General features: G+C 48.0%; 4 protein-coding genes, 1 long non-coding RNA gene and 1 pseudogene across 11 annotated transcripts; 3 read left to right on the top strand and 3 right to left on the bottom strand.

Moving 5' to 3' along the window:
• Window positions 1-235,115: 235,115 nt before the first annotated feature.
• On the bottom strand, window positions 235,116-308,325 carry LOC309814034. Its single transcript, XR_014295590.1, has 4 exons — window positions 308,108-308,325; window positions 303,367-303,481; window positions 296,461-297,632; window positions 235,116-235,383 (listed from the first exon to the last, which is right to left on the bottom strand). It is a non-coding gene; the product is annotated as an uncharacterized lncRNA (long non-coding RNA).
• A 13,915-nt stretch (window positions 308,326-322,240) lies between these two features.
• Window positions 322,241-324,309, top strand: FOXQ1 (forkhead box Q1). Its single transcript, XM_082639362.1, has one exon. The coding sequence runs from the start codon at window positions 322,338-322,340 to the stop codon at window positions 323,472-323,474; it is 1,137 nt and encodes a 378-aa protein (XP_082495488.1). The 5' UTR covers window positions 322,241-322,337; the 3' UTR covers window positions 323,475-324,309.
• A 48,253-nt stretch (window positions 324,310-372,562) lies between these two features.
• FOXF2 (forkhead box F2) lies at window positions 372,563-377,672 on the top strand. Its single transcript, XM_082638718.1, has 2 exons — window positions 372,563-373,816; window positions 376,791-377,672. The coding sequence occupies exons 1-2, from the start codon at window positions 372,667-372,669 to the stop codon at window positions 376,952-376,954; spliced, it is 1,314 nt and encodes a 437-aa protein (XP_082494844.1). The 5' UTR covers window positions 372,563-372,666; the 3' UTR covers window positions 376,955-377,672.
• Window positions 377,673-507,965: 130,293 nt separating this feature from the next.
• On the top strand, window positions 507,966-511,474 carry FOXC1 (forkhead box C1). Its single transcript, XM_082638572.1, has one exon. The coding sequence runs from the start codon at window positions 508,063-508,065 to the stop codon at window positions 509,707-509,709; it is 1,647 nt and encodes a 548-aa protein (XP_082494698.1). The 5' UTR covers window positions 507,966-508,062; the 3' UTR covers window positions 509,710-511,474.
• An 8,671-nt stretch (window positions 511,475-520,145) lies between these two features.
• GMDS (GDP-mannose 4,6-dehydratase) lies at window positions 520,146-1,019,195 on the bottom strand. Of its 6 annotated transcripts, XM_082638227.1 has the most exons (11): window positions 1,018,967-1,019,195; window positions 927,700-927,744; window positions 918,886-918,973; window positions 917,278-917,387; window positions 803,555-803,747; window positions 802,563-802,667; window positions 778,335-778,462; window positions 615,165-615,283; window positions 587,853-587,949; window positions 520,636-520,704; window positions 520,146-520,454 (listed from the first exon to the last, which is right to left on the bottom strand). In XM_082638227.1, the coding sequence occupies exons 1-11, from the start codon at window positions 1,019,066-1,019,068 to the stop codon at window positions 520,392-520,394; spliced, it is 1,119 nt and encodes a 372-aa protein (XP_082494353.1). In that variant the 5' UTR covers window positions 1,019,069-1,019,195; the 3' UTR covers window positions 520,146-520,391. The 6 variants fall into 6 exon arrangements, 5 of the variants coding, with proteins under 5 accessions (XP_082494353.1, XP_082494355.1, XP_082494354.1 ...); XM_082638229.1 differs by lacking the exon at window positions 802,563-802,667; XM_082638228.1 differs by lacking the exons at window positions 520,146-520,454; window positions 520,636-520,704 and adding an exon at window positions 574,292-575,229.
• On the bottom strand, window positions 673,101-675,022 carry LOC309813420 (small ribosomal subunit protein uS2-like; annotated as a pseudogene). The gene has a single exon. The product of its transcript is annotated as a small ribosomal subunit protein uS2-like (transcript).
• Window positions 1,019,196-1,100,974: the final 81,779 nt, after the last annotated feature.

The following is a 1,100,974-nucleotide window of genomic DNA, read 5'->3' as shown; positions in this document are numbered from 1 at the left end:
TTCAAGATTGGCTCTCAATACTTAATATTCTACCCGGCATTTCCATCTGTGCAGAGAGGAGCAGGGGGATTTCAATGTGTGCTTTATCTGCCATCTCAACCCCAGAATAAGCCTCACAGACATAAACTACCTGGAGTCACAAGACAGAACCAGGGCTGGGAAATAATCGATGTTAATCGATATATTACACTCAAACTATTCACGCATAAAATAAAACTTAGAGAATAAGGGAAATGTACAGATGAATACACAGGACAGGAAAATGAAGCACTAAGCCTCAAGTCTGGCCCTGCCACTAAGCCTGGATCAGAACCAGAATAATAATGAGAGAAAACAAGTCGAAAGGAATTGTTTTTCAGGCGAAAGGAAAAAAACGTTCTGTAGCCCAAGTGGAGCGGATTTGTACCATCCCAGCACGAAGCACGGCAGGAGAAGAGAGGAACGACCATGAAACCACCTAAATTTTTACAAAAAACCAGATGTTCTTGATGGAAATATTTACTTACTATAATTGGGCCTTTAGGATACATTTCTGCTCTTTGTTGGAAGAAACCATACCTAAATGTGGTGAATAAATATCACACCACACCCTTCTTTGAAAAAGTACTTTTGTGATTTAAGGATGAGGCTTTAAAAGGACATGCATAAGCATCTCACAAATTTTAAAAGCACGCATGCATCTATCTTACTATGGTTTTTAAGCTTTTTAGACTTTGATTTGACTATTGCTTGAGACCTGGGAATGTTCATAAGAAAATTAGTGACTAAAAATCTTCTCGGTCCTACAGAATAAAGTTACGAAGGAGTCAGCGCAGACAGTTATACATCTTGAACCTTTGCACTTAAAGTCATGAGAGCAAATTTGTTTACAACTTTGCTTAATGGGATGTACACAGGCATGGAGAGGTAGACATGACAGTCAAATGATTATTCGACTGAGTTAATTCACTTTACAGACAATAAACAGAGGCCCTGGAGGAACCACGTGATTTCTGTATGTTATGTGGTCAGTGAAAACATCAAGCTCTTCTGTAGGCAAACAACCTTGTTAATATTAATTTCTTTTTGCCCACTTTCATCCTTTATCTCATCATCATGGACGTTACTTTTAGCACTTAGGTATGTCAGAGAGCTCTCCGGGTCAGTGTCCGCATTCTCTCCTTGCAGGGTTGGAAGGCGCCACCCCTCTTGAGCTCTCTCTGCCCTTGGGTTCTGCGGTACCACGTTTTCTCGATTCTTCTCCGTTTCCAGCCACTCCTTGTATGTGTTTCAGCTGGGGCCCCTTCGTAAGCTGTTCTGAAATACAGGCATCCCTAGGCTGTGTCTTTGCATTCTCCTTTTGTAACCCAGTTTCTTCTCGGGGAATATTCACTTCCACCTCCTACTGATCTGTTCTCTGCAGATGACTCACAGAGCTTCACGTGCAGCCCCAGTAGGTGTTTGAGCTTAAATTCTGTGGAATCTCTGTGTGTGTGTCCCCCCCCACCCCCCTGCCATCTAGTCTTCCTCAGGGACAGCTTCCTCTCCCGCCCTCGGGGCTTGATTAACGCCACCACCAGCGAGGGCAGAGACCCTCTGATCATATTCACCTCTTCCCTGTCCTTTGCAGAACTAGCCAATTTCTATTTATTTATTTAAATTTTATTGAAGTCTAGTTGATTTACAATATGTTGTGTCAACTTCTGCTGTACAGCAAAGCGATTCAGTTATATATATACATATATATACACACACACATATATATATTCTTTTTCATATTCTTTTCCATTATGGTTTATCACAGGATATTGAATGTAGTTCCCTGTGCCATACAGTAGGACCTTGTTGTTTATTCACCCTATATATAATAGTTTGCATCTGCTAATCCCAAACTATCCAGTTTCTTGATCTTTATCAGCTCCATTCATCAAATACACCTTATATCCTATCTTTAATCTACAATATTGCTTCCTTAGCCTGAATTTTTACTGGGCCTGATGGAATCACAATCTTCAGTCTCCCCTTTCCCAATCCATAGTCTTTATGTCACCAACGTTCTTTCTAAAATGCAGGTTGAAGCATCATTTCCATTGCTACACAGGGAAGAGCAGACACCTTACCATGGATCTCAAAGCTCTCTATACCATCAGCCCACCTGCAGTTCCAACCTAGTCTCCATTACCCACACCTTCTATAAGCATGCTATTCTAGAACTAAATATTTCCTTCCTTTCTTCCTTCATTAATTCATGCTAGTGTAATTTGGTAAGTACTATGAGCACAAAACTTATGCTTTCCTAAATATCCCAAAATTTCTCTGAGCAAGTATTACTTTGATCATCATGAGAAACTGGTTAAAAGCCTGCATAAAATGGTGGAAACAGGCAAGAAAAGAGAGAATTAGGATATCGTCTGTTAGGTGTTAAGACACAGGGACACGTGGGGCTGAGTCAAGATTCAGGCCCATTGATAGAGAAGGGGTTGGGATGCTAGAGGGTGAGATGCATTTAAAATGCACAGAGCATTTAATTAGAGGGGAGGAATTTCAAAACACCCATTTTTGTGACTTGAAATAAAGCAAATCAAAGCACTTGATTGCACTGAAACCCTTCTCTCTTTCAAATCTGTAGCAACGTGGACGAAGACTAACACTGAGAGGAGAGGGGATGCTTTCGGTCGGTGGCTGCTTCTTAGCATGTGAGACAGAATAGTGAAATCTTTCTCCAGGAAACAATGCCAAGAGTTTCGAGCAAAGCATATTAGTCATATTTTTTAAAAGATTGTTGTGAAGTGCTTCCAAGTGGGGAAGATTTAAAATCTTATAACCAAACCCAGGTGTGCACTTATACAACCAATATTTTTTATTACAGTAAAGGGAAATAAGAATCACTGGAGTTCATAGTTGACCATAAAATCGCTAATTTTAGCTTTTATATAATTATCTTGCTTTCCAATATTTTGCAAGAATTATTGAATATCAGTGAACCAGAATTTGATGGATTTGACATTTTTCCTTTGACCCTGCATACCTTCTGTTTATAACCCATGGTGAAATGATGGCTCCAGAGGAGGCTCTACATGCTAAACTGTCTTTCTATTTGTCCATCCAACAGTCCATCTTCTACCTTCTGTCTCTCTTTACTTCGGGAGGCACTGAAGCTCAGAGCAGGCCTCAAGATCCAGACAAAATCTGTCTTTAACCTTGGCTTGAGTCTCAGCCTTTAGAAGACAAAACAGAAAATGCACATCTAGTATCCTTTCTGGCCTTCTGTGTGGTCAGCGATACAGGTGATCGTCACACCTAGCGGCCTGACAAGGTCTGTAATACTTATGAGGCATTCATGTTTATTGTTAGTGTCTGAATATTCACTCTCAGATAAAAGTGCCATTCGAAGATGTAACTCGGAGTAAACCAATATCCTTACAATGTCCTTTATAGGTTGAAACTGTAGGGCTCAGTAAAGCACAAATGCATGTTTATAACTGCAAAAGTAAACTGCTTTAACAATTAATGATTATTGTGTACAAGGCTGTTTGTCCCCTCATGCAAGCAATGGTCTCTGGTCCAGCTTCTACCAACATAAAAGTAGTCGTTCACACCTGCATCTCTCTCCGTTGGTTCTGAACCCGGGGGTGTGTTGAATTCTTGACTAACAGCAGATGTGTTTGGTGGCTCCCAACCCCCAACTCCATGGGCTGAGATCTCGGTGGTCTCCTGACCTGTTACTTCAGTTTTGTTGCCCTTATATCATGGGATTTGTATCCACAAAACAAACGGTCATGTACCTGAGCTGATTTCACCCGGTGTCTGTTCCTGCACCTACACTTGAGACAGGAAGCCAAGTGCCTTTTATTTCATGCAGCAACTTTGGTTCTTCATGAGCTCTACTCAGTGGTGATGAGAATGGTGACTTCTGATGGATTGAAAGGGACTCTAAAACCTGGAAAAGGAAGTAACTTTACCAAGGTCACGTGAAGGAGCCTAGAAAAGGAGTCGAAAAGGGGGGGTCTGGAAAGAGGTGTATCTGACCCCAGTCACTGGCTGTGTGTGAGCCCACAGATAGTCCAGGGCCCACGGCCGCTGGGGCCATGGCCATGCACTCAGCTCGGTGCTGAAGCCTCTCAGTCTGAGGGTTAAAGGGACAGGTTTCAGGTGAAATAACTTAATTTCTTCACTTAGCTTTAAAAACCCTGATATATTTTGTGTAATGGCAATCCTTGCAGGAACTTAAAAATGTAAAGAGGGCTTTATGTTAGCTTTGTTACTCCAGGTGTCTTTACTTCAAGCGGTGGAGAGCTGGCAAGTTCCAAAATGAACTTTTATTTATTTCAGTTGGACCTGTCCAGGATTTCTATTTCAAACTATTATAAGATAATGTGACCTTTGCTATAGCCATGCAGTCTCGTAAAGGCAAGCTCCAAGAGTTAGGTACTGAATGTATTTTTCTCGACTGGGTTATAACTATTAAGGTTTTGGGAGGGTCAAAAAATAGCACTTTTCCCCCTTCTGTGTTTGGAACCAAGTGAGAGATAAGGCCCAGGAGATGCTCGGGTGGAAATCAAAATTCCAAGTGTGCTGCTGACAGTGTGGGAGAGGCCCTGGCCTGGACGGTGAGCACCTGCTCACCCCAGGCGGCTGGACGTGCGACAGGAGGATCTGACGGCTGCGGGACAGCGGAGCAAGCTCTTCCTCTGCTGGTCAGTTTCTCCTCGAACTCACCAGTCTGAGAACCGTTGGACAGGGGCAAGTGAGGGCCGGCAGCGCCCGGTCCCATCCGGCAGCACATCAGCACTGCTGAGCGGCTTCAGAAACCCGAATGCCCGGGTCCACTCTGCATGAGTGACGTTTCTGCGGGTGAGACCCGGGCATGAGCACTTCCAAAAGCTGTGCCCTGAGCCCAGCGTCCAGCCAGGGCTGCGATGGACTCTCCGTGGGGGACACTGGCCGGGGGTACCCCACCTTGGCCTCACCCAGAGAGACCAGAGCTTCAGGGGCTGTCTTGGGTCCTGTCATCTTCCTTTTTGTTTTTAAGGTTTTGTCCTTAAATAAATCCAGTATTTTAAAACTTTTTATTTTGAGATAATTGTAGATTTACATGCAGTTGTAAGAAATAATGTGGAGAGATCCGGGCGCTTTCCCCCCAGTTCCCCTGGGTATGGGGCGGGGGACATCCTACAAGACCACAGCATGACACCCCAGCCAGGAAATGGACTCTGGTGCGACCCCAGGTCTCGCCCGCTGTCACCGGCTCTACCTGCTCTGTCCTGGGTGTGCACTGAGCCCCACCACGAGTGCAGGGTCCTGAGACACAGTCAGGACACAGAGCAGAGCGGTTCTGCCCCAGGACCTTTGTGCTGCTCTTCAGAGACGCAGCCAACTCCCAGCCACCTGTCCCGGACTCCTACAACCGCGGACCTGCTCTCCATCTCTGTAATTTTGTTATTTCAAGGTGTTATATACATGGAATCACACAATATGTGATCTTCTGAGACTATTTCTCACTGAACATATTTCCTTTGAGATCCATCCGAACTGTTAAATGTATCAATACTTTGTTCCTCTCCATTGCTGAGTAGTGTTCCATGGTACGGATGTACTACCATTTGGTTTATTATACCCCCATTAAAGGACATCTGGGTTGTTTCCAATTTAAAAAGCAACATGTATTTGGCATCTGTATTAGTCAGCAAGACTCCACGTGGTTGCCTCAAACTTGCCCCTGTTTTGGTACTTTTTTATCCTCCGTGTCTGCCCTGTGACTTCCCTCTGTTCCTACCAGCATTGCTGGCCACTTTAAAGGAAGAATCTTTTTCTAAAATCCGAGGTAAAGCTCTTCTTTGACCTCAGGATAATTGCTCATTTTCTCTTTGCTCCATTTTCCCTTCTATATATGGAGTGAGCATTTCTACTTCTTGTGTTGAAAAGGTTAATGCAATCACCTCTGTTTACACAGCCGAGAAGAAAAGTGTGATAAAGATTATGCTGACATCCCAGCGTGAGCTGGGGTTCCAGGCACTGGAATCCAGCGCCCCCCGCGGCCCCTCCCTTCCTGGGATCACTTAGTTCCCAGAACCTTGTCTTTCCAGGACTTGGCGCTCACTTGGTTTGTGCAGGCACAGACCACTTAGTTCAAGTTGGCAGGTGCCCCAGATGGTTCATTATCAGCTACTTAAGAAGGAATGAGCTGAACCTGCAAAGGCTTGGACTTGAAACTTGATTAAGATGTGAATTAGAGACGTGACTTGATAAAGTTCAGGCAGACCCCACACGCACGCTCTCTTCAGGCTTAAAGTTTGCCTTTTTCGTACACTCTGTGGTTAACGTGTCTTATTTTTGTTCATCCACGTGCCCGAAAGAGATGCTCGGCATTTAGGGCCAGCATGCTAGAAGTTTGGAAATTCAGACTCAGTGGAATTCCAACCAGGCCTCAATCTGGATGAGGACAGAATGCCCCAGGTTGCAGGACCGCCATCTGGACACCCTGGTTCCGGGAGCCACAGCCCGGAGGGCACTCAGAGCCCTCCTCCTGGGCTTGCCGCCGGAAGCCCAGCACCGTCGCACCAGGCCTGGGTTGTAGCAGGAGGCTGGTTTCTAAATTTCCCCAGTGATGGGGAACCTGTTCTAGGGACATCGCAGGGAAGCGCCGTCCACATCTGTGCCTCGTCCTGGGAACATGCAGGGTCAGGAAATGATGCAGCGATGCAGAGACTGAGCCGGGATCAGAAGGAAGCGGAAGGTAGGTGTCTCAGAGGAGGCTGTGCGGCCCCAGGCAGGGTTGTTGGGCGCCAAGGCAGAGCCAGCGCCAGATCAGCCACTGATCCGTGGAGGATGGTGGGATGGATGCTCTCAGGTCACTTGTAGATCAAACGTCCTGCAGTCTGATTGGTACAGAGCTTCCTTGCACAGATCAGTGAGGACAGTGACCCTAGGACCCTGGGAGGCTGAGCAAAGTGATGTGAACACGTCACAGCTGGGCCATACACTGGGTGCCTGCAGGCCTGGCTGCATCAAAGGGCAGTTGCCTGAGAGGTCTGGGTGCTGTGACCACCCGACTCGAGGCTCACAGAGCCTCCCCGCCTCCGCCTCCTAGGACTGAGGTTGGGAGAGACGAAGGAAGTTTGCTGAGGTGGGGACTCCGCTCTGTCGTTTCCATGCCGTCGAGGGGGATTCACTGATGATAAATCGACGAGTTTGTCCCCAGAACTCTGCAGTCCCATGTGTTGTCCTGCTGGTCCACAGAACCCCATCAGTGCCTCTGTGAGGTCATCCTGCACAGCAGCCAGAGACTGTAAGGTTTCTGTGCCGTAAGCACTGGTGACAAAATCTCACTGAAGCTGTGCCCTGAGACCCTGAAGCACAGGGCATTTGGTTGTAAAAGTAGTAACTCGTGTCAACTTTCAAAGTGAAAATATCTGCCGTCCTGTGACGACCCCGGTCAGAGAGACTTCTGGTCCCAGAGACAGCTCTACACATAGTGGGGAGGGTCTGCTTAACTAAGGAACAGAAATCGTGCAAACGGGATGTGCCGAAGGGCTCATATGATGCTGGTACATAGCTCAGAGCGTCAACTATGATACTTAGAGCAGTACTAATGCATTAAACAGAACAGAAGTGCAGAGGAACCAGCGTTTTCACCTCTTGGTACCTAGTGTGGGAGCCTCCTTGTTGAAATTTTACAGTAATTGCTGTAGAAAATTATCATGGATTTGAAGGACATTAGGAGAGCTCTGATTTCTAGAAAATTAAAAGCAGGCAAAAGGAACTTTATTATAAAAGAGGAAAAGTTTTATGAACACTGACATGGAAGTAATGCTAATCTGTGAAGCTCGTAGATTCAAGGTCAACTGCTGTTTGGCCCAGAGTCCAGATACCTTGGTTTATTTCTAAAAATCACATGGCAGGTAAATTTACAAGTTACATTTTTCAGATAATTATCAATCTGCTAACTTAATATACTTTTGAAATCTCCTTGCTTTTAAACAAGTAAAGATACAGGCCCGGTGTTTTCTGTAGCATCTGAAAATCGTGTGAGGTGTGGCTCATCTTGCTGTGCAGGCCAACCCTGCGTGGGTCTCACGTGCATTTCCAGTTTTGAAAATTTCAGGGGCTTGATATATATTTCTGAGTGGATGAGTCAATGGATAGGGTTGCCTGTCAACAATAAAAAAAAGTTGCTTGTGTTTATCTTGCTTTAAGGAGAATAGAATTACCTGAGAAGAATATAGATGACATCATACAGACAATGGCAAAAGGAAGGACTTAACGGTCCCAAGCGTCTGACCACCTTGTCTGCACAAGTGCAAGCCAACAATGTATGTTTGATCAGCTAAAGTACAGATATTTTCGAATCATTCTTTACTCACTGTTTTAGGCTTTATTTTTCAAGTTCCACGGCTGTGATATGTGAGACCAGTGATATAGGGTCATGGCTGCCTTTTTGAAGTGGATTTCTCCAGCAGGCAGGAAATACAACATTTTGTTGTTCTCAATTCTCATTGTTATTCTAATTCTTTTACCAGAACTCTTTTCCTCCAGGACTAGAATGTTTTCTGGTGGGAAGGTGGGTCCTTAGGACAATGAAGTAGGACCGCGTCCCGTGGTGGGGGTGGGCATTAATAGCTGTTCCTCCCAATAAACCATGTCCTCCCAATAAAGCAGGTTGACAGTATTTCTTTGAAAATCTTTCTCTCTCATCTATCATATAACCATGTATCATCTCTGTTAGGAAAACTGTGCACATTTATTCTTACTAAAATGTGACAAGCGGGCTTCCCTGGTGGCGCAGTGGTTGAGAGTCCGCCTGCCGATGCAGGGGACACGGGTTCGTGCCCCAGTCCAGGAAGATCCCACATGCTGCGGAGAGGCTGGGCCCGTGAGCCATGGCCGCTGAGCCTGCGCATCCGGAGCCTGTGCTCCGCAACGGGAGAGGCCACAACAGTGAGAGGCCCGCGTACCGCAAAAAAAAAAAAAAAAAAAAAAAGTGACAAGCTTCTTTCCAGAAGCCAGAAAGAAAGTATGCCGTGCTTTCTGGGCCCGGCTGCAGAAGTGGCCCTTACCCACCGGCCGTAGAAATACTCCTGGCCTTCCTGTAAGAGTCCCTGGAATGCAGGAAGCATTTTATCTTTAATTTTGTAACCCAGACATCTTCTGAGGCTTGTAAGGGTCTAGACACTATGACTTGCTCTGTGAATGAAGCTTGTCCCCAGGAAGCCACTTACACCAAGCGTGAATGAGTTCTGGTTCTTGCTTTGTTCACAAAAATCGATCATCTATCAGGTCACAGAGATAAGTGTCAGAAAAAAGACATATTTCAGATGGCACTCTCTGGTCACAGTGCAATAAAACTAAATATAGTTAACTAAGAACAAAGCAGAAATGTCCTTCCACATGAAAATGTTAAAACCTTCTATTAAACAACTCAGGGAGAAGTATAAATACAAAGAGAAATTAACTAATTTTAAACAAATTAATGATAAGGAAAGTCTTGCAGATCAGTATCTATATCTACATTTACATAAGTGAAGGGGGAAGACTAGATCCTTTTGACCCACATAAATGGAAAAATTCTGCATCGTGGGCCTGAACTGGTCACACGAACCTGCCTGTGGGTGGGAACTTGTCATCCAGAGACGGTGGACTGGGGTGAGCCCGGGAGGTCCTCCCGCCTGCTTGTACATCCCGCTTTTGTTCAGCCTATGATGTAATTTCTCAAAATGGGTGTGTAGTATTTAAGAATATGGACTCCAGAACCATATCATCTGAGTAACTCAAGTTTTGCTACTTTCTAGCTGTGTGCCTTGGCTAAGCTACTGAGCATCTTGGAGTCTCAGTTATCTCATTTATAAAATAGGGATAATAATGAAACACAACCATGAGAGGTTGTCGTGAGGCTTATGTTAATGGACGTATTCAAGGTCTTGTAAGTTTTCAGCAGGTGTCAGTGTTATTCCTTAAAGTTGTTTTCTGGATGGACACCTATTGGTAGATAAACGGAAGAGTTGGAATAGAATTTTAAAATTTATTGTCCTTTGAATGTGGGCTGTTCTTTTTTTACATATTGCTGGAAACCTTTCCTACGTGGTATCAACCCAAAGTCCACACTTCCTTCCTTCCTTTTCCTCTCTCTCTTTGTTTCTTCTCCCCCTCCTTCTTTTGCTCCCTCCCTTCCTTCCTTCCTTCCTTCCTTCCTTCCTCTCTTCCTCTTCCTCTCTTGGCCACACAGAGAAGACTGCAAGTGAGGCCTTAAGCAAAGTGACAGCTACAACACACCTGTTCTCATATTTGTCAGCATAAAAAGCAATGACACTGGACAGATTTGAAGATCTTTGGTTTTTGTGGGATTCCAGAGAAATTGATCTCCATGGTTCCCATTATTTTTAAATGAATTAGCTTAAAGTTCACTCATTTTCAAGACGATGTTTTAATCGGGATTCACGTGGAATTCGTTCTGTGTTTCCCGCCGCTTCCACCCCTCCTGAGAGTCTGTTATCGACAGACATTTGTGCTCTGGGGTCTGAATAAGACCCTCTCAGAGGGGCTAAGCTCTATCCCTCAGCACCATGTAAGGCAGAAATAATCTCCCTTTACTAATTGCCTTAAGATCTTCAGGTATAACGTTTCATTTGAAGGATTTTGTGGGGAAATATATACATGATCAGTGTTCCAGTGGATATTCTTGCCTAATTCTAGGGTTTTACAGTTGCTTTTGGTTATGCCTGTTACTAACTTACAAAATCTTTCATCCACTGCAAAATCCCAGGATGATTCTCACATGAAGGAAAACTTTTGAAGAATAAACTTTTGATTGTGAGTCCCTGCTAAGGCAAGGCTTCAGAAGAAAATGATTTCTTATGGTTGTCATCTTGTTTTTTAATCTAGATCCAACCGAGGAGATCTACGTGTACGTTATACGTTGGTCTGTGTGCATGCAGCCTGGGTGTTTGAGGGTCTGTACTAGCCCCCAAAGCTGTATTTACTCCAAGTTTAATCAGCATTAAGTAAAATTGCAAGGACAAAGCAAATTTACATGAAGTAGCATTGTAAATACAAATGCAATCCATAAAAAGAAGTGGGAAGTGCAGATAAAAAGAAATTGAGCAATGTAGGTAACTGCCCAATGTTTGCACCAAATAAGACGCATAGCAGCACTTAGAAATTTTACTAGAAAGACCAAAAGAAGCAACTCTAATTTTCACAAGAAGATTCAGGAGGAATGATGGGAGGTAAAACAGAAGTATTGTGGAGAGAGGCACATGCGGGGCACGCCAAGAGGATCAGGACGTGGGTTGGCATTCAAGGAGCCCAGGGCCGTGACTCGGGCTGTTGGACGGACGCAGAGCAGTTGGAGAGCTCTGACTGCCGAGCGTCTGTGCCCTGCATCTGAGGCTCTGATCTCAGTTTTTATATGAGTGGTTTATGAATCTTAAAATAGCAGTATTTTTATTTTCTTCTAAACCTTAGGCTTGACTATTCCAGATTCATTTCAAAGGCCCCTTGCAGGTGGGTGGAAACAAGCAAGAAAGCCATAAGGTTTTTTTTTTTTTTGGTTTTTTTTTTTTTTTTTGGTGGTACGCGGGTCTCTCACTGCTGTGGCCTCTCCCGTTGCGGAGCACAGGCTCCGGACACACAGGCTCAGCGGCCATGGCTCACGGGCCCAGCCGCTCCGCGGCATGTGGGAGCTTCCCGGACCGGGGCACGAACCTGTGTCCCCTGCATCGGCAGGCGGACTCTCAACCACTGCTCCACCAGGGAAGCCCTAGCCATAGGTTTTTTAGGTGATTTAATGAACATTCTTCCATACTCCTGAGACTTCAGTTTTGCCCCAGTTTTCATGGGCAATGAACACAGTTAGGTTTGAGGGCTTCTGCCCTGTATCCCGGCACAGGCTGCCCTGAACCACCTGGTCCGTGACCATCCAGTTTCACTTTTCAAATAGTAAAGTAGCTCGGGAATCCCATCTGGGCTTAAGGTCGCCACCAGTTCCTTGGATGTGCTTCGTGGGCTGGTCGTTAAAAACACAGAGGCCGAAACTCTAGGCAGTTCCCTGCGACACGAGGGAATTCGACAACCTCGGGGATGTTTCCAGCTGTTTCTCCCCACACAGCAAAGATGTAGCCAGTCACCCCTTCACAGAAGGGAAGTGTCTTCACTCCGGGCTATGAGCTGACCCAAACTGGGTTGGTCGGGCCTGCTGGGAAGGGGGAGGTTTTGTGTGGAGACAAATCCCATTTCAGCACATTCATGGACCTTTTATTCAGGGGAGTGTTGTGACCGTCCCCGGGACTCGAGGTTGTTGGTAACTCACCCGGCACCTGCTCTCTCCTCTCTTTCCTGCTTATTTGTGCCAGGTCCTTTGGGGAGACACGGTCATCAAGGAAAGGACAGTCCCCGCCCTCAGAGAGCAGTGGGGCTGGAGAAACAAGGTCCTAACGATGCAGAGGATCAGGCCACAAGCAGGGGCCGGAGGGGCAGCATCTACATCCAACAGGAGGGTCAGGATGCCTGCCAGAGTGGGTGACATTTGAGGTGCATTTTGAAGGTCACGTTGCTTCTACGGAGAAGCCTAAGAAAGGGTGTTTCTGGCCAAGAGAAGAGCCTGGAGCGTGAAATGACGTCAGGCTGAAACGACAAGAGATTCCAGGTGATGAGATGCTGCCTGAGCCGTGTTTTGACTGCTGGGCCTCCGCTCACTGCTGCCTGGGGTCGGGGCTTCTGTGGTGATGATGATTGCGCCACTTAGACCACACTTGTCCCTGGATTCTCTGGTCCACCTTGTACCACCGCTGCCCCGCATCCAGGGGAATTCCTTGGGCAGAAACACCCACTTTTGGATCCTTGAGCACAGTTTCCCAAACTCCCACCCTAGGGACAACTCGGCGGAGGGGTAGGGGGGTTTGTTACGTAGAGAGACTTGAGGGCTCGTCCCTGGAAATCCTGACTCAGTGGGTTGGGGGATAGCTGTGGGCTCTTTATTATGTTTTTAATAAGTGTCCAAGCGATTCTTATGGGCAGGCTGGTGAGGGAAACACAGTGTACTTAGCACATTACTGGAAACAATATTTCTTCCTACAGCATGCCAGGCATGTGTGATGCTGGTGGGGATGACACCGGGCATTTTACAGATTAAGACCTAAAGCTCCAAGAGGAAAACTTACATCAAAACACACCACTAGTAAGGGAATGACCTGGTCTCAAATCCAAAGCTTTTAGGTTCCCTTACATGATAGACTGAATGATAGACATAAACATGGCGAGATCCGAGGGTGACATATCAGAGCTTCAGAAGTTAACTTTTATTTTTTTACTGGACTCCATTTTTTAAAAAGTTACACTACATCAGCTGTCCATAGTTTTTAATGTAGTGATTAAAAATAGTTGTTCAGAGCAAATCAAGCTAAGTTGAGTTCATTGGAATTGAAAATTTATGAGTCTAGAGATAGCTAAGTTAAAATAGTTTTCTTTTCAAAGAAGGTTATATATTGTTTAAAAAGTTAAAAAATGTAAGTTAAATATATGTGTTTGTCTCTTTTCAAAATTAAACAAACCAAAAATTAAAAAGTAAAACAAATCAACACACAAAAGTATACTAGAGAATTATCTGTCAATCCAATTACTTCCTGTCACTTGTTATTTCCTACAAAACAGCTCTTTCTAATATTTGCTAAATAGTACTAAATAGTTAATTTAGTCCACCTTAATTCATGATAATTTTATAAGAACCAGATTGAAATTTGCCTCTGAATTACTCACTAGAAAACTGTTTGCTCAGCAGATTGGTATCATAAGGCTATGTAGGGGAAAAAATGCATTTTTTCCCAGCTGTTCCATACAAATGGACTTAAATACAAATCACTCAGCACAGACCCTGCAGAACTTGTGTTTGGTAAGCAATGCTATGTACTCATATATATCATAACAATGTTTAGATTTTAAAAAGAATTCTCTAAGCTTTTACATTAAATTCTATGATGCATTCACTTTATTATATTTGTTTCTTTCTGATTAGCTCAACATAGAATGGTTTTACTAACCTCTACAGTGAAAGAGATTGCTTCCTGTAGGTACTGTATTTCAGTCACGTGTGATGCAGTGTTGGATTTTCTAGATTGTTTAAGGGACAATGTGATTATAATATTCATGGTGGTAGCTGCATTTGTGTATTTCAGTGAAGTGCATTTATTTATTTATTCATTCAGTAGCGATGGTTTACTAGGTTCCTTGCTGGGTGGTTGGAATAGAGACCAGCGAGTCGCCGACGCCACCTTTCAGGAGCTCCGTGTCCTGCAGGGCGGCAGGCGTGATGCCCACCTTCACTCCCTGGTGGGTCGTGGGCGTGGTGGGATGCTCCCAGGTCGGAGAGGAAATAACTCCCTCCGCCGGGAAGGGCTGGGAGAGGATTTCCAGAGGAAGATGTTTTAAAGACACGTCGTTTGACCAGGTGGAAAGTTTGAACCCGGGAGCGGGGTGGGAGGTGCTGGCCGGCTCCCTACCACGTGGTGGGTTTTCTCTCACTCCTTTTGTGATTCATTATTATTGCCGCATAATCAAACTTTTATTTTCCCTTGTGGAAGCTTCTGTTTATCTTATGGTGGCATATGGATTTCATAATACTTAAAAATCCCCAGGATTATTTAAACATCACTGTCCTTGATTCTAGTATTACTGAAGTATGATTTTATATTCTAATTAATTTCTCTTGAGAGTCACTTCTGCTAACTGGAGCTTTCCATTTATTCCAGATCTTTCAAAGTCAGAACTTTAATTTTCAGTGTTCCCCCCCCGGCCCCGCTCCAGTGTTTTATATCCTTTAAATAGAGAAAACTTTGGTGATTTTGGAGTATTACCTGTGGCAGTTTATTTTAGCGCTGGGGGATGAATTTTGGAGCTGGTCATGTTCGCTGACAATATTCATGATGCCAGTTAAGTCGTCCTGCTGCACATCAGTCAATTTTGAAAAACATGACCTCGTTTCATTGCTCTGCGGGAGACCAGTGTGAGGTGTCCCAAGCAGGGGCTTGTGCTGCAGGGGAGCTGCCCTTACAGGTGGAGTTGAGGGAGAGCCTTTGCCTCGTCCTGCTCACGGGTTTTAGAGGCAAAGGTGGGGCTTTATGTTCAAGAACACATGTTGAGTCACAGGTCAAGCCCCTCAACTGACGTTTTTCCACTGCCACTGACCTCCAAACCATGCAGGAAATCCCTGTGTAAGCAAATTCCCACCCTGTCCCCTGGCTGTTTAGTCTATGCCGCGTTGAGCCTGGGCTTACTTACTCCTTTGATTGGCAAGCCCAGTACTAGGAAAAACAAATGCACCAGCAAGTCCCACGAAGCTCTCTGCCCTCCGCCTTCCCAATCTGCAAACTCTTTCAGATCTATTTGGACTGAAACTTGACAAGAGCTTCACAGGAAACACACCCCTCCTCCAGAAAACGCCACCGACCGGAGGACATAGTTTCTCACAGAAGCAGCTTCCAGGCTGCAGGGACCTGAGTTGCTCATGGCTTGGGAACTTTGACTCTTGTCAAAGAAGGAAATAGCTCTAATGGTTTATTTTCACTGAAGATGAAGTTAATTGTTTGATTAAAATCTACAGTTCCAGTGGCACATGAAACTGGTGATTAAGATGGGCAGAAACAGTAAGCAAATCACAAGACACATGAGGTTCAAGAAAAAAAAGAAAACGATTTGAAGATAAGAAAAATTAAGGAAAATTTTACTTTTTAAAAAGCACAAACAACAAAAGAAAAAATAGATAAATTAGACTTCATCAAAACCATAAACTTTTGTGTTTGCAAAGGACACTATCAAAAATAAATAAATAAGCAGACAACCAACAAAATGGGACAACATATTTGCAAATCATAATCTGACAAGAGACATGTATCTAGAATATATAAAGAGATCATAAGGCTCAATGAAAAAAAAAACCTAACTAAAAGTGGGTGAAGGATCTGCTTGGTTCTTCAAGAACAACACACAAATGGGCAATGAGCACATGATAAAAAGATAATGAGGATGAGTCATTAGGGGGCACAAATCAAAACCACGTTGAGATACCACTTCCCATCACCAGGGTGGCCATAGCAACAAAGATGGACAAGAGCGGGTGTGAGTAGAGATGAGAGGCTGTGGAACCCTCATACGTTGCTGGTAGGAATGTGAAACGGTGCAGCCACTTTGAAAAACAGCTTGAGTTTCTCAAAAACCTAAACATAAAATTACCAAATGACTCAGCAATTCCAGTCTTTTTTTAAAAAATAAATTTATTTATTTAATTTTGGCTGTGTTGGGTCTTCGTTGCTGCGTGCGGGCTTTCTCGAGTTGTGGTGAGTGGGGGCTACTCTTCCTTGTGGTGTGCGGGCTTCTCATTACGGTGGCTTCTCTTGTTGTGGAGCACGGGCTCTATGCGCACGGGCTTCAGTAGTTGTGGCATGCGGGCTCAGTAGTTCTGGCTCACCGGCTTAGTTACTCCGCGGCATGTGGGATCTTCCCGGACCAGGGCTTGAACCTGTGTCCCCTGCACTGGCAAGTGGATTCTTAACCGCCACGCCACCAGGGAAGTCCCGGCAATTCCAGCCTTAGGTAGATGCCCAAGAGATTGAAAACATACACCCACACAAACACTTGCATGCATCAAATTATTGCTGTTTCATTAAAAAATTTTCCCCACTTTATTCTTTATTTTATTGTTTTCCAGTTTTATTGAGTGATAATTGACATATAACACTGCACAAGTTTAAGGTCTACAACATAATGATTTGATATATGTATGTTTTGTGAAATGATCACCACAATAAATCAAGTTAGCATCCATCATCACACATAGTTACAATTTTTCCTGTGATGAGAACTTCTAAGAAATACTCTCTTAGCAACTTTCAAATAGACCATACAATGTTATTAATTGTAGTCACCACGCTGTGCATCACATCCCCAGGACTTACTTATTTTACAGCTGGAAGTTTGTACCTTTTGACCCCCCTTTGCCCATTTTGCCTGCCCCCCACCTCTGGGAACCACCAATCTGTTTTTTGTTTCTATGAGCTCAGCTTTTTGAGATCAGCTTTTTTAGATTCCACATATGAGTCAGATCATTCATGTCTTTCTCTGACTTATTTCACTTAGCCTATTACCCTCAAGGTCCATCCATGTTGTCACAAGTAGCAGAATTACCTTCTTTTTTATGGCTGAATAATATTTCATTATATATATATCATATATAGAATATTTCATTATATATATATATATATATATATATATATATCACATTTTCTTTATCCATTCTTCTGTTCATGTATTAGGTTGTTTCCATATCTTGGATGTTGTAAATAATGCTGCAATGAACATGGGGCTACAGATATCTCTTCAGGATAGTAATTTCATTTCCTTTGGGGATATATACCCAGAGTTTAATTGTTGGATCATTTGGTAGTTCTATTTTTAATTTTTTGACAAATCTCCATGTTGTAATTGGCTGCACCAATTTACATCCCCACCAACAGTGCACAAGGGTTCCCTTTTCTCCACATCTTCACCAACACTTGTCTCTTATCTTTTTTTTTTAAATAGTCCTGCTGACAGGTGTGAGGTGATATCTCATTGTGGTTTTGATTTGTATTTCTCCAGTGATGAGTGATGTTGAACATTTTTTCATAAATCTGTTGGCCATTTGTATTTCTTCTTTGGAAAAATATCTATTTGGATACGTTGTCCATTTTTGGGGGGAGGGCGCTTATTTATTTATTTTTTAAACATCTTTATTGGAGTATAATTGCTTTCCAACGGTGTGTTAATTTCTGCTGTATGACAAAGTGAATCAGCTACACGTATACATACATCCCCATATCCCCTCCCTCTTGCGTCTCCCTCCCTCCCTCCCTATCCCACCCTCTAGGGTTGCCCACTTTTTAATTGGATTTGTTGTTGTTGTTATTGGGTTGTGTGAGTTCCTCATATATTTGGAGAGTAACCCTTACCAGATGTGTGGCTTGCAAATATTTTATCCCATTCAATAGGTTGCCTTTTCGTTTTGTCAGTTATTTGCTATGAATAAGCTCTTTAGCTTGATGTAGTCTCACTTGCTTTTTTAAATTTTGTTGCTTGTGCTTCAGGTGTCATATCCTGGAATCACTACCAAGACCAATGTCAAGAAGCTTTACCCCTATGTTTTCTTCTAAGAGTTTTGTGGCTTCGTGTATTATGTTTAAGTCTTTAAACATTCTGCGTTAATTTGTGTGAGTGGTGTAAGAGAGGGGTCTAGTTTCATTCTTTTGCATGTGGATATCTAGTTTTCCCAGCACTATGTACCGAGGAGATTGTCTTTTCTCTATTGAGTATCCCTGGCTCCTTTGCCGAGTATTAGTTGACTGTGTTTGCACAGGTTCATTTCTGGGCTCTGGATGCTGTGCCATTGGTCTATGTGTTTGTCGTATTTCTAGTACCACACTATTCTGATGACTGTAGCTTGAAGTCAGAAACTGTGATGCCTCCAACTTTGTCCTCCTGTCTCAAGATCGCTTTGACTATTTGGGGTCTTTTGTGATTCCATAAAAATTTTAATATTGTTTTTTCTATTTGTGTAAAAAATGCAGTTGGAATCTTGATGGATTTGGATAGTATGGATATTTTAACAATATTAATTCTTTCAATCCATGAACATGGATAACTTTCCATTTGTGTGTATCTTCTTCAATTTCTTTTATTATGTTTGCATGTTGACAAAATACTCTAATTATATATGCATTCCCTTATTGTAAGTTTATTAAAGGGCACTGCATGGAAAATACGAATTTACAGGACACATTAGCCTCAAGTATGTTGATACCCATTTTCATGCAAATATGGGATTCGTCCTGGGCGTGGAAGATTAGATTCCCATCCTCACACAGCGATGAACCTAACACTTGGTCCCCAACGATGGATACAAAGTGTCTGACACTGAGCTCTTTTAGATGGACATGCCTTTTTCACAGTTAAATGGTGGCCTTGCATATAAAATTCATAAATAAGGAAAACATCTTTAAAAAGTTAAGCATGGACAGAAGAATCCAGTCATTGGAAGTGTGCGCTCCGGATTTCTGAACTCTCTCAGCACTGGAGCACAGCACGGATCTGTGTTAGATTCCTGGGCCCTGAGCTCGCTGCTCACAGACAGACCCCTGTTATCATCCTGTTTTGCTGACTGATGCCCTTGTGCTTCCCTGGAAGACAAGACGGGGAAGGAAATGCATCTATGCTTCTTCATGTCTCTGGCCATTTATTGTCAGAGGCTGAAATATAAACATAGTTCTGCTAAGAGAAAAGAAGCATTGGTTTTATTCCAACATGTTTTATTATGTGACGTGTGGACAGTTCTCTCATCCGTACGAGCAAGGGCCCCTGCTCTAGGCGTTTGACCACCTTACTGGAGGCTCAGGTGAGGGTGGCCGGCAGCAGCTCCCAGCTGATCACAGGCTGGAAAGAGAGGAGGAGCAGGTCCGAGACGGACACCGTGCTCTCGTGCTCGGACTGCGTTTTGCTTTGGCAACTGGGAGGCTTAGTTGTTAGAGCAGCAGATGTTTTTTAAAGACATAAAGGGAAAGAAGGTATCAGATTCCATGCCCGCGCCTGTCATGAGTCGCTTGCCGAGCAGGGGCATCTGAACAGAACACCCAGGACAGGGGACGCACCCCAAGGTCTTCAGGGAAGGCACTCGGAGATAAATATCTTCTGAACAAAAAAATGAAAGAATTCTCAGGGCTGGTTCATTTTGATTTTAGCCATCAGATTATGGTTTTATCTCTGTCTGTCCGGATGTGCTCTGGAGGCTGGGAAGGTCTACCTCCTTGCTGCCTGGGTCCCCCATTCATCCTCGCATTTGCCTGGAGCATCGCGGACACTCACGCTATACCCGGGCTGTACTGTTTCCCTAAGGGTACAGCAGGGTTAAAGCACTCGGAGATTCCCCAGTGTCCTCTGATTTGAACTCTACTTAAGCGAGTGGCAGTCTTCAGAAGAGGCAGACCGTACTACGACAAGCAGGATGAATTCAAAGGATGCACGCTGCGGCGGCGGGCAGGCGAAGCGGCTGCAGGGTGAACAGCGCCGTGTTCAAGCTGCAGGTGGGCGGGGCAGCGCTGGACTGCTTCCTTTCTTATCTCCCGTCACCGCTGTACTATCTTTGGTTGTTTTGGATTTCGGTGGTGCTGTGAGCTGAATTGCGTTCTCCCCAGATTCATATGTTGAAGTTCTAACCTCCAGCACCTCAGAATGTGACTGTGTTTGGAGATGAGACCTTTAAGAGATGATTAATTTAAAATGAGGGCAGTGGGCTGGTCACCTCAGCCCCGCCCAGGATGAAAACCACCAGATTTTGGTGGATTGCTGTGCACGAAGACTAGCTGGTGCTTTCTGAGTCTGATTTCATTCAGAGGAACAGGCAAAAGCCAGGCTGAGTGAGGCTCACCAGTTTACACCATTTGTGTTTTTGTTAAAGGTGACTGTGTGTAACTGCCCACCAACCTTGCAGCCCAGGCCAGAAAGGCACAGAAGGTGAAGAGAGAACCAGTTAAGTTCAAAAAAGCAACACAATCGCTGCTTCAACTGCTTCATTTTGAATTTTTTCTCATAATTTGACCAAAATGCATAAAAGAGGTCTTGCCCTCTGCTCCTCCACCTGAGAGGCCCCAAGCAGGTCCTGTGACTGCCAGTCGAGAACATTCTGTCCTGAGGCCAGGGCACCCTCCCTCCCGGCCTTCCGGTGCCTGCAGTGAAGGTGCTGCAAGAGGACACGAGTCGTTCTTCCCCTTAAGTTACTTCTGAGACTCGCCTGTGACCGTTCCTCTCTCAGATCCCTATTGCCCCCTTCTATCCGGCGAGAAAGAGGGAAGCAGGTGGGCTGTTTGAGTGACACAGCTTGGTTCTCACCTTCTGCTTCAGCCTGGCTGCTTTCTGACTTTACAAGTTGTTTGCTGCCGGGAAGGAGACCATAGACCAGGGCAGTCAGGGGGCACGAGGTCCGTATCCACCAGGAGAGCCCAGCTCTGACAGAGGGAGCTGTGGGAGCGAGGCCGGCCTCCGCCCCGCCCTGGGCAGCCTCCTGGACACCGAGGCCCTGCCCTGCTGCTCTCGAGCAGGGCAGGCATCCCCGAGGGGGTGCTCTTTGAAGGATGAGGACGGTGAGGCGCGTGGAGATCATGTGTGGCTAACGGGCTCCTTGCCAGGCACAATCGCTGCTTCAACTGCTGTAGATCCATCATCTGAAAGGCATCTTGTGCACTTTCTGGGACAGGGCAGTAAAGGGATCCGCCCCAGGTCATCAAAGCCCCGTGTGTGGGAGGTCTGTGTGAGGGAGAGCTGCTGCATGTTTCACACGGCCGCTCCAGACCCCAAGCCCCTGGAAAAGCCCGAGGCAAGGGGTTGTGGGAGTTTCCAAGTGTAAACGTTTCCTGATGATCTATATATATTTTAAAACTAAAACTAAACTGTATCTACAAAAGAACACATTAGTGTGTACACACACACACTCACCATCCAACCACTCCCCTCACCCCCGCCCAAATAAACACATTTCAAACGTTTCGGATCTGATTTCTTATTTCCTGAAAGCAGTTGTTGGTGCCATTGTATGTGGAGAGGTTTGGTTGTAAGATGAGCAGATGCCCGTGAGCACTATCCGCTGTCGTGAGCCGGCAGTGATGCTCAGAGGCCGACGCCAATTTTCCTTCTAAGAGCGTAATCCCATAATGCAGAACAGAAAGGTTTTGCTCCTTTGAATTAAAGCCTTAATACTACGCTTGATTTTTTTTTGAGGGTTTTTCTTTTTTCTTTTGAGACAATTTAATCTAAAAATGTCAAGTAAACTCAAACTTTCCTACTCTGTTTTAAAGTGTGTTTCATCTTAAAACCATCCAGGAGGAAAACAGAAAAAGTCGTGTTCTTGGGCAGGTTAAAGCCCTCCTGACCATGCCAGAGACATCCGAGCACAAGAGTGAAACCATCTGTCAAGCTGCTTTCACTTCATAGAGTGACAATATTTGCACGACATTTTACATTTTGTATCTCACATCCACTGAAATTATCTCCCAATAGGGCCACGAGCTTGTCCGCTGACCCACCAGCAACAGCGGCAGGTGTGACCCCCCAATCTGAGAACAGTCCTTCTCTCCGAAATGGCCCCCTCTGCCGTCCAGAGTTGATAGTTGCAAAGAGTCTGCACGCGAGGTGCACACACCACATCCCTAAGCCAGCTGACCATCATTTCTGGATGAGGAAAGCGAGGTACAGAGAAGATAAGTGATGTAGAGAAAACCGCCCAGCAGACGAACGCCCAGCGCGGGTACAGGTGGGGACTTCGGAATCCAGATCCTGTGCTCTCTACAAAGAGGAAAACCAAGGCAGGGGCTTTCAGCTCCTGAATCCAAAGAGTTTTGCAGGATGGAGTTCAAGTTAAGTCTACTTCCCAGAACAGAAAAAAGAATTATTTCCTTTCCATGAGTAGTCCGACTCAACAGTCAAGCGTTTTCAGAGTCGAGTCCCAAGGCCATTGGAGTCCGACTGCTGGTGGCGAAGTCGGCAGGAGAGCCTCCTCCCTCGGTGCTTACTGCTTACTTACGACACGGCCCCCGGGCATCTGGGTGTCTGTGGACAACGTGTCGTAAGCTCGGTCACGGCCTCGCTTGTCCAGTAGCAGGTGTCTGTTTCTCCAATCTCTTTGGAAACCCGTTAGTGCTGTAGTAAACATTAGCGCTAAAGACGGAAATCCAAAGCTGTAGCTGGACCCCGGAGTCAGATACTCCAAAAACCTTCCAGCTGAAGAAAAGCATGGGGTTGAAAACTGGAAGTTTGCTAGTCTTCTGGAAAAACAAAGCCAGTTGTAGCCTTTCTTCTCTCATATTTAGAAAAAGATTGTGTATTTACACAAGTGAAAATGCCGACTGGAGCGGTATAGAAAAGATGATACTACGGCAACAGAGTGCACACATCCTGCTGAGGGCGTTCTAGCCTTCTTACCTCAGTCATATTAAAATGTGGCCAGATATTCAGGCTTACTGGACCATTCTTGTAATTTTCTGTAGGTTGGTTTCTTCAGATGAGAATGAGAAATTAAAATATTCTAGTTTGCTAGCAAAGCTCAAACCTCAAAATTCAATATGCTGAGAGGTCTGATGATGTAGACTGTGAAATGTGCTGATGAGAACACCAGCTCAGTGGGAAATCCACATCACTGCCATTCATCGATCCATCCATTGATTCATCCATCCATCCGTCCATCCACCCATCCGTCTATCCACCAACCCACCCATCCATTGATTCATCCATCCACCAACTATCTATCCATCCATCCATCTCTCTATCCATCCACCCACCCACCTATCCATCCATCCATTGATCCATCCATCTATCCATCTATCAATCCATCCATTGATCCATCCATCCATCCATCCATTGATCCATCCATCCACCCACCCATCCATCCATCCATGCATCCATCCACCCATCCATCTATCTATCCATCCATCCATCTATTGATCCATCCATCCATCCACCCATCCTTCCATCCATCCATCCACCCATCCATCTGTCCATCCATGGACTAATAATTACTCAACACCTGCTATGTGTCCAGCACTGTTTTAGAAACTCAGGTAGCAGAACTGAATAAAATAGGCCTCTGGGGCTTCCCTGGTGGCGCAGTGGTTGAGCGTCCGCCTGCCGATGCAGGGGACACGGGTTCGTGCCCCAGTCCAGGAAGATCCCACATGCCGCGGAGTGGCTGGGCCCGTGAGCCATGGCCGCTGAGCCTGCGCGTCCGGAGCCTGTGCTCCGCAACGGGAGAGGCCGCAACAGTGAGAGGCCCGCGTACCGAAAAAAAAAAAAAAAATAGGCCTCTGTTTAGAGCCTCTTGTAGTTGAGGCTGATGCACATGGGAATGTTTTCCCATGTGGGGAGGCGTTGCTTGGTCTCTGCCTTCCCCCAAGGGTCAGTGTCCAGCAGGCCACCTGTTAGGATACCTCTAGGCGCACACATCAGGAGAGTAGTTTTCATCACAGGCCCGATTGATCTTTTGAAATTATTCTTTCTTGGAAGTGGGACTATTAAAGGAATTAAACAACAAAAGTCATGGCATCCCCCAAAGTGCAAAAAGAGCCATCACTGGCATGGAAATGAGGAACATTCAGCTGTCAGGACCCTTCTCTTCCCAGAGCACGTGATCGGTGCGGGGAGGAGGGGAGGGGGTGGCCTGGGTTTCCAGTCTCTCCAGGCGCATTACCTCTGGGTCCCCTCCATGGCCGTCCTATCAGAGGTCCACTTGTTTTCTCTGTGTCTGCACCAGAATTTTGGATTGGACACGAGGCTGCCTACCTACAAGGCTACACACTCAAACCCCCGATCCTGTGGAAACAGCCACGTGACTGAGCTCTGCCTGTGAGGAGGGAGAAGCAGTTCTGGGGAGGAGATGGGAGAGTGGCCGCCTCCATGCTGGCACTGGGATTCCATGGGCGCTGCGCTGGAGGGGAGCTCGGAGGAAACCCTTTCTCATGATGGGGTTCAGTAGTGATGTGCCTTGAACTCTCAGGAGACACGGCGTTTTCCAGACACTTAACCACAGGGTCTGGTGTGTGTGTGTGTGTGTGTGTGTGTGAATCGCACATTCACATTCGTGGCCTGTGCTCTGGAACACAGTCTGGGGATACGGGGCAGCAGGACTGAGGGACGGGCCCAGGGGGATGAGCTGTCCTGTCACCAGAGCCAAGCACATGCTAATGCAGCCTGCGGGGTCCCAGTGTCCCCACATTCCTGAGAAGGATGCCACGGGGCGTGGATGACACAGCACAGGTAATGAGCGGCTTAGGCTGGGAGCACCCAGCAGAAGCCCTGGCACGCCTCCTCCTGGCGGGCCACTGGGCCTGGCCGGCCTTCCTTCAGCCACTGCCTGTGGCCCAGCTCCTGGCCTCCACGTGGCCTGAGTCTCTGGGGTTGTTCTTGCATGAGTCTGGCCCCATTCCCCAGGTTCTCCATCACGTGCCCCTCCCCCAGGACCGTCACGGCCACATCACGTCCTCTGGCCGGAGGTCCAGGACAGGATCTCCGAGCAGCCGGGGCCGGCCTTGTCCTCCTGAGACCGAGGCTGCCTTGACCCGTGACCAAGAGTCTCAGCATCCTGGACACCACCGCCTGGACCCAGAAGAAGAGATGTGGGAGCAGTATGTCCCTGTGGCGCACTGTTTCTGACCTGGACACAGAGCCTCTGACCGTCCAGCATGTGGCTGTGGCTGAGGACTGACCCGCCTGCTTCTGGGATAAGGGGCACCGTGGCCCCCATCAACTGGTCTGATTGCAGATCAAATCCTGTTAACGTGAACAGCTAACGTGGTGTCACACTCTTGCACTAGCAGGAGTCTTTGCTTCAGGTGACTGTGCACCTCTTCAAAATAATATTTATGTGAATTGGAATATTCCAGAACCATGAAATAATTTGGACAGTCCCCTGGGATACGTTAAAATGGGATTTTGCCAAAGGGTCAGAAGACAGTGGTTGTGAAGTCATATTAAAAACTGCGAGGGGGCTTCTCTGGTGGCGCAGTGGTTGAGAGTCCGCCTGCCGATGCAGAGGACACGGGTTCGTGTCCCGGTCCAGGAAGATCCCACATGCCGCGGAGCGGCTGGGCCTGTGAGCCATGGCCGCTGGGTGTGCGCTTCCGGAGCCTGTGCTCCGCAGTGGGAGAGGCCACAACAGTGAGAGGCCCGCGTACTGCAAAAAAAAAAAAACAACAACAACAACAAACTGCGAGGAATTTGCGGAAGAGCCTTTTGGGGTAGCTTGTTTCAATGAGAGCACAGGAGAAAAGTGGGGTACACCTGGTCTCTTCTGACCTCGGTTAGTGGAACCATGTCTGAAGAGAGAAATAATCGTCCTGACCAGCTTCTTTTTCCACTTTAGGACCATTCCTCCACATCATTTCCACACAGTGGTCAGTGATTTGTATTATTGGTTTCAAAGTATATCTCATTTAAAATTTCAAATATAAAGAATATAAAATATGAATAGATTTTATTTAAATACTATAAAATTGAACTTTTATCTTTCTAATTTAAAAAGATGATCTGTGTATGTATTTTGAGACACACAAATATTTCTAGTTACTGGAGAGAAGTGAAGTAAAACAGCAGGAGTAAATCATGTTGAGGGATTATTTAAGAAAATAATCCACATTAGCCAAAGTCCAGTTTTTTTTTTGTTTGTCTTGTTTTTTTTAATATTTAGTAAGAGTTTCTTGTACATATAAAAACAGTTCACAAACTGGGAGCTTTCAAATTCAAAGCTCGGGAGCATGAAGTTATAGAATGACTTACAGAGTAAAAATGAGGAAGTTATTAAGTTTTACAATGATTGGTTATTACAGTGGAGGTTTCCAGATGGCAGGGGATTGGTCAAAAGTGATAATCTCATGCCATTTTTAGGAAGATGCAAAGTCCAGTTTTGTTTTTTTGGGGGGGGGAGCATTAAAACTTATTCCAAGTAAAATGGAGGCATTTACTTTTATGCACAAAATTGGGTCTCCCCTCCAGCTCCATCTTTCCTTTCCTTGCCTTCTGTTATGAATCTTTAGAATCAACTTACTTAATTCTAGAAATCATATCGATAAAGCAGTCCTTGTGCACAAGTCCATAAAATGTTAGTTCCGAGGACGTGCAGGTGTGTTAGAAACAACCCAGGACCTCGTTTAGAGTCAGTGTTGGCAGTTCTAAGACGTGGTTTACTTAACTACTACGTTTTCCTGACCTTTTTTTTATTTCCTAGAAAGTCAAGATAAGTTCTTGTCAAGGGCACGTTAGGCTGTCTGAGCTTTCGGCAGGGGTTTATATTCCGCATGCCACAAGTTACCTTTTATTTTATTTTCCAAGTCATTCCAGGGTCTACAGGTATTTATTTTTTGCTCTCTGAGGGAAAGCACTTGTATGGGAAAAGGCAGGAAGGACCTGCGTGTTTCTTTGTGGGGAGTGTCATCGGTGTCTTTCCTGACTCGCCTTCTCTTGCTGCTGTTTTCAGGAAAGTGTACAGCATCCAGGCCTGGCACCAGCGCAAGTCTGGGGCGGTCATTGTACGTTTTCCCCAGGAAACCTTGTAAATATTTAAACCACATGCTTAGGAAGGCGTGTCGGTGGCCCGCCCTGCACATCAGTGTTTTGCTCTAACTTTCGGGTTGATGACAACGTTGGGGACCATGAAGTGAGTGGCCTGTGCCTTGTTCCTCTGGCCTCTCCTGTGAGCCAGGCCCTGCACTAGGCCCTGAGGCATGGGCGCCTCAAAAAGCTCAGGGGTCCCGCTCCTCCAGATGCTCACTGCCTCCTGAGGGGTCCTCGTTCAGTAGGACAAGGTGTCCGGCCCCCAGAGGCCTTTGCATCCAGGAGGGCTTCCTGGAGGAGGTTCCGTGTCCAGCCGAGGCCCAGAGGGTAAGTGGACGTGAGGTGGAGACCCTAGATGGGGGTCCCTGGGGGCTTGGTGGGGGCTATGCCTGGACCAGCACCCAAGTACCAGGGGCCTGACCCCTGCACGGTGACCCTTGGCCCCTGTGAAGTTGTCGGGAAAGGGTCCGAGGGCGTCCAGGAAGGAATGGCAGGTCATTCCCCAGAGGCATCTCCTCCCCCTGCCCTGCCCCATGAGCCAGCAGGTCTCCTGGACGTGTGGTTCACAGTTTCAGAGACGTTTTTCTAGTTAATTCACAGTTTCCAAGGGCTAATCTCCGTGGGGTTTCTTGTGTTGACTATAAGTCAGTACACCCATTTCCATAATTCCTTTATCTTTTACCCAAATAAAGACAATAGATAGTGACTCCCTCACAAATTCACACCTTTCTTGACAGAAAAATGGTGATAATATTGAAAGGACCTGTTTATCAGCTCCTGTTTCCATACCAGCATTTGGAAAGATAAACAGTGATAAACAGTTACTTAAGAGAAGGGCTCACTAGCCCTGAGGGCCAGGACGAGGCTGACCAGATCCACCAGGGCAAGAAAGAAGACCAGGGAGGAAAAAACCCTGAGAAAGCGGAATCAAGTGAAACCCAAGGAAAGAAAGCTATAGTTGACTTTTAAAAGAATTCTTCCATTTTAGCTCTTTCGGCAGCCAAAGGGGACCGAGGTTTTCTTGGCTTGTCCAGGCAATGACTGCCCTCGGCCCCTCTGATCCGCCCCCTCCCCGACCCCAGCCAGCATCCTGCAGACCCCCGGGCAAGTGAGGGAGGCTGGAGGCCTTTCAGCTGGAGGTCGTCAGTGTTGGGCCAGCTACTTCCTGAAATTACTACGGTTTTTCTCCCAAAGAATCATCTATGTTGGAAATATCAAATATGGCAGATCTCCTCCCTAAAAAGGAATAAAGGGCAGGTTTAGCTGCGCATGTGTGATTTTTTAATTTTTTTCTCCTCTGGTGCCTGAAATAAAAGCAAGTTGCCCGAAGGAAGTGTAATGAGGGAGGGAAGGAGGGTGGGGAAAAGGTGCAGTCTAAATTCAGGCTTTAGATTACTTATCTTAAGAGACTACAGATAAATAGGGCAGCTTGCACCAGCAAATTAGCCAGTGGACTATTACTGTTTATTTAAACTTAAGAAAAACAGGCAGAAATGCTGATAACCCTTGAAGCCAGCCCCGACCTAGGGAGTAGGGTTAGAGTCGTAGATTCCAGAACTGAATGTTTCCTTAGAGATGATCTGTGTTCTCTCTCCACTTCCCTTTGATAGATTTGAAAACTGGCCTCTGCAGAGTGCCAACAGGACTCTCTAAGGAAGGTTTTTTGGTAATTAAATATAATCTCAAAGTCTGTGATACATGCAGAAGATGGATAGTTTGCAGATCTGTGCGTGTTGGGCAAATTTATGTTTGCTGAGACAACTACCCCTAACAGCAAACACCGCTTGTACTTGCCATCACTCCGGCTGAGCTAGAGCAGCCCCATAACATCTGAGCGGCTGCCGTCAGGGGCAGTGAACCCAGAAATTCAGAGGCTGAGCTGATGTGTGATGTGCTAATTACATGTTTCATGGACTTTGAACTGAAATATGCTCTTATGACTATTAAAAGAAATGACTTTTTGCTAAAGAGAACCAATCTTTAGGGTTGTGGGTCTATTCTTGAAGACGGCTGGGTTGGGTCTCTGGTTTTACGTTTGCTCCAAAATCAATAACATCAGACAACCTTGACCTTGACACTGAAGCCATTGACTCTTCATAGTCGGCTGTGACTTCAGGGCCGTTGGGCCCGACCCCACCTTAAGCAGAAACGTGTCAGGCTATTCCCGCCTCGCCAGCCAGCCTCCTTCTGGACCCTCATGAAGGAAGGTGCTGGGTAGACCCTGTTTTTCTGCAGATCTTTCTTATTTGAATAAATCCCCGCCTCCCCGCTTCTCCCCCCGCCCCGCCCCGCCCCTCTCCGAGCCTTTGATGTTGGCAGCCTTCGCCTGTGGGCCCAGCCTTTCCAAACCACCCCCTCTCCAGCTTGGCCGTGCCCGGCGTGCTCAGCTGTTTGTGCCTCGGCTGGTTCTCAGACCCTCTTCCCTGTGGGCCCCGGGGGAGGCCTCTGGAGCTAGTCTGACCCACGAAGAGCAAAGCAGAGGCCCCTACCTTACCTCCCGGGACCGAATTCTGCCATCTGGGCAATAGCTCTGACATTGAGAAAGGGTCGGGATGGTGAGTGCAACTGAGGCTTGAAATCATTCCGCCTTCCAGCTTTGAGGAAGCCCGGCTGTTTCCCCGCCCCGCTCCGTCTCACCTGTGGCTCAGCGCAGGCTGCCCGCAGCTGGGGGTTGAGGCCGCGGCCTCCCCGGCCCTGCACCCGCCCCGCGGCTTCCGGCAGCCTCACTTCTGTAAAGGTCGATGGTGGAATCCTCAGAACCTGAGCCAGGAGAGGGTTTTCCTTCTACTTTGCCCTCTCAAGGCCCCTGACCCACTCCGCCTTCTTCCCTCAGAGAAGGGACGACAAGTCACACACAGATGACAAACGAAGGGAATTCTCGGCTCCTGAATTTCAAAAGCCTGGACTCTGACGTAAGACTAAGGACGAGCCTTGGCTGACTTGTCGAGCTTGGGGACACGATGGTGAGGACAGGTGGGCCCCCGCACCGGGGGGTCCCTTCTCAAGGGCCTCTGCTCTGGCCCTCGCTCGCGGGGCCGCTGGTGGTGGCGTGGACGGTTACAGAGAAAGTCCTGGTAAAGAACCTCAGGGGTCCCAGAACCGAGTGGGAACAGGAAGAACCCTACGGGGTGCTCTGGTCTGGAGCAAGCGGATGTTTGCTGGGCACCTGGACGTGGCGTGGGTGTGGCCCAGAGGGCAGATGCCAGGGGGTCACAATCTGGGGACAGCAGTGACCTTCCTGGACCAGTGACTGGAAAGGAGAGGAGCGTGTCTGCGGGACCGAGCGCGGACGGACCCGAGGCCAGGCAGCCCTTGGCTCCCTCCCTCCCCTCCTGCGCAGCTCTGGGGACCCTTCAGTTGGTCCAGCGGGTTCCCATCGCTCTGGAATGGGGCCCGCCAACGATGGCAGCTCACTTTCAAAACAAGAAAGTGGCTTCTTACGCACCAGTTTTTGAATGGAGATTAATGCCCACCATGTACTTGGTAATGGTAACAGCCTCTTGTTCTGAGTTAAAATGTCTATTGTGCAGACGAGTTAAATGGGAAATGCCATCACCCAACCAAGCAGCAGTCTGCGAACCGTTTCCACAGGGCTGAGTCCCGTATGTCAGGGTGAATGACAGGTGATGAGAGACTGAGAAAGAATACGCAATGTTCATTCATTCATTCATTTGACAGACACTTACCAGCATCCGCGATGCCAGGAAACACAGTCATGCGCAAAGCAGATGAGGTTGCTCCCCGGCAGGGCGTGGACACCTCGTCCTTTTAGAGTGTAACCACATCCCCGGGAGGAAAGTCTACCCGACCACACGGTCAGTGGTGCCGAGGGAACAGGCCTAAGTGTTTCTGTCTGTGTTTACCAGGGACCTTTCACTGGGGTGTGCCCACACCCATCACTCCTAAGGAATGGGGTGGATCGCTGATTATACTTGATATTCTAAGCGTTTTTCTTGCATGGCTCCTGCCGTGGATTTCCTGCAGGTGTGTCGTATTTCCAACTGAGTTTACAAAAGCATTAACAATCATGTTTTCTCATGGGCAGGCCTAAAATATATATTGTCATTGTTTTTTAAAGGCTGTGGGAATAGGTACAGTGACATGTTAAATTGCCTTTATGTTAGGTGTGGCAGGGCTGAGCTTTTCTTGAAGCTTTGTTGAGACATAATTCACAAGCCCTACACTTCACCTATTTAAAGCGTACAATTCAATGCGCTTAGCACTTTCACAGTCGTGCAGCTGTCAACACAGTGGGTTTTAGAATGTGTCCATCACCCCAAAGCCGCTGGCATTCACTCTCATTTTCTCCCACCCACCTCCTGCCCTTGGCAACCACGGGTCTGCTTTCTGTCTCCATAGGTTTGCCTGTTCTGGACACTTCATGTAAACGGAATCGTACGAATAGATCTTGGGTGACTGGCTTCTCTCACTGAGCACATACTCTCTTCACGTTTCATCAGTACTTTATCCCTTTTTACAGCCAAGTAGCATTTCACTCTATTGGATCGACCCCATTTCACTTATCCATTCAGCAGCTGATGGACATTTGGGTTGTTTCCACTCTGACTCTTGTGAATAACGCTGCTGTGAACGTTCGTCTACAAGTTTTTGTGGACACAGGTTTTCATTTCTCTTGGGTATATACCTAGGAATGGAATGGCTGGGTCATATGGTAATTCTATGTTTAACCTTTTGAGGAACTTCTAGACTATTTTTCAAAGCAGATGCACCATTTTACATTCCCACCAGCAAAGTACAATATTCTAGCTTCTCCACATCCTCACCTCACCAGCACCTGCTGTCGTCTGCCATTGTGATCACAGCCATCTGACAGCGCATGAGGGGATCTCACTGTGCTTTGGGTTTGCATCTCCCTGATGACTAATGGTGTGGAGCACCTTTTCATGTGTTTATTGGCCATTTGTAAATCTTTGGAGAAATGTCTGTTCACATGCTTTGCCCATTTATAAATCGGGCTATTTACCTTTTTATTACTGAGTTGCAAGTGTTCTTTATATATTCTAGATGCAAGTCCTTCATCAGATAAATGCTTTGCAAATATTTTCTTTTATTCTGTGGGTGTCTTTTGAACCATAAAAGTTTTAAATTTTAATCAAGTCTAATTTACATATTTTCTCTTTTGGTGCTTCAGGACACAACTTCTTGATCTTGAACAAATAAACATTTTTGAATACCAGTTATCTCTAGAGAGACGACAGTAAGATTTTTTTTAATGTAATGTTGAACATGAAAGCACTTTTTAAGTTTTTAGCTTATAGGTGAAAGATTATGGTTATTTGAAAACAAAATGTTTATCGCATTACAGACACAAAATGATAGCTCTCTTTCTACTAAATATCAGACCTACCTTCACTGGCAGGAAATTTCATAAAAATCCTTTATGGCAAATGTATGCTCATGTGTGTTCGAATATTTCTGTCATGTTATCACGCAGGAAATGGTGGCTTCGGTATCCTTTATTGGTAAAGTTACAGTTTCTCTCTGTTATCTTTGTTTTGTGTCTGACCCTGGAGAGGGCCCAGGGCCCTGTGGACACACAGGAAATCTTCCTGGGCTGTTTGGAGACTATTTGCAAGGAGGTCTCAGGAAGTCAGCTTTCCTTTTCAGAACCGACCAAAGAATAAGGTAAAGCAAACTTTGAAAACCTTTCGGGGAGAAGAAAACCATAAAGCCTGTCAGCTCTGGACAGCCAAGTGCTCCCTGGCAGAGCTGGAGAAACAGGCCTGCCCCCGGGGCTGGGACTCAGCTGTGCCTGGGACTGGCTGGGGTGATGCTTCTTTTCTCCTTGGCAAGACCAAAGGTTCCGAGGCTTGGTACCTGTGGACATTGATCAAACTGCAGAACAAAGCAGGCCAGGCCAAAGTTCCCAGATTCACTAGTATCATCGTTCTTTTTTTTTAACGGATCTGGTTATTAAGAGTGAAATGAGAAATGAGCAAGTTCAAATTCACAAGTGAAGCTTCTGTCTTATCCACCTGTTATGGGCTGAATTGTGTCCCCTCGAAGCTCGCGTGTTGAAGCCTGACCCCCCAGGACCGCATAAGGTGAGGTGATGTATTTGGAGAGAGGGTCTTTAAAGAGGTAATTAAGTTAAATGAGGTCACTGGGGTGGGCCCTAACTTAACCTGCCTGGGTCCTTATAAGAAGAGGAAATTAGGACACAGACAGGCACAGAGAGATGACCACATGAGGACACAGGGAGCAGGTAGCATCTACACGCCCAGGTGAGAGGCCTCAGGAGGGACCACCCTGCCGACACCTTGATCTCAGACTTCCAGCCTCCAGGACTGTGAGAAGATAAATTTCTGCGTTTAAGCCGCGCCTCTGTCTATGGCACTTGCTACAGCTGCCGGAGCAAACTAATGTACCATCTATTTTCACTAACTTCTTTGAAAGGTCTATTTTTTTTCCCCTTAGAAATGGGGAAAATGTAACAGTTAAGAGAATGCAAATTATCTTGTGTGGATGTGACCATTACTGGTTGCTTCAAGCAGATCTTTCCAGCTGACTTTTGCAAAGCAATGACAAATCGCTTTTCTTTTTGTCTTCATTGATGATCAATAAAACAAGCAGGTGAGGTCGCTATTATTATTACAGCTACAGTTCACACAGAGGAAGTGGAGACCCTTTCCTAAGAAATTCGGCCAGAAAGTAGCAGAGAAAGGGCAGCCCCCGTCCTGGGACCCCTTGCCCCTCGCCCGCGGGTCAAGACTACGTTCCTGGGACCAGGCTGGTTTGCTTCTGGGAAAGGCACTGCAAGTTGAAATGGTGTCAGTCCAGTCTAATTTATATTCTACGTATAAATATTTTACATTATTTATGTCATAATGGAGGTTAGAATATGGACCAAGTGCTGGCTTCTCAAATTATTACTCAAAAAACAAACATACCATATGTGGTCAGGGCTGAGTTAGGTCCTGTACATCATGCTGTGAAAATGGGTCTAGAGTACCTGCTCTAATAAAACTTCATTTTTAATATAATCCCCAAGAGAGGGTCTGCCCAGAATAGGACGGTGGGCTGGAGGTTTTGTGCAAACAGCTGGAGGTGCCCTGGTTTCCAGAGGCTTTGCCTGAGGCTGAGGGCTGGAACCACCCTTGGGAGAGGCTGGGGGCGGGGGATCATCTGACGTCTGGCCCCGGACTCTGTTCTCCCAGGGCTGTTGAGAGGCAGGCGTGCCGCCTGGGGCCCCCGGCAGAGCTGGGGCATGGGGGTCTCTGGCTGAAGCCGGGCTGGTGCGGGGAAGCCTCAGGTGTCCTTTGTTTTCAGGGCAGCCAAAGGGCCAGCAGCAGTCGCTGCTTTGGAGTCGGGAGCCACTCCCTGCGGAGACAGCCAGCGCCTGCCCCTGGGTGGCACCTGACACCTGGACGGAGCCGTGCGCAGCGGGGCCCCTGGGGGGGGACAAAGCGGCCACCCCAGACCAGGTCCCCTTTGCCGAGAGGACAGGGATAGGCTCATGGGGGCCACTTCCCCACAGCCCTGCCGGAGGCGCCCCGTCTCCAGCAGGGAGACCCCGTCACACTGGACGTGAACCGAGAGCATCCGCTGGGGTGTCTTTGGCCACCTGCGTCCAGCACCAGTGAAGCAGGAAGAGGTTTTTTGTCTTCTTAAGTCCCTGTCCTGAGCCTGCAGCTGGAGGGAAGGCTCCCTGGCGATTTCCGGGAGGAGCTGAGAGTGGGTGGGTGTGGACAGCGGCCAGGCCTGGGCTCTGCGGGTGGTCCCCATCACCGTCAGCGGCGTCGCCAGGAGGCCCAGCAACTCCTCTGGGCCCTCGAATGGGGAAGGTGAGCCCGTGCCATTGAGAAGACGGGATCAGATGGAGACGTGGTTGGTCACATCGCCCTTTCTGTGTCTTGACAGGAATCTCACAGCAGCCAAGTTAGAAGAGAAATTGAGGGCTTTTCAGTCAACCACAGGCTTCACTCTCTCCTACTCCATTTTAAATATAAGCAAACGAAAAGCAACCAGCAAACGAAAAGCTCCAAAAAACAAAATAGGCTACTTGGTCATTTTTCTAAATTTCCTCCTGCCTGCCTCTCTTATATGCTGCATTTGTCTATTTTTCTTTCTATCCATCACTTATCTATATCTATCATCTATCTGTCAATCATCTATCTATCTATTCTATCATCTATCATCTATCACCTATCTCTCTATCATCTATCTCTTTATCACCTATCATCTATCTATCTATCATCTATCATCTATCTATTTATCATCTATCTTTCTATCTCTCTATCATCTAACTTTCTATCATCTATCTATCTATCATCTATCTATCTATCTATCACCTATCTATCTCTCTATCATCTCTCATCTGTCTATCTATCATCTATCTATCTATCTGTCTGTCCATCTATCTATCTAGCTATCTAAATTTGAGAGGAAGCCAGAGAAGCACAGATGTCTCCCTCTCAACCCCACAATTTCAGTTGGAAAACGTGCTGTGAAATTTCCCTGCCTTGACCTTTGACAGGCCTCTGGGCCTGTGACACATGGCCCAGTGTCTCCTATTTCTCGAGCCTCGATGGACCTGAAACGGGAGAAAGAATGACGGGTCCTGGGAGGCTGTTCACCTGGACTCCAGTTTCTCTGCGGAAAATGAGACCAACTACCCTGATAGATGAGTTTGTTCTGCCCTCGGGATTTCCTGGAGGAGGGGTCTCCCGCGGCGGCTCTAGCTTTCTGTTTCCCGGGGGTCAGATTCAGCACGTTTTGTCTGTTAGCTGTTTAGTGGCGGCGAGCTGGGACTGGGACGAGGGCCTCACGGGAGTGACTTCTGAGGCTCACCTTTTACAGTCTTGCTCTGGTCCGGAGGCTTCAGGAGTATCTGCCAGCCTGGGAGTTCACGCAAGGCCGGAGCTTGGTCTTGCTGGTTAGTGTTTGGTGCCTGCACCTCGTCCTCAGCGGACAGCCGGTGCCCCTGGCCGTCGGAAGCCGTCACAGACCCACAGTCTGACGCTGGATTCTCATGAGAAAACAGCAAAGGGGCAGGAAGTGGGACCTCGAGGGGCTGGTTCTCACGACACGGGCTGGACAGACAATGGGACGGGCGCTCTTCCTCAGCCTGTCGGTCGCTCTCTTTGATGCTTTCTTTCTCCTGACCCTTCGGCCCCACCCTCTCCAAGGGGTGGGAAGCAAGATATTTGCACAAAGCCTTTGTTCCAGAGGAGCCCTTTCTCCTTCTCCAGACGAAATCCCCACCACCACCTCCAGCTTCTTGGGTTCTGGGGCCGTCCTGCGGGGAATCCCTGGGGGCTGAGGCTTTCCTGCCCATGTGCCATCCCAAGGGGAGGAAAAAGAACCCCTTTAACTGATAAAGCCCTATTTGCTTAAAAATATCACAGCATAGAAGATGAAAACACCTATCGAAGGATCAGTCGTCTTTTCGAAGTTGGCGAGGACACCGACTCTCTGAACGGAAGGGGGCGCTTGGGGCACGAGCTGTGGTCTGGGGACTGCAGGGGGCTCGGCCCCAGGGCTCAGGGCCTGGTGGGAGCTGTCCTCTCCAGCTGGCTGAGCAGGGACTTCGGGGACGTGGCGGTTGTCTCCGTGCGGCTGGCGAGTGGGTCCTGGGCTCCCTGAGCCCCACCTCTGCCCCTTGTCCTCCCAGCCCACGCGGCCCACAGAGGGACGGGCTGCCCCTCGTGGGGACCAGCTGGTCAGGTGGACTCGGCCAGCTTCCCGATGAGGAGGCAGCCGTGTCCCAAGCCCCAGTGCCTGGCCTTTTTCACCATGGCTGACACTTCTCTAGACTAAACAGTTCCCCCTTGGAGAAACCCCATTTTCTGCCGCCCCGTTCCTTTCCAGACCTTCTTTGCAACGTCCTCTCAGCCCAGCCTTGAAGAATTACACAGGCCCTCAGCCCCTGGCCCCTCCTCAGGGTGGCCTTTTCTCTGGCAGATGTCCTAAGTCACAGTGGGTTAGTGAGACCCCATTCCAGGACCCTAGAACAGGGCTCTAAATACAAAGCTTCTTCCAGCTTAATTCTAATTCGTTCACACATAGCAGTTCCGGGGGAAATCCATCTCCCTTCTCCTTCCCGTCGAACGCGATTTCTGAAATGGGAGCAGCCTTCTCCCCCCACAGGCTGGTCTGTAGTCAGTGTCTGAAAAGTGGAGGAAAATGGAAAGTGTTCAGAGCACAGTCCACACACCATATGACGTGGGCTCGGACACAAGCTTCAGGCTGGTCCATCCTGCGTCTCCCCCCCGGCCCCTCCCTTCCTATTGTTTAATCCCACACACCCATGGGGGGCACTTGCCGGCTGCAGGTGGTCCTGGGCCCACAGCTGGGCACTCTGAGCTTGTGTACTGACGGTCCTAACCCGCCCCATGAGCACACCCACATCCTTATGTGACTTGTTGAGGTCGCTACCCAGTTTCCAGAGAAAACCCTCTTTCCTGAAGGACCTCACTGTCATCGTTACACGACGGGAAAATAAGAAATGTGGGGCAGGACAGGAATAAAGACGTAGACGTAGAGAATGGACTTGAGGACACGGGGAGGGGGCAGGGGAAGCTGGGACGAAGTGAGAGAGTGGTATGGACACATATCCACTACCAAATGTAAAATAGATAGCTAGTGGGAAGCAGCCGCATAGCACAGGGAGATCAGCTCAGTGCTTTGTGACCACCTAGAGGGGTGGGATAGGGAGGGAGATGCAAGAGGGAGGGGATATGGGGATATGTGTATACGTGTAGCTGATTCACTTTGTTATATAGCAGCAACTAACACAACAATGTAAAGCAATTATACCCCAATAAAGATGTTAAAAAAAAAAAAGAAAGAAATGTGGTGAACTTTCCTACAGCAGAGCAAGATTCTTCTCCTGCTTGAAGGCTCCACGGCCACTGGAAGACTGGAAAAGAGCCGTCTGACCCGCAGTGCAGGCCTCAACGCCGCCTGCCGCCCCTTCTCACCTGCAGGAACGTGCCCGCGAGGGTCACGTCGCTGCTGAACTATACGTTCAAGGCAAAGTTTACTCAACTAGATAAACTGGTCGGCCGCAGGGCAGGAAGCCTGATGTTGCTCATGTGTTTTAGGTTTATAACTGAATTTACAGCCCCGAGCTTATTGCTGTAGGAAAATCACTAATGGTTATGAACGGCTTTATCTCCTGTAAAACACGACTGATGGCGTTACAGGTGCAGAGCCGGTAAGCTGCAGCCACAAGCAAGAGATAAGCTTGGCAGAAACTCCTGCTGAAAGACTGTCCTCCTCAGCAAACCCCTACCGAGCAGACACAGACTCACAGACTTTGAAAACAAACTTATGGTTACCAAAGGGGAAACGCTGAAGGGGACATAAATTAGGAGCTTGGGACGAACACAGACTCACGACTATATATAAGATAGATAATCAGCAAAGACCTGCTGTACAGCGCAGGGACCTCTACTCAATACTCTGTGATAACCTAAAAGGGAAAAGAATCTGAAAAAGAATGAATATATGTATATGAACAACTAAATTCCTTTGCTGTACACCTGACACTAACACAACATTGTAAATCAACTATACTCCAATAAAATTAAAAAAGAAACACCTACATAAAAAAAAAATACAGCAAGTCCTGTCTCTCTTTCTCTGTTTCCTTTGTGCCTCTCCCCACTCCAGGCTCCAGAAGAGAGAGACAGAAAAGGAAGGCAATGTCTCAACTACCAAGGGTGCAGTTTTGCAAAAGCAAAAATGTTTTACTTTCTACCAGGAAGAGAGAAATGCAAGTTAAGAAGCTTGTAGGACAAGAGACACTGATTTAAATATTTTCACCCAAACTAACAAGGGTCTGAAGAAAGGACTTCACCCTTTTCCTGGTGGAACCGTTCTACTCCCAGAGCAGAGGGCTTTGCTGTCCCAGTCCTATCCTGGGGGTGATGTCAGGGGTGGGGTGACTGGGTGGAGGTGACAGGGGTGCGTCACACCTGACTGAGCCCAGGACAGAGGTGAGGGGACCCCAGGCGCCCACCTCAGACCCCAGCACACGTGCAACACATTGTCGAAATGGGACCTGTTTCGATGAACTGGTGACGTGGGCTGGGACGGATTCTGCCTCTAAAGGATCACCCTTTAGGTGATCACAAGGTCTTCAACACAGACGCACCCTGGCCTGGGTTCATAAAGCATAATCTTGTCCCGAGGACGTCACTAGACAAGGTGACGGACGAGTGGCTGCTTTGCCCGGGACTGAGGGGTTTGCAAGGGTGAGGGGCTTCCGGTGCTGAAACAGGGACGGTCCCAGGCGAGCCAGGACGAGTTGGTCACCCTAAGAGGTCACTCATTCTGCTTACTGTAAACTTTCAGGTTATAAAAGTTAAGTGCTGGGTTAAACATCCTCGTACAGAACCTGTAGAAGGTGAGAGCACCTGTGAGACACCCGGGGCCAGAACACAGGCGTGTCCACCTATTTTCGGCCAACATACTTACTTTCAGGTCCCCCTCCATCACTCAGTCTTTTATCCCAGTCCTGCATGGTTCGCCTGATGCCCAGTCGGTCACCTGGCGAGCAGAGCAGTCGGGCCCCGAACTCGGCCCCCAGGGAAGGGTTGTCTTCGCGAGTCTTGCTGTTTTTGTCACACAAGCGACTTTCTTAAATAAGTGGCCTTAGCAGACTTACCTTTACCTACGTGTTGTTGCTTGTTTGCTTTTTGAACTGTCTGTAGGCAGAGGAGAGGGATTTATTTTGCCAGATAAAATCAAGGAAGGCATCATCTGTCCCGGCCAGACGAGGGATCAAAGGTCAGAGACGTGGTTCTGGCTCCTTCTGTGCCGTCACATCTCTGACCCGTTGTCCTGCCAGTAAAGTGGGGGAAGCGATCGTGTCCTCTTTCTCCTCCTGGACAGACTCTGGTTTTCGGAGAAACGACATCTGTGAGCACAGAAGTGCTTTTGGAATTCTTGCATGTGCACGGCTGTTAAGATTTCATGGAGAGGCTGGAATACAAATTAGATGTTAAAGAATAGGTACGATTTTGTTAAAGATTACTTTTTCTTATAATGAGAATTTTGGAATGCTTATTTTAGAAATGACAGAAATATAAAAATAAAATCACCTTGTCACCAAACACAGCTGGTGGGAGAGGATTTATCCCTCTTACTCTTACTTAGACCAAAAGCTGGGCCCAGGACTGGTGGGCACGGCCACCCCAGAGTGGGCACCCTGGGGCTGTGGCCTTGGCCCTCTGCCAGCCCCGCACGCTTCCTCCAGGGGACCAGGCCCTTCAGTTAGCGGGCCGGGCCCTGGGCTGCCAGGGACAGAGCGGGGACTCAGGACAGACAAGACGAGCAGAGCTGTCAAGCCAGCAGGCGGGCAGCTGGGTGGGGAGCTCGGCCTCTGCCAGGGCATCGTGGGCAGTGGGCATCGCAGGCAGTGGGCACTGGACGAGGAGGGCCTGTCTCAGCTCGGAAGGCTCTGCTGGGGACCAGTCATCTTTTCCTTCTGACTTCAGTATTTCTGAACTCCGGGCCTTCGTCACCCTGAGGACAGAGCAGCTGCCGTTAGCCTCGTCTAATTAAAACCGTTCTGTGCCATTTCCCTCTGAGGGCTCCCTGTGCCCTCCCCACACAGGGGATGGTCACTGTGCCTCTATCCAGCATGAAGCTTTCTCAATCGTAGCAGTAATGGCAACTCCAAAGTCATGGCAGCATGAAACAAGGTCGAGTAAGCACGGCAGAGGTGTTAGGGAGGAAAAGAACTACAGTCGTAGGAATATGGCTCACAGACTCACCTTAGGGGCTGGATGTCACGTAAGCCTTTCTAGAGGGTAGGAAATAAGAGTTGGGGACAGTGGACGGAGGTGGCCTGGCCAGGGGCTTGGGGCGGGGTGGTAAAGCGGAGCTGCCAACAGGCTCCCTGGACTTTTGCTTCAAGGTCTTGGGTTTAAAGCCACACAAGGGCAGGTGGTGGAGAATTTTCAGGAAGTCCTAAGTGAGGAAGCAAGGATACCTCCCGACACCATCCCCAGGGAGCTCTGTGAACATAGGCCCTGCTGGGGAGCAGAAACAACAGGAACAGAAGTCCAGATCATGAGCAAATCTAATCTGAGCTTCGGCGAATGCATTTGTGTAAGGAAAGGAAGTGGGGCGTGTTGACTTAGCCAACGCCTGCCCTTTCAGGTGGTGCTAATGTCCCAAGGCAAACTTCAGCCCACACCCTGGAAGGGCAAGAAAAGGTACGATTGCAGGGTCAAGCCCTGTTCCATTCTCTCCGGAACCCACAGAGTCCTGCTAGGGAGTTAGAGCCTCTCACTCAGGGGGTGTGGGGGGTGGGGGTGGGGGGGTGGGTTGGTAGAATGGCTTGAAGTAGTTTCACCCCCAAGGAGGAGGCTGGCATTGACCTCCCTCCCTCTCTCCACCCTGCATGTCTACACTGACGGGTTCAGTACCACTTGGTGACACGTACGTGTGTGCACCTGCCGTGACTGTGTGGACACGTTTTTTTCTCTCTCTCTCTCTCTCTCTCACACACACACACACACACACACACGGCTGCCCATGCCAGCTCATGCTGGCATCGCAGACAAACGTGACGCAGCACGGCGACCACATACGTTCGGTTTTTCTGCTACAACGGCTCCTCGGGAAATACTTTTAGGCCGTGAGAACAATTAACTTTATGTGTTCAAACAGGCTTCACGTGCATGGGGTGATTCTCGAGAATAAAATAATAACCTCCCCCGTTCCCCCCAAATAAGGCCTCTTTCTCTCTTATTATCTCTTCTGAACTTCTTGAAAATTTAAGTGATTTCATGACCGCGTCTCCTGTGTCTCCAGTGAAGCTGGGAACACGCGGCCCATATGCCCCCAGGCCCCGCCACTCCCCACGGGGTCGGTCCTGGGGAAGCACCAGGGCTTGTGCTGAGTGCAGACTTCTCCGCACAGGAGCGTGTTATCCTTCAGCAGCAGAGAGGACGTCCGTCTACGTGTGTGTTTGTGATAAAAGACACAGAACATAAAACTCACCCTCTGAATGCTATTTAAGTGCATGGCTCAGTGGTATTAGGCACATTCCCGGTGTTGTGCGACCATCCCCGCCGTCGTCCCCGTCCTCCCAAATCGAACGTCCGTCCCCATTAAACACGGACTCCCCACCCCCTCCCCTGGCCCCGGCACCCACCCTCCTCTCTGTCACTGTGAATCTGATTCCTCCAGGGACCTCATGTACGTGGAGCCACACAGTGTTTCTCCTTTTGTGTCTGGCTTAGGTCACTGAGCATCGGGCCCTCAAGGTTTCATCCATGTTGTCACACGTGTCAGAATTTCCTTCCTTTTCAAGGCTGAGTAATAGTCCACTGCAGGTGTGGCCACGTCTTGTTCATCTGTTCATCCGTCCACTGCCTGTTTTTGTAAAGGAAGTTCCTTTCGGAAAACAGTCATGCCCATTGGTTCACACATTGTCTGTGGCCAGCAGAGTTGAGAAGTTGTGGGAGAACTTTATGGACGCAAAGCCTAAAATGTTTACTCTCTGGCTTTTTAAAGAAAAAGAAATGTGAGTCCCAGTTACAGAGAATACTCTAGAATAAGAAATTGTCGGGGATGGCAAAGGGACCAATGTTCTGAGGCCTCAGACAGTCAGAACTGGCCCCTCCAGCACTGCCGTCCACACCTGCCCGGCTCAGCCAAGTGGCCGTTCTTTACCTTTGACCTGTGTCTGCCCCCTCCCCAGGGGGCCCTAGGTGACCTCCAGGTTGGGGTGCAGGCAGCAGCTGTCTGCTTGTAGTGGCTTGAAGAATTCTTGGCAAGCCCCCTGGACCCTCGTTTGTCCCCACTGCTGTTTCAGAGCCACATGAGAGTGTGTGGCCGGCTACACAGCCATGCAGGAAGCCTAGATGGTGACCGGAGCAGAGGGCCGAGTGGGCGGTGTCTCCTTCCCCCCAGCACGTTCGATCATGGTCATGGTCGTCCTTGCTCTACACCTGCAACCCCCATGCCTCTGCCAGCGATGCTCCCAGACCTGGACCCAGAGCAAAGCGGGCTGTAAGGTGAGGGGGATGTGGCCGTTTGTCCTTGCCGTGCACAGGACTTCCTGTGTGATGGGTGACCCTCCCTGGCATTGCCCTGTCCTTATGCCCGTCACAGGGTGCCCGTCTGAGAAACATTAGTGACAGGCATTCCTAAGCCCAGGTAGGCCCCTCTTATGCCTCTGAAAGAACCCCCAGAAGAAATTTCAGTGCTGACTGCCTTAAGGAAAGTTTGCTAGAAACGTGTATTTTTAAAGATACAATTCACGGACGAGGAGTTTTGGTGGAAGTTCCTGCCAATTCAGCCCACAGGGCACTTCCTAGGTTAGAAGGAACTTGAACTAGACTCTGAAGGCCGGTGAGTTGCTCCATGGCCACTCATGAGGAAGTAAGTTTTCTGTGTCAGAGGAGAAAACGCCCTTGGGCTGGGAATGGCTGTAGGAAACAAGCTAAATTTCCTATGAAGGGTGTTACCTCTACCATCAATCAGTTCTGCAAGTAGCTGTTTCCTTGATGACAGGGCGGCACCATTTTTACGGCCCCAAGTGAGCTGGTTGCTTGCACATGGTGACACCTCCCTTGCCCGCAGCCTGTCTTCACTCTGCTCATCGGACCTCTGGGGACCTCCGTCTATGGACTGCACTGCTTTTTTTTTTTTTTTTCCTTCGGTACACGGGCCTCTCACTGTTGTGGCCTCTCCCGTTGCGGAGCACAGGCTCCGGACGTGCAGGCTCAGCGGCCATGGCTCACGGGCCCAGCCGCTCCGCGGCATGTGGGATCCTCCCGGACCGGGGCACGAACCCGTGTCCCCCGCATCGGCAGGCGGACTCTCAACCACTGCGCCACCAGGGAAGCCCCTGCTCTGCTTTTTAAAAGTTTGTTCTCATTGTAGTTTTGCTGTGCACGAACTATCTACAAAGCAAACGCTGAAGCCGTGGCCTCCCCCCGTGGGCGTTCTGCTCCTGAGGGGCTGTGTACTGTCACCCGGGCACGCTGGATGGGGGACCTGCTGCTTACAGTTGACCCGGGAATGTGCTGGATTTGCTGCCACAACTGCTAAGGTGCTGAGGCTGAGAAAAAGGGACGTTACTTCCCGTAAGAGGAACCTGCTTCTGCTCTTATCCAACTTTGGAAGCAAAAACCTGCTTCTGGCCATCCAGCATCTGTAACAGCTTACTCAGAGGTCCCTGCATTTCAGGCCATTTCCATGGGGCGCCAAGGTGTCGCGTGTCACTTGTGATCTCTGAGCCCAGGGCCCATCTGTGTGATTGGAAAGAGAAGTAGGACTTTATTACTTATCTTTACCTCTGTGACTCTGGTGAGCACGTCGGAAGCTCCAGGGTTTTATCAAGTGCACGAGCTAGACAACGGGCTGACAGAGGACGGCTCTCAGGCCAAACCCACCCTCCTGCTGTTTTGTAAATACTGAAACTGAGCCACTCTCATTTATTTACATGTTGTCCACACTGCTTTCCCTTTACCACCTTCCGCGTGACCTTATGACCTTACGATTCGAAAAGCTCCAAATACTCGCTGTCTGGCCATTGTGCCCCTCACGAAGCTCTGGTGCTTCAGGCACACCCGCCCTGTGCCGTGGCTGTGAGCTGGGCTTCCCGCCTGCCGATGGCTCCTCACTGGTTCTGACCAGGAGGGCGAGAGGGCAGCTGCATGGCTGGACGAGGGCAGAGGGTCTTCTCCTCGCCAGGGCTGGAGCTCCTTCAGGAGCAAGGTGGAAAGCACCCCTCCCTGGCTGCACCCGACGCCTGGCTTGGGGACCTGTTGCACCCCAGCCTCCCCAGACCAGCTTCGCCATGCCTCCCGGACATGCCGCCCCTGCCCCCCAGGCAGCGTCCCCTCCTGGGCCTGAGTCCCACCTCTACAGCCCTTCCCCCTCCCTGAGCGCGGAGCCAGTACCTCAAACCTCTCTCCTCTGGTCACAGCCGTCACAGTCAGCGAGGAACTGCTTCCTGCAGTTACTACCTCTCGGTTACCAAGGTTGAGTCCAACACCATAGAACAAAGCCCCTGTGTTAAATCCCCACTGTCCAATGCACTAGTGTGTTTTCAGTTTTCCTGGCTGGACCCTGACAGACACAGCCATACCCCAGCTGAAAGCACACACTGAATGGGGAGTCTTGTATTTTATTAGCTTTTTAAGAGCATCTGAGTAACCCAGGTTGCTGTCCACCCTGCAAGTGCCGGTCAGTTCTGAAAACTACTTGTTTCTAAGCAAAAATATTTTGTTTCTATTTTAGCATATGCACTTGATTTATTAGAGTAAAACATAGCAAAACTGTCTAAGAAGAGTCAGTCGGAATGTTTACACTCATAAAATTGAGGTCAATTACTTGCTGAAGAAAGTATCTTTGGCGTCATTTAGAAATGTCAGATACAAGGTTGCCTGTTCCTCCCTCCCTTTTTGGTTTGAAAACCAAAATCAGTTTTAACGTAAGTAATCTGGTATTAACGGTCTTTACAAAGTAATGAGATCTTAGTGTGAACACAGACTCCTTATTCTACAGTTTAATCAGGTAATGATGACTGCATTCTGTGTGCTTATTTTATGCCACGTGGACAGTCACCACGGTGGGTGTGGAGGCACCCCTCCCCCCAAGTATGCAGTTACCCCACCTACGTATCCCCTCGGCTCCTATCTGCAGCTGCTGTGCCTTGTGTCTGCACATCCTCCCTGCTTCCTGGGCCGGGTTCCCCCCTTATTCCCATGACTGTGCTGCCCACACCTGTCAGGGCCCCTACCGGGTGGCACTGGGATGATCTGTCAGGAAACGTCTATCCCACAGGACCATGGACATCTTGAGGCCGGGATGTTAGCCAGTTGTCCGTGTAAATTGGGGATCCTCAGAAGCCCCCTGAAGGTTTGTGGATGAAGCACCGGGCAGGGGGTCTTTAGCCAGGTCCCCCGCTCGTGTGGGAGGGCTAAGCCCCTGAGCTGTGCGTTGATGAGCCATGAGCTGACGGTCGGCTCTAGTCCACCCCCTTAAGCGCACCTGGCGCCCGTGCACGGAGACCGCTGGGAGGGAGGCCGAGGATGGACCGACAGTGGCACCTAGTGTGTGAGCCCGGATGACCTCGTGCGGGGACTGGACATGGGGGGCGCTGGCGGGTGCCGGCTGGGGGGTTGAAGCAGCAAGAATGCGCCGGGTCGGCCTTTATTCACGTCAAACTGGGAGGGTCCAGAGTGTCCTTTTTCTATCCCCACCTGAGGGGCTCCCCGACCCACGGGTCCGCAGGAGCCTGCTGGGAGTCTGTCTGAGGGTCAGGAACTGGGGGAAGGACGCCCTTCTCTCTCCTTCAGCTTCAGTGACCGATTATGGGAAGTCCAGCCCTGCCCGGGGCTGTTTTTGAGCTGAGACACATGCCCTTTCTCGGGGTCCCTCTAACAGCTCCCTTAATTGTCTCAAGTCTCAGATTCATAATAGAAACTGTTTCCACAGCAGCTGTTCTGAGGGTCTCACACACTGTTTTAAGGGTTAAGGCTGGTTGAGACGGAGGCTGGTGTGACTGATATTTTTACTTATGTTAGCATTTAATTGAAATACTTAGTTTATTGGCACTAGTTAATCCAAGTTATTTTTTTCCCTAGTTAAGGAACATGCCAAAAGCTGTAACTTGATCATTTTTATACGAACCAAAATAGATTTTGGCTTCAGGATGGGAGGAGGGACAAAGATTTTATCCCCTTTCAAAACTGGCCTGACAGTTTTACTACCAAAGTTAACAGAAATAAGAAGAAAGAAATTTCATAGGAAAAAAAAAAAAGCTGTGAAAAGCCCGAGATGTTTTCATAGAAACCTGTCTGGGGCAGCGCATCGTGCTCTGCAGCTCCCTGCATGGACGGGACCCTCTCCAGACCACCTGATGGTCTCCCGGATGCAGGCGCCTGCACTTGATGGGGTTGCCACGGAGGGGTGGAAGCCCAGAGGTAGCCAGGTCAGCAGGGAGGGCGTGGCAGAGCCCCTCCTCCTGTGTCCCTGCCATGAGTCCTCCGAGGCTGGCGGGGCCTGGTGACATGCCTTTGCCCCCAGCATGTTCCAGACGGGGTGAGTGCTTGATGCCTCCCCCAGTGTGGCCCCCGAAACGGTGACCAGAACTTGCCCCTGAGCCGCAGGCGTGGCCGGGTCCCTCTAACGGCGGCCCAGCTTTCAGTGCTTACCGACCACGTGGCACACGGGCACCGACCAGGCAGGAAGCAGTCAGTGGTGGGGAAAAAAAGACACAGTCTCTGCCGCCAAAATATTTACTGCCCAGTTGGACACACCATACACGCATGCATTAAAATTCAGAGAACGACAAGAGTTAAACGACAAACCAAGAGCGTCAGATAAAACATATCAGCGGGTGTTGCACAGTTGGCTCAGGTAAACGTCACAGACACAGTAGTAAGACTTGAAAGGCAGGAGGTACAAGGTTCTCGGAACCAAACAAGGCTTCGGTGCTAATTTGCGGGCATTTCAGGCTCATGGCGTCCATGCATCACCACCATCATCACGGTCCCCGTCAGCGTCACCTCCCTGAATGTAATCATATCACCAGCAGCAGCCACCCCCCTTACCTGACGTTTCCCCAGATCCCCTCCACAGGCCTGTGCAGGGTGGGAGCAGGCTCAGCTGATGGCGGGCTCCCCACACCCACACGGAGGGACCGCACGTGGCCGGCATCCACACGCTGGCATGGGCTTCAGCTACATCGCCTTCAGAACAGACCCGAGTGTGTGAAGCGCTGCTGCCTGGGTTCAGATCCTGGCTGATTCCCGGTCTGTCCCATGTGGTCCCTGCACTTGGCGGTGATCAACTGTAAAGACCGCCAGCTTTCCTTCTTCCACTCCCGGGGATGTGGCTGATAATCATTATTAATGAAACAAAGTTGGTGAAGGGCTTGGAAAGCACTTTATAAACACAGAGCATCGTGATCCTTGTGGATCCTGGGACTTTATGACTTTTTTTACATGAGATACAGCAAAAGCTTTAATCAGAAAGCCTTCTTACTCTAATGAAAGCCACTCAGAAAAAGAAGTGCTCCACTTTCCAATGACCATGGCTGTGAGTGGCGGGGGTGGGGGGGGGCGGCAGCGCTGGTGGGTGGTCCACACAGCTGCTCCCCACACCGGCGTTCAGGGACCTGGAGTCGGCACTGGTTCCCAACCTGGCCCCTTTCTGCAGGAGGTTTGGGGGTGCGGGTGGACAGATGAGGGGGCCACGAGTGTCTGTGAAGAGCCAGCCCCCTGCTCGGCTTAGCTCCGAGCCCATGACGGCCGGCAGCGTCCCTGGGGGGCTAGGAACATCTTGGCTGTTCCCGTTTCACTCCTCATACAGACACTTTTGGGGTCAGGAGTCTGCAGCAAATGTTTCTGCGAGACCAGATTTTTGAATTTTATGCAAAGATGTTTGGAGGTGTTTATGCTGAATTGTCTGAATAAAGCACTTGGACGCCCAGCATTGCCCGAATCTGGTATTATTTTGCTCTAATGTAGGTCCTGGCAGAGACCGTGGTGATGTGATCTGGCCTCGGACTCCCTTGTTTCCCCCCCTGCCCTAGGGTTGTCAGCGTCCGCGCCTCCCTCCCCTGCATCCTGAGCTCCAGGGCCTCGCGGCTCAGGAAGGACGTGGCTGCTGCTTCTAGGTTTGCTCCGGCCTCTGCCCCATCCGCTCTCTGCGGGGGGCTGCTCTCCAGGCTGGGCGTCCTCGGGCTCAGACAGGAGACTGGTGGGCGGGAAGGGGGAGCCGGCCTCTCTTCCCCCCGCCCCCACCTGGGTCTCCCTCGAGGCTCCAGCTCCCTTCCCTTCACAGTGGGGAGGCACCCTGGCTGCAGCCTCGGTCTGGGGGAGCTTGAGTTGGCCCCGGATTCTGGCTTCTGGCAAAGCACTTCCACCACCTCCTCCTTTGTCCTGTTTCTGCCTCTGTCTCTCCAGCGTGGCTCTCACAGGCCCGTCACCCCGAGCCAATTCCCTGCTTTTCTGTGACGTGAGCTTAGGGCAGCTTAGGGCCACCTCTGCCTTTTTTACCACGGTGTGTCCTGCGTGCAGCAACCTGACACAGTGCACTTGACAGCGTCGCCCGTACCTGGGCTTCCGGGTGCCCCAGTCCACACGGGGGGTCTGGCCGCAGTTTCTGGTGGGGCTGCAGCCTTGCTGAGGACGCGGGTGCTGCACACGCTGTACCTGTGGTCGTCACGTGCCTGAGTCCCTAGACCTCCCCCTCTCCCCAAGCAGGATAAATGGTGGGTCCTGGGCTCTTTCGCCCTCCTCACCCCAGAGGAGAAAAGGGCAGAGAGGAGCGTAGGGCAGGTTAGGGGGCCCTCAAGATGTATAGGAATGAGACTTTCCAGGCCCATCGTCCGCCAGCCTCAGACCCCATAGTGGACGCCCAGGCTCCGTCCGCCAGCTGCTGTTCAGAGCCGTGCGGGCAGCCTTGCCAGAGGAGATCGGTGGACGTCTGGGGATCGAGGGGACCCTGAGGAGAGTGATGAGGTGTTTCTTGTACTGAAGATACAGCTTGTCTCCGCCCACTCCCATTTTGATCTCTCTGTAATTGAATTCATTCTTTTTTTTTTTTTTTTCTTTTTTCTTTTTTTTTTTTTTGCGGTATGCGGGCCTCTCACTGTTGTGGCCTCCCCCGTTGCGGAGCACAGGCTCCGGACGCGCAGGCCCAGCGGCCATGGCTCACGGGCCCAGCCGCTCCGCGGCACATGGGATCCTCCCAGACCGGGGCACGAACCCGCATCCCCTGCATCGGCAGGCGGACTCTCAACCACCGCGCCACCAGGGAGGCCCTGAATTCATTCTTTAATGCATGTACGCAATGGAGAAGTTGCGGGGTTTTTTTCCTAAAGAGCTGTCATTGAATCAGTGATGCCTCTTAGGCTTGCTGTCCTTTAAAATCAGGGACATCTTACCTTGTGTCTTCCACACCCAACAGGTCTGCCTCAGGAAGTCTTACCTGGTCCCATCGAGATGCCCGGGAGTGGTGGGCACAAAGGCCCCTTGCTTTGTCAGGCTGCGAGGTCTGGTTGTTCGCGGGAAGCAAAGCCAGGCTCTCTGTCCTGTAGGCCCGCCTGGGCTCGGCAGGCAGGCTGGGGGGCATCTCGGCTGGCTGTCTGGATCCCGAGCCTCTGAGCACAGGGCTCGTGCGCAGGGCCTGGGCAGGCAGGGTCGAGCACGTCACCCACATGCACGGTTCTTCCTTCCTGGGGGCCCTGCAGAGACAGCCGCTCACTTAGTTGTTACAAGTGGAGACCAGACTTCAGACAGTGTAGCGAGGACCCTTTGTGCTCACGGGGGAAGCCTGGCGGCTGCACTGGCCCCATATCAGAGGGGCGGAGGGGGGACAGACTGGCCTTGGCAAAGCGGGGCTGACCGGGTTCTTTCCAGGCTCTGTCACTGAAGGCTGCCGTGCCCTTTGGACATTCAGCACATCTGAATCCCAGTGCTATATTGAGTACAAATCGTATTTAACATGTGTATTAATAATACTATGTATGTACAGATTTTTAAAGCGCATATGCGTGTATGCATGTATGTCTCAGCTCTACCTATGCTGGACGGGCCTGGGAACAGTGACACTCTGGCAGCAAGAGCATCCTGTGTCCAGAGCTTGGATTCCAAACGCGACCCCGCACTTCAAGGCACCGGGGCTAGTCGGAGAAATGGCTGAATCCAGGTTTGGGCAGAGAAAGTACAAGTTGAGTCTGGAGCGTTTATTTTGTGCCAGAAAGTACGGAAGTGTTCAAAAAATGATTCTGACGTGTTAAACCATCGTAAGAACAGGCTTGAAGGCACCCGCCGGCCCAATGGGACATTTGTGCATCAAAACACAAAATGATAGTTTGTAACCATTCAAGCATGAGTTCATACTGATACAACTGAACAAAAGGAGAGATGGGAAAAGGGAAAGCTACCAGTCTCGAAGTTTCCCCACAAAATATCCATTAATTACTCATCAGCTAGCAAGCATAAGGTACTAAGTCACTAACTTTCCAGTGGAGAAATCTGGCAGATGCCATCTTAACCAGGGATAAAAGTAATGTCCCCCCAAAGTTGGGGGCCCCCAGACACGGAGAACAGCACCACTTGAATGCGCGAACAACAAGGAAATACCAGCCAAACCCAAATCAAGGAACATCTTTATCAAGTAAAGATCTGTACTTTTCAAACATGTCAAGATCATGAAAGACAAAGAAAGGCTGAGAAATGTTTATGGTTTGAAGGGACCCGTGCTCTGAATCCGCACACAGCCCCGGGCCTGTGTGGAGGGGGCCCAGACCCTGGTCGGGCAGTGGCGGTACAACTGGGGAATCCGAGGGGGACTGGAGGCCTGATGGCACCACTGGATCAGTGGGAGCTCGACGCTGGTGGTTGCACTGTGGTTACGTAGAAAAATGTCATCATTCGTAGGAAATCCAGTCAAGGAATAAGCACCGGAGCATCGCCTGTGAGGCTCACTACCAGGCACGCACACGGAAGCCCCGGGCGGTGTGATGAAGCGTGACCGTCAGGGAGGCTGGATGCAGAGTGCACGGAAGCTCTCTGTCTCTTCGTCTCCAGTCCCTGAACACCACCAGCAGCGATCCCGCAGCGCCCGGGCCGGGCCCAGGGCCTCCTGGTGCAGGAGTCTGACCACTGAGCGCCCAGGATGGGGGACCCGGGAGTTGGGCTGCCCCCCCACAAGGCAAAGCCAATCCGTAAAGAGGTGACTATTGTTGAGTTGCTGGTGTCCCTTTTGTGTCGTCACCCGAAAGCAATAGTAACCATTTTATGGTGTTACCTGTGCGTCTTTCCTGTTACATTCTTCAGGAGCAGCTCTGCTTCGTGCAGGGCACCTGTCCCTGTGAGCGTGTGCTCTGTAAATGCTTTCCACGGACCTCCGAGCGGCTCTGGGCCCACAGCTGCCCAAACCCCGGTGCCGGGACAGCTGTTTGGCTGACAGATTTGGAACCAGCGCCGGACATGTGCGCGGCAGTAAACAGGAATGAATTTTCCCTAACCTTTATGAGTCAAATATTTATTTCTGGAATATTAACAAAATCAAAAGAATTACGGGGTTCTTTTAATTTTGAGTCGAAACACACTGACGTGCAGCTTTTAAGAAATTTTATTTAATGGGTCATCTTAAATTGAAGCAGAAACAAATTCAGAAATACTGGGATTTCTTGGCCAGCGTATACAGCACTGAAGCAACATTTAAAAAAACCTTTAATGCTCTATAAAAGAGGTAATGAAATCCCTCTTTCCATAAACCGTCCATCAGATATTGATGACACCATTAAAACTCCCAAGTATACTGTGTATAGAAAGCTCTTGGTGTGTGTGTGTGTGTGTGTGTGTGTGTGTGGTGTGTGCACGTGTGTAAGCTCCCCTGCCCCCTTTCCCTCTCAGAAGCACACGCCCCCAGGTAGGAGAACGGAGGGGTCACTGTTTTAGTGGAACAGCATACAAAAAACAGCATGTGTTTTTAGTAACAGACAAAAGGAAACCCACTCTTTCTCTGGGGTGAGGATGAGATGAACGGCAAATCTTCCCAAACTTTGCAAAGAATTGTTTCTGCATGTGGATTGCAATTACAGAAAAGCAGAACAACAAAACCCAAAATATCAGTCATATTGTCTAGAAACTCTTGACCTCTTCCTCTGGGTTCTGTCGTGGTTATGCATCTTGGAGAACTTTGTGTAAAGGTGACGACATACAAAATACCCAGCACCAGCTACATCATTTGCTGGCCCAGAGCAAAATGAAAATTCAGGCCCTTGTTCAAAAGGATTAAGGATTTCAGAACAGGGACATGAGCTTTAAAACAAGCCCAGGGCCCATTGCGGCTGCCCAGGTCTCACGCCCGTGAGGTGGTGCTGAATGGTAAGCCTCCGAAGCAGAGAGTAAGTTAGAAAGCTGAGGTTTCCAGGGTAAATAACAGTCAGCGACCGAGTCCCTGCTGAGCATGAGTTTTAATTTGAGCCTGTTGCCAAGTTCAAGGAAAAATTATTGTCATTATTTTTAAACCAGTAGTTGGAAGTAAGACTTCACAGTTTGAATCAAAGGATTTTGTGGTAAGAAGTTTTCAGAACCTTAATAAGCTTCACAGCTTGTCAAATATAAACCTCTCTCCTCCTTTGTAAAATAGAATTACGGTATTTAAACATTTCAGAGCTGGTAGGGTCCTTAGAAGCTCTCCAAGTTAATGAAATCAGACCCATGTAAATAAAGTGACCAGGAATTTGAATCTGCCACTTTTGACCCAATACTTGACCCTTTCTTCTACATTAAATTCATTTCTGTATTTTTCTCTCATGAGGTGGGTACATGACTCCATAGGAAAAAATAAATCAGTTGAATGGATTGACAGACTTGGTTACAGGGGGCCTGGCTGGGTGTATAAATCACAGCAGCCTGGAAGCATTGCGAGGCTGAGCCACAGCTTCCCAGCGCCTGGCAGGCTGCACGTGGAAAAGGAAGGAAGTATTGGTGAGCTGTGGACACAGAAAGTCTTACACACTTATACACCCTGGTGTGAGTGTAAGTGCTCTTCCAGGATCCAGATGCAACTCTGCAACTTGGCAATTCTATTTCAAAATATTTATCTCATATAAAACTGTGTATATGAGCTTCAGTAAACATTTTAAAACACAGTCATGGTAATATTCTTTGTAAAGATCCCAGACTGGAAACAATAATCCAAACCTGTATAGAAAATGGATACATAAACTTGGGATGTTCACACCCTTTCTCAGCGGTGAGGAAGAATGAAGCACAGCTACCTGAACAGATGTGCATGACGGTGTGAAACATACGTGACATTGGCGGAAAAAGAATTAGGGAGAAATGCAAACAGCTGATGTCTCACCTATCAAGTTATACAAATTTGAACAATGTTGCTTAAGGACACATACATGTAAAGAACACCAAGGAAATGATAAAGGTAAACTCCACGAGAGTGGGTACTTCAGGAGGAGGTTGTGATTCACGCGGTGGGGCTGGCGCTCGAGGCCGTGGAGGGGAGCAGAGAGGTCTATTTCTGACGCTGCTGGTCGTGGGATTATTCGTTGTTTAGCCGCTGGTTTGATGACTCTTGGTGCCTCACTGTACCGCTGCTGCTCATATCTACCATCTGTGTATTTATGTGTCTCATCTATCTCTCCATCCATCCATCCATCCAGGTATTCCTTTCTCAGTGGTGCATATTTCATAAAAAAACGGGTAAAGAGTAAACATGGAGGACATTGACTCAAGATGGCATGTACATACACGTCCTTTCCAGAACATATTTAATAATTATGAACAAGAAATGTGCAGTAAGAACACAATATTAATGTTCTTCTCATCTTTGCAGTTTATTCCTTATCTTACTTAACTATCAATTTGAACTTTGGTTTGGCTGTATTTAACTGAAAGTTCCACAATAAGTAGCTTATATGAGAAAGATGTTTATGTTTCTCTCACCTAACAAGAAAGTAGGTCACTGGGGACTTGAGCTCATTCTAAATCCCTGTTCCACCATCCACAGCGTGTGAGCTTTTTCTTCATGCTCACAAGATGGTTGCTGGTACTCATGCCATCACATCCGTGTTCCTGGTTCAAAGAAAGAACAGGGCAAAGGGCACAGACACAAGCTTGTCAAATCTGTTCACTTGAAAAGAGCTTCCCCAGAAGTTTCACCCAACGGCTTTTGCTTAGATCTGGTTGGCCACTATAAGCTGCAAGGGAGGCTGGGAAATGCCCTTAATAAAATTGGTCTTGTGAATAAGAAAAAAGAGGACGCATAATGGGCAGGCAATTAACAGTCCCTACCATGCATATTTATTGTTTCTGAATAAGAAAGCTCAAATGCAGCTGTAATTCTGAAATTAAAAAACAATTGTTTAGGCTGTTATTGACAAATACGGGGCTGGCATGGTCATAGCTGATTCTGCTCACCAATGTAGTGGAGAAACCATGCTTTTTGTTTTAAGCCTCTGAGATGTGTTTTTATTTTAATTCCTTTGTTTGTTATCAGAGCATTAATTTGACTACATTTAATTTGACTTACATATGAATATATTTGAATTATATTATATGGACATATATTTGAATATATGTGAATTTTATCAGTTTGACTGTATTTGTTGAGTTATATGTGACTGATACATTAAACTCCTATTTATCCAGAGTCAAAATGATCAGAAAGATCAAATACTCATTCAAGAAACATTACATTAGTATCATTTCTGGTTTTTCCCATTTGGTATATACATTTTACTGCACTCTATTTTTAAAATCTCATTCATTGATATACAGTTAGTACACAGTCTTAGTAAACCAGAATACTTATTCAACTGGTATAAAATATAGTACCATTTTTAGCAGGGTGCTTATGTAATACTTTTAATATGAGAAAAAACATATTTCTTTCCAGCCACGTAAGCTCTCTCTTTCAGATATAGCTGAAAGAGTAAAGAAAATATTTGGAAAGCAAATTATTCTTCTCTTCTGTGAGTAAAAAAAAGAAAAATGACTTTTTGTATCAGGAATTGAAAAAAGAGATTTCTTTAATCCTCTGGATTATTTTTCAAAGTTTGGCAATGCAAAATTCCGTGAACACACTGAGAATTGGACGGCCAGATAAACAAAGATCTAACGCGGACCCCCGCCGCTGAGAACAAATTCTTCCAGACGGGAGCCGGCCCACGCCCCTCACAGCGGCATCAGCCTATTGTAAGCTCTCCGCAGTGTAGACAAAACACCCCCCCCAGTCCCTCAGATCTGCCCGTGAGTCACCGCCCTGTGCCTGTGACTTCCTTTGAGACAAAACACGAGGGGCCACCTTTGAACAGATGCCCCGAGTGCAGTCGACGGGGATGCCGAGCAGGTGGGACAGGAGCCCCTGCAGGGCCACGCCGCGTGTCCCCACAGAGCCCAACCCTGCAGGCCGGTGCCACGCAGGGGCCTGCAGCCCACGTCACAGCTGAGCACGTGGCCACTTCTGTGGCCCCCATCTTTCTTCTTCCATCTTTCTACACATCTCTCCAGCTCCTGCTGGCTGCACAGATTTCCGCAAAACTCTGAAAGCTGAGGATCGAGGTGCAGTTTCCTGACACCTTAAATGTTTCTTAAAGAGACAAATTAAAACAACAAAAACAAATTTAAAAACACACGCCTCTATCGGGCAGCCGAAATAGTTCTCTGAGTGCCCCAGTAATACTTAATGAACGAGGGAAACTTCTGTCTGCGTAACAGTCTGCTTTGCTCGCTCTCAGGCCTCTGACAGGCAAGAGGGCCGAGGTTTGGACCAGTTCCCCTGCCCACTGGTCACTTCCGAGAACTTGGGCAGATCACACGGCCTCTCCAGGCCTCAGCAAATCGGAAGTGTTACCTGCCCTACTTGTTACCTCACCATATGGGAGGGTCACTATTAAGTAAGAAAAAAGAAAAGCCTCTTGTAACCCTTTATACCAGCACCCTAGGTGACAAGAACACTCCTTTTGTGGGCATGGGGCAGGTCTGGAGGCGATGTGCGGAGGCGCCCCGTGGCCCTTCACCTCCAGGGACCCGGAGTTCCCACGCAGCGGCCAGGACCTCCCCAGGGCCTCCCCTCTGGCCTCGGAGGACCGCTTCCCTCTTTTGGACAAAGTGGAGAGTCTTTGGGAACTAAGGCTTCCGAGTAAAAGTCATTCACCCCTGGCAGGCGCTGGGGCCGCAGTCCGCCAGAGAGAGACGTGCTCCTGGCACCTCTGTGGAGAATCCCAGCGGAGCTGCCCTGTGGGTCTCATGTGCAGCCCAGACGCACGAGCCTGCGCTGTGGTTGGGCGGCAGGTGGTGGAAATACGGGGGAGCGAGGTCTCGTGTTTAAAGATGTGACCTCCAGGAGGACAGGGACGTATCCGTCTGTTCAGTCCTCAGCCCCTCGGGAAGAGACTGGCACGTGGTAGGTGGTGGGCACGCAATACATATTCGTTAATTGAAGAACAAACAACAAAAGTGCATTTTGATGCACCAAAATAAAGAACTCACAGAACAAAAATTATGCATCATGGTGAGGGAGCCCAGCAGCTGCTGCCCTGAGCTCTGGAGTTTCAGGAGGGCAGAACCTGGGGTCCCAGAGGCTCAGCTACCGGCTCCTCTCCAGCCCTGTCCAGGGTAAGACACGCTGTCACCTCCAGGCTGGGGGTCCTCGCATCACCCACGCTGTTCACTCCGCGCCCCACACCGCAGGCCTAGAACGCTCTTCAGCGGGACCCCAGCTCACCAGGCAGCTTCTCTCCTCATGGGCACAGCCATCTGCATCCTTTCATGACCCACCTCAGCAGGTGACACTCACCTGGCCAGGGCACTAAGCAAGGATCTCCTCCTTAGTATCCATTCTCTGGAAAGTAAGCTCAATTCTGTCACAGCTCTTGGAGGCCCAGCATGCAGGACCTGGCACTCTCCTCGCTGCCTGAGTTCATCCGAAAACCAGAAGCACATGGCCTGCCAGCAGAGGACAGCAGTGGTCCGAGATCCAGGTGCTGCCTGCCCCCTCCCTTTGGGTCCCACTGACGGCCTTCCCTGCGAGGTTTAAAGACTTGCTTTGTCCCCCTCCCAGGGTTCTAATGTGAAGAGATGCTTGTTTACTAGAACGTGCTGGGAAATCCCAGAGGCGATCAGTGTGGCCAAGCTGAAGCAGGGCTGTGTTTTCCATGCTTCCAGAATATTCTGGCATCACTGTTACTATCAGAGTCTCACTGAGAAAATAAGTGAAACGATTTACCGAAAAGGCAGAGCAGAAGCAAGTGCTGGGGTGTCTGTGGCTCCGTCACCCAACTGCGCTCAGATTTGAGCTTTTTAGGGGAATCTGCTCCTTATCAAGAACTGTTATTTCTGTATCTTATATTACAACATGCCTTTATGCAGGGATCCAACAAGGCTTTATGGCTCTTATAAATTTTCTTCACTAAATAAATATTTTATTCAAAAAATTTATCGAACCCTTCCTACGTGCTGGGATTATGTAGGATGTGCTGGGAACACAGTTACGGCCGAGCCGCCACTCCACGTTGGGGGGCTGCTGGTCTGGCGGGTCAAGTGCAGGTTGTGAAAGGGCCGGGCTTGGGGAGAGCCTGGGGGGAGCCTGGCTCGGATCTCAGGGTATGTGCCCAGCGCTTCCGTGCCTGACCTCAGCCCTTCTCTGCACATCTGGGAGGAGGGTGTTGGGCCAGCACCCGGTACAGCTGCAGAGACCGAGGTTCGGAGGGTGAACCGAGCTGCCTGGGGTCCCGCACCCTGTCACCGGGTCGGGACGTGAGAGCTGCTGCTCTGGACCTCCGTCCTCTGCCTCTGGGTCCCATTCTGGACGCGGCCCCCCTCGTCCCCCATTAACACCTCGGCCCTTTTCCGGGCCCAGGGGTCCCTCCGCCTCCTGCTTTTCCCGGGTCAGACCCGGAAACTTCCCGCCGATTCGGGGATGCTGGCTGCCCATCCCCGCCCCTGCAGAGGTGGATGCGGCGCCCGGGTCAGTGGGCTCGGACCTGGGTGACCTTCTGCAGGCCTGTCCTCGGAGGGACAGCTTCGGCCTGACCACCACGACCCCGCTTGTCACCCTGATTCTAAGTGAAGGAGTTTCCGTGCCGAGCACAGGGCCTGGCGTGTCCACCAGGGATTCGCTGTGAGTAAACCAACAAGTGACTGGAAGGGACAAATGCTGCCCTTTAAGGGCAGAACTTCTGGTCCTAAATGTCCCTCTGCCGGCCACTCTGTGGGCGGGGCCTGCGATTGCTGCTCTGCCAGACGGAGCTTCTGGGAAGCTTCTACCTCCTCCAAGGCTCCTGTGTCACCATCCTTTACACACTAAGCACGTGTTCACGTTTCTTGGGCGGCATTTTTACATCAATTGTTCTTTATTTTTGTTCTTTACTCTTCAGGCTATCTCCCTGGACAGGATTTTGATTAAGTTCAATGAAACCAAGTTACAGGACACGGTCACTGCTTTAGGGCAGGCTCTGAATTGAAACCATTCCTCATGTTCACTTTTGAAATGAAAGAAAACAAAGGAGTTCTACGTTTAATTTAAAGATGTTCAGTGGCCTCTATGAAGACAGGTGAGGAGAATGAGACTGACATTTGGACTCCTGTCCCCACCAGGACGTGGCCCGCGTGCCCCCAGGGGACATCTGCGTGCTTATCTCCCTTTTCCCGGAGCCCTTTCTGCCCGTGTGTCACACTGCTGTTTGCTGGGCTGTGCCTGTGGCTGCCTGGGCCCCGACCTTGGCGGAAACTCAACTCTGTGACACAGGAGGTTGGGGCCTGGCCCAGGCAGTTTGGCTCTGGTCTCCATAGCAATGCAGTGGTCCAGCTGGATAAGGTGCTTCCCTCCAAGGACGCCTCACAGCCAGGTGAGGAGTGCAGACTAGGCCACAGGAGACTTCTCTGGTCCGGTGTCCCAGCCACGTCCTGCTCCCCTGCATCCCCCATTTTGACCCAGGCTGGGCACCACAGGCCAAGCTGCCACCTTCCTGGGTCAGCCTAAGAGCACGGGCATGATACTATCCCAGGGTTTTCGAGTCATGAGTAATTTGTAAAGCAAAGACATTCTTAAAAGGTGTCATGAAGTTCCCGTCTCGCCAGCCTTTTCTGTGGTGTAGATAAAGGTGACACTTCTACCAGGAAACACACATTAGGTTCCTGTCCATCAACGAGTAAAACTTGGCCGCTTCTCATGTCCTCCCTCTTTGTGCTCCAAATTACTCAGAAAGGAATTGTCTCTAAGGTGTTATGGAGAAAGCACTGGATCACAATGAAAACCCTGTGCTCTTCGTCCGCCTCTAAGCTGCGTACGTCTCGGGACCTGCTGTCAGTCACGGATGCTCCTTGGCCCCGGGGCCTGCACTGCTCCGAGGGGAGACCGTGTTACTCCCAGGCCTCACGCCCTTCACAGGGATTTACCAGGAGCAGACAGTGTGCGCAGAGCCCACCCCGCCGATCACCGCCAACAGGCAACTCCGTCTTCCGCCCCTTCCAGCTCTTTTCTTCGGCCAACACGTTTGTGACTGCCTGGTGCCAAGGGCTCTGGCAGCCACGGAGGTGTCAAGGTCACTGCCGCATGGTCCCCGTCAAGCGTAGGAGACAGACTCTAACTGTCTCACGACCCTCCAGATTCGGCGATAAGATTGTTCACGGGACCGCGGGGCACGTGGGGGCACTGGCCACGCGCGGTCTGTGAGGGCACGATGCTTATGGTGACTCTTAAAGGTGGTGGAAACCCAAGTAAAGAGGGGGCAGGAGTGCATCCGGGCGGGAGGGCGCGTGTGTAAAGACGGCCTGAGAATCAGGAGCGCGGGGGCTGGGCCTGGGATGGGGCCCCGATGACCAGCATTAAAGGTGTAGGCTCACAAAAGAAGCGGCTGGGGGCTGGGCGGGGCTCGGGGGACACGGGCAGGAAAAAATAGAAAGACAGCCAGAACTCTGGTGTTGCAGAAGCCAAGGGAAGAGAACGCTTCATGAGGAGGTTCCTAATCTCTAAGGTGTTCACGCCTTGGGGGGCTCGGGAATCAGATGTTTTCCTTTAACTTTCCACAGAGATTAGAATGTGAAGATATGGGTTTGATTGAGGATTAAGGCAGAATATTTCGGGATATGGTAGGTTATGAAATAGTTTTATAAGGATCTTAGATGGGCTTGTGGGGAAAGCGAGGAGATGGACCCAGGAACGCGCGGCAGCGGCCAGACCCTGGCTCAGACCCGCCAACCTCTCGCGCAGTGCAGGGCTGCCCACCGCCCCTGCCGGCTGGACAGGGAGACCACGCGTGGGCCCGAGGTTACAAGTGACCAGTTAGGGAATTAGGCAGGTTTAGAGGTGTCTCAGTCGTGACGCTTCACGCTGCCTCTCAGACCCGAAGGCTCAAGAATTAACTGCTGCCCATCTAATCAGATTCTTCACTCGTTGTTCACATCGATCAGGCTGTGTTTTCCACGGTCTCTAGACAGTGTTGCTGGGAGATGCAGTGTCGTGGCTCAGGCAGGTGTACGGGGATAGTCTGTGGCTCTGTGTGCACTGATTTTTATTGTGTGCATATTATTGTAATGATACGGCTCAGGAATTATTAAACTGTGCACCTGGAAAGCGTAGAGTTTGCAAACCTCTCTTCTCTCTCCCTCCCTCCATCCCTCTCTCTCTGTCCCTGTCTCTCTGTCCCTGTCTTTCCCTGTCTGTCTCTCTCTCTGTACCTGTGCTGCGAGACCCACCATGATGAGTCACCCAGGACAGCGCTGCTCACCTGAGCCGGGAAGAGCTGCACTGCTCAGCCAGGCTCATCACAAAGGGAAAATGGGTATATGGAAGGTTTATTTTTCCAGAAGAGACGTTAGAAGTGAGTATGAAATCTCCCGTCTCCAACACAGGAAAAGCTCTGTTTGGGAAAATCAGGATGTGTCCTTAAATGGACGAAGTGAGTCAGGTGGACATGCTCCCTGGTGCTGAGGAAAGAGACGGCCCCCCAGATGCTGGGAGAGGAAGTGGGACAGGGCAGTGGTTGGGCTGGGATTTTAAGCATAACAGTAATAAAAGCAGAGAGCTTTGTGGGGCTCAGGTACCCCTTTCCTAAAAGTGATTGTTTTGCTTAAGATCAGAAAACTTGAGCACTGCTTTTTACATTTTTAGCTTTTTTTCTTCCATCTTTTACTTTTATTATGTTTCATTTATGAGATGCCAAACTTGTTCAGACTCAAGGACACACTTAGGTCGCGAGTGGCCTCAGGTCAGGGTGGGGGAGGGGTTTGAGGTGAGCTGCTGACTCCCACTGCTTCTGCTGTGGCTTCTCTTAGGAGATCTCTCTTCTCTTTGAAGAGTGTTTTCTTACGTGGAATACAGATTTTGCTCTATAATGGGTTTGCAAAACAAACAAACAAAAAAAACCCCTAAACATTCTATGTGTTGCAGGACTTCTTGCTGGGCGTTTGGGTGGCGTTTATCATCCTGAAAGGGGTCATTTAGGTAACAAGACTCAGAATCCAAAACGCTGTGCAGACAGCAGTTGTACTTCTTCGGGGCTCCTTGGGGGAAGGGGCTCCCAGGGCCGTGCTCTTCTGCTATTTTTTACGCTAATGACACCATGGAAACTGCTGAGAAGTGGCAGCGGGTCTGTGCTCCGCCAAAGCCCCGTCCCCAAACCGCCGTGGCTCAGCACCACCTCTCCTGTTTTTTCAGGGGTAACCACGTGGGTTTTTTTTGCAAGAACAAGGACAGAACTAACCAGTGAATAGAAATAATCCTGTGGCGTTTTCTAAATAAAAGAATGCTAGAATAATTTGATAATGGCACCAAAAAGGATGAAAATACTGAAGATATAAAGTCATTTGTGGATAAGAGTAATTCAGTGAACACGGAGCAACCTCTCTCTACATTTTCTGTAACACATTTTTGTAGCTTAATGGACAGAGAACCATTATGTGGTTATAGAATTACTTTCAGGGCCTCTGGCTGGACTTTTTAAAATGCATGATCATGAAGCAAAATTTCACTATGATGAAGCTATTTAAATGTGGTCAGTTGCTTTAAGGGCATAAATCCCAATGGAAAATTTCCAGGTATTTAGTAATTGTTTCCAGTTCTAATTTCCCTCATAAGAAGGTCAAGGAGAAGCAGACATTTTAAGCTCTTTAGACAGTCCATTAGGATATAATGAGTTGGAAAAAACAGCTAATAGAAGGGTATTTTCAAGATAGAATTGCAGAAATTCCAAATATTTGCAAGGCAATATTTATCCCAGCAATGTCCTGTTACCCAGTGTGACGTTGTAGACATACGGGAGCCCCTGTTAATTTTTACCTCTCCTTCCTTCCCTTAGACCCACAGAAACCACTTGGAATCGGCATCAGGTTGGATTTGGAGCTGGACTCACTGGCCGAGCCCCTCGCGGACCCCGAGGCTGAGAAAGCACAGCTCTGAGGCTCTCAGGAGCCTCGCTCTGGCTGCAGGTCGGTGCGGCCCACCTCCTCCCTTACATAGGATAGAGTTGCCTCCGCTCTCTTATTAATTAGTGCAAAGATAGCCACTGATGAGCACAGCACAGAGCTGGCCCTGAGGAGGTTGTAAAGAATTAGCACATTCTCGACTTTCAAGAAATTTCCCCTTTTGTTGGTTGGAGGCAAGGCCAGGGCAAGACCGACTTAAAAAGCTAAATAAAACCAGCGAAACTGTATCTCAGCCAGGTGACCAGGGTTGACATCACCAGTGACAACTCGTGCTGAGATCATGTGCTCTTTGTTTTTTTTTTTAGATGTTGGGGGTAGGAGTTTATTAATTAATTTATTTATTTTTGCTGTGTTGGGTCTTCGTTTCTGTGCGAGGGCTTTCTCTAGTTGTGGCAAGCGGGGGCCACTCTTCATCGCGGTGCGCGGGCCTCTCACTATGGCGGCCTCTCTCGTTGCGGAGCACAGGCTTCAGACGCGCAGTAGTTGTGGCTCACGGGCCTAGTTGCTCTGCGGCATGTGGGATACTCCCGGACCAGGGCTCGAACCCGTGTCCCCTGCATTGACAGGCAGATTCTCAACCAGTGCGCCACCAGGGAAGCCCCGATCATGTGCTCTTGATGCGACGTGATGAGGGGTCCTTACCTCTGGGGTCTTCTTCCCAAAACTCCCGTCTGACCATGAGAATAACATCAGACAAGCCCACCGAGGAACACTCTGAAAAATGCCTGACCTGCCCTCCTGAGAACTGTGAGGGCCATCAACCCAAGGGAGGTCCGAGGAACCATCACAACCCAGAGGTGACCAGGAGACCTGGGGACTAACCATGCTGTGGGTCCCAGTGGGATCCTGGGACAGAGAAAGGCCACCTGACCCAAGTATGGGCTTAATAATAACGTATCAGTATTGGTTCATCAACTGTAACAAACAAACCACACTAATGTAAGACCCTTATTGAGAATTTCTTGTACTATTTTCACAGTTTTTCCATAAATCTAAAAATATTTTAAACAGGTATATTTGGAGAAGAGAGTACCAGGCAGCATGAATGACCACAGCTGACATCTACAGAGGTGGCGTCCTGTACATGGGGCTCTTCTAAGTGCTTTACAGAAAGCCATCTCCTCATTCCCACAGCATCCTGGGGGTAGAGGCTGCCACCTGGGCTGGGTCCTAGGCCCATGTCCGGCCTGTGGTCAGAGGCTGGAGCCTCTGTGGCTGAGGTGATCCTGAGGCCTTCGTGGAGGAGGAGGGCCCTGAGCTTTGAGGACACCCCGGCAGGAGCAGAGTGCCAATCGGCCTGACTGCAGGGGCGGCTGAGGGAGGCCAGTGGCTGGTGGCTGTACACTCAGCCTGGCACCTTGGCCTTGATGGAGCCACCATTACCAGCTGGACATGCAGAAGAAACTACAAAACTGGACAAAGCACAGGAGCCGCCGGACAGCAGGCAGTGTGGGGCCATGACTCTCAGAGGACAGGGCACAAGCCGTGAGCCTCATGCTCACCCTGGGGGTCTGCTGGGGGGCACCTCTGGGGCACAGCAAGGGGAGCACAGACAGAACCTGGCCTCCCCCCACACAGCCAAGGAGGGGTGGGGGACCGATAAAGAGAAGATTCTAAAAGCAGCCAGGGAAAAGCATGTACTTCCTAGAGGCTGCAGAGACCCAAATAGCGAGCGATTTCTTGTCAGCACCGGTGAAGTTCCAGGAAGAGTGGAAAGATGCATTTAAAGCGCTAAAAAGAGAAGTAAAACTGCCAACTCAGAATCAAATCCAGCAATGTCTTCTTTTTTGTTTGTTTGTTTTTTTTTGTGCTTCACGAACATAATTTTTTATTTGCTATGTGGAATAAAGACTGGGGAAGGGAGACACAAAAGTTAGAGACACCAGTTAAGAGGGTATTGTAATACAAGGGTACAAAATAATAGGAAAGGGCAATTACATACGTAATTAGGAGAGAAAGCCAATTCAGGAAATTGTGTTTCTTTCTAATTGATAGACGGCCAAGAATTTTTTCTTTTTTTTTCTTTTTTAGCATCTTCATTGGAGTATAATTTCTTTACAATGCTGTGTTAGTTTCTGCTGTATAACAAAGTGAATCAGCTATACATATACATATGTCCCCATATCCCCTCTCTCTTGCGTCTCCCTCCCACCCTCCCTATCCCACCTCTAGGTGGTCACAAAGCACTGAGCTGATCTCCCTGTGCTATGTGGCTGCTTCCCACTAGCTATCTGTTTTACATTTGGTAGTGTATATATGTCCATGCCACTCTCTCACTTCGTCACAGCTTACCCTTCCTCCTCCCCGTGTTCTCAAGTCCATTCTCTAGGTCTGCATCTTTATTCCTGTCCTGCCCCTAGGTTCTTCAGAACCTTTTTTTTTTTTAATTTAGATTCCATATATATGTGTTAGCATATGGTATTTGTTTTTTGCTTTCTGACTTACTTCACTCTGTATGACAGACTCTAGGTCCATCTACCTCACTACAAATAACTCAATTTCGTTTCTTTTTATGGCTGAGTAATATTCCATTTTATATATGTGCCACATCTTCTTTATCCATTCAACTGGTGATGGACACTTAGGTTGCTTCCATGTCCTGGCTATTGTAAATAGAGCTGCAATGAACATTTTGGTACATGACTCTTTTTGAATTATGGTTTTCTCAGGGTATATGTCCCATAGTGGGATTGCTGGGTCATATGGTAATTCTATTTTTGGTTTTTTAAGGAACCTCCATACTGTTCTCCATAGTGGCTGTATCAATTTATATTCCCACCAACAGTGAAAGAGGGTTCCCTTTTCTCCACACCCTCTCCAGCATTTATTGCTTGTAGATTTGTTGATGATGGCTATTCTGACCGGTGTGAGGAGATACCTCATTGTAATTTTGATTTGCATTTTTCTAATGATTAGTGATGTTGAGCATCCTTTCATGTGTTTGTTGGCAATCTCTATATCTTCTTTGGAGAAATGTCTATTTAGGTCTTCTGCCCATTTTTGGATTGGGTGGTTTGTTTTTTTGATATTGAGCTGCATGAGCTGCTTGTAAATTTTGGAGATTAATCCTTTCAGTTGCTTCGTTTTGCAAATATTTTCTCCCAGTCTGAGGGTTGTCTTTTCATCTTTTTAATGGTTTCTTTTGCTGTGCAAAAGCTTTTAAGTTTCATTAGGTCTCATTTGTTTATTTTTGTTTTTATTTCCATTTCTCTAGGAGGTGGGTCCAAAGGATCTTGCTGTGATTTATGCCATAGAGTGTCCTGCCTATGTTTTCCTCTAAGAGTTTTATAGTGTCTGGCTTAACATTTAGGTCTTCAATCTATTTTGGGTTTATTTTTGTGTATGGTGTTAGGGAGTGTTCTAATTTCATTCTTTTACATGTGGATCTCCCGTTTTCCCAGCACCACTTTTTGAAGAGGCTCTCTTTTCTCCGTCATATATTCTTGCCTCCTTTATCAAAGATAAGGTGACCATATGTGCATGGGTTTATCTCTGGGCTTTCTATCCTGTACCATTGATCTATATTTCTGTTTTTGTGCCAGTACCATACTCTCTTGATTACTGTAGCTTTGTAGTATAGTCTAAATTCTGGGAGCCAGATTCCTCCAGCTCCATTTTTCGTTCTCAAGATTGCTTTTGCTATTTGGGGTCTTTTGTGTTTCCATACAAATTGTGAAATTTTTTGTTCTATTTCTGTGAAAAATGCCATTGGTAGCTTGATAGGGATTGCATTGAATCTGTAGATTGCTCTGGGTAGTATAGTCATTTTCACAATGTTGATTCTTCCAATCCAAGAACATGGTATATCTCTCCATCTGTTGGTATTGTCTTTAATTTTTTTCATCAGTGTCTTATAGTTTTTTGCATACAGGTCTTTTGTCTCCTTAGGTAGGTTTATTCCTAGGTATTTTACTCATTTTGTTGCAATGGTGAATGGGATTGTTTCCTTAATTTCTCTTTCTGATATTTTGTTGTTAGTGTATAGGAATGCAAGAGATTTCTGTGCATTAATTTGGTATCCTGCAACTTTGTCAAATTCATTGATTAGCTTTAGTAATTTTTTGGTGGCATCTTTAGGATTCTCTAGGTATAGTATCATGTCATCTGCAAACAGTGACAGTTTTACTTCTTCTCTTCCAAATTGCATTCCTTTTATTTCTTTTTCTTCTCTGATTGCTGTGGCTAAAACTTCCAAAACTATGTTGAATAATAGTGGTGAGAGTGGGCAACCTTGTCTTATTCCTGATCTTAGAGGAAATGGTTTCAGTTTTTCACCATTGAGGACGATGTTGGCTGTGGGTTTGTCATATATGGCCTTTATTATGTTGAGGTAAGTTCCCTCTATGCCTTCTTTCTGGAGATTTTTTATCATAAATGCGTGTTGAATTTTGTCAAAAGTTTTCTCTGCATCTACTGAGATTATCACATGGTGTTTATCCTTTAATTTGTTAATATGGTATACCACACTGATTGATTTGTGTATATTGATAAACCCCACTTGATCATGGTGTGTGATCCTTTTAATGTGTTGTTGGATTCTGTTTGCTAGTATTTTGTTGAGGATTTTTGCATCTATGTTCATCAGTGATATTGGCCTGTAGTTTTTTTTTTTGAGACATCTTTGTCTGGTTTTGGTATCAGGGTGATGGTGGTCTTGTAGAATGGGTTTGGGAGTGTTCCTCCCTCTGCTATACTTTGGAAGAGTTTGAGAAGGATGGGTGTTAGCTCTTCTCTAAATGTTTGATAGAATTCGCCTGTGAAGCCATCTGGTCCTGGGCTTTTGTTTGTTGGAAGATTTTTGATCACAGTTTCAATTTCAGTGCTTGTGATTGGTCTGTTTGTATTTTCTATTTCTTCCTGGTTCAGTCTCGGAAGGTTGTGCTTTTCTAAGAATTTGTCCATTTCTTCCAGGTTGTCTATTTTATTGGCATATAGTTGCTTGTATTAATCTCTCATGATCCTTTGTATTTCTGCAGTGTCAGTTGTTACTTCTTCTTTTTCATTCCTAATTCTGTTGATTTGAGTCTCCTCCCTTTTTTCTTGATGAGTCTGGCTAATGGTTTATCAATTTTGTTTACCTTCTCAAAGAACCAGCTTTTAGTTTTATTGACCTTTGCTATCGTTTCCTTCATTCCTTTTTCATTTATTTCTGATCTGATCTTCGTGATTTCTTTCCTTCTGTTAACTTTGGAGTTTTTTTTTGTTGTTGTTGTTGTTCTTGTTTCTCTAATTGCCTTAGGTGTAAGGTTAGGTTGTTTATTTGAGATTTTTCTTGTTTCTTGAGGTAGGATTGTATTGCCATAAACTTCCCTCTTAGAACTGCTTTTGGGCATCCCATAGGTTTTGGGTCATTGTGTTTTCTTTGTCATTTGTTTCTGGGTATTTTTTGATTTTCTCTTTGATTTCTTCAGTGATCTCTTGGTTATTTAGTAGCGTATTGTTTAGCTTCCATGTGTCTGTATTTTTTACAGTTTTTTTCCTGTAATTGATACCTAGTCTTATAGCATTGTCATCAGTAAAGATACTTGATGCGATTTCAATTTTCTTAAATTTACCAAGGCTTGATTTGTGACCCAAGATATGATCTATCCTGGAGAAAGTTCCATGAGCACTTGAGAAGAAAGTGTATTCTGTTGTTTTGGGATGGAATGTCCTATAAATATCAATTAAGTCCATCTTGTTTAATGTGTCATTTAAAGCTTGTGTTCCCTTATTTATTTTCACTTTGGATGATCTGTCCATTGGTGAAAGTGGGGTGTTAAAGTCCCTTACTATGATTGTTTTACTGTCGATTTCCCCTTTCATGGTTGTTAGCATTGGCCTTATATATTGAGGTGCTTCTATGTTGGGTGCATAAATATTTAGAATTGTTATATCTTCTTCTTGGATTGATCCCTTGATCATTATGTAGTGTCCTTCTTTGTCTCTTGTAATAGTGTTTGTTTTAAAGTCTGTTTTGTCTGATATGCGAATTGCTACTGCAGCTTTCTTTTGATTCCCATTTGCATGGAATATCTTTTTGCATCCCCTCACTTTCAGTCTGTATGTGTCCTTAAGTCTGAAGTGGGTCTCTTGTAGACAGCATATATACGGGTCTTGTTTTTGTATCCATTCAGCCAGTTTATGTTTTTTGATTGGAACATTTAATCCATTTACATTTAAGGTAATTATCGATATGTATGGTCCTATTACCATTTTCTTAATTGTCTTGGGTTTGTTATTGTAGGTCTTTTGCTTCTCTTGTGTTTCTTGCCTAGAGAAGTTCCTTTAGCATTTGTTGTAAAGCTGGTTCGGTGGTGCTGAATTTTCTTTCTTTTGCTTGTCTGTAAAGGTTTTAATTTCTCCATCGAATCTGAATGAGATCCTTGCTGGGTAGAGTAATCTTGGTTGTAGGTTTTTCCCTTTCATCACTTTAAATATGTCCTGCCACTCCCTTCTGGCTTGCAGAGTTTCTGCTGAAGATCAGCTGTTAACCTTATGGGGATTCCCTTGTATGTTATTTGTTGCTTTTCCCTTGCTGCTTTTAATATTTTTTCTTTATATTTAAGTTTTGATAGTTTGATTAATATGTGTCTTGGCATGTTTCTCCTTGGATTTACTCTGTATGGGACTCTCTGTGCTTCCTGGACTTGATTGACTATTTCCTTTCCCATGTTAGGGAAGTTTTCCACTGTAATCACTTCAAATATTTTCTCAGACACTTTCCTTTTTGCTTCCTCTTCTGGGACCCCTATAATTCGAATGTTGGTGTGTTTGATGTTGTCCCGGAGGTCTCTGAGACTGTCCTCAATTCTTTTCATTCTTTATTCTGCTCTGTTGTAGTTATTTCCACTATTTTATCTTCCAGGTCACTTATCCGTTCTTCTGCCTCAGTTAATCTGCTATTGATTCCTTCTGGAGAATTTTTAATTTCATTTATTGTGTTTTTCATCATTGTTTGTTTGCTCTTTGGTTCTTCTAGATCCTTGTTAAACGTTTCTTGTGTTTCCTCCATTCTATTTCCAAGATTTTGGATCATCTTTACTATAGTTACTCTGAATTCTTTTTCAGGTAGTCTGCCTATTTCCTCTTCATTTGTTAGGTCTGGTGGGTTTTCATCTTGCTCCTTCATCTGCTGCGTATTTCTCTGTCTTCTCGTTTTGTTTAACTTACTGTGTTGGGGTCTCCTTTTTGCAGACCACAGGTTTGTAGTTCCCGTTGATTTTGGTGTCTGCCCCCAGTGGGTGAGGTTAGTTCAGTGGCTTGTGTGGGCTTCCTGGTGGAGGGGACTGGTGCCTGTGTTCTGGTGGGTGGGGCTGGATTTTGTCTTTCTGGTGGGCAGGGCCACGTCCCATCGTGTGTTTTGGGGTTTCTGTGAACTTAGTATGATTTTAGGCAGCCTCTCTGCTAATGGGTGGTGTTGTGTTCCTGTCTTGCTAGTTGATTGTCATGGGACATCCAGCACTGGAGCCTGCTGGCCGTTGGGTGGAGCTGGGTCGTAGTGTTGAGATGGAGATCTCTGGGAGAACTCTCACCAACTGATATTACCTGGGGCCGGGAGATCTCTGGTGGTCCAATGACCTGAACTCAGCTTTCCCACTTCAGAGGCTCAGGCCCGACACCAGGCCGAAGCACCAAGACCCTGTCAGCCACACGGCTCAATAAAGCTCGAAAAAAGCCATTTCCCTCCTGGGTATATCAAGTAGGAGACAGCTAAATATGTAAGTATCTCACTGGCTTCTTAAGTGATGGGGAAGATGTGATTCATGAAGGACACCAGCTCAAGTGTCACAGCTTAGCTCTGTGATCTTGGACCAGGCAGTTAACTTCTCTGTGCCTCAGATGTCCTTTCGTGCAGCACCTCCTCAATCCAGAGGCCCAGTCAGGTGTGAGGGAAGGGCTGTCGCTTGCAGGCTGTGCAGGGAGGGAGCCTGCAAGGCTGGCGCAGGACACTGGCGCAGGCAGCAAGGTCTTTTTAAAAAAGATAATACAACGTGATCAAGTTGGGTTACTATACAAATTGAGTCTTCTTTAATATTCAAAACTCTACTGACACAATTCAAGACATTAACAGAATCAAAGAAAAGAATCATCTGATCATCTCAATAAATGTAGAGAAAAGGCATTTGATAGAATTAAAACCGGTTAATCCACACACTTTCAGCAAAACAGGATGTAAGGGCAGGTCCAATGCCACTATCGCTTCCTCTGTCTATTGAATGCTTTCTCCCCGAGATGAAGAAAAGGCGACTACATCTACCACCATCATTTCTAAGGCAGAGAAAGGATATAAAAGAAAATTTTGTAAAGAAAGAACTAAAACCACCTTTTTTGTGTGTGTGTCTGGTACGCGGGCCTCTCACCGCTGTGGCCTCTCCTGCTGTGGAGCACAGGCTCCAGATGCGCAGGCCCAGTGGCCATGGCTCACGGGCCCAGCCGCTCCGCGGCACGTGGGATCCTCCCAGACTGGGGCACGAACCTGCGTCCCCTGCATCGGCAGGCGGACTCTCAACCACTGCGCCACCAGGGAAGCCCTAAAACCACCTTTTTACAGAACACAAAATTGTGTACATGAAACACCATAAAGAATTTATAAAAAGCACCTGGTCTAAGACATTTACTTAGCAAACACATAGGATGAAGTTAAAAAGTAAAATTTGCAATAGCATCAAATATCTAGGAGTAAATCTAAGAAAAGCCGTGTACAATCACTCACTGGAAAACACAAAACGTTGCTGAGAGGAATTAAACAAGACCTATGAAGTGATGCAATAAATCGTACTCACTTTGAAAGACACAATGCTGTTAAGATGCCAGATCTCCCCAAATTTATCTGTAGATTCAGTACAATCCTTGATCAAATTTCCAGCTACTTTTTAGATATTGACAAGTAGATTCCCAAATTTACATGGAAATGCAAAAGAATAGATAATCTAATACTTTTTAATAGAAATTGGAAGAGTCGTTTCATCAGGGGGCAGGGAAGCAGATATGAACTTGGAAGGTGAAGGGGGAAACCTTCTGAATCCCTGGAAGCTTGTGTACCTGAGCAGGGTGGTGGGGACACAGGCATTTATGGAAATAAAAACCCATCAACCTGTACAATGGAAATCAATGCTCCTTAAACAACTTACATGCAACTCAAAAAGAAACAAGAGGAGAAGAAAGAAATCTGTCATAATGTCATTTAAAAATCTTTAGGATTGGTCCACAATGCATACACCACATAAAAACCTGTGATATAAAGCTATAGTAATACGTAAAGGAATATGTATAATCTTAAACGATTATATTTGAAAAAATAATTAATGAGCTCCTATTCCAAGTCCAGAAATTAGGACAAGAACAACCCAACCCATCCAGAGAAACCAGAAGGAAAGAAATCATAATAACAGAAATCACTGAACTAGCAATGGAATCTTTTATTTTAAGGATTAATGACTGAAGAGCTGTTGTTTTGAACAGGTTCCTGGGATAAATGAACCTTGGCACGTATGGTCAGGATGGGAGAGCGAAGACCCATAAAATATGTGAGGATAGATGACGGTGAGAGGTGCAAACACGTTGGAATTGAAACCATAAACAAATATAAATGAGTCTTGAACAAGTTTATGTGATAATGAAAAACAAATGAGAAAATTCCTACAAGAAACGATCAGTGTATTTCATAAACAGTGAACTAGAAAGTGGTCTCTGTCAAAGCACAGTGGACACAGCAGTCGGTGGGGAAACTTCGGAAGCACCTCTGTCAAGGCCAAGGGTGAGGCCAGGTTGCCCATGGTGACAGCTCACTTGTCACCTGGAATCCAGGTCCAGGCCAGAGTGTGCGTCACAAGAAACGGAAAGGAAGAAACATAGCTGACGTCACTCCCTGAGTTCACTCAATTTGCTGATGAACATACCAGCATTGAAAAAACAGTAAAATTTCCATTTATCACCCATTTCAGTAAGAGAATTGGAAGAGCTAACAGGAGAAAAATCCCATTCACAATCACATCAAAAACTGTAATATACACACCCTTGTGGGGACACCTCTGTGCACATACACATGTGACACCACAGGGCGGGGGGATTGTAAAGCATTAGTGGGCACATAAAGGAAGCCCCCAAATCCGTGTAAATGAATGGAAGTGTCACTATCAAAACGTAAGTGATTTCCCTCAAGTCAATCAACAAATTAAGTGCAAATTCAGCAAAATAAGCCTTCTCGTAGGAGGTAATTGGCTCAGCCTAAAATAAATATGGAAAAGCAAAAGACCAAGTAGACGTGACAGACAACTTTGAAAAATAGTGAGTGGGCCTTGTCTCAAGAGGTGTCCAGACCTACGAGGAAGCTGGACTATTTAAGACCAGGCGGTCCTGACATGGGGATGGGCAAAAAAACAGAGCAATAGGACCAGAACCGGATCCAGAGACGTGCAGACCTGGCTGTGATGGGAGTGGGATTGTAGAGCAATGGGTGAAAAGACGTGTAACCAAGGCCATAGGGCTGGTGGGTGGCTCTCCCTGTGGGTAATAATAAAGTTGATTTTTATCTCACACCAGCCATAGAAGTATATTTCATACATATCAAGACCTAAATTTAAGAAGTAAAAGTCTTAGAAGCTTCAGTGACTCTTCTGATGATACCATGTTGTGAAAAGATTAACAAGATAAGAACAGCACAAATATATAAAATAAAATGATATTAAAATTGTATTTTACATTAAAAATAAAACCTGGACTTCCACTGCTGGGGGCCCAGGTTCAACCCCTGGTCAGGGAACTAAGATCTCACAAGCCGTGCAGCGTACCCCCTAAAAAAATTACAAATTACAAATTAAAAAATAAAATAAAATCTCTACACAGAGACTCTAGCAAAGCAAGAACAGAAGCCACAAGTGTTCAAAGTTATTTGTAAAAAATGAAACTGACAAATAGCTAGAATATTTTTTAAATTTCCTCAAAGAGATAAGAAAAGGAAAAACAAATACAATAGAAAAATGACAAAAGATTTGAAAAGGGAACAAAAAGCCCAACAGCCAGCGAGCACTGAGGAGAGGTTTCACGGTGTGAAGTCGGCGGCACGTCTGCACGCTGGAGGGGACTCGGGGCGCGAGGGCGGAATCGTGCGCTCAGGGCGAAGGTGAGGCGGCAGCTTTGAAGCTCCCAGGGCAGCATCTGGGGCCTGATGTTGCGAGTCCCTCGCCACCTTGAGGGCACACCTCCAGGTGCCGTGGAGAGAACCTTGCTCCCCTGCACCCGAGATTAGTCCAAGAATTGCAAACCCCCATGTTTTAGTGGGGGGCTGTAAACTGTAGTTTTGAAATAACCAGCTGTTAAAGTGGATGAACTAGGTCTACATGCATCAGCAAGGATAAATTTCAAGTGTTAAATTTTTGAAGCTGGTTATAGGATGTTATATGCCATGCGCTTAATTTATGTGATATTTAAATACACAGAAGAGTACATATTGTTTTTAAACACATGCACATGCAGTAAAAGTCTAAAACGCGTGGAGTAATACACACCAACTTGAGAAGAGGTGGTAGAGACAGAGGGTTTGTCTGTATTTAACTGTGTTCGTGATGCTTTATTTCAAAAAATAATGTCAGCAACAATATAGTAAACGTTAACTTCTGTTCAGTCTCCATGGAAGGTAGTAGCTGTCTGTTGCACTAAAATCTGCTTTTTTGTGTTTAACATGTTTCCCAATTCAAAATAAGGAAAATGTAAAGCAATAACCAAGTACTTTTATCAATAATTCAGGAAAAGGAAAGATCCTCGAAAGCAAAAGCCAGGGGCCAGGGGCTGGGGTCAGACTGCAGAAGCTTTGTTGCTGCACAGGGAGGGTTTCACCAAGGAGGTGTGAGCAGGAATGGGGGAGGGGGCGGGCAGGGCCCTGCTGAGACAGCTGGACTCTGAGCTCCTTGGATGGAGCCCCCTCCTAGGGCTCGGGGTCTGCTCTCAGCCACCCCCTCCCAGGGGACATTTCCCATCCACACTCCCCCTGGATCCCGGGAGGAGGACCGTCCAGAGAAGCCTGGGTGGCTGGGTAACTCAGAGCAAGCAGGCTTCCACCCCACCTGTGACCCTCTCCAAACATGACCCCAGCGGCAGAGGTGGCCCCAGTGCTGTCCAGCCCGTCTGTGACCCCGTAAGCAGGTCCTGCCTTCCCCACACCGGGTAGAGGCGGCCTGAAGGCCAACTGTGGCCACATGGATTGAATGGGTGCACGGTGGCGCCCAGGCCTCTGAAATTGCCTGGACCGAGGCCGTGTGTTAGGGGGAAGCAGCCTCCTTTGTAAGGGCAAGCTAGAGGTCTGGGGAGGACAGGGTTTGGAGTCGGCAGAGGTGACTCAGCTCCACCCTGAAGGGCGGCTTGTACGGGTTTGTACCCTGGGAGCCTCATTTTCTCATCTGCAAAATGGGACCAGTATTTCTCTCACAAGGTTATTTTGAACATTTAAATCGATGATCAACAAGCAGTGCTCAGCTCATGTTACTGAACACCTTCTAGAGCAACACCAGCAAGCGGCCTGGGCCTCGGAACCCCAGCTTCTCCGCTGCAGGATCCAGGTGGCAAGGCTGCTGGCGCCAGAGGAGAGGGTGCCACCTGGGACTCTAGCGCAACTTGACTTTCTCCTCCCTGCAGCTTGCAGACCAGAGTAAATGAATAGCCTACCTATTAAGGGCCTCCAAGGTACACAGAAGAGAGTGCGGAAAAACCCCGGCCAGAAGGACCAGGAGATCGTGGTGTGGGGCGAGCCTGGCTCCCACGTCCCCACGCGTGAAACGCCGCCTCAGAGGCTTCACATCCTGAGGCCTGTGTGACCTGAACTCACGCTCTCTCCTCCGGGCACCATTCTGGGCCTGGTCGTGCTTAGACTCACTTGACCCTGAGGACGGCCCCGAGGGGCAGGGGTCTGATTCCGCAGGCGAGGAGACTGAGGCACGGAGCTCACAGCCAGCGAGCGGCAGAGTGGGACCCAGGCCAGGTCCCCAACCGTGCGTGGCTCCACACCGATCGCCGGGCCAAGCCCAGTGCAAGGAAAGCAAAGTCATGAGAGGCTGGCTGCCTGGACTGCGGGGACTCTGCCCTCTGCTCCCGGGAGAGACCTGCGTCTACCAGCTCCGCAGACAATCGCTCCTTCCTGGGTGGTTTTCCTCCCCCGGACGAGGATGTGGAGCAGAAAGCCTGTCCCGTGCCCCTTGGTCCCAGGACTCTGACTGTGCCTGAGACCCTGGGACACGGATTCAGTGGGAGGAGGACGAAGCTGGAAGGGGCCTGAGCCCCCACTCGGGACTCGGGGTGGGCAGAGCCCAAGGTCGTACAGTCGGGCTCCCCAGGCCCCAGAGCACAAAGGGATCTGTCAGGCATTGCCGGACTCAAGGCACGCAGTGGCGTGGAGGACAGCTGCTCGGGATCCCAGGAAGCTGTCTGCCAGGCGGCCCAGGTCCCTGGGCAGCTAGCCGGGTAGAAGTCAGCCCCAGGAGATCCATGGCCTGGTCAGCCGTGGGTGCAGCGCCTGCAACGTGCACAGACCAAGTACCCGTCTGTTGAGTGTGTGGACAGGAGGGCTGGTGGGACCTGGCTGGGATCCTAGGTACCAGCTATGCTTTGGGGTCCAGGGCAGGACCCTGGGCCTACAGAAGGACCAAGGATGGAGGGAGGTACTGAGCTAGGACTCTGGACATTTGTGGCTGCTAGGCTACTTGGGCTCTGAGGATGCAGGAGAGGTGAGGCTGGGCCTCCGAACTCTGGGTCTCAGTGGATGACTCAACGCCCAGCCCCAACGGTGGGACTAATGTTTCCATCCACTTTCTTCTCCAGGAGCAGCCCAAGTACAGAGCATAAGGGAGCTGCACAAAGCAAGTCCCAGGGGCTAATTTAGGAAACTGCAGAGGACAGAGTGGAGGAAACCACACAGGACTGGCAGCGCCGAGCCTTCCCAGGTGGGGAGCAGGGGGTGGTAAGTTGATGGAACAGACACAGCACTTATCCTCACCTACTGGCGGTGGCAAAACACCTCCCCAGGAATCTGTGTCTGCCTTTGGTGAAAGACTGCTTTTCCATTGTCCCAATCCTAAATAAGCCAATTAACTGATCCCTGGCAGATGGGCTACTTCTATAATTTAAAAGTGAGTTCATTAATAAGTTCAAAATCAATGGAGTCTTGACCAATATTTATAAGGAATGAAATAGATAATAGGAATAGCCACGCATTGCACGAAGCAAGATTGAATGCTTCTTCATGAAACTTGTTCGGATCTATGGAGAGAGGTGTCTGTGTGTCTGCTGAGTGCATTTGTGATGTGGATTTCAGTCAAAGGCTTGAGGGCCCCTCCTGGGAGCATTTGCTGAGACTCACACTGAGGCAGGTTCTGCGTGAGAGCTGGGGCTTTCAAAGGTCAGCTCTGGTCCAGGGGAGCTGGGGACACTGAGGGGCCCAGCGTCCTGTTGGGAGGAGGAAGTGACACAGAAGCTCGAGGAGCAGAATGATGGGCACTTCGGGTGGACAGCAGCGCGGGCCCAGCCCTAGCAGGAGCCCAGAGTGTGTGCACAGAGAGTTCACATGTCCGCCGCCCCCAGTCTGGTCCATCTTAGCTTTGTTCAGGGCACCGGCTCTCATGCTGCTGCTTCGGGCCGACTTCCAGTACGATCTTGTGGGGCCCAGGGGCTGAGCCATCTGGATTACACTGACACCTATGACATCACAGAAACAGATTCTTCGGGCTACAGTAAAATTTTCTTATAAAAGGACATCAAGTATCTGCTTACACTTGAAGACGTTTAACCAAGACTCTTGCACGAAAGTAGTGTTTCTCTTTGGCCATTTTCCGTTCTGCAGTGCTGTTGAGAACCTTCCTCTGGCTGGAGTAACGTGGTGACATCATCATATCTTTGCTTCCAAATAAATATGTACCAGAAAGCAGCTGCCCCTCCACGAGCACCACTGCTCAGTCCTCGGCCGGGTCGAGACGACCCTCCCCAGACGAGCTCACCAACCCAGTTGTCTGGAAGTGGGTGTGGATGAAAACTGGGGCTGCCAACCCAGCTAAGAAAGATACCACAACGTCAGTGGGTCAGGGCCCGTGTGGTACTGAAGGCGAGGTTTCGGGGACCCTCCACAGGAGGTGGAGACTCACCCCCCCTCCCTAGGGACAGACGGCAACTTATAACTGGGAAATCATCGTCTTTGGTTTAGAATGTCCCTTAAAGGGTTTCTTCTTCAAAGGGAAGAAAGCAGCACGGGGATTTAAGGGAGTTTTGGTATATTTAGAGATCAGTTAGTCCATAACCTTGAGTAAAATTATAAATTATTTTAAAATAGTCATTATAGTCTGCCTGAATTGTGATTTTCAGCCATGCTCTCTTCCCATGGTTGTCACTGTGGCACAATTGTGTCATTTGGTTTTAGTCAAAAGTTTTTTTGGAGCCATAAACTTTTCCCCAACTTGTTATTATGAAAAAATTCTACGGCTTCCCTGGTGGCGCAGTGGTTGAGAGTCCGCCTGCTGATGCAGGGGACACGGGTTTGTGACCCGGTACGGGAGGATCCCACATGCTGCGGAGCGGCTGGACCCATGAGCCATGGCCGCTGAGCCTGCACATCAGGAGCCTGTGCTCCGCAACGGGAGAGGCCACAACAGTGAGAGGCCCGCATACCGCAAAAAAAAAAAAAAAGTTCTAATGTATAGAATGACTGTTGAAAAAAGGACACAATGAATCCAATTTAACTTCTATCCAGATTCAACAATTGTTACTATTTTGCTGTCTATGCAAACACACAGATATGTATACATATAATTGCATGTAAATATAAATGTATGTAAAATGTAAATATTCAATATACAGTATAATGCCTATGATGTTAATATAGTTAAAATATTTAAGTAAAATGTAAATATTATACTTATAAAATATTAAATTATAAAAATATACATCACTAAGTATTTGAAAGTAAGTTTAGCCAACACGATATTTCACCCCTAAATATTTTAGGGTGTTTGTTCTAAAAGTAAAAACAACCTCCTGTGTAACTATGATACCAGTATCACCACTAAGAAAATCAACAATTCCACATCTAGTATCCAGTCCACATTCAGATTTCTCTGATTGTTTCAAGGATGTTTTTATAGTCGATTGGTGTTTTTTAAACAAGGATCCAGTCTAGGGTTACAGATTGCATTTTGTTATTTCTCTTCAGTCTTTTTTTAACCTAAACCAGCACTGTCCACATACGCAAATATAAATATTCTAGCAGCCACATTAAAAAGTAAAGAAACAGTTGAAATTAATCAATCATATATTTATTTATATGACTTGTATGGCTCTAAATCATGATGATGTGAACATATAATAAACATATTTTTAAAATTATACCTTTTTCCATGCTAAGTCTTCACAATTTGGTGTCTTTTACATCTGCCGTAGATCTTGATTGGGACTGGCATGGACACGGTGGTCTTCCCACTGGGAATCCCTGGATTTTCAGTGGTGTTTATTTTCTGCACTTTACTTTTCAAAACAAATTCAAGGTTCTCTTCAGTCAGACAACTGACAATCGTGCCGTAATTTCAGGATCTGAGGACGCTTTGTGCTGCTCCAGGCTGTCAGCGGTGGGGCCCTTGGTGTGAGCAAGTGTCTCTTGTCGACATTACCAGCCTCCTCTCGACCCCCCGCCGCCGGGTGAGATCACGGCAAACAAAGGGAAAACGGCCTTGCTGCTTTCCAAAATCTCACCCCCAAATACGCACAGTAAACAAAGAGCAAGTTGATTAAGTAACTGATCTTTTTAAAGAAAAGCAAATTAGGAAACTTGAGGTCTCTCTTAAAACTTACTAAATAAGGGCACCCGGGGCACACCAGCAAGCACACTAAGACCACGCTCCCGCTTAGTTTACATTTCAGTGGGTGTCAGGTGAGGGAGCGAACATAACCTGAACAATCTGAGTCTGTGCAAGAAGAGATACGGAGAGATTAAAGCTGGAGGGCGACCAGGGTGGCTAGGGGGTGGGGTGGGGTTTGAGTATAAACAAGGCCTTCGGGAAGGCCTCATCCAGGGGGAGCATCTCCGCAGCAGTTGGAAGAAAGGAAGGGGAGGGCGTATGGAGTTCTGGGGACTGGGTCCCAGATAGAGGACCACGGGTGCAAAGGCCCTGAGCTGGAAAGGTGCCTGGAGTGAGCGAGGGGTAGAGAGGAAGGCGGGTGGGCGGACAAGGGGAGGAGGGGCCACTCCAGGGGCAGGACCAGCTGGACGCTTGGGGGACACAAACACACAGCCTGTTCTAGCAGCCGTGAGATCAGATGCGAGCACCAGGAGGTGATGCAGATGGAGAGGTGGAGACATCCAAAGACTGCGCCCTGGGTCTCCAATATCAGGGCCCAGGGGAGATGAGAGCCTAGTGAACGAGGCTGAAAAAGGATGGCTGGGGGAAGGAGACCCCAGGAGTGCGTGGTACCCCGGGAGCCACGTGAGGAAAGAGTTTCAGAAGGAGGGGATGGTTGACTGGGGCTTAAGGCTCTTCTATCTTTCCAGCAAAATAAGAAGCAAGGTCATGGTCTCAGCCCCAGGAAGGCAGAGGTGCCGTCAGAGGCCCGATGAGAGTAGAGGTAGAGCATCTCCAGCTGTCATTCCCTGTCTTTATCGGCGTGGACACCACCCCAGGCCACGCCCTCCTCATCCCGACCTTACGTGGAGAGGTCGGGCTCCTCACTTTCTCCCCATCTGCCAACTCTTTTGGCCCCGATTCAGCTCCCTTCTGCCGAGTGCACCCTTAGCATCTTATTCCCTTGCTACAGAGCTTCCAAGAACTTTCCAATCACCTACTTCTCAAGTCCAGAGTCCCGGCTTCCCGTCCAGATCACCTGTGAAGAGCTGGTTTATTCGTTCATGTTACCTGTCCTGCCCCCATCGTGACTCCCTGCCCCCGGGTTAGCTCTGCGCTGCTTTGTTACCTGTGTGACTTCTCACCTTTGCAAACGCTGCCCTACACCTGTCCTCTGCTGCTCCTTTGGCCCCTAGTCTGCCTCTCTTGTCTAACTTATTACACAAAACACCTATTTTTTGTGTCACCTATGTCGGTATTTGCATTCATTTACTCCTTCAACAAATGTTTACAGAGTATGCCTTCTGTAAAAGAAGAGAGATTTTTCTGAGCACCTGGTCAGTTTTATTTCACATAGTTCTCTAAGTGTTTACCATCCACATCTCGCCTCTTTAACTTGTCTATACATTCTTATAATAAGAATTACAAAATTTACTATGTAAATTACATATTTAGCTACTTGGATTATAAGGTTACAAGAAAACCCAAGAGGGAAGCAATTGCACAGGAACTATCAAAGAGGAGATACAATATCAAAGGTACCCTTACGGAGCATAGGAGAGCCGTCAGCGAAAATAAATCACTTCCTCCATTGTGTTGGCTCAGTTCCTGCTAATGTAGCCTGGCGCCACCGATAATAAAAGTAATCCGATTTTTTTAAGGTGGGGAGAGGGAAACTTTACCCAAATCCTAATGTTAAATTTCCACAGACCGTTTCATTTTATGATATTTAGGCACTGGGATATTCTCAATTGATTTAGCAAACAGTGAGTGAGAATTTGCCAATATTTGGCCAGCAAATATTCACCAGTCTGGCAATCAATGTTGGTTAACTCCCAGGAGAAGACATCAGGTTGAGCCAGGAATCTGAGGATGGTGGCATTAGTGGTCTTCACTTTAACCCCCTTTTCTCTTTCTCTTTTTTTCCAAAACAGCAATTTGTAATTATGTAACTGGAAATAACTTCTGCAGACACGTGTGTTCTTTCCTGTGTAAGCTTCTCCTGGGATCTGCGTCTTTCTTCCACAACAAAATGTGCATCTCTTTACACTTGAGAAACGTCAGGGAAGAAGTCAGACCCCCATCTGGTTGCCGACCGACTGCTTTCTGTGCGTGTCTCTCTGTCTGCTGCGCTGTCCCTCAGCCCCTCATTTCTTCCCAGTGAATATGCACTTACAGCATTTTCCTCTGCCTCCTACTGTGTAACTACATGTATACGTACATCTCACTCTGTTTATTTAAAAATTGTTTTTCCGTTCATGAAACTAGCTGTGCTTTGGGTGGAAGACGTAGACAATATATAAAATATAAAGAAGGAAATGAAAATTACCCATGATTCTGCTACCTTCTAACATTTTCTAGACTTTAATAACATTATTACATAATAATATTATATAACAGGTCCGAAGTATCATGGCACACATTTTCATCATGAGGATTTTTCCATGGTAATAAGTATCCCTTACAAAACATGATTTTTAGCTATGGTGCAATGTTTCACTGTATGTACAGTTTAATCGTTCCTTTTGTCAAACCATCTACCTGCTTTCTGATATTTAGCTATCAAAATGTTTCAGAAAGAAAGCACAGCCCTGATCATATTTTTGGTTGTTCTCTAGGATAAAGTCTTATATGTGAAATTCCTAGAAGGTTCTTGATACATCTTGGAAATTCGCTTTCCTAAAACCTGTACTAAATTATTCCCTGAGAGTTCTGGGATGACGCTGTTTTTACTGCACTCCGCTCCTTCCTAGTATTAGACCAAGAAATACGAGAGCTGACAGAGCTATTTCTTTAACTTGTTTCTCATCTGCTTCTGTGGCTGCGGCTGCTTCTGGCGGATGCGTCCAGGTCCACACCTCCTCCTGCCTTCCCTACTCTGGCCATCGGCGTTCCGCGCGCCCAGTTTTCCTAACTAGGAACCTCGGAATTGTCCTTGACAACTGCACTCCCTCGTCTCCCCATGGTGACCCCACCGACCACGCTCTGGATACGGCCGTTTCTCTCGCCTGCTTCTCTGAATTCTGCCTTCCTAACTGGCTTTTCCATCACCGTCTAACCTTCCCTTCTTAGATTCCTCGGCGTACCCTTGAAAAGTAGGTACAGTTATGAGATTCTCCCGTTTGATGCTCAGGAGTACGACCAGGTACTTTAATATGTCACGGAGTCTTGTCAGCTTGCCATGAAGTCACGCCCCCTCACCCCTGCGCTCCAGCCACACGAGCCAAAGACTGCCCTCCCCTGCCCTCTCACTTTGTCCCTCCTCTGCCTTTGCTGGAATTCCCGTCCCTTTCCTCGCTGGGAAACTCGGTTCACATGTCCCGTCTTCCCGCAGCTGACCTGACTCCTTCAACCCCGAAAACCCGTAACTGAGCTTCCCGTTTGTTGTGTTCGCCGACGTGCAGTGTGATCGTCTTCTCCTTGGAGCTCTTGGAGGTCAGTAACTGTGTCCCTTGTGCCAATAAGAGAGACTGGCACCTGCAGTGTGTGCTTCAGCGTCTGTTCGTTGCGTTGTTCTGTATGCTCTTGAGTATGCATAGTGCTGTCTTCACCTGGTCCCGTACGTGAGCCCATGTGCATTAATTGACCATGGTTTTAAACCATGCATAAACTTTAATTTAATCCTTAGCAGGTTATTTGGATTGTCTTAAGAATCATATCAGTTCCATTTCTGATCCACTGTTTAGAAATGAACGTTTTAAAGCCAGAAAAATCAGAAGCTTGCAGATGCTCTGTCCAGAGGACCCCAGACTGGGAACAGCCAGGGTTGCTTATAATTCATGGTCAGTTGATTGGATATTTTGTCTTGTCCTTAAAAATGTTCAACAGTTAACGGGAATTCCCTGGCCGTCCAGCGGTTAGCACTTGGCGCTTTCACTGCCAGGGCCCAGGTTTGATCCCGGGTCGGGGAACCAGGATCCCACAGGCCACGCGGTGTGCCATCCCCCGACCCCCCACAAAAGCAGTTAAGTCATGAGAAACTGGAAAGACCTAGAGGTTGCAAAAGACAGCGACTTCTGGCGTAAAAATAAAGATTACAAATGGATCCAGTGAATAGTTTCCGTTATTCGTAAGATGTTATGTGGTCTTTGGAAGAGGACCATTCATTCTGTGGTCAATTCAGCTGTTTTCCATACGTTGGTTGTGGTTTTCCTCTTGAACTTGAACTTGCTTAGCAAATGCCAATCATAGCAGCTTTTCTTTTCTTTCCTTCCCCTTTGATCACAACCCTACGTGTTCTAGGATGGATGTGCTAATATGAAAGGTTTAATGGTTCTACAACAGGAAAACCAGCCTAAAATATTTTCCTTTGGCCAGAATTTCTCCTTCTCTTATCACCAGTTGCACCAAGGTTTCAGACTGCAGCATGTGGTTTACTGCATGGAGCTGGGTTTCCATCAACTTTAATTCTGGTGAGCAGATCAATGTCTTCCTGGATACTAATACCCTTTTTTAGATTAATACTCTAAATGTATGAACCCGTCTTATCAGATAACTTAAACAAGCAATCTCTGTGTGTTAATTGCTATTGAGGGTTAATGTTATTTTTAAAATGAAATCAATATAATCTCTATTGCTCATTAACTGAGATGTTCTGGGCTCAATTCTGTTTTGTTTTCCAATTAAGTTCTATTATTTTTTCTTATTGGCCCTTGAAAAATAGCTGTGGAAACAAACTTAATGGTTTTGAAAATGTCAGAGTCAGCCAAACACCCTAATGGAAAACTCTATATGTTTGAGTCTAAAAAGGATCCAATGTTCAATTATTAGAAATTGCAAGGTACTTTATTATCATATGTACATCCCTTATTCTACACTTTTTAAAAAATTGAGTGACTTAATGTAAAAGTCAGGTAGAGGCTTTCTCTTGGTTCATTTCATTCTCTGAATAAAATCAAAAGCCTCCCAGCACTTTTGTTCTTGCTGGTACACTTGGGGCCAGCAGAAAGGCCAGCCCTCCGCAGTGAGGAAGGGCATTTCCCAGAGGACGTCGCCGCTGGAAGTTGGCTGCCCCAAGGATCTGCTCAAGACCCAGCCTGTGTCCCTCTCCTGTAGGCTCTTGGATGGCTGAGTAATGGTCCCCAGAGACATCCCCATCCTAATCCTTAGAAGCCGAGACTTGTCACCTCATGCAGATGTGATGGAGGATTTTGAGATGGGGACAAGATTCTGGATTGTCCAGAGAAGGGCCCTGAATCCTACCACAGAGAAGCAGGAGGGTCAGACAGAGGACAGGTGACGGCAGATGTTGAGGTATCCAGGAAAGCAGGTGGCTTCCAGAAGCTGAGCAAGGCACAGAGTGGACCCCAGAGCCTCCTGAAGGAGCCTGCTCCACCATGGCTAGATTTTAACCCAGTGAGACCCATTTCAGATTTCTGACCTGTTAGATAATAAATGTGGGCTGTTTTAAGCCACCAAGTTGTGGTCATTTGTCACAGCAGCAACAGAAAACTAACACAGGCAGGAGGGCTCTTCAGTGTGTGACTCTGGACCATTGCTGGAGCTGGGCCGGGCCTTGAGTGGCCCATTCGGTGCCTTGAAAGAGATGACTGACCCGAGGAGGTGAGAAATTTCCTTCTAAGAATGTTTTTAATAACGTGGCTCACAGTTTTGGAAAAACGGGTAAAGCCCTGCCCCAGGACGTCTCTAGCTGAACGTTCTAGAACCTGCCTTTTCTCAGACACCACCCACCAGTAGCAGGCGAGGACGATGGTGTTTCAGGATCAGATTCACCTGGCCTCTTCCAGGAACACGGTTTGGACTTTCGGAGGGTGCAGGTAAGTGGAAGCGATGAGGTGTGATCTTCTGGGGATTGTTCTACTCCCCATCTTTACTTTTCTTAGGCTAGTAAGTTTTGTTTTGTCTATAAAGTAATAAAATCCAATGTTTGGGGGGCAGGTCTGCCATTCCCAACACGGCATCTTGGTGTGAAGCAGAGAATTGACAGCCATGTTTCTATTCACTCCAGAGCTTCTGGACCAGAAAGTCCTCAGGGAGAGAACTTTCTGGACCATTTTATCAAAAGGATAATCCAAATATCACAAGATTTAGCCCACGCAGCCTGGTAAAGTGGTGGCTGAGGCTGGTTTTCAGCTCATGTCCCGTGGAGACACGTCTTTTAGTCTCTAGAGGGTGACGTCTTTTAGTCTCTAGAGGGAAGATCAATGTCAAAGAGGGACCACACTAAAACAACAAAAAAAGTGGGCCTTGGGGTGAACCCCCAGCCTCAGCTGAAAAGTCCCCCTCCTGCCGCAGATGAGGCCTCAGGCCCCCAGCTGCCAGGGACAATGCTCCCCCCAGGCCCTGTCCACATGCTGAATGGACGTGACGTGCTCGCGGCCCAAGTTGTCTGAACCATGAGCCAGGAGTGTGACTTTGGACAGGTCACCTAAACCTTGGGGGAACTCCACCAACAGGGACTCAGAGACAGCATGGTTCCTACAGCCTTGGGGATTCATTCAGGGATGCAGGAACAAGTCTTTACCCAGAAGCCTTCCATCTCCAGACAGGAGCTCACACAAGGTGCGTGTTTGCTGTACTTCAGGCCTAGTAATAAGCCCTTTGGTTCGTTCGTTATGGCCCTGTCATGGTTCTGAGAGGAGAGGTGGGTGCGGCATCTGGTCACACCCTGCGTGGGAGCCCCTGCCTGCAGCCTTGTGGAGCAGCAGCTCAGACAAGAGATGAACCGGCCTGCAGAGCCCTGCCCAGCCCCACAAGCCCCTCACCAGCCTCCCCGTAGCCTCTGCACTCACACGCTCACTGCCATCCACAAGCTGGTCTTCTTTCCTAAAGGAAACCCCACAATCTTTCTCCCGGCAACCCAAGAAGAAAAGGGGGGATGGCACAGCCCTGTAGTCGCTGCTGCATTTAAACTGCTCCCCCCCACTTCTTATAAAATAAGACAACTGATGGCTTCTGCTTCTGTGCTTGTTTGGGTGGAGGAATTGTACAGAAGGCTGAGGTGCTGAACGGCCAGGAACAGTGACGAAATCCTGGAAAGGAAATCTGATGCCCTGACACACTTCAGCTGGTGTCCTCAGCAGGTGTCAGCTTGCTTCTCCAGGTAACAGCCCAAGAAGCCAGGTCCTGCTCCCAGATATCTAAGGGCCTGGGAAATATCCCCATCATGCTGTCCAGTCACTAACCTTAGTTTGTCTGCAATTCCCACTGACTAGATGTGGGAATGGCATCAGGATGTGCAGGACAGAGGTGCTGGGAAACTTCTGACAATAACCCGGGTGCAGACACTGCTCTGACTGCTTGTTCAGGCTGGTTTGCTTTTGTCTTGGTAAACAGTTTTACTGTGTATTTGTTTTAGTATGAAAATAACTTTTCAAACTCATCGGGTTAATTAATTAATTATTAATTGTTGCTGCCATTTATTGGCTGCTGGCTATGCACCAGGTGTTGTATGGGATGTGCTACACGTCTCATCTCTTTAATCCTGCTCACCCCTCCAAGGCGTAAATGTTATTATTTCTGTTATCTGGACTGGAAAACAGAGGCTCAGGTCCCACCAAAGCCAGAAGTTACACGATCGGGAAGTAGCAGAACTGGGATCTGAACCCAAGTCTGTTTGTACAAAGCGATGCTCATCCCTGGTCCCATTGTTACCGTGCCTCTTACACACGAGTTCTGTGTTCCTTGACATACTGAGGGTGGTGTCTCTGTGGAGCCCGAGGCAATCATTTCTTTTGCTTGCTTGCTCTTCAGAATATCAAATATGGTCATGTGATTGATAGGATTTTTTTCTTTTAGATTCAGTGATCTCCAGAAACATAACAATTTAAAATGCATACACGTATCCAGAGAGACCCAGGCTCTCTTTCCCCAAAGTACACACAGCCCAAGACACTTACCATCGTGTGCAGTGGGCTTCAGTGTTTCATCCCAGAGACTCTCTATGGGAAACAGATGGGAGGGTTGAGTGAGAGCTGAGTCAGCCTCTGGTTCTAAACAGTCTGTCACCACGGAGCCATTGCCACTGGTGAGGAGCCTGGGGACCAGATGGGGTGAAGCCGCCCTTCTCTGCTGTGGCGTCAGGAGTCCTCCCCTAGACATGGCTCTTCTTACCGAAGGCCAGGGAGTCATGTCTTCACAACTCACCATTTACTATATAAAATACAAATGAGGGGCCCCTTGCATGGACAGTTCCCAGCACTGTTTCATTCATGTATTATTTGCGCTCATCACAGCCTTTAACTTTTCCCATGTGGACCCAGTGGTACATAGCTCTGCTCAAGGCTGTGTCTGACAGCCTGGATCAGGAGCATCTCACTCATGATTACAATTTTAGAAATCATGTCCCACTAAATTGTAGCTACCTTAAAACCAGATCAAATTGAAGCTTAAAAGAATACTGCTTACAAAGAACTCTGATCAGACGCTTCCTTGTATAATCCACCTGTTTTTGTATGAAAGGCAAGTGACAATAAACATTATCTCCAACAAATTATTTCTATTATTAGAACTTTCATAGTATGTTGTATTTCTAAATACGGCCGTTTTCTAAAGTAGTAGTTAAGTAAAAGATTTAGACTATGTTGAATCATATCAATCTCTCTTAATCTATTCTTCTTGTTTTCCCAGAATAAATTTCTTTAAAAAGTGAATCAATAATTTTAAGAGTTGATGTAATTTGTATTTTTTGTCTATTTTTGAGGGCAGATTGGTTGACCTCGAGCTAATTTGTCCAGTGTGGTAGCCACTCAGCTACATGTAGCGGGTGAACAGCTTAAAGGTGGCTGGCGCAGGTCGAGAAGTGCTCTGAATGTAAAACACAGACCAGATTCTGAATGTAAAACATATCAATGGTTTTTAAATGGACTGTTTGCTGAAATGATAGTATTTTGGATATGTTGGGTTACACATAATATATTATTCAAATTAATTTTACTTCTTTCCTTTAAAAAATGCAGCAACTAGAGAAAAAGCCCAGGTGCCTTACATTTGTGCTCTTGTTCTATTTCCATTAAACAGAGCTAATGCAGAGTCACCTAGAACACAGAGCCCCTTTCTGGGCTTTCAGCCATCTGAAAAAGCCAGAGTCATTCCTTTAACCCAGTTTCACTTTTAAGAATTCAGTGGAACCATCACTTACTAAGTTGTACCATTTAATTGTAAATCGTAGCCTAATGGCAAAAAGCATGTAATTCACCTTCCAAATAGGCTCTCTTACAAGCAGGGAGTGACTTTCTCTGGGAAGGTTTGGCTTCATAAATTTTAATTGATAGCAACACTAATAAACTAAGGGGGATTAATTTACAATTATGGTTTATAAGGAATAAGCAGTAGAAAACTCTGCAAATGTGCCATAATATACGCTGCATATAAATTAATACTACACTGTTATAACATTAAATTGCATTATTATATATCTGTCTTCACGTTTGCCTTCTTGGCTTCTGGTAAATTGGCAGAGGTTTAAAATATGAAATTAGCTTCTTAACAACCAGGCATAATTAGTTATAACACTCTTCGATCAAATCATTAAACACGCACCCATGCAATGACTTGTAAGAATAATTCACTCTGGTTTCTTTGCAGGTCGGATCTCCTTGTCTCACAGTTTCCAGTTTAGCCCAGACGAGCAGGTGCCCTTTGAGATGGAGTGAGGTTCCCACAGCCTCTCTGGCAGCCATGGAGGAGCTTGAAGGCCGGCAGGATGCAAGCGTGTGTCACCTGTGAACCTGTCATTTATGTGTGATGTTATTTTTGTTGTAACACTGCTGGCTCCTTTCCACACTTGTGCACACACACAGGTCATCCCTTCATGGGTTTTGCTGTCATTCTCTCTGCTCTCTGCACAAGGCTCCTCCTTCTTTTCCTCCTTTAAAGACAAAGGTCCAAGTTCTCCATCCTCCTTGACAACAGTATGTTGAGAAAGAAGAGGAGGGGAAAGTTAGGTCAGTGTAGTAAGCAGGATCAGCTAAGAAAATGAGCATCAAGTGTAAAATATCCAGGGGTGGTTTGTTAAAAAGCAGCTTCATGAAATGACATGCTTTAATGTTTAGAAAAACCATAAATGCTCCATTAAACGGTAGCTGTCTCATTATAGACTCAAACATTATGGCAACAGATGAGGTTTATTTACAAACTTAGTTTTTTTTTCTTTTTTTGGTTCATTAAAAAATTAATGTCTGAAGAGATTGGTTCAAGATGGCGGAGTAGAAGGACGTGCACTCACTCCCTCTTGCGAGAGCACCGGAATCACAACTAACTGCTGAACAATCACCGTCAGGAAGACACTGGAACTCAATAAAAAAGATACCCCACATCCAAAGACAAAGAAGCCGCAATGAGATGGTAGGAGGGGCACAATCACAATAAACTCAAATCCCGTAACTGCTGGGTGGGTGACTCACAAACTGGAGAACACTTATACCACAGAAGTCCACCCACTGGAGTGAAGGTTCTGAGCCCCACATCAGGCTTCCTGACCTGGGGGTCCGGCAATGGGAGGAGGAATTCCTAGAGAATCAGAATTTGAAGGTTAGTGGATTTGATGGCAGGACTTCAACAGGACTGGGGGAAACAGAGACCTCACTCTTGGAGGGCACACACAAAGTAGTGTGTGCATTGGGACCCAGGGTAAGGAGCAGTGACCCCATAGGAGACTGAACCAGACTTACATGCTAGTGTTGGAGGGTCTCCTGCAGAGGCGGGGGGGGGTGCTGTGGCTCACCGTGGGGACAAGGACACTGGCAGCAGAAGTTCTGGGAAGTACTCCTTGGCTTGAGCCCTCCCAGAGTCCTCCATTAGCTCCACCAAAGAGCTGGGTAGGCTCCAGTGCTGGGTCCAGTGTTTGGCCTCAGGCCAAACAACAAACAGGGAGGGAACCCAGCTCCACCCATCAGGAAACAAGCGGATTAAAGTTTTACTGAGCTCTGCCCACCAGAGCAACACCCAGTTCTACCCACCACCAGTCCCTCCCATCAGGAAACTTGCACAAGCCTCTTAGATACCCTCATCCACCAGAGGGCAGACAGCAGAAGCAAGAAGAACTATAATCCTGCAGCCTGTGGAACAAAAACCACATTCACAGAAAGATAGACTAGATGAAAAGGCAGAGAGCTATGTACCAGATGAAGGAACAAGATAAACCTCCAGAAAAACAATTAAATGAAGTGGAAATAGGCAACCTTCCAGAAAAAGAATTCAGAATAATAGTAGTGAAGATGATCCAGGACCTCAGAAAAAGAACGGAAGCAAAGATCGAGAAGATGCAAGAAATGTTTAACAAAGACCTAGAAGAATTAAAGAACAAATAAACAGAGATGAACAATACAATAACTGAAATGAAAAATACACTCGAAGGAATCAACAGCAGAATAACTGAGACAGAAGAACAGATAAGTGACCTGCAAGAGAGAATGGTGGAATTCACCGCCGCAGAACAGAATAAAGCAAAAGAATGAAAAGAAATGAAGACAGCCTAAGAGACCTCTGGGACAACATTAAACACAACAACATTCACATTATAATGGTCCCAGAAGGAGAAGAGAGAGAGAAAGGACCCGAGAAAATATTTGAAGGGATTATAGTCGAAAATTTCCCTAACATGGGAAAGAAAATAGCCACCTCAGTTCAGGAAGTGCAGAGAGTCACAGGCAGGATAAACTCAAGGCAAAACATGCTGAGACACATAGTAATCAAACTGACAAAAATTAAAGACAAAGAAAAATTATTGAAAGCAACAAGAGAAAAATGACATACAAGGGAACTCCCATAAGGTTAACAGCTGATTTCTCAGCAGAAACTCTACAAGCCAGAAGGGAGTAGCACGATATATTTAAAGTGATGAAAGGGAATAAAGTACAACCAAGATTACTACACCTGGCAAGGATCTCATTCAGATTCAATGGAGAAATCAAAAGCTTTACAGACAAGCAAAAGGTAAGAGAATTCAGCACCACCAAACCAGCTCTACAACAAATGCTAAAGGAACTTCTCTAAGGGGGAAACACAAGAGGAGAAAAGGATCTACAAAAACACACCCAAAAAAGTTAAGAAAATGGTCATAGGAACATACATATTGATAATTACCTTAAACATGAATGGATTAAATGCTCCAACCAAAAGACACAGGCTCGCTGAATGGATACAAAAATAAGACCCATATATATGCTGTCTACAAGAGACCCACTTCAGACCTAGGCATACATACAGACTGAAAGTGAAGGGATGGAAAAAGATATTCCATGCAAATGGAAATCAAAAGAAAGCTGGAGTAGCAATACTCATATCAGATAAACTAGACTTTAAAATAAAGAATGTTACAAGAGACAAGGAAGGACACTACATAATGATCAAGGGATCAATCCAAGAAGAAGATATAACAATTATAAATATATATGCACCCAACATAGAAGCACCTCAATATATAAGGCAACTGCTAACAGCTATAAAAGAAGAAATTGACAGTAACACAATAATAGTGGGAGACTTTAACACCTCACTTACACCAATGGACAGATCATCCAAACAGAAAATTAATAAGGAAACACAAGCTCTAAATGACACAATAGACCAGATAGATTTAATCGATATTTATAGGACATTCCATCCAAAAACAGCAGATTACACTTTCTTCTCAAGTGCACATGGAACATTCTCCAAGATAGATCACATCTTGGGTCACAAACCAAGCCTCAGTAAGTTTAAGAAAATTGAAATCATATCAAGCATCTTTTCTGACCAAAATGCTATGAGATTAGAAAAAACGGAAAAAACACACACATGGAGGCTAAACAATACATTACTAAATAACCAAGAGATCACTGAAGAAATCAAAGAAGAAATTTAAAAATACCTAGAGGCAAATTACAATGAACACATGACCATCTAAAACCTATGGGATGCAGCAAAAGCAGTTCTAAGAGGGAAGTTTATAGCAATACAAGTCTACCTCAAGAAACAAGAAAAATCTCAAGTAAACAATCTAACATTACACCTAAAGGAACAAGAGAAAGAACAAACAAAACCCAAAGTTAGTAGAAGGAAAGAAATCATAAAGAACAGAGCAGAAATAAATGAAAGAGAAACAAAGAAAACAATAGCAAAGATCAATAAAACTAAAAGCTGGTTCTTTGAGAAGATAAAATTGATAAACCATTAGCCAGACTCATCAAGAAAAAAGGGAGGAGACTCAAATCAACAGAATTAGAAATGAAAAAGGAGAAGTTACAACAGACACCGCAGAAATACAAAGCATCCTAAGAGACTACTACAAGCAACCTATGCCAATAAAATGGACAACCTGGACGAAATGGACAAGTTCTTAGAAAGGTATAACCTTCCAAAACTGCACCAGGAAGAAATGGAAAATATGAACAGACCAATCATAGTAATGAAATTGAAACTGTGATTAAAAATCTTCCAACAAACAAAAGTCCAGGACCAGATGGCTTCACAGGTGAATTTTATCAAACATTTGGAGGAGAGCTAACACCCATTCTTCTCAAATTATTCCAAAAAATTGCAGAGGAAGGTACACTGACAAACTCATTCTATGAGGCCACATCACCCTGATACCAAAACCAGACAAAGACACTACAAAAAAAGAAAATTACAAACCAATAGTACTGATGAATATAAATGCAAAAATTCTCAACAAAAGACTAGCAAACAGAATCCAACAACACATTAAAAGGATCATACACCATGATCAAGTGGGATTTATCCCAGGGATGCAAGGATTCTTCAATATATGCAAATCAATCAATGTGATACACCATATTAACAAATTGAAGAATAAAAACCATATGATCATCTCAATAGATGCAGAAAAAGCTTTTTACAAAATTCAACACCCATTTATGATAAAAACTCCAGAAAGTGGGCATAGAAGGAACCTACCTCAACATAATAAAGGCCATATATGACAAACCCACATCAAACATCATTCTCAATGGTGAAAAACTGAAAGCATTTCCTCTAAGATCAGGAACAAGACAAGGATGTGCACTCTCGCCACTATTATTCAACAGTTTTGGAAGTCCTAGCCATGGCAATCAGAAAAGAAAAAGAAATAAAAGGAATACAAATTGGAAAAGAAGAAGTAAAACTGTCACTGTTTTCAGATGACACGATATTATACATAGAGAACCCTAAAGATGCCACCAGAAAACCTCTAGAACTAATCAATGAATTTGGTAGAGTTGCAGGATACAAAATTAATGCTCAGAAATCTCTTGCATTGCTGTACACTAATGATGAAAATCTGAAAGAGAAATTAAGGAAACATTCCCATTTACCATTGCAACAAAAAGAATAAAATACCTAGGAATAAACCTACCTAGGGAGACAAAAGACCTGTATGCAGAAAGCTATGACACTGATGAAAGAAATTAAAGATGATACAAACAGTTGGAGAGATATACCATGTTCTTGGACTGGAAAAATCAATATTGTGAAAATGACTATACTACCCAAAGCAATCTACAGATTCAATGCAATCCCTATCAAATTACCAATGGCAATTTTACAGAACTAGAACAAAAAATCTTAAAATTTGTATGGAGACACAAAAGACCCCAAATAGTCAAAGCAGTCTTGAGGGGAAAAAAATGGAGCTGGAGGAATCAAGCTCCCTGACTTCAGACTATACTACAAAGCTACAGTAATCAAGACAATACGGTACTGGCACAAAAACAGAAATATAGATCAATGGTACAGGATAGAAGGCCCAGAGATAAACCCACACACCTATGGTCAACTAATCTATGACAAAGGAGGCAAGGATATACAATGGAGAAAAGACAGTCTCTTCAATAAGTGGAGCTGGGGAAACAGGACAGCTACATATAAAAGACTGAAATTAGAACACTCCCTAACACCATACACACAAATAAACTCAAAATGGATTAGAGACCTAAATGTAAGACCAGACGCTATAAAACTCTTACAGGAAAACATAGGAAGAACACTCTTTGACATAAATCACAGCAAGGTCCTTTTTGATCCACCTCCTAGAGTAATGGAAATAAAAACAAAAATAAACAAATGGGGCCTAATGAAACTTAAAAGCTTTTGCAAAACAAAGGAAACTAGAAACAAGACGAAAAGACAGCCCTCAGAATGGGAGAAAATATTTGCAAACAAATCAACAGACAAAGTATTAATCTACAAAATATACAAGCAGCTCATACAGCTCAATATCAAAAAAACAAACAGCCTAATCCAATAATGGGCAGAAGACCTAAATAGATATTTCTCCAAAGAAGATATACAGATTGCCAACAAACACATGAAAGGATGCTCAACATCACTAATCATTACAGAAATGCAAATCAAAATTACAATGAGGTATCATCTCACACCAGTCAGAATGGCCATCATCAAAACTCTACAAACAACAAATGCTGGAGTGGGTGTGGAGAAAAGGGAAGCCTCTTGCACTGTTGGTGGGAATGTAAATTGATACAGCCACTATGGAGAACAGTATGGAGGTTCCTTAAAAAAACAAAAATAGAATTACCATATGACCCAGCAATCCGACTACTGGGCATATACCCTGAGAAAACCGTAATTCAAAAAGAGTCATGTACCACAATGTTCATTGCAGCTCTATTTACAATAGCCAGGACGTGGAAGCAACCTAAGTGTCCATCAGCAGATGAATGGATACAGAAGATGTGGTACATATATACAATGGAATATTAGCCATAAAAAGGAACGAAATTGGGTCATTTGTAGAGACGTGGATGGATCTAGAGATTGTCATACAGAGTGAAGTAAGTCAGAAAGAGTAAAACAAATATTGTATATTAATGCATATATGAGGAACCTAAAAAAATGGTACAGATGAACTGGTTTGCAGGGCAGAAATAGAGACACAGATGAAGGGAACAAACGTATGGACACCAAGGGGGGAAAGCAGCGGGGGGTGGTGGTGGTGGGATGAACTAGGAGATCGGGATTGACATGTATACACTAATATGTATTAAATGGATAACTAATAAGAACCTGCTGTATACAAAAATAAATAAACTAAAATTCAAAAATTTAAAAGAGAAAAATTAATGTCTGAAGCTGCTGGACAACTGTCTGTGGTTTACATGCCAGGCTGTTTGCAGGAGAGGATGCTGTGGTTTAGGACAGTGAGATTTAGGGGCCCCGTGGCATTTTGTGTTTCCACTGGGAAGAGACAGCCACGGTCACGCAGCGTTTCCAGATGGAACCAAAGTGACAGCCTCCAGAAGTCTCCTGGCCTGGGCTCAGGACCCTCTGAAGTATCTCTCTGGACAGCAGCCCCACTAGCTTCACTGAAAAACTCCAGCCTGAGAAGAGCACATGGACCCGTGCCAGTGATGAAGGGCCGGAGCTGAGCAGGGATCGGGGCAGGGCTTTCCCTCTGGTCCCCCGGGTTCAGGGCAGGAGGCTGGGCGATTCAGGGGCCCTTCATCTGCCAGGCGACCTCCCCTTTCTCCTCCTTCCCTTCTGGCTACTCTGCCTGTAGTGCATGTTCACAGAGAAGCCCCCCGAGGCTGGGCCGGGAGGTGCAGAACGTGGACCCCGAGGGGCTAAGGCCACCCCCGCGCCTCCCGCACACCCCGCCCCCGGCTCTGCCTGCACTGACCGCGCTGGCTCAGGGGCCTCTTTGTCGGGCTGTGGTGGGTCCTTCTAGCAGGAAATCCCTGATGGTTCCTTTGGGAGGGACAGGCTGGGAAGGCACTGCCATCTTGGGCCCTGACATCATTGCCGGTGTTTCGCTGACTTTCCTTTCTCAGTTTTCAGACTCCGTGGCTGTGCACACTTATGTTCTGAGCAGGCCAGCACCTCAGTCACCAACGTCCTGCCCCAGCTTTCTGCCCCGCCTGCGCTCTTGTTCTGACCGGGGACGCAGTCTCTGTTCTTACTGCTCTTCTCCAGGAGGACCTCCGCCCCCTCCTTACTGTCTGCAGCCCCAGCTTCACGTCCAAGGGGACCTTCTCCCAATCGCTCAGGGTTTCCTTCCACTTCTCCTGTTTCCTCAGCCATCACTCCCTTGGATCCGGGCCCTGCCTTCCGAGGGGCCTCCTGTTCACCTGACCTTCCGAGGAGCCGAGGTCATCCTGACCCCCCATCCTACGGAATGAGCCCCGGCCTGACGTCGACTTCTCTCAGCAGGATGGTGGTCCCGTCTGTCTCCCTGGGTGGGGCCCACACTCTCCTGGCCCGGGCTTCCCGGGCTCTGTGAGCCCCTCGCCTCGCATTTCCTACAGAACCGTCTCCCCTGATGGTCAGCACCGCCCACTCTCAGGCTGTGGGGCCCACCTCCTCCATGAAGCCCCCCGGGTGGGCAACCCCAGCCCCCAGGCCACCTCTCACTCCTAACTCAGGGCTGTGAGTGATCAGACTTCTTTGGCAAATAACTGGGTCCTGCGTTTTGACACTGCTTCAGTTTCCGCCTTGAGAAATCAGTCTCCTACTGCTTACTTTTCACCCGTGTACATCTCTCTCCCCACAAGAATATACACTCATGGAAGGAATTCCTTGAGGCTCTCAGATTCAGGGATCTTTGTTTCAGTCCAGGCTCACCATCCAAGGCCCCGGTCTGTGTCCCTCGATTCATTTCTTTCCCCCGGACATCCGTCAGAGTCGGTTTATTAAACAGATTATTTGCATCATGTTCCAGTAAGGTAGTAAAATTTCTTCTAGTTTTTTGTTTTCTATGTAAAAGTTTCTTTAAATGTTATTTTTTATTAGTTTTTGCTCCAGGATCTCAACTGTTATCTGAAGAGACTACTTTCCAATAACAGGAAGGGTCTGGGAGGGACCCCCTTGGTTGTCCTGGGGCAGGAACTGAGGGAGTGGGGTTGTTCCTGGGGACTCGGGGGCTGGAGGAGGGGAGGGTAGGGAGGGCCCGGTGAGGATGGGCAGCGAGACAGGACTCGGGACAGAAAAACTTTGAGAAAGACAAACTTTGAGACAGTTTGTCATGGGGGCAGGCAGCTCACCCTGCATGGTGAGGATCTTCAAAAGAGCCAACGGGTAGGTTATCCGGGGGATGTAGAGTTTGACACGTGGATCCACGGATATGGAGATGGGAGGGCTGATCCTGTCTCTGGGTCACGTGGATGGTGTCTCAGGGTTGACGTCTCCCGAGATCTCCCTGGTCTTTGGAAGAGAGACACGAGAACAGTTTACAGGGACAGGCCATATCACAACCCACAAAATCCTCTCATCATGTCGAAACCCCACGTGGCAAGGGGGATAGATTGTATCAACTCCACGTTCAACCTTAAAAATGGAAATTCAGACAAGGTAAGTCCTGTGTTAAAGAGCAAAGTGGCCAAGGTGTGGTCTTACGCCTTTTATTTAAAACCCTGTGTTTTATCAACGGCATCCTCTCTCTCCTGTTTCTCTCTCTGCTGTCACTGAGCTGGGGGACAGCAGACTCTCCTGTCCTCAGAGCATTGCCTGGGGGCGTTGGCCAATCTGATTCTTCAGCTGCTAAAATGCTTGGCTGTCTGGTCACCTCTGGTTTTCAGGATGTACGTCATCAATTGTGCATCCAAAATTATCCACATAGGATAGTTCACATTCTGCCTTTGTTAAGGCTGTTCTGTGGTCCCTTATTACTCCATCATTTTCCATCTTTTTTTTTTTTTTTTTTTTGCCGTGCGCAGGCCTCTCACTGTTGTGGCCTCTCCCGTTGCGGAGCACAGGCTCCGGACGCGCAGGCTCAGCGGCCATGGCTCACGGGCCCAGCCGCCCCACGGCACGTGGGATCTTCCCGGACCGGGGCACGAACGGGTGTCCCTTGCATCAGCAGGCAGACTCGCAACCACTGCGCCACCAGGGAAGCCTTCCATCATTATTTTTAAAAATATTTTGGGTCAAATATACAATTTATAAGCAATTATGATATCATCATTTTTACTACTATTTTAAAAATTCTATTCCACTAAATTGCCTTCTAGACTGTTTCTTTTTACTGTGTCAGTTGCCTCCATATACCTGTAAATTTCCTCACTCTCACCAGCTCTTCTAATTCACACGCTGGTGGTCCCCAGACCCCTGTTTCCAGTTCCATCTTGAGATAATACTTAGATGAAGGCATTTAAAATTGTTTTCTTCAGATGATTTAATTTTGGCCTAATCCCTGTGGTTAATTTCCTATTGGAGAACATCACTTATCTTTAAAAATTCAAATTATTATTTCTCTTTTATTTTTCCTTAAATATACTAGAGAGAATCAGAAAATAGACACCATTTTATGCTCTATCTCTGATTAACATAAACTTGCTTTAAAATTAATACTTGTTATTTGTAGTAGGAAAAATTTGTAAGAGCCAATATGTCCAGCTTCTAAAGAAATTGTTAAATAAATTATTAATGTTCATATTATAAAGTTTTCAAACACATAATGAGCTTTATGAAGAGCAATTTGGCAACATTTACGCTCTTTATCACAGAAATCCAGTTCTAGGAATCTATTCTATGGAAATTCTCAGAAATATGGTGCAGGACCTACATACAAGGACGCCTCCTGAGCGTGATTTATATAAGATAAAACACTGGAAACAGTTCAAAGAATAATTGTGTAATTAAATACTATCAAGCCATAAAATCATGTTTTTGCAGATTAGGTATAATAAAAGTGCTCATTATACAATGTTGAATGAAAAAAATTCACAATATAAAAATATACAGACAGGGCTTCCCTGGTGGTGCAGTGGTTGAGAGTCCACCTGCCAATGCAGGGGACATGGGTTCGAGCCCTGGTCTGGGAAGATCCCACATGCTGTGGAGCAACTAGGCCCGTGAGCCACAACTACTGAGCCTGCGTGTCTGGAGCTTGTGCTCTGCAACAGGAGAGGCCGCGACAGTGAGAGACCCGTGCACCGCGATGAAGAGTGGCCCCCGCTCGCCACAACTAGAGAAAGTCGTCGCACAGAAACAAAGACCCAACGCAGCCAAAAATTAATTAATTAATTAATTAGTTAAAAAAATATATATATATATGTATGTATGTACAGACAGTCTGGTCCCAAGCTCCTTGTATACTCACTAAAGGGAGCAAACTACGTTTTATATATGTGTGCTTATTTTGCTTAAAATGAGAATTGCATTACTGTTATATTCTTCTGGTTTTCATTTTTAATATAATAATATAAATGGCATGTATTTTTCTAGCATTTATTCAAACACAGAAGGTATATAGAAAAGAAGAGCTGCCTGAAATAAACCCCTGAGCACACAGAGCAGGTTAAGCTCGGGGAAAGCAGTGGGGATTGGAGTCAGTGATGCTCATCTGAGGGCCAGGCCCTCTGGACTCTTCGCCAATTAACATTGCACTGTGTGAGCTGGTGTGTGGGGTGTGAAGAAATGAGGAAGCTTTCATCAAGAAAGATCTGGATTCTGCAGCCCCTTTTACTCTGAAGCACCAGGGAGGAGGGTGTGGACACCGGGCAGAAACTTGAAAGCCTTCTGCATTTAGTCACCAGCAGAGAGAGCTGTGAACAGCGAAGGCAGTGAAGCAGAAACAGATGGCTCTGATTTTCTTTGAAATGTAGACAGATTGAGGAGGAAGAAGTTTGGCAGAAATACACGGGGCTTTGGCCAAACTGGAAACATTTGAGAGACGTACGAAACGCTGGAGGAACATGAAAGCGCCCGCGCGCTCCCACCGAGTGTGATGTGATGGGGGCCCGAGAGGACGGGGAGCTGGGGAAGGCGGGGCCGCGGTTCCCATCCTGGACGGACGGACACGGAAATCACCCCCAAAAGTGAAGGGACCTGTGTGACCTTGTCGTCTCCACGCTGGAAGCTGTGAGGAGGAGAGGGTCTCGTATTCAATGGCCCAGCTTCCCCACCCCACCCTCTGACCCTCTCTCTGTGACGGGGACACGTTTAAGTTGCCTTTTGTCGAAAGCAAGGAACAAAAAAATTCTTCAGCGCTACTCTGAACAGTGAGCAGAACAACCAGACAGAAGACGAGGGAGGAAGTAGAGTCCTCGACACCACGATAAACCCAGAGAGACATGCGGGACCCCCCAGCCAACAACAGACGCACGTGCCCCCAAGTGCGCACGATGGTGTCCAGAGCAGACCTTAAGTCTCCATAGATTTTAAAAGATAGACATCATACAAAGTAACTTCTATAGTCATGAAGGGGTGAAGTTAGCAATTAATAATAGAAGGAAAACCAGTGAAATCACAGACATGTGGAAATTAAGCAATACACTCTTAGTCAATGGATCAAAGGAAAGTATCACAAGGGAAATTAGAAAATACTTAGAGATTAATGAAAATGAAAGCACAACATGTGAAAATTTTCTAGAGGTACTCATTTTAGCATATTAGGGCTTTATCAGTTTGGATGCTTTGTTGAATAGCAGATCTATTTCTGTTATAATAACAAAAGCTCAACTTGAGTGCCTTAAACAATAGATAAAAAATTATTTTGAAAAATCTAGAGATAGCTCCTCAGGTGAGATTTCATCTAGCAGCTCAACTGACAGGATCAGGATTCAGGACGCAGTTTCTCTCTGTTCCTCCAGTCAGCTCTGTCCAAGCAGGCATGCTGGGCCTCATGGTCACAAGATGGTTGCAGATGCTTCCTGGGCTCCATGCTTCTAGGCTCAAATCTAGCAGAAAATCCAAACTCTTGTCAACTGAAAAAAAATGCACAACCTGAAAGTTGAGAATTATGTTTTGTTCACTACCCTTACTGAGGACTATAGCCTGACACACAGCCTCTCCAATCACCCTGAGGGACTGTCCCAAAGAGGTAAGGGAGGAGCCAGGATACAGGAGTTTTTGCTGAAAAAAAATGTAGTAGGACGTCGAAAGATGACTGCTAATCACAAAAACAGACATCTCAAGTTAGTGGCCTTAACTATGTAGAGCCAGCGTCCTGTTTTTCTCCATCCTGAATCCCCTATGGTGCGCTGTCAGGGGCTGCAGTGGCTGACAGCTTGAGGGTGGACAAAATCCGTTGTTTACTGAAATGGCAGGAGACAGGCCTTTGGTCATGTGTCCACCCCTCAACCAAGGTCTGTGGTCAGGACACTGATTGGTTCAAATCAATGAAGGACCCGCCTCTGAGCTGGGGGGAGGGGAGGGGGAGTTTCCGGTCCCATGTGACCTGGGAAAGCTGGGCAGTGGCCAAGAATCTGAAGAGGGAGTGGGTGTGGGCAAAGAGGACCTGATCATTCCCCAGGTGTTTAGCCTTTTAGACTTTTTCTACATACAGAATATATTTTTTAAATGGATTACTATAAATATTATTTCTTTTGTGATCTTCTTTCCTAGTTCAAGGTTATATGACAAACTTACTGGAAAATATTTTCAACCTGTTAATAATAAGATGTGATTTTCATTAGGAAATGTGTATTACATTCCATGATAATGTCATACAGTGAAAACTTCTAAAGGTGACTGAATACTTTTTTTCCAGTTAGAAGCCACGTGGACAAAATAGCCAGATAAATTGTGTGACATGTATAAAATAGCTTGCAAATAATCATGCAGTGTCCAAGAGGTAAACGTGACAGCAACTAAGTCTGAATAGTTTGACACGGGGACAGTAATTTACAGAATTAACAGTAATTTACAGAAAGCTTGTTTTCTCATTTCTAAGTGACACAGATGGAAGTGAAGAATTTGAAAATTGAAAATGCAGTAATACATATGATACAGGTTCTGGAAAAGAAAAAGCAAAATGAAATATCTCCTTTCTGTTTAGGAAAGCATGTTCCAGAAATCATGTCCTCCAGAGAAGTAAGAAATTGTGTGCTCGTGAGAACAAACTGCTATTTCAGTAGGTGCTGGGTAAATGTTTGTTTACAGAAGAAAAGTTTTAAAGGAATGTGTATGGGTTTGCTAGGGCTGCTGGGACAAGTACCACTGATGCGGGCTGGGGGGATAAACAACAGAAGCGTGTGTCCCCGTGGTTCTGGGGCTGAACGTCTGAGATCAGCTTTGCTTCCCCCAAGGCCTCTTCTTCCTCTGTCTTCACATGGACTTTCCTTCTGTGCATGTCAGGGTCCAAATGTCCACTTCTTATAAGGAGGTCAGTCATCTGTGTTAGGGTCCACTCCTGTGGCCTCATTTTAACTCCGTTTCCTCCTTAACGACTTCATATCCAAGTTATGGCCACCCTCTGAGATCCTGGGATGGGGCTTCCAACATATGAATGGGGGCACAGTTCAACTCAGAGCAGCGCAAATAACACATCAAACCACAGGAAAAGAGGGGAAGAAGGGATCCCCTAGGAAGGTGCTGAGAAACCTGGCCTTCCCTATAAAAGTGGTTTTGGAGCCCATGGTTTGATGGGAATAGGGCCAACCCTCTCGGGGGTGCGGACTGGGCTCGCCTGGGCCTTCCTGCCACAAGGCTGGGCAGGGGTCTCTGTGACGCTCCTCAGCCCTCCCGTGTCTGTGTGTGGAGGGTCCACGAGGCCACAGGCACCATGAAACCCCGACTGCCACCCCTCCCAGTCAGGGACATCATGCCTGGTGAGGCAAGCTCAATGGCCGTAGCCCCCCACATTTAAGTGACAGCAGAATGACTCTCCTGTCGTGTGGCCGCTGTGTCACAGAAAGCGCCCTTTATATGGATTTCCTCAATGTTGTTACCATCAACCGGGACAGACCTCTGACCCAGTGCCACTGTCCTTGGACTCGGCTGTGCCCTGGAATCTCCTCGGTGTCTACACTTCCTGCTGCTAGACCCCACCCACACACCCTGCTTCAATTAGTCTGGAATCGTGGCCTGGATAATGGTTTTTTTGTGTTTTTTTTAAAGCTCCCCGGGTGATTCTAATGAGTTTGAGAACCCCTGTCCTTGATCAGTCCCCATAAAGTCTCTACTTCCTACTCTAGGGCGCCTGCTTTGTATCAGCCACTGCCTTTGCACTGGCCGTCCCCCTGCTAGGTTGTAAACTGGTCCAGGGCTGGGGTAAGCCTGGACTCTTCATCTGGAGAGTCTGGCGCTTAATGCACACTCATCACATGGTGGCTATGAGGCTGATGAGGACGAGGATGTCTTTCCAGACTCATTGTCTGTAGATGGTGGAGGTGGGTCTGAGGTCCAGGTGGCATGTCTGACACCTAAGACCAAACCTTCACACTGTGTCTTCACTCTCAGAAAACTCACTTAGACACATAAAGTTGCCTTTCTGGTGTTGGGGAGGGAAATGACATGAAATGGGGGAACTTTTAGATCCTCGGATAATTGGTGAAAATCTTAATCATCCCAGACTGTGGAACTCAATTCTAATGAATACTTTCTAGAAGGGCATCTGCATTCTACCTCAAAACTATGACCAAAACCTCTGCAGAATTAAGACCTTTCCCACTAGAATATTCATCTGGGTTTTCTTCATACAATAAACTTGTTTTTAAAAAGATTTTCTCCTTAAAAATTTCTGTCCCCACAATTTTGATGATGAAGTATAATTGTTTCCCTATGAATGAATATTTTCATTCATCCTGTGCCCTGGATGTCATGATCAGCAAGAGGGAAAAATAATAGAATTTAAATAAATTCTTAAAACCAAGTTAGTTACCCAACTTCAAGAAAAGTTAGTTAACCAACTTCATAAAGCTACCATAATCAATATTGTGTTGTATTGGTGAAAAAGTAAAGAAATGCAATAATGGAGCAGAATAGAAGCCAGAAATAGACTCACACAAATATAGTCAAGTGATCATTGACAAATAATCAAAGACAATAAAATGGACAAATGATAGGTGTTTTCAAGAAATGGTGCTAGAACATCTGGACACCCACATGCAAAAAAATGAATCTAGACAGAAGCTTTACTCCTTTCACAAAAATTAATTCACAATGTATTATAGACTGAAAGGTGAGTACAGAACTGTAGGAATCTCAAAAGATGACAAAGGGGAAATGTAGGTGAAGTTGGGTTTGGTAATGATGTCTGAAAATGTAGGACATCAAAAGCTTGATCCATGAAAGAAAAAACTGATAAGTGGGACTTCATTAAAGTTAAAAACTTCTGCTCTACAAAAGAGATTGTTAAAAGCATGAAAATCCAAAATACGTAAAGAATTCTTAAAATCCAACAATAAGAAAACAAACAACCTGATTTAAAAATGGGCAAAAGATCTGGACAGACACCTTACCAAATAAGGTTTATAGATGGAAAATAAGCACGTGAAAAGATGTTCCACATCATACGTCGTTAGAGAATTACAACTAAAACAGTACACTCTCGTGAGAATGACTAAAATCAAAACACAGAAAACACCAAATGCTGACAAGGATGTGGAGTAGCAGGAACTCTCATTCACTGCCGGCGGGAATGTGAAGTGGTGCCATGATGTGAGTACAGGATTTTACTGTACAACCCAGCAATCCCACTTGCAGTGGAAGTGCCTATATTAAGCTTTTGATTGCCGAGGGCCGAGGCATCCATTTCAAAGACATCCATCTGGAATAAACACTTTGGCAGCTGATGACACAGCCACTAGACAAACAACCAGCTAAGGAGCCAGGCCACCCCACCGGCGAAGTTCCCCTTTTAGAAAGCCAACGTAGATCTCTGACAGCTGAGTGACCCCACCTCTCCTTTCCTGTGCCCTAATTCCCACTGCAAAACCCTAGGCATCCCAACTAGACCCAGGTGAGTGCCCCAGGGCATTCCTAGCCAATAACATCACTAGCAACACACAGTTGGTATTCACCCAAATGAGTTGAAAACTTACGTCCACACAAAAACCAGCACATAGATGTTTACAGCAGCTTATTGATAAGTGACAAAATTTGGGAGCAAACAAGATGTCCTTCGGTAGGTGAATGGATAAACAAAGAGCAGTACATCCAGACAACAGACTCCAATTCAAGAGTAAAAAGAAACAAGCTATCAAGCAATGAAAAGACATGGAAGAACCTTAAATGCATATTACTAGGTGAAAGAAGCCAGTTTTAGAAGGCTAGGCACTGTATGATTCCAACTACATGACATTCAGGAAAAGGCAAAACTATGGAGACAGTGAAAAGATCAGTGGTTCTCATGGGTTTGGGGCGAGGAGAAGGATGAACAGATAGGACACAGGGATTTTTAGGGCAGAGAAGTGATCCTTCTGTGTGATGCTGTGATGGGGTGATACATGGTACCATGCATTGGTCAAAACTCTTAGACTGTGCAACACAGAGCGAATCCCAGTGTATCAATATTGGTCCATCAGCTGTGACAAACGTACCGTCTAATGCAAGATGTCCACAAACGGGGAGCTGTGGGGTGCGGGTCGATGAGAACCATCTGTACTTCCTTCTCAATTTTCTGTAAGCCTAAAACTCTTTAAAAATAAAGTCTAGGGGCTTCCCTGGTGGCGCAGTGGTTGAGAGTCCACCTGCCGATGCAGGGGACACGAGTTCGTGCCCCGGTCCAGGAAGATCCCACATGCCGCGGAGCGGCTAGGCCCATGAACCATGGCCACTGAGCCTGCATGTCTGGAGCCTGTGCTCCGCAATGGAAGAGGCCACAACGGTGAGAGGCCCGTGTACTGCAAAAAAAATAAATAAATAAATAAAGTCTATTAATTAAAAAAGTGAGCCCAATAAGTCATTTGCTTTTCTTTTCTGAAGTGTCGAGATAAATACTATACCTAAAAGTATTTTAATTTCCCATTCTTATATATTTTTTAAAAAGAATGAAAGTCAGTATGTTCATTTCGGCTGTGAAATCAGAATGTTTTAACTTGAATCTTCAGTGTGAGTAGTTTGCGTCACACCATTTCAGCTCCAAGACCAAGAAATAGCATGTCTACTTTTATTTTCAACCCTCAGTTTATTTTTGGCATATAGATTAATTTCCCAGTAGAATTTATACATACATGAAAAGATGTACTAGAAATTTATATTAGAAACCTCACAGTTCATCAATTAAGATATCCTGAAGAATGTTGACTAGAAAGTAAACAGTCCCAAGATCGCAGCTGGGGTCACGAGAGTTCCTCTCCGAGACGTCCAGTGTGGATTAAAAGAGATGACGTGTGTGACCCAGTTAGCCTGGTGCCTAGTATGTGGGAAGAGTAAAAGGAAAACCACGCGACCCTGACCAGATGGTGCATGCGGTGAAATTCCCTGGCCCAGAGCGGCTTCTGGAAAACTCTTCTGTCCTCAGCTGCACCATCCAACACCCCTCCCAGAGGGCTCGGCAGGCACCTCTGTGTCCTTCAGACCTTGTGTATCTCATTTTGTGGCTCTGAGTTAGCAGGGCACGCGTCTTCTGCATCCTGTTGTGAAGGACCGCTGCTCTTTGGGGAATTAGCTCTTTTCTTTTGTGGTCTACTTAGAGCTTCTACTCTTCCGAGGTCAGTTTTGGTATTTTATATGTTCCAAGAAAACCATGCATTTCATTTCATTAAGTTTTTTGAATTTATTTGCATAGAGCTGAGCAAAATCACATTTTATAATTTTTTGAAAAATATTTATTTTTAAGAAGGTAATTACTAGGACATATCACACAATCTGAAAGGTATACAGTGATACACTGTACAAAAATAAATCTCCTTTCTACTTCTATACTTAGGAGCCCTCTCTGAGGGTCATCATTATAAGCAGCTTATTTTATCAACTTACAAAATTATTCTCTGTACTTGGCCTGCAATATCCCCATAAGTATAGCTGTAATGTCAAATCTTATGTCAGAGGTTTGAGTTCAGAGAATATATTCACTTCATTCCTCACTCTTAACGAAGTTGCTGATCCACAAGGCAATTGCCTGCCTACTTTGCCCTGCAAAACATTCCAGCATTATGCTAATTCCTTCATATTTCTCCCATCCTGTTTCTAAAGGTAACCAGCTCCTTAGAGGGCTTCCAATTTAAAGACTAAATCTCAGATGGCAGCTCAGGGAAATCAAGATAGTAGAGACCCAATGTTCTAAACTCATGCAGTTGTATTTAATCTGCTGAAATTTACCTTGTATTGAGAGTTCCAATAAAAACCAAAGTCTTTCCATGTTGTGTAATATTTTGGGGTTGCGTGTGAATCTTTTGAATGGCTTTGCTCAGTTAGGTAAACGGCCAGCATAGGGCACCTGTGATCGGGCACCTGAAGGAACACAGCAGGGGCGGTAAGTAGGGTGAGTAGCCAAAAGGAGCTTTGTTTGTTCCTTTTTTTTTAGCATTTATAAAAAATACACAAATGGTATTTAAATGCACACAACACTGATGAAAAGCTTTTTTTTTAAGATTTGTAACCAGCAATATGGTGGAATTATTTGTTTTTGTTCATCCTTTAGTCAAACAAGTATGTAACAAAAGATTTAATATTGAAAGAAGAAGAAGAAATGAAACCAGAAGAAAGTTGTGCTAAAAGGATGTTCCCGAGTGTTAGTGAAAGTTAGGATGTAATATTTTCACCTAAGAATACTTAGCACACATGGTTGTGTAAGCCATTCATCTGAACCAGAGATTCCAAACTGGGAGCATTCGGGAGGTTTGGGAGCCAAAGACTCAGGTGATAAATGGTTAAAACTGAACACACTGTAAGAATTCAGGCTGCAGCAGACGCAGAGGAGCCTGAAGACCAGAGCCGGGGGACCTCTCGCTCTGCTGAGCAGCTACAGGAGACCACAGAGCACTGACAGGGGTATTGGTCGTTCGAACTACTCAGAAGTACATTTCAAATTCTCAAAGCCTTGTTCAGTCTTTAGTTAACTGTTCAATACCTTGCTTGATTTTTTTACTGGATGTGTTCTGTGACAAATTAGGAAAAAATCACATTTTCTCTTCCCTTCTTAAAAAATTTGAAAAGGGTTTCATTTTTAGAGAATAGGGAGAACTTTGCTGTCACGTGCCAGTTTCAGTGATCAGCCCCTGGAAGTGATTTCTGAGTCTTTGTGAAAGCTCTTTCCCACCCTCTTACAAGCCTTCCTGGTGATGGGACCTGCCTTGGGGCTCCCACCCCTGCGACGAAGGGTTCAATAGCCCCCTGCACGCCCCCTGAAGCAGCAAACAGTTTGCCTTTTTACACAAAAGCTGCATAAAGAGTTTTCCATGTTAAGTGACATATGAACCAAACTCTGCAAAATGTTCCAGAATCCCTTGAAAATCTCGAATGCAGAAAAATGCCTTGAGCTCAGCTCTGCATACAACAAATCTCATGATTTTTGATGATCTCTTCTACACCAGTGAAATTTTCCAAAGCCCCACGTATGAAAATAGAAAAGGTCTGTTTTTAAATTTTAATCACTTATTTTAAAAATTCATTCATACAATTTAAAAAGTTGCAAAAGGATGTCACAATGGGAATTCTCCCTCCCAGTCCTGGCCCCTCTGCCAGGTGCCCTCCCGTGTGGGACTGAGCGTTGTCCCTGAATGGTTTCCGAAGAGGCACTGAGATCCTTACAGCCATGACTCCCTGCGTTGGAAACACCTGCACAGCTTGTAAAGCGCAGATACCCGGGCTGCACTGTGTAGGCTGAGACGGGCTGGGTGTGGGATTCAGAGCTTGAGGGGGTCAAAATCTCCTGCAATTCCAGAGCCTGCCGCGGTGTAGACCATGCGGTACACTGGAGGTTCAGGCCTGGCTCCAGAGCGGGGCTCTCGGCGTGTCCAGGGCGACCACACATGGTGCACACCTGGAGGGCTGCTGACCAGGATCTTGCCAATAATACAAACTGGAAATCTTTGCTGGGCAACGACTGAGTCAGGCATCATTTAGTTATGCCCCCACTTGGTAGCACACGTGCGTAGCCAGGGGCTGTACAGGCTTCATGTTGTATCCTCACAAGCACCCCGTGGATTGGGTACCATTGGGACCATTGTCATTATTTCAGAAGTGAGGGCACCGAGGCCGAGAGAGAGAGAAAGTCACTTGCTCAGTTTCCCATGGCTTAGAAATGATAGAAGTCGGGTTTGAACGCTAATCTCTCTGTTCAATGTCTGTCCTCTGCGTTTCACAGGCTGCCCGCCTCGCATTGAAAGGTACAGTGGAGAAAAATCAAGCCTCAAGGCTTAGGAAGCAGTAGTTCTAATGAAGACGACAGAAATTGGGAACCTTCAGTCAAGGCCACAAAATGAAAGTCTTAAGTGAAATGTCTTACGTCAGATGTTGACCAGCCAGCTTCAGTCCCTCCGAGGACAGAGCAGGATTAAAGGAGAGGGGATTCAGAACGGCCCTGAGAAGACGCTCCTCCGGCGGGCAGTGGATGCTGCTTCCTTTGTGACCACGAGGAACCGGCCAGGTGTCGCACGGGGAGTGGTGGCTCCCACAGCAAAGAATCCATTTTTAATCTTACTGGAAATAGGACTCTGGGCTTGGTTGGTTAGGTCTCAATTTTGTCATCTGGAAAGTGCATAAAAATGTCCAAAGGAGGGGAAATTACCATCTTGAGGAGACAATGAAGTCACAAATGTGAGTGACAGGCACGTGACAGGTGCTCCGTAAGTGTGAGCTCTGTTTTCCCATTTTGTTGAATAACTTACAGAACTTCTCCAGAGGTTCAATCTTTTTGTTTGTTCTTCAAGCTAGCTCTAAGATTGTATGGCGAGAGAACGAGATTTTGGCAAAAAAGAACTTTGAACAAGAGCTTATGGCTCTGAACTGCGTGTCAGCGCAGGTTCTGGGGGACGCTGATGACACAGAGGCTCTCAGGGGGCCGTTTATGGGACCTGCTGTGTTTTCTGCTCCTTTTTGCCGTGAACCTAAAACTGCTTAAGAAGCAAAGTCTAGTTTTTTTAAAAAAAGAGAGAATTTAACCATAAAGAAAAGCTGAGGGAAAGGGTTTCTAACAAGCCTGTGGTATCTGGCCACAGACCACAGACCCTCGCTCCCTCCGGCAGGTTGGGGGCAGACTCACGTGACTTACCAGCAGAAAAGCCCACAACTGAGGGTCTTGCCCCCACTCGCCCTGCGCTTTTGCCTGTGTGCGCAGGTACCTGCGTGCATTTTAACCCGAAATCTAGGCAGGACTTTTTGGTGCCCCCTCCATATCTCGGTCTCCCTCTGTCTGTAAGAGTTTGCCTGGCTCTTCCCAAGTTACAGTCACCCTAGTAGCTTTGCTTAATTCAATATTTTGATGTTTTTTAAACACACAAAACATGTTCAAACACTGAAGAATCATGATTCAGTGACTGCCCCGAAGCCTTAGGCAAACTTCTGCAGGTAACACGAGCTTATGAAGACAACTTGGGAGTGGCGTGGGGCTGGCAGGGGAAATCTAATTAGATGTGCCGTGCAGCTTCACTTCGTTTTAAGGAGAGCGGCACCTCGGGGCCAGGTGGGAATGACAGCAATCGCCTCACCTTATGGAGGAGGGCGTTCCATAGACCTCAGCATCGTTCACGTTTTATAGCTGGCATCCAGCTCCCTGTGGAGACAACACCCATGGCTGAGACTTCACGCTGCTCCTCTAGTCCCTCCTGGGTCAAAAACACAACGACCCAGGGCTTCACATACACTTGGCATCAGGGTCCGGGCGTCCTGAATGTTTGTACTCCAGGCAGCATGTCGGTGTTTCTTGGGGTTTTAATTGTTTGACTCTTTGCAGAGCTGAATACGCTCGAGCTGTCTCATCAAGTGCGGAGTTAAATGCAGCCGCAGCCTCGGGTCAGGTTCCCACTTGTGCCCGGCCAGCACCAGAAGCAGTGTGAGTGACCTGTGGAAAGAAGTTCTAGGTTTCCTAGTGAAGATGTAAAAAGTGCCCACCTCCCCACCTGGCAAGAGCAGATAAAACTCAAACCAGCTGCCAACCCTCAGTCTCCTGCTAACCACCCGCTCCATCTGCTTTTCGTGACATTGACTCACACAGTTTTATCAGCCCCGGCCCTCCCCGCTCCTTCTAAAGTTACCAGGTGAAGGGCCCTGCAGCGGAGGTGACAGTAGGGTGGCTGGGACCTGTCTCTCCATGTCGGGCCTCAGATCCTTTCTTGGACGGATGGGGGTCTGGGCCCCATCTCTGCCTTTTCCACAAGCTCTCACCTCCTGAGCACCTGGCCCAAGGGAGAGCAGTGATCCTTTCTTCCAGGAGCTCATCACTTTCCATCTGTTCTGAGGCTTCAGCTATCACCACTCTCTGTAGTGTCCTTTCCCCTGGCTCCTTCTTTCCTGCCTAGACACATTCCACAGCCTCTTCCATCAGAACAATTTTGGTTTTGGCTTTCTCTGTTCTTAAGATACTGCCCTCATCCGTCCACTGTCAAGCTTCTAGCAGAGGTAATACACACTATCTCAAGTCTCCATCATCCTTTTTTTGTTGGTAAACCGCTTTTCTGAGATCTAATTCACATACTATACAACTCGCCCATTTCAAGTGTGTGACTTCAATGGTTTTTAATGTATCCACAGACACACAGTCAATTTCTGAACATTTTCATCACCTCAGAAAGGAACCCTACACCCCTCAGTTATACTCTTTTAGCCCCTCATGCCTCCCCTACAGCCCTAAAAATCATTTTTACTCTGTAGATTTCTGAGTCCATAAACTTCCATATTCTGGACATTCTTGTGAATGAATCATATAATATGTGGTCTTTTGTGACTCACTTCTTCACTCAGCATAATGTTCTTGAGGTTCACCCATGTTGTAGAAAGTCCCAGTACTTTATTCCTTTGTATGGTAAAGTAACATTTCATCTTGTGGATATGCCACAGGTTGTTCATCTATTCATCAGTTTTTGGACATTTTAGGTTATTTCCACCTTTTGGCTATTATGAATAATGTTATTATAAACATTTAAATAATTTTAAAAGGATGACACTCTCCCCCTTTATTTTTCCCTTTTCCCCCTTTTGGGAGCCAGACATAAAAGATTAGTACATTAAAAAACAAGAGCATACATGGGGAAAATTAAATAGTGACCACACATGTCTAGGAAAGGCTCAGAAGATACCTGAGAAGAACTTTTTACACCTCAGCTTGGTCCTCAGCATAAAGACAGCCTGCACAGACACACAGACACAGACACAGACACACACACACACACACACACACCATAAAACAATAAACAAAATAAACAATAAACAATAAACAAAAACATAACAAAACCCAGCAATCCCCAAGGCAGGGAGTAGGGTCCAATTTACAGTTACCACATCATTCAATTCAAATGTCCAGTCTTCAACAAAAAATCATAAGGCATACAAAGAAGTAGGAAAGTATGGCTGATATAAAGCAAAAAATAAATCAACAGAAATGATCTCTGAGAAACAAAAATGGGAGATACACTAGATAAAAACTTAAAACAACTGTCATAAAGATGCTCAAAGAACTAATGGAAGATGTGGGGAAAGTCGAGGAAATAATGTCTGAACAAAATGAAAACACCAATAAAGAAATTGAAATCCTAAATAGATATCAAAAGGTTCTGAAATTGTAAAGTACAATAATGGAAATGAAAAATTCACCACAGAATTTCAAAAGCAGATCTGAGAGAGCAGAAGAAAGACTCAGCAAACTTGAAGATAGGACAATGGAAATTATTGAGTCTGAGGAATAGAAAGAAAAAAATAGTGAAGAAAAGTGAACAGAGCCTAACGCACCTGAGGAACCCATCAAAAGGACAAACACACTCATCGTGGGAACTCCAGGAGGAGGAGGGAGAGAGAAAGTGCCAGGTAAGAATTACATCTGAAGGCACACAAGCAAGAAGAGAGAGAAGTGAAACATTTAAAGTGTTCAGAGAAACCAAAAGCACAGGAAACAAAAGAAAAAAATAGGCAAATTAAGTAATTTTGTATATTAAAGGACATTATCAGCAAAGTGAAAAGACAACCTACAGAGTGGGAGGGAAATTTTGCAGATCATACATCTGACCAGGGTTTACTATCCAGCATATACAAAGAGCTCCACGACTCAACAACAAAAAGACAACCAACCCAATTCAGAAATGGGCAGAGGACTCGAGGAGTTTTTCTCCATTGATTCAACATCACCCATGTCCCATCTCTCAGAGAAGCTGCTCCACACAGGCAGGGGTGAGGGAGGGAGGGAGAGCGGGCAGCTGTGCAGGGCGGGGAGGACCGGGCACTGAGGACAGGGAGGGGCCCCACCCCTGCCCAAGGAGGCCTCTCACAGGACATTTGGATGGAGTCTCGGGGAGAAAACAGACATTTGCAGGATGAGGCTGGGGGATAAGGCAGGACATTCGGTGCAAAGGGGTGGCACACGCACCTGACGAGGGGAAAGCTCGTGCTGGGTCAGAGGAGGGTCTCAGGAAGTTCGTGGTAGGCTTGGCTTCCTGGGTCCTGACTGTGTAAATGTCTTTATTGTATGACTGTGTAAATGTCTTTATTGTATTTTTATTCTCAAATGGCAGTCACACTGGGCACAGAGTCTGGAGTCAAAGCCGTTCCTCCTCAGTGTTTTGAAGTCCATCTAATTCTCATTTCTTTGTATTAATTTTCTTTCTGGAAACCTAAGGGATTTTCTTTACAGTGAGCAGATTAGAACCTGCTGCTTTAAGACACTCTACTGAGGGGACTGTTCCAGGGGTGTGAGCTGCATGCCCGTCCACAGACAACTGATAACGCACATCACAGATACAAACAACGCAGAGTCCAACGTGGGAATAAAGGGACTCCACTTACGACAGTACTAAAGAAAGCAAAGTGCCAAGGAGTAATCCCAGCAAGAGATGTGCAAAACCTACTTGAGGAAAACAGCATAACGGTTCTGAAAGTACAAAAAAAGTTGAGCAAATGGTAAGAGGTGCCGTGATCGTGGGTGAAAAACGTGTCATTGTGAGGATGTCGATTTTCCCTGAGTTAATGTAGAAGTCAAAGAAAGACCTTAATGGAACGCGAGGAGGATGTTTTTTATCTAAGGTCCGGGAGCCTGGGCGGCGGGTCCCATGGCGGTTCTCCTGCTCTGGTGTCCCCACAAGTCCTCACATGAAGCTGGACCTGGGGAGCCCCGTGCCGCTGGGTGCTGAGCTCTGCCGTCTGGAGCAGGCAGGTCCGTCTGTCTGGAGCTGTCATGTTGCTCGGGGTCGGGTGCGGTGGGTCTAGAACCTTCCGTGTTTCGGGCTGACGTGGGCCCGTCCTCAACTCGGCATCCTCTGGAGCTTCACCCAGCTGCGTGGATGGTGTGTCCCCGCCTGGCGGGAGCCCAGCACCCACCCTGTGCAGGCTAGAGTGGCTCACTGCCCATGTCCTGAGCAGCCTGACCTCGCGGGTGGTGTTTCCTCCCGGCGACGTGCAGGTGCTGTCAAGTCTCGCGGGTTTCTGGAGTTCACCCTCCTTCTTTCTGGCCTTTGGCTCTGCGAAGCCCAGGGCCTTGGGTGGGATTGAACCTGGCCCTGGCCCCCCCCCCGCAGGCTTGCCCCCTACAACACAGCAGTTCTGACAGAGAAGGGGACCCTCTCCAGCTCTGCCACTAATTTTCAGAAAGCAGACTCATGAGAGCTGTGCTAAGAAGGAAAAATGGGAGTGTATATTCAGGGTTTCTTGTATTTACATAAAGATGTCCTGGCGTTTACAGGAGAATCACCAAGAGTGGTCTCTCTAGGGTGTGGAGGTGAAGCGGCTGTTGAGGGAACGCATCGTTTCAGTTCTTCCATCCACGTCAGTGATTATCAAGTCCGACCAAAGCTGAAAAGACAGTGCTGCTGGTTATCCATATGGAAAAGAATGAAAGTGAATTTCTATATCACACCATTTGAAAAATCAGTTCCAGGTAGAACAAATAAATATGAAAGACAAGCATATACATTGTTTAGATGATTATATAGGAAAATACCTTTGCAAACCTAGAACAGGGACAGATTTATTATAAAAGACAAAAATGCACAAATGTTAAAGAAAACACTTGATGAATTGGATCACATTAAAATTTAAGAATTTAATTTTAACTTAATTGATTAAATTATGAATGTTGCTCAAAAGACACAATAAAAAGGATGAAAAGAAAGACAAAAACTGGGAGAAAATTAAATTATTTTTATACATAAAAATAATAAAGAATTTGTGTACAGAACACACAAAGAATTTACAATAAAAAGACAAACAACCCAATAAAAAATTGGGCAAAAGCCTGGACGAAACACTTAACAGAGGAGGAGGAAACATGTATAGCCTACCATCATGAGAAAGATGCTTCATCTGGTTGGCAAAGGCCGGGCAAATGGCCACCAGAGGACCCACTGCGCTTTGGCCAGACTGGCCAGAGCTGAGTCAGGTGGGGCCGGGGGCAGAGGGAGGGTGTGTGGGCCCAGCTCCGTGCACCATGTGCAGGGTGTGAAAAGGCAGGCACTTGGAAAAGATCTGGGATGACCTGGTGGATTTGAACGTGCTTACCCCCCGTGCGGCAGCAACTCTATTCCCAGAGGAACCGTGGCTGGTGAACCAAGACACATTAGCACCCACACCCACACAACTCTGGAACAGCTGGGGACCTGCGGTTTACAGACGCAGCACAGTCAGCAAGAGGCTGGGACCTGCCACAACGACGGTCGACACTGAGCTGCTTGGTGAATGCAACACGGATGCGTTTCATAGCACTTCAGTCAAAAAGAAAGTCACGGAAAGATGCACAACATAAAATTCCAGTTAAATAAAGTGCAGAGGAAAAACAAACAAAAACGTAGAGCTATACTATGTGTATGTATATGTTCATATGTAATATCTATATTACATCTATCTATCTATCTAACCATCTACCTATCCAACTATCTATCAGGAAAGCAAGGAAATGATCATCAAAATATTTCAGATGGCAGTTAATTGGGTTGGAGGGTGGTATGAAAAGAGAAAGTTCAAAGAAGCTTCATCTACATCACTGGGGATATTCCATTTCTTAAGTCCTTTGGAAGATACATGGGTATTTTTATTACTATTTAAATAGATCATGGATATTATATTTACTATTTTATGTAAAAGGTATATCTCACAAAGACAGTTAATGGCGTAAAGTCTCAAGTTTTCTTAGCAGTTTTCTTTTCTTTTCCTTTTCAGGGCTTACATCACTATCTTATGGGGAGAGATTGAAATTAAACATTTACGTATCCACAAATTTAGATAAATTGGAATGTTAAAAAAAAAGATTAATTTGATGCCCAACAGTATCAGTGATGGATCCCCTCCTGTTCCGCTGCATCCGTCCCGCTGCATCCTTCCCGCTTCACCTGGAGTCGGCTCTGGGCGCAGGTGAGACAACGTCCGCAAAACCCGCACTCGCGGATGCGCGGGTCTGCAGGCCTCCGAGCCCCCTGCAGCCTCGTCCTGTTGGCTCGGAATCCGGCCACATGTCCGCCTCTAGTCACAGTTGACGGGTGACGCGTGGACGGCAGTGCCTCCTGGGACACGCCCGATGTGCCGTGTGGACACCAGCACTGTCTGCGTTTGGTCACCAGACGACAGCACCAAGGAGACTGGGTGGAAGCCAAACAATTCAAGCGACGACGTCCGCGGTGGAGAGACGAGATTGTTTCCACGGTGAGACCTCAGCTTCTCACATTGCGTGTATTTCTTGAAGCAGAAACCCAGGAGATGCCCCGATGCACCCTTTGGTGAAGCCCTGGCCCTGGAACACGAGCCCGGGCCGGCGACCCAGACCTGGTGCACAGCTGAGGCGGAAACGTTTGTTCGCAGGAGTTTTTGAAGTCTGTTTGGAGTAAAGCTGAGCTGAATGTCCTTTGTGCTGTGCTTTCTGGACTAGTTTACACTGTCTTTCTGGGAAGCCCTCCACTGACAATGGGATTGCTTTAGAGAAACGATCAAAGAAAGTATCTCTAATCGTATGGTCTTGATTTCTGTGCAGCAGTAATGAGCCTGCCAGCCCCTGCCATTGTAGGAAACTATAAATAATGCTGCATCCCTTTGATCACCAGCTCTTAACTCTCATCTTATTTACTTTCCAGAAACAAGCACTTGCCAGTAATGGTAGAGATTCTAAGCCACTTACATTGGGAGACTGCATGGGTCTACATGTTTGCCCCTGAACTGAACAGTTACACTTTTCAAAAACATGTGAATGTTTTCAGAGCTGTGCCCATGAGGGCCCTGGAGGGAAGGGGCCACACCTGGCAGGTCTGCCGGGGCCCCCGGGACACACAAACCCCCATCCTGTGCCCTCCTGTTTGGTCCCCACATTTCTGTCAATGTGTCTCTGTTTGACAGAAATTTATTTTTGAAATTATTAAAAATAATTTTCATCAATTGCTGCTCCCAAAGGAGACTTTGTGACGACTGGGCTGCTTGGTCTACTGTGCATCGGACGTCGGGGGTTGTCAGGCGTGTCGTTTACCTGTCCTCTGACCCCTGAGGGCATCCTGCTCCCATCCTCTTATAAAACAAACAAGCAAAACCCAAACCACCTCTCATCTAGAAAGTGTGTGGTTTTGATCGCATGTCTTTTTCGGAGTGTAGTCTCTGTGTGGTTCTGAGGAAACCCCGTGGGAGAGATGACTGGTCTCCACTCTGGGCTGGATGTGGTCAGGTCCTGTGTGGCCGCTCTAGACCAAGAGCCGACCCCGGGCAGGGGAGGTGCGCCTGGCAGTCAGGCTCCCGAGAGGCCCCTTCTGGGTCTGTGTGAAAGGACCGAGGCCCAGCCTGCATTTCCACAGCCTCCTGTCGGCCCCAGACATCTGCCCTCCCAGCTCCTGTCTGCCCAGGTGTCTGCCCTCCCAGCTCTGTGTCTCTGAGCCTCTCTCGCTGAGCAATCCAGGTTCTCTCCTTACCTTCTCACTGATTCCCACCCCAGCCTATCATCGGTTTTATCGGGGAAGGAATTCCAAAACAGTTCTTAACAACAAAAACCACAGACATTCTTCTCAACCAAAGACGAATATATCCCGTAGGACTAGGGCTGGGAATAGAGAAAGTGGAATTCGGGTGGGGGACAGGTGCTCAGGTCATTGCTCTGCAGAGCTGGGTATTGCATCTCACCTGGAGGGTGGCAGTGTCACTTAGGAACCCTCCCAGGGCTGTTCAGATTCTTTGCTGCCCTGAAATTTGGTTGTGCAAAAATCTGATTCAAGTAACTAGACTCCTGGAGGTGGGGAGAGGCCTTTTGCTAGAGGCAGACTCGGTTTCATTCACTGCACTGGACTTGATCACAGGGCCCTACGCCACGTTCCTGGCAGGGAAGATGCTTCGGGAAGGACCAGCAGGGTTTCCTGAAAGTTCTGGTGTTCAGGGGTCACTTGAAGCTTTGAAAACACACAGACTTCTGAGGTCACCACCCTCTGAGGTGGTCTCTACTGCTGAAAATCTTGAAAAAACTTGGGAAGGAGAAATCCTGTCTTCATGTGAGGTTTCCAGTCAGTTCGGTTCCAGACCAATGACACTCTCATAAGCATCTGAGAGGCAGCTGGTTGGCGGGGCCGGTCCCACATCCCTCAGAATCTTCTGATGTTCACTGGGACCCCCACTCTGCATGCCATGGAATGTTCTAGCATAAACTCCACGGTGAAACCCAAACAAGCAGTGATCAGGTCTAGGGACCAGGACACGTGGCCAAGAATTTAAAGGGCGAGCTGTGTTCTCAATAATCCAGGAGTTATTGAAGAGACTTCATCTGTAAGAGGACAGTGAAACCTGAAACCCAGCAACCGTGGTCACGGAGCCCACATCACTTTCAGAAAAGTGGGGGGTCTCCCCCATGTCGATGGAATTTGAGTTCAACTCCTGAGCATTCCAAGACACAGTGATTCTATAGGCCACGAATATTCGTTATTTCCAAGTTCACCCCAAAGTTTGCCTTACATAACCCATGTTAGAGAACTCGCTCTAAATTGTGGGAAAATGTGATAAACATCTCACTTAGCCCCAGGCGGGATTTCCAGCCGTGGAAGTAAATACAAGCTCTGAGTCAGAATAAAATCATGCACAGGATCGGAGACAAATCTGACAGGCTTGATTTTCTCTACGTGCCTTGATTCTGTGAAAATGAATGAATAGAGGAAGATGCATGGTACGGCACCTTGAACTGCGTATTCTTTTGGGTCAGGGATGTGATTAGCAGATACAAGATGACCGGGAGGAAGGGGGCTTTTGAGCAAAACTCAGCCACGACTACATGCTGGATGAGAGGCTCCACCTTGAAAAATGTCACTGAAAGAGAGAAAGCCTTGAACTTTGTCACTTTGCCTGTCAAGTTAAACAAGGAGAAGGGAGACCCAAAGATGGGGAAGGACAAAGAAAGAAGAAAAAATCAAGAGTAGAAGAGCCACTAGGTCCCTGGGCTCCCAGCGCTCGTCACCAGCCTTCTGCCCACCAGCCAGCTCACCCCTTACCCCTCACCTAAGTTGCTGCCTAAAAGGCAAAGATTTCTGTAAAACAATGCCTCCAGGCCAAAGGAAGAAACTAGAAAGGTAGAACTACTGAAACTTATGTATTTATTTTTCCAATCGTACGAGGTCTTTGGTACTTTTCTCTGCCACTGGCCAAGACTAACTTGCAAAACCTTTGACTCTGCAAGAGAGACATAATATTTTTTTTTTATTTTTTTGAAGTATAGTTGATTTACTATTGTGTTAGTCTCAGGTGTATAGCAAAGTGATTCAGATATATATGTGTATATATATATATATATATATATATATATATATATATATATATATATATACTTTTTCAGATTAATTTCCATTAAAGTTATTATAAGATATTGAATATAATTCTCTGTACTATACAGAGTAAGTCCTTTTTGTTTATTTTATGTATAGCAGTATGCATCTGTTAATCCCATGCTCCTAATTAGTCCCTCCTCACCTCCCCTTTGGTAACTATAATTTTGTTTTCTATGTCTGTGAGTCTGTTCCTGTTTTGTATTATTTTTTAGACTCCATATAAAAGTGATATCATTTAATATTTGTCTTGAGAGAAATAATATTTTTAAAAATTTACTAGGCACCCATTATATCAAAAACATTATTTCAGGTGTTATTTTTTTGCCTTAGATTTTTTTTTTTTTTTTTTTTTTTTTTTTTTTTGCGGTAGGCGGGCCTCTCACTGCTGTGCCCTCTACGGCTGCGGAGCACAGGCTCCAGACACTCAGGCTCAGTGGCCATGTCTCACGGGCCCAGCCGCTCCGCGGCATATGGGATCTTCCTGGATCGGGGCAAGAACCCATGTCCCCTGCATCGGCAGTCGTACTCCCAACCACTGCGCCAACAGGGAAGCCCTTGCCTTAGATTTTAAATTTTGTATATTTTTTAACTTTCTACTTTGAAACTATTTCAGATTTACAAAAAAGTTGCAGAGGTGGGATGAAGACCCTCTGATGTCCATCCTCCAGGGTCCCCAAATAACGACACCCTCCCCAACCTTGGAACTGTGTCAATGTCCTGTGCCCCCCTGTGGCTGTGGACCCCTGGCCAGAGGGGACTTGTGAGAGGCCAGAATTCAGCTCAGCCTCCAGACCCGAGGGATCCGTCCTCCCCTCCAAGTTCTTGGCCAGGACCCCACCCGACTGTACGGAATGCTGAGCGCAAGGCTGGGTGTTCCCCCGTCTCAAGTCTCCCCTTCAACTGCAGGGGGCGTAGGCTCAGAAGTGCTCCCTGGGGTCTCACACCAACCTGAGTGAAACCAGATGTATCGTGTAGAGCTCTGGTCACAGTGAGAGAAACACATCCACCGACCAAGGAAGAACGTTTGCAAGGAGATTTAGGTGTCTGCTTACTCGTGGGGAGGGTTGGGGTCAGGACCCTTGAGCACAGGCAAGACTCCCTCTCTCCCCCTACTCCTAAATGAGCTAAATGGGAAGGAAATCCACAAAAGAGGGACTATATGTATATGTATAGCAGATTCATTTTACTGTACAGTAGAAACTAACACAACATTGTAAAACAACTATACCTCAATTTAAAAAAGGGGGGGGGCTTTAACAAGAGCCTAGCGAATAAATAAATAAATAAATAAATAAGACCCCAGAGAGCTCCCTGTTCCTTTCACCATGTGAGAACACAGCAAAGAGATGGCCATTTATGAACCAGGCAGTGGGCTCTCACCAGACACTGAATTTGTCAGTGCCTTAAACTTGGACTTCTCATCCTCTAGAACTGTGAGAAATAAAATTATCTTGTTTATAAGCCAAAAAAAAAAGAAAAAGATTTTATTTTTAAGGGCAGTTTTAGGTCCACAGCAAAACGAGATTTTGTTTTAGAAATTTAGAAGAAGACCACTGTGTAACAGTATTTGAAATTCTTGCATATGCTCAAAACAGAGTTAAATTAATCAGAAGAAAGATTGGTTTCTTAAAGAAATACCTCTGCTAGGGCTTCCCTGGTGGCGCAGTGGTTGAGAGTCCGCCTGCTGATACAGGGGACATGGGTTCGTGCCCCGGTCCGGGAGGATCCCACGTGCCACAGAGCGGCTGGGCCCGTGAGCTGTGGCCGCTGAGCCTGCGCGTCCGGAGCCTGTGCTCCGTGGCGGGAGGGGCCGCAGCGGTGAGAGGCCTGCGTACCGCAAAAAAAAAAAAAAAAAGAAATACCTCTGCTAGAAATAACTCTCCATTTTGCAATTCTTATTTGTGCTTCACAGCAGTTTGAGTTAATTTCTTTTTACAATAGTGAGTCATCGTTCAGAAGGGAAAAAGGAATTGAAAAGAGAGCCTTATACCTTGATCTTCATGACATGATACTATACATAGAGAATCCTAAAGATGCTACCAGAAAATTACTAGAGCTAATCAATGAATTTGGTAAAGTAGCAGATGCAAAATTAATGCACAGAAATCTCTTGCATTCCTATACACTAATGATGAAAAATCTGAAAGAAATTAAGGAAACACTCCCATTCACCATTGCAGCAAAAAGAATAAAATACCTAGGAATAAACCTACCTAAGGAGACAAAAGACTTACATGCAGAAAATTATGACACTGATGAAAAGAATTAAAGATGATACAAACAGATGGAGAGATATACCATGTTCTTGGATTGGAAGAATCAACATTGTGAAAATGACTCTACTACCCAAAGCAATCTATAGATTCAATGCACTCCTTATCAAGCTACCAATGGCATTTTTCACAGAACTAGAACAAAAAATTTCACAATTTGTATGGAAACACAAAAGATCCGAATAGCCAGAGCAATCTTTTTTTTTTTTTTTTTTTGCAGTACGTGGGACTCTCTTTGTTGTGGCCTCCCCATTGCGGAGCACAGGCTCCGGACACGCAGGCTCAGCGGCCATGGCTCACGGGCCCAGCCACTCCCCGGCATGTGGGATCTTCCTGGACCGGGGCATGAACCCGTGTCCCCTGCATCGGCAGGCGGACTCTCAACCACTGCACCACCAGGGAAGCCCAGCCAGAGCAATCTTGAGAAAGAAAAACGGAGCTGGCAGAATCAGGCTCCCTGACTTCAGATTATACTATAAAGCTACAGTAATCAAGACAGTATGGTACTGGCACAAAAACAGAAATATAAATCAATGGAACAGGATAGAAAGCCCAGAGATAAACCCATGCACATATGGTCACCTTATTTTTGATAAAGGAGGCAAGAATATACAATGGAGAAAAGACAGCCTCTTCAATAATTGGTGCTGGGAAAACTGGACAGCTACAGGTAGAAGAATGAAATTAGAACACTCCTTAACACCACACACAAAAATAAACTCAAAATGGATTAAAGAACTAAATGTAAAGCCAGACACTATAAAACTCTTAGAGGAAAACATAGGCAGAACACTCCATGACGTAAATCACAGAAAGATCCTTTTTGACCCACTTCCTAGAGAAATGGAAATAAAACCAAAAATAAACAAATGGTACCTAATGAAACTTAAAAGCTTTTGCACAGCAAAGGAAACCATAAACAAGATGAAAAGACAACCCTCAGAATGGGAGAAAATATTTGCAAATGAAGCAATTGACAAAGGATTAATCTCCAAAATATAAAAGCAGCTCATATAGCTCAATATGAAAAAAAACAAACAAACAACCTAATCCAAAAATGGGCAGAAGACCTAAATAGACATTTCTCCAAAGAAGATATACAGATTGCCAACAAACACTTGAAAGGATGCTCAACATCACTAATCATTACAGAAATGCAAATCAAAATTACAATGAGGTATTACCTCACACCAGTCAGAATGACCATCATCAAAAAATCTACAAACAGTAAATGCTAGAGAGGGTGTGGAGAAAAGGGAACCCTCTTTCACTGTTGGTGGGAATGTAAATTGATACAGCCACTATGGAGAACAGTATGGAGGTTCCTAAAAATAGAACTACCATATGACCCAGCAATCCCACTATTGGGCATATACCCTGAGAAAATCATAATTCAAAAAGAGTCAGGTACCACAATGTTCATTGTAGCTCTACTTACAATAGCCAGGACATGGAAGCAACCTAAGTGTCCATCGCTAGATGAATGGATAAAGAAGATGTGGCACATATATACAATGGGATATTACTCAGCCATAAAAAGAAATGAAATTGAGTTATCTGTAGTGAGGTGGATGGACCTAGAGTCTGTCATACAGAGTGAAGTAAGTCAGAAAGAGAAAAACAAATACCATATGCTAGCACATATATATGGAATCTAAAAAAAAAAAGGGTTCTGAAGAACCTAGGGGCAGCACAGGACTAAAGACACAGACTAGAGAATGGACTTGAGGACATGGGGAGGGGGAAGGGTAAGCTGGGACAAAGTGAGAGAGTGGCATGGACATATTTACACAACCAAACATAAAATAGATAGCTAGTGGGAAGCAGCCGCATAGCACAGGGAGATCAGCTCGGTGCTTTGTGACCACCTAGACGGGTGGGATAGGGAGGGTGGGAGGGAGATGGGAGAGGGAGGAGATACGGGGATATATGTATATGTATAACTGATATACTTTGTTATGCAGCAGAAACTAACACAACATTGTAAAGCAACTATACTCCATAAAGATGTTAAAAGAAATAAAAAATAAAAATGAGCTGTATCTTTAAAAAAAAAACTTGATCTTCAAATTTGGGAAGAGGGAGGGAATTGATGACATGATAGCCTCTCCAGGTGGTGGTTAGGGAGCCTCGAAGTGCGGTCAAAGGTTTAGTCCCTGGTGATTTTGGATCAGTTTTCAGCTTGCTGTAGTGAGGGTCCAAGAGGACCTTGTTGTGAGAGGCAGGGAAGCCGGGAGCTGGAAGCGGTGACGGCTGACCCATCCTTCAAGACAGTTGATGCCTCAAGGGACAGGAACATTCCAATCTACTACAAACCAGCAAAGGTTTACGACAGAGGGAGCCGAGTTCTGCCCTAACTGCTAATTGCTGTGTGTGCAATAGCCCATGAGTCCTCCAGTTACCCCACCCTCACTCTGTGCCCGCGGCGGGTGTGGAATCTCCCAGCCAGTGGAGGAGCTGGGATTTACACAGGGCATTGGTGCTGCAGGGGCTTCTCCCAGCCACGTCCCAGCCTGATTCCAGCAGCTACCAGGGACCAGCCCCCTGCTCAGCATCCTCACAGTGTCGTCCAGCTATGGATGCTGGGACTCATTACAGCTGAGGACAGGTTGCTGTTTGCCTTGGGACACAGAAACCTACACTTATGATTGTTTAATTGGACCTTAGTATAGATGATTTATCTAGGCCCATTCATCCTCTTAAATCTTACTTCATTTAGCATTTCTACATTGTTCATTTTACAGAATAATGACTCAGTCATTATTCTCCCCACGTTCCACTTTGTGGTAAACAGAGTCCAAGTGATTTTCTTCATATTAAAGAAGCTAATGGATTTGGTAAAGTTACCCTTAAGGGACCAAATATGAACTTTCTTTGCTTTTGTAAGGAAAAGGTTGGGAGCACTTATTTGGGGACATGGTTAATTTGCCATGCTGTATTCATAGTTATTTGTTGTTGAATAAGTATAATCCTCAGTTTGATTATGGGAATATCATTGATCCATGTGTAAAATAGATTATCCCATTAGATCTGTTATTGGCCTAATCTAACTGCTGGCAGCCATCAGAAACCTTCACCGGCAGAGGAGGAAAGAACCAGGAATTGGGGAAGCTGGCGTTGACCTTGGGAGGGGCTGCTGTGACAAGCCATGGCAACCGCACATCCTGCCCCTTGCCCAGAAAAGGACTGAAGGTTTGCAGACTGTTTCGGAGGGTTCATGACTGTCTAAACCAGCTTTAATAAACCATTTTGGATTTATATAGTACATTTCTGTCTTTAAAACATTCTATTCCAATTAAAATCCAAATTTCTAAGCTATGGAAACAGATGCATGAAGAAGTGAAATGATTTAACTGATGTAATAGGATGAAAATATTAACAGGAGAAAATGCAGAGACTCCTTGTCGCCTTCAGAAGACAGAAGTCCTTGAATTCAGTTCCAGCCCGCTTCCCCTTCCCTGACACCCCAGAGAGGAAACCTTGATGGAAAAGAGCCTGAGGGAGCTCAGTGAGCAGCCGTGGGGTAGGGGTGTGGGCTGGATAGCTGCAGTCCGCGGTGAGCAAGCCACGGCTCACTCCGAGGTGCCCTGGACTGCTCAGTCCTTCGCGGCCGCTGGGATGGGCTGGGAATGCGACACGATGCTCATATGCAATCACGCGACGCCCAGGGCATCAGGGCTGCAGCCCTGCGTGAGCTAGAATACTGGTTCAGTAGCTCTGACGGTGGGTCAGCCTCAAACGGGCCCCGCTGGCCACGGTTTTCTTTCTCTTTTTCCTTCACAAGCCGAACAGACAAACAAACCTTAGGTTATGAACTTCTGCTCTAGTTTTAAACCCAGAAATGCCCATGAGAACCAATATCTAACCTGTTAGGTGGTTCCTCACTTCCTGAATTCTCTTTCCGCTGCATCTTTTTTTTTTTTTAATTAATTAATTTATTTATTTATTTTGGGCTGTGTTGGATCTTTGTTTCTGTATGAGGGCTTTCTCTAGTTGTGGCAAGTGGGGGCCACTCCTCATTGCGGTGTGCGGGCCTCTCACTATGGCAGCCTCTCTTGTTGCAGAGCACAGGCTCCAGACACGCAGGCTCAGTAGTTGTGGCTCACGGGCCTAGTTGCTCCGTGGCATGTGGGATCTTCCCAGACCAGGGCTCGAACCCGTGTCCCCTGCATTAGCAGGCAGATTCTCAACCACTGCAACACCAGGGAAGCCCTTTCTGCTGCATCTTTTCTCACACACGCCCCTGTCCCAGGCCCCGATGAGGGTATGATGATTCCTCTTTGGAGGCGCGTGTTTTGGCCAACCGCAGGGTCTCGTTTGGAGGTGTGAGGGTGGGCCTGGGCTGCTCAGCACACCGGGATCCCAGCCTCTTGGGACGTAGAAGTAACACCCTCGCCCTTGTCCAGGGAAATGACACAGGTACCTGACAGGCCACTGTCTTCCACGTGTGGGTGAGATAGAGGCTTACGCTCAGAGCAGCGACTGTGGCCACCAGCCCACAGTGCTGCAAACAGGCTCCGGTGTAGACTGGTACACCGGGGGCAGCGGGAAGCCTGTGCCCATTGTCACCACATCAGCCTGGCCACAGACCGTCTCTGAAACACACAGCATCAGAATTGGAAAGGGTCTCAGGGATGCTGTAGTCCAAAAAAAGGAAACTGAGGGTCAGAGAGGTGCAGGGCTTCGTGCCCAAGTTAGGTCATGAGTCGAGAGGTGAGACAGGCTGGACTTCAGACCTGCTGGTTTTCAGCTGGGTTATCTGTCAGCAGCATGTGGTTGCCACCCTATTTATGGCTAAATAAATGTCTCCCTGAGAAACGAGTGTGCTGTACTTTCAAATGCATCTTAGCCTCTTTTATTTATTTATTTTTATTGTGGCAAGATGCACATCACATAAAATTCACTACTTTGATCATATTTAAATGGTGTCAAGTACATTCACAGTGTTGTGAAAGCAGCATCGCCGTCCATCCCCGGAACGTTTCCTGTCCTCCTCAGCTGAAACTCGGGCCCCATTAAACACTAACTCCCCAGCCCCTGGTATCGTCTGTTCTGCTTTCTGTCTCTATGAATCTGATGCCTCTAGGGACCTCATGTAAGTGAAATCATATGGTGTTTATCCTTTGTCTGGCTTGTTTCACTTAGGATAATGTCTTCAAGTTTCATCTATATCATAACGTGTTGTGGAATTTCCTTCCTTTTTAAGGCTGAATAGTATTCCACTGTGTGTATGGTCCACATTTTGTTTATCCTTCATCCATCCATGGACACACAGGTTGCTTCCACCTTTTGGCTGCTGTGAATAACGCTGCTGTGAACATTATTTTATAAATATCTGTTCAAGACCCTGCTTTCATTTCTTTTGGGTACACACCCAGATGTGGAATTGCTGGCCCATATGGGAGTTCTCTGCTTAAGCTTTTGAGGACCTCCTTCCGGTTTTGCGTGGAGGCTGCACAATTTACTTTCCCACCAACTGTGCACGAGGGCCCCAGTTTCTCCACACCCCACCAACGCCTGTTTCTTTTGTGGATAACAGCCGTCCTAACCGCTGGGGTTTTGATTTGCATTCCCCTGATGACTAGTGACGTTGAGCCCTCTGCAGGGGCTTAGCCTGGGTGTATAATCTGTTGTCCTACGGCGTCCCCCGCCCCCCTGCACACAGCGGGGGACACGTGACGTCATGGCTCGGCGCGTCCCCGGCTGTGAATGTTCTGACAGGTAGTCTGAAGTTGGAAAGTCAGTCCCCTGTGGCAGAGAGGTGAGAGCGCTGGGTTGGGGGGCACGGGTCAGCCGGCTTGGTCCATTCCTCTCCTGGCCTGGCTGCAGACGCCGGTCAAAGCCGCCGGCTCCCTCACCTGCACCCTGATCTCCATGCTCGCAGCCACCTGCCTATGCGTTCCTCCTTTCAGGCACATTCTGGGCCCCTGAAGTCCTCGGAGCTGCTTCCCAGCCTGGGGCTCCTGGAGGCGGCCCCCCTCCCACTGTTGGTTTGGTTTTGCTTTGACCGCTGCTCCAGACCCACACTCGCCCCAAGTTGCAGGAAACCCATCTCCTGGGGCCCTGGGGTCCCGGTCCCTCTGCTGTGTGCTCAAGGGGGAGCCACCAAGCGTCATCGCCACCATCACAGTCGGTTCCTGCTCGACACCTGTGGGCTTTTCTCCCGGGTGTGGCACCAGCTTCATGAGCCGGCATCAGTGGATGAGCTTCTGGGCCTCTGTGCTCCCAGGCTTCGACGCACACACGGTCACACCAGCCCCAAAACTCTCCCAGCCGAGCCGAGGCCCAACACCCAAGCATGATTTATATGTGTCTCTGTCCTACAAGTAACCCCAGTTTCTGCAGCTTAGAGCAAATGAGCTGCAATTTGCGTATTTAGTACACAGTAAACATTCAGATCAAAGGAGCATATGCTTCCCAGGGAAAACCAGGGCATTTGGTCCCATCTTTATATGTGCAGGCACTGTGAAAAGATTCCTCCTTTAAATGAGTTGAATGGGTGGCATTAAAAAAAATCCATTGAATTCGTTTTAGTGACCTGAAAATAGCCCAGTTCCACTCTATTTTCCTACTTTATTCTAATTTCTTTTCTTGCAAAGAATATACTTTCCTCTTAAACAACTTCCCCTCAGTAATTGGCTCAATTCCTAAAGAGATGCTGGAGTTACCACTTGGGAGCCCTTTTGTTGGGCAGACTTCCTACAGGCCGCTCTTAAGGCCACTTGTCAGATGGCCTTTCCGCTTTCTGTGATTATCGGCGATTCTGGCCCCCACCCCTCCCTGGTCTTCTGAATTCATTCTGTGAAGACTCCAGTCCTCAGGGGCCCGGACACCTTTCACGAGGCCCCTGGGCCTTAGCAGTTCGAGTGCTCCACACAGCAAAGAAAGTTCTGGGCGTCCTGGGCCCCAAGGACCAGGCCAAGCACTGTCCTCAAGAGTCAGTTCCCCCAGCTCCCCAGCTGGTGATGCAGGTGGGGTGAAGGCTTTTATCTGTTTCCTATTGTTACCATAACAAAACACCAAAACCTAAGTGGCTGAAGACAACACAAACCTATTATCTTAGAGTTCAGTGGGTCACAGGTCCAGGTGGTGTCACTGGGTCAAAATCACTATGTCAGCAGGGCTGGACTCCTTTGTGGAGGCTCCGGGGAGGATCCACGCTTTGCCTTTTCCAGCTCCTAGAGGCGCCCACAGTCCTCGGCTTGTGGCCCCCTTCTCCAAAGCTGGCGACGTCATCTCTGTCTCTGAGAACAGCCAAGAAAGGGTTCTGCTGTTAAGGACCCAGGTGACCACACTGGGCCTGCCTGGATAATCCAGAATAATCTCCCATTCCACCTGCAAAGTTCCTCTTTCCTCGTAAAGTAGCATCATGGGTTCCAGGGATGAGGGTGTGAACACCTTCGTGGACCAGCACCCCACCTGGAGGAGGCGAGGTGAGCCAGGCTGCCCGTCGCTGCTCCTGTTGGGAGCGGTTCTCAGCCGGACGCCTGTACTTCCTACTTGTATCCAGCTCTGCCCCGTCCCACATCTGACCTCTGTCCCAAGGCTCCTTCCTTGCTGTTATTGCTGTCTACGTTTTTCTTTAAAAAACTCGTTTGCCTTCGGGTGTGATTTTCTCTCTGCTAGATGCTTCAGAGCCCATCTCTCTGAGTCTGCAGTCCCCCAAGGAGAGCTCTCGGCGGTGTCTGGGGCCAGTTTTCAGTGGTTGTTCCCACACAAGGCAGAGCCCAGCCGGCTCTCCAAGCCCATTTCCCGTTATGAGGAGAGGAAGGAGATCGCTGCCTCTGGGATGTTATGCTCTGGAGCACATGCTCACAACCAGTGTGAGTTTAACACCTTTGCTTTTAAAGCCCAGAAAGTTCAGGGACGTCTTCCTATGTGTGTATCTGTAACTTTCAGAATGCGTTGATTGTTTAATGCATGACTCTAAGTTATTGTGACTTTAATCATAATTATATGAGTTTGGACTTTATGAGTCACGAGGGCATCTATATAATTTGAAAGACGGGACAGGTAAGAGATGTTATTTATTTGATCTGAGGACTCTGCTTGCTGTGAAGGTGGCTCTGTGGGCACCAAAGATGGATCCAGTTGGCAAGATTTTCCTTGAGGGTGGCAGGCAGTGTCCCTGGGCTTATTCATTTTCCTGCGTACCTCATGAAATGACCCCAATAGTACAGTCTCCCCCAGGCCCTCTCTAAGGAAAAGGTTTCCAAGCTCTCTCCACGGGAACAGTTGAGACAGGGTAGCTGTGTGATCTTGCCCCTAAGGCTGTGTGGTGTGGCACAAGGCCGCCCACCCAAGAGGCGCGGGCCTCTTCCTTGGTGGTCATGTTGGGGGAAGAGGATCTGCACTTCCAGAATACTCACATGCCCAACAAGAGGCGTGTGCCCTGGCCTCCCATACAAAGCCAACCTCTCTCAGCCTCTCAGGCGGTGGGACCCACATAAAAATGATGTGTTCCTGGTGAGGCAGCCCCTGCTCCATCTCACTGTGACCTTTGGTCTCACTTTCCAAATCCTACTTATCTGGTCTGACTTTGAACTTTTTCCTTTCATTTGTGCAACTGTCAGCTCAAGGTACTTTCTGTGAACTGAGATTTTCAAGAGCCCTGCAAGAACTGTCCCTTTCCTCCCTTTTTGTGTCTTGGTAAATGTAGACCTTTCTTTCCTCTTGAAATTTCACCTCCACCCATTCTCTTCTGAGAACACATTATGGGCTTGACATGAAAAATGGACTTCAGTTAAAGCTTATGAAATCATACTATATTTATGATTTTTTCCCTTTGATATATTTAACCATTAGGCCATGTAAAGCTGTAACAGACTCGCAACCTGCTTTATAAAAACATTTCCTCGCAAGATCATGTTTGCCTGAGATGGTCTTCCTGCCTCTACAAGACAGATTTTTTACATGCCTTCACATTGTGTAATAAATATTCTTCACTCAGTGTTTTCGCTTCCACGTGTGGTACTGACTCCAGGGGGTGTTTTCCAGTTAAGTGTGTTTCAGAGCCTTTATTCTCATGTTTCCCATTAGACTTACCATGCTTCTCCTGGCAGCTCATCCTGCATGTTTTTAACAAGAGGAGTGTTGGTGGAAGCTGATCAGTGAAGTAAACCCATCCAGAGATCAATTCATCTGCCTGCTTTTACTTACTTAGCACCACAAACCTAAACAAAGGAGACACCAATTTCAGATTTTCTGGCCTCATTTTAAGGGTGTTCGTGGTACTCTGCACTCGGATGTCAGACCTTGGAGACAGTGCCACTCACTGGAGGTCATTCAGAAGGTTTGTGATTATAGAGATGTTTCAGCAGGGGCCAGCCAAGCTTTGGGGTCTGCTTGGAGCTTTCAGCTCCTAAAATAATCCTGTGAAGTAAGTAGAAAACAGATCTAACAAGGCTAAGTGATTTGCCAAGAGTACAATAAATTAACATGAGCCGGGGCAAGGTGTGTCTTCTGGAAACGAGTTCAGGCCCCTCAACCATCTGAGGTGTGGCCCCAGGGCCTTCCTGGACCTCCCAACTAGGTGTCTCCAATGAGGACTTGACGATAGCATGGACTTCTTGGCTGAGAGGCCCACAGGGCACAAAACCAGCCTTTTGCCTCTGGAGTGGATTCTGGGTCTGCGCACTCGACGTGGAATCTGAGTTGCTTTGGCCGTGATCCCCTGACCCCCTTCAAGAGCACGGGGGAGGGAGGACAGAGAAGTGAGTAAACCAGCATCTGACCCCGGTGAGCTAGACCCCGGTGAGCTGGACTCTCCCAAGGACAGTCTGTAACTGCAACATGAAACCCAAGGGACATGTTGCAAGATGGAGTGTCCATGACTGTTCGGTGTTTAGAACCGTGGGGAACCTTGTTTATTGTTTATGTGATTAAATTCTTTCTCTTCAGCTTACCATCAGGGAAAGTGCACACACACACATACACACACACTCGCACATACGCACACACAAGCACATGCACGCACATGCACACGCTTAATTAAAGACCAGCACAACCACTGCCTCCACCGCTTCTGATGTGGAAATTAATCTAAAGACAGAAGACAACATAAATAAAGGGACCAAACAGATGCACAGTTGTCACATTTGTTTGCCTCTTTCCTATTTATTCCCTGTTTATGACTGGCCTGGAAAACTGCTCTAATCAAAAGGCTATCAGGACAAACCATCGTTATAGTGACTGAGTTTTCAAGTTTCCTTTGAATAAAAGTCCTGGAGGATACCATGTGCAACAACCTGGACAACCTAGAAGAAATGGATAAAATCCTAGAAATATACACTATTTTAAGACTGAATCAGGAAGAAATAGAGAATCTGAATAGACTGATTACTGAGTCAGTAATCAAAAAACTCCCAACAAACAAAAGTCCAGGATTGGATGGCTTCACAGGGGAATTCTACCAAACATTTAAAGAAGAGTTAGTATTGCTCCTTCTTAAATTATTCCAGAAAACTGAAGAGGAAGGAACACCCCCAAACTCATTCTAGAAGGCCAGCATTACCCTGATACCAAAACCAAAGACACGACAAAAAAAGAAAATTTAGGCTAATATCTCCGATGAATATAGGTGCAAAAATCCTCAACAAAATATTAGCAAACTGAATGCAACAATACATACAAACGATCATACATCATGATCAAGTGGGATTTATCCCAGGGATGCAAGGATGGTTCAATAGCCACAAATCAATCATCCACAAATCAAATGTGATACACCATATTAGTAAAATAAAGAATAAAATATCACATGATCATCTCATAGATCATATCATGATTTAAAAAACTCAACAAAGTGGGCATAGAGGGAACATACGTCAGTATAATAAAGGCCTTTTATGACAAGTCCACAGTGAACATCATTCTCAATGGTGAAAAGCTGAAATCTTTTCTTCTAAGATCAGAAACAAGACAAGGATGCCCACTCTCACCATTTCTTTTTAACATAGCATTGGGAGTTCTAGTTACAGCAATCAGATAAGAAAAATAATAATAAAAGGCATCCAAATTGGAATGGAAGAAGTAAAACTGTCACTACTTGCAGATGACATGATACTGTATAGTCATACAGTTATATAGTTATACAAAAAACTAATAGAACTGGGCTTCCCTGGTGGTGCAGTGGTTAAGAATCTGCCTGCCAATGTAGGGGACACAGGTTTGAGCCCTGGTCCAGGAAGATCCCACATGCTGCGGAGCAACTAAGCCTGTGCTCCACAACTACTGGGCCTGCGCTCTAGAGCTCGCGAGCCACAACTACTGAAGCCCACGTGCCACAACTACTGAATCCTGTGTGCCTAGAGCCCATGCTCAACAACAAGAGAAGCCACCACAATGAGAAGCCCACGCACCTCAGTGAAGAGTAGCCCCTGCTCACGGCAACTAGAGAAAGTCCATGTGCAGCAAAAGTCCAATGCAGCCAAAAATAAATAAAATTAAAATAAATTAAAAAAAAACTAATAGAACTAATAAATGAATTCAGTAAATTTGCAGAATATAAGATTAATATATAGATATACGTTGTATTCCTTACACTAATAAAGAACTCTCAGAAAGAGAAATCCAGAAACCAATCTCATTTACAATCAAATCAAAAAGAATAAAATACCTAGGAATAAATTTAACCAAGGAGATGAAAAACCTATACTTTTAAAATTCCAAGACATAGTCAAAAGAAATTAAAGATGATATGAACAAGTGGAAAAATATACTGTGCTCATGGATTGGAAGAATTAATACTGTTAAAATTTCCATACTACCTGCAGCAATTACATCAGGGAAATGAAAATCAAAACCACAATGAGATACCACCTCACACCTGTCAGAATTGCTACTGTCAAAAAGATAAGAAAAAACAAATGCTGGTGAGGGTGGGGGGAAAAGGAAGCCCTCATGCACTATTGGCGGGAGTGTAAATTGATGCAGCCACTATGGAAAACAGTTCGGAGGTTCCTCAAAAAATTAAAAATAGAACTACCATATGACCCAGCAATTCCACTCCTGGGTATATATCCAAAGAAAACAAAAACACTAATTCAAAAAGATACATGCACCCATGTGTTCACTGCAGCATTATTTACAATAGCCAAGATAGGGAAGCAACCTAAGTGCCCATCATCAGATGAATGGATAAAGAAGATGTGATGTATATATACAATGGAATATTACTCAGCCATAAAAAAGAATAACATTCTGCCATTTGCAACAACAAGGGTGGACTTGGAGGGTATTATGCTTAGTGATACAAGTCAGAGAAAGACAAATGCTGTATGATATCACTTATATGTGGAATCTAAAACTAAAACAAATGAATGAATATAACAAAACAGAAACAGACTCACAGATACAGAGAACAAACTAGCGGTTACCAGTGGGTAGAGGGATGAGGGGAGGGGCAAGATAGGGGTAAGTGATTAAGAGGTACAAACTACTAGGTATAAAGTGAATGATACAAAGATGTACTATAGCCCAGGGAATAAAGCGAATATTTTATAATAACTTTATATGGAGTATATTCTATAAAATATTAAATCACTATGTTGTACACCTGAAACAAATATAATTTTGTAAATCAACTGTACTACAATAAAAAAAGAAAAAAAATAGTGGGTAGAGAAATGACTGGTGATTTTTTTCTCACCGCTCGCCTGACTTTCTAATTTTGTGGCAGGTGTAGAAACGTGTGGTGTATTCCTTCCCCTGGGCGGGGGTGGGGGGTGGGGTCTGGACACAACTACAGCCTCTGGGGCCCGCTTATCTGGGTTTGAATCCCGCTCCGCTCACCACGCTTGCTGTGTGACCTGTACCCAATCACTGTGTGCCTTGGCCTCCCCATCTGTAAGGTGGGGGCATCAGGAGACGCGGTGGCTGTGAAGATGGTGAATGAACACCGGGGTCTGTGGAGCAGGGCCTGGCACACAGGGAGCTCTGCCCCCGTCACTCTCTCTGCAGGAGGGTAGGACCCAGCGAAACTTAGATCAAGACGTGGGTTGACTACGGAATGATTTCATCAGCACAAGTCACTGGCTCTGGTTCTCAGGCCAGGTTGTCGCCCAGAGGGCAGGGCCCATGGGCATCCGGGACCCCCCTCGATGGCAAGCGGGACCTGTGATGAATACTCAACACACTCATAGGCGGAAGTGAGCACTGTGGTTCTGGTTCAGAAAAGGGGGCACATTACCTGGGATGTGGGTTTGAAATGCCTGAGGAGCAGACAAGCTGGGTAGTTGGTCTGAGTCACAAAGTCCGGGGAGGGCGGTGCCCAGTGAGTGGATGCCCGCATCTCGGGGGACCTGCAGGTCCAGCAGTGGGCTCTCCCATGTGTGCGTGCACCAGGGTGGTGCACAGGGCTGGGCAACCGTTTCCTTCCCCGGGAGGTTCCATGCAGCCAGGGTGAGAATCAGAGAACACGGCCCCTGTGAACCTGAACCCTAGGGTTACTACTCACTGGTTCTGGAAGCTCAGGAAAATCCCTCAACTTCCTGGAGACCTCGGGTCTCATTTGAAAACGAAGGAAGCAGCGGGAAGACGTTTACCCACAGGCTGTTGTGAGGATTTAATGGGATCACAAGGGAAGATGCCCAGCACACTCTCTGTGTGCACTTAGTGCTCACTGAGTGCTAAATGCTAAAATGCTGGCATCATTTTACTGTTAACTTGAAAGTCAGTGGGTTGTGGGGGAACGGGGCCCGAGCCTGTAACTCTTTCCTCTGGTTTTCAAAAACAAGTAGAGGGCTTCCCTGGTGGCGCAGTGGTTGAGAATCTGCCTGCCAATGCAGGGGACACGGGTTCGGGCCCTGGTCCGGGAAGATCCCACATGCCGTGGAGCAACTGGACCCGTGAGCCACAACTACTGAGCCTGCGCGTCTGGAGCCTGTGCTCCGCAACAACAGAGGCCGCGATAGTGAGAGGCCCGCGCACCGCGATGAAGAGTGACCCCCGCTCACCGCAACTAGAGAAAGCCCTCGCACAGAAACGAAGACCCAACACAGCCAAAAAATAAATTAATTAATTTTAAAAAATGTTTAAAAAAAAAGTAGAAATCATCAACTAAGCAGAAAAGAGCAAGAAAAGGCATCTCAGAATGAAGCAAATCTCCTACCATATCCTGGAAGAATTACAGTCGCAGTGAAGGCGCACACTGTTTCATTTAAAGGAAACGTATATTAACTGAACTCTGCGAAGTTTAGACTAGGAACAGTGAACACTGTGGCCAAAAGCGATTCTGAGTTTCTTATTCAAAGCCAGAGTCGTTGGTACCGGCCTTGTTGGGACAGGAGCTTACGGCTTCTGCTTTCAGGACAAGTTGGGAGGGCCCGTCCCATGTGCAGCCCTTCTGCCGGGAAGCTCAGAACCCCCCTGGAGGTAGCCCTCCGGCAGACCCCTCAGTCACAGGGAGGGTCCAGGGAGTACCCCACCCCAACTAGAGATGTCTGGCTTTGCTTTGTGGGTAAAATCTAAAGGCCCTTTATCCTCTGGTGAGCGTTCTCATCTCTCCCTCAGGATGCGTGTGTGAGAGGGGATAGGGTTCCCTCTAAGTGTTTCCGCCTGCACGTCCCAGAGCTCAACCCATCCTGTTTCAGTTACGGCCTCAAATAATACACATAAACACTTGATACATCAGGGTAATTTATGTGGTCTGCTTGTCTGGATTTCCCCAAGAAATTCCACTCAAAATTCTCCCACATTTAGAGTGGGGAGAACAAATCTGTTCTTTGGGTTACCATGAAAGTATGCTATTCATCAAAGAAATTCATATTCTCTGAAAGTATGGTGATTCATGTCTGTGTGTACATCACACTAACATCCACATTTTCGAGAACAGTCAGAATGTTCCTGAGTGAGCCCTGCATTGACTTCTCACGGTCACCTGGATTCCTGTGTGTGAGCAATGCTTCTCAGACTTTGCCAGAATGTTCGGTGCCTGTCTGTAAATTGCATATGTAAATTTCTACAAAACATTTCCATTTTCCAGTTTATTCCTAAAGTAGTTCCCATACTGACATTTATATTCAAAGCGTTAAATTTAGTAGCATTAACTATTACCTTAAACTCTGAATCAGGAAAAGATTAATTTCTTATTCTTTACTGTGCACACGAGTACATGATTTTAAGCTTTCAAAGCATACATGTATTATTTAGCATTACAGGTCTTTACACCTGGAAAGGAACTCAAACATTATTTAGTTGGACCCAACAGTAGAGTGTTAACCGTCTTCCTCAGACTCTGGGGAATCTCACGTTCCTGCCTCAGTGCCAGGGGGTCCCTCCCTCAGAGGACAATTGCCTCTAGACAATGGGGTTCAAATACGAAAATTCGGGGGTCTGGGAACTGAGAAGACGGACTTTCTGCCGGGGAGACTGTCCTCAGCCCCTGTTCCTTGCTCCCTTCTTTTCAAGGTTGTTGTAGATGCTGAGCTGCACCCTGTCAGTGCACATCGTTTCCCATCCTACGAGCATTCTGCTCTAAGAGTCTCTAAAACTCCCTGCGGGCCAGGTCCCTTGAGCTGTGGCTCCAAACCCACCATTCGTCACGGGAGTTGTGACCTCCTGCTTTCTAGTCTCCACGGCTTTGGGTGACGAGATATTTCTGAGGGTGCTTTGACTAAATTATGACATCAACTCCATTCCCATTTAACTCATTATCAGTTGTGTTTTTGTTGATTTGATTTGGCCTCTCCCATTTTCAGATTTTTTAAAAAATATAATTTTATTTCTCTATGGATTTTATTTTTAATAATAAGTTCATAGCATTTTCCCAAAACCAACAATGCCACATAGAAAACATGCTTTAGACTAAGAAAAAAATAAACATATTTTTCAGTCCTAAAAACAGAAGAGTTTATAACGGCAGCAGAACACCTGTGATCCCTGATTGCCAAGGTTGACTGGAGAATCTTCTGTTGCCATCGATGTGTCCTGCGTAAATGGATAATTAAACCGCACCTTCTCCATCAGAGCTCCCTTACTGCTTCAACAGTAACTAAGACAGCCCCTCTCTTCCTAGCCTGCCCCCCGGTACAGTGCTGGGAAGCCAGCCCCCCCATCAGAGGAGTCCGACCAGTGGCACTTGCTGGTTCCTGAGGATGCGCGCCCCAACGCCTGCTTCCCAGCATGATGGGGGATGTGGACAGGAGGAGTGACTGGCCTGCACCTCACGAGCGGGTACCTGCCGCCCCCAGGATCCTACTGCTGCCAGACCACCATCAGCCGCCCCCGCCCCGGCTGAGTGTTCAGAGTCCGCGCACCCCATCCCCCCACGTTCAGATGGGCAGCCCCCTGACCCGCCCCCTGACCCAACGGCTCAGACCCAATGCAAACGCGCCATGTCCTCCGACGCTAGACACCAACACCAGCGTTTGGACGAGGTTGTGGCTACAAGGCGTCTCGTGTCCACTTTCAGCCGTCCCCTCTGCCCTGTGAAAGCTCAGGGGCCTCAGGGTCACCCAGGTGACCCCACAGGGCAGGCTCATCCCTAAGGGCTGGGGACCGAGGCTGAGAGGGGTACAGGGAGGGGCGGAACGGACTTGGGTCCTTCTCAGGGATAAATCGGCTCACTTCCTGGAATACTTGTTCGTAAACCTCCGTTTGGTGGATGGCGAAGGACTCGGTGGCTCTCTGTGAGAAAGGACGAGCCCCGCAGACACCTGGGCGGGACCTGAGCGCCCACACCGGCGCCCCCGCAGCCGTGGCCCCCAGGAGCTCCTGCCCGGAAGGACACGGCTCCAAGGCCCTCTCTTTGTTCGTCTTTGCACAGCTGACAAAGCTTGGGATTTTCAAAAGAAATTTCACTAAAACCTCACAGGAGACCAAACAACGAATGAACAAAGAAGAGACAAAAAGCATAAAAACAGCCTTCAAAATTCCGCCGTGGAGGCCTCAGGGCTCACCTTCCGCCAAGCTCGCCCGCCGTGCGGCAGGCAGAGCCCTTCCCGAGCGAGTCCCCGCCTCTGCCCCAGCCGCTGTGTCGCAGGACAGGGTCCTGCTGCCAAAGAGAGCGGGCATGAGACGAACGGTCAGGGCCACAGCTGCAAAATGCAGCCGCCCCCCGTCACCTCTGGTGGGCCCAGGACCACGCCTGGGAAGTGATGCACTTGGACCAGCCCCAGGGCCTTGGTCAGTAAGATGGAAATAAGCGTAGTGCCTGCTGACGGGGGACGTGAGGACGGAGTGTAGGGACACATGGGTGGTGCTGGGCACAGCACTGACCCCTGGTCAGCCCTCCTGCAGGTGGGCTCTCACTGTCACCAGCAGCCAGGGTGAGCCTGATTTTCCTGATGCCCCAGCCTGGCTCCTAACGGGCATGGCAGTGGCATATCAGGTGTGTGATGGGTTCTGGACCCTGGCCTGGGCTCTGTTCCAGCTGCCAGTGACCAGCCGGCCCTCCCGCAGCTCATGGAGCCCCCTCAGCCAAAGTTATTTGTTCAGGAACAGGCACGGGACCCAAGTGAGATCCACCAGGACCCAGTAGACTCAACCCTAGCACTTTGGTTGGTCTGTTGGAAGGAAGTTTCTTTTTTCTTTCTGCTGGGGTAAATGAGACTTATGTGGCCGGAAGATTCAGCCAGCCCCTTGAGACCACCAAGGGAGGACCCACCTGACAAGTGAGCACCAGCAAAGATGCAAAGCCGAGAAACAGAGACAATGGTTGGTGGTCACATTGAAGCTGGGTTTGCCCTTGGGCTCGGCAGCTCTGGGAGACAGTTGGCTGTTTAGATTTTGGGCCCCCTCAGCTGCAAGCAAGTCTGGAGTGAGCTCCCCAGAGCGAGGTATGCTGTCTGGGCCTGCAGTCTCCCTGGAAGCAAGTGGCCCCCAGGGCTTGATGATCCTCTATTGAAGGCAAAGGGTGAGCCCATAGATGTATGAGATAAGCAGTGGGGCCTGGGCTTCTCGATCTGGAGAAACAGCCAGAAATCAGAAATTTCTAACCATTGTCATGTGAACAGAGAAAAGTCACAAACATGACACTGAACTATGAGGCATCTCTGGGCCCCGCTGCCCAGCTACTGCCTGGGGACAATTTTACCTCAATAAAGTGAAGTCCCCAAATGTCAGAAAGGACCTGTGTCCCTAAGCGGTAGGTTTTGTAGAAAAGTATTTGGTGACAATAGAGCTGATTGGTAGCTGGTGGCTACTCCAGCTAACACTCTGCCCTCTCCACCCTGTGTTCAAGCAAATAGCGGATCCAGATAAAATCATCCCAATAAAATATGAGTAATAAGCCAAAAGAATACGAAAGGACCATGTGCCTAAACATGACAAATTTTTAAGTAGAAGGAAAGGAAAATTAGAAGCAAAGAGCAAAGAAGAATACACTTAAGAAGAAGAATCATTGCAGGAATAAAAGAAAATTTTAGGAAAATACTTCTCCATTCTCTCAAATAAATTGAAGAATAAATAGATTTTGGGGGCAGTTAGTGGAGAAATACCTTAAAAAGGAGATACAGAGAATATAAAAGGAGATTGCAGAACCCAAAAAGGCAACTGAGGATAACAATATAACTGTTAATGGGAAAAAATGGATAGTTTAGAAAACACTGGAATATACACCCCTGAACACAGTCAGTAGTATGAGAAAATCACCCAGACTAAGGGAAATAAAAAGAGCTAGTGAAAAAAGATAAAATGAAAACTATATAAAGCCGGACAGAAAAGAACTAAACTGAGTATAACTGGTGTTCTTGAAGACTGAAGAGAATAAACAGGAAAGTAAAACTCTCAAATATAATAGAACGAAACATTTCTAAAAGAAATATAAGACCTGAAACTGAAGGTGAAAAGGGCACCCGTTGTACCAGGAAAAAGTAATGACACTGAATTATAAACACTGAGTCATATCTTGGTAAAGTTATGGAGACTTAAGGATAAAGAGTAAACATCCAGCAAAAAGCAAGGCACTTGTGAAGATGAACCTCAAACTTCTCTTACAGGAACACTTGATGCTTCAAGAGGAAGTGAAAATGCTCTAGGATTCCAAAGGGGAAAAGCGTGGCCTAAGTGTGACTGGTAATTTCTACACAGTTAAATTTTAATTCATCATATAAAAACTTAGGCATATAATAGCCCAAAACATTTTTGGAAAATTACTTGGTGATTGTATTTACTGAGAGAGGAATTAAAGTAAAAAACGCAGGGATTCAGAAGGAGCAAAATGAAAGAACACGTGTGGATGTTATATATAATTACAAGGAGAATCAAATGTACCTATTTAATAGGATCAGACCAACTGTCAATTTTCCAAACTGTACTTTTTAGAACAGTTTTAGGCTCAGAAGAAATCAAGAAGAAGGCTCAGAAACTTCCTACAGGTGCTTGCCTCCAGCCCATGCAGTCTCCCTGCTGTCAACATTTTCACCAAGAATGAGCTATATCGACCACAGTCACCCAAACCCGTACTTTACCTAAGGTCCACTCTTGGGGTTCTACGTTGTACGGCCTTGGATGCATGTCTAATGACAGGTGTGCATTATTGTAATATCACACACAGCAGTCTCACTGCCCTAAAAACCCTCTGTGCTCCCCCATTCATCCCTCCCTCTTCTCCACCCCCAACCCCTGGCAGCCCCTGGTCTTTCTACTGGCTCCATAGTGTGACTTTTTTGGGACTGTCATATAGTTGAGATCATACAGTCTGGAGCCTTCTCAGATTGGCTTCTTTCGTTTAGTCATATGCATTTAAGTTTCCTCCACGGCTTTTCATGACTTGATAGCTCATTGGTCTTTGGTGCTGAGTAACGTTCCATTGTCTGGATGGACCACAGTTCATTGATCCATTTACCTGCTGAAGGACACCTTGGTTGCTACTAAGTTTGGGCCATTGTGAATAACACTGCTATCAATATCCATGTGCAGGATTTTGTGTGGACATGAGATTTCAACTCCTTTGGATAAATACCAAGAAGCGTGACTGGTGCGTCACCTGGTAAGAGCATGTTTAGTTTCGTGAGAACCCACCAACTTGTCTTCCAGAGTTGCTGTGCCGTTTCACACTCCCATCAGCAAAAATGCGTCCCTGCCGCTCCATTGTCCTCCCCAGCATTTGGTGCTGCCGGGTGTCCGGATTTTGGTGGTTCTCCTAGGAGTGTAGCGGTGTCGCATTGTTTTAATTAACTCTGTCAGTGTTTAAAACTTAATAGCAAGTCTGGTGACAAACAAATTATCAAGGAATGAGGAAAAATAAGGTGAAAAACTGAGAGAATTAAAGTGACATAGGAAAACATAAGTATTATAATTCTTCATACGGTAAAAATAATTCTAATGTAGCCTAAATATCTGGAAATGCAGCTGGAAAGAGCCGGGAGGAAACGTCAGTGCTCTTATGTCTTCATATGTAATATCGGGGAATCTATAAAATTACATTTGTTTTTTAAATCCAAAGTTTTAAAAAAATTTACTGAAAGAGTAAATGAACGACAAGGAGGATGATTTTGGGGGCCAGAAAATTTGAAATCGGGGTGGATGGATTTTTTACAGTTTTATGTCAACTTTAGCCTCCAGCTTATAGCTTATTTCTGTATTTATTTTGGTTTCACAGAACCGAGAAGCTCCTGTTACATACAGATAATTCCCTACAATCGAATCCTTTTTTTAAAATTTAACAGCTAGGCTTAGACTCTCAGGGAACTCGGATCAACCTGGTCTGGAAGCTTGAAGTCCAAGTACTGAACGTCTGTGTCAGGCTGAGCAACTACGTTCCCAAGTGGACAAACTCAGCTGAGAAGGAAACCCTGAGCAGATTGCCCTGCCAGTTACTCAGTGTCATTTGATCGAAAAATGCCTTTCAAATATGCCCAGTCAGCTTGGGCTGTCGTAAAAAAAAACCCATGGATGGCACAGATTAAACGACAGGCATACTTGTTTTTTGCAGTCCTGGAGACGAAGCCCAAGGTCAAGGAGGGCCGCTGGCGTCCGGTGTGGCCCCTCTGCTCGCCGTGCGGCCGCTGCCTCCTCACCAGGTGCCCACGCGGCCCAAAGCATCCTCGCCGTCACCCCTTCACCCTCTACGTAAATCACACTGAGCTGCTTGTTTTCACCTGTCAGACTGGCAAACGTCGGGAAGCCTGAAAACGTTCCCTGTATTGTGCATGTGGACACAGGAGAGGTCTGCTGCAGGTGAGCACGCGGTCCGGGACAGCCTCGACAGTGGGCACCTGAAACCCCATCACAGCTGTAACTCACCCGCCCTCTGACCCAGCAACTCCACTGCTACAGATTCACCCCACAGGAATCCTCGTCCCTGTGTTCCATGAGGTCTGTACAAGCTTATTATTCGTTGCATCATTGTCTGGCAGCAAATGTTTGGAGAAAATATGCATGTCCCATGTGAGAGTGGTTAAATAACTGGGTGCTCGCAGAGGACATGGACCGTGAAATAAACAGGGAGAAACCTCACACGGACAGACATGGAGCCACACCCCAAACCCACTGCAAAGGTTCCTAAAAGAGCATGATTTAACAGTGTGTATCATTTATTTTTTTAAAGAGAGGGAAACATGCATAAAATATCTCTGAAAGGATACACACTTCAAAGGGGTTATCAAGGAGAGGCTTGTCTCTCGATACATTTCTGGGTCAATTTTATTGTCATAATGTTTACTTTTTAAAATAATTTTTGTTCCTTATTTCAAAGTTAGTTTTAAAATGTATGAAATGAAGCAAATAAAAAATATTCCTTCGTAAGACTGGCAGACCCTGTGGGCTCTGGGAGGTTTGGATCCGCCATCAGTGTGGTGACTTCTGTGCTTCTTTGAGCCACCAATTTAGCTGTCAGGCCATGGGATTTTACATCTACTGGGTTTATCTGATGCTCTATTAAAAATGATCTAATACATGAAAAGTTCTCCCTCTCTTGTCTTTGTTTACAAAATAATAAAAATCCCTTTCATGTACTACATGAGAATCCCACATGCAAATTAAATTTTCGCTGCCTGAGTCTTCACTATTTCAAAGAATAACTGAAAGTTTTGCCAAACCTGTCATCTTAACCAGCTGAGCTATAAAGATTTTATATAATCCCGTCATCCAAACAAATCAAGAACAGTGAACATTTTTTCTATAGTTTGCATTGCATCCCGTTTTCAAATGCCATATTGGGACCCATTGGTGAGTTACAAAGCTTGTTGGGTCACAAATAGCTTTTTGAGAAAATGAAGTACAACAGAACACAATAGAATAGAAAATGTCCACGAATCACACATAATAAAAGTGTATGTTCTGGGCTGTGGTGAAAATTGTATTTCTTACATTCCAGGTGCTGAGGGTTCTGAGGACACCGTGATAAACGAGACTAACCCTTTTCCAGCCCTAATAGGGTTTACAGTCCATGGGGGAGAGGCAGGCAATACGGAAGCAAGAAATAAATAAGCCAGAGCAGATTATAAACAGTGCCTGGAAGGAATCAAGGAGATGCTGGGCAGAGGTACCGGGGTGGTAACGTCTTACTTACATACAGGACCCACAGACGGCCGCTTTGGGAGGTGATCTTTAGTTCCAAGTGGAGGATGCAGGGAAGCTATGCGTGAAGGTCCTGGAGAAGCAGCCCCAGGCACAGGGCACGCAACTGTGGACCTCAGGCCGAGGAAGAGTAAGGGGTGTTCTAGGGATGGAGGCCTTGGGAATGTAGCAGGACAAGGCAGGAGAGAGATGAGCTGGACCAGGCCAGGTGTCCCAGGCCAGGGGAAAGGGTTCAGTTCTAAGTTCAGCGTGAGGCTATGGAAGGACTTTCAGTTTAAAAATATCATCCTGGCTTCTCAGCCTAGGATGAACTGGAAATAGGTCAAGGTGGCTTCTCTAGGGGGCTTCAGGGGGGCAGAGAAGAGGGGTGGAGGAATCTGCCCTTGATTTGGAGGCGGGCTGGCAGGGTGTCAATGCAGGGTAAGCACCAGGGAAATGTAAGATGACCAGCCTCACGGCTTTGACAGCTGGTGACACCAGTACCATTGGCTGCATTTTTGTAGCCATCTGCTTGTCAACCGACTTGATAAAACATCAGTGGCGTGACGGCGTGACGTGCGATTAGCTTTGGCCTCAAGGATTGTGCTTCATACATGATGTGCTAACTTCACTTCAGATGACATTCTAAGCATATGTTCACTGTCACATTTAAATATCGTGTATACGGTTGGCCTTTGAACAGCACAACTTTGAACTGTCCACTTACGCATGGATTTTCTTCAGTAAATACATGTACATACTGTAAATGTATTTTGTCTTCCTTATAATTTTCTTAACATTTTCTTTGTTGTAAGAACACAGTAGATAATACATATAACACAAAATATGTGCTAACCGACTGTTTATGTGATCAGTAAGGCTCAGGCCAACAGTGGGTTATTAGCAGTTAAGTTTGGGCGGGGTCAAAGTTACAGGCAGATTTTCGGCTGCACAGAGGTAAGTGTCTCTGACCCCAACATGGCTCGAGGGTCAATTGTTCATAGATTTCGTATGACTCTGAGTTATTCGATTTATGCTGAAAAAACTTAGAGCCTTATATGTGTAGAGTTTTCTTTTGACCTGATAGCTTCAAATGATGTTTCATGTTGGCAGGACCCATAGAGCTATTTTCTAAAACTCCATAAAATAGTAAGAACTTGAGCGATTTGATCATCTTGGAAGGTGACTCCTCATGAAAAATACATTGTAGCTTATTCCTCATTTCTCGTCACGTTGGTTTTACGTCCTGCTCTGGCAGGGTGGACACAGCTGGAACATCAGTGCTATGTGGTGTGATGTGTTATTGATCTGGAGTCTGGTTAATCTTTCACATTCATTTTCAATTTTAAAAAATATGTTTAGCTTTTAATAATAATCTGTTTCTAATTTTAAGCAAAAATTTTTTAATATTTTAAAAATAAAAAATGATGAAAAAGTACCACTTATAAATATTAGAATGGAAATATCCCAGTCTCTCCATGTTTATAATAATTCTGTCTTATATATCATAGTGAAACAAAAAAACATTCCAAACTGCACTTAAATGGTACCTTATACCAGGACCTCAGGAGAACACGTGGTGCTGGGTTCAGTTATTATCAGGGAACGATTATGAACTGAAGAATTCCTGCCCGAGCAGGTGCCCTGGGCTTATCTGGCCTTTAGTAGAGAGGATGCCCATGGGCCACCCAGGCTGAGGCATCCACGGGCCTCCACTTAAAACAAGATCGATGCACTTGTTAATCACCAATCTGTAGATACCAAGTTCAATTGTAAATACAGGTATTGGGAGAAAGCAACTTTTAAAAGTCTTTTTTTTAAAAAAGGACTTAAGCTAGAAGCCCAAGCCATTACATCCGAGGACTCTTGCTCCTTCCTTTGGCTTTCAAACAGTTAAAAATCTATTTTTCAAAATTAAATTGGAAGAGGATGTTTGCAGAACCACTGAAGCACATCTCACAGCCCAAATGTTCTAGGGACATTCTAGGGACAAAAACCACAGAAACACACAGTGCCTAGAAATCAAGATATTGATAAGTTAGGAGGGCAGAGGGCACATAAGAAGCTGCTCTGATGACCCCCTCCCAGGCCCCCACCCATCTCAGGGTGCCCGGGCTAGGAGCCAAATCATGTCTGCAATTTCTGTGCGATTTCATAAGGGCAAGCAAAAGAGGGGGCGGCCCAGATGTTGCCTCACTCTGACTGCTGGCCCTTGGGCAGATAGAGTCCCGCCGAGCTCAGTTTCCTCATCTGCTAACACCAGTCCCGCAGGGCAGTTCTGAGCAGAAAATGAGGAAAATTGTGTAACTGGCCCCGGACGCCGCCTGGCTTGTAGGAAGTAGTCACTGACTAGCAGATGTGTTAATCAATCATTCGGCAGGGAGTACTCTGTGTCCCCTGATGCAGTGTCGAGTATAAGAGCTGGAGCAACACACCAGGGGGCCCGCAGAGGCCTGGCTACCAGGAAGTCACATCCACAACGGGGGAGGGTGGGGAACGCAAAGGAGAGGATGGCGGTCCTGAGGCCAGGCTGTGCGGGGCTCAGGGTCGAGGGTTTTGTCTAAAGAACAAAGCACTGAAACTCGTATTCCAATGTCATGTGCTTGGTCCACTACTTCATTTCTGAGCCGTTAGTTTCTTGGGGCAGAGCTGGGCTGTGGTTCTCAGTTAAGGAGGGTCGGAGTTGGCAGTTGGGAGCTGGGCTCAGATGTACCTGGGGGACATGCCTGGTCTGTCTGTATGTGAACTGAGCCCAATGTCAGTGCGGTTCTGAAGGAAGAGACCATGGCCGGTGACCAAGATGCGAAAAGGGACTGGAGAACCTCCCTCACAACGTGCACAGACAGCCCTGAGCTGAGGCCCAGCTGCCCCTGACTGGACCCTGGGGGTCTCTGGTTTTAACTGTTTCCTGTTCAGTTAGTTCGTTCACAAGAGTGTTTTCTTAAGTGCTTTTCACCCATGAGTTTCAACATAGCTTTTTCCAGTGATATTTAACCAACTGACTAAACAATTGTTTTCCTGAATTCAAACTTAGGTTTTAAGAGCTATAAACAACACCTGATATCTACTAGTCCTCGAAGCATATATGTAGGTACGTGTGTATGCATGCAGGTATATGAATATATGTGCAAATATGCATGTGTGTATTATGTGTAGTGCAGGTGTGTGTATATATGTACCTATGTGTGTATGTACATGTGTATAGATGTATGCATGCAAATGTGTATATGTGTATACATGTATTTGTATTATGTACATATGTGTGTGTGCACGCACACACGTATGCCTTGCATGCATTGCATTGTATGTGTGCATGTGTGTACACACATGTGTGCGCGTGTGCATATATGTATGCGCGTGAGCGCGCGTATTTGTATGTGTGCGTGCATGTGTCTATGTGTATGCATGTACACATATATGTGCGTGTGTGTGTGTATATGTGTATGCATGTGCATAGAAAGCACTCTCTCCCCCCCCCACCCCGAGACATACATGGTTCCCTTTCACCCGCATGAGAAACCCCTAGGCCCCAGACTCTGAACCCGTTCTTCAGCACAGCTGTCAGCATCCCCGCTCCCTTCCCGGGAGGCTTAACATTTGTGGAAGAAGCTAAACTGCTTTCACACCTAGGGAAACAGGTAAAGCAGACCTCCTTGTCTGAATTCCTCCTGGAGAGAATAGAAGTTAAGTGCCCAACATCCAGGCCTGCCTAGGACTCGGGGTGATGGGCCTTGTGCCGTCCACGTGGGGGACAGGTGGGTTACCTGCAGTTGGCATCTGACCTACTGGACGCCTGTGTGCATAACCCGAGTTCTAGGAAGAAAAAACGTCCCCGGGAAACCAAGCCAAGGGGTGGGGATGAGGAAGAGAGGACGGGCGTGGACCCGGGCAGCAGAGCTCGCGGCCCCGTGAACCGCCAGCCACGCGGCCTGTGCTGCTGTGGTTGCTCAGCGCTCCGGCCACAGGAGATGCTGGATTCCTGAGGGCGGCTCCACCCGGCCCGCTGAAAGTCATCCCGTCCCCTGGGAGGCACGACCCCTGCCCAGCCGCTCTCACTGCCTGGCAGCCGGGCGGGCAGTGCGGGCACCCCCGCCCCACACACCCTCGTGCCGCAGGTCCTAGCCCCTCACCTTCAGGACAGCTGCTGCTCCTGGCTTCACTCGGCATTTCTCAAGCCGTAGGGGGACTCTAAGTGGTCTGTCTGCAGGGAAGGTGCTGTGATCAAAAGGACAGGATGACTAAAAGAAGAGAGAGAGAGAGAGATGGCTGGAATCCAGCTCGGAACGGTCTCCTCTCAACCATTTTTAAGTGTGCAGGTTAGTGGCATCAAGTACATTCAGGGTATTGTGAACCGTCACCACCATCATCCTCAGAACTCTTCTCACCTTGTAAAACTGAAACTCTGTCCCCATGAAACACTAACCCCCATTCCTCTCCCCCAGCCCCGGAAACCACCCTGTCTCTGAATTTGATGATTCTAGGGACCTCGTATAAGTGGAATCATACGATACAGGCCTGTTTGTGATTGGTTATGTCACTGAGCATGATGCTCTCAAGGGTCATCCATGCTGTAGCCTGTGTCTGAATTTCCTTCCTTTTCAAGGACAAATAGTATTATATTCCATTGTGTGGATAGACCACATTTTGTTTATCCATTCACCCACTGATGGACACATCCCAGCCTTTGGATATTGTAAATAATGCTGCTGTGAACATGGATATGGAAATAACTTCTTGCTTTTTAAATTCCATCACTACTGGACAAGTCTCACCACGTGACATTCAGCTGCCTTGTCAGGGTCCTCAGAGCCACGGTCAGGTCTTGTCTGTTGTTTCTTTTTACGATGACTGTGGTAGGTGATCCTCATTGAAGATGGTTTTGATTATTCTTTCCGAGTTTCCGGAAGTTAGGATGTGGGTCATTAACTGGGGCTTTTCTTGAGAATTGTCTTTCCAATTCCTTGAAGGTTTACACCAAAGTTCTGACTCGTATCAGGGATGAAAATCTTGATTGAAAATGAGTTAAAGTGATGTGTCTAAATGAGAAAAAAAATAAGAGTTTGAATATGGTGTAAGACAATGATGCTTTCTTGGCTTAGCTGAAATGGGTCTGAAAGCCTAAATAATCAAAGATCTGGGCAAACAAATGTAGGAAGGAAGGCTTATATGGGAAATCAGCAGCAGGGGAACACAAGACCAGACAGGAACTTTCAACCTAGCAAGAAATGTAACAGGATATTTATGTAATTTCTTAAAAGCACACTTTGTTATTTTTTTAAAAAAACATGAAATATGTATCAAAGTATAAATAACCCACGAGGATTTCAGAGTTGGTATAGTTTTTCCTTGTGGTGATGAACAAAAGCTTTATAGGCCCAACATTTACCTGATAATAGGAAAGCAGGTAATCATTGCATCCTGGGCAAAGCGTGGCTGGATTTGGATGCTGGGGGACAGGGTTTAAATACCTATGTGCTACTGGGGTCAACTACTTCCCCTTCCTGAATCTATTTCCATTACTGTAAAATGGAGAAAATGATTTTTTAAAAAGCTCACAAAGATATTTTGAGCATTAAATAGCACGTGTTTTAAAGCGTCTGGCCCACGGCCTCTCCTTCCCATCCCTGAGAGGTGGGTTTCACTGGTCAGGCAATGACGCCTGTGTCGTCAGCGTTGAAAAAAGTCATTTCGTCTGAGTCAAACTAGTTCAGTTGCTAAGTAAGAAAAAAGATACTTTCACAAATGAATGATTCAAGAAAGAGGTCCGGCCTCAGCAGATGTGCCTTTGCTTTTCCATCAAAGGTCTCCTTCTGCTGGGCAGGTCAGCCCGTTGAGGCCAACTATGTGAAGGGAACTGTGTGAGGATTTGTTTTTTCCTCTGGGTTCTTTGGCATTTGGCCTTTTACCAAAACACTTGTGTCTCTGGGGCATCTTTTGGTCCCAGCTGCATTTAAGCGAACTCCTCCCACGCTGTGTGGTTCTCTTGGGGGCGTAGCTGTCCCGTGATACTCACAGCTGTGTCGGCATTTTGCTTTCTCATGCCGCTTGCAGCTCTTTGTATTGTGTACACAGCGAGGAAATGCAGGATGCTGTTTAGAAACGCTCTGGTTCATCCACTTCTTCGTATGATAACCTGGAGACGTGTCTGGTTGCCAGTGCTAAGCCGTGAAGCAGGTACCTTCCTCGGGAGAGAACTGCTAGGTGTGGAACGTGGGGAGGATTAGCCCAGAAAACTGGGACAGGAATCCCGAAACCTGCGTCCTAAACTCATCTCTTACCCCTGGCCGCTTGCCGAATGACAAACAGCAACCGTGAGCAAACCGTCCTGAGCGTGTAACACCGTTTCTAATGTCATTTATTCAGTGTAAATTGAGTACAACTGAGCGTCTGGTACAGGGATGCCAAGGACGGACCAGGGCGAGACCCTCCCTTCCCCGACATCTGTCTGGGAAGATGGATAGTAAACAGTGGATCACAAGTGCATCAGCGTCCCGACAGGGTGAAGCCAAGGTGCTACAGGACCACGGCTTCAGTCTTATCAACTGGGAGGTGGACAGAGTGGGCCAGCCTCACAGAGGATCACTGCTCTGAACCCATCTTGTCCAAACAGCTAAAGCCCACTGGAGACAATTCCTTGGGGACCCAGTCAGCACACCTCCTGTGCAGGGTGATCTTGGGTCCCGGGCCGGGACAGGGTGGTGGGGTCTTGGGGGATGCTCCTCGGGCCAGCCGTGTCCTCCACTCCGAGGTTCCCAGAGTGGGAGACCAGTGGTCCCTGTGATCCAGGCAGGGAGGTGCAGCCCAGACCTGCCTGCTCCCTCCCGGGGTGGGTCTACAGGGGAAAGAAGGTACCAGGTGTCCCATTAGCATATTTTTAGAACAACTGCCGGCACCCCAGGCTTTGATCTGCTAGGCTTTCTTGTCTCAGAATGCCTGCCGTCCTGGCAGGAAGTCAGCGGGCTGTTGACTTTACTGGCAGATAAACAAGCCTCCTTTGACCCACAGAATATGGCAGAAACTGATTTCCTTCCCACCGCCCGCGGCGTGAGGCCGCCCGAGATGGAGGAAGCACGGGGCTGAGCGTCGCGTGGATTCAGAGCAAGAGTCAGGGCTAAGTATCTAGCGAAACGCTCCCCGTGGAGGCAGGAAGGAGTGGTGGGCGACAGAGGCTCTGCACGACTCCTCAAGCGAGGCCGGGGGACAGTCCAGTAGGAGAGAGGGATGGACCCGCTCCTCTGGACGCGTGCCTTGCAAGCACTGACGGCCATTTCCCCGGTGGGTTTTCACTCTGCATCTGCTCCATCTTATTTAGTGAAATGATTGTAAATGAACTTGAAAGACAAAGAAGCATTTTCGGTGATGGTGTGCCCATCTGTGCAACCTGGTGACACCACGCGGGGCCCGCGCTCTGTCCTGCTGGGTGGGGTGGGCAGAGCTCGTGCAGGGCAGCCCCCAACGCCAGGAGCGCTCCCAGGAAGAGCAGACCGACCCTGGGCTTCCCGCGGGCCGCGCGCTCCGGAGTGTTCTCTGAGGTAACCCTGATCGCAGAGGCCTGGGACCGAAGGGCCAGGATTTGTGGCGTGTGTTTGTCTGGGGTGCAGCCCCCTCCCCTGTCTCCTTGTCAGTTATGTCACCCGCCTGTCCCCCCAGCAGCTGTCCGTGTGCCAGGCAGCCCCACCCCAGTCTGGGGCCCCTGCCTCTCTCCCTTCTGTTTTCCCATCGGAAGCCGGTGACCGTGGAATGCGGTCTGTTCAGCCTCAGTTGTGTCAAGTGGAGTCACTGCCTTCGAGCCGGTGTCACCGGGAGCGTCCTTCTCTACCACTGCAAACCCCTGTGGACTTGCAAGTGTGTCCGCTGTTTCCTGACAGCTCTTCTCGTAGATTAGCGGGACGGGTGTCTGCCTGGGGCTGAGGGAAGGGACGGGAGCCAGGGAGCCGAGCTCTGGGACGTCCCGTCTCCAGTTTCCCAGCCACTCGATAGAGACGGGACCTGGGGAGGGGGCCTGGCAGGCGTGACGCCCACGGGGCGCCCTGCACCTCCACAACTGCCTCCTGGCAGAGTTTCCATCCAGCTTGTTCAGCAACCACTTTAATCATTTTGCTAAAATCTTGACAGTTGCTCTCACGAGCAAGTTGTTACAACAGGTTTCCATTTCTGCCTTCCCTTGTTTCGTGTACACACACATATACACATGCACACACACATACACATGCACACACACGGCACACACGCGCACACATACACATGCACACACAAGGCACACACGCACACACATACACAGGCACACACATGCACACGTGCACACACGTGCACACACATACACATGCACACACAGGTGCACACACAGACACTGGCACACAGGCATACATGCATACGCATGCACACACATGCACACATGCACACATTACACAGGCACACACACAGACACACATGCACATACACAGGCACACACACGCACACAGGCACACACATACACAGGCACACACACATGGCTCCTCCCTGAAGCCAGCCAGGCTGCACACTGACTATGCCAGCCCCTCCTGCAGAACAGCCCTGTCTTTGCTCGGCCCGCCCCGTCCCCCTCCACCTGGAAGAGGGCACAAGGCAGCCATGGCCTTTCTCCAGCACCCCCCTTTCCCCCACCCAGCCAGCAGCTCCGAGGGGCTCGGCTTCTCCGAGGGGCTGTGGCGTCGCCTCCAGGCACCAAAATAGCACAAGTCCCCTCCTGCCCTCCCACAAAAGAAAGAAAACATCCTTGCGCCCTGGCCCTCTGCCAGCTTTCCAAAATAATTAAACTTCCCTCACGTTCAAAGAGACTGTTCTCCAAGCCCGCAGGGCCTCCGCGGCTGTGACCGGCCTGCCCTCTAGACCCTCCGATGACACGGCCGGAGACCCGCAGGCTGACGAACAAGCCTCCCGTGACCCGTTTCCTGTTGTCCGGGTGGCTAAGGCCTGTGGGTCCAGGGACGGGGGCGGGGCCGCTGCTGAGGCCAGAGGTGCGTCCAGGGTCATCGGTCCCTCGGAATGGGCTCAGCGCATCTCCAGGGCAGCCTCTCTGGGCTGCTCTGCCTGGCGCCCCCTCAAGTCTGATGCTCAGCATCTTCTCCCCGTTTCCTCCTCCTGGGCCTCTGGCCTGTTGACAAACACCACCGAGCAGAAGCCCCATTAGACATGGGAGCCCGGCTCTCTCACCCACTGCTGGGGTCGGAAGGTGTCGGTGCGGGAAGAAGAACAAGGTCTTTGCGGCCCACTTGCCGGCTCAGGTGGCAGTTGGCGCTGACCACGCGGGCTCTGGGCAAATACCAGCCTCCTGGAAATAGGAAGGAAGCTATATCCAAATACTGGAAGCTCAGTTTCTCCACCTGTAAAACTGAGGTGACGTACACAATCGTTTTGTTTTGCTTTTTCAAATTACAGATCATCTGTGCAAAAGTCCTTGTGCTGTGCTTGCTACAAAATGTCATCAATACAGTATTAGCGTTATTATTGTGAAAAGCATGTTTTCCTTGCTTTTTGTAAATTTGTGTGAACTGGATCACAAAAGGAACTCAGGACAGTGACAAAATGGTAGACAAGGGTTGATCTTTCATTTTTCAAAACCCTGGAAAATATACTTCAATTAAAAAAAAATTAAAACCTTGGGGGACTGTGAAAGAAAATGAATGTTGACTTCTGTTGGTGCTTGGGAGCACCAGGTGTTTGTGTTGGGTACCTAGCAGCTGAGTAGACTTGAAACTTTTAGGCCTTAGAGTCAAGGAATTCAAAACTAAGGACAGGGGCTTCCCTGGTGGCACAGTGGTTGAGAGTCCGCCTGCCGATGCAGGGGACGTGGGTTCATGCCCCGGTCCGGAAAGATCCCACATGCCACGGGGCGGCTGGGCCCGTGAGCCGTGACCACTGAGCCTGCACGTCCGGAGTCAGTGCTCCGCAAGGGGAGAGGCCACAACAGTGAGAGGTCCGCGTACCGCAAAAAAAAAAAAAAAAAAAAAAAAAAAAAAAACTAAGGACAGGAAAATATGTAGAGGATTTGAATAAAATTCCAACATTTTGAGCCCCAAATGCTCAGTTCTAGGGTTTGGCAAAATAAGCATTATCTTTACTCTCCATCCCAAGGATGTGTACAATTTCATTTGAAATGTTCATTTGATAAGCTTGTATTGAGCGCCTGCTCTGTGCTCTGGAGACTCAGCGAACAGAGCTGACAGTTTCCGTGTGCCCTCGATGCTTAGAGTCTATGACTGCAGGGCTTTTGTAAAAGATGCTGATTCCCGGGCCTGGCTGCTGGAAATGGTGACTCAGCTGTGGTTGGAGCCAGGCTTTATTGTTCCTGAAAGCCCTTCAGGTGCTCTTACCTGCAGCCAAGACTGAGTGAGCATCTCCAAGGAAGGCCCTTGTTGGTCCTGTAAGGATGTTGGAGTTTGTGCTGGTGAGAAGGCAGGATGTGGAAGGTTTTGAGCAGAGGGGCACCGCGGTCTGATCCGCGTTCTGACCGACGGGGGTGGGCTGGAACCAAGACAGTACTCTCCAGACAGTAACTCCTAAGAGTTCTCAGCACAAGGAAAGATGCGCATTGTTTTCTATGTCTTTGATTTTGCATCTACATGAGATGACGGATGTCCCTAAACATACCGTGATGATCACTCCACGATGTGGGTAAGTCAGACCGTCACACTCTACACCTTATTCAGAGCTGTCTGTCAGTTATATCCCAATAAAACTGGACGAAAAAATAAAGTGTCTCTTTTGTGAATAGAAAAAAAGAAATACCTAAATGCCTGACTTCACGTCCCTGAGGGATGATTTCACGCCCGGGTGACGCCTGAGCCCCACACCCACCCCCCTCACCTCCGGGCCGGGACGCTGTGAACCCCGCGGCACTCTGTGCTGAAGCTCGGACTCTATTCATGCCTCTGCACTTGGCTGTGAAACCTATCTTTTCATAGTTTTTTTTTTTTTTTTAAGATTTTCTTTTGATGTGGACCATTTTTAAAGTCTTTTTGAATTTGTTACGACATTGCTTCTGTTTCATGTTTTGGTTTTTTGGCCACAAGGCATGTGGGATCTTAGCTCCCCGATCAGGGATTGAACCCTCACCCACTGCATTGGAAGGTGAAGTCCCTAACCACTGGACCGCCAGAGAAGTCCCTTTTCATAGATTTTTAAGTTGAGAGATTTTAAGTCTGTGACAGGCAACTCATATTTTTGGGGGGGTGGGTTTCCAGAAGATTCTTCCTTTTTTTTTTTTTAACTTTTTATTTTATATTGGAGTATAGCCGGTTAACAGTGTTGTGATAGTTTCAGGTGCACAGCCAAAGGACTCAGCCATACATATACATGTATCCATTCTCCCCCAAACTCCCCTCCCATGTTTTTAATGGTGTCCTTTTGCAATATCCTTGCTGTTCATGCTCCCTAGCCTTCTGTGACAAGGGATGATGGAATTTCATGGACATTTTGAAAGAAGAAAGAGACAAAGAAAGTGAGAAACCAAGTGACCGCTCAGCCTGCGAGGAGAGGAGCAACTGGTTCCAGTCGCTGATCTGGGCGACCCACCCGGGGCGTCTGTGCTGTTGGGGGCCCAGGTGGTCATGGTGAGTGCCCGGAGCAGACAGAGGCAATCATTCACGACTGTCTGGTCGGTCAAACCAGGCTTTCAGTGTATTGTTTTAGGCCGGGCATCGGGAAGTCTTGGCCTTCCTTTGCTCCTAAGTGAGGCCTCCGTCTGAAAACACAGACACAGACTCAGTCACTGCCACGGCCACGCACTCCCATCAGTGTCCTTGGTCGGCCACGGCCACGTGCAAGCAAAAGAGATGGAGCTTTCCCCTCCCTCAGCCTCCTGGTCGCTTCCGGCGACTCCCTACCACCGTCATGCCCGGATGCTGGCGGGAGCTGGTGGTGCCTTCTGCGAGCACATGGATGGCCCAGTCCACACCCACCTGGACACTGTGCACCATGCTTGTGCTGTTGCCGCGTGACCCCTTCGTGTTGGGAGGAGAATGAAGGCCTTTGTGGACTTGAGGTGAAGTCGAGCTCAGACAGTTCCCAAACACGGGGCGTTGTGTTGGGTTTCAGAACATTCTCTCGTGGGTGTGTCGCTTTTGTGTATGAACGTCATCACTGATGGACAAATCCACCCCTTCACACGCATGTGTCTCAAACCTATGCTGCCTCTGTCTCCACAAACTGGCACATCCTGGGCTGTGAGCTCGATTATAACCCAGATGTTCATTCTTTTTTTTTTGCAGTACGCGGGCCTCTCACTGTTGTGGCCTCTCCCGTTGCAGAGCACAGGCTCCGGATGCGCAGGCTCAGCGGCCATGGCTCACGGGCCCAGCCGCTCCACAGCATGGGGGATCCTCCCGGACCAAGGCACAAACCCGTGTCCCCTGCATCGGCAGGCGGACTCTCAACCACTGTGCCACCAGGGAAGCCCAGATGTTCATTCTTTTGAAACCTGCCCCTGACCTGAGCGCTGCAGTCTTCATGGAGTCCTTCGTGGTGACTTTACTGATGGAATTGAGAGAACCTCACACAAATCCTTACTCACTTCCTGAGTTTTTACAACTTTACATTTTTGCCCCAAATTTAAATAGTTATTCACAACTTTCCAGTGACATGTGATCCTGAGAGAAACCTCTCCCCTCCCCACTCAAGGAATCAAGTCTCAATTGTGGCAAAAAGTCCCTTTGCCCTTGGTGGCCTTACATGGAAAGTGATTTGATTGCTGACTTAGCAGCAACAAGAAAAGTAAAATGTCTCCTACTGCAGTCAGTCACCCACCAAAGCTGTGATCATGTGATGCTTAATTTTAGATATGAGTCTTACATTCCCTGCTCCAGCCGGGACATTCCTCTCAACTCTGTTTCGGGAGCCTGGGGTGTTTTATTGTGAGTTTGGGTTTGATTTCTAATCATAAGGAGCAGAAGAAAAATGAGAAAATAAGTGACAGAATTTATAGAGGGAAAGTGAGATCAGATGGAAGAGAAAAACATAGATCATGGAGGTAATAAAGGAGGAATAAAGACATAGGAGATGTAAAGCCCCGTAAGAAGGCTCGTAAGAGACTCAGGAGATGCTTCTGAGGCCCTGGGAGACTCAGTGTAGAGTGTGGGGTGGTGAACGTGATGGTGAAACCCCCCAGAGGCGCCAGCAAACAGCAAAACTTCTCAGAAGACACATCACGGACACGAATACTGCTCTTCTGATTCCTTCCATGGAGGGACGCTTGGCTGGCACTTGGGACACTTTGAGCCCCGTGATTCTCCACCATGGGGACTGCCCGTGCCCTGCAGGATGCTGAGCTGAACCCACTGGCAGCAGTAACCCCTCCTCCCACTGTGATGATCGAGCCTGTCCCCAGATGTGGCCGGTGTCAACTGCCAACCTTGCCCCCAGTTGACGAGGGCTGGCCTGTGAGATGGGGGTGGGGGGGCAGTAGGGGACAGACATGGCGGGGAGGTTCAGGTAGTTCTCTTCCGTGTCCCTGCCATGTCAGGGTGTCTGGCGGTGGGTAAGGGGTTATCCTGATAGGACTTAATTTTAACTTGGCTTTGCCCCCCCACCCCCGCCCCCTGGGACGTGCATCTTTCCCTGTTCCCGCAGCTGGAGGAGGCCTTCAAATCAAGCTCATTTGCCTTTGACAATCAGCCCTTTGATCCCGCGGATCGGGGTGCTGCCCTGCCCTTTTGTGAAGGGCTCCAGCTCTGTGGTCTCCTCAGTGCCCAGGTTGCAAAACCCAGGTATAGACAAGGACTCAGACAAGAGGAAGACTCATTAGCAGCCCTTTGAAGTGTGCAGACAAGGCCCAGACGCGGCCTCCTTCTTCTCTCACCCCAGCCCCATCCAGTGGGAACTGGAACAGTTGGGGAAGAGCCCGTCTCCATGCCAACCTTCATTTCAACACTGGGTCCAAAATTCGATTTAACGTCTCCAGCCCCCCTTCCTCTCCGCCCTGAGGAGCTGCCCCTCCTGGGCTGGTGCGCCCAGCCCACCGGGGCCCTGCTCACTGGCATCCAGGATTCCTGACATCTTGCCCTCGCTCTGGGAAAGGGAAGTGTGTAGATGTGCATCCTGTAGTGTGACGGCCCAGAGAGGCTGCTTCTGTGACCTCACATACTCAATACGGGAAGGCAGGCGGTTATGGGGTAAGAGGAGAGGCCAGAAATCCCATGTCGGCTGCAGAGGGTCGTTGGGGAGCACAAGGCTGATGTGGAGTCCACCTCGATAGCCTTTAAAGTCAAGGGCCAAGCAGCAGGGTCTCCTGGGGCCCCAGGACACGGCTCTGTGATATCTCGGCAGGTGCCTAGTGTCTTCAGTCTCACAGCCGACCCTTCCTTAGGAAACACTTTCAAATGTCATCCCAGCAAACACTCCCTGGGGAGGGGCTGGCAAGGAGGTTGGGACCACGACCTCCCTCGGGTCACCCGGGAGGTCACGGCCAAATCTGGAAGCAGGGGCCCCGCCACGCTTGGGGTCCTCACCTGGCGTTTAGGGTGGTGAGCCCACCGTTCTCGCACACGGGTCAGTACGAGGGTTAGGGGGCATGCATACCCGACTGCAGGGGACCCATGTCACGCTGGTCCCTCCAGATCCTAGGATGACGCTCCTGGCTTCAAATGACATGGTCTCTCCTTCGTGAGCAAATGTGAAATTACTTATTCATAAGTATTATTTTTATTCCCAATGACTAGAGGTTCACTGCTGAGGAGCTTTTGAAAATATAAAGAAGCAAAAACAAAACAAAAGAAAACCAACCGCCAGCCCACACTGTTATGTAAAGATCACTCTTGCTAACGTTTTATCGGTATTCATCCAGTTCTGTCATTGCAAAGATGTACATTTTTTAAGGAAAAGTCATTTACTACTTTTCCTTAAAAATTTCCTGAAAATCACAGCACACCTTGGAAGGCATCACCAGGTGGTACGTGATTGCAGTCTCAGAGCAACGACCCTTAGACCGCCATGTGCATTCACTCACTCTGGAGTTTTCAAAAATATGGATGCCTGGGTTCTGAGCTCAGAGATCTTTTTTTTTTTTTTTTTTAATTGGTCTTGAGTGTGGCCTGGAAATCTGAATACTTGAAAGCGCCAGACAATCACATCGTGCAACCAACCTCCGCTGAAAGCCTGCTCCTGGGCCTTCCTGCTAATGGCCGCTTTCGCAGGCCAGCACTGGCCTTGTTGGACCTGACCTCCACCGACACCCCCGCCATGTGAGGAACTACGCCAAATATCCAGCCAGCAGGAACTCAACTGCTTTCAGCAACATTGGCACGTAGGCCCACGAGTAGAGCAGCAACTTGAAGAATGAAAACGTAGGCTGCGCCCATCCCGGCCCAGCCTCCATCCCCATGTCCCCCGGGAGGAGGTAGGCTTCAAGGACAGGCCAGCAGGTGGGAAGGCAGAGCGGAAGGGGCCCTATGCCTGAGACCCGTGGGCTCGAGTCTGCAGGGTATGCGGCTGCCCACTCCTCCCGGGGTGCCACGAGGGGATGACCGGCGCTCCTCGGACTTCCCCAAGTGCTGGGTTCAGGGTGGGGCTCTCTCATTTGCCATCAGAAAACGCTAATTCCCATTGCTAGAGTATTAAGTCTCCTGGCAGTTTGTGCTTTTGTTTTTTTAATAAACAAGATGGAGATTTTCTTTTTTTTAAAATAAATTTATTTATTTATTTAATTTTTGGCTGCATTGGGTCTTCGCTGCTGCACGCGGGCTTTCTCTAGTTGCAGTGAGCGGGGGGCTACTCTTTGTTGCGGGGCGCAGGCTTCTCATTGTGGTGGCTTCTCTTCTTGCAGAGCCCAGGATCTAGGCGCGCAGGCTTCAGTAGTTGTGGCTCGCGGGCTCTAGAGCGCAGGCTCAGTAGTTGTGGCACACGGGCTTAGTTGCTCCGCGGCATGTGGGATCTTCCCGGACCCGGGCTTGAACCCGTGTCCCCTGGATTGGCAGGTGGATTCTTAACCACTGCGCCTCCACCAGGGAAGCCCAAGATGGAGATTTTCTTGATGTGCTTTCTTTCCTTTTCTGTTTGTCTGAGGCACGTGCAGTCCCGAAGGGGCCCACGGTCGTTGGTGCCCCAGCATCTTGCAAGTCACTGTGAGGTCCCCTCGCCTGCAGGTCCCTCCCAGGCAGTGCCGAGGTCTGAGGCCGGGGCCTCTTTACTGTCCTCCTTCCTCCTGGGTCTCCGTCCAGCTCACACTCTGAGGCTCCTGTCTGCAGAGGAAGATGCTGTGTGGTGAGCACATCCGAGCAGGAGGCCTAACCGTGGGGCTGCCCAGCAGTGCGGGGCGCAGACAGAGCACAGCCTGACGACAGTACACACAGCCTCTTGGTTTGAATAACGTGAGGGCAGAGTGTTTACCCCCCTGAGCTGCTGACCCAGGGGACAAGAAACAGATAAAGCTAAAGCCCTTTGGAACCTGGTGCACGGACGGTGGGAAGTGAGACAGTGCAGCTGCTGTGGAAAACCGTCTGGTGGTTTCTCAGAAACGTAGAAGCACCACATGATACGGCGATCCCACTCCTGGGCAAAGACCCAAAAGAACTGAAAGCAGGGTCTTGAGGAGATATTTGTGCACCTGGGTTCACAGCATCTAAAAGTGGAAACTACCCAAGTGTCCAACAACAGATGACGGATTAACAAAACGTGGTCCATCCACACAATAGAATATTACTCAGCCTTAAAAAGGAAGGAAATCCTGGCAGAAGCTACAACAAGGGTGAACCTTGAGGACATGATGCTCATGAACTAGTCCAGTCACAGAAGGACAAATCGTCCAGAAAAGCAGGACTCCACTAATATGAGGTCCATGAAGGAGTCAGAGTCACAGAGGCAGAAAGTAGGACTGTGGTTTCCAGGGGCTGGTGAGGGTGGGGACTTTGTGTTTAATGGGGTTAGAGTTTCAGCTTCGCAAGACGAAAAACTCTGGAGACGGATGGTGGGGATGGCTGCACCACATTATGAATGCACTTAACGCCACTGAACTGTCACCTTAAAATGGTTAAAATGTGTATCTGACCATAATTTTAAAAACCCCAAACCTTGCTTTTGTGAACCACACACACAAAACAACACAAAATCTCCTCGATGCAGCAGAGAATTGCTTTTGTTGCCATAAGTGTTCAAAGAAGGAAAGGCCAGTCCAGGCCCGACCCATCATAATAGAAAGAAAGGTGTTTTCCTCCCCATACTTTGGTGGGCGGAGGTGACACTGGTTTCTCTCTCTTCGTTTCCTGTTCAGTTTTCCCATTTCACTACTCAGTGGAGACACGCTTTTTTCTTTTCTTTTTCTCCAGAGGCCCAGACTCAGAAAGGGCTAAAGAGAAAGAGGTTCCGTGTTGGCCCCAGGAAGGCGGTGGGTCTGGGGGTGGCTGAGAAGGACCCCTGCTACCTCTTCCCCTGTGACTCCACCAGCCCCACTTCATCAGTTCTTTTATCAGTTCTTTTATATTTCTATATCTATATCTTTATCTGTAATTAGATGCCTTTACCTTTAAAATACATATTTTTCCACTGAGAAAGCTAATATTAAGTCTGAAACATTTTATAATCATTATAAAAGCTAATATGAAACATTTTATAATCATTGTCATAGAATTCCTGAGACATAAATTCTGTTTATTTTAGTTTCAATGGTAAATGGGAAACTCTTGAAAGCAGTGATTGTTCTAGAGAAGGGTTGTCAGTTGGGGGTGGGGATGGCTTACCGACAAACCCCCCACCCAGATCCCCACCCTAACCCTCTCACCCTCCAGATGTGGATGTAAAACCAATGACCTCGTGGGCTGAGGAGCAAGTGTCCTGACCCCACCACACTGGCTGCCTCCTTGGCCCCCTCCAGGGCATATTTTCACATAAAATCAAAAATGGAAGCAAACGGAAGGGCAGAAGCTTTCATCTGGACACTATCCTGATGTTAACACAATACTTTCCTCTCCAATCTGTGGTCCTCAAAAGCATGTAGAAAAATTCTCTTTACCTTAAATGTGTGTATTAGATAGGACTAACTCAGCTATGCTGCAGTAACAAATAAGCCCCCAAGTCTTACCAACATGATAGCAGTTTATTCCTTTTCCACATCACAGTTCCTTCCTCTGACGGTGATGCTACCTGGAGGGCATGACCCCCGAGGTCACAGGAGAGGAGATGAAGGGCTGGCCCAGGAGCCTGAGCTGCCTCAGCCTGGAAAGGACCCAGGGCACGTTTGCTCCCGTTTTCCGGGCCCAGGACACCTGCACGGTGGCTGGGAAATGCATTCAGTGAGCACCAGCCACCTCTCAGACGGTGCTGTTCCAGACGTAACTCAAACGTGTTAAATGGGCGGGTGAAACATGACTTGCAATTAAGGAAATGAGTTATCGCTAAAACCTTTAACTCAAAGAGAAGTTACGAACATTAGTTTCAATTAGAAATTTAGCAAATTGTGCTGCATTTTTAAACTTAAGGACTTTAAAAACTTTTTTTGCACATACGTCACATGATTTTATTTTCTTCAGCCGACATTTGACTCCTAAACTGATGCACGCATGCTCAGAGACACCTCATGCTGGACTTTTTCTCAAGGACCTTGTGTGCTCGTGGTGATGTAGCTGCCTTTTCACCAACAAATGTTCCCGTTTGCAGGAGTTCCAGCTCTGCAGGGACTGTCTCCAGACCACGTGTGTTTTTGTCAAGCGTGCTGTCATAATGACTCCCGTGTAAAGGGCTTGCCTTATAAAGGAGACATAGAATCACCTAATTCTTTTTTATTTTTATTTTTATTTTTTTGGTACGCGGGCCTCTCACCGCTGTGGCCTCTCCCGTTGCGGAGCACAGGCTCCGGATGCGCAGGCTCAGCGGCCATGGCTCACGGACCCAGCCGCTCCGCGGCATGTGGGATCCTCCCGGACCGGGGCACGAACCCGTGTCCCCTGCATCGGCAGGCGGACTCTCAACCACTGCGCCACCAGGGAAGCCCTAGAACCACCTAATTCTAATGGAATTTATCTGACGTAGGAAACAAAGGCAGGATTTAGCTAGAAATTGGCACGAGTGGCTCCCACAGAAATCAACAAGAGGATGGGGCCCACACGTGGTCCGGCAGAAGCCCCCAGGTCACTGGCCCTCACCCGCGTCTGACCTTCCCCTGCACCGCTCGCCCGTCCTGAGTCACCGCCCGGGCAGCTCTCCAGGAACTCTGTGCAGACACGGAGAGCAGGTAACACACTTTATAAGTCAGTGAATCCATGTCAGCTGTAGCTTAGGGCATGTCAGGGCTGTAGGAACAGTATAAAATTATACAGGGTGTGAACGAGGCACAGAACAACAGAGACAGAGGCCGTGTGTTTTCATATCGGTGATTAACAAGGCAAACGCACCCTCTGTTGATGCTGGGGCCGTGCCAGCTGCGGTGGCATGTGGGTGTGGGAGTCCCTTTGCAGTGGGAGCTGGCGGCAAGGGCCGACGTGCAGGAGCCACCCGCGAGCCCTGTGGCAGGAAAGCTGGTCCTTCGCGGGCCTCACCCTCCTCCCAGCGGGCCACCCGCCCAGCAAGAGTGGCTCGGCCTCCAAGACCCGTGAGCAGAGTTGTGACACGCAGGGGTCAGAGGAGGGGGCGTAAGGACAGACGCTGGTGTGACCACGCGGGGACCCACAAGGGCGGCTCACGTCACCAAGCACTTCTGTCCGCGCTCCAGCCACTTGCTCTCAGTCGCCCCGTAAAGGAAGCGGGTCCAGGCTGGGGGCCGGTGCGCAGCCGGGCAGCGCTCACACTCTGAACCCAGCCTGAGCTTCTCCACCTTCACGCTCAGCTTTCCTCGCTCTGTCACAGAGCTGATGCTTCCAGGTCCTGGGCAGGGAGGCCCACGCGGGGTGGTGGCGGCTGGAGAGCCGGCCACACCTGCCAATGCCACCTCCACTCCCTCCCTCCGTCCCGCCCTCAATACAGACCCCGAGCGGCCTGGCCTCTGGCTTCCAGGAGAGCCAGCTGCCCGAGTCCTGGACGTTCTCTGGCCTTAAGTGTGTTGGCAGCTTATCTGACTTGTCTTTTCAGTCGCGCACTGTGAGCTGATGTTGGTTTACAGGTGGCAGCCACTGCCTTGGAGTGTCTCTGGGCAGAGAGTCAGACGGAGGATGGGTGGGAGGCCAAAGGGGGAGCAAAGGAAGTGACGAAGCGCAGACGTCTGCTGGGAGACTCGAAGATCAGAAAACAGGTTCAAACCAAGGAGAGGATCAAACGGGAGCCGTGCCCATTTGCGGTGTCCCTGCAGAAGAGGGACCAAGGAAGGCTGTGGGCAGAGCCCCGTGAGAGGAGGCTGCTCCTTGGCTTGATGGATGGGAACAAGGTGCTAGAGATGAAGGCAGATAAACAGAGAAGAAATTGCTGGGTAGGACTGTGTAAACAGCCTCCAGAATAAAAAATGAAAGAGAAGGTGGGGTGGCAGGATGACAACCCTACAACTCCCAGCATCCAGTGCACCCGCTTCAGGCCGGGCCCTGGGGAGGCACTTCCCACGGTTACGCCCGGGTTAGGACGGGGAGAAGGGTCGCCAGATGGGGAGACACTAGCCTGAGGCCCCCGCGAGGTCGGGCAGCCACTAGAGTCTGACTCCGAGTCCGTCCTTAATTGAGGAGTGACAAGAGCGTGCGGGAATCCCAGCCCCCTGGTGGCTTCCCGCCCAGGGGTGATTCCACATCTGCACTGAGTGGACAAAGTCTTGACCAGAATCACAAAGATATGGGTTTTATCGATGTCTGGTCGCCCATCGATTCACCACGGAGCACCTTCAGAGGACTCGCTAAACAATCCACAAGAGTTCCTCATGACTCTTACCCTCAAGGAAACTGGGGAGATAAGATTGACACCAAAGGGACAGGAGCAAACAGTGACACCACCGGGTCAGGACCACCCGAGGTGGTGGCCAGGGGCCCACCAGCCCCATTCACACAGCGAGGGTGCAGGGAGCCACCCCGTCAACTTTCTCAAGGAAATTGCAAATTCCGGGTTCAGAGGAGCCGCTCTCACCGCCACCATCACCTGGATCAACAGGGAGCCAGGGGACGGCGGCGTATTCTCAGCCTGCAGACGTGGCCTCTGCTTCCCGGTCCTGGGCGCCCCCCAGCATTTCAGGTGGAGTGGAACCAACTACAGGGCAAAGGGAGTTTGAAGCAAATACATGTTCCAAAGGCACCTCTTCACGCCTCCTAATCTGATGCTTCCCAGGCAGGCAGTTAGTTCCAAGGGGACAGGCCTGGGCCTGCCATCCCAGCAGAGGCCAGCCTCCTTCCAGAGCTGTTAAATGATAACTTACAATGATTTATCTCCCTTAATTTACACAGCCACCCTCAGAAAGCTCTCTAAATGCAGGCTAGCCTATTATCTGAAAAATGCATTCAGCGGTAAAAAGCACAAAAGCCCTTAAAGCCATAAGCTAACAGGGTAAGTTCCTCCCAGGTGACCAGGGAGAGCCCGCCCTGAGTACTGAGTCTGTTCCTGGCCAAGGCCAAGCACCGGTCACGGACATGGACACAGCAGGGCATCTCCCGGCCACTGTTCCCGGAGGTGGATTCGGTCAGGACAGTGATGTGTGCAGCGCTGTACTGCGGGGACAGGGCAGGCAGAGCATGAGAGCCCTGCGAGGTTCCCAAGTGCCAGGGAAGTAAAGACGCTACACAGACAGCAGCTGGACCCTCACACTGGCACCTCACTTCGTAGCTTAAATAAGCAATTTCCCCTTCGCTTAGTGGCATGCTGTAAGATGCTGGGGCAGGAGTCCGATTCCAGGGTCCCATCCACGTGGGAGACACACACTCGGCCGCAGAGGGCAGGCAGGCTGGCCTCCTCTGGCAGGAGGCTCAAGGCTGGTCCAGAGCAATGTCGGCCTAAAGCCCCTGCTCGTCCAGCCGGAGGGCAGAGGAGACAGACGTGTCGTCTACAGCCAGAAGGACAGACAAGCATGGGGTTGTGGAAGATGCAGCAACTTTGGGGAAAATCCCTCACTACCCACGGCGTGTGCATCCAGTTTTGGGGTGTGTGTGTGTGTGTGTGTGTTTCTGTGTGTGTGTGTGGCTGACTCTCTATCATCTGTCCGTCAGGGTCAGTAGCTGGTGAAGCTGACGAGCAGAAGGAAAACGTCCTGAAGGTGAAACAAAGACAGACAGACAGACTCACAGAGGGAGATGTCTCCATCATAACTTCCTTGAAAACACAACTAACTTGAGCTGACAGTGAAACCCAGGAACACCAAAGTCGGCCCTTTGGGACAGGACATGCCTTCCTGCATTCTCCTGTTTACTTAGCCATAGTGGTCTGTGTGCGGAACGCTCTGGAAAGGGCTCCACCTGGTCCTGAGGAGGTGTCCCACCCGCCTCCCCAACCCAGAGCATGGACGCATCAGACGTGAGGACGGGAGGGAGCAAGCAGACCACCCACCCTGCCCGAGGGCCTGGCAGTCACGGTCCCTCCCTGTGGGGGCACGCGTGTGTCCACGTGCTCAGTCAGACCGCAGCCCACCTCCTACCTGGGCACAGAGTTTCTCAAAGGTGAATGAAGGTGCTTGCACTGCATTTCCCAACATCCAGCGCTGAACTGAAGGGCTAGTTTCTGGGTGTTTATGCGGCGCTTTGCAGGGAATTTTAAATGCCGTGTCCTCATAGGAGCCTCTAGACGCGGCCTCCTTCCCTTCGGTGGCCGATGTTCTTAGGCGGTGACACTGACCTGTCTCTGGTCCCAGAAAGATGACAGCAGGACTCTCCCCAGACAACTGTCACGCAGGAGGACCTGGACGCTGACCTGGTGGATCCTCGGCGGCCCCGACTGTGATGATAAACCAGAGACAAACGTAACAAGCTCCAATGTCCCTGTGTCCAGTGGCAGTGACTTGCGTTTTCCCTCTTTTCCATTTTTCAAAAGATAAATCGCTCGGATCTGTTGGCTCAAGCCCCGCAGTCACATGTCACATGGAGGGGCCAGTGTGGACAGTGACGGGGACAGGGACCTCAGCCCCGGGACACCCCCTCACAGCTGGGCCTCCCAGGGACCCGCTCAGAAGTTTGGGAGCCGGGGTGGGGCGTGGTCTGTAGGGTCCCGGGGCATCTGCTCTGCCGTCCAAAGGGCGCGTCGAGCCAAGGCCTCCCGCCTGCAGGGTCTCCTCTCTGGGGTCCCCGCCTCGCCTCCCGGGGCCCACACGGCCTGATGAAACTGGTCCCCAGGCCCCCGCCCTCGCTCTGGGCTTATCCTTCTGATGCTGGCAGCCACGCAGCGTGCTCAGGATGGCCCCCCAGGACTGTGCCACCTTTGCACTGGGAGTCCACACCCCGGGACCCCTGGCCCCAAAGCCCCCCAGACAGCCCAGGGGCAGCGGGCAGCAGCCGGGCTCCAGAGAGCACCAGGCTTAGGGGCAAGAGCCAGACCCGGAGCTGGAATGCAGCCGCCGCCTGGTCCACCTGACGGGCACCAACCAGGCCTCAGACTCCGCGGGAACAGCGGCCCAGCCCCCAGGACTTTCCCCCTTCCTGGGCGCCCGCCCCCACCCCGCCCCGGGCTCAGGAAGCCTGTTCACCATAACATTTCTGTTTCTTCCTCTAAAAAGGGCAAAGGAAGCCCAAGCAAACAGATGTGCTCTGGGGCCGTGTGCTCCGTCAGAGCCGCCAGAGGCCACCCGCCGGGTCCCGCACGTGGGCTCCCGGGCACATCCGCGAGCAGCATGGACAGGCACCTCGGGTTTCGGAGGGGCCGGGCTCTTTCCCAGCTGGGAAGCGATGTGAGCTGGGCCTTGACCAGAAGGCTGTCAATGGGCTCGTGGGGTCCAGGCGACATCTCAGGGCTCAGACGGCCTGCACACAGCAGGTGCTCGGTAACCTGTGTGCTGGGAAGGGGGAGTAGCCGAGGCTGTCAGCAGGTGTCACCGTCGGAGCCCCCAGCTTCAGGCAGCGGAGGGCATGGAGCAGAAAAGCAGGGTGTCACCCGGAAGCCGCGTCTAAGCCTGCCAGTCGGAGTGGACCCGCAGAGCAGTGCTTTCAGGCACCTCTCCCCTGGGCTTTCCAAGAGGAGGGCACTGCCGTCCCCTGGCAGGACATTCTGGAGTCACCCTGGGCCAGAGGCAGGAGAGTCACAACCCCAAGAGCCCTGCAGACGCGGGCTTGCCCTCCAGTCACCAGGGGGCTGGGACGGGCCTGGACGGACTAGGACCCTCTAGCCCATCTGCCCCCACTCATTAAGAGCGTCCTAAGTGCTACTCACTGTTCTTGGCCCTGAGAATACACCCATTTATTAAAAGAAAGACAAGTCCTGTGTCTCGGGATACACACTTTCCCTGGAGGGGGAAATGAGTACATTTTCTTATAAAACCAGGTCCCGGGGGTGTCCCCATATGGTGACGTCTGTGGTGGAGGCTGTGACCCCAGTATCCCCTCCAGGCCCGCAGGAGCCTCTGGGGGTCGGCTGGCTGTTTGGGGCAGCACCCCAGTTCGAACCCCGGCAGGGGGGTCCTGTGAGCACCAGTGCCCTGCCGGGGGGCAGACCTCAGGCCTGGTGCCCAGAATCTAAGTCCTTGCAGGGCCTGGCCTCTGGGAAGTAGAGAAGGAGCTGCCCCTGCTGAGGAAAGAGGCAGGGGGATAGCCAGCCCCCTTCGGGAGCCTGTGGCCCTGAGGCTGCTTCCAGGATCGCACTTGGCGCCGGTTCTCACACCTGGAGGAAAAGCGGACCGGCCACTCACAGCTACACTGTGTGTGGCTGAGGCTGGATGTAGGTAGGGTGACCAGCCGTCCGGCTTGCCCAGACGTGGGGCTCTTAGTGCTAAAGCTGGGATGGTCCCTGGCACACAGGACAGAGGGTCACCCAGGGCAGGGTGGAGCCTTGAGGGCTGAAGTGTTTCTTTCTGGCCGAGCTTTCTGGTGGAGAAGGTGATTATGGCAATGTTTAAACTTACGTGATAGGAGCAGGCAAATTATCTTCAGCCAGTCAAAGCCCCACCCTGCACCTTTGTGACTCAGTGACAGAGCACGGGTGCCGGGTTGAGCTGGACCTGGAGGGGCCCAGAGCGCCCCACCCCCTGCTGGGACAGCACCCAGCACACGGGGTCCGAGGATCCCTCCCCTTGAACGGAACCAGGGACCCAGTACGTTGTACAGGCTCTGACGTGACTGAGGTCACTAGTTACCTGGATACCTTGTTGTTTCAGGACCCGGGTGTATAGGCGAGAGGATACTCTGGAGAGGCACGGTTTGGGGTGCCCAGACCTCCTCTGAACACAGCCCCACTGATCTCAGGATGGTCCCCACGGTTCCCACACCAGCTGGATGATGGTGGATGCCGGCTCAGGACCGGCCAATTCCTTTCTCCCCCCAGAACGTGACATGTGGCCACAGACCCCGTAGTTCCATCCAGGGGCTGGTTAATAACAACTTATTAGGGCCTTCCTGAGATGCGGGGATGCTGGGATGAGCCGCTTTTCCAGGGATGCCACTGGGAACCACCACACTGACAGGTAAGCGGAGGAGGCTGGTTTGCAAAGAACGTGGACACTGTGGGCACGTCCAGGTCAGACGGGAGGTAACAGGACAGTGCGGGAGGGAGGGGAGAGGAGCCCGCCGGCTTCCTGCTGGTCCCGGAGGACGCCCACCCCCGCCCAGTGTCTGCAGTTCATACACGTCCCCTCACACGGGACGCACCCCACAGAGGAGGAACTTGGATGTTGCTTGTTCCGAGCGTCTCTCTTCATTAGTTCTCCCGAGGCTGCTACATGGCGGAGGGGGCTTCCCTCTGCTCCCCTGTTGGGAGGACAAGTACAGAGTCAGAGTTCGTGTCCCTTTGCCTCCTGGTGTCCTGAACATGCGATAGAGCAAAGGTGGTGTGAAAATGATGTCAACTTCCAAACACATCGCTTACCAACTAACAACATGCCTGCAGATAATCATCCTGAGCTGAAGTTTAGAATCAGTTAGTAACTATTTCTCTTTGCCGTGCATCCCTAATTCAGATCACTGCGTTAGCACATTTGTGTAAGCTTCGAGTATGCTCATCGGTACCCGGGAGATCTGGGATCTTGTTTGTGGAGGGCATGCCTCATGTTTCAGAAGTCCATCCCGTGAAATCTAGGCTTGGAGGAGAATAGGGGCATTTCAGTGACTAGTTCAGCCACTCGGGTCACCCGAAAGACTGGGCCCTTCTGTGGACATGGAGCCCGGCCCGGCCTGGCCAGCCCACCCGTGCTCTGAGGACCCCGGGGAAAGAGTAGCAGTGGATTCAGTGTGGAGGAGTGCGGGCAGGGGCTGGGAAAGGGCAGAGGGCGGGCCTCCCCGGCCTGTCCTGTCCAGGAATCTGGCTGGGGGGTCAAGTCCCCGGGAAGAGGCAGACCCCCTAGTACTCTGGCCCTCCTGGACCGGGAGCTGGCCAGCCACGGCCCCGGGCCAGATGCGGCCCCACAGCCACTGCTTCTGTAACGTCTTCACAGAACACCCACGCGTTGTGTCTGTGTCTTGTCTGCGGCTGCTCTGCTGCAGCAAAGGGATGAGCAGCCTCAACAGAGAAAAGACGAAGGTGTTTGCTCTCGGGTCCTTCTCAGAGGAAAGGTCGCAGGCCCTGTTCTCCACCCACACCGAGTCAAAGCATCGGGACGCCTGCAAGTGTTCTGGAACTTTCTTCTTTGCGACCAAGCCTGCTGCAGGCTGGATGTTTACGGGAGTGGCGGGTTTGGAGTTAAGAAACTGTTATCAGAGCCCTTCCCTTGATCAACACTGACGGCTTTCTCAGATAAGCCGTGAGTTTATTTCCAGGTCCCCCTCGGGATCTCGTGCTTTTCTGGGGCGGGTGCAGCGTCCGCTCAACTCTGCCACAGTGGCCGAGCCCAGGAGAGGGGGGACGCCGGGAAGACCTCGCCACAACCTCCCAACGGCCCCCTTCTCTGCTCTGCGCAGGACGTGAAACCAAAATGTCACAAAGGTCACCCCTTCCCCCCCTCCCAGGAGCTTGCGGTCGTACTAATGCTCCTGGTAACTCTACAAAGGCAGTTACAGGTCCCCTTCCAAAGGGCGGGAGCCGAGCAGAACATGGCGTTGTGAGCAGATCTGAAACAGAGATGAGTAATGGAGCAATTAGAAAACAGGGAAAAGAAAGCCTTTCGCTTTCAGCTCTTGGGAGGACGCTTCTTCAAGGGATCAGGAGATATTTTAGCCAAATTTTAAAATGTTCCAACAAGACATCAGTGCAATTGAGAGGACCACTTAATTAACACATTTGGCGATGGAACGAAATCTGCTGACAGCGGAGGGTGGGGGTGCTTGGCAGATACACACGGGGACGTGCCCGAGGTCTGTCACTCCTGTGTCCCTCGGGAGCGGCACCTGCAGCCTCCACTGAGGAGGCAGCTGGGGACAGAAGTTGTAGAAAGCTACAGTTCCCTGAGAGAAACACCTGAGAAAAATTTTGAAGGCAGCGAGGTGGCCCTCAAGGGAGGTCTGGGTAAAACACTTCCTGCTAAAGGCACACAGCCCTGGGCAGGGTGCGGGGGTGGGATCGTCACTGAGTCTGAACAAGACTTGGAGGCAGGAAGATGCAGGGTCTGGGCAGCAGGTCAGAGCGCATCTGTGGCAACAAGTGGCCCCTGGCCCAGCCGCCCCACCCCAGGACCCTCAGCCGCAGCATCTCCCAGGAAGCCGCCCAGCGTGGCCCCTGAGCTGTGAAAGGTCATTGCCTTGAGTTTCTGCTTCAGACTTTCCAGACCGTGAAACTCTAGGGGACCAGGGCAGAGGGAACGGAGCAAAAGGGGAAAAGGGACAATATTTGCCTCTACTATCGTGAGAGATTACCGGCCGAACCCTCAGACATGGTGATTGCTCAAGTGTTTAACTATTTTTGTAAATAGCAGATACCAGTGTGAACCGGTTTGGAGAAAGAGTTGGCCTGATAACAGCTCTGCCATTTGCAAACTCTGAGGGAGAGACTCCCAGCTCCTCAGCCGGTGCTGAGAAGCCTGAGCTCAGGGTATTGGGAGGGTGAGTCTCTGTGAGCCCGCAGCACTTAGCACCAGCAAGCACACCCACACAGCAGCTGGTTCACCACCACCCCCTCGCCCCCCGGGGGTGCAGGCAGCCCTGAGCCTCTCTCTGCAGCTGGGGTACACGAGGCAGACTTGGCAGCTTAGGCTGCCCTGGGCGCCGGTGCAGACGCTCTGCGAGCAGAACCAAGATCCCCGAACACCTTCCCTCTGCGGCGCTGGGTCCTGCCAGATGTTATTTCCCGATGGACCTCGGTTAAAGCATTTCACATTTGGACTTGGAGAGATTTCAAATCTTTTCCTAAATGTGACTGTTTCTGACACAGATACTTTCAAACCAAGGGGGTCCAAACTGATTAAAGTTGCAACAAATTGGGACTCTGGAAAGTCCATGTCATCAGCCAAGGAAAGAGATTAATCTGATTGAATAATGAGTTTCATCTGGATTTGCCTTGCCATCTGCTACAAATGTTTTCCAAGTTGTGTAGTGTGAGGGCAGGGCTTCATGGAGGGGAGTATCAGCTATTGTAACAAAAGTAACATGTTCTTATCCTTCCAAAGAAGGTAAATCTTTCCCCCAACGTCCACATCATGTAAAACAAACACATGGAGACATGACAGAGCAAGACTTAGAAAGTTGTAGGTGCCTCTGAGCAGTAAATCCCCCAAGTCAGCCTGTAGACTTTTTGAGCACTGACACTAGTTCCGTTAACACCTGACTGTCTCTGGAACTGTCGACGCCCACAGGTTCTGATAAAGAGAACATCAGACCAGGAGGCGAACCTGGAGATCGCTGGCTTCAGTCCACCAAGGTGGCAGGTCAGAGAAACGAAGCCACGGGAGCTGGGTCTCCAGGTCCTACCACAGGGCCTGTCATCGTGCAGGTGGCGACAGAGGCCAGGAGCAGAACCAGGGGCCGCGACCCACAGCTCGTCGGTCCTCCTGCTGTCACGTGTGGCTTTGCAATTCCTTCCACTCTGTTTTATTTTGGTTTATTTTATTCTATCTAGTGCATTTTTCATTTCATTTCCATTCGTGTTTTGCCTTCGTCTGTGTCCCAAAACACCAGCACAGTAAATCATTGCAAGGTGGATAATATTTTCTCATGGGAACAATGATAAAATCGAGGGCCGTGTTTCTAATCAGGAATGTAACATCAAGCAGATGGCATACATGAGCAACAGCATTCATAAGGCAAAGATTAAACAACCACAACCTTTAAAACGATGTTCATGTCTCCAAGCCTCAATTACCTCATCTGTAAAATAGTTATAATAGTGGGGTCATCTCGTAACACTGAGGGTTAGTGGAGATCATGTAAACAAAGGACTTGACGGCGCCCTTGAAGTCCAGGGACACCCTTTGTTAACTGTCAGGTGCCTGCAGGCACTCAGCACATTCGTTGGCCGTGATCCCCGCAACAGTGTTAGGAGGTGGGCGCCATTATTATTCCCGTTTTAAGCATGAAAAAATAGACGCCCGAAGACACAAAGCAAGTGTGCGAGGCACGGGGCCAGTAAGCGACCCAGCCGGCATTTCAACCCAGATGATGTGACTTCACAGTCTAAAGGCTCTACTCCTGTTCTGCAAGCAGAGCTGACATGTAAGAAGTAATGTTAATATTTTTATTTCATTTAAATACAAGAGTTATTATCCATATCATACAGAGCAGGGTACGTGTGCTGTGAACATTGTTTCGTAAAAGGCCTCATCAACTCTCGAGGTAGTGAAACAGCAAAATATAAACCTCTTGATCATGGCATTGGCCCCAAACTAATAGTTAGGGGATACATGTCCAGTCATTTAGGAGCACTTTTTACGTTATATGAATATATGACCCATATTATCATAAAATATGGTCCAGCAAAATATGAGCTCATGTTTCCTTTTTTCTGAATAAATTTCAGACTCGACATAAATTGTCTGAAAGTATTGTGTGGGCTTGGTGTCCCACACCCGTTGCTGTTGTTAAGGGCGTCTGAGCTGCTGTTTTCTGTGAAAAGCATGTTTTTTAAATTATGAAAGATGTGAGTTGTCCTGAAAAGGATAGAGAATGAAGTAACATCTCCTCACACCTCCACCCAGCATCTCAGACCCCAACGTTGGATAAATTTCAACACTGTTTCATTAAAACTCTTAGGAAAATAGGAATCAAGGGGAAGCTCTTTAACCTGGAAAGCGTAGCCCTGAATATCCACGATTAACCACACGCCTCGAGCACTGTTCCCTTTAAAGGTGGAAATGTCGAGACAAGAGTGTCCACTTTGCCTCCTGTGTCCTGCGACGCTTGGACCTGTGGGACCAGCCACGATGGAAAGAGCCAGAAGAAAGCACAGACTGGATTGTCCCCACGTGGTGGTGGACGTGGGCTTTGCCGTGGTCAGTTCCTCGTTGATGGGGCGTTTGCTGGAGAATGTGGCTTGTGTGGCAACAGTTCTTCACGTTGGTTGCCGTCTGCACTCGGGGCTGCGGCCACGTGCTCAGTGTCAGGCCATGTCCCATGGGTGTTGGGCCAGAACGGGCTTCTCCAACTTGGGGACCAGAATCCCCAGATACAGTGGAGGGGCGGACCCCGCTCAGCGCGTGGGCAGGCTCCACGTGGACACCGTGTCACTGCGCTCTCTGCCACGCCACATGGGGCCCGCAAGGCCCAAATTGTCCCTAACTGTCCCTGAATTGCGTGTAGGGCATCGCCAAGGATTATCCCAAACTCGGCTAAGCCACAGAACCGTAAAATTACTGGCACCTTCGGGTACTTCAATTTCCTGAACAAAGATCCCACTTGCGGCAGGAACCCCGGGACGGGGTGCTCGGCCTCTGGGGATGAGCCCGTGATCTGCCGGCTCCCACCCACGGGGAGGCGGCTGCAGGGAAGCTGGAGGCCTGACTTTTTTCAGCATCACTTACCAAGTCCTTCAACAAAGACCAGTCTGGTGCTGCTGTTCGAGCCCCTTGGAGTGAGCCGGGAACTGCTGTGAAGCACCTGCCCCAGAGCCTGTAACCAGGGGTGGTGGGAGCTGGGGGCTTCCACTTTCTCCTTGGAAGCCCGTCAGCTTCTGCTTTATAGAAATGACATGATGTTACTGGCCTGATCCCATCTCAGAATTGAGTATTTCCCTGTTATTTAGCGACTTAAAAAAATCTCTAATAGCACTTCTTTACCCTGATGTCAAGTTTGTCTTTCCTAATGCCTCGATTCCAGCTTCTGTGTCTTTGGAATCTACCTGGGCCTCCTCCCCGGGGGGCGGAGCCCCTGCCGGGAATTCCCAGGGGAGACCCAGGCCCAGGCGCTGCCTCTCTCTACGGGGAGGACAGACCCCGTCATAGCTCCTGCTCTTTGGGGTCCATCCTTCCTGGTCTCACGAAGGTGGTTTGCAGTCAGAGCCCCTCAATTACTCTGCGGCCCCAGGCCCTTGCCCAGGATCCCAGATGCCCCTGCCAGCCCCCCACCCAGCCCCCTCTGATCCCTGGAAGCACCCCAGCCTTTCTCACAAGCTCAGCTCCCCGTTTAAGAGAACGTTTGCTAACGTGTTCCTAGCACTTCGAGATAGTTGCAGCTGGACAGATTTCAGATGATTTATCCACCACGTTTCTGGAACCAGAGAGCTTTCCTGAGACTCGTGCTCGAAGCCAGGAATGACTCAGCTCTCCCCACCTTCAGCCGCTCTTCTCTCTAAAATGTATCCAAGGACCGACTCAACCCCCCACCAAAATGCGCAGCCATCTGAGCACTTCCCGCGCGGTGGGAAAGTCATAGAAACGGGGAGGAGCCCGCGGTCCCTGCACAGCTGCTGACGGGGGAGCAGCTTCCCCAGGAAGATGCAGAAGATGCAGGTGCCTCGCGGGGTCACCTCTGCCCCACAGCGCCCCGGGTCTCGCAGGAGGAGGCAGGACATAAATCCATACAGTGCTAAACTCCCAGGCCGCACTAGGTCCACAGCCGGAAGATTTATGGCCCTTTTAGACCAGAACCAACCCCAGTGCCTCCTGTCAGGCCTTCTCTTCTCTCTTCTTCCCAAAGTAAATATTTTGGCATTACAACAAGTGATTTTACGGATGGTTTCTCCCCAGATCCCAGAGCCAGCTGATAGCAGGATCAGCTTTTCACACGTCTTTCAACAAAGCCCTTCGTCAACGGTCCCACCCTTGCTTCTCTCCCCACGCGTGTGCAGTGTGAGCACAGACACGCGAGTGCAACACACGCACACACCAGACACACAAATACACACCGCACAGCCGCTGCACACACGTGCACACACACATGAACATGCACGTCTGCCTGACCCCGTGACCCAGGACCTCGAAAGACACCTGGCTTCTTGTACCTGCTACTTTCTTTGCTGTTGTGTCTTCCCTCATGAAGTCATTATAAATGTATCTATCAAGGGCCCCTGTTCAGGCGTATCGGGGATGGGAACGTGAGTGAAGTCATCTGTTGAGCACCTGCTGTGTGCTAAGCTGTGTCCTGGCCGCCCCCCACCTTGGGAGGTGGATTATGATCCCATTTGACAGGCAAAGGAGTTGAGTCTCGGAGAGAACAGTGAACCTGTGAGTGACTCACAGCCCCTGACACGAAGTCTGCTCTTTTCGTGCCAGGGGCAAATCCTCCACATGAACCAGATGGAGAGCTAGCTGGCTCATCTGTGGAGCCATCACTGACCCCCTGCCCCGAGCCCCTGGCTCGGCTCTGGATGGCTCAGGCTCCTGAGACGGGCACTTGCCGACACACCTCTGCGTCCAGGTATGGACCACATTCCGTTCATCACGGTGTGGTCAGTGCTCCGCACAGCTCCAGATCCCTCTGGCCATGCCGGGTCCTCAAGCCTTTCACCGAAGCCGCCTGTCCCGGGCAGGGCTGACAGCTCAAGATCGTACAAACAGAGGCTGGGACGTCTCCCTCTGAGCTGTTCTCCTCTCACCTTCACGCTTCGCAGGAAGCACCTAAAACGCTGCGCCACGCCTTGGGCAGGGACATCCCAGCCACAGCCTCATCAGGGAGGTTGTCCTCCTTGTCTGAGGCACAGCCGTTGTACCTGGAATGCAACAGTTATCCATATACTTCCTCTGTAAAGTCACAGCTAAAGTTTAGTTCTCAAAATCAAGATTAATTCTGCTCAATAAAATCCACTTCTAAAGCCTTTTCAAAACCTAATGACCGGTGTTCTAAACCCTCATCTTCTCAGAATGCACGTTTCCTTCAAACCACTGCCCTCTTGCAGTGAACCACTGGGTAAGAGACAATCACGGCAAACGCGCACAATATGCTACACGTGCCAGGCACCCACACCAGTGCTCTCCAAGTACTTTCTGCTTCTAATCATAACCTATGGATTAGGTGCTACTATCATCATCCCCATTTTACACATGAGGAAATGCATCACAGGAAGCCTACGTTGCCAAGGCTACATGTCTGCTAACTCTGGAGTTCATGCTTTATTTCTTTAATTTCTCATTTACGTAGGTAATATATTCACCCGGCTCAAAAATCAAAACCATCTAAAAAGGTCAAGTCTACCCCCACCCCCAGTCTCCTGCTTTCTCTCTGACCACCCTGGACCCCAACTCCTACCTGCAGGCGCAACTTCTACTAGTTTCTGGAGCATCCTTTTTGAGCTGTAGATGTCAATGCAAGAGCGTGCAAATATGTTCCTAGGTTCCTCCCCTTGTTACACAAACCGCATGTGCTGTGCACGCCTGTGTCCCCGGTTAGTGATCTCCCTGCCGGAACTTCTCCCTCGGTTCATAAATGTTTCTCATCTTTTACGCATGCGCATGCGCCCGATGGACCTGCCCCAACCCGGGTAACCAGTCCATCCACGGAACCTTGGTTGTTGCAGTTTTTGCTACATGCACAGCGTTGCCAAGAATAACCCTGATGCCCATCTTTTCCTGTGTGTTGGTTTATCTGTAGAACAAATTTCCAGAAGAGCATTTCTGCATCAAAAGATAAGCATTTTTATGATGTTCTTGGTATTGACGAATCCCCTCTATATTAACTGACCAGTTTGCACCCTTTCCTACAATTTGAGTAAATGCAGGAAAATAAGTAATTTTCTTACAGTCTCACCAACAGAATGTGTTGTTAAATGTTCTTGAATCTTTGCCCATTTCACAGGTGAGTCTGTGTTCCTTGTGTTGCCATGAGGATGAGCAGGTTCTCATGATTTCTTCCCCACGAGCCGTACTGTTCACATCCCCTGTCCATTTTTCAGTTGGTTTGTTGGTCTTTTTCTTGATGAAATCCGGGATTTCTTTAACCATTTTCTTATAGTAACTCCCAGGAAAAATGGAGATAATATTAATAAAGGGAATTACCATAAATATGATATTTTATCATAACTATTTTAGGTAAAAGTTTAAAAATCTCCCTGATTACTTTTTTTTTTTTTTTTTTTTTGCGGTACGCGGGCCTCTCACTGTTGTGGCCTCTCTTGTTGCGGAGCACAGGCTCCGGACACGCAGGCCCAGCGGCCATGGTTCACGGGCCCAGCCGCTCCGCGGCATGTGGGACCCTCCTGGACCGGGTCACAAACCCGTGTCCCCTGAATTGGAAGGCAGACTCTCAACCACTGCACCACCAGGGAAGCCCCCCCGATTACTTTTAACATTAAACTCTATTCATCAAATAAAGTAATTCACATTAAATGCTCTACAAATTCCAGCCTATTGGTTATTCATTAATATAATAGGAAAAAAAACATTTAGAGAAGATAATGTAAAAATGTAAATAATGAGATTAAGATTCAGACCCTGAGAATTTCACAAACAACAGGTGATTAATTTGTTCCAAGAAGCTTTCATCTGTACTCAGCTCATCCATGGCCTTTTCAATAACGAGGAAATAAAGGAAAATTTAAAGCTTTTTCTTCTGTCACCTTTCTGAAGCACAGTGCCAATTATCTTTAGTGTCTGGATTTCTCGGGATTTCTAAAATACTGTGTAGTTTTTTATTTTTGAAGCATTCGCAAACTCATCATCCATTGCAGACCATCTCCTTAGAGACATGACTGAGGGGTTGCCCGTAGCAACCATCCTAACCCTCTGGACTATTTTTATCTGCAGCCCTCAGATCTCAGGCAACTGGTTGTCTTGGGCTGTAGGTGCGCAGAGCTGTAGGAAACACTTTTGAGTTCCTACCCCTTGGAGTACTGTGAATGCCGGAGCTAACTTACGGTCCCTCTGCTTTCCCCGGCCTGGGAAGGAGGGGCGGAGGGCAGGGTCTGGGGCACTGGCCTGGAGCCAGAGCACTGCCAATGGCCCTGAGCCTCAGAGGCAGACGTGCCGGCTCAGGCCCTCGACCAGGTCAGTGTGCGCGAGCCTCTGGCATCACTTGGTCGTACAGAGCTGGCAGAGCCAGGACACTGCTCCGAAAAGGATACACTCGCAGTGACGTGTGTCGCCGGGCCGGATGTACTGAACGCTTATAGGGCACAGGCTTTGGGGAGAAATTCTGGAGCCCGCAGGAGCCGCCCGCAGAACAAAACCCAACGTCACCAGGTGATCGGGGCCCTGGTCAGCCTGGTCCCAGCAGGACTCGGGCGGCCGCTTCCCTGCTGGAGGATTTGCAAGTGTGGGTCAGCCGACTGAGTTTACTGACCAATGTGGCTCAGCCACAGGACCTTACACAGAAGGCCGGTGTGCGGTCCTGTGATTCTGCTGTGTTAGAGCAGACCCAAGCCCCCAACTCCTCTCTGTCGGGAGCTGAGGCCTCTGCACGCGCTCTGGAATCCCCGACGGGCTCCATCTCTGCACGGGGGTCCAGGACCGGGTCCTCTGTCCTGTAGCCACAAACACACTCCCGCGTGGGTCAATACGAACTCGTAGTCGGGCTGGTTCTGGTTCTGGTTCAGACGGGAATCGGTCTGTAACGAGTGGAGGGTGACGGGGACCCTGCCCCTTCAGAACTGAGTGGAAGTGCAGGGCCCTTTACAAAAGCACGAGCAGCACAACGGCGGCAAACTACAAACACTCGCTCCTTTTCACACTTCGCTTTCATGGCTCATTCGTCCCTTTAAACCCGAAATGCAAAGCTAGCCTTTCAGGAAGACTGCCCTGTGCTCGCTGTGAGGGGCCTGGAAGGCCAGGTGAGGACAGGGGTTCCCGGGCATCCGGACGGCCATCCTGGTGTGTCCCTCGAGGACACTCATCCCCGAGGCCCGGGGACAGAGGCTCACCTTCTGGAGGAGAGCTTTGATCTCGGCTCGGAGGGAACAAGGCCCGACCTGCCAGACTCCCCTGTGCAGCCCAGCCTCCCTTCCAGGCCCTTCTGCCAGCTCTGTCCTCACCTTGGCCGGCCGTCGAGGCTACTTCATTCTCAGGGTCCCCGGCCCCGACTCGGGCCTGCGGGGCCCGGGGTCCCCCTCCTTCCCACAGCCTCTGCTCCGCTGCGACAGCCCAGATGCCAGGTCACTTTCTCTGAAACTCCCCCGTCCACCCCAGATTTCTCCTGGTGGCACGTGGGGTCTGAGCTCCCTGCTGGGACATGGGCTCTGTGTGCGCAGAGACTCATGCCCCCTGACCCCGTCCTGTCCCTGTGGCCGCAGATGAGGGGACTGAGCCACATGTGCTGCGTGGAGACCCTGAACAAATCGCTGGGTGAACGGGTGAATGAACCCGGGACTGTCCACACGCACACAACTCAGCATCAGATCAGTGACCGTCAACATCGACTACACTGCTCCTTACCGTCTGTTACCTTTGGGGTGTTTTCCTTCCACCCAGGTTCTTGGAAATTCTATTGTGGAAGCAGTGGTTCTGAAAACTCCCAGGCAAGTTACCTCTTGTCCTGCGACCAGGGCCTTTGTGGAGTGACTCATCCTCCCAAGATCAGAGGAGCGTCTCACACGGTCTGCCTTCTGACCCATTTCTGAACATCTGTGTTGATTTTCCTTTCTTTCATTTTTAAAACTCTGTTTGGCCTACAGTGTAGCGAAATGAGAGGTTTTGCATTGTGTCCCGAGGCTGATGGACTTACTGTACCCACTGCAGCTGCAAAAGGCCCCGGCGCTGTGGCTGCTCCTAAGAAAACGTCCTTCGTCCTGTGGCCCGAGGACCATAGGAAGCAGGGAGCGAACCTCAGTGTCAGCACAGTGTAAAGGGGGGAGCATCTCACACCCTCCCAGAAACAGGCCTACACCCCACAAGCACACACACCTGACACCGGTGTACGTCCGACATGCACACACCCCCCCGATGGGGACCTGAGTCTTCCTGACCCTGAGCAAGGGTCTCCTGGGGGCCCCCTCTCCTCCTTGCCTTCCCCCTCCATCCCCCCATTCGCACCCCTCATTCGACGCTATCTGCTCTCCGACACCCAGACTCTCCGTCACTGGGCTTCAGTCAGAATTTTCTGGGTTCCAGACACGGGGCCGGGGGCCACGACGTGGCTGCCACCCACCTCACACTGAGATCACGGGGACCGGGACCCCCAGAAGCGCCTCTGAGCTGCCGCTGGTCCTGGAACTCATGTCCCCCTGGCTCCCGACAGGGGTCCCGATGATTTCAGTGTCCTATCACCCAGGGCCCTCAGGGATCCCATTCTCTAACCAGCCCTCAGCCACTCTCAGCCCTGGGCGACAGGGAACAGTCCCCCCGAGTTCCAGTAGGTGAAGGCTCTCTGGGGTCTCCTGCAGGACAGAGCTGGTCGGGGCATTTTCCAGCCTTACCTGTGAAGACCCAATTCTGTGGTTTCTCAGACCCTGTCTGCGCTACCCACCGTGCTGGTCTGGCACCTCTACTGGACCTTAATTATCGGCCTGGTCACCAGGAAGTGTGGTGTCCCAAGGGGGATAAAGGGTGTCTTGCAAGCAACAGACCTGGGGACTGTCTTCAAGCAAATGACAGGGTGCTGACCACCCACAGGGAAAGCAGGTGAGCCCTGCAGACCCAGCGGGTCAGGGAGTCCGGGGTCGTCCACCCAGAGGTCTCCGCTCCACATCAGGGCCGCGCCTTCTTCCTGACTACCGGGCACGATTTCCTGTTTCTTTGTATGCCTTGCCACTTCTTGTTGCCTCTTGGACATTTTACGCAACCTGGTGCAGGAATTCGGGGCTGTGGCTTTTCCCTAGGGGACTGTTGTTGTTATTGTTCCGTGTTTATTTGTTTAGTCACTCATTGTGTGGCACTGACGTCTCTGCTGAGGTTTTTTCCTTTCTTTTGACTTTTTTAAAGCCCGGCCGCCTAGGAGTTGACTGATCAGAGGAGGACCGGTCAGCGCAGGTGGTGACTCACCTCACACCGGTACCCCCAGTGCTGACGCCTGGGGCGGGGGCCGGAGGCACCTTCACCATCTAGGCGGCTTCATGGCTGCCCAGCGGCTGCCTCTGCGGGCCTCCACTTTCTCCTGTGTCCCCTGCTCCATCGACCAGGTGTGCGTGGTGGCTCAAGGCCCCTCTGGTCTCCACACGTGCGCATGGCCTCTGGGCGACAGGAGTTGTGGGGTCTTATTAAGCCCCCGTGGCCGGTCCACCTCCTGGAGTCCCCCGCCCACTGCCCGCCCTGCCTCCCTGGAGGCCACGGCCTGGAGGGACAGCGCTCCGGGCGCAGCCAGCCCTCCAGAGGCGCCCGCTCCCAGCTTGAAGCCCCCTCGGGCAGAGCTCAGTTTCTGGAGCACTCAGGCGACCAGGGCAGTTGGTCCAGCATAATCGTGGCTTTGGGGGAAGAGGATTTGTCGCCCTCCCATGTTGCTGGAAGTGATTCTTCACGAGTGTTTTAATCATCCTCTCACGGTGACGCCCACTCCCAGTAGAACAGACAAGCAGAGCCCAACTCCGGCTCGTCCACTGCACGGTTCACAGCTCCCCGACCCCCAAACACACTTGGCAACGGAAGCAAAGACCTGTCGCGTTTGGTGGTTTGAAGGCCAGCGGGGTCTCCACTCCACATCGGTACCTGGCCTGGTGGCTGCTTCCCCTGCGGGTAGATGTGTCTGACGGCAGGGGCCCGGCGGGGGCTCTTGGGTCAGCGGGGACCTTTCCTTCTTTCCTGAAGCCAGATTGTGCCTGGCCTTGCTCTAGGGGGCAGACGCCACCCAGCCTCTTCTCCATACAAAGATTTTCAAATACAGACTGAGGGTCACCTTTTTAATCCCAAACCCCAAAGTAAGCTAATCATAACTAAAAATGTTTTAACTTTTATAGACACAGAGAATATACTGGTAGTTCTCAATGTAGCTCAGTTCATTAAAGGCCTCCTGATTTTTTATGTTAAAAAATATTTATTAATTTACATTATCACTTACTATCTTATTTAAAACATCTTTAAAATCGCTCAATAGTTTTACACTTTTACCCAGCAGAACTCTGTAGCTTATAATTGTTTGCCAATTCTTTTTTGTTAGAGTTAAACAGATACCAGGGAGAGTCATAAAGCAAACATCATTCTAAATGTTTATTTAAACTTATCTTTTGTTTATTAACAATACCTGTGAAGTTCCTAATTAATACAAGCAGGCTCTAACTAACAATGGATCAAGAGTTTAACTATTACATTAGGTGCTTTTTCACTGTGTAAAAATAGCATTTTATAGTTTAAATGGAACAATTAAGACATTTTCCTTTTGATGTTGCTTGCGACTTTCAAGAATTCTAATTTACTAATGTAATCCATTTAAATAGATTTGATGTACCTTTTTTGAAATGCTAAACTCTGTGCAGCAGTGCACAGGACCCGTACCTCTCCTGCGAGCCCAGCTGTTCCCCTTGGGCCCATAAGCTACCTCGGTTGTCCCTGGCCTGTGAGCAGCGATGCAGGGCAAGGCCCTGACTGGGTCGGGTCAAGGGACGGGGTGGGGCATGAGCCGCGGGGAGACAGTGTGGGGTGGGTGTAGGAGCTGCCCAATCCACTAGATCCAGACGCAGTGCCTGAAGATCGGCTTAAACCCCAGTTTCAAGTCTGCTTTCCACATGTCAAACCCCGTGTCTCTCAAGCTAAAGAATCATAATACACTTGTGCTGGGGGGCAAGTTTAGGAATCGTTCAGTGAATGCTATTCTTTTCACAGATGAGGAAACTGAAGGCCCAGAGAGGTGGCCTCGTTGGCCTGAAGACACACAGAGTCAGCGGCAGAATTAGACTGGTGCCCAGGTCTGCTCCTGTCTAACCAGGACCTCTTTCTGCTCCGCCAAGGCCTCCGAGTCAGGCCCTCTGCTCTCTGCACCTCTGATTTTCTGGAAAACTCACAGCTGGAAGGTGATTGCCTGATGCAGTAGCCCCAGCTCCCTGGACAGAGCAATGCCCCTGCCTTTCAGCCACAGACCGGAGAGGCAGCTGGAATAAAGGACTAATTGCACAGCCCCAGCTGCCCCGGGAACCAGAAGAAGGAAGCAGGACAGGAGACCCCACGTGAGTAGGTGGGGAACACGTTCCAAAGGGGGAAAGCTCTGCAAGGAGTGGCTGGTCCCCTCCGCTCACCTGCTTGACAAACACAGAAGGTTTATACAGAGAAGCCGCGAACAGCTGGTGCGGTGATGAGCCCTCACAGCCCTCACACACGCTCTGGAAATGCACGGAGGTCTCGAGAGGTTGCACACACACGGGCAGCAGGCGGAAGGGAGTCTGGGTCTCAGACATTCCACAGAATTGCACAGACACCTGAAGTCAGGCCACGCGAGGCCAAGAGTAACCTGGGATCCCTGCTCCCTGTGCAAGTAGTTTAAACGGTGGCGCTTGATGCAGGACCATGTGAAGACCTGGCCGAGAAGGGTCCCCATGAAGCGGGGCCGGCGCCTTGGGCCCTGGTAGGTCCACACGGCTGGCTCCTTCGGGGTGACTCCAGCAGGTCCGGTCTCTACTTCTGGTTCCTGGAACCCAGAGAGGTGCTTCCCCGGGGCCGCATGCTCATCCAGCTGCTTGCAGACTGAGAATTAGCTCTGTGTTATGAGATCAACAAACACAGAGATTTGAAGATATTCCTGCCTGACGACACCAGAGATTTGAAGATATCCCTGCCTGACGACACCCCCGACTCAAAGAGGGCCTGACAACCGTCCCCTGGGGTCAAAGCCCCTGGTTGATTGTTTCTTCCCCAGTGGACCTATTGGAAGATACATTACAGGCGATAAAACAAGACCTCGTCCTCAGCGGATGGTTCTTTGCTGAAGGACCCCATGCCTTTCAACACTCCTGTTAGGACACAGCTTTCTGCCCGGGTCCCCTCCTGCTGTCCCAAGGTAGCTCCACACCTTTGAAAGCAAAGCCCACAGTATCACAGACCCAGAAATGTTATTTTCTTTTAGCCAACAGTACATGCTCGGGCTTATGCCGACTCTATACTAGAGTCACACGGGTCATGATGGCAGGAAGCTCAGGACCACAGACTGTGGACCAGGATGCCTGCCCCCTCACCAGCCCGGTTCTTTGACAAAGGAGGGCCCTGGCCCAGCGAGGTTAGGGGTCACTGCAAGACGTCCTGGCTGGAGGAAGGCAGAGGAAGCCTTTGAAGCCACGTCTTCTAAGCCCCAACCTTCCAGTCTGTGGCCTTGATGTCATACGACATCGAGGCCAGAAGTAGGGACTTATGAACAGACATAAAAGCAGGAAAAAAAGTACAATACTGCCCTCTGACAAACGCTCACGTTTTCTTTGGGCCAATCTTCTTTGCAATTATCCTTAAGTAAATATCCAGAAATAAATTTTAAATACAGCCCCGTGGTTCTTCCAAGGAACTGATTAAAGGAATATTCTGTAAGCGAGAAGCAACATCTTATTGGACGTTTTTTGGAAAACACAAATATGATATGAAACCGTAAAACTACACTTCATCGTGTATCTTTCCTGCTTGAAAAACCTTAGTGACGGAAAAAAAGGGGCCTCCTGAGGGATGAGGGCGGAAACCCATCTCATCTTCGGGGAGCAGCTGCCCTCAGTGGCGGGGGAGACGTGAGCTGCAGAACAAAGAGAAAGGTGCGGGGCTGGAGCCGAAGCGGGGCCGTCTCTTCCCCGGGGTGTTGTCCCCGACCCCGCTGGGGCATCACCTCTCGGGGGCCACGTGTGACTGTTCAGGGCTCGCCTGGGAGGCCTGGACAAAAAGGGGAATTTAAATGTGGTCGTTTGGGTGCCAAGATGCGTGACAATGCGGTCGGTTCCCGAGCTCAGCCTGGTGTTTGGGGGGCCATGTGGGGCTCCGGTGAGGCCTGTTTCCTGCGAAGTGACACAGGGACCACCGGCAGACGGTGTTTATAAATGCAGCAGCGAGGCCGACTGATCTCACAATGGGCCGGGTCACACAAACAGTTCATTATTCTACAAACAGACACGCACAAGCCTCCTCCGCCAAGAGCGCTGGGCGGTGACCATGGGAAACGCCCCACCCAGGGGGAGCCCGCCCTGCAAGCAACTTGAATGTGGCTCTATCCACATAAACACGGCATTTAACTCAAGGCTTGTTTGTAACTGCTCCAGATAGCTGAGATAAAATTAGGACTGAACGCAGAGCTCTGAACTTTTCTAATTTGGGGGTTAATCTATTTCAACAGGCTCTTGGCACGCACGTGAACATGTGTGTCCCTGAGTGTGTGTGTGTGCGCGTGTGCGTGCGTGCACCCCTTTGAGGTTTACTTACTTGGTAGCATTAATTCTAAAAGGACACGCCCAGGGGGATGTTATGAGGTAACATGTTAGAATGTAGACATTATAAATGGAATTTCTGTTTTCCCAGTAATTGCAAGCAGGTGAAATTAAATATGAGGAAAGAGAGAGAGAGAGAGAAACAGAAATAAGGAAAAACAGCTCTGGTTATCTGAGATGAGCACCAATAAATACCATTGTTTCACACCCCTGGCAGCGTTTTGGGGGGGCAGAGGGGATCAGTAGCTTTTAACCCAGTACAATCCATTCAGTGCTCATTTGGCACAGATGCAGTTTGGAAACAGTGACGACTTCGAAGCTAAGTAGACGTAAGGAAATGAGTTTTAGATCAGTTGAGAGCTGAGTGACTTCTCGAAGGGCCAGGACAGCTGGCAAGCCCTTTGCTTGTGTCCAGACATCTTGTGGGGAGGCGCCATGAGCAGTGCAGAGGGGGTGGGTCCAGGGCGTCGGAATCGCCCCGTGTTTGGGGTAAGCCAAGTGCTCAGGGAACAGGATCTATGGGGCTGTGCTCAGATGATCGAAGCGCAGCCCTGCTGTGGCCATAACACAACGCTTCAGGTGACAGCCCAGCGGCACACTGCAAAGTAAACGACTCACAAGGCCTCACATCTGGCAGCATCGAAGGCTCCAGAGGGGCACTCAGAGCAGGCCCCAGGGGTGGGTAAGCTGGGGACCGGCTCACCGCAAAAAAAAAGATCAGTTTAAAAGGAGAGAGGGACCTCTTACTTGACCCCAAAGTATAGATTTTGGAGTCAATTTCAGTCTGAGACCAGATTTTTCAAAATGCATTTAGTTTTAAGCAGGCAGGTAACTTATGGAACGTGTTTTGGGGACTCTGAGACCTGGACCCGGCGGCTGCGTGGGGAGAGCTGAGCCCAGCAGGCCTTGTGCATCGCCCAGGCCCAGGGTGCTCAGCACCCACGTTGATGCCTGTGGGACCAGAGCAGGGAGAACAGTGGACCCTCAGGAGATTCAGACAAAGCCCGGTGAGAGCCCGTGGCCTTGAGATCCTGCGCTGGCGTCCCTGAGACTCAGGCTCATCCCAGGATCACTGCGCAGAGGGAAGGGGGGCTGCGAGGGAGGGATGTGGTCCTCTCTGGCCCCAGGTCCTGTGCGAGGACCGATGTGTACAGAGAGTCACTGAGTATTTGTCGCACAAATGATCGAATGTCCGAACAAGGGGACGCGGGAGCCCAGGGCCAGGCTGCAGAGAAGCCACGGGCGTCGGTGCCCTCGGGGGAGCAGGGACAGTGCAGAGTCTGCTGGCCCCCCGCCCCTGAGGTCTCCTCATCCAGCCCCCTGCTGCAGGCTCCCCAGTGGGTTTGGGCAACGGGAGGCCTTGGTGGGGCCTGGAAGCAGGAGGAAGGGAAAAGCTAGGGTATTTCTTCCTCTCTTTCTGTTATAATTCTTTAGAAAGCAGGCAGTTGGAATCAAAGCTTGTTAAACACCCCGAGCTGGTGAGAGTGTGGGACAGACCCTCGTGCCTGCTCTGGTGGGGATGCAGGTGGCACCAGTGTTTTGAGGGGCAGCAAGTGGCATCCATCATTGTTTAGGAGATGCAGACCTTTGACCCCAGCAATTAGAAATCTGGAGATTGAGAGTCTAGGAACCTAAGAATCGGTGAATTTATCTAGAGTCTAGGCATCTATCTCACCAGAAGCTGTTTTATGCACACAGGCATTCAGGGTTGTCAGAGTGAGATTAGAAACAATCCAGCTCTCCGTCAGTAGGGGCAATCTGAAATGAATTACAGTCTGTCCAGACTACGTTACATTTGAATCCTCCCCAAAGCATGAGGTAGATCACCTGTACTGACCCGGCAAGGAGCCGCCGGCCTGAGAAGGTGATGCTCCCAGGGGAGTGAGTACAGGCCCCCGGCCCCGTCCACTCAGGAGGCGAGTGTTTGTCAGCTCACCTCTGTCTTGGCAGCAGTGGCGTTTTCTGCTTTGAAAATCATCTAGGATGTGAAGCATGGGGGTCCTTCTACCTACATCTTAGTCGTGGAAACTCCAGTTTCAGTAAATGCTCTTGGGTAGAAGAAGAGGAGGCCCCTCCTTTTTTGTGCATCTTCTTAGTCAGAGTTTAAACGGCTGCTGACTCTCACCAAGTATCTTACCTGAAGGAAAAAGTCATCATTTCAAAAAGCAAAGCTCAGATCTACATTCAGTTGCTACAAAAGGAATGAAATAAACCAGCTGGATTCAGACAAAGGTCCCTGAGCTGGTGCCTCCGAAGGGTGGTTCACACAACACAGAGACGGGCAGGGCCAGACCCTGGATTGGGATCTGGGTACAACTCAAGGTCTTCGTTTGCATAAAATCATAAACTCATAGAGATGGCAGATATTATGAGATTTTTTTAAGCAGTTTGTTTGTGGATCTCTTTTACTGCCGTCTTGCATCGGTGGGCCTCCGTGATGGGATTGAAGAAAACTTACACTTTGCCCAGGAACCTGCTTCACTTCCAAAAGCACCTGGAACAGGGGGTTCTCCCAAGCTGCCCCAGCTTCTCATCTGAGACCTAAAAGGACGTTGAAAGCTCACCATTCGTACAGTCAGAAGGTAACTGAGCAACGACTCACCAAATCTCTTCACTTGTCAATTTATCATCAGAGTTGATGGGACTGCTCGTCTGCAGCAGGGACTGTGCCGAGCTGAGGAGGAAGGGCTGTCCCGCCCCCAAGGGGCTCTGGGAGCTGGCGGGAGTGGAGAGTGGAGGACAGGGGTCACCCCTCAGCCCCGGGGGCGGGGGCTTTGGCTGGAGTCTTGGCTGGGAAGGCTTCTGTCTTGACTGAGCCATGAAGAATAAACATTCTGAACAATCTACCTCACTGGGCCATCATCCAGCACCCTTTTCCAGGCAGGCCTGTTTTCCACCTCTGACCAGAGCTGTTCTCCAGGACGGCTAGGCCTCCCTGAGCTTTTGTTACCGATTTGCAGGCATGAGTCTTGCTCCCCAATAGGTTGTCAGCTTCCCGAGGACGGGAACCGTGTCATCCGTTGCTTTGCAACCTTCACGGCTCTCGGCTGAGTGTAAAGACCACGGCCGGTGCTGGGGAGGTGCTGCTGACTGGGGGTGATGGTCCTCACGGGCCACCCCCCAGCTCTCCCTGCCCCAGTGCATCTGTGAAAACCTGTATCACACATCACGGCTGCTGTTAAATGTACCCGCCAAGCGCAGCTCAAACACATCCACCAGGGCAGGGGCTTCAAACTTGCTTTACCACACCCCACGGTAAGAAAGATGTTTCCACCAGCCATCACGCATGCAGAGAAGAGAAACTCCCTCTGTGTGATGCATATGTTCTCACTTAATCTGTCTTTCTGTTCTGACCTATAACTCCTATTCTGTCCTATTTCATTTTCAAAATGCCAGAAGTAGGTCCACCGAAAGGATGTCACAACCCACTAGTGATTTCAAAACCCTGCTCTCAGGGTCCCTGACATCTTGGAGCTCCGTGAGAACCTTGGGTTGCAAACCTGAGCAGGACACAGACCCAGCCCCCAGGAAGCCGCCTTCCCAGGGAGTGAGGCAACACATTAAAAGTAACTCACACACATTCCCATTAGCATTTCCAGAACTAGCATGTTTATGCAATTGATGTTTCTTTTTTTCCAGAAAAGCTATTATTAAAACAGCGGTGCACATCACCCCGTGCTTTGGGGATGAAACTGTCCCATAACTGCTGTGCAGCACATCCGAGACTCTGAATATGCCACGTGGCACCTCGGCTAATTGCAGAAGCAGCTTGTTATGCTCTGCCGGCAGCTGCAGTGACCCCCCTGCCCGAGTGGCCCATTCACTGGAATCTAAAAGGAGAACTTCAACCCCAAGCCTCCTGTGCTGTTACTACCAAAGACTGGAGCCGGGGTCACCCGCTAAGCTAGGGGTTGCCAAGCGTTTTCAGGAAAGAGCCAGAGAGTAAATCCTTAGGCGTTGAGGGTCCTACGTCTCCATCACAACTACTGAATTCTGCTCCTGTGGCCCAGATACGCAAAGGAGGGGGTGGTTTTGTTCCCACGAAACTGTACGTATGGACACCGAAGCTTGAATTTCATATCATTTTCACACGTCATGAAACCTTCTTCTGACTTTTCTTCAGCATTTGAAAATATGGAAACCATCCTTAGCTTGAGGGCTGTAACCAAACAGGCTGGAAGCTGGATGTGTCTCCAGGGCCTGTGGTCTCCAGACTCTGACGATGGAAAATATTCCATCTCCACTGTGAGCCTCTCCACCTTAGGCCCCCGGGAACCCTGGATCAGAGGCACCAGGCAATTTTCTCTTGATGTCTGTGCCGAGGACAGTCACGTAGAGAGAATAAAGAATTGTTTATAAAGAGGCGGTCGCTGGGGGCAAGAAGCCTTAAAACAACTATAACTATTCACAGAGGAGGGAGAGGTTATAAACGGAAGGCTGGCAGGGGTCTTCCCCCACTGGCGCTGTGGGCACAGCTCCTTTCAGGATGAAAGGCTAAATCCACCTTTGAAAACAATCAGGCTCGGCCCATCATGTGGTTTACCAGCGCCAGCTTCCCGGGACAAACCGTCACCTGCTATCACAGTGCTAGTCCCGTCTTCATGTGGATGGGAGGCTCAGGACCCAATAGGCGGGGAGCAGGATGAAGGCTTCCATGACCAGATAGCTCTGATCAGTGCTGCCGGGTGGTCAGGGCCCACGGGACACAGCTGGGCCTTCTCCCCAGCAGGTGCCGATGACTCAGCCACACCTCCCCACTTTCTTCATCTTTGCTCTTTAATTTACCAAATTAATACATGCAGATTTTAGAAACAAATCCAGCCAGTTCCGAGCTAAGTGGACAGAAGACCAGCCACGTCCCCTCCTCAGCCATTCCCCTCCCGGCCCAAAACCCGCTGTGGCCGCGAGCGGCGTCCTATGTAATCCAGAACCCATGTACGTACATTGTGTCCATGTTTGTGCCATTTTTGATGTGTTTTGTCCGTTTTTCATTCTTTGTTCTTTCGCCTTCACGAGGTTCCAAGGCCAAGCGCCCATGCGCGTAGATCCACCTGCGTCGTCTGCAGGGCACGTTGTCCTGACCTGCCACCAGGTGAGCCTGGAGCTTGTACCTTGGAAAATTCCCAGCTCTTCTCTCCAGAAGCAGCCAATAGGGTAGTTGATCTTAACTGTGTGTTTGGTTGTGGTCCACACGCTCTGTGTCAGCCACACCTTCAGACCAGAGGGAATGTCACCCAAAGGCAAATTCCCACCGGCTAACAAAGAGGGCCTTGCTCCCAGGGGGTCCTCCCGTGGGGCGCTTTTGGTTTTAATGCTTCTGAGATGTGTGTTAACATAAGGCCCCTGGTCCTGTGATATCTGTGGTATTTGGGGCAAATTTGACTTGAGGGGATTCCTTCAGAGTCAAAAACCCTTGACTGTGTCTGCAGAGACAGCCCCAGAGATGCTTTTAAAAAAGCTTTATTGAGGTATAATGTGTATGCCTGTATACAGAATTAACTCTCTTGAGTACACATGGAATTGTTTTCAGTAAATGTATAGAATTGTGCAGCCTTCACTCCAACCTACTTTTGGAACCTTTCCATCCCCCAGAAGGGAGCCTCGCACCCACTTGCGACCACTCCCCTTCCCATCCCAGGCCCAGGAACCACCAATCTACTTCTGTGTCTGCAGATTCGCCTTTTCTAGAAATTTCATGACACGGCACCATACACTGCGTGGTCTTTAGTGAGTGGCTCCTCCCACTGAGCATAATGTGTTTGCCGCTCATCCAGGTTGTAGTGCTGTCAGTACTTCATTCCTTTTCGTGGCTGAATAATGCTCCACTGAGGAGATATGGAACAGCGTGCGTATCAATTCACCCGTGACGGACGTTTTGATCATCTCCACTTTTCTGGCCATTATGCATAAGTCTACTATGTACATTCACATACAAGTCTTTGTGTGGAGAGGTGATTTGGATGTTTTTATTTATCTTGGGTAGACACCTAAGAGTGGAATTGCTGGGTCATATAGTACATCTATCTATAGTACATCTAACATTTTGGGAAACTGCCAAACTGTTTTCCAAATGGACTGCACCAAATGTCAAGTCTGTATCTTTGCTACTTGCTTTTAAGAAAGATCTTGGGTCACAGGACCTAACGGGAAAGGAGTCGGTCAAGCCCACAGCAGGCCAGCTGGGGAGAGAGTCCTGATACCTTCCGTCCTTTCTGTCCCCCCTGTTGCCCCTCATTCCTGCCCCTGGGGCTTCTCCTGGACTGAGTCAGAAGAGCAGTGTTCCTGCTGGCCAGGACTCTGTGCACCGTCTCGACCCCGGCCAAGAAAAGGGGTTTCTAAGGGTAAAGGGATCTACGGATGCACACCGGGGCCCCCCTTCTCCCCAGGAGCAGTGACCACCACCGGGAGATCTGAGGAGGGCGTATTCGACGCGTCTGCGTCTGTCTCCCTGGGGAGACCCCGGCAGCGTCACTTTCCCGCTGCCTCTTCACTAGGATGACTCCAGCGCCCCCTGTCATGGCTTAGATCCTGGGGTGCAGCCCTTCAAAGAGTAGGTGCCCCTTCTCTGGGGAGGGGATGAGTCAGGACGAACCCTCCTTGAGGGTCTCCCCAGACTGCCACAGCGAGTGCAAATTTCTCTACCCTGAGAATCAGACAAGGTCAAGAGAGAACTCTGTAGGCGGGCAAGTTCCCATTTGTGGTGAACGTGGACTTACAGCAAGGAGCCCGCTGCTGCTTCCCTGGACTCCTAACCCAGGGATCCTACTGTCCGGGGAGCCCATCTCCCCAGGAAACCCCTTCACACCCCGTCTGAAACATCACCCCTGCTCCCAGGCGCAGATGGCTCTCTCCCCGGACCCCTGCAAGGCCCCGGCGTGTGGGCTCCACGGGTTCCCGGCTTCAGCCGGGCAGGAAGTCGGTCCAGGCTGAACCCCTCACACAGCGGGGAGCGGGGGGTCTCCAGTTCAAGGCACTTTCCCACAGCGTGACTGTGTGTTTTGGCTCTGCTGAAACTCTCAATTGAGTTCACACTGAAACACTAACATTCAAAGATGCTATGTGCAGCCATGTAGGAAGTTCAACTTTAAAAATAAGCTTGTCTTTCAAGTCCAAACATAATGTTTTGGGGTCATTGTGGTTCAAACCCGTGAGAAAGAAGGAGTCCCTCAGTGTAGAGGCAGCTCTGCCTGGGTGGGAGGGGTGGCCTCGGGGTCCCCGCGATGGCTCAGAAGCCCGGGAGATCCGCTCCCGCCTGGATCCCTCTCGGGGACCCCTCAGGATGCCGGTCCGGGTGCCAGGCTTCCGTGCAGCGCCTGTAGCAACAGAAGGAGGGAGGAGAAGCCAGGGCAGCCCCAGGACAGGGCAGTGTGTGGAGAGGGGCTTCCCGCATGCAGAAGGGATGTCTGGAGGTCACAGGCTCATCACACTTGATAAAAGAGGCTGTGACGACTCGGGCCCCTTGTCCGCACGAGCCGTAGCATCTAACACCGGTTCTCACCCAGGGCAAGGGAGCAGCCGGCGGCTCAGACATGTCCACACAGCAGCTGCGGAGCCGGATCCCTGCTAGACGGTTCCGCTGGAACTTGAATGGGCGACGCGTGACCTTCTGAAGGTCAGAAACCCTCTGAGAATCTAAGGCTGGGAACGCTCTCTCCAGAAAAACCTACACCAGCTCCACATTTTCACAAACAAGTCTGGGGGCTTCACACATGCTGAAGCCACGCGAGAGCTCTTTCTCAGAGTCGTGTTTTACACTCTTTTTACAATAGCCCACTTTGGGGAAATGAAAAATCTCCTACACTCCTTTTAAAGTTGATTGCAAAGCAGTCCACATCGTGTAGCTAACAAAGGAGCGGAGCAGTGAGACGAAGCCTTTCCGGATCACAGGAGCCCCTCCCCACCCTCCGCAAGCCTCTGCCCTGCAGGAGCGGCGTGGAGGGGGCGGAGGGCAGAGACCACGCCCGGGGCAGTAGGAGTGGCTCCGGCCACAGGGCCACTGTGCTTCATTCTCGGTATGTGATCCGGGCTGACCTCCCACAACCTGTAAGGACGGAATTGCACACGTGCATTTTGTATTTGAACTTGCCGTGGTCACACTTAGAAGGACCTGACCTGTCTTCTGACCACTTTTTTTCCTCCCGGTTTCCCTGATCTTGCTGTATTTTACAGAGTCTGCAATACACACAAAGTAAAGAATTCATATGTAGCTAGTAGTTCATTCCACCTCTGGAAAGAGACGGGACAGGATGAGGAAGTTAGTGGGTCAACTTTTTCCAAAAAAGACCTTTAAATAATTTTGCCATTTTCTCAAGCAAAATAAACCTTTCCCTTTCCTAAGAAATACTGATTGCGGAGAACTGTAGCAGTTCATTCGATGAGTATGGTTATCAGTTATTAGGCAAGCATTAGTCATTAGAACTATAAACAAGAGGAGGACACTATCTTCCTCTCCCACCTTGGAACTGGGGGCATCCCTGCTGGGAGCGGTGGTCCATGGTGCAGGCAGAACGGGAGGGAGGGAAGGCAGAGGAGACACGAGTGGACTCGGGGCAGGTGCGCTCAGGTATACCTGCCAGAGCTGCCATCACACACACAGCTGAGGAGGGACTTGGAGATCCAAGATCTTGGGGCTTATGTTCAATTGACCTGCATTACTTTATCAATCCTATGAATTAAGAATTTAATTTTTCTATCTTTCACTGATAAAAGCACTAGGAAATCAAGAGGCAAAATTATTTTTCTAGGATTTCACTGTTGTTGGAGCCTGAACCAGGGTTACTCTTCATAATGTTGGCTCCTAACCTTAGAATCCTACTCCCAGGAATCCAACCTAGAGAAATAATCACACACACAAAGAGCCACGTCAGAGCTGTTCATGTAGCAAAACACCGGAAACTGCTGATGGGTCCATCAAGAGCCTCACATCCCAGACTTCAGACCCTCAGTTTTCTACACCGTCATCAACTACCTGTATTTCTACTCACTTTAACACTTTTCTTTACATCTACTTTAAACAAACTATCCTTCTTTTTACTTAGCTTCATTCTAAGTAATAATATCCAAGACATAATAGGAATATGCAGTATTCCTACATATTTTTCTCTGATATACATTAACATTTAAAAATTTTTCCTGTAGAATTCATTGCAGTTACCATGTTATGATAACAAAAGCAGGTCATTCTTAATGTGTCAAATTCATTTATTAATTTGAATAAAAACATATAATCCCCATCAAACAAACAGAAATTCTAAATCTACTTTGAAGTTGAATTGATCAAGAAGTATCTATTTGGAAGCTATGTACCTACGATCATATTGTACCAAAGATAAGGCTGCTGTCTTCACAGAATAGTTGGATCATTGGTAATCAATCATTAACCTATAGTGAATGTTCCAGTATTTGGGGAAATACTGGAAAACTAACAAATTTCTCTGGATATGGTTTATCTTATAGATCTAGATGACATTAGTTTGGAAAAGGGGCCTCATGTAGTTCAGAAAATCTTCAGAGTCCAGTATAGTTCTGGGCTAATCAGAGACTAAAGAAAGTTTTTAAGGAGAAGTAAGCTTGGAAGTCAAGCAGTCTTATTTTGAATTAGCATATTTTTTAAAAAGATATGGAATTAATGATCAGGTATCAGTTCGGAATTTCTGGACTTCACTCCAAGCCCGAGTGACCACTTTATCTCCTACCGTGATGACCCCTTGATGAGAGGCGAAAGGCATGAGGAACACTGTCAGCTATAAGATAAATTGTACTTCAATGTCTATGCTCTCTAAAGATAAAACTTTTTTTAATATAAGAAACTCACTGAAACAAATGAACGCTAATTAACATTGCTATTAGAATAAAAATGTTTACCTGTATGCTAGCTAAAATACTCTTATATACCACTAATGATACATGTACCCTAGGTTTGATAGCTTAAGGAAATCATCCATATAGCAAAATATTATTCAGCCATTAAAATTAGCTTTTTGGGTATGGGAAAATGTTTGTTATGATGTTAAATGGGGTTCAAAATACAGCATAAACTAAATTGTATAAAAATACATATATGAAAAATTGAATGTAAATACACACAAATGATATGGTTGATTATCTCTAGGTGGTGAGATTAATTACTTTTTAAAAAAAATTTTACAACAGTGAGTTTGCATTACTTTTAAATGGGCGTTTATTTTCAAGCCTTTTATGAAGCGTCCATTTGATGAGTCTGTGAGCTGGATGTTGCCCAGGGCCCCTGTGATACAGAGAAATGGACCAGGAGTGAGTGAAGTGCGGACACTCCCCAAACGCTGTATCTTCCCCTCGGTTTAGAGCACTTCCTGTCCCCCATTAGGGTCCTCTGGTTTCCCAGTGACTGAAGTTGGGAGAAACAGAATAAGCCCTTCTGAGGACTAACAGATGTCCAGTAAGACTGCATGATTTGATTGGATCGTCAATAGCTAAGCCGCCTTGAAAGCGAGCCCCGGGGCGTTTCACAGGGTTCTCCACTTTTACAGATGGGCCCCGCCTGGCCTCCTAAGACCCACGAGAATCAGAAACAGATGAGGAGTCAGGCCTGTCCTCACACATGAGAACCGCGGACTCACCGAAATCTCACAGTCCTCTCTGGGAAAAAGGCCGTCAACCTGTGCTCATAACAAATCACCTCGATGGTGACGCGAGTGATGATGTGTATGACGGTGCAGGAAAATACGGTCACGTTCATAAACTGGCAGTCTGCTGACAAAGATGACAAGAATCTACCTCTGGGGAGCCAGAGTCTGTGCTGGACGTAAACACTGGCCACCAGGGCTGCAGCAGCCTGGCCCAGCCCCGGGGATGGAGGATAAAGGACAGAGCGTCCCGGCCTCGGGGGCTCTGGCGGAAGCTGGCACACTCAGATCCGAACACTGGGGCTAAAAAGGGCAACTGTTTTTTTATAATCAAATTTTACCACGTAACAGATTTTTCTCATTCTTCTGTGGGTTTAGTTCTTCCTTTTCCCAAAGTCATAATTACCAGTTTCACATCCTAACACTGAATAGCTGGAAAGCCCAGTCTGAGTAAACCATCTCTACATGGGAAAACACAAGATGCTAATAAGGGATGATTTGGATTTAATTCATTGTTTCGCTTCCATAACAATCACAGAGACCAATAATCTTTCCTGAGATTTTAATGGGAAACAATGGTATTTTAAAATTTCAGTTATGATTTTAGAACCAGACTCAGAAAGTTGAAATGTCCAAAGAAACTATCTAGATCTAAGCCAGAGTCTCCGTCAAAAGCTCACTTTGACTGAGGAAGCTGCAGGATCCCTGAGGAGGAATCTAAGGAAAGGTAAAGGGAGGTGCCCAGGCTCACGTCCCCGCCTCCTGAAATACAGACACAGACACCAGCGAGCACGCATGCACACAGAGCACACCCCACGAAAACGCACCACCCCCAGGTCGTGTGAATCACTGTCAACACGACTGCAAAGGCGCGAGATGCCGAGAGCTCCGAGGGCCCAAGGGGATGGCCCAGGCCTGGTCTCTAGGCCAAGGGGTGTCAGTTCTCAGAAGGTAAGAATCGGGGTACTTTCTCGGCAGGAAGGGTGCCTGGGAGGAGGTGCAGATGCTGTCCTGTTCTTGGACTCGGCCCGAACGCTGGCCTCCGGCTTAACCAGCCTCAACAGCTACAGCTGGACTTACCCCTGTTGCTGCCCGTGGGGCCTCCGGCTGGTCAAGGGGGCACCATTCTCTCCCAGGCGACAGCACAAGCAGGACAGGGAGGGGAGACCCTAACCCCGGTCGCTGAGGGTCCTCCACTCAAGCTTAGCTCAGGGCGCCGCATCTAGCTCCCCGCGGCCCAGGAATGTGGATTCCCCGTGTCCCACAGGTGACGGCCCCTGTGTGCTAAGTGCTGGGCACACGATGACCACAAGACGTTTTTGTTTCTTGAGAGTGTGAAAGGCGTCTCAATCACTTTTACAACCTAGAAGTCCTTTCTGTACAGAATATCTGAAGCCTGTACCCCGAACCTGGAGAATTGTGGCCGGAGTGGAGAAAGGTCTTTGCAACACGGCTGGGCCCTGGCTCCCCGGTGTGTGATCGGCCTCATAGCCTCATCAGAGCTGACGGACGCCCGCATCCAGAAGGCCATCCGGGCTCTGCAGGTTGTGTTGGGAACTTCGCCTCCAGCAGTGGATTTGGGTTCCCAGCAGAGAAGGGAGGCCCTGCTGACTCAGGGACCCTCCGCCATAGTCTCCAACACAGACAGCCCCCGGCAGGAGCCCCTGGACAGGGCGAGGGCTGCACCCTCCTTCAGCCTGGGTTTCCCATTTTGTCACTTGCATAGAGAAAGGCCTGGGAACTCTTTGCTAAAACAGCAAATCAGAGGACAAGTTGTATAGGAACCTGGTGACACAAAGGTTCTAAAGAGCGTGTCAGACACTGGCAGGTGAGGAAGGCCCACGGCCTCTGCCCCAGGGAGTGGGCTCCCCTGCACCTGCGATATCCCCCGAGGTGGGCTCACTGAGGCCCGGGGGAGGCACTGACCAGAGGGCCTGCATCTCCTGGCTGTCATCCTGGGAGCAGCCTTTGTGGAACAGAGAGACTCTGAAGGAACTTGGTTGTGGATATCTGGGGACAGACAGGTGCACCCAGATCTAGACGTGAGCCCTCCCGGCAGGACAGTCTCCAGAAAGGAGGATCAAGTGCTGGGGACCCGCTCGCGCAGTGTCCCTAAGGCACCTCCTGGACCCGTTCAGCGAGGCTGCCACCTGCCTGCGGGTCAGCCCTGTCCGCTCCCTCCTCGTCCTGGTCGCTCCCCCAGTGTTCCAGGTCAGCTGGGAGGCTGGTCTCAGATGGACATGATTCAACAGCCTTCCCTGGCTCACTGACAGATCCTGGCACCAGGGATGCCCCAGAGGAGCGCAGACCACGAGTGGGGCGTTCCCAGCTCCGACATGGAAGGCACAGCACCCAGCACCCCGCAAAGCTGGGAAGGCTTGCGGAGCAGCCCTATGTGTAGGACGCTGCAGCCTCTGGACCAGAATAATCACAGGCTGAATTTTGAGTGCAGTTCACATGTCAAATTTAGAGGGGACTTAATGCTCCACCTAAGAATGTCTGTGTTCAGTGTGGACCTTGGGCTTAGACTCAGGGACGTGTGTGCGTGTGTGTGTCTGCTTCTGCGTGCACCTGACACCCTAGGGGCCTACGAGACCTGCCTGTCCTCTAAAATAGTCTCACCTGAACCCCAAATATATATCTGCTTTTGTAATTAGAGGTTCATCCCTTGGGCTTAAACATTAAAGATGGGGTTTAGGGTGGGAAGAAGAGTTGACCTCTGTCAAATGTAAACAGCCCTGTCTGCTTCATCAGTTTCTTTCTTTCTCAGGATACAAGCTTCCCGTTGGTCTTTCACGGAGAAATAGTGACCTTCCGGCTGGCACACTTTGTGGGAGAGAAAACTGATCCCTAAAGGGAGTGAGCGTTTACGATCGGCAGGTCTGGAAGGAAAACCAGCCCTCCTGGCACACAGTGGGGCCTTTGTCTTCCCACCCGTAGCATCTGCCCTTTAGCCCAAAATACAGGGTCAAATCAAGTCAGTTCTCCCCTGATTCCCCAGCCCTGGGAAGCGTCTTCCTTAACTCGGAGTCAGGAAAATGACGCTGCCCTGGGGCATCCACCACATTCAAGGGGCAGGAAAGGAAACGTCCTTCACGGGGTGGGTGTGGGAGCGTGAGGCACAGACCTCACAGGTGACCTCAGGACTTCAAGGCGGCTAAGTCCAGTTCTGTGCTGAGTAAAACCACTCAGCACCTGGAGCTTGGCATCTCCACGCTGGTTCCCAAACAAGTCTCATCCCCACTTCTACTTCCAGTGTTTTCCAGGACCTACGAGAAGACTGTACTTTGAGGTCATTCTGTTTTACTTTATTCCAATAAGATTTGTATGAACAAGATTTGTTCTCTCTTTTTTCTCTTCTCTTATACACAGAAGAGTGAGAAATCACTGAAATGTAGGCTCTGTAAAGGAGAGACTGTGCTTGTTGGATTCTCAATTTCACCCCCATCTCATGACATGGTGCCTGGCACATTCTGAGCCTTCAGTAAATATTCACTTATTTAATGAATGGAAAGTATGGGCAAATAAAATATATTATATTTATGGGGATCCAGTTTGTATCAGAATTCTGTTATGAGATATGAGTATGTTATGGGGTTTGACAGCTCAATAAAAACATACCATAGAAAAGATACAATTTATGAATCATTATTTCTAGAAATAGAGTCCTTAGGTAGGAATGCTTCCAAAATCTGATAGTTCAAAAGAATACAGGACATCAAGCTTTCTGTAGTGGAGCAGTAGCTCCTTGGACTAACCCTCCCTGGACAACAATTATAAACATCGGTCAAGAAAAGAGAATGAAGACACAAATATTCTATGCTCGTGTACTGGAAGAATTAATATTGTCAAAAATGCCCACACTACCCAAAGTAATCTACAGATTCAATGCAAAACCACATTAGAGAAAGACATTTATTACAAATAAAGTGGAAATTCCAGTTCTAAAAAGTAGAATATCAAAGTCCCAGTGACATTTTTCATGGAAATAGAACAATCCTAAAATTTGTATGGAACCACAAAAGACCCCAAATCATCAAGGCATTCTTGAGAAAGAACAAAGCTGGAGGCATCACGCTTCCTAATTTCAAACTATATTTAAAAGCTATAGTAATCAAAACAGTATAGAATTGGCATAAAATCAGACACATAGATCAATGGAGCAGAATAGAAAGCCTAGAAATAAACCCACAAATATAGTAAATTAATTTATGACAAAGGAACCAAGAATATACAATGGGGAAAGTATAATGTCTTCATTAAATGGTGCAGGGACAATTGGACAATCACATGCAAAAGAATAAAACTGTACCACTATCTACGCCATACACAAAAATCAACTCAAAATAGATTAAAGACTTGAACATAAGACTTGAAATCTTAACACTCCTAGAAGAAAATATAGGCAGTAAGCTCCTTGATATCAGTCTTGGTGATGATTTTTTTGGATTTGACATCAAAAGTAAAGATAATCAAAGTGAAAATAAACAAGTGGACTACATCATACTAAAAAGCATTTTCACAGCAAAGGAAACCATCAACAAATGAAAAGGCAACCTCTTCATATGAGAGAAAATATTTGCAAATCATATATCTGATAAGGGATTAATATCCAAAATATATAAAGAACTCATACAACTCAATAGCCAAAAATCAAACAATCTGATTAAAAAATGGGAAGAGGATCTGAATAGACATTTTTCCAAAGAATACATACAGATGGCCGACAGGCACAGGAAAAGGTGCTCAACATCACTAATCATCAAGGAAATGCAAGTCAAAACCACAATGAGATATCCCCTCACACTTGTCAGAAAGGCCATCATCAAAAAGAACACGAATAACAAATGTTGGTGAAGACGTGGAGAAAAGGGAGCCCTCTTGCACTCTTGGTGGGAATGTAAATTGGTGCAGCCACTATGGAAAACAGTACAGAGGTTCCTCAAAAAATTAAAAATAGAACTACCATAATATGCAGGAATTCCACTTCTGGGTATTTATCTGAAGAAAATAAAGTCACTATCTCTCAAAAAATATCTGTACCCCATGTTCATTATGGAGTTACTTACAAGAGCCAAGACATGGAAAGAACATAGGTTGTTGGAGGAGTGCATAAAGAAAATGTGAGATATATATAATATATATATGAATATTATTCAGCCATAAAACACAGGAGATCCTCCCGTTTGCAACAACATGGATGGACCTTGAGGGCATTACGCTGAGTGAGATAAGTCAGACAGAGAAAGACAAACACTATATGACCTCACTTAAAGGTAGAATATTAAAACAAATATACAACCCCCAGACTCATAGCTACAGAGGACAGATTGTTGGTTACCAGAGGCAGAGGGTGGAGAGTGGGCAAAATGAGTGAAGGGGGGTAAAAGGGCACAAATTTCCAGTTTTAAAACAAATAAGTCCTGGGGATGTGATGTACAGCATGGTGACTATAGTTAACAATCCTGTATTGTATATTTAAAAGTTGCTAAGAGAGTATTTCTTAGAAGTTCTCATCCCAAGAAATGAGTAACTATGTGAGGTGATGGATGTTAACTAAAGTTACTGTAGTGATCCTTTACCAATATAGACAAATATCAAACCATTATGTACACACTTAAAACTAATATAATGTTATATCAATTATATCTCAATTGTTTCAATGGTGTGTTTGCAGAGAAAGAAAATACTCTCTTAGATCCCAGCTTCCTTTGTGTAAGAAGCACACTTTTTTTTCCTGGAGGAGCAGGTTCTTCTGAGATGCACACAAACCTGTTCGTGTCCCTTCATCTATTCCTCTAGCAACCTGAAACATCACCTGAGGGAATTCCATGTTTCTGCCCTCCACAAACATCGTTACCATGAACAGCTTCACCCTGTCTGAGCCCCATGTGACAGGAGCACGTGGAGCCCTTTCCCTTCCTACGTATGCTGCTGTCTTGACCACATACTACAACAGAAAAGAAATGTCAGTGGAGGCCTCCACTGTGCTCTTCAATTCTTTCTATATTTTACCAAGACTTCTATCTGAACAGCCAACAGCATCAATTACTCACCCTGTAGTATTACCATACTCTCAAATCTCCTTAGGAAGAAAAAGAAAAACTCCTGTCAAAAATATAACAACAACAGCAACATGAAAGCACTGGAGAGAAACCAAAAGAAGGCAGAAGTGTGGGGGAGTCCACAGCTGGGAGAGGGAACCACTCCAGGGAGATGGCGCCCGGTGTGTCAGTCAGTCAGGTCAACCACGTGCTGAAGTAAAAATCCACCACTCTTAAGAAGAACATACCACAACTGAGTCCCTACCACAAATCAACCGCCATTTCCAAAACAGGATTTAAAAACTAGACATTTGAAACTCAAGAGGCTCAATGGAGACTGACCCAAGATGACCCGGATGTTGTAATTAGCAGATAAGGACTTTTAAGTTTTACTCTAGGACCTAAAGGGAATCAACCAGGAAAACTCATCAGAGAAACAAACATTTTTAAAAAATCAAATCAAAATTCTAGATCAAAAAATAGAATATCTGAAAAGAAAAAGGTACCAAATGAACATAACCAGAGAGTGGAAATGACAAAAGAAAGATTCAGCAAAGGTGAACATCAATCTATAGAAATCAACCAATCTGAAGAACAGAGAGCAAAAAGAAGAAAAATGAACAAGGTCTCAGTGACAAAAATGAGAAGATCTAAAATACACACAATTAGTGTAAATAGAGTCCTGGAAAGAAAGGAGAGAGGGGGATTGGCACAGAATGTTTGAAAAATTAATGGCCAAAAAATTTCCAGATTTGGTGAAAGACATAAATGTACATATTCAAGAAGCTCAAAAGAGTCCAAACACTTTAGAGTGATAATATACAGAACATCTCTACTCAAATACTTATCAACATTCTTTCCTGCTTTGTGTATCATTAAAACAGATGAGCCTATGACTGTTGAAATGTCTTTTTGTTCTGATCACCTTGAGGTTGTCATGGAAACCATCTTTCTCTTACATCATCCTTGTTCTCGTAGAATATGATCAGAATACTTGTTCCTCACTCTATGACATAAATCACAGCAAGATCCTTTTGGACCCACCTCCTAGAGAAATGGAAATAAAAACAAAGATAAACAAATGGGACCTAATGAAACTTCAAAGCTTTTGCACAGCAAAAGAAACCATAAACAAGACCAAAAGACAACCCTCAGAATGGGAGAAAATATTTGCAAATGAAGAAACTGACAAAGGATTAATCTCCAAAATTTACAAGCAGCTCATGCAGCTCAATAGCAAAAAAACAAACAACCCAATCCAAAAATGGGCAGAAGACTTAAATAGGCATTTCTCCAAAGAAGATATACAGACTGCCAACAAACACATGAAAGAATGTTCAACATCATTAATCATTAGAGAAATGCAAATCAAAACTACAATGAGATATCATCTCACACCAGTCAGAATGGCCATCATCAAGAAATCTAGAAACAATAAATGCTGGAGAGGGTGTGGAGAAAAGGGAACCCTCTTGCACTGCTGGTGGGAATGTAAATTGATACAGCCACTATGGAGAACAGTATGGAGGTTCCTTAAAAAACTAAAAATAGAACTACCATATGACCCAGCAATCCCACTACTGGGCATATACCCTGAGAAAACTATAATTCAGGAAGAGTCCTGTACCAAATTGTTCATTGCAGCTCTATTTACAATAGCCCAGAGATGGAAAAAACCTAAGTGTCCATCGACAGATGAATGGATAAAGAAGATGTGGCACATATATACAATGGAATATTACTCAGCCATAAAAAGAAACGAAACTGAGCTATTTGTAATGAGGTGGATAGACCTAGAGTCTGTCATACAGAGTGAAGTAAGTCAGAAAGAGAAAGACAAATACCGTATGCTAACACATATATATGGAATTAAAAAAAAATGTCATGAAGAACCTAGGGGTAAAACAGGAATAAAGACACAGACCTACTTGAGAATGGACTTGAGGATATGGGGAGGGGGAAGGGTAAGCTGTGACAAAGCGAAAGAGAGGCATGGACATATATACACTGCCAAACATAAGGTAGATAGATAGTGGGAAGCAGCCGCATAGCACAGGGAGATCAGCTTGGTGCTTTGTGACCGCCCGGAGGGGTGGGATGGGGAGGGTGGGAGGGAGGGAGATGCATGAGGGAAGGGATGTGGGAACAGATGTATATGTATGACTGATTCACTTTGTTATAAAGCAGAAAGTAATAAAAATAAATAAATTTTTTAAAAAAAGACAGGAAAAAAAAAAGAATACTTGTTCCTTTTAGGGTTTACCTGTTCCTAAATTATTTTAACATATAAGAAATTTTTAACTCTAAAACAAACATTTGAATTTGAAATACTATTGAACTTAAAAAGCATGGCATGGATTTCAAAGGAAGCAGGAATTTTATTTTTTATTTTTATTTTTTTATACATCTTTATTGGAGTATAATTGCTTCACAATGCTGTGTTAGTTTCTGCTTTATAACAAAGTGAATCAGTTATACATATACATATGTTCCCATATCTCTTCCCTCTTGCCTCTCCCTCCCTCCCACCCTCCCTTTCCTACCCATCTAGGTGGTCACAAACCACCAAGCTGATCTCCCTGTGCTATGCGGTTGCTTCCCACTACCTATCTATTTTATGTTTGGTAGTGTATATATGTCCATGCCACTCTCTCGCTTTGTCACAGCTTACCCTTCCCCCTCCCCATATCCTCAAGTCCATTCTCTAGTAGGTCTGTGTCTTTATTCCCGTCTTGCCCCTAGGTTCTTCATGACCTTTCTTTTTTCTTAAATTCCATTTATATGTGTTAGCATATGGTATTTGTTTTTCTCTTTCTGACTTACTTCACTCTGTATGACAGACTCTATGTCCATCCACCTCACTACAAATAACTCAATCTTGTTTCTTTTTATTGCTGAGTAATATTCCATTGTATATATGTGCCACATCATCTTTTTTTTTTTAACATCTTTATTGGAGTATAATTTCTTTACAATTGTGTGTTAGTTTCTGCTGTATAACAAAGTGAATCAGCTATACATATACATACATCCCCATATCTCCTCCCTCTTGTGTGTCCCTCCCACCCTCCCTATCCCAACCCTCTAGGTGGACACAAAGCACAGAGTTGATCTCCGTGTGCTATGTGGCTGCTTCCCACTAGCTCTCTGTTTTACATTTGGTAGCATATATATGTCTATGCCACTCTCTCACTTTGTCCAAGCTTACCCTTCCCCCTCCCCGTGTCCTCAAGTCTATTCTCTACGTCTGTGTCTTTATTCCTGTCCTGCCCCTAGGTTCATCAGTACCATTTTTTTTTTTTAGATACCATATATATATGTTAGCATATGGTATTTGTTTTTCTCTTTCTGACTGACTTCACTCTGTATGACCGTCTCTAGGTCCATCCACTTCGCTACAAATAACTCAATTTCATTTCTTTTTATGGCTGAGTAATATTCCATTGTATGTATGTGCCACATCTTCTTTACCCATTCATCTGTCGATGGACACTTAGGTTGCTTCCATGTCCTGGCTATTGTAAATAGAGCTGCAGTCAACATTGTGGTACATGACTCTTTTTGAATTATGGTTTTCTCAGGGTATATGCCCAGTAGTGGGATTGCTGGGTCGTATGGTAGTTCTATTTGTAGTTTTTTAAGGAACCTCCATACTGTTCTCCATAGTGGCTGTATCAATTTACTTTCCTACCAACAGTGCAAGAGGGTTCCTTTTTCTGCACACCCTCTCCAGCATTTGTTGTTTGTAGATTTTCTGATGATGCCCATTCTAACTCATGTGAGGTGATATCTCACTGTAGTTTTGATTTGCATTTCTCTAATAATTAGTGATGTTGAGCAGCTTTTTTTTTTTTGCTGTATGCGGGCCTCTCACTGTTGTGGCCTCTCCCGTTGCGGAGCACAGGCTCCGGACGTGCAGGCTCAGCGGCCATGGCTCATGGGCCCAGCTGCTCCGTGGCATGTGGGATCTTCCTGGACCAGGGCACGAACCCGTGTCCCCTGCATCGGCAGGCGGACTCTCAACCACTGCGCCACCAGGGAAGCCTTGAGCAGCTTTTCATGTGCTTCTTGGCCATCTGTTTGTCTTCTTTAGAGAAATGGCTGTTTAGGTCTTTTGCCCATTTTTTGATTGGGTTGTTTGTTGTTAGCTCCTCTCTAAATGTTTGATAGAATTCTCCTGTGAATCCATCTGGTCCTGGGCTTTTGTTTGTTGGAAGACTTTTAATCACAGTTTCAATTTCAGTGCTTGTGATTGGTCTGTTCTTATTTTCTGTTTTTTCCTGGTTCAGTCTTGGAAGGTTGTGCTTTTCTAAGAATTTATCCATCTCTTCCAAGTTGTCCATTTTATTGGCATATAGTTGCTTGTAGTAATCTCTCATGCTTCTTTGTATTTCTGCAGTGTCAGTTTTTACTTCTCCTTTTTCATCTAATTCTATTGATTTGAGTCTTCTCCCTTTTTTTTCTTGATGAGTCTGGCTAATGGTTTATCAATTTTGTTTATCTTCTCAAAGAACCAGCTTTTAGTTTTATTGGTCTTTGCTGTTGTTTCCTTCATTTCTTTTTCATTTATTTCTGATCTGATCTTTATGATTTCTTTCCTTCTGCTAACTCTGGGGTTTTTTTGTTCTTCTTTTTCTGAATGCTTTAGGTGTAAGGTTAGGTTGTTTATTTGAGATGTTTCTTATTTCTTGAGGTAGGATTGTATTGCTATAGACTTCCCTCTTAGAACTGCTTTTGCTGCATCCCATAGGTTTTGGGTCATCGTGTTTTTCTTTTTTTTTTTTCATTTTAAATGACTTGATCTTTATTTTATTCTGGGAACTCCAGGGAGAGAAAATATACCTAGTGAAAAGATCCAAATGGAAACAAATTCTTTTTTTCTTTTTTTTTTTTTTTGAAATTCTCTTTTTTTTTTTTTAATTTTTTGCCTTATAACAAATTTAATCAGTTATACATATACATATGTTTCCATATCCCCTCCCTTTTGCGTCTCCCTCCCACCATCCCTATCCCACCCCTCCAGGCGGTCACAAAGCACCGAACTGATCTCCCTGTGCTATGCGGCCGCTTCCCACCAGCTATCTACCTTACGCTTGGTAGTGTATATATGTCCATGCCGCTCCCTCACTTTGTCACAGCTTACCCTTCCCCCTCCCCACATCCTCAAGTCCATTCTCTAGTAGGTCTGTGTCTTTATTCCTGTCTTACCCCTATGTTCTTCATGACATTTTTTTTTCTTAAATTCCATTTATATGTGTTAGCGTATGGTATTTGTTTTTCTCTTTCTGACTTACTTCACTCTGTATGACAGACTCTATGTCCATCCACCTCACTACAAATAACTCAATCTCGTTTCTTTTTATTGCTGAGTAATATTTCATTGTATATATGTGCCACATCATCTTTATCCATTCATCCGATGATGGACACTTAGGTTGCTTCCATGTCCTGGCTATTGTAAATAGAGCTGCAATGAACATTTTGGTTCATGACTCTTTGAATTATGGTTTTCTCAGGGTATATGCCCAGTAGTGGGACTGCTGGGTCGTATGGTAGTTCTATTTTTAGTTTTTTAAGGAACCTCCACACTGTTCTCCATAGTAGCTGTATCAATTTACATTCCCACCAACAGTGCAAGAGGGTTCCCTTTTCTCCACACCCTCTCCAGCATTTATTGTTTCCAGATTTTTTTGATGATGGCCATTCTGACTGGTGTGAGATGATATCTCATTGTAGTTTTGATTTGCATTTCTCTAATGATTAATGATGTTGAGCATTCTTTCATGTGTTTGTTGGCAATCTGTATATCTTCTTTGGAGAAATGTCTATTTAAGTCTTCTGCCCATTTTTGGATTGGGTTGTTTGTTTTTTTGTTATTGAGCTGCATGAGCTGCTTGTAAATTTTGGAGATTAATCCTTTGTCAGTTTCTTCATTTGCAAATATTTTCTCCCATTCTGAGGGTTGTCTTTTGGTCTTGTTTATGGTTTCCTTTGCTGTGCAAAAGCTTTTAAGTTTCATTAGGTCCCATTTGTTTATTTTTGTTTTTATTTCCATTTCTCTAGGAGGTGGGTCAAAAAGGATCTTGCTGTGATTTATGTCATAGAGTGTTCTGCCTATGTTTTCCTCTAAGAGTTTGATACTGTCTGGCCTTACATTTAGGTCTTTAATCCATTTTGAGATTATTTTTGTGTATGGTGTAAGGGAGTGTTCTAATCTCATACTTTTACATGTACCTGTCCAGTTTTCCCAGCACCACTTATTGAAGAGGCTGTCTTTTCTCCACTGTATATTCTTGCCTCCTTTATCAAAGATAAGGTGACCATATATGCATGGGTTTATCTCTGGGCTTTCTATCCTGTTCCATTGATCTATCTTTCTGTTTTTGTGCCAGTACCATACTGTCTTGATTACTGTAGCTTTGTAGTATAGTCTGAAGTCAGGGAGCCTGATTCCTCCAGCTCCATTTTTCGTTCTCAAGATTGCTTTCGCTATTCAGGGTCTTTTGTGTTTCCATACAAATTGTGAAATTTTTTGTTCTATTTCTGTGAAAAATGCCAGTGGTAGTTTGATAGGGATTGCATTGAATCTGTAGATTGCTTTGGTTAGTAGAGTCATTTTCACAATGTTGATTCTTCCAATCCAAGAACATGGTATATCTCTCCATCTATTTGTATCATCTTTAATTTCTTTCATCAGTGTCTTATAATTTTCTGCATACAGATCTTTTGTCTCCTTAGGTAGGTTTATTCCTAGATATTTTATTCTTTTTGTTGCAGTGGTAAATGGGAGTGTTTTCTTAATTTCACTCTCAGATTTTTCATCATTAGTGTATAGGAAGGCAAGAGATTTCTGTGCATTAATTTTGCATCTGCTACTTTACCAAATTCATTGATTAGCTCTAGTAGTTTTCTAGTGGCACCTTTAGGATTCTCTATGTATAGTATCATGTCATGTGCACACAGTGACAGCTTTACTTCTTCTTTTCTGATTTGGATTCCTTTTATTTCTTTTTCTTCTCTGATTGCTGTGGCTAAAACTTCCAAAACTATGTTGAATAATACTGGTGAGAGTGGGCAACCTTGTCTTCTTCCTGATCTTAGTGGAAATGGTTTCAGTTTTTCACCATTGAGTATGATGTTGGCTGTGGGTTTGTCATATATGGCCTTTATTATGTTGAGGAAAGTTCCCTCTATGCCTACTTTCTGCAGGGTTTTTTTCGTAAATGGGTGTTGAATTTTGTCGAAAGCTTTCTCTGCATCTATTGAGATGATCATATGGTTTTTTTCCTTCGATTTGTTAATATGGTGTATCACATGGATTGATTTGTGTATATTGAAGAATCCTTGCATTCCTGGGATAAACCCCACTTGATCATGGTGTATGATCTTTTTAATGTGCTGTTGGATTCTGTTTGCTAGTATTTTGTTGAGGATTTTTGCATCTATGTTCATCAGTGATATTGGCCTGTAGTTTTCTTTCTCTGTGACATCTTTGTCTGGTTTTGGTATCAGGGTGATGGTGGCCTCGTAGAAGGAGTTTGGGAGTGTTCCTCCCTCTGCTATATTTTGGAAGAGTTTGAGAAGGAAAGGTGTTAGCTCTTCTCTAAATGTTTGATAGAATTCGCCTGTGAAGCCATCTGGTCCTGGGCTTTTGTTTGTTGGAAGATTTTTAATCACAGTTTCAATTTCAGTGCTTGTGATTGGTCTGTTCATATTTTCTATTTCTTCCTGGTTCAGCCTCGGCAGGTTCTGCATTTCTAAGAATTTGTCCATTTCTTCCACGTTGTCCATTTTATTGGCATAGAGTTGCTTGTAGTAATCTCTCATGATCTTTTGTATTTCTGCAGTGTCAGTTGTTACTTCTCCTTTTTCACTTCTAATTCTATTGATTTGAGTCTTCTCCCTTTTTTTCTTGATGAGTCTGGCTAATGGTTTATCAATTTTGTTTATCTTCTCAAAGAACCAACTTTTAGTTTTATTGATCTTTGCTATCATTTCCTTCATTTCTTTTTCATTTATTTCTGATCTGATCTTTATGATTTCTTTCCTTCTGCTAACTTTGGGGTTTTTTTTTCTTCTTTCTCTAATTGTTTTAGGTGCAAGGTTAGATTTTTTTATTTGAGATGTTTCCTGTTTCTTAAGGTAGGATTGTATTGCTATAAACTTCCCCTTTAGAACTGCTTTTGCTGCATCCCATAGGCTTTGCGCCGTCGTGTCTCCATTGTCATTTGTTTCTAGGTATTTTTTGATTTCCCCTTTGATTTCTTCAGTTATCACTTGGTTATTATGTAGTGTATTGTTTAGCCTCCTTGTGTTTGTATTTTTTACAGATCTTTTCCTGTAATTGATATCTAGTCTCATAGTGTTGTGGTCGGAAAGATACTTGATATGATTTCAATTTTCTTAAATTTACTAAGGCTAGATTTGTGACCCAAGATATGATCTATCCTGGAGAATGTTCCATGAGCACTTGAGAAAAATGTGTATTCTGTTGTTTTGGGGTGGAATGTCCTATAAATATCAATTAAGTCCATCTTGTTTAATGTATCACTTAAAGCTTGTGTTTCCTTATTTACTTTCATTTTGGATGATCTGTCCATTGGTGAAAGTGGGGTGTTAAAGTCCCCTACTACTATGATTGTGTTACTCCCTCTGCTGTATTTTATCGATTTCCCCTTTTATAGACAGCCCTCAGAATGGGAGAAAATATTTGCAAATGAAGAAACTGACAAAGGATTAATCTCCAAAATTTACAAGCAGCTCATGCAGCTCAATAACAAAAAAACAAACAACCCAATCCAAAAATGGGCAGAAGACCTAAATAGACATTTCTCCAAAGAAGATATACAGATTGCCAACAAACACATGAAAGAATGTTCAACATCATTAATCATTAGAGAAATGCAAATCATTAGAGAAATGCAAATCAAAACTACAATGAGATATCATCTCACACCAGTCAGAATGGCCATCATCAAAAAATCTAGAAACAATAAATGCTGGAGAGGGTGTGGAGAAAAGGGAACCCTCTTGCACTGTTGGTGGGAATGTAAATTGATACAGCCACTATGGAGAACAGTGTGGAGGTTCCTTAAAAAACTAAAAATAGAACTACCATACGACCCAGCAGTCCCACTACTGGGCATATACCCTGAGAAAACCATAATTCAAAGAGTCATGAACCAAAATGTTCATTGCAGCTCTATTTACAATAGCCAGGACATGGAAGCAACCTAAGTGTCCATCGCCAGATGAATGGATAAAGAAGATGTGGCACATATATACAATGGAATATTACTCAGCAATAAAAAGAAACGAGATTGAGTTATTTGTAGTGAGGTGGATGGACATAGAGTCTGTCATACAGAGTGAAGTAAGTCAGAAAAAGAAAAACAAGTACCTTATGCTAACACATATATATGGAATCTAAAAAAAAAAAAAAAAAAGGTCATGAAGAACCTAGGGGCAAGATGGGAATAAAGATGAAGACTTACTAGAGAATGGACTTGAGGATATGGGGAGGGGGAAGGGTAAGCTGTGACAAAGCGAGAGAGTGGCATGGACATATATACACTACCAAACGTAAAATAGATAGGTAGTGGGGAGCAGCCACATAGCACAGGGAGTTCAGCTTGGTGGTTTGTGACCACCTAGATGGGTGGGAAAGGGAGGGTGGGAGGGAGGGAGAGGCAAGAGGGAAGAGATATGGGAACATATGTATATGTATAACTGATTCACTTTGTTATAAAGCAGAAACTAACACAGCATTGTGAAGCAATTATACTCCAATAAAGATGTTTAAAAAAAAGAGAGAGAAAAAGGATCAGAACATTAGCAAAGAGTAAAAAATAAAAGTAGTCTAGGAAATTAACAGATATGTTAGAAAGAATATAAAAATAAAATATAGATGAAACACAACCAGAAGGTAAAGCAGAACCACAATAGTAAAAAAGAGAAGAAAAAAAAAATGCAGAAAAGACCTTGGCTGTGGGGGGTGGGGCTTAGGCAGGGGTGGGGTTTAGGTAGTGGGCGGGGCCTATGCTTGGGATCCACAGGGCTGGAAAAGGCCGCAGGGAGCGGCTTAGGCTCAACGCAACAGAAGGGGCCCAGGTGTGCCTCTGGTCTCGAAGAGTGGGGGACTCGGCCTGGGAGCCCAGCAGGCTTCACGGTCCCAAGTTGGGGGGGCAAAGGCCCTCAGTTCCTCTCCTGCTCCTCCGGTCTTGGAAGGTCGCTCCCGCCTGCTTATCCTGTTCTCCCTTTGCCTCCCTCCTTTCTATTCTCCCAGGACCCACAAGGCCCCGGGGTGGGGGCGGGGGGGTTGGAGGTAAAGGAAGCAGGAATTTTAGATGGTATTAGAGAAAGAGCCCATCTTTTGCTTCCCTAACTTTCCGTTTATCCCACAAGATAATCCCACAAGATAATAGTTAGAATGAGCCCTGAAACTTCGGTGGCTTCTTCCTTACCAAGGGAGATCTTCATTTTGCAACAGAGATTGTAGAGTTGCACAATCACATGAGTGCTTTGGATGGTATTCCTTGGAAAAGGCATGTCTATCTACTAAACAAACGGAAACCAGAACCAGCTCTGCAGACATTTCTCCAGAACAAAGAGGCTCCATTCTCACTGCCTGATCCTTCCCAGCAGACTAGAAATCAGCCTTTCAACACAGACCAGCAGCACGGAAGGTGGAGTGTGGCCCAGGCTCTTGGGAATCATCTACACTGACGGGCAACCCTGAGTCATCGCCACCTACGCGGATCCCCAGAGCAGGTTCCATACTGAGACTATGGACCCCAGTCTCCCCACCTCTCACTAAGTGTCTATTATTATCGTCATTATTTGCAGGAATTTGAGAAACGTGCTGTGTTTTGTAGACAGGGGCGATTGCCCAGGCCATGCATGGCCTGGAGAGCGAGTCAGAGGCTCTACCTTCTCCCCTCCCGGGCTTTGGCAGCAGGTCCCTTTCTGCAGGGAGGGGTCAGTGTGGTGTCGGGGACGTGTGATCTTTCCCAGCGGCACTGCCAGTGGCAACCCGTAGTAGGTCAGGCCTCTGACTCATTGATAGTGACGAGTCCGTTAGAGCTGGCGGGCGCCCGGATTAACTGCAAGCAGCCTGGGTCCTGTCGGTGAGCAAGCACAAGCTGGGGGCGATGGGGCTGCCGCCTCTGCCTGGGCTGTCCCAGAAGGGAGCACAGGAACCAGAGAAAACGTGTATAGTGATGCAGGGGGGAAGGGTCTGAGCTAAAATTATAAGTATTTATGGCTTGGCACAAACCTTAAATTGCTGTAAAAACAGGACATTAACACACACACACACACGCCTCTCCACGGCATAATTGGACTCTCCCTCCTTGTTTCAAATGCTTTTCCTTAATGGCACATAGCATTCAACAAGAAATGCCAGAATCCCACCCCTGGGCTCGTCCGCCTGCTGGCAGTGTGCCCACCTGCTTTGAAATCTAGTTTATTGAAATTACCGCACAAATACTTGAAGGATTTTGAAAAGTGATTAATGTGTTTCAACCCACACGCATACACTTCAAGAAAGGCAATGCCTGCCATTTGGACAGGCCCAAATGCGCCTTGAGGTGGGCGTGAGCGGGTCTGTGCAGACATTTACAAGTAGGTATCTGAGCAGAGGCTCCAAAGGCACTTCTGTTGGGTAAACACAGCAGCTAGAACCTGGCTGAGCTGGACATAGGTTCTGTAACGCGATGTGGCATTTGGTGATTATCTTAAATCATATGACTTGCTTTATATACAGTGGATGGAATTTTTTAAAATAGCCTACTTCCTTGTAAGATCAAGTGAATTGCAAAAATCCTTCAGAGAGACGTTACCCAGTTGCGGTTTCAAGAATTCCAATGGCTCCTGGCGGGTCTATTTTAAATCCTGGTATCACTCACCCTTGGTATACTCAGATCTGAGATTACAGAATTTGTAACACAGGAGAGTAATTCATTGTAAATGATCCAAAACTAGAAACTTAAGAAGTTTTACGTTGTAGGGCTGTGTGTAAACTTTTAGTTAACTTTAGTGAGTTAAGCATAGCATTTCAGTCCTGTCCTATCAAGCGCTGGAAGTACCCAACAGAGGAGGCCATGTTAGGGAGGAAAGGTGAAGTGATCATGGACTCAATACATTCCCAGACTTGAAAACATTTGTTAGAGAAGGGCTACTTGGAATCAGGAGAGATGTCTTCTGAAGCGCTAAACAGCTAAGTGGTCATCGCTTTGAACTGTAAAATCCAACACACGACAACGCCAACCTTGTTACACCAAAGAGAGGGTCATGGCCTGAAAACCAGATTTGATCAGGTCACTTCCACTGCTTGAATACACACCTTACCTTGTCGCTAACCTGCTACTTCTTCTGCCGGGGGTCTCACCGAGCCCTGAGTCCCCCCATCCGCTAATAGCACCTTCCAACACTGTGTTCCGGGTGTGGGTCTTCCTTCCCCAGAACTTCTTGAGGGCGGGGACCGCATCTGTTCTGTCCACCTGCCATCACACATATTTGTGGGAAGAGTAAATGGCATCTCCTAAAGATGGAGGCCAACAGAGTTTTAATAAACGCTTTTAGCTGATGCTTCTGTTTGGGCTGGTGAATCCTGAGACTTGTGAGTGGGCCTTATTTCCATTTTCTGAGTTTCCGATCCCAACTCCAGCCTGCTCTAAATTATATGGCTTCTAACAGGAACAAAATCTTCATAGGACTGATAAGGGTCAAGTTGATTTTTGATGTATAAATACAATCAACCTAGGAACTAAAATTTGAAGATAAAACAAACTATGTGATGTATGGGTATGACTTGTGCTATCCGTAGAGTTTCTGATAATTTAAACCTATTACTTTTCCTACTTGAGAAATTCATTTAACTGTCTGACTATTGACAGATGATACAAATGTGCCTAACACGGCCTCTGTAGGTCAGCTCCTGCTTTATTTCTTCACTGCACAAGACCGCATTAGCTCAAAAGCCTGTCGACACCAAACTCAAATTTTTACACATCCAATTATTTTAAAAATAGCCCAGGGCTTCCCTGGTGGCGCAGTGGTTGAGAGTCCGCCTTCCGATGCAGGGGACACGGGTTCGTGCCCCGATCCGGGAAGATCCCACATGCCGCAGAGCGGCTGGGCCCGTGAGCCATGGCCGCTGGGCCTGCGCGTCCGGAGCCAGTGCCTTGTGGCGGGAGAGGCCACAGCAGTGAGAGGCCTGCGTACCGCAAAAAAAAAAAAAAAAAGCCCAAACAAGTAGGTTTTTGGCCATTTAGAGTCTGTTTGCTTTGCATCCCCACAAAGCATCACCTGATAGTTGGTTAGAAGTAAAAGGAAGGAAACAGAGGTGCTAACACTAGTCAAAGAAGCTGCGGTGATGATTTTAATATCAGACAAGAGTAGCCTTCAAAGCAAAGGACATCCCCAGAGCAATCAGGTCATTTTGCAGTGATAAAGGGGTCCAACAATCCTAAAGGTGTATTCCCTTAATAACAGGGTTTCAAATATAGGGAGTGAAAATGATAGAACTGCAATGAAAAATAAATAAGTTCACAATTACAGCTGGAGATTCCTAAAACTTCTTTTCGAAAATTGGTAAAACAAATAGACAGGAAATCAGCAAAAATATATAAGACTTGAGCCAAAAAATATCAACCAAACTGACCTAATTGACATTGACAGAACATTCCACCCAGGATAGCAGAATATATGTCCTGTTCCAGTACCCTTTCCAAGATCAGCCATATTCTGGGTCACAAAACAAACCTTAATAAATTTAAAAGCATTCCGGTTGTACAAATTATGTTCTCTGATCCCGATGGAATTAAGTTAGAAATCTCTAGCAGAAAGATATCTGGAAAATCCTCAAATATTTAGAAACTAGATAACACACTTCTAAGTAATACATGGGCCAAAGAAGAAATTTAAAGGGAAATTAGAAAATATGTTGACCTCCTAACAAGGGAGTTCATTATCCTTTGATGGTGTGAAATGATGACATTTGCATTTTCAAGTCACTCTGTGTGGGTCACTGGTGTCATCAAGAAGAGCAATTTGAAGCTTGATGGTAAACGGAAGGCACGTAAGGTCATAGCTGGAGGGGAAGTTGGGGTCCTGAAAAAGGTTTTGTGTATATGAAAAAAATGTATATAAAATTTTCACCACTTTCATTGAAACTTAGCTCCCATTTCTGAAACTTCAGCCATGTCACACTCTCCCCACCACCATCTCCTCTTAAACTCACTTGCTCAGGTTTGCCCTTGGTCTTGATTCTTTGTCGGGATCCACACTTCAGTCCAACGATGGTACCCGTTTCCTCTCCATCAGCCCCTCCAGCTGTGCTTCCATCCTGCTCTAACCACATGCACGACTATCGTTGTAACCGACCTCCCGCAAATGCTGCACTGACATCCGTTGTCTCCCTCTCAGAAGCCCACCCTATGCCTGACCTCGAGCTGGCACACAGGGGACATCACACAGAGCTGCCTGGTCTCACTCCAAATGCCTGACCTGCAACCCCACAGAGCCCCACTGAGCAGTGGTCCCACTGCGTGTCTCAGGAAGGCTCGTCCCCTAACTGTTCTTTCTGCCCCACACCCCCATTCTCCAGCCAAGTGACCTTAAAATGTTGACAGGATCAAGTTACGTACTATTAAAACCTGCCCATAGCTTCCAAACACACTTGGGATAAAATCCGCCTTCTTTACTGGGGCCTTTGGGGCCGACCTCTGTGGCCTCAGCTCTCCAGCTCACCATCTGCCCTCCCTCGCTCCCCACGCTCAGGCCACACTTTGGGGGATCCTATGGGGATGTTAACATCTTACTTGTTGTTCAGAGTCCGTGGGGTCCCCTTCTTCTGGGAAGTCTTCTCTCTTTAACTGCCCCTGCTTTGTTGCTCTCTGCCTTCCCTAAATTTCCATTCCCTTTAGAGTCTATCCCACATCATTCTGAGCTCTGATTGCTACTCACGTTGATTTTTTGTTGTTTTTTTTTCACACTTGGACTCTAACCTGGTAGGTAAAAGACCTGTGTCTGTTAATTCCCGGCTACAGTTCTGACCACAAAATGGGCCTCAAACACTGAGTTTAGTGACTGCTAGGAAGCAGGTGAGGTGGGGAGCCTTTCCTGGGATGGATGTGGGGAGGGGCTCTGCCGTGGACACACACAGGCTCCGGTTCTCCCCTTTCTGGCTCTGGGACCTACGGCAACTTATGTAACCTGTCAGCATCAGTGTCCTCATCCGTAAAATGGGAACAATAGTAGTACCTGCCTAATAAAACTGTAGTAAGGATAAGATGAGATAATTTGAAAAGAACGTACCCTAGTACCTAGCACGTGGAAGGTATTCTATAAATGTTATCTGTTATTATATACTCTTTTTTTTTTTTTTCTGTATGCGGGCCTCTCACTGTTGTGCCCCCCCCTCCCTTTGCAGAGCACAGGCTCCAGACATGCAGGCTCAGCGGCCATGGCTCATGGGCCCAACCCCTCTGTGGCATATGGGATCTTCCTGGACCAGGGCATGAACCCGTGTCCCCTGCATCGGCAGGCAGACTCTCAACCACTGCGCCACCAGGGAAGCCCTATATACTCATTTAATGAGGATTTCTTAAATGTCTACTGGGGAACATTCAAATGATATATGAGATACAAGAGAATTAACATTTGTTGAGCACATAACCTGTGTTAGAAATTAGGCTGGGCACTTTCCAGATTTAGGTAAGTGAGAAAAAAAGGATGTTGAATGAAATTAAAATAACAACACAACATATCAGAATTTGTGGAATGAGGCTCTAGCAGAACTTATGGGGAAAATTCTAGCATTAAACACCTATATCAGAAAAGAAGAAACATCTCAAATCAATGACTTCAGTTTTCACCTTAAGAAACTAGAAAATGAAGAACAAATTGAAGACAAATCAAGCAGAAGGAAGGAAATAATAAAGATCAAAGTGAACATTCAGTGCAATAAAAACAGAAAACCAAGAGACAAAATCAATGAAACTAAACTTCTTGTTTGAGAAGATCAATAAAATTGATAAGCTTCTAGCCAGATGAATAAGAAAAAAAGAAAGAAGAAACAAACACCAGTATCAGGAGTGAAGCTAATGACATCACAGCAGATTTTACAGATATTAAAAAATTATAGGGGAATATTATGAACACTTTATGCATATAAAATTGACAAATTGGATGAAGTGGACTAATTCCTTGAAAGAGACAATCCACCTCTCACTTAAGAAATACATAACCCCGGGCTTCTCTGGTGGCGCAGTGGTTGAGAGTCCGCCTGCTGATGCAGGGGACGCGGGTTCGTGCCCCAGTCTGGGAAGATGCCACATGCCGCAGAGAGGCTGGGCCCGTGAACCATGGCCTCTGAGCCTGCGTGTCCAGAGCCTGTGCTCCACAACGGGAGAGGCCACAACAGTGAGAGGCCCACGTGCCGCAAAAAAAAAAAAAAAAAAATTACAAGAAAAGAAAAATAAATATACCAGTATCTCTCATGAATATAGATGTAAATGTTCTAAATAAAATGTGAGCAAATCAAATCCAATATACAATAATATATGTACTCTCCAATATTATGTGTATATTGTATTTGATTGGCTGACATTTTGTCTAGAATATTTACATCTATGTTTATATATATGCATACACATATACATACATTATGACTAAGTGAGGCTTAACCCAGAAATGCAAGGTTGGTTTACTATTCAAAAATCAATCAATGTATTTTACCATATTATAATAAACTAAAAAGAAAAACCACATGATAATCTCAATGGACACAGAAGTATTTTACAAAATCCAGCTTCACAGTAAACTGGGAACAGGAGGGAAATTTCTTCACTCTGATAAAGTGCACATAATGGTGAAATGCTGACAGTTTTATTCCTGAGATCAAGAATAAGACAAGGACATGGCTCTCACCACTTGTACTCACTGTTGTAATGGGGGGGGGGGGTCCCAACAATCCATTAGGCAAGAAAAAGAAATCAAATGGCCCCAGATGAGAAAGGAAGAACTAAACCTATCTTATTTGCAGACAACATAATCACCTATGCAGAAAATCTAGTGAACTCTAAGTAAAATGATTCAAGAATTAACAAGTAAGAGTAGGGGTGCAGGGTACAAGGTCAGTATTAAATATCAAATGCATTTCCATACACAGTCAACCGTTCATATCTGCATGTTCGGCACCCTCAGATTCAACCAACCACAGATCAAATATATATATTTAATTTCAGAAAGTTCCCAAAAGTAAAACTTGAATTTTCCACATGCTGGGACCTATATACGTAGCATTGTATTTACAAGTATTTATATAACATTTACATTGTATCAGGCATTACAATCAATCTAGAGATGATTTAAAGTCTATGGGAGGATGTGTGTAGGTTATATGCAAACATTTGATAGAGAAATTTGAGTGTCCTTGGATTTGGGTGCCCGCAGGGGCCCTGGAACCCATCACCCACGGACACAGGGAGATGACTGTACTGCAACGAATGAGGAACAGTTGGGGATTTTAACTAAAAACACATCACCATTTGCAATGGCACCAAACTTACAACTAAGTCTGACACAGGTACGTAAGACCCGTACTACTTTGCTGAGGAAATTCAAGTCCTGTAATAGTGGAGAGACACACCTTGCTCGTGAGCTGGAAGACTCAATACTGTCAAGACATCAGTTCCCCTCAGTTGATCTACATATCTGAAGCATCTGGTCAAAACCCCAACAGGTGTCCTGTGGTCCCCCCTTTCCCGTAAGCCTTTCTTCACAAGAGGGTTCCATCCAGCTCTCACCAGCGTCTAAGCCTCGTCTTGAGGCTCAAACCCCAAACCAGGGAAGCCTGGTCACAGACAGAAGACACACCTAAATTCTATTTTTGGTCATCCTTTCTTCTTTCTTATGTGATGACAAACCAGTTCTTTTTTTTTTTTTTTTTGAATTTTGATTTTGATGGATCTATTTGTAGGGAGAAAAAAAGAAAAGACGTTTGTTACAGGAGGATGATTAACTTCTCTGGAGGAAGAAGCAAAGCCGAAATCGAGACCCGCCAGATGAGGAAGGACTGGAGTGTGAAGTTTCACCCTGGGGGGCTGTACCCACCGAAGTTCTCCTGAGGGGCCCTGACACTTTAGGCGTCAGCTGTGCAAGCTCGGGGCCCAGAGGGCAGCCTGCTGTGATGCGCAGGGCCCTGGTGTGTGAGGTGGCATCCTGGGCGCCCACCCGTCTGAACAGCAGCCACCTGTCTGCAAAGCCCTTCATCTCCTGCCTCCTCGGGGCAAAAGCAGGGTGTTAGTGTAGTGGGCCGTGCTGTCCACACATGTCCACTGACACGGTGACCTCCAAACTTTTGAACTGTCTATCCCTCCTCCAGGAAAATCTTTGAATATCTATACCCTGAAGATGTATATTTACCGATTTATAAATTACTTATATGCATATATTTGACCATATCAATCTATTACATGAATTGTAAAAAGTTGCAGAAATGACTTCTTTAAACATGAGATGAACCATTGTAAAGCAATTATACTCCAATAAAGATGTTTAAAAAAGAAACAAATACAAGAGTTTATATAGAATGATGATGACCTTGATAAAACCAAAAATAAATAATTGTGTTTATACTTGCACAAAAAAAAATAAATAAAATAAAAAATAAAAATGAGACGAAATCAAATAGATGAGCTCACTTTGGAGCAGGTTTCAAGGCTGGGCCTCGTCGTCCATCTTCATGGCCGGAGTGACGGCGTGAGCAGGGGCTCCCAAGGCCTCGCCTGCCCCGAGCATCCACCCTCGTGTTGGAGGACCATGGGCTGCAGGAAAGCTGAAAAGCACTCGACTAGACGTTCTCTCAGGCTCTTCTTGTAGCTCAAAGGACCTATCTTCCTCCTTACTTTTCCCACCGCATAAAATAGGATCACTCTCCCCAACCCGAGAAGCCTGTTTTGTTTTTTGTTTTTCCACGTGACCAGCCTCAGCTGTCACACCCTGCAGAGTGGGTAACAGAGAAGCTGGGGCAGACGACCGTTCCCAAAAAAGAGATGAGAGAGAACTGTTTTTTGGTTTTTTTTTTTTACATTGGAGTATAATTGCTTTACAATGGTGTGTTAGTTTCTGCTTTATAACAAAGTGAATCAGTTATACATATACATCTGTTCCCATATCTCTTCCCTCTTGCGTCTCCCTCCCTCCCACCCTCCCTAGCCCACCCCTCTAGGTGGTCACAAAGCACCGAGCTGATCTCCCTGTGCTATGCGGCTGCTTCCCACTAGCTATCTATTTTACGTTTGGTAGTGTATATATGTCCATGCCACTCTCTCACTTTGTCACAGCTTACCCTTCCCCCTTCTCATATCCTCAAGTCCATGCTCTAGTAGGTCTGTGTCTTTATTCCTGTCTTACCCCTAGGTTCTTCATGACATTTTTTTTCTTAAATTCCAAATATATGTGTTAGCATACGGTATTTGTCTTTCTCTTTTTAACAGCTATATAGCAGACTAAGCTAGGCCCACCGTGTAAACCGCTCCTTTCCATATCAAAATTATCCAAAGGAAAATACCCAGAGGGACAGTCACTGCTCAGATTAGACGCCCCTAATGCACATGGTGCCCAGCGGCATGTGTTCCTGGGACGCAGTTCATCCTAACCAAGCGCCCTGGTGCTCCTGCCCCCGATGCCTTTGTTAAACTGCCAAGGTACAAAAGGAAGGAAACACAGCTTGTGTCTCCCACTTCAGGACAGGGTGGCCCTGCGCTGCATTTCTGGCCAGCACCCCCACCCCCCGCCGAGAAGGCAGGGGCACCAAGAGAGATTTTGGGGCTTTTGTTCCAAATTCACAAAGCAAATTCAAGAGGGCACCAAAACAAAACTCCTACTTGCTGGCACTGCAATTTAGCCCCTGAAGTGAATTCGCTCTGAGTCAGTTTTCCCTTGAGGGCAGCCTGGGAAGAAAAGGAGTGCTTTTCTCCTAAAATCAGGTTGCTGACCTCTTCAGATCTAGCAGCGGTGCTCTCAGGGCTCTGCCAGATGCCTGCTTCACCAGGAAGCTGGGGTCTCCAGCCCTGGAGCCATCCTGACACTTCTCCGGCCCCCAAGCACTGGGAGGGCGGGTGTGAGTGATAACGTGGGGCCGGGGTGCATGAATTCCATGAATAATTTTCCTCACCTATTGGGCTGCGGCCCCAACATGCTCACCCCATCATTAAAGCGCAGTGAAGACGACGAGCGCTCCGCCAGCATAGCGCGTCCCCGGAGCTGAGGCGCAGACCTGGGCCCTGCCCGCGCTGGAATGCAGCCCCTGACTGCAGATCAGTCCCTGTAAGCCAGCAAACCTGGCCTCCCCGGAGCAGGTGGCCAACTAACGTGAGCAGCTGCTGAAGAAACAGCTTCGTCTTTCCTGCCAAGAACACTCCGTCCACAGAGGAGAAGGCTGGGATTTCTGCAGACGTGCATGTGCAGAACAGTCCCCGCCGCTCGCCAGGCCCAGCAGTGAACTCACTGGAACCCTGGAGGTGGCGGCAGCCACCAAGCGCAGCGTGACCTGTGGACTGAGACGGGCTGACCTCCCCTGCAGGCGGAAGGAAAGGCATGCGGCTGCAGACTCAGAACCCCTCCACTGCCGGCAAACCGGGGGCACAGGGCACGTGCATGGGCTCCTCCTCGAGACGCCCCGGCACGTGTGCACACGGACACACACACGCACGCTCGGAACAGAGACAGACACGGGGAGAGCGTGGGCCCCGGCGCTTTTCTCTCCAAAGGGACTCTTGTCTCCCCAGTCCTGCAGGCGGGTCAAGGTCCCCTTTGCTGGTTAACCGGTTTCTCCTGCTGGGTCACCGCCCGCAGGAGCAGCAGGCAGAGGGGGTCCAGGTGGGGTGGGGTCACTGCCCAGGCGGCCCCACCGGGGCCGCTGACTTGCCCTGAGGAGAGGCTGCCCAAAGCCAGTCCCAGGAGGCCCCCTCCTGCCTGGTCACCTGGGGAGAACGTCTGGCCGGCACGACAGGAGCAGTGTGGTCACAAAGGGGCATAAATGGTCACGTTACTATCTCGTCCCTCGTCTGGGGCAGATAGGCCGCGTCTGAGCTCCCACCTCTTGGGCCTCCGACCCCCAGCACGGCCCTGGGGGCTCAGGCAGGACAGGCCTGAAGGGGCCTGGGCCACCCCTTTCATGACCCCCACTGTCCTGCAGATGAATAACGGGGGGGTGGGAGGGCACGGGGCTGACAGCAAAGGTCGGTGAGACCCTTGCACAGAGTCTCTCGTGGAGAAACTCCCCCAAAGGCGCCACAGACGGAGGCCCTGTCGTAAGATGCTGCGGGGCCGGCCCAGGCCCCGCCCATCACACCGACCTCTGGCAACCGAAAGGGTGCTGTGAGTCCTTTCTGAGGCCCGAGCAGGCAGCCTCTACAGGAGGCATGGGCCCATCTGGGCTTTGGGACGGGGCCCTGCAAAGGGTCTGGGTGCCCGACGCCTTTTCAGGTGGCTCCATCCCCTCCGTCTGGGCCCGGGAGCGGCAGATGCATCCTCCTGGGCTCATATGTTGGCATGTTTTATTTAAGAGGGCTCTATTTGGAAGACCACTGACGGCGCAGAAACCGGCCCCAAGGGCAGCGCGCGTGGAAAGTCAGCGCCCAGCCTGTCTCCTCACCTGAGGGGGCCGGTGACCGAGGCCTCTCTCAGCGCTCCCCCGCAGTGCTGTCTCTCTCAACTCTACAAAGCCCACTTTGGGGGATGTTTGGACAATGAATTAGCATCCAGCAAAGCCTGGAAAACTAGGGGAGAAAATGACAGCGGGTGTAAACCGTGGGTGACCCACCAGGCCCTGGAGGGGGCACTGACGGGGCTCTGAGCCCTCTCCAAAGCTTCCCTAAGTCTTGCAGGCAGGGAGACTGCTGTCCACGGTGCAAACACCCGCACTTTAAAGCTCTGAGTGAAAAGCTCATTTAAGTCCTTATTGTGAGATGTGCATGTGGAATCTGTCCCCAGGTGGCCTCCTCACCCCTCCTCCGGCCATTCCTCCTGCACCTTCTGGGGCCTTTTTGTCCTGACGACGGGTGGGCTTGACCCCCAGCAGCGCGGCCGCCAGTGGTGAAGCAGGAGCCTCCTGCGGGGATCGTGCGCTGCAAGGCGGCTGCACAGAATTCAGGTGCGCAATGCGGATTATCTTTGGTGGCATAATAATTCATAACTTGTGTTCACACATTTATCGGGCGTATCTGTGAACAGTAGACTCGTGACACAGGTATTTATTGCGTGTGTGATGATACACAGCTGACCACACACATCGTATTTCCCTTCAAGAGACGACCGCAGTTGCCTGTGTACGGCAGCGTCCCACAGACGCTTTCTGTAAAGGGCCAGAAAGTAAATATGTGGTCTTCGTGGGCCGTCCACGAAGCCACTGCAGCAACTACTCCCCCACCTTTGTAGCCCAAGAGCAGCCGTGGAAGTGCGGACAGGAGCCGGCAGGGGCACGGCCTGGCCTGCGGCCGAGTCTACAGACTTGGATCTTCAGAAACTTCCCTCCTTCAGCAACCTTGGCTCTTGAACTAAGACTCGAGAAATAAGAGGAGAAAAGCAAAAGCCTCTAAGCATCCGAAGGAAACATCAACAGTTTGTGACCCAAAGTTCCCCGCCTTGTACATCAAACAGCCGCCCAGCCCGTGGTCCCCACGGACTGACTTCCATTTTCTGAAATGTTCTTATAATCTCTTGGACGATTGGCCGGTTTTTGTAATGTTTTATTGGTGCACAGCCCTGCCCCTGTCAGGCAGCCTCTGTGACCAGCCTCCCCTGAGCCTGGTTTACAAAGCCCGAAGCAGTTGCTATTTGGCCTTTTAGAGAAAAGGTGAGCCAAGCCCTGCTCAGCTCATCACTTTAGGACCAGACTTTGGGATCCAGGACCTGGCACCTGGCTGTCGGTTGTATCTCTCCCTCAACATACTTAATAAAGAGCCATTGTCTACATGCTTATAAATACAAAGCCCCAGAAGGGAACAAACATGAGTCTAATAATTAAAATGAAGTTAATTAAAGCAGCTCAAGTAGGTACCATCAACAGTAACATCTTATGCAACAATCATTTGCCCAACATATTGACTCTGAGTCTCCTAAAATGCCGATTCCAGCATTATCGCTAATTAGGCCAATTATTATATTTGCTTGGGTAATAGCTGCTCTTTTCCCCCAAGTAAATTAAACGCGTATGCAAATATGCATCAACTGCCAAGATGGTTTTCATCCTCTGACCTTCTGAAACTTATCAGAGCCTTTATAAGGGTGGGGTTCTTCGGGAGAAGCAGCAAAGGCCAGGTTATTGCGACACGCCCACCAAAGAGAGACAGCAACCAGATGATGATTAAGGAGGTTAGCCTCAGGCCGCTGCACGAAAGCAGTGCTGAATGGTGAAATAAAACCCAGGCAGATATGAACTGGCATTAGGAGCAATAATAGAATGTAAGGGCGAATGGAAACCAAGAAGCAAATCTACCTGGTTCTGAGGCTGGGACCTAACAGGTGAGTGGCCACAGCAGGTGACACGCAGCCTGCACGGGGGGTGTCTCATGACCTCCATGGATAAGGTAGGAATGGATAATTGCTCAAAGAAGTTTTCAGGAGCCTGAATCCGGAGACCACGCACCAGTGTGGTCCCTCGGCTGGCCCCTGGCCCCTGCCCTGCCCTCCTCTGTCCCCTACTTCCCCTGCTCTCCTTCCTCTGTTTCTGTCCCCTCTCATACCTGCCGAACCCCTCCTTGCCTTTGGGTCCTCATCTTGGTAGGGCTGGAGGTCGGCCCCTCCAGGCATGAGGGGGATGGGTGGGAATCCAGCTCTCCCTTCCCTAAAATCACAGAGAGTATGCCACCACGCTCATCGAGCTTCATCCAGGATCAGATGTGCCCTGGTACCGAAAGTGTGTCATTTTAGGCAACAAACACGCCCTGCTTCCCATTTAAATGTTGCCTGGCCAATGGGTGTTCAACTGCATGTACTGTACCTTGTTTAGTCAAAGTGGTTGTCGTGTCATCTAAGTCCCCTGTCCCTTCCTTCAAGGAGCTTACACTGTAATCGCAGAGACAAAGCTGAGGCAAACACTTTAGAAAACAGTGAGTATTTCAAAAGCCCTAAGGGCAGGGCAGCAGGAAGAACACAGCAGCATCCCGCGTCCCATCAGGCGTGAGCCTCTCCCAAGTGAAAATTCCCGGCAGGGGCTGCTGACCTGGGGTCCGTGAACCCTCGACTGGACCAGGAGCCCTCTGGCTGTCCCCACACGTGTGTGTGCACGGTGACCTCAGAGGAGAGCCCCAGCTTCCCACCAGTTCCCGCAAGGGCCACGCCCACCCCACGGACACACACGCGCCCGTGAAGGGTCTGCTCTAGGGTTGTAGCAAGTCAGACAAGAGGGCAGCTTAGAGCAAGGCAGGCAGCGGTCCCTGAGGAGAAGGGAGGTCCCTGCGTGAGAAGTGCTGAGACCGCGGGGGAACCGAGGAGAGGAAGGCAGGGACCATGCTAGGCGCCTGGACAACCTCAGGGCAGAAGAAACCCTGGAGGAGAGAGTGGGGGGCTCGGGAGTCAGGACGCACACGGCCTTGGGGGGACCATCCCCAGGCTGCCGAGCCCCCCGTCACCTGAAGATGCTGGAGCAAAGCAGGAGGGCCGAGCCCTACCAGGTGGCCAAGGACACACAAAAAACTAACTTTTAATACAAACACCAAGACATTTGTTTGATCAATGTGTTCAAAGACAGTTTTGGCTTGGGCCACGTCAAAGCTGAAATTGATCATCGTGGTGGGAATTCTTATTCTTAATAGAACATGACACGGTCGTGTGGATCTTCAAGCAAGTTCACCAGTAGTGCAAGCCTGTCGTGTCTTACTTCCAGATCCTTTTCTTGAACCTCCTTCAACTACTCGGTTCTAACATCAATGTCTTTAATTGCTGTGAAGGAAAAGCAGTTATACTGGAAAGATGATGTCAGGGGCTCACCGGGGTCCAAATGTAAGACAGCTTAGCACCAAGGAATAATGGTGGAAAATGTAGTTGGGCGTTTGGGTTATTTTAAAAAGTCCCAGGTGGACGACTGCAAGATGATTAAGGTCCTACAGTCACAGTAGCCACCGAAGTGAGGATGATTTTAATATCAGAATCTTCTACAGCTGTAGAAACATTTTCTTCTCTTGAATTGACTTAGATAAAATTGAAGAAACTCATCTAATGCTTGGAAAATTAGGTACACATCTCCCTTTTCTGGTTCAGAGATAAACACGAAGACAGGGAAGTGGAGTTAACAACAATTCATCACTCTCTGTTTCCACCTTGACTGGGAAGAAAGCCCATTTGAGATTTATTTTAAATGATTCAATGTAACGTTTAGAAACATGAAGCAGATTAAAAATCCATGTGTTGTTTTTACAAAAATAAACATGGGGAAAACATACAGAATATGTAAGCCTGCTGCTTTGAGTTGAGCAAAGCAATTTAAGTGTGTATGATTTAACTATGATAGCGCCCATCCTTCTAATAAGCACAGGGCGTAAAAATATCCTCTCCAATCCATGATTAATATGTTTAGTGAGAGACATTTCACCTTGTAATAACTTGACAAGTATCCACTTCAATTAGTAACGGTACACACACAAACCAAATCAATATCGTGCTTCCTCATTTAATGGAAAAATTAATCTGAAAAACATAATTAAATAAGCACTATTTTAAAATAGACAGCATGCCTCATTCTTCTTTTTCTCTCCCTCTTCCCTCCCTCCCCCACCTCTTTCTCCTTCTTCCTAAATGAAATTGGATTTAACAGAATCAAAAGGCTTTAAATCAAATCTGCCTAAGATCACTCATGAGTAAAAGTAAACTAGTGTCTAAACCTTGGCAATAAACGACTTAGAGAAACGTTTGCACTGGTTCCTAGGAAAGCCTGATGGATGAGATAGGAGCTTTCGTGCTTGGAGGCAAAGCTCTGACCTAGATAAACCCGGGGTGTCTGGAGCACCTTGCCTCTGGGACCCTGTCAGCCAAAAGGACATCCTCAGACCTTTGAGAAACTATGTTGAAGTGTGGACCCCAGAAATGCTCACTTTGCACTGAAAACAAAACAAAGCTCTGTTAATGGTTTAGTGTAACACAAAATTGTTAATATACACAAAGTTCAGCAACTGAAACATTTTTCTAGAGACCAATTCTTTGATTCAAGAAGCAAAATGGAAAGAAAGTACCTGGGTTGATTTCAAGGCAAGCCTTTTAAAGCTGCAGTTCTGAGGGTATTGGAGTTGCCTCCAGAACAGGTAGTGGGAAGGTCCTCTGAGATATTTCTGGAAGGAGCCTGGGAGACCCCTACGTCGTCCTACAGCTGAGACGGACCTGGGGAGGGCTCGGTCCTCTTGGGGTCTTGCATGAGTGTGTCAGCAGGGGTGGAGTGGACAAGGCTGTCCACAGGGGGCATCTGTGACCCTTTCCCTTGAGTTCCTCCTCCCTCTACAAAGCCCTCCCCTTATCTGCCACCCACCCACCCATAAAGAAGCCCTTCTTTAGCCAAACCCACCCCTCAGCTGAAAGAAGAAAGGAGGCACTTTTCAGTCTGCACGTCAGGCCGTAAGTCTTTCCTGCGTGGGGCTGGCAACCTCCCACCCCCAAATAAGGAAAGTGAGCTGGGTGCAGATGCTCCAGCCCCACCTGTGCGTGATTGCCCCAATCCTGCAGGTCCAGGCTGTGAAGGAGGCTGATGAGGACGCCCCAGGCAGGGAGGAATCCTGTGTTTTTTTACAAAGACTAACCACCCTTTCCACCAAAATGGTGGTTCTCAAACTCTGGTGTGGGTCAGAATTACCTGTGCATCGGAAGCACGGTAACAGTGATAACAGCGCCTAGGTTCCACTGGGCACTTACGGCCAGGCACTATTAGAATTGCTTTATTTTGATTTCTCTGCAAGGTGATGAGGAGTAAAGCAGAGATGTGCAGCTAAGTATGTAATCACTGGTTCTGTGGAAACCCACAACCCCTGATCCATAGCATTTGCCAGTTTCTCTGATGGAAATACTCCAGTTATGGCCAACTCCAGCTGCCAATGTGACATCACCAGACAGCGTGGGGAAGAGCTGGCCACAGGCTCTCACCCCATCTTACTGATGGAGAAGCAAAGGCACTAAAGGTGCCAGACGTTCCAAACCAGCATCCCCTACCAGTAAACCCTGAGGGCGGGTGTGTGGACTCCACCAGCTCCACTGGTGGGTGTGAAGTTCCCCAAGAGAAGTAACTCTGCCCCGGGCCATGCTGGGGTGCAGCCACCACATCGGCTCAGAGATAGAGGGACCCAGGCCCACGTGTGTGTGTGTGTGTTCTTGGCTGAGCCAGTTTCAGCCAAATGTTATGGAGACAATTTGGAGGAAATGACAGCTGTAATACTAGGGCCCATAGGAATAGCAAACTCCACCCGGATGACAAAGTGGAAATCATATTTTAGTGTCCAGCCACCAGAGGAAGAAAGAGAACTAGGAGGCCCCCAAGAGTCCTCTACCAATCTCCTCGACCATCATTCTCAAACTTCTTGGGGGCTTCCCTGGTGGCGCAGTGGTTGAGAGTCCACCTGCCGATGCAGGGGACGCAGGTTCGTGCCCCGGTCTGGGAGGATCCCACATGCCACGGAGCGGCTGGACCCGTGAGGCTGGGACCGTGAGCCATGGTCGCTAAGCCTGCGCGTCCAGAGCCTGTGCTCCACAACAGGAGAGGCCACAACAGTGAGAGGCCCGCATACCGCAAACAAACAAACAAACAAACAAAAAAACTTCTTGGACTCAGGACTCCTTTACACACTTACAAATTATTAAGGGTCCCCTAAATAGCTTTTATAAATATGTGTATATACATGTGTCTAGATAGATAGATAGGTTTTTAAATATTTATTAACTCATTCATTTAAAATAAGATAGTAAATTTATTACATGCTAATGTACATATCCTTATCAGGAAAAACTATGTTTTCAAAAAAAAAAATTAAATTCAAAAAAGTTTTTTAATAAGAAAATTTTCTCAGAAAAGAAAAGGGGGCCTATTTTCATTGTTGCAAATCTCTTTCATGTCCAGCTTAATAGGAAGTTGTTGGACTCATATCAGCTTTGCATTCAACCTTTTGCAATAGTGTGGTTTTTGGTTCAAATTAATATTATCTCTGATCTTATTAGAAAAATCTTGAAGTTTGGGGAAGCTGCAAAGCTTAGAGTGGTGAATAAAAGTTTTCCAAAATTCTAGTTTTCACTTCAAAACTCAGTTTATCATTGGCAAATAAATACCTTTAGTTTTCTTCCTTAAAGAAACAGGCTCATTTCCTGCATTTTGGAGAAAGTATCTGTCACTGGGTCAAGTCTAGATAAGCACGATTTTCTGCCCCTCTTTCTGGCAGGCAATGACGCTGTTCCGCGAACCGGGACCAGTCCAGTGGGGGCCCCCGCCCAAGGCCTCTCCTGGGGCTGACGGGCACCCGGGAGAGCCTGGCGGGGCCCCAATCCCTCTCCCAGACGTGCCCAGGGCCTGTCCTCCAGGGTCAAGACGAGACACCATCACACTGCTGCGCACTTGCTTTTCACAGGGCGTGTGGAGAAGCACGGCCAAAGCCAGCGCTTCGCCCACCACTGCTTTGGTGTCATCAGAGCAACAGTGAAAGGCGCCCAGCTACCAGGATGCCATGAGAACCTCAGCCACCGGGACCAGGAGTGGTGTTGGGGGGAAAACAGACACCACAGCAAACTCAGCCCCTGGTACCACCTGTGCTGACGGGAGCCGGGAGAGCTGGACCGCGGTGGCTGCTTACACTGGATGGATCACACTCTTCTCTTTCCAGTGGAGAAAACTGGAAAAAATGAATCCTGCAGGTCATGACCCTTTGCCTCCCAACCACCATGTTGAAAATTCAGTGGTTCCACCATCCTAAAGCCAAGTGCCTCCATCAGTGACCACGTGTTCCTGACCTGAGCCAGAACCTCTCAAAAGCCCAGACGAGTGGGGTCTGGACTATGGTCCACCTCTCTCTGGAGATGCTGCCACGGGCACAGACCCCGAACTCCAGCACACTGCAGCCCTTTTTTTTCTCATCTATCAGGGGGAAAAATAATAGGACCCAGCCCCAGGGAATCTTACAACAATTAAATGGGATAACTTGAGGAGGATGCTGGCCCCGCGACAGCCCTTTCAAAGCAAGGTTTACCACCAGCTCACTGCTGAAAATGTCCTGCAGAAGAAACAGTCACAGCTTCTGCCTCCACACACTAACAAACAGAAGGAAAATTCCACCTGGAGGGGTGTGAGCCACGTAATCGGGTTGAGTGGCGCCCAGCGTAAACTGCCGACTGTGGGTTATGTAAACTCTGCTAATTTATTAGCGAGGGAGTGGCAGTGGAGGATCAAGGTTGATTTGTTCATGTCTGGAACAAGGAAAAAGTCATGATTTTCAAGTCTGACCATGTCAGACTCTGACGGTTAAATGGGCAGCCCTCACGCTAATCCGCACAAGAGCGGGCAGGGCGCGAGGAGGGCGAGGCTGAGCAGGAAGCACGGGGCAGGCCCCGAGCTGAGCCTTTTCCTGCACACCAGCCCCTCCATAACCGGCCTTCCTTGCCAGCCCTGGCCACTCTCGGCTGCAGCACCAGCTCCTCTGCAGGCTCTGAGGGCGGCAACCCCGCCAATCCTCCAACCAAGCACGTTCTGACCCATGTGAACCTGGGTGGGCTTCGACAGACACACAGATTTCCAGAAATACTGTTTAAAACAAATGGATAGAAGTATGTGTTTGTGTCTGCAATAGGAGGAGGAGCAGAGAGTGGACCTTGATTCAATTCACTTGTAATAAAACTATTTGAGAGGTTCTCAGTTAGGAAAGCTGAGCTGCACAGAAACCTGAACCAGAGCAGCTTTAAAAGAAGGGCTCAGTTTTCAACTTCATAAGTTTCAGTGTAAGCAGCTGAGTATTGCCAGGACTCACATCTCTGCACCTCTTTCACCCTCTCCCTCATGGTTGCAAGACAGTTGCTGCAGCTCCAACCGTCACATTCACATTCAAGGCAGGACCAAAAGACCACATCAGCCACATCTGCCCCCTTTTATCAGGAAAGAAGCAGCATTCCTAGAGATCCACAGCAGCTTTGGGCTTATCATCTGTCACTGCAACCAGTATGTCATCCCTGGTCACAAGGGAGGCTAGAAAGGTAAGTACCTGGGTCTCTTCCTCCCCGTCACTTCTTGTGGTTCCTCTAGCGAGGATGTGGGGAGGAATACAGCGTAGGTAACAGGTTCCAGGTAAATGTCAGTGTCACTGCCTTCACTGAACACACTTGCTCTCTCTGTGCTCAGCAAGTGAAGTTAGTTTGGAGGGGTGGCTGTGAAGCTGCTGGCTTTTCCAGTGTTGACCGTGATAAATCCTTGTTATTCTGAAGACACCAGGGTCATCATTTTCCTCCCCTGGAGGACGTCTGTTGCCAGACGCCCTTGGATATTAGCAAAGAATGGCCAAGAGCAAAGGAAAAGTGAAGCAGCATCTGTCATGTGCTCTACGCACTGGAAATGCTGAGCCTCAGGCGAAAAAATGGAAATAAATGGTTAAAATGAGGAGGCGCAATCATCCCCCTGTGCTGATGTCCCCTGTTTAGCTGAAAAGAACAACTTGAAGAAAAGTGAGTGTCGGGCATTCACTGTAAGATAGAGAGCCTGTTATGAAGTCAAACCTGGGATGCGACACTTTTATTTTGCTGGGTCGCCTCCGCTTTTAGGGTCTCTGTGTTCAGGGCCAAACTTCGGAAAAATTAAACTTTGGGCAAAACAGGTGGAGAAATGTTTGCATTTGAGAGACTTCATCAGTCCTGGGGTTTCCACAGTGCCCGGGCAAAAAGAGAAATACCCCCTCCCCAGCCCCTCAGAGGCCTCATTAAGGTTTTACACTCAAACAAGCTCATTGTATGCTCTTAAGAGTTAAGAATTTAATAAAGTTTAAGATAATTTTCCAAAATGAAGGAAGAAGAACCATGTGTTCAGAAAGTGTTCGGGTGAATGGGCTTCAGACGTGCATGTCACCTGGGGATTAAGGAGGCTCAGTCTTCATTCCTCTTGCTTGGGGACTGGTTCCTGGAAGGCACAGCAGAAACCCCACAGCAGATCGTCGGCCCGGGAACGAGGAGGGGATGAACCGGACGGACAGAGCCAAGACACGAGGAAGAGTTGGGGGAGCGTCGCTCCTGAAATGGGCAAGCAGAACAGAGGGAAGGCAGTGACTTGTCTAGTAAAAGCCCCTCACCCACGGGGGCTGAAACCGAGGTCGGAAAGGTCAGAGGCTGTCCCAGAGTCAGAACAAGGCAGAAACCAGAGCAACGCCAAGCCCTCGGGGACGGGGTGGACCAGCCAAGGGAGCCAGGGTAGGGGGCTGTGTGTCCGGGAACCAGAAACAGTGCAGAGCTGAGTGGGGACCCTTCAAGGCTAGTGCCCAGCGCTCGGGGCTCCGGGTCCCTCTGCGTCCAGAACCCCAGCCTGTAGCTTCACGTTCTCATACCTCAGGCTACCCCGCAGCCATAAATCCATCCCAATGTCCTATAATTCAGCCCACATTTCTTCATACACAAAACGCCATCAAATTCCACGCCAAAAATAACTCAGTTACTGTCACTGGCAATACGTCACTTGTTATTCGGGTTTGGAAGCCTCTCAATGGGGTCCTACCAGTCCTGCCCCTTTGGGTTTACGGTCACCTCCCCGGAGGAGAAAGCAGGTGTAAGTTCAGGATGAAAGAGCTCTGATTTCCCTTAGCATCTTGCTGCCTGCCTCAGGCTCAGGGGCCCACGAGCCACAGACCTGTCAGCTGGGATGTGAGTCTGTCTGTCTGTCCATGAGGAGAAATCCCTCCCATCTCACAGTTTGACTTTCGGCTCGTAATCCACGCTAGCAAGGTTTCTCCTTACTGCATCTGTGCCTTTATTACGGGACCTTGATCAGTTCTGCAGTAGGCGGGGTATGAGCAAATGAAGCCAGGGAGCACCCCGAGCTGCTCAGACCACGGTGTGCACTGCCGAGATGGGGATAAGCCGCCAGAGCGACGGGCCTCACGCGGGGACAGTGCCAGCCTGGCATGCGCGGGGCAGGAGGGGCCGGGCCATGTGTCCATCCAGCTCCAGAGGACGGGAGGGCAGCCCAGGTTGGTGCAGGGCCCAGTCTCCAACATTCCACTTCTGGCCTGGAAACTCAGCACTTCCAGAAGATTAGTTGAGAGACGGGCACAGAACGGTGCCTGAGGATAGGAAGCAACATTTCAGAATCTTCCACATCATCCCCAGGCAGGAACGGTGCAGCCTGGGCTTCCACGGAGGCACTGGGAAACCCAGGTGGTCACGGCTCCCGGACGGCTGAGGTCCCTCCAGCTCCAGCCTCGGGGGCACCCTTAGCTTGTTCCCAGCGATCCGTCCTGTGCACCAGAGAAACAGCGGGAAGCACAGCCTGCGTCCGTTTCTTGCTTCTGCATTCATGGCCCCGTCCTACTCCCCCTACTTTCTGAGGGAGGACGTCCCACAGACACAAGTCTGACCCCAGGGACTTGCCGGCCTGCCAAGCCGTGGGTCACAATCTGACATTTCCTTCTGCCCACATGTGTTGGAACTTCACCTTAAGAAGAAGAGAAAGAAGGCTGTGGACCACAGACAGATGCTTCATGTATACTTGAGAAGGCATGGGAACTTTTAACCCATATTGATTATAAGAGTATGGGGAAACCTGAAATACACTTTGGAAATAGATATATACACCCCTCCATACACAAATATTCCACATATATTTTTTCATATCATGATACTTGGATTTACAATAAGAAATACATACTTGGTTTTCATCCTGATTCTGGAACAGAGCTCCTAAACCTGAATTTCCTGAGTGTTGAGTTGGTGACGGTGCCTTTTGTCTTGTTAAAGAGGTGACTTTGGAAGCATCTGAGGAGGGGGCCGGTGGCCAGGAGAACCCACCATCATTAGAGGGATAGAAGTTTCAGTCTCACCTCCTGACCCCGGGGACAGGGGAGGGGCCGGAGGTTGAATCAGTCGCCAATGGCCAGTGATCTAATCAATCGTGCCCATCTAAGGAAGCCTCCATAAACCCCAAAAGGACAGGTCTGGAGAGCTCCCGGGTTGGGGAACTTGAGGTCACCTGGGGACAGCGGTACCTGGGCAGAGCAGGGAAGCTTGCCCCCTCCCTTCCCCATACCTCTCCTACTTCCTGAGACACATCCTTTATAATAAACGGGTGATCTAGTTAATCGCATGTTTCTCTGAGCTCTGTGAGCTGCTCTAACAAACTGACTGAACCCGAGGTGGGGGGTCCGGGGAGCCCCTGATCTACAGCCAGCTGGTCAGGAGCACAGGTGACGACCTGGGCTTGTGACCGGCGTCTGGGGTGGGGCCGTCCTGTGCGGCCGAGCCCATACCCTGCGGGCTGTGATACTCTCACAGGGCAGAGGGTGTCAGAACTGTGAGGACCCGCCGGACCCCAGCAAGCTCGCACATTCGGTCGGAAGAACGCACGCCGGTACCCACATGCAAGCTAGAGCATCAGAGCATCTGAGATCAGACATCTCATGGGTCAGACACTCTTTAAAACAGTCTGCTGAGCTGTCTGTGCATTTGCATTTTTCTGAGAAGTCTGTATCTTTCATCCGATTCTCAGAGGGGTTCACGTCCTTGGAATGTTTACATCAACCAACTCAACACCTTTATCTGAGCCATTCTGTTGATACTAGTAACACAATAAAAAGGTGAAAATGGGGCTTCCCTGGTGGCGCAGTGGTTGAGAATCTGCCTGCCAATGCAGGAGACACGGGTTCGAGCCCTGATCTGGGAAGATCCCACATGCCGCAGAGCAACTGGGCCCGTGAGCCACAACTACTGAGCCTGCGCGTCTGGAGCCTGTGCTCTGCAACAAGAGAGACCGCGACAGTGAGAGGCCCGCGCACCGCGATGAAGAGTGGACCCCGCTCGCCGCAACTAGAGAAAGCATCTCGCACAGAAATGAAGACCCAACACAGCAAAAATAAATAAATTAATTAATTTTAAAAAAGGTTAAAATGACCCTAACTTTTACACTATTTGATGTGATTTGGTAAAAATCTTATTTATAGACTTTTAACAATAATTTCCGTTTGAACTTTAAATAATAGAACTAGACTTTGATACTTATGTCTAGCTATTTAGGAAAACGTACGAAATAATATTTTTATTCTTTTGAAAGTGAATGGATACTTAACAGGGTCTTAAGACAATTAGCTCTCTTTAAAAGTCATAAGCAAATGCCTGTATTTTTTCTTAACTTAAATTACCAAATCCTTTCTTTTGCTGGTAGTTCAAGGTGAACCCATTCAACTTCTGTCTAAATCCCTACACTGTCAACTGTAAGACCTTAAGCCAATCGGTTTATTGTACAAATGCAGACAGTTAACCAGATGCCAGGGACCAAACCAGGTAACAGCTGATGTTGAAGACAGTTGATATCAATGCTGGATAATCTTATCGTCAAGAATAGGGCAAGGGGAAGGATGTGTCCTGTAGACCAGACAGAGGACACCGTCTGCTGTGCTGGCGGTTGGAGGAGCGTAGCTGCCTGAGTGCAGGTGAACGGGCCCAGGTGACCGCGAGTCCAGGACCCTGACACGGTCATACGCTCGTGCCCACTCCCATCCTTCTGTTCCTTCACGTCTCTGCAGGAAGCCCTCCTCACTCCCCACCCCACCGTCCCCGCTAAGGGCCAGGATGTAATTTACAGCATCCCCTGTCACCGCACCTTTGATGCTGCTCTGTAATTATCTCCCACTTGCTTCCAATCCTGGCTGCAAGCCCCTGCTCGGAGGATTCTGACACAAGTTTGGAGTTCAAGAGATGCTCTTGTCTGAAGGAAAGGAGGGTCCATTTATAAATCATGAGCAAATAGAAAAATATAGGGAACCAAGCATGCATTTGAAAACTGCCTCATCTTTCTTGAATTGAAGCCCCAATTCAAGGATTTTTAAGTGCTTTCCATGAACACAGCAGAGATGCCTGAGCCCCGTCTCTGCACCCACGAGCGACCAGACGCCCATCACTCATCCCCGTCGGGCCCCAGCCCTGGGCGACAGATGTGCCCCTGCAGCCTGCGGGTTCCTCTGTGCTTGTCGACAGGGAGCCTTGCCCAGCAAGTGATTTGTACACTTTTCAACTTCCTTGACAATTCAAGCCCCTGTGTGGCATGTTTGCATCTCAGGGGACAGGTTTCGGGCACCAGGAGACAGTCACCCTTTAGCATCATCAGCTAATCAGCCGGCAGTGTTTCCAAAGGGCCTTCGAAGCCTCTGCGGCAGAGGCAGGAAGAACAGCAAGGTCCAAGTCTCTGTTAATCAAACAAAAGCAACACTGCCCGGAGCCGTCAGCTCCTGGGCTTCCCCGCCAGGACAGCAGACCCACCGAGAGGGGCCACCACTCAAGGTCACCAGAGGGTGGCCTGGAAGAGCGTCCCGACCTGGAGACGGCGAGATGCCCCAAAGCGCCGAATACAGAGGTTCAGAGTTTTCAACGAGCCCACGAGAAGCTCTGCTGTCCAGTGGCGAGTCCAGCTCCCCGCGTCGCCCCGGCCCATGAGCGGGCTGTGTCTTCGACCTCGGCCTCCAATCCCCCCGCCCCAGCCTGTCCCTGGCGTCCCCCTGCTGCCCGGCCCCATGCACCCTCCTCTCTCTCCTCTCACGTCGCGATCAGATCAAAGGCTGCGCTGAGATCAATAAATCACGTCTAATGGGAAAAGCGGTCCGTCGTGTCGCTGCTTTGGCTGGACTGCAGGGCGGGGAGGGTGTGTACTGGGGGAGGAGGGCACGGGGCTCCTGCTGGGACCCAAGGCCTCTTGGTTCAGCCCGGCACCTCCGCCGCGCCCTCGGGGTCAGGCTCTGCGCAAGGCGCTGAGGACGAGGAGGGGGCCGCACCCAGCTGCTCTCAGGCTGCGGGCGAGCCTCTGGGTCTCGCTGTGCAAATTCAGGGCAGCGGTCGGTTGAGGAAAGGAGACTCCGGTCTCCCCTGGCTCTCGGGGCGGGGGAGGGGGAGGGCCTGGCCTGTAGCAACCTCTGTTCCAGGCTCCCTCACCCATACCCAGCCGCTTGGAGGCCTCCCCTCCGTCCCCAGGGCTCAGGGTCCCTCCTCACCCGGCCCCCTCCTGCCTCAGCCTCTGCCCGCGTCAGGAGTCCAGAATCTATTTTCCCGGGTTTGTTTCCAACTCAGATCTTCCAGGGCCCACGTGGTGTCGGGGTTTCTTCATGCTCAGTCGGGTCACGGCAGCTTCTTGAGCTACAGAGATTTCTCCAGCAGATTTTCTTCCTAATTTTGTTTCACTTTGGTCAGTAAAACAGGAGGAATCTGTTTAACGTTTTCCTGAAATCCCATTGACCAGAGGTTCCCAGACGTGTTAGACAATATCGCCAGGGCCTTAAGTGTACCACCACTAATTCACCAGGTGCACACGGTTTACTGGCAAATACACAAGATTTGCCTGAAAGCGATCGGACAAGTTTAAAAGCATGGGTGGGAAACTGTCCCCCAAAGAGCAAGGCATTAGTTGTCCGTCCCATCTAAGCTGACAACATTTATTCAAGACCGACGTGGAGAATCACGGTGAACTTGACGCAGGAGGAGGGATGGGGGCTTTCTAATCGTCCTTCTGTTCGTTCGTTGAATGTTTACAAGAGTCTGGGGTTGAATCTGATTGATGCACAACGTCAAAGCACAGAATTCTTGCTTCTTACGCACAGACTGCCCCCCTCCATGCAGGGGGTCTCAACTGAGGGTGACCATGGCCTCAGGGGACAGTTTTGTCCTCACAACTTGCGGCTGGGGGCAGGGGTGTTACCGCGTCTAGTGAGCAGAGGCCGGGGGCATCCTAGACGTCCCGCAGCACACAGGACCGCCCACCAGGAAGGGTTCCCCCGCCCCTAATGCCGGCAGAGCACAGCCTGCTCCAAGGAACCGCCAACCTGCACGGTGCCCTGTGTTTCGCTTGTCCTGTCCCACAACCTCATCGCCTCCATGTCACCCGGATGCATTCACTTGTCCCCACGGGAAGACCATCCTGACTTCTGTCCACGCTGGGGCCCAACGGCTCCCCGCCTCCTCTTCTGGGCCAGCAGAGTCCCCTGACCACTCTAGCCCATGCTGCTGGCACAAGAGGACCGTCCAGACTTGGACAAGATTTTTCATTTCATTGTGAGGCTCAGAGAAGTGAGTTGAATGGTTCCATCTAGCAACACGAGTATGGCTCCACAGCCCCTGGACGGGCAGACTCATCACCCTGGACCAGCCACAGAACGTGTAGACAACCTCTTTCTGAAGGACACCTGCACCTGCCACACTCAGGGCCTCCTGGCGAGAGTCATCTCCTGTGTAGACTATGACACACAGACCACCTTGCTGCCCTGGCCACGCTGACTGGCCCAAAGGTGACCCAGAAGAAAGCCTGGACTAACAGGTCTGCTCACAAGAGTTCTCAGTACAGTGATGGACTGGACTGTTTGTGCTGCGTGTGGACAAGGACCCGCACAGCAGAGAAGCATGGAGCAGGTGGTGGGCAGGGTCCACAGATGCACGGATATCGGGGGCAGAAACATGATGCAGAAGGAAGACAGCTCTGCTGTGTACGCTTGTGCATCCCCCAGATGGAGAACCCTCACTGGCTCCCAGCAGGTGTGTAAAGACTGACTTAGGAACAGGGTGCTGTGCGTCAGCAGAGAGGGAGGCCCAGGGCAGCGTCTGGCGTGTGTGCAAGTCCTAGTCCAGGAACTGCCGGCCCTGCTGTTGAGCGGATGACGGGGGGACCGGTCCCTGGAGGCCTCACATCCTTCACAGCATCCTTGCTTCCCTGAGGCCGAGCTGGGCCTCTGTAGGGGCTGCTTCCTGCTCTTTGCTTCTTACCTATGCAATTTCAAAACAAAATGACAGTAGCTGGGGTCCTCTGAGAGTCTCTTGAAATGCAAAAAAATGCATCAAAGAGAGAAGGCCTGATCCTCAAGCTGCAGAGATTTTACGATGAGAGGAGGCCCCCACTGCATGGCCGCCCTGGGTTAATCTCCAGGACGTCCTGGCTTTCCTTCTAGTTGATGACTTGGATTAACAATGGGACAAAATCTCCTAGTGGGACTAGAAGAAAGAAAAAATATTTTAAAATGGTTTTTCCCTCCCCTGCTCCAGCCACAGGGTGCGTCTTGCCAGATGGAATACAAGAATTTCTGTAGCTCCCCTTGCGCGATATAAACAAGACTGAGGATTCGATGAGCCCTGCCCCAGCCGAGACCCGGGACAGACCACAGCTCTGTGCCAGCCCATCCCGAATGAGTCAGAGGACTTGAAGCAGCCTATCATCAAAACATGATTTATTCTGAGGCCCTGAGCCCACAGCAAAACATTGGATAATATCTAGCTTATTAATAAGAGATGAAAGTGTTATTTTTAAATTAGGTTAACCTAGAAAAATGTTGACTCAGTTTTGGGTTACTAAGATGACCAGGACTGTACACACTGACCACTCACCTGTGTGTGTGCTCAGCTGTGCTCAAGCCAACAGGCACAGACCTACTCTCCTAACTCCTGCTGGTGGCTGAATGGACACACATGATGTAGGTCAGAGTCTCCTCTGGGAACAAAATGCATTTCTCTTTCCTCTTAGAAAACATCGAAATCCACTCCCAACACTGTGCAAACCATGGCCCGTAAGGATGTTACAGGATATTAACAGGTTGGGCTCTGACTGCAGCTTCACATGGAGTTACCATCTGCTCACGCCCCTCTTCGGTTTCCTTTGATGGGAGGATGGATGGTGAACAAAGGCACAACACAGGATTGCTGTTAGTTGTTGCAGCAGGATCTTACTTAGGAATTCAGTTCTCTGTTCCCACACAGGACTAACTTAGAGTGAGGCAGATTACCAAGAAAATCTTTTTTCAGAAAAAAATTCCCTCTACTTCCTTTAAATAATTTCAGCAGCCTTGACAATTAAATAGACAAGAGAGTATTATCTGTCCACATTGCAGATGGGGAATTGGGGTGAGAAGAGCCATCACCACAGAACACTTTCCTGTGGATTCTGGGAACCCAATTTCCTCATTCTAATTTCAGTGTGATGACCCAGGTAACATGTATTTCATTATCTGAGTGGGTTAAAAGAGACCAGAGAAAAGAAATAAAACTTCTAATTCAAAATTTTTGCTATAGGACTTTCACTTCTGGCTCTAGTGGAGGAGCCTGTGTCAATTCAACCATCTTGCTAAGAACAAGTATAAAATCTGGACAAAGTGCAAAACAAGTTGTTGAAAGACAATGAACAGCAACTGAGTCAGCCAGGACTTGAGAGACCAAGAGCTCAGAGAAGAGGAAACCACAGCAGAGCACCACGTTCTTCCTTGCTTTTCCTACTGAAGCATTCGCTATATCCTAAGTGGAGAAAGCAGAGACTCAGTGCATTCACAGGGTGTCAGATCAGAGTCCTGGGTTCCCAAGGCAACAGCACTGGAGAAGCCAAGAATTTGGAAAAATGGAAACCACAGGGAAGTGAGCACAGCATCCTGCGGTGCGCTTCACCTCCAAGCCTTTGCCAATTCCTAACCTGTGTACAATCAGAGTCCAAGGAACCAACAGGAGAATGTCAGCTAAGAGGCCACAAAACTGAGCAGAGCTGCCATAAAACTCATGGTACTAGAGAGAAAAGAGAGACCTCTGAGGGCTGGGCCCCGGAGGCAAGGGGAGACTAGGAATGGTGCTGTCCACAGGAACCTGGACTGTCTCAGTCCCTGATGGGACCAAGGTGATCTGAGCCCATAGAACTCCCCGTTAGAAGGAAAGTAAATCCCATGAAAAATAAAGATAACATCATTCAGAGACTATACAATTTTTATCCACAATATCTAGCATCCAATCATAAATTATCAGGAGTGCTAGTAAATAGGGCCAAATAAATGAAAACTAGGAGAAACTTGTAGACAATAGAAACAGCCCCTTGGGTGATCTAGGTGTTGCTGTTATCCGACAGAATGTTTAAATAGCTCTGGTTAATAGCTAAGAGAATAGGTGGCAAAGACACAGAACTGATATTTTTTAAAAAGCTATAAAAAATAAAATGCTAGAAATGAAATATATAATTACCACAGTGAAGAATGCAGAGATGTGCTCAGCAGGGAACTCAGCAGAGCAGTGGAGAGAATGAGTGGAAACAGGTTCATAGAAAGACTGACCAAAGAGAAAAAAATGATGGAAAATATATATGAGAGCATAAGAAACACATGACACTGTGGGAAGGTGTAACATACATGTAACTGGAGTTCCAGGGGGAGGGACAGAGAAAAGGAGCAGAAGCAATATTTGAAGACGAATTGGCCAAGAAGTTCCCCAAATGGTCCAAACATGAACCCACAGATTTAAGAAGCTCTACAAAATTGAAGCAGGATAAATACAAAAGGAGAGAAACACACTTAGATGCATCTGAGTTACATTGGGCTAAAAACATCACAGGTCAACATGTCAAAAACCAAAACCAAAAAGAATCTTCAAAACAGCCAGGGGTGAGAGCAACATGCAAGGGAGCAAACCTTGTACTTACAACTCACTTAAAAAAAAAAAAAAAAAAAAAAAAGGAATCCATAAGATGGTGAAATAACATCTTTAAAACGCAGAAAGAAAATGGTTGCCAAGTTCCAGACGTAGAAAAATATCTTTTAAATGAAGGCCAAATAAGGTATTTAGTTAAATCTGTCCATGTGTAACATAGCAGACAAAGCTGTAAATATGCATTAAAAACACTGTTTGTGCCATACAGTCCTCTGCTAACACCCATGCTCCTTCCCACCAGCCTACAGGCCTACAAGGAAACAGCTGAGGTAGGAAACCACGAGTTATTTTTAAGAGCAACCAACCAATTCCTCTCCTGTTCTTGCTCCAGTTTACAACTGCCAGCCAACTTTTACCTTTGTCTTTAAATATATAAAATGCTTGGGGGCTTCCCTGGCGGCGCAGTGGTTGAGAGTCCGCCTGCCAATGCAGGGGACACGGGTTCGTGCCCCAGTCTGGGAAGATCCCACATGCTGCGGAGCGGCTGGGCCCGTGAGCCATGGCTGCTGAGCTTGCATGTCCGGAGCCTGTGCTCCTCAGCGGGAGAGGCCACAACAGTGAGAGGCCCGCGTGAGAGGTACCGCAAAAAAAAAAAAAAAAAAAAAAAAAAAAAAAAAAAATATATATATATATATATATAAAATGCTGTGCCTAAGAAACTATGTCCCTATATAAGTAAACTTCTGTGGTGATTCAAAAACATGAGAAAAATGAATTTAACTCTTTCACCTGGTACCACCTAGTCGCTGAGGCGGGCAGCAGTGCCTTGCCCCCTCTCTCTACATGACCTTCCTAATGTTCCGGACACAGAAAGCTCAGGAGTGAGGTGTGGCCCTGAATAAAGGCATAAATCATTTTCTGGAGATGCATTGCCCGTTGAGGGCTATGTGGAGACCGTCTGAAAACCTTTCCCTAATAAAGTCCACAGGGCGCGAGGGAACGATCACGGGCTTTGGCAGCAACCAGATCTTTTAGATGACTCTCCATGTTAACCACTTCCCAGCTGAATGACCGAAGCACTGAGCCTCTCTGAGCCTTGTTTTCTCCGTCTTCTAAATGGGAATATGAATACCCACCTCAAAGAGTTGGGGAGATTAAATTAGATCAGGAATCTGAAGTCCTGAGTGCAGTGCATGAGCTGTACTTGGCCCCCAAATAGCAGGTATCGTTTTTACTACGCAGGTGTGTCGGTGTGTCCGGTGGGAGGAAAGTGCTGAATGACAAAGCACTGAGTGGGAAAAACGAGAGCTAAGTCCGTCCTCACTGGAGAATGGTGAGGAGTGGGGCTGAGCGCTAACAAAAGAACGTGGTATTTTCACGGCAAGTTCCCTCTTCGGCGGGCTGTGAAGTTTGGTTGCCTTAGAGATGGTGCAGTCATTAGCCACCAGCAAAAATAAGCACGCTGTGGAGAATTTAGAGGAAAATGCATTTAATTAAGTACCATCTGAGCCACCCACGCTGTGAACAAGGAATCTGGCAACAAGTGTGTCATGGTTGCCAAGTTCCTGCCAAACGTTGTTTTCCTAAGTTCGTGTGTTGGTTTTTTCCTGACCAAGACCTGAACAAAGAACTCCAGATGGCAACATGGAGAGAGGAAGCCCGTCCCCACAGACCAGAAGTCTCCCAGAGCCCCGAGAAGATTGGAAAAAACTTTAACAATATTTCCCCTGGATGGAGGAAGGGCGTGGGTACCGCAGCAAGCGCAAAGTACGGAATGATGACTAAACTCTAGGGCGAATCCCCTGAGGATGCCAGTCGTGTTTTTTCATTTTGAATGTGCCCTTCCCCCTCCCCCCCCCCAGGGGCCTCTGCAAAGTGCAAGTTCTCACCAAGTGCTGGTGAGGCCTGGACAGGTCACTCAGAAAGCTCAGAGCACACGTGGCAGTGTAAAGCATGAGGACTGAGCACTTCACATGTGTGTAAACTTTAGTCCTTGCAACGGAGCCATGGCAACCGATTATCACCCTCAGGTTTTAGCAGAAGCTCCATCTCAGAGAATTTCAAGAGTTTGCCTGTGAACACAGAGCTGGCCTCCAAACAAGGCCTGTTTGAAGTCAAAGGTCATATTCTAGCACTGCACTGAGAAACTGGGCAAAGTTCTAAAAAGTCCACCTTGACATGAATTGGTAACTAAGAAAACAATGCATAAGATTAAGCCCGGCCAATAGGGAAAGACAGGCCAGTATGAGAATATAGGTCAAGAAACTCAAATACCTACTGTGTTGGGAAATCACAGGACATTCTGTGTAATGAAGAAATTTGGTGTCATAGGGTCAGAAGTAAAAACATTCCAAAACGTCACGGAGGGCCCAGTGTTTGACGCAGCCCTGTCCACCAGGGGAGCAGTTTCCCTACATGCGGTTTTAAAGCCTCGTGCAGCCTCAGGCAGGGCTGTGGTTTGTACAGCCTTCTTTCTCCTTAGCTGATAGAAAATGTGGGTGTGAAAGTTGCAAGTATAAATGTGGAATCTGTTTAGTCCCTTGTTAAATTTTCTCCTAGGTGTCGGGTGGAATGCCAAAGAGAGACAATGACAGAAATCTTGTTTTTGTAAGTCTTTGGAGATAGAAGATACTGGAGTGTAGATGTGGAAAGTACTTCCGAGGGAGCTGCCCGTGCGATCCTGTCCCATCGGGGTGACTTACCTCCACTCCAGGGTCCCCAACATCATCTAGACCCATCATTCATGAACTGAAGGCTCCCACTTCTCTCCCAAATGTCTCTACTGAGCTGCAAAGCCAGTACTAAGTTAGCTTCCAAACAACTCCCATTATATGTGGCAAAGAGTTGAAGTTCAATAGATCCAAAGTCAAGCTCATCATCGTGTAAACGTCCAAATGTCCAAATACGTTCTCACTTGGGTGTCCCCCCCTCCACATTCAGGTCCTCTAACAGCCGTGGGAGCTGGAGACACAAGGGTCATCTTTCATACGTCTCTCTGTCTCCCTCCAAATCCAATCAGCCCCTAGTTCCGCCGGGTTCATCTTTGGATACTTCCTGATTTCTCTCTGTTTCCAGGACCACTCTTAGTTCATCTTTATTCCTCACCTGAAATAAACCAAGTCTCCCCATCATCCTCCCTGCGGTGTTGTTCCGACAAAATCCACTCTCCACACTGCATCCAGAGGGGTCTTCGTGAAACTGAATCTGGTCCTATTACTTCAATGTTAAAAAGCTTTAACGTTTTCTCCAGACACTTCTGTATAAAATCCAAGTCTTCACGTGCCATGCAAGATCCTTCATGATCTGCCATCTCCTTATCTCTCCATTTTTGACCCTTGTCATTCCTACATTGTTATTTCAAATGGTCTACAATAGATAGAAAGACAGGTAGATAGAGGAAAGATAGATAGATAGATAGATAGATAGATAGATAGATTGATAGATAATAAATAGATGATAGATGATAAGTAGAAAAGTAGGTGATAGATGAATAGATAACTACACAGATGATTGCTGATAGATAGGAAGGGAGGGAGAAAGAGAGGGAGGAAGACCGCATGTCTGCTGGTGAAGCTGCAGCAGTGGAGTTCTGTGCACCCACAGACGCAGGCAAACAGTGTGGACAATGGGAAGGTCAGAGCCAACACACGGCCAGCAGAGTCGGTCCATCTTGAGAAGAAAGTTCTGGTCTGATCCCATGGATGGTGAGGTCTGAAGAAGCCCAGCCTCCTGGTGCAAATGCTGAGAAGAGTGAAAGGAAAGCAAGAGAAGAACTTAATAAGGGAGAGAAGAACACAAGATGGGAAACATGAGAGCAACAGCTGCAGAGCAGAGAGAAAAGAAGCATTCACACTGAACCTGGAGAAGAGGATGCATCAGTTACTAAAGACACAGGAGTGAGAACAGCCCAGAATCCAGGATACACACTCCTGGTTGGGATGGACTAACAGGGACCAGAGTCACCCTCCTGCCTTAAACAACAACAGCCACAAAAAGGAAAATATGCTTTTCAGACACTGACAACAGGTAGCACAAGAGAGTGATTCCTGAGAGAAGAGAAACAAACGGAGTGAGCCCTGAGGGGGCTCCAGTGTGCTCCAGAGAAGGAACAGTGCAGGAAGGAAGCACCTAAACAAAGCCTGTCAGTCTCCCCAAGTCGAGCTGACCTGGCTGAAAACTCAGGGATGTCGAGGTGGCCAAGTTTGCCAAGGAGAGTAACAGAGAAGAGAGAGCTTCCCAGGAGAGAGAGACCCACCCAGAGGGCACGCTCCAGCGATCGGAGGGCAGGTCCCCTCTCCTCTCCAATGGAGGACTGACCATGAGGAAGGGAGGGAGGTGGGAGGGAGAGCATCATGATGAGCGACCAAATGATCCCCGAGCTTACACAGGGAAAGGAAGCGTCGACGTTCCTACAACCAGACTGAAAAAGCCTTGTAACACGCAGTGCATTGGGTGTGCTCAGAAGGCAAGAATATCCCTGAAACCAAGGTTGCTCTGGTGCCTCCCAACAGAGATTGAAAGCAAGCTTCCAAAGGACTGACTGTTTCCAAGTAACTTACTGTATCCCAGAACAAAGCCCAAGCATATTTAAAGGAATATACAAAAATACCCAACACCCCGCAGGATAAAAAAAATATAACGTCTGACATCCACTCAAAAATCATCAGACATGCAAGTGGCAAGAAAATACATTCCATAATGAGGGGGAAGGGTGAAACCTATCAACATAATCAGACCCAGAGATAATACAGATTAAATAAATAGTAGACAAAGACATTAAGACAGTTGTAACTACGTTCCATACATTCAAGAAGGTAGAGAAAAGGATGAGAATACAAGAGCCACATGGAAGATATAACAAGCAGCCCTAAACTTGGGAGAGGAATGCCTCAAAGCTTGAGCTATCTCTTTGGTATATGAGAGGGACATAGCAATATCCGCTTGCATTATCTAGAATGATCATACCATTCGTTGTCCAAACAAGTATGCTTTTGAGAATGGAAGGGCACAATTGGTCATTACTTGGAACCACAAGCAGGAACTACCCAGGATAACTGTGACATGTGACGAGGGGAATATTCCCCGCCGAAACTCAGCAAGATTAAACCAGGGGGCAAGAAGCTGTGTAGTACATGACCATCAAAAGCAGTCAGCGTTAGAAAATTCCTGTATTTAAAGAAACGCTTTCAGCCTTTTTGGAAACCTCAGCCACCCGTACTAACGCGTGCCGTAAATCTGCCTGAGAGGAGTGTTTCCCCTGCTCCCCTCCCCACTCTGCTCCAGGACCACCCTGGACCTCGCTTTAGTGTTGGGTCTGACTCTTCCACTGAGCATCTCAGGCTTAGATTCTATGGTCCCTCCCCTATCAAAGTTTCTCTGCCCCACAGGACCCCACCGTCAACAGAGCTAAGATAAAGAGTGTGAACGAGCGAATGAGCGCTTTGGTGAGACAGTTACATCATGTTACTCCCTGGAGGCAATGCCTCAGACCAGGGACTCCAGGAGTGGAGATGTCAGGTGCCCTCTGAGGGCAGGTGAAGCTGGCTTTTCAGGCTGGCCCTCAGTCACACAGGTAGCTCCCTTTTGACTAAGTGTTGGCAAATCCCCTGCCAGCCGACATCCCTCAATACTCTAAATTATTTGCCCAAGTGAGCCAAAATACTGATGGCTGCCAGAGAGGAAGAGAATCTCTTGCAAGGTGAGAAACAAGTTTTCGTGAAGCTGTCAAGTTTCAACCTGCTGGTGAGAAACTCCAGTCCAGGGGTCCAGCACGGAAAGACCCTGGTGTGTTGGTGACCAGAGCATCTCCCTCTGTTCTTGTGAATAATGAGATTATCACAGATCCCAGCGTCATGTTATGACCCGATTGAAATCTGGACCTAAACCCTTCCTGGAGCACATGACGAACCAGAGGAGCTCAGAGAACTGTGGTCACCACCTCTTCGAATAATTAAGGCATTTAATTAAAAAATTATAAGCTAGACTTCTTGCCAGGGACTCAGATAAAACATCAAGAGCAGGGGAAACGGTGTCTCTGTTTGAGTTAAAGCGCAGGTTCAAGGTTGGGGGATGGGGCGAGAGTCACCAGAGGAGGCTCCCAAGACCTGGGGCAAGGACGGACCTGGGGGAGCCCCCACGCACTGGTGACTGCATGTCAAACAAGACGCTTCCCTCCCTCCCGAAGCTCGTCTTGGAAAACAGGCCTGTCCCAGCTTGTGGGGAAAATACACAAAGCATGTTGAGCTCAGATACGAATCTGAATGCCATGGAAGACAGCCAAGAAAGCAGCATCTTCTCAGCCACTGACAGTCTTTAGCTGCCTCTGCTCCTTGCAGGTGAGTGAGAGCTGGGACACAGCCTGGCTCCCAGCAGACAACAGCTGAATGCAGGGAGCCCCTGCTAATAGGCCAGGGAAGTACGATTTGCTTGTGCCAGACGCAGTCTTGGGGGGACAAAACTGGTCAGGAGAAAAACATGCCTCTGCAGTCTTACACGGACAGTGATCGGACAGTCTGCAAGCGTTTGGGCACGTAAATAAGCGGGTTTTTGTAAATGCCTAATTAAAAGCTAAAGGCTGGAACACCGAGAAGACAAATGGCCGGATTTTGTTTCTCATCAGTGTCTTCAATTTTTATGTCCTCTGGATTTGGCTGTAGAAGGACCACATCCTGGGAACTTAAGCAAACCAGAGCAGAACTGCACTCTCACCCAGGCTTCCTGTCACCTTGGTTCCAGAATCAGGTCTTTTCAGAGATTCAAACAGGTGACTCTGGGCGCCCACAGGTCCTCACACTTGATTGCTGACAGGGTGCAGAGCAGGACGGTGAGAAAAGTCAGGCTGAGGGTTCTCCCCTGGGTTCCCTGGGCCAGCAGGCAGCAGGGCCCGCAGGCACCGCATAGCCCAGAGGGTGACACGGCCTCTGGGGACCGGCCGCTGGCCACGCAGGACCCAGGTCTGCCCCAGGGATCCCACCGCTCCTCCAGCACCCACCTGCTCCCCAGGCCCCCGCCAGTCCACCTGGGACCACACTGTGACCCAGGAGCATGGTAGAAAGGATGCCTCTTGCTTACACCTCCTCTCTCCTCTTATCTACCTCCTCTTGTTACTTCCTTTCTTGGTTTCTGTCCAAAATTTGTTTCTTTGGGTATAAATCCAGAAAGGACAAATGTTATCATGTAACGATGAGAAATCAACATGCGAATCCTCTTGTTTGGTTCGGGGAGGAGCCTGAAGCGTCGGGTGCCCCCATGTCCTATCATCTCGCACACAAGGGTCCACGTGTCTGTAATCTCTCCATCCCCTGCTGTAAACGGCATACACAGCAGTCTCCCCTCTGCTGACTGACGCCCAGGGGGGCCCAGGTGCCACGCTGCTAGGGAGGGTCGGTCAGACCTTCAACTACATGGGTCCTCAATTCTACCTGCAGGGAATGGGGAGGCTCACGACCTTTCTCAGAAAACACCCAAAGGACTCTGAGTGGCCAACCAAATACCAGGCAATTTGTTGATAGGCAGGGAAAGTACAGTGGGACTCGCCAGAGCCTGGGGATAAATCCACTCAGAATGAGCCCTGATTAAAGAAAAATAGCAGGAGCACTTGGGCCAAAGAAAAAAAGAGAGAGTTTGCTTTATCAGACACCAGCACGCGATGTGAGAGTGCAGTGATCAAGACAGCATGACATTGGGGTAAGAATATATGACAAATCAACTGAACAGAATAAAGCATAAATCAGACTCATACATATATATGACAGTTTCACATTTGATAAAAATTGGATTTTAAAATCAGAAGGGAAAATGGATTATTTAGCAAAGAAATTTATTCCTAACTCACATCATACACCAAAATAAATTTCAAATGGATTACACAATTACATACAGAAAATTCCCAATAAAAAAACTAGAAAGCAATAAAGCTAAATTCTGATCTAATCCCTAGTAGGGACAGTGCTCCTAAGCATATTCACAAAAAAGATTGATATGTAGGACTATATGGAATTCTCTACATAAAAAGAAAATTGATTAAATTAAAAGATGGACAATGAACCAGAAGGCGAGAGCTTAAAACAATATGATAGGCAAGTGGTTAAAATTCTGAGCAAAGCTCTTAGTAAATGAGACTGGATTACTAGCTGTGTGAGTTTGGATGGATCATTTAACCTCCATAAACTTGTATGATTTTAATGGGGATAATAATTGATTAGATCTCATAGGATTGTGAGGATTATAAGAGATAAAACAGCATTAGCGGGACTTCCCTGGTGGCACAGTGGTTAAGAATCCGCCTGCCAATGCAGGGGACACGGGTTCAAGCCCTGGTCCGGAAAGATCCCACATGCCGCGGAGCAACTAAGCCCGTGCGCCACAACTACTGAGCCTGCGCTCTGGAGTCCACGAGCCACAACTACTGAAGCCTGCACGCCTAGAGCCCATGCTCTGCAACAAGAGAAGCCACTGCAATGAGAAGCCCGTGCACCGCAACGAAGAGTAGCCCCCACTCGCCGCAACTAGAGAAAGCCGGCGTGCAGCAACGAAGACCTAATGCAGCCAAAGGAAAAAAAGAAAACAGCATTAGCATAGCAAAAGGCACTTAGTGAAGGCTTCCTAAATGTTTGTTGTAATTATGACTATTGTTAAATTATTTATTATAATAAAGAATATTAAATATTTACATTCATAAGTACTGAATTTTATTATTAAATACTTCAATAGAATTATGAGTAAAGACTTGAGAAGGTAATTCAAACCAGAAGAGTACAAATGGGACACCGTGAAAGCTGCTCATCAGTATCAAAGCAGCAAGCAGAACAGCAGCGCATCTAAGCCGTAACTCGGGGAGTGCTGTGAGTTCTTAAGCCTCGTTGGTATGATCTTCCCGGAGGGCAACTCATCAGAACGTATCAAAATGATATAAAATTATGTTTATATCAATTCACCTAATAATTCTACTTCCAGAATTTTATCTAAGGAAACAGTCAGATATGTGCAAAAGAAAAAAGTGTATCAAGGTTATTAATCATAATAGCAAAATATCAGAAACAACATAAGGTCCAACAAAGGAGTGTTCTCCCATCAGGCAATGGAATTCCATACAGCCGTTGAAAATCAAATTGTAGAAAAATATTTAGAAGCATGTGAGAATGTTCACAAGTACTTCTTCAATGAATAAAAGTAAGGTATGATTCTGTTCTATATTTTATTTCAACTTTTTAAAAATTATATATTTTAAACACATAGACTATAAATAAATGTATGTATATATGTGTTCATGTATATATCTGAAACAGAAATACGTACACTGTTTAGGTCTGGATGGTAGAAATGCTAGTGATTTTTCTATTTTTTATATTTTCTTTGTGTCTTTGTCTATTTTCTACAATTTCTACTTTATTTATGTGGATCACTTTTTTCTTATTAGCAAAAATGCAACAAATTTTATTTTAACAGCCCCTGTGATTATTTTCATCCTTATCTCATATTACTTTCCAAGCTACTATTTTTATCTCAAATTGGAAATGGAGAAGGCCAGTCAATCACTCATTTAAGGGTCTTGTTTCTACCCAATCTGTGGTGTGAGTGCCTCTCCAAAGAGCCTCCCCGTGCAGGTTATTGCTCAACCAACACAACCGTGTGGGACACCTACCCCGCTTCCTGTCCCCTTTTTGGGAAATAGAGGCAAATGCAAAGAGCTCTGGATTTGGAGCTCACGGTCCTGGTCGATTTCCTCCGACTCTTCTTCTCCCTCTAGTCCCCTATTCTTTGGTATTAACATATATTTTAATTTGTAATTTTATAGTTATTGCTTTAATATTTCTCTCTCTCATACTCTAGACTCCAGTAGGGCAGGAAACGGTATCTGGTTTTCTCAGCACTATATACACAACACCTAGAACAGCTTTTAAAACATAGTAGGTGCTCAATAAATATTTGGGAAATCAATGACAGGAGAGTGATCGTCAGTGGTGAGAGCTGGACAATGGTGATGAACAGTGACAATGATGAGGATGAGGAATGAACATGCACAGACCAAAATAAGGCCAAAAAGAGGGTCAGCCTTTTCTACCCTTTCAAAGTGGGTAATCGAGAAGAAAGATTTTCTGCAAGAGGTGAGGGTTGATTGTCCTTAAAATATGAATTGATGAATGCAAGTAGATGGAATGAGAAATGGGGGAGAGAATCTCATTAAACAGAACAGTATAAGGAAAGTGAAAGAGGCGTAAAAGAGAAAGACCTGGGGCTTCCCTGGTGGCGCAGTGGTTGAGAATCCGCCTGCCGATGCAAGGGACATGGGTTCGTGCCCCGGTCTGGGAGGATCCCACATGCCGCGGAGCGGCTGGGCCCATGAGCCATGGCCGCTGGGCCTGCGCGTCCGGAGTCTGTGCTCCGCAATGGGAGAGGCCACAACAGTGAGAGGCCCGCGTAACACGGAAAAAAAAAAAAAGAGAAAGACCTGGGGGGAACCTGCCCGGAGCTGGGCGTGGCCAGAGCACAGGACGCAGGGAGAGAAGAGTAAGAGAATAACCAAGAACCAGACCAGGAAGAGCCTTCTGTTCCACGATAAGGAGTTTAATTTCACCCAGGAGACCTTTGGAGCCTCTGAGAAATTCTGAGGAGGAGTGACTTGAGCAAATTTGTATTCTAGGAAGCTGACTCTGACTGGGGCAAAGGGGGAAATGTGGAAAGGAAGAGATGGTTTGACTGAGGCGAGTCAACGAAGCAAACAGAGCTTGGCCACAGTCTGGACTGGGGAGGTGGGTGCCTTGAGGAGGAAAGTCAAGGTTGACTTCCAACTTTCCAGCTTAGGCAACAGAGGACGGTGTGCAAATCAATGAAATAAGGAAAGTTGGAGAAGAAGACAGTGAGACCAAAGCTCACCTCCTTCTAGATGCCACTTTCTTTGGGTCCAGAAATCTGCAAAGTGGAAAGAAAATAACTGGGTAATGAACGGAGGCCACACATCCAGATGTCATAATCCCCAGGGTAATCCATGAACATTTCAAGAGGGGCCTTTTAAAAATGAGTGTGTTAAATGAATTAGTTTGGCTTGTTGGGGCTGCCCAACTATCACTGTTTTCTTTAAGTTTATTTGGATTAATATTTTTATGTAATAAGTAAAAATATAAGAGAAAAAGCAGGATAGAGGAAAAGGTAATAGTTAAAAAGTGTGTTTATAATAGTGACAATGTTTTAAAAAGAAGGACTTCTAATGGTGGTACCATGCACGTGGGTAATATTTAGGGCCATCAGAGTCATGGCTTGTTTCTTCTCTTGCCTCGTGTGTTTAAAGTTCCCAAACAGGAGCTCAGCCCCTAGCCACTATCATGACTGAGTTAACAGGATGTGTCTGGGCCAAAGCGCACCTGGGTTTATACAGCAGCACTGCCACCTCCTAACTCTGGGACCTCGGTCTCTTTTGTTTCGTGGCGCCTCAGTTTCTTCATCTGCAAAACCACGGTAATAATTTCTACATCCCTGGATTGTTGAGAAGATTACACGAGACTGTATGTAAAGTCCTTAAAACTCACAGTAAGTCTCAAGGAATGCTAGCTGTTTTGGTAGCGAGAAGGTTTCCAGGGCATCTTTGTGCATCTTCATGACCTGCTGCACCTACGTGGTTAGTCTCCTTATGCTGTCACAGGCTGAAACCGTCACACTTCTGTGTGCCAGCCCCAGAGCTGCAGACGGGCAGGGTCCTGAGCCCTAAGGGGCGGGAAGCAAACAACGTGAAACACAAACAGAATCAAACACCATGTAAACAACCGTGCAGAACTCCCAGGGCCTTTGGAGATCCTGATAAAGATAACAGCAACAACCATGACAGTGGAGCAGTAATCACGGCAACTCACCTTCACGGAGGCGATTCAGCCGACTGAGGTCGGAAGCCTTCCCTGGCTGCCTGCTCGCTTCTCCCACTTTACGTCCCTGGGGTTCAGAAGAGCAAAGCAGGCGTACAGCCCCAGGTCTCCCTGCACAAGGTCGAGGGAGAAACCCCCAAAGCTGCGCTTGGACTCCTGTCTGAGGGGCACGTGCTCAGGATGGGGGGTGGGTTAGGAACCAGGCCCTGGCTGGGCCACAGTCACGGCAGTGGCCAGGCATCTACTGAGGCTTCACTGTGTTTTCCCGCCTGGACGGCAGAGTGAGAGCTGCGGTCCTGCCAGTGGCCTGCGGGGCGGGATTGGGGTGGAGCCACAGCGAGAGCAGACTGAAGTTAGGGGGACCCTGGCCAGGGGGGCCTCAGAGGCGGATTTTGATATAGAGAAGTATTCAGAGTTTTGCTGCGGACGGTGCTGGTACAAACGTGTTCCTAAACATCCAGCCACAGCATCGCCCTGTAAACGCACTTCCACGCTTAGTTTGCTGTAAGGACAGGGCTGCAGCCATTTCAACAGGCAACAATCCTAAACCTCCCTCCACCCAGTTCTACGCAAAGGAGAGTCTGTGTCCGGTCTTCTTCTCCCATCTTCCCTCTGACGGCCTCTGGGGTCCGGGGGTGAGGGCACGAGTGTCGTGCTCTCAACGACCTGGAGAAGTTGTGGGAATGGCCAGGGTCGCGGCCAGCCCCGAGGAGGGAGTGGAGCACGCACTCCCACAGTTCTCTCTGGATTTGGGAATGACCTCTGCCCTCCGGGGGCAGGGGGACGTCAGGCCCAGCTCATGCCCTCCTCGCCCTCAGCCTGCCAGGGCCACCAGCATCCCCGCATCCTCCCTAGAGGAGGTGCGGGGATGGGCACACGAGAGCTGGGAGCAGTCTCAGCTCCTGCCCAGTTGCGGTGGTCTGGCGACCCACACCGCTGCCTCGGGCTCCAGAGGAAAAGTACAACAAACAAGCCCTGTGTTTTATAAACCGAGCAGCTTCCCTCTGGCTTTGATCTGTTCTCAGTTGGCACAGTGACGGGCATGGCGATGGCCAGGGTTCAGGACGGCATTGAGGACGGCCGCTCCCCCGGGGCCACGCAGAGGCCTCCATCCAGCGGGCCTGGCTTTGCTGTCCCACGTCTGCCCGGAGCCCTCCCATCCTCTGGTCTGGAATCTCACTCGTGTGCTTCTGTGTGCCGTTCTGTCCGCCTGTCCGGAGTCCCCGGTGCAGCTCTGCTTTGGTGTGCCAGCTGTGGTCTGAGAGGTTAGAGAAGGAGGCTGTGGGGCCGGGGGTGGACATCACCACCCTGAGGCCTCAGAGATTTTGTGTCGTGTTTTCCCCACTTTCAACATGAGGTTCCAGAAAAGTTCCATCAGTGCTGACTAATGACAAAAGTTACAATCCATGGAGGGTCCACGAAACAACAAGCAACATACAGTCGCCCCTCAGTGTTTGCAGGGGAAATGGGTTCCAGGACCCCCGTGGATACCAAAATCCGGGGTGCGCAAGTCCCTTGCGTAAAATGGCGAAGTGTTTGCATATAATGTATGCACATCCTCCCGTATACTTCAAATGATCCCTAGATGACCTGTAACACCTAATATAGGGTAAGTGCTACGTACATTGTTGTAAATACAATGTAAATGCCGTGTAAACACTCGCCAGTCTGTGGGAAATTCACGTTTTGCTTTTCGGAACTTTCTGGAATTTTTTTCAAGTCTTTTCCATCCATAATTGGTAGAGTCTGTGGCTACAGAGCCCATGGTTATGGAGGGTTTAATGCGTATTTACCACTCGTTTAATCCTCACAAAGGGAGGTGAAGAAACTCCGGCTCAAAGAAGCTACGTGACTTCCTCGGGGGTCGTACCCGCTGGCCAGGGGCAGAGCTGAGGCAGACGCCCGTGTGCGCTGATGGTGGAGGCCAGCGTGAGACAGGCCTCCCCCTCTGTGCTGGGGCAGGGTGGTGGCCAGAGCGCTGGCCCAGGCCCGCCCCGTCCACTGTGTGGAGCAGGCTCCTGGGGTCCCAGGGGACAGAGCAGCTAAGCCCAGGGTCGGGGTGGGGGGACCATGTTCCCACATCCAGGGCAGGTACCGCAGACGTGCTGGCAGCAAGGCTGTCCTGGCATCTCCCGGCAACACTCCTCCTGGGAATCCGTTCAATCAAGACCCCAGCTGGTGATGGACCTGCCCCTGGCACATCAGACAGACCCTCCCCTCCTCAGCCCGCATCCAGGATCCCTTATGAAAACCCGACAGCCTGCGAGCCTTTCCCATCGATCTGGACTTGGGAGCAGAAACTACAGCAAAGGGGATCTTCCCCCAGTACGATTTTTAAGAATCAAGAGAGAGGAAAATTAAGTCACATGTTTAGGGGAAAGCGATCCTTTCTTTATAGCAGCAACGCTAAGAGTCTAAACAGCCACCTGCCTGCGGTCAGTGTCCTGCCCCTTTGAAGCCCTTCAGCCTCCTTCCAGACCCTTGGATCTCACGCCCCCTTTCCTCTCCCGCGCGGCCGGCTGCTCGTTCTAGATGGTTCTCCCGCGGCATCTCTTAATCGTCGGCTTGTTCAGCAGCCGCATCCAGCTGTAAAGGCTGTTGATGTCAGTTGTGCCCCCGCGTCTCTGAAACCTCCCAGCTCTCCACTCCCAGCCTCTCCCGGGTGAGAGTTCCTTGCCTCTCTCACCTGGACTCCGGGGCTGCCGGCACCTGGCCGACTCCGCCTCGTCCCGGTCGTGGCTCACGGCCCAGGGCGGCGTCCTCAGCTGAAGTTCTGGTCACCTGACACTAAGGGCACTGCACACACCCCAGGGGCGGGGCCCCTTCCGGAGCCCCTGTCTCAGGGCTCAGCCGAACCTGCCCCTCCTGCCCTCCCCGGACAGGTGCCGGGCCTGGTGCAGAAGCTGCTCTGGGAGAGTGGTCAGCACTGGCCTGTGGGACGCCCGGGGGCGGAGCCTAGAGCTGGGGCCACGTTCAGGGCTGGGCTTCAGCTGTGGGAGCCATGAGCCCCTGGCGGCTCCCTGACACCACAGGAGGGGCGAGGCCGTGGGGCTGGGGGCAGGCGAGAGAGAAGGAAGGGGAGGAGGGGCCGGAGGACAGAGCATCTCGGGACACGACCCACAGGGGAGCAAGGGAAGGGCGGGGCAGCAGACGGAGGTGATGGATGGACAGCCACGGCGCCGCAGAGGTGCCGGGGGCGGGGGGTCTGCCAGGGAGGGCCTGCAGGGGAAGGGCCTGCCGGGGGCAGCGGGGGCTGCGGGGTGCGCAGGGGCCGAGCGCGTGTGGGCAGGAGGAGCTGGTGGCCTGACGGCAGGGGGGAGGGGCCACCAGGTCCCTGCTAGTCGTGTAGAGCTCGCGGTTCAAGCACACGGCTCCGGGAAGAGCGCGGGGTGGGAGGACAGGGGACAGAAGATGCCCAGCGAGCTGCTGGAATGGGGGCAGGGCCGGGCTGCCTCTGAGCCGCCCCCTCACGCAGAGGGCGCTGAGCGAGTCTGTGCGGACTCCCTTGGCCCCCAGCCCCCTAGCAGGTCCCTGGGTGGCGGCCGCGAGGCCAGGGCCAGTCCCCCGTCCACGCGTGCCCATGCTCATCCATCCACAGAGAGTCAGCGCATGTGCTGGCCCAACCTCAGCCCCCAGGGCTAACGTTCCAGCCAGGATGCTCCGTCCAAGGACCAGCCAGAGGCAGCACAGTCACCCCACGTGGCTGGAACACTGGAAAGCCAATGGCCGGCACTGAATTTAATCCGATTAGGAAAGGTCGAGCCGAGTCCCCAGGTGACCATGACAATCTCCCGACATCAGGAAGGGCTCCAGGCCGGCTGACCCCATCCTGCTCATAGTGACATACGAGTGCTGAGTCTCCCCGGAAGCTGCTGCAATGCTCCATCCACCTACACAGAATTTACAAGGTCATTAGGAGTGAGCTGCATGTGAACCGAAGTGCCATTTGGTGGTCTTGGGAATGGACTTGGAAAACAGAGAAATCTTTGTGTTGTCCTTGGCACGCAATACTGCCCAGTGTTTACTGCATAGATATCAGCCAGGAGAGGCCTGTTTGCCCCCAACCATACCACGGGGCAGCTCCTTTAGTCTCCATTTAGGGGAGTGGAGTTGAGATGCAAACCCAGGTGGACCTGATTCTAGATCCAGATCCTCTGGGGGAGACGGTGTGAAAGACCAACCCTGAAAAGCTCTGCCTGTGACAGGAATGCGGAAAAAGGGAGCCTCCCCCCGCCATACTCAGCCCCTGGAATCCTCCATTCCGATACAGTGCTCCTGGAGCTCCAGCTGCGGCCAGTGACGCCCCCCGTGAAGCTTTTGGACGTCGCTCCTAAGGTAGGGGTCACGGGGAATAAGGGGTCAGATGCTGGCCAAGCCACCTGCTGGCGGCACCACCGACCCCGGGCAGATTATTTTGCTGCTGCCCCGCGTCCGATGAAACAGGGGCATCAAGGCGGTCGGGAGGGTTCGATGGGGACGATGTGATCGGCAGGCGTCCAGCTGAGGAGGCATATATGCCATAAACGTCCATCAGGGTTTTTTAGAATCATCCCTTTCATATCCTGATCTCTTCACTATGTAGTTCAGACGTCACAGAAAGACATTTCAAGCTAATATTCCTATTTGGATGACGGAAGTTTCTCCCAGTATAACAGCCTCCTTGGCCCTGCAGCCACAGAAATTAACTCCTATTAAAATCTGGTAAATACAGTGAGAGAACTGGACAGATTCAGAAAGTGCTAACTCAGATCACAACCAGCCATCGCCCTTGGGCCTCTTGCTTCCCCTCTACAGCTGAACCATACGAACGAGGACGGGGGTTAAATCACCGAGCCTCCCAGCACTGAAATCCGAATTCTCTGCAGTGTCAGGACGTGCAGACTGTTCGGCCCTGTGTTTGTGAAGAAGAGACAGTTGATAAAGCAGAGAATGCACACGGGAGAAACTGCCTACATCGAGATCACATTGCTTTTAAAAATAAAAACAAAATCCTGTAATTAGACATTGAAAGCAGTGACTAAATCACTAAAAGCAACGGCAGACCACAGGAATGCGTCTGTGGAACTCATCGTGGAGTATCATGCCCACATCCAACGATGCCCCGGGGCCAGCGAGGTTGGCTGCGCGTGTGAACAAGCGTCCAGCTTCTTCCCGAAACTCATGCTGGGGAACAAAATACACTGAACCTTCGGATGCAGCAGTGTGTTCCCAACTCTGCGGTCGGGTCACCATGTTAGCAACTGGAAGTCGAACAGCAAAAATTACAAATCAGAGAAATCAGCAAAAAGGCAAATCAGAGCCTGTTAGCTCGACGCAAGCTGGTGGTTAAGCATTTACCAGTACTCCTTATAGATGTTTAATTTGGTCCAACTAAACCACAAAATTTCAAGCCAAAAACTAGAACCTATCTTGAATTGGTCTTCTTATTAACGGGACTCTTTACAGAGACAGATCATTAAAGTGAAATAGTATTTATTCTGCTTTTATTTTTTTAATGTATGTATATATGTGTCTGTGTGTATTTGAAATTAATAAATATTTTCATGGGAGAAGAGTAGCCTGGTCCAAAGTGAGAGGAGCCAGGATAAATAAATAAGTGATGCTTACTTCAGAGCATCTTCCTTATTGTATTCATTGCCTGGCCTTATGGTTAAATCTCCAAGTTTCTCTTTTTTTAGTGATCGATTCATTTTCTCTCTTTCTCATTCACTCCCCTCCTTGCTCTGGTAAGGATTTATGATGATATCTGCATGTTAAATTGTTACAAATTGATGTACAAGGCTAGCCTTTAAAGGTGGACAGAATCCATGAGCGAAGGGACAGCGGAAGCAGAGAGAGATGTTAGGGGAAGGCAAACAGGATGAAAACAGGGGTCACAATAGTCATACAAAAAGATGTAATTTAAAGGTACATAAAGATTTCTCTAAATCGTTAAGATAAAAAATATATAATAGTCACAGACATGTATTCACCAAAAAAACAATTACAGCAGAATTTGTTAATACACTCCTTTCAGAATTAGATCTAACAGAAAAATGGAAGTTAGGATATTCTGATCATAATCCAATAAAATTAGAAAAATATAATAAAAAAGCTTTCTTAGAAACGAAAGTATATCTTTCTAAATAATCCATTTCATAACATTGAAAATCAAATTTTAAATTAAATCTGTCTCAAAAGCAATCAAAAAAATACTTTATACCAAAACAGATGCAGCTAAAGCAGTACTAACTGCTCTATCTTAAGATGTTAGAGGGAAAAAAAGTGTAAGAAAAACTTAGTAGGAAAGGGCTTCCCTGGTGGCGCAGTGGTTGAGAGTCCGCCTGCCGATGCAGGGGACACGGGTTCGGGACACAGGTTCGTGCCCCGGTCCGGGAAGATCCCACATGCCGTGGAGCGGCTGGGCCCGTGAGCCATGGCCGCTGAGCCTGCACGTCCGGAGCCTTTGCTCCACAACGGGAGAGGCCACAGCAGTGAGAGGCCCAAGTAACGCAAAAAAAAAAAAAAAAAAAAAAAAAAAAAAAAAAAAAAAAATTAGTAGGAAGAATCAATAAAGATATAAGCTGGAATTAAGAAAAATAAGAAAAAAAAACGTAGAAAAGATAAATAAATCCTAAAGCTGATTACTTGGAAAGACCATTAAAATAAATAATGTCTTCATGGGCCTGATTAAGGAAAAGAAAAGTAAAAGAAATATACAAAACTAGGGAGAAAGAATACAGATACAAAAGGAATTATAAGAATAAAAAGTAAATAGTATGTGTAACTCTGGGGCAATGAAGTTAAAATCTAGGGAAAATTTAGTGATTTTTCTAACAAATAGAAAAAGGCAAAATTTCCCCATGAAGAAGAAAAAAATGTGAGTATACTATAGGAGACACTCAAAGAGTGATTAAAGATGTACCATCAAAAAAGATCCCAGAGGGGGCTTCCCTGGTGGCGCAGTAGTTGAGAGTCCGCCCGCCGATGCAGGGGACACGGGTTCGTGCCCCGGTCTGGGAGGATCCCACATGCCGCAGAGCGGCTAGGCCCGTGAGCCATGGCCGCTGAGCCTGCGCGTCCAGAGACTGTGCTCCTCAACGGGAGAGGCCACAACAGTGAGAGGCCCGCGTACCGAAAAAAAAAAAAAAATCCCAGGGCAGCTGGTTTCAGAGCTGAGTCTTGTCTAGTATTTCTGTAAGGTGAATATTAATGTCGTATGTATTTGCCTATGGCATATAAAAAGATGAAAAATTTCCTAATTTACTCTCTAAAGCTAGTCTATCCTTAATAACAAAGCTTGATAAGATTACCACAGTACTCCCAAAACCCTATAGAAAAATATTATTTATGAATTTAAAATTTTAAAGTTCTGAATAAAAGATTAATGAATGAGATCTGAAGTGTCCCAAAAGAATATAACAGAATATGATCAAATCAGCTTTAACCCAAGAATGAACATGGATTTACTATTTGAAGACAGCAACATCACACAAGCACACCGCTGATGCTGAAGAAAGAGACCTTTTGTGAAAATCCCACGGCTGTTCTACCAACACTTCAGTTAAGTGGTAATAGAAATCGAATACATGCTATATAACAGAGGACCAAAATACAACAAACCTCCTTGTAAATGAAGACACTCTAAGTCACCTGCACTAAAAGCAGGAAGAAGCAGGGATGTCCACTCTCACCGGGACTATTCAGTGCGGCTTTAGCCATCTGGCAAAGGAAATGAGAAAAGAAAACAGCCCCTATAAGCCTTGGCAGAGTGAAGGCAAACCTTCTTTCCTTGCTGGTGATGTGATTCTATACGTATCAAATTCAAGACACTTGGAGAATAAAAAAGCATTAGAATTAATCAAAGAATTTAATAAAGTGTCTGTGCACAAGATAAACACAGAAAAATTCATAACTGTTTTTCTATACTGGTATTAAATAGCTAAAAATGGATATTGGGGAAATGTTTAATTCTTAACAGAGATGTCTATAAAATAGGAAAACATTCCATAAGAAATATTGTTCAGGTCATTTGAAGAATACCATAGAATCTTATCAAAAGACATAAAACAAGGTCTGAACAAAGCAGAAAATCTATCATGTTCTTGGATAAGAAGATTCAGTATGATAAATCTTTAATCATCCAAAAATTAATAAATAATATAAAAACTGCAATTTTAATCCTATTAGGTTTGAGAGAAATGTGGATTTAAGTTATCTTAAAGTTCCTATGGAAAAATAAATGACCAGAGATAGCAAAGAAAAAGCTGTTTTTGTGTTGGAGGGCTGCAGTGGGCTGGGAGGGACTTGCCTTACCAGCTGCTAAGACACACCATAAAATCCCTCTAACACGATAAACAAAATGAAATGACATTGGCATAAAGACAGACAAATAGGTTAATGAAACAAAACAGAATTCTAGAAACAGATCTTAATTTATTGGAGAATGTAATAAATGACACGGTTGGTATTTCAGTTTGGTAGGTGGAAGTGGGTTTATTAAATAAATGAGGTTGGCCACATGGCGTTCCATCTGTGGAGGGAAAGGAAATTGGGACGGTGCCTCACACCTCACGTGAAACTAACGCTGAACGAGGGAAGGACCTAAATGCAAAAATAAACTTGCAGTAATTTACAGTAAATTTCAGGACAATACGTAAGTGACCTAGAGCATAGGAAGATCTTTTAACAAACAAGAAAAAAAGGGGGGAAAAAGGAAGGGGGCTCAGAATGTATCCACACATATATACACACCACACAAACATACATACACACTCACACATACATAGCACATACACATACCTATGACTACAGAAAAAAATTTAAACATGTAAGGCAAAAATACAGTATACATAAACTCAATAGGTAAATGACACGCTGGGGCAAATACCTGCAAGGCATATAATGAAAGGAACGGTTTGTAGGTAAAGCCAATTTTCCATCACAGGCACAGTGCTTTCCCAAATTGTTAAGATAAGGAAAAGACCTACAACCCAAAGTAAAGTGGCCCAAGGAAATGAGGCAATTCACAGAAATATACAAGCAGCACCATGTGTATGAAAAGAAGTTCAGCCCCACGGGTGACCAAGAAAAGGAAAGACGGTGACACCAACATGGTCTCGGTAGGGACAATCCTTCTGACATGGTGACACCCACCAGCAGGGAGGTCGGCAAAGAAACTCACAGGCTGGTGGTGGAAATGTGAGGGGCTGCAGCTGACACTCTATTAAAAAAGCATAAAGAAGCACACATCCCTCAGCCCAGCCAGCCCGCTTCCAGGGATTTAGCCGACGGAAGTGAAAGCTTCGGTAGATGGAAGACCTTTTCAGGTCAACCACTGCCGTGTTCATGGTGGTCGCAAGTCAGAGAGAGAACTAAATAGGATTCACTGAGAACTGTGTGAGGACACGCATGTGAACGGGCACAGTGAAACTTCACAGCCATTCAGAAGAATGGGCTGCGTGGCAGTTTCTAGACAACAGCCCCGGTGTCGCCCAGCAAGAGGATGAACCCGCTGAAAGGGGTGCTTCCAAAGTGGGGCTCCTGGCGAGACACACAAGGCAGAGTCGGGGACATGGTCCGGCTGCTGCCGTGATCCGGGTGGACTCCGTGTGAAGGAAGCCACAGGGGAGCAGGGCCAGGTGAGAGGTTCTGGAGAAGGTGGGACAAACCCACAGGGGGAATCAGATGGGATTGGCTGGAAGGGACCTGGTTACACAGGTGTGTACCTTTGCCAAAGCCCATCACACAATACCCCCAAGGTTAGGGCTGTAGATTCTAAGTAGGGTTATCTCAGAAGAAAGAGAAAAGGAATGAACACTAGCTAAGTATGTAGCTAGACACAGGCATAGCATTTAGGGGCAAGTACACTGATGCCTGAAACTTGCTTTGAAATACATTTTTAAACATAAAATAAGATGGAATGATGGGTGTTTAGAGCGATGGATAGATGGAAAATCAAGATTAACCATGGAAAGATTAATGGTAGACTCTAGGTAGCAGGTATAAGGGCGTTTTTCTAAATAAGATTCTTCCTACTTTTCTGTGTGTTTAAAAGGCTTCTTAATACAATGTCGGGAAAGAAAGATCGACACCAATGGCTACAGGGGGCTAAGCGAGATACAGCAAAAGCATACATAGGAAGATTCTATTTTAGCAAAATAAACAATGACAAAAATATATCCACGTATGTGTGATTCAACCCAAGTAATCAGATACAGTAATGTGAACATGAAGACAATTCTGCAAAATCACTCAGTCCCCAGGGGACGGAGGTGGAGAGTTGAGCGGGGTGGAGGTGAGGGAACAAAACAGAAAGAGGAGAGAGGCCCTCAGTATGTGAAGGATGCAGGGTGGGTGGACGCAGCACACGGGGTAAAATTCCAGATAATGTTGTCTTTCCTACATTTTCTATACTGTTTTTCTACATGATCATTTGTTATATATGCAATTTAAAAGCTATGTTTATTTTGGATAATCATAAAACCAAACAAACACACAAAAAGGAGAATTTTGTCATCTGAATCTTAAAGACGCCCCCAAATCGTAGCCTCGGGTCCCCAGAAACTCGGGACCTGCAGGATTCGAACAAGTTTACGGTCCCTTCTCAGCCCCGAGCTGCAACCAGCACAAATCCCCCTCGGGACGCGGAACATCCCCCAGCAAAGTGTCCTGCCCCGTCTCAGCCCCCGGGGCACCTGAGAGCCCAGCGTTCTCAAACTCGGCCTGCGAGGCTCGAGCTGCAGACTTGGCCTGTGCGCCTCCGACTTGGGGCACACGAAGTGCTCCCTCTCCGCTGAAAGCAGCTGCCCCCCACACTTGTGACTGTCCCCAGCTGCCTCCCAGGGCCCTGCAGACAGAGCAGGAGCTACAGCGGAGGCCAGGAGGACAGAGCTCCGAAGGACGGCTGGGGGCTCAGCCGCATGGGGAGTGCTGCTGCGTGGGGCCCAGGGCAGGGCTTGCGGGTCCCCAGCTGGTGACAGATGGAAGCAGCCCCTCCGACCCCTCCGGGAGAGAGGCTGTCCCCTCCCTCGGGGTCACCCCTTGCCCTGGGCACCAAGTGTGGTGGGAAGGGCCGCCGGAGGGGCCCAGGGAGGCCCCTGGGGTCCTAGTTTTCTAGAATTGACACCAAGGGCCGAGCCTTCCCTCCGCCAGTGACTAACCTGCTGACCACCGCACCTCGATTGATTGCTGCCAGGAGGACCGTGCTGTTCACAGCTTGGACCGTTGGGTGGGATGTGTTCAGGTGTGAGAGAAAAAAATAATAAATGCGACAAACAACATAACCATCTAAAGAAAATAGAATTTCTTAAAAGAAAATGGTATTTACAGCAACTTAGTTTTTTTTTAAACTATACCAGCTAAGAGCAAGAATGTGAAAAACAGAAGGCCCCTTTCTAGCAGGAGCTGCATCGCCTTGTCACTAATTAACTGTCCCCTTTTCCAAACACGGGCCTCTGAACCTGGACCACCATCTGCCCTTGGGGTCGAAGACCTGACCCGGCTGTCCCAGCAGCTGCCCCGGGGACCACGTCTCATTCCATCCCTCACTCCAAAACCAGTAGGGTTCCTGACACAATGAATGTCTGCCAATTTTACACCAAAATGCCCCGTGCGCTCTTGGTGTGTCCCTCATTGCACAGCCGTCTGGCACCTGAGCCTCTGAGGCCAACTCCCTGGGCACTTACAGGCTGACTTCATCACCTCCCTTCACAGGAGCCAGCTGAGGGGCCAGGGCTTGCTTCGTACAGGTTGGCAGGCACGCACACCACATGCTGTTCTGTCACAGCCTAGCGGGCAGGGCGGGGAACACTCGCAGGGGCCAGGACTCGGAAGCAGCCCATCGCAGGGCTGGGGAGCGGTGGCCAGGGGGAGGCACCCACCTGTCCCGTAGGCAGGTTCCGGGGCTGAGCTTTGGGGCCACAGTTCTCACACCGACAAAGGTAAGCCTCAAACCTAAAGCTGTCTGGGCCCTAGGAAGATTCTCAAGATGGACTGGGACCTAGAGACCAAGAGCCAATCCTGTTCTTAGAACTAGGGTCAGTGGGGCTAAGGAGTCAGCCTGCTCTTCAGCGCTGGCCTGTGAGGTCATGTCCACCCCAGATGTGGCCTCCCCTTGACTAACAGGGTCTTGACGCCTCTGCCAGACACCCCAGCGCAAGCTTCACACTTGATGAAAATCTTCCCAACTGTTTTTGCGTGATGTAGTAACAGAAAACTCGTTTTTATTGAAAAGACTTATGCACGTACACACAGTGCTGGGCAGATCGTAAAGTGGTTTATTTAATCTCTGCAGACACTCAGAGAGATACTATTGCCGGATAAAGAGCTGGAAGGAGGTAAAGCTGGAATTTACATGCAGGTTTTCTCTGACCCCAGGGCTCACGTGGGGTGAGCCTTGAGGGCGGGACCTGAAGCCGACTCTTCCCCTGCACGGCAGGCCTCTCTTGGCTGGTATTTTCATCTCCAAGAGGGCAGATCGTGCATTAAACTGAACAGTACTCCTGCAGCACCCAGGCTAATTTTGATGATAAAGTAGGTTTATAAACGTGATGTAACTAATGTGTGAATCCGTGGCCGTCAGCCTTCAGGACCCACAGAGCCCAATCCCACTCCCGTCCGCGTGGGGTCTCGGGGAGGGCTTTGCTCCGTCTGAGAAAAACGGTGTTGCACCCACACGGAAACTGCCACCCAAACAGTTCACAGCTTGGGATGCTGTGTGTGGAAGTGGCTTCATCCTAACAGCCACGAGACAGAGTTGACCTCAGCCAGGGATGCAGCCAGGAGTAACCCCCAGGGAACCGGGCGGCCAGGTGGACAGGGCTGGGCCTCCGCGGGAAGGGTGAGCTTTGGTCCAGACCTCCCACCCAACTCCAGCCACAGCAATCCCGCCGCCTGTTTCGGCCAAGAGCTCACCTTGCTCTGTTGTTCCATGTGCCAGGCACTGTGTCCAGGCTTTACGAGCATTTCATTTACCACTTACAACAGGGCTATGAAATAGGTACAATTACTCTCATTTTTAGAAATAAGAGAAGCGTGCTTCTCGGAACAAGCAAAGTGCTGGCCCTGGGCTTTGAGCCCAAGAGGGCATTCTGTACTCTGCACTGCATTTGTAAATAAAATGTCTTCCAATTTCCACTGGGCAAAGCTCTTTCTCTGGTGCCTCTTAATTCCTTACCATGTTAAGTCCTCTAACCAGAAGCCACAGATAAGGGCTTTTCCAAACAATTTCTTCATCCGGTCTTTTTTTAGAAAAATAAATACAGGTAGACAATGCAGGCTGAATATTATAATATTACTTACAGAACACTGAATTATTTGTAAAGACATTGTCAGCAGTGCCAAGGCTGAGAAGCCCTGAGAGAGAAATAGAGATTTAGGTGGGTCAGTTCATAGGTAAGTAAGTAGGTAAGTCGGTAGGTGGATGGAGGGATGGATGGATGGATGGATGGATGGATGGATGGATGGGTGGATGGGTGGATGGGTGGATAAGACTATGCCCTAGAAGTTACTTTGAGTCAAAAGGCTGACTCAAAGCATCGTGATTATCCTTCCAGTTTTGGTATGATCTCGTCCTGTGGCTACTGGTCAGATCATTTAAATTTAAGATGTCTTTCTAAGCAGGTAATCATGCTATCAGTTGTACTTAGGAATAACTTACCAGTAATTCTGAGGAGTAATGTGGAAACTGACAGAAACAGCCTGTGCCTATCATCATCTACAAAGTAGTTATATAAGAAGAGAGAAAAAAGAAAATACAAAAGATTATGTCAAGATTCTGAAACTATTTAATTAGAAGAGTAGTGACACGGTTCATGGAAATAAAGGACTTGGAAAAGGAAACCAGTTGTGTTGCCGTGGCTTCAGACACGCTGAGTGTGAGATGACCATGACACGTCAGAGCCAAGATGCTTTGGAAAACAGTCCAAGACACGGGGATGGAGACAGAGTAGATCCAGGGATGCGTGTCTCAGCTGTGAAGTAATAGTTGAAGTCGTGACACAAACATGTTTACCTGGGACAAGAAAGCAGGAGCACTGATGAGAACCCGAGCCTTGGAGAGCGGCCCCCCGGGGAAGAGCCCAGAGGAGAGGAGTAGGTCAGAAGACAGAGGACCAGGGGCTTTGATGTCGTAAAGCCTCAGGAGGAGAGAGTTGGAAGGACAGAGCGTGGCCCTCGTGCAAAGTGCCGCAAGCAGATGAAGAGAAAGAAGGTGGAGGAAAGATCAGGTATCTGAAAAGTGCCTGGAAGCCTCTGGAAGGACGACAGATGCAGGTAATTAAGGGACAGGTGGTCGTTACAATGGAGACTTTCTGGGGAGGCCGGTTGTTTGAGGCACAGACCGTAGGATGAAACCTAGGCAGCAGCTGGTTGAGCAAAACGCTCTTCTCTAAAATGAGCGCTACTTAAATACGTCCTTTAAAAGTGCGGGGGAGGGAGCAGTTGATAAAAAGTGGTCCCAGTTGAATCAATTGCTCTTCTCTGAATATAAGGGAAAAGGAGAGAATAATTATAACTATTTGAAATGTGAAAGTAAGAGGGGAAATTTACTTTATCAATCAATGCATATTAGCCAAGAGGGATCAAATACTTAAATTCATTTCCTGACTTGCGTGAAACAATCAGAATCGTTGGGGTCTATTTCCAATTACAAAAAAAAAAAAGCTACAGAGGTAACTGGATGGCAACGAAGAAAACTCTCAGTGTGTGTTATACTAACGTCTGTAAAAGTTGTTCCTACTTTCCTTTTCAGATTAGATTTTACAGTTTCCAGGAAAAACTTACGTAAGATGTTTGGAATAAACTTGCTAATCAATGCTTATATTTCAAAAGCAAGAGTCATGAATTAGCTCAGTAAACTTGTTTGAAGGCCAAGGGGGAGAATATGGTAAGAGAGACCTGAAGAGGTTCCAGTGACTATGGTCTATATAAAGAAAAGTGATGCAACGCGGGGTTGTAATAAGCGCTGGCGCTAAGAACAGCAGAGCGACTTGTTTGCTGCTTTGGTGAGGCTGGGCCCTGAGTTCAATTACATAAACATCCTTTTTCAAGCTCGTTACAGAGTCAAGAAGCCCAAATCCAACCCCTGTAATTGCAAAAGTATTTTCCACACTCTTAGCAAAATACAGAAACTGGGTCAAGGATAATCATCACTCAAATTTATCCTGTCTCCTTGAAATAAAACTTTGTAGCTATTCAGTTTTTAAACCTACCTTGCTCCAAAAGGTATTTAACCTTAAATTTATTTTCTGTATAGAAAGATAGCCTGTCTTCACATTCATGGGAGAATATACAACCAAAACATGAGTGCACGTGGCACAAATAAAGAACATGAAAGGTTCCCAGACACACAGCCTCTTGGGGAAGATCACGTGAGGAAGAGCCACGTTTGAGGACTTGAGCTCATCTAGCCCGATGCCCCCAAGAACTCACATGAGCTTTGCAAACGCGCCAACGTCGGCGAAGTGAACTGCCTGAAACAGTCCTTTAACTCTGATCATAGAAGAACTAGGACTAGAGTCTTGGTTATTTTCTCTTTGGCACAATTTTAGAGCTACCCTGACGGCTGTCACAGATTTTGTTAATGACAACAATAAATAAATAATAACAAGAATAAGAATAACAAATCTTGGGTTGGTCGCTGTTCGCCTCAAATCACTTTTGGAAAGAATAGCAATGATTTTCAAAAGTCTTCAATTCTAGCGTGAGCTCATCAGAGGAAGAATAAGGTCACTTCCCTTGTCCAGCACCCCCTGAAGGAGAGAAAAGAGCCTCCGGATTCCTTTCCAGTAGAACTTTAATGTTGCATCTCCCAGAGGTGTCTGCATTTTAACACAGCAAACAAGTCAATCCTTAGGGAAGGATATGGAAATTTAAGACAAAGTTCATGGCCCAAGACCACACAACAAACAGAGACGGCATCGGACAAGCAATCAGAGCGTCCAACACCTGAGGCCAGTTTTCCACACTCCTGGTTACCCTCCTCCTAAGAATTTTAGAGAAAAAGAGGAATTCCTGACCAACCTGCTCCACCTACTTTTAAGACCGATGGAAAAAGACCCCACGATATACCACTGCTCTCGGGACTGCGGGAACCGAAGCTTCTGGCTCAGGCTCTCTTGGTCCGTCTCAGGGGAGAGGACCTCACAGGCATCCAGCCAGCGTCCACTCTGTTCCCGTCACTGTTCCAGGCACCAGAGATGTATTGTGAATAAAAGAGATGAAATCCCTGCCTGGGGGGCCCGATAGTCTAACAGGGAAGACAGAGTAAATAGGCACGTAGAATGTGCAGTGTCGGGTGATCAAGGCCAGGCAGGAAATAAAACAAGAAAAAGGCAGAGTGGAGGTCACCTCCTGAGCACAGCAGTGGGCAAGGCCTGCCCGAGGAGGTGAAATTTAATAAGCCCCGGGTTATACAAGCAGCACATGGAAAGGCCCTGGGGAAGAAGGTCCCAGCCAGAGGGAACAGGGAGGGTAAAGGGGCTGAGGCCCGACCCCAAAGGGTGAGCATGGGAGTGGCCGGTCTGCAGAGGAGCCAGGCCCGGGGCCTGAGGGCAGGGGACCAAGATGAGGGGCCTGACCGGATCCTAAGGACGAGCGAGCCCTTGGAGGGCCCTGGTCAGGAGAGGGGCCTGCTTTTAATGCACATGTTAAAGGTCACTCTGGCGGCCGCTGAAGAGATCAGACTGGGGGAGAGGCCGGGGCCAGGGCCAGGGCCGGGGGTGCAGGGGACAGGGGAGCAGCAAGGTCCTCGCAGAAGACCAGCCGGGGGCCTCGGCCACACCAGCCACGGGCTTTCCAGGTAGGGTGGATGGGACGTGGTCGAGTTTAGACCACAAGGGTGAGGAAAATGAAAGAATCAAGGCTCCAACTATCATGTGTCAAGGCAACAAGCGAGATGGGGAAGACCCAGTTCTAACGTCGACAATTTAAAATCCGCGGAGCCTCAGACCCGTCTAAGGAGAGAGGCCACACAGACAGCACGGTGCTCTCCCAGGGCTCAGGGAGAGACCGTGTGGGAATCAGCGGAGGACACTTAATCGACGGCATTTAGAGTCCCAGGAAGAGGACGGTGCGGCCCAGGCCTGCGTCAGGGAGCACAGGACAGCGGACGGAAGAGAGGCGCCAGCCAAGGACGCTGGCAGGCAGCTGCCTGTGAGGCCAAAAATAAATAAAAACAAACAACCAAACAAGTCTTTATATTCCAGAAGCCCTGGGGGACAGAGGGCACGATCACTGTGCATTTGTCAGCTGCTACTGACAAAAGTAGCACGAGATGGGCCCTTGACCATGTGACTGGCCACACGGAATGTGCTGGAGAAGATGCTAAGATCGGAGGAAATAGGCCAGATTAGTGGTCTGTAAAGAGTTTTGCTGTGAAAGGGGAGGGAGAAGTAAGGCAGTAGCCGGGAGGCCGGTGGGTCAGGAGGGGCTTTTTAGGTGGAAGAGTCTGGAATGTCTGTACGCTGTTTGGGATGAAGCAAAGGGGAGGAGAGTCAGTGATGCCGGTGGAGGCTCTGTGCGGAGGGGCAAGCGGAGGGGCCCCCACACAGCAGGAGGGCGTCTTGGGAGCGGAGCAGAGACGGCCATCACCGCGACGAGACGACAGAGACGCCAGGACCGGGCGCAGGCGGGGCGACTTCTAGTTTCTCAAGAAGAACCCAGATGGTCAGCCGAGCACGGACAGAGAGAGACAGGAAGGGCGGGAGCAGACGGCGCGGCGTGGGGTGGGGGGAAGAGCCTGCAGGGCAAGTCCAGACGCCCGAGGCGAGGGGCGCATGTCCCCTCCACGTAGAGGGGCCAGCAGCCCGGGGTCTACAGGGACCGGGGTCAGGGGGAAACGGCCCAAGGAACACAGAGAAGGGCGCCGCCTGCAGGTGTGTGATTCGAAGGAGGTGGTAGCCCCGCTCCCGTGGGCTGCGGCTTCCAGGTAAGTGAAGAGCGAGTGAGGAACGGGGCCGGGGCTCTGGAAGGCACTGTCTCACTGCCACGTCCCCCAGCGTCTGTCCCCTGGGCACGGTGCACCTCGAGCTGGGCACGCTGTGCGCTGAGGGGCCACCTGTGCTCGGGGGACGTTTAGCAGCAGCCCAAGGCTCCGCCCACTCGATGCCAGGAGCACACCCACCACCCACCCAAACCAACAAACGAAAACGTCTCCAGCCGTTGGCAAATGTCCTCTGGGGGCACAGTCACCCCAGCTGGGAACCTCTGACCCTCCGCTGACCCCCCTGGGGCCGTTCCCCTTTCCCTATTCAGCACGTGAATAGGGACATGGGGTCCCTATTCAGACCCCATGAAGGACCAGCTTCATCCAAGAACATACACTGTGTTCCCCTGGGGCCAGTGCGATCCCTGCTTCAGAAACAACCTAAAGAAACCACTATTGCCCACATTTTCCGCTGGCCCTTGGGCAGAATTATTTTACAGTGTACCTCACGAGCGTATTTGGTACTTACAGCTAAAACTTCCAGGAGGCGAAACATAAGCCACAGAAATTGACATCCAGGTCTCCACAAGGTCATATGAAAACCTGCCCCGGGGGCTCCCAGAAAGGACCAGCCTCACCAACCCCCCCCCCCGAGTTGCTCCTTGGATTCTGTGTGGAGCAGTGTGCTCGCCGCCACCCAGCAGTGACAGGAGGACCAGCACGCGGGTCTCTGCAAGCAGCCCACGTCGGGCCACGGGCTGGCGGAGAGCCCGGTGGTACCGTCACTGTGTGCCCGGCCCTCCTCCTGTGGGTGTGCTAGCCCCATCTAGACTCACCGATTTCTAAATAACAGCGCAATCACCCTGTAATCTATGTGTTTAAAAAGGAGAAGCCACACACATACAAACATAATCACACGCCACTTCCTTGAAGTAAGCAGAAGGGCAACATCTAAAGCAAACAGTCTCTTTGGAAAGCTCACTTGGCCACGGTGGACCACTGATGGGCCAGGTGACTTCTTCCTACCCAGGATCAACACTCAAAGCCGAGAACGGAAACCCATGGAGGAGTCGTCTGGGAGGTCGCACCTCGGGCCCTGCTCAAGGAGACGGGAACTCGCGGCGGGGACCTCCTTTATGGGGAAAGCTACTCCCGCCCTTCTCAGCGCCAGGGTCCACCCCGCCGTCAGGTTTCATTTGTGATCGCAGTTCGGGCGCGGAGGATCAGTGTCCACAAAGACCATAATCATGCAGACGTGGGCACTCAGCCCGAGCGTCCCGCCCGCACCCCGCAACCCCGTCTCGCACTTTTGTCTGCTGTCCTGGTGGACGGCCAACGGAACCAGCTCTTTCAAAGGGCAGGTGAGAGAAGGTCTGGTCTCAGTGAGACCAGAGGTTAATGATCCTCCCTTCAAAGGGGCGCGTGGGCGACGACATCCGGCTGAAGCCACCCTGCGATGACCTGTGGCCTTCGCGGAGCTAGGCCTCGACACTGCCCACACCCCCATCGGACGCCTGATGGGTTTCTGAACTTTTCCAGCCTGGAGTCGCCCAGTTTTCTCAGGGGGCGCCGAGCCTCCAGGCGACAGTTTTGGGGACCAAGCAGGATTTCTTGCCTCATCTCTCTTTCAAGACGCATACTTTCCAGATGAGCCCAGAGCGATGCTTATCCAAACACTTCACTCCTCGCGGCCGGAGGGAGGAGGCCCCGCTGCTTCCTTTCACTCAGCAGCCCAGCACCCCGTCCTTTCTTACTTTCTTTCCCCACGTGGGAACCACGGGGCTGGAAAGGAGATGTTTTCTGGGCAAAACAATTCTGGGCCAAAAAAAGGAACTTTTCATCTGAAACTGGGCCTGCCCCGAAGGAAGTGAACTGGGCAGGAGACCGGAGAAGGTGACGGGGCTCCGGGGGATGCTCGTCACCAGGTGAAGAGCAGGTGCATTTCTTTCACTCACCTCTTCAGTTAAACAGTTTATCAACACTGGCTCCTGGCACCACTATGAACCCAGCTCCAGCTGTGGGTTTGGGAGAAGAGATAAAAGAAATGGACGACATTCATTCGTCTGAAAAGATTTGGGTGCCTCCTGTGTGTCGGGCCCTGCTGACGAGAACTCCATCTGAGAGGAAAGGACTCTGTGTGACCAGGCTTCTTAGCCTCAGCACTGCTGGCCTTCGGGGCCAGATGGTCCTCTGTTGTGGGTCTGTCCTGTGTTGTAAGATGTTTTGCAGCACCCTGACCTCTACCCCTGGACCCCAAGTCGTGACAACCAAAAACGTCTCCAGACATTGACAAATGCTTTCTGGAGAACAAAATCGCTGCCACCAGCCCACCACGTCCCCACTATTGAGGACATGGACAAATATTTGCAATAGAATATAAAAAGTTTAGCAGCAGAGTTACATAAAACTAAGAGTGTTGCACAAAAGCAAGTCTAAGCATCTTTGCCTGAGAGTGATCACCCCCAAGGGGGTGATGCTGGAACAGGGCCCTGCTAAGAAAGTAGGCGTCCAATGGTTGACAAGAAAGACCAGGGGTGGGACATGCAGTCCAGGCAAGAAACAGTGCACAAAAGGCAGAAGGCAAGAAACAGGCAGCACACGTGGGGCACAGATGAGAGATGGCCGGGGAGCCCGAGAGAGAAGCACAGCCGGATTCCTGAAGGATCAAGACCCTGGCCTCTTTTTCTCTGAAAAAATGGATATAGGTGCATGGGTGTTATTAAACTCAACAAAGTTTTAAACATTTTTTGGATCATTGTCAAGAGTCCCCTTATTTTCAAAGTGAATGTCTCACGTAAAGGGAACAGCAAATGCCAAGCTCTACGCTGGAATCTTGATGGAAAATCTGAATTCACATATAAAGAAGGCTGTGACTCTACTGTGAGTAATTCACTCCTTAAGATGCTGGAAGCTTGTTCTTCAGAGAACATCTATTCATTGCCCACTGACTTCATAAAATGCATGGTATTATCCCTTGTAGTTCTACAATTAACCTTTAGTCATACCATTTTCTCACATAAGAATTACTTAGACTGAATGTGAAACTCGTGTGTAGACGCAGGGCCTTTGATCTGGAGCACCGTCCACACAGGACGGATGATGTGCTGTTGTGAAATTCTAAGAAGGGCTGAAATTCTCTGTGATGTTGGAGACAAAAAAGTCATTAAGTTTTGCTGTGTTAGTCTGAGTGGTAGTGCTTTCGGTTTAAATATCGGTGGTAAATCTCTTAGCTGAGCGATTCTTTTAAGGATGACTTATGTTAGGACAAATGGATTTATTCCTAGGCCTGGTAAGTACCGTACAGTATGTAAAAGGCCTGAACATTTGATCAAATTGTATGGTTAATCCCCTAATTGCCCATTGAGAAAGGGTTTCAGGAATAATTACAGAATCTGGTCCTATTCACACGCACGGCTAATCCTTTCTAAAATCTTACGAAGCTCCCTGCTCAACAATGTCCTGAGGCTGAAGTTGCTGCAGGTTTGATAGATGCTTGCTTTAAAATTCTGCCCTGGACACACGCACAAAACAAACATATTTGTTTTCAAAGTGCCCATTGCATTTGAAGTAAGCGGCGTTGACTCAGGAATTTTTGACTGAGCTCCTCGTGTGTGTAACAAAGCCCTTTTTTCTTGGGGGTGAGGGGTGAACACTTATGAAGGTCAGACGGACTGATGTACCTTAGATGTCAGCTCCTCCGGGAAGTCGTTGCTGAAGACCTAGTCGAGGTCAGACGGCCTCCCTTCTGCTCCCCTTGAGTCCTGGGCCTCCCTCCTCCATGCACGTGCCGGATGCCTGTGTTTTAGAGCACAGAATAAGGCACCAGCTGGTAAATAACTAGAAAACAGTGAGGTCTCTGCTGATCTTGACACAAGGGAGGCCAGAGAAGTCTGGGAGGGCTTCAGGGAAAGGGTGAGCAAAAGCAGGAATAACTGAGGCCACTTTCCAAAGAATCTCCATGGGCCGCCTACTGGGACAGGCAAAAACTGGAGCAGCCCACAGTGGTGACTAGCCCTAGAATGAACAAGTACAGAGTGAAAATTACACGAGTCTTTAACACAAAAAAAGGCAGACCGGTCAACTCCAGTAAAAACCTGTGGCATTTTCTGTGGACCCTCCACCCCCGACTTCTCTTTTTTGCTTCTTTCCATCCAAAGTTCTTTCTCCTCCAAACCCCATCCAATCAGGTGGGTGACTACAGACTCGCTCATTTTGAGGGGAAACTAACTGGAAGGGGCTAAAATAGTAACCGGTGGCATAAGGCTTCCCGAAAGGATGCTCTCACTAAAAAGAGTGCAGAAAAGAACTTCAGGCAGAGCCGTGATGGACATCTGTCATTCTTTTTTTTTTTGCGGTACGTGGGCCTCTCACTGGCCTCTCCCGTTGCGGAGCACAGGCTCCGGATGCGCAGGCTCAGCGGCCATGGCTCACAGGCCCAGCCGCTCCGTGGCATGTGGGATCTTCCCGGACCGGGGCATGAACCCGTGTCCCCTGCATCAGCAGGCGGACTCTCAACCACTGCGCCACCAGGGAAGCCCGACATCTGTCATTCTTGTTGGGTCACCTTCCATCTTCACTTCTTTTCTCAGCTTCGGGATGTTCTGCAGGTCATGATGGGGGGACAGGCTGCCCCCTCTGTGGAAGCCGACCTTGTCTCCCCAGCCTCCCTTGCAGCTGGCACACAGGCAGGGGACGTAGGCTCAGGAGCCAGGGATGCAAAGCAGGGGTGATGCATGGACCCCCTTCTGGCAGTAGCTCCCTCTGGTCTGCAGAGTTGGCAACCAGTGTCCCCTCAGAGGGTGGCCTCAGTGATGCCAGCGTCACAGGCACCAGTGGTCTGGTCGGGGGAACTGGCTCCCAGTCTGTGATGTCATCATAGGAATTTCCTGGCTCTGCACGATGGGAAGATGGATTAGACAGATTGTCCAGGCCTCCCGGAGGGTCAGCACACTTTATTTTTAACACATTCTTTTTCTTCCAAAATTGGCCCAAGTTGGTTTCTGCTGCAGCTGAGAACTTCGACCGGAGCGGGTGGATGGAGCCTCGGAAAGTGGCCCCAGGACGGCTTCTCCCAGGTGACCTCAGATGTGGGAGCCCAGGATGAGTCTGTGATGGATGCTAATGCAAGGAAGGTCACAGCTTCCTACCTCACAGCTCAAACACCTGCTTCATCGTCACGTGTCCTTTAGCCCAGGGCACCAGGCGGGATGGGGGCTGAGGGTGAGTCGGGAAGGACAGAGGTCCAGCGTCTTTCAGGCATTCTCCAGTTCTCAGCTCACACACCGCTCCTTTCCCTGCAAAACCCCGGTGTCCTAAGGTCCAAGTGCCAGCCCAGTGTAGGAGCCCCAAAGGGTCGGGGAGTCCAGTGGGGACAAGGGCCCTGGTTGTCCTGAGACACAGGTCAGACATGAAGCACTAATCTGTGCTGCACACGCCTGACCTCGTCACGTCATGAAGACCTAACATTGATCCCAGACTGGGCCCCCCTGCGGCCTGCGGCGTCCGGGGCTCTGTCCAGGAGAGCAGGGGTGGCGGGAAGGCGATGGGCTCGAGCCTGAAGTCCTGGGCTGAGTCTCAGCTCCACTTGTGACCTCCCAGTGCTATGACCCAGTTCCTTACTCAGCCTCCACCTGCTCTCCTGTAAAATGGATCCCTCTCTCCCATGCTTGGGACATTCAGGCCAGTCACTCTTGTAGCATCTCTTGTTCTTCAAATGAGGACCAGTAACAACTGCTGCCATGTTCTGCCTGGTGCTTTGAAGATCTGTTTTACGGCCGTTTCTCTTATCTTCCCAGAGTGAGGAGTTACATAGAAAAGATTGTTTTCCAAAAAATAATAAGGCCTTGTTATACTACCTATAATGATTCAGTTATGAAATGTAACATTATCATGGCTGTGTTGCTGGATAGAAAATTGCTACTTAAAGCTAATGAAATAGAGAAACATCTGTATATTACGTACATCACCAACGTGCCCAGTTCTACAGTAGGAACTCACCTGTGATACCACCTGTGATACCACCTCCCAGGCTGCACCAGAGTTAGTCTGTATAACAAACTGGAACACAGCACCAGTGATGGGGGCTGAGACTGTACCACATGAATTGGGGTCAGGCCCATCCACCCTTCTCTATCCTGAATCAACAGCTCTGGGGGAAGCAGCTGCCATCCTGGGGATACTCAGGCAACTTTGGGGCAAAGAACTGAGATCCCAGCCGACAGGCACTGAGAACAGAGGTCCACTCACAAACACGTGAGGTGGACACTCCCTCCCCTGAGCCTATGGATGACCACAGCGCTGGCCGACGATGGGACCTGAGCTGGAACCACCTGGCTGAGTGCTCCCCGTTGCCCCGCCCACAGAAACTGTGATATAATAATTGTTTGTTGTCTTAGGGTGCTAAGTTTGGGGTAATTTATTACTCAGCATTAGGTAGTTAATACATTACCTAATTGATACATACAATCACCCACACACGTGCACACACACACTCATTACAAATCCTTGGCACACAATTTCAACTAGATAATTCTACTGCATCCTGGAGTCCTGCCCTCAAGTTGGCCACACAGGGGGATCATCCCATCCTGATGTCCTTTAGTTCTTCAGCCAAGACACTTGAGTCCCTGGAGCCCAAGACGTACTCACCTCACATCAAATTTCATCATACACCAAAGGGTATATTCTAGGTCGAAGAAAAGAGACCCTCTTGGTCTCCATGTTTGTATCAAGGAAAGAAATATATAAATAAAAGTATCTGCCCTGCTAAAGAGAAAAGCCCTCATTAGACTCTCCTAATAGAATGAAAGGAGATTCCCAATTTTATAAGCTGTGGAAAGTCTGCTAAGCAGGGTAAGGGTGATGGATGTTTGGTGCATTGTCTGTTGGTTGAAGAGATTCTTCTGAGGAATTTATACTATGGGCTATTATCAAAAACAAATCAAAGAACCAAAATGAATGAACAGTTTATGCATATTATGAATTCTTAAGCTTTGACATATATGGGAGATTTTATGAGTCCAAAGATACTGACTATTTAGTATTTAAGTAAAACACAATATATAAACATATTCATAAGGATTTAAAAGATTATGCCTCAGATCTGTCATGACCTATTAAGTTCAACATCCATCATTTAGTTAATCCCCAAATTCTTTGCCATCATCATGAGATGAAACACCCTTGCTCCACAAAATGATTTGTTTACTTACATAAAATGAGTTATGAAATAAAACTTTATTTCCGGTTCAGACTATAAAATCCAATAACTGAGTAATGCTGTCATGAAACAAAGTGCTCTAAATACTAATAGTAAAGATACTAGCTAAAAATATTGGAGATGAGTTAAGAAAAATAAGTAGGCAGAAACTAGAATATGTAGGTGTGCCATAAATGATTTAATTGTGGGATGGTGGTCTGCGATTTGAGTTACTGAAATGGTTTTCAAACAAGTTTGGCATGCTGTATTCTAGACCTTGATCTATTACATAAGGAAAATCTTCATCATAATGCTGTTCAAAAACGAGAAAGGGAGCCTGTGGGCCTTTGAGAAGGACAAGTGGGCTTGAAAAAAGATGGCCTTGCTCTTCAGACCCTGTAAAAAAACAGATCAAACAAATGGTACATCGGTGTGGGAAAAATACACTTTGAGCTTTATTTTACACCATCCACCAGAATTAATTTGAGATGGTTCATACACTAAAATGTAAAAGCTAAAACCATGAAGCTTTTAAAGGAGAGCATAGGAATATCTTTGTGACTTTGGGTAAGCAAAGATTTTTTTCAGGCAAGATATGGAGAACAGTAATCATAAAGTAAAAACAATTAGCCTTTATCAAAATTTTAAACTGCTGGTCATTAACAAACACCATTAAGAAAATGATTAGGGGCTTCCCTGGTGGCGCAGTGGTTGAGAGTCTGCCTGCCGATGCAGGGGACATGGGTTTGTGCCCCGGTCCGGGAGGATCCCACGTGACACGGAGCGGCTGGGCCCGTGAGCCATGGCCGCTGAGCCTGCGCGTCCGGAGCCTGTGCTCCGCAACGGGAGAGGCCACAACAGTGAGAGGCCCACGTACCACAAAAAAAAAAAAAAGAAAGAAAGAAAGAAAGAAAATGATTAGGCAAGACACAGACTGGAAGAAATTATTTGCAAAAGAAATATTCACATTATAGAAAGGACACCTGAAACTCAATAAAAATAAAAGCAAGATGGGCTTCCCTGGTGGCGCAGTGGTTGAGGGTCCCCCTGCTGATGCAGGGGACGCGGGTTCGTGCCCTGGTCTGGGAAGATCCCACATGCCGTGGAGCGGCTGGGCCCATGAGCCATGGCTGCTGAGCCTGCGCATCCAGAGCCTGTGCTCCGCAACGGGAGAGGACACAACAGTGAGAGGCCCGCGTACCGCAAAAAATAATAATAAATAAATAAATAAATAAATAAAAGCAAGAGATTTCAACACTTTACAAAAGAAGGGATGCATGTGAAAAATGTTCAACATCACCAGTGATTAGGGAATTGCAAATTAAAACTACAGTGAGGTACCACTAGGTACCAAATAGAGGATCTAAAATGAAGAAGGCTTTTTTTGTTTTTTTGGCTGCGCTATGCAGCTTGTGGGATTTCAGTTCCCCAACCAGGGATTGAACCAGGGCCCTCAGCAGTAAAAGTGCAGAGTCCTAAGCACTGGACCGCCAGGGAATTCCCTAAAATGAAGAAAGATTGACAAGACTTAATACTGGTGAGGATTTAAAGCGATCAGGTGGAGGTATAAACTGGTACAATTACTTTGGGAAAAGATCTTGTAGTTTCTTAAAAGCTGAACATATATCTACCCTGTGATCTAGCAATTACGAGTAGGTATTTGCCCAAGAGCCATGAAAGTGTATTGCTACAAAAGATCTGCACGAGAATGTTTGCAATGGCTTTATTTACAATAGCCAAAAGGTGGAAACAGCCCTGGGGTCCGTCTGTTGGAGAATGGGTAAGTTACCTGCAGTGCACTCCTCCAGTGAGCTGCAGTTTAGCCATGAAACACAGTGAGCTGCTCATATGCACAACGACACACATGAATCCTAAGAGCATTTTGCTAAGTGAAAGAGTACACAGAGTGCATGTCATGTGAGTCTATCTGTATCAAATTCTACAAGAAAAGTTAATCTGAGGATGGTGGGGATGGAGCTTGATAGACATCGTGGAGCTGGGTTGATGGTCATATTCAACACCTTGATGTGGGTTTGGGTTACATAAACACCTCGCTCAAAACCCAAAGGATAGGACACTTAAGATTTGCATTTCACTTTGAGTCAAGTTTACCTCAAAAGAGAAAAACTGTGAGTAAATATCAAACTCACTCAAGGCTAAGTATTTATGGGGAGGAGGACATTCTTGAAATGTACTTAAAAATAAGATGCGTTGGCAGCCGGATGCAGGAACAGGTAGCTGGTAGGCAAACGTAAGTAAGGCAGGTGTGGCGAGCTTGCTCAGCCATGGAGGTGGACTCTGGTGGAGACCCCAGTCCTCACTGTGAAACATGCTGGGACAAAATTTCTCCAAGGCTACGAGTTCCTAACAACTACATTTCTTTAGTGTCAAACTCTCATACAGGGTTTGGTTTCTTCTTTCTTCCGCCTGCAGAGTTCTAACCAGAACGACGGCCGGTAAAGCCTGACGCTATGTGCCTGGCCAGCTGGACAGCCCACGTAGCCAGCGAGCTCAGGCCCCGTGAAACTTGTAGAGGCCTTTCGAGCGCTCTGTTCATCAGGAGACAAGCTGCCTATCTGACCTGTAATTCACAGCTAGGACATACATGAGAGCCCACGGAATTTATAACTTAATGTTCAAATATAATTCGGAAACGATTGAGATAAAATCATGAATATCTGAGGCAACCAACAAAACTTTAAGTTATCACAAGTCTGAGTAAGTTAAGAAATTTTAAAGTTTTATAAGAAATATGTTGAAGAGACTTCTAAGTGTGCTGGTTAGGAAAGGATGCAGAGGCAAAAAGTCTGATTTCTTTGCAAAGAACGTACGATGTGGTAACAGACATAAAACAAACTCACAGAAAACAAGCAGGTGACACTGAAATGCTGACCTGTGCGACAGATTCAGAGTGTGTCAGACAGGAAAGCTCCGTGTGGACAGGAGCTAACAACCGCAGCTCACATATACGGCACAGCACTGTACACTTTTCTAAGTGCCTCCAGACATTTCCTCTTGACATAGCATTGCTGTGAGATGAACAAGGCTGAATATGGTCTCGATTTCATGGAGGAGCCTGAGATCACGTAGCTGGAAAGTGGCTCTCCAGGCGGGAGGGGAAGGGCTGCATAAGCAGATCTGTGGGGCCGGTGGTTCCAGGACGCAGAGGGGAACATGATAAGGTTAGACCAGTAAACCAAACTGGGCGAGTCGGGCAGAGACTGCTGGTAGCAAACTCGGGAAAGGCAGCTCAGTGGGGTAGAGCGCAGATCTGGGTGCCAGGCTCGGGGGTCTGACCTCACACCCAGCGCTAACGTGTGACCTTGTGCAGGCTACAGCCCCTCATCCAAAAAGTCGGAGGCCGCTCAGCACACCAGCTTCTCATGCTTTCCTTAAAGAGCCTCCCTGACTTGTCTGAGCCTGAAGCCCACGGGAATCCGGGTCTTTCTCTCTCCTCCAAGATATTAGCTACTCTTGTAATTTCACAAGACATATCGTGGGGTCTCGTCACCCTGGACAGGGTCACAAGGGGGACAAGCTTCCTCCACATGGCCAGCAGGGTTGTCTTCAAAGGCAGAAGCCCAGGTCGCACGCCCACCACGAAACACCCTGCCCTGTGGCCTTTCCCAACAGCAAGAATGTCAACAGGTAATGACAGCTGTAATCAATACCCACAGATACTTGCAGACCCCACCAAGGTTCTCAGAGCTCAGTGGGCAGCGCTCAGATGCACTTCAAGGGAGGAACCTTCTGAAACTTTAGATGCCAGGTTTCCCCCGAATTGAAACAAATCTCACCGTGAGGCCCAGAGAGGTTAAGAACCTCAGACAGGTCACACAGCATCTGGGTGTCGGTTCTGGGATGTGAATGCCAGCGTCCAGCCTGCAGTCGGCGCTCCGAGCACCACCCGCTCTGCCTTCTAAGTGGGGTAGAACTGCAGCCCCCGAGGTGATGGTGAGCACTCGGCCAACCCCAGACCGACGTCCGAGACTTTATATGAACCAGCGGACAGCGTCAGAACCAGAGTTACAGGAGAAGGAGAGACCCAACACTCAGACGCAAGGGGCCGGGAAGTCATCCCTCACCTCCCTTCGCTGGGCCAGGAGGTGCCTTCCTCCCAGCCCACCCGTGCTGACCGGGTCGGGCACCACCTGGTCACGTCACGGGGCAGGCCCATGCCATCCCTTGACCCAAAGTGACCGCAGGCACGTCTGCGGAGCCCCGCAGAAGGGTTGTTTATGTAGATGTCGGTCTGGAACAACACAGTGGGCACAGGCGAGGAAGGTCAAAACCATAACAGACGCCCTGCGTTTGAGCCCGTGGCAACTGCTCTATGACACAGTGCAGGGTGCACGGGCGCTAGGGCTGCAGCCTCCTGCCTCCTGGAACCTCCAGCTCCAGGCTCTGGGGGGGCCCACGGACCCGGCCTCTGGCTGACGCTCTCTGTGGTGTGGATGCCAAGCCTCCGGCCTGGACGACGGGTGACCTGACAGTGGAGGCGCCAGAATGAATGCGGAACCCAGAGGAGCCTCAGCGCGGGGTGACGTCACACCTTGTCCATAAAACAGCACTTTCTTTTATTTTCTTCCTAAACAAAAAAATGATTTCTTCTGTGCTGCTTGGTTGCTCAACAAGGAAAGAGGAACTGTTTCTGTTCTTTATCATCTGCTATTTATTCAGCGCAAGAGGCAGAGCCCGGCGCCCTGGAAAGTCCCGCGAACAAACTGGAAATTCTGGCTCCATAGATGATCTGTTCACAGAATCGTAGTTTCACCGGTTGTCGAGAGCATATTTAATATTGCCTAGACTTTGCAGTTCTAGGTTTTTATGTTTCGTAGGTTTTTTGGTCTTTAAAAGAACCGCAAAGTTGTGTTAGAGCAGTTAGATTAAGGTAATTTTTCCTTTTTTTCTGTTTCCTTTCTTAGTTTAGAAAGCAAAATATGCTAAGGGAAACTGAGTACAAGAATAAAAAAGAAAATAAATTTTAATTTAAAAATACACATTTTTAAAATAAAAAATGTGTCAGTGGGGTCGGGTGTTTTGGGGCAAACTTGTTAGGTATGTCACTAAAAGGAAAATGAAGAAAAAAGAAACAGCACTTCAAAAAATTTGAAATTGTACTGTTAGTTGGTCCTAGACTTTTTAATGTACATTCTCTAGAATGCTCACCATGGCACGGAGGAAGAGGCCTCTTTGTTTGTTTGTATTCATGGATGAAGAATAAAATAAGAATTAAAAAACACTCAGTAGAAAAAATGAGAGCACCCTCAAATTATATACCAGGAAGAAATACCCTAAAGCTTTACTTTACTGAGAATTAACCTCGTGGCAGAATGCGTAATTGAGATTCTGAAGCTGCCCAATTTTTGAGTGAGAAGTACATGGTTTAGACCCAAGGAGAATTAGGAAACCCAGCTTTGTCAAGACAGGCTGCTATGAAGGATGAAATTCCCCCAGATGATGAAGTTCTGGTCCACAGGGTTTCAGAAAAGTGTTGGGCCCGCAGTGGAGGCTCTGGTTCGTTTCCACTTCTCCAACAACTCAAGGGGCTGCTTTGGCCTCGAAGCGTCTGCACTTGAGTTTTCTCATCTGTAAAAAGGGCAGCTCAACAGGGCAGTCTCCAAGGCCACGTGTAAAAACAAGGATCTGTGGTCATTCACATTTTCATCAACCTCAGTTTACTTTTTGCTTGCCTTTTATTTAACCCTTTAATGTTCAAGAGTATGTCCAGTTGAGGTTCAAATATATATATATCTGTTCACACACATCTCCAGAACACTCTTCATTAGCTCAGCACACGTCCCATTTTCTGGTGTTGGCTGAGACCATTCTGTGCTGCAGGCTGGAAACTTCCCTCCAGGTCTGGGAGCTATACAACTCTTCCCCCCAAGGGCCCTTCCTGCTAAAAGCATCTTGTTCACCTCAGTGTCCCAACAGCCCTTAAAAGAAATGTTTTAGGCCAGAAGAAAACACCCCACATAGAAGGAACGGACTCTGAGGCCAGGGTGACAGGTGCCGTAACTCAGCACAAAGCCCTTGCTGGTTATGGGGCCACATCCTTCCTTGGGGGGCATTCCTGCAGCCCGCAGAATGGCTCTGCTCTCCTTCCATCAAGACCCAGGCTGTTGGACATTTCTCTAGCCCCCACCCCACCCTAGACTCACGGGTCGGGTCACCCCTGCACTCCCTCCCGCCGGCTGTCTCTCTCTGAGTGGCCCCTGCCCAGTGCCATAGCCAGAGCTGAACTGGCATGGGGATGCTGAGGGACAGAGGAGATGGGGTCGGGGGGCCTTCAAGACAGGTCAGATAAGCACTCTGCATTAACAAATACCAGATTCCTAGCTGGGATTGTGACAGGCTGCACGGGGCCTGACCCCCATTCATGTGGTACAGTCTCAGCCCCCAGCACCTCGGAGTGTGACCTTATCTGGGGGTAGAGGTCTTTAAAGAGGTGGTTAAGGTAAAATGAGGCCACTAGGATGGGTGCTGATCCCAGAGGACCAGTGTCCTTATACGAAGAGGAGATGAGGACACAGACGCACACAGAGGTACGACCACGTGAGGACACGGGGAGAAGGCGGCACCTCCAAGCCAAGCAGGGAGGCCTCGGGGGAAACCAGCCCTGCCCACACCTTGATCTTGGACTTCTAGCCCCCAGATCATGAGAAAACACATGTCTGTTGTTTCAGCCTACGGTACTTTGTTATGGCGGCCCCAGGACATTAATATACTTGTCAAATACGCGTCTCCGTGGGCACCGGGGTGCGGCTGCAGGAGCACACGTGGGGGACCCGGGAGCCCTCACTGCTCACCCGCCGGCTGGCTCACTGCATCTGGATCCGGCTGGGTCAAGTCAGAGCCAAGGCCGTGGACTTCCTTCTAAGACGGCTTTTCTTTAGGAGATGGGAGAGGTGTCAGCACATAACCGGTGCCCAGTAAATGCTGTTCACTCCCGGTTCCCACGCGGCTACTGTTCGAAAGATGGGGCCGTGCACTGCTGACGTGTGCGTCTCCAATCTCATTCACACAGCGTCTCACCAGCTGAACCCTCGCCCGCAGGGTCAGACCTGGCCCAGCGTCCCACGTGGACACCGCCCAGCCATGGAGCACGTGGGCTCACACAAAACCACGCAGGAGCACCACTCCCAATACACACACATGCACATACACACAGGCACACATGTACACACACGCACACACGTGTGCACACAGGCACACGTGGGCACATACACACAGGCACATGTGTGCGCACACGCACACATGTGCTCACACACCGGCACACACGTGCACGGGGCACACAGGCGCACACATGCACAGGCACACATGTGCACAGGCACACACGCATACGCACATACACAGCCAGATGCCTCCTGTCTGCCCATCCTAATGGGCTCTTCATCTTGTGCAAGGACACCATCAGGAGAGACTCTGCCACCTGCCGACCACAAGGCAGTAGCCACACTTCTTTGACCCCCGGTCGATGGCCCCGCGACCCTGGACTTGAGCATCTGCCCAGGCCCCGAGAGTCAGCTCTGCCCCGGGAAAGCGTGCAGGGCACTTGGGGGGACAGGGGGAGGGTGGGGAGGTCCAGGGCTGCTGCCCACTCCCGGTCCGGGAGGCCGGCCAGGCCCCTGCTCCAGGCAAGGGCCCTCAGACTGTCCCCTCCTCAGGATGCCTTCCTGGCTCCCCTGCAACGGGCCACGCGCTGCCTCGGGTGTAGCCCCCGCCGCCTACAGGCCCGTCCCACCTCCCCTGACGCTCTCGGGTCTGTCTGGATGGGTTTATGGATTCACATTGCAAGAGGACCCCATCCCGGTAACAGAGCAAAGCATCCCAATCAAGCTAAAGATAAGCATTTCTGGGGCCTGTGGTCCTGCTTCACACCGAGAAATATGCCTCTTATCGGGTTGGATCCCAGAGGAAAATGCTTCTCCCCGATGATGGTGAGGTCAGAACCCTCCATGCTAGTGAAGCCACAGGCCTTCCTGGTCCGAACGCCCTTGAGGACCGTCACAAGCGGCTCAGGACTTCATGCCTCCGCCACAGAGGTGCTCCTGTCTCGTTTTTTCAGTGGTTTGCTGCATAAACGGTATTTTTGCCCTCATTCTTCATGTGTAGTGGATCTCCGGTGAGCAGGGATGGTGATGAACAGGCTCTTGGGAGCTCCTTCAGCAAGCGTCGTGAGGAGGAAGCTGTCTGCAGAGGCAGCTGGTAGGGAGGCTCCTCCGCAGAGGACCCCGGCTTGGAGTCCAGGACGTGCTCTCAAGCAGCCCAAGCATCACGCCCGTGTGTCGAGTGGAGCTGAACCCGGTCCCACCAATTTCCTGCCTTCCCGCCAACTCACACGTGAGGGTCGGGACACGATAGCGCTGCCCACACGGGGCCGCCCCCCCTCGCAAGGCAAACCACGCACCACTCAGCATGCGGCGAGTGCGGACCTTAACTCTTCCTAACTGTTTACAGACGTGACCTCCGGGAATCTGCAGGCCTTGGTCAAGATGGCCAGGCTGGTGAGCGGAAAGGTCAGGACAAGGACGCACAGCAACAGGAGATGGAAGAACCATGCATTTGGACCCAAACAGACTGGACTCCACTCCCAGCTCCTTCCTGCCAGCCAGGCTTGGGGCTCGTCATGAAGGACTCTGGGCCCCCATCCTCCCACCTGGAAAATGGGGGCATTTCTGGCTCTGGACGGTCGTGAGGATGGAGACGGCACGTGTGACCTGCAGGGCAGGTACAGCTGCTACCGTGACCCCCGGGTTCCTGCTCACCTCAATCTTCCTCAGCGGCAGCTATGTTTTCCAAGGGGCACCCACAAACCCGCGAGCCAGCAAAGGTCCTGGAGGAGGGTCTCCTTGGTAAGTGTGTCTGGGGACCTGACCCACCCCGTCTCCCTTCCCAGGGCCTGACACAAGGCCTGGCACACGGGGACCGTCCAGTGGAAGTGCAAAATGCACGAGTGGGTGAAAGATGGAGAGAAGCCCCTTTAACTCTGCAGAACTCGGCATTTTCAAACTTGTGTCGGAGGCCATTTCCCTCCAAATACCTGGGAGCTGCCATCCCAGAGGGGCGAGTGCATCCCTGGCCCCTCCTGCTGGGGGGCCCTGCTGCTGGGAGGTGGTGATGGAAGACCCAGCGCGGCCTCCGCTCCAGCCGCGGCCAGTTTTATAAACAGCCCAGATGTCTGAGGATGTGGCTCACGGCCTTTCTCCACCCACCATTCACTCAGAAAATGCTAATCTCACTGCTGGTCTATGAGAAAAAATAATAAGGAAGGTTAGAACAACGCAAATCTGCAGTGTATTCCAAGAGGAAATAAGCAATTTCTCCCAGAGGCGTTAATGAATTAACTGAGCCCCGACTGCCACCAGTCAGCCTATGACACTATTTAAATTTCTCCCTAAGAGTGAGAAAAGGATTGTGCATTTCGACAATCACAAAGACATTCCAAATGAAGTCACCGTATTTGCACAGAAGTCTTGGTCAATGGGACCCAGCCCTTGGCAGTGAGGGAGGGGGTGGCAGGCCCGGGGCCGTGGGTCCTCAGGACTCACAGCTTCCAGCCTCCTCGTCGAGGTTGTGTGCATGACTGAAGGACACGCAGCGGCCTCCCACCTGCAGCCTCTCGCCCAGGTCACTAACTGTCCCAGCTGCTAGGGCCACCAGAGCTAAATATTCCAGACCGGGCAGCTTAAACAACAGAAATTTAATTCTCCCAGTCCTGGAGGCTGGACATCCAGGAGGAAGGTGCCAGCTGATGCCATCCCTGGTGACAGCCGTCCCGCCACCGTGTCCGCACATGGTGGAGAGAAAGCCAGGGCGTCTCTTCCTCTTCTTGTAGGAGCTGCAGCCCTGCCGGACGAGGGCTCTGTCCTCAGGACCGTGTTTACTTTTACCATCTCCTCACGGACACTGCTTCTGAATCAGCCACACTGGAGTGAGGGCTTCAACGTGTAGATCTGGGGGACATAAATGTTCAGTCCACAGCACTGACCTCGTGCGGGGACCAGCGTCACAGCTCAGTTGTCCTGCAGCCGTGACGCAGCCCGGGTGGAACAGACTTGACGTAATGGACGGGCAGGATTCCTACAGGCAGCGCCGTCCACAGAGGACTGAGCTCCGCAGTGAGGTGTCGGGAGCACATCTCACTCTGCCGGCCCCTGCCTGACACGCATGACGTGCATGACACACATGGCATGCTGATACATCTTGCCCGCCTGACATGCCTGACACACATGACATGTCTGGTTCCAGAAGCGGCATTAAAGTTAAGAAAAACAGGAATACAGATGTCCCCCAGACAACCCCAGTGTGTATCCACAGATGATGGATAAACACAATGTGGAGTACGACTCACCCTGAAAAAGGAAGGAAATCCTGACACAGGTCACACCATGGATGAAACCTTGAAGACACGATGCTCAGTGAAATAAAGCAGTCAGGAAAAGACAAACACTGTGTGGTTCCACGTATATGAGGTCCCTGGAGGAATCAGATTCACAGAGACAGAGAGCAGGAGGGTGGGTGCCGGGGCTGGGGGAGGGGGTGGGGAGTCCGTGTTTAATGGGGACGGAGGTTCGGTTTGGGAGAATGGGGATGACGGCAGGGATGGTCGCACAACACCGGGAATGCACGTAACATGACTGAACTGTGAACCTAAAAACGGTTGAGATGATAAATTTTATGTTATGTGTATTTTACCATAATTTTTTAAAATAGCATCAGCTATTATTAAAGACTAGAAACTTCCTGCAAAGAGGTCATGGGCACCATCATCCTGGCCTCCTGACACTGTACCTGCCGGTGCTGGTGAAAGGCGTGGGCCCTGGTGAGGGGTCCTGGGGGCTGCGCGGAGGCCACAGGGGTGGAAGCCTCGTCTCGAGCCGGGAAGTCATCACCTCTTGACAGAGGTTTTCTGTGGCTGGCATCTTGCACAATTCTTGCTCTCCCAAGGGTTTCCTTAGAGTCTCTGCCTATGGATGCAGCACAAACACACTGGCTGTGAGTCGCGGGCCTGGAGCAGCGCAGGCCCATGCGGGCCTTTATGTAATTTGCTCCTTAGTCATTGTCTGGCCAGGAGGTCGGCCTGCAGCGCAGTGCCTCTGGAATATGGGCCTCTGCAGGGGCTGCACCGTGGGCGCAGTGGGCAGTAAGCCTCTGCGGCGAGCTCCACCAAAGGGAACTTTGAGGGATAAGAGCCGAGTTGTCTGGAAGTCATTCGGCTGAGAAAGCAAAGAGGGTTTCCCCGAGCCTGCCCAGGCACCAATGGCTTCTAAACTTGGGGGGACATCACGACATCCTGTGTGAGCGCAGGGCCAGGGTAGCCCCTGCCGGGAAAGGGTGGCATCCGTGGGGGATCCAGCCTGAGCCACCACCTCCTGCCCAGGCCACCGGCCTTCCCACCCCGGCGGCAGGGGATCCCCACTGAGCCCACGGCGAGAGTCAGCGACGGGGTCTGCACTCGCACAGGGTGTGGACAGAGGGCCACGCCAGCCCGACACCCTTTGTTCACGGCTCTTTTCCTCATAAATACAATGGAGAGAGTCCAGGTTCCCAAAGCAGAGTGGGATTCGGTGAGAAAGGTCCCGGGGCGGGCACGGGAGAAACAGGCGTGGACACCAACACTCAACACACTCATACACTCATATACACACATTCACTCGCACATATACACACACACTCAGACACATGTACACACATGTACACTCAGGCACCCACATACACACTCACACATGTACATACCCACATTCACTCACAAATATACACTCACATACACATTCACACTTATACACACGTACACTCAAACATACATACACTCACACATACACACACGTTCACATGAACATATACACACATATACTCACATACATACTCACACTCACTCACACTTATATACACGTACACTCACACACACACACACTCACACACACACACACACTTACTCTCAGGCAGGCCCAGCGTCGGTGAGTACAGGGCCCAGCCCACCCCCACCCGCCCCCCAGCTGGGCAGGCTGCGAGGGACCGTGATAGTGCACTGGGCCTTCAGGTCCAGACACGGCTCTCGGCCCCGCTCAGCCCCATGGCAGCATCTACACATCCAACCAGCCTGCACCTTCCCAGGAACCTGTCTGCTCTCCCAGAGCTAAGCTTCTTCATTCTTGAATCCAGAAATCTTAGAAGATCCAGTCATTCCTATGAGTGGATAGGAATTCCTATGAGTGGAATGAAATTCATTTCTTGCATATGTGTCTGGAGGGAAAGATGTATGACTGTAAAGAATAAGCTACCAGACAGCTTAAATGTCACCCTGGTTTTTCTCGATGGCTTACTATTTACTAATGGCATCACCCTGAAATATCCCCAGAAGTGGACGTGACAGAGGAACGCACCACCAGGGGCTCTGACTTGGCGTCCCAGAACCAGGACACATCCGCCCCAGCATCGGCCCCGGCAGGGATGCTGGGCCAGGACCTCTAGCTCCTCGGCCGGGTCCTTCGGGGACAGAAGTGCTGCGGGAGCACGTGGTAAAGGGGAGCACTGACCCCCGCATACCTGCGCAGGACTCAGGACCCCGGAGATAAGGCTGGGCCTGGCTCCGCAGGGGGCTCCCAGCCCCGCCCCCTTCAGGGAGGAGCCAGGGTCACCGCAGCCCCCAGGGCCGACCCCGTGCCTCCCCCACGTCACCGCTAGCCCTGCACTCGGGTCCTCGGACCCCACACTTCAGCACACGTGAGGTGAAGGAAACCGTCGTTCGGGCTGAGACGCGGTTCGCGGTGAGCCCACTGGGCAGGCCAGGCACCAGGGCCCCACGTGCACGGGTGCGGTGCCCCTCCCGGGGACGAACCCCGGCACGACGGCTGGTCCAGTCGGGTCGAGCTTCTCAGTGGGTCCCGCCCAGAGCCCCTCCCCTCGGCGCCGAGGCCCCTCCCCCCGTGGTGCTGGTCCCTTGGCCCAGTGGGTGCTGGTCGGTTGCTCGCTCCACCGGGCGGGGAGTTCCGTGAAGGAGGGGCCGCTGGGCGCCCATGTCTGGAGATGCTGGGCGCAGAGCCCACCCATCCAGAGCTTGCGGAGGCCCCGTCTTCCGGCTCCACCCGAGCTGGGGAGCAGAGTGAGCAGGGCCCCCCCCTCCGCTTGCCTCCCCACGGGGGCCTCGCCGGTGGCCGGAAAGGAGGCCCTTGGATGACGAGGTGCTCGCTACGGACACGTTTCTAAAGCGACCGAGGGGCGGATGACGGCGCAGGCAGCCACACCGAGGCAGACCGGGGTCCTGGGCCGGCTCGAGCCGAGAGGAGGTGACAGGGCGGAGGGCGAGCTGAGAGGAGCGGGGCGCAGGGCGGCTGGGCAGCAGCCTGAGTCCCCTGGACGCCCCCTGCCTCAGTTTTCTCTCCAAAACGGGAAGATAACAGCAACCTCTAGTATCGGGTACCACCTCCTCCGGCTGTTCGCTCACAGGTTGAGAATTCCCCGAGTTTGTGGAATAAGCAAGTCGTACATAAATGATGGGAGGGAAAGAACACCCCGCAGGCGGGGCGTGCGCAGGTATTTAGGGCCAACTCTAAAGAAACTCAACTCGCCTCACTTTTCCACACATTCTGTTTTGAGCTTTTGGAAAATTTGCACCTGGATGCAAAGCGTTCCTGCCAGCTGCTTGGCTAACTGGGGGGCCAGGAGCCAGCCTGCTCGCAATAAGGTAATTGCCGCTGTAACTCCTTAACTGGCAGCAGCGGTGATCTCTAGACAGCACTTACAGTTTTCCAAGGACTTTACAAGGCTTCGTTCTCCCCAGGAATCTCGCACACCACACCCGTTTCAGGATGGAGAGTGGTAGAGGGGCCGGCCAGGGCAAAGTCTCTCCGGCTGTGACGGGGGAGAAGCTGCACCACCTCAAACAGGCAAGCAGCACGTGTCGCTCCTGAGCTCAAAACCAGGGCCCGCCCCCAGTGTCCACCACACACAGGCCTCTCCTCGGGGGCCCCGTCCATCTCCCCCGCCGCGCCCCACCTCCCCGGAAGCACCCCCGCCTCTGCCCCCCGCCCTGCGCTGGGCCCCGTGCGCAGCATCCTCACTGCCGGCTCCCTGTCTCTCACTCGGAACGTGGCCCCCGATCGAGCTCACAGGCAGCCCCCCAAGGAGCCTCCCTCAACACCCCCCGGGCACGAGGGGTCACTGCGACTCGGGCCCTGGAGGGCAAAACTGCCCCACGCAGGATCCCCGCCCTGGGCCAGGCCCCGCACCTGTCTCGCATCAGAAGATGAACTTGCCCAGGGCGGGAATGGGTCCTCCCCCGCCTCGACTTCTGGACCTGCCCCAGGACCCAGGTGTGCTCAGTGGTGCCCGGGGTGGGGGAAAGCATCAAGGGTCCTGCCCGGGGAGGCTCTGTTGTGGGCGCTCAGCTCTGGGGATGAGGCCTCGGGCCTCGGGCCAGGAGGGGAGGGGGTCTGATGAGGGTGCGGGACCACCCGCAGGCCGCCCATCGGAGGGGAAGCCCGCCCCCATGTGGGCGGGCAGAGTGAGGATGGACCTCACGTCCCGGGAGGCCCCTGACGCTGCCTGCGTCATCTCTGCCTTGAAAGCAAAATATCCGCTGGCAAACAGCGAGGCTGCCATCCAAAAGCAGCTGGATGTATGTTCCCACGAAATCACTTTGCATCCTGAGGTTTTCTCTCCTGACTCAACACGCCCGCTATTGGCCCAGCTGCCCAACCAGTGTGGACCTCCCGGCGCTAAGCCTGATCGCGTCACCCCTGAATGCCCCCCGTGTCCCTCCCCTTGTCACTCACCTGGTCACTGCCACCACCTCCAGCCTTCCTCCTGGTCACCACCCCCAGCTCCCTGCACTCAGTCCAGAAGCTTCAGCTTCCTCCCCTTTCTGTGCAAAACAAAGTCCAGATCCCGGCGGCCTGGCACTGACAGACCCCGTGACCGACCTTTGTCCTAACCTGCTCACCAGCCCCATGGGCTGTTTAGATGCACGTTTGAAGTGACGTGAAATGAAAATAGATGCTCTCAGCCACATCGGCTGCACTTCACGCACCCAGGAACCACCTAAGGCTTGCAGCTGCTTACAGGGCAGCACAATTCTGGAACATTCCGTGCCTAGACGGGCCTGGAGGGAGAGGACGGGAAGCTGCTCTGGGCCGTCCTCCACCCAGGGAGGCGCACTCAGCCTTCCTTGCGTCCCAGCAGGCTTATAAATTCATCACAACGAGTTCCCAGGTGTCCCTTTTCTGAGGACAAAGAAGACTCTGCTTGAGAAACCCTGGAAGCAGCACCCTTGTGCAGGGGACCCAGGGAACTTGAGGACCCAGAACTACCCTGGCATGAAATGGGGGCACTGGGGTGGGTGTGCTCAACGATGACCCTCAGCAGCGCCAGGGGAGGGGTGTGATGACTCGATGGTTTCACCTCGTGGTCCCCAAGCCTGGTGACGCACGGAAACCCTTTGGTGAGAACCAGGCCCCCTCCCAGACCCACTGGCTCAGAAGCCCGGAGCTGGGTCCCCCATGTCGACAACTGGCAGGGCCCCTGGGACTCCAGTGAGTGCGCTGGACTGAGAACAGGATTCTCCTCTTCCCTCCCGCGTTCCCCAAAGGCACAGGTTCCTAACAGAATGAGGGAAGCATCAGAACTCCTTTCTCCCGGCTGGATACAAACCCTCAGTCGGGGCTATTAATACAAAACTGGTGCTGGGGATGATGATTAAATCGCTCTCAGAAACACGCTGTTGACGTTTCCACAGCAACTGTCTCCTGAGAGTCCTGGCATCCAAGGGAAGCCGGGCACAGCCTCTCCCTATCCTGACCCGCCCCACCTCTCACCTCCGGGTGCCCGTGTTGCTCGCTGTGTCGCGTCCAGCCTGAGTCCATTGTGTGCCCGCGATGTGCAGTCTGAACAGGTGGTAGATTCCATCACAGAAACTTACCTGCGAGCACTTGTCAGTATTTACTGAAGCCTGAAACGCAAGTAAAACACAATTTGTTTTCTCTCTGTTTATGGAAACTGTTTTTAAAATAACTGAATTGTGTCAGCATCAAAAACACTGCCTGGTGCAGCTGTGCTAGGCTGACCGGCATTGAATGAGGAGTCCAAGGAGTTTGGGGCTTGCAGGGACCCTGCAAACCATGAGCCAACGGCTTCCAACGGCAGGGGACCCGCACAGGAGCTGAGACCAGACAGCAGATCCCGCTCCCGGCCCTTCCTTCCCCACAGCCCACAGCTCAGCTCGGCCCAGGCTGATGGCGACCCTTCCAGGTGTCAGGCCCACCTTTGCTCCCAGGTGGCCAGCTGTAAAAACGGACACCGTTTCCTGAACACCTACATCCACCTCACCCCACGTTACACCCCTCAGCCCCACTCACAGCCCTGGGGTGGATATAAGGCCCCCCACAGGGCTGATGAAGACATGGAAGCTTCCAGAGATTGGCGACTTCCCAAGATCACACAGCAGCTCTGGGACGTGAGTCCAAGTTTAGAGTGACTCCAGAACATTTGCTTAACCACCGAAGACGGCTTCCCCAGACGCCGTCTCCCTGGAGTCCTGTCCCTCCCTCTCCCCGTCTTCCAGATCGACTCCAGTGCAGTGGCCCAGCCCACCAGTCAGTCACCCGGGTTTTCAGCTCTGCAACACGGAGCCCAGGTTACTGAAATCTACCATCCAGGGCTTCACGTGGGACCCTCCAAGCCCCCCTCTGCCTAAGCCATCAAGTCCCTGCAGCAGCGTGGCAGAAGCTGATGCTGGACCCCTGTAGAGGTTCTCCCCGTTCCTTAAATGCTAGGACTCCCTGGCCTTTGCCCCTGCTGCCCTGAGTAAGGACTTCGTTTCCCAGCCTCCTTGTCTATGTGTGGCCACGTGAGTGCATTCTGGTCAATGGGGTTCAAGCAGAGTGTTGTATGCACCTCCTGGGAAATCCTGCACGCAAAGAAGAGAGGCCCCCTTCCTTGCCCTTTTCTCCTTCCTGCTGGCTGGAATGTGAGTGTGATGGCAGGAGCACAAGCATCCACTGTGGATGATGAAGCCTAGGGAGTGACAGAACAGACAGCAGGAAGGAACCTGGGCCTCTGAGGACCTAGTGGAATAGCGGTGCTAGCCCTGGACTGCCCATCTTCCAGTATTTTAGGGGCACATCAAGCATTTTGGGTTTGAATCACTGTTAATTTGAGTTTTGTAGCACTGATAACTCATCTTCTTCCTAATGGATATGGGCAACAAAATTGTGAGGAAACTATTGCTATTTCCCCTGTTTTCTCTAAATTAAACTTTTGTCACCTGATGAGTGACTCATGCTGACTCTTTTAAAGCAGAAAAGGCTGCCTATGCTTTTGGGGACATATGTATCACTCTCCCTCCTGCATTTGGTCTGTGATGGTGGGAGGGGGGAGGGGGCAGTGGGGGTGGGGGCACAGAGAATGACCAGAATAGAAAACAGCACCTTCTGCAACCCAATCACTCATGCTCTGATTCCTCATAGCCTGTCTGTGGCTTTTGTTCTGTGTCATTAAATACTGACCAAAACCCACCAATCTTCTGACCGGCAGGAAGCCAGGAGCCCTTGACCAGCCGTACATCTCACGCCTCAGACACTTCACCCCAATGACAGGCACCTGTTGTGATCTAGAACCTTCCTCCACCAAAGCACTGACTGTAGCGGTTAGTTTTCTCCTTCCTGCTGACTATTCCCAAAGCACATCTTTTAGACAAGAAGAGAGGCCGTATTTTGGGGAGGCCCTCGGTGGACAGGGACCAGCTGCCCTGCAAGTCCTGAGGCTTTGGCCCCCTTGACCTGGCTGCTCTGCCTTTTAAATTCAGGTGTTCATCACTTGGCCACCACTTCATACAAACTGGGAGTTGGTCCTTTTCTAAGTGCCTTAGGCATTTATTGTCTACTCTGCATCTAAACTGCCCTAGGATCTAAGAAGACACAGAAGGCACACACAGCGATTTCTGCTCTCAAGCTCCCAGACAACAGCCACGCACGTTTTCTTATGAGTCTATGGAAAGCACATAATTTTTAAATGAAGACATGGATTTTTGCCGTGTCTTAAACCAGAAACCAGAATCAGAAGTGATAAATCTGTTTAAGTGTAAATTATTATGTAACAATACTAAGAGTCTACAACTGTCCTCATCCATCAAAGGAGCTTTTTCACTCATTGCAACAAAAAATAAGGCTACAAGGGACCAATTTAACAATGAGGTTGAAGCAGCTCAGATTTACTGCGAGTGCTCAGAAAGACTCATGTAAAACCATAAATTTTAGATCAAATGGCCCTTCCTCTAAAAGCAGAACTGAAGGCAGCCCAGCAATACAGCAGGAAGGGCGCCAGCTCGGACACGAGACTCCAGCAGCTCGGCAGTCGCGAGCATCCTCATCGCAGTCCCAGGGCAGCAGCCCTACCTCTGGTGCTGCTCTGAGCCTGACGTGGGACCACACGAGAGAGATGCCAGCCGGTTCTCAGCACGGGGGGACCACAGTGCTTGAGTCCAAGTCTAACGCTGTGGTTAGAAACGCAAACACGCGCCCTCAACGCTTAACCACACACACCAGAAATCTGAAGGAAGGGGAAAGCCTGACACTGATGCGGACGAAGTGACCCAGCTCACGCAGAGTCCCAAAGTGACGGCAGTGGCCAATGATCACAGGCTGCATTTACTGAGCACTTCCTGGGTGCTACACATCATGCTGAATGCTTTATATGAACAGTCTCGTTTCATTCCTACAGTAACTTTCTGGGAGGGTATTCTTACCCCGTTGGACAGATCCAGATCCAGATCGAGAGCTAGTGGGGGTGACGTAGCAAAAGAGGAAGAAGAAGCTGGAGCCCTTGGACCAAGACAGGGCCTGGCCAGCTCCAGGCAGCCTTCCTGGAGGCAGCTCTTCCTGCAGCGTGGATGGGGGATAATCGGGTGCCAGCATAAATGATACACAGCCTAACATACGAGGAAAACTTGCTAGAAATTTAGGGAAGAGTATGGAAAAGAAGAGGGCTGATTTTGTGAAGCCCAAAGCCAACAGTGAGATTCATCGGAAAATCTAGATAAAATTGAGCTGGCAAGGAAGAATTTTCCTTGCGAATTCACTTTCTAGCACCACCTTCGTTGAATTTCAGCCTTTAGGACCCTCTGGGTCCACAGCCCTTTCCTGGCTTTGGACAGGTACTGACTTCTGCATCTGTGAAACACGAGACATTTTACCCCCCGTTTTCTCATGTGTGTGCGTTTGCGTGTTTTGTAAGGTTCATCAGAGCTCGGAACGATCTCCAACCAGGAAAGATGAAGAGCCTGGCTGCAGGCTTCCCGTCCCGGGACGGGTGGGTTCTCTGTCGGGGTGCAGCTCAAGGGCACCCTGGCCCGAAGTCTGCTGAAGGCCCACGGCAACTCCAGGGAGACCCTGGTCTAGTCACCAGGGGACGCGGCTGCAGTGAGGACCCTCAGCAGCTGGTGACGTGGCCGTGATGCCCTGACCAGGCAGTGGGGTGGGAAAGCTGCATTTCCTGCCCAGTCCTCCCCAGAGAGGCTGCCTGTGCCAAAACTGGAAAGGAGACAGGGCCGAGAGGCCTCCAGGCAACCAGGGAGATCCTCGTGCAAAGGAAGGCGGGGGCAGGAAAAGGAAGCGGATCTTTCAGCCCTAGAGGTGCACCGTCCACACCTGCCCGCCTCCGTCTGCACCCACCCTGCCCAGCCCCCCTTTCCGTCCTGCAGAGACGGCGAGCTCAGCCCTTCCCCTCTGGCTCCACCGACCCCGACCCGGGAGCCCACCCTACGGAGCTGCTCACAGGAATCCCAAACCTGCCTCACTGGGCAGCCAGAGGACCGTCCCCAGGGGTCACAAAATCAAGTTACTGAGTCTTTTTCCTATTTGGAAAAAGACTAGGATGGAATGGAATGAAAAGACTAGAAAACAGCTGAGTCATGGAGTACGTGGGATGGAAAGGTTAAGCTTTGTTTCTTGAAACTTCTGTTTCTGTGTGTGTGTGTGTGTGTGTGTGTGTGTGCGCGCACGCGCGCGTGCAGGATCACAGCTTAAAACTGTGTGTCTCAGTCAGGAAACGCAAGGGCAGATCTCGGGTGGTCCCCAGAGCATGATAGCAATGGCTTTCTGAAGAGCCATGAAGTCACAGGGAGGAAAACAAAACCAGTGGGGACAGAGAACCCAGTCAGTTCTGGCCGTGCTGTGTGTCCCCAGACAAGCCCCAGATCTCTTTGGGCTCCTTCCTCATTTGCAAAATGATGATGGCGACTCCTGCCCTGCCTGCCCCCGGGGCTCTGGGCAGCTCAAATGGAGCAACGGTTGCGAAACATTGTACACGGCACAGAACAAGGCTGACTGGGGCACCATGAACGTCCGGTTTACGGTGGGAAGTTCAAGCCAGGAGGGGAAGAGATGGGTGAGGGGATTGTCTGGGAGCCATGGTGGTGCATCCTCCCAGGCCCCTCAGTGTCCAGCTGGGTAACAGTCCGGCGGACGCCTCAGGGGTACTTCTGTGCAGTGATTCTCAGCAGCACAAGCAAAGGAGGTTTGAAGTTTGTCTCATTACTGCCATTAGCCCCAGGGCTACTGTGTGTGACAGCAGACGAATGTCTGATGCTGGCGGGTCGGTCCAGCTCACCCCACCCCCGCAGAGCCGCATCACTACGAGGGTGGAGAGGCAAGGCCACGTGCCTGCCTTTTACTGGCGCCAAGGCTGAGGTTCTCTCCATTGCATGGAAAGATCTTGCCAAACACTGGTTCTCACGTCTTCCTGCATGAGTCATAGACTAAAGAATGAAGAAACGCTTCTGAATGACAAACAAGGAAAAAAGAAAAGGAAGAAAGCTAGGATGATGTGTTCTTGGACCACAACTCCTAGTCAGTTTACATGAGCAAAATCAACATGCAGATCTCTGTTTATAGAGCAAGCTGTTAAAGGACAAAAAAAAAAAAAATCCATTCCTTTCTTCTTTTCTAAGTGAAAGATAATAGACACACAAAAATCAAATCATAAACTTAGTTCCCAAGAAGAAAGGAATGTCAGCATCTTCAAGTGGGTGCATCCTTCCAGACTTGTTTCTGAACAGGTGGATGGACACAAATGGAGACACAGGAAGATGTTACTTTACAACCCACTTTGTTTATCCATCAGTGTCAGAGAGCTTCACCCATGATGGCCAGTGGAGGGCTAGGACACTTCATTATGCTGTTAGAGGTCGTGTAGGATTCCCTCGTACGGAGGAAGCGCAATTTATTAATCAACCTCGCTAAGGGACGTTTAAGTTGCTTCTGAATTTTTTTTTTGAGATAGAGTTGACACATAATATTGTGTAAATCTAAGGTGTAAAACATGTTAATTTGATCCATTTACAGTTGCTTCTGAATTGTTGCTCGTACAAACAACGCAGGATAAATATCTTTACACATTCATCACTGTGCACTGGTCCCATTACCTCCATGGGGTTCATTTCTAGCAGAATAAAGAGCCAAAACCTGTCTGCGGTTCCGGCGTTAGTGCAAACCAGCAAACCGCTCCGTGGAGGGGGGGTGCCGGGTCCCACTGTCTCAGCACCTCACCCACAGGGGCTGTCACCAATCCTTCCACCTTGTTCCCCACCTGATAGGTAACAAATAACATTCCACTGCTGTTTCCGTCGCCTGTCTCTGATTTCAGTGAGGTGTGAACTTACGAACACGGCTCGTTCGTTATCAACGCACCTGTACCGTGAGCAGTGATGAAGAAAGCGTGCTGTGCACTGAGCACTGTGCTAGGCTCCTCACGGAATCCTCTCTTTCACCCTCACGATAGCCCTGCAGGCAGGTACCGCTGCCCCTGTTTCACAGAGAAGAACAAAGACTTAGCGAGCTTCACTTGCCGAAGGTCAAGGAGCCGATAAATAGTGACCCCAGAACTCAGTCCAGGTAGACCTGCCTCTACAGCCATGTCCTTGAGCGGGGCTGTGCTTCCACTTACCTCCAGATGCCAGTAGGCTGGTTCTGTGTTTCTTCTAGGGATGTTTCTAGCTGGGGCTGTTATGTGTTTATGCCCTTTGCCCATTTTACAATTGGAGTGTTGATCATTTTCTTATTAATTAGCAATGACTCTTCGTATATTAAGAATAATAAACTCTTTGTCATTTTTGGCTACTGACTTTTACTCTGTGGAATGTATTTACACCCAATTTACAACTTTCACTTCTGTTTACACTCAGTGTAGGGGTTTGAGCGAGGGCTGGAATGAGCCTGATGTAGGACCCCTGACGCACAGAGGATCACAAGCAGGCAGGCTGAGCTGATGTTACATTTCACTGGTGACTCAGTCACCGAGCCAGGGGCTCGGCAGTGAGCAGGGGGAGGGAGGAAGAAAGAGACGGACTGAGTCGCCGGAGCAGCCAGCGGTTCCTGCTCTGTTGGGTCTCTTGCTGAGTTGCCCCTCCAGGACTTTCTCTGTCCCTTCTGCCACCCCCCATCCCACCCCCCCCAAGAAGTGGCTTTTGTCACTTGGGATGGTTCCAGAGGAGCTAACCCTCTTCTTCTCATTCCCAAACTTAAATCTCCCTTTATTGAAGCAGAGACTAAGCTTTGTTGACAGACCATCCTCCAGAAAGCAGGGCACATGCCAAGGGGGGTGGGAGGGCGGTCAGAGGCCAGGCCTCAGGGCGCCACCCGGGCGTCTGGCCGCGTGGCAAGTTGCTCCAGGCTCTTGGCCTCAGGGTCCTCATCAGCAAGATGGGGAAACGATGACGACGTCACACGGTGGCTTGGAAACGCTCATTGAGCGTTGTGCCTCATGGGACCCGAGCCTCAGCAGATGGCCCGCTGCCCACCCCCCCTCACCCCCGGGGCCCTTAGAGACGGAGCTCGTGGAGCAGAGAGGAGGCCTCGTGGGTGCCTGGAGGAGGGTGAAGCTGCTGTGACCTGGCTGCCCTGCTAGGAACCTAGAACTTCAGCTTGTGTGTCTCCAAAATCGCCCCGCAGGACAGCGCCTGAGCTCAACGACCCAGCTGGAGGGCTGCAGGCTGCCTCTGTCTGCTGCCCACAGCTGTAGGCCCCAGGGGCTGGTCCAGAGCCGTCCCGTGGCCATAGAAGCCTCTGCCTTTGCCTTTTATTATACAGGGTGGCAGAGTTAAACTTTACAAAGCAGATCCCAGATACATCAGAACTCCTTGGAAGACAGATGAGAAAGGCGATCCGCTTAATTCACTATCGGGACCAAAACAACCCCCTCGCCAGCTGATATCTGATCCATCAATACTGGTCAATTCCCAGCCGCCCCTCCTGGCTCGCCCTCACCCCGCCTCTGGCCTCGGCTCCACCGACCCTAGTGCTGCTCTTGCTCCCAAAGCTCTTCAGACTGGAAGGCGTGTTCCCACCACACCTGGAGCCCGAGTAGTTGCAAAGGACGAAACGCACAGTTGACCGAAGTGCAATGCAGCCCAGGTGCGTCTGGCCAGAGCCTGGCCGCCGTGCCCTTGGCCGCGCGCTTGCCAAGCCCTTCTGCACTCGTCATGTCCTTGGTCTCCCCCAAACCCTCCAAGCAGCACAGCTCCTGGTCCCCACTTCCTGACGGGAGCCAGGCATCAGCTCTCACCCCCCAAGGCAGCCTCCCGCCACTGCCCCCGCCCAGAAGCCCTCGGTCAGGAAGACACAAGCGTCCCATTTTGGCAGCTCTAAGTCAGGGTTGAGCGCTCGCTGGGCAGCCTGGAGGCCCAGGCTCTGGGTGCCCACGGTCCTCCCCAGGGCGGTCACATTGGTGTCAACAAGCGGGTGCTGCCCCCCGCCCTCCAGCCCGTCCCCGGGGCTGTCCCATAGCTCAGCTCACCTGTGAACTGGGTGGCACCACAGCCCTCGGGGCCGCACGATAGGAGGTAAAACCCATCACGGCTCTTAGGAGGAAGCTGGGAAACGCAGCCAAAACCAGCATTGCCCAGATGGAGGATGAGAACAAACCTACAAGAAGGGCTGGCACGTGAACCACACACACCCCAAGTTCAAGGGCACAGACGCCAAGGAAGGCTCATCCCGGAGAGAAGCCACAGGCAAGGCCAGCTCGAGACTGCTCTGAGCTGCCCTCCACCAGGAATCACCGAGGCTTCTTTGGGAAAATCCAGTCCAATCCCTGTGTTTAACCGTTGATGGAACTAACCTCCAAACAGTTTAGTTAAGGGACTGGATCAGCTGGTCAATGGCAGGAAAGTGGCCAGAAGTCAGGCGGCTCCAGTAACGCCTCACGCACGCTTCCAAGCACTTGGACTTCCCTCCAGTCCTTCACGTACATACACTCACCCGCACGCACACCTACACACATGCACACACATGGGCACACATGCATACACAAACACACACACACCTACGTGCATACATACACGTACACACATGCATACATTCATGTGCACACGCATCTAAGGCACATGTGCTCATACACACATATACATGCACACGTGTGCTTATACACACGCATGCACACGTGTGCACACTTGCACACACACATCCGTGCCTCTCCTCCTCAGGCAGGAACATCGCCCCGGTGACACGCTGACCAGGAAGCTCTCAGAGGGGACCCTGTGCGCTGGAGGGGCCTGATTTACTTTCAGCTTTGCATTTGCACCTGGCGATCGGCCGACACGCAGGCCAGCGGCAGCATGGAGATGTGAAGTGACCATGGGTAAAAATGCTCAGGAGGGGCCCATGCTGGCGCCTGGTGCACAGACCCGGCCGCGTCCCGGCAGGTGTCGGGCAAGAGACGTTGGTGTAAAGCTTGGGGGCTCTGTGGTCAGCCGGGGCCAAGACCCCCCCCACCCCCTTGACTTTGGGCAGCTGGCCATCCTCACACGCTGAGTCCAGGCCCACAGGGGCGTCGCTAGAGTGAATGAGATGCTGCACGTTGGCTGCTGACTCCCTAACCAAAACAGCCAAACAGACAGCAAGGCACCGGGTTGGTCACCGCCCGCGGTGGAGAAAAGCGTGTCCTGCCCGTTCTTTTCCCAAACTCCAGGTCTGCAGCTGCCCCCGCGGGTGAGGGCGGTAGCAAAGTTTCCCAAAACCCTCTCAAAACTCACCCGATCGAGAGGCCCTTTCCCGGTGGACACTGGGCCCCCGGCCTCTATGACACTGTCCTCCACATGCTGCCGTCCGAGCACCCTCAAGCCACGTCCTCTGGGTGTGCACGTCCCCACAAGATCACAGCCTCCAGAGGGCAACGGTGACCCCACATCAGCTGAGAACCTGACCCAGGAGGCGCCCAGACCGGAGCAGGAGAGCTTTCCTTCCACCCTGGCTGAGCGTGTGGTGAGCTCGTGAGAGAGTCTGTGAAGGGGCTGTTTCCCGAGGACTCGGTCCAGCCGGTGGGGGAAGGTCAGAAGCCTGCCCCTCTTCACGCCTCTGACCCCCAGCCTCGCGGGGGCCTAGCGTACACAGGACCACGGTGCACCAGAGCAGAGAGGCGGACACGTCCCCGACGGCCTGGTCTCAGAACCCACTCGGACACTCTGGGGCCACGAGCGGGGAGCACCACATGCCGGCCAGGGTTGCCATCCAAAGGCGCCTCGGCTCACACACGTCCCTGGCTCACGAGGACAGTCTGGGCAGCCCCTTGGCCCAGAAAGCGTCTCCAAGCTCCCTGTAACCGTCCTGGCAGCAGCCTAAACTTGCTCAAGGCCTTGGGGGTGGGCAGGTCAAGCTCCCTGACTCACAACCTCCTCAGGGAAAAATGCAGGAACCGGCCAGGGCCTGGGAGGCACTACGTGCTGACCCGCTGCACTCTCGTCGCTCACCAAGCAATCGTGCTAAGCTGACTGTCTCCAAGCAGGCTCGTGTTTAATCCTCCCCATGACTCTTACTCCCCCAGTGAGGAAAGAGCTGCCGAGACAGGAGGCAACTGGACAGGATTACGGGGCCAGAAAGGGTGGGGGCCTCGGCCAGACCCACACCCCAGGGTCCCCCACCCGCCCCGTCCGCACAGACTGTGATGAGCGTCCACTGTATTCAAGTGGACAGACAGCGTCCCACACTGGCAGGCACGTCTAAGCAGAGAGAGGAGGGCACGGCCCCGACCTCCAGCCCCGCACGGGACTCCAAGCAGACAGGGCAGCCTCCCCTGCCCCAGCCCCGCGCCCGCTCCTGTCCAGATGACAACCGCCCGGTCTCCGTGGCAACATGAGATTGTCCTTCTCTGTGAGTCAGGACGCCCTGAGGCCTCACGGCTACAGGCTCGTGGGTACAACCAGCTGAATACATTCCCATTCGCAGGAGGCCCTGCGCACAATTCTGGTGACCAATCCTTCAATACCCTTTAAGATAATAAAAGATGAAGAGAATACTGAAAAGCACGCATGATTTGCTTGAACTGACGTGGGCCTGGTAAACGACAGGCCCTCAGAACTGTGCTGGTTTAAATGCACCTTCTAAAAACAAATAAAAATAAAAATAAATAATAATAATAATAAAGAAAGAAACGTACCTTCTTCGCAGTAAGCCACCTTTTCCCCTCCAGGGCAGGGGGACACTGGAAACGGGACGCAGACCGACGCCTCAGGAGGGGCCGTGGGCAGCTGCATACGGGCAGGCGCTGTCTCTCACCGTGACTCACGTCTCAACGTGGATGGAGATCTGGTAAACAATGAAGAAGGTACTTTCATGTAAAGGTACCTGTGGGGCGTCTGTTTCCCTCTGCCCCAGTAAAACATCCAACCCCACTGGCGGGCACCGCTGGAGCCCCCCCAGCCCACCTCCCCTTCCAGCCACTGTTGCCACCAGCTCTGAGCAGGCAGCTTGGCCAGGTCTCTCGGGTGCCTGCTGGGACCTCTGGGCACCGGCACAGGAAGAGACCCCACTGGGCCGCCGCCGACCAGCAGGAGACAGAGCCACGGAGGAAGGCTCCAGCCTTCGTGGGTAAAGGCAGGCATTTCCAAGACGCCTTCCTCCAGGCACCCGGGGAGGCCTCTGGGGGCCGGTCTCCCGCCGTAAGGCAGCTTGTAGGATCTTCCCTTCCTTTCCTCCCTTCTCCTGCTCCCCAGCGTCATTTCCCAAACAAACCGCCTGCCTACAAGCCTCTCTTCCAGCCTCGGTCTCAGGGTAACCCAGACTAGAAAAATAATTTCCTGCGGTAAAATCCAACCACAATAGTTTTCAAATCAACAGGAGATGAGACCTTACAAAAGATGTTTCTGTCCATTTCTACCTTCAAGGAGGCAGCCCAGGAGACACAGATTCAACATGGAAATATACAGAATTCCCAACAGCATCTCAACGATTTGTGTGGACCATTAGTCAGAAGAGTTGAAATCGGGCTTTTGCCCAAATCTGGGATGTCTGGTGGCTGCAGCTCTATAAGAACAGTGAAGATAAAGTTTAACTTTACTTCCCTGAGGAGCATGAGACAAAGAGGCCAAGAATATCAGGTCCGGTGTGGCAGGAAAAAATGTCAGTCACATCGACGCTAAGCGGCTGTCAGCACACCTGAGCTGAAATGGCTGAAGCATCCTTTAAAACGTACCTTCCAGAAAGTCGAAACCAAACATCCCACACCAAACAAATATTTTGGAGAGGAGGAGGTCACCCGCTAAGGGGTATCTGGAGTGTGATGGGTGAAGGACACTAACACGGCAATGCTCCCAAGATAAACACATGGAGCCTGGGAAACCAATATTGTGCTTCACCAAATATACAAATCATCCTGGGAGCACTCCAGAAGGACAGGGGTTGGCTGCAGATGGACTGCTGTGTGGCTTGGCCCACTCTGGGAGCACACCTGCACGCTCTGCTTGTCGAGCTTACTAATGACGATCAACCAACACCTGGAAAGATGCTCCGGAGAGTCAGAGACACCATGGAGAAAGGAAGTTCAAAACAAGACACCACACGCACACCTGACCTGCGATCACTATCCCAAAAGCTATAGGGAAATGCCGGCCTTGGTTCTTCTGCACAGGAGTGCTGAGTGGCGAGACTGGAGAACCTTCTGGCTGTGTTCCAGGGCATGGGGTGGGGCAGGTGGGAGGGTGTCAACCACAGCGGAGGCCAGGAGCTGAACGAGCTTCTCCCAGTCCCGGGTCTTCTGTGCCCCAGTTTCCATGTCTTACAAAATTAGGTTGCTAATATCGAGAAAAATCTTGAGGAAGAAGAAATGAAAGAGCATAGTGGAAAGTGCTTTGTAAAAATAAACAGTATCACGTCAACTAGTATCTGAGCTAGGACAGATATTCAACTTCACCTAGAAAATCCTACGTTCATAGCTAATATGTCATCCCCACAAACTACCAGGAAAGGACATATTTAAACAAATTGACACTTGAAAAAGCTTTAACATGCCCTTAAGCACCACAGAAGCATCCTTGTCTTATGACTGATCCGGAAAGTCATTCTTGCCTCACATTGCAGAGAAAGGGTGCCTTCCCCCTGGCAGCACTGCTTGAGCCCAGCTTTAATTAGAGCACAACTTTGAAAGTCACATGTATAGACTGATATAATTCAGGCTGGCCTCCTTCCACTTTGTAAAAATGGGTCAAGTTTTCTTTGAGCAAGTTTAAAAACATTCCACTTTTTACTGGAGCTCCAATTTGTCACTGTAATTGATATTTTGAAAACAAGCACACGGCTAGAAATAATAGTCCCATTTGCTCAGTCTAGAAATTCATCCTTGCTGAGGCCCAGTCTCTATGATAGATCAACAAATTAAATGAAATGTCCTAGTCTAGTTACTGAGCATCAGTGGCTGCTAACACAACAAAAAGGCATGTGCCGCTTGATGGAAAAGCAACCAACATCTTTAAAGTCATCTTGAAAAAAAAACTAATCTGAATCTGATCGAGTCTCTCAATTCAATCACCAGTTACCAGGGAATGCGTATGGAGGAGTAAGTTAAACGACACCATGGGAACACAGTCAGTGAAACCCAGAATGATGCGTGAAACTCAACATACAAATTTTCCCAGTTTTTCAACAAAAGAAAAGGGAAGAAAAAAGAGAGCGCGAGGAAGGTGAAGGATGGACTTAATTATTTAAAAAGGCAAAAAGACACACCAGCCAATCAAATTGTGTGAATTTTATTTGAATCCCAATTCAAGTATACAAACTGTTTTTTAAAATTACAACTTAAATTCCTGGCCATGAAGGAGAAACCAGTACAGATTATTTTTCTCCCCCAAACAAATAGAAAATTGTACAAAACATAAATAAAAACGTTTTTAGACATAAGATATCAAACAATATGACTCTGATCCTGGAGAAAAACAAACAAAGAAGCTGAGTTTTACGATCTCCTGGATTTCTGCCTGAAAGCAAATTTAAAACAACAGCAAAGGGACAGGAGCATCCAAGAGGAACTCCACATCTGAGTTGAGGGAAACAGATCAGAGTTCAGGGAGGCTGTACCAGAGAGAACTGAACTGTGCAAAGAAAGGCTCCAGAAATCTGCATGGGGGCCCTTGAGCCTTTGGCTGAATCCAAATCTGTGCATTCACAGGGGAAATTTCTACAAGGCTGGACAAAGAACTGAAGAAGAAGTATAATCAGAACAGTTCCCAGAGCTTTCACAGGGCTGGGAGGGATGCAGATTCTAACCAGCCATAGTGGACACTCCTGCTTGAACACCCAGAGCAATATGTAGAGATGCCAGAAGTGGCACACCTTAGTAATAGGGTTAACTTAGCCCTAAAGTACAGACTAGTCTAGAACTGCCCTAAAAAGGGCTTAAATACAAACCTGGTAAGGATTAATCAGAAATATGTAACTTAATTTTCTAGCAAAACAAATTCCAAGACACTTTAAGAAAACAAAATCCAAACACTCAACAACCTAAACCTCATAACGCCCCACATCCAATCAAAAATTACTAGACATGCAAAAAAGCAGCAAATTATGACCCATAACAAGAAGTAAAATCCATCAAAAGAAACAGATCCATAAATGACAGAGATGTTAGAAACAGCAGACAAGGACTTCTAAAAAGCTCTTATATGTATACTTAAAATCTCAAAGGAAAACATGCACATAATGAAGAGACATAAGAAAAATATTTTTTAAAAGAATCAAATGGAACTTTTAGAGAAGAAAAATACATTATTTGTTGGGAAAATTTAATTGGACAATTGTACCATCAGATCTGATGCTACAAAAGAAAGGTCAGTGAACAGGAAGACACTGAAATGGAAAATATTCAAATAATAAATAGAAAGGAAAAAAGACAAAACACACACACACAAACTCAGCAACCTGTGGGACAATATCAAGTAGTCAAATACACATGTAACTGGAGTCCAGGAAGAAGAAGACAGAGAGTCAGTGGCAAAAACAAATTATTTGCAGAATAACGATTGGAAATTTTCCATCTCTGATGCAAACAACAAATCCGTAGGTCTAAGAAGCTCAGTGATACACAAGATGGATAAACACAAACCATAGCAAGGAACATCATAATCAAATGCTGAGAACCAACTGTTAGCAGTAAATGTTTTAAGTGGCCAGAAAAAAGATAGATATGTATCTATATTCCTATATTTCTATGCCCATATAAATGTGAAAGCAAGCAGATTAGCTGTTGCCTGGGGCTGAGGATGGGAAGAGGAGGTGAAATTGACTGCAGGGGGCATGAAAGAACTTCCTGTGGTGGTGAAAATGTTCTATAACTTGACTATGATGGTGGTTACAGGAGTGTGTACATTTGTCAAGACTCATTTAACTGCACCCTTAATATAGGTACATTTTATTACATGAAAAATGCACCTCAATAAAAATGACTTTAAAGTAATATGACATCTTTAAGATAATTGAAAATTTAATACCTACTGAGTATTTAATGATATTAAAAATTACTGTTAATTTTGTAGGTATGATAATGGTATTATATTTTTAAATGAGTTCTTATCTTTAGAAGTACATAGCGAAATACAGATGAAATTATATGATATCTGAGATTTGTCTTTTAAACAATGTAGGTGGCAGGGGAATGGAAGAAGTAAGGATAAAACAATATTGGCCACCAGTTGGTAGTTGTTGAAGTGGGATATTGGGTACATGGGCGTTCATTACACTATTTTCTCTACCTTTTAAAATAATCGTTTGGAACTTTCCATAACAAAAAGCTTTTTGAAGTGCTTTAAACACATGAATGAGGTCATGTGTTTATTCATTTAAAAATATAAACTGATCAACTATTTTGAGGGGCAGATACTCTGAGGCATAAAACTAGTAGAATAATATTGTCTTAATATTTCTTATTGCTCCGTAGTCAATACTCAGTTTAATTTAGCCAAGATTAAGGAGTTAGATGGGGGTCTGGTGGAATGTTTTTTGTTTGTTTGTTTGTTTTGCGGTACGCGGGCCTCTCACTGCTGTGGCCTCTCCTGTTGCGGAGCACAGGCTCCGGACGCGCAGGCTCAGCGGCCACGGCTCACGGGCCCAGCCGCTCCGCGGCACGTGGGATCTTCCCGGACCGGGGCACGAACCCGTGTCCCCTGCATCGGCAGGCGGACCCTCAACCACTGCGCCACCAGGGAAGCCCCGGTCTGGTGGAATTTTAAAGGGAACTTTTGAACACTCCTAAAGACGCCCGTAGCCTCCATTCAGTGCAACTGCCCATCATAACTTGGACACGCTTCTCTGTAATATGGTGGCACTGGCGCTAGGCTGCTGGCTATTGGCCATGACCAGGATAATCTCTAATCCACAGATAAAGAGCTTAAAGGAGAAGGAAGGAGGCAGAGAAATAATCTAAACTCCCTGATGGGGCATTTAAAGTGGAGAAATTATGTATCGGTTACAATATAGGGCACTATGAATTCAACAGAGAATAGCTTGATTCCAGTCTGGCCTGAGAACAAAGTCAGCCCATAGACTGTAAGTGCACTTGAAGGCAGTGTGCAAACCAGCTGACACGGAAGACTCTGAAAGTGAAGACCATAACTCGAGGTACATGAAAACAGCAGTAATATGGAGAGATGGCTCTCTTTCTATAACTTGGGAAGAACTTGGTAGAGAAGCTGTAGGAACGCTCCAAGCTCAAAAGGGAGAATTGGGGCCGATCGCTGTCAGCGCTACACAGGACACAGTATTTTCATTTTTGCAAAAGCAAATATGCTGATTAAGTCTGATTCAGTCTGCATTGCCAGCATGCTTTCTGAACATTATACCCAGTGTTTAAATTCTGCACAACATGTTGTGATGCAGCCTTATACAATCCTGCCCACCCTTTCCAGGTGGGCAGCATATGCCAACAGACTGGTATGCAGCCTACTTCAGGTAACAGCACAGACTCCATCCTGGGAGGAGGAATTAATTAGAAAGTAGCTGACCACTTCTTGAATATACCAGCCTAGGCTGGGAAAGACCAGGACAAGGCTCTTCCCAGCTAAAGCTGAACCCCAAAGTCGAAGGCTCATGGGATCATTTACGAAAAGGATGGAGGAGACCTTAGGACAGGCTGAGTCTGGCTTAGCACCGGAATCTGCCAAGAAACTAACTGGGAATAATGTAGAGCTCAGACTTCAAGCCAGGACTAGAAAATGATAGCCCTAACATTTTTAACACGGAGACCATCAGTTTTATTATTATTTATTGGACCTCCAAAACTAGGATGCCCATAGAATTTACTGTCCAAAACTGGAACACTTTTAAGAGGAAGGGGGACCCTATAATAATAACATGGGGACAAAAAGCAGAAAATGGGAATGTTCTGGGCAGTGAATATATGGTCAGACCACCTAAAACCACAGCATGTTCTGATAGACAATCGAGCCCCAACACATGCCACCAATTATGTACCTTGTATCCTCACTGGCCAAGTTCATGGTGCTGTGATGCTGTCTGCAAACCAAGGAGATGCCTCAGAAGAAACCAGCCCTGCTGACACCTTGATCTTGAATGTCCAGCCTCCAGAACCATGAGAAATATATATTTTTTTGTTTAAGCCACCCAGTCTGTGTTATCCTGTTATGGCAGCCCTAGCAAACTAATGCAAAGGGTAATTTTTAAACTTTTATCAAATGGTTACCTACAGAGTAGAGAAGAAGGCAAGGTGGAAAAAGCAGGGATGAAAATTAAACTTTCCTGATTACAACTCAGGTTACAGCTTTGATTTTGAAGCCAGATAAGTATTACATAATTATGAAAAAACTAAAACATTGAAGGAAACAAAAAGCAAAATGCACCAAATGATGTTAACCTGATATCAAGGGTCCAATTATCTCAAGTAACTTTAAAACTCAGTAATGTGACTGTGTAGCTAGTGAGCTATATCCCCGTAGAGAAAAAAAAAACAGCAAGTAAAACTCAAATTGTTTTCAGCGATCACAATGTTAATAATAAAAATTGAAAGTCACATTCCGAAACAGGAATAGGTAGAGAGACACACACACAGGAATGATAAAGCAAATGAGTAGCTATGTTGATGTGATATTCAGCATAAGAGAAAATAGATATAGACACAAAATTTTAAAAAACCTAAGTGAAAACCCTGTAATCCCATAGTGGAATTGGAAATATCATATATTTTAAGAAAAAATTTTCCCTAGTACTGTCCATTGTAAAGTCCTAGAAACAATGACCAACCCAGGAGCAATGAACAGGTCTAGAGCTCAGACTTTGGTCCCTCAGTACTATTTCTATCTAGAAAGAACCAGGGATACTTTGGATAAATAGATAACTCCAGGTATGAGGCAGGAAATAGAAAGTGACTCTGGAATATCTTGTCACAGTAGAAGTCTAGGAAGCCATGAATGGATTTAAACAAGTCATACATGTGAAAGACCTATTTGTTAACTATGATATTTATATAAATGTGTGTGTGTGTCTTTTGATGGATTCTAGAAGAACTATCAAATTATTTGAAAAGAAGTAAATAAAAGGAATCAGGCATTTAACCTTCTTTTCTGCACAGACGGTATTTCCAAGTGACAAAAAGCTGATGAGGAACTGTTTTTCTTCCAATACGTTTAGAGCTTGTAAATAAAGGAGAGAATGTCGCCATCTTGCCACCCCTGATGGTGACGGGCACTTGTCAGGGCACTTGTCAGCAATGGCTGCAAAGACCAGGAGGTGAGAAGCTGATGGGGAGCTTTGAAGTGGATGAGTCAAGCTTACGTTTGAATTCACTGATTAGTCTTAAGTCACAAAAAGAGCAACACCCTGTCATAATGAGCCACCTGACAGAAATCCACAACATCATCGGTATTCTTGAAAAAAACATCAAAAGTGAGTATGTTCAAGCCTCTGGATCTGTCAATTCACCGGAAACACAGCAAGCAGAAGACGGTGTAAACCGACAGGGCATAATCAGCAAAATCCAAATGATAGGAAATATCTACAGGACAGACAACCTGCTTATTTAACAATTAAATTAAAAACAGGGAAAAAAGATCTATAGATTCAAGAAACTTAGAAGACTTATCAATCAAATGCAAGAGGACCTTATTTGAACCCTGGATTCATTAAACTATTCATTAAAGATGAAAGCATTGGGGCTTCCCTGGTGGCGCAGTGGTTGAGAGTCCGCCTGCCGATGCAGGGGACACGGGTTCGTGCCCCGGTCCGGGAAGACCCCACATGCCATGGAGCGGCTAGGCCCGTGAGCCATGGCCGCTGGGCCTATGCGTCCGGAGCCTGTGCTCCGCAATGGGAGAGGCCACAACAGTGAGAGGCCCGTGTACCGCCAAAAAAAAAAAAAAAAAAAAATGAAAGCATTGGGAAAATTTAATTATGATGATATTTGGTAACATTGTGGAAATATTGGCAATTTTTCAACGTTTGACAATGGTGATGGGGTTACATTGTTTTTTGTTTTTTGTTTTTTTTTGCGGCACGCGGGCCTCTCACCGCTGTGGCCTCTCCCGTTGCGGAGCACAGGCTCCGGACGCGCAGGCTCAGCGGCCATGGCTCACGGGCCCAGCCGCTCCGTGGCATGTGGGATCTTCCCGGACCGGGGCACGAACCCGTGTCCCCTGCATCGGCGGGCGGACTCTCAACCACTGCGCTACCAGGGAAGCCCACATTGTTATTTTTTAAAAAAGAAGTCCATATTTTTAAAAGATATTGACGGAATCACGGAAGAAAAAATATGATGTCTTGGATTTGCTTCATAAAAGCTAGTGGAGGGTGGGAAGTTGGGGTGGGGGAGATACAGATGAAACAAGAGGGGCCGTAAGTTGATAAACATTGATCAGGATGTTTGTTTCAACTCTGACAGCAGTTCTTGTTCTAGGTTAAAAAGACAAAAGTGAGGTCTGGGGACTTGCCTGATAGAGCAGAGACATAAACCCAAGGTCATCCATCTCCAAGGTCCCCATCGGGGTCCAAAGTGACCACACCTTCTCCGGGGTGATGGGGAGTTTGCCCCTCCTGCCCGCACTCGCCGCGCACAAGCCTGGCCTGTGGTCCAAGACCTGGGGCTGCCAGCCAAGGCAGGGGTGGCACAGACCCGTCCCTGCCCGTGGGGAGGGCTGAGTGGGCCCTGCAGGCACCATCGTCTTCTTCCAAGGACACAGCAGGTCCTGTCTGTCACCTGCCCCTCTCTCGCCAGATCCCTGTGACAGCAGGATGGAGGAGCAGAGCCAGGGGCCTGGGAGCCAGGGCCCGCCCACTGCGACTCTCCTCACAGAAGGACAGACAGTGTCCTTCCTTCGACAGACAGCAGGGAGAGTCTGACCTTTAATGTACTATAGGATGCGACAGTCTCAACGTTTAAAAGACAGGACTGGATAATTCACTGCAAAGGGAGCCTCAGTTTTTCTTGCCCCGCTTTTAAAACTTCCAAATTAAAGAACTGCAGGTAAAAGGGAAACTGGACTAAAGCTGGACCAGGAGGGTTCCTTGGACGTGGTCAGCTCTGAGGACGGCTCCATGACCCCAGCATCAAAGCTCTCATCTTACTGTGATAAATTACCCGGGGCTTGCTTTCACTCTTTGATAATATGCCCTACACGGCGCAGGGTTTATTGTGAACTTCAGATCAGGCAGCTTTCTCCCTGACCTCTAACCCCGCAACGTGCGCTGGGGCTGATCCCCCACATCCTCACGCCTCCTCCCCTCTGCCCTTCCCATCCCTGTCTCTGGACGCTTCCTCTCCTCTCCACCACCACTGTGCCGACCCCCGGCCCCTCCCCACGCCCAGGACCCACCGCCTAGAGGGAGGTCCCACAGCTCAGTGGAGCTCACGGTGGGGCTTCTTCTGGATGTGACCCCTGGATTCTCCAAAGAATCTTCAAGCGCAGCCCTTGGGTTTGCCCCTTGTGGACCACGCCGGGACAGATGCTGGGTTCCTTGCTTAAACCGTGTTCCCGGCTGAGGACCAAGAGGAACTTCGGGGACAGAAGTGGCAGAGTGCAAAGCAGCACGGTCAGGTCTACGACACGATGCGCACACACACACGGGTGTTGGATCCGCGCCCCCCGCCATCGCCACAGGTTCTTCCCAAGGGCTCCGTGTCTACAGGAGTAGACAGACCGAGGTGGCCTCGGCTAGAACCAAGTGCCAAGTGCTCCCTCTCCTCCCATTTTTTCACTATGAGAACGGGGTGTACAGGAAGCTGGGCTTGAGCTCTGGAGAGGACCTTAGGCCCCCCGACCTTCACCCCCTCTGCTTCCCAAGTGACAGAGCTTAGATCAAAGCTGTGACCGTGGCCTGGGGCTCACAACAAGAGCTGCTCTAGGCCTTATGGTGTAGACTTCTCCAGAGGCCCAGGTCCCCAGGGAAGGCAATTTTAAGTCCACCTTCTCTTCAGACCCAGGGGCCAACGGTGGCTCCTGGCAGAGGGTAACCTGGCAAGAAGCTCACAGCTGGTGCCAGGTGTCGGGGGGTTGGGGTGGGAGAGTGTGAGGGACGTGATTCCCTGGTTCCCTTGGTGCCAGGAGGCTCTGTGAACTCCTATTCCCCTGGGGCCAGCCACCCATGTTTCCACTGGGAGTCAGGTCCCAGTCGACCAAGCTCCCTCCGGCATTTTACGAATTACACATCAAGGTTTAGGCACTGGGGCGGTGAGGCACCATCAAATTACAGCAAGTTCTAAATCTGCAGAGAGTTTCCAATTAAGCTAGCTCTTGGTGTCTGGAGATGGATGCGTTATGTTCCTTTGCCTAAAACCACTGCAGGGAGCCCAGCAGATCACTGAAACGTGAACTCATCCTGTGCCAGAGTTTATTCCCTTATCGCCACAGAAATTAAAGGGCAAGGGAATAAATGAACGAAAGAGTCTTCCATCCCTACAGGTATTTGGTCAGGCTCCACCTACAGGCATTTATCATTAACCCATCAACGGTAGATCCCCGAAGGACAAAGAATTAGGGAGCATTTATCTCCAAGCATTTCTAGGGAATCTGTGAACTAACACGCACGTGAAATGTCTGCAGTGTCTGAGCTCGTAACCTGCACTGGTGTTGAGGGCATCGTGGACAGAGATGCAGAGGAGGGATGCCCTTCTCCATCCATTTCTGTTTTCTTGTATCTGCAGCAGGGGAAGGACTTCCTGGGTGTAAAAGAACAGTTAAAGGTAACAGAGCAAAGTCAATCACAAGGGAAACTGAACACAAATGCATTTTTCCTCAGCGAATGGCACAGCGTTCATGACGTGTCCTTCTCAAGGCAAGGATTGGGGACACAGCAGTGACAAAAAAAAGACAGAACTCCTGGCCTACTGGGGGCCTGCATTTTAGCACCTGGGGGTCTTTTTAACCTTCCAGGTGGCCCACTGCCCCCCATTCTCAGTGGGGTCTTCCTTTCCAAAGCCCACTCCCCACCTCCCAAAGTTCTAAGTCACTCTGAAAATAGAAAAGGTTTTCTTGGCGAGAATTTTTTCACCTCCACGCCACCCCCTTCCCCGAAACCTGCAGCCTGCGGCCCACCAGTGGCCCAGCCCCAGCCAAGGGAAGGCCGGCCCCCCAGGAGTGACTGGCTGGTCCTTTCCCCACCAGGATGCTGGGATGGGGGAAGGAGAGCTTGCTGCTGCGGGCAGAGGGGGTCTACTTCGCTGGAGGGGAGAGGCAAGGAGAGCAAGCACACATCAGTGCCCCCTCCCACCAGGCCAGGCTCGAGCAGCCTGGAGCACAGCCGAGGGGAGGGGCAGGACTCTCTCGGGGCGCTGAAAATTCACCCAAAGACCCCTCCAAGTCCCCAGCGGGGTTAATGCAGCTGCTGTAATTCACCCCGAGAAAGGAGCGGTGCCAAAGACCTATCTGGCGCAGGAGTCCCTCCTCACGGGCGTCATTTTACAGGCGGAGGAGGGAGGAATGCAGCCCCAGGGTCACATAGTCACATGTGAGTGGCAATGGGGCCCGGGGAGCGCGATCCTCTTCTCTCTTCTCTGAACAAAATCCCCGTCAACACGCCCAGCTCACTGGCACTTCCCAGACTAACCCGAGGGCCCTGAGCAAGGCTGCGGGGCCTGGAGGGCGATCCCGAGATAGGCGGGGCTGCGGATGGGGAAGGAGGCGGGGAGGGAACTGCCCGCCAGGTGAGTGCTGGTGCAAAGCAGAGGCGCTGGGTTGCTTGGGGGCAGCGGTGTGGCGGCCGGGTGGCCGGGCCTGCAGGGCTGCTCACGTAGGCGCCTCTAAGATGGAACTGTCCCCGTGCCACCCAGGCCCTGGAGTGGGTCAGCGGCCAACCTGGCCCACACCTCAACCTGCCGGCCTATCTCCCGCAAAAAACAGGCCTTCGTCCGCCTGCCCCCAGAGGTCAAACCAGGACAGCACTCACTCTGAATGGCTTTTACCCCGTCTCTTTACCTGGCGGCTTTCTTGTCCCGGCCCACTGCCCGCTCCAGGTCCTGGGGACCACAAACTCCCCGGCCCGGAGCTGAGCCCTCTGGGGCGGCTGGCTCCGGAAGAAAGCCATTCCCCGCCCGCTCCCCACTCGCGCAGGCACGCAAGAAAGTCAGTCTGAACTCTGCGAACGAGAGCTTTTCCTCCAACACCAAAAACAACAGAGCCCTCGATGGGCCCGTCATTTTTCGGGCCCCATGCTGAATGCCTTTAAAACTGCCTGAATGAAGATAAGACAAGGTTGTGTACGTTTTCTGCACAAATGGTGGAAAGTAATAAAATAAACATCGGGGGCGGGGGTCCCGCCTACTCGCAGCTCCGTCGCTATTTTCAACAAAGGCCGGAAAAGGACGAAACCTCGGCGTGGAAGGGCAGCAGGTTAGAAATGCGCCCTCGGGGGGCGGGCGCCCCTCCCGGGAGCATCCACGCCACCTGGGCGTCAGGCCCCGACGCCCCGCCGCGGAGAGATGGCCCTGTCTCCCCACGGTCAGTCGCCGGTGCCACAGAAACCACAGCGAACGTCCCGGAGGAGGACTGCGCCCGCCCTCGTCCTCCGGAACCGCCCTCCCGGGGGTGGGAGCCGCGCAGGCAGAACCGCACAGCGTGGGCGCAGGGGACCCGCCGCTCCTCGCAGGGGCCACCAGCCACGTAAAGGAAGAGGCAAAGGAAGACAAAAGAAAATCTGAGGCCAACATGGGAGCGAGTCAAGGTCATCTCAGAAAGCGTAACCAATTTCAAGTCCACTAGTTTATTCATTAAAGAAGGAAACAAGACAGAGACGGTCCTCAAACTGAAGTCCCAAGAAGGACACACCATGCGGCTCCGGTGGGCGGCCACTGCAGAGTGTGTCCTGAGCGTTCTCCGCTGTTCGTCCCCCCCCCCCAACCCCGGCCGCGACGAGAGGGGTTGGCACTAGGAAGCAGCATCGTTTTAACGCCCAGAGAAGCCAACACACCGCGTGTAGCTGAGGGAGGCCGCGGGCCCCAACCCCGCCAGGTGCCCCCCGGCCTTGCCCACTTGCCCAAATCGCTTCCGTGAGCTCCAGGGTGCAGGGGCCCCTCCCGGGCGGGCGGATTCGCGGACACGCACACTCGCGCGCGCACGCGCGCACCGCTGCCGCGCGCGCGCTTCCCATTGGCGGGAGGCGGAGGGCGGGGCCGGGCGGACCCAAAACAAACAACCTGCTGCCGCGCCGCCGCGTGGCCCCCGCCTGGTGCGCGCCCGCTCCGGAGCTGCAGCCACCTGGGCCACCTCGCTCCCCACCCCTCTCGGTTTGCGCCCAGGCCCCGCCCCCGCGGGGCGCCGCGGGGTTATATTGGGCCGGGCCGAAGGTGGAAGCGAGACGGAGCCGCGGCTGGCCGGCGTGGAGATGCTGCTCCGGAGACCGGGGGCGGGAAGGCGGCTGCGGGCGCCACGGCCTCGGGGACTGCTCCGTGGGCGCTAGAGCCTGAAGGCCGGACCCTCCCCCCCGGCGTGGGTGGCACGCACAGCAGCCGGCACCGTCTCGGCCCGCGAGGACGCCTGCCCGGGACCGGGGACTTGCAGAGAAGAAACCCCCGTCTCGGGAACGGAAAGCAGATGCGCACGCTTCCTCCTCCAGCAGGAACTCCAAGCCCCGCGCGCTCGGGCACCCGAGGCTGGAACCGCGGCCCTGCACGCCTCCCCCGAAGTCTCCACTCCTCTAACTGAAGGCAACACGCCCCCCCCCCCGCGCAACTGCTCCCTCTCCGCCTCTCTCGGTTCACCCAATAAGCACAACCCCTCCAAAGAAGGATTCCAGTGGAAGGGGACTCCTGTCCGGAAAGCGACTGTCTCTCCAAGAGGAAGGCGAGCTCCGGAAGAGAGAGGCCAGGACCCCGACCCCGGATCGCCACCCCGCCCCCGGAGCCCGCTGCCCAGGACCAAGCGGAGAAAAAGGGTACGCGCCGGGCGGGGACGGGCGCGGGCATGAAGCTGGAGGTGTTCGGGCCCCGCGAGGGCCTCGGGGACAAGCCGGGGAGTGACCTGGAGGGGGCGGGCGGCCGCGACGCGCCGTCTCCGCTGTCGGCCGCGGGCGACGACTCCCTGGGTTCGGACGGGGACTGCGCGGCCAACAGCCCGGCGGCGGGCGGCGGCGCCGTGGCGCTGGCGGGCGGCGGTGAGCGGAGCGCGGGCGGAGGGCCGGGAGCGGCGGAGATGGGCGCGGCGGCGGCGGGGGGCGCGGGCGGCGGCGCGGGCGCGCGCGGCAAGCCGTACACGCGGCGGCCCAAGCCCCCGTACTCGTACATCGCGCTCATCGCCATGGCCATCCGCGACTCGGCGGGCGGGCGCCTGACGCTGGCCGAGATCAACGAGTACCTCATGGGCAAGTTCCCGTTCTTCCGCGGCAGCTACACTGGCTGGCGCAACTCCGTGCGTCACAACCTCTCGCTCAACGACTGCTTCGTCAAGGTGCTGCGCGACCCTTCGCGGCCCTGGGGCAAGGACAACTACTGGATGCTTAACCCCAGCAGCGAGTACACCTTCGCCGACGGGGTCTTCCGCCGCCGCCGCAAGCGCCTCAGCCACCGGGCGACGGCCCCGGGCCCCGGGCCGCGGCCCCCAGACGCCGCGCCTCCGCCGCCCGCGCCCGCCGCCCCGGCGCCGGCCACGCCCCGCGCGCGCTCGCCCGCTCGGTCCGAGGGGCGCGCCAGTCCGGCGGGCAGGTTCTCCGGCCCCTTTGCCATCGACAGCATCCTCAGCAAGCCCTTCCGCAGCCGCCGCTCCGGGGACGCGGGCCCCGGGACGCGCCCGCCGTGGGGCGCGCCGCCCTGCCCGCTGCCGCCCGCCTATCCCGCGCTGCTTCCGGGCGCACCCGCCGGGGCCCTGCTGCCGCTCGGCGCGTTCGGCGCGGCCGAGCCGCCGCGGCTGGGCGCGCGCGGGGCCGAGGCGCCGCCCCTCCTGCTCGCGCCCCTGGCCGCCCCGGCCCCCGCCAAGCCGCTCCGGGGCCCGGCCGCCTGCGCGCACCTGTACTGCCCCGTGCGGCTGCCCGACGCCCTGCACGCGGCCTCGGCCCGCGCGCCGGGCCCGCACCTGCCCGGCCCGCCCGAGACGCTCCTGGCCTGAGCGCGACGGAGCCGGCCGGGAACGCGGGCTCGGGCAGGGTGGGGGTGAGCTTTCCACCCAGAGGACGGAGACCGTCAAAGAAAACATCTCTACCAAACGTGCCTTAGAGCTAACGCCTTCTGACGCCAGTGTCCCAACTCGGTCCCGGACATTTCCCTTCGTCCTTTATAACTAACGTCACAGCGGAGCAAAGCAGCGCTTCACAACGGCCTCGTTTCTTGACCAAGCCTGTCCCTGCCCCCTCCACGGAGACTTCTCCCTTCCTAGTGTCCAGGCTCCGCCTTGCTCCTCCTGTTTTCGTTGCACCGCCCAGTGATTTGTCCCTTAAAAAGCAAAACAAAAACAAAAAAGCACGTCAGGGAACCATTCCATGGGATCCATGATACGACTACTGCGGGGGTAGCGGCCCCGCTCCTTGCACGCGTGTGGCTTCTACAGGTGTGGCTGAGGGCGGGAGGGGCCAGAGGAGTTCCAGCCATCCCTCTGCTCTTGACCCACGTCTCACTGTGCCAAAAATGAAAAATATATATATTGTTGGGATTTGTAGTTAAATTATTTATATATTTTTGAAACCCAAATTGAAAATGTTGCAGGCAACGGTTAGGGCTTTATTCGCGGTTGGGTTCTCTCATAACTGTGGTCTCCTTGGGCCAAACGGTTTCTTCCAAGGACAAGTTAACATTATGCATGTGGGGTGCCAGGACCACTGCCACGTGAAAGCAAGTGTGATTTTTATTTTTAATATTTTATTTGTGTCTGTGTACATGTTCATGTATGAATGTTATGAAACCCAGGCATAGTGCTTATTTTTTAATAAAACTCACAATCGACTTCAGCACTTTGTGGTGATGGGTTGGAGATGGAGAGCTTTTTACACCCACCCCCGCCACCCCCCACCTCCAAATGGGTTCAGGTTTGACTCTTAAGAAACTCTCTGTGGAGTTCCAAATATTTTCCTGAATAATTCAGTGAAGGTAGAGGCTGCAGGTTTCCTTACCTGACCAATTGCTGTACAATTCCCCGGGGTGGAACGTCCATCAGTGGGACTTCTTAAACATCAAACCAGTGGCCTCTCTAAGAATTCACTTAATAGTTACCAGAGCAAGATAAGGTGTGGGCCCCTCTTCCCCAAGAATCCTTTAGTAGACAAGTTCAGCTATTAACAATCTTAGCATCGAGCAGACGTTGTCAGGTAAAGTGGTTCTTCTGATGCTCAAAAAGCTGGAAACCATCTTGGCAAGGGGCTTTCTTAACACACTAAAGATTTCTTCAGGGCAGTTTTAAGAGCAATTCGAAAGTCAGTGTTTTTTTGTCAAAACAAAACCATCCACCTTTTGAGGCGTGCCCCGTCCACCCGGGTGTGAGCCCATCAGTAGGAATTTGTCACTCTCTCCTTTTGTAGGAGGATAAGGTTTGCAGACGTGGGGCTGCCAGGCCTATTTCAGTTGTGATCTGAGGAGAGAGGCCACCTCCGATGGGGCAGAGATGATTACCCATATTAAAAATGAAAGGTTTCCATCAGCAGAAGTACCAGGAAGCAGTGTGCACATCAGTTTCTCAAATTCAAAGGCAGTAGAGCGCTAACAACTCATGGATTGCAGTCTTCGAAAAGTAGTACAAAGACGGAAAAATTCAGAGGCTGTAAGTGCTGGCCCCATTGTTGTTCTTGCCGCTGGGCAGATGTCATCTTATCCAAGACAAGAGGAGGATTTGGGGTCTACGCATGGTGAAGTGGGGAAAGTGGCGTTCATTTCAGGATGCTGTGTTTTGGCAGGAATGGGAGGGAAAAAAGCCCATCCCTAAGTCTAGTTAACAAGAAACAAGTCTTGACCGATCTGGTTATATCTACTTAGTAGTCATGAAGAGGGATAATAACAGGGTTGAATTATGACAAAAAGCACCCGTTTAAGCAGAGAGTTGCACCCACACGACCAGTAATTAAAACAGAAAATAAAACTGAAGCGGGGCCGGGGGGAGCGGAGGGGTGGTCCAGGCTCAGCGGGTTGAAATGGTGGGGATCCATCCGCTCAGTTCTTTGCGCTCCTGAAGCCACACCCAACGCCTGGGGAGCCCCCGCCCCCATCGCTGACTCCCGCGGACTGACCCCTCCCCTCCGACTCTGCCCGCTCCAGAGGCCAGCTGCCGCCTACCTCCACGTCGGGTTTGTAACCCCACTGTTTTCATTTCTACATCGACACACCGGGACAGTTCTGCAAATGGACAGAAACAGCAACGTAAAAAAGGATGTTTTCTCAATCACAGTTCTTCTCCCCTCCCCTCAAAGGTCCTTCCTTCCTAATGAACACTCCGGACTTCAGGTGAGTGAGGGGTCCCCTTCGCCGTGTCACCGGGGACCACCAGGTTTTCTAGAGAAAGGCCAGGGTCACGGGACCTTTGCGCCCCGGTCCGGCGCCACGACCACTGCCGAGCTTCCGCTCCCATCATTCCCGGTGGACCCAGGCGGGAGGCGACGGAGGGTCGGGGTCCGGCCGCTGCTCCACAGCCCCAGCCCTGGGAGCTTCGGCCTCTTTGCGGCAGGTCCCCTGCGAGACCCCGCGGAGGTCCACCCTTCCTGCATCTTCCCAGAAAATCCGGTTCCTCCTCCGCGCTCCGGTGGGCAAAGGGCAGGGCCTGCCCCTCCCCCAGCGCCTGCCCATCCTCCTCCTCCAGCCCCCCAGCCTATTCCCTCCCCTTTCCCCGCCTATGACCCTCCCCCAGCCCCAGCCCATCCCCTCCCCTCTCCTCCAGCCCATCCCCTTCCCCCAGCCCACCCCATCCTCCAACCTGCCTCACCCCTCGCCCCAGCCTCCAGGCCCAGGGGCCAAGGCCCACCTGTGCAAACACCAGGCTGCCGCGGGCAGCTGACCCTAGGCCGAGGAGGGGGCTCGGGACCGCGGGGTGAGGGCGGGTCTGTTTGGTTTGGGCAACGCCCTTTGATACCTGGGAGTCTGGGCCGTGGGCCAGGGTGCCCTGGGTCAGTTTTCAAAGAGCCCCCCAGCCCCCGGGTGCTTTGCAGTCCCCTTTCCTGACCCCCGATCCCCGGAAGAACGCTCGAGGTGGCCTGAGAGAGAAACGCACGCACACACCCCTTCCTGGAACCTTGGCCTGCAGGGCCCAGACCTGCCCCAGTGCCCCAGCCAGGCCCCAGGCGACCAGGAGCCGGTCTGCGGCCTTTGGGGGCTGAAAACCTGAGCAGCAAACCGCTTCCTAAGGGAGAGGGGGAGTCTCCCGAATACAGGAAGCGGGGCACTGGGCCCTGGCGGCGGCCCTGGCCCTGCCACCCCTGCAGTAACTTGGCCACCCCTGGAGACGGCCACTCCAGGCCCTGGGTTCCTGGCTCACAGCCTCACGCGGGCTGCCTCCAGGTTCTCGGTCCCACGTGGACTCTGCAGAAAAGAAGAGAAACGGAGAGAGTCTCCCCCTGGCAGGGGAGAACGGTCTCATGGTGCGCGGGGGCTCCCCAGGCCGGCGGGGGGCAGCAGCCTAAGGAGAGTCCTCAGGCCACCCTGTTCCACTGCCACACAGCGTCACAGACGTGACACTTCCCTTTCTCGGGGAATGGTGTTCACACACAAGTACACAGATGACTCATTGACTCTCTGATAGACCCTAATGTTACAGACGAGGAAACGGGGTCCAGCGAGTAGCTTAAACACTCCTTCCTGACAGACCCAGCTGGAAACCAAGATCCAACTCCAGTTCAGAATTCTCTCCACCATAACATAATTATCAGCATAATTCAGACCAAAACATACTGTGGCCCGAACTTGGTTGAACTACTCAGGTAATCGTCTCGGTTCATTTTATTAAATGGTAGGCGAGCTTCCCAAACTGGAAAATGGTTTCTTTCGTTATTGAGAGCTGTACCCTCACCTCACACAACTGTCCCCTCCTCTGCCTGGGAGGCCAGGCGCGGGGGTCACAGACCCTCAAGTGTCACTGTTAAGCGGTGCTCCTGGCACCCTTTCTGTCACTCTGCAGAGCGCCAGCCCCACCCCTACGAGGGGGGCAGCCAGGATTCTGTTCTGAGAGGGTCTCAGGGCCCCCTCCACGGGCCCTGGTCTCTGGTGCCACAAGCGGGTGGGCACTCTCCCCACAACCTTTCCTACTTTCCCCAAACGACAAAAAACAGCCCCTTCCCCACCCTGGAAAGAAGGAACTTCTTACAATAACCTGCCTTGCAATTCTACCTTCTAAAAACAATGCCAACGCCGTGGACTCACATGACTGACAACTTTCTCAGGTGGTCAGGGGCTTTGTTGGCATCACACATACAAAGGTATTGCTCCTCTGGTTTACTGTTTTTTTAATTCTTTACATCGTAATAGCTAAGCTTTGCCTGGGTTCTAGAAATTAGACCCCAAAGAGTCCAGTCAATATTTCCCGCTTTCTAAAACCACAATAGTTCTCTCTTAAGTAACAGACTTTATAGTTCTCTAAGGAAACCATTAAACTTTTGTCATGCTTTAACAACGTAATTTGTTAATTCTTAATGCTGTCAACAAATGGCCCTAATAAGCGTCTTCTAATTTCGTGATCAAAACCATAAAACTGTAACTGCCCCCGATTCCAAGTCCTCTTTCAAATTTGCAGAGGCTCCGACGTCACAGGGTGCTGTTGTGTGGACCTCTCTGCTCGGCGGTCAGACGGATTGGTGACTAGAAGCAAATGCTGTTCCTGTCATTCGCCAGCTTACACACGGGGCTTACACCCTCCTTCTTGGTGAACTACAGCCCAACATACATATTAACATAATACCACACTTCCCTTACCACTCCTGGACCCTCTTTGCCACTCTTTTCAGGAAAAGTTTAACTTAGAAGATTTGCCATAACTGATCCTTTCTATCACATCTGTTTGGAGCCCAAAATAACATACGTATTCAACAGCCTTGACATGGATTTGTTGTTTCTGATCACCAAGTTCTAACTGTTAAGGGAAAAGGTAGAAAAGTTTGGCAACCTGTGGCTGCCTAGGCTCACTGCAGTTAGATGTCTGGTAACGCTCAAAACCACAAAAGTGTTGCAGTCAAGGGAGAGCTCAGAATGGGAACTCGAAGACAAGACTGAGCTCTGGCCAGGTCTCTCGAAGCTGGGCGACCTTAGGGGAGGGGGCCACCTGCCAGCCTCAGCAGGACAAGAGGATTGAGCCAGCACCTCTCTCAGCTCTCGGGATGTCACCGATGTCATGCTGACGGGTGCTTTTTCTGTCCCTTAAACTCAATCAACTTGGGAGCAACTGTGTATTTCAGGGACAAGCTTCCTTAGTGCGTTAGTCAACATAATTAAAGTTCTCATAGACACAGCAAAACACACTGGAGACCGCCAGGGCTCAGCAGACATATATAGCTTGTCATTCTAGTGGGTCATAACATGTAGCTCCAATAAACATTTGCCCCCAGGGTGTTCTCAACAACTTATCCCAGCTTTCAGAATTAGGTGTAAAACACCAACATGCTTATTTCACAGACAGGAAACCAAGGCTTCGAGAGGCTGGGCTATTTTCCTGCGGTTTCATGATAAGCAAGGCATCCAGGCCTGGTTCCCGCTCCAGCGACAGCTCCAGGCCCGTGCTCAGACCCTGGGATGAGGGGATCAGACCAGCCCTTCGTTTGTTTATTGAGGAACAAAGTCCAAATATGCCAACGGCGCTTCTCTGGGTAGCAGAGTCGATACAACCTGAACACACACTAGCACCCAGGACTCGGGGCTGGAAACGGACGTGTGTCTGTGTGTGCACACATGGAGCACAGAGATACTAATACTAAATACTGAAATCAAGTCAGTGTGGGCCGTCAGAAGGAGGACAAACCTGGAAACTAGAGAAAAGCCCTGGAAATACCAACTCCTACAGTAACGGGTATTATTTAATAAAGTGAACTGCAGACACATCCTCAGGCCCGGGGAAAGAGGAGTGACAAGGGCCACACGAAGCCTGCAGAGACCAACCCTCTTTGATGGGGAGCAAACATCTGTTCTGCCCCCTGACTTCCTCAGGCCCTGCTCACACGGTGGGCTGCTCTGTGGGTCCCGGCCTGGGGCCGGACAGCGGCCTCTCTCCCCAGGGCTCTGGACCTGGGGCAGCGGGACTCAAGCCCAAACGGAGGGGGTCTGACTTGTCCCTGGGACCCCAGGGAAGTGGTCCGTCAGGCTCAGCTGTGGGAGCCCTGGCTCGTCTCCTTTTGGGGAAAGTCCTCCCAAATGGCCCTGCTTCAGTCACACTTGTTCATCCACGTTTCTGTCACCAGCACCCTCAGCGTCACCTGTGGGGTCAGCCCAGGCGCAGTGCCAGCCAGGCCTTTGCTGTGTGAACTTCCTCCCCCTGCTGGCCCTCGGAGGACACCCACAGTGCCCATGGGAGGACGTGGGGATGAGGAAGCTGGGCTGTGGGCAGTGGGGGTCAGGCCGGCAGTGCAGGCAGCGGCTCTGTCCCCCGCCCCCCAGGGGACGACAGCAAGTACAGGGGGCCTCGCACAAGGGAAGAAGCTTCCCTCTGGATGAGGCCACGTGCGTGGCACTGAAACAGGCAAAAGGGACGGAAATCAGATCCTTGCCAGGGGCTGAGATGGGGGCTCTCAGGGGGACAAGGGGACTTTCGGGTGATGGAAACAGTCTTCTTCTTGATGGCGAGAGTGGTTTCAGGACCGTGTACGTTGACCCAAACTCAGGACTGTGCACCGAAATGCATATGCTGCTGTTTGTAGATTAACTTCAATCTGACAAACACTCACAGAGAATGAGCCCTAAGACATACTGTACTGCCCAAGCCAGGATGTTTCCCAATCCCAGCTGAAGCTGAAGGAAATAAAGCTTTACTTATGGAAGTCTGGCTATAACTGGAGGTCGGCAGGGGAGTATTTTCGAAGGAAAGGTAAGCATCCCGATGCCTCTGAAATCATACGCAGGGGTCAGCTGCCCCCTCCTCTCTGAGCCAGGCAGCCCCTGGCCCTGGCACCCATGGCACTCCACACAGGAAATGTCTCCAGACCACCCAACAAACCGGACCCCTCCAGCATGTACCCACGTGTTCCTCCTACATTCAGAAACACTGTTCCCTCTAGCTGACCAGTTGGCCGAGAACAGACCAAGGGGCCGAGCGCCCAAGAGGAAGAGAAGCAGCCTTGCTGTGGTCCCACCTGACGCCCGGATTAGTTCCCAGAGCAGATCCGCGGGCTGCTGCCCGTCTAGGGCCTACATGAGGGTCCAGCACCCCTGCAAGGAAAGGTCACCAAAAGAGGGGCCCCAGGCGGAGCCACCAGGACCAGGTGACACAGCCCCAGCCTGTCCACCACGCTCAGACCCAGTAGCAAAGAGATCCCTGCTCCCTGATCCCTGACCCCGGCCTGCACCCTGGTTCTGTACCCATAAGTGTCGGGGTTCCGGGAAGTTGAGCAAACAGGACATTGTTGACCCCGACAGCAGTTACACAAGTCAGCGCTCTGAACCAAGATAATTATTAGTTCTGTGTTTATTAGCTGAACCCCTTTTGACTAATAGCCTCTGGGTACATTTATAAATGCAATAAAAGGCCGCATCATTGTGTCGTGCAGAATGATGAGGCTCTTTCTGGATTCTGGCTGAAGCAAGTCCTCGGGCCGTGCAGTGCATCTGCCCAGATTCGGGAAAGGTGAGAGCTGGGCCCCCGTCCCCTCGTGCACCCCTCCACCTCTACTTCCTACAGCGTCGGCAGGAGCCGTCTGCCAACTGGGATCCAGTAAAGATAAGCCTGAACCCAAGTTTCCAGTTCGTAACCCCAGAATGACTTGTGACAGAAAAAAGATGTCTGGTGGCCCCAGGCACCCCTTCAAACCATGCCCTTCAGCCGTCAGAGGGCCTTGGGAACAGCTTGCCCAGTGGGGCTTTCTTATCGAATCGCAGGAGATTAAAACCAGCCCACTTTTTAGTCACAGTTGATTCCACAGCATCAGCCCACATCTGGGCCAGCAGTGGCTGCTTGCAGAGTGATTCGCAAAGGAACCCGCAGGGCCCTGCTGGCGACGTGTCCCCCACTCCCCTCTGCCCACCCCGTCCCCCTCCTGTCTCAGATGTCTCGAGTCACTCTGTCAAGTCACATAGCGAACACGGGGCATAAATTCTCCAAAAGGAGAAAAGAGAAAACAGGCACAGGGAGACCAAGGCAATCATGTTCCATCGCAAACACAACTCCCGTCCTCATGCTGTAACTACAGGGCCCGTGTACAGGCTTGCTGGCCTCTGAGGACTCACCGTCCACGTACAAACGCGCCCATCCACAGACCAACACCAACGGCAGAGTCTTCAGAAAACGTTCCTGCTGCCAGTCGTAAGCTTTTGCCTGCCGTACGCCACCAGTGGAGACGTTAGGCATGAAGGAAACACCTCTGGTGACCAGCAGTGAATCCAGGGCACCGGCTGTGAGTCCAGGGAACCGGCAGAGAGTACAGTCCATACAGTGAAGACGTTCTGCTGCCCACGGGCCACAAGCAGCTCTCCCTCCTAGGGGTCCCTTTTCCTTTGTCCAAGGATGTGAGTCATACATTCAAATGCATTGTTCAAGTGCGCTGGAATAAATCTGCTTTTGAATTCCTTCGACTGCTGAGTATCCAAGTTAGAAAGCAAATTCAGGACTTAACAAAGCCCACAACCCACATTTAGCATCAGGCTCCGGGGAGACGGGAGTGACGGGGCACAAAGCGGCATGAGGACGGCGACCCGGCAAAGGGCCACAGCCCTGCCCGCCCCTCCAGCCTGGCTCTCGGTCCAGACGCTGCTCCCAGGCCTGGCTCCCCGACGCCTGCCTGCGTGTCCCCTCCTTGCCCCTGTGGAGAATAAAGCCGTGTTGCTGGCGCTGAGCACGCCCATAGCAGAGGCAGGCTCTGGCCCTGAAGAGAAGCTGCCTGAAGGATGCACACACGGGGTCATGTAAGCACGCACAGCCGCCCGCCAGACCCGGGGACAGACCCGTTCAGAGAGACCCCCTCCCCACACGTCCCACATATGCTGTCTGCTGCTGCCGTCCCAGCACACTGGTGAACTGGAGGACTCCTCCAGCAAAGCTCACGTTGTCCTCCTGGATGGAGGCCCAGGCGGTACCCAACCTGGGCTCGGTGGGAGCACCTCTCTGCTTGCGCCAGAAGGATGACAACAAGCCCGTGTCACTCCTCCCAGTGAGAGAAATTCACTTAGACTCTGCAGGTCCTCCCTGGAGAGGTGGACACTCCCTGGGCAGCGAGGGGTGGCCGGCCCACGGCGAACCCCGAACCCCGACAGCAACGGAGTCTCTGAAATGCAGGACAAGAGGCCAGTGTGAGTGTGTAGCTGTTCCCCCTTTAATACAAATAAAGGGGTGCTGTTCACATCACAGTCCTAATAATTCCGTGTGTCAAGTACGACTTTTGCCCAACGGCACTGAAGTGTTTTGAGGAAAGTACTCTTTTCTAATGTGTTCAAAGGCACCATCTGAGCGTGGCCCTGAGTGCACGGGGCAGACTCTGTAGGTGACTGAGTTTGGTTCCGTGTAGGGCACCCCAGTGTCTGAAGTTCGGGAAGTACGGGCTGGAGGTGTGATGGGGCACCGTGCAAACGTGGACAGTGTCTACCACCAAGGACATGATGACGTCATCCAGGGCAGTGTGTAACGGGCTTCGGTGGAAATCAGTTGACAAAAATATATAAAAACAGCAAATTAAGGTTATGTCCAAAATGGGGGTGAGTGGTCTGAGCAGAGGGGAGGGTGGGGAGCCAGGATGTGAGACACACAGGGGGGCTCGAGGGAAGGAGCCGCAAGAGGTGGGGAGGAGGAGAGAGCGAATCACGAAGCCTAGAAGAGCCACGTCTGCGGGGGGCAGGGGCCAGGGAGCGACCGGCAGTAGGGCTGTCCCGGATGGGGGGGCCGATGGCTGCAGAGCGGCGCTGGGGGCCGTCACCCCAGGCACCAGGCCTGGACATGGGCCGTCGTGGCGGGTCCTGGTCCAGCAGGCGGAAGCCATCCCGGGTCCTGGTCCAGCCCTTCCTCAGCCGGAAGGCCTGCCCCCAGGGCTCCCTGTGGACCCTCTTGGTAGAGTTGGAACGCTGGCCAGGGTCAGGGGTGGGCGCCCTTTGGGCCCTTTGAGGAAAGACTTCCTCAGTAAATGGCAGAAGGGCTGGAGGGGGAGAGTGTGATTGATCCTGATCCTGAAGGTGACGTGCAATTAACCTACCCCTGGGGAGGGTCCTGCCTCTCCCGGGGCCGTCTCACCTGCAGGGGAGGGCACAGTAAGAAATCCCGGGAAGAACACAGAGCCTGGGGTCACGCGGTCCTGCAGGTCCTGGCTCTGCATCGGGGGCTGTGTGATCTCAGTCAGCCGAGCCTCTGAACCTGCGTCCGTAGAGCAGGCATCACAGAACAGGTCCTGTAGGGCTCACGGGGCAGTGGGATGAAGTCAGAGCACACACTCGCATCTGCGCGTGGAGCATGGAGGCGTGAGTGGTGATCGGTGCCGATGGTAGTGATGCACCTCAGTCCCTAACGCTGACATCATATTCTCATCGATCACCTTATAATTATTATACAAATGACACAGTTTACCACGAGGCAGACACTTGGGGGGGTGGGGGAAGAGTTCTTCTGTACCTTTCAGCTAAATTACCTGGAACTTGATCTATAGGATTATATCATTTATGTTGCAAATCAGAGTTTGTAGGTCTTTGCCAACAGGCATATCACATCACTCGTGCCAAGAAATAGAAATCGCTGACGCCGATTGTGCAATTAACGTATCTGGTCTTTACAGAAAAAATATCCCACCTACTTATGAACTGTGGGAGGAATACTGAAAACCTTGGCCATAAGGTGACCTCTTGAACTTTCCATAAGAAGTTTTATCTGTTCAACCAGGAAAACTCACTGCAGAGATACTGTTAAAACGAGAGTAACAAATAAATTGTTTGTTCCTTCTCTCTTTCTTGAGCAGAGTTGAACAAACAAACGGTAAACAGAATTCATCTGCTCAGCTGTTCTTTCAGCCCAGTGGTTGTGTTTGTTGTTCATGCTGTTTAAGTGAAAATGGGGCCTCTTAGCTCTGTGGCTTATGCACATAAGTGATTTTGTCATTTTAAATTGGTGTTTTTCTCTTCGCACCAGAAGCCTGTTTTCCATTTTTCTCTCAATCTTCCCGTTGCATTTACTCCTTGAGGCCTCCTTCAAAATACAGCCCAGGGTCCCCCCATGACTGGGAAAAGGGCCGAATCTTTGATCCAAGAAGAAGGGAATGAGGCAAGTTCCTGCCTGGATCCTCCAAAAGCCTGTCTGAATCCTTTTATTTCCAAAGGAGCAGAGAGCCCTACTCTGGCAGCACGTCAGTAGAGCCAATAGGCTGATGAGCAAGACTACAGCAGAACCTCCTCCAGCTGAATCCCTATCTCACCCCACACACCAGAACACAGATCTGAAGTAGCAAAGATGCACATGTGAAAGCAAACCCTTGGCAGTACAAGAGGAAAGCAAGGAGAGGTTAAGTCTTCTCTACGTAGGCAGGGCCCATGTGAGCCTAGTGGAAACCCTAAATGCTCTCCAGGAAAAGCAGATAAATTGTATTCCATAAATATTGTAAACTGCTATGTGCTTAAATAATAGGCAAACAGGGCATGTATTTGTGACCTAGTTGGCAAATAAAGGCTAATGATAAATAAAAGCTTTTATAGATCAATTTTTAAAACTACTAAAAACCTAATGGAAATGAACAGTAGTCAAGACCAGCATGTTCCATCCAATAAAGGCAAATACTCCATAAACACTCTTCATAATACAAATGCAAATTTAAGAAAATAATGACTCGCCCTTTTTTGTCTATTGGCAAAGACTTATAAGTTTGATAGAATGTGAATTTGGTCAAGTTCTGAGGAAACTGGCTGTTCATACAGCGTTAACGGGGCTATAAATTGGCGCAAACTTTTTGCAGGGCAATTGGGCAGCGCCCATTAAAATGTAAAATGCACATAACCTTTGACCCAGCAATTCCACTGCTAGGAGTTTATCACAAGGGCACACTCTCCCGACTGTGCACAAGTGCACGTGTAAGGGTGTGTAGGGCGGCACTGTTTGTCATCCCCCAAAACCGGGGAAAACTTTTATATACCATTTATGGATCAAGTTTCAATTAACTGGGTTACAGCCTCACAGTGGACCGCTCAGCAATTAGGACGTCAGTGTTATGGAAGCATGTGTGTTTTGCATTCTGACAGAGGCCCCGTTCTCAGCACAGAGCTCTGCATGTGTCTCCACCCGCAAAAGTGCTGGTCCAGGAAATGCTCAGAAAGATTGTACCAAATGCTTACATTGTACAGTCACCTCTGGGTGGCTGATGGGGCTGCGGGGATGGGGTGTGCTGAAAGTATTTTCTCTTTCATCTTGGGTGCTTTTATTCTGGTTGGAAGAACTATTTTTTACCATTATTGTTCGTTGCTCTACAATTTAAAGAAGGCTATTTCACTAAAAGGGAGTGAAAACCAAGGGGGCGAGGGGGAAGGAAGAAGAGGGAGGGTGGCAGGTAAGCTGGGGCAGAAACTTTCTCATTCTTTGGGGTAGATGAGCCCTTTGCCTCTTGGGATGCAGACAGACACCAGCACATCTGAAACTTCACAAGCACGAAACCCTCTAACTTCTTCTATACATGAAACAAGGAAGTGCCAGGCTGCTGGGTCTGCCCGCTTTCCCTGGTCCCTGCAAACCACGCTGGGATAAAGTCCTTAGGGCTCCCGGAAGGCAGATGCGCCCTCCTCCTGTGACACACAAACTTGTGTTTTGCCTGATGTTCTGGACCGCCCAGCGACCGGCGCCATGGAGCACAACGCAGGGAGCTCGCCTGTTTCTGCAGAGATGAGACAGACGAGGTCAGGAGGCTGGCTTGCTTTCTCAGGCCTGGGCCATCCTGGAGGCAGGAGGAGGGCTTCCCGGGGGCGGCCTCTGCAGCTAGTGCACTTGAGGTTTTACCAAATACAGTAGCTTTGTCTCTTCCCCTTTTAGATTCTGGTAGCTGATGGGAAGCTCGATTGATTTTTTTCACTTATTTATCAACGTTAAAATCATATTTGAGGTCTATTTTAGAAGATAATGGGTTGGTGCAGAGGATTATGTTTTAAGAACTCTGTAAAAATTGAGAGATTTTCAGAAGGCTTTAAAAATGACTTTTATGGAAAAGGAGGAGAGGTCAGCCCTGCCACGGGGCCAACCCTGCAGAAGGACAAACCCTGCAGGAAGAGCCATGGGCCCATCTCCTACAGCCCAGCCCCACACCGAACTCCACAGCCATGCGCGGAGCTGGCAAAATACTCTCCTGTACTCGGAGGATTCAACATTAACGAGCCTGTCAAGGAGCTGGGGCTGGGAGCCGGCCTGACGGGGAGCCAGCAAGCCTCGGCTGGACCCCTAATTGCTTCTTGCGCAACTGCAGGCCCGGCTCCCAGATCACAGGCTCCCGGGTCGGGCGCGAGGGCCAGGCTCTGCCAGGTTGCATAAGCCTTTGCATAGCAGCATCATTAGTCATGAAGACGCAGAACAAAGGGCCATTCTGACCAGGGCGGCACTGACGCTGCACGGATCCGCTCTCTGGAAAAGAGACAGTGCTGGCACCTTCTACCCGGAAGGGGGTCCCCGGGGTTGAGGAGGAGGGTCAGAGTGTTTGCCGCCTGCGGACTCCATGGGCATCTTCTGGTCCTGCCGACGGCTTCTTGCTGCTGTTGCCGCTGTTTAATCTCCCAACAGGTCAAGACGCTCCGTCCCAGCCCCTTGGCCTTGCTCACCGACTGGGGTCATACCTCCCGTTGGGCCTCCGAGCCTCCCGCGTCCCGGCCTGGCCTGGCCTGGCTCCTCCTGGCCTGCACGAGGCTGTCCCCCGGCCACATGGGTCTTCCTCCGTCAGAATTAGTATGTGTGAAATCAGGTTCTAAAGTGTGGCAGCCCGGGTTGCTTCTAATAAAACGAATACACAGAACCTGAATTTCAGGGACAGAGAACTGTCTTTAGAAATAATCTGGTCTAGTCCCCTCATGTTACAGATGGAGAAACCGAGGCCAGAGGAGCCGAGGAGAGTTGGCTTCACCACAGCTGGGCCCTGACGCAGGCCCTGCGCTGCCTTGATGCTCGGGGTGCACGGTGATCTCGCGTGCTCTCTGTCTCCCATGTGACTTCCGTGTCTGCCCGAAACCTCCCCCCCCCGCCACCCCCCCACCACCGCCTGTCTGTTCACCTGGAGAGCCCAGCCCTGCGTGTGGCTGAGGAGATAGTCATGGCAACACTGCAGCCTGCAGGTTAGTCTGAAGATAACACCTGGTCACCTGCACGGAGCCTCCTGACAGCACAGGGGCAGGGCCAAAGTTTCCCGAGTAAAACCTTGAATTTCCCATGATTTTGCCCAGAAAACTTGGTCTTTCCACCTGCGGTTTATAAGTGAGGCCCATGAGGATGGAGAACGGCCAGAGTCGCCCCTCCCCGCCCTCTGCCCACAGCGGCTGCTGCTGCTCGATCAGGCGACGGGGGGAAAACTGTCCTTCACATTAAACTCACTTCCTTGAGGTGAGAGTTGGACCAGCTGGGATCGGGGAAGAGCCATGGATGCTAAGAACCCAGGTTTTCACACTCCTCAAATATCTTTAAGACCAACTTAGAGAACACAGGCTGGATACTTAATCACAGAGCATGTAAGTGGATTCATCTGCTGTACCCCAAAGGTGCCAGTTCATGGATTAACGTCCACCTATAGGGAGGCCTCTAGTGACAGATCAAAGCATTCTTTTTCACCATATTGGCCAATGAACTGGATAGAAACATCTTCAGACCTCTGCTCAGACGTCACGTTTGTGTGAGGTTTCCTCTGGCCAGCCTGCCCGTCTCTCTTTGTTTTATTTTCCTCCTGGGCACCTGCCATCAGCAAACCATCCATGGAACTTATTTATCTTTGTTTAGTGTCTGTCCTCCCTACTGGAATGTAAGTCCAGGAGAACACAGATTACTTTCTGTTTCGTTCACCACGGTGCACACCCCAGAGCTTAGCACAAAGCTTGCATAGCGTGGGGCGCTCTGGAGACAGTCACTGGGTAGGTGGATGGATGGACAGACGGATGGACAGATGGATGGACAGATGGATGGAGATATCAAACGTGAAGATGAAATAACCCAGGAGAGCGAGGGTAAACGTTAGATGACAAAGTCAACGACCACAATCATCTCGGCAGGTGAGAACGACAGTCTAAAGCTAGCAAATGGAATTTAGCAGGCTGTGGAAAGCAGTCCCACACTTAGACTTCAGGGAACAGTTGCACAGCACAAGATGGGAAAGATAATGGGGCTGAATAGCAGCACATGCAAAAGCATCTCGGAAGACGGCCAGCTCGACCTGAGTCAAAATGACACCAGACTGCCAGAAAGACTAACCCCTGGTGTCCCCGCTAATTAGAATAATCATAGTTTTCAGTGTACAAGTGACTCCATACGTTTTCCTTCATTTGAACTCACATCTTTTCACACAAACGTGAAATATTCATGTGAGCAAGACTGTTCCTTGCAGTCTGGCTTGTAAGAACAAAGATGAGAAAGAATCTAAAAAAGAATGAATATGTATATATGCGTAACTGAATCACTTTGCTGTACACCTGAAACTAACACAACGTTGTAAATCAACTATACACCACTGAAATTAAGATTTTTTTTTTTAAACGAACAAAGATGAGAAACCACCTAAATGTCCACCAATAGGAACTGACATGCCATGGACACAAAAGAGTCTTTTAATGAAGACTCTTTTTTGTTTTAAATAAATTTATTTATTTTATTTTTGGCTGCATTGGGTCTTCGTTACTGCACGCGGGCTTTCTCTAGTTGCGGTGAGCGGGCGCTGCTCTTCATTGCGGCGCGCAGGCTTCTCATTGCGGTGGCTTCTCTTGCTGTGGAGCATGGGCTCTAGGCACACAGGCTTCAGTAGTTGTAGCACGTGGGCTCAGGAGTTGTGGCTCCCGGTTCTAGAGCGCAGGCTCAGTAGTTGTGGTGCACAGGCTTAGTTGCTTCGCAGCATGTGGGATCTTCCCGGACCAGGGCTCGAACCCGTATCCCCTGCATTGGCAGGTGGGTTCTTAACCACTGCACCACCAGGGAAGCCCTTAATGAAAACTCTTAATGTACTTATTTGGAGCAGTATCACAGGCAGGTCGGTAAGTGGAGGAGATCTAAGAAAAAAGAAAATAAAAGCCGATTTTTGTTTAGCTTTCAGTAAAGCCTTGTGACTCGGGTGATCTTTGACCATTCGCTTGGGCATCATCTGAGTGCTCATTAGAACTGCAGAGTAGCCGGCCTGATCCCAGACCCATTGCAACACGGTCTGCATTTTCATAAGATTCCCAAATGATTTCCACACACCTTAACTTTTGAGAAGTGCTGTTTTAGAGAAGGAATTTCACCCAGCTTCCTCACCTCATCCACACCCCGAGAAGGGCTGCCGCCCTCTCCCGTCAGCCTCCCTTCTCCAGCCCTTGTCCCGGGGACCAGGGAGCCCATGCATCCCAGTGGCCTTGGGTCCCCCCTGAAAGGCTCACCGGGACATGGTCATGAGCTCTGGATTCTGCAGGATCCTCCCTGACTAGCTCCGAGGTGCGCAGGGCTGAGCTGACACCAGTGGCTGGTGACTTTGTCCGGCGACTCTGCTTCCCGCAGGGGCGTCCGTAGGTGGACGTGATTGGCTCTTGTTGGTCGCACTGCTCAGGTCAGGACACCGGCTGGTGGCATGGTCATTTCTAGTTGTCACCATCTAAGTGTCCAGGACTGATGTCAGAGGGAACCCATCCTGGCGCTGTCAGCTCCTGCGGCCCATCTCTTCCTCCCAGAACCGACGGCATCTCCTTCAGCCAGGCAGCCAGGCTCACGCCATCTTCCTTCTCTGCAGCGATGGGCAGCCTGCGGCCCTCACCCCGTCAGGATCTCAGAGCCAGAAGCAAAGCGTGCACACCACCATTGTGCGGCTTGGAGCAGGGTGGGCTTGGTTCCTGTGTTGCAGTCACAGTGAGATGCACACTGGCCTCGGGTTGCCTTGGCTCCCAGAGGTCCAACTAACTAGGATGCTAACTGGGCAGCATCTACAGGATCTGTACCCCAAAAAGTCCCCACTCTGGAGGTCAGATCAGTCCAAGAAAAAAATGTAAAAGTCTTTCTGATTCATTTCAGGGTGAATCAATGTCTGTGAGACTGAGCTATGGAAAGTGCTGACCTCTGGGAGAGGTCAAATCACCAGCTTACAGAACTTGGGGAGCCGCAGGCAGACGTCCCATCAGGATGACGTACAGCCTCGCTGTCGAGCCCAACTGAGGCTGTTCAAGCTCATCATCTCCACCTACTGCAGTGCTTCCTGCACGAGAATCACTTTGTCTTCCCATACGAATTTTCATGTTCTAAAATTGGGGTGTCTCACAGCGGAAGTACATATTTATCGTGTAGTGTTTCCTTTCTTTCCAAAAGGCTATAGTTAAATTGAAGATGCATCCTTCCCCCCAAAAAAGGGAAGCCCCACCCCCGCACTTCGCACCCACGGCAGCTGCACACACCACATGCTCCCAGCTATCAAGCCACCAAAGGCCATGGAGGAACCTTAAACATGTATCACTAAGTGAAAGAAGCCAATCTGAAAAGCTTCCACACTGCCTGATTCCAACTGTAGGACATCCTGGAAAAGGCAACACTATGGAGACAGTGAAGATATCAGTGGGTCCCAGGGATTTGTAAGGAGGAGAGCAGGGGATTTTAAGGCAGTGAAATCATACTGTGGTAAACTGTGGACTTTGTAAATAATAATGTACCGGTATTGCTTCATCAGCTGTAAAAAATGCATCACACTAATGCAAACAATTAATAATAGGAGAAACCGCGGGAGGGAGGGAGGGGTAATCGGGAACACTCTGTACTTTCCACTTAATTTTCTGTAAACCTAAAACTGCTCAAAAAATATGGGCCTCCCTGGTGGCGCAGTGGTTGGGAGTCCGCCTGCCGATGCAGGGGATACGGGTTCGTGCCCCGGTCTGGGAGGATCCCATATGCCGCGGAGCGGCTGGGCCCGTGGGCCATGGCCGCTGAGCCTGCGCATCCGGAGCCTGCGCGTCCGGAGCCTGTGCTCCGCAGCGGGAGAGGCCACAGCAGTGAGAGGCCCGCATACCGCAAAAAGAAAAAAATAATAATAATAATGAGTCCTGGGGCTTCCCTGGTGGCGCAGTGGTTGAGAGTCCGCCTGCTGATGCAGGGGACACGGGTTCGAGCCCTGGTCTGGGAAGATCCCACATGCCACGGAGCGGCTGGGCCCGTGAGCCATGGCCACTGGGCCTGCGTGTCCGGAGCCTGTGCTCCACAACGGGAGAGGCCACAACAGTGAGAGGCCCGCGAACCGCAAAAATAAATAAATAAATAATGAGTCCTTTAAAAATTAAAAATAGAATTAACATATGATCAAGCAATTCTATTTCTAGGAATATATGGGCGAAGAGCTAAAAGCAAAGGCTCACAGAGATATTTGCACACCCGTGTTCACAGCAGCCCTATTCACAACAGCCAAAAGGTGAAGGCAGCCCAAGTGCCCATCGATGGAGGATGGATAAACACAATGTGGTCCATCCAAATAATGGAACGTTATTCAGCCTTAAAAAGCAAGGACATTCTCACACCTGCCACAGCGTGGAGGAACCTTGGGGACATGATGCTCAGTGACATAAGCCAGTCACAAAAGACAGATGCTGTATGATTCCACTTATATGAGGTCTCTGGAGTCATCAAATTCACAGAAACAGAAATTAGGAGAGTGGGTGCCGGGGGCTGGGGGAGGGGGAACGGGACATTATTGTTTAATGGGGACAGAGTTCCCGTTTTGCACGACAAAAGAATTCTGGAGATTATGTGCTCAACGATGAAAATACATTTAGCACTAGTAGCCTGTGTACATGACAATGACTGACGGTACATTTTATCCTATGTGTATCTTCCCACAATCAAAGATTAAACATAATGAAGGGGTAAGTAAATATCTGGCCTAAATTTGCTCACGCACAGGTTATTCCTAGAGGAAAACGCAAAAAGTGACAATGTAGTCACTTCAGGGCAGAAGGATCAGGCGACTGAACCAGGAAGTTCACATTGTGAACTTTTAGCATTTGCTTACCATGTACATTTCTTAGCTTTTCAGTTTAAGAGAAGAAGTCTGGCCGACAACCCTACATCCCCTTCTATGGAAGCAGGTGGTTTGGAACTAGAGACCTGGTTTGGGGTTTCTTCCCCACATACAGTTGTCAATTTTTAAACGGAGACTTTACATTTGCGGCTCCATTACCTCAGTACTTGCAGCTTCATGAGTGAACCTTTCTGAAAAACCTGGGAAGCCGTTTATTCGCAGGAGCCCACATTTGCAGTCTTTGGTACCTAAGAGAACAAAACATGTCAATCGACGGTATTGCTTCTGTCGTTTTAATAGCAGTGGTGGGCTTCTGAGATTCATCTCCACCCTGTCCTGCGCTTGTGTCCACTAAGAGCCCTGCCTGGTATGGTCCGGGGTGCATTGTGTGTCAGCACAGGCCTGAGTTCTCACATGCATTATGTCATTTAATGGCCTGATAACCTTAGACTCACCACCACCCTTCTCTCCCTTTACGTATAAGGGGACTGTACACAGGACGGCTGGATAACTTTCCCAAGGCCTTGCTCGCTGCCTCGGAGACCGATTTTGCACCAACTGTGCCCTATGGTCCCAAAGCCTGTGTGTCACCATGACCCCATGCTGCCTGGGGCGGCCCTTCAGTGCAGGCCTGGAGTGCAGCCTGTTGCTGTGAAGCCACGGGACACCACACTGCAGGCAAGCTTCCCCCCAGGACCCAGAGTTAGTCCCCCGAGAGTGCAAGTAAGTGGGCAAGCTCCCAAGTCTCTGAGTCTGCAAATCCCTGTGACGGCTGATGAGCAGACAGGACCCTGGGGAGCAGGTGGTGGTGGAGGGTCAGCCGTCCACTGTCCAGCCCCAGCTCCCCGTCCCACCAGCAGCGCGTCTGGCTCTGCTGAGACCTGCACCACCCAGACGCTACCTTTAAAGGATTCTCTTATCACCAGCAGCACCAGGGAGCAATCGCTAACCACCAGCCCTCACATGAAGCCAAGAGGCTCCGTAAAGCAGATGCTCAAGATTTCAGCAAATGCTGAGGGCTCAGCGTGTTTGAAAACGTCATGCGAGTGTCTGCGAGGGCTCGTCCTGGCCCCACGGGAAGCTCCAAAGTGGGACCTTCAGGGAACGTGGAGGCTGCAGCGACACCCTAGGCCCACCCACTGCGTCCTGAGGCAGGGGAGCTGGCTCCCCGCCCTGAGCTCGCTCTGACCACCCTCCACCCACCCACCCCCTACCCGGCCCTTTAACGCCTTTAGAACAAAATCCCCAACAGGAAATCAAACATGACAAGCGCATCAGGGGCACCGGAGGGAACCACACATTTGTGAAGGCCCCAAGCTTAGAATCAATTTTTACACTATCGTTATTAACCCCAGGGGCAGCTGTGCTCAGAAGGAGTGTGTACCTGGGTGCCCCTCGACACTGTACGGGACAGGATCACTGCCGTGGGGGGAACACCTCACGAGGAAAACCCATGCAGCTGGGGCTCAGACGCTGCCCTGTCTGGCCGAGACGCCAGCGCCCTGCCAGACCTGGAGATGGCCAGTGGGCAGGTGTGTCGTGCTCTGGGCCCTCCAGGTGAGTGGGCGTCCGGGACCACCGGCCTCTCCATTGCGGACCCCACGTCTCCGACGCCGTCCTGAGCTTCTCCAGAGCAGCGCTGGTGGGAGCGGGGTCTTTGCTCCATCCTGTGCTCAGCAGGGTGGCAGCCGCCCAGCCCCAGCCCACGGCTCCCCCGACCTCCACAGGGTCACAGCGGTGTCGCGATGAGGTGCGAGTTCTGGGCAACACGTGACCGCGTCACGGTCCAAATGTAGCACCGTTTACACAGTAACTCTGCTGTGACCAAAAGAAAGGAGATGTGTGACGTGGAGGGAAAAGAGACAGGAGAAAGTGGCAAGAGAAGCAGCATTAGAGAGTGACGCGTGGACGGGGCCACGGAGGCTGCGGTGGCGCCTGGAGGGCGAGCGCTGCGCGGGCTCGTGCCGAGACCCCTGCGGGGTAACAAACGGGTGGAGGGGCTGCCGCGGAGCCCAGCCAAGCCGGGGAGGCCCTGCTCTGCTGACCGTCGCGGGTGTCGGGAGAGTGGAGGGTCCCCAGCCCCCAACCCCCTCCCTCGGGCTCCTTGAACCTGACGTCAGCCGGTGGGAGGGGCCCCGTGGGGGGGGGCGAGGCATTGGAGAATACTGGGCATCCCCTGCGACCTCCTCTCGAGTCAAGAGCAGCCCTCAGAGGTCTTGGTGACTAAAGATTCTGGAGCGGGCACTTGAGGACCGAGAACACAGGACAACCAGATGTTCTGTGAGATTCCGAGGACGCCTCCTCCGCAAGACGGGCCAAGCCTGCCCGCACAGCTCCCTCTGCTTCCATCCTGAACATGCTAAGTGGCTGGCAGGCGGCAGGGGGCTGCAGGGGCCCTGCCAGCTGTCTTCGGAGGGTAACTGCTTCACCGGAGGCACAGCTAGGAATTCTGGCATAAGCTGAACTGCCCATCACTCAAGGCTAGAAACCAAACATGGGGAGTCAGTGCAGTACTTAATGTTTTGAACTGTGCGGTCTTTCGGTGTGCGTGAACAAGAATGACACAAGCTTATCTATGCTATGACTCTGGAAATGTATTGATATGGATATAGAAAGCGGAGAAAAAAGAGAAAACTGTACACGTAAAACCCTTCAAGATCGTACAGTAACGTATAGCTTTGTCCTCATAAATATTTCTTGAGATAATGTTATCTTCAGAAATAACAAATGTAACACATGCTCCTCACAATCTCTGAAAGAATGCAGAGATAATAAACAGCTGATAAGCTATCACACACACCCTTCCATTTACTCCCCAAATCTCACCACAGCCAATCTTGACATCCCACTATTATCCTTACATACGTGCACACACACATGAACTCATTCTCTCTCTCTCCAACTTTTCTAATTTAAAACATCATGACACCCCTCCAGCTCAAGAGACATAACTCATTCTTTTGAGTCGTTTTACAATATCCCATGATACAGACGTTCCAGGGCATAGTAAACTCTCTTGCTGTTGGACTGTCAGGTTGTTTGCAGGTTTTTGCTGTTAAAACAGTGTAGACGGGGTTTCCCTGGTGGCACAGTGGTTGAGAGTCCACCTGCCGATGCAGGGGACGTGGGTTCGTGCCCCGGTCGGGGAAGATCCCACATGCCGCAGAGCGGCTGGGCCCGTGAGCCGTGGCCGCTGAGCCTGTGCGTCCGGAGCCTGTGCTCCGCAACGGGAGAGGCCACAGCAGTGAGAGGCCCACACACCGCAAAAAAAAAAAAAAAAAAAAAAAAAAAAAAAAAAAACAGTGTAGACATCATTGTGAATGGCAGAGGAATGACCTCCAAAAATCCTCTCCTCCATAAAAGCAACAAAAGCACTGGCACAAATGGTCATCATCAACTGTCTCTGACCCCTGGAAATTAACCAAGGCTTGCAATAACCCGAGGATCTTTTATTCAGGAAAAAACAGCTGAACCTCAGGACAGAGAGGGCTTTGTGGCCTTTTAACTCCCCTACTGCCATCTCCTCCTCCCTCTCTCCTTGGAGCCTTGAACACCCACAGCCTGAAATCCCACTGAAAACCAGGAGCCTGGCAGCCACCAAAGGGGAAGGATGAGTTGGAACTTCTTCAAGGCTCCTTCCCCAGTGAATTCTCATTATATGGCTTCTAGGTGGTTCTATGAAAGACCCCACTGTCTCAAATGACCTGACTCAAATAAAGTGCAAACAACGTTTCCCCCAGGGTTGTTTGTGAAAAACATATCAGTAGCAGTTGTGTAACATCATGACTGCCTGAAACAGTGGCAAAAATTAGGCTAACCAAAAAGCTTAGAAGGAAAAGCTGAGGAATGAGATGTCCAGAGAGGGCCTTGAAAAGCTCTGACATATTCCTGGGATCCTACAAGGCCACACGCATGTGCATGGCTCGCACATCCCAGCAAAGTCAGCGCCTGGCTTGCCTCTTCTCTGTGCTGTTGTGTGCCAGTCTCCAGCAAGACCATCGCCTACTCCGTAAGATGTTTCTGTGGCTTTTTCATTTCTCGTTTGATAAGTTTTATCAAGTAATTTTTGGTTTTTAAAAGAACTCATCATATCTATGTTTAAAATGTTCTATTTCTTTTCCTTTAAACTCTGAATGATAGGTCCAAAAATTATGTCACAGTTTAACTGGTACCTTAATATAATTTGATTTTTTTCTGTTGCATTAAACACAAGGTACATTCTTAATCTATAAAGCGGAGGGGGAAATAGCTTTCATCATATTTCCATTTCTTACTTGCAGTTTCAACCAGTTTCTTTGAATTAGACTTATTTCTTAAGAGAAGGCCCTGATGCATGCATTTATCCTTTGCAGCATCTTTCTACGCAGACAATGCAGCTGTGCACTGAGAAAGCAAGCCTTCTAATCTCCCATTTTAAAGCCAATGAGTCATCCTTAAATATAACAAAATATATTTTTGTTAATTAATTTATTTTTTATTTATTTTTGGCTGCGTTGTGTCTTCTCTTGCTGTGCGCGGGCTTTCTCTAGTTGCAGCGAGTGGGGGCTACTCTCCGTTGCGGTGTGTGGGCTTCTCATTGCGGTAGCTTCTCTTGCTGCAGAGCACGGGCTGTAGGTGCACAGGCTTCCGTAGTTGTGGTTCACGGGCTCTAGAGCGCAGGCTCAGTAGTTGCGGCGCACAGGCTTAGTTGCTCCACGGCATGTGGGATCTTCCTGGACCAGGGCTGGAACCCATGTCCCCTGCACTGGCAGGTGGATTCTTAACCACTGCGCCACCAGGGAAGCCCAACAAAATATATTATAAATAAATTTCATTTTATTTTAGAATAAGATATTAAATTCTAAAATAGTAATAGTTTCAGACACAATTATAAAATTTAGAAATGTTTTTCCATAAAGTTGAAATATTAACAAAAACAAGATGAAAAGGTATAGTTACTTTTGGTTGTATTTCTGCATAAGGAACTTGAAATTACTTTTCTTTCTTATTTTCCCAAATGTTATGTTATTGTTCCCTATTAGTGACATTGAACATTTTTTATATATAGTTTTTCATATTTTCTCTTCAGTGATCTCCTTATTTATATAATTTGTTCATTTAAAAAACTAGGTTACCTTTTTCTTAATAACATAGGATTTACCCCATTATAATTAATATTATTATCTTTGACTTTGTGGTTTTTCCCCTTTAAAAATAAAGCTTTTTAATATTTATATAATCAAATCTGTGCATTTTATCCTTTATAGCTACGCATTTCCTACATAGTTCGGATGGTCATCTTTATCACAATATTACAAAACTATTCTCTAATATTTTCTTCTAGTATTTCATTTTACTTTTACATTTATATATTTAAACTGTCTGAAGTTGATGATTATTTATGGTGTTATGTATGATTTTTTTTCTTCCACATGAATAGACAATTTTTCCAGCACTATTTATTGAAGAATTCTTTCTCCACCAATGAAATAGCATGCCAAATTTATCATAAATGAAGTTCTTCCATACACGTGGATTGTTTCTCAACGTTTGAATTGTTCTACTAATGTATTTGTCCATCCTGTGCTCATACCTCTCTGTAGTTTCACAGGTAAATTCTAATAATATATAAGTATATACCCCTGGTCACTAATCTTCATTATCAAAAATGTCTTGTCAGACTTCATGCCTTTACTTTTCCATACAAATGTTAGACACATTTTGTCTAGCTAAAAAAAGCTAATGGGATTTTGTTTAAAATTGCATTAAATTTATGTATTAATTTGGGAAGAATTATTGTTTTCTTTATTCATGTATTTATTATTGCCTTATTAATCAGGTTTTACATTCTGTTCTTTGATAAAATATTATGATATTTTAAAAATATAGGTTATTTTGATTTTGCTTATCCTTTGGTGTATTATGATGTTTGTTGCTGTGAATAAAATTTTCACCTTATTTTTATACTAAAAGTCCTGTTAACCGGCTTGGTATTGAGTCTCTTGGATTTTCTATGTACAGAAGCATTTCATTTGTAAAAAAAATTCTCTTGGATTTTCTATGTACATAAGCACCTCATTTGTAAAAAAATAATTCTACTTTCTTTTTCATTAGTATATCTTGTAAAATGCTGAATACTAGAAATTACAAAAGATATCTCTAATTCCTGCTTCTAGGGGAGATGTTCTTAGTATTTCTCAACATAAGTAATTTTAATGATAGCTAAGGGAATTTGAGATTTTCAAAAAAAAACGTTTATGGAAATTATAGTAGGTATAAAGGAAGATAACTAGTAAGAACAGAGAAGTAATGAAAGCTGTTAATCTCTGAAAATGCACATACGTACAACTTAACCCTACTTAGTTAGAACATTCTAGAGAACACAAGAATAGTGAGCTCACAGCCTCTGGAAAACCCTACTGCACGCTTGTGGGAGAGGCAGGGGAGAAGAGTATTTAGTATTATTAGCAAAGTGGTTTTGACCTCGAAACCTCTGAAAGGGTCCCAGAGACCCCAGGGGCCCACAGACCACGTTTTGAGAACCCTGTTGTAGGTGACTCCCGTCAAAAACTTCAGAGATGCTGGACTGAACTGGTCCTGAAGGTGGAGTCCAGGGCAAAGAAGAAAGAAGATCATGACACAGGTCACCTGGGCTTTCCTACGGCCTTTGGGGCTTCCAACCAGGCTTAGGAGGCTTGATCCTTTGAGAGGAAGAGCCTCATAAACACTCACGTGCAGCTGGCCTTCTCCCGCAGCTGCAAGCTCCGAAAGAGAAAAGACACCCGCGGGCAGCCCGCGCGCCGTTCTTGTTTTCCTGCAGCTTTTCCTCGGTTCCCAGGGATGTGATTAACTGCGCCGCCAGCTTCGCACATATGCAGACCATTCTGGAGACGGTCGTAAACATTCGGACTAGACTGACTCAGTAATGGGGACGTTCTGGCTGCAGCCTGTGCTGAACTTTGCCCATTCCAGAAATATCCCGTAAGACATTCCCAAGGCCCTGAGTGATGCAAACCACATTTCTCCACTTACCAGAGACAAAAATGAGATTGAGAACAGGACTTCGGCTTCTTCCCGATAACGGAGCCGTGTGAACAGAGTCCAGCATACGGGGCTGGTCTCCTCCCCACGCTCAGAACAGACCCCCCGGCATTGAGGGTGATCCTCCTCAGAGCTGACACCACGCAGCACCCTCTCTCCTGCCCGCGGCCGTGGCTCCAGGGCCTCAGACGTTCTGCAAAGAGAGTGCTGGTGATGCCACGCGCTTACCACGTGTCCCCGCGTCAGCCCGGCCCCGCAGGCAGGATGAGGCCTTCTTCACTCATGCTTGGGGCACAGCATTGTGTTAGCCCACATGAGATGAGCTGACATGCGGCCCACCGTCCTGACGCACAATCTGCCCTTCTGTTTCATGAGCGAGTTTTCTGTCTGTGTTGGTCTCCTCGGGCTGTGCTTAAACCGCAGACATTTAGTCCCTCACAGTTTGGAGGCTGGATGTCCAAGATCAAGGTGTGGGCAGGGCTGGTTTCACCCGAGGCCTCCCTGCTTGGCTTGGAGATGCCGCCTTCTCCCTGTGTCCTCACGTGGGCGTCCCTCTGTGTGCGTCTGTGTCCTCATCTCCTCTTCGTATAAGGACACTGGTCCTGTGGAATTAAGGCCCATCCTAGTGGCCTCATTTTAACTTAGTCACCACGGTAAAGGTTCCCACCTCCAAATACAGTCATCCAGTCCTGGGGGTTAGGGCCCAAACATGATTTGGGGGAACACGATTCAGGCCAGAACACTGTTTCTCCTGTTACCCCCTTGCGCTCCCTTAATTTCCCACGTGTGCCAGGCAGCCAGGTCCACCTCATGCACCTCTGACTCTGTGGTGCTTAGAAAGGTTCCCAGCCTGTGACAAGGGTTAAATATGTATTTGTTGAAAATATGAAAATTTTACAAATAGTCACAGGTAGATACACCAGCAACACAAAGATGAAAAGTAATAAAACAAACCAAAATCCTATTTTGAAGTGGCTCGATTCTATAATTTCATATTAACACATGATAATTTATTCCCATACAAAGTACCCCAAAGGATTCTCAGTGATGCCAAAATAATTCTATGGATTTACTTAGTGTCTTTACACTATTTTAAAGATAAGGGAACTAAATAAACTTCTATAGTATCCTCTTCAGAAAGAGGTTTAGGACCCGTTTATAAAGCTGCTCACTGAGTAGAGTGCATTTTACACTGTGCCTTCCAGGAAAGACTGCCACCCTGATAAGTGACAGCATTTTCACGATCCACAGCACCTGCAGATTAAAGGAAAATGGGTTTCAGGCAAAATTTCCCCACAAATACTATCACATGATTCAATTTCACATGTAAATGAACTCTAAAGCATAAGTGTTTAAAGCAGGAAATGAAGCAAATCTGGTGTGTTTTTCCCTCTCTCAGAGCACATGGCAAAGCCAGGACATTTATATCTTCCCTTCCGTGAACTTGCAGACATCTGGACCTGCATCTGGAGTTAGGAGCCTGCGTCTCTGGCTGCAAGTCATCGCACACTGGATCTGGAAAATGATTCATCCAAAGGAAAAGTGCCGCAAAATGCAGCCAGCTTCTCGAAAGTCATGGAAAAAAGGTCTTGAAAAACAAAGTTGTTCTGAACTCCACAAAATTGGCCGGAACCTTCAGAAGTCCAGGATTTTTCTCTGCTGATTTTAGGCCCCTCAAACACCAGAGATCCCTAAAATGCCCCCACGGGGAGCAGCAGAAACAGAAAGAACACCTTCGTGACTGCTTCCATGGGCTGTCCTGTTTCACAGAGCCGGCCGCAAACAATCTCTTGTGCCACATTCAGCGAAAAGCACAATTTTAGGAAATGCAATCAACCTGGGGTCCCACTGACCTGCAGATAACCTAGTCCACAACAATGAAACCTGAAAAAAGATTTCACTTGAAACAAGGACAAGGGAAAAGAAACTTGTAAAAATAAAATACTTCCCCATTTCAGGAACCAAGTCAATGAATTCTCGGCGATTTTGGGTCCCTGCCTTCGTGGGTCTGCCCTGGGTCCAAAGCTGTGTGGAGGTAGTTTTCCCAGGGCTCAGGGAGCACCCCCCGGGCCCCAGCACGCGGAGAGCAGGAGTTATATTTCACCTCGGAGGCCCCATCGTAATCGTCTGCTAAGTGGCCCTCGTAAGAAATGACACCAGGAAACCTGAGACACATTCTTTTTTTTTTTTTTTTAACATCTTTATTGGAGTATAATTGCTTTACAATGGTGTGTTAGTTTCTGCTTTATAACAAAGTGAATCTGTTATACATATACATATGTTCCCATATCTCTTCCCTCTTGCGTCTCCCTCCCTCTCACCCTCCCTATCCCACCCCTCTAGGTGGTCACAAAGCACTGAGCTGATCTCCCTGTGCATTGCAGTTCTATTTACAATAGCCAGGACATGGAAGCAACCTAAGTGTCCATCAACGGATGAATGGATAAAGACGATGTGGCACATATATACAGTGGAATATTACTCAGCCATAAAAAGAAATGAAATTGAGTTATTTGTAGTGAGGTGGATGGACCTAGAGTCTGTCATACAGAGTGAAGTAAGTCAGAAAGAGAAAAACAAATACCGTATGCTAACACATATATATGGAATCTAAGAAAAAAAGAGGTCATGAAGAACCTGGGGTAAGACGGGAATAAAGACACAGACCTACTAGAGAATGGACTTGAGGATATGGGGAAGGGGAAGGGGAAGCTGTGGCAAAGTGAGAGAGTGGCTTGGACACATATACACTACCAAATGTAAAATGGATAGCTAGTGGGAAGCAGCCGCGTAGCACAGGGAGACACATTCTTAAAGAGGACAGCACAACCTCATAGGAGCCACCGAGCCACCCAGAGACTCAGAGGCAGGCAAAAGAGGGGAAGGCAGTTCAAAGGCTATGGAGCTCTCCTCCAGCCCTACCCCTGCTTCAGGGACAGGCCGGCGGCCAGGGGACCATACATCTGAATTTCATTCAAAGCAAAAAGGATTTGGAAATCTTATTTTCACGTTCAAATGGTGATAAACCTAGAAAAGCAGGAAACCTTTGATTTTTTTGCTTGTTTGGGTTTTTTTTCCTCTTTGTCCCCAGGACAAAGGAAATTCTTTTGAAAATAAGGAATTTAGCAAACTTTCATCAAGGTATTAAAAACAAAGTGAGGAGGGCAGCTCTGGGTCTTGGAATAACAGCCTTGAAGAATCGGTGTTCTCTCCAAATCAAGCTGGGAAAGCACAGGAATGTTGAAGCCACGTTTTTTGCACAAGAAGAATCTGAAGTAACAATGAGGTCGAGAGAGCAGAGAGGGCGCTGGGCGAACCAGTACTGGCTGTGCCTTCAAGCAGTCAAACAAGGCAGGACAAACCTGGAGAGCTCCTGCTCCGCTGTCCCTTGTGTGTGACCCTCCACCCCTCACCAGGGGTCTGCCTCTGGAGGAATGACGTGGCAGCCACGGCCCCGCTCGGCAGCCCAGCGCGGGGGACCCGGGGCTCAGGGGCCATTGCTCCCCCAGACTCTGGGGAAGGGGTCTTGAACCAGCCTCCCTGCATCCACACATCACAAAGGCATTGTCTGACAGCCTCCTTAAGGACGGACCCTTGAGCATACATTTTCTATCTTAAAAGGAAGACAACAGACCATTTTATAATCTAGGAATTGCAAAGCAGAGACTTTACAGGTAACATTTTAAATGAGAAGAGCTACCCATCAGGAAGGAGAAGCAAGAAGTTATGCTGACTGCAGGAAACCGACTATACTGATATCCTAAGTGGTTTCTATGCACTCGTTGGACATTGTGTGATCAATACTTCATAGATACTAATAAGACTCACTGTTACAAACTCCAACCCATCATTCCAACTCTTCGTCACGCACCGAGCGTCCAGGGACGGGAAAGCGAAGTTGATGGCAGAAAATCTGATCACTTCAACGCCCTCTGCCCTTTCACTACCATCAGTTCTGAAACGAGCGTTCCTCCACTCACAGGAAAAATTCTTAGTTTTCAGTCCTAGTCTCTTCGAAAACGTTTTGAGCTCACCAAAAAAAAAAAAAAAAAAAAAGACTCATGAAGACTAAGCATTAATACTTCTTCCCTAACTCCCAGCCCTTCCTCCTTCACCTAGCTTTCAACTTACATTCTCTTCGCTCACTCAAAAATCTCCAGAATTTCACAGGTCCCACGTTGGGGACAAATAGCAGGAGGGAAGATGGAAGTCACCTCACTTTGTCACAGACCTGAATGAACTGTCACCCTCTTAGGTCAGGATTACACAGCAGTTCTTGAAAACCGCTTTGTACCCACAGCCGAGATGGAAGACGTGTGTCTGCATCAGGTACTGAGTAACCGGACTGCATCTCATCCCAACAGTCCTGGTGGCGGGAGGACGCAGGAAATGACTTGGACTCTGAAAAAGTGGCCTCATTGAGACAGTGCGGTTCATAACAGAATAAGGGGGCTGGGAAGGGCTGGCTGTGCAGCCTCAGGGCACGTTGCTAATAAAAGTGCTGGTGAAACGCTGTTTTAAATGCCTAGACCTATGATGTCAGCGTTCATTTTGCACACAGGGGCTATTTACTACCCCATAAGCTGGAAGATGGGGAGATTATGGGTGAGAAAAATGGTTCCCAAACCAAAATGCAATCACTCACTCACCAGCGCCCCAAGGACTCCGAGTCCATCTCCAAGTCCTCTCCAGCCAAAAGCAAAGTCCTGTGTCCTAAGTGGTCGAAAGCTTCCTGCCCTGATTCTATCCTCAATATTTATGCCACATCTAAGCCAGGACTGGGTCAGCCTGTGTATCTCTAGGGAAAAGAAAAGATGCTTGTCCGTGTCCCACTGCCTGCAGCCAAGGTGAGAAGGCGGGGGGCCGGAGAGGAGGGGAAGAGGGGGAGGGGGCCTGAGAAGAAACCCCCCACATCTTAGGTCCCGTTGGCGTGGGGTGCAGACAGCCGACATCAAAGCCAACTCTTCACACCTCACCTTACGTGGACCGTGTTTATGCGCCCCCTCCCCGCACAGGCTAAATGCTGCGCTTAGAGACACAGAGCCAACTGTGCCTGACCCACAGGAGGTCCTCAGAAAACATCTGCCGACTAAGCAAGTTAGGTGCATTCCCCCTTCTCCAGCCCACGGTAAAGGTGAGAAAGCCACATGCTGCCTCTGGGAGAAAATGTATGTGCCTTCCCCCAGCCCAGGGCAGGAGCTGCGTGACTCAGGAACACGGGGAAGGGTGCCCTGTCCATCAAACACATTGTCCACTTGATGAATACACACTGAATTTCCCCCCTTTGTATGAGAAGCTGATGCATTCATATTCAACATCCATTTCTGGTTCTATACGCCGGAAGAGAAGGTAATAAAGACTATATCTCTCTTAAACTCATGGCCAACATAATACTTAGTGATGAAATTCTAGAAACATTCTCATTAAATCAGTGCGGGGGTGGGGGGGATAGGGAATAAAATAGCCACTCCCTCCAATATCATTTACCATTGTCTAGATGTTGTAGCCAATGCAATAAAACATGACACAGAAAAACGAGGTACCATGTTTGGCAGCATTTCCCAAACATGTTCCTTGGAACATTACTTCCCTGAAATGTTAAACAGTTTCTTTGGTGCAAGACTGCTCAATGCCTTAAAAATCCTGACATTTGCTAGGAGTCTCCAAGAAGGGACCCATTATCCAGCATTTCCCAAAGTTTTAAATATTGAATTGTTTTTTCCCTCTGAGAATTTGAGAAGTCTTGTGTTCCTTGGAACACTCTTTGGGAAACTCTGACTACATTTGTTTCTAGTCCTCATATACTTTAATTTGTATATTTAGTCAAATATATCCACTTCTCTGAACTAAAACAGTAGTTAAGAATAAGAGCTTTAGAGTAAAAAACCTTAGGTTTGAATCCCACATCCTGGACTGACTGAGGGACTGAGGGGATGTTCCTTCATCTTCTTTGACCTTCAGTTTTCTCATCTGTAAAACAAAGATCATGACATCTCTCTTACAAAATATTGTACATATTAGACATATAATGCATGTAAAGTTGCCTACCCTCAGGTATAATTAAAAATTCCAATTAAAACATCCATGAGATATCACCTCCATTATGAAATAATCAAAACTAGGAAAGATGAAGTGAGGTACACCCTCTTTTATCACAGCTGGTGAGGCTGTAAAATGTTGCAACTGTTAGAGACAGTAATTTGACAGTTTAATCAAAAGCCATAAAATTATTCGTATCTTTTGATTTAGTAATTTCACTTCTAGGATAAACTTATGACAAAGATGTCTGTTGAAGCTTTTTTATAGTAATGAAATTTTGTTAAGAATATCAACGTCCATCAATAGGGAAGTAATGAAATAACTCACAGCACAGGGGCTACACATTTGTCATTTGTTGGCTGCCCCTCTGGGGTGTTTCCTATTGTGCATAATCCTGTTGGGAGGAAGTACCTGCCAACATAGAAATCAGGGGCCTGAACCTCTCTTCCCTCCACACGCCCAGGGCAGGCATCTGAGTCTGACTTGTCCAATGATCACCTCTCTCAGGACTTTGAATCTCAAGCTGATGAAGAATTATTCGTTTATAAATTGTAAATACTCTAGCTTAGGTATTTCCTGATGTGTGCGTATGTGTGCATGTGTGTGCATGTGTGTGACTGTGTGCACGTGTAAGACTGTGCATGTGTAACATCAATGTTTTTCTAAGTCTCATCAGAGGTGTGTCTATCTTATTATTCTTTTCCAAGAAACATCTTTGGTCTGTAAATTATCTCAATATTGCTGAGGTAGGTTGTCCATTTTATTTATATCTGCCATGATCCTTATGATTCCCTTCCTTCTTGAATGCAGAAGGTATTTGCCATGTACCCGCCGACCCCACATCTTTTGACTTTCCTCCATAATGAGTTCTGTCTCCCAAGGTGGCAGCCAGAAACTCGCCGTCCCAGCCTCCCTGTACTGGGTTCACACCTGAGATTTAGACTCTGCCAATCAGACCCTCCCACGTGAGACCCGCTCTGAGACGGAGCACTGCGAGGAAGCAGGCAGCAGGCCTGGGACGGAGAAAAGCCCTTCTGGCCAGGTGGCTTCAGGGGCGTGAGTTCGTCGAGGAGACTCTGATGTCCAGCGGTCAGTGTTAGCAGAGCCGGCAGTGGCAGCAACTACAGGGGGTCCTTCCACACCTGTTTTGGGGTGGAGTTCAATGCCATTCTGGTGATGCAGTCTCCACAACAGACTCTTCAGCCCTCCCAAACCAGAGAGCCTTTAAGTGTCCTTTAATAAGTGCATTTTCTACTGAAAGCAGCCAGAGTGGGTGCTGTTGTTTCTCAGTAAGAATTCGGACTAATGTGCTGTTTCTTTGGATGGTTTGTATTCACTATAGGTTAAAAACTCAACAAACCACTTTTGATTTTCAAAGTATGAACCTTTCATCTACTTAACGACCACAAGTAAACTCCCCCTTCAGCTTTCTCAAAACCCTGCACTCGACTCTCATCTTTGCACCATGACTGTCACCTTCATCCCTTTAGTCCGAGTGACACTCTTCCACTCCTCCCCCAGCATCCTGAGCTCCAGACCTGCACGTGTTGCCTACCACAGTCGGAAGAGTGCTGAACTTGATAAGAAGCTCCTCCAATCGGTCACTTACCCATACCAATCCCACAGCCAGACTTGAGTGCCTACAGCATTTAGGAATGATGTGCCTCTGTGACCAAAATGAGGAAAAAAACAGCATATCTGCAAACACACACCACTAAAATGTGAGCGCCTCGTGGAAAAATGGGGAAAGAGGACAGCCAAAAGCTTTGTAACCTACTGGGTTATATTGTAAACAATCTGGCGATGTCATGTGACCGTAACAGGACAGTGGCTATTTATGGGGGTGACAGCCTACAAGGAGAAGAGCCCCGAAAGCAGACTTGATGGCCGTCTGTCTGTTAGTGCTGCATCTCTCATCCCACATCTCATCTCATCTCTCACCCTGGAGTGGGGCACCCTGGTCCTCCGTACCCTCGACATCCCGAGATCACTCCTTAGGGTCTTGTCTCTGCCGCTCCATCTGCGCGATCCTCCCATAGCCAGCTCCTCTGGGTCATCAGATCCCAGATCAACGATACCCCCAGGTCCTCCACGGCCGAGCACCTACCCGACACCCATGTCTCAGCTGCTTCACCCTGTTATGTTATCACCTCCGATACCGAAGGGGGCGGAAGGCCCTTGCAGCAAAAGGATTATTTTGAGCTGAGTATCTTTAAGAAAAGGCAGACACAGGAGAAGCTCTGAAAACCTGGCAGAGGTCACCCTCAGGAAGGGCTTTGCATTTATCAGGGAATCTCCATTTGTCAGTGTCTCCCTCTCTGTACCAGAGAGCCGCCAAGGATTCAAAATCACGGGAGACTCTGATCGCCTGAGAGAGCAGGGACTTCAACCTCCATGACAAGCTCATCCACGTGCGCCCGCTTCTCCTGATGACCCCCCGTAACTGACTCCTCCAAACCTCAACATCTTTCTTTGGTTTTTAGCTGAAGATGGTGTTAAAGTGGAGGCTTGGCCGTTTCAGGGAGCGACTCTGTTTTCCTGGGTCTCTCCCATGTATACAGGACAGGATGTAGACACACTGTTAAATTTGTGCTTGTTTTTTCTCTTGTTAATTTGTCTTTTATCGCAGGGGGGTTTCAGCCACAGAACCTAGAAAGGTAGAGGGAAAACCATTTCTCCTCTCCTTCATTACCACCAGAACTGTTCCCTTATATTAATTTGCTTGTGGTCTGTCTTCAAACACTTTTCTCTATCTGAAAGGTTGTTTGGTACATTTGATTGTTGTCTGTCTCCCCAAACTTAAGCTTTGAAAGCAGAGACCTTGACTGTCCTCCCCTGAATGCTTCCCCAGCACCTGCGAAAGTGCCTTGCACAGAGCAGCACTCAAAACTGATTTCGGAACCGAGGAATGAAGTGAGCTCTAGGGCCTGGCCGCCCCCCACCTCCTCTTCTCTCCTGGGGTCATCCTCTTCTATTGTGAGTGCGCTTCTGACAAGGAGCCAGGGAAGTCACGAGACGGTCACGGGGGTTCCAAGCAGGCACCCTTATTTATCATCTTTACTAAGCATCCCAGGGAAGGGCTCCAGGTGCCCGAGGCTGACCCCATGCCTGCACGGGGCCAAGCACAGGGGACAAGTGATACAGACAGGCCTGGGCCTGGGGGTCCCAGCTGTGTGGCTGCCCTGGGCCAGCACCAAGTGGAAGGAGCAGGATGCCTCAGGGATATGGAGATGTTGTCACTAGTAGGTAGAAGGGGGGACAAGACGCCTGGCAAACAGGGAAACAGATCTAGACAATTCTCTAGATTACGCAAAGGTTTGGAAACACACTTTTCTCCCCTTCTCCAACGTACTGCTGCCTTTGGAAACCCTCAGTTATTAATGGAAGTGTCAACCTGTTTGACCTCAGGGTTTACTTTTCATCTTCCAATGACTCCATTTTCCTAGTTTCAAAGGGCGAAGAAGTGTTTACCTCTCTCCCACTCTAAAGGATTAATGGGGGGTTAATAGACATTAACCTAAGTTGTTCACCTTCTCTAGAAAAGACAAAGTGCAAGGAAATACAATGCAAAAGGGAAATTTAGAATCTTTGAAAATCATGTAAATTTTCAAAATTTAAACCTTTTCTTAGAGTAGTATTTAAAGCTTTAGGAAGCAGTTTACGTGAAGATGACTTTAATGACGCAAATGAGCTTCTCATAATCAGAAGTAACAGAAATTATGTATCAACTGAAATTCCACTTTTAACTCAAGATATGAAAGTAAGGTGCCCTATGTCCTCTCATCAGAAACGTGAACGGAAACTAGAAAACTGCAAATAGCATAGGCCAGGAAAAATATTTCCAAGGGGTGTTACCTACATTGCCCAGCTCTGATCTCTCCTCTGTAGTGACACCCAAACTCCAGACATCAATCAAATTGTGGCCTCGAAACAATTTCTTAGTTAGAACGGGGTCGAGAATACATTTAATGAATTCAAGATACCCCAAATTACCTATAATTTTCACATTACTACAGACTTATATTTGCTGCTGTTGGAAAATAAAAGCCCCCCCAAAACAAAACAAAACAAACTTCCTTCCCAGCCATACTTACCTGCTAGATGCATCTACATTCTTCCCTTTTCCTTTCTGTTAAATCCCTACATCCATAAAACGCAAAACAAAGCTTTTTTTGTAACTGGCTTACAAATGGAAATGTCTTCAGGCTCAGCCCTTTTCTAAGAGCCCTCCATCCACAGCCCTTTTCCACAGGTAGAAGCCACAAAAGGAAAAGACGTTTACTACATTCGGTCCTCACTGGGCTCAGCAGGGCCCACTCCCTCTGCCGGATGCCAACACACACCCTCCACCTGACCAGCAACTGACCGGGACCAGTGAGGCTTGACCCTGCCCCCCTTGAAAGTGCTCCCCACAGAGATCCGCCAGCCCTGCCCCCTCCACTGCATCCTTCCCCGACACTAGCCCAGACCCCCCAGTGCATTCTGTCCCCCGACTCAGATGGGCTCACAGAGGCCCCGTCACGCCCAGCCTCCACCCCAAATCCTGTCTTCCCAGTGGGCCTGCTTAACTGCCCACAACCATTTCGTCCTAAGACCTGGGTTCTGGAGTTTGGTTTGTATTTCCACGTCCCAAACAGCGTTTCCTTTCCCTGGAGAGAGCGGTGGGCGTTCAGAGCTCCTTTGCTGAATGAAAAGTTGACAAATGGAAACAACTCACTGTTTTTCAGATTCTTAGCATATTTTAACTCCAGAGACTTGAGGATGGAATAAGTGACTCGGACCCATCAAGTGGGTCGTCTCTTTCAAAGCCCAGAACTGCGCGCAGCTGGGTCTCTTTCTGCCGCGTGGCCGACACCCCACCCCATTCTCACTCACTGGATAAAACCAAAGGGGCATTTGCTTTCTCCAAAAATATACCATCCCTCCAATGGAAAATAAAGTTCTGAATCTATCCTGGGCCTGCGTTGATGAGGAAAGTCATGTGAGCCTTACAATAGAACAGACAGCAGAGTGGTGTGTGAAAAGACTGCAAAGCCACCAACCTGGAGATGAAACTGTAGCTGTGAAAGCCAGTAACGAAAAGAAGGAAGAAAACGACCCCCGGGAAAGAAAAGCTATTTTGTGCCAGATCGTTTTAAGAGTAAGAGTTTACCTGCATGATTTATTTAAGTGGCTATTCAGCTGCGAAGGTGTTTATATATGTAAAATATGCATATTGGAAGAAGTCAGCTGGTAGCTTCACCCTCCAGAGGGAAAACCCAAAGTTCATTACCAGCCGTGGGTCTACCGCAGAGAAGCCTGCACACCCCAGGGGCCAGGGATTCTTAAAAGGCCATTCAAGCCACAGGTGGACCCCGCGTTTCTCCATTTCCCTGTCCTTCCGCTTTTCTTCCCTTAAAAAAAATTCTTACAGAATTTGCATTTGATGAGGTTCAAGAGGTCACTTCCCCTCCCCTCTCGGCTCGGTCAGTGCAGCAGCCACGTCCGGGCCACCCTCAGCGCCGACAGGCGGAGGCTTTGCGCTCGGACCGGCCGCCCTGCGGGCCGCTGTGCCCCCGGAGAGGCCACGCTGGTCCCGAGCACAGGCCGACAGCCAAAGAGCGGCCCAGTCCTGTCCGCCTTTTCCAGGCAGTATCTGGAGACGGTCCGACACGAAGGCGAGGCTGAGCATCCGACGGGGACACTTGGAAGGTGCGAAAACGAAAACGCTGTCTCCGCTCCCCATCCCCGGCTGGGCTGCTACACTTGTCGCCCTCCGTGCCCCGCGATGCTGTGGCGCTCCCACCCGAGGAGGCTCCCTCCCCTCTGGGGCCGCAGCGGCGCACCGCCCGGAGCTCTGGCCGCCCTGAGCGGCCGAGGCGGGGACAGGCGATGCCCCTCGAGCCCGACGCGGCCGCGGTCCCGGATCGATTGTGGAGCTGGGCCCGCCGCACCTGCTCCGCGCGCCGGGCTCCGGGCTCCGGCCTCGCGCCCGCGGGTCGCGCGCAGGCCTCTGAGTCCCTCTTCTCCTGGCTCCGTTTCCAACTCTTCATTCTGACTCTACCTCGAAAGCTAAAACGAAGCGCCGGAGTTGGGGCGGTGCTGGGACAGGCGCAGGGGCCCAATCGTCCCTGGGCTCCGCGGGCCGCGACGGGAGGTCGCCGGGAAAGCAGGGGGACCCGCGGCCACGCGCGGCCAAGGTCAGCGGGTCTGCGCCGCGCATCCCAGGCCCGAGGCCCGCTGCGCGCCCTCCGCGTGCGGCGCGCTGTTCTTCTAGGCGCTCGACTGTCTGAACTCGTTTGACCCTCCCCGAAGCCCTGTGGGGCAGCTGTTATTCCATCCCAGTTCTAGAACTGACGAAACTGAAGTGCACAAGAAAAAGTAACTTGCTCAAGGTCGCATAACTAGTAAGTGCAAAGCTGTATGGGGAGGGGGGAGATACACACGTAAAATTAAATGGGCAAAATAGCGTTTGCGACCTTAGTATATATTTAATATTAGTTTTTCAAACTGCAGGTTACATTTTCCGAGTCAGAGCTGCGAGAGCCTAACGGGGTAGCGCGGCGTAACCGGGGCGAGAGACCCCTCACACCCGCCGCCGGGCGCTTGGTTAGGCTGGACGGAGAGGGCTCTTTGCCCGCCTCGCCGCCTCCCACTGGACTGGCCAGAGCCTGCGCCTCTTGCAAACGGGAAATGGGGCGGAATGGAGAAAATTTCCGCGTAAAACAGCAAATGCGGCCGGCGGTTTGCGGTAGACCCTGGCCGGAGAGGAGCCCTTGCCGCCCGTGCAGCAGCGTGCTGGTTAGCTTTCTTTCCGCTCTTCCCCGTTTCTCCGTGGGCTCTCGAACCCGAGGGAGTGCACATCAACCGTCTGAGGTTCCGCCGACCCCGGTGAGCGAGTCCAGGTCCCACACACCCGGGCTGCCGCGCGCCTGGCGTTATTACTCGGACGCTTTGCGTTTCTGCGAGGCACACTTTCCTGGGGACAAATGATGCTCTACCCTCCTCGATCGAGTGAGCTCCTCTGCCAAAGCTCAGACACACACACACACACACACACACACACACACACACACACACACACACCGCGCCCTGGTCTCCTCAGTGCCCCTCTCCAGCCCCCAGACACCCACCCACCGTGCTGCAAGGGCGCTCGCCAGCCCGGGTGCTGCGAAAGTGTAGGATCCCTCCAGGAGCCGCGTGATCTGGTGCCCGGGAAACATCCCCCCACCCGGGGAGAATTCGCCCTCGTTGGTGAAGACACGGAACCCCAGCCACAGCCGGAACACGCCGGAGAACAGAGACCCCAGCCCGCAGAGGCGGGCTTAAACTGGTAGACAAAGACCCACCTTTTCCCTATTAAGGACCCAACCAAACGTGCATGTAAGAGATCGCTCAGGGAAGGAAAGATTCCAAGGACGCGTGAGGCTTACAAAGTACCTTCACACAGAGTTTTGTTGGGTGGGGCCAAAAATAACAGTATAAATGTGTATATTTCAAATTGTTAAATTTTTTTACAATTTGTATTTCATCTTTATAGTCACTGTGGGAGGAGGCCCTTTTAAAATTATTTTTATTATTCCCATTTTAGGAAGGAAGGAAGGAAAGAAAGAAAGAAAGAAAGAAAGAAAGAAAGAAAGAAAGAAAGAAAGAAAGAAAAGGAAGAAAGGGAAGGAGGAAAGAAAGAAAGGAAGGAAGGCAGAAAGGAAGAAATTGAAACTCATAGACTTACCCAAGGTCACCTGGAGCAGGTACAATTGTCAAACAAAATCTAGGGCCACCTATGACACCACATCGCTGCTCCGGCTACATTGGGGGTTGCTAAGAACAAAGGTAACGTGTATGGTTTGGGGGAGCAGGAAAAATCAGACAAATCAACTAACAAATATTTATGAAATATTTGTACAGAGTCCTGGTACCGACTGGGCGTTGGGGATAGGGGCCAACCAGGGCCTCCTGGTTCACTCCCCCCCCACACCCCTGGATCCAGTCACACCCCAGGCTAGTTCAAAATCCTCCACAGGCACTTTCAAACCATACGACAAAGTCTTTCCAGGCTGGCCACTGTCTGGGTAAATGACTGGGAAGTACTGTATGGTCCACAAGGATAAACATACACACACATCACACACATACCTCACACACATACATCACACACATACATCACACACCTACGTAGAGATACATTCAAAGGACACGTGTGACCTTGCCATAAAATGAATTGTGTACGTAGGAGCTGGTGAACGTGTGGATGCAGCGTGGGGGTGACGCTGGTGACTGCACAGACGAGCGCCCCTGCCACAGCTTGCTGCCAAAGCACACACCCAGCCCCAGTGATGGAGGGAACGTCTGTCTCCTCCTGGCAGCTCCAGCAGGCAGGGAAAAGCCAAGAAACTTGGGGCTGGAAGTCACTTGGGGGGAGTGGGCACCAGGATAAAGAGTTCTGCTTATAAAATACACAACCAGACACAACGTCCCGGCCCTATGTCCAGCTTCCCTAAGGAACTGTGCTTGTCTGCACTAAAATGTAATTTTAGGTATGAGAGAGCCAGAGCCGGAGGGCGTGGGGGAGGAGTAATAAGGTGCCTTTTAAAAACACAACATCTGTATTTGCCCTGAAATATTTCAGCAAGAAATGAAAATAGAGGGGCAGAGAAGAGATCAATGAAGCAAGTGTGGCAAAATCTTGGTAACTGTTAAATCCAGGTGATGGGTATACAGCCCTCCACTTCTGTGCGCTATGAAACTTTTAGTACAAAGAAAAAATATAAAAAGAACAATAAAAACTCAACCTCTTCATTTTATTGTATGTAAGGTATACCTGAATACCGTTAATTTTTAGGAGTTTTAAAATAAAAGTCAGACTACATGGAGAATGCCTTCTTATCTCCTAAAAAGATAAAGTGCAGCTCCTGAGTCGGTGTCGCAGAGGAAAGGCCAGTAGGGGACATCTTGGTCTCCGGTTCCAAATCCAGCAGCCCTGGCCTTTCCACTCCCAAGCCCACCACTACCCTGCCTGTTACCCGGCCTGGGTATGCAGCCTGCCCCAAAGGACCCCCAAAGTTCCCTTCTATGTTGCAGACTTTCGCCAGGACAAGTATAGGGTGCTTCCCTTAGTTAAAAGGAATGAGAAATAATAAAGGCAAAAAGTTGTCTTTCTGTCACTGTAGACCCAGAAGACAAGAGATGGTCTTGCAGCCTCTTCGCGGCGGTCCAGAGCGTAAAGCGCTTCCCTGAACCAGGAGGCTGGCTTGTCCGGGTGCCCGGCCGTCTGTCTGTCGTCTGTTTTATGCTAGACCTCGGCTCCCAGAGCTCCAGGCGGGCTGCAGACAAAGACGCCGCCCCGGCCCCTTGCTGGCTGTGGGAAACCAGAAGGGCCAAACCGAAGCCAGACTTTCTTCAGCAAGACCCAAGCATGTTTGCAAAGGAGGGCGCATTTCCGTGGAGGGGTCCCAAGCACGCGACTGGCCTCCTTCTATTTTAAGGGCTGGAGGGGTCGGGAAAGCAGGGTGTGTCCTAAGGTGGCCAACCGAGTCCGAGGTGAGCGAGTATATCTGCAGGACTCAGTCCGCCTGGAGCCGGGCTGCGGGGACGGGCGCGCGAGGCGGGTTAGGGACCCGCGGGGACCGCGATTCCCGAGGGCCTGGCGCCACCCAGCGGAAGCGAGAGGAACTCCCGCTCTTTCCACGCGGGCGCCCGGGAGGAGGGGAGGCCAGCCCGGGACGGAGACACCAGGGACTTTCTCAGACGGCTGGAGGGTGACACTCACTGACGGCTCCAGAAAACCATGCCTGGCCTTCCCGGCTCACCTCTCTCACCAGCAAGGACACCGAGGCCCGCCAGGCCGAGACTCCGTTTGCCCTGAACCCCGAGATGAAAAGCGCTTTCCCCTAAAATGCGAACCACCCACAGAGACGCGCTCAGGTGGACGCGCCTTGGAGCCGGGTGTGCGCTGGCCTTGCGCTGCCGGCACAGGGCAGAGTCCACGTGGAGGGAGGGACGATCAGGCCGCGTAAATCATCTGGAGGGGTTTTTGGCCTGAGTCCCTGTTTCCGAAAGGTTGCGGGATGGCTTGGACGTTGATTATATAGCGTTCCCTTTTCAAGTGCGCGCCCCTCCCCATCGCAGCCCGTCTGGTGTGCGAGGATTGTTTGAAAGGAAGGAAGCATTCTTGAAGTGGTGGGTGATGGATCGTCTAAACCCTTCTGGGGCATTTGGGGCGGGGGTTTGGAGGCAGCTCATCAATAAAGACCCCCCTGGAGAGACGGGGGGCTGGAGAACAGCCCCCAACCACGCAGCCTGGAGCCCTAGGCCTGGACCAGAACCTCCTGGCCAAGGGGGTGGCGGGGAGGGGGTCCCGGGCAGGAGGAGACGCCTCGCCTGGACCGGCCGCCACCGAAGGCCTTCAGGTTGCACGGCGGGGGCGCTGCAGGGTGATTTATTGGGGGCGGCGGGGGGGTGACGGCAAAAAGGCTGGTGGGCTCCCAACACCAGGGTGTCAGGGCACAGGGTGAAAAGTGGACCCTGGGATGCTCTGCTTTGACTCCTTGGGCTCCTACGCCAGCTCCTCAGGTGCCCTGCTACATGCGCCTTCCATTGGTAGAGATTTCTTTTCGAACCCCAACCCAAAACTGTCCTTCCACCTTTCCCAAACTGGAGGAGGGAGATGGGGGGGACGCGTAAAGATGACTCGGGTCAAATCATTCAAGGCTGGATGGGCTAGGAACCCCTGGGACCAAGCCTCAGCCAGGCCGCAGCCTCTTCCCTCCCGTGGGGCTGCAGCCCTCAGAGATGTCCGTCTCAGCGCCCTCTGCGCCCGCCTGGAAGAGAAGACTGCCCTGGGGTTGCTACGGGGAACCTGCAGCCACTCCCTCCTTGGGAAGACGCGAACGTTGACAGCAAGGTGGGCCTGGGGAGGCGGCCTTGGGGCCTGTCTAGGCGCGGCCTTGGGTGCTTTCCCGGCCCCTCAGTCCCAGCACCAGCGAGCACTCACTCCCCCTCCTGCGGGCTTCCCGGGCGACAGAGGGTCAGGCCGCCTCCGCAAAGGACCGACCACCAGGCACGGGGGGCGGGGTGGGGGGGAATGGGGGATGGGTTGGAGGGAAGGCTCCCGTCCCGAAAGGCAGCTCCTCCAAGGCGGCGTCTGGGCGCCCCGAGGTCCCGAGTCGGGCTCTGGGCGCCGAGCACGTTTTATTTATCCCTGCAGAGGATGCTGGAGGACAAAAGAAATATTTGGACGTCAGAGCTGATTTATATTTTTGGAAGAGCTACGTTTCCTTTTCTGAAGAGAAGCGAGCGCGCCCCATATCCTGAGCGCAGCGGGGAGACAGGAGGGGAGTTTTGATGCTCCAGGAAGTTCATCCATCGCGGCTCGGGCCCCGCGGGGTTCGCTGCCCCGGGGGATATTTATTTATTGGAGGGGGTAGGGCAGGAGGGGAGGAGGCGAGCCAGACGCGAGAAGAAAGCCCGACTTGGCCGGGTTGGGACCCCCCAGGGCGCCTCCAGGCCCGCGGACCCGCAGCCGGCCGGTCTGGCCTCTCCGTCGTGGCGGGGTGCGTCCGAGGCGCGTCCTTGCGACCTCCGAGCGCGAGCGTTTGGTCGGTGCCTCCGCAGCCCTGGGCGCGCACCCTTCTTCCTTCTGCGCCCGCCAGCCGGGCCTGCCCAGCGTGCCATCCACTTTCTTCCCGAGCCTGGGGAAGCAGAAGCGGGTCACTGGGCCTCCCAAGGGGGGGCTGCAGAGCAGGGGCCCAGAAGGGTGGGCGCAGGGGAAGGGACTTCGAGCTCAGGGTGCCTTCGGGCTCACTCCTAAGACACAGCCTGGCTCCACGGTTTCTGTGTCATCAGCGGGGTTCCCTTCCAGCAACCCAAGCCGCCTCACGGTGGTCCTGCGGAGGGGCACCCCACCCACACTTGTTCCGCTTTTTTTCTCCCAAGACTGGGAACGGGTGGGACAGGCTTCCCTAATTTTCCTTCGCCGCTGGAAGCTGCCTGTTAAGAGCGGCCATCCCGGCCATAGAAACGCTCCTCGCAAGCCCCGGCCTTCCCCACATAAACGCAGAAGGCTGTCCGCGAGGCCCAAGGCCGGTCCACTGCAGAGCCGAACCGGGCAGACGACGGGCCGGCTCCCGGGACCACCCCCAAAAACGCGTCTCCCAGGGTAGGAAGCTGGGCCTTGAAGCCCGGACAGCGCAGAGGTGGGAAGAGGTGCGGCCTCTTGGGAAGGGGCTCTGGCAGGCTGGACCCCTTTCCGCCTCTCCAGGCACCGCCGATCCCGCCAAGAGGGTGATCAAGTCTGCCCACCGCCAGGCACTGGGGATCTGGGGCCCATCCGCGGATCTCTCAGGAAGGTGGCTATAAAAAGAGCCCTGCCCGGAACACAGGCGTTGGAGAGCGGAAGAATCTATCTAAATAAACATTTGGAATTGGGTGGCTGCTTTCAAACCCGGAGGTCTGGGGCCTCTGGACCGAGGAAGGCGAGCAGACGTCCACAAGGGTGTAAAATTCCCGCCTTTACCGCTCTGGCCCAGGTGCCCTCTCCAAGCCCGCCCTGGCGCCTCCTCCTGGCCTCGCGGCCGCGGACGCATTTTCTGTTATAAATAAGCGTCTCTAGTAGCTTGGCCTCTGGGGCGCTTCCCCACACAGGCTCACCCCCTAGGCCTCAGCATGCAGTGCCCACCGCTGTCTGGAAAGGCCTCTCGACACACACGTTAACTTTGTACCAAAGCACAGACTGGACAGGGTGGCCGCTTTGCGTCGGAGTTCTGCTGGGCTGGGGAAGGGAGGGCGGCCACGGGGCCAGAGGTGCCCGCGAGGGGAGGCTTCAGAGGGCCGCCAACAGGGTGGGTCTCTCCGGTGGGTAGCTGGTTTAGTCTAAGCCATTTCGTGTAAAACCCACGCGGCAGGGGAAGCACGCTAAGAACATAAAACGTAAACCGCAATAATGAAGAGATTTCCTAGAATAAAACGCCGATTACAGGACAAAATCAGAGAAACCCAGGCTTCCTGAAGTTTACATTCCCCTGCGCTGGAGCAGGGGCGGGACCTTGGGGTTTGCAGCAGAAAGGAATCCGCGGCCCAGATGGAGACAGTCTATACCCGAGGGGTCAGCTCAGGGTATTTCTGAGAAATACAGGGGCACCCCTGGTATTTCTGGTTAACTGAGGAGCGCCTGGCCAGATCTGCAGTCATTTTAAGGAACCATACCTTTCCTTCCCATAAGAAAGAAGTCAAGACTTTTGTTGTTTGTAAGACAGTGAAAGTCAATCAGGAAGAGCTCCGAGACAGGGCAGCCTCCTGAGCAAAGCTATTTCAGAGACAAGCACAACTTTCCTTTTCAACCGTCTCCCACGCAGAGATTCAGGTATTCCTGCCAGGGACAGAGAGTTTGACATAATCGGTTATCGCATGCATTCTCACCCAGGAGATCTGTATAAATCAGTAATTAAAACAAACTTCTGAGACTTTGTTTTGCTGCCCCATAGTGGAAGCAGCACTGGATGGAGACCCCAGACCTGAGCTGCAGGCCAGCTCTGTCACGTGCCCACGTGTGACTTTTGGCAAATCGTCTGACCTTTCTGAGCCTCAGTTTCCTTATCCCTAAAGGGGAAGGTACTGAGACCACGTGGCGGTCACATGATATGAATGTAAAGGCTTTATGCCTGTGAAATCTACAAGGAACAAATTTCTAGACTTGAGGGGTCTCTGCCAGGGGAACAGTTTCCACAGGCAGAAGGGGGGTCTCCAAGAAAGTGGTCTGAGGAAGGGCCCCTTCCTGCTCAGATAACTAAGAAGGGCACTGACCTCCGGACAGCCCTGGAGTACAGGGCATCACTAAGACCCTGTGGAGAGGGGCTCCAGGTCTGCAGACCTGCTCTCCAAAGCCTACTGCCTTTCCAGGACCTGCCTGGCCTTCTGGAAGACTGCCCAAACTATAAGTGGGCATTTCTTGCAAGTTCAGAGGGTTTAGGTAAAATGGATACCACTGTCACTTGGATGGGAAGGGAGATTTTTTAAATCCTTCATCACTGAACCAGATAAACTGGTAGAAACTAAAAATGTGTAGAGTTTTTGGTTTTTAATGAGTATCTGTGGACCCCTAAAATCCCAGGCAAATTGAGAATTTTTTTTTTCTGGAGGAAGGCTCCATAGCTTCCATCATATTCTCAAAAAGACTGGGAACTACTGGTGTGTAAGGTTATTACTAGCCCTGCCTGGATTTTAGGGTCAGTGCTTTTTATTCTTCACTCTCTGGGTCCTAAAACTTTTTAGGGCCTGAGATCCAGGCCCTAGAATTCCCAGGTGCAGAAAATCAGAGAGGGTCCAGTGCCAGCGATATGTCCACTTGCTGGATTTTTCCCAGATCCAGTGCCCACCACCCCCATCTCCAAATGAGATGATTGCCTTCCTGGTCCCTCTGCTTCTCAGCTGGGCCAGTTCTCTTCCCACTGCTTGCACACGAACACAAAACGCACACACACACACACACACACACAGAAGTCTGTGTCAGGGCAGCTCCTTTCAGATATTCTGTTCTCCTCACTCCAGTTTCTATTGTATTTCATTATTTTTCAGACACTTAAAACATTGATTTAGTGAACACACTCTATTTATTGAATAATTCCACTTCACTTATAATTAAGTTATTCCCTGTAAAATGACAAAAGGGGTAAGAGAAAAAAATACCATGAAATTAATGGGGCCCTATCAAAAAGAAAAAAAAAAGTCACTCAGAAAGGAATTCTTAGAAGTGGAAACAACTGCAAACCCCCTTCCCCAACTCAACCAAAACATCCCATCCGGAAAAGAGCGGCTTGTTTCTTTTTTCTATTGGAAATGAGCAGTAAACTGAGTTCATTTGGGCCGTGTTTTCTTAGCTGACTCGCAGCTACAATCAAGCCATTTTGGGACACATTCCCATGTAGGTACCAGGGGTGCTCTGGAGGAAGCTGTCGACGCCTGTTCAGCTAATTTAGGTTTTCTTTGTCTAATTACAGTGGAGCTTAGGGAAAAGGAGCCGGGCTCAGGGCAGTAAACTGACACTCGGTCTCTGTGTGTGGTATCCAGGCAGGGTTTGATGGAAAAAGCCTGCTTCCACTCAACTTCAGGTCACTGTCTGGGGCCAGCCCAACCCAGCCCCCAGCCTCCCCCCTCGCACCCCTTGCACCCCTCCCTCTCCTGCCCCACCGGCACACCCGGCCAGAAGCAACCCCAGCAGTCCTGGGCACGCAGAGCGGGTGCAGCCCCAGGGCCTGCCCCGGGCCTGTTCCACCCGGGGGCTCTGGCTGCCCCCCTCTCCAGGCCTGGCGCCCTCTCCCTTTCTCCCCGCCCCCGCCCCGACTCCCCAGCCTGCCCAGCACGCTCGCTTGCACCCCGGTCCTTTCTGAGCAGCCGCAGAGGGGCGCCCGGCCCCGCAGCCCCTGTGGTCCGAGGTCCGCAGCACCTCCCTGGGGGCCTCCCCCATCAGCCCCGTGCGGCCCCGGAGGCTCCCAGGCCTCCTGTTCTCCTCCCACTTCCAGCCCCGTCCCTGGTCAAACGACGTTTCCTTGCACGTGTAATCCAATAACTAACTGTCCGGTCTCAATGGGAGTGATTCCTCCGAGGGCACATCCTCTCTCCCAGCCCGACTCTTACTTAGATGGAGAGCACCCAGCCACACTGGGTGGGGTGTCGTCCCACGGAAGCCAGCCTCGAGATGGCAGGCACGCTGGGGTGGGCGGCATGGGGCCTGGGGGTGTAAATCCCGTGACAGCTGCACACCCCTTCAGGACTGAGTACAAATACAGCTATCTCACTCCTGTCACTCAGCGCGGCCTTCTTTCTGCATTTCGTACAAAACATCAAATAGCAAACGGAAGGAAGTGGAAACAAACGCAAACAGGAGTCCTATTCGACCACGTTTCCAGGGTCTCTAAAAAGGAGAGTCGTTAAGGAGCCTGGCCTCTGCCCTCTGCTAACAGCGGTGGGAGCCCGCAGGCCCGTCACAGGAGAGAGGGTTGGCACGTTACCTTTGGGCGTCACGGGCACCCCGGCGTGTGGCGGAGGCGGCAGTGTCTAAATGAGCTGACAGACGGTGTCAGTGCGGGCGCAGGGGCAGCGGCTAAGGAGGTCTGGCGGCGGCACCCGCGGCAGCACCACTCGGCCGGCCCAGGACCGGCCGGGAGGAGGAGGGGGAGGAGGAGGAGGAGGGGGAGGGGAGGGGAGGGAGAGGAGGGAGGAGGGGGAAGCGGGGAGGAGAAGGGGTGGGTCCGCTCCGCCAGGGGCGGCCGGCTTTGGGATGGGGGGCAGGGGTGCTGTCCGGGACTAAGAGAAGGACGATTTCCTAAAGTCTAGGGGGCCGAGTTTTGCGGGGCGTGGTGGGCGTCTTCCCGGCACAATGTGAGTCGGCCTGCGATCCCGCGGTTTGAAAGGGGGTGGGTGGGGGAGACGGAGAGCATCCGAGAGAGGAATTAAAAGGCCGAGAGGGACCCCGGAGAGCGAGGAGAGAGATAAGCGAGGGAGCGGGCGGCCGGCCGGGGGGGGGGGGAGGAGTGAGCGCCGGCCCAGCGCGCCCTCCCCGGGGCGGCGGCGGAGGAGGGGGCAGGGCGGGGGGGGGAGGAGGGCGACGGGGGAGGGCGCGGGAGGGAGGAAGTCCGAGAGACAGAGCGAGCCGCGCTCCTGAGGGGAGACGTCGGGCTCGTCCCCGGGGTCCCGGCCGCGGTCCCCGCTCGCTCGCGCAGCCGCCCGGCGCCCGGCCGCTCCGGCTCCGCGGCCCGGAGGCCGCCGCGCAGGCCGGGCCCGAGGCCCGGGGAGGGATGCGCGGGGCGTCGCCTCCGGCCCGCGGCCGCCGCCAGAAGCCCCGGCGGAGCTGAGGGAGGCGACGGCGGAGCGCTGGCTCGGAGCGGCCGCGGCTGCAGCCCGGGCGGCGGGCTAGGGCGCCCGCCGGGCCTCTGGGTCGACCGCGCTCCCGCGCCTTCGCGCCCGGCCCCGGGCGCGCCCCCGCCGCCGGGTCCCGCTCCCGGGCCCCCGATGACCTCCGAGGGCGGGCCGCCGCCGGCCCCGCTCCGCCGCGCCCGCAGCCCGGGCCCCGGCGCGCTCCAGGCCGCCCTGATGAGCCCGCCGCCCGCCGCCGCCGCCGCCGCCGCCCTGGAGGCCGCCTCGTCTTCGTCGTCGTCCGCCTCCTCCTCCGGCGCGGCCGGCGCGGCCCCGAACGCCTGCAAGAGCGCGGGCGGCGGTGGGGGCGCGGGCGGCGGCGGCGCGGGCGCCAAGAAGGCGAGCTCGGGGCTGCGGCGGCCCGAGAAGCCGCCCTACTCGTACATCGCGCTCATCGTCATGGCCATCCAGAGCTCGCCCGCCAAGCGCCTGACGCTCAGCGAGATCTACCAGTTCCTGCAGGCGCGCTTCCCCTTCTTCCGCGGCGCCTACCAGGGCTGGAAGAACTCCGTGCGCCACAACCTCTCGCTCAATGAGTGCTTCATCAAGCTGCCCAAGGGCCTCGGGCGGCCGGGCAAGGGCCACTACTGGACCATCGACCCGGCCAGCGAGTTCATGTTCGAGGAGGGCTCGTTCCGCCGCCGGCCGCGCGGCTTCAGGCGGAAGTGCCAGGCGCTCAAGCCCATGTACCACCGCGTGGTGAGCGGCCTGGGCTTCGGGGCCTCGCTGCTGCCGCAGGGCTTCGACTTCCAGGCGCCCCCATCGGCGCCGCTCGGCTGCCACGGGCAGGGCGGCTACGGCGGCCTCGACATGATGCCCGCGGGCTACGACGCGGGCGCCGGCGCCCCGGGCCACGCGCACCCGCATCACCACCACCACCACCACGTCCCGCACATGTCGCCCAACCCGGGCTCCACCTACATGGCCAGCTGCCCGGTGCCCGCCGGGCCGGGAGGCGTCGGCGCGGCCGGGGGAGGCGGCGGCGGCGGCGGGGACTACGGCCCGGACAGCAGCAGCAGCCCCGTGCCCTCGTCCCCGGCTGTGGCGAGCGCCATCGAGTGCCACTCGCCCTACACCAGCCCCGCGGCGCACTGGAGCTCGCCCGGCGCCTCGCCTTACCTCAAGCAGCCGCCCGCCCTGACGCCGGGCGGCACCCCCGCGGCCCCGGCCGGCCTGCACACCAGCATGTCCACCTACTCGCTGGAGCAGAGCTACCTGCACCAGAACGCCCGCGAGGACCTCCCAGGTAACAAGGGGCCTGGCCCGCCGGCGCTGTCGCCTCTAGGCCTCCCCGCTCTGGGTGGCCGAGGCCCAGGGGGAGCTGGCACCCTATGGGGGGTGGGGTCGGGGTCACTGGGCCTTCCCCGACAGGCTTGGCCCCTGCCGGGCCTCCAGAATTTTCACCCCTAGGAGGATGGAGTCAAGTGCCTGCGTCCTCGGGCTCTCCGAGTGTCCTCACGGACTGCAGGGCTCAAATCTCAGGCCTGACTTAGCTGAGGGAGAAGACTTGTGGCCTTAGGGGACCTTGGCCAAGGCACTGTGGCTGCTTTCTTGTGTCTTTTTTTCAAATTGGTTTTGCTGTGCTTTCACCCAAAAGTACATGTCCAGAAGGGTACCTGCCGTGTGCGTGGGGAGGCGCTCCGCTGGGCGAGGGTTGAGAGGAGGGGAAATGAGGGAGGGACGCCAGGAGAGCAGAGGGCTTCCAGGACCCCGCACAAAAGGGGAATATTGCCAGGGAGGAGAGGCGCCAAGCGGTGGAGGACTCTCCTGCCTCCCCCCACGGTGGACCCAAGTTGATGACACATGGGTCCGGCCTAGGCCAGCAGGACCTGGGGCCCGCAGCGAGGCTCCCCTGAGAAACGCCTGCCCCTTGGGCGCCCCGTGTCGTGTTGATGGTGTAAATTGTGTTGGTTGCAGATTATGAACATTTATTGACTCGCCCAAGGCGGTGAAAGGTGGGAGGGGACAGAGGGGGGTGGAGGAGGGAATTTGAATATTTAGCCAGGTTTATGGGGACGGTGGAGATAAACCCTTACATTAACCCCTCGGAGGCAGGCTGGTCTGCCCGGCAAGCGGGGGCTCTAGCTGACACTCACCCGCCCCGATTAGAAAAGGGTTCGCAGGTCGACGACACCTACATGACCTGTTCGTGCATCGGTGTGGGGCAGAGCGTCAGGGAGAAAGGAAGTCCAGAAATGGGCGAAAGATGTTGGTTCCCTGGACGGTGAAATTTCCCAAATAGGCCTTTTAAATGCGGGTCTCAGAGGTTAACTAAACAAAGACAGTCTGGGCAGGACCACACCGGAGAGGATTTTAGCCTGACTTAACCCACTGAGAGCGGAGTCTTGTTCAGTTTTATGGGAATTTCAACAAGTAACCAACACAGACGACCCTCCCCTCTTATTGTTTTTTTATCCCCCTGGGATGGGCTGTCAATCACCTCTGAGCCCTGGCGGCGCGCTCTGCGCTCTCCCGCCCACCCGCTCCCCTCCCGGCTCCCCGCTCCGCGCTCCCGCCGCCCTGCTCAGCCGCAACCCGGACTCCGAGGCGGGCCCGTGAAACTTCCGCGGCTGCCGTGAAACACTTCCCTCAACGTTCAGAATCGCGCAGAAAGAGCCTTCTGACCGTTCTGTGAGGCCGCCCTCGCCCCACGCCACACACCGGGCGCACGCACGGGTCCCAGAAGCGCGGGGACCCGGGAGCACGACTCTGTCTAGAGGAGAAGGGACACTGCCTCGCTGTCCCCCCGGGAGCTCGCGCGCCCTCCGGGCCGAGTCTGGGAGCCCCGAGGAGGCCATGGCCCGGCCGGGATGCTCTGCTTCTCCCCACCCCCCAGCCGTGCTCTGGCTCCCGCCCCCTCGAACGCTCTTCCCCGCGGGGCTAGCTGGCGTCTCCCAGGCCGGGCCGCGGCCGACCGAGAGCCCAGGGCCCCTCGAGGAGCGGGGAGGCCAAGGAGGTGCCCCGAGCGCGCGCTCCCAGCACTACGCCCGGGCGGCCCAGGCCCGCTTGCTCGGGGAGGCCCCTCGGCCTCTCTGCCGCCTGAGAACCTTTCAAGAAGGAGGCGGGCTCTTAGGTCCTTCGATCCCATCAAAGCGCCGGGCCCGCCGGCTAGAGATGCGGGAAGCCGCACCGCGAGGTGCTTTAACGCGGGGGCAAGCGCACCTGAGCGGCAGCGACGGCTTACGTCGGGGCGCGCGTTTGGCCACAGTCGGTGTTGCCGGGCGCTGATCGCGGGGCCGCCCGGTGGCTCAGCGAGCGCTGGATGAGGCCGGGCGAGGCGCCGCGGGCCGCCGGGTAAGGTCTTCGCGCGCGCAGAACAACCCGGCCCTGCACCCGCGTGGGCGGGCGGTCCCCGCCGCGCACACGAGACTAGAAAGGCCTCGGGGAAAAGGGCGCAGCCCAGCCCGGCCCCGAGAGAGGCCCGGGCCAGGAGAAGCGCGGGGCCCAGCGAGCCGGAAGCCCAGCCAACTGCGCCCCCGGGCCGGAGGCGCCGAGAAAGCAAAAGCAAAAGTCGGCGCCCGGAGGCCTGGCTCAGGCCCGGGGAGAGGCTGCGGGCCAGCCCGGCTCTCCCAAAGTCTCCCCGCGCGGAAAAGGGGCCGCAGCCGAGCTCTCACCCAAGGGCAGGCGCTGCTTCGAGGGTCCCGCTTCCCTCGAGGCGCGACCCGCAGAGATGCGCGCGTTTGTTCTCGGCCCTTCTCTGGCCGTGGGATTGTTTTCTGTCACCCGCCCTGGCGCGCAGGGCCTGCTCCTAGGAGCCGGCTTGTTGGTTGGGAAATAAGGCAGGGGGGCTGGAAACCAGAAGCGAGGGAGACCGTGGTGTTTCGGGGGCAGGGGCTGGGCCTCCGCAACACAGGCTGGAGCCCTGCGGGCAGGGACCGAGCCCAGGGCCTGGGGCCAGGGGCTGTTAGAGCCCCGCCCAGCCTCTGGGAGTAACAGACACCCGGGCACAGAGAGCCTGGCTTCGCGGGGACTGTGCTCTGCGGCCCCGTGGAAACCAAAGGAGACCCCAAACCGGGATTCCAGAGTCGTCCTGTGGCCTACAGTTTGAAACTCTGAGAAGCTTCTGGGGCCGGGTTTCCTCTCCCAGTTTTACCGCAATAGGCAAAAAGGCAGGCCAACCCCCTTGGAGTCAAAAGTTGAATTAAGTTTTCAAACATTACGTGCCCTGTCCTCAGCGGAAGAAACGTTTCTGAAAAGTTTTCTTTTCTCCCTCCTTGCAGTGGGGCTGCCCCGGTACCAGCACCACTCCACGCCGGTGTGCGACAGGAAGGACTTCGTCCTCAACTTCAACAGCATCTCCTCCTTCCACCCCTCGGCCAGCGGCCCCTACTACCACCACCACCACCAGAGCGTCTGCCAGGACATCAAGCCGTGTGTCATGTGAGCGGAGGGAGGGGCCGGGCCAGGCCCTCTCGCGCCTGGGGCGAGGCTGAGGTGGACTCCCAGAGCAGCGTGGCTGCAAGTAGCACATCAGTCACTTAGCCGGAGTCCCCAGGCCAGGCAGGCATCCTGCGCTGATGTTTGTCTGCCGTTGGCAGAAGGACAGCCCCAAGGTAATGCCCCGAATCCGTGCAGGCTCCCAGAGAAGGGAGAACTGCGCTCCTTAGCCGAGATGGTGAGGACTCACCACGCGGAAAACACAAGCATGGAACTCTGGGGGCTCCCTTGCCTTCAGTAATCAGGGTCTGAAACACGCAGAGGGGCTGTGTGTGTGTGTGTTTCTTTGTCTATGGAAAATGTGTGTGCTTTTCTAAAAGGCAGTGCCGAGCACAAGATTTCAAGAAAGCCTCATCTTGTTGCCTGGCTCAGTGGGAGAGCTGTGTTTTACCAAACACTACCTTTGGATACAGGTGCCAAAGAACATTATCAAGGAAGTATTTAGCAACAATGTGTCTAGTTTAAGAAAGTGGTCTTCAGTATTGTGACAATACAACGTTTTTTACAAGGTTGTTTTCTACCATCATAGTTTAAAGATATTTTTATGACCTTCGTGTATACTCACACTTTGCTTGTATTTTAAAAGGAGGATATATTTGCACTTACGTATACTTTTACAGTTTGCCAAACTATTTTGATGTAAAATTTTTTCAATAAAATGTATATAACAAATAGTTGCTGGGGAATCTCTTTCCTCCACGGGCATCCGCTCGCCAGGTCTCCTCACCAGCGGGCAGTGCAACTCTACACTGGGCGGGCTTTTTTTTCCTAAGTCATGTAATTGACGTGGTGTGGGGTCTGTGCCTTGAGCAGCACAGGCCGGGTTCTGATTGTGGGTCTTCTCAGGAGAGAAAGAGAAGAAGAAACACTTTCTATTATTTCTTTCCTTCACCCTCGCTCTTTCTGGCTAAACAAAAAACAGAAGGTGAAAGGAGCTTAAAAGAAAACCAGGCAAGATAAAGGCTTGAGGAAACCAAGTTGCGTGCCCCCTTTGTTGTCTTTCTTGTGCGCACCACGAGTTCGGCCCTGTGCTCTTCCCTTTCGCCACCAGCACAGGGTGGAGTGACGGGGGGCAGAACATCACCCGGGGGTGCCCTCGGCCCGGCCGGGCTCCGAGCAAGGGGTAGGTGCCCAGTGCAAGGGCCCCGGCTCCTTGGGTGGCCGTCAGATCCCCTCGTCCAGAGGGGGAAGCCCGCGGAGGGTGTGGGCAGTCCCACAGCATCAGGGACAGAAGCAGGACAAGATGTCTGCCGCCCTCCGGTTCCGGCACAGCGGCCGCGGCCCCCACTTGTCTCCCTGTTAGTCACTCTGCTCCCTCCTCTCCCTCGCGAGGGAGTGATGCTTTCCCTCGGGATTCCCTCCGAGCCCTTTCCTTTCTCGCCTGGTTTCCTGAGGCTTCCCAATCACAGATGCTACAGGCAGAGCTGCTGAAGCTCTGGACAAAAAAGAAAGGAAACAGGCCGATGGGCATCTGCCCCGCCTGGTCTGACCAGCCCCGCAGACTCACGGGCAGCCCTGGCAACTATGGACCCGAGAGCGAGCAGAGAGGTTCTCCAGGTCTTGCTTTTGCTTTTGAGAACTCGCCTTCGAGTCTCATTCCCTGCAAGCACGGTCTCTCGGTCAGTCACCAGGAGCGGATACCACTGGGTGGGCGTCTCCCACACTGGGATTCTGTATTCTGAGTTTCAGTCCAAAGACTGTCTCAGTCAAACATCTTGTTTTGAAAAGTCCTAACCATCTGCCTAATCTTTAGGCTTCCTTTCTATATTTTCCAAAATTAAGCAGGGATTTAAACATTTGTTGTGTCCCATTATCACATTTGCAGTTAAATAGGGATTTTTTTTCTTTTATTCGGGGCTACTTGGGGGCTGCTATAAATTATGAAGTCAGTCTCAGAGTTTGCTCTGACCACAGTGCTGTGTTTACATTCCTTCCGAGGCAGCCAGCATGGTCGTAATTTATATCCTAAACACTTGCACGTAACTTGTTTATACAGAGAATGACAGGACCTGGGAGGGAAGGCTGTGGCCGCCGGCCTCGGCGAGCTCAGCGCGCCCCCTAGTGGTGCGAGGAGGCCCCGCGCATGGAGATGCAGGGTCCTTTATCCTATGCAGGAACTTTCCCAAAATGACCTGTTTTGTGGTGCTTTTTCCTACTCCTCCGACATGGGGACGCCAGTCTGCTTTACAGATCCGCACAGGCGGACCTCGGAGATACTGTGGGCTTGGCTTGAGACCACCACAATAAATACTACAATAAAGTGGGTCACACAAATTTTTGGTTTCCCCAGACATATAAAAGTTATGGATACACTATGCTGGAGTCTATTAAGTGTGCAATAGCATTATGTCTAAAAAACCATGTGCAGACCTTAATATTAAAATACTTTACTGCTAAAAAATGCTAAACTTCGTCTGAGCCTTCAGCGAGTCACAGTAGTAATATCAAAGATCCTCATCGCAGATCACCATAATAAATATAACAATAATATAGCTTGAAATATTGCAAGAATTACCAAAATGTGACACAGAGACACAGAGTGAGCAAACGCAATTGGAAAAAAATGATAACTTTTGCATGGCTCTATGCAGGGTCGCCACAAATCTCCACTTTGTAAAAAACGCTCACTATCTGGGAAGCCCACTAAAGTGAAGCCCAGTAAGAAGAGGTGTGCCTGCACTAGGTCCTGGCTGCAGGGGTCCAAGCCACGGTCCCTGATTCTGGTCCCTTTCACACGTGCTCCCCAACAACACATACAAGACCTTTGCATCTGGAGTGGCAGACACAGGTGCGGTGGCCCCAGTATATCGGAATCACCTGGAGGACTAGTGGAGCACAGGCTTCTGGGTCCACCCCTCCACCACCCCATTTCTCATAAGTGCATCTGGGGCGGGGCTCCAGAGTCTGCATTCCCAGTAAGCTCCCAGTTGACGCTGACAGTGTTGGTCCAGGAACCACACTTTGAAAACCACAGGTCCAGGAGGGCAGTTTGAATTATGGATATTTTACAGGTTCAGATGGGTGGGTGTTAAGGCTTGTGCATTCATTAGTTAAGCAAAGATCTGAAAAGGTTTTTCAAAAATAGTTTGTCCACAGAAAAACTATGATGGATTCCTCTGTGATGGATTACTGACCCCTGGGAAACATAAGGCCTAATTTTGAGCCCTGCACCAAGAAGTAGAAACTCCCCATTTTTATTCAAAACAATGATATGTCTTGTTTTATTCTAGTAAACTTTGCAAAGAAAAGTCAGGTGGAATCACTAAAGTCTATCCACCTCGGTACTATGAGTCTGGGTACGTACACAGCAGTGATGTCACAGTTCTCCAGATGGAGGGAGGTGGTGATTGGAGCAGGCGGGAAAAGGAATTCCTTTATTGGTGATAAAATCTTTAGCGGGTGGAACAGAGAGAAAGCGAAGGGCGGCTGCGACCTCAGTGACCCCCAGATACAGATGGGTCAGGCAGGACCCAGGGTGGGGGGGCGGGGAGAGGGAGAGACGGAAAGAGAGAGAGATCTGCAGAGGAGTGTCTGAAAATATCTCAGGAGTTCCCGTCCCGACGTGAGCAGAGAAGCCTTTGAAGCTGGGCTGCCATCCTGTGAGGCCACCGCCATCTCCCCAGGCCTCCAGGGCCAAGGCATTGGTTGTAAAGCCCACGTACTTCTGTTTTCCTTGGCTTCTGCCTGGATTCTGGGGAAGTAAGTGAATTCTCTAGCTGTGCGTGCTCAAATTTTCTGAACTGCTGCAGCAGCGTCCAGAGCATTTGGGGAGAATCATCTCGACTTACATTTTAGAAAGTGGAAGTCTGATTTCTGGGGGAAATCTTCAGGTATTAGATGGAATTAGCGCCTCCTTCCCCAAAGAAAAACCCCTTTGTAGATTCCTGTCTACCTAATTACTGTGCATCATGGTGATTAATTCAAAACAGGCACTGGCTTATTTAGCATGGAAATATATTTTAATATATTTGATCAGAACGGAAATACATTTTACCAAACCTGTCTCCATGAAGCCCTATCTGAGCAAGGACAAACACCCCGGATGCAGACACCGGGCCAGGGAAGGCCACAGCTCACGGACGTCGAGCTTAGTTGGGAAAAAATGAAATTGCTGGAAGTTCTTCTGGAGTTCAGGGCGCCCTGGGTCCGCAGCAATTGTCTCTCGGGTCCCCGGGGGACGCGAGGGTCCCAGGGCTGGACCGCCAGTCCTCTCGGCCGGAGTGTGTGGGAGAGAAGCAGGGGCCCGGGGGCAGCAGGGAGGCTGGTGTCCTCCAGGCATTCCCTCCGGAAGGGCCCCCCCAGCCCAGGAGCTGCTCACAGGCAAAGAGACATGGAGGGCAGCCTTGGCCATGGCCAGGCAGGGACTCTGTCCCCCGACGGCACTACGCCACCCAGAACGGGCGGAGCTCCCCGGAATCACAAGCTGTTCCCATTTTGGTGAGTCTAGGGGGCCTCTGTTTTCCATTTCATCTTCGATCCCCAAAGGCAGCCCTCAGCTACATCACTGGGACTTTGTCCAGGACCTCTTTGTCCACCAGGCGGTGTCCCCTCACTGGGGGCTCCTCTCCCCTGCATGACCCCTGTCACAGGTTTCCCTCACTCCGTCCACCCCAGCAATGACCAAACAGGTAGAAGCAGCAGTAAGTCATGTGGGGTGAGCGGCTGAACCACAGGACGGCCCCTGCTAACGGCTGTTCTTCAAGAAGGAAAAGAACCTCCATCAGGAAAGAATCACTTTACTGGGTTGAAATTCCAGGTGACCAGGCTGGTCTTTGGTCCAGAAGGAGCAAGTCAGTGGCTGTGACTCGGTGATTTGTACACACAGCGGTGGGTCACAGCCCCAGAGCCTGGCAGGGGGACCTGGGGAGCTTTAAAAACCACCCCCAAGTCCCCCCTGGCCAGCAAAGTTGGCTCCCTGGGGGGCCCGGCCTCGGCGGTGCCCAGAAGGCCCCCAGCTGCCTCGGCTGTTCAGGCGGGATTGACAACCGCTAATGAACGCTGTCTTGTTTATGTTTCACAGAAATCCTTTAAGGAAGGCCTTATCGTCACGGGTTTGCAGAAGAGAAAAGGCTGCCCAGCTGTGTTTAGCTGGGGTCCACACCAGTGCCCTGTCTGTAAAGCAAGGGTCCCCCACCCTGGCACACCGCCTGCCACCTGGGCAGCTTCGGCAGATCTGTGCCCAGCCCCCCGCGTGGACACGCAGAATCTCCGATGGGCGGACAGGGCGACACTGGCCCCTGATCCCCGCAGGGAAAGGGGACACTGCCCCGTGGCCGCCAGGTGTAACTTCACAGTAATCAGTTACTGCAGTTCTTCCTGAGTCGGGGTGGGAGAGGCACAGACGGGAGGAGGGGAGGATGGGCAGGGGGTGACACGGGGAAGGAACAGCCAGGAGAGACTGAGGCCCTCGCCCTCCCCTGGGCTGCCTGGGCTGGCAGAACCAGGCTGTGCCGACCCACGGCATCAGTAAGGACGCAGGGTCCCCGGCCCCTGTGCACCAGCAATACTCCAGCAATAGGGGCCAAGTAGGGGATCCCCCCACTGACCAGGAGAGCCAAACAAAGGCTGCCTGGTGCCCAGGCCAGGAGCATCAGAGCCAATGCTTAAAGAGCGCACATGGGCAGACGGGCACACACACATATACATGTAGACGTACAGACGCACCCATAGATACACATGGAGACATATAGACACCTACACAGTCTTCTGTTCAGTTGGGGTCCCAACCCCAAGTACTGAGATGCTGACATTTAATTACACCTGCCATCTTTCCAAATCTCCAAATTGCCCGCAATAGTTTAATAATCACCTTCTGAGGTTTCCTTTTCTAAAGGCAGGAGTTTCCCCCTCCTCTACTTCTAGAAGCATAAAAACAGCCTCTTGTCAATTGTTGCTTTTGCTTTCAAAGGCTAAGCTGAGCCCCCTGCCAAAGGCAAGTCCACAGGCTGGAACCACGGCGCAGGGCAAAGTTGTTTAAGACACGAATGGCACTTAGAGGGGCCCTGGCCGCTCCTCGGAGGGCCGAGGTCCACGTGGGCTCTGCACCGTCCTCCTGGGAGCACTTGGCGTCCCCTGTGGGGATGAGAACAGGTCTGGGCGGGGCGGGGAGACCTCTTTCTTTTGGATGACGCTTCTTCACAGCAGGCCCCAAGCCCCGAGAGGAACCGGGCAGGTGGCGGGCAGGGGGACCTCCGTCTAGGTATGAATCAACCCGTGGACTTCTGACACCAGCTAAAGATGCTGCCCCAGCCTCGGGGGTTCCCTGTAGAGACAGCTGGCCTGCCGACAAACAGAAGCCCCCAGACAGTCCCCTCCCGACAGCAGGACGAAACCCTGTTCCTTTGCCTGCCCTGGAGCTCACTCCTGGAGAAAGTTCACACACTAAGGAAAACATCCCCAGAGGTCTTCAGACGGCCTCTCCCACTGGCGTCCGGGAGGCCCTCCCCCGAGCAGCAGCCTGACTCCCTGCACAGAGAAAGACAGATAGACAGAGCTCACTGGACCCTAGTCCCACTGCTGTGGCATCGCTTACATTGTCTGGGCCTCCGTTGCCTGACCTGGACAACAGGGTACTGGTGCCCGCCTCCAGTGTTGATGATTACAGGGGCTACAGAGCAGCTAGGTCCTGGCACACGGTGCAGAGAGGCAGGGCCTGATACAGGTGCAGAAGGCCCAGCCTTCTCTGTGGGGACAGTCCTGAGAAGGGACAAAGGATGGCTGTGTCCAGTGCCTGCGCAGGGCGGGTTATAAGGCTACTGTCTTAGTTTGCTGGGGCTGCCGTAACAAAGTGCCACGAATCAGGTGGTTTAAACAACAGGAATTTATTTTCTCACAGTCCTGGGCCAGAAGTCCAAAACCAAGATGTTTCGAGGGGCTGGTTCCTCTGAGGCCTCCCCTTGGCTTGTAGACGCCGCCTTCTCCCTGTGTCTTCATGTCATCTTCCCTCTGTGCGTGTCTGTCTCTGTGTCCAGATGTCCTCATGTTATAAGGACCCAAGTCATATTGGATCATGGCCCACCTACGTGCCCTTACTGTGACTTGATTACCTCTGTAGAGACTCCATCTCCCAATAAGGTCACCAGGGGATTAGGACTCCAACGTGACATTGGGGACACAATTCATCCTGTAACAGCTGTAAACCAACCTCACAGCTGAACAGAAACACACTTGATTTCTTACGGTTCCCACCGCCTCCACTGTCCAGGCAGCTCCAGGCTGAGCCAGCTCTCTGAAGGATGCTGAGGGCAGCTGGGCCATCCAAGCGTGGCCTTCCCCTCCATCTACCCGCTGAGTGGCCAGAAGCTAGGTTTTGTTTCCCCTGGGGAGCAGAGTCCCCCCAGCCCTGCCAGCCAGCCTGCATGCTTCGGGCAGAGCCTCCCAGATATGACCCCACCACTCCCTGGGGGCGTGCTAGCCCTGAAGCTGCGTCAGACGCAGGCCCTGCATCCAGGGTCACACCTCCCAAAAGAGAAAGGCTGGGGAAAAGGATCTTTCCCTTTCTGAACTGGGGAAGAGCTAGTGTCATTAGCACAGTGTCATGAAGATGGAGTGTTAGGAAAAGCAGCTGACGGGCCCCAGACGCATGGTCTGTGGTCCTCAAGATAGTCTTTGAGGTTCAAGTTACTAAACCCGTTTCCTAGATGACCACCTTGCTCGCCATTATACCAGGAACTGGGAGGGCTGAACTCCCAACCTGGATCCACACATCTGACTTGGGGGGTCGGCAAAGAATGGGGGAGGGGGGCAGCCACAGGGGAGGGGGCTCACTGGAGGGCAGGCAGGCCCAGCGTGCCAGGGCATCTGGCAATCCACAAGGTTCCCATGGTGCATCAGGGCATGTGCCCAGGAAACTCCAGGGCACAGCCCAGACCGTGCAGACACCCCATTCTCATCACACAAGAAGGAATGGACCCCGAGAGGGCCTCCAGGGCTCCCTGCACCCGGCCCAAGCTCCCGTGAGAACCAGCACACGTCAGCCCCAGACGTCCCACTGTCGGCACGATGGCCGTCTGGGATCTGAGCTGAGCGGGTTCTGACCCAGCCGCAAGCCAGCTTCTCACCCAGCGCCAGGGTATCGGCAGGACTCCCAGGCCTGGTGGGAGGGGAGGTGGGGGCCGGCCCATCTGAAAGCTGCTCCCGGGGAGAGGAGAACCGGCCCCACGTGCGGGGTCTGGCCCAGACTCGCAAGGACTCAGACTCTGCTCCCCACGTTTCCTCTGAGAGCTGCAACGTCCCCACAGGCTCAGGGACGAGACTTTCTCTTGGAGGGACCCCGGGAGGGGGCCCAGCCGATGCCCCCCGGGAACGAGCCCTCCTCCTGCCCGTTCTCCGCCAAAGCCCAGCGGCAGCTCCACCAGCCTCCCTGCCGCCCTTCCAGGACCAGAGCGGAGGCTGAGTCATCGAGGGCTTTAATTTGGAAAACAAGATCACAAAAGCAAGAAAGAAACCGCAGTTCTATTAACAATCACATGCAGAACGAGGTCAAAGTTACAACTTTCATTTTTCTTCCCCAAATTCAGTGCTGGCATCAGATGAGGCTTTTCAGAGTTTCCAAGGGAAGGAGAGGTAATGGCAGGGAAACGCGGAAGGTTTGTTCTGGGACGTTGTTCCCTTTACCATCAAAGCGCAGATGAAAGAGTCAAATCTGATTTAACTGTTGGGGGCAGGACAGGTTTTTAGAACAGATTAGGGTACAGGGATGCTCTCTCAGGCCCTGAGAGACTGAAAGCCAGCGGGTCCTGGTGGGAAAGAGCTCAAGGTGGGAACGAAGCCCTGCAGGCCGCCGGGCTGGCTACCTGGGTCCTGGAGGGAGGGTGTGAGACCGGGACCCTCGTGGAGCCATGCCTTGAAGACCACCCGGTTCTTGCAGTTTTTAACAGCAGCCCCTGACCCTCCGGCAGAAGCCCAGCACGGGGCGGCGGCCGGCTTTGTTGTCCTGCCTTCCTGCCGCCCTCTTCCGCAGGCCGCCTCTGTCACTGCGTTGTTTGATATTTTCAGATCCGGCCTGAGGCAGATGATGGGGCCACAGGAGAATCCTTCAGGGTGTCTTGTTTGGTTTGGAAATATTTAAATGTCTGCTGCATTTCCTCTGAGAGGGGAAGAGCCAGGGCCTGGGGGAGAGCCCTGCCCTCTGGCCTAGCCTGCCCAGCGCCCTCCGCCTGCACCCACCCTTGGCACCCAGGGACACTGCAGCCCGCCCAGACGCCACCCACGACCTCTTTGCAGGCAGCTGACCCAGCTCGTCACTCTTTTTAAGCCAACGTAGCAATCGTTCATGATTACAGAAACCTCCTCGGCTCCTGGAAAAATCACCCCCACGGTATCAAGCTCTGGGGTGAGACACATGTTTTCCATAGATTTTAAATGCTAGTGGTCACTGCAGATGAACAGAGCCTTTGAGAATGAAAAGCGTGTAATTAAGACATAATCTCTCCTGCTTTGTAACATATGAAGCAGTAAATGGCTACGGAGACTGATTCACCTCTCCCCTTCCCCTTGGCACGTGAGTGCCACGCACGCCACGGGAAGCCACAGGTTCTAAGGCCTCGGTGACCGTCACCACGTCCCAGCCCACGGCCAGGCCAATTGCAGCCCAGGGCACGCCCCTCCCGGCTCTGAGATTGACACGAAGGCCCCCGTCCAAGCCCCGTCTGGCTAGACGGACAGAGGGGTGTGGGGGAGCAGGATCTGAGGCTGATTGACTGAGATGGAGCGAAGTAGTGATGGAAGCAGCGGCTGGTGGTGAAGGAGGCCTGGCTGCAGACGCCCGCGGGTCACCACCCCCCGCCCGCCTCAGGAGCAGGCCTGCCTTTGGGGGGAAGCACAGCGTGGTTTTCCCACGTTCTGCCTTTGTCGCGTTAAAGGCTCTTCACTCTGTGCCTCTCCAGGTGGAGGGCATCCCATCATTTCCCGTTTCTCCAGGCGGAGGGGCTACCTGGGCCGTAGCTGATCTCCAAGCCCCTGGCTTCGCCCCCATGGCCCATGCAGAGCCTCTGCACTGAGGTTCATGCCGGAGGCTGTAACCTTAATCTTGCTGTTGATGTCTAAGCAGAAGCCCTCTCTACAAAGCGACGTTCAGGAGAGATTTCCAAGATGTGCAGCTCATCTGGCCCACGTTCCACCCTCCCCACGCCAGCCCACCCGAGAGCTGAGGGCCTGGGAAAGACGCGTTCACACGTGTGGAGTCGCCGCGCTGAGTGGTGCCTGGGCCGAGGGACGCTGCAGGGACGACGCGCTCGGCGGACGGGGGGCGGTTGGTAAGGACAGGACGCGTCCCCCTCCACTGGGCAGCCCGCCAGCACTGCTTTGCTTCTAACCCGTGGACTTGGGATCACACGAGCGGCGGGCACATCTAGCTACGGCCACAGGAAGACTCCCGAGCTGCCCCCCTCTGGCCGCCAGCCCCACTTGGTCTGCCGCTCGCAGGCCCTAGCGCCCTCCCTCCCCCAACTTCCTCTCTCCTGTTAAATTCATCTCTGCAAGCGGCCCCAACCTTTCTTTCTTTGTTTTTTCTCCTTATCTTGGAATGCTTCTGTTTTAATTTTTAGCTTTCTGACTCGTTATCGTATGTTTTAAATCATACTCCAGTTCTTCATGGACACACTCACATCCCGGACGGGCAGGGGGTCCGCTGGTACAGAGAGTGACAACTAAGCCCCTCTGGCCCTGCCCGACCCTCACCCCCAGCAGGCGGTCACAGGGCCAAACTGCACTCGTATAAGCATAAAGGTGTGAATGAATTTTTATGATTTCGGTGTGCACCAAAACTAAGTAGTTTTCTCCAGCTTCCCAGCTGGTTATTTCCTTCTCATTCTCGTGCACTTGCCGATAAGACCTTAGAGGTCTTCCTGAAAAGAGCTATGAGCGTTCTGTAAAAGCACACATATGCCCACAAAATTGCTTTCCTAGCGTGCAGAAGTAGACCGCATCTTTTCTGCCTGAACGGTTACCAGACAGCTCAGATTCAACATCCAGAAAGAGAGCAGAAGCCGTGGAGCCCGCTGCAGGGGAGGTGGGTCCCAGAGAGCCCGGCCAGAGGAGGGGACGTTGGCTGCGGCCTGTCCCTCTCGGCCTGCTAGGATCTGTGGGCCACAGGGAGGATGCTGTATGAGGGAAGCTAGGATTTACACAGTAAGAGGGTGAAGCTTCACATGGACACAGATGCCAGGGGCAGGGTCTGCACCAGCGGGACGAGGAAGGAGAGGACGGGCTGCCCCACCCCCGACGCCCACTCCTCTAGGCAGCAGGCGCTCCGGGTGCAACAAGCATCCGAGTCTGAACACGCCAAGACCTCGGATGACAGCGACCTCGTGGACTCTTGATGAAACGATCCCCCGAGTCCCCACTGACCACCGACATGAGCACCCCATCTCCACGGCAGCCACTGACCACGGACATGAGCACCCCATCTCCATGGCAGCCACTGACCACGGACATGAGCACCCCGTCTCCATGGCAGCCGCTGACATGGACATGAGCACCCCGTCTCCATGGCAGCCACTGACCACAGACATGAGCACCCCGCTCCATGGCAGCCACTGACCACGGACATGAGCACCCCGTCTCCATGGCAGCCGCTGACATGGACATGAGCACCCCGTCTCCATGGCAGCCACTGACCACGGACATAAGCATCCCGTCTCCATGGCAGCCACTGACCACGGACATGAGCACCCCGTCTCCATGGCAGCCGCTGACATGGACATGAGCACCCCGTCTCCATGGCAGCCACTGACCACGGACATGAGCACCCCGTCTCCATGGCAGCCACTGACCACGGACATGAGCACCCCGTCTCCATGGCAGCCGCTGACCACGGACATGAGCACCCCGTCTCCATGGCAGCCACTGATCACGGACATGAGCACCCCGTCTCCATGGCAGCCACTGACCACGGACATGAGCACCCCGTCTCCATGGCAGCCGCTGACCACGGACATGAGCACCCCGTCTCCATGGCAGCCACTGACCACAGACATGAGCACCCCGCTCCACGGCAGCCACTGACCACAGACATGAGCACCCCGTCTCCATGGCAGCCACTGACCACGGACATAAGCATCCCGTCTCCATGGCAGCCACTGACCACGGACATGAGCACCCCGTCTCCATGGCAGCCGCTGACATGGACATGAGCACCCCGTCTCCATGGCAGCCACTGACCACGGACATGAGCACCCCGCTCCACGGCAGCCACTGACCACGGACATGAGCACCCCGTCTCCATGGCAGCCACTGACCACGGACATAAGCATCCCGTCTCCATGGCAACCAGGTTATCGTCATCCCACTCAGCGCTGGCTCACCCTCCTCATTGAAAAGGGAGATGTTTGCCCCAGGGCTGTTGCCACCGCCGCCCACCAAGGCATCGCTGCCTCTGCAAGGCCAGAGCCACAAGGCCGAGGAGCTCAGCTAGCTGACAAAGCAGCCGGGACGCCGTGTGGCTTAAACTCCATCACCTCCTTTCTCTTGTCGTCACTTTTCCAATCTAACAGGTTCACTGTTTCTGGGAGTCCCATGTGACTAGGAGGGGTACACACAGACGAATTCTTAAGTCCATAACTTAAGCTCCTCAAAAAGCTACTGTTTTCACTCATCGTTACAAAATTTTTTGAAACATTAATTAAAGTTTGAAAAAAAGAAAACGAATCACCTAGAACCCACACTTTCAGCGATTTAAACAATGGGCACAGAAGGAACAAGAAGGGGCCGGAGGGACTCAGCAGGAGCCCCGCCCGCAGCAGCCGGTGGTGGATGGGCCACAAATCCAAACTATCATGTAAAATCTCCCACTTTTTTTGTGTGTGTGTGGTACGCGAACCTCTCACTGTTGTGGCCTCTCCCGTTGCGGAGCACAGGCTCCGGACACACAGGTTCGGCGGCCATGGCTCACGGGCCTAGCCGCTCCGCGGCATGTGGGATCTTCCCGGACCGGGGCACGAACCCGTGTCCCCTGCATCGGCAGGTGGACTCTCAACCACTGCGCCACCAGGGAAGCCAACATATTTTTGCAATTTTAATAATCAGAACATATTTGAAGAAATATTCTCCATAATATGAATGGGTCCTAGACCTCCGAACTTATTAAGAGGACATTGAAATAATGATGTATCTAAAGAAAAGATGGGGGTGAATCTCCTCCTCATACGTTTCTACCAGGAAGACACCACTGTCTCATGCATATAATTTAGAACCCATCTTTACCATGAGACGTCTACTTGCAGAATAAGTGCACATGGATGGAGGATGAAACGGAGACCATTCTTGGACAAACAATGAAGTCACGATGACATCATAGGCCAGGACTCCTGGGCCCACACCACTGGAAGAACAGCTTTGAAGGAGCAGTCAGTTATAAGGGAAAAAGTCCCCTTTCAATGCTGCAGCTGAAGGAAGTAAGCTGTGGCTCATGTCGTAAGTGAATATCACCGCGCTGTGTCGCCAAGAGATGTCCGTCTTGACAGTGAGGGGAGGAGATGGCCGAGCCGAGCACAGACAGCAGCGGGTGTCGCCGTGACCTGGAGCCGGGGGTTAGTTTATTCACAGGTCGAGCTCACTCAGGTGCTGGAGTTTATCTGTTCCTGACTCCGTGGCATCTTAGACCCTGGGCATATGGAGACAAGCAGAACTGGTGTGGGCCTCACCCCCATAGAGCACGTGGCCTGATGGAAGCTGTGAAATAAACCCAGTATCCAAACACCTACCTAATTGTAAAAAAGTGATGAGTGCCGCACAGGCATTGGGCAGCCCATGGAAATGCCGTGGGTCCTGCCTGAAAATAAATGGGAAAAACCCAGACAACCAACCACAGGGGCTGTGACTGGCACCCAATTCGCAGCCCAGGACTCTTGCCTGAGGCTATTAAGGCATAAAGGTCCTTCAGGGGAAAACCTGAAAGCTGAAGGTGGAAGTATCATGTGAATATTGAGATGTCATTGAAAGCAATTATACCCAAGACAGAGTTAGGATGCCCCAAACAGATCACACCAAGGAAGATCATTTTTTACAGCAATGACCTTGTACGTGGGGCCACCCTCACCGTCGTAAACCCAAGCTGGACGGGATTTTGTAATTGACTCTGGAGACCGTCCCCCACCCCCAGGATGAGGAAGCCTCTGTCCACCCCCAGACAATTTATGAGGTACCTGCCTTCCATCCTGAGCTTACGATCTACCGTCACCAAACATGACTTGCTATTGAGACAGACAACCTGTAAAACAGGAGCTGAATAAAGATTTGTTTTGTTTCCTGCCATGCAGGCTTGAGTAAGGGATGAAGTGCTAGAGAGTGTGAAGCCGGCAGAGCATCCTCAGGCCGACTCCAGGCACGGGGTCCTCTCTGGATTCCCCTCTGCCTGCGTTACGGGTGGACGTGAGATCAGGCTGTGTGACGCTCACGTCAACTCCGATCGGCAGACAGGTCTCTGGCTCTGTTCCCTCCCTAGGCCGTTCCATTGCCAATCACAATATGGTTCTAGCAAAGGTGCCAGAAAATATGCAGGTTAGTGCTTCTTAGAGTTTCTTCTCAAGATCCGCGGTCCAACCACTGCAGTCGCGGGAAAGCCCGGGCCGAGCCTGTCGACCCTGACGGCCAGCAAGTCCCTCCACGAGGCCCTAGAGGTGTCGGGAGGTGGGAAACATGGACCTTAAGGACCACAGACTTGATGCTCTTAATCCTCATCAGTATGAGGAGAGGAAACAGGTTATTGTGCTGATTAAATACAGGGATTCAGGTCGAGTGGTGCAAACAGTTCCAGGCACATAGTATATGCTCAGTAAGCTCTGCCTGGGTCATAATTCCCTGCTCCCTGTTGGCTGGCAAGTCCTGAACTTTTCTGGCCTTTCCTCATCAAAAGCTAAGGGAGGGGGCCAGGCGGTCTCTGAATGTCTTCCTGGCTCTAAACCTCTAGAACTAGGGGACAAGAGCCTGTCTCAAGGGCTTTCAGACAGAAACCTCTTCTGCGGTTATAGGCCCCACGTAAAGATCTCAATTTCCAGGACAAAATAGGGAGTGTGGCTCCACCGGCCTCGTTTGATGCCAAGATCTGGTGCAACCCCAAGGCTAGTGTGGGATCATAGGTACCTTGGCCAGTGCAGGTGACAGGAAGCACCCCCAGTCCTACCCTCAACAGGACGAAAAGTGAGTAACTCCTAAGTTGTCCCATCTGTGTAGGTAACAGTTTTTATCTTTGTAGTAGTTACCACTGTCAAACACCTGCATGTGCTAAATACCATAGCCGCTGTTGTATAACATTTTCTTTAATCTTCCCAATAACTCTTCAGGTAGACTTGTATTGATAGGAAACAAGGCTCAGAGTGGGCAAGCAACTCGCCCGAGGACACAGGGCTATGACCTCCGCGCCCAGTGGTATGGCTGGAATTACGCCCAAGTCTCTGGGGCTGCAAAAGTCCCTCTCTTTTCCCATCTCAGGCCCCAGATACTTGTTAAATGTTTTCACAGGAGCGACTTTCACTAATGTGCCTGAAACAGCAGCACCTCGACCACAGCCACCGGCGACCCCAGGCAGCAGGTGCAGGGAGGGGGACACTGTGGGCAGTGGTCCGCTCAGAGCAGGTCTCAGTGCAGCAGCGGGGCTCAGCTGGGACGCGAGGCCCTCTAGGGGGTCATCGCCCTAAGCGGTAAACGGAGAGGCCTCGGATGCTGGCTGCACGGGGAGAACAGCCACGTCTCAAACTCCTTCCCCCGGTGGCTTCTCATGGCTGGAAAGACAAGCCTGCCAGTGTCATCCACCCCCAACGCGAAAGGAGCCCCGAGCCCTGGAGGATGGACCACCCCGGAGAAGCCTAATCAGGATCAGGCTTCCCGGCACCGAGGAGGACCAGGCACTCCACGCTGAGAAAGACTCCACCGTGAAAGGCTTTCCCAACCCCCCATGGCCCGAGCAGAAGCTTCGCCACCCCGGGAGCCGGGAGAGGCACTCTGGGGACACCCACCCGCCTGCCCCCCAGCGGGCCTGTCCTCCTCCCTCAAAATCTGTTTCCCTTCCCATCCCCCCTCGAGCCCTGCATCACCCTTCCTCACCCCCCGGCCCGGGTCAACGTGCACTCTGCCGCCGACACCTCAGGACGCGCGGAACACGGGCTGTGTGTGTAGCAGACCCTGCTTCCACCCAGGGGCGGTGTCGACAGCTGGTTTTCACGGATGAGCTGAGTGAGGCTCGGGGGTCCCTGACTTGACCATGGCCACAGAGCAGATGACGGCGGAATCGGGCTTCCAGGTCATGACAGGGGGCCCCACCTGGCTGGAGAATAGATATAAACCTAGGACAAGCTCAGTGATGGAAAGGACCGTCCAAAAGCAAAGATGTGCTCACATGTGGCCCTGAGCTTCTCTGAAATTCCCATGAGGCCAGGCCCCCAGCAGCAGGTAGGATTTGGGAACCAACGGCCGTACGGCCATTTAAGGGTTTCCTTCCGGAAGAGGGTCTGAACTCTTCCCCACGCCCGCCAGCTCACACTGAGCCTCAGTTTCCTCATCTTCAAAATTGGCACAATCATCGCTCCTTTGGGGGTGTTTGTGTGTGTGTTTGTTGGTGTGTTTTCACGTGAAAACCTCCATGGCAGAGCCAGGCAGCTGGCGTGAAATACACGCCCACTGAAAAGGCGTTCAGTAAGACCGTTACTGAGATCATTCACCTACCGCTCGAAGAGCACAGCCCAGTAGCTGTTAGGATATTCACAGAGTTGTGCAACCATCACCACAACAGACTTTAGAGCATTGTCATCACCCCCAAAGAGAACCTCTGTACCCCTCAGCCCTCACTCCCATTCTGTCCCAACACCCCTACCCCAGCCCGAGGCAACCACTAATCCACCTCCTATCTCTGGGTTTGTCTAGTCCGGACCATTTCCTGAAAATGGGATCGTACAGTATATGTCTTCTTCCACTTAGCATCATGTTTTCAAGATTCATCCATGTTGTCTCAGTTCATTTTTTATATTGTTGAATCATTTCACTTTATGAATATACTATATATTATTTATCCATTCATCATTTGTTGGGTATTTGGGTTATTCCCATTTATTGGCTATTATGAACAATGCTGCTATGAATATTCACATATAAGATTTTGTGTGGACATATATTTTCCTTTCTTTTGTGTACATATCTAGGAGTGGAATGTCTGCAACATATGGTCACTCTACGTTTAAGCTTTTGAGGAACCACCAAAAGGTTTTCAGAAGAGGCTGCTTCACTTTACATACTCACCAGAGATATATAAGTGTTGCAATTTCTCCACATCCCTGTCAACACTTGTCATTGTCTGTCTTTTCATGTATAGCCATCCTTCTGGATGCGAAGTGGTACCTCATTGTGCTTTTTTTTTTTTTTTTTTTTTGCGGTACACGGGCCTCTCACTGTTGTGGCCTCTCCCGTTGCGGAGCACAGGCTCCGGACGCGCAGGCTCAGCGGCCATGGCTCACGCGCCCGGCCGCTCCGCAGCATGTGGGATCCTCCCGGACCGGGGCACGAACCAGTGTCCCCTGCATCAGCAGGCAGACTCTCAACCACTGCGCCCCCAGGGAAGCCCTCATTGTGCTTTTTATTTGCATTTTTCTGACGGCTAATGATGTTGAGCATCTTCTCATGTGCTTATTGTCCGTTTGTACATCTTCTTTGAGAACCTTCCTTTCTGATCCTTTGTCCATTTTTAATTGAGTTATCTCTTCATTATTAACTTGTTCTTTATATTGGCTATAAGATCCTTATCAGATACACTGTTTCAAAATGTTTTCTCCTGTTCTGTGGGTTGCCTTTTCACTTTCTTAGAGGTATCATTTGCAGCACAAATGTTTTTAACTTTAATGAAGCCCAACTCATCAATGTTATCTCTTCTCACTTGTGCTGTGTGCGCTATATCTAAGAAGAGTTTGCCTGACTCCAAAGTCACGAGATGTACACCTATGTTTTCTTCTAAGGGTTTTATAGTTTTAGTCTTATATTTAGGTCTTTGGTTCACTTTTAGTTCATTTTTTATATGGTGTGAACTACAAAGGGGTCCAGCCTTCATTCTTTTGCACAATTTGATAAAAAGACCATCTTTCCCTCATTGACTTGCCTTGGCGCTCTTGTCAACAATCAACTGACCGTAGATGTTGGTCCGGTTTATAGACCTTGAACCCTGTTCCACTGGCCTGTATGTTTGTCCTTATGCCAGCACCACACTGCCTGATAATTATAACTTTGTAGTAAATTTGAAATCAGGAAGTATGAATTCTCCAACTTTGTTCTTCTTTTTCAAGCATGTTTAACCACCCCGAGTCAGTCCTTGCATTTCCATATGAGTTTTACGATCAGCTTGTCAATTTCTGTAACAAAGCCAGCTGCAATTTTGATAGGGATTGCATTGAATCTGCAGATCAATTTGGGTAGTATTGCCATCTTATCAATATTAAATCTTCTAATCCATAAACATGGGATGTCTTTCCATTGATTTAGGTCTTCCTCGATCTCTTTTACCCGTGTTTCGTGGTTTTCAGAGGATAAGTCTTACATTCTTTTGTTAAATTTATTCCTAAATTCTTTTGGATGTGAAAATCTGAATTCTTGTAAATGAAATTGTTTTATTAATCTCATTTTCAGATTGTTAATTTCTAGTGCATAGAAATATAATTGATTTTGCATATTGCTCTTGTACCCTGCAATCTTGCTTGAATTTCAGCTGAAAAAAGGCCAAAGGAAAGTAGACTATGATACCAGGAGGCTGAGGGGCAACAGCCCCTTTTTATCGAAGACAGAAGGGCTACTGGGAGAAATCACTCAGATTCCTGCACCGAGGCAGCCCTGCTTCCACAGAAGAGTTAGGAAATGTGTTTGCTTGTTTATTCATTAAACAGCTATTTACTGAGGACCTTCTATGAGCCAGTCTGCCTGGGTTTAAATGCCAGGTCTGCCACTGGGCAGAGCTGCCCTGCCCATGGCTCAGCTCCCCTCCTATAAAACATGGGGACTAGCCCCTGGAATAACGGTAAGACCTTTGTGAGGGGTAAACGAAGGCCCTAGACAGTGCCTGCCTTTGCAGATCTTAGCTCGTGTTTTTATTATGCCCAGACACTAGACTCAAAAGTGAACAAAGACAACGTTCCTGCACTCACGGAGCTTATATTTTAATGGCAGGGATGGGTGAGCAGGAAGGGAAACAGACAAAGAGATAGAGCAACAAAGATGTCCAGTGGTGACAAATGCAGTGAAGAAGAGTAAAGCGTGGGGAGAGGGGGAGACACCTCAGGTGGGGCAGGTTGGACCTCCCAGGTGAAGGACGTAGCAGTAGGGACCTGGAAAGGGCAAGGGAGCCAGTCCAGAGCAGGACATTCCAGAGGAAGTGACAGTCGGTGCAAAGCCCTTGAGCAGGGACGGGATGCCATGGGGCGGGGTCTGAGGTGTCCTGGGTGCAGAGGTGGGACAGGGAACAGCCGGGCCAGGGCGAAGGTGTGAGGGAGTGCGGCCAAGGGCCCCATGGGGCAGGAAGGAAGTCCACCTCCTCACACAGGGCTCCCCACTAGGGAGATGGACCGGCCATCTCGCTGGGTGATGGACCACAGCGAAAGGACGGCAGCTGTGCAGTGTTTCCCACAGCCCTGGAGATGGCCCAGCTCTGGCTCCCAAGGCTGTGCTTGGCAGGTGGCCGGCCAGGCAGGCCTAAGGCCGCACTCAGGCTTGGTGCCCTGTGCTGGGCCCCCTCCTCGCCAGCTCTCGTGACGGGTCTGTCTAAGCCAGGGCTTCCTTCCGGGGTGGCAGGAGCAGTCAGGTGGGTCCCGGAGGCCTCGTTTTCAACTCTGAACGGCATCACTTGTGTTGCAGTCCATCCATCATCACAGCAAACCCCGGGGCCGGCCGGAGCGAGGATGAGGATGAGGAGAGGCGTCTCTGCAAGAGGCGTGTCGGGCATCAGAGGAGGCTGATGGGACCACTGCCCCCCAAAGCAGAGAGAGCAGATGCGGGTCCGCCCACCTCTTCACCTCGAGACCAATAAGGATGCGTACCTTCTACTGCAGTTCCTGCCAGGGACTTCTTTTCAGCTTTTTCCGGATCAAGAAGGCACGCCTTGGCCAGGGCTCCTTGAAGAACCAGCGTTTTCCTAAACCCAGTCTCTCCTTTAGAGGTTTTGACATCTTGCATTCTGCTCTTTTCCCCCTGAGCCTGGTGACCTGGGCAGTGCCATCAAGTGATTCTGAATGCTTGGGCTGAAGTGTGGAAAGGTCCTCACTGCAGGCGGGCATCAGGGCCAAGTGATTTCTGGAAGGTTCTGCACTGAGACCTGGCCTGGTCCTGACCACCGTCCAGCGCTAGTGCCCGCAGGCAGTGGGGTTACATTTAATCGGTAGATTCCAAATTAGAATACGGAGGTCAGGGCTAGAATTTTAATTTAGAGACTGAAATTAGGCTCTAAATTAGTGGTTGAGGATGTGGGCTCGAGTCTGACCACTCGGCTCAAGTCCCGGTTCTGACACCACTGCCGCCGTGTGACCTGAGGACAGAACTGAACCTCGCTGGGCCTCCGTGTTCTTGCCTGTGAGGTGGGTGTGTAACAGCACCTGCTTCATGGGTGTTTGCACAGGTTAATGACTCAATACGAGGTAAAGCATTGGAACACGCGTGCACACGGCTACATCAGCGCCGGCCGTGACCGTGAACAGTCCTAAAAGGGCAAACGAGCTTCCAGGTCAGACCCTAAGCTTGGGCACTCGGAGATGGTGAATCGGGGTGAGGGGCACAGGGAAGGCATCTGGGCGGTAATAGCTGGACCCAGGCCCATCGCATCTGGGGCGACAAGGGGCAGAACAAAGACTGGATCACGCAGGACAAGGGTGAGCCCCGCTTGTGTGCTGGGCCTTCAAAACCCTCTTAGGACATCACGGCCATTAGTGAAGAGGAGACAAGAGAAGTGACGAAGGCGGATCCCAGCTGAAATGCCCGTTTCCTGGGCATCTTCCCTTCCCTACAGGATGGCCGTGTGCGAGCTGCTGCATTTGTCAAGCCTAGGGGATACACGCGTGTGTCACACTGTTAGGGACCCTATAGCCACTGACCTCGTGTGCCCAGGGAAGGGCAGGTGGTGTGTGATCCCAAAGCTTCAAAGCTAAGCGAGCCGACCTGTGTGAACCCACCTCACTCCGCACCTCATTACCTGCTCCGCTCCTTTATATAAGGAAACAAACAAACTCACATAGTTTTAATTGTACACAAGTCGTTGTTATTTTTAGGGCTATGTTTCTTCAAACGGCTGTAGATATAAGATCAGCTTTTCTCTTCTGGGCCAAAACACTGGTTCTACTACAGTTAAAGCAAAATAGAGGTCTTTCGTGTGGGAACGAGATAAACCCACTGTGTTTCTTCCAGCCAGGTCCGCTCTTCAGAGCATGTTCATCTGAAGTCCTGCTATCTCTGACTTAATTATGCAATGTGTCTCTACCTTTTAAACAGCTACGGAATAGATCTGTGGAAAACTGGCTGGAATCACCCACCCCTGGGCACAGGCGTCCTCGGGGGGCAGGGGGACCACGATGGGGAGCTTTTCTCTGCCCACGTGACCAAGACCCACGGCCCTTGCTTGCATCAACCTCAGAACGTAAGAGTGGCTGTGGTTCTTGGCATAGAACCCACCCCAAAGGGATTCTCTGCTCCTGGGACAGCGGGCAGCACGCCTCTGGCCCCGACCTGTCCCCACATCGCCCTTCCTCTCAGAACCCGCCAAGAGACAGCCCTGACCACTCTAGTGACAAACGTTCTGGAAACTGTGGAGACCAGAGGACCTGTGCATTTGTCTCCCGCCAGAGTCATTCACCTCAGGACTTGGGGAATTGATGACTGTGTCCCCAAATCCAGCCCCACCTGGTGCTCGGGGACAGCCATGCCCTGCACTCTGGGGGTACCGATGGAACGTTACCTACGTTCTGTCACCGAGACTCTGCACACGCGACTCCCCGTCATCTTCACCTCACGTCTTTCCGCTTAAAGCGCGGAGCTTCAGCACGTCTAAGGCTGCACGACGGGTGAGAGGCAGGGCCAGGGCTGCAAGGCCTTGGAGCGTTTAGGAAACGTTAGGAAGAAGTGGCTCCGAGTCCCCGGCAGGTAAAGGGATGGCCTGTTGTGGGGAGATGCTCCTCCCCCACCCCCAGCATCTTCAGGAGCACAGGCAGCTGCCTGGCTCCCGCTGGATGGTGCCCTCTCCGCCCATCTCCACCGGAGCCCAGTGTCATGGGCTCAGACCCCCCTTCAGGAGAGAAATTCCAAGAAATCGAGGCCAGGGCTGCATATCCAGGTACAAAATTCCTACTCACCTGTGTGTGGTCACACACAGCTCACGGAATCACCTGTTCTATATGCTGCACAGATAGGAGAAGACGTCCTTTAAAATGACAGATTTGAACTTGGAACTTAAGAAGGACACTATTATACCCCGACTTCCCACTATCCTTATGGACAAAGCCAGCAGAGTTTATGCCAGCATGCCTATTTTAATGACGCATCATAATGTTATTTTAAATAATTTAAATTTTATTTTAAATAATTTCATTTTAAATAATGTGTTGCTTGGTGTCTTCTCTGGGTGCTCATATACGAAGAATCAGATGCCGAGATAGAGTCCGCTGAGAGCAAGGGCACTGTGCAAGGCAGGGCCCTGCCAGGCACACTGCAGGGCCTCTCCCTCTGGACACGCTCTCCGCCCCGTGAGGGGCTTCCTGAATCCCAAGGAGAGCAGCTGGGATCATTCCAGAAACATCTATCATTCCAGAAATGCTATTTCTTCCCCACAGAAGTATTGTAGTGAGGGAAGAAAACAAAACTTAAGTAAAAATTCAGAGCATGTCTTTTTTGATAATATAGACGAACCACCATCTATATCAATCTTCCGTGACTCACATTTGGTACTTAGTAAAATTTAAGACATGGACATTCGGGATAAACCTCTGCATAATACACCGTGGACAGTGGGGGGCCTGGGAGTTGCCTACTGCATTCGAGCCCCACTCTGCTGCCTGCAGGTCCGAGACCACCTGCCCTCACCCGCCCGACTCTCTCCTCCTCATCCGAAGACCTGGAGCTCTGATCCTCATGCACCATCTGGCTAGAGAACCAAGAAGACAACATCCTGAAGCTATTCCTTTCACACACCTCCTCTGCTTTCAAGGATAATCCTAAACAGCTCTGCAGTGTTTTCCCAACAAGAAAAAGCTAGTGTAGTTTTATCTTAAATGACCATCTCGGAAAGAGGGAAGTAGAAGGCAAATTGACTAAAAGAAATAATGTGCAAACTGTCTGGAAAATAGAAGGCGGGTGTCCTGATAGAAACACCCATCAGTAGTTCTGAGCAAGGCACTGTTAGGAAATTCACCCTTTACGTTAGGTCAGGTGTGCACGCCCAGCAGTGCTTTAAAAATGACCTGAACAAGCGTTAGGGGGAATGTGGAGAAATGGGAATCCTTGTGTGTTGCCTGTGGGAATGTATAATTGTGCAGCTGCTGTGGAGAACTGCATAGTGGTTCCTCAAAAAGCTAGAAGTAGAATTACCCTATGATCCAGGAATTCCACTTCTGGGTATCTATCCAAAAGAATTGAAAGCAGAATCTCAAAGATATTTGCACACCCATGTTCACGGCAGCATTATTCACAACAGCCAAAAGGTGGAAACAACCAAACGTCCATCCACAGATGATGGATAAACAAAAGCTGGTCTCTCCACACAGTGGAATATTATTCAGCCTTAAAAAGAAGGAAATTCTGACACAGGCTACAATATGGATAAACCTTGAAGACATTATGCCCAGTGAAATAAGCCAGACACAAAAACCATACACTGTATGATTCCACTCATATGAGTCGTCAAATTCACAGAGACAGAGTGTAGAGAGGAGGCTGGCGGGGAGGCTAGAATTTAGTGGGAACAGAGCTTCAGTCTGGGGAGATCAGGAGGTCCTGGAAGAGGGTGGGGCGGGGGGTAGCACAGCACTGCAGACTCGAAAATGGTGCAGATGTGCAATTTTATGTTTTACCACAATAAAAAAAGGGGGGGAAAGATGATCTGTACTGCAGGAGAGGGAATGGCCCCCTTCTCGGCCCTACAGTTCTCAGCTCCTGCTTGGCCCTGAGGACGACCCTCTGCGCTGTCAGGGGGGCCGGCCCTCAGCCATGGGGGACGGGGTGCAGCTCTCGACACCAGGGCAAAGCCTCCTTCCCCTCCCCATCACTCGGGGGTTACTTCCAGGAGGGCAGACAGACAAGATTAGCCTCAGAAACAAAACAGATAAGACACTGAGAAAATGGTAGGAACACACACTCTGCAAACAACTGGATTCAAGAATGTGTGCAGTGTAAACACGGGAAGAAAGCCCTCTGCCTGCTGGAAACCGGGGCTAGAGGATGGAGGACGCTGCCTCCTGGTTTCACCGACAAGCTTGGGCGAGGGGAGACGTAGTTGACAGGTGACGGGGTGTGAGTTTGGGGGCATGGTGTGTTGACCCGATACACTTGCGTGTTGTGAAACGCAGGTTGTCACATAATTGCCATCTCTTTTCTGTGGCGAGAACATTTATCATCTACTCTGTTAGCAACGTTCAAGTATGTGATACAATACGATTAACTATAATCACCATGTTGTACGTTAGAGCCCTAGAAATGATTCATCTTATGACTGGGATCTCCCTTTCTAAAATTGTTCTTGGGGTTTTCAGACCAAGAGGTTTCCTTTTGTGGCACAACAGCGCCATCTCATGGACGAAGCTCATATGACACAAGGTTTCCTAAAAGCCGCCGTCCAGACAGCTGGACTCTCAGGGCGGGCAGAGAGAAAGATGCTATTTTTACAGGTCAAATAGGTGGGGCACAGATCAGAATCTCACGTTGCCTCCACTTTGCTCTTAAGATTTAAAAGTCTTTTTGGCACTTGAATTTGAGATGAGAGTCTGATCGCTAGCTTAGTTTCCCACTGAAAACCCTCACAGAAGAACATGCCACAAAAACGTGCAATCCTGCTCGTTGGGAAAAGAAAAGGAAACCTTACCATGGCCGTCAGGATGAAACTCTGCAAAGAAAAATACCCCTTCCATCCTCATCACCCTTACACGGCAGATCTGAGCTCTCATTCCCCAATTTTAAATTTTATTAGGACGTGTCCCATAATCTCTGCTGTTGCTTTTCTGTGCTGTATTTTTAAATAAATGTGTGAACATTTATTCTGGACGTGTGGGGTATCTTGGATGTGTTTGTCAAGGCTTAAATGGGGAAGTATTTTTTAGTAAACATTGTTTATATTTAAGGTGTGCAACATAATGATTTGATATCTGTGTACACAGTGAAGTGCTTACTGCAGTCAAGCTGACTATCCCTCTCCTCAGAGTTTCCGTGTGTGTGAGCGTGTGTGTGTAAAATGAGAGCTCCCGACATCCACTCGCTCCTAGTATTTCTGTGATCAGTGCCGTGTTATTAAGTTCAGTCGTCACCCTGCACGCACACTGGGTCTCTACTCAATCATCCGACAGATGGCAACGTTGTGCCCTTTGACCCCATTTCCCCTCCTCCCCCACATCCCCGGCTCCTACTTTCTGCTTCTGTGAGTTGACTATTTCCGATTCCACGGGTAAGTTAGATCGTGCAGTATTTGTCTGTGTCTGGCTCATTTTACTTCATAATGTCTTCCAGGTTCATCCGTGTTGTTGCAAATCACAGGATTTCCCTCTTTAAAAAAAAAATAGAGACATAGATATAGGTATAGATATAGGTAGAGATATAGATATAGGTATAGATATAGGTAGAGATATAGGTAGAGATATAGATATAGGTATAGGTATAGGTATAGATATAGGTATAGATATAGATATAGGTATAGATATAGGTATAGGTATAGATATAGATATAGGTATAGATATAGATATAGGTATAGGTATAAGTATAGGTATAGATATAGATATAGGTATAGGTATAGATATAGATATAGGTATAGGTATAGGTATAGATATAGGTATAGATATAGATATAGGTATAGTTATAGGTACAGATATAGATATAGGTATAGATATAGGCATAGATATAGATATAGGTATAGATATAGATATAGGCATAGATATAGATATAGATATAGATATAGATATAGGCATAGATATAGGTATAGATATAGATATATCACATTTTCTTTATTCATCCGTCCATGGATGGACACCTAGGTTGTGTGCATGCCTTGTACATCATGCTGCAATGAACATAGGGATACAGATGTCTCCTCAAGATAGTGATTTCATTTCCTTCAGATACAAACAGTTCTTGAGGGTTCCCTTTTCTCCACATCCTTGTCAACCCTTATTATTTGTAGTTTTTGATGACAGGCATTCTGACAGGTGTGAGGTGATACCTCATTGTGGTTTTGATTTGCATTGGAGAAGGTAGGTTTTCATAGTGACTCTCAGCATTCATTTGACAAAGATTCTTGAGTCCCTGCTCTGTACCAGCCATAAGCAAGCTTCTAGGGACACAACGACAATAGCCCAGGCGGAAACATCGTGTCCTGACTGGTCTTGCAGGACCTCGGAAGTGCGGGCTCCAGGTGGACGGGGCAGAATTCTCTGAGCTCCTGGAGGATGACTCAAGTCCTGGAATTTCTTCAGTGTTTCCCATATTCCTGCTGGTTCTGTGTCCAGTCCTTCACTGCGCGGCCTTTTTGGGCTTCGAGAGCGAGTGCAGGTCGGGAGGAATTGTGTTGTTCCTGCCTCTGTGGAGGCTGAACTAGCAGAAGCTCGGGGTCTCCATCAGGCTCCCTTGGGGATCATCAACGCTCCGTCTCTGGGGATCGTCCCATCAACGTACAAACATGCCGTCTCTTCTCTCGTTAAGAAGAAGGCGGGTCTCTCTCTTGACCCCATTTTCCTCATCTGCTCCAGTCCTCAGCTCACCTCTGGGGCAGAATCCTCAGCTGAGTTTTGTCGCCTCTGACCCCTTGTTCTCTGGACTCAGTCCAGTGTGGTCCACCCCCCGCTCCAGTCCATCCCCTGACGGACCTCAGTCTCCCCCTCGCTGAACCCCTTCCTCGCGGCCTCCAGGACTCCACCCTGGGGTCTCCTCTGTGGATTCTTGTCTTCCTAACACCTGTACCAGAGAGCATCCGGGCTGCCGGCCCCTCACCGGCCAGGGCTGTAAGCACAGTCTGTATGCTAATGACCCCCCGCTGCTGTCCTGAGCCCAAGTCCCACCCCACCAGAGGACCCCAGCCGCTGTCCCCAGAGCCTGCTGCCGCAGAGCTGCCCCCAGGCTCCCTGCTCGCCAGCCCGACAGCCTTGGGTCCACGTCCTCTTCTCTCTCTCACCCGCCACATCTCATCTATCAGAAAATTTTTATGACTGTGTCTGCAAAATAGATCCAAACCCAACCGCTTTTCCCCATCTCCACCTGGCCCCTGTGGCCTCTCACCTGGATTCTCACCAGGACCCTCCTCCTGGTTGCCCCCCTTCGATTCTCAGCCTAGCAGCCAGGTCACGTCACCTCCCCACCAAACCCCACAAACCTCGAGTCCCTGCTTTGCCTACAAGGTCCGACGTGAGACCTCCCCCGACTTCACCTCTCTGACCTCAGCAGAGAAGGAAACAGGCCGTTTTTTCTAGGCTCACGAGATAAAACCACACTAATTGAGCTAAAGCACTGCTTTTCCAAGGTTCTAAGAAAGCCCACAGACACGTCCCCCGCAGGTCCTCGGGCAGGGCTGCCCTGGGATGGATGAGCTTCTCGGTGCCATGCTGACGTCAGCCTCCACGCCCCTCTTCCCTCCAGCATTTCCCAGAGAAATCAGCGCAGGGAGGCCGTCCCTCCGGCACCCACGCCTCTCCGAGGTCAGAGTCCCGAAGCCCAGAGATGCTCCGCAGATTGCCTGTTGCCCCGCCCCCAGGGGATGTGTTAGGGGAGGAGGGGGCCAGCGATGGAGGCTGGAGGGGGGAGGTGAGGAGAGGAGAGGAGAGCCCCCCGCCGTAGATTTAAGGTAAAATGTGTCAGCTGGTTATTCGATGGTTTGGGAAGGTCTCCGAGGAAGCCCGGCGGACGCGGGACTAGGGGACTCCCGACGAGGGACTCGGAGCCTCCACCCCTTCAGGTGCCCTACCCGACCCCTGGGCATCCCTGCCCCGGGCCCACCTGGCCACAGGCTGGAGCTGGCTCCCCTTGGCCCCCTTACCAACACCCACAGGTAGGACTTGTTGACCACGCTTTTGAGATCGGGGCGGCAGGGTCCGAGGCTCTAACCAACAGCGAGAAGCTGAGGGGATCAGGTTTAATAAGGCTCTGGGGTGACACGCCGGGCTGGACCCCGAGGGTCTGCTGGTGTGGATTCACTCCGTTCATCACAGCTCTTAATAATCTTGAACGTTCCCCAGCAGGGCCGGCCAGCCTCCAGGTGTGACACCCACGCCGTCACTCAGGGCCCCGGGCTTACAAGGGGCCGTCGACAATGGAAAATTCTCCCGAATTTTGTACAGGGCCTACGTTTTCACCTTGCACCGGCCGCCACAGATGGTGCAGTGGGGCTGCCTTGCAGGGCGCTCCCCAGGTTTCATTCCTGTTAACTGGTGGTGTGAAAAAGCAGTGGTTTAGGAAACTTCTAGTTCAACAAAGTTAGATAACTTCCTTTTCTGAACCACAACTTGTAGCAACAGTTTAGATCAGAAACTCCTATTTAGTTATCTTCCTGCCAATAGAAAAGCTCTATTTATCACCACACAGATGTAAACGTACAGCCAGACCTCGGGGATACTCTGGGGTCGGGTCCAAGCCACCACTATGGAGCAAGTCACATGAATTTTCTGGTTTCCCAGAAAGTTATGAAAGTTATGTTTACACTAGATTGTAGTCTATTAGGTGTGCAAAGGCATCACGTCTAAAGAAACAACATACTTAACTTTAATTAGAAAAATAATGTTCCTAGAAAAACGGCGTCTATAGGCTTGCTCGCCGCAGGTTTGCCGCAAACTTTCAATTTGTAAAAAACACATTTGCAAAGTGCAATAAAACGAGGTCTGTCTGTTCTGTAGATTAGACTCTGTCCCCAAAATAATGCTCCTCAAGCATTGATGTGCAGTGGATCCCTTGGTGGGGGAGTTCGTCTTGGTATCATTAGTTCAGGCCCAGACAAGGCATTTCTTGGGCAGCCCCGATGCTGCTTGTCCGCAGACCACACTTTGAGTAACAAGGTTCTAAAATGCACCTGCGGGCAGGGGGCTTAGCCCTGAGGGTTAGTTCTGTCTCCAGTTTGTATGTTGCTTCATTATTTAGTGACAGGGTGATTCAGGAGAAAGGGAATCTCTCAGAGCCTCAAATGCTTCAAGTACTGGTAACTTTTCCTACAATGACTTCAAGGATCGATGATTTCACTTATGATCATTTCAAAGCTGAGTTGTTTTGCAATAATTGTCTCATTTTAACAAGCACCTTGTGAGTGAGGCAAGGCGGACAGCGTGACTCCAGTTTTACAGGTGAGGGAACGAAGGCTTAGGGGGTTGGCTGCCCTGCCCAGGGCTACAAGCAGGTGCCACGGCGAGGCCTGGACTGTCCTCCCTGGACTCGGGGCCTCTAGGACGTAGGCGCGCGTGAACATGCCAGCGCCCCTTACGTACAGGCCTCCTGTCTTTACGTCAATCTTATTTACAAAGAGGTTTGCTTTACAGTGAAGTTTTAAGTTACTCTTCTTTTGTAATCACTGGATCCTTTTTCTTCCTTCTGAAAACAGTTGATTATTCTTTTTTTATCAAAACGGTAAATGTTCATTGTTTAAAAAATTCAAGCAAGACAGAAGAGTACAAAGAAGTCAGTAAAATCTCACCATGTCGGATGGGACCTCTGTTCTTCCAGTCGCCTCCTTATGACCTGAGGGTGACCCACTGGGGGAAAGAAAGAGCAGGGGTTTCCTCTGGTCAAATAATTTTGAGAACCTTATGTATATTATATTCCCCACCTGAAGGTCACAGAGAACATTAGTATTTTAAAGGCTCACAAAACCGCGGCAGCAAAAAACGTTGGCATTATAAACAGTGCTGCAAGAAATATCCTGAATTAGATAGATTTTTTTTTCAGTTGTGTTATTATTTCCTTAAGGGAACAAGGCATTCACCTTGCCCTACCCAAAGGCTATGGGCGTTTACATGCCCACAAATTGCTCATAGATTTCCCATTTTCCAAACGCTGCCGCTAGCAGATTTTATCAATCCCTTTGCCCTTTGTTGGCCTGATACACAAACAAAACTAACTATTGTTTTTATTTCTTCCTTTGATCGCTAAGGAGGTTGAACATCTTTCCTTCTGTTCATTGGTTATTTTGTAAACTGCTTGTTCATGTTCTTTCCAAATTTTTATTTGAGTTTCTTTTATATTTTTTTCTTTTTTGAGTTCCTTGCCTCACAAGAAAATTAATCTGTTACCATGTGACTTGCAAATGATTTCACCAATTTAGTTTTCAACGTGCCTATTTTATTTCATTTTGCTACCCAGTTGTTTTAAATTAGTACACCATCACATACATGGGTTTGGGGATTTCTGACATGCTTATTTGAAAGACCTCCCCCAACCAAGATTATAAAACTGTTCACCCCTGTTTTCTTGTAACAAAATTTTATAATTTCTGTGTTTCAATTAAAGCCTCAATCCATCTGGACTTTATTTTCTTGTGGGGACTGAGGGAAGCGTCTACCTCTACGTTTGTCTAAATCACTAGCCTGGAATCACACCCCATGTATCAGATAATTAATTTTTTACTCTAAGATGACATGATGTTCTTTAAAATTTATTTTATATTTGATACTCATCATCACTCACTTTTGGTGCATAGCTGCATGCGTTTTGAGAAATGTAGAGAGTTGTGTAAACAGCACCACAAACAAGATACAGAACAGTCCCAACACCCCCCAAATTCCTTCTCACTGCCCCTTTGGAGTCAAGCCGCACCCCGTCCCTAACCCACGGCAGCCCACTGACCTCCCCAGTCCCTGGCGCATGGCCTCTCCCATGACGTCATGGGGATAGAATGATGCTGTGGCTCTGACTGTGGCCCCTTCTGCATCAGGTCGTCCTGGGTGTGTTAGTGGTTCACTGTTTCTACTGCTGAGCAGGATTCTACACATCTTGTTTATCCGTTTGCCAGCTGAAGGACACGTGGAATGTTCTGGGCTTCCAGTGATTGTGAATAATGTTGTTATTATGGACTGAATGTTTGCGCCTCCCCCCGCCCCCTGCAGATCGACCCTAACCTCCAGTGTAATGGAATCAGGAGGTGATCAGGGAGGGAGGCTGGAGCCCCCAGGATGGGATCAGTGCCCTTAAAGAAGAGGGCCCTGAGAGCCCCCTTCTGCCACATGCGGACACAGAGAGAAAACAGCCGTCTCTGAGGAAGCAGGCCCTCAGCAGACACTGGACCTGCTGGCACCGTGACCTTGGACGTCCAGCCTCCAGACTGTGAGAAGTGAAGGTCTGTGGTATGAGCCCCCAGCCTGTGGTTTCTGTTACAACAGCCCAGATGGACTAAAACAGTTGTCTACAGGTTTCTGAGAAAACACACATTTTCATTTCTCTCAGATAAACACCCAGGACGGGGAGCGCTGGGTCACGTGGTAGGTGTTTCTTACTTGATAAGAGGCTGCCTTGCTGTATCTTCCAAAGGGGCTGCACAGGTTTGCATTCCCCCCAGCAGGATGAGTGTTCCAGGTGTCCTGAATTCTCATCAGCACTTTGCCTTCTTAATTTTGGTTTTTAATCCATTCTAGTAGGTGCATAATGGTAACTCACTGCAGTTTTAACGGCTCTAGTGGTTAATCATGTGTTTATTTGCCATCCGTGTATCTTCTTGGGTGAAATGCCCATTCCAACCTTGGGTCCAATTTTTACTGGGTTGTTTGTTTTCTTGTTTGTGAGTTGACGTGGCAACTGACTGACTCGCTGCATTTCATATCTGTGTGAGCCTCTCTTCCAGTTCATTAACCTACCTGTCTGTTCCCAGGCCAGGACCACACGGTTTTATTACTATAACTGTTTTATTGCTGTAAGAATGCATTTCATTCATGTAAGACAAATCTTTCTTCATTATTCTTTTCAAAATATTCTCAGTTATTTTCAAATATTTATTGCCAGATTAACTTTAGAATAATTTTGTCACGTTCTCCCCAAATTCTGTTGAGGTGTTTACCTGAAATGATATTGAATTAAAGTCAATAATTTAGGGAAAATGACCCTTTGTGCTACTGTCTTCCAATCCAAGAAAAGACAAATCTTTCCTGTTAGTAAGATCTTCACTTGTGTCTGATGGCTCGGGGATTTTTTTTTTTTTTCAGATATTTGTATTTAGTCTGTTTTCACATTCAGCAGGACCAGAGTCAGGGGTAAAATCAGAAATGAAAACAGGACACTTCTTGGCAGGGTTCTGCTTCAGTCCCGACCTGGACAGGCTGGAGGCTGGACCAAGACAATGCTGGTTTTTACATCTGTCCTATTTTAGCTATTTGTAAAACCTGCAGCATTAAATCTGAGGGTTAGAAAAGCAAACAGCCACAGGCAGACTGAAGGCCCCATCTCTTCCTACAGCCCATAACTCTCCCAGCGAATGAAAACGCTCTCAGTTCACGCTCCACCCGAGGGAGAGCTGACCTCTCCCGAGGCTTCCAGAGGAGCCCACGTGGCCACTGCGGCCCACAGAGGCTCCTACACGGGACACATTTGTGACACGTGAAGAATGCCACTTTCTTAGCTTTAGTCTAAACATAATCCCACATGATTCTTTTTCTCTTGAAAGGAGCAATTTAGCCTGATGTACAAAAGAATTCTTGTGAAAACGGATGCAGTTCGTGAGCCTGCCTGACAAGTACCTGAACTCTCTCCCTTTTAGTGATCAGTTGGTCACAGCGATCAATGCCATTCCCAGATCTGGTGTTCCCAAATCTAGCCTTCGTTTCGTTTTCGAGAAACACATTTCTATCATCTACGGTTTTAAAGGAAGAAAATAGCTCGTGTGCATCTGACTTCACGTCTCTCAATAAACTTTCAATAACACGAGTGTCCCAGCTCCTGTGAAGGAGCTTTGGTCCCGATTCACTTTGCTCCCTGGAACTTTCCCATCCTGCAGAATTCAAGTAGGTGTTTTCGTCATGATAGAGGCTCAGCGTCCTTATAAGAGACCCCAAATCTCAATGGCTTAAACAGAAAGAAGCTTATTTCTCTTTACATAAAAGTCGGAGCTGGCTGGACAGTTCAGCTCCATGAAGTTGGGGGGAGCGGGGGCGGGGCCAGGCTCCTGCCCTCATGCTTCATCGTCACGCTTCGGATGTGCCCCATCTGTGCCTGGCCCTTGACCGAGACAGGGAAGCGGACGGAGAGGCCAGGCCCCCTCCCTTTAACAGAGAGAATCAGAGACTGGACCTGTCCCTCCCACGCATGGCCCTCTGACCCGTGTGTCAGTTATCTGTTGTCGCATAGCAAACCGCCCCAAGACGTAGTGGCTTAAAACAACAAACGTCTATCATTTCACAGTTTCGACGGGTCAGGAGCCTGGGCGCCTCCACCCCTCGGTCTCCCATGACGCTGCCGTTGAGCTGTCAGCTGGGACTGAAGCCTCATCCTAATGTGGGCAGGACAGGGTCCCTGTGGGCTGCTCCTTCCCACACAGGCCCCTCCAGAGGGCAGCTCCCAGACGGCAGCTGCTTCCCTCAGAGCAAGCGGGCGAGAGGGCGACGGGGCCCCCAAGGTGGAAGACACGGTCTTCCAGCACCTGATCTTGGAAGTGAGGCTTCCTTAGAGCACAGATGGGGACAACCCAGCTTTCCAGATTCAGGTTTGCTTTTGCTCGGATAAAACAATGAATAAGAAAGACAGAAACCAGGGTTACACGGCAGCCACCACAGTGGGTCTCAGTTCCGAGGCCAGACCCTAGCTGTGCGCACGTCGGGTAACGTCCTGTTTAGTTAAGCATCTATATGCCCAGCTCAGAGTTCCCCATCCACCTGAGAAAGAAGAGGGGAACAGATCCAGAGGGGTGAACAGCAGCCTCTGCCCCCGTCCGCGTTAGGAGCCGTTTCACAGGGATTTCATCAGGACGGCCGAGGTCACGCGGTGACTAAACCCCCGAGTCCCCGCCACTGACTGAACGAGAGGTGAGAGCTGGTGAATGCGGAGCAGGTTTGGGCACATCCTCAGACACAGCCTCCCTGGGGCAGCTCATCCTCCCGGGCTGCGTCACGTACCCCAACTCGTGCTGCACCGCCACAGCACCAGGGAAGGGATAGCAGACGAGCAAGGGTCGCCCCCCAAGGCTTCCACTCGGAAGGGGCTCCCCATCCTAGCATGTCTGACCCGCCAGGCTTCAAGGGGGCAGGAAAGCTCGGTGTCCTCTGGGCTCCCACCCCAGCCTGCACACGGCGCCAGGGATCCCAGGTTTGGATGGCAGACCGTTAACTCATTTGTGGCCAAGAGCAGTTTGGGGCTTAGCTCCGAGTCAACTCGTGAACTTGGAGCTCATTCCAACAGCAGGAACTGTAAGGACCCCAGAAAAGTCACTGGTCCCTGGTTGTCCCAGGGCACCACCTCTCAGTCACTCAGTGCCCTGGTGACTTGTTAAATTACTTAGTCCCAAAACAGTGCACACTCAACATGAATGGCCCCGACAGGGAAGCCACACAAGCATGAAAGGTCTGTATTTTCTCCCACAACTATTGTTTATTGCAGGGACCTATCATTTTTCTAAATGGGAATCCTCACCCCAGGTTTCTGGTCCCAGATCACGGCATCTTTCATGGCTGCACGTGGCTTCAGCACAAGCTCCCTCGCAGCCCCAGGACCATCTGGTGATGGATGAGGAGTCCAGGCTGCGTGAACCCACCTCTTGCAGATCATCCCCAAGCGCTCTGCTGAGGAGGACCAGGCCTCCTCCCAGGACGGAGGCTCGTTCCCAGGTGGGACATCTGTGCCCCTTCAGTGACTTTGAAGATTTCTCCATTTGGGGAGGGTGTTTCTACTGTTGTAATGGATAGGCCTCACAATCTCATGCTCTCGCACGATGCAACTTTATCTCTCATTCACTTAAAATCTCGAATGTTGCGAGTAGCCAGCTCCAATCCACAGAGGTATTCAGAGACAGGACAACGGAGGGTCCACCATCATCAACCATGCTCCCAGGTGTGCCGTCGGCACCTGCATCCCACCCACAAAGATGGGAAGGAAGAGAGCAGAGAAAGCGCACTGACTCTACCAGTCTGTTTGGGTGGCCGTATCTAAGCACCGCAGATGGGCAGCTTAAACAACAAAAATGGATTTTCTTATGGTTCTGGAGGCTGGAAGTCCAAGATCAAGGTGTCGGCAGGGCTGGTTTCCTCTGAGGTCTCTCTCCTTGGTGTGTAGATGGCCGTCCTCTCCCCGTGTCCTCGTACAACCTTCCCCCTGCGCATGTCTGTGTCCTAATTCCCCTTCTGATAAGGACACCAGTCCTATGAGGTTAGGGCCCACCCACATGTCATTTTACCTTAATCACCTCTCTAAAGACTTTCTCCAAACACAATCGCATTCTGAGGTCCTGGGCATTAGGACTTCAACATATGAATTTGGGGGGACACCGTTCAGCCCAGGACACATTCTGAATCATATTAGATCACAAAGTCACTGCCGAAGTCCATGACATGGCCCATCCAAGGCAAGCTGGCTGGGAAGCACCCACATCTGCAGCCATATCCACCAGGCATGGGGAGCAGGGTTGCAGGGGCTAGCGAGCCAGCTCTGCCTGGCAGGGATCCTTGCCTCGAGGTCTCTTTCTCCTAATTGCCCCAAACCATCATATTCAGATTGTCCAGAGCAGCGAATTAAAAGCCCTAGAGACTCTCACAGGACAAACACTAAAGGAAGTCAGCTCACTGCTACATTTCTTTACTTTGTATTGTGATGAAGACCAGACACAGGTTCCCAGTGTTTTGCAGCATGTGCTTAATGTAGAATCTACCTTCAGAATTTTAGCTACACCCGGAGACAATCATTACTGTCCTCACGGTCATCATCTAAAGAGTAAACAGTGTAGCTAAGAGAGACCTGGGGGAGTGGAGATGCCAAGGACCACCCATGACCCACACAGGGGCCAGGGAGGAATGTCCCACATACCTGCCGTAATCCCAATCCTTACATTCAACCCCACAAAAATGTCAGTCCTCCCAGAGTTCTGACTTTCCAGATGTGTGTGAAACTCTAGCTGGGGCCAGGATCAGCCCTGATGAACCGCAGCTTAAATGCCAGCTGATGGGGCTCAAATACACATAAGCTTCTATTCGAGCCAGCGGCTAATTCATGGAGAACAAGTCTCAGCAAAATCATCAGCACACATTTCAATGGCTGAGACGGGCTTCCTAACCATCAGTTCATCCTGAACTCGGGTCATTAGATATTCCTGCCTGGGCCGTGAACGTCACAATCACCCGTGAACCATAACATGGAACGATCTTGGCAAGAGAGGGGCATCCATCAGGACAAATGATCACCTGTCCCCACAGGAGCCTTTAATGAACTCCGAGGGCTGTTTTATCTTCAGGCCTCAGGATCTCATGAAGTGGCTTCTTTCAGGGCAGATGGTCGGATAGTGAGTGAAACTTTTCCACGTGCCTCAAAAGGATGTGGTGTTTGTTTTTATGCACTAGATTCATCGTGTACAGATCACACTTCACTCCCCACGGAAATCACTCCCAGCTTGGGGCAGGAATCAGCGTTCTGTTTTCTAGAGGCTGCATAATCCTTTGTGTTGGGGATGCATCACCATCTATTGAACTTTCTCTTTGCTGACGGGCGTTTACTTTGTATACATTCTTGCCAAAGGGAACAAAGCTACTGAATTGTCTTTAGGAAGTTAGCTAGTGCAAGTTATACAATATATGTGCATATGCATGCCCATTCACTGTAACAAATAAGGTGGAGATTCCATCCAGCAACTGAGAAACTTCCCTCACCTCAGGACTTAGTACTCCCCCACCCCGGGCTCCCTCGGGTGCTGTAAACGTGGGGCCCCCTGGACTGTAAGCTCCAAGCATCCGTGCTGGACCCCAACCGCCACTGTTTTCCTTCCTTTCTCCTTTGAATGTCTTCAAGTTTCCCAGTTTCTAAGCTTCCCAAGTAAAAATCATTTTTCCTCCTCTGATCCCAGATATTTCCATTACTGAATTGTAACAGAATTATTGGGTTCCAAAAAGCATCTGGAACGGTGATTCTGAAAGTGCCTGGGGGACTCTGGGAAAGCTCATATCCCTCACAAACCAGGCCCTTGAGGAGGGGGTCGGGGTTACAGCAGAGCCGTGAGTGCAGGAGGGGGCACCGTCTGAACGGGCTCGTGATCATGGACGACCCCCCAAGAAAACCCAGAGAGGTTCACAATTACAAGAATGTTCCTTGCACCCACCCAGAATAATCTCCCCTTTGATTAACTCAAAGTCAACGGTAGTGACCTAATCACAGGAGTGAAATCCTGCCACATGAACAGTCCCGCCCACACTCAAGGGAGGGGACTCTCTGGGGGCACCGCCAGGGCGGGGAGCCGCCTTGGGACTCTGCGGGGACAGAGGGGCTGGCAGGCTCGGGAAACGCTGATCTAACGCCCTGATGATACCTAACGACACCCTGACGTTTGCTAAGCATCTGGCACAGCCTGGACAGGTCCTGTTATGGGGCCCATTTTACAAATGAGTACATTGAGATTAGAGGATGCAATGGCTTCCAAAGGTCCTGCTATCATGGGAGCACCAGGGACCCAACTGGGACCCGTCCTCCACCCGAGGTCCCTGGCTTAAGAGAGCGGTGGTGGGGACACTGGAGGTTAGTCCACAGCCGGGCTTTCAAGGGGACAGTCAGTCTCGGCAGATCACACGGGAGACCCCCAAGTCACAGCCCTCCCTCCGCACTGCCCTCTCCCCATGCTGCCCTCTCCATGGGTCCCTCACCCTTAAATCTCCGTCTCCTGCCGTGTCTCTGGACTCAACCGCCCTTTGTCACCTGTCCCCAGCACAGGCCTCCTCTTCCCCCAGGTCACATGACAGCGCTAAAAGGCCCTCCCTGGCGGCCAGGTCCTTTCAAATACAGCTGGACAAGGAATCTCTCTGATGGCTGCTCACCCCCTTTCCCTCCACTAGGCTCACCTGCCCTCGGGCCCCCAGGCCGCCCCCTCCAGGTGGCCCCTCCTTCCCGCTGCCCCGTCTCCCCTCAGCCACGCCATCTCTGCCGATTCCAGACCCTGCACAGAGAGATGTTAGAGGACCGGACGTACCCCGGAGAGGCCCCCCGAAGGCGCGCAGATGCCCCCGCCCCCAGGATGCTCCCTCCAGGGGCCGCCGAGGGGCCCCCAGCTCCTGGTGTCCCCGGCCTGCAAAATCCCCGGGTTTGAAGACACCGGGCCTTCCAACCCCCGAAAGAGAGCTCATCCCAAAGTGTCACTCACAGCTAACGCCCTCTGGCCAGGAACTTGGGTGGGGTGCGGAGAGTTCGGGTTTCGTGGGGACAGAGGCTCCGCTAGAAGGACAAGAAAGTTCTGGAGGCGGACGGTGGTGCCAGCTGCACCACGTCGGGATGTACCTAACGCCACGGAGCCACTCGCCTGAAAACGGTTAACACGGTGAAGTTGAGGTCACGTAAATTGTACCACCGTTGTCCAATAAATAAACACCGGCCTCCGGGTCCAGCCTCCAGGCCCCCTCTCAGTGACCCCCTCCCACCCATGCCATCTCTCACCAGCTGCCCAGCCCCTCCCAGTCCATCCAGACAGATCCTGGGTCCAGACCTGACACCAGGTCCCTCAGACACTTCTGGTGGGAAGGTAGATGGTGCAGCCGGTCTGAGAAACAGTTTCCTACAACATGAAACGTACATGCACCATAGAGCGCAGGACTTGTCTTCCTCAGCCTTTATCCCAGAGAAGCAAGGGCCAGTCCACCCAAAAACCTGCACACAGGTGTTCACAGCAGTTTTGCTTGTAATCACCAGGACCTGGAAACAACCTGAGCATCCTTCGAAGGGTGGATCGCTAAGCTGTGGGACGTCCACACAAAGGAATCGTACTCAGCACTAAAAAGGACTGGACACTGATGCGTGCAAGTACGTGATCGGACCACACGGCTGTTCGCCAAAAGAAAAAAGCCAGGCCTGGGAGATTACATTGCACGCTACATAATCTCATTTATACAATATTAAGGAAATGGCAGGATTATAGAGATGGAGAAAAACCAGTGGTTTCTAGGGAACAGGGATGGGGACGGGAGGTGACTCTGAAGAGGTAGGATGAGCAGGTCACTTTGTGGGGACAGGACAGTTCAGAATTCGCTTGTGCTGGTTATACATGAATCTACACGTGGGATAAAACGGCATAGAATTACACACACACACACACACAGATGAGTCCAGGTAAAAGCTGGTGTCACCTGCTTAAGGTCTGAAGTCTAGTTAACAGTGTGATGCTGATGTCCTGGCTTTGACAGCACTGCAGTGATGTAACGGGTTCCTGCCAGGGGAGGATGGGAGAAGGGTGTTAGGACTCTGTATGGTTTGTGCCATTTCTGTGGGCCTATAATTATTTCAAAGTAAAAAGTTAAATTATTTTCTGAAAAAAGTCTAGACTCTAATTGCTAAATAATCAAGAATCTATAACGTGTACCCGGCCCCTCTGAGTCAAGGCCTATCTCATGAAGGAGCAACACGACCTCCAGGACTCCTCGCAGCCCCCCCATCAACTCCTGCTGAAGCTGCGGGCCAGCAACGCCCCCTGAGCTGGTCCAAAGTCCTCCCACTGGAGTGGCAACTTTCTACCCCCCAATCCTACTGCTGGCAGGAGTCGTGGAGGATGGGCCTCGGGAGGCCGGGAGAGAGGAGGGGAAGACCTTGAGATGTGTGTGTGGGCACGTGGCTGGGTAAGTGTGTGTGCAAGTGCGCACACGTGTGTGCTAAGTGTGTGTGCACACGTGTGGCAAGTGGGTGCACACATGTGCACGTGTGTGCAGGCGTGTGTACACGTGTAGGGGGTATGGGGGAGGGGTGGCTGAGAACAGAGTTGCCAGTTACCTATTTTCCCAGAATTGGCTCCAGGTAGACAATGGTGTTACTTGCACTGGTCCAACATTCCAAGTTCAGTCCCTTGGGGCCACCTTAACTTAGTTCCAAAACCATGGAACGTCCTCTCACCCCACTGGTCCCCAAGGGGCCTGGGATAAGGGAATGGAATACAGGGGGGTCAATACTGGTCCTCTGATAACCCTCAGTGTGGGTATGGGATCTACTATCTCAGGGTATATTCCAGGTGAGCAGAATGGGCTTCAGAGTCAGTGCACTTGAGTTCTCACTAGCTGCCTTCGCACTCACCAGCTGTGGGGCCAGGAGCACGTGATTGGACTTCTCTGGGCCAGGGCATTCTAACAGTTAAAACCAGTAGTTCACATTTTTTCAACACTTTCTGTGTGTCAGGTACTGTGCAAAGCTCTTGCCTACCTCACAACTTTCTTTAACAAGTAAATGAGCTTATGAATCTCACATGGCCTGGCAGAATACCTATATCAAGAACACAGTCGATAAGCTCTGTACTTAAATAGTATCCTTATTACCATAGTAACCGAGAGGAAAGAGGAAGCACACTTCTCAGATGGCACAAGGATCTCTGAAAATAGACCCAGATGCTGAAGTTTTTCAAGCGCTGAAACAATGCAGCTAACTCTGATGTGACTTCTCGTCGTCAGGTGTGCGCTACCCGGGACGTTAGCCATGCTCCCTGAGAACTTCAGCACAAGGGGTCCATGTGTTTGCTGTCACATGTCTTGAAGTTGGATTTCTCCTCCGAAGATGAAGTGCTCCCCTTAGCGTTAGCAACTCAGAAGACACAGAGCTATTTCCTCTCATCTAACTGCAATGATGCATCAGCCAAAGTAAATACAAAGAACAGAGTTAGGTAAAATTGCTATAAGAACTTCAATGAGATGTAGACTTGAAATAAGTTAAATAACTTAGCAAGGGTTTGGCTGAATTGTGGAAAGAAAGGCCAGATAACATCTGACACAGGAGAAGGGCTGGTTTAGAGAAGTTCTGTAACAGATGGCTGTTAAATTAGGACTTTAATCCTCTTAAGCAGACTCCGTAAATATAAATCCAGGGTAGGCTGACCTCTGCATACTAACGCTTTATCCTTGCTTTTAGCCTGGGGTGTCCTGCCTTCAAACACTGAGGGGGGTGTGGTAGGGGGAGGGTGGTGGTGTATGTGTGCGTGTGTTTGGTGTGCGTATTAGTTACGATCAGCACCTCAGAGTAAGAAAAAGGACATGCCCAACCCCCATCACAAGGGACCCCTATAGGCAACTACACAAGTAAAACATCAAGTTAAACAGACAAAATTCAGAGATTTTCAAGTAGATTTTCCCTCAAATGTTTGATTCTTTCCCTACCTCTCGTACTTTCTTCTTCCTTGGAGCTCAATGAAATCTCTGGTTCTCCAAGTTTAATTCTGCATTTCACTTTTTATGGAACCCAGCATGTGCTTTCAAAAGCCAGTTGCGGGCTTCCCTGGTGGCGCAGTGGTTGAGAGTCCGCCTGCCGATGCCGGGGACACAGCTTCGTGCCCCGGTCCGGAAGGATCCCACGTGCCGCAGAGCGGCTGGGCCCGTGAGCCATGGCCGCTGAGCCTGCGTGTCTGGAGCCTGTGCTCCGCAACGGGAGAGGCCACAACAGTGAGAGGCCAGTGTACCGCCAAAAAAAAAAAGCCAGTTGCGACCACCATGACTTGAGTTTGCCCCTTTCTCCACCTGGAGTGAAATAAGATAAACGTGCGATCGCACAAGGGCCCCGCTTTCCACTGCACCGTGTGTCACTTTGCCCTGTGGAGGTGCAGACGTGGTCTTTTGGGAGAGCATTTGGAATCAAACACATCTGTTTGGATTTATTGTGAACACAGAGGTTCCAAGCCCTAAGTAAAATGGAAAAACGATTTTGTGTGGTTTTCAGAGCAAGTAAAATGGCCCAAATCACTTACATTTCCTAATCCTTGGTACAATCGCTAGGATTCCCCATCTTCCTTGTGAGTTGTTTTCAAATCAGTTACGTCCATACTTTGGTCTCTTTAATCTTCCTCCTTGGCTTTCCCTTCAGGGTAGTTGCAGGGTTTCAAATCTCTGATCCAAACTAAGTCTCTTGGCAAGTACATGCCTCGCAATTTGTTTTTTAAATTACATTTTAGACCCTTAGACCCAAAGAGAAAACACCTGGAAAACAGGCATAGAAATTCATTGAGCGGCTTTAAAAATAATTCAAATGAGCTTCATTCCCGAGCTGAGGTTTTTATTAGCTGATGCTAATTCTCAAAAAAGTAGATTCCAACAGTCCAGAGCACAGGCTTTTAGAGGTTTACCTGTCAAATGCATAAGAGAAACTTTGAACTACAGCTGCTTTTCCCTCTCTACTTTTAGGAGAGACCCCAAATATCAGAATAAATTAGCTAACGTTGGTGATTTTGTGAGGGGAATTAGCAATAAAAAAAGGAAATATCTTCCCATGGAATTTTTCTAGAAGCCATACATGATAAACTCAATCTCCCGTTCCATTAACAGGGCTTTAAAAGGGAGCTGCTGCTCAGAACTAGAGTCACTGGGGCATCACAGAATCTTCAACCATGAAACAGAAGTCTGCTGCTGTGCAGCAAATCAATCTTCATTCTTTATTTAATGTATGATGTTAGATGGTTACTATGTTCCAGGCCATGGGCTGGGTGCTCAGGACGGAGATGTCCTTTTCTTCGTGGTCCCACATGTCACTAAGGCTCTCGTCTGCCTGAGGCTCCACCTGGTACCACTACCTCAGCCTGTTTATAGCTGAAATCATCACCTCCTAAATATGTCCCTCTTCCTTTGCCTTGCAAGTAACAGAAATGCATTAAAAGCCAACTGTGAGGGACTTCCCTGGAGGTCCAGTGGTTAGGACTTTGCCTCCCAATGCAGGGGTGGCTGGTTCGATCCCTGGTGGGGGAGCTAAGATCCCACGTGCTTCACGGCCAAAAATCCAAAACATGAAACAGAAGCAATATTGTAACAAATTCAATGAAGACTTTAAAAATGGTCCACATCAAAAAAAATCTTAAAAAAAAAATAGTCGACTGTGAAAAAATGGGTTACGGAGATAGAGGGAACCTCGTCGCCCGCAAGGACAAGAAGTACAGTCAAGCCCCAAGAGGGACAAGAACTGGGACATGGAAATCACGTGCAGCCATGGCAGGGCAGCTCTTCTGCCACCTCCATGTCTCCGTTTGCGCTTCTCTTCACTTCTCTGTCTGTCTGTCTCTCTGTCTCTTCCTCTGTTTCTCAACAATGGGGCAAAGATGGCTGCTCCTCCGTTCCCAAGAGTTTATGTCCTCCCAGTTCAAGTTCTAATCGAGGCTGCTTAGTGACTCCAATTTTAATTCCAAAGGCCTAGGAGAGAACATCTTAGTGATACAGTTCAGCTATGAAGTTAAATATAAATAGACAGACCTCCTAGGGCGCCATGTCCTGGACCCCACAGGCTATATCACAGAGTGGTTGTAGCGCTGACTAGTTGTAGTTGTAGACCAACCCTCCTACACTGGTGGTGGGAATGTGAATGGATACAGCCACTATGGAGAACAGTATGGAGGTTCCTTAAAAAACTACAAATAGAACTACCATAGGACCCAGCAATCCCACTGCTGGGCATATACCCTGAGAAAACCATAATTCAAAAAGAGTCATGAACCAAAATGTTCACTGCAGCTCTATTTACAATAGCCCGGAGATGGAAACAACCTAAGTGTCCATCATCAGATGAATGGATAAAGAAGACGTGGCACATATATACAATGGAATATTACTCAGCCACAAAAAGAAACGAAATTGAGCTATTTGTAATGAGGTGGATGGAGCTAGAGTCTGTCATACAGAGTGAAGTAAGTAAGAAAGAGAAAAACAAATACCGTATGCTAACACATATATATGGAATCTAAAAAAAAAAAGGTCATGAAGAACCTAGGGGCAAGACGGGAATAAAGACGCAGACCTACTAGAGCATGGACTTGAGGACACGGGGAGGGGGAAGGGTAAGCTGGGACAAAGCGAGAGAGTGGCATGGACATATATACACTACCAAATGTAAAATAGATGGCTAGTGGGAAGCAGCCGCATAGCGCAGGGAGATCAGCTCAGTGCTTCGTGACCACCTACAGGGGTAGGATAGGGAGGGTGGGAGGGAGGGAGATGCAAGAGGGAATAGATATGGGGATATATGTATACGTATAACTGATTCACTTTGTTATAAAGCAGAAACTAACACACCATTGTGAAGCAATTATACTCCAATAAAGATGTTAAAAAATATAAAAATAAAAAATAAAATAGGTTCAATAACAGTACCTATCACAGAGTTACTGCGAGGATTAAATGAGATAATGCGGATACGAAATTCATCACAGCCCGGACACAGAACACGCCCCAATTAGATGTTACCTATTACTGCTATCCTAAGGTTATTTTGAGTCCATCGTCTGGCAGTTGCCCAAACACGTTTTCTCGAGGAAACATTGAACATGGCTGTTGGGTTCCCAGTTACACCTGGTCAGATCTTGGAAACCCACGAGCCCATTCATGTCAATAGTCTGTCCAGCGCAGGGTCCCATCTGCACACTTGCATCACCTTACAGCCCTAATACGTTCTCTCTAAACTCTCCCCCAGCATACCTTCTTGGGAATTTCCAGAACATTGACTCACCAACACCACTCTCTTGCTCATCCACTCAGGTCCTGATCTGAGGCTTTCTCACTGTCAATGCATTTGTAGCCCAAAGAGGTGCCTTGTTATCGCCCTGCAGTGAGGACCCTCATGAAGGACACTGTCTTTTTGAGGATGACACCTCTCCACGTCCCCACAGGACTGATGTGCCTCCCACCCCAGGTGCTCGTGGCTCTTATTCCCGGCCCCCTCCAGGCTCACTGCTTTGGAGGCACACAGGTTTTCACACATGCATGGACAGATGCATATAATGCCTGTGGGACTGGCTGTGGAATCGGTTGTCCAGCTGGAATCCTTCCCATCACTGACCCGCTGGTGGTGGTTGGTAAGTTACTCAATCTCCCTGAGCTTCAGTGTCTTCTGCAAAACCATCCTGACCCCCGTAGAGATGTGGTAAAGATTAAATGAGATGGCGTATTTAAAGTCTTGGAGATTTCCAGCTCCTAGAAATGGCAAAGCAGTTTATACCACACTAACCTTCCTGTCAGCATCAATTATAAACTTTGAACGAAAGATAGGATACAGCTATTCTGAGGCACTAGAGAGCAAAGAACAGAGGCAGAAACTGGAGAAGATTCAACTCTTGAAAGAAAAGACGCAGACAGAGTGAAGACCCCCATTTACCCAATATGTCCTCCTCGGGCACTTCTTCACAGGCCCCAGGGGGCTCGAGACCAAGCAAAAGCAGTAGTCACTGGGTGCTCAGATGGCAGAGGCCAGAGATTGGGGCCACCACGGTGGCTAGAAGAGGAGGAAAGAATCCCAGAAAGAACGGAATCACAGAGGGATTAATTGCCTGCTAGCATTTTCCATGCCGACATTTTTCATAGGAATGTAAAAGCCAATCTCGAATTTCTACAGCATGTCACCCACAGTGCCCAGTATACAACAATTACATGAAAAGAAGCAGGAAACTATGGCCCAGAGTCGAGAGAAAAAGCAGTCAACAGGGCAGATTCACAGATGACCCCAAATTCCTAAATAACAGATACGTTTAAAAAGTTTGCAAGAAAAGATATACAGATAAAGAGTTAGAGGATTTTAGGAGAGAAACAGAAATTCTAAATAAATAAATCTCCTAGAATTAAATATTAAATATCTGAAATTTTAAAGAAACCTGCACAATGCTGAATATTTCAAGATCGATGACCTTGAAGACAGATAAGTTCAATAGAAATTATCCAAACCGAAGACCTGGAAAAAATTATTCAAAAAACAATGAATAGCGCCAAAGTCACATGTGAGACAGTGTCCAGCAATGTAACCTGTGTGTAGTTGGAGTCCTAGCAGGAAAGGAAAGAGAACACGGGACAGAAAAAAGATTTGAAAAACTGTTGGCCAAAATTCTTCCTAATTTGATTAAAAACAATCCCCAGACATTTAAGATGATCACATCCTAAGAGGGATAAATACAAATAAAACCACACCTGAGCACCTCATCCTCAAGTTGTTAAAAACTCATGAGAAAGAGAAAAATCATAAAATAACCAGAGAAAAAAAGACACATTAATACTGCTGCCTTCTCATCAGAAATACTGGAGACCAAAACAAAGTGAAATGACATCTTTAAAGTGCTGAAAGAAAAATATAAATTCTAAATGTCTCTGTCCCATGAAAACATTTTCAAAAATGAAGGCAAAATAAAGACTTCACCCTACGGGCACAAGAGTGTCGTGCTGCAGGGACATTTTAGAACCGTCTCACTGGTGGTCGTGTGGAAGAGGTGTAGGAACAGAAGTTACTGAGGAAACCCTCCCAGTGGGCAGGTCAGAAAGGAGGGGAGAGAGGTGAGGGGCGTCCAGTCGGCAGAGTCTGCAGAACTTGGCCAGAGAGGCAGGTGGCCTGCAGCTGCCCAGCGTAGGAAGCAGAGGTTTCACAAAAGAAGCAGGGTTTTGTTTTAATTTTATTTTTATTCTAATAAGATGGACTGAAAGCACTGGGTCATGTTTGATTTGATTTGAAAGGAAATAGAAAAGTGACATTCCTTTCCTATCTGTGTTTGTATTGTTGGATTCACACTTGTTACAAAAATAAAGCTGCCAACAGACGTTCCTGATCTTGTCCCTCTCCACCCAGGACCCTCCCCCCTTGTCTGAACCACTCTCGTCGCTCCTCCTCCGCAGGGATGGGGCGGGGCAGGGTGAGAGGCAGGGAGGGAGGAAGGGTATCTTTTTCACTCATTACATCGTATTAATTTCTACTGGTTGGTTTCTACTGAGGCCTCTCTCCTTGGCTTGCAGACAGCCGTCTTCTCCCTGTGTGTCTGTTTCCGAATCTCTTCTTCTTAAAAGGACACCAGTCGTATTGGATTAGGATCCACCCTGAAGACCTCACTTTAGATTAATCACCTCTGTGAAGACCCTGTGCCAAGTAGAGTCACATATGAGGCCCTGAGTGTTAGGACTTCACCATATGGCAGCTGGGGGTAGGGACAGTCCAGCCCAGAACACAAAGAGAAAGGCAGCTCATCCAGGACCCAGAGAGCCTGTCCCTCCACGTAAGACAGATCCCAGCCCATCAAAGCTCATGCCAGCTCAGTCTCTCAAGTTCAAGCCTCCTGATCTTGTTCCCCAGACTTTTGCACAATGGAGGGGCCTCTTCAAAACTCATGGCATATTCAAAACTAAACTCTTTCTAGTTTTCCCAGTGAAACGCCCGCAGTTCGAAGGCTGATCTTATCAAAGGCTGTGTCAGCACAAAGCCTCTGGATTTACACACGGACCTCAGGAGAAAGCCACATGGTGTCAAGAAGCAGCTGGGCCACAGCCTCCTCTTTTAGTACCAGATTGATACCCAACACCCTTTATAGTCTTGTTTTGCAGCTTAAATTGTAGATTCCCCAAGTCCCCGGCTGAATAAATAAACTGAATTAGGGACGGGGGTGTGCAACTCTGAATAATGCTGGCTCTGGTCTGTGAAATTCTATATGGCTTTGTCGGGCACCTAGACAGTTTTTCTTGCCCCAGAATGACGGTTCGATTCTCACATTAAACTTTTAGTTTGATACAGGGCCAAAGAGTGCAGACTCAAGAATCCAAAATGACCATTTTCCTAAGCAAGCCCCTGGCGAAGCCAGTGATCTGTGGGGGATGGAAGGGGCCCGGCCCCAGCATCTGTGGTCTCCCCGAGGAGCAGGGGTTGTTTTTACGCACACTTTGATGTGGAAATACGAGAGAACCTCGAAACCATTGATGCTTTCGCGTGGACATTTCACAGGGGACATCTGCCCAGGTGTTCCCAGGCCGTGATGCCTTATGGGTCAGGGAGAAAGGGACCAGCACAAGTGGGCAGATCAGCCAGAGGCAGTGCTGCCTGGCAGCAATGTGTCACACAGACAGGACTCCTTAGCTGGGCGTCTACGAGCACAGAGGCTGAGGCAGACCCTCCGGGAAACAGGAAGGATGTCTTCGCTGTGAACCGCAGGCCTGAGCCTCCTCGGGGTCCCCACCGATGCATTTCAGTGACTTAAGATGGGACCTTGGGGAAGGGACGGAAAGCGGCACCGTTTGCTTGCAGGGGATCAGCGCTGGGTGCCACCGTCCGGCCTCGGCCTGGAGAGGACAGAGGGCGGCGGGGAGCGGGGTGCAGGGCAGGACTGGGGGGGTGCTCAGGCCTCCCCCGTCCCGAGCCTCCCCGCGGGGACACTTCCCCCCATGCCCCTCCCTCCCTGGGGATCAGCCCCTGCACACAGGTGACCAGCCTCGTCCCCTCTCTGCCGGTGGCTGGCTGCGGGGTCTTGGACAGCACGCACTGTACCTGCCCCGTCTATAAAGTGGGCTCAGCCCGTCCCCCGCGGCCTGGTCGCGTGCATTTTGTAAAGCACTGGAAGAGCCCGGCCCGGTGCTCCCACTACTGTCCTTTCCGAGGCTGCAGGTTCAGCTCCTCACGGATTCGCCTGCTGGGGAAGAGCCTCGTCTGCCTGTGGCTCCCCGAATGGCCCCTGTGGGCGCCCTGCTGGCCACCCCTCACCACGGAGGCCCAGAGGCTCAGGTCTCCTTCCCAGGGCATCTCAGGAAATCCCAGGTGCCCACAGGAGAAGGAGAAGGACCTCGGCACAGCTTGTATCCCAGGGCGGACAGCTGGGGCTCTCAACATGGTGGCCCCAGAATTGGAGGTCCTTTCCCTGTAAAAACCCAGACAAAGCAACAGGATATTAACCTGTCAGAGACCATCCTCCCTGTCCTACAAAGGAAGGTCTATTTCCCAAAGTAATGCCCAGGGAACCCCAAGGCAGTTCAGTCTTGAACTGGTCCTCATCCCCCAGCCTGCGAGCTCCTTCAGGAGAGACTGTGGTTACTAACATTCGTACCCTCAGCATCTGGCAGTGCCTTGTCCCTCGTAACCACAGTAACGGTGCATCCAATGTCGTTGAAGGAAGGAATAAATACCCATGTACGTAAGTCTCAGCTTCTTGGAACTCATTTCTCTAAGCAATGTTGACAACCCTGGAAGCTATTACACATCAAAGCCTGAATTTTCTTATAAAATGAGGATGAAACATGCCTGAAAGTTAGGATTGACTCCAGAATTCAACCTACGAGAATGGGGTTTTTTCAAACTAAGGGTCTCACCCCATTCGTGGGTCATGAAATCCTTTTAGTGGGCTGTGACCAGCATTGTTTTATAACAAAATAGAGGTAGAACATGAATGAACATAACAGAAAACATGATTGGGAATATCAGAGCAGGGAGTAAAAGTAAGCACTATTCTGTGAGACCTCTGTTGAGTTACGTACACGGGGGAGTGCTGGCTGGGAGTATAAGACCTATTTCTGGTGCACACGTGGCACAGGGGCCTGACAGGCCCACGGCTCCACAGGGGTGGCTGACCTGCCGTGGGTTCACCCCGGATGAAGCAGGGGAGGGTGCCCAGGCCGGTGCAGTGGCTACTGCTGTGTCTGCAAAACCCTGTGGGATGTGCTTACTTTACCTCACTGCAAAGAACAAGTTTTTGAGTGAAAATCCCAGACCCATGCAAGTCTGGTGTTTGCTATTTGAAGGTAAAGGAACACTTAGGACTAAACTGGCCTCTTCTCAAGGGAAAAACAAGCACCTGCTCCAGGACATTTTAGAAGGAACTGCACGCAGGGCCTGTGGTGCCCACGTGAAGTCTTGGATCCAAAGGCTTATTTTAGGAGGAGGGTATCTAAGGCTTGGAACTACAGATTCTTGGACTCTCGGAGTAAGAAAGGGCCCGAAGTCAAGGGACCGGCTGGCAACACCAGGGCCCAGGGTCCACCCAGCGCTGGGCTCCAGCAGCTCTGTCGCTCCACGTCAGAGCTTCCCCAGGTGTAGAGAGCTCCTGCCGGAGTTGCTGGGCCCACCTGAGGGCCCCCCAGGGGCTTAGTGATTGTTCTAAGGAGGACGAATTAGTCAGCACCACCCAGCGAGATGAGTCGTCACCCCCGTCCTTACTTAGAGGCCACCGCCACCCCTCGGCATCTCCCCAGCCCAGCCTGGCAGCCTAAAGGGCACTGGGTCACCCCGACTACTTGTTCTGGGCCTCACTTTGGCCCCCGTGCTGTGTCCAGCACCCAGACATTCTGGCGGTGGCAGGGACGGGTTGTCCTCTTACGCACGTGGGGCCTCCAGAGGCAGAGGGGACCAGACGGCAGAGCCTGCCTGGAATCCAGTTCTTGTCCCTCTTTCAACCACAAACACAAGGCACGTTCTGCTCCCGACCCCCTCGGGACGTTTCGTGCACAGGGAGAGCAGGGTATGCCTCCCTGGACGTGAGGGTGAGACAAGAGAAGCCTCGGAGCCCAGTAGGCTTGGGGCCTCGGTGACCCCAGGCTCCTTCATGGCTGCCTTCGTCGGAGGGGAGAGCCGAGCCCACCGGCTTTTCAGGCACCGACACCAAGGGTCCCGCTGGGCCGACCCCGGGACGTAGGGCCCCAGTCTGCGCCCCGACCTGTGCAGGTGCGCGCAGGTGGGCGGGCACAGGCCGGCCCCCAGCCCCCCACCCCTCCAGGGCCTGGGCTCGCATGCAGACGTGCGCCTGCACCCGGAGCCCGAGCCCAGGTGTGTGCAGGAGGCAGCTGCTGGGCCGCAGGACGTGGCGTGGGCCCGGGCCAGGGTGCTGGGGGTCCTCCCCCGGGGAGGCGTGGTTCCCCGGGGAGGCGTGGTTCCCCGCGGCAGAACCGGAGCGCAGCCTCAGCTCTGCTCTGCTGCCTGGGCCCTCCCGGCAGCCGCCCCCCCCGGCCCCGCCGAGCAGTGTCCCCTTCGTTGGGGGGGCCGCTCACGCGGGGACAGGCCGCCCTGCACGGCGCAACCCTGCGACTGGCACTGAGCTCGCCGGCCCCGCCCTCAGCTCCGGGCCGCGTCCGGGCCTCGGGTCCTTGGGCCGCTGGTCCCACCTCGGGGCCTGGAGACTCGGCCGCCACTAGGATCGGGCGCCGGGGCCGCCCCTCCCAGCGGGGCAGCATCCGCCTGAGGGGCTCTCCTGTGCCCGGGCCATGCCCCCCCCCGGGAGTGGGCCGGAGCAGGCACACTCCGGTTCACCCTGGGAGAGGTGACGACCCCGCCAGCGGCCGCGCTGCAGCTCGCACCCGCCCCCTCGCGCTCTCACTTGGCCCAACGGGTCCCTGGGACTTGGCAGAACAGAGCGCCCCTCAGTTTACGGAATCACGTGTTTGGCTGCTCCAAGGTCACTGAACTGGACGTGGGGTGGCCAGCGCGGCCCACACAGCCCATCCGGGCAGCTGAGCCTCACGCTCCTTCGTGGTGGGAATCCGCCCTCCCACCAAGGGCCCAGGCACTCACAGCCCTCCCCCTCCGTGACACAGCCTCAGCAGAAAGCAGGGCAGGACACCTAGGCACCTGTGAATCACCTGGGCTCCTTGGCAACGCATCCAGGGCTCCAAGCTCTCCCCCATGAACCAGCCGTGACGAGGAAGCTGCTACATCATTTCCTCTGCCAGCAGCACAGTGTCGGGCTTTGTCATGAGAGGGCCCTGCAGAGACATTCCAGAAGGAAGGGCTCCTTCCTGCCCCAGCGGGCTCTCCCGTCAGCCCCCGGCCCACTCGGCATTTCTACAGCAGCAGGTGGAGCCCTTCCAGCCCCTCAGCAGAGCAACACTGCTGCGACGCCTCCTGGGAGGAGCTTCCTCTGGCTGTTCTAGGCGTGTGGCTCTCACACTCAGGGAGCCCTGTCTGCGACCTTCCCAACAAGGCCAGCCCCCAGGTCAGGGACCAGGACCCCTTTCTTGGGCTCTGTGTCTCAGCCAGGAGTGGCCACTCTGTAGAGTTCACTTCACTTCTAACCAGCCGACCCGTCAAGACTCCAACCTCCTCTTAGTTAAGAATTCTTTACATTAAACTTTCCCCCTTCAATTTACTCCGTGGTTTCTGCCTCCTGATTGGATCCTGGCTGATACATTGCCCAAGCGGCTATCATTTTCCCCGGAAAAACAGCATTGGCTTTCTAGACCCAGAGGAGGGAGATCAAGCCAGCTGAGGATGTAGAAATCATGCCACATGAGAGACAGTTGTGTAGAATCAAGGGCAGGGAAGGAAGTGTTGCCAGTATGACCTGCTGCCTTTGAGTCCCTGATGCACTGGCCATGGAGATGGGCTTGGACCTGCTCGGCTGGACTCAGAACTCAGACAGAGATAAACAGACAAAAGCTCTGGGCAGGAGGGGGGCAGGTTCCAACTCAACCTGCATAAGAACATTCTAGTCCTTCCAGCTGCTCGGATGAACACGCTCTGCTTCCAGTGGCCTAAGGCTGGCCTGAGTGAGGGGGCCAGGCTGGACAGTCACCTGGGGAGGAGTCTCAGAGGGCGCTGGCGTACAATGGAGAGGATTTCTAATAATTTTTGAGTGATTTCAGCAAACAGAATGGAGAGCAGAGCTTTGCAAAGATAAAACAATAAGAAGCTAAATAAGAACATTAGGTTTCTTTGAATGAAAACCTGGGTCTTCATGTCATTCGAACATGGTTGTAACTAATAATGTCATTGTAAACAAGTTTCTCACCAGTTTTTAATGTTTTGGTATGGAATATATATCTGGCTAAAAGCAATGTATCAATAATACTGCTAAAAACACAGTCATGCTGGGACTCTACATGCATTTACCCATATGAGCAACATACACTTTGAGCTAAGGTAAAACTAGTCCTGCCAGCGTGTATATATTGTATAGTTCTATATTTAATTGTTAACTTGATCGTAAAGTCTCATTTACCATTTTCTATCTTAGGAACCCAAGGGCTATTCAACACAGACATTTATGATGAACTGAAGTTACTGTGAGACTGTTTAAGTAGTGAACGTTAAGTGCACATGAAGTTATAATTCTATAAACATCCTCTTGAGCTGCGTGTGACACAGTTCTCCTGCTATAGCCGAGCGGAGAAAGTCAAGCCTCGTTTCCTCCTTATTTCCCAATCAAGAAGCAATGATTTTATCTTCACCGATTTAAGTTAACAAGCCTGTCCATTATACAAAACAGGTCTGGCTAATCAATCTGGTAATTTAACAAATACTTATTACTGTCTTTTGCCGGGCACTCTGAATACAGCAGTGAGAAAGACAAATATGGCCCCTGCCCTCACAGAGTGAAGAAATCACGTTTCATTGTATTAGTGGCACAGACTCTGAAGGTTGCTGGGGTGCACAGCAGCCCAGGCTGAGGCCTGGGGAGAAGGCATGCCGGGCAAGGCCGCCCTGGAGAAGGGACACTTGGGCTGAGCCTCAAGGTTGGGCAGGGGGCATGGGTGCTGGTCCAGGCGGAGGCAACTGTGCACTTGTCATAGGATTACACACCAGATTCAAGGACCTGAAAACCCTGCAGACCTGCAGTAGCTGAGGCCAGGGTGGGTGAGGGGCACAAGAGATGGGAAGAGATGTATGCAGGCGGGGAGGTGGGGCAGGAGCCAGATCCTGGGGCCTCACAAGCCACGTACAGATTTGGAGCTTTATTCTCCACCTTACTTAACTTTACCCCATTTATCTTTATTCTCCATCTTAGCATCATAATCCATTAAAGCGTGTGTGTGTGTGTCTGCATGTGTGTGTGTTTACATGCACGCATGCATGAGTGTGTGTGGTTACTGGTCTAGACGTAAGAAGTATTTCTTACCACTCATCATAGTCAAAAAAAGTGGAAAAAAGTGCTCGTCATCTGTATACTGGGAAATCACTGAAGGCCTTTCAGTCACAATGACAGGACCAGATTACATTTCAGAGTTCCTCCTCGTTGCAGAGAAGAAAGTGGCTGGTGGGGACTGAGCATGGGGCCGGGAGAGATGTCAGGTTGCCTTGGGCCTGGGCGGTACCAGCAGGGATGGAGACAAACCTGAGAAATATTCAGGGAAGAGAAACCATGATTAAATGTGCGAAGTGAGGTGATGGGACGAGTCCTGTCTGCCTTCCAGGATGCCGGCTGAAGAATGGCCTGTATAGTGGGACCATTTTCTACAAGAGGGAATCATCAGAGGAAGGACGTTGGCCTGAGGAACGAGAGGCCCCTGTGAGAGACATCAAGTTTCTGCAAGATGTCCACTCGGAGATGTTGGGTGAGCTGCGTGAGACACAGGTCCGGAGCTCAGGAGGGAGGTCGGGACCGGAAACAAGCCTGAGTGATTCGCTCATTGGGCAGATAGTTCCCGCCCTCCTCCCATGTACCAGGCGCTGTACATTACATCCTAGACACACATTAGTGAAGAGACATGATCACTGCCCCCTTGGAACTTGGAGCAACTGCCTTTTAAATGAAAACATAAGTCGCAGGAGTGGATACACTTGCAAAGGGGTTAGAGTTTTAGAGTGAAATGGGCTTAAGACTGAAATACAAGAAGAGGCACTGGCAGAACAGACCAAGACAGGGACAAATTAACCTCTTCTGCCCTAAAGAGCGGAGAAGAAAAACAGCTGCAAAGAGGGGGGGTGTAGGGTCAGAGTCGGCGCAAATCTACCTGGGATGACAAAGTCATGCCCTGCTGGACAGCAGGGCTCAGCTTTCTGACTCCCAGGGGTCACTCTTAGAATGAACACGGGAAGGGATATGGGAACCTGTGAGCTCCAGGAAGCAAAGTACCAGCTTCCACCATCATCATTGTAACAGTGGTGTCCAAGGCCAGGGCCAGAAACCACAGCTGCAAAAAGTTAACCTGTCACCCTCCCGAATTATCTTTGTTTCAGAGATTAGAAACTGGACAGGGCTATCCAAAAAAGACCAAACAGAAAAGACAGTAACATTTGAAAAAGGAGGAAACTGAAAAATAAAGCAGATGCATGTTTCCTGGCATTCCTAGTCAACGGCAGAAGCTACTTGTTGATGTGTTGATTTATTCTCTAATCTCTGTATGAAGATGCATACACAGAATTATGCATTTAGTGCTTTTCTGATATTAAATAACCTCACAAATTGGAGAAATCCCACTCCCTCCAGATTATCAGCAAGTCTCACTAACGAGGGGAGATTGTCAAAGAGCTTCACGCCTGAGCTTTGGCTTCTGACGTGACGGAGGCCCGCCTCCCTGGGATGAAGGATTGTGAAGCACCCTGGGAACGTAAAGATCAGCTCTGCTGTTGTTACTGATGTTATAATTGAAGGAGAAATGAAAACAGCAATATGGGACCCCAGTTGCATTCCAGAACGAAAAGGAAAATGGACATTAATGGAGAAACAAATAAGGTCTGTACTTTAGTTGACAGTACTGGACCGATGTCAATTCCCTGCTTTTGAGCATTAAAATGCAGATGTGTCCGATGAGAACGTTAGTGGAAGCTGGATGAATGGTACACAGGCATTCTCTCGACTTTTTTTTTTTCAACAACTTTTCTCTAAGTCTAAAATTATTTCAGAATGAGCAGTTTCTGTTCAAATGCAAAGAACGCTAAATAAAACTCTAGTTAATTAAGACTCTCTGAATCCTCAAAGCAGATTTCAGAGTCCGAATCGCTCGTAACTATTTTCTAATGGATGTTCTTTGTTTTGGTTCATGTGACAAGTTTAGCTGAGGTAACATCACGTCCACATCAGTGTAAGTCTTCAAAATATTTTGACACTTTGTTTCTGCAAGTTCTTCTGCACCTAAACATAACAAATCACCCCGTTTAGATCTGCCTCTCTAGAAGGACCCTGGATTCCACACGTAAGTGTGTAAGAGCAAGCAGAATAGCTTCAGTGGCTCCAAAACCACATGTCTACCTTTTTATTTCATTATTTTAAATTTCATTTCTATTACTCCAATAAAATAATTTTGTTTACTTGATTTTTAATATCTACGTCAAAGTATTCTCGGCCCTTCACCACTTTCTTTCTAACCATTTTCAAACGGTCCAGTTTAGTCTGCAAACCATGGCAACTAACGAAGCATTTATAAAGCACAGACCCACCCCCATGTAGCACCCAACCCCCAGGTGCTACTGATTCACTCGGCAAAAACATGTTGAAACAAAGCACGGTGTGCAAAACATTGGATGGTCTCTGACTGTGGTGATGCCTTCAACAATGAAATCTGACTGTATCATCAGGAAACACTTGCCCTCCTGTCCCAATTCATTCTATTATTTGTAAATGCACCAAGTGTTACTAGTAGAAGAGTTTGCCAAGATCAGCAAAGTCAGCTTAAAAAAAAAAGCCTGGCTCTTTGGCTCTGGACATCTTTTCTGGCGCGGCCTTATGTCTCTTTCCCAGCTCAGGACACGGATGCTGACCGCAGAGGCCCTGTGTGAAGCCTGTGTCTGAGGCCCCCCAGCAGGAAAGACCTTTCATCTCGTCCCTCTTCATGTAAATGCAGGTCGTTGACGCATAATGCACGTCAGCATCTCGCTGAGATACGGAGAGAGGAAGTCCACACGGAAAGGGTTATTCGGAGTGCCCTTGATTCAACAAGAATTATCTCACTGAATGCGCGCCAAGCCATCTGCTAAAGGACGATTTGCTCAAAGTATCCACCAATAAAGAGCTGCTCCAACCAAAACACAGTGAAGCAGAGAGGAGACCCTTGTATGGGACCACAAGAGCGCAGGGCCGGGACGATTCTGGGAGCCCACGCCATCCCCCCTGTCCTGCTGATAGATGTGGCCTTGACACGGTAGCATGGCCGCGCCAGACAAAAGGACGGCCTCCTAGACTTCTGACACAGGGTCTCCTTTACCAGTTTTTCCACTGCTGAATCCTCAGCTTTCTACTCTGCAGAAGTGTCCCTGCTGGGTGCATCACTGAGCCTTAAAAGAGAGAGTCGCTCTGAGCCAGAGCCCCTGTCACCGTGCCCTCCTCCACGTGCAGGCAAAGTGCCTGGGGTCGCTGGGGAAAAGCACCAACAAAGGTGGTGTCACCCACTGAAAGGTGATGGTGTTGAAGCATGTTGTGGAGAAGCTCTTAAACAAGTCACCCATATTTGCATCCCTGGAAGGATTCATTCAGTTCTGCTAGCTGTAGAAGGATAGTCCCTTCAGAGGACAAGCGCATGGTATTGGTCAAAAATAACACCAACAGAATGGATTGTCAGAAATGGGAAAATGGGGCACTAACTTCATCTCATCCCCCCAGACGTCCAGCCCTGCTGCACGTGAAGAAGGGATGTTCCTTGGGCCCCTACGATCGGACATGGGGCGCAAGTCTGGGCAGCACTGGATAGCAGGGGGCGATGTTGGCATACATTGGTGGACAGCCCGCGACCTGCTGAGGGAGAGACAGACCCACTAAAAGTGGGTACAGTGTCCCCAAAGGGATGGAGGGGACACACCCCACTGCCCCTGAGCAGTTTGCTTTTGCTCAGACTGAACAAAGAGGAAAAATGGACACAGTAGTCACCCTGGACAAACGCGGGCCGCTCAGCTGTCCAGGGTCACACACAGACCCCATCAGTGGTCAGTCCAATGAGATTTAGGGAAAGAGAAGGCCCTGGGACAGGGGCCCCACCCCAAGCCCCTACTCCAACCCCAATCAGAGCTTTCCTTTTCTTTATTTTTAATTTTTCGGAATCGACCTGGACTCCTGGTCTTCAGAGGCTGTTTCAGTGTCCCTGTGTCCCTCCGCCCACAGCGGTGGAATCTGACGGGATGGGACACGGCTGGGCGCCTGAGTGTGCGGTCGGTCCCATCCCGTCTCCAGTTTCTCGCTACCACACCCACTCCATCAGCAACCCTGCCGGTTCCACCTTCAAATCAGACCCCAACGCAGCCCCAGCTCCGGGTTCCACTGCTGCCGCCGAGGTCTGGCCCCCGTCTTCTCGCAGCTGAACTGCCACGAAAGCTTCCTCATTGGTCTCCCGATCCGTCCTCGCCCCCTTCAGTCTAATCTCCCCGGAGCAGCCAGAGCCATCCTGCTACACGTGTGCCAGCCCAGGCCACCCACTGCTGGAAACTTCCAAGGGCTTCTCATGTCACTCAGAGTGACAGCCAAGCCCTTACAAGGCCCTGTATAAAGCACACATATATATGTAAAACCCTGTATGATCCAATCTGCTCTCCCTCCAATTACTGTCCCTCTTGCTCAACCCGCCCCAGCCATCCTGCCCTTCTTGCTGCTCCTCGAGCCTTCAGGGCACGACCACGACCACCACAGGGCCTTTGCACTTGCCCTTCCCACGTGTTTCCATGGCCTGGCCCTTGCCTCTCTCAGACCTGTGCTCAGAGCCCCATCCCCTGCCTTTATTTTACTTCATAGCACTTACCGCCCTCCATCAGGCTGTGCATTTCACTCATCTCTCTTGTTTAGTACCGGCTTCCCTTGCCCAGAACATGAGGACCAGGAGGGAGGGAGTTTGTTTAGGTTACTCAGTGGTGTCTCCCCAGAGCCTAGACCATGTCTGGTATACAGCCGGTGCTCAACAAATCACTGATTCCTTCACTCCCTGGTGGGATGGATGAACATTGCAAGGACCGTGCAGCTCAGGCAGGAGATCAGAGGAGGCGGAGGTGCTGAGGACCCACCGGTGCCCCCAGGTGCTCTGTGCCCTGGGTGAGGGGTGAGGGGTTTTCTCACCCAGCAGGCTACCCATCCGAGGGTCATGGGATCGGTCCAGGGGGCCATGACCATCCATATTCAGAAAATGAAAGAAATAATAGAAGTTCTTAAAGTAGAGTCAATTGTGTACAATAAGGATAAGTGTTACCTCATGAAACTTGTTTCTAGTGCATCTGTGCACTTATGTGTTCAGTTACCACAGCGTTGTAAGACGTGTTGCTTATCACAGTTCTCAGTCGAAAAACCTTGAAACACCTGTCACAGGTAACATGCCCAGAGTGGCTAAAATGACCCTGTTTTAACAGTTCTGCAGAGAAAGGTCTTCCCCAGAGACGACCTCTGGGCCGCGCTACATGCACGCTGCTCACGTGTCCAGACCTGCTCCGAGGCGCCCTTCACTTCTCTTTGTTCCTTTTCTTTCGGCTCTTCTGGTCGCATAACTTCCATCTGCCTTCAGAGTCTGCTGATTCTTTCCGCTGCCAGTTCAGACCTGCTGTTGACCCATTAGTGAATTTTTCACTTTTGCTTTTGCGCTTTTCGACGCCAGAACACCCCTTTGGGTCTTGTTTTATAGTTTCTATCTCTTTAGTGATGTTCTGTATTTACGAGTCATTTCATCGCACCCTCTTGCAATTCTTTAGGCATGGCTGCCTTAGTTCTTTGGACACACGGTAAAACCTGCTTTGAAGTGTGCACCTTCCTGACCCGACGTCTGGGCCCCCAAGGTCGTCTCTATGGACTGTTTTTCCCTGTGTATTGGCCACACTTTCCTGTTTCTCTGCATGGCTCAGGATATTCTGTTGAAAACTGGATTTGCACAGTGTAGTGTAGTAACTCTGGATATTGACCCCCACTCGGGGGCTCGATTTTCTTGTGAATTGAGTAGTTTGTTCGCTTGGTGAGTGACTTGGCTGTGAAGCTTGTCTCCACGCCTGTGCAGCCTCTGACATCCCTCAGATGGTTTCCTTGCTTGCATCCTTTAACCTGACTTCCTGGGGTCACCCTGGACCCCACTCAACCACCCGGCAAGCCGGATGGAGCGCCAGAGCTGCAGCCACGTGTCTCCCCCAAACGGCAGGGCTACTCCTTGATGGAGATGCTCCTGCCCTCTGTCGTTCTGACCTGGGTGTCCCCCTGTCAGAGGGGGGAGGTGGGTGAGAGCTGTCCTGCCTCTGTCCCAGGAGATGGGGGGTGGTGAGGTATGAACATGTCCATCGTATCTTTAAAAGAGTCGTTGAGGGCTTCCCTGGTGGCGCAGTGGTTGGGAGTCCGCCTGCTGATGCAGGGGGTGCGGGTTCGTGCCCCGGTCTGGAAGGATCCCACGTGCCGCGGAGCGGCTGGGCCCGTGAGCCACGGCTGCTGGGCCTGCGCGTCCAGAGCCTGTGCTCCGCAGCGGGAGAGGCCACGGCAGTGAGAGGCCCGCGTACCGTAAAAAAAAAAAAAAAAAAAAGAGTCGTTGGGAAATACATTCCGCGTCACAGGCATCAGCTGCACCGCAGAAGTGTTCCCTGTGTGTGAGCTCACCTAAGGCTCACTGCCGTCCCGAAGGTATGGAACACCCGCGCATTCGCAAGGTGAGGAGATGAGGCTCGGGGCGGGGGGGCAATTTCAGTGTCACGTGACCAACGAGCGGAGACCCAGGCTCGGAATCCAGGTACGTGTGACGCCGAAGCCCATGTTCTTTCTGCTGTATAGGCTGCATCTTCCAGTAAGAAGAAGGCAGTTTAAAATGTCCTGAAGGTCCTCACAGCTGGAAAGGACCCGACGGGTCATCCAGGAGAAGCCCCTATCTTTGTGCATCAGATCATATAAACTCTTAATTTAAACTGGATCACGGCTTTGTCATGTTGACTGGAAACGTGACCCATCGTGTGTTCTGAGGTGATACAGAGATCCTTGTCACTTGATTGAGCAGCGGGTGGCTGGTCCCTCTCGTAGCCCCACACCCACCTCTAATCACCACGTGTCCCTGTACTTACCTCATGGGTCTCTTCCTTTACAAATTGTAATCACTTAGTATCTCCTTATGACAGATGCTCAACAGTACTCATCTGAAGCCTGACATGCATTGTTATCGTTTAATACTATCGCTAGTAATGCTATCGCTAGTAATACTATCACTGGTAACACTATACTAGCAATATCAATACTATCACTAGTAGTACTATCACTAGTAATACTATACTAGTAATATCACTCCTACACTAGTAATACTATCGCTAGTAATGCTATACTAGTAATATCACTCCTACACTAGTAATACTATCGCTAGTAATACTATACTAGTAATATCACTCCTACACTAGTAATACTATCGCTAGTAATACTATACTAGTAATATCACTCCCACACTAGTAATACTATCGCTAGTAATGCTATCACTGGTAACACTATACTAGCAATATCAATACTATCACTAGTAGTACTATCACTAGTAATGCTATCACTACTAATACTATACTAGTAATATCACTCCTACACTAGTAATACTATCGCTAGTAATACTATACTAGTAATATCACTCCTACACTAGTAATACTATCGCTAGTAATGCTATCACTGGTAACACTATACTAGCAATATCAATACTATCACTAGTAGTACTATCACTAGTAATACTATCGCTAGTAATACTATACTAGTAATATCACTCCTACACTAGTAATACTATCGCTAGTAATGATATCACTGGTAACACTATACTAGCAATATCAATACTATCACTAGTAGTACTATCACTAGTAATGCTATCACTACTAATACTATACTAGTAATATCACTCCTACACTAGTAATACTATCGCTAGTAATGATATCACTGGTAACACTATACTAGCAATATCAATACTATCACTAGTAGTACTATCACTAGTAATGCTATCACTACTAATACTATACTAGTAATATCACTCCTACACTAGTAATACTATCGCTAGTAATGCTATCACTGGTAACACTATACTAGCAATATCAATACTATCACTAGTAGTACTATCACTAGTTATACTATCACTAGTAATACTATACTAGTAATATCACTCCTACACTAGTAATATTATTGCTAGTAATGCTATCACTGGTAACACTATACTAGCAATATCAATACTATCACTAGTAGTACTATCACTAGTAATACTATCACTAGTAATACTATACTAGTAATATCACTCCTACACTAGTAATTCTATCGCTAGTAATACTATACTAGTAATATCACTCCTACACTAGTAATACTATCGCTAGTAATGCTATCCTAGTAATATCACTCCTACACTAGTAATACTATCGCTAGTAATACTATACTAGTAATATCACTCCTACACTAGTAATACTATCGCTAGTAATGCTATCACTGGTAACACTATACTAGCAATATCAATACTATCACTAGTAGTACTATCACTAGTTATACTATCACTAGTAATACTATACTAGTAATATCACTCCTACACTAGTAATGCTATCGCCAGTAATGCTATCACTGGTAACACTATACTAGCAATATCAATACTATCACTAGTAGTACTATCACTAGTAATACTATACTAGTAACATCACTCCTACACTAGTAATACTATCGGTAGTAATACTATACTAGTAATATCACTCCTACACTAGTAATGCTATCGCTAGTAATGCTATCACTGGTAACACTATACTAGCAATATCAATACTATCACTAGTAGTACTATCACTAGTTATACTATCACTAGTAATACTATACTAGTAATATCACCCCTACACTAGTAATACTATCGCTAGTAATGCTATCCTAGTAATATCACTCCTACACTAGTAATACTATCGCTAGTAATGCTATCCTAGTAATATCACTCCTACACTAGTAATACTATCGCTAGTAATGCTATCACTGGTAACACTATACTAGCAATATCAATACTATCACTAGTAGTACTATCACTAGTTATACTATCACTAGTAATACTATACTAGTAATATCACTCCTACACTAGTAATGCTATCGCCAGTAATGCTATCACTGGTAACACTATACTAGCAATATCAATACTATCACTAGTAGTACTATCACTAGTAATACTATACTAGTAACATCACTCCTACACTAGTAATACTATCGCTAGTAATACTATACTAGTAATATCACTCCTACACTAGTAATGCTATCGCTAGTAATGCTATCACTGGTAACACTATACTAGCAATATCAATACTATCACTAGTAGTACTATCACTAGTTATACTATCACTAGTAATACTATACTAGTAATATCACTCCTACACTAGTAATACTATCGCTAGTAATGCTATCCTAGTAATATCACTCCTACACTAGTAATACTATCGCTAGTAATACTATACTAGTAATATCACTCCTACACTAGTAATACTATCGCTAGTAATGCTATCACTGGTAACACTATACTAGCAATATCAATACTATCACTAGTAGTACTATCACTAGTTATACTATCACTAGTAATACTATACTAGTAATATCACTCCTACACTAGTAATGCTATCGCCAGTAATGCTATCACTGGTAACACTATACTAGCAATATCAATACTATCACTAGTAGTACTATCACTAGTAATACTATACTAGTAACATCACTCCTACACTAGTAATACTATCGCTAGTAATACTATACTAGTAATATCACTCCTACACTAGTAATGCTATCGCTAGTAATGCTATCACTGGTAACACTATACTAGCAATATCAATACTATCACTAGTAGTACTATCACTAGTAATACTATCGCTAGTAATACTATACTAGTAATATCACTCCTACACTAGTAATACTATCGCTAGTAATGATATCACTGGTAACACTATACTAGCAATATCAATACTATCACTAGTAGTACTATCACTAGTAATACTATACTAGTAATATCACTCCTACACTAGTAATGCTATCGCTAGTAATGCTATCACTGGTAACACTATACTAGCAATATCAATACTATCACTAGTAGTACTATCACTAGTTATACTATCACTAGTAATACTATACTAGTAATATCACTCCTACACTAGTAATACTATCGCTAGTAATGCTATCCTAGTAATATCACTCCTACACTAGTAATACTATCGCTAGTAATACTATACTAGTAATATCACTCCTACACTAGTAATACTATCGCTAGTAATGCTATCACTGGTAACACTATACTAGCAATATCAATACTATCACTAGTAGTACTATCACTAGTTATACTATCACTAGTAATACTATACTAGTAATATCACTCCTACACTAGTAATGCTATCGCCAGTAATGCTATCACTGGTAACACTATACTAGCAATATCAATACTATCACTAGTAGTACTATCACTAGTAATACTATACTAGTAACATCACTCCTACACTAGTAATACTATCGCTAGTAATACTATACTAGTAATATCACTCCTACACTAGTAATGCTATCGCTAGTAATGCTATCACTGGTAACACTATACTAGCAATATCAATACTATCACTAGTAGTACTATCACTAGTTATACTATCACTAGTAATACTATACTAGTAATATCACTCCTACACTAGTAATACTATCGCTAGTAATGCTATCCTAGTAATATCACTCCTACACTAGTAATACTATCGCTAGTAATACTATACTAGTAATATCACTCCTACACTAGTAATACTATCGCTAGTAATGCTATCACTGGTAACACTATACTAGCAATATCAATACTATCACTAGTAGTACTATCACTAGTTATACTATCACTAGTAATACTATACTAGTAATATCACTCCTACACTAGTAATACTATCGCTAGTAATACTATACTAGTAATATCACTCCTACACTAGTAATACTATCGCTAGTAATGCTATCACTGGTAACACTATACTAGCAATATCAATACTATCACTAGTAGTACTATCACTAGTTATACTATCACTAGTAATACTATACTAGTAATATCACTCCTACACTAGTAATGCTATCGCCAGTAATGCTATCACTGGTAACACTATACTAGCAATATCAATACTATCACTAGTAGTACTATCACTAGTAATACTATACTAGTAACATCACTCCTACACTAGTAATACTATCGCTAGTAATACTATACTAGTAATATCACTCCTACACTAGTAATGCTATCGCTAGTAATGCTATCACTGGTAACACTATACTAGCAATATCAATACTATCACTAGTAGTACTATCACTAGTTATACTATCACTAGTAATACTATACTAGTAATATCACTCCTACACTAGTAATACTATCGCTAGTAATGCTATCCTAGTAATATCACTCCTACACTAGTAATACTATCGCTAGTAATACTATACTAGTAATATCACTCCTACACTAGTAATACTATCGCTAGTAATGCTATCACTGGTAACACTATACTAGCAATATCAATACTATCACTAGTAGTACTATCACTAGTTATACTATCACTAGTAATACTATACTAGTAATATCACTCCTACACTAGTAATGCTATCGCCAGTAATGCTATCACTGGTAACACTATACTAGCAATATCAATACTATCACTAGTAGTACTATCACTAGTAATACTATACTAGTAACATCACTCCTACACTAGTAATACTATCGCTAGTAATACTATACTAGTAATATCACTCCTACACTAGTAATGCTATCGCTAGTAATGCTATCACTGGTAACACTATACTAGCAATATCAATACTATCACTAGTAGTACTATCACTAGTAATACTATCGCTAGTAATACTATACTAGTAATATCACTCCTACACTAGTAATACTATCGCTAGTAATGATATCACTGGTAACACTATACTAGCAATATCAATACTATCACTAGTAGTACTATCACTAGTAATACTATACTAGTAATATCACTCCTACACTAGTAATGCTATCGCTAGTAATGCTATCACTGGTAACACTATACTAGCAATATCAATACTATCACTAGTAGTACTATCACTAGTTATACTATCACTAGTAATACTATACTAGTAATATCACTCCTACACTAGTAATACTATCGCTAGTAATGCTATCCTAGTAATATCACTCCTACACTAGTAATACTATCGCTAGTAATACTATACTAGTAATATCACTCCTACACTAGTAATACTATCGCTAGTAATGCTATCACTGGTAACACTATACTAGCAATATCAATACTATCACTAGTAGTACTATCACTAGTTATACTATCACTAGTAATACTATACTAGTAATATCACTCCTACACTAGTAATGCTATCGCCAGTAATGCTATCACTGGTAACACTATACTAGCAATATCAATACTATCACTAGTAGTACTATCACTAGTAATACTATACTAGTAACATCACTCCTACACTAGTAATACTATCGCTAGTAATACTATACTAGTAATATCACTCCTACACTAGTAATGCTATCGCTAGTAATGCTATCACTGGTAACACTATACTAGCAATATCAATACTATCACTAGTAGTACTATCACTAGTTATACTATCACTAGTAATACTATACTAGTAATATCACTCCTACACTAGTAATACTATCGCTAGTAATGCTATCCTAGTAATATCACTCCTACACTAGTAATACTATCGCTAGTAATGCTATCCTAGTAATATCACTCCTACACTAGTAATACTATCGCTAGTAATGCTATCACTGGTAACACTATACTAGCAATATCAATACTATCACTAGTAGTACTATCACTAGTTATACTATCACTAGTAATACTATACTAGTAATATCACTCCTACACTAGTAATGCTATCGCCAGTAATGCTATCACTGGTAACACTATACTAGCAATATCAATACTATCACTAGTAGTACTATCACTAGTAATACTATACTAGTAACATCACTCCTACACTAGTAATACTATCGCTAGTAATACTATACTAGTAATATCACTCCTACACTAGTAATGCTATCGCTAGTAATGCTATCACTGGTAACACTATACTAGCAATATCAATACTATCACTAGTAGTACTATCACTAGTAATACTATCGCTAGTAATACTATACTAGTAATATCACTCCTACACTAGTAATACTATCACGAGTAATGATATCACTGGTAGTACTATCACTAATTAAACTATCACTGGAAAAGTTAGAAGCTGTTCTTTTTCACTCAGATGATTAGGATGTAAACGTCAGATTCCCCTTTGCTCGGAGCTCTGCTGAAGTAGATGACATGTTAAGTAGTCCATTGTTAAATGACCGTTGACCTGGCCATTCCCCATCAAGGACAGATTTTTTGTTCTCTATGTTTAAAGTATTTCAACGTGATTTGCCAAAAACGAGCCCCTGGGAGGCTCCTGAGGACTGAGCTCCGGCTGAGCAGGAGGGGCTGTAACCGCTGGGCATGTCTTTTTGTTTGACTGATTTTTGTTGGGTTTTGTCTTTGTGTTTGTTTTTGGTTTTGATGGCATGAAGTTACTTTGACAATTCTCCCTTGAGCTTATTTCTGAAGAGTTGATTCAGGCTCTATTTATCTACACAACTGTGCTTTAACTACACTGGGTGCCTCTCACGTATGTTCACATGCATCTCAGGCCATTTCTAATATGACTTCGTTTCTAAAAAATAAATATATTCTATATTTACTGTGTCTGTGTCATTATGTCTTAGGGGTTGTAAGGTATCAAGAGTACAGATTCTTCGTCAGAGAAACGTGTCATTCTAGAACTGTCTCTGCCTCTTACTAACTAAGGTCCCTGAATGAGTGACAATCTCCCAAAACATCAGTTTTCTTATCTACGAAATAAAGACGGTACTGGGACTTTCCTCACAGGACTGCTCTAGGGATTAAATGAGGCAACACAGCGTAAGTGCTGGCACGACCGTCATTCACTAAATGTCAGCTACTATTCAAATCAGAAGAGTGTGACTTTTCTAAGACAGACTGTACCTATCACAGCCAGACTAAGGGGGCAACAATCAGAAACAGTCACGTGGTATGTGTGGGCCAGCATCCCATGCCCTGCCCCACGTGAGCCCCTTGGCCTTCTGGGATTGACAGAAAGGAGGGGCTCTGCCCACCGAGCATGACCCCAGGGGCGGCCCCTCTGCTCAGCCAGGACCCCACTCCCCGCAGCCTCCTGCACAGGAGCAGCAGAGCCACGTTGAAGTGCTCAGGTCTGGTGCTCTGGCCAAAGCAGAGGCCCCCAACCACACTGCGCCATCCCTGAATTAAGTAGGAGTTTTTCCAGGGGGACAGCAATGCCCCCAGGGCCAGCTTGAGGGCCCGGGGTTTACTGAGCTCCAGCCGGGGTCACTGCTCCACGGTGACACCAGCGCTTCCAGCAGGAGACACGTGCAAGGAAAGCAGGGGGACGGCACGGCTGGGGCCAGCACAGCTGGGGACGGCCCGGTGACGGACGGCGGCAGGTAGCGGGGATCCGAAGGTGGAAGCCGCCTTCATCAGGAAAACCAGGAACAGTGGGATTTTACTTCCACTGTCTTCTGGGGACAAGATGGGCCAACAGGGGTGTGATAATTAAACTTGGTTTCAAGAAAAAGAGGACCAGCGTCAGTCACCTGTCTCAGAGTACCATGAACTCCAACCCTCCGTCAGCTGGATAAGCCGAGAGAGTCAGGGATACACGATGCCACCTGCTGAAGGGGGCCGCTCACTCCCATCACCCATGTCTGGTTTTGGGGAACGTTTCTGGACGTGGATTTTAAGACACCGCTCAGACGGGAGGTGCGAGAGCTCGGTGTCGCGGCCCTTAGAGGGCACCACCCCGCTCTGGCCCCGCCCCCGGAAACAGCAAGACCTGCAGCTTCTCTGGGACGCGGGTATACAGACCACACACTCTCCAATTACCTCTGCCAAGTGGCAGATCTCCTGGTCACTGTGCTCCCTGACGACCAGGCTGGCTTTGAACCGCAGACCGTATGTCCCCAAGCCACAGTCTCTTTCTCAGCCTTGATCGGTCCAAGGCAATGAATGGGTCACGGTCTTGGAATTAGATGAACAGTATTTAGATCCCAGCTCTGTGACCTTGAGTATCTTAACTTCTCCAAACATTCACAACATGGTTATAGAGACAAGCAGAGTAAACTGCTGGAACAGAGAGAGGGACAAAATCCAGGAGCTTAAAGAACAGAGGAGTCTCCCGCTCTCCCACATAACGGCTCCAAGCGGGCGCCCCAGTTTGCAGGGGTCAGACCCAGGCTGAGGGCGCCGCCGCCTCTTCTGCCCATGGCGTCCACGGCAGCTGTGGTCGCCCCCATTCTCGCCACTACAGAGCAGGCGGCCAGCGCAGACGGCGCACCCCGGGGGTCACCTGCAGGCCCTTCGCGGATGCTGTCCCAGTGCTGGGGTCCACAGGGACGTCCAGCAGACATGCCCTGCAAGGCCTGCCGCTAAGTGAGCATACAACTATTTTCTCTAAAAGACGTAATGTTAAATCATGAAAAACCCAGAAACTAGGCTGAAAGCCGCACCAGCTCTCTGAATCGGACAAGAGGGTGTGGGCGTCCCGGCCCTCGAGAGTGCTCCCTTCACTGGCCCTGATTCCAAGGTCTCCTTCCTGTGTGAATCCAGTAAAGCAGGAAAGCCGAAGGCAGGCGTAGGGCCGACCCCTCCCCAGATCAAAGACCTCAGGAGCCCCGCGCCAGGGTACCCCAGCTGCCCCACGCAGAGACCCCGGCCCAGCAAGCCCACTGCTGCTGTGAGAACTGAGCCTGGGCGCTGCGGAGAAAAGAGAAGGCCTTCAGCACGTGTGCAGCTCACACTCGAATGGGATCCCGGCTGCAGCAGGGGTGGGCGTTGAAGTCATGGCACTCAGCGACATCAGCTGGTCACAGAAGGACAGATGCCGGTCGCCAAACTCACAGACAGGAAGCAGAGCAGATGTTACGGGGAGGGTGGGGCTCGCGTTTAGGGGACAGAGGCTGGGTTTGGGAGGACGAAAGGAGCTCTGAGCTGGGTGGAGCTGTGGCCGCACGACCTGCGAACGCACTCAAACCACTGAGCTGACATAAAGAATGGCCACGGCTGAGAAACGGGAAGGGGCTAATTCCGAACGTCCCTGCCCAACCGCAGGGGACACATGGGCACAGACGGGGTGCAGGGGCTCCACTGCCCTCCAGGCCTTTGGCCCCCGAGCTCCACACAGCCCCACACTCGGCCACCTTCCGGGCCACGGGACGGGGCACGTGCGGGCCGGCCGTCCTCCGGGCCCTCCAGGCCGTCCCTGTGGCTGGGGCCAGCCCAAGCCATCTTCCCCATCAGTGAGAAGCACGTGGACTCTGGGAGCCGGCGAGCGGGAGCAGCGGTAAAGGCCTCAGGACCCGGGGGGCTGGGCCCGAGCTTAGCTCCGGGGCCGTGTCCATCCACCCCCAGGTTGAGAGCGCATTTCCTCTTCTCAGGACGCGAGCCTGTCGCCTGCTCAGGACCGGACTGGGCAGCCGTTCCAAGGCCCACCTCCAGCCGCCTCCAAGCCCAAGGCCACAGGCTCACCACCCTCGGGACCGTGCGCCCCGGCAGCATGCGCACACGCATGCGTGGACCTGTGCCCAGGGCGTGCACACGTGTTAATCTGTGCCCGCAGCCCGGGCTCAGGGGGCGCAGGCCCTCCATGGTCACAGGATGGAAAAACCCTCACGTTTATGGTGCACCCTTGTGCATGTGTAAAATCTGCACACTTTGAATGTGTGCAGATTTTTCAAGGTAATGGGCCCCTTGGGGTTTGTACCGCTGGCTCTGGACCAGACGGCATCTGCCGCGTTGAAAGGGACCATTCTTTCCCCTGGCCCCTCCCCAGGCGCCTCCTCCAGGGAAACCTGAGCAAACGGGGCCTTTCCCGGAAGGCGGGCCAGCCCCGCATCCTCAGAAGCCCGCGCTCAGCTCGCAGGCCCAGGCAGCCCACGTGACTCCTGAACTGTGACCCCGAGCCCCAGGGTGCAGCCCGTTTGTCAGCACCCCCATATTTATGATCAGAGACTGCTGGTCTCGCCTGCAAAGCCATTGTTCAGACTGCAAGTCAAGTCCAAGAGTCCCCAGCTCTCTGCATTTCCTCCCCACCCATCTCCTCAGCTTTGAAGAAATGTCATTTCTTCCCCCCAGGTCTCTTGTCTGATGACCACTCCGATTTGGGGACCTAGTGAGGAGAGGACACGGCCACATTCTCTCTGCTGGAGAAGGCACCCGCCAGGAGCCCAGGAGGAGACGGGTCAGTTCTCACCACGTGACCTGATGCTGGACACAGGCCTCTGGTTGACGGGCCAGTCCCTTAGCTTCTCCAGGACACCACGGGCTGTATTTCCTAAAACACAGCTTCTCAATCTTCGTTTTCACCGTAAAACGATTTAGCATCGTGTGTAACTCACAATACGGCTTTGTCAACCCCGTGATTTTCGTATGTTGATATTTTCCAATCCTGACTATATGAATGTTTCACGGGGCAGCCAGTATTTTCACCTAATATATTGTTCAAAGCCACCTCCACTGGTGACAGAGTCCACACCATCATGACCTTCCTGCCCAGCCCCCGTCCCATTCAGAGGGTGCATGCGGTTCATTCCCATCACTGGACACTCAAACGCAGCTTATTTCTTCCACGGAATTATTTCCCTGAGATGAATTTCCATGAGTGACGCGAGCCTGCCCACTGGTATAACCATTTTCCAACTTGCTTTCGGAAAAGCTTTTAACAACTTACAACAACTCAAGTGAGCATTTTGTTGTTTTTTTTTACTGCAACCTTGCCAGGAATTAAATTAGTTTTTGCTGACTTAGTAGCTAAAAAAAAAAAAAAAGATAAACTCAAAAGGTTATTTTAATTTCCATTTCTTTGATGATTAGTAAAGTTTTTGCTTCCCTTAAACTTCATGCATTTTTAAAACAGCCCAGGGCTACACCTTCATCCACTTTCTCTAGACTCTGCTTCAAAGCAAAGAATGCAAACAAGGCCCGAGGGGGAAAAGGGAGCTGAGATCATGTGAACGGCCTGGAAACTGACTTTCCAGCGCAAGTCACACACTTCCATCTCTCCGGAGATTGAGCTGGGAGCAAAGAAGTCATCTCCAGGGAGAGAGAAGATTGGGCAGCATCTCCCTCCCTTTCCTGGGTGATGGGGGTTTCTGTGCTGACACCTGCTCCCTCCCTGGGGCCGGATCCTCCTGCGGGCTCTCACGGTCCTGCCAGCCTCATCCCCTTTCCTCAACACCTGCCTCCAAATGTAAGCTCACCCTACACAGCTGTTTTGTCCTCAAAGGCCATGCTCTGGCACACACGTTCCGGCTCCTCTACAGGAGTTCTTCAGGCTTGCAGTCTTTCTTTTTTCCAGCTTTACTGAGATGTAGATGACATGTGACACTGTGTAAGTTTAAGGTGCACAACATGATAATTTGATGCACTTGTATATTGCCTGTGATTCCCATCATAGCTCCTGCAGGAAGTTCCATCTGGAGCCGATGGGGACACTGGTGCCTGACCACAGGCCATCAGGGACTTCCAAGGGGGGGAAAAGAGAAAGGTTGAGGGGGAGGGAGATGCTTCTAGGTTAAAAGAGGCTTAAAAGACATCTACCAGTTCCAATGTGTGGGACTCACCTGGATCCTGATCCAAACAAACAGCTACCAAAAATTATGACATTCATGAGACGACGAGAAATTGCAACACTTGCTGGATACTTGATGGCATTGAGGAAGTATCGCTCATTTTTTTGGTGTGATAATGGCATTAGGGTTGTTTTTGAATCCTCACCTTTAATGGATAAGTACTAAATACGAATGGATGAAATGATATGACGTCTGGGGTTTGGTTCAAAATAACATAAGAGAGAGGGAAGTCCTTGGGGTACAGACGCAACAAGAGTAGTCATAGTTGGTACACATTAAATATATACGATTTTGTCAATTATACCTCAATAAAACTTGAAAAAAAGAAAATAGCGCCCATAGGTGAAGCTGTGTGGTGGGGACATGGGGGTTCGTTAGACCATTCTGTCTACTCTTGCAGTTTTTTAAACAAAGCTTAAAAAAAGAATGGTGCCCTTTTATAAATACCTTTTTAGATGCTGTGGAATGACTGGGTTATTTTTCTCTTGTGTTCTGTCTGTATATTGTATATCATCAATTTCTAATTACTGAGCCAACCCTGCCATCCTGGACAAAAAGCCACTCTGTCAGGGTCCCTTGTTCTCCTAATGGACTTTGTAATACATATGTATAAATATATGAAAAAAAAGACTAGAAAGGAAAAACACAAAAACATTAACAGTAGTTATACCTGGATGGTGGATTATGGGTGATTCTTTTGTTTGTTTTTTGCAAATATTTGCCAATAAACACATCTTAATTTTTTTTAACTATCATTTAAAATAAACGACATCATGGTATCCCACAGGCAGTGGCAGGACTTCGACGAATCCTATTCTATTGGAATTTTGGCCTGTTTAATTATTCCAGAAACACAATCGGTTGGCGATTAATAGATGCACACAGGTAAAAAGTGTGAGATCACCCTGCCCTGTTATTTTTAAAGCCTTACTCAGTATCGGACTCAGACATTTCCCCACATGGCCAGTATTTTCTGTTCTCATTCTTCTCACTGCTCACCCCGTGATCTAAGACTCCTTTAAAAATAAAAAGCAAAACTATTCAGGAAACTTGAGAGCGGCTGGGACCAGGGGCCCCGTCAGCCCTCACACCTCTCGTTTCTACCGCTTCCCCGCGTTACCAAGATGCTCCAGCGCTGACGTGGTTGACACGCGCCATAAACTGGCACACACACCCCGAATGCTGCTCTGAAAGCTGTGAAGCAGGTCGGCCAAATGCAGTCACAACCATCGTTATAGCTGTCAGAGGAGCACCTGAGTTCTCAGATGCTTCCAGAGAAGCATCTTCCCACCCTCAATCACCCCGGGTCAAACAAACCGTAAGGAGGGGCTCGCAGGCTTCCTTCCTGCAGGTGTGTTTATTACCTGGCCCAGCCCCGGCTCCCCAAGGACACCTTGAATCCATCCTGTCCTCTATTGTTTCAAGCACAGTGATGTCAAGATCAAATTCCAGAGCCACCTTATGATCTAAAGAGAGCCCAGACCTTCCAGGTAGGGGAGGTTGGCCTACATGAGCCCCTTACACACCAATTAAAAATAAACAAACCACCATATAACAGATACTGCCAAATAAATAACCCTCCTTTAAAGAACAGCTTTCAGTGGCCCAAAGGGAATGAAGGTTTGCCCAAGAGAGGAAGGAATAAAATGACTTGGCTCTGCTCTCAGTAACAACGGTGCCATTTGTAAAAGCAACACAGACCTCAGAATCCTCCAGGGTCCATTCCCCTGGCTGCAGAGGCAGGATCCCAGGCAGCTGGGTGGTCGGCATCCCGTGAGGGGAGGAACATGACCCTAGGGAAACTGTGGGAGGAGGTACTTCGCCCAAGGGGATCCCACTCGGGAACATTATTAGGGGTCACAAGGTGACAGAGGTTGCATTCAAACGAGGCCACGTTCTTGGGGAATTCAAGTATCCTCTGAAGAAGCTCATCGAGTTTTAATATAAAGCAAGTAAGTATTTTTGGATCCATTTTATAGCAGAAGTTACAAATTTTCCCACTGTCTGCAAAAGCACAGAATAGTTTTGGCATTTATCTGTTTTGCTTGATTAGTCTGTAGTTGCGAGACTGTTCATTTGGATAAAATCTACTTGTCGTCTAATGGACCCAAATAATTGGCTGACCTCTGCCAAGTCTGCTTTTGTGTTGTTTTTCGTTTTTTACTTTATGCTCAGTGGTCCTGGCTTTGGAGAACTCCTTTCTTTGTGTCTACTCAGTAATCGAGAAGAATCATTTTTAAACCAAAAATAGATAAATAACAGACCTTAGCAATTCCTTTGATTTGCAAAAGCAATAAATAGACAAAGAGCAGCGGGAAAGCAAGGGCGGAGGTGGAGTGTGCAGAGAGCCCCTCGTGCCCACCCTCACCTCGATGTCCTGCCTGCCTGTCCTCACTGCTGACCTGGCCTCACCTGCGGCCTCAGTCCCCTGAGGGCAGAGGGCAGCTCGCAGCAGGACCTCAGCAGATGGCGGCAGCTAATTTCCTAGCCGAGGTTCCCTTCGTTGGTGCAACGCTTTAAAGCAAATGCCCGGGATGTCTCCCAGCCTCCAGCCTCGGGTCCCGCGGGCGCAGCTCTGAGGCCCCTCGAGACTGCTTTCAAGTGGGTGACCTTTCAGAGACCCTTGGGGGGTGGGGGGGTCGCACAGATGCGTGGGGTCTGGGCCAGCCTGGGGACGTTTTTGCTGATGCTCAAAACACCACCCTCATTATTTCAGGGCCCCGGGACAAGATCCTTGCCAGAGCCGGGGCTCAGAACCAGTGAGCCCGAAGGCCGTCGGGGCCCCCCTTCCAGAGGGGAGGCCGGGCTCCAATGACGACAGGCGAGGAGACAGACCGTCTTTCCTTAAGTGAGGCCGAGGGTGCCGGCAGCCCACGGGGCCTCGGCTCCTGGCTGACGAGTGTCGGACCAGACAGACGGCCGGTGAGAGCTCTGACCAGCCGGCGGGGAAAGCAGGCCTCTCACTCCCCAACCTGGAACCTTCTCCAAGGCCTGAAGAGCTCCAGACACGTGGGTAACACACGGCCTCGTCGCCGTGCGCAGCCCCCGCCGATGCGCGTGTGCTCGCAGGGCGATCCGGGCGCGGACCCATCCGTCCCACAGCTCGGCTGCTGCGGAGGAGGGGAGGACCCGCCGGGCTCGTCCCACTGGAGCGACAGCCGCAGCTGCAGGGCCGCGGGGCTCGCGGGGACGGAGCGTCCCGGCCCCTGCGGGACCCCAGGCATTCCCTCCGCCTCCCTGCGGCCGGCCTCCCCGCCAGCGCCATCCCCCGACGTCCCGGTGCGAGGTTTAAGCTCTGCCGGCCCAGCGCACCCTCAGCTTCCAGGCGGTCCGCTGTACTGAGAATACAGTGCTGAAAACGGAACTTACGGCTTGTTTCAGAGTTTCGGGCACTGTCTGTTGAAGACCTGCTAAGTTCCGAGACCTGTGCCGAGGCTCTGCTTGGGCAGTACTTCCACCCTTTGCAGCCACGCTGTCTCCATTTCTCTTGTCCTTTTCCTACGGCAGGTCCCACAGCATTTTGGAGATAAGACTGAACTCAGGAGGGCAGGCCACTCGCCAGACGCTTGCCGGGCGCGAGCCCTGGAGCCTCCGCTCTGCCCAGCTCCCAAATGCCCCCCAGAACCTGCTTCTTCACGAGGGCCATGGTGGTAATGCCATCTCTGCAAGCGTGTTAAGAAAATAAAATAACCCACGTACACTAGAAGGCCATCAACTCAAGGCCCCCCCCCGCCGGCCAGTCTATAGGGGTGGGTTTAATTTGACCAGCGCAGTGCTTGAATACATTTTAAAATGAGTCCCAGCGGCGGGATGGTCTCTTGGCTCAGCACAAATCCCCCTGTGCCCCGTTGTCCCCAGCCAGCTGACTCGCTAACCGGCTTCCCCAGCGGGGCCCCCGGGGGTGGGGGGCAGGGGAGACGTTGAGAGGTCACATGCTCCGCAGTGACCCAGGAGAAGCAAGAAACACCTGTGGATGGCGGGGACCAGGAGGGGCTCCCGCCCACGTCCTCACCTCTCACCTGTGCGCACCTGCTCCAAGAACACACCCGAGCTGAGAGTTCACAAAAGAGGATGGTCCTCCCCACCTCCCCCATGACCCCCGGGAGCCACGCGGGGCCTCGCTAAGGATGAAACGGGTGCAGGGCCACCCAGCTCATTCCCTGCCTGAGGACGGGGAAGCTGCCCAGACAAATGAGGGTCTGGGCCCGTGTCGGAGGGTCCTGCGTTCAGATATGTGATGGAGGAGGGTGATGACTTTTCTAATAACTTCACTTCTTACGTTTTCAGCTACCGTCATTGGAGGCATCGGTGGAGGAGAGTCCTCAGGGGCAACTCCCCAGATGGGCCAGGACCAGGGCAGCTGGAGCACAGGTAAGCCCGAGGCGAGGCGGGGGGAGGGACAGTGGGGGGAAGCCTGCTCCCTCCCCTGGTGCATCGACCCCTACTTTCCAAGTTCCCAAAGCTCTGGCCCCTTGAGGTGAGAAACTGCCCCTCCCGCGTAGCCAACTCTTAGAGATGGCAAAGGGCTCACCTGCCAGCCTGCCTTCCCACCAGTCCCCAGCCCACAGCCCCACCTCCGGACGGGCCCCCATGCTCTGGTCCACTTTCCCTCAAGGCCAGGGGCTGGACAAGCAGGGACAGGCCCCATGCCCCAGAACACACGGGCAATATCCAAAATAGCCAGTCCTAGACCTGCTTCCCCTGCCTTGTCTATTCCTTCACATGGAAACCACAGTAAAAGCTCTGGCCGTTTCTCACACCTTGTGCCTTCTGACGGACCCCGGCGTTTCCCTGCACGGGCCTCCCTGGCACGGCACACCCTGCCTCTTGGAACTTGTACTAATAAACTCTCTTCCCAGTGGCAATCCTCTGTGAATCTGTTGGCTTTACCTATCTGAATAATAATAATAATACCTACATTTTAAAGCACATAGGATCCAATCTATCTTTGATAATAAGGAAAAAATTCTCTATTTCTGGGTCTTCAGTTAGATGATCACAAATCACCCAGTTAAATGAGACACTCCCAACCCAGGGCATTGTAACCTACAAGGGCAACTCAGAAAGTGTGGTCCCTGGAGCAGTCATCTAGGGAATGCTCAGGGGAAATATTGCAGTCCAGTGTTTGGGGGAACCACTGTTTCTGAGAGTCACAGAGCACTTTAGTATGTTAGAGTGCTGGGAGAAATCAGTTTAAAATGTATTTGTTGCTGAAAGCGTTTTTCAGATTGCATCCATGACAGCTATGGATGGCCCATGACTAGTTGTTGTGAGAACACATTTGGGAAACACCAGCCTACAACAAACAGCTACTTAAGAACTGTTCCTTAACTAAGTTATATGAGAAATTTCAGAATTTAGGGCCAATGCACCATTTTCTCAACTGATAGGTTAATATGCTTTATTATTTCTGAATCTATAACTGATCCCAGTAACTGTCTCACAGACAAAAGTTGGAAAAACAACGTGGCAGAAGCTGTTAGTCACCTCACAATTTCCCTTCTCCCCAATTTAGTCCCAGAGCCCTGGTTTTCCTTAGGAGGGGCCACGTGCCCACCTGACAGGCTGCATTGCCCAGCCTTCCTGACAAGTATCACCAGCTGACTACATTCACAGTGTGGCGGGACTTCTGGGCAGATTTCTTTCTTTTTTTTTTTTTTTTTTGCGGTACACGGGCCTCTCACTGTTGTGTCCTCTCCCGTTGCGGAGCACAGGCTCCGGATGCGCAGGCTCAGCGGCCATGGCTCACAGGCCCGGCCGCTCCGCGGCATGTGGGATCTTCCCGGACCGGGGCACGAACCCGTGTCCCCTGCATCGGCAGGCAGACTCTCAACCACTGCGCCACCAGGGAAGCCCCTGGGCAGATTTCTTCATGAGACAACTCTATTGGGTAGTGAACCCATTTTGCCCATTCATGGCTCTTTTTTTTCCTGCTCTGGAATACAGATGTGATGGCAGGAGGCTCATTGATTATTTTGGACCATGAGGTTTCCCTGAAAATGCACCTGGGAACAGAGAGTCGGAAGAGGCCTGGGTCCCTGCTGACACTGATGCTGCTGCATCACCCAGGAATGCCTAGATATGGACCTGCTTTCCATCACAGAGGAAACTCCTATATGTGGAAGTCACTGCTATTTGAGGTTTTCCTTTACATGCAATGGAACCAAATCTTAACCAAAGGAAAGAGAGAAGCTACTTGGGAGAGTTTATTGATGCTTCTGGTGCAGGAGTTTACCTGATAGCCAATGGCAAAATTCCCTTTGCACCTAAGGGTGCCTCCTCACCCCAGAATCTCAGCCTGTGGCCCTTTCTCCTTTCTTCAGGATGGGAGTCACGTTTCCCTTGCCAGATCCCTTACAGAATCACACAGCAGGACTTCACGAGCATTGCTTTCACAATGTAAATTTCTCCTGTAAATCTTATTCTCGTTTTCTTGCTGTTGTCCCCCTTTTGCATGGAGCCTCTCACCACAAGGTTGCCATGTCACTTCGTTGTGTTATTTGCTTCAGGTGCCTACCCCCCCCTTTTTCTCCATCTGTCAGGAATTGAGTTTCCAATAAGAGGAAGTTTCTTTTTGATTCAGTGATTTGATGTAAGAAGAGGGGCAAAGCTATTTTGATTAGGGTGTGTTTGCTTAGATGCCTTTTCCAGCTGTGAAATTCAAGACCTCCTTTTTGAATTCTCTCTGTCTGCAGGGCTCTCCCAAGAAACAAAAGTCTTGTTCAAAGCAAAAATGCATAACTCTTCTTCATCTCAGAAGTAATGGCATCTAAGGGAAAGTCGTGACAAGGTTTGCTTCCTTCTTTTAAGCTTGCTTTTACACAGAATGGTAAATGGAATTTAAGATTTGAATTTTGTGAAAATTGTCTTAGTCCTTTTGAGATGCTCTAACAAAATGCCACAGACTAAGCAGCTTAGAAGCAACAGATGTTTCTTCCTCACAGTTCTGGAGGCTGGAAGGCCGAGTGCAGGGTGCCAGTATGGTCGGGTGAGGGCCCCATCTGAGATGCAGATGGGTGGCTTCTCCCTGGGTCCTCACGAGGCGGAAGGGGTGAGGGAGCTCTGTGGGGCCTCTTTTGTAAGAGCACTAATCCCTTTCATGAGGGCTCCATCCTCGGACCTAATCACCCCCAAAGGCCTCACTTCCTACCACCATCACACTGGGATTGAGGTTTCCAACATATGAAATTTGGTGGACATAAACATTCAGACCATAGCAAAAATATTATGGTTTACTTAGTCATTCACCTTAGTCTCTAGACTAAGGATGGACAGATGGACAGTTACAGATAAATAGATAGATAATAGATGGATAAATGATAGATGGGTAAGTGATAAAAGAGAGACAGAGAGACACACAGAGAGAGACACTAATGGACTCATAAAACGACTGAGAGAAAGTCTAGTTCAATTTCCTTCATTTACTGATGAGGAAATTAAGGCTCAGAGAAAACCAGCCTCGGTTTCCCAGTAACACCTGACACCTGGGGTCCTGACGCCCAGTGCCTATCGTGGCCACCCTGCTTCACTCCCAGTGGAAGTGGTCAGGTTACACTAAGTCACACCGCAGGGGAGCAGCCCCAAGTCTCCAGGCTCCCGACAGCAAAGGCTGGCCTCTGGCTCCCACCTTGCCCACAGCTGGTCCACGGGAGGGCCTCCTGCTCGCCGCAGCCATTGGGCACCAGCCACCACCTTGCGTCCCAGCATCTCAGCGCAGCCCCGAGTTCGCGGCTGCCAGGAAGGACGCACGCAGGGCTTCCAGCACTCTTCACGCCTCCGTAGGGAAGCAGCCTGCATTGCTGCCTCTTGCTGCGGGGAGCGTCCACACCTGCTTCGCCAGGTATTACAAAGAGGGGAGCTGGGGGGCAAAGGAAGATGCACCTGCCAAACCTTCCTCAGGATGACACAAAATTCACCTCCAACGGAGCCTTGGGAAATCACAGCCCCAAGTCCCAAGGAGCTCTTGGCATCTCTAGCTCTGCTTCTTTATCTTTAGATCTGAGACTTTACGATCTTAAACCCTTAATGCTGTGGCCACGAAAAAACTGTTTCTGGAGCGTGCCGTGCTGTCAGCTAGATGTTCCGCGGAGAATGTGAGACCTGCAAGGAACGTCGTCTCCTTTAGCTGTCCCCACAAGGCTGTCTGGAAGATGCTATTATCACCATTTCACAGCTGATCATACCGAGGCTCAGAGGATTAAAGCCAGTGGACCAAGTGCATCAGTCATAACGAGCCAGGTTCTCCTGCGGTGACAACACGTCCTAAGATCCCAGTGTCTTAACATGCGTGTGTTCTTGCTTCTGGGGTGTGGCCGACATGGTATTCACTTTAAAAATATTTTCAAATGCCTCTTCTTGGACATTTGAAAATTTTGGTTTTTCTTTTAACTCTTTGAACATATGTCAACAAAAATCTCACCTTTCTTGGATGTTATCGTGCAGCATTTTAAAATTTATAGTGGTCTGTGATCTGTTTTAACTATCTACACCTATCAGAAAAGTGTGAGCTGTCGAGTTAAACATGTGAGATGTAAACTGTTTTTCAAAATTCCTTTGGGGAGGGCTTCCCTGGTGGCGCAGTGGTTGGGAGTCCGCCTGCCGGTGCAGGGGACTCGGGTTCGAGCCCTGGTCCAGGAGGATCCCACATGCCGCAGAGCAACTAAGCCTGTGTGCCACAACTGCTGAGCCTGCGCTCTAGAGCTCGTGAGCCACAACTACTGAGCCTGCATGCCACAACTATTGAAGCCCACACACCTAGAGCCCGTGCTCTGCAACAAGAGAAGCCACCGCAATGAGAAGAGAGGCCTGTGCACAGCGGTGAGGGGTAGCCCCCGATCGCCGCAAGTAGAGAGGGCCCGTACGCGGCAACGGAGACCCAACACAGCCATAAATCAATCAATCAGTCAATTAATTAATTAAATTCCTTCGGGGAGTCTATGAGGAAAACACATGCAGACCACTAAGTAATCTGACGTAGTTGAGTTTTAAGCAGGAAAGATCCCATTAGCATCAGAAGACAGGCCACTGACGCCCTGTGGCCAAAGTGGCAGGACGGTCATACTGTAGGGGCCACGGGGGCCAAGGGATAAATGGAGCTTGGGCTCAAGTCCTTCTCACTGCGAACCTTGTGGATCTATAAACTTACCCTCTGGTTATTTTTCCAGCTGCTGAACACAGAGTTGGAATAGAGGACCCTCAACACAGAACCCCACGCCCCTCCTCACCTAAGGAGGCAGGAGTGTTAAGGTGAGAAGGACCAAGCTGAAAACCCTGGGCCTCTTCTCCCCACCAGAGGAGCCCATCAAAAGCGATGTCATGCCCCTGGGTGAACTGCCAAAGAACTGAAGATGTAAGGATGCTCCGTGACTCCCCCTTAACTCCCCTGCTGGACCAGCGTGGACTACAGAGGGTCCTGCGGGTGACAGGTTCACTGTTAATTCCATCATCTGATGACCCCACATGCACCTCTTGTTCTACTGTAGTTTCATTACTAGAACGACTCAGCACAGCCCTGGGCACCCGATAGGCAGCTATCAATTTGGGAAATGCTTTTTTCTGGTTCCCAATAAAACCACCAGAAGCAATCTTATTTTACCTGCTAGGAAGAGCAGGGCAGCTTCAGTCCGACCCTGTGCCAGGCCCCGTCTTCTCCTTGATTCCACCTGCAGGGGACCGTGTTCACTTCCCCGTCCCAAGGGCATCATGCAGGCCCGCCACCTTGGTGCTCGCATTCTTCCCAAGCCTGGTGAGAAGAAACAAGTACGCCTGACACCTGGATGTGTGCCAGAGGGTGGATGTTGCCCCCCAAGAATCAACTTGCTCCCTCAGCAGAACTGCTGTGTCCAGGGCCGGGGAGTGGTGGGCATCTCTCCCTGCACAAAGCCAGAGGCAAGAGAGCACGTGCACCCCTGCTGCCACCAAAGAGCCACAGCACTTGACAGGACTCTGTTTAGAAACTAATATGAACTACACGTGAGCCACAGCCGGCCCCCTTTCCCAAATCACCCATTAGCCTGCCAGCTTTGAGAGGAGGCCAGGGCATCACTCGGGCCCCGTGCAAGAAGCTCTACCACTTGGGGCTGTGACAGGTCTGATAGTGTCTCTGGGAAGTGTCTCTGCACATCAGGATACTAATGGTGCCCAGGAAATCATGGCTGAGGCTGGGTGTCCAGTCATGGAAGTTAGCATCATGGAGACGACAGCATCTCTGCAGAAGAAAGGCCACCCAGAAACAGGAGCTCTCAGGAGTAAGGACTTCGATCTCCCCAACAGACAAAGAGCTCTACCCGGCAGAGGCAAAGGATGAGGGCGAGAGAAGAACATGTGATCGGAATAAAGAAAGGCTGTTCAAGAGTCCAACTTCAGACTCAAAAGTCTTAAAAGAATGAGGACTGTAATAACATGTTTCCTTCTTTTCTCTATTACATCCAAGTTACTTCCTTCTTCCTCCTACAGCCCCTAATATTTCATACAGGATATGTTTTATAACTTGTTCTATGGGTTATGAGATATCAAGAAAGGATTATGACTGAACTAGACTAGGACATAGAGGAGAATGTAGACCTTCCATGAGAAACGAATACAGTGGCTGATGGGACTTAGGTTTCCCCTTTGGGGAGGGAAATGAGTGCTTTTACTTTTCTAGCATTATTGAGATAAAATTGACATATAACACTGGATAAGGTTAAGGTGTACAATGTTGATTAGATACACTTATATATTGCAAAGTGATTCCAGCCATAGCATTAGCTAACACCTGCCTCACATAATCCATTTCTTTTTTGTGTTGAGAACATTTAACAGGTACTCTCCTGGCAATTCAAGTATATAATACAGTGTCGTTAATTACAATCACCACACTGTACCTTAGATCCCAGGAACTTATTCAGCTTCTAACTGGAAGATTGTAATCTTTGACCAACATCTCCCCTTTTCTTCCACCCCCTAGCCCCTGGTTACCACCATTCCAGTCTGCTCCCTCGAGTTCAGCCTTTTTAGCTTCCATATATAAGTGATATCATACAGTATTTGTCTTTCTCTGTCTGATTTATTTCACTTAGCACAATGCCCTCAAGGCCGTCCATGTTGTCACAAACAGCAGGATGTCCTTCTTGCTCATGGCTGAATAATGTTCCATTTTATACATATTCACCACACCCTTTTGATCATCCACTGATGAACACTTAAGTTGTTTCCATATCTTGGCTATTGTGAATAATGCTGCAAAAAATGTGGGAGTGCAGAATCTCTTCGAGATCCTGTTTTCATTTCCTTTGGATATATGCCCAGAAGTGGGATCATTAGATCAAACGGTAGCTCTATTTTTAATTTTTTGAGGAGCTTCTATACTGTTGTCCATAATGGCCGCACCATTTTATATTCCCACCAACGGTGCACAAGAGTTCCAATTTCTCCACACCCTCACCGGCACTTGTTATTTTCTGGATTTTTTGATAGTGTCCATCCTAATGGGTCTGAGGTGATACTTCATTGTGGTTTTGACTTGCATTTCTCTGATAATTAGCAATGTTGAGCACCTTTTCATATGCTCATTTAGCCATTTGTACATCTTCTTTGCAGAAATATCTATTCAACTCCTTTGCTCATTATTTTGTTGTTGAACTGTAGGAGTTCTTTATATTATTCTGGATAGTAACCCCTTATTAGATATATGATTTGCAAATATTTTTCTCATTCCATAGGTTGCCCTTTAACTCTGTTGATCATTTCCTTTGATGTACAGAATCTTTTTAATTTGATATAGTTCCATTTGTTTATTTTTGCTTTTGGTATCAAATCCAAAACAAACAAACAAACAAACAAAAATTGCCAAGACTGATATCAAGGAACTTACCCCCTCTTTTCTACTAGGAGTTCTACCGTTTCAAGTCTTATGTTCAAGTCTTTCATCCATTTCATGTTGATTTTTATGTATGGTGTAATAGAGGGGCCAGTTTCATTCTTTTGCATGTGGCTATAAAGTTTTCCCAACACCGTTTATTGAAGAAACTGTCCTTTCCCCCTTGTGTATTCTTGGCTCCTTTGTCATAACTTAATTGACCATATATACATGGGTTCATTTCTGGTCTCTCTATTCTGTTCCACTGATCTCTGCATCTGTGTTTATTCCAAGACCATACTCTTCTGATTACTGTAGCTTTTAGTTTAGTTTGAAATCAGACAGGGGGAATGCCTCCTTCTTCGTTTTTAAGATTGCTTTGACTATCTGGGGTCTTCTGTGGTTCCATACTAACTTTAGGATTGTTTTTCAATTTCTGCGAAAAATGCCATTGGAATTTTGACAGAATTACATTTAATCTGTAAATCACTTTGGATAGCATAGACATTTTAATATTAATTCTTCCAGTCCATGAGCAAAAAAATATCTTTCCATTTATTTGTGTCTTCTTCAATTTCTTTCAGCAGTCTCTTTTTAGCATACAAATCTTTCACCTCTTTGGTTAAATTTACTTTTAGGAGCTTTTTTTTTTTTGGTGCTATTGTATATGATTGTTTTCTTAATTGCTCTTTCTGACAGTTCATTGTTAGTGTAGAGAAATGCAACTGATGGTTGCATATTAATTTTGTAACCTGAAACTTTACTGAATTCATTGATTAGTTCTAACAGTTTTTTGGTGGAGTCATTTTAGGGTTTTATATATAATATCAAGTCATCTGCAAATAGAGATAATTTCACGTCTTCCTTTCTGACTTGGATGCCTTTTATTTATTTTTCTTGCTTAATTGCTCTGACTTCCAGTACTATGTTGAATAAAAGTGGCAAGAGTGGGCATCCTTGTCTTTTTCCCAATATTAGAGAAAAAGCTTTTAGGTTTTCACTGCTGAGTATGACGTTAGCTGTGGGTTTGTCATATTTAGTCTTTATTATGTTGAGGTATGTTTCCTCTATACACAATTTGTTGAGATTTTAATCATAAACGTACGTTGCATTTTGTTGAATGCTTTATCTGCATCTGTTGAGAAGACAGTATGATTTTTAGCCTTCATTTTGTTAATGTGGCATATCATGTTGATTGATTGCTGATGTTGAACCATCCTTACATCCCTGGAACAAATCCTGCTTGATCACAGTGTATGTCCTTTTATTGTGCCATTGATTTCAGCTTGCTAATATTTTGTTGAAGATTTTTGCATCTACATTCATCAGTGATATTGGCCTATAATTTTCTTTTCTTGAATTGGCCTTGTCTGGTTTTGCTATCACAGTAATGCTGGCCTCATAAAATTAGTTTGGAAGTCTTCCATCCTTTTATTTTTTTGGAAGGGTTTGAGAAGGATTATTAATTCGTCTTTTATGTTTTGGTAGAATTCACCAGTGAAGCCATCTGGTCCTGGAGTTTTATTTGTTGGGAGGTTTTTGATCACTGATTCAATTGCCTTACTAGTCATTGGTCTGCTCCTATTTTCTATTTCTTTATGATTTAGTCTTGGTAGGGTATATGTTTTAGGAATTTATCCATTTTTTCTAGGTTGTCCAATTTGTTGGCATATAATTATTCATAATACTCTCATATGATCCTTTGTATTTTTGTGGTATCAGTTGTAATTTCTCCTCTTTCATTCTAATTTCATTTATTTGAGTCCTCTTTTTTTCTTGGTAAGTCTAGCTGAAGTTTTGTCCAGTTTGTTTATCTTACAAAAAACCAGCTCTTAGTTTCATTGATTTTTTCTATTATCTTTTTAGTCTCTATTTCATTTATTTCTTCTCTGACCTTTGTTATTTTTTCCTTCTGCTACTTTTGAGCTTAGTTTTTTCTTTTTCTCATTTCATGAGGTATAAAGTTAGGTTGTTTATATAAGATCTTCCTTTTTTCTTAATGTAGGCATTTATCGCTATAAAATTCCCTCTTAGAACTGCTTTTTCTACATCCCATAAGTTTTGGTGTGTTGTATTTTCATTTTTATTTGTCTCAGATATTTTCAAATGTCTCTCTTGATTTCTTTTCTGACCCATTGGGTGGTCAGGAACATATAGTTTAATCTCCACATATTTCTGAAATTTCCATGTTTCTTCTTGTAATTGATTTCTAGTTTCATATCATTATAGTCAGAAAAGATGCTTCGCTTGATTTCAATCTTCTTAAGTTTATTGACTTGTTTTGTGACCTAACATATAATCTATCCTGGAGAATGTTTCGTGTGTGCTTGTGAAGAATGTGTATTCTGCTGCTCTTGGATATTATGTAAATACCTATTAGGTCTATCTGGTCTAATGTGTAGTTTAATGTCCTGTTTCCTTATTGATTTTCTGTTTGGATGATCTATCCATTATTGTAAGTGGGGCATTGAAGTCCCTGACCATTAGTGTATTGCTGTCTATTTCTCCCTTCAGGTCTGTTAATACTTGTTAATACTTGTATTATATATTTAGGTACTTCTATGTCAGGTGCATAAATATTTACAGATGTTATATCCTCTTAATGAGTTAACCCCTTTATCATATATAATGACCTTCTTTGTCTCTTGTTATAGTCTTTGGCTTAAAGTCCATTTTGTCTCATATAAGTATAGCTACTGCTTTCTTTTTGTTTCCATAGGCATGCAATATCTTTTTCCATTCCTTCACTTTCAGTATGTTTGTGTCCTTAAAGTTGAAATGAGTCTCTTGTACGCATCACATAAATGGGTCTTTTCTTTCATTCAGCCACACTATGTCTTTTGATTTGAGAATTTAGTCCACTTACATTTAAAGTAAGTATTGATAGGTGTGGACTTATAATTCTCTATTTGTCAATAGTTTTCTGGTTGTTTTGTGATCCTTTCTTCCTCTCTCATTCTCTTCCTTTGTGATATGATAATTTTCGGTAGTGGTATCCTTAGATTTCTTTCTTTTTCTCTTTTGTGTGTCTACTATAGGTTTTTGTTTGTAGTTACCATGGGGCTTTTATAAAACATCTTTCATTTGTAACAATTTTAGCTGCTAACAACTTAACTTCAAACATATACAGAAGCTCTGTATGTATACACTTTCCTTCCCATGCATTTTACATTTTTGGTGTCACAATTTACATCTGTTTACACTGTGTATCCATTAACAAATTATTATAGTTTTTTTAATATTTTATAATTTTTATCTTTGTATTACAAATATAAGTGATTTACATACCACCATTAAAACATCAGAGCATTCTGAATTTAACTCTATATTTACCTTTACCAGTGAGTTTTATTCTTTGATATGTTTTATTTTACTAATTAGCACCTTTTCATTTCACCATGAAGAACTGCCTGTAACATTTCTTGTAAGGCTGCTCTAGTGGTGATGAACTCCTTCAGCTTTTCCTTATCTGGAAAACTCTTTACCTCTCCTTCAATTCTGAAGGACAACTTTGCCATGTAGAATATTCTCTATTGACAGGTTATTTTTTTCCTTTCAGCACTTTGAATATATCATGAGACTCACTTCTGGCCTGCAAAGTTTCTGCTCGAAAATCTGCTAATAGTCTTATGGGGTTTCCCTTGTATCTATCAAGATGCTCTTCTCTTGCTGCTTTTAAGATTCTCTCTTTGTCTTTAACTTGTGACCATTTACTTATAATGTGCCTCAGTATGGGTCTCTTTGGATTCATCTTGTTTGGAACTCCCTAGGATTCCTAGATCTGGATGCCTGTTTCTTTCCCCAGGCTAGGGAAGTGTTCAGCCATTAGTTCTTTGAATAAGCTTTCTGACCCCTCTCTCTGTCCTCCTTTTTTTTTTTTTTTTTTTTTCTTTTTGCGGTATGCGGGCCTCTCACTGTTGTGGCCTCTCCCGTTGCGGAGCACAGGCTCCGGATGCGCAGGCCCAGCGGCCGTGGCTCACGGGCCCAGCCGCTCTGCGGCATATGGGATCCTCCCAGACCGGGGCACGAACCCATATCCCCTGCATCGGCAGGCGGACTCTCAACCACTGCGCCACCAGGGAGGCCCCTGTCCTCCTTTTGAGACCCCTATAGTGCATGTAATGGTCTGTTTGATGGTGTCTCATAAGTCCCTTAAGCTGTCTTCACTCTTCTTTGTTATTTTTTTTTAAATGTTTGCTCCTCTTATTGGACGAATTCCACTGCCCTGTCCTTGAGTTCACTGTTTCCTTCCGACACCTGACCTAGTCTGCTGTTGAATTACTCTATTGTATTTTTCAGTGCAGGTATTATAGTGTCCAGCTCAGTGATTTCTGTTTGGTGCTTTTTAGTATTTTCTATCTCTTTGTTGAAATTCTCATTTTGTTCATCATTGTTCTCCTGACCTCAGTGAGCATCTTCATGACTATTATTTTGAACTCTCTATCAGGTAAGTCAGTAATTTCCATTTTATTAAGGTCTGTTTCTAGAGTTTTATCTTGTTCTTTTGTTTGGAATATATTCCCGTTTCTTCATTTTTCTTGGTTCTCTCTGTTGGTTTCTGCACATTTGATAAAACAGCTACCTCTTCCAGTCTGGATGGAATGGTCTCATGTAGGAGAACCTCATCAGTCAGCCCAGCCTGAGGTCTTGTCTGTCTCTCAAACCTTTGTAACTGTCCAAGCTATCTTCTTTGTTCCTGGTGCTTCCCAGTAGTAGGGGGGTGCCAAGGCCCATCAGTGTCTCAAAGGGGAGCACTACAGTCAGCACCTAGATGCAGGTTGATTGGAAGCTGGACTGTCAGACAGTACCTAGGAAAATATATAGTTAGGGCACTTCTAGGGAAAAACTGGGAGATGAGCATTTTTGCCTGCTCTCTGTACTTGGCCTGGGTCTATAGCAGTAGGGGGTGCTCTTGCACCTATTAAGAACTGTTTCTGTGTTTGCTACAATCCTGCAGGACTTATGAATGCAAGCCCTGTGGGCTATCAGAGCTGGGAGATGCGGGGACCCATCCCTCGGGTGACGGCTGCTAATGCTGGGGTGCCGATGTATGTACGCACTCCTTTGAGGGAGATACTGACAATTTGGAGTGGGTTAGAAGGATACTGAGGAGGCATCCACTGATTCCCTAGTCTTGGGGGAGGACAGTAGGCAGCCTCTAGCCTCTGGATGTGTGCTACAGTAGAAGCCTGGGCCTCAGGCTTGTAGTGTATGCAAATAGACCCTTTTCAGGGAAAAACTGGGATGTAGGGCTTTTTGTCTGTTTTTTGGGCCTCTGGCAGAAAGCCACAAAGTGCTCTCTCTAGAGACTGTTAAAAAGTGTTTCTTTGTTTGCTGTATATAGTCTTGTGGGTTTCATAGACACAAATCCCATTGGCTTCCAGAGCTGGATTTTGGGGGCTTGTCCCTCATTTGAGAGTCTTAGAAGTGGGTGTGCTTTGCCGTGGGGTCCAAATTCTTCTCTCCTCCTTACTGGACAGAGATGTGCCAGGAGTGGGGTTTATGGCGAGAGTGTGTCTCAGCCTTTCCCACCAGTTCAAGGTGGGTATTTCCTCATTCGCCCAATGTGTAGGAGTCACTCAGCTGGTTTTTGAACTTCTTCCACCCACAGAGTTGGAACTGCTCTGTGGATAGCTGTGCAGTGAGTCCACAGAGGGAGGAGATCTTAGGAGCCTCCTCTGTCGACATCTTGGACTAGAACCCAAAACGAGTTCTGTTTTTTACTGCATGATGAATTGTTGATGTTCAAAAGCTTAAATGTGGGAAGAAGGGCATGATGGGAGGTGAGTGACCAAAGCGGAGGACCGTGCTGTGCACGTGAGCTGAGTCACCCGGCATCCCCGCTGACACCCTTCCTATGTGCTGCCCTGTATCTCAGGAGCTGGAAAACTAGAGCTTTCACTGCATTTCCCCAGTTCTTCTGCATCTAGGGTTCAATAGCACTTTAGGTCCCACTATTTAGAAACATTAATGCAAGTTTGGAAAGTCTGTTTCTAATATTTCTGCTGACAGCACCATCCTGGAGGTATCACCTCTCTGTAAGCAGTGTCCATTTACTGGCTTGTGGGACATTGAAAAGCACTGCCCAGGGCAAGTATTTAGCCCATGTAGATTGCACCAGGCACAGCATGGTTCTGGATCCAGCAGCACGAGCAGGACCTACCCAGGGGGGTTTCCTGATGGTGCCAACTCCCTGTCAGGGTAGCTTCCCGATCATGGCAGGTGGTATGTCTCTGGAGCCTGCAGCTCTGGCTGCCGTCTCCCTGTATGTTTGAGGTCTGCTGAATCAGAGAAGAGGCAGTCACTTCTTTAGTTCTGCGGGGTGGCTTTGGGCAGTGATCTTCAAAGATCAATCTGGACTCTGTTTCTTCAGTCTCCCCAAAGAGTCTGTAAACCATGTAACATCCTGGAATAAATCCCCTTCTACTTGAACTAGATTGAATCCTGTTGTCTGCACGTGGATCCAGGCAATACACCATGTAGCCCTTTGCTATTCCTTTCCCTGCATATCCTTTTTTTCACTAAACCAAGTCACTACACGTGGATCTAGAATATATTATTCATTCTCCTTGGCCAAACCACAGGCTTCCCTTTTTAAAAATGCAACTTGAGATTTACCCTCCATGAAGCCGTTTTAGATGAGTTCAGAAACACATCCCATTTCCTCTGAAACTGTAACTTAGACACTTAGTAACGGCTCTTTGGGGACTCCAAGAACATTAATCAGTTTCAGAACCAGAGTCAGAATACTTCCCCTGGGAGGCATTTTTCACATGAAGTAAAAAGTACTTTGACCTTAGCAGAGCAGATGAAGACTTAAAAGAAAAGCTAGCGTTGAAGGCTGGGATGGTGAAAGACGTGAAAACTCGCTCCTCTAGTCTTTCAAGCTATTCCTCTTTCCGTTTCCTTATCTCTCTCCTTCCCACAACACTGGGCAATTGGCAGCAAAACCAGATGCAAGTTAATCATACCAATGACGGCACTCCTTCCAAAAAAATAGTCCAAATCTGTCAGCAAAGCATTTCCACCTTTCAGGAGGCCCTGGAGCCCAGAGCCACCTCCAGTGTGCCTGCGACTTCTCTGAGCTGCAGGTGCTGGGTGCTGAGGGGGGCAGGCAGCTCCCGGCAGGCACACACCAGCCACAGCACTGCCCTCTGCTTTCCCAGGGGGTCTGTGTCCATTTCTCAGCCGCAGACTTTCCACCTGGCCCAGAGCAGGGGCAGATAGGGGCGCAGAAGCAAACTCGCCAGCAGCTGTAAAGAGAAACTTGCAAAGGAAAACTAAACGAGGAGACCTCATTCCAACAACTTTGTGAGAAACAATTTAAAATGCATACATTGTATTTCTCTTTAACTGTGATTCCCAAAGTCTCTGCTTTTTTTCTTTTAACCTATAGTTGCCTCACTCAGAGTGGTGTCATGATCCCTCGAATAACCACATCGTCAGGGTTTGGTAGCAGCACCAGCAATTTTGAAAATTAAAAGAGATGATAACTGGCAATTAACAATCAGCTACATTTCGATGTATTTTACGGTACTAAAGAAAAGTGCAAAGTGAGCTGGTGTGTTAATCCTATGTGTTTATGGGTCGTTTCCAAAGCTCAGTGTTCTTTTTTTTTTTTTTTTTTTTTTTGCGGTACGCGGGCCTCTCACTGTTGTGGCCTCTCCCGTTGCGGAGCACAGGCTCTGGACGCGCAGGCTCAGCGGCCATGGCTCACGGGCCCAGCCGCTCCGTGGCATGTGGGATCTTCCCGGACCGGGGCACGATCCCGTGTCCCCTGCATCGGCAGGCGGACTCTCAACCACTGCGCCACCAGGGAAGCCTTGCATCCTCTTTTTTAAAACTGTAGACCACTTTATTAAAACTAAAATTTGGTAACAAACACAAACATGTGTTACTAAAAGTGTCATAATTGCTTTGGAAAATGTGCAAGCACATACATGTTTGGAATCTCTTCTTTTCATCATTTAGACAAACGTTTAATTTCCTGCTCTGAAACATGTGGAATATCACTGTAAACAAAAGTCTCCTCTGACGGGCTTTCAGGCTTGGGGTCGCTCTTGGGTGCTGAGAACGCATGGACTTCAGTTTCTCACTCTCCGCGCAGGAGACAAGACACAGCAGCACACGCAGGAATCACTCCTCTTCAACTAGGTGACAAACCAGGGTGACGATCGTCCCCCTCCCCGTGCCCGGTGCCTACATGACCTTTTCTCTCCACAGTGTGATCCCAGGAATTAACCACAAGAGCTGGTAGCTGCAGGGCTCGCCCGGCGTTCCAGGCCTGCGTTATCACATGGGCCTCTCGCACTGTCCCTGGGAGGCAGGGCCAGTCATCACCCCCACGTCCCGCTGACCACACTGAGGCTCAGGGACAGTTAACCTGCCCAAGGTAAAGCAGCCCAGGACCAGCCCAGGTCTCCGGTGCCGGCCCCCTGTGCTCAGCCATCACATTGCTGCCTTTAACGCCTGCTTCTGCTTAATTAGTCGGCCACATTTCCCTTTCATCAGGCCTAATGCAGTCGGCACTCTGAAATGCGAAATCAGAATGATGATTACAAAGCCAAATAACACCAACATGCAAAATAAGAGTTTTTAACACTCAGCTCACACTTGAGACTTTTCTACAGTGCATTTCCTCTAAAGACCTCCACAATTTACTTATAAATTAAGACTGTTTATCAACTTGACTGATAATCAAACACATTTCAGCATTTATTTCAGGTCAAGTTAAGTCTAAATGTGTCATAAAATATTTAAGCTTCCCCTGTAAATAAAAAAAAAATGGAGCTACTTAATTTTACACTTGAAAGATTTAAGCTTTACAAGGCCGTATATTAAAAAGATTTCCCAGGCCAAGACAGGACCACCAAGAAAATTAAACTTTCCCTTCTTCATCATAAGTATTTACAAAAAAAAAAAAAAAAAAGCACTGAACACTGAAGACAAAATAGGTTAAAAAGAATGGATGAATTCACATTTTTTTTTTGTAGCTGACATTACACATGAAGAGGCTTCAAGCATCAGCAAGAAAATTAGACAAGGTTATCTCTATTGCCTCCCTATTTTTCTGACTTTTATTGGAAATATATTAAATATACATAGAAAGTATCCTCACTCAGTTCAACAATCATCAATACATATCTTATTTACATACATATTTATATAAAACCCACCCAATACTCAGTCCCTTCAATTACTTTGAAGTAAATACAAGGTATATCATTTCACCTAAAAATATTTCCGTAGGCATTTCTAAAATATAACTACTCTTTTGGGGGGAAAAATAACTGCAGTATAATTATCACAACTAAAACAATATGACAGTAATTCTCTAGCATCATCCGATACCCATTCAGTGTTCACATTTCTCTGATCATTTCATGATTTCCTTTCATGGTCTGTTCAGTAGGGTCTGAAGTCCACACACTGTACCCGGCTGGTATGTCCCTCAGGTCCTTTTTCATCTAGAGTTTCCCTCTCTTTTTCCTTGAAATGTATTTGTTGAAGAAACCAGGTCATTTGCCTTACAGCACTGTCCGTGTTCTGAGTTTGCTGATTGCATACTGCAGTGTCATTTAAATGTCCCCTGGAAGTTGTGTAATTGGTAGTTCATCTTAGATCCTTTCCGAGATTCAGCATTGCCTCTTCTGAGGTTGGTCAGCTGTATGAGTTTTCCTTCCTTTCGAAAAGAACAAATCTATACCATGACCTCAATACTATACAGTGAACAGCTACGGCGGATGAGGATTTTTTCTGGGAAATTCTTTGGTGGGGAGGATACGTAACGTCCTTACATGGTCTAAAGGAAAAAGCACGTACAAACCTTAGAGCCCAACAGACCTCACGGAAGAGCCACACCCCCTACGAGTTATGTGACCTTGAGCCCAATAGTTACACCTTGGTTATTTCACTTGGAACAATAATACCTTCCTTAAAAAGCCATTGTAAAGATTAGAAAGAGTGACACATATAAAGCATCAAGCACACCCTAAGTTTCTAATCATGGATGCTATTGCTCTGGTACTCTGGAGCTCTCAAGCATGGCTCTGCCCTCTGCCTGGTTCTTTCCCGCTCTGTCTGCTGACCTACATCCCTTTCCAAGCTCCAGTCGCCCACTCTTCCCAGGAGGTGCTCCCAAACCCCCAGGCTGAATTACCAGTAGTTCCTCTGTGTAGCCACTGTCTCTAGAGTGATCAGCATTTATCAAACCACTAAAATGTGAGCTACCTACAGATAATGCCTCTGTGTCTTTAATTAAAGTTGTTTTAATTATAAAACATTTCACACATTAAAATGCAGGAAATATTATACATATATATAAATATAAACAGCTTATATATATATATAAACTGTTACTTATTTACCCTCTACCAAATTTAGGCAAGTATTAATATTTTATCTAATTGGCTTCATCCTTCTCTCTTTTAAAAAAATATAATATTACTGACCTAGATAAAGCCTACCCTTATACTTCATCCATTTGCTCCTTCCCAGAGGAAGTGTCCACCTTAAGCATATTTTTGTAGTTTTATTTCATAAATACGAATTCCTAGTCAAGATATACCATTGCACGTATTGGGTCTTTAAGGTTTACATACATAGTATCAGGCTGTATGTATTCTTTTGCTATTTCCCTTTTTTTTTTTTTTACTAATTTTTATGCTTTTGAGATTTGTCTATGGTGTAATACATACCTCTTCTCATTCACTTTAATTGCTGTGTAGTATTCCATTGTACAAATGAACTAAAATCCACCTAGCCATTTCCCTACTGAGGGGCAGCTGGGTTGGCTCCAACCTTTTGTTACTACAAACTGTGCTCCAGTGGCCAGCTGGGGACATCTGTTCACATGTTAGCATTTCTGGCAGGGGGTGGGGGGTGGGGCGGGGGGTGTCCTATCTCCATATCCCAAATCCTACAGCACAGTGCCTGAAATATTAAGTGCTCAATCGGTGTTTAGTGAAGGAAGACATAAAAATATGAAATTTTTCATTCTTCCAAGCGTGAAATGCTGGTGGGCATAAAACCAAAGCATCACTGGGGCCCAATTATTAAAGATACAAAGTTCTACAGGAGCATTTATAAATGTGAATAGACTGATATGTCTTGGCTGAGCCACAGAAATTCCTGTTCAAATGAATTATAGGGGAAATGAAAACATAATACCAGAGAAAAGCCACCATTCCCCAGGTTGACTTTAGCTGTGTATCTAGTTCAGTTCTGAGGACAGACTGTCAGTTGTTACCATGGATGAAACTGAAGGCCAAGTCAACCACAGCTCTGATTTAAGGCCATGAGTTGCCAAGGGGTCTAATACCCCACATCATTATGAGGTCTTATTCACTTTCATGGGAATGATCAAAACTGGGTCAGAGCATAAACAAATACACTTTGCCCCTAAGTGGCTATTGGGACATATTATGCCACATGTTAGAAGCCAACATCAAGATCACCAAACTACTTTAAAAACCTGATAATTGATGCTATTTTATGAAAAAAATACACTATCAGCTTCTGATACTGCTTAGGAAACTAAATTAGAAAACCTCTCAACTTTGTCATTTTCCAACTTTCCCAGCTGTGAGCCTCCCACATGCAAAGGCAATACCAAGGATCCATCAACCCAAATTATGAAACCACCTATATCTTCCTTAACCAAACGTTTGGCAGTAAAGATGAGATGATCCTTAGACCACTTAGATCCACTCACTGGAGCTGAAGATGAAATTAACCTTCCCTGAGGCACAGGCTGCACATGGGAAGGTGGATGCCTGAATGAATTTAAAGTCCTGTTACAAGGAAAGAAGGAGGAAATAGATCTTGGGTAGAAAACCAACAGTGTCAGCAACAGTCCACCCCTTTAACATCCCCATATCCCTATGCACACCTCTTGTCCTGACTCAAGATGCTCATGCCTACATGAAGTATACTCACTCCTGCTCCAAATCTAGGATCTCTGAGTGATGTGCAGGCTTCATCTTCAAGTTCCTTCTCATACTCAAGCAATGCACAGGAAAAACCAAGAGTGTTGCAATTAAAACACAAAAGCCGGCTTTCCCCACTAGTCGTTGGCTGAGGGATGGGATGGTGTAGAAGGTTGAGGGGCTTGGCCAGAAGAGCAGGGCAAAATCTCCGACAGTCTCAGAGTGCTTTGAGGATCAAGCCCCACTAGAAAGAAGGAGTCTACAACAAACAGGTCTCCAGCTCAAGACGTTTGTCAGATTTTGAAGCTGCAGGTAGCAACAGGGGGGAAGAACTCAGATACAACCTCTACATGGCAAAACAGTTAGAATTCAAAGCTGAGAAAGGCCACACTCAAAGGACAAGGATAAACCAGAGCTGAACCAAGTTTTCCAGAAACCTTGGAAACCAACCCAGCCTCAACCCAGCTCAATCTCTGCTTTCATTGAAGTAATCATCCCTTTATTCTTCATGCTACATGGAAGAAAATAAAGACCTTTGCTGATGAAAGGTATTATACGGAGTGACTGAGGTTCTTTTATAAACATTCAGGCACACAACAAAGAGCCGGGAAGATGTGATCAACAACCAAGAGAATATGAACAATAAAAGCAGATGACAGAATATCCAGAATTTGGAGATAGCGGAGAATAATATTAAAATAATTAAAATATTAAAGAAATCAGTGGAAAAGATGGATAAAAATCAATGAAAAATGGTTAATTCAACCATTAGAGTCAGAATATATACAAAACAATCAAAGGGACATTCTAAAACTAAAACACACAATACCTAAAAATAAGAACCCACTGGGTGGGGATAACGGTAAGCTGGAAACAAGAGAAGTGAAATTGAAGACAAGTAAATAGAAAAATATATTAACTGAAACATAGAGAGGAAAAATAATACTATAAAGAGACAACATGGGGTACATAATCAAAAAACATAATATCATGTGATCAAAGTCCTAGAAGGAGAGGAAAGAGAGATTGGAGCAGAAGCAATACATGAAGCAGAAGAAATAACAGCCAAGGAAGTTCCAAAATTGGTGAAAAGACATCAAACCACCGGTTTGAAAATCTCAGGAACCCCGGCAGGGTAAATCAAAGAAAACCATACCTAGGCATATCATAGTCAAAGTACTGAAAAACCCGAGAAAAGTGAAAATCAGATAAATAGCCACAGTAAAAAAGACATGTTATCTCCAAAGAAGCAACAATACAACTGATGGCTAACTTTTCAACAGAAGCTATGGAAACCAGAACACAATAGAATGATGTCTTCAAAGTGCTGAAAACCAACCTAGAATTTTATACTCAGTAAAACTGTTCTTTGAAAGTTAAAATAAAGACACTTTACAGACAAAGGCTGAGGGAATTAATCACCAGCATACTGACACTATAAGAAATACTAAAGGAAGTTCTTTGGGTTGAAGGAAATTTATCATAGATGGAAACATGAAACTGCAGTAGGGAATAAAGACCACTGGAAATGATGACAGCTACTCGCTGTCTTGATTACTGAAGCATTGTGGTGAGTTCTGAAGTGTGAGCCCTCTAACACTGTTCTTTTCCAGGAATGCTTTGGTTATTCTGGGTCCTTCAAATTTTCATATGAATTTGAGATCAGGTTGCCAATTTCTTGAAACAATGCAGCTGGGATTATGATACAAACTGTTTTGAGTCTATATGTCTGTTTGGTGGATATTGTCATTTTAACAATGTCTGTCTTCCAATTCATAAACATCGGATGTCCTTCTATTTATTCAGTTCTTTTAAAACATTTTAACAATGTCTTGTAGTTTCAGCATACTGTATAAGTTTTTCACTTCTTTTGTTATATTTATTCATAAGTATTTATTCTTTTTGAGGCTACTGTAAATGGAATTGTTCTCTGAATTTCATTTTGATTGCTTCTAGCATATAGAAGTGCAATTAACTTTGTATATTGATCTTGTATTCTGCAACTTAGCTGAACTTGCTTATTAGTTCTAATAGGTTTTTAGTGGAGTCCCTAGGATTTTCTATATATAAAATCATGCCATCTACAAACAGACATAGTTTCATTCTTCATTTTCAATATGTATGCCTTTGATCTTTTTTCTTGCTTAATTTCCCTGGCTAAATTCCCAGTATAAGGTCAAATAGAACTGGCAACAGCAAATATCTTTGCCTTATTTCTGATCTTAGGTGGAAAGCACTCAGTCTTTTACATTAAGTATGGTATACTTAGCTGTTTGCTCTTCACAGATGTCCTTTATCAGATTGAGAAAATTCCCTTCAATTCCTAATTTTTGAGTGTTTCTATCATGAAAGGGTATTGACTTTTGTCCAATACTTTTTCTGAATTGATTGAGATGATGATGTGGCTTTTGTCCTTCATTCTATTGATATACTGTACTACATTAATTTTTTTATGTTAAACCAAAAATTCTGGGATAAATCCCACTTGGCTATGGTGTACAATCCTCCTTTATATGTAGCTGGATTCAGTCTGTAAGGATTTTTGCATCTATATTCATAGGAAATATTGGATTGTAGTTTTCTTGTGATGTCTTTGATTTTGGTATCCGGATAATACTGACCTCATAGAATGAGTTGTTAACTGTGCCTTCGTTTTTTCCTTTTTTAAAAAATTTGTTTTAAATCTATTTTTAGAGAGTTCAAAAGTAAAGCCTTCTGGACCTGGGCTTTTCTTTGTTGGAAATTTATTTATTTATTTATTTACTTATTTATTTGGTTGTGCCGGGTCTTAGTTGCAGCCTGTGGGTTCCTTAGTTGAGGCTCGATGGCTCCTTAGTTGTGGCACGTGACTTTTAGTTGCGACATGCGACTCTTAGTTGTGACATGCATGTGGGATCTAGTTCCTTGACCAGGGATTGAACCCAGGCCCCCTGCATTGGGAACGTGGAGTCTTATCTACTGTTCCATCAGGGAAGTTCCATTTGTAGGAATTTTTTAAATTACTAATTCAATCTCTTTACAGGCAGTTTTTGGAGGGAAGTACAGTGAGAGCATCACGGCCACCCTTGTTCTAGGTAGTGTGGTGTGGAAGCTGGAGAGTGATCAGGAGCTGTCTGGTGACTGAAGGATCAACAAGTGGTATTTCATGGGGATTAGATTTGAACAGGCTGGCGGACCCGGCTCCACACGGAGGCAAAGGCGACCTGAGCGGAACGGCCACTTCCAGGCACTGCCAAGGACTGCCCCCTTCTGACTTCTGTGTTGCTACCTTCCCTCGGGCGACAGGGGCTCCCCAGCCCGCCTGTCAAGCAGAATGCAGGTGCAGTACCACATCTTCTACCTCTTTGGAGGAAAAGCCAGAAATCCAACTTTTAATTTTTAAATTCCTGATTTTTCAAAAGAATGACTTAGCATGTTGGGAAACAGCATGTGAATCCAACAAAACATAGCTGCAGAATGCATCTGAGCTGTGGTGACAGGTTGCAACCTCTGGGTGACAAGGCATTTGTCCTTACGGCGTGTGGCCACGGCCAGGCCTGCTCTTAGGAAGCCCCTTGCAGATGGAGTGGGCTGCTGGGCCCGGCACCCCACGGGTCACCCCAGCGCCCCTCGTCCCAGGCGTGGGGGACGTGCTCCCTGAGGAGCTGAACTGTCACCTTCTGTGGTCCTGTCTGCCGTTCCTGGCGCTGATGAGCTGGAAACGGAGATGGCAGTGAGCGCCCAGGTGGTCACTCCTCCAGGCTGGCAGACAACCCACGCGAGAGTCTGTCCAGGACAGGAACTCGCGAGGTGACCCGCAGGGGCCGCAGAGCCGCCGCTGTCTGCCTCCGTCAAGTTCCTATTCTTTTCACGGCTTAGTCCCCCCTGCAAGAGTGAAGCAGAGTAAAGCAAGCTTGTGCTAACTAAGCCCTGGTGCCGATTCCTGCCCACCTCAAGCCTGGGCCTGATGCGACGGCCGGGAACAGGGAGGGAGACTTTGCATAATCCTCATAGGGCTGTTTCCCCTGCACCCACCACGGTGCAAGTCACCCACTCCCAGTAGACACACGACAGGCCTCACACGCGCTGGGTCCGGCAGCACAACCCGTAGCCCTGGAGGGTGACCCAGGCCCTCTCCTTCTCTCCTGATGAGCTGATGACCACAGCCAGTCAGGGGCCGCGGGCAGCTCAGCGGAGGGGAAGAGCCCCTGACTGATGCTCTCACAGGGGACAGCATTTCTACCTGGGAAACTGGGGGGTGGGCAGCGCTTCTGTTCCATCGGGAAGAGAGCCAAAGCTCCAAAGCATCCCGACCCTGGGAGCCACCCTGCCCTAACACTGACTCCCCCGCAGGCCTGGGAGGCCAGGGTCTCAGAGCTTCAGTCCGCACGTGCTCACCTGCAAAAAGGAAGGGATTCCAGGTACACAAAGAGTTGTCTTTACAAAAACAGCAAGCCCAGATGCTAATTCCGAAAACTTTCTTCACACCCAGAGCTCAGCCTTCCCCATCCAGCGCAGGCTGCGGGGTGCCGGCCAGGCTCTGGTGGGAAGCGGGCTGCGCTCCCCACCTGGAAGGGGCTAAGGTGTTGCTGAGGCACGTGTGCGTCTCCACGGGCTCTGAGAAGGCGTTTCTGGGCGGGGCCAGAGAAGGAGGTTGCCGGGAGCCCTCTGCCAGTCTTGTTTTCTCTGAACTTCTGGCCCCAGTGGGAAAGGATATTGAAACTTCACTTTTTTTTTTTTTAGAAGATGTTGGGGGTAGGAGTTTATTTATTTATTTATTTATTTTTCTGTGTTGGGTCTTCGTTTCTTGCGAGGGCTTTCTCTAGTTGTGGCAAGCGGGGGCCACTCTTCATCGCGGTGCGTGGGCCTCTCACTATCGCGGCCTCTCTTGTTGCAGAGCACAGGCTCCAGACGCGCAGGCTCAGTAGTTGTGGCTCATGGGCCCAGTTGCTCCGCAGCATGTGGGATCTTCCCAGACCAGGGCTTGAACCTGTGTCCCCTGCAACAGCAGGCAGATTCCCAGCCACTGAGTCACCAGGGAAGCCCGAAACTTCATTTTTAATTTTCAGTTACGGTCCACGTGCTGAAGGGTTAGAGCCCGGGATTTAGAAAACCAAGCCGTGAAAAAGATCTGAAATGCTATGTTCAAGGCTGGTCTGCCAGCCTATGATTCCTTCCAGGACACAAGCCCAAAGGCACAACCTGGGACGGTGATATATTATTCTATGCGATAGTGACATCGTACAGTTAGGACAACCCTGTTCACATCCCCAAAGTTGTGAGTTTGTATCAATACTTCAGTCTGCAGGTTACCTAGTGATTTCTACAGGGCTTTCCCACTTGGACTTGATGGACCCTCATCTCTCAGCTTTCCCCACGCTATTATTTGAGGAGTCAGCCTGGGGCTTTGACTGTATTTCTTTGAGGCCAGTTTTTGAAATGATGTGTAGACCAACCAGTCCTGGCAATAATCGAAGAGGGGAAGTTGGAGAGAGACACAGCCAGGCTCAGAGTCAACCACTGCTCAGCGGACAACTTCCCCACCAGTAACTTAAGAAAGCAAAGCTCCTCAAGAACGAGCAGCTCGTGTCTCTCGCTGGCACCACTGAGGGATTCCAGAGAAACACTGGCGACCACAGGGAAGCTACCGGATCCCACAGGGTCTTGTCTGATGCTCAGTGCTTTTCTTTTCTCTAAATTTGAGGCATCAGGTTCATAGAGACAGGAAGCAGATGGGAGTTCCCAGGGCTGCAGGGACGGGGAGGCGGTTAGTGTTTAATGGGGACAGAGTTGCAGTCTCACGAGGAGCCCCTGGAGATCTCTTGTAGAAGAATGTAGACTTAACACTACTGAACAGTTAAGAATAGCTAAGGTGGTCATTTTTATATTATGTATATTTTGTTATTAAAAAATGAGAAAAAAAGAAGAAGAAGAGTTGAATTAGTTGCCAACATACACAAGTCAAGACACCATCTTACAAATCTCGGTTCCCCAGTGCCCTTCTGTGTGGCCAGATCACGTGATATGGCGGGCTGCCCGCCTGGGGGGCTGTGAGTGACAGCCCCAGGTCAGCTGCGTGGCTCTGCCTGTCACATCCCAAGCTCCTGGGTCTCAGACTCCTGTGCTGGAGCAAATGGAACACACTCTCCATACCTGCCCCACAGCAATTAAGATGCAAAATTTTAAACATGCTTTAGATCCCCATTAGAAAAGTTCTTTACAGCACACTCTTAGCTATGCTTAACAAATAAATTAGGCAAATAGCAAATGTGGTCCCACGGGAGGGCAGCACCGGCTGGCCGGGCCGCACTCAGAGGGGCTTCTGTGTCGCCCCTGCAGCCGAGGTCCCCCTCTGCCGCTGCTCCGGGCCAGCCACCCTGCCTGCTTCTGCAGACTTGGGGCCACTCAACAGGTCCTGAGGGACAAAGGGCACTGGTCCTTCTTCCAGGACACCGCCTCCCGGGGCCCCCAGGCCTGCGGCCAGGGCCCTGAATGGGGACAGTGTGTGATCTCAGAGGGTCCATTCGTCCGCTCAGGGGCAGCAGCAGCCCAGCCCACCGAGGGCCAACTTTGGGGAAGATCTGTGGTGTGGAATCTGTGCCCTGGAAGCAAACGTGAGTCCCCTGACTGGTCGCTGCCAGCAATCACAGGCTACCGAGCCGCCCCTGGGGGTGACAGCCAGGGGCCACCAGCCCCCGGCCCCGCCCGGAGCAGCCGTGCACAGTCACCCCTCTCTGGGGTCCAGAACGTTCCTCCCTGTGCAGTGTTTGCAGGATCCAAGGACGGGTCCCAAGTCCCAAATAAGGAAGAATATCTGAAAACGGGCACCAGAGGAAAAGGAATAAATGGTTGTGACATTGAGTTTTGCCGTCAAAGCACTTGGAAAGGCCCCCAAGCCTGACATTATTTTTCCAAGTTGTGGTCCTTAAGGTGTTGTCCAAAAAGTGTCAGAAGGACCCAGGGAAGGACAGAGAGGCCTCGGTACCGTCTGTGTCAAGATGTCCCTGGAAGAACAAGCAGTGAGTCCTAAGGGCAAAAGCAGGAATTAGCACAGGGAGACTTGGGCCCGGGGGTCTGGATGCCCACATTTGACAGTGGCAGTGACCTTTAGAAGTGAAGCCGGCACGTGGCACAGAGCAACCCGACTTTAAAAGCCATCAGTGGGACTTATGTTTTCATTTATGTTTTATTATTTTATGCAGAAATTCCTAGTTCTGGACAGCTCACAGAGGGAACCACAAGAGGAAATGGGTGAGCTGTGAGAGGCAGAGGATTGAAAACCCTATGTTTTCAAGAAGAAAACCTACCACTGTTTCCTGCATTTCTTCGCTGGAATTTATTACTCATCCAAGCACAACAGATAATTGAGTGGGGTATTCTGCCACCTCTCCAAAAACAATACGGCCACATGTCCAGAAGTCCACAGTTTCCAAAACCTCATATCCATCTATAAAGGGTCCCTCTATGGTAACCATCCCGTACCAAATAAATCCTGCTGTTGTCACTGAACAGGCACGGTTCTTCCCATTTCTCATGTGGGCTTTGAACAGACCATAAATCCATTGACGAATTCGTCAGATTTTGACCACATTTCTTTCCACGAAGGCGAGGTGAGCTACGAGGAATTTAAGCCTAGAGGCCTGCACAGGACAATCCTACAAACTCCCTCTTCATAAATTAAGGATGAGACGTGTGGAGGATGCCCAGCGAGTTCTTGCTTACCCCCAGGTTCCCAGGTTATGTATTAGCTCTGTGGACGAATGGCTGGGAAAGCTCATCCTTCCTTGGTTGTGGTCCAGCGTACCAGCAACCGCCCACGGCTGTGGCTGAGCCACTATCCTTCCAGGGCTCAGATGCCTGGTCCCTAAAATTAGGCTCTGTAGGTTTCCTGACCTAAGACTCCATGATTTTGTCTTTAATTTGCAGGAGGCAGGGAAAAAAGATCAGATAATATCTTGGAGAAATGGGCAAAAAAGTTGGAAGAGAAATCGTTGCTGGGGGTGATAGCAGCCAGCTCTATCTGCCATAACCCAAGGGAAGAGGGATCCCTCTTTGCTTTGAGATCAGAGCTCAGCCTTTCTAGTTCCGAGAGAGATGCTGCAGCCTGAATCTCGCAGCCCCGGTGGGCAAAGAGAACTTGGCCTGAAGTGCGTCATCCCCCCAGCTGCAAAGAGCCCCGTGTTAGGCATGTCTTCACCTGGGAGGAGGGCACCTTATCACCACATTCAAGGGGAGAGGAGGGGAGAGAGGCCACGTTATCATTAGTTAATTTCTGCTCTTGTGACAGGTACAGAGAAACAACGGGAAGATGACGTGGGGAAAGCAAAGGTTCCAGGAAAGGTCTGGGTGTATCACTGAACAGTGAAGTACTTATAAATAAATGATGTCATATAGTCACAAAGGGGTTTTTAAACAACCTTATGCTACACCAGGCGCACACAAAGAGACCAAACACTGCGTGCCTGACAAGGCTGTCTTTATTCCGTGGATCCCAACCCTCCCTTCAGCCTCTAAGGAGACCGCAGACGGCTTGGAGCACCCCAAGTTCAGAGGAACATCGGGACACTGGAAGGCTTCCAGGAAAGAGCTGCCAAGTGAGTTACAGGCTGCAAAGGGCAGCGTGACAGGAGAGGGCCGGCAGCACGGAAGCCCGGGTAAGCGCAGCAGCTCTGAGCCCACCAGCGCCAGCACAACCTGCAAATCATCACGGGACCCCCGTGAAGGTTTCCCTTCTCCCCAGAACTGGGGCCGGGCAGCTGCAGACCACACCTGGGCTCTCGGCCAAAGAGCCAACAACATATTTATAACCTGCAGATCCAGGGGCCGCGGCTGCTGGCCTGAGGGACGGGGATTAGCTGTCGGCTGCCAGAGACACGGTCCCACGGAGGGCGACCAGCCAGGCAGGGTGGTGTCCGGGTCAGTGCAAGGCACGCACCGGTGCTCTCGCCTGTGTCCCCTCCTCCCACCCAGCCCTTCCCCTCGCTCTCCTTCCCTCCCTTCCCCCTCCCGCCGCCACAGTGACGCCCGATCGCTGGCCTCCCGTTTCATTTGCTGCTTCAGTCCGGGGAGTAAAGAGATGTTACAACAGACCGCCCTCGAGGCCTCAGTGACCCTGCAGACCAGCCTCCAAGACCACGGGGTCTGCAAAGACGCGCAGCCAGCACACCGCCAGGGTCACGGGAGAGACCGCGGAGGCCACTGCACTGCCTCGGTCCTGCCCACCTGCCGCCCAGCCTGCATCTCGGACCGCAGTGGGGGTCAGAGGTCAAGGATGCAGTCTTCTGGAATCCTGAGTCTGTCCTCTTCCACTTAAGCAGCCTGAACCTGTCTTTCCCTCAAATGCACAACCTCTTACCCTAAATTTAATTTTTAAAAAAACCCAGAGGCAGGAAGATGTGGGAGAGTTACTTCATCTTCTATGTTTGAAATCAGTGATCTGAAAACACAAGGCTTTTAGGTGCACTAACGTGGCCTTTACCTGGGGCAGTTTACAGATGAATTACTCATGCTTCAGGAGAAGATCTCCCGAGTCTTTTCTTTCCTTTTTTTAACAATCCTGTGTTGACTGAGAACAAGCAAGCAAACCAGCATGGAGAACGCCGTTGGCCAGCCCGCCTGGAGGGAGAGGTGCGTGGCTCCAGCTGGCCTGGGGGGCAGCCCTGGAAGCTTTGCCATTACAGGCCCCTTACACCTGGGAAGCTAAGGTTCTATCAGGGTCTTCCTAACCCGTGTCCACTCTTCTTCCTTAGAAAGAAACCTCATAAACGTGACAACCATCCTATAGTTCAGATGTGGTCAGGGTTCCGGGTCCACCTGTGATCCTATGATCGGCGGTTGTCTGTGATGTAAGGACACAGGACAGAACGTCTGCTGACCCCCAGACATGGAGAGTGGACGGGTGGACAGAAAGGCAAGCAGTGCGGCCAGAATTCAGCGCTGACTTGGGGTCGGAGCTGCCTCTACTTCTTTGCTTCCTTCCATCTGTTCTGCAGCTTCCCCAAGACCCCCGGAGTCCAGGCCTCCTCCTGCCACCTAAGCCCCTGTCTTGCAGGCTCTGGAGCTGCAGTGTGAGGTTCCACAGGGCCTCCTGCTCACCCTGTGTCACAGGAGCAGTTGGGCAAAGCTGGAGGGATTCAGGCCCAGGTGGATGAAGGCCACTGTCCTACTAGACAGTGGAGAGGAGACAAAGGGCCCAGGACCAAGAGGGCCCCGAGGAGGTAAAGCTCAGACAGCTCGTGGGGCCAGGGTCCCAGAGAGCCCAGGCTGAAGACCATGGCAGAGCATGAATGGATGAATGGATAAACAGAATGGGTTCTGTCCACACAGTGGAATAGTATTCAGTCTTGAAAAGGAAGGAAACGCTGACACAGGCTACAACGTGGATGGACCTTCAGGGCATGATGCTCAGTGAAATAAGCCAGTCACAAAAGGGACAAATAGGGTAGGATTCCACTCATATGAGGCACCCAGAGTAGCCAAATTCATAGAGACAGAGAATAGAATGATGGGTGTCAGGGGCTGGGGGAGGGAAAATATGAGAGGTAAGCATGTAATGAGTACAGGTTTCAGTTTTGCAACGTGAAAATGTTCTAGAGACAATGGTGGTGATGTTGCACGACAGTGTGGACGTGCTGAATGTTACTGAGCTGTGCACTTAGAAATTGTTAAAGTGGGGCTTCCCTGGTGGCGCAGTGGTTGAGAGTCCGCCTGCCGATGCAGGGGACGTGGGTTCGTGCCCCGGTCCGGGAAGATTCCACATGCTGCAGAGCGGCTGAGCCCGTGAGCCATGGCCGCTGAGCCTACACGTCCAGAGCCTGTGCTCCGCAACGGGAGAGGCCACAACAGTGAGAGGCCCGTGTACCGCAAAAAAAAAAAAAAAAAAAAAGTGAACCTGGGGAAACCCCAGAGGTATTCTTGCTAACATCAGTAGGATGTCCACCATCATCACAACCATTAACACAGTACTGGCGATGCCAGCCCAAACAGTTAGATATGACAAAGAAATTAGATGCATAAAAAGTGAAAGGAGGTGAACCTATTACTGTTGACTCATGGTATTACTACAACCAGGAAACCATAAGAGAATTAACCAAAACTACTACTATAAACAAGACTTCTACAAGAGGAAGGTAGAAACAAGGTCAACATTAGACTCTACCATGCCTTTGTTCAGCTTAGGAAAATGTGTCCCATCCGGTAGAAAAGGCACCTCTTTCTGGTCACGGGGTCATAGCCCCATGAGCCTGCTGCCTGGCCAGGAAAAGGCAAGCTGAGTTCCAGCCCCATGCCCCCCTCAGCTGGAGGCCTTGTGCAATGACACAGGTACACAAATGCACACTCTCAGTAGTAAGACAGAAAATTAACACGCTTCACACAAACAACTCTCCTTCAAAAGATGGGGAAGGCGGGCTTCCCTGGTGGCACAGTGGTTGAGAGTCCGCCTGCCAATGCAGGGGACACGGGTTCGTGCCCCGGTCGGGGAAGATCCCACATGCCGCGCAGCGGCTGGGCCCGTGAGCCATGGCCGCTGAGCCTGCACGTCCGGAGCCTGTGCTCCGCAACAGGAGAGGCCACAACAGGGAGAAGCCCGCGTACAGCAAAAAACAAACAAACAAACAAACAAACAAACAAAAAGATGGGGAAGGCAACACCATTTATAAGATCAGTAAAAGAGACAAAACCTCTAGGAAAAACTTAACAAGAAATGTGTAAACCTTCAGAATAAAACTTCAAAATGCTCCAAAGGTAGAATTTTTAAATGGAAGGACATACCATGTTCTTGACAGGAAGACTCAACATCAAAAGATGCCAACTCTCTCTACATTCATTTAATTAAATATGAATACCATCTCAATTTTTTAAAGGGCATTTTTCTGGAACTAGACAAGAAATTCTAAAGTCTATATGAAAAAAAGGAAAGAGAACCAAGAAAATTCTGAGAAGAAAAATGAGGGAATTATTATTAATTTTCTTGGATGTGGTAACGACGTGATGATTATGTAAGAAAACGTCCTCCTTTCGGGAGTGGCATGCTGACGTGCTGTCTGCACCTCCTGTGTGTATGCACAGGCTCACACACATCTGTACTCACACATGCACATGGACACACACACACACACACACACACACACAGCTAGGGCAAAGGTGGTAACTGCTATCAATTGTTGAATTTAGAGGGTGGATACATAGGTGATCATGAGTAAATAAATAGGTGATTTATTTATTCATAATAAAAAGTTGAAAAAAAGGTACACCATAAACAAAGTCAAAAGACAAATGACAAACTGGGAAAAACTATTCGTAACTCATATCATGGACAAGGGTTCGTCTTCCTCAAAACCCCCAAGATCGACAACACAGAGGCTGGGATGGCAGGGGTGGGGATTCCACACCCATCAAAATTACAGATGTGCCTACTTTTGGCCTGACTACCTGACGTCTGGGAATTTAGCCTGTGGATGCTCCTCACACACACAGCGACAGGTTCCAAGTCGATCCACTGAATCATTGTTTGTTCTCGTGAAAGGCTGACAACACGACAAGCATCCCTCCGTGCGGGGTTAAATGACCTCAGCACGTCCACCCACAGAACAGCAGGCGCCTCTGGAAGAGAAGCTCCCTGGGCACTAAGCAGAGATCTGCAGGATACAATATTAGGGGAAAACTGAGGTGTTTGGGGGTTAAAAAGGAAGAAAAATAAGAACATATTTGTATTTGTTTGTATTTCCACAGTGACATACCAGAAGTACACGGCATGCACATCCTCCCCCAGATACACACACAGAACTAATCAAAGGAGCTGCACTACAGCTGGGGTTTGAGAACGGGAGGCCAGTGACCCAGGTGGGAGGAAGACGTCTCAACGTCTGCCTTTTTACATCTTTTTTCTACGTAAACCATGTGCATGGATCACCTATTCCAACAATAAAATTCAAAAGAAAAAGAAAAACATCCTCAAGAACTTCTGATTTCTAGATAAGGACTTCCTAACTATTGGTGAGACAATTTGAAGATTCTTCTATGAGTCATCTGGTCAACACCTTGATTCCTGACTGCCTCTGTGACCTCGGTCACCTCCTTTAAATTGTGCTAAATAGGGAGCCCGATGGCTGGTGAGTCAGGTCCCTGTGGAGAACTAACCTCAACAATCCAGAGCAAAAAAACCCCTTCCTTCAGTGACCAGAAGCGTGGCATTTGCTCTAAACTCTTCATCAGCTCTCCCCCAGGCTCTGCTTGTATAGACACAGCCCGGCTTCTCCCAGGGGCCTCGGGTCCTTTCCAGATAATTCCTAAACAAATATGGAGGCAAGACAATCAAAGAGCAAGAGTACTGGTGGTGATCAGGGAGGGTGGGGAGAAGCACTGCCCCTTGTGGTCTCGTCCAAGACACCAACACGAAACACGTTGCCACCCTGCTGAGCCACCCGGATGCCAGGAGGCCACACGTGCTGATCCTGTCCATTCCAGTCTCTTCGTAAGGGAGAAAAGCCAGAGAATGTGAAGGGCCCGTGCTACGGGCGTGGAGCGCGGGCCCACCGGAAAGCCTAACCCTCTCCCTGAAGCTCATGGTGAAGACAGAATATTTTGCAGAGCGTAGCTGCCTGTCGGGAGGACGTCCCTGGGCTGCCCAGGAGGCGATGGGGGACAGAGGCTCAGGCAGCACCCCCATCCTGACACCCCACGGGGGCTCCCCTGCAGGTAAGGTCAGCGCACCCCCATCCTGACACCCCACGGGGGCTCCCCTGCAGGTAAGGTCAGCTCGGAAGAAGAGGAAAGCACTCACTAAAAAGCCCACGCAGCCCGAAGGTCCGGGCGAGGGAGGCGGTGCATTTCGTGGGCCACCTGCAGGGGGACGGCCCGGGGTTTAGAGCCGCCAGGAAAGATCTCGGGTCTCCCCGACAGTCGACCAGCAGGACAGGCCCAGCGCCCGATGAGTGCCCTGTGTCCCCAGCGCCCTACTCACCTACCCAGGGCCAGGCCAGCTGAGGGTGACAGCCACCATCACAGCCTGGCGCCCCCAGGGACAAAGCCACCTTGGTTTATCTTCCTAAATCCTCGGCCTTTCTCCACCTCCCAACAACTTTAGCTCTTTCTGTTTTCGTTGTACGCAATAAAACGATACAGGGCAATAGGATATTTAAATACAGAAAATCAGAGATTTGGGGTTTTCCCAAGTAAGGTAATGTCAGTGTCAACTCCTCACTCAGAGCCCCTCTGGAGAGAGCTGCAGGCTGCAAGGGGGGCCCTCCCGGCCCAGCGCCCTCCTGACCAGTGCTCACCTAACCCACCAAGGCCCTAGATTTTCCTCCCGGACACTTGGAGAGAACAGCGCTGCTGGCTCTAGCTAGTCACGGCAGCAGCAAACCCACGGAAGCAGGCGGGTGGGTGAGCTCGGCCCCGGGCCTTGGCTCGGGCCACAGCGTCTGCGCCCTCCCTCCCCGGGTGTCCCAGAGCGAGCGCTCTCTCCCAGGACGTGTAAATGCAGCTCTTTGTGACCGGAGAGGGATGACGAGGTCAGGACCAGGGAGAGACGCACCCAGAGCGTCCTTGACAAAAGAGCAAACCTCGGGGGCCCAGGGGTGTGCACGTCTCCCCAGCACCGTGGAGGGGCTCACCCTCCTTCCTGCTGTGGCTGCAGCGCCCTCAGAGTCCCCTTCTGATTCCTAGTTCGTATTCCTAAGTTTGAGGTGTAGCAGCCACGCGAGTCTGTGCTTCAGAATTTCCGAGTTCCGACACGTCTGCCCCTCAGTTTCCCTTCCTTTCCTGACACGTAAAGCAGGAGAGTCTCTGGGGACGCCCTGGTTCAGGGTTTGCATCAGCCAGACTGAGAGTGAGGGTGTGCATGCCGCGTGTGTCGGTGGGTGGTGTGTGTGTGTGTGTGAGTGTGCTGAGCGGGGGGTGAGCACGTGTGTGGTGTGTGGGTGTGCCTGTGCATATGTACTGGGTGTGTGTGAGCGTGTGTGGGGGCCAGAGGCGGAGACAGCCTCTCTTGGGTGGCTGGGTCACATTTTGAATCACTGGTGAACTGAAGCCAAACAATTCAAATGAAGAATTTCTTTTTTCATTGACTCACGAAAGGCTTAATAGCTCTGGCAGAAACTCCCCCAAATTTTTACCTTTGGGCAGACATGGCCCAGCACCAGACAAGAGGTTTCAGCCCCAAAGCGTCTGGCAGGAAGTCAGGAGCAAGGAAGTCAAGTGGCTGAGACCGTCGCCTGGCCTCGTGGTGGCCAGCCTCTGCTCCCGTGGGAGCCGGATGCAGTCTCTGTGTCCCCGGCCGCAGGGCTCGGCTCACCTGGCCGCAGGGTTACGTCCCAGGAAGGGATTTGTGAGCTAGTGTAAAGCCACCTTTGCGGAAACAGCATGTGCTGTAGACTTCACAGAAAAATCCACACACATACCTGAGACCTACCTCCTCTGTAGAGAACCTGCCGTGCTCGGAACACCCTGATAACCCTTCCTGTGAGATACGGGCGCACAGAGCGTGTCTTGTCATTAAGTTCAGAGGACAGGTGTGTAATTTTCCAGAGCACCTGCCAATACACAACGTGAAATGGAGAAGGGAGGCCCTTTCCAGACATGTGCCCCCGAAGGATGCATGCCTGAATCATCTGGATAAAGCGCAGACACACGTGCCACTCGACGAAGGTGACGAACAGACGGAATTCACCACCTCAATCTGCACGTGTCATTAGTTCCCCGAATGATCGAAAACAAAAATTCTTCCAAAAACTAAGCGTACAAATGGGAGCTACCTACTGTTTGCTGAATAGTCACCTGTCACTTCTTCTTCATGGCCTGAGGAGACAGGCAACCACGAGGCCAAACCTGCCCTGTGACGATGACAATGGGTGACAGAGGCCACCTGTCCTACGCTCCTGCCACAAGCAGACACTGTCCCACGTGCTTTATCACCACTTTCATGTAATTCCCAGCAACCGAATTACAGTCAACTCCATTCAGACCCCTCTGTCCCAAACACTGCCAGCAATCCCAGCCACTGGTCAGGGCGAACCTGGGCTCCGAGGGCACATTTGAGACCTGGGGGCTGAACCATCACCATTTCCTCATAAGTGCAGGAGCCTCTTTCAATAGGGACAGAAGCTCATCACACTTATGCTGTTGCCTTGTGGCTGGCACAGCGCCTGGCACAGGCTACGTGTCAAATGATAATGTTTTCGCTCTTTCCTTCTGTGTGGAGATGGCCAGTACCAAGCCTTGAGTCACACCAAGTCCAAGAGGGGCCACCCCTCCCTCGAAAGCCCACTTCAGGGCACCGTTTTAGAGTCACTGCCGTTATCCACCTGTGCAGGTGACACTGTCTCATGAGAAATGCACAGGGGAGAGAAAAGCCACAGTATTTCAACCACAGTAATTAACAGACGGCCCAAATTCCACTGTGCTCAGCGGGGTTCAAAGAGCCTGAAATACCTGTGTTTGGTAACTGAGGTTGAGATGATTATCAATGCTGGGTGCAAAGCAACATCAAAGGAGTCCCCAGAGTTTCTCTCGTCTTTTGGCAACTCTCAGCCCCATTTTTCTTCTCATCGCCCACCCTCGGTGCCCGTTCACAGTCAGGGCTTGACAAACGCTTCTTGCAAAATCACAGGGCACAGCACGTCCATCTCGGCACCTAAACACCAGGAAACCATCCCCCAGCAGAATAGACAGACGACAGGAAAGAGGGCTCTGGTCCCATTGCGGGCGGCCTCTTTCCACGTGGAAGCAGCACCAGAGCCCACGCACCGGCTGCCCCGTATCCACCCCAGATGCACCCCGTGTAGTCTGGGCCCGGTCCAGCCTCAACAGAAGTGTTTCCCAAGAGGGAACCCAGAGAACAGTGGTCTGGGAGATAATTCCACGGTCAACCTGTGTGGGGCACACACACACTTCATGGGATTTCAAAATGTGCTTTAGCAGCTAAAGGTTCTGAGAAGGGCTGCGGAGGAGAAACAAGCTTGACTCTGCACAGAATTTCCCAAGTCGACCCAACCGCACGATCCAGATGACTAGTGACCTGTGGGACTCACTCTAGGGACGGTGCCCCATGGGAACAGCTTCATCATCTCACTCTGGAGAAGGGACAGGACAAGCCGTCCTTGTCATGCAAATGTGAAAAGGACACCAGAAAGGGATCCCTTACTTGAAGTGTTTTCTCCCAACATGGCTCCAAAGGCCAAAAACACCATCTCCAAGTGAAACAATTCACTGCTTCTAGAACTCTGAAGACCCTCTTGTTCAACAGCTGAACGCGGACAACCTTCGTCCTTTGGTTCATGCCAACACACTGCCACTGGTAACAGCAGGTGAGGTTGACACCAGTGCCAGTCGTAGCCAGAAACGTGGGGGGCTTCACAAGCAACTTTCCTGACAGCAGTAGGAAGACGAGACAGAAGAGAGATTGCCGCTTCATGGGAGAGAAGGGGAGAGAGCTGTTTTCAAAGTCTGGCGTCTTTATTAAGAAAACATTATAGGGGCTTCCCTGGTGGCGCAGTGGCTGAGAGTCCGCCTGCCGATGCAGGGGACACGGGTTCGTGCCCCGGTCCGGGAAGATCCCACATGCCGCTGAGCGGCTAGGCCCGTGAGCCATGGCCGCTGAGCCTGCACGTCCGGAGCCTATGCTCCGCAATGGGAGAGACCACAACAGTGAGAGGCCCGCGTACCGCACACACAAAAAAATAAATAAAAAAGAAAATCAAAAAAGAAACCATTATATAAATGCAGATCATTTTTAAAATATGAATTATCTTTGCTTTGATAAGACCAAAAATTAAATGACTAGACCATAGTCATTACCCAGAATCAACAGATCTTAAAAATGCCTGTTGGTTTTACCAATACACAGTCGATCCTCATTATTCACAGTCCATATTTGCGAATTCTCCTACTCACCAAAATTTATTTGTGATCCCAAATCAATACTCTCAGCGTTTCCACTGCCATTCCTGGACATGCACAGGGCAGTAAAGAACTTGAGTTGTCTTTTCGTGGCCTCTTTAGTGGCCCATTTCTGCTTTTCTGTGCTGCTTATAGTGGCCCCAAGCAGGGCGATGAATGCCGTCTCATCCTCCTAAGGGCAAGAAGGCCGTGACGTTCCTCAGCTGCATGTATTGGATGAATTTCATCCAGGTCTGAGTCACGGTGCTGTGGGCCGTGAGCTCAGTGTTAAAGAATCAACAATAAGTATTAAATAAGGTGTCTCTGAACAGAAGCTCACATAAAACAAGGTCCTCTGTTAATCAGTTGATGAAAATGTTGTGACCAGAGGCTCACAGAAACCTGACCCTGTGTTTCCCCAGGAGTCCTGGTCAGTGTCTCTAATTCAGAGTCCATGGCGGCAACGTTCCAGAGCTGAATGTGACCAATGATGAGAATGGACTCCGATATATTTGGGGAGCAGGGAGAAAAGTTTCCTTCAAGAAAAGGTCTCAGAGGGTGAGCAGGATTACTTCCGAAGGTGAGCAAGCTGCCAGGAGCCCACCTCCAGCCTGGTGGTGAGCCCTGGGTGAAGCCAGAGCCCCTGGGTCAGCAGCTGGGTGCCCTCTGGTCCTTGCCGGCAGAGGTCACAGGGCAGCGTGCTGTCTGAGTGCGGTCCGCGGCCAGCCCGCTGACTCAGCCCCAAGCGAGACTCTCTCGTACCTTCAGAGCTTTCTCTTGATTCCTGGCAGAAGCCCTAAAAGGCAAAACTTCATTCACGTCTCAGGTCTGCTGCTCTAAACTGTCGTTCTTGTCTGGGCTCATTTTAAGTTGAGATCTACTGAATTTGAAACATCATGATGATCAAGGGCAACTGTGACTTCAAACAGCCTTAAAAGATCTGATGATGTCATCAGACTGGTTTTCAGACATTGTAACCTCGCCCTCTTCTCTAAACGAGAATCCAGGAGGTCGTCGCTTGACGGGGCCGTGTTACTATGTCTGCAGCCGTGGTGGCTGCCTTGACTGAACTGAGCGCCTGCGGACCTAGAGGAGCCATTTGGTCCACTGGAAGAAGCTCAAGTTCAGAGCAGCTGACTTCTGAGGCCGCCATGTGGGCCAGGCTTGGTTCTGAAGGAAGAAAAGTTCTAGTCTCTACTCCTGCTTCCTTCTAGCCCCAGTGCCCTCTCTCCCCACACACACCAACACACACACGCACAACACACACGCACACAACCCTCAGCAAGATTCATTTTGCTCAGTCTTTTAAAAACTACATGCTTCTAGACTCAGACCATGAATAGAAGTTTATAGTCAAAGAAGGCTGATTTAAAGTATGTTCAGTGGAAAATCCTACCCAAAAAAGCCCTTTACGGTCAGGCACCCCCAGCCCCGAGGTACCGCGTGCTTCCTCCACGGCACGACGATTCTACAGCTACAAAGAGATACGGTCCGAGTCTGAAATAGCACATTTCTTCTTTGAACGGATGGAAAGCCACTTGGGCGGCTTTGAGAGCGGGGCTCAGGGTTTGCGAGGAGCGAAGTGATTCAGGACGGCTTCCGCTCGGCTTGTCAGACACACAAGGGGCTCGAGAGAGACAGGCCCAGATCCGCGTCCTCAGCCTCATCGGCCTCAGGAGGAGCTTTTCCGCCTCGCACGAATTTTCTGGAAGCCCGGCGAGGCTGCTGCAACCCCATGAACAATACCCGAGGCGCCTGTGGCCACCTCTGTGTCGGCGTGCACCTCGGTCCCAAGCCAAAGGACGCCCAGGCTGACGGCGCATCCGTCCCGAGGAGCCGGCCCTGAGTCCTGCTCCCTGGGGAGGAAGCCCCGGTAGGAAGGTCCCTTCACCAGCCTGCGGTCCCACCGGCCACACACGCTGCTGCTGCTCCGGAGGCGAAGGGGGAGACGTGACCGAGAAAACAAAAAGGCTTTGCTCGGGGGAAGAAGCAGTGAGGGGGCAGCAAAGGGCTTGCTTTCTTCCTTTGGAGCTTCAACAGAGGCAGATTCCGGGGTCCTGGGATCCCGCGGTAGGAAGAGGCATCTCCTGACTTGACAGGCCTTCATTTTGCTGTGCCCTGAACCTGCTTGGTAGCTGAGGGCCACGAAGTATGTGTGGCTGCCACAGGCGAATCCAGGTGTGTGTGTGTGTGTGTGTGTGTGTGTGTGTGTGTGTGTGTGTGTGTGTGTGTGTGTGTGTGTGTGTGTGTGAGAGATACGATTTTTTTTTTTTTTTCGCTACACGGGCCTCTCACCGTTGTGGAGCACAGGCTCCGGACGCGCAGGCTCAGCGGCCATGGCTCACGGGCCCAGCCGTTCCATGGCATGTGGGATCTTCCTGGACCGGGGCACGAACCCGTGTCCCCTGCATCGGCAGGCGGACTCTCAACCACTGCGCCACCAGGGAAGCCCACGATTTTTTTAATGTTTCTGTTTTGCTGTCTTCTAAAAAAGCAAAAAGCCACATGAAGGCACCAAAAATGACTGTCAGGCCACGAAAGAGAGCGCTGCAGGTCCAGTTGACCAGCTACGAGCTTTCTCGTGGCTGCCCGACCTGCGCCCTGAGCACTCTGCCCACGAGAAGGAACCCCCACCGCGAGATGCCGGCTGATTGTGCCCCCGGCTCCCCGGCCAGTCTCAGGTCCGTGAGCCCAAGAGGACGGGGACGAGGCGGGGCCTGCACTTAGGGCGGCGCCTGAACGTGACCGAAGGCTTCTGGGTAAAAACTACGTGTGTTATGAATTCTACGAGCCGCCATGCCAAGGAAACTTGTCAAGAGTTAGTCCTTCATTAAACCCCTTTTTGAAAATCACAGGAAGGAGGGAAAGCCCTATTTTCCCTTTCGTTTCTGCAGGACGGGAGTTCCGTGGTCTGGAAGCTTCCTCCCGAAGCCCGCGGAAGTCAGAGCAGGAGCGAGCGTTCCCAGGAGACGGACGGGGCTGAGAGCAGTCCGCAGCCGAGGGAAAACAATGAGCTTTATGTTCTTCCAGGACAAATTACACACTTTCCCCGGCTCATAAAGGCTTTTTATGCAACCTCGCTCTGGCAGTGCCCGGGCAGGGAGCGCCTGCCGGGAGGTAACCGCGGCCCCGGGCTGCCAGATGCCCTTAGAGGCGGTTCACCCAGCTCCCGGCACTCAGGGGCGTCTCCACCTGCCGTGGCCACCGGGCTTGTCCCCGCTGCGAATCCAGCCTTCGCGCCCGCGGGGGGCGCATCGGGGCCGTGGGCGGAGGGAAAGACAGATGGCCGGGCACCCCCGTGCCTGGGATGGTGAGGGCGGCCCGAGCGGGCCAGGGACCCAGGAGATGCTTCCTGAATGGTCGTGACCCATGCGTGCTTCCGCAGTCACGATCGTCTAGGCCACCACACCCACGTCCTCGCCACCTCTGATACCAAAGCACGTCCTGGGACTTAGAAGTGAACATTCAGAATGTGCGCCCTGAAAATCTTGGGCAGAAGCCCCCCTTCTCTCGGGAGACGTTCAATTAGCGACTCCCTCCTCCTCTCGGTCCAGGCAGCTGTGCTGCCCACCAACACCCAGGCCGCCCCACGAGGCAGACAGTCCCCCGGCAGAGCCCCTGCACTGGGCAAAGTGGAGGAGGCAAGGAAGGACCGGCGGAGGAGGGCGGTGAGCTGAGAAGCATCATCGAGGATGCTCTGAACCGGCGTCCAGGAAAGACGGACTCGTGGACGCAGAGGTGCCTCACGGAATTCCAGGAACCCTTCCAGACAGCTATGGACGCCTGTGTTATTTAACTTCGTTGTTACTCATGTTAATATAGCAATACTATTATTATCATCAAATATTAATCATCATATTAAAATCCTTATTTGAATTAACTAACCTGGCCACCCATGGTCCCTCGTGGTTGAGGTTTCCCAAGGGCTGGATTTTTAGGTAGGCGACACGTCCGACTCCTCAGCTGCCCAGATGGCTGGATCGGGGGGATCCCCAGGGAGCAACCCCTGCCAGGGTAAAGGGCCCCCACTGGGTCATTCCCTGGTGCCCCAGGTCCGCCCTGAATTCAGAAAGAAGTGCTGCATCGGTTGAGAGGAGGACGGCAACGTGCCCCTCAGATGCCCCCGGACAGCCCGGTGTGGTGAGCGCTGGCCCCCAGGCAAGGACTTGGCAGCGGGTGCCTGGGGATGGAGGGGTTTGGGGGGCACACTCACCCCTCCTCTAACACAAGTCTGCCTGGACCGGCCCACAGGCTCCCACTCGCCACACTCGTCCCCCAGTGCACAGGAACAGCCTGCTTTAGGGGCGCCGTGCGGCACGGCGCACACTTTGAGCCTGTCCGGCCTCGGCCGCCTCTCGCAGGTACTCTTGGATTTGCAGGTGGAAGGAGGAAAGTAGAAAGCAAGGGGATTACGGCTCACTTCCGGCTTTTCTGCCCGCCCTACGGAAACAGACCCACCAACACAGACCCCAGTGTGACTTGAAATTCAGTGGCTGCTTCTCCCTAACGAGGGGACTACTGCCTTCCGCCTCCCTTAGGGGAGGCCCTTGACCCGCAAATATTCAGCCTTAAACCCAGACTCAGCCGGGCGGTGAGTCCTGCCTGCAGTCTCCCCGCCTGCCGCGCGATGGCGCCAGAGCTCCACCCGGCCCCGCGGCCGCGTCGGGAACGTCGGAAGCCCCGCCGGGAACGCGTCCCTCTGCAGCCAGGAAGGGGTTAAGACCCGTGGGTTCCCAGCTTGCAAACTGAGTTTATGGAGCTACGAGAGAACACTTGGCATCAATACACAAAACCCCGTAACAACTAAATTTGCAAAAAATAAACACAAAATATGGAACCTACCTTTAACTCTTAACTCCAGCTCTAGCATCAGTTATTACACTGGGTGTGTCTAAAACAAGCTGGTCCCGGACTTTCTAACGACCTCTCTTCCCTGAATGCTGGAAGGGCAGCAGAACTGTACTGGCTGCCTTGCGGCAAACTTCCAGGTCCCCAGCCTCTGCTGTCCTCAGAACCTCTCTTCTGTCTCAGGCTGACATCACACAAGAACCTGGGCTCTTCTTCCCAGGAAACAGCCCTGGGGGATGCTCCACAGCCCGCCTGCCTGGAGCCAGGTGTCCGACCCACACCCCCCCAAACCCTGCGCTCCCTGGGAAGCCAGAGCCATTTGCCCTGGAGCCTCCCAGGCAGAGACAGAGAGACAGACAGACAGACACACACACACACACACACACACACACACACACCAGCCCAGGAAAACCAGAAGAACAGCCCAGGAGCAGTCAGCCCTCCCCTCAGCATCCCCCTTTCCCACAGGCCCCCCACAAGCTCAGAGATTAGATTCAGGCAGAACCAGAGGGAAATCAATACCCTCAAGCTTTCCCCCACTGCCCCCACTTGTCTTCACGTTAACTCGCAGCCCCTTCATTTCAGGAATCAGCAAACGTTATATAAACGATTTACCACTTTCAAGGTGAGATAACATCAGAGCAGAGGGAGATAAAGGGCTTTACTGAAACTCAATGCCCTGGTGGTGGGAGCAGCTGAGGCTCTTTCCCGCCTTCCCAGGGCGTTGGGCCCCTTGTTTATCTCTTCCTCTCACCAAATTACTTCGGGCCATTTACACCTCTCAGGACACCCATTCCCCCTCTTCCCACACCCCCGGGAGGCCCTCTGCCTGCCCCATACTTGTTCCCCGGGGATTTCCAGGCGCGGCCGCCAGCAGCTTCCGGAGAAGCTCCTCTTGATGTGATTATATTGATCTGAAATCGCAAACAATGCTTTGCTAGATTCCATTTTCCCACTTCATAATTTAAAACCTGTATCATCAGACATCAAAGAAGGGTTTAGACGGAAGAAAGCATCACCCCACTACCCTAACCACCATTTCCATTTTGCATTTTCTTTGACATTCTTTGTCCAGAGGAACCATCCGTGGCTTCACCATTTCATATCTGCACGGTTCTCCTAATGAGGATGTTTCGTGACCCTGTTAAGTTGACGTTCTCATCCACGGGCATCTAGTGTCCTTCCGAAGGTTTTGCTTCAGAGTTTGCGTTGTTAAAAACTCACTTGTGTTTAAACTCAACTCACACTGCAGTGGACTGTGTCATTTATGGATATTTACACTCGAATATCTACTGCAATATATAAAGGGCTTTCCCCCTAGATTTCGTAGCTCCCTCTGTTTCCTCTAAAGCTCAGTGAGATGGCTCATACACACTCCATCACCAGCACTGACGTGCAGACCCCTCTGCTGTGACAGTCCTCTGAGAGGTGGCCAGTCCGGCTCTTCATTTGCAGAATCACACTTGAACACACAACTCCCGTCAGCGTGTGCTGGTCGGAGCTGAAACCTGAAAGTCCAGTGGCCTTAACTGGAAGCTCAGAGACCCAACCCGCTCTTTCATTTCCTATTTATAACCACCGTTCTTTCATGTCCTATATTTACAGTTGACTTTCTCAAAGGCATTGCAAAGGTTCTCCATTGAGATCATTTTATAAAAGTCTCTTTTAAGTTAAAAGAGACATATTATTCTCTCCTTTGAAAACAAAGTAAACCGAGGCACGGCTCAGCACTGGTGCTGGCCACCTGCCTGCCTGCCTGGAGCTGCTGGGGCTCAAGGCACGTGGCCGGTGATCTGGTGGCCCCGCCAGCAGGGTCCCCTGGGCTCCCCTCTGCGGCTGATGCCTCAACTTGAAGAGGGGAAGGTTCCCTCCTCCGTCAGATGCTGCTTGCAGGGCTCAGCCATTCGTTCCACTGAAATAATTGGGAGAAGTTCCCTTTTTCCACAGGCATCCTGCCTGCACTTCATCATGTGTATTATTTTGGATCTGCTTCAAAAAGAAAAATGGCCTTTCATGGTGTACACCGAATGTGGGCAGAAATTGGACCAGGCAGACGTTTAACTCCACACTGAGATGGAAACTATTCGCAGAGAACACCCACACTCGATGCAGGGGAGGGTGTGGGCCCCGCAGACACAGCGCCTAAGGGTGACCCCTGCCTAGCGCCTGCTCTAGGTGGACCCCGTCCGCCAGGTGGGCTGCAGGCCCCTGCCCCGCAGCAGATGGCACGGCCTTTCACCCGGCAGGAAGGCCCCAGAAGGTTCCCGACTTTGGTACAAACACCACCTTCTGCCAGGCGTAAGTATTTGCTCTGAGCCTGTGTGTGGCTGGGTGGCTGGGTGACTGGGTGGGGAGCCCTCATTCCCCTCGGAGTCTCCCGACAAGGGCCTGGGTTCTTGCTGCACTCAGCTCCCCAGACGCTCAGTTCCAGGATGTCAGATGCCAGGGCGCTGACCTTGCTGCCCCAGACCAGACCTGCCGTAGGAGGGGGCGAGGGGGAGCCCTTCCATCACCACTGCCCCCCAGATCCCTGCCCCTCCCCAGGGCACAGAGGAAAATGGATGCTATAGAAGCAATTTGCACTGAAGTGTTAGAGTTCATGTATCTTTTAAAAAAGAAAAAAGAGGAGGCATCCTTGAACAAAAATACCCTACCCCCTCCCGAAAAGAAAAAAGTCCAGCCAGCGCACAGAGGACCCACCCTGCATCTCCGGCACAGCCTGGCCCCCAGTGGGGCTCAGACTGAGTCACATAACCACAGTCATTCTGCTTTTTAACAGAAGGTGGTATCCACGAAAGACCCATCAAACCTCTTCTTCAAAATTTTGGTCCCCAGTTTGATTTCTTTTCTGAGCTCACCTCCATTCTCTCCTGCCATTCCCCCACCCCAGCTAATCTTCAATTTTAAATATAATATAAAATGGCTAGAAGTGGGGCACAGTGGAGGAGGATGAATTGAATCTACCAAGACATATATTCGAGTGAACTGTTCACAATTCAAACTTTTCCTAAGACAAAGAACAAATCGCGTACCCATCCCCTTTTTTTTCCTGCCTATTGTAGATACTTGCAATAGTTGTTTGTCTGGTGGATAAAACTGAAAGTTATGCTGATATTGGAAAACCAGATCCAGACGCATCAGAGAAATTTGTTTTTCAAGGGACATGACCAAGAACTTTGAATCCAGCACTTGACCTGTATTTAATATTACTCTGACCTGCTAGGGGATGCGTTCTGGTTAGCTACTTGGAAAATGTTTGGCACAGCTGGAAAGTAACACAGCTCTTTCATGAGATCCACAACAGGCTGTCAACACCATCTGATAATTGAACCTCCCTGAAATCAGCAAAGGTGTAGAGATATCATCAGGAAAGCTGACTTACCAAAGTGAGAGGAGGAAAAAGAGAGTGAGAAAAACTTGTTTACTTCGTTTAATGCATAATCGAGGAACATTCCAACTCTGCCAAACTAAGGAGAAATATGAAACACAGATTTTTCGAAATTCATTTAAAAGTAAAAGGAAATGTGATTGCAACGCACTAGCCCTCTCTTTTAAAATATCCAAAGGCAAGCTAACATGGACCAAGCATCACAATCTGGGTAAGTCTGAGCCCATTCCAGAAAGAACAGTTGACGCTGATGACAGTGATGTTTACTAGAAAACTAACCTACTTCCAGCAGACAGTGGACACTGTGACTGATATTAGACAAAATGTGCGGCTGTATTTGCCTTGATGTGAGGAGGGTGGGCCCGTTTGTTTTCCTATTATGTAAAACCCCTGCCAGACTCCTGCCAAAACATTTTCCTGGTGACATGTCTGCCTGCCTTTGGACGGGTTCCTTTACTAAAACAAATACACCAACCAAATCATCTTTGATAGCAAGGACTCATAACGGCAAACAATGAAAACTACTAGGGGGTGTTTCTTAGGAAGGCAGCAGGCACCACGCGGAATTACCGCGCAAAGCAGGGCAGCTCCTGCTGGCTAACCGGGCGGCTCCCAAGAGGCAGCAACTGTGAGCGACTGGCTCTTTCTTGGCGAGTAACTGATGTCCCCGCTTTGGGCAGCGAGTGGTCCTCTCCCTAATGAGTCACAGTGCGTATATATGTTGTCTGCTTTAGAGCAGAGATAAGTATAAAAACAAACTATTATTACAAGCGCACACTCCAATAAAAAGAGAATGTCTCCTAAGATGATACTGGCACCTTATAAAAGTGTAATTTAACCTTATCTAATCTGGAGCCTGTTTCATCACAGGGATGGCCAATAATGTAAACCTTTGTGAGAAAGGGCGCAGGAGAGGCCCAGGCCGGCAGGTGGGCAGTGGCAGCCTCTCCTGGGACGCGGCCGCTGCCGGTGCGAGGCCGTCAGTGCAGACTGGGTCATCCGGGACGGTAGGTGAGAAAATGATGGATGAGTCGGGTACAGCGAAGCAAAAATGGCCGAGAGAAGCGTTTCCTCTTCCCATGTGTTCAGGAAGGACGTCAGCAAGACAGACTAAACACGGGCCCCGGTGCGGGGTTTCGCACGCGCCTGTGTGGACAGCACAGCCCGGCCTCTAAAAGGACCTTCCTCCGCACGCAGCGGGGACGGGCAGGGAGGCCAGACGCCCACGCTGGCTGCTCTTGAAGAGAAGCAGGACAGCCCCAGGCTGTCGCCACAGCGGGCCGGCGGGGGCCGGGGTCCCCGGGGAGTCTGGCCCAAGGTGTCCACTGCCTACTGTGGCTGCCAGCAGAGGGGACGCACCGGCCAGGGCCAGGACTCCAGGCTCTTTCTGGGAAGATAGAGGAATTCCTGGCCTGGAGGGCCCCTGGGTGGGGTCCAGCACACCTCGCTGCCCTGTTCCCCGGGAGAGCAGAGCCCCTGCTCTGGAAAGGGTCCGCCCCACCCCCCCCCCCCCGCCCCTGCAGGCCTGGCTGAAGTGGGCGTGCCTCCTCTGGCTCCGCCCCTGGCTCTTCCTACCCCACTACTGGCCTTTGGGTCAATCTTCCAGGCCCAGACCGAGTCCCAGGTGGGCAGAGGAAGGACCCTTTCCCACAAAGGGAAAAGGCCCTGCCCCTCTGTTCACCCTCGCTCCCACCCACCTCTCGCCTTCCCCCTCCCCCTCTCCCCCCTCTCCCCCCTCTCCCCTCTCCCCCTCCCCCTCCCCTCTCCCCCTCCTTCTCCCTTCCCCCTCCCCCCCCACCGTCCCCAGTCTCCTGAGGGCAGAGCTAAGTGCTGGTGTTTCCAGCAGGGTCCTGAGCTCTCCTTGCCTGCAAGGCCCTGCCTGGCTGGTCCCCCTGAGCGTATAAGGACAGGCCATGAAGGTGGGCGGGCGTTAAAGATCAGGTCATCCTTCCTTCACTGGTTTCCAGGAGAATCGTCCTGGAGGCAACCGGATGGAAGGGAAATCCCGGAGAGGAGCCCGGCTCACACTCAGGAGCGAACGTGCCAGCAGGGCCTCTAGTAGAGCGTCTCTAGAACACGTGTGTGGCTCCGCCAGCCCAGCACAAGTGTATTTGCACACACAGCAGACTCGGGCACTCCGGAGGACGGACATCCTCCCTGTAGTTACCAGTATTTACCTCCACAAAGGTGTCCCGCCCAGGGCGACGCATCCCACTGCTGGGATAACGCTGAACAAGGAAACCGCCATACATTTGTCGAGTAAGTGGATTAGTCCACGTACCATCGATCTGAAATGCACATTTTTACATCTGACATTGAGGTCAGACTTACCACTGACTAGGTTTAATAGTTTAACGTTTTCTTCTCTTGGTGGCACATAAGCAATGTAACTTATCATAAAGGGCATCTTAGGACAAGGACACAGCAGAGTAAAATCGTGAGGGATGGTGTGTGACCTCGGGCAAGTCCCTCACTCTAAGCCCAGTTTCCTCCCGTGTAAGATGCAGATAACAGCGTCCACGCCAGGGTTAAATGAAAGGACTACTCTCAACGCTGGGCAGGACGACCAGTTAAGTCACTGCCGTCTGAGGGCCTGCGGCGAAAACCCGAGAGCTGTCCCATCAACAAGTTCACCTTCACCAGGATCCACGCGCTGCCCCGAGCACGGGTCTGCGCGAAGAGGCCCGCTTTGGGGCGTGGAGAGATGTTCTCATTCGGTTGGGGTCTCTGTGACCCCAACCAAAGGGGACCTCGGTAAAAGTAAGCTCCGGGTTTGTTTGTCTCTCACCCTTAATTTAGAGTTTAACCCAACTCCACTACTGGCCTTGAAAAACACGGGAGCGACCACAGTGAACACGACGCACGTGGCTCCTTCCCTTTCATACATTTATTCCTACTTATTCTGTGGAAATTTGCCTCCCTATTCGCCATAGTTTATCTTTTCTTATATCTTCGTTTCCAAACTAAATAGCGCTGACCCGAGCACACCCCTCTCCCGCGCCAGCCGGCGATGCTCCGTGGCGGTCAGTCCGGTGCGTCGCGCGTCGTGCGGGGCTTGGAATAGAAACGCGCGTGGGGATGAGGACCGATCCGCGGCCGCCAGCTCCGCCTCCCCCGCCCTGTTCTCCAAACCGGTTCTTCGGAGGTTCAGTTTTTCATAATTAAGACTAAGGAGCGGTTAAAAAACAGAAGTACTTTTTCCTGGAAACGAGCGGTCTTAATTTGCAGCTTTTATTGGCAAACCTGGCTGCCAGTAAATACATTCCTTGGCATCTCCCAGAATGTAAATTACTTGATGAGGAGGCCTTGCTTTTTCTGTAACATGCACATCAATTAAAGGGGCCGCTAGGAAGGAATGTGGCCGGTGGCTGCAAGCCTCCTAGGTCATCTAGGGTCCCGGGAACAAAAGCGCCCAGGCCTGTGCCTGGGTGTCCCAGCCGGTCCCTCCAAGGGGCTTCCCGACCGGACTCTTCCCGCCGGGGGGCTGGTTAGGTTGCAGGGTGCGAAGGCCAGGAGCCAGGCGGGGCCCTCCGGCGGCGAGGCCTCCCCCGAGTCCCCTTCCTCAGAGCCCCCTCCCGGGGGCCGCTCGGAGGGGCTGGACCGGCGGGAGGTGGGGCGTCGGGTCGCACACAGGCGGCCGCAGACGGCAGGGGGCGCTCGGGGCGCGTGCAGGGCCGGCCGGGGCCGGAGCCCACCGCGGCGCTCGGGTTGGCCGGGGACCTGCGCCCCGGAGTTCCAGCCTCGGGGGTGGCCCTACGGCTCCCCTGCTTCCCCTCACGGCGCTCACGGGGGCGAGGCGGGAAGCCTGCGGGGGCCACCGGGCCGCGCTCCCAGGTGCAGAGGCACGCGAGGACCCGGGAGGCAGGCGGGACGGAGCCAGGTGCCGGCGGCCCCGGCCGGGGGCCCCGCGGCCGCCCCAGGGCCTGGGGGGAAGGCCAGCCGCTCCCTACGCGCACGAACTGGGCGGGCGGCGCGTCCCAGGGCCCGGGGCGTCCGACCTCAGGCTCCTCAGGCCGCTTCTGGGCGGGAGGGGGCACAGCCCCGCGCATGGGGCCCCTGTGCTGGGCTAGAGAGCCGGAAGCCTGCCGCCCGCGGGACCAGGCCCCGCCGCCGCAAGGTGCGGCCGACCCCTCCCCGCCCGTGGGGGCCGGCCTGTCTGCGGGTCTGTACGCGCACCAAGGCCTTTCCTCCGACACCCGGAGCCCACGCGTGGATGCAGAAGGCGCCCTCGCGCCGCATCCGGCGATGCCCGCACCGCGCACCCCGGGGCCCCGCGGGTCGTCGGCCACGCCCGGGATGTGCCCCAGTCGTGGAAGCTGGAGTGGCGGGGCCTCTCCCCTTCCAGGCCAGGCTGGCTGCGCCCCAGTCTAATGGGGACCCGGATGGGAAGAAACCGAGGCGCGCGACTAGTCCTTTATGTTCATCCACCCTTAACAAATTTTATTTTTGTCCTTGACGGTTAACGACAGGGGACAGTTCGCATCTGCATCTAACTCTTCCTGGACAAAGGAAGCCCCAGTCATGCGTAGCCAGGCACCGAGGTTAAAGCTTCCCGCGAGTCCTGTAGCCCTTTCTTGGTGCTCAGCTCGCGCTGGGTCCCAGAAACGCTCTGGGAGACCGGGCTTTCCTGCAGAAGGGCGACAGGTGGTCCGACCAGGGGGATCCCGAGCAGGTGCTGGCACACGCCCTCCCGTGAGAGTAATTAGTGGGACGGCCCGTCGTGGGGACTTGGGGGGCATTAAATTACCCCATCCTATAAACTTCCTGTGGAGGCTGCCCTTAGGAGGGCAACTGTACAATTCGTTCAATCATGGACATCACTTTGTCTTTAAAACAATCAAAAAACAAACGCTCTTTTCATTTATCGTAGGAATTATTTTTCTCCTAAGGAGGGGGCTGAATCAGGAAGACTGCATTAACAGAACCTGTACTCAGAAACCCCCCAGCTAAGAGAGAAGTCGATCTGCCCGGAGTCTTGGCCACTCCGACGTGGGGTCCCTGTCCCTCCCTCCGCGGATGACCAGCACTTCCTGCCCTGCGGAGGGTTTGATAACGAAAAACGGCCACTGACACCCGCGTATCGTCTCCCACCCTAGGGCTTCAGGTCTTCGTAAACGAGGCCACGTGGAGAACTTCGACAAAAACCTTAATAGCTCAAAGACACCTCGAAACAGACGTGGCTACAAATGCTTGCGACTTCAGTCTAGCGGGGAGCCTTCAGGTCGCACTGTCAGATACCACGCGTCTCCCGACAGCGAAGGGCGAGGGGGTGGGAAGGCTGCGGGCGTGCAGATCCCCCCCGCCCCCCCGGCTGCCCCGTCTAAAGGGGCGGCCCGCCTTTCTGGACTCCCAAAGCTCCCGGTCAGACCGGCCCTAACCCCACGACGGGCCAGCTTCCCGAGCCTAGAGCCGGGGCGCGGATAAGCCCGGACTGCGGGCGGTGAGGGCCTGCGGGTGTCCGGGGAGAGTCGCTGGCCAGGGCTGGGGGGACGCTGGAAAGTTCCCGAGGTGTCTCTGACAGGAGGGCAATCCTTGCACCTTGGGCTGGGCTCACCGCCCCTCCGGAACCGCTTTCTGGACTCGCGGGGCCCCCTCCCCAACTCCTATCCCGTTTTTTCTTGAACTGAAAAGAAAAAGAGCTCCTCCGCCGCTGGTGGCCAGCTTAAGGCACCACCCCTCCCCCTTTTCCCGTGGTGTCACCAGGCCGCGAATCGGGCATTTCCTGGACTGCTCGCCACCTCTCCCTTCCTGGTCCTTTTCCAGCTAAGGCCCCGGAGGCCTGTTTTGCGTATCCCTGTGACGTCACGCCCCTCCCCAGAGCTGAGACCCCTCGGGGGCCCCGGGAATTGTGACCCCGGCTGGCGGGTCAGGGAGGGGACGGGGCGGAGAGGGCAAGCGACAGTGCCACCAAACATCCATTACCGCTGTCGCCTGCGGGACCTTCAGGCCGCAGCCGCGAGGTGTCAGAAAAGCAGCCGAAGGCTTCCTTTGGGGGCATTTCTGCCAATTGATTTAAGGGTTGCGGGGAGATAGTGATTGAACCACCCGCGGAGCAGCAGAAGGGGGCATCAGAAACTCCAACCTGAAAATAAAAACCGTAACCTACTCCCCAAAGGCTTCATTTCTGCGCCTTCATGTTCAAATACCACCACCGACAACAGTAACAACGTGAGTCGAGCACCTGAAATACAATCAAGCCGTTTAGTGGAGGTTCGCTTCCGAGGAAGCTTATAAAACACAAACGCAACGGTCTTTTCCTGGCGAATATCCTGAGCTCGACCAGGAGAAAGATGATCTTCGTAAACTGCACCCCGCCTTTTGCCCGCGCGCCAGACACTCATTTCACAACGGCCACTTTTACACCCGAAGCGGGGCCCAGCACAGCCGGCTGTCGGACTTGCAGTTTACTAAGGAGCCCTTTCCACCTCTCGGGCCACGGAGCCGGGAGCAGGGGAGGACGCGCGGGGACCGGGGCAGCGCGGCACCACGTCTCGCACACGAGCCGGGCGCGGCCCGTGCTGGGAAAACGGCCGAGTCGCCATCGCCGCGTAGGTGCCCGCGCACCGTGAGCGGTGGAGACGCGGTTCAAAGGCCGAAGTCGCCAAATGCCCAGGCGTTCGCGGCGACCACTGACTTCCTTAGCCTCCAGGCTTAAGCCGGGGAGCCCGCAAGGCCTCGACCAAAGGGGCAGATTCCGTCCGGGTGTGGGGCGGGTGCTGGACACGAATGCACTTTTCGTGTCGCGGGGCTTCTCCCCCCTCCCTTCCCCCACGAGTGTTTAGGAGTCTCCGGATGATAAATCAGTGTTTTCCTCCAGCCGCGGAGACGGGGCCTTGCGGACGCCCAGGAAAGGAGGCTGGAGCGGCCCAGGCGCGGAGCAGGCCAGGCAGCGCCTGGGAGCCAGGCTTCCGGGCACCCGGGTGGCTCAGAAAGAGCGGGTCCTCGCGTCTCTCCATGTCAGGGTCCACTCCGAAATGCAACATTTAAAAACTGCACAGGCCCGCGCCCTAACTCCTAAACTGCAGCTGCAGCTCAAATTGTGCAGAGGAGGAAGCCGGATTCAAGCCGGGAAGCCAAAAGGGTTCCCAACACGTCCTCGCAGTTAAAGATTGTCAGGAATTGGAGGGTGGAGGTGTGAGATGCGCCACGCTGCTCATCTTCACAGCCCCTAGACGCGCCAGTTCCTCCAGCTCGCAGGAAAGGGCCCGGAGGGGCAGTTCCAGATTTGCCCAAGTGCAGAAGCGCGCTGCAGGGGAGGAGGCCCATCTCCTTCCTGCCCGTGGTTTCTCTCCCTTTCCTTCTTCTTCTTCCCATTCCATCCCAGACACCCCCGGAAACTGCAAGTCTCAGGCGCCTGCACAGGGATTAGCCTCTGTGCTCACCCCCAGGACCCTCGAACCGCCCTGCAGGTGCGATTCCGAACGTTCCCCCAACCACACCCGTTATCTCTGCGAGCCGGTAGCCACGCGCGTGCAGAGAGGAAGGTGGGACGTATTGACTTGCTTCTTGTCATCACACCTGCTAGTGTCACTGAGCCCGCAGGCTGACCCCTGCTTTGAGCCGAAAGGTGCCGGACTCGACAAGAGGGGGCGGTCGCGGCGAATCCCGAAGAGGAATTCGGGGTAGCCTCCAGGCTCCAGCAGCGCGCGCCGAAGACACCCCCGCCGCCAACCACGGCCTCAAGCTCCTGGCAAGGCCCCATATCCCCCTCCCTTATTTCTACTGGGGAGGGGTCGCGGGGACGGTGAGGTGGGGGCAACAACTCCACCCCCACCGGGAACGGAGCTCGGCTGTGACTGAGCCCTTAAAAGAGTGCCCTTTATAACCCAGCTCAGGACTGGAGAACTTCCAGGTGGGGAAAACTGGAGACCTCTGGGAGCCCAGGAGCCTGGCGATCGGGGAAGGGAGGGGAAGGGAGGAGAGGGGAGGGGAAGGGAGGGGAGGGGGAGGGGAGGGGAGGGGAGGGGAGGGGAGGGGAGGAGGGGAGGGAGGGAGGGGGAGGGGGAGGGGAGGGGGAGGGGAGGAAGGGAGGGAGGGAGGGAGGGGAGGGGGGAGGGGAGGCCAGAAAAATCCCGGTGCTGGAGTTGGCCAGGCCGGCCAAGGAATGGGAGAGAGCCAGCGCGAGTTGGGGCCCGAGGACGCGGTGACATCTGGGAGCAGCGGACGGAGGAAGGGTCTGCGGGGGGCCCGGAGGACCCGGCAAGTCTGCGGGAACAATGGACGTCCAGCGGAGGGCCCGTGGTGGGGGACAGGGCCTGGCGCGGGCGGCGGGGCCCGGGGGCGCACGGCTGCGGGCGCGGCCGGGGCGCCGGCGGGGGCGCACGCAGGGGCGCGGGCCGGCGCGCGTGTGGTCAGCCCCGCGGTCCTCCGCGGCGGGGCGCGGGCCGGCGCGGCTCGGCCTCCGGCTCCTTCGGAGGCGTTCCCGCCTCCCATTGGCTGCCGCCGCCGTGATGGGGCGGGGCTCCGCTGCCCGGAAAAAATGTAACTGCGTAAAAAAGTCCTCGCCTGGGTGACGGATGCTCAAAAGTTCAGAAGTTTTCCCAATGCTTCCTTAAGCGGCCGGCGCGCGAGAGACTGAAAAAAAGGTGACGCGGGCCCGGGCAGGCAGCCGGCGCGCTGCCCCCCGCCCTGGTTATCTGGCCGTCTTCGCCGGCGGCTGGGGCAGAGCCTCCTGGAAGCTCAGGCGGCGCGGCGAGCCGGACGTCTGCTTGTTTTCTAGTTCGGGCTCCTTTTTCCCGTTCCCGCCTGGAATCTGCCGCGCGCGTTCTAGGCCGTCGGCCGCGTCCGCGTCCGGCCCTCTCCGCCGCCCCAAGCCTCCTCGGCGGCCGGAGGCGCCCCGGAGGCGGGCAAGCGCAGGGGAGGCGGCGGCCCGGCACCAGCCCGCAGGCCCGGACTCGGACTGGGCGGCCGGCCCAGCGAGGGCGGGGGGCGGCGGCGGCGGCGGCGAGCGGGGCCATGCAGGCGCGCTACTCCGTTTCCAGCCCCAACTCCCTGGGAGTGGTGCCCTACCTCGGCGGCGAGCAGAGCTACTACCGCGCGGCGGCGGCGGCCGGGGGCGGCTACACCGCCATGCCTGCCCCCATGAGCGTGTACTCGCACCCGGCGCACGCCGAGCAGTACCCGGGCGGCATGGCCCGCGCCTACGGGCCCTACACGCCGCAGCCGCAGCCCAAGGACATGGTGAAGCCGCCCTACAGCTACATCGCGCTCATAACCATGGCGATCCAGAACGCGCCGGACAAGAAGATCACCCTGAACGGCATCTACCAGTTCATCATGGACCGCTTCCCCTTCTACCGGGACAACAAGCAGGGCTGGCAGAATAGCATCCGCCACAACCTCTCGCTCAACGAGTGCTTCGTCAAGGTGCCGCGCGACGACAAGAAGCCAGGCAAGGGCAGTTACTGGACGCTGGACCCGGACTCCTACAACATGTTCGAGAACGGCAGCTTCCTGCGGCGGCGGCGGCGCTTCAAGAAGAAGGACGCCGTGAAGGACAAGGAGGAGAAGGACCGGCTGCACCTCAAGGAGCCGCCGCCGCCGCAGCAGCAGCAGCCCGGCCGCCAGCCCGCGCCCGCGCCGCCCGAGCAGGCAGACGGCGCGGCGCCCGGAGCGCAGCCGCCGCCCGTGCGCATCCAGGACATCAAGACCGAGAACGGTACGTGCCCCTCGCCGCCCCAGCCCCTGTCCCCGGCCGCCGCCCTGGGCAGCGGCAGCGCCGGCGCCGCCGCGGTGCCCAAAATCGAAAGCCCCGACAGCAGCAGCAGCAGCCTGTCCAGCGGGGGCAGCCCCCCGGGCGGCCTGCCGGCGGCGCGGCCGCTGAGCCTGGACGGCGCGGAGCCCGGCCAGCCGCCCGCGCCCGCGCCCGCGCCCGCGCCGCCGCACAGCCAGGGCTTCAGCGTGGACAACATCATGACGTCGCTGCGGGGGTCGCCGCAGGGCGCAGCCGCCGAGCTGGGCTCTGGCCTCCTGGCCCCGGCCGCCGCGTCCTCGCGCGCGGGCCTGGCGCCCCCGCTGGCACTGGGCGCCTACTCGCCGGGCCAGAGCTCCCTGTACGGCTCCCCCTGCAGCCAGAGCCCCGGCGCGGGCGGCTCGGGCGGGGGCGGCGGGGCCGGGGGCGCCGGGACCTACCACTGCAATCTGCAGGCCATGAGCCTGTACGCGGCCGGGGAGCGCGGCGGCCACGTGCAGGGCGCGCCCGCGGGCGCCGGCGGCTCCTCGGTGGACGACCCCCTGCCCGACTACTCCCTGCCCCCGGCCACCAGCAGCAGCTCCTCGTCACTGGGCCACGGCGGCGGCGGCGGCGGCGGCGGCCAGGAGGCCGGCCATCACCCTGCGGCCCACCAAGGCCGCCTGGCCTCGTGGTACCTGAACCAGGCGGGCGGGGACCTGGGCCACCTGGCGAGCGCGGCGGCGGCGGCCGCGGGCTACCCGGGCCAGCAGCAGAACTTCCACTCGGTGCGGGGGATGTTTGAGTCGCAGCGGATCGGCCTGAGCAACTCCCCGGTGAATGGGAACAGCAGCTGTCAGATGGCCTTCCCCTCCGGCCAGTCCCTGTACCGCACGTCAGGGGCCTTCGTCTACGACTGCAGCAAGTTCTGACCCCTCCGCCCTGCCCGCCTCCCAGCCGAACTGAACCGGACCCCAGAGCAGGAGCAGCCAAAAGAACCCTCGATGCAAAACCGAAACCAAAAACCCAATTTGTGAAACGTTCACCAAACCAGCGAACAGAATCTCTCCAAACTTTCAACTCACCAGCACGAAGAAGAGTATTTTCTTAAAAGATGGATTCGGAGCCACCTCCACTTTGCCTTAACTAAATAAACAAAACCGTAAACTGTTTCGTACAGAGACAGCAGAGTCATGGTTTGTTAAAGGACAGTGTTACTCCAGATAACACGTAAGTTTCTTCTTCTTTTCAGAGAGCACGCTTTCCTCCTCCTGTCCTGTCCCTTCCCCTGCCGCCTCCTGCCTTCACGTCTCACCTGTAAGATACTATTTTATCCTCTGTTGAAAGGAGGTAGGAAGGCCCCGTATATGAAAATCGCTTTCTTTTTATCCATGGACTTGTTTTAAAATGTAAATTGCAATATAGTAATTTATTTTTAATTTGTAGTTGGATGTCGTGGACCAAACGCCAGAAAGTGTTTCCAAAACCTGACGTTAAATTGCCTGAAACTTTAAATTGTGCTCTTTTTTTCATTATAAAAAGGGAAACTGTATTAATCTTATTCTATCATCTTTTCTTTCTTTTTGTTGAACATACCCATTGTTTGTTTATTAATAAATTACCATTCAGTTTGAATGAGACCTATATGTCTGGATACTTTCATACAGCCTTAATTATTATAAGAAAAAAAGATTTCAGAGATTAAAACACTAGAAATTATCAATTCTCCTCCTAAATCTCTGAAAAAAATGGAGACACCCTGTGACTATTCCTTGTCAAATTTCACATAAGAGTCTCTTTTTGTTTAGATTTTTTTTTCCTGCAGCATCTTCTGCAAAACGTACTGTATAGGCAGCTTGCTTTGTGGCTAGTAAAAAGAGATTTTCCTTAACAGATCTGAGTTGGCATATACACAAATTCATTTCCTCAGTAATGACTGAACATGATTTGGAAATTTTAAGCCCATGAATCAGCAGCGGTCTTACCGCAGTGATACCTGTGTGTAGAGAGAGGTGGCTGTGCCTCCAGATACACATATGAAGATTTGGCTTGTGTATCACATTAAAAAACCGCGACGTGTATTAGACATCCCTGTGAGCCAAATGCTGGATGATTTTCTTCCTATTAATTTCACTCCTTTTTAAGAGGAAAAAAACCCAGCTTTTAAATGTATGTATATAACTCATCCACATCTAGTCCTTCATGTCTAACGCAGAAGGATTGATTTAAAAACAAAACATGTATGGCGGGTTGGAAAGGGATATTTAATCTTTGGGAAACTATTTTAGAAGATATGTTTGTTGAACAATTATTTTTTGAAAAAGATTTAAAACAATAACAAGAAAGAAGGAGCAAAGAGCAGGGCCTTTTAGTCCAGGTGGTTTCTTTTCAATCCCATTTTTCTTGTTAATTTACAGTTAAACCTAGGGGGCAATCCGGATCGGCCCTCCCCCTTTGTAAATAACCCAGGAAATGTAATAAATTCATTATCTTAGGGGGATCTGCCCTGTCAATCAGACTTTGGGGAGATGGCGGTTTGATTACAGTCATTCAGGGCCTTTCCGTTTGTTTTCGAGATAATACAGTTTCCTGCTATCTGCCGCTCCGATCTAGAGGCAACACTTAGCAGTAATTGCTGTTGCTTGTTGTCAAAATTTGATCATTGTTAAAGGATTGCTGCAAATAAATACACTCTACTTCCAGTCAAAAACTGCTTTACGTGGCCTCTGATTTGCTGGGTCCCTGGCTCAGAGTCGCAGCCCAGCGGCCGGGGAGGCGCGCAGTGCGCGGCGTCTCCCGGGGCAGGCGGCCGGGGCAGGCGGCCGGGACCGGCCTTCCCGCCGCGCTACCCGCTCCGATTCGCAGCCCTGGGCCTGGGCGGCCTCGCGCTTCCCAGGGCCTCCACCCCACCCCTTTGGGTGGTGAAGGGGAAAAATCTGAGGACAAATCTCGTCGTTCCCGCGTCGGCCCATTCGTGGGAGCCGAGCGCGGAGCGGGGCGGGCGGACAAAGGGACCGTGGTCGGAGCGGGGCTGTCCGGGCGCGGAAGGGAAGCGGACGCAGGTGACCGGCGGCCCTGTCCCCTCAGACGGGCACCGCTCCCCCCCCAACACCCCACGAGGCAGGCAGCGCGGGCGGCGGGAGCCTGACCTTTCCGGCTTGGCTGTCCACTTCTCCGAGTCGGGAACGGCGGTGTGGACCCGGACCCGCCCGGGGTTTCCGGCCGGGGTGCGTCTCCGCGGCCCCGACGCCGGCCTCTGGGACCGGACGCTCCTCGTCTAATTAGGGTAGAGACGCGTCCCGGCCGCTCGCCGCCCACGCCCGCGCCCAGTCCTCCCGGACCGGGAGGGTCGGGGCGGCCGCGCCGAGGGGAAGGTAGCCGGAGCCGGGGCGGAGGGCCGGAGGGACTCACCGCGCGTCTCAGCCGGGCGCGGGGCTCTGGCTCCGCGCCGGCTCGCCGCCTTTGTCTGGAGGACGCACGTGTGTTCGTTCGGAGCGCGGCGGGCGGAGGGGCCACGGGCGGGTCGCGCTCCCGGCGCCCGTGCGCCCTCCCCTCGCCGGCCTGACGGCCCCGGCCCGGCCCGGACGACCTGCCCGGCGGCGCTGGGCCCGGGCGGCCTCCCCGCGGGCTGCGTCCTCGCGCGGCGTGCGCGGCCGGTTTGCGGAGGCCTCGGGGCACCTGGAGCGGCCGCGCGGGTGGGCGGCGGGGCCCGCGACCCCCTGCGTCCCCGCGGCCTCGGCTGCCGACCCAGGCCCGGCCCTCGGAGCGCGGGCGCCGCGGTGAGGGTGGGAGAGGGCCGGCTGGGCCCGGCGGCGCTTCCGACCCCGGCTCGTCCTTTCTGGGCCCCGAGTCCGGCGGCTGGAGAGGGAGCCGGGCGCGCGGCGCTCGACTCCTAGGAAAGGCCGGTGAGAAGCTCTGGCCGCAGCCGGGGAGTGTTTCTGCGCTCGCCGTGGGAGCCTCTTAGCAATCATTTCTGCCTTCTTCATTCCCAACGTTTGAAAGTTAGGCCTTTAAGAAATGCGTCGAGGAAGGCAAGGTGTTTGAGTTACACTTATGCAGAAAAAGTCGTTATTTCTACGCGAGTTGCCCACGTCGTTGTTCAGAAGCTGTGTTTGAGCTGAAGGGCACAAGTCCTGCTCCTTAAGCTGATTCTTAGGACACTTATGTGATGTTTTCTACTCTCAGTACATTTGCTGTGGGCTTCTTAAACCAACTTCTGCCACCTGAGCCCTGGGAAGCTGGGGCCTCCTTATTCGGAAGTGAGCACTCCTTGTACCTTAGTGCTTTGCACTTTTGATTTGTACCTTTTTCATAACAAGGATAATTTTGCTGTAAAATATTCTAAGAAGAACTCCTTGATACTTTAACAAATAGCACAGTTTGAAATTAGCCTGGGACACCAGGTGGGACCCAGCGGGGAACTTGGCTCATTTGGGAGTCAGCCTCTGTAGAGAGTTTTAGGGGAATAAGGACTTTTGTCCTGCGTGTGACAGTGGGCACTCCTTAGCAGTTTTTACCACGAGCAGGTAAACGTCAGCGCGCCACACGCCATACACAAGCTTGCATTTGGGGTATTGTACGCGTGGTGGGCGCTGTTCTCCAGGGTTTTGTGTTGGCAGCCCCTTTCCACCAGACTGCATGCAGACAAGCACACACTTTACAATTTATCATGCCATGCAGTTTGTGTCATTAATAATAGACATTTTCAGGGGAATAAGGCTCAATTGTGCTGGTGGGCTGTAAGCCCTTGGCTGTTTCCTGCGGGGTCAGAAACAGGGTCAGGAAATAAGAGTGCCTTACAGCCCTATGGCTCCCCCGAACTTTGATAGGTGGAAGAGAGACATAGGACCTTTTCTCTCAGCCCTGTTCCCTCTGGAGGGATCCTGGTTTTTTAAGGTGGAGAGCCATTAGTTTTGTTGTTAATGGTACAAAACCCCAGAGAGGCCTGGACCCTGTGCTGGTCCGGGCTGCCTGGCCAGGCTGCCCGGCCAGGCTGCCCAGGAGGGACAGGAGGCATCCCTAGCGGATCCAGGCCCTGACTCCCTTAGCAGGGTTGTCCCCTGCTGTTGGTGGCAGTTGGAGTGACAGTTTCTACCCCACCCCACATCTTGGAGCTTCTGGAGAGGGGCTCCATTTGCTTCTGAGCCCAGTTCCCACCGCGGGGTCCGGCCTGGTGTCTCGATGCCATCTCTTTGGACTCCTGTCGACTCGTTTTGTAGAGCCATTAGCCCTTCCCACCCGGTCGTAAACAAATGTCGCTTTAGGGGCAAGATTGATGGTGGCCATGTAATGAAGCTGGCCAGGCGGGACCGAGCCGACTCTGCGTGAGCGGCTCCTCAGCCGGGCAGGGAGCTCTGGGGGGAGTCGGGGAGAAAAGGGACCAAGAGACTGTCAGAGTGTTCACCCCAGGAGTTGTGGGGGCAGCGGAGCAGAGGCCCGAGGCTCCAGGCGGCACAGCCCGACGGCTTCAGGCAGTGGCCACTGCGAAAAAGCCCGCTGAAGGGTGCCAGGGGCCGAAACGCCAGTTTCAAAACCCCCCACTCTTCTGAAAGCTCCTATTTCAATTGAGGAGGCCCAGAGGTCCCTGGCAAAGAGCTTTTTATTAGTGGCCCTTCGGTGGCACCTGAACACAGTCCTCCTTTGCTGTTGGGCCGCGTCGGCAGCTGGAACCTGGTGGCCCGCTGCCCCTGTGCTCCACGTCCCCGCGTTTGACTGTGAATCCATCATCAGCACTAAGTTCTAAGTGTCTCTGTGTCTCTGCCCCCCGCCCCCCTTTCTGTTCTCTCCTTCTCCCACCCTCTTCCTCCCAGGCCCCCACAGAAGGCCCTGGGGCTGAAGCCCCTCTAGGACGTCCCCGCGCCAGCCTGGACCGCCTCCCGAGGGGCGCGTGCCCACCGTGCATAGGGCCCAGGCCGGATGCGGCAGCCGGAGCGCGCACTCAGGCCCCAGACAGACCAGGACAGACCGGCCCACACGGAGCGGGACTGGCAGGTTTCAGGTCTGAGCCCGGGTGGGAAAGGGGCAATCCTAATGCAAGGAATTCCAGCTCCAAAATCCATTCAGGAGAATGAAAGCCGCTTCTCCACGATGTTCTCCACGGGATTAGGAGTGGAAAATTGAGCAAAATGGACCATGTCCGCCTTATTGGAAACCAAAATATGGTGTAGGGAGCATAAGGGCAACCTAGGACCTTTGCTGTGCCCTTTCCTATCTTACCCTGGCTCCAAAGAAGCCCTCTGCCTTACATTATCTTGTTGTTGTTGACTTTTTTCCCTCACTGATTTCAAATTTGCAGCATATTGAGCATATTAGAGGGGATACTGTACGATCTGGGATTTCCTTGCCTTGAGGCCCGGGCGTCTTCAGACAGGAGAGAAAGGTGGGGCTCCCAGAGGAGACACAGGACAGGGGAGGCCGGTCCAGCGGTCCTGAGAGAGGGCCTGGCGATCATACCTGCTCAGAGTGGTCGGCTGGTGACCCTGCAGGATTCAGGGGTGCTTCCCCAGGCCTCTCACTTTTCCACGTGGCACCTCCCTCTCTTCTACCAAAGAGCATCTTCTCTCTCTGGTTTGCCTTTGGGTTCCTCCGAGCCACTGGCTGTCCCCTTCCCCTAGCCGTCCCTCACGTCACTCCCAGGAAGGACCCTGGGTGGGCTGCTCCTTTGCCCCCGAAGTCAACACAGCTTGGTGCTACTTGGGTGGCCCTGGGAGTGCAGTTTGCGAACCCAGGGAGTGAGCATCAGGCAGGCGGCCAAAGCCGGGCGGCGGGGCGTCTGCACTGACCTGGGTGGTGGGACCCCAGGCGTGGCCTAGGAAGCAGAGGAGGACCTCTCCAGGGGCTCCACCGGGGCTCAGGACTGGAGGTTGGGGGACGAAGGGGTTTGTTGTAGGGCTTTGGGGATGAGCTAGATCAGAGATGGGAGAGGGAGAGAGAGAGGAGACAGACACCTTCCCTCCTCCGTTACCTACCCCAGGGAAAAGGCAGGAAAACCAACACATTTAGCGCCATTAACTCTTAAGGCCTCTGCATTTCCTTCAGTATAAAAGCAGGTCATTGGGCCCGGAGGCTGTGCTGGGTCTCCTTAATAGCTACAGATGTGCAAACCAGACAGGAGAGGGGACCATGTGCTTAGGCGGCAGCGATCGGATTCTTAAAAATCTGCGACTGGAGGAAAAACGAGAACTCTGTCCTCTGAGTTGAGCGAGCTCGGCGTCCCCCGCGGCGCACCGGGTCCCTGAGACCGCGGAGGCCACACCCGAGCCCGGTGCGCAGCGCCTGGGTCCAGCCCCGGTTGGAGCCGCCCCGGGGCCTTCCGTGCGGTCCCGAAGAGGATTTTTATCATTGTCACCCCGCAGGACACATGGGGACAGCGGCCGGGCCTCGCAGCTGGCCGATCGGGTCCCGGCGAGAGGAGGCGGAGGGGCCGTCGGGAAGAACACAGGAGGCCCCACCGCGGCTCCCACGGCCCGGGCTGACTGGGTGCCAGACATTCCCGGAGGGACCTCGGCCCCGGGGCCCCGCGGGAGCTTCCTGCGCGGAGCCTCGGGAAGTGCCGAGCAGTGGTTTCCAGTGTTTAGTGACCGAGAACCAGCCCAACGCAGCTCGGCTTTGCGGGCCGGTCCCCGGGTGGGTCGGTGGAGCCGGGGCCGCGGGGCGCCGTCGGGGAGAGGCGGCGCGACGGGAAGGCCTAGCCGGATGGCCCTTGCCTGGAGGCTTCCTCGCCATTAAAAGCCAAACTCCAGCCGAGGTCCTGCCCCCTTCCAAATAGACACTTCCGCGCCCGAGCCGCCGCTCCAGCTCCAGTCGGGCCTCGCGGCCGGCCCGGGCCCAGCGCCTCCCGTCGGAGCGGGCGTCGCCAGAACCCCTGCTGCGGCCGCCTCCCCCGGCTCACCCACCCTCCTGTTGGGAGTCAGGCCTTCTGAGCGCTGTCTCCTCGCGCGCCCAGGGCGCACCGGCGCCTGGGCGAGGCCGAGGCTGAGCCGTGTGGGACTTTCTGCTTCTTAACTGCAGCTCTCTGTCGCGTCTTAGCCCGCGCTCGGGCTCAGGGCGCCGGGACACGTGCGCGGGGTCCCGCTGCCAGGGCTGGGGGAGGGGCGCGCGGCCGGCGCATGCGCCTGCATGGTCCCCCTGCGGTCCTTGTCCTGGGATCCGGGCCCCTCGGTGAGGCCGCGGCTCGGAAGCGGTGGGTGGCGGAGCCGGGGGCCCCGCATCCGCGTCGGGGCTCCTCCTAGCAGTGGCTTCCGCGCCGGGAGCCCCAGTCCCCGAATCTAGAGATCAAAGGGGGCGTCCGCTGCGTGCGACCCCTGACCCTGGAGGCAGGGCGGGAACCGGGGTCTGGGGTCAGGCCGCGGTCGTCGTCCTCCCAGCTGGGACGCTCCAGCGGAGGAAAAGGGTGAGGGTGGGTGGTGCTCGGAACGGGGCCTGCGGATGGCCTCCTGCGGCCGGTGGGACAACCCGTCGCGGGCCTCTTGGGCCGCGACCGGAAACGGCTGGAGAGGCACTCTCGGGCTAATCGCGGTGGCACAGCCCCCGGGTGTGCGCGGGCGGCCTGGCCTCGGGGCAGCGGCGCCAGACCCTGGGGAAGGGGACAATTGGACGGTGGGGTAGGACCCAGAGCGGCTGTGTGGCCCGGCTGTCGCTGCTGTGCGTGAAAAATTAAAGCTCGCCATTTTTGGAGAGGTGCGGGGTGACACACACACACACACACACACACACACACACACACACACACGATTTTTGGGTAAATCTCCCGGCTCCTCCACCCCCATCCCCCCAACGCCATCCAGGGATCCGCCCGGCTGCGGGTTGTGAAAAACAGTCGACTTGTGAACTTGGACTTACTGGCACACATCTTAAAACTCAGAGTACCCGGCTGGGATTCCCAGTACACACAAGGTGCCTGGGGTGCTTTGAGGCTTTTTCTTGGGCTTCAAAAGTTATTTGTAAACAGTGTATCTATGGCTATTTTGAAACGAAAATTTGAGATGTTGCCTCCTGCAATGAGCTTTAATAACGAAGGTCTCATTGCCCAGCAGCCAACCAACCGACCTGGGTTTCTGTGCATTTTGGGGGTTGGTGTTGGTACAGGCGATTAAGGGAGACTGAGAGGAACCTGCAGCAGTGTCTGTACTGGTTTCCTGGCGCAGTCACAGACCTGGAATCCAGTTTCCGAAGGCGCCGTCTTGCGTGGAGGTTACCCTCAAAGCACTTTAGCCCCGCCCTCAAAGGGCGGCAGCCTGCACTGCCCACGTTCGCCCCTGCAAGCTGTAGAAGTGGGTCAGGTTTTCAGGGCTGGGCCCCAGTCTCTCCTCCAGCAGGCAGCACACAGCCCACCACCAACTGGCAGGCAGGTGTGACGCAAGCTGCGGCCCCCGCTGCCCAGGTACCCACGCGCCGTGCTGCCCACGTAGGGCACAAGCGTGGGGCCTCACTGCTTCGCTCTCATATTTGAGTGTAAAGTTTCACTTTCTTAGCTTTTACTTAAAAGAAATCAAGGTGGAAGATATTTTATCACATCTAAAATGAACAGTCAAAGCTGGCAGAGCAGGGAAAAAGGGGAAAAAGTTCGCTGACATTGAAGTGAGATTTGAGGTAGAAGAAACACTTTAGTAAGAATTGTCTTCAAGGATGTCCAAATGAAATTCACAGCCCAGAAAGAAAGCACAGAAATCAGCAAATCTGTTCTCTTTTCCTCCTTTTAAGCACACACACAGGGAGGCCAGGAAGCCAAATCACCCCTCACCCACCATCGAAGGTGCAGGAATAGAGAGAAGGTTGCAACGAAAAATACTTCTTGTGTCCTTCAGACCCGATGCTCCAGGCCATTCTGAGAATAATTTAACACCAAGGCACCACTGGAGCCCCATTAACCCCCTGCCTGGACCCTCTCCAGTCCTCACTGAGGAGCCTTTGGGTGACAAGCCACGGAGTACCGGAGCCCGGGTGTGGGATGAAGTTGGGGGCTCAGGGTCAGAGGAAGAGGAGGAGGGGTGCCTTCCATTGGGTCAAGGCTAAGGGGAATGTGTGTGAATGTGTTTATTTGTGAGCCTTGTGTTTGTGACGGCGGGTTTGCTTTGTGTCTCCAAGTGTCTGTAAGTGACGCTGTGTAAGATGGCATGCTTGTAGGTGTGTATTTGTAAGTGTTTGCATGTATGTGAATCTGTGGGTGATTGTGTGTATGTGAGTGTGTGTGTGCCCACCAGCCCCCAGCCCTGGAGGCCCCGCCTTCCAGGGACCATCTGTTTCCAATTAGCAGCATCACGATTGGGAGAAGGCCTGTCCTGGGGCAGCTCCCGAGCCCCGGGTGGGCCAGCTCAGGCCCCCAGTTCTGCTCCATCGGAGCCCAGGCCGCCCCGGCCAGCATGCTTTCACAGCAACTGGGGCAGCCACACAAAGAGCCCTCTTTCCTGCCACCGGCTGCTGGAGCCTGGGTCCCCCCCAGATCATAAACCTGCCCATGAAGACATTCACAAATAGTTCAGCTGCACTCACACAAGCGTGTGCAAAGGCTGGAATTCCATTTGCTGTGAAGTTCTAGTTTATATTCCTTGGAGGGGGAGTGAGGGGGAGAGGAGTCCTGACCTAATTTGTTCTGGGGCGAACGAAATATGGTATTTCACGCAGAGGTTTCCACCTGTACACAAACCCTTGCTTAATGCTGGTGGATTCCACACGCGTGTGTCCACCTGCCTGAACCTGCACAGATATGCCCTACACGGCTTGGGAGCACACGCGGTTAAAGCCAGGCCCCCAAATGCTCCTCTCAATGAAACCGGATTTCTAATTAACCTGATGTAGTTCATGTGCACGCTATCTAGCATATATTAGGCACTTAATATAAACTGGTTGAATGACTAAATCAAAATTAGATTTAAAAAGTGATCTAGTACTGAGAAGAGGTGGGAAATAAGTAGTGTGTGTAAGATTCTAGACCACAAGCAAAGGCACGGGCTCAGAGACCTCTGGGTAACCCGGGGGCCTGGCATGGAATGTTCCAGCAATATTTGCCCTCCTTCAAGTTTCTTCTTCTAACCACCTCCCCGTTTCTCAAGCCTTCTTTTGAGATGGTGGGAGCCCTCTGGGTTCTAATTATAGTCGCTGAGACCAGAGCTGGTGTGAATGCCGCCTTTCTGCAGGACCTGGGCTTCCAGATCGGCTGCATAGAGCGGCTTTACCGTGGGGAAAGCAGGTGGGGAAGGCAAGGTCGGGGCAGAGACTCGGGAGGACGCTCGGCCAGGCCGCGGCTCTCTCAGAAGGAAGCTATTTCACTCCAAGGCATGGATTTGGGTATTTTTGTTCTGGGGTCCTTATATAGCTGCTTTTGTAACTTGGAGACAATATCCACAGGGACTATGTTAATGCAGGTTAAGAGAAAGGATCTTTTTAATAATAAAAGAGAAAAACCATTTGAAAGCCCCACGATTTCAGCTGTCTAGCGACATAATTTCAAGTAAAGTGAATATGTGATTAAAACATCTTGATTACCAAAACGGATCAGAGGAGGCCTGGACAAAAGTAGAGTGGGCGCCGCCGGAGCCCATCCCGGCTGCTGCAAACCTCGGCGGCCCGGGCGCGGGCGCGGGTCCGGGGGCGGGGCGCGGGCACCGCTGGGCGCTCAGGCGTTGGGGTTGGTCCTCATGAGCTCCACGTCGGCGTCCACCATCTCCCTCACCAGCTCCTGCGGGGAGGACGCGAGCGCTGGTGAGCCGGGAGCGTCTGGCCCCCTCCCGGGGCGCCCCCTCCACCGCAGCGCCTGCAGCGGCCGGCGCACCCTCCCCGGCCCTCCTCGCCCTCCTGCCCAGGGCGCTTACCCACCGTGTCCCCTCCCCGGGCCCGGACCGGACGGGAAACGCACTCACATCAAAGGCGACCCGGGGCTTCCAGCTGAGCTTCTGCTTGGCTTTGGTGCAGTCTCCCTGCAGAAAGTCCTGCGGGGCGGGGACGGAGCACACGGGCGGGCGGTCGGCGGCGGCGAACAGGCTCCTTCCCGGGTCCCCCGCCGCCCCGCGAGGACGGCGTCTCGGTACCCGACGCTGGGCCCGGGGTCCCTGCCCGCCGCCGCCACCGCGTCCCGCCGGCCTCGGTGACCTTCTTTTCCGCCTCGTGTTGTCAGGGACGCCTCCCCGAGAGCCGTGTCGGATTCGCGCTCGTCTCACGGGAGCGGAGAGGGGGATGCGCCCTCCGCCCCTCCCCTACGGTGCGCGCCCTCCCCGCCCCGTCTCTCCCCCTCCCCTCCCGGGCGCCCCTCTCTCGCTCCCGCGCAGCCCCGCGCTCTGCACACCCACGCGCGCGGGAAGAGGCGCGTCTCTCCGAGCGGCCCCTCCTTGCCGACCAGGCGCTGCCAGCCCTCGGCTGTCTGCTCCATCAGTTCTCTCCCTTCCTCAGAAATGCTGATCTGGACCCCCGCACCCCATCCCCCGCGAGGGAGCGGCCCCCCGCACTCGCACTCGGGGCTCCTCTGCCCCCGCAGCCCCTGCCCCCGCCGCCCGGCTCCGACGGCGGCGCCCATGTGCTCACTCGTGAGTTTCTCATCCCAGCTGACACGACCTTATCAAAACATAAAAACACATAAAAAAGGACGAGATGACTCAAGTAGTAGCCGCTAGGCCTCCCAGCGCAGGGAGGGAACTGCAAACCGCCAAGGCCTCCCGGTTTCCCTCCATTGAAGAGACTTCCTGGGAAGGAAACCAGAGGAGCGTCAAGTATTGCCGCATCCCAGCCCTGCTGCTCGAACAGGTCCTGAGGACGCGTGGATGCAAGATGGATGAGAATTTCAAGATGATCCAAATAGAAAGGGAGACGAGAAGGAGGAAGGAAAGAAAGAAGAGAAAGGAAAGAAACAGACTTTGAAATAGACCACGTTGGGGCTAAGATGAACAGTTAGCCCCTCCAGATGCAAACGTGTTCCTCCAACGGTACACGAGACAGGAGCCCTCAAACGGAGGCCAGTGAAGGCTGCCTGGGCACAGGCAGGACTCTGCGCACCACATATACCCCAGGAAGACACTATCTTAGCCACAAGGAATACTGAAGAACAGCCTAAAAACCATGGCAACAAGGAAAGTAACATACTCAAGCTGTAACTGAAGGCTTCTGTCCCATGTCCTCCCCAGGCTCCCGGAAGGTGGACTGAGATGGCAAAGGCGCAGGGGCGGGCGGGACCCGCTCTGCCCACGCGGCCCCGTCCCAGCCCCCGGCTCACGTCCGCGAAGGCGTCTGGATCCACTTCTGCACCGTTTGCCTGAAATCTGCTCCAACACGGCCCATCCAGCTGCTCTCCTCCGCCACCCAGCCTCACATTTTAGGCTGGAGTAAATCAAGTTCCCAAAGGCACTGCGTTTCACTGAAGGGCTGACTTCCTTTCCAGCATTAATAATAGTCAAACAAGTTATTTCTGCTGGCCTTAAAAGTCCATATGCAGAGTCTTCAGGAAAAGTAAGATGCAAGTATTCCTAATTAGCAGTTTAACACAGTGCTACGTGGAGCTGGAAATACAAGTGGAAAAACAAATGTATTTATTTCCCTCTCCTTTCCCTAAATAAACTTGTGTAGACTTCAACGATACCTCTGTTCAACTCTGAGAGTCACACAAAGATATGCATTCTTTTTCCCCAGAGGGAGCTGTGAAACGTGGCATGAGGAAGCAACAGGGCCCCTCAGTTCCACAGCGGTCACGGTCACGGTCACGGCTGGGAGGAGCAGGGCCGCTGTTCCCGTCCCACACCTGCCGTGAGGTCGCCGGTTCTGCAGAGGGTGTGAGCCGGGCTCTAAACTCCTGGTTAGCAGAACCCGAAGAACCGGTGCCATTTCGAATGGCCTCAGCAGGCTTGGAAAGGGTGCTTTGCATTGTAACTTGGTTTCCTGTATTTTTCTACAAGCAGCTCTTAATCTAAAAACAAGTAGGGAACTATAATTAAGGAAGAAGAAAAATGGCTTTCAAAAGCTCAGAAACAGACGTTGCTACTGTGCAAGGATTTCATTGAAACCAGAGATGCACCAGTGAAACCTCCCAGTGCAGTTCTGAGCCCAGCTCCTACATTCCAGCTGAGCAGCTACCTTCCACCTTCTACCGAGGCCTCAAATTTGATTACACCGAGGGATCTTGTGAAGGAAAAGGATGAGGTTCCATTAAAACGAAACGGTGGCTCTGGACGCCAGCTGCTCCAAGCTGACATCCAGCCCAGCCTCTGGGCTTGTGCCCCAATCCACGTGTAGGGAAAGATGAAGGACGTCCCAGCTTGTTTTACCCTTAACCCCTCCCGAAGGGCTTTCGTATTTCTCCCCAGTGTGTCCTTTAGGGAAACGGTTTGGGATGCAGCAGTGGAGGCGCACGTGGCCGGCCTGCGGGGGAAGGAGGCCAGGAGCTGTGCTTCCTGTCACTCTTCACAAACCCTCTCCACTAGGGTGTGATCAGCTCCAAGGACGGAGAGCAAGACGTTCATCTGTTTTGTTCTTTTCTTCTCTTCTGACCGTTCAGTTCCTTCTTTATTTATAGGCTTAAAGCCTCGGTATGACAACAGGGGCCAAAGCTGAATGAAAGTGATGATTTTATGTACAGTTTCCCAAACGCACGTCGTGCACTGGGTGGTCTGGACCTTTCCTTTAAAAGAGAGACGACAAAGCCCTGGGGAAAATATGAAGCATTTCTACGTGAAGATGACGTTTCCCGAACTCTGGCTCCTGGTGGCCTCCCCGTTTCCACAGGTGTTCCTTAGGTGAGTTTCACCCTGTGATTTATTCTTGTCAGATTCAATTAGGGTTAGCTGAGCATTTTACAGCAGCAAAGCAGCACGAGCAGGAAGACGTGTGTGTCCAGACACCCTGGCCCTTCGTGGTCCGAGGGCTCCAGGGCGCCTGCTGACTCGGGTGGCCTTTAGGGCTTGTCCAGCCAGGAACCCCGAAGCCCGGGTGCCGGTGGTGAGAGTGGCAAACCCCAGCAGGTAGGAAGGCGTGTTTTGCTGCAGTCATCTTTCCGGCTTTCCTGGCTTCTGTTCTTGTTATAGTGAAGTGATAAAGGGCCAGACCAGATCCTGGAAAAGTCATTAGGCCAGTTCCTGAGCCCACAGTAGTTAACGCAAAACCCAGGAAAGCAGGGCCCGTGCTGTGTCATTGTCTTACACTCTCACTACAGTCTTCTGGGCACCATTTCATCCTCATCAAGATGACAACACACCTTTAATACACCGGTTAGACTTCCTCCCTTCCCCCAATCTTACTTTCCTTTGGTCATTATTTAGCACATTAAATCCCTTTGATACTCAGCCACTTTCCTGAAAATCACTGTGGTGAAAGCTGTTAAGCAGATTCTATCACATTTCTTTTCAAAGTTCATAGTCTCATTTCTTTTTCTCACTCTTTCACTGAGGTTACATTAGGAAAATTTTAATTTTTTTTTTTTTTTTTTTTTTGCCACACTGCACGGCTTACAGAATCTTAGTTCCCTGACCAGGGACTGAACCCTCACCCTCAGCAATGAAAGCATGGAGTCCTAACCACTGGACCGCCAGAGAATTCCCAGGAAAATGTTAATACTAATATTAACATTAATATTAATTTCAAGTGATGTGTTTCCTCAACAGGCCTGCCTGTAAGTTTTGCAAAGGGCATCTGTTTAGGTGGAGAAACACTCTGAGAGCGTGAGCTCTTTTGGCAGGAAGTTGTTAAATTTCTGAAGTGCATACTGAAAGATCTGGACTCGAGTGACATAAATAAGGAGAAGGGCACAGACAGCCAGGACGATAGAAGCCCTGCTTAAACGTCTTCAAGGATTTCAGACTCGGATTGTGAGCGCCGCTCCATGTTCATCGCTTTCCTTCCACTTTTCTTAAAAAAGCAAAATTGAGGAATAGCTGAGCTTCCAAGGGAATAAAAGAATGCCAGTGAATTTGGTTCTTGATGTCACCTGATGCTAATGCCTTCCTCTTGGGGGAGATGCTCCTTTTTAGAAAGACAGAACTGCTAACAACAACATAGTCGATGGGAAAACCTGTAAAGCCGCACGGACCGTCCTGGTCACGGGTGGAGATGCGCAGCTGACCGTCGGTAAGAACGGGAAAGAACAAACAACAAAGTCTGGATGTTCCCCCAGAAGGTCTGCAGTAGAGTGTGTCTCTGCCGGGCAGGTTAAGCTCTTCCTGTTCACATTTATGTCCTTTGACTGAAACCTTCCCAGAGAGGCAGGGGGCCCAGAGCAGTTCGCCCCGCGGCAGCCTGAGTGAGGGTGCCCGGCGCGGCCCCTCCCCCCGCCCGCTGCACACCAGCACCAGGGAAGCTGAAGCCCGGCCTTTCCTCTAATGACAGGGGCGATAAGAGACAAGAAGAAAACGGCCGTCTGGTCTGCTCAGGAAGCGGCCTCAGAGGGGCTGTCTGTCAGCGGGGCTGCCGTCGGGGAGAACAATGCTGGGCTCTCCCTCGGGGAAATGCAGTCCGTCAGCACCGGCTCCACTGGCCACTGACCATGGAGATAGAGTGGCAGAGGGACCAGAGTGAGCAGCCCGTGCCAGGCGGCCGGGATGCGGGCAGAGCAGGCACACTGTGCCCTGGATGCTGGCACCTCTGCCAGTGGCCTCACAAGTGAGCCTCGGGACGTGCTGTCCTGACCCAGGGGGTGGAGGTGCCCGAAGGGACCTCCAGGATGCTTCCACCACCCATCCCCCGCCCCGCTGATCCCATGTTTCTGGGCTGGGGACCACTCACTTCCAATTGGTAGAATTTGTCATTTGGAACCAGCTGCTATTAAGAGCTACCAAACCAAGGGGGGAGATATACATCCGCCTCCGAGCATACCCCAGACACGGATGAAGTCTATCCGGCACAGCAGAGCTTTCCGAAAAAGTGAATGAGAACACTGTCTTCCTTAGGTGTCCACTTGTAAATCTGTAAATAAAGCCTATGGTGGTAAAAAAAAAAAAAAAAAAAAAAAAGCATTCACTTTATAAAGGGAGAACCCAATTAACGGTATTTATAGTGCAGCCTACATAGAGATGCATCTTTTTTCATTTGTATTTCGAAAATATGATTAGCAGAAAAAGACAAACGTAGTTAGGGAAAAGGGAAGAAATACAGACACACAATTATACAGGGAAATACAGGACAAAATACACCAATTTCCTTTTAAATAGAGCTTTAAAAATATCCTGGAAAAAGTCCTTTCAGGCAGACGTGCTCGGGAGGAGGGGAGATGAAGACTGGGTGCTCTCCTGCGTGGAGCGGGCACGTGCCCCACACCCAGGCCGGCTTCTGTCCCTGGATCTCAGCCCCAGGCTCCCGTCCCCGTTCCCGGGACGCAGAAGCAGGCCCCGGGGACGCCCCAGCCTTCTGTACCGGCCAGCCCCTGGGCCTCTGTGGCCTGTCCGGCTCACCCAGGCTCAGCCTGAGTGGACTGGGTGGAGGAAAGTGTTTCTCGAAGCTGCCCCAGGAGGTTTGGGGGCTGTGGATGCACAGGTGGGTGCGTCATGGGTTGCGCTAAATAAAGTGAGCCAATAAAGTTTGGGGGTACAGCCTCGCAGCACACATACGTCCGAGGTGCCACCTTCCTGCGCCTGGCCTGTGTCTATAACTGAACCGCAGAGCTCATTTCTCTGTTAGCTTTATTCCTTGATCTGCGGTGCTCATGGGCACATCAGCCCAGGGAAAGCTCGATTAAGTCCTGTAACTGGAGCCTCTGGATTCTGATTCTTTCCCTGATGGTCACTCTGACCAGCTGATGCGGGGCTGACTTGCAGTGGCAATGCAGGGCCAGTTAATGAAAGGGAGATAAGATTGTTGGTGACCTCAGCATCCCGGGCTTCAAAGCCAGCACCATCTTTGTCGGAAATTACTGGTTACTGTTAATAACTGGATCTAGGGTGTAAATATTACCCAGGCTAGTAGGAGGTGACACAAACCCTGCGGAAAGGAGATAAAGCTCCTTTAAGTGGACCGATTAAAGAGGGTTGTCACCCAGCCGGCTGGTGGCCCTCCAGAGCACGAGGCCGGGCCGCTCTTCCTTTGCCACTTAGTGCTTTCTACCCTCCAAGCACTGCACATCCATCAGCTCATTAAACCTCCAGACAATCAAAATGCAACTCAAGAGATCTTGTATCTGCTTCAGGTGGCCTCTTTCCTAGGGATGAAAGCACCTGCAAAGCACCTGCAAAGCACCTGTGGGGCGAAGGCACGGCTCCGTGTTCACTCACCTATAGCCTGACGCCCCCTCACCCGGGGGGCCGACTCAGGCCACCCGTGACCGCCACGCGCACAAGGGGAAGGCGATTTCCTTTCCAGCTGTTAGATTGCTTGGCCCCTTAGAAATGTGCCCGCACCCTCACCCCCGCCTTTGAACACTAGTACTAAAGAGTATTGTAAGTAATATGGACGCTCCTATGACACGGATGGGATATGTTTTCCTTTGGGGTTTTTCTCAGCTTGTATAGTACATCAGGTTACTCAGACTCAAGAAGCCTCACTGCAATGATCCATCCATCCATCCATCCATCCTCCCTCCCTCCCTTCCTTTTCCCCAACGAAAACAGAAATGACAGAAGTGACGGTCATTCAAACATACATTCCCTCAGTAACTTCTTTTTTGTTTGTTTGTTTTTTGCGGTACTCGGGCCTCTCACTGTTGTGGCCTCTCCTGTTGCGGAGCACAGGCTCCGGACGCGCAGGCTCAGCGGCCACGGCTCACGGGCCCAGCCGCTCCGCGGAACGTGGGATCTTCCCGGACCGGGGCACGAACCCGCGTCCCCTGCATCGGCAGGCGGACTCTCAACCACTGCGCCACCAGGGTAGCCCCCCCCTCAGTAACTTCTTAAGGCATGCTAAGGCTAACCAGGCCACTGACAGCATCCAAATTCTTGCTTTTTGGTTGTTTCTCTGGGGAGTTTCGTATTTGAGGAAAAATTAAGACGATAGCTATGACGTTTCTTAGTAAGGTTTTTGAGAGACATGGGGAAAGATGAGTATGAAGACGAATCTTCAGGTTTTCTACGATTCTATTTGTCCATTCATTTGGTTTCCTGTCAATAGCGGGTTTACCAGGCTGTGGCGTAGCTACACTGCCCGGTCACCGGGTGTATTTGCTTTTCTATCTCTGTAAGAGAGACAGAATCCCATTCCCGAACACGGCTATAGGGATACTTAAACCAAACAACTTGACGAACGTCGCAAAGCTATCTAGTGGCCGCGCGCTGGACCAGAAGCCAGCACTCACAACGCCCAGTAGGACAAGCCCTCCCCAGAAACCACTGTAAGCAACATGCTTTGTGGACATTCATTTGAGTGGCAAAGAGGCCTCTGAAGACTAAACCAAGTGGAAACATCAACGCGTTCCAGTGCTGGGTGACAAAGACGGGCAGGGCAGAGGAACACTTATGGTCCATTGTGCGTGAGGCTTCTGGACCCGGCAAGCTAACTGAAGGTGGTGGAAATGAGATTGTTGGTTACCGGGGAAAGGGGATGACAGGGAAGGTGCTGCAGGACCCTGGGGGTGGGGGGTGCCTTACACGGAGGGTGTGTCCGGTACGTGAGGGTGTGCATTTGTCAAAGCGGGTTCAGATCTGCGCGTTTCACCACACACATTTTATGTCAATAACAGAAGCTCCTTAGACGCTGACAGCACAGACACCACTGGGGAGACCTGGCTTCATCTGTGGCTCAACCACTGAGCTGTGTGGCCTTGGGGGAGTTCTCAATGCTTCTGAGCCTCAGGTTTTAAATCTGTGAAGTGGGGAAACACGGCCCACCAGGCAAGGTTGCTGTGAGGATTCACGGTTACACGTGGAAAGCAGCTGGCACCATTTCTAGTTCATCATGACAACAGGCTGGCTAGTGTTGCTTTGATCACCAAGGTGGAGGGCAAGCAATTCTTTTCATATCTTCTAGTAACACCAAGGATGAAAATGTAATCTTCTAACGTGGGTTGTCTTACAGTTTTTCTTTTATAGTTATGTCGCTTTTACCTTGCACCCTAACCTAACTTCTGTTTCTAGATCATCATTTTTTGAATAATGGTAACAGACTTGGTATTGTTTTTCCACCATTACTGTAATCATTTCACATGCTCTTGACTGTTGTCAAACCTTTACAGCCTTAGACGCTGGGGAAGCAGCACTGGACTAGACAAGGCCTTGTCATGAGCTTCTGTTTCAGCAGGAGGGACAGTCCAGAGGACAGGAGACATGAATAAGCCCGTCTCAGCCACAGGGAGTTCAGGGCAGAGGGCTGAAGGGGAGGGGCAGGCCCTTCGGGAAGCGGTGACGTTTATCAGAGATTTGACTGATGAGAAAAAGCATCACGTGAAGCTTTGGGGTAGCAGGGTCTTTCGGGGACAGAGGGAAGGCCACTGAGTCTGGACAGGGTGACAAGGTGGTTGGAGCCCAGAGGAGCTTGGCGATCACACAGGCCCCCGGGGTAATTCCCATCACAGGACCCAGGACCTTTGCAGCAAAGCCATGTTGTCACACGACTTTATTCTGTAGTCACTGATGGTCCCTTAGAGCACCTGTAGCCCGTGGGCCACAGCTATAAACTGGCCACCTCAGCCTGATGTAGTGTGAAAGTCTGATTTTCTGACGCCAACATAATTTTTGAAAGCAAGTGTGGGATTGGCTTCTAGCTGCGCGTTTTACAAGGTGGGGGAGTCACTTGGCCCGGACGCTCCAACTCACACACACAACCCCTTCCCTCCTAAAGGTCTGCCGCTCTTTGTTGTGCTCGGGTCACTCAGCCTGGAAACATCTGGCCGCTCTTGAAGGGATGAGGTCTGGGCACCCGCCCTTGAGAGGCAGGACCGTGCCCAGCGGGCCTGCAGGACACAGTGCCCACGGGGCCTCCCGGGGCGGAGGGCAGGGCCTGGTGCTGCGCCAGCGCCTGCTGTGTGCGCAAGGAAGGGCTGACCGTCTTCTGGTCCAGCGAGGACACCGCGGACCTCCTGAGGGCCGCCTGCCCTGCGAGAGTGCATCCCTGCCGGTGCTGGCGCAGCGCGAGCTCCCCTGCGGCCACGGCCCCTCTTCTGCCCCATAAGGTCTCGAGGGGGTGGGACACAGCACCTAAACCTGCTTGAGTTTAATTTTTTTTATATTTACAGAATCCTGTGTGTGTGTGTGTGTGTGTCACGTAAAGGTCCACACACACCTGCAGAGAAAGAACCTGCTTTACTTTTAAGATCTATGGACCTTATCAGCCTCCGACTGAGTCCAGAGTCTGGCTTTGCTCGGAGCCCCGGGAGGCTTTGAGCACGGGCTCGGCTGGGTGTCTCCGACCTCACCGTGGCCGCCGAGCGGGGTGAGAGCGGCTGGAGGCCAGGGGAGGCCCGGGGACGGTGGCCACGCAGGTGGCGGGGGACGGTGGCAGCCGGGACCAGGCGTAGCGGTGAGGACGCAGGAAGCGGGTGAAGCGGGGCCCGCTCTGGAGGAGGCAGAGGACCGGCCGGGGGACGGAGCTGGGGGAGAGCATGCACGGAGAACGCCGGGACTGGGGCCCCAGTGAGAACCGCTTCACGGCGTTCGGAGACTCGTGGGAACTGAGCGCTGCCAGCAAAGTACGAGAGTCACATTTTATCGCGACCCCTCGGCCGTTAGATGTTGTCCTCTTTTCAGGGAAACCTCTCGTTTTCATGATTATGAGACAGAGACCCTTCCAAAGGATTCCTTCTGTGGAATTACCTGCGGTCTCCCCTGTCATTCCGTGGACACACTGTCTTGTTTTGAATCTTGATTTGACGCCAGACCTCTCAGCGGAGGAAGTCTGGTGAACCCCGTGTGGGAGGGAGGCCCCTCAGCTCCATCCACGCCCCACAGCGGGCAGCCTGGCCGTGCCTGACCGAGCGGGGAAAGGGTTAAGCCAGCTGCATCCACGGTGTCCTGCCAACATGACCCCTTCAGCCTGTGGCTGCTGCACAAGAAAGCACAAGGGGGCCTTTCACGTGACATCATAAAAGCCTGATTTATCGCCAGCCACCAAACAACTAGAAAATCATAACATCCTTTCAGGAAAATGCAGTGGAAAATAATCAGGCTGACTTGATGGAAGCTTTGGAGGGGACTCCAAGTGCGATAGGCCGCCCAGCAACCCTTGGCAGGTGCTTGTGGCCAGAGCGGCCGATGCCATCGAGGCTGGGGTCCGAGCTGTGCGCTGCCCATGACTGAGCGTGGCTTTCGTGTCCACAGATACAACAAGAGCTTGGGTCACACTCTGCCAGCTTGGCTGAGGTAACAGTCCAGTGCGTGTGAAAGTCTTCTGGAAATGGCAGCTGTGCGCAGACATGAGGAGTTACTGGTCACAGAAATGTAGGCACCGCCCCGCGTCACGTGACCCCCACCTGCTCCTTCCCAGGATGCTGCCCGTCGTTCCGTGTCATGTTTGCAGAGTGTGTGCCCGTCTAAGATGCGCCATCATCCTTAACAACCCAGGGGCCAAGAGACGACGCCGAGGAGACACTGGAAGCGCCCCGGGCCTCCTACCACCAGGATTTGGTCCCAGGGACGTCGCGCCTCCGAGCGGTGCCTCGTGCTCAGTAATTGGATGAAACCACCGAGCAGGAGCGCGGCTTCTCTGACGGGCACGATGTGTCTGCAGACAAACGCCGGAAAGGGGGCAGAGGCCGATGAAAGCCTCAGGTGGTTCTAGGACTGCGGCCACGGCAATTCCACACGGCCCGCTGGCACCAACAGGGGCCCACCTCGGCCAGGAGATGCCAACTCTGAAGGCCCCGGGCCTCTGGGGTGAGGGGGGACCCACAGGGCCAGTCTGGGGAGGACGCTGGGCAGGAACGCAGCCCTGGACTCGGTTCAGAGCGACTTTCACTGGGTTTTGCTGCTTCCCCTCAGGTGTGCAGCGCGGACTCTTTGCAGGATCACAGGTGCCCCGAGCAGATGCCCAGAGAAGGTTCCTGAAAGGCTAGGGCTCCGTGCGGCCCCGCAAAGGGGAGAGGCCCTGGGCGGGAGGTGCTCAGCCCGGCCCCAACCCATCAGCCTGCAGAGGGGCCTCTGGACACCTGGGGCCGCCCTGGCCCGACGGCCGCCCACCCTGGCCCGAGCCCCCAGGGCCTGCAGCGAATGGGGATGCCGTGGACGTGGACGGTGCAGAGGAAGGCCAGCCAAAGCCGGCCCTGCGCCCAGTTCTGGGACCGGAGCCCCCCTCCGTGAAGGAGGCAATGGTGGGACAGGAGTGTCAAGGCCCCGTCCGAGCCCCTGCTCACACCCCAGGGATGGCCGGCGCCCGCCCGGTACTACGGGCCACCCTGCACCTCCTTGCTGCAGCCCTCCCCGTGAACGGCGGCCTCGGCAGAGCGCCGAGCTCTGCCCTGGAGCGGAGCCGCGCGCGGGGCAGGGGACGTGGCGCGGGGGATGACCGTGCTGGGGCGGGAACCGGGCTCCATATGGTCCCCAGGAGAGCACCCTGGACGCCGGGGAGCCCGTCCAGCACAGCTGGCACGGCCCGGCGCCAGCTGCCCCGACTGCAGCGCGGGTGCTCGGGGACTGCATCGCGCCCCGCCTCTGCGGCCACATGTGGGCATTTACCCCAGGACCCCCGCGCCCCACCCCCCCGAGCCCCCATCCACCACAGCACGACCTCTCGGGCTCAGCCTAGGCTGCAGAGCCCCGTTCCGCAGACCAGGAAACCGAGGCTTGGTCACAAAGTTAGTGAGTAGGGGTCGGGGGCGAGCTTCAGACTCTGGCTGCTTTGCTCCCCAACCCTTGATCACAACCCTAAATCGAGTGAAAGCCCCACGGGGGCAGAAACTGGATCTTGGCCACGGGCAGGACCGCGCAGCGCATGGCGGGGGCTTCCCGGACACGGGCCTCCCCACCCCGAGGTCTCCTGCACGGCTCTGCTTTTCTCCGTCGGGGTCCCTGCAGCGGACCCGAAGTCTGTAAGGACTCTACCGTCCGCCCCCAGGGTGTGAACGCCCGGACGGCCAGCACGCAGTAGGCGCTCAGCAAGGATCTGTTTCATGGGTCAGTAATGTTTACAACCAAGGTCAGTACTTTCCCCCATTTCCCCCAAGAAACACACCTGCCCCCCTCCCCACTGCGTTGTCACCATCACCCCTGCTGCCCCCGTTTTAAAGTCACGGCGACTGTGACTGCCTCTTCCGCCCACATGTTTCTTCCCCAAACCTCTCCCAGAACTTCGAGCTCGGGTCCTCCTTTCTCAGCCCTCAGGCCACTTGTGTGACGACACTTGTGTGATGACAGCCCTCCACAGACGCGCCCCACCCCACTCCAGGGCCCCCTCTCCCTGGGGTGCTGCTCCTTCCCCCAGACAGAAATCTCCATTGTTTGCCAAGCCATTCCTTCTTATGAGGCGCGGCTCTCCACGTGGACCTACCCCGACACCGTCCCCCAAGGACACGCACCCTCCCAGAGCGCCCCATCCAAAGTGCCGCATCCTGGGAGCGCAGGGGTTGGGCACCTGTCGTGCCCCCCAGGGAAAGGAACTCTGTCTAGTCTCTTCTGACCCCGATCACAGCCTGGTACGGATGCTGCTCACAGCGACTGCGCAAGAGAGAGGTGCTGACAGAGTGACTGGGCTCCGTGTTTTAAGCTCTCTCGCCCCATTTGATGAGAACGGGCCTGGAGCTCTGTAATGTGGGCGATGCTTGAGCGTAGCCTCTCTTTTCAGGACTTCCCTGGACTGTTCTTTAGACGTGACAATGTAAGCAGTGTGGTTATTCCGGGGAGAAGAGGATGGGGGGAGCTGTTTTAGGTGGAATTTCACGTCTCTGACGTGTCTGCACATTTCAGCGTCCACCCCGACCGGAAGAAAACCTTTCTCTGCAATGCGGTGCTTCTGAGTCGCTTAACATATTTCAAGCTGCCTATGGAGTGGCATTCAGCAACGTGGGAGGTTCCGTGGGTTATTTTATGTCACTGTTGAGGGCTGCTCCACGATGTCCGGCTTAAGTTCACAGCTAGCAACACAATGTTACTGATTTTATATGGCAAAAGCCTAGAACAAGCATGTGTGGCTAAACCCGTATTCCTTGCTATTCCAGCGAAGAACAGCTTCGAACACATGCTACGAGTTTACAATTGAATTCTCCTCTCTTCCTTTATTGCCTCCTCAATGAAAAGGCAGAGTTGTCTTGCATGGAGAATCGTCAGGTCTTTGAGTTTCGCAATACCTTAATTCATGGGTAGTCGAGCTTATCACCACTCCCAAATGATGAAACATCGAAACCATCAACAATTTTACATGAAAGCGTTTTCATAAAATAGCTGCATTTTACAGGTCTACGTGTAGAGATACTGTGGAAATCGCTGGCTGTTGCCTGTGTGTTGAATTTTCCTGCTGGCCCTGATGGAGACCTTGCTGATAAAGGACCTAAAATATGAACAGTCTTCTCAGAGCTCTTCTCTGAATTTACTGCTCTAAATTTCCAGCTATAAGGGCTGTAAAGGCAACACTCTACAAAATCAGAAATAAAGAGGTCATACGCTTAATTTTAAGGCATCCTCTTAAAATGCAGAAATGTAAATACAATTCTTATTTTGCTTCAAGTGTTGACTTAAGATACTGTCTACGAAATACCATTCATATGCCAGGTTTCAGGTTTTGCCACGGGGCTGGGCCTCCCGGTGTGGGAGGTGTGCACCCTTCAACCCTCCGGGTCCTGACCCAGTGTGAGCCTGTGACGGCCCCTCAGGAACAGGTGTAGGAGGAGAGAGAGGAGCCTGCCGCTCCGTGGGCCTTGAACCCTCGTATGACTCACCTCAGCCCAGGTCCCAAGGATGCATCGTTGGCTTCTTAACAGACGGGAGAACTCAGTCTCAGAGGTCAATTCAGGGGTCAGAATAGCTGATCATTCTCAGTCTCTAAATTTAACAATTACGCCCCCAACGTGGAACCCGGTGGGACGCTGTGCACACGGCCTCCCATGGAACATGGTCAATAACACTTTTCAGTTTTCCTCATAATACAGCCCTTCAGCTACGATTCCCAGAGGATTGAAATCCTGTCACTGCACCTTGTAACACGAAAGCACATTGCACAAGGTGCAGATGCAACCAACCCAGAAGTTCCTGCCTCAGTGACCACATTTCCCTGGTGCGCGGCCAAAGGGCATCTCTTCCTTTGGCCTCATCCCCACCCGGTCTCAGACAAAGCCCACTTACCCAGGTGATTCTCCCCAACCACCTCTTCTTGAAAAGTTTATTGCATCCTTCTCTATAAAGACATTTTCACGTTGTTTCAAAGATACCCCGTAGGTACCATGGTCCTAACGGCCCTTTAAGAAAATAGTTCTAACGTGTCTTGTTTCTTTGCACGGGTATCTGGTTTCATAAGAGTTTTCCAAGCTCATCTTTCAGAGAGCCCTAAAGCACAGAATGGCCTTTCCAGCCTGTCTCCTGGCCCGTGACCCTGACCCTCATCTTATGGAAAGGGCCCTGCTGTCTGGACCCTTCCCCGCGCCCTGCCCAGCAATGGCTCCCGTGGCCCCAGCGTCCGCGGGGCTGCAGGGGGGCTCTGAGGCTGCAGCCTCTGCCCCACGCCCCGGCTCACTCTGCGGACACTGGTGTCACCCACGTCGGGACCACACTCGCAGCACTGAGGGCGCTAACCGTGGCCGTGGCCCCTCGCCCAGCACAGGCACGAAGGCCAGACCCCACTCTGGCCCCTCAGCTCTCCTCTGCGGCACTCAAGGGTCCCGCCCGTGCCGAGGACACCACGAGTGACACACGTTAGTCTCTTTCTTTAACCGGAAGAGGCTCCTTGAGGCGCTGGCCCTTCCGAGTGTCCGCCCAGACGGCCTGTTCCAGTGGCACCCAGGACACGGGCGACGTGCCCCCGGCATCGTGACCAGGCAGAGCCAGGAATACTCAGGAGACTCTGGCCACTTTTTGTTGCATTTTAATTACCAAGTCGGATAAAATGTACATCCAGAGGGGAAAGTCCTCTTAACTCATTGTCTCTTGACTGTTTTAAAGAACTGCGAGAGTCCTGTTACACTGGAAAAAAAAAAAAGGAACACACGAACGGAACAGAAAAACGCCCCACGGCTGTGCCGTGCCCTCAGGGGCAGACCCAGCTGCACCGCCTGGGCAGGGCCAGGTCAGCAGCGGGGGCTGGGAGCCACTTGCCCGGGCCCCTCGTGGATGCAATCCAGGCTTGGCCCGGCAGGGCACGGTCCCCTCAGAGCGGCATCTGAATAGTTCTGGCCATGCTGGGTTCCACCACCTTTCACAGCACTCACGCCCCTAGATCTGGTCAGGCAGGGAGCCTGCCCCAGCACGTAGGCAGCGGCCCACACTCACCCCTGGCCTGTTCCCGCCACTTCTGAGCTCACACCTGTCCTGCAGGTTAGGGCGCTTGGTGACAGGTTCAGGAGGCCGGGCTGACGGAGGCCCCTGGGCACCGCTCACCACTCTCACACCCACACAGCCCCGGGGTGGCACTTCCAGTCCTGGCAGTTGAGAGACCAAAACGGGAAAGAGATGCTCTCCTGAGATGCTCCGCGAGCTCAGTGCCTGGCTCCTGGGTCACCAAGGCTCTAACGATGACGTGTGCACACGCTTTAAGTGCAAGGACCGACCTGGGCGCCGGGGGCCACAGACCACAGCACACCGGGGTCCCACCCGAGGTCACCCATCCCCCATCTCTGACCTTGCAGAGCATGGACACAGATGTGGGCCTTTCGTCAGGGTCACACGAGCGTGACTGTCAGCGTCCACATTTCCGGTGACCCCTCGGGGCCTACGGACTGGTGTTTCGTGGGCAGCCCTGCTGTGCCTCACAACGCCGGGGCTGCAGCGGGGGACTGAGTGAGATACGGAGCGAGTGTCAGGAAGTCTGCAGACCTGGCCACCTGGTAACGGAAGTGTCCATCCTTCTCCCCGTCCTGCACACGTCACTGCACAGATGCCCTTTCTCCCAAGCACACATCAGCGAAACCCTAGGCTCTACACCTCACGCTCACCTGCTGTCCTCTGCGTGGGACTTGTTATGTTCTCCTTGCTAACAGCGCCCCAGAGCCCAGAAACATCTGTCAGCTCAGACACCATTGAGGGCCTCCTTCTGACCACGTTCCACTGCTTGTCCTTGCCCTGCGTGTTGGATGTGCACAGGCTCTCTCTCACACACACACACACACACACACACGTGCGTGCACGTGCTGCCCTGGCCTTCTCCCCATACTTGGCCAGGTCACTGGTTCTGGCTAAGCATCCCCTCGATCTCTCGGGCTTGTGTGTCTTACTCTGTAGCCTTCCAGTCCATCTCCAGTCATCCAGGTCACAAACCCACTGAGTTCTTGGCTCCCCTGCCTCTCCTGTGCCTTCAGGTGGGTCTCCCGGGGGGTCCTAGTGCTCGTCAGGTGTGGTTTCCTCCTCTGACCCTCAAGGCATCACCCCGATGCCCTGAACTGGTGTCAGTTCTCATCTCTGTTCTGACTCATTCATATAATTTGTTTATCATTCAGGTTGGACTGTAGTCCACTCTAGGAAAAAAGATTAATTTTTCCTTTTCTCCATGATCAAAGATGGTGCTGTGCTTACAACAGGGCTTCAAAAACAAGTTCAGGGATTCCCTGGTGGCACAGTAGTTAAGAATCCACCTGCCAATGCGGGGACACGGGTTCAAGCCCTGGTCCGGGAAGATCCCACATGCTGCGGAGCAACTAAGCCCGTGCACCGCAACTACTGAACCTGAGCTCTAGAGCTCATGAGCCACAACTACTGAGCCCACGAGCCACAACACTGAAGCCCGTGTGCCTAGAGCCTGTGCTCCTCAACAAGAGAAGCCACCGCAATGAGAAGCCCGCGCACCGCAATGAAGAGTAGCCCCCCCTCGCCACAACTAGAGAAAGCCCGCGTGCAGCAACGAAGACCCAACGCAGCCAAAAAAATAAATAAAAATTTAAAAAATATTTTTTAAAAAAGTGCAAAATATACACGTATATGGAAAAACATCCCATGTTCATGGATTGGAAGAGTTACTGTGCTCAGAGGACAAGGCTACCCACAGTCATCGACGCACCCAGTGCAACCCCTAGTAAAACCCCAGCAGATTTTGTTTTCTTTGCAGAAATAAGAATCCATCCTAAAATTCATATGAAATCTCAAGGGCCTGGGAATAGACAACAGAATCTTAAAAAAGAAAAAGTTGGAAAAAGTTTGAAATCACTTCCTGATTTCAAAACCTATTACTAAAGCTATGATGGTCAAAGCTGTGTGTTTCTGGCATAAAGACAGATGAATAAACCAATGGGATAGAACACAGATCCCAGAAATAAACCCTTCTATACACGGTCAAAAGATAAAATTGCTAGAAGAAAACATGAGGGAAAGTTTTATGACATTGGATCTGGCAATAATTTCTTGATATATCACCAGAAACACAAACAATAATATTAATAATAGATAAACTGGACTACATCAAAAACTAAAACTTCTGTATATCAAAGGACACAATGAACAGGGTGAAAATACAACCTACTGAATGGGAGAAAATATGTGAAAATGATATATCTGATAAGGGATTAATATCCAGAATAAAGAACTCCCAAAACTTAATAACAATAAAACAAACATCCTGACTGAAAAATGGACAAAGGACTTGAATAGACATTTCTTCAAAGAAGACATAAAAATAGGCAATAAGCAAATGCAAAGATGCTCAACATTGCTAACAAATATGGAAACACAGACCAAAACCACAACAAGATACCACTTCACACCCATTCGGATGGTTACTTTAAAAAAAATAAACAGCAAACAACAAGAGTTGGCAAGGATGTGGGGAAACTGGAACCCTTGCACCCTGTTGGTGGCAACGTAAAACGGTGCAGTCAGTATGGAGACTCCTCGAAAAACACAGAATTAATATATGATCCAGCAATTCTACTTCTGGGTACCTATCCAAAAGAATTGAAAGCAAGGTCTTGAACAGGCATTTGGACACCTATGTTCTCAGTAGCATTATTCACAATAGGCAAAAGGTGGAAGCAACCCAAGTGTCCATCGACAGATGATGGATGAACAAAACATGGTCCATACACAAAATGGAACATTATTCAGTCTTAAACAGGAAGGAAATCCTGACACAGGCTATACAACATGGATGGACTCTGAGGACACTGTGCTCGGTGAAATAAGCCAGACACAAAAGGAAAAATATTACATGATTCCACCCACATGAGGTCCCTCAAGGAATCAGATTCATAGAGACAGAAAGTAGGAGGGGGGGCCCAGGGACTGGGGGAGGGGAGTGAGGAATTACTGTTTAATGGAGACAGGGTTTCGGTTTTGAGAGAGTAAAGAGTTCTAGAGAGGATGGAGGGATGGTTGTACAACACTGTGAATGAAGTTAATGCCACTGACCTGTACACCTGAAAATGGTTAACGTGGCAAATTTACTGTATATTTTACCACAATAAAAAACTCCATGAGTACTCAACTTGAAAATAAATACATCACTTCTATACTGAACAACTCTCCTTTATCTTTGGAAAGGGGTCACACCAGAGCCAGTTCTCTAGGTGGTATCTGAGCCTTAATTTTTGTGTGCTTAGTTAGCATCCAGTACAGTACTGTTTACATCACAACACTCAATACAATGAATTCAGAAAAAGGAGCAGAGATGAATATAAGGATTCTGGTTATTCTTTCAAATTTCTAAAGCTACTCATCCAACTATTTCCTGTTCAACTGACATATATAGGTATCCTTTTTTTTTTTTTTTTTTGCGGTACGCGGGCCTCTCACTGTTGTGGTCTCTCCCGCCACAGAGCACAGGCTCCGGACGCGCAGGCTCAGTGGCCATGGCTCACCGGCCCAGCCGCTCTGCGGCATGTGGGATCTTCCTGGACCGGGGCGCGAACCCGTGTTCCCTGCATCGGCAGGCGGACTCTCAACCACTGCGCCACCAGGGAAGCCCTATAGGTATCCTTTTTAAGTGAAGAATTTTCCCATTTAAGTAAAATATTTACACTATTATTTTTTTTTTTTAAGGTTGAAAGCCCTTAACATTTTAAATACATGATGTCCGTTTATATGGCCCCAGAGCTTTCTATCTGGCCATGCGTATAAGGTCTCGGTGAACTACAATTTTGGAGTCAGGGTCACATCTTCATGTCCAGCCACGGGTTCCCTGGTGAGGGGGCAATCTGTCCAATTACGATCACAGCCACCAGGGAGGTTTGGAGTCTGTGCTGAGGCTCCTCAGGAGAAACAGGTATGGGGGTGCCGTGGAGGGACCATGTGACGGGGCACAACATGTCCTCCCTGAAGCCACACTGACATCCTGCACCAGGCCCATCACAGAGAAGCCTCTGGTTTCTGTGGGTGTGAGCATCTTCGATCTATGAGAGCCTCGGGTCACCCACCATGGGACTGCGGGAGACTGAATGGTTAAAAATGCAGAATTCATTCTTTCATCCAGTGGCAGCTGTCATCATGTAAAGGTGGACAGGCTGGCATGGCCTCCCCCGCCATGGAGCGTGTGACAGCTGTCCCAGCCTGTGCGGACTTCCTGCATCACTGGTCCTCCTCAACCCTGTGTCAGACTTCCCGTTTGCCATGGTGAACTTGGGCCAGCCTTGGGGAGTGCGCAGGCACTTGAAAAATGCATTGTTACGCAGGAAACCAAAGCAAAACAAATGATTGTAACTGTAATGTCCATTTTTTAAAAACAGTAACCCACCCCCTTTCCCTATGGGTTAGCATGTGTGCAGTCCCCCTTAAACCTGGGCTGTATGTGGCACGCCCGGATAAGCTGAGAGGGCGGTGTGCACTGGGACCCAGGCTGCCACGTGGGTGGGTGGCGCTGTCCCTGCCCCAGGGGCCCACCGTGCCCCTAACACAGGTCTTAACTAGCAACTCGGAGGACATGCAAAGCCACCAACCCGCGTGCTGACAGGCTCAGGGGGGTCCTGACGGGACTGGAATGACTTTTTTACAGTAAAGCCTAGGACTTGAGCTACAGGAGTTTGAAAATCTTCGTACGAAACTGGAAAGAGTGGGGCTCACGGAGAGTTAGGCTTACGGCCCCCAACACCCAGGAAAACGAAACCGTCCCCCACTGCCCAGAAGAGGAAGGGCCGCCGCAGCCTCCGGTGCCCTGAACACACCTTGGATAGTGTGTGTTTCTCCAGAAAAGCAGAGGATGCAGGCAGGGACGATGAGGGGCACATCTGGCAGAAGAAAGGGCGGGTGAGAGAGACCGGTGGGAATCACCCCTCGGTAAGAGTTGCTGGCGGGGGGGCGTGCAGAGGCTGGCCACGGAGTCCTCCTGTTCCGGTGCTTGGCCACTGGCTACCTGAGTTCCACCCACCTGTTGGTTTGGTCTGTGAGATGCAGGCAACACAACATCACAGAAGGTGACAGCAAATCTAAAACCCAGAGCCGGCTGTAAAGTCTTTTTAAAACAGACACAACCACAAAAGACGCACATTCACGCACAGTGCCCGCAGCTCTTAGCTGCCTGAGACACAGGTGTGAGGGGCACATCCTCTCCAGGCGGGTCCCAGGGGTTTGTGTGTGATCAGCGCTGGTCACACCACATGGCCCCCTTTCTCCCATCCCGACCTTGAGCTACGGCCCGAAGAGACTGCAAGCCCAGCAGGCAGTTTTCAATCGGCACCTGAAGCATCGCCACACCAGAGGGGCAGGCGACCCCAACAGTACCCCGGCTTCTGGAAAAGTGCCGGGAGCCCTGGGACGGCCAGTGCTCAGCACAGACCTCGCCAACATCCTTTAAACCTGTAAATCCATTGGGGGCTGCATTCTTAGACCCGAGTGGCCTGCACAGCGGGGGCTATTGGAACTGCTCGTTGCCAGGGAGCGTCGTCTGGCTCATCGCCAGGAGGTTGGGAGGGTCCAATCATCTGTGAGGATGGTCATCAGGCACTTAAACAGGTGCTCAGCTTCGCATCTTCAAAGTGCCGCACGAGCGTTCATTACTGAAGTTCACGACACCCTGAGACGTGGGTCAGTGTTATCTCCACTGGACGTACAGGAGGAAACGGAACGGCTGACTGGCCGCCCAGGGGCCACACGATAAGCCGGGAGTGGGTCTGGGACATAAATCAGCGGCACCTGATCCAAACGGCACAGGCGTGCTGGTGGCGCGGCCAGTGGCTCACCGCGCCTGGGCCCCTGCCGCCGGGCCGGGGGGGTGTGCAGAGACGCGTCCCCTCCGCCCCCGGGGCCCGTGGCTGCAGCAGACGCTGACCAGCCAGGCGAGCCCCAGGCCGTCTGCCCTGTCGGGCCTTCCTCGGGTGATGCTGTTCCTCCATCACCCCCAACCCAGGACACTGGGTAGGAGTGACCATCCGTAAAGCCCAGGAGAGGACAGGAGGCCCTCTGCTCTGGCCCCAGGGAAAGAGGAAGACCAGGCAGGACCCCAGAACAGCAGCAAAACTGTCCCGGCTTGGTGCTCCGGCCAGTCCGGCTGCAGGGGCGGGGGAAAGACGGCCCCTGCCGCGCATCCCTCACCGCCTGGGAAGTGGCCTGGCGTCCGCCTAGAGGCAGGTGGCCGGAGGAGCTGGGGTCACACCTACAGGTCGGGGGGCTGAGGGAGGAGAGACAGAGATGGAGGAAACGAGGAAGGCCCAGGGCCATCAGAACAGCAGCCAGACCCACGCTGGGGAAACGGAGGAGATGACGGCCGGGAACCAGCGACAAGCAGGGGCTCGGGGCGCAGCGTGCGTGAGAGGCCAGGGCCTGGGGGCTGCGGAAGGAGAGCAGAGCCGGGCCGCAGCCGTTCGGGAAGCACCCGGCGGGGAAGGGCTTCAGCTGAGCCCGTCACCCCCGGGAGGCCCAGGAGCGGCCTCTGTCCCGGGGAAGAGGGGCCGGGCCGGGAGAGGGAGGGCCCGGCCCTCGGGGATGCTGGTGGCACGTTCTCAGGCCACTTGCGGGAGTACTGGAAGGTAAACATTCGCGTGGATGACAAATGTCACCTCCACAGCTGATGGTAACTTAGGTGCTGTCATGAAACCCAGGAAAATGCCTCGATTTAAGAAAAGACGAAATGAAAAAAAGGGAGTTCCCTAGCGGTCCAGTGGTTGGGACTCGGTGCTTTTACCGTGGGCCCCGGGTTCAGTCCCTGGTTGGGAACGAAGATCCTACAAGCCTCTCGGTGCAGCAAAAAAAAAGAAAGAGGAACTGAAAGAAATCATCCCAATATTTCCCCCGTTGACTGATGACAGTCCAAGTTTGGGGATCACTCCCGAGGAGTGTTTTGTGCCCTGAGCTGGCAGATGAGGAGGCAGCGGCCGGGAGGAACGACGCTGTTGAACAACTGGTCACGAGGATTCAGAAGCACACCTTTCAGAGCTGACGAATCCTCGGGAGCGGGTGGACAGGATGAGGCTGTAGATTTGCATCTGTTTACTTTACGACATCGTAAGAGGTACCACCGTGTCCCTTCATACCACGCTTCCTTCTAGGATACCCTTTGGGGAGGTGTAAAACCTAAAGTAACACTTTTTATGCCACAGAACCCTCTGCTCAGAGTTGGTTTTTAAGGCCAGATGGTAGCTTCTCTGGAGCGTGCCCTGGCGGAGGAGAGCGAGGGAAGCCCACGTGGGCGCCTCTGAAATCTGCTGGGAAGCCTGGGGAGCGAGAGGCTCGGGCGTGGAGGCGTGCAGGTGGGGCACGGGGAAGCACCGCGTCGGCCCAGAAAAGGCGGCCCTTTAGGAACCCAGCCCGGTCTAAACTGGGGACCCCTCACGGCACCCCATCTTGTTTTGCCGCATCTGAAGCCCTCAGAGCTTCCTGGGGCGGCAGGAAGCCACGCTGCTCTCCCTGCAGCCACACGGCCCCGCACAGTCTGTTCAGCAGCCAGACGATGCTTCTGGGTGCGGTGGTTGCTGGGGCCCCTCCCCGTGGGAACCACCGGGACCCCTAGGCTCCGACAACGGCCTGCAGGGCCTGAGGGGACCGCCGTGGCCTTGTCCCCACTCCCCCTGCGCCAGGCCACCAGCCCCCCGCTGCTCCCTCAGCTGGCCGAGCACACACCTGCCTCAGGGCCTGGGCCCCTCGGACGCCCTTCCTCCGAAGGTCACCTCCCCCAAGGCCCGCGCAGACCCTCAGTACTGCAGAGGCCTCCCGGCCGTATCTCCTGCTTTATCCTTCACAGCACACATGTCCCCGGCCTGTCCTCCGTCACGGGCTGTGTCGCCCATCAGGACGCAAGTGCCCCTGAGCCTAGAGCAGAGCTGCGCACACTGCCAGCACCCAGAGAGAATTTGGGGGATAAACGCTCAGTATCCGCACGTACCGCCTGTTATAGCTTCCTTGACAATAATAAGGCCAAATGCTGCTTACAAAAAAAAAAAAAGGAACCCAGTACAGTTTTTACTTTGGTGATTCTTTCTATCAAATTAACTCTGAAATGTTACCCATTCTTACTCCAAAAAACCAACTTTGGATCTTAACAATTTGTTTTTAAGATCAAGAATCTGCTCTTTGCTACTTGAATCTTCTATCAACCCTTGTTCAAAACCAAGAGAGCCTGGGCCGGCCTGTGGGCCACAGAGATTTCTGAGTCCTATGTGCACCTCCTTTCTTCCCAGGCGCCCCCCAAGCTCCCCCTGGCATCCTTCACTCATGCAGAGCCTGGGGTCTTCTCCCCACTGGAAAGGGGTCAGCTCCCCTGAGAAGAACCTTAGATGAACAAGTGTCTCCTCCTCCCTAGGAGGCTCCACCCACCGTGTCTGACGCAACCTCTGCATTTACGACCCGGACCGTCAGTGGTTGACAGCAATCCTCGCTTGAGTCTGCGCAGAAGGGCCAGAGGGGATGTGACGTGTGGCTCGGCCGGTGCTGAAGGTCTGAGCCTCACGTAGCTACTCCCCGGTCAGCTGCAGGCCTGGCCTAACCGTTAGGAGAATGTTGCTAATGTTTATTGTGTAAGCATAATATTTAATTTGAAAAATCCGAGTGTAGCAGTGAAAAGCTGCACGTACGGGTGGAGATGTCTTTACCTCACTGATAATGGAAGGTACAGGGCTGTAAAAACACTGTGAACTTGAAGTTAGAATCGTCCTAACTTTAGCCCTGACATGTCACTCCAGTGGGGTTCACCAGAATCGCTGACACACGACACGTGTGCTGCATAAATACGTCTGTCTGTCCACGGACAGCTGGCGTTCCACGCCTGTAACTCGCAGAGTCCGTAGTTGGGACTTTATCTTTTCCCACGGTGTTCAAAGGTGGCTTGTGCTTTTAAGGACGCACAGCGTATAATCACGATTACTTTAAAGGGTTTCAATTCCATGTGCAGCAGAAGTAATGGGCCAGCCTAGGGATTGAGGATGACAATGACAATTAATATAAAGGGGAAAGGGACGCAGGCCCTGGGCTCGTTAGCGCAAGTGGGAGAGGCTTATCTTAGGCTCACTTCATACACTCTTTCTCCCAGTTTTCTTCTCGGGTCAGAACGAGTCCCTGATAGGGATGGTACGGGACAGTTTTGCTGCTGTTCTGGGGTCCTGCCTGGTCTTCCTCTTTCCCTGGGGCCAGAGCAGAGGGCCTCCTGTCCTCTCCTGGGCTTTACGGATGGTCACTGGGTTGAGATGGTCACTGGGGAAGAGGGAAGCGACAGGTGATGAAGGGGGCGGAGTCTGTACCTGTGCCTGCCCCACCTCATGCTGCCACCTGAGAAAAACAGAACTTTTGTACATTTAATCATGTGTTAAGTGTGATGAGGAAGCATGCTGCCTGAAAAAGCTCCCACTGAGCTAAAAGAAGCTCATAAATACCATCCTTATCCAGCTGTTTGGTATGTTCGGGCTTGTTATACCAAGTTGAGTTAGGTAATGGGTAGAATATTTCCTTCTGGGGAGCTTGTTTCGAATTTCAGTGACATAGAGGATCTAATCTTGACCCCGTCACATTAACAGGTGTCAGCCAAATGGACCACAGACAGCGGTGACAGAGACACTTCCATTCAGGTGGGCTTGGGTCCATGTGGATCCCTTCTGACCTCGTAGGATGCAGGGGTGAGGATGTGGCAGGTAAGTGGGTCAGCACCTGTCCCATATTATGGCTGAAGAAACAAAGGCTCTGGGAGCCCCCGAAGGCCAGGCAGCTGTGAGGCCCTGGAACTGGGAGCCTGCACGCCTGCATCTCCTCCCGCAGCCCCTGTGTTTTGTGCTGTGCAGCTGCTGGGCTCCTCTCCTGTTGGTCCTGCAGCTGCACCAAGACCAAGAACACCATCCACAATTGTGGAGAAATAGGGCAAAAGTGAAGCGTCAGAGAGCCGCCCCTTCTCCCGCTCTTCGGCCTGACTGCAGTGGGAGGGGACCCTCCGCCATCACTTACCTGAGTGTGTTCTACCCACCTGTCGACGTTGAAAAGAGGTTCTTGCAAATTTAAGAAGTTATACAGACACTCAGAGACCCAAAGGCTAAGTGAAGAGGACTTTGAAAGACCCCGAGCAGCACGAGTTTATCCCCACACCACCAGCTTTTCATGTGGGGCTGGGACCGCTGAGCAGTCACAGAATGCCAGGACCCTGGGGCTGGGGTCCCATCTGAGTTGGACCCTCACCGGAGGAGCGGTGGAAGAGTCACCCCTGTAGCGTCTACAGCTCCCCGAGGTCACAGTGTCCTGGTACCTTGGCACGAAGTGAGCTCACGGGATGACGGCGGAATCAGGAACTAAGCTCACCTCTGACACCGTGAGCCTGGCCGGTGCACAGCCGTTCGGGGAGCACCCGGCGGCGAAGGGCTTCAGCTGAGCCCGTCACCCTCGGGGTCCAGCAGGTCAGAGCCCAGCCGGACGGGGACGCACCGGAGCCCGGGCGCGGCTGTGCCCAAAGGGGCCCTGCCGTTGGCTCGGCAAGGATGCTGGCCATGTGGGGGGGGCGGCGGCATGTGGAGGCAGAGTGCAGGAAGCCCGTCTGCTCCACAGACTGCTCGGTGGCCCGACCCAGAGCGCTCGGCCTGCCACTCCGTCTAGTCGATCTGGAACCATAATTCAAGAATGAGATTGCCCTGGGTTTTCTCCTCCCACCATTAAATGCCATTCAATCATAAGAGGCAAAATGCAGTCACGCTCAAGAGCCAGATGTTATCACTACAGACCTTCCTTTATAAACCGCCGTGAAACCTGAGCGCTTGATGAGCCCAGCTAAGCAGCTGCCCCTCTGACCCGACTGCATTACACTGGCCCCATCAATTCAGGCTTCAGTGTAAACACCGCTTCCCAGGGCCCCTCGAGAAGCTGGCGAGAAGCAGCTGACAGAGCCTAGACACTTTTTAACAGCAATCTTGTCCTACAACACCAGGGGGATTTGCCGGGCATCTGGGGCTTTATAAAACCATATGGACATGCTGAAAGAATTAAAACCCTTTAAAGATGAAAAATTGATGGTGACAGTCCTTTCTGAAGACCAGTGGGTGTGACTGGGTAGGAGAGTTGTTCTGACACACTTTTGTAGTTTGTCAAGTGACACACTTATATTACTTTTTTCTTCTTTCTCAGATATTTACTCTAAGGTGGCCATTTCAATAAAAAATGAAAAAATGCGCCCCAATGATCAGTCACTTGGACAGTTTAAGAGGATCGAACATACTCATTGTCCTGCTTAGGTTTCTCCTGATGAAGGTTGGGGTCCTTTCCCCATTCAGACCCCGAGGTAATGTTCCCGAATCTCCCCGACTCCGCTCGAGGCTGATGCTCTAGGGAAGCCGGGTCCCTGTGTGAGCCCCAGACACACGAGGCAGTGCCCATGACCCTGTCATTTATTTACTAACATTACAAATGGACGAAACTTGGATTTCTGTAAGATGCAAGAATATATTTATGATTTGTAAGTAAATATGCTTCCATGTAAGGTTATTTCCAAAGAGAAGACCAACCTTGGAAATAGCTAATTTCTTTTTCACTCTGTATAAAAACAGGACTTGGTCACTTTTTGGCTCAACTTCCAAATAAGGAGGATACTGCCACTTTTTGTTAAAATACTAAAATAGTATGTTGGTAAGCAAATACATGTATAAGATTTCTAAACCCTAATAGAGTACTTTCAAAAATATGTTATCAAAAAGATTTAACAACATCTTTAAATCATAAATTGGAAAAAAACATAGGCAGAAAATGTGAATATTTTCAGACATGGGGGGAAGAAAAGGGAACACAAACATCAAAACAGAACATTTTCCACTAAGGTAAAAAAATACTGTCGACTTAGAAATAGGTGTTTTGGAATATATGTTGCTTTTCACAACACATCATCCGAGTTTTGCCAAATCACAAGCACTGAGGTGTCTCTCAGGACAACAAAGCCTGAGAGGTACCAGGATTCTCATGCTGAACTTCACGTCCACCGGGATTAGTGACGCAGCACATGTGTGTCTAACTCTGTGAAGGAGAGTCTCCTCCTGAAAACCCAACGCCAAGGCCTAAGGAAACGTCCGGCGTGGAGGGTGGGCTGGCAGCTGCCCAAGCCTCTCCAGGGCGGCCCGCTCATCTCAGTGTCACCTTAGTGTCACCTCGGAGACGGCGGCCCAGGCCCTGCAGGCTCCAGGGGTCTGGTCCTGTGCTTCCCAGGTGCAGGCTCTCTCTGAGACACAGAGTCTATGACCTTTAAGGCTCTTCCCATCTTTCCGATCAGCATTTGTTTCGAGAGAAAAATGACTTTGTGAGTTAATACCTTAAAAATAATACTTAAGGGACCTTTTGTCCCTTAAGTAAAAAGAAACAACGTGCGTTGTGTGTTTTGCTGTTTAAATGACCTCAGTGAGCTCAGGAAGCCTCCACATAGAAGCTCCGCCAAAGGCCATCACAGCCTGTCCAGTGACGGCAGGTGGTCGCCAGGAGGCTGGCCCCCGAGAGGCCTGGGGGCTCCTCAGGAGTGCCCGCCCAGCACTACAAAGCCTCTTCAGACCCATCAAGCCCCTGGAGGATCACAGGTCCACCCATCGGGGTTGGGGGGCTGAGAGAGGGAGTGCAAGGCTGTCGTGAGGCCCAGAGGCAAGAAGCAGGCTCTGCGCTCAACTCCCAGGACCACACTTTTCTCGCTTCAACTTGAAAAAGCGATTTCAGAAAGGGCTTCTGTGGGCTCTTCCCACCTGAACTGGGGCTTTGGGAAACTTGCTGGTAGTCACAGGAGCCTTTCCCACTTCACGTAACACACTGGAAGGTGGGATCTGTCAGTTTTTGAGGCATCACGGCTGGTAACTGATGGGGTGTTTCCCTTAATTAATGAGCAGGTCAGTCATCTAAATGGAACTGGTTTATCCTGGCAGGGACAAGACAGAGAAAAAGTACATCAATATGAAAAGCCAGAATATTCTCCGAGTTGGTTTTATAATTAAAAGGACGTTTACAACGAGGAAAACTAAGTAGACACAGATTCTGGAAACATAATCTTCCCAAGGTAACAACAGCTCAGGAGTAGTGCGGAGATAATCATCTCCTGACGTCTTCTGTCTTCAGCTGCATTTTTAGTTTTCACTCTGCATTCCATGGTTCCAAAAGCCGAAGTCATCTGCAGGTCAAACCATGGCCTGGGGTGAGTACCTCACACTTCTTAACAAAATGCATCTTCGTTCTGAAACAGAAAACTCTTGCTCTGAGGCTGGATTCAAGGAGCCACGCCTCTTACAAGCTCTCCACCTCCCCTCCTTGGTGCGGGGCGCCGGGCGGCACACTTCGCTCAGCTTTCCTGTCACCGTGTAGCTGCAGGGCTTTTCGAAATTCTAGACAACGAAGCTCATTTCCATGCTGCTCACCTCCCAGCAAGCGCAGGCCTCCGGGAGGCTGGAGTGCACAGACGGGGCAAAGATCCGATGGCCGCACCCTGCAAACCACAGGCCGTGCTGTCACCAGGGCCCTGAACTGACCCCTTCCCAGCTCCCCCAGGCCCTGTGGAGAGGCCAGGCCTGGCGGGGGCTCCCCCAGTCCTGCAGGAGACGTGGCCACGCCAGTGCCTTGTGGGAGGCTACCCCGGCCTCCGCGCCCTGCTCAGAGGAAGCACCAGCTGAAGGCAGCTTTCTCGCCCACGGCTCTTCAGTGAAGCAACAGGGTGACCAGGAGGATCAGGCCGAGATCACCGCCAGCAGCCCAAGCTCCCCAGAAGGCGGCTCCGGGGCTAGGCTCACAGTCACCGATGTAAGCCACTGAGAAGGTAAACGGAAACTCGGGATGAATGGCATCGTCCCGATGACTTAAGAGGCGAGCATGTCATGCCTTCCCAAATACGTACAGATTAAAAATAGGCAAAATCACACATCCAACGCCAGCACACACTTCCTCTTTGTATTTTTTTTAAATAAATTGATTGATTGATTGATTGATTTTTGGCTGCGTTGGGTCTTCGTTGCTGTGCGCGGGCTTCTCACTGCGGTGGCTCCTCTTGTCGTGGAGCACGGGCTCCAGATGCGAGGGCTTCAGTAGTTGTGGCTCGCGGGCTCAGTAGTTGTGGCTCGTGGGCTCTAGAGCGCAGGCTCAGTAGTTGTGGTGCGTGAGCTTAGTTGCTCCGCGGCCCGTGGGATCTTCCTGGACCAGGGCTCGAACCCGTGTCCCCTGCATCGGCAGGCGGATTCTTAACCACTGCGCCACCAGGGAAGCCCGCCTCTTTGTATTTCTCCAAGAGTGTTCTGTCCTGGGTTAGCCGACGCCCAGTACAATCACACCCGGGTCTGGCTTCAGGAACGACGGGTGTCAGAGGTGCTGGCCCTCTGAAGCCATTGCTGTGTTATGTTTTCCGACGTGATAAAGCCGTGTGGTGCCCACGTCACACTGAACGGATGGGACAGCAGACGGGAAGGGCAGGGGCTGGACAGGCCTGGGGGCGGTGGGGGGAGGGGGGATGGAGTGGTCCCAGGGCACCGATGGGGGCCTGGGCGTGTGTGCACGTCCATGTGCCTGTGTGGGTCCACGCATGTGCACACGCACAGACATAAAGAGATCTAGAGTTTTGCGGGATTCTTTCAGTAGGGAGATAATTCTCAGGAATGAAAGTCTCTCTGAAATGGCCAGTTTCATGTCTAGCATTCTCTGTCACTATTTCAGTCTTTAAAATTGATGTAAAATTAGACATTTCCCAACGACTAGTCTCCTTAGTCAGCAAAATCAGGTGGGGAGAGAGAATTCAGAGATTGGTCTCGAGGGTCCCGGGAAACAGTGGACGCAAAGGTTGCACCTGGGAGTAGAGAGAGGACCTATCTGGCCACCAGACTGAGCATCTCCCAGACGGACCAGGCCCCTCACCGGGCACGGAACGGTGGCTGGATTTCTTCACGGTCTCCACCCTGTCTCACGCATGTTCTTCGGCCCCACCTCTCATCCTGCCGGTGGGAAGCCGGGGGTCTCGGGCTGGCGTCCCACCTGGGCGTGTCGGGAAGACAGCTGAGTGCTGGCTCTGCAGCCCCCCACGCCGGGCTGGACACCTCAGCGGGATTCGGAACGCACCACCCCGTCCCTAATTCCCATTTTAAACACTGCATGAAACAAACCGTCGATCAGCCCACAGCAGCTGGCACAGGATCGAGCAGGCCCGCGGTGGCGTGAGCTTTGGCAGAAACAGATGAGGTGTGGGATTCGGAGGGCCTCTCCGGTTTCAGGCCGTGGCCAGCATCCTGGCATCGATGCCGTCCCAGGCGTTCGGGCTGCTCCCCTCGGCGGGTGCACAGCTTCACAGCTCCCGAGACGGCACGGCGGGTGCCAGGGCCGCGCCGGGTCCCCTCTCCCCGCCCCACCGCCTTCTCGGTTCGATAAAGATCCACGTTTCTTCCTTTGACTTCTCTTCAGCTGCGTGTCCAAAGGCCTTTCTTAAAGTAGGCTTTCTCTTTTTAGAGCCGTTTTATCTTCACAGGAAAATGACACAGGAGGTAGAGGGAGCTCCCGTGAGCCCCACTCACCAGGCCCTGTGCAACCCACCCCGCTAACACGAGCTCAGAGCAGCATCCTTGCAGCAACAAATGGACCAAACCGATACACTGACTCAAGTCCGTACTTGACACCGGGGTCCGCTCTGTTGTACCATCTTCTGGGTTCTGACAAACGTACAATGTCACACGTGCACCATCACAGGACGGTACAGAATAGTTCTGCTGCCTTGAAAACAACCTGTACTCCACCTATGATACCCCCCTCTCTCCCCTTTAATCCCTGGGAACCACTGATCTTTTCACCGTCTCTGTAGTTTTTGCCTTTTCTAGGATGTCATATAGTTGGAATGGTACAGTGCGTAGCCTTTTCAGATTGGCTTCTTTCACTGCATATATGCATTTAAGGTTCCTCCTTGATGGTGACTTGTGGCTTGAGAGCTCATTTCTTCTTGGCGCTAAATAATATTCCGTTGTCTGGGGGGACCATGATTTATCCATTCACCTACTGGAGGACGTCTTGCTTCTAGTTTTTGATGATGATTAATACATTTGCTATAAACAGTCACATGCAGCTTTTATGTGGACAAAAGGTAAAATACCTAGCAGTGGGACTGCTGGATTCTATGCTAAGATTATGTTTAGCTTTTTAAGAAGCTGCAAACAGTCCTCCAAAGTGGCTGCACCATTTTCTTTTCCCAGCAGCAATGAAAGAGGGACCCTGTTGCTCCACATCCTTGTCAGCATTTGGTGTTCTGCATTTTCAATATTCTAACAGGTGTGCAGTGGTGCCTCATTATGGTTTTAACTTCCCTAATGACATAAGACATGGAGCATCTTTTCATGTGCTTATTGGCCATCTGTGTATCCTCTTTGGGAAGGTGTCTGTTTAGACCTTTTACCCATTTTTAAATTGGGTTTTTCATTTTCTTATTGTTGAATTTTCAAAGTTCTTTGTATATTTTGGATACCAGTCCTTTATCAGATATGAGTTTTGCAAACATTCTTCTCAAAGCTTGTGGCTTCTTTTTTCCTTAACAGTGCCTTTCACAAAGCAGAAGTTTTTAACCCTAATGATGTCTCACTTATGAACTGTTTTTTTCATGGGCTGTGCTTTTGGTGTTTTAACTAAAAACTCCAAAGTCACTAGATAATCTAGACTTTCTCCTATATTATCTTCCAAAAGTTTCTCAGTTTTCCATTTTACATTTAGGTCTATGATCCATTTTGACCTAATTTTTGTGAAGGGTGTAAGGTCTGTGTCTAGATTCTTTTTTTTTTTTTGCATGTGGACATCCAGTTGTTTCCATACCATCTGCTGAAAAGACTGTCCTTTCTCCACTGAAACGCCTTTGCTCCTTTGTCAAAGACTATCTGACGTGTTTGGGAGGGTCTGTTCCACAGGTCTGTTTGTCTGTTCTTTTGCTGACATCACATGCCGTCTTGATCACTGAAGTAGTGACAGCTCTCTGACTTTGCTCTTCTTCAGTGTCGTGGTAGCTTTTCTGGGGAGTTTGCCTTTCCATATAAACTTTAGAATCACTTTGTCAACATCCACAAATATATCCTATAATATTTTCCTTCTTTATGAAGAACTTGTTCTAACTTCATTTTTTTACAAGGTAAGTCTACTGGTGATAAATTTCCTTAATTTCTATTTGTTTGAGAAAGTCTTTATTTCTCCTTTGCTTTTGAAGGATAATTTCACTACATACAAAATTCTGGTTTTTTTTTTCTTTCAACCCTTTAAAAATTTCACTTCACTCTCTTATTGCTTGCATGGTTGCTAAAGAGAAGTCTGATATAATTCTTACCCTTGTTCCTGTATAAATATGGTGGGTCTTTTCCCTCTGGCTTCTTTCAAGACTTTTTCGTTGTCTTTTACTTTCGGTACTTTCAATATGACATACCCAACCATAAATGTTTTGGTATTTATTTTGCTTGGAGTTCTCTGAGCTTCCTGGATCAGTGGTTTGGTGTCTATCATTAATTGTGGAAACTTCTCAGCCATTTTTACTTCAAATATTTCTTCTATTCTTTTCTCTCTTCCTTCTCATCCTGGTATTTCCATTATGTGTATGTGACACCTTTTGTAATTGTCCCACAATTCTTAGATATTCTGTTCCAGTTTTTTTCATTCTTCTTTCTCATTCTTTTCAGTTTTGGAAGTTTCTATTGACATATCTTCAGGCTCACTGATTCTTTCCTCAGGCGTGTCTAGTCTACTGATGAGCCCATCAAAGGCATTCTTCATTTCTGTTATAGAGTTTTTGATTTCTAGCATTTCCTTTTGATTCTTTCTTAGAATTCCCATCTCTCTGCTTGCATTACCCATCTGTTTTTGCATGGTGTCCACTTTTTTCCATTAGAGCCCTTGGCATGTTAATCATAGCTATTTTAAAGTCTGGTAATTCCCAAATCTCTTCCATATCTGAGACTGGTCTGATGCTTGCTTTGTCTCTTCAGACTGTGTTTTTCACCTTTTAGCACGTCTTGTAGCTGAAAGCTGGGCTTGATATATTGGATAAAAGGAACTAAGGTAAAAGGGTCTTCAGTGTGACGTCTTGTGTTTACCTGGCTAGGAGGTAGGCTGTGTTTATTGTCTGATGTAGCTGTAGGTGCCAGAGGCCAAAATTTCCTCCAGGGTCCTTGTGTTTTTGTTTCCCTGCTTCTCTTTGGGTTTCCCTAGCGACTCCTTCTTAAATAGGGTCTGAACCTTGCAGTTTCTTATGTAATTACACAGGAGGCTGCTGATGCAGTGTAAGTGTGAGAGAAGGGAAATACTGCATAATCCTAGGATTACTTCTCATTCTGTTTCTGGGTCTGTGTCCCTGGCTGTGACCTTCACGGCTGCTTCTCAGTTTTCTGCTCCATCTTCAGGGAGATGAGGGGGCGCAAGGGGATGGAGGTTTGCTTCCCCCACATCGGTCAGGCCTGGGGACAGAGCTTCCCTGGAGGGAAGGGACCAGAGGGCTCTGGACACATTCCAGACTGGTTACTTTCCTCATCCCCCAGCAAAGGCGTGAGGTGACTGACTTCTCTCCTCCTTCACCCCGGGAACCAGCAGGGCTCCTGCAGATAAAAGTCATGGATGCGGGGCCCTGAATGCTGGGCCCTAAGAGTTCTGACCTCTCAAGAGTCCATGCTCAGCCTCTAGCAACCAGCCAATCACCCGCTGTGCGTGAGGCCAGCTCAGTGGGAGGTTCTACTCATGCTAGCTCTGCATTCACCTCTCTCTCCAATATGGGGGCAGCGTTTTTCCCTCAGTGCTCTGATGGGTCTAAGAAGACCTGGGGACTTTCAGCTGGTTCAGCTTGTTTTCTTCTTGTGAGGACACGTGTACACGTTGGAGGGAAACCAGAAGTGAGTTCAATGGACTTTCATTTTTCTCCCCAACTAAATGCAACTCAGATCAAACACGGGACGGTAACACATAAGGCAGGGACAGTGGTAAAAACCAGACAGGTAGAACATTTTAACAGAAGACTCATTCAGAGGTGAGAAGATTAAAATAGATTTTATAATTATTTTCCCACATGACATATTTATAAATTCCTGTAAGGAGGGATTTCCCTGTGCCAAAATACATTTCCAGGCATCCCTTTTGGTTATTTAAACTTATCATAAAAAATCACTTAAAATATTTTCATTTACACAAGCAGTGGAACACAGCCCAGTCGCCGTGTCACTAAAGACTACGAGGGTTTCATTATTTGTTTAAAACAAGAATCCACTGCAGCACTTTCTAACACCTGGAACGCGGCGGCCAAGTAACACGTTCTCTTAGTGAGAGCTGTTTACCACCCTAGACAAAACTGCCTTCCAAAAGATGTACACAGCCCCAAGGTGTGCATGCACACACACTCACTGCACACTGGCTGGGGCTCTCATGTCCGGAGCAGCTGGACCTCTGTCCTGACGCCAGGACATGTGCATCTCAGAGGAGCAGCGCCTGAGCGAAGCACCCCTTTGCACTGGGTCCAAACCCGCAGGTGAGAGCCTGGGACACCCTCCTCCACTGAAGCTCACGGACCGCTCCCAGCCATGGGTGGGTGGGAAAGAACTTTTAAGTATAAATAGAGCCCCAAACAATGACTATATTACCTTAGAGGTGACAACAGCATGAAATAATGTAGGTCAGCTGATGCAAGAGCTGAGAGGCTGAACCTTGACACCGACGGTCGCCAGGTCAGGCCAGGTGCCCTCGGTATGGCTGCGGGTCTGTTCCGGTTTGCTCTGTGCTCCCCAGACTTGCTGATATGGGCCCTACAGGGAGTTTAAGGCCCATGAATGGCCCTCGGGGTAATGACGGACCCTATGGATGGACCCTCGTCTGCATGTGCCGTGCTCTCCAGGCCTGCAGGGCACCTCCGGGGGTGAGTCTGGCCATTGCGTGTTGCTACAGTTCACTGTGTCCCATATTTTGATAACGCACAGAGTGTTTTATTGCAGTCAAATAATATCTTGAGCTCTCACAACAGCCAACTGCAGGAACTTCAAAGGGATTCCAGTCCAACTGGAACCATCACTACAAAACAAATTTTAGCTTTATTGTTAGCCAGACCGCAAAGGGGCAGAGATGGTGCCAAAGTAAATGCTCTTGAAATCTCCTCTATATATTATCTTTGAACAATTAATTGGTCTCCTGGAGACAAGGGGAAAAAAAGGAAAGAAAACAAAATAAAAGATTGACAATGGAATATATTGTTATTGGATGTGTGGTGTGGATAAACCGTAGTCGTGATGCACAAATACCTGTTGAATTGATCATTCATTTCAGCTAGTCTGTAACTGCACGCATGAGGCCAGTGCTGTGGACTGAAATCAGACTCACTTTGCAGATTACATCTTCGGCGGGTTGCAGAGCAGAGGTCCTCCTGCCTATGAGACCCTAGTGTCCCTCATCACAGGCTGTTCATCGGACCATTGTCACCGTCACCAGGTCACCAGAGGTGACCTTCACTCATGAAGCGTTTCTCTGTGGCGAATTCCCAACTTGTGGGCCCTTCGCCACCCTGACTTCTTCCCGAAGCCTCCAAAGTGACAAGACGTGGCTCTGGGCGGCCAGCTGTGTGGGCAGGACACGAAGGCACTGAGCTGCAGTGACCACACGGGGGCCTGGCCCGTATCAGGACTGAAGTGCTGGGGATCCCAACCCCAGATACTGGAGTCCCTCGGTCTGCGATAGGCATTGTCTTCTTAAAGCTTCCGTCTTCCGAGGTGCTGTATAGCCCGAGGCTGGGCAGATGCCAGCTCTGATTCTGACTGTGGCTCTGTTTCTTCTGTTGGGAATGGCACCTGTCTTCTGTCCCTATGTCCCCCGCCCCCCAGGAGCTGAGCCAGAATGAAATGTCACCTCGATAAGGTCCGCTTAGGTCGTCAGGTTAAAGGCATAGTGAATACCAGGGGCAACACCGGAGCCGTCAGAAGCACCAAATAGTCGCCCACAACCGGCCTTGCTCAGAGAGCTCCTGTCCCCAAACTATGGAACTCGGTCTGCAGGGACGTCTGCTGCGGGGAGCCCAGGAATGCTTGTCACTCTGACACCGATACAAGCGACCTGAAAGGCTGCTTCTCATGACAATCGCACTGGGTGAGGTTTCCCGGAGAAAAGTCCCACAAGTGGGCTGGACACCATTTAACGCTTGGTCTGTTCCGACAGGTCACACTCACTGCTGCCTCCTGAGGGGGGCAGGGGGTTGAAAAGGAGAGAAGCAAGACACACACAGACACACACATGCACAGACATACACACACACACACAGACACATACACATGCACACAAGCAGACACACATGCACACACACACCCTGGGGAGGTGATGGGCCCAGGGCGTGTGTCAACGCCGGCAGGAATGTGTGCGCGCTTGCCTCATGGCCGTGTCCTGCCACGCGGGCAGGCCAGCACTTGTCGCAAAGTGACAAGGCTTCTGCTTGACAGACACGCATGACGGCACACTGCAGGGTCTGTCACATTGTTGGAAGAATCCCTCAGTCTGCAGGCAGCTGTGTTGGAGCACGCAGGGCTCCGACGGGGCTGGGTTCAGAAAGCAGCCCTGTGCGTGCGGAATCGAGGGTCCCGGGTCCCCACTCAGACCAAGGCCGTGGCTCTGAGGGTGGCGGGAGGCGCCCTGTCCTGCTGGCAGGGCTTCCTACAGCCTCGGGGACCAGTCAGGCCCACCGCCTTCTTGGTCTTCCTGGACATCTCAATAAAGGGCGGAAGTTGAGTGAAGAATGCTATGAATCTGATTTTCAAGAATCAATTTAGCATATTCACGTGCAAGTGTCTTCTTCTGATTTTAATGGAAAGATTGTGGGATTTAAACTTGGAAGAGCCAGCTCCACATCCTGGACCCTCACGTACAAGGGCCCAGCCTTCACTATTTGGTATGCGCTTATGACAGTTCTGGGCTTATGAAATGGTCTCTTCCAAAACTGCGATGCTTTCTAAACACAGACAACTCACCTTCCCAAGCACGCGCAGTTGTGAGAAATTTGCTGGGATTCATTTATTTATTTGCTAATTTATTCTAAGACAAATACAAACAAAAGAGAAAAAGGAGTCGATGTCCAGAAAGATCTTGGTGCACTTTGTAACGTTACCCACTTAGGAAAACACCAGCACTGTTTCAGGGCCCAGCAAGGTCTCCTCCCCTGCCCCCAAGGACGGGGGAAGCATATGAAAACGTCATGATAAGCTGGCTTTGGCGAATAAAAGCTTTAGACATGAGAAGTGTTTTCATCTCACCTGTGCTTTCCCTATATTCGTTTTCATTTAACTAAAAAGTTCCTTTGCATAGTCCAACTTTGTATTCACAACCCACTAGATGAAGTCCTAGGCTCTTGGCTTTTGAAGCCTAACTGGTCATAGTTCACCTGTCCTAAAATCCCCTAGATTAGCAACACAAGTTCTTCTAGCTTTAGGAACAGTACATTTAAGAACAGCTTCAACAGACCTGGCTCCGTGTGAATAGAGTCCACCATCTCTTAGCTACATGCTTCACGCGAGGCAGGCGAGCTCATCACGCCTCAGTTTCCTCATTTGTAAAATGAGGATAGTAACCGTAACACCTAATTTATAGTGTCACTGAGGAGTGACTGAAACAACATATGAACAGCAGGGTGTGGAGCAACTGGAACTCTCGGACACCTTGCTGGGAAGGCAAAAGGGCAGAGCATCCTTGGAAAACAGTTCAGCAGTGTCTTCAAAAGTTAAAAATACACTTCCCGTAGGAGCCAGCAACCCCATTCACAAGTATTTACCCGACAGAAATAAACACGTGTCCACACAGACCTTGTACGTGAACGTTTGTAGCAGCAACATTCACATCTGTCCCAAAGGAAACATCCTGGTGACCTTCAGCTGCTGATGTACCCACAGGACGGGGTGCGACCCAGTGACACACGGACCACAGACACGGAGAACGTGGTGGATCTCGGCCGCTGTCGTGTGAAAGAAGCCAAACACAAGACTCCAAATGAAAGACTCCCTTTCTATGACATTCAAAAGAGAAAAGGCTAAAGTGTCCCAAAAAAGTGGCAGAGGTACTCTGCAATGGGGCAGGAGAGAACTAGCTCTCCCAGGTGACAGAACCGCTCTTGGTGACGGGCACACAGCTATGTCTGACGCCAAAACTCATCAAATTGGAACTGAGAGTGAGTGATTTTTACTTCTAATAAAGTGCACCTCATTAAAGCTGGGAGGAGGGCAAGTGTGGTACCTGCCCCCAAGCAAACTGTTATGTCTCCCCCTTTAGTTGTCACTTAGAATTACAACCCCGTCCTAGCTGTGTTAATGCTGCCTGCCACCCAAGCCACGCTGACCTGACCTCAGGCTTAAGTGCTGCTTTTCCCCTTCAAGTCCTTCTGACAGAGATTGCCCCCTTTTTACTACTTACCTACCCGCCCCCGGCCAAAAGGCAGTGAGATTGTAAATAGCATGCAGGAGTGCCAAGCGTTATTACTCTTGTTTTCAACTAGGACCACGGCGCTACAGGAGCACCCCTGGCCCGCCGAGGTTCAATCGCGGATGCAGAGCCGTGGGTACAGGAACCGCGAAGATGGGGACGGACTCTAAGTTATGCTCGATTTCCGACCGCACAGGGGCTCGGCGCACTTAGCCCCAGTGTTGTTCAAGGGTCAACAGTATACAGATAGTACAGTTCTTTGTTTGCTAAGTGACTAGTAATAAAGTAAAAAAAAAAAAAAAAACTCCAGAAACCTATTTAATCTTAAAAAGTAGTTAAAAGGCCAGTGACGCTATATCCCTACCCTCTCCTTATGTTCACAGAGCACACAGATGCTCGCGCTTCCATGCTCAGGAGACAGGCTCCCTCCCCAGGGCCTCGGTCCTCTGCCAGTGGGACTCTCCCCAGTGTCTGGAATGGGGCAGGTGCTGGGCACCCGCGTCCAACAGGAGGAACCAACCAAAGAAGGTGGAGAGAAGCAGAGGGCACACAAGTGGGGACCTGAGGCTCAGGGTGAAGAAAAACTGTGGTTGTTTCACTCAACATTTCTTGGGGTTACTAATTAATAGTGTTTTGTAACATCACATGCCGACGCCTTCTTCTGTACACACCCGAAGCCTAATTTCTCTTTCCCGTTCTGGGTGATGGAGCCATAAGGCAGAGGGCAGAGTCAGGCTCTGAGACACAGTGCTGGCTGCACCCTGGGCATTGGGCTGGTTCTTGATGATGGTGGGCTGGTCAGTGGCGGGGGGAGGGGGCCTGGTGGCAGAATGGGGGCCTGTCACTCTAATCCCGAGCCTGTTCTGACTGGGGCCACGGCTCGAGGTGGTGAGCAGAGCCCAGCGCCCTCAGCCCCGCGCTCTGAAACCCAAGACGACGCCGTTCTTCCCTGCACAGCGGCGTGGAGCGTTTGGTGGGTGTTATGACTTGTCTGGTTCCCAGAGAAGGAGGAATCCTGCCAAATATTTGTAATCTATGCTGCTGTGTGCAGGCAGGGAAGCCACACCCAGAGGCCAGTGCATGGCTGCAGAATGAAAGTGTTCCTGCTTGAAGGCCAGATGGAAACGTCGGTCCAGGGGAGGAAGCTGGGGAGCCTGGGCCTTGGTTCTCTGCAAGACGTTTTCTCCTTAGGCTCTAGTAGACGCGCACCTTTCTCCAGCCTCTCTGAATAATCACTGTATTCTTCTCTGTGAGTGTGGTCATTGCAGACAATATTTGCATCTCTTCAAAGCATCTAGGTAGATAGGTCCTGATTCATTTGTATTTATGTCAAGAGCCAAAATGGACTGCACTTATCTGCGAATGGTCTTCTCTCTCCCTCTGAGTAAAGCACTTTGTCGTGTTTTCTAAGGCAGCACTGGGTGAACGCTGGGAGGTATGATCGGAGTCAACCTTGGGGCTGGGCTCCTCTGCATTTCAGGGCTGGCTTCACTATCCAGAAGGGTTAAAACCACTCACCATCTGAGGAATCAGTAAGGTAAGGACCAAACACATTAATGGATCATCCCAGGATGCAAGCCAGTTTTTTTAATGAGGTTTTTTTAAAGTTAGTAAAGCTGAAATTTATTTTTTTATAGTCAGATAATAGCTACCAGCAGCGCCATCTGTTGAAACACTGCAAAACTTCATTTCATCTATCCCAGTGAATATCTATTTTAAGTAAAGAAAGAGAAAAATGTTTGGGATCAAGGGTAGAAATGGAAGTTTATGGGGTTTAGTCCATTTAGTCCCCAGTTTCAGGCAAAATCACAACTATGATTACTTCCCAGACGAGAGGAAAAGGCTGCGTGGAAAGCCCTCACCTCACCAGCACCCTCCCCGCCTGCTTGAGGACACAGTCCCTCCCACCATGGAGAATCACGTGCTCAAGCCTCGCCCCCAGGCCTGCTCTGCTGGGGACAGCAGGAACAGGCAGACACAGTCTCTCGCTTCTCAGGATGACTGGGTGTCAGGGCTGGAATGGCCCAGGTGCCCACCCTGCAGGAAAGGGGACAGGGCCCGGGCTCCAGGTCTGGACCTTGCCCAAGGTCAGACAGGCGGTGAGTATCAAGGTCATGACCAGAATTCAGGCCCCAGGTGTTCTGAATTTCAGCCCACACCTCCTTGCATTGCGCTGCAGGCCTGTCCCTCCATGGTGAGCAGGGGCTGGAATCAACTCATCCGTTCGCCAGGCAGTCTGGGGGCAACTGGGTCAGGTGCTGGCCAGGCGCTTGGGAGAGAGGCAGTGGACGGGGCCGCAGTGTGGGCTGCTGCTTAGTCGAGGTTCCTGGGACAGAGCGACACGGACACGGGGACCGAGGGCGGGAGGGAGCCAGTCCTGCTCTCCAGCTCCCTGGTGGCCTGGTCTGTGTGTCCCTGGGGAGCCTGAAGGGTCAGGAGGTGAAGGGCTGGGAGGGCCAGGGGCCTAGCTCAGTGAGGCGGGGGAGGGCGGATCACGGGGAGCCTTAGGGGCTATGGGCGGACTTGGGGTTCCCGTCTGAGCAGGTGGAGCCCCAGGGAGGGCTCAAGGGAGCAGTCACATGACCTCGCTTCGTATCAAGTGTCGCTCAGGCTGTTGTCCTGAGACTGAGCCGGAGGGCAGGGGTGGTGTGCCTGAGGATGCTGCAGGGGTCCCGGCAGAAAGCTCGCGGCTCGGCGGGAGAAGATGGCGGGGTTGGATCCTGGGTGCACACGTCCATGGAAAGGAGACTGAACAGCCTTTGTTGATGCAGGAGAAGTGGGTGCGAGAGAATGAGAGGCTTCAGCACAGACAACCACCACGTTTGTTGACACCCACCACGTGTCAGCTGTACTACACCTCATTTCGGAGGTGTACACAGATTTGGGGGGTAGTGTTTCTTCCAACTTCGGGTATCCACCCAAGGAACATGAATTTATTTAAAAAAAAACAACTCAGCTCTCGACATACACACATGACAGGACGTCATGATAGGACTTTGACAAACTGTCACTTGCCCTGGAGATCACCTACAGCCAGCGCTGGAGAACCCGTATTTTCACGGTTGCTGCGGTTAGATGACTTTCTTGCTCTGAGGGCTGCATGGAGAAATGAGGCTCTCTCGTCAGCGCCAGGGGCCGTCACAGGCTGAACAGCTCACGCCAGATACGTGTCTGGAACCACTGAGGACACCCAGGAGGAAAGGCTGGCGTGGGCCCGCGTGTCACCTGGGCTGGGCTGGCTGCAAACACAGGCAGGTGTGCCTCTCACGGGGTTGTGCCCTACGCCCAGCCTTTGCACACATGAGCGAGAGCCCGTAATCACCTCAGTGCAGGCCTCTGACACGACTCTGTGATGAGCTCTTGAAAGCTTTCACTGGTGATGAGAAAGTGGTTTCTACCGTCTGAATGAACTGTCTCTTGACTAACACCATCCGGCAGTGGAGCAGTCAGGGACGTGCCCCGAGTCACAGCTGGCGTGGAACGGAAGGGAAGCAGGACTGAACAACTACACCCACCACTCTGAATCAGAGACGTTAGCGTCTTGTGATATGGACACTGGGTATTGGGAGTAAACATGTTTCTGGCAACCCGGGCAGGTGAACTTGTAAGTCCCGCATCCAGCCCTGCACCGCCGCCATGCAAATCTCCTTCCTTTTCCTCTTCTACTCCATTCCTGGGGTTTCTGTCCCTTGTGCCTTTCCACTGCCTACAAGCTACCGGAACACGGGATCTGTACGCTCCAGTGTCCTGCCACTAGGGGCTTCCTAAATACCTTCTGAAAAACGAATATAGTTAAATTAGAGCCAGGATCTCCTTAAGTCAGGTGGACCTTACCTGGCCTAATGAATGAATACTCAAGGCTTCAAACTGCACAGAGAGCAGAGGGAAAATGGGCAGGAATGAACAGAACAAGACCAGAAAGGAGACGGCTTTTGTTAAGCAAAGTGAAACAGTTGCACATTTACATATACAAAAGCTTCTTCTAAAGGAATCACCTTGAAGCCTCCTGTTGCTTATGCAGGCCTTGGTTCAAAATATTCCTGGAATGTCTACAGGGCAGGTCAGGGAACCCAATTTACGTGCTTTGCTTTAACAACTTTCTAAGGCTCATAATTCACAAGTACAAAGACCTGCATCCTTATCTCTGTCCCATGTGTGTCACAATGCCTATAACACGTTCTCCTTGTCCCTGGTTTGTGCTATTTGATTATGAGGCCCCCCTGTGATGTTTTCTCCCTGTTTCTTGCGCTTGGGGTTTGCTGAGCTTTTTGGATCTGTGTGTTTATAGTTTTCATGAAATTTGGAAAAATTTTATCCATCATCTCTTCACGCACCTCTTCTGTTCTCCCCTCTTTGCCGGGTCCCCGATTACGTGTACGTTTGGGGACCTGAAGTTGTCGCACAGAACTGACACTCTGTTCATTTCCTGGAAAATTCTTCTTTTGTGTCTCGTCTCACATGGTCTCCAGGGGCACTGAGCTCTTCCTTCGCAGTGCAGTCGACCCTTTATTCCATCGGATGTAATTTTTGTGTTGGACACGGCAGATTTCATCTCTACGAGTCCAACCGTCTTCTTCGTATCTTCCCTCTAACTTTTTTAACATATGGAGCAGTGTTCTAAAAATGGGCTTAATGCTCCCTGCCACTAATTTCAACATCTGGGTCAGTTCTAGGCTGGTGTTGATAGATTCTTTTCCTCTTCATTATAGGACATATTTTCCTGCTTCTTTGCAAACTTGGTGATTTTTGGTTGGATTCCATCCATTGTGAAATTCACCTTGCTGAGGCGGTTAATATTTCTGCATTGTTACAAATACTCCTGAACTTTATTCTGGGACACAGTTAACTTACCTGGAAACAGGGTGGTCCTTTTGGATCTTCCTTTTAAGATCTGTTAGGCAGGTCTGGAGCAGCGCCCACGGCAGGGCCAGTAAATCCCCACTACAGAGGCAAGATCCTCGGACACTCCAGCCTACGTCTGTGGACGGTGCCCTCCTCCAGCCCGGCTGGAGGCGGCAGGCTCTGTGCCCGGCCCCGTGTGAACGTCTGGTGCGCCAACCCTTTTGGGTGGTTCTTCCCAGCCTCGGGTCGTTTCCTCACACGCGTGTGCTGGTCAGTTCTCCCCTGCACACGCCGGGGGCCGTCTGAGCAGCTCTGTCCTGAGTCCTCCTGCCGGCCGGCCTCCCTGAGTTCTTCTCTCTGTCCTCGAGACCCAGGGAGTCTGCCGGCTTCTACCGACCCTGTCCCCTTGCTGTGTCTTGGAAGCCCTCGCAGGGCAGTGAGCCGGGCACGTAAGGGGCTCACTTCACTTGTTTCCCGTTCCTCGGGGTAGTGTCCTTGCTGCCTGACGTCCGGTGCCCCGAGAACCATTTTCCCATGTTTTGTGTTTTTGTTTTGCTTGTTCTGGACAGGAGGGAAAGTCTGGTCCCTGTTGCTCCATCTGGTCCGGATGTGGGCACCCCCCGTGCCTAGTTTTATTACCACTTGGCATGGCCATCAGCTGGACAAGGGTGGCTCTGGATGGCTTCTGACCGCTTCAGAGAAAATCCCGTAAAACTGCGGTGGATAAAGTTCTGACAGCAGCAAGCACAGCCACGGTCGGCTTCCCGCTCATCATTAACGGAGCAGGTACTACATGCCCCACAGGTGGGCTGTGTTTATGTCCACGGTCTCATTTTAATCTTTGTAACAACTTTACATAGTGAATACTATGGTTCCCCTTTTAAGTATAAAAAAAACGAGACTTGCCCGAGGCAATGTAGCTGGTTAGCGACACGGGGGCGGGGGGGGGGGGATGCTGAAAGCCAGCTCGTCTGAAGCCCAAGCCTGTGCTCTGCTCACTGATCTCCCACATGTACTAACAAGAAGGCCACGGGCCACCAGAAATGTCCGGGAACAAGGACGGGATCATGAAAACAAGTAAGTGTGCATGATGGCCTGACAATGCAGAATGACAACAATTACCCTGTTTCACTGATTCTAAGGGGTCGCTGGCTGTAAGGGGCACCATTACATCCCCGAGAAAGAAAAAACCTGCCCATTAAACTATGACATAGTGTTTTAAATGTTCAATTTACGTTTTAAATGTTAAAAAATCATTTTAAGATTGTTAAAATTAAAATTTTAACAAAAAATTGAATTTAAATAAAACTGAAAGACTCAGATTTAATGTTCTTTAGGGTCACATACAGTCATCTGGATCTCAATATTAGAGTTGTTAAAGTTTTACAAAATGCATGTTAAAACTACTTAGTTAGTGCACTGTCAGTTACTGGTACCTGCTGCCTGCCATTGCTACACTGACCCAACCACACTAAGAGGGCGGCCTCACAGTCTGCACTGTGAGGAAACTGAGGCTCAGAGACATCAGTAGCACATCCAAGGTCACACAGCTGGTAAACGGTGGTGTCGGGTTTTGTTATTTCTACCTGACATGCTTGTTTGAAATAAATCCATCTTACTACATTATGTGTTTTCCTGCTGGCACGTCAGCCCTGTGTATGTGTGCATGGGTGTGTCAACACACAGGTGTCCCCAGGGGGCCGAGGGAGGGAGCCAGGTGTAGAGATGGACAGCAGTGGAGACAGGGTCAGTGAGCGTGGGCAGGGTGAAAGGTCTCATCCGCCCACAACCCAGTGAGTGAGCAACTATGCCACAGATGTTACACATACTCAGAAAAAGCCTGAAGAGTATTTACTGTGGCAGTAAACCAGCTTTTAAATTAGAACATACATCCGTTCAAATGAAAAACATCTACTGCCTCTGTAGACTCCCACTTAGTTTGAGTGTGTTAAAGACACACAAGCTCTGCTTGGTGAGCACAAGTGTCGAAGCTGCTGGATTAGAGGACGCCCCTTTAACCACCTTGCAGGGAGGATCCACTCCGGGGCACCACTTCTTTTGGTTCCCTTGTTACTTCTGTCCATAGAAAGATTCACACTTCTTTCTATGAATAAATTAAAAAACCCCAAACTGGACTTCCCTCGTGGCACAGTGGTTAAGAATCCACCTGCCAATGCAGGGGACACGGGTTCGAGCCCTGGTCTGAGAAGATCCCACATGCCGTGGAGCAACTAAGCCCATGTGCCACAACTACTGAGCCTGCGCTCTAGAGCCGGCGCGCCACAACTACTGAGCCCACGTGCCACAACTACTGAGCCTGTGCTCTAGAGCCCGCGAGCCACAACTGCTGAGCCCACGTGCCACAACTACTGAAGCCCGCGCGCCTAGAGCCCATGCTCCATAACAAGAAGCCACCGCAATGAGAAGCCCACGCACCGCAACAAAGAGTAGCCCCCGCTCGCCGCAACTAGAGAAAGCCCGCGCGTAGCAATGAAGACCCAATGCAGCCATAAACAAATAAATAACTAAATAAATGTATTTTAAAAACCCCAAACTTTCCTGAAGGTAAAAGTGAGGGGTTGGTCACTCACTGTGAAGGACAGTGGTAGTGACCACGAAGCCTCCAGACACCACCAGTCCGTGGGAGAAGAGCAGGAAGGTGGGCCGCTGTGTGGCAGCCTCGCTTCTGCTACGGGCTACAACTTCTACAGGGAGTTACCTCCGACACCAACGGATCTCTGCGCCTCCTGCAAAAACGCTGAACCCACGAAGGCTTTGAAATAGAACAGAACATAACTCCCTTTGGGACCTCACATCAATAATATTCTCCCCTAAATCACAGATGTGTTGATGCAGAGACTGCTAAAATCCCAGCCCAGCAGTGGGATGTTTTTAGTACGAACGTCTCAATTACGTTTCCTATTTCAGAAGAATAAGAGGCTGAGCTTTGCAGGCAGGTATCACTCAAGTCCCAAGAGCCCCTGCTTCTCCCATGCGGCCCAGAAACATAGGGTAGCACGTGCCCAGCCCTTCCTGTGGAAGGACGTACCGGAGCCACCCTGGACGCGTCTGGGAAGCCGAGTCAATGTCCGAGGCGGCTAGGTCCCCCCAGTCTCCCCAGAATGTCCCGTTTCAGCATTACGAGAACCCCCTCAGTTCTGTACCAACTAGGATGGCTGGTCACCCTATCAGTCAGACTCAACTAGGAATGAAACAGAAAACGTAAAACCGACGTCTTAGACGTTATTCCTAAACACAAAACAAGGCCACAACCGGGATGTCTGCAGCCCTGCGTCCTCAGCCAGTGGTTCTCCAAGTGTGGTCCCCAGACGAACAGCAGCAGTAGCGTCTACGAGCCTGTTAGAGAACCGAGGGTGGAGACCCCAGGCCGGGGCCGGTGCGTCACACGGCGGGGTGACAAGGCCCAGGAGTCTGGGTGTTCAAAGCCCTCTGTGTGCTTCTGACGCGCCAGCAAGGTTGAGGACCCCTGGTCTAGACCGTAAGTGGGCGGCAGATGAGATGCCAAGGAAGACGAAAACAGGAAAGCTCACCAGAGAGCTCTTCTCTCGCAAGTTATCACGTATGTCCACTTCTGATGACTCAAGGTGACCTGGGAAAACACTGCGACCCCACGTCTCCAAAAAGTAACACACTGACAAGGGCGGCTTCAGGGGCAGTTCACACGTGTCACACCTTCCATGGCCACGTGTGAATCTTTCTTACGCTCGAAAAAGGAAAGGGTGCAGGAGAGAGGCTTCTCCCGGGCCCAGTGCACCAGAGCCCAGCCCCCTCTCCCCGGCTGGTGCTCCGGGCATGGCTCCAGTCACGGCAGCCTCCCGGGACCTCAGAGCCCTGGCCGGCGCCTGGACCTAGGAAACTGCGTCCTGCCGCTCTGCGTCTGCATGCGCGTGCACGCACGTACGGGCACTGCAGGGTCTGCACCAGACACGCGTGTGCAGTCCCTGGAGCGGGTGGGCAACCCCTGGGCAGTCAGAACTCAGATCGCCTCCGTGCAAACTCGCTTCCCCAAGATGCCCCCCGCCTTTGCGTGCGTCACGAGGGGACCCTCCCTGCAAGCAAGTTCAGCAGAGGCTCTCTGCGGTTTCCAGAAAGAGCTGAGTATTTTGTGGTGGCTTCTTTTCTCTCTGGGGACCTGGCTCATTAGAAAAGTGCACAAAATCACTGACCTCCTGACGGTCAGGAGGTGAGCAGACTCAGGACTGCTGCTCTGAGGCCAGCGGACGGCTCCAGATGGACGAGGAGGTGCCACCAGCGCGCACGCGCGGCGGGGGAAGGGCAGGGGCTGCACTCCAGGCCCGGGACACGTGGGCGCGGCCTGGGGACGCGGGGAGGGGCCCCGGCTTCCTCCGCCGCAGGGGTGCCTATTTCCTCAGGAAGAGCTGGAGAGGTTACTCCTCAGGATGGTGAAAGCTGTCTTGTCACCTGGCCAAAGGGAAATTCCAAGAGCCACTGGGAATCGCGGGCACACACCCCTCACAGCTGCGGACACGGAGGGTGACGACTCCCAACCTCCATTTTCACACAAAACCGCGTGTGCAGCTCAGCGGCAGGGCCTTTAAAACCATTAATCCCATGTGCTCCACAGGCCCCACCAACTGTAACTTACTCTCCACGTGTAACTAAACAGCACACACCCAGGCTGTGTTGGGGAGAGAAGGGTGGACACCTCCATCGAGGAGTCAGCCGGGGCAGAAACGAACAGGAGACTGTGTACCAGGCTGGAAAAACGAGCCTGGGAGTTTATGTTTTAAGAATGGAAAGAAAAATAAAGGAAATGGGAGCAGGGGAAAGGACAGGACGCCAGAGGCATGGGGTGAAAGGACCCAGGGAGGGCCCGGGTCAGCCGGGAGGGTCTCCGGGAAGGGCTGGAGCCGGGAGGCGGGCTGGAGGGGCCGCAGAACAAACCCCCCCGAGGCCGGGCTCCACGCAGCCCGAGGGCCCTCTCAGGGCTCCGGGGCGCGGTCTCGGGGCTCCGGGGCGCGGGGCTGGCTGCTCCCGGAGGCCTCCGACGGCGTCCCCGCCGTTTCCAGCTTCTGGAGCCGCCCGCGTTCCCGGGCTGCTGGCCCTTCCTCACATCGCGGGGACCCACCGCCTCCATCTTCAGGTCCCTCGTGATGATAGTTGGGGGCCACCCAGACGTCCAGGGGCACCTCCTGTCTCACGACCCTGAACTTGATCACCTTCAAAGTGCCTTTGCCGCCACAGGTCCCAGGACTGGTACAGGGACGTGTTCAGGAGACCCCATTCTGTCTGCTGCACAGACTGGGGGCAACGCAGCTTCAGCACAGGGTCCTCTGCTGATGGAAAACCGGCCCCAAGTTAGATCCTTCTGCATGCTTTTCTACAAGGGAGGCCATCAAATGTATAAACTTCCCCCGAAACTGGATCTCCTGGTTTATCTATTTTGTCCATCTCTTCAAGACTCTCCTTGGGAAGCTAGCGTTTAATTTGAAATACTTTGTATTTGACCATGTGGCAGAAGTTTTACCACGTACAGAAGTGCAGGAAAGAGAGTATTTCTTTAAGGAAACGTCTTCCTGCTCCTGCTGATTTATCTGAATATGACATTCCTTTCATTATGTAAGAAAACTTCTCTTTTATTCTCAACTACTCTTGAAAGTTTTTATTTTTATTTTGAATTTAATTGCTCTGTTTGCCGGAAAACATCAGCAATCCTTTCAATTCCTTTTCATATATTCAGAAAAGTCATCAGAAGAAAATTGAAAACTAAGAATTTCATGTTCAGAGCAAACGTAGCTCCCAGTGTCACTAACAACAGCTCCAGGGCTGGTGGGGGGTGGGGGGCGTTGGGGGGGGGAGTCTGGAGTAAGCGGCATAAACTACCAATTATTAGTTTGTGCCTCCGAGGGGGGTGCGGATCTGCAATCGTTTGGCTCCTACGCCCGCTGAACAGAGTCAGAAGCTGCACAGGAAGGGCCCTGCAGCACATTTGTGATTCTCATGTGTGGCTGTAGGAAAGGCTGAGGTAAAGACACTCAGTATCAGGGACACGGATTCGAGGAGGAAAACTGCAGCGTCACAGGACAGCAGCCTCTCTGTTCGGCGCTCTGCAGATTTGAGCCCCTCTGTGTGACTAACAGTTGGCATGGCAGGCAGAGGTGCTGGCGGGAAACTCGCCGCAGCCCCTCCTGTCCACCTGAGGTCACTGGACTCCAGGCACCTACGTGTCCCGGACACAAAACTCCATCCCAGCCCTGTCTGAAATCAGAGACCATTTCTGTACTTTAAAGATGACAGAGAGGGCTTCCCTGGTGGCTCAGTGGTTGAGAGTCCGCCTGCCGATGCAGGGGACGCGGGTTCGTGCCCCGGTCTGGGAGGATCCCACATGCTGCGGAGCGGCTGGGCCCGTGAGCCATGGCCGCTGAGCCTGCGCCTCCAGAGCCTGTGCTCCGCAACGGGAGAGGCCACAACAGAGAGAGGCCCGCGTACCGCAAAAAAAAAAAAAAAAAAAAAAAAAATGACTGAGACACAGTGACAGGAGACAAGGAGAGGGGTCGGCCTCACCTTCTCCTGTCCAGAAGTCAGAACAGCCAAGTACACCGCCAGGAAAACTGGCCGCGGCCCTGTACAGGTAGGGCACACGCGGGAGGGGCCCAGGGGTGCCTGCTTTGGGAAGCTCCGTGGGACCGACGGTGCAGCAACTGCGGCACCCCTCCCCACACTCACTGTCCCCTTCCTCGTCCCCCCAATCCCCCCTCTCCCCATCCTGGACAGCGGGCCCACTGTTCTACCCAAAAGGGCCAACGATGCCACGCTCCGGGTTAGAATTACCCAACGCACCCAATTCACATAGATTGTGTGTTGTTCAAAAGCACAGGTGACCCTCGTTTCGTTTTGACTGTCTCGGTGTTTTCATCCCACGGAGGATGACGTACACGGGCGGGCAGTCCCGTCCTCCAGACTCTCAGGCCCAAGCAGCAGTGCTGGCTGCGGCGTCCCCAGGCACTGAGGTGACTTCCAAACCGGAAGACAGGCCGGTGCCATTTAAGGATAAATATTCAAATTTAGGAGAACTGAATCCTATGTCATTTTCTCATACGTGCTTTGTGATGACAAAACTAAGAATAGAGTAATTTATTCCATTCTATTTTCTTACATTAGGCCATCAAAGCTAAGGGGCTGGGCAGAAGTCTTCTCATTTTAAAATTATACATAAATACTAATTATAAGTAACGAATAAATTTATTGATAAATAAATGTCTTCCTTTCCATCTCTCTATAAATGTTTCTTCCTTTTCTGTAAGCTTAAAGTAAATTCCTTAAAGTGAGTTATTTTTGCTTGCTGATGATGGGCATGACAAGTAACTGTATTTGCGGCAAAATGTGTTCCGATTCTAAGAGAAACAGTTCTTCCAAAGCGGCTAAAAGCTGATTCCCAACATAGGAGTTGGCGTTTTTGTGGGATGTGATGTTACGAGACCTCAGGTGCCCAGATGCTGAGATGGGGCGTGACAGGCCCTTCTTCCTGGACACGGCTCTCTGGGCGTCGCGGGAACTGGACCCCACATGGGACCGGGGAGATTCTGGAGAAAGCTGTCACGGTCCACGTGGTCACAGCCGTTTCTCAGCAGTGACCGACACAAGCCCAGATTCCGTCCACCAGAGGAGCCCGGCCTGACTCTGTCGGACAGCCGAGCGCCGGGGCTTCCCCACGGGCAGTGCTGTTGGTCAGGTCTGCTCCGGAACTTGGTTTTCAGGTCCACGTTAAGGACTCGGAGTATCACAGTTCTCTTCTCCTTTTCTTCACCTTTGACACAGGCTTCTGGTACAAACGCGTTTAAGCCCACGGTCATCCCACACAAGAGATGCGTTTCTGGATGTCGCTGTGCCTGACGTCCTAAGGCCCCGTCGACCGCACTGATCACCTGTCATTCATCTGCAACGGTGACAGGACTCGGCAGACACGACCGCAAGACCAGACACGGCTCTCGACTCTAACAAGGGGACACATCTGCCAAGGGGACAAGTTCAGCTCTGACACCCAGGCTTCCCACCCCTCGTTCTCACTGGAGGCCCTGTGGGAACACTGGCCTCTTTCCTGTGAGGTCTGTGGCAATCATGCTCCTTTTTTCCCACTTTCAGGTGAAGAATGCCCGTCAGTGAACACTGGGGGAAGCCCCCCCTGCAGGCCGGCCGTCAGAGCACAGCCGAGGTCAACCTCTGGGCTGCACGAGCCTGGGACTTCCACCCGCTGCTCTCTCACCTGTGTGGCTGCGATCATCCTGCTTGTACATTTTTCAGTACTGCTTCTTTCACTCAGCATTTCAGCTCAAACTTTTTCCTTGGTTATTCCACGGTCTGAATGAAGCCAGCCTTCAACGGCTCCATTGCGTTGTGTCCACTTGAAGCTTTGTGCACAATTATTCTGCATGACTGGACACTAGGGTCTACAGTCTCTGAACCCTGAGAACGTAACGTTAGAGGCAAACACTCAGGTCCGTAGCTCAGGGAGGGCGAGAAGGCATTTGGCATCTCTTACTAGTTCCTGGCTCATAACCTTCCAAAGTCTCTTGCTGTCAACTGAACTGGGCATGGAAACGTTTATAACTGGTGGTTTGTGGATAAGAGAGTAGTATTTTAGCAGTTAAGTGGATCTCAAGTTTCAGTCCCTCTCAAATGCTGTTTACCCAAAATTTCAATATTATTACTGGCTGGGAAGAGGAGGAATTATAAGCACAGCCCCACGTGCCACCAGAACCACATCTCTGCTAGCCATGCTTTTACGTGACTTGAAGAAAGCAAAGCCCAGTCATAAGGTTTCGAGGCCAAAACGCGGGCTGAACAGACTGTGATCTGAAAAAGCACCTGTCTTCCTGCCCACCTGCTGCGTCAAGGATCCTGGGTCTCAGAAGCGGGGGAAGATGCTTGAGGACACGTAGCCGAGAGGAGTCAGGCGCGGACGGCTTCCCGGGGCCTCTCTTCCTGGCCTCACAGGAGGCCCCGCACGCCGGCCACACACGGCCGCCTCTGTCCTTCCCCACTGCCCGCTCGAAGCGCCCGGATCTGGGACTCAGAACGTGCACCTCCACCGAGAAACAACTCTACCTGCAGTCACGAGGTGTGGCTAAAGTATTTTGATTTGCATTTTAGACGTGTTACTGGGAAAACAGGCTTTGGTTGGTCGGGGCTGGTCCCCCGTATCACTTAAAACATGCTTTCTGGGAGGAAGATCCGTTACTGCACTGAGGACATCCTAAGACAGGCCGCACCCTCCCTACGCACACAGGTAAGTACACTTCTTACACATTTCCTGGAGTCAGGAAATGTATAAGCAACTGAAGTGAGAATAAACAAATCCATTCTCATCCGCTTTTAATGGCAGTGAGGAACTGTCCAGAAGCCCCGAGGGGGAAGGCCCGGTGCTCACCCGTCAGGCCTGGAGGCCACGGCCATGAGCCACTGGCCCACCAGGCCTGGACACATGGGGACAGAGGTGGCACCTTGTAAGCCTCCAGGCCAGGAAGCCTGTAGCTGCAGATGCCAGGTGTCCCCAGCGAGCGTCCAGGCTGCTCAGAGAAGGAAAGGCAGGTAAAGAGGGGGAGTCTGAGGAGGGGGCCTGCAGCGGGGACCCCTGTGGTCCACACAGCGACAGGGCGCAGGCTGGGCAGAGCTGAAGTGAAGTGTGACCCTAACAGCGAGGCAGTTTGGGTGTAAAGACCGTTCTCCATGGGAGGAAGCCCCATGGCATCAGATAAGGTGATAACGGGGCTCCGACTGTGGGAAAAGCAGGCTTGGTTTTCCCTCAAACTATGCCTGCTGTAAACTCCGCTAGAATATACTCCTGTTCAGTTAAATCTAGTAACGACTCTAAGAATCCCGAGGGCATGCTGAAGAAGGACCGGGCGGCCAGGTGGGCCCGTGGGGCCTTGAGAACATCCCTGGAGCCCAGGGAAGAGCCCGGGTACCCGAGAGAGCAAGAGGCCACGGCACTTACCTCCTCCTGGGCTGCATCTCACAGCTGGGAGGACCAGCAGGTCTGCTCAGAAAGACTTGTCTACAAGGTAAGTACAACGTGGGCCAGCCCCGCCCGGAAAGGACAGGTGACAGGGTGGGCGACGCGCTCCAGCAGGACCACCGCGACCCCTGGGCGGCCCGTACGCGGCTCACAGGCTGAGCCCTGCAGCGGATGGTCAGGTCTGTGTCCTCTGACCCCCCCCTTCCCCTGCCGCCATAAGCTGCCCTCGCAGAGGCTTGCACTGCTGCTTCCATCAGAGGAAAAAGGAGAAGGAGGGACTGATCAGGAATCTGTGTTGCAACCAGGCTTTAGAGCTGGGACGGAGGGTTTGCAGTCTGGGGGGAAGGAAAGAGTCGCTCCTCTCAGCGGAAGTGGTCTTTCGCTGAAACCTGCCCAGCTCGACGGGGGCCAGGCCCTCCAGAGTGAGATGGCACATCACACAACAGCTTCTGGCTCCCCCGTGGAATTACCCCTGGAAATAGTCAGTAAACTTACCTGCGTATATAAAACGATAACCTAAAACCCATACAAGCTCACAAGGTAAATGACTTCCGATCTTAAAAGATCATTTTCACGTTGCCTGAGTCCCCAGAGTCTGAGCCCGTGCTCAGCGGCAGGTATCCCAGGACTCACCACCTGTCAACACGTCCCTGTGGTGGCCGGGCTCTCACTTCCTCGCCTTCAAGTCGACTTTGTCTCTAAACCGTGCTGATACCCCGCCCCTCCCGCAACACAGGGAGAGACATGTGCGTGCACAGACCTGACAAGCTGATCCACGTCACGGCTGAGACCACAGCAGACACATCACCACCCGGGAGAGGCAATCCATCAAGCTGACTGATCCAGTCCCTGAAGCGGCGAGCTGATGCCTGAGTTCCTCCTCCGCATCTATCTGTGGGGTTCCCTCACTCAGTCATCAGACACTCAGTGGCCACGTGCTCCGTACCCTGCACGGAATCAATGGGTCGTGGTCCCACAGACCTTCAGCCACCAGAGAACTGAGCATCCACCACAAAGCATCAAAAACATACGACTGCATAGACATGGCCCACGTTGACCCAGAGCTTCTTGAAGATGGGTCGGAAGGCCAAGGCTATCTGGGCACAGAATCTTGACTTTCAAACTTCCACTGTCAATTTAACTTTAATTGGTAAACGATCTTTTGAAATTGCCAAGTTCGGTGTGTGGGTCCTATGAATCTCCCCCCTGGAGGGTGAGAGCTCCCCATGGTCTGTGGGGTAGGGAAAGCCGTCTCGCTTTTCCAAAGCGCCCACTGAATTTGTGGGGGGCTTAGCTACAGATGCGTGAGGGGACGGCTACACATCATCAGTTCGTATAAAGTTCTAATCACTCAAAATGGGCATTTAGAAAATAAAACCCTATAAAGAATACTGGAGCCAAGCGAAAACTTGGGACCAGAGAGGAAAGGGCAGACTGGGCCGTTCAGTTTGACTTTCTCAGCGTGAAGACTGGAAAGGATCGATGCTTCCCTAAAATTACATTAAAAAAATGATGTATTCGAGCATTTTTCCCCTGGGGAGAACCAGCTTCCATGTGCTTCTCCACGAGGCTGAAGTGGGCATGGGGGACACAGCCTCCAAGTGCAGACCAGGCGCGCGGCTGCCCGGTCCCTGCAGGTCCAGAGCCCCCAGGCCACTCGCAGCTGCTCTGAGATGAGCCCTCGCAGACAGTTAGCTTCTGAGCAGCCTTCTGGAGACTGCAGGGCCCCCGGCCTGAGCCCTGCAGGCCAGGCGGCCCCCAGCTGCGCACGCCTGCCACTCTTGCCTGAGCACAGACCTCACTGTCACGTGGTCTCCGGCCACTTCTCTAAGGACACACGGACGCTCGCACACCCACGACGGCGCTGACCTTTATCCCAAAAGGAGAGCTTCGCTGGGAAGTAAGTGGAGAAAACCATTCGGCCACTGCTTGCACTGAACCCGCCCCATACGCAGCCTGCACGTTTGGGGGTATTCCTCGCAATTTTCACACATTCAGTCCACCTCGCTTATCTCTGTGCATTGGGTCTGTCTTCACCCGAGACTTTGGCCACCAACGCACCCCGGTCTCCACCCCTTAGGTGCCTTGGGGAAGTTGGAAAGTTCTTCAGCGGGACTCTATGCAGTGTGCCGGGCGCACAGGACCAGCTGGGTGGAGGGGTTGCTAACAGGGCTTCACAAACGCCATCGTGAGTGGCCAGGGTGATAGGATGTGCCAGCCGGCAGGCATCCGTCACCCACAGCAGGTGCCCTGCAAACCTGCGCCCGTCCCTCCCCCGCCTGAGTGCCGGCGGACACCTGACACGTGTCCTCTGTTTTAACTTCCAGGGCCGTGACCGACTCTGATTCTTTCCGACACCCAGAAATGGACTGTAGGACCGAGACAGGCACCTCCAAGAGGGGAGAGGCTCGGGGCTCCCGGCGGACGCAGGGGCTGCTGACTAACGCAGGCAGGTGAATCCAGAGTCCGGTCTGAGGAGTCTCCTTTGATAAAAATTGCAGCAGTTTACACTAATACGGTATCTTTGATCGTGCGATCTCAGGCTGCTTCACACACGCTCATTTCCCTTCCCAGTAGTCATCCTTCATTCAGAAGACAGGGAAACGGATGCTGAGTCAGGGGAACGTGAAGATGAAGCCAAAGGCGCCACTTTCAAATGCCGCCTTCTATCTTAACGCCTACGTATCTGACCCCAGTGTTTCCCCTCGCTGTTTCCTTTTGATGAATAAACTAAAACCACTGCCAGTGGTTTACATGAACAATACCTGTAAAAACCACACCCTGACCTACTGTCTACGTGATGGTCAGGGCACAAAATGTCACACAGACAGAAGATGCAGGAGAAATAATGATATCGTCGACTCACGTTTAAAATAAATACACACTTTACTTTTGAGCCTGGGATACAGACCATAAAGTATAAGGGTATCAGAAATGAAGTCCAGCTGCCTGGAAAAATTATAAAGATGAGGAAGGAAGACAGAAAAGAGGTTGAATTACTTAAAAATATAGAGCAACATCATGAAAAATGCAGACAAGGAAAGGAGAGTATTTCTAGTAGGCAGTGGATGGTCTGGTTTGGGTTTCAGCAGAGGTTGGGGACACAACAACCTAAACATCATTTAGCCAGGGTCAGGGAGGGCAGGCGAGGAGTGGGGCACCTGAGTCAGGAAGACTGACGTCAACCTAAGCATGTGTGCAAAGGTGTTCCTGCTGAAGAAAGCCGGAAGCCACGGCCGTGGCGTCTGTGTTTGCCCCAGAGTGATGAAGCTGTGAACACAAGACTGTGTAGGATCCAGACTCGGATGTGAGGCAGCTGGACGGGAAGAAACGTGACCTCGGTGGACATGCTCACTGGACAGGCAAAGGCTTTGTTTCATGTTTAGCCAGACAAACCCAATGTCAGGGGGGAAGTGCCGGCCTTTTGCTAAATATGTTAAAGACACCAAGAGTTAGCCCCGTGGCCTTGGCCACCACTGTCCTGATGGGACAAGCCGTCCTGGTTTTACTCCAGTGGGTGCTGAGCCGTCCTCACTCCCTCGGGGCCAGGGTGTGGTCGCCCAGCACCACGCAGTGACTGGGCCAGGCTCTCGCCGCCCATCCCAGGGCTGTTTGTTCCTGTCCCCACCCCTGGCTGCTCGGCCTCCCTGAGCAGCCGGGGGAGGAGATGACGCCAAGGGACCAGCAGCCACCCCACCTGTAGGGCAGCTGGGAGGGGCTGGTGCACGAAGAGAGTATGTCATATTCACCAACCCGAGGACAGACCACATCCACGGGCATGCACGCCACGTCCACGGGCCCCAGAACAGGCCCCACGTCCATGGGCATGTACGCCACATCCACTGGCCCCAGAACAGGCCCCACGTCCACGGGCATGTACGCCACGTCCACGGATGAGCCAGACTGTGAAAACGGCTCCTCTCTCACCTCAGCGGGTGGCACTCAGCACAAGGGCCTCATAGGAAAATCGCAACTGTTCTCACCCACATTCTCTCTCTTTTGTTTTTCCTATTGATCTGATCCACAAGCCGTTAGAATTCTGATTTCTTCACACTGTCACTGTACGTTAACATTATTAGCAAGAGAGCCATCCTCAGTGAGGTCAGTCCTCTTCATCTGGGAAATGTAATAGTAATAAAAACGGTATTTTGGTTACCTGTTTTGGACAGCATATCCAAAGCCTACTTCAATACATCTGACTGAAATTTTCACCAAAACAGGTGCACAAAGAGGAAGACACTGCAAGCCTAACCTTCCAAAGCTAAAACTAAATCGAATATTTCTCTTCAACATCTTAACGTGCCTTAGAGAAAACTCGACATATTTCCCCAAGTTCAACTGTGGTTTTAGAGGATCACAGTTGCCTCATTTCCTCCGCTGAACTATTTTCCAAAAATAATAGAAACAATCTGAACTTAAAATGTACCGTGGCTTCCTAATATCACTCTGCATAGAATTAATTTCATTCTCAACAAAAATCCCTGAAAAATAGGGAGACATTTCATTATAAAGTTGAAGAATATGTAAAAAAATGAATAAAAGTGTATTTAGATTGATCTTCTTGGAACGACTGTTAAGGACCCATGTTTATGAGATTAACAAATCCCTGTCTTAGGAGAGAAGGGTCCTCCCCTGTTCCCGACATTGTCCGTGAATCACAAAAGCTGCAAACTGTTTAAGAGTCAGTCTCCACCAAGAACCTTGTTTAACTTAACGGAACTGGTTAAGGGGACGCCTCAGAGTGTGACTGGTCAGTGGTCAGAAGACACCTGTCAAAGGACAGGTGGGTGATCTCGGAGGCAGAGGGACTCTGTAGGGCTTAAGGATGATTCCTGGTTGGTTGTGAGACTAACAGCAAGAGCAGGAAGGAAGGAAAAGAGGTCAAAATGCAGGAAGAAGAAGAGGGTGAGAAGAGAGGGGAGGAGGGCCGAGCGCTGCCCAGACAGCGGAGGGTGCACCGCGGGGGAGCCTGGGAGGGGCCCTGGCGCCAGCACCCCCATAGGGCCGGCGTCTCCACGGGAGACCACGTGGTCCCTGCACCACGTCTCTGTGGTGCCACTGCTTCATCCCCAACCCAGAACGCTCTCTGGGTCTCTTTTTAAGCCACAAATCTCCCCCAGATCCTACTGTTCTCGTGCCCTCGCCTGGTGCTCCCTCAGACATATGAGTGGTTGGACCTTGTCTGCAGTGGCCCAGGTGCACGTTCACTGTGTTTTTTGAGGGTGTGTCTGAAACTTTAAACTGACAGTTAACTAGAATCTTCCAACTCTTCCTCCTCCTCAAGGTGATTGATAATGCGTTTTCCACACAGCAGGAGACACTGTGGACCAGTTGGCAACGGGTCAAAGTGATTAATTCAGTGTTTTCTTCCAGTAGAGCCCTCTCCAGAAGGAGCACAGCTCTGTCAATGCCTTGATTTTAGTCCCGTGAAACTCAGTTCAGCTTCCGTCCTCTGCAACCGTAAGATAACGCGTTTGTGCAGTTTTCAGCTGCTTTGTGACCGTTTGTTGCAGCAGCAATGGGAAACCAACATAGATTTTCAGCTGTAAAAGTGATGTCCGGCTGCCTCTGAGAAGCAAGCACAGAGACGGGTTTTCGCAGGAAGATTTCCGCGGGAGGAAGACGGTGAGGGGGCAGGGAAGTGACGGAGGGTGGCTGGTCCCTAGCCCGTCAGCGATACCGAAGTTCCGGAGGTCGCCCCGGAACGTGCTGGATCCCGGGGCCTGGGACAGCCTCTGGGAACAGACTTTTGCAGAATCTGAGGGGAAACCCACCTCCTCACTTTCACCAGGACCATCGGCTCCACCATAGGATCAAGAAGCAGAGCTGGCCGCGCTCAACAGCAAATGACCTTTTCTGCCCGAAGCTGTGGGGGCCAAAAACCAAAGACATATTGAAAAACACGAAAACTGAAGAGCTCGAAGGAGGCCTTCAGATGTCTCCTGATAACTAATGATTTCACAGGCCTGTATGAGGCTGCTGACGGCGATAATTACAATGATGACGGTGATAAAAGCACCTTATACTCAGACGAGCCTTCCATCCTTACGAACCAAGATGCTTCGCATCCCGCCCTCCGGGGCACATCAGCTTGGAATCAGGTCTCTGCTTACCCCTGAAATGCAGTTTGCCTGAACTGAGGCAGGAATCACCTTCCAGTTCACGTCAGCTCTTTGGCATCAGCCGTTGAAACCTCTGAGGAGCCTCGAAGGCCGGGGCTCATGATGGGGGGCGGGGAGCCCTTCAGTCCGGCCCCGTGGCTCTTGGACACAAATGCTTCATACATGAATTCTTAACCAGTCTCCTCAGCCTGAGTTTCTGAGACTGACCTCCTGCATCCAAACCTGCCTGGCCGGGGACCAGTTCCTGCTCACGACCCCCTGCCCCAAATGCCCCTCTCAGGGCCTCAACTCACCTCACGTACACGTAGCCCCAAACCCGACTGCCTTCCTCTACACCAGGCCACCAGCGCCCCGAGGCCCTGAGGCCCCTGCCCCGCGAAGGGAGTCCTGTCCCCGGGTCCCCGACGGGGTGACGGCACCCCAGTTCCCACCACCTGTGCGTCACCATCTGATCTGGTCCCTGACCCTGAGCTCTCCATCTCTGCAGCGTCCTGTCGCCTGTCACTGTTCTGGCCGCCACCGCCTGGTCCAGTGAGTGCCCCACTGCTCCTGCCCCAGCCCAGCCTGCAGCTGCCGAGCCGTCCCCCGACCTGGGGGAGACTCACTGCCAGCTGAGGGCCTTCCCTCACCCACCTGCTACGAAGACTCACTTCCACGGTAGGAATTCAATAAACATTCCTTCTGAATTAAATCTCTAAGGCCTCAACCTTATAGGGCTACTCTATATGTGCTGATATACCTTCTGAGAAGCTGAAGGTAAATAAGAATTATATTTTAAATGTATGTGATGAATGCAATAAAGGATTCCTGTAACGAATCCTAAAAACTGCAGAATCTTTTAGTACCTGGGCACTGGCCCGTTTCTTAGTTTAGGACTGCATTACAAAATGCACAAACCGGATCTGGCTATTAGGTATAGGGCCTGCTTTGAACAGCGGCTGAGTGGAGCTGGGTGTTCACCAGCAGGCCAAGCACATCACGTGTGATTGTGCAGGAGGCCAAGCAGAGCTGCCGAGTTAGGAAGCAAGACCATCAGCTGTGGGGAGAAGCTCGGAGGCTTCCGACCACGGCAGTCAAGTGAGCGCTCAACTGTGCCAGCAGGTGTGACGGTGAGTGAACAGACCAGTCTGCCCTGAGCCAGGGTGTGGAAGCGAAGCCAGAGGAGGCCTCGAGGGAAGAGAAAGGCCAGTGCAGACAGACAGAGACGGAGCTCTGGGGAACCCACAATAGCTAGTGTCCACAAGTGAACACTGTGCTAGGAAAAACAATTAAACTTGCTAAGGAATTATGAGCCTTGTCGGACGCATAGAGCAGAACAGGTGGAAGAAGGAAACACAGATAGTGTTATCTATGAAATCTCCATGAAAAGGTTTCTGAATTACAGTTATTTCAGAAGATAATTATGGCTTGATAGAACGGGAACAGCACCGCTGATTTAAGAAACAAACAAACAGCAAATGGGGATTCCTAAAATTCTGGAATACAGATGCCAGTGGCCGGAGATGAGAGTGAAGAGGGAGTGGCTGGTCGCATCTCCCGGAGGAATTCTTTCCTGCGAGTGACCAGAGCCCCTGCAGGTAGCGGCTGAGCTGGGGAACAGATGGCTCTTCCTAAAGAAAGTAGCTGCAGAGGCTACAACACATTTCCAAGATGTTGGAATTTATGTTGTAGATGTCAAGAGGTCATTACTATGATTACAAATGAGGGTAGTCATTACCTGCTCAGCTTTTATGGAACAAAGGTACAGATTTTAGAGGAATTCCCTGTTGGTACAAGGAATGAAAGCATCTACGTTAAGGCCGCCAGGGAGATTTCTGGATGCAAACAAAAAAATTTTTGTTTAATAAAAAAATTAAAAAATAATTTTTTAATATAAGGGAAGGTATATAGTTATGTGTATTCACCGAGATATTTAAGTCTTTAATGGCATCCTTCTAATCTGGATCTAATCATAAACCCTTCAAGGAAAAACAGGAGGAAGTCGGGGGCATTATGGTCGGGACACAATTATTATTTCATTAGACGTAAACGCTCTTGAGGGGACAGGAGCCGAGGGAAGAGCCCAGGCTTTAGGAGGAATGTCACCCACCCTGGGGGTTCTGTACGGGGTCCTGTGAAGCACGGAGGCCACAATGTGGAAGAGCTGAGCCTCAGCTGGAGAGACTGAAACTACAGCTCTCTCGGTTAAGTTCAAGGAAGGAGAAGCGCAGGAAAGGCCAGCGTGATTTAAGGAGGGATAGAAAGATTAGTATGAGGAACCGAAGAAGGAGGCTTCCAGCACATGCACAGTGACGCAGAGATATACACTATCTGTGAAATACAGGCAGTAAGAAGTTCAGAGAATAATTACAAAAGCGGAGGCACTGTGTCAGCACTCCAGGCCGCTGCGCTCCGGCAGTCATAAAGGCAGAGCACGCTGGGCCTGCGAGTCGACGCTTACAAAACAAGGAGCCCGGCCTCTCCTCTTCCAGGTCCCAGGGCAGCGAGAGGGGCTCGCCCTTCACTGCTGTGTCTGCTCCCTCTCCGCCTGGCCCCCACCATCCAGACGAGGAACAAAGGAAAGCAGGGGCGTAGGGGTGGGATTAGAGCCCTGGAGGTCAGAAGGATGAGGACCCGGAGAGATGGGCGCTTCTGGCAGAGCCGGAGGAGACAGATCGTGGCGAAGGGAGGATCCAGTTTCCTGCTAAGGGCAGGGACGTGTGCGAGGGGGTGAGAACAGCTACGGGGTAAGAAGGGACCGTTTCAAGACCCCCAGTGTCCAGGGATGGCGCTGGGCGAAGCTCTAACTGGTATTTATACAAGTCCTCTGCTGACAGATCAGATTCCTGAGGTCTGGAAAGTGTTACCCAGCATTATTCTAAACAGGGTTATGAGATAGAACAAGCAATTATGGGCCATTTAACTTAACATCATTTACAGAAAAATATTAGGAAAAGTTTGCAGAGGGGACAACTCAACGAGCATATGGTAATTTGATTAGAAACAGGCCACATGTTTTTACTGAAGGAAGGTGTTGCTTTAACTAGCCTCTTGGCCTTCTTTGAAGTTACTGCTTTCCCAGCTCTAGATTTTAACTCAGGAATTTTTTCTAGTATCTATAAAGAATGCGAATAAACATTAAGTAAGCAAAGAAAGCAAAAACCAATCACAGCTGAGGACATTAGAAATACAATGGCAAGAAAAGCGAATGTTAAAGACAAATAATACAGCAAGGAAAAACTTAGCTCCATCACCCAGTAGAGCTTAAATCAAGACATTTTTCGTGGAAAATAGGTGATTTCAATTTCGGTCTATTAATGTGTTTCCCATGCCATTTCCTAAAATGCTCTGCAGAAAAAAGGCAATTTTTTTGTTTGTTTCACTGAAAAAAAAAAATCTTAGTTTTTTTTTTTTTTAAGTGAACTGAACATTTGGTGTCATTAAAATTTGGCACATTAGGATGAATACTTCCTAATCCAACCTTTGTGAATTTTCCAAGTTAAAAATTCTCAAACAAAAAGAAGACATCTTTGTTATTATTTTAAATTAAGTAATAGGTCAGTGTTAATTTTCTCCTATTTACATGACAATTCCATACCACTGAATAGCTACTGAATCTTCAGAAAGAGGGTCAGAAAGGATAAAAATCAAGATAAAACAAGAATAAAAAAATCAGAGTACCTATTAGCGCTTGCTAGAAGCCCTGATTATACCATGTTATTGACTTTTTAGTGGTTAATACGTACACTTCACCAGTGATGTCCTTCTGCTTTTCAAAAGGCACTCAACTTGAGTAACTGACCTATTCCTCTCTACATCCTCCACGAGGGCCGCATGTGTCTGTCTCGTCCATGCTGAATTCTTAGGGTCTAACACAGGGCGTGGTAAACATTTGCTGAATGAATTAATAACTAACAATAACAGCATGAATATTGGTATTTTACCATGTGCCAGACACTGCTCTAATGAGCACTTTGTGCACGTGACTCTCTTAATTCTCCAGCAATTCTTTGAAAGAAGTTTGACTATTAATCCCATCTTTAAAGCCAGCCAAACAGAGGCACTGCGAAGTGACACGCCTGAGTTCACACATCTGGTAACTCAGGCCGTCTGGCCTTAAGCCCAACCCCGCTTCTTCCCCGCACACAAATGCACGATGCCAGGGCTCTGCATACGTGTACAGGCAGAGGAAACGCCCGAGGAGACAGAGGTACAGGACCCAAGTATTCATGTCGCCATCACCGATGCTGGGATTCAGAGGCAAGGGGGAATGTAAAGTCCAGTTTCTAGGATGAAGCTTCCCACAGCAGTAGAACTCTTAAACATGCAAGGGAAGCCCAGAGGTGTCCAGAGAAGGAACCGGAAAATAGGATTCCGCTCAGCTCAACTGGACGCCAGAGTCCTAAGCTCAGAACAAAAACTTTCAGGACTTTCCACTCTGGAGCAGAAGCAGGACCAAAGATTTTGTGGTGACAAAACCAATGAGGGAAAGGTTTTCAGCTGTGAGGTCTGCTCTGTACAGAATCACTGGCGGCCTCTTTGGGGTCAATGCCAGCCTGTGCTGCGTAAACAGCCTGCCTTGGTCTGAATCTCATTCAGAAAACAATGTAAATCTTTATCTCCCTTTAGTCTTGCGTTAGGATACCGGTGTTCTATGACCTGCTTTTTCCCCCCAAATTTTCTTTACGGCATTTTTTTTCTTTCGATCATTCTGGACCCACTGGACTCTAGGAAGATCTAGTTTATGCGTTCGTCTCCGGGGTGTCCTAGGTGCTGAAGACACAGGATGAAAGCTGATCAAGAGAACAGCTTTTCTAGAAAACGAGGAAGGATGAGAAGCAGGCTGTGGTACTTGGAAGATGGACTTGACCTCAGAATAGGGAAGGACACAACTGGACACTGAGAATTACACGTCTCCCCACATCAAGGGCTTCTCAGGCCTCGTGCCAGCGCCCCCCTGGGTGTGTTGTGTACGGCACAGGCCCAAGTGCAAGCTTGCAGGCGGGCTCCAGTTCTCATCCCCTTTCACCTGGAGGAACACTGTCAGCCCCGAGGCAACTCCATGTAAGGCTGTCAAGCTGATCCAAGTGCTGGGAAAACTGCTGTTCTGAGGAATGAGGTGAAAAGTCTAGCCTCACCACACAAGAAGGCTTGCCCGACAGAGCCCTGTGCTGAGTGGAGTGGACAAAATTACCACAGCCTTCAAAATCCAAGACCAGAGGCAGTAAAGGGGACCCGGGTGGTGGAGAGAGCTAGATGGGTGAGAGAAGAGCCTGGGAAATGGGAGGGCGCCCTCATGTTCAAACGTCTTTTGTGCAAACAGAGTTGCAGAACAGGTACGACAGAGACACTGGCCAGAACAAAAGGACGGACGTGGAGCCTCGGCAGGAAAGAGCGTCCACAGGGACTTCAAGAACTGTCCTGTGAGCCCAAGGGTCCTTATCAACCCCACACAGAGACCAAGTAAGTTTGACAGACAAGCTGTTCTTAACGACCTCCTAGCTTTGGAAACGGGAAGGGCCACGGTGAAGTTGTTACAGGGGCTGAGGGTTGGCTCCGTCCGTTTTCCACTGAGATGACAGTTTTCATTCGCGAGCACAGAAAGAAAGCTGCCTGTTCATGTCCCAGAAAAACGAGAGCCTGTGGCCCATCTCTGGGCCCGGTGGGAGGCTCCACAGCCGGGTCTCCTTGCTGTGTCAGCAGGAGCATGCTGGTGTCCCCTCCCTGGGACCAGCACATCCTCTGCCGGCCACACCCACCCCCATCAGCACTGGCACCATTGTTCACTGTGTGTCAAAGACCGGCCCCGCCCGGGCCAGGACAATGCAGACTCCACAGCCCCAGTCGCCAAGCACTGCTGATTTCCTTTCCTTTTTATTCGCTCCTGTGTGTAAGAGTGCATGAAATGAAGTGTTTTCCTTTGTTTGAAACAAGACAGTTTGAAGGGTGATTACCGGTGACAGGTTCACTTTCGATCCTTCTTCACCGTGGCTTTCCTGATCTCAGAAAGTTGTACAACAGATAGGAATTTGGTTCAAACACAGGTAAAACAGGTTCCAGGATTCTATTTTCACGGTTAATATACATTTCGTCCGGGAACCACCATGTTTGAACATTTCTCTCTGAAGCTGCTGCTTTCTATCACCTTTAGGTACCTTTAAAACGTTGAGTTTTGTCACCACAGTGAACGTGGCCCACATTTAAGTGACAACACCAAGCTAGAAGTTCTTATAAATCTAGGAAAGGAGCATGTTATGCTCAAACAACCTGTAGGTCATTTCTTAATATAGGAGCTTCTTTTTATATTTTTGTATTTTAAAATTTAGTATTTGATAAAGTATTATTACAGATTAGGAGGGTATGAAACATTAGTAATTAGTGACTAGTCATGTTTTTAAAAATACTAAAGTAAATATCAGGTAGAGAAAGAACCATCAATAAAATTGGAAGACCAACGGCAAATTGCGGGGTGAGGGGTAGAGAAAAGCTTATATAAACAAGGGGGATTCTTTCACCTATCAAATTAATAGATAATGCGTGTTCATTCATTCAATAAAAGTTTGAATACATACAGGAACTTCTGTATTCAGAAATTTATGCGTTTATCCACTCATCCACCAATAATCATCAAGCACTGAATTTATCATCTAAGATAGCAAAAAAAAGTCCTTCTCCTCAAAGAGTTTGGAGAAACTCTTTGGAGAAGAACACGTAACCAAATGAGTATAGTAAATTATAATAGGTGTTATAATATAGTTATGTATAGCACATAATGTATCAACAGATACAAAGGAAAAAGTAGAAAGTTCAGTGGTGGTAGTATATCGGCCAGAAAAGGATTCACAACCAGGACAGTACTTGAGCTGAGGCTTAAAAAGTGTGCAGGGCTTAACACCGCTCAGGTTTGTGCGTGTGTATGTGAGTGCATGTGTGTGCATGTGTGAGCGTGAGTATGTGTATGTGAGTACATGTGAGTATGTGTATGAGTACATGTGTGTTTAAGTATATGTGAGTGTGCATGTGAGTGTATGTGAGCATGTGTGAGTGCATATGAGTGTGTTTATGTGGGTGTGTATGAGTGCGTGTCTGTGTGTACGTGAGCGTGTGCACCGTGATCTCCAGACCCTGGGGGTCACGGGGGGCCTTGGAAGGCAGACGTCCTGCAGGTACCGGGGCTCAGCCATCAGTCAGGCCACTACCTTGATGGGATCCGCCTTTGATCTGAGCCTCCATTTCGGAAACCAGCTCTTTCCCTGGGTGTGTGTTACCCCGTTTTCCTTTACACAGCAATGCATTTTGTGGCGAGAATAACACCCCAAATGCAATTCCCTGGACTCTGGTTTGGGGAACGCGCACTGAGGGACGACAGAGAGCCCGGGGCAGAGCTGGGAAGCCTGGCTGCAGCGACCAGTTAGTATTTCCCAGCCAGCGGCTGGGTGTGGCCCTGCCGCCAGGGCCGAGACTCTTACCACTTCAGTTGGTCGGTAGTACTTGAGATCCACGGTCACATGAACTTTGCCGGTCTCTTGGCACCTGCCCACTTCATTTTCATTCTCTCCTTCCCACCTGGAAAGAAGAAAAAGAGTTGATCAGCCCCAACCTGCTTGGGAGCATCAGGCCAGGCTGCCGGGCAGCGTGGCTTCTCCCTGTAAGGAGCCAGAAGCTCATTAACTCAGGAAACACAGGCCGGTGCTTAACCGTGTTATGAGGGCAACAGTGGTTCTAAAGCCTTTCCAGATCTATGTCAAAAGGGCAGGGCTTTTCCTTCCTCTTTAAGGAAAATCATGGTATGTTCAGAAGTGAGACCTCAGAAATGAACAGATTAGCCAGAATAAGGAATTGGGCAACTTTCAGGGATTTCAAAGATTCTGTGCCTCTTTAGACTATTCTTGATAAAGTCAATTATTATGAATTAATCTCTCCTGTCTCTCCCTTCCTTATTTTTTTTTATTTTTGTAGTTTTAGGAGTATTTATTGTAAATTGAATGCATTCCATTTTAGAATAAGTTTCATACCCTAATTAACCATTCATTTCATCCCCGTATTCCACACAAGTGCCCTTGCTGTACCCAGGCAGCAGTTGGCCCCATTGATAAAGCCCACATGATTAAACCTCCAAAAAGTGCGTAATGAATCAGCTGATTTCCTGCTAAGCGACAACCTTTCAGCGTCTCTTCTTTCTCTGATTCAGCCACGATGCTATTTGGACAAGTCTTCTTCCTTAAACATCCACAGTCAACAACAGTTCAGGGTCCCACAAGCAGCCCCCTCTTCTCATAAGCTGAGGGGCAAGTTCACAAGTTTCAAGACCAGCTTCTTGCCGGTGTTCCATTTTATGTTCTCACTTTTACAGAAATGAAGCCACTGGCTTAAAGCTGACCTCTGGATTTCTACAAACTAATATCCAAAGAACAAAAAATACTATATAATTTGACTTATTTCTACAAATGGAACTTTTCAGCAAAGAAAGAAAAGAAGTTACCAAGTAATGTCTGACTTCAATGCTTATCCTCAGACCTAGTTTGCTTTATCAGCTGGTGATGAATCCTGTGACAGGACAATTCTGTCACAGTGGAGATCAAAGGAAAGAATAGAGCATTAAGTTGGTTACTTGACTGTGTGAATTACAGGTGCCATTGAAGATGGACATTAAAAGTTGATTGTGGTTGTATTTTGGACATAGATTGGGTATCAGAGACTTAAACTGGCCTCACAAGCTTTATTTGTGATCAACCCCTCAAATGTTCTATCCTCAATTTACTTTTTGAGAGCATAAGGATAATATTTCATCGTTGGAGGAATAATCAGTTTATGAGTATGCTGGATTTGCCAACGTACTAAAGGCAAATATGAAAAACATCCCACAACACAGAGAGAATTATAGCATAATATGCTGAACAATAAAAAAATGTACAACTGGCATTTTCCATGACTTTTATATTAATGACTCAAAAAAGGGTGTTTGGTAATTTACTTATTTGGTTTAATTTCTTACCCTTGCCTAGACTTACTTGGCAGGATCAGAGCTAAGTTTCTGGAACATTCACCTGGATATGGTAGGTGGACGCTTTAGAGTATGCCGAGTAAAACTGCTGTAAAACGGGAAAAGCTGAGGGGCTGGTGAGCCCTGTCATCTCTGATGGATGAAGACCAAACCTTGGCCAATGTCCACAGTAAGGGAGAATGTTTGGTAAAGTCACGATTTAAAAAAATTACCTATCTAATTCTAAACTTGGTTGTTTTAGTAGAACCTCTCTCTGGTGACGCTTTCATCAACAGTAAATGAAAGGATATTTGTTTCTCAGGAGTGCGTTTTAGTTTTATTTTTGTTCACATTTCACGCTCGCGAAGAGAAACAAGCTCCGCACACGCCTTCCTGATGGCATCTGCATGGAGCCAGGGGGTCCAGAAGCACGTTTTGCTGTTTCTTCCAGCTGCGGCTCAGCATGTAATCTGTGATGGTCAGGCTGACGTGGGGACACGGACACACGTGACACCGCCCATCGTGGTGGTGAATCCGAACGGAGGCCACAAGCTGGAGGAATGGTGATTCAGACCCATGTATTTACAATGAATCTTTCTGAAACCACACACGTAGCCACATACATATTTAAGTCGACGAGGCGTAAGGAAAGGTGTCCCCTGACTGGGGTCACGTGTGGCCCAGGGAACTTGGCAAAGCTGGCCACATCTCCAGACCAGGGGCTGGCAAACTGTTTCTGTAAAGAGCCAGAAACTGACTAGTTCTGCTTTGCCATCACATAAGAGGCTCTGTGACGTATTCTTCCTCATTCTCTTCCTCCTTCTTCTCTTCCTCATTATCATCTTTCTTTAAAATTTTTAACTACCCTTTAAAACAGTAAAAACATCCTTAGAGGACAGTAAAAAACAAGCCTTGGCTGGGGTCTGGCCTGCAGACTGTGGTTGCCCCCCTGCTTTAGGGGATGAGTTACTGACACATCCTCACCCTTGACCCCAGGAAAGCATCCGGTTCCGGTCCACACCAGCAGGCTGATGGCCAGCTCAGCGGGACCTTCCCCGACTGCTATGGACTCTCTTGGGCTGCCCTGCAGCCTTGGGCCACACTGGCATTTGTAACAGCAGCTGAAGTGGGAAAAGACGGGGAAGAACCTGCACATTAGAAGTGAGTTGACACCATGCAGGCACCTGCAGGGTGGGCTGCCCACATGCAGGCCTCTCTGCCTCTGCCTGATGCTGCTAGGCAGCCTGCACATGTGTCCACGGCCACGGCCGTCTCTCAGGGCATGGTGTTGCCCTACGATGAATATGGCTGCGCTGAACAGCCAACTGTCACCAAGGGAAGGGCGCAGAGCAGAACAGAGGTGGCAGAAACCACTTTCTAACTTGCACTAGGTCTGCGAGAGGGCAATAAGCAAAAGTTTCAGCCAAGGGCCAGAAAGCATCGTTACAACAACACACAGAACACTGGTGTTAACCAGTAAAAGCTAAGAGCTAACTTGTCCTAACAGGTAATGTTATGACCCAAAGCAGAGCTGCAATGTTCATGAAATGACAGTGGCCTGACAGGGGGTAGGGGGTCCAGCTAATTAACAGGAGTAACTAGCCACTGATTTAGATCAACAGCTCACTGAGCAGGGGGTCCTGTATAATCCGAATTTGAAAAGAAACCGTTGGCTCCTAAGAAGCAGTAAATAGCAATAGAACGCCCTGAAGAATCTGGCACGGTAAGTCAAGATGAGGCGCTATTAAACTCTCCCCAACAAGGAATCCCTCTAAGGAGCAAGCAAAGCCAAGTGAGCAGCCGAAGTCAAGTCGGGGACATCACAAAAGCTTGCAGGGGTGATTTTAAGGAGCGCTACTTGACTAGGGTGCACACGTGGAGACAGGGGGTCACCAGCAGCTATGATTTACTGGTGCAGGGTATGGGGCGCCCTGGGAGTGTCAGCAGGTCCTGGGCGAGGACGGTGTTTGCACACACTTCTGTTCCTTCCCCGGACCCCCTGCAAAAACGAACACACTGACAAGGGCTGAACAACAGGAGAGACGAGAAGACCCAAGTTCTGGGAGCCGGAGAGGAGACGGACGAGTGTTAAAGGACTGGGCAGAGGCCCCCAAAAACAGACCCGCAAGCTGGCAGCGGGGAAGATGAGCATGAGCCCACTTGGCCCCCGGGGAAGCCCAGATACTCCGGACAGGGGGTTGGTTAAACTCCCCCGGAAGCAGCCCGATGTCCAATCCCCTCCCAGGGTTGGCATCACTGGGCAATGGCCTCACCCTCCGTCCTGAAGAAGGTGGCAGGACTGAAGGCCATTGGGCCCTGTGAGCGTGCGGCCACCACACGGAGAAGAGGAAAGGTAAGTGGACTGTACGCTGAACGCCCGGCATCCTCTGCCCTGAGGGGGTGCTGGGGTCAGGCTGGTCCCCTTCCAGGGAGGAGGCTGGGAACTCTCCTCTGGGCTCAGATTCTCCAACTAAACGGCCTCCAGAGCACCCAGAGCCCCCAAGAGCCCCCAAGCTCTATGTCCTCAAAAACCCCAATCAGCTTTTTAGGCCCCCACTTGTAAACATGAGCAGAAAACTGAGGATTACCAGACACACATGAGGAAAACCACACATACGAAGACAGAAATCATAGCAGACAAACTGAAAAACAGCAACTTGGAGGAAACAGAACAAACAGGGAAGATAATTAAAAACAGAACACAACAACAAAAAACTCACACACATCACTGCTAATATCTTCAGAGAGACAAGGAAAGATATCAAAGAAACAAAAAAAAAGATACTACATAAAAAAGGACAATTTGAAAAAAAAGATTTAGAAATTGAAAAAAATCAGAAATTAAGAATTCAAGAGAAGATTTTGAAGACAGAAATGAGGAAACCTCCCAGAAAGTAGAGCAAAAAGATGTAGATGTGAAAAAGGAAGATAAGAAAATCAGAAGATGGCCTCAAGAGGTCAGTATAATAGGATTTCCAGAAAGAGAGTAAAGAAAATAATTATCTTAAAATATATGAAGAAAATTGATCAGAGCAGATGAACATGCATTTCCAGACTGAAAGGGTCCCACAGGGCACGCAGATACCACTTCACAGAGTTTCAGAACACAGGGAGGGACGGGGAGGAGGTCCCCGGGAGCTCAAGGGGATGAGAGTGGCCCAGAGTGGCCCCTGGGCTGCCACGGCAACACTCAAAAGTAAAGGCAATGGAGCAACGCCTTCAGGGTTCTGAAGGAAAGTTATTTCCAACCAAGAAATGTACATTGGCCACCTTGTTAATTGAGGGCAGGATAGAGATATTTTCAGGTAAGCTTTGGTCAAAAACTATTGGCTTCCCATGCACCATTCTCAGGAAACTAATTAAGGTTTGGCTTCACTAAACCACAGAATTTTTAAAAGATGTCAGAAAATAGGGGATGACAACCATCCAGCGGTCCAGGTGGGATCAGGCCAGAAGGATCTAGAGGGGGGCTGCAGGGGACGCGCCCGAGGGTAAGCCACCGGCCTGAGCACCTTCAGGGCAGACTGAGGGGAAGTGAGTGACAAACTCATGGAGAATGAAGCAAACGGAGAAAGACAATTGTTAGGTCTATGGTAAGCAAGGGACACCTGCTCAGAAAGGAAGAAGGAAGTGTTGTTTCCCGGAGTGAACGCGTTGGTCCGTCCTGACGACGTAACGCGGGAGGACAGCTCTGAGGTGGTGGGGGAGACACGGGGTCACAAGGGACACAGCTCTCCTTTGGAATAAGAGGTGCCAGGAGAGAAGCCTCAGGGGGAAGGTCGGGGACCAGCAATCCAAGCACGTTATTTAGTCACATGGATGCAAATGCCAAAGTGATGAGCTGACTGATACAGTGAACAGGACGTCCACAGAGAGACGCCAGAAAACCACAGGGGCGGAGCAGACCTTGAGGTGACCCAAGACGAGGATCCAGCGCAGAAGAGCGCGCGTCTCTTGTGTCGCTGAAGGGCCGCAGGATGGGCAAAGAGTGGGGGGACCAGCTGGGAAAATGGCGGTGCGGGGCGGGAGGTCGCTGGGGGTGGGACACCGCCTGCAGACGCTCAGACGTCACATGATGTGCCGGAGTAACTGGAAACGGACAAACAGCAACGAAGGAAAAAAACACCGTGAACGTGAGCTTCGCGGGCCGACCAGCGAGGCCCCGGGGAGGCCGTGCGCCCGGCCAGGTGCCCACCGCCCCGGCCCCCTGGACGCGGAGCTGCGGACGCTTGCGGGGCCTCGGAAGAGCGGCTCCGATGCAGTGAAGGGCGGGGATGGAAGGGGGGCAGCGGAGCCGGGCACCTTCTGGAGGGAGGGGGGCCCTTCTTCAAGACTGGAGGGCCTGGGGCCGGCAAGATGCTGACGGCGGCGGAGGGAGGGACGACGGGTTTCTGCAGAAGGCTGGCGGCTGAGGCCCAGACCCGGGTGGGGGGCACCTGCCCAGGGGCAGGAGGAGGGGGGCTCCGGGGCCGCTGGTTTAATCACCAAACCTGCTCTCGCTCCTGAAGGGCAGCACGGGGGGCGCGGGCGCGTGGGCGGGTGCGCGCAGGGAGGGGGCCGCGGGCGCGGGCGCTGACCCTGTGCGGGTTTGAAACGCAGACTGCTGGTCTCCAGGCTCTCGGTGTCCCACTTCGCTTCACTTAATAAGGTTCATTGTTACTAAATAAGCGGCTCCAGCTGTTACGCTGAATGAATGAATAACCAATTACAACAAAAGGTGAAATTTAAATCCCTGTTCCCGCGGTTCCGGAAGAAGGCCGTTCCCATGACTCGCTGGGGCGCAGGCTTCCGCACCAGGACCCCCTCCTCGCGCAGCCCACCGATGCGGCCCAGTCTGCGCCTTCATCGGGAAGCGGTCTGGGAGCTGAACGGGTGGCAGAAGGCCACGTGGTCGGAGAGAGCAGACTGCGTCCTCTGACAAGGACGCTGCATCCTACGGGGCCCCTCCCAAACGTGGCTTTCAATAAGAAAGTCGATTGGTCAATGTTTCCTCTGCTTTCTTCTTTTTCACCAGTATCACTGGAAACTAATAAATGGAGAAGCTCTCCTTTCAAACTGTCCTCTCTCACGCTTTATCTGTAGGAAATCCAACGGGTGTGATTAACTCAGTGGACAGAGCCTTGTGGCGTCGAGCCTAATGAGGCCTAATGAGACTGGCTCAAGAGATCAAATGAAAGACCAGAGACCACGGTCCTCAGCTGTGCGGTGACAATGGCTTCTAAGTCAGCCTCCGCGTTCCTGCGCTGCCTTTACGTGGCTCTTATCTGCCTGTTTTATTTGTATTTATTTTAACTCAGCTGGGGTGTCCTATCCACCCCCAAAGAATGTGGGTGGAGTTTCTCCTGCTTTACAGCATGAAGCAAACTGTACGGTGGCCTGACCGGGGGCCCGCGGTGGGGAGGTGGTGATTTCGGGACCAGAGCCCCACTGTGTCTGAGCCCCAGCACAGTTCAGGGCTGTCTGCCCCCTGCACCTCCCACAAATCCTCAGCTAGCGCCTAAAAGTGCCAGGCGCTGAGCCAAGCTGGGTGCTGAGGACGGGGGTCTCTGTCCTTAAAGGGCTCGAGGCCTGGCGGCCACACAGGATGCATGTGAATGGCAGTAGAAGGCAGACGGGGCTGTCAGAGGACCAGGCGGGCACCTGGCAGGGTGGGGGCCTCAGGGAGGCCTCTAAGCTGAGACCCGATGGGTGAGTGGGTGGTAGGTGTGCGTGTCTCTCGCTGCGCCCGAGGTGGCCAGGCTGTCCCAGCCCAGCTTTCGGCCTGCCCACTGCCCACAGCCAGGTTACTAATGCTCCTCTGTGCCTGTTCTCATGCCGTTCCACCCACTTGGAAGGCTCTCCCTCCCCTGAACTCCCAGCCACAGCTCCCGCTTGGGCCAAAGGCCCACTTAACTCCACCTTCCTGCCCACATCACTCCAAACCTCCATCACCGGGCTGTTCTTTCAGAACTGATGTGATAAATTTGCACAATACCATCATCTATTTGTATACATTTGTACATAATGAGTTCTTATTATCACCTAATTAGAACCTACACTTCTCAAGGTCAAGGAAGTGTCTTGGTTCTCTTAGATGATTTTGGCTCTGAGAAAAAAAAGAAGAACAATGTGCAGAGAGCGCGTTTATGGAGCGTCTGCTCTGTCTTCAGTACAACGCCCTCCCCCCCCCATTCCATTAGGTCACTCACAGAGGCAGCAGTTATCCTGCGGATCTAACGGACCCTCAGTTAGAGGACGTAACTGACCTGCTACCCAGTGAGCTGCATCAACCAGACGTGAAACGGAACAAGGGTTGCCCCGGGCTCCAAGACACAAACAGCATCAGGGCTCACAGCAGACCCACACACACCTGCCAACACAAACACCCGTCGCTGGAAGTAAAGCTCACATCCCTTTAGGCCGTTATACTTTGGGGTTTTTAATGGGTTAAAACCCCAAGTATCTTAGAAGTCCATCAATTTAAAATGATAGTAGGGGGACTTCCCTGGGGGCGCAGTGGTTGAGAATCTGCCTGCCAATGCAGGGGACACGGGTTCGAGCCCTGGTCCGGGAAGATCCCACATGCCGCGGAGCAACTAAGCCCGTGCACCACAACGACTGAGCCTGCGCTCTGGAGCCTGCGAGCCACAACTACTGAGCCTGCGAGCCACAACTACTGAGCCTGCGAGCCACAACTACTGAGCCCGCGAGCCACAACTACTGAAGCCCGCGTGCCTAGAGCCCGTGCTCCACAACAAGAGAAGCCACCACAATGAGAGGCACACGCACCGCAACGAAGAGCAGCCCCCGCTCGCCGCAACTAGGGAAAGCCCGCGCGCAGCAACGAAGACCCAACACAGCCAAAAGTAAATAACTAAATACACAAACGATAAATAAATAAATTTATTTTTAAGAAATGATAGTAGGGCTTAGACTTCCCAGTGGCGGGAGAGATTCTGTCTCAGCGGTGAGTGGAAGCTGGTAGGGAGAGTCCAGTCTCTACACAGACATTTCTGAAGGCCTGCGTCTGGTCAGAGCGTCTCCACCAAGTGCTCAGGGTGCTGACACCCAGCTTCTGAAGAGAACTGATTCTCCCAGCTCCACGGAAGATACAAGTGATGATATTTCTACCCCTCCGTGTCAGAGGTTCCACTCAACTTGCTTAGACAGTATGGGCATCAGACAAGTAGTAAGCAAGCTGTCAGGTGGGGCTGCAGCTCCGGGGGCTCAGAGTGGGTGAGTCTGAAGAGACGCAGCCGAGGATGGCGCACCTAAACACGTGTAAACGCACAGAACCTTCCCAGAGGAAAAAACGCAGAGCCATGGGGATTTCCCTTCTCCCGACTCCCGCCTAGCCCAAGCAGAGCTGCAAAGTACGTCCTGGGGAAACTCTGTTCGTCAAAAACGACTGATCAGAAGGATGTGCTTTTCTCCAAAAGCAACTGGACATAGTCAAGGCTCAGCACATTCTCCAGGATGGCCTCACAGCAGACACGCCAGCCATGGGACACAGGCTCACACCCAGGGCCTCGACACCCAGCCACGGGACACGGGCTCACACTGGGAGCCTCAACACCCAGCCTCGGGACACAGGCTCATGACCTCATGACCAGGGTGTAGACGCCCAGCCAAGGGACACGGGCTCACGCCCAGGGCGTAGACACCCAACCATGGGACACGGGCTCACACCCAGACCCCCCACCCCGCCCCGCCCCGCTTACGGTCCCCTCCGGGCATCCTCCAGGCCCAAGGGCCAGAAATCCCACCCACCAGGAAACAATCCCCAATTAGGGGAAGAATGTGCACCAACAAAAAATGCTTGTTATCTCAGCCAGGAGGTGTTTAGAAATGAGTTTCTTTTTCAACGTATAATAATGTTTGCCCTTGTTGTTTTGACTGAAAATGTAGATACGATACCACAAACTATGATAAATATTTCCATTGGCTAAACATCTCCCTAGCAGCAGACGGTGGCTCTCACATGGTTGCAGGCTATTTCTACAACTCTCTTCTCAAAATTTAACAAGATTAATGACAAAAAATTAGTCAAGACAAGTATTAGCCTGTTTGGTTTATGCATCACTTCAACTATAGGAGAAAAGCACTTCCTTTTCACATTACTTAGTGATAAGTTGATGGGAAAGTGAAAAGCAAAGCCTAACACTGACAACAACCCTGACAACACAAACTCCTCCAAAAACACACGTGCACACACACAGATACACATACACACACACGTACACATAGACACACACACAGATACACATACACACACACGTACACATACACACACACGTACACATAGACACACACAGAGATACACATACACACACACACAGAGATACACACAGAGATACACATACACACACACGTACACATAGACACACACACAGATACAGACACACACACATAGATATACATACACACACGTACAGATACACACACACGTACACACACAGATACACACACACACAGATACACAGACACACACGTACACATAGACACATACACAGAGATACACACGTACACACACACGTACACATAGATACACACACAGATACACATACACACACACGTACACATAGATACACACACGTACACAGATACACACACGTACACACACACAGAGATACACACACAGACACGTACACATACACATGTACACACACACATACACACATACATACACACACGTACACAGATACGCATACACATACACACACACAGATACACATACACACACACGTACACATAGATACACACACACAGATACACATACACACACACGTACACATAGACACACACAGACACACATACACACACAGATACACATACACACACATGTACACATAGATACACACACACAGATACACATACACACACCGTACACATAGATACACACACACAGATACACATACACACACGGATACACATACACACACCGTACACATAGATACACACTCACATACACACATACATACACACACGTACACAGATACGCATACACATACACACACATATACATATACACACACAGATACACATACACACACGTACACATACACACACACAGATACACGTACACACACACGTACACATAGATACACACACAGATACACATACACACACACGTACACATAGATACACACACAGATACACATACACACACACGTACACATAGATACACACTCACATACATACATACACACGTACACAGATACGCATACACATACACACACATATACATATACACACACAGATACACATACACACACGTACACATACACACACACAGATACACATACACACACGTACACATAGATACACACACAGATACACATACACACACACGTACACATAGATACACACACAGATACACATACACACGTACACATAGATACACACTCACATACACACATACATACACACACGTACACAGATACGCATACACATACACACACATATACATATACACACACACAGATACACATACACACACGTACACATACACACACATATACATATACACACACACAGATACACACAGACACGTACACATACACATGTACACAAACACACACATACACACATACATACACACACGTACACAGATACACACACGTACACACACACAGATACACACACCGGGATGTTCTGGGAAGAAAGCATTTGTTGTCACAAGGGTGCCTTCTCAATGTAAACAACCAAATGGGAACTTTATTGCCAAACGTGACCTTAAATTTTCTCAGGACTGCATGTGGTACTGACCTGCTCCTCTCAGTATCTTCTACTGACCCAAAGTCACATGAATGTGCTGTTTTCCAACAAATTGAAAGCAAAAAATCACTCGGTGATGTCAAAAACTTCAAGAGCAGGCACTTGTGCCCGTTCTAAATGCAGAGGCGTCAGCCCATTTCCCAAGTCTTTTCAGTGAAAATTTCAACAGACATTTTCAAAAACAGCAGAAGAAATGGAACGTGACGGCAGATTGTAAGCAGCTCAAGTGAGAGTCTTACAGATACTGACCGGTGTGCCGTGACAGGGAAGCCATAGGACAGGAGGCTACAGAGAAAACCCAGGAACTCAGAGAGAATACCTACAACCTTCCTTTGAGCTCACAAAGCAGAGCGGGCAGGAACTCCGGGAGGGCAGAGGCCCTCCTGTCTTCACGGACGGCACTGCGGTCGCCGACCCCGTGGACATGCAGGCCCTCCCCAGGCCCCTCTGGCTCCCTGGGGTAGGAAGACGGTGGCGCCCCTTCAACTGTCACCACCCTGGGAGCACGGTCCCTGCTACCCCGACATGGGGGACTTAGGGTGACCAGGGGCCTTCCGGGGAGGACTCAGCGGACAGGCTGGCTGTGGACACCCACTGGGTCTCCGTGATCAGGACTGAGGACCCCAGACTGCAGACCCCGAAGGACGGGGGGGGATTTGCTCCCGGTGACAGAGCAGAGGCCCGAACTGCACGGAGGGAAAATTATCCTGGAAGGATCCTCCCACCTCGCTTTTTCATCACAACCTGGGCTCTCGAACGCTCAAGAGCCGGGCCTTGGCTTCTCCTGTCTCTGTGTTCTGGTCGGGCTTCCTTCCACGGGCTCGCAGGCCTCAGCCCAATTCGGTAAGTTGTTTGCTTCTGACACACAACCGTCATGTCACGAAGAAAGGATACACGTGAACGGGATGGAAAATGCAGTATGAAGCTTAGACCCGGACCCCCCTCATCAGCGGACCCCCTAGCCCACTTCTCGCCTTTCTTCTAGAAGTAACATCCCCGCCCCCCCCCACCCCCCTGCTCAAATCATGGAATTCTGTGGAGTCGCCGAGCACAGAGGCCTCCTCCGCCAACAACAGGACCAGGCCCAGGAGAAGCTGGGCCACACTCTGGCCTCAGTGCCTGGTCTGCAGGTGGTCACGGGCCCAGCCGAACTGGCCAGGGTCCTTTGTGTCCTCCAGGCTACGCCAAGGTCAACTGTAGTCCCTTAAAGACAAAAGAACGCTGACTACTAGAAATGCTCATTCGCTTCTCTCCCCTTCCTAATATAGACACTTTGATTATGCTTACAAGGCTTTGTTTTATTAGCATGGATAACTCACGCATTAAAAAAAATATAAGAATTTATATATATCATCCCTCACAACTTTTGGAGCTTAAGAGAATGACAAAATGTCATGCTTTATTCCTTAAGAAAACACAAACAAAAAGTGTACTTATTTTCAGAAAATAAGATGTGAAATTGCCTCTACTGTAGAGTGAAGGATATTCACTTCCCCTTCCCCTGCAGTCTTCATTCTAATAAAAATGTTGGGGGATTATTTAAAAGCAACATGAATTCTATATAAAAAGATATTTATCTATATAAAAAAGATATTAAAAAAGAACTCAATCCCGACACAAGCAATCCACAATACATTTGTAAATCCACAAAAGAATATGAATAATTTTCTCGAAACATGAAATATCTTCTTTAAAAATGAAACAGAGGGGGCTTCCCTGGTGGCGCAGTGGTTGAGAGTCTGCCTGCCGATGCAGGGGACACGGGTTCATGCCCCAGTCCGGGAAGATCCCACATGCTGCCGAGCGGCTGGGCCCGTGAGCCATGGCTGCTGAGCCTGCGCGTCCGGAGTCTGTGCTCCGCAACGGGAGAGGCCACAACGGTGAGAGGCCTGCATACCGCAAAAACAAAAACAAAAACAAAAAAAATGAAATAGAGGGCATAGAGATATTCTAGATGGCTAAATTGCCTTGCAAAGATTATTTTATATCCTCCTGCTTTTTGTTTTTACTTAATGTGCCAACTCCCAGCATTGCATTTAAAATGAAAATGCCTCCGTGTTTGCCTTCCTATTCTTTATCTCCTCTAATGAATATAATTAGTCTCCTTCACAATGTTTTTATGCAAAACAAATAAGTCAGGTAGTTAAGTGAAGGAAGAAAATGCAGGTAAATGAAACATGACATAAGAGGTGATTCTAATTGAAATTTTGCTCCTCACGTTGCAATTTGGAAGCAAGATCACCTAAAGGCTACTACAAACGAGGACATTAGTCTTGGGTTTACGGACGTCCACCTTCCCTTGGGACTTAAGCATCAAATGTTTTAAAATGCCACGTGTTACAGGAAAGCATGTGAAATGTTTCCCAAAAGATGAACTCTTGGACCTTCTCCAATTTCCAATGCTATTTTTGACAGACTGCTATTATAATTTTTGAAGTAAACGAACTACTGTATAAATTAAGTTGTTAGAAGAACTTGACTCCTGCAGAACTGGTGGGACTGAGTCGCCATCGATTCTGGGATGACCCACGTGCTCCTGAGGCTCAGAGGGGACTGATGTCATCAAAGCCTGGGCTCTCACCTCATATTAGAGACCGGGGCTCCAGACACCCTAGCTGTGCACCTTGGAGATCCCCATCATCTCCTGGTCGATCCTTTCAGACCGTAGGGAAGAAGAATGGGAGGTACTCCTCCAGCTTTTCAGACCTCTACCTCTCCCCGAGAGCATTCCCAAAGTCACTGATGGCAGGAGTGGGGCGTCCACAGAACTTCTTTTTATCTCAGTTTATCAGATGATAAGTTAGGTCCAATTTCTATTAAATTCAACTAGCATTTAAGCAATTCCTGGAGGCGTGAGGGCAGAAGGAAAGAGGAGGGAAGGAACTAAATCAGCCGCAGGTGCTCACTGGATGACAGTTCTCATGGGAAAACCTGGAAATTTTAGGTTTTTCCATTTTCCAGCAATCTGCCCCTACTCCCATCCTGCATGCCACACACACACACACACACACACACACACACACACACACACTAAAATCAAACTCTCAACTTCTAAAATTTCTTTTTCCATTATTGATTCATGTAAATGTTGATTCATTTAGCAAATGTCTGCCACTGTGCTGGGCAGAATGCAAGGTTCAGAAAGGACCCAACGTAGATTCTGCCTTAAGGAGGGAACTGGCCGGTCCACCACGGAAGGCAAAGTCCCAGGTGACTACGATCAAGGTCCCAAGGGGGAAGGGCTTGGGCGTGGTGACTGTCAGGCTCATTTGGAATTTGAGGTCCTGTGACTGTCCCAGGCTTTGCTACTCAGAGTGCGGTCCAGGCACCAGCAGCCCCTGCATCACTGGGTATCCTGTTAGAAATTAGGAACCTCAGGCCCCGCCCAGACCTACTCATTCCAAATCTGCATTTTAACAAGATCCCCAAGTGATTCACAGCACCTTAGCGTTTGAGAACTTCTGCTCAACAGGAGACAGACGCAGCCAAAAGGTGTCGTAATTCTGACAAAACTGCGGATTACTTCCCAGAGAGGAGGAGAGGTCTCTATGCAACCAGAGCAGGGCACCTGGGCCGTTCCCCCCTCAACTGCCTCTCTCCTAAGCGTCTCCCTTACGTTCCTTCTGGTCACATAAGCACGAGATGCTGGTGTGACTTTACTTTTTTGGGTCCCCCAACATATATCATCAGTTGCCCAATCTTACTGTTTTCACATTTTACTTGTCCCTTGTATTCACTGTTGACAAATGTCATTTTCCATCAATTACCCATTTCATCATGAATAGCAAACACACAGAGCTTACGAGGCACCAGGCCCTGCTTTAGGTGCTTCACGAATGTTAACCCATTTAACCTTCACCCCGACCCTGTGTGGCAGGGACCCTTATTATCCCCCTTTTACAGATGAGAAAATGGAGGCGCTGAGGGTAACTAACTCCCCGGGAAAGCTGCAGAGCTGGGATTCAAACCCAGGGAATGTGGCACTGCGGCTGTGCTTTTATACCTCACACGATATTATGCCACACTGTGTGCAGAGAAGGACATGACCGAGTCATGAAAGAGAGAAATTAAATCGGCATCCTTGGGGAAAGAGGTGCGTGCCCCAAAGGCCTAGAGGCTCAATACTATCCTTGGCCTTCCAGGCTTTGCTCCATCTCAGTGTGTTTTCTTTGCTCATTTCTGCCTGGTGTCTGACTGTGCAGAAACCGTTCCCAAGAAGGACTTGCCGGCCCTGTCAAAAGTCACAGCTGCAACGGGGACGGTGGGGACGGGACCCGGGAGCAGCCGTGACTACCCTGCTTGTCCTCCAGCTGAGATCGGTATGTGGCTCATGGGGCCCAGAGAAGATCCAGGGGAAGGAAATTGGAAAAAAAACAAACAACAGAACATGACTTGCAGACAGCATTCATAAAGCCATCATGATTTCATTATCTGGCCCTGAGAAGGAATTCTGCATTTTCAGACACACTGTGAGGAACATGCAATGTAAGCATTCTGTTCCCACAAGCCCAGCGATGCAGGTACGGGGCACGCAGGTGGGAGCTGCCACCAACAGAAGACGCAGACAAGAGGGGCAAAGCAAGACCTTTAGTTCATCTGGGACCTCAGCACCTCACGCCTGTGTCTCTTTTTGGAAGAATTCAGGAAAAGGGTTCAATTTCACCAAAATTTTATATAGCACTCAAAGGCAATGTTTAATATACCACTAAAAGCTTGACTTGTGGTTTAGTCTGTCATCTGAAACAAAATGAAGGTCACTGCCTAAAATCTGCAGTAGATTTTAGTGAAACTGACTCCACGGCTTTACTGCGCCTTCCCTTCGGATGGAGAAGAGGGAAGAGGGGAGGGCTCAGACCCGCCCGGAAGCTGCTCCTCAGTTTTGAGGGACAGAACGACACTCCCAGCGGGTAATCCACACAACCCGGTTGTTTGTGTAGGATTCTAATATAAAGTAAGCTTGGAAAGTGCTGGGCTAGACAAAGTTAAACAGATTCCTTACTGGGGGTTCTCTAAGAGGGGTTAAAGTATTCAATATTCTCCAAATGAACTAGACATGGAATGCCTTTCCAAGACATTTCCTTTTTAAAGAATTCTCAGTTTGGGGCTTCCCTGGTGGCGCAGTGGTTGGGAGTCCGCCTGCCGATGCAGGGGACGCGGGTTCGTGCCCCGGTCCGGGAGGATCCCATGTGCCGCGGAGTGGCTGGGCCCGTGAGCCATGGCCGCTGAGCCTGCACGTCCGGAGCCTGTGCTCCGCGGCGGGAGAGGCCACAGCAGTGAGAGGCCCGCGTACCGCAAAAACAAAAACAACAAAAAACAACAAAAAAAGAATTCTCAGTTTGTGAAAGACTGTGCTAGGTATTTTTTAAAAAAAAGAAAGAAAAAGGGTATTAGCCCATGGGACTACCTACGGACAGAAGGACAGGAGGATGACCTGGTGACTGAAAACGACACATCGTCTCCAAAGTGGGAGAATGACCAAGTTTCATACTTTTATCAAAAGAGAGTCTTGTTTGGGGATTCATTTGTAAGACTACCCCTAACTTCAAAAAACTGTGTGTAAGTTGACTTCTTACTACAAAAGCATGTAAGTTCATTATAGAACATTTGGATATAGAGAAATGTATTCAGTAGAACACTAAAGGTCACGCATAATTCTGCCATGTAGAAATTGCCATTTAAAAAATTTTGTGTGTTTTCTTCTAATTCTTTGTAGGCATATTTTTAGGGATTTTAGATCAGCCAACAGATCATAATCATATTTCATGTTATTCAAATTCCTCTTCAGCATTATTTTTAATAGCTGTATGATAACAGTTGATCAAATTCACTTGAATATCCTTGATGATGGGCACCTAAGTTCTTTTTTAAATTCCTTTTACTGAAAAATCAACTATATTGAGGAATAATTTACAAACAAAATGTGTCGCAAGTGCATAATTTGATGAGTGAAAGATGCATGCGTTCATGCAGACACCACTGCGATCCAGATATCAGACATTCCCCCACCCCCCGCCACAGATTCCGTCTCCTTCTCCCAGTCGCTCTCCCGTCACGCTCAGATTCCTATCAGCACCAGTCACCCTTTCCTAGAGCATCACATGCTCTTCCTCCAAGTGCGCCAGGTGTCCACTCCTTTTCATGAGTGAGCAGTATTCCTCATGCGGACACATCATCTGCCAGCTGATTAGACATGGGGGGAGCTAACACTTTATTAGGACTAAAGCTGTTACACATATTCATGGATAAGTCTCTATGTGGACATACATCTTCATTTTTCTTTGGTAAATGTCTAGGAAAATCATTGGTCACATAGTAAATATAGACTTGGTTTTATGAGAAAGCCAAAGTGTTTTTTGAACTATTCATACTTCCATTAATAATGCATGAGCGTTCCAGTTGTCCCAGCATCCTCAGTAATACTTGGCTCTGTTGAGTTTTTCCGTTTTGCCATTCCAAAGGGAGTGCCATGGTGTCACACTGTCGTTTTAACGTGCATTTCCTAGATGATGATCACACTGAGCATCTTTTCATGTGCTAAGTGGCCATTTGTGGAATTTCTTGTGTGAAGTATCTGTTCAGACATCTGGCCCATTTTTTAAATTGAATTATTTGTCTTCTTTCTTTTGAGTTACAGGAGATCTTTGTATGTTCTAGATATAAGTCCTTTGTCAGATGCAAATATTACATTCATTTTCTCCCAGACCAGTGTTTGCCTTTTCCTTTTCTTAGTGGTCACTTTCAAAGAATAGAGGTTTTTAATCATGACATTCATTTTGTCATTTTTTCTTTTATGGTTCTTGCTTTTGGTGTCCTAAGAAATCCTTGCCTTTGCCCCCAATTAATCTAAACATTTAAGGCAAACACAGCAACAAGAGGCCGCGATAGTGAGAGGCCCGCGCACCATGATGAAGAGTGGCCCCCGCTTGCCACAACTAGAGAAAGCCCTCGCACAGAAACGAAGACGCAACACAGCAAAAATAAATTAATTAATTAAGGCAAACACACAAAACAAAAAGCCATAGAGAATGATAAATTGAACTTCATGAAAATGTGAAACTTTGGTATTTGCAAGGCACTGTTAAGAAACTGAAAAGGCAAGTCATGGGCTGAGAGAGTATATCTGCAAAACATAAAAACTCTCAGGGCTTCCCTGGTGGCGCAGTGGTTGAAAGTGCGCCTGCCAATGCAGGGGACGCGGGTTCGTGCCCCGGTCCGGGAAGATCCCACATGCCACGGAGCGGCTGGGCCCGTGAGCCATGGCCGCTGAGCCTGTGCGTCCGGAGCTTGTGCTCCGCAATGGGAGAGGCCACAACAGTGAGAGGCCCTTGTACCACAAAAAAAAAAAAAAAAAAAAAAAAAAGAAAAATTCTCATAACTCAGGAACAGAAAACAACCTCAGACGTTTTCCCCTGCCCCAAGGTTGCAAAGCTTTTCTCCCATGTCTTCATCTAACAGTTTTTGATTTCCACTCTTGCATTTATACCTCTGCTCCAGTTCAACTAATTTTGTGTGCGGTATGACTTTTGGGTTGAGATTCACTTTTTTACCCCATATGGTTATTCCTGATTCCAGCACCATCTGTTGTAAAGACTATCCTTCTCCAATTAATTACCTTGACAAGTTTGTAAAAATTCAATTGTCTATATAAGTGTGTGTCTATTTCTGGGCTTTATATTCTGTTCCCTCGATCTATAAATCTGTCCTTACGTCAATATCATGCAGATTAAGCATTAAAAGAAATCTTAAAATCCGAGAGTAAGTGTTCTCCAGCTTTGATCTTTTTTTTCAAAATGATTCTAGATCCTTTGCATTTCCACATAAATTTTAGAATCAGCCTGTCAATTTCTACCAAAAAAAAAAAGCTTGTGATTTTGTTCAGTAATGTACTGAATCTACAGATTAATTTGAAGAGAACCGGCATCTTATCAAGTCCTCCAATCCAAGAACATGGTGTATCTCTCCATTTATTTAGGGCTTTTTTGATTTCTCTCATCTAAGTCTTTCAGATTGTGGTATACAGATCTTTTGTGTATTTTATTAAGTTCACCTCTATTTCATTTTCTGATTCTATTGTAAATGGTAATGTGCTTTTTTACAAATTTCAATTTCCAGTTGTTTAATGGCAGTACATAGAAGAACAACTGACTTCTATATATAGACCTTGTATCATGTGATGTTGCTAAATGCACTTGTTAGTTTTAGTAGCTTTTTGGGTAGATTACTTAGGTTTTCTATGTACTACATCATGCTATCTGTGAATAAGACAGATATACATCTTCCTTTCATTTCTTTTTGTTTTTTTCTTTTGGCTCGGATCCAGGACAATGTTGAAAAGGTTTGATAAAAGCAGACATCCTTGCCCTGAGAGTCATTTTTAGGAGGAAATTATTCAGTCTCTCAGCATTAAGCATAATGTTAACTGTTGGTTTTTCCCAGAGGCCATTTATCAGCTTGAGGAAATTTCTTTCTATTCCTAGTGTGTTGAAAGTTTTATTTTATATTTTAATAATAGTTGTTAAGTTTTTTCAAATGCCTTTTTCTACCTCTGTTGAAAAAAATCATATGGCTTCTCTTTTGTTTTCTTAATATGGTGAATTACATTGATTTTCAAATGTTAAACCAACCTTGCATTTCTAGAATACATCCCACTTGGTCATGGTGTACAAACTCTGTATATATTGATAGATTCAATTTGCTAATATTTTGTTAGTACTTTTATGTTTCTTTGCTCTCGTGGAATACTAGTCAGTATCTTTCTTTTCATGTAACATTTTTATTTTTAGCATCAGGGTAATGCTGGCCTCATCAAATGAGTTAGAAGTGTTCTCTCTTCTGAGTGAGTATAGAAAGGGTATTACTTTCTTCCTTAAACGTATAAAATTCAGTTTCTTTTAACAGACATAGAACTACTAAGATTTATACATATTTTGAAGTCAGTTTTGGCAATTTGTGTCTTTCATGAAATTTGCCAATTTCCTCTAACTTGAAAAAGTCGTTGGCAAAAGCTGTTCATAATGTTTTCTTACTATTCTATTCATGTCAGTAGTGATGTTCCCTCTTTTATTTCTACTACATATAATTTCTGTCTTCTCTTTTTTTCCTGGATAAAGGTTTATCCAGGTTTTGGTTGCACTGATTCTCTCCATTGTTTTTTTGTTTTCTACTTCATTGATCTCTGTTTTTATCTTTATTATTTCATTCTTTCTATTTGCATTGGGATTAATTTGTTCTTCTTTGTCTAGCTTCTTAAGATGGAAGCTTGGATAACTGGTTTGGGCTCTTTCTTCTTTTTTAATGTTAGTATTCAAAGCCACAAATTTCTCTTCAAGCATTGCTTTGGCAGTATCCCACACACTTTGATATGCTGTTTTCATTTTCATTTAATTCAAAATATATTCTAACTTCCCTTGTGATTTCTTTTTAAACCTGTGAGTTATTTAGAAGTGTGTTGGGTGGTAAGCTCTAGAAATGTCAATTAGGTCCAGTAAGTTTACTGTGTTGTTCAGGTCTCCTGTATCCTCAGTTATTCTCTGTCTACTCGTTTTGTCAGTTACGAAGAAAGGAGTGTTGAAGTACACAAGCATAAAGTTCATCTGTCTTTTTTTTCCTATCAGTTCTGTCAGTATTTTGAAGTATCTATAACTGGGTGTAGATACGTTAAAAAAGTATTACATTTAAAAGTATTATGTGTTCATGAAGAATCGACCCCTTTAAAATTATGAAATGACTCTTTATTCCTTCTAATTAAATGAAGTCTATTTTGTCCCATATAGATATAGCCACTCCAGTTTCGTTATGGTTAGTGTTTGGACATTTTATTTTTTCATCTTTTTACTTTTAAACTATCTATGTGTTTATATATAAAGTGTGTCTCTTGTAGACAGCATACTGCTTTTTTTTAAATCAAGTCCAACTATATCACCCTTTTAATTAGAGTATTTAGAGCATTTAAATGGATATAATTATCAGTATAGTTATTGTTTGTTTTCTATCTGTCCCATCTGTTATTTGTTCACACTCCCTCTTCTCCTGCTTTCTTTTAGGTGAGTATTTTTTAGGACTGCATTTTGACTCCACTATTGGCTTCTGGCTATTTTTCATTTCGTTTTGTTTTAGTAGTGTGCAGTGCATACTTTAACGACTTGAAGTCTGTCTTCAAGTCATATCATGCTAATTCCCACCTGGTGTAAGAATCTTTACAGTCATGATGCATTGCTTCCACCCTGTCCCCACTCTTTGTGCTACTGCTGTTATACAATTTATTTACATATGTAGTAGAAACCTCATAATGTATTTTCATTATTTTTACTTTCAACAGTCAATTACCTTTCAAAGAAATTTTAAAACGAGGGGAAAACTTTTATATTTTCCCACATTTTGGCTATTTCTCTTGCTCTTCATTCTTCCATATAGATCCAAGCTTCAAACTAGTATCATTTTCCTTCCACCTAAATGATTGCTGGCGATGAACCATCTCAGCCTTTGTTTGTCTAGAAAGTCTTTAATTCGCCTCCATTTCTGAGATGGTTTCCTCAGGTACAGAACTCGAGGTTCAGGTTGCTTCCCGCAGTTTAAAGATGTTGCTCCAAGGTCTTCTTGCCTTGCATAGTTTCTGATAACAAAACTTTCCTATATTTGTTCCTCTGTAAATAATTCTATTTTTTCTCTGGCTGCTTTAAATTTTTTTCTCTTTAGCATTTATTTTCAGTAATTTGGGAAATTTTTGGCTGTTACTTAATTCTTTTCCTGCGCCCTCCCTGCTTTTTCCCTGATACTCTGATTACACATATATTAGATTGGCTGATTTTGTCTCACAGGTTAATCAAATCAAACTCTGTTCTCTTTTTTTTTTTTCCTCCAGTCTTTTTCTTCCTGTGCTTCATCTTGGGTCCTTTCTAGTATTATGTCTCTAAGTTTACTAGTTTTTCTTCTGTAGTATCTAATCTATTCTCAATGCCAACAGTGATACTTAATTTTTCATTTCTAAAAGTTCCATTTGGCTCTTCAAAAAATAAACATATTTCCTTATCTCTCCTCACTATACTCATGTTTTTCTTAAAATACTTGACATAGTTATAATAGCTATTTTACCTTCTTTATGCACTCATACCATCATCTTTTTTATTCCTCAGTCTGTTTTTACTGATGGATTTTCCCCTTGGTTTTTGGTCACATTTTCCTGCTTCATGACAGTCCTACTAATTTTTGGTTGAATGCTGAACATTAAGAACTAAGGAAACAATTCCATTTACCACTGCAACAAAAAGAATAAAATAACTAGAAATAAACCTACCTAAGGAAGCAAAAGACTTGTATGCAGAAAACTATAAGAAAGTGACAAAAGAAATCAAAGGCGACACAAACAGATGGAGAGATATATCATGTTCTTGGATTCGAAGAATCAATATTGTGAAAATGACAAAACTACCCAAAGCAATCTACAGATTCAATGCAATCTATCAAATTACCAAAGGCATTTTTCACGGAACTGGAACAAAAAATTTTACAATTTGTATGGAAAACACAAAAGACCTTGAATAGTAAAAGCAATCTTGAAAAGAAAAATGGAGCTGGAGGAATCAGGCTCCCCAACTTCAAACTATACTACAAAGCTACAGTAATCAAGACAGTGTGGTACTGACACAAAAAGAGAAATACAGATCAATGGAACAGGATAGAAAGCCCAGAGATAAGGTGACCATATGTGCATGGGTTTATCTTTGACAAAGGAGGCAAGAATATATAATGGAGAAAAGACAGCCTCTTCAATAAGCGGTGCTGGGAAAACTGGACAGCTACATGTAAAAGAATGAAATTAGAACACTCCCTAACACCATATACAAAAATAAACTCAAAATGGATTAAAGACTTAAATGTAAGGCCAGTCACTATAAAACTCTTAGAGGAAAACATAGGCAGAACACTCTTTGACATAAGTCGCAGCAAGGGCTTTTTTGACCCACTGCCTAGAGTAATGAGAATAAAAACAAAAATAAACAATGGGAGCTAATTAAACTTAAAAACTTTTACACAGCAAAGTAAACCATAAACAAGAAGAAAAGACAACCCTCAGAATAGGAGAAAATATTTGCAAATGAAGCAACTGACAAAGGATTAATCTCCAAAATATACAAACAGCTCACGCAGCTCAATATCAAAAAAACAAACCACGCAATCAAAACATGGGCAGAAGACATAAATAGACATTTCTCCAAAGAAGACATACAGATGGCCAACAAACAGATGAAAAGACTCAACATCACTAATTATTAGAGAAATGCAAATCAAAACTACAATGAGGTATCACCTCACACCAGTCAGAATGGCCATCATCAAAAAAATCCACAAACAGGACTTCGTGGTGGTGCAGTGGTTAAGAACGTGCCTGCAAATGCAGGGGACACGGGTTCAAGCCCTGGTCCGGGAAGATTCCACATGCTGTGGAGCAGCTAAGCCCATGCACCACAACTACTGAGCCTGCGCTCTAGAGCCCACGAGCCACAACTACTGAGCCTATAGGCCACAATTACTGAAGCCCATGTGCCTAGAGCCTGTGTTCTGCAACAAGAGAAGCCACCGCAATGAGAAGCCCATGCACTGCAACGAAGAGTAGCCCCCGCTCACCACAACTAGAGAAAGCCCATGTACAGCAGTGAAGACCCAGTGTAGCCAAAAATAAATAAATAAAAAACAAATAAATAAATAAATTTATTTTAAAAAATCCACAAACAAATGCTGGAGAGGGTGTGGAGAAAAGGGAACCCTCATGCATTGTTGGTGGCAATGTAAATTGATACAGCTGCTATGGAGAACAGTATGGAGGTTCCTTAAAAAACTAAAGATAGAACTACCATACGACCCAGCAATCCCACTACTGGGCATATACACTGAGAAAACCATGATTCAAAAAGAGTCATGTACCACAGTGTTCACTGAAGCTCTATTTACAATAGCCAGGACATGGAAGCAACTTAAATGTCTAACAACAGAGGAATGGATAAAGAAGATGCGGCACATATATACAGTGGAATATTACTCAGCCATAAAAAGGAATGAAACTGGGTCATTTGTAGAGATGTGGATGGACCTAGAGACTGTCATACAGAGTGAAGTAAGTCAGAAAGAGAAAAAGAAATACCGTATGTTAATGCAGGGGTCCCTAACCCCTGGGCTGTGGACTGCTACCAGTCCGTGGCCTGTCAGGAACCGGGCTGCGCAGCAGGAGGTGAGTGGCGGGCGAGCGAGCCAACCTTCATCTGTAATTACAGCCGCTCCCCATCGCCCGCAGTACTGCCTCAACCATCCCCCCCTCCCCCTGTGGAAAAACTGTCTTCCACAAAACCGGTCCCTGGTGCCAACAAGGTTAGGGACTGCTGTATTAACACATATATGTGGAATCTGAAAAAACTGGTATAGACAATCTTACTTACAAAGCAGAAACAGAGACACAGACGTAGAGAACAAACGTATGGATACCAATGGGGAAGGGCGGGGGGGTGGGATGAACTGGAAGATTGGGATTGACATATATACACTATTGATACTCTGTATAAAAGAGATAACTAATGAGAACCTACTGTATAGTACAGGGTACTCTACTCAATGCTCTGTGGTGACCTAAATGAGAAGGAAATCCAAAAAAAGGGGACATATGTATACGTATGGCTGACTCACTTTGCTGTACAGTAGAAACTAACACAACACTGTAAAGCAACTTATACGCCAATAAAAATCAAAAGAAAAAAAATGTTATGCTTTTGAGTCTAGATTTTACTGTATTCCTTTGAAGAACACTGGGCTTTGCCATGCTCGAAGGCTAAGTTATTTGTATCCAGTTTGATCCCTTTGAAGTTTGTGTTTAAGCTTTGTTAGCCTGGGTCTAGAGCAGCCTTTACTCTGGGAATCAGTCTCATCACTGAGGCACAGCCCTTCTGGAATCTTACTTCATCCCCTGAGTGAGGATGGTCACTGAGTGAGAATGAGGTCTCTCCATTATGGCTGAAGCTCATGTGCCTCCCAAGCTTGGGAACACTCTAAGAAACCTTCAATTCCACCTTCCAGGCACTTCCTCATCCAAGCTTGTGGAATGTCTTCTTAATATTCAATAAGGACTCAGTGGGATCCTAATGCACGTTTTGGGAACTCTTTTTTTTTTTGGCAGTACGTGGGCCTCTCACTATTGTGGCCTCTCCCGTTGCGGAGCACAGGCTCCGGACGCGCAGGCTCAGCGGCCATGGCTCACGGGCCTAGCCGCTCAGCGGCATGTGGGATCTTCCCGGACCGGGGCACGAACCCGTGTCCCCTGCATTGGCAGGCGGACTCTCAACCACTGCGCCACCAGGGAAGCCCTGGGAGCTCTTTTCCTTTGCAGATCGTCACACCTTTCCAGAACTCGGCGCCACAACATCCAGGTGCCTCAGACTCTCTGAATTCTGACCTCTACCTCCTCAGCTCTCAGCAGACAGTTGTTCTCTGTTGAAGTTCCTCTTCCACGCTCCCTGGTGGAGACCATGTCTCCAGGAAAGCCGGGTGATTGCAGGGCTCATCTCATCTGTTCCTTTTCTACCAGGGATCACGGTCCTGCACTGCCCGTTGCCCAAACGGTGTTTTATATATTTCATATAGTTTCCTAGTTTTTCAAGATAGAAGGTTTAATCTGATTTCTGTTATTCCATCATAGCTAGAAATGGAAGTCCTTTCTTATATTTTAAAAGTGAATCTTGGAAAAATGTTTGAAAGATCTTCAAAAAGTTAAACACAGAATTACCATATGACCCAGAAAGTCCACTCCTAAGTTTATAACCCAAAGAACTGAAAGCAGGGAGGGACTGAAACAGGTATTTGTATACGTGTGTTCACAGCAGCATCATTCACAACAGCCAAAAGGTGGGGGCCACCCAGGTGCTAACAGATGATGGATAAGCAACACGTGGTCCATCCACACAATGGAATATTTTACTCCGCCTTAAAAAGGAGTGAAATGCTGACACAGGATATAACAGGGATGGAACCTGAGGACATCAGGCTCAGTGAAATAAGCCAGTCGCAGAGGGACAGATATTGTGTGATTCCATTGATATGAGGTCCCTGGAGTCATCAAATTCAGAGACAGAAAGTAGAATGGTGGCTGCCAGGGGCTGGGGGAGGGGGAGGGGAGTTAGGGTTTAATGGGAACAGAGTTTCAGTCTGGGGAGAAGAAAGAGTTCTGTGGACGGATGGTGGTGATGGTTGCCCAACACTGAATATCCTTAATGCCACTGAACTGTATGCCTAAAAATTATTAAAATGGTAAATTTTATGTTATATATATTTTATCTCAATAAAACAATCACCAAAGAAGAATCTTCCATCTGTAGTGAAGGATTTCCCCCAAATCTTTCAAACATTCCAATAAAAATCTGACTTCAAAATTTGTGTAATGCAACAAGTAGATGTAGTGTGTGGATCATTTTGGTATAAAGTGGAGCACTGGCCCAACTGCAAGACTCAAGGGAGATCTGCAGATCAGACAGTACTCACTTAGCAGTGCGATTTCCTGACTCTGATGGCTGCATTGCATTCATGTTCGACAATGTCTCTGTTGATAGCAAATACACACAAAAGTCAGGGGGACGGGGCCTACTCTCAATGGTTCAGAGAAAAGAATTATGCTGGTCAGGTATCTGAAACTTTTCTGTAAGTTTCTATGGTTTCAAAAATTTTAAATATAAAGTGAAATATTGAAAAAAGTTTGTGTAACTTTTATGTTATCACATTGATCTGTTAAGAGCAATTAGCAACAGTAAAATCCTAGTAAACTGAGTACAAACCATGATACAAAATTTAAAGTTAAAAAAGTAAAAACCTTAAAAACATATCTAAAAATTAAGAAGAGGAAAGAAATTTTAAAAAAACTGAGTTTAGATGGTGACAAACATTTGACTTTCACTAGAACTGGGACCAAGTCCCTGCTTCATGCTTTACAAGAGCAAAGAGGGAAAAAGACAAAATGCAGGCAGAATAGCAAGTAAATGTCTGACCGACGTCCACCAGTCCTACTCACACGATGGTTTTTCCGATGTGCAGAAACGACTTCTCCACGAATTCCCGGACGCTGTGGACCTCCCCCGTGGCTATGACGAAGTCCTCGGGTTCATCATTCTGCAGCATCAGCCACATGGCCTAGACAGAGAGGCAGAGCCACGTGAGAGCTGTACCCAGCTGCCCCTCGGGAACCATCATGTCCCCAACGCACATCAGGGGACAGGGACAGTGCTAACAGGTAAACCAAGGCACACAAAAACTCTCAGGAGTTTATCTGAGCACACGTCGATTCCAAAGGCGTTCAGGAGGCTCCCCACGCAGGGACGGGGGGGCAAGGCTTTTACAGAGTAGAAGTGAAGCGAAACAGAGCAAAGCAATTACTTGATTATCTGGGCAGCCGGGTGAGCTACCGGTGAAGTTTCACTTCCTCGGATTCTGGTGCGGGGACCCTGGCTACCAGGGGCTAACGGCCTCCTTGTTTAGATGCTTTAACCTGTGTAGCCAGACGGTGACGACGAATCTAGTCCACTATCCTAACCACGGCAGTTGTGGTTCTCAGACTCTAACGTGCGACAGAATCATCTGGGGACCTCTGGGTACAGCCCAGGTGCTCAGGCCGGGCAGCTGTTGCAGCACCTCTGTCTGCAGCAGCCCAGGTGAGATTCACGCAGCAGGACCTTGGACTACAGTTCACAGGTATGAGACGTTGAAGAGCGCCTGCACCGAATAACTTTTCATAGGATATTTAAGAATCATGGAAGGCAGGCAAGAAAACATCATTTAAGGACAGGTGTTTATCCTCCAAAGTAGGATCAAATTTCTTACCAGTAAAGTTGGAAATTTACCACTGCGGTGACACGGTAAAGCAAAATATTCAACAATCCTTAATGGAAAAACAATCATATAACGAACAGCACTTTTAACAAGTTATCTGGCAGTGAAGACATCTGCTCAGAGTTAAGGTTTCAGTAGCTGTGTTTGAAGGTCAGGGGCTCGGTGGGTGCACCTCGCAGACAGGCTTTTTCAAGGAGAGCCAGAAGTCTAGCTGCATGTGAAAGACCCAAAACAGGGCCCCAAAACTCAGCTCAGATGGCTCTCACCGTAGCAGCCAGGCCTAGAGTTCCTATAGCTTGGAGCCACACACTGATTTTAAAGATTTTGTTTACACAGACAGAAGATGAAGATTTTACAAAATTAAGTATAGCTGGTATCTGACAGCAGTCTCTTTAAGAAAAAAATCTAAGACAAAAAAAAAAAAAACAAGAACTCAATGTAATAACCTATAATGAAAAGGAATCTGAAAAAGAATATACATATGTATATACACATATATATGTATAACTGAATCACTTTGCTGTACATCTAAAACTAACACATTATAAATCAACCATACTTCAATAAAAACTTTTTAAAAAATCAATTTTTTTCATCACTCACACCCACTTTTCAAAATAAAATAGGTGAAAGCAATAGTCACCTCATTAGAACACGGTCCTCAATATTATGTGCATTGAACTCTTGTTGTAACATTTATAGAAAACTATTGGTTGGTGTCTCCCTAGCTGCTGTTGGATAAGCTGAAAAATAGGTTTCTGAGATCAATGGAGCAGCTTATTTTCTTTTAGAAAACACAATCAGCAAAGTTTTTGCTGATTTAGTTTAAATAAAGTTTAATTCTTCTTTATTCATTTCAATTTATGGCAGCCCTCTAAAAAATAAAAACGTGCACATTTCTCCTGTACTCAAAAGTTTCTTTTGTGTGAATATTTTGTATTTTGGTCTACTTCCAGATTGTTTTAAATTGTATTTTTGTCCTACAGAAGACAAGGCTTTCGGCAATTTCACACGCCTTGGAGATGCGGCCCACGGGTGGGACGCCGGAAGCAGACGCAGGTCAGGGACATGCTGAGAAGCATCAGATGAAATCGTCCTGGCAGGAGAGGGGTTTGTTCACATTCAATAAAGATCTGAAGTTCTGTTTTGCATTAAGAGATTATAGTTGATGAATTTCTTTATAACACTTTAAAATTTTTACATGAATTATATTAATAATAAAGCTTGCTCAGTTCTAAAAAGGCACAAAATGCAAGCTGTCCTCTTCATCGGGATGGCGCGTGCGGCCCCGAGTTTCAGACCCTGGGCCAGCGCCCTTGGCTGTTCAGCTCCTCGAAGGTGCCCTGGTCGTGGGCACCACAGAGGCGAGAGGCCCCTTTTGGTGTCCGCATCTTGCAGGTGTCCACCCAGCCTGGAATACCCTCCTCCTCTGCCTGGGAACCCTCCAGCCTGGGCCCTGGCATGGCCTGTGTCTCTCTGGGTTTCCCTGGGACGATGGCATAGCACACTGGCTATACTGGCCCGAGCTGCCCTTTGGGCACCTCCCCAACTAAGCTGACCCGCTCACGTGCTGTGTGCACACACACACACGTGCACGTGCACACACACACAGAGACACACACAGAGACACACACACACAGACACACACACATTTTGGCTTTTTTCAAAATGCTTCCAAAGTTTTTAGGAAAAATTAAATTATGCTTCTGGCTAGAATTTCTATCTGAACGTTTTTCTGAGGGATTAGTGTATGTACTTAAGGGTGTTTTACTTGAATTTCCATTCTAAAAATAACATTTCAAATAGGTCTTTCAGGACTGCTCAGCTTATTTTATTTCTTTTAAACACTATGTTGGGCTGGAATGGTTTTGAAAACATCATATTTTTAATCATGTGAAAGAAAGCAAGGGCTGCTACAAATAAAAGGAGAAAGTATGATGACTGGTTGAGGGTGGATTACTTGACACACCGGCACCAGCTCCCTGGTGCTCATTCCATCCCCACCGGGAATCTGGGCACACAGGAGGCCCTCACTTTCACCACAGTTGAGTGCCAAGAATCTGCCCTTTTCTTTTCCAACCGACCATCCGCGGCCTCTGACCTGCCAATTTCTAGGCATTTCCTTTAAAGTTCATACTGTCCCAGACTCCAGCCTGGGAATGGGAGGGAAAGGATATACAGCTCCAGATTTATTTGTTATTACTGAATAGTTTACTGGTTTTAAAACGCAGAGGGAAAGGCTTTGTTTGAATTTCCACTGAGCATAATGAATCATCTCTGACTGGTAAATGAAGACCGGTGACACTCCAGATGAGAAGATGAACAAGTTTGTGCTCTGCGGTGATCGTGGGTTAGTAATTTGCCACCGAGCCGGGGCCGCGCAGCCCATCGCGATGCTCAGGCGTGTCCAGCACAAAGGCCCCTGTGTGGGAAGCGCCCAGGCCTGCACGTCCTCACACAGCTGCACACGCTGATCTGGTCCATTTCTTCCCTGATGGATGGCACGGCCGAGGCAAAGGTTCACCTCTCCTCACCTTCCTGTTCACATGCGGGACATGTGACCCATGACTCGGCCGGCCGCCCCTGAGCTCAAGTCCCCACCCAGCTCCGGCTTCCGGTGCAGAAACGCTCCTGAGGTGACGGGTTTCAGGCGTCTGCACTCTGGGCCCGTCACTCCCGGAATGAGGGGCCCCATAAGGATACGACTGACTTACCCACCTCCTCACACACTTATTTACCTCTGCCCTGACCTGATCACCAGTGCAAACGAAAACATCGCCTGCTTTTCATTTTTTAATCTATCCCACAGGGAGGAAAGACAATCAGTTAAGGAACGTACCAAGGCTTGGGATTCTTCAACATCAAAATGTCCCTTGATGGCAAATGAACAGCACAGTTCTCCAACCATGTCCCATATTCATCTTGCTTTTAAGGCATATAAAGTCCAGGGGGAACCCGACTCCATGTCACTGACGCTTGAAGGCCAAGTCTAGGTGGTTTTAAGTATCCGCTCCATTTGGACATGTGCTCTCTTGTAACTATACAGTGAATCTATCTGTTTTACAAATCTAATTTAGAGAAGTCAAAATAAAACTTTCATTTAAAAAATCCCTGGGCCTCCCTGGTGGCGCAGTGGTTGAGAGTCCGCCTGCCGATGCAGGGGATACGGGTTCGTGCCCCGGTCTGGGAGGATCCCATATGCCGCGGAGCGGCTGGGCCCGTGAGCCATGGCCGCTGGGCCTGCGCATCCGGAGCCTGTGCTCCGCCAACGGGAGAGGCCACAACAGTGAGAGGCCCGCATACCGCAAAAAAAAATAAAAAAAAAAAAAATAAAAATAAAATAAAAATAAAAAATCCCCCCCGACACCAAAAAAAAATACTCCTCCCCCACACCTGCTCTTTGGCTGTACAGATCATGAACACGGAAGTCACAGCGGAGGGGCCTCCTCTTTCCTGGATTCAGGAGCTTGCAGTGGCTCCCAGCTGGACCAGTGGTGGAGAACAGCCAAAGTGCATCACCACAGCCAACTAGCTAGCCTTGATTCCACGCGTGCCTTTCGGGCTGTGATGTGTGTTTGTCTTGAAAACCTGGATTCGACAATTGCTTCCACCTTGCCATTAACCTCCGGCTCAGTATCCAAGCCACGGACACTTATTAACTGAGCTGTCATCCATGAATAACGAGATTTGTTAATCAAGGTTATGTTTAACTATGTTCATTTGACGGCTGCCTTTTCAGCCCTGTGCTTTTGTGCTTTACGGGTTACTGTCATAAAAACAATCTAAACATATACACGTACATAAATATACATACTTATATACATACATATATATATGTATAAAAATAGGGGAGAAAGTCTATGAAATATTTCTAATAAAAATCAGAGGCATTTGAACAAATGGAGATTAAAATTCCCCATAAAGGATTCTAAGTGTGGAACCGTTCACATACATTTTCTTTCAGCTCTGTTCAGGAGCTGTTTTCATCATGATAGCCTGGTGTTTTCAGTTTGAATCAGGACTTCAAGGAGTCCTGGGCTAGGCTGGGCCTTATGCTTTGTGGGACGCACATAGTTCGGGCGGGTTAGCCGGGGCGGGGAGTACCCCTTACTCTGACATAATTGGGAAACAGGTACTAAATGACTAACAAACACAACTGTAGTGAGAAAATCATCTAGCATAAAATCAAAACCTTAGTCTATTAATTTCTTCACGGGTAAAAATACTGTTGTTTGTGGATTCCTTTGATTAAGGGTCTTTTAGACATTTTAAAAGCACAAAGTTACTGGACAGGAAACAAATCATTAGGTGGTACATTTTTAAATACACCAAAAATAATAAAACAAATTTAGAAGGCTATCTAGCTCTTGCTATTAACATATCATTCAACATTGATGCCAATGCACTGAAAGAGGCCAGACCGACATTTGTGCTGCCCTGCCCTTTTGTTCCAGCCAGGTCCACCAAGCTACGAAGTCCAAGGCTGGGGGTAACAACATACAGCCTGAAAGCTCTAGTCCTCTGGGAATCACTCTGACCCAGTTTTCTGGAACACCATCTGCTCTCTCTGTATGCAGAGTCAGGTAACGTAGTTATTTATTGATCTCTGAGTACACTTTATCTCTTCCATGCTTCCACGCGCTCCTTTTCTTTTCCAGGCACGCCAATTATGCATGTGTTGTATCGCTTTTCTTCTGTGTTCAGGTCTGTTACTTGCTGCCCCGTCATATTTATCCTTGTTCTCTTCCATATTATTTTATGTGATTTCCTCCTGCTTGTTCACCTGACTGTTTCTAATAACACTTATTTAAATTTTTCTTGCTAATGGACTTCAACCTCTGGAATGATTTTCTCTCTCTTGTCCGTGTCTTTACTGACTACTTCTAGCTTAACTCCTTCATTTATTTCCTTTAAGTCCGGGGTCTGCAAACGTTTTCTTAAAGCGCCAGAGAGTAAATACTTTAGGCTTTCGAGCCACACACTGTAACACAGCCACTCAGCTCTGCCACTGGAGCACAAAGCGGCCACAGACAACACAGGAAGAGGTGGGTGCAGCCGTGCTATTTACAAAACCCGCGACCGTCCCACGGGCTCTAATCTGCCCACCTCGGCTTCTGGCAAATGGAACCAAACTGCGCTGCCTGTAAGCTTCTTTGAATCCGTGGTATTTGCCTTCGCTGCTACTCCTTATGACCCGTATGTGCTGTTGGTCTCGTTTTGGTCCTTGTCCCCCCCTTGCAGCCCTCTCCCTGGGCCCACTCAGCTTTCCCATCACTCTTCCTGTTTGAACGAGGCTGCGTATTTGCTGTGGAATGGTGTGAGGAAGAGCAGGAAAGTGCAGGGCGGGCCTGCAGCTCCACTTCAAAGTCCTCCCAAAACCCTCTCTCCAAAATCACGACACTCTCTGCCCCGGGACACGGCTGCCCTCACTTCCCGGCACTGATCTGGTGAGTGTGGCCCCCAAGCAGCCCGACCCCGATCAGTCTGCACTGCCCCTCAGCCAGGAGGCCAGGCCCCGACAGTGAAACCGGGGTCCCTCCTGCCGTCCTGCAGGAAAGGGTGGGCATCGACAAAGACATCGTCCAGCCCTAGGGAACGTCATTTTATGGGGCTTTAGGACTGGAAATTAATTTGAGCAAATTCCACAGCCAGACATGTATGCCCAGCACAACATGCTCTGAGTGAGCACATGAAGCATGGTATGTACCCAAGGTTATGAGACCACATAGACAATGTAGGAAAGAACCATAAGGGAAAATGCACATACAGACAAAGGATGCTGCTTAATCAGCCATCCTGAAACTCTGGCTTAAGGCTTTTTACTGCTCAGGACCCTGAGCTCAGAACCCAGGAGGACGGCTCCTCCTTGCTTCCCGGGCTGCTGGCCGAGATGGCCGCCCGCACAGGCCTGGGTCCTCCGTGCTGGACCGCCCCCCAGCCCTCCTCCTTGTGTCCTGTCCCCACAGCCTCTCACCCAGTCTGGGCCAGCTTCCTTAGAAAACAGAAACTGCAAGGCCTCCTAAAGCCTCGGGAGGCCCCGCCGTGCCCCTCCGTGGACTACTGTGGCAGGCACAGCCCAAATCCAGACAAAGGGGAACACCTCCCCCCCACCCCCATGAGAAAAGCAGTAAAGTCACACTGTGACAGGGCATTTAGGATGGGCGGGCAGTCCTGTGATGACTGTGATTTCAGCTGTTTCAATAGAGCAATGAAATCCTTATGTTTGCCTTTAATGTAAGCATCGTTGCCTCTGCTGTAGTGTCCCTGCACAGCTCTGCCTACCTTACACCGTGCAGTGACGGTCAGCTTGACCCTAGCTCAGGGACTCACACCTGGCATACGGGCCCGACACCATGACCGTCGCGACGCACTTCCCAGAAGTGCTGTTTCCTGGAGCCCGGCCGCCTACCCCTTCCAGGTGCTTCCAATACCTGCTCCCACTCGCATGCCCTGCAAGCCACCCAGACTTCGCTGCTGGCTCAGCTGCACAGCAGGAAGTGACTCCACGCCCACGGCCGGCCACCTGCCCGCCACTCCCAGCTCGTGGCTCCTGGCCCAGGGCTGCCTCAACTCACCCTTGGGAAGCAGCTCTGACTTCGCTGTGACCTTCCCCTCAAAGCCGTCCTGAGCACCCGGTTCTGCCTCTCGTCTGACTCTGACCCGAGGGGCCCAACTTCTGGGCTGGTCCTGGGCTCCCTTGAGTGACAGGCCTGAGCCTCGCCACGGACCTCTGGGTTCCAGTGCTGACGGCCATCGTTACCGGTAACTAACCCTGATCAACACATCACGTTATGTGCATTAAGGGAAACACAGACGGGACTTTACAAGCTAAGGCTCCCTGAAACGGTGCTGCCCCACAGAAATGCAGTGCAAGCCACATACCTAACTGAACGTTTTCTATCAGCCACATTAAAAAAGGAAAAGGAAAAGGTAGAGCTAATTTTAATGCTTTATGAGCCAATGTATGCAGTACATTGTCGTTTCAATGGAGAATATTATCAAGGTATTTTACGCCGTTTTCCTATGCACTGAGCCGTGGAAGCCCCGTGCACGTCCTGTGCTCACAGCACATCTCAGCTCACCTGGGCATCCCTTGCGTGTCCACGAATGCAGGAGGCTGGCAGGCACTCATGGGGCAGCCGGGCCACGGAGCTGCCCCGCAGAGGGAGAAGGGCCCCCCTCTCGTGTGTGCGCCGCCCTCACGCCGCGGCTCAGCCTGCAGGGCTTCGTGGAGACGGCCTGCCCACCCCGGGACACGGCTGCGGGATCATCCCCTCCCCTCCCTCCTTCCTCGTTGTCTCCACCACCTTACCTTTCCTGCAGTGACTTCATCGGTGATGCCAACTAGAAGACAGACCTTGAAAAGTGGTCTAACTAGCTCCCAGACCGTCTGACTTTTGAATGCCTGTCTCATTCGTGTACAAATGGGCAGTGATTCGTGTACAAATGGGCAGTGACACCACACCCCTGCCTCCCAGTGGGAACAGTGGGGAGCAAAGACCCAGAGAGACACTTACGGGCACGATGACAGCCAGTGCTCAGGGAGCAGGCAGGGGCACTGGAGTCTGTGTGCATCAGAGTCTCCTGAGGTTAGCACACAGATCGCGGGCCTCCTCCAGCCCCAGTGAGGCCGACTCAGTAGGCCTGGGTGAGGCCTGAAAATCTGCACTTCTAGCAGGTTCCAGGGCAAAGCTGATGCTGCTGGTCTGGGGACCACACCGAGAACCAGCGCGTGCTGTGGGCCTCAGACCTGGAGTCAGACCACCCGCGTTAAACCTCAGCTCCAGGAGTCACTGGGTAACTTCTGGAGAGCTCCTTAATCTTCCAGGGCCTCAGAAAAATGAGAATAATGGCACCAACTTCATAGGGTCGTTTTTAGGATTAAATTAGCTAATATATGAAAAGTGCCTGGAACAGTGCCTGGGACAGAGTAAGTGCTCAAGGACTATTATTTATCATGATGATGATGGCGGTGATTACGCAGCTGGAGAGGGTTCCTGGCACCTGGGAGAACCTAGTTCATCTCCAGGACCAAAGTCCTGCGTCCATACGTGGCACGCAGAGTGAAAGGGGGGAGCGAATTTAATCCCCGTTCTGTTCAGAGCCACAGACTTTCATAGTTGGAAGGGACCTCAGAGATGCTGTCTTTCAATTCGACTCATAAAAAGGAGGGGAACCAGCCGAAACCAGAGAGGTTATGTGATCTGGGTGAAGTCACACAGCTAGTTTGGCCGGAGGTGGGACGAGAGCCTCAATGGCCTGTTTTGTTTTCTTTTCGTTGCATTACACTCCCATGCATTTTCCTGTGGAAATTCTGCTATTATAAATGGTCGTTAGGAACAGCTGAGTGGACTTGTGCGGACCAGCCCGGGGACCTGACCTATCGGTCAGCAAGTATTTACGGAAGCCCGCGAAGTGCGAGGCAGTGGGAGGATGCCAGGTGGGGGCAGACACGGGGGCTGCTGAGCCTGGCTCAGGGACATCCACCCTTTACATGGGAAAAAGGCTCTAACAGCCCAGCATTTGACTTCAGGAGGAACTTCTGAGACAGGAACTCCAGCGAGCTTCCAGGAGACATCAGGCGTGGGAGCTCCTGACAACCTCCGTCCCAAGCAGCCCCCCCACCCCCCGCCCCCCCGCTTGAGCTGGAGGCGTGCGGCCAGGGCTACGCTCAGCCAGGGGTCCGTCCCAGTGCCTCCCCCACTCCCAGTCCCATATCAAGGATGGACACAGACATATTCTGGGCCAATCGGGGTCTCAAAAAAGCCTGTGATCAGAGGCCCAGAGCCTGAATGCACAGGATGGCACTGGGCACCGGAGATGCCTGACTGTCCCGGCGGGGGGGTCAGTGCCCTGCTGAGGCCGGGGGGAGGCCTGAGGTAGAAGGAGCACCTCAGAGCCAGGGCAGGACACCTGCTGGGCGAGCGGTAGGGAGGGCGGGACCCCAGGCCTGGCGGGAGCGCGGGGCAGGCGCCCGGAGCACGGCAAGCGACTCCACCGCCCCGGCCTGGGACGTGCCCCAGCGCCCCCTGGGATGACTCCTTTTCCACCTGAACTTCTTCGAGCTGGTTTCTGCTCCCTGTGCCACAAGCTCGGAGGAGGACAGCTGGGGACCAGTCCCTGCATGGTGGGGGGGCAGCCATGCATCAGCGCCGAGAAGGCAGGTCCAAGGGGGGAGGCAGCACCCGGGCCCCAGAGTCCTCAGGGAGGAGGGAGGGACGCCACACCCCCAAGCCACCTGGGACCGAGGGGTGACCGTCAACCGCTGGCAGGAGCGGGAGGCGGCGGGCACACCTCGCAGCGGGAGGGCCCCGAGGATCCTCATCCGTCTGCTCCTTGACGCACGAGCGTGGCGCCTGCCCGTCCAGCGTCCCTGAGGACCTCGGCCCGACACACGCAGCATCCTCGTCACCAGGGAGCTGGTGTCCATTCAACGCGTTCATTGAAACTCATTTCAAACGTGTTTCACCACAGCATCCTGATTCACAGAAATCAGGATTTCAATTTAAAAGTCACTCTACCCTCCACACTCTCAAAACTACGCTCCAATAGATTTAGATTTAATCGTTCTGCCTTTAATTTCTGGTTGCTAAATACAAGAACACCCCAACATAAACACACGTAAGCTTTGATCTTCTGGGAGGTTAAGTTGCTCTTTTTAACCTGGTCTTGCCCATGAGTGTAATGTTTCTGTTATCATAATTATTTCCTAGATGCTGACTCAGCAGTGTCCTTGATTGAGAGAGATGGGAAGGGAAGCTAGTTCTATTTAAGAAAACATTTCTTGTAGCAGTAATATTTGAGCCTAGTGACACGGGAGGAGAGAAATTCCACTACATATAAAAACCCCAGTAATTTACAGACTATATCCCCCCACACTGCTGGAAATTAAATCAAAAGCTCCTTTATGTTCTTCAAATAAAAAAATCAAGAGAGCTCCTAAAAGTTTGATTATTTTAAAAACACATAGTGACAGGAGATTTTTCTTTGAGTCTTTATAACTTTAGATGAAATTTAGAAAATCAGGCCTTTGATAAATTGAATATTTTCAAAATAGTTAACATATCATGTCTTTAAATATTCTAAAATGCCCCCCCACCCAAAAAAAGAAAAAAACAACCAAACAAAAACTTGAGAGAAGCTTAACTCAAATTGCTAGACTCTGCAGAATAAACCTTTATTTTTTGGTGACTAAAATTTTCTGTAGTCTGACAAGTACCAACGACTGCTCAAGTCCCATGATTAAGAATAAAAAGCTGTCTAATCCTGTGAAAAACCAGAAGCGGTTCTCCCGGCAAATGCTGACGGTCAAGGGCTGAGGGGCATCTTTTCTGTTAACACAACACAACATTTTCACATGCATCTCATACGAATGAACAACGTCTTCACTGTCCTCCTGAACACTAATTTAGGGCTGTATTTTTTTGCTGTGTCTATGAGTGTCAAAATATTGTTCTTCTAATACATGAAAGTATTTGCATGGAGCTTTATGACTGATCTTTAGATGTTAGCCAGAGGCAAAATAAAACAGAGACACTCCAGTTGGGAAATCTCCCTAGCAATGAAAAGCAAGAGTCTTTAACATATTCTGCCTTTCTGCCAATTTTTTTTTCCAACCGCACAATGGTTTATTTACCCCGCAATTGGTGAAATTAAAAGTAATATCGGACACAACAAAACTATACTTCAACAGTAAGACCCAAAGGATTCCATTTCCCTGAAAATGAAACAGAAAGTTTTCAAGGAGGAAGACAGAAACTCCAAGAGGAAATTCTAAGAGCCTGACATGAATTAATATACAAACCATATCAACCGATTACTGAAAAGCCAAGAAACACTGTGCATTTCAACTATGAATGGAGAAACTTTTTCTAAGTCATGCATTTCTGCATCATCTCATCCTTAGATGCTCAATGGCCTACAACTATCTGCATTTATCCCAGTTATTAAGAAAAGCAGGGCCACCACATTTTCTGTCTCTCCAGAGTTGAAGAGCCCACAACCAGGCATCCGATGGGTTTTCCATTCTGTTCTTTCCCTCCTTCCTACTAACTAATGGGCCACGGTGGTTCTGACGGAAAAGACACCGTGTCCTCTCACAGAGGCGCTGGTCCGGCGGATGGGTTAGTCACTATGAAATGAGGGCTGGGCCCAGCCGCTGCCCGGGCAGAGCAGCCCCGGAGCTCGGTGCCAGGACAGGCCCAGCGAAGGCCACACTTGCACCACAGAAACCAGACCAGCCTTTTGAGTCAAGTGTCGGCTTGCAGACAAGTAACTGCGTCAGCTCTGAAACAACCGCCACAATGTTCTTATTGATCCTGAAGGCTCGTGCCGCAAGGCTTGGCAGGGAGGGGATCTGCGCTGGTGCCCTCGGCCCAACCTTCCGAGAAGGAGGGCGCTTGGGGTGGTGTTTGCGGAAGACAGATGTTACCCCGTGACTGACGTGAACCTTCCTGGGAAGGTGTGAAACGTGCCGTGCCGGGTCTTCGGGATGAACTGAGCCTGCTCGACGCTCACGGACGTGCTGGCGTTTTCACGGCACTGCACTTACCAAGGGTAACGCGTGCTTAGAAAGACGGCTGATACCATCTCAAAGCTAAATCTGAAGTGATCCGCTAGATGTTTCTCTTTTCTGTGAGACACTAGGTGATGCTGATAATTTTGTTTTTAAATCAATGTTGTTGATTTAAGAACAGTTATTGAACATTTGCTCCAAAAATCATAAATTAAGAGGCTAGTAATTTTCAGGCGGGAATATGTGTGCAGGCAGAATATTTAGTGTCCTTTTACTGCTCTTGCAAATAAGCCAGTGTGACGATCACACTTCGTTCAATCCACACCGAATCTCCGGTTCCCATTTCTACGAAATTCCTTCTAAAATCACAGAGGGACAGATAAAGTGGCAAGGGGACACACAGGGAGGTGCTGCTGGACCAGAGCCACCGGGCCGACCCCAGACCGACAGCAGATAAGGAACCCTTCCCACCCGGCCCTCCACCGTCAGCCAGAGAAAAGCCTCATAAGAAAAATGAAGAAGAACAAATTCAGTTCAGAGTCCAGTGACAGGATCACACAAGTGGGCTGAAGCATCAGTGAACTAAGTCTCCAAGGAAGTCAGCTCTCCCCGGACAGGGAGAGAAATCCCGCGTCTCCCCACGGGTAGCCCCACAGGACTGGTGGGCAGGGGACGAGCCCGGGGTTGGGGGGCTCCGATGGCAGCTGCCCCACTGCCCCTGCCCCCGGCACCTGTGCCTCGGCATGACGGACTCCAGGACACAAAGGGCGGAAAGAGAAGCAAGCTCATGCCTCTCATGGAAGCTTTGGGCTGGGGACAGCGTGGCATCCCAGCCGGGATGGTGCAGGGCCACCTACCAGGCGACCAGAATGAGCATCTCAGTCCTAAGAGTCACCTTTGTCTCTGACTCCGTGTTAGGTTAGGACCTCTGAGAAAAGGGATGAGTTTGGGGCATTTGCCTCTTAAGAGCGAACGGTGTCCCCAAGTTGGGGAAACCACGTCACCTGCTGGGCCCCTGACCTGCTTTAGCGGAGACACCCCTCTTGGTGGCCCATCCGGAGGGTCCAGGGGGAGCAGGGCCAGCACCCAGCTGACGCCAACTTGTCCTGCTGCTAGAAGTGGAGGGTGAGGACGAAGGGGCAAAGGAAAAAGAGTGAAAACACCGACCTTGTTCCCAGCAGCACCGGGCGCTGGCAGGCGAGGAAGCTTTCTGTGATCAGCCGTCACCTTTTTACAAGGTGGGGCGACTCCATAAGCTGAGCCTGTGGTGTGAGACCCACACACCCACCGCCCTCAGACAGCAGGACCAGAAGGCCTCGCACAGTGATGCGTCTTCCCAAGTGAAGTGTTTTAGAGGAAAATGGGCCATCAAGGACAGTCTCAAGGTTATGTAGTGAAAAGAACGCGGACAGAAGCCCTAAGACTCTGGGCCTATCATGCCAGGCAAATCACTTACTTCACGCTTGGTTTTCTCACACGTCACAGGGTTTAGGGATCCTATTAGAGCGTCTCTTGAAAGCGCTTTGTGATCTACAAAACGTTACTGCTATTACAAGGGATAATATTATTAGAGAAAATGCCTGGCTAATGCTGAAGAGATCAGAGATCCATAACGATCACCAAGATACGTGATAATTCCACAGCCTGTTATCACTCTTAACACGAAAACACAGCATTTTTCAGAGCACTAATTCTTTTAAAAAATGTGTTTTAGAATGGAAATCTGCAATTTCAACATTTCCATCCTTAAGAATTTCTGATTCCTTGCCCAAAGCAGGTCGGTTATATGCAAGTTTTGAAAGAGTATAAAAATCCTGGTAGGGATTTCCCTGGTGGCACAGTAGTTAAGAATCCGCCTGCCAATGCAGGGGACACGGGTTTGAGCCCTGGTCCAGGAAGATCCCACATGCCGCGGAGCAACTAAGCCCGTGCGCCACAACTACTGAGCCTGTGTGCCACAACTACTGAGCCTGCGCTCTAGAGCCCATGCTCCACAACAGGAGAAGCCACCACAATGAGAAGCCCGTGCACCACAACGAAGAGTAGCCCCCGCTCACCACAACTAGAGAAAGCCCATGTGCTACGAAGACCCAATGCAGCCCAAAATAAATAAATAAAACATTTTTTAAAATCCTGGTAATTTATATATTTGTCTTATATGTGGGTTTCTGCTATTTCAGGAAAATAAATCTGTGCTAAATAGGTAGATATTTCAGGGGAGCTTGAACTCATTTCTTCTAGATAGTTAGCTTCATTCATGATTGTTCGTGTTCCTTGGTGTTACACTGTTCCCAAATAGTCAACAGTTGTTGATAGAAAAACAGACGTTTTTCCAACATTTCTCAAGGAAGTAGAAAAGCCCATAAATAGAGCCTGAACTGAGGCATGATCAGAAGATCTCAACTAATGAAATCCTGAAACAAACAAACAAAGCTTTTAAAACAAATCAGTTAACTGGAGAGTGTGCTTTTTGGGACCGGATTCTAACTTAAGTACAACAAGAAGTCTAATGCCACCTTTCATTCAACAGCATTGTCTTAATTATTTTGGTCTAAATGTCTCCAAACTTTACTGTTTATTTTGGCGTAAGGAGCTCCTGCCTCCACCACCTGTCCTCCTGGGGGGTGAGGCATCACCAGGGAGGTCATAGGTGGGAACAGAACCCACGAACAGGCAGCTCGAAGGCAGGGCTCTGAGAAACCCTCCAACCTGAGACGAGGGCCCTAGACAGTGTGCCAGAGAGGGGGTCAAGGTGGAGCCCCAAGAAATGTTCATCGGCCATAGTTTTCATGGAAATAATCAGAAAGATTTCCCTAATGTTTCTTATAAAGCACATTAATTTCACCGTCTTATTTTATGGATGGAGAACCTGAGAAGGGCTGGGGAATGACCTTCCAAAGGTCACGGCTGCAGAACGAGGAACAGAAGGCAGATTTCCTGACCCTGGGGCCGGCTTCCACCCGGTCCACCCAGTCTGGATGAAATGGCAGGAGCTGAGGCTTGATAAGCGGCTGCCTGAAGACACCCCCTGTGCCAGCCTCTCCAGCACCCATGACACCCCCGGGGTGGGGAGGCGCAGGCCCTGCACCCCCCAGGCACACGCCGGCCTAGGACACGGCCAGGACACGAGGGGCTCGCGCAGCCACGTCCCAGGCTCAACATGGGACCCTCCTCCTTTCCCAGTTTCCAGCCTGAATGTCAAAGGGTCCTCCGAGATGCACCCAAGGTCTCCTCTCTCCGGACGTCCAGTGCACACGTCCTCCGTCACAGGGGTCAGATCGGCCCACAGACTCGCTGCACTTTATGAAGATGATGGAGATGGGGGCAGGGTGATTATCTGAAGGATCCTTGTCTTTACAAAGGGAACCTCTACACAGAACCTGAGGGTCTGTGACACACAGCCCCTCTGAGGGCAGCAACATGTTTGATTCCATGATTAATTCTGTTTGACAGAGACACCAGGTTAAGTTAGGAAACCTAAGCTACTATGTCTTGAATCACTGGAAACTGAAAAGTAGCAAAGATCACAGAACTTTCGAGAGTTGGGAAATTTGTTTCAGGTTTTGGAGATAAGGAAACTGGGCTCCATCGAGACACTCCAGATGGCGAGAGACGGGCCTGGTGCTGGGGCCCACGTCCATCTTCCAGGCCAGCCGCCTCTCCAGGTCTCCATGTAGGAGACAAAGGGCCCTGAGAATCACAATGTAGGTCAATGAAGAAATGAGTGTAATATTTAAGTATCTGCTCTTACACAAAAAGCAGGAAGGACTTTCCGGTGAGCAAGGTACTTTACTTTGAAAAGTGATTTCTCTTTTTTAACCCAGCACTGGAGATAGAGTCCAAGACAGCTTCACAACTCCAGTGCCTTCAGGGGCGCAGGCTGGGTTCACCCCTGATGGCCCGCAGAGGACATTCCCTTGCAGAAGGGGCTGTGAGCACTTGCGGGCAGAAGACGGTCCCCGTACGGGGATGAGGAAGGAGCCTCGCCAGGTCTTCTGGTTATATCAGAGAAGTTGTACATCTGAAATGCTGAAAGCTGAGAGTTTTGTTTAAAAAAAAAAAAACTCTCAAATTTTAACTGTTAGCTAAAAAAGAAAAGAAAATTTTAAATATTGCCTGGACTAAACAAAGCATAGCCATGGCCCAGCTCTGATGCAGGCGGTAAGGACCCCAGTAGGAAGATCTGTTCTTGAGGATCCCACTTGGGTGTCAGGTCGAGCAGGACCTTCAGACTCTCCTCACGTGGCCGCTACCAGGCACACTGAACTTCACTCACTTCACAGGAAAACAAGGGACGAGACAGGAAATGTGGCTTCTCGGTTTGTTTACAGTATAGAATACTCTTCTTTCCCACTTCTTCTGAAATCCTTCATATAGGAAATGTAAACCACAAAGAGGATATAATTTTAAAACCAGAAAGATATTTTCCAACACCCCCTTGCCCCAAATTTCATTAAACGCACAAGAGAAAACATCCTTTGTAGGACAGCTAATATCATTACAAAGTAATTAGTGGCAGAGGTCCTATAAAAAACCCACCACCTACCACCCTTCAATTTCAGTCACCGAAAATCAGGGAATTCATTATTTGGGGACTAAGAATACCAATTCATCTAATTTAAATTGGCGGTTAAGAAAAAAGAAAAAAAAAAAGACAAGCAAAATCCGGCCCTGCTTCCCCAGGCTCTTCCCGCCTTTGTGGACGTACTTCAGACAGCAAACGACAAAGACGGACAGTCCTGTCCTGGGCCTCCCCCGGCCCCAGGACTGGCCTTCCCGTGCAGCCAGACGGGCTGACAGAGACGTCAGGCAAGTGCTGAAAAGGGACTCGAGCATCTGGCGGCAAGTCTGGAGCAAGTTTCGCTGCAAACTCTCTGGGGGCTGCCGCACTCCAGTTTCTCAGGAATGCTTCATGCCCCTCGTCCCTCTTGGAGAGGTCAGGGAAGCCTGTGACACCCCCGAGGGCACGGCCGGACTAAATTAGCATGAGATAACTTGGACTCTCTTCCAAACATCAAAATACAAGGGACGGAATTTCATTAAAAGCAGAAGACGACATGATCCAAGTTAATCCCGGCTCTAAGCTGCTGTAGAAACCGGTGTTTACGTTCCACGCTCCTCCCTGGGGCAGAGGTCACCGGCCACCACGCCGGCCACGCCAAGCGTCCAACGTGACCTCGGCTGATGGAACCTTCGTTTCACAATGAAGCTAAAAAGTGAGTTTGGGGACGTTAAAATGAGTATTCAGCCTATTTATGTGTGACTCTATGAAGCAGTAAGATCCTGAGGTCAAAAATAAACATTTCAGTACTTCAACCTTTCAGTATCTTTTTTTTTTTTTTAATTTTTATTTATTTATTTATTTATTTATGGCTGTGTTGACTCTTTTGTTTCTGTGCGAGGGCTTTCTCTAGTTGCGGCAAGTGGGGGCCACTCCTCATCGCGGTGCGCAGGCCTCTATCGCGGCCTCTCTTGTTGCGGAGCACAGGCTCCAGACGCGCAGGCTCAGTAATTGTGGCTCACGGGGCTAGTCGCTCCACGGCACGTGGGATCTTCCCAGACCAGGGCTCGAACCCGTGTCCCCTGCATTGGCAGGCAGACTCCCAACCACTGCGCCATCAGGGAAGCCCCTCAATATCTTTTAAATCAGGAAACAGGAGTCATTAACCATATGTAAGTGTGTAAACACGGGACTATCTAGTGTCAATTTAGTAAGGCATATAATGTCAGAGACGTGCTTTCTATTATATCTACAAATATTTGAAAGAACACATTGAAAATATTTAGAATGATAGTATAATTAATGAGATATGTGCAAAAAGTGCAAGGATGACACTTCATCATTTGCTTCTAAAAAATTTAATTGGAAGGACGGCTCTAAAAAAAGTATCAATGAATCCTGTCAATAATATATGACCAAAAAAGTATTAAAAAATTCAAACCTGGATGCTTATTTTGGAGCCCTTCTACTTCGGCCAAGGAAGGGCTATGTTTACTAATTCTTTGATGAATAAATGTTTCTCATTAGCTACTATACCATAATGTAAGGTATTTGCTTTGATTTAAAAACACTTTTGTTTCTTTCAAATAGTCATAATTTGTGAAGATTGGCACTTTATTATAAACTATTATTCATCTATTGACATTTTACAGACTAAAAGTTATGCTGTGCACTTTTAAACATTTTTTGTGCACTTTTAGACATTTTTTACTTCACACTCCTTCTGACATTCCTTGACTTTATTGTAAAAGATGAAAGGTGTACAAGGATAAGCCCTGGATGAGGGACAGTGGCTTACTTTGTTTGATTCTACTACATGTTACAGCAAAGTACTCAGTGATAAAAATTATTTGCTAGAACATTATACTTTACATTAGCTTATGTACTGGTGTGAGTAGTCCTAGGAGAGTCCTCTGTTTTGACGTTGTGACTCTCTGTAACCTGCCCCCAATGACTTCACAATGACAGATGCTAACAGGACACACACAACAGTTACAGAGGCGGAGAGGAAGCAGCAGATGGGGGTGTCACTCGTGAGAAAGTAACACTCCTGGATGTAAACGTTGGGTTGAGAAACTCTCTCCGAGCTGGAGGAAACAAAGTATTTTAACCTGTGAAGGAGGAGCCGTATTCACACTGAAGTATGAACAGACAGCACACGGAACACAGAGATGGACCAACGGACACGGTGATTCCCTGCGGGTTTTCACCCATCACGGATGGGCCTTTTCAAGATGCCTGGTGGGGCTCAGTGAAATCTGCAGCCCCAGGACTGAGCTGTGATTTAGCCAATTGGAAGACTGAAACCCAAGTGTCAACCTCATTAGTTTTAAGCTCTAACAAACCAAATTTGATTAGCTCAGACTTGAAATGTTGATATCCTTTAGGTAACACAGAGTTTAAGCCTAACTTTCTAAACTATTTCTATCTTTTGTTATGAAGGCTAAGTAAAATCTTAAGATGTGGGGCTGTTTAATTTTTGAAGGCAGTGATTATTAACTTTATTGGGGTCATGAACCCCACTGAGGATCTGATGAAAAATGAGGAGGCTGCCTTCTTCCCTGAAAAGCACACACATGTGAGCCTGCACATGGCATGTTTTTGCCCAAGGTTTTAAGAGATTCACAGACATCCTGGAAAGGCTGTCTTTGGACACTGGGTTAGACATTTTTTTTTTTTCATTTATTTTTGGTTGTGTTGGGTCTTCGTTGCTGCGCACAGGCTTTCTCTAGTTGTGGCTCGCGGGCTCTAGAGCACCGGCTCAGTAGTTGTGGTGCACGGGCTTAGTCGCTCCGCGGCATGTGTGATCTTCCCGGACCAGGGCTCAAACCTGTGTCCCCTGCATTGGCAGGTGGATTCTTAACCACTGAGCCACCAGGGAAGTCCCTGGGTTAGACATTTCTGATTCACAGAGATAACACTGAAATCCTCACTCATCTTCCACTCGCTCGTGCTTCTGTGTAGGCCACGTTTGCGGAAGGCCAACTTAAGGCCTGTGCTAAAAGCTGAGTGGGACGCCAGGAAAGACAGGGTGCAGTCCCTGCAGCAGAGGCTCTGGTGCAAAGCGAAGCAGACCCAGGTGAGACTGTCCCACTGTCAGCACGGTCACCCACAGCTCTCCCAGGACTGCAGCTTCCTTGTCTGGGGCTCGAGCCCTCGGACAGTGACCCCAGTTCTGGGACCGAGACAATGGAGTGGACAGTGCTTTCTTTGTTAATGGCAAACACTGTACAAGTGTTAGCTGTTGGTTTTATGAAGTCCAACTTGCCTTCCTGTTTTGAGAGGCAGCCACTGGGCAGGAAAGCAAAAATTATACCAGGAAAGTGAAAGTGAGGAGGAGGAGAATTAATCGTAAGAAGTGTCCATAATGGTCTTCTTAAGGAGGGGAGAAGATCATTTAATGAACAGCATCCAATCAACGGTTTCGAAAAGTTTTCTAAATGATGATCCTTTAAAAAATAAAGCTGCCAAGGTAATAAAGGAAGAAGTGCTGGCTAGAGCTTGTGGCATAGGGCTCTGACTTACTTAATGCCTTCTTTATTGGTTCACAAGATCCATAAAGTACACTGAAATTAAATAAATATCATAAATAAAAGGTTTATAAGACAGTTACTTCTGTTTTTTTGTTGTTGTTTTTTTTTCCATGCCGCTCTTTCGCTTTGTCACAGCTTACCCTTCCCCCTCCCCATGTCCTCAGTTACTTTTGAAACTCACTGATTTCTTATACCTTACGTGCTAAAACACCTGCCCTCCCCTGGGACTCAAACACTCTATGCTTTCGGAGCTAAGATATCTAAGCTTGAAAACACCATTGCTCTAGAGCCCGTCAGCTGCAAGACAGTCAGACCCCATATCCCACGGAGGATGGCGCCTCTTTCTCCCAACTTAGGATGGAGAGACGGTAAGGAGAGCCTGGACACTGGACAGACCCGGGCTAGAACCCCAGCTCTGCTACCTAATGCCTGGGATGACGGGCAAGTCACTTCAACTGTAAAATGAGGGTAACAAGGCCTCTTTTGTAGGTTTTAAACAAACAAATGAGAAAATGGGTATAAAGTGCCTATAACGATGGTTGGCACAAAGGAGTAGGTCAATAAAATGGGAGCTGCCATTAATTCGCACTAATGATGCCGTGCACTAAGTAAATGAGGTGCAAATGTGCCCCAGTTAGAGCACTACATGCTCTGTAAGACACCCTCACAATCTGTCATCCGATCCTCACAATAAACTTGGAGTTAATCAGCGCGCACCACGGTTTCCCTTTCACCCACGAGAGCAAACAGATGAAAGATGTTAACTGATTTGCCAGTCACGCAGTGGCAGACACAAAGTGGCCCAGTAGAGACTGTCCATCCTACAGCACCTGGTGTGTCCAGCCAGTAGGGCATCCTGTGTCATCAGCATCCACTGGTCCAGCACAAGCTATTAACACTGTAGATATTCAAGAAAGGAAAAAGAGAAGCACTGCCTGGGGGGTGTGAACATATAATCAGGAGGCAACCAGTCTCAGGAGAAACTGGAGAGCATAGGAAAGAAACGGGTGATAGGGTGAAGCCTGTGGTCCTCCTGAGGGTGGGTCACACGGACCAGAAGAGTGACGTCTGTGAAAGCAGCACGACAGTGTGTCAAGGACACACAGCCCTTGGTAATCTCCAGCATCCCAGCTATTTTCAGTTACCGCTACAAAGAAAATACAGTGGAAAATGACAACAAACCGAAGACCACAACCAAAACCCATGCTCTCTCTTTTTTTTTTTTACTCCTCAGTGTGGGGCAAGGAAGGACCAAGCTAAGGAAAGAGTGAAGTCTGTTCCTCACAAGCGGGAAGCGCTTAGTGCACGCAGGGCGGTTCCGGTGGACACAACTGCCCCAGTCCTTTGGTTCCACCTCCAGCGAGAAAACAAGGCCTCCAAGTTGAACCTCTGAATCTGCGTGTCAATAAGAGAAGACGCCTTTCCAATATGAAGAGGTCTTCGGAGAATTTCAGTGCACGAGTACTGGGACTGCATCCTCAGAGGCAAACACTTTACAGATTATATTTGGCTCTTAAATGAAAACAGCTCGAGCAGAGACTCAGAGGACAGAGGCGTCGCTGGGTGCAGCAGAACCTGCCAGCATGTGCACGGTCGCCCAGGCTGACTTCCCGAAGGACGGTCCATCACTGGGATTTGTTTACAGCAACTTTGAAAATAGGGTGGTGACTGAGGGGAGAGACTGATGGGGGAGAATCGGCCGGGGATTATTATGCTGCCAGAGAGAAAACCGAAAATGCAAAGACGCAAAGATTCTTTATTTCTTCTCAACTTCTCTGCAGGTGGCACCTTGTTAGCAACTGGTTTCTGGAAGGAGGCTTTACTGGAAACATTACCCCTATGTTCTGTTGGATATTCCTCCTGTTTAAGCTGGGATGTATGTTTCAGAGCAAAATATAAGGTAAAGAGATCACATAGGGACGCTTTGATCATCACTAACTGGGGCTTCTTGGTGAATGGCAGTGACTGCAAGCCCCCATGTGCAAACATGAGGCTCATGGGCAGGGTTAAAGCAGATGGTGGAGAGGATTTCGGCTGTCTCTCTGGGTGATGGAGAAATGCAGGGGAAGTTCAAGGGGAAAAACAGAGCATGGACTTGAAAGTTTACATACAGTCAGGGCAGTTAGGAAACACTGAGGGTCCACTCTTTCAGCTTCAAGATAAGTATCCTATTTGAGAGAAAATCTAAGTTACTTGGGTTAACCAAGGACTTTCTCAACACTTACGGTGGTCCTTGGAAAGTATTAGTTAGCATCTACTGAACTAATAATTCCTCAGATGGAACTCTGTGCTTTTAACAAGATGATGAAGACAGGCTTGTCCGTGGCTCAGAATGGTTAGGGCTCCGCTGAGTCAGACGTGGGACGTCACATGCCAGTTGGCGCTAAACCATCTCACAGAAGGGTTCTGGGTGCCTCAGGACCACACAGGTGAAGACGGGGCCACCTCTTGGCCGAGTGTGTGACCGCAGAGGCAAGTCTGAGTTACCTGATGTGACAGCTTCACAGCTTCACGGGCGGGAGAACAAGCACTGCACTCAGGGGTGGCCAGCCGTGGCCTGGGAACTTGTGGTCAGCAGGTGACGCTGCTGGGGGCTGGTCTCAGCTCCTGGTGTCTGAGGTGTGAATTCTAAGTGGCCAATTCCTCTTGAGAGAGTGTGGGAAAGAAACTCCACTGAGGTAGTCACAGACTGTTCCAAACATGTCAAGATTTTAGTCTCCTTGGAATGGATCTAGAAGATTTTAACATGTAAGGGTGCAGCTTGTTCTTATGAAATATCAAATCCATTAATAGCTTATCTGTATCTTACAGTTCAAATGTTTATGATTAGGTCAAAAGTTCAAACCACTCTACTACATGACGTGTGTTTGAAAAACAGGAACTAAGCTGAGTTTTTGAACAGTAGCTTCAATTTAAAGCACAGAAATGCCTACCACTGTTCAAAAATCAACATCAGAATAACGTAAAAATTAATGAAAAGAAATCTCGAAAGAAGAAAGTCATGGCCATTGTTGTTTCTTGCAAAATTCCCAAGGGGCACTGGATATATCAGAGGCAAGGCCTTATAAATGTATGAATCAAAAACATAAGAATTCCACCTCCCTATCTCTCTCTGAGCTGCACTGTGAATACAGATATGGCTGCAGAATAAAGGACAGTGATCTGGCGTGCAGAGATAGAGCGTCTCCTAACCGGCTTGTGCCCCATCACTCCGGTGTCACAGCGTGCACCGCCCTGTCTCGGGGAAATCGCATCCTTGCTGTACAGCATCTGTCACGAGGGCTTTCTGGGCACGAGGAGGATACAGAGTAATGAGCTGATGTGGGAAACGGGGCAGATCCCACGAGCCGGACAGGCAGGCTCGCAGATGAATTATGAGGCCGATTCCTTCACAGCTGCAGAGGGTTTTCAGATTTTGTAAAACAAAACATGATGCAATCTCTCACTAGGCTATTAAAGCGGATTAGGGCCCGTCAGCATCCCCGCATGATGACTGCGTGTAAATGTGCCGACACAGAAAAACACGGGCATAAAAACACACACTCTGTCCTCCTGTCTCACCAGAAGTCTAGGAAAGATGTCTCAAACCACAGCTCACATTGAAAACATATGTGCAGCAAGTTACAGTTCAGAAAAGCCTGGTAACTCATGTCAGGGTAGAAACCAGTTGACCCAAACTAAAAAAGGAAAAGCTTCCGAAGTCTTCCTTTGTGCTTATAAAGAAGCACATTTTCCTATTTAATTATTGTAGTTACCTTTACCTTTACTCTGACTGAATCACAGATGTACAGAATTTTAGAGCCGCACAAGACCCTCGATGACCTTCAATGACGGAAAGGGAACCAAGTTTCAGAGTTGAAGTTAGAGCCGCGAGCCAGAGGCAAAGTCAGGACTTACTAAGGAGGGATATCCGGAAGCCGGCAGGTGCCTGCCCATCCCTGGAGGCGGGGGCAGGGCCCCGGGGACGTCCACTCAGTGGCCTCTTGCCTTTGGCTTCTTTCCCAGAACACATCTTGTGGAGATAACTACTTAATTAAAACCCATAACACCTAATGTGATTATGAAAATAAATAAGACAACTCAGGGACCCAAGCCTTCAAAAGACGAGGTGGAGAGTCTGCTCGCAGTGGGGGGGCGGGGTGGGGTGTGCGGGCAGCCTTGGGAGGACCCCGGGGCCATGTTGGCGTCTGCATCTTCTCCTGTCACACAAGGGCCTCCTGCCCGCCCAAGTTCACCTCTGGAGACGCTGGGAGGGCCAAGACTGCGTAAGTGCTGACGACACAACACGAGAGTGACAACACGAGCCGGCCCTCTCCTGCCGCCGCTAGATACCATCCTAACGCCTACGCAAATCAAAGCATCTATGAGCGCGGCGCCCACGCTGGACGGGAGGGACTCGAACCCGCCACGCTCCAAAGCCTCCTCCGCCTCCTGGCCCACAGGCCCCAGACACACCCTTCTTTGAAGCCTGCAGCTACAGAGCCATTCACAGGCCAGCCCAACGCCCTGCTGGGAACCCAGGGACAGGAGAAGGGGGGCCTGGTCAGTAGTCTCCCTGTGGCCCAGGTCTCCTTCCTGTAGAAACGTGTGTCACTCTTCTCCAGGATACAGAGATGCTCTGATACAATTTTCAACGACAGATGCTTGTTTCTAAGTGTCGGGTATTTTTTTCTTCAAATTTTCTGTTTTCTAAAGTGGATGTTTACTCTTTTCTGTCTTTACAGTAATATAGAAAAGGGGACCTGGGAGACTGGAGGGGGGTTTACAGCCGTTTTACTGCACGATGCAGCGTGTGTTTCGCCACCTCCCTCGCCAGGTGTGTCCAGGCCTTTGCGCAGCCACCATCCTGGAACCACAGGGGCAGCCAGGGAAGCAAACGGCTGGACTCAGAGGCCAGAAGCTCCATCAGTCTGTGAACTGACAACCAGGCACAATCTGGACTTGACAACACAGCACGATCAAGAAGATACAGTCACGGGAGGGCAGTGAAGAAGCCCCGTTTCTCTGTTTCCCTGAGTTTTAAAGTCACGGGGCAGCCACTGCCCTTCTTTAAGCCAATTTTGTTAAAACGGGTAAATTCCCATTGAAACCTGAGGTGCTGCTGCAGGCACGGGGGCCGTACACCCCACAAGGCACTGAGCAGTCTCAGGTCCTGACGCTCACGTGTGACCTGTGGCCTCGGCATCACCTGGGAGTCACCTGGCTCTCAGGCTCCAGCTCAGACCCACGATCACAGGCTGCATTGACCCAAATCCCCAGAGTGCTGCTCTAGCTCTTTTCTACCTGGGCATTCAACACCCACCTCCCCCCATCCGCCACCCTGGAGCCTGTCATGACGGGAAACCATCCAGGAGAGGGCGGAGACAGGCACTCTGCTTCATCAAGGGCTCCCAGGCTCGGGGGTCGCGGCTCGAGCTCATCAGCCGAGGAAGCAGCAACACCGAGCACGTGCAGGTGGCCACCTGGCAGGCGCCAGACAACCACCAGTGCGAAAACAGCGGTTGAGACACAGGATCTGGTCACCCCTCACCCAGGACGGCCTGACGATAGCAAAGCCCATCACTGGTGAGTCCCCAGCAGGGGCCAGGCCCCGTGCGGTCCACAGCCGTCCCGGCCCGCACGGGGCGTCCTCACAGGATGCTCCGCTCCCCTCTGACAGCAGGAGCGAGGTTGGACGCGCCCCTGTACTAGCACCGCACGACTCCTGAGGGGCCTGGGCACCAGCCTGCGGTCTGCCCACCACTCCACACTGCTTCCTAGGGCGCAGGCTGCTAGGGACACGGTAAAGCTTTAGAAGCATTCTGATGCAGCAATTCTAGGAAGAAAAGTAATCTGCGTGCTTTTCTATTTTCTATTATTTCTGTATTTCTTTTTGATGTAGTTCCAAACTTACTGCTGAAGGCTGAGGTCGCCTTGTTTGGGGAAATGTAAATACACACACACACAAGCGCACACACATCTACATACACACGCACACGTGAACACACACACATATGCACACGCACAAATACACATAGTAGCAACTCCGCGTGGGAGACCTTACTTCAACAGCGGGTGCTACACCATCAGTCTCAGGGATTTTCTAAGATCGCAGTAACATGAATATTTCTAGGAAAGGGGCACGTACAGCAAGTATGTGCTCCCTAAATGCAGGGGGAGCTCCAGCAGCCCTGCAGAGGGGACAGGACAGGAGCTGAATGAGGTGTTCCCTGGGTGAAGGTCACAGTGTAGCACATTCTCTCTCTGTGGGGGCAGGGGAGGGTGGCACGGACAGCAGGAAGGTATAAAATGCCTTCCTCATTCAAAACACAAACTGGTCTCTTCAGGCAGCTCACCGTGAATAACGAACCAGGGAATTAAAAGCTTTAAACCTGTTAAAGAAGCAATATTAAGTTTGGTATAAATATAGCTGAAATAATCCAGACAGTTTTATGACCTTACACCCCAAATAAAGGTGAAATGCTGAATTCTTTCCCTGGACATAGAGGTAAACACAGCTAACAGATGGAAGAGCTGAATGGAAATTTCAATAAAGAAGGCCACAAAGAAGCATTTGTAAGCTCAGGGGTGCACGCTTTAAAAAAAGAAGCTGAAAAATGGAACTTTGTTTTATTTTGATAGAGTGCCAACACAGTACTGCATTCCTTAAAGAGCGAATAAAGGCTTGAGTTAGACTGGCCTTCTCAACACCTCTTGAAAAGCCCCCTTGGGTCTCATTTTGCTGGGATGACTATTTATATGACAGGTAAGGGAATAATTTTGCTGGATTCAGTTACAGCCGGGCCTCTGTGACCCCCGGGTCAGAAGAGCAGAGGCAGAAGTGACAACGCAGATAATTGCCTGTTTAGGGTGATGGAGCCGTGACTGAAGCCCAGATTATAACACCTGAAAGATACATGATCTGCGTGAGGTGCAGGGGGGCAGAGGCGAGGGGCCGGGCAGCGCAGTGCCCAGCGGCCGGACTCTGGACTCTGTGGGGAGGGGCACGTTTCCTGACCTGGAACTCACTCCAGCCTGACCGCTCCAGCATCTCAAATAGGTTAGTTTGTAAGACGTGCCGTAAAACAGAAACCCAGCCCAACGTCCCAAACTGCAGGATTAGAGTAACATTAGTTAACGGGGCCCTCCATTAATTTTCACCGTAACCTCTGAAGGCCGAGACCTGCCCCAGATCCATTATTTTTGCCTGTCACTGGAGGGAACTTTCCCTTCCTGCCAGCCAGGAAAAAGCCTGCTGACGCCCGCAGTTCAGACCTCGGCGCGCGGACCGCGGCCTGACCGCTGTGGGCCAGGCCTGCACCAGCTCCTCCGACAGGACTTGGCCCCGTAGATTTTCTATACTTTATTTTTTTTCCTCTAAGGCAGAAAAATGCCTGGAAATGTTTTCCAAGCCCGACAGCCCCTGCCCTCCCGGTTCAGGTTGCCTATTGCCGCGCCTGCCCCTTCCTTCTCGAGGGGTTGCTGAGGCCGCCCAGGCTACTCCCTGGACCAGGCCTGGCCACCCCACAGTCACAGGCCGGGCCAGCCCTTCTCTGGCCGATCTCCCTGGCGGCCACCGCCGGGAGCCTTTCTGACCTGGTCCCACGATGCCACCCAACAGGAAACTTCAGGATGGGTGTCTCCTGTCCAGGGCTCCCCTCTGACCCGGGGCCCCACTCCTCAGCCCCGGGGACAGCCTCCTGACCGATGGACCCCTGCTCCGGAGCCGGACAGCTACCTCTAGGTGAATCCACGTGTCCGGTGGGCTAGGGCCTGCGACTCTCCCCAGACCGTCTTCCTCCAACTCCCTCCAAAATCAACCGAAGAGCCATGAGCGACTTGAGAAGATTATGACTTGGAAGGAAACTTGGTGACCCAGGCCACAATTTTCCAGGAGAGACGGTGCACTTGACGCTCGCTATGGGGACACCGTGTGATGATGTGCACTGTCTTGTGAAGTGTCCTGTGACCGCAGGTGTCCTGGAGATGCTCCCCCAGCCCCCAGGGAAGAGTCCTGTATCAGGATCAGCACAAGCGCAGTTCCATCCCGTGTGCCAGCCCCTCCCTCGAATCGACAGAGGGAAAATACGTTACTGAGCGTCGCAGGTGAATCAGACTGACAGAGCCCCCGTCGTGACTGCTGCTCCGGTTCTGAGTTCGGTCTCCTGAGGACCCTTCTCACCCAAGGGCCCCTCGAGCCACACACGGACCCCCGCCTCTGCGGGACAGCTGGCAATGGGCTCTGGGGAGGGCACGCTGAACACGCCCCTCCCCTTGTAGCTGACCGCTGACATGGGTGAAAAGAGACATTCTGGGAACTGCACCTGAGGATATAAAGCTTTGTTTTCTAAGCAATCACTTCCGACCCTCTGGGAATGTGTGACACTGGGCGAATCCCTTCCTTCTCTGAGGCCCAGTTTCCTCGTCTGTAAAATGAGGGTGAGACACGGGGTAGCACAGGGGTCTCATCAGGATTCAGCCCGGTGGGACACACAGACTAGATCCCACGTGTGGCAACACCTGCTGCTGGTCGAATAGCTTCCATGGGGGGAAAGGTGGCCCCGCGGCTCCCTGGGGATGGTCGGCACCGGCCGGGCACGCGGCGCACAGAGGTCTGTGCCCCTCTGCCTCCGAGCTCCTGTGACACTCAGCCCACCCGCCTCCCCCAGGCACCGGGAGCCTGATCCGTCACACAGACCATCCTGCCTGCCTTCCTGTTCCCCAGCCTGTGGGCCAGGGGCCTCTCCACCCACCTGCTTGGCAAGAGGGGGCAATGTTGGACGCCAGACCCAGGGAGTGGGCAGCCTCCCACCCCAGGAAGCTCTGCCCACTTCCTCTTCCGCGAGGCTCAACACGGCTCACCACCTCTCCAGGACACACGTCGCCCGTGTGTTCCAACAGCTCCAGCGTCTGAGGGATGTCAGACTCAGAGAAGGACCTGCCTTTTCCTTCTGCCTTATTCTACACCAAGGGGACTTTTCTTTTAGCTGGGGCGGCTGGATTGCACCCCGAGATTTACAAGTCCAAGTCCACGCAGAGGTCCAAGTCCACGCAGAGGTCGGACGTGGTACGGACATGATGATGCAGCATCTTTTTTTTTTATGTATAAATTGAATACCATGATATGAAGCAACCAAGCTTTTTCTTCTTCTTCTTTCAGATCTCATTACGCACACGACTGGAGTCTGGAGACTTACCTGTGGGAAGTGAGTTTTTCTCTGTGAGGGCTGCACGTGGACAAACCTGCCCTGCGCTGTCACATCCCGGAGTCTGTACGCACGGACCCAGAGTGGGAGGCCCCCGCTTCGTGGAGGTGGCACAGGACACCTTGCTGGTCGGAGTAGGCTCTTGGCTGTGCTTAGGGGACGCCCCTCACAAAGGAGCCCGCCTGCCAGGTCCCTCCGCAGGCATCCGAGCCAGCCCTGACCCTGCTGCTAGTGGCCCTGGCCCTCTGCTGTCCCGTCACCCTCATCCCAGCCCAGGTCACCCCGTGTGAGACCTGGCTGCACCGTCGGTTCGGGGAACACAGCGTGCTGTGGACGTCCTCTGGAACAGACTCTGCTGGCCATAACTGCCTTTCCTTTCAACTTAGCCCTGAAAGATGAGTCACTGGCTTCCAATACTCTTAATGGTTTATGGAGCCTTTTACAATTTTATAGTATTGTAGGAATAATAATTTAGGAGTAGCATGATCCTCTCAAACCAGCAATTTTTTTTTTTTTTTTTTGGCAAAAGTTGATTTTCAGAGAATCCCAGCTGTCCTGAAATACTGATGAGCAGGGTAGAAGGGGCCAACTTCAAACACGATCCCGTCCCCACCCCTTGCCGCCAAGGTCAACAGGCTGCACAGCACAGGCTGTTGTACTTGGATCAAAAGTCCCCAGAGCTGGAGGCCTGAAATGCAGCCGATTTTATTACAAGCAAAATTAATTCAATAGAATTCTATTGAAACTGCATGGGAGGGAAGGGAGTTTGGCCTGGTATAGTCCAGACTCACAGAATTTGGTCCAACTCTCTCATTTATTTCCTTACTCCAGTCTAGCCCCAAAGAAATTTCTAGCAACAGACCTAGTTACATGTATTCAAAAAGCAAGAAGGAAAAACAAAACACCCAAACCTAAGTATGTTCTAAGGGTCACTGTCTCTCCACGCACAGAACCAAACTCAATCATCTTCAACTGAAGCTTCATTATCTTGAGTAAGGTCAATGAGATAACTTCTTTATCTCACTAGAGGCCACAAAATGCTCCCAAGCCTTAATCTCCTAATGACCTCTTTCAAAGTCTTTGTTAGGACCAATAAAAATCTGAATCTAGAGCAAAAGGGACTGTCATGAAACACCAGCACGGAACCGCCCACAGAAGGAAGTGCCTCGTGGCCAAATGCCTGATTCTCAAAGCTTGCGATTTTAACTCAATCTCGGTGAAGAGAAATATTAGGCATTGCTAGGAAGTCATGAATATGGGCAAAATTGCACTGTTGATCAAAATGAAATAAAATATTTACAAAACAACGCCACTAAATGCTTACACCGTGCCAGGCGCCACGGACACCCACCCGCTTACCTGATTCCCAGAACCCTGTGGCCTGCCCCTCAGAAAGCCGAGGTCAGAGAGGTGACGAGGCTGGGCCATGTGGCTCAGTCTCCCCGACAGCCCCTCCTGCTGGGAGGTTGGCCCCTGAGGCCAGACAGGCACAGCCTCCCCGGACCCTGATGTTTTAGGTGGGGCCCGTGTGTGTCCCAGGGGCGAAGGGTGCCTCTCTCCCCGCGCACCCCTGGGCTTGACTCGATAGACGTCAGCAGACACTACATGCTGAGGTCAGGAAGCAAGCGTCTGAAATGACCCGGGAAGAGGGCACGGTCCCCCAACTCTTCGGAATACAAAATCCGAAGCCAGGTGTGAAACGGAACAAGATGCATGTTGCATAAAGCTAACGTGTCCTCTTTCCTTACGAAGCACCATGATGTTTCACACTGGTGATGGCAATCCTGCTGGAAAATGTACAACTCTGGCATCTTAAGAGGTAGCAATTGTATTACTACTGAAAATACGCAAAAGACACAGATGTGAAAACATGAGTACAAGTGACGTGACAATGCAGCTCACTCACTCATGTTACTGAGCGTCAAACACACACACTAAAAGGACACCAGCCTCTTGGTTCTTAGTGGCAGAAAAGATGTTAACGTGTGAAGATTAGCTTGGGTGACTTACAAGGTCCCGCCCCTTCCCCCTGGGTCTCTGGCCAGCCCTGGATTTGTGATAATCAGGTAGCTGGTCAGGCTGGATGGGCCAGTCTTTAAAAAACAAAAACCAAAAGAACGTCTCAACTTTAGTCAGGGCCCTGACATCACCAGTAAAATATTCAGAGGTTCAATCTGCTGTGATAAAAGTTATACCTTGCATGTTACAGGTGGGCTATTTATGATCGCCAATTAAAAAAAAATTCTAAGCGTAATGATATGAAACGGAGACCAGAAAAGTTCATTTCTAAGTTTTCACAAACCTCCTCCCTCTCCCGGGCCTGAGGCTGTCCAGCATCTGTTTGACTTCAAGGCCGTCTGGTCCTGGCTACAGGAGATGGAGAGGCTGGGAGAGAAGGAAAGGTGGGGGGCCAGAGGTGGTGGAGGTTTAGAGCAGAGTCTGGGGCCAAGAGCACGGAGACGTCAGGGGCCTTTGGGCAGAGGGTACTAGGCACTCCTGGACGCACGGCTTTGCGTCACGTGACTGGTACCCTCTGCCACCTCTTCTAGAGGCTGCAGCGAAGAATAAAGCAACTTTCCAGTGCGTCTGTGGGGTTGGACCTTTACTTGTTTCGGATGTAACTGACCATAGGGCAGCCTAGTTTCCTCCACATGACACGCAAAACAAACTGATTTCATTCTCTGGTCCATCACAGATAGGCCTTTCAGATCTGAAAAACAGACCGCGGCAACACACAGATTAATAAAATGCTGCAACTCTATTTTAAACATCACTACTCAGAAAACATGCAGAAAGAGAAAGACAGTTTTCCAGAGTAGTTTTTCTATAGACATAATCTGTGTTACAGCATAAATTGTTTTTCTAATAAAGCATAAACAGTGACTTTTTAGTGTAACAAGGCAAGGATCAAAATAAAAATGTGCCCCAAGAGTACCCCAAAGTCCTAAGAAGCTGATGCATTATCTTCTAGCAGAGACTTATATTAGCCAAACAGGATTAGGAATGTAATTCACGAAGTTCTTTGGCCATAACAAATCCAGATGGTTTAGAGTTGAAAAACAGGATTAGAAACATGTTTTTATTTGTACTCAATAAATCTTCAGTATGGAGTATAAAAGAATAAAACTGGAGCTATATATAGATGGTGGGTTAAGAAAAATTCTAACAAGTAGCAAGAAAAATGGTTTTATCCGATGAAAGTCATGATGTTATACAGTATACAATTGTAACAGGTTGCATCGTTAGGCCTCATTTCCTGGAACGGAGTAAGTTAACCGTGACCATGGCAACTGAATGCCCTGGTGGTATTTGGTAGACCTTTCCTATTCCTGAAGGACAGCACAGGACAACTACACGACACTCAGAAACGCTTCATTTGAAGTTTTAACAAGGTAGATAACACCTCATTCTGGAGACATCAATTTCTCAGAGAATGGCAGAGTATCACTGCAGGGACAGGGCCCGTGATGGGTCTGGAAGGCCAGCCACAGGGCCCCGTGACGGCTCCAGGGCCCGGGCTCAGGGGAGGTACTGCAGACAAACGTGTGGTCGCAATGTCTCAGGACGGCCCTGTGCGCCAGAGAAGCACTGTCACCACAAAGGTCTCCAAAAGCTTCTAGTAGCCGCAGTAAAAAAAAGAAATAGGTGAAATGAACTTTAATAATATATTACTTAATCTAATATATCCGAAGTATTATTATCTTGACTTGTAATTTATATAAACAACTGCTGAGATATTTTACGTTCTGTTTTGTGCTCTTGGAAACCTCGCGTCCAGTTTACATCTACAACAATCTCGGGTCAGACCAGCCCTGCTCTAGGTGCTCAGCAGCCTCGGGTGGCGGGCGGCCGCAGTCCTGGACGACAAAGTCCAGCACAAAAGAATCCCCTCTCATCCCTGCATTGATTCAGGGACCAAGATCCTTCCACCCCGCGGATCCTTCCATCCCAAGGGGCTCAGAGACCTTTGCTTCCAGTTGGTAGACAGGAAAGCCCGGAAGTGACGGGTCATTCTGCTCTGAAACAGGCTCTGGCCTCCTGGACGCACAGGGCACCCAGAGACGTCATTTTGGCCCTAGCAGCCGCCTCCGGGCAACAACTCAAGGGAGGACCTCAGATCTGCAGAAAGCTGGCAGGGTCTCCACCCGCATTGTTTTCTCACGGGCAAAGCAAACCCCGTGTTCCCAACATTCCAGGACTGACTGGGGTCACCAGAGAGGAGGAGACAAAGCACGCCTTGGTTTGGGGTCAGTGGCCGGGCGTGAGTGGCTGCAAGGCCAGCACCTTCCCTGCTGGTGGGCGGCCACAGGTTCCCAGCCTGATGGCCCTGGATGAGTCCCGAGCGAGGTGTGAACCCCAGCTGAGCTCCACGCGGCTGCTGTGTCTGACCTAGGCCTCCGGTGGATATATGGTCACTGTGGCTGAGTAAAATGGGCCCCCAAATCTTAGTGGCCTAAACCCGCCACCTCTTATGCTCATGAGTTCTCTGGGTCAGCCATGCGGACAGAGCTGCTGTCTGTGGCCTGCGCTGGACGACGCCCAGGGTGGGGCTGGACACTGTGTCCAGGGCAGGTGCTGATTCGTCCCTGCGAGCACTCAGGCCAACTCAGGCTTCCTCCTCGGGGGACAGCTGGACCCCAGGGTCAAGCAGGTCAGCTGGGACCTGTGTTCCATCTCGGCCACTCTGCTCACTGAGCTCTCACGAAGCCCACCCAGCCGGCGAGGGTCTGGGACAGCAAGCACGGCCGTGACCTGCCACACGGGTGACGTGCTCAGCACTCTGAGCTCCAGAAGGGCTGCTGTCTGCTCAGGACCCAGTCACTCCCACCAAGAGGTAACAACTAACTCCCTTTTGTAAAACACGTTCCTAGAAATAAAGCCCGGAAGGGTGCCGATGAAGGCGGTGAAGGGGCCCAGCAGAGACGGTTCTCAGCCAGGACGCTGAAATATCAGATAAAGAGGGAGATGTTAACACGACAGTGGTTAAGGGGTAAATGCACCCAAACGAGCCACAATTTCAGCGTGACGTTACAGTGTGTCCCAGAGGTCAGTCTAAGGATGTTCAAGGTCGCGCTCCATACCCCACACAGGATGGTACTTTAATAACTCTACAGAAATGGTAAAATAGTGAAGCATCAATACAGTTCAACTCAGTCACCAAAGTTCGTTAAATCAGAGCGCTCAATGAGGTTGATGAGTACGATGCAGAAAGAGGGAAGTGGCGATGCACTTAGCCGAGAAGCGGGGTGAGGATCAGGCGTGTGGGAAGGGGGGTCGGCTGGGGGAGGGGAGCAGGGCTGGGCTCTGGGCCAGACTCTCAAGACAGCAGAGTCCAGAGGCAGAGGCTTCAGGGCAGGAGGTGAGCTCGGCACCCCAGGCTCGGGGTCCACGCACTGGGCTTCAGGCTACAAACCGAGCCCAGCCCTCGCTGGCAGGTGGGTGCACAAGGGCCCAGGTGCTGCCCACAGCCTGAGCCCGGGGGCCGAGAGCCCTCAGGGCAGGGCCACCCACCCTCCCAGGGGACTGGCTTTTGCTGTGAGTGCAGCAGGTCTGGCGCCTCCCAAATAAGACAGCTGGAAATGACATGACCACAATTAAGGAAATCTGTCTGTAATTTGTGGCATTTTCATCATTCTGAAAATCATAATTACTTCAGAAAGAAAGAACAAAAGAATGACTACCAATTACTCAAAAAAAAAAGAAAAAAAAAAGAAGAGAGAAAGAAAGAAGTTGAGTAAATTGAGTGTCATGTAGGGTGACCAACTACAGATGCCCTGAGATGTCACCAGCTCAGGGACCCACGGCCGTGTGCCCCAGCAAACACAATCCTGCAGTCACTCAGGACTCTCCAAACTCATTTGTGTCAAAACAAAAGTTTCCCACTTAATAAAATGAAAGGCTGACAGACTCAAACATTTACGGCATGTTTTTTTGGGTATGCCTTAATCTCCCCCTTGGCTACGTTGCCATCATATAAATCAGGCCCTTAAGTTATCATTGTTATAGTAGCAATAAAAATAATAATAAAAGTACTGTGAGGTCAGAAAATGTCAAGAACAGTCAGAAAAATGAGAGAGACATAAAACAAAGTACAAAAGACTAGCTAGAATTCGAAAAACTCAGGTACTGTACCTCCAAGTGTATTCCAGCAGGAGGTGGCTGCCACTGCTGTTTTATTTAATGAGTCTCCACATAAATCCCAGCTGCTAACCATGTGATAAGTCCATCTCTGCAAACAAGGGGCCCCATTCTCCATCCGTGCTCAGGCTTGGCTGCCACTAATGGGAATTTCACTTCCAATAAGGGAAAAAACAGATCTCGAGATGTTCTTTTGGATTTATGGGGTTTCTTTTAATCTAAATGTTAATTGGCTTAACTCTGTCTTGTACAACAAAATTAACATGTGAAGTCTCTAGGCCCGAATATATAAAAAAGGCAGGAGAGGAAGCCCCAGATGCCTGAAACACTTTTAATGTGGAGAAGGTAGAAAGATTTTCCTGAGTTACCAAAGAGAGAACTTTGACTCTAAGGTAGCAATAAAGCATAAGTCAACTTCACAAGTTTGGGATATTTTTTGTAGGACACGCACTTCTGTAGACCTGGTGACTGAGGTTTCTGTGCTGATGCACTGCTGTAAAAGCGGGGTGTGCCCAGGGCCCCCGGGGAGCCCAGCCTGGCCGCGCTCGCCTGTGACCTTGGCGGGTCCTTACACTCTCCCAGGCTCAGCTGCCCAGATGTCAAATTGGAATATTAATGCCCAGAGGTTAGAACGGGCAACAAGAGAAGGCTGGGCCAGCTGGCCCAACACAGGCACAGAGGAACCATGAGTCACGAGGCGGGGACCAGGTGGCCACCAGGGCCATGGTCGGGGGGAGGGGAGGCACACAGGTGCAGCGTGTGTCACTGTGGACACCCCCAGCCCTTCAAGGTCTTCACAACCAAAAAGCAGGGTGGGGGCGGGAGCACAGAAATGGGTTCCTTCCTGGGGCTTTTTTGTGGGTTCCTGAGAGGTGTGGGTCAGTTCATTCACAGACATGGGGTCAGCAGAAACGCCTAGAAAATCTGATGGACACGGTAGGGGAAGAAAGGCCGTTTCTGACACTCATCATCAATGGCGAGGGCGGCGGCGAGGACGGACAGCAGGGCTGCAGGGGACGGTACCACTTCTTCAGGGAGGAGGATTCCACAGACCCCTCCTCTCGGGCCACACGTCAGGAGTCTGGAAGCCCTACTTGGCTCCAAGGCTCCTGATTCAACTCAGCATCTGTATTTTAGGTCAAATCACGTTCAAACACCGTATGCTTGATTTAATTCACTGCCAGAGCCCTGGATTTTCTTTGCCCCCCTCCCCAGTCTGTTAGTGCAACATTATGACGTCATCCTGACGCCACCCACCCGGATTCAAGGTCACGGCCCCAACATGACTGCCCTCCCCTCAACACCAGCCACAGTGTGGGATCCCTCGGCCACTGTAATCCTGACCAACCAGCTACAAATTCAGGGGTTCCCATGACCCTCTCAGGTTTGATACTTCATTAGGATGACTCACAAAACTCAGGAAAGCACCACAGTATGTGAAGGACACAAACCAGGACCAGGCAGGTGGAGGGACACATCAGGGACCCCGGGAGGATTCAAACATGAAGCTTCCACGTCCTCAGGACACAAAACCCTCCCACACACGTGTACAGTCACCAACCAGGCAGCTCCACTGAGCCTTGGTACCCAGAGTTATGACTAGGGGTTCATTACGCACTTGATTAACTGAATTCTTTTTTTTTTTTTTTTTGCGGTACGCGGGCCTCTCACTGTTGTGGCCTCTCCCATTGCGGAGCACAGGCTCTGGACACGCAGGCTCAGGGGCCGTGGCTCACGGGCCCAGCCGCTCCGCAGCATGTGGGATCTTCCCAGACTGGGGCACAAACCCGTGTCCCCTGCATGGGCAGGTGGACTCTCAACCACTGCGCCACCAGGGAAGCCCTGATTAACTGAATTCTTGGCAATGAGGTTGAACTTGATCTCTAGCCCCCTCTTCCCTAGAGGCCAGGAGGTGGGCTGCCCTTGTGTGGCTCAGAGCTCCAGCTCTCTAACCCGGTGGGTGGCCAGCCCCATCCTACTAGTTAGTAGCCCACGAGGAATAACCAAGATGCCCCTGCACTTAGGAAATTCCAAGGGTTTAGAGCCTCGGTTCCAGCCGTGAGGGACAAAGGCCAGTCAAATTCTCTATTATACAAGTCAAATAGAACTGGGTAACAAAATGTCCTTAATACAACTTGCTGTCAGTTACATAGCTAAACTGTGCTTGCATTTAAGAGTGGCATATAATCTCACTCCTGTTTAAATAATAATACTTACATTTATTAGCTCCTACAATTAAAATGATTTTTGATTCACTCTGGTATCTTTTATTATTTTTCCCCTTCTCATGTCCATAAAGATACATTTTTTTGTCCCTAAGTACATGACACTGCATTTATTGCTGTTGAAGTTCTTATTATTTTTCATGAAATGTTCCCCCCTCACTCTTTCCACGAACAACCTTACCAATCCTATTACTTGTTGACAAATCCAGACATAAACAGCATCACTACAGCACGACAGCTCAGGAATAATCTCTCAGGGCTCAGGGGATGTCAGACAAGCCCCTTCATCAAGAAGATGAACCATCAATTAATAATAACGGCAAGAGCCCACACTCACGGTGTCCTCAGTGTGTCAGGCACAGCCTGGCAACAACCCAATGGGGTAGAGACTCCGGTTTTCTCTGTTGCACAAACGAGGAAATCGAGATTTAGAGAGGTTCCGTGACTGGTCCAAACTCATGAGGAAAGAGGTGGAAGTGGGTTTTAAACTCAGTTGTTTGACACAAGCATTCAACTCTTAACTGCCATTGACTTATTTACCTGTTTTAATGGAGACAAGGCAAATTATCCATGAAATTTCCAAGTTTTTCAAAACATCAAGGTTTTCAGTAGTTATAGTTAGAACTGAAATTACATTTGAGTTTTCTTCTATATCTGAATATAACCAGGAACACGTACATGGTTTTAAACAAACGTCAATTAGCTGACAACCGTCCTGACGCTTGGGGATTAAGCGTGAGGAAGGCTGTTTGCTCACACCCGCTGGCTCCCTCACCTCTAGTGGTTGCTGAATAACGTCCCCAAAGATGTCCACGCCCCAATCCCCTAACCTGTGAGCGTGCGACCTGACACAGCTCAAGTGATGCAGATGTGCATAAGGGTCCTGAGGAGGGGAGGCTGTGCTGGTCACCTGGGCGACCAGTGTGAGCGCGAGGTCCTCGTAAGGGAAGCAGAGGGATCAGAGAAGGCACAGGATGCAGTGATGTGAGGTGACGTGGCGAAGGGGCACAAGGAATGCGGGGGCCTCCAGGAGCTGGAGAGGCAGGGCACAGCGCCTCCCAGAGCCCCCAGAGGAACACCACTCGGCGGGCTCCTTGATTTTAGCCTGCGCGACCCATCCAGATGCTTGACCTGAACTATCAGGTAAGTCTGTGTTTGTCTTAGTCCGCTTGGGCTGCCACAACAAAATACCGCAGACTCGGTGTTAAACAACAGACAGTGATTTTCGTACAGGTCTAGGGGCTAGAAGTCTGAGGTCAGAGCATGTTCAGCTGCTGGACTGCAGACAGCCACCTTCTCACTTCTTATACTAACCCCATCGTGAGGGGCCCACCTCATGACCTTCTCTAAATCCAATTATCTCCCAAAGGCGCCACCTCTAAATGTCACTTCGCTGGCTGGGGGGGTGGGTCACAGTCCTGTCCACAGCAGTGCCGTTCTCAGCCATGAAGTCTGGTAATCTGTATCAACAGCTGCAAGAAACTAATATACTTCTTTCCCTGATAAATGATACTAACATCTTACTATACTAACTACAGTTAATAATACCGTATTGTCTGTTTGAAAGTTGTTAAGAGATCTTAAAAATTCTCATCACAAGAAAAAAACTGTAACTATGTGTCATGATGGTCGCTAACTAGACTTAGTGTAATCATTCTGCAATATATGCAAATATCAAACCATTATGTTGTACACCTGAAACGAATACAGTGTTATATGTCGATTATATCACAATTCAAAACAAGAACAACGAAAGTTTTACTTCCTGCTTCTAGAATGTAGGGAGCAGTGGTATAGTTAGTAAAGATGAAAACTGAATATGTTTTTTTTTTTTTTTTCTTTTTTTTTTTTCTTTTTGCGGTATGCGGGCCTCTCACTGCCGTGGCCTCCCCCGTTGCGGAGCACAGGCTCCGGACGCGCAGGCCCAGCGGCCATGGCTCACGGGCCCAGCCGCTCCGCGGCATATGGGATCCTCCCGGACCGGGGCACGAACCCGTATCCCCTGCATCGGCAGGCGGACTCTCAACCACTGCGCCACCAGGGAGGCCCTGAATATGTTTTTTAACTTTAATGCTGTGTACGTCATATAATCAAATTATATTTATTTTAAAATGAGTATTGATTGATTGATTGATTGATTGACTGATTGACTGCGGGCCTCTCACTGCTGTGGCCTCTCCCGTTGCGGAGCACAGGCTCCGGACGCGCAGGCTCAGCGGCCATGGCTCACGGGCCCAGCCGCTCCGCGGCATGTGGGATCTTCCCGTACCGGGGCATGAACCCGTGTCCCCTGCATCGGCAGGCGGACTCTCAACCACTGCACCACCAGGGAAGCCCTAAAATTAGTTTTTAAACTAACCAAAATATTACATGTAGATAATGTAAGAAATTAAAAAGTGCTGAAAGACTTATAATAAAAACCAGTGCCCTCGTTCCCTGCCCCTCCCAACTTGTCAGGCTCTAGGGCCCTTTTCAACACTTGTAACCACTTGGTAAATGATGTGCTTTATTCTTTTGTCGCCTGATGAATCCATTTTAGGCCTTAACTATTGCCTAGTATAGCAACAGGGGATGTTTAGTACATTCACACACTTGTTTCCCCTAATTCCCATCTATAATTACTTCTCTGTTTTTGGTTAAATCTATCTTCACAGCAGCCATTATTAATTTCTAAATAAAGTTTTCACTCCTGAATCAACCAGTGGATCATGATTTCAGTTTCTTAAAAATCCCTTCCCTCTGCCATACTTAGTAACTCTTGGGTTTTTTTCATTTGATTAGTTTTGCTTATATATCTGAGTTCTCTCACACCCTTCAACTCTCTGTAAACATGAAATTCTCCATACCCTCGAACCTGTCAGAGAACTTACTGGCTCCTTTTCATTTTCCTCCTGGAGACACACCTCCTGGAACCCCCACCTTTCATCACTGACTGTTTGCTCTCGACCTTCCCCTGCTGTCATCCTGAGAATGTCCTTCTCCTCTCTTTGTGTTGCGTCCCCTACCTCCTGAATCCTATGCCTTCCTCTTTCTTGGCTTACCCCCTTGTTTTGGTGGAGAATGTTCTCCAGTAGCTTTCTCAGGGCAGTGCATGGAAGATAATTTCTTTAAAATGATGCATGTTTGAAAATGTCTCTAATATTTTGTATAGGTTTAGAATCCCAGGATTAAACATCATTTCCAAAACTTAGAAGGTGCTGCTCCTTTGGCTTCTCATTTCTGTGCTGGAACGTAATACAATGGCACATTTACTCCTGCTTTTACTCTGGATCATTTGTAAGAAACCTGTTTGTACTCCTGGAAATTTTAGGATCTTCTCTTTAATCCCAATGTTGAAATTTCACAGTAATGGTCTTTGGTGTGGGTCTTTGTTCATTCACTGAGCTGGACACTCATAAAGCTTTTGCAATCTCAAGATTCATATGCTTCAGTTCTGGGAAATTTTCTTCAAATAGTCCTTTGATAATTTCCCTCTACTCCCATAATGAAATTCTTATTAGAGGGTTTCACTTCTCAGTGCCTTCTCTAGTTCTCGTATATTTCATCCTCATGTGGCTCCAGGGCTAGGTTCTTGATCCCCTTTCTCTGTCTACAATTACCCACCAACAGTGATCTTTTCCAGACTCAACAAATGACCTCCTAAGGTTTCCTCGGGGGAGCACATTTTCCTGGGTCGTTTTAAATTCCCTGACGTCCCATGTTCAGTGGTAGTCTCAGAACCCATGATAACATGACTATGCATTTGTGATGCACTTCTCTACTCTAGAACGGTTTTAGGAACTTATGAGGCTGTCCTAGGTGTATAGATATGGGTTAAGGAGAGCCTAAGAGTTCCAGCTGCCTTCAGAACAGTTACAAGAAATTCACATACACATAAATTACTATGCTCCTTTAAAGTCGGTCTGAATCAGCATGGGAAATTATGAATGACCTCTTTCCAGAAGTTCATGAAATGAAAACTTGATGTATGCCCTTAAGACGTCCAAGAACTTGGAGTCTGCTCTTGTGTTAACAAGGGAATGTAGGCAAGTCCAGGAGACCTGGATGCTCCTGAACTAACCTAGGTGAAGGCTGCGGACGCCTCACGTGCACAGGTGATAGATGGAGAATATCGTGAAGGCAGCTCATCTTCTTACTTTAAAATGCCAAAGGGAGTTCAAAGACCCCTGGGGGATAATTCCTATCCTTTCCCTGCCTGCTCTGTAGTTACACGGTCACCTGGAACTCTGGGTCTCTCATTCGGCTGAGTGTTCCTAAATGCACACAAACTCTCTGTCTCAAGTCTCAGAGCTTCTCCCAGATACTCCAGACTTAAAAGAACAGAAGATGTGACAGTTCAGGGCCACAGATGAAGAAAGGTCTGTACCCAGCATGAGGTATAACATGCTCAGGTCTGGCAGGACGAGGGATCCCCAAGGACAGCAGGAAGTGAAATGATGGAAAGTGCTTGACTGCTTATGTAGGAGTGACTCCGTTTTAAGTGGACAGGAGGTGGAAATGGACCCTTCGAAATAAAGGGTGGGGAAGTGAATGGTTATCCCATGTGGACGTGTTTTAATGGGAAGGAAAATGAAAGAAAACAACAAAACCAACAAAATACGGCATTTAGATCTTTACGAGAAATTTATCGACACCTTTTGAAGTGAATTTACAAGCCACTTTTTCAATACCATAACCAACACCTACTGAGTTCTTTCTTCTTTTACGATAAACCCATGGAAATTCCCACAGTTCAATAATTACATTCCAAACCCTTTTCCTTCATATTTATGTCAACTCTAGTTTGAACATTTCTCAACCTAAGATATTCTCTAAAAAATCAGTTAATTGAGACAAAACTTGGAAAAGTGCAACACCGCATAAACTGCTGAGGTCGTGCAAACATTGGGGTGAACAGACACCCATCTATCGCAAAACTAACAGAGAGGGAATCGTGGTGTTTTGTGGAGGCATATTGTGCGACGTGAGCGCTCGGAGTTTGCTGGTTGAAAGCCTGGGGGGCAGCTGTGGTGCCGAGGGCAGAAGCAGAGTCAGCTGCTGGGAGCACGGCAGCCCTGGCAGATGTGGCCTCGGCCTGACCTCAGAAAGAACAGGGTCGATACGCTGTCTGAAGATGATGGAATGAGTGATATCGCCTTCCAAAGTCTATCTATCAAGCTCTGGACACTAATAGTGGGGCCCACATCACTTTATAGAGTGATCAAAAGCTACATGTATGTAGTGAAAGGACCCTCGTATGTGTAGATACTGGACATATTTGTCATTCTTACCCCAAGGACATAAAATTCATTTGGAACCTTTGAAAAGGAGATAGACATGTCCTATTGCAGACTAAATGTAGTTAGATGTTAATAATATCCTAAATGTTCTAAATGAATGCATTTTTATATGCTACCGAAGACTCCGAGGTAGTGACTTTTTTGTTTTTTAGGGAACTCTCAGTTACACTGAAAACCCATGGGGCATCAAAATTACACAAATGCACACAATGTTGGTCTCACTGCTTTCATGATCGTGTGGAATCTAACCTTCCAAATGGCCCAATCTCTTTTTTCTGTATTTATCTTTTAAATCAGCTATTAGAAAGAGGACCTATATTTCCTCACTGGAGAACAATTAAAAACTGCAGAAAACTTGCAGCCTTAAAAATAATAACCATGGGGCTTCCCTGGTGGCGCAGTGGTTGAGAGTCCGCCTGCCGATGCAGGGGACACAGATTCGTGCCCTGGTCCGGGAAGATCCCACGTGCCATGGAGCGGCTGGGCCCGTGAGCCATGGCCGCTGAGCCTGCGCGTCCGGAGCCTGTGCTCTGCAACGGGACAGGCCACGACAGTGAGAGGCCCGGGTACCACCAAAAAAATAAAAATAATAACAACCGTGAAGTAACAAATGGGAAAGTTAGTAGGAACCAAGCCTTGAATTCAAATAAAAGTTGAAGATGATTACATGTAGACGTGAAGTCCACGTGAAATCCTTCAAGAGCAGAATGAGCTTTGCAATACAAGGATACTGTAAATAGATGTTCATCCATGTTAATAGTCATTCACATTGTATTACACCCAATTTAAACAGCTCTTTGCTCTAAAGATATGTAGGAAACATTTGCAGTATGACCCTGAAGAAACACTGAGATGAGTGTTGATAATTCATCATAAGTACATCACGTGCATTTACGGTGGCCAGTGAAGCCAGGACAGGAGGACGTCAGGGCCTGGCCAGTCCCCTTCTTTCCACCAGAAGTTAGCAGGAGGTCTACAGGCGAAGAGAAAGCGTAACCAGTGCTGTGACCTCAGGTGGGAGGTGTTCTTCTTCCAGTGTAAGCACAGGGTGTGTGCACACGTCTCCCAGAGAGGGCTCAGCAGCCGTGCACGGTGGGCCCCTGCCACATGGGGGCAGGAAGTGCACCCAGCCTCAAAACTTCTCCCTGAGGCTTACAGAGAACTGGGGTCCCTGGTCATTTTATCTCCAGTATAACATTTGTTAGTTTTCATTAAGATAGTGCTCCAAAAAAGAGGATGAAAAAATACGGATGGTCCAGGTTATAAACGATACTTTTTTTTTTATGTGTATTTTGCATCACTTGGGGTGCTTTAAAAAAATACAAATTCTCAAGCCTGACTTCTACAGATTGCAGTTAGGTAAGTTGGTGCGGGGCCTGGGAGATTCTAATTTTATAAAGCTCCCTGAGTGCTCTTAACGATCAAGCCATGTTTAGGATTTCAGATTTGATGCTATTTTGGAAAGTTTCCTTGGGATACTAACTTCTCAAATCATAACATTCAAATTTCATGTAAATTTGGAATACTGAACTATGTATATTTGCTCTTTCAGCAACATAAAAATCCACTGATTTGCTTCCTCATTTCAATTAAAAATAATGAACACAAAATATTAATTGGCTGCATTTTCCATCTAAACACTTACTTTGTTTTAGTAGCAAAAAACTCGAGGAAGCAGAGAATAAGGCTTTCCCTTCCTTGGCACTTAGTAAAACTCTCATTCCTCAAACCACAGTGATTTTCACTCATTTGATATGTTTGTAGGGGTCCTTTTCCCATTCACTAATAAGAAGTTGGGGAAATGTTATTTCACTTTCGATGAGAAATATTTATTCAAAAGGCTCAAGAAAGCAGGAAGAATGGTGTCCTATACCCACATCAAATGGTCACTAACTCGTAATTCTGCTGTGATAAAGGAGATTTTAAATCTTAGAGCTGGCAGGATAAAAGTACAGGTGGACCTGGTAAAAAGAATCCTCTCACATCTCTCTTTAGTTTAGGTAATGGATGTCGTAATAGACTTGTTTCTACCTATGCGACTTTCTATCAGATTACTTTGCAATGTTCTGATTTGGGTGATGATGCAAAGCATGCTGGCAAGTACCTGTCAACACCATCACCACCAGCGTCATCATCAGAGTTGCCAACACCTAAACATATTCGCAGTCTGGAGAACTGTAGGTACACTGTGTTTAATCCCCCGCTGGAGTCCTATGAGGTAAGTACTAGTAAGACATTCGTTTTACAACTGGAGATACTGAAGCACAAAGGAGTTAAGCGACGGTCCCAGGACGTGGCAGGGCCAGGCTCTGGACCCAGGGGTCTGGCTCCCGTGCTGACGCCCCGGCACCACGCGTGCATCATGGACATGGCTCCCGTGGACCACAAGGAAGGCTGTGCCCCAATCCTCCGTGTGATGAGGACAGGCTTGGTCACGGGTCAGACCCCTGTGCTTTGATGACAGGCAGGGCACTCTAGCTTTGTTCCAACTCTGTTTCTGACTCATTGGGGGGTATTAACGCTATGAATGCCACAGTTATTTCCTGGTTTTACACACATTCAGCAGGACTCCTGGAAAACGCCCTCTTGCAATTCTTTTACCAAGCAGTCAAAGGACATGAGGTTTTCACACTTTCCCAGTTTTGGTTTCAATCCATTTGTACCAGTTTCAGAAGAACACTCATCCTGTAATTCTAGAAATTTCAACTGTGGCTGTATATGGAAGGGGCCAATCATGCCCAAATTCTGATTTGAGTTTACTTCTAATTATATAGCCATCAGGCACACACACACACATACACACATGCCTTAAGAGAAAACTTTTAAGGTTTTAGAAGCTATTATTGAAAAATGCAACCCCACACCACTGTGTTATCATTTTCAGGTATGTGACTGTAACGGGCGACTCTGAAAGAAACCAGACTTTTAAGGATGTATTAAGTCAACTTTCCTGTACTCAGTTCTTCTCAGGAAACAGCAGAACCTGTAGAACCACTGGGCCTTGTGCAAGCCCATGTGGGAGGTTCTGGAACAACGCCGGCTTTCTGGAAGCTGATCTGTGCAGGAGGAGCGGGGCTGGGGGAGCGGGAGTCTCCTTCTGATCAGAAGGGCTTCAGGCTCTCCCCGCAGCCAAGCAGCCCACTGACTCTCCAGGAGCAAGCATCCCTCCCGGCGGGGTATGTGTCTGGGAGCCGTCCAAGCACCAGTCCCCGAGATGCCAAACAGAGCCAGCACTCTGAGCCCCAGCGCCCGCCTTGCCATCAGGTCCCCTTTCTGGTCGGGCCCTGCAAGGCTTAGAGAGTAAGATCCGGCCCTGCTGACACCCACAATGGGGTGTGAGATGCAGGCCGCGACACAGACCTGCTGGCTTGAAGACAGGCTCCTGGCTCATGGGAAGCAGCCTCAGGAATCCAGTGGGGCAGCAGCTGGACGCAAACAGCTCAGAAAGCCCCGATGTGACTTCTGTCCCCTGGATGGGGTGCTGGACCTAGCGAGCACTTCCCAAGCCAGTAAAGAGACATTTCAACCACCACTGCTTATTTTTAAATATGAACTTTCAAAACCTTTACTCCCAACAATTACTGGGACATTGTTTAGTTCAAAGATGAGCAAGGGAAGGAACCTGGAGCCAGAGGACGAGGGGGAGGGGGAGGGGAGGGGGAAGGGGAGGGGGAAGGGGAGGGGAGGGGGAAGGGGAGGGGAGGAGGAGGGGAGGGGGAAGGGGAGGGGAGGGGGAGGGGGAGGGAGGGGGGAGAGGGGGGAAGAGGGGAGGGGGAGGGGAGGGGGAGACGGAGGGGGAAACAGGGAGTGGGGAGGGAGGGGTGGCCCTCGCTGGGTCCAGGCCCAGAGCCTCCTGGCAGGACAGTCAAGTCCCTTCCTTCTTGCCCTCAATGTTCAGATAATAAAACAGAGGTTCCCTTTAAAGTGCCGAGTTTCCCAGGATTTAATCCCCAGTGACTGCACGTGCTGACCAGACCCTGGGCTCCAGCTGGGCAGAGTCTTCACCCAGCATGGGCCTTGACGTGTGACTCCAAGGTGCTTACACTAAGCTCCTTCCCTCCAATTTTCATTTTCAAATCTGAGAACTCTGATGGGTATATTTTTAAACAGGAAAACAATACTCAACATATACCCTTATTTTAAGTCTGAAGGTCTTCATTATTGTCCGAGGAGGCGAAGGAAGGCAGGAAAAGAAGACCCTGGCTCTCCTTCCTTCCTTGGTCACGTTCTAGAGCAGAGAGGTGTCACGGAGCCTCACACGGAGAGGAAAAGAACGCAAAGGGGGTCAAGAGAAATGGGGGGGCAGGAGACTGGAAAAGGCGAGTCTCGAATATGTGCGTGTGCTCTTCACTTAACGCTGTTAGCGTCATTAATGCACAACAGATCTGAAACGGCTGACCTCAGCGTGACATCCCAGTAAACTAGACAAACCATCTGGGGGCCCCCTCACTGAAGAGACGGGACAACTCACCCCTTGCTGCACACACCTCCCACATGCCTACGTCAGAGAAAGAATGATTTAATGAGCTCTCCAAGGGTTAAAGTTAGTGGGTCATTCACACCTTGGTGTCCCATTTTCTTTAATAATTAAAATCACTACTATTCAGGGCTTGTCTTTGGGAAGGAGAGCAGGAGGTGGGGATGCATCACCTGCTCAGGGCCGGCCTTGACCTCTCCCTGTGGCCACCTGCCTGCCCTCCACCCACCCTGACCGGGCTGCTGGACGACGCCCACATGGGGCCGCCATCTGAAAACCATTCATGCTGAACGCACCAGGTTTTCAAAGTAAAGAAGGTCCAGCTCACGTATATGTGATACAGGGGACTAAAAAGGCTTCAGATTCCCAGAGCCCTGCATGTGAATCCCAGCAGCTCCACACACCGGGTGTACTGATGCTGGTGAATTCCTCACAGGCTCTAAGCTTCTGTGCACTCATCTGTAAAAGTGGATGATAACACAGCCCATCTCAGGAGGGCTGCTGTGAGGCTTCAAGTAGGCGACACCACGACGGGTGAGCCGGTGCGCTGACAGGCCTGCTAACACCCACCTCATCACAGTACCGCCCGGCAAGCATCGGCCTTGGGACACAGGGCTGCAGCGAGGCATCCACTTCTGCATCTGAATGCACAGGGGTGGCTTGAGCCTCCAAGAACAGTCACCAGAAGATGTGGAAGCACCAGAGCAAACCTCCATGGAGAACTTCTGCAGGACAGAGCTCTGGAATTCCTGAAAGGGGCTGTCCAGTTCAGGGCTGTGGGTGCCACAGACCGTGGCCACGGGCAGCCACCTCATCCTTGCTCCGAGGCCAGTCCACCTCCAGGCACTCTTCAGGACACTCAACCCTGAACCTGGGACCCAGCAATCAGCACAGCCTGCCTGAGGCCAGAGTTCTCTGTGTAATGCCCCCATTCTTGGAGACCACATTGGAATGACCTTTCAGGAAGGGAGAAATATACTTTCTGGGAGGAAGCTAAGCCCAGTGGCCTTGATGGGGGACGCAGGTATGCATTTCTAGTTTGCTCCTTCAAGTTTGAAAAATGCAAGCCATGCTATTTGTACGAACAAGAATGTTCCCTTGTTGGAGAATACTACATTCCTGGATTATTGCTGTTCAAGCTGCCAGCCCTGGTAGCTATTCAGTAGATAAGTAATTAGTAACAGTTTTGTTGGACCACGAATATCAGAGATTCATTCCCTTTGAATAGAACCTTAATACAGCAGTAAAGGTTTATAGCTACATAAAGCTGTCCAGCTGGAGTGGAAGCAACCCGCAACATTTTCCATGCAAACCCACACCCATGATGTATTTATTCCCCACCCCACCTTGCTCCCGTGGCAGAGGCAGGGAGAACGAAACAGATGTTTGCACGAGAATTTTCCCAGGCTCAATTCAAGAAGCTGAACCAGTGCGCCCACCGAGCGGATGGGGCGGCCCACACTCCCCCAGAACGATGGTTTAGGGACCCGGGGAGCCTCAGAGAGACCTTTAAAGTTGGGATGCTACCCGTCTGCGACACTAACACTGACCGCCACCAGCTTTCAAGAGGGGACAGGGCAGAGCGATCGTATGTTTAGCTCGTTGACGTTTTCAGTGTGTTTATATACATCTCGGAGAGAACACCTCACCCAAGGACGCTCCCCACCCCCACAAATAAACGACACCGGATGCTATCGGGCTGAAACAGGCACCGCCCTTAAAACGCAATGTCGCAGTCACTGCTAGTAACGAACTTTGGGTTTGGATATTTAAGCAAACTCTGTTAAACAGAGACCCATATTCGCGTAAATAGAAAAACTGAGACACAGTAGCACATAAGGACAGTGGCAACAAAACTGCTGCAGCAGAGTCAGCTGATTATTACAGTGGAAAACAAAATCGACTACCTGGAGACATCTCAACAAAGTGGCACGAGTCCTCACTGAGAATCTGAAGTATACGTGTGCTCAGATCACCTTCGTGAACATACACATGCCAGAGGGGGGCCTTGTATCCAGTCGGCACTCAATCCCTGGTACTTGACTTGAACTGGAGGATGAGACAGAATTCTGCGAGATTAAAAAGAAGAAAGAAGGCTTCTGCAAAGCAAGCATTTTCTAAAAGAGGCATATCTCAAACTAATAGGCAGGAAGCGTATTTAAAAAAATGTGTTTGCTTTAGGTCTGAAAGATTTTCCTTTCCAACTATAAAACAGCTGAAATCCTGTATCCTCAGCCCAACGTAATTTCACGCCTAATTTATGGAAGTGGAAAACCAAAGGACTCTGGGAGGGTGAGGACAGGCAGGAGGGACGGATGGTGTGACCTGAGCGGGAGGGCAGGGGGTGGGCTGGGGACGACCCTTGTAGGGGCCGGCACAGTGAGGGTCCAGCAGAAGCACGTGTCAGGAGGGGAACGGGGGGGTCGGCTGAATGAACTCACTGTTGCCCTTTTCCCCTCCCGTAAGTCTTCGTCTCCCCGATACTGTCTGAATTTGAAGCATCTAATTTACTCCGCCGGAGGGCCAGCGCTCCTTTTATTTCCTGTCTGTGCTGAAGCGGCCGCCTGTCTCACTGACGACTTGCCCCGCTCCTGTCTCCCGCGCTCCAGCCGGCTCAAGCGCACCTCCGTGGACGGTAACGTACGCTGCCTGTGTTGGTCACAGGCTGAGAGCCTGACAAGCGGGTTTAAAAAACCCATTCCTGAGCCGAAACACAAGGGTATTACGTAGCTGTATGTTCAATTACGATCCACTTAAACTCTTTTTCCCGTTAGGTGGAACTTCACGCGAGCAGCCGACATACTTCAGTGTTAAGCGAATGTCACCAGCACCGTAGGCTTGAGAAACGCTCCCCCCTGCCTCTCCGTTAGTGCTGCTGATTTGGGACCAGCTTGGTGCAATTATTTCAAAGAACAGCACTGTGGGATTGATATGGCCTGCTTGCAAAACCTTGGCCGGCTAAAAATAGGACTGTTTTGTAGTCGAGATGGCAAAAAAACATCTCTGGGCTGTAAACGCCACTCAATGTATTTCTTTTCTGCCTTATGAAACCACATTTTTTTTTCTTCTTTTTTCCGTCCCTCCTTACTCATAGTGGAGTTTAATTACAGTTTAATCTCTTTCAGGGAGCAGTCCTGGAGCCCTTACTGTTCAACCACGGGATCTATCAAGGCCACAGCTACAATTTATGGCAGAAGGTAGAGGCTCCCCTTAGAAAACCCCCGATTCCCCCACCCCCGAATACATACATACATACATACACAAATACATAAATAAACACACAGTGACTTTATTACCGACTCACACTGCACATTTTTATGAGGCCCTAGAGATGCCAGCCCAATAATTAAAGAAATACCTGCGAGGCGTGGATCAACACTCACCCTGTTCAACTCTGCTGGGTCAATAAATCTGAAGGAAAACTTTTAAGTTAACAAGACTGTTTGGGCCTCCAGTTGCCGAAGTGTTGGGTTACACTGAGGGGAAATGAGGAGGGGGAGACAGGGGGCGAGGTTCTCGGGAGAGAGCCAGCTCTGCACCCCGAGGTGCAGGCAACGCGGTGGGAACTCCACTGTAAGGCCAGGGGGCACACGGTTGGAGTTGATTTTTGCTGCTTGAAGCTCACAGGTGTCTGATTTTGTGTGCATATCTTGAGAGAGTTGCTGCAATGCCAGGGCTCCCAGGAAAGAAAAGGATACTGACTTGACCATTCACCAGGAGAACAAAGCCGATGACAAGATAAAGCCAGGACTCAAGGGTGAGATGGAACGGTCACCAGTACTTGGTTTCCTTTACTGCCTTCGTTCTGTAATTGCTTTAAGGCCAGTGGATTAATCAGCTCATTTTCTGTGAGGAAGCAGGAACAATAAGAGTCTTTTATTCAGCTCACAGAGAAAGCTGGCTACCTGGAGGGTTTGCTTTCGCGCATGAACGTGGCTCTAATGGAAGCCTTTCCAACCCCATGTCCTTCTCTCCAGTCTTTTAAATCGCGCCCAGTGGGGCCACGGAGGCCTCTGGGGCTGCACCCAGACCCCCTCAACCATCCCAGAGGCTGGTCCCCGAAACAGCAACCGTGCCTCGGCCACCTACATTTCTGGGGCCATTCTGCTTTTCTGTTACTTCAGGGATTTGGGGTAAAAAGCGCTGCTTTGCGCTAACCCTGCCAGTGAATCAGAACTTCAGGGCCAGCTGATCACACCACCCTGAGTCACTAGCTCCCCCACTACCAGAGGACAGATATATCTCTTATTTATCATGAATTGTATACACTTTCACTGGAAATTATAGAACGTCAAAATGTGCTAAAGTAAAACACAAAGCCAATAAACAGAAAATTCTAAAAACTTACTAGAGATTCACTTCTAAGCCTTATCAATACACATTTTTACATGACAGTAATGTGCTTATTCTATTTTGTGCTTCCCCCAAGCTCTTTACTATCATACGCTCACTTCCATTGGCAGCTGAAATGCATTGCTCTTGATATTTTCTAGGCTAAGGTCATCTCTGCAAATTCAAAGGCAGAGAACTCCAGGACCTCAGTGGAATATTTTTCCAAGTGCTTCAGCAAAATTAAAACTTTTGTTTGAGAAAAAAAAAAAAAGGTTGCCAAGTATCCTGTAGCCAACCTTCTAAAGAAGTTGAGTGGCTTTCTATTTCAAAGAGAAATTAAGACAGACATCTTACTGTCTGTATTAGAGTATCAACTTTCCTCCTTTTTTATCTCATTTTAGGAACTGATGGGTCCCTTTCCTGTCACATAGAACTTATAGCTCCATCTTTACATTCTTAGATTTCCATAAGGTAGCTTATTGGTTTAGCCCTTTGAGATGGTTCAATGTCATGCTGTTTGATTTTATGAAGTACTGATATAGGAAGTGATCTGAAATGTATGCTTTATCTTTCTTTTTTCTGTCATGCTCAATATGCACTTAAGTATTCTAAGATATACTGTTTGTTTTCTAAGTAGGGGGAGCATGTATTATTAAACATATGTTCCTGTGTATTGAAAGGGTACACATCCATGCCATTTTGTAAGGCTGTATGGTGTTGTGCTGTATGGCTCTGATGTCGCCCATAAGCATTCCAGAGCCGCAGTTCTCAAACTGTGATCCGGGGACCCTGGAGGTCCCTGCTTGAGACCCTGTAATTCGGTCTCCAGGGCAAAATTATTTTTCTAATAACACGAGGATGTCGTGCCTTTGCCATTATCCTTCTCTCATGAGTGTGCAGGGGTCCTCCAGAGGCCACCTGAGTTGTGACACTGTAAGACTGTCAGAGCAGATTAGAGAATCCAACTGTCTTCTATTTATCCAGACATTAATGAGATTTTTTTCAAATGTGAAATAATGCTACTCTTCTTACTAATATTTTGTTTTTAAAAACAGTTATTCTTCATAAAATATATCTACCATGTTATTTTTTAAAAAGAATTAATAAATATCTCTTAAATATCACTGTTTTATTTTCTAATATGGTAAATATTGGTAGATAGAAGCCACAAAAGCAAAAGTAGCTTGAGATCCTCAATAATTTTTACAAGGGTGTTAAGGGGAGGCGATGGGGCTCTGAGATGAAAACAGTTCGCAAAACTCTGGTCCAGGGCACTTACGCGGTTTCCAGTTTGAGGCTCCTCTACTGCACGGTTTCAGTTTACATGAAAATGTGGATATTTGTAATTGTGATCTGTGTGTGAAAAGGTATCTAGATAACCAATTTTGTTCCCAGTCCAAATTAGTCCCCTACTTTTTTTTTTTTTTTTTTTTTTTTTTTTTTTTTTTTTTTTTTTGCGGTACACGGGCCTCTCACTGTTGTGGCCTCTCCCATTGCGGAGCACAGGCTCCGGACGCACAGGCTCAGCGGCCATGGCTCACGGGCCCAGCCGCTCCACGGCATGTGGGATCTTCCCAGACCGGGGCACGAGCCCGTGTCCCCTGCATTGGCAGGCGGACTCTCAACCACTGCGCCACCAGGGAAGCCCTAGTCCCCTACTTTGGAAGAAGTATTTAGCCACTCAAAACTCAACCTCAGAGCCTGGAAGAGAGTTATCCCCACTAGCAAAACAGGTCTTAGTATTTGCTTATTTGGGCTACTTAAAATACTGAATACTGTACTAAAAGTTCTTATACATTTAAAACTCTGTTCTTATAAATTGAGATCTTAGTTTTGGATTCAAGAAGCAGATTCCTTTGGATCGGGGCTTATATTGTCAAAGCAATTCAAGTCATTAAAAGTCTCTGAATTTGGGCCAGATGCCCCATCCACTGTCAAAGGAAACTGTGCGGGCACCACGGTCATCAGAGACCCTGGTCTGTGGGCCCATTTGTAACTTAAATAGGGCTGTGGAAACACCTTTTCAACTTGATCCATTTTGGATTTTGGTACAAAAGCCTTCTGTTATTACAGCCATTAGTATGTGTCAGTGACGTATAATGGATTTGAATTTGCCCAGGTTAGGATTTAGGATTCTTACATTTCAAAACAGGAAAAAGGTTCTGTTGATATTTTCACACACTAATACCTATAATCGAAACCTAAGGTTTTATTTAAGCAGTAGTTATCTTTCAAAAATAGAAGCATAATAGATACCACTCTAATTCACAAATCAGCTAATGTTTCCCTCAGAGTGGAAAGCCACAGTTCACTCTATGTATCTGTCACTGTGCCGCCATCAGGCCTCACCAAGTGCTGACATGTCCAGTCCTAATGACAAATGTCATCTGCATACATGGTCTCCATTTAGACCCGAGAATCTCAATATTGGAAGTGGGGGGCAGAGGTAGTCTGTGTGCTTTGGAAAAGCATGTTCAGTATTTTAGTTGTGTGTGGTTTTTTTTTTTTAAATAATATTTAATTTTATAATTCAAAGAACAGATTAGAGAAAGTGAGATTTACTGACAGGGATCTTGTACTTACAATGACAGATTTTTACTGTCTTATAAAATCCCTTCCTTGCTTCAATCTACCCCCAAAGGGTAGAACCATGGACTGTAAACCCCACAAGAGCAGGAACATGTGTGTGTTTCATGCTGTTTGGGCAATGACCATAATGTGAACCCAGTTAAAATTCACTGGAATAATTATGGATGAAAGAATGAATTTCAAAAACTGAAATATTGTTCTAATTTTCAACAAAGATACCAAAACAATTCTATGGGGGAAAGGTAAGGTGTTTTCAATAAAGCTCTAGAACAACTGGGTATCGTACAGAAAAGAATGACTCTCCACCCCTACCTCACACCATACACAAAAGTAGTTGTAGGTGGATCACAGATCTTGAGATGAAAGCTAACACTACAAAGCTCCCTGAAGAAACATGACCACGGAGACAAGCAGATTCTGGAGGAAGGGAACCTTGAAGGGAAAATGATAAACCAAACTTGACGACGATCAAAGACTGCACATCAGAGGACCCACGAAGAAAGTGAAAAGGCAACCAGAGACCGGGAGAAAATACTCCCATTGCACACGGCTGACAGAGGACTTGATTCGACACAATATAAAGAACTCCGACAAATTAACAACGCAGGAAAGCCAGGAGCCCGAGAATTTTCAGACTGAGCACCATCATCTGTCCAGGGAAGCAGAGTCACAGCAGCCAGCAGGGAGGAAGCCTGGGCTCAGCCAAGCAGCCCTCCTACCTGGCCCCCATAGGAGTGGTGCCCTGTTGGTAAAGGAAATGGCAAGAGGCTTCCAGTTTAACCAGGGAGGCAGAAAAGTAAGTGGGAAATTATAACGGAGCGCCGAGACGGCGCAGTGAGAGCCTCGAGGGGGCGTGGCTTAGCACAAGGGCAGCCCTCAAGGTCACACACCTGGTTTCATCTCCTTCCAGTCTTATTTGCATGAGTGCCTCTTCCACATACACACTTGGGTCTCACTTGCCCATCTCTGTTCTATGCAGAGATACACAGCAACGACCACAGCGAGGTCTAGTTAATTCTGTGTAGAACGGACAGGTAGGTGTAACGCCCAGAACTTACTTTCAAATGAAAGGAACGTTCTTGGAATTTTCTTGTTGATCAGTATTTGGAGTTTGGCTTTTGAAACAAGTTCTTGAGAGTGTTTCATGCTGTTAAGTAGGTAACTGAGTTTCTCTAGCCCTGGAATTTGTCAGACATACACATATAACAGTTGCATCAAAAGGAAGCATGTTTCCAGCTTAAAATGAAAACAACAAAAAATAAGTACTGCCTGATGTAGCAATTTTGAAAAAGATCCGTTTCCTTTGTTGAGAATTTCAAGATTACCTTTTTCTCCAAACATATTAAAAGGTAAGGATGGTTGGAATTAAACCGAAGTTAACATCACAAAATACTACTGATATAAATGGAGATTTGAAAACAAAGAAATCCTAAGCCCTCACTGACACCACGTGCACTAGCGTATGCTGTGTGTGTGTGTGTGTGTGTGTGGGTCTGTGTCTGTGTGTGTGGTGTGCATGCATATACAGACCTACCTACCTCTGTGCCCGCTTCTGTATCTCTCCCTCGGGTATATGTAATTAAGTTGAAGGTCCTTGTCTTTTTCAAAGATGATTTTACATCAGTTATTTTCCATGAACACATCTGGAGTTTCTTTAAAGCCTGAATTTACTAATGAAAGAAGGATTTGTGCTTTTTCAACATAAATCCATTTTATTTTCTCCAGGCTCCTCCTTCTCTACTCAAAGCTGATGACTTCTTAAACCAAAATGGTTGGTTAGAATCCAATCAAAAATATAAAGGCAACTGAATAAATAAAACCATGAAGTAAGTGTAAAATATTAGTGTCCAGACATCCAAGATGTATGTGGCTACTATGAAACTTCCACAGCTGTACCGGCCTGGAGCCCATGTGGTCCCCCAGATTTAACAGGACCATTACCAGTAAGAGTTTTATTTGCTTAATAAATTACATTCTAAAGCACAATAGCCTAGGTTCATAGCTGTAAAATTGCCAAATATTGTCAATGACCACTCTCTGGTCATAAATAACAAAATAATCTATGACTCATTGGATTTTTGATTCCCAGGGCAATTCTTTCTCACCATTACTCAAAAATGTAAAAAAGTGCCTCTACGTGGCATTTTATGGAGGTTATAAATTACTCAGAGGAGATGACACAGGACAGATTTGTTGGCCAAGTAACAGGAACCAGCCAACCAAGTGTGTAAATTAAAGAGCCAGTGACAAAGAAGAGGGCTAGTGAAAGAATTCTGCAATCCAGGAATAGATCAGGATTAACTACGAAAAGAGAGGAGAGAGTGGGAGGAAAGTGATGCACAAACCACTCCCGGAGCATTTACGCGGCCGCTGGGGGCGAGGTATGAAAATGGTCGGACCATGGCCTCAAAGAACAAAGCTCAGTTATCCTTGAAATACAGTTTATGTTCACAGTCTTAGGGTGGACGTTAAGATCTAACAGGTGCCACAGAGATAAACCTGGGACGGTTATTTTTTTTTAACTAATAGCAATTTTCAAACTGATTCAGTTGATTAATAGTTCTTCCATTTATTCAAAGAACAGATACTGAGCAGGTGCTGTCTGCCCACCCGGAGGCCGGGGGCCAGGGCGCGGACATCAATCAGGCACAGCCCTGCCATCCTGGAGGCTGGGACGCGGAGCAGCCCCGGCCTGGGATGGTGCAGTCTGAAGGCTCCTAAGCTAACCCAGCCGGAGTGGGAAGGCCAGCTCAGGAGTGGCCGTGCTGGGAGGACCAGTGGGAGGACAGCGGGGAGGCAGGATGGAGACAGTTTTCGGGCAGATGGACCAGAGTACATAAAGGCGGCCTGGAAAGCCTGGTCTGTCCGGGGAACAGACAGGGCGATGAGGGGGAGGGAAGGGGGGCCATCGCAGGGGTCTCCTCTGCCCCAGGGGGTGAGGACAAGGTCAGCTCAGCTTTAGGAAGGTCACTTTCCCTCAGCGCCGTGGCTCAGGGCATCAGGACACTGATGGTCGACGTCAAGCGTTTTTAAACAGAACCATCTTGGAAACTAAAAATTTATCTTGGTGGCAGTTAATTATGAAAACTAGAACAGACTTGGCTGTCTTCTTTCTACACGCACTGAACACGTGAGAGCCCGGTGCTTTTCCTGGGAATCGGAGGTGGCGGCCGCAGCAGGGTGACTCGGGCGGGTGCTGAGATGGGCTGCCTTGTACCGGGCTCACCGGCCCCTCCTTTCTTCGTGGGGCTCTTTCTCCTCGTGTTCTCAGGACAACTGGCAATGGTTTAGGGCGGTCTGACAATATGAAGTAGAATCTTGTTGATTAGTTTGTCCCACGCTACGAGGACAGAGTCTAAAAGCTTCTTTTAGTCTCTTATGACTTAGAGGGACTGCTATGCTGGGTAAATTCTCAGGCCCACTGAGGCTGAAATGATGAAATAATTCTTTAAAAACTTTCACGTTGTCCGTGGAAATACGTCCTGTTTCATAGGAGTCAACCAAGAACAGAGTCCTGAGGTTTTTCTGGTATTCACTATGCAGCTATGAAGTTTGAACTGCTCTGAACAGACATTTGGACCAACAAGTGATGCAAGTTTACTATCAGCTAAGTTTCATTCATCTTTATGTCCCCCACAACTCCCACGGGTAGTCTGCACTTGGTAGGTGATTAAATACATCTTGCATAAATGAAAGAAATGCGTGCTGCTTTTAATTATTAGTAGACTATTACATTTTACTATATCTTCAACATATAAAATTTTCTATGTATGACCACTACCAGTATTTTGATTGTACGCAATTTTTTTTAAACTAGAGACCTCCATAATGCTTTGGGGGACTTAATGGCGAAGGAGGCATCTTGCCTCTTGCATGGGAACACCCACAGGCGTGACCTCTGTGCCCTGCTGAAGGGAGCAGTGCTGCTCATCCCCCATCGCCGTGGGCAGGAGGAGCTCCACCTGTGATAACAGTGACCGCTGGTTTGTAGGCCCATTTCGCTCTCCACCGTTCTCCGAATAAGTTGGATGGTCCATTTTCTTTTTTTTTTTTTTAGAAACTGTTTATTTTCCGTCCACCTATTTCCATTTTAAGAGTTTGCAGAAGAACAGTTTAAGACCACTCAGTGGCTGTTCCTACCCACTCAGGGGCCTGAACAGTGGCAGCTGCAGACCAGTGTTCAGTGGCAGGCCGAGCACTCCAGTCTCCAGCGGGGAACCACTGAACAGGCACGGGGGCACCTGCACGCCTTCGGGCCAGTCCGCCACCTCCGGCTGAGCAGCAGGGAACTCAGGAGGTGGGCGGTCCCTTCATCCTGGAGCTCCTCCTCGGCCACAGGCTCCTCAGCTGCCACCTGCTCGTCCTTCTCAACCTCTTCAGGGCCTCTGCAGAAGCAGAGGTCAGGCGTGACCTCCCAGGGGTGTTCACGGGAGATGGTGCCACGCGTGCGCAGAACTTCCCGGGCAAGCATCCACCACATCAGACCCCCTGAGTGAGCTCCCCTGTCGCTGAACGGGATGGCAATGTCCACATAGCACAGACGAGAGTCTGTGTCACAACAGTAGGCAGGTTAGCGTAAGAGGCCTCTGTGAGAGGCAGGTGGTCAGCCCTGGGATCAGTAACCACCGGAAGTCTTGGCTCCCGGAAGGCTGCCTGGATCTGGTTAGTGAAGGTCCCAGGAGTGAAGCGGCCAGAGACAGAAGTGGCTCCAGCGGCAGCAGCAAACTTCAGCCCAGCGCGCTGGCCAGTCCTCCTGGAGGATACGACACGGACGCCAGCTGGGTTTTCAATGGCAACCGTGGCATGAGCTGCCAACAGAAGCTTCTCTCAGGTTCTCTTCAGATTTACGATGCAGATGCCATCACTGTTCCTTTTGTAGACGTGCTGTTCCATTTGGAAGTCAAGGTTGGTGCCACCTAAGTGGGTTACTGCTGCAAGGAATGTGAGGACATCCTCCTCCTTCATTCGCAGGACATCAAGGGCTCCGGACATTGTGAGAGCTTCCCTTTAAGTTACAACAGGAATCCAGAACAATGCCGTACGGACCCCTGCCTGACTGGCGCGGAAAGAAGCTCGATGGTCCTTTAAAACAAGGACTATGTTCACATAATCCTCTTTCAACACCTAACACAAATCCACTGAAATTAAATACCCAATTTTAGAATGTTTTGCGTCCATAATTTTAGAATTAGAAGCTCTGGTGTTCATTCATCTTATTCACCTAACTAATGTTTACTGAGCAGCTACTATGCTCCTGGTGCAGCGCTGGATATATAAAAATAATGACACCTCCTTACTGTCACGGAAATCACAGTCAAGGAGGAGAAGAGAATTAGGGTTAAGAGATGGGAAATGCTAAAATACAGCTCTGTATACAATGCCACAGGAGCACAGTGGAGGGAGGAGCTGTTCTGCATGGGATGAAAGCTGGGCTGGAGCAATGCTTACAGAGGTCAGATCTCAGATGAGGACCCAGTAGGATGCAGGCAGCTCACGGCCCAAGAGAGGCTGTGTAGCCTGGGCCAGGTGACGGGAAGAGCAGGGTCACAGGCCTGGCTGCGTGGGCTGTGGGATGCCTGGCTCTCCCGGCCACTCATGTGAAGAGCTCATGAAAGGGAGGCTGAAGGCAGCAAACGGGGACCAGGTGAATCTTACTGAGGACTGTAGACTTTCGGTAGCTCAGGTTGCATTGAGAGACGCAGAGGGAACCAGAGGTTCCCAGTGGAGCAGCTGTAGGATCTTCCAGGAAATTCAGGAGGAGGATGTGCGGGAGGCGAAGAAGAAAAGGGAAGGGCAGGGGGAGAGGGAAAGGAGGATGAGGAGTGAGGGGAGGACACAGAGGGGAAGGAAGGGGGAGGGGGGAGGGGAGAGGGAGGGGGAGGGGAGGGGGAGGGAGGGGGAGGGGAGGGAGGGGAGGGAGGGGAGGGGGAGGGAAATTATTTTAGGAACGACTATTCCTAAGTCATTCCTATTTTCATCTGATTTATGAAAAAGAAGGAATTCTTATGGGCTTCCTTTTTCATCTGAAAACTTTACATGATGTCCCAGGAGACAGAGGGAATCATAAAATCCCTAAAGAGGTGCCTTGGGGGTAATTAGTTCTAGATAGCTAATAATGGATGGTTGAGAAAACAGAGAAAGCTCCAGAGCTTTTAATAAGAGCATCTTTCCAAGGATTACAACACCCCCACGAGACCCTTAAGAGCTTCAAGTGTACGAGAAAAAGCAATTCACTGGCCTTCCTTTAGAAAAGAAGTCTGTACTAACTTATGTTCTTCAAATATGATTTAAAGCAAAAACTTCTTAAATATGTTTCTTAGCACAGTCAACTAAACATAGAATTGTCCCATCCTAGTGTTCTCTAGTTGGAAACTGAAATATTGGGGGAAAGTCACGGAATAAACTCCACTCATTGTTTAATACAATTAGTAGTACTTGGTTTCATACAAAGAAATGTAGGGACTGGAGTATAAACCATACTTGCTTCTTGCGAGCACATTTTGAAAATCTGGCGTCACAAACATGGTGCATTGGTGCAGCTCCTGGCTCCGGGGCGATCTGAAGCCTGTCCCCCTTCTCGTGTTTCCATTTTCATGTCAGCAGATCTCACCTGCTGATAAGAACTAATACTGACCACAGAATTTTAAACCCAATCAGAATATCAGTTCCGGGGTAAGAGTCTGACTAAATCTACCTTGGCTACCAAGAGCTTCCAGCTCCCCAGGCCGGGAGGTTTCATTCCCTTCCTCACAGACACAGGAATCTTCTCACAAAGGATAAGAACCTACTTCCAAAGGACCATGGCTAGAAGGGCTTTTTCTTCCTTCTAAAAGAAGGGTAACTTGGGGACCAGAAAGACTATCAGAACTTTGTGACAAGTCTTGCAATGTTTTCAACATTAAGACCCAAGATAACGGTACCTGGGAAAAAAAAGTGCAGCTGCCTTTGGAACATTCAGGGACCACCCAGGCTGCTCTCTCAAAGTCTGTCCATGTGCCACAGGGCTATTATGAAGACTTAAATGGTGTAAGACTCAACAATATAAAAGCTACTTAATGTCTATAGTTTTAAAGAACTCTCAAGTGGAAGATGAGCAGATTTAACTTGAAGGTATTTAATGTTTTTACCAAGAAATCTGTGTGTGTGTGTGTGTGTGTGTGTGTGTGTATTTCAAAGTTCACATATTGAAACAGTTCAGCTTTATAATTAGAATTATAATTCTAAATTTCATTATACAGAACCCATTAAACAACTGGTATTTATTTTATGATTTTGTAAAATTTCTTGACATTTCAGTTTCTGGATATTTCAGTTTCCAATGAAAAATGATAGGATGAACAGTTCTGTGTTTAGTTGACTTGTACTAAGAAAAAGAAAGGTGTTTATTTTAAATCAAATGTGAAAAAACGAGTCACATTTGGGGACAATAGGACACATTCAATAAAACATCATAAATTCTAAGACAAAACATACGTGATCATGCTACGAAACACCCGTCTGCAAGATGAAATGAATTCTGCTGTGGGTTAGACCCCCCCAAGTGTGTACTACATCTCTTTCAACATAAAGAGCTGGGACTTGCTCTATCTTGAAATGCTTTAGGATCATTTAAGACATTTTTCCCCACTGCATATACTGCCTGCAGTAAAAAAGCAAGTCATCTAGTTAAAAATTTCCACAATTCATCTCAGGTTTGAGGCATGTTTAGAGTGTTAGTCCACCCATAAATAAGATGTTTAACCCACCAAGTGATCATGTGCAAATATAGACAGAAAAAGGGCTATTTTCACAAAGTAAACATTAGATAACTATTTTTGGGAAAAAAAGTTATGGTAGAAAATCTCAGTGCCTTTGTTTTTGCTATTAAATTCTCAAAGGAGGCCACTCGTGGTCTGGACTTATTGATCACACGTGAGAAGGAACCTGGACAGAGGTGGCAGCCCTGCCCCCGGGCTCGAGAGGGGACATTCACTCCACTCGGTGAGTAACACCAGGGAATAATCCATTTCTTGGAAAACTAGGAGTAAATCAGACTGAATTTTTGTTTGTTTTTCTCCTTTGTGATGACTCACATGCTTTGAACCCTGCTTTATTAAAAAGAGTCAGGGGCCTCCCTGGTGGCGCAGTGGTTGGGAGTCCGCCTGCCGATGCAGGGGATACGGGTTCGTGCCCCGGTCCCGGAGGATCCCATATGCCGCGGAGCGGCTGGGCCCGTGAGCCATGGCCGCTGAGCCTGTGCATCCGGAGCCTGTGCTCCGCAGCGGGAGAGGCCACAACAGTGAGAGGCCCGCATACCACAAAAAAAAAAAAAAAAAAAGAGTCAGTAAGTTGCTCAAGTGAGATTTAAAAAAATAAACCCACTCCCATTCATACAAGGTAAGGAACAAGCCTTTCGATTCCTTTCTTTCCTTTCTTTCTTTCCTTTCTTTTCTTTCTTTTTCTTCATCTTTCTTTCTTTCCTCCCTTCCTTCCTTTTCTTTTTCTTTCTTTCTTTCTTCCTTTCCTTTTTTCTTTCCAATGAAAGAGAACAGGAGCAGTAAAAGGCCAGGATGCGTGTGCAGATAACTTCCTATTTAGTTGTTCAGCTCTTTGGATGGCCCCTTATTCTGATGTCCTCTCTCGCTTTTACTCTTGCAAATTTCACTCACGAGAAAATCCAGACTGGTAGAATATTGCAAAGCAGAGAGAAAAAGGAAGCACTTCAACTGGTAAAAGCAGTCTGTATGATACAACACATTTCTGATCTCTGATATGTGGTGTCTGCTAGTAACACTGCTGTCTGCAAAGGAGAAGTCGCTGAGCAGAGGGCCCGCTGCCCCACGGGTATGGGCGCTGAGCTGAGCGGAGGCCTGGCCTCCATAGGACCCTGACCCTGACCTGATCGGTGAGGTGGCCAGGCAGGGCTGGCACTAGCAGAGAAGTAATCACTTACTCCCTGATCCTAACCCATCCCATAGTTCCGAGCACCTACCGTGTGCTCAGCTATGTTCTCGGCGGCATTTACAGGAATTCTGCCACATATGTTAGCAGCTTTAATCATCTCCACTCATTGCTACCATCTTAACAGAAATGGTATTTTTATGACGTCCTTCTACATGAGGAAAGTGAGGTCCAAAGAGCTTATTTAGCTGTCCTAAATTGTATCAACTAAGGACCAGGCTAGGGCTGCATCCCAGTTCTGTCTCATTTCAAAGCTCAGGAACTCCTAATGGCAATATTACAGGGATTCCACAAAGTATCACTGTTAGATTTATTCAGGTACATTAACCCTCTTCTAAAATACAGGTATCCGGGACTTCTCTGGTGGTGCAGTGGTTAAGAATCCGCCAGCCAATGCAGGGGACACGGATTCAAGCCCTGATCTGGGAAGATCCCACATGCTGCAGAGCAACTAAGCCCGTGCGCCACAACTACTGAGCCTGCACTCTAGAGCCCACGAGCCACAACTACTGAGCCCACGTGCCACAACTCTGAGCCCGCACACCTAGAGCCCGTGCTCCACAACAAGAGAAGCCACCGCAATGAGAAGCCTGCGCACCGCAACGGAGAGTAGCCTCTGCTCGCCGCAACTAGAGAAAGCCTGTGCGCAGCAACGAAGACCCAACGCAGCCCAAAAAATTAATTAATTAATTAATTAATTTAAAAAAATAAAAGACGCCCCCCCCCCAAAATACAGGTATCCAGAGAGGGAAGATGTCAGAGTGCTATTGGTAATTCAAAACATTTGGCTGTGTTTTCTATTTTTTTTATAACTTCTAATAGAAAAGTAATACATTCTCATTGTAACAAATCAAAGAACACAGAAGTATATGAAGACTTTTTCCACCTCTTTCAAACAAAGTTGAATTCAACCCATTGACCAAGTTCAAAGTTTGGCACTTTTCTTTTCGTACCGTTTTCTCTGCTCATGCTAACTGCAGCAAATAGATACACACAGACACTTTTTTTTTTTTTTTTTTTTTTTAAGTTCTGGAAGCTTTTCTTTTTGTCTTTTGACCACAGGACGCTGCTTCCATGGGAGTTTCAATGGAGGAGTGGCAATAGGGTTTCGTGAGACCAGGGAAACTGCCCGAGGAAAGCAGGTCTGGTAAGATTATCAGAGTCACCAAGAGAGTCATTAAGAGAACATCCTTCTCCTTCCTTCTGGAGCAGGATCTAGAAAGCCAGCCACTAGTGAATTAGCCATGACCGCACTTAAGAGCAGCAGCAGGGCTATATACACGCTGGTGTCCACACACACCTATGTCATCCACCGCTGCCCTGCACACACACACACACACACACACACACACACACACACGATGCTGCTGACGGCCTGCGATCTGCAACATGCCTTCCTGTTCCAGCACCAATGGGTCTGCATTTTCTTTCAACTTGGCAAGGTTAAAAAACAGACTCGTCATAAGTGTGTAATGTCTTGAACCAAAATAGACTTCCTTAATGATTTGTTTTCTCCAATTTCACCACAAAATGTAATGCAGCCAACAAAAGAACTATTCTTCCCCGTGTATAATAACATGTTATTCAACAATCATGTAAGAAAGCCTATACATGAGACTGCCAAGGATCTGAAATGGAGTTTCTAACTAAAATGTTTGGGAAGAAATCTTTTTTTTTATTTTTCAAGTTTCACTCCAAGGCTCTGAGTGAAGTGATATAAATATCTAGGAATATACAGTTTTGCTTTACTACTGTAACGTGTTTACAGAAGTAGTTATGGCTTACTTTATAACATGGGCCACTGAAAACATCAACCATAAAAACATATACAAATACAAACAAGTTCTCAGCAGGCCATTTACTTTGTAGCAGAACCAAGCACATTAACTGCTTCTGTCCTTGTGAGGGCAGACAGCTCCCCGTGAGGCTGCCTTGGGAGTACCGCTCGGCTTTCTGGGGAGCTCACAGCCTGCAGGCCATTCGCTGGGCGAAGAGAAGGGGGAGGGGAAAGGCCTGGTGGATCCTAAAGGAGGTTATAATAAAATGAAGTCACAGGTTTCTTCCTTTTTTTTTTTAAGGAGAATACAAAAGAGAGAAAAATTATAATGCCGTAAAGAGCTAAGAAAAAGGGGAAAAAGTGAAATCACTTTATTAAGTTTCCTGAAATATACAGTTGGTCTTAAAATATGCCTCCTAGTCACTAGCCCAACAGAGAACTACAGAAGACGGGAAAACGTAAAATCCCCATCTGAATGCACGTTAATGCAAATTCATGGTATAAATATGACAAATGGATAACAATATTACCAAAAATCTTCTGGATCTGTTACATTTCTGGGAAACTTAACTGAGTATATGAAAATGTATTAGCCAAGAGAAAGTAGAGCTAATGAATTTTAAAAACTAGAATATCAAGGACAGATTACTGTAATGACTTAACTTTGAAATGACTAAAGTTAGGGTTTCTCTAAGTGAAAGTTTTCTCCCAAGTGAGAGAAGAAATGCTACCTGGGTGGTGGTGGTGGTGGGGAAATAGTACAAGCACACACACGCATACACACACACATATACCCACAGACACACATAGATACACACATGCACACACATATACCCATAGACACACACACACATGCACACACATATACACATAAACACACACATATACCCATAGACACACATACACACACATATACACATACATATATACACAAACATATACCCAGACACACACACATGCACACACATATACACATACATATATACACACACATATACCCATACACACACACACACATATACACATCCATATATACACACATGTACCCAGACACACAGATACACATACATATATACCCACATATATAAACACATGCATACACACTCTATACACACATATACACAGATATACCCACATATATAAACACATGCACACACACTATACACACACATATGCACGTGCACATGCACACACATATACATATACACACACACAGACACAACACACACATATATATACCCACATATACAAACACATGCATACACACTCTATACACACACATACACATGCACATACACACATATACACATACATACACACATATACCAATACACACATACACACATGCACACATATACACATACATATATACACACATATATACCAACAGACACACACACACACATACACAGACATACCCACATACACACACACACTCTATACACACATGCACACACATATACACATGCGCACACACATATACCAATAGACACACATAGATACACACACACATATACACACATAGACATACCCACATATATAAACAAATGCATACACACACTCTATGCACACACATATAAACACGCATATACACACATATACACACATGCACACACATATACCCACATATATAAACACATGCACACACACACTGTATACACATACACATGCACAGACACACATATACACATGTATATACACATGCACACACATATATACAAATGTATACACATATACACATCCATATATACACACACACGTATACCCACAGACGCACAGATACACACACATATATACCCCATATATAAACACATGCATACCCACACTCTATACCCACACATATACACATGCATAGACACACATATACACACGTATATATATATACACACATGCATATATGCACACACATATACACATGCATATATACAAATGTATACACATACATATATACACACACACATATACACACAGATATACGTACACACGTATTGTATATATATATGTAATACACAGGTGTATATATACACACATATGCCCGTACACATATATATACACACATATTCACATCATGTATGTAGCACACACATATACATAAACACTAGATTATAAAAATCAGTGCACTCTGCGTTTTAGATTTCGGTGGAGAGCCTGGGTTTAAATCCCAGATCTACTATTTGCCCCCCTTGGGATCCTGGATGAGCCATTTCACCCTCCTCTGCCTCAGACTAAGGAGAGCACCACTCACCCACAGGGCTACTGAGAGACATAAAAAGTGAACACAGGCAAGGCCCAGGTGTCCTACCATGTCCGTAGCAGGTGCTTGTGCTAGTAAACTCAAGAGAGGGCTAAACTCAATGGGCTTCAGCATTTCTTGCGGAAACTACTGGCTGTAACTTGTCACATCAGGAAAGCTTCATGGAAGAGGCCTGTTCCTCGAAGGATACTTCTTTCTAGCCGTTTAAAAATCTGCATGTTGGGTCAGCTTTCTCCACCAAGACAAGAAGATGACAGGCAGAAGCTGCGGGGCTCAGGCTAACCTCACTGCTCCCTTGGGATCATGAAAACCTACAGGAGAGTGACATGGTGCATGCGGGCAATCTTCCTGCTCGGCAGAAACTACGCCTGCAATCTAGTGTTTCCTCTGGCGACCTGCACAACAATAACTACGTACATCAGACAAAAACTTCCGTCTGGTACTAATATAAAAGCCCTCTGACAATATAACCATGATTTAACAAAACTGTGTATTTCCTAATCTGTTGTTATCGTTTATAAGCTATCTATCTTGACTCAGCAGTAATGAAATGAGACTCACATGCTCGAAAACATATTTAGCATAAATTTTAAGTGGGGAGAAAGAACTCAGGGTGATATTTGCTATTCATGCATTACTGAAAGATGTATGAACTTTATTATGAAAAAATAAAAGGTGGATAAAGAATCCCTTGGTAATAAAAATGTACACATAGAAAGTATTGGATTTCACAATCAAAATCCAATGAAAAATTTTCCCCCTTTGGCAGTCAAACAAAAATTCCAGGAAAATAGTTTAAACTCCCTTCACAAAGTTCAAATGTAGCTATTGGTTATTAACTTGCTAATGTAAGGGATATTTTGGAATAGATACCTGACCAATAATTGCTTATATGCCCTATAAAGTTTAGAATTTTTTTTGCATTAAATATATTTAATATGCAATTATTATAACAGTCCAACATCTATTTACTGTACATAATTCTATTCAGATGTATTATAATCTCCTAGAATTCTGCATATTTAAATTTTAATGTAAACCATTCACACAGAGGGATAAGAGGTGCTCATAATTATTTTTAAGAGAGAAGAATGTTTTAAAGAAGCGGAAAACACGTATACATTGAAGAATATGTTTATTTAGTTTCTAAAATTCTGATAAGCACTGTAATTTACACGATGCTCTGTAACATAAAGTCTCAGTTTTAAAAAACTATCACGCATGTGCCTAAATTCATCTTTTACAGATTCAAAGTATCAAGGAGGATTTCAAGCCTGTAAGCCTGAAGAACACTCTGGCTGGTCACTAAGCTGCTCAGCACACGTGGGTGAGGGCCTCAGCTGGGGACCTGGCCCTGGGATCCTAGCTCAGACCCCACGGTCATTAAGTTGCTTTGTGATTTCAGTGAAGTCCCAGAGCCATAGCTTCCAAATAGGAATTTACCAAAACAGTCATGGAAAGTACTGGCAGAATGGTCCCCCTGTGTCTTCTGTACGTGGGCTCTGCACATGGACACACATATTACACCCAATTACAGCATCCCAGAGTGAGGGGGAGTCTAGAGAGAGGCAATTACTACAGCAAACGAGACAGGAAACATCCTCTTTCATCGCTCAAGGAAACAGAAATTGTTCCTTGTCTCCCAGCAAACATGGGAAAACTCTCTAGCATTTCAGCAGTTAGTGGGTCTCCCCAGAGGTGTGGAGAAGGCCACGTTAAATCTTGCTGAGCTGGCAGCCCTTGGGGCTCCTTCTTAGTGGGGCTGCCAGGAGCCACTGCCGGGGGACGGGCCAGGGACAGGATGGGACAGTGGCCTGGGGCGGGCCCTTCCCGGAGCGTGCCTGGCAAGGGCAGGACGGGCGGGGGAGAACGGGGGGCGGGTGGGGGGGGGACTGACGTTTCTTTGGTAATAAAAATGCAATTTATATAAACTATAGGAGACTTGGTGGGAAAGTAAAGGAGGTAATTGTCCGCATTCCAAACGTTTTGATACATAAACTGTGTAACCATCACTCAGGAGCAGCGCAGCTGCTAACAATTTCTTTTTTTCTTTTTTTTCCCCAGGATAGAATTCATGCTGAAGCCAAGAGATGTTTCTCTAGTGAATGATATTTTGAAACTCGGGTCAAAACAGAACTGTGACATAATAAATTTTTAAGAAGTCAGGAAAGCTTGTAGTCTGAAATGTGAAGGAAGCCCCAGTTTTTACCCCAATTAGGAAGGACCCTGTCTCAGCGCCCAGGACAGCGCGGGCTCAGTCCGGAGGGAGGGGCTGCTCCCTGCACACATCTGTTTCCAGCGCGAGGCTGGTATGCAAACTATTGTCCATTGGAAGTGTGTGGGGTAACGTCTGCCAGGGTTAAAGGCTGGGTCAATCTGATCAAGAAGCTAAAATTAGCTTCTGTGTGTTTTCCTGAAAAGAAAAAAAAAATACTGTAAAGCTCTTTGTTTTCCTTCAAGGGCTGTTCTCAGATTTCAGTTTCTGGTGTGTAAACTACCAGGAAACAGACGGCTCTGACAAGTGACTTCTTGTTTGCTGCCTTATGCGTTATGAAACCCCGTGACAGGTTACCTGAGCTGAAGGACGCTTGCAAAAAGTAAGCCTTCCGACCCAATTCACATTTTCCCATTTAAAAGTATTAGTGTTATGAAATTATTCAAAGTGAATGCATTTGGAAATTCAAAACCAGAACTATATTTTAAAATATGTGATGGTTTGGCAAAGCCCAAACATATTAAGAAACTCATCATTCTGAGAAGTATTGGGGTGAGTTCTAGGTCACAGATTACTGGTAGTCTTGACAGTGCTCTGATTATTTTCATAGGAAGTGAGTTCCTTAAGACAAAAAAGAGGGGGAAACATTCACATCAGAACCCCATGCCAGCAATAATTTGACAAACTCAAAGAGCAGAAAGGAATCATAAGAGACAAAACAGGCAGTCATGAGATAACTCAAGAAAAATATCAATATGCTTTTAGGCTTAATAGTTAATGTTCATATACATGGGAGACAGGAAGAAAGGAGAAAGAGAATTCTTGGTTATGTTTCAGACTTTGTGATGAAGGCAGAAATAAACCAAAAGCAGAAGCATGTCTGAGATTTCTTTACACCCTCAGAGATTTGTTTTTTCTTATAATGGGTAAGTTAGATTACAATGATCTATTTTTGCTTCAGCAAAATATCTCTTTAATATTTTAACTACTTAAGTATTATTAACTAAAAAATAATACAATGAAATGTGATTTTAAAAAGAGCTATAATGTAACCAGTATTTTTGGGTGTATGTGTTTTACTACAGTTAAACACTTTCCTGATAAGGTGACGTCTGAGAGAAGACATAAACAGCTTTTCCCCCAAACACAAAATGTTATAAAAAATACCTCAACCAACATGAAAATACTTTGTATTTGGGTCATTTACACCACAGGATTTCCTTTTTTCTAAACATCCTCTCAATTTCAGTGACTCTTTAAATTTAGAGCTCATTAAAAAGATTTGGATGGCATACCAGAAGTATGTAAAATATCTGGCAAAACTCACTTATATATAAAATTTACTTATTTGTAAAATATATATAAAATTACCTAATTTTTATATTTAAATGCCCTCTAGAACTCTATGTAGAATGACAGGTACCCACTAAATGTTTTATTATTTTTCTTGGGTCAGAAATTACTGGGGAAAACACCCATTATACATTTTGACATTAATAAAATTCTATATTATCCCTATTTTCTCACCACCCACACTTCAGTTTAAAATCAACCCTCTTTTCACAGTTCTGTTTTTTAACGGGAATCGTAATATTAAACTGTACACAATAGCTGTCTGTCGATCCATCAAACCCTGAAGTTTCTGGATAAGCCTTCCTAACTGTATCATCTTAAGCATAGCTGACGCCGCCTGGTCTTCAGGGTCCCTAAGTCATCTCACGGCCTCGCCTTCCGTCTGCTCCACCCCCTGGGGATTCCCCTCCCCCCCTCGCCCCCGGATTTGGCATCTCCTGAAGTTATGACCTGATCTTCCTTCCTTTCCTTTTCCATATTGCTTTTCAGGAAACTCATCACAGATTCGGCTTCAGACAGCCCTGTTTTAGCGAAGGTGCGTGGATGGCCATCGGGGGTGCGTTAGCCTCCGTGATCAGGTTAGGATGTGTGATACAGCGACTCCACGCTGAGGCAAACCCAAGCGCCGCTCCCATGCCAGCACAGCCATGCCCAGCAGCATCGCCAGCGCCTCAAACCCAAGCCCACCTGGTCACCTGCTGTCTCCTGGAAAGCTGCTTCTCCTACGTGCCTCAAGCGCTGATGCTACCAAACCCCGTGCCTCTGAGACCCCCTCCTTCCAACGGTGTCAATTAGCTGCCCATCCAAGACGGCCTGTCGCACGAGCCCGGGGGCTGCGGCCCCGTCCGCTTCCACTCAAAGGCAGCAACATGCAGGAGGCCCCGGGGCTGCGCCCGCGGCCAAGACAGGAGGCCGAGTTCAACAGCCAGGATGTGAGGATTAAATGGAATAATGTATGTCACACACCTGGTACATTGTAATGCTCAGTCTTTGCAGCTATTATGAGAACATCCTCGCACTGATGTAGTGCTTTTGTTCTCCTCCACCTTCTGCCTTGGACTCTGGGGCTGTGCATTTGCTGCCTTCTCACCTCCTAAACGAGATTTCAGAAGGAGGGGGCAGTCATTATTGCATTAAATCACCTCCAGCACCCAGCACAGTGCCTTACATAGCCTAGGTGTTTACTAAATACTTTATTGTCTTTCTGAAGTCACTTTTTCTTGGGCCAGAAATTACAGAGGTGGAGGAGGAAGGAGGGAGGGGAAGCACACAGGATTTTTTTAAACTTGTTTTAAACATCTAAATCCTTTACAGTAAGTCCCCTACATACGAACAAGTTCCATTCCAAGAGCACGTTTGTAAGGCCAATTTGTTCGTAAGTCCAACAAAGTTAGCCTAGGTGCCCAACTAACATAACTGGCTATATGGTACCGTACTATAATAGGCTTATAATACTTCTCACACAAATAATATGTACATAAAAACAAACACAAAAAATTAAAAAAGCATTTTTAATCTTACAGTACAGCACCTTGAAAAGTACACTAGTACAGTACAACAGCTGGCGTCCAGGGGCTGGCACGCACGTTCGCATCTTTGAAAGTTCACAACTGGAAGGTTCGTATGTAGGGGACGTACTGGGCTTGCAAAGAAACCAGTCCCCTGTAGGAGTCAGCCGCATTCAGGCTGCACTGGGGCACAGCGCCTGAGGATGCAAGACCCACAGCTAAGAACATTCCTGACGAAGTTTAACGTACAGAGTGTCCTTCAAAATATCAGACTCTGTGAGAATATAGCTATAGCAGACACAGAAAACTTAAACATGTCACAAAACGTAACTTTAAAAAATGTACTAGACCAAATGTATTACAAAACTTAAGGTTCACAAAATAGCAGACAAATAAATTAAAAGTTGGCTTAATTAAGTTATGTTGAATAAGTACAGCCAGTCTAGTTTGAAGAACTAGTTCAAATATCTGTAGTCAGAGGACCGTGGTGTATTTCTCAGTAGAAAGCCTAAGGGGTCTAATGTATATATAGATACAACTTTTTGTGTGTGTGTGTGGTACGCGGGCCTCTCACTGTTGTGGCCTCTCCCATTGTGGAGCACAGGCTCCGGACACGCAGGCTCAGCGGCCATGACTCACGGGCCCAGCCGCTCCACGGCATGTGGGATCTTCCTGGACCGGGGCACGAACCCGTGTCCCCTGCATCGGCAGGCGGACTCTCAACCACTGCGCCATCAGGGAAGCCCTAGATACAACATTTGAATCAGCAAATTGTTTTTGTACAAGTAGAGGCTCCTAAAATTAGGTTAAATGCTTAAAAGTTTGGTGTAGGTAGCATCATTTTCAGTTTGCTTAAACTGTTAATATGCTAAGCAAATCCTTTCTATAGGTATTGTAAAGGTATAGTTATGAATCCAAATTAATGAGGCAAGTTAAAACAGCCTGACTTTAATTAAACATACCTGGTTACTTTTCAATTCTGAAATCTTATCAAAAATGACCTAAGCCCCCTTATAAGCTTCAAATTGCTATGTGAAATTATTTCACATTAGTAACCCTTGAACAGTGCTGGAGTTAGGGGCACTGTGCAGTCAGAAATGCACGTATAACTTTACAGTTGGCCTTCTGTACCACAGGTACTTTGTACAGGCGGTTCCTCGTCTGCAGATTCAATCATCCTTGGATGGGGCAGCACTGTAGTATTTACTAAGAAATCCTTATAATAAGTGGCCGTTTTGTTCAAGGGTCAATTGCATGTATAAAATGAAGAATTTGTACAATGATTATTTCTTATAATTTAACAAATAGCTACTGAATACATATTAACTTCAAGGCACTACATCATATGTTTGGAAAGGAGTCTTAAGGCAGAATCTCTGACTTTAACAATCTGTAAATCAGTTTTATTAAAAGATAAGGATTTGTTCCATTGCTTCAACCCCCACTGGCTGAAATGGCTTCCAGGGCATCCAAAGGAACTGCCTCTGTATTTTCTGATATTCAGAGACAATCACATGTTCAGGAATTGAGAAAGCCACTGTGCTTGCTCAGGCTAAGACACAGGCTCAGGAAAGACCTGAGAAGACCTTAATCTTTTTCACCTTAGGATGATCCCTGGCACAGATGCATCCAATAACAATAAAAACAAAACAAAACAAAAGCAAACCCTGGGAAGCAGGAGAATCTGATTTCCAGAGTTAACTTTTATCCAATTCGAATGTCAAGTTTTCGACCACAAAAAAGAAATAGGAAAGTATGACCTGCTCAAAGGAATGAAATAAATCGAGAGAAAACACACCTAAGGAGGCTTAGACTGTGGACTTACCAAACAACTGTATAAAAAACATGCTCAAAGGGCTACACAACAAAGTCAGGAAAATGACAGAGGATCGATAAAGAGACAGAAACTATAAGAAGGAACTATAAAGAAATTTTGGAGCTGAGAAGTAAATAAAATGAAAAATACAATAGAAGGGTTCAAAAGCAGATTTGGGCAAGCAGAAGAATCAGCAAACTTGAAGATAAGAAATGTGACATTATTGAGTCTAAGGAACAGAAAGGAAAAAAAGGAAGAAAAGTGAACAGGGCCTAAGGGACAAGTGGGACAACATTAAGCAGATCAACATACACATTGTGGGAGTTCCAAGAGGAGCAGAGAGAGGAAAGGGCAGAGAGAGTACTTGAAGAACTGATGGCTGACAACGTCCAAATTTGATAAAAGACAGGATTCTACAAATCAAAGAAGCTAGACAAACAAGTGGGAAAAACTCAAAGAGATCTACACTAAGACCATGTAATCAAACTGTCAAAAAATTAAGACAAAGAGAGAATCTTTGAGAGATAAATTAGTTTAGGATTAATATATACACACTACTATATATAAAACAGGTAAACAACAGTACCTACTGTACAGCACAGGGAACCATATTCAGTATCTTGTAATAACCTGCAATGGAAAAGAATCTGAAAAAGAGTGTATATATATGTGTGTGATTTTATATTTATATATATATACACACACACACATACACATATCACTTTGCTGTACACTTGAAACACAACATTGCAAATTAACTATACTTCAATTTAAAAAATTGAACAGATGAAAATAGCAATACAATTTCAAATTATTAAAATCTATCAGCTTTCACATCATTAAAAAGAGAGAGAGAGAGTCTTGAAAGCAGCCAGAGAGAAGAATCTCATCAGACACAAGGGGTCCTCAAAGAAGATGTCAGCCAATTTCTCAACAGAAATCTTAGAGGCCAGAGGAACCACTGGTTGATATATTCCAAGTGCTGAAAGAGAAACTGTCCAATGAGAATTCTATATCCATCAAAACTGTCCTTCAAAAAATGAGGAAGAAATTAAGATTTCCCAGATAAAAGCTAAGAAAGGTGAAGGAAGCTAGACAGTAACTCAAAGCCATATGAAGACATGAAGATCCCCAATAAAGGTGGCCACAGAGACGTTATAAAGCTAGTGTTGTCGTAATTTTGCTTGGTAACTCTGCCTTTCATTTTCTACATTATTTAAAAGGCAAGTGTACGAAAAACTACTTAGTAATCTACGGTGTTGGCCACACAAAGTATAAAGATGTAATCCGTGACGTCAATAACAGCAAGAGCTGTATTAAAGTTAAGTTGGTATCCATTCAATCAGATTATTGTAACTTTAGGATTTTAAGTGTAATCCACATGGTAACTACAAAGAAAGAATCTATAGAAGGTACACAAAAGGCAATGAGAGGGGAAAAGGTGAGGATCTGGTTCCAGTTCTGCCATTTACTAACCATGTAGCCCTAGGCTGGCCACTTAACCTTTTGGAATCTTAGTTTCGTTATTTATAATCGGGGCTAATACCACGTGCCCTGACTATTTCAGAGTCAGAGTGAGGAACAAATGATCTAATATAAGTAAAACACTGGAGTAAACGAACTTTCCATAAAGAATCTGGGTGACTGATGAGAACATACACTTTATGTGAACTGACATTGTTCTGCCTGAACTTGCATTTCTGACGTCTGTAATATCTATGGTCCTGACCCCCACTGTCTTTATATATAAAAGAGGATGATGTGGGCCCCTGGCCATTTTCCGCTCCATCTACAAATAGCAGTATTTCATGAGTGGAAGGATATTCTCATGTTCTAATTAGTAATGACACATCAATTTTCAGTTATGTGGACCTCATGGTAGTAGCCCAGGAATCTCCATGTACCATTTGAATGTATATCTTAAAAGAGGATGAAGTATTAATTCACCGCCTTGGTCCAGCCTTTGGCGCAGCTGTGTAATAATGAGGTACCCCTCAGAAGGACCACTTTCGACCAAGGAGTTACATATCTCCAGTGGGACGCAGTTAGTTCTTAGACGACCCACAAGAAATTGGTTACCATTAATACCACTAAAGTTTACAAATGATTAAAAACCCAAACCTGAATATATTCGGGGCCATCGACACACCCAGATACAGTCTCTTGAGCCCAGGAGGAAGCAGATGCCCCCTAACCTTGCCTGTAGGGGTGCCCTTCCTGAGATGCCTTTAGAGATCTATACAGGACCCCACATCACAACGACCAGGTGAATAAAGGGCCCAAATGACTGACAGCCTCCAGTATAATGAAAACAGCTGCAAGTGAGTCAGGGATCTGTAGCAAAATTAAAAACATTTTAGTGAAACCAACGTAATGATACAAATAACTAAGCTTTTTTTCTTTTTTCCAGATGAGTACAAAACACCAAGGTCTCGGGTAGGAGAGATGGGGACCAAAACCTCCAGTGCAGGTGAGCATTGCTTTCAGCACATCTAACGACAGACGCCACGCTCTCCTGTCCACTCGCACCTGTGAGTTCTCACCATCAAGGCAGGAACATCTGTTCCCGTTCCACCCTCACAGATGTCACCCGTGGTTTGTCACAGCGTCACCCTAAACACTGGCAGCCAAACATCCAGCTTGCATCGTAACAGCCGTGCGGACAGCGGTGCTCTGTGCAGAGCCAGGGGTGTGCCCTGAGTACACTTCCTCCGCTAAGTCTCCAGGGCGGCACGTGAAGTCTGAGCCTCTCAAGACGAACCCTGCTAGCATTAAAGCAAAAGGGAGTATCATGCCTGGAGTTTGCTTAAGAATAAGACAGGCTGGGAGCAGTGGGTCAGAGTATAGATTAAACAAGATGGAGCCCAACTTGATAAACGGCGGCGGCTGGCTGAGGGGTACTTATGTCATACTGCCTAATGTTATATGTTTAAAATTGTCTCAAATGAAAAGTTTTAAAAAGTGAATTCTCTTTTAGTCTGGTACATATTTGGACCACGGCTATCTCAGCTTTCTGTTTTTCCAACAGGTTTTATTTAGAAAGTGATAACCCTTATAGCCTCCGTCGTCTTACTCCTTTTATCTGTCGTTTGAAGGATTCTTCTTACAACCGACTGAGTCTGTTCTCGTCTGTACTGGTCACGGCTAAGACCAGGCCTCTCTCCACTGGATGCCTGTGTTGGGTCCACCACTTACTGAATCACAGTTTCTCTCTGGGGCTCTCTCTCATCTCGCAGGAGTTGCAGGAGAGGGATGTCTCAGAATGGACCTTAGTCTTACTAATGATTGACACCGTGTCTGGGTAAGAAAACCTTGATTAGGAAGAACTGTCCTCAGAGTTTTGAAGGTCTTGCTCATCTCTGCTTCAGTGCCCACTGTTGCTGACAGGACATCCAATGTGAGTCTGATTCTCGTTAGGTTGTGGGTGTCCTGTATTTATTTCCCTAGAAGCATCTTAGATCTTCTCTTTATCCTTGGTCTTCGGGAACCTGACAACGATGAGTGTGTGTGACAGTCCTTCTTCCTGATCATCCTTCTATGGGCCTCTCAACCCAAAGGCTCTCTTAAAGTTCTGGGAATTTTTCTCTATTGACTTTTGGTCGGAAATTGGACCTCCCAGAATTATCCCTTAGGCCTTTTGCTTGTTTTCCCATATTTTCTGTTTCTTCATCTTTTTGTATTATACCCTGGAATAGTTTTAGTTTTCTCTACCCACCTTTTATTGAAAAAATTATTTTAGCAATTATATTTTTAATATCCAAGCACTCTCTCTTGTCCTCTGACTGTTGCTTTTTCTGTAGATTCAAGTCTCATTTTGCGAAGGTGGTGTCTTCCTGAGTCTCTGTGGATACTAAGTAGAAATGAAGAAAGGGGAAAGCCAAAAGTTAGGTCTGTAAATGAAGCTGGTGAACTTTGCTTCGAGGGGAGTCAGCTATTATACTGAGCGTCCCCAAAGACCAGAAATAAGGTTTAGGGAACCCAGACTACCTCAGCTATGCTGGTTCTACCCAGAGAGCTTGTTCAGGTCCTGCAGAGAAAAGTGTTCTGATTTTACAGGGTACAAGCAGGCACGTCCAGGCGTTGCATATATGGACCCTTAGTTAAGCCCCAGGCCCGTCAGTGTCTGAGACACGTGTCAACTCTACCGCAGAGATTCTCCCGGCTTGCTGGGCAGACAGGCTCTCCCCATGTTCTTCGAGGCCCTTGATCCTCAACCTGTGGTCCTCAGATCAGCAGCGTCTGTGTCACCTGTGAACCTGGTCAGAAACGCAGACTCTCAGCCCCACCTGAGAGCAGGTGCAGGACAGAGCTCAGAGGATTCACACGCAGGTCAGAGTCCAGCAGTGCTGTTTAAACCACAATCTCTTCTCCGCTTGGTTCTCGGTCTGGTCTGTATTCCGAAATCAGGTAAAACCCCTCATCTGCGCTTCCTTTTGCTGTTACAAGTATGTAAATCTTTCCTCCTTTTACTATCTTTCTAATGGGGCCTAAGGTGGCGGTAGAAACAAGCTCACATGTTCACTCCACTTTCAGAAATGTAATAAATTTGTGAAAACTAACGTGTGACGTGGTTTTGCTGGAGCTGAGTGAAGCCTGGGTGCATAACAGAGAAACTCCTTAGAAGGTACTTTTTATTTGCAGCAGTTTTCCCCTAGGGTTGAAGTGATGACCTTTTTGTCCTGGAGGACATGCAAATGCTACCAAGGCTGTCCGCACAGAAGACCAGCACCACCTGCCAGGACTCACTGGCTGCAGGGGATGGAGACATTGGGGGTGGGAAAGGAAGGCAGGTGGCCCTTAAAGCCCGCCGGCCACGCAGACGTCAGCTTGACTGTGAACATCCAGTAAGAAGAAGACTAACAAAGGGGCTTTGCCCTGAGAAAGGGCACTTACGAACCCCTCTAAGGCAACGTTCACTTTTCATTTCTCCCTTTAAGCTGCATTTACTTGAATGCGGGTCGAAGCAGGTGTGGCCGTGTGAAGCCCGCGGTGCATTGCTGAGCTGGGCCCCTGCGGCCACTTCCAAGTCCCACGTTCACCCGCAGGATGCTCGGCCACTGGAGGAAGGAAGTCTTGGGCTCCTGGAGACCAGCAGCCCCGAGTGAAGCACTGTCGGCCCTGGGCCTCTGATCACCCACACAAAGGATGGAAAACTGCCGTCCTGCTGGCCCTCTGTCCAGCTCGGCCGCAGTGCAGCCCACGGAGGCCCCCTTCTCTGCAGCTGGCGCCCTAAGGGGCAGGGGTGGCAGGGACCTTCGGGCACATTAATCAGTGGGGCAGTCGGCCCAGGGTCGCCTCCCTCCGGGCTTCCCGGCCCAAACTGCACGTGTCAGCGACCCCAGAGAAGGGGAGACCCCGGATCCCAGTGCAGGCATCAGGCCTCCTCCGCCCTCACAAGGAAAGCTCATCTCGGGGGTGTCAGGATACAACACGACGAGCACCAGAGAACCCCGCTTCACGGCACAGTGAGAGGGGGATGCCATCATAGGGACTTTATAAGGTGAAACCTGCATCCTGAAGGCCACACTGAAACCACTTGTTTTTCGAGTTTTCTTCCTCTCCCTCTCCTCCCCTTCCTGAGGGAACATAACACAATGTAATTAAACAGTAAATTACTTGAGAGAGAAATGTTTAGGCTCATGACAAATCTGGGCGGAAAACAAACTTTACACCCCACACATATTTTGGATGACCTCGTTCTGGCAGCAAAAGGAGAAAACTGTAACCAAGGTTGTTTACAGTTTTCAGATGGAAGGGCATTGGGCTGAAGACTCTTCATTATTCAAGAGTAAAAGGTCATTTATGGAGGCAGAAGTTAGCACGAGCCCAAGTTGCTCATTAAATAAACAAAGTGAATTAAGAGGTAGTTGGTTAGCTTTTCTGTATTCCTAGTCAACATCCACATGGGAAATATGCTCTCCTTCAAGTCATTCTGTGTCCATTCCTGCAGAATCCCAGTAATCCTGCTGGTCAGAAAACAGAGACCTGTGCATACACGCACGATGGGAGCATCAGGCCGGGCTTAGGTTTCAGAGAAAATTTATTACAAATTTAAAGACATTATTAAGGGTTAATATTTTAAAATCAAGTAGTTAAAGTTGAAAAGGGAAAAGTTACTGATTTGCAGGTTAAAATGTTTGGCATGCTTTGAAATGAAACCAGCTGCCCACTAATTGCATCAAGTAGCAAGAAAAAGAAAGATACTGAAAAAGGTTTCATTAGGGGTCCACTGAAGGTTTAAAAACATTTAAACCTAAGGTTTAAAGGGCTTAAAAACCTAAAAGAGAGTCCATTTAAAATGTTTGCGTTCGTGGAAAAAAGTTGGGTGATTTCAAGACACTAATTTCCATCAGCAGAAGGGCCAGGACCCAGGGTGCCACACTGCCCCGAGCGGTGGGTGTCCAGGGCACCACCATCTGTCCCCTGCCAGTGGCCCAGTTAGAACCCATCTTTTCCTGGAGCGTGACATCTGTGTGGAGAGTCAGCGACTCCCTCTTTCGTTAAACACTAAAACACAACAAACCCTTTATGCACAGGGCTTTTGGGAGATTTGGTTTAAACACTGGCCTGCATTCGGTTTTTAATACGCTTGTAATTGGAATACAAGATCCCACTGCCCCTACAGAGAATGACTGAAAGGCAACTTCCTGTTAAGCTGTCTCATCCGCAGTAATCCCAGAGTGACTCATTTATTTTTGGCAGATACCGCATTCCTACGGTGAGGATCTCAGGCTTAACAAGGCGTATCCTGAGCTGCCCTCGCCCAGTCCTGACCCTCCCACGCCGTCCCCACCTCCCCCAAGCGGGCAGCCATGGGGACTTTCTCCTGCCCTCACCTGCCTGGCCAGGACTACACCGTGCACGCTGCTCTGACCTTGCTCCTTCATCTGAACACATCTTAAGAGGTGTTTCCACTTCATGGAGAACGTTACTGCTCTTTGCTACAGCTGCAAGCCAACCACATTGTAGATTTATCGTAATTCGTTTAACTGTTTAAAGTTAGGTATTAATTAGTTCTCTATGGATGGGCCTAGGCTTCCCCACATGCCTGCTCCTTAAAAGACAATTGTTTTTGGATTTTAAAATCTTGTCTTGATTCTTTTCTACGGCTCTAACTAGGTATAGTGGATCACTTGAGTCATCTTTGGGTCCTTGAGTTTGATCCAAAATCAATGTCTGTCGTCTATCTATTGTCAACAATGCTGTACTCTATTTTTAATTTTTATATTTTCAGCACGCATTTACTGAACATCTACTAGTGTATGTCTAGCCCTTGGTATCCCCTAGGTATCAAGTGGAGGGGGGGTGAGGGTGCGAGGAGGCGATTTTAAAACATCACCAGAGGGCTTCCCTGGTGGCGCAGTGGTTGAGAGTCCGCCTGCCGACGCAGGGGACACGGGTTCGTGCCCCGGTCCGGGAAGATCCCACATGCTGCGGAGCGGCTGGGCCCGTGAGCCGTGGCCACTGAGCCTGTGCGTCCGGAGCCTGTGCTCCACAACGGGAGAGGCCACAACAGTGAGAGGCCCGCATACCGCAAAAAAAAAAAAAAAACAAAAACAACCAACATCACCAGTGTGCCTTAGGGCCTTATAATGCCGTTACTGAGACAAGCCACAGAGACAGCTCAGAAAGGGCATAAAGCAGTATATGCCCAGGTGTTGAAATAGCAGTTGAGTGAGTTTAGATGTTTCTAGGTAAGTCAGTAAAAAAACTTTTTAAATTATTTAAGATAGCAGGTGTTTTAGCCAGAAATATCTGTGTTCCCATGTAGACTCTGTCACTGACTGCATGGCCTGGGGCAGCTGCTCCGAGCCTGTTTCTTTGCGTACACGGAGAGGTCTTCCTCCTGCTTCACGGGACGGCTAAGAAGGGTGAACGAGACCACACACGTCAGCGCCCCAGAGATGATGCCCCGGGCGGGGCCGGGGGAGGACAGAGCCCTTCCTGGCCTCTGGCAGAAGGACGGCCTACTGCCCAGGAGGAGAGAGAAGGAGGTGACCCGGGGGTGGGCAGGCAGAGCCCAGAACTGGTGCCGGGTCGGGGAGACTGGCAGGGAAGGGTCTCCCTGGGGACGGGACGCATGGAGCCAGCCTGGTGGACAGCACACGGGGACAGGCCAGTCTGAGTCCAGAGCAGCGGCAGAGGGAAACTGCGGAGGGGAATTACGGTTGCGTTCTCTGGGGGAGGCAGTGTGGGGTTGTTATGTCAAACTCTGGGAATCTTTACCCTGCTTTACAGAAAACTACGTGAAACAAAGGTGAAATCAAAGGAGATATGTTCCTATGAAATAATCATCATCTGAGTAGTGTTCACATTTAAATCGCTAAATTACATTTATGTCTTTTTAGGTTTGATGAATCAACTACTTGATAAGTTCTTAGACTTTCTGTATTTCTAATTCAAATAGTAAGTGCAGGTAAATGGGCATAAATATTAACGGAATTATTAATTGTATTAAGCCATGAATAAAATTACACATAGCAGGTGCTTCTTGATTACAATTCCCTTTTTTTTTTTCTTTTTTTTTTTTGGCCACGCCGTACGGCATGTGGAATCTTAGTTCCCTGACCAGGGATCAAACCTGTGCCCCCTGTACTGGAAGCACTGAGTCTTATTCACTGGACTGCCAGGGAAGACACAACACTTCCTAAAGATACCAATTTGGTAAGAGTAAAAAATAACTCTCAATTTAATGTTCCAGAGGGTCACTAGGGATTTTTTTTCATTTGCTTTATTTTTTTTGTACATATTTCTTGATTCCCTAGTGTCTTATCACCTCTAACAGATACACGTCTCTTTTCCCAGTGGTTCTGTCGTATTACTGAAAGAAAAATGCCTAACCCTGGGCTCAGATTCTGACATATGAAATCCAGCAGAGACCAGACTGAAGGCTCACAGATCGATGAGTGTAAGTAACCACAACTCCACAACTTAACAACGGTTACACTGTTTCACTAAACTCAGAGGGGCATCTGCATTGCTACTTCCAATCTGCATTTATCGTTAGATGTCTGTCAGTATTTTCTATGATGCTACTGAGTAAAGACAGTTTGTTTCACTGATCTGAAAGCATTTGAAGAGCGCTGCTGGGTATTTTATGATGCAGTAGCTAATGGCCTGCGTTAGTAAAATAAAACTTACTATTTCAGTTTTCAGGAAAATACCCTTAATATGAAAAGAACCTATAAAAGGGAGATTGGTAAAAGTGGTCAGTACAGAGGTCACGTTAACCTGTGTCTCCTTGAGAATTCTGTCAAGTTCTGCCTCTTCTTATAAAATTCTATGGATGCTTGCAAATCCCTTTCTTCTGCAGCCAAGGGCTCATTCAGCAGAGAGGACACCTGAATTACATAAATCTCATGACAAAGTTACATTTCTGTGCAGAGCGAGGCTTGTCAGGAAAAAGGTAATGAAGAAGAATAGCTTAGACGGAGGGCTTTAATGATATCCAGCTGCTACTCTATGTTGCTTGCTGATAAGACTTTGTTTTAAGTTTACAATAGAGAAAGTTTGGGAAAAGGCTAAAACTTCATCTACAGGAAGTGCAAGTCTTTATATTTCGCTTGTTCAATTTCCCCTAACCCTTGCAGTTATGTTCATACAAGGTTTAATTTTCAGAATGTTCAAATGTGTCACCCAAGGCTTTACAAATAAAATTTAAATTGCATCCAAAAGTGTAGAATACTGCACCTTAGGGAAAAAAGACACTTAACCTATCTGGGCTCACCACATGTTCAGATGATAAGATAAAACCTGAGAAAGCACAGATTGTTAAATGTTTACTACAATTGTCCTTAACAATTGTACTGATTTTTCTGCACTTACACAAGGGCAGGGGGTGGGTGAAGAGGGATTGCTCTTTCCCAAGATGGGGGGGGGACGCAGCCATTTCTTCATAACATAGAGTAAGTTACCATAAAATGTGACAAATGCAATCTCTGAAGAATGTTAAAACCTAAGCCAACTGCATTATACTGAGGATTCAAATTCCAACACGATGTGAGGATCTGGCTTCCTGATCTGTTATTAGGAGTGCTGACCGGTGTGCTGGTCACCCCGCTCCTAAAGCCTGAACTTTCTACGAGCAGGAATGCACTAGGATGAATCGTCGCCTGGTAAAGGAAGTTCGCAGGAAAAGTCTCTGTGGGAGCAGGGCAATTATGACTCTCCAAAGAAAGAGCTTCATATCTGAAGTGTGAGCAATACCCTCCTGGCTTTACTGCTGCAGGAGCCGAAGAGGGGAAGGAAGGCGGGATGTTCTTCTAGGCTAATGAGACCTTCCTGCCTGCCGGGAGTTCCTTCCCCAGCGGGTGGGACGGACGGTGGGAAGAGCGGGCTCTGGGCGCTTTCCCACAGGTCTGGACAGGATCTCCTGCCCGGGTCCAGCGCTGAGAGGAAGCCTGCGTGGAGGGCGCCCGGGGAGCAGCCCCCAGGGCGGAGGGGAAGGGAGGAGGAGAGACCCCACAGAGGAAAGCACTGCTGTGTTTTAAAGGGCAAAGGTACCCGAAGGTCAGCAGCAGGCACCTGTCTGGAGGCATTTGATGCTACTGCGGCAAACCTCCCACGAGCTGAACTCACAGGAATGCTCCATCCTTGCAGGAAGCCTCCAGATACAGGAAAAGCTAATAAAATGAAAAGGGAGGGGCTCTGCTTTCCTTCCCGAACTCAGCTCCCACAACGTCCGTCTCACATTACAGATTTGCAAACTAATTACTTCGAGCCAGACATATTAAAAAATTTCCCTTTACAACTAAGTGAACACAGAGAGAGTCAAAACAGAGAACTTGGCTCCAGACTGAGATAGGGCTCTGAATTTAAAAGTCTAATTAAGGCGAATCCTGTTTGCGATGTAGTTCTCTCAAACACTAGCATTATTGAAATTACTCCTAACGACTTAATTGATTTAACCAATACCTCACATAAAGACTAGGGAGTAATTAGTTCAGCCTGCAGGAGCTGGAGCATTAATACTAATGAGGTTTGCTATAATGGTTTTGGCTATTTTTTTTCTACATAAATTTATCTCTGTGAAATTTTGGGTTAGACAATTTTACTCTAAACAGACGTATGAATGTCAGTCAATATCGAAAACAGCTAAATGGGATGATTTCTTGAGTAGCATTAAGATGAGCGTGGGGAGTGGAGGGATGCCTCTTCCTTCCCTTGAGCTCCCTTTTGAAAGGAGAAAGGGAAGTGGCCATATTCTGTGACTCATTGTCCCTCGGAGTAGCAGTCCAAGTGTGATTTACTTAATATAGCCTATAAATCACCTACGGCGGAAATAATCTCAAGATCTGCATGTAAACAAAGCTATTAAAATATTGCAATCACTCTGTTTGCTTAGTGTTCATACGGCTTGTCTCACCTCAAGGTAAACAGCTTTTTCCTGAGCTGAGGCATCTAACACAGCGTCCAAATTACCTGCCCATCGAAGAGTGCTGAACTCAGGTAACATATCGTATCATCTAAGTACCACAAGTGTGTGACCAGGAGAGGGACCATTACACCCTAGCTGACGTTTTTCTGCTTTCAATTTGCCGTCCTGGTTTGTAAATCAAAGTCATCTCATTTCATAGTTGGCCGTGACACTCGCTGGTAACTATTAATCGCAGAAAAAAAATTTCAGCTCAGGAAGAAATAGCGAGCGTGTTCTCTCACTACATTTGTTTTAGGGATTTGCTCTGCAGCAGCCACAGGGCATTCGTTTTTAAACAAAACGTGAGTCGGGGACCCAGACGGATATGCCTTTTGGTAACACTTCTGGCTCACAAGACTGTGTTTCACGCAGCGATCTGTAACTGTAAGCGAGCATCCTCTGATGACTGCTGGGTTAGAAACTGTAAACCATCTGCAATTACTAGCATGGTCCCTAACCTCTGTAAGGTGGTAATCCAGTATTGGTTGTTAGCTGTCAAATTTATTTCCCTTTGGTGAAATACACCCTGGATTTAATTAGCAGTCATTCTTGATACTTTATGGAGCTGAGCCCAAGCGCTGTGGCTTTGACATTTAACCCCTGACCCTTAAATATTTACCAGCTTTTAAACTGGTTGTGTACAATTATCCCTTCAAGTATATCTCAGATCCATCATCCTGCCCACTCCAGTCAATTCCAAGTCGGATGTGCTGTTCCAAATGATGTTGTGATTTCACCCTGAAACTGGAAACAAAACCCCGCTGCTCCACCACGAGCCCTGCCAGGCACGGCGGAAAGCACTCCTGCTAGAAGCTTCCCACAGAAGAGCGGGATGGGCTCCCGCTACCAGTCCCACCACAACTGGGACCAGCGGGCAGCAGGCTGAGGGGCCGGGGGCCGCCCTGGGCCCCGAGCCTGGGTGAGGATGTTTGAGAACCATTCACCTTTAGCTCACAGTCAGGAAGGGAATACTCTGGGAACCGCTTCCGTTTGTTCGTTTGTTTGAAATCAACATTACGGAGGCATGATGTGGGAAGTGTGTGTTTTAAACCCCTCCCAAGTTTCCGGGGCAGCAGCCGCCTGGACGGAGGCCCTGTGCGGCAGGGGCCCCGCGCTTTCCCTGCCCTCCTGTGACACGCCCGCAGCATCCCATACACAAAACAAGCGCGCTTCAGATGCTAGGATTTTAGAAACACAGGTTAATCCCAAAGACCGGGGAAGGAAAGGCCCTCAGCGGGCAACACCAAGTGTTATAAGACAGACGGATGCTCTTCTACTGTGACATCTCAAGACCTCGCCGCCGGAAGGCGCAGACAGGCAGGCCCCGCAGGAAGGACGAGGTCGCCGGCTCTCCCTGCCCCGGCCGAGCCCAGCTCATAGTAGGTTCTCAATTCCCACCTGACTGGGCAGTAAACACACAACAGCAGCTTCATGCAGGCAAGCACGCCGACCAGAGATGCCAGCAAGGTTTGTGCAAGTGTTCAGCAGAAAGAATGCTGCTGGGAGTGAGAGTCAGAGCCGGAAAAGCAGGGGCACAAGGTGCGAGCCCCCAACCCCATGCCCCACCGAGCGAGAGGAGTGGGCGCAGCTTGGGGGGCCCCGCATGCTGAGTCTAAGTTAGGGCCGGACGCTGGGTTCTGGCCACTTTCAGAAACCAACGTCTGGGCCACCTCCACAGGGGGCTCTGCGTGGAGACCACCAGCGCTGCAGCGGCCAGCCCACGGCGGGCTGGGAGCGGACCAGGCATGTGGCAGCCCCAGTGTGCGGTCCTCAGGGCGGGGGATGCCTCGGTGACACGCTGGTGCTCACGGCCGGGCAGCCACCTCCGTGGGTGGGGGGGCTCACTGCTGCAGGATCAGGGCCCACAGGACTCATCGCCCAAACTAACATAAACACGGGGCCTGGGATTTAAGCGACACGCGGCTCCGCATCTCCCCGAGGCCACGCGCGGACGACGGCAGACACTGAACAAGCTCTACATTTTCAAGTCTCTGGAATTTTTCCCAGGCTTGGTTAGCTAATGTTTCAGCGATGCAAGGAGATCCTAAGTAGGAAAAGAAGGCCGGTTAGGTCTTGAGCGCTCATCCACCCTCAGGGAGCACGGGAGAGCGGCCCCGTTCCGCCAGCCCAGCCTCAGAACACCCCCCACCCCTCAGGGCACGCCTTGTCTTCAGTCTGCTCTGAGTTCAAAGGTGAACTTCATGCAGGGAGGAGGATGACGAAGCATATTTCAGTCACTGGTAAGAAACAGGACACTGGAAAATCAGAGGTTTCCTTCCCAACACGCCTGCAAAATGACATGTACGTGGAACCCAACAATTCACAAGGAGCTGATACCCACACAACTGAGGCTTTTGAAATGAATGATTCCTTCTGAAGACCCATGTCATGGCTTATTAGAAGTCACCAAATCTTTTTTAAAAGAGTCACTTTTTTGCATCCTCAAACAAGTACAATTGTTCATTTAAAATATTTTGGAAAATTGGGAAGGGGGAAGCTGTTAATATTAGAACGAGGAAGAGAACAAATGAAAACTTAGTATTTTGCACACACGTCACTGCTTTCGTTGCAATGTCACTGCCACAGAGATGTGTGTGTGTGTGTGTGTGTGTGTGTGAGAGACACACATTGTGAGGAGCGATGCTGACGCAGGGTCCAGAGGCTGGAGGGCCCAGGACTTGCCCCGTCTGCTCTCTCCTCATTCCCCACTGTCCAGGAAGCCCTGCAGCCCTACCTCCAAAGGATCCTCTAAGGTCACTTCCTCCCCATCCTCCCCACGTGGTCCTGGTCCAGAGCCTTCCTCGTGTCTGGTCGGGACACCCCTGAAGTTCCGAGTGGCCGTGACACCACGCCCTCCTCCTGGGGCCACCCCATTACTCTCACACTCTGCGCTCACGCACGTTGGGTTCCCTCCACGAGATCCTGCTATTTCAGACTTCAGAACTTTCTGTACAGGCCACTCCCTCTACTTGAAATCTCCTCTGTAACTTCTAACTCTACTTTTTTTTTCAGGACTCAGCACAAAGGTCCCCTCCTCCAGGAAGTCTTCCATGGTGTGATTTCCTACCTGCTCTCCTCCTGAGCGAAGCCCGGTACACACTGAGTGGTCACCGCACCCTTGAGGCTCAGGGAAGCTGACCAACCACAGCACTCGTCTGGGACAGTCAGAGCTGTCCCCTCGCCAGACCAGCAAGGGGTCCAGGAGGGGCCGGCCTGTGGCTCTACCCGTGGGACCTCCAGGAAAGCTGTGGGCGTCACTGCTTTTTTCCTGATGGAGGAGAAGCAGCCTGACTGCTCTTGGCAGCTGGTCAACAGCCTCTCGGGGACCGGCCTGGGGGGGCGTGTGGACATGGGGACAGCAGAGAGGGGCAGCTGGGCCCTGGACGCCACTGGAGCAGCCGGGTGAAGCCCGCCCACCTCTGGACGTCAGGTCATCTGCGACAACATATTTTTTTATAGTTAAGGCCAATCTGATTCAAATTTTCTGTTACTTGAAGATAAAAATACCCTAATTTGGGGACGGGTGAGGGAGGAAGGACATAAGCTGCCTGGTGGTCCTCGCCTTCCAAGGCTGCCTTGAGACAGAGGCTCAGATTGTGTATTTGTCGTAAGAAAGTACGCAGGCTCTCTGCACGGCCGGGCTCTGCCTGGGTGGTAGCCATGGGCGGCGTGGACTACGAGCCACATGCCAGTGTGACGGCACCACTGCCCACACCCAAGTGGGTGGCCCTCCGAGCGGCAGGGGCTGTGGCCTCGGGCAGGCAGGTCCCTTCATGCCCTGGGCAGGCCGTGGCCCCATGGGGCAGAGGAGGTGAACACCGGCCCTCCTGGGCCTCCCGACTCCTGGGTTAGAAGCAGAGAGCCCACATCAACGTATGGTGAAAATCGCAATGACCAGGACCTTCCGTCGCAGGACCAGGCTGTGAAGCCAGCAAGCACAGGTCTCCCACGGGCCCCCTGAAGACAGTGGGTGGGACGGGGCACCAGGGTCACAACCGTCTGAGGCACTGGCTGGCGGCAATGCCAGCTTCCTGTCCAGACTCGCTCATGCAGCAGCGTCCTCACTCTCACCGTCAAGGCGATCTCAGCAGGGACCGTGGCTGCAGGGACACCCACCGCGGCTGGGCAGCGAGGCCACCGCTGGCGGGCCCAGAGCTGGGGTCCGCATGCAAGTTCCTCTCTAAACCTTATATGTCTCCACGTGTGGTGTGTGGCCAAAATAAAAGGCCAGAAGAAAAAAAACCCACCACCAACTCCCAGCAGAACGATTTGTTCTCTAGCCAGAAGCCGAGGTGGCGGTACTGAAGGCCGGACGGTGCATCTGGTGTGCGCTCCACTGTGGGCCTTAAGACACTTCACGCTACAGAAGACCACCCCAAAAGGTTTCTGCCCACTTCCGGATTCAACATAAAATTCTTGCCATACCACACTTTTTGCATTTACCTTGAATTTTTTTTTTTTTTTAATAAATTTATTTATTTATTTTTGGCTGTGTTGGGTCTTCGTTTCTGTGCGAGGGCTTTCTCTAGTTGCGGAGAGCGGGGCCACTCCTCATCGCGGTGCGCGGGCCTCTCACTGTCGCGGCCTCTCTTGTTGCGGAGCACAGGCTCCAGACGCGCAGGCTCAGTAGTTGTGGCTCACGGGCTTAGTTGCTCCGCGGCATGTGGGATCTTCCCAGACCAGGGCTCAAACCTTTGTCCCCTGCACTGGCAGGCAGATTCTCAACCACTGCACCATCAGGGAAGCCCTTACCTTGAATTTTAAACTCAAAAGTACTTGGCATATTTTTTTTTTTTTTTTCTTTTTGCGTATGCGGGCCTCTCACTGCTGTGGCCTCTCCCGTCGCGGAGCACAGGCTCCGGACGCGCAGGCTCCGGATGCGCAGGCCCAGCGGCCATGGCTCACGGGCCCAGCCGCTCCGCGGCATATGGGATCCTCCCAGACCGGGGCACGAACCCGTATCCCCTGCATCGGCAGGCGGACCCTCAACCACTGCGCCACCAGGGAGGCCCCTTGGCATATTTTTTTAATGTTTAGTTTAAATTTCCCCAAATCACTGACAGATAATCTTCATTATCAGAGGAAATCTTTCAAAACTTTGCACCAAGAAACAGAACGACCTACACCTTCTTTTATTTATTTATTTATTTTTCCTGGAGGGAACTGAAAAAATCAGATTTCAGCAGCATTTTTTTGTTTGTTTTGTTTAGAATATTTTGGTTGGCAATTATGGCAAAGATAATGAATGTACAAGCTTCCCCAACTGTATCTATCCAGCAAATTTTAGTAGCATTACTACACGAAAGTACATTTCAAAATAACTTTTGGCTGAAGACCAAACACATACTTTTTTTTTATAAGCAGGCTAACTTCTCTCTTAGATAATTTCATGCAAGTACAAGAATTAATAACAGAATTATTAAGTTATTTGTAATCTTAAGGTAACATTTCTTAATATGAATTGATGATGATTAAATTAAGTGGCCTCTTTAAACAGAACGGAAAGTGGGCCTGAGAAGAGAACTTTGGGCTGCATTGTCCTAGTCAGTAAATGCTGCTAACCCTCCACACGCTTAAATCACATTTTCCTAGTATCTTCCTCATGTTCCAGCTGAGTACGAAATGTCACTCTGGTTATCGATGACAAGTGGGAACACTTGAAATGATGGCAGACAAATAGTTTTCACATCGCGCGGCATTTTACCTCTGAGACGGGGTCACCTGTCAGAGCCACCATCTGACTCCGATGACCTCGCTGTACCTCACAGACAGACCTCGTTTCACCATGCCTGGCTTTACTGCAGTTCACAGATACTGTGTTTTTTAGAAATTGAAGGTCCGTGGCAACCCTGCATTGTCGGGTAATGGTTAGCATTTTTTAGCAATAAAGTATGCTTTAATTAAGGTATGTACATTTTTTGGATGTAATGCCGATGCACACGTAATAGACTACAGTGTAGTGTAAACTTTACATGTCCTGAGAAACCAAAATAGTCGTGTGACTTGCTTTATTGCGATGTTTGCTCTATTGCAGAGGTCTGGAACCGAGCTTGCAATATCTCTGAGGTGCGCCTGTATTAAAAATAAAGTAAGTGGCTTCCCTGGTGGCGCAGTGGTTGAGAGTCCGCCTGCCGATGCAGGGGACATGGGTTCGTGCCCCGGTCCGGGAAGATCCCACATGCCGCGGAGCGGCTGGGCCCGTGAGCCATGGCCGCTGAGCCTGCGCGTCCGGAGCCTGTGCTCCGCCATGGGAGAGGCCACAGCACTGAGAGGCCCGCGTACCGCAAAAAAAATAAATAAATAAAATAAAGTAAGTGGCTTATATAAGGTCACAGACTGAGTTAATGGCAGAAAGCGTGATAAATTTCATATTCACAGTCTACTATCCCACATTCAGATTGTATTTATGCTTTTAGTGGAAGACAAGTATGTCAAGAATCTCTCTGCAGCACCTCTTGATGACAAACACAGATGCACACACATACATACGCAGCACATGTACACATATAAACACGGCTCTCCCAGAAAAAGGCACACCGATTAGAGCAGAAGGATACACCAGTCCATAACCGTCTTTATTAGCCAGCCACTTCACTGCTCACAGATATTGAGCGGGTATTCTAAGTGAGACCTTCTCCAGTGGCTCTTGACGATGCTCGTCTATTCACAGGGCACCCTTCTAAGTCCTCACAGGATATTCGTGCAGGACGCACAGCAGGCAGGCGTGAAGCCCAGGCCTGCCGGGTGAGCCCGGGAAGGCGCTCCCCGGGCCCCCTCGATAATATGAAGAGGGGAGGGGAAGGAGCGTCCTAGAAACCACAGCTTCTAATGGCTTTTTATCTCTCAAATTCTCAAAACCAAGAAAAGGAAACACAACTACTCCAACATAAAGTGAACCATGATTAAAAAAATAATAATAATAATGAAGTTTCTCTCCAGAGAGAGTAGGAAAGATGGGAAAACTGAGTCTGGGAGGAGAAACAGCGTCTGGAAGGCATGGGACACAGAGCAGGAGGGCTGTCTCACACCTGCTGACATCCTGCATTACAAACCTCGGTGTCCTCCACTGAATTCTTAAACTTGTGATCTGTATTCTGGAGAACTCGGGCCAGGCAGAGCAGGAGGTGAAAGCTGCAGAGGTGACCAGAGCCGAGGTGGCCCAGCTGTGGAGCGCAGCCCAGGGGGGCGTCTGGCCAGGTCTCTGAATTCAGTGTTCACCACGTCTACGTTTTAGGAGGTTGCAGACCTTGCTGTGACCCGAGGAGGCGGGAAGTCTGGCAAAAGAAGTGATTGCGGCGGAAAAGACTCCTGGGGAAGAAACGCAGCTGACATCCCTCCTGACTCTTCGGATGTGTTTAATATGCATCACCGGGCGCCTTTTATTCAAGAGGGGCAAATGTTCCAAAGAAGTCTAGAAGGTGGCTAGAAGGATGAGAGCAGCAGCAGGACACGCCCCCCAGCCAGCGCGAGAGACTGAAACAGAGACGCCTGTCCGGGCTGTCTTGTGGTTGAAGTCCACGCGTGCACACGGCTCTCACATCTAGGTCCAGACGCACCCCTGGTTCTCGGCCCCATCTCCCAGGCCTGAGCAATCTCTCCACCCTAAAGTAACCAGCGCTCTGATCCCAGCTTTCCCTCTGCTGGATGTGCATCAACCCATGTTTCTGGCCCATTACAGCATCATACGCCCCCGGAGGGAGGGCTTACAGCCCTGGAGTCAGCTGGATTCATTCCTCCCCTCTGCCCCGATGTTAATCAGTTGGTAGAGTGCACATATCTGCCCGGGCAGCAGCATCTCTGTCAGCCGGGGCTGAAGTTCTGATTTGTGCTGCTCTGAGCCTTCACAGGCAGCAAGACAGACGTGGCCCCTGACTCGAGAGTTTGCAGTCGAAGGGGAGCTAAGCCCTGTGGGCAGAGGGAAGTGCACAAGACACACGGCAGCGAAGTCCAGGGTTCCGGGGAGCCCACGGCCAGGGCATCGAGCCGGGCGCTGGGAGCTGGGGAGGGTTCTGGGGACGGGACGTTGAAAGGGACACTCGGAGGGCGCGGAGCGAGGGAGGCAGGAGGGCCCGGCACTGCTGCTGCTTCCTCTGCCTGAAATCCACCTCCAATCCCAGCCCTTCCAATCCAGCCGGCTCCCCACTGCCTATGGAACGAAGCGCAGACTCCTCAGCTTTGCCTTTGGATTCTCCACGGTCCGGCACCAATCCATCTTCCCTGAAGCAAGCATCCCAGCACATGTCCCCCGGTCACAGTCCTGCTCCCAGCCTCTGGACCTGTGCCTGCGTCCCCTCCACCCAGAATCCCAGGCCTCCAGATGCAACGAAGCTTTCGGTGCCCAGCGCCAGCAGCACCTTCCCCATGAAACATCCGGGGGTCCCTGAGCTACCCACCCAAGTCCACGTCCTCCCTGCCCTCAAAGCAGAAGCACTTGACATTTACTGCTTTCTGCCTTGGGTCACTTAACGTGCTTTCTTTCCCGAGTGCCAGCCGTGTGCCTACCAGAGGAGGAAAGACAGCGAGTTCCCTCTGGAAGGCTGTGCTTGGGCCAGCCTCTGAGACACCAGGGAGGGGACGTCTACAAGGCAGGCTGTACTGGGCCGGGAGCAGGGAGAGGGCTGCACTGGAGACAAAAATGTGGACTGAGAGTGCACGTGGCCGCGGGGCCGGGAGCCAAGGAGTCACCGGGCAAGGCGGGCAGAGCATCAACCCTCCGGGCTGGAGAGTCCCCAGTGGGGGGCTGTCCTGAGCACTATGGTGCTCCATCCCCCAGGTGCTGGGAGTACTGTGCCCAGCCACAACAATCCAGACTGTCCCCAGACATTGTGACATGTCCCCTGCGGGGGGCACAGTCACCACCACCCGAGAGCCACTGGCCTAGACCTGTGAGCGCAGGTCCCAAATATGTTCCTTTCTTCCCGTGATTTAGTCACTCACTGATTAGATTAATTGTAAAGCAAGCACTTGGTGAGCGGCTGTGACGTATAAGGCACTCATCATGCCAGCAGTGGAGGCTGTGCCACATGCTGGACGCCTCTTTACAGGGTATCTGGAGAAATGCCACAGTTCAGGGGGAAGTCTCGTAACAGGTGTTCATAGAGGGATATGAACACTGGAAGCATACAGATCAAAGGCTCCGCATTCAGGCACCCACAGGCTACATGCACAGCGAGGGGCCTGACGTGTCTGACCACCTTCCCTGAAGCAGACGACGCAGGTGAAGACGCACAGGATGCTGTTGTTTCCTTTCCTTGCCAGATGCAAAAGTGCTTGTTGACTTGTGAATAAGCGCGAAACGTGAAGCCTTCTGATTTGTAACGTGTGAACACACAGTAAATGTCCAGCTGCCATGGAGTGAGATAGTTTTGTCACTGAAAAAACAAATCCTAGAATTGCTGTGGCTGCAGCTTTTCCCTGAATTTGACTTTCTTAAATCCTTGTTATAACCTCCTCACTCTAAAAAGACTAAATGGTAAGAAGGACCCTGTTGCGCCCAAAGCCAGCCCTTCAGTGGATGCTCTTCTCTGTGGCCCCTAAAACAGCAACACTGTCGGAACTACGACGGCCGAGTTTTGCGATCCCTTCTCTCTAACAAAGAACTTTTCAAAATCCTTTGCGTGGAGCCAGAATGGCTCAGAAAAAGTAGGTGTTCTTTGCAAAATATGAAGTTTGCTTTTCACAATAAGGAAGTTATAGGCTTTAAACAGCTTTTGTACCTGAAGACACGTGACGTAAACTTCCATTTGTTTCCCTGTAAACGGTCCTTATGTTCCCATGGAGGACGCCAGACACATCCTATTTCTTCCTAACTCTCCCCATTCGCACACACGCAGGCTCCTGGGCCTTCTGCTCCAAATAAAGGCACAAACTGGCAGCAAACAGATGGCAAAAAACCTCTGAACAGTTTCTTCCTCGTGCCAGGCTGCTCTCGGATGTAAATACATTCCCAGACTGTGTTAAAAATGGGGCCCTTTCTGGTTCCGATTCAGTTTCTGTCACCCAAGTTCTGTTCCCGAGAAAGTCCTTGCTGTGGACACGGGCGTGGAGGCCCCTCCACAGGGACGCAGTGAAGCCTCATCCAGGGCCCTGAGCTACGCCTGTTGCCTGGTCGGTTTTCAATGAACTGACAACGCCGGCCTGTTTATCGGAACTGCAACCGGGCTGGCCTCCGCCGGGTGGGCCGGCTCCCAATAACCCTGAATGCACCTGTTAATTTTGCCTCTGGGTAAACAGTTGAAAACTCCTCAGCTATTTCCTCAAATTGGGTGGAAACAAAGAAACATGAGATTAAAAAAAAATGTCTAGATTAGGGAATTGGAGATGCATTAATTTAAAAAGGGAACAGGGTCAAACTAGGGGCTGGGAGGCTAATAAGTACAGAGCACACAGCAGGGTAAGAGTTCACTTAATTTACCCCGAGATCTATTCCAGACGCGGCCAATGAGAGATTATTGGATCCAGACCTGTGACTGCTTCCTAAGGCCAACCTCACTTAAGTGTCACCGCCCGCCCTTCAGAAATATTGCTAGTCCCCCAACCTGTTCACGGGAGGGGGGCTTACTCAGCTGGCAGCCCCCTAACTTTTGTTCTCTGTGCTGCTCCCCCTAATTCCCTCCTCTGCTGTGGGAATCAGGCAGAACAGCTGCCATGCAAACCGCAGGACACCCAAGTTGATCCTACTCAATGAGATTTTTAGTGCTTTATTACACGGAAAGCCAACCCCAAGGATAACAGACTATAGACAACAGCAAACGCTCTATCAGGCCGGCGGTATGCGGTTAAGGGCTCGGAGATTTACCGGAAGGGCTGTGGGAAGGGATGCCCATCAATCAAACGCTCTTTCTTACACATCGGATTTAAAAAGGAGGAGAAGAAGGATGGAACCTAAGACAGCTCAGTTAAGATATTCAGAATGCATGTGCTTGTTCCAAGCAAGAGGGGAGAGCTGAGGGACCAGCTGTAACACTGTCTTCTAACCTTTTAGTTATTATTAATGTGGAGACTTACAAGGCTGAGAAAATGTATATGTTTTACTGCAGAAGGAAATCAGTTCTCGGTATTTGCTGATGTCACTTAAATATTTAAGTGCATTTGGTGAGCAATGGTATAATAGTATACTCACATTAAAGGGGTTCACTGGAAATAACAGACCTTGTTAAAGTTAGGAGCTTCAGGGCAGGAATGCACTTCTTGCCTGTGCAATTTCAACTGTCTGAAAACACACAGCCGTGCGGCAGGATACAGGCACCTAATGGGAAAGGCTTTTTTGGGGCGGTGATCCAGGCAAACCGGTAAGGAAGTGATCACCAACACTAAGCCACCAGGAGCTTTCCCTCACCTGGTGTTTATACTACTAAACACCACATTTAAAAAAATAATAATGAAAAACAAGAAAAGCTGGACTGGAGAACTACCCACAGAACATGAAATAAATGCTCTAATGAAAATCCGAGGTGACTGGACTGGCTGTAATGCGAGCATCTCCCAATCTGACACCCCTCTTCTGTTTCTTATTCAGAACAAGCACCTTTTATTTGCAGAGATGCACTCTTTCAAATGAGAAGAAAGTGGCAGGCCACTGGCAGACACCGCCGAGCAGTGGCCACACGCGTGTGCGGTCCCCGCCCGTGCGTGTCTGAAATTGACCACCACACTGGGTCCTGGCCCCACGGGCAGCAGACAGGAAGGAGGCCGTGCAGGGCCCCTGCCTGTACCACGCGGGGCCCCTGGGACCACTGCTCTTCCGTGGCCCCAGTGACCGATGCTCTCCCATGATTGTCCCTCCAACCAATGGGTCGCAGTGGCAGCAGCTGATGAAGACTCAGGGCATCTGCTCGCCCTGGGATGAAGGCAGGGACGACGCGTGCAGGGGGTGTGCCCAGAACTGAACGTCAAACAACAGGTTCGACTTGCTGGTGCTTCCTTAGGGTCAAATCTTCCAAGTACATTTTCTATAACAAGGAAAGATTTTGCCTAATGAGTTGACTCAGAAATGAAGTCAAGATGTCCGTTCTAGATGCAGAGATACATCTGCTGCTTTGTGCTACACAGCAGCATTTCACTATTTATCTTCCACAAGCCTGACCCTTCCTGGAAGGATGCTTTTCCTCGTAATTCACGCTTTGATGATTTTGCACCTATCTTTCTCATTCTCACTTTTTCCTCTGGACTTCCATTGCTAACAACCCTCGACTACTTTTTTTTTTTTTAAACATCTTTATTGGAGTATAATTGCTTTACAATGGTGTGTTAGTTTCTGCTTTATAACACAGTGAATCAGTTATACATATACATATGTCCCCATATCTCTTCCCTCTTGCGTCTCCCTCCCTCCCACTCTCCCTATCCCACCCCTCTAGGTGGTCACAAAGCACCGAGCTGATCTCCCTGTGCTATGCGGCTGCTTCCCACTAGCTATCTATTTTACATTTGGTAGTGGATATGTGTCCATACCACTCTCTCACTTTGTCCCAGCGTATCCTTCCCCCTCCCCATGTCCTCAAGTCCATTCTCTACATCTGTGTCTTTGCTCCTGTCCTGCCCCTAGGTTCTTCAGAACCTTTTTTTTTTCTTTTTCTTAGATTCCGTATATATGTGTTAGCGAAAAAGAATAACAAGTATCGACCTCTTTTCTGTTCCTGGGGGCGGCGGAAGGAGGCAGGTCTGCTCACCACTTAGACAGTGTCCTCACTTCTGTCCTTGTTGGAAGAGGGGAAATGCAGGGGGGCCGTGGCAGAGTCTCTTCCATTTCCTTTCTTTCCTCCTCACCAAGTGCACACAGGAAACTTCTGAAAACGGCCCGAGACATGCAACACCGCCACACGGAGCACAAAGCATCGGGTCTTTCTGTAAAAGGTTGTCTCAAGGCTACGCGGGAGATAACAGGACGTGTGTGTGCACACGCGGACAGCCATGGACATGGGGCTGGACAAGCTGTCCAGATCTGCCACAGAGCAGGAGGCTGCCAGGACATCAACATGTGAAGTGATGAGTTAACTAAAGAGAACACTCATTATTGGGCAATCATTCCAGCAGTTCAAGGCTCGGTTAAGATGGCCTGGGAGAGGTAACCATTTACTGTGGGTGGTGAAACACGCAAATCCTTCGTGGATCAGACCGAGTTATTCATTTTAGAAATCCCCTGAGTCGAATGAATGAGTCATGCACGTAAGGTGTATTTTGTGTTTTATTTCCTCCACTCCGACACCAGTGCCAAACCCCCCCACTCCCCTGCCCCACCCCAGCCTCTAGCACCGTTCAGAGGCAGACAATGCCACCACTGTTTCCAGAACACAGACACGGTCAAGAGTGGAATAACATCATGATGCCCTGGGGGGCAGGACAGCTGAGGCTGTGTCAGCATTTCCATTATAAAAATCTCTTTTCAAGGACTAATATCTCAGTTGTAAAAATTCACACCCCGGTAAAATTTGTTAGCAGAAACTATTTCGTTCTGTAAAACGGGAAAATGTACGTGTTCAAAAAGTCATACTTTGAATGCACACCAATTTCTCCTACACAGACATGGGGCAAGAGGCCTCGGGGAAAGGTGAGTCCCGTCTGTGGTGGGGGGGCATGGCCTCGAGCGACGACAGGCACCTCGGTGGCTTCATTTTACCGAAATCAAGGGCAAAGAGACCACATGCTGAATTGGGATTTCAGTTTTCAAAACTCAGATTTTGTCGTTGTCAAAGCAAAAGACAGTAAGACTCATGACCACCTTCTCTCCTCCGACAGCATCCATCCTTATACAACAGTGGTTCTCATCCACTGGGGGAGGGGGGTTCTCCCCCAGGGGGCCATGGCCACGTCTCGGACGCCTGTGGTGGACACCCCAGCTGGTGTTGCGCTACCGGGGCCGAAGCCGGGGGGCTGCTCCCAGGGTGCCGGACAGTAGGGGTGGCGAGGTCGGGACTGCTGGTTAGTTACCTGGAGCCCCGCAGGCCGCCCCCCAACCCCCGGGGGAGACCCGCAGGAGGCAGGCCTTGCGCACAGAGCCCCTCCTGGGGGCCTGAAAGGTTCGCCTGTGTTTTCTTCACGCATCTACTGGACAGGAGGCATGTCGACGTCCCACGTCCACTGCTCGGCCTCTTCCCCTGGTCATACTTTCCTGCTAAGGGTGACTTTTTCTAAAGCACAGAGACAACCAGGAAAAAGAAAGAAAAGGAAGATGAGAAATAAGTGGCCCTGTGCGAGGCCTCGATGCCTATTTTCTGTTTTCATTAGAGGGAGGCGGCCGCGCTGCGGGGCCACAGCGTGTAGTCTAGGCTCACGGGCACCAAAAACCTTCCGCTCGCCTTGTTCATCCATGACGAACGCCATCGCCAATGCCCGCATTTTATCTACTATCCATCAATCATCTCCACACCGCGGGTCAGGGAAGACACGAGGGGCCGTGTGTGCCCTGATGACCCGCGATGGGAAACGGGCGAGGAGGCACAGACGAGGCTCAAAGCAGAAGGTCCCAGGCCCGGCCTCAGCACGAGCCTCAGCATCTTCTCCAGGTGCCACCCGTTTGCTAAAACCATCAAAGTAACGTATTCTGGTAATTCAAATGTCAAGTCCTTTTCTTCCTTATTTCTCCCATCGAGGGGAAGACGCACTTATTAAAGAAAGAGAACAAGGGCAAGAGGCGGAAGGTAGAGTCCCATCTAGAGGACAGACACAGCCCTGGAGAGTGTGGTCGCCCCAAGTGCAGGGACGGCCGACAGCACCCCGCAAAATGCCACTGCCCGGAGAGGGTGTGACTTCCCTCATCGGTTATCTTGGTAGCTGTCACAAGGGCGAGGCAAACAATGTCAAACAGCAGAGGAGAAAGAACGGAAGGATAACATGTTAAGCAAAGTGGTCAACTGGACGAAGCAATATAAGTCTTACTTTTGTTACCAAACTATAGCATGACCAACTGGTACCATGACAGGGAAATAACGTTCACCAGGGAAAAGCACACACAAACTCAGCCTTCCAGAGTGTGAGACGTTTAAAACGGAATTCAAATTTACGTTGCCAACAAAGCATAGGCATCGTATCGTATGCCTTCCCCCCACTGCCACTACTGTCACGGCTACCCCCCCCCCACACACACACACGTGTCACGAGGCATGTAGGCACATCCTGGGGAGAGTCTGGCATCGTGAGGTTGGAGTAATAAACATTCATATACACTGTGTGTCTGTGTATCCATCTCTCAACCCCAAAACCTCCCACAAGAGTCCCACATCCTCCGGAATCTGAAGCAGGCCGCACAACGAACACTCACCAAGGTGCAGGCGGAGGAGAGGTAAACCTCCCTATGGGCGCACAGGCAGCCTCGAGGGGCAGGTCCTGCATTTCGGGGTGTGGCCAGCGAGGGCAAATGTGTTGGCTGCTGGAGGTGACAGTGATAACAATGGTGTCCGTGTGTTTAAAATGCCTCAACCGTTTTCATCTCCTGATCCTGGTGAATAAAGTCACTGAACAGGAGAACCGTCTCTGTAATTCGCTTGGCCCTGGCGCTTCTTCACAGAAAGCTGTGCTCTAACCCACCTGCGGGGACGGGCCACATCCATTCCTACTTACAACTCTGGGCCTACACTCTCTCTCTTTACTTCCGTAAGTCAGAGAAGTCCTCCTGGCCCTAAAAACATCCCTGGCTACCGTATGGTGCCAGACTCCCCCACCGATTAGACAGGAGCTCTCCCCGTGGCTGGGAGCTAACGTGTTTGCACTCTTTGCATTTCACAGTCCGCGGCTGCACAGACTCCCCCACTGGGACGGGGACGTCCCTGCTTTGCTCAGGATAGGTGACACTAGCAGCTGCCCATCTGGACAAAACGCAACAAAGCAGAGTGAGCCCCTTACCCCCAACGGGGTTCCACACGCAGGACCGCTCCACCCGGGCTGCGACGTGCAGCTTCAAGAGCCAGACTCAGAGGGGCCCCTCGTTCTGCTGTGTGCTTTTGATACCTCGCCCCTGGGACCAACCACTTTACTGCCAACAGGGCCTCGCGGAAGTGACCACTCATTCCCTAAGTCTGTCTCGAGCTGAAGGACAGCAGTTCTCCCATGCGATGGAGAGAGAGCGCGAGAATATTCAAGACCACTCGTGAGTTTGTAATCACACCCATAGTCTAAGAAATTAAACAAATGAAACTAGTCCCAGGACGCAGACAGCTGTACCACATACTAAGGGAATGAACAGGCCCATCCACAGGGCAACACCAGCACCCAGCGGGCGAATCCAACCTCTGCAGACACGCCCGAGGCTTCTGGTTAGAAAATTACCATTACCGGGTGACGAAGCAAGAGGAGGCCCAGGCCTGAGACGGATGGAGGGAACCACACCAGGACATTCACTGCAGGGAACCGGGCTGGGCCTTGCTGCTCGCCCCTCTCAGGAGATGGCCAGCCGCCAGGAGCACAGGGTTCCTGGAGCTCCTCTTAGGAGATAAGGCCTGTGGACACACGGGGGCCGCAGGTCTGGGTCAGCTCACGCTGGACCCGGGCTGGAGAGGGATGTCCGGTCCACGATCTCAGCTCCTTACACTTGGGAAACTGCAGTTCGGCTCCAGCTAATGGTTGGTGGACGCAGGGTCACCGCGGGGCTCATTTGGAAAGTGTTCCTAAACTTCCTTTTATCAGGAGTGGCCTCTTAAAATGGAATATACTGGCCTCCCGTTTGTGGGTCTGAGAACCAACAGCAGAATGCAGATGCCCAAAGCCTGAGAAGAGGGACGGCCTTGTCTTTTTGGCATCATCAGGAATATAATGAAATGCATCTGTATTATTCTTTACATCTTGTAGCAGGACTGATCCACGGACCATGTGCAGACTTGGTTTTGTTTACGAATTAAGGTGAAATATTCTGACAGTCTAGAGGTTGCCACTGTTAGAAATTGCATTTCCGTGATTATAAGCAAAGGACACCGAGGTCAGCATCCTGGAAGATTCACCAGATTGATTTTAGGATAAATTCTGCCATGTCCACCCCCGGCCTGTGTTACACGTATGAACACGTGTCTCACCACATCAGAGCCCCGTGTGTATTACGTTCATGAAGATCTACGCCCTTGACGTACGAGAAAAGTCACAGAGCTGAGAGCTGGGAGCCTTACATCTCATTAGTCTGCGACTCCAAACATCTCAGCACATTGAATAAAACATATAAAATCAGACTAAAAGGATCCATAATGTTAAATCTTCAAACAAGAATGAAGCCTGGAGAAAACTGCTGAGACGTTACCCCTCATTTCTTGCAAAGTAAGCTCATATTTAAGTTCAGATGGACCGGGTTAACAATGACTATTTTTACTGTTAAAATGCCCCAGGGAAGTTATAAACGCACCAAATATGCTATTAACCTTCCTTTATATTGTGTGCAGCTGTATGGCTTTGTACCAGGGACCAAACTTCCCAACCAGGCCAGCAACGTGAAAGAGGCTTTTTTCCCAAAACCTTTCAATAACAATGCTTTGCTTGTCACTAGATTTCCATTTCTTTTTTTCTACTACTTCACACTACTATTTGGTTTAGATTTTACTTATTCCAATTACTTTTCGCTGAGGAATGCATTATGTATTACCGAACAGGAATAAAAACAGGCGAAGAAATGTCACGAACAGAGGTGAGTAAATTCAGATGTTTATTTCTGATGCCCAGAGTCAACGCTTTCTTAACTCTCAAAATCATTCTCCCCGACCAGTGTAAAGAGGCATTTTTAACGTTTCTGTAGGCCCTCCTCAGCATCAGTGATATTAAGGATGGTCAATCGATCTTATGAGAATTCACCAAAGGTGATGATGTTTAGTCTCTTTTCCTTACCGTCCACATGGGAGGCTAAAATCTATTCCGTTTCTAAAAGGGAATTGTAATGGCTTTCGATCGTTTACAAGCGCTGGCAGGCTCCATTAAAGGAGAAACGTCAGCCACATTTCTGGGCCTTTTTTTTTTTTTCATAGGACTAAGATGGAAGCAGAGGCCCTGAGGTCGGCTTCTCAGGTCTGAGGGGACACACCCTGTCCTCTGTCCTACTGTTTACACTTTATGAACTTTGTACTCAGACCTGCACAAAACGATGATTCAGCCGAGGCCCTCACAGCTGTTAACTGACCAGTGTATTGTCGCATGATTTCTTTTTGACATCCAACCGCAGCACCTACACAGGAGACAAACAGTGGACACGGCAGAAGTCCCACCAGGACCCTCGTGCCGTGTCTGCTCTGCTGACGGAAGTGCTTTCCTCGAATTCTCCCACTCACAGAAAGGCCGTCGACAAAGTAATCACTGAGATGGTCCTCATGAGAGAGACGAGAACAGAAACTTCCTCAGGCAGAAGGTGAGACTAGGCTACACTGCAGGGCCCTGGTTGAGACTTCAACACAAAAAGTCAGCTCCATTGGGTGTAAAGTGGCAAACCTTTTTTTTTTTTTTTTTAATTTATTTATTTTATTTATGGCTGTGTTGGGTCTTCGTTTCTGTGCGAGGGCTTTCTCTAGTTGTGGCAAGCGGGGGCCACTCTTCATCGCCATGTGCGGGCCTCTCACTATCGCGGCCTCTCTTGTTGCGGAGCACAGGTTCCAGACGCGCAGGCTCAGTAATTGTGGCTCACGGGCCCAGTTGCTCCGCGGCATGTGGGATCTTCCCAGACCAGGGCTCGAACCCGTGTCCCCTGCATTGGCAGGCGGATTCTCAACCACTGCGCCACCATGGAAGCCCGTGGCAAACCTTTAGCGGTACCGGCCACCAAGAGCGTGGTGAGACAAGTGTAACAGCCTTAACGTGTCCCCTCCTCCCGAGACTGGAGTCCAAGCTCTGCCCCTCCTCATATGGGGCTGAGCTTCCCATCTGGCTTCTGCTTTTGCTTTATGAGTCAGGAAAAGCGACACCAAAGCCCTTGCTTCTGAGTGACCTGTCCAGAGACCACAGGCCGTGGACGGGCAGCTGAAGTGTCTGGGGTCGGGCATCCCCGCCCTCGATGGCACGGACGGCTCGTGAGCCCAGCGCCCTCTGAGGTTCACTGTGCACAGTTGGGGGCAGCACAGACGATGCCACAGCCCTTGTGACGGTCACGTTCAAATCGTAAATCATGACACTTGACTGCATCCAAAGAACAATATCATAATTTACTTATTAAATGCCTTCAAATATATTCATCCTTATTTTAAGAAAACAGTACTAAGTCCAAACTTTACGAAACTAGAGAATCTTGCTGAATGATCGAACTAGAATAGAAGCCGACATACAGACTGTCCTTCTCCCCACTGGTCTTCCAGACCTCAGATTCTAGTGAGGAAGAGAGACTAAGCAAATAACCAGTTAAAACCCCACAAAACATCTATATCATAATTTGTTTTAAAAAAAAGAGGAAGAGATGATATCCTGTAATAACCTATAGTGGAAAAGAATCTAAAAAAGTATATATGTATATGTAATATATATATATATATATGTATAACTGAATCGCTTTTCTGTACACCTGAAACACAACACTGTAAATTAACTATACTTCAATTTAAAAAAAAAAGATAATCAATGAGGAAAAAAAAGGAAGAGAGATTCAAAATAAAGCACTGACCTGACTTTAATAATACCTATTTTTGGGGCCTCCCTGGTGGCGCAGTGGTTGAGAGTCCGCCTGCCGATGCAGGGGATACGGGTTCGTGCCCCGGTCTGGGAGGATCCCATATGCCGCGGAGCGGCTGGGCCCGTGAGCCATGGCCACTGGGCCTGCGCACCCGGAGCCTGTGCTCCGCAACGGGAGAGGCCACAACAGTGAGAGGCCCGCATACCGCAAAAAAAAAAAAAAAAAAAAAATAATAATAATAATAATAATAATACCTATTTTTAAATACTGGGAGTACACAAATTAGATATCCAGTTAAAACATTATAATAAATCCTGTAATTTTTTTTCAGTTAAAAGAAGTCGCTCCATATAATGGGCTACTACTCAACAATAAAAAAATATACACAACAACAGGGGTGAATCTCAAACGCCCAGGCTAAGTGACAGAAGCCAGACTTTCTGATGCTACTGCTGTAGAATGACCTTTGTATGTTGCTCTGTAACAGGAGGAACTATGGGGTGGAGCATTCCGTGATTCCAAGGGGTGAGACGTGGGAGAGGAGGACGCGGACTATGGAGGTATGGGGCAGGCGCGACTTGCTGAGGGATGGGCTGTCCTCAATCCTGACTATGGTGGAGGTTACAGGACCACATGCAGTTACAAAACCCGCAGAACTACAGACCACAAAGGATGAACTTCACTGTGTGGAAGTCACACCTCAATAAACCTGACTCAAAACCAAACAGCTGATATTGTTCACTAATATATGGAGAGTACCCCAAAACAGATGAAAAGAGTCTTAAGATCGTATGTTGCCAGCCATGAAAGGGAGCCTGGTCCACAGGTTTGGGTTTTTAGGAACTTGGTTCAGAAGGTAAAGGCATGCGTTTAGAAGCTTCAGTAAGTCAAGTTCTCCAACTCACTGAGTCGCATACGACCAAATGTTGATGCGAGGGAGGTAAGAATCCCAGGTTCCCGCTCCTCCCGGGGTCAACCAGCCGTCTCCCCTGGTGCCGTCCACATCTGCTCCACCAGTTCTGGCCAGCGGGCAGCATCTGGGCCAGGGCTCACCATCCCGTCGGGGCAGGAAACACCAGGCCTCTCCATTCAAGAGCATCATTTACAGAAACCAGCTCTGTCTTTCCTCTGTCTTCCAATTAGTTAGTGCCCTGCTTTTGAGCCAGGTGCCGGGTCACCTGCAGGCACGCTGCTCACAGAGGATGTTCTGTGAGGCACGATGCTCCGTCCAGAGACGGAGGGCTCTGCTCTCAGGATGCGCAGGACAGAAAGCTGGACCGACAGCTCCCAAGTTCCGGGCTGACCACGTTCGTTCCAGATGGACAGGTGTGCAGTCACAGTGGGGAGGACGATGGGATGCGGTTACAGACCACAGTCTGCACAGTGAACTAACAGTACAGGGAGCCCAGGGGTTCCAGAACCAGGCGGTTAGCGAGGGGCCGCTGTCTGCCCTGCACCTGAGTCAGCCACTGCCAATGTGAACAGCGCTGGTCATTAACGGTCTGTCGTACGTTAAGGTGAACTCTGCCTTGTAAAATGCTGTTCTGACCTGTGGAACAATATAGATGATTTCTATTCCCTCAACGCAATAACAGCCTCTCAAGTGTGAAAACGAAGCTTTCAAGTTTCCACTTTAGGCCAAAGCATAGACTGAAGTAGTTTCTAAGAAATATTTACAATTTGCCAACTAAATGATGTTAATTCGTTGATCGCAGTCACCAGAAGTGTCATTCTCTCTCCACCATTCTCTGGTGGCCAGCAAGTCAGCCTTGGGTCATCCAGAAGCCCTAGCAGCTGAAAGGTCATATAATCTCAAAAAGCAGATGCCAGAAGGCTCTGAATGTTACACCAGGCGATGGTTGGTGGGGGGGACGGGCGGGGCACTCCAGCTTCGGATACCTGGGGCACAGCCAGCGGTTAGTTTTACCCCAGAGCCAATGGGGTAAGCAGCTTGGTCCTGCCTTCCAGAGGGAAATCAGGAGAGCCTGGCTCCTGTGAAAAGAGCAGCCTCCAGGGCTGGATGCCAGCGCTACACAGCCTGATCCAATTCCCCTGATTTCAGGGCATGAAGCAGAAATGTCAGTGGCTAAAGGTCATCTCTGCAATCTCTCCCCTCCAAAAGTGAAAGACCGAGAGGCACCCACAGGTCACAGAGAAGCTGGCCAGCTGGCTGGCCTGCTGTCAGAGCCCTGTCCTACAGCAGATGCACTTCCTTCCCCGACCACAGCGAGTCCAGGGGCTTATGAACACACTTGGTCCCATTCAACTTTTCTTCTGAGAAAGTTCGTGTAGGTTACAAAGACAAAATATATTTTATCTCTTAGACCTAAATTTAGTTAAAATTCAAACTGAAGAGCAGATATTATTGACTATGTTTAAGAACAGAGACATTCCACAAACCTTAAAATAATAAAAGAGCCTCAGAGAGGACATCTGTTTCAACCCCTTTCCCAACCATCGAAGTTTTAGTTACTTTAAACCTTGGAGTATGTGACTAGGATTTACAGAAAATAACTCGAACAGGAAGGGAGATGATGATGAAAGAACAGATATTTCTGCACTAGAACTCCTCATTCTTCACAAACCAGACCAATAAAAATAATGTTTTGTTTGATGAGTTAAGCTCATTTATTTATTTTAGAGGCTGTGGGTGATCCCTCGGTACTGAAAGAGAAATAAAAACTATTTTGTTTAATATTTCAAACTGAAAGAGTGGTTCTCCCTTTACATGAACATACCTTGGACAGGAGAGATGGGAAAAGACAAGGGCTCCTGCTGGCACAGCATCGGGTGGCCAGGGAACAGCATCGCCAGAGCCTGTCAACAACACTCACCAGTGTATCAGGTGCTGGGACAGCACAGCAAGCTACTGAAAAGACTTGGCTGAATATTTCAAATGTGTAGCTCAGAAAAGTTCTTTGCATTAGCTAGAATAAGGTTAACAAATATTAAAATCTTTCATAGAAAAAGCCTATGATTTATACATCCCCACATCTTGCTATAGCTCATGCTGATCTGTCTTTGCCAAAGAATGCTCCCCAGTTGCACCCAGCAAGCCTCAGATTAACTTGAAAACATCTAACGTCTTATTCATGTACTATTTTCCTTGGTAAAAAATTGTGGATTTATTATCTGGTACTGTTGAGTGATATTTTTCTTCAGGTTAAAATAATGGGCATAATTGAAAAGTTGGTGGAGAAGAGAAATAATTTCTATGCACACGATGATTATAACATTGCTAAGAAAAGTCTTTCCATGCAGCATTCTCTCTTCCAAATGTAAAATCCGCATCAGCTTACACCAAATGCTGAGCAAACATCCCTACATTAGAGAAGTTAAATATTGAAGTTATACATAATTTATTAGAAGTAGCAACTGCTTAGAAGCTAAACTAAGTACATTATTCTACTTTTTAACATGTAAGGAAGGATGCCTGTATTTTCACTCCACAGAACAGGAAGAAAAATTTCTCAGGGAATGTGACTTTAGACATTAAATTCAAAAGCATCTGCCTTTGCCTGTTGCCTCAGTGGCCTTTGTCACCTGTGACTGGAGGAGTTGGTAAAGCCATCGAGAGGGAGGGGGATTTATGAACGAGCTGCAGCCGGGGGGTCACACTCACAACTGCTAGTTTCTCGGAACACACAGGAAAACTCGCCACAGGAAAAACTCTAACAAGTCAAAAAGAAAATGTGTTAGGATTTCACCTTAGAGGGTATATTTTTCCTATTTGTTTTAGTACATTTTTGTGTGTAGGATGAGTGGACCGGAAACAGCACCCACAAACGCTTGGCTGTAAACCCTGAAGTGTTATGTAATGTGTCCACATAGTAATTCCTCATATCACACTTCCAAACACAGGAAAACACGTGCGTGTGTGTGTATGTGTGCGTGTGTGTGTGTCTTCCAATATAATTCGGGCGGGAGGGGAAGTCTCCTGGTGATTTTATTCAACACCTCTAAATTTACATGAAGTATCTGGGTAGCTTTTTTTAAAAAGAACTTTTATGTAGCATGAGAATGGGCTATTTCATACTAGTGATTTAAAGATTCTGACACCTCCTAGAAGCTTTTAAAACGTCGTATACATTAAAATCCCTCCTAAGTAAAGATTTAGACGTGCTCACCTTTGCTTCAGCTCATGCAGTGAGGACACCTGCACGTGTACGTCTAAACAGCACAGAAGGTACACAGTGTGTAAATCCCTCTACCTTTGGCATTATTGTAAAGCACACACTTATCAATAAAATGCAATCATGTCACATGCATGTGACTCCCTTCATATCTGTGTCTTGTAAGAACTTCACAAATCACCAACCTTTAAAGTTATGAAAAAATAAAAAACAGGGCTTCCCTGGTGGCGCAGTGGTTGAGAGTCTGCCTACCGATGCAGGGGACATGGGTTCGTGCCCCGGTCCAGAGCCTGTGCTCCGCAACGGGAGAGGCCACAACAGTGAGAGGCCCGCGTACTGCAAAAAAAAATAAATAACTAAAAATAAAAAACAAGTTGGGTAACATATTTTCTAGTGTGTAGCCTTAAAAAGACATTAACCAATTTCAAACAAATTAGCCAATAAACCAACAGGAAAAAAGTGGTCATTTTCAACTGATAAGATTAAATCATCTAAGAGAGGCAGGTCATACATTTTATTTATGAAAAAAATTTTAAGTCACTTTTTACAAAAATAAGAAATATGTTCCCTAGTTTATTATCAGTTCAAAAACAATCTGAAGAAGATAAAACATGTAGATATGAAAGAGTTATTTATAAAACTTTTCTTATTCATTGGTCTTACTGCATAGGAATGGCACTTTGATTAATCTTTCAAAGCAGGGATTTGGGAAGCTATAGTTAACCTCTGTGTTAGAAAAAAAAAAAAAGATAGGGAACTTCGATACAATGTATCTACATAAGGTAGTTCCTAACAGCATTTTTAAAAATAGATGTATAAATTTAAAGAACCGTGACAATGGAAAAACGATGAATTAATAAAATAGCATTCCACTCTTATTTTCTAAGATTAGAAATAGTAAATTATCTATTTTTACTACAAATAAGAACATTTTAATGATCAGACAACTGGGCAAAGCTATGAAGCAGTGGGTCAGTCTATGGCGACACGGATTTTTCTTTTTACACAGTGGACATGAGCGTGTAGCAGGGGGTGGGAACAACCCTACGATCCCCATTCCCGGTCTTCATCCATTTAGGAGTGTTTACTACATGTGGCAAAGGTAGATTTTCTGGTGATGAACTCAGGATAAAATGGAAAAAATGTGAACCTTGACCTTCTTAACACCACTTAAAAATCAGAACCAGGCCCCTCCGTACACCACCCCACGGCCTTCAGCTCGACACACTGGAAACCTGACCCCTCGTCCGAGCAGAAAGGATGCTTGTCAAACTCCAGCTAAGCGGCAACCCCGCGGCGTCCCCCACTCTGTGGCCTCGCCCCCGCCACCAGAAGACAGAGAGATTCTTCTAACTAAAGTCCAATTTCATATGGATTCTAGAGTTTACAACAATGTCTGACATAAGAACTATTTTTGCCTTGTTTTCAAAGTTCATTTGCAAAACCTATCACAGAGGATATAAATCTGGACTCAACAAGAAAGAATGTTTACATTTTTATTGCTGGAGCATAGAAACTCCACCGTCTGTGTTCACTGGGTCCCTCTTCACAGCGTTATCACCTAAACCCACCGAAGTATCCTAACTTCATCGGCCCTCACTTCAGACGTCAATTGCTTTCTGTAAGAAATATTTCTCAACTAAGTTTCTTTATAACCTTTCTTCCCTGCTTTGTCCTTGATTATAGAAACTTTTATTTTTATACCTCCTCTCTCACTTCTTCAACCTGGTAGATTTGCAATAGTCGAAAGAGCAGTAGCACAGGACAACAATTCTGTAAAATGTAGCACATGCACAACTGATTTGTGTTTATTTCCAAGAAAAACAGAGATGCCCGAAAAGGCCTGTTGTCCTCTATTTTTCCAAACTCAAAAACCTGAAACTAGGCAAAAATGAGGTGAAATCTCGCAACAAATTGAGCTAAGGTGATAAAATCCATGGGGGAAGAGGAGGAGAAGGAGATTAAATGACATTAAAAAATATCCAAGTCTTCATTTGATTAACTTTAATCTAATTAGAAAAAGTCACTGCTCGGTTCCCAACCAAACAAGGAGGCCTCAGAAGGTTTATGTAAAAAGAAAAAAAAACAAGGTTAGAGCAGCAAAAATAATGCTGAATTAAAGCACTCGGAGGCCGACGGCTTTGAACCTGGGCTCCACCAGCCCTGTAGCCAGCGAGGCCGTCTGCAGAGGCCCGGCTCCTGCTAACAGAGCCCCCATTGTTTCCAGAGGCAGTGAGAAAAATGCTGCTTTATATCTGCTCACACCACAGCCCCAAGAAAGGCGGCCGAGGGTGTGCAATCCCCGGGAAGGAGAAAAATGCGGGGTTACACACAGCCCCTCCCCCCTCCCCACCATCCCCACTCACACAGAAAAACACACCTTTCTGCTAGAAACTACCCGAGCTCCACTCCTGGCACGCAGACTGCGGTAAAGGATGTTATGGTGGCACATAATGTATACCTGGAAATTTCTGATTCATGTGGCATTGGGCATTTCTTTGCCCTCTACCCACCGCCCCTCCGCCTGCACCTCAAGCTCATGCCTCGGCCGGTGCTGCCCGGCAGCCCGGAGAAGAGCCTGCACTTGGGGGAGTGCAGTGCTTCCACACCTGTTCAAAATGTCTATGCAGTAATTAACGGTGAATGCTTACTCCAGACCAGACAAATATTAGACAGTGCAAGTGTGGATATACATATATGAATGGGCAATGTGGCCGGGAACAAAGGGTTTATTGTGTGAGCTGAATCAGTGCAGGGGACACGCTTTAAAAAAGCTGGAGCTTCACAGAGTTTACATTACAGACGGGAAAAGAGGCTTAAAAATGTTAAGTGCTTGGAGCTACTGCGGCCACGCAGAAGGCAGGTCATCGGGCGCGAGCAGGACCCAGTTTTCAGTGAGGGGCAGCCCTCAGCCACCAGACCAGCAAGTCCACGGCCACTTGGACTGGCCTCTCGAAGCTCAACAACAAAACCTGCCGAGATCACAGCGAGGAACACATCTGAGAGCTTTTAAAAATCGTTCTCTATAATATACGGGTTTTATTCCTAACTTTGGAAAAGGCAGAGCTGAGAGGTGTCTGGTTGGCAGCTGGGGCCGCAGGCTGGGGACTCAGGCGGCCGCCCTGCTGCCCGGGCAGGACAGCCTGCTCGGGTCCTTTCCGGGAAGAAAAACCACCCAGCACAGCAAACTCACAGGATGATAACAGAAATGCATTTTTTGGTTTATAATACATTAATAGTTTTGGTAACTTTTGAATTAGCACCACCCCCCAAAAAAACAGTTAACAAAGCATCAGTGTTGTCCTTCAGTTTCTGCAAAACGCTGCTTCGGACAAGTCGCACGGATACATTCAGCCATGTTTCTCAATTTACTTACAATAATTTTACAGAGTCTATGTGTTTCCTTCTGATGATTTTAATTCGGGTGAATTCTTTAATACATGGAAAAATGACTTTGAACTCAAAAGCATAAATTGTAACAATTTTTAAAGTTGAAATATCCACACATTGCATTTTTAAAGGGCATGCTAATACAGTCAAAATAAGGGAGACTTTAAAACAGTGGTTAAATCAGCATCATAAAACAAGCCTTACAGGTTTTCTACAAAGCAAAGTTTTTTCCTCTCTGAAGTGTTAATGAAGACATATCTTATTTATACTATTATAGGGTAATACCAGCAATGAGGCACGAGTCTGAAGAGGTAACAGCAAGGTTACGTCTGGCAGATTTGATCGGGTTCGTGGGCAAATACAGACAGAAACAATTTTGACAAATCTAGAATCCATCCATCTGGATCTTACAACACAACTCTGTGCACTCAGACCACCAGAACACTTTACATCCTAAGGCCCACTCAGCCTAAAAACGGAAACCTCAAAGCCTTCCCTAATTATTACACGAGAAGGTCTCCACCACAAAGATCCTTAGAAACAAGTGGACACGCATCTTAGATACAGATAAAGGTATAAGAGGAAATTTCCCTTTACTGCTTGAGTAACTTTGAATTATTCATAAGTATGACTTAAAGATGTTTAATAAAAATAAGTCAGTAAATCAGAAGAAAATTCTGAGAAAACCAACCAGAATAAAAGTTAAAACTGGTGAGAGGTGAAACTAAAAGAAAACCCATGTTCAGGAGCCCTGACAAGGGAAGGCAGAAGGTCTGCAGGTGGAAGAAACATCCTGTTATTTCGTAGGTGTTTTCTCCCCAGTGAGGCCGCTCTAGGAGTGCAGGGCCCCGAGAGTCCACCTCATCTCCCAACAGCTGTTCTGCGATCAGGAGCTGTTCACCCATAAATGCACCCACCAGTCTATGCTAGGTGGGTAACCAGGTCACCTGGGAAACACTTTCCTGCACTGATGGGGTGAGTATACAGATGAGCATGGGGGCAAGTGGGAATCTGGGCTGAAAGCACTTAGTGTCATAAACCGAGTGCATTCCCGTCACGAGATCGCCTCAACCCCAGGGAACGAGAACGATGGGAGGAAACTGAGAACACGGCTTTGCAGGGCACTGAGGTGGGCGTTTTTACATCCCTTCCTTCATTTAATAGTTTGAAAGGCTCTTTGAGTTAAAGACTTTTACACATGATGAAATTTATCTCAGAGGTGTCACACGGGACAGAGCTGGGGGTCACTCCTAAATCTCTGACTTTAGTTGAGGGCTCTTTCCGGACCCTCTGGTACAAAGGTTGTAAGTAGATGTTGAGTAGCTGTAGAATGTACAGGACTACATGACATTGACCGTGTATCCAGATACTTAATATCCAGGAAAGTAGCCCTGTAACCAGAATCTTAGAAAGCAGTGATTGTGTGTTACTGGAAATCAGGAGTACAAAGGTACAAACCTCGAGTTATAAGATAAGCAAGCACTGGGATGCGACGCACAGCACAGTGACTACAGGCGACAGGGCTGGTGGCACACCTGAGAGCTGCTAGGAGAGCGGATCCCAGACGTCTTCACCACAGGGAGAGAAGGGCTTTTCTTGGTATCTATGTGAGGTGATGGGCGTCAACTTTCTGTGGTGACCATCTCACAACGGATGTGATCAAGTCATCGCACTCTGTACACTTTAAACTTACACAGGGCTGTGTGTCAGGGACATCTCAACAAAACTGGGGAAAAAGGAATCAAGAGTAGATTCCGTATGAATATTTAAAATTTAAAATGTTCGTTTAAAATTAATTATGCATAATTCACACGCGCTTTCCTTCTAAAAGTGATTTAAGGACATCTTGTAACGTGAATACCCACAACTGAAACAATATCATGAGAAGGAGATATTGAGAAAGGGATCTGACACCACGTTGTGACAGCGGGATGGACGTCGGGCCCCTCTCGGTCCCCAGCAGATGGGCAGCTGCCGCCAGGAGGGGCCCGGGTGGCGCGGTTCCCAGGATGCTCTGCTCTGACACGGGCACAACCGGGAATGTTTGCAAAGGTGCCTCTGTAGATGCTCACGTGTTCCTTTGGTTTCTGTCCTTTGTGTTTTAAGGGCACCCTAAGAGAAGGCAAAGGACCACAGAGATCAGCCCAGCGCAGGCACACGTGGTTCAGGTCCGCGCTCATCAGCCAGCTAACCCGAGGCTGCAAAGAAGAGCCGGGCAGGGGTCTTTCTTTTCACAGCAATGATTTCAGACTCTCTCTGCTCTTGGCAGAGGCTGGAGGGCTGCGCAGATCTCGCAGGTGGGGTACGTGGGTGTCCTGAACCGGCCATCCGGGCCCTGGCCACGGCCATTAGGTGTTTACCCAGGAACGTCTCTGACATTGTTAGGAACTGAAAATCCCTGGACCATCTTACTAGCAGGGGAAGAAAGTGGATGGAAATGTTTACAGGCAGAAAAGAAAGCACTGAGGGTCCGAAGGAAGAGCCCACAGAACCCCCAACCAGGAGTGCCGTTCAGGAAAGAGGCAATTCTGTCCCGGGGCATTGGGTGGGCTCTCTCCCCGTCACTCTGGAGGACACCTGGTAAGGACAGGAGCGGTCGCCCCCAAACACAGCCCGGCCCTCCTCCTGGGGGCGACGGTCATTAAGCCCGGTAGGCTGGCTCCTCGGGACGTTCCCCCCGACCCCAGAAAGGGGAGGCAGCCTGTGTCCCCGGAGGAGGTGACCCTAACAGGGCAGGGGGCTGCAGGCGGAGGGGGTCTCTGACCATGTCTGCCGCCCCAGAGGGAGGGGCCGCCCTCTCACTGTAGGAGGAGCAGGTCACACGGTGCCTGTGCCCTGGGCAGAGTGGGGACAAGGCCGTGACAGGCGGCTTCTGCCCACGGGCCGCTCGGGCACCTGTGATGACGTCTCCAGCTCGAGGGTGTAAGTGGAGAAATCGGTGCTGGTTTCTCCCAGTCGCTCCTGCTCTGGTGCCGGTGACAACCGTGGGACTGCTGTGACCGGCTTTAGGAAGAAGTGTGCTTTGTGGTCCCTGCTGTATCGCTGGACCATGAGGAAGCCAGGACATGCCTCCCACTGCCCCCAATTGGGAAGCTCCAAGAAGGGTGCATCGTCCAGCTTGGACTTTCTTGACTCGCAGAAGGAGAACACGTGCCCATCAATCCGCAACTCCACTCTCTCTCCCCTCCCCCAAACAGCCCCCACGCGTGTTCAGAGGACGGCTGCGCCGCTCCAGGTCAAACCATCACCGAGGCTCCTGCCCGCGAGGTGGAAGTCTCGGATGGGCCGGGTGCGCCCCACCCCAGCACATTTGGTCTTTTCAGAGGAGGAAGCGCGCTACAGTGCTGGCCACTGGGAGATGAACAACTTTAAACACTCTTCTGTCCACATACTCCTCTTAATAGAACCCTTACTGTGGCTACACCCAAGACACACCTATGAAGCTTAAAAAGTCATTCAGGAGTAGTACACAAAACACTCTATTAGTTAAATGAAGCCATATGATTAGCTTTATTTTTCTTGATATCACGTCTCATAGACAGCAGACATGATAAATTTGACCGAGTAACTGATTTCTGTAAGCAAACAAATGCGCACGGGCCCCGGGGCTGAGTGCCACCTGCCCCAGGTGCTGGGTGCACGGCATCCCCCGGCCACAGATGAAACACATCCAGGCTTGGGTGGCTTCCCCTCGTGTCCTCCAAACTGAACACAGCCATGCACGCCCCCATCCCTACCGCCCACCGCCGCCCACCCCCTGCACGCTCAGATGTTATCGTTATCTAACTACGCTGTGAACATCCAGACGAGAGGCCCGAGTGCCGTGGGCTGAGAAAGGGCCGGCCGGGGCACAGGCGGGAAACCTTCCAGCTGGGGCCTGCTCCTGACTTCTTGGCCTCACTGTTTGAGACTTTCTGGCATTTTTATTGCCTGTTGTCTCAGTGATAATGTGCAAGCATAGAGATATATTAAAACACTAAGTAAATATATTCAAAGAGAGAGAAAGAATAGGTCGTTCGAGAAAACAGCACGAGAACATTGATTCTGAAGTAGCACATACAGAGAATGCAGTATCTTAATTTTTTAAATTGCCATAAAAGTGTTACTTAAGGCCATTATTATTTCAGTTGAGTGCTTCGGGGAGCACAGACAAATAAATAAATTATAAATGACATTCCATGAAATGAAAAGCTGAAAGCAAGCCCTGGTGAGCTGGACTTCTCCTGTCCCTTTTTGTTCTGGAAATACTTCGTGAAATTGTGAACGCACTAATCTACAAAAGAAAAGCATAACTACCTTCACCTCAGATTTATCTGTTCCACGCTAATACAATAAAATTGCTGTATGAAGCTGCCATTGCTAATAATAAGGAGAGACAATTATGATGTATTCTTGTAAGGATTTTTAAAAAAGTTACAAACAGCCCAATTCTTTCCTTATAAATCACATACTTTCTGCATGAACATAGTCCAGACTAACATTAACATCATGGGACTTCCCTGGTGGTGCAGTGGTTAAGAGTCCGCCTGATGCAGGGGACATGGGTTCGAGCCCTGGTCCGGGAAGATCCCACATGCCGTGGAGCAACTAAGCCCGTGCGCCACAACTAGTGAGCCTGTGCTCTAGAGCCCGTGAGCCACAACTACAGAAGTCTGTGCGCCTAGAGCCCGTGCTCTGCAACAAGAGAAGCTCCCACTCGCCGCAACTAGAGAAAGCCCATGTGCAGCAACAAAGACCCAATGCAGCCAAAAATAAAATATAAATAAATAAAAAAATTTTAAGGAAAGAAAAAGATTAACATGGCAAGAAACTTGCCCTTTTTCCCTTTTTTTTTTCTGAATGTGAACAAATACACGATGTTGATCTCAAAGCCAAGGGGCCCAGAAGTGCTGGGACATTGTGCTTCTGGTGACGTGGGAGCATCTCTGGGCTCCAGACTGTTTCCCGGGCAAATGAAGTATGAACTCTAAGTGCGAGCAAAGCATGCTCCCTCCTACGACTGGACAGTTAGGTTCCCAGATCCCTTTTTACAAATGAATCTCTCCCTGGCCCATATACTATCTCCTGCCCTTACTGTCCTCTGTCTTTACCCGTGGACAGACCTCCACGCCCACAGCAGCAACGTGGCCCGAATACAGTGCTGTGGGGACAGAGGACGCCCACCAGGCTACCAGCAGGGACAGCTTCCTTCCCACAAGGGGGTCGGATGATATTTTAACTGTAATAACTTGATCCATATTAACGATAACAATTCAATCCTTACTATTTCTATTCTTTTGCCTATGACTTGCATGATGTGTGATATATATGCCTAATAAGCAAGAAAAATGATGATTAATGCTTCACGGAAAGGCTGAAGTAGAAATGAACACATCTGTTTGTAACTAGACTCTTCTAACTTCTTTTCCCCAATTGCTGTCAGAACGTACTCTCTTTGCAGGGAAAAGATAGCCCTTTGGATGAAACAGCCCCCATTTGCTAGCTACGTGTGACAACATCCAAAAGGGGTACAATATATCACCCAAACAGCTCACAAACCGGCTGGTCACATTATTTATTACGAGCCACACATGTGACAAATTATTTAACTCAGTTGATCCTAATAAGTCAAAGAGCAAGCAATTAGCTAGCGCAGTCAGAGGGCTGTTTGTGGAATTTATGGAAGCGCTCAAGCGGCCCGGCACTTCAAAGCCCCATTAAGGGGAACCTTTTAATGACTCACTGGAGATGACAAGCATTACACAGCACATATGGCAGCTGAGAAGCTGGCGGCCGATTCTGTTACACTGGCCTCTGCGGCCGCCCCTCCCCAGCTGTTTACGTGTCTTCAGCGGGGGCTGGGCTGCGTCAGCATCTTGGTGCTGGTGCCGCAGACCCGGGCTCTGGGAACCGCTGGAACCCCACACTTTTCTGGGTCTGGGCGAGGAAAGACAGAAAACCCAGCCAGCCAGGGGCAGGTCGGGACGTCCGACGAGCAGCCCTTCCCGCTCTGTCTCCGTACTTTATAGAGGCAACGTGACAGTGAGAACCCACCTTCCAGGCTGTCGGGAGGGCAAGGGGGTGCTATGGGGATGAGGAGGGTCTCGAGGAGAGCCCCAGGGATGCCAGGCGAGCGTGCGTGCCACTCGGCGTCGTGCACTTCCACCTCCTCCCAGCACTTGCCCTTCAGGCGGCTGTCACTCGGGCCGGGGGCACGGCCACCCTGCTTTGGGGACAGCTCGAGGCCAGGGCCCCACTGCTCAGGGGGAGAAGGGCATCTGGGGCAACGGCTCTGACAGCAGGGCCACGGTGTCTCTGGAGACGGGCACACACGGGTTTCGACCCTCGGCATCCGGGCGGCACCAGGGCAGAGGAGGGAGAGAGACCCGGCCTGAGACGCCTGCCTGGCAGCTGAGAGGCCCAAACCTGAGCGCTTGCATGTTTGTAAGTGATGACGATCCCAGTTCTTTATCAGGGGTGTCGGGTGCCTCGGTAAGGCCAGCTGGGTGGGTGGGAGGAGCTGGTGACAGCAGCCAACCAACCCCCGCCCAGGCCCCTCGCTGGGAGGGAGGGGCGAGCGTCCAGCCACACCGGGGAGCCCACCCCTGCCCACCCCTCACCTCCTGCATGAAACCCCCAGGGCCACAGCAGCACAGTTTGTGAGAGGCGGCAGCCCAGGAGGGCACCGCCGTCTATCATGGGACTCGTCCCGCGATGGCCCCCGGGGACAGCACTGCCGCCCAGCCTCCGGGCTGCCAGTGCCAGCAGTCACTCTGTTCCTGACTCGAGTGTTTCACTCTGGCCTGATGGAATTTCAAATTTATTACCTTGCTTATATGCAAAAGCTGATGGAAGAAACGTGAAATTTGAGAGGTGACACAGAAAGACGTGGACGTTTCTTCCACAGTGTGGTTTAAATGCTGACCCTCCCTCCCAGTGCACCTTCCATCCAAGTCCTGACAGAGGACTGGGGACCATGGGCAGACTCTCGATTATCCTGTTTTGAACAACTAAGTACCATGGCGGGGTGGCAGGGCGAGAGGGAAGACACACTCGTTTGAAATAACATCTATCAGTCCCCGTTTCCATGATTCAAGGGGCCACGTGAAAGAATCTGTTTAAGAGGTAAAAAAATGAGCTGTAATTATTGTGAGCATGACCTCACAATTCTGTGTTCAATGTCAGTGCAGACGTAGAATTCTATCCCTTTAGAAAGCCAGACTTCTGGGTGGGGAGCACCCAGAAGCACGGCCTGTCCACGCCATGAAGGAAGCAGCAGCCCGTTCTCCCACCAGGGGCCGAGGTCCCTTGGGATGGATGTCCCCTAGGGGGACCAGCAGTGGATTAAGAGCCCTGGGAGGAGTGAGGGACTCTAGGAAAATGACAACTCGAAAAGATGCCAAAGACACGTTTGAGGATATTAGATAAAATTGTTTTATAAAATGCAAGAAGAAAAATTCCAATATTTCTAAGTATCCTAATGTTATTTAAAATATGAATATGTACTTAATTTAGCAAATTAAATATTTATTTAGTCACTTAACCATTTTGTCCACATTCCTTAAGGTTTAAATATTCGGTTGGCTCAGAGTATTTTTTGTTTCTTCCCTTTGGAAAATATGGGACGGCCTCATATTTGAGGTTACCTATTCCTGGGCATGTATAATTCGAAATAAAAAGAATACAAAACTGTAAAATACTGTAAGAATATCCAAAAAAGTTCTATTCCAAAAAAACTCTTTCAAATGAATGAATTTGAACTAATGTAAAAGAACATCAATCTTGATGTTTGTGATTCAGATTTTATAGACAATATTCGAATAACTTTTATTTAACTGAATATATTTTATTTTCAATCTTTTTTCCATTTACATACTACATAAATACATATACACATAACACACACACAAAGACTGGAAAAGTATGTGCCAACACAATCTCTGTTAGGATTAAAAAGATTTTTTTAAAGTATATAAATGCTAAAAGATACATTATAAAAATATTTTAGTCATTTAATTAACACACACACGCACACAAAATAAAACCCATGGCACTCTATTATCATCTCAAAACTGTTACACACCAGAATCACACAGGTAGATTAGGAATCAAAAGAGATTTTAAGACTATGGAATCTTGACAACTAAAGTCACTGAAGTACTGCATATCAAGACGTTCTCAATGGGTTTTTTATCTTGGAGTATTGCCAAATATTTTCACAATTTCTATTTGCCAAATATTATGCCAAAGTAAACTTGACAAAGTAAAATGTGCTCAGAATAAGAATTAAGATTGTTAATCTCATGTTTTAAAATATGTAGGAAAAATGATTTTGTGTGCATGTGTGTGTTAATTAAATGACTAAAATATTTTTATAATGTATCCTGGATTGCATCTTCATTAAACAAAGAGTTAATTCAGGGCTTCCCTGGTGGCTCAGTGGTTGAGGGTCCCCCTGCCGATACAGGGGACGCGGGTTCGTGCCCCGGTCCGGGAAGATCCCACATGCCGCGGAGCGGCTGGGCCCGTGAGCCATGGCCGCTGAGCCTGCGCGTCCGGAGCCTGTGCTCCGCAACGGGAGAGGCCACAACAGTGAGAGGCCCGCGTACCGCAAAAAAAAAAAAAAAAAAAAAAGATAATTCAATGTTGGTAACACTAGAAGTATGACCTGCGTTTGGGGTTATGCTGAGGAGCTGAAGGTGATGAGAAAAGAAAAGGCTTTGAAGTGAAATGTAAAAGAGATCATTTATTGATTTATATAATCCTTAATCTTTAAGCAAAGGATGTAATCCTCATGATGCAACGAACAGACTCCGAAAATAAATGTGCAGATTCCTTAAGGAAACAAAGCTCTGCCCAGGTTCCTGGGAGGCTGCGGGGTGAGGCTGAAGAAGGTGGAAGGGCTGGGAGCAGAAGACCCAGGTTCGTGGGCGGCTTTCAGGCAATTCCTGAACTCCTGTGCTGTGACGCTCCCTCACCTAACAGGGGACAACCACACTACCCAGTGCCATCGTGAGCACTGATTAAATGAGGGGACGTTTTCTGAAAACTCTGACGCACGACACAAACGTTAGGTATTAATATGGACATTTCCGTTTGTTTCTGCAATGAACTTTTACCTAGAATATACCATGAAATAAAACTCTCCCCTTCCGTCCTGATTTATAGTGAAAAATAAGATCATTAATTCTCCTACGTACAGCGTTCTCTGATCACCTTTACCTCTTCCCTTGGCGGGCAAGCCAGGAGGACTGACCTTGCAGGAAAAACTTCCTCAGGTAACAGTTATGGTTAAACTGTCCAAGTAAAACCACTTCCTGCTACGACTCAGTATCAGAGTCCCCGTCCTTCTGGGGACAACAGAAGAGAGTTTCTCACAGGTTGATGGACAGCAGTCCCCGCAAGGTCACCTCAGAGATGCTGTGCTGCTGGAACTGTCACTTCCAACCCCCAAGGTCAGAGAACGTTCCAGAAGTCTCAGGGTCAGACCCACAGGAGAGTGAGTGGTCTCAGTTTGCTGCGGATGACCAGGTAGCCAGCAGAACCACTGATGGAAAAGGTTAAGGGGCCTCAGCGGGGAAGGGGTGGGAGGCGTACGCTCTCACCAAGCGGTTGCACCCTCTTCACACCTGGGACACTCTACGTAAGAGCAATCCAGACACGGCCAACGCGGCCACTGAAAAACACCAGGAGAGATTGAAAGACCATCCTGGAAGGTGCACTGTTTCCTTGGCCACCTGGCCCAGCAGCCTTTTACAGTGTGCAGCTCAGGAGGTGGGGGTAGAGGAATGTCACGTTGTCTGAGGGATGCTTCCTTTGGGGAGTAACTTTATACAACCTGTAAGACCTGGAAGCAAAATGCTCTCTGAGGCAAGCGCCCAGGATTTAGAGGTCAGCCACACCTGTCTGCCTTCTCCAGCTCACCTGAGCCATGTGACTGGCTACGTCCTGGTCCAGCGGTGATGCGTAACTGCACAGAGAAATATCATCTCTTGAGAAAGTCCTCCAGTCAGCTATGCAAACCAATCTGCATTAGTTAATACCCCAGGGACATCCTTCCACTGTTACAACCATGGGTGTTCTAAGGGATGATGCGATGTGTTTACCCTCAAAATTGTAACCTGCGACCCCTGGGGAGCCCCTGGCTCTACAGGTGTGCTCTGGAGCGTGTGCACATAGACGGCTGACTCACAGTCCTGTGGGTCTAGGCTCTAACATTTCCACTGGTCACGTTTACAGAAGGGTGCCAAGCATGGAATGAGCAATGCCCATCGATGTACATGTTAATGCTCTGGACAGGTATTATTTAATCCCTAGAAATAGGAACTGAAGTATAAATGAACCCAGTGTACTTTCGGCAGAATCTAGTGGAGAACCAGGTCAATGATTAGATATTTGGAAAATAGCACTTAGAAATAAAACTTAGGGCTTCCCTGGTGGCGCAGTGGTTGAGAGTCCGCCTGCTGATGCAGGGGACACGGGTTCGTGCCCTGGTCCGGGAAGATCCCACATGCCGTGGAGCGGCTGGGCCCGGGAGCCATGGCCGCTGGGCCTGTGCGTCCGGAGCCTGTGCTCCACAACGGGAGAGGCCACAACAGTGAGAGGCCCGTGTAAGGCAAAAAAAAAAAAAAAAAAAAGAAATAAAACTTAAAAGACTCCAATAAAAGGGTATTTTCCCAATAGAAATGCACTCAAGAGAGCAAATGGTAGAAAGTAGGGTTTGAGGCAGCCCTCACCTTTCTACATTTTCCTGGGCCAGAGCGATCATCATGCTCCCCCATCAGGTATGGGGACTGATTTCAGTGAGCTTGCTGCTCCGGTACAGGGTGGACCCGCTGAAGTCAGAGGCTGTGTCGTATTCACTGCGTCATCGGTCACCAGTGCAAAACTGGTAAGTCGCAATAAATGCTAGTATTCAAAAAATATTCCCTATGTAAATTATTATTAAAAATTGTGAATAAATAAAGAGCGAGCCAAAAGAATTCACGGATTATTTCTAAAATTTAGTTATGAACATGGAAAAGAAAATAATTTACTGGTGATTTTCTATTTAAACAGATAGTGGGTGCAAAACATAGAAAAATATTTAGACTTAGGTGAGAAGGACAACCTGGCTGCAAGAGGAACAATCTCGAAAGTCCACCCCGGCAGGCGGCAGAGCCCTCAGAGCCCTCAGAAATCTTTGAGGTGCAACTCTGGATGGTGTGGGTGCTGACCTGCTAAGGAAGCCAGCTGGCCGGGTGAGTAAACGCAAGGTGACCTCAAAATTATGAGCTGATACAGGCATTCTTATGTTAAATAAAAGACTATTCCTTGAAGAGAGAAATGTATTCTTATTTCTTAGCACATTACCCCAGTTTTTATATTGAGATAATAACAGGCAAGTTCTTTTCACTATAGATTTTCTGTCCTTTTTACTTCTCTGTGTTTAAGCAGCAGAAAATCTAGTACTGGAAGTAAACATCCTGACAGATGATCCACTAACTACCAGGTCAGGGGCAGGACAGACACCTCTGTGGGTTGGTCTGGAAATGCGCTGTGGTTCTAAGACATCTCTTAAAAGACATCTCACCACCTTCAGGTAGTGAGTTCTGATCTGGACACAGTGCAGGAGACCCGAGAGGGTCCCGAGGGGCAGCTGGTCCCTCCCGGCCTGGGCAGCTCAGCCTTTCCAGGTGACAACCCTGTCGACCGTGGCTCTGGACTGGAGGGGCTCGGGGGCACTGCTCGTTTTGCTTCGAGAACAGATGACCTTGCTCTCCCCGTGTGTGGTGTACGGAGCGCCCTGGTGAACAGGAGGAGAGAGACCACGGGTTGCTTGTACTCTCCAGCAAGCAACCAGTGTGTATTTGCTCGTATGTGAAGAGTGGTGAGGGATGCTGTGTGTTCTAAGTGGAGGTGGCCGCAGGCAGGAAGGCAGAGCGAGACAGCAAGAGGGGAGGGGAGGAACCCTTGCACAGGTATTTTACTGTTACAAGAAGGCCTTCAGAGCGGTGCCGGGCTAAAGTGCGACCTAACTACCCTCGTTGTACCCAGCCCTGTAAATGCGCTGTTTGGATCCCAGCCATTCAGTGAACGTGCAAGCGGCTGCTAGAGTTGCTCTGCCAGGACAGTCAGAAAGTGTGCACTGACGCAGCATCTCTCAATGCAAAGGTAGAAGCAAGACGACTGGTTCAGCATTTTCCCAATTCCAACCAAATTCCATTAATATATTCAGATGATCATCAGAAGCAAAGATAACTTCCGGCAGCAGAAACGATGCCCCACATCCAGCTGTAAATCTCAGTCACTGCGCACCCACGGCTAGGCCTCTGCCTGTCTTCTGGTGAACACTGAAATCAGCAGTTAAATCGACACCCTGATTAGACAGCATTAGGTATTCAGTAGAAAAATTAAACTAGAAATAAGGATATGATAGTAGAAATCAAGGATAAAGAAACGAAAAAAAGAACATCTTGTTACCTTGAAACTTTTAGATGAACCAAAGGTAGAGTAATTCCTGAAGTATATCCTCTAGATGGAAAAAGAAGAAATTATAGAAAAGAATGTTCTTCTGTTCTCCGTAAAGGAGACATCCATCTATTAAAAAACAGGCAGGAGAAAAAGAAGGCAGAGAGGAATCCAAGCGACCAAAGAGGGTGGAAAAGAAGGTTTTTCCTGCAGAAATGGAACCTGCGACACAGGTGATCAACCTGGACGTACATCCGAAACATGGAGGATATGAATAAGGAGATGAAACAATGAAGGAAAGCTACATTATATATATTATATATTTATATTATATATTTATTTTTATATATTATATATATTGTATATATATAAAATACCCCGCACGACACTGTAACCAATTTGCAACCAAGCCCTTGGGCTTGACGATCAAACCTGTAAGACCAAACTTTTTAAAAAATCATTAAGCAATTTAAAAAAACCCAAACAACTGAGATTAGAAATGAAGTTGGCTTACTTTTTAGGAAAAGAGAAGGCTGAATATAGGTTTAAGGAAAGTGATTTTGTAGTACACCATCATCAATCTTTCCCGGGCAGCCTTACCAGGGCAATACTGATGAAGTCACAAGAAGCAGATCTGAAGAAATAACATGCTCTTAAAACTGCAAAGATGTGATTAAAAAGAGCCGCGTAAATGAGACAAATTTATCTACCCCACAACGTCTGCTCTGCTTTTCACTAAACTACCCATCTCTCATCTCAGTGTTTCAGCAGGACTGCTCCAACTCTCATCCCAGAAATCCTACTGAGTTTACTGGAAATAACGGGATTCAGATTACTCAAATGATGAAGAGCACCTGCTTTCCTGCAAGATGCACAACGGGAGGAAGCAGGAGACATCACTCAAGATGCGGTGCGTGGAGCAGCCGTCAGAGGAGCTCAGGCAGAGTCACAAGAGGAAGGAGCCAACACAACTTCGGAGGAGCACAGAGAGAGCAGGGCTGCCAAACCGTGCAGCTACAGAAAAAGTTAATAGAGTCTTTTCCCAGCTAACGTCCTATGTCAAGGAACCTTCGTCCACAAAAGAGAGTCAAACTGACTACTTCTGAACGCACACAGAAGTAGGTTTATTTGTGGTAAGTATTTCATCTTTAGAACTTCTTTTCTAAATCAACCAAGGAAGGCACTGGCTTAAAAACATGGTGTGGCATTTCCAAACTGGAACATCCAGTTTACTGCTGTCTAAATTAAGCATCTTTACCAGGCAGCAGGGCTCTGAGAATTCTTTGCAGCCCTTGGTCCTGCAGAACTGGAGACAGAGAAAATTCATGCCCAGGGCTCTCTCAGTGGGGCTGACCAAAGGGCTATTTAATTGGCTTTTCAAATGAAGATAAAATATTACTTAGAAATAGAAATATTGGTTATAGTTAAAATCACCATTTAGTTAAGCACACGTGAGGATGTACGTGTGCATATGTGTGCACACGAGCACACACACATGCACCCAAGACACACGACAGGCTGGAATGAAATAAACCAGCCTGTGATCTGAAGTGCTCTTAGGACAGGAGAACAAGTTGACCAAAAAATTCCCTATTTTGCAATTAACTTAGGATCACTTAAAAAGAAGAGAGAGAAATAATGAAGAAACTCTACACGTAGACTTAGGAGGGGAAAACAAACCCTCTAAAATTAATCTTAACACCATTAGCAATAGCCAGCACGTGACCTATAGTCATAGAAAGTCAGTGACCAAGAGACTCCTAACACTTTTTGTTGCTGATTCTTACAAGCACCAGCATGGCTATAGGTGGGACCTTTCAGTTCTCTGGCTCTTGAACTCATTATGTGATGATGTCCAAGCATGGACTTCCACGGGTGCGGCCACATGACGTAAGAGAAGAGAATTCGCAGCTCTCTAGTTACAAACCCTTGGGCTCAGCTCCAGTTTTTCCACCTGTAAAACAGAGCTACTAAGGCCTACCGTGCGTATTTCGTGAGGATGAGAGCAAGAGGGTGTGTCGTTCAGCCTGGTCAGAGCAGCTCCGGAAACGGGGCTGCCTAGAGAGAAGGACCACTCACCTGATGTGTGGCATGAAAGATAAAAACAAACTTTAGACTATTTATTAAAAAAATAATTCTATAGCATTAATCACAACTGTCCACTGATCTGTTTTTTTATGTACTGATCAATGGATATTAAAAGTTACTAATAAAGATGAAAATTAAACACAAATTAAATATGTTAAAGACTATTTTAAAAAATATCTTTCCACATATATTACAAAACAGATTTTGATATTTAGAAGGGCCCTCAGATATAACATCTCTCTATTCTAAAACCCTGTACTGCTGAAAAAAATTTACGTGAATCTACGACTTGCAGAGATACACACAGATTAAAGAGCAGATATGGGACTAAAGTCAGCACCCCTGGTACCTAGGTACCTTCCTTCTACCTAAATATCTACTAATTATTCTGTATATTAAGCTGAGTGATTTAAAAGTTTCATTATCAAAATATTAACATTTAAATTTTAATGTTAATTTAAATATAAAATATACCAAAAAGGAACTCGTGTTTTGTTTCCTTATCGTAAGAATACATACAAATACACTGTTAACATGTTTATTTAATCAAATCTAAGTACTCTTTAATTATTACAAAATTTATTACCTAGTTCTAGGTCATTTAGAATTGATGGGTGGAACACAGCCACCTAAGTAATATTTAGCATGTAATTTTCAACTGGCCAAGACTTTGCTCTAATGGAATTATAATTAGAGCAAGAGCCAGAATTTAAGGAAAAGGGCATAATCAACCCACATGTGGGGACAATGACCTGACAAGGGGTCACTGTCCTTCGACCCCTTGTATCTCACTTTTCTCACCCACTGGTCCTAAGCACCCAGACAAACATCCATGTGAAAAACAGATCAATTCAACCATTCGTTAAACGTATACATTTAAGGACTTTATGAAAACTATCCAAAGATCAAAAACACTGCCGATGAAGGAAAACACAAGCTAGAAGGGCGATTTACATATAACTCGAATCATCATATTTAATAAAAAGCACAAATCCCAGAGTTCTGGGGAGGAAAGGATGCAGGTTCAACTACAGAAAGCCTACAAACAAGACTGATGGTCAGTTATGTCTTCACCAAAGTGGCATTTTTTGCCAACGAGACTCTTGGCAGCCCTTAGGGGCTCAGCTAGTACGACTGACCAAATATGGTGGGGAATGTGAAAACACCGCAGATCTTAGCATTTATTTTTGAGGCTAACATAATGCAGTCCACAGGCTTGCCATCGGAGCCCGCAGCCACTAAGTGATAAGTGAGGCAGTGGAATTCAAATAATCCCTTGGTTCACATCAGTGTCATGCTCATTTGTATATGTTCCCAGTCCCCTCCGGCCCTAAGGGTACCTCACTTGCTTTTTAGGGGCCTAACTCACGGGCAGTGTATTAAAAAGGGAGTTAAATTATGAGAGCACCAGTTAGCAATGATTTACTCATTAAAAAGTGCATTCAGCCCGTGCCCTGAGCCCCTCGACCTTGCAGCTGATAGCTCCTAAATGGCTTGAATAGAAGTGAGTTATTTACCTACTGGCAGGGGCCCAAGATTTATCTATTTAAGCCACAGAGTTCTATCATTTATCTGTAAGCTCCCTGCTCGATGTTAAATTTTGAAACGCTATTTTAATTATAGGAGGAAACTAGGCTGAAACAAGTGAAAAGAAATATAGAACTCTGATAAAACAGGAAATATTTAAGCAATCTGGCACCTCTCTCCTGAGAAGTTAAAAGGATGCTTCAAATAATTTATGGATTTAAGGGGATAACGCCCTTGTTATAAAGAAACAGGGGCAGGAGGCCCGGACGTCTCAGGGGCACCTGACCCAGAAATGTCCTCTTGGACTTCTGATTCTGGAAAAGAGCAAAACTCTGTAATTTATTAGAAAAGCCTGCATGGAAATTAATTTACAGCCTCGTTATCTCCATGCTACAGAGATAAATATAATTATTTCTCATTTTGAAGTTAAAAAAGAAAAGCTATCTGAGAATAAGTGGATTCCCCCACTCATCCTCTTTCTGCGTGTTTATCTTCATCATATATCAAATTAATGTGTCTGCGATCCAAGTAAAGAAGTCAAGTGTTTAATCTGAACTTCATGTCACTTTCTCAGACCAAGGAAAAGCAGGAGAAGTGGGGGAATATGTCTAACCTGACACTGGCTGGAGACTACAAAGGCACAGGGACACAGCAGTGATTTCAGGGTGCTGAAAACGCCCCACATTTTTGGTTTACAAAAAATTGCTGTGGAAAGGCACGAAGTGACATCATGGTTGTTCCTTGGCCGCTGAGGTGCCCGAGCTGTCACGGGGCAGACAGGGTCCATCTCAGCGGGCTGCCCAGTCTGCGGGCCGCCCACCTCCCTCCAGCGTTTCCATCCTTTCCACCTCCTGTGTTACTGCCCACCTGCCATCCCCACAGGACACGGCCCTTCGGTCTGGAGGATGAAGCCTGCAGACTTTTTTTACACCAGTTGGCTGGCAGGCCAGCCTGGGGCGCAGCATGGCCATCTAGCCTCAGGCAGAGGCCAGCTTTGCCCTTTCCTCATGTTCTACACCCCAAAACAGAGAAGACTTCTGAACTCACTGGCTGCCCTGATGAATCAGGGTGTGCGTGGTCCTCAGGCCGCTTTGAGGACTGCTGTCTGCAGAAATGCCAAGGATGGGGGACCAAAGGGACTGAGCCGGGAATCACAGCACGCTCTGCAAAGTGAATGTTTCTGTAACTTACAAAAAACTTCCTGCTTGGTCATTTGTCTGAGAAAAGAAGAAAAGTTACGATATTTCTCCTCCCCTCCTCCCAAAAGGTAAAAGCAATGCCAAGAATGTCCTCTAAAAATATAACATTAATTTCCAACTTCAGGAACTTAACATACTGCCATCAAGTTCAATCTCCATCAGAAATCCATTAGGGTATATACTTTTAGGACCTATCAAATCCTTCTTTCTCAGTTGTGTAATTCTGTTGGAATTTTACTGTAACAAGCACTAAAATATCAATGGGAAAAGGATAATGACCAGAAATGGCACAGATTTTATTCTGTGATAAATCTAATAACCTCACCACATCTCAAAGAAAGGGGAACATAATTACAGGCCCTGTTGTGTGGACACAAGTGAGCTCCGCATTATTAGGACACTGCATTTACGGCAGCCTGCAGACCCGACAGCGACTTGGTTAATAGCCTCCTAGATGAGAGAACGCCCATTAGCGAGACCTGCGAGGGCACCTTCCTCTGACCTGGGGGTTTTGCAGTGAACAATGGCTACCTGACATTGTGTTTTATCTACTTCACTTCAATTGATTATACTTTTTAAAAATCAAGAACAAAAACAGTATTTATTTTATTACGTTCATCTACACCAACGACTGAGGGTGAAAACGACTGACGTTTGCAGGTCCGAGGTGGCACTGTTTGGTTACTGTAATAAGAGATTAGATCTGACTCTTAGGAGATGGTAAACTTACCCCAGCAGCTTCAGGCTGTACTTTGCATAAACGATTAAACCAGCAGAGGTCCTTCTTATTGGTTAGCTCCCACTAACAACTGGAGAAAATGTTTCTTATTTTCTTCTGTTTGTTCTCAGATTTTTACTCTGAGTGGTGGTGTTAGCAGTGGCCGCTGCTACCACTTTAAATTACTGACCACTTCCGCCATGCCAGGCTCTGCACAGACACCCACTTTCGCGTTTATTCATCATAACAAGCACATGAGATTAGTAACTCTGTTACACCCATCCCACAGATGAGAAAACAGAGGCACAGAGAGGGCAAGGAACTTGCCCTAAATTGGAACCCATGACAGTCTATTCTAGGGCTTTATTCTTTACCAATTATTTGGCAGCTATATTTTCAATGATACTTTAAAAATAATCCTAACGGAAACCTTGCAAGTAGACATCATTACCATTTTGGCGCAGGGACCACACACTTGGGGAGGTTTACCAAGTTGTGCCACTTCCACGAATCCTTTCCACTTGTCCTCCCTCCACACCTCAGTGACACTGTCCCAAGGCAAATGCTCACGACCGCGGGCCTCAGGACAGCTGAGCGGTGTCATCTCCAAACCGGCAGCCTGACCTTTCCAAGCCCAAGCGACCATCCCTCTGCAGGTCAAAGCGAGGCATCCAACGTATGGGGCAGGGAACAAACGGGGCCTGTGAATGGCTGTGTCGTCCACTCATATCCTTGGCCTGTCTCTCAACGTCCAGAAAAGATTATGCTAATTTGGAAAAATGTTAGGGGTAGTCCTGGATGATTAGAAAACTTCTGATTATTTTAAAGAAATGGTCAACTTCGCAGAAATATTTGAGCTCCTAATTTAGCCAGACAGGCTAATTTTTTCCCGTTTTGTTGGGGGTATAACTGACAAAAGTTATATACATTTAAGGCACACACTTGATATTCTGATGTATGTAAACACTGCGAAATGACCCCAAAACCAAGCTAATTAATATTTCCATCACCTCACAGGTAACCTTTCTCCTTCTTCTTTCATTGTGACATCACTGAAGATCTACCCTGTCTGCAAGTTTCACGTACATGGTACAGTATTAACGATGGTCACCACGCTTTTCATTAGGTCTCCAGAACTGCTGATTCTTAAACCTGGGCTACCACTCCCTCACTGCTGGGTCACGACAGGGGTGAGTGGCTGGTACAGCAGCGGTACCAGGCACGGCGGCAGGAGCACCTGGGAAGTCGTTTCAAAATGCATATTCTTGGGACCCACGCAGACTCTCTGCGTGAGACTCGGGGGGGCAGGGCCCCCAAGTCTGTGCTTTAACGACAATTTCCAAGCCATCCTCCTGCAGCCAGAGGGCTGAGAACCTTTGAGCGAGGACAGCAGAGAGGAGGAGCCTGAACCTGGGAAACGGTACTGGTGTCAGAGGTTACATGATGGCGCCAGTATCTCGTCTAGATGCTGAAACGACCCGTGAAACCAAAGAGCTCCAGAGTCAACTGACTATCAACATGCAATAGTTACGTCTAAGTGATATAGCTAAATATATAGATTGTTATGGGCAATGTTTAACTTCTGAAGGTATTAGGCTTTTGAACTTATTCAAAATCCAGTGTCCTCTGCAGGAAAAACTATGAATAATAAACGCGCTTATTCTGACCTCACAAATTCCACACAGCAGAAGCAATAAAGTAGAGCTTAAGCAGCACCTACTATTAGGCTACACTCATATTTAAATGCGATATTTCTTCTTTTGGGAGAGACTGAAGTTTACACCCACAGAGAAAAGCAACGACACACACTGTTTCCTAGAAGTGATCCTCCCCAGCCTCTGACAGCAGCCACCCTTCCGAACCTAGGATCTGCCTGTGTGCATTTCGATCACATATCTTTTACCAAAGCCCACAGTAAATCCACTTTTAATTAACCTTTTAACACCCCATATGAATTACTTACAAATAACTTTTGGATCTAACAGACAGAGCCACAGTTAGCAGGTGGCTTAAGTTCAACGGCGTTTGGGACAGGGCAGTGTTAGTCTTGCGCCGCGCGTGTAAACATGGGCGTCCACCGCTCGCCTCGGCCCGCTCTGCTGAGACCTGGGGCTCGCTCGCAGCTGCACGGGCGTCCCCACCGCAGGCCACGCCCGGGCGACACACATGACTGTGCCCCGTGCTGAGTCTCCTGCTGGCACCGCTGCCAGGCCCCTCCGCCTTGTTTACACCAGAGCTGCACTTAGACCCGAGCCAAAGAGAGGAGGCCGGGGAGAGAGACACGAGTGCAATGCCAGACCCTGGCTTTCACCACCCCCCCATCCTACCCCAGTGCAAGAAGGTGGACCCGGCCCAGGAGGTGCTCCTGGAGAGGCCAGGGCGTCGGGGCGCGTGTGGCAGGGGCCCCCCGTCCCCCTCCCGCCGGTCCCAGCCCCGCTTCCCAGTTCAGTTGCCATTATGGGCCGTCCTCACAAATTGAACCCTGTTTTCCAAATTGGCTGGAGAAACGTTTCGCCATGCTGAAATCATTTCCAGAGCTATATCGGGAAACCTGAGGCAGCCGGGCAGCCGGACAGCTGGCCTGTGAATAAGGTGCATTGAGGCGAAATTGGATTCATGTGAAGGGCCGTTTATGCGGAGGGGGTGGAGGTGGACGGAGAGGAATTGATGAATATAAGAAATTAAATTAGCTCAAGCAGCCCTTTAGAAAACATACTGGAGAATATGTGACCTGCCGTGAACCTCGTACAAACCTGAGACCTCTGGGTCTCGAGCGGGGAAGCTGGGCGGGGAGCCCTGGGCAAGGAAGGGGCTCCCCAGCCTGGGGGGCTGCGGAGAGTCAGAGGGTGGAAGGGGGTTGTGAAAGCCAACCTGTAGCAGGAGATGAGGAGTCAGCACAGCGATGAAAACCATTCATTAACCCATCACGGAATACCTGACACAAAAAGAAACATGGCTTTTCATCTTAGCTATCACGGTTTTCTTCAATGAAATGAAATCAGGACCTATCATGTTCTTGGAAACTTACTGATCGATTTTGGAGCCTAATGCTTTAACTGACTGCAATAATATTTTGCTCACACTTCTAATCTGATCTTCCTGCCCCTCCGAGAAAAGCCATGGGGACTCCCCGGGAAGAACGACCCCAGTCACAAGTCAAGGGTTTTACAGACGTTTACTCCTGTCCTGTGAAAACTGCCTGCTGTGGAAAACTGGCCCTTCCTTAAACAATCATCTAATTTTAATATCAAGACATTTAATAATATTAAAACATTAATAGAAGGGAATATATTACATTTCTTAAATACTGCTTAGTGCTTTCTTTACAGTTTCAAAGTGAAAACACATATTTATCTCATTTTCACCTACATCTTTCTTATTGTGTAGAAAGTAAGATGTTACATCTACTATTTTGCTTCCACAAAACAATCTAGTAAAATTGTTCCTATCTAGTAAGGGAATAAACATATACCAGATACTACAGGCTACTTTGCCGAAGGCTTGAGAGAGAAACAGTATGGGAATGAAAAAAATCACGTTTTTAGGGGCTTCCCTGGTGGCGCAGTGATTAAGACTCCACCTGCCAATGCAGGGGACACGGGTTTGAGCCCTGGTCTGGGAAGATCCCACATGCCAAGGAGCAGCTAAGCCTGTGCACCACAACTACTGAGCCTGCGCTCTAGAGCCCGCGAGCCACAACTACTGAAGCCCACACGCCTAAGAGCCCGTGCTCCGCAGCAAGAGAAGCCACCGCAATGAGAAGACCGCGCACCGCAACGAAGAGTAGCCCCCGCTCGCCGCAACTAGAGAAAGCCCACACACAGCAACAAAGACCCAACACAGCCAAAAATAAATAAATGAAATAAATAAATTTAAAAATAAAAAAATTAAAATCCCATGTTTATGGGAAAGATTTCGAGCTCCACAGAGTTTGGGGATGATGTCTCACACTCTCCCCAAATATGCTCCCAGTGCCCACGGATACTGGGGTTGTAGCAACAGGTATTTGAAATATATTTGCTGGGAGGGCTATGGGATTTTACTTATTAACAATCACAAAACATTTTAAAAATCACATCCCCTCAGTATCTTCCAAACAAAAGACACTGTTTTCTCTCCATCAGGCTCCAGAATTGAGAAACAGATTTGGCGTCTTCTACTAGAATTCATTTGAAGGTGCTCTAAGGCCAGGGAGGCCCCAGGGCCCGTACAGCGGTTTCTGGGGGTTTCAGCCCAGGGGCTGCGAGCGCGGGAGTGTCGTCCGAGGGCAGTGCCTGGCCAAGCCTGCCTTCTATCTGCGCACAGAACTCGGCCTCCGGAAAGAGGAGCTGTCTCTCCAGTCACTGCATTGTTTTGCCTTTTTGAGAACTCTGTTACTTAGCATGGATGGGGTTTTTGGCTCTAGACAAAATATTTACGCCGTATCTAGTATACCTTAAAGGAAGGAATTAACATAAACATGCAAAGTGTTGACGGTAGTTGACTTTTTGAAAAAAGCACGTATAGAAAGAAGAAAGGTGATTTAGCGAAGAAAGCTTTCTCTTTGACTTGCCTGCTTTATGTTTAGAATTTTCACAAAAATTGTATGCATTACATATAATATTCACTTTAAAACAGTATCTGACTTGAATGCACTTGACTTCAGCCTTCCTGATCCACGGTGAAAATCACAGCCTATCCAGGCTCAAAGGGGAACTGTACTCAGAATACGATGAGGAAATGTGCTCTACTTGTTTAAAAAAAAAAGTAAAACCAGTATCAGCATTAAAAGTGGAAATCTTAGAAAAAACTAATTTCTAAACACTCCAGCATAGATGGAAAGCTGCTTGAATCATGTACCATGTACCTGTATTACTGATTAAATGACTTTTTCTAAAGGAAGTGACTATGTATGTGGGGACTTCTAATTTTTAACTAGTGTGACTTATCAAAATCACTCATCTAAAAAAATTATATATAACCAAACCTCCTTTATGGTCCCAATTTTGCACCTTTAATGCTTATCTTCTGATGAGCATTAAAGAAACATAAATTTTCAGGAATTCATTGGGAGGTGCCTTAAGGTTGTTAGAATGAGGCTGCCTTCCCCATCATGTGATTGTAGAGTGAGAATTTAGCTGCATTTTTTTCTGCGGGACAAAAACGGCACATGTTACGAAAAACTAAACAAAAGGCAGATTGCTAGTAGAGGGCATGACTGCAGGAGACAAGGGTTCAGGAGGTCAGCTGAATTCCAGCTCCAGCTTTAATGCCCCAGCGCCAGCGAAGAAGCAGAGAGCATCTGTGCTGCTCCAGGAGCAGGGTTGCGGCCACCACCATCCACAGGGCACAAAGCCTGCAGCATGGGGGCTGGTGTGGTGCGCACAGGTGAGTGTCTGCGGCAGGTCCGCTGGAGTCTCATCAGGGCGGTGAGCCCCTCGTTTCCGAAGAGGGATGCCTTCTGCCAACCACCCCACTGCCAAGCAATTCCCATGCCGCGGTGCTTTCTCTTCTTAGGCAATTAGACGTTTTTACATCAGAATGGGGTGCTCTCGGATTTCGTGAAGTTCTCACACATCATAGGAGGCAAAGGATGTGTGCTTGCAAAATGTGTATAAATCAGAAAGGTATTGCTTTACGCTTTTACTGCACTGGGAGAGCTCACGATTTCAAAGCACCCTGTGGGGTGTCCTTCTGTGAAATGAACTTCGACTCCTGATGCTTTCGATGTCCTCATTTTTATAAATTATGTTGCTGTGATTTTTCTTCACTCTCACCCAAGACAGTTTTAAGTCTATACAAATAATTCACATAGCCTAAAAGGAAAGATTTTTTTTGAAGTTTTCATTCAAATGTGAATAGACAGTGCTGTCAAGTGCCAACCTCCAGCTTCTTGATGAAAAAGGGCTGGCGAGCTAGTGGGGCCCAAGCTCACCGTTACCAGAGATGGACGGGGACCACGGGCAGGACAGCTGTTCTCCATCTAATACTCAGTGAGTCCCAGACAGTCTTTCTCCGGAAAGCAACCCCTTCATACCTGAGCATATCTGACACTGTGTGCAGGGCGGACCCTACCCAGGCAGTGGCCCTCTTGTCTCCCTTCCTGCTTGGGGCTCACAGCCAGCCCTGCCCCACGAGGAGAGCCTCGGAGCCTGCCCTCTTGCTTCCGGGCATAAGAAGACTTCGAAAGGAAAGAAACCTTCTGAATTAAACTGCTCGTGTTTCAAAAAAATTCAAGGCGCGAGATGGTTTAGAAACGACCCGGTTCAGTCTCTGTGCAGACACCATCACCTCCGTCCCCAAGGGGCTCAGCCACGGTCAGTGTCGGGGAGGGAAGGAGGGAGCGGACGGCCGCTGCCCGGGGCTTGAGCAGCAGCGGCGGGTGAGCGGGCGCGGGACGTGAGCAAAGGGCTCTCTCCTCCCTGGGAGCCCCTCTCCCTGCTCTCCTCTGTCTGTGATGCTTACTGGTCACGCGGGTTCACAGCAGCCGGGGAGCAGGGCCCCCAGGAGCCTTGAGGGAGAAGGCGTCCCTGAGACGGGCGGACAGGGAAGTGGGCACAACGGCCTCAACCAAGGAGAGCAGAGCGGCTGCCCTCCACCTCCTGGGGCCGCTGCACGCGGGACCCCCTGCCGGGGCCCGGGCCCCTGCGGGTCCCAAGGTCAGGTGCTCCTGGAGGACAGCCTGGAGCAGCGTGCCAGCCTGGGAGCTCCGGGGATCCGGAACGATACCATAACCAGAAGCTGCATTTTCCTCCCAGTGACAACACACATGCAGGTCAAGGGCGTTAATGTACCCTTTGTCCCTCAGTTGAATTTCGTTTAGAATATGACCACGTTAGGTCAGTTAAGTATACGGGGTACGCCCCGTTGAGACAGACAGGCAGTTCGCACATCAGCAGGTCTTTGTCCTGTGTGGGCCCCATCCTCTCTTCTTCACTACACATCTGGGAAGGGCCTGGTCCAGAGAGCAGCCAAGAGGCGGGCCGCACCCCAGGAGCTGGGCTGGAGAGATGGGGCGCAAAGCTGGGGCCTGGGCCGGCCACCCCGCCACCACCTGCCCACCACCTGCCCCCCACCTGCCCGTCCACTCTGAGGCCCAGCTCCCTGTCCTGTGCATGGAGCAGAACAACAGTGTCCTCCCTCCTCATCTGGAGGGTGCTGGCTTGTCTGTTCCTTCAGGAAACGTGGACCAGGCGTAAACACGCGCTGGTGCCACGCCAGGTCTGAGGGACCGGTGACAATCACTCACGAGCCTGGAAGAAAGACGGCACCCCCTACTCAAGGTAAATGAAGAACAGGACACAAGGCAGCCTGCAAACGGGTTCTCAGACTGGAGATGGGGGCAGCCTCGTGGAAGGTGAGGGTGTCGGAAGCGTCGCATCGCGTCAGCCGCCCTCTGAATAACTCACGCTGCCCGCGATGGGCCAGGAGGTGGGTCGGGGCTGGGGGTTTAGGAGTGAGCGGAGCCTCAGAGCACAGAGGGGGAGGAAGATGAGCACAGATCACAAGCTAGCGGACCGCAACCGAGACAGACGCCACGAAGGAAGGCACAGAACGGAGATGACGGCCGTCAAGGTGCCTGTCAGCTATCGCACCCTTCCTCCATGCCGGTCTCTGCTGAGAAGACTGAAGTGGAGGTCGGGGAAGAAATCAGGAGGCTTCCTTTGCCCCCCGCCCCATCCAGCCAGCCTGTGGAGCTGGTGACACGTCTACCGGAAAGAACACGTACAGTGTCGGATTCAAATGTTACCGGTGCTACTGCTTTTCTGAATGCTTTGATCTAATACTTACCAGCTAGTATATTTAACAATATCTAACTTCGTTACTAAGAGGATATTTAAAACCATGGTTCCCGTGAATCAGGGTTACGTGGAGAGAGAGAAAGGGAGCAGTGGCTGCAATTCTCCATGCGGCAAAGAGTAAGGTGACCTGAGAGGTCTGTATAGAATTGGCTCCGCCAGAGAGAGAAGACCTTCACTAAGAAAGCCCAGTACGAAGGCTGCAAGGAAGCAAGAGGAAAACCCCTTCGGCCATTCCAGGAAATGATGGAAAAAGGGAGAAGTTTTACTAAGTTTACTATAAAAAAATATTAAATTTCAAAGCCAAAGAACAACCTCCTAAGGCTGCAGAAGAACCTCAGCTCAGACTGTTTTGTAAACATGACCTCATCTTAATAGAAGACACATTGGCTGGACTCTGGCAGCAGAGACGCTGGCCGAAGAGAACACCGTCACCTGTGACAGGATGCCCGCACAGGCTCCCACACCGTCTGGGCTAACGTTTAAGGTGTGAACCACTTGCTTTCCACACAGGAAGGGGGGCAGCGAGGAGCAGGGGGCCCCACAGGTGCCAGAGGAGGGGCTGTGGGAGAGGGGGACCCCCAGCCCCGGGCAGGTGGTTCCCAAGCAGATGCGGTGGGTACCCGCTCACCCGAGCCAGCCGATGCCTGCACCACACGTGGCTTTACAAGCAACACTGCTGGCCGCCTTAGATGCGACACAGCAGAGACCCCCCGCCCATCTTTTTATAACTAGGCCCTTGAATTTAAGAGCTAAGCATTTACTGTCGTTAAAAATACGTTCAGAAGGAACCCACGCTGGTAAGTATGATATCAGACTTACAGATAATTTATGCTGAAGTATATACTATACAGATAGAAAGGACACGTTATGAGCACGTGGATAAATGTGCTTTCAGAAACTAATCATGAAGTTTGATGATCACCTTCCACCAAGCTTTAAAATAACGTAACAATATGAGACAACAGGGGAAAGAAGAACTGTAGCCAAGAGGGCTAACAGCTCTGGCCGGAGGACACGGGGTACGTCGCTGACTTCTTCTGGTTTTCATTTCCACGTCTAATCAAAGCAGACAATTTCTAAGTGAACCTTCGAGTCTAAAATGTTATACATTGAAAACAGAGGCTGCCTAGCTTCCAAACAGTGCTTCTGGTTGCCATCGCTTCCAGAGTGTTTCAGACAACTCGTTCACGCCAAGCTGCTGTATACTCCTCCTATCCGAGGGAGACGGGCCACGCTGTGGCTTTTTCTTCCTTCCTTGGCCATTTCCCCCCCACATTTAACTAGCAAGGAACCAAAATCAGAGCGAGGCCGAGGGCAAGCAGGCCCTGGGAGCCGACACAGTTTCCAGGTGAGCTGGAGGCCCCTGGGCCTCGGCTCCCAGCTCCGGCCCCAGGCCCAGAGGGCGGGCAGGCCTGGAGTCCACCCACTGCCCAGCACCTGGGCTGCAGACGGCCTGTGTTAAATGAGGTACACTGTGGAACAGAACTCTGATTTTTGACCACGGCACGTTCTTAGCGCATCTATTCTGAATCTTAACAGTGTTAATACCTGGGCTCGGTAATGAGACGTCCTTGCGGGCACTGGTGGCGTGACTGTAACAGCGCACGTGCTCCCACCTCTCAGAACTACCCAGGGTTCGTTCCATTAGCTGCTCGCCTCGATACAATTAGAAATACAGAAGGAAAAATGCATAATGAATGAGATTAGTCTAGGAGCCAGGCCACCTAATTGGGGGGATTGCAGCAACTCTTTCAGATCAGTTGAAGATCACAGATTACTGTTTCCAAAAACTAAGTCATCCAAACAGAAAGCGCTGCTGCACCTTCCCCAAATACCTTGTGTACCAGGGGAATCTGTGCTCTTCCCCTCAGGGTGGGGCATTTTCAGATAGTCGTTTTTGAAGGGCTGTCAAGAAATGCGCTGTGCTCTCTGGTATGTGTGGCAACCACATATCAAGTGTCCCTGAAAAGACACATGCCCACCCCCTTCTATTCCATCATCACCATATACCACGTGCTTGTCACTTAGACACTGCAGAAACCAAAGGAAACACGCCATTCTCACCCTCCAGGAATTCGAATCTGCCTAGATGGACAGACACACAAACAACTAAGTAACAAATCACTGCCACACAGGCTTAGACAGGGGAGAAAGCCTACTGTGGGTGGGAAGACTACCGTCCAAAGGTAAAAGGGTACATACAGTTTTATACAAAGGTGAAAATACTCCAAACTGAAACATAAAAGAACAGCCTAATGGACTGGAAGATCTGGAGGGAAACTCCTTTACGATGTCACATGCTATGTCATATACAATTGCCAATTGACTCAAAGTTCCAGAAGCGTGTAATTAGTCTGCATGCTGAGTGTTGAGGATGTGGGAGTATTTAAGATGGCCAAAAGGGAAGGTTTATTTCTCTAAATTTCCTGACTCTTAAAACCCAGTTTTGGGCTTCCCTGGTGGCACAGTGGTTGAGAGTCCGCCTGCCGATGCAGAGGACACGGGTTCGTGCCCCGGTCTGGGAAGATCCACATGCCGCGGAGCGGCTGGGCCCGTGAGCCATGGCCACTGGGCCTGCACGTCTGGAGCCTGTGCTCCTCAACAGGAGAGGCCACAGCAGTGAGAGGCCCGCGTACCGCAAAAAAACAAAGCAAAACAAAAACCCAGTTTTCACTCTAGAGGCACTGACTGGGGCCTTTCAACCTTGCACAGCGCTAGTGAAATTTACATGCAGGACCAGAAGCAATGGTAAACGTGAAAGTTACTCACAGACTAAGCACGAAAGCACGAAATGGCAGTCCTTCCGGAAATGTCAATTATCTGGACCAATGGAAATGTAAGTTTACAGTAAACTATTTTTTCCCAGATAATTGACTAAAATAAGCCAAGGGTCCTTGAGGAAAGCCTTAGAAAACCAAGTATCATGCGGCTAGAGACATAATAACCCCAAATGACCTAACAGTCCCCAATAACCTCAACAGAAATTCAGAGCTTGATCATCTGGAAAATAGCTGAAATTGTTATTTCTGAAAAATTGCACAGGTATGCTTTAAAAAAGTCTATTTAAATTGCTACTTCAGCCACAATAATCAGATTATAGAATAAAAATACTAAGAAGCCATATATGACCACTTATAATGTGTCTATTAAAAATTCATTAGATTAAAAAATATCTTTACAATTGGACATGGTTGTATATTTAAATACCTGGGTCAAATAACAGATATAAAAACATGCAGATCATTTCAGTTGAAATCACAATGTTTCTCTGGAATTGGTTTAACATATATGCCATTTCATTATTTAAGTTCATGGAAAACAAGATATTCAGTCCAGAAAGTAAACATCAATAGAGCAATGTGAGAAAATCCAGCATACTGTGAAAAGCTGAACTTTCCATTGATAAAAACTTAATGTTAACGTAAAGATATGCTATAAAAACAGCAAGCTCTCCTCATCGCAAAGAGTCTCACTTCTTCCTATGAAAGTATTTATTATAGACTGTACGACCATCGGGAGATTCACTGTTTTGTTTATGAAGTTTCTAAATAGCTAATTTTCAGATATTCAGTAAGGAAAGCGAACACACTACCACAGGAGAGGATGGTTAATTATTATTAGTCTTTGATGGTGTCTTTTTTTCCAACTTCAGAATCAAATTTCTACAGTGGTTAATATTAAGTTTAAATTTTTACCTTACAAGCTACTTCCTGTTTTCTGTTTCCAATGCAGTATTTTGTTTGTACACATGGAGAACTGGTTCATGCCACACGTTCCCTCTCATGCAGATTGCTCAGTGGGGCTTTAATCTAGCACCCTTTTTTGTTCGGTTCCATGGAGTCGCGCAGGACTGAAGGGAGGGCTGGGAGCAACTTCTAAGCCCAAAGCTCCTTCCGGCGAGTCCAGCCCTCTGTGAGCACAAACATCTCGGACGTGCTTATCCCCCAGTTTCTTTGGTCTAAAACACTTACAAGGGCAATGCGAACCAGGCACTAATGTCACTACAATTTTTTTTTTTTTAACATTGAAAGCACCTTCACTCGTTCCATTTTCTTTTGTCTTCCTCAATTAAAATACAGCTTCTGAGCTATTGCATTTTCCTTCCATTTAAAGCCTGTACACACAGAGCCTGACACGGAGAGAATGTGCTCCTTGTTGGAAAGCTCGTTCTGTTTCCTCCAAACCAGATAAAGTCCACTCAGATGTGCTGATGGGCACCTCCCCCCTCCGTGCCCTCCCAACCTCGGATGCCTTTCCCGTCCTCCTCCAGCGTGTTCTTGGGTGGGCAGAAACCTGGGGAGACGCAGCCACCAGGCAGCTCACTGCTCTCCTGAAGCACATCTGGGCTTTATATCAGGCCTTTAATTAATCCTCAGTGAAAGCCAAGCTATGACATTTTGACTGGGCAGGCTCCAGCTCTGGACAGGCCTTGATTTATTGCGACTGAGTCTCCACCAACTTTGATTTATTTCAGCTTTGGGGAGGAGGGCAAGCTCAGAACAGAAAAGCGCTGTTGAGTGTAGAGCACGTGACATGAGGACAGGACCTCCAGGCTTCCGAGGGCCGCAGGACAAACGGTGCAGAAGAGAACGGCCTCTGAGAAAGCCATTTTCAAAACATCTAAGATTCAAATAACATGAAGTTGCACAAAACGAAACCATATTGGATGAGAGAAAAGGGCTCCTGAAATAGCCGGCTGACAGCAGCAGTGCAGGGGGCCCAGGCCTTACCTCTGGGAAGAGGGGGACTCCCCGTGGGCTGCCCTGGCTGGGGAGCCAGCCCGCCGGGCCCTCCCTCGCTCCGCCCTGCGGGAGAAGCCCCGGGGTGACACCCCTGGTCAGCTTTTGGCTGATGAAGGAAGGGCAGATTTCCCGCGCGGGTTTTTTCAGGCAGACAGAGTAAGTCAAAGAAGGCGCAGTCATTTGATGAGACAGGGACAAAGGCGTCAGCAATTTTAACGACTAAATGTGTATCTGTCCTGGGAAGGCCTCTCCTGGCTGAGGCCTCGACACTCTGCTGTGGGCACGGCCCACACGTCAGGACGGTGACCCAAGTGCCAAGTAAGGGTGCGCAGATGCCGGCCCCGGCCCCGGGCGGCTGGACTGCTGGGGGCTCGGCTCCCTCCCTGGAGGGTGACAGCCCCGGAGCTCGTCCTGGCCGATGTCACACGGAACGCGCGGCTAACAAAGCAAGAGTGTCAGAAACCCATCAGAGGCAAAGCCACGCTCCCCGAGGGGGACAACGGTAGGAAACCGGGTTGGAAGCAGAGGAAAGGGGACAAGGGCACGAGAGGTTAGCAGGCCCGCACGTGCCCCGCCCTCGGCGTCCAGGGCGGCGTCTCCACGCGCTCCGGGCAAGTTGCTCGGCCAAACCGCGCGCCGCTGCTTCATCGGCCAAACGGGGACGAGACGCTTATTCTGCAGGGCTGCGTCCAGCTCGCCCCACGTCGCACCTGGGCCACCTGGTGCTGAAGACGCAGGTGCGGCGCTGCCGGACACGGGACGCAGGACAGTCGCTCACCTGCGCACCTGCCCACAGCACCGGCACACGGCTCTGGGTGTGAGTGGCGGGATGGGCCCGCCGGGGTGTCTGGGTGCCCGTGTGCAGGAGCGGGAACCCTGCGGTTACATGTGCGCCTCCGCCCCCCTCACCGGGCATGGAAAGCACGCATCGCCTTGTCCTCACTGCGCGCCTGGAGATGCTGAGCCCATAGACACAGCGCTCTTCTCCGGGAACCCCTGGTGACTGACACCGCGACAATGGGTGTGCATGGCCACAGCGCTGGGGCTGGACTCGGGGTGAAGCTGACGGACAGCGCTGTGCAGCGAGCAGCACGCGTGGGAGGAGGGTCCTCTGGGCGCCCGGGCACTGGGAAGTCCGCGAACCCCTCAGCGTCCTAGGTACGACTTAGGTCAAACCAGAACCCAAACTGCTGTCAGTTAAACAGCCAGAGATGCCTTTGTTTTGTCCCTGAAGCCTATTCTAAGTTTCATGACTTTAAAAAAGAAATCTAAAGTCAAAGTTATCTGAATACATCTGTTCACTGCTCTTAGAATCTAAGCCTTCACATCTCTATGACATTCTAGTTTCTCGGAGATTCTGAGGAAGCTGGGGATTGCGGAGCCCAGCTGAGCAATGCTGCACATCCTCCAGGCCCGCGAGCTGCAGCCGCCGGGGACGCGTGCGTCCCGGGTGTACACAACTCGGGTGCACACGTCCTGGCTATACACACCCCGGGTATACACATCCCGGGTGTACACCACCCGCGTGAGCACGCCCCAGGTGTACATGTCCCGGGTGTACACGACCCGGGTATACACGCCCCAGGTGCACACGTCCCAGGTGCGCATGAGCTTGTGTACACGTCCTGGGTGTACGCGTCCCGGGTATACACATCCTGGGTGTACACGACCTGGGTGTACACATCCCAGGTGTGCACAACCTGGGTGTACACAACCTGGGTATACACGTCCCAGATGCGCACGACCTGGGTGTACACGTCCTGGGTGTACATGACCTGGGTATACACGTCCCGGGTGCGCACATCCCAGGTACGCACGTCCCAGGGCTCCTGCCCCCTACCCCCCCCCAACCAGTGCTGGGGAGCAGGGGACTTGGCCCTCCGGCAGCCGCCTCCTAATTTCAGCAGGCCCGTGGGCTCCGGGGATCCAAGGCTCCCTGAAGTGTGGCCACAAGGCCCCTGTCACTCGTCACCCGTGTGCCCAGCCCCCCGTGGGCGGGGACCAGCAAGCACCTGAGGTGGGGCCCGCGCGCACACACACTGCGGCCACACCTGGGGGAGCAGGCAGGGCGGGGCACAGCGACCCTCGGCCTGACCCAGACATGGGGGCTTGGCCGCACAGAAAAGCTGTCAGGAGCCATCCCTGCCCCTGTCACTTGTGAGCAGGAAGATGAGGCTGGGTTGCTCCATCCGCGGGTCTGGGCCACGAGCCCACCCAGCAGCATCTCCTGGTGTGCATGTGGTTTCTCTCAGGTTTGACCGTGGGCTTCTGGGGAAGATGCTGCATGCAACTGCATTAACTTTAACTGCCCCCCTCCCAAGCACCCAGACGACCTAAAGCTCCATATGACTGGGGGGTGTGGGGAGATGGCAAGCCAAGGGCCACACCATCCCACGTACCAGTTTCCAAAACTGAATTTTAGGAGAATTTAACAAAGAAACAAATCTGGCAAAAGTGATATATAGTGACCTATGAATAGACAGAATTTTCTAAAAATATTTTTAAAGTTTTGTTTAAGAAACCAAAAACTGTGGATAAACAACAAGGCCCTACTGTATAGCACAGGGAACTATATTCGATATCCTGTGATAAACCATAACAGAAAAGAATATGAAAAAGAATATATATATGTATAACTGAGTCACTTTGCTGTACAGCAGAAATTAACACAACATTGTAAATCAACTATACTTCAAAAAAATAAATTAAAAAAAAAAGAAATCAAAGACTGAATACATACTTTGGGCCATATAGTGGTGAAATAAGGGAAGTAAAACAAACCCTCCTAGGAATGGTCTACCTTAAAGGGGGCTTTTAACTAAACTAGGAGAACACTTTTCTTACAGGACGTGGAGTCTTTATTTTCCCAGATGAACAGGCCAGTCATCTCATAGAGCAAATGTCCACGACTTGCTCCCGTGTACAAAGCAGGGCAGTCACAGGATGAACGTGAAAGCCACCCTCCCCCGTGAGCCAGCGTGGCCTCGGGGGGGTGTACACTTACAAAAACACAAACAAAATTTTAAATCAACATGGAGTTATAAATAATATGTTGTATGCCTGTATATTAGAGACACCACCCATCAATAAGAGGATGATACCGTTTTTTATACATTCCTTTTCTTATATTTTTCACTTACAAGTTTCATGTAAGGTTTCTCTTTGCCAAGTAGTTGATGAGTTGACCAGTTTTGTTCTGATTTTCTTTTGGTAGAAGATATTTATTGGAATGAAAAGTCTTCTGTGAGATACATGTAATTTGAGTTATGACATCAACTTCAATAAAGACTGTGTCATTCTGATATCATCACCCAGCTGACACAACTACCCAGAAAGCAGCAAGGGTCCTGGAAGGGGAACCTTCTGTTCAGCCGCGTCTCCTGCTTCCCGACCCGCTGCTCCTGGTCACCACCCTGACCCTCCCGTAAGCACCTGGCAAAGCATGAAGTGGCTGCCCCTCGGTTCTGAGGCTGCAGGGGGGGCACGGAGAAGGTGGGCTCTGCGGTGGCTATTTGCTCACACATGGTGGGCGTGTACTGGAATGAGCTGCAGGATCCTGTCTCTTCATATTTTTAAATAACTAAAATTCAGAGCAGAAATCCAAGAATCAGGAGTCCTGGGTTAAAATCCCGGATTTGCCCCCAGACTCCTGGCTGACCCTAAAGGCAAGCCATTTTCGCCCCAGGGGAATTAAAACATCCACATCTCTGTAATTAGGAAAACTGTACCAACTTCTTCCAAAAAATGGTTTGAGATCCTTACCAAAAAAGATGTTGTGTAAATGGAAAGAATGACATGGATTCACTGAAAACCTAGGACGTTAGTCACACCAGTAACGTTACAAGTGTTTAATTTATGCTGCCCCTAAGAACAAAGAGAGCACACCATGAGCTTACGATGCTCCTTTTAAACAACGTTTGGAGCCTGTAACTAGCAAAGTTCGGCAGTCTTCAAAACCATACAGAAAGGTGCAGCTAAAACGTTCTCCAACGTTAAATGGATCCTTACTGTGAAGTTAAAGCACTTGTAAAGTAAATGAAGTTATAGCCCAGAATTCCACTTGACAACTGGGATTCCTCCTCCCTCTGAATTACCTGTCTGAAAGAACAGAGTCACAGTGAACCTGTCTGGCCTAAATCAAAGACCCAAAGATATACACTCCTTTCTTACAGTTCATCCTGTGTCAACAACTACATCCTTTCTAAGGTCCTTTAGGTAAAAAAACTCCGGGATTCTCTGGGTTGCAAAAGGATCTGCTCTGAGGCTTGAGCTGCCTTCCTCGTTACTGGTGCCCTTGGTGTCACGGCCATTCTTGTGTGGCTGCTGCCCCCAGGAAGGTTGAAGTCGTGCACTTGTGGCCTTGCCGGTGCTGGGAAAAGACTGGGAAGAGAGTCCTGCGCCTGCCCCCTCCTGCAGCAGGGACAGCCTGGCCATGGCCCCATCTGCTCCTCAGTGCGACAAGGACAGGCCACCGACGGTCAAGTCACACGATTACTACAGAGAGAAAGTACAAACTGCTCATCCCGAACGACGGCCTTATACGAGCATCCAGGTTTTCTTTTCTCATGGATGCCCTTCTTCAGGATTCCACCCACGTAAGAGCTGGTTTTAAAATATGAAGCTCTGCGTGAGAAGGCAGACTCTAAGCCCACAAATCTACAGAGTCCCGGTGCCGCGCTCACTATGGCGGCGTTAGCTCGAGGTATGACCTGAATGTGGCCAATCCGTAAGGTGTAAAATATATACCGGGTTGTGAAGACTCAGTACAGAAGAAAATAAAGAGTGTAAAATGTCTTGATAACATTGTGCAGTTTTAACACACTTAAATGGTATTTTGGATATAATGGGTTAGATAAACTATTAAAATTAACTTCACCTGTTTCTTTTTACTTAAATGTGGCTGCTAGAAAATTTTAAATTATATAAAATGAAATGGCTTGCATGTGTGGCTTGAATTATTATTATTATCCAATTATTTCTATTGGATGGTCATGCTCTATATCATCTCCTATCCTGGTATGGAAAAAGAAATAAATGTTAGCTTAAATTAGTCTAGACTAACTCACGAAAATTGAAAAAGAAAAAAGATGACATTGGGCTGTGTAAATTATTTGTTTCATTTAGGGATTTCACAATGTCAAAACACCAAAGCATACTCTGCACCATTAAAAACAATATGAATTTTATACTAGATGGTGATTAGACTTTTATGGAAAAAGTGCTTCTCAAGCTGGAACCTGACTCTCAGATTCCGAATCTTACAGCGCACACGGCTCTAGCCCCTCACTGTGCAGATGAGAAAGGCAAGACTTGGAGCGACAGAGGGAGTGTTTCAGGCTCCATAGTTAGAGCAGCAGCACACGGCTGAGGACGCAGGACCGGGTGGCGGGGCTGCTCTTGACAGCACACGACCCTTCTGAGTCAGGCCACACAGGCCGAGAAAACGCTAGGTAGAGACCCACAAGACTTCACGCTCCAGTTAGAGATAAGTTCCACACGCACCCATTTTAGTTTAATAAAACAGCTCATGAGGTTACTGCCCTCTAGGAAATAGGATAGAATATTTCTCTGAATAATTGAGTTTTAGCTTTAAAAAAATTGCTATGGAAAAATTGGTACTGTGTTTTTAAGGAAAATCACTTGATAACTCTGGAGAAAGGGCAACTGATTAATTTTACCACAAAAAAGCTCACTACATGAACCAGTACCTAGAACTGTTCCACATTTATGACTGTCGTGGTGACTGATCCCTGTGTGAAGATGCTCTGCCTTATTTATCCATCCCAGGGACAGAAGCGCCTCCTTCAAGGTGGTCCAGTGCACGATGTGCTCCCAGAGCCTGGGCTCTGCAGGAGGGTACAGTGAAGGTCTAGTTCACGTCTGACACAGAGAGAACAGCAGTGCACATCACATATTGGATCTGGGTAATGGACGGGCCATCCGAGACTAACGTTTCTAAACGTCGTAAGCTTTCCCTACATACAGATTTGACTAACCAGAGCTGGGAAGCCGTCTCCAGGGACATGCTAATGTCTCCCAAGGAAGGCCCATCAGAAAGTTCAGCTGCTCTGTCTTTGGACCATTAACACTGGATGTGGAGTGCGGCTGCAACCCCGAACACTGACCGTGGACAAGTCATTCTGCTCAAATGAACACTGGCGTGGTAAGTGTACCCTCTGGGGTTGGGGCATGTGTCCCATCCCCAAATAAAATTTTAAGCACAAAGAGACAGAAATGGGGCTTCCCTGGTGGCGCAGTGGTTGAGAGTCCACCTGCCGATGCAGGGGACACGGGTTCGTGCCCCGGTCCGGGAAGATCCCACATGCTGAGGAGCAGCCGGGCCGTGAGCCATGGCCGCTGAACCTGTGTGTCCAGAGCCTGTGCTCCGCAATGGGAGAGGCCACAGCAGTGAGAGGCCCGCGCACTGCAAATTAAAAAAAAAAAAAGAGACAGAAATGCTCTCTCCTGCTGCTAACTGTTTTATTCAGTCATCTGTCAAATAAGGGAAAATGGCAAAAAAAAACCCAAACCCAAACCTTTATATTTTCATTTCCTTGTGCCTGTTCTTTCCACCATTAAAAAACAAAACAAAACCGTGGAGCTCGTCAAAAGAACAAGCCATGGTCAGGAGAGGGACACGCCTTCCCCGTCGCACTGGCTCATTTTCCAGGGAACAGAGTTACCACAGAGAAAGGACGATGTCGCACGTGTACAGTAACAGCAGTAGCCACCCTGACTCGCGACATAAAGTGACCCATTAGAAGATTTAAACGTTCCTCATTAACTTTTATCGGCCTCAATTTTTAACTTTTCTCCTTCTCTTGAAATTAACAATGAGCATTCCCTCCACCTGTGTGCCCCTTCAAGCGGCCGCATTCAGGCTCAGCGAGGTCTGGGGCAAACACCACAAACAACGAACTCCCTGGGCTGAGTTTCCTTGAACGTCTCCAAACCCTTCCTAAAAAGTCCTAAGTCTGAGGCTACATGGTTTAAACTGAGGGGAAGGATCAGAGATTTCATAGTCCTATTCCTCCAGGGTTTACCATTCCTAATCACGAAAAAGAAGCAAGGAAAAGTTGAGTCCTTTCTACGTGCTGGGCATTATGCTAAGCACTTTAAATTTACCTTATGTAGTAAAATTTGTGAAAAGTAGTGCTCACGCATTAATAAACATGATACCTACAAAGAAAGAGAAAAAGATGCCCCGAGGGTGTTCCTCTCTCCACAGCTTGTGTATCTGAGCTGCACTGTGATATTGGCGGGGGTGGGAGGGGGGCAGAGGGAGGCATGAACAAAACCTTTTGATTTGTTTCTAGAAACAATGATGTTATATTAAAAAGCAGCATTTCAGAAAATGAAAAGTAAGTGCACATTTGGTCGGAACATTTTCGAAATATAGGAATGTTACAACAAAAAAATACAGAATTTCACCTCCATATGCACATTCACCTGTTGAAATATATTCAATGCCAGGTGATCTCTGCCTGCACTGAAAGAAATCACCCTTTAGAAGCAGATTTACTTTCTCTCCTGTCACACAAAAATAGGAACTGAGTAGAGAGACTCCTTCAGTTATAAAACTTACTGTTATTATTTATTGTTAATTTGATTATTATTGCTATATGATCCTTTTTGAGAACTGGTTAATATATATACTATAGCTCATATACAGATATGAACAAAAAACGGAATATTTTTCAGCCACAAAAGGAAGGAAATCTTTCCATTTGCAGTGACGTGGATGGACTTGGAGGGCATTATCCTAACTGAATAAATCAGACAAAGAAAGACAAATACTGTCTGACCTCACTCATATGTGAGAAACCTAAGAAATACAGCAAGCAGAAAACGGAGCTCATCAAAAGAGAGCACAGGTTGGTGGGTGCCGGCGTGGGGGAGGAGCGGTAGTAAAAGGCGAGCGGAGGGGGTGAAGGGGGTCAAAAGGTACAACCGTCCAGTTCCGGGGATGGGACGCACCGCAGGGTGACTACAGTTAACAGCATTGTGTTGCATACTTGAAAGCTGCTAAGAGTAGCGCTTAGAAGTTCTCATCGTAAGAAAAAAAACTGTAACTATACAAGGTGACAGGTGTTACCTAGACTTATCGTGGTGATCATCTTGCAGGATAAACAAATATCAAATCTTTACGCTGTACATCTGAAATTAACGCAACGTTATATGCCAACTAGACCTCAATGAAAAAAAAGCTATTGTTAGCTGACCCTAATTTAAGAAAACTTGTATTGCTGTAAACATGTCGATCCCATTCACAGTCACCTCAGGTGGCTGGCATGCAAACGTGGTAGCCCACTATGTACAAGAAATTTTAGAAGCAAGTTTTCCTCCTCAAAGAACAAAATGGTGTAATTCTTTTTAAAAGACTGTATTTCAGTTACAGAGAACACTACTGCGACTATGTCAAAAATGACAATCATATGCCTTTTTTCACCTCGGCAACTTCAGACGTGAAAGCAGCCTCTAGTGCAACTTTCCCATCGCCCCAGCTGAGTTCGGAGGCCACCAGTGTAGCTGCAGCACTCAGAAACCGCAGGGCCGGCTGGCTACGGCGCGCACGCGGCTGCTCAGGGACAGGAGCCCTAGCCAGGTGGTTCCGCTGACGGACGCCCCGTTTCTTTACAAAAACCGGAGAAGCAGGGACGGGCGGGCACAAGTGCAGGTACGGCAAGACGGAGAGCTCACAGGAGATTCACGTGAGTACGACCAGCATGGCTCCGCATAGTGTCCCATCGACACCAACACGAGGTGGCAGGGAGCACGAGAGAGGGCAAACGACACAGGGGGTGCAGACCGAGATCCGCACGGTCGCCCGACGGCCGCGAGCCGCCAGCAGCTCTTCACAGGCGGCGCTACAGGGTGAGAAGCCAACCGCACGCTATCTGTGTAGGGCTGAGCGCCCACGAGCTACCATAAAACAAAACAGGGAGCCTGTAGAGCCAAGGCTGAAGGAGCTACACACGCTCTGCACCCCGACCACTCGCTGTCCACTTTACACCACTGTCACGACCACACGAAGCCCACGTGGGGCGGCACCGGACACGGGTCCTGGGAGGGGGTGAGACCGCGCCGGACGCGGGTCAGGAGCCGGGCGGGCCGAGAGCCTCGTGCCCGGGGCCAGTGCAGAGCCAGGCCCCCTGCGACGCCACGTGGGGCGGGCAGGTACCCCCTGCAGCGTCCCTTCCCATCTCCGACCAGAGAGTCTTTGGGAGTGAAAACCTGGCCCTACGAGCCCCTTCCCTTGCAGAGCAGAGCGGCCACAGGCCAGGACTCACCAGAGGTCCACGGCTTTGCCCAGTGCTGCTGCCGCCATGGGTCACAGGAGACGCGAGGGCCGCAGCGTGGACTCCCGGCCGTGAGGAGAGAGGAGCCCCCGCGGGCCCCCGTCACTTGCGGCTGAGTGTGGCTCCTAAGTGACAGGGAAGCACCTGGGTGACCGTCTCCGCGTGGATGGCTAAGGCGTCACGCAGCACTCTCGTTGGCTACGTGATCCGCTGGAAGCCACAGCGGAAAGACCACAGGGGCCTGGAGCCGTGTTCAGACTGAACTGTTTCAAGTCAGTGAACGTCTCTGAGGAACGAAGGGCTTCACCTGCCAGAGGAAGGGGCTGCATCAGTTGCTTCTGTTTAAACTAGAAGGACCAACGGGGCTGCTCTGTTCTGAGTCCATCCCGTCTCGGTGCCCCGGCTTCAGGTGCTCTGAAGGCTCCGCGGGCTGCAAGCAAGGGTGAACATGGAGGCCAAACATGGAGGGTGTGTGCGTGCGCGTGCGTGCGTGCGTGTGCGTGCGCGGGTATGCGTGCGCCCGTATGCGTATTGTGCGTGCGCGCGCATGCGTGCGCGCGTGTGAAGGCGGCCCAGCCAGCCCAGGGAAGGCCCCTGCGGGGGCCAGGTGAGGTTAAGCCCCCGACCCGACGGAGCAGGCGCGGCAGCCTCAGGCGGGACAGGACCTCGAGTGCCACGCTCCGGTCACCAGCCTTGGCTCCGCAGTGGAGACGCTGCTGCTGGCCGTAAGGAAAAGGACGATTGTCTCTGTGTTTCAGAGGCGGCCGGCCGGCAGCAGAGCCGAGGTGGGAGCCCGTCCAAGCGCCGGCACAAGGCAGGCTCTCAGCCCTCGGGTGCTGGTCAGAGACAAACTGAGCTATTCTCTCTCCAAGTCTTATTTTGGAGGAAGAAGGATAATAGCATCTATCTCACGAGACTGCTGTGAAAGCTTGTAAAAAGTGTTAAGTAGTTTATACATTCAGTACTCAGTAAGGTCTTAAACTTGGAAATAAAGGCTAAACGTATATTTGAATGAATGGCATTTCAGATTCAGAGAAAGGTCTTTTCTTTAAAACAACAACAACTGACACATAGAGCAGGTTAAAAATAAAGGGCCGTCCTGGAGATTATGGTTTCCCAGTTATTCCCACACAGGCTGGCCGCTCCTCCAACCCACTACGGAGATGGGAAATGAGCTGCAGACACCGTCCTTTCACCTGCTGAACGCGAGCTCACGTGATTATCATGGTTTCCGCAAACGGCAGCCCTTCCCGATCAGATCAGGAGGCTTTAGCTCCTGCAGGAAGGAGGGGAGGCCGGCAGCCACCTCTTGGCGGGAGAAGGCGGTTCACGCGTGCCCAGCGCGGTCAAGCGCCGGCTGGGACCCTGGAGGCTCCCGCTGCTGCAAGAGGCCTTGGGGCGCAGAGCCAGGGCTTCCCACTCCAGATGCTGGTGACCCATCAGAGACGCTCTTGGCGGGGGTTTAGATCCCCCCACCTAAGAGAAGGGGAAGGGCGGGGCCCAGGGGAGGAGGGAGGGAAGGAGGGGAGGGCCAGCGCCCTGCAAGCCAGGAAAGACCCCACGGGAATGTCACCTAAGCCTCCGCAGCCTCTTTCAGCCCACGAGCCTCCCGAGGTCCCACACCGGGACCTCGTTAGGGCTCATTTTAGCAGGTGACTCACTTGGCTCAGCCATTGACTGATGCTTTGGTTTCCCAGAGCCTCAGGCAGGCAGTTCTCGACAATGAGGCTTTCAGCCGCCGCTCACAGCAGGCGGTGGTATTCAAGCCACCTAAGTCCTTTCTTCCAACTTCTCACTTCAGGGTTTTTTGAAGATAAGGATCAAATGAGATGATTTCTGTTAAACCTGTATTTCCTGTACAGAGTTGATACCTTCTCCAAATTACATGATTGTACAACTATTAAACTAATACTCAACTGCAGCGGAAGTCTCTGCTCAGAACGTGGAGCTATAGCCTTTTAACTCTGGCTCCTCAGATGTTGCAGCTTCTTCCTAACCCAGTTCCTCGGGCCTGGGCTCCATCTCACAGGGCAGGGGAGGCCCTAAAGCCAGCGGCACAAATGCTGGTTTATCCCTAATTCCTGGTGAGGGTCAACGCTGGAGGCCAGTGAAAACAATAGCCGTCACATCTCACAAGAAGGACTAAAGGTACCAAGAACCAACCCTGAAACGCAGTGCAGATCACAGTCAGGGGCCCGGCTGGAACCTGCCATTCGAAGGCCAGGCCTGCAGTCCAGGGCACCTCCGTTCAAAGCCAGCCTTTTTCCTGTAAAAAATGCAAATAATAATTCCTGCTCTCCTAACCGTGGTCTGACATCTGTCAGGAGAATCAAATCCAAAGATGTAAATGATAAAGCACTACACCAACACAAGAGGATAACCTTCAGGGCTTTAAAAAAAAAGGTCCCGTGAAAGCGCTTTGTATTTTGCTTTCAAACTTGAAATTTAAGATCCAGTGAAAATCAGCAAGTAATTCTTGACCCAAAGGAGGCACTATAAGAAAAAGCATATGAAACCATGAAGCCCGGGATTCTGATCTCTGCCCCTGCGCAGGTGAGCAGGACGGAGGTGCCACTGCCACGCCCGGGGGGAGCGTGGGGACTGTGTGGACCTGCCAGGAATGCAACCTGCCTCCCAGGCTCCGCCCAGGCAACCCTCACCCGGCAGCGGGGCTGCCGCACTCCACCCACAGGTGAGCCAGCAGCTGAGGGCAGACCGGACACCTGCATCCGTGCTCTGAACGTGGGCAGGAAAGGACATGGCACTTGGAGAACATCAAGATCCCGCAGGACCTCCTTCCTGCACAGAGATCTCCCACAGCTACTATCAAAACACTCTGCCTACACGTATTTAAAAACAAAGATGGATCATTAGAAAGTGAGCTGCTACTGATGAGTGTATGTGTGTGTGTGTGTGTGTGTGTGTGTGTGTGTCTGGGGGTCGGGGGAGGAGAAGGAATGGAGAGAGAAAGTTTCCAAAACAACAGAATCTGTGATGGAAATCTTGCTCTATCAAGAAGAATCCTGCATCAAATGACACTCTTGAAACCTGAGAGGAAACACAGGGAGGGTCTCACAAATACAGAGGTTTCTGAAGGAGCAGCTGTCGACGTTATCAGTCACACAAAGGGCACGTGACCTTGTGAACTAAAGCTACTCCTGCGGTTTCTAAATGTCGTCTTGTCAATCAGAGCCAATGTATCATTCTTTCTTTCTATGTTTTCCATCTGCTCAGACATCCTTCTTTTTTTTTTTTTTTTTTTTTTTTTTTTTTCCGTACGCGGGCCTCTCACTGTTGTGGCCTCTCCCGTTGCGGAGCACAGGCTCCGGATGCGCAGGCTCAGCGGCCATGGCTCACGGGCCCAGCCGCTCCGCGGCATATGGGATCCTCCCAGACCGGGGCACGAACCCGTATCCCCTGCATCGGCAGGCGGACTCTCAACCACTGCGCCACCAGGGAGGCCCAGACATCCTTCTTTTAAAAACAGGAATAAAAATAAATAAAAATAAAAATAGGACTAAAGTCTAATAATAGTAGAATCTAGAGATCATCGGGAAACTTACCACAGAATGAGAACGTATAAGCACTGCTCAGTGTTCCTTCACGGCAGCATGCAACAAGAGAGAAAACTGCTTAAACACATTTTGCTGGAATCAAGTAAATCCAACATAACTGAAACCTAAATGTGGTAAGAGCATATTCACATTTGCTCATGAGTGGAAAATGTCTTATGCTAAGTATAGGAAACAATATGTTAATAGTAAGGGGAATAAAACATCTCATATTTTCTATAAATCCGTTTTTATAAATTTTATAAAGAGCTGATCAGATAGGGAGATTCCATTCATTTCAAGTATTTATGCAGCATCTGATCTGTACCAGGCAGGTTGTGAGGCACAATTAAAAGAAGAACAAAATCCAGTCGTGCCTTCAAGCAGCTGAGAGGGACAGACACAAGATAACCAGCCACATCCCTTCCTGTGTTTGTGGAGGAGTGATTTTATTCTCCGAGATTTCAGATCTTAGATTCTGCAGGAAGTAATGAACAATGATTTAAGCTCGACCATTTTCTTTAGAATATGAGAAAATATAGCAAAAGTGATCTCAAATATTTTACATAACTCACAGATAGCGGGGGACTGCAGAATAATTTCGTCTCTTTCTTTAGGATCTTTACTAATAATTTCCAAATGAGGCTTCAGTCAACAGCGCAGACTGTTTCACAGATGGTTTCTCAGTTTTGCCTTCAGATAATTCTGCTTCTGTAAAACGTCACTTGTGAATTATTTGGGTTTCGTGGAAGCCCCATCCATGATCTTCTTTGCTAAAATGAGAGGGGATCTTCACTCAACAGTCCCCCAGGTTCATCCACTCGGGCATATTGAGATTGCAGGCAGAATACAACCACGGCCTCTAGAACGACTCGAAAGGCTACGTTGGAAAACCCTTTGGAAATTTGGTCCCAAGAGATGGTGGCTTTTGAAGATTCTTTACAATAAGGCATCAAGAACATGGAACAAAGTCAATATCCTATTTTGAAGCTATTTAACTAGCAAGTCAAGGTGTCAAACACTTCATTCCTGCACAATATCTATTCCAAACAAGAGCCTGGAGCATTGCCTGCTCCTGCAAATCATCACTAAAGTGTAGGTGACATCATACTTTCTGAGAGGCAGTTACATCCATATCACATGAGGAGTCTTGTCACTACAATTAAAGAGCCAGTTTTCACTGTGGGAGGAAGCAGACAGGAAGCGGGCGCCAGCAGGGACAGGAGGGAGGGCGGAGGGGCAGAGAAAGGACAGGGCCAGCCAGTGAGGAGGGGATGGCAGCCGAGGGACCCCTGCCAGGCACCTGAGACAAGAGTGAATGAGTTCCACCACTTACACGGTCATGTTCAGGAACTGAGCTGTGACTTGCTTGGGTACGAGTGGTTGCTTGGTGGCCTGCAGGGTGTGCTGACACAGCATCGGGGAGGGGGGTGACGGGGGGGGCAGGCTGCTGCTCATTGCGGCTAACTGCTGCCCCTGAAAAGGTGAGTGGCGTCTACACACCAGGCGCTGCATCTCCTGAGAGGGCAGCCTACCACCCTACACTCACTTCTTCCTCTCTCCACACAGACACACACACACACCTTTGCCAAGAACCACTTTTCTAATTTAAAGTCAGATGCTCAATTCTACCTTTTTAAAACACACTGAAAGTCTGATCTCACAATGTACCCACCTCCATGTTTCTAACTTATCTGTGGATGAAAACTTGAGGAATATCCATCCTAGAAGCTTCATTCGTTAACACCACGAAGTAAACAGGGCCTGCAGTTTATAGGGTGTGGGGCATGGCCGCTCCTGTGGTGTCACCCCCAACCCTTCGTGAAGACCTGGCCATGGAAATATGGCAACTACGACTTCCTGCACGTCTGCTGGGTGCGGTCTGACTGGAGAACGGGGTCAGGTACCGTTGACTCTTAGAGACGCAAACCCAGCAGGAAATCAAACTCCTCTCCTGAGTGTGAAGAAGAGATGTCCCAACAAGCAAGCTTCCCCTTAAATAAAATCTCAGGAAGTTTAAATGCATCCTTTCCTTCCAGATCTGTGTGAATTAATACCAGATGCAAAATGCCAGCAGCAGCCTGCACAAGGAGAGGGGGACTGGGACACAGCAGTCACCTCCCCAGCTCTGTCACCAGGCCCCCGTCCCCGCCAGAGGCTCCCTGCTTCCCCCCCCCCCCCCCCGCCCAGGTCTCTGTCACCTGCTGAGACCAAAGCTGTCCTGAAGGTCAACTCACTTGCCGGCCAAGGAACAGGGAGGGTGGGTGGTTCCCAGCTCATTTCCCCAAACACACCCTGAGCATCTGGGCCTCATCCAGCCAGTGGGAGGGGTGCAGGGAGAGCCGACAGCCAGCTCAGCGGCTCTGAACTGCCAGATACTCCTCCTCCCCTGGGACCACAAGTGGCAGAAAGAGAAAAGGACAGAAGGTAACTTTCTGTCTCTCTGGGAAACGGAAAGTCACCCGGATCCCACTGTTGCCCTCACTTCAGCCTAAGTCAGGGGTGTGGCTCGGGCATCAGGCCTGGGCTGGGGACCAGGCGGCCTTCACCTCCGTGGTCACCTCGGCTTCGAGCAATCGCATCCCCTCAGCTCCCTCGTCTGTAAGAGGAGGACGGACTCACCCTGTCTGGAGGGTTGTGCACATTACAGAAGACGATGGATATGAAGTTTCTGGCATGTAATACGTGCGTAACATTTGGCAATTATTCTTATTTTTATTTCTGAAAGTAGCTTTTTATTACTAATCTGGGCTCCCTGACCAAAAAGAAAAAAAATTAAAGGAATATATTAAAATTCAGATGAGTCTCCAAACTTCTCCCCTAATAATGTGGAAGTCCCCGGATTGCCTCTAGGCCAGGTTTCTCTTCAGGAGCATCTGTCCTGTCAGCGGTGCGCAGTAGAGCCTCATGATATGTTTAAATGGCTTTTTGCAGAGTCCTGAAAAGAGCTCAGACTCGGGTCTCTTGATTGCCTGTGCATCCCAAGAGCCAAGGACCATCCGGTAGGTGGAAAAGCTTGAAGACTCCAGTGGCCTAGCCCTTAACAATAACTTATCTCTCAATCTTTTCTGGCTAATTCTATCAAGGTGCAACCACAGTGGGACCTCATTGGCCAAACGGCTACTGTTCATTTTATTTAAGCTCAGGGCACCATTTCCCAACTCCGCACTGCTAGACGTTAATGTCCACTTTTCACTAGAAGGGGGGCAAGGTAAGATGTGTTTGGAAAACCCTCTACTACTCCCAGCAGGCCTAGTGCAGGCTCACATATGCTAAGTTCTGAGAAGGTGGTCTTATATATAGAAAAGAAATCTGCTGACCTTTGTGCAATATAGCATTGTTTTGTCAGGAGGGGTTGGCTTTGGGCAGGGTCATTTGTAGCAACTAGAACCACGGCCATGGGAGATGGTCCACAGAGGTGCTGAAGGAACAATGTTCCAGGCACTGCCGGCGCACGGCTGGCTGCCTGAGCTCACCCGGACGTGGCACACCGCGCTGCGTGCTCTCGTGAATACGAGCCGATGCTCCGAGTTCATGACCAGTTCATGACGGGAGTCAAGCGTGAGAATAGGCTGCGGTCGGGGCACAGAAATATTTACGAAGGTGAAGGTATTTTAAAAGTTTGACTTGTCAACTGACCTTATCCCGTAAGAAATGCAGAGTTTTGAAAACCTGTGTGTGTGTAAATTGTGTATTTATGGCCCCGAGCCATTAGCGCTACAGCAATGTTTAAATAGTCACTTTTGTCTCAAGACACAACAATAACTGCAGATGTTAAGTACAGGACCTGGGTGGTGGGTACATGGCTGTTCACCGTAAAAGTCATGCAACAATTCTGCATCTTTAACAATGTTTCCAAGAAAATCATACAAAAGATGTAACTGCACGTGACTTGTTTATTCTAAAGTTACCATAGAAGTTAATATCGTTTTTATATTCTTCATTTCAAGTTGAAATACCTCTTACCCACTTAAATAATTTTTAAATCACTTTGATCTAGGAAACAAGACTAAGAACAGAAGTTAGTGAATCTGAATCAGCAACAGGAAATGGCTTTCTATAAATTGTTGGAAAAATGTTTACAAGGAAGAGATAGATTCTCATCAGGGATGTATAGCACATTAATGCTGATTTTTAACAGGACGGCTATTATGTCCTTTTCACAGATGGATAAATTGATGTATAAAACCTTGTTAAGACTCAGGCTCACTGACCCAGCTGGGATCACCTACACCCAGTCTGGCAAACGCTCTCTACTCTTCATCATTAAAATTCATCCATAAATAAGAACGTATTAGTCACTTAATCTAAAGATTTACAAATACAGCACGTTTACGTATAAATGAGAGGGATTACATAATTAAAGCACATGTAAATGAGATGCTATTATAACTTGTTTGATCTGTGCTGGCCAAGGCTTCTTTACTCTAAAGCGCCAGGATGCAGATGTGTTTTAAACAAACAATGCTTCTCATTTTTCATGCTTAGCCTTGTTGATTTTAATTTTGGCCACATCTACTTTTACTCCTAAGTCTGTGAAGTAACCTCATTTTAATATATTTAGAAATGCAAAGGATGGTAATATTTCTTAAAATGGAGATAGCGAAATATGGATTCTTAGTTAATGATGACACTTTTTTAGAAATCATGAAATGTCAACTTCTTTCAGAACCCATTAAGTGAGCAAATGCTTTTTAGAGCATCAACATGGGTTACTGTCGGAGCCAAGGGAATCCTTAATATGCAAAACCCACCTGTATTATGGAACAAATCAGGCTTTGAACGCCAACGAGAATGACTTAACTTTGTATGTGTGTTTGTGAAATCTGAACATGTGACACTCTTGCTGAAAAGCCAGAACCTCTCAACCCTCACGTCTTACTCTCCCGGATACCTTGGCTCCTGCGGTTGCTGTACTGACACATCTCGGCAAGGAATCTTCAAAATGACATCATTTGAGAAGACCTTTTTGAGGTCTCTGAGCCACAGTGTTTCTGAAATACTTTCCTGTTAAACAAATACAAATGTGGGCCCTTTGTGCCACGGTTGTGCAACACCCAGGAGCAGTGCTACCCTGGGCATCTGGGGATCAGTTGACAGCACGGTCCTTCCCGCAGACCCACTGATCACAAAAAATTTTGTTCTTACTTATGTGTTTACGTAACAGTCTCATGCCTTTTTGTTGAAGTTTTCTGGCCTGTTTTCAAAATGTCATGTATCTTTTTCCCTGATTGAAAAAGTTTATACATATTCATTTCAATATATGGAAAATACCGAAGTATACAGAAGAAAATAAACATAACCAAAAATAAGTATTACTAACATTTTGATATACTGTTTCTCACACTATCAAAATCTATTTCTGAGTTCCAATAACAAACCTCTTTTGTACCCCAGTGCAAAAATATAAAATAAAATAGAATGAAATTTGATCTATTTGGTTCCCGAAACTGAAGAACAAGACTTTGGATAAAGATGGATACCTACAGAGCCTTCTGTGTAGCTCTAAGTAAATGCAGAAGCTAAAAGGTTATACACCAAAATGATATTATTGAAAATATAATGCACTTATTTTTACAAAACTTGCCTCATATTTTTAAGAAGGTAAGACCATATAGGTCAGACAAAAGAAAGTTTCAGCTTCTCTTGTTAACATCTCCTTTCTCCCACTTTCTTATTACTTCTGAAAGTATGGTCTTACATATTTTTAACGAATGTTCTTAAAATATATCCAAGGGCGACTATCATAAAATGCTTCATTGTATTTACAGTTTAGAAGAACACATTTAAATGATCTAAATGTTACGTTGTTCAAAATTTTAAATCAGAAAATTTTTTTGTCTGTAATATAAATCAGAATTAGGTGTTTAAGTATGCAACATTTTAAAGTATTACACACAAAAATAATAACACTCTGAAACTGACCTCTGGGTTAGCAAGGGAACTGCTTGTTTGCTTAGGAAACCAGATCCGGTTTCCCAGAGAGGCATCATTGAGGACAGAAATAGTCTCCCGAGCACAGGAAATCTGTAAAAGCACCTAAACAAGGACCGGCAGACTCCGGGACAAACACAGTGTCACCAACATGCTCCTTCACGTCTGGCCACAGAGTCACCATGGATCTCTAAAAGCATACGAAGGCCGGCAAGGTAAGAGGTAGTAATTTGTTTAAAGAAAAATCATATTACTTATATATGTAACATATGTAACCCAAACCAAAACCTAATGTGCACATAAATGCCAAGACTGAAAGTCTGAATCCCCCTTTAACTACACCCGTTGTTCTGCAATAGCGGTGTTATTAGCAACTCTCTCTTTGCTCTTTATTTAATGGACACAATCACGGGTGTGAGTCACAGGCTACCACGCGCACAGGGTACTAACCAGAGTCTGAACCAAGCACTCTGTAAGAACAGCACTCTGGAGTGATTAGTAGAATAATGTAAATCTGAAGGTCTTAGGTTATACAGATTGAGATCAGGCAGTACTTCCTGCAGGTCTGAGGACGAGTTCTGTTATAACGAGATGCTCTCACGGTCAGTTACGTGTGTCTTGGGCAGGGATGAGGGAGTGGCACGAGGAAGACGCTTTAGAAAGGAAAGAACACCATTTACTTTTTATCCATCATCCAGACCACTGACCGGCACCTTCATTTTGAATGATTAGAAGAAGGGTCCTGAGAGGCTTCCCCCTTCCAGGGGGGTGCGGGACGGCCTGCACACACCGCTCACCATCCAGCCGGGAGGGGGCACAGTGGGAGCTTCAAGACATCTGCATTAGCACCAGCGTACCTGCCGCCACCCCCAGGAGAGCTCTCCCCGAGGCCTGGCATCCGGATGCCAGTGGATACAGGCACTTAAAGACCAAAACGCGAGGGTCCCTACCTCCACGTAGTCCTTGGCGTGGCCCCAATCTCGTTTGGCATCCAGATTCCCCAAGCTGAAGCATTCCAGTTGTCCAAGGTAAATCTTAGCTACTGACCGGCTAATTTTTCGAGTAACAAAATTAGCTCCTAAAAGAGACAAAAGATGCATTATCAAGTCGAGTGCATTTGACATTTAACAGTTTGGTGAACCAAACACAATCTCAGCCTCTGGGCATTTCTTTCATTCTTTTCCCCCCTTTAAAATAATAATAAAAGAAAAGAAAATGAAAAAGACCATTAACTGTCATTCAGACAAGCTAAGGAGCTCTCACTCTGAGTGTCACATCAGCTCCACTGCCATAACAAACATTTGTCTTTGGGGGACGTCTTGGCATTCCTCATTTGCTGCTGTAACATGCGATCCAGGCACCCAGCCAGAGAAAAGCTCTCGGAATGCCAGTTTTTAAACAGAAAATTCAACAGGGTTGGACGAAGGGAAATGCCAGAATCAGACCACCCTGATTTTTTCAAGAACATAAACATCATATACTCCTATTAATAAAACTATTTTGGGGTTCACGGGGAGAGAGAGAGGAGAGCAACTTAGCTCCCAGGGTGTAACTAAAGAAAACGAAGAAGAAATGCATAAGTGGTGATCACCCTTATTTAGAAACCTGCACAGCCATCCAGTGCTAAGTCATAAGTTTCTAGACTATCTGTACTTACTACAGTGCCACCTTCTAATTTCATCCAAGTGTCAGCTTCAGGATAGGATTCCTGAATTCTGTATAAATATTTTGATATGATTGGATGAAAGGTGTCATAAACTAAAGGAGTGAAATTGTTTTAAAGTTCTCTGGTCTTCAATGAAAGCTTCTGTCCACTTTTAAAAGATCACAGAGAAGGACAAAATCACAAGGCACTTCTGAGATACGTTTATCTATAACCCCTGTATCTAGGTAAGGTTATCACAAAGCACCAGGTAATGCCAAAATCTCAAGGTAATTAACAGGCACATGAGCTAGTCAATAATGGCTTCAAACAGTTTAGACACTACCATCATAATTTATCACACAGCAATAACTTTAGCTTTGTTCTTTTGCATAAGAAACAGGGAGGCGAATGTTATGAGAAAGCTTGGGCTTCTAGAGAAACTGGCACAGAGATAAGGGGAATTTTCTAAATTGGTTTTCTCAGTTTTGGCAAGAAGATAGCCCCGTACAAGTTCAAACACGTACTAGACTCACTTATTACACAAACTCAGTAGACACATTTCAATGCCCTATCATTAAAAGTGACAATAAGACTTCCATGGAAATCCAAATTTTCAGTTTCTCTTCGCATCTGATAGAGTACTTGAAGAAGTCCAGTTTCAAATTTGCAGGGCAGCTTATAAAACACAAGCGCTCCTTCAAAAAAGAGCCTTTGAAAATGAAGTATTTATCAGGCACAATCCTTCTCCATCTATTACCGACTAGCAACTTTTTATTTTCTATTAATTTAAATTTATAATTAAATTTAGACTTGATGCCTATCTTTGTATTTTAATGTCAGGACTAAACCATCATGCCAAAATTTACTAGATAAATTTGTGATGCCAAATCATCAGATGAAGCTCCCAACATCAAATAGCTCAGATTATTCTATTTACCAGTAAAGTAATGCTTAGGGATGCAGTGGAAGCACTGACGTTGTTCCAACATTCGACTCCGGCCTGCTGTTTATTCCCTCAACCAGCACCAAGTGAGCACCAAGCAGAAAGCCCCGAGCAGGGGCAGCAGGGAGTAAAGAGGAGGCCCCCCTGCTAAAGTAGCCCAGAGAGGGAGAGATGGACAAAGCAATCCCTGCTGCCAGAAGTGAGATGGCAGGTCTGCAGGGACGAAAAGAGTCAGGGCCCCGTATATGATGCCGCACTGACCACAACCCCACCCCTCTGATGAGCAACCCACGAGCTAAGAATTATTACCCGCATTTTGTAGATGATGAAGCTGAGATTCAGAGAAGCTGTGCAAACTGGCCCTTCTAACCCAGTTGTCCAATTTGGTCTGTGTGGCTGCAAAGCCCAGGCTCTCACCTCCCAGCACTTGGAATGGCATGCTAGGGGGTATGGAGCATTTCTTCTCTAGATCCAAAGTGATCTTGGATACCTAGTCAGTTACTTGAAATTTCTAGTTCTTAGAACTTAATTTTAATGTTTTTATTTATAGCAGCTTGATTGAGATGTAATTCACATACCATACAATTCATCCATTTAAAGTGTACAATTCCATGGCTTTTAGTGCATTCAGACTGTGCAGCCAGCCCAACAATCAACTTTAGAACATCCTCATCACCCCCAAAAGAAACCTGTACCCTTTAGCCACCCCGCCCCATCCTCCCCCAGCCCCCTGGCCCTGGGCAACCAGTCATTTAGTTTTTTGTCACTAAAGATTTGCCTATTCTGAACACTTCCCATACATGGAATCATATAATATGTGGTCTTTTGTGACTGGCTTCTTTCACTTAGCCTAACATTTTCCAGGTTCATCTATGTCACATGAATCAACCCCTCCTCCCTTCTTTATGGTTGAATACGATCCCATTATGTGGATACAGCACATTTCATTTATCCATTCATCAGTAAATGGACATTTGGGTTGTTTCCATTTCTGGCTATTGTGAATATTGCTGCAGTGAACACGGATGCACAAGTTTCTGTGTGGCGATTATGTTTTAATTTCTCTTGGGTTAGACAGCTACAGATGGAATCACGGGGTCACAGGGCAGCTCTACAGTTAACCTATTAAGGAATTGCCAGACTGCTCTTCACAGCAGATGCAGCAGGTCACAGCCCCGCCAGCAGTGGACTGGGCCAACAGTCCCAGTTATACTTCCATCTTTTTGATGACAGTCATCCTTATGGGTACTAAGTCTCATTGTGGTTCTGATTTGCATTTCTCTGATGGCTAATGACTTTAACCCTCTATGTTCTCATGTACTCATGGGTCACTGGTACATCTTCTTTGGAGAGATGTCTATTTGGATTCTTTGTCCAATTTTTAAAGTGTGTTACTTGTCTTCTTAATACTGAATGGTAAGAGTTCTTCATACGTTCTGGATCCAAGCCCTTTATCAGATATATGATTTACAAACATTTTCTCTCATTGTATAGGTTATATTTTCATTTTCTTAATGGTGTCCTTTGACACACACAAGTTTTTTTTTTAGTTATTATGAAATTCAATTTGCCTATTTTTTTTTTTTTTGGTTGTATGAGCTTTTGGTGTCATATCCAAAAGGGCTTCGCCTAGCCCAAGGAAGGTCTTGAAGAGTTTCTCCTATATTTTTTAATGAATGGTATCGATTTTGTTCTTACCTGTAGGTATTTGACCCAACTGTAGTTAATTTGTGTGTGTGGTTAAGATGTAAGGGCCCAACTTCATTCACTTGCATGTGGATACAGGGCTGTCCTGGCACTATGTGTTTGCTGAAAAGGTTATTCTTTCTCCTGTTTGAGTTGCCTTATACCTTTTGTCGAAAAGCAATTAACCACAGACGCATGGGTTTATTTCTGACTTTCAGTCCTATTCCAATGACTGAAACACCTATGTTTAGGACAGTACCACACCTTGTTGATTACTATAGGTCTCTGGTAAGGGTTCAAATCAAGAAGTGTGAGTCTTCCAACTGTGTTCTTCCTTCAGACTGTTTTAGCTATCCTCAGGCTCTTGAACTTCCATACAAATTTTAGCATCAGCTTGTTAATTTCTGCAAAAAAGCAACCCGGGATTTTGTAGGGATGATGCTGGATCTGTAGGTGAGTGTGGGGAGCGCTGCCCGTCTCAGCAACACTTCGTCTTCCAGCTCATCAGCACACGGGGTCTTTCCAGCGATCTGTGTCTTCTCAAACTGCTTTCAGCAACGCTCAGTAGTTTCTAGGGAATACGTTTTGCACTGCTTTTGTTAAATTTGTTCCTAAGTATTTTATTCCCTCTGATGTTATTATAACTGTAACTTTCCTTAATTTCATTTTCAGATGCATTTTAAACATTATTACTGCCACCATATGCTTCGTTCATTCCTGGGAGAGGCTTAAAACGATTTTTTTCTCAATGTGTTCTCTTCCTTTTCACTCCTTATCACACAAGACTGCTGTTTTCTGGAGAGAACTATAAGCACATCATGACACACGAGGGCTGGGGCCGTAGCAGTCACTGTGCCCGGCCGGCAGCCTGACCCGAGCCGCCTCCCTCACCTGCCCGCCTGGGCTGTCACCAACCCACCTGCCATGCAGGAGGCGTCCCTCCCCAGACTGGATCACCTGCGTGGTTTTGCTGTTCCAGCACACTCCAATTATGGAACTCCCATAATTATGTACATAGATACTTGATCTCTAAGAGCGTTGTACTACAAGCCTGTAGCCAGGAAGAAGACCGAGAAATGGAAAGTCTGCCCAGCGAAACGACCGAAGGCTGCTGGTCACTGGCTCTGCTACACAAACCATGTAACAGTCTCTGCACACCACAGGACAGGAACACCTGCCAGGCCAAGTCACAGGGACACCCGATCAGAGGTCAGGGCGCTGCGGACCATGAATCACTACAGACACAGACGGAATTAATATCATCACGTCCTTGTTTGTAAAACAAGGATAGTAACAGTACTTACCATGTAGGTATGATGTTTAACTGAGAAAATCTAGGTAATGTGATTAGCAAGTTCTCAATAAATGTTACCTATTATTACAATTATTACATTACAATGTTAATGGTACCTGTAATTAAGCCTCAATGAAAAGTTCAGATTTCTTAGTTCTTTTATGACTAAGTCTCTTAATTCTCTGATTTTGAATGTCTGAGATTGGAAACAGATCTAAATAAACAGCCAGAGGCAGGCGTGTGGACTTACTTACACACCCAAAGCACTAATAAACATTTCTAACCTCATAGTAGGTTACTTTTTCAAGGTAAACTCATTAACCAAGGAAAATAGAATATCCATATAAATGTATACTAATAAGAAAGAGGCCTGGGCTTCCCTGGTGGCACAGTGGTTAAGAATCTGCCTGCCAATGCAGGGGACACGGGTTCGAGCCCTGGTCCGGGAAGATCCCACATACCGCGGAGCAACTAAGCCTGTGCGCCACAACTACTGAGCCTGCACTCTAGAGCCCACGAGCCACAACTACTGAATCCTGTGCACCTAGAGCCCGTGCTCTGCAGCAAGAGAAGCCACTGCAATGAGAAGCCCACGCACCGCAACAAAGAGTAGCCCCCGCTCGCCACAACTAGAGAAAGCCCGCGCGCGGCAACGAAGACCCAACGCAGCCAAAAATAAATAAAATAAAACAAATATATATAAAAAAAGAAAGAGACCAATTAAAACGGGTTTTAGGGCTTCCCTGGTGGCGCAGTGGTTGAGAGTCCGCCTGCTGATGCGGGGGACACGGGTTCGTGCCCCGGTCCGGTAAGATCCCACATACCGCAGAGCGGCTGGGCCCATGAGCCATGGCTGCTGAGCCTGCGCGTCCGGAGCCTGTGCTCCACAACGGGAGAGGCCACAACAGTGAGAGGCCTGCGTACTGCAAAAACAAAAAACAAAACAAAAAAACCAGGTTTTAGTCCAAATATTGGCTCTAAGATTGAGATCATGAGTTTTGCTAGCGTTGACAGAATGAAAAATACAGAACTTCTGTTTTGGCAATACAGCAAACAAGAAAAACTGCCACATTAAAAAACACCAAACTACGCTGGATAAAATACTATTATTATTTATTTAACTTCAAAGCTAAGTCTCCAAGACTGCCCAAGTCATGGTGGGCCCAGAGGGGTCAGGGCTGGCAGCAGGGCGGAAATGCCATCTGAAGACCTGGAAACAGCTTCATCTTTCATTTCCAATCTGAGGCAAAGGGTGAGGGCATTCAGGTAGATTCTGGAAGTTACACGCCCTGTGACTCATGTTTAATTCTGTTACATGTATCAGTGCTATGACCTTAAATGTCTTAGCGTCTCAGTTGTCTTATCTATAAAATGGGTTAATAATCAATACTAAGGATCAAATGAGATACTAAATTAAAAGGCTGTAGAATACTGTATCTATCAGTCATAAATGTGTATTGTCTTGGATATTTTTACTGTGATAAATCTTCTAAAATAGTAAAGCTTTTTTCTCATGAATCTCTCTTTATGTGACATTCTCCGCCGTTAACCCAAGGCTGGGGAAAGGTGAGAAGAGCTACACCAGACAGTGAAAAGGACCCAGGTAATACTCATCCCTATCATTCAAAATAGGATTCTGGAACAAGACAGCAAGTGTGAAAGCAAGGCTTCATGGGAAAGTAATTTTCTAGGTAACTTTAGTGTAGCAGAGACCAGTGTGGTCATGGCCCAAAGTCCCTCCCATGGGTGATGCCCTCCGGCTCTGGGGCAGGGCCAGACCTGTGTCCAGGCGGGAAGGACGGGAGGGGCGGCTCCAGGGCTCGTGGGGAAGGACAGCAGAGGCAGGAGAGTCTCCAGGTGAATGTAGCCTCTGGGCTGCGATACCAAGCAGAGCAGATTGAGGACATGGCCAAGGAGAAGTCTGTGCCATGCGTCCTGTGGAGTCTGGGGAGCCCTCCGAGGAGGCCACCTGGGCCTGACCAGCCTGGGGCGGCTGCACCAGGGACACTAACGAGATGAGCAGGGGTGGAGGCCCTCTGCCTTCACCGGTGAGCCCAGGCGAGGTGGACGTCAGACCACCCGGAGGGGACCACGAGTCAAGACGAGGCAGTGGGTCTGCAGTCCACAGAGCCAGACACGGGCACAGCAAGGAGCCCAGGAAAGAGAAGGCCCTGGACCGACGGGCGGCAGACACAGGAAGGGCCCGGCGGAGGCCACGCCACCTGCTCGGCCACCAGGCGAGGAAGCAGCTGAGACCAGCAGGCCTGCGGGCAGAGAGCTGAACCCGGGCCTGAGGACACCAGGGGCCCCCGCCAACACGAGGTCCAACCGGCCACATCCGCGTCCCACAGAACTGGACACCACCTCCCAGAGACCCAGGGGAGGACGGCAGGCCAGAAAACCCGGCTTCAGAGTCATACTAGGGTAAACAGAACTACAGAAAGTATAAATTTAACGGTGACTGCACTAACTTCCTCTGGCTGCCATAACAAATCACAAAAACCAGGCGGCTTCTGTAACTTCTCACAGTCTGCAGGCCGTAAGCCTGAGATTCCGCGGGGCCACGTTCCCTCTGGGCAACCCAGGGAGGAAGCCTTTCTCTGCCTTCTGTGTCGGGGCTCCTGGTCCCCCTGGGCCGTGGCTGCATCCCTGCGTCTGCACACCACCTCCTCTTCCAGGGTCTGTGTCGTCGCCTCTTCTGTTTCTTATAAGGACACCAGTCATGTAACCGAGCGGGACCCCATGGGGCCCTCCCAGGACACACGCCCCCCGCACATGCTCTGCTGCAGCTTCTCTCCGAAGTACCCAGATCATAGTATCTCAGGCGTATTTTCTGAGGTTTTCAGATGGTGAAACCACCACCAAGTGGAAGAAATTAACTACTTGTTGATCCTGAGCACAGAGCCCGGACGCGGCGGCTCAGAGAATCGTGCACGAGCTGATCACACACGCTGGACGCCCCTCCCTCACCTGTCCTTTAAGCATGCTGGAGCCCTCGGGGAGTTCGGAGTTTTCTGGGCACAAGCCACTCGCTCTCCTCGCTCGGCCCTGCAATAAACCTTTCCCTGCTCCAGACTCCGACGTTTCGGCGTGTTTGGTCTCACTGTGTGTCGGGCACAGGAACTTCGTCCAATGACAGTCACTGGATTCAGGATCCACCCGTGCCATCCAGGATGATCTCTCTTTGTCTCTAGACCCCTCACTTGATCACATCTGCAAAGACCTTTTTCTAAATAAGGCCACATTCCCAAGTTCTGGGAATTAGGATGTGGGCATATCTTTTTGGGGCCACCACTCCACCTGCTGTAAGAATTAAGGATTAGAACATTTGAAAAAATATGATGAAACGTGAATCAGGCATTGTTAGATTATTTTTTTAATATAAATTTATTTTTATTTATTTATTTTTGGCTGCGTTGGCTCTTTGTTGTGGTGCGCGGGCTTCTCATTGCGGTGGCTTCTCTTGTTGAGGAGCACGGGCTCTAGGCACGCGGCTTCGGTAGTTGAGGCGCATGGGCTCAGTAGTTGTGGCTCACAGGCTCAGTAGTTGTGGGGCACGGGCTTAGTTGCTCCGTGGCACGTGGGATCTTCCCGGACCAGGGCTCGAACCCGTGTCCCCTGCATTGGCAGGCGGATTCTTAACCACTGCGCCACCAGGGAAGTCCCAGATTATTTTAATGTCATCTTAAGGGTAATTATATATCTTTCATGAGCAAAACTGTCAAACAGAGACTCTAGCTGTAATAGATTAAAGGTGATAAAATAAGCTTCCTCTCAGTTTTAACTCTGCTAGTTCACTTCGGTTACTTTGAATAGCTCCCCGCTCTTTTTTTCAGAGGATACACATTTATTTATAATTTTGGATTGGAAATGCTGTGCATATTCCCATATTTACCAATTTCCTTTCTCATCCTACCTTCTTGAATCTTTCTTCTGACATAATTTCCTTTCTTCTTAAAACGCATTCTTTAGAAGTTCCTTTAAAGCAGAGAAATTGGCTTGATTTTGAAAGATAGTTTTGATAATTATACAATGCCAGGTTGAAAATTATTTTCTCTTAGCATTTGGAGGTACTAATACACTACCTTCTGGGTTCCATTTTTTTGCTCCGGATAAGAGTGTAGCCAGTGTAACTGTCATTCACCTTTTTTCCTCTCGTGAGATTAAAGACACTTCTTTGTCTTCTGCATCCTGAAGTTTCAGGTCCACGTGTCTAGATGTGGTTTTCCGCTTGGTGTACACGTGTTCCTGTATCCGTGCAGTACACGTACCTCTTCACACACCGCCTCTTCTTCGCTCTAGTTTCTTCTTTCTATTTCCTCCTGGGAAAGAACGTTAGACCTTCCCACTTTACCTGCCAGTCTGTTAATTTCATTTTTTATTATAATTTCCCTCTCTTTGTCTTCTCTGCAATACACTGGGTAACTTCCTTAGATCCATTTAACTTTCTTTTAGCAGCCTAATATTTAAGTCATGCATAGAATTCTTTATTTCAATAATTTTTCATATGTAAAGTTCTCTCTGCTTCTCTTTCAGATCTGCCTATTTTTTATATTCTGTTGTTGCTTATTTTTTTATGATTTTTAATTTTATTTATTTAAACATATCCTAGTAATTGTATCTTCTAATTTGATAATCCTAATACTTAAAGTCCTTAGGGGACTGATTTCTTGTTTTATCTGCTGACTCTGAGTGACGGTGACACTGCGAGTTCGAGGTTAGTCACCTCAGTCTGCTGGAAACCAGGGGACACGTCTGAGAAGAACAGTCTCCTCCCGAGAGGGTCTGGCTTGTTTCTGGTGGGGACACAGAGACACTGCCACCTACTACAGCCCCAAGGTAACACGTTCTGCTCCCCACTTCCACACTAAGGCCCCAAGCTGAACCTTCCAACTAGAGAGGCTGGGCGGCCAAGAGGCCTATTCAGGTCACCGCTTCCCACTAAGCCAAAAGAACTGTGCAGCGCTTTGGTGTCCCTAGTGGTCCCCGCCTACCAGTGGGCACGGCTGCCAGGAAGACAAAGACAGACCTAAAGAAATAAAGAAACTTGTTTCCTCTGCACATCTGGATATAATGTGAACAACTGTGCCACCCTGGACATATTTATTTTTATTTTCATGTCAGACATTCAGAAAAATTTGATTCTTACGTTTTCTTTTCTATGGAGTACGTCTGTACAATGAATGCATGTATATAAAAATATACGTAAAAACCTGAAATTTGTCCACTGTTTTGCTCACACTATTTCTCTGACTCAAATACAACTATTTGTAATGATTTTTTTCACACACCAGGCAAACTATACTTATGAAATTCTGACCCACAAGATCACCCTGTTTTTGTGGACCTTCCCCCTGGGCCTCACCTCCCCTGAGGCCCGATGACCAGGACCCACTGAGAAGCCAGGCAGCAGGACACACAGGCTCAGAGAAGCCAGAGCCAGATGCTAATACCCTGGCTTTGTTCCCAAGTCTAATCCTCATCGTGTGCATGTGTATATATACACATGTTCCTTTTCTGTTAAACTTTCTACTCTAATATCACAAAGCACCCACATAATTCCCCTAAGTCAAATATCTTCTAAAACAAAAATTGAAGGAAAAGGTGAACTGACAAATTTTACAAAACATATACCTTGAATTACCAGCATTAAACTTTAAGATGTGAATAGTAGCACACTTACTAAAATTAAAGAATTAGATCATCTGTTAAAACACAATCTCTGCCACAATGTTATCACTTTAACAGACTTTTTTTTTTTAATACAAAATTCAACACTGGACAGTGGCACCAAGGGCAGAAACGCCAAGGGAGACCCAGTGAGCCCCCCCGGGGAAAACTCTTCTGCTCGTCCCATTAAACAAAGCGACTTCTTTTCAGACGTGTGTTTCACGCTGGTCCTGCAGTCACACTGTCCAACTCCTAAGAGGCAAAGAAGCGCTGAGCGTGGGGCGACTTTAGTCGGGACGTGTGCCCATGCATGCACGCGGCTGTGTATGAGCACACACGCAAACCTGCATAACACCATCCCTTCAGCACCAGACAGCATGTGAAGTGACCGCAATTCCTCTAATAAAACTTCTATTCCACTGCCCAGCACTTCATCCAAAAGCTTTCGATTTAAAGATGTTTTGGAATTAGATAAAGTACAAAGATAGTTGGATGATCTTCACTGGCAAACAGAAATCGTTCCAATGTACCCTGAACCCCACACGACCTCCGCCTGGGGCCCCGGGTCCCACCCCGCAGCGATCTCGGCCGCCCCGCCGGGCAGTGCCTGGGCCGGGGCTTGGTGCAGACGGGGTGGGGAAAGAAGAGACACGGGGAAGGTCACGGCTGCCGGCGCAGACCGTGGAGATCAGAGGACCTGCACCTCGCCTGCCGCTAAGCCCTGCCAAAAGCAACAGCGTTTAACTGCAGGTACTCAGGCCCCACCAGGAGCGCCTGCGGAGACCCCGGGCTGACAAGAGGCCCATTCATGACGCGAGCTACCACTTCCCGGCAACCAGTCATAAATATGGGTTTAAAGAGAGAGGTTCAAGCTCCTTTGCTGTTTGCATCAAATGCTCATTGCCTTTCCCGGGGGAGCTGGATCATTCCAGGTCCTACATCCTCACTCCAGGGCTGGTCCTGGCTCGGCACTTGGCACTGGGCTGCAGGATGCCCTCCTGTCCTGGGTGCAGCTTCTACAGCCCGGGGCCAGGAGCTCCCCCGACCCACTGCGACACCCAAACGTGTATGCAGGCTCCACAACTTCCCCAGGAGAACACAAAGTGTCCCCACTGAGGCCTCCGCCTCATTCAAACGAACCCTGACAGAGACAAACTCCCACAAATTACAACAGGCTTCTGTGTAGCACTGACCTTGCCACAGAAACACTGTGATCCTGTCTCTCTATTCATGTGATGTGCTGAGCAAACCATCAGGGAAGGCAGGAACAAAACACTGAGCTCCGGATGAGACTGGGCCAAGGGGACGCCAGGTCCAGCCTTGGGAGGGCCAAGGGGAGAGCACACATTTGGGACCCACTTATGACATTTCAAGTCCCGAGGCCAAGGCTGGATGAGACCCAGAGAGGGAGGTGGGCAAGAGAACAGAAATGTCCAAGAACCAAACCTACTGACTGCATGTAGAGGGGCCGGGGAGGAGGAGGAAGTGGTGGTGACAGAAAAGGAGAGAGCGGCGGGGCCGAAGCAGCAGGAAGGCCGCGAGGCAGGGAGGCCGGGAGGCGGCGAGGCCGCGAGGCCCAGAGACCAGCAGGGATGTGGCTGGGGGAGAGAAGGAGGCGAGCCAGAGCAGCGGCAGCAGCTCCGCAGCAGAAGGGACAAGGGACGGCCCCCCACGCCCAAGTCCCCCCAAGGCCCCACGTCCCCTGCCCTCCAGGCCCGGGGGCTGGTCACTCAGGCCCCGGATGCCCTCACTGCCCATAGCCCCACTGGTGCACGCTGGACCCAGCCCTGGACCTGCAGGTCCACATCGGGCCTCCGGTGACCCCAGGGGACACGCCCTGACCTCTGCTGACCTGACTTCTGGGTGTCACTGCCTGGCACCCAGCTCGCCACCCACTGGCAGCCCTTCCTCACTCACCCTCCAGCCGATGGCTCAGGTCCCATGATTCTGCTTCCCTGACTTTCCTAAATGACCACTCCCCACCCCGACACAGTCGAGCCTCTGGCAGCCCATGCCTGGGGGCACCCTAACATGCTGGCACCCCCAGCGGGCACCCCCGAGGCTCCAGTGCCCTAGCCGCAGGGCCCCAGCGAGGTGACAGGGAGTGCCTTCCCCAGACCCTCACGAGGTGGGGGGCAGTGAGACCGAGGCTGCTGTGTCCTCAGTTCTGGCTGCAGAGAAGAAAGGGGTTTGAAAAGGTAAATTCAAGACAGAAAGACAGAGGGAGGCACCTTCAGGGTCAGAGTCTCAGCTGCAGCAGCCCTGGCCACACACGCCCTGGCCGTTCCCACGCACGGGTACCATGCACCGTCTGTTTTAGTTTTGCTGAAGGTTAGTGGGAGTTTTGCCGTTTCTAAACCCAGATTCCCACAGATGCACAGGTCCCAGTTCAGGGACGGACTCCTCTGGGGGGGTGACTGCCGTGGCCGCCGGATGCTCTGTGCGCTCTGAGTCTCTCTTCCCTCTAATCTGCTTTGAAATTTACAGAGCAAAGAGACGGAGAGATGAGGGACATGGTGCAGGAGGGTCAGACTTCCTGTCCCCAGAGAACACATTCCGCTCACACAGGGCAGAGCACACCTGGGAATAACACAGACACATGTATATCATCCTTTGAAATCAACTCCTTTTTATAGAAATGATTTATTAACTTTAAAAAATGACTTATCCCACATTGTTCTGGGTCATGTTTGGGCCGCACCTCAGAACTGAGACACGGCGCTGCATCAGAAATGACAGTGCTTCTCCCTGACGACGCTCGGACGGAAACCGTGTGGATTCAGCTCCTTCTTCAGCCTCCATCTCGACTCAGAACAATCCTGATACCTGAGAAGCAGAGCGGGGCCACTTCACAGAAATTCCATGTTCACGGTAACTTTACAAAAACAGTATCGGCTTAGAGCCATTGCAGTGGAGAGACTGCAAAGTAAGAACATCTTCCAAAGGCCTTGCTTCCGATTCTTCATCTGATAGAAAACGGGGACAAGACAAAGGTCTACGAGAGGTGGCAGCCGTGTCTCCTTCCGCCATCAGCTCACTTACTCTCCTGATCCGGCTCCTGTTCCTCTCCTGTCACAGAAAAGGAAGCGAACGCGCTACCCGAAAACAGAGGAGTGCAATGGCGAAACAGTTTTCTTCTACAAAGGATGACCACAGAAGAGTAAGATGGGTTTAAATCCTTTCTCTAGAAGAATCTTTTCTGCTCAGAGTTTAGTCCCTGAGTTCCGGGAATTAAACACAGACAAGTGCAGGGCACCGTTCTCACCAACAGCTGGTGCCTAGTGCTCAGGGGGTTACTTCGTCCCATCTTGTCTACCTGAGTCACCAGTTATCCAGCTCTGAAAGCTTAACTTCTTCAACTTGTTCAGGAAAGACAAGTCACCTATCCCTTTATGAATTTCCCCCTTTATCATTCCTGTCATGATTGTCACATTTTATTATCTTTTAAATATTTATTTTGATTTATTCATTTGGTTGCACTGGGTCTTAGTTGCAGCAGACGGCTCCCCAGTTGTGGCTTGAGTGTGGGATCTCGTTCCCTGACCAGGGATCGAACCCGGGAGCGAGGAGTCTTAACCACTGCGCCACCAGGGAAGTCCCTATGGTCACGTTTTAAGTTGTGAGGTGGCCACAGGTGGAGCCCCTTTCTCCAGATGCAACCTCAGCAGTGGTGGCGACAGCAGGATGTACTAATCACCCTGCGCACATTATTTCCTTTAATGCTCACGGCCTCCTAAGTGAAGACCCTTATCACCCCATTTCACAAATGAGAAAAGCAACCCGAGGCTCAGAGAGATGAAGAAACTTCCTCAGAGGCTGGCTCCACATCAAGACTCCCGTGTCCTCACCTGAACCAGAGCCAACTAAACGTGGGAACAAAACCCCGTAATAAACAGGGAAAAGAAAGCTTTGGCTCAAACTAAATTTTCGGGAAAATGCCATTTTGATAAAACTTGTAATTTATCTTATAATTAATAAAATTTAAATGATAATTGTACTTGTGGGTTTTTTCTTAGTATTGCCAAAAAGTAAAGCAGGTTTCTTTTCCGGTTTGTAATTTCTTTGACAAAACATTTTGCACTTCACAGGACCATTAATAAAAATATGTGAATCATTTTTAAAAATACTTGAAGGTTTCATTAATTTTCTCAAGGGTCTCTCACAGGCCTTTGGTGTTTATCCATAATCCTTCCATATTCATCATCATCTTTTTCTGGCTTCGCTAATTCAAACGTTCGCTGGCTTAACTGCCAGAATCTCACTTGCAAATGGCTTTTCCCGTGGTTCCAGCAGTTGTCCAGCAGCACTTACATCTCTTCTTCTGGCAATTCAGGGGTGTCTCAGCGACTACTCTAAGCAAACATCATGACATTCTCAGCGTTCGGTTCAGGCGCACCTCCAGCGGACAGGCCCCGCTGGGCGCACGCCTCAGGCCACAGCCGGAGTCCCACTCGGAGGGCTGCTCCGCAGAGCCCGGCACCTCAGACGGGGAGGGTCCAGAAACCAGCCTCTAGGACTCAGCCCTGCCGCTACAGGAGGAGGGAAGAGAGAGGAGGGACAAAGAAACACGAATGTCCTCAACCCGCCAGGACCCGTGCTCATCCTTCTCACACCTGCTCCCGGCTTCTGCTGCACAAGGAGCCCACAGGTGAGGAGCGGATACTGTCGGCTCACTGACCCTCACGACAGTCCCGTGAGGCAGACGTCGTCATCAACACAGAAGGGGACTGAGGGCTGCCGAAGTCCTCTGGCCAAGCTGCCTCGGCCCAGTCCTGGCTCTGTGAAGCCTGAGGCACTCTTAGCCCCCGCGGACACTGCCTGCCTATACGTGAGGCCAGACAGTTGTCAGCTTGGTTTCAAATGTAAATGCCAAAGAAATTGCAAAACATTAAAAAAAATCAGTATGACAATCCCAGAAGCCTCATCTCAGCCGGTGGGAAAGGACTTGACTTTATTTAGTGGTAAAAACCGCCTCAGTTAGACCAAATATTGCTTCAAGAGTCTTTCACGTTTAAGCAATTACACCTCCTCTCTCTGCAGAGAATAACAGAGGCAGACAGCTCTGTGATCTCCAAGTGTCACCGTCCACAAAGGTGACAGTGAAACAGATGATGTCACTTCGTGCCCAACCAGAGGCCACCTCGACCTTGGTGGGTCCAAGGTGAGTGGCCAGTGATCTAACCGTGAAACTCAGACAAAATGGTTCTGTGTCGAGCCTGCAGGGCTCTGCTGAGCTCTCACGTGAGATTACTCACGCCCTGATTTCACAATGGGTAACTAAATTGTTTCCAAACCACAAAGCACCTTTAATAGACAGAAATACAAAAAAAACATCGGGCTGTTTGATACTGGTTTGCGTGTTTCTTGATATTTCTATAGCACCACAATTTAAATTTGCTAGCCAGACTGACAAATACTTAGTCATGTTTTTTTGTTTTGTTTTGTTTTTTTGCGGTACGCGGGCCTCCCACCGCCACGGCCTCTCCCATTGCAGAGCACAGGCTCTGGACACGCAGGCTCAGCGGCCATGGCCCACAGGCCCAGCCACTCCGCGGCATGTGGGATCTTCCCGGACCGGGGCACGAACCCGTGTCCCCTGCGTCGGCAGGCGGACTCTCAACCACTGCGCCACCAGGGAAGCCCCTTAGTCATGTTTTAAAAGATTATTTTATTTACAAACAGACATACATACACATACAGGAAGAGGAGTGCTTTCTGCCCATAGGATTAAATAAAAGCAAGTTCCAGGTATTTAGTTTATATCATGCATTCTACTGTCCCCTAAAGCCCTAAAATACTGTGAATTTGAATAATTTTAAAGGAAAATTCTTATACAGTGAACCTCTCACAGTAACACTACTGTAATCCTACGTATGCACTGAGAGATGATCTCAAATCCATTTTAACGGTGGTCTTATACCATAGCCAGGACGTGGAATCTAGGGTTTATTCCCAAAGGAAAGCTTTGTCCCTGTCATAATTTATAACAAAAGATAAAAACGCTCATTTATTTTGGAGGTGGAGGGAGGGTCATGGACCCAACTTGACGTGGGTCTGTGTGGACCAGTGGGTCACTATAAAGTGAGAATTCAGCCCCAGATGGTTAGAAGAGCCCTGAAAAAACAACTCTGTTCTCGACAATTTAGTTACCCATTGTGAAATCAGGGCGTGAGTAATCTCACGTGAGAGCTCAGCAGAGCCCTGCAGGCTCGACACAGAACCATTTTGTCTGAGTTTCACGGTTAGATCACTGGCCACTCACCTTGGACCCACCAAGGTCGAGAAGAGGAAGATGGGAGAAGAGCCATGATAAGCTCAGTGGAGGATCCAGAGCCTTGCTTACAATCCAGCTGACAATGACTCCGTGCTTGAAGGCTGCTTCTGGCCAGGGCACAAGCAGGTCCTAAAGCATCGTGACAAGCTGGGGACAGACCCGGCTAGGCAGACGTGCCTGTCAGGGGCGCGGTAGAGAGAGTCTGCGGGAACAGCTCAGCCCCCTAGGTTGCGGTCGTGGTGTGCTGGGGTGAGGGACGCTGGAGGTTTTGCCAGACCCCTGAGCATCCTTTCTAGTTGGTTAGACACTTGCACACACACATATGTGCGTGTAAGCTTAGCCTGAGCCCAGATCCAGAGTGGGATTGGCGGCTCTTGTAGCTGAGACACAACTGGTCTGATAGAGGAGGGGTGAGGCCAAGTGAGGGCAGCACTGGCTTCGTCTTCTTAAAAAATTAAGAAATTTGTGAGACTCAGGACCTAAGGACACAAGGAGCAGTCCTTTGGGTATCAGATTACATACTGAGACCATGAATTGGGAAGGGGGCCTCTCTCCCACGTGCGTGGGGAGCACTGCCCAGGGGGAGGACGCGTTGCCCCTGGAGCCTCAGGACCGTGGACTCTTGGGTCAGGGGCCCCGTGGCCAGCCGAGCTCTCGTGCAGGGGCCGTGACTGTGGTTCCTCCTTCGAGTGGTTTAATGCCAGGAGGGTGAGAACTTCAGACAGGTGGTTTTGAGCATATTCAGCATTTCCCGCTGGGTCGGCAGAATTGGGCCTTGAATGCTGCTCTGACCTTGGTGGTACCGGCTGATGGACCCCTGGGGCACTCAGTCCTCTGCCTACCTTCAGTAAGTTAGAGTTTGGGCTCGACCTCTCAACAGACCCTTCGCCGTCTTCCTACATCTCTGGTGGAATGGACATTTCCAGCTGTTGTTGCACAGACATTCCTGGTCTCGATGGACCCTGGCGATGGGTCACTTAAACACTCCCGGAGTGAGCAGGGTTGTTGATGGTAAAGAAGGCTTATTTCTGCCAGAATGGGTGTATCATTACAGTACAACTTTTTAAATGTCTAGTAAGTTTCAGGTTTCTTAAAAGGCACCAAAGCAGGATGTACGTGAGGATAAGTAGCCCATAATGGGATGCAATTAAGGAAGTGAAAATACAGTCTGATCGCAAAGAAACACTTCCTGGCCGTGAGGAAGGTAGGTGTTCTGCATAATTTTATCGGTGGAAGAGGGGAAACCCCAGTGCCCACAAGACGCCGAAGCGGCCACAGTGAAGTTCACAGGAAATGTCTCGGCCTGGCCCCAGGTGCCTCTTAAAATCCCAACAATGAATTTGTACAGAAGCAGCAAACCTCTTTGTAAGGAAGAGGAAGGAGATTCTCAGAGGCGCTCTGAGCAATTCTGTTGGAGGAAGACCCAGTGAATACGGCTCAGAGCCTCGGTGCCGATCTGTGCCCCTGGGGACGGCCTCAGGCCAGTGCTCTCAGAAGGTGGTGATGGACGTCTCATCTGAAGTGCTAAACACTGAGGAGTGTTTCCTAACCTGCAAACAAAGGGTTTCCTTTATCGGAAATAAGTATAGGGCAGGAACTGAAAATCCTTTTAAAAATGAATATCTTCTACTGTGCCCAGCACTGTAATGAGCTAATACACTGTATGTGAAAAAATGACACGTATACGCCTCTCTAACAGGTAGACAGGAGACCTTGGTAGACACAGCTGAATACTGCTGAGTAATTAAGATGGATGGTTATGAACGTGAAATTGCTTTTAGGAGTGGAGGGACCCACATCCTCAGGTGTGGAGGGAGGTCAGGGCTCCCTGACCTCAGGGCTGGTCACCCTCCGCCCTGGATATCATCTCATGGGCTAATATATATTTTTAAATTAAAATTTAAATTAAAAAATTAAAAAAACTAGAAGTATGTGTGAATTTCCATATACACATAAAGAAATGTGTAAGTTATACCAGTTTATGAACATATTTCTAGAAGTACCTTTAGAGTATTAAAAATGCAACAAAACAGCTCATGGGTACAATAACTTTCCTAATAGGCTTGCTTCTAATGTTCCGCTTTGTAGAATAATCTCAGATTTTATTAGGATAAACAATGTATTTGAAAAGAAGCTACTTTCTTCACATGAGCTACTTTCAAGTAATTTTAAAATTTCTCAGTATTTTTTACATAGTTTAATTTATATAGTTAACAACTTTGTGACTTCAGTCTTGTTAACTGATTAGCTTTTCAAAAAACAGCAATAAAAGCAAAACGATTTTTGCATATGACGTTTTCCTCACAGAAAAAAATGTAACAGTTCTAGACAATAAACACAGCCTTTATTTCCTAAATAGAGAATATATAAATCTGGATTTTCAGCAGAAAGGTGGAACCACTGCCACATTTGTGGCTAACAGAACGCTACATGTAGATATAGAAATACATAAGTTAAACAGATAAAGAAGTTCAAGTTTGGAGAAACAAAAGGAGGAGAAAAAGTTTTTCAGATACGTGTCCAGTTTTGCACAATTTATCCATGAAATAACGCAACTATTCTTTTAATTTAAAAAGAACAGTACACTTTTTTATTTTGAAAAGTTGAGTGCTTATGAATAAAAGCACCATGTTAATATCCGTGAATATCATTATATAATACATAGTGGTAGTTATTCACAGAACATATGATGATACAGACATTTTCATGCCTTTATGGACATATAATTCTAGAATTTAAACTATCATTCATTGTTGATTTGCAGTAAATGTTACTCAAGTGACTATGCTTTCTAAAAAGCAAACCTAAAGCATGAGCGCATGAGCCAACCAGCCGTCACTGAAAGAATGAGCAGAGATGGCGGAGGGAAACGGCCCCGGCCCCGGATTGTGGCTTCTTCACTAGGTCAGTGATTCCCAGCTGTCAGTTCTGTGCCAACCACACGTGACCCCGACTACCTTCAGAGCTACTACGAACTTCTCAACACATAACGAAGTAAGCACCCTTAAAAGAGAACCACCGAGGACTGCAACGGAGAAAAGACACACACTGCGGGCGAAGCCTGGTAACAGTGCGTCCCGAAGGGAGGACTCCTGGGCCCCGCTCAGCTGCCAGGTCACCTGGGTGCCCCCTCGGTACTTTGGCAAAGCACAGGGGAACCCCCAACTGACAACACACTTCAGGAGTTCTGCTACGGGCGGGTTAACTTCTGACTCAATGTGACTTTAATGTTTACTGGAAATCTTTCTATCAGACTATCTTGCGGCCTCGGGAGAAACCCATACTAAACCCAAGCGAACCTGCTGTTGAGGAGCTAACTATTCCCCTGGGGGGAGGGGGCAGCAGACGTTTCCTTAGAGGGCAGACAGTCAACATCTGGGGCTTTGCAGGCCCCCGGCCTCCACTGTGGAAGCAGCCACGGATACAGTGTAACACCTGGACGAGACCGGGCTCCAAGGACACTTCACTTACAAAAATAACCAGGTGGGCTGGACTGGGCCCACCAGCCATAGTTTGCCAAGCTCTGGTCTAGAATATCTTTGTGTTAAAAAATACTTCTCCCATACCTTTTAAAGTCAGAAATTCTCATGAAATGTTCTTCATGCAGTCAAAATGGGCCTTGCCAATTGTTTTTTGTTAGAGAAAAAGTACATGTCCCAAAAAAGTAGCATCCGTTTGGGCTCTACTTAATCGGGTGTTTGTGATGATGTACCTTAGACGAGACTGAGGTTTACCACTGCACCAACTAGAAAAAAATGCTCCCCGAGATAACAGGGTGAAAGGGCTGAGGTGCAGACAAATGCTCAACCTACTTAAGAAAATAAACTCACTCAAAGTACTAGAGCAATCACAGGCGTACAAGCTAGCAGCAATTAAAAGTGAATTCTGGGTGTTTACTAAAGTATATCAGACAGAATCTTTACTTCAAAACAGTTTGCTACCAACTACTATGTATAAAATAAATAAGCTAGAAGAATATATGGCAAAGCACAGGGAATATAGCCAATATTTTATAATAACTACAATGGAGTATTACCTTTAAAAACTGTGAATCACTATGTTGTACACCTGAAACTTATATAATATTTATTGAATGCTTATTAGCAGGTAGGCACTGTTTTAGATGCTGCTGACTTAAGAACAGAATGTAGTCCCTACCATGAAGAAATTCTCAGTCTGGCAAAGAACTTCCTAAAAAATAACAATTAACTGTGACAAAACAACTCTACTACTATCAGATTAATTTAATATGAAAATTAGTTTTCAAGTTTCAAGAAATGCTGTAAGTACTAACTATTAGATATCAGATAAGTATCACATCGGTTTCACATATACTCTATTTTAATTATTTTCCATTATTCGATTATATAAATGAAATAAAAAATGAGATAGCATTGGTTCTAGATATATAATAAAACAAAACAAAGTGGTGTGTGCTACAGGTCACGTTTTTAAGAAACATTTAGCCCTGGACGCAGAGCATTATGTACGGAACTACCTACTGTTATGTAGGTGGAGACCTACTGTTACGTTTGAGGTGGAGACGCCGGCACCACTTCTGAAGGAAAGTCAACAGTGGGCCTGAGGATGGGGCTGGGAGTCGGTGTGAGGGAGGGAACTCTTTTCTCCTTATACCCTCCTGTACTGTTTACTTTTCTTTAAAATAAAAAAAGAAGCATTACTTTCAGTTTTGATTTGCATTCCTCTAATAATTAACAATGTTGAGCATCTTTTCATGTGCCTGTTGGCCATCTGTATGTCTTCTTTGGAGAAATGTCTATTTAGAGTTTCTGCCCATTTTTTGATTGGGTTGTTTGTTTTTTGATATTGAGCTATATGAGCTGTTTGTATATTTTGGAGATTAATCCCTTGTCAGCTGCATCATTTGCAAATATTTTCTCCCATCCTGTACCTTGTCTTTTCATTTTGTTTACAGTTTCCTTTGCTGTACAAAAGCTTTTAAGTTTAATTAGGTCCCATTTGGTATCATCTCACACCAGTCAGAATGGCTACCATCAAAAAGCCTACAAATAATAAATGCTGGAGAGAGTGTGGAGAAAAGGGAACCCTCCTACACTGTTGGTGGGAATGTAAATTGGTGCACCCACTATGGAGAATAGTATGGAGGTTCCTTAAAAAAGTAAAAGTAGGGCTTCCCTGGTGGCGCAGTGCTTGAGAGTCTGCCTGCCAATGCAGGGGACACAAGTTCGTGCCCCGGTCCGGGAAGATCCCACATACTGCGGAGCGGCTGGGCCTGTGAGCCATGGCCACTGAGCCTGTGCGTCCGGAGCCTGTGCTCCGCAAGGGGAGAGGCCACAACAGTGAGAGGCCCATGTAAAAAAAAAAAAAAAGTAAAAGTAGAACTACCATATGACCCTAGAATCCCACTCCTGGGCATATATCCAGACAAAACTATGATTCAAAAAGATACATGTGTCCCAATGTTCGTTGCAGCACTATTTACAATAGCCAAGACATGGAGGCAACCTAAATGTCCGTTGACAGATGAATGGATAAAGAAGATGTGGTACCTATATATACAATGGAATATTACTCGGCCATAAAACAGAATGAAATAATGCCATTTGCAGCAACATGGATGGACCTAGAGATTATCATACTAAGTGCAGTAAGTCAGACAAAGATAAATATCATATATCAGTTATATGTGGAATCTAAAAAAAAATGATACAAATGAACGTATTTACAGAACAGAAACAGACTTACAGACATAGAAAACAAACTTATGGTTACCAAAGGGGAAAGGTGGGAGGGGAGGGATTAATTAGGAATTTGGGATTGACACACACACTACTATACATAAAATGGATAAACAACAAGGCCCTACTGTACAGCACAGGGAATTGTACTCAATATTTTGTAATAACCTATATGGGAAAGGAATCTGAAAATTTTATATATACCTATATCTGAATCACTTTGCTGTACACCTGAAACTAACACCTGAATCAACCATACTTCAATAAAAGAATTAATTTTTAAAAGGAAATATTACTTTTAAAATAATTTTTTTAAAAAAGTGATTAGGGCTTCCCTGGTGGCGCAGTGGTTGAGAGTCCGCCTGCCGATGCAGGGGACACGGGTTCGTGCCCCGGTCCGGGAGGATCCCACATGCCGCGGAGCAGCTGGGCCCGTGAGCCATGGCCGCTGAGCCTGCGCGTCTGGAGCCTGTGCTCCGCAACGGGAGAGGCCACAACAGTGAGAGGCCCGCGTACCACAAAAAAAAAAAAAAAAAAAAAAGTGATTAACATCAACAAAGAGAAAGAACAGTTCTCCTTAGGAGGTGTGCAAACAGAGGATGGGGGTTACATTTAACTGTATCTTCTTCTTCTACAACTCAATGTTTTTCCCTATCCTAACCTAACCCGAAACAATTGAGCTGTATTTCTTTTTTGCCAGTGGAAAAGTTGAGGGGGGAAGCACAGAAACCCAGACAAAATGCACCAACACGTCTGCACCTGAGGAGGCCTGACAGTCGATGCCCAGCACCGCCACCCAGTCTGGAGGCAAAAGGACAGCTGAGGCCTTCCTTCTCCTCCCCTCTAGTCAGGACACCCAGAACCATGGAGCTGAGTGAAAGAAACATTCCTGGCTGCCCGGTCACTCACTTTCCTTTCCAACAACAGCTTCCACAGCCCATCGTGGGAATTTTTAACTTACGCAATTATGAAATAAAAATGTATTGCCACTAAACACACCTGTATAAATGTCACTTTAATCTTTCCTCATGACTTGCTGGTTTAATTACGTGGCTCCACAGTCATATAAAATTTCATTGACGGAGTTATAAGCATTACTAATTGTTGGGCATGAAACAACTTACGATGTTGGATTTCTCATTCATTCTCAAGCTAAAAGGCTAAATGATAGTGAAATTTAATAAAACTTCTTAGCATTAGATTATACAGATAACTTTTACTTTGTAGAGTGCACATGTTTGGTAAAGATTTCTCAGGCTTCAGTAAGTCAGAAGTAATGAAAGGAGTACACATTTTCTTACTTAAAACCTAATATCTGCAGCAGGAGAGCTGGCATGTTGCTAATAGTCTCAATGACAACCACGAAAAGGAAACAAGCCAATGCAAACAAATATGATTTTCTGAAAAAAAAACCCAATAATGAGTCTAAATATAAGAAGTGATTTCAAATGTATCTTAAGACATACTCTAGAAGCACAGAAACTTCTGGATGTCTGTTTAAATGGAATGTAAAATAAGAATACTGAATATCCAACTGATTCAAAGTAAAAAACAGAAAGACGCCACAGGTAGAGCCTTCATGAGTGACAGTGACTTGGGGAACAAGCCCTGGTTCCTGCTCAGCTCCTTGCATTCCAAGGACGCTTCCTGACACTCGGGTTAAAACTCACTTGATGCAACCTACCAAAGGAAATGGCAAAAGTGGGACACTGCTCAGCATCACATTGAATAAAAACTCTAACAAAGTTAGTTAATAGGTGATTAAGGTTGGATTTACATTTCCTCATTTACCACTTTTGACATTCACATAGTTAAAAACAGATGTGAAACATTCCCAGTCTGTACAGCACACGTGCAGAACACACACACACACACACACACACACACACACACGACCTTCCTGTTGTGGAGCCTGACACTCTCTTCCCATCAGGACCTATACCAACCTCTCCTGGGGCTCTCATGATTGAAGAGGATGCCATTCACTGCAAACAGATTATACGCCTCCCGGAAGTTCACCACAATCCAATAGGCATAGAGCTTTGCTGCCCCTGTTGGAATAATTTTTTAAAAGCAAATAAAAGACAGTGATTGTTATAAAAGACGGTGTCTTATTATAAAAGACAGCCATTTTCACTTAAACAAGTGACAACGTGCAATATTTACAATATGTAATGTATCAAGATAGGGGAAAAAATGAATCAAAAGCCAAAGACAAAATAAAGGTTTCTTTGCCGGTTAATCACGTGACAAGGAAATACTTAAGAATGTCGTCCTTCTGTCATCATCACGGCTCGTTCCTTCACAATCTAATTCACTCAGCTGTAGTGTGTGCAGTGTATCAAACTGACCTTTCTTAGGTCTCATCCCCTTTTTCTTAGTTTTGAAGAATTAGGAAGTGAAAAATACGGGCGCTTAATATTCTAGCAGCTTTCAAATTTTATCATTTTTGTTTGTTTGTCTGTTTAAAGGTTTGAGCTCAGGGAGAATTTCATCAGGGAAATGGAATCAAAAACACCAGGCCGTATCACTTCAGCACAACCTCCACGGTTCAGTGAACAGAATCTTGCTGGACCTAATTTCCCTTTTAAAGCGGCCCGTCTGGAAGGGCGAAGCGGTGCGGAGGCGGCAGCGAGAACCTGCGGTGACGTCACAGAACAGACACTGACACACCAGTGTGAAGCAACTGTACTCCAACAGAGGTGTTAAAAAGAAAGAAAGACCCAACACAGCCAAAAATAAACAAACAAATAAATAAATTTATATATAAAAAAAACCTGCGGCGAGCACAACACAAAGGTGTCTGACCAGCAAGGCCGGCCCCTTTAGGTTGCTTCAATGTTGCTCTCACACCACGTGACCTCAGCCACGAGCCACGAACAGCGTCCAGGCGGAAGCACCCCGGAGCACAGAGAACCCAGCCCATGCGCATCCTCACCGTATGGCGAGCGCGGGTAGAAAGGAGTGGTCTCCTTCTGCGGTATTTCCTGCACTTTCCCATAAAGCTCGCTTGTTGAGGCTTGGTAGAACTTCACAGAGTTGATAAGGCCACAGGTCTTCACTGCATCCAGAAGCCGTAAGGTGCCAACCCCATCGACGTCCGCAGTATATTCAGCCAGGTCAAAAGAAATCTGCAAAGAGCAGGTGAAGATGGGACCACATGAATGGGCTCAGCAACAAAGACGCCTCAGGGGTGACAGACTCCTACTTTGAAACATTATGCTTGTGAGGAAATATTATTCTCTCGCAGCAGAATCAGAATATGATGTCATCTGTTTCTGACATCAAGTGGCTGCAAAATACCTTAAGAACTAGGTATTAATTACCTACGGTAACATGAGGTACATCACCTCCTAACTCCAGGCTGAAGTCCCCAGGGCCGTGCTTTTCAAAGTGCACACCTGTGCTCCTCAGCATGACCTGGGTGCTCCTGAAACATTCAGGTGGAACCAATCTCTTGGGGAGCCTAGAGAACCCACATTTTTAATGAGTCCCAGTTGACTTTTATGCACAGGTAAGTTTGAGAACATGTGATTAGAACAGAGTTGATTTTAAAAAGAATTGTTTTATTTTCTATTTTTAATTAAGCTACAAGATTGACTTTTTAGTATACTATATACATAATATATCTTTTAATTATAAAACACACTGAATACAGAAAGATGCTAATGCATATTGAGTTGATTGACTTTTAAGAAGAGTGTGTTAAGGAATAATTCAGTGTTTTGCAGTTCTCGAATGTTTTCTTTAAAAATAAATGTGACTGATGTGCTTTTTTCTTAAATCATTTCTAAGCACAATAAACAAATTAACCAAGTATTCAAATCTCCTAAACTAGTAACACTGAAATTCTCCGCCTCTGGTTTATTCACAGGCCAAACACAGCTGGACACGCGGCCACACTCCCCCATCGTCTGCTGAGGCCTCAGTTTCCCCTGGAAGCCCCTCTCTGGGCCGAGTGTCCCCCGATTCCTTGTGCCGCCTTGTCCTTGGCTCAGGGCATTCAGGGAACTCCCGGGCCTACCCATCAGGGACCCGACTCAGGTCACAGAACTCACCCCTGTTCTCTAGGTCAGTAAAGCTCACAGGCAGCCATGAGACAAAACAGAAAAAAGTATGTTTCATCCACAATCTTTCAAAGCCAAGAAAGCAAGATTTAGGGCTATTTTATTCTTTTTACATACAGTTTATTGCAATAAAATTTACATACCATAAATTCACCCTTTTAAAGTTTACAACTCAGTGGTTTCTAGTATATTCACAGCGTTCTACAATCATCACCACCATCTAATTCCAGAACATTTTCCTCATCCCCAAAAGAAAGTCTGTACCGATCAGCACTCATTTCCCATCCATCCATCCCCAGCCTGACAGCTACTAACCTACTTTCTGTCTCTATGCATTTACCTATTCTGACATTTCATCTAAAGGGAGTCACATCTAATATGTGGCCTGTAGTGACTGGCTTCTTTCACACATCATATTTTCATTTCTCTTGGATCTATACCTAGAGTCATGTGTGTTAACATTTCGAGGACCTGCCATACTGTTTCCCAAACTGGCTGCACCATTTCACAGTCTCCCCAGCAGTGATAAGGGCTTCAATTTCTCCACGCCCACCTGTACCTCTCGTGGTCTGGCTTTTTGATTATGGACATCCTAGTGGGTGTGAAATGGTATGTCATTGTGGTTTTTTTTTTTCATTAAGATATAATTAACATACAACATTACATTAGTTTCAGGTGTACAACATAATGATTTGATATACATATATATCACAAAATAATCACAATAAGTCTAGTTAATATCCATCACCACAGAGTTACAAAAATTCTTTTTTTATTTCATTCATTCATTCATTCATTCATTCATTTATTTATTTATGGATGGCTGTGTTGGGTCTTCGTTTCTGTGCGAGGGCTTTCTCCAGTTGCGGCAAGTGGGGGCCCCTCTTCATCGCGGTGCGCGGGGCCTCTCACTATCGTGGCCTCTCTCGTTGCGGAGCACAGGCTCCAGATGCGCAGGCTCAGTAATTGTGGTGCACGGGCCCAGTTGCTCCGTGGTATGTGGGATCTTCCCAGACCAGGGCTCGAACCCGTGTCCCCTGCATTGGCAGGCAGATTCTCAACGACTGCGCCACCAGGGAAGCCCCAAAAATTCTTTTTTTCTGATGAGAACTGTTAGACTCTATTTTCTTAGTAACTTTCAAATATACAATACAGCATTGTTAACTCTAGTCACCATGCTGCTCTTACATCCTCACTACTTATTTATTGCATGACTAGACGTTTGTACCTTTTGACCCCCTTCACCCATTTTGCCCAGTCCCCAGTTCTAGTTAATTTTTATATGTGATATGTTTGCATATGGATGTCCAGTTGTCTCAGCAACATTTGCTGAAAAGGCTATTCTTTCCCCATCAAATGGTCTTGGTATGGGCCCATTTTGTTCTTAGGAAAAGCTGTGGCCCAGGTTGAGGGGACAGCGCACTGAGCAGGCCTCAGGGGATGGGGTGTCAGGGCTCTGGGACCACCTGCTGAGACCACCCTCCCCCCAGCTCACTCCAACCACTCAACTGCTCTCCCTGGATGCAGTGTTCTTGTGGTATAACGCCACAGACAAACACTTATAGGACACTTTACAATTCAAAAGTGCTTCTTTTGGAGCTTTACAATTCTAGGAGAAAGAGAAAGCAGGCCCTGAGGTTCAGAGAAACTGACTTGATAAAGTCACACAAACGTCAGGAGCAGCAGGGCTGGGGTGAAGACAGGCAAGGCGCTCGCTGAGAAAGCAGGGCGCCGCCGTCCCGAGGGGTGGACTCTGCGAGGGTCTCACGACAACCTCGGACACTTGGACAAGACACAGAAACGCACGTGTGTGCACGCGTGCACCCACGTGCACACACACGCACACGCACACGCAGTGTGGCCTACAGCTTCCAGGGGCTCATGGGCTGCAGGTGAAGACCCCCTGCACCAGGAGCTCCTTTCTCACACTAGGAACCTGTCAAGCCAGGACCTAAATATTTTTACATATAAATTCATACCCAGTAATATTTTTCATCCTTTGGGTGGGATCACCCAAGTTTGAACAGCAAAGAGAACATTGTTTTTTCTCTTTCTTTGGCTATTTTTTCATTTGTATACACGCTATCTAAACAGCTACATGAAGGGAACGGCTAGTGGTACATACACTGCGTAGAGCCTATGTTATGTTCACGCTGATCCTCAACCACTGGAACACAGATTAAGAAGACTTTGTACACCTTAAAAGCTTTTACATATGCCAGGGAATCCAGTTTAGATAATTAATAGGTTCTTCTTCAGAGAACATAAATCATGGAAAAGAATTAAAAGCACTTAGGCTGAAAAAAGTAACTGAGGCAGGGGAATGGGGTGGGGTGTGGCTCCATGTATATACAGATTTTTCGGTAACTCCATCAAGACTTAAGCATATGTTTGATATTTAAAATGCTGGGGAATAGGATTAGCTGATTAAATCCAACTGTCCACAAAGTGTTTTACAATACAGAGTAACAAATTAAGTGGCTTCCTTTAAAAGAAAAACATGAGAATAGTACTTTCAGCTTGATAAACCCCTAACAGTTACAAGTGTCTGAAAGACACCAAAGCATCGGGGGTCTGGAAAGTCACATACAGCCCGTGGGCCAAACCTGGCTCTGTCCTGTTTTTGTCCTAAAGGCGTCTAGGAATACAGACACACTCATTGGCTGATGTGTTTTCTATGACTGCTTTCACACCGTAACAGCAGTGAAAATATTTACTATCTGGCCCTTTACAGAAAAAGCTTTCTGACCCCTGAACTGAACCACAGTTACATTCCGAGCCAAGACTGAGTAGTTTTCAAAATTGTTATCATTATTTTCCACGTTTTCTCAAAACTACAGGATGGCTCTGGAGTGTGTTTCCATACCGACACAGGCCACCCCTTCAGAGGCCTGAGGACTGGACAACAGCAGGCGCTGACCTCACCCAGCAGGGAGAACAAAAAACGGACGGATCAAAACACCAAGCCTACAAGTACCGTCCTGCCCTGCCCTGGTAGCAACACTTTCTGGCGTGGCTTCTGGAACCCCGCATCCTCCTAGCTCTCCCCCCCTCGTTGGGGGCAGCTTCCTGGGCTCTTGTGCCACCCGACCACCCCCTCTCCAGCCCCGGGCTCAGCACTGCTTCTGCTCCCCTCCCTCACCAGCTGTCCCGAATCAAAGTCCCGTCTGCAGGCCTGCCCGGCCCTGAGCAGCGGCCTCACGCCTCGTCCCACCTGAGGACGTCATCTCACCCTCACCTGCCCCGACGGGATTCTGGATGCTGCCACCAAAGCACGTCTTCGCTTGTCCCCTCTCCCTCTGCTGAGATGGCACCTACTCCCCTGATGCTCCCAAGGGAACCCGAGGGAGCCTGGGCGACCCGTCCGCCCTCAGGGTTCACGGACCCTAAGCGTGTCTGCCCACTTCGCTGCCCGGCCCCCTTTCACAGGAAGCACCCCGGGAGCCCTAGCAAGTCCAACTGCGGCCCCTCCCCACTGACCGCGGCCTCAGCCTTGGACTCGCGTCCCCTCCGTGTGCAGTGCTGGTCCATCTCCCCCCCATCTCTGTGCAAACGCCCCCCCCTTCACAAGGGCCTGCCCTGCCTTCCTGTCTACCTAAAAAGCCCAAAGCCCCTCATCTGTGTTTATCCAGCCTTCACGCTGATCTGATTACTTACTCACCATCTCCTCCATTAAAACGAAGCTCCCGAGAGCAGGTATGTTCTCGCGTTCTACAGGACCCCCGTGCCTGAAACACTGCTTGTCCAGTATTTGTTGGATGGATGAAGACAGCATGGTAACTACTGAGATTTAAATGTCAAACGTACAAATATCAAAATAAAACTACAAAAACTAGTAGAAAAAAATGGGCTATCAGAATGACAGAAGAAGGTTGATAATTTAATCGTACTGAAATAGGTAAAATTTCAAGGAGCAAGGTAAGTGAAATTCTACGTAAACTTCAAAACTTTAGCATAACAAATGTGACGAAGGCTTAACGGTTCCACAACATGGCGATGTACGATTCAGAGCAAAGGAGACCATCTTAGGCCACAGCTGGGAACCGGGTGTGGAGGAAGCAGGTTGGTGATATAACCAAAGACCTGGTCGCCGACACGTTCGCCCGCCAGGCGCTGTCAGGGCAGTCACAGAGCCTCCAAGAACCAGGGCATCTGAAGCCATGGGAAAACAGCAAATTTAAGTTCAAATATAAAGCAGATTGCCCTTATCCACATTCAAAGATACACACAGATATCCCCAGAATTATCCTCATTCAGAGAGAGGTGGTAAATCACAGCCTTTCCTGAAACAACGACAACAACGATTTAGGAACGGTCCCCCGAGGGCTGTGGGGACCCAGATGCAGGAACTGAAGGTCTGCCCTGCACTTCCGCACAGCCTGCAGACTGGAACGTAAATTCTGGAAGTGTTTTCACTGTAGCAGGCTGCGGTCCCGGCAGGCCTGGCTCAGAGCGCGAGGCCTCACACCAAAGGAAGCAAAGAACAATGATGATTCCACCGTCCGGAGCAGACGGCCCGCTTCACCCCTCCCTGAGGGGGTCTCCCCAGGGCAGTCGCCTTGTGACCCTCAAGTCGTCAACTGCCTGGAAGCCCCCCAGCACAGGAGCCTTGCTTGTTTGTGTGTGTGTGTGTCTGTCTGTTCTGTTCTCCCACCAGTGAGAAGCCTGCCCGTCTCAACAGAGGTGCTCCAGAAACAGACCCTGAATGAACGCGATGGCCCGAAGCCTGAAGCGTGGACACGTACTTTCTCAATGACCCTATCATACAGTTAATAACGCGGTGAAGTTCACATAGGCAGCAAATTTGAGTTTTAAAACCCCAACGAAGGAGCCCCAGTTTCCTGACTAGAGATGTCGCCTCAGAAAAAGAGAAGATCGTTGCTGCAGAAGAACTGTATGTGGGAAAAGACATGCCCCAGAGGCCAGGGCGCCCCTGCAGCATCTGACTCCCAGAAACACGGGAGCTGGAGACGCTGGGGCCGCACAGGCAGCCGCGCCGGTCGCTGCTCCTCGGGGCTTGGAATCTGCAAGTGAAAGTTATTAATCACGGAGAACAACAACAAAACATCCCTTTCCACGTGAATCAGGCTCTCGGCGAGCAGCCGCCCTCCAGAGGCGCCGGTTCCTCAGCAGCTGGGCCGAGGCACAAAACTGTGTCAGCGGAAGGGCAATCAGCACAAGGCAGGCGCGGCCCGGAGGGACCCCGAGGGCTTCCCCGAGGGGTCTGGGGAGGGCGCGTCCCCGTCTAGGGGCGGCCACCTGGAGCAGCAGGGCACCGTGCCCTGAGTACACGGAGTGCAAAGGTGAAGTCCTGCTCACCTGCCTGCCGGGAACAGGTCAGAAAGGGGAGTGAAGGGGCCACAAGGCGATAGCACAGGGATTGCGGAGCAGGGACAGCACCCTAGAGGAGAGGAGAGCAGGACAGAGGAAAGAAGGGCTCGGGGAGCAGGCGGCCCACGTGAGCAGGGGGAGGTGGGGGGCGTCCTCGGCGGGGGCGGCATGAGCCAAAGCACAGACAAGTGCCCTGCCCACGCGGGGAGGTCAGGGGTCTCCAGTTCAGATGGGGAAAAGGGACGGAAACAGAAGGAACTGATCAGTAAACATCAGGAGAGGCCACTCTGGAGGAGGCCCTGGATGCAGTCTGCAGCCCGTTCAGCAGCCTGTGGTTCCAGAACAGAGGAGGGGCATCAACCGGCCTCCTCCCTGGGGACGCACACCCGGCCTCAGCTCTCTGTGCCTCAGCCCCGCCAAGGCCCAGCGCAGAACCTTTCACTCCCGACATTCGTAAGCCCAATTTTATATGATTTTTCCTTGTTTTACCGCCATTATATTTTTTGTTCAAAAACATTTACAATGATAATTTGAAACATCTCACAATCATAAGGTTATTAGCCCACCGGAGTGATGAATTCTAGGCAGACTAAACAAAGGAGACGCCTCTGTGAGCCTTCCTCTGCCCAGCGTAAATTCATACGTAGTTTCCGTAAGTTTTTGAAATACTTCAAGGTGACTAACAACTCCCACGGGGAATCGGAACGTTCACCGTGTTTGGACAAGACACCACCCCAGGCTCCTGAGGACTCTGACCCAGCGAGAGCCATCCGCCCACGGCCCACGCGGGGCCAGGGCTCTCCACTCTCACCCGACTGCTCAGCACACGGCAGGACAAGAGACTTGTGGAACAGACAAAGGGCACGTTTCTTCACAAGTTTACTTCTTATCCATTAAGACAAACTGAAACGTTGGTTAATCCGTCTCCCTAGTCTCAGGGTTGCCTAAAGCGCAGCTTTCTTTAAGAGCAGGATTCTGCCCTGAGGCCCACACTGTATTGCTTCCCAAACCTGCCAGCTCCTCCGTCCACTGACATGGAAAGGATGGTCTCAAGGACAGTCCTTCAGTTTGAGAATCTCCACTGCTGCCAATGTTGGGCTCTCCCCCCACTTCAGTGATCCAGTTCCTCGCCATTTGCTGTAACCTCCAAGAACCTCTGATCCCATTCTTGCTTTCTCAGTGAAGATAGGCTATAACTCAAGAACAAAGATAACAATTAAACTAAACTCCTGGTTTCACAGAAAATCATAACTTACAAATACTGTGACTCCACCTATCACAAATGAGCCACATCAGACATCTTTTCCTGCCCACTTTATAGAGGCTTATCAGCTGGTGAAAAACAAAAACCTGCCATGATTTTCACATGGGACAAGGGCACCGAGAGTAATGATCTAGTTTTTCTAGAGATTCCTTATAGGCAAGCAGAAGTAAGAAGCAAGGCTACCTGTGAAATTAATCACACTGGGACAGTTGGCCAAGGGTCCACAGGGTCCCCGGATAGAATTGAAGGGGGCAAGGGGGTTGGGCTGAGAAACCAGACGTCTTCATTTTCACTAAAGTCTTCCTGAGGTTTAGAACTTCCTTCAGGTTTGAGTGCAGGCAATGATCCCCAGAGTAACAGCACCAGGTGGCACTCCCACTGTCTGTCACGGGGGCAGGGTTGCTGGGAGCCTCTCAGTGTCACTCTGCCCGTCGCTGCTCTGGAGGCTCAGGGGTTATCGGACCCACCTCAGGCTTTGCTCTACCACTGTGCCACACTGTCACATCGCTGGATCACCCCTGGCTTTTAAATACTGTGATGTTAACATATGAATCGAGTCAGTCTCCTCTGTAATCTTCAGTGTTATGCTTTGTGTTACAGTACTTGTAACGAACTTATCCTGGGAATATCCACAGGCTTCGTCAGACTGCGGAAGTCGACAGCCTAAGAAAGGGCAAGGGTGCCTCTACTGGTGGGGGTGACAGATTCCAGTATTTTAGAATGTGCTTCGAGAAGAAAAGCCCCCAGTCTCGCTCAGAACCCCCCCCCATTAACAAGCTCCCTTCGCCATGTCGGGGTCTGATGCACTTAACCTCAAGGCACATGGTTACATCTTTGATTATTCTATGGTCTGAATCATCGATAGATTCCTGACCTCCAAGACTAAGTACCAAAACCACACAAGTACACTAAAGCATTCACATGACACCAGAGTTGGACATATAATCAAAAAGTGAATAATCAAACTAGCCTTGAGCCCTAGTTTATAATGTTTACAACTTTAATCTTCTGAATTATTTTGATCACACATATAGGAAATGATCTAACTGCCCTGAAGCCCACTGCTGGCAAGGGCACAGGAGTGGATAGAGGGATTATCTAAATCAGGGGGACTTAGCCAACAGCCTTAACACATTTAACTAAGGGATTAAAACTATTTGTTAAGGATACTCCAGAGATGACTACAGGATTTAATTTTCGTTGCACACTACCACTCAGGCGATGGGGATCTGGGGAGCCCTCAGTACCGACAACACCTGAGCAGTCGTTCAGGCCGCGCACAGGAGGACCAGAACCGCGTCCACTATTATTATCAAGCGTCACTGCTACCTTCCGACTACTGTCGCTACAGTCGGAGTGGCCACTCCCATAACACTGAAGTAGGAACTCAGCACGTACCTTTGCATCTAAATAGCTGATCATTCTTTAGTCCACAGACCATCAGAACAGCAACAAAAACAAAACAATAAGAATGCCCTGAGCTGGTTCAGAGGGTCTGGGAAGCTACAAAGCGCGCAGGTGCAGTGATGCAGGTCACCGTTCTCCGCGGGAAGAGAATCTCGTTAAGATGAAGCAGAGGGCTTCCCTGGTGGCGCCGATGCAGGGGACGTGGATTCGTGCCCCGGTCCGGGAGGATCCCACATACCGCGGAGCGGCTGGGCCCGTGAGCCATGGCCGCTGAGCCTGCGCGTCCGGAGCCTGTGCTCCGCAACGGGAGAGGCCACAGCGGTGAGAGGCCCGCGTACCGCAAATAAAAAAAAAAGAGACGAAGCAGAGCGAGAACTTCTGGCAGGGAAGCAGCTCAGGGAGCTGTATCCCCACAGAGACGGTCGTGTCCGAGTGTCTGTCAGTCGTCACAGCTTAAGAGTGGCCACGAAAACAGCCTGTCACGTGGGACAAACTGTTTTCTGTTCTTTTTGCCTCCATTTCTCTTGACCTACTTTTTCTTCCAAAAATAGCATATAGTGTATCAATTTTAGAAGGAATAATACAGAATTACTATCTAAGCCATGGGGCGGGGTGGGGGCGGGAAATGTACAAAAGGCTTGTTTCACTAAGTAATGGAACCAAGCAGAACCCTGCAGGGCCCCCCAGGTATGAAACTAAGCTGTTAATGATGAGGACAACAGACTCACAGACTCACTCTGATGCACAGTCCTGAGCTGTCTGACAGATACTGTAACTGCCACCAGAGAGAAAAGCTAAGTGCGTGATGACCAGACTGTAGTCACGACATAAGCTGCTCCATCTCGAGCAGACCTGAGTCCATGGCCAGCACAATTCCAAGAACGGGCCTCGAGAGAATGGGATTAACACTCTTGCTCATAATAGTCTATATCTTTGTGGGCATCAAAATAATTGTAGCTTGCTCTGCCCGTTTATGTAAGCGGGCAACTAAAATTGTCAGCAAAGAGATGCTACAGACCCATGTCGTCATCTTCCACTCTGAGAACACGGCACCTATGTCAGCAAGAAGAAGGTACAGGAGACGCACTTCGCCCCTAATCGTGTATAAATGGAATGATGTCTGACAGTGGGGAGACGAAAGCAGCTCTTTTGCCCCTTTCCTGTTTGCCCATTTCTGTTTCCCTCTAACCCTGAAAGAACCTAAGTGGCCTGTTGATTCTCTTCCTAGATTAAAAGAAGAACAAAGAATTAAGCAGTTAAAGGATGACGAGCTCTGTACCCCAGCAGTCCCCTTAGCAACTCTGCAGGCAGATCACTCCGGCAAGATAACTCTGAAGAGAGTCAGGGTCTGCACACCATGGAGAAGGATGCAGAACCCAACCTCCTGCCTCGACGATTCACTGAGATTCTTCCCTTTAAAAACTGCCAAGTCTGAGCAGAATCTTCAGAGTTGGTCTTGGGACCTGAGCCCACCTTCTCTCTCTCCTTCTCTGCCGGTTTTCCTGATGAAAGCACCTTTCCTTTCTACTGACACTTGCCTCTGGAATTAGGCTTTTGAGCAGCAAGCAGCCGAACCTGAGTTCGGTAACAGTAACATCTCACAAGAGACCTAGATGTTCTGTTGAAAATATTTCGTTGAAAGCCCTGGAAAGAAGACCCAGAAGCTCAAGACAAAGAAGAACTGTGTAGCAAACTGGCAACCAAAATAGGGAAAGCGGGGGGAAAGGTGCATTCATTAAACTACAATAATTTAAAATAATGCCCAAGAAAGAATAAGGTGGGGTCCAAGGACAAGGATCTAAAGTCAATGAGAAGTGCAGTGGGGTTTAGAGAAGGCTGCTGGGGGAACCAGGCGGCAGGGGGCAGGGGCCTGGGAAGGAGGCAGTGGGAGTCTGCCCTCTGCTTGCTGGGGAGAACAAGGGCCTTCCATTCCCAAACTGCTACCTGAAGCAGGTGGGTGGAACAGTGGTAAATACCAAGCTGCCCTCTGTCTCAGAGAAAAACTAAAATGCAGACAAGTCACGGAGACGGACGGGCATGCGTGATACTGTAAAAGTCCACTCACTCTGATGAAAATGCCAGCAGATCCATAAAAAGGTAACTGACAGTCCCCCTGGAGGGGAACTCAAACGAGGGTTGTCACTTTCATGGTGAAAAATCTAGCAAAGTGTACAGTAATGAGCAGAACCAGTGAGCGGCTGAAGATGGGTCAGAGCAAAAATAAAGCTGGCCTTGCGAGAGTTGATGTTGCCTCGTTACTTTTGCAGAATTCTTTAAGAGCGAAATAAGCACACGGGCAAGGAAGAGCAAGGAGGAAATCAAATCGTGGATATGATTCACCTAGATTGTCAAAGGCCTTGACACATGCCTTTAACGAAGTAATTACAATAAGTCCGCCGGTGAGAGAAAAATTCCATCTCATCTGCCGACAGGGGCTCCCCGTCCCTTCCCAGCAGCCCCACCCCAGCAGATTGAGGACTTACAGACGGAAAACTAAAGTAGGAACAAAACATATACGCTGAGAGAGCAAATACAAAAAGCAGATCCTGTCCGTGGCTCGTTTAGGGACTGTCTTTATTTTGAAAACAATCTGGGAGAGGAGGTCGACTACGAAAATCTCCCAACGTTCATTGTTTTTCCAAAAAGTGAGTCACGTCAGAAATAGTTCATTGTAAGATATCACGGAGCTGCCGAAAAGGCTGGAGAAATGGCCAGACCCTTCCAGTTGGACCAGGGAGACACAGTGCCTTCAAGACAGGAGAGAAAGAGGCAGAACGGCAGGAGCCACGTCCTCAGGGTTGCACGTAGTTTCCGAAGATCTCGGGCGTTGGTTTGATGCTGAGAAACCAAGACACTGTGGAGTCTCCCCCCAAAGAGCAGAGAAACAGAACAGAAAGCAGTGTCCCACCGCCCATGCACGGGGGGGCCGTGAAGTCCTGGTCATCACGCTTTAAGAACGTCCTCTGGAATGCAGAGAGTTCTAGAGACTCTAAAGAGAGCCCAGAGCACGAGGACGATGCTCAAGGAGGCGGAGCAGCTATCGCACGCAGAAAGGGTTAAAAAGAGCGCGATTGCTTCGGTGGTGAGCTCTAAGCCAGGAAGTGGCTCTGTGAACTAATAAAGGAGACGAAAAGAAAGATCATACACCAGACCATTAGGAGTCCAGTAGACCTGAAGGAGGCACGCCCTTCGCTGAAGTCTGATGAAGCACTAAATTAACAAAACAGAAGTCTGTCTTCAACTGAGTGGTGTCTGAAAAGCAATTTGCTTACTATGCTCCCTCTGGAGCAGTTCATGCTCTTGAGAAGCAGATTATGCATAAAAGAAACCGTGAATTTTAGAGGCAGGGACTAACGCCCATCCTGTTCGCCACCGTGTGCCTGGCACACGGTGCTATTTCTTGAGGGAACGAATAAAGAAGAGCAAAGTGTTTCAGTATCACCGAACGTGGCACATCTCCTCAGAAAGGATGGTAACTTTGAAACCGCTCCTTCCTCTCCAGGTGCTTTTTCCTAAATCCCATCTGTTAGTCCTACACAGGAACCATTCCCACAACAAAATGATGTGAAAACCTGATGTAAACGTACGATGAAGGCAATTCAGCAAGAGGTACTAAAGTAGTCTCCAACAGGAAAACATCATTAACAATAAATAGCATTACTGTTATTAGTGTTTTTAATATGTGTTTAGTGGTATTAGATATTATTTTTAAAGTAGTATACTTCTATAATAAAAAAGTGTATAAGAAGATATTAGCCACATAGTTTCAAAATGTGAAAAAAATGCTGTGTTTTCATGGATTTTTTCCACATTGAAACTGCTGTGTCGTACAAATTTTAGATTTTACAGGAAAACAAAGGTCGCGTTGGACAGGATATATGTCTTATTTTCTTTTGAATATTGTCCAATTTGATACCTGCTGCACTGCAGGTCAATATCTGTTCCCCTGAGGTCTGTGAGCTGATGTGAGCAAGTAGGTACACGAGGATGGGAGGGGAGGAGGGACAATGGCTGCACCTACGTACTGCACGTCAGGGAAGCAGACACATGAAACCAAGAGGAAACTGATTTCAGAGTAAAAGGGGAAAATAATCGGAATCCAAGTCAAAGTTTAGTGGGGAAAAAAAGAACTAGAACTTGTGAGTCCTCAGAAGTAGAAAAATACTAACTTGTTATGACAGAAATTCCCTTGGGTAAGGAAAAGGTGCTTATGGATGTGTGATAGATAAATGAGAACAAGAAGTGACACAGGAAGTTACTGATGATAATAAAGTGCTAGGGCTCTACACCTTACTTTGTCACTAACCAACAAATGTGTCTCTCTAAGCCTCAGTTTCTTTCTCCTAAATAAAGCCCCTTCCAGCCCTTACTCTCCTGTGCGTTTGAGGGTACCACCACACATGTATCTAACAAACATCCATTTGACTGATTTGAGGATCAGTGGAAACAAGGGAAACAAAGGCTCAGCCTTCTATTCCAAAGAGCCAGTGAGTAACGTAACCAGAGGTGCAGTCAGGAGAGAGGGCTGGCCTTGAAGGTGAAGGACATCCAGGCATCACTGGGCACGCTGCCCAGTAGACTGAAACTGCTCCTGATGACCCCGGGGTCTTCTGTGAATCTACCCCCCTCAACACTGGGTCTCTCATGACCTTTACACAGAGGCAATATTCTCCAGACAGGTCTCCTAGCCTCCTATCTGGCCTTTCTAAACTCCACCCTCCATCCTACCGGAACTATCTTCCCAAAACATAATACCTAATCAGGTCACATTCTTCTAAAAGTATAATGGCTTCCCACAGCTTTCAGATGAAGTTCAAACACCTTAGCTTAAGTAATTCAAAAATAATTATTTACTCATCCCTTCAAGAAATACCACTGAATACCTGTCATGTGCCTTCAACACAGTAAAATGTGTGACCATGTTTTAAGGCCACAACCCCCATCCATGCCACTCTAAGCAGAGCAACGAGGAAATTTAAAGGAAGAAAATTTCAAATACATAGCTGCGTAGTCCTAACTCAACATGGAAGCTACTGAAACACAAAGCCGTAGGTGAGGCTCAGCTGTGGACCTGCTGGAGATCAAGGCTGGAACCAGGCAGGGGTGGATTTCAGCTCTCGTGAGCAATAGGGCTAAAAGCACCGACAGAGCCATAGTTACTCTTTAAGACCAAGGACTGGGGCATAATTATGCAGCCCATGAAAGGAAGATGAAAAAAGCTGCTTCTGCCAGCCTGAAACTGTAAATTTTTGTTTGTTTTAATAGAAGGCTAAGTTGTCTAAAATGAGAGGCACACAGCAGCAGACACATCTTCATAGGAGGATCTGCCAGATAGGTTTGCCACTGACTGGACCAATTTGATTTCCGGCGTCAGAGCTAGATGGAAACTCTGAGCAACAATATGGTTCTGGACTAGAATATTTTAGAGGCTGGGTGGTGGCAACCACAAAGTCATTAACAACAGGGGTAAGATAGAAGGGGAGGGGAGGTTCCTATTTAATAGGAGCCTGCAAATCAAATTTTTTAAAAAAGAACATTAATGTTAAAGAGAGAACCAATGAGATCTACAATTCAAGAAAGAATTTACTCCAGAGGAAATGAAAATAATACCGCATTCTGAAAATGACCTTAAAATACTTCCCCTTTAATATCTCTTTCAAGTTGACTTTAAAATATGTCTCAAAGAGACCAAGAAAAAAATAACATCAGCTAAAAATAAGAAATAATTTTTGCAAAAAGGCAAAATGAAACAAGAACAGAGTTGGAAAAAACTCAAAATTCTGCAAATAAAACAGTGAAATCCAAACTATGAAGATTGAAGACAGGCCCAAGTCTTTAGAAAATACACCTAGAAACATCACAGCCAGAGTAGATGCCAAAAGAATGGGTACATTTTGTGCAGACTTGGGTCTTCCTTCAATCCTCAGCATTTAGCCCAGTGTCAGGAATGTAGCCGGAAAACACACGGATTCAGTGAAAAGAGGGAGAGAGGCAGGGAAGGGTGATGGGCAAGGAAACAAGGAAGAGCTGGACTACAAAACCAGGGTCTTCAAGAGCCGAAAGGTGGCACAAGTTTGCCGGTCTTGAACCTGCCTTGGAGGAAGTCGGGCGGGTCAGCGTGTGCACGCGGCTTGGGGCTGCCTGGTGTCGCGGGTGCGGGGCCTTTATTCTGAGCAGGACCACTTAGTTTCTGGATGCACAAAGCTTAGGCATATTTACGATGGCTGGCAAAGTGGACAACCTAGAAAACTAGTGAGTGCCAATAATTTCAAGTTTTAACATTTCTGTTATTCAAAAGAACATCCCTTTCCTTTAAGATTTATTACAGTAAGACAAGGTCTTGAATCATACGTAATCTGTAAATGACGTTCTTTGTGTTCTTAAAAACGTCTGAGAAAGTAACCTTCCCTGGGAGTTCTCTAAAGTGAAATGAGGTGTCGGTACCTGCTCTATCTCCCTGAAGTTATTATGGCTGCTCTGGAGATTAGCTACCCGAGAAGCGCAAGTGCCGTCTGGGCAGGTCTAACGTAAGCAGAGGTGCCCCCCTCGATGCCGAGAGCACAGCACTGGGACGCTTCTAAACTGCCCACCCTCAGCTGTCCAGAGTGTCCATCTGTGAAAAGCTCCAACCATCTCCCCCACGAAACCTAGTCTTTCACCACCTTAAAGAGAGCAGAAAACATATTAACACTTAAATAACAAAGAAAGTTGCATCAAGTTCATAAGGATGAGGTGCCGCATGATCACAAAGGTTTATTAACAGCTTATCTGCAGACTTCTACACGAAGGTAGAACTTACATAAAGGAAAACTGCAACATGAAAACGACACGAGGGGTGAAGGAGTGGTCTCCTGAGACCCTGAGAAGCACAAAGATTCTAACCCCCGGCATGAAACTTGAATCTAGCATTAGTTTTACTTATCTCTCCATTCACTGCTATTAATTTAGTGATCTGGGGAGCTGTCAGGGATATTCAGTAAAAGCAATTTATCTTTCAGGATAATCTCCAAACCACTCTCCAAAAATGTTCAGCTTTAAACGACATGGAATTTGAGAGTGAGGGCCTGGGTGGTGATGGAAGGTGAGAATAAGCAAAGAAGCAACAGGCCACGCGTTTTCAGTGGCAACGTTGAAAGCACCACTCTCTCTGCTTCACGTGGTAGAAGCACCATAGCCAACAGCTGAGCCCAAAACAGTCCTGCTGTTGGAAACAACGCCCGCCCTCCGCAGTGAGAGACACGCAGGGCCCTGGGTGGCTGCCTACACAGCCCAGACCCGGCTGTGCCAGAAGCTTCATGCTACTCGAGAGGCAGGAAAGGGGCTTGGGAAACGGCCAGGGAGCCCAAGTGGGAAGGCGTGAGAAGACAGCCCATCCAACTCCCTCATTCGTGTCAAGGGGAAAGAAGGCTGAGAAGGGAAAGAAGGGAAGTTTTCAAACCTTTTTCAACGGTTTTCTGTTCTTTTCTATTTATATACATCCATGTAAAATACACTCAAAGTTTAAAACCCACCGAAACTTGTAGTGTCTCTGTGACATGCAAGTATCTCTCATTTTATTTTTCTTTCACTTTTTGCTTCAGATACACTGAGTCATAACATTTGCAAAACTGACATTTGATCGACCGTAAGTACTCTTAGTTTTTATTCAATAAACATTTACAGAGCAACTTCAAGACCCTGGCATGTTCTAGGCACCCAGCAAGGATCCCTGCCCTCGTGGGGCTTACCTCCTAGCGATGGGAGAAGAGGACATTGTAAAGAAGGAAAATCTAGGGCAAGTCCAATGAGATGAGCGGTACGGAGGGGAAAAGAGCAGGGCGTGGAGATGGGGCATGTCGGCGAGCCTTCCCTGAGCAAAGGAGTAAACACAGGAACAGAAACAGAGCAGCCACAGAAGCTCAGCTGCGCGAGACTCTCAGGAATGGCAAGTGTCCGGGACCAGCCGTGGGCCGGGCACCCGCCCAGTGCCTTTCCAGTACTCGGTCATTTAAGCATCGTGACAAGTCTATGAGTCAGAAACTACTATTATATCTATTTTACATCTGGAAAAAATGAGGCTCAGCACAGTTAAGGAGGCTGCCTAGGTCACAGTCGGTAAGTAGTAGAGATGGGCTTAACACCAGGGAGAAAGTAATAACACACAGGAAGCAACCAAACCACCACCAACACACCTCACCACATGCTCCTTTACATCAGTATTCTCTCTACCCACAAGCTAGACCCAGAGCTGGCAACCTGATTTTTCTGTGCAATTTAATACCAGGATGATGCTTCATTTTTTCTAACAACAGGCTGGCTGTGACTTAAATCAGGTTGCCTATGATAGAATATTTTTAGGTCATTTTCCATAATCCAGAATATATTTTCCCATAGATGCACTATTGTAAACAGTGACTTAGTTTTCACACAAGCCTATTTGATTCAGAACGCAGCTAAATAATACACAAATTAAATTTTAAAAAGGAGGGAGTAATTCGTACTTAGTGTTTCGGTCTTCCCATGAGGGAAATGATACACTATATTCCATAACTTGTAGCTTGTAATTTTCACAAAGCATCAAGAAGGCAAACCAAAAATAACTCTTCAACAAGCATGGAGAGCACATTACCAGGCCCTGGCACGGTGCAGAGTCTGGGAACAGAAAGATGAACGAAGCACAGTCTCTGTGGTCAAGGAGCCCACAGTATCTCAGGACACATACACGCAAGGACATCTTTAATGTCAGTCAGAGCTTCGGCAGGTGGTGACAGCATGCAAGAGGGAGGGAGTGAATAAAGAGGCCTGAGGAGCCCGGATGAGCCAGGGCAGAGGGCGGGTCCTCGCTGGACAGATGGGGAGGGCACAGAGGGGAAACCAAGGCTCAAGGCACAGGAGGACTTCCCCTTGAATAAAGAGGCCCGAGGAGCCCGGATGAGCCAGGGCAGAGGGCGGGTCCTCGCTGGACAGATGGGGAGGGCACAGAGGGGAAACCAAGGCTCAAGGCACAGGAGGACTTCCCCTTAAAGAAATCACCAAAGCAACGTAAAGTTAAGAAGAATATCCACTGCAGTCCTAGAACACAGAGAAGGGTTCATCTGACAAAAGAAAACGAAAGAATTTTTGAGCACCATAAAGCATGTATGATCAGGTTGATCGGGCAAAAATAATCAGTGCTGAGTTACTAGTAACACGACACAGACAGAAGCCACAGCCTTAGACGAAGTCCCTCACGGTCCCAAGGGACCTGTAAGCCCATAAGAGCAGCCACCTGGCTGTAAGACACGGTCCGGAGGAAACAGGCCACAGAAGCTGCCACAGTGATGCCCCCAGGCTTCTCCTGGAGAGGACAACCCACTCTGCAATGGGGGGGCCACGGACAGCTCAGAGTGGGAGACGCGGAAGCGCCCGCCTCGCCGAGATTCTGAGGGACAAGGCGGCCTACCCCAGTCCCGGGTCCCACCAACGGCGGGGAGAAGCTGGGGACAAGGGGCTCCACCAGAAACCCCAAACACAGAGCGGCCAAAGCATTCACTGCTGCCCCAGCTGGGGGAGGACAGGAAAAAAGGCAACTCCCACCCCCATCAACATCTCCACAGAGACCTCCACACCTGGTTCATGGAAGACTGTGCACCTGGGAAGACGCAAACGGGGGCGCATCACTGCTCTCCCGCCACTGCCCCAACTGTGCTGGGGCAGACGCTGCTCCCTGCTCAGCAGAGCTCTCGGACACACAGGGGCGGGTACTGGGACACGCCGGTGACTTGTGACACCACCACACCCATGTCTTCACTGCTGCTCCAAGCAGCCGGTCCACGGCACAGGGCACAGGGCGCGGAGGCCACGCTCTGCTCTGACCCTCCCCAAACCCAGCTCCTCTGCCTGGAAAGCAGAGCCCTGCCTGGGGCAGGGACACCCCCTCCCGGGCCTGCTCAACTGCCTATAGTACGTATCATTCCTACTTGAAAGTAATTTCATAGAATGCAGTCACGTGCCCACACCTAGCTACAAAGGGAGCTGGAAATGTAATTATTATAGAAGTCTATGGACTCAGATAAAAATTCAGAATTCTAGCCCCAAGAAGGAGAGAACAGAAACTGGATGACAGCCAAGCGCCTCTGCCATACCCCCCAAACGGATTTCCAGCCAAGGAACAAGATGCCAGTCTTCCCTGGAGCTCCACCAAGTTCCCCGCTGAGCCAGGAAGGAGGAGAGACGGTCACAGCACCCCGGGAAGCGGGCGTTCACACCCAACGCTCCCCGCTTCCTGCTCCGTCCGCTCTGAAGGCTGGGGAGAGGCAGTTAAGGGGTAGAGGGAAGAAGTGCTGGGAGAGGGCAAAGCTGGTGCTGAGGCTGCTTCCTAAGCCCTGAGGAAGGAACGGGGAGAAGCCGCTGATGCTCTAAGAACGGGAGGCTGTGTCGCACCAGGATCTGTGCTTCAGGTGCAAATCACCCGCTGTGCAGAAAGAGAACGTGACCCCCTCAGCATCCTGGGCAGGGGGGGGTGTCTTCCTTTTAGGGGCCGTGGCCTTCTGGTCTGTTCCCAGGCAGCACACCTGGAGGGGAAGGCCCCCTTTTGGCCTGAGACCCCCCGGAGTTTATCCCCACTGACCATTTGGTGGTCAGAGGCCCCCTGGGAGAGCAAAGAGACCCACAGCCGCTGAGGGGGTCTCTCCAACCACCAACGCTGATTGGTTCACACCTGCCTTCATAAAAAGAACGGGTGATGGAGCATCACAGACACTGCAGGAGGGTCAGAATCCAAACCAGGAGGGCAGGGAGCAAGCTGGGCGAGGCCAGGGAAGGGCCCTTCATCAGTACGTTCAGGGAGATCTGAGGATGCGTCACCTCAGAAGCAGGAGAAGATCTCTATGGAAAAATAGAGAACAACCAAGGACCAAGAAAGAGCACAGGAAATTAAAAACACAGCTGCTCAGCTAAGATGCTCAGCGGAGAGAAAACCAAATTGCTGATTTGAACACCAACTCAGTAATCTTCCCGAATGTAGGGAAAGATGATGAGAACACAGGAGAAACATAACCGTGACGGCCAGGGGCTCCTACCAACACGAGGCTGAGAAGGAGAGAGCAGGAACCAGGTCCGTGGAAACGTCCCCGAGGATCAAGGCCCTGAGTGCCAACCGCGGACACCCAGACCCTGGGGGGTTTCTAAATGTGAAAACAAAGAGAAAGTCGCCACGAGCCCCCCAGTAAGAGTAAGGGAGATAGGGAAGGAGAAAATCCAAGGGGGCGGGGGGAGGGAAAGACAATTCTGAATGCTAAAAGCAGTAGAGCATTACGGGTACAAACCCGAGGGAAAGGATTATGACCCCAGAGCTGAAACAAGATGTAATATTAAATGTGGAGACAAAAGAAAACCATTGTTTTTAATGAAAAGACTTGGAAAGCACCCCAACGCATTCTTCTCGGGCAAAATATTATTTGAGGAAGTACTTCAAAAATAATCATAGTAAATAATTCAAGCAATGGGCAGCAAACTATGAAGATAATAAATCTTAATTAGCCAAACCCTGTTTAATAATGCAGTTGTGGAATTAACTGTAATAGTTCAGAAAGATAGTAAAATAAAAAAAGATATAATAAAAGAATCTGACCTAGTATTTAAAATATAGATTGCTTCTAAAAACCTAGGATTCAAGTAGGAAAGAGGAGATAAGCAAAAAGCATGCACAAGATTTCCTTTTATCCTTGGCAAGGATGCAGTGAGATGCAGATACTATTAAATTCTTGGAATTCATAGTTTCAAATATTCTTATGAGAAACAACCAGCCAAGTATAGTTGGAATGCAGAACTCCAAAACAGCTGGGGGTGGACTATAGCTTAAATAAAATTAGATAAATAAGAGACATCAGAAACAGAAGAAAAGAAAGAGAAAGCATAACAAGTTAAAAAAAAAACATACAATACAATGGCAGGGATTTGGACAAATTAGGACAAATAAATCAATAATCAAAATAGATGTGAATGCCTTGAATCTTCCTACTGACACTCAAAAGTTCTCTGAGCAATTTAAAAAATTAGATACTATTTTCAAGACACCTACTCAAAACATGAAGCAGAAAGATTGAAAACTAGAGATAAACAAATGTTAATAAAAATAAAGTAGGGCCTCCCTGGTGGCGCAGTGGTTGAGAGTCCGCCTGCCAATGCAGGGGATACGGGTTCGTGCCCCGGTCTGGGAGGATCCCATATGCCGCGGAGCGGCTGGGCCCGTGAGCCATGGCCGCTGGGCCTGCGCATCCGGAGCCTGTGCTCCGCAACGGGAGAGGCCACAACAGTGAGAGGCCCGCATACCGCGAAAAAAAAAAAAATAAAAAAAATAAATAAAGTAAAAGTGGTAATACTAACATCAAATAAAGTGTAATTCCAGAAAATAGCATGAATCAGGAGAAGGATATTTTATACGGTTTTTTAAAGTAGGCTATAAAAAGAGAAAACATTGTCAACACAAAGCAACATACTAGTTGCCAAATATATAAAGTGAAAATAATTAGGAATGCAACAGAATTAGACAATACAATTGTATTTGGGGGATTTCTATATGTCCTAGAATTTGAAAGATGAAGTAGTCAAAATTAATAAATGAAGGGAGCTAGGGAGGGAGGGAGGAGGGAGTGGAGAAGTGGGAGAGCCAGGCGATCAGGACAGGACACAGGGTGTCACTGGGCAGGTGGAGAGCACAGCGCCCTGGGGTGGACTGAGAGGCGAGGGGCTTGGGAGGCTGGCCGGGACCAGATAAAACAGCCCGGGTGCTCAGGAGCGGCGGGGCGGGTCTTTCCTAGCAGAGGGGAGGCGCAGAGGTCTCTGCTGGATGCACTTGACTCCCTAGGTGCACGGGGAACGGGCGCAAGAGGGAGGGGACCCAGGGGACTCCATGAAGGGGCACTGCCCGGCTCCACCTCTGCTTGCACAGCAACAGAGGACTCTCCAGGCCTCCAGGAACTGCGGCCGTGGGGCTGGAGCAGAGACGCCTGCTGAGCCAGCAGTGCCAGGAGCCCGCGTGTCACTCGTCTTCAGGCCCCGCCAGGCCACCACAAAGACACAGGGTTCTAGTGAAAAGACACAACAGGCTTAGGAGGGAAAACCAGTGGTGCGTTGTGTATATACATGCGGAAATGAAATGCTTTCCGATGTGCATTAACAATTTAATATTTTGGTATAGATATTTTATGAGCAGGACAATGTATTCGTAAGTGTTTAAACCTGTTATTAAATCCTGTAATGTGTGTGTCTCTCTCTGAGGTCCACCTGCCCCTCATCTCTGCTTGCCCCCAGCCTCAGTCACTCAAGATCCCTCAAAGGCTCCCCAGAGCTGCTGGATGCACTTCAAGGGACTTCTCAACGCCTTCCGGCCTCAGTCTCTGACTTGACTTTTCCACCTATTTCCTGCCACCGCACCTGCGTATGCCCATGACCATCGCTACAGGCCCCTTTTATGGCCCACACCCCAGAAGACTGTCAGTCTTTTTCTCCCTTAAAGCAGCATCTCCTCTCCGGTCTGTATTAGTCATAACTCTCATCATAGGAACAGCCGTATAAGGAGCTACAGCTCAAAGCCGGGCTGCAGTCATCAGCTCCTAACACAGAGCAGCAGGTGAGCGCCCGGTACCCGCTGGGACCACAAACACCTCTCGCTGACCCAGCACGACAGTCAAGTCCACAGCACCTTTCATCCAGGAGGCTCCCACAGGTCAGAGAGTTGAAGAACTCGCCCGAGATCGCAGCATCGATAAGCCGGCGTGCCAGGATTCAAACTTAAATCGCACCCCACCACGTGCTTTTGTGGAACCCAGAAATCCAGAACAGTGAAATTACACATAGGATAGGTAGAGCTGATGTTCGACAAAGTCATTCGGTCAGAAAGTACCAGAAACAGAAAAGGAGGGAGGAATCACCCGGCCTGCCTTCAGTAAGAATCCCCCTCTGCTTGACGGTTCCTCTGGGTAATTTTCCATCCACCGACCCCTCCGCTCCGTGACTCCACACCCCACTGTCCTTCTTGGACTTGGACTTTCTCTCCAGTTGCAATTCCCCTATTGCTGGTCTTGAACAGTCTTCCTTACCATTGTAACAAGGGTTGGAATTAATTTTCTCTTCAACAATGTTTCATACTAAGAACGTGAATTCAATGAAGTAAGAGTTCAATGATAAGGCGATGAAACAAAATCCATGTGTTTAACAGGTTTTATCGTGAGTCTCCTCCATTCCCGTCGCTGCTCCAGGCGTGGGGACCCTGCAGTGAACGGGACGTATGAAGTCCTGGCCCTCGAGGAGCTTAGATTCAGGTGAGAGGGGTGGACAGAGCACATTCAGTGTGTCGGGCGGTCACAGTCACAGACGAAGCTTCACAGAACAGCACGCTGACCACAGCCAGGCATCATTCTAGAAGCTTTGCTGTGTGAACTCAGCTGCGCCCTGTGAAGACTCTATGAAGGTGGCAGTTAGAGCCCTAAGTTACATACGAGGCAGCTGGCACAGAGAGGTTGAGCTATTTGCCCCGCGTCCCAGCACGCTGATGAACGGCAGAGCCGGGGGTCAAGCTGTGGCTCCAAGACTGTGCTCTGCACAGCACAACACTGACCCTGCAAGGCCAGGAGGACACAGTGGCCAGGGAGGCCTGCAAGGTGGCATCCCTGGAATGGAGACCTCAAAGCCATGAGAAAACGGGCCACATGAGGATCTGGGGAAAGAACGCTTCGCCTGGAGGGGACAGAAGCACCAAGGCTTTGGCGAGTCGCGGTCACAGCGGAGAAGTTAACGTGGACGAGTGAACACGGAGGGACCTGACGGAAACCAGGTGCATGCGGCAGGGGCCAGCGCAGCCACAGAAGAAGGTCGCCCCTCCCAATTCTGCTACGTAACAGTACCACTTGACATAGTTTACACTGACATTCTGTTCTGTAGCCATATTCACACAGCTGGTCAGACTTACTTTCTTTTTAAACCAGCAGCTTTATTAAAATAAAATCCGCACTCATAATTTGAGATAATTCACAATTCTGCATTTTAAATGTATGATTCCATGGCTTTTACTATATTCTCAGATATGCGCGACGATTGCCACCGTCAATTTTAGAACATTTTAGCGATCTCAATCAGTCCCAGTATCAGTCCCCTCCCTAAAACCACTCTCCCCACCTTAAACGACCACTAATCCATTTCACGTCGCTATTGCCTATTTTGGATATTTCATGTAAATGTGGACTTTTGTGATTTGCATCCTTTACTTAGCGTACTGTTTTCAAGGTTCATCCACGTTACAGAATCGTCAGTACTTCATCATTCCATTTTACGGCCAAATAATATTCCACTGTATGCGTATATCACATTTTGTTTATCCATTCACCAGCTGGAAATATTTGGATTGATCCCAACTTTTGGCAACTGTAAGTGATTCTGCTATCAACATTCTTGCACAAGGTGTTGTGTGGACACATGTCTTCATTTCTCTTGCGTTGACACGTAGGAGTAGAACTGCTGGAGGGTATGGTAACGGTATGCTTACCCGCTGGAGGAGGTGCAGACTCTTTCCAACGTGGCCACGCCATTTTACATCCCATCCGTGCTGTATGAGGGCTCCAGCTTCCAATTTCTGCACCAACACTCATCATTACCGGGCTTCCGGATTGAAGACATCCTAACGCGCATACAGTGGTATCTCACTGTGGTTTTGATTTTCATTTCCCTGATGACTACTGATGCGGAGCATCTTCTCACATGCTTATTGGCCATTTGTATATCTTTTTTGGAGAAGTATCTATTCAGATCCTTTGCCCATTGTTCAACTGGGTTATCTGTGTTTTTATTATTGAGTTCTAGGAGTTTTTGTATTTTCTGGATATATATTCCATATCAGATACACGATCTGCAAATATTTCCTCCGATTATGTGAGTTTCTCTTCACTTTCTGGAAGGCACCCTTTGAAGCACAAAGTTGTAAATCCTCCAATTTACCTATGTTTTCTTTTGCTACTCGTGCTTTTGGTGTCAGACCTAAATATCCATTGACAAATTCAAGGTTATGAAGATTTACTCCTATGTTTTCTTCTAAGAGTTTTATAGTTTTCGCTCTTACATTTAGGTATTTGAAATTGATAAGCTGATTCTAAAATTTATATGAAGTTACAATGGATCCAGAAAAGTTAAAACAATCTTGAAAAAGAACAAAGTTGGAGGATTCACACTTCCCAAATTCTAAATTTACAAGCAACAGTAACCAAGAAAATGCTGTATTGGCGTAAGGATAGACATATAAATCAATGGAATGAAATTCAGAGCCCAGAACTAAACACAGGGGTCTATGATCAACTAATTTTCAACAGGGATGCCAAGACCATTCAAAGGGGAAAGAACAGTCTTTCAACAAATGATGCTGAGACAACTAGATAACCACATGCACAAGAATGGAGTCGGACCCATATCTCACACCACATACAAAACAAGTTAAAATGGGTTAAAGACCTAAATGTAGCAGCCTTAGTTTTACAGTTAAATTGATTCATTCTTTACCACCAATGTATTTTACTATGGTTTCACCATTCCAATGTTCTTTTTTGGTTCATCAATTTCTTGGTCAAACTGTATTCTCAAATGGTTTTCCAAGGAGTGCCTAGGTGCTATATAACCCATCTTCTGTTTAAAATTTGTTTTTAAAAGTTTGCCTAAAAAATAATCTTAAAGGGAAAACTGGATTTATAAACTATAAACAAAAGTTCGGTATCAGTTGGTGACAAACATTATAGAGATAAGGCAGGATGGATGAGGGATATACTTAGAGATTGAATTTTAAATGGAAACATACTGTCAAAAAGTTGTTTCCACTTCAATGTTTTTCATAATCTTTCTTTCACCTCAGAGGGTTCTTTTGGAGCTAATATTGAATAAAATGAAAAAGCATTAATCTGAAGATTAACAGTTCTTTCAATGTCACTATTATTTATCCCTTAAACTGAAAATATCTTGTTATGAAATCCTACCCTCTACTAAGATGAGGGACTTAAATGTTGAAGACAGTTTGAGGCCATACAGCTTTGTTTCATAATAGGTTCAAAGAACCTCAGAAACAGACATCAGAGACTTATGACCCCAACATCTACATGAGGAAAATTTTTAAATGCTCTAGCAGAAATCACAAGTATGACATGTAAAGAACACACCTGGATTCAACAGCTATGTGGTGAGTGCCTGGCACCTTCAAAGCACTGTCCCTAAAAAGGAATCCAAACTCAATGGAGTATTCCTGTCTTCACAGATTAGATGATATTTTAAAATAATGCCAGAAAAATCTATTAATCTTGCCTGGTTATGGAAAAGCTCTTGATGTGCAGGTTATTTTGAAAAGATGGAATTTTTTGAAACATGCTTTCTAACTAAAAAAAGTCATGAAAAAAATAAGAATACATCTAACATGCAGGGTCTCTGTCTGAATATGCAGAATCTGGGCTAACATAAGACCATCTTCTACCATAGTTTGATAATAAAGTGCATGCTTCCTAAGTTAACATACTTGTAAAGGAGTATCAGAATGAAAATCAGAGCCCATCCACGGCATGACTGACCGCTGGGCCATAATTCATCTCTGCAAAGAGAAAGCACGACGGTAAGGTTGTTGTTCTCAGATGGTGATGGTACCATTTATTTCTCTGGCTGCATCAGGACCCCACAGGGGTTTTAGGTATTATCTTATTAATATCCCTTACGTATCTTTGAGGTAAGGAGAGAACACATATCACTTCAGTTCTGCAAATTGGGAAAATATAAATAAAATACTTTACTTAAAATTCCACAGAGTCCAAGCACTGTCAAGCTAAATGGCCAGCAAGCATTCTGCTCACCGAGCCATAAATTTAGAAAGCATTTGTCATTGATAACCCGCCTGTTCTCCAAAGAGTCTGCAACAGACATGAAAACAAACCTTTCCAAGCGGCAGCAGCGGCGCCTTCCACGGGCACTTCTTGGAGTACGACCGGCCAGGAACGAGGAGCTACAACAGGAACTGACAGTGTCCTCAACTGTGATAGTCCAGTCAAACTGGAATACAATAGAATTTATAGCAGGTTCTTGAATTTCGAAACCTGCCTTGCAATACGAAGGGATAAAATAATCTCAGGACTAAACTGATACCTTGCAAAGGTAAGAGAAAACACAGCCCCGGATGAGGGCCAGAGCCATTATTTTAAGCTGCAATTGCACCCAAATCCTGTTTACTATGACTCCCTTTCCAATGCTATGTTTGCCCAAGATTATTTTGCCCTAAATTTCTGGTAAAGATCTAATGTAGGTATTTACATTTTGACAATGAGACCTCTATAGCATATGTGAAATTAAGACCTGATGATACATTCATGGGATGCCCTGTACTACATACCATGTAATTAAATCTCCTATGGTTACAAGTCAGCTTGGGACAAAAAGGCCCTTCTTCTCTGAAGAGCGCAAAACATTCAGAAGTCACTGAAATAAAAATTCACCTAGGTGTACATCTCTACATTTTAAATTATTTATTAGCCCTTGTTAGAGAATGATGCCAAAAGGCTACAGGGCAACCTTTAGAGAACAACAATTTAAACAGGATTTATTAGTTGTACCACACCTACTGCCAAAAGGCGCAGAAGTACATTTAAAGCAGCAAAATTCCCAAAGCACTTTCTCTGGGTACAGGGCTCGGCGGGAAGCAGCAGCAAAAGGGAGGCCGCGGAGAAGCCACTTTTCATTCTCCCTTTGTCACAACTTCAGAACAACTCAAAACTTGTCATTTAGCAATTTACTATAATATTAACTAATTTAAAAAAATAAAGTTTTTTTTCATCTTAAGTCCTTCCAAATGAAAAAGATAGGCTGGGGAGTTCCGACAGCCTATGAGCTGCTAGACACAGAGGACTTGATACAAAGACCCCACCCTCTGGGGTTGGTTGGATATTGTCATTGACTGAGGCTTTCTGAACTATCACTGGGCCTCACAGCTGCTACTGAAGCTCTAGACTTCTGGTACCATGAGGCAGGATGCAGGAAAAGAACTCCTGAACACTCCATCCACTCACATTTCTTACAGTTGTACGGGGAGAGGTCAGGACTAATGGAAATAAGGGCTGTGGGATAAAATACCACGGAGTACAAAGACACCCTGATTTTCAGCAAGTTTTAAATGGGTTTCTGGTGTTTGGATTTAATACTGCTCTTTAGAAAATTATTTGAGCTAATGTTTGACATTAGCTGCTGAAAACTGTCTATAAAACACAGCAACTAGAATTAAACTAATAAAATCTTACCCAGTATCAATCCATAGATTTAATCACTAGATAAGGGAGATTTGCAATGAGTATAGATAGTTTATAAGTGAGAGCCTCTAAAGGACTTAAGAAGTACTTACGGGCACTTATAAACAAAGTCCTGCTTTAAGTAGTTTGAGCATTCTTGCTAAAATCTTGTTTGCACTATTAGTTTGCTTAGTGGAACCTTTTTTCAGAGACTGTTACGGTGCGTTTTAATAAGCCTGTGTCTGGAATTGCTCAAATCCTGACTCAATGGGGCCTGGATTAATAAGGTTTTAAATTACCACAAAACACAAGGCCTTGTGCAAGATGTTAAGCGTCGCTAGGATTCAGGAGGTTCAACCATATGGTCCACCTTCGGGGCGAGGAGACTGTCAGTCAGTCCCCCAGGGATAATTCACCCACAGAAAACAACTGCCCTCTACGATTTCAACTCTGAAAAGGAATCACGTGGCTTGGGGTGGACAGACACAGGGTTCACACCCTAAATCAGCTGGCATCTTAACATGTGGACTCAAGTGCAACAGTTTTCATTTCTGTCAGCTTACTGCCCATCAGAAATTGCGGGAAGACTGAGGAAGCCTCAATCCCACAGCCCATTCCTCAACTCAGTCTATCAGGACCAACGCCTCACCTTCTTGATCTTCCATTAATGCATTTACAACCCAACCATCTGTCTTCTCTGTTCCAAACCCAGAGTCTTCAAACTCATGGAAAAAATCACAGAGACAGACAAATCGGCCCACGTATGGCTTCCAAACTCACGGCATCCCTACCACCCAGCAAGCCTTTGGAACGCATATCCCTCGATGACACCGTTCCGTGTGCCTCAAAATACACTCCTTTCCTTGGTTTCCAAACACTACCAACTCCTAATTCTTCTACTTCTCTCATCACTCTTCACCAGGCCCTTGTCACCCAGGACACCCTTGACTCTCAGCGTTCCCAAAGATCAGCTTTAATCCCCACAGAACTCACTCCATCGGACTGAAACGCTCATCACCTCTAAATCCTCATCTCTAACTCGATCTTCTGAGCTCCAGAAAAGCACGTCCAGCTGCCACTAGAACAGCTTTGCCTGGACACCACCCCCCTCCCCAGCACCTTCGCCCAGCTGCACCAACAGAAATGCAGAAATCATCCAATCCTTTGGTTTCGGGGTGAAGGAGAAGAACTGGGTGCTGAATCTTTGTTCACAGCAGTTCATTTTTAACAACTGCCTCAAAATGGCTTTTTATTTATTAATAGGTAAACCTAAAAATGAATATTTTACATATTGTTTTTGTTCTGTCTTATGTATATTCTCTATATTAACTAAAAACACACTTTTCAACATCAATCTACTAAGGCTGCCCACCAATTTTTCATCACCTTTTCCACTCTGTAACCAAAAAGCTAGCAAAGTATTTAACTTTCCCCCCAAATAAATCAATCATCACAAAATTACTTTACATCAATTTGACCTTTAAATTCATTTGCATGAATCCAAAGTGCATAAAGTTTTCAATCACAGTGTTCAAAGCAGTTAGGGGAGCAATTTCCAAAGCATATTGCAAATATTTTGCCCTCAAATGTAGAAGTGTTTTGAGTAATATACTTAGTGTAAGCTCTAAGTAAGAGGAGAATACCAATCTGCTGTAATGTAATTTCCTGTCATAATTTTTCCTAGAGGTAGATAAAAAGTGACAGAAAAGAGAGTTTCATATAGAATTGCCTTTGTACTCTTTAAAATATAATAGAAAATAATGAATTACTTTAAAAACACCTAGACTGATGTGAGCACGTTTTGATGGGGTGGAATCACTGTGTGAAAGCCTCATCCTTCGACAGCCTCAAGTATGAAATTCGGTGTCTCTGATTCCCTCAGTGGAGCACTCATCCCAGGAAACCACACCCTCAAGGTTTCTTTTTATTTTCTGTGGCAAATAAAAAGCATGCAGCTCACTGAAGGAACACTGGACCAAAAGCAAATGATACCATTATATAATGCACCATGAGCTTTCCCCTAATTAAAAAAAAAATGATATTCTTTTATAATTCTAAGCATATGCACCTCCAGAGAACATTATCTTCCTGGTTATTTATAATGAAAAATTCTATGAGAAATTTACCCTTTAGGTTAATTAATGTCCTCTTGCTACTTCTCATTTTTTTGTTCACATTCTCTTGAAGGTGAGATTATATAGCTTAGTACTCTGTTTACTCACTATGTTCTCAAATTTACTTGGTTTCCTCATAAAAGGGCCTAAACTTTTCGTTTCTTGGTGTTTGAAGTTTAAAGCCATCTGCACTGTTGAAAACATCCTCTAGCTCTTCAAAGTTAAGTTGATGACATTTTAGAGGAAAAATTGTTCAAATAACTGTAGGATTCTCAGGAAAGCAGTTAATTCAGCTGTGCCAATGGGTATATTCTCATTTCTTGTGTACCTGGTTACAAAAATCTTTTCTGGTTCATCTGTAAATGAAATATCAAAACTTAAATGCTTATTACCATGTTTGATAAAGAAAGTATACTGTGGCTTCATTTTATTATTTTGTTTAATTTCAGAATATTTTAAAAATTATAATTTCTACCCCATTTACTTCTGAAATACAAACTCCAACATTTGGAATTCACACCCTATTTACATCTAAAAATGCTTTAGAAATAAAAGGTAATAACTAAATTAGAAACCACATCATCCTTCCTCATTGTTTGATTAAGAGGATGTACATCAGCTCTTCATCAGGCAGAAACATTTTCTTGGCACTAAGTCTCAGAGGAAGACTATTTTCAACATCATTTTTACTGAATACAGAAGATTCGTATTGCTTCTTCTATTCATTCTTGATTAAAAATTAAAAGTACAGTTTGCTTTGTAACTGTTTACGCCCACACTTCTCACACTTGCTTATGACACGGTCCTTCTTCAACGCTTGTGGGGTCGATATGTTATGGGATGGACTCAAACACGCTCCTCCTGGCCGCCTCCGTCAAACAATGCTCAGCTCTGGGCTTCCCTGGTGGCGCAGTGGTTGAGAGTCTGCCTGCCGATGCAGGGGACACGGGTTCGTGCCCCAGTCCGGGAAGATCCCATGTGCCACAGAGCGGCTGGGCCCGTGAGCCATGGCCGCTGAGCCTGCGTGTCTGGAGCCTGTGCTCCACAATGGGAGAGGCCACAACAGTGAGAGGCCCGTGTACAGAAAAAAAAACAAAAACAAAAAAAAAAACCAATGCTCAGCTCATCTACTACTGACAAGAGCTCTGTAACTAACAGTTCACTTCTGAGCTTGCGGATGAGTGAACGACATACTCGTATTCTACACTGCTGGACAAAAAGAGCAGCATATCTTACAGATACTGGACTAAAAATTAAGAAACTTAGCTTACTTTTTCCTCAAGGCACATCTGTAGGCCATGATATTAGAAAAAAGGCTAAAATATTTTAGATCTTGAATGAGTCTTAGACCAACTAGTGTTTCCTGCTCTTCCCATGAACCCTGCCAAAGTCCTCCCGCTCCCAAAATGCTCTCAGGATGTGCTCCAAGGCAGACACACCGAGTCCCTCTGTCCACGGCGCTCAGCTTAGCTTGGCAGACACCCTCACAGGCCACTCATTTTCTGGTTTGTGTGTCATCTCCTGCTTTCTATCTCATCTGTTTCACCAGAAAAACAAGTTGCTGGATTGGTAACTGAGTTTATAAAAATGAAAACAGGAAGCGAGGTCAAAGTGCTGGCTTACTATTTTTTTTAATTTTTAAAAACTTTATTTATTTTATTAGTTTTTGGCTGTGTTGGGTCCTCTTTGCTCCACACAGGCTTTCTCTAGTTGAGGCAAGTGGGGGCTACTCTTCGTTGCAGTGCGCAGGTGACTCCTCTTGTTGTGGAGCACAGGCTCTAGGCGCGTGGGCTTCCGTAGCTGTGGCTTGCAGGCTCAGTAGTTGTGGCACACAGGCTTAGTTGCTCCGTGGCATGTGGGATCTTCCTGGACCAGGGCTTGAACCCGTTTCCCCTGCATTGGCAGGCAGATTCTTAACCACTGTGCCACCAGGGAAGCCCCAGAAGTACTGGCTTACTATTCTTATCATATATTCAGTATTTCATTTAATCTTTATAACAATCCAAAGAAACGGGTATTATTTTCTAATTTAATGAATAAGTTTGTATCTAGTTCCACTTCTTGATGGACACTGTCACATTTGAGAACACATTTTGGGTCCTCTGTTCCCAGACAAATTCCCCACGTGGACATTCAAACATGCTGAAGGCTCTCCACTCTGTATCTGCTGACACTTATGCAATGAAGCCATCGATGAGAAGCGGCCAGCCCACCTCCCCACAGGGAAAAAGTGCTCCTTAGGTGGCTTCATGTGTATACGCCTCCCACGTCCTACACTAAGACCCATGAAAGTAGCAACTTGAGGGGTGGGGAGCATTATCTTTAGATGTGCAATGAGATTTAGGAACCAGTGGTTTGGAGGACTGTACTTCAGAGATCTTAGGACCCATAGCTGACTGCTGGCAAAGCCAGAATAGGATCCAAGACTCCCAACTTGAAGCCCTGGGCACTTTCCACAAGGCCACAGAGACAAGGATTTTATTTATTTATTATTTTTTAGTTATTTCTGAGATACACATTTTAAAGTAAGAACTAGAATTCTGACTTATAACATTATACCAGAACATATAAGATTTTTAGAAATTTCATGTAATGTCTGAAACATTTATATTAACATATTTCCATACAAATAACCCAAAGAAAGTTTAGTATTTGTTGTTTTTTGTTTGTTTGTTTGCTTGTCTTTTTATACTGCAGGTTCTTATTAGTCATCAATTTTATACATATCAGTGTATACATGTCAATCCCTATCACCCAATTCAGCACACCACCATCCCCACTCCACCGCAGTTTTCCCCCCCTTGGTGTCCATACGTTTGTTGTCTACATCTGTGTCTCAACTTCTGCCCTGCAAACTGGTTCATCTGTACCATTTTTCTAGGTTCCACATACATGCATTAATATACAATATTTGTTTTTCTCTTTCTGACTTACTTCACTCTGTATGACAGTCTTTAGATCCATCCATGTCTCAAGAAATGACTCAATTTCGTTCCTTTTTATGTCTGAGTAATATTCCATTGTATATATGTACCACATCTTTTTTTTGTTGTTGGGGGGGAGAAAGTAAACAAAGAGATTTATTAAAGCATTAATTTCCAGAGGTAAACTGATTTTGCGTATATATTGAGTTGTTTTTTATTTTTGCTGTGCATAGTTTTTTTTTGTTTTTTGTTTTTTTTTATTAGTTTCTGCTTTATAACAAAGTGAATCAGTCATACATATACATCTGTTCCCACATTCCTTCCCTCTTGCATCTCCCTTCCTCCCACCCTCCCTATCCCACCCCTCTAGGAGGTCACAAACCACCGAGCTGATCTCCCTGTGCTATGTGGCTGCTTCCCACTAGCTATATATTTTACGTTTGGTAGTGTATATATGTCCATGCCACTCTCTCACTTTGTCCAAGCTTACCCTTCCCCCTCCCCGCATATCCTCAAGTCCATTCTCTAGTAGGTCTGTGTCTTTATTCCCGTCTTACCCCTAGGTTCTTCATGACCTTTTTTTTTTCTTAGATTCCATATATATGTGTTAGCATACGGTATTTGTTTTTCTCTTTCTGACTTACTTCACTCAATATGACAGACTCTCTGTCCATCCACCTCACTATAAATAACTCAATTTCGTTTCTTTTTATGGCTGAATAATATTCCACTGTATATATGTGCCACATCTCCTTTATCCATTCATCTGTTGATGGACACTTAGGTTGCTTCCACGACCTACCTATTGTAAATAGTGCTGCAATGAACATTGGGGTGCATGTGTCTTTTTGAATTATGGTTTTCTCTGGGTATATGCCCAGCAGTGGGATTCCTGGATCATATGGTAATCCTATTTTTAGTTTTTTAAGGAACCTCCATACTGTTCTCCACAGTAGCTGTATCAATTTATATTCCCACCAACAGTGCAAGAGGGTTCCCTTTTCTCCACACCCTCTCCAGCATTTGTTGTTTGTAGATTTTCTGATGATGCCCATTCTAACTGGTGTGAGGTGATACCTCATTGTAGTTTTGATTTGCATTTCTCTAATAATTAGTGAAGTTGAGCAGCTTTTCATGTGCTTCTTGGCCATCTGCATGCCTTCTTTGGAGAAATGTCTATTTAAGTCTTCTGCCCATTTTTGGATTGAGTTGTTTGTTTCTTTAATATTGAGCTGCATGAGCTGTTTATATATTTTGGAGATTAATCCGCTGTCCATTGATTTGTTTGCAAATATTTTCTCCCATTCTGAGGGTTGTCTTTTCATCCTGTTTATGGTTTCCTTTGCTGTGCAAAAGCTTTGAAGTTTCATTAGGTCCCATTTGTTTATTTTTGTTTTTATTTCCATTACTCTAGGAGGTGGATCAGAAAAGATCTTGCTGTGATTTATGTCAAAGAGTGTTCTGCCTAGGTTTTCCTCTAAGAGTTTTATAGTGTCCGGTCTTACATTTAGGTCTCGAATCCATTTTGAGTTTATTTTTGTGTATGGTGTTATGGAGTGTTCTAATTTCATTCTTTTACATATAGCTGTCCAGTTTTCCCAGCACCACTTACTGAAGAGACTGTCTTTTCTCCATTGTATATCTTTGCCTCCTCTGTCATAAATTAGTTGACCATAGGTGCATAGGTTTATCTCTGGGCTTTCTATCTTGTTCCATTGATCTATATTTCTGTTTTTGTGCCAGTACCATATTGTCTTGATTACTGTAGCTTTGTAGTATAGTCTGAAGTCGGAGAGTCTGATTCCTCCAGCTCCGTTTTTTTCCCTCAAGACTGCTTTGGCTATTCGCGGTCTTTTGTGTCTCCATACAAATTTTAAGATGATTTGTTCTAGGTCCGTAAAAAATGCCATTGGTAATTTGATAGGGATTGCATTGAATCTGTAGATTGCTTTCGGTAGTAGAGTCATTTTCACATATTGATTCTTCCAATCCAAGAACATGGTATATCTATCCATCTGTTGGTATCATCTTTAATTTCTTTCATCAGTGTCTTATAAGTTTTCTGCATACAGGTCTTTTGTCTCCCTAGGTAGGCTTTTTCCTAGGTATTTTATTCTTTTTGTTGCAATGGTAAATGGGAGTGTTTCCCTAATTTCTCTTTCAGATTTGTCATCATTAGTGTATAGGAATGCAAGAGATTTCTGTGCATTAATTTTGTATCCTGCAACTTTACCAAATTCATTGATTAGCTCTAGTAGTTTTCTGGTGGCATTTTTAGGATTCTCTATGTATAGTATCATGTCATCTGCAAACAGTGACAGTTTTCCTACTTCTTTTCCAATTTGTATTCCTTTTATTTCTTTTTCTTCTCTGACTGCCGTGGATAGGACTTCCAAAACTATGTTGAATAATAGTGGTGAGAGGGTCTCCCTGGTGGCGCAGTGGTTGAGAGTCCGCCTACTGATGCAGGGGATACGGGTTCGTGCCCCGGTCTGGGAGGATCCCATATGCCGCGGAGCGGCTGGGCCCGTGAGCCATGGCCGCTGGGCCTGCGCGTCCGGAGCCTGTGCTCCACAATGGGAGAGGCCACAACAGTGAGAGGCCCGCATACCGAAAAAAAAAAAAAAATAGTGGTGAGAGTGAACATCCTTGTCTCGTTGCTGATCTTAGAGGAAATGCTTTCAGTTTTTCACCATTGAGAATGATGTTTGCTGTGGGTTTGTCATATATGGCCTTTATTATGTTGAGGTAGGTTCCCTCTATGCCCACTTTCTGGAGAGTTTTTATCATAAATGGGTGTTGAATTTTGTCAAAAGCTTTTTCTGCCTGTATTGAGATGATCATATGGTTTTTCTTCTTCAATTTCTTAATATGGTATATCACATTAATTGATTTGCATATATTGAAGAATCCTTGCAGAGACAAGGTTTTTAAAAGGCAAGGAACCTGTTCCACAAACGCGTTAGGTCTGAGCCCAGGGAAACCTTTCAGCCATGTCTGTATCATTCGTTTTAAACAGAACTCCCAGAGTCTGTTATGTTGATAGCTAAGAGAGCTCATTAATCACCTAAAAGCTGGGGTCTGGGTAAACATACAAGTTGAATAATAGATGGCATTTTTCCCCCTTCAAGTGTCTGGTTTTCCACCTTTAACTTTTTTTTTTTTTTTTTTTTTTTTCTTTTTTTCTTTTTTTGCGGTATGCGGGCCTCTCACTGTTGTGGCCTCTCCCGTTGCGGAGCACAGGCTCCGGACGCGCAGGCCCAGCGGCCATGGCTCACGGGCCCAGCCGCTCCGCGGCATATGGGATCCTCCCAGACCGGGGCACGAACCCGTATCCCCTGCATCGGCAGGCGGACTCTCAACCACTGCGCCACCAGGGAGGCCCTGCGCCACCAGGGAGGCCCACCTTTAACTTTTTTATAGAATTCGTTTTTTAAGAACTATTTCATTCTGTTTTCCATAGTGACTTTAACATCATCTCTGCTATAAAAACCTGCAGCTCTAGAAAATATATCATGGAGATATATATATATATATATATATATAATAGATATATAGATAGATGATAGATAGATAGATAATCATGGATGCATATAAACACAGAACATCACAATTTAACACAAGAAGGTAATCAACAGACTCCAAGGACAAATAAGATACAGGAAAAAGTCTGTGTCACCTCAGTGGGGTTTTCAAAATGTCCTGAATGATTTTAAGAAACATACTGAAGGTATATTCATTCTATTAAGAGATGAGGTGAAGGTAAATATATGTATTAATCAAGGCCGGCAGTAGAAGAAAATCATGAGCAGGACATTTCAAATTGGAATAATTACTGGCCCACATCCAAGTAAGTGACATCACACAGACATCAAATAGAAAGAGGGGTGTCTGCCACTGAGTATGGGAAGTTTTGTCTCTTGAAATAACAACATGACAAAAGTTATTTTGCTATCTTTCATATTTCAAGAAAAGGAGACATAACTCACAACTATGGAAGGTTCAGGGGAATTTTTGGCTCTAATTTTCCAAAAGGATTTTGAATTTTTGTCTTCTTGAAAAAAGAATAATCAATGAAAGAAATAGGCCCCATAATGGAGCTTGAAAGGCAGAAGAAAAAGAAACTCTACCCAAAGCCTCTTCTCTTTTAGTAGAAGTGTCAACTCTGAACCAAGTAAAGGGACCCTAAAGAAAGAAAGAAAGCAGTGGAGAGAAGAAGGGTAGGAGAGGAGGGTAAAAACAAAAATATAATAAAAGGGATTTTAAAAGAACCATAAATTAAGCCTGAAAAGTCTTGGATTTTATTCAAAGGACACAGAAGTTCTTGTAAAAGGCACTGACACATTCAAAGCAGCAGACACAGGTCAACATGGGATAAAGCAGGTCTAAGAGAAGGATATATCCAGCAGTGAAAATTCAATCTGTACCAAAAAATCAGAGATGAAAAAGATGAAAATTGGTGAAGAAAAGATACTACAAATGGAAAGGGAAAATAGATATTAAAATATGATCAAAGTTACTAATCTCAGTTAGGAATAGAAAATGAAGAAAGCTGTCTCCGTATCTTAATCAGCAAAATTCCACAAAGAATCAAAAAATATGTTATGCTACTCATCAAAAGACATCATTTAAGATGAACACAGCCTCAATGGCCAAAGGAAAAATATTAAATGGTCTAATACATATGTAATTAAAATACAGGCAAATATCTCTAGATATGATAGCTGAAATCATCATAATTTAATGAAGAACCATAATTTGAACCCTTCAGATCCAAGAAACCTGATGAACTCCAAGAAGGATAAACACTTACAAAACCACAAAGCTTAGGACACACTATAATGACATTACTGTAAACTAGTGATATAGAGAAAATGTTAAAAGCAGAAGAAAAAAGATCTACCAGGAAACAAAGACAAAAATGGCTGGAGGGCTTCCGTGGTGGCGCAGTGGTTGAGAATCCGCCTGCCGACGCAGGGGACACGGGTTCCTGCCCCGGTCCACGAAGATCCCACATGCCACGGAGCGGATAGGCCCGTGAGCCATGGTCGCTAGGCCTGCACAACCGGAGCCTGTGCTCTGCAATGGGAGAGGCCACATCAGTGAGAGGCCCGCGTACCGCAAAAAAAAAAAAAAAAAAAAAATGGCTGGAGATTACTTGTCAGACGATATAAAACAGAGTACAAAGGAAGGAAGATTTTAAAAGGGCTGAAAGTTACTGGAATTCTATGTCCAGTAAAAGTAACCATCAAAAAAGAAGGTGGAATAAAGCATTTGTTTCAGAAAAAACAGTAGCTGAGAAAATTTATTGAGAGCAGACAGGTACTTCATAAAATGTAACTGGAAGTTCTTCAAGTTGAACAAAAACTATATCAAATGGAAATTTGTATCTAGGCAAAGAACTGAAGAATGTCAAAAATAATAAAGATATGGGTAAATAAGACGTTTTTACTCTTTTAAAAATTTCTTTAAAGTTGTTTAAACCAAAAATAACAATATATTGTAAGGTTAAAAAGATATGTCAAAAGAAAATCTATGGAAATAACTATAGCACAAAAACCAGAATGAGAAAATGGAAGTATACTGTTGTTAGCTTCTTACATTCCATGCGAAGTGGTCTAGTACCACGTAAATGTACAGGTAGAGAAGGATAAGAAAACAGCGCTACAGCACTCTCGAAACAATGTAAACCAAGATGTACAGTACAGACAAATACGGTGGAAAGTTGATTGTTTAAATGTTGTAAAATACCCAATTCAACCCAAATACAGCAAAAAGAGATACGGCCAAGAACACATGACAAGTAAAAACCAAAAGATTAAACTATAGCACTCACACCTCACCATAAAACTATACAGATGGCAAATAAGCACATGAAAAGATGCTCCACGTGTGATCAAGGAAATGCCAATTACAACAAGGAGATACCCACACAGGCCTGCAGAATGACCCAAAGTACAACTCTGAGAACACCAAATGCTGGTGAAGACGTGACGTGACTGGGATTCTCAGTCACTGCTGGCGGAGTAGTAATATCAGAGGTAAAATACAGAGTACTAAGCAGCAAGACCTGGAAACTAAACTAATAGAGAAATTGTAATTTGTAATAATTTCTCAGTTCTACTCTTGAAATTAGGTTTGCTGGAATGCTTCCAGTTTTTTAAAAGTTCTTTTTAGGGAGGTAGAGTTTTAGCTTAACTTCATAAACATATTAAAATAACTATGGATAACATTTTGCAATGCCTTAATAACCATGAGAAAATACTACAATGAACTCAGATGTATACATTTTTTTTAAAAATCAAAATCATCAGAGAACCCCATAATGGGAAACACTTAAAAAAACTGAAATTCAGGGCTTCCCTGGTGGCGCAGTGGTTGAGAGTCCGCCTGCCGATGCGGGGGACACGGGTTCGTGCCCTGATCCCGGAAGATCCCACATGCCGCGGAGCGGCTGGGCCCGCGAGCCATGGCCGCGGAGCCTGTGTGTCCGGAGCCTGTGCTCCGCAACGGGGGAGGCCACAGCAGTGAGAGGCCCGCGTACAGAAAAAAAAAAAAAAAAAAGAAAAAAAAAAAAAAAAAAAAAAAAAACTGAAATTCAATGGGGGGAATCACTAATAATGTAAGTGAAGAAGAGCGACTGTTTTAATAGCCACCATAAATGCCTAAAAAGAAAATGTGCACAATTAGGATGATCACAGAAGTATCTGAAAATAAGACATCTACTTGCACAGGAAGACATTTGCTTAAACCACATAGATTCATTTTCCTTAAATCAGAGACGGAATGTTACTTTTAAACTTGAAACTGTGCTTCTCTACGATGCATATCTGGAAAAGTAAACCAAATGTAGAAGGTTCTTACACCTCATTTTCCTCTGACTGTCTTCAGCTCCTGTGCCCCCGGTTGAGACAGTCGGTCTCGTGCTTCCTCCCTGGCCTGCTGTCGCCGGTGCGTTTGGCTTCCTCTGAATGTCTTCAGCTCCTGTGCCCCGAGTTGCGACGGTCGGTCTCGTGCTTCCTCCCTGGCCGGTGCGTTTGGCTTTACTCAGGTGCAGGGCAGGAACTCCACACCCTGCTGCCCCTCTCTGATTAGGACGGGTCAAATTCTACAAACTGGCGGGTTCTGCGTTTAGGGACTCTATGTGATGAATCATGTGCTTTTAAGTATTTGAAAAGGGCATCAGTGAAGCAGGAGCCCCCCCTTGTTGTTATTTTCCGGTCTATTTATAACCAGACACTCCAAGGAGCCCAATGCTGACCCTCTTTACCTACTAAACCTAAAATTGAGAAAGAAGAACGGATAGACTGCCTAATATTGAAATAACAGTAGTGATCAAAGCTGAGGTGCTTGTTGTAGAGGTCTTGGGACCATTAAAATATTAAATGAGCACACTAAGAGACCAAGGTGCCCTTTTCTAACAACCAAGAGAGATAAAATGAGTACTTAAAGGCTGAGCACAGAAACTCAAGGATTCAATCTCTAGAAACAGTAAATACAGAATTAAAGACATAAAAAGAGAAAAAGAGCCAAAAATTAATATAATAAGCAAAATATTTATGACTCAGTCTCCAGATCTTGTCTGAACGGATTCCTAAAGCTCTCGTCCACATGTAGGATATTACAGGTACTAGAATCTTGGAGTGGCGGGACGTAGCCATCACATCCACTGACGACCAAGTTCCAAACAAGCTTCCATCCCACACATGCACGGCGATGGCTCCCCACCAGGCCACGCACGCACAGCCCGCTCTCTCCAGCTCCAGCCAGCCTGCAAGGTGACACTAAGGACACATGTACCCCCAGCGGGGAAGGTGGCAAGGAGCCAGGCTTCCTCAGCTGTACCGCTTTGATTCCGAGGTTACTACAAAAGGGCAGAGTCTCATTAACACTAAGCCAACTGTCTCTCAACATCATTAAAATGCTAACGCAGCAGGCCCGACATCAAATGGCCTTGGTGTTATCCTATGAAGCCAAAGGATGAGAAAAGCTGGACTTGAGGACCAAGGAATGCTTTCCACTGAAACCTGAATTTCACATCTATTTTATGACCGACAGACTCCCTACACCTAGCAAGGCAACAGAGCATGGAACAGCACAGACGACACATGCGAGTTACACCACAACCAGGAAGACGTAGTGCCAAAGAGATGGGGAACAGGGTCCAAAGAAACCAGAGTGGAGCAAAAACCTTTTTTAATTTCTTGGGGTGAGGCGGGGGTCTGAAGAAGAACAGAACCAACAGACGAGCTGGAGTATGAAGGGAAAACCTTCAAGGTATGAAATGTAAATGGATGGATGTTTGACACGTGCATAGAAAGAACAGCTCCTGATCGCTAACTGGCAGCAACTCATGTTCTGAAATCCAAGGGATGATTTTGTAGCATTTTTCTGGTATCTCTTTACATCTGTGAGGTTCGTGAGGTAAAAAGAAGTATGGTGAGGCTACACATTATTCAAAATATCACAGAGATTCCATCATTTTTAAAAGTTAAACTTTAAAAGGAGGGGGAAAATCACAAATGAAATCACTTGTTAAATCTTCTAGTAATTATGCAGATTACAAAAATGAAAATCACCACCACATTTAACACAGTACGATACTGAGCTTCTTAGAAACACAGTATGTGTTATTATGTATATACCACAGGTGCACAAAACACTTTAGACTGCAATGTGTATCTTTGAATTTCACTGTCTATTTGACTATACATGAGGACAGCATCCCTAAAAAAGATAAGGTTTTGCTTTACATATATGTAAGTAATTTGGAAATCAGTCAATTAGAGCATCCCAGGCAAACAATTTTGAAGCTTTAGAACACACTAAGAAAACCCCCTTAAAACTCTAATCAGCTTTCCTTCTGAAGAATAATAAAACTATTCAGTTACTTGTCTTTTAAGAAACTGGGTGTTCTCAACACATAATTAAGAATTTTTTATATTATTTATAATTGATTTCTATAATTTATTTCCTTAAATACACAGATCCTGGGCCTACTTAGCAAGCCATGTCAGGCAATATTGAGGTAGGTCCTAGAATCTAGGTGAATGATTGGCAAACTGTATTCCCAGAGGCATTTCAGGCATTTTTTAAATAGCCAACTTGAATTTCATTTTAAATTATTTTGAGAACTATACTCATGTAAATTACACTAACATTTAAAATAGTGGCAACTACCTCAATATGTATTTATGCTGTCAAGTTAAACTCATTTTTATCTAGACTTTAGCATAAAGCTTCTCCTGTCATATTTACATGCACTTGAAACACTTTTCAATGTGTCATTAATTAGGAAGGTTACAAGCTACAAAAGGACAGGACATATGTCGCTTCCTCATAATAATTATGTGTTGGATGAACAAACTGTTCTGTGCTACAATTTTCGGAATTCAAAACATAAAAACTTGGTTGGGGGACTTCCCTGGTGGTCCAGTGGTAAAGAAGCCGCCTTACAGTGCAGGGAATGCGGGTTCGATCACTGGTCAGGGAAGTAAGGTCCCACAGGCCGTGGGGCAACTAAGCCTGCGTGCCACAACTACTCAGCTTGCGCGCCTCAACGAGAGAGCCCGTGTACCACAAACTGCAGAGCTCACATGCTCTGGAACCCATGTGCCACAACTAGAGAGAAGCCCAAGCAGACCGCGCACCATAATGAAAAGATCCTGCATGCCTCAACAAGGATCCCATGTGTCACAACTAAGGCCCATCGCAGCCAGAAAAAAAAATAAGGAAAATAAATAAATAAATAAATAAAATATTTTTAAAAAGCAACTTGGTTGCAACTGGGAAACCTGAAGAGCGGGCCGCACAGAGGTGAAGCCCCTCCCCAGGGAGCCTTCCACGGCCCGGGTCCCACAGACCCTCCACAGAAAGCAAGGATGCAACAGCCAGCAGAGTCTTCACTCCAAGAATGAAAAATAAGAGAATGTGAAAAACTCTCTAAAATAAGTGTATCTGAAATATTCAAAGAGATAAAAGAAGTAAAGCCACAAAGTAAGAAGAGGTGGATTTGAAGAAAGCACTAAACAGAAGTTCCATACAGTTGGTTAAATAATAACAAAAGGCATCAACGGATAGGCTGAATAGTACACAAAACTGTTCAAAAACTAGCCGAACTACCATTCAAGAATACAGGCAAAATTAAGATATTTTCAGACAAAGGTAGAGCGTTTATAACTCACACACCTTCACTGAAACACCGCTAAAGGACCTACCTAAACAAGAAGGAACTCAGACTCAAAGAGCAGGAGCAGTATGGAAGGGGTAAGAGTCAGTAAGTTAACCGTGAACATACAGATAAGTCAAAAAATTACAAGTTACATTGAAAAAGAATAGAATAATAAAAATGACTAATTGGAAAGATATGCAGACAGGGTAGAATTCAATGACTGGACAGCAGTCCATGGCCCTGAGAAGCAGCAGATCAATTAGTGCTCTGAGTAGGCAGTGAGCATTATGATTTGGATTCAGGGTTTATAAAGTACGTGTGTTAACAGTAAGCATAACAGCAAAAAGAATACAAATTGAAGCAGTAGCTGAGGAAAAAGAAATTAAAACAAAATCAAAGTAACCAAAGGCAAGAAAGGAGAAAAAGAGAGAGACAAAGAAAAAGTAGAAAACATACACTAGTCAGATGGAAATAAGCACCTATATATCAGCTGTAAGAATAAATGTAAACACTTTAAATTCTCTATAAAAGAGATGAACAATATAACTGAAGTTACAAAAAAGGAATGCCTAGTTCTCTTTTATAAGTATATACTAAAGCAAAGAGGACAATGAATGGTTGAAAATAAAAGGAATAGAAAAAGAAATCCCAGGCAAGTACTTACAAAAAGAAAGTTGATTCAGTAATATGAATGCTTTTTTTTGCTTTGAATCAGAGCGTTAACAAGAATGATGAGGCACACTACATACTGGTGAAGCCATCCCCCCAAAAGATGTGATAATCATAGACAAGGAAAGACAGATAAATCCACAACGATAGCGACAGATATTAATATTGATACTTTGTGGGATTGCATCTTCAATGCAATCGTTCAGAAAAAAAAAAGACTAAAATAAATGAGCTTAACATTAAATGGAAGAAGAAACAGAACAAAGTACCCAAAGAAAGCAGACAATACTAAAACTGAATTTTTTGTTTTCATTTTGAAAAGAAATCTAATTTATTTCCATTTGTATCCACATGTTGCTAAACCTATAAACTAAGGTCTAACATTAAAAGATACTGAAAGAATTCAAAACTTAAACGATTAGCTAAAATCTGATGAGGTGTGTGTGTGTGTGTGTGTGTGTGTGTGTGTGTGTGATAAATATTTAATGAGTGCCTACTAAATGGCCAGGATAAAAATGGCCATTTAGTGAGCTTAGAGCCTATTGATATAAATATTTACAATTCTTAATGTGGGCATGTGCACGTACACACACACAATGAAAATGTCTTTCCTTTTGAACTTGAAAAAAATTTCAAATCAAGCATTTATTGAGTTCATACATGCTGTTATTAGCCAAGTAAATTCAACTCACGTGCTGCATGAATAAAGACTATGCCAGCTCAAAAGAAAGTACTTTCTACCTTGTAGCTTAACCTTTGGGTCTATAAACGAACGAATGATCATTCAGAATGAATGAGGATGCTCTTCATGTAGCTAGTTGCCAGGTCAAGATGCTCCTTGGCAATCTGAACACGTTTCAAGCTGAAGTCAGTATTTGGAAAATGAAGACTGAAAAAAAAATGGGCAAGTTCTTTCTCAATGCTAACTAACCTACATAGGAAATAATGCTTGCTTGACTGAATAATCACCTCCGTAAAGAAGATTCACTAGTCACATGGTAACTTATCAAGTCTCCCTCACTCGGAGATGTTATCGTTTAAAAGAAAAATAAAAAGGTTTTTTGCTAGATGGCCCTTAGAGTTTTTCACATGACAAAAAACTTTTTAAATTAATTTTAAGATTGCTTAGCACATTTTGCTCACATGCACAAGTTTTATTATTATATTTTTAATGTAAAAGTTTAACACCCAGAACAATCACTGTAGTTCAAGTAACACCACTCGGCTGCCAAATGAAAACAGTGCTCCACAGGCAGAGGGCGGTCAAAGGGCCACCACCTGGTCCTGGGCCACAGACCCCCTGGGCTCTCTGGCCATGTGGCTGTCTTTATGTCAGGGTGCGGAAAACCTCCCAGCTTCTCTCAAGTCAAAGTCAGGAGGCTCCGCCCGGGCCCCCGTGCACACGCCTTCACTCCGTGGTCACCGGCTCCATTTGTCACCCTGCTGATTGCGGGCACGGCCTGTCCAGCCTGATGCAAACATCTTCTGTATGCATCGTGGGTTTAAGGAAGTGGCACACAGGACAATAAGGACTTTCCAAACACAAAGGCACGCGAAAAGACCTTTGCAATTTATACATGAAACATAAAAAGATTTAATATTAATACACAACCATTTTTCTTGGCAAATGAGAAAATGCTATTCAAAACCAGCATCAAAACCATCTGGAGTTGTCGTTTTTATTTTCTACATCACTGGCTACAGGTGCAACCTTGTCAAGAAAGTCAGTTTTGTCCTTTGTATGATCTGCGCACGTTCGCAGCAGGACGTTTAATCTCAGCATTAACATTTCCTAAACTGCTCGCAACCGCTCTCAGGATTTCCTGGGAATTCTTCCCCAGGGCTGGTTTTGATGATGCCGATGGAGCCTGCAAAGGGGACTCACGGAGCCCGCTGCGGGTGGGCGAGGCGTGGACAACGGGCCACCAGATTCACGGGGATGCTGGTGCGCAGTGACCACGTCTAAAGTAACTACTCTACCAAATGAATGTTACAGCTTCGTTAGTTTACTGAACATTGCCTATGGAAGAGCTCTGTACTAATTCTGAGATGTTATCAAGAAACAGGAAATGAGTCAAAAATGTTTTTCCAGAGAAGGATATGGATCATATAAGAAATAAGACAATAATAAGGTCAAAGAAAAACAGAACAGAAATTAAAATAAAAATCCAAGAAACTATGAAATACATATTAATATGCATATAAGCAAAAATATGATGGTAAAAACTAGGAGCTGAACCCAGAGGATGACGGCACCAAACAAGAGCGTTTAGTCTCAAACGGCCTCAGGACGACGCAGTCCCTGTGGGTCCTTTTGAAGCTGGTGTTCTGACCTGACCCAGAGAAGAGCATGGCCACGGGCATGGCTGAGGCACGGGGGGCAAGTGTGGTGGAGAAGGCCACCCGGGACTGTCTGGGAGGACACAAAGGCGGCCAACAGGAGGAGCGGCGCAGGCAGACATCTCTGACACCCAGGGCCACCCCCTGTGCCCTTTCCTTTGATTTCCGGTTTGCTCAGAAGGGGGTTTCGGTGCTTTTCCTTAAGGTGGGAGATTGAGAAAGGTGGTTTTTATTTGAATGTATCAGATATACAGACATAGAGGGGGGAATTCTTATAAGAAAAAATAAGTGCAGGAGAAAAGTGTTAGGGTCTGGAATAAGAACAGGAGTGACCAACACAGTGATAAGTATATTTCGTGTATATATACCAACAACAGACCCAACAACAGAACTCACTGAAGTCTGCATAGCAAATAAGAGACAGGATTCTTCCAGAAACAAATGTAAGGAAATCAGAGGACAGCAGACTACATTATAGTTATTGGACGTAAAGGTAAATGGCATGTCATAACACAGGCTTAACAAGAAGTCATAAATTTATGTTTCACAAAGTTTATGAAAAGTTCTTTTATTAAAAACAGATCATAAATGAAAAGTGAAAACTTTAGGAAATTATGTGCATAATCAAATTGGCTTTCTATACTTTCAATACAATTCATACATTTATTACCACATCACAGTCCTTTTCTTCTGCACTGTTAGACTAAAAAAAAATTCTAGCGTCTACAGTTCTTTGAACAAAGGTTTAAAAAAACTTTAGAATAGTTAAAGGAAAACAAAAAATTCTTGGCAAAAGAACAGCCTTAAAGATAGCAACAATCAAAGGGTCTAATGAATGGTCTTATGTATAAAAAGGCCTCTTACCTATTCAATAAGCTCTGCTGTGGATCTCTATTTTAGCTCCCCTTAACAAATATCTTTTAGTGTAAAAAGAATACTTTCATTCAAGCAGAGTTTCATTCTGTTTAGTATAACTAGTAAGGATAAGTTTGCTCAGCATGACATGCATATAAACACCGTTATGAGTGGAAAGAAACGCAGACAAGAAGATAATTTAATTGAAGTTAAATATGTTTCAAGTTTCTCTCAGTGGAGAAAAGGTACACATATTTTTAAATCCTAAATCATTTACCCTCTGCAATTATCTCATTCCCCAGAACTCCAAAATCAATTTGACTGGACTTTCATTTCTGCTTTATAATAGGAAAAAATGACACATTTCCAAATTTAATTAACCAAAACAAAGATTCCTAGGACACCCCATGTAATTCTGAGTGGACTAAACAATACATCTTAGCTGCTCAGGACAAAAGGTCATTTGGAAGGGATGTGCCTTTAAGGGTTTACAAAGGCTTGGTCTTCAGTCCTGTAATAAAAGAGGAAGCACATCTCAGTAAAGGAAGGATGCCCACTTTAAATAAGGAAATGGGTTTGCAGGATGCACACAGGCTGCTTTCTATTAATGATAAGGACAGTCTACAAAAAGAGCTCAGACTGCTTTAACTTTCATGTAGAACGCCTGCAGAGAACGCCTAACGTAAACAGAACGACAAGTAAAGTGTCCACTAGCCATTTTATTAAATGATTTATGTGTTCATAATAAAGGCTAGTAAATACTGACGACTATATTCCTTTTAAGACCTGTAATTACTGGTGTGATGATTGTATGCCAGGATCAACACCAATAATGTCTGGGGAGAGAAGCATACTTTAGAGGTTTATGAGGATAATTATACAAGATAGATGGCTTTGCTATGTGACTTTTTTTTAAACCGGGGGAATGAGGAAGTAGAGATTTCTTAAGACCTTTACCATAACTTTAAAAAATATGTTATGTTGTATTGTATATGTTTAAGGAATGTAAAGCATTATGTTAAAGTTTGATCTCCTTCAAGACAGAAAATAAATCCAAGCAACATCCTAACAAATACTAATTTAAATTTAAGTTTGGCCATCACTATTCGGCTTCTTCCCTCTCTCTCTGTCTCCCCTCTGCCCTTTGTCTCACACACACATCCTAATCAGATGTTTCTCAACTACAATAAACTAATTTACAGCCTTGTTTAATGACTCAGCTGATGACGGTCCAATTGTCGACTTGCCCTGCCTCTGACCCCTCATCTTCCTTCTCACCATTGGGTGTGCAAAAGCAGATAAATTACTGACCCAGCAAAAACCCATTACAATTGTCCAGGGCACTGGGGCTTCCAAGAGTGGCCCCGATGACGAAGGAAGACCGGGTTACAAACTGCACCTATGGTCCAGCCCACCGTCTGCCCACAAGGGCAGTGGTGGATTTCACAGTGCCAGGAAGCATGTGCTCGTTCTACAGGACCGTGTCAACCATCAGTTCTACTCTGAACTATTCCTGATTGTGTTCTGGCAGGATCGGGGCTGACCCCCTGCTGGATCACACAATAGGCTGAATAAGTGTATATGCCTGGGGTTCCACATGGCACCCAAAAGAGAAAAAGTGTATCTGCAATAAGGTCATCTAGAATTTTGACATCAAAATATTTCAAAGAAATATTTCAAAGAAGCTACTTTAAGCATGAATATAAATTTTGTGTCGTCTTGAATTACATATTGGAGTGTGTAAAGGCAGCATGAAATACTATTTTCCATGCTCTGGGTTCCTTCAGGATTTCAATCTGGTCCTGAGCAAACCTCTATTGTAAAAGGGATGACGTGCATTTCACCTGTTGAGCTGCTTCTCCCCAAGAGATGAGCCCTTAAGGACAGTCCAGAAAGTGGATGGGGCAAAGGAGGAGGGAAAGGGGGTGCCCACACGTTGACTCCCCACAGCAGGTCCTGCACTGCAGGCCCTGGCTCCCGGTCACTGCTGGTCACTGTCTCTTTCCTCCACAAGAGCCGGTGCCTTTTGTCTGGGCTTTTTAAAAGGTGATTTCAAAATAGAAAGTGAACAAGAATACATGTGTGCCCACATTTTCTTAGGGTACTTCCAGGGATGGTGCATGTGACTGCCTGCATCAAATTTGTGAAGTTGTGGGGCTTCCCTGGTGGCGCAGTGGTTGGGAGTCCGCCTGCCGATGCAGGGGACACGGGTTTGTGCCCTGGTCCGGGAAGATCCCACATGCCGTGGAGCGGCTGGGCCCGTGAGCCATGGCCGCTGAGCCTGCGCGTCCGGAGCCTGTGCTCCACAACGGGAAAGGCCACAACAGTGAGAGGCCCGCGTACCGCCAAAAAAAAAAAAAAAAGTTTGTGAAGTTGTAAAGCCAGGGAAAAGAGGACTAAGACAAACTTTAATTTCGTGTTTGTAAAGCACCTGAAGGATATTTTTTGCTCTTTTTATTTCAGCATCTGAGAATTTGCAGGGGGAGGAAACACAACTTCAAATGTTGCCTCACTTTCTATTTTACATGGACCTGGTTCCATATATAAAATGCTTATAAAATGCTTTCTTATCTAAAAGTTCCCCAAGGGTTTGCAGCAAGCAGAGTTTGTACAACAGACTTGACCACAGCAAGTCTGAAAGGCTCTAGTACTCTCCAGGGGTCAAGGACATGTGTACAGAGAAGAATTTTTAAGACTCACTATAACAGTTCCCTTGGAACTATTACTTTCTGGTGGGGAAAGTAATAGATATTTTTAAAAAGTAGCGCACTTGCCAAAATATGTACTGGCTCCAAACAAGGCCGTGTGCATTGGACAAACAGTAAAACGGTTGTAAAGTGCTTCACTAAATGTGGGCACACTGCAGGTCAACACACATTGCTTGGAAACCATGATGTGTAGCCCATGTTTCACTAAAATGTGAAATGTGTATTATCCTCGGGACTCAATACCAATACAACAGCAAGGCTTCTCTCCAATTCCTTTATTATAAACAATATCAATTATTACTGTGTCAAATCTCTCACACGTAAACATGATCGTATTACTCTCCACCGGGGTCACAAATGCCCACGGGACGAGCACGTCACACCAGTAAATGAGGCAGGCCAGGTGCGGCTGCAGTGACCTTGTGCGGTGTTTCTAAGACTTGCACAGGCCTAAAGGAGTCACCTTGGTTAAGTGCAAGGGTTCTGGGCTGGCGCCGAAGACTCCCTGATCTAACAAGCTCCTTGAGAAGCAATGGCCTGGAGACCTCTTTGCCCTTCCTGCTACTTTGCCTCGGATGACAGTCTCCACACAGAAATACAACCAGGCTCAGTGCTAATGGATTTCTCCAAAGAAGCCGGAAATCCATCCATTCAACAAGTACGCCAGCCTGGTCTGTGTTCCAGGTATTCCAGGCATAGAAGGTACAGCAGTGAGCAGACAGACAAGGATGTGTCAGGACAGACACCCAACAAGATAAACGAGTGCAGTGTACAAGCCAGTAGCAGGTGCTGAGGAAAAAAAGAGTGAAAGGGGTAGAGTGTGTGTGCACGTGTGTGTGTGTGTGTACAGTTTTAGACAGGGTGACCAGGGATGGTCTCACTGTGAACAGGGCATGTGAGACCCTTGAAGATGATGCAGGAGAAGTTCTGAGGATCTCTGGGGAAAGAGCAAAGTCTAGCTGTGAAAACTGAGCTGGAGTGTCCAGGGTCTGTTAAACTGGGCCCACATGGGCTCCAGGTGGCTGAGAAGCAGAGACCTGGGAAAGACAGGCATCGTAAACCCTAAAGCTTCTCTTCTGATTTTAAATGTGAAAAATCTAGTTATATGTTTAGGAAATATTAAGCTCCTGGCCATCACTTTCTGGCCTCTATAGTGGTAAGACTTTGCAAATACAATTAACATTTTAGTAAAATGCTTTATGAAGAAAATAATAAGCCGTTTTTCTCAGGGCCTCCTTTCTCCTTTCTCCTTCAACCATATTGAAAGTGTATCATCTTACGATCAGAACTTTTTGAAACTGCATGCACACAAAGATCCACAAGGAACAGGGGCAGGTGTGGGAGTCCCTCCATGATCACAGCGTGGAATAAAATCCCACCAGAAGAGAACACTCCGCTGGCCTCCATCTAGGGATCTGCTGCCCCTCGTCGGTCAGCGGGAAGATACATACACGCTGTGAACCGCATTTCTGGTCGCGGTGCTGGGCCTACCCTGGACACACGCATCTATCCTCCGGTCTCTCTGTGACCAACGTCAAGCATCTGAAGGGAGAGTGGTCAGGTCAAGGATGCCTGTAGAGACAGTAAATCTAACTTGCCCTTTATCCTCCTGATACAGAATCCTGTGCAGCTGGGAATCTCAGTGTCAAGTGCACAGGCCTCTCTGGGATGTCTACAGAATGTCATGTCTGTAATCTGGATGCTGATCTCATTCTTAGAACTGTCTTACTTTGCCACCTATACTTTCCCAGTGTCTAATTCCTTCCTTGGCAAGATTAAGCGTATTTTCTCTTGGCATACTGTATGTATCATCACACTTGCCAATATTCCTGAAATCCTTTTTTTCAAACTAAGCTCTGGAGTCCATTCATTCATTAAATATTTACTGAGTGATAGATATTATCAGATGCTCGGCATATACCAGAGAACAAAGATCCCTGCCCTTAGGGAGCTTACAAAAGTTATATATATATATATGAAGGAGAGGGGGGAGACAGGGAGAGAGGGAGAGAGAGAGACAGAGAGGAGACACAAAGTAACTTGCTCACAAGGAGTCTGATTTAATCAACAACATAATTAGTAGTAAGTTCTCCACTCGTTATTGTAACACTGCTAATCCACTGCTAGCTGAAATGCCTTGCACAAGGTCACAGGAAAAACACTGCCAACGTCTGGAATATAACGCATCTTGACAGACACAAAATAGCTCCTCCTCGTGATCTGCTATGTATCTCCCTGACTCCCAAGAAGAAGAGAGTGCAAAGAAAAATTTTAAGAACAATTTGGGATTTTCCAAATCTCATTAAAAAAATTTTTAAGTCACAAAAATGAAAGTAAAATAAATAAAACCCATGTAACATGTGGTTAAACTAAGTTACTGGTATTTACTCAAAGGAAAGAATATATTAAATCTTGCAATCAGCTGAATGAATAATCACACAGGAAGAGAAAGACTGAGGTCCTTGGAATTCCAGTCATTTCCTTTCCTGGATTATTTTAAATTGATATTTTCTTCATTTGTAATTTGAGCCAAACCATATGACCAGTGGAATAATAATTGAATAATCATTGAATCATTGATTCATTCATCAATTAATAACCATTGCTGACACAAGCCATAAACCCCATCATGCAGTTAATAGTAAAGAGCTCTGTGAAAAGTTCCCAAAGCATCATGTTATTCTGCTCTTGCATCGATAAACTAGAATATTTATTTTCCTCAAAAATTATCATATGGTTTGGTGGGAGGTGGGAGGGAGGGTCTCCATTATTTTTGTCCAAGGAAACCTTTACAGACGTTCTGGAAAAGATAGACATTTAACAGGTCAAGTGTGGGACAAATTCTTCATTTTATCACTGGCACAAATGTTGTTCTCTCTTCTTAAGCCTCCTTTAGAGTACATCCCAAGGAGAAAGTGGCAACTGTTTTGATTCCTAAGAAGAAATTTATTTCTTTAAAGGAAGCTCTCATGATATAAAAGCCTTCTGGAAATTTACTTTCTAAAGGAGTTAAATTTCCAAGGTTCCATGCCGTGGCCTTTTGCTGCACCATTTTCCCTGCGACGTGCCTGTACCTGGTACCTTAGAGCAGGGGTCCCCAACTCCCGGGCTGCGGACCGGTACCGGTGTGTGTCTTGTTAGGAACTGGGCCGCACAGCATGAGGTGAGCGGAGGGCGAGTGAGCGAAGCTTCACCTGCCACTCCCCGTCGCTCCCTGTCTCTCCCCGTCACTCCCCGTCTCTCCCCAATGCTCCCCGTCGCTCCCCAATTTCCCCGTCTCTCCCCGTCGCTCCCCATCACTCCCCATCGCTCCCCGTCTCTCCCCGTCGCTCCCCAATGCTCCCCGTCTCTCCCCGTTGCTCCCCAATGCTCCCCGTCTCTCCCCGTCTCTCCCCGTCGCTCCCCGTCTCTCCCCAATGTTCCCCGTCTCTCCCCAATGCTCCCCGTCTCTCCCCGTTGCTCCCCAATGCTCCCCGTCTCTCCCCGTCGCTCCCCGTCTCTCCCCAATGTTCCCCGTCTCTCCCCAATGCTCCCCGTCTCTCCCCGTCGCTCCCCAATGTTCCCCGTTGCTCCCCGTCGCTCCCCGTCTCTCCCTGTCACTCCCCAATGTTCCCCGTCTCTCCCCAATGCTCCCCGTCGCTCCCCATCGCTCCCCAATGCTCCCCGTCGCTCCCCAATGCTCCCCGTCACTCCCCAATGCTCCCCGTCGCTCCCCGTCTCTCCCCAATGCTCCCCGTCACTCCCCATCACTCCGTCGCTCCCCATCGTTCCCCGTTGCTCCCCATCACTCCCCATCGCTCCCCGTCGCTCCCCGTCACTCGCATTACCACCTGAACCATCCCCTATCCTCCATCCGTGGAAAAACTGTCTTCCAGGAAAACGGTCCCTGGTGCCAAAAAGGTTGGGAACCGCTGCCTTAGAGCCTAAAGGCACAGAGCAGTAGTGCCTGACCCAGGCCACCCATCAGAATCACTGGGGGTTCATATCAAAACGCAGGTTCCTGGGTTCAACTTTTAAAGAGTCTGTTTCAGTAGCTCTGAGGCTGAGGCCTAGCAATTGTATTTTTGATAAATGCCAGCATGTTCCTAATGCAGTCTACTTATAAATAAATATTTTGGCATCACCAACCCTGAGCAGAGTATGTACCCCTTGAGAGGCATATATAATGGTTTGCAGAGATACAAAAAAACAGTTAAACTTTTATATCTATTTTTATCTTTCAATTTTTGAGTTGAATGATTTATAACATACAAATATATGGTACAGGATTAAGCATATACAATTTATAAACATGTATCTGTGCAAACACATGTATGTGTGTATATAGGGGATTCATGTTCAAAAATATCTTTCTGATCAAAAATGTGCACTGCTCTGTAACAGGGGTCAGCAGGCTTTCCTGTTAAAGGTCAGACAGTAAACATTTTGAACTTTGTGGGCCACAGACAATCTCCATCGTATATTCTGTGTTCTTCTTTTACAACCTTTTAAAAATGCAAGGACTGCCAGCTACAAAAGATTGCATACTGTATGATATGATCCGTTTCTTTGAAACGTCCAGAGCGTGCAAATCTAGAGAGACAGAAGAGACGCTGGGAGTTGCCAGGGGTTTGAGGGTCTTGGGGAAAACGGAGAGTGACCCTAACAGGTATGGGGGTTCCTTCTGGGGTGACAACCACATTCTAAAACCGACGGTAGTGAGGGCCCCGCAACTCTGTGAATGTAATAAAACCACTGAACGTGCACTTTAAACAGGTAAATGCACAGGAAGCGAATTCTCTCACTGAAGCTCTTAGAGGAAACCTTAACAGCTGCTCCCATCTTGGGGCTGCACCTGACCCCTAGGTTACAGTCTGCAACCATGTACCTAGAGCAGCAGTTCTCAAAGTGCCACCTGGGGGCCCCTGCCCAAGTGAGGCGACCACCCTGAGGCCACGAGGAGCGGGGTGCAGGGCAAGGGCGGCCGAGGGGGGACAGAGAAGCCGCCCACCCGCCGCAGCGGCGCTGGGAACGGCTACAGCATCACTGGTCTCGTTTTTCCAAACCTCCTGCCACATGAGAAAAGTACATTTATGTAAACGGTTTTCCAGGATTCCGTAACTTGCAGCTGAACAAAATTCTTTCCGAGCTCAGCGTCCCATCGTCCCGAATTCACACCCAGAACCCGGTCTGGTCCCGGCTGGCCTCGCCAGGTCACTCGCCGTGGAGGGCAGGCCTAGCTGTGGAACGGCAGAGGGCAGGTCCGCTGTTCTCCCTCCTGTGCTTCTGAGCCCGTGCTTTGATCTGAATATCCCTGCTCCTCATCTTCCAAAGTTCAAAGCCCCTCCATCCTTCAAGGCCAACCCCACAAATGAGTCACCCTTCAATGTGTGTCTTCCTGTATTTCCCCAGGGATCACCCACTATTCTCTCCTCCCCACTCTGTGCCTCCAAAGGCACTCAACACTTTCCCTTTTACCATCTACTCGTTGCGCTCGACTTTCTTACTCATTTCTGTCCCGCCCGCCACATACTTATCACGGGACTTTGCAGTGAATAAAAGCTCAACTTGTCAGTTATATCAATACTACTGGCCACAATCAAGTTCTTAAGGAAATAGAAAACACCAGAGGACAGAGCAGGAGTACTCGAAACCCCCTTCCACAGGTGACCCCATGTCTTTGGCCCGTGGGGTCCGGTGGGGCCTCAGGCTCCAATTTATCCCACTACTAACAGGGAAAAGACGGTGCTTTCCTTCCACCCAACTGAGCTTAATATGTGTATTTGTTACCTAATGAAAATCAACAAACCCTTAACTCCTTTTAAGGTCAATGAAGAAAATCAGGGAGACTTAATTAGAGGGTGAAATAAAGCCCTTTTAAAGAGGATTTATGACCCTTCTGTGTAAAGTATTTAAGATAACGAGGTGTTGATAAATTAGGCTCTGGCTGGATAAAGATCTAAATACACCAGTGACACAGATTATGAAGTTGTCTTTTATAAACACACCTTACATGAATAAACCAGCTTATTGATTCCTTAATATGTTTGCTAACTGGAAACAAAATCACTGCTTTTCAGTGCCCTACTGCGGAACGCCAGGTTGGCTAGCTATTGGTACCGAGAAATCCAAACGATGTCCAGTGTGGGCAGGTCTGTCTCAGGGATCCCTCAGCACTTCTACTATCCTAGGCTTTGCCATCCACACTATGCATACAGACATTCCTGGCGTTACCCAGTATAGTATTTGTCTATTCCAAATAAGCAGGGCTCCAGGCAAAATGCCAAGAGAGTTTTAAACAATAGAATCATATATGCTGATTAATGATAATTTTCTTCCTATAAATGTCAGGAAGTAAATAGGATATACTGAGGGTTAGCAGTTTTCCCCATGAAGAGTATTCTATGGGAAAAATAAACTGTAGAAAAACCTGCTTTGCGGAAAGACTTGAGAGCCTTAGGGATGCTGCCATATCATACGAAACTTACTAAGCAGTGTTCCCCCAAATTAATGTGGACACGGATCATCCTGTGGCACCCTGAGACACAATACACTCTCAGCAGTAAGGTTTAAAATAAATACTCACGACATGCCTCGGTCTCTACTTATGTTCTACCTGGAATTATTTTCTGGAGGCAGAAAGTAGGTAAAAACTTGAACTCAGGAGATAAAGGAACCCTCAGTAGCATCATGAGCATGGACATCATTTCTCTAATACGAGGCATCTCCGCCTACAGAGCACTTAGTGGGAAACGGTGCAATCACACCATCTGGTGACGACACTTCGTAGGCTTGGAGCTCTCACAGCACCCCCAAGCCTGGCACACACCTTCTGAGTGCTGGCTTTTGTGAAAAGAAGAGAAGAGGAGGGGAGAGGAGAGGAGAGAGACAAAAATCCTAGCAGAGATTTACACATGGTCCAAAAGGAAGGCAAAGCAGACTCATTTCCAGTCCGTGGAATCAAAGAGTTACATCGTCCTGCAGTAACAAGAGCCTTCAAGTAAACATTCCCACTGAAACATGCTCCTCGCATCTCAGGCCCCTCAAGGGTCCACGCGCCGCGGGGGGTCTGCTCCTCCTGGACTCCCAGGAACAAAGGGGCTGCATCCTGGCAGTGTTTCCAGAACTGGGTTGGGGGAGGGGCAGCAAAGGAAACTGACTGTTAAAGTCAGACACCAAATGGGCGAGAGGCTGCATCCTGCGTCCAGAAGAAGAAAACCGAACATCTGTGACGGCCTCACTGTCCAACCACATTTTAAAGCCACTTCTGCAGAGGAGGCTGCGACAGGAGAGCGTCTGGGGTCCCGAGCAGGAGAATCTGCCATCTCGGGACCTGGCTCTGCTGCTCCCCAGTGTTTACCAACTTCCTGACCACCAAGATCTGCAAGCTGCTAACCTGCATCATTCCTCAAGTAGCCTGAAATGAAGACAGAAGGATAACGAGTGAACGAAGACAGGCAAGCGGGGGGCAGGGGGCCAAGAAGCAGGAAGAGGGGCAGAGAAGACGGTGCCACAGCAGTACAAACCGGTCACAAAGGCCCACGTTCCACCCGCTCTCTGCCACAACCTACCTACAGTATACCTGCCTCGGCCCCGTGCTTTTACAGTTAACCTTGAACCCTGAAACAAAGAAGGGGAAAGACCTGCTCACCAAAGAAGCCCTTAGGAAGCAGAGCCTGCAGCGGAGCTCGGCCATGCTCCCCGAAGCCTGCCCCTCCCCGCCCCTCCGGACGGGACACAAAGCGGGTTTTGTCCCCAGCCCGGCACTGGCGGGCAGCACGGGGCGCGCTTGTTGAAAAGCAGCTGTTGCTGACAGACTGGGAGCCTGGAAGCCAGAGCTAAGTGAAGTGGTTAACCCACATCCCCTCCCCAGCGATAAAGTGCTTTGATAAGCAAGCTACGAAGGCAGATGCTGGAAAACCGGCCAGCACGGCCCCCGGGGTGAATGCAGGCCTGTCTGCTGGACCCTCGACGCTTCCCGAACTCAGCATCCACCCCTGGCCCCGACCCCCCTGTCCTCCCCGCTGGCAGCAAGTCCTAGTCTTTGATATGTCAGAGCAATATCCTGTTCGCACAGGGAAAACAGACATAAAAAATAAAAACCCTGCAAGGAAACACCTCTTCACGTAGCTTTTTCTCCAAAGTGTTATCCTAATTCAAACCCCTCCTAGAAGCACAGCATCAAAGCAAACGCTCTCCCAGAAATGCACTCATCCCATCAATGGCTGCTCAGAAACACAGGAACATAAAATTTTCTCCAACTTTTATTAACAAAATGAAATGTGAAGTTAAATAGTGTGGTTAACTTAGAGTCTCAGCTACTAAGCACCTCTGGTCATGGAGGTGCCACCTAAACACAGAGACCCAGGGAGCCTGGACACGACGCTGAGCTCAGAGAACGCCTTCCTCTGACATGAGAGCGTGGCCCTCACCTAAGGGTGCGGACTGGAATCCCGTGCGCATACTTCCTCTATGTCAAATGGCTCCTTCTACCGGAGTCAGAGGGCTCGCTCATCACACTTCTCTCTCTCTCCACAGAAGGAGAAAAAATACAGATGAGGGCGGGGCCTGGCCGCCAGGTCACAAGAAGGATGTAATCAAAGGCTCGGTAGTGATGCTGGTCCCGTGTGAGCATTTATCAACATTAATTAGTATCAAGTCATGGGATATTGTCCATTTGGCTGAGATCCTTCTGAAGTAAATATAATTTTATAAGCATGGTGTTTAGAGAGAGAATCGACACTGAGTGTGTGAACAGAGACCAGTTACTATTCAAAGCACACGTGTTAGGAAACCGTGATACGATCCACTGGACTTACCTGCACCACAAAGGACAGCCCTTCACAGCAAACACGTTAGCAAAGTTACCCCGTAGTCCTTATTTATTTGTGAAGTAAAACATACCAGCTTTAAGAGCTACAGAGGACACCGTGAGGTGGAACCAAAGGTGACAGAAGCATGTTTACTTGCAGAATCCGGGCTCTAAGGTGGGAAGTGACAAATGCTCAAAAGGGTACCGTACTGCGTACAATGCACATAACTTAGATCCAAAAAGTGCATACATGTGTGTGCCTATACAAACGGAATTTCTCAACTGCAAAGCCTTCCAGAAAAGGTGAAAAAAAAGAGAGAAATAATAAGATAAAGCAGTTGAATAAAGCAGCACTAGCCAACTCTTTTTCTGACACTTTTTTCATACTTGTCAGGGGAGGGAGATAAGGAAATTTGGGCAGTGATTACAATACCAAAAGTGTCCCCCAAATCCATCGTATTCCTTATACTAATGGTGGTCTGAGGAGTCAGTTTCACACGCAAGCAAAAATATTTTTCTAGTGTGCATACTCAGGGCTGCATGCGGCACAGAAGCATGCTCGTACACATGCAGGAACTACAAGAAACTCTATGTTGAGTACAAATTTCACTTTTTAGTTATGCTTGGATAAATTCCAGACACTAAAAAATCAGAAGCAGCCTGAATATATACTAAAACCAATACCCAATTCACACACTAGATTATAGTCTCATTGTAATGGACATCTGATATAATCCACTAGAACACAAATCTTCTGGCAATTCTCTTTAGAGGATCTTGCATAGTTTGAGTTGTATTAAAATTTGAGCACAAAGCTCCTTGCAAGCATAAACCACCAATCTAACTTCACAAAACAATGAACTGGAGGAATGGGGAAGAGGGCATGACTGCTGGAGTCCCAGAGGGATCTTTGCTTTTGGAAAGCAAATTCAGCATAGAATTCTTCCAAAGGAGCAAGTTGTCTGGCATGATTATTTTTTAACTGAATTATATCCAAGCCATTCACAAAATTTTTAAGAATAAAATCACATAAAGTAAGATTATACATAGTGAATGTTTTTAAAGTGCACTGTCACCCTGTAAAGACTGTTCCACCTGGGTCCTCACGATGGGATATGCGGCCTCAGAGAACAGACCTCACAAAGCTTGCGTGTCCTCACACTCCTCCCTGCCCCAGCCCGCGTCGCGGGCACCACCTCGGGCGGACACAGAGAAACGTCAGCCGTTTACGAGCAGAACGAGAGCTCGCACCACAAACCAACCATGCTGGCACCTTGATCTTGGATTTCCAGCCTTCAGAACTTTGAGAAAATAAATTTCTGCTGTTTAAGCCACCCAGACTATGGTATTTTGTTATGAGAGGCCAAGCTAAGTCAACTTCTAAAATTAGTTATTAATTCTAATTTTTCTATAGATGCTTTTGGATTTTCCTCTGCCCACAATCATAATCATCTGCAAATAACAAGGGAGATTTCCTCCTTCCCAAACTTCTATTTTAACTGTTTGGTTTCTGATTTACTTATTTGCCTAACTGCACTGGATCTGTCCTCCATTAGAATGTCAAATAGACATGGTGTTGAGGGCAGCCTCAACTGCTGATCTTCATAATTAAGCACAACATTCTTGGTACACTTTTTTTTTTAGCTACACTGGCAAGGCAGACTAATGCTCCCCCACAAAAGACGTCCATGTCCTAAGACTAGGAACCTGTGACTATGTTATATGCTAGAGCAAAAGGTTTTTGCACGTGTGATTTAAGTTCAGGATCTTGAAATGGGAAGAGGGTCCTGGATTAGCCAGGTGGGCCCAATGTAAGCACCAAGGGCCCTTTTCAGGGAAAGAAGAGGCGGGGATCAGAGTCGGAGGAGATGTGATGACAGAGCAGAGGGTGGAGGGAAGCAGGGCCACAAGCCCGGGAACACGGGCGTCTCTGGAAGCTGGAAGACTAGAAGACAAGTCCTCCCCTAGCGCCCGCAGAAGAAACACAGCTCTGATGACCCGCTGTGGACTTCTGACCGCCAGAGCTATAAGACACTACACTTGCTATTCTTATTACTATTACTCTTCTGTTGTGATACTTTCTGACAGCAGCCCTAGGACGCTAACCCATGCGCCACAGCACATTGTAAACGTCCCATGAGGACCCAAGAAGCTTCTGCTTCTCGTAAGAAAATACATAATGTTTTCCCTTTATTTAAGTAATGTGATAAAATAGAGATTGATATTAAAATGTTAAATACTTAGATTCCTGGAATGAATCTCAACTGGCTAACAATGCATTATCCTTCTTATACATTGCTGGCTTTGGTTTGCCATTATTTTGTTTACAAATTGTTGTATGAAAGTTCATAAGTGAGATTGCTCTGTAATGCTCCTTTCTCTCTATAGTCTTGTTAACTTATACTATCAAAATTATACTGCTTGGGGCTTCCCTGGTGGCGCAGTGGTTGAGAGTCCGCCTGCCAATGCAGGGAACACGGGTTCGTGCCCCGGTCCGGGAAGATCCTACGTGCTGCGGAGCGGCTGGGCCCGTGAGCCATGGCCACTGAGCCTGCGTGTCCGGAGCCTGTGCTCGCAACGGGAGAGGCCACAACAGGGAGAGGCCCGCGTACCGCAAAAAAAAAAAAAAAAAAAAAAAATTATACTGCTTCCTAAAATGAATTGGGGAGGACTGCTCTTTTTAAGTTGCCTGGAAGAGACTGATGCCGTGTGACGTGACCTAAGTGTATATCGAGCCACATGCTATATCACTCAGCTCAAGTGAGTTCATCATGTTGTTCAATTCTTCTGTATTTGTGTGTGTGTATATATATATATGTCTGCTTTTAGCAGTTATAAGGAAAGTAGGCTAAAATCTCCTACTATGGTTACAACTTGTCTACTTCCCCGTTTATTTGGTCAACTTCTGTTTTATATAGTTTGTCTTAGGTTGCTAAGTACAGACAAATTTACAATTGTTATCTCTTCTTGGGAACTGACACTTTATCATTATAAAGGTAATATATCTATAACAGTGCTTTTGCCTTAAAGTCTCCTTTTTCTCTCGTATTTAGAAAGACTTCCCCAAAGAAGTTATATCTAAGCTGGGAGTTAAAAAGATGAGAAGAAATCTATTAGGTAGAGGGGGAAAAAAAATTCCAGTTGGCAACGAGAAGGTCCTAGAAGCAAGAGAAAATATGGCTCTTTCAAGGAACTGAAAATCTTTGGTTATCTAAAATCTGTTTGTAAGAAGAACAGTCTCTGCCTTACACCCCTTCCTTGCTGGCTGCCGACGTCCTAATTTTGTTCTGCTGTATAATTCACTCTGCTGTGTGGTCAGGAAACACATGGTCTGACCTGAGAAGGTAAATCATGATTGTTGCAAACCAATTATGATAATTCTATTTCCCCGACCAAGGAGATATGAGGAAACACCAGGAAAAGGTTTTCCCCTCTAATAACACATTCATGGAAGGAAACGTGGATGTCTGGAGCTATAGCAACCCTTTTGTGACAATGAGGGGACTAGCCCTAAAACCAAGCTAATACGATAAGGCTGTCGGGCCAAAAAGATGGAAGGAGCTTCTGTCCACGTTGACACTACTGACCTGGCCCTGTGCCCAGACTTCCTGTTATGCAAGTTTAAAAACTTTTCATTGTTTAGGGGACTTTCAGTTGGGTTTTCTGCTCCTTGGAGCTAAAGCATCCTGTTATATCACCTCTTGATATTTTTATCCCCAGTTTTAAGTGACACAAGATTGCTGAAAAATAGTTAATTTCAAAATTGAATACCTTTGTAAAAGAAAATATTTTTTTTCTTTTCCCCAAAACACTGATATACATATATATTCCATGATAGTCTAAAATATTCATAAATTTAATTTTTAAAACATTATCATAAAAAATATTACCATTCTATAATCCTTAAAAATTAATGGTCTTAGGGATTCTTTTTGAAAATAAAGTTTCCAGGTCTGGTCATGATAAAGTGAAAATACAAAGAATTAAGAAATAATACATAAAAAGAATATAATTAAATTCCAGGAACACACACACACATTCACACACAGATACAGGCTAGCATGAGACATTTCATAAGAGTTTGGGCTCTACTGGACTTTTCTGTGATTTTCAACAAATTAGGAAATATTGATACAAAAACAAATTTAAATTTTTAAAATTTTCATGATAATTTTTCACATCCTCATTTATACCTATTAACCTTTTATAGTCACCAGATCAAATACTTGTATCAAAATAGTTCAAATTTGAGAAAATTATAGAAGAGAGAGGCACACATTTCTAATCCAATAACATACTTACTCAACAGACTAAAATTTCACAGCACACAATTTTAAGAAATAAGAGGTTAGGGCTTCCCTGGTGGCGCAGCGGTTGAGAGTCCACCTGCCGATGCAGGGGACACGGGTTCGTGCCCCAGTCCAGGAAGATCCCACATGCCTCAGAGCGGCTGGGCCCGTGAGCCATGGCCGCTGAGCCTGCGCGTCCGGAGCCTGTGCTCCGCAATGGGAGAGGCCACAACAGTGAGAGGCCCGCGTACCACAAAAAAAAAAAAAAAATTAAAAAAAAAAGAAGAGGTTAAATACATGGAGAAAATTAATTTTCAGCTTCAACGTGATCAAGCAAAAAAAAAATCTTGATTTTTGTATTATAACCATAGAATAACTCAAATTAAAATATTTCTATTGATGAATATACAAATAATCAGTTCATTTTTTCTATAATTATATATGCAATTTATACAAGAGTGAACTACTTATACTTATGCCCTCCATCCATGGAATTACTTCAACAATCAAAGCTTTTACACTTGATCTGTAAAGACCAGCATCTTCTTATTTATTAGCAAATCAAATGTTTCCATATATTAAGAAAAATTTTTAATTTCTACAAGAAACACATCAAACCTGCTCATTCAGAATTCAGAATAAATTATACTCATGAAAGAAACCAAAGGGTCAAAAGAGTACATTCAGTTCTCATGGAAAATGAAACAAGAGCTGCAAACCTCCATTCTGACCTGTTGAAAAGCAGAAATGTCATTGTTCTTCGAATGCAGAATGTAACGTTACACGTCTCCATGACAAGAAACATTTGCAAATATTAAAAAGTAAGCAGTCCAGAAGAATCCTCTTACAAAGGAAGAAAAAAATGCCTGATTTTTGAACTGTCTGCAGATAATAACTATAAACCTTGAACAACATCAACACAACACAACAGCCAAGATAGTCCCGAGCATCCAAGCACAGATTCTGGAGGGGAGCTGACCCTTAAATAAAGGAATGACTCCAAGTGACTTTCCTGTTTTTCATGAATTTCAGCCTGAGGGCAGGCTCCCATTTGTACCAAGCAGAGGCAGCAAAACCTACAGAAAACCCACTGTTTTACTGACTCGAAGAACCAAAGGACAGAATTTAGGGCAATGACAGCTACTGGAAATGAGGTTGGCAGGGATGGGTAGCCCCAGTAAAGACAGAGACAGAGAAGATGATGCACATTCTGTGTGTAAACTCCGCCCAAATCTCTAGCTGACCTGTAAACCAGGATAAGACTAAATGAACTGTGATTTGAGCTACTGCCCAAATTCAAACCACTGTTTGCAGCTTGAGTCATCCAAATCAATTTTTTTGCAAAAACAAAAACAAACAAAAAACCCCAACATCATTAGGAGGAATGTACCAGAAGCCAGAAAGGAGAAACCGATGCATCTCAAAAGGTAAGATGATCAAGGAAGGTTGATGCTGAGATGGTCCTAGACGTTGGCATTAATAGCTACTGTAACCCTGATCAAGGACAGTTAGGAAAACACACTCAGGACGAATGAAGAGGAATCTCATCAGAGAGATAGAACTTACTAAAATAAAAATAAAAATTCTTGAACTAAGAAGCATCCTATTGAAATGAAATGAAATGGGCTTAGCACCAGATGGGTGATGACAAAGGAAAGAGTGGGTTAAGCTGAAGATGTAGCAAAAGCACTACAGACCCTGAGGAGTGAAGGTACTGAACACAATGAGAAGCACGTAAGGACCTGCAGGACAATATTAAAACAGCCCTGTTACTGGGCTCCCGGAGAGAAAGGAAAAAAAAGAGGCCAGAACAAATAAATTTCCCCATTAGGGTAAAAGTCATTAATTTACAGATTCATAAAGTTCAGCAAACACCAAGCGGGATAAATAAGAAGAAAAGCACACCGAGGTGGACAGTCTAACTACGGAAAACTAGTGAAAAGAGAGACTTGCCTGATTGTCAACTGGCTCATTGTTTGGGACACGCCCAGGCTTCCGGCTGCTGGCACGTCTGGGTATGATCACTCTGGTATTTGCACTGCCCAGAGTCTTGCCTCAAGAATGTCAGAGTATTTTCTCTCTTCCTCAACCATCTCGTCCCTCAGCCTCATGTAGGGCTAAGCTGGTGAAGGACTGGGAACATGAGCTTGGATTTCCCTCAGTTCATGTGCTTCTCACATCACCTAAAAAGAACTAACCAACTCTGAGCATGATACACAGATCTGTAGATTAAATACTAGGACAGTCAATTTAGCACAGGGATTAAGTTAATAGGCTGGGCTTTGGAGTAAAACGTGTTTGTTCTTAATTTTATGATTTTCTAGCTGCCTCAAAATCATCATCTAAGAAAACCTTACTATTATTACACTGTGATGAAGATTAAACGCTTGGCTCCATCTCGCACATAGAAAGTGCCCAGTAATTGTTTGAAATAATAATCATTGTCACAACGAAGTTTAAACAAAAAACCAAAGTATTCCACTTTATTAAAACAAAACAGGAATCTAAAATAAGCTACAAATGAACCTATTTACAAAACAGAAACAAACTCACAGACATAGAGAACAGACTTGTGGTTGCCAAGGGGGAGGGGGGTGGGGGAGGGATGGACTGGGAGTCTGGGGTTAGTAGATGCAAACTATTACGAATAGAATGAATAAACACAAAGGTTCTACTGTAAAGCACAGGGAACTATATTCAATATCTTGGGATAAAGCATAACAGAAAAGTATATGAAAAAGGATGTATGTATGTGTATAACTGAGTCATTTTGCTGCACAACAGAAATTAACACAACACAACATTGTAAATCAACTATACTGCAATAAAGATAAATAAATAAAAAAGCATTAAAAAATAAAATGCTAAAAAAAACACAAAAATAAATAAAACAAAAATTATTGCAACTTACTATTTGCATTTCATAACATAAATGAATCTAAGACACCATAAATTGTAAGATCACTCTATTTTAAGTTGCACACAGAAAGAAATAATCTTCCCAAGGGAACAAGAGCATTCAACTGCTTGTATGTCACCTCCCAATTGATTTCAGAGGTGGTAACAGGTACATCTTAGGGTCAATGAAGTAAGGCGTATGTATTATGTATGTGCATATATATATATATATATATATATATATACACACACACACCACATCTTCTTTGTCCATTTATCTGTCGATGGACACTTAGGTTGCTTCCATGTCTTGCTGCTATGGACACTGAGGTGCATGTATCTTTTCGAATTAGAGTTTTCTCCAAATATATGCCCAGGAGTGGGGTTGCCTTTAAACTCTGAACAATATGACAGGGCTCAAATCTGCACACGCAGAATGCCAGGCTCTTCTGACTGGTGTACAAGAGGCTCCGTGTGACAGGAAGACACAAGGTGGCATCTATTATTACAAACTCACACATGGGAGACCAGTGGTGTCCAACGCCGGCTGCCCTTTGGAGTCACTTCAGGTGCTTACAAAGCCAGGATGCCAGGAAGTAACCCCAGACTAACCAAGCCAGACTCTCCATGGCTCAGGTCCAGGGACCTGCACTTCTGTTAAAGCCGCACACAGGGACCAGGAGGACACCCCACCTTACCGCTGGAGATTTCATTTCCCACCAGCACCCTCCGTGACTCTCACCACCAGTCACCTGTGCCCAGGTAAGAAAGCACTGACGGTAGGCCAGCCTAAAGTGTTCTGATTTAATTTAACCTCACTAGACTTTTAAAATTAAAAATGTATTCCACGTGCCTGCGGGGATGCTGAGAACAGGTGTGTTGGTCTCTGTGTGAAGGCAGCATCGCCGCAGGACACGCACATGCTGAGATGAGGCACACGCAGCAGCCCCGGGGTCCTGGCCAAGCCCCCCGAAGACTGTGCGACGCCTTGCCAGGCCAGCGGCCTCCTTCCTAAGGACATCGCCTGTGTCTCAGGCACAGCACGCAGCACCTGCCGCCAGCTGCTCTGTCTGCGTGTCCCCACTGACCTGGGAGCCCCTCCAGGGCAGGGCTCCGTGACAGAGCCCCCAAGTGTTGAACTGTATCTGTATTGCCCAGTTTTCCCAAGAAACTGACAATTCCACTAATATCTACTATCAAAACCACAGTTATCCTTCAAAACACAAATTAAATTACATCTTTTCCATTAAAACCTGCCTGTTCCCCTCAAATAAAATGTCACCATAGTAATCCGCTACAGTAAAATTAAAGGCATCGGTGTGGGGAAATATGGGAAAATCATTCCCCTCCTTCTTTTCTGTTTCACGTGCTAGGGGATCAACATCGGTGTCGAGAAACACCGTCCAGCGACCCTTTCTGTGATGACAGAAATACTCTGTATCACTGTGTCCAACAGCCGTACGCGGGCCAGTGTGGGGGAACTAAATGTTTAATTTCATTAATTTTAATTAATTACAATTTAAATGAAAGCAGTCGTCATAGACACCACACTGGGCAGTCCAGGCCGGCGGTGCGCCTCGGCACCCCAGCACCGGCGCTTCCTTCAGTGTCCTCCTACTCTACCTTCATATTAAGCCCTGAGATCAAGTATGTCAGTGACAGAAGGTGGAAAGAGAGGTTAATAAGCCAGGAGTAATAATACCCCTAAAAAAAAGACACTGAAGCACCGGTACCAGGATCTATATCTATCACGTTTGATGAAAATAAGTATAAGGCGACTAAAACACCAAACCAAAACCAGAGAAACAAAAACAAGAAGCTCATGAGGATGGGATGATGATGGTAGATTCACTGGTATACAAGCAGGAAAAAGAAAACAAAAGAGATTTTAATTAACTGAAACTCACCACGTCAACAGTATGACACTGACTTCTCCAAGAAGCTAATGTCATCATAGCTATATATAGGCAGAAGCAGCTTCCAGATAGAGGGGGGATGGCCCCTCCCCCCTCAAAAGGCTGGAGAGCTGCATCTGGGTTAAGGATTAAGTCAGGGTCCATACCAAAAGCAGGGCTGGCCCCAAATGGAGCAGGTTTCACAGAGAAGGACCAGGAGGGCATTGGCTGGTTCAGAACCACACCTGGGGAAAGCTGTAAAAAAGGCCATGAGGAATTAACTGGGAATAAAGATAGACCACAATATGTCTGGAAAAACAGTCAAGTAGAAGAGAAATTTAATTTTTTCTTATTCCTGAGATAAAGGTTAGGGGCGGGCAGATTTACGATGAGCACAGGAAGAGCTTTCGAACGGAGCTGTCTGGAGGTAGAAGGAGTATCTTGAAAGGCAACCACCAGAGATATCCAGGAGCATCTCAACGCCACACCCAGTGTCACCAGAAAGGAATGGGGGAGGGGGTGGTATCAGAGTCCAGGCTCACACGTCCAAGGAGAGACCAACGCTCTTGAAAGGAAGGGGTCTGGTATTTTCCTAACACTGTTGTATGAGTCAAAGGTACACCTGGACATTCCAACCCTTGACCTGTTCTATCCATGAGAAGAGTGGCCGTCACCGGTTCTAAAGTGGCTTTAAAGGTTTTTCATCTCCCTGCTGGCACTGACCATCCATTACACACGCCCTCCTGCCCCCGTTTCTTTACAAGACTGACAGAGAGCTACACGTGAAAATGCATAATTATTAGAACTATTACTTTCTCTGAATTTGAGAGAGGTTGAAAAGCTGATCATTAATATAATAAATATTATTAAATATATCATAGTTTTATTTGTAAGTTCATTATCATTCCCTTTCTAGAAAATCATTCATTTGTGGAAGCTTAAAAATTCACTACTGTTCAAATCCTCTGGAGGGGAAAACTGTATTTTATCCTTGAATACTTTTTAAGTTTATCAACCCCAAATATATAATAAACAATTCTGAGAGAACAAAGCTCAGAAGCACTGACCTGAAAATTTTATAGAATAAAAAATATGAATTAAAAAAAATGGAAACAGAATTGCTCCATTTTCAGCACTAATATTAGAGTCTGTCTTTCATTTTTTTTTTTTTTTTTTTTTTTTTTTTTCAGTACGCGGGCCTCTCACTGTTGTGGCCTCTCCCGTTGCAGAGCACAGGCTCCGGACGCGCAGGCTCAGTGGCCATGGCTCACAGGCCCAGCCGCTCCGCGGCATGTGGGATCTTCCCGGACCGGGGCACGAACCCGCATCCCCTGCATCGGCAGGTGGACTCTCAACCACTGCGCCACGAGGGAAGCCCTCGAATTTTTTTAATTTATAAAATAAGCTTTATAGTTGAAATGACAATAAATAATACAACCACATTTTCAAAATAAAAGAACCAAAGATTATATCAGCAAACGCGAGCCTCGCTCGGTTTCTCACTGGACCACGTTCTCAACTTTCTAAATTGCTCTCCCTAGTCCACCAACCATAGAAGTGATTTTAGTGACATAAACACCCTTATTTCACAGATGAAAAATTAACTGAGGTCACAGAATCACCCCCAGAACAAGGGTGGCCCTTGGGCCTCCCGCCCCCAGACCCGACCTCCCTGGCCCTTGCCTGCCCATCACGACCGCCTCACAAATGCTGGGCAGGAAGGTTCCATGAGGATCGGCCTTCCCTTCAATTCCCAGCAGGAAGCACGTCTTAAGTATTTTTATCTTATTTTCAGGTTCTTGATAAACACAGGTGAAAAATGAAGAGCAAAACTAAAGGAAGCGAGTTTCTGAGTTCTGTGATTATTTAAAGCATCTTCATCAAGTCATCCAAAAAGTACGGATCGGGCAGCTACAATGGGCCACCACCACCCAAGGCTTCGTCCTGGTACAAGCCATCCTAGAAGGTGCCACAGGGACAAAATCCCTGCCTTTGTGGAACTTGTACACAGAATATGCTTGCTAACGGTAAGTGCCGTGGAGAGAAACAACAGCAGAGAAGGGAGCTAGCACAGGGGACACCTCGCTGAGGAGGAACGTCTGAGAAAGGCCCCAAGGAAGGAGGCGAACCGCGAGGGCCGCTGAAGGGGAAGGGACGGCAGGAAGGGCGCGGCCGCCAGCGCGGCTGCAGGAGGGACGGGGGACGAGCGGGAAGGGGCCGCTCCTGCTTGGACACGGCGCTCACCGCGCAGCATGTACCCCTGGGCCCACAGGCCAGCATGGAAGACACGGCTATGGCATTCTGGAGACAGGACAACTTGTTCCTGCGGTTGGTAGTCTCCCCGAGTCCATCTTCGGTGTCTGGGGCTGCGACTCTGAAGAGTGCAAACGATGTCCTACAGGGGTCAGGGTTCCAGGCCTTACGAGGACGAGCCCACACTACTGAGCCACCTCCGGAGGGCGCTCTTCACAGCCCAGTGCAACGGCAGGAGACGGGAGGACAGAGGAGGGCCGCATGCTGACTGACGTTCCAGCTCATGCGTCGGCCGGGACCTTCACGGCACGTCAGAAGCTTCCAGCGCGGCTATCGCTAGGACTTCCGACTTTCACACCGGGGACCCCCGGCCAGGGCAAGGCTGAGAGGCCGGCGGCGAATGAATTGACCACTCAGCGATGATCGTTCACCCAGTATTTTCTCGATCACAGTTATGCCTGGATCAGCACAAGAAACCAGTGAAAACACTGCCAGCAACATCCCCTGCAGCTGCCTGAGGCATTTTCACGACTGTAGTAGCCTCAAGCACAAGGGTGCTCGCAGAAGTGTCCAGAAAGCCCAAAAGAAGCCTCTGCCTCGTGCACTGAAAGGGCAGGAGCATCGGGGCGGGGCGGGGAGGACACTCTGAGAGCCTGAACGGTCATGGACAACAGTCATTCTTCGGGTGATTTTCTGCCTTCAATAAATATAATCTATATATTAGGAAATCTCATAGAACTATTCAAGTAGGTCCAATTCAAAAAACTACTGTGACTCTGTTGTCACTGCTTTGCTTTGCTGGGCTCGAACATTTGCTGCTTATGGCAAAATGAGGAGGAAGGATTCCCAGCTCAGGGTCCTGGGACCGACGTGGAGATGCACAGAGATCCCAAGAAGAACTGTGTGAGTCGTATCATGAGTCTGCATTAAAATAAGAAAAAATATGCTTTTGCTTTACTGAATACATACCTAAACCACGTTCAAAACTACGTGCCTGGTAAAATTTTAAGGCCAAACACTCTTCCTTCATGCATCTAAAAACTAAAAATCAAAGTACAAAAATAACCATTTTCTTTGTTAATGAGCCAGATCACCAAGTTTTAAATTGTACTGCATGAATGTCATCTTCAGAACAAGTTCCGCGGACGAGTCTAAAACCTATACTGAAAGAGGAGTCCTGAAGGAAAGGATCAGCTGGGAACAGACAGACAGCAATTTAAATTCCCAACACCGATGTCCTGGAGCAAGTCAACAAGCTTTCTGAGCCTTCATTTTCTTACCTGTAACATGAAGGCGTGACTTGCTCCTCCTCACTTGTAGGGTAGAGATATCACACAAAGCCTACGCCAGCCAACACATCGTACTTGTTACCACCAGTTTGCTTCAGGGTCTGTTTTTGTTTTTTGGTTTGTTTGTTTTGTTAATATTTTATTTATTTATTTACTTTGGCCGCACCACGTGGCATGCAGGATCTCAGTTCCCCGACCAGGGATGGATCTCGCGCCCTCTGCAGTGGAAGCACAGAGTCTTAACCACTGGACCGCCAGGAAAGTCCCTTTAGGGTGTGTTTTTGGTCAGGTCCTACAAACACAGTGTGTGCCCCCATGAGCCACAGACACAAGCTGTTACACACAAGCCCAGGACCAAAGCGTCAGGAGGACAGAGATTCTGTCCGATCACTGCTACCTTCCCCACACAGAGCACAGTGCATGGAACTTAAAATACTGAATATGGGGCTTCCCTGGTGGCGCAGTGGTTGAGAGTCTGCCTGCCAACGCAGGGGACACGGGTTCGTGCCCCGGTCCGGGAAGATCCCACGTGCCACGGAGCGGCTGGGCCCGTGAGCCATGGCCGCTGAGCCTGCGCGTCTGGAGCCTGTGCTCCGCAACGGGAGAGGCCACAACAGTGAGAGGCCTAAGTACCGAAAAAAAAAAAAAATACTGACTATGTATCTTTTTTGATTAGCAGGAAAAAAGGAAGAGTATTTTAATAAACCTCAAAGTTGGGATCAGTCTTAACTTTTGCATCAATTCCTGCTCTAATAATAGACTCTGGCAGTTCTGACCATAAAGATATCCAATAACCAATAAGGAAGATCTTTAATTTCTTAAAGAATTCATTTGCCAAAAGTGGTAGACATTTCTTGTAAATTTTTTCAATTTGCAAGTAAATACATATCCATACTTGAAACTTCAAAGGCCAAAAAGCACAAGTATTCACAACTATAAACACAAGGGGCTGGAAACTATGTAAAAACAAACAAAAAGAAACCATAATAAATGCTACGTATGATTCTAGTACTACAAATAAAACCAAACTATAAAAACTACTAATACATAAACTGTTTAAGAAAATGATGATCCTATAGCTAAAACGTGCATAGGGCTGGCTCTGGCAGGCATGTTCCAAATTCAGTCAGTAAAGGAGGCTGATGCCACAATGGCTGCCAGGAACATGCAAGTCGAACACAATCCCAAGGGAACAAAGCATGTGGAGCACGGCGTTTCAGCAGCCCTGAATAATACCCCACCTGTCGTTAGGTCAAACAGTTTGGCCCACTTCCATAACGAGACAAAAGTCACTTTTGTTGCAGTCGGGGAAGCTGTTTGAAGGTTGGAAGTACTATGAGTGGTTTGAAAAGTACAGCAATAAATAAAACTTGTTCAGGCCCCTAACATTACTGGTCAAAAATAGCCATGAATTGACAGACGTTACTAGTTGAGCTACATGCCCAGGTGATAGACAAATTGAGTTATATAAATAGGTGGCCTACAAATAAAGATATCAAGAATGAATAATTAATGACAGACCATGTGGAAAAGCTATCTCACAAATTCAGAACATCAACAAATGGCACCTAATGAAATGGTTTTCAAAATACAAAGAGTAGGTCTCACAGTTTCCATCACCTGAGAAGTAGATCTTGTCATAAATTATGTTTTCACACATCACACTGATGTTAAAAGGTAACTCAAGCTCAGGGAACTACTTCAGTTTCTACATTTTTAAGAGTCAAACTGTTATTAGTTAATAATCACAGTTGTATAAATGTAATTACTGTATTTTCTCAGTCCGTCGAAGTTGAGTCAAAGTATTTTGGAAAGGAGGAGGAAAAATACCGACGTCAAGAAAAGGTTTAAAAGAAACTTGAGGGAGGGGAGGAGAGGCTGCCAGAGGTGCTCTGTGCACAGGCTACGTCTGTTTTCCTCTTTCCTGGGGTCCCAAGGCGCCTATTCCCACGCCCCCCAAACACCTCTCCTGGCCGCCTCACCCCTCCCCACTAAGGGACTCTGGTGGTCCGGCCCTGCTGCCTGCACTGCGAGGGCAGAGGGTTCCCGGCTGGGCAGAGCAGCTCGTGTGGGAAGAAGGTGGCCTTGCCTCCGCAGCTTCCAGAAAAGGCAGGCTGATTTCACTTCGAGTAATGCTCTAGGAATTCCACAATATGCCACTTACAGAGTGCTATTTTTTTTTTTGGAGGGGGGAGTCCTTCTAAGCACTGCACTTATATTCCTATAAACTTCCCAGTAACCCTATGAAGTCAGTCCTGTTATTATCTCTGTGTTATAGATAAGGAAACAGGCAGAGAAAGATTAAATGACCTGTCCAAAATCACAAAGGCCAGAAAGTGGCAGAGGCAGGGCCCAGGCCCCGAGCTTCAGACCCTGCTGCCCTGGATCCCGCTGCTCTGAAAGCCCGTTCGGAGCACATAAAACGGCAAACCAAGTAAGAAAGTAAGACAAAAAACCGAAACTGTGGTGTACACCATTTTCTATTAAAAGTCTTATGATATTGATTTAATTACAGACTGACACTGAAGGGGGGGCTTTTCACGCCACCCCAAAATACACCACTTTGGCTTAAGGGTTATTTTGAGCCAAAGGTACCAGAGAAAGCGCGGGAGTAGGGAGGGTGTCCTGACCTCTCCTTTCCTTTCTGAAAGCAGGAGAGAAACTCCCACATGAAACACGCCCTCCCGACGCCTGGAAGCTCTCATCAGGAGACCAGGGTGGAGGCCAAGGAGCCTGGGAACACAACCCTCAGCATCCGTGTCTCTCCACGCGTTTCAGCTCCTTTTCCACAACTGCGCCTCTCTGTTCAACCTGGTCTATGAACACTGAGGCCTCGCACTTCTCTGGGTCTTCGTTGTCCTATGGGGGGGGGCTCCCAGGACAGGTAAAAATCTGTACACTTTTCTCCTGCTCATCTGTCTTCTGTCAATTTAATTCTCAAGCCCAGCCAGAGACCCTAAGTGGGTAGAGGTAACGTTCTGCCTTCCCTACACTGTAAACCTCATAACAAATAGATGACAGGAAAGCAAACCAAGTCAAAATAATAAAGTTATAAATTCATGAAAAATCGAGGCTCTTGGAGAGAAGATGGCTGTGGTGCCCTCAGCTCTCTGGGTTTCGGAGCAGCCAGGAAACCAACCAACCAGACAAACAACTTTACACAGCTTTTGGATCAAAATAAGGAAGAAAAAATGTAACATCTGACATTCACAATGATACACATGTCCATATCTAGGAGAGGAGAGGCATGATTTGAGAGCAGCTAAGCCGTTAATGTGTTAAAGACCAGAGAACTTAGCTCTTTTCAGGGTGGTGTAAAAATCTGAAAAGCTAAAAGGAGGTCAGGCCACACAAGTAGAGGAATACTTGCTGGATTAGGGGAGGCGTTTGCGTGGCTGGGTCCTCAGAACCCATCCTGCCTGAGCAGAACAATGGGGTCACCCAGAGAAGCCTGGGGAGCTAGCGGGTAAGGAGATCCTGGGACACCAGACGAGGGAAGGGGATCTGTCCACACGAGAAAGGAAGAAAGACTTAAGTTAAAAGGAGAAAGGTTTTTCTCTGTCTCTCCAGAATTAAGACTTCTAAGTGTCTCATGCATGTCTCAACTTAATACATGCAAAAATTCTCCAAAATAAGAAGTAACTCACAGTATCAAAGGCTGCTCACACAGTCGAAAGCCTGTAACTGGAAAAGTCTATCATATTGTAGATAAAAATACTCAAAACTTACCAACATGTACCATATTCTAGGCACTGAAGAATCTTTGAAGATAGAAATGTATCTACTCAATTCACCTATAACAAGAAGCTCAAGAAGTTCTATTTTTTTAAATACATGATTTATAACCATCACAATATGACATTTTAATTGCTACACTCATGGTATAAACAACATGTTACAGGTACTCAAAGCAAGACTCATATAGGGCGCTGGTGTGTTAGGATGTAGCTGGAGCCAGGTGCTCGAGATGCTGTGGAAGGTCCTTTCCCACCACATCACCTCTGAAGAGGAGATTATGGTGAGAGTGAAGCACATTCACAGTCAACAGGCGGGAGACAAGTGTCCCCAGGCCACCACCTCACGCTTCTTCAAAATAAGATCAAGTCTAGCCAGTTAATCATGAAAGTTACGGGTTTCGCTCTATTACCTACAACCAGAGGCAGTCTTTTATACCTGACGTAGGTTTCTTTTTTTTTAATAATAGAAATAATTTTATTTGTATTTTTATGTTACTATCAGAATTGAATTTTATATATTATGTTACTAGCACTGAACCTAATATATTTTTACATAATATCATATAAAACTTGCTGTACTTTTTTTTTAACATTTTTATTGGAGTATAATTGCTTTACAACGGTGTATTAGTTTCTGCTTTATAACAAAGGGAATCAGTTATACATATACACATGTTCCCATATCTCTTCCCTCTTGCGTCTCCCTCCCTCCCACCCTCCCCAGCCCACCCCTCTAGGTGGTCACAAAGCACCGAGCTGATCTCCCTGTGCTATGCGGCTGCTTCCCACTAGCTATCTATTTTACGTTTGGTAGTGTATATATGTCCATGCCACTCTCTCACTTTGTCACAGCTTACCCTTCCCCCTCCCCATATCCTGACATAGGTTTTAATGCCATAAAACTAAGAGATTTTACAGAGAAATGGCAAGTAAAGAAAAAGTATTAATACATATTCTTACCCCTCCAAGCATCTTTAGTTTATTTCTAGTCATTTTTGCACAAGCATGTACCCTCATTGTAATGTGTCTACAAGTTTATCATCCTATTTTACAGAAAACTTAAGTCCAAAACGTTAATGATCGTGTCTACACACTCACATGGGAAGATGCCCCACCCTAGCCCTACAATGGCTCCATGGATGAGAAGAGCCGGCCACGCAGACCACCAGCTGGGTACTGGGACAGGGTCGGAACTGATGCTGAGACTCCAGCGGGGAGAAGGCTGGTCCACTGTCCCATCCTCGTCCCCAGACACCCACCCAGGGCCAGCGTGAAGTCGCTGCCCTGGGAACAGACCACAGGTCCTGCACTCCTGGGTACCCCAGCTGGGTACCGTTTTTACACCGTGAATCTCTGGCAACCTAGGAAGCCGATGGATGCTTTCTCAGAATAATGCATTTAAGGATACAAAGTAAAATATGTAAAATTACAAAGGAAACAAGTTATATATGATATAGTAATATATGCCCTTTATTTATTAGGGCCTAGCAATTTGATGAAGGCAGACACTAGCACTGAGGCTGGAAAGGTAATACAATATACTAACCAAAACCACATTTTTCTATACGCTTATAGGCATTACTAATACTGAGGACCCTTTAAAAGAGGCTAACAAAGGGAAGGAAACGCCATGACAAGTCAGACGACCTCAGAAGCGGCTCCGAGTGCACCCGTGGCCCCCAGCCCAGCGGTGTCCCTCGGTCCCAGCTCTCCTGACCGGGCCCCTGGCCCCCACCCACTGCACGTCCTCCCCCTCCTCTGCCCCCTCCACTCACTCCCCTTCCCACTTCTGACACTCCATGTGCACAGCACACATCACAGATCCGTGCCTCGTGGACATGGCTCGGCAGCCTCGGGACCGGCCCTCCAGTGCAAGCCAAGCACCACCTTCCCCTAAGATAACAGACGCCCGCCCAGCAGAGGCCAAGTGCACTGTCTCTCCTCTAGCGCCTTCCTCTACCCCGGTCCACATACACAGCTGCTCTTCAGAATCTGCTTTTCCAGCAAGTGTACCCCAATATCCCCACATCCCAGGTGTTACCTGGGCCAAAACCAGAACCAAAAAAGCAAATCCTAAATCCCCATTCTAGCGCCTACAATAGCCAAATTAGAAACTTCTGAGAGAGCGTGCTCAGAGCCTATGAGCTCTTTTGTTCCTGCATCTCTTTCTTACCCTGGTGAGTCAAACTTAGCTAAGAAACCTTGTTCCTTTAGTACAAGAGCAAGGGGTCAGGCCCAAGCAAGGCCCCTCATGATTCCTTTCCCTGAACCCATCTGCCCTGATAATGAATTTCCCGAGGACAAAAATAAGGCTGTGTTCTTTTACACACCCCACACAGCTGCCTCATACTTTATAAAAGGAGCTCAATAAATGTTGAATGAGCAAAAGAACAACAAAGTAAATACAGGAGACTGAAGATGGCCTAGAGGCTGGGTCTCCAAGCAAGAATAAGCGTCCCACATTCCTTCACAGCAAAACTAAAGACTAAAAAAGTGTGAAAAACAGATGGAATACTTAAAAGAAAGAGAGAAGGAACTAAAATTCTAAACCCTCAAACCCCGAACCCCCATCCAGCCACCTACACTGCCATGTTCAAAATTTCCCAGACAGCAGAATGGCAAGCAATACGGTAACGACAGAACACCAGCCCCGACACGGTCCCGTTAGGCTGCTCGCGCCCATGTTCTGACTTTAATGTGACCCCGAGCAGCTCACACCACACACCCAGGCCTCAAGTTCTTAGCCACTAAATGCAAACACTACCATTAAGGCCTCAAAGGAAAAATGAGTAAAGACAATGGGAAAGGCTTCTGTCAATTTGTAGAACACCTCTTCATGAATGCAGAAATCCACACATGAGCCAGAGGGCTCATGCCAGGCTGGGGGGGCAGGGAGGGGGGAAGGGGGGGAGGAGGTATGTTTGGCCATGAATATATCTTTCACGTTTCACTTTCCCTTTACACAAGAGGAAACACATGTCATAGGACAAAGCTGGTATTAACGTATTTAAAAAACAGCTTATTTTGTTTCTACAATTTAGATGCCTTAAAATGTTTCAGATCTGAGAGGAGGGGTAGGCCTCCTGTCCCCACCACTCAGCACTGTGACCCCCCAGAGTTCCAAGGGCCGCTCTTCATGACACACGTGAAGAAAAGCAGGACATCTAGAAGGCTTTGGGATGTCCACCCTTTTTTTTTTTTAATAGAACTGGTCGAATGCGGAAGTATTTTTGCTCCAAAATAGGCTGGAATTTCCAATTCTCTCAAAGCTATGAGGCACATGAACTGTGGATCTGGGGTCCACAGCAGCGGGGAGTGGACTGTGGGAGTCGGGCTTTGTTTCTGAGCAACTAATTTCTGCAAACTCAAGTTTAAGGGAAGATACTGGAAGTCATCCAAGATCAATCTCCTCTCAATTTCATTATTTCAGGACAAGCAGCAGAGCCTTCACACTGCACGGAACAAAATCAGTAAAAGCCAAGAACAACAGGCATCACTCTTTCAAGATCAACTCATCAGGACTCAGCAGAGGCAAACACAATGAAGGATCTGTGAGCTGCTAGAATAACAACATTTTCACTTTGTTATTCACTGGGCCCTAATCTGAACCCTATCTTCCTGTTCCAAATGCCATTTCAATATTTGAAATCTCTATAGCTGGTAAAATCACAAACACATCTGTGAATTTCTATCCCCTTAAATTAGATGAGTGTGTGACCTTTCTCTATCTGGGGTTCAGATATTCTGCATTAACATACTGTTTTCTTTTTGCATATATTCTTTGTATCCATCTGAGGCTCAATGACCCTTCCCTGGAAATATCAACTCTCGGTTTTGTTTTCAACGTTGGAATGTTTGGATTAGACAGTCAATGCACAGGGAAAACGAATACAGCTCCCACCTGCCACGACTCCTGTGAACGTATGCACAGGCCACCCCTGTGCTGACTGCGCCAGAGCATCTTGGGAGCAGCTCCGGGCCGGGGGGCACCTTTGCTAACCATATCTGGTTGCTCTCCGTCATCCTGCACCCTGGGGGAGTGGGGGCAGGAGACCCAGCTCCAGGGTGTGGAGAAGTCACTCAGCAGACACAAGGGAAAGGAGCACAGTTAGTCCTGCAGAGATGGCATTTCTGCCTCAGACTCCAGCCCAACAACAAAACACGCTCACCTTCAGGAAATAAAGGATCGTAGAAGTAATTGCCCTGAGGACCCTGCAATTGCCCTACCCGCCAAAACCCTTAACAGTGACTTACTCAAGACAACCGTGGACAAGACGTTCCTTCTGACCTTCCCAGTCCCACTTCCTGATGCCAACCTAGAACGTGCTTCGGGCTTTTTCATCACAATGGGACATCTTTTGGCTTTTATGCCATTCGTTTAGTGAGTTTTTAAAATGTGGTAAATTCCACACAGAATAGTAAGAAAAACTGAAGATGGGCATTGGGGTCATCAGAGCTGAAGTAGAGCGCCACTTGCTGGGCATTTCATCTCTGGTAAGTTACAAGGCTGAACAATCTCACACTGCTGATCAGTCAACTCTTTGGGGGCCACAAAACGGCAATCTCATATAACTAAACTACATAACCAACAGGCGCCTCAACTTTCAGTAAAACTGAGATAATATCGCCTACAGTGTAGGAGTGCATCCAGTAGTCTCACAAAAAGCTATTTCAATGTTTTTACTAAAGCTCTGTTTGTAAAGTATATTAGTAAATGTTGGGTGTCAGATTCTCGGTGAGAAACCCATGTTTTATTTTTTAAACTTCTGAAGCAAGAAAAAATGATTGTGGTAAAGCCACGGCTTTGTGCAAAGAACAACAAAACAGAACTCAGGACAGAGTGGTGCGCCTCAGCCCCGGCAACACGCAGAGTGGCTGCAAGGTGCCCTCCCGTGTGGCTCGGGAGAACGGCGCTGCCCCTTCCCTGGATGCCCAGACCCGGCAGAGGGCCGCAAGAAGAGCCGCCGCAGGCACCAGGCCACCTCAGGCCTGTCTGCCCACGTCCTCCTGCCCTGGGCTGTCTCGGCCTTCAGTCCTCTCCTCACCTAAGCCTTTGGATCTACCAACCGGTTCTGGGCTCGCTCCTCCGACCCTGGCAGCCCTCGAGGGACAAAACGCTAGCATCTGCCTTTTATGGATTAAGACAAAGCAAAATCCAGAGGCGCCCTCGGCTCCATGCAGCCATGATGCCGCCCCCACTGGCTCACGTGGGTCTCGGAAGGGCACAGGTTTGCACTGGAGCCTCTCGTCTTCTCTAGGGTATCCGCCACGGACACGCAGGGCAGGGCGGTGCCCGCATTCCCATCGGCCCTCACGGGGTTCTGGAACGCCGGGATAGACGTGCTCCTCCCCTGCAGGAGGGGGATATTCGCAAGGTGGGCCCTGAGACACAGCCCAGCCTCAAAGTGCCCGGTGCCCAGGAGGACACGTGAGCAGAACAGGGAGCAACCACGACCCCACGTCCAGCCCCCGCCTCCCCAGTGCCACAAATTTCAGGGGATTTAGCCACGCGGGGAAACCACCTCACTTTCTAACATGATTGACAACTATTTCTGCTGTTCACCCCACCTATGAAAATAATGACACGCACAGTATAGCATTCAAAAGGGAGACAAGAAGTAAGATCCAAAGACACACAATGCAATCCGTGTTCGCTCCGTGGAGCACACCCATCACACACAGACGCACGCTTTCCAAGGACCCACTGCTCAAACCCAAAGCATTTGCCGTAAGTTTCCTTCACCTGCCCCTCCCCCGATGCACCCCACCATCCGGGAAGGCAAAGCAGCGCGAGAGGCGAGGCCACACAGCCTCTTCTCTTGCCTGGCCAATCTGCTACTGGAATCTGGAGTCCCGAGTTCAGACGGCGATGGGCCAGTGGCAGCGCCAGCAGAGGGCGCTGCTGCAGGCGAGGACCAGAGCTGCTCACACAGTCCAGGGCACGGAGTCCCTACCACGTCCGTCCCCCCCAACGCTGTGGCGAGGTCACCGCTTGTCAGTGCCAAAAACCCACTCACACTTTTGGTCAAAAGTTGTAAAATTGATTCCTAAAGTTCAGTTTTCAACCATGAAATTGATAGGGCTAAGAGCATCTCATCCAGTGTTTTCCAAACTGGAAGTGACAGTGGAGGGTCATGAAGTTAATTTAAAACGCACAGAGAAGGACACACTGCACCTTGTGAGGACGTGTGTCGCTCTGCATCACTTCTGTTTTCAACACACATACGCGTGCACACTCAGAACGTGTGCAGTAGAATTCTTTACAAACGTATTTCTTACTCTGGGTTCCAGTGGGCAAAAAGTTTGAAAACATTGATCTAACGTAATAGCCTTATTTGACAGTTAATAAAATTGAGCCCCAAATGGTTAAAAGACTTACCCACAATTACACAGCCCATTACTGGCAAGTACTCAACCCTAACTGTTCTGCATAAGACGTCTTTTTTATTTTACATTATTTTTTTTAATTAATTAATTTATTTATTTGGTTGCACCGGGTCTTAGTTGCAGCAGGTGTGCTCCTTAGTTGCAGCTCGCCGGCTCTTTAATTGTGACATATGAATGCTTAGTTGTAGCATGCATGTGGGATCTAGTTCCCTGACCAGGGATCGAACCCAGGCCCCCTGCATTGGGAGCGCAGAGTCTTAACCACTGCACCACCAGGGAAGTCCCAAGATGTCTTTTTAAAAAAAATCTCCATTTTCTGTAATTCTTCAAGCCTCATAAAAAAACCAGCATTTGTCTAAAACACAAAATGCAGGCATTCACAAATTTTTCAGAGAACTGAGCAAAAACCATTGAAACAATTTTTCCAAATGACTTGGCAAATCTGGGCTCTAAGGGTAAAATCACACAGAGGTTAGAAACCAGACACTGGTTTTTAATCCATACGAGATGAGACACATTTAACACAGGCAGATCCCACACAATGCCAGGCACTTGATGAGAGCCAGCGTCCTCCTCGGTCACACCTCTTTACCTTCCCATCACACAGCCTGAGCCTAGATGGGTCCAGATCACCAAGACAACAGAAAATCTCCCAAGACATCTAAGCTAACTGCCCCAAAGCCGTATTCTCATTAAATAATCATCAATAACAATTAAAGCATTATTAGATAATCTCTAACTCTGTAAGTATTTGTGACAGCCCTAAGAAAACACAAAAACCATAGGACATCTTGAGTTACTCTAATGGGTTATAAAATTAAATTAAATGGGCATAACAACTGTTTAGGAAGTAAGAGCAAATCAGAAATACTCGATCTGAAATGTCACTTCACAGGATGAGCCCGCTGCCTCTCTGACACTGTGGTTGCTTTGAGAGAGCCGGGCTGAAGGTCCCATCGATGCTCAGAAAGCATGCTTGCCTTGACTGACAACAAGGCCTCCACTTTCTCACCCGACTTCGAGCTCTCTGAGTATTCTTTTTTTTTTTTTCCTCTGAGTATTCTTAAACGTGACCATAGTCTATCGGGCAAGCCCATCATCAAGTAATTTTAAAATTATCATGTATTTATCATCTGCTAGTGATTCCTGACAGATATACCCTCGTGGAGGTCTATTTTTACCAAAACATTCCAGTTACTTGGGGGGCAGGCATTCTCATGTCCCACATTAACAGAAATTATTTCAACTTGAAGAGAGAGAAACAACTAATGCTAAAATAAACAGTAATCAAGATTCAATAAATTATAAGTCAGTTACTCAAAATTATATGTCTCGAGGACAGTTCTGGGTAGAGAAAACCAAATTAAGAAATACTTTATCAAATGCCCTCTAGATGTGAAATACTGTGCTAGACTCTATATTTTAGGTAAACGCAGGCAACCTACTTTCCCTGACTAAAGTCTCAGGCCATGTGATAAAAGTTACTCTCGATCACATAACCTCAACCTCTCCCTTCATCCTTGTGGGTACTTTCCACACAAACCTACGTATTTCCAAGTACCGCTACTGGTGACATAGAGGTCCCTGCATTTCTGGGTCTGGAAGGTTTGAGGGAGGGAAAAGGTTTCCTAAATCACATAGGCCATAATAAACCAGTGAACCAGGGGCAGTCCTGTACATATACACTGTTGGGAATGAACTGGTGGTCGAACACTGGAGAAGCTGCTTATTTGTTCAAGCAGCAGATGGAGACCCAATTTTCCAATCTCTAAAATTGCTACCAGATCCTAGATTAGTCAATTACCCTTCATTTCACAGCAAGTAGCTATAATAAAATAATCCAAATAAAATTCTTGAATTCAGCTTTGCAGAAGCAAGAGTGTTGGTTTACATACAGATTGAGCAAACCAGAGTGGCTACCCCCCTTCATCAGAGACTTTCTAATGCGACTGAAGTGAAAGAACTAGACTTGCAATTAGTCACGTAAAACCATAACCAAATTCAGGAGTCAGTACAAAATCTAGCAACCCTATCATTTTTCAAGGTTTTACCAGTTTTTCCAGGCAAGCAAAGAAAGCCTAGGAAATATCCCAAACTAACATGTTCACACTTAGAAAAGTTTGCCTCTTCTACAATGTTTAACCACTGTCAGGGGACCCTTAGACTTACGAACGTATTCTCTCTTCCTTAAAGAAAGCATAATCTGTTTTTCTTGCCTTAGACAACTGCAGTCCCACTCCCATATCCGCATCTTCCCCTCTTTCCCTCTACCCATCCCCCCAGATATCTGTAACAGGGGTCACAGTATTTTCATTTTTCTCTCACTTTTTTTTTCTTTCACCATAGCTCTTTAGCCTCACGAATCAATCAAGCTTGTTTTCTCACCAAATCAAGTAAATAACTGAAGGATGATGTTCCTAATTCAAGATGAAGTTAGGATGCCTCCGCGCCTACATCCTCAGCAGTCGGATGCTCTTCTAACTTCTCTCACTTTTTCACAGGTCAATCTCATCAGAGGAACAAAGTCTACCATGAACCTTAGACATTTACAGAAACACTCAAATCCAGGATCTGCCCTACCTAGCGGGGTGTGGTAGATACACCGGCTGAAAACACATCCTGTCCCAAAGGCAGGCTTCTCTTCTTGCAGAGTTGACAGCCAGAGGCCACCCCGCTGGCAGAGCCTAGAACCACCGGGGTCAGACAGTCCAGCCACCAAGCCTGGGTCTTGAGGCGGTAGCTCTTTCTGTCTGAGCACTGGCCTTCCTGCCTGGGGGGCAGAATCTATAAAAAGCAACCTGGCTTCCCGTTGCTCTTTTCATCCCTCTACTAGAAGCAACACAGTTCAAAGAAGCACCTAGTCTCGCACAAAGAAAATCATGCCCCACGTAACTCGGTTCCGTCATTCTGACACAATAGAGACACTTGACTAAGATGCAGACCTTCCAAAGCACACGGGCAGGGCAGTGTCTCCACTGAGGTCTCCAGAAATAACCAACCCAGAGAAGCGGGGTTGCTGGTCCTCCGCAGCCCTCAGGGGCTGGGAAACTCCTTCCAGGAGCCCGTGCGGAGGGCCGCCTCCCAGCACTGGCATACTCCTCACTTCCTACACTAGACATTTTACAGAAAGCTGTGGATAGACTGTATTCTGCCTACACACATCAATGCAGTGTGCTTTATTTCCCTCTGGGCTGCAGGCCGGCCGAGAATCACTCGATGAAGAGGCAGCGGGACTTCCAGGCCCTTCGTGGTCGAGATTATGAAAGAAGGGCTTTGACGAAGAACGCGCAGGCTGCCTGTAATAGTTCTCCTTTTAGGACATTATTGTTGCCATGTGTTTGCTGCTGTCTGGAGCAATAAAAAAGCTCTGAAATATTTGTCTGTGTCCTTCATGGACTCAGGAGTTTCCATAAGAGAAATCACTTGGAAAATTACAATATTGCTCCAAATAAAATATTAACATAAAAAACCTGTTGAAATGTTGAGCTAAAATACTAAAGAATTATGACCACAGATGTAATTTATGAGGATCTGAGGGCCCCAGCCTCACAAAGGCTTTTCCACCCCTGCGAGGCCACGTCTGGGACGGTTCCCCACACAACCCAGACCTGCCAGCCACTGAGAACTGGTCTCGGGATCCCCGGATGCTCGGACAGAAAAGATCAGGATGACAAGGGAGGGGCACTCTGTGATTACATCCTGAACAAAAGCACATTTAATAACCAAGAGCCAGCCCTTACAATTTTATCTATAGAAATTAAAATTATTTCTTTCTTCTGTATGAAAAATATAGGCACTATTCCCTTCTTTACATCATCCTAACTGTAGATTGACTTCCTCCAGTCGAAGGATTTTGACCTTGCAACTATAACAAGTTACCAGAAGTAATAATTACCTACAGGAGAGGAGGTTAGTGCAACATTGGTGAAATAAATCATCTTTCGGTAGCTGTGAGTTCTCTTCAAACTTAACCTTAGTGGAAATCTTCTCACTAAGAAAATCTCCTACAGAAGACATTAACTTGCATTCAGACCCAGGATTTCATCTTTCAAATTTAAGGACAGATTACTGATCCTCAATACCCGGAAACTGCAGGCGCTCAATAACTGCTATGCATCAGCACTTAACCACGTGTTCCCTGAGTGGCACTGCCTCTCCTCTGGAACAGAAAACAAGCTCCATGTCTTGAACTTTTAATGATCCCAAGACCTATCACAGTTCAACTCTTTGTTCTAAAATATTATCAACATCAAAGAAGCTGTTATTTTTGCCAAAATTTTAGATTGAGTGAAGTCTCTATAATCAAGGTAGATTATCTATGTTGCCCAAGTTTTGTGTCCTAAGATTCTTGTTGGCATTTCTGTATATACTCTGTTGACATATTTTGTTTATACAAGTAAGGTCTTTGTTTTTCCTAACCCCAAGAGAGCTGAAAAAGGAACTTTGGACGTAACAATTAATTCAGTGTTTATCTGCTTTACTTGTCTGCAAAGTAATATAATCCATTCATATACCGGAATGGAGAAAAGAGAGGGGGTTAAAAAGGTCAAGAGGAGAAATAGAAGCTATAATAAAATGCTGTGACATGGAGTATTAATTTTACAGATGAAAATGCTATGGAATAAAAAGGCCAAGTGTCTTGCCAAGGTTACGAGGCTAAATTCGTGACAGTAGTGAGGTCAAGGGTTAAAACACCCTGCGGTCAAAAGCAGAATGTGGAGGATACGGTAAGTGTTTAGTGAATGCTTCTAGAAGTGAACTAAGTGACTCACCTGCAAAAAGAAAGTCTGGCTAGAAGTTAACTTTTCTGTAAAAATGGCAACAATAGGAATCTGCCTGCCTGCACCATAAGGTCTGCATAAAGATAAAGGGGGACAGATAATACGTGGAAATGTCCTGCAAACCAAAGGGCACCAGTTGGGGGACTGTTCCCCCCATCAACCTGCCCCTGCGTAACACCTCAGGCCTTCTTGCAGCAAAGCCATTATCTGCTTTCTCTTAGCCACCGATTCACTCGGTGAACGTTTATTGGATGACTGTATGCAGAAATCACTACATGAGGAGCCAGGGCCAATGGTAAAACAAAACAAAAGAACTCTCTCCTCAAAGAGCTTCTAGGGGGCTTCCCTGGTGGCGCAGTGGTTGCGAGTCCGCCTGCCGATGCAGGGGACACGGGTTCGTGCCCCGGTCTGGGAAGATCCCACATGCCGCGGAGCGGCTGGGCCCGTGAGCCATGGCTGCTAAGCCTGTGCGTCTGGAGCCTGTGCTCCGCAACGGGAGAGGCCACAACAGTGTGAGGCCCGTGTATCGCAAAAAAAAAAAAAAAAAAAAAACCAACAACAACAACAAAGAGCTTCTAGGGGACTTCCCTGGTGGCGCAGCAGATAAGACTCCGTGCTCCCAATGCAGGGGGCCCGGGTTTGATCCCTGGTCAGGGAATTAGATCCCGCATGCATGCCGCAACTAAGAGTTTGCATGCCGCAACTAAGAAGACCACGTGCTGCAACTAAGGAGCCCACCTGCTGCAACTAAGACCTGGTGCAACCAAATAAATAAATAAATATTAAAAAGAAACAAACAAAGAGCTTCTAGGTTAGTCTGAGGAATAGTAGCCTAGGATGCAATGAACCATGGGAGTAAAGGGCTCTCAACCAGGCCCCAGTTCCCAAGACCTCAGCCACCTTCATACAAGGAAGAAAGGTCTAGCTGTGGCCAGACCACAGGGAACTCAGATGGAATTTTCATCCAGAAACTACTGAAGGGACTTAATTAGCCTGAACCTGGTTTACTATTGAATTTGGGAAGAAAAAATGAAATTAAAGTCAACTAGAAGGCTCTAACAACAGATTGTTTGTGAGATGGTAAGGAAGAACCTGCCCAGAGCAACAGCACCAGGAGCAAAAAGCTGATGCTCAGAGGGTGGTATCCAGTGAGAACACTCTGAGCCAGGACAGAAACGAGGAAGGGAGAGTGGGCAGCAAGGAAGAGAGAAGAGGAGGGGGGAAAGGAGAAGCGTGTACAAAGCACAGACAGAAGAGAAGATGCAGGAAGAAGGTCTCAGTAGAAATTACTTTTCCTTGAGTGCCTGGTTATTTTCCACTATGTGCTGCTCATTGCCTTTGTAAAGTCATTTGTGAGGCTGACTTGTGTGATCTTCCTCCAGAGAGGAATTTTGCTAGCTTCCGTCAGAAACTTAAGGGTTCTAAAAACTTGTGAATGCCTAAAACTAAATGCTGGGCTTACAGTTTTCTGGATGACCCAGGTGATGTGATTTTTGGATGACAATACACTCGAGGGCCTCCTTGGGGTTACACCTTCTCAGGAATTTCCCTCCACTCAGCTGTGCTGAGACCAAAGCAATTTTCCTGTGGAACCCTCTGGAGGTGGAACTAGGGTTTCCATCTCATTCATCCTAAGCCTAGCGATAGGCCCTTTAATTTCTGTCTCATCACATAAGACTGTCAAACTGAAGTTCCAGCTGGCCAAACAGGCAAATGCTCTCAGGATTAAAACAGCCTGAACATGTGGCTTACCTCTCCTACTTTTCTGATAACTGCTTACAATCTTGTTCACTCTTCAATTATTTTAAGGAAAGTTAAGATATTCTTTATCCTGTATTTTTAGTTGTTTTCAATAGAAGATTTAATCCAAATAGTCTAGCCTACCATATCACTGGATACAGAACAAAACAATGAATTCAAATCTCTACATACAGGAAGTACTGTAGTAAACTAAGAAAATATCTGGTCCAAAATCTCCTGGAAGTAAGAAGTAAACAGTATAATAAATTCCTACACTCAGAAAAAAAATAAGTATTTACAAAACTGAGATTAACATAGCCACTTGATAGTTATAAACAAAATTATTTACCACTAAAAAACAAATTATTTTATTAGGCCAGCCACCAGCAAATAAAGAGAAAATACTTCTAACGATGTACATCCCAAATATCAACACATCTCTTAACTTTTCAATGCAGCATTCAACCTGAAGAAACAATAGATTTTAAAAACTCGTAAGTTTATAAAATGAGCTGTTTTCTAGGATTTCAATCACAAGCTAGAACAACAAAATCAAAAATCCTTGTTTCTCTATCTTAATTATAGCGGCATAAAACCCAAAAGTTTTTGGAATAGCATTTTGATTTATACTGATACTAGTTCAAATTAAAACAAATATTTTAAAATATTTGAACTCTTCCTATAGTGTTTATAATGGCATAAAATAATTTGAACAACTCCTCCACAACCAAAGTGGAATATATACTTTAGAGAATCAAAGGAGTCAGCTGAAGTTTCAAGGTCTCATCACTTATTAGTTCAAACTATCAGCCTAACAGAACTAAAAGGAAAAATGACACTATGTTCATTATGTGATTTAAGTATAAAGCACTGCCATGATAAACATTTGGAAATTCCAAGCTTTTATAAAAGCACCCTTTATGTACAATATCAGCATTCATCCCTTTAGGGTGTACGATGTGAACTGCCTCAGGGGGATTTATCTCATTTCGTTCTCACTGTACTCTCCACTTCTGAGTTGCCAACTAAATTGCTTCTAGGTTTATAGTATAGGAGACTTCATCATGTTTAGCTGGAATTGCTTACTTTTAAAGTATGCTGATAGGGAGCCCAGTGTGCTCTGAAATATCCTCACCAGATGTTTGGATGGATGGGAAACCAACACATATCAAAAGGTGACCCCCAAATACCACTAACTGTATAATACATCCTCATACATTTAACAAGTTCAGCTGACCAAAACACATTAAAACACCTTCAGGGGAACTGAACTTACTTCTTACATTTTTCCATTGCTAGGTATTCAAATTCTATTCAGTTTTCCTTTTTCGCTTTTCCCCCCTTTCATGATCTCCATAAACGTCAAGTCGTAATGAGCTGCAGGTACAGTTTAAATACATTTAATATGACTGGACAATGGGACAGTTGGATATCGTTAGCAAAATAGGTGTCACAATCTTGGTCTGAAAACTGCAAGTTTAGTCACTAGAACAAAGAAAATCGTAGACTTATTTCTTTCCACACCAGCCAGGCCAAACCTAGCATAGAATATTTAATTCCAAGCATTATACTTTAGGAAGGATAAAGACACATGGTAGATGCTGGACAGATGAGAATCAGGACAGTCCTGGGACCTTGACCCTGACAGGAAGAGTGGCTCCAGGAAGTGCGTTGTGGCCCCCAGGAGGGAAGGCTGGACCCAGCGGGGGGAGGGGGGTCCCCGTGGGAATAATCGCCCTTTCCAAATTAAGAGAGGAGAAATGTGACAAAATAATTGGATTTGTTTTCCATGATTCCTAAGGAAAAAACTAGAAACAACGGATGTAAAACCAGCTACAGGGAGAGAGATTCTCAAATAGAACTGTCTGAGGATGAAATGGATGAAACCACGCTCTCGGGGTACGTGTGTGCTTCTCACCGAGTCACCTGAGCTCCCCGTGCAGTCAGCCTCGGCTTGTGCTGCTCTCTCAGAACCAGTGCCCTTCTTCTTTTTTTTTCCGTACGCGGGCCTCTCACTGTTGTGGCCTCTCCCGTTGCGGAGCACAGGCTCCGGATGCGCAGGCTCAGCGGCCATAGCTCACGGGCCCAGCCGCTCCGCGGCATATGGGATCCTCCCAGACCGGGGCACGAACCCGTATCCCCTGCATCGGCAGGCGGACTCTCAACCACTGCGCCACCAGGGAGGCCCAGCCAGTGCCCTTCTTGACCACCTGGCAGAATATGGCTTCAATCTTTCTAGCTCAAATGCGGCCCCCCTTCTGCAGTTTCCCCTGACACCCCCTTTCTTCCAAACCGCCATCATCTTTAGAATTAATCGTCCCTCATCCAAGATCACACACACTTTCCGTGTCCTTCTACAAAGGGATCACTCACACTGAAGTGTGGGAGCAGAGAGAGGGGCTACATCATCATCTTTTTCGGGGGGACACCTGGGCAGGGCCTGGCATAGTTTTAGCGCCTGTCATGTTGTCAGCAATAGATGTGTTTTGAAATGCAGAGAAGAGTCAAATACCAGACGCAGACTCAGGCTAGATGACTTTTTTTTAAGACACTGAGAGTCTATAGTTGTAGGAAATGTAGTAGAGACATGGTTACAGCCTCTTCCCAGTGAACACAGAAGATGTTCTACCACTGATACCCCTATCGGTGAGCACGGAAGAAAGAGATTCTACAAACGTTCCCTTAAAATGAAATAGACTCAGAACCTGGTGCATTCCTCTGGAGAGTAAAAACAAAAAGGTCACCAAGAACTCCGTAGGTAGAAGTTGGGAATTTTAGACATTCCAGAAAAAAGAACAACTTTTAATTTAATGGCAATATAAGTGATATTCTAAATGAAGCAGAATGTTTGATGGATAAGGAAAGATACTGGAAGGCTGTCAGGAAATACAGACAGGTGTGTGTATTAAGCCAATCCTTATGATTATACAAATTTATAGAAAAAAATTATTTATTATTCCACTTTCTGGGCTGTATTTTGAACTTGCCCATTGAAACATGCCAAAACTATGAAAGTAGGGCAAAGCAGGCAATCTATAGTCTCACCACCAACTCTGTTTCCAATGTTACCAGTCTTTCCAGATGTAACCAAATGGACTGAGAATTAAGTTCAAGCATATTTAGTCTCTGCTAGTCCTGTCGGGCATTTAGAAATCTCTAATTTAAAAAGAAAATAGGTCTACAAGACCACAAAACATTATTTTTGGATTTAAAAGACAAAAAAAAAACTTGAAAAAATACAAATAAACAGACCAAAAACCTGTTTTTTTTTTGCATTATGTACTCTAGTTTTTGTAAAATAAGAAAGAAAAAATGATGAGAAAAGAAAATCGTAGATTTGTCTTAAAACATAACGTCAAAGGTGTTTCATCTGGTCAGGACAGATTCAACTAGTCCCCTAACAAGAGGGAGTAGTTAACGACTATAGTAGTACCTATTAGAGATAGTCAGGGAAAAGATCCAAACAAATAAGAAAAATGCATGAGAAAGCACTTTAATTATAATGTCCAATATAAATGTAAAGTTACAAAGTCATTCTGCATGATTTTTCAAATTGAAAGACACATAAGATTACAGTCATTGAAATGCTGCTTATTATTTTAAAAAGAATTATTTTATAACATTTTAATTCTAAAAATGACACAAAATTGAATGCATATTATGAGTCCATGGAATTCAACAGACTAGAAAGAAAAACATTTAAGAAACACAGTAAAACATAGGTGCCAGTGTTAAGATTTTAAATAATTTTTTTTGATTTTCCAAACTTTCTCTGATGTTGTTGCTTTTGTAACTTAAAAACAAGATTTTATTTAAAAAATTTAAATGACCTGGTATAATGGGAAAAAAGTGCTTAAGGGAGAAGACATTTCTCAAGAAAGAATCCTGTGCTAATTCCCAACGATCTTCTGGCCTAGATAAAGTTCTCCATGATACCTTGTCAACAGGATAATCAAAGGCAGGCCCTTTGAGAAAACAGGGAGATTCTAAATTGTCTAACTGACCCTCCCAAGGGGGCTAAAGGCCAACACTGACGTTCATCTCTGGGGAACCTCCTGCTGGATGCACCAAGGGCTCTGCTCAAGTCTGTTCTGCTCAACATACATGTCAGGGAAGTGGGCACAGGCTTGGAAAACACCCTGAGCACATTAGAAAGTGATAAAGCTAGAGACTGCAGCTATACTGAACACTGTATCACTGAATAAAGCTTTCAATTTGTTTAATCACTACAGATTGGAGAAATTTAACTTAGATCTATAAGATGGCAACTTAAATCTGAAGCCCTCCGAGAGGTCCAAATATTAAATTATAAAAGTAGGGCAGAGGGAGACACAGTTAATGGGCCAGACATCTGAGAGAAACTTGGGCATTTTAATTGTCACTCAATAGCACAGTACAACGGCCAATAAAGCAAGTAAGAGTTTAGTCTGCACAGAAGAGAAGATGGTGGCCCTGGGGTGCCATCTGCTTTACTAAACCCACATTTTACAGGGGACTTTAATGAAATAAGCACTCAGAGAAAACGGGGCAGATTTAAGGCTATATTCAACATTTTAAGCGCCAGTTATGTACGAAGAGGGGTAGACACCTCGGTGTAGTTTGGTGTCTGGGGACAGCAAGCACCAACGGCACAGCGGATGGCAGAAGCAGATCTGGGTTTAAGACGGCGACGTTTCTGCCAAGCCTGGTGAGGACAATCAGCTCAAGGCTGAGAGTCCAGACAGAAGCATGGAGCTCATACCCAGTCAGGGAGGCGACAGCAAAGACCCCTGCACCACACAAGAGACAAGAAGGACTACCTGTAACATCCCATGATTCGTTAAGCCAACTAAGGTACAGTACAGGCACAGCTATGCCAACACTGAAGACAGATTTCTGCATGGAATTTTCTCATTGAAAATAAGACAATCGGTCATTTCCCCTGGTTTGGAATTCTGACGCCGTGGACCAGCTGGCATGCTCCCTCAAAGCACTGTACTCAGGCATCCAGCTTTACAAGGCAGCACAGACGGCCACACGTCGCACAGAGTACACTTCACCCCGAGGTCCCTTCACCCCAGGCTGCACCTTTCAGGGGCCGCATCACACAGCCGCGGTGTCAGCGCCCTGACGCAAGCACACCTGGTCCTGGCCACGCTACCACCCTCCGTCAGACAGTGTGTACCGCGCCGGGCATCACACGTTCACCCAGCGTGAAAACAAAAGTCACTGTACAAAGGAAAGAACTCAAATACCCAGCGGGCCACAAATTTGGCATCAACCTCAGCAGATACTGTCACAGGAAGAATGTCTGCAATTCCATATTTTATTTCACTTAGGTTTTGATATGTGCACAAGAGTAAAACACGACACAAACCTATGTCTCAATACATCTAAATGAACTTTTCAATAAGTAAAAAATAAAAGAATTTTAAGTAGTAGGAAAGAATTGTGTCATAGTTTTTAGTTAGAAAAGCTTAGCCTTTCCCAATGGTACATAAAATAAATAATAATGCCTCTGAAAATCAGTGGTGTCTTGGATTCAATGAAATACAACGTGTTTCTTACAAATTTGGTGTGTATTTTAGACTACATAGCCCTTTATTTTTACTCTATCTGTAACAGAATGGAATTCTAGAATTGTGGAGTTGGAAGGAACCTTGGCGGTCACTTGGTCTAACTCAATCTAGTATGTGAATCCTTTCGACAATATATAGTGGATGACAACTTCCAAAGAAGCTGAAAGATTCTCATCAATTGTGGAACCTATCAGAGAAAGCATGCAATCCACAAGAGGATTTCTCAAGCAAATCACATAAAGCACCCCCCAAAAAAGGTCTGACCTAAGAAAATTAAGATTTACGTTCAGTGAAGGACACCACAAAGTTAGCACAGAAGTGACAAACTGGAATAATGTATTTGCAACATATTTAACTGATAAAAGATTTATAGGAATTCCTATAAATCAGCAGTAAAAATGGTAGAAGAACCGAATGGACAAAGAATAGGAAAAGGCATTTCACAGAAAGGAACATCAGAATATCTAATGGCTACATAAAGAGTTCATCCCTGTTATCAATCAGAGATCCAGCTATGACATTATATAATTGTCCTCTAATTTACAGGATAAAAGTATAGACTTTAGTATTTAGTAAAGTGGCACAGAAAGTCTATTAAAAAGAATCCCACATGAATCATTTTATAAAGTAAAATTTCATTTTATAGTTTAAAGTGGTAATCCTATTTTTTTTCTAAATTAAGGTTTATACACATCAGCTTGTTTTGAAGCAGCATAATACCTTTACAGAGAAATAAAATATATTTTATGATTTCCAAATAGATATACATATATATCTCGTTTCTTTTATTACTAGAATTTCCTTATGTTTTAGAAAACACAACAAACTTGTAAACTTGAGCACAGTTTAAGCACAACCCAGTAGGGGAAATATTCACTGTGTCTGTTTCAGAAATAAAAATCTTAATGTTAACTGATGCAGTGCAAATCACTACATCAACGGTTTACCATTTTAAGGAATATGACAAGTTGGGTGACAGGTATTACTAGGTCAAATGCAATTCAAATCACTAAGGACAACATATGGTTAGTTCTAGAAAATATTTCAGTAGGCTCTCAGGCTATGAAGGTCGCGTATTGCTCACTGCTTCCAGGACTAAGCAAAAGAAAGGGGGAAAAATAATTCTCACCAGCCTGGGAAAAGTAAAAACATCTTCGACCTGCGTCAAACAAGGAGGTTCCCAATTCAAACAGATGGATATCAGTTCTGAAGTACAGTTATGTCATGAAAATCCCAAGCAAGTCACATGATACTGCCAAAAAAGCCAACATCCGCGTATACTTTAGTTGTGTGTATACACACATCTAGAGACCACTTTAGTTAGTAATTGTAGGTTTCATATTTTAAAATATCCATATATTTAAGAGTCAAAGAATAAGTTTTTTGCCTTTTTTTAAAAAGACAGTTTCTGAAGAAAGATATATATTGTGTGTATACTGACGGGCAATATGAATCTACTTTACAGGTTTCATCTTAATGTTACCACGCAGTGCACAATACACAGAAAATAATGCTATTTGAAAGGCAAAGGAAAAATAAACTATGCAAGTTTGCAAGTTGAAGGTAATAAATGAGCGAAAGAATTGCAAGAATATCCAGAAGTCCAAAAGAGGCTGTTCCAGAACACGGGATTTTCAGAATCTGAAAATTTTGTGTTTTCCTACTTTATTATTATAGGTAAGTGTACACACAACTCCCCAGAGAATAACGTCTGGCCTATTGCTTTTGAGGGAGCGCAAAACAGATGGTTCCAGTCAAAGTGCTTCCCTAGCCCCCGCCTCACCCGCTATCTGCTGAGGGTGGTGGCACGGCGGTGGCCGGAGGGAGATGGATGTTGCTGGGGAGGGAAGGGGGTTTAAATCAAAACGGACAGGTAGAGCAGTGGGGGGGGATGGAATGTAAATTATGTTTGGCTTTAAATATCAGAGTCTTAATGTTTTATTAGTAATAAATCCACCTTCTCCCCCCTTACACTGCTGTCATGACATGTATTAGTGGCCCCTGACAAACGCCTGAAACCTCTGCCATCATCATTACATAGGAAAGGCTTTGAAAGAATTCCAAGCAATCCATCCATGTCGTACTTTGACAAAGCAAGTGAAAGGCAATGGGTAGAGAAGATTGAGCTCCGGAGAAGGAGTAAGAAAGCCTTAACTCTAGCCCTGGTTCTGCCCCTCAAAACCTAGCGGGCGGACCCAAGGCGAGGAGCTGAATTTCTTTGATATTCAGTTATCTGGTACGTAAAATGAAGGAATTAGATCCTCCAGTTATATAAGAAGGTAGCCAGCGGTCTAGATGGCTAGGGTGACGACAACAAAAGAGCTGTCAAATAGATACAATGTTGCCAATAACTACACTCCATAATTGATTTTCAAGTATTTTCTAATTCGTGCCACAACTTGAAAAGAAAAAAATCCTTCAACAAGCTACCCAAAGATGAGAAAACACTGTATAAAGCTGATTAAATATTTTCTTGTGTTAGTAAAACCAAATAAGCTACGATGATATTTTTTAAATTACACATAAGTTATTTTAATAATTGCTCTTCAAATAATGAAAATTTAGTCACAAAGAAAGTCATCTATTTAAACATTTTAAAGCTTTAATTGCAGCTAGCAAAAGACAAGGAACAATCTAAGAATCTGTATGTAATTTATAACTTCAACTAGAAACAAATTCTTAAAGACTTATAGTAACTGCACAGAAGAAAGGTGGGGAAAAGTATTTACATGATTATTTGAGTTACACTTACCGCAATCCGTGCACAAAACTTGTAAGATGTCCACAAGTCATATAAGGAAACGTACAAAAAGCTCAGAGTAATTATTGTAGGAATGCCCTAATCGGGGTTAAAGTATTAATAAGATGGAACAATAAGCTTCAAAAACCAACCTAAAAACAAGTTTGCCACCTCGAACACATGAAACGTCACTAAATGGAAAAGGAATCGGATGACTTAAAAATAATTGAACCTCTGCTAGTTATAATGTTGGAATCTTTCACTTGAGAATACAATAAATACAATCACAGCTAAGAGGAAAAGACGTGTTCTTATTATTATGAGGTATCTTTCTCTGACGTTTATAAACCCTAGGAATAAATGACAGTTCCTTTCCAAATAAAATATGAACAACAAAAAAATCTTGGAAATTAAAACATTTAATTTTTTTTGCTGCCAGATGATGAATTCAGGCAGTGCTAGTAAAATTATAATGTTGGCTTTTAAAGATGTATTTTTTAAACTTTCACTTTTTGTTTTCTAAAATCATTGTCTGTATTTAACCACTACATTTCTCATTATAAACTCCCACTTAGCGTATATTTAGTAGAGTTGCCAATACGGATGTGACAAACTCATTATCCCACAAATCAAACATCTAGTTTCCACTCTTCTGCATTACATTTTTTAAAAGGTAGAAGTCTACTCTAGATTAGGATTTCAAATATTTCTTGAGAAAACCATTTATACTAAAATCTGTCCACTGATTCTTCCCCAAAAGTATGGTTTTGAAAAGAGACTGTTTGAACTTTTCATCCTTATCTTTTACTACACTTATGTTTACATTACACAAGACATACAATTTACATTGATAAGCATAACACTACTGCAAAAACAAATCATATCATCATTGAATTTTAGGGTGGAAAAGGTCTCAGAGAGCAGCTGACCTAACCCTTCCTTCCCAAAGCCTCACCCCCCGTTTTACAGATGTGGAAACCGAGGCCCAGAGAAGCTGCACGTTTGGTTCATGAGTTTTGCTTTGAAAGACTAAAAGGGCTCTGGCTAGTCTAATTCCTTCTATTTCTTCTCATGAAGAAAAAACACCCTGTGCTAGTATTTAGAATGCTTTACATTTCAATATACTGATCACACACATAAGATCAATGAGGCTTAAATCATAAAATAATTATATAATTAAAACTGGGTTAAATAAATACATATCTATAAATTTTTCAATATAGTGAAATCCTTAGTTATCTTTTAGATTTATCACAAATTTCTAAGAGATAAACAGCTCACAAATTTTCAGACATTAGCCACATTTAAATATGTGTTTTCTTAATGTCTTAATTGTTCCAACAATCGATATTTTCATCATTATAGTGATGTTTCATGAACATATCTGTATACGCAACAAACTATCTTACTTAATTTTATGAAGCTCTGTTCATAAAGGTCTAAAGTCACCATACAATTTAAGTAAAGTACAGACTATTCACAAGGGATTTGACAGGTGACAACAAAACATATGTCTTTAGTTTAACACAGATGGAAGACTGCAAATAAGAAGTCAATAACAGCAACAAAATCTGCATAACTGAGAAATCATGATACTACAGAGCGCGTCAGGTCACAGAGCGAATATTAAACAAACAAACATGTGATTGGAACACTACACGAATATCGTGTGCTAACATCTGGAATCAAGATCTACTGCAGTGGAGAAAATGAGGTGCCCCTGAAAGTAAAGGCAAGCATTAAATCTCTGCACTTCGGTGTTGTTGTTTTACATGGAGAAATGTAATTCTTATCTCACTAAAAATTCCCATTTGTATTAGTAATTGCAAGACAATGAGTAAGCTGAGTCAAAACTCTTTGTAAACTTATATTTTATTATTAAAGAAGACAAAATTAACCTGCAGTGTTTCTATTAAATATTTCATGAGCACATGAGCTGACACTGAGTTTTTTTTTAATGTGACACTGTTCGTGTCAAAATTTTACTGAAATGTTTTTACTGAAAGCACTAAATATAATTTATGCTATATTGTAAAGAACAAATTTTCACGGTTTGCAATTTAAAATCTCTGACCAGATAACTGTGAAACCAGGATATTTATGTTGTCAGTTAAAATACATCTTTTCCCAAATGATATATATATAAATTCTTTCAGAATTAGGATGGCAGAACACATATGAAAAAAAGAAAAAGAAAATTCAATGAAGCTTGTCAAAAGAGAAAACTTGAGAAAAAATGACAAGCTAATATTTCACACTTTAGAGACTTTTTAAACTGTGTTTTATGTATTAGTCTCTGGACCCTGTGCCAATAAAGCTGCACCACCAAGACTCATCACCATAAAAGATGTTCAGCTTGAGAAGTAGAATCCTCAAGAGGAAACCGAGAGAATGAAGCAGGCAGAGAGAGACAGAGAACTAGAGACATCAAATCCACGTGGAATCATTCCCCAAAGAATACAAACGACGGGCAATACAATTATGAACGTAAGTAAGTGTTCAATCCAAAAATAAAGATGCAACCTGTAAAGAAGAAAAAAGGAATTTTTAAAAGGATAAATTTGCGGCCGAAGTTGGACTTCAGGCATTTATATTAAATTAACTAAATTTTCTCCTGATTATTAATACGTCACGAAAAACAATGGTCACATGAGAAAGTAGGCTTTGGGATCATAGTCCCTCCTGTCTAACATACAAATAATTTTAGAATATTTACATATTTTAAAATATTTTTATCAAATTTTTTTAAAGCACAATTTGGGCATAGTTAGAATGAAAAGCTAAGAATTAAAAGAAGAAATATTTTGACAGTATAATCCTAAATATTAGAGTGTACTCTATTTTACTGGTCAACTAGAATGCTACCTAATTAATTACATGGAAGGTAACAGAATTAAAAAAAAGAAATACTCAAGAGAAGCATTACAGAAGCTATCATTATATTATTGTACAAATTTTCAAATATCTAAGATTTTGTAAGATTTATTTTACAAATGTAAAGCCATCACAAATCACAATTAGTTATAAGATGCCAATAAAATCTTGAAAGACCTCTATAACTCACATAAAATGTTTCTCAGTTTTAAAGTGCATTAAAAATTATTTATAAAGTGCATCCTTCCTAAAATCCATTTAAAAGGTTGTAAGCAAACTGAAAATGTTTTAATTATTCTACATTTAATTATTTATGTAAAATAGTCACAACATTTTATCAAGGAAAACTGATGTGCTGATGCTAACATGAAGAAAATCAGTATATTAGTTTGAAAACAATGTCCTTCTGTGAAATTTGCCTGCTCTAGACATGATTCTTTCAAATCAAGCAGTTGGAGGAAGTGGTGTTGCAATATTGTCCTTTTCTTTGAAAAAGGTCACATAAATAATCTGCAAGGTACTCTTCCACTAAGAAAAAAGCGCATGGTCTAAACCTAATGATGACCAAAGAGGGACAAAAAGTATAAAAGAAAAAGTATACAGGCACCTGCAAAACATACTATGTTCTGGCTAAAAGTTGTTTTCAAACAGCACATGTCAACCTAAAACAAATGATATATATTTCATTCTAAATCTAAGATACATATAATTGATATTTCGATAATGCTGTATGAAGAAATTTATATATAATTGTCACTAATTCAAACAACATAGGCTTTGATTTTAAGAACTATATGATGGTGAAAGTTTGTCTTATAAAATGCCGTTTAATTAAAGTGAAAGCTCACAAAATTATAAAATAATTACATGTTTAGGATCAAAGTCAAATTTGGATTATTTCAAACGTTTCTTAGTTCTTGTATTTACACAGCCCACACTACTAAAAAAATGAGAGTAACACAGACCTAGCTGTGCAGACAAACTGAGGTTAACACAATAGCTTACTTAAACCAGAAAAACAGCACACGTGTAAGTATGTATCTTCTTTTCTACTGATCTGTGACAGGGCAGACCCACTCCATCACTAACAAGTAACCCACGGCAGCAGGGATATGTCTCCTGCCTCGTTCAACGACACCGAGGCCCAGGGCAGCATGCAGCAGTGGGACTGGCCCTGGCAGCCCCGGCCCTCCCCGCGGTGCCGCAGCTACAGTCAAGTAAGCCTTTGTGAAGTCTGAGAAATAAATAATATTTGGTGTTATTTTTTGAACCCAGAAATGAGGTAAGGGGCTGTTAAGATATCAAATTTACTAAGAAAATAATTATGTGAGAAATAGCTTGCTGTCACAAGAGAGACTTGCCAGGCGCTGCATTTGAGCAAGTGGTTAGACACACCTTTGGAATCAGTTTTGTGACACAGAGGTTGGTCTGCGGTACTAAAGCGCGTTAGAGCAGATCGGAAAAAGCTGAAGAGCAGGGGAGCGTCTTCCTGAACAACCTCGCGGTCACTTCGAGGAAGTAAGAAGCCTTACGAGGCTCCCACGGAGTAGACGCTGACCTGATCCTCCAGCTCAGGACACGCTGCAAACGGCTCTTGTATAACCTGCTTCCATACCTCACGTTTCTAACAAACATGATTTTACTTTATTAGATCCTCATGCCTGTGCTCCCACCAAATTCAAACCTGAAACGTGAAAACTACCTTGGCTATTTGTGGGCAGCCACACAAGGGCCCTCAGAAGCAGACGCATATTAAATATTAATTATAATGATGACTGCCACCTTTTACGGTGATGATGTCATTATCTAGGAATGCTAATTAAGACATTAAATGACTTGTTAATTGCAAACGCATTCTGAAGGAACCTCTTTGTCCTTGTACGTTGAATAGCAAATCCAGTGTGGGGACCAGACCATAACAGACCGCAGTTCTATTTTCTAAAATGCTGACATTTGAGCAAATGTTCCCATGGAATGTTTGCCTGCTTCGTGGACTGACATTTCCTCCTGGTAACTGGCTTAAGTGAGAAGGCGGCATCCAGGCCAAGCCCCACAGCCTGCAGGCAGCGGGCCATCACTCGCCGCCGCAACTGTGTCCGGTTTCTCTTTTGCTTCCCCCTTGCCCCTCCGCCCCCCGGCCCTCTGTCGCCTCTGGATTTTGACACGCATATTATCTTAGCTGATTTCTATCATCTTACGGGACTGGGTGACATACCTTCAAAGATTAAGCTTTCCCACCTGGGATTTGTCCAGAAATTCAGTGTATTACAGCTTCTCACAGCCTTCTTCATTCTCCTACACTCTTGTGTTATCAACAGTGGCTTTCTTTCCTATTTTATGTTTAACTACAGGACACAGGCGGCCACGCTGATAGAAGTCGGTTTACACTGCCACTCATCTCTGTTCTAACTGCCAGGCTGACTTCCGCCGTCTGCAACGCTCTGCTGCCATCTATACGTAGAAAAGGGCACAACGCTCTTCCACCACCCCTCACCCCCGAAACTCCCCCTGTTCCAAAAAGAATCCTGTCTCTGATGACAAGGGAAGCTTCAGGAATAATTTGCTTCCCCACAAAAAAGCTTCCCTGGAAGCTTAGAAGGAATTTCTATTTATTTCTCTGTGAAGCAACTTTCGGAAGAGTACTGAAGATGCGTTATTTAACATAAACCAAAACCAACAGTCCATTATTGCTGTTGATAAACTTTAGCGAATATGGCCACTTCTACAGACTTATGATTGAAAAAGAAGAGGCAACAAGATGTTAAAGTTCTAAGTCACTTAAATAATTACAATAAAAATAATTTTGCAAAACTGCAATCTAAATATCTCGCCAAATGATATGATCAAATGATCACTTTCATAATATTTAATATAAAGTAAATGTAAAGAAACCAGATTTAAAAAAATATCTACTCACATTATTTAAACTGCCAAAAACTCAAATACTGTGGTTTGATAATCACCTAGTCTCTGTCAAACGCCCAAATGCTGCCTTTCTAGGGAAGACAGAGAAACGTGTCAGAACCCTAGAGCCCTCAGCCCTCCCTGTGGTGCAGATTACGCTGAACCGTGCAGACAAATGTCAGCGTCCAAAAAGCACACAAACAAGAAAAACACTCCAGGGTGGGCCATATAGGAACCTTAAGCAAAACAAACCAAAAAAGAACCACAGAAAACCTCTCCTCTTTCCTCTGCTAAAACCGCTGAACAATAATTAATAATTAATCTACTTGGTAAAGCCAGAGATTGATATTTCCCATCTGGACTAATCAGGTGTGTCAACAGTCCTAGAGAACACTCCTTAAAGGTTTATTTTGTCAACACTACTAATTTCTAAAAGACTTTTTACTGCTAAAATAACTGGCACCAATGGGACGTACGGGGGTGGGAGGGGAAAGGACTCGGGAGTGGCTGTACCCTGATACAGCGAACAAAATGGAGAGCGCGCCCTGGGTGTTCCCCTCCTCCGACCTGCCGATCGCAGAAAGTTCACGACTGCTGTCAGCAACGCTTGCCACCCAGCAAACACCCTAGTGTAATCGTCGACACTATGACAGTATACAAGTTGAGCCCATCGTTGAAGATTCAACATTTGCTAAGGAACTGTCAGTCCAAGTGATTCTGATGACAAACGTAACATAGGTTAACAAGCCAAACCAAGCCTTTATGCATATTTATTTATAAATAGAGCAAATTTAAATTCATCATGAATGATTCTTTAATTAACACCCCTAAACAACATATACTTCATGTGAATATTACTAGAAGGCTATCATAATGAAACCTACTAATCTTTGATGCTAGACATTTTTCAAACCTGGAAATCTAAATTAAATAAATCTTCATACAATTTATTATTTGCTGGCACTGGTAAGGTATCCAATTAATGAGTTACAGTAGAAATATACAAAAAAGATATTACACATTAAATTTCTTTGAAATAGAAAAGGTTCCACTTTATCTTGCTATACGTACCAACTTCAAAGATCCAACTTTAACAAAGAGAATTCTATAAATTCCATTTGTACTAAAAGGATAAAGTAGAAATCTTGTTTGATACCAAGCTCTATGTGATGTTTTAAAGGAACAGTTAAGTTTAAATTCTTAATTTTACATACTCCTCTTTTTGGGGGCAGGGGGACAGATACATTATCTATGGTATTAAACTAGGTATTATTTATGTCTACATCTTAATTTATGCAAATTATGTATTCTAATCTAATTGGGACTCCAAAAACAGTTCTCCATTCATCATTAAAAGTCCAAAACAAAATGTTTCACTCATAGTACCTTCACTGACTTACTACCGGTTTACTATTTGTGTCTTTAGATACATCTAGAAATTAATATTAAGATAAACATGTACATTTAGCGATTTGCATTCATTTTGGCTTAATTGTGCAAAGCTAAAATAATACTTTGGATTTTATTTAGTAAACAAGTCACTATTGTAAGTGAATTAAGAGTACCAAACCCAACAAGCATACTTTTGTGTGGTCCACTAATTATAAGAAAAATTTCAAACACTATTAGCTGTTATTAAAATCACAATACCACCTAAAGCTAATAAAACAGAACAATCTGTTTGAACAGGAGAGGAGAGCTTTCATAGTGTTCTCTCTCATATAAATTCTTAATAGAGTTGGAAGGACTTTTAAGTGGCTTTAAATTTGAATTCGACTGCTCAAACCTGTAACAGGCTTCCGAGGAGAATCTGAGCGGATGACACGCAGGGACCCGCCCGCAGTGCGCCGTCCGGCTCGACCCTCATGCCTAGAAGATAAAGATGCTCAGTGTCTTCCTAAGAACCACAGGAGCCCATCAGCCGTATTCACATCAGTGGGGCTCATGCAGTGTCAGCACAAGCATTAAACCGTAAAGTGAAAAAGGCTTTCTCTGTGCGCTGCGACTTCACCTCGTGACAAACCACAGAGGTTTGCACACGTAGTAAATATCGCAGGAACTAAGCCGCACAGGTGACGGACAACAGGATCCATCAGAAAGAAATGAAGACCGGAGAACGAAAGCAGAAAAACGCCACTTCCCTGGAGCCCAGGGGTGCGTCATCGCCCAGGCCACCGCTCTGTTCATCTAACCCTCTTCCCTGTCGAGGAGCTCTTCTCACTTTTCCAGAAACAGACGCCCTGCATGTAGTCCACGTGGGTGCCAGGCCTACCTGCAAACACACCGTAACCATCCTCGGGTTCTAACAGCCGCACTCACTGCTCTTTACCAAGTAAAGCCCTCCTGCCCGGGAGGTACCTCCACAACTTCAATGTTAACCATTTGGTAACGCACTAGAGTGATTTCATGTTGCTCTAAGCACATATGAGAATTATATACGAATATATAAAGATTAATTTTAGACCTCATAAAATACATATGGCTGTATCAATTTACACATCTACCAAGCAAAATAAGTTATCTTCAGAGACCCAACATGGAGTTATAATTTGTGTATGCTAAAATGTGGAGAAAAATGTATTTGCAGTATTAAAACAGAAGTATTTATTTTTCAATCCTAGAAAATAGGTTAATTGACAGTAAACTGATTTGGCAATTGTTTGTTTGTTTTAGTATACTAATACGAACACATGACTCTAGTTATCAAGCTATCGGTTCTTCTGATTCCATAGGAGCGAGTGTCGTTAGTCTCCCGTAGCCTTTAGGGAAATGTACATAACCAGCACAGCACTCAGTATAAGAACTGTGTATCGAACCGAACTATCGTGACCAAAAAGACTGTGGTTATCCCTGAGGAGTCAGTCCTGTGGGTTTCGTTTTAGCATCGCTGACAGGCCACCATCACACCCTGCGGGGCTAGATTTGGGGACCTTCCAGCTACACAAACACTGGTCCTCTGGGTTCGTCTTAACCGGGTCCCTCCGGAAAGAAAACACAAAGCTCTTAACTCAGACCTCCTGCTCTGTGGTCAGTGGTGGGAGTGACAAGAGAGGTGAGCCTGGGCCCACCAGGGTCCTGTGCTGCCTGCCCCGCCCCGCCCTGGTCTTCTCAGACCAGCCCTCTGACAGGCACAAGGCGCCGTCTGACAAGGTCCCGTCTGGCCTCCCCCGTCACCAAATGCAGGTTCCGGGCGGCACTTTGTGAAACAGGGGCTGGGCAGGCCCATCGACCTCTTCCACCTCAGAATTCTGTGGCCCATTTAGTAAAAAACAAGGGTCTGAAACTTCATTTTTCTCTTCATAACAGGTCATAACAGGTGAACATTTCCGCGGCAGGAACTACAGACACCTGAACGAGCAAGACCTTCTCGCACAGAGTTCCCAGCAGCAGTGTGGCAAAGGGCAGGCCCCTCACGGGCAGCAGTGACGGTGCCCTGCAGCCGCTCGCTGCCACCTTGGCCTCACGTCAGCCTCGGCGAGGAACAGAGAGCACCTGGATTGGAGGGCAGAGCAGCCCACGTGCGCTCCCGACCCCCGGCAGCACCGCCGCCCTCGGGCTGGACTGGCCCCCTTCCCGGGGGGTGACTGCTGCGCACAGGACAGTAGGAGGGCCTTACTGAGGAGCTGACACCTGAGCACAGGCAGGGAGCAGTTAGGGACCAAGACCATGAATATCGAGGACAGAGCAGCACCATGGAAGCAAGTGCAGAGGCCCATAGGGAAGCGTGTCTTGGGACCCGCAAGACAAGGTGCCCGCCCGTCTCACAGGTGACGAATGGGGCCTGCAGGTGACGCGATCTGAAGCCAGCAGCGCGGGGCCTGGGCTCTGGGCTGGGCCTGGGTCTGCGTCCTGGGCATACTAATGTGGGAGGTCCTGCCTGTGCTCCAGTGCCCACGGACACCTCCTTCCCTCTGGCGCCAGGACACAAGCTTCTGCTCTGAAGCTCTTCACACAGCAGTTTGCACACATGAGCTGCCGCACAGAGTGCAGGGGGTACGACGGGCTCCGGTGCAACCAGGCGGGATGGGCTGGGCCTGACCCAGCCTAAGGTCGCCCTGACAGCCCCTCCCTGATGGCAAGAACGATGCCCCCAGCCCCTCCTCACTGCCCTGCTCTTCTCACACTCCCTGCCAGCTCTCCAGGCTCCGAAATAAATACATGGGGGAGCAAGGCCCAGGAGAACAGTCCCCCGTGCTGTCTGTGGGTCCTGACCCACCTGCGCCTGCACAGCAAAGGCCACACGGGTGCTTCTGTTCTGTTCCAGAACCGGGTGAGTCAGGCACCAAGTACCCGTCCCCCCAGGCACCCGCCCTGCCCCACAACGCAGTCCTCCCAGTGCACCCCATCACCCTCTGGGTTAGAGCAGCCCCAGGAGGTGTGGGCTTCCTCCCCATAAATAGGAGACAAACGGCGGGGAGGCTAGGAGCAGCCAGGAAAAAGCCACTGGAGACGGCGCTTCTGTCTCTCAGATTAAACTGCACGGTCCCCTCCCCGGGTCCCCGTTTCTTCCCCAGCTTCACTCCCTGCACTGGCTTCTCTGTCTCCCGGATGCTGAGGCGCTGCCTGGCCACCCCGCCAGCCACTTGGCTCACAATCAGCTCCGCTTCCTGCCCTGCTTCCTGGGCTGGAAGTCCCACCAGGAAGACAATCAGACTCGGCCCCTTTGCTCCCATACTCAGATCTGTTAGCCGGTCCCGCACAGCTGGACAAGGAAATCCTGCCCCGCACGCTGCCTGCCCCAGGTACCTTCTGAGCACGTAGGCCTCCTGGCTGTCATGAGACAAAATCAAACAAATGACCGACAGAGAGTCGAAAAGGAGATAATGAAGAGAATTCAAGAGTAGAAAACAAATGACACAGAGGGAGTTCTTCAGTTCCAATAAGAGAAAGTCAAAGACAGACTTAATAACGGTCTTGAACACTGAGAAGGGATTTGAAGATCGTCCTCAAAACTAAAAAACGAAGAGCAAACGACTTTCTGTCTCCACAAAAGACACAGGAAAAGAAAAAAGCTTAAGAAGAAACTTAGGTATGTGGGGAAAGTTCTTAAGGTGAGGACTATTTTACATTAGAATTATTACTAATGGAGATCATCATTTTCTTTGCTGGTCTTTAAAATAAGCTGTCGAATACACAGCTGAGTTTTGTTCCTGGATTGGCCGGTCACCGGATGTGTGACTTAGAGCAGCAGGTAGCTTCACTCATAAAATGAAAATCATATTAAATTATTTCTAAGGCCCCTTTTAGCTCTAACATTTCACGATTGCATCATTTTCATTTTTAAAAAATAATAAAGGCAATTCCAACATGACATTGTGAGACCAAAGGGTCATACTGGGCTAGATTTCCTGTAGACAGATCTCATCCAACAGTATGACTTCAAGAATGAAGTATGATTATCAAAGAAGCTGTGAGGAATGGTGGAAAACTCCAAAGTCATGACAGTAATGAATGTTGAACAGATAAGAAATTTAGGACAGAAATTAATGAAAAATATTATTTACACAGTAAAAATTTAAAAAGAACAATAAAGCAGGCTCCTAAAACATTTCCTCATCAAAATGGGCAGGACTATGGATATTGGATAATTTGTTCCTACTTGGGTGATGTCACCATGCTAGGTTTAACTACTTTTAATAACTAGTACATTTCAGTCGTCTCTCACTTTCTCCTACATAAGATCAAATCAGCCTCTCAGTGACCTACACTTCATGAGTCATAATTTTTCTGTTTATGATTCAGAAAAATGTCTTCAGTCAGTATTTCCCAGACTGCTGTGGGTTTATTCCAAGAACCAATTTCTTCTTCATTGGTTTCCTACAGGAAACCAGACCAACTTCCTATTATTTTATTTTCCTTACTTTTAGCATACCATAGCCCACATCAAATCAACTGGAAGTGAGAGTGATAGGAGGCTCTGTTCTGCACACAGAGACGCCAACACAAACAATGCCCGGTCTAGAAGTCACGGATTCAAAATGAAAGGCAACGTGTGCTAATATTAGGGCTTTCTTTCAAAAGAGCTCCAAACCAAAGAAGAAACATATTTTAATTAACTTCTTACAAACATTCCACTGCCAGAAAGAACTTCTGTTTAAAAACTACTGTCTATGAATACCATAAATCCTACAAAGCTGATTAATACGGAGAAATTAATTATAAGGAACACAATATGTGTTTTCCATCCTAACCCCCTAACAAGCTGCTAGGAGAACAGGCAGGCAGCTGAAGGCCAACACACAGAGCTGTGGAGGGGTGGGTGGGGGCACAGCAACATCCCGGGAGCCAGCCGCAGTCTGTTGTCACCAGCTGTCCTTCCCAGCCAGCCCCTCCCCACACCCACTCTTCCCACCACTAAGAATCCATCTGACATTAGATCACACAGGGAAGAGGGGCATGGAACACGGGCTTTCCAAAGACATTCTGACAGCGGCTTGCACTCCTACTGCTCCTCCAAAGCACCAGGAGTACCCGGGAAGTACGCGTTCTCACTGACTACACGCTGCTCGGAAAAAGATTTCTGAATGTGGAGAATTCCGGTATAAACATGTATCAGATTCTTCTTAGATTCTTTCCACTCTCAGCTTTACAAGCTCACATGGTCATTAGCTGGCACGGAATTTATACCAAATTCAAAAGCTGATGCATTGAAGGAAGAATGCATTTAAGGCACATATTACACACAGATAAACCAAGAAACCAGAAACATTAGCACAGCGGTTCTCAAACTGAAGCCCCCAGACCAGGGTCAGCATCACCTGGACACATCCTGGGAAAGGAAGACCTCACGAATCAGACAGGTTGCTGGGCAAGGCAGGACTTGCCTAGAAAAGAATCCACTCAATTTACAACCCCTCATAACCCTTGACTTCTACGCCCTCTGCCTTCCGGATCATTCCTCTACCGCATCGCTAAAGTGCTCTTCCTAAAAGCCCCAAACCACCCCCACCCTAACCACAAAGGCCACGACGCCCGCCTGCTCGTCACTCCTGCGCACGCCTCTGAAGCCCTAGCGCGGCAGACACCACCTCCTGCCTGAACCGCCTGGTCTCTTGGCTCCCTCACACAATTCCACCCTCCTGCCTCTTTGACCCTACCTCCCTGTCACCCATGACGCCCCCTGCAAACGCTCCCAGGCCCCAAGGCTCCATCTTTATCCACTCCTCTGTTTCCATCTGCTGCCTTGGCTTCGGCCTCTCAAGAACTCCCAGGACTGAACTCCAAATCTCTCTCAAACCTCACAGCATACTTTAAATTGCCTTCAACCCGCATTACCTGAATGTCCTTCAAGTACCGTTGGTAGGACGAGTCCAAGAGGGAGCCTCTCACGCACCCCCCAACTCAGCAGTCCCTCCTCGGACGCCTGCTTCTAGCACCGGGACCATCAGTCATCTGGCCCCAGTGCCCTGGAGTGGCGCTTCCCTTCCTCCCCAGCCCCGTATCTTGTCGGCAGAGGGTCAGCCCTACAGACCTCCTGTTCCATCCTCCTCATGCCCACTTCGACTGCCACCACCTTCACCCAACAACTTCCTACTCTTCTGAAGCCCCACCTGTAGACTCACCTCTGAATCTATTTGTCTCCTGTTCAAAAACAAGACCAGGATGCCCACCCTCACCACTTTCATTCAACATAGGTCCCATAAGCCACAGCAATCAAAGAAGAAAAAGAAATAAAAGGAATCCAAATTGGAAACGAACAAGTAAAACTATCACTGTCTGCAGATGTCATGATGCTATACATAGAAAATCCTAAAGATGCTACCAGAAAACTACTAGAGCTTGTCAATGAATTCAGTGAAGTTGCTGGATACAAAATTAATACACAGAAATCTGTTGCATTTCTGTACACTAACAATGAAAGATCAGAAAGAGAAATTAAGGAAACAATCCCATTTATTATCACACCAAAAAAATACCTAGGAATAAACCTACCTAAGGAGGCAAAAGACCTGTACTCTGAAAACTATACAATAGTGATGAAAGAAACCGAAGACGACACAAACAAATGGAAAGATATACCATGTTCTTGGATTGGAAGAATCAATATTATCAAAATGGCTATACTACCCAAGGCAATCTACACATTCAATGCAACCCCTATCAAATTACCAATGGCATTTTTCAAAAAACTGAAAAAATTTTTTTAAATTTGTATGGAAACACAAAAGACCCCGAATAGCCACAGCAATCTTGAGAAACAAGAACAGAGCTGAAAGAATCCCATTGAGCAAAAGATGCTAAACATCACTAAATATTAGACATGCAAACACCAGTCAGAATGGCCATCATCAAAAAGTCTACAAATAATAAACGCTGGAGAGGGTGTAGAGAAAAAGGAACCCTCCTACACTGTCATGGGAATGTAAACTGGTGCAGCCACTATGGAGAACAGTATGGAGGTTCCTTAAAAAACTAAAAAGAGGGTTATCACGTGATCCAGCAATCCCACTCCTGGGCATATATCAGGAAAAGACAAAAACTCTATTTTGAAAAGATACATGCACCCCAACGTTCGCTGCAGCACTATTTACAATAGTCAAGACATGGAATCAAGCTAAGTGTCCATCGACAGAGGAATGGATGACGAAGATGTGGTACATATATACAATGGAATATTACTTAGCCATAAAAGAGAGAAATAACGCCATCTGCAGCAACATAGATGGTCCTAGAGATGATCATATGAAGTGAAGATGGCCAAAGACAAATATCATATGTTATCACTTATACGTGGAATCTAAAAAAATGATACAAATAAACTTATTTACAAAAAAATAGACTCACAGACACAGAAAACAAATTTATGGCTACCAAAGGGGATAGCAGGGCAGCAGGGGGAAAGATAAATTAGGAGTTAGGGATTAACATACACACACTACTATATATAAAATAGATGAACAGGAAGAAACTGCTGTATAGCACAGGGAACCATATGTCTTACAGTAAACTATAATGGAAAAGAATCTGAAAAAGAACAGACGTACAATTGAATCACTTTGTTGTACACCTGAAACTAACACAACATTGTAAATTAACTACTTCAATTAAAAAAATGGCTAATTTAAAAAGAAACACGTAGAGACTGCCCAAACACAGCCCACCTCCCTACCTGCCCACCTCCCATTTCTCCCACCAGACTTCTTGCTTAGGACCTAGGCAAGACCTAAGCAACCTAGGACGCTCATCGTGTTGCAAACACATCCCAAGTCTTCTCTCTTCTGACTCTCAGCCTTGTACCGTCACCTCAATTTCAACTACCCGTTCCCACTAACGACGTCTGTAAACTTCCACCCCGAACCCACTCCCTGACACCATGCACGATCTCGTGGGAGTGAAGTTCTCTCACCCCATCTCTAAAGACCCAAAGACATCAGCGCCAGCCTCTGTCACCCCTGGGAAAGGAGTCCCTCCACGACAGAGGTGGGTTTCACGCATCCCTGGGTCCTCCACTCCACCATGCACGCAAATATCGTTGAAGGGATAAACTGTCTTACAAGCCAAAATTCATCTTCGAGTAAGTACCATTTCTGCCAATTAACAGGCCTTTAGGCAAAGCAGGTAAAACACAATAAAACCAGGTAAACCTCACATACAGAGCCACTTAGAAGGAATCGGCTCAACCTCCTGTGCTTTCTGTACTCACGGTACAGCCACCCTAGGGTAATAACCAGACACTCAGCACCACTTCATGTACGGAAAGCATATCAGACTTTTTGAACTACAAAACGTCTTGGAAAAAGGAGACGACTGACTCAGTTAATACTAACATGACAGGGGAAGGCCTTCTATACATAAATCTTTATAAAATTTCCTGCATCTTCCCACTATGCCGGTATAGGACTTCTAGAGGTGATAAACTATCTACCGTCACAAAGGAAACGTCTTAATCTAAAGGAAACTGAGTAACAGAGCCCTCACTCCAAAACATTCTATTTTGCCTGGAGATACCAAGAAGCAGCTAGACAAATTAAAACGTGGAAGATGGACTAACTGCTTCAGCCCAGGATAAAGTCGTCATGCCTGGAGTGACAGTTATTGCTGCTCTATATGAAAGGGGGGACAGCTGCTCAAGGCACGGCACACAGGAAATACCCTTTCAGATGGAAAATACATTTAGAATCACTTAGAAAAATAGCCCTATTTTTCTAACCTAAAGCCCCTGACGCCTTCCACAGCCCAAAGCTTAAGCTTGGATACAGAACGGAATCGTCGGAGATTAAGAAAGGAAAAAATTACCTTCCAAGACAGCAGAGGCAGATAAGTATCCTTATTGGCTGATCTGCTGCCATCCTCCAAAGTTACCATCTTAGAGGAAAATGCACTGTGAGGGTTTACGCTCAAATTTTAAATTTGGTATCAATTACAAGACTAAGCTTTCCACTTGCTTCTCTTACTGTGTTCTACCTTTGGTTTCATTTGATCTAGTTTATAATTTCTCCCTTAAACTAGCAGAGATATAAAACAGGCATATAGCTTCCATCCCACCCAAAGTTGGAGATGTGGCGAAATAGCCCATCACCTCAAATACTTTCTGCAGTAAGAGTGCTGAATTCACTCATTAAACAGCAAAAAATGCTGCTAGATTTTCTGTTCCTTTTTTTTGGTGGCAGGGGGCAGGTGCTGTTTTAACTTAGAGTCATTTGCTTTTATTTCTATGCTCCACTAACGATCCTGATTGAATAAGTATCTAAATAGAACTCATATCATCCCCGGCTTCAGTTCACTCACTAAGCTATCACTATAATACAGCAACAAAAACTTGAATTAAGCAGATTGCCAGAACCCTGGGGATTGGCTTCTCAGGTTTACTGCGATTTGTTCTAGAAAGAGAAACTAAGGAGAGGTAGATAGACCACCAGAGAATCTGTCTGAATAAAGGGAAAGAAATCAACATGAGCTGTGTCATACTGAGACAAGAGGTTAAGAAGAGTTTTTCTTCCAATAATTTTTACTACTCACAAGAAAAAGTTAATTCCATTAATTTTGACATATTGGCACTCAAAAATACTGTTTTCTCAGCCAGTAATATCATCACTACCAAAAATTAATATTAAAATAGAAGTTTTATTGACTTAATTTTCCAACATTTGAACAAAACACTTCATTCACAATGTGAGTTGAAATGGCAGAAAATACATCCAAGGGAGGTTCGTGACTGTAAGATCAACCCCAAATAAATAAATACTTTTACTCTAATGTCGGCAGTAAGATTTTATTACATTGTTCAATAACAGAAAATACACTTTTAAAAAAATGTATTAGCATTCCTATAAGGACTCATTAATACCCAAACTAATACCAAGAATCAAACTTGAGGACTAGGATTAGTGGTTGTCGTATTGTGTTAAGAAGCAACGGACAAAAGTGAAATACAGAACTCAGGAACACAGCCAGAGAAACCATGATAAGGAAAACGGCTCACCTTGACGTGGCTCTGGGCTCCGAGGTTGTAGATCTCGGTCGGCTTCACTTCATTGATGATCTTTACGAGGCAGGTACTGTCGGTGAGGTCACCATAGTGCAGTTTCATGTCTTTAGGATTGAAACACATACTATTAGATAGAAGGAAACAACGTAGGCCCAATTTTTTAACATAGCAACACTGAAATGTATATTCTGAAAGTCTGAAAACCAGATTGGTTCTGGAGTAGCAGTCTGTAACTGTCATCTGTAGAGAAACTAAATAGTAGAAAGAGATTCCCATTTGTTGCTATGTCTATAAAGGATTTGTAAAAACTCAGATGAGCTTTTTAAAAAAACATAATATCACGACAGATGTTACACAATCAGTGTATCTTACGGCGCCCCAGTGGCTGTAAGACATGTCACATAAGAATGAGATTCAGACAAAGAAAATCTGGAAATAATGCGTATACCCTCGAACGAAATACGTTAACACGCTGATAGTGGTGAAGACAGCTCTATCCAGACACTCTTATCCAGCGATTTTTCAGTCCTTCGTAATCATCAGTCCTTAAACCATCCATGACGTGCCTGACGTATACATAACTGATTAAAGGACAACTAGCTTATTCTGACCCCAGATCTAAGCAGATCCTCACACTGACTTCACTAGTGTAAGAAGGTGACACAGGCAGATGGGCAACCTGCTAACTGGATACTTTCATTCATTTTACACTATACTGATCTCCATCTCGGTCCAATGGCAGTACCATTCTACACTTTGCACAAAACGATGATAACTTTCCAGGAGGATTCACTGAACAACCTAAATATTAAGGTGGAAAGTGTACTAGTTGGTCATCTTCCTGAAGACATCACTACCTGTACAACTAACCCAAACCTTCCAATGTTCAGGGCCCTGAGGTGAATACAAGCCCCCTGGATCATCCCTGCTGGCGGGAAACACCCTGTGTCCTCGTCCCAGCTCTGTCTTTCGCGTGCTGTGGAGACTTGATAAAGTCACACCCTCTCTCTGCTTCCATCTGTAAAATGGTCTCATTCACAACCTCAGGAACTGCTGTCAAGGTCAAATGAGAAAACACCGCAACTGCGTGATGGACTCCCTGCAACTGTGTTACCAAAAGTAACAAACGACTGCAAATACCGACAACCGCCTGTAAAGCAATTTAAATACATTTTTGACTGCCATCTGCTTTTGGACCTGTCTTCACCAATTATTTCTAAAATTAAATAAATCTACAAAGGCTGCTTGACTTGATTAAATTAGACCAAACGTGAAAAGCAGAGGAGGGCTCTGAGTGTGGAGCTGATCTGACTCGAGGGCACAGGGACACCTGGAGATGGGTGATCAAAGGCTTGTCTGCTCTGGCCTCTCGAGCAGCATCACCTGATGGTACCCTCGTAACGGCCTAACCGCGGTGACACCATGGCCCAGGGCAGCAGGCAGGGAAGGGTTTTCAAAGCGTGCAGATAGCATTCAATGCAGGTAACTCATGGGTGAATAACTGCGATTTGATGGGCTTTGAGAAAAATGACATTTGAAAATATCTTATCATAATACAGGAAGTTACACAGAAAGACAGTTTAGAAAAAGAAAATGACTTACTTCCTTCAATATGAGCCTGGGGGTTCTTATACAGATGTTCAATTCGACCAGTATTGAATGAACTGGATCGCCGTACAATCCCATGGACCTGCATTTTTATCGTGTGGAAGGATAAGAATAAGTTATAAATATGCAGTGAGGATTCGTAAGCAACGTTATTCTGCTAATGTCTAGCTTCGTGAAAAAACATATAACTGTCATTTAAAGACCTTATTTTAAATTAGCAGAAGGAGTTCGGTGGCTCACTCCCCCACCCCGCCCCCGCCCACAGGAGCTCCCTCCAGCCCTCTCCAGTGTTTCTACTGCCAATCCCGACGAAAGTAATTAGATAATGACGTGACTTCACAGTGAGTGCTTAGTTGTAGATACTCAAATGTCTCCTTTTCCAAACACACACACACTTATGGTCCTACTGCTGACAAAAATATCTCTTCAATTTGAAACCGAAGACAGACCAGGCGAGGCCGTATCGGTCACACAGCCTGGACCGCTCTTCAACCCAGAGCACGAGGAGAGGGCTCTGATGCCTCCAGCCCTGCCCAGTGCCCTCCGAGCTTTGCATCTGGCACTGATTCTTTAAATAAATATGTATCTGGGTCCACAAGAGAATCGGGGAGCCGTTGCTTTTTATGCAGCTGTGTGGAAAAGCTAAGAAAGCTAAATAGCATAGGTTAGGGACAAGACTTATGTCCTATGAGATTTAAGGCATGAAGGAAACTCAAATGAAGGGAGGATTTTTTTTTTTAATTTTTATCTTTGACTTAACCATGACAAGTGTGAGGGAAAAAAGTCATTGGACCCAGAACACATACCTGTCCGATGCTAAAGAAAAGACTATTTGTGTCTGATACATTAGAGACATTGTTCAGGACCTGGTCTCACTCCCTTCTTTGTGCGTCAGTGCTAATACCAGCTTATGTCACCGGCTGCCCATGTCCCAGTGCTGCTGGTGTCAGTTTTAGTCCTTCTCTTATTTTAGAAGCATTCCTTCTAATGCTGGGTAGTTTCATTTGCAGCTGAATACACTTCTATATTTTAACTCAATCGTTTTCTGTCTATTTCGAACAAAAATTAATCCTTGGCATGACTCAAATATTCCAAGTGCAGGGGGGAAATTATAAGCACATATGACTTTCCTTCAAATAGAAAGAAATGTCAACGTCACTTTACATGGCATACATGAGAAACTGACTTCAGCAAAGGATACAACACACCCACAATTAATAATTCTGTTGGTTAGATACTTTAGCCAAAGAGCTAAAACCACATTATTTTCCAAAAGAACTAAACCCAAGAAAATTTTGTAAACATGAAAATATTTTAAGACAGGAACATCACAAACTTGGTTGACATTTCGGGAGGCAAACAGTAAAATCTAGGAAACATTAAATTGCAATTTGGGTTTACGTATCCATTACGTAATTTAAAAGAGTAGAGAGAATAATACTTACATTAAGCTTAGAATTAATTCAACTTCATGGTCTCCAATTTTTCAAGTTGTTAATTATAAAGTTCAACTACTCTGTAAACTTAATAAACTTTAATAAAAACCAAGTTCACATATACACCTATACATATCAAAACTGGTGTTTACCACCAAAGTAATTTCTGAAATACACAGATCTCAGATGTAAGCTGAGCTTGATTTCATTGGATAGAGAGGAATTCATATGTTCTAAAAACAGATAATTTAGCTTTGACAATGAAAAAAATAATAATATGATTTAGTCTATTTTTTTCTCTTGATTGCTGGCTTCTGGATAAGTCACATGTCCCAACAGCCCAAAACAAAGAGAAATGCTATATACATACACATTTTATATCAACATAAAGGACTGATAAAAATATTCAATGACATTGATGGATGCGGTATGAAAATCAGACAATTACCCAAAGTCACAGCAAATAAATAACACAGGACTTCACTGTCACACTTATAACCAAACACATTAAGCGCTACTTTTGGGTCTTTTTTTTAATACAAAAAAAAAAAAAAAAAAGCTGTGCTTTAATTTCCCCTCACTCCCAACTTTTGGTATGTGTATACAGGGAAAGAAAGACCTGCCAAATGCTTAATCCATGACAGCAAGTATTATTCTAAGAACTAATGAAAGCTGAGTCTGTCTACTTCTGAGACAGGTGAAATACAAACTTTAAGACAAGCCAAAATGTGTGCAAACTGGATAATCTAGTTAAGAATTTGAGATTAGCAGCTTTTTCTTTACAGAAGGGAGGTAGGCAGGATTTTTTGTTTGTTTTTATAAGGATTTTTGGAGAAAAAGAAACGAGTTAGGAAACCAAAGTGAAAAGATGAATGAGCTAAATTTGATTCCCGATAAAATTAATTAAAATCGTTATTAAATTACAGCAGTTCAAAAACAAAATTTCTGAAAAACTAAGGTGTTAAACAGAAGTGAGCATTTCTGACAAAAAAATTTCAAGTCCCATTTAACTAAGTGATGAAAAGGAAAATTTCAAGTTCTCACGATGTCAGAACCAAGTTGGTTTGACTTCAAAACCGAGAGTCAGATTAGGAAGTATAAATGCACAGCAACGCTGACTGACTGACCGATGGATTGATTGATTACAGTCAAGAAGACAGAAAATTATTACCACTGGATTTTAAATTCTTCAGTGTCTAGATTTCTCTTGGAGGCAAGGATGCCTCCCAGGGATGTTTAATGCAACCTGCTTCAGAAAAGTCTAGATGACGTCGGTCCCATCAGCACACACACGGGCACAGACACTGTTCTCTGTGGACGTTAAATCACTGAACCTTCACAACCACCTTCGTATCATGACTCCCATCGCACAGGTGAGGACGCTGCCTGAGACCACGCCACCAGCACGTGGTTCTGTTAAAGGTGGACGTGGCCCATCGTGCCAACATTCAGTATGGTTTCAGAGCGAAAGCCACAAAAAGCTTTGACTTTTTCGCACGCAGGCTTCTATCAATAGGATTACCAACAGCTCAGAAAAAAGGATCCACAGATCAAGAACGGAAGCACAGGAACTCCAGTTCTAACAGTCTCCCAGGGATGACTGCGCAGTCCGTACACCCCATTTCTTTTCTGCTCTCCTGAGGCCCCCTGGTTACAGTTCCTCTCCTGGAAGGGAAACCCACGATTTACCTATTCTCTAATTTTACATTCTGACTTGCTGTGTTGTCATTGTTACCAAGTTAATTAATATAGATTTCTCACGTATTCCCAGATGCATCCTAGCTTTTAAAGGGTTTGAGTTTGTCTTTCATTTTTCCGGTTTCTCTTTGTATTTTGCACAAAATAAGTACAAACGTATATTGTTGGCTTATCTGCTAACAGTGATGCTACGAAGGCACCTGAAACCAGAGGCATCTTCGCAGGAAGCTTCACTCCTGTGGTTTTCCTCTTTCCCTGGCGACGAGAAGGAGCACGCACAGAGCCGGGACCCGGGCAACGTCACACACCCGCCCTTCCCTGATGCCAAGTAACAGACTGGACCGAGGGCCTCCTACAAAATCTGCGTCCCTCAGCCGGTCAGCACCAAGCACTTGCCACCCGCCTGTCCTGTAAGACTAAGCTCCACAGGCCCACAGAGCTCCTCTGGACTGCTGTCCACGTGCGTCTCACCTGACCTTGGTGGCGACCTTGGGGACACGTGCACTCGTCATCTAAGTCTCCGAGAGGCCGCGGAGCCAGCAAGTGGCGGGAAAGGATAAGGACGCAGTCCAGCACCCAGCTCAGGGGCTGCCTCACCACCGCGAGCTGGATGGCCTCGCTCACCTCCCTGCTCTGAGCGGCCTGACACGGTACAAAGGAGAATTACCCTCTGCATTTCAACAATGTGTATAATTAAATCTATAAAGCTTTAAAGGATGGTTTTCTATAAACGCTGAGAATTCTTGGCTCTCCTCATCATGAGATGATACCTACAGACATTCTATAAATAATGAACACGTGTTAGATCCATTCTCTTTATCTTTATGCCCCCCCCCAATGTTTAATCTGGAGCAAAATTCAAGAAACCAGCAGCATTAAAAACTTTAAACCTTTAAAGGGTCTCCCTTCTCAGTGAGGAGTGGACCCGGGATGAAGCAATCCATCTTTTTCACGTTACATTGTTCATTCAGAACATGATCAGACGGGACCTCCCTGGCGGTCCAGTGGTTAAGGCTCCGTGCTCCCCGTGCAGGGGACAAGGGTCTGATCCCTGGTCAGGGAGCTAAGATCCCGCATGCCGCATGGCACGGCCAAAAAATGAAGTAGTCCTATGCCTTGACGTGGAATGACGTTCATAATATATCGTGAATTGAAAAAAAAAAAAAAAAAGAACATGATCAGATGCATGGATTTCAGAGGACACATCAGGTGACCAGGCCCCGCAGCTTCGGAAATCTATGGTGTGTGGTCAGACGAGGTATTTAACCATAACTAGTTAATCTATAACATATGAGACTCCCTTTCAAGGCATACACAAACATCTCCCTCTGCTTCGAGGTTAGCCAGGCTTTTGGCACCTTTACTTTGCTTCTCTGACTAACTGCGCGACGTCACCTCCACGCACAGGCCTGTGCTCGCCTTTGCTGCCCCATCGTCACGCCAGCCAGCCTGGCTCTGCTCCTCAAACTGCTTCCCTCCAGCTGACTGTCCACGGGGTCCACAGCCCCCCGTGCTCATCATGAAGGCTGACCTCACCCCTGCCGGCAAGGGAAGCCTGCCCCTTTCTTTTTTTTTTTTTTTTTTTTTTTTTTTTTTTTTTTTTGCGGTATGCGGGCCTCTCACTGTTGTGGCCTCCCCCATTGCGGAGCACAGGCTCCGGATGCTCAGGCCCAGCGGCCATGGCTCACGGGCCCAGCCGCTCCGCGGCATATGGGATCCTCCCAGACCGGGGCACGAACCCGTATCCCCTGCATCGGCAGGCGAACTCCCAACCACTGCGCCACCAGGGAGGCCCCTGCCCCTTTCTTATGCAGGAAGATCTCAGCCTCAGGGTCAAGCCTGTCCTCAGAAGCGGCAGCTCTTCCTCCTAGGGTTCATTTGTTCCCAGCGACACTTTGCTACCCCAAAGTATGTTGTTTGCAGTTATTTCTGGGCCTTGGGATACCCTTCTACAAAGACTAGATTCAAAATAATATGAGAGCTCAGACAACCAAGGTACCCCAAATTAAGATATCTTAAGAAATGCTGTTCATCTTCACCTTGGCATTAAAAGAGCTCATTTGAACCTCTAGTTGCAGTGGTTCTCACACCATAGGACCCAGGAAAGCAGCCACCGCAACAGCTGGGGGCTGTTAGAAAGGCCGGTCTAAGGCCCCGGACTCAGCCGCCTCGTCTTCGGTGGGGCCCGGGTGGCTCTGAGGCTGAACGCTGGGAACCCTCAGACTTAGAAGGAGGTGCTCATCCAAAATTGCTGACGTTGGCCCTCTGGATTCAGGTGTGGACAGGGGTGTCCCCTTCTCATCTCACGGGAGGCAATTTTCTAACCCTGTTATTTATTTTGCTCATGTTCTGGAGCAACCAGGGGCTGCTGGTGGTAATTCTGGAAATTGTCCAATGCAGCCTCTTCGAAAAATCACTCTCACATCTACTTTGACCTAAACACCAAAAGATAAAGCCTGTGCTATCATCAGATCTCAGGTAATAAGCTTACCCTCCAATTACACCAGTCTCTTAAAAGGGAAGACAGCGGCCTAGGAAAACTGAAGACAGGACAGATAAACACCCTCTCACGGCCCCCATTCCTACAAAGCTCACACTCCGCTGTGCTCCAAGGAGGACTCACTCCCGGTCACGCCGTGCAGCTCCGAACCCTCCACCTGCACTGCAGGGAGCATCTCCTTCTGCCCTCTGGTCTCCTGCCAATCACTGTTTCAATGACTCATCCCTCCCACGAACTGGGATTTGCCGAGTGGGCCTTCTATGGTCTTTCTCTATCAGAATCCAACCTGCTCTTACAGTTTCAGATGCCAACGGAAGAAAACACCTGAAGCGCACCTGGCTGGCCTAGATTCTGATTTATTCCTGAGTCTCTGGTCCACTTAGGAGCAGGACGACCCGTCTTCAGGCGTCCGGCGGTTCCTGAACAGGCCGCCTACGTGGAGCTCTGCCTCCTGGGCACGCCCTCCTCCGGGCCCTTCCCAGTAACACTGACATCGCCATCCTGCTGCCCGAGGAAGCTGACCGCCTACCGCGTCCGGACAGACCCCCGCTCCCATTCCTCCCGGGCGCCTCACACCTCCTCGCCAGCTCCCTCTCCCCTGGGGCCAGCCACATCCGCATCTGATGCCTCAGTGCCCCGCGTCCACTTCGGAAGTGCATCTCGGGACTCACACAGCTCGAGCACTCCTGCTGACACACCGCCTCTCTCTTCCCGAGCTGCGGGGACTGTGGGGGGGGGCTCAGGACGCACCAGCCAGGGCATGGTGTCTGGGCACACTGCCTATTTTAAGCTGAACAAGTCTGTGAAAATGACAGAAGCGGGAAGGTCACCCTGACTTTCCCCCCGCCCTTCTCCCCTGAAGCAGCCAGGTGGGAGGTGCCCTCCCCATACCTGGAGGAAAGGAGCATCTTCACGTCCCAAGACAAGGGGATGCTGGGAAGAATCCCACCCAACAGACCTGGCTGAGCCACCCCCAGCCCTACACTGGCTGCAGAGCCCTGGACCTCATTTCTCCACCGCCGTCCCTCCTCACCTAACCTAACACACAAGTACTCAGGCTTACCCGCCTCTTCGGATCCTCATTTTCTCAGGAAGGGTCCCATGTCACAGAAAACTTACATTAAATACATCTGTATGCTTTCCGTTTAATTTTCAGACCCAGCCAGGGACCCTTAAGAGGGTCGAGGAAAACGTTCTCCTCCTCTACACTAAACGGACAAAAACAAATAAACAGGAGAAACTTCTGCTGTTTTTTCAAACTCTGTCAGCTTAAAATATTCACATACCCAGGGCCACGTTTGGGGCTAAGGTGTCCTGACCCGTCCCCATTGCTCAGGTAGCTCCTCCTCTCGGCTCGCTTGGCACACAGCCAAATCACTCACCCCACTCCAGCCACCAAAGGACTCTTAGCCTGTCCCAACATCTGAAACAAGGTAAGTACGTCTCTCTCACTAACCTTTCCTTGAAGAATTATTAAAGCATCAAGTTAGTCCAGCCTGAATAAGTAACAGTCCTCACCTAACACCAATGCTTCTATTCTACATACAACTCTCAAATCCTCTGCACTGCAGAACATGAACTGCTTGCTCAATTATTACAGGAATCTATGTATATGAACATATGTGCACATGCCTATTTCCACAGTTACATTTGCCTTTTTTTTATTAATTTATATTTATTTTTGCTGTGTTGGGTCTTCGTTTCTATGCGAGGGCCTTCTCCAGCCGTGGCAAGCGGGGGCCACTCTTCGTCGCGGTGCACAGGGCCCTCACTATCGCAGCCTCTCCCGTTGCGGAGCACAAGCTCCAGACGCGCAGGCTCAGTAGCTGTGGCCCACGGGCCTAGTTGCTCCGCGGCATGTGGGATCATCCCAGACCAGGGCTCGAACCTGTGTCCCCTGCACCAGCAGGCAGACTCTCAACCACTGCGCCACCAGGGAAGCCCCCATTTGCCTTTTTTTGATATCATTACAAGATGCAGAAGTAGCCATTATTAGATAAAGGCACAGAAGGTCTAATCATATCTGCTATTAATCAAAGTCTAAAAGTCAAAGTTCACAGAAAAGATTATGCGTTACAGTAAGAAAACTAGATTCCTTTTCTTCAAATCCTGTTGGTGCTTAAATGCCAAATTCCTTGCTATTGTTTTTGCGTTTGTCTACGGTGCGCATTTTTTTTTTTTTTTTTTTTTTTTTTTTTTGCGGTATGCGGGCCTCTCACTGTTGTGGCCTCTCCCGTTGCGGAGCACAGGCTCCGGATGCACAGGCCCAGCGGCCATGGCTCACGGGCCCAGCCGCTCCGCGGCATATGGGATCCTCCCAGACAGGGGCACGAACCCGTATCCCCTGCATCGGCAGGCGGACTCTCAACCACTGCGCCACCAGGGAGGCCCTCGGTGCGCATTTTTTAAACAATGTACCTGCGACTGGAAAAAACATGGCATCCAAAATTATTAAGGTAAACACCCCCCAAATCAGGCCAGAGAACATGTGCCACTGCGTAGGCTTCTGTCCTCTGAAGAGCACAGAGATTTCTAGAGATGTGCATATCCGAAAACAGTTCTTAAAAAGTGTAAGATGTACACGCTAAGATACATCCATTTAATATGTAAAACCGTTGTTTCTTTCAGGGAAAGCAGAAAACGTGTCAGGAGGAGGACGAGGAGGAGAAAAGGAAGACAAGGGCAAGAGCAGCCAACGCAGAAGCTCCAGCTTCCACGAAACACTGGCTGCCGACCGGAAAGCAAGCATCTCTAAGTGTCAGCTTCGCACTCAGGCTTGCCAGGGACCAGCTTAGTGTTTACTGCTCTGTGCAGTTTCCGAATTAAGTGACTTCGCTGTGAGTGGGACTTTTTTATGTAACACATGACATCATAAATTAACCCTAAGGACGGTACAGCGTTCAGCTCACCCGGTTGCTGGTTTAGCTGAGAACGCGGGAAGCGTGCAAAGCAGGGAAACAGCAAGAATGGGGGGCGGGGGGCTGCCAGCGCGCCAGCAGATAAAGAGCACAATGAGCTGGCGCTGTGACCGGCCAAGAGGCACATTCTTCCCCTGATCTGGACTTGTTATCAGAGCTTCCGTGGAAACACACACAGAAGGACAGCAGAGAGGAAGCGGGAGGCCACAGTGTCCGCGGTATCCCGTCGGCCTGTGCCGGCTCACAGGGGACTCACCTCGTAGCCCTTCTCCAGCAGGAACTCGGCCAAGTAGGAGCCGTCCTGGAAGACAAGGAACATCAACAACCGTCAGACCCATCGTGGCCAAGACCAAGGGTTTTGAGAACAGCATTTCAGAGGCTCTAGGAACTTAAATAAGGCTCCTGGCAACCGACACGAAGATAATAGAGACAACACCTGACACCAGCACGGAGTGATGCTCCGCCGTCCACGAAGCCTCCCACAGACGGGCGTTCGTCGGTGCCCACGGGAGCGTGGGAAGGCGTTGGCATCACCACGTGCATAGGGAAAGAAACTGAAATCTGGGGACACGTGGGGTCAACAGCGAGAACAGGAAGCTTCAAAAGCTGATGGATCTGCTTCAGGTTTTGCTGCTTACTAGCCCTGTGAAATACGCAGCCCATGTGTGGCCAAGCAGAAGGCCTTGGTGCTCCTGGGACATAAAACAGGCATCTACTTCTGGGGGTGCTGTACAGGAGGAGACGCTGGAGCAGGGATGAGACAGGAGCTGTGGGGCCTGGGGAGGGGGCAGGGCAAGTGCGGGGAGGAGGCTGAGGGCACAGCGGTGTTGACACCACTCACTGGAAAGAGCCGCCACGGGGAGAGGAGGAGGTGTGGGCCCTCAGGGGAGGCCCTCCAGGCACTGGTGGCCTTGGCTTAGAGCCCAAGGGTCTGGAAAGTCACCCCAGAAAGGGTCTGGGGTTTGAAGGTGGGGTGGGGGCGGGCTGTAGACATGATGGCGCTGGTGTTAGCCCTGAATACACGCGCAGGCGCACACGCACGCGGAGTTCAGTAAAAGCGAGGTGCTTACTTTTTATGAAATAACGGGAACTTCATTTGTACGCATCTTAAATCATGCAGTTAATCTCTACGTTAAGATGACGGTGTCTGACTAAACACAGAAGATTCTCAGCTCGTTTTTTAAATTCTTTAAAAATGTCTAGGTGAGGGTGGAGGTCCTAGGTAAAATACCTCATGCGCCACTTTTAGGGAAAGAAAGTGTGAGAGCCATCTAATTAAACTGTTAAGAGGCCACAAGGCACAAGATCAGAGTTCTAGAGATACGGTAGAACATCACCAGCCCTGCTCAGAAAATGAGCTGGGTGGATACTTCACACTCAATCCTGTAACTGCCCTTCTGCTTTCAGCCCGGGCAGGTCCCCTCCATCCCATCCAGACCTAACAGAAAAATGAGAGGCTCCAACTACTGGAAACTTGTGTGCTCAAAACTGGTTGGGAATATTTGGATTTTCTTTGGTTTCCTCAGTTTGTAAAAGCTTAAAATATCCCTTTGAGCTTCAAAAGTTCCTACCAGATATTCCAGGAAAAAGAAAAATAAAGCAGGTTTTATTCCTATCACGGCTTGACTTAGAGCTGGAACTGGAGACACCCTATGGGTCCTGAAAATGAGAAGGCTGCCGCGAGGGTGCTTACTGCATTAATGCAGAAGTCACGCGTGAATTCAGGTAGGACAAGGCGAGGGCGACAAGGGACACATTTTGTGGTTCATTAAAACCCCCGTCAAATTTTCTTCTGACTTGTTGACATAAATATTCTGGTTTACAGACTCATGTGGAGAAGAAGAGAAATGGTCTGGCACATTCCTTTTCCTCTCAATCTTACGATATACACACAATTGTGTGGTTTTACACACCCAGCATGCAAAGTAAACCAGATAAGAGAGCTGAACAACTCACACCCTGACAAGCCAGGTCGATCTACAGGACCATCAGAAACTTGAGGATAATCAATAGTCTTATAATTAATTCTGGAAACAGCTTAACAGGAAAAGCATTTACAACAATAATAATAATCTTACAGTAGGTCGGGCAGCCCTAGAAAGTACATTTTGTTTTGCTCTTGGTGGTGGCGGTGTCATTTTGAAGCAGGCAACACTGTACTTTTCACGTTTTTACTTTCTCTTGGAATAAAAAGTTAAAATGCTCTGTGCTCCACCACGGTTGCCGAGAATGTTTAAAAACAAAAAGGCAGAGGTGAGACCGAGGGGAGGGGCTGTGACTATTCAGAGGCTGATGTGAAACAGGCCTGCCCAGGGCTGAACCCTGTCAATAGGTCTTGCTCTTCTCACCCAGGCCCTCCTCAAACTTTCCAGCCAGGCTGGAACATTCTGCCCCAGCAGTGGCACCTGCTTCCTCCTCACTTCCTTGCCAGGTCTCCCAAGTGATAGGGCCGCCGCACGATGTGGGAACCGCGGCAGCGCGAGGCCCCGGTCCCCCCTCCCCCGGCCCCCAGACCCCTGCACCGAAGCCCCTCTAGGAGGACGGGCCGACCGCACAGCACCTCCCCCTGACGGAAAACCACAACGTCACGGCAACTGAGAGCCACAGCCAACACGACATCTGACTCTCGACTCCTGGAACCCGAGGAGCTGACGGACTACATGTCCGACTCACAATGAACACAACTCATGTGGGACAGACTCCAGCCCGGGCTCACGCCTCGTGACAGAAGACGCTTTCACTGGAGAGCCAGCACCCCAACCGGGACTCTTTTCAATTCGGTTTTGCACATGGTTGTGAAGACAGTCTCCATTTCACATTACATGTTATACAGCTGGAAGTAAGCACCACAGCTTTAACATTTTCAAGACACAGAAATACTTTGTCTTATTTTTCCAGGAACTCACCGGGAAGGCAGGCAGGCAGCCCCTTGGCACGGGAGTTAGGGAGGCCTGTGGAGGTTAGGGGCCCGCCTGGTGGCACCCACGAGAGGGGAAGCCAGGACCAGAACCCGGGGCCCCCACGACTGTGCCCTGGGAAACCACTTCCTCCACCTGGGGCCCACCAGCGCGTGTCAGAGCCCAGCAAAGCAATAAAAAGACCATAACAGACTCATTTTTAAACCAAATTGATTTAGTCGCTTTGCATGACAGGGTATCTTACAGATTAAACAGTCCTTCTAGTTTTAACCAAGTGACCCAAATGCAGAAGGTCCTGTAACTTGAGGACAGCCCAGAGCTCGGCGGGGAGGCAGGACACAGGGCCGGGGCCTTCTCCAGCCTCATGTGGGCACCGCTGCCTCTTGGAAGCAGTGTCTGGAGATGGACTTGGGATATACGTTTCAGGCTGTCGAGCCAGGCGGCAGGGCCACTGCTGAGGGTCCAAAACGGGAGGATTCCGGTGTGCCTGGTGCCTGCAGCCCCCGTCCTTGTGCTTCACCTTTCATGGAATGTTCCAGATACACACCTATACAATTCACAGTAATTCCAGAAATTGAATCCTATCTTGACTGTAAGATAAAAATTACCTAAAATTTCACATCTATAAAAAGCTGAAGGGAGCGCAGAAAGTTTCCCTCTTCTCCCGAAGGCCACAGACGGCTGAAACAGCCCTGACCGAGCCTCATACCCACCCATGTCCACACACGTATGGCCTCATACCCACCCATGTCCTCAAACGTATGGCCACCTACCTTCCTGCAGAGAGGAGAGAGCATTCCTCTTCTCTCTCCAAACATGGATTCACTTCTAGCCCACAGGACAAGTGAAAAGGACAGCTTCTCAGATGCAACTTGAGAACCGGCCCCTCTGAGCTGCGCCTAAATCAGACTATGTTTCTGCCGAAGCACCACTGGGCAGCTTCTTTGAAGAGGGTAAGATAATGAGCAGTGCTGGGCTGAAGAAATCAGGCCTCTAATAAAATGAATTCCCTTGTTTAGATCACCTCAAGCACTGGGAAGTAAAATACCCCTCCTGTAAGGAGAGAAAGCACTCGTCCACACTGCCTGCCACGGGCTTTAAGTCTGTGTGCCCTAATTACTCTAAAATAAACATTTTCAGCTAATTGCAATTACAATATCAAAGTAATCTGTACGTCCAATGAGAGAAGTACAGACACCTCAAAGATTAACAGAAGATGCTGCTTTGAATTAGAATGAAGACTTCAGATGGGAAGATTAGCCGCTGCAGTGCCAAGATTCCAGAAGCAGAATGCACGGGAAAAGTATTTTCACCTGGCTCACACTTGCAGCACAAAGCACTGGATAAAATCTCTGTCACACTCACAGAACTCAAACGACCATAGGGATTATTAATCCCACTGTCTCGTTTTGCAGCTCAGGAAACTGAGACTGAAAATATTAAATGTTTAGTGGCCAGTCACAGAGTTAGGAAGGAGCAGAACATGAAAAAAAAAAAAAAAAAAAAAAGGAAAGAAAGTAAGAAAAGTAAAAACAGATCTCTCAGACCTCAGCATTTTTAACTAAAAACTACTGTGAAAAGAGCTAAAACGAACAGACTGGACTAATGTGTACAGTTGAGAACCAGAGGGAAGAACAAGAACAGGGCCAACAAGTGTCAGGAGAGCGAGCAGTGACTGGCTGGACACGAGGACCCATCAATATGCAAAACATATAAACAACCTCGTCTCCTGGAGTCTGTAAAGCTGAAGATTATTTCCCCGTAAAAATTGAGGTCGCCCCCAACCCCCAAGAACTGCCTTTCACTCCCTTTGATTTACCTCCCAGTAGAAGGAGTGATCAACAACCCCTGCATAGCAAAGACCGATGGATACTCCTTTCTAACAGCCCCTTCCTGCAGACCCACTGGTGGGGAACGAGCCCCCAAGGAGGTGCTCAGCGGCTGCACACACACCTCACACGCGCACATGGCACATGGATAAGTGACACTGGCTCTGCTGCAAACCAGGACCTCCCAGGAAACTGGGATGAGCTGAAGCTTAAAGGCAACATTTTAGAAAGAGGCTGGATACCCCCCATCAGACTACATCAGGGCTCTACCACTGCCCTGATATCTTTCCCCCAAGTATTTTCAAAATGTTTCTAATACTAATTTCAAATTAACATTCAATTTCAAAAGATTCTAATGTTAAGTCTTATGGCCAACTGTAAACTAAAAATAAAATATCATAGAGGGAAGAAATGAACTAAAAGGCTAATTTTAGAAAAAAAATTTTTTCAGTTTGCTAGGTTAAAAAATGCTGTTTTTCTTTTCATTTTTTGATTACTATAAAGACTGAAAAGGTTTTTGTGTTTATGACTGTGTGTACTATTTCTTCTGGGAATTATTTATTCTTATCTTTTATATTTCTTATACATTTTTCTAGTAGGCTGTATTTCTCCAATTGGTTTTTTCTTCTAAGCACCTAGAACATATATAAAATTGACTCATTTTTATCTCTTAAAAGCCACTCAAAAACTATTTGGAAACAGGTTAGCAGATTTTTAGTGGTAGAACTCCCATGATAACCTGGTTTAAAATCCACGTTCCTTTCAAACTGCAAATGATTATTGTAAACTCTTAGTTTAATGAGCAAAGAAGAACGACAACACCAAAACCGGAACTCCAGGGACATCTGTGCAACCCAGCAATTGAAGCACCACCGACCTCATCACAGCGAAACACATTTCTGTGATTTAGGCAAGTGCTGTAAGAAAAGTGGGATTAGAGGGAAGAGCTGCTAACAAGGTACAGAAAGATAATTTCTAATTACACTCTTAGAAGAAGGACAACACACACATTCCAACACCGTCCCAGAGATGTTTAAAAACCCTCAAAAGTAAATCCGAAGGCATTCATCAGGTGCATACGCGTGTGCTAGCCCGTCCATCTCCACACGCATACAAGTGCCCCCAGAGAACGGCCTCCTGCCCACGTTCTCGCCTCTTTAAAATGTAAGCTCCTTCAGTTTGAACCCCTGTGCTTTTTCTCTCTCCCACTCTCCCTTTCTTGACACTCAGGCTAAAATGTCTACCCTTCAGAGAGAAACAAAAGTCCTCACGTGACCTGGAATTACTACAAATGATGATGATAATAGTATTAAAAGCAAGAGTAAGCACTTATTTAGCGCTTAGGCTGTGTCAGCCACGCTCTCAATGCTTTACGATCATTAACTGTTCAGTCTTCACAGTAACCCTATGTACTTAGCACTATTATCTCTATTTCACAAAAGAGCAAACTGAAGTGAACTGAGACCAAGTAACCTGCCCGATCTCCCAGCTAGTAAACAGAGCAAGGATCTGCACCACATATATATTTCTAATGAATGATTTACATGGCAATCTGCTCCACTAATAGGATCAATCACTCCATAATGATGGGCCTACAGATGTTTTAACATAAAATTTGGTCTCTACAGAATTTATTAACAAAGCAAAGCGTCACAGATTAGTGAGTTTCAAACATTCCCTTGGCCATAGGTGTCAGGGAATAGAGGGCAGAAAGGAAGGAAGAGATTTAGCCCCTGCACTCTTGCTCTGAGAATATCTGGGAAGCCAGGCACTTCCTGGCCAAGATAGGATTAGACTTCAACGCTGGTTTCACACGGATCAGCATACCCACATGTGGACAGGATGAGAAGAGCAGCCAGGTAACCTGCACAGCTAAGCAAAGTGTTCTGCTATCAGGGAGCACCAGCAGATGCATGAGTCATGGACAGAGGCAGGGATGGGGGAGAAAAGGAAAGCTCTGAACTACTTCCCCACCGACCTCGTCCATACTGGATGGCATGGTGCCCTGGGGAAATCAGTCACCACCCTCGAGCATGAAATCAAGGTGGGAAAAACAGAGGAGATACAAGAAGCATATCCCTGTCAAAACCCTTTTAAAGATCTGCTAACTGACCAGTCCAGTGCTGCTGTGAATGACTCCTTTCAAGTTTAGAACAATATACTCACTGAAAGTCTGTATAACTCAGGGCTCCAAATACATTGATAAAGACTTGTTCACATCTAGAGAGAAGTTAATAATAAATTACCAGTAAACTTCGTGCTTAAAATAATCTCTTTGTAGTAAATATATACATGAATTAAAACTGTCCAAAAATGGAAAATAGAGCTTCTCTTTTTCCCTTTCCCCTTATCTCTCAAAGTGACAGTCCATACAATTAATTAAAGGCTGTTTCTTTGCAAAGTACATACTTGCATAGTTCTAATCGCCCAAATGATGTATAGAGGAAATGATTTTTTGCAGGTACTCTAGAACAGAGCTGCACTTTGTCCACGGTTCAAGGCCATGCTTAATGAAAAACTTTAAACTTGGAAGAAAAAAATGCAGCACTGAAAAGAAGAAATATTAAATTTTAGTATTTACCTGATTTATTAGCATTTCCTTGTGCCTTTCTTTGTAGAGTTTGTGCCCTGGCTAATGGAGAAAGACGGAGCAAATGCTCTTTTGTTGGCCGACTTTAAAAAGGTCCTAAGGATAACAAACAGACACACAGATGTTGATGACTGCATCTCTCTGCAATTCTACTACTGCACATTCGGTTACTTCAGTGTCACTGTTGGTGACAAGTAGAGCCTAACTATTTGCAAATATTCTTGCTCTTTTTAACCCAATTTCTTTCAGGGATATTAACAGTTAAGACCATTCCTATCACAGGCACACGCCATGACAGAATGTCAGTTATGGGCACCCTGAGCCATTTCAGACCTGATCTGCAACAATGGAGTCCCCACCAAGCTGGAGACATTGCAAATCACAGAAGAAAGATACAAAATGAGAGCTGTGATTTGTATAAGTTAAAGTCGCTGAAAGACAGGTGAAATTCAAGCATAGGCACACAGGTGTCCATGGAGAAGTCTGTAAGCATCTATCCAGAAAGCTGCGTATCATCAAACTAATAAAGCTGACGCTCAGAGCAGAGGACAGGTAAAGAACAGAGCGTCTGCAGGCAGGTTCACCCGTAAAACACGATTCTGGGGACCAGGGAATCTCCGTGTTTATTGTTGGGTTGTGCTGTATTATGCACGAAGGTTCTACCACTCAGAGAAGGTATCGAAAAACACTTTGGGGGAAAATCCCACATCGAAGAGCATGGGCCTCCACCTTGCTGACAGCGGTCTCTCCAGTCCCTGCCTCATAGGCCGTACAGCCTGGGCGCGTTTCCACCAGCTTAGCGCAACACAGCGCCTATGACAGTGGAACTTCTGCAGGCTCACCCTTTTGGTCGTTTTCATCTTGCCACTGTGCCCTCTTTCACCAACAGCAATGGGGCTTAGCTCCTACTCAACCAGGACCTTTTGTTTTCAAGGAGCTTCAAAGCTGTATTTTTTAATGTGTATCCAGTATAAGGACATGTCAACCATGTACTTCTTAAATCTCGACTTAATAGGACAGCAGGAAAACAGGATCCAGACTCGACTCTACTGAAGACCAGAGTCTTGTAAGGGTGTTGAGGGGTGGGTGTGGTCCTTCAGGTGAGAAGTAATGTCCACGCCAATAGGGACTGTATACAACTCCCCATCCTGGTCTCAGGAGCACCAGCTCCAAATTCCCAATCTTGCCAGGGGCTCAGACTGAAAGCCTGGTGTCCCTAATTCTGTCCAACCAGATCCATCCACCTGTGGTACAGGCTTCTAATACTAACGTGCCACACAGTGGTTTGCTTCTCAGCTATTCCCTCCCCTAATACGTATGACTTATTCAGGATACTTGACTACGTTTGGTAGATCTGGACCATCCATTTAGAAAAACTAAGTATTTTTTTTTCTATCAAAACACCAGGCTTGGGCTTCCCTGGTGGCGCAGTGGTTGAGAGTCCGCCTGCTGATGCAGGGGACACGGGTTCGTGCCCTGGTCCAGGAAGATCCCACATGCCGCGGAGTGGCTAGGCCCATGAGCCACGGCCGCTGAGCCTGCACGTCCAGAGCCTGTGCTCCGCAACGGGAGAGGCCACAGCAGTGAGAGGCCCGCGTACCACAAAAAAATAAATAAATAAATAAAAATAAAACACCAGGCTTAAAATTCAGGTAAGTCATCACCTTACACTACACCTTTTAGTAGATATAGCTAACGCAATCTTACTTATTGCACATATGTTCCTCAAAGTATTTATTATTTCTATCAAATTAATAACATCTTACATTTCTCTAATTCTTTATGGTTGCTAAGTTCTCTAAGATATTTCTCCCATTTATATCCCACAACATCCTGGTGAGATAGCTGATATTATCCCCATTTTTCCAGATCAGATCACAGATTAGAAAGCTTAAATCCTTTACTCAAGGTCATAGAGCTAGTGAGAGAACTTGGCAGAAGATGAAACCAATCTGTCTAGTCCTAACTACAGTGTTATTTCCATATTACTTCTCCTTCAATCAAAATAAAAATGTTTCCATCAAAACAAGATGCCACAGAAGTTTTTTAAAGCTTTTCAATTAACTAATAAATGTATATAAAAACTCATATAAAGTTTAGTAAAAAAATTTTTTTAAATAAGTATCATCAATTACTTTTGTAATAATCCATTATTAAGAATGATTGCTTAAAATAAACCCCCTTCAAGTGTACAGAACAAAATGCTCGTGCGCGCGCGCGTGTGTATGTGTGCTCACTCAAAGGGATTACTGATTATTGCCATTATCCCGAGGATAAAAGAAAGTAGGTCTGTACTCTGAATGACAAAAGCAGATCTTGAAATAATCAATGAATGGATAAACATCTATTAATGTCTAGAGGATAATGCAATGTGATACGGCAAATGAAAAAAAGGATAAGTTGCGTTTCCTACCCTTTAGGAATTTATAATCTACTGAGAGGACTAGGAATCAACACATCACCATCATCACCATCTCACCAGCTGTCACATCAGTGCCAACATTCATTCACTGTGTCCTTGTGATGCATTAGGCTGGTGCAGGCTAACAGAAACACCGTGAGCACAGGTGTCATTCAAAATTTTGTGGGCTTCCCTGGTGGCGCAGTGGTTGAGAATCTGCCTGCCAATGCAGGGGACACGGGTTCGAGCCCTGGTCCGGGAAGATCCCACATGCCGCAGAGCAACTGGGCCCGTGCGCCACAACTACTGAGGCTGCGCGTCTGGAGCCTGTGCTCCGCAACAAGAGAGGCCGCAACAGTGAGAGGCCCACACACCGCGATGAAAAGTGGCCCGCGCTTGCCACAACTGGAGAAAGCCCTCGCACAGAAATGAAGACCCAACACAGCCCAACATAAATAAATAAATAAATTTATTTATTTATTTATTTATTTATTAAAATTTTTTTTCCGGTAGCCAGTTTTAAAAAGGTAAAAATAAAAAAAGTTCATTGTAATAATATGTTTATTTAACTCAATACATCCAGAATGTTATCATACCAATATGTTAATGAAAATTATTAATGAGGTATTTTACCTTCTGTTTTGCATTAGTCTTTGAAATCTGTTATTTTGCACTTACAGTACATCTCAAGTCAGATCTAAATTTTCTTCAGAAATACTTTTTCAGAGATCTATACTTAGATTTCATAATACCTGTATTTAGAGTTCGTAAACTTGACAGTTGAAAAAGTAAATCCACATACCTAGGTTTTATCAAATACATACACTTAAAAGTTTTCCAACAACTGAACTAAATACCAAAAAATCATTTCCCTTTAGTATTCATACACACATTGGCAAAACTGGTTCACTCTTTTTTTTTAAGAAACCCTGACTTGACTTCAGGGAGCACGTCAGTTTAAACTCCACGTCTGCTCAGTTGACTCACTAGCTCTGGGTCAAGAGCGAACGATGGCTCCAAGGACTCTGCACAATCGGAAGCCCCTCCAGCAGTGCTCCCACTTCTTTCTAGGTTTCACAGCCCGTTTACGTAATGCTATGAATAACTGCAACTAGTAATATACATGGATCCATGTCGGAAAAATGTGTAAAATCATTATTATTGATTTGTATTGGGAAAACCTGTAATTGCTACATAAATTCTCAGACGTCCCCAGTTGATCACAAACAAGCTGTCCTTTCCTTAGAGCTTCAAATTTAGCTCATTCAAAAGCAGTGTGACGTCAGTGAGAAAACCTAAGTCACACCGTCACGTTTTCTTCCTTTTGTTTCAAGACGGAAAAGAAAACCTTATACTGGAGCAAATATTACAGAAATTTTGTAACCCTCACCCCAACTCTACTGCTAAGAGTCAGCAAAGACCCAAGATCACCTGCCTTCTCGGTCCTCTGTTTCCTTCCACAGGTCTATAAACCGGCGGTGACTCACAGCTTTTCATGTATGGGTGGAACAATTTTTATATGGCATCTATGACACTTCTGACAGAGCTTGCTTCTGAATGTAGTGGAATGAGGCATAAGCTCATTCCACAAGAGGCTAAACAAGGTTAGCCTCTTGTTTTAAAATTCTAATGAAAAGATTTGACGTGACATAGCTAGAGTAGTGTCATGATAGAAATTAATTTTTTCACATCCATCTGAAATTCCCCTTTGACATATGTAAAACATTCAGAAATTTGGTATTTCTAGCCAAAAATTTACGACATTTCTTTGTAAATCTTTAAATCCTTTGAGAAAAAGGGTAAACAACATATTACCAGACAGTGATTTGTATGTCGCAGTACAGCTTGTGTTAAGGTTAAAAAAAAAAAAAGTACCTGAAATTTTAAGTCAATTGATCTTTGACATTGTTAGGGAGACCTTGTATTCTACAGGCAATTGTTTGATGATTTAACTAAATATCTTTAGGTTTTTGTAAAATATCTTTTTGTCTTTTCTCCTAATTTTCTACTAAAACTTCAACAACTGAAATGTCTTTGCCAACTCTCCATCTAAAAATGGTTTCCTCTTTTGTGCATTAATCCAAACCATTTTATAGGTGGCCAAAGTTACAAGTTCATGTCCTGTTAAAACTTTTTTAATTTGTTAGATATTTAATTCAGATTTCAGGCAAGTAAGCACATTAATTTCTTTTCTGAGCTTTTAGAGGAAACTTCTAATCAAATCCACTACAGATTTGTTGAAAATATCCCATAATATTTCCCACCCTATTTTCTTTAAATTTTTTTTAATTTGCTAGATATTTAATTCAGATTTCAGGCAAGTAAGTGCATTAATTTCTTTTCTGAGCTTTGAGAGGAAACTTCTAATCAAATCCACTACAGATTTGTTGAAAATATCCCATAATATTTCCCACCCTATTTTCTTCAAATTTTTTTTTTACACAACAAACAGCTTTTCTGTTTCACTCTGGCACAGGAAACTGCAAACGCCATTCGCTGTGGAGTCTCCCAGTCTCTTCTTGTCCTCACAGCTCTGATCATAATGCCAGCTTCTGCATCTGCACTCAATTCTGCAGCAGCAGGTGAGCCTTTGGTTTAAGTTTTAAAATTGGTCTATACTTGGGCCTCCCTGGTGGCGCAGTGGTTGAGAGTCCGCCTGCCGATGCAGGGGATACGGGTTCGTGCCCCGGTCTGGGAGGATCCCATATGCCGCGGAGCGGCTGGGCCCGTGAGCCATGGCCGCTGGGCCTGCGCATCCGGAGCCTGTGCTCCGCAACGGGGGAGGCCACAACAGTGAGAGGCCCGCATACCGCAAAAAAAAAAAAAAAAAAAATTGGTCTATACTTAACTAGAAAAACAGTGTAGTTATATCTTAAAATTATAAACATCTCAATTCATCTACCAACGCTGTTGTGCATGTATCACTGCAAGTCATGCTTCTGTAAAAAATACTCAAATAAATACATTACAATGTCATATAGAAAACAGAAAAAAACATCTGAAGTGAATAAATCAGCTGATACCAACAAGAACTGTGGGCAAGAATCAGTTAAAGCGAATGTCCTAACAAAACAAGGAAGTGTGTTGAACAGAAATATATTTTACATTGCTTCCATTGTAAAGATCCCATGCCTCAAGCCACGACAGGCACATCTTACTTGCTCAGCAGCAGCATATGGCTTCTGTCTCCGATTCTGGGCAGCGTGGTGACGGGCTGTGTCCTCAGCAGTTTGCGTTTGGTAACTTACTGATTCTCACAGCTGTTTAAAGTATTTACCCTAACTGCCACCCTATTACAGACAGTGAAACTTAGGCAGAAGCAAGTAAGTGACTTACCCAAAGTTACACAGCTGCTAACCGGGGAGCCTGGGATTTAGACCCAGAGAGTCTGACTCCAGACCCGTCCCTGCCCCACACTGTCCTCAGATGGACAAGGGCACCGAGCTGAGTGAGAGAGGACACAAGAGGTGCCAGGTGCCTTACAAATATAAACCAAGCTGCCTTGCGATCAGAAGTAGGGAGCCAAGACCGATAGGAAGGCGTCATTAGGAGGAGAACAGAGACACATACTGGGGATGAAAAGGGAGAGCGATCAGGGCGAGGGGTGGATGCAGGGTGCAAGCCAAGTCTCCTCGGCCCTGGAGGAGGAAAGATGACCCGTTGACCAGTGACCGTACAGGCCAGAGAATGGCCCCCAAAGACGCAGGAATGTCATCTTCCACCGGAAAACAGTTCTGCAGATGTGATTCAGTTAAGGATCCTGAGCTGGAGAGACCATCCTGGATTACCCGGGTGGGCCCTGAATCCAACCACAGGTGTCCTTGTAAGAGGGAGGCATGGAGGCATCTCAGGCAGGTAGAGCAGCAGGAGAGAGATCACATGGCCACGGAGACAGAGACTGTAGTGGTGGGGCCACAAGCCAAGGGATGCTCGTGGCCACGGGAGGCTGGAAGAGCCGGCGTCAACTCTCCCCCAGCCTCCAACGGGAGTGCCGCCATCCCACGCTTGGCCTTCGCAACTGTGAGAGGATGTACCTGTCTTCTAAGTCCCCAGTTTGTTACACTTGGTTACAGCAGCCTGAGGAAACCCATACGGTTACTACAGGACCGCTCAGAAAATTCAGGATGCAAACGTACCTCATACATGAGCACGGAGCATGTAGGAGGCAGGGTTTCCCAGTGTACCTAATGACAGAATACCCAGGCCCCTGGAGTGGGAGGGCTGGCGGTCACAGAGCACCTGTGAACACCGGGCAGCCCTCGTGGGCCCCCAGCAAAGCCCAGAAATCCCGACCCAAGGCACATCCGGGAAGGCATGTAGTTCAGGCAGAGAAGTCTGAACTGTATTCAAACAAACAACACAGAAGGTTTCTGAGAAAGGCTGCAGGAAGTTAACCGCTTGGGTGAGGAGACCTAGGACGACATGAACCTGGATCCCGGTGATGTCACCATGGCAGAAAATAGTGCTTTCGAAAATGCAACGTGACAACACAGCAACCTTCACTGCAGCCACCCTGATAAAACCACCACCTCCAGGAAGTGATCTGAGTCTCCTGAGGGACACTGACAAGCTGAAGTAGCTTTGGAGGGTAACAAATGAGAAATGGCATGAAAGAAGGAAAGAAGCATTCTTCTCAAGAAAATGTTCAACGGGGAACAAAACAGCAGTGCCTGCAAGTAACTGAAGGACTAAAATAAAACAGAAGAAGTGTACTCTGAAGGATTCCATAAAAGCCAGCAATGAAATACCCCGGGGGGTGGAGCCAGGCCCACAGCAGGCCCCCCAGGGTCCCTGCAGGAAGAAGCCCGGGCCACTCGGAGACTCCCTGGGGAACGGACGACCTCACGGGAGGAGAAGACCCACACTGGGGAGGAAGTGGGCCCACAAAACCCACCAGCTTCCTCCAACTCTAAGACCCTGCACCCCGACCTGGTCACAGGCCTGTCTGTCATAGCCACATGCGTAGCTGCAGTAATCACTGAATGAAAACTACTGTGCTCAACGAGGGGTAAAATTCAAAGCATTTAACAAGCTGTGTAGCACAGGCACTAACCCACCAGAATGGTTGCCAGTTCATGTGTCCACGGGTGGGAACCCACCAATGAATTCACCTTCATAAAACTGTTGACATGACCCACAGCTGAAAATGAATTCAGAAAAGACAGGAAAAGAGGGAGGAGGAAAAAACTAACACCACGTAAACACTGTTCCTTTGAACTGACAATAGGACCCCAGGCGTGGGAAACCACAGGATGGCAAGGAAGGATGAGCAGGTAGGCTGAGAGCCGCTTTCCACGCACTGGCCATCTGACCACAGCCTGCCGGCAGCTACACTCAGCACCCAGTGGCCACAACTGGGCACCTTCTGCAAATGCTAATTACAGGCCAGGAAGTCTGGGTTTAGCTCTGGTTGCGTCCCTGTCTCCGTCTCCGTCTCCGTCTCCGTCTCCCTCTCCCGCCCTCCCCACCCTCCTAGAGCATAAATGCGGGTCCCACTGGTTTCAGGCTGACAGTATCCACCTGGCAGCAACCGTCTAACAGGTTAATGCCCAATAATGGGCACTTGTATTTTCTTATAAGGTGCAGGTGAATTATGGCACTTGAACAGAGACCCCATTATGTAATTTTTACAGCACGTTTACTACAAGCCAGTTTCAATTTTATGTTTTTGTCTCTAGGCCTTAAACAAAGGGAAGAGAAAGTTCATATACACATATGAAGGGGCTATTTTCTAAAAACAACATCAGGCTAAAAATAGGACCTGGGACTTCCCTGGTGGCACAGTGGTTGAGAGTCCGCCTGCCGGTGCAGGGGACATGGGTTCGTGCCCCGGTCTGGGAAGATCCCACATGCCGCGGAGCGGCTGGGCCCGTGAGCCATGGCCGCTGAGCCTGCGCGTCCGGAGGCTGTGCTCCGCAACGGGAGAGGCCACAGCAGTAAGAGGCCCGCGTACCGCAAAAAAAGAAAAAAAATAGGACCTGTTATGGGTTAAATGGTGTCTCCCTGAAAATTCATATATTGAAGTCCTAACTCCCAGGCCCTCACACGGTGACCTTATGTGGAAATAGGGTCATTACGGATGCAACCAGTTAAGATGAGGTCACGCTAGAACAAGGCGGACCCTATTCTGACATGCCCAGTGTCCTGACAAAGAGGGGACGCCCAGTGTCCTGACAAAGAGGGGACATTTGGACGCAGACACACATGGGGAGACGGCGTGTGAAGATGGAGGCAGAGACTGAGGCAATGCTTACAGAAGCCAAAGGTACCAGATGCTGCCAACACGTCACACAGAGGGGAGAGGCCAGGACGGATGCTCCCTCGAGGCTGGAGAAGGAGCTAACCTGCAGACACCTTGATCCTGGGCTTCCAGAGCCGGGAGAAAATAAATCCTGTTCTTTGAGTCCCCTGGTCTGTGATGCTGTGTTACGGCAGCCCCAGGACACTAATACAGGACTCGAAAAGGAGGCGCAGCCAAGAAGAGCCAGGCAGGGCTGGGGGTTCAGCAGGGAGAGCTCCGGTTCTCTGCACCCGAACCCCACCTCCGCCTGTACCTCCACCTGCACCCGCACCCACACCTGCACCAGCACCTGGAGTCGGCGTCGGGAAGCAGAGGCCCGAGCCTGCCATTCCTGCCCTCGGGGCCCCACCTTCGGGCCCCGCAGACCTGCTCTGGCCCAGAGCTCCTCCCTCCCCAAGCGCCCCTCCTCCCTGACCCTCCTGACACCCCGGTCCCCACGCGTCCACCACTTCTTCACGAAGCCCTTCCCAGCTCCCTCCACCCCGGCTGAGTCAGAGCCCTGCCCCGTCACCACACAGCTCTTTTCTTCACAGCTGCTGTCACCTCCCCAGTGTGGCAGTGTGGATGGCCCGCGGGCCGCCCGCTGGACGGCAGGACCCGGGAGGATGGGACCATGACGCAGGGGCTCTGGGACCCAGCACGCTGTCTGTCGGGCACTCTGAGCGCTACTCACAATTTGCTCAGTAAAGTAAAACTCCATGTCTGCAGGGTTCTCATCTCCCAGGTCCTATTCACCAGCAAACACGCGATGCCCTGTCCGCACCATATGCACCAAAGCCGTCTGACAGGCCGTCTGGCCTCCCTGCCCTAACACACAACACCCAAAGGGCTCTCAGCCCCCCACTGCCTGCCTGTCCCGACAGCGCCGCCCCCTCGCCTGCCTCATTGGGCCTCAAGCAGCCCCACCACCAAACGCCCAGCACACGGCGGAAACGGCTGGGCTACTCCTGCCACCAAGCTCAGGGAAACTTAAGCAGAAGTCTCTGGTTCCAAGGCAGGGGAGCCACAGGAGACGTGGAAAAGGGAGGGTCCCTCCATGCACTCGGCTTCCCCCGGCATCAGTGTCACAGCCCCACCGCCGGCCCCGCAGTCAAACGTGAGGCACCTCCAGGCAACCAGGGGCTCTTCAGTCCACACTTTAGAAACCACCAGCCCGTCTAGTGAAACCTCAACTTTCTCGTGAAGAAGTCAAAGCTCTCAATTAACTATCAGCTCCATTCCCAACAGCCTAACCAAATAAAAGTGAACATTTCAACGTGCACATTCCTTATTCTGACTCCAACGTGCCCTGCCGTGGGTGTGTTTTCACTCAGCCATTCGTATGACAAATATCGGTCGATGTTCCAGATGGAGTGTGTCAGAGACAAGCCTTGCCTTTGGAAAAGTGAAAATGTAGATGACAGCTGTGTCAGTCAATACATGTACAAAAGATAACGGGAGACATTTACCGCGGGCAGAGCTGGCAGAAGTATTCTCTGAGCATTAGCCTCGTGAACAGCCCTACAGATGGGGTCGATTGTTACCCCAGTTTTAAGGGTGAGACAGAGAGTCCTGAGGAGGTGAGGGCAGGTCCCGGCTACAGAGGCACACAGATTCAGAATCAGATGTCCTGACTGCTCAGCGCAGCGCTATTTCCAACAGCCACACATGGAAACAACCTGCGTCTGCTGACAGATGATGGACAAACAGGTGGTATACACACATGATGGGATATTGCTCAGCCATAAAAAAGTAGGAGATCCTGCCATTTTCAACAGCATGGATGGACTTGGAGGACAGTGTGCTGAGTGAGATAAGTCAGACAGAGACAGACACTGTGTGATCTCACTTATATATGGAATCTAAAAAAACCCCAGAAAAAGAGATCAGACTTATGGATTGTGGGTCACCAGAGGCAGAGGGGGAGGGGGAGGGGGCCTGGAGGAAAGGGGTCAAAAGCTACAAACTTCCAGTTATAAGACAAATACTAGGGATGTGAGGAACAGCATGGTGACTGTAGTGAACACTGCTCTTGATTGGGGCTTCCCTGGTGGCACAGTGGTTGAGAGTCCGCCTGCCGATGCAGGGGACACGGGTTCGTGCCCCGGTCCGGGAAGATCTCACATGCCACAGAGCGGCTGGGCCTGTGAGCCATGGCCGCTGAGCCTGCGCGTCCAGAGCCTATGCTCCGCAACGGGAGAGGCCACAACAGTGAGAGGCCCTCGTACCGCAAAAAAAAAAAAAAACACTGCTCTTGATATATAGGATAGTTGTTAAAGAGAAGAGAACCTAAGAGTTCTTACCACAAAGGAAAAATAAATTTTTTTGTATGTATATGAAATGATGGATGTTCACGGAACTTACTGTGGCAATCATTTCACAACATACGTGAGTCAAGCCATTCTGCTGCACACCTTAAACTTACACAGTGCTGTGTGTCAATTATATCTCAATAAAACTGGAAAAAAATCAGATGTTTTGTAATCTTTTATCTCATAAAAGTCTGTTAGGTGCAGACACAATACACACTATGATATGGTTTTTATAAACTAAGAAACACAAAAAACTACACAGCATAGTGTTTAGTAACTATTCGTGTATGATGACACTATACAGAAAAGCAAGAGAACACGCAAATGTCATGATGCTGGTCACCTCTGGACTTTGGCAGGTAGAATACTCAGAGAGCTTTCGCCGTGATTCTACTATGTTTTTAAGCTGGGGGTAGATGAACCCAAGTTTTCATTTTATCATTATGCTCCATAAATTACATAGATATCACATATTAATGTTCATATATCAAATATTTTCTAATTAAAAATAAAGTGCATGGCAGGAAACAGGCCCTTAATAAACGGTGAAAATTATTCCTTCAAGTGGAAGGGATTAGAGCATGTCAGCAGGCTGGGGAGGGGAGCCGGCGAGAGAGGTGGATGGACAGACAGAAAGGAAGAGGAGCTGCCACGACCGGGAAGGGAACGGGCCCAAGAGAAAAGGGAAAAGGCCTGGTCTGAGCAGGACGGACCAGGTCCCCCCAAAGCCGGGAGAAGGACGAGTGTAGATGGAGACAACTTGGCAGTGGGAAGAGAGGAGGGGGTATGTTTCAAGAACTGAAACGCAAGATTATTTGCTCAGGACCAGAAGCTCAAGACTGGCTAGGGAGCTTGAGGAAAGAGGCTGACTTAGAATATTTACCGTCAGGAAAGTGGAAGAAGACCCATCACATAAGGTGACCACTGAGAACCCAAAAGAGACTGGAAACTATGAGTAAAAAGGGGACCATAGGGCTTCCCTGGTGGCGCAGTGGTTGAGAGTCCACCTGCCAATGCAGGGGACACGGGTTCGTGCCCCGGTCCGGGAGGATCCCACATGCCGCGGAGCGGCTGGGCCCGTGAGCCATGGCCGCTGAGCCTGCGCGTCCAGAGCCTGTGCTCCACAACAGGAGAGGCCACAACAGTGAGAGGCCCGCGTACTGCAAAAAAAAAAAAAAAAAAAGCACACACACACACACACACACAAAAAGGGGACCATATATGTATTTGGGTTATTTTTTTCATTTCGGCACAAGCACAGGTTAAAAAAAAGAAGAAGAAAAAGAAAAAACAAGAATACTCCAAGACTGATTTAGGGTTGGGAGTTTGCAGAGAGGTAAAAAAGAAAGAGCAGGACCAAGGAGTTAAGAGTTCTAGTCCAAGAATAATTCAAGTCCTTGGCCATTGGATGCAGACCTGGGGAGGGCAGAATGGAGCCCAGACCCGATGGTGACCAAGGAGAAAACGGAGCATGTGGAGGCTCAGCCACTTACGAACCTCGAGAACAGGAGGAAATAGTGCAGATGAGCCCAGGGTGCCCAAGCTGTCCACGGGCAAGGAAGAAGGGTCCCCAGTGATTAGGTCGGAGGTGCCGGCATCTGTGCACACATCACCATGCCACCTCCCACCACCCGGAGGTGCCCTCTGGGCACACAACCTCTCTCCACAAAGCTCTCGGTGGTCACCGCCAATCCACAGGTGCTGTCACCTGACCTGAAACTGGCCTTTAGTCCCTGCAGCAATCCCTAAGATATTCCCCCAACTTTTAATCCTGAAAAGTTTTAGATCTACATGATAGTTGATGGAACACCACTAATCTTTCACCTAGATTCACCGGTTAAGAGTCCTTCACGTTTGCCTCGTCTCTCTCCATGTTTACACACACCTGCACTCACTTTTGCTGTGGCTGTCATCGTCGTTGGCTGAAGAACCATGTGCAAGTAAGCTGCAGACATGATGATACTCACCCTTAATGACGCTTCCTTGGCATTTATGCGGCTTCTCAGGATCTGCAAGTTCTCCTGTGACCTCAGTACCATCAATATAGTCAATTTTTAAGTTTCCCAACTTCCCTCAAAGTGTTTTAATAACTGCTTATTTTCTAATCCAAGACCCAGTCATGGTCTGTACATTGCACAAAATTGTTAAATGAGTAAATTTTACAGCTGTGGAAAAGCAGTGCTTCAGCGTCTGCAGCGGTGAGCAGGACCGACCGGAAGCCAGAGGAGCAGAAAAGGAGGGAGACAAAGCCACAAACTCCCTCGAGAGTCCAGAAAAGGTGGGGGGAGCGTGAGTTCCCAAATAAGGGTGGTGATAATGAACATGTAAAAGATGGGCAAGGTCAGCAGTTACAGGGCAAAAGAAAGGAAGAGTCAAGTTAACTGGGAGAACGGTACATACTGGGTGGGGTGGGGTGGTGGGAAAAGATGATTTCATTTTAGGCATTTTGAGTTTCAGGCAATAACAAAATATTCAAATGGACACATCCAGCAGGCAACCTATGGCTATGTAATACTGAAATTTAATTAAATTATATAATCTCTAATAGTCCTTGTAGCTCTTAAAGAGCTAGGATTCTATGACAGTATCAGAAAAAGCCAGGCTTCGTGGCTCCTTCAGGTATTTGACTGTAAGTAACTTCTTCTCCCGCTCTGGCATTCTTGCGCACTCAAACCTGCTGTTTAACCACTCCCTGCAAGAGAGGAAAAAACTGTCTTTAAGATGTGGATGTCCAGTGTCCATCATCCGATGAATGGATAAAGAAGATGTGGCACATATATACAATGGAATATTACTCAGCCATAAAAAGAAACGAAATTGAGCTATTTGTAATGAGGTGGATAGACCTAGAGTCTGTCATACAGTGAAGTAAGTCAGAAAGAGAAAGACAAATACTGTATGCTGACACATATATATGGAATTTAAGAAAAAAAAAGTCATGAAGAACCTAGGGGTAAAACAGGAATAAAGACACAGACCTACTTGAGAATGGACTTGAGGATATGGGGAGGGGGAAGGGTAAGCTGTGACAAAGCGAGAGAGTGGCATGGACATATATACACTACCAAACGTAAGGTAGATAGCTAGTGGGAAGCAGCCGCATAGCACAGGGAGATCAGCTCGGTGCTTTGACCGACTGGAGGGGTGGGATAGGGAGGGTGGGAGATGCAAGAGGGAAGGGATATGGGAACAGATGTATATGTATAACTGATTCACCTTGTTATAAAGCAGAAACTAATACACCATTGTGAAGCAATTATACTCCAATAAAGTTGTAAAAAAAAAAAAAAAGATGTGGATGTCCAATTTTTTTTTTCTTGCTTCTTCAACTAGACAGTAGGTTCCTACAAGGGAACCGAAGCTGCAGGACCAAAAGGCAAAAGCAAATAGGGTTCCATTTTGACTGACGCTTATCCAGTTCATTCTTAAATTTAGAATGCCTACATTCTTTTGATGTTAGTCAAAGACAGTATTTTGGAGCAAAAAGAAAAATAAAACATTCAGAAAACTATTCAGTTTCGATGAAACCTAAAAAACGTTACAAGTTGGGCAAATTGCAAAAGTGATGCTCTGAAACAAATCGTGAGGATAATCGAGACAGAAATCCTTAACTTCTGGCCCAGCAGACTCTGCTGAGACTTGAAAACCAACCTCACACACACGTTCAAAGCCCTTCATTTCAGTGCTATGTGACATGGGCTGTTAGCCGAGATGCATGCATGAGATTCTGAACCTAAACTTTCCAGCAACTTACTCCACGAGCATAGGATATTTTGATAATATTCCAAAGGGGGAGGAAAGACCTAGACTCAGATTGCTATAACTTTGAAGCCCTGGAATGAAATATCTCTCATCTGGCGTTAGGACACTGGAAACCTCTGCATCATTCTAGGTCCTTGCTCTGGTGTCCGTATGTTCACCAACGTAGCCCAGCCCTGCCACATCTATGCGTGCCACCACCACCTACCACGGAGAATAGCAACAGTCTCACACTTTTCACAGAGATTCAGTTCTTAATGAGATGCTTACAAAGCAGATCATTCTACAAATCAGGACTTTTTCTAAGATTCTCAAAAAAATATAAAGATGTCTCCAAGCCTAGAAAAATGCTTTAGAGAAATTCCCCTGAGCTTACTAGATAATTCAGCAGCTTAGAAACTAAAAGTAGTTAGATTTTATGCATAACGAAATAGATGTGTTGCTGACAAGATGTCTTAACAAAATATTTATATATTGACTCACATTTAAAATATGTTAGGAGTATCCCTATTTAAAAGACTCCTGTGTAAAAGCCTCTCTAAAGGTGGCACATTAGACATTCTCAGAGTGGGGCACCCACACCCTAGAACTAAGCCCCCTGTTTCAGTCCAGTGTTTTGAAACACATTTTTACTATTCCTGGAAGCACTTTCACATTTTTGTCAGACGTTGAGTGAGCAACAGGGTAAATAACATTTCAAAAGCATTTTTAGGGCAGTAAAACCTTAAGTTCCCTGCTAAAGGGGCTGATCCAAAATAAATTAAATGCTGGTGTGACTCAGCCGAGTGTGGTCGGTTCTGATGCGTAGTGTGAAAACCTCCAGTTAAAAGATCTATTCAGGGACTCAACACGCACTTGGGAGTCATAAACTGGACCGCCGAGCGTAAACACCAGCCTGGGTGCCTGCCCACATCTGAAGCATTGGCAGTAGAGAGCAGGGAGCCTCAGAGACCCGCTGTCACCCTGTGCTGTATCCTATCAGTCCTGTGAAAGAGGTGGAGTCAAGGGGGCGGGGCCTCATGAAAATCCCGAGGCAGAGGGTGTCCGAGGCGTGGAAACCAGGAAGGAGAGACGAGAAGAAACTGCTCCTGTGGACTCTACTGGAAGCCCTCAGATGCAACCCAAAGGCACTGCTGGCTTGCTGGGCTCCCAAAGCACCATTGAAACAGTTATCAATCACGAATTAGACTTGGAGAGGGCCTCAGAGGTCAATTAAATCTAATTACTCCACCAGGGAGGAAGCCACGACCTTGACAATAAAAAATACAGAAAGATTAAAAAAAACAGAAACTGTTTTTTTGCTTGCCCAAGGTTGCCTCAGACAGCTTAAGGAGGTTACAGGTTTTATCTTAGATAATTAACTCACAGGGAAAAGGTAGACAATGATTTTTTTATTAATTGGGAACGATCATTGAAGAGCCAGTAGTCGGGTTTGAAGAGACAATCAGTTCGGTGGACGCCATTAAAAGGGATGTAAGGACGACAAGATGGGTTACCTTCCGACTCATTAACCAGACTGCTACCAATCCGGGGTCATTTATGTGGTTCCTTCTCCTTGGAAACCTAACAGGTGGACAACATAAAACTCTGACAAACAGGCATATTCGATGAGCGTGCACGTAAGGATTATACAAGGTGTGTATCACAGGTTGGCTTTTCAGGCACTTGAATGCGGGTCCATTAAAAAACAGTTAAAAATGTGCAGAGCAGAGTCGAGCAGCTGTCCCAGCGTAAGCAGCCCCAGAGCTGGAAACATTCCCACGCCAGTTCCCCTGAATCCAGGCTGGTTCATGGTCTTGCGTGGATCCAAGGAAACAGAACTACTATTTAAAAGTGCCTTGACAAAGAAGCCTTTAAGAAGCGTCAAAATAAATTACTTTGAAGTGTTTTTCACCAACACGCCTCCAGCTTTCCCTTCTTTTCCTATTTGCTGTTCCACAGAACCCAACTGTGGCTATATTTAACTGACTTTACAAGCTGTGGGCAGACTGAGCTCAAGCACATCCCAACCCAAGCTGTGTGCATTCACTGAGCCCCAGGCTCTTCGGTTTAGGAGTTTTCTTTTTCTTTTTTTCCTTCTTTTTTTTTTTTTTTTTAAAGTGTCTTAGAAGTACCTTATATATCCTGGAAACAAGGAAAAATACTTAGAAGACCCTCCATGTCAGTTTGCTATGTAGGTTGGCCCTGAAATTTATTTTTCATCAATAACAACACGGCCTCAAGGCTAATACTGCCATGATACAGGATTCTTGGTTACAGTTTGTACTTTATTATTTCTGCTAGAAAATGCTCATTCCACCTAGGACATATTACTGGGGAAGAATCAGCACTTGTCACTGATTTTCTTTTAGGGACAGGTATACAGAGGTGAACAGTACTAGGAACTGACTACGATGACAACAAAATCAAAACTTCCTACAGAGTGAGATACACTCCTGACCTCACCGAGTGGGAGCCAGCTGGCTCTAAAGCCTGCTTCTCCCACTAACACAAAACTATCTCCCTGGAATTCTAGGGCATGGATTCCAACACCCAACTGGCTTTGTCATTTATTATGTCGTCCTGTGGGAAAATCACTGCTTTTGGCTTTAGTTTTCTCGTCTATAAATTAGAACTTGAACTCTAAAATAATCTCTGGAATTATTTCTACCTATAAGAAGCAATTGTTTTCGATTAATAATGCACAATAATTAAAACAAAATAACATTCACTAGACTGGATGTTTCTGCAAACTTTGATACTGGCCATATATTGACTTCTAATCACTCAATAAATTTAAAAGTATTATGGTTAGCTAATATTTCGAAGTGTATCAATACTTTTAATTGTTATGTGATACCAAATATGTTACCTCTTTCCATTCCACAAAAAATTATACAGACCACAGTTAAAGTTCACAGTTTCCAACTAGTTTGAATATTTAGCAATTTTGAATATAAATGATTGAACTGCTTTTACACTGGCAAATTTCCCTTAGAGATGCTGAATTATTAGTGATATTCTAGGATGTACCACAAAAATGTATTTTTATGATTTTTGTCTACAAGGTAAATTCGCCTAAAAATATTTAATCTTATTTTTAAGAGTAAATGAAGATTCTTAAATTAAAAGAATCTTAAATTAAAATTGAAGATTCCCCAAAGGGAAGTATAATTTTCAAAAATAATTGCCACATAAATATGAATGAGTCAGAGTGAATTCAGTAAAGTTTACAACAAATGTGTAAGACAGCCATTTGCTAGTTATATAATCTTGTGCAAGTAAGCTGCATTATTTCCTTGAGACTATAAAACTAGGAAGATAAATTCTTTTTTTTTTTTTTTTTTTTTTGCGGTACACGGGCCTCTCAGCGTTGTGGCCTCTCCCGTTGTGGAGCACAGGCTCCGGACACGCAGGCTCAGCGGCCATGGCCCACGGGCCCAGCCGCTCCGCGGCATGTGGGATCTTCCCGGACCGGGGCACGAACCCGTATCCCCTGCATCGGCAGGCGGACTCCCAACCACTGCGCCACCAGGGAAGCCCCCGGAAGATAAATTCTTATAATCAGTATATGATAATGTTTAAAAGCTCTTAGTGTAATTAATCTCTGGCTCACAATAATATCAGTATTATTACCCTTTTATTATTATTTATTAAGCACTGCTACCAACAAAATGCATAGAAAACTGCTCTTGATCTCTAAAAAGGTATGTACAATATTATTAATCTAAAATTCAATTTACCAAATTTCAACCTCTCTCACCCTTTAAGAGCTTTTTGACATTTATGTACTATTTTACTTTTTCTCTAGATCATTTTGCTTTGTCTTTAACCTCATTCTAAGCAAATGTCAACCACGAAAACACATGTTACAAATGGAGTAAATACTTTTTTCCTAAGATAAAATAATTATCTGATTATTAATTTAAAATGTACTCCTTAAATATTTCATGTTATCTTACCAACAGTTTTCAGAAACACTGATCTAAACTGGCATCTGCTCATCTGTGCTGGTTTCCAAATTAAAGTTTGCATCTTCTGGTACAAAGTCCACCATACTTATAGGCCATACACAAGCTGACAGGTCTATGTCAGAAACAGACATTTCTCTAATATGAAAATATTAATGTTGTAAACAAATACCTAAGTTCATATTTTTATCTCCTTATCATTTGGCTTTATTTCTTTATAAATAGTATTTAAATTTCCTTTATTAAACAGAAAACTAAATTCAAGAGTACCTTCCTTAAAAGGCTATTAATAAGCAAACTAAATCCACTCCAAGTATTTTATTGGTCAATTTGGAAAGTATTTAAAAGAATAAGAATTTCTTCCTGCTACTAGTGACTGCAATTAGATGAGAAAGAACTTAAAAATTATCATTTTGCAGATGATGCAACTGTATACCTAAAAAACAAGAATCTATTAAATTGGCTGGTTACAAAATTATTCAAAATCAAGAGTCTTCCAAGTTATAAACAATAAAGTTATACTGGAGGAAAATATCCTACTTATACTAGCAAGAAAATTTGAATACCTAAAAATGGAGTTAACAAGATATTAACAGGAATCATATAAAGAAAACTTTAAACTCTTCAAAGATGCATAAATAGAGGTATTTAAAAATATTCAAGGACAATCTTTGCTCTTGGATTAGAAGATTCAACATTACAAAGATATACACTGCACCCCAATTAACCTTAAATTTGATTCAATGCCAGATTATACGGCTTGGGACATAAAGTGGCAAAATTATATGCTAGAGTCAAATAAACATGCAAGAATAACCTGGAAATCCTGAAAAAGATTAGTAGGAGGGCTAGACTCCTGTTAGCCATGAAAATTATGTATTATGAAAACATAATAAAGGTGACAGCCGTCAATGATGCAATCAAAGCCTAGATTCAGTCCCAAACGCATACAAGAATGTAGTATAAGATACAGGTAGCATATTTCACCCAATGGAGAAAACATGGATTATTAAACAAATGATGCTGGGAAATAGCAGTATTTTAGGAAAAAAATAAAGTTACAGCCCTACCCTAGTCCTTACACTGAACTATATTTCAGGCACAACAAAGCTTAAAAACGAAATCATAAAAATACTAGAATGGATAAATGTATCTATAACCCTAGAGCAAGGAACATGGTAAGCAGGACACAATATCCAGATCATAAAGGAAAAGACTGATGACTGACTACAGAAAAATTAAAAATTTCTTTAGGGCCAAAAAATACCAAATAGTTAAAAAGCAAATGAGAAAATGGCGGGGAAAAATTATCTTCAACATGATACAAAGAGCTAAAGTCCACATATAGAAAAAGCATGTCTAAGAAGAAAAACGAATAGTTCAGTAGGAAAAGACATAGCTATGAACAGGTAGTTAACAGAAAACATACATATAAATAGATAATAAATACATATGCAGAGATATTGACCCCTACTCAAAATGAAATACATATAAATCAAAATGAGATATCAACATCATACTTTTTATCCAGTTTTATACATGTATATGAACAAGAATGTTTAGTCCAGCAAGGGGCAGATTTCTATGTAGAATATAACATTTATGCAAATTTTAAAGGATGCGTACTGGTATATGCATCAATATATTTCTGAAAAGATGCGCCAAACCCTGAGTTCTGAGGGGAGAAGAGTGCACTGGGGATGAATGTGATGACAGAGACTTTCTACAGTTTGATTTCTGCCTCATCCATATAATACTTCTGTATAAAAGGTAAGAAAAGTATTTATTAAGGCTGCTTTTATGTTCTCATATGTAAGTGTTCTCTGTTCTTCCCAATGACACATACAAATCCAAGTCATAATCACATTTACTAAAAATTCAAATAAAAAGATTTGATATTTCATGGTAGATTTTAGACACAAAAGTGGAAATTAAAACATACAGGATATTTAGTCTTTCCTCTTGAGATGTTGGCCCAGTCCACATTTCTCTGGACTTAAAAAGGAAATGGTTGTGAATACATACAATGATCCTATTTGGGAAATCTTTTACTTCTGTTTCAGAAATTCTATTCAATATCAAAATGGCATATTAAAATTCTGTTCAGATTTCTGTTAATGATTTTCATTAACTAACACACAAAAACAAGGCTTGAAAAGCACTCTTATACTCAAAATTAAATTAAGATACTAGGAAGTGGTTAGAATCTATAATTCTGATTTTGGCACATAAAATAGGAAAGAAAGTCAAGGACCACAAGTATGTACCAACTCTTTTCCAACTCAAATTCAGTAAAAGATTTTTTCCACCTAAACCTAGGCCATTCAACATCCATGCCACTTAAAACTTTTTCTTTCAACTAATTCTAAGTTTATAGTATTAGACAAATAGCATATCAATAAATGCATGCATTAACATGTAATTACATGAATGAAGAGGGTAAAAACTGAATTTTTCAAACTATTTATCACTAAGGACCTGAACTTCTGGCCATACCCAACCCTGAGTTGCATTTTATCTCGCTAAAGGCAAGTTCAATAAAAACCTCTTATTGAGGAGATGCAAAAAAAAAAATTTTGTTTTAATTCTTTTTAAAGTTTAGCTTCGACCAAACCAGGCAGTTCCAAAGAGCACTGTAATAAGTTGAACCATATGAAATGTACTCAACAGTTTACCTACAGTTTTTTACCTATTTCATGTGGTTCAACCTCATAGTAAACCTTAAAGAGACTGATTACTTTAAGCGATTCTCATAGCATTTCTTTTTTTTCAAGTCATAATGTATGTAACCATACTTCATTTTTTAAATACTTTCCCAAACCAGAGGTGAGGCTCTTCCTCAAGAGGTGCTCATTCTCTGGTCCTCCCACAATACTGGCAGAAGCACTCCATAAATGTTGACAAAGAAACAAACTTCTTTAAATGAGGCTTTATGTGCCCAACATGATATATAATGCAGTTGATTCAAATCATAGGGATATGTTATCACCCATTAAAAGTTTATGTATAACCAGGTTTATCTCTACTATTTCTTAATAATTATACTTAACAGACAAAACACAAAAGGAGACGAGAAAGTACAAAAAACACAATGTTTTTTTTTTCTCTTAGTTTTGACAATTGAGAAATCAAAAACTTGGACAGGTTCCAAAAAGTAAGTAGCTTCATAGACTGACTTGAAAGGTAATTATCCTCTGGGTATATATCTTTTGTGGCCAAACCTTGTGACCAAATGCCCCAAATTGATTCTGGACATCTCTCACGTAAAAGGAAGCACTTCACTTCCTTACCACCAATAGATGACAGCTCAGCATTTCAGCCTAATTGCATCTGGCCGACAGGAGAAGACTAGTGTGTCCCAAGCAGAAGATAAGAAGAACATAATTGCTTTAAATTTTTCAAATTCAGGCACCATGTGCACAGGAGTTGCTATTAATGAAGCACTTGGGAAACCCATATCCTTAAGAAAAATGAAGTGTGAGGAAGAGCCCTGATGCCAGTTTCCTCCTAAGCGACAGCTCCATCCAACTGCTCTCTCCCATAGTGGAGGGTGAGGATCTATGTTTTTGCTGAAAGGTGTTTTTGTGAAGATTGTACAAATGTGAGCTGAAACTGAGGTATACGAAACCAAATGCAACAGACCAACCTACTTACAAAATCAAAGAGCTATAAAGAATAAACCAATCACAAAAGAAAATTGCAAGTTTTTTGGCATTTATTAGAAGTATTAGGATTTTTTTTTCTTTAAGATTCAAGGAAGGTAGGATACTTACAAGTTGTTGCTAAATGTTAAGAAAAAGCTAAATAGATGGTATAGTGTTTTTTCTTTAAATCTTCTCAGTTGCTACTACTTTCTGCCAGAGGGCTTAGAAAATCAAATATATGGTTCAGTACCTTAAAAACTGCTTCCCCCATAACACAACATATAGTTGTGTTACAACTTACAACTCTCAGTTTCAAGGCAAAGTGTGAAAGATAAATACTAGGGGCAGAGAAATCACTCAAAATGAATTCTGAGGTAATTTATTTATATGTATGTTCCTATTACTGCAACCTGAAAAAATGCTCTTACTAATAAAATGGTATTGATCTTTTTTTATTAAGAAACTGTAATGAAGACTTCTAAGTCCTAGAAGAGAGAGGGCCATGCCTCACAGCATTATCCCATGGCATATGCCCAATAAATAAATGATGAAATAAACATATGAACTAATAAGAATTAGGCACACAACCAAAACTGATGTTCACAATAAAATAAAAAGTCTTTGGTTTTTTAAAACATACTCTTAGAACATGTCTTTGATAACTATTAAAATAAGATTGTATTGATACTTCGGTTTTTTCTTAACCAAAAAATTTTAAGTTTCATAATGTGACCAGCAAAATAAATTACCTTCTTCTTATCCTAAAATCAGGTAAGGAACAGAGAATATGATTCAAAACATCACTGTTAAAAAAAAAAAAAGATAGATAGATTTAGGAGTAGATATTATTTTGTCTCTCTGCATGAGAGCTTTCTAATTTCTACCCCGAATATGCTTCTGTTTTCCTTTCACACACCAAATAGCAACCCATACTTTCTTCAATGTCCTATTAAAATGAGAAGAAAGCAAAAAGCACTCAGAGTTTTAAGTAAGAGCCAAACGCCCGAGTTTTGCCCACGTTGCTAAACTTGCCAAAGAGAACATAAAACTATCCCCAAATTGTTATTATTAAAGAAAAATACAGAATTAATTCAGATTTTTTCCCTACCTATGCACACAATAACCCTTTATTCCTTTGTATTTCAGAGGGATTTTGCTGTTGTGGAAAGTGCAGAAATGAGTGATGAACCACTACCAACTCTTATCTGTAATAGCAGGAGAGCACAGGTTGTCTTCAGAGCCTCAAGACGTTCCAGAGCAGAGCTTCTCAAACTTTACTGTGCATCCAAATAATATGACATCTTGTTCAAAAGCCAGTTCTGATCCCACGGGGCTGGGCGGGGCCGAGACTCTGCACAGCTGTGAACCAGGCTCCGGGCAGCAAGGTTCTGGAGAGAACTCCCCTAAGACAAAGTGCTCAGGGGCGCAAGCATGTTTACATTCTTTGCCTTCTTTCTGGACAAGGACACTATGGTAGGGTCATTTCTGTGGTGGAATGGGAGCTGTCAGTCTCAGGTTCGTTTCAAGTGAGCCAAGAAACAAGCACGTGGTCAAACTCCACGTCTCAGCCCACTGACCAAGGACAGCTGATCTGGTGCCCTGGATATGAAAGATCACCCGTCCCACGGTGAATCTCAGCACACAAATGCTGGCTCGACCGAAGGTGCCAGTGCTCATCTTGTCATGTGAGCAAATCTTTTTGCTGCCAAAAGGAAATCTACAGACAGAGGACAGACTTGCCAAAGAAATTAGGGCTTCAGTAATTAGGAAACCACAAGCCACTACGCATCTTGCTTCAGTCAGAGATGAACGGGAACGCTTGCAAAAGTATTTCACCACTAGCCTGCTTTGTGAAAGAGAGCCACAGGGGGAAAAAAAAAAAAAGGAATTTTAAAATTCCTCTATTACCCAATACAATTATGTGTTTCAGCCTAAACCGATGCTGGCACCGATCGGCAGGATTCCTTCGTTCGGCAAGGGTAAAATGAGAAGCAGAACAAACAGACCGCCTGTGTTGGCCTGGCCCTGTGTATCTAGGAGAGACATCTCTGTTTGGAAATGCACATTGAAACCTGCCTGCCTGATACAGTTCTGATTCACTATTGTCTCTAAAGTGATCACTGAAACGAAAATGAACCTCAGCCCCCAAACCACATCCACGCCTCCCTCCTCCTGAAAGCACCTTCTTTCAGGTTCAGCTCCCACAGTGGCCTCTTCATCACCTTGCTGGTTCCAAATCCTTTCTTCCCTTCATAGTACTAGGAATGTTAAAAAAACAAACAAAAAACATACATGACTTAGATGGAAACAGAAACCAAAAGGCTGTCTCAGTTCACATTCAAGTAACTCCTGAGAGGGAGCCTGAATTTATACTAAGAAAACATTTTCTAGGGTCTGGTGAGAACAGAACACAAAAGTAAAGCACAAATGTCCTTGTGACAATTGTTTGGGTTTTTTCTTCCCCTGAAAAATGAAGAAGAAATACGAAGCAAAATTTCCAATCAACCTCAAATCCATACCACCTTGATGCCAAAATAAAATGGTGCTCCCCATGTGATGATGCCTCAGAGGACCTCAACGTAGGAAACTGCAGCCTCGGGAAAAATCACAGATCACAGCTGGTCACTCTTCAGCAAAAATCCCCATTGGCCACCTGCTGACCACGTGACTGTACTAAGACCACTGCCCTGCCTTTCCTTCACTGGGAGGGGAAAACGGCGGGGCTGAGGGCTTAGCAGGATCCCTTCCGATGACTCCCTAACCTTCCCTCAAACCAGTACATCCAGGTTCGGTCGCTGCGGCTCTCCCTTCTCCAACTGGCACAAATAGAGACGTCTTTCCCTCGGTGTGTCCACCTTCATCAACTCCCTAGACTGCCCAGGGAGTGAAGCGGTCCTTCCCAAGTCCTGAGTTATTTGTGACAAACCCGGCCACTTATATCAAGAATCTTCTAAGTTAACCCTATAGGAAAAGAAGTCATCGAAAACAAGAATAGGGACAGAGAGAGGATCAATAATTAAATGCTCTGGATGAGCAACCACAAACAAAGGTACTTGGCCATACTAAAAAAAAAACTGATTGCACTTTCCCTTAATATTTTAGAATTCTGACACTTTACAAAATACAACCAAAATCTCTCTACCATCTATTAAGTTAAACAAAGCCCAACTTTGAGGATATATACATTAAATGTAGGCCAAAAAGTTATTTTCTAAAAGTCTTTGTAAGTAATATGTACAAACATGCAGTTTTACAGTCACAGTATATTGGCACCACGCATAGGAGTGTAAATGAACAAGGAAGCCAACAAAAAATGATCTAACCACAAATGTAATTCAATCCTTTTAAGGTTAATAGGAGGCAATTATGATCTATTTAAGCCTAAAATTAACATATTTTAAAATAAAGTTTAAAAGACAAATGTAAATTTACCTATTAAAAAACAGGTAGTACTGTATTTTCTGAAAGATTTTACAGTAGTTTTTATCCTTATAAATTGCAACTTATGCCACATACCACATCTGAACTACAAGGGTGAATTTTGGACAGTGACTCTGCACCAGGAGAATGACGACAGTGGCCGACATGGACGGCCAGCGTCCAGCTGCTGCTCCTGTGTCACCACAGTTTCCCTCCTTAACCTTCAGGAAGCCCTGAGGGTGACCACCGTGATGACCCCACTTGATTTACACGGAAACCATCTCAGATAGAAGGAGCCCAACTCCAAATTAACTAATTTAGATATGTATTTTTAAATTAATTCTGTAAAGACAACTCAGTTTACTAAGCCAATACAGATAACAAATATTCTAATAAATGTCACTTCCCTAAATCTCTACTGTGATTCTTGCAAAACACACTCCACACCTCTTTGAGACATTTTTAATAAACTTTGTCCAAAACATTATGCTAAGATAATTTTAGAGTACAGTCTCTAATTCTATGTATGAGTTTCACTCAAAGACTGAAGCAAGCTATTTACACAGTGATGAACAACATGAGTTGACAGCAGGTGTTCACAGAGCACCTCACCAGCCTGAACGTTTCCAGCACTGGGACAGGATTTACCAACCGGGCAGAGGACAGGATCCAGGAAAGCTGCAGGGAGCTTCCACGTGTTTCTTTGAGGATTTTGTTTCCCTTTAGGTGTACTTGAGGATCTGGAAATTCATTTTCAACATCATAACAAAGCTGTGCCGTGAAGTGCTGACCCAGAGGAGGCTGGGGAGACCGTGGGTCACCCCCATGCCCTGTGGACAACTTCTCTTGGACAGAACAAGATCTCACATCAGGCAAGTGAAAAAATGAAGGGACTCGATGGAGAAACCAAAGCACCCTTTTAAGCAGAGTTACCATTTCCCGAACTCTCCCTGAAACACAAATAAGGGTTTGGTTTCAAAGGACTTCCTGGCTGTGACTCAGGCTGCAAAAAAAGGCAGAATAAAAAGAAAGCCAAGACCTCAAGCAAGCAAGTCACTAATGACAGGAGTCACTGTCAATAAACTTAAAAGCGAGATCTGCCACAGATAAGCTACAATACAGCTAATTCACTCAGGAAAACAGAGAGCTGGCTCTGTGTGCGTGTTTTACACCACAGTATATTCACCAAGAAAAATAATATACTGCCAAGGAACATCTTAATGACACAGGAAATTGTCTATGCCTGATAAGGTCACTGCTTTCAGAGGCAAAACCTCCTGAGACTATACTGGCCCCAGAGCCACACCAGGATATATATTCTAGTGCTGATTTTAAAAAGAAAAAAGAAAAGAAGCCCATTTTCCAAAGATGGAAAGCACACCTGACAGTGTGGGCATCTGAGCTGTAGTCATGGTTCTGCCTGCAGCTATGTGACCTTGAAATCTTGAGTAAGACACAGTGTACAGAGGCCAAGTTTTGCTCTGGTGAAAAGGAACCGATCAGACAAGTTTTTAGTGGTTCTCAAATTCTCCTCCCACGGAACACCAGTGTTCCACAAATTAAGACTGTGGTTTTCTGCAGCCAAAACCAAATAATAGACATCTGTTCACAAAGTTCTTTCCCATAATTTTTTTTCTTATACCTCTGGGGCTTAAAACTATGTGTCTTCCATGAGCAAGCAGAAACTGCTTCACAGAAAAGAGTAAATTTGTTTTTGTGTTTCTGTGTTAGAAGAGCTTTAAACTTCATACTTAAAATAGTCACATGTATTGCTAGTAAAATTATTCCTGGTACAACTGACAGAATCAAAGGTACTAGGTTTTCATGTTACACACACACACACACACACACACACACACACACACAGAGCCCTTCCTGGTGCTTTGCGACGTGGCCAGACTTGAGACCCACTGGATCAGTTACATCTAAAACGTGGCCCTGGGCTGAGGAGGCGATGTACACGCCCCCCTCGCTTCCCAGGAGCACGGAACTCTGCCCTGGTCTCTGGGTTCTGGGGCCACTGCAGTCTCACTCCATCCCTGCCACTCCGTGTGTCCACGGCCACCTTCTCTTACCACCCTACCTGCTCTGTGATCATCTAAGAATAAAGATTAGATGAGGAACAGCCCGTCGACTGAGAAAACGCTCTTTCTCACTTTTCTCCAGCACTACAGCACTGATGTGAAGCTGTCATAAGGAGAGTTTGGGAAAGCTCTTAAGATGTCCAGTCAAGACTGATGTCGTGCCTTGGAGGCTCAGCTGGTGATACTGAATGATGGTGATACTGATGTGCGGCTCATAGGACAATAAGAAACTATCCCAACAATGAACAGGGACCAGAAAGACGCCAGGGGAAGGGTATAAAGTCATGTATCTGCCTTCTCAGATGACACCTGAGAAAACATCTGATGCCTGACATTTCGGGGAGAAAAAGAATCACCAATGAAAAGTCAGAGGCCCAAACCGAGTCACATCAGACGGAATTCTCAAGCATAGGAGAGGCAAGAACTAGACAGCCTGTAGCAGCCAGAGCGCTCCAGACAAACGGAACCAGCTGGAGGGGTGTGTGAGTGTGTGTGTGTGAGAGTGTGTGTGTGTGTGTGTGTGTGTGTGTGTGTGTGTGAATGGAGAGATTTATTACAAGGAAACAGCTCACGTAATTAAGGAGGTTGAGAAGTTCCAAGGTGGGCAGCCCAAAAGCTGGAGGCCCAGGAGGGCCGATGGGTAGTTCCAGTCCAAAAGCCACTAGGCTTGAGACCCAGGAAGAGCCCATGCTTCAGGCTGAGTCTGAAGTTAGGACAAGACTGCTGTCCCAGCCCAAGGCCACCTGTTCCCTCTGACTTGCAGGAGGGCCAGCCTTTCTGTTCCACTCAGTCCTTCCACTGATGGGACGGGACCCACCGCATCGGGGAGGGTCACCTGCTTTCCTCAGCCTACACGGTCAATGTTCACCTCATCCAGAAACACCCAGAATCACGTTTGACCAAATGTCGGAGCACCCTTGGTCCAGTCAAGTTCACACGTAAGATTCACGATCACAAGTGCAGCCTTTGTCAAGAGGGTGCCCACAGGCATCACCTCTCCTTAAACCAGAATTAATCTCCTGATACAGATAATAATAAAGTCATAATCCAGCCTAACACGATACAACTATCCTACGTACAACTGAAAATGATCTAGCCTTTCCCCGGGAGAGGAGGTAAAGTACTTGAGCGACGTTCTCCTCCTTGATGTCCCATAAGCAAAATACTATGATGTAAAACTAATAACCCTTAACTACTATGATATCAAGTCAGCACATCTTAAGCTACAAGATAAGGGAATCAGAAAGGGAAGAAAAGATAGACAGACGATAGTAAGGAGGAAATGTTCACGACAGTCGCAGTCCTTGTTCTGTGACTGGTCACAGGGTTGCAGCCGGTACTTTTAACTATCTTCTCTCACTGCCCATCCATATTCCTTTGTCATCAACAAGCACCTCAGCCTGTCGTGGTTCTTCACCTGGTGGGGTGACCCAAACCTTCACTCCTGAAGGGTCTGGGACATGAACAGTCCTGCCTGCGTGGCTTTGCTGTGGTTTTCCACTGTTTTCCACTCTTCCACTGCGGAGCAGCTGTCCAGCCCGGTGGTTAGGATCAATCACTCCGCCAACCCCGTGACTCCCTTCTTGGCCTGTTGACTCAGAGGCCTGAGGAGCTCAAAGTGGCCAGTGAGTCTTAACTTCAGTTCAGTGGGGTCACTGCTGTGTCTCCTGCTGGAAGCATCCCTCTCTCTGGAACTGAGACCTCTAGGCAGAAAAGCATAAGGTCACAGGAAAAGAAAAAAAAAATTTGCTGATGGGTCACCAGGGGTAACAGTGAGGGGTGCCACTGTCATTTCTCCCCCTTGATTCCTGGACCCATGAATCCTCACTGTGGGATAAAGAGCACCGCAAGGTAGAGCAGATTCAGAGTAGACAGGGCCTCCTGGGGAACCGAGCCCCAGCTCTGCAGGGGACAGCCGGCTCTGTGACCAAGCCTTGGACGGACCATCCCACTGTTCTGTCAAGTCGGCTGCTCAGGAGGGTGGGGAACATGGTGAGAGCAGTGGCATCCATGAGCCTGGCCACTGTGGTACCTCGTGTGCTGTGAAGGGGGTGCCCTGAGCAGAAGCGATGCCACAGGGAAAGCCATGACAAGAGAGAGGAACTCTGTACATCCATGGACAGCGGTGCGGGCTCGGAGGGAAGGCAAATCGGTATCCCGAGAGTTTAAGTAGTAGATAGAAAGAGTGTTTGAAAAAGACACTGAGCGTCAAAGGGATTTTGTGGATTTCATTTTAGATTCCACCATCAACTTTATGGGAAAAACTAAAAATCATTCACTTTCTTAGTATCTGGGATAACTTCAAACACAGGCAGTGTTACAGTCACCAGACATAAACCGGGGACAAGTTAGGAACTGCAAGGCACTCTGAGGAACTGAAGAGTAAACCACATTTCTATAAAGGTGCTTCCAGCCAAGGTCCAGTTTATAGAAAAGTGGCTTAAAAATCCTCACAAGAGGGGCTTCCCTAGTGGTGCAGTGGTTAAGAATCCGCCTGCCAATGCAGGGGACACGGGTCCAAGCCCTGGGCCGGGAAGATCCCACGTGCCGCGGAGCAACTAAGCCCGTGCGCCACAACTACTGAAGCCCGCGTGCCTAGAGCCTGTGCTCCGCAGCAAGAGAAGCCACCGCAGTGAGAAGCCCGCGCACCGCAATGAAGACCCAATACAGCAGAAAAAAGAACCACCAAAATAAATAATTTATTTAAAAAAAAAACTCCTCACAAGAAACAGCTCGCTCAACAATACTACACCTAACAGTTTAAAGCAACTCCCGCACACCCCCAAAAAAGGCAATATAGTTTTAAATCTGCTGGAAAAACAAAGGCACCAAGAAGTTTATGATCCCAACTGCAACTGGATGAGTCCATTGAGAGTAACTTACTTTTCCCCTTAGTTTCATGAAATAGTTGCCAGGACCTGGGATCTTTAACTCACACCCCTGCTGCAGCAGAACAGCATCCCCAGATACAGACTCAGAGGGAGACAGGCAGAGAGAGAGCTCAGTCACGTTGAAGACGGCAATTCTGGACTCCCGCTCAGGGCCGGGACAGAACGTGCTATACGATGGTATAACAGAGGCTAGTGGACCCCATCTTCTCGGTGTAACTGTACGAAAACCGTGCTGCTTCCAGATTGCTCTAAGTCCTTTATCCTTGTTACTGCATATTCTAAACTAACCAAAAAAAAAGTTTTTTAAGCATAATTACATTAAAGACTCACCCATTTGTCCAGTTACTTTTTTTGGAAGACTTAAAACTCTAAAAACCAATACACATCAGACTAGCAGAAATTACTACTTGTAAGTATCTATCAATCAAAATGATAGCGTTACAAGTTACAAATCCACAATGGTAAGGGAATTCAGGAACTCACGAACCTGAGTTCAGGAGTCTGTGTTCTTAATCTGAGGAGTAAAGTATGAAACTGTCACACAAGTTTCAAGGGTCTCATGAGCTTAATAAATAACGGGACGATGAGCTCTTACCCACATTCAAATGACAATAAGTGTAACAACAGAAGAGGAAGAGGGGAGGAAGAAAGAATTTAATTTGTTCAACATGGAGCCCCTCTGCCAAAACAAAATGACTTGTGCAACACTCGAAAGGGGACAGGGAACGGGGAGAAAGGGAAGGGAAGGGAAGAGAAGAAAAAGGAATGGTGGGAGGGAGAGAGAGAGAGACAAAGAGAGAGAGAGAAAGAGAGAGAGAGAGAGAGAGGGAAAGGAAGGAAGGAAGAGGGGGGAGGAGGGGAGGAAGGGAGGAGTGGGCATGCTCACTACACGCCACAAAGACCAAAACACAGCACAGAGAGGATTACTGCAGAGGAAAGGGCTGTGATTTAACACACACACACACACACACACACACACACACACACACACACAGCTTAAAATTAATAAGCAATCAAAATTAACAAGTAAAATTATGATGAAAGTTCCAGAAACCACAAAATACACATCCAGGAATCTTGGAACAAAAGATGGAAAGACAAAGGTTAAATAAGGATGAGATTGAGGCAACAAGAAGAAATCGTTTTATGTTCAGGCTGGGAACTGAGCAATGGTAACCGTCACCAGTACCATCGTGACCAGCACTTCCTGACAACACCTATCAGTGCTGTTTGCTGGGCAGCAATTCTCCACGGGTCTCTCGCGTTTTTACACATCTCACAAGCAGAAACGCTGCATGTCCTGTTGTCCCAAACTGTGTTTTCAAGGATGTCTGCACGGTGAACAGCTTTAGAAGATAAAGTATCCCCTCCAGAATAAGCTTCCTTGCTGTCCATCGTAAAAGACTCAGGTTCCCTAAGCTCGGGGCTGCTTTCCTTTAAGTAGCCCACTGCACATATGGACCTCGCCCTCCGTCTTCATGTCCCCTGCAAAAATAGGGGCTCAGGCAACGAGAGCAGGAAAATGTGACACCTTGGTGACTGCTATTGCTGTGGGTAATAAAGCCTTTTGTCTCTGACCCGCGAGTCTTAAGTCTTCTGCCAGCTCCCAGGAAACCGGCCAACTAACATGTCAGCTTGTAAAGAGGTGAAATCTCAGACCCTGCACAGTGCTGGAGAGCAGTGAGCATTTTAGAAACATGATCTCCTAAGCATCCCATTACCATATAAGAGAGTACTCCCATCATTTCCATTCATAGATATATTCACTGAACAAATATTTATCAAGTGCCAGTTATGTGCCAGGCCCTGTTCTAGGTGCTCAAAATAGAGTTGTGGAAAACTCTGAGGAAGTCCTTAACTTCCCGGAACACAGACCACCAATGACGATGAAATCAGGTACAGAGAACTTAGGGGCCTCGCCGGGGTCAAGTGAGCAATGCCTGTGGGTGGTGGAGCGAGGATGCCCTGGGCAGTAGGGCCCCCCAGGGCCCACCCCTCACCCACTGCACTGCAGGGCCTCCCACACTGTGGTGATCAAGGGCCCAGCCACGAAGTTTCCGAAGATCAGGGCACCTAGGATCATCTGGCACTACCTCCCACTAAAAAAAACAGGACTCCTGGAAGAAATAGTTGATGGTAGGTCTGGGCAGCAGATTGTTCCAGAAGGGTGGAGAAAACAAGAAAGTATCCAAGAGTACTGGAGCTGTGCCTGAAGGACTCTGGAGTAACCTAAATATACCCCCAAAGAGGCCAAATTTCACATCGTTGGTGATCACCGTGATGGATGGAAACACACAACGTGTGTCCATGATATTGTACTTTTTAAAATTCCACCTTAATAGGACGTTAGGTGTTATGAGATAAACTGTGTCCCCCCAAAATTCATATGTTGAAGTCCTAACCCCCAGTACCTCAGAATGTGGCTGGATTTGAAAACAGGGCCTTTAAAGAGGTAGTTGAAGTAAAATGAGGTCACAAAGTTGGCCTTAATCCAATATGACTGGTGTCCTTATAAGAAAGCATTAGGGTACAGACAACACAGACCAAGGGAAAACCACGTGAAGGCAAAGGGAGAAGACAGCCATCCACGGCGAGATGAGTGGGTGAGACAGTCCTGGGAATGAAGTCAACCCTGGCAACCCCGATCTCAGACTTCTAGCGTCCAGAACTGTGAGAAAAGCAGCGAAGGGCAAAAACGACACAAGAAAGGGCAGAAAAACAACTCAAATGGCAGACAAACTTGAGCTGTTTTCTCAGACTGTAGAATTAAAAACAGATATCTTCCCAACGCCGTAGAGACCACAAAGAAGAGACGGGTCTACATGACAAAACACAAACCTCTTAAGCCCCACGTGAGGCAAGGATACATTAAAAATAAAAACTAAGAAGGCAGAAGTATATCCAAACTCACCTGCTATGCTGGCCATTACAAACGAATTTAACTCCCCTCTATTAAAGATAAAGTCTCTCAGATTAAGGGAAAAAATAAGATACCACCTCTCAAAATAACCCGATCTGGTATATATCCAACAAATAAAAATAAAGGAAAGAGGGAGTAGCAATATTAATATAAGACAAAGTAGATTTCAAGGCAAAAGCATTAAGTGGAACAATGATTAAGATGTAACAGTCATGAGTTTCTATGTCTCAAATATCACTGAATTGAAAGAATAAGAGGCAAAAGTTATGAGACGTGCATGGAAAATAGTCCCACAAAACCTAAAAGCGCTAGAAGAGCACACACCTCTCCATCTGGTGTACTCTGTAGGAAAAACTGTAAAAGCACGGAAGATTGGAATTATATAACTGATCAAGTTAATGGGTTTGTATCAGACCTTGTAACTCATATATATCTTCCTTTTAAGCATTAATGGAACATTTACAAAAACTGATGATATATCAAGACACAAAGAAAACCTCAGAAAGTTCCTAACAAATATAAATAGCACAAAGCCACAGTCTCAATTACCAAAGCAATAAAATTAGTAACCAATTTTAAATTTAAAATATTAGAATTTTTAAAATACTACACTAAGTAATTCATGGAACAAAAAGAAAACCGAACATGCAATTCCACGTTATTTTTTAAAAAACAAAGTACTACTTATCAACACTTAGGAAATATAATCAGATATACTCCAAAGAAAATGTATGGCCCTATAGCCTCTTATTATCAAACAAACAAACAAAAATCTTCCTGCCCACTTGCTGATACCTACAGCTTCTTCCCAGGAAAGGGAGTGGGGGGGGGGCTATTTTTCATTTACACTAAGAAATGAAACAAGTTAAAGCACAAGTCTATAGTTTAAGATAACACACATCAGAATGAACCAGTTTTAGGCCACCTGCACCAATGGCTGGATTGATAAAAGTAACCCCAGATGCTGCCATGTTGTTACAGGGCGTGAGGTAAAGAGGGCAGGAACGCAGGGAGTCCCAAGTTTAGAAGGGTTCAAGTAGAGGCTGAGGACAGAGCAGAGAGTTTAATATGGATTCATTTTCCTCAGTGTTAAGTGCTCTAATCCTAACCCAGGGGGCGTAAACTGAAGCCACACAGGCAGGCAGTGCAAACAGTTACGCAGGGAAAATGAAGTCACCTGAAGGCCTGTGCAGGCTGTGGCCGCTGGTAGTTCTGATGATCGAGAGCAAAAGGAAGTTTCTAGGTTTGGAACCGCTGCAGTAGCAGTTTCCGTAAGGGAAATAAACCCTGTTTCTGAGATTACAAAATGGACACTTCCATACCCACCGAGTATTCGGCTGACACTGCATTCGGTCAGTGTTAGGAGCAGCTAGAATACCTCAAGCTAACTGGGTGTGTCAGGAACTGGGTAACCCCCCTCATCCTAAGGACCGGAAGGGGAGGGTGGGCATCGCCAGATTCCCCAGGGGCAAAGTGAGCTCCACCAGTGGCCAAAGGCCATGTAACTAGCAAGGGCGCAAGTCAGATTCCAACCCCAGATGTCGATACATCCAGACTATTAAGTAGAACTGTGAGGCTTCGTAGCAGGTTCTAGAGAATTACAGCCTTCTTTTTTTTTTTTTTTTTTTTTTTTTTTTTTGCAGTACGCGGGCCTCTCACTGTTGTGGCCTCTCTCGTTGCGGAGCACAGGCTCCGGACGCGCAGGCCCAGCGGCCATGGCTCACGGGCCCAGCCGCTCCGCGGCATATGGGATCCTCCCAGACCGGGGCACGAACCCGCATCCCCTGCATCGGCAGGCGGACTCTCAACCACTGCGCCACCAGGGAGGCCCTAGAGAATTACAGCCTTCTTGCAAACACTAACTAGTCGTGGACCTTGGACACTTTCCCTCGTTCAATAAATACTTGTTGAGTATCTTCTGTGTTGCTGAAGGTTCTGTGCTTAGATGCTGGAAGCTCAGAGTTCTCAAATCTCCAAAAATGTGAACAAATGTACTACCCACTTCAAAAAGTTTAGGGGATTAAATGAGTAAATGCTTGCAAACATACTTTTAAAAAAGGACAAAGCAGTTTCTCCCATTCCTTCCTGTTAGGGTATCTTCAGGTCTTACATACAAAAACGTAGAAATCCATGTTCAAACCCACTCATTTCATTTTTTTAAAACTATGCCTGGGGCTTCCCTGGTGGCACAGTGGTTGAGAATCTGCCTGCCAATGCAGGGGACAAGGGTTCGAGCCCTGGTCTGGGAAGATCCCACATGCTGTGGAGCAACTGGGCCCATGAGCCACAACTACTGAGCCTGCGCGTCTGGAGCCTGTGCTCCGCAACAAGAGAGGCCGTGATAGTGAGAGGCCCGCGCACCGCGATGAAGAGTGGACCCCGCTCGCCGCAACTAGAGAAAGCCCTCGCACAGAAACGAAGACCCAACACAGCAAAAATAAATTAATAAATTAATAAATTAAAAAAAAAAACTATGCCTGCAGAATAGTTCACATTTTTCTAGATGAAGCTTCTTCTGTTTTAAGGGTATGATCGTCCTACTTTTTTTTTAATTTCATTTTCATCTCAAATACTGTTCACGTGGTCAAAGAACAGTATAACAAATGGGAATAGAATTGAAAGGCACCCACTTTTTAAAGGCTCCACAACATATTCAAAATACAGGAAACAGAAAAGACCTGCAGCTGGGGAGCAAGAACCCTGTGCCTCCCGCCCGTCCTCCCTTGCAGAACAGGGAAGAGTCTCTGCCCACCCAACCACACCACCCAGAGAACCCGATTCGTGGTCACAGTCACCTGGGGACTGGCAACGGGAACCACAGCAGAATATAATCATTTCAAAGCCTCCCTCCCCACCACTTAGGATTCTCATGGTTGGCCAGATTTGGAAACCTAATAAATCATCACATTTTTGCTTCTTGAAAAAGATGTTTTAGTTATTAACATTAGTTAACTTAAAAAGCACTAATTCAAAAAGAGAACAACACACCTTCAGCAGTGTAAGAATGGCAATACCTTTAAATACTAAATTTTATTATGAATTTCTTCCCTGAGTTAAAAACAAATAAGTTAAAATCAATTCCATAACAAAATATAGAAATGGCTCAACTGAATGTGTGCAAGCTAGGGAGCAAACTAGGCACAGTCTGTATTATACATTGCTCAATGAAATAGAAATGGACAATAAACTGAATAAAAGAAATATACAAGCAAAGATGGAATACAGCCAAAGAGCTGGTAAAGGAATGGCAAGTTTAAGGTGACTAGAGTATCATTAGCCTTTACAAAGACTCAGCCAATTTAAGCAGTTTAAGAATAACAAAAACATGGTTCCTGGGCTTGACAGAACTAAATCGGAGTATTATAGAACTCCAGGAGGAAAGTCACTGCCAAGAATGTCCGCCACCTTGGCCTTGAGGAAGATCCGTCAGTTCCACGGCCCTGCAGATCTTCCTGAGGGAACCAAGGCGGGTCAAAAAGGAGGGCAGCCCGGCACCCTCAGGCTCCACGAAATACAGCGACAGCAGCTACGTCACTGCATCAAACTCGACCCCCCATCACACTCCCACCGTGACACCCAAGCCTCGAGGACCAGAGCTGCTGAGAAACGACCCTGTTGTGTTTCCACGCACACACACACACACACACACACACACACACACAGGAACAGGCACACGCCACCTCAATCTGCCATAAATCGAGTAGCCACTGGGTCTCTATGAACAATAACAGTAATGATTATTTTACATCCAACACTTACACGGCCCTTGAAACACTCTCTAAGCTCTGTATACTCATTAACTCGGAGGCCACGTGCACAAGCTGTATCGTCTCCACCTGATACGGCAGTGCTGTTTCTACCCCCACCTTACAGATGAGGAAACAGGGGCAACAACAGAGCAATGTTCCCACCAAGCCGCCCGTAGACATAACCGCATCCCACATAAGTTCCTCAGGGTAAAGATGCTCCAATTTGTCCTCACGCAGCTGATGACATCAGACGTGGCCTCCAGGCAAAAGCTGACCCTGGCAACCTTGGACCCTGAGGTCCCAGGCTTCCCCATCTACACCCAGAGCTGATGGCCTCCCCACATCAGCCACCCAGGATACCAAGTCCATTTCTGCTAATTAAAAAATAGTATCAGAACAGATTCTGCTTCACTGTATCTGCTGAAGAATTACATATTAGCAGTGTTCTTAAACATGTTATCCAAATTTTTTGTCTAAAAATTTTATCTCACTGTTTAAAGAATTTTAAGTGCTAGGAAGCTACAATAGGGCAATGCAACGACGTTTAAAAACACAGATTTTTGAGGTCAAAGGCTTGGGCTTTTACCAGCTGTGTGACTTCAGCTAAATCAGTTCATTTCTGCCCCTCATCTGTGAAGTGGGTACAAGTCCTCATGAAGTCGGGCACGAAGCTCCTAACAGCAGCTGGTGAACAAGCTAGTCTGGAGGGGACGATGGTGGGAGGGGAACAGACCAGCGAAGAAGCAGAGGATGTCTGCAGAAACCAAAGGGCAATGGGTCACCTCGGGACCAGGTGCAGAGACAGCCCAGGTCTGCCAGTTCCGGGTGGGGAGAGGGGACCATAAGAGCCCCAACGAATTCAGGAGACCGGGGGCAGGGGGGACAACATGACAATCTAAGGGGAGATCCTTCTCTCACCGCCCTCCTCAGAAGCCCACCCCTGCAAGCCCAGGGAATGAGGCGGGGGATTTGTCTAGAAGTGATGGCTGAAGCCCCTCCCCCAGGGCTGGCCCCTCCCACCAGGCTCCACACAGCTCTGCACACAGGCCAGGAGTGGGCATCAGGCCAAAGGCCAGGCATGGAGGGGACGCTCTGAAAAGCTGTGGCCATCGAGGCACACAGAGGAGTAGGAAAGCAACCTGAGCAGCTAGAGGGCCAAAGGAAGAGATCTCTGATTTCAGAAAGTCTGTGGGCAGGTGGCAGAAAGAACAAGAGGAAAGGGTACAAACTAAACGGAGCTGGACCCAGAAGGGCAGCTGCGGGAGGAAGAGGCACGTGTTCCTCCTCAGAGACTGAAGAGGGGAGGAACCATCCAAGCCCAGTGAGGCCGTGAAGGGATGGAGGTGTGGGATGGGCTTGATCTCAGTAAAGCAGGAAAAGGACATTTTGCTCAAAGGGACGGGCCTGTGTGAAACCCAGAAAGATGAGGAGGGCACAACAGGTCTGGAGCGGAGGCTATGAAGACTAAAACAACTGGACAATGACACAAGCACAGTAAGTCCGGATTTAACAGAATTTCCCTGTGATTCCCCTTCCAATGTCTGAACGTCCATATGCTGACTTTTCCCCACAAACAAGGATGTTCTGATGCCAAAACACACCCTTGGAAACACATTGCAAGGATACAAGATAATCCACACCATGACTAGGCACAGAAGAAGAGGGACGTGATTGTCAGAAGAGAGCAATTTGAAGTCTCTCCGCGTCCTTTCATTGAGGAGCTGCCTTGTGCCGGGCAGTGGTGGGGAGCTCTGCTCTCTTTGTGGGCATAGCAACGAGTAACGATGTTGCTTGTCTGCAGGAGCACCGCCAGTGAGCCCAGGAGGGGAGAATAAACGCAGACCGCCACGGTGCACACAGAAAAGCATCACGAGAGCACAACACACAGACATATCCTACTCGACTCCTTTATTTAAAAAAGGCAATCGGTCTTCACAATAAAAAGTTTAAAAGTATCGTTAAAACTTGATTTCAAGAAGTTGTAGTATCAATCCACAGGAGTACGAAAGGGTTATTAAAACAACAATCACTCTAAGGTTCTCCGTTTTGAAATTTGGACTGACTGCCAAAACCAGTAAGATCAATTAAATTCTCACTTAAAACTAGAAATGAAATTTCAGATGGTACACCCATCCGATTACACTAAAGACGAAAAAAATCCTACACAGGAGTGGCACAATTTCTTGACAAGGGCCAATCATGAAATACAAGTTCTCTGCAGGTAGATTAACTAAGTAATTCTCAGTCTGTGGTCTGAATGGCAGCACCTGGGCATGTGAGGACCGCTCAGGGGTACGGGCCTGAACCAACGACGGCCAGAGAATGGTCAAAGCTGGCCACCAGCACAGGCAGAGATGCCAGAGGCTAGGCAGCATCAAGGCATATTTCAAAATATCAAAGGCCCTCTCTTTCTGGGAGAAAGAAAAGAAAAAGAGGGTCAGGATCTCTCACCTTACAGAGCCCAAATCAAAGACCCCTGGGTCCTTCCGCAAAGACTCGAAGGCTGCAGAGAGAGGTACACACCAGAACTAATCGGTTTTCTCAGCTGTCCTCCGGACCGGGGATACGGCCAGAGTGGTAATCACAAATTTCATAATGAATTTTGATCTTTTTCATCATTTGAATTTACTAAGGAAAAACAAGGGGGTATAAGCAAACACAAATGGCTTGGAAAATAAAGTTTAGGAGCTAAAAGCCAGTATGAAAGTTGCGTTCTTCCTTTCCTTTTTCTCATTGCCTTAAGGAAAGGACACTGTGTGAGATCCAGCTGGAGGGCTGCCCACACACTACACTTCACCACTTGAGGAACTTGTTCCTTTGTGGGACGAGTTGAGACACAGCACATGCCGATTAAAATACAGAGCAGGATGCCCCTCTGGAATAAATCACAGCTCACGTGGACAAATCCTCCCAGTCATTCCAAAGAATTTTTCTGAGAGTTTCCAAAATATTTCATAAACAAAAACATTTCTTTCTCCAATGTTCCGAAGGCATGAGAACCAACTGGAGACTCCCAGGAGCCTCCTTCATGAGGTATTTCCTCTCCAAGTCATCTGTAGCAATATTATGTAAGTCAGATCTATGAAATTCCACTTTTAAAAGGACTTATCAAAAGGTTCATAGGAGCAAGGAAGATAGCACTTCTCAGTTCTCAATTCCCACCCACCCCTCTCTTCAAGCCATGTCTCTCCTGTCCCTAAATGGCATATGCATTCATCCAAATGATCAAACACACACTCAGGGCTCATCCCTGCCTCCCTGCTCTTCACTCCCCACATCCCATCCATCAGCAAACCCTATCAATCCAACTTCAAAACGTCACACGCATCAGTCTCTCCACCTCCCGGCCAAGACTCCTGTCCACTCCACCATCTCCTCCTGCCTGGACCACTGCACCAACCTCCTAACTGGCACCTTCTCTCTCACTCTTGAACCCTCATATCCATGCGGCACAAGTGATCTTCTTCAACTACGAAGGAGATCACGCCACTGTCTTGGTCAAGTACATTGGCCAAGAGCACAAGGCAAAACCAGGATGTGAATTCCAGTGTGACTCCAAGGCGTTTCCCAGGTCCTGAAAAGCGCGCATCAGTTAGCTCCTCAGTGACGTGTGCGAGGATACAGCCCAGCGAGGGAGGAGAGAATGAACGTCCAGCCACGTTACAGAACAGCCTGAAGTCTGTTAAGTCGATGTCAAGAATAACAATATCCTCCTGCAACACGTGATCGCTGCCAGTGCAGGACTGCACAGATCTGCATCGGCATGGCGCTCTCATGTCCACACACATCACTATCTGTTCCTGAAAACACTGCACTCTTGTAATCGCATATTCTTTATATTATACAATAGTCAAACATTTTGATCAAAATCACTACTTCTAAATGTGTGTCCATTCAGGCATCTACTTGGGGGATCCAACAATGTGGAAGAATTAAACTACACCTTCGACCGCTGTCTGGAGCCAACAATAATGATACTCTAACAGCCGTTTTATTCATTTCCACAACTGTACTACGTCTTTATATCTTTCTTTATATCAGGTCTGCTTTTACTGATTTTGCAATGGCATCATCTAGGGCCGAGATATTCTTCATTCCAAGCCAAGTTCATAAAATAAACGGATGAGTAAGTTGGGTTGAGCCGGCCCTTTCTGTGCTGGCGCAGGAGAGGACGTGCCTCCAGCTGGTCAGCCGACTCGGGCCAAGGAGGGAACTGTACACCTCTTCAGATCCCGCTCCAGCGCCGCCCTGCTGGTCTGGAACGAAGTCACAGAGCCCAGCCGGATCTACAGCACGCTTGGGAAAGAAGTTCCGTTCTTTGATTCATCGCCCGACAAGCATTCCCAGTTCTCTGGATTTGATCCACCTGTGGCCCCATCAGTTGCAGTCACAGGCCTGACTCTCATCACAGGAGACCTGAGCCACTCCTTGGAAAGGTACCAAGCTCTTAGATGAAATACAGAATGGAAGCACAAAAATGCCTTGCAGTGTTCCATGGAGAAAATACTCATATCACGAGAGATACACCGTTAAGTGCTTGCCATCCATCACCTCACCTCATTTTACCCACCCACAAGCCTACAAGGGAGGTACCAACGCTATTCCTATTTTTTGGAAGAGAACACTGAGGTTTAAAATGAAACTAACGAAGTCTGCCTAAGATGACATGCCAAGTAATAAAACAGTGAAGATTAATACCCTGGGCTGTGACTTTACCTGCCTTTCTTTCACTGTAAGAGATCATATAAAATGGCATCACATTACAAGGGAACAGCGATGGTTTTCAAGTGGAAACTGCTTCATGTACAGGGATGGTTATTTTTAAATGCCTTCAATATAGTCAATGACTATAGAGCAGAAAATTACGAATCTAAACCAGCACTCCTGTTTCAGCATCAATGAATTCAATTCTTGCCTCTAAGCCACTAGAACACCCACAGGTCATCTCCCCAGAAGCGCGGAAGTCAAGGCTCCAGGCTCCTGCAGAGCTGTCAGCTCCGTAAGGACACCAGCAGCTTTCACCCAGGCCCCTCGACAGCGGACAAATTACCTACCTACGACTCAGGCGGCCAGGAGGCCCCACTCTTGGCAGCAAGATGCCGGTTTCCACCGAGGAGGGAGGATTTAGAGTCAGGGAGTGATGGGGGCACAGGGGCTCCTGCACAAAACGAGACTGTGGATTTGACTATTTTACCCAAATGCTCAGAATTCTCTCCTCAGACGCAAAGTTCAATTTAGCTAAAACTCATCAGTGGTCAAACAGAAGTAATTTTAGCTTTTCCACATTTAATACTTCATATCCAAAACCAAAGGTAAAGCTGCTACAAAACTATATCACGCGCTCTCGTTTAGTCTCTGCAGCCGCCTCACTGAAATGTCTGAACCTGAACCGTCACAGCATCAACCTCCTCCCGGAGCTCCCCAAATGCTCTCCTTTGATACGGACCGGGGTCACTACTGAAGTAGGAAAAGGTCATAAGAGGTTTCCATTCTTACTCTTTGCAGCAATGGAACACTTCCCAGGTAATTTCAACTTTAAAGAATCCAATAAATAGCTATTGCCTCTCCTACAATGTTTAAGATTCTTTACCAAATGCTGCAGGGGTATCAAGAAGAGCAAGTCTCGGTTCTCAAGGAGCTTCATGTGCAAAATAAGGGTAAGCGGATAACCCCTTAACTCTAACACACTGCAGAGGATCAGACGGAGATGAGGGCGCGTCTGGGAAAGGAGGGACCAGGAAGCTGTCCTCAAGTACCTGACACCTGAGCTCCGTCAGGACGGATAACAGTAGGGGGAGCAACAGGGAGAGGCCCCCCCCGGGAAGATACCCCCCCAGCAACGATGTGGGCGGTGAGGACGGTGAGGGAGAGTGAGAGCACAGCCCACGATCCACTGTGGCCAAACCTGTGATGACCTTGTGGAAGGGCTAGAATGCCAGGCCTGTGACTCAACTCACAGTATCAGCAACAACACTCTAAGAAAACAGACCTCAGACTTCTGTGACCTGGGGGAGAGTGACCCCAGGAAAAGGAATGGCATGGCAAATCCCCGGTGAAGGTTGATGAAAACAGACAGGAACAGTGGTGCTGAGAAGGGACAAGGACAGACCAGAAAAATGAAAGGGACAGAACATATGGTAATAAACTGGTCTGGGAAAAGGGAACAGAAAACCACTCAAAGGGAAGAGATGTTTTGAGCTTGAGTAAAAGGAAGACAAACCAAGCTAATAGGAGAACTAGGAGCTGGCGGGGGAGTAGGGGTGGTCGGGAGTGTAGATGTTTCTTCTTCCCGGGCTGACTTCAAGGTTTAGGGAGAACAGCCGGTAGAGATGTCAAACGAACAACCATTAACACAGGCTAATGCAATCTCTGGAGCATCAATTTTCCAATCTATAATGGTAACTCCCAAAACTACATGATTCTATTGTCAGAATCAACTGGGGAGCCTATTCCAAGCAAAGACCCTTGGGAGCTTCCTGGTGGCCTAGTGGTTAGGATTCTGGGCTTTCACTGCCATGGTCCCAGGCTCAATCTCTGGTCGGGGAACTGAGATCCCATAAGCAGTGTGGCACGGCCGGGGGCGGGGTGCAGGGGCGGGAAGCAAAGACCCCAGACCCCACCCTGAGAAGCCCTGACTAACTAGATCTGGACAAGGCCCGGGGACCTGTATTACTCAGAAGCCAAGAATGGGGTCCTTGCTCACTCTGCAGTTCATCACCTCCTGCCTCTGTGGTTCTGAGGATACTTCCAGAACATACTCACTTCGATGGCATGTGCCGAATGAGAAGGTCGTCCACCTCTCCAAGGGCTGGAAACACACTTCCACAACTGAAACCGTTATTTCTCGGTCTATACTGTACTGGTCATGGGGATGGTCTTCGCTGTTCCACCACAGAACTGATGGTTTAGGACCACAAGTACCAATCCCTGCAACTCAAAGGTCAATTCTGCTCAAACGTTCTGTGACCAAGATACCTCGCGACTCCACGACTACTAGGCTGATGACACATACAGCAAGCCGTCCTCTTTCTCCGTATGATGGAGTTCGCTTATATCACGGGATGACCTGCACGATCAACATAAACCTTCCACAAACTTCAGTAACTTTAACGTATATTTCAATAAACGTCTTTCTACTTCAAACCCTCCCACTCCTACCTCTTCTCCTTTTCGCCTCAGTTTCAAGACAGAGGTGATGTCACTAAGTCAAGAAGGCCCCTCAGCCAACTGAACATGAGACAGGAGGGAAGGGGGCAGGGCACAACCCGTAAAGAATGATGTAGCCGTTGAGGACACGACATAAACTGGTGAGAACTGATTAGGTCCAAGATGGCAGAAGATTCAGCTTCCACTAAACCTTGAGCCTCATTATATGCTCACTGTAATACATCAGCTAAATGACACACCCACAGGTGCCATGTCAGTTCTGAGGCTGACCATCAAACACCAAAAAGTGGGCAGTGGTCCAGTTCGTGGAAATCCCCACCCCTTCTCCAAAACAGTTGGAATAATCTTCCCACTCATTAGCCTATGAAATTACCCAGCCTATAAACACTAACCACTCCATATTTCAGGGCCGCTCTCGCTTTCCGAGATGGCCCACGCTCTGCCCATGGAGTGTGTATCTCCCAAAATAAACCCGCTTTCCCACTTGGCTCCTGGGGTAGGGTCCCTTGCCTACCTGCTTGTGTCCCACACAAGCGTCCTATAGTAATAAATCTACTTCTTGCCTATCATTTTGCCTCTCACTGAATTCCTTCTGCGCTGAGACATAAAGAACCTGAGCTTCAGTAAGTCTTGACACCAGGTGAGTGATTTTAACTAAAAGACAGTGGGTTCAAGTCCCAGCTCGTGGGTTCGAGTCCCAGTCTGGGTTTTGGCTGGGTTCATGTCCCATCTGAGGTACACCTGGGTTCTAGTTCCATCTGAGGTGTGTGGTTTCAAAAACATTCAACTTGCAACTTTTATGAAAAGCACAAAAGGCTTTTTTCTTTTATTTTATATTTTATTTCTAAAGAAAATAATCAGGAAGGGAAAAAAAAAGGAAGTGTGGGATGAAAAGCTGATATTACAAACCATGGGAATTTTTTTTTTAGTGTTTGCAGTAAAAGAGCAAACACAGTTAGTATTAGAGTAGGCTTATTAGCCCCATCTGCTGCCGGTTTTCTCTTGTTAAGAAAAAAATTAGTAAAAGGCAATCTTTGACACACTCACTGCACTCTCTTTTCACAACACTTCTGTCTTAATTCTTACAGTTATCTTATCTTACTATGCAGCTAATCTCATTATCCTCATTCCTACAAATGAGGAAGCCAACCCTTGGACAAGTTCAGTTTTGGTTCCAGGTCTCACTTCCCGTATGGGGCAGAGCTGGAATTCCCGCCCAGAGCTTCCTCAGGGCAGTGTCCTTGGCCACGGTCCTACGGGCATGCCACAGTCCAGGAGAGGACGTAAAGGTGGGAGGAAACCAGCTTATCTTGGACCCCAGCTATGCCCGAGTTCCCTCACGTTCCCTTACATGGCATCTATTTCTGTTTTCCTGCCGAGACTGGGCTCCCTCAGGAAAGAGACAAGTGTCGCTCGTTCCTGACGCAGCACTCATCACTGCCTGCCACGAAGCTGGCTGTTGGACAGTGCTGTGAAGGAGCGTGGCCAAGCAGTCGGCTAGGGCTTTACCACGGGCTCTCGTGGCCCACGTGCCCGCGGCCTGAAGGGGCCATGGAAACGAACGGAGGCGTGCTGGTTGACACAACCTCCGGAGTGCTGCTGGCACTCAGGGGGAGAGACCAGGAGCGCTAGAGGCACTGCAACGCCCAGGACAGCCCGCACGGCTGAAGGCTGTCCTGTGTCCTCACAACTTTCAGAAGTCCCGCTAGATGTTCCTGGGCAGAAAAACAACAATTGTTCATAATTATCTGAACGCAGAACCTAACTGGGTTTTTGCATAAGCACAAAGTATGTGCTACAAAGTATGTCAAGGGAAACTACTACTTTATGCCAAATTTAACCAAATTAGACCATTTCAAAAAACTGGTGACGCCAACATCATGGCCGCTAGTGCTTGCTGGGCTGCCACTACCACCCACAGATGTCGCAGCCGGCACCTGTGGCCATCACGCCGGGACTCCCGCTTGGGGCAGGCGGCTGAGCGCCTCCTCGCGTGTTCCCATGCGGCGGTGTCTCACATTTATCCGCAGAAACACAGATCCTCCCGACAGACTACTCACTTCCCTTTTTTCCTCTTGGTTATAGTAAAAACATTGTACGGACTTAAAAAAACATAATGTGTGTCGTTAAGATACGTTATCTTATCCATGAATTTCATTTTAAGATTGTAAAGGCGTCAAATATACATGAAATGGCCACAGGAACCCCTGAAATGGTGGAAGCTTAGTGAAAGTGTTATTAAAAAAGGCATATAAATATTACCTGTCTTTCTCAATTCAGTGTGATGCAAGTCAAGCCAGGTAGTTCCCACACCTCAGGAAGTCCTGACTTAATCTCAGCTCTGTCAGCAGTTTGGACGGTGTGCATGAGGTGAGGCACCCAGTGATCAATGCACTTTTGTATTCTACACACACCAGAGTTTAATTCTTAAATTCACTGTCATTTCTGAAGCAACGTACAAAATAAAACTAATTTAAAACGATTTTAAAGTAGGAGGAAATGGCATTAAAATACTCACGGTGCAAATTTTTTTTTAACTTTATAAGGAAATATGAAAAATAAAGTTGGGGAAAATGTGCTTCACTATTCTTAAAGGTCAATTCCTTACGGAATATTTTTTAAACACACACATACACAGAAAGTTGTTTAAACCCAATAAGTAAACATTGCATCTAAAAGTATTATAACACTAAATTATATCTTTAAGCACTTTCTACCAATTTTCACTTCCTTACTTTATCAACTTGCTTTATCATTACAACGAAAGATTCCATTTATCATCATGACAAAAGAAATTCCATTTTCATACCAAGCCACCAAAATAAATGAAAGATAAGTAGAATTAAAAAGTGCTACCCACACATACTTTTTTGTTTTATTTTCCTAATCATGGGGGAGGGGCAACACCCATACAACTTTGTCTATACTCTTCACACACAGCAATAGTTTTTAAAAGTCACATCAATTTCCTGGACAGAAATTAATACCTCAACAAAGACCCATTGTTGAAGACTCCTGGCTACCACATGGCTACCCGCATACAGACGCGGAAAATCAGCACAGTCGATGGAACATACATCAAGACCATCCGTCACAGTAACACTGCTCCTGACCAAGCACAGCAGAGCGATGTTCAATAAAGGCTATTCTGTTAGTCACAACCACTCCTTGAACTTTAGTCCTTGGAATTGATCACTGGGTCACGAGGCCTCACCTCATGCACACCGTCCAAACTGCTGACAGAGCCTCTGCTTCGCAAAAAAGGACAAGAAAACATTATGTTTCATAATCTCAATTAAGACTTTGGCTTCCTTTCTGAGGTAATTATACTCACACGAAGTTAACAAGAGTAAATAAAACCATGGTAATTTTAAAACATGTTTATAAAAATTTATTTCATCTTTTCTCCAGCAAAAGTTTTAACCAGAATTAGCAGAAAGGAAAAAAACCTGATTTGAATTTCACCTTCTTTTCCCTTTTCCTACTGTGTAAGAGAAGGGACTCCATCCAAAACTGACTCTAATGACTCTGCCCAAAAACGTTGAAGCAAAAAGAAAAGGACCCACATAAATAGGAAACTGGACATTAAATTTTTGAATAGATGTTTTATATTCTAATATACCTTAAGCTTATCAGAACAAGAATCCTAATTCCAGGAAATCTGTGATTGAAAAACAAAACGAACCAAAATTAAGATGCTATGTCGTGATCTGCTTAAAAAAAAAAAAAAAAAAAAAGCAAGTATCCCAAGGGTTAATTTTACTTGAACTTTATTGCACATATATTCCAAAATAAAGCAAATATTTTGGCATTTTAATGCTTTTTGTCTAATGTTAGTGGGAAGCTACAGAGTAAATTCCTTCTCATGGAATAAAGTAGGTTTTTAAATTCTTCTTGGGAAATAATAAGTCCACAAAAATTACGTGTTGATTTTTTAGGTACTGTGTGTCTCTTCATTTTCCAAAGAACAGAAGCATAAAATAAAACAATATGAACCATGCTGACAGTATAAATTTCTGTATCTATTAATTTTATTTGTAACTATGGAAAGTATGTCAATCTAAAATGACAACTGGGGGGACTTACTTCAGCCAAAAAGGTAAACAATGTTCAAGCTTTTATATAAATCTCAACAAAACACAGTATACGGGTCCAAAAGCTTGTAAATACGAGTCAGTGACACAATTTAAAAAGGCAATCTTCGGCGTTAACATTCTAAGGTTGTGTTTAAAAAAAAATCAATTCTCAGAATGGTTTTTATGAACTGGTCTCTCTGAAGTGAAAACAGCTGCGAAACAGCGTAATCGTCACGGACTGAAAACGCAGATGCCACCAGACTTGAGCCACCTGGTGGCTTGCTCCCCTCACTGCACTGGGAAGCACCTGGTGCCTGCGCACAGGCCCTGGAACTGCACTCGTGTTCTGTCTCACTGCTGGTGTCAAGACCAAAGAGAACGTACACTCCCCAGAAGTCAGGAGCACTCTCGGTTGTCACTCCACCAAGAAGCACTTCATAAAAGGAACTGTCGCTAGGCATGGAGCCCACTGCTGAAAACTGACCATGACAGGTCTCTGTCATTGTTTTCATGTCTTTTCAACAGTGATGCCTTACACTGAGTGTTGAATCCAAAACAAATTCAAAGTCACTGCAGATCACACAGAGGCCTGCCTGCGGTTTACTGACCTCTCGCCTGGGTCTGGGCAGCTCAGAACAGAGCAAACGTAACTCCTAACAGGACAGTCTTAACTGTCAGCAAGGCAGCAAGAGGTGCTCAGAGACATGGATAAAGAAACACAGAAAAAAGTTAAAGATCTGTCAATAAGAGGAAAGTTGCAGAATGTCAATCTTTATGTCCCTGCTTGACATTGAATTGCGTCCACCCAAAAAATTCCCAAAGAGATCCTTAAGGTGCTCAAATTTCTATAAAAGCAACATGTTCATCTTAAAACAGAAAATCCTAGGAGCTAAAGGGCATCACAGCCGCTGCCGCCGCGGCCGATTCTACTGGGAGGGGCCCTAGGCACCCCCTGTCAGAGCTCCCCGCACTCCTGACTCATCCCCGTGGTTAAAGGCCACACGGCTCGCCCAGTGGAAACACGGAAAGGACAGAAGCTCTCCGAGGATGCCTCTGTTCACCCTCCTGCTCAGGTTCTTGGTGGAGGCTAGGCTGCTATAAAAAGACTAGCTTCCTGAGGAAGGTGGACAGTTTTGGGAAAATAATTTGGCTGGAAGGCGGGGGCTCCTTCGCCAGCTGTTTCTCCAGCTCCTTGTGTGGTCCTCAGTAAGCTGCTAACCTCGACCACGTCAATGGCCAGGTCTATAAAGTGACCATACTTCCCGTCAAACGCCTGCCTGCGCCGTCCGCCTTCACAGGGAGCCCGCGGCTGGAGAGGTCTGGCCTCGCCGTGAACACATCAACAAGGGAGGCTCAGGACATTGTCACAGGACGGCTTCCTCGGTGCAAATCAATGGGTCTCATTTCCTTGGAAGGCTCTAACAAGATAAAATGGCTTTAATTTTCCAAGCTTCCCAAGTCTAGGCTGCCGTGAAACAAACAGCACCGTGAGCAACAAGGGCCCTGCGTCCCTAGGAGGCCACAGCAAGGCGGGGCGACAAAGGGAAACACTCCCAAAGAAGCCAGCCTTCCTGAGCCCCTCCCAGTCTGCAGGGCCAAAGGGGAGACTGAGTGCCAGCCCTTCAGTCACTCCTTTAAGAAATCACCACTAGGAAACGACAAGGCTATCAGTGGGAGGATGTGAGCATTAGTCAGAAGGTCTGGGTTCAGATCCCAGCTCGGTCATTCCCGCCCCACGTGTGGCAAGGAAGCAGTGCACGGCGCCCACGGCAGGTGAGGAGAGTGAGGTGAGCCTGCTGGCGGAAGGGACAGAGCAGGCAGGCCTTGGGCGGGCGCCGGACGGCCACCTCCCTCGACCACCACCAGCAATCGGGCACGTGGACACACGCACACGCGTGTACAACTCCACGCGACCCCCAGGACTCCACGTCTCCTCAAGAGGGGGCTACCCTGTCAACAGCTGTCCCCTCACTGCCCGCCTCATAGCAGGAAAAAGTACTTGTTAGGAAATGAAATGTGTCCAAGATACTGAGAGGCTTTGCGGGCCCTGCTCTAAACTGATGTACTTTGTTTCTCCTTCAGTGACACAGCTTTCAATCTGTTTATTTTCCTTTTCCACAATGTGAAAGCACGCTAGGACTCTTCAATGACTGGGAGGTCCAAGGTTATATCAATAATTTTTAATCATGCCCCAGAGATCACTGGATTAGAAACAGAAAACAAGGGAATTGAGCAATAAAGAAAAGTAGAGCTGCAGACAGAACTGAGAAAGGGGATTTTTATTTTCCTGAGATAAGGTATTTTACAGAATCAGAAAGTTATGACTGTGCAACTGGAAAAGGTGAGAAGTGTTGTAACTTCAACACCACATCAGATTTCTCACCAAGTTCGAGAAAAAACAAGCATTGTGCACGTCCTGGTATCTGGAATACAAGCAGCAGAGATCACGGAGCCTAACCAGCAGAATTCTACTAGTTTACAAGGTGCTCCCAGCCTACCCCTAAGACCACTCTTCATCAGAATGGGAAGAAACAGAAGTCGACAATTCAGGTGAGGCAAACACCTGCCCCTGCTACCCCACAGAGAGAACGTAGTGTCCTTATTCATAAAGCTGAGTCTCTAATTTCTAACAATCTATTCATTTGAAATGCAATTTCAATATTGGGAATATTCAAAAATGCAATTCTAAAATGCAATTTCCTATTTCATCATATAAAAGACTTTATAATCCTATATTGTTCATTTTTTATTTGTCATAATGGTATAAATATTCAGCCTAATTTACTTTGTGTTTTTAACTCTCTCTCTGCCTTTGACAGATAAAATTTTCTCTGACATTGGTGTGCCTGAATTTCTGATTTCAACTCAAATGTTTTTTTGACGATGTCGTACTTCTCTCTGTGCCCTTTAACTGGGGGGAGGCGGCTGGCTGCATGTTTGGGAAAGGAGTTGACTCATGAAAACCAGGTAAGGGGGAACAGTCCTGACCGTCCACAGGCTCAGAGACTAGACTGTGACCTGCATCCTGGCAAAGGAAGGGAGGCCCAGAGGAGTGACTGAATTTAACATGGCACCAGGTTTGTTGTGGTTTATCTCGATAGAATACACTGCTTCTGACGTGAAATTCCTCTCAGTCCAATAAAGATGAGCTGTGCCCTTGGCTCTGGATCACAATGGACAGTGCTTGAAGCAGAGAAGGAAATATAGAAGGTCCCAGATCATGGGCACAGGCCTGGAGAAGCAGTCCCGGTCTTTTCTACTTGACAGGTTCTACAGAAAGTCAGCCTGAGTCATTAGCAAAGGCCCTGGATGGGGGCTGTGCACCCCCTTTGCCTGGATTATTCTGCTGCCTTTTCATCTGAAAGGTTTCTAAGAACTTTTCTTGGTGTGTCTTGAATGGTTCATACTTGTTAGTTTTATAGGAATGTGTGTTCATAGGAAGCCTGTTAATCAAATTGCCAACATAAATTACTTTTCCTCATTTTTGAAGCCCTGTCCAATTAATAAAAGGCTGATGCTTATGTGCTCAAGTTATTTGAGGCCACCGGGGGGCTGGAGGGAGTTCCATTTATTGATTCAATGCAGTCTTTCCTGTCACTTTGAGGACATTTACTCAATTTTGAAATGAAAAATGATGGTAAAATTGGAAAAGAATATGTAAGAAAAGAGATTTCTGAAAAACAATTCCCCAATTTAAAAATAATACAGGCTTCCCTGTCAGGCTTTGCTGCCAGCTGTTATTCAAACGTGTGCTCCTGCCAGCGCAAGGCGGCCGCGGGGAGGCCGACACCAGCAGGAAACCAGGGCATTTATGATGGAGTTCCTGTTATTGACCTACTCGTAGACACAATGCCAAGTTTCTTAGACACAGTCCAGTAGTCCCACCATGGAAGCCTTGTGTGTGTACCGCTGTGACACTTAGGCTGCAATTTTTGTTTCATGTGTCAATATTTTTTTAAATGACTTTTAAAACGTCCCTCCAATATTTCCTGTAATGGTTTAGAGAAAGTGGTTGACTCTAAAATGAATTCTCTGTGTTTTTTAAATAGTGTCTAACTAGTATACCAAAATAATGTATGTAGTTAAGGTGGATCCCAATGTTTTCTTCCTCGATGGTACATTTTGATAGACAACGTTCAGTGGCCCTTTTAGGTGGGTGGGGGAAGGTGGGGGAAACATCTTCACAGCAGTACAAGAAATGGTCATACACTACCAAACGTAAGGTAGATAGATAGTGGGAAGCAGCCGCAGAGCACAGGGAGATCAGCTCGGTGCTTTGTGACCGCCTGGAGGGGTGGGATGGGGAGGGTGGGAAGGAGGGAGATGCATGAGGGAAGGGATGTGGGAACAGATGTATATGTATGACTGATTCACTTTGTTATAAAGCAGAAACTAATTAAAAAAATAATAAAATAAAATAAAATGAGGGGATTTCACATAGAAAAAAAAAAGGTCACATAATTTTTTAGGAAAACTAATGCATTTTGAACAAATAAAAATTACCAGTAAGATAATATCAGCATGGACCAAAATATATCAGCATTTAACGTTTTTTTCGTAGGAAGGGAGGTGGGGCAAGGGTTTGGTTTCACCTGAGGTGAGGCTGAGGTATCTCTGAACAACCTGACTTTCAAATGTCCTTACTTCGGTAACACGCATCCCTAAAGAAAGCTGTTTTGGGCAGTGACAAGACCAGGGCCTCGCGTGTCTTTGCTTCAGTGGTGCCAAGTATACATCACGTGTGAAGTTCCTATCACCAGGCCACAGATGTTAAATAGTGTCTAACTATTGCAGAGGCCATTACCTCATCATCTTTGTTGGCCTGATGCAGGAGGGGTAATGTCTGCGCTGCCGGTGTGGGACCCAGTGAGAAAACCAGGGATCATCACATCATCTGTCGTTACGTCACGGCGAACACGTGGCAAAGCACTTGGGTCCAGGCTTGGCCACAGCACTCCTCCTCGGCCCCGCCCCTCGTGCGTCAGGAGCCGCCTGTCGGCTGTCTCCTACACTTACTTCAAGGCCAAAGGCTAAGATAACCATTGTTTCCATAACAAAAATCAATCTACAGTATGTGTGTCTTGACAAAGGTTTTCCTAACACTGACATTTTTTATGTGAAAAGTTTTACAAAGGAAAATAGTAACGACTGATACGTACTGACCATTTACTATCTGACAGGTATTATTCTCAACACTTGAACATACATTTTCTCACTTAATTCTCCAAGTAATCTCCAAGGTGGGCAGATCTCCACTTTGCAAATGAGGAAGTTGAAGAACCAGCATAAGCTGGCCAGAGTCACACTGGTAAGAAGTGGCAGAGCTGACGTATCCAACACCAAGCAGCACGGTCTGTGGTCTAAAACGCTAGCTTCCTCATCCTCTGCTCAAGACACCATTAGTTGCGTACAAAACTTCCTCATTGAAAAGGCCATCTCCTCAAGTCCAATCCTGTAGAAAACTCCATACATTCTGCCTCCAAAATACATTCCAAATCTGACCTCTTCTCACCATGCCTTCCCACCCGAGTCACAATTTCCTTCTGTCCAAACCACGATAAGGGCGTCCAGCTGATCTCCCTTCCCCCGCTGCTGCCCTCTACCGTCCACCCTCCACGCAGCAGCCAGAAAGAGGCTTGTCGACGCTCAAATCAGACCATAACACTCTTCTGGTTGACACCCTCTGTTTGTTTCCAGTTTCATGAGGATAAAACCCAAACACTCCGCCAGGTTCTAATAGGTCCTGAATGACGTGGTCTCTGGACACATCAGAGGCCTCGCCAGGGAGCTCTGGCGTCAGAGCCCGAGCACCTGCTGCTCGCGCCTCCTGCGAGCTGCTCCCCCAGATGGCTACACGGCTGACTCCTTTTCACTGCTCCGTCCAAGCCCTGAGGGCCTTTTGTTTGTTTTGCAGGGCTTCTCCGTGTGTATGAGAGAGAGAAGTGTTTGATAATACCATCGATCTCCTTAATAGATACACTATCATGGTGCGCTCTGTTTCATCATGCGGCAGTTTTCACAGACAGTTTTTTCCAAGCAATGTGTCCATTTTTCATTGAAATAGTTCGATAGCAGAACAGACAACATAACAAAAAGCACAGATATCCAAATCTGAAATCAGACGTCCCATTCAAAGTGCTGTTTCCTCTGCCCCTGGGTGGCTCTGGGGTCTTACCGCAGGTGGGCTGCACTGGATGGCAAACCCCAGGGGTGCCCCTGGGGAGCACTAGAAGGCACCAGAAGCTTGCCTATACGTATCTCTTGCATGAACTCATGCATCTCTTTAAGGGCTCCTTTGTCAATTCCATAGTAAACAAGGGAAAACAACGTGAGCAGAATCCAAATGGCCATTACATCAACTTCAGACCCAACCAGCCCACTGTCGCCCACCCAACCTCATATGCATATGCTACTTTGTCTGAGTGACAAGATGCAGATCATAAAGCAATGATTCTCAAACTTTCATCTGCATCTGAATCACTCATTAAAACACAGATTGCTGGGCCCCTCCCTCCAGAGTTCCATTAAGAAGGTCTAGCATGTGGCCTGGAGATTTCAAACAAATTCCCAGTTGATGCCACTGCTGCTAATCTGGGAGCATACTTTGAGAACCTCCGTGTAAAGATTTTCCAGGCATATTTGTTCAGGAACAATGCAATTAATATTCCTTAGTCTGAGGATTTCCTTACTTGCAATCTGGAATGGCTGCTTCCAGGGGCCATGAAGATAGGATAAGCACATTGGTGAACCCCCAGAAATCTGCTCAGTGTGATGTTCACAATAATGCCACTGACATTGAGGATGCCCATGAAAACCTAAGTTACTCAAAATTAGTTGCAGCTGCAAGTAAGTTAAAACCTAACACATGTCACATAAAAAAAGTCTGGCAGAAGTCAGTCCAGGGATGGTGTGGCTGTGGATTACTAGGTCAACAATAATCGGGGACCTAGGCTCCTTCTACCTTTCTACTGTCAGAGCTCCAGACATTACATCCACAAACCAGGTAGCAGGAAGGAGAAAGGTGAAGGCTAGGGGGCACTTCTCCCAACTGCTTTTAAGCAGCCCTTCCAGAAGCCCCACAAAGCATTTCCACTTACATTCCTTAGCCAGAATTCAGTACAGAGTCAGAGTGACTCTAAGGAAGCTGGAAAATGCCATCTTTTAACTAAGCACAGAGCTGATCCAAATAACACAGGAAATGTGTTTGTAAGGAAGAAGAGAAGAATAGTAACCAACTAACTGGCTGTCTATGCCACAATGAAAACAAAATATTGAGGTTACACAAAGTTTGGAACTGTAATCAAACCTAGAAAATTTGTATCAAATTGTCCATTAGCTTCTTTGTCTACATTGCTCCTAGAAGTCTTCTGTTCCTAGAAGATGCTCAGTAAGTATTTGTTGAAGGAATGAACACCATCCATGAGAGCAACTTACACACCACCATTAAATAAAAATAAACATGGTTCTCCTATTAGACCCCTCCTTCTCTTCCGCCGTGGAAGGCCTTCCCATCTGAAGGTTATCCTGGGAAAACTAGGAATATGAACACTGCCAGAGCAATTTTCTTAAGGACTAAGGGGTTACACAAGGGAATGCCTCTGGGTCGGAAAAACTGAGATCATTTCTCTAAAATAGCATCTCGGGAACCAAGAAGTTAAGTGCATATATATATCTATATATAGATAGATAGATAGATAGGTATCTCCTTACCCTTCCCTCACCGCTTTGCGGGACCTCAAAGAGGTCCTGCTCAGCCCACGCATCTTAAATGCTCACAGGGAACTGTCCACGTGGTTGTTCAAAACACTCAGACTGTGGACGAGCTCAGTGCCACTGAAATTCCCAAAGGGAAGTGAAAGCACTTTGGAAAATAACATGCCCAACATGCGGTAACTTGAGAGCCCACATTTTTGAAAGACCATTTTTTACCGTTTTCTCCAAGTAAAACGTGCACATTTTTGTTAAATAACTGAATTCTAAGGCCTGCGGAGTGGACTACGTTAAGAAAGCTATGAAGCCTCCATCTCAACACTGCTCACTATCACCATCCTTATTTAAGGAAAAATAAGGATGCCTCGGGTTCAGGTGCTCTAACCTTCTCAGCGGCACTGACGCTTACCTGACTTGCAGCTCTGTCCAAGCACAGAGCAGGGACCTGACTGAACAGACGCCGAGCTCAGCTCCAGACACCCCCTCCAGCACACGGAGATCGCCACCTCTTTGATCTCTGCATCACCGTACCTGTTAATGAGGGTCCTGCCCCCAACAGTGCGGGCCCCTGAGTCAGTGTTCACCAGGCCATTGCAAAGAAAGAAGGATTTAAGATAAGGTCAGAGGGCTTCCCTGGTGGCGCAGTGGTTGAGAGTCCGCCTGCCGATGCAGGGGACACGGGTTCGTGCCCCGGTCCGGGAAGATCCCACATGCCGCAGAGCGGCTGGGCCCGTGAGCCATGGCCGCTGAGCCTGCGCGTCCGGAGCCTGTGCTCCGCAACGGGAGAGGCCACAACAGTGAGAGGCCCGCGTACCGCAAAAAAAAAAAAAAAAGATAAGGTCAGAGAAGCCCACAGCTCAACACCCAGACTTCTTACAAAACCTCTACTCTTGAGGTTACTTCCTAACTACTCTGGTGTTAACTACCCTTTATTGTAAATGATGGCAATACTCAGTATTAGTATATGACAGGGTTTGTGTTTGTCTGTGTTATTTTAAAATCCCCAGGAGACAAAATAAGAGCACTGGTAGCCCCGCACGGGACCCAGAATTAACACACAGTGGAGGGTAGACGCTGCTGAAGACTCCCTCCCAGCGGGTCCCTCAGTCAGGCTGGCTTCTGAGAGCCTCCCCTCTAGGGGCGCAGTCCCCGCACAACACACACGTGTCCTCGGCCAAGGCCTCCTCTCCAACAGGCAGGCCCCAACACCTGCCGTCTGCGACTTCGCAAGCGCCGAGTGAAAAAAATAAAAACCATGCTCAAATCATGAAGTATGAACTAGCTTGAACACACACACACAACTGAAGAAATGAATCTGAGAACTTCTACTGCTTATATTCCGTATACTTAGCATTATCAAACATATGCATTTACTAAAACCTCTGAAAATCGGGTAAGTGGTCCTAAAAAAGGACAGAGTAGGATACATTAATTCTTAAATTAAAGGGAAAACCTATCTTGGGGGTTTTAGCACGTGACTTATCACAATGGTTAACACGAGGCTTAAGACTGAGCTGATTATGTCTGAGCAAGGCAGCCTGGGCATGCGCAGAGGGACACAGTGCTGTGTACAGTTCTCTGTACACCCCAGAGAAACAAGGAGCGTCCCATAAATGGAGCTTCCTAGCTACTGAAGCTTGACCAGTTTAGATTTTTTATTCTAGTTAACAAGGGTGTCTAGAATAGCTCAGAAACACACCCATCTTCCACAGGTGGCACTGTGGGAACGTGAGGCCAGGGCCAGCCCAGCTCCCCTTTGCACGCAGCTCGGCCGCTGGGAGAAGGCGTGAGTAAAATACGCGCACACGGTACCAAGAACACCTGGCCTGCACACGCGAGATGCACAACACACTTTAGCTGCTGCCACACAAAACTGCTCTGGCCGGGGTCTGCTCACCACCCAGGGGCCTAACGAAACCCCAGACGTGTTTATCCATCCCTCCCAGTGCAAGTCAGCCCTGGGAGGGAGCCGAGGGTGGATCAGGAGTGCACATGAGGGTCAGCACTGACGCCGAGACATGAGAGGACGTCAGCTGGCGGCTTCCTCCCAGCAGTGGATTTCTTACTCCGAAGAGAGAAAGAGTCAGACAGAAAGCGGCAGGGCAGGGAGTCTCCTCCTAAGCCTTGGCCTCTGGACACCGTACCTGGAGGTGCTTCAGCCACCCTGCACCCTCTCAAATCACACGGGGCTCATCACTTCTGAAGCGTGTGATGACTTCCTAACAGCAGCCTTATCTGTTTACTTGTCTATAACGTCTGCCCTCCCGCCACGATCCCAGAAGCAGAGGAAAGCTGTTCGGGGAGTGCCTGTGTAAGGTCCTTTACGTGGGTTCTTAACTACTGAGGCCGAGCCTCCCTCTGGCTGCCACCCCTGTTCTTAGCCCTGGGCCAGAGCCCAGAGGATGCTCACCAAACACTTGTTGAAGAAGTAATTACCTTATTCCCAGGGAGAATATTTGACAAGTATCTGTTTTTCAAATAACATATGATTATTTTCAACGTGTTCTGATAGCATTTTCAGTGATTCTTTCTCCTGTAATCCCCAAATTTGCCTTTTAAGCTTTAGATAAGACCAGGACAGTAGTGCTATCTGTCCTACATGTTTAAGTAGGACTTATGTCCAAAGATGCTCCTTTTTGGGGACTTCCCTGCTGGCGCAGCGGGTAAGACTCCGCGCTCCCAATGCAGGAGGCCCAGGTTCAATCCCTGGTCAGGGAACTAGATCTCACATGCATGCCGCAACTAAGAGTTCCCATGTCACAACTAAGGAGCAGGCGAGACGCAACTAAGGAGCCCACCTGCCACAACTAAGGAGCCCACCTGCCATAACCAAGACCCGGCACAACCAAATAAATAAATAAATAAAATAAACATTTAAAAAAAACCCAAAGATGCTGCTTTTTAGTGAAATTCCTCCCCGAAAAAAGCAGTAGGCATTTTTTTTAAACTCCCAAAGGACCTGTAAGGCAAAAAAACAATAATTTTTTTCCTGTTAGTATTATTAAAATCTTCTATACTACAGGATCAGAAAACATTAGTGAAAATGAGTCCAGAAAACCAGTACAGAATTCTAAATTCCCATAAATATTTATTCCACTTGGAAACAAGACTTCTCATCTGTCAGGTAAGCCAAAATGGGAATTAAAATTAAGTACTCTTGTAAGATAATACATCAGCAACTTTCCCACCACTTTTCCAGTTCAGTCACCTAAAATTTAATTAAACTTTCAACAACTGATAATTTAACCCATCCCTTCTGAATTATAGTTCATTCAATTAAATAAATACAGTAGAATTGTGTGGAGAATTTTATAGTACCTACTTGTTTTTCATTTAGAACCTGTGTTAAATTTCTCTGTAATTCAATTGATTAAAAAGTCAACTAGATGTGATATTTTGTGATGTGATAAAGAAAAGTTACACCACCTCTGACATGAACTTTTTTTAACATCTGGATTTAATTATAAAATAGCAATACCTCAACTAACTCCTTAAGTGGCCTGAATGTTATTTTCTACTTGGGAACGTTAGAGTTCAAGAAGGTCTTTCTCAATGACTTAAAGAGGCAAGCACACGAACATGTTAATGATTTAGAATTTTCCCAAACTTAGACAAAACATTACTTCAGCAGGAGCATTTCCAGGACTACGATTTCAAAGAATATGTATGACAGGAAAAGAAACGAAAAAATCAAAGGCACAAAATTGCAAGAACATTACAACAATTTTTAGAACATAATTTTAGTTACAGGATACTCCTTATACAGTTAAAACTTAAACACACAAATTCTCTGAAAATTGCACAATCCCGAACTCAGGTGTCTATAAAATTCCTATAAAGAGTGTAGCTGCTGGAGAAAACATCCTAGGTAGGCTGTGCATTAGAAAGGGCCTGCTTACTCTTTTTCTTTTAGTTATCTTTTTCAGTATATGAAAGTTACATTAACTTTTTGAAAAATTAGAAACACTGAGTTTACTACTTGAGAGTGACCTTAAGATAATCTTACATTTGGTGTGCAGCCCGACACAGACTCTAAACTCAGACTGTAGGGCACATTGTTATCTTCCTAAAAAGTAAAAAGAGTAGTTATTTTCTGAATAGGTAGTTTTGCTTTTTTAAAAAAAAAAAATCACTTTAAAATTTTAAAAAGAAAAGCACTATCTTTTCCTATCATTTCTTCTGGGTGCTCTTGTCCTTTTCACTTCTCTTCTCTAGGTTACTCCCTCTCCAGGTGACATAAGAACCTCAGGGTCACAGAGGTAAAAAAAAAAAATACTCCCCACTCTACCTTATTTCCCAGTATTTTTTAACTCATTAAAGGGAGCACAGGCTCTCCCTGCAAGTATCAGTTCACAGTATGTATTAGAAATCATAAAACCCTGATGCAAAGAAAAAGTTCAACATCAGGGAGCAATACTCTCGGGAAAGCCACTTGAGACCACCGTGACTCAAGAGCGGCTCCACTCTTTTGCACGGAGGAGCCCCCTGATTTGCGACCATCGGAGCGGCCCGAGGCAACCTCTGCAGCGCTGAGTCCTGATTCCCGCTGCTCCTCAATCTGTCAGGTACTAACGGGGGACCCGAGGCCCAGGAAGCTTTCTGCCTTCCATTTTCTTCATTCGTAAAACGAGAATAACAATACCGACCCACCGGTCTGGAAAAGCAGCTTTGGGAATTAAATGAGAGTCTGACGTGAACTCACTTTGAAAAGAGAGCAGATAAGATACAAATTTATTTTGTCATAAAGGTACAGGAAATAATTCTATTATTGGGGGGTGGGGGGCACAGGTAAACAACACGATGAAACCACGCAGGTCTGGAAGGGCAGAAGCACCACCAAACGAGCAGGCCTACGGCATAGCTGGTCGCAATGCCACCAAGGAGGCAACCGGAGGCCACCAGCCAGGGGCTGCATCCCAGTGCGCCCAGAGCCGCAGGAGCAGGCCTGTCCCGCGGGGACGCGGGAGGACAGGCAGCGAGGGGTTGCGGAGGCGGCCAGAGGAAGGGGTGGCAGGCCGGCTCGGGGAGACGCAGGCAGAGCAGCGGGGTGTGGGAGCTGCGGGCCCGGCTCGGGGAGATGCAGGCGGAGCCACAGGGTATGGGAGCTGCGGGCCCACTCGCAGCGCGAGGCACACGCGACGCCGCCAAGCCACCGGTGAGGGCAGCGGGACCTGCCCTCGAAGGCGGAGAAGGACAGAGCCACCACTACCCAGGGGCTTCTGGTCGAATAAAACATTCGGTACAACAACGTGGCCAACACGTATTCAGCCCCTATCACGTGCAAAGCACTGCCCCAGCTGCCCGACCAAGGGGTGCCAGGACGCTCCGGATGCTGCGGACGTTCAACAAAATCAGTGCTTTAGCAGCAGCAGAATAAACACGGTAAAGACTGTTCATTTTTTACTTAAAGACTTTCAAAATTAAAATAAACCTGCCCTTGAGCTCCTTGGAAAAATAACGGATTCCAGATTCGGAGCAGAAAAACACATGGATTGTCCTGTCCCCTTAGAGAGCAACGGAAGCCGAGACCACCAAGGCTGCACAAGAGGGCTGCAGAGGCCGAATGCAAAGGCTCCCCAGGCCACAAATGAGGCCAGGGACCATCAACAAGACACAGGGACTGGAATACACAGAAAATATTTAATTCCGTGAGTTCATAAAGATCCAAAAAAAAAAAGTTGGTCATTAGAGGATGGTATGGAAGAACGCATTAAAAACTGATAAAGAGGGCTTCCCTGGTGGCGCAGTGGTTGGGAGTCCGCCTGCCGATGCAGGGGACACGGGTTCGTGCCCAGGTCCGGAAAGATCCCACATGCCGCGGAGCGGCTGGGCCCGTGAGCCATGGCCGCTGAGCCTGCGCATCTGGAGCCTGTGCTCCGCAACGGGAGAGGCCACGACAGTGAGAGGCCCACGTACCACAAAAAAAAAAAAAAAAAAGAAAAGAAAACTGATAAACAAAAAGAATTGATTATTTGTTTTGCCTTTCCTATATCTCAGGGTAACCAAATACTTGCAAGCTTCTCTTTTTAGAAGTATTTCAGCTAATCAGTGAAGAACGAATTACAGAATTCAATTATCACCACTTTGCAACCTCTAATAAAATAATGGATCTTGATGATGACCCTCAATGGCTGCTGACACTACAAGAAGAAAAACAAGACAGTACGCGCCTCCTAACAGGAGTACACAGGACCAGGTGCGAGTTACTCTTGCCCTCACCCACCCCCAAACCAAGACTGAACTTGATCGAGCCTTTAACCCTAAATACCAAATCATAGGAAATGCCAGGAATGAAAGAGCACCACGGAATGAACCAGCCAAAGTCAAACTATGGAAACAGGACACAGAAAACAGCCCGGTATCTTCAACCAAGAGATGTGACAGAGAGCCAGAGAGAGAGACACACACAGGCAGTGAAAGACAGACACAGAGACAGAGAGAGACAGAGACATTGAGAGAGAGAGACAGAGACAGAGGGGAGAAGGGAGAGAAGGGAGGAAAGGAGGGAAGTGGTTTAAGGAGGAGATTCTAAGAGTTAAGAGACATCAGCACGGACCTTATTAGGACCCTGGGGCAAACAAGTTACTAAAAACAATTATAAGACAACTGGGGACATTTGAATACTGACAAATATCTGATTATGTTAATTATCATTAAGTTAGTAAATACAATAATGTCAATATAGTTATTTTGTAAGAGGATCATTGCTAGACTTGCCTGCTGAAGTAGATACACTTCCACACCACTGCAAGTTTTTTTTGTTTTTTTTTTTGCGGTATGCGGGCCTCTCACTATTGTGGCCTCTCCTGTTGCGGAGCACAGGCTCCAGACGCGCAGGCCCAGCGGCCATGGCTCACGGGCCCAGCCGCTCCGCGGCAGGTGGGATCTTCCCGGACCGGGGCACGAACCCGCGTCCCCTGCATCGGCAGGCGGACCCTCAACCACTGCGCCACCAAGGAAGCCCCCTGTAAGAGGATCATTTACAGATAAATACTATACTAAATACAGCTGTAATAATGTGCCCAGAATTTACTGTTAAAAATTTGGGATGGGGGGTCATGGAAAAATGTAGAGCTACACCTGAAATAAATTTTGTTGCAAGCTAATAATTGTTGTATCTAAGTGGCAGGTATGTAGAGGCCCATTCTGCTATGATTTCTACTCTAGTATATCTTTGAAAATTTCCTTAATGAAAAGTTTAAACTAACAAATAAAATTGCCTTAAATCATTTTCAGGATAAGGCAGAATAGAAATGAAAACGTTTAGTATTGGGGATTAAAATGTTTTTTTAAAGAGGAAAATATATACCACTTTAAAGGACTCATATCATGAAATAATTTTAATTTCTAATTTTAGAGTATTTAAGGTTCGGAAATATGCGCCTAAGGTTAAACTCTGTGACGTGAATAAGAGCCCATCTCATTTCGTAATTCCTAGATTTATGATAAATTAAACGCGAACGTTTTTAGAGAAGCTTGCTCTCCATTGGCTCAAGTTCGTACGAAACCGACTGTGACTTAGAGGAAGACGCACGTGCTCCAGGAGGCCCGCAGGGCTGTGTGTGTGTGCGCGTGCGTGAGCGTGTAAGTATACATGTGCACGCACTTACTGCACTCATGCTTTTCTGCGGAGAAAGATCCAGGCTTTAGTCAAAACGGTCCGTAATCCAAGAGGAGTTAATAAAAAGAAAACCCCAAAGAACCCCGCCTCACTTAGACGCGCTCCTGTCAGTCCTCCTACGTGGGAGCGTCGTTTCCGAGGACGAACGGGGTCACCACGGCCAGGCGCGCCCCTCCACACGGCCCTGCACACGCGCGCTCGCAGGGCACACCGCGACCTCTCGCCAGCAGCTGCCCCCTGCCCGGCGGGACCCCACCCACTCGGTCCTCCTGGAAGAACCTGGACTCGGCCCTCCCCCGCTGGGGGCCTCCTCCCACCGCGCCCCTGGGCCCAAGCCCAGCATTTACCACCTGGCACTGTGCGCAGGGGCCCACGGGGCGCCCTGCCCCGCGCACCCCGACGGGGGCCCAGGGCCAGCCCAGGGAGGGGGGCTGCGGCTGCCGCTCCCAGCACTTGGGGGGCAGCTCAGCGGGAGGGAGGGCCCGAGCACCAGAGCCGTTTCTCTAAGCCCGGGCTGTGACACCTCGGAATCCGCTTAAAACCTCCTGCGCCCCTCTGCGCCCGCCAGCGTCCCGCTGCCCCCGCCCTCTGCCTCCTTCCCACCTCCCTTCCGTTCCCACCGACCACCCCAACCCATCGCTAGGAAGACTGCCCTTCCCCCTGGGCTTCCTCTTCTCGCTGGAGGCTTCACTCCCCCGCCTTACTCTCCTGAGTAAGGAGAGCTGGGGAGCTGTTACACGTGTTTTCCTGTAATACAGGCCTGCAGTATATTTTTAATATACTGTAATGTTGCTACAATACAATATTTAAATAATAAAACGTAATAGCGCATGGTATATAATACAGTATTTTACTATTAGGAGAAGGTTTATATTTGTGGTTTGTTGTTTAATTTTAAAGGAGATATATAATTTCACCAACTTTCTTTTGAACTAAGTCTTTTACTGGGGTATAAGGTGGGAAAAAGGTCCCCCAACACTTTGTTATACCCTATGTTTAAACAGTAGATATCAAACAATGCTTATAATAATTTTGTAAATGACTTATAAAGCGATGGTACCCTTGTGAAGATTAAAGATGCAAAGATCTTAGCACACGGGGCTTGGCGCATGTAAGCCCTGGACATGTTTTTGCTGCTGTTCATAATCCTAGTACTACCTAGATTATAAGTAAAATGTCTCTTGATGTGAGTAGCTGAGTTCAGGGCATTTTGATACAAGTAAGTGAGCTCCTTGAGGGCAAGGTGGCTCTTCCTCTTCTCTACCTTCCCAGCCCCACCAGGACCCTGTGCACACAGCCTGTGGGAGAAACACAGCCTGCAGGGGGAACACTCGGGATGAACCCGAGCCGAAGCCCATCAAGAAACAACAGACCTTCTTTGAAAGAAGGAAAGACAAGATGGGCTTTGCTCCAGATGATAAAAAAAGCCAGGCAACATTTTAATCAAGTTCATTTAGGCTCTGGAAGTATTCCAGCTGTGTCTGAAAGACAAACTGACTGAAAACAGATGCTCTCTGGTTGCAAAGTTGGTGAAAGAGGGCTGGCACTGCTAACAGCCAGCATTACATGACGCGTGGCCCGTGGGTGTGCCCTGAGGTCACACCTTACCCCACAGCAGCGCCCTTCTCGCTGGCACAGCAATCACCCCATCCCAAGCCTGATAAGTCATTTTCTCACTCACCCCTTTTCTAAAAACATCTGCAGAGTTGTAACGAAAACCTCAGGGAACAAGAGGAAAAGAAAGCTGAAGGGTTACAAAAAATTCATCTGAATATCAAGATGCCCAGAACCCACCCTCTGGAAATTGGGAGGTCAAAGGAAAGGGATAAAAAACAAAACGAACCCCATCCTTCTGTGCCGCCAACCAACCAAAGTCCCCTCTCCTCCCAGATACAGAGGAAAACCAAAGGATGGAAACATCTCCGCCCCCAAGAAGTGCAAGACAAAGGCAAAGCAGTAGATCAGATCTCGGGAATTACTAAACATTTGCGTTTATACACTGTTTCTTGAATTAAGAGCCTGTCTCTGCCAGAAATTAAGGGATTCATTTTTGCAACATACTTTCACACCCCAGAATGGAAAGCAGGTGCTTACTTTATCCACCTCAGAGAGCACAGGACATTAACATTACCTTAGTTTTTATCCTTCCCATCTGATAACGCTTCAATAATCTTAAATATGTACATCTGTAATTTTGGATACTTTATATATTTTAATGTGTGTACATTTTAAAGTGTTTCAGATTATAACTGCCATACCACTTACTATAAACTATCCTATGGGCCAACAACCCTGCAATTAAGGGTTAATTATCCTCATGCGATAGATTAAGAAACCGAGGTCCCCAGAGGGTAAAGTTTGTTGCGGGTCGCAAAGTCCCCAAACCGGACCCAGAGCCTCCCAGGGGCCCCTCTAAGCTGGGTGAAGGCCCTGCCCCTACCCGGCTCTCGCTCGTGCAGCCCATCCTGGCCCGTCAGGCTGCTCTGTGTGAGTGGTGAGTCATCACTAGCCCTCAGACTTTCTGGTTTGCATGCAGATCACTGTGTTTGCTATAGACCAACACTGATGATCAATAACGCAGCAAAAAGGAAGCAGAAAAGCACCTGTAATTACACACTAAGCTGGGGATCAGAAGGGAATGATTGCAAAGCACTAACAGAGTAGAATAAGGAAATGCTTCAAGGGTGAAAGGAGAGGGGTGGATTCAGGCCAGTGCCAGCTTCCATCTGGACCAAGACCTGCAAACATCCTTAATGACGCTTCCAGGGCTGTTTAAATAAGAACCCACTGTTTGCTTCCTCAACTTCTCCTAAGGCACGATTACCACCCACAAAGTCCTGCCCCTACAGCTCTGCCATTTGGGCAGGAACTCTGTCCCCATGATAAGCTGCTCCCACCCCAAGCCCTAAGGCCTCACCTGAAGAACTGGGGAAAAGTTCCTGTGTGCAGGGGGCAGGGGCTAGACGGCTGTAAAAAAGAAAGAGATGGGGGGAAGGAGAAAACTATGAGGAGGGAGAGAGAAAATAAATAATCATGCAAGGGACCATTTCTAAAAGATGACACCAGGCCAGGCTAGCAGCCAAGATCTCCACCCTGTGCTCATCTGACTTTCCAACACTTCACCACGTCTCCATGAGAACAAGCTTCAAGAGGAGGAAATCCACTGAGAAACCCAGAGAGCCCTGCCCTCAGCCAGGTGGGACCCTCCACCGTCATCCTCCCAGGACGAGGAGCGATCCCAGAGCTCGCTCTGTTCTGCGCACTCACCAACCACATGCTTGTCTTTTCTCAGGACTGGCCTCGGGTGCAGAATCCTGCTTCTTGGGTAGAAATAACAGAAAACCCGTGAAGTGAGAGTCTCCTCTACAGAGGGGCCCGGGGTGCAGTCCACAAACTCTGTAAGTATACGTCAGAGCTACAGCACACCAGAGAGATCCGGACCACCACCAGCCAGATCTAAGAGTTAGATTTACATACAATAATTGTGCGTAAGAATAAAAGTGCAACCAAATCCTGGCATTGCTATGTGTTATAATTAAATTGAAATATTAATAAATCAAGTTAATGAAGTGCTTTCGTAGAGTATACCATTAAAAAAAGTTAACTGAAAAACAGACCAAGAGCAACAGTCCCAAGAACAAAGGTATCAAAACCTGCCTACAGGATGAGCACTGACGGAATATGAGTATCTGAACCTGCAGTCTTTTTTTTTTTTGCAGTACGCGGGCCTCTCACTGCTGTGGCCTCTCCGGTTGCAGAGCACAGGCTCCGGACGCACAGGCCCAGCGACCATCGCTCACGGGCCCAGCCGCTCAGCGGCATGTGGGATCCTCCCAGACCGGGGCACGAACCCGTGTCCCCTGCATGGGCAGGCGGACTCCCAACCACTGCACCACCAGGGAAGCCCTGAACCTGCAGTCTTCAACAAACATTACAGGAATTTTTCTTTAAAGTGTTTGCATTTAACATGTCAAAATTAATGAACTCTGATCCTATTTGCATTTATTCCCCTAAATTACATAATCTCACTCAAAATAGAAAACCAATACAAACAACATGTGGACCAAAATATACAAGCAGACGTCTGTGACTACTGTAACAGAGGCCAAGGAGGTGCCGCGTGGGTCATGTGATAAGGAATCTTGAAGATGGAGTTTCCTCACCCCTGAAATCCAAGGTATGCTCCACGGCCTCCTACAGGCCCTCATACTCAATCCGTCCTTGCTAACTCCTACATTCAGAAGCTTTCAGAACAATTCCAGAGGCACCATAAGAGCCTACTCTACCCTAGGCAGTAACATTTGCTGAAAGGCAGTGAAGCGAATCAGAAACAGACAAAACAGTAAAAAATAATAATAATAATGCTGCCGGTGATTGGTTCTGACTGGTATAATTATGGTGGTGCTTTTTTTTCCCCTGATACTTTATACCTTCTTAAACTTTCTAATTTTTCTATAGTAAGCATGTATCACTATTTTTAAAAATTGGGAAAGTGTTAAGGAAAAGAATAGCTTCATCTTCAAGTCACTACCACAATCTGCTTTAATGGGTGGTTCTCTGCTCAAGCTCGTTCTTGAATCACTGGGATCATTTCTACAAAGAGCCAAATGTAAGTCCCACCCGAAGCCCAGCAAACTGAATACGGAAGAGCCAAGACTTTTTCAAGCTCCCCACGTGACTCTACGTGCCACCAACGTTGAGAGCTGTCCACGCTTTATAGACAGTTCCTACTTCAGCTGCAAAAGGCGAATGTCTTTGGAGAAGACTGAAATCAAAGGTCAAAACACCAAAAAGAAAAACAGAGTATTCTTTTGGAATGAGCCCCAAATCTAGAGAAATCACTGATTCCAGTGAGAATGTCAGTAATTCCTAGAGAGTGAGCAGGAGAAAAGAAACCTCAGCAGGAACTGCCGAGATGCGTGCAGTGAGTGAGGTGACAGGTGAAGCCCAGCGGAGCTGAAGGACTGGGTGGACAGGCCAGGGCTGTTTCCTTGGGATTCTAGAATAAAGGGCAGTTCTGCACAGGTGCACCTCGGGTCGCAGGGGTGTCTGGATCTCAGTGGCCACACCAGCAAGTGAGGACAAGGCGGGGCCAGATCGCTCGGGGCTCAGCCACATGCGCCGCTGCCCAGAGATCACCTGCAGCGCCCCAAGCGCAGGCTCGCACACCCGTTCCCACCTGCCCGGTTCTGGTGCCCACGCCACCCGTCCTACAGGGAAAGCCAGGCGCCAGCCCACGAGCCCCTCTGCTCCCCAACTCGGGGCCCAGGCCACCTGGAGACTCCTCGGAAGAGCCTGGCGAGTGGCGAATTCCCCAAGTCCTTCCCAAGCCCAAGCAACGGTGGACGTCATCCACAATGGTCAACATCCTCCTCACGTCCAGTTTCCATTATACCAGCTGGAAACTCCAAGCTAGGAAAGCGAAGGGAGACGTCCAAATCCTCACTCCATACGTGTATTCACCCCTGTTCTGGAAAGCATATTTAAAGAGAAGAAAATCAGCTCATATAGGAGAAGCGACCTGTGTGGTTCAAAAAGCCCAGCAGGAATGTCAGGTTTCCTGGACCCGATCCTAAGCCTCTACTAAGCGCAGTGCCCCATACGGAGGGTCTTCTAAGACCTCCAGCTGGGCTCCCAATCAATGGCCTTGTCTCCACGAAACAATTCCTTCTAAAACACGCCCTTATTTTTAGGAATTAAACCCAAAATTCCCATAATAACAGTCCGGCAATAGTATAAACTTTTGGTTATGCTTAAATAGCTTAAAATCTATATGCTCAAACATTAGTAAAGATTAAAAGACAACTCAATGGAAAGAAAATACTGTATAGAAGCTGAAATAATTCAAAACTTCCCAAATTAGTCAATAGCAAAATGGATGAGGGGGTGAAATGAAAAACCACTAGAGTCCACAAAACAGCTGAAAGAAAAAAAAACAATAGAAACAGTTCAGTATTTGTTCTAACTTCTATGTCTCCTTTCCAAGGTTTATATTTAAATGCAGAAAAGCAAAACTCTCTGAAAAATCCATTATCTTTACCACCTCTCCTCAAAAACAACCCCCCCAAAAATCTTCCTATTCACCCTTGAGAAATTCACTTAATACGCGCTGCCCACATACCCGGGGGGTTGACCAACCTCACAAAACCAGGTCAAAACCACTCAGAAGCTCCACAAACTTGATTTCAGTTTCAGGTTCCCAAGTTAAACTTGAAACACAGCAGTAATTTGCATATTCCTTGCAAGCACACTCAAAGGACAGCCCCAGGACCAGAGCTGTCAGGATGAACTGGGATCCTGGCTCTACCGGCTGCTGCTGGTCTTCTCTGGGAGGTGGGAGTCTGCCCAGAGCACCAAAGAACAGGGCAAAAAATGAAATCTCAAACCACCAGCTCACTAATGCTCACCAGGCACCTTGCAAGGTGCTCAGTACTGTATGGACAGTAACTCCACACTCTTTCCGATGCCCCCGGTTTCCAGTGTTCAGCCCGCTCTAGGGCATATAGTCAGGGAGGTATCTTACCCTGGGGTCCAGAAAACATGGCCACCGCAGGCCAGGAGACTTATATTTGAGTCCTGAGAATCAGACAAGTGAATAACTTTTCTTTAATAAAACAATTTTCAACGTAGTCCAAACGTAGTCAATAGACCAAGGCCAATCCATGACACATTTGTAACCCATTCCTTTACAAAATGAGAAAAATGGACATACTAAAGTAGGTCACAAGCCAAGAGTGTGTAATTTGGTGACTGCTCTTTATTCTGACAACACATCCTTGTTACATTTTAGTGGTACTGGTAGCAGACAGGAATTTGCTGTTCTGAAGGTTCTTACTTTAAAGATAAAAATTTGGCCACCGTATGTATCATTCTCAAGTTTTTAACAGTCTGTGAAATCTGGGACCTGCTGATATTCAGGTCCTCCTCGCTCATCCCCCTAGATGCAAAACAGGGCCCGGCAAGAGCATCTTCTCCTCATTCCCAGTGGACTTCCAAAACATCAAACCGCAAAACTGCTTCTCAGCACTTCTCACTGTGAAAGGCACTGACACCACGGGAGTCGAATCACAGCAGCCCCACTGACTGTCCTGCTCACATGCACTCTCGTGCGGATGACCACAGCACGCGTTTACACTGCTCAAGCGGCTGGGACGCTCTCTGAGCCGCTTCTGCACGTGCTGTGCGAGGTCAGGGCGCAGATCCGTCATCCACTGCTGCAGAACCCTGTTACCACAAACTCGGCAGCTTCCATCTCCCCACACTGACGAGCACGCATTTTCTATGGATCTGGAGCCTGGCATGCTTAGCCAGGTCATCTCTAGGTTACAAGCCAGGTGTCAAGTCTCATCCAACGCCCCAGTGGATCTAAGGGTTCACTCCATTTGTCAACAGAATTCAATCACGGTGGCTCTAGGACCAAAGGCCTTACCTTCCTGCTGGCTGTCACCCAGAGACCACCCTAGCTCCTAGGTGTCATCCACAGTTCCCTGCCAACAAGGCCACTTGCTTCCTCAAAGCCAACAAAGGAGGAGCCTGTGGAGTTTTGTGTTTTTTTTTTGGTATTTTTGGTGTTGACTTGCAATATTATATTAGTTTCAGGTGTCCAACATAGTAATTTGATATTTTTACAGATTATACTCTAGACAAAGTTATTATAAAGTACTGGATATATCCCCTGTACTGTACATTACATCCTTATAACTTATTAATTTTATACCTAGTAGTCTGTACCTCTTAACCTCCTTCATCTATTCTGCTCCTACCCCCAGCCCTCTCCCCTCTGATCACCACTGATCTGTTCTCTGTATCTGTGAGTCTGTCTCTGCTGTTTTCACTTACATTTGGAATCTAAAAAATAAGCAAACAAACAAAACAGGAGAACTTTGTATTTGTATAACAATAATGATGGTGATGATAGAACAGCTTTTTTATTAGGAACAAATTGGCCTAAATTCCAGTGGCTATTAAAGTGCCTACGACAGAGCTCAGTGTTAAATAAATATTTGTTGAAATGATCCATTAATGCTCCTCATTAGATGAGGTTCCTTGAAAACAGGGACAATGGGTGTTCTCCATAACACCAAAGGAAGGAATATCTTGCTTACCAGCAGAAGGCACGCAAAAATATTTGCGGGATAACTTAAAATGTGCAAAGAATTCCAAGATGAAGGAAATGAATGAGGGCTGGAATGTGAAGGAAGCTAGAATCTGAAGACAACTACATGTGAACAGGCCAAAGCAAGAGAGAATTCCCAGTAAGTGCAAAGTGGGAACAAGCATATCATCTGCCTACCAGTCTCTCTTTGCTGCTGTAACAAATTTCCATAAATGTAACAAATGACCATAAACCACAGTGGCTTAAAACAGCTCCCATTCACTACTTCACAATTCAGCAGATCGGAAGTCTGAAATCTGCCTTGTCAGCCAGCCTCGGTTGCTTTCTGGAGGCTCCAGGGAGGATCCTATGGCCTCTCCCAGCTTTCGGAAACCACCCGTGCCGCTTGGCTGTGGCCCCTTCTGTCTGCAAAGCCAGCCCTGGCCGGCTGAACCTTCCTCACAAGGCCGTCTTTTCTGACACCTCTGTCTCCCTCCTCCCCACTGAAGGACCCCCACAATGCCAGACCCCACAGATAAGCCAGGATCATCTCTCATCTCAAGATCCTGATTTTAACCACATCTGCAAAGTCCCTTTTGCCACGAGAGGTAACACATTCACAGGTTCCAGGGACGAGGACGTGGACACCTTGGGGTGGGGTGGGAGCATTACTCTGCCTAGCATAGTCTGTTTATGAAACAGTAAAGAAAAACACCAGCCTGGAGTAAAACACTGCTGAGGGAATGCAGAAGAAAGCTAAATTGAATTAACCCTAGCAGACTGTGAGATCCGGAAGAAGGAACGAAAGCTCGGCATTACTGTGCGGACAGCCGCCAGCGCCAAGACTCAGGTCACTTGATCACTCTGGATGCTGGTCATCTCTAGAATGAAGCAATCCCTGCCCTGCCTGCATCCCAGAATACCATGTAGAACAATGGAAATGCTTTTTACATGCTTTGAGAACTACAAATTAATATACAAATGTAAGATATTATGGCTAATATCACAGTGAAGCAAAGTCACACATCAGCAGTGTGGGATCCTAAACCACACTGCTTCATCCCAAAAGCCCTTTGATCTTGTTGAGCAGAGTCCTGAGGCTTGACTTACCTAGAAAAAAGCATTCCTTGAGTGCAAAAATCAGACTCTGCTTAACAAAATATTCACGTTGCTAGAATATATTCTTGCAATAACATCAAAACTCATAAAAATCTAAGATAATAAATATAAGGAAAGAAAGAAAGGGGGGAGAATTGAAGTATAACTGAAGTAACCTGGTTAACTTCAATCATGAAACTAAAGGGGAAAATGTTCGTTTTAATACCAGGAGGCAGGTAACACAGCACATTCCGGGCGGCGGGCAAGCAGAGCAGAATACAGGGCTTCCCCACCCACAGCTGCATCCAGGCCTAGACGGGACACTGTGTGGCCGGGATCTCTCACCTGCATTCCAAGCTGACATTTTAAATGGCTTACAGGTGGTTAGAACTTGAACGTCATGCTCTCATCTCACGCTCAAGAGGAACAGAACTGAATTCACTCCCTTCCCCAAGCACTGCTGTTCCTTCCCAGGGGCAGCATTTCTGGCCATGGTGATACCAGCCAGCCAGCCAGCCTCCAAAATCAAAGCAACCTCGAGATCTCCAACTCTTCCCTTCCTCACCACCCACCCCGGTACCTAACTAATCACAAAGTCCCGTTGTCCCTTTGATTCTCTTTCCTTGTCCACAACCAACGTCGCCTGCATCTACGTCCTTATAATCTAGCAGGTCTTCCTGGCTCTCCTACTCAAATTCACTCTGCGCCTACACCACGCTGCCCTCTCCTCTCACTCTCCCCCATGCTGGGGAACGCACCACACATAAGTCATGTATTATACATGATAAATATAAGCACCAGAATTTCATAAGCAGCGTGTGTCAGGCACCTCACTAGGCATTATTAAAATCATCCTATCTAATCTGCACACCACCTTGTGATGTGGGTATAATTAACTGCATTTTAAAGAAAAGGGAATTAGGGTTCAAGATGATTAAGTAACTCCCGGAAGGACGTTTCTTAAAGCAGGATTTGGGCCCAGGTTGCAGACTCAACCAAGGCCGAGCTCCACTCATACCCCTGCTTATTTAGTCAAACCCACACCCCTCAACCTGCTCTTCCAGGCCTCCCCAGACCCGCACGTCTGGACTTTGAATATGCTATTTGCCATACTCCATCCACACACCGCCCTCTCAGGGAGCTCAGTCCCTCGCCGCCCCCCAATCTGACCGCGCTTTGAGGCCAGCCCCCGGAGCCCTCCCAACTGCACTAGTCCCCACCGCCCTCCTTTCCCTGCTACTGTCTGCAAAGCCACTCCTCCCTACACTGACGGCCACAGGCGCACCCTCACCTCGGCACCTACACGTCTGCTTCCTTCCCTACCTACTCCGAGTCCCGTACCATGTCTTACACTCTGCACTTTACACGCTGGGGATACTACAGGGAACAAAACACTTAAAAGTATATGCTGGTTCAAATAATCATACACCTAATATTCTAGTACAAAACAAAATTATCTGATTTTAACCTCTTATGTCTCTGTCTACAATACTGGCTCAAAAATTAGCTATCAAACCCTAAAACAAATATCAATTGTCTGGCTGCCACTAACTCACCATTAGGAACTATACTGGGAGTATTCTGTTAAACTCAAATTTGATCAGCCAAAAAGAAAAATCTGACCTGCCCCCTACGTTATGTCATCACACGATGACAGTTCATAAATGCTTCCTCACTTGGTCTGTGATTCCCCGGTGTATACATAAATATATGATCAAATAATTGGCAAGGTCTCCAAATGGAATAAATGTTAAAGGCTGGAAATACAGCTTTTGAGATAGAAAAATGAGAATGAAAATAGGAACATCCTTCACGAAATACTAGACTATGAGGATCTCTACATCAAAAAGAAGAAAAAAGGAGCATATAGGGGATCCTTCAGCAGCTCAGCTTCCTACAGAAAGGCCTCACAGTTAACCCTTTTAATGCAATGGCATTCATAACCAGAAACTTCCAAGCTAAGTGATGCTCAATATCTGCTGAATTAATGATACTATGGATCATTTTTATTTAAGGGAAGATCTCCTTGTGATTCAGTGACTCTCTTATTATTATCATAGCAATTAACATGCTGTAAAATTACCTGTCACATTACTCATCCCCCCTAGACTATCAGCCCCTTGAGAACAATATCATATCCATCTTGCTGGTGGCTATACGCCTAGCACCTAACTCAACACAGAATAAATCTCCGCAGCTGTTTACTGAATGAACAGACCCTCCACTATTAAACACTAACCTCAAAATACAGACTCTTTTTTAATATTTCAATCCAAAAAATAAATAACAGGAATTTTAAATCCTTCCTCACCAAAAAACCACTTCATTTGGTAAAATCTACCAGGGCAGACAGCTCAGAATTTCTGCTTTAACCTTATAAATTCTAGCAAAGTACAACTCATATGTGAATTTCTTCCCAGTTTACACACTTAATTATAAATTCACTACAGTTAACAGTCACTGGTTTTATTTTTTTTTTAATTCTCCTATTGGCCTTAGCTTTGAAACTGATATTAAATGACTGCACTGCTTAAATACAAGACTTTTTTGCACACAATAAACTATAATTAGTGTTCAATCCTGAAGTTACAGCACGCTCCACTCTGAACAGACTTTAGCGATCGCCAGGTGATCCCTTCGTATTATGGATTAAGAAAAAATTAAGGCTATACAATTAACTGGTGTTAAAACCCAGCCTCTGATTCTCAGGTCCACACTCTTTCCCCAGTTAATCAATTAATTATGTGTAATGTAAAGACATAAAAACAGTTTCACCGCGTAACAGTCTTTGGCCAAAGCAGGACAGGACTGAAGACAGCCTTCTCATTCCCAGTTATGCCAGACCTTTCCTCCTGGACTGCAAATCACAGTAAGGAGGATTAGAGTCTAGTCCAGAGCCCACAATCCTCTCACACGGGAAGATAAGACCGGCCCCCAGATCTGCTTTGCACTGTAAGACACACCGGACGTCAAATCTGTTTATAGCCTGTGGCTGATTCCAAATCCCAGGGAACTTTCAGCCCTAGGCAACAGATTCCCCCCATGGAGCAAGGCTGACTTTGGAGGCCTCCACATTCAATGTCCTTGCCCCATATTGGAGTACTCTCACTATCTGGTTAGCACTGTGAAGAGAGGTCCATTCTAGTCATGGGGCAAACGCCCTATTCCATGCCAGACCTCTTTTCTATTCGGTAGGAATAACTCTTCCAACCTGACAGCAAAGGTAAATACCCTGCCCAAATCGATGCAGCTCCTAAGTAGCTAAGCAGTTAACTGAAACCCACGCTGGCCAAGAAATCCAACTCCTCTACCACTTGTCCCAAGACAGAGTCCCAGCATTTAGGGAGTTCGCAAGATAAGTCATCAACAAATTAATTAACGGTATGACCTAAATGACAGCAAAGAAAATAAAATAAGGGACATATAATGTAGTGATTAATACAGGCCTATTTTACTACTATAATCCATATCTTTCCACAACTGCAAAAACAAAAAAAAACTCTTGAATATGCTTTATTTTTCAAATTTGACACACCATCTATTTACCTCTCCTTAGAATTTATTTGTTAATTCTAGTAATAAACTTGATAGAAAATAAAATTACTGGGATTTACATTTCACCTCTGACTTTGCAAACAAGGACGGGAGTGACCTTTGGGCTATGTGTTTAACCTCTGCGTTCCTCAGGGGTGACAAGAAAACCGTCTCAGAGGAGGGCTCCCTTGCTCCAGACAGGAAACAGGTGTAAAGCCTGCTAAGCAGTGCCTGGCAGAGTGAATGCTCAACACACCTTAATTACTGTCATTCACCCACCATCACCGCCATCATCACCACCCAGAACATGAGTGTCACAGGAGGCTCATTTTTGTCTGTTCTGTTCACTGTCGTATCCCCAGTGCCTGACACATCGTTGGCACTCAAACATCCGTCAACCGAATTAATCATGAGCATTAGTACTTCTATTACTAAGTAGAGGATGATCTGCCCCCAAATGTAATTGCCTCCAAGAGAAAAGATTAATTAAGCAAAAAACAACAACAACAAAAAACCACCAAATTGCTACTGGAAATTTTGGGGATATGAAATAGAGAACCACTCTCAGCCCGAATGCAAGGCTTACTGGGAGAGAGAAGAGAGGAGGGTCCTCTCAAGTCAAGGAAGCATCTCTTCAGATTAAACTATCACCTGGAGAAAAGGCAAGTCCAAAGCATCCATTAAGGGCACTCTGCAGGCCAAAAGATTTTCCAGCTTACATGACGGCGTACAAGAGTCTAGAACAGGAGACTTCTTAAGTCCCCTCAGGAATCTGGGCCTTGACAGCAAGGACAAACCGCACTCTGCAGAGAGGAAAGGAGCACAGCAAGTGAACCCGGAGCTGTAACTCCGGTCCACACGGAGGTGGAGAAGGGCCCTCGCCCGCCTCTCTCCACCACCCAGAGACCTCGCTGTCCCTGTGCACATTGGGCGGAGGGCAAGCTCTGCAGCCACAGGCTCCAACCAGACCGCCCTCACCCAAGCTGCAGCCCTGGCCCACTTCTGAGGGCCCACAAAGTGGCGGCCGGCTCTTGACCCTCCACCGGGAGGTCTGTGGGCAGGGAAGCCACTCTGCTCCCCCGTCTCCCTTTCTTACCGTAAAACCCTCAGAGAACTGGGAAGAATGCTGGGGAAAGGAGCCACCAGGGGTCTTCAGCAGGCTTCAGAGAGCAGCCCTCCGCCCCCCGTCCCCACCCTCACCCCAGACTTCTACGACACACAGGCTAGTAATGTTAATATCACCTAACCAGCACGGTAAAGCACTAATCAAAAAACAGCCTTTAAAAACAACCTGCTAGGGCCTCCCTGGTGGCGCAGTGGTTGAGAGTCCGCCTGCCGATGCAGGGGATACGGGTTCGTGCCCCGGTCTGGGAGGATCCCATATGCCGCGGAGCGGCTGGGCCCGTGAGCCATGGCCGCTGGGCCTGCGCGTCCGGAGCCTGTGCTCCGCAACGGGAGAGGCCACAACAGTGAGAGGCCCGCATACCGCAAAAAAAAAAAAAAAAAAAGAAAAAAAAAAAAACAACCTGCTGGGCTTCCCTGGTGGCGCAGTGGTTGAGAGTCCGCCTGCCAATGCAGGGGACACGGGTTCATGCCCCGGTCCGGGAGGATCCCACATGCCGCGGAGCGGCTGGGCCCGTGAGCCGTGGCCGCTGAGCCTGCGCGTCCGGAGCCTGTGCTCCGCAACGGGAGAGGCCACAACGGTGAGAGGCCCTAGTACCACAAAAAAAAAAAAAACAACCTGCTTCTCAAGAGCAGTGAACTTGTACAGTTTGTCAACAATCTGGCCAACAGAGCTAGTCTGACCTGACACAGGAGAGAAGGTCCTGAGAAAAGACTAGTGCAAGAAGTTCTCAGGCAAGTCTGAAGTTCTCCAAATCTCAGTTTCCTTGCTCGGTATAGGGAGGACAGTAAATATACCTACTACCCGCAGTTAAATGAGATAATTTATATAAAATGCTGGGCACACTGCCTGGCACACAGCAATCATTCTATCAATGTCAGTAAATTTTTTCTGTGCCCTCCCCCCAAATCATTATCTACCAAGTGTCCAGAATCATGGTTAAAGGCAAACATTTTGCCTCACTCCTTAAGCCTGATTCTTTACATGGAATCATAGCCAAATAATCCCAGTTTAGTGAAAACCTCTAACAAAAGCTGAGAAAAGGCTGCTTCAAAGGACAGGCAACTTGAGAACTCCACACCTCAAAGAAAGCCGTTCAAGACCACAAGGACAATTAGCAGTTCTTCTAGTTCATCTCAGCGATCAGGTGGTAACTAATAAAACTCCCCTCGATTTCAGCCCTGGAGTCCCAAAGCCCCACATGGAGACAGAAGCACTGGGCTTTCACGCGTAATGGGGAGACAGGCCGTGCTCAAGAAGTCTGCAGGATCCGGAGGCAACTCTAGTTCAGAACAGCATACGCCTCCAATGAAGCGAGTGTCCGAGTTCTCTAAGGAACGGCCTAACGTGAACCCCCTTCTCTAGTCCCTGTATTTTATTAATTTTCCTTTGTAAGTTAAATACTAAAGACTCCTATTTAATTGCCTCTCAATCTTTTCAAACTGCAAATATTTTGTCAAAATAAGATGTTAAATGTTATAAAACTTAACGTAAAGTCACCTTTTCCTTAAACACTGAAATAGATTTGATTGCTTTTCAGGTGTAATTTATTATTATTCAACTTTACAGAACACCAGGCTACACATTTCACTACCATAGACTCCTTTGCTCCAATTTTTCTGGCTCAAAGCGGCCCCTTTGCCGTTGTCAGTGAAGGACAGTGTTGATCAGTCCTAGCTCCAGTGCTAACCGGCTGTATGACCTGGGAAATCACACCTTCTCAGCCTCCCTTCCTCCTCCACACAATGATGGTTATTTAACTCCAGTACTAAGATCTCAATGTGCACGCCAACGGAATTTTTTTTTTCGGAATATTTTTTTTAATTCAATGGTTAACATGAGTACAAAAACGGGAGGAAATCTATCATACAAAACTGGATATGTTACTTTTTTTCCCTGAAATGGGTATTTTCTAAATCCTTTAAATCTGAAGTTACAACAAATCATTTTATCTCCTAAATTGCAACTATGTTGGGTATATACTGTCCAATTCCCCCACAGTACCCTGAAATGCCTTGCTTCTACCCAACCAACAACAACTGCATTCTGTTCTCATTTCTACAGACTTCTACAACTTCCAGGCAAGTTTTCTGCAAGATAATAAACATCAGTAAGTAAAGACTTAACTATGAAATATTTTGAGTACCTAACCCTTACCAGTTATGCTAGATATAGGGGATAAGTGATTAAGACACTTTTTTCCTAAACCCAAGGAGTCACAATCCTGTAAAGACAGAGCACTGTGCCATCACTCCCAGCCCTTTCCCAGGCAGACATCACTCATCTATCACGGGCCTCTCCCTTGAACTGGACACAGCTTTGGCTCCGCGATTCCATGTAGCCATTACCAATCAAATAGGCTTATTTTAATAGACTTCATCACATTTCACTAAATCTCCATTTACACAAGTGATGATTCTGATGCCGATACTGAAATGCAGAAATTTGCGGGACACCAAATATGGATTAGAAAGTAAAACCAGAAGATGTAATATCCCCATCATCTATTATGATCCCATTGAAGCATTATTTAAAAGGGATAAGGAAAACTGTGGAAAGAATGGTACTTCCTGACAATTCTCAATTACCATTTTCCAGCATCTTAAATTAATTCTTAAATGAAGAAGATAAAGCCTGTGAGAGCCACCTAAGTCTAAGGAATCTGGGTATGTTTTAAACATGCTCTCTTTAAAGGCTATGGTTGTCTGATGGCAGCTAGAACATGCTCAAAAGAAAATAATTAAATTAGTGAAAATTAAAAATAAGGCTATAAAAATAAAATTCTGAAACAAAATATTATGGCTTAAATAATCTGCCTGACAGCTCAAAGGGTCCATCTCTTTCCTCTGTGCAAGACTTGGTAAAAACGTGTCGTCTTCCAACAGCAAACAAGTTAACTCCTCTTGACCAGGACTAACTTTCCAACCATTTAAAGATAAACGCTTTGCCTTCCATGTGTCATGGCGCAGAACTCTGGACTTGGTGCTTGCTTAGATGTCTGACCACATCTAAAGCACTTCCTAAGGAAAACCTAGGCTACTTGCAGGTGTGGAGGACCTCAACGTGTCAGTTCTTCCATATTTAAAACACCAATATTAATTTCGTACGAAGGACACCTGACAAGGTAGTCTACAGTTCCAACTTGCCTATGCTCCTGGCGGACACTAGCTTGACATAACAGATATCAGAAAGGGAAAAATCCACAAACGCTGACCATTCAGTTGTCTAAAGTCTCCACCTGCTGAAAAATGTGCTCCCACAGTCCGTCGGGGTAACAAGAGCATCCTGAGATGACTCTATCGAGCTCATTGGGCATCATGTTGTTCTGTGTCCCCCTGAGAGTTCAGTACTAACAAAGTTCCACGTGCCCACCCACTCTGTCTCGACGGTCAGGGAGCTCAAAGCTGAATTTCATGCCCACCTGGCAGCCGTCCTCAGTGCTGGGGACACTACCTCCATCTTTCTACAGCCTTCACTGCAGACTCCTATTTTTTTCATTCTTCTTAGGATGGTCCAACGCTGTGTTTTTTTATTGAAGCCACCTCAGAATCTTTTTGGAAATAAGCAAGGGGTAAAAAATGTAATAAATTCTCTTTCCTCCCATTATTACTATGTTTGGTCCTCATGGCCCCCCAAACTCTCCCCTCTCTGCACTTCTGTACACGCTGTTCTCCCCAAACACAGCCCCTGCTACTGCCAGCATTCAGTGAGGTTGGATGAACCAGGCATGTGGGCACTAACATATTTGTAAAATACGGATTTTGACATGTGCATTAAGTCCCTCAAAAACTGTGAGATCCTGGAGGGCAGAGAGTACAGCTTACGTAGGCTCTGGCTCCCAGCAGCCACAAAGCAAGCCTTGCACCCTGCAGACACACAGTAGAGACAAGTTCTGTTCATGGGAAGAGGAAGTCAACATTTTGGAAGCCCACTAGGTGAAGCCACATGGGAGGTAGTAAGCTCAAAAGAAGGTTTCTACCCTAAAGGAGTTAACAAACCAAAGAACTAAGCTATGTAAACTATCCTTGTAGCCAACATGGATTGCACATCTGTAAATACAAAGAATTGAAAATACAAAGCCTGGAATGATTGCATTTGGCTGAGGCTTTTAGCTGAGTTAAAAGGAGTAAGACTTGTGAGGGCATTCAGGTGCAAAATAATGACCCCAAGGAGGTACAAGGCAGCAATATTCAGGGACCAGCAATAACATTTCCCCAGGTGTAGCAAAGAGCAAGCATACTTAGACCATGAGGTGAGCCCTGGGGATGGCTGGCGGAGGGCCTTGAAGCGGCAATGCAGAGCACAGCCTGGTTTTCTTCGAGGTGATTTAATAAGATAAAAAAAACTCCGGGAAATGATTCACAACTACTGTCAGGAAGAGACAGGAGGAAGAAAGCTGGAATGACTGCTGGCAGTGAGCACTAGAGATGCAAAGCAGACGGACACCCTGGCCACCTGCACGCATTCTCAAGAGCGAACGTGGGACAATCCATGCAAGAGCCCATCTTAGCACAAAGGCCACGACAGCCCTAAGGGCCAGAGCAGCGGTTTCAACCTCACCTTGAATCTGAGACCTCTTCTTAAGAGTAAAACAATCCCTCTCTCTCCCCTACTCCCCCTGTCTCTGTCCCTCTCTGTCTCTCTCTGTCCCTCTGTCTCTCTCTCTCTGTCTCTCTGTCTCTCTCTCTCTCTCTCTCTCTCACACACACACACATACACACACACACACACACACAGAGAGCTGTAACTTAATGTGGGTGGCTAACCACAGAGGCAGTATAACAAAATGGCTTAGAGCAAGTCTTGGGTTCAGATCTCAGCCCCAACACTCAGGAGATGTGCGCCCTCAGGGAACATACTTAACCTTACTTACTAAGCCAGGTGTAAAATGGGGACAAAAACTGTACCTGCCTCTTACATAGGAATATATAAAATGTTCAGCAGAGTGAGTAGCTCAGCAAGCTCTCACCCAACACGACTAAGAAACTGGACAGCAGGTATGGCTCTCCAGACCCCTTGCATTAACCTCACAGCACTCCGAGACCCATGGCGGGAATCACTGTCCAGGGAGATAAATGTGAAGCAGAGTGGTAAACTCCACCCGCAGGGATTTACGTGGCAACCAGAGCTCAGCACTGTGCCAGGGGCTGCAGAAGCCAGCACAACACCCAACAAGTGAGGGGACAATGCACAGGGTGGGGTTGGAGGGAAGTGGGAGATACTGGTGCAGAGGTTAGAAGGAGCCTGACCCTCAAGCAGGGGTTTTAAGGTAGAAACGAAGTGGGGAGCCAAAACTGTCTGGCCAGGGAGTAGCTTAGGAAGACAGCCTGGAGGAGGCCACTCAGCACCAACCCGATCACTGCACTCCCGGCTCTAAATAAGGTTTCCCTTCTAACCTGCATGGATTCACGCTGCTGGCACTTCAGTAGGCATAAGCCATACCAACAGAGTTACAGGAACAGCTTAACTAATTTCTCCATAATATTGAAAGTATGCAGGCCCTTGACTGAATTTGAGGGTTCTCTTACTCAGCCTCAGATCCCTGTCCCTCCCCCCCACCCCTCCCACCAGTTTTCAAACCGGGGTTTACTGTAATTACCTTAAACACAGCACGATGCATGAGTAACTAGGAAGTAATCAGGTATCCAGCAGTTACAACTGTCTAACGCCCTTTCACTGTACCTCTAGACAGTTTCTACCTCTTTTCTCCCGCCAGAGAGTCTGAGAGCAGTGTGAATCCCAACTGGACACTTCCTAGCTCTTTGACCGCGGGCCTCGGTTTCCCCATCTGTGAAGTGGAGATCATAAGAGCACCGCCTCAAAGAGCAGCTGGGAAAACTAAATGAGGTCCTATCAGCCAAGTGACTGCGCGTAATAAGCACAGCCTGCGTGCGCATTAGGATTATCACCTTTATTCACCCCATCACTTCCTGAGCACCGGGTGTCGGCACCGCCACCGCCCGGGGGGACCCGAGAGGCCCGGCCCCGGCGCCGCCCGCCGCTCGCAGGCCGGGTTCCGGACACTCCTGAGGATCTGGGGCAGGGAGGGGACCCGGCCCGAGCCCGGACCAGCCTGCCCCACGTCCAGGTGCGGCCGCGGTCTCGGAAGTTCCTGCGAGGTGGGCTTTTAACGTGTAACACAAAACAGGAAAACATTTCCTGGTCTGTGACTGCACAGCACCGCTCCCTCTTACTTCCTCCGCGACCTGGGACCCGGGCGAGGGGACCGGGCAGCAAGGGAGCCCCCGCGCGCGGGCACCGGCCACCCCGCGGCCCGAGCTCCCGGCGCCCCCGCGGCCGCCCCGCCGGCGCCCCGAGCGCACACGTGCCCGCGGCCCCCGCCCCCGCTCACCTGGCCCGTGATGCCTGTGATGAGCGCCACCTTCCTGGGCTTTCCCGTCTCGCCGTCCCCAGAGCCGCGGGCGCTGGGGCAGTGCGCCGCTGCCTGGGCCATGTCCGCGCGCGCTGAAGAGAGGCGCCGACCAACGGGGGTGTGCCGCGCGAGCCTCCTCGCCAGCTGCAAAGACCAGCCCCGCGCCGCTCGCCGCCGCACTCTGACAGGGCCGCCTGGGAGGGCGGCGGGGCGGGCCGGGGGCGGGGCGGCCGGACTGCGGCCTGGCGGGCGCAGCGTCAGCCGCATCACCGCGCGACGCACCGCCGTGCCGGCGGCAGGCCCCGCCCTCCCCGCCGGCGGCCTCACAGCCAGAGCAGGCCCCGCCCACTGCCGGCAGCGCGCGCGCCAGGCGGGGCGGGGCTTGTAGGCGGTGCCTGCGCCTGAAGGGCGGGGCGCCGGGCGCGCCTGCGCGGGCTTATCCAGATCCTCAGGATAGGTTGGGATGCCGGGTCTTTGCGCCAGGCTTGTTCCTTGCAAGGGCTGGCAGTGGACGGGGCGGGCCGTCGGCGGCCTGACTTCACCACCTCACGCTGCACGTCCTCCCCTCCACCCTCCTGAATATCCCAGGAATCGTCACACTCTCCGAGGATGCTGGGAAGAAGTAGGGGCAGACCTTTCCCTTAGGAGAAAGCCCTGAATCCTGTCCGAATCTAGGGGTCACGGCCCCTGGCTCATCGGCTTTGATAAGTAATTCCTGGAAACCTGCTGCAATGCCCTTTGAGGAGTCTGGTTCTCTGTTTCCTGAAGGGCACTAGCGTTACAAGGCCCCTGAATGGGGTCACGGATAGGGACAATGACCGGCCTCACGCCTAACCTGCTTTCTGGATCTTCTCGCGTTTTTCTGAGGCTTGGAACCAGGCACGAGATTCCAAGTAACTCGTTTCAAAATGCTGTAGTCAGAGGACTGGCAGAGCGAAAACGACCCCAACCATGTGCAGCAGAAGGAAATGTTGAAAAGACTGCACAGGTCAGTAAACCTGGACATGCTGAATTTCAAAAAGTAATTCAGATGCAAAGTGGCGTCCTAGCTTGACGTCTGTCGAATTTGGCTTACGTGTGGCAGCTGCACATAGGGCAGGGAGAGGAGAGGAGCTGACTCAGACGCTGGCAGGATAGCAGGTGTGTGTACCTAAGCATTGGCCGGAACCAGGGAGGAGAGAGGAACTTCCTTGTCCCCACTGCTCTGCTTCTCTGCACTGTACATATTCCTCTCCCCAACGGATCAGCACAGGCCAGCGCTTGAAATCACAAACTGAGTGACTAGGAGGTGCCCAACCTAACCTGCAAGACCCTTACAGACTTGGGGCTTCCCTGGCGGTCCAGTGGTCAAGACTCCGCGGTTCCACTGCAGGCAGGGGCGCGGGTTTGATCCCTGGTCAGGGAACTAGGATCCTGCATGCTGGCAGGGCCCGTACAAAAAATGGGGGCTGGGGGGGAGACCCTTATACCCTTCAAATCCCAAAATAGAAAAGCTCAGGATTTCATTAAAAATCTCTCTGTCCCCTAAGCATGTCAGCAATATGCCTTAACTTTATGGATAGACTTGTCTCTGGATTCACTTGCCTCTCCCCTGTCCGTTCCATTCAGAGAATGACTAAAGGAAGGTCTGTTACTAGCCCCAGCAGAGGGCTGCATCACTGGTGAACAGAGAGGCCCTGAGGCAGAGGAGAGGAAACCCTCTCACTAGGGCAACTCGCTATAAGCAAGAAATGTCTTTGAAATCTACTAGATTCTATTAAAAACATGTTTGTTTTAATATAAATATGCTTTGAATTAATTTTCAGATAAATTATTTAACATTCCCTCAAACTGCTGAAAAAATGGATCCTTAGGGAGGACGTGCCAAGTTTATCTGGCAGCTGAGACCTCCGATCACACTGCTGGCCTGTCCTGGTAAGAAGCATGACAGTGGAAGACCCATGGAAAAACAATCAATTATATTTTAGGGCCTGCAAATAAAATAATTACAAAATATTGAGGGAAATGGTAGTTCACAGATACAGTGGGAGGTTTAAAAATAAGGATATTTCTCTAGAAAAATTCTCTGAAGAAAGGTGATGAGACAGGAAGACAGGAGTACAGCCGTTTTGGAAAAGGACCGGGGAATGGCCTTGAGTTAGTGGGCTTGACAGGCCCGGTAAAACAAAGCATCTAAAGCTTTGGCCTTCTGAGACAATAACCAGAGACCTACAGGGGTAGAAGATTACCTCTGTTCCACTGACGAATGTACATAGTTTCCAAAGAACAAAAGCAGGACTGTAAAACCGGCACCTAGCAGAACCACTGAACTGCCAATTCCCTGAAAGATATAGATAAAGGCCTGACACACATTCCTAAGTTGTTTATGCAGGAAGCAGATGAAAACTGCTGACTACAAGCATGTGGACCCCAGACCTATTGAAACCAGATGGTTGATGATGCTCAAAACTTCACCTTGACGCCAGCGAATCAGAGACCTGAGCACAGGCTCCTGCATCCCCTCCCTCACATGGCCTTTAAAACCCCTTCCCTGAAAGTCCTCGGGGAGCTGGCATTCTTTCATACCTTCTCCCTCGTGCACCAGCTCTCCTTCCAATAAAAAGCTTTGCTCGCCTAGGAGTCTTGTGGGAGCGACACTCATTTCTATGGTCTTGCTGTCCCAGAATCTGGAGAGGGCCCGAGAACAGTGGTAGAGCAGTATATTGGTTTGCTGAGGCTGCCACAGATTGAGAGCTTAAACAACAGAATTTTGTTTCCTCACAGTTCTGGAGGCTGGAAGTCCAAGATCAGGTGTTAGCAGGGTTGGTTCCTTCTGTAGCCTCTCTCCTTGGCTTAGAGGCGGCTACCTCCTGGTAACAAGTGTCAGAATTGAATTACTCTGGGACTTCCCTGGCGTTCCAGTGGTTAAGACACCACACTTCCACTGCAGGGGGCGTGGGGTCAATCCCTGGCCAAAAAAAAAAATTGAGTTGCGTTGTTAGGACACACCCAGCTGATGTCGGAAGGTTGCTTCTTGGCGGTATGGGAAACCCTCCCCAAAACACATTGGAATTGTGTCCAGAACATTACATAACAAGTCATCTAAGAATGGTGATTGCAATTTGTAAAAAGCGTTGCCAAGGTCACATAGCTAGTAGCTGGTTAGGGTAAGAACCATGATTGGCTCTTCCAACTCCATTCCATATTCTATTTGGAAAAACTGAAGTGCTAAAGCCCACATTTCCCAGGTTATGTTGCATCCAGAGTTTTGGAAATTGAGTTCCACCAGTCAGACTGTGACAGGTGAAAGGGAAACAGGCACCATCTTTCTCCTGCTGGTCACATAGTAGAAAAGTTTTTGGCAGCTAAGTTCCAAGTTTAGGTCTGTCACAAGTTGCATGAGTACCGGAGCCGGTCGGGGTGGCGGCGGCAGCAGCTTCCTGAATTCTGGCTTGGAGCTCTGGGGGTGTGCCCTTGACATCAGCAGCCCAGTGATAGCCTTCTAGCTTCTGTTCCTCCACTCCTTACAAAGTTTTTTTTTTTTTTCTAAACCAAGGTTTTTATTGAAATCATTGTAGATTAAAACGTATTTGTAAGAAATAATGCAGTGACATGCTATGTACCCTTTACCCAATTTCCCCCATGGTCACATGCTCACAAACTACAGTGCAACATCACAAGCAGGATATTGACATTGATACAATTTGCTGCTGTTACACAGATTTCCCCACTTTTACCTGTACTCATTTGTACATACGTGTGTTTAGCTTTATGCCATTTTATTACATGTATAGTTTCGTTTATCTACCACCAAGATCAAAATACAGAATATCTGGCAACACAAGGATGCCTCCTGCCGCCCTTTTACAGCCCCATCTCTCATCCCTGGAATCCACTAATCTGCCCTTTACTTCTCAAGTTTTGTCACTTCAAAAAGTATTATAAATGGACTCATACAGCTTGCAGTCTTTGGGAACTGGCTTTTTTCACTGAGCCTAAGTTTCCTGGGGGTCCATTCCAGTCATGTGTATCAGCAGCCCATCCCTTTTTATTGTTGAGTAGCAATCCATGGTGTGGATGCCCCAGGTTTGTGCAGCCACTCACCCACTGAGGGGTATTTGGGCTGCTTCTAGTCCGGGGCTGCTACAGATAAAGCTGCTATGAACATTCATGTACAGGTTTTTGTTTGAGTATAGTTTTCGCTTAGCCCAAGAGTGTAATTGCTGGGCCATATAGTAATTGCATGTTTAGTTGGGGTTTTTTGTTTGTTTGTTTTGTTTTAAACTTCCAAATTGTTTTCTTGCAAAGAGTTTGTTAGAATATCTTGCCCTAGGGCTTCCCTGGTGGTGCAGTGGTTGAGAGTCTGCCTGCCGATGCAGGAGACGCGGGTTCGTGCCCCGGTCCGGGAAGATCCCACATGCCGCGGAGCGGCTGGGCCCGTGAGCCATGGCCGCTGAGCCTGCACGTCCGGAGCCTGTGCTCCGCAGCAGGAGAGGCCACAACAGTGAGAGGCCCATGTACCACAAAAAAAAAAAAAAAAAAAGAATATCTTGCCCTAAATCCCTTTCTACGTGAATTGCCTTCAGTGGTTTCTGTGTCCCACTCTAAACTCTGATGGACACAGCAGTACAGACGAGACAGAAACTCCAGACAGGTACCCTTAACCTCCATAGAAAGGCCAACGAAATAGTTGTGTGTGTGTGTGTGTGTGTGTGTAATTGAGAGAGAAGGGCTGTAGCAGGGAAAACATCCAGGGGGAAAGAAGAGACCATTTCCTTTTTATTTTCCCTCTATTTCAGGATTTATACCAGTTTTCCAGTAAATAAAGCAGGATAGAAGTAGAGAATTAATTTTTTTTTTTTTGCGGTACGCAGGCCTCTCACTGTTGTGGCTTCTCCCGTTGCGGAGCACAGGCTCCGGACGCGCAGGCCCAGCGGCCATGGCTCACGGGCCCAGCCGCTCCGCGGCATGTGGGATCTTCCCGGACCAGGGCACAAACCCACGTCCCCTGCATCGGCAGGCGGACTCTCAACCACTGAGCCACCAGGGAAACCCCGAAGTAGTGAATTTTTAAGTAAAATCTTATCAGCTCCAACTCCACTAGAGATGAGACAACTCAGACCTCTGTCTTCCACTGTTTTTCTCTTCAGAATAAAATTAACTTGTGTGAGTCTCCTGTCTTAGGATTTGTGGCAGAAACAGCAGAGTTTTAGAAACAGAACTGGAAGGTTTGTGAGGACTTCCTGAAATCCGTCACCTCCACTTTGGGGTTTCCCACTTGACAAATGAAATCACAATATGGAAAGTTTTTTAGACCATGATTTTACAAAAGGGAAAATGTATCCAAAGCAATCAAAGACATGTACTTCTCACATCCTCACTCGTACAATTTCCCATCAGATAGTTCTCTGTCTTCAGGCAAACGTGTATTAGAAGGATGCTTTCTGAGCCCTGTTATACACACTCTATCTCTAGTGGAGCATGTGTGCCTGATGTCACCTTGCCCCTACCTCCTTTGTTTTTAAATTTTCAGTTTTTAGTTGGACTAATAGTTTTCAAGCTAGAAGAGCTATCCAGTGGGAAAGTTTTCCCCTCTGGTAATCTTAGTTTCTTAATTCACAAAAATCCCAGGGAGAACAGCCTCAGGGTCACTGCTGTACCGTCTCATTAGAATCTCCACTCAAGGCACACAACACTGTTTTTCCGTTACTGGCATCAAACTCAGGAGGAAAGCATGTGAAGTTTTAAGTGTCCCTTGGCTCTAATTTTCAGCATTCTCCTCTCTGGATTTTGGGACGCATATGTGCTCACTCCCCCTTTGTGATATTTCCTAAAGCTGTGACCAATAAAAAGTGAATCTCCCATAACGCAAAACACTAGAGTAGGGGTAATACATCATTCCTTAAATTAGATGAGGTAATAAAACACCCTTGACTGCCTAGGAAACCTTCCAGTTCCTGGCTACTACTCTGACCCTTATAATATGTCAAAATTGCCTCAAGGTCAAGATACAGGTGTCTTTTTTTTTTCTTTTTTTCGCGGTACGCGGGCCTCTCACTGCTGTGGCCTCTCCCATTGCGGAGCACAGGCTCCGGACGCGCAGGCTCAGCGGCCATGGCTCACGGGCCCAGCCGCTCCGCGGCATGTGGGATCTTCCCGGACCGGGGCACGAACCCGTGTCCCCTGCATCGGCAGGCGGACTCTCAACCACTGCACCACCAGGGAAGCCCCAGGTGTCATTTTTAATTGTAAGAACTCTAATTCCAGAAAACTTTACCCTTCTGTACTAACATGTTGAGCATATTCAGGACGCTGTCATAAATTTCCAGTTTCTCCAGGCTGAGTCCACTTTGGCTTCCAATCTTCTCTCCAATACCTGTGTGCCCAGGAAGGTCTGGGCTAGGGGCCCAATGTGTGTAGGTAACAGAGGAACATTAGGATTATAAAGGCACGCACCACAAAGCCTATGCATTAGAGAATTTGCTAGACCTGTTGGGAGACATGGTAAGAATTTTGATGCTAATGAATTTTTTTAATGGCCCCTTCTTCCCTACCGAGAGCTTCCTTTGACCTCTGGGAGGCACGTCTTAAGGAATCTTCTCTAGGACTAGAAATGAGGTAGGCTGGGACCTGGGCCCCTTTGCTGCAGGGCTGCAGAGCTTGCACCTGGACAGATGTCTCCTGGAGCAACAAAATACAACGAAACTTCATGGGACGAAAAATCACTGCACGCATGCGCAGTGGGGGCAGATTACGGACAAAAAGCTACAAGACCAAAAAAACTCAGCTGCCACTTCTGAAGAGCTGAAGCAAAATCAGGGTACTGCACACATCCCCTGCACTCAACACCACCAAAGGGCTGGGCACACCACCTAAGCCAAACCCCTGGACACACCCCTACCCTCCCCATATAAGGAACCAGCTCGCCTGCCCTCCAGGAGTGAGCAAGGGAACCCGTTACTTCTTCTCGCTCCCGCCTGCTGTAGCAGGGGCCCCACTAAAGCCTTGCCTGAATTTCTTGTCTGGCCTCTAGTCAATTTCTATTGGTTGGGGAAGGCCAAGAACCCTAGTCGGTAACAGGAGGAGGGCTGAAGTGTACCTGGGCTCTGTCCTTGATTGTGTCCCAATCATTCATAAAAAGATTCACTTTTGGGCTTCCCTGGTGGCGCAGTGGTTGAGAGTCCGCCTGCCGATGCAGGGGACACGGGTTCGTGCTCCGGTCCGGGAAGATCCCACATGCCGCGGAGTGGCTAGGCCCGTGAGCCATGGCCGCCGAGCCTGCGCGTCTGGAGCCTGTGCTCCGCAATGGGAGAGGCCACAACAGTGAGAGGCCCGTGTACCACACACACACACACACACACAAAAAGATTCACTTTTGGTGTGACAGTGGGTGGAGCCACCAAGTAATCCTCAGGTGCAGCTCTGCCGTAATTCATCCCAAGTTCTTAAAGCTAACAGTAAGCCCCGAGAAAGCAAGCTGCCCCTCCAGGAACCTCACTGAAGAGCAGTGAGGATGGTGGGGACAGAAGCTTCAGCTGCCAGCGAACAGCACAGAGAGCTGGGGCCTAACCAGAGGCAGTGGCGGCGCCGGCACCATGACTGGCAGCAGACAGTCGTACAGCAGACACTGAGGCTGGAGCCCCAACACGAGGACCTATAGCAAGTGTTCAAGGAAAGCAGCACCTGTGTGAGTGTCAGTTAGTCTGAACCCATCAAGATAATTCCATTCCCCTTGTCAGGGCATGACTGACACGTACCTGGGATGCAACCCTGTGCCGTGAGACGTGATGGTGAGGTTGTTCTGCTGTCGTGTCCCTGCCCCCCATGGGAGACATCCTCCCCACTAGGCAGCATAGCAGAAAAGAACCTAGAAGCCCCAGAAGCACCTGAACGGACACTAAGAACGTACCACCCTCTGGCACGCTGCCTGGGAAATGTGGGGCTTTGGGGCTCCCTAGTCGGGAATCTACCCCTGAAACCATCTTTCCTGAGGCCAGGCAGCATGAGAGAACTAGTTTGTTGCTTTGTTTCCTTAGAATTTTTTTTTTTAACCCATCTCATCCTTAAATATTCTCCCCTTTTCTAAGCCTGGCTTCATGTTGGAAAACCAAGATTATATTTTAGCGGATTTATCCAGAATTATCAAAACCTGGTGCCGCCTCCATCTGATCCACAGATTGTTACTAAGCCAAAAATCGGAGTCAAATGACCTTTTGCGGGCAGTGTGTTAGTCTCGTAGGACTGTCTCACCAAAGTACCACAGACTCAGTAGAAGGAATTTAATCTCTCACAGTTCTGGAGCCTGGAAGTCTGGGACAAAGCTGTCAGCAGGCCTGTGTTCCCTCTGAGAGCTCTAGGAGAGGCTACTTCCTTGCCTCTTCCTGGCTCGTGGCGGTTACTAGCCGTCCTTGGGATCCTTTGGCTTGGAAGCGCCTCCCTCCACCCTTGGCCTCCATCATCACGTTGCGCTCTCCCAGCGTGTGCCTGCGCCTGAATTTCCTCTTTTTATAAGGACACCGAGTCACGCTGGGTTAGGGCCCGCTTTACTCCATCTTGACCTCGTCTTAACTTGATTATATCTGCAAAGAACTTATTTCCAAATAAGGTGACATTCCCAGGAGGCAGGGGTTAGGACTTGAACATATCTTTTTGGGGGGACACAATTCAACCCGCAAAAGGCAATGTTGGTGAGTCTATTAAAAGGCTGATGTGATAGTGGAAAATCATCCTTAACTGGAAGATTTGAATGAACTCTTGGCAGCATGAAAGAGAAGAGTCAAAGGGCAGATTTAGGATAGCTGGATTTAAACAGCGAGGTGCTTGGATGACCAGGAAGGAGAATGTGAAAGGAGGCTGGGTAAACTTTTTTGAGGATATGGAATTCTCTTGGGTAGCCAGGGAAATCTTTGGGAGAGAATAGTGTCTTCCAATTTTCCAGCACATAAACTTGGCAACCATAAGATGAAACCCTGCATATGTTGTTTCATTATTTGTCACAATTCTAATAGGAAGTAGCTCCATTTTCTAGAAAAGGAAGTTGGAGCATAAAGAAGTAAATTGCTTAAAGTTTACTTAGTAAATAAATGGCGGGGCCAGGAATAAAATTCAGCTCTGTCTGGTAGCAAAGTCCATGCTCTTTCCATTCACAAAAGTAATCTTGCATTAAGTCAACAGATAATTATCACATGCCTACCATATGCCACGTACCGGACCAGAGGGTCCACACTGCCTTCCACAAAGGTAATCATTGTTTACATTTCCACTAACAGTGCTTAAAAGTACCTGATTGTCCAGCCCATTCACCAAATTGTGTATTCAATATAGAATTCCTCAAAATCTGATGGTTTTAATCTCTTAAAATCTCTTGTTTTAATTTACATCTTTTTGATTATTAGTGAAGTTGACCATCTCTTCAAATGGTTATTTTACCATTTTAATTTATTTTTCTCTAAACCACTGTGTCATTCATTTTGACCCTTTTCTGTTGGATTGTTTGTCTTCTTACAGATTTGCTGAAGCTTTTAATGTATTGTATGTATCCAGTATGTATCCAACATGATGGATAGTAACACTGTTATTTTATATCTTACAAATATTACTCCCTTTAAGTTGCTTTTCATTTCCCTTTCTTTCTAGTACTTACTTAGAATGATATTCCCCACAGCAAGATTGTAGAACTGTTACCTATTTTTTTCTGTATTTGTATTTTTATGTAAAATGTAATAAAATATTTTTTTCTCAAATGATAGCCATTATCTCAAAGGCATCTACTGATTACTCTACTTGTCTTCTTTGTATCTTCAATTACAGTTTACATATGAATCATACTAGAATCTCATTTGTTTCAATTGATTTAATTATCTATTCCTTTTTCAATACCAAACTCTTTTAATATACCTTTATTAAAAACATATTTGTTATATCACTTTCCTCTTTATGTCTTCTTTTTCAGAATTTCTTTTCTACTTCTGTATTTTTCTCCTCTTGAAAAATATCAGAATCATCTTGTCAGATTCTTTCCACTGGGATTTTTAGAGGGGGATAACATTAAATGTACAGGTTAATATAAAATAATTATGGGACTTCCCTGGTGGCACAGTGGTTAAGACTCCACACCCCCAATGCAGGGAGCCCCGTCTTGATCCCTGGTACGGGAACTAGATCCCACATGCATGCCACAGCTAAGAGTTTGCATGCCACAACTAAGGAGCCGGCGAGCCACAACTAAGGAGCCTGCAAGCCACAACTAAGGAGCCCGACTGCCGCAACTAAGACCTGATGCAACCAAATAAATAAATAAATAAACATTTTTAAAAATGTATGTTTTTATAGAATTGTTTTCCACCCTTTAATTTAGGACTTTAAAGTTTTATAGTTTTTTGTCACGTAGCTCAAGCACTTTTCTTATTAGATTCATACCAAGGTTAGCTGGTGTCTGAGAGTTGCTCGGTGGTGTGGGGATGCCCTCCACATGTTGGACACAGTAACCAGAACCCTTAGTCGGTGTCAGAGAAGAGGGGTTTGCTAGAGTGGCCCTGGCTCACACAAACACGTGGTTTGTTAAGAGAAAGGATAAAGGGTGAGGGATGAAGGCCGTTTGACCCCTGGAATGGCTACCTGGTCACCCATGGTATGAAGCTGCCATCAGTTACTAATCCAGTGAGTAAGTGGGTTCCCTGAGCTCTGGGAGCTGCTCTAGCAAACTAGTCAAACCCACAGAGAGAATCGTCAGTATCCAATCTGTAGCCAGTCAGTCAGAAGCACAGGTAAAAACCTTGGCTTGTGCTTGGTGTCTGAAGTGGAGGGCAGTCTCGTGGGTCTGAGTCCCTGACCTGTGGGATCTGATGCCGTCTCCAGGTGGATAGTGTCAGAGTTGAGTTGAATTGTAGGACACCCAGCTGCTCCTTGGTGGTGTGGGAACTTCCCCCCACAAACACACATTGGAATTGGATCCAAAACCTTATAATGTGTTATCTAAGAATGGTTAATGCAACTTGTAAAAAGCTGTTGCCTATCTTTTAAAAAATCCCTGGAAAAAAATTTCACATAAAGGGCTAATTCACAGAGTTGTAAAGGGCATTGAGAATAAATAGAAGGAAAAGTTATAAAGCATTTACTCACAATAACACGCATTCCACTCTGCTATGCTGGGAATTCCATTTACATATGCAAAGTTTATATGAACTTCTTTGGGATACAGCAAAAACCTTTGACTGTATTTAGAAAAAAGAAGAAAAAAACACCATGAAATAGCAAAAAGGAAAGAGAGGATTCAAAGATTCAAAGTGAATGGAAACTCTTGGCCAACTAAAAAATTTCACGCACACACCCCAACTCATTCTCTGCCTCCTGATGCAAAGCTCTAAGGCATGTAAACACTAGAAATTAGTGTTTCGTGCAAAAGCCTTCTCAGAGTATATAAAATCAGAACAGAGTTCTTAATGAATTAAGAAACTATTGAGAGAGCCCAGCACCTTTGAAGTTACCAGCTCCTCAAAGGCAGGACTGTGTATTTTATTTCTTTCAACCTGCCCAGAGCACATTGGAAAGATATTCAATAAACGCTAACTGAATTGAATCTTGATGAGAAGCAGATGACGCCATTCTTCGAACTATTAGTTCTATTTTATGGGGCTAGCTTAAAAATTAATCCATGTAGATGGTGACATTAAGGTCAAGAATATTCTCCTTCCTCTTCCTCACTCGATTTGTGATGCCTTCTCAGCTTATTGTATTCACTGTTCTTCCCTAAAATACAGAGACTGGTTATCCGAATTATCATAAAAAATTACAAACAAAATTGCAAAATTACGAAGTGCTCCTATTAAAAGTTTTAAAAAGTCATTTCATCAAGAGAAAAGACTTTAGTGTTCTCTTCAAGTCCAATAAAGGGCTTTGAGAAAAATACTGAGCAGTTTTCTTTGTTAAGGTCCAAGAAAGACAAAAGGGACCTAAAGTGAAACTCAGCTTGAACATTTTATTTATTCAACCTTCATCAGAAAATATTTCTAAGTGCCGACTGCATACCAGGCAATGTGACAACTAATTGTTCACACTGGGTTATCTGGGAAGTAGTATAATGTGAATCATTACAGATCTTTGATCTGCAGCAGCAAGATAGCTCTCTATCTTGGGGGACTAACTGGAAAATAGCACACGGAAGTAGGTAAAACTCAAGGTGCCTCTGTCACTCTAACTCTCACCCCATGTTTATCATAAACCAAGAGGGAAAAATCTCAGACATTCTGACTTAGGAGGTGTTAACAGATCACAGTCTGATAGGGTGAAACAAGCCTTGGGCACCACTCTGTTACCTGAACTTCCAGTAATGAAATTAGGTGAAATGAAACTAAGCATTAGTGAAAAACTTAATTCAGTTCAGAAAAATCAGCTATTACAGTTACTCCAAAATCATAATGAACCAAATGGTGAAATTTTTCTGTCACTTGAAAACCCGTGATGTACAAAACTAGATCAAGTGCGTTGCATTCTTAAGCAACACTGAAAGTCTGGATGAAAGACATTTCTAGACCCACTGCTTTCCCTAAGGATCTCTAGATGTTTAGACTCTTTCAGAGCCGCCATGTGGACCACCAGGGCAGACCTGGAGGACCATTCTCAGGAATGAATCTAGGAGTTATACTAGGTAGGTGTAAATGGTTCCTTATCCTTTTTGCTACTCTGAATTTAATCTGGAATGACAGAATTAGCATCTAAAAGCTAACAAGCAAAATGACATCCAAAGATTAAACAAGGGATTGAACCTAACAAGGCAAATTTGAAATGAGATTGGAGAAGAAAGCTGAAAATAGGCAGAGATGGGTCTTATTCGCCCCTATAGGGAGCCACACAGTTAGTGACATTTTGGGAGGGACAGTTCATCATTGGGGCATTCAGGTTAGGGTTTTTAATGACAGTGTTAGGGATGAAGGCCGCAGGGGGCCCGATCAGTTTGTGGACCTTCTTCTGATTGGCTGGTGGAGGGGTAACAGGGTGATGTCTCAGGAATCTCAGTCATCAACCTTCTGGTTCCAACCAGTCTGGGGTCTAGATGCTCGTGGTCAGCATGTGGTCACCATCCTCCACCAGGTGGGAATGGTGGGAGGGTCTTAGTTTCTAAAGAACAACTCAAGATCTGCATCAGATTATTATTTCTATCCCTTCAGGAGGCACTAGGGGTCCTGTGACTCTACTGTTCCGTTCACTACTGGAGTCTGCTCTTTGGAACTGGGGAACGCCTAGGATACGAAAGCCTTTCTTCTACAAGCAAGAAACAGGGGGACACAGAGGGACATTTGTACCCAGGAAGGCCCCTCAGTGTCCTGCTTGGTTTCAAGCCAAGTTCAATTTTCTCTTTAAAATTTTTAATCAGATTTTATTTGGGAATTTTAAACAGATTGAATACTTAACATTTTCCTGAATACTTATCATTTTATTTTGCTTTTAATCATCCAATGCAGACAAAATGCAGTGGTGTTTTCAGCAAGTCCATCCAAATGCTGCCTCCTCCTCCCCTGCCGGTGACCGGTGTGTAGATGACTATGCTGCTTTCCACGACCACCGACCGGGACGTGAAAGGGCTGAGGAGCACAGATTTCCTTTGGTTGTTAGATAGAAACTTGACTGACGCATTCTGCTCCCAACCCTTCCATAAGGCAGGCCCCAACTCTATGCTGGAGATGCAACATGTGGCTGTCTTCCGGTCACGTATTTTTCAAGGGGTGATGGTTATTTTTGCCTGCAGACCCTCTACCCATGCCCTCCTGGTCACTTCCACGTGACTGAGCTGCCTCACCCCAGGGCCCCTCCCTGGGAGAGCCTGAAGCAATGGGGTTTTGTATGAACCTCTCTGTGGATGTGATCCCTGCCTGGCAGCTGCTGACCTGTTCTTCTTCCAGCCCTGAAAGCAAGGGCCCAGGTTTCCGAGAACCTGCAGCTGTTGGGAAAATTAACTCCTCTTTTCCATGGTGCACACATGCCCTTACTGTGCCAGGAGTGGTAAAAAAAACGAATTCCCCTAATTCTCCTCTTTGGCTAGGAATTTTCTCTTTCCTTTCCCACTGGGTCTCTGAAGGGAGGGGAGGTGGCAATGAATTTGCTTGTGTATTTATCACCAGTTGCAAGGCTGAGCTCTGTGTAAAGAACCGTTCATCTGGCAGGATGACTACACGTTAGGATCACCTGGAGAGCTTAAAAACTTACCAATGCCTGGGCCAAACCCCAGACAAATGGGACTGGAATCACTGAGGGTGGAGTCGGGGCATCGGGAGATTTTAACAGCTCTCCTGGTGTTTCTAGTTTTCAGCCAAGGTTGAGATCCCCTGCTCTTAGCTCTACATTTGAAACTGGAAAATTAGTCTTTAGTTGACAAGAACTAACTTAGAAAGATCTAAATTTCAATCTCCATATCAGTGGCGTAAGATTACACGTTAGAATCCTCATCAAAAATGTTCAGAGAGGGGCTTCCCTGGTGTTGCAGTGGTTGAGAGTCCACCTGCCGATGCAGGAGACGCTGGTTCATGCCCCAGTCTGGGAGGATCCCACATGCCGCAGAACGGTTGGGCCCATGAGCCATGGCCACTGAGCCTGCGCGTCCGGAGCCTGTGCTCCACAAGGGGAGAGGCCACAACAGTGAGAGGCCCGCGTACCGCCAAAAAAAAAAAAAAAAATGTTTAGAGAATTCCCCTTCTTGAGCACCGTGCCTTTTTTTAAAAGAATAATTACTTAATAAATATTTATTTTTTGGCTGCGTTGGATCTCCATTGCTGCGTGTGGGCTTTCTCTAGTTGCGGCGAGCGGGGGCTACTCTTCGTTGCAGTGCGCGGGCTTCTCATTGCGGCGGCTTCTCTTGTTGCAGAGCACGGGCTCTAGGTGCACAGGCTTCAGTAGTTGCAGTTTGCGGGCTCTAGAGTGCAGGCTCAGTAGTTGTGGCACATGGGCTTAGTTGCTCTGCAGCATGTGGGATCTTCCCGGACCAGGGCTCGAACCCATGTCCCCTGCATTGGCAGGAGGATTCATTAAACACTGCACCACCGGGGAAGTCCTGTGTCTTTTTTCTTGTCTCTAAATCTTGTAGGGGATTTTTGCACGCCTCCCTTACCTTGTAGGCCTAGTCTTCTGAGATAGACACAAGGAATATAACTAACCTAAGTTAATGCCAGGGCAGTGTCAGACGGGTAAAGACATTCCCTTTTTCAATTCATTCATTCCCTTTTCCAATTTCACTCATTCCCCTTTTCAAATTTGTTATCAGTTTATTCCACGAATATCAAATTATGTGCAAGGAAGTATTCTCATCTAGTGTAGGATAAAAAAGACCCTTGGGACACTTCTGTGGTCTTCAAGGGAGCTTTTGGTCCAGCTTTCTACAACTAGCTAAACCCACAGCAGTGTGTGATGGCTTGAGTGAGGTTCAAAAGTTTTCTCTTTTAGGAGTGATGGAGTGAAGCCCAAACCAGGCTGGGGCCGCATGGTGGAGGGTCTGTGCTGGGAGCCTGCTCTTCACAGGCCATGGGGAAATTATGAAATGGGGTGGGTGGTCTGGTGGCCTGACGACAAGGTGGCACTTCAGGAGATTATTTTAGCTTCTGGATGAGCAGTGAATTGTGACAGGAAAAAAGTAATTCTAGTTGAAGCAGGGATACTAATTAGAAGACTACTTGATAGTCCCGGTTGACATGAATTAATAATGGCCTGACAAAACTCATCTATGGTGCAGGAAAATCAGAACTGTGGTTGCTTTTGGGGGAAAACTGGGGAATGACTGGGAAGGGTATGAGGAAACTTTTGAGGGTGGTGGTAATAGTTTACAATTTGATAGAGATTGGGTTAAAAGGATACACTCATTTGTAAAAATCAGTGAATGTACATGTAAGATTATCGCACAAGAAAAACTGTCAACAAATAGAGAAGTGTAGTTAATGACACACACACTATTAGAGGAAGTGTGCTAATGTCTGTAATTTATTTTGAAATGTCTCAAAAAATAAGATGGATTGGTGGATGGAAAGGTATGTAATAAAGCAAGTGTACAGTAACACGTTCATGGGAGAACCTAGATGGTGGGTATGGATGTTTGCTGTAAAATTCTTGCAACTTTGCTATCTGTTCAACATTTTTCATAATAAAATGTGGGAGAAAAATGGTCTGAAGCAGAGAACAGGGGGCAGTGGTACTTTAGAATTTGACGACACAAACTTGACGTCCCATGAGCTTCGTCAGGACACCAAGCGGGTAAACGCACGACTTACAGGAAGCACTTCCTGAGCCCAACCAAGTGCCCAGATTCGTGGTAAGTGTTTTACATAGTGTGTTTCTCATCCTCACAGCAACTCATGTGGAAAAGAAGTCACCTTCATTTACAGGTGAGAAAACAAAAACTCAGACTGGTTAGCAGCCAAAGGAACAGGGAAGCCAGGAGAAGTTGGAGGAGGAAGATGACATGTCTGAGAGGAAGGAAGGACATTAAGGTGGTTCTGTCACCAACCCTTTCCAGTCGGGTCCCAACAAGTTCCTCCTGCCCAGTGTCACTTGAGTCAACAGAACGAGAGACGAGACGCAGTTCAGCTCAGAACAAAGGGAAGAGCTGTTTTCTCATCAGAGAACCGACCTGGAGGCGCAGGCTCCACTCTAGAGCACGTGGTTTGCCGAGGCGGGGCGGGGCTGCTTTACCGGGTCTCGGCAGGGGGCGGGGCTCTCGCGGGGGCGGGGGCGGGGCTCTCGCGGGGCGGGAGCAGGTCTCTGCACACGGCTCGCCGCCGCCGCCGCCGCCGCCATCTTGAATCGCGGGCTCTCAGGCGGCGCTTCCGACCCCGGCCGGAGCTGAGGTGTGCGCTGCGCCCTTTTCCACCAGCACCCGAGGCCTGACGGGTGGGGGGGCGAGGCCTCTGTACCGGCCCCCTGTGAGCCAGTGAAGCTGCACTGAGCACAGAGGAAAAGGAAAAAGCTTAGACTTTATTACCCACACTCTATTTTTATTTCCGGGGAACTGTTAATGGGCTTCGCTGGCGACAGAACTGTCTAGGAGGAAGTTGGACGTGCGTGACTCTTGGTCCGGGAGAGGCTGGAGATATGGGTTGGGCGATGGCGCAGACTCAAGGCCTCTTGCCGCAGAGTCGAGAGCAGGGGGGCGAGTGACCTGTGAGGAGGGGCGGAGGAAGGAGGACGCCCGGGGCCGGCGGGGAGGACGGGGGGAGCGCCCCAGACCCGGAGGGAGCCCCCCGCCCCATCCGAGCGCGGGGACGGATCCCGTGGGGCCGGGGGCTCCGGGTGGCGCTTTGTCCCCCATCCCTCGTGACTCACCCCTGAGCCTTGTGACCTGCCTGCGGTTCAGGCTGTGATTTGTCGCTCAGCGCAGTGTCCCCTCATTCTTCTGATTCTTTTTTCTTCTCTAGCTCCATTTCCCAGTAATTTGGGTTCCACCTGTTAGGACTACCAAATGGACGCCAGGGACCTTCACTTAGTAACCGGGGGTAGTCAGGTCCTCAGCCCCTGTTCATGACTCTGTGGCCGTCCCTGGGCTGCCTGCACACCTGCGTGATCCGGCCATGGTGCCACCACCGCTGCAGTGTCATGGTCAAATTGCAGTGACACTTATCATTCAGCTGGTCACAGGCAATTGTATTTTGACCATTGTCCTCTTGAATTCTGTTTCAGTCCCACACAATTTAATGTCCGGAAGAAGTGGAGTCTTGTCACGAGCTGAGGAATGAGATTTGAAGATGGTGGTCAGCAGGCTGAGCTGATTCAGAGGAGGAGTAAAGGGATAGAACTAAGGTAAGACCTTGGAAGATGGCCTTCATTTGTTGTCTCACTAAGTGTAAGACCTTCTGAGTTAAATGTCCACAAATTTTCTACTATCAATTTTTAACAGTCTATCAGAGAAACAGAGTATATACAAATGAAATTTTACATTAATTAATTGAGGCATAATTGACATATCCCATGGTATTAGTTTTAGGCCTACAGTCTGATGACTTGGTATATGTATGTATTGCAAGATGATCATCACAGTAGGTATACTTAGCATCTTTCACCACACACATAGTTACATTTTTCTTGTGATGCAAACTGGACATATTTACACTCTTAGCAACTTTCAAAGAGACACTACAGTATCATGAACTAGTCACCATGCTGTGCATCACATCCCCAGCACTTACTTATAACTGGAAGTTTGTACCTTTTGACCCCCTTCACTCATTTTGCCCAGCCCGAGCCCCACTTCCAGCAGTCATCAATCTGTTCTGCATATCCTTGAGCTCAATTTTTTAAAAGTTGAAGTATTGTTGATTTATAATATTATATTAATTTCAGGTATACAGCATTGTGATTCAGTATTTTTACGGATTATACTCCATTAAAAGTTAATACAAAACAATGTCTGTATTCTCCTGTGCTGTACAACATATCCTTGTTGCTTATCTAGTTTATAGATAGTAGTTTGTATCTCTTAGTCCCGTATCCCTAATTTGCCCCTCCCCCTTCTCTCTCTCTTTCAAAACCACTAGTTTGTTTTCTATGTCTGTGAGTCTGTTTCTGTTTTGCATATACATTCATTGGTATTATTTTTTAGATCCCACGTGTGATATCACACAGGAGTTGTCTCTGTCTGACTTATTTCATTAAGCATAATATTCTCTAGGTCCATCCATGTTGCTGCAAATGGCAGAATTTCATTCCTTTTTTTAATGGCTGAGTAATATTTCATTGTATATGTGCCACGTCTTCTTTATCCATTCGTCTGTTGATGGGCACTTGGGTTGCTTCCATGTCTTGGCTATTGTAAATAGTGTTGTTATGAACATTGGGGTGCATGTATCTTTTCGAATTAGTGTTTTCATTTTTTCTGGATATACACCCAGAAGTGGAATTTTTTGATCATGTGGTAGTTATATTTTTAGTTTTTGGAGGAATCTCCATACTGTTTTACATAGTGGCTGTAGCAGTTTGCACCCTCCAAGGCTGCTGGACCCTGCCCTGCCCCCTCTAGGATTCAGTTTTTAAAAAGATTTCACATATAAGTGAGATTATTCAGTATTTGTCTTTCTCTGTCTGATTTAATCTCAGCATAATGCCCTCAAGGTCCATCCATGTTGTCACAAATTGCAGGATTTCCTTGGTTTTTTTTATGGCTAAATAACATTTCATGGTGTGTGTGTGTGTGTGTGTGTGTGTGTGTGTGTATTCCACATTTTTTTATCCATCTGTTGATGAACACAGGTTGTTTTCATGTGTTGTGAATAATGCTGCAGTGAATATGGGGGTGCAGATACCTTTTTGAGTTAGTGATTTTGTTTCTTTTGGATAAATACCCAGAAGTGCAAATCATATGATAGTTCTGTTTTTAATTTTTTTGGGAACTTCCCTAATGTTTTCCACAGTGGCTGTACCAGTTTACATTCCCACCAGTGGTGCACAGGGGTTCCCTTTTCTCCACATTCTCACCAACACTTGTTATTTCTTGTATTTTTGATAATAGGTGTGAGGTGATATCTCATTGTGGTTTTGATTTGCATTTCCCTGATGATTAGTGATAGTAAGCATCTTTTCATGTACCTGTTTGCTGCTTTTATATCTTGTATACAAATTATTTTAAAACAAATTATGTAATGAGAAGGAAATTATTAGAGGTTTCAAGAGTGTTGTTTCTATAAAGCAGTGAGGGCAATTGCCACATTTCAGTGGAGGAGGAAATACTGGATGATGTGGAAACTGAAGTAATTAATGTAGAGTTGGAGACCATTTCTCAGGGCTGAGAAGAGAAGTATTAGAGTTCAGGCCCCTACGGTCCCTCAGTTGGAACATCTGGAGGCTATGACTAGAGTGAGGGTTGACCTAGAAGTAGACCGAGCCTGTAGTGACCTCAGTTCCTATTTGGAACTGAGTATTAATTGCCCACTTTATCGACCAGCAAAGGAAAGAGTAAATCTTCCTTGAAGGAAGATAATATCTAGAACCTCTAAATATTTTTATAAATGATGTCCAACAGTCAATAAAAAATTACTAGGCATGGCATATCTTATGATTGAAAAACAAGAGAAGAAAAAAAGGACAATAAAAACAGTCCCAAGGAAACCCAGATATTAGAATTATTGGAAAAGGAATTTAAGATAGCTATGATTAATATATCAAGACACTAGAGAAAAAATGGAGGATTTGACCAGAAAATTTGAATTTATAAAAAAGAAGCAAATAAAAATACTAGACCTGAAAAATACAATAATTGCAATTAAGAATTCAATAAATGCGTTTGAAAGAAGATTAGCTACACAAGACCAAAATATTAGTAAACTAGATGAAATATCAATACAAAATATGCAGACTGAAGTATAGTGAGTAAAAAGGGTGGATAATAGAGAAAAGAGTGTATATTGACCCTTGAACAACATGGGGGTTAGCGATGCCACCTCCCGCACAGTTGAAAGTCTGTGTATAACTTTATAGTTGGTCCTCCATGTCTGTGATTCCTGATTTGTGGATTCAGCCAACTCTGGATCATGTGGTACTGCAGTATTTATTGAAAAAATTTGCATGTAAGTGGACCCGCACAGTACAGACCCACGTTGTTCAAGGTCAACTGTATTATGTATTCTTGAAACTGAAGTATCCAAAAGAGGAAAGTACAAGATTGGGTCAGAAACAATATTTTAATAAATAGTGGCTGCAAATGATCTGAAAATAATAAAAGACAACCAAGAAACCTTAGATTCAAGCCTAAAAATCCAAAGCAGGACAAATTTTTAAAAAAATACAACTGACCACATTATAGTCAAACTATTAAACCCAAAGACCAAGTGAAAAATCTTTAAAGCAACTAAATAAAAAAGGCACTTCACCTGCAAGGGCAACAGAAGACTAATAACTGACTTCTCAACGGAAATGATGCACGCCGAAAGGCTCGTGGAATAACATTTTAAAAGTGCTGAAGGAAAATAATTGCCAGTCTGGAACTCTACACTAAACAAAAATATTTTTCAAAAATGAAGGCAAATTTAAGGCATTTTCAGACAAAACTGAAAATACTCATCACTAAAAGACACGCACTAAAAGAAATACTAAAGGAACTTCTGCAGAAAGAAGAAAAATGGTCCCATACAGAAGCATGGATGCACAGGACAGTAATTAAAGAAAATGAAAAAGGATAATATGAGGGAAAATATAAGTATTGACCATATAATGCAATAATTTAGTGCCTTATGAGGATTAAAATGTATGCACAATTAAAAGGACTGAAATAAATAAAGAGCATAGATTTATGAAACAAAAACCAAATATTCAATAGAGAAAATAAGCAAAACAAAAAGTGTCTTATTTGAAAATAATAAAATTGATAGAGCCTTCATGAAAAGAAGGCAAAGGCACAGATTGCCAATATGAAGGGTAAAAAAATGAGACAACCCTGAAGTGCTACAGATATTGAAAAGATAATAGGGAATATAGTGAATAATTAGATGCTATTTAAAGTTTTGGCAAAGTTCAGAAATCCATAGGAAAACATAGCTTACAAAAAAGGACACAAGGAGAAATAAAAATTCATATATCTATTCTAAAATCTGAATCTTTAATTAAAAACTTCCACAAAAAAATCCCACCAGACTCAGTGGTTTCACTGGTGAATTCTTCGAATCATTTAATGAAGAAACAACAGCAGTCTTCTACAGATTGCCTCAGAGGGAAAACTTCTCAACTCTTCTGTAAGGCCAGTATAATCTTAATTCCAGAACATACAAGAAAGGAAAATTATAAGCCAAATTCTAGAAAAAAATCCTTAAAAAACTTGCAAATAGACTAATACAACATAAACAAGTGGGGTTGTCAGGAATGCAAGGTTAGTTTGCCACTTGAAAAATCAGTCAACATAAAATTGCCACATTAACAAAGAAAAGGTGAAAGAAATATTCACTCAGCAAGATGTTGTACTTATAAAATGCAAAAGACTTCACAGAGAAACTATTAGAATTCATAAGTAAATTTAACAAGTTCATTAAATGAGGTCAACATACAAAAATGTATTTTTAATATTAGCAACAAACTAAAAGAAAAATGTAATTTAAAAGATTATGGTTTACAGTAACTTTAAAAAATCCAATCAGCTTATACAGAAATAGTCCACCCAGTTCTAATATATATATGAAAATGAGTGGGCCAGTATAGCAAAGGTTTTCTTTAAGAACACAGTTGGTGAATATTATTGCTACTTATTAAGACTTAAAGTGATAGTAATTAAGGCAGTATTGGTACAAGGATAGACAAATGGACCGATAGAACAGAATACAAAGTCCGGAAACAGACTACCCTGACTTATTATAAAGATGATACTACAGTATAATGGGGTGGGGATGGTCTTTTCATAAATGCTGCTGTATGGACTAGATACCCACAAGTGAAATAAATGTGTCTGGAACCCTTCATGTCCTACACAAAAATCAATTCAGGAAAGACGGTAGGTCTAAATGTAAAAAATTAAGGTAACAAAGCTTCCCCCCGCCATATTTTATGGAGATCTAATTGACATATATCACTATGAGTTTCCGGCGTAAAGCATAAAGGTTTGACTTACACACATCATGAAATGATTTCCACAATAAGAAGAAATGGAAAAGAAAAAGAAAAAAATTGTTCTTATATTGAGAACTCTTAGGATTTATTTTCGTAATTTTCGTATGTAATGTACAGCAGTGTTAACTGTAGTCATCCTGTTGTACATTACATCCCTAGTACACATCTATCTTTTTTTAAAATTAATTAATTAATTAATTAATTAATTTTTGGCTCTGTTGGGTCTTCGTTGCTGCACGCGGGCTTTTTCTGGTTGAGGCAAGTGGGGGCTACTCTTCGCTGCGGTGCGTGGGCTTCTCATTGCGGTGGCTTCTCTTGTTGCGGAGCACGGGCTCTAGGTGCGTGGGCTTCAGTAGTTGTGGCACACGGGCTCTAGAGTGCAGGCTCAGCAGTGGTGCATGGGCTTAGTTGCTCCACTGCATGTGGGATCTTCCCAGACCAGGGATCGAACCCGTGTCCCCTGCATTGGCAGGAGGATTCTTAACCACTGAGCCACCAGGGAAGTCCCCATATCTATCTTATAACTATGAGTTTGTACCTTTGACCACCTTACTCAGATTCCTTCTCTACCCCCACCCCAGGATTACCACAAATCTGATCTCTTTTTCTGTGAGTTCTGTTTTGTTTGTTTTTTTAAGATTCCACATAAAAGTGAGATCATACAGTGTATGTCTTTGTCTGACTTAATTTCACTTAGTATAATGCCTCAAGGTCCATCCATGTTGTCACAAATGGCAGGGTTTCCTTGTTTTTTTTTAATGGCTGAATAATATTCCATTGCAAGTATTTCCACAGCTTCTTTATCCATTCATCCATCGATGGACACTGAGCTTGTTTCCATGTCTTGGTTATTGTAAATATGCTGCTATGAACATGGGGGTGCAGATATCTTCTCGAGTTAGTGTTTTTGTTTTCTAACAAAGCTTTTAGAAGAAAGCATAAAAGAATATCTTCATGACCCTGAATTTGGCAAAGACTTCATAAAAAGCACTAACCATAGTGGGAAAAAGTGATAAATTGATAAATTGGGCTTATTAAAATTAAGGGCTGCAGTTCTTCAAAAGATAAAACTATAAGAGTGAAAGGCCAGCCACAGACTTAAGGTAGATATTTTCAGAGTATGTACCTGGCAAAGGACTTGTAACCTATTAGAGATATTAAGATTCATAAAATCAATAGGGGGAAAACAGGCAATGTAATAAGACGTCCAAATGGAAGCTGAGGGCAAAGCTGGCTCAGGAAGCTGTTGAAATAAATTTCTAGGCGGAAGATGGAGCCGCTTCTGCCTCGGTGCCCCATCAACCATCTGAAACATAGTAAACTTTTGTGTTCCTTCTTCTTAACCAGAAACCAGGGTACCTAGTCAGCCAGTCCCCAAATGCCAAGCCGCCTCTGGGCCTTCTCACCCCAAACAGGGATACTGTGAGGCCCCAGCCAATCGGCTGTTTTCTGTTTGTTTCTTCTTTGATCTTTATTCTTTACCCTATGAGAGGTTCTTGCCTTCTGCCCCATTTTGCAGTTCTCCTAGGCCTGCCAGGAAGTGACCCTCCTTACTTACCTGGTAAGGCTGCCAGGAACCCTGTAAGCAAGGCACCAGGCTGATGTTTCCAAGGGACTTTAAGGGTTCCATAAAATCAACCTTAGTTCCTTAAAGCTGTCTGGTCATATCTGGGTCTATGTACATCTCTCTCAAATATGACATACCAGTCAAAGCCTTTGTAATAGAACCAATGTTTCCAACTGGGTCCTGTTACAAGGATAACAGGTTCTTATTGACATACGCAAATAACTATATTGACATGAAAATAAGAATCTCACTAAGAGTTTCCAAATTCTGGAGAAATCAGGTAGGGAGAAAAAGATAAAAGTTTTAATTCTGCTTACAAAGCTATAGATTACCAAATTGCTGCAAGTCATAGCTTAAGAAGAACAATTTCCTTATATCTGGAAAATAAAAGATTAAAGAACCAGCAATATTTCAATACAAAAAAGTCATAAAAATGATAATCATCTTCATCAGTTCATTCAGTTCCATGTGATTAATTCTGGTTCTGCTTGAATCCAGTTTTTCTATTATGTTCTGGAAATTCTTTTCTATAATGTTCCGGAAACCTTACCCAGTTCAGTTTGATGATCTTAAAGTTATTAGAAACTTATATTCTGTAGTACTTGTCAGAGTCCTTTCCGTGAATCTCTCTGATGAAGCCCTTTTACAGAAACACTTCTGCAAAAGCATCAAACAGTAACTGTACATAAGTGATAAAAGAGTGAAAAATGGCATGGTTAAAGATCTGATTAGAGTTCATTACAATTCAATTGATAAGGAAATTTGGTTATTCCTGTGACATACAACATTTTAAGATAATAAGTAGAATTATGACTGATAACATTATACGAGGACATCAGAATTTCAGGAATTTTATAGTTTTTAGAAAATTTATATTAAAAAAAGTCACCCTTATACTATGACCTAAGAAGGTTTATCATTATTTATTCCACAATACTTCCCATGTAATTCAATATACCAAGTAAGCTAGTTTAACATCTCTTCCCCTCCCCCCTCCTTTTTTTTTTTTTTTTAAATAGGGAGAACAAATCCTTTAAGATGTTCCAAGGGCCTTCTGGGAATCTCAAATTAGTTCAAGGGCAAAAAGACTTCATTTAGAATTTGAATTTGGGGAATTTTATCAAAAATATCAAAAAGGTTTGCACACTTGACTAAATAGGATCACAGACTATTATGAAACAATAATTATCCATTGAACCAAACTGACAATAAAAGATTTCAAAGGCAAATGCAGAAGGTTACATAATTATGAGCAAAACCGATCAAAGACCTGATAAAGCACAGAAAATAATTTTGATAAGAGAAAATCTTTGCTTTCTAGGCAGATCACTTAAGAGGTAAAGAAAAACTTTTAATAATCTCTTATCAGGATCAGACCAATAATCTAAAAATACTTTGTCCTTTTACAGAGAGAGAAACTAATTTTAATTTTGTATCACCTTACTTTTGATATTAAACTCATTTTAACTTAAATACATTAATTCCAATCTTAGCCAGCTTGACCACACATAAAATTCCTATCCCAAGATTTCAAAAAGTAAGCCTTCTGTAATTTTCTATGTCTATTTTAGTTTGTTCTTCATTTTCTTTCTTCTCATTCTGAAATAACTGGCTTTTAGGACAAAATCACTTTTATTTCCTCAACAAAAATGCGTCTCCATTCCTTATACATTTTCTTGCCAAAAACATATACCCTACTTTTCTTGCATACAGAGATATTTCCCTTATTATTTCTAGTAGTTTTGATTAAGTATATTAATTAGAATTTTTAACCCTTAGAAACCTTAATTTCTAGTGAAAACTAAGAAGTGAGCAATTGTGTACTGTTATACCAGCATTCTTTAGATGGACAAATTTATAAATATATTTCATAATTTCTAGAAACATGCTTTTTTCATACTGTGGGCTTTCAGTGTAGCACAAGACATGTTTACTAATAAACCCATATATCTTTAGTTTCTCTGTAATAAGACAAAAGTAGGTAATTATGCTTCATTATTTTATCTTACTTGGAAATGATCTAGGTATTTAATTACTATTCATCATTTAATCTAAATTAGCAAAAATTCTAAGGTTTCAAATTACCAAAGAGATTTGGAAAACTATTTTTAAGTACGCATACCATAAAACATAATTACTATTAAAAACTTCACCTAAAAACTCTTATCCCACATTTATCTAAATTATTTGCTCCCAGCAGTTATGTTTAAACTACTCATGAAAAGTTCATGAGACATTAGACAGAGTCAGCCATCATCCTAAGCTATTTTTCCTGCAGACAAATTTTTGCAACGGAAATAACGTGAACTTATTTGCCTAACTCAGGTAGACTGTAAGTTGTTTATCTGCATTATATTGAATGCTGATAACTTTGAAAAGATGCTTAATTAAACCAACAAACTTAAACTAGCTTTTATTTACCAAAGATTATTAGGGTTAAGTTGTTTTTTTTGTTTTTTTAATTTTATTTTTATTTTTTTGGCTGCATTGGGTCTTTGTTGCTGTGTGTGGGCTTTCTCTAGTAGTGGTGAGCAGAGGCTACTCTTTGTTGCAGTGCGCAGGCTTCTCATTGTGGTGGCTTCTCTTGTTGTGGAGCATGGGCTCTAGGTGCATGGGCTCAGTAGTTGTGGCTCGCGGGCTCTAGAGCACAGGCTCAGTAGTTGTGGCGCACGGGCTTAGTTGCTCTGCGGCATGTGGGATCTTCCCAGAACAGGGCTCGAACCAGCGTCCCCTGCATTGGCAGGCGGATTCTTATCCACTGCGCCACCAGGGGAGTCCCTAGGGTTAAGTTTTTATATTTCTGAAAGTATTTGTAGGTTTGCAAGACAAAGACAGCCCCTGAATATTGGCCTCTAGCTGGCTGATCCATTTCCTAATTATTTGTAGGACGGCCTGGGAATTTGCTGGGGAGACGGGGCAGTTTTAAAGAAGAAGAATTTATGTTGGAATTTTATTTTAAGTCTAATTTCTGTTTTTTCATCTTGTTAAGGGAGTCCCTAAAGCTTGCATTATAATACCTTGTATGTACTTTTTATTTTGGTCTTTCCATAGGTGCCAATAAGACAGTTGTTTAGGATGAAAGCTCTGTACATTTGTTTTTGTTTTTTTTTTTCCGGTAAGCGGACCTCTCACTGTTGTGGCCTCTCCCGTTGCCGGCTCCGGACGTGCAGGCTCAGTGGCCATGGCTTACGGGCCCAGCCATTCCATGGCATGTGGGATCTTCCTGGACCGGGGCATGAACCCATGTCCCCTGCATCGGCAGGCGGACTCTCAACCACTGCGCCACCAGGGAAGCCTTCTGTAAGTTTTTTTTTTTCCAAATATAGAAGTTTTTCCAATTCAAAGACCCATCACCTGGCCATTGACAAATAGGATTTATTCATCTCAATAGTGACTCAAACCAATAAGCCTTTTTATGGCTTAACCAAGAATGAAAGAAGCATCTCACAAGAGAGTACAAAAGACACAGTCCCCACAAGATCTAGAGAGTCTGCTCCCAGAGTTAGCCTAAGAAAGCAAAGCCTTTGTTATCATGGCTGTAAGAACGGTGTAGTGAAAATGGTGTCTCTGGTCTCTCATGGGAACATGAGAGGCCTCCAGTCATCCCCCTCTAATCTGTGACAGTGGGCAGGTTCTACTCAAATGGGACTTTTCCAGCGCTAGCAAAACAATGAAAGTTGAGATGACAGAAGCCATGTATGGACCCCTTACAACAAACTCCCTTGAGAGCTGGCACAGCTGGACAAAGAAGGGTGCTTGTGACTTTGTGACTTGGAAGCCCAGTCTGTTTGAATGGCCACCATGTGCATCACAATATGTGCACTTTCTGGAATGGCAGAGGCCAGGTTGAATATTCTCACTGGTCACAAAGGCAAGGTCTCAGGACATAGAATGACACAAACGGAAAACCTCATCCCGTTTTTACGTAGGGGACCCACAGCAAAGTTTGTCTAAACAGACACCAGTCTGGGGAGAACCACGACCTCATCAGTGTGTGAGGCCAGCTTGAACAACAGCCTCATAGGACCTATGCCTGTGTTCTACTCCGTGGTTTCCTCCTTATGACAAATGGCACAAAAGACAAAGACAAAAGATAACAGTACCATCTTTGAGAGGAACAGAGTCAGTAGAAAATAAGATACTCAAAGCAAATGTTTACCAGAGTCACTATACCCAAGGAACTAATTTACACAAATATTTTCTCCTGCTGATCTAAATTCGGAAAAAGAAAAGGGCTCTCACCACTCATGATATTAACAGACCGACCCTGCATGCAGAGATCTGGGAGACTGATGTGGTAAGAATTCTCTTCCGCTGGTGCTTGTCTGAGGTCCCTGGATCCCTCAGCTGCAGCAGCCCCGGGGCGAGCAGTGTCCAGCCACTGGAGTCTCCTGGCTTTCTTGCCAAAACTGAAGAGGAGGATGACTTTTCCTTTCTTCTCTTCTAGGTTCCTTGGCTGGTCTAATAATTAAATTGATGTAAGATAGATTGACAGGAGGAAAACAAATGTAATTCCTACATACAGGAACTCATAGAAACATGAGACTCAAAGAAGTCAAAGCAGATTCAAAGCAGACCGCTTTCATACCTTTTAGACAAAGAAACAATAACTTTGAAGAATTGACAAGTTTGGGCTTTGGGTAGTAAATTAGTGAAGAAGTCACAAGTTTTTTTAGTACAGCCTTCTCGACTCTAAATTCTCTATCTCTGGCAATAAGGATGACTCACTACCTCTTGGTATAGAGAGGGTACATTTCACAAGGGAGATTTATTTTGTACTTTCAGGGGACCAAGGAGGGTAAGAGTGTCCTTCATACTTTGGCTGTTTCTAAAGTAACTTTAATTAAAAGTAATCAATATACTGAAGTGGCTTATTTTGGGGTGGCCTGCCTTGAGCCCCATGAAGTCCAAATGTTTTCACTTTAAAATAATCTTTATGCAAACTGTGGGTGTCCAGTGGGTCCCCACAGTAGTAAGTATGGCTTAGTCACATCTCAGGACCTACCAATTTGAGTTTTTAATAAGGAAACAAAATGATTTTATTTAATGTCTCTCTAAAATGTAAAATAGGACATCTTTTCCACAAATAGGTATAATACTCCATTCTTTATAAGCATACATTTTATTACTCTTTTGAAATTCAGATAAAAATGTTTAACAGCTGGATATCTCATCTCTGCCTGGAATGATGGGGTATGTGTCATAGAAGGCGTTGGAATGTCTTTTATATGATTCCTTGTAGCTGACCCATCATCCAGTTGTTGATGGTGGAGAATCAATACTAGATGCGGGACCAGGTTTTCCTTAATAATCTAATCATCATCCTGTTTTAAAGTTTTGGCTTTACTCACCAGGGAGTGAGCTCTTGGAGGTCTCCTCCAGACAGTTGTGAAGTTTGTGGCACTGAGCTCTATCAGTGTTTTAGAAAAACTTCTCTTCCCTGAGAACTAATCCTAATGTTTATGAGACAGCATATTGTCCTGGGGCATTTAAAAAATGTTGCTTTCAATTTTACTACTTTAAAAGATTTACTGAGTGCCACTGAACCAGAGACCTTTGGAAAGGTTTTATTACGAGAAAAGCCTCAGGGTTGAGTAAGCCTCTTCCAGGAACAAGAAAATTAAAGATGATGAGAATCCAGGAAAAAAGCACACGAGTATATGTACAAACATCAGTCCTGTTTTATTTGTCTCAAGATGGTATCACTGAAACATCTTACTGACAGCTACGCAAAAATACCACGTATCTTTGGTCTTTGAAAATTCAATTTTAACACCTTCACTCCGTTTTTTTGTTTTTTGTTTTTTTTTTTTTTTTTTGTTTTTGTTTTTGCGGTATGCGGGCCTCTCACTGTTGTGGCCTCCCCCGTTGCGGAGCACAGGCTCCGGATGCGCAGGCCCAGCGGCCATGGCTCACGGGCCCAGCCGCTCCGCGGCATATGGGATCCTCCCAGACCGGGGCACGAACCCGTATCCCCTGCATCGGCAGGCGGACTCTCAACCACTGCGCCACCAGGGAGGCCCCCTTCACTCCGTTTTTAATGATGTTAGGGCTGTTGAGTTCTTCTACCAGTTTTAGATTTTGGTCTGAAGTTTTCCAGCGTAAGGCTGGCCATTTTCCAGACCCGAAGTCACTTTATTTGAATACCAGAGTGTGTTTCTGCTCAAACACTGACAAAGATGATTGGGAAAAAAAGGTGTGAAATCTTATTTTATTGCTACCAGAAAATATTAGCCATAAGGTGGAAATGTGAGAAACTTCCCACTTTGCAAGAGGAGTCCAGTGTATCAGGCCTCTTGGCTCCACTGTGATAGGTGATAGATAGTTAGGACTCTGTACCTAGTGCAGAGTTACTGTCTCTAGCTAGTTACTGTCATGTCAAGAGAGGCACACTGTTCTTCGTCCTTCCCTCTCCCTCCCGGCTAGAACGTGGACATCATGGCTAGAGGTCGAGCAGCCAGTGTGAGTGACAAGGAGGAAGCACTGTGCTGGGGACTGCAGAGCAACAGGGTGGGAGGAGTCTGGCTCCTGACGGTAATGGAGCTGCCAGCCCAGCCCAGGACAATGTGAGGGGGAAAGGCCAGGTGGCTCTTACCTTGAGGGAGACATTGAAGGGGATCAGAACAGGCCACCCCTAAATATGCCACTTAGGTAAAAGGATGATTTTGATCTGAAAACAATTGAGAAAAAGCAGACCCCGGGAAAGCTTTCTGCCCTCTCCCTGTCTGCTTAAAAGCAGGGCGTAAATTTCCCTTGTGGAGGTGCCTCCCCCCATACCAGGGGGGAAAACAGTCTTTATCACAGGAGATGGAGGCCACACAGAGATGCGTCTGCACAGACAAACCTTGCTGAATAACCCTTATTTTCCATTGGCTTCTCCCATACATTTACCTTCTCAAATGTACTGCCCCTAAAAGCCCAAACCTTTTCCTTCGTCTTACCATTTCTGTGCAATTTATCACCCTTTGTTAAAATAGTATATAAACCTCTGGGTCTGATCACCTCTTGGGATTTTCACTTCATTTCTCTGAGGCCCCCCATATACACATAGAATACACATTCAGCAGCCTTCCCTTGGGCTCTGTCGTTTGTGATGGTGGCACGCCCACTTGAGAAGTGCACGAATTCCCCGGCAAGGTACTTCGGACAGGGAAGTTCACCCCTTCCCTCAGGTGGGATATGCAAGAGGGTCCAGGTTTGACTTCATCCTGTAGGTACCGTTTCTGTTGTATCAGGAAGGGCTTGGTGGCCATGCTGTTTTCATGGCTCAAGGCACAGTGGGAGGCTGGGTATGGAGGGCCATGGGCTCTGGCCGTGTGGACCTGCACTTCCGCAGAAGCCCTGTATGAGGCGGCAGTCGGTGTCTGACCGTGTGGGGTGGGTGAGGGAGTCACTCTCGCGGTGGCAGCCCCTGCGGGCCTTACGGGCATTGTGGGCAGGGGCCCCAGAGGAGCTGCTAAGACCTCCGCAGGCAGGGAGGCTTGGGGTGGGTGTGGCGCTCATGGGAGTGCTTGTTGTATTGCCCTTTGGATGGATTGCAGAGACTTTTGTTGTAGAAAGTCTCATTTGAGTGGGGCTGATTCGTGAGTAACAGCATAAATGGGCTTAGGTAAAGTTGTAAATGAAGAACCCGTTGCCTCCAGAATCTAAGAAGACCTGCATGACATTGAGCTTTTTAAAATGTGTGCCAGGAGAGCCAGTAGTTGTTTCTGACAGTGTCAGGGATGGAGTGACCCTTGACTTATCAAGTCATTTTCAGAATTTAACCAAGATGATGGGCCTTGTCCTGTGTGTGGGGCAGTGGTCGTGCCCTTCGTGTGAGCGCTTTTGTGAGTACTTGTATGTCCTGAGTGAGTCTGTCCAAGGAATCTCCTTAGAGGAAGAAGCCATCAGTGTAAGTTATAGCTCTGTTCTTGGAGAGCACTGGATGTGGTTAAGATCTTGCTTGCAGAGATTCTGTGGTTTAAACTCTGCCCATGTCTCTGGCTGATCCCTGAATCTTGTATGTACATCACGTATATGTGGGACAGGCTCCAAACAACTCCAGCAGCAAAGACTAAAAGAGCTGGACTGAGATTTCAGCTGCTGCCAAGGTGACCAGTTTGCTCCAGGCTGCCCAGGACCCTCCCATTTCCAGGAACCCCTGTCAGTTCCAGGCAGACTGGGGTGTGTGGTCACCCCAACTGCTTTCCCAAAGACTGGGTTTGCAGTTTGAATTCAGTGACATTAACTGCCTGCTAAAACAAACAACCAAACAGACAAACTTCAGGAAGAATATAATCAAATCCAGAGTCTCCACAACGTAACATTCACAATGTACAAAGTTATTAGACAGGTGAAGAAACAGTAAAATGTGACCCATTTTCAAGAGAAAGACAATCACTGGAGATGGATGAATTATTAAAGATGACCAAATTGTTGGAAACAACAGGCAAGGAGTTTAACATATATTAACCACACTCACGTAAAAGAAAATATGGACATAATAATTGAAAAGATAGGAGATCTCGGAAGGGACCTAGAAACTGTAAATAAGAACCAAACAGAAATTCTGTCTCGAAGACAGATCAAGAGAAAATTTTCCAATCTGAATAACATGGAGAAAAAAGGATTGAAAAAATAATGAGTAATCTCATGGATCTTTGGTACAACACTAAGAGGTTACGTAACTGGAGTCCCAAAAGGAGGAGAGAGAAAATGAGGCAAAAAAAATACTCCTCAAGTTTGATGAATGAATGGGCAGATTATTGAGTGCTGCAGAACTACTGTGAGATCAGAAAAAAAGGACCTGTTACAGACCTGTATTTTTCCTGGTTGTTCTTGGCAGAGTTCTACCAATACTATGCGAGGAAAACTCGATAGTTATTTAAAAATTGTGGCAGTTGTGCCAACACGTTATTTGTATATTCTCCAAACACATTATTCGCTTGAGTCCACAGTTCACTGACTTCTGTGTAGTTTATGCCATCATTGGTTTCAGTTTGTTTCAGTCAGTCCTTTAAAGAGTGGTGCCTGGCCCAGATGGATCCATCCTACGGATTAGATCATTGTCTGTGCACCTGGAGAGGGAGCACAGACTAGAAGGCTGTTCTCCTGCAGTGCTGGTGCTAAAGGGGCCTGTCTTTTGATGGAATGTGCCACCTGTATGCACACTCATTTGGTGTATGTGGATTCCTGAGGGAACAAAATTTGCATCAGCTTTTTGAAAGTAGGGATTATATCTATGCTTTTGTAGTTCCTCACAGTGCTCTTGGACATATACATTTTTTCCTTTTAATTAACAAGAAAATGTTATTTAAAAGTTAGAAACTAAATCCCTTAAAATAAGCCTTTGCTCAGTTTAAAACTGGGTCCCAGTGTTTTGAACGTTTGTCTTCTGTTGGCGAGCCCCATTCCTTTCAGCCAGATTGGGTGGATGTATCAGGAAACCACGAAGACTTTGGTGTATTCGAACGTCAGAATTTGCACATGGCTGGTGACAGGCATTCTCAGGGTGGGGGGGGGGTGTACCCATCAGTTTCCTAATCCTCCTTTCTCTTCTCTGTAAGTGATGAGGGCTCCTCTGCTTTTTAGGACATTCTCCCTGAGCAGACACAGCCTGCCGCCAGCTCCCTCTGCATTTCTCTTTCTGGGAGTAACTGAAGTTGTCATTCTCCTGGCTGCTCAATACGCTTTGTAAACAGTTACTTGCTTCCTCCTCCTCCCCATTCCCACCTCCTCTCCTCCAGGCTGTTTAAACTGGAATTGCTACCCTCAGTCCAGGGAAGTAAAACAAACGCCTGGTTCTCCCCATGCCTGTGCCTCTGTGCCTTCAGGCAAACCCTGAAGGGAGATCCTTTCCTTAAACAGCCACTTCCCTGTCTTTATTCATGGGACACATTCGCTCTGATGAACCCTGGGGTCTGACAGAGGCTTCAGGCCTTGGGGGCAGGGGTCTGGATTTTCCCAAGTTTATTAACATTTCCAAGGACAATGGGTCAACTGCCAGAACCTTGGGGAAGGGGGTGGTCTCATATCCATGAGTCATGTTGTTTGTTTATCCATTTATTTTAAAATGTTTACTAAGCTCCTACTAAAAGCCCAGCCTGTAGGTATTGCCGGGTAGGAACAGCGTGTGCTGGGACCTGGGACACGTGTAGCACAGCTTACAGGCCAGGTACAGCTCTAAGTGCTTCACGTACGTTAACTCAGCAAATAAGCTGGTCTTTGGTCGCAGGAAATATTTATGTGGTGTGGTCAGGCCAAGGACAGAGCTGGTGCAGGCGAACGCCCTTAGGAAGGCTGACAAGCCAGACTGACACGGACACCTGGATTCTCCAGGAAGGGATGAGAACCAACCTGATCAGGCGCCTGGGCGAGGGGCTGCCGCGGAGGCCCTGTCCCCCAGGCTCTTGCTGGGGCCAAGGGACACCCACCTTTGGCCCAGCCTGGATTCTGAGCACATACAGTTCGAATGGAGGTACAGCACCGGTCCCCCAGCTTTCCCGGCCAGGCGGGGTGGCTGGTGCCTGAGAAGGCCCCCCGATGACTGCAGGGACCCCTACAAGAGGGCGCAGCTTAGAGCCACCATCTCTCAGGTGAACCCAGCCTGTGCGTGAGGCTGCATGAGGCTGGCACCCAGGAGGTGGGCAGGTCCACACTGAGCTCGCAGGGGCCTGGGACTGTGCATGGCTGCTCCCCTGGGGCAGCACTGGCCGTAGGGCCCCCCGCCAGCCAGGATGGGCCCAGGGCTTGACGCGCGCGCGGAAGTAGGGGGAAGACCAGCTTGCGGCTCGGGGATGGGGGGTGGGGTGGGGGTGGGCGGGGGCAGCCACCCCACCAGGGTCACGGGCTGCAGTGACAGGCAGGAGGGTGCCGGGAGCCCTGGGGAAAGGAGGAGCCGGTGAGCCCTGGGAGATGCTGCAGGGCCGCTCTGGAAGCCCAGCTGCCAGTGTGGGATCCGAAGCAGGGCTATCTTCAGTGTAAATATTGTCAGATCACATGGGATGGTACATCCATGAGGCGTTTCTGCAGCAAACAAGGTTTGTTTCAGACAACTCTGTTGCAAATGCCAAATGAATTTTAACCCAGATGGAGCAGGGGCAACCCAAGTCAGACCCATACAGAGTCTCCTGGTCCCGTCCTCAAAAGAAAAGACACCTTGAATGAAGGAAGCCTCGTGGCAGGAATGGTGTGGTGGCCTCAGAGGCTATGTGAGCCGTCAGGTGCCAGGCGGCCGGCCTCCTACCCACACGCAGCTCTTCCTGGACCTTCCTGCACTCTTTTCCTTTTTTCACAGCTTAGCTCTGACCTGGCATTGGAAAATGCATTAGGCTTTGGTACTTTTTATAGGCTGTATAACAGTTGTACAATGTGAATAGAATGAAATAAATGCGTGTAAAATAGAAAAAAAAAAAGGATCAAAGCCAACCTGTCTTGGAGCCTCAGGCCCTTGAAGACTGGCTGAACTAGGCACTCAGGCTGTCCGCGGGTCCACTCTGGTTCACGGTGGGCCAGCAGCCCTCGGCACTGGCCCTGCCGCAGGGAGGTGGCCCAGAGGTCCATTTCCACAGGGGCCGCGCCCCTGGGTTCTGGCTGTGCTCTTGTTTCAGGGCTGCTCCTCGGGGTGCTGCCTGCTGGACAACATTTTCCTCCCTTTGTCCCCGGAGTGCACTGAGACTAGAGTTTCAGTGTCACACCTGTGAAGCGCCTGATACAAGCTAAGACAGGGATTCATGCCTCAGAGCCTTGTTTTAGTCGTGAGCAGCGTCTTGATGCAGCAAAGGGAAGAGTGCGTGATATTTAGATATTCAGACTTAGACGTTCCTCCAGTATCCTCTCCTCTTCTCTTAAGAAGGAAGTCAGAGAACTTTGGCTTTTAGGCAGGGGTCTGCGAACCCCAAATCCAGCTTGTGATTTGTTTTTATACAGCCCTAGAAATGAGGACGGTTTTACAGTTTTTAAAAATTAATTAATTCATTAATTAATCTTTGGCTGCGTTGGGCCCTCTTTGCTGCGCGTGGGCTTTTCTCTAGTTGCGGCGAGCGGGGGCTGCTCTTCGTTGCAGTGCGTGGGCTTCTCATTGCAGTGGCTTCTCTTGTTGCAGAGCACGGGCTCTAGGCGCGTGGGCTTCAGTAGTTGTAGCACGCGGGCTCAGTAGTTGTGGCTCGTGGGCTCTAGAGCGCAGACTCAGTAGCTGTGGTGCACTGGCTTAGTTGCTCGGTGGCATGTGGGATCTTCCCAGACCAGGGCTCCAACCTGTGTCCCCTGCATTGGCAGGCGGATTCTTAACCACTGTGCCACCGGGGAAGTCCAAGGTTTTACATTTTTAAAAGGTTGTTAAAAACAAACAAACAAACAAACGAACAACAAAGAAGAGTAGGTGACAGATACAATATGATCCTCAAAGCCTAAAATATTTACTATGTGGGTCTTTGGCGAAGTCTGCTGGCGACGTCTTTTAGATAATGTTTCAAGAACCTTATTTAATTTGAATTAAACAGCCACACTGCTTCTGTAAATGTGTTCTAACGTCTAAATTCATGGTAAAATAAACTTGTTCCTCAAAAACGATGCTTTGATTTATGGAATTGTGTTTTTCTGTTGGTGAAATTTAAACTTGGCACTGCTTTTCATGACTGCCTAGCCTCTGGTTGGAGAGGAACTGCTACTCTGCATTTCCACTCTCAACTGACAAATATTTATCAAGAGGACACAATGATTAATAACGTTGAATTTTGCTTCAAGTCCTGAAACATACATTAGAAAAGCCTGACAGGTAAAGGGGTGCCACATGAGTGCTGTGTGAGGGGCTTGGGAACACAGAAAAGGGGACGCTGACTTAGTATTCGGTTAAAGGGCTACACCCTCACTCCTGTATTCCGTGCCCTGTGGAGAGATGTTGTGGTTGTTTTTAGTCTTTCCTTTTTTCTCTCAAAACAACGTTGCAGTGTGTAGCCTTGTACACAGCCCATTTCATCCACCTAAGACAAATTCCCAGGAGCGACATTGCTGAGTTGAAGGCTCTGGTCTGAGAGACTGAACACACCAGCGGACAGTGACCAGAGCCCTGACCCACAATCTGCAGCCGCCAGCCTAAGAAGCAAGTTGTTACCCACGGTAACCAGTTCAGCAAACCAAGTTACTGTCTGTGGCAACCAGTCCAGGAAGCCAAACAGCAGCCTCTGTGACAGTCGGCCAGAAATGGCCAGGACTTGATTAACAACTGACAGCTTCCCTAACTTTTGCCCGTTTCCAGCGTAGGACCAACCAGAGAAATCCGAATACGCACCCCTAACCAATCACATGGACACCCCTCTTCTAGTTCGCCTGCTGACATCTTCCCCACGTCAACAGCCTCCAGTCAGGGCACACCCGAAGCTTCCCTTTTTCCACTGTAAAGCTTTCCCGCTTCTCTTCCTGGCTTAGAGTCTCTGCCACACTTAAGTATGGGACTGAGTCCCCTGCTAAAGTGAGCTCTGAACAGATGGCTTTGCTTTCCTCATTTGGTTGGTCTTTGTTCATTTCCACAATTGTAGTGAAGGTCCCACCGAGCTATGGTCTGCACTGCCTGTTGTCATGGACCCCAGGCTGCAGCCGGGTGTAGACCCCGGGCCTCTTGCACCTGCTCACAGTGTGGGCTGATGGCTCAGCAGCAGGTCTAAACTCCACTCTCTCTGCATTGAGGTCTTTGGCTGTTTATTCTCAGTCTGAAACCCAGATTTTATTATTGGTTCCCAATATGTTGGCATCCTTGGTGTAGTCAGGCTATTCTTTTTCATCCCTTTTTGCTGCTTTTTGCTTTACTGTTGTTTTGCATTGTGCTGTCCTAAGAAGGAGAATTGCAGGGTAGGACACAGGCTCCAGAAGCCTGTTGCTGAGCTGACCTCACAGATTTGTGCATTTGCTGCTCTCACCAGACCTGCATCCGCTTGGACAAACATTGCTGTGGGTCATCAGTAAAACCGATGAGGTTCCCTTTCTGTCTTGATTTTATGTCCTGAGAGCTTAGCTTTGAGAGGGAGAGTGTGCTTGCTGTTTTACTGCCTTCTGGGGGCACAGGTTGTGGGGTCTACATTTGGAGGTGGCTGACTGTCCGGGGGCCTGAGACATGGGGTGCACAAGCATTATCTTCCCACTGACTGTTGCCAGCTCTCATGGGGTTGTCTAAGTCTAAATCCTCTTCTTATATGTACTGTCTTCAACCCTAATCCCTGTGCCTTAATCATCAGGGAAAATGCAAATCAAACACACAATGAGATGTAACCTCACACCTGCCAGATTGGCTATGATCATAAATACAAGAAATAGGAAGTGTTGGTGAGGGTGTGGAAAAAAGGGAGCCCTTGTGCACTGCTGGTGGGAATGTACGCTGGTGCAGCCACTGTGGAGAACAGTCTGGAGGTTCCTCGAGAAATTAAAAGCAGAACAACCGTATGACCCAGCAGTTCCACTCCTGGGGTATATATCTGAAGAAATGAAAACATTAACTCGAAAAGATATATGCACTCTTGTGTTCATTGCAGCATTATTTACAATAGCCAAGACATGGAAATAACCTAAGTGTCCATTGATGGATGAATGGATAAAGAAATTATTTTATCCCTTCCTTCCCTCCTTATGCGCACACACACACGTGCACACACACACACACACACACAGTGGAATATTACTCAGCCATAAAAAAGAATGAAATTGTGCCATTTGCAACAACATGGATGGATCTTGAGGGCATTATGCTGAGTGAAATAAATCAGATGAAGAAAAGACAAACACTGTATGATTTCATTTATATGTGGGATCTGGAACCAAAAAACCCATAAAAAACCCCAACCACGTTCATAGATATAGAGAACAGACTGGTAGTTGCCAGAGACGGGTTGAGGTGGGTGAAATGGGTAAAGGGGGTCAAAAGTTACAAATTCCAGTTATGAAAGAAATAAATCATGGGCATGCGATGTACAACATGCTGATCATAGTTAATAATACTATATCATATATTTGAAAGTTGCTAAGAGAGCAGATCTTGAAAGTTCTCATCACAAGAAAATATTTTTTGTAACTGTTTTATGACACGTTAATGAGACGTCTTGGTGGTCATTTTGCAGTGTATACAAATATCGGATCATTACGATGTGCACCTGAAACTAATACAATGTGATATGTCAATTCTATCTCAATAACAACAACAACAAAAATCAAAAACGAAACTCTAGGAATTTTCAGTCTAGATTAGAATATCCCTTTGGACAGCATTTGGGAGTAAAAGCAGTGCTTTCATCTCATGTTGTCAGTGGAGTTGAGGCTGAAATTGGAGACCTAATTTGAAAAGAGAAGTTAGAATGGAAACTAGCCCCTTCAGCTTTACTGCAGATCTGGCAGAGCATTTTGAAAAGGGCTTTAGAACAAACATGAGACGGAGTCCAAAGCAAAGGCACAGTCTGGCGGAGCAAACAGCCAGTTGGTCCCAACCAACCACCTGCTGACAACAGTGCCTGCAGATCTCCTAGGCTGGAAAAAAGATCGTCCCGTCTTATACACACCAACACACAAACAAACGAAAAAAAGGAAGACAAAGATAAATCCCTCATTGAGGGTGCTGTGAGGAAGGAGAAGGGCCCAATATCCTGCCATAAGTATAGATGGTCATGCTGGTCGATTGCTGGTAGATGCTCCTTCTACATCAAGCCACCTTTAGTCACCCTCTTCCTGGGAGAAAACAGACCACACAGCTGGCAGGAATTTCACATAACCGAGTATTTCCCCAGTCTCCCAGCTCTTAAATACAACCCTTGGGCGCTGCGCTGAAAAACAGTCCTTTCTGCCCCTTGATCCCAACCCTGCAAATTTAAAAGAGAGAGACTTACTCTGCAAATGGAATTGTGATGTTAAATGCACTCCGGAGGGGCTATTTCTTGAGGCCCCGGAGGACTTTTCTCTTGTAATCACATGGTGTACTCCCTCCAGTGTATCTGAAGCAGACAACAGATAGGATCACAGGTAATGTCAGCTTGGGTAGGTTTGCTCCAGGATTTAATAGAACTTTGAACTGTTTGGTAAAAGGTCATCGATAGAACATTATTCTCCGTAATAGCTCGTATAGTATATGTATAGCATCCCAATAAAAATACTCCTAAATATTTGACATCATTACATTTAGTTTAAAAGGAAAAACTTTGGGAGCCTAGTTGAGAAAATGTCATAACCTTGCATTTTGAGAGACTGGTATTTCCATTAGACGATAGTTGTGGGAACAGCCTCGCCAGGGCTGCTCACAGCAAGGCTGGTATTCTCCTGTCCTGTGTGCTGTGGGCACGATGCCACGTCCAGCACTTAAAGAGACACTTGGGTAAGGCACTGGGCCTGCCTGGCCTGGGGGCCCAGCACCCACTCGCCAGCCCGCCGATGGCCGCATCGGAAGAGGGCAGGCATCGTGCTGTGCTCTCCACATATTGTCGCCGACACACCGGGATCCAGGTTCACACAGAAAAGGTTGGTTTGTAAATGTTGGCAACTGATTCACTGAAAAATCAACCAGTGTTGTGCAAGGAAAATAAAATGCAGGTGGGCGGTACCCAGCCCACAGCCGTGGTGTGTTGCTCTGTGCACAGGCCAGGGTACTTTCTAGGCTTCTTTTTTTTTTTTTTTTTTTCTTTTTGCGGTATGCGGGCCTCTCACTGTTGTGGCCTCTCCCGCTGCGGAGCACAGGCTCCGGACGCGCAGGCCCAGCGGCCATGGCTCACGGGCCCAGCCGCCCCGCGGCACATGGGATCCTCCCAGACCGGGGCACGAACCCGTATCCCCTGCATCGGCAGGCGGACTCTCAACCACTGCGCCACCAGGGAGGCCCCTCTAGGCTTCTTTTAAGGCTTTTGGAGACCATGGAAACCTTCCTGGGGCACTTTTCCTCCAGTGCCCTGTTGCAGGTGGGGCACCTTTGCTCTCATGTTGTATCTGGTGAGTTGGTGCTGCATCGATACCCTTGTGTCCATGTGCCAGTCCTGTCTCGCACCCTTGCTCTATGCCCTCCTTTCTTTCTCCCTCCCTCTCTGTCTCTGTCTCTCTCTGTCTCTCCTGTTCCACACGGGCTCTGTCACAGAACCAGGGGCGGGGGCCTGGGAGATTCAGGCTTATTTCTCGAAGACCTTACAACCAAGGAAGAAAAAGCTCTTCCAAGCCACCTACAGCTAAAAACAGTCCTGGGATGGGCTTTGATTGGCCCGGCCAATGTCTCGGGGCACTTTGGGGTCACTGTGATGATAGCCCGTCTGGGCCATGGGCTTGGAAATCACATTTCCGAGAAGAGGGGCGAGCTAGGCAGGGCACCCAGGGTAGTACATCCCCTGCAAGGGTCCTCTTCCGTGTGGAGGAGAAGAGGGCCACCCTCTGGGGCTGGGGTCGGGATGGCTCCGTTTTGCCATCTACAAACCAGTTTGCACATTGCATTTGGCATTATGTTGCCATCTGTCTGCTTTCATATTGGAAACAGTCTTAGAGAGTCTGATCAAACCCTGCTTCTTTCTGGAGAAGATGGGCACATGAGTGGGGAGCCTGAGTGCTGGTGAGGTTCTGGGTTAGAGGGTGCCGTGACTCAATAGAACAAAACCTGTCCTGGCCGCCTGGAATCAAGATTTGCAGACTGTCTTGGTGGGGCCCGCGGGCAATCCACCTGGGCAGCCGGGAACCCCCTGAGCAAATGCCACTTTGTGATAAAAATGTATTTTATGGGTCACAGTGTGTCCCATAAAGTAGAAGCCTTAAATCTAAAAACAGAACTTGCTGATGTGAGTTGATTATAAGGAAGCAGTTTGATGTGTTTATATGTAAAGGTGTGAGAGGCTTTTGTTGATTTTACATGTTTAAGGGGTTGGTCTGTTGTTTGTGATAGAGAGCCCGGCTTTGGGATGCCTGGGCTCCTGTGAGGCTCCCTTTGATTCCCCCGAAGGTAGGGCCCAGTGACCTTCTGCCTGTGGCGGTCTGAGGCAGACGTGCTGCTGGTCTGTGCCACGATCCGGGAGCCTCAGACACAGTATGGCCAGTCCCCACCCAGAGGAGGCAGGATCCAGGCCCCTGGGCATCTGCGGGCCCCCCGAGCAAATTAACGGCCCCACAGTTCTCTGCGGTTTGCACCAGAACCAGCCTGGAATGGGGAGACGTGTACCCTTAATCCCCATTTTTACTGGATCGCAGGGCAAGGCTAGTAGGCATTCAAATTAGCTTGTATTTCATGCTTATCTTGTGAGTCTAAGTAAAGACCCATTCAATGAAAGAAAGAAAACTTGCTTTTAGCTCCACCCTTGGAACTATAAAGTTGGTTTTAAGCAGCCTAGGCAAAAGCCCTGTCAGTCTCTGGCCCTGTGACTTTGAGTAAGTCACACAGGTGCTCTGGGCCACAGTTTACTCATATGCAGAACAAGGGGTTGGACTGCGCTCTATTGAAGGTCCTTCCCAGCTCCAGTCAGGGCCCAGCACACAGCATACCCAGTCAAGTTTCTCTTCCTCATTCCTAAAAAGCAAGCTTCTGAGAATGTTTCCGACTATACTGTAAAGTCAAAGATAAAATAATTATTGAGTGAGTCTGTTATTTTATGCCATTCCTTTCCTACTAGCTAATCTACTTTGTGAAATATCCTGTGATCTGGTGAAAGGGAAGAAAAAGAAATTGTGAACCCAAAACTCACATTTCATTCTAAGTTAGTTCTACAGATTCGTTCATTAGTCCCTCAAATCTCCACGGAGGACAAACACAGACACCAGCCGCAGGAGAGCTCGCCTGCAGAGTTGGCAAGAAGGGGAGTCTTTCCTTGAAAAGCCTGCAGTGCTAATGATTTGTAACAAGTGTCGATTTTAAAGTTAAATTAAAACTCACTAACACTGAGTGCTTTCTAACTAAGGCCTTTACTGAAAAGCGTGTGCTGTGATTTGCATGCTGTACACAGCATTATGGTTGTTTATTTGTGGCTGTTTTCTCTCCAGCCTGCCCCTAGTCCAACCCACCGTGGTCCCCCACCAAATCCAGCCCACTGGACAGCATCACGAGTGTCTTTTGGACCAAATTTTCTGATCTCAGATCCAGGATTTTATTTCTTAATGACAATAATACAATATATATTTTAAAATATGAAATATGAGTATAAAATTCTACTGTATAGCTTTAAACAGGAAAAAACTTAAAACAATATACAAGGCTAAAGTCTATCTTTCTGAGAGTCTTTATGTACTTGGCTAGAAAAACCCACAATAGAGTTTATTCTCTAGAAACGTGTTGGCAAACTACAGGCTATAGGCCCAGTCTGGCCTGCTGCTGGGTATTGTACTGCTCTTGAGTTAAGAATGGTTTTTATATTTTTAAATGGTTGTATAAGTACCCACATGATATCCTCAGTTTTGCCTCTTGGTTCTCAAAGCCTAAAGGATTTTGTCTGGCCCTTTAAGAAAAGTTTGCCAACCCCTGCCCTACTTGAAAAGGATAAATAATTCATCTGTGGTTTCAGCAGTGCCTACTGAAAGGAATGTGTAAAGTCTGGTAATAAAAAAAAGAGTGAGAAAATTTTATTTAGATGATGCACCAGTACGTATGTTTATAAATGTGTCTTTGACGATATGACCTGTTTCATTTTATCTTGTTGATGTGATTCAAAGTCCTCCTGTCAGAGATTGTTCCACCCACAGATAAGTGATATCAAATAAAAATACAGTAAAAGAGAAGTCTGTCAGAAGATCCTGACCTGATAGTGGGTTTATAAACTAATCAGCAGGCTGCACTCTTATAATGTTTGTAACTCCAAATACAAACTTGTTTTTGTCTCATGGGTATGTTGCTCTGTATGTTGATAGGAAAATTCCCCTGTTGTTCCAAAGCTCTGTCCTGGGCAAGGTAAACAGTGGTGCTTGTCTGGCTGTGAAACAGATAAAGTATCCCATCAGCTACTAAGACTTGGAAATGAAAGACCCCGTCTCTTGAATGCTCTACGCCTGAGCCAAGAGAAATAGATGGATCATCAGGCTTTACAAAGGGAGTTCACAGTAGTCTCTGATAGGATGGAATAATATCTTTGAAAGTTTCAAAACAGAGATAAGATTAACTCATTTGTATTTCTTGGGAATTACTCTTTTGAAACAATGAGAAATTCCAGCGAGGTTCAGGCTGTTCTGGCAAACGGTCAATACCGCCACCTGCTGGCCTAATCTAGGAAGGCTGTTTGTGTCAGCAGTTATAGAAACTGCGGTAAATGCAAAGCCCTATTATTTACAAATAATATTATTTACAAAGGAAAGAGTCTGTCTTTCCTTCCCCTTGCCAGTGGATTTCACAAAAATGTACCTTTATGTGTGATTTTTTTCTGTATGAGCTGCTGTATATTGGCATCACGTATAGCTCCAAACCATTTTTGATATTCTTATGGAAGTTACGGGAGTTATAAATCTTTGTGGTGCTAATAATTCCTCTTGTAAATACTTATGGTTTCAGCTTTTTTTTTTTTGTCTTTTCATTAAAAAAATGTACCCAGAGTGAAGACGAATTAAGGAAAAGAAGGTGAAACTTACCTTAGCTAGTTGTATCTCATTCATTAAATGTTTTATGGGAGGAAAGTTTAAAATTATTGGTTACGGTGAGGGTCTGTGGTTACTGACTCACTGTACTTTAAGTCCATTCTTCATTGATAGAGAGCACTATAATTTTAATGGAGTTACTTTGATTTGATCATTAAGGCCTTGAAGTTTATATCTGTATATACCCTTTTGCTGCAAACCGTCACTTCTCAATAAATGTGCTGGGAACCGCACACTGGATTTTGGGAATTAATGTAATGAAACGTTTATGCTACTGCCTCTGTACTGTGGCTGCTGTTGACATCACTTGTGTACTAGTTTTGAATAGGCTGTTAGTGTGCAAACACTTCAAAACATAGAAGCCGCATGGAAAAAATACATATAAGCAGAATTTGTTCAGCTGTAATGGGCCAAATTCTTTAAAAGTGGGGGTGAAGGGAAGGGTTGATTTAGGGAAGTCTCCATAAATGCATAAATTTTGTATATTTTATGATTTTAGATCAGCTAAAATATCTAAATCTGCACAAAATGGTAATACTACACTTAAATTTTCCATCATATGTAACTTGAAGACAGGGAAGTCTGTTCCTAGGCAGGATTTTAGAATGCTAGCTAAAAACCGACAGCCTCCTTCCCCACACAAAAAAGCCTATTAATTATAGATTTAGACTTTAAAATAACTTTTGTAATATTGGAAGTTGGGAATAGACAATTAAAGTATGTCTGTATGAACACACCAATCAAATATTTTGGTTAAAAACAGATTTGTTCTGTATCCATGAGGCAACTTAAAATTCTAAGTAAGTTTTAAGATTCTTGGAGAAGAGCCCAGGTTTCTTACTTAGTGGTTAGAGCCTAGTCAGAGAGGTTGGCGTGTGTACTTCTTTAGACATCAGTTCAAACTACTGCTCACTAGAAGGACAGTATGAGTCTTTGAACTGAGAGATTCCACAGCAACCGCCTGATCCAACCCTTTTTTGGGGGAAGTGGAGGTCCTGAATGGCTAGATTAGGTTGTCTGCACTATTAAAACATATTTCTTATTCTTTCGGCCACGCCGTGTGACTTGTAGGATCTTATTTCCCTGACCAGGGATTGAACCCGGGCCCTCGGCAGTGAAAGCTCAGAGTCTTAACCACTGGACCACCAGGGAATTCCCAAAACGTGTTTCTGAGTCGGGACTGGGATGTAGGTTTAAATAAGCAGTGAGTGTTTGGACTCTACTTCCTACTTGAATGAGTGAAGTTGTGTAGCATAACTAAGCCATTCTTTTGGACTCTTGTTCACACATTAGTTGGCCCACTTTGTTTCCATCATACTTTAAAAGTCTTTTGGGCCTTTATTTTTTATTTGTACTGTGTGTTGATGCGTGAAATGCACAACATAAAAACCCAGTAGAGAGACTTCCCTGGTGGCACAGTGGTTAAGACTCTGCACTCCCAGTGCAGGGGGCCCAGGTTCAATCCCTGGTCAGGGAACTAGATCCCACCTGCCGCAACTAAGAGTTTGCATGCCACAACTAAGGAGCCCGCATTTTGCAACTAAGATCCCATGCAACTAACTAACTAACTAACTATTTTTAAAAAAACAAAAACACCCAGTAGAGTCCATGTGATTTCACAGTTTGGGTCTTACATTAGGAGGACGAGGTCACGATTAGACTTCAGGACTCCGAGCAGCCTTAGATCTGCTCACGGAGAGCAGGGAGGGGCGGTAAGTCATGGCAGCTCTTGCGTCCTCCTGCTCTCTGCACCACCCTCCATAGGTGGGGTCCTAGGCGGTGCTGCGCCTCCTGGTCGCTCACTCACTCGTTCACTCGCTCGTTCGTTCGTTCACTCATTCATTCGTTCACTCATTCACTCACTCATTCCGTATCTGCTGTGTTTATTGAGAGCCTATTAAAGCAACACTTCTGTTAAATCATATATGGAAGGAGAAAAGAGGAGAGATTAAAAAAAAGTGCACTTGTATTTTTTCTAACTCTTGTTTTTCTTCTTGTGGGTATTTTTAATCCTTCTCCAAGCAGACCAGACTCTGAAGTTGCCTTGCCTTTCCCTTCCTTTCAGCGCGTTCCCCAGGGCTCCTTCTGCTTAGAGGCAACATCATGTTTTATTAATAAGGGCTCCTGAGACATCCAGTTGAGATGCATAGTTAGAAAAGCAAACTTAGAAAAAGCTGGCTTACTATATTTTTATATTAAATTAATATGGATTAGTCCCTGTATGACTGGCTGCATTTTTACCTCAGTCCTTTTAGGATAAGACAGCAAGTCTTTCTTCCTTCTCAAAAATATACTTTAATAATAAACATTAATTTTTAATCCTCCAATTAGGGATCATAATTTGGCAGATTATCTATAGAGAAGTTTTTTTTTTCCTTGTTTATCTGGGATCTTTAACTCACCTGCAGTTTTAGTCTGCAGTCTAGTCTACTTTGTTTAGTTTAGTCTACTTTGGTGTTCACGAGTGTAAATTTAGTATGAGAAGTATCAACAGGATAAAATCATACAATATGAAGATATTGCTAATATCAGTTGGAAAACCACAAAGTAAACTAATATAAATGCTTTCTTCTTAAACAGTTTAGAAACCTATTATTTCACAAAGTAAGAAATCAGGGGTGAGAGATTCCATTGTCATCAGCTCAGCATCACCATGAAAAACTCAGGTTTGTTCCATCCGTCCCTGCTGGGATCTCCAGCTCATGGGACACAGAGTAACACACACTCCCGGGCCCCAATCCCTGGAACCTGGGAATAATGTGAGTGACGGTTCATTAGAGGAAAGAGCCTTATTTTTTTTATTGTAAATGTTAATCTGCATTTTTTAAGCAGATGAATTCATGGCTGGGTTACTTGCCATGGCCCACTGCAAATGCGGTGTTTATGTCAGAGCATAACAAGCTGCGCGCGTTACTGCCTACAAACCAAATGAACGTGTGGCGTTTAGCAGTCACATTACTTATTTGAAGATCAGGAAGTGATGTAAACATCGTACGTCCTACCATTAGATGTTATGCGTGTATTCACTGTTGTAGTTACGTTTTGGGAAGTCGGTTGTCGTGCAGTGCAGTGGGACTTTTTTTCCATTTACAAACAATGGCACACAGGCTCTTAGTGCTTTCGCAGATAACGTGATCTTCAGGTACTAATTACTGATGTTAGGAGGGCAATTCTGGGACTCCCCAATCCTCCCCGTCTGCACCTGCACTGCCGCTGTCCCTGTCTAAGCCCCTACTCCTGCCTTGGCTGCTGTGGTCGCTTCTACCTGGTATTTCTGCTGCTTCCACTCCTGCCTTCCCAGCCAATTCTCTACAAATCAAGGGGTGGCTTTAAAAACTGTGGTAAAAAAGACATAAGACTGATGATTTCATCATGTCTAAGTGGACAGTTGAGCAGCATGAAGTACATTCACATTACTGTGGAACCATCACCACTGTCAACTTCCAGCACTTGGTGGCAAGCTTACGACCACGTTCCTCACGGCCCCGACCCTCCACTGTGGGATGTCTGGTCCCGCGCTGCCTCGGCAAGGTGCCGAGTTAGCTGCACTGGACCCCGGGTGGCTGTGAGGACCCAAGGAGGTGACGCATTTACAGTTAATATTTAGGGGGATTGGCTATCAGTTATGTGTCATCTTTAAAGTATGCCATACAGATGAAGTGTATTTGCAGATTACCCACTAGACGCGGGTTCGTGACCAAGGCCGACTCTGAATGACAAGAGCCCAGTGTCACCGATGGTCCAGCTCTAGAAACAGTAGTGATGGAAACCACTTCAGACCCGTCAGAATGGCCGCATTAGAGGGCTGGATGACTCAGGCGTTGACAGGAATGTGGGGAGACAGGGTGTAGCTCACAGGCATGCACACTGGGCAGTCATTCTGCCAAGCGGTTGGTTTCTTTGTGAGGCTGAGTGTGTGTTTGTCCTCTGACCCAGCAGTCCCCTCCTGAAGTTGTGCAATGTGCTGCTTGCACAACTGTGGGCCGTGCCCTGATTCCAGACCACAGAATGAGCAGCTGGACTGTCCGGGAAGAGGGCCCCTCGCCTGCCAGGCGTCCAGAGACCCAGGCCTGTCCCAGCACCAGTGCCTGAAAGAGAAGAAATGAAGCCAGCGTGTTGCCAGGATTAGAAGGAAAGCGGTCACGCCACCAGCAAATCAGCTTGTCGTGGACCTGCGAAGGTCTGAAGCTGAGTGTCCTTGGGGAGGGAGGCCTCGGGAGAGGGTGCAGGAAGGGGTCTGGGAGGACTGAGCCCTGAGAGCCACCGCCCAGCATGTTGGGTGACGGGGACCGAGTGGGTCCACACGGGGAGTGTCGAGGCTGCAGGGTCCTGAGGAGCCCCTGGCTCAGCCGTCGGCAGGGGCGGCAGGCGAGGGGCCAGCGCTGGAGCAGTGCGGGGGGCGGGGAGGGCCGGGCGAGGCTGCTGATGGAGGGCTTCCCCTGCCTCAGAAGGAGATTGCGGAAAAGCCTTCCAGGGTCCCCAGATGATCGAGGAAAGTGCACGTCACGATCATGAAAGTCCTGCCATTCTGGGGGTGGGATCCCAGCTCTGATGAAGTCAGCGCACGCTTGAGGTGGCCAGCGGGGCCGCTCGCTGCCCCCACCACATACCTGCTCTCATACTGGATTGAAACTTTCTCAGGAGCAGAGCCCGACGTTTATTCTGCTGTGTGTCTCCGTGATTTGGTGTAGAATCTGGGGCACAGCTCTTCTCAGCAAGTGTGAGCAAAAGGGCAAATCTGGGGACAGTTGGGGCTGCAGAGTCAGGTGGACCTTGTTGAGGCCAGAGAAAGGCAGGAGTGCAGGTGGAGTCCCAGGCGCTGAGGGGCTCCCTGAAGACCCCCTTCTCTGTCTCTTTAACAGGAGGGCTTCCAGCTTAGCCAGACCGTCTGCTCAAACAGCAGGTGAGGGTAGAAGCGCTGCTTCTAAACATGCGGCCTGAGGGAACAAAACGCGGGGCAGGTATTGATTGACAGCTGATGTTATAACGCGCCCACCATGCTTACTTTGGACAAACCTTGGAAGGCCATCCATCCCAAATTGCAGTTTTAACTCAGGTTTCATGCTGACCTATTCTGACCCATCCAACAACCAAGAAAGTGCTGGTTAGAAACTTGAATAATGGTTGGAAATGAAAAATCAAATTACCCACATTCCAAGAGCTGCTGCACCTAGTAGGAATTTAATTCATGTTGACTGATTTATTTCCCTGGAATAGATACACTTTATTATAATGCTTTGTACCTGACCATCCACAAAGAAAAGAGGGGTCATTTTTTTTCTAAAATTTGAAGGAGAAGACTATTTAAAATGTAAATGCCAAAGAGATTTTTTTTTTCGTATTTAATTTCCACAAATCTTGACCTTTGCTAACAGAGAGTTCAGTTTGGCTTCTCTGTGGTATTTGACAGATTCCAACTGAAATATAATCTTTAGCCACAATAAATGTTAGTCCCTGGAATGGAGACTTGTGGAATGGTTTAGTCCAACCCGTTAAGGTCAGTTTATCAGCTTTACAACAAACAAATGCAGACACGCTTCCAGGACAGGCTCTGTTGAGTTTGCTCTGGTACCACGCAGACCAAGGTCTCAGCCATCTTTGAGAACGTGATCCTGTCCTCGGAGGGAGGTGCATTTTTGTGCATATTTTCCGGTGATAGTAATGCACATCTGTGGACGTGAAAATATTACCAGATTAGATGTGATATGGGCTTTTGAACACACGTTCATAATTTTATACGCACGGGTGGGGCAGCTCCTTCCACAATTCACACTACGTTGCCCACCTCTGCATCCAGGTACCTGGGGGAATGGCACCTCCTTATCCTGGCAGTTAGCCATGGCCACATGACCGGCCTTTGTTAACAGGATGTGGTTGGTGCCTGGTTTTCCAGCCTTTTCTTCTCCTGCCACAGCTGTCATGGAAGCATTGTCAGGTTGGGTCCCTGAGTAACTGGGATGAGCAGATTCACTCCCCTGACCTGCATTGGATAGGTGGGTGGGTCTTCAGTAAGAAATGAGCTGAGACATTTTGGTGTCTGTTACTGCAGCATAAGCAAGCTAGTCCCGACTGATACAGTAAACTACATATTTAGACACATAAAACTGCATACATGGATAAATATGCATACAGGTGTGCATTATAGGAATAATGGGCACAGCAATGAACTCACCAAGCTCTGTTTCCTTTCCTTCCTGGGCACAGAGATAGGCTACATTGGTCAGCTTCTCTTGCAGGTAAGAGTTCTTTCCAATGGAATGTAGGAAGGAGTGATATTGGCTGTTTCTAGGCCTGGTCCATGGAACATCTCCCAGACAATTCCCCCCATGTTTTCTCTTTTCTGCCATCCAGACACAGAGTCCAGGGAGGCCCCTGAGGCCCTGGGTAGTGGTAGTACCAGGATGGGTCCCTGAGAGGCTGCAGAGAGCAGAGCCCTCGTTGCCCCATGACCCATGGCAGGCTGTGATTTGATTAAAAAAAAAAAATTTTTGTTAAAGCCACTGAGATTTTGGAGTTAAAATTAGCAATAGTTGGATACTTCCTTAAAATAAAAGGTACCTATTTCAACCTCAAACCAGCATCATGCTTCATGGGGAAATAGAAATATTCTCATTAAAGTTAGGAACAAGACAAGGATTTCCACATTTACCATTATTATTTAGCATTGTTCTGGTGGTACTAGCCAATGCAATTAGATAAGAGAAATAAATCATGGGTTTAGCTATACCAGATAAATTGTGGGAGGCACTGACCCTAATACCTGCAAAGATTCAGTATTTGATAAAGGGAATCCATGAAGATTCAAACATCTAAATAAAACTGGATCCCTGTCTCAAATATTGGCTCCATATAAATTCTAGATCTAACAAAGCTTTAAACGTAAAACACATGAAACAATGAAAATATTAAAGAGAGCATGGAAAAGATTTTAAAATAATCTTGGAGTGGGGAAGGTCTTTCTAGTTATGATACTCTTCCAGCCTCCACAGAGAAACCCCAGCCACCTCTCACTGGTGGCCCGGCTGGAAGCACGCACTGGGTGCCAGGGGACCCTGGAGGCATTTGTGTGTCTCCTCTTCCCTGAGGATGCTGTCCTGGTCCCCTCCCAGCTCTCCCGGAAGATGTGTGTGTGTCTGGAAGAGTAGCCTGGCACCAGCTGGGGCTTATGCCTTTTAAAATGGACTTTAAATGGATCTACATTTGTAAACCTCATAACACTTGTTAGAGATCACAACACGATTTAGTGGTACAAAACCCCGTCCAGATGCCCCAAGTGATATCCTGGGAAGACCCTGAAATGGATGCGCTGTAATCAGCGTGGCGGCACCTGGGCATTGGCCCATGCTTGCTGCAGTACTGACAGGCCGACACGTTTTCACAGAGCCCTTACCTTGCGAGCTCTGACCTGGGTGCAGAAGCTGAGGTCAGCGCCCGTGTGTGTGTGTATGTGCATCCCTGTGTGGGTATCTGTGTGGGTGTGTGTGTCTGGGGGGGTGTGGGTATGTGGGTGTGGGTGTGGGTGTGTGTCTGTGTACACCCCCGTGTGTTTGGGGGTGATGGTGGGAAGTGCTCTTGTCTTACCTGAAACCACAAAGCTTTAGAAAAATGGTTCCCAATCTGCTCCTTCTCTCCTTTTTCTACCCTACCCACCCCCACTAAGAATTCTTGCACACAGTGAGAAATAATAATAGTAATAACTGCCATTGTTGAGTGCTCACTATGTACCTGGTGCAAATTGTCACAAGCCTCCCTCCGGGGATGAAGCAGCTGAGGCCTAGAGAGGTTAGGTCGCTCGTCCAGGATACAGCAGCTCAGGGACGGTGGCCGAGGGGTTGGGGGGGCGGGGGGGGCGGGACACTGAGGTCCTTGCTCTCATCTGCTGAGAACACGTGGCTCCAATGTTTCCCTGCCCTGCTGGGCTCCTTTGGGTTGTCCCGCTGGGGTTGGTGGGATGTGAGTGCGGGTGATACCTGCCACTTTGGGCACCCGATTCCCTGTGCTCCCTTCCCTCCGTGCCGGTGGCAGGGATGCTCCAGGCAGGCACTGCTCCATCAGCTAGGCCCAGAGGGCCTCAGGGCACAGCGAGACCGCTGGATGGACCGGAACGGACACACTGCAAGCACCTGAATTATCTCTTGACAGCGGAGGCCCAGAGGGTCTAGGCTTGTTTGTTACCCTAGCAGAATGTGGTTCATTCTGACCCATCTAGGGCCCTCGGAACTTGAGTCTTACAAGATTTGGATCCCTAGAGAGCAAGGAAAGTGTGTCAAACGGTCAATTTGGGTACCGATTCCACCGGCCTGCGGTTACTTGTTGTGCAGCTGAGATGTGCTGGAGGATTTCTGCTGATGAGGCTGTGGTCCAGGAGCCCCTGTTCCTGCATATCCTGGGGACGAGATAAGAGTGGGAGGTGCTTGGAGGTGGGTGGCTCCAGTCCATAATCTGATGTCTGTGTTGACTTTTGTCCTATTATGAAAAAGCGAAGTAGGATTTCTAGGATCCTTTATATGAGGTAAAATAAGGTCCAGATGGTTTCATTTGTCATTTCTTCCAAACATTTAAGAATGAAATGGTAATAATGTTACACAGACTTTTCCAGAACATAGGAAAAAGGGAATATTTTCTCTTTTTATGAGTCCAGTCTACCTTGAATATCAAAATCTGAAAAAGACATTACAAGAAAGGAAAATTACAAGATGCTAAATTTCCTAACAAAATTATTAGCAAATGAAATCCAGTGATGTTTAAAAAGGATAATATCAATACATTGTGCCAAGTGTGCTTTATTCCAGGAATTTAGGGTGGTTTAACGTTTGGGACTCAATCAATGTAATTCATCAGATTACTAGAGAAAAAAGGGGAGATCAGATAACTGTGCTGATCGACGAAGAAAAAAAACTGAATAAAATTCAACACTCCTTCATGATAAAAACTCCCAGCAAATTAGGAATAGGGAGAAACCTCCCTAACTCGATAAAAAATATTCACAAAAAGCCTCACTCAGCAGTGGAGCTGACAACTGTGGGGAAGCTGAGGGCTTAACCAACCAGACTTCGGATGCCCACAGAAGCTTGTTTGCTCGACGTGAGTGTACGTGTGTGTGCACACATGTGTCAGCTGCAGAGACTCTGTTACACTCTCTCCAAAGAGACCCATACCTGAGCGTTTTTCTCACTTCCGTGTTGATTGAAACACTGTCTGAAAGGTTGAAACTAAAGGAACAAAACCAAACAGGCCAAAATGAAACCCGACATCCAACCAAGACCGCTTCCTACTGAGGAGCTGCTGTGATGGGACACATGGGGCCTTTGAGCGAGTCCTGCCTGGAGTCTGGCCTTTGACTCCTCGGTGCTGCTTCGTTCCTGAGCTTCCTGGTCGGTGAAGAGGGTGGACAGAACATCAATTCCATCTAGGCCAGTGGTTCTCAGCCTTGAGAAATGTCCAGACAAACCTCTTTTAAAGAAAGAATTCTCACAGAATCCCTCAGTGTTTAAATAAATTATCTTTGTTTTAATACTTAAGTATATACAGTCATAAAACTATGTGTAAACTCCCTTTACTTATGAATTGTATAGGTATCTTACAGAATTTTATATTGTAAGTGTACACTTATATTTCTAATGATACATCTATTAATCAGTGCTCTAAGGGACTCTCTACCAGATCACTGCTTTCAATGTGAATATGGTGTTGACAATTAAGGTTTAGTTTTTTTCCATTTTTAATTTGGTATCATTTTATCCTCTTCCACAAAATGGTTCTATTCTCCCATCATTTCTCTCTACTCAAACCATTAGGAGGTTTTCCTTTAACTCTCTGCTATGTCTTTTGCTTTCGTTTGCCTCAAAGCATTATTGAGATCAGGGTGGGCAAACCCAGCCCAAGCCCGGTTTTGTAGATAACACCGTCTCGGGACCCAGACACGCCATTTACTTAGGTATTGTCTCCGGCTGCTCCACACTCTCACCAAGCTGAGGAAATGCGACAAAATCCAAAGGGCCTGGGAAGCCTGAAATATTCACTCTCTGGCCCTTTACAGAAAAAGCGTGCCCACCCCTGATTTGTATGATAAACCTGTTGTTTTAGTAGCACACTGAAATTAAGGCGATACGTTTTGGCGCTCACAGTCTCGTGAAGCCCAGTGCAGAAGTGGACGTTGTATTGAGGCAGCTCCCAGTTGTTGGGGGGCAGGCAGCCAAATAATTCAGAATGTGTTCCGATTGCTGTTTATGGAGTGACTTAGACCGCTTCACGCCGCCAGATGCTAGGTCTGTAGCACTGATGATCAGTTAGAGGGAGCAATTGATCGGCTGAGGCAAACTCATTGCTGATTTATCTAATTTGCACGTTAATGTTATGTTACAGTGTTTTCTTGGTGTAGGAGAAAAATGGACATTATTCCACAAAATTTTATTGAAAACCTACTAGGAACCCAGAAATGAACGAGATACATTTATTGACTCAAAGTTGTATGGAGATGGAATTTAGGGTCTGCTTTATTTCAAGACAGGATTCAAATTCAAGGTGTCCCTAACCCCCCACGTCTGAACCATTTTGTGGGAGTCTTAAATCATCAGCCAATGCAAATGGCAGTGAATTCTCTGGATCTTCCACAATCCGTGCTCCACTTAAAAGTACTTCGTTGGAGGAAAGTGGTCAAGAAAACAAGACTGGAGAAAAACAAGTGCTTTTCCTTTTGTAGTTTTAAAAGAGGTACTTGGAACACAGCTTCCGAAAGCAGAGACGGTGTGTATCCATCCCTCCAGCCGATAAGTTCTTGCTGAGGGCTCTCTGTGTGCCAAGCATTCTGCTGGGCGTGGGGAGACAGGTGTGCACGGACAGGTGTGCTTCACCATCGGTAACTCCCAGCCTAGCAGGGACACCCGAGCACCACGGGACCCTGCAGTAGGGGACGTGGGGTTCAGCTGAGGCCTTCAGTATGCGTGGGTGTGAGAGAGGCTTGGAGAACTGTAGGAAAATTGCAGCATAGAGCCTGAGCCCAGGTACGTTAGTGGAAAATTTGAGGAATGAAAAAATGAAGACGTTTGCAGACATGTGGATCGTGTATCCCAGAGGTATTGCAAACTCTGCCTCTCAGCCTCCCCTTGCTTGGCCTGGGGTCCACGTCAAGATGTCCAGGCCTGTCCCTGAGATAGTTCACGGCTCAAGGTGGATCAACAGTCAATTCTACCCTTTTTTCAGGAGGAAGTTACACTTTGCCACCCACCTAGTTTCCACATACTCTCAGAAGTAATAAAGCAGACAGGCCAGTTTGTGTTTGCCAAAGTCTCTTATGCACTGAGCTTGTAATATATTGGCCTGTTTCTCCTTCCCCCAAAGAAGGAAACTTTGCTCTCATATTTCTTCCTGAGCGAGGCAAATGCACAGACACATATTTCATGGGAGTTTGAGTGCCTGATTTCAAGTTCAGGAATGCTCCTTGGTGAGACTTTCTCGTCCCTCCTCATCCAGGCCGATTAGATACAGATGCTCTCAGAGGGAGTGGAAGGGTATCTTGTTCTGCAGAAGGTTAATTGGGAGGGAACGTATCGTGGGGGAGATCTGTCTGGGTGGACCTTACTGCACGGCTGTGTGCGTCCTTACCACCAACCACGCACCCCGCTCTTTAGAGTGGTGTCTGCAACCAGGTTCACTGAAAAGCACCTCTTTGAATGAAGCCGGTGATAACGGCCCGCTTACCCGCTTGGGAAACCAGTCCTGAGGCACTCGCTCTCGTGTCCTTCAGGGCCTGGCCTGGCTCCCTGCAACCTGCCGAGGCCTCTCAGGCAGGTCGTTCTGTACAGTTAGGCTTCAGTTTCTCACCCAAATATGCGACGTTTGCACAGATGATCTCCAACTCTCTTCTGGCTGTAATGTTCTGTGAATGAGTCCGTTGAACGTGTTTGAAATCCCTAGACGTATGGACACGGAGGTTGGAAGTTTGTTTAGTCAGCATTTTCTGGGGAACCCAGCCTGATCACAAAGGCTCTGCATGGCTTGCTGCTGTCATTTATGCCCATCAGCTGTTGGTAATGATCATACTTTGATGCGGTTTTATTTGAAGGAAAACTGGGATTGAGAGACGGCTGTGAATTTGGGAGATGACAGATGACACCCCATGGTTGTCTGCCCCCCAAGCTTTTATCTGAAAGATGACTGTTTCAGAACACCTGGCTTCTCTACCTGAGTACCGTGTTATTCTCATTAAGAACAAGAGCATGAACAATTATATGAAAGTGTGCACTGGGGAAATATTCAATACATTTCCCAAGGGAATGGACACACAAAGCCAGCTTGGAACCTGCACACCCAGGCCGACTGGCACAGCCCAGGCGAGAACGCTCGGGTGAGGGCGGTGGCAGTGTGGAGCCGTGAATTCCCCTGTCCCCAGACACACAAAGGCTGTTGCCCCAAGGGTCGGGGTGGCTGGCGTGGGTCCCCCTCCTTGGCCCTCTCCTGGGCTTGTGTCTAAAGCACTTCTCTTTTCCCCTTTCCATCTTCTCTCCTTCCCTCCCTACCCTCCTTTCTTCCCCACTGCTTCCCCTTCTGTTCCAGGGCAGTGAACATGGGCAAATTAGAGAGAAGTAATAACAACTGATATCCTAGTTAAATATTTGAGAGTCACTGACAGAGCCAGCATAGGGAAATGCAGGGAAAAATGCAGGGAAACCAGGTGGCAGCTTTCAGTTGGCCTGTGTACTTTCTCCCTCTCCCAGGTGTGTGCCTGGGTGTGGTTATCTTCCCCCTGGTTGTGTAACAAGTGCGAAGCTCGGCCCTGGCCGTGACCGCAGGGGATGGCATAAAACCGAGTTACTGGCTTTTGTTTGGAGTAGGAATCCTTCCTGCTTGTGCCAGGAGCATCTGTCCCTTGTTAGACACACACACCACACACGTGCACACACGTGGTCACACCCACAACCCCACACAAGCCACACACACCCTCTGCACATGTGTGCACACACATACCACCTACATGCGCACTCGCCTGTGTGAGCACAGCCCCAGCTGGCTGGGCAACTCGGGCCCCTCCAGAGAGACAGAGCCGGGGACGGGGCCACCCGAATGGACACGGACCCAATGAGTGAAGCCGCTCTGCTAAGAAAGAGTGTCCCAACCTGCCTTTTCTACCTGCTAAAGCTTGAGGAAGTGATGCTTTCACAGTGATGAAAAGAGGGCATGTCTGCCAGAAATCTTTTATTTAACTATTTGCTTGGTCTCAGTATCTCATGATTTTAAAAGAAGGCACTGGCCCACTCCCCCACCCCAGTCCAGACACACTCTCGTTGATGGGGGCTGGGATGCAGTTGGACAGACGTGTTTCAGGGTTTGCAGCCATCCGGGAAGGGGATTTTTCTCCCCACCCGGCTGAGGAGGCCTTTCTTTTCAGCAGCAACTTCTCTCCTGGCCACACCAGTAAGGACCGAAGAAGCCCAAGTGAGAAACCGACACTCTCAACCACAGGCCAGTGAACAGTTCATTGAGGTGCCCGCCCGCCGCCAGGCCCAGACTGGGCAGTGTGTTTGAACAGTTGCCATGGCAATGACAGTTTACGAGCATGAGTCACTTTTCTGTTTTTAGGGAGCCTTGCCCTGCCCATCTCTTTTAGCACATTTCCACTGAGTGTGATCTGGCTGCCAAGTGCAATGTGGCAGCAAGTTACTTGAAAACATTTCACAAAAGGCCAGATTCCCCAGCCCTGGCTTACCTGTGGACCACATATACGGCTGTAATTGCAAACAGCTGCCTACCCACCATGGAACAGTAAGCGAGGTCATTTAAAAAATGTTAAAAATAGCAAGTCCTGGAGCAGCCAGTTCATTTGTTGATTCAGAAATGTTTGCCACCAAGAAGGGTGTTCTGAACGTATACCCCAGTTAACACTGCAAAGAAGGTTCACTCAGGCCTAGCCCGATGATTAACCTCAGCAATTAATAATAATAATATAAGAACAATAGCTCCCATTTGTACAGGATTGACGGTGTGTACTGCTGCTCTAAGCATCACACATGTGCTAACTCAGTGACTCCTCGTCCCCCTGGGAGGTAAGTACTCTCCTGTTTCACAGAGGAGAATCTTTCTGAGAGAGTCGAGGTCTTTGTCCACATGATGGAGGCTCTGTTCTTTGTGTACAAGTCATCCCGGGAGACTAGAATCCTTCTATAAAGAGTGTGCCTTGGCTAGTCTTCTGAGGGGCTCCGCAAATAGAAAGAAATTGAGGAAAGAAGGGAGTGGGAGGGAGGGAAGGAAAGAAGGAAGGAAAAAGGAGGGGGGGAGGAAGGGAGGGGGAAAAGGGAAGGTTTAAGGGCTGTTGAGCAGGGCTCCTTCTGTGGGACTTCTCAGAGCGGGAACTGTTGCTCGGAAGAGGCCAGCATCACACGTTTCCCAAACCTGACCTCAGACCCACTGTTTCCAGAGTAGGCCTGTAATGCTATGAACTTCCCTCTTAGAGCCAGTTTTGCTGCATCCCATAAATCTTGGTATGTTGTGTTTCTGCTTTTATTTGTCTCTAGGTGTTTATTATTTCTCCTGTGATGGCCCACGGCTTGTTCAAGAGCGTGTTGTTTAACCTCCACGTTCTTGTGAAGGTGTCCCCTACCTGGGCTGCATGTTCCTCCCTGTTGTGGCAGGACCACAGCTGCTCCTGCAGGGCACTGGTTGGTGGCACTACTGCTTTGATGGCTGTGAAGACTGCCCTCAAGCACTGTACACCTTGGTGGGGGGGGTTGGTGCTTGGCTGGCCACGAGGCTGAGGTGCAGGAGTGGGCAGGGCTCTCAGGAGGGCGCACCCACAAGAGCTGACAGATTAGAGGGAGAATTTCAGAGTGGCAGTCATCGCGCCGGTGCTAGCAGGGTGGCCTGAGATCACAGGAATGAGCCCAGCAACGGCTCAGTCCCTGGGGAGCACCCCAACTGGCCGTGACCTCTGTGCGGATGCTTCAAGAGTAGTAAGCGGGTCCCCTGCACCTATGGTCCATGTGCTCTTCAATCTGGTGTTTTGTGCTGGCTTTTAGGTTGAGTGAGTCTGCAGGTGGACCCTTTAGGAGTGGATTTTCTGTTGCCTGCAGCCTTATAGTCCTCCTGCTGGTTTTCAAAGCCAGCTGTTTGGGGGTTTGTCTCTCATGTGCAGGATCCAGGAGGTGGGGTGCCTGATGTGAAGCTCAGAGCCCTGTCTCCTCAGGGAAGAACTTTGTACCTTTGTGATCCCTCCCAGTTGTGGATTGCCATGGGTGGCGTGTGGGGTTTTCCTTGGTGAGACGCTCTCTCTGCCTCTCCTACCCATCCCCATGCTGTCCTTTACCCTTTGTTGTGGATTCAGTTCATCTAGTTTTCAGGTTCCTTTCCGAGGAAATTATTTTGCACGTAGTTGTACATTTGTTGTGTCAGGGGAGGAGGTGAGTGCAGGATCTTCGTGCACTGCCGTCTTGAAGCTGTCTTTCATGCTTCTTAACTAGTGCTGGAGTAAGGCAGGCAGGGTCCGCCAGGGAAGAGCTAGCTATGGCCAAAGGGAGGAAGGGGAGGCCCAGACAAGTGCCCAGGCAAGTAGAAAGAACCCCCTGTCTCTACGCATCTGCTTCTCCTGGCCAAGTGCCCTTCCTGCATTCTGGGTAATGTACATACGTTCTGGCCATGCTCTGTTAAACTCAAATTATAGTATCTTGTTCCCCTCTGCAAACACAGAGGCGGTATGAATGGCTTTCCCAATAGCTTTAGTCAGTGGAAAGACTGAGCAACAGAACCCAGCCTGTGGCCAGTGTACCTTCAGCCCAAGCAAATCAAATAGATAAAGCCCAGATTTTGTCTACATGGCAAAAATACATGTGTATGTCTACAGAGGTGAAAGGTTGAGTGCGTTAAGGAATCAATAAGGATGTGGCTGATGGAGTAAATAAGCTTCTAACACACACACACCTGGTTGAATTTCCCAGGTGTGTGATTAATGTATGATGTACACATTGTGTTTGATTCAGGAAACAATGAATACGGAATGTGAAGGAGATGAGTTAGGGGAGGAATATCATGATGATGTTTCTCTTCAAGTCAAAAAAACCCCCCTAATTTCATTAAAATTTTCAACATCAACAATACCAAGTAATTATACAAATAGATACGTCTATTTAATTTTGGTAGAAAAAATTTCCCCAAGTTGAAGCAGAAGTTGATATTAAACTTTTTGAAATTAATTAATTTTAGTTTTGGCTGTGTTGGGTCTTTGTTGCTGTGCACGGGCTTTCTCTAGTTGCGGCGAGTGAAGGGCTACTCTTTGTTGCAGTGTGAGGGCTTCTCATTGCGGTGGCTTCTCTTTGTTGCAGAGCATGGGCTCTAGGCATGCGGGCTTCAGTAGTTGTGGCGCATGGGCTCTAGAGCGCAGGCTCAGTGGTTGTGGCACACGGGCTTGATTGCTCCGCGGTGTGTGGGATCTTCCCGGACCAGGGCTCGAACCCGTGTCCCCTGCATTAGCAGGTGGGTTCTTAACCACTGCGCCACCAGGGAAGTCCCAAAATTTTTTCAATTACGAATTCATTCCTTGGACACTCTACAATTTCCAAAACCAAGATAAGAATGTTACTAAGGAAAGTAACCCAGTTGGATGGGTAGGTAGTCACCATCTAATTATTACTGATCCTTTCAAAAGGGACATTTAATCTTTAGATGATTATTTGAAATTTGACAGTCGACTCCTTACTGAAGTCATAGGCTCACTGCCTGCTCTTCCCTATTATTCTTTCTTTTAGAAATAAAACTATTTATTCTGAGAAGGACTACATTGTATTGAAATTAACCAGGCAAAAAGAACACGAGAGTTACTGTATGTGATCAGAGCACAGACTATTGCTGTATGCTAAAATGAGAAGTTTAAGATGTCTTTACTTATATGAATTAAGAAATAAGGGCTGTGTTGAATATTATAATGTAAATAAAAGACATTCTTGGAACATATCGTTTTAGGAATGCCTTGTTGCAGGGAAATGTCAACTGCCAGAAAAATGAAGATAGATTGAATGGTCCAGGAAGTGAGCCAGCACTGGGCTGATGAAGGGCAAAGCCAGCCACCCTAATTTGGTGTTGGCTTACTTCTACCTAACCCTGGTGCCTCAGAGAGACATAATTTAACATGTGGCCAGTGTCCTATTTAAGTTCCTGGCTTCCTGAATTTTGTCCCCCCCCCCCCAACAAAAACCATTATCCCAATTACTTCTGTCTTGCCTGACTAGTCAGGGGTAGGTAATTGAGGCTGCGTGTAAACCTTTCTCCCTTGCATCCCACTCAAACATTTATCCACACGACAGGGCAGCAACATCTCATTACATAGACTGGCACATCAGGAAGCCAGGTATTGGTTGTCAAGACAGCCTTGCCTAGGAAGTGACCAGCAGTAAAGTCTGAATTGTTGTTGGCAAAGTTTGCAAGACTTTCTGTTCCAGGAAGAGGGAGATGATGACCATGAAACTCGGAAAAATTGGTTTGGGGCAAATGATATGATACGTGATACATTTTCCTGCTATGGAGAACGGCATGAACAGAAGAGGGAAAGGTATCCAAAGGGTCTTTGGTTAAGAACGTGTTAGTCTCTGAAAGTCTGCTAAGGTATGTGTTTAGGGTCTGAAATTCACAGGCGAGGGGCAGACGTTTCAATTTCTGTATTCATTTCAGGAATGTGAGTGAAAACAAAACTGCTTAGAAATTATCCTTGAGATTTTATGGTACGAATGCTTACTATGCCGTGACATTTTGTGGGAAGAAATTTTTTTAAAAAGATGAATGTGAAACTTAGAGAAAAGGAATCCTTAACTTCTTTGCCCAAAAAGAAGGATTTCTTTTCCTTTCTTTTTAACCAATTTGGTTAGAATTCTCTTTTAGTTTTGGCAGTTGGCATTGTAAACTCCGGGTAAAGAGGTTTCTGTTTAAAATTTTTTAAAATTCCTCAGAGCAGTAATTTCACACCCATGTAGCCCACACTTGGGTTCACATGTGATTTTTCCAACCAGGACACTTACTTGGACCAGCCTTTTGGGGTCAGTTTCCTACAGTACATTAGGTTGGTTAGAATCCACCAAAATGCTTTGCAAACATGGGTAATTGCTGCTTCATCCCTGGCTGCAAGCTGCTGTCAACTTTAGGCTCCTACAGGACTCTAACTGACAGGAAGTATGATTTACACATTTCTCAATGCATAAATTCTCTTTTCACCCATTAATCCCTGTTTTTTTTTTTTAAATAAAAGGCTTTTTTTTACATGTATTTATATCATCCCTATTTGTGGGTTATGACAGATTCAGTATGGTTTCTGTCCATGACTGATTCTCAAAGAACTCAGCTGAGGGGAGCACCCATCAGCCAATGGACCGTGTCCTCCTCTGCTATCATCTGAAAAGGGCAAGCACAAATTCCACTTTCTGAAACATGTAGGTCATAGAGGTAATTTTGTTTTGTTTTGTTTTTATTGGAGTAAAATTGCTTTACAATGTTGTGTTAGTCTCTGCTGTACAACGAAGTGAATCAGCTATAGATATACACGTACCCCCTCCCTCTTGGACCTCCTTCCCATCCCACCCATGTAGGTCATCACAGAGCACTGAGCTGAGCTCCCTGTGCTATACAGCAGGTTCCCACTAGCTATCTATTTTACACATGGCAGTGTATTTATGTCAAACCTAGTCTCCCAATACATCCCATCCTCCCCTTCCCCCGCTGTGTCCACATGTCCGTTTTCTACGTCTACCTCTCTATTCCTGCCCTACAAATAGGTTCATCTGTACCATTTTTCTAGATTCCACATACATGCGTTAATATATGATATTTGTTTTTCTCTTTCTGGCTTACTTCACTCTGTATGACAGTCTCTAGGTCCATCCACATCTCTACAAGTGACCCAATTTCGTTCCTTTTTATGGCCGAGTAATATTCCACTGTATATATGTGCCACGTCTTCTTTATCCATTCGTCTGTTGATGGACACTTAGGTTGTTTCCATGTCCTGGCTATTGTGAGTAGTGCTGCAATGAACATTGGGGTGCATGTGTCTTTTTGAATTATGGTTTTCTCTGGGTCTATGCCCAGTAGTGGGATTGCTGGGTCTTATGGTATTTCTATTTTTAGTTTTTTAAGGAACCTCCATACTGTTCTCCATAGTGGCTGTATCAATTTACATTCCCACCAACAGTACAAGAGGGTTCCCTTTTCTCCACGCCCTCTCCAGCATTTATTGTTTGTAGATTTTTTGATGGTGACCATTCTGACTGGTGTGAGGTGATACCCTCATTGTAGTTTTGATTTGCATTTCTCCAATAATTAGTGATTTTGAGCCTCTTTTCATGTGCCTCTTGGCCATCTGTGTGTCTTCTTTGGTGAAGTGTCTCTTTTGGTCTTCCGCCCATTTTTTTTTTTTTTTTTTTTTTTTTTTTCTTTTTGCGGTATGCGGGCCTCTCACTGTTGTGGCCTCTCCCGTTGCGGAGCACAGGCTCTGGACGCGCAGGCCTAGCGGCCATGGCTCACGGGCCCAGCCGCTCCGCGGCATGTGGGATCCTCCCAGACCGGGGCACGAACCCGTATCCCCTGCATCGGCAGGCGGACTCTCAACCACTGCGCCACCAGGGAGGCCCCCGCCCATTTTTTAATTGGGTTGTTTGTTTTTTTGGTATTGAGCTGCATGAGTTGTTTGTGTATTTTGGAGATTAATCCTTTGTCGCTTCATTTGCAAATATTTTCTCCCATTCTGAGGGTTGTCTTTTCATCTTGTTTGTGGTTTACTTTGCTGTGCAAAAGCTTTTAAGTTTAATTAGGTCCTGTTTGTTTATTTTTTGTTTTTATTTTCATTACTCTAGGAGATGGGTCAGAAAAGATCTTGCTGTGGTTTATATCAAAGAGTGGTTTTCCTATGTTTTCCTCTAAGAGTTTTATAGTGTCCACTCTTACATTTAGGTCTTTAATCCATTTTGAGTTTATTTTTGTATATGGTGTTAGGTAGTGTTCTAATTTCATTCTTTTACATGTAGCTGTCCAGTTTTCCCAGCACCACTTATTGAAGAGGCTGTCTTTTCTCCATTATATGTTCTTGCCTCCTTCATCATAAATTAGGTGACCATATGTGCGTGGATTTATCTCTGGGCTTTCTATCCTGTACCACTGATCTATATTTCTGGTTTTGTGCCAGTACCTTACTATCTTGATTACTGTAGCTTTGTAGTGTAGTTTGAAGTTAGGGAACCTGATTCCTCCAGCTTCATTTTTCTTTCTCAAGATTGCTTTGGCTATTTGGGGTCTTTTGTGTTTTCAGATGAACTGTAAAATTTTTTGTTCTAATTCTATGAAGAATGCCATTGGTAGTTTGATAGGGGTTGTATTGAATCTGTAGACTGCTTTGGGTAGTATAGTCATTTTCACAGTATTGATTCTTCCAGTCCAAGAACATGGTATATTTCTTCATCTGTTTATGTCATCTTTGATTTCTTTCATCAATGTTTTAGTTTTCTGAGTACAAGTCTTTTGCCTCCTTGGGTAGGTTTATTCCTAGGTATTTTATTCTTTTTGTTGCGATGGTAAATGGGATTGTTTGTTAATCTCTCTTTCTGATTTTTTGTTGTTAGTGTATAGGAATGCCGGAGATTTCTGTGCATTAATTTTGTATCCTGCAACCTTACCAAATCCATTGATTAGTTCTAGTAGTTTTCTGGTGGCATCTTTAGGATTTTCTATATATAGTATCATGTCATCTGCAGACAGTGACAGTTTTACTTCTTCTTTTCCAATTTGTATTCCTTTTACTTCTTTTTCTTCTCTGATTGCTGTGGCTAGGACTTCCAAAACTTTGCTGAGTAAGAGTGGTGAGAGTGGACATCCTTGTCTTTTTCCTGATCTTAGTGGAAATGCTTTCAGTTTTTCACCATTGAGTATGATGTTTGCTGTGGGTTTGTCATATATGGCCTTTATTATGTTGAGGTAGGTTCCCTGTATGCCCATTTTCTGGAGAGTTTTTAATCATAAATGGGCATTGAATTTTGTCAAAAGCCTTTTCTGCATCTATTGAGAAGATCATACGTTTTTTATTCCTTAATTTGTTAATATGGTGTATCACATTGATTGATTTGCATATATTGAAGAATCCTTGAAGCCCTGGGATAAATCTCACTTGATCATGGTGTATGATCCTTTTAATGTGTTGTTGGATTCTGTTTGCTAGTATTTTGTTGAGGATTTTTGCATCTGTGTTCATCAGTGATATTGGTCTGTAATTTCCTTGTTTTGTGATATCTTTGTCTGGTTTTGGTATCAGGGTGATGGTGGCCTTGTAGAACGAATTTGGGAGTGTTCCTCCCTCTGCAATTTTTTGGAGGAGTTTGAGAAGGATGAGTGTTAGCTCTTCTAAATGTTTGATAGAATTCACCTGTGAAGTCATCTGGTCCTGGATTTTGTTTGTTGGAAGACTTTTAACTACAGTTTCAATTTCATTACTTGTGATAGGTCTGTTTGTATTTCTAATTCTTCCTGGTTCAGTCTTGGAAAATTGTACCTTTCCAAGAATTTGTCCATTTCTTCGTGGTTGTCCATTTTATTGGCATATAGTTGTTTGTAGTAGTCTCTTATAATCCTTTGTATTTCTGCTGTGTCAGTTGTGATTTCTCCTTTTTCACTTCTAGTTTTATTGATTTGCATCCTCTCCCTTTTTTTCTTGATGAGTCTGGCTAAAGGTTTATCAATTTTGTTTATCTTCTCAAAGAACCAACTTTTAGTTTTATTGATCTTTGCTATTTCTTCATTTCTATTTCAATTATTTCTGCTCTGAGCTTTATGATTTCTTTCCTTCTATTGACTTTGGGTTTTCTTTGTTCTTCTTTCTCTAGTTGTTTTAGGTATAATGTTACATTGTTTATTTGAGATTTTTCTTGTTTCTTGAGGTGAGATTGAATTGCTATAAACTTCCCTCTTAGAACTGCTTTTGCAGCATCCCATAGGTTTTGGGTCATCATTTTTTTTTTTTTTTTTTTTTTTTTTTTTTTTGCGGTACGCGGGCCTCTCACTGTTGTGCCCTTTCCCGTTGTGGAGCACAGGCTCCGGACGCACAGGCTTAGCGGCCATGGCTCACGGGCCCAGCCGCTCTGCGGCATGTGGGATCTTCCCGGACCGGGGCATGAACCCATGTCCCCTCCATCGGCAGGCGGACTCTCAACCACTGCGCCACCAGGGAAGCCCCTTCTAGATCTTTGTTAAACATTTCTTGCATTTTCTCAATCCGTGCCTCCATTCTATTTCCAAGATTCTGGATCATCTTTACTATCATTCCTCTGAATTCTTTTTCAGGCAGGTTGCCTGTTTCCTCTTCATTTATTTGGTCTTGTAGGTTTTTACTTTGCTCCTTCATCTGTGACATATTTGTTTGTCATCTCATTTTTTTTTTTTTTTGATGGGTGGGATTGTGTTTCTCTCTTACTGGTTATTTGGCCTGAGGCTTCCAGCACTGGAGTTTGGTAGGCTGTTGGGTAGAGCTGGGTCTTGGTGCTGAGTTGAGGACCTCCAGGAAGCCTCACTCTGATGAACATTCCCTGGGGTCTGAGGTTCTCTGTTAGTCCAGTGGTTCGTCTCAGAGCTCCTGGAGCTTCGGCCCGACCCCTGGCTCGTGAACCCAGATGCCGCAAGCCACATGGGACAGCACAAAAAAAAAAAAAAAAAAGCAGAACAATGACAAAGTAAAAAATAAAATAAGATTAGAAAACTAACAGATATGTTAGAAAGAATAAAAAAATAAAAATGTAGATGAAACAATAACCAGAAGGTAAAACAGAACCACAATAGTAAAAAAAAGAGGAGGAAAAAAAAAAAGCCATAAAAGGCCTTGGCTGTGGGGTTCAGGGCTTAGGCAGGGGCAGGGTTTAGGTGGTAGGCAGGGCCTATGCTTGGGATCCACAGGGCTGGAAAAGGCCCTGGGTGTGTGGGGGGCGGGGCTTAGGCTCAACACATCAGGAGGGGCCCAGGAGTGCCTCTGGCCTTGGAGGGCGGAGGACCAGGTCCAGGACCTCAGCAGGCTCACTGGGCCCGAGTGGGAGGGGGAATCGCCCTCCTTGCCTCCTCTGATCCTCTGATCCTGGAAGGCCCCTCCCTGTCCATCTCTCCTCTTCTCCCCCGCCTCCCTCCTATGTCCCTAGGACCCACGAGGCCTGGAGGGACCCTCAGAGGGCGGAGGACCTGGCCCAGGAGCCCAACAGGCCTCCCGGGGCCCGATTGGGTAGGGGAAATGCTAGGCACGCTCCCTCCTGATCCTCTGAGCCCCTGAGGGTCCCTCCAGGCATGGGAACCTCTCCCTGCTCCCAGCCACCCCTCAGGGGTGCCAGTCTTGTCCGGCCTCCACTTCTCCTCCCCCCTCACTTCCCCGTATGTCCTACCCGGTTGCTCGGGGGTTCCTCCCATCTCCTTGGGCGTCGAGGTCCCCCACCAGCATCCAGCAGGTGCCCTAGTTCTGGGGAGATGCAAACTCTGCATCTTCCCACACTGCCATCTTGACTCCACCCCTCCATAGAGGTAATTTTGAAAAAAGAGATTCAGATAGGAAAAAAACATTAATGAGTAGACAGAGAATGTCTCCTGCCATATCAAAACAAAGGTTGTTGAAGCCATCAAGCCATCAGCCTCTGTAGCTGACCTGACTGTACCCTGAGGGAACTTAGGATGGAGAAAAACAGGATTCTGGCCATAGATAGTTAAGATACATATCTAAGGAGTAATTTCAATGAGCCCAGACTCTTGCGTCTTCCCACAGATAGAAAGGCCCTAAACTCCTTAACTTGAAGTGCGTGCTTTTGTGATTGGCAGTAAAATCTTTTGATGTTTGACCACATGTGTTTTTGTGGTTGTTCTTGCTTTTGTTTTGTGTTTCCGGTAAAAACTCCTGTGTATCCTGGCTCCGCCCTTTCCTCTTTGGAGCAGTTCCTCAGGGCGATCTGAGAGGCTGTCTCCCAGGCTATAGTCCTCATAATGTCCCCGAATAAAACATAATTCTCAACTTTTTAGGTTGTGTCTTCAGTTGACAATGGTCTCTCTACTTTTCTGTATGTTTGAACATTTTCACAGTAAAAAGTCTAAAACTGGCCCTCAGTATTTGTGAAATCACCTACTCACTAACTACTCACTACTCATTATATTCGTAACCCCCAAATCAGCACTCAACAGGGCTTTCGTGGTCATTCCCAGAGCAGCAAAGAGTTGGAGCTGCCTGATGCACATGGTCCAGGCCAGGCTGATGCTCCACGTCTTTGGTTCACCTCTCAGACTGTAAACTACTGTCCTTTTATGGGTCAATTTAGGGCCCAGTTTTTGTGCTTTTGTCCTTTTTTGGTGTTTATGGTGGCCCCCAAGAGAGTGACGAAGCTGTCTGGTCCTCCTAAAGGCAAGAAGGCTGTGACGCCCCTCAAGGAGAAAATGCCTGTGCTGGATGAACCTCATCCAGGCCTGAGTCACAGTGCGGTGGGCCGTGAGCTCAGCGTTAATGAGTCAACAGTAGATATTAAATAAGGTGTCTCTGAACAGAAGCTCACGTAAGACATGGTTCTGTGTTGGTCAGTTAACAAAAATGTTGTGACCAGAGGCTCATGGGAACCTAACCCTGTGTTTCCCCAGGAGCCCTGGTCAGTGTCGCTAAGTCAGTGCACTGCAAATAAGGAGAATCAACTATATTTATGTATAAATATACCTCATGTGCATCTAACTAGCACTGGGAACCAAGAGCTGGCCCAGGATGTCAGTTGTGGAGCCCAGTTACCAGTTAGGCTGATGCTGGTCCTGCTAGTCCCGCCTCCTGTTGACTCGGTCCATTGTCACCTGATTCTGTTCTCTAGGTTGATATGTTATCCTCGATGTTCTTCAAATATTCTTCTTACTATAATTATTATGACCATCATCATCATCATTATTATTTTCTTTTAGTTTTGGCAACTGGCTTGTGAATTCCCCAGTAAAGAAGCTCTGTTTAAATTATATTAAAGTAAAAGCTGGAAGGTGTATCCTCATTATCCCTTCCCAAGGTCTACACTGTCTATATGGTGAGGAAACACTGAGCTCTCCATCACTGGTGAGATCTTATTCATCCCCCAGGCCTGACACAGCACCTGGCACCCAGTAGGTGCTCAGTTGGATGAATGGAGACTAATTAAATGTGGAGTCATAACATGCATTAATTTAAAAATCTTACAAAATAGATAGTGACTAATGTTTAATGTAGCAGCTGGGAAATGCTTCCCTCAGGGCAGAGCTGTCTTGGATGTTTAGAGACTCAGTATTGGTTACAGAACCTGTAAAATGCACAGAAAATTTACTATAAATGTCTATGAAACACACATATTTCTTGTGATAAATAATAGAGTTTATGTATTTTGTTGGCTTGGCAACTGACAGCAATAACTGCAAATAAACAACTGAGGGAAACTTTACTAGTTAGACACAGAATAATAAAATATTGCCCAGGGGACAGAAAAGCAAATTTAAATAATGATATTCTGGCTTGGGAATTATTTCACAATTAAGGTAACTTCTATCAAGAGGGCAATATTTTCCAGCTGTTCTCTGCAACCTTTAGCATTTACATTATACTTTTTATTTTTTTGAGTAATAGGAGCAATTAATTCTAAGCATTTTAGTTTATTCTGCATTTGGACACCATGCTTCTCAAGAGCTGTTTTTTGTTTTTTTTTTATCCAGGCAGTTGAACAGGATATAAATGTCATCTTAATAATAGGAACTGAAAATTTAATAATATGGTATTAAACTGTAAGTATAAGTGAATAATACTGGTCCTAGTTCACTTTATTTCCTACATAATCCTGGCCTATTAATGGAATTTCTATTCAAAGGGATGCTGTATTGCAAGATTTTTTTTTTTAAGTAAAGAAGCTTCCAACAGAAACAAAGAAAAAAGGAAGATAAATGTTGAGATACGTATATGGATTGTTGGAGCTACTTATATGAGTACTTATATGGATTAAATTTTCTTTGCCTGAAATACCCAGAACAAAACAGAGACATAAGGGTGGTTTTCACTTGGAGCATTTTCTTAATTCTTCATGTAATTTGGCGTGTAAGTATATGTATATATCCAAGAGTACATTGGAAAAACGAAAAAGTATTTGCATAAAATGAAAGATAACATGGAACACAAGTGAGCCAGACGTTAGATGGTGTCTAGAAACCAGAAGTGCTGCTGAGGGTCTGTGTTCCTAACTGGGCTGAGTGTCGCTCTCATGTTGCCAGAGAGATGTTATATGAAGGCTGGAATTAAGTCTTTTAAAAACAATAACCAGAGTTTCTCTATGTTTTATTTTGGCACATCGATGGAAATATGGCTAGGTTGTGGCAATAAAAAAAACTCTGTTAGCTATTTTATACGCTGAGTCAGAGAATTTTCACTGACATGAAAAACGAAAGTTATAAATTAAGAGAGATGTTTGATCAATTAAACTGAACAAATATATTTATTATACCCAGCTGCTGTGTATTTAAATCTTTTCCTGATAAAGACTTGTTTTTCTTTCTTTTAGCTTTTCCAGTCCGTTTTACATTTCCCCCTTTCTTCTGGGCACGCTGCCTTACACCCATCCAATCACACTTCAGTCCACTTTCATTGACAGCCATGCGGCAAATTCCCACCCTGACCAATCTGGGATGCAGAGAAAATCTAAAGTTTTCTTTTGCTTGTGTGCATTTTGGAAGTTAAGCAGAAATAAACCCCAGTCTTCCGCTTCCACTGGCCCAAACAAATTACGTTTTTTTTAGTTCTTTCAGCAGTGAGGAATGGAAGATTAAAGAAATGGGATACTCTTAAAACACCTTTTCTCCATAGACATTCCTTCTACGACAGCTGCGTCCCTGGAACCCCGGTCTTGGGGCTGTGGACATGGTGACTCTTTCTCGGCTGAAAGACAGATTTCAAGCAAGTACTTGCTCTGCACCCACCCATCAGGTTCCAGAAGCTCGCCTGCTCACAGGTGACGGGCTTTTGTGCAACTCAGCCTGTGGAAAGCCAAGGGGAAGTACACACGGTATTTTTATTACAGGACTGTCCTTCTTAAAACAGAGCCTGGGAGCCTGTGGTTTGAATTATAGAGTGTCTCATGAGAGCTCCTGGCATCTGGTTTGACAATCATCCTTTTAAAAATGTAGTCTTTTGTGAGCTTGTGGCCCAAAATGATATGGTAAAACTGATGCTGGAGACTCCCGGTTGTTTAAGTTGCAGTAGTTATGCAACTAGGAGAAGAGAATAAATAAGATTGAACCTGGAGGAATTTAATAAGATGGAGCTTATTACTGGAAGCCCTCAATAATATCTATCTACATAGTGGGGGCTGAAATGACGACCCCTCCAAAAGATATGTCCATGTTTTAATTCCCAGAACCTGTGAATGTGACCTTTTTGGAAAAAGGGTCTTTGCAGGTGTGATCAAGTGAAGGATCTGGAGATGAGGTCATCTTGGATTATCTAGGTGGCCCGAACTCAAATGACAGGTGTCTTCATAGGAGACATACAGGGGAGAGACCCAGGGAGAAGAGGAGAGGCCGTGGGACCACAGAGGCAGAGGCACCCGAAGCTGGAAGAGACAGAGGACAGATGCTCCCTGAGAGCCTCTGGAGGGAGCACGGTCCCTTGATCTCAGACTTGTGGCCTTCAGAACCGTGAGAGGACACGCGTGTGGGGAAGACGGAGGATGCCTCCGAGTGAGCAGGAGCCAAGGGCGACACAAGGAGCCAGTGGGGGCAGTGCTTGCCCTGCTGAGGCCCAGGCCCAGCCCCGAGTTACTTCCTGTCCTGCGTGTTGGGCCGGAGTCTCAGAGGCCTGCACATGTCTCTGGAGTGTCCCTCGTGTCCTGACCTCACCCTCAAGGGTCACCCCTGATGCTCTCAGTGAAAATAAAGCACATCTTCCGTGAAGTGTCCCCAAAAACTCCACAAAGAAAGAAGTGCCACTGAGCAGTAGATACCACTCCCAGGCAGAGGCCAGCCCTGGGTGACCTCGCTGGCTTTGGGGTGTCCCTGGGGGGAAGCAGCTTGTGCTTCCCCACAGAGTGTGTGGCAGGACTCGTTCAGTTGTGACCGTGACCCTGTCCTGAGGTTTCATCCTGGGGGAGAGTCTTCCTCCTGAAGGCTGATTTCTTACGATGCAAAAGTGGGCCGATCTGCTGAGGCCCAGGTGTTCCAGAAAAGACATCGCGTATGTGAGATGGACACACAGGGCCTGAATTCGATTCCGAGTTAAGAGAGTTCATGGAAGAAAGTTTTGGACTTTAGAGTTTCTTAACTGTCACATGCACATTAGGGGGCGGGACGTTTTGTGGAAGGAAAGCTTGCTCCCTTCCTGCTTCTCTCCCCTCGGCACCCCTCCCTCTCCCACTTGTGGGCGCCCCCTGTAGATGTAGAGGTGGGAGCATTATGTAGCACCTCACTCCTCAAAGACCTGCAGCACCCACACGACCTGGGAGCTGGTCAAAAATGCAGAGTCACAGGCCTCACCGGACCGATAGAATCCGAATCTGCATTTTGACAAGATTCCCTGGGTGGCTGGAATGCATGGTCAAGTTTGAGATGCGCTGATACAGTGGTTAAGATGGGTTTTAAATCTGTGCCAAATACTGCATGCCCAACAGTCATGGCTCTGATTCTGATCACAAGTCCTGCAACATATTAACTGTGTAACTGGGGCGAGTTACTCTGAGTCTCTGTGTCTTGGAATCCTCATTTGTAAAGCGTGCAGAGAAGTACCTATTCTATAGCATGTGGATGGGATCCTGTGGTGGAACAGACAGAAAGCTCTGGGTCACTGGGGCCGTGGAGACGGTAGTCAGCGCTTGCCCTCCTTCACCCTCCTGGCACCTGGGACAGAGGCCCGTGCTCTTAGCAGGAGGGAGGTGAGAGCTCCAGCCTGACTTCCCGGTGCTCAGGACAGGGGGCCGCAACCGGCCCTCTCACTCATCTTGGCTTTCACCTGCCTCATCCGTGGGTGTTGAGATGGCAGTGAGGCCCCTGAACAGCACCCTGCTTTTATTATTTCATTAGGGCTTTTATTAATGTCATCATTTCTCTGCGGTTGAAAGAATTCATGAGTTTCCAATTTACAAATGCAACATATTTTAAAATTGCAGTTTTTAAAGGTTAAGTTGTAAGTTTTAGGCCCCTAGAACCAGTGTCCTCTGGAGGAAGAGCCAGTCCCTCCTGCCCTCGGTATCTGGGAATTAGGCCATGGATGCCGCACAGGCTGTGTCTAGTAGTGGGTGGAGAAACATGCCCCCTGGGGCAAGGCAGGGATTGGAAAGACCGTGGTCTGGTGCCGTGGGAGACGCTGCACAAGGTGGGGAAGGCGGGGCGCCATCCGCCCAGGACACGCCTTTGGCTCATCTATGAATCCCCTGTGGCTCATTTTATAGTCTGCAGAGTCTGTTTTGATGGGTCTCTTTGCCTGGAAGAGAATTTTCCATCCTCTCTGTTAAAATCTTCAGAGTCTTTGGCACATGACTTGACCGTCATGGTGGATGGATTGCTTTGTCACTAAGCCCTGAACACTTAAGAGTACACAGGCATTTTCCTGATGTGCAGTCCTAACCCAGTCCCCTCCTGCCCACTTATTTCACTTATATTGAGGGAACTCAATAAAAATACATGGTGGATGGGCCATCATTATTGCTTTAACAGTCAGGGCAGATGTGGGAAAGGGAAGCATGTCAAGAAATGTGAAGATGAGGTTTAACGAAGGAAGGGGAAGCCGAGCGCAGGTGAATGTGCACTGGGTGAGTTTTTTCATAACACTCTTCGTGTTTGGCTTGAAAGCAAAGAATTCTAAGGATACTCCATGAATTACTGTGGTAGCCACTAAATTTTTCTTGGAAGAAACCGACTGTCCCAGATCTTGGATAACTGTCAGCGATAACGCCAGAAAGGTCAAAATATAATCTTTCTGTACTTTTGACCATCATGTTGGCTTTCTTCCAGCTGTAGACCTTGCTGACCCTGCCCCATGGAGCCACCACTCAGTCAAGTGACAACTTCTTTTGCCATCGAGACCCATGAGCCGATGACTGTCAACTGGGGAATGTGCCCTACCTTCTCCCCAGCTCAGCCCATCATAACCGGTTATTACTGCATCTGTGGGCGACCACACGGATTGTGCGCTGGAGGGAAGCCACGTCCCTGGATGCTGATGCTCTGGGAGCCTGAAGCAACTTTCCAGATAATTCCATCCATAAAAAGCCTTCACTTTTCCCTTACTGATTGGAATATTTCAAGTGAACCTGCTCTCTTTGGCCAAAATTGTATTGCAGTTGCCTCGGTTCTCTGTCCCTCTGGTCAGATGTCAAAAGAGTCTTGCTGCTTCTTACACATGGGGCTGCGTACCCACACTCCGCAGTCCACCAGAAAGTCTCCCAGGGCTTAACCGGGACTACATGTATATACTTGCACATAGGAACGCCACAGCCTCTGTGAGCAAACAATCATCCAGATTTGGGGCTTGAATTCACATCCAATCTCATACTTGTTTTTGTGGAGGGGAATCGCCTACTGAGTTAGGGAGGATTTGGGGAAATGGTCATCGGGGAGCAATAGCCAGTGGTTAAGTTACTGAGTATGTACTGTGTGTTAAGCGTGTGAAGCCGTTTTCACTTAAACCATTTGGCAGTCGAGGTCGACAGCACGGACATTTGAGAGTTTTAAGTTCCCGCCCAGGGTTTCTTGACTAGAAAGTGACACAGTCTGGATTCCAGTTGAAGTCCAGTGATGCTAGAGCTTCTGGTTTGTGTGTCTTACCAATAAGAGATGGGCAACACGTTTGTTACTAGTACATATTGAGCTAGAAACACTCACAGCAGAAAGAGTGCAGGTCCTGAGTACGGATTCCTTTCCACGTTGAAAAGAAAGACGGTGGGAGACTGTCTTCCACGCTGATTCGACCGCCCACTGGCCCCCAGAACTCCCAGTCCTCTTGGTTCCCTGCTTCTCATCATCTCTTTCTCCTCCTGGACCCGCATTGAAAATTCACAAACTTTCCACAAGTTTCAATAACTAGTTGTGGCTTTTTTTTAGTACTCCTGGGTAGCTGGGTCCTGGAGAGCTTTCACAGCCCCCTGATTCTGCCAGCAGACTGAGCAGGGAAACTCCAGTCGCTGGAGATGCAGGGGCAGAGGGAGGAAAGGGGGTGTGCCCAGGCCTGAGCCGTGGGTGTTGGCTTCGGGTGACAGTCCTCTCTCGCTCCATGGGCCTTAAGTGGCTGATAGAGAGATTGCCTTGGCCAAGGGTCCAATTCATACCCAACATTTGAGGGTTGGTTTTCCAACCCCAGTTGGATGAGTTTCTTGGCAAAACAGTGTAACTGCTGTGAATTCAGTTCACTTCCGTGACTCTGCACCCACTCTGTAATGTAAGGATATCACTCCGTCTGGTTAATTCCAGACAAGGATCTGTGAGCAGATGGGGAATTTGAATTTTCAAATTTGAAAAAAAAAAAGCATAAGTGAGTGTGAGTTTTATGCGGTTACCTTGATACTCCCTCCATCCAAGTATCCTAAGTCCCAATGTCGGAAGGCAGGACTGCGGAAGTGAAACTGCTGAGCCTCGAGGCTCGTGCTTGCTGAGAAGCTCTGATGAGTGGCCAGCTACGATTGGCTGTGGGTCCAGGGAAACCTGCACTGAGCTAGAAAACAGCAACTCTGCCCCTGGTGTGGGAGGTGGTCTCAGATGGTCAGTGCCGTGGTCGCAGCCTGGAGGTGGCCGTTCACTCTAGAACAATGGCAGCAGCGCCCCTGGGAGCGGCCGCTTCTTAAGTGCATGTCCTCAAGTCACTCGATGTGATTCGTGAAGTTGGGGTGATTAACACTGTCCTTTGTTGCAAGGGTGACATAATGAATACATGTGAAAGTTCGAGGACGTTCAATCAACGTCGGCTCCCTTCCCATCAGTCACCCGGGGCAGCTGGTGCAGGTCCATCTTGACTCTTTAGGGGCCTTGATGCTTCATGCTGTCTTGGGGAACCACGGATGGCGTGATGCTTCGCTTCTAAATATCCGCCCCACGATAGCAAATTCCTAGGAAAACAAGCTCGGGAGACTCTGTCGCTCCCCCGCCCGGTGTAGCATCCTAGCAGACAAGCTGTCTTGGAGCCTGAATTTCAGTGTTTTCACTCACCCTGTGTCCTGCAGGCTGCCCACTCACTACTGCTTCTCTTTACGAGGCTTGGCCTGGACTTCTTCCCTTTTTCTCTTGTTTACCAGATGGAATGAAACCTGTTTGTCAAAACTTCCTTTCCCTTGATTTTCTTTGACCTGATTTTGAAAGCAGCAAGTCACTTTATTCAGGCTGCTGGAAAGAGCACTAAACCAGGTGTCGGGGTGCCTGGATTTCTGGAAGACATTCTCCTCTCCGATGAGACATGTGACGCGTGAAGTAGGCGCCACTGGCAGGAAGCCCAGCCTCTGTCGCGCACACGTGCTCGCTCACATCTGGGCCCCGAGCTTCCCACCTCCATCCGCAGGGCCAGCTGCATCAGGGTCTGTCTGCTAATCACTCCTGTGTGTTACCCAGCCTACCCGGTTCCCCTGGTGCATCTGCTGTGGGTAATTCAGTAGTTGAAGACAGAAGCTCCCGATTACAGGGAATCCACGAAGCACTGGAGTTTGTCAAATGGTCCAGCCCAGGTCTGTGTCATTTTGTTTTGAAAAGAAAGAAAACTCATTCAAGACTCCTTACCTTTATTCTTGACTTCTGAAATGATCACTGTGGACAGAAAGCAGGTCGTCCTTCAAGAGTTACCGGCACACCCGGCTGCCTGGGGATGGGCTTCCCCTGACGGCGAGGGGCCGTCAGTCTGCACCCGCCCCAGCGTCCTGGCCAGCGGTGGGCCCTCCAGTCTGCCTGCGCCTCCCCTCCTCGGCTCCTTTGCTGTGGCAAACCGTGCTCCCAGGGGAAGGAGCATTTTACTCTGCTTCCCAGATGTCGCTCTTTGGAAAATGGAGCCAAGGGGAATGAAAGGCATTTATTCATGTGTTTGTGCATTTAATCAGTGATGCTTTATTGAGCATCTGTTATGTGATGGGCAACAGCAGATTGAGATGGGGGTGGAGGGCAGGCAGGACAGGCAGACAAAGAGGCAACTGTGATATCACTTGTCTTGTTTGTCAGGGTGAATGCTGGGCCCATAAGACACTCCCTGGGAGGTGGAGAAGCTTTCCAAGAGGGAGCAATGCCTCAGCTTAGACCTGAAGTGTGAAAGGGAGCCAGTCCTTCATGGGGTGGGTGGGCAGCAATGTCTAGTACAAGGAGGTCTGCAGGTGAGAACTCCAAGCAGGACAGAGGTAGGTGGGTCCTCCAGGGTGGTGGGTTAGGAGGGGTCCGGGGGGTGCTTGGGACCTTGGCGGAGGCCGACTCAGGGCTGGCCAGAGACCCTGCCTGGTGAGGGCCTCTGAGGTCAGCTCTGAGTTCTGGGCTCTGGAGCAGCCATTTCTAGCATCTGTGAGGTTGCATTTTTCTCCGTACCCTCCAACTTCAGCAGTGTGTGAGGAAGTGAGATGTTCTAGATAGTCTTGTTGATGGTGTGGAGCAGGCCCCGTCCCATCCTTCAGAAAGAATGGTCCAGGGCAGGCCCGGAATCTCCCCGTGAGGCCAGAGTGATGGAGACAGCAGAGCTCCCAGCAGACCAGGTATCGCTGGGGTCACTGCTGAACCTCTAAGAACTGCAGCCCGGAACCCAGGTCTCACAGATGCGGTGATGAAATCCTACATCTGGAATCTCTGTGTGTGAGTGGAGTGTGGGCTAGTCTACCGGAAGCTTCTGGACTTCCTTGCTTAACCGTGTACCATGGACGCCTTCCACCCTCAACCAGTGTTCACTCAATGCTAGAGTGACCAACCGTCTCAGTCAGCTTGGGGTGAGGCGTCTTGGTGCCAGACTGTCGGCTAAACCGGGGGAGCTCTGGGTAAACCGGTGTGAATGAGTCACCCTGAGGATGTCGCCTTGTGCCAAGGCCTCTGTGCTGTGTGGCCGCATCTACGCTCTAAAGCAGTGCTTTGAGGGGAATGTTCCCTCGGTTTCAAAGAATTTGTAAACGAGATGAAGTGAGTTTCCCAAGGCCACTTACCTAGGAAGTGACCGAGTCCGGATTTCATTAGGTTGCCTGGTTTAAATCCAGTGTATTAGTTACCTACTGCTGCAAACTTGCCAGCTTAAACCAACAATAAAGGGTTATTAGTCCACAGTTTCTGCAAGTCAGGAATTCAGGAGCATCACAGCAGGCGGTTCTGGTGCGGGGTCTCTCGTGAGGTTGGGGTCCAGGTGTTGCTGGGCCGGCCGCCTCTGGATGCTGGGCAGGGGGTGGAGGGTCTGCCTCCGGTGGCACCTCCCACGGCTGTTGGCAGGGAACCTCAGTCCCTCTCCATGGGGTCCTCACAACGTGGTGGCTGATCGCCTCGGAGGGAGTGATCCCAGAGAGCAAGGAGGAAGCCGCGGTGTCTTTATTATCCAGCCTTCGGAATCACAACCTGTCATTTCTGGAATATCCTGCTCCGTGTGGCAGGGACCACGCAGGTGAACAGAAGCAGGCGAGCATCCCTGGGGACCTCCTAGACCATCGGACTCGGTGTGTGTCTCACAGTCCATCTCAGGTATTTGAGAGGAGACTAGGACGAGACGTGGAAAATGCACATGTGAGCACGCACACACATGAATATTCATTATATTGTAAATGCCATTGTTCACATACTCAAATGAGTGTACTTTTAAGATAGTCACCATCTTGGTGGACTATATGTTTATCCTGATATTTATCTTAATGTTTCCATTACACCAAGTACTTTCCTTTTGAATGTTAATTATGGATGATTATCCCTAATTTTCTAAATTTTATAGTATGAACGCATGCATATACTTAGAAGAAAGTTTATTGTTAAAACCATTTTTTATGTATACATGTTAACACCTATATGGTGACCACAGCTTGGAATTCTGGGACCTCATAGAAAGCAGTCTGTTCAGATGTTTCAGAAGGCAAACTATATACTGTTACTAATAGACACAGTTATATGTAGAATTATGTATTCCATTTTAAGTACAAACACATTCCATTACCTGGAATTCAAATCAGAGGAAGGCAGGGAGGTCAAGAAGCCAGGGATGCCAACCACAAGGCGCCAGGTAGCAGAGAAATGGCAAACGCTCGCAGTGGATTTTACCCAGGCTCAGCGCGAGTCGTCGGGCGGTCCACGTTAATTTGAAGAAGCTGGAAAGCCACACTTTCTGAACCTTAGTTACCTCATTAGTAAAACAGAGGAAGACAGTGACCCTGTGATTTCAGCTCCACAGAGCTGTCGTAGAAAACAGAGATGAGAGACCACATATGACCATGCTGGGGAAGCCGGCGGGTCCCAGCCCGGAGGCAGGTGCCGGCTGCGGTCACGTCTTAGGGCTGCATCTCTGGAGGTGCCCTGCGACTTCCCGCAGGCGGGGCTGCCACCCCAGCCATGCCCAACCCCTGGGAGCCCTTCTCTGAGCCACACGTCTCACCCCAGGCGGCCCAGCCTCGGCCGCCGTGTTTCCCCGGGCCGCTGCCTGGTGGGCAGGCTGTGTGGTTGGAGACGGGCTGCTGGCCGGGCTCTTAGGCCTGGGTGGGCGATCAGGTGGGCTGGGTGTGCACGAGGCCTGGTGCTGGTGTCCATAGGGCTGGCATCAGGCCACAGAGGCTCCTAAGGAAGCAGGCCCAGATGGTCCCAAAGGTGGTAAGGGGAACGTGCATGCAAACCCATAACACTGTTTTCACGTGCCTTGCCACACTACCAGGCCAAAACCAGGAGGGGAGTTGGATTTCATGGACAAATATTTCTTTTTCACTCCTTTTCTTATAAAACTATCCCCAACCTGTCCAAATTGTCTGGAAGCCATTCGTGTGTCAACAGCAGGCAGTTTTATGGGGATGGCGGGAGCACATTCCCTGCTTGGACTCCGGGCTCCGTGCGGAAAATGAGCTGCTGCTAATGAAGCCCAGCTGAGAGCCCCCGAGGCCTCCCTGAAAGTTTTATATTTCAGACCAGGCTTCTGCTCTGGTGCAAAGAGTGGGTGCAGGTAAATGGTTAACAGCCGATTCTCCAGAGGGGAAAAACCCGGAATCGTAGCATTTGCCAATTTCCATGGTGTAAGTATTCTCACCACGGCCAAGATCAAGGTACTGACAATATCAGTGATTGCAGAGTTGGTAAGAGACGCAGAGCACGTGTGAGCTGCTCCAGGACACCACTGGGTCCAGATTTACGTGTCAGATGCACCCTTTACGTCTTTACCTCAAGGCAAAATGGCATCTCAAAATCAGCATGTGCAGAGCTGGACTAATAATGACCTCTCTGCCCTACACCCAGCTGGCTCTCTGCCACGGTTTCCTCTCTGAGTGCCTGCACAGCACCACATGCAAGTCAGACCCCAGACATCACAAGTCACCCTTTACGTCTCCCTCCTTCCTCACCACCACATCCAAGCCATCACCAAGGCCTGCTAATTTCACTTCCTAAATATTCACAATCTGATTACCTCCCCCCAGCCCCTGTCATCACTATTGATTGCCTGCATTATTGCAAAAGGCCAAGTGGTTTTCCTGTATCCACTCATGCCCACACATACACTCAGCCCATTTCCTAGTATTGAGAGAGAGAGAGAGCCCTGAAAAAATGCAAATCTGAGAACATTATTCCTTTGCTTAAAGCCTTTGATGACCTCTGATGGCTCAGGATAATAATCAGAATCCTTAGCGTGGCCTGAAGGGACATGGGTCTCCTGCTGCCACCTCAGCCTTAATCCCGTGCTGCTCTGGTCCTGTGCCCCTTGCTCCTGCCCTGGCCATGCTGCGTGTCCTTCAGGTCCTCAAACACGCCAAGCCCTTTTCCGATTCAGATCTTTGTACAAAGTGTTCTCTCTGCCGGGAGTTACTTGGTCTGACCAACTCCCCATTCTTCAGTCTCAGCTAAAGTTTTTTAGAAAGGTCGTCTCAAACCTCCCTCTGCTTTTATCTTCCACAACGTCCTGCTCTTGGTTTGCTCTCCCATCAGCAGTGTAGGAAAGTCCTAGTTGCCTCATATCCAAGCCAACACTTGGTATTATCAAGCTTCAAGATTTTTGACAACCTGGTATAGTGGCATCTCATTGTGATTTTAGTTTGCATTTCCTGGGTTACTAATAAATTTGGGCATTTAAAATGTTTATTGCCCATTTAAATTTTCTGCTGAGTGCAATGCCTGTTCAAGTTGGTAGCCCGTTTTTCCATTGGGTTGTCTTATTCTTATTAATTATTAGTAGGAACACTTTACATATGATGGATACCAAAGTTTGTGAGTTACATGTATTGCTAGTATCT

This window comes from Mesoplodon mirus, assembly GCF_964341445.2.
Source record: "Mesoplodon mirus genome assembly, chromosome: 12".
Classification (NCBI taxonomy): domain Eukaryota; kingdom Metazoa; phylum Chordata; class Mammalia; order Artiodactyla; family Ziphiidae; genus Mesoplodon; species Mesoplodon mirus.
The sequence above is the reverse complement of the archived record's forward strand: the minus strand, read 5'-3'. Positions and strand labels throughout refer to the sequence as shown.

Excerpts from the sequence above, each read along its gene's own strand:
- FOXQ1 (XM_082639362.1), top strand. The coding sequence starts at position 322,338 with ATGAAGCTGGAGGTGTTCGGGCCCCGCGAGGGCCTCGGGGACAAGCCG.
- FOXC1 (XM_082638572.1), top strand. The coding sequence starts at position 508,063 with ATGCAGGCGCGCTACTCCGTTTCCAGCCCCAACTCCCTGGGAGTGGTG.
- FOXF2 (XM_082638718.1), top strand. The coding sequence starts at position 372,667 with ATGACCTCCGAGGGCGGGCCGCCGCCGGCCCCGCTCCGCCGCGCCCGC. Across the intron at positions 373,817-376,790 it reads CGCCCGCGAGGACCTCCCAG|TGGGGCTGCCCCGGTACCAG; the intron begins GTAACAAGGGGC and ends CCCTCCTTGCAG.
- GMDS (XM_082638227.1), bottom strand. The coding sequence starts at position 1,019,068 with ATGGCCCAGGCAGCGGCGCACTGCCCCAGCGCCCGCGGCTCTGGGGAC. Across the intron at positions 802,668-803,554 it reads CTACCCGCGCTCGCCATACG|GGGCAGCAAAGCTCTATGCC; the intron begins GTGAGGATGCGC and ends TTATTCCAACAG. Across the intron at positions 778,463-802,562 it reads TCATGAGAGCCCCAGGAGAG|GAGCTAATTTTGTTACTCGA; the intron begins GTTGGTATAGGT and ends TGTCTCTTTTAG.